This window comes from Myotis daubentonii, chromosome 21 (assembly GCF_963259705.1).
Source record: "Myotis daubentonii chromosome 21, mMyoDau2.1, whole genome shotgun sequence".
Lineage (NCBI taxonomy): Eukaryota > Metazoa > Chordata > Mammalia > Chiroptera > Vespertilionidae > Myotis > Myotis daubentonii.
The window spans coordinates 2,896,744-4,050,176 of NC_081860.1; the positions used below are offsets into that span (position 1 = coordinate 2,896,744).

Below are 1,153,433 nucleotides of genomic sequence, written 5' to 3' on the forward strand. Positions count from 1 at the left end.
AAGGAGAGTGCCTCCCTTGTGACCAGTTGCTGCTTCTACTTATCTTGGGTGCCTGCAGCCAGTATGGAGGTTGGGGAAGACTGCCCAGCCATCTCAGAGCTTCTCCAGCACAAGGCCACTCTTAACACTGAGGAGCAACACAGTAACAATGAGATTTCACAGGAATGTCTCAGTGGAAAAAGATATCACAAGTGGGTTGAATGTGAAAAAAACTGCCAACCAGAAACAGAAAATTGCTTATCAGAAAGGTCTCTGCTCTATAGATATGGTTTATGAGGATAATAAATGTGGGAAAGTGTGTAGACGAATCTTTAACCTTCAACATGGGAGAGTTCATACTGGAGAAAAGCCCTGTGAGTGTACTGATTCTGTGAAGGCCTTTAGTGAAAGCACTGCTCTCATTAAACACAACAGAGTTCACATTAGAGAAAAGCGGTATGAGTGTAGTGATTGTGGAAAGTCCTTCAGTCACAGGTCTGATGTCACTAGATACCACAGAGTTCACACTGGAGAAAAGCCATATGGTTGTAGCGAATGTGGTAAGCATTTCAGTTGAAGGACTGACCTCACTACACACCACAGAGTTCACACTGGAGAAAAGCCATATGTGTGTAGTGATTGTGGAAAGTCCTTTAAATATAAGTCTAACCACCATCGACACTGCAGAGTTCACATTAGAGAAAAACTCTATGAGTGTACCAATTGTGGGAAGTTCTTCTGTTGAAAGTCTATCCTTACTAAATACCACAGACTTCACACTGGAGAGAAGCTATATGATTGTAGTGATTATGGGATAGTCTTCAGTCAAAGGTATGATGTCACTAGACACCACAGAGTTCACACTGAAAAAAAAGCTATATGGGTGTAGAGAATGTGGGATATGCTTTCGTTAAACATCTCACCTCACTAGTCACCACAGAGTGCACACTGGGTAGAAATCATATGATTGTAGTGATTGTGAGATGACCTGCAGTCAAAGGTCTACCCTCATTTAACAACAGAAGGTTAGCTAGGTGTTTATTTGGATCCACATTTTAAGGCATACAATGAAATGCACTTGTCTAATGTTTACTATTTGGTGAGGTTAAACATACGGATAAAGCTGTCAAACTGTTACAGGTGAAATAAGCTTATCTATTCTCCATTTCCATGATGGGGCAAAAGTAGGCTTACAGTTGTGAGTATGCAAAACACAGGGTTTATTCTCTTTCTTTAAATAATTATTTTACATAATTTAAAAGGTATTTTAATCAATTTTCAGAGAGGAAGGGAGATAGAGAGAAACATACATCTTCTGCCTCCTGCCTCCTGTAAGTCCACCCAGGAAGACATGTGCCCTGACCTGAAATTGAACCACAGACCTTTCAGTGAACGGGATGATGCTTAACCAACTGAACCACAATGGGCGTGGCAGTTTATATTTATATTATTATGTATTAATTATTGTATTATTTTCAGCACCAACAACTCTAAACCTACTTTTGCCACACCCTATATTTACCTCTGCCCTTTTCTAATAATTCTTCCTCCTCAGCCCTCCATGCTGGCATTGATTTAACTTCCTTTACAATAGAGGAATAAATGTAATTATTGTAATAATTATTTTTAGGCAGTATAAGGTATATAATCTTTACCAAACACTGGATTCCATCATGCTACACAGGTATTTGGAGATTCAACACTAATGTTTATGTAAATAGTTAATTTTTTATCGTTAAGAAAGATTGCATTCTATGGATAACCACTTTATCCATTGACCTATGTTTTCCCTTATTTCCATGTTTGGTGTTTTATAAATAAAACTGCTTAAATTATTGTGCTCAGTTCTTTGTACAGGTGTATGTTTTACTTATCTATCTGTAGCAGTGTCAGTGAATGTGTTACATTTTAAGGTATGCAGATCTGTAATCTGAAATGGTCATTCCCTTTGTCTTCCCACCCACCGACAGTAGTGAAAATTCCAGTTTTCCCATAACCCTGCCAGCATATGTGATGGTTAGTTTTTTTAAATAGTGGGCCCGGAAATGAGTATGTTAACTTGATTTCATTCTAATAACATTTCCCCAAGAATTTTTGACGGTGAGAATTTCTTCATGCATTTATTTATACTGTCTTCATCTCCTTTGTTAAAATGTTTGCTCAGGATCTGTTGTTTACTTTTAAAGTTAATTTATTATTCTAATTAATAGCAGGATAGTACAGCATATACGACATATGGGTGAGTTTCACTCATTCCTCAGTGACTCCTGTGACTTCTTTGCCATATGAAACTATTGGTTGTGAATTCTAGAAAATAAATTGTTCTTTTCCCATTTTTATCCTACGGTCTATTTATAGCCCACTTGTACCATACACTTATATATTTAATATGCATTGTTAACATTCTCCACCAGTGTTCTTTAAGTCTAAGCATTCAATAATACATATAATACGTGAAGTCTAGGTGTGTAGTATTTGTCAATTTCCCAAGTGTAAATACTCTCATCGTCAACAGGTTCAAACTGCCAAAATGATGACACTGAACATGGACAAGAGAAGATATTTCAGTAGTACATCATTATATTTTATTTTCAGAATACTGATCGCAACAGGTGTGCTCAAGAGCATTCATAATAAAACAGCTGAATTATTAGAAAGTGGCAAGTGTTAAACATTTGTTAAAGTTTGATGTAACTGTAATTGATGTAAGACATACATTTTAAACACACACACACACACACACACACACACACACACACACACCTCCAAACTATGGTTTACCTAATGTCAGCAGCCACTTGGTACAGTGTTATTTTCCACGCGTCCCCTTCCACGGTTTTCCCATCAGCCACTCTTACTGTGATCACATGGCTTGTACTCTCCTTGCTTCCATCAGTGGCACATAACAGTTGATGCTCTTTCTTCAATATTTCATAAAGCATCAATCTTTCCTTTATGAAGTCTGCTTTATTTTTAATATGAAAATCATTAGAATGTACCAAGGTTAGCATTCACACCCCACTTTTTTCTTTTTAAATGTTTTTATTGATTTCAGAAAGGAAGGGAGAGGGAGAGAGAGAGAAACATCAATGAGGATCGAGTCACAGATTCACTTGCCTCCTGCACACCCTAAACCCTGGGTAATTCACTACATGAGCATATTTCACTTGATCTTAGCCAAAAGGCCGAGAAGCGATTACATGAGTATATTTCAAACACAGGTCAGGCGCCCTTTCCTCCTCATTTTGAATGTCCTTTCCTTGGTTTTGACTAGAATGAGGCTGGAAAAAAAGGTAAATTGTAAACAGCTCGCACCAATGACAAGAAAGACCAACACATCTGAGACCCGAGGGAGGAGGGGGACATGACAGCAGGCAGCAAGTGCCTCCCCCACTTTAAAGGCTCTTAGCTGGGCTCTCCTGAGCACCCCTAAAACCTCAATGGGTAAATTGATTTCTGAGGTTTGGTCCTTCCTGTCTGGGCATTCTCCTATATTTTTGCTAAGATCAGGTAATATACTTTAATGTACTTTTTGTATTTTAAATATACATACACTTAATGTATTTTAAAGTTTCCCCCCTACACTTCAGACAAATGTCACTGGAAAATGGTTGTGTAGCTCCCACCAGAGACTTTAAACGCATTATTTTGTGAAGATGTTGCTTGGGGCACCATGATTTTCAAGAGCTGAAGAGCCCAGACAGCCAGGCTCAGTAGTTGAGCATCAATCTATGAACCAGGAGGTCACGGTTAGATTCCTGGTCGGGGCACATGCTCTGTGTGGGGCGTGCAGGAGGCAGCTGATTCTGTCTCATCATTGATGTTTCTTCCTCTCTCTCCCCCTCTCCCTTCCTCTCTGAAATCAATAAAAATATATTTTTTAAAAAGGAACTGCAGAAGACCCCCAGGTCTGAGAACTTAGGAACTTATTCAGAACTTAGGAAATTTATTATGTTACAGGAAAAATAATTTGTCCTTCAATGCAGTAAAACTGTGAAATCCTGTATTAAATAATGTTCAATATACAGACCTCAAGACAACAAAGCCCCAACCTGCCAAGCGAAGAACAGAGCTTCCAACACGCCAGCATTTTTCCAAACAAAAGAAATGGCTATTCCTGCTCTGCTGGGGTCCAACCCCAGCAGGTCCAGGGGTCCCCAAAGGTGTGGACGGAGTCGGCGAAGAAGGAATGACACGAAGACAGCGTTCAGTTGATCAGCAGCCTAACCAGGATTTCTAGCCAAGTTCTGGTCAGGATCTCCAGCGGAAGTTCTGGTGTTTATTGTCTTGTTACATCTGTATTTATACCAGTTGATTTTAATCCTGTCAATTTCTATTGCAATGGTTAGGGCGTTTCTTATCCCCATTCCAGGGAGTAAAGGTTATGTAGCTTAAGCGTGATTGTTTGTAGTTAAAGTGATTAACTACCCGCCTGGCACTTAGTTAAGGGGTTTTATCCCCTCCCTAACTTCAGGGAAAAATCCCTATCTGGGGAAACAACCTTTCTCAGAGAGGTGACCTTGATTAAAACACATAGCGCCAAGAAGGGGAGCAAACATATTAAGAACCGTATGCCATATACGCCAGGTCCCTTGAAACATATGCTGTGCAGATGTTTCTTCCCTGCAGCCACTGTGTCTAGCAGCAAGGAGGGACCGGCTTCCGGCACTGCTCCTACAGAAAAATGGGCAGCAGCAATGGAATGGGAGAGCTGAGCAAGTGCACCCCGAGGTCAGCCTGGCGGCTGCGGGGAAGGCAGCGGTCCCGGGGTACCCGGAGGGCAGGGCACGCCCTGCAGGGACCAGGAAGGACCGCGCCCCGCACACCCGTCAGGGCGCCGCCCGCACCCGCACTCGCACCTGTCCTTCCAGGAGAGAAAAGCGCTCAGTGTGCACCTCGGGGCGCCCTACCGAGTCCCCCGCGGGGAGTCCCGCCACCCCGCTACCTGCGCACCCACAGCCGCCCGGTGGCTCCGCTCCTCAGCGAGGCACAGCCGCAGGCGGGACAGGCGGTGCCGCAGGTCGCCCGCAGCGGCGCCACCTCTGGCGCGCGGTGGGCCCCACGGCCGGGCCGCGGGCAAGTGCAGCTGCGCGTCTCTCAGGCGCTGGACCTCGGCCCACAGCCAGCGGACGTCCTGCTCCTGCCACTGCGGGCGCGAAGCCACCGCCTCGGCCGCCATGGCACCCGCCTCCCTCAGCAAGGACGCCGCGCGGGGTGGCAGGGGCGGCGGGGACTGGACACCCTGGGGGCGGAGGGGGTAGGGGGACGGGCGACGGGGAGGCCCGAGCTACAGGAACTGGGGAGGCCGGGCGACGGGGAGAGGCGGGGCGAGGGCTACATACAACGAAGGGGCGGGGTTAAGGAACGGGGAGAGGCGGGGCGACGGGGAGAGGCGGGGCGAGGGCTACATACAGCGAAGGGGCGGGGTTAAGGAACGGGGAGAGGCGGGGCGACGGGGAGAGGCGGGGCGAGGGCTACATACAGCGAAGGGGCGGGGTTAAGGAACGGGGAGAGGCGGGGCGACGGGGAGAGGCGGGGCGAGGGCTACATACAACGAAGGGGCGGGGTTAAGGAACGGGGAGGCGGGGCGACGGGGAGAGGCGGGGCGAGGGCTACATACAGCGAAGGGGCGGGGTTAAGGAACGGGGAGAGGCGGGGCGACGGGGAGAGGCGGGGCGACGGGGAGAGGCGGGGCGAGGGCTACATACAGCGAAGGGGCGGGGTTAAGGAACGGGGAGGCGGGGCGACGGGGAGAGGCGGGACTGCGATTGGGCAGACCGCAGGTGCAGGGGCGGGGCCGATGCGGGGCACACGCAGGGCATAGGGACCACTGGGTGCGATACCCCCGCACTGGCCTGGGCCTGGAGGGTGGTGAGGGCCCCGAATAAGCTCAAGGTCCTTTCAGGGCTCTTTGCTTGTCGCCAGGCGTCGGTTGAGACGCAAATGGTCCAAAACCTTGGTCAGGCTAACAGCTCCCTTCCTGGAATGGCTCCTGTCTCCACCCGCCCGAATTCTGGCTTCCACGATCCCTTCAGCTTGCATCAAGGTTCATAAAAGCGGCCATTGAGAATCAGACGTCTTTGGCCTTCGTGGCCAAGTGCAGAGGCTGCTGAGCCAGGCTACATAGAAGAGCTCTAACAAAAATTCAAATCTGACTGGCAGGTGCTAGTTCATCAAGGCCAGGGCAAATGTCACGTACAGCTTTGGTATCGCTCATCATCTGCCATCCGATCTCTGCCATGGCCTTTGCATTGCCAAGTGCTATGACCCTGCGTAGGCGCCCCACACATTTCCTCTGGCTTCTTTGCTCTTTGTCTTTCCTGGGCCTCCACCCCCAGTCTATGGCGCCTCTGTTATGGCAGAAATCAGGCTGGCGGGAAGCGACAAACCAAACGCACCGGAGGGTTCAGAAAAGGACCATATATTCGCACCAGTGCTCTCAGTGGAGTCCCCTCCGGAGGTTGAGCCCCAAACACGGCAGGGTTTTTTCTTACATTCTAGAATATCCCTAGGTTCTCTGTCTCCCGTCTATGGCACACATACACATTCTAGACATTCTTTCTAAGCTACATGCTAAGCTTCCAGGTAGCTGTTGCAGTTTGGGGAGGAGGGGCCGGCGGCGCAACCAAGCAGAGCTCGGACCCTCTGCACCCGTGGAGCCCCTCCAGAGTCGAGGGGCGGGCTACTCGCCTCTCCCACTTCTACGCGCCGCCCGCCCTCCCACTCTTGCCCGGTGCTCTCGGCTGTTTCTCCCGCGGCATCGCACCCGCAGCCACTTGGAGCCTGCGGCCGGGGCCCTGGTGTGCTGCCGGGCCTCAGCGGGGCCCAGTGCCCACCCGGGGGATGTGGTTGGGGCGGCCGAAAGCTGAGCAGCGCTCCTGCGCCGCTGTCCCGCCCCCGACAGACATGACTTCCAAGCCTCATCCCGACTAGATTCCCTGCAGTGTCTTAGATCGTGAGGGCAGCGACCTGAGACGGCAAACTTGACCGGCAGTGGGCCCTGGAGGAGGAGGAGGAGGAGGAGGAGGAGGAGGAGGAGGAGGAGGAGGAGGAGGAGGAGGAGGAGGAGGAGGGAGATTACAGAAGCTGAGGCGTGGTTATGGTGGTGCACGCAGGGAGGGGGCTTGCCATCTCACTGTCTGTCACCATGGGTTAGTTTACAGTTTTTAGAAATTTCTGTAAAGGAAATCACACAGTATACTCTTTTTGTTTGGCTTCTTTCTCTTAACATAACAACTTTGAGATCTACCCACGTTGTTGGGTGTATAACAAAATCAATTTTCCCATAGGCTAATGAATACAAGAAAGCATTAAGTTTCTACGCCATCTCATCAACGTTATAACAAAATGACATTGGATGAAATTATGTTGAGGACCTGCTGTACATTCTGTTGGACTTTGCTGGGAACCTAAACCTGCTCTAAAAAACGTTTTTTCAAATGGCCCGAAAAACTGCAGAAGTACCACAAGATGGCACCATTTCCCTCAGAATTTTCTACTTGGCTCCCAGTGACCTCAGGGGCTTGCTTGGAGGAAAACAGCCAATTCTGGGACTGCTTGTTCAGTCTTCATGAGGCTCAAAGTGCTTCGAAATATTGCCACAGCCCAGCCCTAGGCATGTACTTTCAATGGATATTTTAAATGTAAGTTTATGCCCTCGCCGATTTGAGTGGATAAGCGTGGGCCCACGGACCGAAGGGTCTCAGGTTCGATTCTGGTCAAGGGCACGTATCTTGGTTGGTTGCAGGCTCGATCCCCGGTCCAGTTGGGGCTTGTACAGGAGGAAACCATCTGCTGTCATTTGCAGCAACACAAATCCGAGAGGCCCCAAAGCACTAACGTCCAAAGGGAACAAATGAATGGAGGGGGCTGTGCCTCAGGGCAGCCAGCATCAAAGCATCAAGGGCCTCTTGTGTCAGCTGGATTCCTGATCAGCTGACTCTGCAGGACACCGTGAGCCCAGCTGCTCTTCATCCTGCCTACGTCCCTTTGCAACTGGCTCCGCTGTGAATCCAGACCAATCAAATGTGCAAAAGACACCCGGCGTGCAAGTCTGCCCAGGCCAGAGTGCCCGTCACTCCTTGTTTGGTGATACTGGCCCGACTCCAACTTGCCCAGAAGTTAGCAAAGATATCACAGGTTGTGAACAAAGAAAACCATGGGCAATCCTGCAAATTCAACCCGGATTTATTCTTTCTCCCCCCACCCCTTCACCCCCCTTTAAGTCCCAGAGTGCCAGTTCCTTGCAAAGTAGCTTTTGCAGGCATATTTAGATAAATTATGGGATTGGAGGGGAGCTCATTTTTGCACTTGATTTTAGCCAAAAAGCCAAGAAGCGGTGGAAGCTAATTGAATTGTGGTAATGCATACATTTACCATTTTCACTATCTTAAAGTATAGAATTCAGAGGCATTTAGTCCTCGCATGTTATATAACCACCACCACAATCTAGTTTCAGAATTATTTGTGTTGTTGCTGTTACTCTACACTCGAGAATATTTTTTTTCCCCATTGATTTTTAGAAAAGGGTGGAAGGGAGGGAGGGAAAAAGGGGGAGAGACAGAGTCAGAGAGAGAGGGGGAGAGAGAAGAGCAAGATGAGGGGGAGAGAAAGAGAGAAATATTGATGCAAGAGAGACACATGCACACAACCCAACAGGGACTGGAGGATCAAACCTGCAACCCAGGTATGTACCTTGACTGGGAATCGAACCGGAGACCCTTCCATATACGAGCCATGCTCTAACAACTGACCCACACTGGCCAGAGCCAGAATCAATTTTCAAAAGAGTCTGCAATTCCAACAATCTTCTCTCCTCTTTTATATATTAAAGAAATTTTTTTTTCTTACTTTTGTGTGTGTTCAACAAGAATCCATTTGATCTATTTAGTCTCAAAGATCTCATGCCATTTTTGCACTAAAGACAAAAGGTGAATGTAGATAAATATCTGGAACTTTCTTCCCACTAAATGTATGCAAAGGACTGTTTTTGTGTGTGTTAATCTTCACCCAAGGCTATTTTCCCATTGATTTTTAGAGAGAGTGAAAGGGAGGGAGAGATAGACAGAGAAAAACATCGATGTGAGAGAGACAAATCAATTGGTTGCTTCTTGCACTCACCCTGACCAGGACCAGGGATTGAGCTTGCACCCCAATTACATGCCCTGACCAGAATCAAACCAGGACCTTTCAGTCCATGGATCAATGCTCTAATCCACTGAGCCAAAGTGGCCAGGGCAAGGACTATTTTCAATTCATGAATAGTCTACATTTTTTTTTATTCTTACACTAGGGGCCCAGTGCATGAATTCATGTACCTTGAAAGGAACTGTGGGCAGCAAGGCTGCAGTGGGCACAAGGGTGGATCTCAGTCCATCCTCCGTGCCCCCACCCAGCCCCTCCTGCCACAGCCCTCAGCCACCTATCTGCCATCAGCCAGGCTCCCGCCACCACCACTCCCACTCACTGATGGCACTGGCTCACTTGCACCCGCTGACAGTGAGGAGTGATTCGGGCCAGCGCCCGCAGTGGGTACGACTGCCCTGATTGCCCCTTAGGAGCAGGGGATGGAGAAGAATGGGGCCCATTTAGGTTAGTGGTCTTCAGGAATAATTGAAATGATTCTTTTCACCTCATGGAGCATTCTGAAATCACAGAATCTGAAATAATAGATCAAAACAGGAGATAGGTTGCAGACAAGACTTCCCAGAAACCTGCCACCAGCCGCCAAATCCTACAGTTATCATTTCCCAGCACCACTGGGGGGCTGCAATGCCAATATTTGCAATGATCAGTCAGTGATTGGGATCCTAAGCCACCTGCTGTGCCTGAAAAAGTTAGTTACCCAAAGGGCAATGCACCTAATGATGGCTGCATTTAGCCAATGAAAGCCCAGGACAGGTGTATTATCAGTGCTGACTGGTTTGGGTGTTACTTCCTGCAACTTTCTCCAGGTGCTCATTTTTACCTCTTTGCTCTGTTAACACAGTCAGAGGCTCCAATGCTGGGTCACAATGATGACCAGGCTTCAGAGGCACTGTCCCCATGGTGCAGTGGTTTGTCTGAAGCTTGTTGAGCAGCAACAGTCAGCATTGAGGGCTGTGTGCCTCCCAGACTCCGTTTTGCTTGCAGAGATCTACTCAGCCTCACTCCATTTACCCTCCATCCTTGGGTGCTGGTGCCTTTCGGGTCCTGAAGCCCAGGTCACAGCATACAGAACAGTGAGTCACTTGTGGGTGATACACGGTGTGATGGGTGACAGACGGTGTCAGACTACAAAAGCCACCCTGTAAAGTTTTGGCGGGTGTGGCTGAGCTGGGAGGATTTGGGAAAACAAGGTCTGTTTCGAACCCAAAGGCAACAGACAAGATGAGGCCAAGTCTTGTGTGAGGAGTTTTACCTAGGGCCATCGGTGGTGGAGAATAAGAGTGTGACATTGTCTGAAGTGGGGTTCTAAATTTTTCCCAACTGCTCAGGGGAAGAACAAATTAGAAGGGAATATGGGACAGGAAGGAGAAGTCCTTTGAAAAATAGGCTAGAAGTGCACTGAAGATTCTGGACTGAGGTAATGCAGGCATCTCCAGATAACCTGGCCTGGGGCTGGCAAGCATATTGAGTGGCCTGAGCCCAGGGATAACAGCGGTGGTTGCAATGTTCTCAAAAGACATTTCTCTTTCCACAGATTCCTGCTAGTGCAGGAATAGGGGTACTGATTGGTGCAGCTAATTTCAGGGCCTCACACTCTTGTGGTGTCTGAGATAATATAGTCCTGGGACAGTCCTGCCACTCTTCCAGCCTTTGGTCCTGGGAATTTTTAACAAACACTAAGCTCAGAACCCTAAATCTGGATCTGGAGTTGTATGAAGTGCTCCATGATATTGGCAACCAGTGGAATGAGATGCAGGAGGTCCTCCCAGGTAAATGTGCAAATGCTTGGAATAAAGACTGAGCTATTTCAGGGACATGCAGGTATCCTTCTTTTATATTTTCCTAAAAAAAAAAAAAAAAAAAAAAAGTGGTAACAACAGGACAAGAGACAGGTCTATTGCAGCTTTGTGGCAACTTGGGAGTCGGTTCTTCAGGTGATGGGATCATTGAGATAACTGGAGCAGTGGACGCCGTGATCCAACCCAGGTCTCATTAGACGCCTGGTGGCTGCAGCATGATGAACAATACGCCCGAGTGGGGGGAGGTAGGAAGACGAGGAAGCAAGCAGCTGTGAAAGGCTGTGTGAGTGTGATGGTAACTGGCTCATGACGGTGGCTGTGGAGGTGGAAGTTGCAGTTGCATTCAGGATCAGTGATTTAGGTGTGGCCACCTGGATTTTCTAATGTTGAGTTTGGGAAACAGTCAGCAATGAAGTCAAGGTTAGAAATTAGCAGCTGGAGGTATGACATCAACATCAACTGAGATGGAAAAATTCATCATATAAGATTAATGTTCATTGGGGATACAGAAACTTTTATTTCTGTTTGGTTAGGTTATTTCAGAGAACAGTTCATGAGCATCTAGAACATTGATGAACAGTTCGATATGAAGACGTCTTAAAAAGGTAGTGGAAAGTTAATGGGGGGAGTTCTAGATATTGTTTTGTGTTGTTTTTAATTGGATGCCAATGAGTATTTCAAACAAGAAGACACTGGGGTTGGTACATATTTCATCTCTGAACTCTTACCAGGATTTTTTGGTGACCATTTTTTGGTGTGGCCTGGGGAGTTGCAATCAGTTTGTTGAAATTGCTTATGGGCATGAGACTCACTGAGCATGGGTTATCAGCGGTTCTCAACCTGTGGGTTGTGAGCCCTTCCCTTTCACAGGGGTCACCTAAGACCATCGGAAAACACATATATAATTACATATTGTTTGTGATTAATCACTATGCTTTAATTATGTTCAATTTGTAACCATGAAAATACATCCTGCATATCAGATATTTACATTACGATTCATAACAGTAGCAAAATTACAGTTATGAAGTAGGAACTAAAATAATTTTATGGTTGGGGGTCACCACACATGAGGAACTGTATTAAAGGGTTGCGGCATTAGGAAGGTTGAGGGTTAGAGGGACATACGCAATGGGACTTGAGTGATGAAGGCTGTGACTAATGAAGGGACAACAAGTGCAGCACCAATGAAGGTGGGCTCTCAATATCTGTGATCTGATATGGTTTCATTAGGTGAGGTTGAAGTAAAAACCAATCAAGGAGGGAGGACGTTATAGCAGGATTCAAGGCTGCCTCTAGGAGTGTGGACTATCACAGATGGGGTATTATTTCATCCAGTTTTAATTTGCCAGGCATTTATTCTATGGGCCACACCTGCTGTGTAATGAGGAGGAGGTCAAGATGACTATGGGGGATAGGGCTGTGGGAGTGCAGGTGCGAGAGACGTGTGGTAGAAAGACTGATGTGCAGTTGGAGAGGGTATGCTAATTCATGGCCACAGGGCCCTGACATTGACTTAAGAGTGAATGAAAGGTGAATCCATTTTTGGTGGTGACTGGATGTTAATATGTGGAATTTTAGTGTAATTGTCTAAAAAGAGGGATGTTGTTTTTTAAAAAAACATATATTTTATTGATTTTTTACAGAGAGGAAGGGAGAGAGAGAGTTAGAAACATTGATGAGAGAGATACATCAATCAGCTGTCTCCTGCACATCTCCCACTGGGAATGTGCCCGCAACCAAGGTACATGCCCTTGACCAGAATCGAACCTGGGACTTTTCAGTCCGCAGGCCGACGCTCTATCCACTGAGCCAAACCAGTTTCAGCAAAAGAGGGGTGTTTTTGTGCTACATGCAATGTCCAGAGCTTCAGTGTTATATATGTGCACACCTGTCAGTTGATGAGAGCTGATACAGTAATCATTAGTGATACAGTGATATCAGTGAACATGAGAGCATACATCAGTGTCTCCTGGGCTTGAAAATCCCTACTGGTATAGGGAAGGCAGTGGGAGGAAGAGAAATACATTATGAAGTGGTGAGTTAGAATTTTGGAAAAAGTGATTAGGAAAATACCCAACCTCATTACAGCATATTTGTGTTATCTTTGAAGCCGTGACTCTGGGAAAGAGGCTGTGTGAGAGGATTGTATTCCAAAGAACTATGTGACAGGCAGTGCAAAGTGATGGACTCAGCATCCTGGGATTGAGTGTCAAAGCGTGAAGTGTGATGCCATGCACTACAGGGGGAATGTCTGGTAAGACCAGTGTCAAATCACTCACATTCTTTATGGACAAAATCTCTCCGTACCTTACATTGGGGACAACAATTCTATTGACAAGAGGAAGTGTGGCCTACATGTGAGGCACAGAGCTCAGATATTTTCTATCTGCTCATCAGCCTTTATTGCTGTTGGAAGACACAGTATCAGTTGGAATATAAGGAGAGAGTTACTTGATGGGGATAAGGCCTGGTATGTCCTCTGATAAAGGTAGTAGAGGGAGAGGGTGGATGTGGAGGGTGGGGAATATGACAAACTTATAATTATAGGAGAGATGCTATCATGGCCTGAACTGTCCCTATTATGACAGGATATGAACTTTGAGCACGTGGCCAATGCCTTCTCTCAGGAGGAGTGGGGGCTCCTTGATGAGGATCAGAGGCATCTATACTGCAACGTGATGCTAGAAGTTTTTGCACTTGTATCATCTGTAGGTAAGACTTTCACATTCTCTTAGTGTCCTGAGGTGATGATCTCTCTTCCTTTATTCTCCAGATGTAACTTTCTCCCTCCCACAGGCAAACCATGGGCTCTGCCAATTTTCCCCACATTCTTGTAAAATGTGCTATAGATGCAAGTGCTGAGCTGTGTGGAGAGCCCTGAGCAATGGACTCACCAAACACCCCTAACACCCATTGCCTCAGAGAGTGCAGGAAGTGTGTGGAAGTCCTGAGTCTTGCAGACAGTTTAGTGGGAACCACCTTAACTGCCTCTTCCTGGGAGAGTGACTATGTCCAGATCCATGGCTTCCACTTCTGCACCCTCCCTCCAGCTACGGGTCATTGGTGACCGCCTGTGCCTGATTATGCTCTTTATTTACATAAACCATGGGAAGTTCGTGTGAGACTCTCCTTCCACTGTTTGTAATATTCTCTCCCCTGAATACTTTTGCATGCTGAGCTGCCCTGGGCCAGTGCTGGCCGCTCACCTCTGTTGCCTTTCACTGATACTAGAAATATTCAGGTTTTATGTACTTGTAGAGTAGAAAGTGCAGGAAGAACCCTGTTTTTTTTCACAGGGTGAACATGCAGGATGATCTCAGAGGAAGCCTGGCCATGTTGAGTGGTAACTGGGAAAAGTATGACATAAAGGGTGTGTCCATATCATACCAGGAACCTGCTCATTTCCAACAGTATTTAGGTGCAAGTGACACTAACAACAGCTCATTCCTACCTTTTCTTTCCCATACCTTATACATTACTGACGTGTCATTTCATCTGTGAGTTCCTGGCTTTGGCTACCTTCACCTTTGTGGCCTTTTTGCATCACCTGTTCCCCTGCAAGGCTTTGTCTGCAGTATTCTCCAACACTGACCTGCACATGTGTTATGAGGTGTACATACATACTTAATCCTACCAGACCTGAGGCCCTGAACCTAACTGTCCCCTATACCTGGGCTCCTCAGCATTAAAGAGAAAAAACCAACATGATATAGAAAAATGTTAGTTACATGCAAACAAGTGGTTAGAATAAGATGGAACTTGGAGACATTGTAGAAAATAGGTCTACCTTTCATCTAGCGCCAATATTCCACCTCTGTGTGGAAATTACCGAAAAATCGGTACAGCGGTCTGGTAGGGTTAAGTAGACCTCAAACACAAGATAATCATTTATTGAATTTTACTTGGAATAAGATGTAACCAACCTTCTGCACAGGTGGCCCATGTCACCACAGACAAACCGAGCTGAATGCTTTTAGCAGAATGAGCAGGTGATCCCTCTTCTGTTCTAAGTGGTGTTTTCCATGCTTGTGTCATGTTTCATTTGAGGCCTTCTTTGTTTTTGATCTTCAGTAGCCCAGAACTTCGTAGCAGCATCTTATAAATCCTTCCTGAAAACCTTTTATTTTCAGCCAGTTGCATGAGGCCAAAGTAATATGTGCAACACACTTCTGTAATGGGACACCCCCGGGACACCACAGTCAACATTCATTTCTTCACCTTTTTCCTGTTTTCAGGGTGTTGGCATAAAACAGATGAGGAGGAGGCCTGTTATGTGAGAGTGTATCTCTACAAGTAGAGTCAAAATTCATAGCTTCTAAGACAGCTACAGCAACCCAGAAGACCCGTCTCTGTAAACAGTGTGTCTCAGTTTTAAAAGTTATTCTGCACCCGACTGAGTCACAAGCAGCAGACTTTGAGCAGAAAGCCTTCCTCAGTGACGCATGTGTGAGAGACTTCTGTTCCAATGCAAACCATCACCAGCAACAGACGGATACCAGTGGAGAGAAGCCCTGGAAAGAAGCTATGAACGGGGCCTCCTCTGTGACCAGGTGCAGCTTCTACTTGTCAGGGGTGCCTTCAACCTCTAGAGAGGCTGGGGAAGACTGACCAGCCAGCTCAGGGCTGCTGCAGCCCCAGGCATCTCTCAACACTAAGGAGCCTCACAGGGTTAGTGAGATTTCACAGAAATTTCTCAGTGGGAAAGGTCATCACCAGTGGAGCAAACATGAAAATGCTGCAAGCCACAGACATAAATGTGTTTAACATCAGTATGTCTGCTCTGGCGAAGTGAAATATGATTTTAACAAAAGTGGGAAAGTTTTTAGATGTATCATTAACCTCAATCAGCATAGGGGAGTTCACACTGGAGAAAAGTCCTGAGTGTGCTGATTGTGGAAAGCCCTTCCCTCAAAGGCCTTCCCTCACTAAATACCATAAAATTCACATTTGAGAAAAACCTCTTGAGTTTAGTGAATGTAGGAAATCATTTAGGCACAGTAATAACCTCTTTAACCACAGGAGAGTTCACCCTGGAGAAATGCATCAATGTAGTGATTGTGGGAAGTCCTTCAGTCAAAACTCTAACCTCATTCAACATCAGAATTCACACTGGAGTTCACTCTGGAGGGTTCACACAGAGTTCATATGAGTATACTGATTGCGATAAGTTATTCAGTGAAAACTGTAATCTCATTGAACATCAGAAAGTTCACACTGGAGAAAAACCTTGTAAGTGTAGTGAATGTGGAAAATGTTTTAGGTACAACAGTCACCTCCTTAACCACTAAAGAGTTCACACTGGGGAAAAGCTATATCAATGTAATGATTGTGGGCAGTCCTTTAATCATAGCTCTAACCTCTTTAAACACCAGAGTTCACACTGGAGAAAAGCCATATGAGTGTAATGATTGTGGGAAGTCCTTTAGACAAATCTCTGCTCTCATTAGACATCAGAGAGTTCACACTGGAGAAAAGCCATGAGTGTAGTGAATGCAGGAAGTCATTCAGACAAACCTCTGCTCTCATTCTACATCAGCGAGTTCACACTGGAGAAAAGCCGTATGAATGTACTGATTGTAGAAAGTCCTTCAGTGGAAACTTTACCCTCACTCAACACCAGAGTGTTCACAAGTGTGAAAAACCTTGAGTGTAGTGACTGTGGGAAATCTTGTAGATGCAATAATCACCTCCTTATCCACAAAAAAGTTCATAATGCATAAAATCTATATGAGTGTAGTGATGGTAAGTTCTAACTAAACTCATTAAATACCACAGGGTCCAGGCTGGTGAAAGACCTCGTGAGTGCTGTGAATATGGGGAATGTTTTAGCAGTAAAGCTAGCCACCTTAGACACCTAGTGCTCATACTGGAGAAAAGCCTTCAATGTGAAAATATGCAGGGAATATTTCTTTTTCTCACTCACAATATCTACACCAAAGGGGAGTCTTTGATACATATATACATGAATATAATCCCCTTTTATTACAACATACATGTGATAGATTCCTCGTAAGTTTCATGTACAAGTGAGGCTGTAAGGGGCTGCACTGCACTTGCTAACCTGTTCAGGCCTACTATCCGATTGATGTCGCTGCAAGTATGTATGTGTGAAGCAATTTCTCTCTCCTACCTCACTCCCCTGAACCATGTGCACGAGTCACAACCCTGTGTGCTCAGGGTAAATATATTCTGTGCTCTCACTTGTGCTTGAGGAAATTATGTTTACTCCAAGCTCTTGGCAGCATCTTCATTCCTTTATCTCTGATGAGGGAACGGACCTGACCAGGCTTTGTCCAGAGTATCCATCCACAGCTAAGAAGTGCCACCTCTTTCAGGGACATTGTGGTTCTCACATTACGTGGTGATGAACTGTTTCAGGTTCTAATTCACCAACCTGCACACTGCTTGCTGTACATGCGTCTGATTTTGATCTTTTAGAATAGGTGTTTTTTTCTTTTGTACCTTTAATTGTTATTGTTCTATTTACTGCCTGGGATTATTTGAAATCACAGTTGTCATCTGTCTCCATGTAGAGGTCAATATATACTGTGGGTACCTCAGACATTCTGCACGTCAGAAGGGACACTACGCTGGGAGAAAATCACTTTATGCAATATTGGCTTATTTTGCCTTCCATCCCAAGGCCTTAAATGAAAGACTGCATGACTTTATGGTTCTAATTTGAAGCCTGGTGCCTCGATTACTGAAGAGAAAGATCACCTAAAGAAAAGGTCTTTGTTTTGCTTCCGTGAACAATATGAATTATAATCTCTGTTCACAGCACGTGTTACATAAGTCTCAGCAAGTGATCCATAAGCTATGATGTACGAAATTTCATAGGATGGTGTCACTTGTTTAATACTCTGGCACAACAATTAGTAAAGAAAAACTGTATTATTGGTGAGTGGGAGAGTCTGCAGTAAATGAGATAAAAAGTTCCTTTTCTGAATGCATATCCAAAATTACTCTGGGGCCTGTGTGACCTGTGTGTATGGGCATACTCAGGACCTCCATAACTGTTTCCTGTAGCTGAAATCATTGGCAGGGAAAATAATTGAAATGACTGTGGCTTCTTCTGGCCTCTCTAGGGTGTTCACCTCAAGGTAAGCTCAATAGGCAAAAACTCAAAAGTCAGAGGAAGGATAATCCTGTAATCAGTCCCAGGATGTGTCTTTTGTAACCACTCAGCATTCCTGTTAATTTCAGTAGCAATAGTCTTCACTGCTTGCCAATATTTGCTGCCACTGATGCAAGGCTGGTCCTCCCAGGAAATTAGGAGAGAGATAGTAGAGCCCATACAGGGTTGCCATTTTAATTTTCTAATGAGATAGGGATATCTAGGTCTTTATTTGGAAGCACTTTTTTAAAAAAATATACATATCTTATTGATTTTTTACAGAGAGGAAAGAAGAGAGCCAGAGAGCCAGAAACATCGATGAGAGAGAAACATCCATCAGCTGCCTCCTGCACACCCCCCACTGGGGATGTGCCCGCAACCAAGGCACATGCCCTTGACCGGAATCGAACCTGGGACCCTTCAGTCTGCAGGCCGACGCGCTATCCACTGAGCCAAACCGGTCCTGGCTGGAAGCACTTTTTAAGGCTTTATTTAACCAGTTAACGGCCACATGCCATGATACTTTGAATTTAATTAAAAAATCAATTTGTAATGAATACTGTAAAAATATAGTACTTACAATTCAGGTATTCTTGAATATTTTCAGCTGAAAATTCTCACAAAAAAATGATTTTAAAGCTGGTCAGGGCTGCCACTTAGGGAAGATCTTTTTTTTTTTTTATAGATGCATGTGGCATGTAGGAAGGTCCACTGCATGAATCTACAGACACTTATAGTGTACAATGGGTTAAGTGTATTTATAATTGACATGTAACAAAATGCATTTTTCTAATATGTGCTATCTGGTGAGCTTGAACATCAGTATGTATAAAGCTGTAAAACCATCACTCGTGAAATAAACACCTCTCACATTCTCTTACCCATATACAGTTAGGAGGGCAAAAGTACACTTACACATGTGAGTATGTAAAACACACTTTATTCTCTTTTAAAAATTAGGTATTTTGTATATTTAAAAATATTTCATTGACTTTTTAGGAATAGAGGAAGGGAGAGAGAGAGAGAGAGAGAAATGGAGATATGTGAAAGAAATATTGAACTGCTGCTTCCTGCCCACCACCTACAGGGCATCCAGGCAGGCATGTGCCCTGACCTGGAATGGAACCAGTGACCTTTCAGGGCACGAGATGTTGACCAACCAACTGAGGCACACTGGCCAGGGAAGAGTTTATTCTTGTATTTTTATTTTTTAATTATTGTCTTAATTTTCATACCAACAACCATAAACCTACTTTACCACACCCTGTATATACCTCGTCCTTTTATAATCTCATCCTGCCTTCCCCCGCCCTCCAGGCAGTCATTGGTTTACCTTCCTTTACAATAGATTAGTTCATATTTTTCATAATTATAGGCACTATAAGGAGTGTACTCTTTTTTAAAAAATATATATTTTATTGATTTTTTTACAGAGAGGAAGAGAGAGGGACAGAGAGCTAGAAACATCCATGAGACAGAAACATCGATCAGCTGCCTCCTGCACACTCCCCACTGGGTATGTGCCCGCAACCAAGGTACATGCCCTTGACCAAAATCGAACCCGGGACCCTTGAGTCCCCAGGCCGACGCTCTATCCACTGAGCCAAACCAGTTAGGCTGTATATATTTTTAAATCAATAGGAGGAAGTGCATCATCTAAGACATGTGTTTGAATTTCACTCATTCCTCAATGACTCAAGTGATTTCTTTGCTTTATTAAACAATAGGTTTTGAATTCTAGAAGGAAAATTGTCTCCATTTTTATCCTAGGTACAATTTAGAGACCATTTGTACCATACGCTTATAAGTTTCTTCTGCATTGTTATCATTCTCCCCCACTCTTTTTTAAGTCCAAGCATTCAGTAATACATTAAGTGAAGTCTAGGTTTGTTGTATTTGTCAATTTCCCTGGTGTAAATCTATCATAATCATCATCATCATCAGTTTCAAATTGCCAAAATGATAGCACTGAACCATGGACATAATAAGAATTTTTAGGAGCACATCATTATACTTTACTTCAAATATAATGACACAGTAGCAGCAAACATGCTCAAGGACATCCTTATATAATAAAAGGCTAATATGCAAATGGATCAAACAGTGGAACAATCAAACAACCGGTTGCTATGATGTGTGCTGACCACCAGGGGGCTCGCGCAAAGTGCAGAACATGATGGGCATCAGTCGCAGAGGGATGGTGGAGCAGGTGAGTGGGAGCACCAGACCAAGGCGTGGCACCTGTCACTGTCATTGGGGTGAGTCTCTGGTGGTTACTGAAAATTCTTTGCTCCTGCATGCCACGGTCCCACCTGGCTCTTGCACCTGCTGCCAGTGCCTGATCATCGCTGAGGGCTTCTCCACTTCCCCCTGCTCCTGAGGGGCGATCAGGGCAGCAGCCACTGCTTGCACAAGCTGCTGGTGCTGGCCCCAATCACTCCACTCCATCAGTGTGTGGGAGTGGGGCTGCTGGCAGATGGGACCAGGGGCTGCAGCAGGAGGGGCTGGGCGGGGGCGTAGAGGATGGGCCGAGACCCACCCCTGTGCCCACTGCAGCCTTGAGGCCCACAGTTCCTTTCAAGGTGCACGAATTAGTGCACTAGGCCCCTAGTTCTTAATAAAACAGTAAAAAGTTGTGAAGTGGCAAGTTTCAAATATTTGACTCAAAAATAATTGATTTTTAAAAAATATATTTTATTGACTTTTTTATAAAGAGGAAGAGAGAGGGATAGAGAGTTAGAAACATCAATCAGCTGCCTCCTGCACACCCTCTACCTGGGATGTGCCTGCAACCAAGGTACATGCCTTTGACTGGAATCAAACCTGGGACTCTTCAGTCAACAGGATTCTTCAGACACTCTAACCACTGAACCAAACCAGTTGGGGCAAGAATAATTGATTTTAGGAAAAAACCAAGATGGAGGCATAAACAAACACCGGAAATTGCTGCCTCGCACAACCACTTCAAAAATACAACTAAAAGACAAAACGGACATCATCTAGAACCACAGGAAGACTGGCTGAGTGGAAATTTTATAACTAGAAGGAAAGAGAAAAGCACACTGAGACTCAGAGGAGGTGTGAAAGTAAAGTGCAGAGGTACGGAGGTGCACGTGGATAGGGCTGGCAACTGAGGATGCAGTTATCTTTTTCAATCAGGAGGGAGATTCAAGCTCCCGATCGCTCTGAACTCCAGTTACAGGCGAGTCTCTGGGGACCCAGACTCATACAGAGAGAAACTGGACTGTCTGGCATCCGTCGGAACTCAAGGGCGGCTTTCTCTCAGAGGTGCTTGCAGTGATTACCGAGGGACACTGAGACCCAGGGCCCCTTAGGGCAGGGCTGAGGATCAGCCATAGCTGCTTCCTCCACCCTGTTGACCCCCTGAGACCCTGCCCCACCCAAGCTGTGGGCAGAGGCTTTTGCATATGAAAGGCCTGGCACTTTGCAATCTGAAAATTACCTAACAAACTACAGCTAGGTCAGAGACCCAAAACTTCCAAAAGAAGGCCCAAGGCCCCACAGCAGCATGCATTGCTTCACGGCTGGGCCTCATCTGGGCACCTCCAAACCCCAAACAAAGAAGAAGAATCTGCAGATCTCTCCATAGGTCCTGCTGGGTAGCCTCAGGCAGAGGCTAAATTAGCACCTCCTTAGAGATCCAAGAGCCAGTGTACCCAGTGGTCAGCGTGGGACCATCCAGATTACAACTCCTCAGATCCATAAGGGACACACTCAGGGGGCAGACTCAATGAGCACCAAAGCACCACTGAAGCAAGTCTTGCCCCAGAAGGGTATCTCCAGCACAGAAGTTCTCCCACTGTAGACACAGCTGATTCTCACAGCCAATTGGCCTGGAGGTCAATTCATCCCAGTGATACCTACAACAATCAAGGCTTAACTACAACAAGACTGTACACAAAGCCCACAAAGGGGTGCACCAAGAGTGTCCACCCCAGGTAATTGGGGAGGCTGAGCCACTGGGCCCTATAGGACACCTAGCACAGAAAGCCACTCTATCAACACAGGGAAGCATAAAAAATGCAGAGACAAAGAAACAGGTCACAAATGACAGAAATGGAGGGAAGCAAACTACTGGATATAGAGTTCAAAACCACACTTATAAGGTTTTTGAAGAATTTTCTAGAAACCGCCGATAAATTTAGTAAGACCCTCAAGAAATCTAGTGAGACCCTCAAGGTTATGAAAAAGGTCCAACTAGAAATTAAGCATACACTGACTGAAATAAAGAATATTATACAGAGTTCCAACAGTGAACTAGAAGATCACAAGAATCCAGTCAAAGATTTGAAATACGAAGAAGCAAAAAACACCCAACCAGAAAAGCAAAATGAAAAAAGAATCCAAAAATATGAAGATAGTGTAAGGAGCCTCTGGGACAGCTTCAAGTGTACCAACATACGAATTATGGGGGTGCAGAAGAAGAGAGAGAGCAAGATATTGAAAACCTTTTTGAAGAAATAATGACAGAAAACTTCCCCTACCTGGTGAAAGAAATAGACTTACAAGTCCAGGAAGCGCAAAGAACCCCAGACAAAAGGAATCCAAAGAGGACCACACCAAGACACATCATAATTAAAATGCCAAGAGCAAAAGATAAAGAGAGAATCTTAAATGCAGCAAGAGAAAGACAGTCAGTTACCTACAAGGGAATACCCATACGACTGTCAGCTGATTTCTCAACAGAAACTATGGAGGCCAGAAGGGAGTGGCAAGAAATATTCAAATACCAAGAACCTACAACCAAGATTACTTTACCCAGCAAAGCTATCATTTAGAATTGAAGGTCAGATACAGAGCTCCACTGATAAGAAAAAGCTAAAGGAGTTCATCAACACCAAACCAGTATTATAGGAAATGCTGAAAGATATCCTTTTTTTTTTTTTAAATATATTTTATTGATTTTTTTACAGAGAGGAAGGGAGAGAGATAGAGAGTTAGAAACATCGATGAGAGAGAAACATCGATCAGCTGCCTCCTGCACATCCCCCACTGGGTAAGTGCCCGCAACCCAGGTACATGCCCTTGACCGGAATCGAACCTGGGACCCTTCAGTCCACAGGCTGACGCTCTATCCACTGAGCCAAACCAGTTTCGGCTGAAAGATATCCTTTAAGAAGAGGAAGAAGAAGAAAAAGGTAAAGATACAAATTATGAACAACAAGTATACATCTATCAACAAGTGAATCTAAAAATCAAGTGGAAAAAAAAATAAAAATCAAGTGAATAAATAATCTGATGAACAGAATAAACTGGTGAATATAACAGAATCAGAGGCATAGAAAGGGAATGGACTGACTATTCTTGGAGGGAGGGGGGAAGGGGTGTGGAGGTGCTGGAAGAGACTGGATAAAAATCGTACACCTATGGATGAGGACAGTGGAGGGGAGGGTGGTAAGGGCAGAGGGGGGGTGGGAACCGGGTGGAGGGGAGCCATGGGGGGGAGGGGGAAAAGAGGAACAACTGTAATAATCTGAACAATAAAGATTTAATTAAAAAAAGAATAATTGATTTTAAATGTACATTTAAAAAATATCTTCACCCCAGGATATTTTCCCGTTAATTTTTTAGAGAGGGTGGAAGTGAGGTGGTAAGAAAGAGAGAAACATTGATGTGGGAGAGACACATCCATTAGTTGCCTCCTGCATGCATCCACGCTGATGGGGCCCAGGAATCAAGCCTGCAACCAAGTTACATGCCCTTGACAGTAATTTAACTCCAGACCTTTCAATGCCCAAGTCAACACTCTATCCATGGAGCCAAACCAGATAGGGATAAAATGTGTATTGTTTAATGTACGCTTTTGATTTTTCCATATATGCCTGCATCCCTGCAACCAAGGTCCTCTTGCCTTTATCAGTGCTTCTTTCATGGCATATAAAATAACTGATGCAAGGGCATATTCTGCCTTTGTAATAGTTTACTTGAAATATATTCATATAAATACAACATTTATATGTTGTATTCTAGCCTTCCATCATTGTCTATAGCAGGGGTGGGCAAACTTTTTGACTCAAGGGCCACAATGGGTTCTTAAACTGGACCGGAGGGCCGGAACAAAAGCATGGATGGAGTGTTTGGGTGAACTAATATAAATTCAAAGTAAACATCATTACATAAAAGGGTACGGTCTTTTTTTTTTTAGTTTTATTCATTTCAAACGGGCCGGATCCGGCCCGCGGGCCGTAGTTTGCCCACGGCTGGGCTATAGTCATGGAGGTTCATGGTGGTCCAAACTTAGGGAGGGGGGCACCAACCACCACGCACCCTCCCAACGTGATATCATGTTGAGACCAATCCTCTCCTTCTGGAAAAGCTGGTATTGCTATTCCATGGAATGTTCTTACCCTTGTTGAAAATGCTGTGTATTTTCCTTTCTTTTTTAAAATATATTTTTATTGATTTCAGAGAGGAAGGGAGAGGGAGAAAAGAAACATCAATGATGACAGAGAATCATTATCAGCTGCCTCCTGCACGCCCCACCCTGGGATCAAGCCCACAATCCAGGCATGTGCCCTGACTGGGAATCAAACCTGTGACCCTTCAGTCCTCAGGCCGATGCTCTATCCACTGAGCCAAACCAGGTAGGTAATGCTGTGTATTTTCAATGGAATGTTCTTTCCAGTTTCCACTGAAAATACACAGCGCCATTTCCTCGAGAATCCATTATGCCTCCAGGACTGGCTATGGAGGGGTGTGCAGGGACGGGGAGGCTTTATTTTTAATAAAATCAAAGTGGAAAATTCCCCCCAAAATGCAAAATCAGAGCCTCAAGCCATACCACTAGGCCTCAGGGGTGTGAGTGTTCGGGCTAGAGGCAGGACTTTGCAAAGGTGAATTGAGGTGTGGGTGCTGATACGGAAGGAGGTGCAGCTGCAGTGAGCCAGGTGCCTGGGGGTGGGGAGGAGCAGGCTGGAGAGACCTCTGGATGGAGACAGAAGAGCCCTCGCCAGCTCCTGTCAGGCAGACACAGAACCCAAGTCCCGCCCAGGACCTTCCCTGGGGCTTCTCTCTGCCAACTCCTGGAAAGGACATAGTGAGCCCAACTGCAGGGGGAACATCCCAGGAAAAGGCAAGAAATAGTGAGGAGGGGTTGGCTATGCAGGCAGAGGAACCCATCTCAGGGTAGCAGTGGTGGATGGCTTTTTATATATAACTAGTGGCCCAGTGCACGAAATTCATGCACAGGGGTGGGGGGGCGCTCAGCCTGGCCTGCACCCTCTCCAATCTGGGACCCCTCGGGGAATGTCTGACTGCCGGTTTAGGCCCAATCCCACAGAGACCACTGGCTCCTAACCACTCATCTGCCTGCCTGATCACCCCTAACCACTCTGCTTGCCAGCCTGCTCGCCCCCAACTGCTACCCCCACCGCTGGCCTGATTGTCCCCAACTGCCCTCCCCTCCCCTTCTGGTCTGATCACCCCTAACCACCTCTGCCTCGGCTCCACCACCATAGCTTTGTCCGAAAGGACATCCAAAAGGTCTCCCGATCTAATTAGCATATTACCCTTTTATTAGTATAGATCCTCACACAAGGATATTTCTCCATTGATTTTTAGTCAGAGTGGAAGAGTGGGGTTGGAGAAGAGAGAGAGAGAGAGAGAGAGAGAGAGAGAGAGAGAGAGAGAGAGAGAGAGAGAGAGAGAGAGAGAAAGAAAGAACATGGAAAAGAGAAACATGGAATAGAGACATAATAACTGGAGAACTTCTGCATGTCCAGGAATTAAACCTGCAACCCATGTACATGCCCTTGACAGGGAATCTAATTCTCCACTCTTCAGGTGTTTCTGCTGATGCCTTTACCACTGAGACACACTGTCTAGGCCAGGATGAATGTTTACCCAGTAAGGAAAGATGAGGACCACTTTCTCTCTCTAGATTGACAAATATCTGCAACCTCTTTCAGTGGCTAAACTTCAAGACACTTGCAGCCCAGGAGAGGACCACGTGGCTCAGCAGCCTGCTCCCCCTCCTGCTGGGCAGATAGGGACTCAGCCTCTGCAGAGACAGCTCCTCTCCCTCCCTGGGCAGGGCAATGGCTGGAGCACTTCATTACAGTGGACGAGGTTGGCCCTGCCTGGGACACATGTTTTCTTGGAGCACATGCTGATCCCAGAACATTACCCCCAGGGAACTTATGCAGCAGAGGTTGCTCCACTTCCCACTAACCATGGCTCCAAAGAACAGAGCGGCCACCAGGCTTCACTGGGACTAGAGTGGCCTCAGAGCCACACACATGGCCCAGCACCAACTCTCCCTGGCAACTGCCCTGGGCTTTTTTCTGCCCACACCACCTACCCAGCAGCCACTGCTGCTCCCAGCCTTGACACCTGAGAGGAATCTGGGCTTCTCAACCCCCTGAATCCAAATTAGCTCAGGCTCAACCACTGGCTGGAAGGGGCAGAGACCACAAGGAGCATTTTCCAGGCCCAGAGCTTTTCCCAGCCCCTCAGGTTGTAGTCTCAGGGAGCACAAGTGTCATCATCCCCTGTGAGTGAGTGTGCAGCTCAGCACCAGTCCCTAACAGCCACACTGACAGCAGGAGCACCTCCCCTCCTGTTCTCCCCCTCACTGTGTGCTCTGTCCTCAAGGGAAGCCTGGCTGCTGTTTCATCACTGGGTATCTCATCTGTGCTGATGTTTACATGTTCTAACTAATTGGATGAGAAAAACACTAAGACCTTGATTTGAGAGTGAGAAAAATTTGGAGAGAAACATCGATTTGTCATTCCACTAATTTGTACCTTCACTGTTTGATTCTTCTATGTGCCCTGACCCAGAATGCACCTTGTAACCCAGGTGTTATTGAGATGATACTGAGTTACTTTATCAGGCCCCAAACATCTGTAGTTTTAAGAAAAATCACCTGAGAATAGATAGATACAATGACCATCATGATTACAAATAGTAATGGAAGGCTAGAATAGGATACATGGCTTTCCTAAGTGTTTTTTTTTAATATGGATATATTTGAAATAAGGTGGTACAACAGTGGATTATATTCTTGATGAGTAATTTTTTTTATGCTGAGGAAGCCCTGAAAAAGGCAGGAGGAATTTAGTTTAAGAGATGCAGACATGTATGGAAACATCAAACAAATATGTAAATACCTGATATAGTTTGGAGGGTGTCACTCAGTGTTTTGAGTGTTGACATATAAACCAGGTCATGGTTCCATTCCTGGCCATGGAATGTTCTCAGGCTGCAGGCTCCATATCAGTCGGGGGCATGCAGGAGGCAACCGATCAATGAGTCTCTCTCACCATTGATGTTTCTATCCCTCCCTCTCTGAAAGCAATAAAAATACAGTGGGGCCTTGACTTACGAGTTTAATACGTTCCGAGACAGAGCTCGTTAACTCAAATTACTCTATCAACTCAATGCAAAAAATCGGCCGAGAGACAGCTGGTATCTCAAAAAACTCGTTAGTCGGGACACTCGTAAGTCAACACCCCACTGTACATTTTAAGCCCAGGCCGGTTTGGCTCAGTGGATAGAGCATCAGCCTGTGGACTGACGGGTCCTGGGTTCAATTCCAGTCAAGGGCACATGCCTGGGTTGCTGGCTCAATCCCCAGTGGGAGTGTGCAGGAGGCAGCCAGTCAGTGATTCTCTCTCGTCATTGATGTTTCTATCTCTCTCTCCCTCTCCCTTCCTCTGTGAAAGCAATAAAAATATATTTTAAAATATACATATATATTTTAATGTATGTTTTAAAACAATTATACTTACAAAGTTTAAAACTAGCCACTTCCTTATTATTTACTATTTTATTATGATTTTTCTTCAGCATATTTGTACCTACTGTGTTGGTAAGTTGGAAATAAAATATAACGATTTGCTACTGAAATATATTTTCATTTCCATGTTCAGTGCCATCATTTTGGCAGATTGAAACTAACCATGATAACGGTATTTACAATAGGAAAATCAATAAAGATTAGACTCTTCACTTAATGTATGAGTGGATGCTTAGACTTAAAAAAGAGTGTTGTAGAATGTTAACAATGCAGATTAAACCTGTAAGTATATGGTACAAGTGAGTTTAAATTGTACATACAACAAAAATTGTAAAAAGAATTTCCATTCCAATATTCAAAACCTATGGTTGCATAGAGCAAAGAAGTCACTTGAGACACTGAGGGATGAGTGAACTTCAAACAGGTCTTAAATTGTGCACTGTTCTCCTACTGGTTAGAATAATAAATTCATTTTAAAAATCGGTAAAAGATTCTGGGCAGACATTTTAACGAATATGATAAAGGCAGTGTAAATAAATGTATGAAAAAATGCTCACCAGCAAAAATTCTTAGGTAAATTGAATTAAAACAAAAGTGAGTTAATACTCTATTCATTTACAGTGTTAGTATTTAAAAAGATTAACCGGGGCATGTGCTGACATGGTTGCAGAAGTACTGGAATTTCAATACTGTGGGTGGGTAGGTGTAAAGGCAAAGGGAATGGCCATTTTAGATCACAGTTCCACATATATTACAATGTGAAACATTCACCTACACATCAACAGTTTGATAAGTAAAACATATATCTATATAGAGAAGTGAACACAAATATTCCCAACAGATTTATTTATAATACCCCAAACATGGAATTAACCAAAATCATAGATAGATCAATAGATAAAGTGGTAATTCACAGAACACAATACTACTCAGCAATAAAATAATTAACTATTCACATCAGCATTAGTGTTGAATCTCAAAATAACAGTGTAGCATGAAGGAAACCAATATTTGTTAAAGAGTACACACCTTCTAGTGCCTTTAAAATTATGAAAAATATGAGCTAATATGTTGTAATGGAAGGAAAATCAATGCCTCTATGGAGGGCTGGGGAAGGCAGAGAGATTATAAAAGGGCAAGAGGCAAATATGGGGTGTGTGAAAAGCAGGTTTAGAGCTGTTGGTATGGCATAAAATAATAATAATACAAGAATATACTGTGACCTCACCAGTGTTGCTCAGTTGGTTGGGCATTATCCCTGACCCTTCAAGTTCACTAGATCCATTTCAGATCCTTGAACCCCAGTAGGGGGTGTGCAGGAGGCAGCAAATCTCTCTCCTACATACGTTTCTCTTTCTCCCTCCCTTCCTATCTCCCAAAAAGAATCAATAAAAATGTTTTAAAAATAAACTCTCTATTTTGGGTGCTCACACCTGTGACCTATTTTTGCTCCGCTGTGTATAATGTTGACAGATAAGTTTATTTCATGTGCGACAGTTTCACAGCTTTATATGTACGTCGAAGTTCACCAAATAGAACACGTAAGAAAATTGCAGTTTTTTGCACGTCAGTTCTCATATCGTAGGAGGAATAGCCTTGCCTCAGTGGCAGGAAATATCAGCAAGCAGTAAAGACTTTTGCCAGCAGAAACAACAGGGATGCTGACTGGTTACAAAATACACAACTTAGGATTGACTACAAGATTATCCTTCCTCCGCCTTTTCGATCCTGTCTATTGCGCATAAACCTTGAGGTGAGCACCCTAGAGGGGCCAGCAGAACCGCCACCGGAAGATTATTTGCTCTGCCAGTGACTGCAGCCACAAGAAAGTTATGCAGGTTCTGAGAATGTCTGTACACAAACATCCCACAAGTCACAGGCCCTGGAAAATTTGTGAAAAACAGTCAAAAGAGGCATTTTTTTAACCGATTTACTGCAGTCTCTCTCACTCACTACTGATTGAAGCAGTGCTTCTGTCCTAATTGTGGTTGCACCTAATCCTCAGATTCTTACAACGAATGACACCAGTTTATGAAATTTAGTACATCATGGCACACAGATTATTGCCGAGACTTATGTCACACACACTGTGAAGGGAGAATATAATTCATATCGTTCACAGAAGCACAACAAAGTGACCTTTGACCTCACCAATAATAGAGGTACCAGGCTGCAATATAGAACCATAAAGTTCCGCAGTCTTGCTTGCAAGACTTTGGGCAGAAATGCAAAATAAGCAAATATTGGAAAAAACAGTGATTTTCTGCCATCGTGATGTCCCTTCAGAGGCACTGAAAGTTTGGGATCCCCACAATATCCCTTCACCTCTACCTGCCGACAGATCACAAGTGTGCTTTCAATTCATCCCAGGCAGAGAACAGAACCAATAAATTAAAGGTACAAATGCAAAAAGCACCTTTAGAAAAAGATCATAAACCAGAGCCATATACAGCAAGTGGTTTGCATGTTGGTGAATAACTACCTGAAAGAATTCATCACAGCACAATGTGAGAAGCACAATGTCCCTGAAAGGCGTAGCGTAGCGATTCTCAACCTGTGGGTCACGACCCCTTTGGGGGTCGAACGACCCTTTCACAGGAGTCGCCTAAGACCATTGGAAAACACATATATAATTACATATTGTTTTTGTGATTAATCACTAAGCTTTAATTATGTTCAATTTGTAACAATGAAATTGGGGGTCACCACAACATGAGGAACTGTATTAAAGGGTCGCAGCATTAGGAAGGTTGAGAACCACTGGCATAGTGCATCTTAGGATGGTGGTCTGGGGGAAACAATGGTTAGGTCCATTCCATAGTCAGAGACAAAGGAGTGATGATCTTAAGAGCTCGGAATTCTCATCATGTCCTCAAACAGAAGTAAGAATACAGAATTCATTTTTCTGAGCACACAGGACTTCCCACAATCAGTACACGCACATAGCTTTTCTCCAGCGTGAATGCTCTGATGTTGAATGAGGGTAGAGAACTAAATAAATGACTTCCCCCCAGAGGCACACTGTTCAGGTGAACCAGGTGGTAAAAGTGAATTACTTTCAGCCACATATACTCACAGTGACATCAATTAGGTAGGAGGCCTGGGTAGGACAGCAAGTGCAATGCAACACTTTAAAGGCTCACTTATAGCTGAAACTTAGGAGGAATCTAGCACAGTGTATGTTCTGATAAAAAGGGGTCTAATATCAGCTAAATGGGTCTGTAGGAGTCTCCTTCAGTGTTGTAAAACTGAGTGAAAAAATACGTCATTCCCTGCATACTGAAGGCTTTTTCTGCAGTGTGAAGGCTTAAGTGTCTAACCAGGCTATATTTCTGACTAAAACATTTCCCACATTCACTACACTCATAAGGTTTTTCACCACTGTGAACTCCCTTGTGTCGAGTGAGATTACTGCTTTTACTGAAGGACTTCCCACAGTCAGAACACTCATAGGGCTTTTCTCCAGTGTGGACTCTGTTGTGTTCATTGAGGTTAGACCTTCTTTGGAAGGACATCCCACAATCGCTACACTCGTACGGATTTTCTCTATTGTGAACTTTGTGGTGTTGAATGAGGGTATCACTGTGTGTAAATGACTTCCCACAGTCACTACACTTATATGGCTTTACACCAGTGTGAACTCTTTTGTGGATAAGGAGGCTATTACTGCGGGTAAAAGATTTCCCACATTCACTACACTCATAAGGTTTTGCACCACTGTGAATACTCTGGTGTCGACTGAGGTTACTGCTTTTACTGAAGGACTTCCCACAATCAGAACACTCATAGGGCTTTCCTCCACTATGAACTCTCTGATGTTGAGTGAGGGTACTGCTATGCCTAAAGGACTTCTGACATTTACGACACTCATATGGCTTTTCTCCAGTGTGAACTGTCTTGTGGATAAGAAGGTGATTACTGCAGGTAAAACATTTCCCACATTCACTACACTCATAAGGTTTTTCACCACTGTGAACTCCCTTGTGTCGAGTGAGGTTACTGCTTTTACTGAAGGTCTTCCCACAATCAGTACACTCATAGGGCTTTTCTCCAGTGTGGACTCTGTGGTGTTGAATGAGGGTATAACTGTGTGTAAATGACTTCCCACAGTCACTAAACTCATAAGGTTTTGCACCAGTGTGAACTCTCTTGTGGATAAGGAAGTCACTATTGCGGGTAAAAGATTTCCCACATTCACTACACTCATAAGGTTTTGCACCACTGTGAATACTCTGGTGTTGAGTGAGGTTACTGCTTTTACTGAAGGACTTCCCACAATCAGAACACTCATAGGGCTTTCCTCCACTATGAACTCTCTTGTGTCGAGTGAGGTTACTGCTTTTACTGAAGGTCTTCCCACAATCAGAACACTCATAGGGCTTTTCTCCAGTGTGGACTCTGCTGTGTTCATTGAAGTTAGACCTTTTTTTGAAGGACTTCCCACAATCGCTACACTCATACAGATTTTCTCCATTGTGGACTCTGTGGTGTTGAATGAGGGTATAACTGTGTGTAAATGACTTCCCACAGTCACTACACTTATATGGCTTTACACCAGCGTGAACTCTCTTGTGGCTAAGGAGGTTATTCTTGCGGGTAAAAGATTTCCCACATTCACTACACTCATAAGGTTTTGCACCAGTGTGAACTCTCTTGTGGATAAGGAGGTTATTATTGCGGGTAAAAGATTTCCCACATTCACTACACTCATAAGGTTTTGCACCAATGTGAACTCTCCTGTGGATAAGGAAATGACTATTGCAGGTAAAAGATTTCCCACATTCACTACACTCATAAGGTTTTTCTCTAGTGTGAATTCTCTGGTGTTGAGCGATGGTATTGCTTTGATTGAAGGACTTCCTGCACTCATGACACTCATACAGCCTTTCTCCAGTGTGGCCTTTGTGTCGTTGAATGAGTTTGGACCTCAGGATGAACTTCCCACGATCACTACACTCATATGGCTTTTCTGCAGTGTGAACTCTCCTATGACGAATGAGGTTAAAGATTTCTCTAAAAGCTTTCCCACATTTGTTACACTCACAATTCACTTCTCTGGAGCAGACACCCTGATGTTGAACAACTTTCTGGTTGTGGCTGGCAGCTTTTTTACATTCACCCCACTCGTCATGACTTCTTCCACTGAGAAATTCCTGTGGAATCTCACTACCACTGAGTGGCTCCTCAGTGGTAAAAGTGGCCTGGAGCTGGAGAATGTCTGACATGGCTGGCAAGTCTTCCCCAACCTCCCTAATGGTTGAAGGCACCCATGTTAAGTAAAAGCTGCACTGGGACACAAGTGAGGCCCTGTCCATATCTTCTTTCCAGGGCTGCTCTCCACTGGCATCTCTCTGTTGCTGGTGAGGGTTTGCACTGAAACTGAAGTCTCTTGCACATGTGTCAGTGCAGAAGGCTTTCTGCTCAAACTCTGCTGCTTGTGACTCAGTCAGGTGCAGAATAGCTTTTAACACTGAGAAACAGCACTTACAAAGATGGGTCTTCTGGGTTGCTGGAGCTGTCTTAGAAGCCCTGACTTGTGACTCTCCTGGTACATATTCACTCTGCTCACAATTGGCCTCCTCATCATCCATTTTATGCCAACAACCTGAAAATAGTAAAATGGTGAGGAAATGAATACTGTGGTGACAGATGGAAGTCCCTTTAGAAAACTGTGTTGCACATAACACGTTGGTTCCATGCGACCGTCTGACAATAAAAGATCTGTAGGAAGGATTTATAAGATGCTGCCATGAAGGTCTGGGCTATGGAAGATCACAAAACAAGGAAGACCTCAAACGAAATATGACACACACATGGCAAGCACCACATGGAAGAGAAGCAGGACTGTCAGCTCATTCTTCTACTAACAGTGTTCAGCAAGGCTTGTCTGCTAGTGACATGCGCAAGCTGTGCTGAAATATGGTTGTCTTATTCCAAATAATATTCACAATAACTTAGTAGCTGGTGTTCGAGAACTACTTAAGCACGTATGTGCATCTCGTAACACATGTGCAGGTCAATGTTGGAGAATACTGCAGATGGAGCAATGCAGACGAACAGGCGATGGAAAAGGGCCACAAAGGTGACGGCAGTCAAAAGCCAGGAAGTCACAGGTGAAATGACAAGTCAGCAAAGTGCTCAGTTTGGGAAAGAAAAGGTAGAAATCTGCTGTTGCCCATGGCACTTGCACCTAATCACTGTTGGAAATGAGCAGGTGCTTGGTATCACCTAAACACCACCATTACATCATATCTAGCCCACAGTTGCAACTCAACTGGGCCAGGCCTCTTCTGAGACCATCCTCTGAAAAAACCAGGGTTCTCCCTGCACATTCTTCTCTACAAATACGTACAACATAAATATTCCAAGTATTAATGAAAGACCACAGAGATGAGCATCCAGCACTGGCCTAGAGCAATTTGGCTTACAATAGTATTTATAGAAGGTAATACTACAAACAAGAACTGAAGTGTGATCTTGTAAGAAGAGCTCAAGGTTCATGTAAGTAAAGACCATAACCTGGCACAGGCAGTCACCAAGGACCTTTGGCTAGAGGAAGGAAGTAGAAATGGAAGCCATGGATCTGGACATAGTCCCCCTCCCAGGGAGAGGAACAGCAGGTGGGACCCATGAAGCTGTCTCTAAGTCTCCTGACTTCCAGACACATCCTGCCCTTTCTGAGGCAGCTAGCATTAGGGATGTTTGTGGAGTCTATCACTCAGGGCTCTGACCAGACCTCACCCATGGAAGCCACAGCACATTGACAGGACAGTGGGGGAAATTAGCAGAGCCCATGGTCTGCTGTAGGAGAGAAAAACCTACATCTGAGGAATAAAGGAAGAGCGGAGATCATCTCAGGACACTGGGAGAATGTGAAGAACTTACCTACTGATGATAACAGTGCAAAAACATCCAGCATCACATCACAGTAGAGAAGTCTCTGAGCCTCATCAAGGAGCCCCCATTCCTCCTGAGAGAAGACAATGGCCACGTCCTCAAAGTTCATGTCCTGTCATAATGGGGACAGTACAGCCCATGATTAGATTCATTCCTAAGATTCAAACTCTGTCATACTCCCCACCCTCAATATCTATCAGCTCTCTCAACTTCACACACCAGAGAAGATACCAGGCCCTCATCCCATAAAATTCACTGTCTTCTTATATTCCTACTGATATTTTGTCTTCCCACAACAACAAAGGCAGTTGAGCAGATAGAAGATATCTGAGCAATGGGCTTCCCATGTATGCTGCACGTCGTCTTGACAATAGAGTGGGTGTCAAGAACATAGGGTAGGAAGAGATGTTGGCCATAAAGAGAATGTGAGTGATCTGATAGCAGTCTTGTCAGGCAATACCCAATACCCTTGTAGTCCCTCAGATTGTTCCTCAAAGACACCAAAAACATGGCATCACACTTCATCCTCTTGACCCCAATCCCAGGGTGTTGAGACCATTGCTTTGCACTACCTGCTGCATATAGTTCTTTGAACAACACTCCTCTCACACAGCTTCATTCCCTGAGGCACAACTTGAAAAGTAATACAAATTTGTCCCAGCGAGGATGGGTTGTTTCCTAATTCCCTTATTTTCCAAAATTATAGATTAATACCTCCATAATCCATTTCCCTCTTACCCTTCTCACTTACCCATGTCAGTGGAGAGTTTACAGCATGGGTAACACTGATGTATGCTATCTCATTCCTATCAACCAGTGTATTTGCCCCCAACAACAAAAGGCAGGTGGGTAGATAAATGGCATCTAATCTCTGTACCTGGCAGGTAGCACCAAAACACCCCTCTTTTCAGGCAATAAAACCTAAAATTTTCCTTATTTTATCATCCTTATTTTACCACCAGATATGGACTCTCCCTTCAACTCACTCTTATGTCAATGTCAGGGCACTCTGGCCATGAATTCACACTCCCTCTCCAAGTGCATATCACTCTTTGTACCACACTTCTCTCACACCTGCACTCCTACATTTCCGGCCCCCAGAGTCATCTCCTTGCCCTCTTACTTATTACTCAGCATGTGTGGTCCAGAGAATGCTTGCCAAATTCCAAGAGGACCAAGTTTTGCCCAGACACTGATAATCCACACTCATAGAGGCAGCCTTGAGTCCTGCTATGAAGGCCTCTTTTCCTGACTATTTTTTCCTTCAACCTCATCTATTAAGAACACAATTAGATCTCAGATATCCAGAGCCCACCTCCCCTGATGCTGCACTTGATGTCCCTTTACCAGTCACAGCCAACATCCCTCAATGAACCTTCACTCAAGTCCCAGCCCTGATGGCCCTCTGCACCAAGCCCAGTGAGTCTCACAGATGACCACTCAAGCCTCTAAGCCAGTGGTTCTCAACCTTCCTAATGCCGCGACCCTTTAATACAGTTCCTCATGTTGTGGTGACCCCCAATTTCATTGTTACAAATTGAACATAATTAAAGCATAGTGATTAATCACAAAAACAGTATGTAATTATATATGTGTTTTCCGATGGTCTTAGGCGACCCCGGTGAAAGGGGACCCCTTGTCCAACCCCCAAAGGGGTCTCGACCCACAGGATGAGAACCACTGCGCTAAGCTCATCCACAAGACTGACTGTAACTCCCCACAGCCAGGCCACACCAAGGGTCACAACAAAATCCTGTAAGTTTTAGAGAAGTTAATATGTACCAGCCCTAGTTTCATCTCGTCTGAATTATTGTTCTGCTTCCAGTTCATCTCACGTCCACTCATCTTTTAAAGGCCTTGGCCACTGCAAAACCATTATCTCTCCCCAAACTCTACATGACAGCTTCTGTCCCTATGCTGTGTTGTGACATCTGCCTTCCACAAACAGGGGCCCCAGCATTAAAGCCAATCCATAGGCTCACACTGTCCCTTCTGAGCTATTATTACTATTATCATCCTGACCATGATTCCCTGAATTAAAGTGATCTACAGTCCTGGCTGTTATCTCTCAGTTGTTTGAGCATTGACTCCATGCACTGAGAGGTCGCAGGTACCAGTACTGGTCATGCAAGAGGCAACTAATCCTTGTTTCTTGCTCATCGATGTTCTCTGTCTCTTTCCCTCTTCCTTTCTTTCGACATCTATTATCAATACACTAGAGGCCCGGTGCACAAAAATTTGTGCACTGGGGGGGTGGCCCTCAGCCCGGCCTGTGCCCTCTCGCAGTCTGGGACCCCTTGGGGGATGACCACTTGCTGGCTTAGGCCTGCTCTCCAGGGGATTGGGCCTAAGATGGCAATCAGACATCCCTCTGGCAGCCCGGGAGCCCTCGGGGGATGTCCACTTGCCAGCAGGGAGCAGGCCTAAGCTGCAGTCGGACATCCTTAGCGCTGCTGAGGAGGCAGGAGAGGCTCCCACCACCACCGCTGTACTGGCAGCCATCAGCCTGGCTTGTGGGAGAGCACTGACCACCAGAAGGCAGCTCCTGCATTGAGCGTCTGCCCCCTGGTGGTCAGTGTGTGTTATAGTAACCAGTCATTCCCAGTCTTTATGCTGTTAGGGTCAGTTTGCATATTACCCTTTTACTATATAGGATAGAGGCCTGGTGCACAGGTGGGGGCCGGCTGGTTTGCCCTGAAGGGTGTCCCGGATCAGGGTGGGGGTCCCGCTTGGGTTTCTGGCCAGCCTGGGTGAGGGGCTGATGGGTGTTTGCAGCTGGTCACACCCCCTTCAGGGTGGGGTCTCCACTGGGGTGCCTGGCCAGCCTGGATGAGGGGCTGATGGCTGTTTTCAGGCTGGCCACACCCCCTTCAGGGTGGGGGTCCCCGGCCAGTCTGGGTGAGGGTCTTAGGGCCGTTTTTAGGCTGGTCAGCAACTGAAGCTCCCAGCCTCTCCTTTTTTTCTTTCTTTTTTTTTTATTCTGAGATTTATTTACCTTCTATAATTGAAACATTGTTGCCGTCACTGGCGCTCCCAGCTCTGAGGCCATAGCCGGCTGAAAGCAGGTATCTGGGGTTTGTTTAGCTTCTATAATTGAAACATTATTGCTTTTGGGCTCAGAGGCGGCCCCGGCAGGCAGGGAACCTTGGCTTCCTCCATCACTGGAGCAAGCAAGCGTCATGTTCGCTTCAGCTGCATGGCTGTCGGCCGCCATCTTTGTTGGCAGTTAATTTGCATATCACCCTTATTACCCAATGCATACCGGAGGTATGGTTAATTACCCTTTTTGTCTTTTATTTGATAGGATAGTAGCCTGGTGCACAAAATTCATGCACAGGGGGTGGTGGGTGGGGGAAGGGAGGTTCTCTCAGCCCAGCCTGCTTCCTCTCCAATCAGGGACCCCTTGGAGGATGTCCTCCTGTTGGTTTAAGCCCGATCACTCTGGGACCACGGGCTCCTAACCGCTCACCTGCCTGCCTGCCTGATCGCCCCTAACTGTCTCTACCTGCCTGCCTGATCACCCCAATCCCTCTGCCTGCCTGATCACCCCTAACCTCTCTGCCTGCCTGCCTGATCGCCCCTAACCCCTCTACCTGCCTGCCTGATCGCCCCTAACCCCCCTGCCTGCCTGCCTGATCGCCCCTAACCCCTCTGCCTGCCTGCCTGATCGCCACTAACCTCTCTGCCAGCCTGATCACCCCTAACTGCCCTCCCCTTCCAGCCTGATCGCCTCTAACTGCCCTTGCCTGCCAGCCTGATCTCGCCCCTAACTGCTCTCCCCTGCCAGCCTAATCGCCCCTAACTGCCTCTGCCTGCCTGATTGCCCCTAACTACCCTCCCCTGCTGGCTTGATCTTGCTCCCAACTGCCCTCCCCTGCAGGTCCAATCTCACCCCCAACAGCCCTCGCCTGCCGGCCTGTTTGCCCCCAACTGCCTTCCCCTACCAGCCTGATCTCACCCCCAACTGCCCTCCCCTGCCAGCCTGATCACCCCTACCTGCCTCTGCCTAGGCCCCCACCACCATGGCTTTGTCCAGAAGGAAGTCGGACATCTGGAAGATGGCTGGTCGACCTGGTCTAATTAGCATATTACCCTTGTACTTTGTTGAAGGTATATTTTTTTGAAAGTAAGAGTGTATTTAAAGTGTGTTCATAAATGTTAATCTAAGAAATGCTGGCTGTTTACTTTTTGCTAATCATTGGACAATTAAGGTTTCTAAGAGCTGACAATAGAAGGCATAGGCATGGACATGCATTTTGAAGGAAAAAGAAAGTGAGTTAAAGTTATAAGAATCTTTGTGAAAGTTAAAGGTTTGTAGGGAGAAATGTTAAAAGGAAGTTATATAAATGACAGGCCAATAAGCGAGGATAAGCAGAACAAGGAAACTGAGATAGTAAAAAAGCAGTTCGCAACCACCTACAAAATCCAGATGCCAAAGTTTGCAGCCATATAGAAAACCCTATCTTCTCTAAACCAAGGACACTTAAGAGTAAATGCTTTGAGGATACACCTCATTTTGGTATATTAGATTACAGCCCTCCAAAGTAATGTCTCTTTCCTTCCAGCTTTTGCCCCAGTAATACTAAAATTTATAAAACAGTTTGTCTCCACCAGGTTACAAGCCCTACTTGTACTCTAGATACCATTATAACCTCCTTTTGTGCCCAGGCCTCATTGTCCCTGTGACTCCCAGAGCAAGGTTGATGGGCCAGGCACAGGTATAGGAACTCACTGAGCCAAAAAGCTCCGATGCCAGCAAGGGGCAAAACTGGGAAAACAAGAACCTCACCCCCAGGGTAACCTATCCTTCCCTTAGCAAATAACTAGTCAGGCCACTGAGACCCCTGACCTTTCCTCCCTAAGGATCACATCAGGCCTCAGGTGCATTTCAGCTCCAGGCCCAGAAAAGCAGCAAAAGCAGACAGTGACGCCGTGGCAGCCTCGGGAGCAGCTTCTGCCTCCCAGGTCCCCCAACAGGACCGTTTTCGGGCTTTCACCAACCGGTCTCTTGGGGAAATCATGCTCTGCGACCCTTCATCCAGCCCACTGCTTTCAAAGTCGATTCCTCTCTGATCTCAGCGTCCCCTCCGCAGGAAGCAAATACAGAAGATATGACCTTCATCCCTATTCCATATAACAGAAAGGCTGGCATGTTAGATCTGATGAAATAATTGAATCGATACTCCCTTCCCTGGGAACTGACCTTTAGGCCACTTCACAATGGACATTCCACTCGCTTAGACCATTACCTCTCCCCTCCGGACGGACTGTCCCAGAATCCAGACCTGCACCCAGAAAAAGCCCGACTAGGGTACTTTACAAACCTCAGACTCCCAGTCTTTGGGAGCTGGCGTGAGTTGGGGGCACAGCCCATCTGGTATCCAGATGACCTAATAAATTCAGAATTCTTTACCCCCTTTGGCCTCCTGTGTTCCTCCTTCAGCGACCTTAACAACCTTGTTATCAGACGTTCAGCCCCTGAAGGCTGGACTGCAGACTCTACCCTCCCCTTCCCATGTTGTACTTGTAGCTCGCAGCTGCACATACTTAGCTATCTTCTCCCTCATGTGTATAGAACCAGCTAACTGGCAAGGGGGGTCAGCACAGATTTTTGTGGGTGACTAACTGCTCCTCCCACGCTGCCGGCAGGATTGGAATAAACGCTCATATAGGATTCAACCCTGTCTCTGCTGAATTGGCTCAAGTAGTGACAGGCAGCCCAGACCCCTTGGTTGTCTGGTTATAATTTCAGAGAGGAAAGAGGAGGGAGAGAGAGACAAATGTTAATGATGAGAATCATTGATTAGCTGCCTCCTGCACACCCCCTACCATCAAGACCACAACCCAGGCATGTGCCCTGACCGGGAATGGAACAGTGACCTCCCGGTTCACAGATAGATGCTCAAACACTGAGCCCTGCTGGCCAAGCAAAAAATCATATTCTTTTTTTTTTTTTAATATATTTTATTGATTTTTTACAGAGAAGAAGGGAGAGGGAGAGAGAGATAGAAACATCAATGCTCAGAGGGAATCATTGATTGGCTGCCTCCTGCACACCCCTATTGGAAATCGAGCTCCCAACCCAGGCATGTGCCTTAGCCCGTAATTGAACATGTGACCTCCTGGTTCATAGGTCGATGCTCAACCAATCAAATCAAATTCCAAATGATACCATGTTTAGAGGTAAGAAATGTTTGGATGGTACTGTGTCCTTAAGATAGTACAAAAATCAAATCAATTTGGTTTGAACATCCATGTGGGCACCCTGACTTAAAAATAATACCAGCCCTGACTGGTTTGGCTCAGAGGATAGAGCGTCAGCCTGCGGACTGAAGGGTCCCAGGTTCGATTCCAGTCAAGGGCATGTACCTTAGTTGTGGGCACATCCCCAGTAGGGGATGCCTCTCCCTTCCTCTCTGTAAAAAATCAATAAGGCATATTTTTAAAAAAATAATAATACCAAATAGATTTATGAATTTACCAAACAATCTATGTGGAAGGGAGCAAGAATGCTTTAGCTCAATCTATTTTCTTTTTCAATATATTTTATTGATTTTTTACAGGGAGGAAGGGCAAGGGATAGAGAGTTAGAAACATCGATGAGAGAGAAACATCGATCAGCTGCCTCCTGCACACACCCTACTGGGGATGTGCCCACAACCAAGGTACATGCCCTTGACCGGAATCGAATCTGGGACCCTTCAGTCTGCAGGCCAACACTCTATCCACTGAGCCAAACCGGTCAGGGCTTGATCTATTTTCTGATGCAGCTGAGAGAAAAATAAATAAATCCTTATGGGTTTTACAAAGTGCATTTTTATCTTTGTCTCAAATGAGAAAAAGAAATGAGACATTCATTGCCTCCCCGAGAGTCTCATAATTTACACAGAACAACCTTCTCAGAAGTGTTTACCCACAGATGGCCAGCCTGTCACTAGGGGTACATATCCTGGCCCCTTGTGACCCCTCGTTTTCTGATTAAGGCTTTAAAAGAGTAAGGGCATCGGGCCGGCGTGGCTCAGTGTCTGAGTGTCAACCGTCTGATTCCCCATCAGGGCACATGCCCGGGTTGTAGGCTCCATCTCCAGTAGGGGGTGTGCAGGAGGTAGCAGATCAATGACTCTCTCATCATTGATGTTTCTATCTCTCTCTCCCCCTCCCTGTCTCTTTGAAATATAAACAAACAAACAACCTTGTCAACTCTGCCTTTCTCTGAAATACTTTTAAGTGGCTTACTTAAAAATTTCAGAACTGGGAAATATATACCTATATACATATACACACACTATATGAAGCTATAAATCAATACCATACAATTTGCCCATTAAGTGAGTAATTCAGTGCTTTGTTGTGTATTCACGGATTTGTGCAACCACCACTGCAATCAATGTGAGAAGAGACACAGCTTCTAAGTCCCCTAATATGTCACACAGAGAGATTAGAGTGGATAGAACGTTAGCCTGTGGAGCAAAGGTTTCTGGGTTCGATTCAGGTCAAGGGCACATACCTCTGTTGCAGGCTCCTCCCTGGCCCAGGCCCTGATCCAGGCTCATGGAGGAGGCAACCAATCAATGTGTCTCTCTCACATCCATGCTTCTCTCTCTCTCTCTCTCTCTCTCTCTCTCTCTCTCTCTCTCTCTCTCTCTCTCTCCCCTCCCTTCTACTCTCTTAAAATCAATGGGAAAATATCCTTGGGAGGGGATTAACAACAACAAAATGACAAAGAGAAACATCTACCATTCTTTATTACCTTGGTCCCTCTTATATTAAACCCAGCCCCATTTCTCCCCCAAATCCGCATCATTGCACGATTATAGGCGCTTAAACCAAACCAACTCATCACTAGTCTAGTATTTCTCCAATACCAATGACTTCCTAAGATTTTAACCATTTGTCATGCTGGTCAGTGGTCAGAAACCAACCTGAATTATCCAAGAGCTACATCTTGGCCATCTCTTAGATTTGCTCCTAAGACATTAACACCCAATAAAAGCAAAGTTTTCAAAGAGGAGGTAAGCCCAGCCGGTGTGGCTCAGTGGTTGAGCATCAACTTACGAACCAGAAGGTCATGGTTTGATTCCCCATCAGGGCACATGCCCGGGTTGAGGGCTCCATCCCCAGTGTGGGGGGGTGCAGGAGGCAGCCAATCCATGATTCTCTCTCATCACTGATGTTTCTATCTCTCTCTCCCTCTCCCTTCCTCTCTGAAATCAGTAAAAATTATCCTATCTAATAAAAGAGAAACATGGTAATTAGCGTATGACCGCTACCCTTCCCATTGGCTAATCAGGGCGATACGCAAATTAACTGCCAGCCAAGATGGCGGCCGGCAGCCAGGCAGCTTGAAACTAACATGAGGCTTTGCTTGCTTCAGTGACGGAGGAAACCAACGTTCCCCGCCTGCCTTGCCCGCCTCTGAGCTTGCAGTTTGAAACATTGTAACAAATATAGAAGCTAAACAAAACCCCAGAAACCAGCTTTCAGCCAGCCTGGACTCAGAGCTGGAGTTGATACAGTGTTTCGATAATAGAACACAAACAAACCAGATACCTGCTTTCAGCAGCAGAGGCCTCAGAGCTGGAGCCAGAGCTAAAGCTGGCCCAGAATAAAAAAAAGAAAAAAGAAAAAAAGGAGCAGTTGGGAGCTTCAGTCACCCACCAGCCTGAAAACAGCCCTCAGCCCCTCACCCAGACTGTCCAGGCACCCCAGTGGGGACCCCCACCCTGAAGGGTGTCTGACCAGCTGCAAACAGCCATCATCCCCTCACCCAGGCTGGCCAGGCACCCCAGTGGAGACCCCCACCCTGATCCAGGACATCCTTCAGGGCAAACCAGCCAGCCCCCACCCATGCACCAGGCCTCTACCCTATATAGTAAAAGGGTAATATGCCTCCCGGCACCGGGATCAGCGGAGCCGAGAGGCCTCCTGGCACCGGGATCAGCGGAGCCGCGAGGCCTCCCGGCTCCGGGATCAGCGTGACAGGGGGCAGCGTCCAAACCCCTGATCGCCCTGCGGCTGTGTGTGTGACAGAGGGCGGGGCCACAACCTCCCTATCTGCCCTGCTCTGTTCGTGACAGGGGAAGGCGCCCCAACCCCCTGATCGGCCCTGCTCTGTGTGTGACAGGGTGCGGCGCCCCAACCCCCCCCCTCCCCCCCCACAGGCCATGTTCTGTGTGTGATGGGGTAGAGCCATAACCTCCCCATTGGCCCTGCCCTGAGTGTGACAGTGGCGGCGCCCCAACCCCGATTGGCCCTGCTCTGTGGGTGATAAAGGGCGGCACCCCAACCCCCTGGTCCGCCCTGCTGTGTGTGTGACAGGGGGCGGTGCCCAAACTCCCCTATCGGCCCTACTCTGTGAGTGACAGGCGGGGAGCTCCTCAACCCCTTGATGGGCCCTGCTCTGTGCGTGACAGGGGGGAGCTCCCCAACCCCCTGATGGGCCCTGCTCTGTGCATGACAGGGGGGAGCTCCCCAACCCCCTGATCGACCCTGCTCTGTGCGTGACAGGGTACAGAGCCCCAACCCCCCTGATGGGCCCTGCTCTGTGCATGATAGGGGGTGGTGCTGCAACCTCTCCATCGATCCTGCCTTGAGTGTGACAGGGGGCGGTGCCCCAACCCCCCAATCAGCCCTACCCTGAGCGTGACTGAGGGTGGCATCGCAATCTCCTGATCCGCCCTGCTCTGTGCATGACAGGGGGCGGCGCCCCAACTCCCCAATTGGCCCTGCTCTGAGCCCGACCAGGGGCTGCACCTAGGGATTGGGCCTGCCCTCTGCAACCTGGGAGCAGGCCTAAGCCAGCAGGTCGTTATCTCCCGAGGGGTCCCAGACTGCGAAAGGGCACAGGCCGGGCTGAGGGACCCCCCCCCCGAGTGCACAAATTTTTGTGCCCCGGGCCTCTAGTCTCTATAATAAAAGGCCAGAGGCCATAAGCGCCACGACCGGATTGACCACTCAACCAGTCACCATGAGGTGGCACTAACCACCTCTCAGTCCCTACACGCCCCCCCCCCGCCCCCCCGCCCGCAAGCAACGGCAGAGTGGGACTGGGGACTGGTGAGCGGGCTGAACGGCTGACCTCTTGGTCCATGTCCCCGGCCCACAGGCTCCAAAGGATCAGCGATGGTGAACGGGGGAACTGGGGTGGGTGGCAGGAGGACTGGACTGGTTTTTGGGATCACCAGCTCATCCCTGGCTGCTTGGGGGCTCAGGCCTGGGGAAAGCGGGTGCCAGAGACTTCACCTCCATGCGTGTGCGCTGGGCTGGCCACTGATGGAATGCACTGCCTGCTCGGGCTGCTCACGCCAGGGCAGGTAGGTTGTGGGCATGCCCTGTAGCTTCTGTCAGTGCCCCAAGCCCCAGCGGCAGCGGCAGCAGCGCCATTCCATCAGTGGCCAGCCCAGCGCACACGCATGGAGGTGAAGTCTCTGGCACCCGCTTTCCCACAGGCCTGAGCCCCCAAGCAGCCAGGGATGAGCTGGTGATCCCAATAGCCTGACAGCCCGGCGGTGGAGGTGGTGTTCAGCCTGGGGACTGGCAAACGGGCAGAAGACGGCCCTGACTGCACGAGGCTAGGCCTAGGGACCCTACTGCACAATTTCATGCACTGGGCCTCTACTGTACATATTAAAAGAGGTGAGTTCCCTGTGAAGGAAGCTGGTGTGACAAGCCTAATCACAGTGCACCCCACCTGAGGTTGCTCCTCAATGCCTAGCTCAGAGCCCCGCTGTGGACATCCCTTTCTCTGGGTTTCCATGACACCCTTCTCTCCCCTGAATTCTCCTATCCTTCCTTCCCCCAACCCAAAGTTTCATTCATTCTGTGGATATAAACTGAGTGCCCACACTCACCAAGTACTGCACCAAATATGTCCCTAGTCCCTAGTTAGCTCATTGTGCATTTTCTCATTTCCGTTTGCATATATATATATATATATATATATATATATATATATATACACACACACACACACACTAGGGGCCCGGTGCACGAAATTCGTGCACTGGGTGTGTGTGGAGGGGAGTGTCCCTCAGCCCAGCCTGCCCCCTCTCACATACTGGGAGCCCTCAGGCGTTGACCCCCATCACCCTCCAATCACAGGATCGGCCCCCAGCCCAGGCCTGATGCCTCTGGCCTAGGCGTCCGGCCCGGGCAGCGGGGACCCGCAGCTGCAGTGGCCCTGCGATCGTGGGCTTCGCTTTAGGCCCAGGCAAGGGACCCCTAGCTCCTGGGACTGCCAGCTTCAACCGTGTCCAGCTCCCATCGCTGGCTCCACCCCTACTTCCTGCTATCACTGGCCAGGGCGGCAAAGGCACCTGATTCTCCGATCATGGCTGGGGGCCAGCTCTTAGCTCCCCCCTGGGTTTCCGATCACTGTCAGTGGCAGGGGGCTTCTTCCTGCTTTCCCTTTCGCCTCCCTGCATTGTGCCTACATATGCAAATTAACCGCCATCTTGTTGGCAGTTAACTGCCAATCTTAGTTGGCAGTTAATTTGCATATAGCCCTGATTAGCCAATGAAAAGGGTAGCTCGTACGCCAATTACCATTTTTCTCTTTTATTAGTGTTGATATATATATATATATATATATATATACACTTTTAAATAAAGTTGATTTGTATTATTTTTAAAATTTTTATTGATTTCAGAGAGGAAGGGAGGAGAGATAAAAACATCAATGATTGGCTGCCTCCTGCACACCCCAAACTGAGGTTCGAGCTTGCAACCCAGGCATGTGCCCTGACCAGGAATGGAACCCGGGACCCTTCAGTCTGCAGGCTGCCGCTCTATCCGCTGAGCCAAACCAGCGAGGGCTGCACTTATATTTTTAAATCTCCATTTAGGCTGGAAAGGTCAAAAAAGTCTGTCTCGGCCTCACACCCTTTGTCCCAGGTCAGGAGATACACGTGCCCCCAGAGACCCCCTCAGAGCGCCTATGAATGCCACAGAGACCCCTCAGAGCGCCCAGGATCAGCAGGGAGTCCATCTCCCCTCCCCATCTGATCCTCCTGTAGGACTACCTCCCAGAAGAGCACCCCTGCCCCCCAGGGCTCCCAGGCGGAACCCCGACATCGCCCAGGCAGCATCCAGGGAAGGGAGAGAGATGGAGGGCAGAGAGAGCCTAGGCCTGGGACTGAGGCAACAAGAAGAGAATCCGCTCATCCCAGCAGCTTTTCAGGAGCCAATGTGTGGAGGCGCCGGGTGAGACCTCAGGAATGTGTATTCCAAAGGATGTCCCTCACCTGCTTCTAGCAACATTGGGGGGCGGGGGGAGGGGGAGCCGGAGTGCAGGTCCAGGGGTGCAGGATACGACAGGTTTTACAGGGAGAGCCCTGCAGTGGCCGGGAGAGGCTGCAGGATTGGAATACAAACTGGCTTCTCCACACACACACACACACACACACACACACACACACACACACCCCTCACGCCTCCAGGCCAGTTGTCCGGCTTGCTCAGCACCGAACGCCCTTCCTCCTTTCCTCCCAGCCCCCAACCTCCGACCACAAATTGCTCCTCCTACTTCATTCTCCCAGGACATCGCTCCTCCTCCGGGAAGCTCTCAGGGACGGCCCCCTCCCCTCTCCGGCGATAACAATCCTCTGCGCATGCGTGAGGGGGGTCTAACACTGTGGACGCGTCCGTAGGGCCTAGGTCCCCCCACCTGGGGGCCAGGTCGGGGCTCCTGGGAGAGACGGAAGGAGGACATCGGAGGGCGGTGGGGAACCCTGGCCCGGAGGGAGGCGCAGTCCAGCGGATCCATCGCTAGGCGCATGCGCAGGGAGCCCCCGGGCGGGCGGGCGGGGCCCGAGGCGGGGGTGGGGGGATCCCCGGCCCGCACGTGCCCGGGGGTTACCCAGCACTCCCTGCGTCCTCCACCCAGCCCAGGGCGGGGGGAGGCACAAGCGGGGTCCCCTGTCGGTCCCCCTCTCCACGCGGGGACGCTGCGACCCGCCACATTCTCAGCCCCGAGACCCTGACTCCACCCCCGCGCACTCTAGGCGGGCAGATCTGCAGCCCCCCACTTTCCCGCGCCCCGCCCCGCGCCCCCACCTGGCTGGCGTGGAGTAACTGCCTCTTCAGCGTCCCCACCGCCATCCCGGCCGCGCGCTCCCGGAAGTGCGTGGTCTCTGCGCTGGGCCGGGCCTCGCGGACGCGCGGCGCCGGCGGAAAGGGCGCCAGGGCCGGTCCCCCGCGCTGGGCTCCGCCGGGCCCGCCTCCAGGGCCACGGCCACCACCTCCGTCTCCTCCCGGGTCACCCCCGCACCTCGCGCCGGGCGGTTGGCAGCACCGCGTCCCACAGCCCCCGGCGCAGCCCATTGGCCGAGCCGCGGCGTATGCAAATGAGGCCGCTGGCGCCGCCCCAGCTACGTTGTTGCCTGGAGACCGGGAAGACGCGCCGGGGAAGCGCGGCGGGCGCCACACGCGCTTCGGCTGGCGGGCGGGCCGAGATGCGCCCGGCTTTTGAGGGCGGTGGCTGGGGAGCCTCTCGGACTTAACCTGGTTTCACTCACCAGCAACAGTGCCCCCTCTGGCGCAGTTGGGTAAGGGACGCTCCAAGAGGCGCGTTTGGGGCGGTGGGGTGGGAGGCGGGGCGCGGCGCAAACAGACCCTGGGACCCGCCGTGGGAGGGAGAGGCCCATGGGCTGCGGGGTGGTTCCTTCTGTCCTCATGCGGTTCTCTGGGCGCCATCTCCCTGGAGTCCGGGTTTCTGGGTCTTTGTCTGATCAATATCGCGCTCTCCTCCCTGGAGGCTGAGCCCACTGTCACCTGCATTGAGAGCAACCATCTCCAGGCCTGGCTGGTGTGTCTCAGTGGATAGAGCGTCGGCCTGCGGACTGAAAGGTCCCGGGTTTGATTCCCGTGAAGGGCGTGTACCTCGTTGCAGGTTCCCTGGCTCTGGTCCGGGTGTGTGCCGGAGACAACCAATGATGTATCTCTCTCACATTGATGTTTCTCTGTTTCCTCCCCGTTCTCTTCCACTCTCTCTGAAAATCAATGGAAAAATATCCTTAGTTGAGAATTAAAAAGGAGGTGGAGGAGCGGGCCCCACCCATCCCCTCTAGTTTAAATGTATTTTTATTGATTTCAGAGAGGAAGGGGGGGGGAGAATCAAGGATCGGCTGCTTCCTGCATGCTCCCCACTGTGGATTGAGCCCCCAACCCAGGTATGTGCCCTTGACGGGAATGGAACCTGGAACCCTTCGGTCCACAGGCCAATGCTCTATCCCCTGAGCCAAACCAGCCAGGGCAGGAAGGGGTGATTTTATAAAATAACTTTTTGGCTTTTCTTCATGGTTGATAGTATATTCATTCACGTTTCCCTCTTCAGTTAATTTTGATGATTTATCTCTTCATTTAATCAAGTGTAAATTCTACATCAAATCAATGATGAGAGTGAATCATTGATCAGCTGCCTCCTGCATGCCCCCTACTGGGGATCAAGCCCGCAACCCATGTATGTGCCCCTGGCCAGAGTCGAACCTGGGACCCTTCAGTCCACAGGCCAACACTTTATCCACTGAGCCAAACCGGCTAGGGCTCTTTTTTTCTTCTTTTTTTTAAATAGGAAAACTTGATACTTTATTTTGTATAAGTAAAAAAAGAAAAAAACATGTACTTTAGTTTCTTGTTCAAATAGCATTTCATGTCTATTCATTATAATAAAGCCAAATCATAGGCAGACATTGTTTCCATTTTGCAAAAATAAGTGCCTTCACATCATCTATTTTATATATCCAATGAATGAGCTACAAATTAAAGAAAGGAAGAGTTAAAGAACATTGTGTATTTGTGCCTTTAGTATTGTAACCTTTTCATTCTACATGTGGGATGCATGTTGTTATGAGTGATGACACTGAGTTGTTGCCAAACAACCATCTGAGTTTAAGGCTGGGGTCCATTCAATTTGATGCCTAGCTTAGTCTCAAAGGTCTTCAAATTTATGAATCTAGCTCCCATTTTTGGTTACACATTATTTGATAAAGACTCTCATAAGGTACAGTTGTCTGGTTGGCAGAGTACAACATTGGTCAGATCTGGTATTTAAGTTCTTTGATTTACTGTTGAAAGAAGAATTTGTGTTTTTGTGTGTTTTTTTTTAAATTAAATCTTTATTGTTCAGATTATTACATTTGTTCCTCTTTTTTCCCCCCATAACTCCCCTCCTCCCAGTTCCCACCCCACCCTCCGCCCTCACTCCCCACCCACTGTCCTCATCCATAGGTGCATGATTTTTGTCCAGTCTCTTCCCACATCCCCCACACCCCTTTCCGCCCAAGAATAGTCAGTCCGTTCCCTTTCTATGTCCCTGATTCTATTATAATCACCAGTTCATTCTGTTCATCAGATTATTTATTCACTTGATTCTTAGATTCACTTGTTGATAGATGCGTATTTGTTGTTCATAATTTGTATCTGTACCTTTTTCTTCTTCTTCCTCTTCTTAAAGGATACCTTTCAGCATTTCATATAATACTGGTTTGGTGGTAATGAATTCCTTTAGCTTTTCCTTATCTGTGAAGCTCTTTATCTGACCTTCAATTCTGAATGATAGCTTTGCTGGGTAAAGTAATCTTGGTTGTAGGTTCTTGGTATTCATCACTTTGAATATTTCTTGCCACTCCCTTCTGACCTGCAAAGTTTCTGTTGAGAAATCAGCTGACAGTCGTATGAGTACTCCCTTGTAGGAAACTGACTTTCTTTCTCTTGCTGCTTTTAAGATTCTCTCTTTGTCTTTTGCTCTTGGCATTTTAATTATGATGTTTCTTGGTGTGGTCCTCTTTGGATTCCTTTTGTTTGGGGTTCTCTGTGCTTCCTGGACTTGTAAGTCTATTTCTTTCACCAGGTAGGGGAAGTTTTCTGTCATTATTTCTTCAAATAGGTTTCAATATCTTGCTCTCTCTCATCTTCTGGCACCCCTGTAATTCGGATGTTGGTATGCTTGAAGCTGTCCCAGAGGCTCTTTATACTATCTTCGTATTTTCGGGTTCTTTTTTCATTTTGCTTTTCCGGTTGGGTGTTTTTTGCTTCTTCTCATTTCAAATCTTTGACTTGATTCTTGGGATCCTCTTGTCTGCTGTTGGATCTCTGTATAATATTCTTTATTTCAGTCATTGTATGCTTAATTTCTAGTTGGTCCTTTATCACAACATTGAGGGTCTCATTAGATTTCTTGAGGATCTCACTATATTTATCGGCGGTCTCACCAGTCTTTTCGAGGGCCTTACTGAATTTATCGGCGGCTTCTAGACAGTTCTTGAGAGACCTTAAAAGTGTGGTTTTGAACTCTATATCCAGCATTTTGCTTTCCTCCATTTCTGTCATTTTTGTCCTGTTTCTTTGTCTCTGCATTTTTTTATGCTTTCTTGGTGCACCCCCTTGTGGTCTTTGTGCGCAGTCTTGTTGTAGTTAAGCCTTGATTGTTGTAGGTAACACTGGGGGATATTTGACCTCCAGGCCAATTGGCTGTGAGAATCAGCTGTGTCTGCAGTAGGAGAACTTCTGTCCTCTAGGGAGGTGCTAATCTAGCCTTTGCCTGAGGCTATCCAGCAAATGCCTCTGTGCAAGGCTTGGGCGGGGCGGGTCCCAGGGGATCAACAGGGTGGGCAGAGGGAGCAGTTATGGCTGCTCTCAGTCCCATCCTCGGAGGCTCTGCCTCTCAGTGTCCCAGCAACCGCTGCAAGTACCTCAGAGAGAAAGCTGCCCTAGAATTCTGACCGATGCCAGACAGTCCCACTTCTCCCGTATGAGTTTGGGTCCCCAGAGACTCACCTGGAACTGGAGCTCAGAGCCTGAGACTCCCTCCCGATTGAAACAGACAGCCGCGCCCTCAGCTGCCAGCCTGCTCCACACGCACCTCCACACCTTTGTATTTTACTTCCGCACTGCGCCTCCTCTGAGTCTCGGTATGCTTTTCTCTTTCCTTCTAGTTGTAGAATTTCCCCCCAGCCAGCCTTCCTGTGGTTCTGGGTGATGTCCGTTCCGTCTTTTAGGTGTATTTTTGAAGTGGTTGTGCAAGGCAGCAATCTCCGGTGTTTACCTATGCTGCTGCTATCTTGGTTTCTCTGAAAGAAGAATTTGATCAAATCCTCAAACATCTGTGAAGCTAGAGAAATGATCACAAACTAGCTGTTAATGCTGATTTTAAGAAAGTATGATTCTGCCCTAACTGGTTTGGCTCAGTGGGTAGAGCGTCGGCCTGTGGACTGAAAGGTCCCGGGTTCGATTCCGGCCAAGGGCATGTACCTTGGTTGCGGGCACATCCCCAGTAGGAGGTGTGCAAGAGGTAGCTGATCGATGTTTCTAACTCTCTATCCCTCTCTCTCCCTCTCTGTAAAAAATCAATAAAATATATTTTAAAAAAAAGAAAGTATGATTCTGTTTTTTGTACCTTTTTCTTTCAATGGGAATATAATATCTTAAAATTTCTAATATTAATACCTAATATTAAGATTATTAAAAATTGTGTTGGTAAATAACAATTTGTATATGTTAATGATTTATAGTAAATCCTAAAAAGAGAGAGTGGGGAAAAATATAGATAATACTGGTAAGTCAAATGAAATAAAATGTCCTAATATAAATCCAAGTATATGTGGAGATTTAAAGGAATATAGGCTTCATCTCATACTTAGTGTAGAATAATACATTCATTAAATACACTGTGATAACTAGCCATTTGAGAACAAAGAAGATGGCTCATTACATTCTCTACACCAATACAAATTTCAGGTAGGTTGAATATTTACTTACATACAATAAAATCACAAAGTATTGGAAGAGAATGTTTTCCTTAATGCTAATGTAGTGGGGAAGTCTTAAGGCATAATGTGTCTCAAACATAAGACCTCTATAATTCAAAGATCTTTTTAAAAGGCAACTAATAGGGAATCAATAAAAAAAGCCAGAATCTGTTGATAGAAGAAATTGAAATGACTCATACATGAAAAACAAATTCACAAATAGACAAAAATATCCACATAAGTTAAGCTTTTACTTTTCATAGTGACACAAGTTAAAAGATTGAAACTGTTTATTTTGGGGCAGAGATGTACACAAACGGACATAGTAATTTAACATTGGTTGAGGTTATGTAATTCCATGTAATTTTTGGGAGACAATTTTGCATGGTGTTTTTTTTTTTTAATCTTTCTTTATTGGTTAAGGTATTACAAGTGTGTCCTCATCCCCCCCCCCCATTAACCCCCAACCTCCCCTCTACACACACTCATGCTTTCATCCCCCTGTTGTCCATGTCCATTGGTTTGGCTTATATGCACACATATAAGTCCTTTAGTTAATTTCTTCCCCTTACCCCCACCCTCCCCTACTTTCCCTCTGGGGATTGATAGTCTGATCGTTGTTTCTCTGTCTTTGGATCTGTCCCCATTCATCAGTCTATGTTGTTCTCTATATTCCACAAATGAGTGATATGTGGTATTTATCTTTCTCTGGCTTATTTCACTTAGCATAATATTCTCCAGCTCCATCCATGCTGTTGCAAATGGCAAGAGTTCCTTCTTTTTTACCGCAGCGTAGTATTCCATTGTGTACCATAGTTTTTTAATCCACTCATCTGCTGATGAGCACTTAGGCTGTTTCCAAATCTTAGCTATTGCATGGTGTTTTTTATTGTAGCTATATCACTTTTGATTTCTTCTAATTTTTGCATAGGTTGTTGATTTCCTCATCCATCCAGTGTATAAGCTGTACAACCATTACCCTGAGTTCTTTTTCTGTCATGTTGCATGCCTCCATTTTACTTATTTCCTTTCTTGGTGATTCCTATTTTTCTTTCCTCTGGGGATTGTTTCATTGTCCCCCCCCCATTCTAACTATCACCAGAAGGGCCAAACGCTGAGTTACAGGGGCCTGGGCCATGTGCAGTGGGAGCTTTGTGCCACCCGAGTGTCACTGAAGAGCTCCAACACCAAGACGTGTGGTTGCTGTGGGTTGGTGGGAGCCATGCTCACCCAGGAACAGAGTCACTGGTGATTAGTGCAGCCTCATGCACGCACCTAGAATCAGGGACCCCACCCGTGCCATGCTGAAAAGAGACCCCACTGGTGTGTGCCAAAAATCATAATCCCCTGGCATGTGACAGGAGTCAGAGTTCCCCTGTGCCTGTGCTGAGAATCGGAGTCTCGGTTGCTTGGTGTGGCCTCACGCCGAGAATCAGGGTCCCTGTGTGCGCATGCTCCAAGAATTGGAGTCACTGGCTCTTAGTGTGCATGCACTGGGAATCAGGGACAACGAAACAATCCCCAGAGGAAAGAAAAAGGTTTTTCTCCAGTTTTAACTCTGTGGTATTCAGTAAGAGAAGAATTTTAATGAAAGGGCTTCTTACCACCAGCACACTCATAGGACCTTCTCCAATGTGAACTCTCCATTGTCGATTGAGGTTAATGACACATGTAAAAACTATCCCACAATTGTAACCTTCATATTTCACTTCGCCAGAGCAGACATACTGATGTTGAACAAATTTATGTCTGTGTTTTGTAGCATTTTCACGTTTGCTCCACTGGTGATGACCTTTTCCACTGAGAAATTTCTGTGAAATCTCACTACCACTGTGAGGCTACTCAGTATTAAGAGATGCCTGGGGCTGCAACAGCTCTGCAATGGCTAGGAAATCCTTCCCAGCCTCCCTAGTGGTTGAAGGCATCCCTGATAAATAGAAGGTGCACCTGCTCACAAACAAGGCCCTGTCCATAGCTTCTTTTGAAGACTTCTCTCCACTGGCATCCCTCTGTTGCTGGTGAGGGTTTACAGTGAAACAGAAGTCTCTCACACATTGTCACTGAAGAAGGCACAAAGTATGCTGCATGTGACTTAGTCGGACGCAAAATATATTTTAAGACCGAGAAACACCGCTTACACAGATGTGTCTTCTGGGGTGCTGGAGCTGTCTTAGAGGCCCTGACCTGTGACTCTCCTTGTACCAATACACTCTGCTGAGAACAGGCCTCATCATCTGTTTTAAGCCAAAAACCTGAAAAGAGAGAAATGCTGAAGAACTGAATTTTGACTACGTGAAGTCCCATTACAAAAGTGTGTTACACATATTCTGTTGGATTCATGGAATTCGCTGGTAATAAAATATCTGCAGGGCAGATTTATAAGATGCTGCAGTAAAGTTATGGGCCATTGGCAATCACAAAACGAGGAAGACCTCAAACAAATACGATACAAACATGGCAAGCACCACATGGAGCAGAAGCAGGATCGCCAATTCATCCTTCTGCTAACAGTGTTCAGCAGGGCTTTCCTGCTGGTGATATGGGCAACCTGTGCAGAAGGTTGGTTACATCTTATTCCAAGTAAAATGCAATAAATGAGTAACTGGTGTTTGAGGTCTACTTAAGCATGTATGTGCACCTCATAACACATGTGCAGGTCAAGGTTGAAGAGTACTGCAGAGAAAACCGTGTAGGGGGATGGGTGATGCAAGGCCACAGGGTAAGGGTAGTAAAAGCCCTTAAGTCAAAGATGAAAAGACAAATCTGCAAAGTGTCCAAGTGGGAAATAAAAGGCAGAAATTAGCTGTTGCCATTGGCACTTGACTTAAACTCTGTTGGAAATGAGCAGGTTCCTGGTATGATCTAAACACCATCTTTATGTCACACATTTCCTCAGTGGAACTCAACAGAGCCAGGCCTTCTCTGAGATCATCTTACATGTTCACCTGTAAAAGAACCAGGATTCTCCCTGCACCTTCTACTGTACCAGTACATAAAACCTAAATATTCTCTGAGTTTTACTGAAAGACAACAGAGGTGAGCAGCCAGCACTGGTCCTGACCAACACAGCTTGCAATAGTATTCACGGAAGAGAATATTACAAACAATTGAAGGATGGTCTTATAAGAACCTTCCATGGTTCATGTAAGTAAAGACACAGTCAATAACAAAGAACCTTTAGCTGAAGGAAGGGGGAAGACGTGGAAGTCAGGTATATGGATATAGGCACCCTCCCAGGAAGAGAAAGTGCAAACTTGGATCCATTAAGCTGTTTGCAACAATCCTGACCCCAAGACACTTCCTGCACTATTTGAGGCAATGGGTTGGAGTGATATTCAAGGACTCCTTTGCTCAGGGCTCTCCACACAATTCAGCACTCTTAGGCACAGCACATTTGATAGGACAGTGGTGAAAACTAGCAGAGCCTATCGTCTGGCTGTGGGAGAGAGAAAGCTATGTTTGGAGAACAAAGGAAGAGAGGACAATAACTTCAGGACACTAGGAGAGATGTGAAGGTCTTACCTACAGATGATACAAGTGCAAAAACTTCCAGCATCGTCTTGCAGTACAGAAGTCTCTGTGCCTCATCAAGGAGGCCCCACTCCTCCTGAGAGAAGGTGATGGCCACATCCTCTAAGTCAGCGGTTCTCAACCTGTGGGTCGCGACCCCTTTGGTGGTCGAATGACCCTTTCACAGGGGTCACCTAAGACTATCCTGCATATCAGATATTTACATTACGATTCATAACAGTAGCAACATGACAGTTATGAAGTAGCAACGAAAATAATTTTATGGTTGGGTCACAACATGAGGAACTGTATTTAAAGGGCCAGAAGGTTGATAACCACTGCTCTAAGTTCATATCCTGTCACAGTGGGCACAGTTCAGTACATGATCAGCTTCTCTCCTAGGATTTTATGTTTATCATACTCCCCAACATCCACATCCATCTGTTCCCTCAACTCCTCACGTGAGAAAAGATACCAGGCTTTGGTCCCATCAAAGTCACTCTCTCCTTATATTCTTACTGATACTGGGCCTTCCCTCAACAATAAGGGCAGATGAGCATATACCTGGTAGGTGATACCTATGCTCTGGGACTCACATGTATGAACTGCCCCTTTTCAATGCAGTGGGTATCGTGAACATAGGGTGCAGAGAGATGTTGTCCATAAGGAGAGTGTGAGTGATTTGACACTGTTCTTGTCAGTCATTACTCTTGTTGTCCCCCAGATTCTCATTTCAAGACCCCCAAAATTATGGCATCACACTTCAATCTTTTGAATCCAATCTCAGGCTTCTGAAGCTATCACTTTGCACTGCCTACTGCACATAATTATTTGAACCACACTTCTCTCACATAGCTTCATTCCCAGAGGTACAAATCAAAGTAACACAAATATGCCATGATAAGCACAGTTTATTTCCTTATCATCTTCTTTTCCTAAATTCGAACTCACCATCTCTGTAATATATTTCTGTCTTACCGTTCTCCCTTCCAAAGCCAGTGGAGATTTTCAAGCCCAGATGACACTGATGTATGCTATCTCATTCCTATTGATCACTGTAACAGCCCTCAACAACAAAAGGCAATGTGAATGTAAATTTCACCTAAGCACATAAATTTCACCTAAACTCTCTAACAGGAATGTACCATCATAACACACCCACTTTTCAGGAATTACACTGAAATTCACCATATACTACCCAGACATCACCAGAAATGAACTCATCATTCATTCCCTCTTATGTCAATGTCAGGGCCCTGCAGCCATAAATATACATGCCTTCTGCAAGGGCATATCACTCTTTGTACCACACCTTGCTAAGAGCTGGGGAGATGGAAGCTTTGGCCTCCTGGTCTGCTTTGTTATTTATCTGTATTATGGGATCATTCCCTACTTAGTGTCCTTTGCCGTGTATGACTTTAAGAAGGCTAGAGAGGGGAGGGATGTGAGCCTGGGAGGGGTTGCTGTCCTGCCCATTCACTGGCTTAACTTCTTATTTTTACTGAACCTTAATCCTTGTTGTTTTTACTTTTTTTTTAAGATTTTATTTTTTTTAAAATATATTTTTATTTATTTCAGAGAGGAAGGGAGAGAAAGAGAGAGACAGAAACATCAGTGATCAGAGGGAATCATTGATCGGCTGCCTCCTGCACGTTGGACCGAGCCCGCAACCCAGGCATGTGCCCTGGACCGGAATCGAACCCGGGACCTTTGGGTCCACAGGCTGACACTCAATCCACTGAGCCAAACCAGCTAGGGCTGTTTTTACTTTTAAACCTTAAATTACTACATTAAAGACTTTTACTTTCTTTCAAACAGAGCAACCAACTTGGTTGCCTTCAAGGAAAAACAGGTGGAGAGACGTGTTGGCCAATATGGCAATGCACACATTCCAAGTAACAATAACTTTCTTTTTACTTATGGTATCTCACTAATGGTAAGATTTAACGCTTGAATAATAACTTTTACTTTACTCTGTAAATAGTAGTGCAAGAGATTTTTAAATTTCTTCTTTTTAAGCTTAAATTTACTTCTAAACAGCATTCTTTTTGGCTAGTGCTCATTTGTATCTATGCAAATTTTACTTTGGACTTTACTACAACCAGTTGCTCATAAAATATTGGCTTCTCATATGAACGAGTTTATGTGCGGCCTTCATTATACTGTGAAAAGCTGGAAAACCAGCAGCCGGAGAACCAAGATGGCGGCATAGGTTAACGCTGGAGTTTGCTGCTTTGAACAACTACTTCAAAAGTGAAACCAAAAAACGGAAGGGACATCACCCAGAACCACAGGAATGCTGGCTGAGTGGAAGTCCTACAACTAGGAGGAAAGAGAAACGCATACGGACACTCAGAGGAGGCGCAGTGGTGAAGTCAAATTCTGAGGTGCGGAGTGCGCGGAGTGGGCTGGCGGTGGAGGGCACGGTTGGCGTTTTCAATCGGGAGGGAGTCGCAGACTCTGAGCACCAGATCCGGGCGAGTCTTTAGGGACCCAGACTCAAACGGGAGAAGCGGGACTGTCTGGCTTCGGTCAGAGCGAGTGCAGCTTTCTCTCCGAGCTTTGCAGCGGGTGCTGGGACTCAGAGAGGCAGAGCCCCTGGGGACAGGACTGAGAGCCGCCATAACTGCTCTCTCCGGCCCACCCTGTTGATCCTGTGCGACCCGCCCCGCCCAAGCCCTGCACAGAGGCATTTGCCGGATAGCCTCAGGCAAAGGCTAGATTACCACCTCCCTAGAGGACAGAAGTTCTCTCACTGCTGACACAGCTGCTTCTCATAGCCACTTGGCCTGGAGGTCAAACCCTCCCTGGGATTAGCTACAACAATCAAGATTTAACTATAAGACTGCGAACAAAGACCACTAGGGGGTGCACCAAGGAAGCATAACAAAATGCGGAGACAAAGAAACAGGACAAAATTGTCAAAGGAAGATATAGAGTTCAGAACCACACTTTTAAGGTCTCTCAAGAACTGTTTAGAAGCTGCCGATAAACTTAATGAGATCTACACGAAAACTAATAAGACCCTCGATCTTATATTGGGGAACCAACTAGAAAATAAGCATACACGGACTGAAATAACGAATATTATACAGACGCCCGACAGCAGACCGGAGGAGCGCAAGAATCAAGTCAATGATTTGAAATGCGAGGAAGCAAAAAACATCCAACCGGAAAAGCAAAATGAAAAAAGAATCCAAAAATGCGAGGATAGTGTAAGGAGCCTCTGGGACAGCTTCAAGCGTACCAACATCAGAATTATAGGGGTGCCAGAAGATGAGAGAGAGCAAGATATTGAAAACCTATTTGAAGAAATAATGACAGAAAACTTCCCCCACCTGGTGAAAGAAATGGACTTACAGGTCCAAGAAGTGCGGAGAACCCCAAACAAAAGGAATCCAAAGAGGACCACACCAAGACACATCATAATTAAAATGCCAAGAGCAAAAGATAAAGAGAGAATCTTAAAAACAGCAAGAGAAAGAAACTCAGTTACCTACAAGGGAATACCCATACGACTGTCAGCTGATTTCTCAACAGAAACTATGCAGGCCAGAAGGGAGTGGCAAGAAATATTCAAAGTGATGAATACCAAGAACCTACAACCAAGATTACTTTATCCAGCAAAGCTATCATTCAGAATTGAAGGTCAGATAAAGAGCTTCACAGATAAGGAAAAGCTAAAGGAGTTCATCACCACCAAACCAGGATTATATGAAATGCTGAAAGGTATCCTTTAAGAAGAGGAAGAGGAAGAAAAAGGTAAAGATACAAATTATGAACAACAAATATGCATCTATCAACAAGTGAATCTAAGAATCAAGTGAATAAATAATCTGATGAACAGAATGAACTGTTGATTATAATAGAATCAGGGACATAGAAAGGGAATGGACTGACTATTCTTGGGGGGGAAAGGGGTGTGGGAGATGTGGGAAGAGACTGGACAAAAATCGTGCACCTATGGATGAGGACAGTGGGTGGGGAGTGAGGGCGGAGGGTGGGGCGGGAACTGGGAGGAGGGGAGTTATGGGGGGGAAAAAAAGAGGAACAAATGTAATAATCTGAACAATAAAGATTTAATTAAAAAAAAAAGAAAAGCTAATTTAAAGTATGCACCTTTCTTAAAAAGCATAGTAAGCAAACTATACATTTGACCTGTGAAGTACAGATGCCACCCCCCACCCCCAGCCAATCTGAAGAGCAGGCTGGGTGGGGGTCTGAGGCATTATGTACACCCCTCTCTTAAAATTCTGCCGCTGAATATTCTGGTTTCACGTAAGAAGAATCCAGCAACCTTGTCCTGCCAGGTTTGGAGACTGAAACCTCAGGCTTTCTTGCTCATAATCATAGTAAGATGGCCCTTGGCTCCCCACCTCCTTGTTTTTTCTTTCCCCCTCTATGCCCCCTTCTGTCCTTGTGAGGGGGGAGATACGGGCTTTTTAGGTATAGACAGGCTATAGATTAGCGAGTGGGTCTGGCCTTTGTTTAAATTTTAAATAGTTAACTTTAGAACTTATTTCTTTCTTTCAACATTTCTCTTTTCCTTCTCATTATACATGCAACCTTCACAAATTTCACACTTTCAAATTACCTTCTTTCTATGTCCTTCAAAAATGCATAACCATGCCTCCGACCTTCCATGAAGTATTTCTACTCTAATATTCTTTCTTTTTGTCATACCTTGTACAGAGCTTTTCTTTTCTTTTTTTCCTTTAAAATGTATTAGAATTCTTCACTCTTAGAAATCTTAATTTTTCAATAACTAAAAAGTAAACAGCCAACATTTCTTAGATTTACATGTATCAACACTCTTTAAACACACTTTTACTTTCAAGAAAATATACATTCAACAAAGTACACGAGACCTTCTGTAATAAAAACTAAGAGCAGGTGAATTAAAATGTGTCTAGCAGTTAGTGTTTCAGTATTTTATGGTACTTTAAAATATTTAGATGTTTATCATTTAGCCCAGCAATGCTCCAAAGCCTTTAAGTTTCCAAAGACTTTGAAAAATTATGTATAGCCATATGAGGCTTGCAAAAAGGCAGGGGAAGGAGGGAGCAGGCCTCGCTGCCTGATCCCAGGCCTCTAGACACTTGGACTCAAAACTGCCATATTTTTCCTTAGAGATAACATGCTAAGGTTTGGGTGATAATGAGCTCATCTTCTGACAATAGCCGGACTATTAAGTAAGCATTTGTAGTTTTGCAGTAAAGAAAGTTGTTTTTCGGGAAGGGTGGAGCAGGGTGGGGGGTGGGGGTGAGAAGGCACTGGGGTCAGATCAGTTTTCCGGGCATTAAGGGGGTGAGAATGCTAGCCTTGGGATCTAAAGGGCCAGTGAGTGGTCCCTCTGTTCAGCGGGAGAAGACTGAAGCTGGGAACCCAGAGGTGAAAGTATCCAGAGAGCCCAACAAAGGAGACCATTTCTTGTTCAGAGGAGGGGACAGTCATGGAGGAGATAAGGAGATAAGGCATTTGCAGTCCAAGGAATGGCTCCGATTTGTGGGGTGAGAGAGTGAAACTGAGGTAGGTGACTGGTTTGGGAAAACTGGGCTTTAGAAGGGGATGCATAGTAGCCTTGGCCAGGCACAGAGATGAATGAGAAAGGAGTGAATGGGGGTATTTAGTAAGATGCAGTATAGAGGTGAGGTGGCTAATGGCTGTGAGACTAATCCGTCAACCCCATAATGGAGGCTGAGGAGTGGACAAGGGTCCCAGTGAATTCGGAGAGGGCAGGATAAGTGGCCCGGTGTTAATTAAAAGGGAGATGGGCTCACCTGTCGCCACAGTTGTTACCTGAGGCCCCGTCCTGTGATGTGAGTCTGTGGGGCCCTGTCAGGGCCTGGGCAGCTTCTTCCATGGCCAGTCCCAGGAGGTCTGGGAGCTCCAGAGGGTGGCCTTGTTGGACTGGCTGAGGTCCAACCCAGAGGGGCCAGACTGCAGTCTGGTTTCCATTGAGACTGTGGGCAGGGCCCAGCCGGGGCTCTCCGGTGTGAGCAGGGTTGGCCCGTGTCCTTCCTTGTTGCATGGGAAGCATGGGCCCAGAGGAGGCTTAGCCCCTGACTTACCCTCGGTTGGAGGACCGGCACTTCGTTTGAGGTTCTTGAGAGCGGTGGCTGGGAGCTGGAAGGCTTCCCTCGGGACCTCAGCCTTGGCCTGATCTCGCTTTTGTTTTTGGATTTGGGTCTCCTTGTCTGCATTATCAAAGACCTTAAAGGCCAGGTTAATGAGGTCTGTTTGAGGGGTTTGTGGACCTGCATCTATTTTTCAGTTTATGGTGTGTGTGGGGCTGATTGGGATATAAACGGGTGTTCAGAAGGAGGGCTCCCCCTGGGGAGGTGGGGTCTAAGGTGGTAAGTTTCTGTAGAGGAGGACAGGAGGACAGAGATGTCATGACAGGTCAGGTCATAGGACGGGGTCAGGCACTCACATTCCTTAGGAAAGGCAGTCGTGTCAGTGGAAAAGACCTGAGATGCCTTTCAATCTGTGTGAGGCTGGACATAGAGAATGGGACGTGGACAAAGACTATGCCCTCAGTCCCTGCTACCTCCCTTAGGGTAGAATGGGCACAGGAATAGAAGAGGCTGTTGAGGAAGGCAGTCTTCGGGTGGTCTGAGAACAAGTTCTCAGGGTTTGGGCTCTCAGGGACTGGGGGAGAAGGTGGTTGCTGGTTAGGAGGGTCTGGGTTTTGGGAATCTACAGCAGGTGAGGGAGGGGAGGGGATGGAGGTCGGTGGTCTGCTGGCTCAAAAGTAGATTCCGAATCAGAAGTGTTAGGGGTAAAATGTTTTGTGTGAAGGCTAAAGGTCTGATGGGTAGAGCAGGACTGGGAGAGAGTATTGGGACTGAAGGGCGAAAAAAGGCCTGGGTGTAGGGAATCTCTGACCATTTTCCATTGAGGGCAGCAATTATCTAAAGTGCTCAGTGTATTAAATTGAAAGAACTGTTTTCAGGCCATTGAGACTTATTATCTAGTTTATGTTGTGGCCAAACAGTATTACAAAATAAAGTGAGGAGATTGGGCATGCTCTCCCTGGTGAGTGTCCAGAGGGAGTGTGGCGTGGCCCACAGAGAGGAAGGGTGAGTGACAGTCCACAAATCCAAAGGTGACTGTTTAGGGCAGGCGTTCCTGCTGCTAAACAATTCACCATAAGAAAGGAGAGGTGACCCTCTGGACTGGGTGTCCTCAATCCAGAAGGACCCATAGCCAAATGGCTGAGGAATCTTCTGGCCTAGCGCTAGGACTTTTGAGCCGAGAGACTTTCAAGAAGTCAGTGAGAGAGGCCTGATCAAGGCCGGCAATCAAGTCACTCGAGTAGGATTCAGAGATAAGCCCTGGACAACCTGCTGATGCCTACTGCTCATCGAATAGCAAACTTGGGGTGACTGAAGCTGGGACGATGGCTCCCCATCCCCGTAGAACCCTCCCGGGTTTCCGGAACCAAATGTTAGGTCGCCCAAGGAGGAACGCACGAGGCCAGAATGGTGAGGGATTACGAATTTATTCCATCATCCGCATACCAGGTGGCTGAGCCCCAGATGGCTACAGCCCCCAGTGATGGGCATCAGTGGTTTTTAAAGGCTTTTTCTGGGGAGAATTTTGTCTGTGCAGGTCCAGATCCTGGGAAGTCCGGAGGGGAGAGATAATGGTCTTAGCAAGTGGATTGTGGTCTAGACAAGTGGAATGTCCATTGTGAACTGGTCTAAAGGTCAGTTCCTAGCGGCGGGGCTATTGATTCAATAATTCGATCAAACCGAACAATAGGTACCGCCTAGGTGTTATCAGAGAAGGACAGATAGAGTGGCCAGTCTCAGTGCTTCCAAACGCATCTGTTAGAAGGGACAGGCTTCATCCGCACCACATTTCATTGGTCAAATCACATCAGAGGGCTACAGCCAACTTCATGGGGTCAGCACAACCTGACATACTTGATGGGCTCCATTAAGGCCACCACATGGTGCCACACTCTTCTGGGGGCTGTGCAGGGGACAAAAAGAGGCGTGGGGATTGGCAGGAAATGACAGTGGAAGTCAGTCATGATGGATCCCTTTCTCCTCATCCAGGTGGGCCTTGTCCCAGAGCTTCCCTAAACCATCACTGGCAAGATTCAAAGAAGTGAACTTCCAACAATGGAGTTTGGTCAGATGCGATTGGCAGCAAACTCAGAAGCCACTTGTGAGTATGACCCTGGGTAAATCCCTGGCTGCCTCAGTCCTCCCCACCCCCACCCCCACCCCCACCCTCACCACGGTTGAAGTGAAGATCCACATGTTAAGTATGTTGATTGGGGAGGGTACAGGACTGCAAGCATTCCAGCATCCATATTCTTTTACATTAACATCAGTCACTACCTTGCCTCCAAGTACCTTTACCTTTTGCATTGCCCAGGTGAGTGCTCCATTAGGCGGGGCTGATGGTTAACTTGATGCCACGAACATCAATGGTGATCCTGTGGTTTCCATTCATATTGTGTATGAACCTGTGATAAATGTGGTCTCTCCATATATTTGCTCAGTGTCCTTGGACAGGGAACTGGGTGTAATTCTCCTTCCTGACCCAGTGTTCCCAGGTGGCCATGCAAGCCCAGTAGATGACCAGAGCCAGGGGATCCTGGAATGATGCTCTGAGCAGCCCCAGGCACCTTCCTCTATTAGGTGTCAGCCTTGCTTTCACATGGCCAGGGGCGTTACCTGCTCTCCAGGGACCAGGAGTCCCATAGGACTCCCCCAGTCCTCTCCAGGGGTATCCAGTTCCTCATTCCTAGGTGGCATACTTCACCCTCAGCTTTCCTCTATATGCACCCATCCTCTCATTCCTTTCCAGGGATTCAGGATCTTCCAGCGCCTCCTTAAAGGTTTAGAGTCCTCCCTAAACAGCACCTCCACACTCCATACCTCCTTCCTGCCATCAGAGTCTTCCCAAACTCCCCACCTTTGCTCAAACTGGGGTTCTATGAACTGTTCCTTCAGTTCATCCATTCCTGGGGCTTAGATTATCCTCCATTTTCTCTCACTAGATTGATAAATATCTACAACCTTCTTTAGTCACTAAACTTCACCAGACTAGCAATCCACAATAGGACCACGTGGTTCAGCACCCAGTGACCCATCATGCTTGACAAAAAAAGATTCAGCCTCTGCAGAGACAACTCCTCTCCCCTCCCAAGCAGGTCAGTGGCTAACCCACTTCATTACAGTGGACTAGGTTGGGCCTGCCTGAGTCACTAGTTTTCTTAGCACACATGCGGACTCCCAGGTCCTCCCTCCTGCAGCAGAGCTTGCTCCAGGTCCCACTAACCATGGCCCCAAAGAACAGAGTGGCCACCAGCCTGGACTGGAACGAGAGAGGGTCTCAGAGCCACACACATGGCCCAGCATCAACTCTCCCTGGCAACTGCTCTGGGCTTTTTCCTGCCCACACCCACCTGCCCAGCTGCCACTGCTGCTCCCAGCCTTGACATCTGAGAGGAATCTGGGCTCCCAAACCCCCTGAATCAAAAATAGCCCAGTGTCTACCTCTGGCTGGAAGGTGCAGTGACCACAGGGGCAGGTACTGGTCCATAACTTTTCCGTAGGTTTTAGTCTCAGGGAGCACAGATGTCATCATCCCCTGTGGGTGATTGTGCAGTTCAGCCCTGGTTCCCCACCCTCCTCACTGACAGTATCAGCAGTTCTCCTACTGTTCTCTCCATCTTTGCATGCTCTGCCCTCATGAGAACCCTGGCTGGCGGTTCACCACGAACCCTCAGAGTGTACTGGTGTTTACATGTGTGTTAACTAACTGGGGGAATAAAACAAATACATTGATTTTAGAGGGAGAAAAAAAATAGGGAGGGAGAGAGAAACATCAATTTGTTCTTCCACTATTTTTATGTATTACTAGAGGCCTGGTGCACAAAAATTTGTGCACTCAGGGGGTGGGTCCCTCAGCCTGGCCTGCGCCCTCTCGCAGACCAGGAGCCCTCGGGGATGTCTGACTGATGGCTGAGGTCCACTCCCCATGGGGAGCGGGCCTAAGCCGCAGTCTGGCCTCCCTCTACTGGAGGCATACCTGCGCTGATCATTTTAGCCCTAGCTGCTTTGGCTCAGTGGATAGAGCATTAGTCGAAGGACAAAGGGTCGGGGGGCTGGGAGGTTGATTCTAGTCCAGGGCATGCACCTCAGCTGCAGGCTCAATCTGGCTGCCTGTTAGAGTGCATGCAGGAGACAACCAATCAATGTATCTCATCACATCTTTATTTGTCTCTCCTCCTCCCTTCCACTCTTTCTTTAAAGAAAAAAAATCAATGGAAAAATACCTTTAGGTGATGATTAACAACAAAATAAGTACATTTAAAATCAAATATACTTAAACTTTGAAAAAATGTTTAAAACTTATCACTTCTCATTATTTTACTGTTTTATTAAGAATGTTCTTGCCGAAACCGGTTTGGCTCAGTGGATAGAGCATCGGCCTGCGGACTGAAAGGTCCCAGGTTCGATTCCGGTCAAGGGCATGTACCTGAGTTGCAGGCACATCCCCAGTGGGGGATGTGCAGGAGGCGGCTGATCGATGTTTCTCTCTCATCGATGTTTCTGACTCTCTATCTCTCTCCCTTCCTCTCTGTAAAAAAATCAATAAAATATATTAAAAAAAATGTTCTTGAGCAAATTTGTCGCCACTGTATCAGTATGTTGGAAATTATCCAAATGTTGGAAATGATGGACTACTGAGATGTCTTATCACATCCAGGGGGTTCAAACTTCCTAAATGATGGCAATGAACAGGGACATGATCATTGCCATGATTTAGGAAGTTTGGGAAGTCATTGCCATCTTTTAGGAAGTTTGAACCCCCTGATGATGAGCATGTTTACACCAGGGATATTAAAAATATTACAAACCTAGACATCACTTAATGTATTATTGAATGCGTAGACTTTAAAAAGTAGTGCTGGAGAATGTAAACAATGTAGATTAAGTGTTTAAATATGCAGTACAAATTGGCTTAAATTGAACACTGGATAAAAATTGAGAAAAACAATGTTCCTTTCGGTATTCAAAGCCTTGGTTCCATATGGCAAGGAAGTCATGGAGTTGCCGCAGCCTGCACGGTGGATTTCAGCATGTCCCGTAGGAGAGCCGACGCACAGTGAAGATACTACACAAGAAATACGAACTTTTAAGGCATGGGAGGCCAGGTGGAGCCTCTTGCAAGAAGAGGAACACACGAGTCTGAGTCCTGCCTCTTTTATTCAGTTTGGTTACACATTTGCCCTTCAGCAATGCATGCAGGCAGAGCAGATAGAATCAAAGGTCAGTAAAGCTCAGTAAAGTTCAGTTATCAATGTAAAGATGATCAGGTCAGGAAATCGCCTTGAGCCATCGCAATCACAGCGGAGCACTCTATGCTGATTCAGCCCTGCTGAGGTCAAGGTCCATCTGCCTTCCACTGTCTCTTTTGCACTTTCATGCTAATGCAGCGATGCAGTGGTCTCTGGCATGGAGTCATTGAGGAGTGAATGAAATTGAAACATACGTCTTAAATGCTGCACTGTCCTGCTACTCAGTAAAATAATAAATTCAATTTAAAAATTGGCAAAAGATTCTGAGAAGACATTTTAACAAAAGAGATAAAGACAGTGTAAATAAATGTATGAAAAAATGTTCACCATCAAAAATTCTTAGGTAAATAGAATTAAAACAAAAGCGAGTTAACACTATACTCATTTTCAAGGTACTCATTAAAAAGATTAACAATTACATGTGCTGGCAGGGTTGCAAAAAAAAATGGATTTTTTTTTTAATACTGTGGGTTTGTGGGAAGGCAAAACCAATGACTATTGGGGTCACATCTTAAAGTGTAAAACATTCACCTACACAACAACAGTTTGATAAGTAAACATATACAAATATAGAGAAAACTGAACACAAATATTCATGCCAGATTTATGATACCACAAACCTGGAAATAACCACAGTCATAGACAAAGCAATAAATAAAGTCATTATCCAGAGAACACAATACTACTCACCAATAATAAATTAAATATTCATATAAGCATAAGTATTGAATCTCAAAATAACTGTGTAGCATGAAGAAAACCAGTATTTGTTAAAGAACATACCTTACAGTGCCTATAAAATTATGAAAAATATGAACTAATCTATTGTAAAGGAAGGAAAATCAATGACTGCATTGAGGGTTGGGGAAAACAGAAAGATTATAAAAGTGTAGGAGGTAAAAGTAAGGTGTACCAAAAGTAGATTTAGATTTGTTGGTATGGAAAAAATACCATAATTAATAAATAATAATACAAGAATATACTCTGCCCTCACAGCGATGGCTCAGTTGATTGGGTGTTGTCCCATTTACAGGAAGGCCGTTGCATTCATTCCAGGTCAGGGCACATGCCCATCTCCATCCCAGTAGAGGGCAGGGAGGAGGCAAGAGAACTATGCATCTCTCTGTCTCCCTTTCCCTTCCCTCACCCTAAGAAAATCAAAGTAATTTAAAAACATTTTTTAAAAAGAATAAGTTCTGTGTTTAGTGTACTCATAACTGTAAGTCAACTTTTGTCCCACTCTATATCGGTGACAGATAAGCATATTTCACATGATGACAATTTCATAGTTTTATCCTTATGTCAAGGCTCACCAAATAGTACACATTAGAAAAGTACACTTTCTTTTTTTTAAAATATATTTTATTGATTTTTTACAGAGAGGAAGGGAGAGGGATAGAGAGTCAGAAACATCGATCAGCTGCCTCCTGCACACCCCCTACTGGGGATGTGCCCTCAACCAAGGTACATGCCCTTGACCAGAATCGAACCTGGGACCCGTTAGTCCGCAGGTCAACGCTCCATCCACTGAGCCAAACCTGCCAGGGCGAAAAGTACACTTCCTTGTATGTCAATTCTCATTTGCTGGGAGGAACAGCCTTGCCTCAGTGTCAGCAAATACTGGCAAGCAGTGAAGACTATTACCATCAGAATCAACAGCAATTCTCACTGGTTACAAAAGACACACCCTGAGACTGATTACAGGATTATCCTTCCTCTAGGTTTGCTGTCTTGCCTATTGAGCAAACCTTGAGGTGAACCTAGAGCAGCCAAGGGAATAAAAAAACCCATTAGATTATTTTTTTTGCCAATGACTTCAGCCCCAGGAAACAAATATGGAGGTCCTGAGAGTGTTTGTACACAAAGATCACAAAAGCCACAGGTCCTGGATCACTTGTGGATAACATTCAGAAGAGGCACTTTTCATCTAATTTACTGCAGTCTATCCCACTCACCATGAATACAGTGTTTCTGTCCTGTGATTCCATCTAAACATCACAGTTCTACAAACAAATGACACCAGCCAATGAAACCTCAGACATCATGGCCCATGGCTCCTTTACAGTATATGCGGAGAATTTCCCCTAACCATTGCTGAGAATTATGTAAAACACTGTGAGCAAAGAGTATAATTCATATTGTTCACAGAAAAATAGCAAAGGCCTCCTCTTCACGAAGACCATTGACTTCACCAATAAAAGAGGCAACAGAATGCAAATTAGAACCACAGAGTCATGCATCATGCAGTCTTTCTTTCAAGGCCTTGGTCAGCAATACAAAATAAGCCAATATTGGACAAAGAGTGGTTTTCTACCATCATGTTGTACCTTCCAAAGCACAGAAAGTTTGGGACCCCAACATAACTGTTTACTTCTCCATGCTGACAGATCACAACTTTCCTTTCATCATAGGGAGTAAATAGAACCAACAAAATTAAAGGTATAAAAGAAAATCACCTTTATAAAGAGATCATGAATGAGAGCAAAGGACAGCAAGTTTGCAGGTTGGTGAATTGGAACCTGAAACAATTTATCAGAGCATAATGTGAGAACCACAATGTCCCTGACAGAGGTAACACTTCTTAGCTAAGGACAAGTGCTCTGGATGAAACCTGGGTCAGGTCAATTTCTCTAATTAGAGAGAAAGGAATGAAGATCCGCCAGGAGCTCAAAGTATTCATAATTTTTTCAAGCAAAACCCCTGAGCATGCAGAGGTTGTGATTGATACATACTCTTCAGGTGAGGCAGGTGTAAGATGGGAAACAGCTTCCACACAAATACTTGCATTTACCAGGTGTACCAGTTAATAATGCAGATATTTTTCAATAGGTGGAGTTACACATATGCTGATATACTAGTATATGCGATTTGATATGTATGCTATTTTGTTGTATTGACAACAAGCTTCAAAACTTCATATGTCAAATTTTCTGAAGGTGTTAACATCATATATATTTTTATGCTTAAAATGTCAAATTTCATGTCAAAAAGCATTTGCAGGAAGTTTTAATTCATTACTTTATTTTGAAGACTAGTTCTGTGGAAAGTTATCACATACTTCTGGAAGCTATGGTAAATATGCTCCATCTCAAGGTACTTGTGAATGCTGGTTTAAATGCTTTAAAAGTGATGATTTCAATGACCTAGACCAGTGATGGCAAACCTTTTGACCTCTGCGTGTCAGCATTTTGAAAAACCCTAACTTAACTCTGGTGCCGTGTCACATATAGAAATTTTTTGATATTTGTAACCATAGTAAAACAAAGATTTATATTTTTGATATTTATTTTATATATTTAAATGCCATTTAACAAAGAAAAATCAACCAAAAAAATGAGTTCACGTGTCACTTCTGACACCGTGTCATAGGTTCGCCATCACCTAGACCCGTGGTTGGCAAACTGTGTCTCGAGAGCCACATGTGGCTCTTTGGCCCCTTGAGTGTGGCTCTTCCTAAGCCTTAGGAGTACCCTAATTAAGTTAATAACAATGTACCTACCTATATAGTTTAAGTTTAAAAAATTTGGCTCTCAAAAGAAATTTCAGTCGTTGTACTGTTGATATTTGGCTCTGCTGAATAGACAAAGAAGACCAACAATTACAAGCATCATTGGATGAAGATGCGTGTCAAACTCAAAAACAACTTGCAAAAAGATTAAACTTTGCTCAGCAAACAATTTCTGATCATTTACAAGCAATGGGAAAGATTTTAAAGGAAGGAAAATGGGTGCCACATCAACTGAACGAAAGACAAATGGAAAACCGAAAAATCATCAGCAAAATGTTGCTTCAATGGCACGAAAGAAAGTCTTTTTCGCATTGAATTGTGACTGGTGATGAAAAGTGGATTTATTCTGAGAATCCCAAACACACAAAATCATGGGTTGATCCAGGTCTATCATCAACATCGCCTGCAAGGCCAAATCGCTTCGGAAAGAAGACAATGCTCTGCGTTTGGTGGGGTCAGGAAGGTGTGGTGTATTATGAGCTTCTAAATCGAGGTGAAACTGTTAATACTGATCACTACCAACAACAAACAATCAATTTGAACCACGCTTTGATCGTGAAACGACCAGAATGTGGCAGAAGATGCGGCAAAGTAATTTTGCTTCATGATAACGCACCATCACTCACTTCAAAACCAGTTAAAGACACATTGAAAGAACTTGCCTGAGAAGTATTAACCCACCCGCTGTATTCACCAGACCTTGCTTCTTCAGGTTACTATTTGTTCCAATAGATGGCACATGCACTTTCTGAGCAGCACTTCAAAATGTACAAAGAAGTGAAAAATTGGGTCTCTGAATGGTTTGCCTCAAAACAAGAAACATTCTATTGGGATGGTATCTACAAATTACCTGAAAGATGGGGGAAATGTGTAGCTAGCGATAAACATTACTATGAATAAATCAGGTTGTAGGCCTGAGCAGATTAGCAAATGCAATGAAGCTCTTTAAAGCCTCACTTATACATGAAACTTATGAGGAATCTAGCAGAGTCTATGGTCCAATAAAAGGGGTTTATATTGAGTTAAATGGGTCTAAAAGATTCTCCTTTTGTGTTTTTATTCTGAGTGAGAAAGATAAAATGTTGCCTTCACATTTAAAGCTTTTCTCCAGTGTGAACTCTCAGGTGTCGAACGAGGGCAGATTTGTAGCAAAAAGATTTCCCACATTCAATACACTCATGAGGCCTATCTCCAGTGTGAACTCTGTGGTGTTTAAGGAGGTTAGAGCTATTACTGAAGTACTTCCCACAGTCACTACACTCATATGGCTTTTCTCCAGTGTGAACTCTCTGATGCTCTGTAAGAGCAGAGTTTTGTCTGAATGACTTCCCACAATCATTACACTCATATGGCTTTTCTCCTGTGTGAACTCTCTTGTGGTAACGAAAATGACTATTGGACCTAAAGGACTTCCCACACTCACTACACTCATAAGGTTTTTCACCAGTGTGAACTGTCTGGTGTTCAGTGAGGGTAGACCTATGACTGAAGGACTTCCCACAGTCAGTACACTCATATGGCTTTTCTCCAGTGTGAACTCTCTTGTGTTGAATGAGGTGAGAGGTTTGACTGAAGGACTTCCCACAATCCCTACATTGATACGGCTTTTCTCCAGTGTGAACTCTCTTGTGTTTAAGGAGGAGACTATTGCACCTAAACAATTTCCCACATTCACTACACTCGACAGATTTTTGTCTAGTGTGAACTTTGTCTTGTTTAGTGAGAGAAGACTTTTGATGGAAGGGCTTCCCACAATCAATACACTCATAAGACTTTTCTCTAGTGTGAACTCTCCAGGGTCTATTGAAGTTAACAGTACATCTAAAAACTTTCCCACATTTGTTACTCTCATAGTTCACTTCTCCAGAGCACACACTGTAACACTGAAAAACTTTCTGCTTGTGGCTGGCAGCTTTTTCATGTTCACTCCATTCATGATGACTTTTTCCCTTGAGAAATGTCTGTGAAATCTCGGTTCCACTGTGTGGCTCCTCAGTGTTAAGAGGGGTCTGGTGCTGGAGAATCCTTGAGAGAGCTTGGAAGTCAAACCCAACCTCTCTATTGGTTGAAGGCAGCCCTGATAAGTAGAAGTTTAATCTGGTCATAAACGAGGCCCTGTTCATAGCTTCTTGCCAGGGCTTCTCTCCACTAGAATCCCGCTGTTGCTGGTGAGGGTTTGCACTGAAACAGAAATCTCTCCCACATGTGTGACTACAAGAGGCTTTCTGCTCAAAGTATGTTGCTTGTGACTCAGTCAGGTGCAGAATATCTTTTAACATTGAGACACACTGCTTACAGAGATGGGTCCTCTGGGTTGCTGGTGCTGTCTTAGAAGCCCTGACCTGTGACTCTCCTTGTATAGATACACTGTGGTCAGGACAGGACTCATCTTCTGTTTTACGCCAACAACCTGAAAACAGAAAAATGGTGAGGAAATGAATGTTGACTGGTGACAAGAGGAAGTCCCATTGCAAAAGTGTGTTCCACATAGTACCTTGGCTTCATGCAACTGGCTGAAAATAAAATATTTGCAGGAAGGATTTAAAAGATGTTGCTATGAAGTTCTGGCTACTGAAGGTCAAAAACAAGGGTGACCTCAAACAAAATATAATACAAGCATGACAAGCACCACATAGAACAGCAGAGGGATCATCTGCTCACTGTTCTGCTAACAGCATTCAGCAGGGCTTGTCTGCTTGTGACTTGGGTAAGCTGTGCAGAAAATTGGTTACATCTTAGTCCAATTAAAATTCAATAAATGAATAGCTGGTATTCGAGGTCTACTTAAGCATGCATGTGCACCTCATAACACATCAGCAGGTCTGTGTTGGAGAACACTGCAGAGAAAACCTTGCAGGGGGACAAATGATGCAAAAAGGCCACAAGGGTGAAGGTAGCCAAAAGCCAGGAAGTCACATATAAAATAATGATTCAGCAAAGTGTCCAGTATGGAAAAGAAAAAGTAGAAATGGCACTTGCACCTAAACACTGTTGGAAATGTGCAGGTTCTCAGTATGATCTAAACACCGCACTTAAGTCATGCTTCTCCCAGTTGCAACTCAACAGGACCAAGCCTCCTCTAAGATCATCCTGCATGTTCACCTTGTGAAATACACAATGGTTCTCCCTGAACTTTCTCCATACAAGTACACAAAAACCTAAATATTTCAAGTATAAGTGAAGGACAGCAGAGGTAAGTAGCCAGCACTGGCCCAGAGCAACTCAGCATGCAATAGTATTCAGGGAAGAGACTATTACAAGCAATGAAAGGAGGGTTAACAAGAACTGTACATGGTTCATGTAGGTAAATCCCATAACATGGCACAGGCTTTCATAAAGAAGCTTTAACTGGAGAAAGGGCACAGAAGTGGAAGCCATGGACTTGGACACAGTCACCTTCCTAGGAAGAGGAAGTTAATGTGGGTCCCATTAAGCTGTATGCAAGACTTAAAACTTCCACACACTCCCTACACTTTCCGAGGCAATGGATGTTAGGGATGTTTGGTGAGTCTATTGCTCAGGGCTCTCCACACAGCTCAGCACTGGCAGCAACAGCACATTTGACAGGACAGAGGGAGAAATGAGCAGAACCCATCATCTGGCTCTGAGAGCTACATCTGCAGAATAAAGGGAGAGAGAACAACTCAGGACACTAAGATAGATGTGAAGGTCTTACCTACAGATGATACAAGTGCAAAAACTTCCAGCATCACATCACAGTACTCAAGTCTCTGAGCCTCATCAAGGAGCCCCCATTCTGCCTGAGAGAAGGCAATGGCCAGGTCCTCAAAGTTGGAGACAATTCATTCCATCATCAGATTCTCTCCTAGGATTTTACATTTGTCATACTCCCCACACTCCACATTCATCTGATCCCTCTTCATCAGAGAAGATACCAGGCCATGGTCCAATCAAAGTTACTCTCTGCTTATATTCCTACTGATACTGTGTTTTCCCAGAACACTAAAGGCCAATGAGCAGATAAAAGATACCTGAACTCTAGGCCTCACATGTAGACCACACTGCCTGTTGTCAGTAAGTGGTTGTCATGAACATAGGGAGGGAGAGATGTGGGCCATAAAGAGAGTGTGAGTTATTTTTTTTTCTTAAAGTATTACAAAGAGTATTGCCTATGTCTCCTTTTTCCCCGCCCTTGACATTCCCCCGACTTCCCCCACCCCCCAGTGTCTTGTGTCCATTAGTTATTCTCATATGCAGGCATATAAGCCCTTCGGTTGATCTCCTATCCGCCCCCAACCCTCCCCAGGGTTCCCACTGTAGTTTGACATTCCACTCAATGCTGCTCTGCTTCTGTATCCATTTTTGTTCATCAGTCTATAATGGCCCTTATTATCCACAAATGAGTGAGTTCATGTGGAATTTTTCTCAGCTTCCCAGGGGCCGTCTCAGTCTCACAGGTGCCATCTCAGCCTCACAGGGGCTGTCCCAGCCTCACAGGGGCCATCCCAGCCTCACAAGGGCCGTCTCAGCCTCACAGGGGCTGTCTCAGCCTCACATGGGCCGTCCCAGCCTCACAAGGGCCGTCTCAGCCTCACAGGGGCCGCCTCAATCTCACAGGGGCCGTTTCAACCTCACTGGGGCCGTCTCAGCCTCACAGGGGCCATCCCAGCCTCACAAGGGCCGTCTCAGCCTCACAGGGGCCGCCTCAATCTCACAGGGGCCGTTTCAACCTCACCAGGGCCGTCTCAGCCTCACGGGGGCCGTCTCGACCCCACGGGGGCCATCCCAGCAACACGAAGTCTGGCACCCTGTCCTTTGTTGGGCGGCTCCTTGCTGGACAAAATCTCCAGGCGTTCCTGGTGGCTGAATATCTGGTATGCTTGCTTGGATTTTGTTTTCTACCAAGTGCACAGACGGCCTGTCTGCCATCTCCCAGCGTCCTATGTGAGACTGGATCTGGTGGACCTGCCTGTGCGTTTGCTGGTACAGCGGTTCCATGTCGCCGGCCCAGCTGGGTCCAGCTCCGGCTTCCTCCGAACCTGATTCTACTTCTTGAGTGTGTCCCTTATGTATGCGAGGAGTTGAAATCTGCATTCTGCTGGGCTGGGCTGCAAAAGCCCCAGTGGTTCTCTTTGTGCCACTAGCACAGCTTGGGTGGGGATGTAAATTGAGTAGGGCGGGGTCCCCGGGAATCACCAGGGCAGAGCAAGGGGCAATGGCATCTCTGCGACTCCTCGCCTCTCCACGACTCCGCATCTCATGTCCCCGAGTGCCAGGGAGCAGCTCCGCAAGACAGCCACTCTCGCTCTCCAGCCTGTTGCAAGGCTGTCCTTCCTCTCCCTGTAGGGGTCTGGGACCTCAGAATTCCGCCCCAAACCAGCTCAGTGGACTCGAGAGTCTGCAACCCCTTCCGGGGTTGTAGCACCACATGTAGCACCACAACACACCCTCTTTTCCGGAATTAACCTAAAATTTTCCAAAGCGTATAATCCGGTCACCAAAAAAAATGGACCTTTTTACAACACTTCTCTCACACAGCTTCAAAGGTAACACAGATTTGCCATGGTGAGGACAAGTTGTTTCCTAATCACCTTCTTTTCCAAAATTATAGTTCACCACCTCCATAATCTATTTTTCTCTTATCTTCTCCTTTACCATGCCAGTGGAGATTTTCAAATCTGGGTAACACTAATTTATGCTATCTTGTTCCTACTGATCAGTGGGTCTGTCATCCCTCAACAAAAAAAAGGCATTGTGTAGAAAAAGGCATCTTAGCTCTGGACCTGGCATGTAGCACCACAACACTTCTCTTTTCAGGCAATTACCCTAAAATTCACCTTACTGTATGATCCAGATACCACCAGAAATGAACTCACCTTTCATTTGCTCTTATGTCAATGGCAGGACCCAATGGCCATGAATTCACACTCCCTCTCCAAGTGCACATAACTCTCTACTACACCTCTCTCACACCTGCATTCCCAAAGCCCCAGCCCCCATAGTCATCTCCTTGGCCTCTTACTATTATCAGCATATGTGGTCCAGAGAATGCTTGCCAGATTCAAACAGAATCAAGTAATTCCTAGACTCTGATAGTCCACAGTCATCAGGACTCAAGGCTGTCCTGCTATGAAGGCCTCTCTCCATGACTGTTTATTCCTTCAACCTCACCTATTGATAACCACAATCATATCTCAAATACCCAGAGCCCATCTGCCCTGGTGCTACACTTGATGTCCCTTCACCAGTCACAGCCAACATCTCTCCACTTAACTGTCACTCAAATCCCAGCCCCGATGGCCCTAGCACCATGCTTAGTGAGTCTCACAGATAACCACTCATGCCTCTAAGCTAATCCACAAGACTGACTGCAACACCCCAGGCCACACAAAGGGCCACAATAATATCCCAGTGAGTGTTTAGATAAGTAAATATGTACCAACCCTAGTTTCATTTGTTTGAATTACTCTTCAGCCTCCAATTCATCTCATGTCCACTCATCTTTTAAAAGTCTTGGCCACTGGAAAACCAATATATCTCTCCAACACTCTGCATGACCACTTCTGTCCCTTTGCTGTGCTGTGACACCCACCTCCTACAAACAGGGGCCCCAGCAGGAAAGCCAGACCTCAGGCTCACACTGCCCGATATGAGCAACTACTACCATCATCATCCTGACCATGATTCCCTATGTTAAAGTGATCTACTGCCCTGAATGATGTGGCTCGGTTGGTTGAGCATCTACATGCACTGAGAGGTTCCAGTGCATGTAGTCCTGGTTAGGTCAGATGGCTGGGTTGAAGGCTGGACCCCACCAGGTGTTGTGCAGGAGGCTACTGATCCTTGTTTCTTGCAAATTGATGTTTCTCTGTCTCTCTCTTCCCCCTTCCTTTCTATGTCTAAAATAAATGAAAGTATTTAAAAAAATAAAAAAAAAGATACATACCGATTCTGAACCAGCTCAGTCTTCACAACAAGCCTCTGCACTTCCTGGTACCTAAACCTGAAAGGAGCCCCCCATATCTCGTCCACTGGTTGCCAAAAACAGGTCCACTTCATAAAGCCCTAATCATGGCCTTAGGATTCTGGGCTGACTGTCTGTCCGAAGTCCCCAGGTCCAAGGGATAGAAGAGTGGTGGACAGTCCCGAAGTCCCCAGGTCCAAGGGATAGAAGAGTGGTGGACAGTCCCAGGCCATCACTATGTCAGAGCCACAGGTGTGAGGCCTTGACGTAGCCTCCACAATCCAGTACCCCTAAGTGATTCTTCTTTTGCAGGAATCTGTGAAAACTAAAGGTCTGTTCAGAGTCAGTCAACCACCAGCAGGACCCTTGGGCTCAGGATGCTCAGTAGCCTGGCCCAGCGACAGGGCCAGGAGATGCCTACATTACCTCAGGGCTCAATCCTCAGTGCGCACACCTTCCAGTTACCTTATCATTTATAGTACTTCTTCCTGTCCTTTAACTGCTGTCCTCTTCCTTATCTGTTCTCCCTCTGAACAGTTTTAGGAAAAGATGAAAACCCTATCTCAGAGGATTTCCCTCTTTTGTTCACAACCATTGATGGCCCCAGTGTCCTGAGACTGAAAGTAAACTCCAAACACAAACCTTTGCAACATCATCTTTGTTGCCTTTAGGCACAAAACAGCCTGGTTCCCAGAATCCTCCCTGCTCAGTCAACCCACTGCCCTCTTTCCCCATCACACCGTGTCACCCATGAGGGACTCCCTCTTCTGAACGCTGCAACCTGGGCTGCAGGACCTGAGAGCCCCTGCGCCTGAGGAAGCGTGTTATCCACGCTGCATAAAGACAGCACTCTAGAATGCATCCTCAAAAACTGGGATAAGTTTGACTCACAGACCTTAAATAGCCCCTGATTTCTCTCTGCCCTCAGGTTTAGACTCAGTATCAACCAGAGAATAGTAAAAGCTAGCCCCAGAGGGAAGTTTTAATCTTTTCAATAGAAAAATGGGAAATAGTTAAAAGTCCCATATGTCCAGACTTTATTTTTTTTTAAATATATTATATTGATTTTTTACAGAGAGGGATAGAGAGTTAGAAACATCGATCAGCTGCTTCCTGCACACCCACCACTGGGGATGTGCCAACAACCAAGGTATATGCCCTTGACCGAAATCGAACCCGGGACCCTTCAGTCTGCAGGCTGACGCTATATCCACTGAGCCAAACTGGCTAGGGCTGTCCAGACTTTCTTTACTCTAAGAACAAGATAGAGGCAGGCGGGAAACAGTAAACTTAGTCCTTTGCTTCTGGCAATAACAACCCAAAGTCCACTGAGGGAAAAGGCAGAGGCTGCACCCCCGCCCAGAGCTGAGCCAACCTCAATTTGCCCCAAGATAGATGAAGGGTCTGGTCATACTTTAACCCAGACCCCCTTCTTACCCTGAGACATAGGACAAATTAAAAATAATTTAGTAAAATTCTCAGAAGACATGAAAAATATATTGAGGTCTCCCAAAACCTCATTCAAGCATTTGACCTCCCATCTAGAGACATCATGCACATACTAAACCTGACCCTCTCAGCTGCTGAAAAGCAAGGTCCTGAAACTGAGAGGTGGAAAAGAAAACACTGCCAGTTCTGTATTATTGAAGGCCTCAGACGTACTATAAATTAACCACGGCTAATCAAGGGGCTAACGAAAACCCCTTGCCCGTTTTAGAAGGCTCAGTGAGGCTTTGGTTAAGCACACCAACATTACCCCAGATTCAGAATCCGGACAACTAATTTTAAAGGACAAATTTATCACTCAGGCTGTCCCAGACATCAGGAGGTTACAAGAATTGGCTATTAGTCCCAAGAGTACTTTAAAGAATCTCCTGCCAGGTGCCACTTCTGTGTTCCTTAATGGAGACCAGAAGGGGAAAAAAGGTGTCACAACACAGCAAAGGAGAAGCCAGGCCAAAACCACGGCTCTTTGTGCCGTGCTTCGGGGGTAGGAGCCCCAGTCAGAGCCCGGAGGTGAATGGTCAGTTCTGGTCATCTACGACTGTAGACAGGTTGGACTTATACACTGGAGCTGCCCCAAGGGGTATGGCAGACCCCTGAAGCCCTGCCTTTCCTATCAAGGAAATCACTGGAAGTTGGACTGTCTCAGGAGATAGAGGTCCCTTGGAGCAGGGCTAGTGACCCAGCTGGCCCAACAGGACTGACGGGGCCGGGGTCTCCCAACCTGGCTCCTCAGACTGCCACCTCCACCCAGGGGCCCCGGGTTACCCTGATGGTGGGGGGCAAGGAAATTAACTTCCTCCCCAGCGCTTCAGCCACCTTCTCTGGACTCCTCCCAAGCCCTGGTAGATCATCCGCTGAGGCTGGAGCCATTCCAGGATGTCTGGGAAGCCAATAAAGATATATTTTTCTCAGCCATTGTAAGTTGTTCCTTTCACATGCCTTCCTGACCCTGCAGAAAGCCTCACATCCACATCAGAGACTGTATCTTCTCAACTCCGGGGCTCAAGAAGGACTCAATAGTCTAACGGGCCATCTATTTCAGAAGCCCAAGGTTTATTGAAACGTTATACTGAAGAATAGTAACCTCCATCTCGTCTAAAAACTGCTGTTTGAAATTTTAACCCTGCTATTTTGGATTCTGTAAACACTTGCTTAAATAATAGGGAAAATAAGACTACTCCCATTCCAGAGAGGCCAGAAACTATGCCCCAGACAGAGCTGTCAGTGCTGGCGCCAGGCCAGGCCTTGGGATATGGTCTCACGGCCCCTTCCCAGCACACAGGGCTTCTTTCTCAGAAGGTCCGAAGTCTCATTCCAAATTTGGAAGGCAAAGAGCTGGACAAAGTATAAATAGGAAAGACTTCCTCCATGTAGGGCCCAGAATTTGACAGAGATATTCTGCTCTCAGCCTGCTAGCGTAATAAAAGACTCCAAATTAATTTGACTTATTAAGGCGTCTCATGTCGGCTCGCTGATTTACAATATACCAATACTCCTTACAATACCCCCATCTTAGGGGTACAAGAGCCTAACAGAGGAGGAGGACTGGTTCAGGACTTATAACTAGTAAATAGGGCAGTGATTCCTATGCATTCAATTGTCCCTAATCCTTATGCTTCACATGCGTAGATTCCAGAGGACACAAAGTGGTTTATAGTACTAGATCTCAAGGATGCCTTTTTCTGTATACCCCTGCCTCCTTTTGGCCTTTGAAGATCCCAATAATCAAAGCAGTCAGCTAACATGGACAGTGCTGGCCCAGGATTTTGGGGAACAGCCCTCATTTATTGGGGCAGGCCTTTGAACAGCTCAAAAAGTCCTTTCACAGGCACCAGCTTTATGTCTCCCAACAGGTCAGCAGCATCGACTCCTAGATTCATCTGTTTCGAGTAAGCCTTGAACGCGAATACAGGAGAAGGATGAAGCTGCATTACCATCAACTGAATCACCAAATTCCCATTTGTGTGAGCCTCTAGAGCAGCCGTCGCCAACCCACCGGTGGTCCATGATGTCCGAAAGGTTGGTGACGACTGCTATACAGTACCTGGAGCTTCTCTTTTGAAGGGGTCCTGAAGAGTTAATGAGTGCCAGATAAGTAACACACTCTGGTATTTCTAGATAATCAGTGTTTTTATCTTTTTAATAATTCTTATTCTGTCCTTTCATAAGTGTCACCTGAACCCTGGGCTGGTACTTGGAAGAAGACTTCTCTGCCCTTGCTGGGACCGAGAAACACCGTAAGATGCTCCTACTTAGAGCCCTTTTTCTGTATCTCTGGTGTAGCAACTTTCTCACCCATACTGGCTCCCCAAATCCCTAACTCCTGAATATATTATAAGCAGCCCAATTCAGGGTCAGATAATCTCAAATTGGACATATATCTCCCACATCCCTTTCAGAGTAAAATGTGCGAAATCTTAGTCTATAAGACACCTTATGCTACCACTACCACGAGCAAGACCAGAACCACTTCTCAAGCCTCTACAGATTTTTATTCACAGACAAGCCCTCGACTGAGCAGGGCAAAGTCTGTGCCATGAATATAACTTCTTGCTGCAAGCAGCTCAGCTAAAAGGAAGGCCTCATAGCCTCTTGCCCCAGAAGTCTGGGCACCAATTAGAGATATAATGCCATCCCTACTGGCTAGTCCCCCTTCTCAGACCTTGGTTTATATTGTTTTTATAAAAAAAAATTATTATTACTCATGTTTAACCATTGCCTGTTTATGTTTCATATCCTCCCATTTAGAAGCCCTAAAGCTATGAATGGTCCTCCACATGGAGCTGCAAATGGAGACAGCTACATCCATCTTCCGTGGACCCTTAGAGCACCCACTTCCGACGGGACCCTGACTGCCGCCCCCAAACTACGACCCCTTTGCCAGCAGGAATCAGCCAGACAGACTGGAGTGCCCTGTCTCCTATGGCATTTGGGATTTCCTAGTCAGAGGAGGGACTGAAATAGATATTTTAGGGGTGAAATAGGCAGGTTTAGGGAATTTTTAGAATTGGGGGTCCATGGGAAAAAAAACCAGGGCTACAGACTGGGAGAAGTTACATTTCCGTAAGACAAGGGAGAAGGCAACAGTTACTTTTACATAAGATAAGGGAACTGGGAGAGTAACAAAAGGTCTTTAAAAAATAAAGGAGGAAGAAAGCCCAGAGGGAATACAACAATAGGAGGGCCTCACATGTCCCATGTGAGATTTGACCTTTGAGCTCAGGAGTTACTATAGTAACCAATTCAAAAGGGAATACTGACCAATCAGAGGGGATATCAGGACATAGAGACTTGAAGCCTTTATAAACTGTGGGAACAGGAACTCGGTGGGACTCTTTCCCCCTCGCCACGTGGGAGTCTGCGCTGTAAGATTCTTTCCCCTTCCCCATGTAGGAGTCTGTACGTGTTCTTCAATAAATTTCCACCTTTGCTATACCATCTTCCATCCATGGATTCATTCTTTGACTCCGGTGGATAAAGAATCTGGGGGAACCATCCTGCCAGTGGAACACTGTGTATTCCAGCCCAAAAATCTCGTATCACCTAGGTTGTAGGTTCAGGTTTGATCCCCTGCCCTGACTGGGGAGTATATGGGAGGCAATCAATGTTTCTCTCTCTCTCTCCCTCTTTCCCTCCCTCCCTTCCTTCTTCACTGCCACTCTCTAAAATCAATGGAAAAAATATCCTTGGGTGAGGATTAAAGAAAAAAGAATGCCCTAATAGAAATTATTAGAAATTCTTTTTTAATTTTATTGATTTGAGGGAGAAAGTGGAAGGGAGAGAACGAGAGAAACATTGATTTGTTGTTCCACTTATTTATGCTTTCATTAGTTGATTTGGGTTCTGACAGGGAATTGAACCAGAAACCTTGGCACATTGGATGACACTAACCAACTGAGCTACCTGGCCAGAATAGAAATTATTTTTAAAAAATTTAACAATAGGAATACGATACATCATAACCTATGGGGAATGCAGCAAAAACAGTATTTAGAAATCAACATATGACCCTAAACTCATTAAAAAAAAAATCCAACACTTCAACTCAAGTGACACAAACACCTGACAGTCTGCCACCTGTGCCACTAAGCAGACACAAAGGTCAAAGGTCAAAGCCTCCACCTTCTGACAGCTTCTAGGTGGCTCCCTGAGCTGCAGAGGTGGAGGCAGAGGCCCTAACATGGCGATGAGACAGGCACTTTCCCAAGGGGAGGCAGAATTTGCCATCAGAACCCTGATCCGAGGCAGCAAATGACGGGGGTGAGAAGGCACCCCGGCCCTAGCTGGTTTGGCTCAGTGGGTAGAGCGTTGGCATACTGAAAGGTCCTGGGTTCAATTCTGGTCAAGGGCCACGTATCTCCGTTGCAGGCTCCTCCCCGGCCCAGGCCCTGGTAGGGGCTCGTGCAGGAGGCTACCAATCTATGTGTCTCTCTCACATCGATGTTCTGTCTTTCCCCCTCTCTAAAAATCAATGGGAAAATAGCCTCAGGTGAGAATTTTAAAAAATGAATGAATCCTGATCAGAGTTAAGTCCAGGCTACAGAGGTCTGTGGGAGTGTTTCCATATAAATGTACACGTAAAAAAGGCCTATGGAGGAGTGTCTCCCTTCTCCCCAACCTTCTCAGGTTCTGATAACAGCTTTGTTTGCTCTCTGACACCTTCAAGGATTCCAAGCAATTAAAAAAAAAAATGTTTTTGTTGATTTCAGAGAGAGGAAGGGAGAGAGAGATAGAAACATCAATGATGGAAGAATTATGGATTGGGTGCCTCCTGCAGGCCCCCTATTGGGGATCAAGCCCACAACCCAGGCATGTGCCCGTGACCGGAATCGAACCCAGGACCCTTCAGTCCACAGGCCAAGGCTTGATACAATGCGCTAAACCGGTCAGGACTGGATTCATTCTTTTTTAAGGGTGGATTACTGCGTCAACAAAGCTCATTCCCCCCCTCCTCCGAAAAGATATAACCCTAATTTACAATTCATACAGCTTCCACACAATAAGAGGCACTTTACTTTGACATGAACAAGGATGTTTTAATCATGTGAATGAAGCAGATTCCCTGTATTCTAGCCACATGAAACAATTCTGCATTTTTATACAAAGTGAGGTATTTTTGCCAAGAGGGAGGCAGAATTTACCATCAGAACCCTGATCCGAGGAAGCAAATGACGGGGGTGAGAAGGCACCCCGGCCCTAGCTGGTTTGGCTCAGTGGATACAATGTCAGCCTGCTGACCAACGGGTCCTGGGTTCGATTCCGGTCAAGGGAACATATCTCGGTTGCAGGCTCCTCCCAGGCCCGGGCCCTGTGCAGGAGGCAACCAGTCAATGTGTCTCTCTCACATCCATGTTTCTTTCTTTCTCTCTTCCACTCTCTCTAAAAATCAATGGAAAAATATCCTCGGATGAGGATTAAAAAAGAGAGGTATTTCGCACCAGGCAGAGCCCTCTTCCAGAACTGCTGTGTATTCTGGGTGAAGTTATCTGATGGCTGCTCGTGCATTCATAACAAGTAGCACTTTGATTACCAAATAAAAACTACAACAAAAAACAACCCTTCAACCTTCTATGACACTCTCGTCTGTGTCTCCCTTGTCACCAGGCCCTGGGGGCCAAACCTCATACATCAGCGCATTTACGGGGCCCAGCACTGGGCAGGTCCCTGGGGATGGGGAGAGTGTGGCAGCCAAAGTGGAAGGACCCCAGGCAATAAACATGGAACCACAGCAAATATTTTGGGTGCTGGTTTTGGTTGATTTGTTTCCAGGAGTGAAGGATCTCTCCAAAGGAATTGCAAACTACTTCAAGAAACAACAGGCTGTTTTCTAAGTATTCTAGGGTGACGTCCATGAATTATTCATATTTCTAAATAATTAGCAAAGCATGGTAAAAAGATCATATTCTTTTTTTTAATTGATTTTGAGAGTGGGGAAGGACATGTAATGAAAATAGAGCCACAGTTGTCTAATAATTATTCACATCATTAACTACAGACAAGAAGTTTCTTGCAGACCCTGGGAAGCCAGAGGATGAAACAAGGCTGTAAAAAGATAAGATGCCTCGATGTGTCCATGACTCAGAAAAGAAATACATTTTGAGAACAGACCAAGGACAGGACACGCTTTGACTTGGTTGCTGTGCCCGGACCCTGACCCCCTCCAGGAGTTTTTCTCAGGAACGTTGACCCTTCTCCAGTCCCAGGCACGGCCTGAGCTGTTTGTAACATCATAGTAGAGTAGCCACTTTGTTATCGGACTCTGGAGGCCAGACTGCAGACCCATCCTCCCTTTCCCATGTTACACTTGCAGCTCCCAGCTGCACATAACTACCTTCTCCTTTGTGTCTATATAATCAGCTGTGAGAATAAACAAGTCATCTTTTCTGTCAAAGGAAGTTTAGACAGCTGCCATTTGGGACTGTGTAACGTGGCAGCCACCATGTTGGCCACGTGACTTGCAGCTCCCCTGGAGGCCACCATCTTGAAATGGCAAAGGCCAATCCCTCACTTTGAATTAAATAATGGCAAAAGACTATGTGCCTGAGCTCCAATCAAGAGGGACAGGTCACGTGCATAAGAATTAAAAAGCCAAGTAGACCGCCTGCTCAGTGTGCACGTGCTTCCAGACCATGTGCATGCGCACCCTTCTATTTAGAAGCTGGCTCCCAGTATGCTTTGTGTTCTACCAGGACCCCTGAATTTTGGGGCTCACCTTATTTCTTACAATTTGGGGGTGTGTCCTGAATACTGTTTGTTGTTAAAGGGGGAAATTGGGTCCCTCTCCCGAGGAGGTGCACCCCGCTGCCAAGTTGTGGCGGCATCGGTGAGAAGGGACAGCCATTACCCCTGGGCTGACTATGAGCTTGGGATTGAGAGTCCGCCAGCAATGCATGAAGGCCTCAAGCAAGACCCGTGGCAATCAGGTAACCTCATACATAAACCAAGGTGGGAAATTGGACTGAGTACTACTTTGGTGATTGGGTATCCTTGGAGGTCGGATATACATGACTGGGATGTCTTGGACATAAAGCGAGTGTGGCATTCTGATCTGTGATTCTGTTCTCCTGCAAGGGAAGTAGCCAGAGAGGGGCGAAACAGATCTTGGGGAGTACAAGAAACCTCCAACATGGGGGGCTGAGTACATAGTCACAAAGGGCCTGCGGGGGATGGGAAACAGAAATTCTAGGCCTAGGGAATACATTCCCCCAAAATAGAGCATTGGAGAGAATGCTGAGATTCTAGGGTGGGGCAGTTCCTGAACCAGGGACAGGTTTAGTGGTTCTGCTTTAGTGGTTCTTAATGCAGGTGATTCTGTGGTGTAAACTTTTAATGTATTGTGTGCACCTGTATAAGAGTGTTTGTTGATGTTTTGTGTCTCTTTGTTGTTTGTTTAATTTGTTTAAAGATGGGGCAAGTCCCACTTTGGGGAAACCCAGTTATGTGTGGTGAGGCTGAATACATGACAGAGACTGCAGGAAAGTCCCAGGAGCTGCCAAGAATTTTTTATCTTGGGGACTCTTCCTGCTCTCCCTCTCAGAATGTTAGCCACCAGAAACTCTTTAGCTAGTGAGATTTCTGTCTGTGTGTCTGTAATGTAATGTTGGCTTTCTATCTTTTAGGGACTTTAGTTTGCTCTTCCCTAGTTTATGAATATAGGGACAAAAATTACATAAGAAAGTGAGCTATGCAGGTGAGGTTGGGCAACAAGGTTAATGATTCCATGATAATGGGCAGTTCTTGAATGAGAATGGACAGCATTCCAAGGATGACTTCCAGATCCTGGGGGCATATGACTCCCAGCCAGGTTGATATGTCCTTTCTTGGAACAGAAAGGGCAATCATAGTTAACAGCATAATTAATATTTCCCATAACTATAACTAGTTCCCAATGTTCTGTTTTCCCCCCAAACACTGGGAAGAACAGATCTGCAGAAGTACCCTCTAGCAGAGAAGCGGGGGCACTCCTGTTCTTATAGAGAAATATAAAATAGTAGTTTCACATTGAGTTATCACTCTTACAAAATTGGTCAAGAAAATGTTTTAGGTAATAATTGACTTTAAAATCTTGAAGTTGTTAAGATATAATAAATAGATGTCACTAAAATGAAGGATTTATGATAAAGCTTTTCAGTAATAATTGTAAATATCTATAATAATAAAAGCATAATATGCAAATTGACCTAACGACCAAACAGCAGAACAACCATCTGGACCACCTTCCCGACAATCACACTATGACAAACACTGGCGCCAGGCCAGCCAAGGCGGGTGTGATGTGATTGGTTGGGGGCCCTGCCATCGCACCACAATTGCCCCACAGAGGGAGGTCCAGGCAACCCTCTGTGGGACAATCGATGGGGGGCTCTGCGATCAATCGCCTCAAAGAGAGAGGCCCAGGCTACCCGGCCAGCAGCGTTGTGGCGGGTGAGCAGAGCCTCCCTCTGCTGGGCCATCAGTTGCGGTTCCCCAAAGAGGGAGGCCCAGGCCACCCAGCCAGCAGCCACATAGGGAGGCCCAGGCCACCCAGCTAGTGGTGATGTGGTGGGTGGGTGGGGCCTCCCTCTGAGAGGCAATCGATCTGGGGGGGCCATGATCGACTGCCCCACAGAGGGAGGCCCAGGCCAGCAAAGCAACAGCACCCCATGCCTGTTGCCCACAGAGGGAGGGGACCAGTGGTGGGGGAGATGGGGTAGCGCCACACAGATGGCAAGCAGTGGCAGCAGTGGGGGTCGGGGCCAGCTGCCAGCAGCCAGGGGAAGAAAAGCCTCGATAGGCCCTGATCGCTGGCCAGGCCGAGGGACCCTACTCATGCACGGATATTGTGTACCGAGACTCTAGTTTTAGTAATAAACATCATTGCCGTTTCCATTTCCTTTTTGATCCAAATGTTATTTAGGACATTTTTTTAAATAAAAAATATATATTTATTGATTTCAGAGAGGAAGGGAGAGATAGAAACATAAATGAGAGAACCATGCATTGGTTGCTTCCTTCACACCCCACACTGGGGTTCAAGCTCGCAACCCAGGCATGTGCCCTGTCCAGGAATTGAACCGTGACTTCCCGGTTCATAGGTTGATGCTCAACCACTGAGCAGTGCTGGCTGGGCAAGGGACAATACTTTAAAAAGATTTTTTAGTGGTTTGATTACGTCTATTCATTGTATATTAAACTCTAGACTTGCGGTACTATCTATATATATAAGGCTAAGTGACTGACCATACAGCCGTCCGACCGACGGACCAACCAGCAGGTACATATGACATGCACTGGCAATTTAGAAATAAACGTTGACTTGTGCATGCACAATACATATAAAGTTCTCACTGGCACCAATTGCATGTGTGTTTTAATGTTATAATACTATATTATATATACTATTTTGTTGTGTTTTTTTTTTCAAATATATTTTATTGATTTTTTACAGAGAGGAAGGGAGAGAGATAGAGAGCCAGAAACATCGATGAGAGAGAAACATCAATCAGCTGCCTCCTGCACATCCCCCACTGGGCATGTGCCCACAACCCAGGTACATGCCCTTGACCGGAATCGAACCTGGGACCCTTCAGTCCACAGGCCGACGCTCTATCCACTGAGCCAAACCGGTTTTGGCTATATATACTATTTTGGCATGCAATTCTTTGCAGTAATGTTATTACTACACGAATCTTTCTTCTAATTAATATTATTTAAATGTGTATGAATCTGTGCACTGGGTCACTAATTGTAAAATCACCTGTTGAAATTTCTTTTTCTTAAATAGGAAGATCACCTTTACTACCTTGGAGAAAAAACCAGTACATTAACACCCTCTAACCCCTCAAATTCAAAGGCATCCCCCCCCAGACCCTGATCCCCTTCCCATCCTCACACCACACACCACACCAAGAGTGCCCTAAAAGTTTTAATGTGTTGAGTTCTTAATTTTTGAAATGACATTCTTAATACAAATCTCTTTATTATTTTTTAAATCTTTATTGTTGAAAGTATAGCATAGGTCCTCCTTTCCCCCCATTAACCTATTCCAGCCTGCTCCTGCCACCCCACCCCCCAACCAGGCCTTCACCACCCTGTTGTCTGTGTCCATGGGTTATGAATATACACCTATGAGCTCATTGATTGATCTCTTTCCCCCACCCACACCCCTGCCTTCCCTCTGAGGTTTGATAGTCTGTTCGATGCTTCTATGTCTCTGGGTCTATTTTTGTTCATCAGTTTATGTTGTTCATTAGAGTCCACATATGAGTGAGATCATGTGATACTTATCTTTCTCTGACTGGCTTACATTGGTTAGCATAATGCTCTCCAGATCCATCCATGCTGTTGCCAGTGTAAGCGTTCTTTCTTTTTTACAGCAGCGTAGTATTCCATTGTGTAGATGTACCACTGTTTTTTAACCCACTCATCTGCTGATAGGCAATTGGGCTGTTTCCAAATCTTAGCTATTGTAAATTGTGCTGTATATATTCTTCCTGATTGTGATTCTGATTTCTTGGGATATATTCCTAGAAGTGGGATTACTGGATCAAATAGGAGTTCCATTTTTTGTTTTTTGAGGAAACTCCATACTGTTTTCCACAGTGGCTATACCAGTCTGCATTCCCACCAGCAGTGTACCAGAGTTCCATTTTCTCCACTTCCTTGACAACACTTGTCATTTCCTCTCTATATGAAAGGCTAAGTGACTGACTGACTGTCCGTCCAATCAGCTGGTACATATGATCGCACTGGCAATTTAAAAATAAACATTGACTCATGCATGTGCGATACATATAGAACTTTCCCTTGTTGATTTGTTGATGGTAGCCATTCTGACAGGTGTGAGATGATACCTCACTGTCGTTTTGATTTGCATCTCACTCATGACTAGTGACTTTCACCATTTTTTTTCATATATCTCTTGGCTTTCTGTATATCCATTTGGAGAAGTGTCTATTTAAGTCATATGCCCATTTTTTAATTGGGTTGTTTGTGGTCCTTTTAACTTGTATGAGTTTCCTATTTATTTTGGAGATTAACCCCTTATCAGATGTATCGTTGACAAATATGTTCTCCCATGTAATGCGCTCTCTTGTTGTGCTGATGGTTTCTTTTGTTGTGCAGAAGCGTTTTATTTTCATGTATTCCCATTTGTTTATTTTCACTTAGTTTCTGTTGTCCTAAGAGATATATTGGTAAATATATTGCTATCAGAGACGTCTGAGATTTTAGAGCCTATAATTTCTTCTAGGACTTTTATGGTTTCACATTTTACATTTAAGTCTTTTAATCATTTTGAGTTTATTATTGTGTATGGTACTTTCTTTTTTTACATGTACCTGTCCAATTTCCCCAACAGCATTTATTGAAGAGATTATCTTAACTCCATTGTATGCTCTTGCCTCCCTTGTCAAATATTGAGTGTAGTGGCTTGGTTCAATTTCTATGTTCTCTATTTTGTTCCATTGAACTATATGTGTATTCCCGTGCCACTACCAGGCTGTTTTGATTACAGTGGCTTTGTAGTATACCTTGATAACTGATATTGTGATTCCTTCAACTTTGTTCTTCTCTCTCAAGAATTATGCAGCTTTCCCTAACTGGTTTGGCTCGGTGGATAGAGCGTCAGCCTGCGGACTGAAGGGTCCCAGGTTCGATTCCAGCCAAGGGCATGTACCTTGGTTGTGGGCACATCCCCAGTGGGAGGTGTGCAGGAGGCGGCTGATCGGTGTTCCTCTCTCATTAATGTTTCTAGCTCTCTATCCCTCTCCTTTCCTCTCTGTGAAAAATCAATAAAATATATTTTTAAAAAAAGAATTATGCAGCTATTTGGGGTCTTTTTTGGTTCAATGTAAATTTTTAGAGTTTTTGTTCTAGGTCTGTGAAATATACCTTTGGAATTTTAATAAGGATGGCACTGAATCTGTAGATTGCTTGGGGTAATAGGGACATTTTAATGATGTTGATTCTACAAATCCATGAATACAGTATATTTTTCCACTTGTTTATATCTCCCTCTATCTCTATTTTCAATGTCCTCTAGTTTTCAGAGCATAGATCTTTTACCTCTTTAGTTGGGTTGATTCCTAAGTATCTTGATTTTTGTGTTGTTGTTGCAATGGTAAATGAGATTTTTTTTTTTTTAGTTTCTCTTTCTGAGAGTTCACTATGAGTGTATAAAAATGCCATGGATTTCTGGGTGCTAAGTTTGTATCCTGCTACATTTATGAGTTTACTTATTAAATCTAAATTTTTCATTGAGTCTTAAGAGTTTTTTATGTACAATATCATGTCTTCTGCAAATGAGAGTTTTACTTCCTCCTTTCCAATTTGGATGTCTGATTGCTATGGCCAACACTTCCAGAACCGTGTTGAACAAGAGTGGTAAAAGCGGATATTCTGTCTTGTTCCTATCTGTAGGGGAAATGGTTTTACTTTTTGCCCACTGAGTATGATGACAGCTGTTTGTCATATATGGCCTTCCTTATTTTGAGGTATGTTCCCTCTAGTCCAGAGGTGGGCAAACTTTTTGACTTGAGGGCCACAATGGGTTCTTAAACTGGGCCGGAGGGCCGGAACAAAAGCATGGATGGAGTGTTTGTGTGAACTAATATAAATTCAAAGTAAACATCATTACATAAAAGGGTACGGTCTTTTTTTTTTTTTTTTTTTAGTTTTATTCATTTCAAACGGGCCGTATCCGGCCCGTGGGCCGTAGTTTGCCCACGGCTGCTCTAGTCTCACTTTGCTGAGAGTTTTTATCAAAATTGGGTGTTGGATTTCTGTCTAATGCCTTTTCTTCATCTATTGATATGGTCATGAGGTTTTTTCTCATGCAATCTATTTGAGCTGTAATATATTTATTGATTTGCAAATATTGTACCAGCTTTGCATCCCTAGAATCCCACTTGGTCATAATATGTCCTTCTTTAGCTCTTGTTATGGCCTCCACTTTGAGGTCTATTTTGTCAGATATAAATATTGCTACCCCAGTTTTTTTTTCTTTCATTTCCATTTCCCTGAAAAATATATTTTTCTATCCCTTCACTTTTAGTCTGTGTGAGTTCTTTGTTCTGAGGTAGGTCACTTGTAGACAGCATATATATGTGTCATGTTTCCTTATCCATTAAGCTAACCAATGTCTTTTGTTTAGAGCATTTAATCCATGTATGTTTAAGATTATTATTGACAGGTATTTGTTTGTTGCAGTTTTTATTCTTTATGCCTGTGTTCCTTCTTCCCTTTCTATTTCTTCTTTCTACAGCAGTGCCTTAAGCATTTCTTGCATTGCTGGCTTGGTGGTAATAAACTCTATTAGCCTTTTTTCTTGTGTGTGTCTGTAAATCTGATTTCACCTGCAATTTTTAACACATTATTTGTGGGTAGTTTTTATCGCGCACTAACAGGTGGCGCAGGCCATTTTTGCTATTTTTTTGCACAAATGGCAACGTTCAGTAAAATTATGATAACTTTAGTTTACATATTTATACGTTACCCGAATTCTACCGCTAGTCTATAAAAAACATATTAATATGTGTCCTGCACTCTACTACACTGGTAGAACGTATAAATACGTAAAACGTATAAATACGTTTCCCACATACAATGTGTTAATTATAGCCTGGCTGTATAGAGTACTCTTGGATTCAGTTTCTTGCTTTGCATCACTTTGTACATTTTATTGCATTCCCTTCAGGTCTGATGTGTTTCTGTTGAGAAATCAGTTCATAGTCTAATGGGAGATCCCTTATAAGTAACTCTGTCTCTCTATGGCAGCCCATAAGATTCCTACTTTTTTGTTGATGTTTGCCAATTTAAGTATGATTTGTCTTGGTGGCAATCTTTTTTGAGTTCATCTTCTTTGGGACACTCTGTGCTTCTTGGGTTTGTGTGACTTGTTTTCCACTGAATGTTAGAGAAATTTTCTGTCATGATATTTTCTAACCGGTTTTCTATTCCTTGCTCAGCTTCCTCTCCTTCTGGCAATCCTATCATGTGGATTTGTTGTTGTTGTTGTTATTGGTTCATTTCGTGTTGTCCCTGAGTTGCCTTAGACTCTCCTCTTGATTTTTTATTTTTTTTTCTAGTTGTTGCACTGCTTACATGTTGTTGTTTTTCTTTCTACCTTGCCTTCTGACTTGCTGATTGGGTCCTCAGCTTCTTCCAATTTACCATTGAAACCTACGTTTTGTTCCTACTGTATCTATGTCATTCTTCATTTCCTCTGGATTCTTACAAATGTTATTTAATTTCTAATTCAGACATTTGAGGATCCTTATAACCATCACTGTGAATTCATTCTCTGACAAATTGCTTGACTCCATTTAATTAGCTCCTTTTCTGGTGCTTCCTTTATTCTTTAATTTGGGGGTTGTTGCTTTGTATCCCCATTTTTGCTGTTCCTTTGTAATTGATTCTATGTATTAGATCAAACTGGTATGCCACAGATTTTTTGAATTGGTCTCATGTAGTAGATGTTTTGTAGGATACAGTGGTGCACTCTCTCAGGTCACCAGGGCTGGATATTCTAGGAAGGCAACCTACTTGAAATATTTAGGTTCTTCTGATGTAATTGGGTCGTCAATGTTATTGTCCATTTTGTAAATGGAGTCTCCACTTAGAGTGTCTGATTATGTGTCTTGCTCCCTACCATATTGTGCCAACCGCTGTGGAGTCACAGAGCCATTCCGACAGGATAAAACAGGACAAGAAACAAAACAGAAGGAACAGAATATGAATGTACACAAGACACCTATAATCCCAATAAAAGTGACCACCAGACAAAAGAGAATTAGCAAAGAGAAAAGAGGGCAAGAATTATAGAGAGGCGAGAAAGAAAGAGAAGAGAAAGAAAGAAGAAAACACAACAAAAAAATCAAATAAACCGAAGGGCTTATCAAGAAATACCCAGAAAAAAAAATGGAGATGGCAGAATCTGTAGATGCAGAGCATAATTAGAGGAATAAACGTTAAGGAATTGGATAAATAGGGAAAAAAACACTGTTTAGAATAGAGGATAGAGAAAATAAATGAGAAGACAAGCAGAAAAATTTTTTAAATGAAATAAATTTTTCTGAAAAGGAGATTAAAGGACAGAGCAGATAGGCCTAAATTTAGGAAGTGAAATAAGTTTTAAAAGATTAGGGGAAGAAATAGCAAGAGAAGGAAGAAAAAAAGTGTAATGAAGAAAAAGAAAAGGGGAAATGAAGTAGGAGCAGGAAGAGGAAATTAGATATATGAATAAACAGAGATTAGAATAACACATTAATGAAGCAAATAAAGAAGACCCACTTTTAAAAAGCGGGACAAAGAAAAGACATAGAAAAACTAAAACGGGTAAAGGAGAAGAAAAAATGGGAGGGAAAAAAACAAGGAAGAAAAAGGTGCAAAAAATAAGATTAAAAAAATAAAAATAATAAAAATTTTAAAATAATAAAAATACAAAAATAAAAAAGCGAAATGTTCACTTCATTTGAGTTTTAATGCCCAATGGCTGCTGATTTAGGGCCCCACTCTTCTGTTCTGTCTAATAATTCTGGGCTTCCTGTTAGGCATTGAGGTGCTGGCCACTGTCAGTCACTGTCTTTCGGCTTTTAGCTCCCTGCTTGAAGCTCAAAGCAATCCACAGGTCCTCTGCTTGTGTCTGTCTCCACAGGCCTTGGCTGCAAGCAGGCAGGGCCAATCTGCCCTCTTTGCCTGCCTCCCCGCTATCAGTCTTATCACTCAATCATTTGTTTCTGACAGGGTTTAGGTGGTGTTGGTGCTTTTTTATTTCAGGGAATAAGATGTATGTTGTTTCGCCGAAACTGGTTTGGCTCAGTGGATAGAGCATCAGCCTGAGGACTGAAAGGTCCCAGGTTCGATTCCGGTCAAGGGCATGTACCTGGGCTGCGGGCACATCCCCAGTGGGGGATGTGCAGGAGGCGGCTGATCGATGTTTCTCTCTCATCGATGTTTCTAACTCTCTATCCCTCTCCCTTCCTCTCTGTAAAAATCAATAAAATATATTAAAAAAAAAAAAAAAGATGTATGTTGTTTTTCCAGACCCAGAGCTACTTCTCTACGAGTGTCCCAAAATATTACTCTGGCCTTGGTTGGTCAGAGGTCCTTGTATTAAAACCAGTGGGGTTAGCTGGCAAACTGGAGTTTTTATCAATCTGGTTCCCAGAATAGCAGGCGGACTGGCCCCTCTTCCAATCAAGTCACTGAGGACTCTTTAGAACTCTTCAGACCTGGGAGGTTGGCCACTGCCTATGTTTCCTCTGTAAAGCTAAAAATGCAGGCAGAGTGTAGCAGGCTGTGTTACCTGCCTTGAGGCTACTGGGAGGGGCTCGCTCTTCTGGGGAGAAATGGTCACTCAGGTTTGGAACCTTAAGAATGTCATGCCCGCCCTCGCCGGTTTGGCTCACTGGATAGATCGTCGGCCTGGTGACTGGAGAGTCCCGGGTTCGATTCCGGTCAAGGACATGACCTTGGTTGCAGGCACATCCCCAGTAGGGGGTGTGCAGGAGGCAGCTGATCGATGTTTCTCTCTCATCGATGTTTCTAACATTCTCTCCTCCCTTCCTCTCTGTAAAAATATCAATAAAATATATTAAAAAAAAAAAAAAAGAATGTCCCAATACTCCTGGCCACATCTCCCTGCCCTGCTTCCCTCCTCAGCCTCTCCTCAGGCACCTCAAGTCTGTGCCCCTCTGCCTGCTCCAAAACCTCGGTTGAGTGTTTGCAACTGAAAAGTCCTGTGTTCTGGGTTTAGAGAATAAAAGCAAAGACAAGCCCAAACAAGGAAACTGCGGGTTTGTCTCCCCCCAGCACTGCACTGTTCCGACCGCCTTTCCTGGAGCAGGCTTTTGCTGCTGCGGTCTTGCGTCCAGATTCCCTGGCAGCCAGCCACCTTATGGCTTTTTATTTTCACAGTTGGATGTTATGCCTGTCTGCGTCTTTGGTGTAATGATGCTTTCTCCTCACCCTCTTGGTTCACTGGCTGGCTGTCCCTCTCAAGCCCACTTACCAGTTCTTGCCACTCTCCCAGCATCCTCTGACCTTCCTTGCTGTACACTGTCTCCTCAGCTGCATCTGATTTGTTAATTCAAGGAGGATATTCTTCAATTTAGTTTTTTTCCAGTCTGGCACTGGGATGAGTTGCATGACACTTCTGCTATTTGACTGTCTTTTTTTTTTTTTTTTTTTTTTTACCACGTTCTGATCTTTGCTATTGAAACCAGCCAGTGACCTCCCTATAGCTCCCAAATGAACAGGGCATGCTCCCTGCAGGCCCCCACCTGGAGCATGCTGTATGTTCTCAGACTTCCTCAGGGAAGACCCCACTGACCAACCAGTTTTCACCTTCCCCATTAGCTGTTATCACCTGTCACAGCCATCCAGGTCCATTCTTTGTGGGCTGTCCTCCACCAGAATGCCAGTCCCCAAGAACAGGGGACTCTGAATTTGGGGTGTCTGAAACAGTTGACCTCAATAGTATCCATAGCCTCTGTTTTGATTTGTCTCAGCTATGCCCTCCCATGGCTGCTGACCCTCCATCCAGCCTGATTTAAGTTCTCATCCCTACAGCCTTCCCTCAGCCCATCCACTCATGGAATCTGGCCCATGAGCTCGCAGAAACACGGGTCACAGGCACACAACCTCTCTGTCCCCTCAACCACACACCACAGCAGCACACTATTCCCCAGAATCCAGGAACTATCAGCTCATCTCAGGAGCAAGAGTCTTCTATGCACTGGCAAAACTTAGGGAAGGGGACATACCAACCACAACTCATCCTCCAAATGTGGAATTATATTGAGACCAAGCCTCTCCTGAACGCTTGCATTGCAGAATGCTCTCACCATTGAAAATACACACCACCATATCCTGCAGAATCCATGCTACCTCCAGGACTGGCTGTGTGAGAGGGAGAGGCAGACGCGTGCTTTATTTTTAATAAAATCAAAGTGGAAAGTAATCCCAAAAATGCAAAAACAGAAACTCAAAAGGATCTCAGGGGTGTGAGTGGGCTGGCCCAAGGAAGGATTCCCAAAGGTGAACTGATTTGGGGGCCCAAAGCATCAAGGGGCTTCTCGCAGATACAGAAGTAGGTTCATTTGCAGCAGGCCAGGTACCTGGGGGATGTGGATGAGCAGGCTGAAGACACCTCTTTTTTTTTTTTTAATATTTTATTGATTTTTTACAGTGAGGAAGGGAGAGGGATAGAGAGTTAGAAACGTCGATGAGAGAGAAACATTGATCAGTTGCCTCCTGCACACTCCCCACTGGGGATGTGCCCACAACCAAGGTACATGCCCTTGATCAGAATCGAACCTGGGGCCCTTGAGTCCGCAGGCTGATGCTCTATCCACTGAGCCAAACTGGTTAGGGCCTGAAGACACCTCTTGATAGAGACTGAAGAGCCCTGGCCAGCACCTCTCAGGGAAACACAGACGCCAAATCCCTCCCAGGGCCTTACCTTAGCCTCCTCTCTGCCACACCCTGGGAAGGACACAGCGTGCCTATCTGCAGTTGGAACATCCCAGGCAAAGGCTAGAAAGAGTGAGGAAAGGTGGGTTTTGCAGGCAGAGACACCATCTCAGGGCACCAGGGTGAATGTTTGGGTTTTTTTGGTAATCCTCATCTGAGAATATTTTTCCATTGATTATTAGAGCGTGCAAGGGAAGAGGAAGATGGAGATTGAGAGAAATCAATATGAGAGAGACAAAAAAATTAGATGTCTCATGTATGGCCCCATAGGGGCTGGGATCAAACCTGCAAATTAAAACCACAAAGTCATGCAATCTCTCTTTCAAGGCCTTGGGTAGCAATACACTATAAGCCAATATTAATCAAAGAGTGATTTTCTAGCATTATGCTCTCCTTCCTCTACATGATGATAGATCACAATTGTGCTTGAAAATCATTCCTGGAAGTGAATATATCCACAAAATTAAAGGCACAAAAGAAAAATCACTTTTACTAGAAAATCATAAACTGGAACAGAGGACAGAAAACAGTTTGCAGATTGGTGAATTAGAACCTGAAACAATTCATCACAGCATAATGGGAGAACTACAATGTCCCTGAAACAGGCAGCACTTCTTAGCTGAGGATGGGTGCCCTTAATGAACCCTGGGTCAGGTGCATTACCTCGTCAGAGAGAAAGGAATGAAGATCCCATCAAGAGCTGGAGTAATCATAATGTTCTCAAGCACAAGTGGGAACACAGAATACATTTTCCCTGAACATCAGGGGTTGGGACTGACATACTCTTCACATGAGCCAGGTGGTAAAGGGGAAATCTCTTCAGCCACAAATCAACTGGGTAGTAGATCTGGGCATATTACCAAGTGCAATGCAGCTCTTTCAAGCCTCAGTTGTACCGGAAACTTATGAGGAATCTAGTAGAGTATATGTTCCATTAAAAAGGGTTAAAATTCAGGAAAATAGGTCCTAAAGAGTCTCCTTCAGTGTTGTTATTCTGAGAAAAATAAAACTTTCCGTGCACATTTAACACTTCTCTCCAGTGTGAACTCTAAGCTATGCAGTTAGGTGAGCACTTTGAAGAAAGGACATTCCACATTGTCTACATTCATATGGCTTTTCTCCAGTGTGAACTTGGTGGTCTTGTTTGAGATAAGACTTATAACTGAAGGACTTCCCACAATCACTGCATTCATATGGCTTCTCCCCAGTGTGACCTCTGAGGTGTAAAGTGAGGTGATTACTTCGACAAAAGGACATCCCACATTGTGTACACTGAGATGGCTTTTCTCCAGTGTGAACTCTATGGTGTTTAATGAATTTAGTTTTTTCATTGAAGAATTTCCCACAATCGGTACACTTAGAGAGCTTTTCTCCAGTGTAAACTCTCTGGTGTTTAATGAGTTTAGTTTTTGCACTGAAGAATTTTCCACAATCGGTACACTCATATGGCTTTTCTCAAGTGTGAACTCTGTGGTGTTTAATGATTATAGTTCTTAAACTGAAAACTTCCCACATTCAATACACTCATATGGCTTCTCTCCAGTGTGAACTCTGAGGTGGTGAGGTGAAATCTTCGATGAAAGGACATGCCACATTCTCTACACAAATACAGCTTTTTTCCAGTGTGAACGCTGTAGTCATTAATGAGTATAGCTCTTTCTCTGAAGAACTTCCCATATTCAGTATACTCATACGGCTTTTCTCCACTGCGAACTATATGATGTCTAGTGAGGTAAGCCCTTCGACAAAAGGACATGCCACATTCTCTACACAAATACAGCTTTTTTCCAGTGTGAACACTGTAGTCATTAATGAGTATAGCTCTTTCTCTGAAGAACTTCCCACATTCAGTACACTCATACGGCTTTTCTCCACTGTGAACTATATGATGTCTAGTGAGGTGAGCCCTTCGACAAAAGGACATCCCACATTTTCTACACACATAGAGCTTTTCTCCAGTGTGAACTCTCTTCTGTCAAATGAAGTTAAAGATTTGTTTAAAAACCATATTAATTTGGTACATGTGTAAATCAGTTCTCCAGGACAGACACCCTGACACTGAACAATACTCAGGTTTTGGCTGGCAGCATTTTCACATTCACTCCACTGGTGATGACTTTTTCCATCAAGAAATTCCTGTGAGCCCTAGCCAATTTGGCTCAGTGGATAGATCGTCAATCTGCAGACTGAAGAATCCCAGGTTCGATTCCAGTCAAGGGCACATGCCTGGGTTGTGGGCTCAAACCCCAGTGGGGGGCTTGCAGGAGGCAGCCAATCAATGATTCCCTCTCATCATTTACGTTTCTATCTCTCTCCCTCTCCCTTCCTCTCCAAAATCAATTTTAAAATGTATTTCTTTAAAACAATATTCCTGTGAAATCTCATTGCCACAGTGTAGTTCCTTAGTGTTGAGAGTGGCCTGGTGCTGGAGAAGCTCTGAGTTGTACTGCAAGTCTTCCCTAACCTCCCTGGTAGTTGAAGGCACCAAAGATGCGTAAAAGCTGCACCTACTCACAAAGGAGGCCCTGTAAATAGTTTGTTTCCAGGACTCCTCTCCACATTTACTCCTCTGTTGCTGGTGAGGGTTTGCACTGACACAGAAGACTCCAACACATGCATCACTACAGAAGGCTTTCTGTTCAAAGTATGCTGCATGTGACTCAGTCAGGTGCAAAATATCTTTTAACCCAGAGAAACACAGCTTACACAGAAGGGTCTCCTAGGCGGCTGGAGCTCTCTTAGAAGACCTAAGCTGTGAATCTCCTTGTACAGATACACTCTGATCAGAACAGGCCTCATCACCATCGATTTTATGCCAACAACCTGAAAAGTGAGAGATGGTGAGGAAATGAAGGTTGAATGTGGTGACAGGGGGAAGTCCCATTGCAAAAGTGTGTTACACATCACATGTTGGTTCACTGCAATTGTCTGAAAATAAGAGATGTGCAGGAAGGGTTAATAAGAGGCTCTGTTGACTTTCTGAGGTAAGGAGGAAAGCAAAACAGGGAGACAACAACAGAAATATGACGCAAACACCACAAGCAACAAATGGATTAGAATATGGATCTCCAGCAAATCCTTCAACTAATAGAGCTCAGCATGATTTGTCTGCTGGATATGGGGGCGAGCTGTCTAAAAGGTTGGTTAGGTCTTACTCCAAGTAAAATTCAATAAAGGAATAGCTGGTTTCGAGGACTGCTGAGTACGTATGTGCACCTGATAACACATGTGCAAGTCAATGTTGCAGAATATTCCAGAGGCAGCAGTGCAGAGGAACAGGTGATGAAGAGGTGAGAACTCAACACTGGGGAAGTGCAACACAGCTTGCTATAGTATTCAGGGAAGAGAATATTACAAACAATTGAATGAGGACCTTACAAGAACAGCCCATGGTTCATGTAAGTAAAGACTATAACATGGCACAGGTTGACACAAAGAACCTTTACCTAGACAAAGAGTGTAGAAGTTGAAGCCATGCATGTGGACACTGTCAGCCTCCCATGCAAGCTGGGACCCATTAAGCTCACTGCAAGACTCCTGATTCTGTGACACTTCCTATACTTTTTAAAAAAATATATTTTATTGATTTTTTTACAGAGAGGAAGGGGGAAGAACAGAAAGCCAGAAACATCGACCAGCTGCCTCCTGCACACCTCCCACTGGGGATGCGCCCGCAACCAAGGCACATGCCCCTGACCAGAATCGAACCCAGGACCTCCCAGTCCACAGGCCGATGCTCTATCCACCGAGCCAAACCAGTTTGGCCTTCCTGTACTTTTTGAGGTAACGGGTGTTAGGGATGTTCGTGGAGTCCTTTGCTCTGGACTCTCCATCCAGCTTATCTCTGGCAGCCACAGCACATTTGACAGGACAGTGGGGGACATTAGCAGAGGCCATTTTCTGGCTGTGGGAGAGAGCAAGCTATGGCTGAGGAATAAAGGAAGAGAGGTCATCACCTCAGGACATTGGGAGAACGTGAAGGTCTTACCCACAGATGTCACAAGTGCAAAAACTTCCAGCATCGCATCGCAGTACAGAAGTCTCTGAGCCTCATCAAGTAGGTCCCATTCCTCCTGAGAAAAGGCAATGGCCACATCCTCAAAGTTCATATCCTGTCAAAATGGGGACAGTATAGCCCATGATCAGATTCACTCCTACGATTGTAAGTCTGTCATACTCCCCACCCTCCACACCCATCTGCTCTCTCCACTACACATCAGAGAAAATACCAGGCCTTGATCCCATGAAAGCCATTGTCTTCTTATATTCCTACTGACATTTTGTCTTCCCACAAAAATAAAGGCAGCTGAGCAGATAGAGCACACCAGAGCTCGGGAGCTCCCATGTGCGCCACACTGCCTCTTATCAATAGAGTGGGTGTCAAAATCATAGGTTAAAGAGAGATGCTGGCCATAAAGAGAGAGTAAGTGATGTGATACTGGTCTTGTCAGGTAATACCCTCTTAGTCCCTCAGATTGTTTCTTAAAGACACCAAATACATGGCATCACACTTCACTCTCTTGACTCCAATCCCAAGGTGCTGAGGCCATCGCTTTGCACTGCCTGCTGCACAGAGTTCCTTGAACAACACTTCTCTCACACAGCTTCATTCCCAGAGGCACAACTTCAAAGGTAATGCAAATTTGCTGTGGCAAAGACACATTGTTTCCTAATCACCTTCTTTACCAAAATTATAGTTCACCACCTCCATAATCCATTTCCCCTTACCCTACTCCCGTACCCATGCCAGTGGAGATTTTGAAGCCTGGGTAACACTGATGTATGCTATCTCATTCCTATCAACCAGTGTGTCACCCCCAACAAAAGGCAGATGGCTAGTTAAATGGCACCTAAGCGCTGTACCTAGAATGTAGCACCAAAACACCCCTCTTTATCGGCAATTATAAAAGTCACCTCATTGGATCATCCAGACACCACCAGAAATGGATTCTGCCGTCATTCACTCTTATGTCAATGTCAGGGTGCTGTGGCCATAAATTCACATTCCCTCTCCAAGTGCACATCACTCTTTACCAGAGCCCTCTCACACTGCACTCCCACAGCCCCAGCCCCCAGTCCTCTCTTTGGCCTCTTATTACTCAGCATGTGTTGTCCAGAGAATGCTTGCAAACATCTCTCACTTAACCATCACTCAATTCCCAAACCCAATGGCCCTCTGCACCATGCCGTGAGTCTCACAAGTGACCACTCAAGCCTCTAAGCTAATCCACAAGATTGACTGTAACTTCCCACATACAGGCCACACCACGGGTCACATCAAAATCCTGGTGAGTGTTTAGAGAAGTTAATATGTACCAGGCCTAGTCTCATCTTGTTTGAGTAACTCTTCAGCCTCCAATTCACCTCCGGTCCACTCATCTTTTAAAGGCCTTGGCCAATGCACAACGATGACCTCTCCCCGACACTGTACAGGACAAGTTCTGTCCCTCTGCTGTGTTGTGACATCCACCTCCCACTAACAGTGGGCCCAGCAGGAAAGCCAGTCCTCAGGCTCACGCTGTCCCTTCTGAGCTACTACTACCTTTACCAACCTGACCATGATTTCCTATATTAAAGTAACCTACAGTCTTGGCTGTGTCTCAGTTGGTTGAGCACTGACCCATGCACTGGTGAGGTCAATGTTTGGTTGAGGGCTGGATCCACAGTAGGAGTTGTGTAGGCATCAACTGATCCTTGTTTCTTGCACGTCACTGTTTCTCTATCTCTTTTCCTCTCCCTTCCTTTCTACATCTAAAATCAACACACACACACACACACACACACACACACACACACATATCATACCTGCCGGTTCGTGAATTAGCTCACTCTTCACTCCAAGCCTTTGCACATTCTGGAACCTATGTCCTATAGGACCTCCCACTCATTACACTGGTTGCCAAAATCAAGGGCCACTCCATGAACCCCTAGCCGTGGCCTTAGGATTCTGGGCTTAGTGTCTGTTCAAAGCTCCCAAGTCAAAGGGCTACAGGAGTGGCTGACAGTCCCAGGACTCTCAGAGGCCACAGTGTGCGAGGCCCTGAAATAAACTCCACAAACCGATACACCTAATTGATTGTGCATTTGCAGGAATTTGTGGAAAGAAAATGGTCTGTTGAGAGCCTGGCAACCGGCACCAGGATCTATGGGCTCAGGCTGCTGAATACCCTTGCCCAGCCCTGAGGCCAGGTGACCTCGAGATGCCTATATTATCTCAGGGCTCAGTCCTCAGTGCTCACTCTTCCTGGTGGCAACTGCTGTCCTCTGTCTTCTAGTCTGTTCTTCCTCTGAGTAATGTTAGGAAAAGTTAGAACCCTACCTCAGAAAATGTCCCTCTTTTTTTCACAACCATCTATTGTTAGGTCTGATCAAATAATTGAATTGATACCCCCTCCCCTGGGAACTGACCTTTTGGCCACTTCACAATGGACATTCCACTTGCTTAGACCACATTCTGCTTGCTAAGACCATTCTCTCTCCCTCTGGAGATTCCCAGAATCCAGACCTGCACAGAGAATTCTCCACCCAGAAAAAGCCCACCTAGAGTCCTTTAAAAACCTCTGACTCCCCGCCTTTGGATGCTGGTGCCATTTTGGGGTTCAGCCTTTCTGGTTATACAGATGACCTAATCTACAATAATAAAAGTGTAACATGCTAATTAGACCGGACGTCCTTCTGGACGAAGCCAGGTCTGTGAGGGAAGCTTGGGTGCTGGGTGCCTGCCGGCGGCCATTGAGAGAGAAGCCCGAATGCTGGCGGCCAGGGGTAGGAAGGCCTACTTTTGCACGAATTTCATGCATCGGAAATCTAGTAAATTCATAATTCTTCATACTTTTTGGTCTCATACATTCCTCCTTCGGAGACCCTAACATCTGGTGCCAAAATGCAGGAGAGCTCTATGGGGATGGGGCGCTATCACCCCGGCTTCGGTCACCCTAAGTTTGCTATTCGGAAAGCAACAGGCAGTGGCAGCTCAACCTGGGCTTACCTCCAAATCCTACTCAGATGACTCGACTGCTTGCCTCGATTAGTCCTCTCTCCCTTATGGACCCTCCCGAGCCAGCCAAGGAGGACAACGAATCAAAACCTCTTCTTCTCCATTGCTGACCCTCCATTCCACACCAGCCAATCTTCTCTAGGTGCGTGACAACCCACAATTTCCCTCATCTGGAGTCTTCTGCCCACCCTCTCTCACTAACTTCTTGAAAGTCTTGTCTCAAAAGTCCTAGAGCTAGGCCAGAAGACTCCTCAGCCATTTCGCTTTGGGTCCTTTGAGATTGGGGGTGCCTCGTCCAGAGGATCACCTCTCATGATTCATGGTCTAACCAAGGCGGCGCCTGCCCTAAACAATCACCTTTGGATTTGTGGTGTCACTCATCCTTTCTCTCGTGGGCCACACCACACTCCCTGTGCACACTCACGGGGGAGATCACGCCCAACCACCTCATTTTCCTTTGTAACACTGTTTGCCCACAATATAAACTAGATAATAAGTCTCAATGGCCTAAAAATGACACTTTTAATTTTAACGCATTGCACAATTCAGATAATTGCTGTCACTGCAATGGAAAATGGTCAGAAATTCCCTATGTCCAGGCTTTTTTCACCCTCCAGTCCCAATCCTCTCTCTCAGTTCTGCTCTACCCATCAAATCTTTCTCCTTCACACAAAACATCATACCCCTAACACTTCTGATTCTGAAGCTACTTTTGAACCAGCAAACCACTGACCTCCAGCTCCTTACACATCACTTCCCTTACTGAGTAGATTCCCAAAACCCAGACCCTCCTAACTAGCAACCACCTTCTCCCCCAGCCCCTGAGAGCCCAAATCCCAAGAACTCAAGCTCCAATAAAGCCTTTACCCACCTAACATTTGCTCTCAGGCCTCCCTAATACTGCCTTTCTCAACAGCTGCTTCTATTCCTGCGCCCATTCTACCCCTGAGGGAGGGAGCAGGAACTGAGAGTATTGTCTGGGTACACATCCCATTTTCCATGTCCGACCTCGCACAAATTGAGAGGCATCTCAGGTCTTTTTCCACCAACCCGACCACCTTTACTAAGGAATTTAAGTACCTGGCCCAGTCCTATGGCCTGACCTGGCATGACATCTAAGTCATCCTGTCATCCTCTCTAACCCCAGAGGATAAGGAGCACATCTGACTAGAAGCTCAGGACCATGCTGTGCCCTCCATATACAGGACTAGGTGGCAAACCAGGTTGGTGCTAATGCAATCCTCCAAACTGACCCAAGATGGGACTAGCAGGTCAGTTCTCCAGGGCGCTGGCTCTGTAGCCTGTCTCACTGTCAGACTCAAAAAGGCTGCCCATAAAGCAGTCAATGATGACGGACTTACTGAAATCACTCAGGGCCCTGATGAAAACCCAGCTCTCCTCTTCTCCTGCCTCACGGAGGCCTTACACAAATTTACCACCTTAGAGCCCACCTCCCCAGGGGGGCCCTTCTTCTGAACACCCATTTTATATCCCAACTAGGGACCTGGTGCACGAAATTCGTGCACGGGGGTGTGTGTCCCTCAGCCCAGCCTTCACCCTCTCCAATCTGGGACCCCTCGAGGAATGTCCGACTGCCTTTTTAAGCCAGATCCTATTACTAGGGATCAGGCCTAAACGGGCAATCAGACATCCTTCTCACAATCCAGAACTGCTAGCTCCCAACTGCTCGCCTGCGTGCCTGCCTGCCTGATCGCCCCTAACTGCTTCTGCCTGCCAGCCTGAGCACCCCCTAACCACTCCCCTGCCAGCCTGATCAACACCTAACTCTCCCCTGCAGACCTGGGTCCCCCCAACTGCCCTCCCCTGCAGACCTGGGTCCCCCCAACTGCCCTCCCCTGCAGACCTGGTTCCCCCCAACTGTCCTCCCCTGCAGGCCTGGGTCCCCCCAACTGCCCTCCCCCACAGACCTGGGTCCCCCCAACTGTCCTCCTCTGCAGGCCTGGGTCCCCCTAACTGTCCTCCCCTGCAGACCTGGTTCCCCCCAACTGTCCTCCCCTGCAGGCCTGGGTCCCCCCAACTGCCCTCCCCTGAAGGTCATCTTGTGTCCACATGCGGGCAACCATCTTGTGTGTTGGAGTGATGGTCAATTTGCATATTACTTTTATTAGATAAGATCAGCCCCCGACATATACCATAGCCTTCAAAAAGTAGACAAAGGTCCACAATCCCCTCAAAAGACCTCACTAACCTGATCATTAAGGTCTTTAATAATAGAGACGAGGAGACCCAAATCCAAAAAACAAGGTGAGATCAGGCCAAGGCTGAGCGAGGTCCAGATGAAGGCCTTTTAGCTCCTAGCCACCACTCTCACAAACCCCAAATGAAGTGCTGGTCCTCCAACCGAGGGTAAGTCAGGGGGTAAGCCTCTTCTGCACCCATGCTTCCAATGCAACAAGGAAGGACACTGGACCAAGTCCTGCTCAAACCTGAGACCCCCACCTGGGCCCTGCCCACAGTGTGGAAGGGAAGGCCGGTGGAAATCAGACTGTAATCTGGCCCCTCCAGGTCGGACATCAGCCAGCCCAGCAAGTCCACCCTCTGGATCCACTTTGGATCTCCCAGACCTCCTGGGACTGGCCACCAAAGGCTGAAGCTGCCCAGGCCCCAACAGGGCTCCATGGACTTACATCACCAGGACAGAGTCTCGGGTAACAATGTGGTGGCAGGTGAGCCCATCTCCATTTTAACTGACACTGGGGCCACTTATTCTGCCCTCCCGGAATTTCTGGGGACCCTGTCTCCTCCTCAGTCTCTCTTATGGGGGTTGACAGATTAGTCTCACAGCCATTAGCCACCTCACCTCCACAATGCATCTTACTAAATACCCCCATCAACTCTTTTCTCATTCTACCTCGGTGCCCAACCAGGGCGACAGCGCATCCCCTCAGAAAACCCAGTTGTCCCAAATGACAGTCAACCTACCTCAGTTTCCCTGTCAGCCCACAAAGCCATGACATTCCTTAGACTGTAAATGCCTTATCTCCTCCATGACTGTTCCTTCCTCTGAACAAGAAATATTCTCCTTTCACAGACTTGCTGGGTATTCTCACCTCTGAGTTGCCAATTTCAGTCTTCTCACAAAACTCCTCTATGACATAACGTGGTGAAGAGACCCCCTGACTGAGCCTTTAGATCCCAAGGCCAGCATTCTCATCCCTTTAATGCTCTGAAAACTGCTCTCACCTCAGTGCCTTTTCATCCACCCCATCCCACCGTTCCCAAAGAACAACTTTCTTTATTGCAAAACTAGGAACCCTACTTCACAGTCCAGCTACTATCAGAAATTGAACTCATTATAACCCAAACCTTACATGTTATCTCTAAGGAAAAAATGTGGCATTTTGTTTGTTTGTTTGTCTTTAAGAGTTCTTAAATTAAACACACACACACACACACACACACACACACACACACACACACACACATATTTCGTTATTGATTTCAGAGAGGAAGGGAAAGGAAGAGAGATAGAAACATCAATGATGAGAGACGATCATTGATCATCTGTCTCCTGCACGTCCCCTACTGGGAATCGAGACTGCAACCCGGGCATCTGTCCTTGGCCGGAATCAAACCGGGGACCATTCTGTCCGCAGGGCAAAGCTATATCCACTCAGCCAAACTGATTAGGGCAAAATGTGGCAGTTTCAAATCCAAGCAGCTGGAGGACTGGGAACAGGCTGCAGGGCTCCCTCCTCCCCTGCCTTTTCTCCTGCCTCCTGTGCCTACACATAATTTTCCAAAGTCTCTGGTAACCTAAAGGCTTTAGAGCATTGTTTGGTAAATGATAAATACTAAATATTTTAAAATAGCATGAAATACTGAAACATCGACTGCTTGACACATTTTAATTCACTTGCTCTTAGTTTTTATTACAGAAGATCTCTTGTACTTTGTTGACTGTATATTTTCTTGAAAGTAAGAGTGTGTTTAAAATGTGTTGTGAAGGGGTAAAAGGTTTGTCTTGTCCAGTGAGTCGGGACCTGATCACCCCTGACGTCCAAAGGGACCCCTTCTCTCCTAGCAAGCTAAAGTGGGCCCACCCCGGCTCTCCTGTGGCTTAAGTCCTTATATTTGAGCCTACACTTTATTTTTTAAAATATATTTTATTGATTTTTTTATAGAGAGGAAGAGAGAGGGATAGAGAGTTAGAAACACCATCTGCTGCCTCCTGCACACCCCCTACTGGGGATGTGCCCACAACCAAGGTACATGCCCTTGACTGGAATCAAACATGGGACCCTTCAGTCTGCAGGCCAATGCTCTATCCACTGAGCCACACCAGTCAAGGCAGAGCCTAGACTTTCTTCATTTCCACCGCTCACTCCCAGTCCTGGACACTATCATTGAAAGCTCAACAGGTCTTCCTGCTTGGGATTTAGGAGCCTCTCCCCGTTTCTAGTCTTCTTAAAAGCCATACACTGCAAAAGGCATGGAGTCAGGAATGATCCCCAATAAAAGGAAATAACAAAGTAGACCAGGAGGCCAAGCAGCAGCTCAGAGGAAGCCTCCGTCTCCCCAACTCTTAGCTACACCCCATACAACACCCAAATACTCTCCAAAGGAACTTCAGTCCTTAGCTCTTGGGGCTATGCAGGAAGATCCACGGTTAAAATTTCAGGGAAAATATATCCTTCCCCAGGGACAGGCCCGTGATATCTTATGGGCTATTCACAACTCCCTGCGTATAGGATACATTTACAACTCCTACAACCCCTCAGCACATGTCCTAGCCTAGCCTTCCTGCTGTAAGATGTCACCAAGACCTGTTCTACTTGTCACTCAGTATCTCCCCAAGGCCAGGTTAGATCAGACCCCCTTCTGTCCCCACTCATCAGGCCAGGGACCAAATCCCTGGACCAGACTGGCAAATTGACTTCACTCACATGTTTCCTATTTAAAATATATTTTAGATATATTTTAAATATATCTCTACACTAATAAAAGAGAAACATGCAAATTAACCATCACTCCACCACTCTGCTACACCCACAAGCCACATCCACCAGTCAATCAGGAGCGAGTATGCAAATTAACCCAACTAAGATGGTGGCCACGGAGCTGGAGTGAGCAGGAGGCTTGGGTTGCCCCCGGCGATGGAGGAATCCAAGCTTCCCACCTACCTTAGCTGACCATAGGCTCCACTGAAGGCTACAAAGTTTCAATTACAGAAGATAAATAAATCCCAGATACCTGCTTCCAGCCTGCCCTGGCCTCCGCTCAAGGAGGCACTTTAAAAAAAAGAAAAAAGAAAAAAGGAGGGGCTGGGAGGTTGGGTCACCGGGGGACGTGGCCAGCCTGAAAACGGCCCGAAGCCCCTCACCCAGGCTGGCCACACCCACATGGGGTGAGGGTCCCCGCTGGGGGGCTTGGCCAGCCTGCAAACAGCCATCAGCCCCTCACCCAGGCTGGCCAGGCACCCCAGCGGGGACCCCTATCCTGAAGGGGGTGTGGCCAGCCTGAAAACGGCCCTCAGCCCCTTATCCAAGCTGGCCAGGCACCCCAGCGGGACCCCCACCCTGATTCTGGACACCCTTCAGGGCAAATCAGCTGGCCCCCACCCGTGCACCAGGCCTCTATCTATACTAATAAAAGGATAATGTGCTAAGTAGACTGGGAGATCTTCCAGGAGACCTTCCAGACGTCCTTCTGGACAAAGCCATGGTGGCGGGGCTGAGGTAGAGGCGGTTAGAGGCCACGAGGGGGAGGGCAGTTGTGGGTGATCAGCCTGGTGGGGGGTGGGGCCATTGGGGGTAAGTAGACCAGCAGGGGGACCAGTTGGGGGCAAGCAGGCCATCAGTGGGGGTCAGTTGGAAGTGATCAGGACAGCAGGGGGGGGGGGCAATTTGGAGTGAGCAGGCCAGCAGGGGGGGCAGTTGGGGGTGAGCAGGCCGGCAGGCAGGCAGGTGAGTGGTTAGGAGCCAGCAGTCCCGGATTGTGAGAGGGATGTCTGACTGCTGGTTTAGGCCCGATCCTTGTAAACTGGCAGTAAGACATCCTTTGAGGGGTCCCAGAATGGAGAGGGTGCAGGCCGGGCTGAGGGACACCCCTTCCCATCCTGTGCACAAATTTCGTGCACCAGGCCACTAATACACACACACACACACACACACACACACATATGTAAAAGGTGTCACAAAATTCATGCAAGATTTAAATTTTGCGTGAGCATTAAAAACAGCAACAACAACAAAAAAGCCTAATTTTACTTGGTTTATTGAATCAGATTCTAATATCTGTTGCCCTTTGATTTCAATCCCTTCAATTTGATAAGCATTACCAAGTACCAATTATGACCCAGGAGCAGGGACAATTAAGATGAATGAAGACTACGGCTTTGTGTATGTGCCAGCAAAGCCGTGGAGGCCATTTACCTGATGTGCTATTCCATACATAACCCTATACTGTATATTTTATGAATCAATAAAAAATTTACAATTTTTAATTATAAACCCGTGTTTTCTATCAAAATTACTTCTCGCGTGAATTTTGGGAAATATATATATATATGGCTCTTAACCCTCATGGATACCTTCTCAGGCTGGGTAGAAGCATTCCCCACTGCATCTGAAAAGTCCTCAAGGTCACACAAGCTACCACTCAGCATATCATTCCAATATTCGGCCCACCCACCTCATTACAATGAGATACTGGACCTGCTTTCATATCTCAAATAACGCAACAGGTCTCCTCCACTCTGAACATCCTAGGGAATATACACCCTCCCCCCCACACCAGCCCCAATCTTCAGGCTAGGTAGAAAAGGCAATTTCCTTAATGAAGGCCTACCTAACCAAATTAACTCTCGAAACTAAAGATCCTTAAACTCCTCTCCTACCTCTACCCTTTATGCACATCAGGGCAATCCCCGCCCCCATGCACACTCCTTTCTTAGTCCCTTTGACTTCATGTATGGAAGACCCATCTTATTAGAAAACTTCCCTTCCACAGAGACCCCTCTCAGAGACTATGTCCCCATTTGAAAATCTCATCCAACAATAGCTGAGAGAACATGCTGATCAAGTCCTGCCTCCGTCTTCTACGGGAGACATCCCCCTGCTCCTCTATAGCCAGGGGACTGAGTCCTCCTAAAGGAAATCCACCCATCAAATAATTTACGGCCTCAATGGCAAGGCCCTTATCAGGTATTCCTAACCACCCCACTGCAGCTAAACTATCAGAGCAAACCCCGTGGCTCCACCTTTCCAGATTAAAACCCATCCCCGGAACACCTCCATCACGTGATCTGGAGTCCCCTGTTACAGCCACCAGACTCCGCCTTACCCTCATCTATTGCTCACCCAATGTAGATGTAGCCCCCAAAATCAGTCTTTACCTGTCCCCATAACCCACCATATCCGACACAAAAGCGCAGTTCAGATAATCCCTCTCCTAATGACCCTTTGCATCATATAGGGGACCTCAGCACCGCTGTATCCCATTTGGAAATCCTGCCTCAGGACCTACAAGAAAGCTCCGATGCCAGCAAGGGGCAAAACTGGGGAACAAGAACCTCGCCCCCAGGGTCCCTCCCCTCCCCTAGCAAATAACAAGTCAGGCCACTGAGACCCCTGACCTTTCCTCCCTGAGGATCACATCAGGCCTCAGGTGCATTTCAGCTCCAGGCCCAGAAAAGCAGCAAAAGCAGACAGTGACGCCGTGGCGGCCTCGGCACCAGCTTCTGCCTCCCAGTCCCCCAACAGGACCGTTTTGGGGCCTCCCAGGCGGCCCAGTGAATCCATGATTCTTCTCCCTTTGGGCCGCGTGTGCCTCCTTCCGCGGCCCTAACATCTATGTCCCCAGCGTCCTGAGAATGAAGGTAAAACGCCTCCTGCAAACCCTCACCTCGTCTCTCTGCTGCCTTCACACCCACAACAGCCCGGGTCCCCGAGTCCTCCCTGCGCAGTCGCCCCATCACGTCCTGACAAGGCGGCCCCGCAGCCGTTCACCCTCTTCCCCCCTCAGCCCCGTGTCACCCCCGAGGGACTCACCATTCTGCGCGCTGGGACCTGGGCGGCGGGACCTGAGAGGCCGGTCCCCCAGGCTGGAGGGTGAAATGGGGTCCGGCTGCGGGGACGCTGTGCGCAGAGAGGAGTCCGGGGGGTACGGGGACCCCAATCTCGGGCTGTTGGGGCTCAGGGAGCCTCAGACACACCCCGCACGGCAGGCGCGCTGCCTCCCAGGCCTCCTCCTCCTCACGACCAGCGGCCTGAAGCCTGTGAGCCTGTGAACAAAGACCTAAGATGTTAAAATGACTACTAGGAGGAGGCAGGAAGTCCCGCCCTAACTGGATGCACAAACACCAAATGCCCTTTAGCTCCGCCCACTTGAGCGCATTTCCTTCTGGGTAATGTAGTTTTCTCAACTGCACTGCCCAGGTGAATACTAGCATCCCAGCCAATGACTTGGTGAATAAAAGTGTTGTAGCACCAAAAAAAAAAAAAAAAAAAAAAGTGTTGTAGCACAGCAAGTGACGCCTGGGGAGGGACAAGATGAGACCAAACGCCTGGCTAACTGGAAAAGACTGACACCTCTGTGCTAGGGTGAGGGACTGGGACATGGAAGGGTTACCGAATGTTACAGAATGTGCTAAGGGGAGGAAATGGGACATGAGAAATTGAATGTGCTGGGAGGGGGGACTGACGTATGGAGGATTGTGTCAGGGTTAGGAACCATGGAAGAAAAATTGCTAGATTGTCTTAGAAAAACAATGTGTTATGATATTCTCCAGCCAGGTGTGACTCTGTTTACCCCCCCCCCCTTTGTGTTTATGAACTTTCTATGAACTTCTAAGGTAACACTGTTGTGCTATAAAGGATCATACTGCACCCTTGATCTCTGCCACATGCTCCGAAGCTCCCAGTGGGGGAGATAGGCGCTGTGGTCAGCTGGCCAGCTTAATAAAGGCTCTTAAATTTAAATTCTGAGTCGGTGGTCTATCTCGCTGAGCCAACCCATAACAACACCCAAGGTGAAGAGGGTGGAAAAGAATGCAAAGAGATCCACCAAAGAATATATACCCGGGGGGGGGGGGGGACGGGAGACATTGATAATACTATCAACAATAAAAAATACATGTATTAGAAGAAACCAAGATGGCAGCATAGGTAAACACCGGAAATTGCTGCCTCCCACAAAAAATTCAAAAATACAACTAAAAGACAAAATGGACATCATCCAGAACTACAGGAAGTCTGGCTGAGTGGAAATGCTACAACTAGAAGGAAAGAGAAAAGCACACTGGGACTCAGAGGAGGTGTGGAAGTAAAGTGCAGAGCTTTGGATCCACACTCGGAAAGGGCTGGCAACTGAGGACTCGACTGTCTTTTTGAATCGGGAGGGAGTCACAAGCCCCCGACTGCTCTGAACTCCGGTTCCGGGAAGACTCTGGGGACCCGGACTTGTGCAGGGAAAGACTGGATGGTCTGGCAGCGGGCAGAACTTGGAACTTGAGGGCAGCTTTCTCTAGGAGGTGCTTGCAGCAATTACCAGGACACTGAGACGAGGGGCCCCTTAGGGCAGGGCTGAGGATCAGCCATAGCTGCTTGCTCCACCCTGTTGATCTCCTGAGACGCAGGCCCACCCAAGTTTCAACAGAGGCTTTTGCATATGAATGCCCTGGCCCTTTGCAATCTGAAAATTACCTAATAAATTGCAGCTGGGCCAGACACACCCAGAACTTCCAAGAGAAGGCTCAAGGCCCCACAGCAGCTTGCACTGCTTCACAGCTGGGCCTCATTTGGGCAACTCCAAACCCCAAACAAGGAAGAGGAATCTGCAGATCTCTTCGTAGCTCCTGCTGGGTAGCCTCAGGGAGAGGCTAAATTAGCACCTCCTTAGATCCAAGAGCCAGTGTACCCAGTGGTCAGAGTGGGACCATCCAGATTACAACTCCTCAGATCCATAAGGGACAACTCAGGGGGCAGACTCAGGGAGCACCAAAGCCCCACTGAAGCAAGTCTTGCCCCAAAAGAGTGTCTTCAGCACAGAAGTTCTCCCACCTTAGACACAGCTGATTTCACACCCAATTGGCCTGGAGGTCAATTCCTCCCAGTGATGCCTACAACAATCAAGGCTTAACTACAACAAGTCTGTGCACAAAGCTCACAAAAGGGGTGCACCAAGAGTGTCCACCTCAGGTAATTGGGGAGGCTGAGCCACTGGGCCCTATAGGACACATAGCACACAAAGCCACTCTACCAACACAGGGAAGCATAAAAAATGAGGAGACAAAGAAACAGGTCACAAATGACAGAAATGGAGGAAAGCAAACGACTGGATATAGAGTTCAAAACCACACTTTTAAGGTTTTTCAAGAACTTTCTAGAAACCGCCGATAAATGTAGTAAGACACTCAAAAGACTGGTGAGACCGCCAATAAATGTAGTAAGACCCTCAAGAAATCTAGTGAGACCCTCGAGGATATGAAAAAGGACCAACTAGAAATTAAACATACACTGACTGAAATAAAGGATATTATACAGAGTTCCAACAGCAGACTAGAGGATCGCAAGAATCAAGTCAACGATTTGAAATACAAAGAAGCAAAAAACACCCAACCAGAAAAGCAAAATGAAAAAAGAATCCAAAAATACGAAGATAGTGTAAGGAGCCTCTGGGACAACTTCAAGCATACCAACATCTGAATTATAGGGGTGCCAGAAGAAGAGAGAGAGCAAGATATTGAAAACCTATTTGAAGAAATAATGACAAAAAACGTCCCCTACCTGGTGAAAGAAATAGACTTACAAGTCCAGTAAGCACAGAGAACCCCAAACAAAAGGAATCCAAAGAGGACCACACCAAGACACATCATAATTAAAATGCCAAGAGCAAAAGACAAAGAGAGAATCTTAAAAGCAGCAAGAGAAAGACAGTCAGTTACCCACAAGGGAGTACCCATACGACTGTCAGCTGATTTCTCAACAGAAACTATGCAGGCCAGAAGGGAGTGGCAAGAAATATTCAAAGTGATGAATACCAAGAACCTACAACCAAGATTATTTTATCCAGCAAAGCTTGTTGTAGCTAAGCCTTGATTGTTGTAGTTATCACTGGGAGGAATTGACCTCCAGGCCAATTGGCTGTGAGAATCAGCTGTGTCTGCAGTGGGAGAACTTCTGTGCTGGAGACACCCCTCTGGGGCAAGACTTGCTTCAATGGGGCTTTGGTGCTCACTGAGTCTGCCCCATTAGTGTGTCCTTTATGTTTCCACGGAGCTGCAAACTTGATGGTCCCACTCTGACCTCTGGGTTTCCTGGCTCGTGGATCTCTAGGGAGGTGCTAATCTAGCCTTTGCCTGAGGCTATCCAGAAAAAGCCTCCCTGCAGGGCTTGGGCGGGGCGGGTCTCACAGGACAACAGGGCAGGGCTAGCAGTTATGGCTGCTCTCAGTCCTGCCCTCAGAGGCTCTGCTTCTCAGTGTCCCGGTTATCACTGCAAGCACCTCCGAGAGAAAGCTGCCCTCGAGTTCAGACCGCTGCCAGACAGTCCCGTTTCTCCCGGATGAGTCTGGGTCCCCAGGGACTCGCCTGGAACTGGAGCTCAGAGCCTGAGACTCCCTCCCGATTGAAAACGACAACTACGCCCTCAGCTGCCAGCCTGCTCCGCATGCACCTCCGCACCTTAGTATTTTACTTCCATACTGCGCCTCCTCTGAGTCTCGATATGCTTTTCTCTTTCCTTCTAGTTGTAGAATTTCCACTCAGCCAGCCTTCCTGTGGTTCTGGATGATGTCCATTCTGTCTTTTAGTTGTATTTTTGAAGTGGTTGTTCAAGGCAGCAAACTCTGGTGTTTACCTATGCCGCCATCTTGGTTTCCCTCTTAGGTATTTTATTCTTTTGGTTGCAATTGCAAAAGAAATCGTTTTCTCCATTTCTTTTTCTGAAGTTTTGTTGTTGAAATACAGGAAGGTAATGGATTTTTGCACATTGATTTTGTATCCTGAAACTTGACTGTACTTGTTTATTGTTTCCGGTAGTATTTCTGGTAGTCTTTTTATATAGCTTCTATATACAGTAGTCTATATACAGCATCATGTCATCCACAAAAAGTGACAGTTTGACTTCTTCCTTTCCTATTTGGATACCGTTTATTTATTTATCTTGCCTTATTGCTTTGGCTAGTATTTCTGGCACTATGTTAAATAAGATTGGTGAGAATGCACATCCTTGTCTTGTTCCTGATCTTAGGGGAAAGGCTTTTGGTTTTTCACCATTGAGTATGATATTGGCTGTGGGTTTATCATATACTAGAAGCCCCATGCACAAAATTTGTGCATGGAGGGGAAGGGGGTCCCTCAGCCCAGCCTGCACCCTCTCCAATCTGGAACCCCTCAGGGGATGTCCGACTGCCAGATATCCCTCTTGCAATCCGGGACTGCTGGCTCCTAACTGCTCACCTGCCTGCCTGCCTGATCACCCCTAACTGCCTCTGCCTGCCGGCCCGATAGCCCCTAGGCACCTCTGCCTGCCTGCTTGATCGCCCCTAACCACCCTTACCTGCCGGTCTGGTCACCCCTAACCACCACTACCTCAGCCCTCGCCACCGTGGCTTTGTCTGGAGGGACGTCCACAAAATACCACGTGCGGGCGCGCATGTACAGTGCGATTGAAACTTCATGGCCCATGCATAGAAGTCAGTATTTTGTGGAAGAGCCACATTCAAGGGGCCAAAGAGCCACATGTGGCTCGTGAGCCACAGTTTGCCGACCACTGGTATAGATGCTTACTGAGCAGTGCATTCTGGGGAACATGGGGAAGTGGCCCTATGACTCAGAGACCAGGAAATCCACAGGAAGCTGGGAGGTCTGGTCTCACTCAGCAGAGGACGGGCCTTGGATCATGGGCGAGGCCTGGACTATGTTTAGGTCTGAGGAGCCTCCCTCCTCCAGGCAGCACTTGCTCAGTGTCCTCCCGCATACACCCCAACCCAGGTTCAAACCCGCAACCTTTCAATGTACAGGACGAAGCTCCAACCAACCAAGCCACCCAGCCAGAGCAGTTATTCTTGGCTTTTATTTTATTTTGTTTTACTTTTTTATTTTTTACTCTTCTTAAATATTTATTGTTGAAAGGTTTACATAGGTCCCCTTTCCCCCCATTAACCTTTTCCAGCCTATTACCCCCCTCCCAGGCCCTCACCATCCCATGGTCTGTGTGCAGGGGTGATGCATATATGCACATAAGGCCATTGGTTGATCTCTTCCCACCCACCCACCCTCCCCGTCTTTCACTGAGGTTCCACAGTCTGTTCATGGCTCTGTGTCTCTGGGTCTGTTTTTCTTCATCAGTGAATTTGGCTCATTAGGTGTTAAAAGTGCTCTAGTTGTGATCACTTGGTTTTATAAGATGCAGTCATATCACATACAGATCTTTTTTCTTTTTCCAAATGTACTTGTGGACACATTGGGAATATAGATACCAGAAATAGAAGTGTGTGAATAAGTTGGGAATAGGATGCTTTTTCTTTTGTGACTTTGTGTACACGATCCTGTGCTCCCGTCCTGTTGAGAACACCGAGTACTGTGGCTGCAGGGAGGTTCTCATTGGCAACTCATCCACATAGAGCCATAGCCTCCCTCTCCATCAGCTGCAGCTCCCAGGACAGATGCATGCACCGTTTAGCAGAGGTGGGGGCACCTGGCCACCTCCCGCAGGCTTGCCCCGTCATCACCTGGTGGGGTCCACGTTTCGCATATCACCCTCTTGTTCCTACTTCCAGGCCTTTCCATGCACTTCCTCTCACCCAGCCCCATCCCTCTTCCCGTCATGTCCAGAGCCCCAGGTGCCATCCCTGCGAGGTGTGTGACACTCCCTACCAGACCGTTTCATCTCATTCTTCCATGATGTCCAGTATTTCTCCTGCCTCATTAACTTGGTTTGAATCTGAATGGAAGTGACTCCATCTTCTATTCCTTTTGTGTCCTTTCCACCCCTAAGTTAATGTTGTGTCCTTAGTATGTGGCTATGAGATGTCTCTGTGACTGAGCTGGGAAACCTTTCACATTTCTCTTTCCTTTTCTTTCATCTCAGGATAACTGAGCTCTGCAGTTTGTGTGGGATCCAGGGCCCTGGGAATACAATGCTGGGCCCTCTGAACTCACTGTATTCTTTATTGTATTATTTGATTCCTGGAGTTGAATTAAACACAAAAAAAACAGAAGAAAATATACCCTTAAATATACAGTCTGAGTTATTACCGGAGATTTCCGCGAGAGTTGACACTGAGGCATGAGACACGTGTTTATTGGTGAGTTTCCTCAACTACCGAACGAAGGTTGAACCTGCCCCTCGGATCCTTTGGAGGTTGGATATGATGCCTCCAGAGGGATTAACTGGCGGCTGGGAGAGTAAGACCGAAAGTCAGCAGACACTTGTTTCCTTTACCCGGCAGCGTTAGAAAAACACAGCTCCTTTCATCATTACACCAGGAATGGCCACACCAGTGGGAGGTGCAGGGAAGCAGGGCTGCCCCCTTTCTCCTGCCCCGCCCTCCCTCCCTCCATCCCCCACTGGCCCCGCGGCCTGGATCGGCCCCTCCCCCATCACGGAGCCACTCAACTCAGGCTCTGGCCCCACCCATCCTGCCGGGAGGAGCATGCGCAGTTTCTTGCAGACACGGGAAGCAGCTGTGGAGTAAGGAGGTGGCAGTCCCCCCGACCCTCCCCCCCCCCCCCCCCGCCCACCCCCCAGCAGTGAAAGCTGAGGGTCGCTGCAGGCCAGGTGCTGAAGTCCTTGTTGAAGTCTCCGCTCCAGAGCCTCTCAGCGGTGAGTCTGCATCCCAGGAGGCTGTGCAGTGGAGATGCCAGGTTCCTTTCATTTTTTTAAAAAATATGTTTTATTGATTTTTTTACAGAGAGGAAGGGAGAGGGATAGAGAGTTAGAAACATCGATGAGAGAGAAACATCGATCAGCTGCCTCCTGCACGCCCCCTACTGGAGATGTGCCCGCAACTAAGGCACACGACCTTGACCGGAATCGAACCTGGGACCCTTCAGCCCGCAGACTGACGCTCTATCCACTGAGCCAAACCAGCCAGGGCTGCCAGGTTCCTTTCAGAAGAAAGTGAGGATCTATTGGAGCCTGCCAGCTGGGGGGAGGGACCAGGAGGTCTGCTTTGTGCCTGCTCGCCAGTCCCCAGTCCCAATCCGCTGTCACCCAGCCCAGTTCCTCTTGGTTCCCCATTGGCCATCCAGCGATGGGAGCCTGGGGGCGAGGGGGGGTAGGGACCTAGAGGTGCTCCATGCACTCCCTGGTGTTTGGTCGAGCCTTTGGTCATTGCGGATGTTACAGACCCTGGCTCTTTATATATATAGATGGCCTTTGTAATGTTGAGGTACTTTCCTTCTATTCCTATTTCATTGAATTGGATATTGTATCTTGTCAAATGCTTTTTCTGTATCGATAAGATCATATGATTTTTATCCTTTCTTTTGTTAATATGGTCTATTACATTGATTGATTTGTGAATGTTGAGCCATCCTGTGCCCCTGGAATGAATCCCTTTTGATCATGTATTATTTTTGGGGTGTACTGTTCTATTCAATTATCTAGTATTTTATTTAGGATTTCTGGATCTGTCTTCCTCAGGGATATTGGTTTGTAGTTTTCTTTTTTTGTGTGTTATAAAGATACCAGATTTTGGTATCAGGGTTATATCGGCCTCATAGAATGTATTATGAAATATTGCCTCTTCCTTAATTTTTTGGAACTGTTTGCAAAGAATAGATTTTTTTAAAAAATATATTTTATTGATTTTTTACAGAGAGGAAGGGAGAGAGATAGAGAGTCAGAAACATCGATGAGAGAGGAACATCGATCAGCTGCCTCCTGCACATCTCCCACTGGGCATGTGCCCGCAACCCAGGTACATGCCCTTGACCGAAATCGAACCTGGGACCCTTCAGTCCGCAGGCCAACGCTCTATCCACCGAGCCAAACCGGTTTTGGCAAAGAATAGATTTTAATTCTTCCTTGAACGTTCGGTAGAATTCACTGGTGAAGACATCTGGTCCTGGGCTTTTGTTTTTTGGTAGGTTTTTGAGATTGTTTCAATGTCCTCACTGCTGATCAGTCTATTTAGATTTTCCAGTTCTTCATGATTTAGTCTAGGAAGGTTATATATTTCTAGGAACTTATCCATTTCTTCCAGGTTATTGAATTTGGTGGCATAAAGGCTTTCATAATATTTTAGTATTATGAAAGCCTTTGTATATCTGTGATGTCTGTGATTTCTCCTCTCATTTATGATTTTGTTTATGAGTCTTTTTACTTTTTTCCTTAGTGAATCTAGCCAGGGGTTTGTCAATTTTATTAATCTTTTCAAAGAACCAGCTCTTGCCCTAGCCCGTTTGGCTCCATGGATAGAGCAATGGCCTGCGGACTGAAGGGTCCCGGGTTTGATACTCATCAAGGGCACATGCCTGTGTTGCGGGCTCAATCCCCAGTAGAGGGCGTGCAGGAGGCAGCCAGTCAATGATTCTCTCTCATCATTGATGTTTCTATCTCTCTCTCCCTCTTTCTTCCTCTCTGGAATCAATAAAAATATATTTTTAAAAAAGAACCAGCTCTTTGTTTTATTGATTTTTTTGTATAGTCTTTTTGTTCTTTATTTCATTTAATTTTGCTCTTTTTATTTCATTTATTTTGCTAACTTTGGGTTGATTTTGGTCTTCTTTTTCTAGTCTTTTAAGGTGTGATGTTAGGTTGTTTACTTGGAATTTCTCTTGCTTCTTGAGATAGGTCTGTAGTGATATAAACTTCCCTCTTAGGACAGACAGCTTTTGCTGCATCCCAGAGGTGTAGATATGTTGTTATCATTCTCGTTTGTCTCTATATATCTTTCTTAAAATTTTTTATGGATTAAGTTATTACATATGTGTCCTTATCCCCACATCCCCACCCCCATTCCCCCCATTCATGCCCTCACCCCCATTGTCCATGTCCATTGGTTAGGCCTATATGCTTGCATATAAGTCCTTTGGTTGATCTCTCCCCCTTACCCCCACCCTCCCCTACCTTCCCTCTGAGGTTTGACGGTCTGATTGATGCTTCTCTGTCTCTGGATCTGTTTTTGTTCATCAGTTTATGTTGTTCATTATAATCCACAAATGAGTGAGATTATGTGATATTTATCTTTTTCTGACTGGCTTATTTCGCTTAGCATAATGCTCTCCAGTTCTATTTGCTGTTGCAAATGGTAAGAACTCCTTCTTTTTTACTGCCACGTAGTATTCCATTGTGTAGATGTACCACAGTTTTTAATCCACTCATCTATTGATGGGCACTTAGGCTGTTTTCAAATCTTAGCTATGGTGATCTATATATACCTTTGATCTCATCTTTTATTTCTTCTTTGACCCAGTCATTTTTCAGTAGTATGTTGTTTAATCTCCACATATTTGTAGTTTTTATTTACCTCCTTTTTGCAGTTGATTTCTAATTTCATGGCATCGTGGTCAGAAAATATACTTGGAATATTTTAATCTTTTTGAGTTTGTTGATGCTTGTTCTATGACCCAACATATGATCTATCCTTGAAAATGTTCCTTGTGCCCTGGAGGGGAATGTAGTCTGATGTTCTGGGATGGAATGTTCTGTAAATGTCGATTATATCCATTTGGTCTAGTGTTTCATTTAAGGCTAATATTTCTTTATTGATTTTTTTGTTTGGTTGATCTATCTAGAGCTGTCAATGGAGTATTAAGGTCTCCAACTATAATTGTGTTTTTATCTGTTTCTCCCTTTAGTTCTGTGGGTAGCTGTTTAATATATTTTGGTGATCCCTGGTTGGGCGCATATATATAAAGAAGTGTAATGTTTTCTTGATGTAGTGTTTCTTTTATCATCATAAAGTGTCCATCTTTGTCTCTTGTTATCTTGAAATATATTTTGTCAGATATAAATATGGCTACACCTGTTTTTTTGTGGCTGTTATTTGCTTGGAGAACCACTTTCCACCCTTTTACTTTGAATCCACCTTTGTCTCTGCTGTTTAGATGTGTCTCTTGTAGGCGGCATATAGTATGTTTTTGTTTTTTTTGATACACTCTGCTACTCTGTACCTCTTTAATGGTGAATTTAGACCATTTACATTTAAGGTTATCATTGATGTATGAGGATTTCTTATAGCCATTTATCTTTTGTTTTCTGGTAACTCTGTGAGTCCATTGGTTCTTTTCCTTTACACTTCTATCTGTTGTTTTTGTTTGGTGATATTCCATACATCTTTCCTCTGTTTCCTCTCTTTTTTTTTTAAGCTATATGTCTTGTTTGGGGAATTTCTGTGTGTGGTTGCCATTCATTTTATAAAAAGTGAAGTTGCATATATACTACTAGAGCAGCAGTTCTCAACCTGTGGGTCATGATCCCTTTGGGGGTCGAACGACCCTTTCAAAGGGGTCGCCTAAGACCATCGGAAAACACATATATAATTACATATTGTTTTTGTGATTAATCACTATGCTTTAATTATTTTCAATTTGTAACAATGAAAATACATCCTGCATATCAGATATTTACATTATGATTCATAACAGTAGCAAAATTACAGTTATGAAGTAGCAACAAAAATAATTTTATGGTTGGGGGTCACCACAACATGAGGAACTGTATTAAAGGGTCGTGGCATTAGGAAGGTTGAGAACCACTGTACTAGAGGCCCAGTGCATGGAAATTTGTGCACTGGGGCAGGGGAGGGGGTGTCCCTCAGCACCTCAGAGTGCCTGACCCCTCTTACAGTCTGGGAGCCCTCAGGGGATGTCCTATGGATAGCCACAGTCTGGCCTCCCTCTGTGGGAGGCAAATGGGCCGATCATGGGAAGGCGCCGCCCCTATCATCCGGCTGCTGCTGCCACTGCCGGCTGCCATGGAGGCTGGCCCTCAGGTCTCACCTCTTAGCACTGGCTTTGCCCGCCACCCACTGGTGGGTGGTGGGCGATCTGAGGCCAGGCTGGCTGGGGGACGGGGCCCACGCCACTGCCTCTGTGGCTGCCTCTGTGGAAAGGGCAGCACTGGGACCAGGACCATGCAGCCCTCTCCTGCGCTGCCTCTGCAGAAGGGCCCGCACCGCCGCCTCTCTTGTGGCCACGAAGCTGGCACTGCCTCCGCTCCGGCTCCCGCAGTGGAGCCTCTCCCATGCTGTGGGCCCTGGGCCCTAGCAGCCGCTGTGGCTTTATCCGGATTGACATCCAGATGGATGTCCGGAAGACATTTGATCTAATTAACATATTACTCTTTTATTAGTATAGTTTTTCCCCTTTTGTGTGCATCTGATCTTCATCTTTCTTTGCCTTTTCATACCTGTCTCTCTTCCTCTTGTATGTTTTCATTGTCACAAATTATTCCTATTTATGCTGCAAGTTTACTGGTAGTGTTATGCCCTTATGTTCTTCATTGTAGGTAGAATAGCTCCCTGAGTATTTCCTGCAATGGAGATTTTCTAGTGATAAAACTCCTCAGCTTCTGTGTGTCTGGGAATGTTATTCCTCCTTCATATTTAAAGGATAATTTTCCTGGATATAATGTGTGTGGCTGGCAATTTCTCTCTTTCAGACATTTGAATATTTGGTTCCACTCTCTTCTGGCTTGTAGAGTTTCTGCTGAGAAGTTGGGTGAAATTCTGATGAGTTTTCCTTTGTAGGTCACTTCCTTCTTTTCCCTGGATGCTTTGAGGATTTTTTCTTTGTCACTAATTTCTGACAGCTTCATTACCAATTGCCTTGGAGAGGGCCTCTTTGGATTGAGATAATGAGGTATTCTGTTTGCTTCTTGGTTCTGTTTGCTACATTCTGGTTTCTGCACAATAGCCTTGTTCGGCTTCCCTCCCTTTTCGTCTCCCCACTTATTCCAAGGAGCCACTTTAGTTGTCCCAGTGTGCAGGTCTCTTGGACGTGTATCCGTGTTGAGCAGGAACTTCTTAGTTGAGTTATAGGTGGTTCTTTTTTTTTTTGAAAAGTTAGGGGGAAAGGATAGACACGCCCTTACACCACCATTCCTGTGATGTCACCTGCAGACTTTTTTAAAAAAAGATTTATTTTTATTGATTTCAGAGAGGAAGGGAGAGGGAGATAGAAAAATCAATGATGAGAGATAATCACTGATTGGCTGCCTCCTGCACAGCCCCTACTGGGGACCGATCCTGCAACCTAAGCATGTGCCCTGGATAGAAATCGAACTCTGGATCCTTCAATCTGCAGGCCAATGTTCTATCCACTGAGCAAAAAAGGTAGGGCACCTGCAATATTTTGTAAAGCAGAGAATCCTCTGGAGATCACATGGAGACTGGTGTTGGGATTCTAAAGATGATTTCTTGAGACAGATGTATTGTAAATGTCTAAGGCTCCTCATAATCTCAAATAGTATTTTAGTTATTGTATATCCACACCCATTATTGTGTCCTCCAGCCAATTTTTTGAAATTCTGTGTAAACATACCATCATTAATGTCTCCTTGTAAATTTCTGTATTTGTCATTTTCCTCTAAAGAACTACCCTTGTGGTGAGTAAACTGAAGTACTTTATAGATACACTTTTACTCATAAATCAGCAAACATGATTAAGCCCCTGGATTCTGCATTTGCAGTCAGGACTGTGAATTCCCCTCTGGCAATGATCTTTCTGTAGGGGCTGCCCATCAGCCTTTTTGAAGGCAGTCTGGGGCTGGAGGAAAACTGTGAGGCCCCCTGAGGAGAAGGTCAAGTCCTGCCACAGCGCCCACATGCCAGCCAGGACCCCCTTTCTAATTTCTGTTGTCCACACAGCTATAGTGACCTCCCTTCATCTCCCAAATGGGGGAGGGGAGACACCTCCCAGCAGGCCTTCCAACTGGACTCTGCCACCCCTTCCCGGATTTTCTCAGGGAGGCCCCCACTCACCACCACTGGCTTCACCTTGTGCCTGAGCGCCTGTCACCTGTCACAGCTGTCCTGTTCACTGTCTGTGGGCTGTCCTCCACTAGGACTCCAGCTCCTAAGGGAAGGGGGCTCTGTATCTCCGGAGTCTGGGACAGTTGGGACAACAGTGTCCATGCCCTGGGTCCTTACAGGTCTCAGCTGTGCCTGCCCTTGGCTGCTGCCTCTACATCCAGTCTGATTCCAATTCTCATTCCTACCCTTAGCCCACCCTCTCAAGGACCCTGCCCTCTACCCAGCCCTGTCCCAGCCCCCAATCTCTCTGCTCCTTCAACCACATACCCTAGCAACACACTATGCCCAGAGGTCAGGGTTCATCAACTCACTTGGGAGCATGTCTCACCTTCAGTGGGAACATCCCAGGCACAGCCAGGAAAGAGTGTAGAGGGGTGGGCTCTGCAGGCAGTAGACCAGTCTCAGTGCAGCAGGGTGGGTGCTTACCCATGAAGGAAAGAGCAGGGACACTCTCTCTCTCTAGATTGATAAATATCTAGAACCTCCTTTAGTGGTGAAACTTCAAGACACTTGTAACCCAGGACAGGACTACCTGGCTCAGCAACCTGTAACCCCTCCTGCTGGGCAGATAGGGCATCAGCCTCTGCAGAGACAGCTCCTCTCCCTCCCTGGGCAGGGCAATGGCTGGAACACTTCATTATAGTGGACCAGGTTGGCCCTGCCTGGGACACATGTTTCCTTGGAGCACAAGCTGACTCCCAGTTCATGACCCCCCAGGAACTCCTGTAGCAGAGGTTGCTCCATTTCCCACGAACCATGGCCCCACCAGCCTGGACTGGGACTAGAGAGGGCCTCAGAGCCACACACATGGCCCAGCACCAACTCTTCCTGGTAACAGCCCTGGGTTTTTCCTGCCTGCCGGAAGCCGGTCCATCCTTGCTGCTTGACACAGTCGCTGCAGGAAAGAAACATCTGCACAGCATATGTTTCAAGGGACCTGGCGTATATAGCATACTGTTCTTAATATGTTTGCTCCCCTTAGCGCTGTGTGTTTTAACCAAGGTCACCTCTCCGAGAAAGGTTGTTTCCCCAGGTAGGAATTTTTCCCTGAAGTCAGGGAGGGGATGAAACTCCTTAACTAAGTGCCAGGCGGGTAGTTAATCACTACAAACAATCATGCTTAAGCTACATAATCTTTACTCCCTGGAATGGAGATAAGAAACGCCCTAACCTTTGTAATAGAAATTGACAGGATTAAAATCAACTGGGATAAATACGGATGTAAAAAGACAATAAACAGCAGAACCTCTCTGGAGATCGAGACCAGAACTTGGCTGGAGATCCTGGCTGGAGATCCTGGCTAGGCTGCTGATCAACTGAACGCTGTCTCCATGTCATTCCTTCTTCGCCGACTCCGTCTACGCCTTTGGGAACCCCTGGACCTGCTGGGGTTGGACCCTGGCACCTGCCCACACCCACCTGTCTAGCTGCCACTGCTGCTCCCAGCCTTGACACCCGAGAGGAATCTGGATTTCTCAACCACCTGAATACTAAAAAGCCCAGCGTCAACATCAAGGGCATCTCCTGGTTGCTTTGCTTTTAGTCTCTGGGATCACATTGTCATCATTCCCTGTGATTGTGCAGCTCCGCTCAGGTTCCCCACCGGATACAATGACAGCAACGGCACTTCCCACACTGTCCTCTGGGTCATTGCATGGTCTGCCCTCATGAGAATCCTGGCTACTTGTTACCACAGCGTCCATGGGCTGTGCTGCTTTTCATGTGTGTGTGTGTAGTGACTGGGTGATTCAAACAAATACGAGAGAGAGAGAGAGAGAGAGAGAGAGAGAGAGAGAGAGAGAGAGAGAAAGACCCATATTTTGTTCGACTATTTTTATACATTTTTTTAGTTGACTGGGGATAAAACTTGCAATCTTGGCATTATTGAGATGATTCTCTGAACCACTGTGAGATCAGACATATGTGTAATTTTAAATAAAATAATCCAGTAATATACCTGATAATATATAGATACAAAAAAACCATCATGAAGACATAGTGGCGGAAGGCTAGAATAGGATATTTCAAATAAGCTGTTTCAAAGGCAGGTTATATTATTGCATCAGTTATTTTATATACCAAGAATGAAGCACGGATAAGGGCCAGAGGAACTTGGTTTCAGCGATGCAGGGATGTATGAAAACATCAAAAGCAGGTTTTTTTCTTAATGTTCATTTTAAATCAATTCTACTTGAATCAAACTTTAAAAAAGATTTAAACTTGATGCTTCACAATAATTTTACTGTTTTATGAAAGTTCTTTTTTTTAAAACGCAAATTCCATCTTTTTTAATATATTTTATTGATTTTTTACAGAGAGAAAGGGAGAGGGACAGAGAGTCAGAAACATTGATGAGAAAGAAACATCGATCAGCTGCTTCTTGCACACCCCCCACCAGGGATGTGCCCGCAACCAAGGCACATGCCCCTGACCGGAATCAAACCTGGGACCCCTCAGTCCGCAGGCCGACGCTCTATCCACTGAGCCAAACCGGTCAGGGCTTATGAAAGTTCTTGAGCATATTTGGTACTGCTGTATCAGCATGTTGGCAATAAAATATAATGATGTGCTACTGAAATATCTTATCATGTCCATGTTCAGTGACATTATTTTGGCAGTTTGAACTTCAAAACAATGTGAGTATTTACATCAGGGATATTAACAAAGATTACAAATGTAGACTGCACTTAATGCAGTGGTTCTCAACCTTCTGGCCCTTTAAATACAGTTCCTCATGTTGTGACCCAACCATAAAATTATTTTCGTTGCTACTTCATAACTGTAATGTTGCTACTGTTATGAATCATCATGTAAATATCTGATATGCAGGATGGTCTTAGGCAATCCCTGTGAAAGGGTCGTTCGACTGCCAAAGGGGTCGCAACCCACAGGTTGAGAACTGCTGACTTAATGCATTATTGAATCCTTAGACTTATTAAGTTTGGTGGAGAATGTTACCAATGCAAATCACATCTATAAGTGTATGGTACAAGTGCATTTAAATTCTGCATGGGTTAAAAATTGAGAAAAAAAAATTCCATTCCAATATTTAAACCTCTGGTTCCATAGAGCAAAGAAGTAATTGTAGTCACTGAGAAATGAGTGAACTTCAAACATGTCCTAAATTGTGCACTGTCCTCCTATTGGTTAAATTAATACATTCATTTTACTTTTTAAAATTCTTTATTGTTGAAAGCATTGCATATGTTGTGTTTCCCCCCACCCCCCCATTGGCCTCTTCAGTCCAGGCCTTCACCCCCCTCTTGTCTGTGTTCAATGATTACGCTTATATGCATACAAGTTCTTAAGCTAGTCCCTTTCTCCCCCGCCCACCCTCTCCTACCTTCACTCTGAGATATGAAGGTCTCTTTGATGACTCTATGTTTCCTGATCTACTTCTGTTCATGAATTTATGTTGTTTATTACATTCCACAAATGAGTAAGATCATGTGATACTTCTCATTCTCTTACTGCCTTATTTTGCTCAACATAATCCTCTCCAGGTAATACATTCATTTTAAAACAAATGTGATAAATACAGTGTAAATAAATGTATGAAAAAATGCTCACCATCAAAAATTCTTAAGTACATAGAATTAAAAAGGAAGTGAGTTAATACTATACTCATCATGTTAGTATTTAAAAAGATTAACCATTGCATGTGCTGGTAGGGTTGCAGAAAAACTGGAATATTCATTACTGTGGGTGGGGTGGGAGGGCAAAGGGAATAACCATTTTAGATCACAGTTCCACATATCTTAAAATGTAAACATTCACCCACACAATAACATTGTGATCAGTAAAACATATATCTCTATAGAGAAGTGAACGCAAACATTCCCAGCAGATTTATTTATAAAACCCCAACCCTGTAAATGACCAGAATCTTAGACAGACCAATAGATAAAGTGGTAATTCACAGATCACAATACTACTCAGCAGTAAAAAACTATTCACATAAGCGTTTGTGTGGAATCTGAAAATAACTGTGCAGCATGAAGGAAACCAATATTTGTTAGAGTACAGACATTATAGTGCCTATAAAATTAAAAAATTATGAACTAATATGTTGTAATGGAAGGAAAATCAATGCCTGCAAGAGGACTGGGGAAGGCAGAGGGAGAGATTATAAAAGGGCAGGAGGTAAATATAGGGTGTGCCAAAAGAAAGTTTCGACTTTTTGGTATGGAAATCAGTACAATATTTAACAAATAAAAATAATTTACTCTGCCCTGGCCAGTGTTGCTCAATCGGTTGGGCATCATCCCCTACACTTAAAGATCACCAGATCTGGTAGGGAAACATGTCCTCCTTAAACCACAGTAGGGGGCATGCTGATTAATGTATGTCTCTCATATAGATGTTATCCTCCCTGCCATTTCCCTAAAAGAATAAAAGTAATGTATAAAATATTTTTTAAAAACAATAAACTGTGTTTTGGGTGCTCACAACTGTAAACCTATTTTTGCTCCACCATATATATTGAAACACATGTTTGTTTCATATATGACACTTTCATAACTTTAAATGTACATCAAAGCTCACCAAATAGCACACATTAGAAAAGTGCAGTTTGTTGTATGTCAGTTCTTCTTTTTAAAAAAATATTGTTATTGATCTGAGAGGAAGGGAGAGGGAGAGACAGAAAAATCAGTTATGAGAGAAAATCATTGATTGGCTGCCTCCTGCACACCCCACACTGGGGATAGAATCTGCAACCTGGACATGTGCCTGAATGAGAATCGAACCTTGATCTCTTGGTTCATAGGTCAACCACTAAGCCACACTGGCCCGGCAGCATGTCAGTTCTTACATCCTGGGAGGAACAGCCTTGCCTCAGTGGCAGGTAATGTTAGTAAGCAATTCACACTATTGCCATCAGAATAAACAGAAATGTTGACCGGTTACAAAACACATCCAGGGATTGATTACAGGATTATCCTTCCTCTACCTTTGAGGTATTGCCTGTTCAGCATCATCCTTGAAGTGAACACCCTAGAGGAGTCAGCAGAATCAACAAAAGCATAAGATTATTTTATCTGCCAATGATTTCAGCCACAGGAAACAGTTATGGACGTCCTGAGAATGTCTGTACACAAACATCATGCAAGGCCCTGAAACATTTGTGGAACACATTCAGAAGAGGCATTTTTCAAATTTACTGCAGTCTCTCCCACTCACTATGGAAACAGTGCTTCTGTCCTAATTGAGGTTGTACCTAATCCTCAGATCCTAACAAATGACACCAGCCTATGAAATTTAGTACATCACAGCATATGGGTTATTAGCTGAGACTTCTGTCATACACACTGTGAACAAAGTGCTTCATAGAAGCACAATAAAGACCTCCTCCTCAGGGTGACCTTTGACCTCACCAATAATAGAAGCACCAGGCTGCAAATTAGAACTATGAAGTCCTACAGTCTTGCTTTCAAGACTTTGGGCAGAAATGCAAAACAAGCACATACTGGACAAAGAGTGATTTTCTGCCATCATGTTGTCCCTTCAGAAGCACTGAAAGTTTGGGATCCCCACAATATCTCTTCCCCTCTACCTGCTGACAGATCACAAGTGTGCTTTCAATTCATCCCAGGCAGAGAATAGAACCAATAAATTAAAGGTACAAATTGCAAAAAAAACCAAACACCTTTACAAAAAGATCATAAACCATTGCCATACACAGCAAGTGGTTTGCATGTTGGTGAATAACTACCTGAAAAAATTCATCACAGCACAATGTGAGAAGCACAATGTCCTGAAAGGCGTAGCACATCTTAGGATTCTGGTCTGGGGGAAACAATGGTCCATTCCTTAGTCAGAGAAATAGGAGTGAAGATCCTAAGAGCTCAGAGTACTCATCATTTCCTCAAACAGAAGAACGCAGATTTCATTTTTTCTGAGCATGCAAGACTTCCCACAATCATTACATACATATAGCTTTTCTCCAGTCTAAACTCTGATGTTGAATGAGGATTGAGAACTGCATAAATGACTTCCCCCCAGAGGCACAGTTCAGGTGAACCAGGTGGTAGAGGTGAATTCACTGCAGCCACATATACTCACTGTGACATCAATGGGGTAGTAGGCCTGTGCATGACAGCAAGTGCAATGTAACACTTTAAAGGCTCACTTATACCTGAAACTTATGAGGAATCTAGCACAATGTATGTTCTGATAAAAAGGGTTTAAAATCAGCAAAATGGGTCTGTAGGAGTCTCCTTCAGTGTTGTAATTCTGAGTGGGGGAAAAAAATTCCCTGCATATTTAAAGCTTCTCTGTAATGTGAAGTATTACGTGTTTAGCTATGTTTCCGACTAAAACATTTCTCATAGTCACTACACTCATAAGGTTTTATACCACTGTGAACTCTCTTGTGTCGACTGAGGTTACTGCTTTTACTGAAGGACTTCCCACAATCAGAACACTCATAGGGCTTTCCTCCTGGGTCAGTGGTCGGCAAACTAATTAGTCAACAGAGCCAAATATCAACAGTATAATGACTGAAATTTCTTTTGAGAGCCAAGTTTTTTAAACTTAAACTGTATAGGTAGGTACATTGTTATTAACTTAATTAGGGTACTCCTAAGGCTTATGAAGAGCCACACTCAAGGGGCCAAAGGGCCACATGTGGCTCACGAGCCTCAGTTTGCTGACCACGGTCCTGGGTGAACTCTCTGAGGTTGAACTAGGGTAGAGATTTGCATAAATGATTTCCCATAATCACTACACTAATATGGCTTTTCTCCACTGTGAACTCTGTGATGTTGAATGAGGGTATACTTGTGCATAAATGACTTCCCAGTCACTACACTAATATGGCTTTTCTCCAGTGTGAACTCTCTTGTGGATAAGGAGGTGATTATTGCAGGTAAAAGATTTACCACATTCACTACACTTATAAGGTTTTGCACCAGTGTGAACTCTCCAGTGTTGAGTGAAGTTACTGCGTTGCCTAAAGGACTTCCCACAATCACTGCACACATATGGCTTTTCCCCAGTATGGACTCTGTTGTGTTCATTGAGGGTAGACCTTTTGCGGAAGGACTTCCCGCAATCACTACAATCATAAGGCTTTTCTCCACTGTGAACTCTGTGGTGTTGAATGAGGGTATAACTGTGTGTAAATGACTTCCCACAGTCACTACACTCATATGGCTTTTCTCCACTGTGAACTCTCTGGTGTTGAATGAGAGTATAACTGTGTGTAAATGACTTCCCACAGTCACTACACTCATATGGCTTTTCTCCACTGTGAACTCTCTGGTGTTGAGTGAGGGTAGAACTGTGTGAAAATGACTTCCCACAGTCACTACACTCATACGGCTTTTCTCCACTGTGAACTCTGTGGTGTTGAGTGAGGGCAGACCTGTGTGTAAATGACTTCCCACAGTAAATACACTCATATGGCTTTTCTCCAGTGTGAACTCTCTTGTGGATAAGGAGGTGATTGTTGCGGGTAAAAGATTTACCACATTCACTACACTCATAAGGTTTTTCTCCAGTGTGAACTTTCTGGTGTTGAGTGATGGTACTGCTTTGCCTGAAGGACTTCCTGCAATCAGGACACTCATACGGCTTTTCTCCAGTGTGAACTCTCTGGTGTTGAGTGACGGTAAAGTTTTGATTGAAGGACTTCCTGCAATCATGACACTCATACGGCTTTTCTCCAGTGTGGACTTGGTGTTGTTGAATGAGTTTGGACCTCAGGATGACAGACTTCCCATGATCACTACACTCGTATGGTTTTCCTACAGTGTAAACTCTTCTATGATGAATGGGGTTTAAGATTTCTCTAAAAGCTTTCCCACATTTGTTACACTCATAATTCACTTTTCTAGAGCAGACACCCTGATGTTGAATAACTTTCTGGTTGTGGCTGGCAGCTTTTTCACATGCACCCAACTCGTCATGACTTCTTCCACTGAGAAATTCCTGTGGAATCTCATTACCATTGTGTGGCTCCGCAGTGTTAAAAGTATCCTGGTGCTGGAGAATGTCTGAGATGGCTGGAAAGTCTTTCCCAATCTCCCTAGTGGTTGAAGGCACCCATATTAAGTAAAAGCTGCACTGGGACACAAGTGAGGCCCTGTCCATATCTTCTTTCCAGGGCTTCTGTCCACTGGCATCTCTCTGTTGCTGGTGAGGGTTTGCACTGAAACAGTTGTAGCTCAAACATGTGTCAGTGCAGAAGGCTTTCTTATTAAAGAATGCTGCTTGTAACTCAGTCAGGTGCAAAATATCTTTTAAAACTGAGAAACACCATTTACAAAGATGGGTCTTCTGGGTTGCTGGAGCTGCCTTAAAAGCCCCGACCTGTGACTCTCCTGGTACATATACACTCTGCTCAGAATTGGCCTCCTCATCATCTCTTTTATGCCAACAACCTGAAAATAGTAAAAGGGTGAGGAAATGAATTCTGAGGTGACAGATGGAAGTCTTTTTAGAAAACTGTATTGCACATAACATGTTGGTTCCATGCAGTTGTCTGACAATAAAAGATCTGTAGGAAGGATTTATAAGATGCTGCCATGAAGGTCTGGCCTACTGAAGATCACAAAACAAGAAAGACCTCAAACGAAATATGACACACAGGGCAAGCACCACATGGAGGAGAAGCAGGATCATCAGCTCATTCTTCTGCTGATAGTGTTCAGCAAGGCTTGTCTGCTGGTGACAGGGGAAAGCTGTGCTGAAATATGGTTACATCTTATTCCAAGTATAATTCAATAAATGAATAGCTAGTGCTTGAGGTCTACTTGAGCAAGTATGTGCATCTCATAGCAGATGTGCATGTCAGTGTTGGAGAATGCTGCAGATGGAGCAATGCGGATGAAGAGTGAGGCAAAAAGGCCACACAATTGAAGGTACACAAAACCTAGGAAGTCACAGGTAAAATGACAAGTCAGCACAGTATCAAGTTTGGGAAAGAAAAGGTAGAAATGTGCTATTGCCCATGGTCCTTGCATCTAAACACTGATGGAAATGAGCAGGGGCTTGGTATCATCTAAACACACCCTGATATCATATCTAGCCCACAATTGCAACTCAACAGGGCCAGGTCTTCTGAAACCATCCTGCATGTTCACCCTGTAAAAAACCAGGGTTCTCCCTGCACATTGTTCTCTACAAATATGTACAACCTAAAAATTCCAAGTATTAATGAAAGACCACAGAGATGGGCATCCAGCGCTGGCCTACAGCAATTTGGCTTACAATAGTATTTATAGAAGATAATAGTACAAACAACAATTTAAGTGGGAAATTGTAAGAACAGCTCAAGGTACATGTAAGTAAAGGCCATAACCTGGCACAGGCAGTCACCAAGGCAAGAGGAAGGAGGTAGAAATGGAAGCCATGGATCTGGACATAGTCCCCCCTCCCAGGGAGAGGAACAGCAGTGGGACCCATGCAGCTGTCTCTAAGACTCCTGACTCCCAGACACATCCTGCCCTGTCTGAGGCAGCTAGTGTTAGGGATGTTTGTGGAGTCTATCACTCAGGGCTCTGACCAGACCTCACCCATGGCAGCCACAGCACATTGACATGACAGTGGGGGAAATTAGCAGAGCCCATGGTCTGCTGTAGGAGAGAAAAACCTACATCTGAGGAATAAAGGAAGAGCGGAGATCATCTCAGGACACGGGGAGAATGTGAAGAACTTACCTATAGATGATACAAGTGCAAAAACTTCCAGCATCACATCGCAGTAGAGAAGTTTCTGAGGTTCATCAAGGAGCCCCCACTCCTCCTGAGAGAAGACAATGGCCACGTCCTCAAAGTTCACATCCTGTCATAATGAGGACAGTTCAGCCCATGATCAGATTAACTCTAACATCCCAAGCCTGTCATACTCCCCACCCTCCATACCCATCAGCTCTCTGCACTCCATACAGCATAGAATATACCAGGCCTTCATCCCATGAAAGCCACTGTCATCTAATATTTCTACTGATATTTTGTCTTCCCACAACAATAAAGGCAGTTGAGCTGATAGAAGATACCTGAGCTTTGGACCTCCCATGTATGCCACACTGCCTCTTGTTAATAGAGTAGGTGTCAAAAATATAGGATAGAAAGAGATGTTGGCCATAAAGAGAATGTGAGTGATTTGATCCTGGTATTGTCAGGCAATATTCTTGTAGTCCCTCAGATTGTTCCTCAAAGACACCAAGTGCATGGCATCACACTTCACCCTCTTGACTCTAATCCCAAGGTGCTGAGGCCATCGCTTTGTACCACTTGCTGCACATAGTTCTTTGAACAACACTCCTCTCACACAGCTTCATTCCCAGAGGCACAACTTCAAAGGTAATACAAATTTGCCCTAGTGAGGACAGTTTGTTTCCTAATTACCTTATTTTCCAATATTATAGATTACCAGCTCTATAATGCATTTCTCTCTTACCCTTCTCCCTTACCCATACCAGTGGAGAGTTTCAAGCCTGGGTAACACTGATGTATTCCTAACAATTAGTGTGTCAGCCCCCAACAACAACAGGCAGGTGGGTTGATAAATGTCATCTAAGCTCTGTACCTGGCTGGTAGCACCAAAACACCCCTCTTTTCAGGCAGTAACCCTAAAATTCCCCTTATTTTATCATTGAGACACCTCCAGATGTAGACTTGCCCTTCATTCACTCTTATGTCAATGTCAGGGTGCTCTGGCCATGAATTCACACTCTCTCTACCATACCTCTCACACCTGCACTCCTACAGTTCTGGCCCCCGTAGTCATCACATCCTTGTCCTGTTACTTATTACTCAGCATGTATGGTCTAGAGCAGTGGTTCTCAACCTGTGGGTTGCGACCTCTTTGGCGGTCGAACGACCCTTTCACAGGGATCACCTAAGACCATCCTGCATATCAGATATTTACATTACGATTCATAACAGTAGCAACATTACAGTTATGAAGTAGCAACGAAAATAATTTCATGGTTGGGTCACAACATGATGAACTGTATTTAAAGGGCCAGAAGGTTGAGAACTACTGCTCTAGAGAATGCTTGCCAAATTCCATCAGGATCAAGTACTGTCCAGACTCTGATAGTCCACACTCATAGAGGCAGCCTTGAGTTCTTCTATGAGGGCTTCTCTCCATGGCTGTTTTTTCCTTCAATCTAACCTATGAAGAACCACAATCAGATCTCAGATACCCAGAGCCCACCTCCCCTGCTGCTGCATTTGATGTCCATTCCAAGTCACAGCCAACATCTCTCCTCTTAACCGTTAATCTTAAGTCCCAGCCGCGCTGGCCCTCTCTAGCATGCTTAGTGAGTCTCACAGATGACCACTCAAGCCTCTAAGCCAGTGGTTCTCAACCTTCCTAATGCCACGACCCTTTAATACAGTTCCTCATGTTGTGGTGACCCCCAACCATAAAATTATTTTTGTTGCTACTTCATAACTCTAATTTTGCTACTGTTATGAATCGTCATGTAAATACCTGATATGCAGGATGTATTTTCATTGTTACAAATTAAACATAATTAAAGCATAGTGATTAATCACAAAAACAATATGTAATTATATGTGTTTTCCGATGGTCTTAGGCGACCCCTGTGAAAGGGTCGTTAGACCCCCAAAGGGGTTGCGACCCACAGGTTGAGAACCGCTGTTCTAAGCTAACCCATAAGCCTGACTGTTATCCCCACAGCCAGGCCATACCAAGGGTTACACCAATATCCTGTTGAGTGTTTAGAGAAGTTAATATGTACCAATCCAATCTCATCTTGTTTGAATTACTCTTCGACCTCCAATTAATTTCAGGTCCTCTCATCTTTTAAAGGCCTTGGCCATTGCAAAACGATGATCCCTTCCCAACACTCTACATGACAACTTTTGTCCCTATGCTGTGTTGTGACACCCACCTCCCACTAACAGTGGCCCCAGCAGAAAAGCCAGTCCTCAGGCTCACACTGTCCCTTCTGAGCTACTACCACCATTACCATCCCGACAAGGATTCCTTATATTAAAGTGATCTACAGTCCTGGCTGATGTGTCTCAGTTGGTTGAGCATTGACCCATTAACTGGTGAGGTCACATGTCTGCGTTGTGGGCTGGATCCACAGTAGGGGTTGTGCAGGCATCAACCAATCCTTGTTTCTTGCTCATCACTGTTTCTTTGTCTCTCTTCCTCCCCCTTCCTTTCTACAACTAAAATACATATATATATATGTATTCATACATACATATGTATATGTATATATATTTAAAAAATACACCTGCCGGTTCCTGAATCAGCTCACTCTTCACTCCAAGCCTTGCACATTCTGGAACCTAGAGGACCTCGCCCTCATTACACTGGTTGCCAAAAACAAGGTCCACTGCATGAAGCCCTAGTCCTGGCCTTAGGAATCTAAGCTTTGTGTCCATTCAAAGTACCCACGTCACAACAGCGGTAGACAGTCCCAGCACACCACTCTCTCAGAGGCCACAAGTGTGTGGGGCCCTGAAATAAGCTCCAGAATACCGTACACCTAATCGATTCAGCACTGGCAGGAATTTGTGGAAAGAAAATGGTCTGTTGAGAGCCTGGCAACCACTGCCAGGTATGGGCTCAGGCTGCTGAGTACCCTTGCCCAGCACAGAGGCCAATTGACCTCGAAATGCCTGTATTATCTCAGGGCTCAGTCCTCAGTGTACACTCTTGCAGGTTACCTTGTCATTCACAGAACTTCTCCTTCCTGTCCACACCTGCTGTCCTCTGTCTTCTAGTCTGTTCTTCCTCTGAGTAATGTTAGGAAAAGGTAGAACCCTACCTCAGAAAATGTCCCTCTTTTTTACAACCATTTACTGTTGGGTCTGATCAAATAATTGAATCGATATCCCCTCCCATGGGAACTGACCTTTAGGTTACTTCACAATGGACATTCCACTTGCTTAGACCACATTTCACTTGCTAAGACCATCCTCTCTACCCTCTGGAGTTTCCCAGAATCCAGACCTGCACAGAGAATTCTCCACCCAGAAAAAGCCTGCCTAGAGTCCTTTAAAAACTTCTGTCTTTGGGGGGGGGGGGTGCCATTTTGGGGCTCAGCTCATCTGGGTATCGAGATGACCTAATAAATTCGTAATTCTTCACCCTTTTTGGCCTCATGCTTTCCTCCTTCAGCAACCCTAACATTTGGTGCCGAAACCTGAGAGGGTTCCATGGGGATGGGGAGACATCGCCCCAGCTTTGGTCACTCCGAGTTTGCTACACGGAGAGTAGAAAATGGCAGCTCATCCTGGGCTTACCTCCGAAGCCTACTTGGGTGACTTCATTGCTGGCCTTGATTGGGCCTCCCTCCCTTACAGACCCTCCCGAACCAGCCAAGGAAGACAATGGATCAGGAATCTCTACTTCTCCTTTGCTGACCCTCCATCCCACACCAGCCAATCTTCTCTAGGTGAGTGACATTCCACAATTTCCCTCATCTCCAGTCTTCTGCCCACTCTCTCTCATTACGTTCTCGAATGTCTCTCGCCTCTAAAGTCCTAGTGCTAGGCCAGAAGAATCATCAGCCATTTGGCTTTGGGCCCTTCTGGATTGGGGTCCAGAGGGTCACCTCTCACTTCCCATGGTATTTGTTTAGCTGCGGGGATGCCTGCCCTAAACAGTCACCTTTGGGCTTCTGGTCTGTCACTTACCCTTCCTCTCTCGTGGGCCACGTCACACTCCCTCTACACACTCACGGGGGAGATCATGCCCAACTATATCATTTTCCTTTGTAACACTGTTTAGCCACAATATAAACTAGATGAAAAGTCTCAATGGCCTAAAAATGGCACTTTTAATTTTAATGCATTAATCGGCGGTTCTCAACCTGTGGGTCGCAAACAATGAAAATACATCCTGCATATCAGATATTTACATTATGATTCATAACAGTAGCAAAATTACAGTTATGAAGTAGCAATGAAAATAATTTTATGGTTGGGGGTCACCACAACATGAAGAACTGTATTAAAGGGTCGCGGCGTGAGGAAGGTTGAGAACCACTGACAGATAATTGCTGTCACTGCAATGGAAAATGATCAGAGATTCCCTATGTCCAGGCCTACTCTACCCATCAGACTTCTCCTTCACACAAAACATCATTCCCCTAATACTTCTGATTCTGAATCTACTTTCAACCCAGCAGACCAACAACCTCCATCCCCTTACACATCCCTTCCCTCAAGTGCAGTAGATTGCCAAAACCCAGACCCTCCTAACTAGCAACCACCTTCTCCCCCAGCCCTTGAGAATCCAAATCCCAAAACTCGAGCTCCAATACAGCCTTTTCCCACCTAACACTTGCTCTCAGGCTACCCTATGACTGCCTTCCTCAACAGCTCCTTCTATTCCATCACTCATTCTACCCGAGGGAGGGAGCAGGAACTGAGGGTATTATCTGGGTACACATTCCATTTTCCATGTCCGACCTCGCACAAATTGAGAGGCATATCAGATCTTTTCCACCGACCCGACCACCTTTACTAAGGAATCTAAGTACCTGGCCCAGTCCTATGACCTAACCTGGCATGAGATCTAAGTCATCCTGTCATCCTCTCTAACCCCAGAGAAGGAGCACGTCTGACTAGCAGCTCAGAAGCATGCTGTGCCCTCCGTAGATAGCACTCGGTGGCCACCTAGGTGGTGCTAATGTGGTCCCCCAAACTGGCCCAAGATGGGACTAGCAGTCAGTTCTCCAGGGCGCTGGCTCTATAGCCTGTCTCATTGTCGGCCTCAAAAAGGCTGCCCATAAGGTAGTCAATTAAGGCAAACTTAATGAAATCACCCAAGGCCCCGACAAAAACCCAGCTCTCCTCCTCCTGCTTCACAAAGGCCTTACACAAATTTACACCTTAGAACCCACCTTGCCAGAGGGAGCCCTTCTTCTGAACACCCATTTTATATTTCAATCATCTCCCAACATACACCATAAACTTCAAAAAGTAGACACAGGCCCACAAACCTCTCAAAAAGACCTTCTTAACCTGGCCTTTAAGGTCTTTAATAATAGAGATGAGGCGACCAATATCCAAAAACAAAGGTGAGATCAGGCCAAGGCTGAGGCCCACATGAAGGCCTTTTAGCTCCTAGCCACCACTCTCACAAACCCCAAATGAAGTGCCAGTTCTCCAACCAAGGGTGAGTCAGGGGCTAAACATCTCTGGGCCCATGCTTCCAATGCAACAAGGAAGGACACTGGACCAAGTCCTGCTCAAACCCGAGACCCTGGCCTGGACCTTACCCATGGTGCAGAAGGGAAGGCCACTAGAAATCAGACTGCAGTCTGGCCCCTCCATGTCAGACTTCAGCCAGTCCAGCAAGACCACCCTCTGGATCTGCTTGGGGATCCCAGACCTCCTGGGACTGGCCACCAAAGGCTGAAGCTGCCCAGGCTCTGACAGGGTCCCACAGACTTACATCAGGTAACAATTTGGTGGTAGGTAAGCCAACCTCCTTTTTAACTGACACTGGGAACACTTATTCTGCTCTGCCTGAATTCGCTGAGACCCTTCTCCCCTCCTCATTCTCTGTTATGGGGTTGACAGATTACTCTCACAGTCATTAGCCACCTCACCTCTACACTGCATCTTACTAAATACCCCCCTAAACTCTTTTCTCATTCTACCTCGGTGACTGATCTGGGCTACAGCACATCCCCTCATAAAACCCAGGTGTCCCAAACATCAGTCACCTACCTCAGCTTCACTATCTCCCCACAAAGATGTGCCATTCCTTAGACTGTAAATGCCTTATCTCCTCCATGATTGTCTCCTCCTCTGAAAAAGAAATACTCTCTCAGAGTCGCTGGGTACTCTCACCTCTGACTTCCCAACTTCTGTCTTCTCTATGATATGACATGAAGACAATGATAAGTCTCAATGGCCTAAATTGAGCCTTTAGATCCTTTAATGCTCTGAAAACTACTCCTACCTGGGAGTCTTCTCACCTCCCCCCACTGCCTTCCCAAAGAACACAACTTTCTTTACTGCAAAACTAGGAATGCTTACTTAACAGTCTGGCTACTATCAGAAGCTGAACTCATTATCACCCAAACGTTAGTTAGCATGTTGTCTCTAAGGAAAAATGTGACGGTTTTAAATCCAAGTGGCTAGAGGCCTGAAAACAGGCTGCTGAGCCTGTTCTCTCTTCCACCTGCTTTTTCTCCAGCCTCATGTGCCTACAAATAATTTTGCAAAGTCTTTGGTAACTTACAGGCTTTGTACCACTGCTGGGTTAAATGATAAACATCTAAATATTTTAAAACTAGAGGCCCGGTGCACAAAAATTTGTGCACTCGGGGGGGAGGGACCCTAAGCCCGGCCTGTGCCCTCTCACAGTCTGGGACCCCTTGGGGGATGTCCACCTGCGGGCTTAGGCTCACTCCCTGGGGGGACAGGGCCTAAGCTGGCAGTCAGACATCCCTCTGGCAGCCCGGGAGCCCTCAGGAAATGTCCACTTACAAGCACGGAGCAGGCCTAAGCTGCAGTCGGACATCCTTAGTGCTGCTGAGGCGGCGGGAGAGGCTCCTGCCACCACCACTGTGCTGGCAGCCATCAGCCTGGCTTGTGGCTGAGCAGAGCTCCCCCTGTGGGAGCGCACTGACCACCAGCGGGCAGCTCCTGCATTGAGCATCTGCCCCCTTGTGGTCAGTGTGTGTCATAGTGACCAGTCATTCCCAGTCTTTCTGCTGTTAGGGTCAATTTGCGTATTACCCTTTTATTATATAGGATAGAGGTCTGGTACATGGGTGGGGGCTGGCTGGTCTGCCCTGAAGGTGTCCTGGATTAGGGTGGGGGTCCCCTGGGGTGCCTGGCCAGCCTGGGTGAGGGGCTGAGGGCTGTTTATAGGCTGGCCACACCCCCTTCAGGTTGGGGGTCCCCACTGGGGTGCCTGGCCAGCCTGGGTGAGGGGTTGAGGGCTGTTTTCAAACTGGCCACACACCCTTCAGGGTGGAAGTCCCCGCTGGGGTGCCTAGCCAGCCTGGGTGGGGGGCTTAAGGCCATTTTCAGGCTGGCCACACCCCCTTCAGGGTAGGGGTCACCACTGGGGTGCCTGGCTAGCCTGGGTGAGGGGCTGATGGCTGTTTGCAGGCTGGTCAAGCCCCCCAGTGGGGTCCCTCACCCCACAGGGGTGTGACCAGCCTGGGTGAGGGGCTGATGGCCGTTTTCAGGCTGTCCATAGCCCCTTCAGGGTGGGGGAGTCCTGCTGGGGTGCCTGGCCAGCCTGGGTGAGGGCTGATGGCCATTTTCAGGCTGGCCATGCCCCCTGGCGACCCAAGCTCCCAGCCTCTCCTTTTCTTTCCCGGGATTTATCTTCTATAATTAAAACTTTGTAGCCTTGAGTGGAGCCCAGGGCCAGCCAGGGCAGGTGGGAAGCTTGGCTTCCTCCATCATTGGGGGCAACCAAAGCCTCCTGCTCACTCCAGCTCCGTGGCTGCTGCCATCTTAGTTGGGTTAATTTGCATATGCACTCGTGATTGGCTTGTGGGCCTGGGTTGAGCGTAGCAGAGGGACAGTTAATTTGCATGTTTCTCTTTTATTATATAGGATAGAATGCTGAATTTTGATTGCTAGACATGTTTTAATTTGCCTGCTCTTAGTTATTACCCATGGTCTCTCGTATATTTTCTTGAAAGTAAGACTGTGTTTAAAGTGTGTTCATAAATGTAAATGCTCATTGTTTAATTTTTGGCTAAGCTGCTTATTTGTGAATGGGTGGAAGGATTGTGTTGACTGGTGAGTCAAGACCTGATCACCCCTGATGTCCCAAAGGAACCCCTTCTCTCATAGTAAGCTAAAGCAGCCCAGACTCTCTCCTATTACTTACATCCTTAAATTGGTCCATCCTTTCTTTATTTCCAGAGCTCATTCACAGTTCTTGACACAATCATTGAAAGCCTCACAGGTCTTCCTGCTTGTTATTTAGGAATGCCTCTCCCCTTTTATAACCTTCTTAAAAGTCATACACTGCAAAGGACTCTGAGTCAGGAATGATCCCATAATATAGAAAAATAAAAGAGCAGACAGGAGACCAAGATGTGGCTCAGAGGAAGCCTATGTCTCCCCAACTCTTAGCTATACCCCATATAACACCCTCATACACTCCAGAGGAACTTCAGTCCCTAGTAGCTCTTGGGGCTATGCAGGAAGATCCATGGTTAACATTTCAGGGAAAATATATCCTTCCTCAAAGGACAGGCCCTGTGATATCTTACAGGCTATTCACAATTCCCTGCGTATAGGATACATTTACAACTCCTACAACCCTCAGCACATGTCCTAGCCTAGCCTTCCTACTGCAAGAGGTCACCAAAACCTGTTCTACTTGTCACTCACTATCTCCCCAAGCACAGGTCACACTTCCTTCTTTCCCCACTCATCAGACAAGGGGCCAAATCCCTGGACAAGACTGGCAGATTGACTTCACACATAAGCCTCCTATTAAAAACAACATGGGTGCGTCACAGAATGGCCTCGGGCCCCAGGCGGCTCCTGACATGTGGGGAGGAGCCGGGCGGTGGGGTTCGCGCAGTGGAGCTCAGGCTGTGGAGGGGAGAGGAGCTGAGTGGCTGGCAGGCCTGGGGAGGCCAGCGGAGCGGAGACGCCGGTCGGGTGGCGGCGAATATGCGCTTTTGATATGTCGGAGGCTTTCTTGATCATGGATGGTGAAGATATACCAGATTTTTCAAGTTTAAAGGAGGAAATTGCTTGTTGGAAGGAACTGTCCTTAAAGTATAAACAAAGCTTCCAGGAAGTTCGGAGTGAGCTAGTTGAATTTCAGGAAGGAAGCAGAGAATTAGAAGCAGAGTTGGAGGCATAATTAGTACAGACTGAACAAAGAAATAGACTTGCAAGCTGATAACCAAAGACTGAAATATGAAGTGGAAGCATTAAAGGAGAAACTAGAACACCAATATGCACAGAGCTACAAGCAGGGCTCAGTATTAGAAGATGATTTAAGTCAGACTCGAGCCATTAAGGAGCAGTTGCATAAGTATGTGAGAGAGCTGGAGCAGGCCAATGACGACCTAGCGAGCAAAAAGGGCAACAATAGTTTCACTGGAAGACTTTGAATAAAGGCTAAATCAGGCCATTGAATGGAATGCATTTTTAGAAAGTGAACTTGATGAAAAGAAATGTTTATTGGTCTCTGTTCGGAGGTTAAAGGATAAAGCAAGAGATTTAAGACAAGAACAAGCAGTTCGGGAAAGACAACAGGAAGTAACCAGAAAGTCGGCTCCCGGTTCTCTAACTCTAGATTGTGAAAAGATGGACTCTGCTGTCCAGATGTCTCTTTCTTTGCCAGCAACTCCTGTTGGCAAAGGAACAGAGAACAGTTTTCCTTCACCAAAAGCTATACAAAATGGTTTTGGTACCAGTCCACTGACTCCTTCAGCTAGGATATCAGCACTAAACATTGTGGGGGATCTCTTACAGAAAGTAGGGGCTTTAGAATCCAAATTAGCAGCTTGCAGGAATTTTGCAAAGGACCAAGCATCATGAAAATCCTATATTTCAAGGAATGTTAACTGCGGGGTGATGACTAGCAATGGCACAAAGTTCTCTAGATCAGGGCATACGTCTTTTTTCGACAAAGGGGCAGTAAACGGCTTTGACCCAGCTCCTCCTCCTCCTGGTCTGGGCTCCTCGCGCCCCTTGTGGACACCAGGTATGCTGCCTCTCAGTGTGTGAGTGCCCAGCTTCCAAATGGGGGCTCCTGCTCTCCTCCAACAGCCCAGGACACCCACGCCTCACCCTTCGGTGCCTGGGCCCAGCCCGTGGCTCTGTCTGCCTCCCTAGGGCTGGCAGGGAGAGGGCAGGCTGCATGCAGTGGTGGCTGCTGGGCCCTGCCCAGTCCCAGGACTGCGGGATAATACTGGCTATTTTCTCTTCTCGCCGTAGTGCTGTTGGTTTCACGATTGCACTTTTGTGGGTCACAAAGTGATGTATTACTTGGTCACAGGATGGAGAAGTACCCATTCATCATACCTGCCTCATAGCCCCACCCTGCTGTACTGATAGGATTTAGTTGGGACATTGCAAATCTTTTAGACGTTCTCTTCCAAATCAGGTCAACGTGTGCCCTTCTGAGCTCCCACCCAAGCACCTTTGTGCTCATGATCATGTGTTTGTCCCCAACTCCACCCCACACAGCCTGGGCCTGTTGCTGGCAGACAGTCAGGAAGGTCACTGAATTAGGGAACACAGTCTCATCACCCTAGGATCACTGAGCTCTCCAGTCTCATTACTGCGCCTTCTGATTTTACTTTAGCAGTTAGCATTCCATAGCTTGGCCTCCCAGAGCAGGAGCCTGTGAGTCCTGGGACAAACAGCTGGGCCTCTGTGCTGTCTTCTCCTCCGTGTGCCTCAGACGAGGGGTGGAGATGGTGGCAGCCTCCTACCAGCTTTCTGGTCCTTCAATTAAATGACAGCTTCACAGCTTTTTGGTTCTTTTTTTGTTTGTTTCTAGAACTACTTTTTGTGTGTGTGTTTGTTTTTTTTTAAATATTTTATTGATTTTTTACAGAGAGGAAGGGAGAGGGATAGAGAGTTAGAAACATCAATGAGAGAGAAACATCGACCAGCTGCCTCCTGCACACTCCCCACTGGGGATGTGCCCGCAACCCAGGTACATGCCCTTGGCCGGAATCGAACCTGGGACCCTTGAGTCTGCAGGCCGATGCTCTATCCACTGAGCTAAATCGGTTAGGGCTGTGTGTTTTTTTTTTTAATTAAATCTTTATTGTTCAGATTATTACAGTTGTTCATCTTTTTTCCCCCCATAACTCCCCTCCTCCCAGTTCCCACCCCACCCTCCGCCCTCACTCCCCACCCACTGTCCTCATCCATAGGTGCATGATTTTTGTCCAGTCTCTTCCCACATCCCCCACACCGCTTTCCCCCCCAAGAATAGTCAGTCCATTCCCTTTCTATGTCCCTGATTCTATTATATTCACCAGTTTATTCTGTTCATCAGATTATTTATTCACTTGATTTTTAGATTCACTTGTTGATAGATGTGTATTTGTTGTTCATAATTTGTATCTGTACCTTTTTCTTCTTCTTCCTCCTCTTAAAGGATACCTTTCAGCATTTCATATAAAACTGGTTTGGTGGTGATGAATTCCTTTAGCTTTTCCTTATCTATGAAGCTCTTTATCTGACCTTCAATTCTGAATGATAGCTTTGTTGGATAAAGTAATCTTGGTTGTAGGTTCTTGGCATTCATCACTTTGAATATTTCTTGCCACTCCCTTCTGGCCTACAAAGTTTCTGTTGAGAAATGAGCTGACAGTCGTATGGGTACTCCCTTGTAGGTAACTGACTGTCTTTCTCTTGCTGCTTTTAGGATTCTCTCTTTGTCTTTTGCTCTTGGCATTTTAATTATGATGTGTCTTGGTGTGGTCCTCTTTGGATTCCTTTTGTTTGGGGTTCTCTGCACTTCCTGGACTTGTAAGTCTATTTCATTCACCAGGTAGAGGAAGTTTTCTGTCATGATTTCTTCAAGTAGGTTTTCAATATCTTGCTCTCTCTCTTCTTCTGGCACCCCTATAATTCAGATGTTGGTACGCTGGAAGTTGTCCCAGAGGCTCCTTAACATTATCTTCATATTTTTGGATTCTTTTTTCTTTTTGTTTTTCCGGTTGGGTGTTTTTTGCTTCTTTGCATTTCAAATCTTTGACTTGATTCTTGCGCTCCTCTGGTCTGCTGTTGGGAGTCTGTATAATGTTCTTTATTTCAGTCAGTGTATGCTTAATTTCTAGTTGGTCCTTTATCACAACATCGAGGGTCTCACTAGATTTCTAGAGGATCTCACTACATTTATCGGCGGTTTCTAGAAAGTTCTTGAAAAACCTTAAAAGTGTGGTTTTGAACTCTATATCCAGTAGTTTGCTTTCCTCCATTTCTGTCATTTGTGTCCTGTTTCTTTGTCTCAGCATTTTTTATGCTTCCCTGTGTTGATAGAGTGGCTTTCTGTGCTATGTGTCCTATAGGGCCTGGTGGTTCAGCCTCCCCAATTACCTGATGTAGACACTCTTGGTGCACCCCCTTGTGGGCTTTGTGCACAGTCTTGTTGTAGTTAAGCCTTGATTGTTGTAGGTAACACTGGGAGGATTTGACCTCCAGGCCAATTGGCTGTGAGAATCAGCTGTGTCTATGGTGGGAGAACTTCTGTGCTGAAGACACCCTTCTGGGGCAAGACTTGCTTCAGTGGGGCTTTGGTGCTCACTGAGTCTGCCCCCTGAGTGTGTCCCTTAAGGATCTGTGGAGTTATAATTGGATGGTCCCACTCTGACCACTGGGTACACTGGCTCTTGGATCTAAGGAGGTGCTAATCTAGCCTCTCCCTGAGGCTACCCTGCAGAAGCCAGCTGTAAAGCAATGCAAGTTGCCCTGGGACCTTGGGCAGCTGCAGTTTTTTAAGTGATTTTCAGATTACAAAGGGCCGGGCCTTTCAGATGCAAAAGTCTCCGTGCAGGGCTTGGGCGGGGTCGGGTCCCAGGGGATCAACAGGGCAGGCGGAGCAAGCAGTATGGCTGCTCTCAGTCCTGTCCTCAGAGGCCCCGGCAATCACTGTGTGTGCCTCTGAGAGAAAGCTGCCCTCGAGTTCTGACCGATGCCACAGTCCCGTTTCTCCCGTTTGAGTCTGGGTCCCCAGGGACTCATCCGGAACTGGAGCTCAGAGCCTGAGACTCCCTCCCGATTGAAAACAACAACCGCGTCCTCCGCCTCCAGCCCGCTCCGCATGCACCTCCGCACCTTTGTATTTTACTTCCGCACCGTACCTCCTCTGAGTCTCGGTAAGCTTTTCTCTTTCCTTCTAGTTGTAGAATTTCCACTCAACCAGCCTTCCTGTGGTTCTGGATGATGTCCTTTCTGTCTTTTAGTTGTATTTTTGAAGTGGTTGTGCGAGGCAGCAATCTCTGGTGTTTACCTATGCCGCCATCTTGGTTTTTTCCCCCACAGCTTTTTGGTTTGTTCTATGGGCCTCTCCAGTTGTGTTAGGAAGGATTGAGTGGCCTGATTCTGGGGGCCAGCTGGTGCCAACTACTGGGCGGCAGACTGACCCCAAGTGGTTGTCCCTGTGCATCCTTTGATTACGCTCACGCTGCATTTACTGTTTACATTTGTTTTTTTGTACATAGGTTTGTAAATATTATTGCCCAAGATTTTTGTAAATAACTTGGGGTTTGTAGCTTTTATTTATTCAGAACTCACACGGCATGTTAATGACTTATGATGGTGTCCTACTCTGGGCAACTGTATAGAATCATCATGTGGTTAAAAAAAAAAAAAAAGAGAAAGTACTTCCCCTCCAAAAAATCTTTTAATGTGGAAACCATAAATTTCACACAAAAAAGTAAAAAAAAAATAATAATAATAATAATAATAAAAATAATAAAAACAACATGCCAAATACCTCTTAACCTTCGTAGACATTTTCTCAGGCTGGGTAAAAGCATTCCGCACTGCGTCTGAAAATTCCATCAAAATCACACAAGCTCCCATTCTGCATATCATTCCCAGATTCGGCCTCCCCACTTCATTACAATCAGATAATGGACCTGCTTTCGTATCTCAAACAACTCAACAGGTCTCCTCCACTCTGAACATCCAGTGGCACTTGCCCCCACTGGGGAGCCCACAAAGGGGAGCACCAAGAGTGTCCACCTCGGGTAACTGGGGAGGCTGAGCCACTGGGCCCTATAGGACACCTAGCCCACAAAGCCACTCTATCAACACAGGGAAGCAGCCAAAATGCAGAGACAAAGAAACAGGTCACAAATGACAGAAATGGAGGAAAGCAAACTACTGGATATAGAGTTCAAAACCACACTATTAAGATTTTTCAAGAATTTTCTAGAAATCGCCGATAAATTTAGTAAGACCCTCAATAAGTCTAGTTAGACCGCCGATAAATTTAGTGAGACCCTTGAGGATATGAAAAAGGACCAACTAGAAATTAAGCATACACTGACTGAAATAAAGAATATTATACAGACTCCCAACAGCAGACTAGAGGATCACAAGAATCAAGTCAAAGATTTGAAATACGAAGAAGCAAAAAACACCCAACCAGAAAAACCAAAAGAAAAAAGAACCCAAAAATATGAAGATAGTGTAAGGAGCCTCTGGGACAACTTCAAACGTACCAACATCCGAATTATGGGGGTGCCAGAAGAGAGCGGGCAAGATATTGAAAACCTATTTGAAGAAATCATGACAGAAAACTTCCCCTACCTGGTGAAGGAAATAGACTTACAAGTCCAGGAAGCGCAGAGAACCCCAAACAAAAGGAATCCAAAGAGGACCACACCAAGACACATCATAATTAAAATGCCAAGAGCAAAAGACAAAGAGAGAATCCTAAAAGCAGCAAGAGAAAGACAGTCAGTTACCTACAAGGGAGTACCCATACGACTGTCAGCTCATTTCTCAACAGAAACTATGCAGGCCAGAAGGGAGTGGCAAGAAATATTCAAAGTGATGAATGCCAAGAACCTACAACCAAGATTACTTTATCCAACAAAGCTATCATTCAGAATTGAAGGTCAGATAAAGAGCTTCACAGATAAGGAAAAGCTAAAGGAGTTCATCACCACCAAACCAGTTTTATATGAAATGCTGAAAGGTATCCTTTAAGAAGAGGAAGAAGAAAAAGGTACAGATACAAATTATGAACAACAAATACACATCTATCAACAAGTGAATCTAAAAATCAAGTGAATAAATAATCTGATGAACAGAATAAACTGGTGATTATAATAGAATCAGGGGCATTGAAAGGGAGTGCGCTGACTATTCTCTGGGGGAAAAAGGGTGAGAGGAGTGCATGAAGAGACTGGACAAAAATCGTACACCTATGGATGAGGCCATTGGGGAGTGGTAAGGGCAGAGGATGGGGTGGGAACCAGGTGGAGGGGAGCTTTGGGGAGTAAAAAGAGGAACAAATATAATAATCTGAACAATAAAGATTTAATTTTTAAAAAAAGGCAAATTCCTTCATTAAGTCCCACCGAAACAAATTAACTCTTGAAACTAAAGAACCTTAAACTACTCTCCTACCTCTATTCACATCCCCCCCCCCCATGCACCCTCCTGTCTTAGTCCCTCTGAACTCATATATGGAAGACCCATCTTATTAGGAAACATCCCTTCAACAGAGACCCCCCTCAGAGACTATGTCCCCATTTTAAATCTTATCCAGTTATTACTGAGAGAACATGCTGACCAAGTCCTGCTTCCACCTTCTATGGGAGACATCCCCCCTACTCCTCTACAGCCAGGGGACTGTGTCCTCCTAAAGGAAATCCACCCATCAAATAATTTACATCCAAATTGCAAAGCTCACCGAAACCGGTTTGGCTCAGTGGATGGAGCGTCGGCCTGCGGACCGAAGGGACCCGGGTTCGGTTCCGGTCAAGGGCATGTACCTGGGTTGCGGGCATATCCCCAGATGTGCAGGAGGCAGCTGATCGATGTTTCTCTCATCGATGTTTCTAACTCTCTATCTCTCTCCCTTCCTCTCTGTAAAAAATCAATAAAATATATTTAAAACAACAACAACAACAACAACAACAACAAAAAACAAATTGCAAAGCTCTTATCAGGTACTCCTAACCACCCCACTGCAGCCAAACTATCAGAGCAAACCCCATGGTTCCACCTTTCCAGATTAAAACCCATCCCCGGAATACCTCCATCACATGAGCTGGAATCCCCTATTACAGCCACCAGATTAGACCCGTCAGATTCTGCCTTTCTCTCATGTATTGCTCACCTAATGTAGACGTAGACCCCAATAATCAGTCTTTACCTGTCCCCGTAACCCACCATATCCGACACAAAAGGGCAGTTTAGATAATCCCTCCCCTCATAACCCTGGGCATCACAGCAGAGGACGTAACTGGCATCGGGGGCCTAACCACTGCTCTATCCTATTTTGAAATCCTGTCTCAAGACCTACAAGACAGCTCTGGATGCCAGCAAGGGGCAAAACTGGAAAACAAGACCCTCTTCCCCAGGGTAACCTACCCTCCCCTAGCAAATAACTAGTCAGGCAACTAAGACCCCTGACCTTTCCTCCCTAAGGATCACATCAGGCCTCAGTTGCATTTCAGCTCCAGGCCCAGAAAAGCAGCAAAACCAGGCAAGTGACGCTGTGGCAGCCTCGGGAGCAGCTTCTGCCTCCCAGGTCCCCCAACAGGACCGTTTTCGGGCCTTCCAGGTGGCCTAATAAATCCATGATTCTTCTCCCTTGTTGGCCTCGTGTGTTCCTCTTTCGGCGACCCTAACATCTATGGCCCCAGCGTTCTGAGAACGAAAGTAAAAATCCTCACGCAAAACCTCACCTCATCTTCTTTGTTGCCTTTATACCCACACAGGCCCGGGTATCCCGAATCCTCCCAGTTCAGTCCCACCATCAGGCCCTTACAAGGTGGCACTGCAGCCTACTCTTCCCCCCATCACACCATGTGTCACCCACGAGGGACTTAACGTTCTGAGCGCTGCGACCTGGGCGGCAGGACCTGGGAGGTGCCAGCCCCCAAGCCTGGAGGATTAAATGGGGTCCGGCTGCGTGAGCAGAGGACAGTCTGGGAGGCTCGGAGACATCAATCTCCGTCTGTTAGGGCTCAACCAGACTCAGACGCACCCTGCACAGCAGGGACTGTGCCTCTCAAACCTCTCCTACTCAGGAGCACTAACTTAAGCCTGTGAATCTGTGAAGACCAAAGAGGTCAAAATGACCACCAAGAGGAAGGTGGAAATCCTGCCCTAACTGGATGCAGACACCAAATGCCCTTTTGCTCCGTCCACTTGGGTGCATTTCCTTCTGGGTAATGTAGTTTTCTCCACAGCCCAGGGGGAGTACCTGCATCCCAGCCAAAGACTTGGGGAATAAAGGTGTTGTGGCACAGCAAGTGACGCCTGGGGAGGGACAAGATCAGACTAGAGGCCTGGCTAACTGGAACAGACTGACACTTCTCCAAGGTGAAGAGGGTGGGGAGAAATACAAGAGATCCACAAAATATATACACAGGGGTGAAATGGGAGACATCTGTAATACTATCTATATAGCCTATAAAAGGGCGGGACAATCAAACAACCTGTCATTATGACGGATGCTGACCACCAGGTACGCGCATGGAACACAGTAGGTGTCGGCAGCGGGCAGCAGAGTGTGGAACATGGCGGGCGTTGATGTGGCAGGATGGTGGAGCAGGTGAACGGGGGCACCAGACCAAGGCAGGGCACCGGTTGCTATCATCAGGACAAGTCTCTGGTGGTTACTGAAAATTCTTTGCTCCCACCTAGTGCTTGCACCTGCTGCCAGCGCCAGCCCCACACGCACCTGCTGCCGGCACTGGAGCTGCTGCTTGCACCCGCTGCCAGCACCCAGCGCCAGCCCTGATCCTCGGCGCCGTCAGCATGTGAGCAGTGGCTGCCCGCCCGATTGCCCCTCAGGGCTTCTCCACCTCCCCCTGCTCCTGAGGGGTGATCGGGGCCAGCAGTTGCCTGTCGCACCCGCTGCCAGCGCCGGAGCTGCCGCTCACAACCACTGCTGGCTCCAGCCACGCTCACAACTGCAGCCGGCACTCGCTGCCTGTGCCCGACACCATTCCGAATCACTCAGCGCCTTCAATGGGTGCAAGTGGCAGCTGCCGGCCCCGGCCCCAATTGCTCTGTGCTGTCAAAGAATGCGAGCGGGGCAGCACCATGAGCGCACGGGAAAGGCGGTGGCAGGAGTGGGGCTATGGTGGGAGGGGCTGGGCAGGGGTGTGGAGGATTGACTGAGACCCACCCCGTGCCCACCTCAGCCTCGTGGCCCACAGCTCCTTTCAAGGTGCACAAATTCGTGCACTGGGCCTAGTCTATATATATAAAAGCCTAAGCAACCAAAAGACCAGTCGACTGGTTGCTATGATGTGTACTGACCACCAGGGAGCAGCCACTCAATGCAGGAGCTGCGCCCTGTTCAATGTGTTCATTCTCACAGTGGGAGCACCACTCAGCTGACCTACGGGTGCAGCTGGCTGCCACAGCCCAGCAGCCCAAAGACCGCAGTAAAGTGACAGCAAACCTACTGAGCAGAGGCGGTGGCACTGGCAGGCGCAGCGGGGCGGGGATGAGCAGGAGTGGCAGGCGGGAGCAGCAAGGGGTTTGGACTGCCAGCTTTGACCCCATCCCTGCAGGCCATGCTGAGGGACCCCACTGGCGCAGCAGGCCTTGAGTCAACAAAAAATACATGAGTTTTTTTAAATTTTAAAATAATGTAGCCCAGCTGGTGCAGCTTATTTGTTGAGCCTTGACCTATGAACCAGGAGGTCATGGTTCTTTTTTTCTTTGGTTTTTATTTATTTTTACTCTTTTTCTTTATTGTTTAAAGTATTACATATATTATTACATGTCTCCTTTTTCCTCCACTGACCTTTCCCCGGCCACTCTCACCCTCACCCCCCAGCACATGCACTCAACCCCCTACTGTCTGTGTCCATTGGTTAAGCTTATATGCTTGCATACAAGTCCTTTGGTTGATCTCTTAACGCCCCCACCCCCACCTTCCTTCTGAAGTTTGATGGTCTGTTTAATGCTTCTATGTCTCTGAATCTATTTTTGTTCATCAATTTATGCTGTTCATTATATTCCACAAATGATGAGGTCATGTGATACTGGCTCTTTTCCAGGTCAGGGCACATACATGGGTTGCAGGCTTAAATTCCAGAGTGGGGGTGGGGAGGTGCAGGAGACAGCTAATCAGTGATTTTCTCTCATCATTGATGTTTCTACCTTCCCTCTCCCTTCTACTCTCTAAATTCAATATAAAACATTTTAAACAAAGTACATACATATATGCATAGGCCATGAACATATACAATATTGTGGTGAGGACTAGAAGCAGTGGGGGCAGGGTAGAGGGAGAAAAAGGGGCAGGAGTATGGGGGGAAATTGGGAACATCTGTAATAGAGTCAGCAATGAAAAAAAGAATAGTGTGCACAGCGGCGTGGCTTAGTGGTTGGGTGTGTACCCACGAACCAAGATATCCCTGGTTTGATTCCAGGTCAAGGCACATGCCTAGGTTAGGGGCTCTATCCCAGTAGGGGGAATGCAGGAGGCAGCTGGTCAATGATTCTCTCTCATCATTGATGTTTCTTCCTCTTCCTTTCTCTCTAAAAAATCAATAAACATTTAAAAAATGAACAATGTTAAGACTGATTTGACTCAACAATAATAAAGTGAGTGTGGGCTGTCACGTTCTCCTCCAAGTCTTGTAAGCAAAATCATGCCTTGCTCTGTCTTTTTCTCTCTCTCTCTCTCCCTTTCCCGTCCTCTCTGTAATCAATATATATATGAAACAAAGAAGTCATCTAGCTGGCATGGTTCAGTGGCTGAGCGGCCTATGAACCAGAAAGTCCCGGATTGATTCCTGATCAGCGTGAAGCATAGTAACCTCCATCTTATATAAAAACTGCTGTTTGAAATTTTAACCCTGCTATTTTGGATTCTGTAAACACTTGCTTGCTTAAATAATAGGGAAAATAAGACTACTCCCATTCCAGAGAGGCCAGAAACTATGCTCCAGACAGAGCTGTCAGTGCTGGCGCCAGGCCAGGCCTTGGGATATGGTCTCACGGCCCCTTCCCGGCACACAGGACTTCTTTCTCAGAAGGTCCGAAGTCTCATTCCAAATTTGGAAGGCAAAGAGCTGGACAAAGTATTAAAAGGGAAGACTTCCTCCATGTGGGGCCCAGAATTTGAAAAGCAGTATTTCCTCTGAGCCCACTAGCTTAAGACTCCAAATTCATTTGGCTTATTGATTACGGCATCTTCTGTTTTAGCTCGCTGATTTACAATACAACAAGGGCACATGCAAGAATCAACCAATGAGCGCACAAGTAAGTGGAACAACAAATCCATGTGTCTCTCTCTCTCCTGGGCTCTGGGCCAGGATGGCAGGCTCCTCCGGCTGTAAGGGAGCAGACGCATCCTGTCAGTGTGGCACGCAGTTGTCTGAACTCTGGCATGGAAAGGGCACAGGTTCCTCAGGCCTCACACTGGCAGCTGCTGTTGGCACCAGGACGGCCCTTGCAGGAATGCAGCCCAGCAGCTGGGTCTCCGGGCAACAGGACTACCTAAGCACCGCCAGCCCAAGGCGATCTAGGCTGAGTTTCCGGAAAAACTACCTCTTACAGCGGTCGGCAGACTCATTCGTCAGCAGAGCCAAATATCAACAGTACAACGATGGAAATTTCTTTTGAGAGCCAAATTTTTTAAACTTCAACTATATAGGTAGGTACATTGTTATTAACTTAACTAGGGGCCCGGTGCACGAAATTTGTGCACTGGGTGGGGGGGGGGGGAGAGTGTCCCTCAGCCCAGCCTGCCCCCTCTCACATACTGGGAGCCCTCAGGCATTGACCCCCATCACCCTCCAATCCCTTGCTCCGCCCCCCCGCCCAGGCCTGATGCCTCGGCCAGAGGAGTTGACCCTCATTACCCTCCAATCACCAATCACCGGATCGGCCCCTTGACCAGGCCTGAGGCCTCCAGCAGAGGTGTTAGGCCTGGGCAGGGGACCCCCAGCTCCCCGCGGTTGCAGGCTCCGCCCCTGCCCAGGCCTGATGCCTCTGGCCTAGGTGTCCGGCCCGGGCAGCGGGGACCCGCAGCTGCAACGGCCCCGCGATCGTGGGCTCCGCTTTAGGCCCAGGCAAGGGACCCCTAGCTCCCGGGACTGCCAGCTTCGACCGTGCCCAGCTCCCATCGCTGGCTCCACCCCTACTTCCTGCTATCACTGGCCAGGGCGGAAAAGGCGCCTGATTCTCTGATCATGGCTGGGGGGCAGGGCAAAGGCAGCCCCAGGGCCGCCTTTGCCCTGCCCCCCAGCTCTTAGCTCCCCCCTGGGTTTCCAATCACTGTCAGTGGCAGGGGGCTTCTTCCTGCTTTCCCTTTCGCCTCCCTGCATTGTGCCTACATATGCAAATTAACCGCCATCTTGTTGGCAGTTAACTGCCAATCTTAGTTGGCAGTTAATTTGCATATAGCCCTGATTAGCCAATGAAAAGGATATCTGGTACGCCAATTACCATTTTTCTCTTTTATTAGTGTAGATTAGGGTCCTCCTATGGGATGGACCTGCTTGCCTCTAAGGCTTAGGAAGAGCCACACTCAAGGGGCCAAAGAGCCGCATGTGGCTCCCGAGCCGCAGTTTGCCGACCACGGCTCTAAGAGAAACAAACACCCCCAGGCGTCCCCAGGCACCCCCGAGGGCTCACCCCCCCCCCTTCCTCCACTCTCCCAGCACCCGCAGCCTTCCCTGAGGGGAAGGAGCGCCACAGGAAAGGAGAGCGGCCGGCCATGCGAAGGGCACACCTCGGGAGGCCAGTGGCTCCGGGGCCCCATCACGCTGATCCCCGCCCGCCAAGGTGGTAACAATGAGCTCCTCATCCACGAGCCTCCCGTTGGCCCAGTGGCTGAAGGCATGTTTCAGCTCCCGAGTCTCTCCAACAGCTCCGCTGGCGGATTGACCATCGACAGGAACTGGCCCCCTGGGTCCGAGCCAGTCACCAGGGGCCTCGTCCCCCCGGCTCCCTTCCCGCCCGGCACGGTACCCAGGGGAGACCTACGCTTCCCGGAGATGCGTGGCGAGGGAGGAGGTCAGCCCTTCACGGGGCGCGGCACCGGAGCTGGGCCCCCGGCGGCACCCCTCGCACCCCTCCCCGCTGGGTCTGAGCGGGCGGCCGGCGAAGGGTCCGGCGGTGGCGGTGGCGGCGGCAGGCACTGGCCGCAGCGACCGCTCCGGGCTTGTCGCCGGGCCCCCGACGCGCCCGCCGGCCTGACCTCGCCACGGCCGTGGGGGGAGGAGGCGCCTGGGCGGGCCGGGGGGTTAGTGAGCCGGGGAGAGCCGGAGGGCTGCCGGCCCGGCCCGCCCGGCCGCGTTGGGTCCAGGGGCCGGGGCAGGGCCGCCCGGGTCCGCGCCTGGGGGTGGGCGACCGCCGCGGAGCAGGAGTCGGTCCCCGGGTCCCCGCCGCGCTCACCTGTGCCGCCCGCGCCATCCCGCGCCCCGCCGCCAGCGCCCAGGACTCCTCGGCTCCCGCCGGCGTCAGGTCCCGCAGCCCCGCCCCGGCCGACGCCGCGGTCCCTGGGAGAGCGGCCTCCGGCGCCCCGCCGGGACCCACGCCGCCCGCCGGCAGCCACCGCGCAGCAGCCCTGACAGGCCGCCCCGCCGGGGGAAAGCGCACGTTGGGCCCGCGTGCCCCGAGACCCGTGACCCGCGACCTGTCGTAAAGCAGCCCCACGCGCCGTCGCGACTCTGCCGTGCGCCGCGGGAGCCCGGCCGTGGCCCTGGCAGCCTGGGGGTCCTTGGGGGCGCCCGCTCCGTCCTCTCCCCCGCGCCCTCGCCGCCCGCGGCTGTGGGTTCGCTCCTGGAATGGGTGGCCGCCGAGGGGACCGCTCAGGCTACGCCCCCCAGTGTCACCTGTGCTCCCCACACACCTGTGGGCCCCTCAGGGACACCGTGCACCCCTGGGAACACCGTGCGCCCCGCACACTGCGGCCCAGCGGCGGCAGCTGAGCCCCGGTTCTCTCGGCAGCCCGAGGTTCCAGGGAGCCGGCAGGTGTGGCGCGGAGGCAGCGGGGTCCGCCTTGCTGTCTTCGTAGAGGACTAGAGGCCCCGGTGCAGGAAATGGTCAGGGGGAGGGAGGGGGTCCCCAGCCCGGCCTGCCTCTTCCACACCAGGGGCCCTGGGCGATGTCTGACCGACAGTCCCACCTCCTCAGCGCTGCCGCTGACGTGGGAGAGGCGCCTGCCATCCCGAGCCCATCTTCGGCTGAGCAGGCTCCCCTTGTGGGAGCACCCTGGCCACTAGGGGGCGCCGCTGCATTGGTCGTCTGCCCCTGGTGTTCCGTGTGCATCATAGTGGCCGTCCTTAAGCCCTTTGGTTGATTTGCATATTCGTCTTTGGTTGATTTGCATATTCGTCTTTGGTTGATTTGCATATTCGTCTTTTATTATGTAGGAGGGTGTCCCAGGCATAACTTGTAGGGAGCAGGACCCAGCCTGGAGCGGGTCTCCCCCAGCTGGGCCTGTGGTGTTTGAGTTCTTGACTTCATGCGGAAAAGATGTCACAGGAGTTCAGAGATTTTGAGGGAACGTTTATTAAAGCTGGGGATAATGAAAAAAAAAAAAAAAAAGAAACTAGGGCTTAGGATAGAACAAGGAACAGCAGAGAGACTAGGCGGGGCTCCTTGAAACATTGTGGGAAATACATGAGCCAGGGAGGGCTGCTGTGAGCTCACCGGGGAATCAGAAAGGGAGGCCTTAGCGCAGGTTCAGGGGTTAGTCCAGGCTGAGCTGTCACTGCTCATTGCTGCCCCCTTTCAGGTTAATTGGGATCCTTTAAAAGCTGAGGAGAGCCTGGCCGGTGTGGTTCAGTGGTTGAGCACTGACCTATGAACCTGGAGGTCACGGTTGCATTCCCAGTCAGGACACATGCTCAGGTGAGGGGCTGGATCCCCGTTGTGAGGTATGTGGGAGGCAGGCTATCAGTGATTCTCTGTCATCACTGATGTTTCTATCCTCCCTTCCTCTCTGAAATCAATAAAGATACAGTTTTGAATGTATGTTTTAGATCAATTATACTTAACATCAAAATTTTTTAAAAAGTGATTAAAACTTGCCACTTCCCAATTATTTTACTTTTTTATTATGAATGTTCTTGAGCATGTTTGTACCTACTGTATCAATAACTTGGAAATAAAATATAATGATTTGCTACTGAAATATCTAATCAGGCTCATGTTCAGTGCTATGACTTTGGAAGTTTGAAAGTGATGATGATGAGAGTATTTACACCAGAAAAACTGACAAATAATACAGACCTTGATTTCACTTAATATACTATTGAATACTTCAGCTTAAACTGAATGGTGGAGAATGTTAGCAACGTAGGTTAACCTTATAAGTGTATCATGCAAGTGGACTTTACATTCTACATAGAATACAATTTTAGAAAAACAATTTTCTTCCCAGTATTCAAAACATATAGTTCCAAATGGCAAAGAAAGAAGTTGAGTCCTTGAGGAATGAGTGAAGTGAAAACAGATGTCTTAGATGCTGAACTGTCTTCCTATTGATTAAATCAAAAATTCCTTTTAAAAATTGGCAAAAGTTTCTGACCAGACTTTTCAACAAAAATATAAAGACAGTGCAAATAAATGCATAAAGAAATGGTCACTAAAAATTTCTTAGATAAATGGATTTAAAACAAAACAAGTTAACACTACTGATTTTCAGGCCTACAATTTAAAAATATTAAACAGCACATGTGCTGGGAAGGCAAAGGAAGGACCATTTTAGATCACAGCTCTGCATATCTTAAAAGTAAAACACTCACCTATACTGCAACAGTTAGACAAGAAAAACACATTTATATAAAGAACTGAACCCAATATCCCCAGAAAATGTATTTATAATATCGCAAACCTAAAAATAGCCAAAACCATAAACTGATCAATAGATAAAGTGCTTATTTACAGAACACAATACTACTCAGCAATAAAAAGATAATTAACTTTTCACATAAGCATTAGTGTTGAACCTGAAAATAACTCTTGAAAGAGTCCCATATTTTTAAAATAATATACACATTACAATGTTTATAACATGAAAAATATGAACTAATTTTGGAAGGAAAATCAGTGACTGCATTTAGAACTGGGGAAGGCAGAGAGAGTATAAAGGGCAGGAGGTAAATATAGGGTGTGGTAAAGTAGGTTTAGGGTTGTTGTATGGAAGTTAATACAATAGTTAATAAATAATAAAACAATAATAATCTCTTCCCTGGTCATTGTACTTCAGTTGGTTGGGCACCATCCCTTGCCCTGAAAGGTCACTGATTCCATTCCAGGTCAGGGCACATGCATGCCTGGATGCCCTGTAGATGGTGGACAGGAGGCAGCAGTTCAATGTTTCTTTCTCATATCACCATTTCTCTCTCTCCCTTCCTGTCTTCCTAAAAGGTAAATAAAATATTTTTAAATATATAAAAGACTTATATAAAAAAGAATAAACTCTGTTTTGCATACTCATATCTGTAAGCCTACTTTTGCTCTAACCTGTTAATGGGTGAGAGATACCTTTATTTCACATGTGCTGTTTTTAGAGCTATATCCATATGTCCAAGCTCACCACATAGTACATAGTGGAAGAGTGCATTTTGTTGCATTTCAGTTATAAATACACTTAATAAATCCTTAAGAAGCACTTCCAAATAAAGGCCTAGATATCCCTGACTTGTTTGGAAAATAAAATGATAACCCTATATGGGCTCTGCCATCTCTCTCCTAATTTCCTGGGAGGACCAGCCTTGCCTCAGGTTCAGCAAATATTGGCAGCAGTGGAAACTATAGGTCTGGACCTGTTAGCAAGTGCAATGCAACTCCTTTAAGCCTTACTTGTACCTGTCACCTACGAGGAATCTAGCAGAGTGTATGTTCCATTAAAAGGGGTTTAGATTCATGTAAACGGGTCCCAAAGAGTCTCCTTCTGTGTTATTATGAGAAAAATAAAACTTTCCCTTCACCTCTAAGGCTTTTCTCCAGTGGAACTCTTAGTGCAGTGGTTCTCAACCTTGGCTGCACATTAGAATCACCTGGGAATCTTTTTAAAATCCTGATTTCTGGGCCTTATCCTCTGGAAATCCTGTTTCTTTGTTATGGGGTTGGGCCACAACATTAGTAACAAAGAAACAGAATTTCCGGAGGATGAGGCCCAGAAATCAGGGTTTTAAAAAGATTCCCAGGTGATTCTAATGTGCAGCCAAGGTTGAGAACCACTGTCTTAGTGTGTAACCAGGCTAGATTTGCAACCAAAGGATTTCCCACATTCATTATACTCATGAGATCTTTCCCAGTGTGACCTCGATGGTGTTCTATGGGCTGAAGGACTTCCCACAATCAGGACACTCACACATGTTTTCTCTACTGTGAAGTCTCTTTTTGTTAAGGGGGTGATTGCACCTAAAAGATTTCCCACATACACTATTTAAAGGGTTTTTCACCAGTGTGAACTCAGGTGGTGAGTGAGTTGAGACCTAAGCCTGAATGACTTCCCATATTTAGTACACTCTCATCTGGCTTCTCTCCAGTGTTTAGTCTCCTGTGTTGAGTGAGGCTACATATTTGTCTAAAGGACTTCAACCATAAGTACACTCATACTTCAGTGTGAACTCATGGTTTCTCTCCAGTGTGAACTCTGAGGTGTTTCGTGAGGTGGGACCTTTGCCAAAAGGACATCCCACATTCTCTACACTCATACGAATTTTCTCCATTATAAACTCTCTGACATTGAGTCAGGTTAGAGCTATGACTGAAGGACTTCACACAATCTGTACACTCATATGGCTTTTCTCCAGTGTGAACTCTATGATGTCTAGTGAGGTGAGACCTTTGATGAAAGGGCATCCTGCATTCTTTATACTCATATGGCTTTTCTCCAGTGTGATTTCTCTGATGTTGAATTAGGTTAGAGCTATGACTGAAAGCTTCCCACAATCTGTACACTCAGTTGGCTTTTCTCCAGTGTGAACTTTCGGATGTTGAATCCAGTTACAGTTATGACTGAAGGATTTCCTACAATTTGTATACTCATATGATTTTTGTCCAGTGTGAACATGGTAGTGTTTTGAAGTCATATCTTCGACTGAAGGACTTTCCACATTCAACAAACTCATAGGGTGTTTCTCCAGTGTAAAATCTGTGGTATTGAATGAAGGTAGAACTTTGACTGAAGGCCTTCCCCCAATCACTATATTCAAATGGCTTCTCTCCAGTGTGAATTCTCTGGTGATTAATGAGAGCAGCACTCTCACTAAAGGAATTTCCACAACTGGTCCACTCATGCGGCTTTTTTCCAGTGCAAATTCTCTTATGTCGAATGAGATTAAAAATTTATCTAAAAACATTCCCACTTTTGTTACACTCATGACTCACTTCTCCAGAGCAGCCACCCTGGTGTTAAACAACTTTCTGGTTGTGTCTGGCAGTATTTTCATATTCATCTCTCTGGTGAAAACTTTTTACACCAATAAATTTCTCTGAAATCACACTGCCACTGTGTGGAATCTCACTGTTTAGAGTTGCCTGGTGCTGGAGATGACATGAGATGGCTGGGAGGTCTTCCCCAACTTCTTTATTGGTTGAAGGCAACCAAGATATAAATAGAAGCTAATCTTGGACTCAAACGAAGCCCTGTACACATATTCTGTCCATGGTTTCTCTTCACTAGGATCCCTCTTTCTCTGGTGAGTATTTTCACTCAAAGAGAAGCCTCTCACACATGCATCACTGAAGAATGCTTTCTCCACAAAGTATGCCTCTTGTAACTCAGGTGCAAAATACCGTTAACACTGAGAAACACCTCTTACACAGAAAGGTCTTCTGGGTTGCTGGAGCTGTCTTAGAAGCTCTGACTGGTAACTCTCCTTCCACAGATATACTCTGCTCAGTAGCTTCCACCTTATCTTCCATTTTATGACAACAACCTAAAAATAGAGAATCATAAAGACATGGATCTTGACTCTGGTATCAGGTGGAAAATCTAATACAAAAGTGTATTCCACATAATACACTATTCCCATGCAATTGTATGAAAATAAGAGATCTGCAGGAAGTATTAATATGAGGTTGCTGTCACATTCAGGGCCTCTGAAGATAACAAACCAGAAAAGACCTCACCAGAATATGACAAAACGATGGCAAGTAGCACATGGATGACAAGTAGGATCTCCAGCGCATTCTTCTGCTACGAGCGTCCAGCAGTGCGTCTCTGCTGGTGACGTGGGCAAGCTGTGCAGAAGGTTCATTAGGTCTTATTCCAAGTAAAATTCAACAAATGAATATCTGGTGCTCGAGGAATACTTATGCATGTATGTGCACCTCATAACACATGAACAGGACGCTGTTGGAGAATGCTGCAGAGATTGTAGTGGAGAGGAATGAGCGATGTTAAAAGGCCACAAAGGTGAAGGTAGCCAGCAGCCAGATCAAATCACATGTCAGCAAAGTATTAAGTATGGGAAAGAAAATGTACAAACGACTTGTGGCCAGTAGCAGCTGCACCTAAACACTGTTGGTGATGAGCAGACTCATGGTTTGATCTGAACACAGAACTTATGTCATACTTTTCTCCAGTCGCCACTCCTCTGAGACCATCCTGCATATTCACCATGTGGAAAAACAGGGTTCTCATTTTACCTTCTACTGTACAAATACTTAAACTCTAAATATTTTGAGTATTTATGAAGGACAACAGAGGTGAGCACCAGGCAGTAGCCCAAAGCAACTTGGCATGCAATAGTATTCAGTGAAAGAATATCTAAATAGCAATTGAAGGAGTATCTTTCAAGAACAGCCTAGGGTTCATGTAAGTAAAGACCATAACCTGGCACAGGCAGGCACAAAGAAATATTACCTAGAGGAAAAGGGCAGAAGTGCAAGCCATTGATTTGAAATTAGTAAACCTCCAAGGAAGAGGGAGAGAAAGGGGACCCATTAAGTTTTCTATGAATCTCGTGACTTTCAGACACTTTCTGCACTTTGTGAGACAATGGGTGTTAGGGATGCTTGGGGATTTCATTGCTCAGGGCTCTCCACACAGCTCAGCTCTGGTAGCCCAAGCACATTTGACAAGAAAGTAGGAAAATTAGCAGAGACCATGGACTGGATGTGGGAAAGAGAAAGCTGCAGGCGGAGAACATAGGAAGAGAGGACATCACTTCAGGACATTAGGAGAGATGTGAAGGTCTCATCTACGGATGATACAAGTGCAAAAACATCCAGCATCACATTGCAGTACAGAAATCTCTGAGACTCATCAAGGATCCCCTACTCCTCTTGAGAGAAGCCAATGGCCACATCTTCAAAGTTCATATTCTGTCATATTTGAGACGGTTCAGCCTATTATCAGCTTCTCTCCTAGGATTTTATGTTTGTCATGCTCCCCAACCTCCACATCCATTTGCTCCCTCCAGTCCCACATCAAAAAAGATAACAGGGCCTGGTCTCATCAAAGTCACTCTCTTCTTATGTTCCTACTTATACTGTATCTCCCACAACAATAATGGCAGATGTGCAGATTGCCTATACCTGAGCTCTGGGCATCACATATAGGCCATACTACCTCTTGTTAATGCAGTTGGTGTCACCATCATAGGATATGGATAAATGTTGACCATAAAGAGAGTGAGGATGATTTGTGTGTTAGGCAATATCATTGTTGTCCCACAGATTCTCCCTCAAAGACCCAGAAACGCATGGCATCACCCTACACCATTTCAAACCCAATCCGAGGGTGCTGAGGTCATCACTTTGCACTGCCTGATGCACATAATTTTTTGTATCACACTTCTCTCATTCAGCTTCATTCCCAGAGTCACTACCTCAAAGATAACAAAAATATGCCATTAAGAAGATGGGTTGTTTTTTAATTACCATCTTTTCAAAATTCTAAATCACTATCTCTGTAATGTATATCACACTTACCCTTCTGCCTTTCCCATGCCAGTAGATATTTTCAAGCCCAGGTAACACTGATGTATGCTATCTAATTCCTATTGATCACTGTATAAGCTCTCAGCAACAACTGGCAGATACGCACATATATGACACCTAAACTCTGGACCTGGCATGTAGCACCACAACATCCCTATTTTCATACAATTACCCTAAAATTACCCATATCATATCATCCAGCCATCACCATAAATGTACTCACCCTTCATTTACTGTTATGTCAATATCAGGGCCCTGTGGCCATGAATGAACATGACCTCTTCAAGTGCACATCACTCCTTCTACCAAACCTCTCTTTAATCTACACTCCTACAGCCACATCCTATATACTCCTCTTATTGGCCTCCTACTTATTACTCAGCATTTGTGGTCAACAGAATGCCTGGGAAATTCAAACTGGATGACGTACTAAACTGACTCTGATACTCATAGAAGCAGCCTGCAGTCCTATGAAGACCTCCCTCCCAAATTGTTTTCCTTCAGCCTCATTTATTGAGAACCACATCAGATCTCAGATCTCAGCATCTCTACCAGTGCTGCATTTGATATACCTTCTTCTGTCACAGCCTTCAGTACCCAAGTCCCATTTCCTATGGCCCTCCACCCCATGCCCAATGACTCTCAACCTCAAAATTAGAAAATTCTGGTGACCACACCTAAAACACTAAGCCAGAATCCAACCGCTTATTTCAACTCCACAGCTACCATCATGGGCCACTTACTGTCACACTCACCAAAACTATCACAGCAGCTCCGTCCTAGTCTTTCTACCTCACACCCATATTGTTCCCTTTGCTTTAGCCACAGGAAGTATAATGAGACCTCAGTCAGATCACCTGCTGCAGCTGCTCAAGCTCTCCCATTACGCCCATCACTTGCAGAACAGACTCCCAAGTTATCACAAAGCTCCTCTAGACTTCACTCCTGTCTCATTGTTACCAGTTCCAAATTTTAAAAAATAGACACCTGATGGTTCCTGAATGAGCTCAGTCTTCACTCCAAGCCTTTGCACATATAGTAACCTATGCCTGGGAGGACCGCTCACATCCCATTCCGCTGGTTGCCAAAAACAGGGATCACTCATATTACCCTAGAACTGGACTTAGAATTCCGAAATTGGTATCTCTTCAAGGTCCCCCAGATAGAAGGGATGGAAGAGTGGCTGGACAGTTCCAGGACAACACTTTCAGAGGCCACAAGAAGTGTGAGTGATTCCGTGTTTGCAGGTATATGTGGAAAGACAAAGGTCTGTTGAGAGTTTGGCAACCACTGCCAGGACCCATGGACTCAGGATGCTCTGTACCCTTGCCCAGCCCCAGGGCCAGGTGACCTTGCGATTACTGCATTACCTCTGGTCTGAGTACACACTCTTGCCACTTATATTATCTTTCAAAGGACGTCTCCTTCCTGTCCCAAACAGCTATCATCTCGCTTCTAGTCCGTTCTTCCTCTTGGGAGTTTTGGGAAAAGGTGAGAACCCTAACTCAGACACTGTCTCTCTCTCTCTCTCTTTTTTTTAAAATATATTTTATTGATTTTTTACAGAGAGGAAGGGAGAGGGATAGAGAGCCAGAAACATCGATGAGAGAGAAACATCGATCAGCTGCCTCCTGCACACTTCCCACCAGGGATGTGCCTGCAACCAAGGCACATGCCCTTGACCGGAATCGAACCCTGGACCCTTGAGTCCGCAGGCCGACGCTCTATCCACTGAGCCAAACCGGTTAGGGCCTGTCTCTCTTTTGTTCACAAGTACTCATTGGCAGCAGCTTCCTGAAAATGAAAGAAAAGCTTCTCATGCAAAACTTTGCCTCATCTTTTTTGTTGCCTTTAGAAATAAAACAGACCTGAGTTCCCTGAATCCTCCAAGGTCAGTCACACCACCATGTCCTTGCTGGGTGGCATTGCCACCTGTCACTCTCTTTCACCATGTCACACCATGTGTTACCCACCAGAGACTCACTGTTCTGGATGCTGTGACCTGGGATGCAGAACCTAAAAGGCACCAGAACCCTAGGCTGGAAAGAAAACTGGGTGAGTATGAGTTGAACTCTGTAAGCAGAGAGGATTCTGGGAAGCAAGGAGACTTCAATCTCACCACTTGTTGCTCAACATGCTTCAGACACACTCTGCACAGCTGGGACACATTCTCTGAGGACTTGGTGTAGTTTTAACCCAGAATGCTGCAGCCTCTGACTATGGTAACAGAATAAAGAGGTCAGAATGACCACCGGGAGAACAGTGCCAGAAGTCACACCTAAACCAATGAGCACCTGAATCATTTCCCTCTCCTGGGCTTTCATTGGCTAAACCCAGACATCATTAGGTGCATTGACCTTTGGATAATGTGCTTTTACAGGCCCAACAGGTGGCATTAGGATCCCAGTCACTCACTGACCATTGCAATATTGGCTTTGGGGCCTGAGTGGTCCCCAAAAATAAAATGACAACTTTAGGTTATGGTGGCTGGTTGCAGGTTGTCTGTTACTGATATCTTGTTTGGAAATATTATTTCAAATTCTGTGAAGCTCAGAAAACTCCCTGAGGTGAAAAGTATTATTTCAATGATTATTGAAGACTAAAAACCTAAATGTCCATATATATTTATATATTTAAGATTTTTGTTTGAATTTTAGAGAAAGAGGAAATGAGATGAAGAGAGAGAAACACTGATCAGCTGCCTCCTGCGTGCCCACTGCCGCACCGGACATCCAAACAGAAAACCTGGTTTGTGCCTCACCAGGAATGAAACTGGCAACCCTTCCATGCATGGGAGGGCGCTCAACCAACTGAGCAACTATATCTGTCATATTTTTTACTTTTAATATAAAAAATATCACATTATTAAGAGAAAAATTAGGCTATGAGAGAATATATGTAATCCTACCCTAATCGTTTAAAAGCAATATTTGAATGGATACATATGCCAAAATGTTGACATTTCCTACTTTGTCTAAATGTTTGTGGTCTGTACACATTGTGAAGCTATGGAGCTAACAGTTACTGGACGTTTACAACATGTGCCAGGCCCTGGATTCAATGCTTTACACGAATTATTATTTCATTTAATCTTCTCCACAACCTGAGATGGTTTACCCGTCTATTTTATGGAGAGAAAATCCAGGCTCAGACACAACATAAATTGCCTGATTGTAGAGTTAATAAAGTCAGGGCTGTTTATAGTTACAGTGTTCTGACTTCTAATGTTAGGCTCTGCTGCCTCCTAGACAATACAATTGCTAATGAGTGCCCATTAGAATGGGCTAGATGTTATGATGGGTAACAGTCAGACCCAGAGCTTTAATGGCTTATACTAAAGAAGGTGTCTTTCTCGTTCCTGTCACATGTCCACTCCTTGTTCTCCTGGGACCAGGATAAAGGAGCAGCCACTGTGTAGGTTCCTGCTAGGTGTTATCCAAGAAGGAGAGAGATCATGGCCCGTCTCAGTGTTTCCAGACTCTTCTGTTACATGTAATAGGCTTCACTCCCACCACATTGCATTGGTCAAAGCATATCACAGGCTGCAGCCAACATCAGGGGTCAGCAGCAGAAGCTGACACACTTGGTGAGCCCCAGTAAGGAGACCATGTGGTGGCAGCCTCTTTGGGGGCCGTGCAGGGGCCAAAGGATGGAGTGGCGTTTGGTAGGAAATGACAGTGGAAGTCAGTCAGGATGGTTCTCTTTCTCCTCATCCAGGTGGACTTGGTCCCTGAGCTGCCCCAAACCATCGCTGGCAAAATTAAAGGTGTGAACTTCCATAAATGTAGTTTGGTCAGATGTCATTGTCAGCAAACTCAGAACCCACTTCTGAGTGTAATCTTGGGTAAATCCCTCCTGTTTTGGTTCTCCCACTGTGGAATGCACATGTTAAAAGAGTTGATTGGAAAGGGTACAGGACCGCAAGCATTCCAGCATCTATATTAAACTAATATCTGTCACTATCCTGCCTCCAAGTCTCTATATCTTTTGCATTGCCCAGGTGAATGCTCCATCAGGTGGGGCTGATGGTAAAAATGCTGCGTTAACCTCAATGGTGATCCTGTGGCTTCCATTCATTCTGTGCATGAATCTGTGCAAAATGTGGTCCCTTCATATTTCTCCTTATCCCCATTGGAGAGAACGAGGCCTAATTATCCCTCCTGACCCCAGTGTTCGGGATCAGGGGAGGACATGCACGCCAATACGTAACCAGAGCCCAGAGGTCTGAGCAGATGCTCTGAGCAGCCCCAGGCACCTTCCTATATCAGGTTTCAGCTTTGCTTTCACATGGACAGGGCAGTTATCTGCTCTCCAGGGAACAGGAGTTCCATAGGAATTCCCAGCCCTCTCCAAGGTTATCCAGTTCCTCATTCCTAGGGGGGGAATTAGGGGTCTATGAATCTTCTCCTTCAGCGTTGCCCCATAAGCACCCATCCACTCATTCATTTCTAGGAATCCAGGATCCTCCTGCTCCTCCCATAAGGCCCAGAGTCCTTCCCAAACATGCCCCTCCACACTCTATAAGTCTGTTCTGACAGCAGAGCCTTCCCAATTCTTTACTTTCCACCATCCTGGGGTTCTATGAACTCACCCACATCTTCATCCATCCTTGGGGCTTTCGATGAGACCACAGGGAAACACCAGAGGCTTAGAAGAGCAGGGCCAGAATAGGCTCAGCCTTGGGGGATGGGGAAGAACATATTTTACTCCCATCACCACTTGGGAGATTGCCAATGCAGTTGCCTGTTGCCTGGATGCAGAGATCTCAAACTCACAGGGAAATATACAGACAACAGAGGCAGGGAGACACTCAGGTACTGAGCACTCCCAGCTTATGTTGGGCACTCAGGTGCAGGCCTTATGGCCAGGCTCATAGAGACCCACACTGTAGACACGGGCAACACCTTGATGGAAATGCATACATGCACAGAAGCACAAATAAGGAAACAGGGTCACCCAGAGTGAACCACAGGGCAAATCCACACACACACAATGAACACACACATGCCTTCACCAAACAGACATGTACGGACACAGAACACAGACCTAAAGAGGACACAGACACAGATACAATTGGGTACATACAAAGGATTAGCAAATTCAAACATACAACCAACACACACGCATGCAAATAAAAGACTCCCCCAAATGCTGAGTCATTCTAATTCACTGTCTTGATGGAAACGTTAAAAATTAAGGAGCTGGGGGATGAGGACACACTTGTAATACCTTAACCAATAAAGAAATTAAAGATAAAAAAAGAATCAACCAATGAATACATAAATAAATAGAGCAACAAGTTGAAAAAAAAAATTAAGGAGCTGCCCGAGCCTGGTGGCTCAGTTGATAGGAAAATGATCTGATAGCTCCCTTCCACCCGAAATATATTGTGGGTTAGATTCCTGGTAAGGGCACATACCTAGGTTGTGGATTATTCCAACCCTGCTCAAGGCATGTACAGGAGGCAACCGACTGATGTTGCCTCCCACATCGATATTTCTTTTTCCACCCCCTCTCTTTCCATTCTCTTTCTCTAATATCAATAAACATATCATTGGTTGAGGATAAAAAATAATTGAAAAAGAATTAAATTGTTGACTTTTCAAAACATATCATTCAATTTAGAACAATCTTTCTAGAACAGTAACAGAATCATCTGTCTTCTATCACCTAAGAGACTAAAAGAAATAATATCATGAATTTCAGACTAATACCACACTATTAGTGTCATTGTCATGATCCCAACCTTGCTTCCATTTAAGCATTAAATCCAATGGTATCTGAATAAAGTCATCTCTTTAATTTTTAAACTTAGTTTAGTCTTTGAGTGATAAAAAAATTAACTTTCCCATGGGACAAGGTTATTCTTCATCCCACCCATTCAAGGCCCCTGCCCATGTGTTCTCAGGAAACCCTCTCACCAACCATGTCCAAGGTCCAATAATACAGCTAGCAGCACGCTATCCCCCGAGTCCAGGGCCCATCACCTCACTACAGAGGAAGGCTGAACGTGGGGATAAAGTCACCACCTACAATGCCTCCCCCAATGTGGTATCATGTTGAGACCAAGCCTCTCCTTCTGGAATTGCTTGTATTGCAGAATGTTCTCGCCGTTGAAAAAACAGCACCATTTCCTGGAGAATCAATGTTACCTCCAGGACTGGCTGAGGTGGGGGTATTTTTAATTAAGTAAAAGTGAGAAATTATGCCTTAACCAGTTTGGTTCAGGGGATAGAGCATTGGCCTGTGGACCAAGTGGTCCCAGGTTTGATTCTGGTCATGAGTAAGTACCTTGATTACAGGCTCCTCCTTAGTCTGGTACCTGGTCAGGGCTCGTGCAAGAGGCAACCAATCAATGTTTCTCTCACATCAATGCATGTTTCTCTTTCACCCTCTCTTCCACTCTCCCTAAAAATCAATTGGAAAATATCCTCAGGTGAGAGTTAACAACAACAACAAAAAAGTATTTTAAATAAAGAAGTGGAAAATTACCCCAAAAAGGCAAAAACAGAGACTCAAATACCAGTGGGGCTAAGGAGTGTGTGGGGGTTGGTTGGAGGTAGGACTTTCCAAAGGTGAACTGATTTGAGGGTCCAACATACCAGATATAGAAGGAGGTGGAGTTACAGTGAGCCAGGTGCTTGGGGGATGGGGAAGAGGAGAGTGGAGACAGAAGAGCCCTGGCCAGCTCCTCTCAGGCAGATACAGTACCCAAATCCCTCCCAGGGACTTGCCTCAGACTCTCCTCTGTCAGCTCCTGGGAAGGACACAGGGTGCCCCATCAGCTGTGGGAACGTCCCAGGCAAAGGCAGAAAAGGCTTAGGAGGGTAGGCTGTGCGGTTGGAGGGCCATTTTAGCACAGCAGGGTGAATGGTTCTTTTTGTTGTTATTCCTCACCGAAGGGTATTTTTCCATAATTTTTGGAGAGAGTGGAATGGGGCGGGGAAGGTGGGGGGGGGGGGGTGGTCATAGTGGGAGAGAGACACATGGGTGTGAAAGAGAGAGATCAACTAGTTACCTCCCCCACATGAGTCAATGTGTACTTGTGATTGAACTTGCACCCAGGTATATGACCTTGCCTGGGAATCTATTTCAGTATCCCTCAGGTGTGTGGGCTGACGCTCTGACCATTGAGACACAATGACCAAGACCAAACTTGATGTTTCCTCATTGAGGAAAGGTCAGGGCCTTTCTCTCTCACTAGATGGATAAATATAGACAACCTCTTTTGGTCGCTAAACTTCACCACATGTGCAATCCACAATAGGACCATGTGGTTCAGCACCTGGTGACCCATCATGCTTGACAAAAACGGAATCAGGCTCTGCAGAGACGGCTCCTCTCCCTCCTCGGTCAGGTCAATGGCTGGAGCACTTTGTTACAGAAGATTCGGTTGCACCTGCCTGGGGCACTAGTTTTTTCTTGGAGCACATGCTGACTCCCAGGTGATGAACGCCTGGGAACTCCTGCAACAGAGCTTGCTCCATGTCCCACTAACCATGGCCCCAAAGAACACAGTAGTCCCAGTCCTGCTGGTGAGGGTCTCAGGGCCACACACATGGCCCAGCACCAACTATCCGACATCTGCCCTGGGCTTTTGCCTGCCCACAGCCACCTGCCCAGCAGCCACTGCTGCTCCCAGCCTTGACACCTGAGAGGAATCAACTTCTCAACCACTTAGAAATAAGCCAATCTCAATACCCACCTGGAAGTTGCAGAGACCACAGGGGCAGGTATTCTCCTGGATGATTTGGTTTTAGTCTCAGGGAGCACTGATGTCATAATCCCCTGTGGGTAATTGACAGCGCAGCCCCTATTACCCACCCTCCACACGGACAGCACCAGCACCCCCCCTCCTGTCCTCCCCATCATTGCCTGCTCTGTCCCATGGAAACCCTGGCTGCTCGTTCCCCATAGTCCCCGGGTTGTGCTTGTATATACGTGTGCTGACTGACCGGATGAATAAAAAAATATATATTGATTTTAGAGAGAAATAAATGGGGAGAAACAAAACATCAATTTGTTGTTCTACTATTTTTATGTATTATTTGCTTGATTCTTGTATATGCCCTGACCAGGGATTGAACCTGCAACCTTGATTTATTGAGATGATGCTCTGACCAACTGAGCTATCCAGGCATTGCCAGATACAGATGGGATTATAAGTAAAATAAGCCATCAATGTACCTGGGGGATAGATAGATTAAAAAACAAACAACCATGAGGAGAGTTAATAATACAGATATTTTTCCTATAAGCTATTACGAAGGTTGACTATGTCCTTGTATCAGTTATTTTATAAGTCAAGAAAGAAGCACTGAAAAGGGCAGGAGGAATTTGTTTTCAGGAATGCAGGGATGTATGGAAACATCAAAAGTGCATGTTAAGAAAATGTATATTTTAGCCCTAGCTGGTTTACCTCAGTGGAATGTCAACCCAAATACTAAAGAGTTGCAGGTTTGAGTCCAATCAAGTGTATGTAATGGTTACAGTTTATCCCCGGCACTGGTTAGGGTGCAGACAGGAGGCAACCAATTGATGTGTCTCTCACATTGATATTTTACTCTCTGTCACTACCCCTCCCACTCTCACACACACACAAAAATCAATGGAAAAATATCCTCGTGTGAGGATTAACAACAACAAAAAATACATTTGTATTCAATTATATTTGAACTTTTAAAAAATGTCTAAAATGGGCAACTTCCCATTATTTTACTGTTTGATTAAGAATGTTCTTGAGCAAATTTGTTGCTACTGTATCAGTATGTTAAAAAAAATAAATATAATGATGCGCTACTGAAATGAGGTCTATGTTCAGTGCCATCATTCTGGCAGTTTGAACCTGGAGACAATGAGAGTATTTACACCAGGGAAATTAACAAATACTACAAACCTATACTTCCCTTAATGTATTACTGAATGCTTAGACTTAAAAAAAGAGTGGTGGGAAATGTAAACAATGCAGATTCAACATATATGGCACAAGTTGGTTTAAATTGAACACAGGATAAAAATTGAGAAAAACAATTTTCCTCCCAGTATTCAATACCTATGGTTCCATATGGCAAAGGAGTCACTCGAGTCATTGAGGAATTACTGAAATTCAAACATATGTCTTAGATGCTGCACAGTCCTTCTTCTGGTTAAAATAATAAATTTATTTAAACAATATAAAAAAAGATTCTGAGCTGATATTTTAACAAAGAAAATACAGTTTAAATAAATGTATGAAATAAACCCTCATCATAAAAATTACTTAGAATAATTGGATTTAAAATGAAATAGAGTTAACAATATATTCATTTCAGGGGCTACTATTTAAAACAGTTAACCATTGCATGTGCTGGCAGGGCTGCAGAAAAACTGGAATTTTTATATACTGTGGGCTAGTGGAAAGGCAAAAGCAATCTCTATTTTGGGTCACAGTTCTGCGTATTTTAAATGTAAAACATTCAACTACACTGCAACAATTTGAGAAGTAAAACATGTCTATATAGAGAACTGAACACAAATATTCCCAGCAGATTTATTTATAAAACCTTGAAATAACCAAAATCACAGATCAATAGATCCAATAGTACTCAGCAATAAAAAAAAATCAAGTACTAGTATTCACATAAGCATTACTGTTGAATCTCAAAATAATTGTGTAGAATGGAGGAAACCAGTATTTGTTAAACAATATACACCAAACAGTGCCTATAAAACTATGAACAATATGAACTATTCTATTCTAAAGGAAGGGAAATCAATGACTGCATGGAGCACTGAGAAAGGCACAAAAAAGAGATTATAAAAGGGCTGGAGGAAAATACAGGATGTGGCAAAAGTAGGCTTAGAGTTGTTGGTATGGAAAATAATACAATAATTAATAAATGATGATACAAGAATAAACTTTTCCCCGGCCAGTGTCCTCAGCTGGTTGGGTGTCATCCCAGTCACTGAAAGGTCTCTGGTTTGATTCCAGGTCTGTGCACATCCCAAATGGGTCCCCAGTAGGGGGCCTGCAGGAGACAGCAGATTTATGTTTACCTCTCTCTTACCCTTTCTCCCCCCACCCCCAAAATGAATAAAAGTATTTTCTAAATTATTTTTAAAAAAGAATAATCTCTCTGTTTGCAGTACTTTCAACTGTAAGCCTATTTTTGCCCCATCCTGTGTATGAGGTACAGGTGAATTTATTTCACATTTAACAGTTTCACGATTTTATTTCTATTTCAAGGCTCACCAAATAGTACACATCAGAAAAGTACACTTCGTTGCATGTCAATTCTTATTTCCTGGGAGAAACAGCCTTGCCTCAGTGGCAGCAAATATTGGCAAGCAGTGAAGACTCTTGCCATGGGAATCAACAGGAATGCTGACTGCTTACAAAAGACATACCTTGGAACTGATTATAGGATTACTAGAGGCCCAGGGCATGAAATTCATGCACGGGTAAAATCCCTAGGCCTGGCCGGCAATCAGAGCCAATCGGGGCCTTCTGGCTGCCGGATGGGGCCTTCCTTCCTTCCACACTGCCCTGATGGTCAGCACATGTCATAGCGAGCCATAGAATACCCTGTCTCCTGTGCAAATCCCTGAGAGGACAATTTGCATATTAGATTATATATATATCCTTTCACTAGCTTTGAGTTCTTGCTTGTCAAGCAACAACCTTGAGGTGCATACCCTAGAGGGGCCAGCAGAATTCATAGCACCTTTATATTTTTTTGTGTGCCAGTGATTTCAGCTACAGGAAAGTTACGGAGGTCCTCAGAATGTCCTAAAAGATGATACAAGCCACAGGCCCTGGAATAATTATGGGTTAATGTCCAGAAGAGATACTTTTCATCTCGTTCAACTGCAGTCTCTTCCATGATTATGAAAAGAAGTGTTTCTGTCCCTATTAGTTCCACCTCAGAGATTCACAACAAATGAAAACAGCCTATGAAATTTCATACATAATGGCACATGACCTTTCTGGAGCACGTATAGAATAGTTCTCTAAACATCGCTGAAACTTATGTAATACAAACTTTAATGCATATTGTTTGTACAAGCACAACAAAGGCTTCCTCTTCAGGGTGACCAGTGATCTCACCAATAAAAGAGGCACCTAATTTCAAATTAAAACCACAAAGTCATGTACACTTTCTTTTACAGCCTTGGGAAGCAATACAAAATAAGCCAATATTGGACAATAGTGATTTTCTGTCATGCTGTGCCTTCCAAAGCACGGAAAGTTTGGGACCCTAACATATCCATTTACCTTTCCACGCTGACAGATCACAACTTTCCTTTCAAATCATCCCAGGCAGTGAATAGAACCAACAAACTAAAGGTACAAAAGAAAAAGAAAAAACATTTACAAAAACATAAATGGGAGCAGAGGACAGCAAGTAATTTGCAAGCTAGTGAATTAGAATGGAAACAATTCATCACAACATAATGTAAAAACCACAGTGTCCCTGACAGAGGCAGCACTTCTTAATTAAGGACGGGTGCTCTGGATGAACCCTGGGTCAGTTCCAATCCCTAGCCAAAGATAAAAGAATGAAGGTCCTGTTAAGAGCTCAGAAAAATCTTAATTTCCTCCAGCACAAGTGAGAACACAAAATTCATGTCCCCTAAGCACACAGGTGTTGTGACCGATGCACGTTTTTCATGTGGTAGAGGTGAAATTGTTCAGCCACAAATACTCGCAGTGACATCAATGGGATATTAGGTCTGGGCAGGTTGACAAATGCAGATCCTTCAAGTCTCAGTTGTACCTGAAGCTTATGAGGAAACTAGCATAGTACAGTAGGTCCTTGGGTTATGTCGGAGATCTGTTCTTACAGTGTGATGTACCCACCTACATAAGTACCTACATCACTCACATGGAGCACACACACAGCAGTAATTAAGTGAAACAGTAAAAAAAAAAAGATAACAATTCTTGACCTTTACTTGTGGTAAATAAATAATAGAAAACATAAAGCACATATGTACATACATCAAAACAACAGAACTTTTTTTTTTTATAAATACTGTAAATGGGAGATGGTGACGTAACCATGAAATGACGTACATTGAGTCTGACGTAACCTGAGGACTGCCTGTATATCTTTCTAAAAAAGGAGCTTATATTCAGTAAATGGGTCCCAAAGTATCTCCTTCAGTATTGCCATTCTGAGTGAGAAAGATAAAATATGATCTGGGTATTTAAGCCTTTTCTCCAGTGTGAACTCTCAGATGTCTAATCAGGCTATGTTTCTGGCTAAAATATTTCTTACATAAACTACACTCAAAGGGTTTTTCTCCAGTGTGAACTCTGTGGTGTTGAATGAGGTTAGAGCTTTGACTGAATGACTTCCCGCAATCACTACATTGATATGGCTTTTCTCCAGTGTGAACTCTCTGATGCTCAGTGAGACTACAGAACTGCATGAAAGACTTCCCACAATCACTACACACATATGGTTTTTCTCCTGTATGAACTCTGTGGTGCTTAATGAGGGCAGAGCTCTGACTAAAGGACTTCCCACAATCACTACACTCATATGGCTTTTCTCCAGTGTGAACTCTGTGGTGTTTTAGGAGGTTAGAGCTATGACTGAAGGACTTTCCACATTCACTACATTGATATGGCTTTTCCCCCATATGAATTCTCTGGTGCTCAGTGAGAGCAAAGATTTGCCTGAAAGACTTTCCACAATCACTACACTCATATGGCTTTTCTCCAGTGTGAACTCTGTGGTGTTTAATGAGGGTAGAGATCAGACTGAAGGACTTCCCACAATCACTACACTCATATGGCTTTTCTCCAGTATGAACTCTGTGGTGTTTAATGAGGGAACAGTTCTGACTGAAGGATTTCCCACAATCACTGCACTCATATGGCTTTTCTCCGGTGTGAACTCTGTGGTGTTGAATGAGGTTAGAGTTTTGACTGAAGGATTTCCCACAATCACTACATTGATATGTCTTTTCTCCAGTGTGAACTCTCTTCTGGTTAAAGAGGTAATTACTGCACCTAAGTGATTTCCCACATTCACTAAATTCAAAAGATTGTTCTCCAGTATGAACTCTATGATGTTTAGTGAGGGAAGATCTTTGATGGAAGAGCTTCCCACAATCAGTACACTCATAGGACATAATTCCAGTGTGAACTCGCTGATGTTGAGTGAGGTTAATGATACATCTAAAAACTTTCCCACATTTGTTACACTCATATTTCACTTCACCGGAGCAGACACCCTGATGTTGAACAAATTTATGTCTGTGGCTTGCAGCACTTTCATGTTTGTTCCACTGGTGATGACTTTTTACATTGTGAAATTTCTGTGAAATCTCATTGCCCCTGTGAGGCTCCTCAGTGTTAAGAGATGCCTGGGGCTGCAACAACCCTGAGCTGGCTGGCCAGTCTTTCCCAGCCTCCCTAGTGGTTGAAGGCACCCCTGACAAGTAGAAGCTGCACCTGGTCACAAACAAGTCCCTGTCCATAGCTTCTTTCCAGAACTTCTCTCCACTGGTATCCCTCTGTTGCTGGTGATGGTTTGCATTGGAACAGAAGTTTCTCACACAGGTGTCACTGAAGAAGGCTTTCTGCTCAAAGTATGCTGCTTGTGACTCAGTCAGTTGAATATCTTTTAAAACTGAGAAACACTGCTTACAGAGGTGGGTCTTCAGGGTTGGTGGCACTGTCTTAGAAGCCATGAATTTTGACTCCACTTGTACAGAAACACTCGCATCAGAACATTCCTCCTCCTCTTCTGTTTTATGCCAACAACCTGCAAAGAGAAAAATGGTGAGGAAATCAGTTGACTGTAGCGACAGGGGGAAGACCCATTACAAAAGTGTGCTGCTCATATTCCTTGGCTTCATGCAACTGGATGAAAATAAAAGATTTGCAGGAAGGATTTACAAGATGAAGCTATGAAGTTCTGGGCTGCTCAAGTTCAAAAACAAGGAGGACCTCAAACAAAATATGATACATATGTGACAAGTGCCACATGGAACAGAAGAGGTATCACAAAGTCATTCTTTTGCCAACAGAATTCAGTAGGGCTTGTTTGCTGGTGACATGGGTAAGTTGTGCAGAATGTTGGTTACAGAGGGAGTGAGGATTGTGGCCAGCAGGATGGCTGTGAGGGAGTAAAAGGGAAGTGTGTGGATATATGAGGGCAGTTAGATCTCCAGGAGTCTCAGGAGTCTGAAGACTGGGCTCCCCTAGAAGGGGAACCCCTACTACTGCTGCAAGCACTCCTGGGAAGCCAACTCTGGCTCAGAAACCATGCCATCTGGAAGGGGACAGCTGCTAAGACTAGGAGCCTATCCCTACTACCACTGAGACTGGCCTCAAACACCAAACACCACCTGGGACCCTATAGCCACTCTATCCAAAGACCTGCTATCTCAGCTGCAGACGCACAAACACCAGGACTGCAGCTTTCCTGGCCACAGGCTCCTGTGAGTCCCAGAGTGTGCAACGCTCTCACCAACTCACCACTTCAGCCACGGCCCCCTCACGTCCCAGCGCCTGGATTCTCTGGTGATTCTCAGGTGTGCGACCCTCCCACCAAGCCCTCCACTTCAGCCATAGGCCCCTCAGGACTCTGTGCCTGGACCTTTCAGTAAGAGCAAAAATGGGGAGACAAAGTAACAAACCCAAATGAAAGAAAAGGAGAAATTGCTAGAAAAGGAACTAAATAAAACAGGGGCATGCAATACGTCAGAAAAAGATTTCATAGTAAGAGCCATACAGTTCATAAAATGGATGGATGAGAAAACCAACAACTTATGTAAGAATCAAAAGGAAATCAAGAATGATATAACTACAATAAAAAACACAATGGAAACTTTCAACATTAGATTAGAAGAAGCGGAGGATTGAATTAGTGAGTTGGAAGAAAGGCCAGAAAAACACACCCAATCTGAGCAGCAATTGGATAAAAATATTAGAAAGCAAGAGAAGAGCCTAAGGGAGCTTTGGGACAACAGGAAACAAAGTAACATATGTATAATAGGAGTGCCAAAAGGACAAGAGAGGAGCAAGGATTAGAAAGCATATTTGAAGAAATAATAACAGAAGACTCCAAATTTGGGATGGAAAAGTCACACAAGCACAGAGAGTTCCAAACAACATGAACCCAAAAGCCACACACCAAGACATGTCAAAATTACAATGGCAAATGTTACCAACAAAGAGAGAATCTTAAAGGCTGTCAGAGAGAGAGAGAGACAAAGAGTTACCTACAAAGGATCTCAAACTAGATTATCAAATGATTTCTCAACAGAAATACATCAGGCTAGAAGGGAATGGAATGAAGGGAAATAAGGAGCTTCACAGACAAAAAAAAAAAAGCTAAGGGAGTTTATTACCAACAAGCCAGCAATGCAAAAAATGCTAAAGGGATTGTCGTAAAAAGAAAAAATAGAAAGGGAAGAAGAAATACAGGCATAAAGAATAAAAATGGCTACAAACATGTACCTATCAATAATAACCTTAAACATAAACATAAATGGACTAAATGCTCCAATCCAAAGACACAGAGTGGCTGAATGGATAAGAAAACATGACCCATATATATGTTGTCTACAAGAGATCAACCTCAGAACAAAGGATTCACATAGACTAAAAGTGAAGGGTTGGAAAAATACCTTTCAGGCAAATGGAAATGAAATAGGAAGCTGGGATAGCAATACTTATATCTGACAAAATAGACCTCAAAGTGAAGGCCATAACAAGAAATAAGGAAGGCTACTTCATAATACTAAAGACATCCATACAGAGGATATAACTTTGGTAAACATATATGCACCCAATGCAGGAGCACCCAAATCCATAAAAAAACTTCTGGAAGCTATCAAGAGAGAGATCGATGCCAATACAACCATAGTAGGGGACTTTAATACCCCATTGACATCACTGGATAAATCCTCTAGACAAAAAATGAGCAAAGAAATGGCAATCCTAAATGACTCACTAGATCACCTGGACTTAATTGACATCTTTAGATCATTTCACTCCAAAGCTACAGAAAATACATTCTTCTCAAGTGCACATGGGACATTTTCAAAGATAGGCCACATACTGGGACACAGGCAAAGTCTCTTCAAATTCAAGAAGATTGATATCATATCAATCATCTTTTCAGATCATAATGGCATAATATTAGAAATAAACTACAATAAAACCAATTTAAAAATTCAAACATGTAGAAGCTATACAGCATGTTATTAAACAATGACTGGGTTACCAAAGAGATCAAAGAAGAAATAAAAAACATCCTGAAAATAAATGACAATGAAAACACAACAATTCAAAATCTACGGGACACAGTGAAAGCATTCCTGACAGGGAAGTTCATACATAGCATTACAGGCCTAGTTCAAAAAACAAGAAAAGCTGGTAATAAGTTATATAACTCTAAAACTTGAAGAATTAGAAAGAGAGCAACAAAAAAAGCTCAGAGTGAACAGAAGGAAGGAAATAATAAAGATTAGAGTGAAATTAAACGACATAGAGAACAACAACAAAAAAATACAAAAGATCAATAAAACCAAGAGCTGGTTCTTTGAAAGGATAAACAAGATTGACAAACCTCTAGCCAGCTTCACCAAGAAGCAAACAGAGGATCCAGATTAAAAAAAAAAAAATCAGAAATGAAAGAGGCAAAATAACAACAGAACCCACAGAAATACAAAGGATTGTTAAAAAAAACATTATGGACAACTCTATTCCAACAAACTTGTCAACCAAGAAGAAATGGACATATTCCTCAAAGTGGATAAAAGGCTTAAACGTAAGATGGAATATCATAAAAATCTTAGAAGAATCCATATGCAGCAAAATATCAGACATATGTCACAGCAATATCTTTACCAAAACAGCCTCTAGGGCAATGGAAACGAAGGAGAAAATAAACAAATGGGACTACATCAAAATAAAAAGCTTCTGCACAGCAAAAGAAACCATAAAAAAAAACAAGAAAGCCCACTGCATGGGAGAACATATTTGCCAATGTTAACTCCAATAAGAATTTAATCTCCAACATAGATTAAATATAACTTAACATATAACTTAACAAAAGGAAGATAAACAATCGAATCAAAAATGGGCAAAAGACTTAAATAGACACTTTTTGAAAGTGTACATATAGAAGGCCAAGAGACATATGAAAACATGCTCAAAGTCACTAATCATCCAAGAGATGCAAATCAAAATGACAATGAGATACCATCTCACACCTTTAAGAATGGCTATCTTCAACAAATCAACAAATGACAAGGCTGAGGAGGATGTGGGGGAAAAGGAACCCTCGTGCGCTGCTGGTGGGAATGCAGACTGGTGCTGCAACTGTGGAAAACAGTATGGAGTTTCCTCAGAAAGTTTAAAATGGAGCTCCCATTTGACCCTGTGATCCCACTTCTAGGAATATATCCCAAGAAATCAGAAACACCAATCAGAGAGGACATATGCACAACTATGTTCATAGCAGCACAATCCACAATAGCTAATATTTGGTAATAGCCTAAGGGCCCATCAGCAGATGAGTGGATTAAAAAACTGTGGTACATCTACAAAATGGAATACTACACTGTTATAAAAAAAGAAAGACCTATTACCATTTACAACAGCATGGGTGGACATGGAGAGCAATATGCAAAACGATATAAGCCAGTTGGAGAAAGAAAAATATCACATGATCTGACTCATTTGTGGAATATAATGAAAAACATAAAATTGATGAACAAAAATAGATCCAGAGATAGAGAAGCATTGAACAGACCTTCAAACCTCAGAGGGAAGGCAGGGGGAGGGGAGGACTAAGAGATCAACCAAAGGACTTGTATACTTGCATTTAAGCATAACCAATGGACACAGACACTAGGGGTTGAAGGCATGTACTGGGTGGTGGGAGTGGCCAGGGAGAGGTCAATGGAGGTAAAAGGAGACACATATAATATTTTATGTAATATTTTAAACAATAAAGAATTTTTAAAAAGAATGTTAGTTACATCTTATTTCAAGTATCCTATCTAATAAAAGTGAAACATGGTAATTAGCGTACGACTGCTACCCTTCCCATTGGCTAATCAGGGCGATATGCAAATTAACTGCCAGCCAAGATGGTGGCCGGCAGCCAGGCAGCTTAAACTGAACATGAGGCTTGCTTGCTTCAGTGACGGAGGAAACCAACATTCCCCGCCTGCCTTGCTGGCCTTTGAGCCTGCAGTTTGAAACATTGTAACAAATATAGAAGCTAAACAAAACCCCAGAAACCAGCTTTCAGTGAGCTGGGATCTCAGAGCTGGAGTTGATACAGAGTTTCGATTATAGAACCTAAACAAACCAGATACCTGCTTTCAGCAGCTGAGGCCTCAGAGCTGGAGCCAGGCTAAAGCTGGCCCAGAATAAAAAAAAGAAAAAGAAAAAAAGGAGCAGTTGGGAGCTTCAGTCCCAGCTTAAAAACAGCCCTCAGCCCCTCATCCAGACTGGCCAGGCACCCCAGTGGGGACCCCCACCCTGAAGGGTGTGTGACCAGCTGCAAACAGCCATCATCCCCTCACCCAGGCTGGCCAGGCACCCCAGTGGGGACCCTCACCCTGATCCAGGACACCCTTCAGGGCAAACCAGCCAGCCCCCACCCATGCACCAGGCCTCTATTCTATATAGTAAAAGGGTAATACGCCTCCCAGCACCGGGATCAGCAGAGCCGCGAGGCCTCCCAGCACTGGGATCAGCGTGACAGGGGGCAGCGCCCAAACCCCCTGATCGCCCTGTGGCTCTGTGTGTGACAGGGGGCAGGGCCACAACCTCCCTATCGGTCCTACTCTGTTCCTGACAGGGGAAGGCACCCCAACCCCCTGATCGGCCCTGCTCTGTGCCTGATAGGGGGGAGCTCCCCAACCCCCGATTGCCCTGCGGCTCTGTGTGTGACAGGGTGCGGCACCCCAACCCCCCCTCGCCGCCCCCCCCCGCATGGGCCCTGCTCTGTGTGTGACGGGGTAGAGCCATAACCTCCCCATCGGCCCTGCCCTGAGTGTGAGAGTGGTGGCGCCCCAACCCCCTGCTCAGCCCTGCTCTGTGGGTGATAGAGGGTGGCGCCCCAACCCCCCCCCCCCCCCCACGGGCCCTGCTCTGTGTGTGATGGGGTAGAGCCATCACGTCCCCATCGGCCCTGCCCTGAGTGTGACAGTGGCGGCGCCCCAACCCCCTGATGGGCCCTGCTCTGTGCCTGACAGGGGGGAGCTCCCCAACCCCCTGATTGGCCCTGCTCTGTGCGTGACAGGGGGTGGCGCCGCAACCTCCCCATCGACCCTGCTTTGAGTGTGACAGGGGGCGGTGCCCCAACCCCCCAATCCGCCCTGCTCTGTGCATGACAGGGGGCGGCGCCCCAACTCCCCAATCCGCCCTGCTCTGAGCCCGACCAGGGGCTGCACCTAGGGAGCAGGCCTAAGCCAGCAGGTCGTTATCTCCCAAGGGGTCCCAGACTGCGAGAGGGCACAGGCCGGGCTGAGGGACCCCCCCTTGCCCCCAAGTGCACAAATTTTTGTGCACCGGGCCTCTAGTCCTATATAATAAAAGCCCAGGCGTCACAACCAGAATGACCGATCAACCAGTCGCTATGAGGTGCAGTGACCATCTCTCAGTCCCTCCCTGCAGCCTGCAGGCTTCCATTGCTGGATGGCCACCATGGAACCACGGGGAACTGGGCTGGGTGGCAGCAGAGTAGGACCGGGAACTGGCGAGCCGGCGGAAGGCAGACCTCTTGGTCCTTCCCCCTCGGTCGAGAGGCTCCGATTGATTGATCCTAAGTTTCTTCCGAAAGGAACGTGGTGCCTCCACTGCACAGCCTCCTGGGATGCGGACTAACCACTGTGAGATGCTATGGAGTGGAGACTTCAATAAGGACTTCAGCGCCTGCAGCGACCCTCAGCCTTCACTGCGGGGAGGTGGACGGAGAAATCAGCTTCAAAGCAGAAACACCCTCCTCAGGAATAATCCGCCTCCTCCCTATTCCACAGCCACTGCCATGTCTGCAAGAAGCTGCGCATGCTCCTCCCTGTGGGATGGGCGGGGCCAGAGCTTGAGCTGAGCAGTTCTGCAATGGAGGAGGGGCCGAGCCAGGCCGCTGGGCCAGTACAGGGATGAAGGGTAGGAGGGCGGGGCAGGAGCAAGGGGGCAGCCCTGGTTCCCTGCACCTCCTCCCACAGGCATAGCCCTTCCTGGTTGAGTTTCCCACGTCATTGTTAGGGTTTTGGCTGGTGACGCCAGCTATGGAAGGATTCACAAGGGAGAGAAGAGACAGGTACAGAGAGAGGGCGTTTATTTTACTTATTTAAAGGGAGCGAAGGGCCAGGTGTCTTTTGATGGCACAAGGCACCTGAGGCAGAGAGGGCTGTTCCTTTAATCGCTGGATGGTGAATGAGGAACCGGGGTGGGTGGCAGCGGCAGGGGCTGGACTGGGGACTGGCAGCGGCGGGGCTAGGCCTAGGGGCCGTACCCGTGCATGATTTCGTGTGCTGGGCTTCTAGTAATTCAATAAATGGATAGGTTTATATATTTATATAAATAAATATATACGCACCTCATAACACATGTGGAGGTCAATGTTGAAGAATACTGCAGAGAAAGACTTGCAGGGGGACACGTGTTGCAAAAAGACCACAAAAGTGAAGTAGACAAAAGTCAGAAAGTCAAAGATGAAATGACAAGTCAGCAACATGTCAAAGATGGGAAAGAAAAGGTAGAAATGAGCTGTCGCCAGTGGCACTTGCAACTAAACACTGTGGGAAATGAGCAGGTCCCTTGTATGATCTGAACACAGCCCTTATGTCATACTTTTCCCAGTTGCCACTCAACAGAGCAAGGCCTCTTTTGAGATCATCCTGTATGTTCATACTGTGAAAAAAAGAGTGTTCTTCCTGCGCTTTCTACTGTTCAAGTGCGTAAAACCTAAATATTCTGAGTATTAATGAAAGACAACGGAGGTGGGAAGCCAGAGCAACTCAGCATGCAATAGTATTCAGGGCAGAGAATATTACAAACAATGGAAGGAGAGTCTCACAAGAATGCCCATGGTTCATGTAAGTAAAGACCATACCAGGAACAGGCAGGCACCAATGACCTTTAGCTGGAGGAAGGGTGCAGAAGTGGATGCCATGGACCTGGACAGAGTCACCCTCCCAGGAAGAGGAAATTAAGCTGGATTCTATGAAGCTATCTACAAGACTCATGACTTCCACACACTTCCTGCACTCTCTGAGGCAATGGGTGCTAGGGGTGCTTGGTGAGTCCATTGCTCAGGGCTCTCCACACAGCTCAGCACATGCATTCATAGCACATATTATAAGAAAGTGGGGAAAATTGGCAGAGCCGATGGTTTGGCTGTGGGAGAGAGAAAGTTGCATCTGGAGAATAAAGGAAGAGAGGCCATCACCTCAGGACAGTAGGAGAATGTGCAAATCTTACCTACAGATGATACAAGTGCAAAAACTTCCAGCATCACATCGCAGTATAGATGTCTCTGATCCTCATCAAGGAGCCCCCACTCCTCCTGAGAGAAGGCAATGGCCACGTCCTCAAAGTTCATATCCTGTCATAATGGGGACAGTACAGCCCATGATCAGCATCTCTCCAATTATTTTGTTTGTCACACTCCCCACCCTCCACATCTCTCCCTCTACTACCTTCATCGAAGGAGGTATCAGCCCTCTGTCCCTCCTTATATGCCAATTGATCATGTGTCTTCCCACAACAATAAAGGCTGATGAGCAGATAGAAGATAACTGACCTCAGGGCCTCACATGTAGACCACACTGCCTCTTGTCAATACAGTTCATGTCCACAAAACAGGGGAGGAAGAGATGTTGGGTATAAAGGAAGTGTGAGTGATTTGACACTGGTATTATCAGGCATTCCCTTGAAGTGCCCCAGATTGTCCCTCCAAGACTCAGAAAGGCATGGCATCACACTTCACCCTTTGGAACTCACTCACAGAAGGATGCTGAGTCCATCACTTTGCATTACCTGTCACATCATTCTTAGAAACACACTCCTCTCACACAGCCTCTTTCACAAAGTCACAACTTCAAAGACAACACAGATATGCCATAATGAGGCCTGGTTTTTTTCTAATCACCTTCTTTTCCAAAATTCGAACTCACCATTCTGTAACACATTTGTCTCCTACCTTCTTCCTTCCTAATGCCAGTGGAGATTTTCAAGCCCAGGTTACACTGATGTATGCTAATGTGTTTCTAATGATCATGGTATCAGCCCCCAACAAAAACTGACAGGTGTGCACATACGTAACACCTAAGCTCTGGACATTGCATGTAGCATGACAACACCGCTATTTTCAGACAATTACACTAAAATTCTATCTACTATGTTATCAAGTCACCACCAAAAATGAATTCACATTTCATTCACTCTTAAGCCAATTCTGTGGCCATGAATGAACCTGCCCTCTCCAAGTGCACATCAGTCTTTCTCCCACACCACTCTCACACCTGGACTCCCACAGCCCCAGACTCCAGAGTCATCTCATTGACTTCCTACTCATTACTCAGCATGTATGGCCCATAGAATAAATGCTTGGCAAACTCAAACTGGAGGAAGTATTACTCCAACTGTGATAGTCCACACTGAAAGAGGCAGCCTTGAATCCTGCTATAAAGGCCTCCCTTCCTGATCATTTTTTACTTCAACCTCACCTATTGAGAACCACATCAGATCTCAGATATCCAGAGCCCACCTTCACCTGTGCTGCACTTGATGTCCCTTCCCAAGTCACAGCCTTCATCGCTCAAGTCCCATCACCTATGTTGCTCTAATCCAGCCGTGGGCAAACTACGGCCCGCGGGCCGGATCCGGCCCGTTTGAAATGAATAAAACTAAAAAAAAAACAAAAAAACGACCGTACCCTTTTATGTAATGATGTTTACTTTGAATTTATATTAGTTCACACAAACACTCCATCCATGCTTTTGTTCCGGCCCTCCGGTCCAGTTTAAGAACCCATTGTGGCCCTCGAGTCAAAAAGTTTGCCCACCCCTGCTCTAATCCATGCTCAGTGAATCTCACAGATGAACACTCATGCCCCTAAGCCCGTGGTCGGCAAACCGCGGCTCGCGAGCCACATTCGGTTCTTTGGCCCCTTCAGTGTGGCCACAAAGTTTCAATTGCACTGTACATGGTGCGCACGTGGTATTTATAGAAGAGCCACACTCAAGGGACCGTAGTTTGCCGACCACTGCCCTAAGCAATACCACCAAACTGACTGCAACTTCCCAGGCCACTTCAATGGTCACCAAAAAAACATGGTAAGAGTTTAGAGAGTAAATATGAACCAACCTCAGTTTCATCTTGTTTGAAATACCATTTGGCATCCAATTAAAAACAAATAACACAAAAAGGTGATCTAGAACTCCCCCCACACACATTGCACTATTCGTTTAAGAAGACTTTATATCGAATTGTTTATCAGAGTACTAGACAGTCATGAACTGCTCTCTGAAATAACCTAATCCTCCCAGCTCAGCTACACTCACCAGAACTTTACAGGGTGGCATTGTAGCTGATACCCTTTCACCAATGACACCGTGTATCACCCATAAGCAACTCACTGTTCTGGACGCTGGGTCCTGGGCTTCAGGACCTGACAGGCACAAGCACCTGAGGGTGGAGGATAAACGGAGTGAGGTTGAGTAGAACCCTGCAAGCAAAACGGGGGCTGGAAGGCATAAAGGCCTCAATACCACCTGTTGCCGCTCAACAAGCTTCAGACAAATCATTGGACAGTGGGCAAAGTGTTTCTGACACCTGATCCTAGTTGTGAACCATCCCTGGAGCCTCTGACTATGTTAACAAAACCAAGAGGTCCAAATGACCACCTGGAGAAAGACTCAGGAAGTAACACCCAAATCAATCAGCACTAAATAATACCCTGTCCTGGCCGTTCATTGGCTAAAAGCAGCAATCATTAGGCGCACTGCCCATTGTAACTGAGTGTTTAAGGCCCAGCAGATGGCATTGGGATACAAATCACTGAGTAATTATTGCAAATATTGGTGTTGGGGTGCCCCAGTGGCGCTGGGAAATGACAACTTTAGGATTTGGGGGTTGGTCGCAGGTTTCTGGGAAGTGATGTCTTCAACTGATCTCTTGTTTTGAGATATTATTTCAGATTCTGAGAAACTCAGAATTCTCCGAGGTAAAAAGCATTATTTTAATTATTCCCAAAGACCACAAATCTAAATGGATATATTGTTTTTAAGCTTTTAAATTTAATTTGTAAAGAGAGGAAGAGGAAGGAAAAGAGAGAAACACTGTTTGGTGCCTCCTGCCTGGCCCACACCCACCCACTGGGCATCCACCCAGAAAACCTGGCTTGTGTCTCACCAGGAATCGAACTGGGATCCTTTCCATGCATGGTACTACGCTCGACCCACAGACCCGCTCCAGCTATCAGAAATTTTATTGTTAACAAAAAAAATCTATATATATCTACACTAATAAAAGACAAACATGCAAATTGACCATACCTTTGCTATGCCTTAAGTCACACCCACCAGCCAATCAGAACAACTATATACAAATTAACCCAACCAAGATGGCGGCCCGCAGCCATGGAGCTGGAGCAAGCAGGAAGCTTGGTTGCCCCAATGATGGAGGAAGCCAAGCTTCTCGCCTGCTGTGGCGGCTCTGAGCTCCACTCAAAGCAACAAAGTTTCAATTATAGAAGATAAATAAACCCCAGATACCTGCTATCAGCCGGCTGTGGTCACGGAGCTGGAGCGAGCAGGAGGCTTCCCTCCTGCCCGCCCTGGCCGGCTCTGAGCTCCACTCAAGGCTACAAAGTTTCAATTATAGAAGGTAAATAAATCCCAGAATAAAAAAAAAAGAAAAAAAGGAGCTACTGGGAGCTTTCATCGCCGGGGGGCCTTGGCCAGCCTGAAAACGGCCCTCAGCCTCTCACCCAGACTAGCTAGGCACCCGAGTGGACCCTGCACCCTAAAGGGGTGTGGCCAGCCTGAAAACAGCCATCAGCCCCCTCACCAAGGCTGGCCAAACCTCCATGGGGTGAGGGTCCCCACTGCGGGGGGGCTTGACCAGCCTGCAAACAGCCATCAGCCCCTCACCCAGGCTGGCCAGGCACCCCAGCGGACCCCCACCCTGATCCGGGACACCCTTCAGGGCAAATCAGCCAGCCCCCTCCCATGCACCAGGCCTCCATCCTACATAATAAAAGGGTAATATGCAAACTGACCCTAACAGCAGAACGACTGGGAACGACTGGTCACTATGACACACACTGACCACCAGGGGGCAGACGCTCAATGCAGGAGCTGCCCCCTGGTGGTCAGTGCACTTCCATATGGGGAGTGCCACTCAGCCAGAAGCTGGCTCATGGCTGGCCAGCGCAGTGGTGGTGGCAGGAGCCTCTCCCACCTCAGTGGCAGCACTAAGAATGTCCAACTAACGGTTTAGACCTGATCCCTTGGGGGCCTAAGCCTTTAGTCGGACATCCCCCGAGGGCTCTCTGGCTGCCAGAAGGATGTCTGACTTCAAGCTTAGGCCTGATTTTCCAGGGAGTGGGCCTAAGTCGACAGGTGGACATCCCCCAAGGGGTCCTGGACTGTGAATGGGCACAGGCCGGGCTGAGGGACACCCCCCTCCACCCCTGCCAAGTGCACAAATTTTTGTGCACCGGGGCCTCTACTAATTAATAAATAACAACACAAATATAAACTCTCCACGGCCACTGTGCCTCATTTTGTCGGGCGTGGTCATGATCACTGAAAGGCCCCGGGTTTGATTCCAGATCGGGTCACATGCCTTCCTGAATCCCCAGGAGTGGTCATGCAGGGGGCAGATGATTGATGTTTCTCTCCCTCTCCCTTCCTTTCAAAACTCAATAAAAACACATTTAAAATATATAAAATAGCCGAAGCCGGTTTGGCTCAGTGGATAGAGCGTCGGCCTGCGGACTGAGGGGTCCCGGGTTCGATTCCGGTCAAGGGCATGTACCTGGGTTGCGGGCACATCTCCGGTGGGGGGTGTGCAGGAGGCAGCTAATCGATGTTTCTCTCTCATCGATGTTTCTGACTCTCTAACTCTCTCCCTTCCTCTCTGTAAAATATCAATAAAATATATTTAAAAAAAAAAAAAAGTTGTCACTGGCAGGAAATTTAAAAAAAATATATATATATATATATATAAAATAGTTACTTGAAAAAGAGAATTAACTGTGTGTTTGGCATACTCACAACAGTCAGCCTACTTTTTCCCCAACATGGATGTGGGTAACAGAGAAGCTTATTTCACCTGTGATGGTTTCTCAGCTTTATCTGTATGTTCAACCTCACCAAATAGTACACATTAGAAAAGTGCATTTCCTTGCACATCAGTTATACATATGTCTAAGTAAATCCTTGAAATGTGGCTCCATATAAATCTTAGACATCCCTCTGTTGTTAGAAAATTAAGATGGCAACCCTATATAGACACAACCATCCCTCTCCTCATTTCTTGGGAAGACCAGCCTTGCCTCAGTGGCAGAAAATATTGGCAATCAGTGAAGACTACTGCCATCAGCCCAGCCGGTGTGGCTCAGTGGTTGAGCATCAACCTATGAACCAGAAGGTCATGGTTCGATTCCCAGTCAGGACACATGCGCAGGTTGTAGGCTCATTCCCCAGTGCGGGGCATGCAGGAGGCAGATGATCAATGATTCTCACTCATCATTGGTCTTTCTTTTTCTTTCTTTCTTTCTTTCTTTCTTTCTTTCTTTCTTTCTTTCTTTCTTTCTTTCTTTCTTTCTTTCTTTCTTTCTTTCTTTCTTTCTTTCTTTCCTTTCTTTCTTTCCTTTCTTTCTTTCTTTCTTTCTTTCTTTCTTTCTTTCTTTCTTTCTTTCTTTCTTTCTTTCTTTCTTTCTTTCTTTCTTCTTTCCTTCCTTCCTTCCTTCCCTCCCTCCCTCCCTCCCTCCCTCCCTCCCTCCCTTCCTTTCCTTCCTTCCTTCCTTCCTTCCTTCCTTCCTTCCTTCCTTCCCTTCCTTCCTTCCTTCCTTCCTTCCTTCCTTCCTTCCTTCCTTTCTTTCTTTCTTTCTTTCTTTCTTCCTCTCTCTCTCTCTCTACCTCCCCCCCCCCCCCCCCCGCAATGCTGACTGCTTACAAAAGATACATCCTGGGACAGATTACAGAATTATCCTTCCTTAGCTTTGACTTCTTGCCTGATGAGCAACTACCTTATGTGAACACTCTAGAGGGGCCAGGGAATACACAATAGGATTAGATTATTTTATCTGCCAATGATCTCAGCTACATGAAACAGTGCTGGGGTCCCGAGACTGTCTGTACATAAAGGTCACACAAGCCACAGGCCCTGGGACATTTGTAAACTTATGTTCAGAAGAGGCATTTATCATCTAATTTACTGCAGGCTTCCCACTCACTACTGAAACAGTATTTCTGTCCTAATTGTGGTTCCCCCTCAGAGTCTTACGACAAATGACACCAGCCTATGAAATTTCATACTTTCTGGCACAGGGGTCCTTTGCAGTACATGGAGAGCAGGTTTCCTAAACATTGCCGAGGCTTATGTAATACACTAGAGGTCTGGTGCACAAAATTCATGCAGGGGCGGGGGTCCCCCTCAGCCCAGCCTGCACCGTCTCCAATCTGGAACCCCTCGGGGATGTCTGATTGCCGGTTTTGGCCCAATCCTAGGCCTAAATCAGTAGTCGGACATCCCTCTCACAATCCTGGACTGTTGGCTCCTAATTACTCACCTGCCTGCCTGCCAGGTCACCCCTAACTGCCCCCTCACTGCTGGCCTGATTGCCCCTCACTGCCTCTGTGTGCTGGCCTGATTGCCCCTAACTCAGTGGTTCTCAACCTTCCTAATGCCACAACCCTTTAATACAGTTCCTCATGTTGTGGTGACCCCCAACCATAAAATTATTTTCACTGCTACTTCATAACTGTAATTTTGCTATTGTTATGAATCGTAACGTATCTGATGTGCTATATGGCTATATGTGTTTTCTGATGGTCGCGACTCACAGGTTGAGAACAATTGCCTGACTGCACCCCCCCGGCTGCAGGCCTGGTTGCCCCTAACTGCCCCCAGCTGCCAGCCAGGTCACCCCCAACTGCCCCATCCCTGCCAGCCTGGTCGCTCCTAACTGCCCCCCCCCCCAAAGCTGGCCTGGTCACCCCTAACTGCCCCCTCTGCCAGCCTGGTTGCCCCTAACTGCCCCCCGCCCCTGCCGTACTAGTCGCCCCTCACTGCCCACCCTGCCAGCCTAATCGCCCCCAACTGCCCCTCCTGTGGCCTGGTCCCCCCAACTGCACCCCCCCTGCTGGCCTGGTCAACCTTAACTGCCCCCTGCCCCCACTGGCCTGGTTGCCCCCAACTGCTCCTCTGCCAACCTGATCGCCTCTCATGACCCCCTCCCCCCAGCCGGGCTGGTCGCCCCATGCAGCCTGCTTGCTCAGTCATTTAGTTGTCCCTCACTAACGCCCCTGCTGGCCTGGCCATAGGCAGCCATCTTGCGACAGTGTGACAGTCAATTTGCATATCACCCCCATTATATAGGCTACTGTGAACAGCTAACATGATTCCTATTGGTCACAGAAGCAGAGCAAAGGTCTCCTCTTCAGAGTGACCTTTGCCTCACCAATAATTGAGGCACTAGGCTGCAAATTAAATGCACAGTCATGTGGTCTTTCTGTCAAGGCCATGGGCCACAATAAATAATAAGCCAATATTGAACAAAAAGTGAGTTCCTGTCATTATGTTGTCCCTTCCAAACCACATAAATTTTGGGATAAACACAATATCTATTCAACTCTACATGATGAAAGATCACATTTGTGTTTGCAAATCATCTGTGGCAGTGAATAAAACCAAAATTAAAGGTACAAATGTAAACACATCTTAAAAAATTGATCATAAACCAGAGGAGAGGAGAGCAAGGGGTTTGCAGGTTAGTGAATAAGAATTCCCCCAAATTTATCAAAGCATAATGTGAGTACCACTATGTCCCTGAAAGAGGTAGCACTTCTTAGCTGAGGAGGGGTGCTGTGGATGAATCCTGGGTCAGGTCCATTTTCTAATCATAGAGAAATGAATGATGATACTGCCAAGAACTTGAAGTAATCGTAATTACTTCAAGCAGAAGTGACAACACAGAACACATATCCCTGAGCACCCAGGGAGTGTGACTGATTGATGCACCCTCCTCAGGTGAGCCAGGTGTTAATGAAATCTCTTCAGCGACAAACACTCGTGGTGACATCATTTGGGTCGGAGGTGTGGGCATGTTAGCAAGTACAATGTAGCTCCTTCAAGTCTCACTTGTACCTGAAATTTATGAGGAATCTAGTGGAGTGTATCTATGTATACTAATCTATATTAATAAAAGTCCCATTGACTATGGTCCTCTACCCTATGCTCAGGGAGTCTCACAGATGACCACTTGCAGGAGGCTAAGACCAACAAGTAGTTCTCGTATTAATGCGATATTCTGTTGGGCAAATGGCTGAAGGCAATTCCCTAACCTGATAATCCTTTTACTGTATACCAAACTTTACCTTTGACATACCTGTTTGCATTTCTAAAGGGCAAATGTTATTCAAGTGAATAAAATCAAAGGGGACCCAGAAGGCAGAGAGCCTCTCCACTAGAGACCTTTGCCTTCTAAATTCATATTTCTTGCCTAGTGTATTCGTTTGTGCGTGGCCCTTTCTTCAGATCCTGAAACCTAGCCGCAAATGGATGTGGCATTCACAACCCCTCATGGCCCAAAGCAAATCAACCAAAAAGACTGCACACCTCACGCCACACCCAATGGAACAAAAAATTCCTGGTGGATGTTTTAGAAGTAAATATGCACCAGCCCCAGTCTCAACTTGTTGGAATTACACTTTAATCCTCCAACTAAAAAAAAAAAAAAAAATGAACTCAACACCTTCCTTGTCTATAATTCTCCACAAGTTTTTGAAGAAGTCTTCGTCCTGAACTACCCATCAGAGACGGAGATGCTCATGAATTGCTCTCTGAAATCTAAGACTCTAATAGGCCAAAAAGAAAAGTATTTGTATCCCCAATGAACATTACTCTTCTACTATGAGTTTCTCCATCTCAGTTGATGGTGCTTCCATACCTCCAGGTACTAAGTCCAAAATGTCACGACTTCTCGGACTCTTATCTCTCTCTCCCTCTATCCCTCTCTCTCTTGTTCTCAAAATTAGAATATTTAGGTGGCCACACCTAAAACACCAATACATAACGCAATTGCTTCTTCCACTTCCACAGCCACCATCATGGGCCGGTTTCCATCACACTTACCAAGATGATCTTCCTAGTATTTCTACCACCTCCCTCACACCCATATTGTGCATCATGCTGCAGCCACAGAATCTAAGGAGACCTGGGTCAGATCACCTGCCTCCACTGCTCCAAATCGCCCATTGCTCCCATAACAGGCAAAACAGACACAAAGTTCCTCAAGACCTGACTCCTGTCCCATTGTTACCTGTTCCCATTTTTTAAAAAAGAATACCTGCCGGTTCTGAAATCAGCTCCATCTTAACTCCAAGCCATTGCACATTCTGGTACCTATGCCTGGGAGGACCCACAACTTCTCATTCCACTGGGTGCCCCAAACAGGGACCACTTCATATAACACTGGACCTGGACTTAACAGTCTGGGCTTGGTGTCTGTTCAAGGTCTCCTGGTCCAAGGAAAGGACCGTCCCAGGACACTACTATCTCTTAGGCTACCAGAGTGGGAGGCCCTAAAATAAGTCCCACAAACCAGTACCCCTAAGTGATTCTGCATTTACAGGAACCCGTGGAATAATTAAGGTTTGTTGAGAGACTGTCAACCACCGCCAAAATCGATAGACTCAGGCTGCTCAGTACCCTTACCCAGCCCTAGGGCCAGGTCACCTTAAGATGCCTGCATTACCTCAGGGCTCAGTCCTCAGTGCACATTCTTGCCAGATGCATTATCTTGTACAGGGCTTCTCCTTCCTGTCCCTAACTGCTCTCCTCTCTCTTCTAGTCTGTTCTTCCTCTGAGCATTCTGGGTAAATGTTTAGAACCCTACCTCAGACCATACCTTGTTTTTTCAATTATCATGGATGGCCCCACCTTCCTGATGTTAAGGTAAGAAACATTCAAAATTGCAAAGAATTTTTGTGAGTTTATTTTAGCAAAACTGACTAACTGACAATTGGCCGGAAGCAGAATCTCAAAGTATTAAGATAATGCTCTGGAGAATGGTGGCATTTCCCCCTATTTTTTCACATTGCAATAAAGGAGGAGATGTGAGTGGGCTACATGAAATCCACCGGTGATAGATTAAGGAGGCAGGAGCAAGCAAAATGGGGAAACCTCTGAGATTAGATTAAAAAGCAAAATGATAGACCTATGCTGTTTTACACAGGTTTATACAGGACAGTTAACAGTCACTAACTAACAGGATAACAATAACAATGAGTGAATTTGTGGTCTCCACCCTGGCCCATTGGTTATTTCCTGACAGACCCAGACAAAGGAAAGTTACAAGTTACCCTGACATTCCCAATGATGTGTTATCATAGATGCAAAAGACAACAGACAGGCTTAGTTAGGTAAAGGTGACTTTTGTCAGGGAAGAATCTAGCCTAGGACATGACTACTTGCCATAAACTGCATTTAGTTAAAAAGTTTTAATTTCAGACCTTTCTCTGGGGTTACTTAGGTCTTTGAGCTTGCATGGCGGCCATGCTGACCTTCCCTGAAATAATCAGGTTAACATGTGGCCCTTTTTCATCCACACTGAGGATGAAAATAAAATTCATCATGCAAAACTTTGCCTCATGTTTTGGCTGCATTAAGACATAAAACAGCAGAGGGAAGGTAGGTGAGGGTGGGGCTAAGGGGGAAAGATCAACCAAAGGATTTATATGCAAGCATATAGGCCTAACCAATGGACACAGACAACAGAGGGGTGAGGGCATGAGTCGGGGGGATGGTAGGGGGGGTAATGTGGGGATAAGAACGCATATGTAATAACTTAATCAATAAAAAATATTTTTTTAAAAAAGACATAAAACAGGCCCGGGTTCCCCAAATCTGCCTGGCTCAGTCATACCACCCAGTCCTTAGACAGTGGCATTGCAGCCTGTCAACCTCTTCACGCATCACACTGTATCACTCACATGCAACTCACTGTTTTGGATGCAGTGACCTGGGCTGCAGGTCCTGAGAGGCGCTCACACGCGAGGCTGGAGGGATAAATGGGGTGAGGCTGAGTTGCACTCTGTAGCAGAGAGGAGTGTGTGAAGCAGCAGGCCTCAATCCCACGTGTTTCAGCTCAACAAGCCCCAGACACACCCCTGCACAGCAAAGGTATTGCCTCTGATGCCTTGTCCTAGTCCTGACCCACTGCTGGAGCCTCTGGCTCTGCAGAACAGAACAAAGAGGTCAAAATGACCCCTAGGTGAAAGACGCCAGGAATCACACCCAAACCAATGAGCACTGGGATCATATACCTCCCCTGGGCTTTCACTGGCTAAACCCACCACCATTAGGCTCAGTGCCCTTTGGGTAATGTACTTTTCCTGGCCAAACACGTGGCATTAGAATCCCAGTCACTCACTGACAATTGAAATATTGGTGTTAGGGCCCCCAGTGGTACCGGGAAATGTCAACATTAGATTTTGGGGGCTGATCCCAGGTTTCTGAGGAGTTTTGTCTGCAACTGATCTGCTGTTTGGAGATGTTATTTCAGATTCCCTGGAGCCCAGAATGCCCCCTGAGGTGAAAAGTATTATTTCAATGATCCCAAAACACTACAAATCTAAATGAATATACATACTTAAGTTTTTAAATCTGATTTTTACAGAGAGAGGAAATGAGATGGAGAGAAACACTGATTGCCTGCCTCTTTCTTGTACTCCACCCCCCAATCCACTGCCCCTACCACCAGGCATCCAGCCAGGAAACCTGGATTGTGCCTTCACCAGGAATTGAACTGGCAATCTTTCTGTTCATGGGAGGAAGTTCAACCAACTGAGCAGCTCCAGCTGTCAGAATTTTATTTTGAACCTAAAAATATCACATTATTAAAAGAAAAAGCAGGTTATGAGAGAATATACACAATCTTATCCTAATCATTGCAAAGCAATATTTGAAAGGATACATAGGCCCAGAATTTGACATTCTTTACTTTGTTTGAATGTTTGTAGTCAGTACACATTGTGAAGCTATAGAGCAGGGGTCCTCAAACTATGGCCCGCGGGCCACATGCAAATACAAATGTTGTATTTGTTCCCATTTTGTTTTTTTTTTACTTCAAAATAAGGTATGTGCGGTGTGCATAGGAATTTGTTCATAGTTTTTTTTTAAACTATAGTCCGGCCCTCCAACGGTCTGAGGGACAGTGAACTGGCCCCCTGTTTAAAAAGTTTGAGGACCCCTGCTATAGAGCTTTCAGTTACTGAATGTTTACTACATGTGCCAAGCCCTGCATTCAATACTTTACAAGCATTAATCCTCTCCACAACCTGAGATGGTTTAATTATCTATTATATGGGGGCAAGGGGGGGGGCGTGGAATCCAGGCTCAGAGGCTCAAGGTAAATTGCCTGATTGCAGAGTTAAATAAAAGAAAGGGCTGGAAGTGAAACCCATGTGTCTCTAACTGCACAATTCTGGCTTCTAATATTAGGCTCTCCTGCCTCCTAAAACATAGAATAGGGGATGCATACCCTTTCAGATGGGCTACATGCTATTGTTGGTACAGAACAACCCCGAAGTCTTAGTGGCTTACATTAAAGAAGGTTTCTTTCTTTTTCCTAACACATGTCCATGCTGGTTCTTCTGGGACCAGGATAAAGGAGAACCCACCATGTAGGTGCCTGCTAGGTGTTAACAGAGATGGACGGGGGGGGGGGGGGGGGGGGTGGCCAGTTTTCAGACTCTTCTGTTAAAGATGACAGGCTTCACGCCCACCATATTTCATTGGTCTAAACCTGTCACAGGCTGCAGCTAACATCAGGGGGTATGAGGACCTGACCTACATCATGGGCCCCAGTAAGACGACGACATGGTGGCAGCCTCTTTTGGGCTGTGCAGGGGCAAAGGAGGGGAGTGAGACTGGTAGGAAGTGACAGTGGTATTCAGTCAGTATGGTTCATTTTCTCCTCATACACATGGACTTTGTGAGATGCCCAAATCCATCACTGGCAAATTTTAAAGAAGTGAACCTCAGAAAAGGAATGTGGTCAGATGTCATTGGCAGAAAACTAAGAACCCACTTCTGAGTGTGACTTTGGTCAAATCCCTGGCTGCCTCAGTTCCCCCACTAGGGTGGAGGTGATGACCCACATGTTAACACTGTCAATTGGAAAGGTTACAGGACTGCAAGCATTCCAGCATCTATGTTCTTTCACATTAACACTAGTGGCCCAGTGCACAAAATTTGTGCACATTAAAAGGGAATTAATTAGAGGAAATATTTTAATATTGCCATTTGCCGTTTCTCTATAATAGAAGTGTTAGAGATGAAAGAAAATTAGTAAAATGTATATGAAAATCTTCCTTCTGTCAGAGTCTGGGGCACACCATGGGACCCAGAGTCAAGTCCCCACCCACCCACCCACGTGCACCTCAAAATCACGAGACCCAGACCTGGCTGGTCCCCCCATTGGGCTAGATCCAGACCCGGTCGGTCCCCCGGAGCCTCAGGCCCCCCGCCTGGTGCCGAGACAGGGGACACAGTCTCAGGTACCCCATCAAGCCCTGCCGGACGTGGGGTGTGGCCTGAGGTCCCCCGGCCTGGCGCCGGGCCAGGGGGAGCAGTCTGAGGTTCTCCAGCCCAGCACTGGGGTGGGGGGAAGCACCTTGAGGTCCCTTGTCAAGCACCGCCGGGCGGGGGGTGCGGCCTCAGGTCCCCTGACCTGGCACCGGAGTGGGGGGCATGGCTTGAGGTCCCCCGGCCCAGTGCTAGGGCAGGGGGAGCAGCCTGAGGTCCCCTGGTCCAGCACTAGGGCAGGGGGCGTACCTTGAGGTCCCCCATCAAGCCCCACTGGGCGGGGGACGGGGGTGCAGCCTCAGATTCCCTGGTCTGGCGCCAGGGCAGGGAGTGTGGCCTCAGGTCCCCTGGCCCAGTGCTGGGGCTGGCGGCACGGCCTGAGGTCCCCTGTCAAGCCCTGCTGGGGTGTGTGTGTGTGTGGGGGTGGTGTGCAGACTCAGTCCCCAATGATTGCTCGTTAAGGCTCGTTATAGGAACTCAGCCTCCGCTGTGGGCGCAGTCACCTTGTGTTACAGAAACCCCCTCCCCTGTGGGCGCTGCCATCTTTGTGGTGGAGTGATGGTCAATTTGCATATCCCCTCTTTATTATATAGGATAAGTCACTACCCTGCCTCCAAGTCTCTTTTTTATTTTTATTTATTTATTATTATTTTTTAAATATATATTTTATTGATTTTTTACAGAGAAGAAGGGAGAGGGATCAGCTGCCTCCTGCACACCCCCTACTGGGGATGTGCCCACAACCAAGGTACATGCCCTTGACCGGAATCAAACCCGGGACCCTTCAGTCCGCAGGCTGACGCTCTATCCAGAGGCAAACCAGTTAGGGCCCTCCAAGTCTCTTTATCTTTTGCATTGCCCGGGTGAGTGCTCCATCAGGTGGGGCTGATGGTTAACATGCTGACATTAACATCAACGGTTATCCTGCGGTTTCCATTCATTCTGTGCCCGAACCTGTGCTAAATGCAGTCCCTCCATATGTCTCCCTATACCGATTGGAGAGTGTTCCATGCATGCTCAGTTGACCAGGACCAGGAGTTCCAGGAGTAATGCTCTGAGAAAGCTCAGGCTCCTTCCTCTATAGGTGTCAGCTTGGCTTTCACATGGGCCAGGGACTGAGCTGCTCTTCAGGGACTAGGAGTCCCACCTGACGCCCAGCCCTCTCCAGGTGTATCCAGGTCCTCATTACTGAGGGACCTAGGGGTCTAAGGGTGCTCCCCCTGAGCTGTCCCCAAAGGCGCCCTTTCACTCATTCCTTCGCAAGGATCCAGGATCCTACAGCTTTTCCATGAAGGCACAGAACCTCCACAAACAGCCCTGCCTCCACAGTCCATATATCCTGTCCTTCGTCAGAGTCTTCCCCAATTCTCAACCTTCCTTCAGCCTGGGATTCTATGAACTGACCCTTTACTTCATCCATCCCTGAAGTCTGAGATGGGTCTTTCGGGGGACACCAGACACCTGAAAGAGCAGAAGCTTTAAGAGCTCAGCCTGCGGGATGAGGAAGATAGATTGTCATCTCCATCTCCCCTGAGGAGATTGCCTGTGCATTTACTTGTTTCCACCATGCAGACACACAAACGTACAGGGAAATATACAGACACCACAAGCACAGAAACACACAGGTACAGAATACCTCCAGCCACAGCTGGGCACTCAGATGCAGGGCTAATGGCCAGGCTCACAGAGACCCACACTGTAAACACTGGCAACACCTTGAGAGAAAATACACACACACACACACACACACACACACACACACACACACACCAGAACAGACATACATGGACACAAAATGGAGACACAAAGAGGAAACAGACACACATATACACAATCAGAAACACTCAAAGGGGCTGCAAATTCACAAATACAACCAACACACAGGCATGCCAATCAGGCACTCCCAAAAATGCTGAGTCATACTAATAGACTGTCATGAAGGAAAGATTAAGAATTAAGGTGGTTCCATAGCCCGGTGACTTAAGGAAAATGATTGTGGGTTCCATTCCTGGTAAGAGCACATACCTAGGTTGCTGATTCGATCCATGCTCAGGACATGTATGGGGAGCAACCATTGGATGTTTCTTCTCACATTGATGTTCTTTCTCTCTCTCTTTCTCTAAAATCAATAAATATATCTTTGATTGTGGATTTTAAAAAAAGAAACATTTAAGTTTTGAGTTTTCAAGAATATCCTATTAAATCTAGAGCCATCACTCTAGAACAGTTATCAGAATCATCTGAACTCAGTGGAAGTCTGTCTTCTTTCACATAAGAGACTAATAGAAATATGGATTTCTGAAAAATCCCACACTATTAGTGTCATAGTCATGATCCCCTCCTTGCTTTCATTTAAGCACAAAAATTGCATAGTTTCTCAATAAAGTCATCTCTTAATTTTTTAAACTTAGCTTAGTTTTTAAGTATTAAAAAGTAATTTCCCATGACAGAAGGTGATTCTGAGGAATTCCAATATAACTTTGGACACCGGAGAGTGTAAAAACCCATAAACTAGAAACTGCTTTCCCTAGAGAAACCCATATTTCTAATGTCTAAAAACACTAAGCAGGAAGCATGAGTCAGCCAACTAGCAGTCTTTCATTTTCTTTTTTTTTAAATTTCACTGTAGGATATATTTTTTTATTTTTTCCATTCATTTCTAGTGAGAGTGGAATGGGATTTGGAGGTGGAGATAGAGAGAGAAAGAGAAACATCAACAAGAGAGAAAAACACCAATAGGCTGCCTCTTACACCTGAACTTGGGATTGAACCTGCAACCAAGGTATATATACTTGACTGGGAGTTGAACCTGAGACCCTTGGGTCCTTGGTTTGAAGATTTAACCACTGAGTAAACATTGGTCAGGGCTCAAAGCAGAGGAATCCCCTGGAGACCACGTAGAGGCTGGTGTCTGAATCCAAAAGATGATTTATTGAGACAGTTGTATTGTTAATGCCTAAGGCTCCTCATTATCTCAAATATTAAGTCATCTATTGCGGCATATCCTGACCCATTTTTGTGAACTTTGGCCATTTTTAAAAAATTCTAGCACTAACCGGTTTGGTTCAATGGAAAGAGCATCGGCCTGTGGACTCAGGGGTCCCATGTTCGATTCTGGTCAAGGGCATGTACCTTGGTTGCAGACACGAACCCAGTGGGGAGTGTGCAGGAGGTGGCTGATCAATGTTTCTCTCTCATCGATGTTTCTAACTCTCTATCCCTCTCCCTTCCTCTCTGTAAGAAATCAATAAAATAAAAATAAAAATTCTATGGACTCTTTCTTAGGAAGTCTGGATCATCCCAGCTCAACAGTGTCCATTCCCTCTATGCTTATAGGTCTCAGCTGTAACCCCCTTGGCTGCTGGATGAGGGCAGGGCTATATTTTTAATGAAATAAAAGTGAAAAATTACCCAAAAAAATGCAATTAAAAAAGAAAGGAGATTCAAGCCACGTGGAGCCCAGGGGTGAGGGGTCAGGAGTGAGTTTGGGCTGGCCAGAGGTAGAAGTTTGCAAAAGTGAACGGATATGGAGGCCAAAAGCATCATGGGGTTGCTCCAGGATATAGAATGAGGTTCAGTTGCAGTGGGTCAGGTGCCTGGGGATGGGGAAAAGCAGGCTGGAGAGACCTCTGGATGGAGACAGAGGAGTCCTGGCCAGCTCCTCTCAGACAGACACAGGACCCAAATCCCTCCTAGGGACATGCCTAGGGATCCTTGCTACCAATACCAGGAGAAGGACAGAGCATGACCCAGCTGCAGTGGGAACATCCCAGGCAAAGGCAGGAAAAAGTGAGGAGGCGTGCGCTGTTCAGGCGGAGGACCCATCTCAGCACAGCAGGGTGAATGATTCATTTTTGGTTAATCCTCACCCAAGGATATTTTTCAATTGATTTTATTCAGAGTGGAACAGTGGGGCTGAGGGGAGAGAGGGAGATAGAGAGAAACATGGAAGAGAGACACATCAACTGGATCCCGCCTGCATGAGCCCCTAATAGTGTCTGCAGACCAAACTTGCAACCAAGGTACTTGCCCTTGACCTGAAATCTAATTCACCACCCTGCAGGTGTGTGGGCTAATGCTCTTACCATTGACCCACACTGGCCAGGCCAGGGTGGACTTTTACCGATAAGGAAAGATCAAGGCTATTTTCTCTTACCAGATTGATAAATTTCTACAACGTCCTTTAGGGGCTAAATGTTTCGACACTTCCAACCCAACAAGGACCACCTGGTTCGACAGTCAGCACCCCCTCCTGCTGGGCAGATAGGGAATCAGCCTCTGCAGAGACAGCTCCTCTCCCTCCCCGGGCAGGTCAATGGCTGGAGCACCTCCTTACAGTGGACGAGGTTGCACCTGCCTGGGTCACATGTTTTCTTGGAGCACATGCTGACTTCCAGGTCATGACCCACGGGGAGCTCCTGCAGCACAGGTTGCTACATCTCCCACTAACCATGGCCCCAAACAACAAAGCAGCCACCAGCCTGGACTGGGACTAGAGCGGCCTCAGAGCCACACACATGGCCCAGGACCAACTCTCTCTGGAACCTGCCCTGGGCTTTTTTCTCCCCACACCCACATGCTCAGCTGCCACTGCTGCTCCCAGCATTAACACCTGAGAGGAATCGGGGTTTGTCAAACCCCTGGCTCAGAAACAGCCCAGTGTCAACATCTGGCTGGAAGGTGCAGAGAGCACAAGGGCATGTCTAGGCCCAGAGCTTTTACCAGCTCCTTAGATTTTAGTCTCAGGGAGCAACAGATGTCATTATCCCTTTTGGGTGATTGTACAGATAAGATCCAGTTTTCCACTCTCCACACTAATAGCAGGGGCACCTCCCCTCCTGTTCCCTATGTCATTGTGTGCTCTGCCATCATGAGAAACCCTGGCTGCTGTTTCATCATTGCGTATCTAGTCTGTGCTGGTGTTCACATGTGTCACCTAATTGGACGGGAAGGAAAAACCAAAGATGTTGATTTGAGAGAGAGAAAAATTGGGAGAGAGACAGAGAGAAACATTCATTTGTTGTTTCACTAATTTTATATATTCATTGTTTGATTCTTGCATGTGCCCTGAACCAGAGTGCAACCAGCAACCTTGCTGTTATTGAGATGAGGCTACAACCAACTACCTACCTTGCCAGGGCTTAACCTATCTGGGGTTTTAAGAAAAATAACCCACTAATGTCCGTGAGAATAAATAGATACAAGAACCACCCTGGTGACAGATAGTGGAGAGAAGGCTAGAATAAGGTACATGGCTTTTCATAAGTATTTTCATTATATGGATATCCTATCCTAGTATAATAAAAGCGTAGTATGTAAATTGTCCCCTTGACCTAGAGTTCCTACGGGAGTTTGACCAGGGGGCAGGGCTGGCCAGGGGAAGGGAGGGAGGCCCAGGCAGGCGGCTGGGGGAAGGGAGGAAGTAGCTGGACGACAGCTGGCAACCACTAGTGACCCTACCAGTGCACGGATTTTGTGCACTGGGCCTCTAGTATTTGAAATAAGCTAGTACAAAGGTAGATTATATTCTTGATCAGTAATTTTATATCCTAGAAGGAAGCACTGAAAAAGGATGGAGGAATTTGGTTTAAGGGATGCAGGCATGTACGGAAACATCAAAAGTGCATGTAAAAATGTGTTATAGCCTGGCTGGTGTGGCTCAGTTGTTAAGCGTTGACCTATGAATCAGGAGGTTCAATTCCCAGTCAGGGCATATGCCAAGGTCGCCAGCTTGGTCCCCAGTTGGGCGCAAGCAGCAGGCAACTGATCAATAATTCTCTCTTATCCTGATGTTTCTATCTCTCCCTCTCTGAAATCAATAAAAATATGTAGTTTTGAATTTATATTTTAAAATCAAGTACACTTAAATCAAAGTTTTAAAACTTGCCACTTCCCAATTATTTTACTATTTTTATTAAGAATGTTCTTGAGCATACTGTATCAGTATGTTGTAAATAAAATGTAATGATTTGCTGCTGAAATATATTATCACGTCCATGTTTAGTGCCATCATTTTGGCAATTTGAAACAAACCATGGTGACCATATTTACAAAAGGGAAATTATGGTGCCTAAAAGATTTCCCACATACATTATTTAAATGGGTTTTTATCGGTGTGAACTCTGAAGTATTGAATTAAGTGAGATCTTTGACTGCAGGGCATCCCACATTCAGTACAGTCATATGGTTTCTCTATAGTGTGAATTATGTGGTGTCTAGTGAGGTGAGACCTTTGAGGAAAGGAGATCCCACATTCTCTACACTCATATGGCTTTTCTCCAGTGTAAATTCTCTGATGTAGAATCAGGGTAGGTCTCTGAAAGGACTTCCCAAAGTCTATACCAGGGGTCCTCAAACTTTTTAAACAGGGGGCCAGTTCACTGTCCCTCAGACCATTGGAGGGCCGGACTATAGTTTAAAAAAAAACTATGGCCCTGGCCGGTTTGGCTCGGTGGATAGAGCGTCAGCCTGCAGGCTGAGGGGTCCCAGGTTCGATCCCGGTCAGGGGCATGTGCCTTGGTTGTGGGCACATCCCCAGTTGGGGGTGTGCAGGAGGCGGCTGATCGATGTTTCTCTCTCATCAATGTTTCTGGCTCTCTATCCCTCTCCCTTCCTCTCTGTAACAATAAAATATATATATTTAAAAAAACCCCACAAAACTATGAACAAATTCCTATGCACACTGCACATATCTTATTTTGAAGTAAAAAAACAAAATGAGCACAAATACAATATTTGTATTTGCATGTGGCCCGGGGGCTGTAGTTTGAGGACCCCTGGTCTATACACTCATATGTCTTTTCTCCACTGTGAACTTTCAAGTGTCTAATAAGGCTATATTTTAAAATAAAAGACTTGCTACAATCAGAACACTCATATGGTTTTTCTCTAGTTGAACACTCTTATGTCGAAGGGAGTTTAAGATTCGTCTAAAAACTTTCCTACATCTATTACACTCATAAATCAGTTCTCCAGAACAGACACGCTCACATTTAACAACTTTCAGGTTGTGGCTGGCAGCAATTTCATATTCACCCCACTGGTAATGACTTCTTACATCAAGAAATTCCTGTGAAATCTCTCTGCCACTGTGTGGCTCCTCAGTGTTGAGAGTGGCCTGGTGCTGGAGAAGATCTGAGATTGCAAGTCATTCCCAACCTCCCTGCTGGTTGAAAGCACCAAAGTAGAAGCTGCGCCTGCTCACAAAGGAGGCCCTGTCCATAGCTTCATTCCAGGGCTCCTCTCCACAGGCATCCTCTGTTGCTGGTGAGGGTTTGCACTGAAACAGAAGTCTCCAACACACGCATCACTACAGAAGGCTTTCTGCTCAATGTATGCTGCTGTCACTCAGTCGGGTGCAAAATATCTTTTAACACAGAGAAGCACCGCTTACACAGAAGGGTCTTCTGGGTGGCTGGAGCTGTCTTAGAAGCCCTGACCCGTGACTCTCCTTGAGAAATACACTCTGATGACAACAGGCCTCCTCATCATACGTTTTATGCCAACAACCTGGAAAGTGAGAAATGGTTGGATGTGGTGACGGGGAAGTCCCAGTGCAAAAGTGTGTTGCACATCATACTTTGTTTCCGTGTAATTGTCTGAAAATAAGAGATGTGCAGGGAGGATTAATAAAATGTCCTTGTGAATTTCTGGGCCGATGAAGATCACACAGGGAGGCCTCACCAGAAATATGACACAAACACGGCAAGCACCACATGGAGGAGAATATGGATCTCCAGCTCATCCTTCAACTAACAGTATTCATCAGGGCTTCTTGACTGGGGTAGGGGGCAAGCTGTGCAAGAGGTTGGTTAGGTCTTATTCCAAGTAAAATTCAATTAAAAAGTAGCAGGTGTCACGGACTATGTAAGCACGCATGTGCACCTCATAACACATGTGCAAATCAATGTTGCAGAATACTGCAGAGGCAGCAGTGCAAAGGAACAGGTAATAAAGAGATGAGCGGCCAGCTTTTGCCCAGAGCAACATAGCCTGCTATAGTATTCAGGGAAGAGAATATTACAAACTATTCAATGAATGTCTTACAAGAACAGCCCATGGAACATGTAAGTAAAGACCATAACATGGCACAGGTTGCCACAAAGAACCTTTACCTTGAGAAAGAGTTGCAGCCATGCATGTGGACACTGTCAGCCTCCAATGAAGAGAAAGTACAAGCTTGTACCCATTAAGCTCATTGCAAGGCTCCTGACTTCCTGTGACTTCCTGTACTTTTTGAGGTAACGGATGTTCGGGATGTTCCTGGAGTCCTTTGCTCAGGGCTCCCCATCCAGCTCATCCCTGGCAGCCACAACACATTTGACAGGACAGTGGGGGAAATTAGCAGAGCCCATGCTCTGGCTGTGGGAGAGAGAAAGCTTTGGCTGAGGAATAAAGGAAGAGAGGTCATCACCTCAGGAAACTGGGAGAACTTGAAGGTCTTATCTACGGATGACACAAGTGCAAACACTTCCAGCATCACATCGCAGTACAGAAGTCTCTGAGCCTCATCAAGGAGCACCCACTTCCACGTCCTCAAAGTTCACATCCTGCCATAATGGGGACAGTATAGCCCATGATCAGATTCACTCTTAAGATTCTAAGTCTGTCTAGTCCCTACCCTCCACATCCATCTGCTCTCTCCACTCCACACATCAGAGAAAACACCAGGCCTTCATCCCATGAAAGCCACTGTCTTCTTATATTCCTACTGACATTTTGTCTTCCCACAAAAATAAAGGCAGCTGAGCAGCTAGAAGATACCTGAGCTCGGGAGCTCCCATGTATGCCACACTGACTCTTATCAATAGAGGGGGTGTCAAAATAATAGGTTAAAGAGAGATGCTGTCCATAAAGAGAGTGTGAGTGATTTGATACTGGTCTTGTCAGGCAATACCCTTGTAGTCCCTCAGATTGTTTCTCAAGGACACCAAATACATGGCATCACACTTCACCCTCTTGACCCCAATTCCAAGGTGCTGAGGCCATCGCTTTGCACTGCCTGCTGCACAGAGTTCCTTGAACAACACTTCTCTCACACAGCTTCACTCCCAGAGGCACAACTTCAATGGTAATGCAAATTTGCTGTGTCAAGGACAAATTATTTCCTAATCATCTTCTTTTCCAAAATTATAATCTATTTCCCCTTAACCTATTCCCTTACCCATGCCAGTGGAGATTTTGAAGCCTGGGTACCACTGATGTATCTCATTGCTATCAACCAATGTGTCACCCCCAACAACAAAAAGCAGGTGGTTAGTTAAATGGCACCTAAGCTCTGTACCTAGGACGTAGCACCAAAACACCCCTCTTCACAGGCAATTACCTTAAAATACACCTTATTGGATCATCCAGACACCCACCAGAAGTGGACTCTCCCATCATTCATTCTATGTCAATGTCAGGATACTGTGGCCATGAGTTCACATGCCTTCCCCAGTTGCACAACACTCTTTACCACACCTCTCTCACACGTGCACTCCCTCAGCCCCAGCACCCATAGTCCTCTCTTTGGCCTCATGGTGATTAATCAGCCTGTGTTGTCCAGAGCAGTGGTTGCCAACAGGTGGTCCACGGAACACTGGTGTCTGTGAGGTCCAAAAGTTTTGCGACCGCTGGTTTAAGGAAATATTTGGAGCAGCTGTCGCCAACTGTTGGTCCATGGACCACTGGTGGTCCGTGAAGTCCAAAGGGTTGGTGACCGCTGGTCCAGAGAATGCTTGTCAACATCTCTCACTTAACAGCCACTCAAGTCCCAGCCCCGATGACCTTTTGCACCACGCACAGTGAGTCACAGAGATGATCACTCAAGCCTCTAAGACAGCGGTTCTCAACCTATGGGTCGTGACCCCTTTGGGGTCATACAACCCTTTCACAGGGGTCGCCTAAGACCATTGGAAAACACATATATAATTACATACTGTTTTTGTGATGAATCACAATGCTTTAATTATGTTCAATTTGTAACAATGAAATTGGGGGTCACCACAACATGAGGAAATGTATTAAAGGGTTGCGGCATTAGGAAGGTGAGAACCACTGCTCTAAGATAATCCACAAGTTTGACTGTAACTTCCCACATACAGGCCACACCAAGGGTCACAACAAAATCCTGGTGAGTGTTTAGAGAAGTAAATATGTACCAGCCCTAGTCTCATCTTGTTTAAATAACTCTTTGGCCTCCAGTTAATCTCAGGTCCACTCAACTTTTAATGGCCTTGGCTACTGCAAAACCATTCTCTCTCCCCAATACTCTACATGACAACTTCTGTACCTATGCTGTGTTGTGACACCCACCTCCCACAAATAGTGGCCCCAGCAGGAAAGCCAGTCCTCGGGCTCACAATGTCCCTTCTTAGCTTCTGCTACCATTACCAACCTGACCATGATTCTCTATATTAAAGTGATCCACAGTCCTGGCTGATGTGACTCAGTTGGCTAAGCATTGACCCATGCACTGGTGAGGTCACATGCCTGGACTGTCGGCTGGATCCACAGTAGGGGTTGTTTCTTGCTCATTACTGTTTCTCTGTCTCTCTCCCTCTCCTCTCCTCTTACATCTAAAATCAACATATATATATAAAAATATATATTTTAAAAAAACATAGCTGCTGGTTGCTGAATCAGCTCACTCTTCACTCCAAGCCTTTGCACATTCTGGGACCTATCCCCTGGAGGACCTCCCACTCATCACACTGGTTGCCAAAAACAAGGTCCACTTCATGAAGCCCTAGTCGTGGCCTTAGGATCCTGGCTTAGTGTCTGTTCAAAGTACCCAGGTCCCAGGGCTACCAGAGCGGCTGGACAGTCCCAGGACAGCACTATCACAGAAGCCACAAGAGTGTGACACCCTGAAATAAGCTGCACACGCTGGTACACCTAATTCATTCTCCACTGGCAGGAATTTGAGGAATGAAAATGGTCTGCTGAGAGCCTGGCAAACACCACCAAGATCTAGGGGCTCAGGCTGCTCAGTGCCCTTGCCCAGCCCAGAGGCCAGGTGCCCTCCAGATGCCTGTGTTATCTCAGGGCTCAGTCCTCAGTGCGCACTCTTGCCAGTTACTTTTTCATTCACAGGACTTCTCCTTCCTGTTCACAACTGCTGTCCTCTGTCTTCCAGTCTGTTCTTCCTCTGAGTAATGTTAGGAAAAGTTAGAACCCTGCCTCAGAAAATGTCCCTGTTTTTTTTTCACGACCATCTATTTGTTAGGTCTGATCAAATAATTGAACCGATACCCCCTCACCTAGGAACTGACCTTTATGCCATTTCACAATGGACATTCCACTTGCTTAGACCACATTCCACTTGCTAAGACCATTCTCTCTCCTTCTGGAGTTTCCCAGAATCCAGACCTGCACAGAGAATTCTCCACCCAGAAAAAGCCCACCTAGAGTCCTTTAAAAACCTCTGGATCCCCCACGGTGCTCACCAGCCATTTTGGGGTTCAGCCCATCTGGTACCCAGATGACCTAATAAATTCGTAATTCTTTACCCTTTTTGGCCTCATGTATTCCTCCTTTGGTGACCCTAACATTTGGTGCTGAAACCCAGGAGGGTTCTGTGAGGATGAGGAGCCATCACCCCGGCTTCGGTCACCCCGAGTTTGCTACTTGGAGAGCAGTAGGCAGTGGCAACTCAACCTGGGTTTACCTCCAAATCCAATTCATGTAACTTGATTGCCGGTGTCAATTAGGCCTCCCTCTCTTATGGACCCTCCCGAGCCAACCAAGGAGGATACAAGATCGGGAACCGCTCCTCCACTGCTGACCATCCATCCCACACCAGCCAATCTTCTCTAGGTGAGTGACAATCCACAATTTCCCTTGTCTGGAGTCTTCTGCCTACTCTCTCTCACTGACTTCTCGAAAGTCTCTCGTCTCAAAAGTCCTACCACTAAGCCAGAAGACTCTTCAGCCATTTGGCTATGGGTCCTTCTGGATTGAGGACACCCAGTCCAGAGGGTCACCTCTCATGTCTTATGGTGATTTTGTTTAGCAGCAGGGACACCTGCCCTAAACAGTTACCTTTGGATTTGTGGTCTGTCACTCACCCTTCCTCTCTCGTGGGCCACGCCACACTCCCTCTGCACACTCACGGGGGAGACCATGCCCAACCACCTCATATTGCTTTGCAACACTGTTTGATCACAATATAAGCTAGATGAGAAGTCTCAATGGCCTGAAAATGGCACTTTTAATTTTAACACATTGCACACTTTCGATAACTGCTGTCACCAGAATGGAAAATGGTCAGAGATGCCCTATGTCCAGGCCTTTTTCACCCTTCAGTCCCAATCCTCTCTCTCAGTTCTGCTCTACCCATCAGATCTTTCTCCTTCACACAAAACATCATACCCCTAACACTTCTGATTCTGAATCTACTATTTTTTTAATTGATTAGCTTAAATCTTCAGGACAACTCTGGTTTTTTTTTAAATTTTATTTCTTTATTGATTTCAGAGAGGAAGGAAAGGGACAGAGAGATAGAAACATCAATGATGACAGGGAATCATTAATCAGCTGCCTCTTGCATCCTCCTTACTGGGGATCGAGCCTGCAACCCAGGCATGTGCCCTTGGCCAGAATCAAACCTGGGACACTTTAGTACACAGACCAACGCTCTATCCACTGAGCAAAACTGGCTAGGGCTGAATCTACTTTTGACCCAGCAGACCACCGACCTCCACTCCCTTACACATCTCTTCCCTCATCTGTGATAGATTCCCAGACCCTCTTAACCTGCAACCACCTTCTCCCCCAGCCCCTGAGAGCCCAAATCCCAAGAACTTGAGCTCCAATACAGCCTTTTCCCACCTAACACTTGCTCTAGGGCCACCCTAAGTCTGCCTTCCTCAACACCTGCTTCTATTCCTGCGCCCATTCTACTCCCGAGGAAGGGAGCAGGAACTGAGGGTATTGTCTGGGTACACATCCCATTTTCCATGTCCGACCTCACACAGATTGAGAGGCATCTCAGGTCTTTTTCCACCGACCTGACCACCTTTACTAAAGAATTTAAGTACCTGACCCAGTCCTATGGCCTGACCTGTCATAAGATCTAAGTCACCCTGTCGTCCTCTCTCCCCCCAGAGGAGAAGGAGCACATCTGTAGCAGCTCAGGAACACGCTGTGCCCCCCATAGACAGGACTCGGTGGCCAACCAGGTTGGCGCTAACACAATCCCCAGAACTGACCCAAGATGGGGCTATCAGGTCAGTTCTCCAGGGCGCTGGCTCTGTAGTCTGTCTCACTGTCAGACTCAAAAGGCTGCCCATAAGGCGGTCAATGATGACAAACTTAATGAAATCACTCAGGGCCCTGATGAAAACCCAGCTCTCCTCCTCTCCCACATCACGGAGGCCTCACACAAATTTACCGCCGTAGAACCCACCTCCCCAGAAGGAACCCTTCTTCTGAACACCCTTTTTATATCCCAACCAGCCCCCCACATACGCCATAAACTTAGAAAATTAGACACAGGTCCACAACCCCCTCCAAAAGACCTCGTTAACCTGGCCTTTAAGGTCTTTAAAAAGACCTGAGATGCCTCTCAATCTGTGTGAGGTTGGACATGGAGCCCCAAATCCGAAAACAAAGAAGAGATCAGGCCAAGGCTGAGACCCAGACGAAGGGCTTTCAGCTCCTAGCCACCTCTCACGAACTCCAAATGAAGTGCCAGTCCTCCAAACAAGGGTAAGTCAGGGGCTAAGACTCTTCTGGGCCCATGCTTCAAGTGCAACAAGGACAGACACTGGATCAAGTCCTCCTCAAACCCATGGGCCCTGCCCATGGTGTGGAAGGGAAGGCCACTGGAAATCAGACTGCAGTTTGGCCCCTCCAGGTCAGACACCAGCCAGTTCAGCAAGACCACCCTCTGGACCTGGTTTGGAGCCCCCAGACCTCCTTACTGGCCACCGAAGACTGAAGCTACCCAGGCCCTGACAAGGTCCCACAGACTTACAGCACCAAGTCAGGTAACGAAGTGATGGCAGGTAAACCAATCTCCTTTTTAACTGACACTGGGGCCACTTCTTCTGCCCTCCCCAAGTTAGCTGGGACCTTTGTCCCCTCTTTAGTCTCTGTTACAGGGTTGACAGATTAGCCTCACAGCCATTAGCCACCTCACCTCCACACTGCATCTTACTAAATATTCCCACTCACTCTTTTCTAGTTCTACTCCAGTGCCTGACCAGGGCTACCGCGCATCCTCTTATCCGCGCATCTTCTTGTAAAACCCAGTTATCCCAAATGACAGTCACCTGTCTCAGTTTCACTCTCACCCCACGAAGCTGCACCATTCCTTAGACTGTAAATGCCTTATCTCCACCATGACTATCCCCTCCCCTGAACAAGAAATACTCTCCATTCTTAGGCTCACGGGGTACAGCTGCCTCTGAGTTCCCAACTTCAGTCTTCTCACGAAGCTCTTCTGTGACATGACATGGCAAAGGGGCTCCTTCCTGAGCCTTTAGATCCCAAGGCCAGCATTCTCACCCCTTTCATGCTCTGAAAACTGCTCTGACCTCAGCGCCTTCTCACCAACTCCCCCCTTTTCCCAAAGAACAACTCTCTTTACTGCACAACTAGCAACTTAACATGCCGGGAGCCGGTCCATCCTTGCTGTTTCAAGGGACCTGGCATATATGGCATACTGTTCTTAATATGTTTGCTCACCTTCTTGGCACTATGTGTTTTAACCAAGGTCACCTCTCTGAGAAAGGTTGTTTCCCCAGGTAGGGATTTTCCCCTGAAGTTAGGGAGGGAATAAAACCCCTTAACTAAGTGCCAGGCGGGTAATTAATCACTTTAACTATGAACAATCATGCTTAAGCTACATAATCTTTACTCCCTGGAATGGAGATAAGAAACGCCCTAACCTTTGGAATAGAGATTGATAGGATTGGAATCAACTGGTATAAATACAGATGTAACAAGACAACAGGACACAGAACCTACACAGAAATAAGAGACAGAAGAACTTCGCTGGAGAGAACATGGCAAAAAAATCTTGGACAGAAACTGGCCTCAGAACCTAGACTCAGAACCTAGACTCAGAACCTAGACACAGAACCTAGATACTGAACATGGCAAAAGATCCTGGACAGAAACTGGCAACAGAACCTAGAGACAGAACCTGGCTACAGAACCTGGATAGAACATGGCAAGAGAACCTGACTAGAACCTAGTGACAGAACATGGCTGGAGAACCTAGCGAGGGAACATGGCTATAGAACCTGGCTGGAGAACCTGGAGAACTTGGCTGGAGAACCTAGCAAGAGAACCGAACCAGAACTTGGCTAGAGATCCTAACCAGAACTTCGCTGGAGATCCTGAACAGAACTTGGCTGGAGATCCTGGCTAGAGACCCTGGCTAGGCTGCTGATCAACTGAATGCTGTCTCCGTGTCATTCCTTCTTCGCCGACTCCGTCCACACCTTTGGGGACCCCTGGACCTGCTGGGGTTGGACCCCAGCATTAACAGTCCGGCTACTATCATAAGCTGAACTCATTACCACCCAAACCTTAGCATGTTATCTGTTAGGAAAAATGTGGCAGTTTTAAATCCAAAGCAGCTGGAGGCCTGGGGACAGGCTGCAGGGCCTGCTCCCTCCTCCCCCTGCCTTTTCTCCCGCCTCATGGGCATACACATAATTTTCCAAAGTCTTTGGTATCTTAAAGGCTTTGGAGCATTGCTGAGTTAAATGATAAACATCTAAATATTTTAAAATAGCATAAAATACTGAAACATTGACTGCTAGACATGTTTTAATTCACTTGCTCTTAGTTTTTATTACAGAAAGTCTCCTGTATTTAGTTGAATCTATAGTTTCTTGAAAATAAGAGTGTGTTTAAAGTGTGTAATTTGTTTTTTTAAAATTTTATTTCTTTATTGATTTCAGAGAGGAAGGAAAGGGACAGAGAGATAGAAACATCAATGATGACAGAGAATCATTAATCAGATGCCTCTTGCATCCTCCTTACTGGGGATCGAGCCTGCAACCCAGGCATGTGCCCTTGGCCAGAATCAAACCTGGGACACTTTAGTACACAGACTGACGCTCTGTGTTAGGTTTGTGTTGTCCAGTGAGTCAGGACCTGCCCACCCCTGACGTCCTAAGAGATCCCTTCTCTCCTAGTAAGCTAAAGCAGACCCACCCAGGCTCTCTCCTTTGTCTTAAGTCCTTATATCTGAGCCTAGACTTTCTTTATTTCCACCGCTCACTCCCAGTCCTGGACACTATCACTGAAAGCTCAACAGGTCTTCCTGCTTGGTATTTAGGAACCTCTCTCCCCTTTTCTCGCCTCCTTAAAAGTCACACACTGCAAAGGACTCAAGTCAGGAATGTCCCGCAATAAAGGGAAATAACAAAGCAGACCAGGAGGCCAAGCAGCGGCTCAGAGGAAGCCTCTGTCTCCCCAACTCTTAGCTACACCCCATATAACACCCAAATACTCTCCAAAGGAACTTCAGTCCTTAGCTCTTGGGGCTATGCAGGAAGCTCCATGGTTAAAATTTCAGGGAAAATATATCCTTCCCCAGGGACAGGCCCGTGATATCTTATGGGCTATTCACAACTCCCTGCGTATAGGATACATTTACAACTCCTACAACCCCTCAGCACATGTCCTAGCCTAGCCTTCCTACTGCAAGATGTCACCAAGACCTGTTCTACTTGTTACTCAGTATCTCCCCCAGCACAGGTTAGATTAGACCCCTTTCTTTCCCCACTCATCAGGCCAGGGCCAAATCCCTGGACAAGACTGGCAAACTGACTTCACGCACATACCTATAAAAAAAACAAAACAAGGCCCACAGCCAACATCATACTCAATGGACAAAAACTAACACCATTTCCCCTAAGAACAGGAACAAGACAGGGATGCCCACTGTCACCACTCCTGTTCAACATAGTCCTGGAAGTATTAGCCATTGCAATTAGACAAGAAGAAGAAATAAAAGGCATCCAAATTGGAAAAGAGGAAGTAAAACTGTCCTTATTTGCAGACTACATGATATTCTACATACAAAACCCTAGAGACTCCATCAAAAAGCTACTAGACTTAATACATGAATTTGGCAATGTAGCAGGATACAAAATTAACCCCAAGAAATCTGAGGCATTTCTATACACCAATAGTGAACTTTCAGAAAGAGAGATTATAAAAACAATCCCGTTTACCATCGCACCAAAAAAATTAAGCTACCTAGGAATAAACTTAACTAAAGAGGTAAAAGACCTCTACTCAGAAAACTACAGGACGTTGAAAAAAGATATAGAGGAAGACATAAACAGATGGAAGAACATACCGTGTTCATGGGTTGGTAGAATCAACATCATTAAAATGTCCATACTACCCAAAGCAATCTATAAATTCAACGCACTTCCCATTAAAATACCAAGGGCATACTTCAGAGATCTAGAACGAACTCTCCAAAAATTCATCTCGAATAAAAAAAGACCCCGAATAGCTGCAGCAATCCTGAAAAAGAACAAAGTAGGTGGGATCTCAATACCAGATATCAAGTTGTATTACAAAGCCACTGTTCTCAAAACTGCCTGGTACTGGCACAAGAATAGGCATATAGATCAATGGAATAGAATAGAGAGCCCAGAAATCAGCCCGAACCAATATGCTCAATTAATATTTGACAAAGGAGGCAAGAACATACAATGGAGCCAAGATAGTCTCTTCAATAAATGGTGTTGGGAAAATTGGACAGATATATGCAAGAAAATGAAACTAGACCACCAACTTACACCATACACAAAAATAAACTCAAAATGGATAAAGGACTTAAATGTACGACAGGAAACCATAAAAATTCTAGAAGAATCCAAAGGCAACAAAATCTCAGACATATGCCGAAGCAATTTCTTCACTGATACAGCTCCTAGGGCACTTGAAACTAAAGAGAAAATGAACAAATGGGACTACATCAAAATAAAAAGCTTCTGCACAGCAAAAGAAACCATCAACAAAACAACGAGAAAACCCACTTTGTGGGAAAACATATTTGCCAATGTCATATCTGATAAGGGCCTAATCTCCAAAATTTATAGGGAACTCATACAACTTAACAAAAGGAAGATAAACAATCCAATCAAAAAATGGGCAAAGGACCTCAATAGACACCTTTCAAAATAGGACATTCAGAAAGCCAAGAGACATATGAAAACATGCTCAAAGTCACTAATCATCCGAGAGATGCAAATCAAAACAACAATGAGGTACCATCTCACACCTGTCAGACTGGCTATCATCAACAAATCAACAAATGACAAGTGCTGGAGAGGATGTGGAGAAGAAGGAACACTCGTGCACTGCTGGTGGGAAACCAGAAACACCAATCAGAGAGGATATATGCACCCCTATGTTCATAGCAGCACAATTCACCATAGCTAAGATCTGGAAACAGCCTAAGTGCCCATCGGTAGATGAATGGATTAGAAAACTGTGGTACATCGACACGATGGAATACTATGCTGCTCTAAAAAGGAAGGAACTCTTACCATTTGTAATGGCATGGATGGACTGGAGAGCATTATGCTAAGTGAAACAAGCCGGTCAATGAAGGAAAAATACCACATGATCTCACTCATTCATGGATAATAGAGACCATTATAAACTTTTGAACAATAATAGATACAGAGGCAGAGCTGCCTCAAACAGATTGTCAAACTGCAGCGGGAAGGCCGGGGAGGGTTGGGGGGCAAGAGGTAGGGGGGTAAGAGATCAACTAAAGGACTTGTATGCATGCATATAAGCATAACCAATGGACATAAGACACTGGGGGATAGGGGAGGCTAGGGGACTGTCTAGGGCGGGGGGGGGGGGGGGGGATGGACACATATGTAATACCCTTTGTAATACTTTAAGCAATAATAAAAACAACAACAACAACAAAAAAAAACAAATATCTCTTAACCCTCGTAGATATTTTCTCAGGCTGGGTAGAAGCATTCCCCACTGCTTCTGAAAATTCCATCAGGGTCGCACAAGCTCCCATTCAGCATATCATTCCCAGATTTGGGCTCCCCACCTCATTACAATCAGATAATGGACCTGCTTTCATATCTCAAATAACTCAACAGGTCTCCTCCACTCTGAACACCCTGTGGAACTTACCCCCCCCCCCCCACCGGCCCCAATCTTCAGGCTAGGTAGAAAAGGCAAATTCCTTAATGAAGTCCTACCTAACCAAATTAACTCTCGAAACTAAAGAACCTTAAACTCCTCTCCTACCTCTAGTCTTTATGCACATCAGGGCAATCCCCCCATGCACCCTCCTCTCTTAGTCCCTTTGAACTCATGTATGGAAGACCCATCTTATTAGGAAACTTCCCTCCACCGAGACCCCTCTCGGAGTCTATGTCCCCATTTTATTTTATTTTTATTTATTTATTTGTATATATTTTTATTGATTTCAGAGAGGAAGAAAGAGGGAGAGACAGAAACATACATGATGAGAAAGAATCATGGATCAGCTGCCTCCTGCAAATCCCCCACTGGGGATCAAGCCCACAACCTGGGCACGTGTGCTCGAACCCGGGACCTTTCAGTTCACAGGCCAACGCTCTATCCACTGAGCCAAACCAGCCAGGGCTATGTCCCCATTTTAAATCTCATTCAACAATTACTGAGAGAACATGCTGATCAAGTCCTCCCTCCACCTTCTATGGGAGACATCTTCCTACTCCTCTCCAGCCAGGGGACTGGGTCCTCCTAAAGGAAATCCACCCATCAAGTAATTTACAGCCCCAATGGCAAGGCCCCTAGCAGGTACTCCTCACCACCCCACTGCAGCTAAACTATCAGAGCAAACCCCGTGGTTCCACCTTTCCAGATTAAAACCCATCCCCGGAACACATCCATCACGTGAGCTGGAGTCCCCTGACAATTACAGTCGCCAGGCTGGGCCTACCAGACACCGCCTTACCCTCATCTATCGCTCACCTAATGCAGATGTAGCCCCCAATAATCAGTCTTTACCCGTCCCCGTAACCCACCATATCCGACACAAAAGCGCAGTTCAGATAATCCCTCTCCTCATAACCCTGGGCATCACAGCAGAGGATGGAACTGGCACGGGGGCCTAACCACTGCTCTTCCCATTTGGAAATCCTGCCTCAGGACCTACAGGAAAGCTCCGATGCCAGCAAGGGGCAAAACTGGGGAACAAGAACCTCTCCCCCAGGGTACCTCCCCTCCCCTAGCAAATAACTAGTCAGGCCACTGAGACCCCTGACCTTTCCTCCCTGAGGATCACATCAGGCCTCAGGTGCATTTCAGCTCCAGGCCCAGAAAAGCAGCAAAAGCAGACAGCGACGCTGTGGCGGCCTCGGGGCCAGCTTCTGCCTCCCAGTCCCCCAACAGGACCGTTTCCGGGCCTCCCAGGCGGCCCAGTGAATCCATGATTCTTCTCCCTTTGGGCCGCGTGTGCCTCCTTCCGCGACCCTAACATCTATGGCCCCAGCGTCCTGAGAGTGAAGGTAAAACGCCTCCTGCAAACCCTCACCTCGTCTCTCTGCTGCCTTTACTCCCACAACAGCCCGGGTCCCGAGTCCTCCCTGCGCAGTCGCCCCATCACGTCCTGACAAGGCGGCCCTGCAGCCGTTCACCCTCTTCCCCCATCGGCCCCGTGTCACCCACGAGGGACTCACCATTCTGAGCGCGGGGACCTGGGCGGCGGGACCTGAGAGGCCGGTCCCCCAGGCTGGAGGGTGAAATGGGGTCCGGCTGCGGGGACGCTGTGGGCAGAGAGGAGTCCGGGAGGCACGGGGACCCCGATCTCGGGCTGTTGGGGCTCAAGGAGCCTCAGACACACCCCGCACGGCAGGCGCGCTGCCCCCCAGGCCGCCTCCTCCTCACGACCAGCGCCCTGAAGCCTGGGAGTCTGTGAACAAAAGACTTGCGGTTAGAATGACCACCTTGAGGAGGAAGGCGGAAGTCCCGCCCTAACCAAATGCGCAGACACCAAGATGCCCTTTAGTTCTGTCCACGTGGACGCATTTCCTTCTGGGTAATGTAGTTTTCTCCACCGCGCAGGGAACTACCGGCATCCCAGCCAGTGACTTGGGTGAATAAAGATTTTGTGGCGCAGGGAGTGAAGCCTGGGGAGGGAGAAGTTGGGACCATAGGCCTGGCTAACTAGAACAGACTGACAGATCTCTTAGGGGAAGAGGAGAATGCAAGAGATCCACCAAAGCATACATACAAAGGGTGAAAATGGGAGACATCTATAATACTATCAACAATAAAAAATACATGCATTTTTGTAAATTTTAAAATAATGTAGCCAAGCTGGTGTGGCTCCATGATAGAGCCTCAACCTATGAACCAGGAGATCATGGTTTTTTTGTTTTGTTTGATATTTATTTTATTTATTTTCAAGTCTTTATTGTTTAAAGTATTACATATGTCTCTTTTTCCCCCCAATGAGTACTCCCAGCCACCCCTACCCCTCAGCACATGTCATCACTCCCATAGTGTCTGTGTCCATTTGTTATGCTTATATGCATGCATATACTAGTAAGTCCTTTGGTTGATCCCTTACCCCCTCCTTCCCTCCTCTCACCTCCCTCTGAAGTTTGACAGTCTCTTCGATGCTTCTATGTCTCTGAATCTATTTTTGTTCATCAATTTATGCTGTTCATTATATCCCACAAATGATGAGTTCATGTGATACTACTGGTTCTTTTCCTTGTCAGGACACATACATAGGTTGTAAGCTCAATTCCCAGTGTGTGGGTGGAGTCATGCAGAAGGCAACTAATCAGTGATTTTTCTCTCATCATTGTTGTTTTTATCCCGCCCTCTCCATTTCACTCTCCAAAATCAATAAAAATATTGGAGAACAACCAAGATGGCGGCATAGGTAAACACCTGAACTTGCTGCTGCGCACAACCACATTAAAACTACAGCTAATGGGAGGAGGGGAGTTATGGGGGGGAAAAAAAGAGGAACAAATGTAATAATCTGAACAATAAAGATTTAATTAAAAAAAAAAACTACAGCTAAAAGGCAAAACGAATATCATCCAGAACCACGGGAGGGCTGGCTGGTAGGAGGTACAGAGGTGTGGAAGTGTTGAGGTATGGATGAGGTGCACAGGAAAGGGGCTGGCAGCTGTGTACACTGTTGTATTTTTCAATTGGGAGGGAGATACAAACTTCTGACTGCTCTGAACCCCAGTTCCAGGAGAGAATTTGGGGACCCAGACTCATACAGAGAGAAACTGTACTGTCTGTCATCAGGCCAGAATGTGAGGGCAGCTTTCTCACAGAGATGCTTGCAGCATTCATTGTTCCCGCACAGGGCCATGGGACACAGACCCTGGGACACAGACCCCGGGACCTCTCCGAGGCAAAGCAGACTGGCAGCCATTGCGGTTTGCTCCACTCTGGTGATTCCATGAGAACACGCCCCACCCAATTTACAATCCCACCCAAGCTGTGCACACAGGCTTTTGCATGCCAATGGCCTGGCCTTTCTCCACCTAAAAACCTCTCAAACTATAGCTGGATCAGAGAACCCCAGAGCTTCCAAAAGAAGGCCTAAGGTTCATCAGCAGCCTGCACTGCTTCACAGCTGCTCCTCATCTGGGCACCTCCAAACCCCAAACAAAGAGGAGGAATCTGCAGATCTCTCTGTAGCTCCTGCTGGGTGGCCCCAGGCAGTGGCTGACTTCGCACCTCCTTGGAGATCCAAGAGCCAGTCTATCCAGTGGTCAGAGTGAGACCATCCAGATTACAACTCTTCACATCCATAAGAGACTCACTCAGGGATCAGACTCAGTGAATGCCAAAGCCCCACTGAAGCAAGTCCTGCCCTATAAGGGTGTCTCCAGCACAGAAGTTCTCCCACTGTAGACACAACTGGTTCTCACAGCCAATAGACCTGGAGGTTAATTCCTACCAGTGATACCAACAGCAGTCAAGGCTTAACTATATAACAAGACTGTGCACATAGCCCACAAAGGGGTGCACCAAGAGTGTCCACCTCAGGTAATTAGGGAGGCTGAGCCACTGGGCCCTATAGGACACCTAGCACAGAAAGCCACTCTATCAACACAGGGAAGCAGCCAAAATGCAGAGACAAAGAAACAGGTCACAAATGACAGAAATGGAGGAAAGCAAACTACTGGATATAGAGTTTGAAACCACGGTTATAAGGTTACTCAAGAATCTTCTAGAAACATCCCAGAAATATAGTGAGACCCTCAAGGATATGAAACAGGACGAATTAGAAATTAAATATACACTGACTGAAATAAAGAATAATATACAGAGATCCAACAGCAGACTAGAGGATCCTAAGAATCAAGTGAAAGATTTAAAATACGAAGAAGCAAAAAACACCCAACTGGAAAAGCAAAAGGAAAAGGAATACAAAAATATGAAGATAGTTCAAGGAGTCTCTGCATTAGTCTCTGATAGTTCAAAGCATACCAATATATGAATTATAGAGGTGCCAGAACAAGAGAGAGAGCAAGATATTGAAAACCTACTTGAAGAAATAATGACAGAAAACTTCCCCTACCTGATGAAAGAAAGACTTACAAGTCCAGGAAGTGCAGAGAACCCCAAACAAAAGGAATCCAAAGAGGACCACACCAAGACACATCATAATTAAAATGCCAAGAGCAAAAGACAAAGAGAGAATCCTAAAAGCAGCAAGAGAAAGAAAATCAGTTACGTACAAGGGAGTACCCATACGACTGTCAGCTGATTTCTCAACAGAAGCTATGCAGGCCAGAAGGGAGTGGGAAGAAATATTCAAAGTGATGAATGCCAAGAACCTACAACCAAGATTACTCTACCCAGCAAAGGTATCATTTACAATTGAAGGTCAGATAAAGAGCTTCACAGATAAAAAGCTAAAGGAGTTCATCACCACCAAATCAGTATTATATGAAATGCTGAAGGGTATTCTTTAAGAAAAGGAAGAAGAAGAAAAAGGTAAAGATAAAAATTATGAACAACAAAGTGACAACAAACACATATCTATCAATAATTGAATCTAAAAATCAAGTGAATAAAAAATCTGATGAACAGAATAAACTGCTGAATATAATAGAAGCAGGGGCATAGAAAGGGACTGGACTGACAATTCTCTGGGGGGAGAGAGTGTGGGAGGTGCGGGAAGAGACTAGACAAAAATCGTACACCTATGGACGAGGACAGTGGGGGGAGGAGATAAGGGCAGGGGGTGAAGTGGGAACTAGGTGGAGGGGAGAAATGGGGAGAAAAAGAGGAACAACTGTAATAATCTGAACAATAAAGATTTATTTAAAATTATTTTAAACAAAGTATATACATTTATGCATAGCCCATGGACATGGACAATAATGTGAGGGCATAGAAGCTTTGAGGACAGGGTAGAGGGAGAAAAAGGGAGAGGTGTATGAGTAAAATTGGGAATGTCTGTAATAGAGTCAACAATAAAAAATAATAGTGTGCACAGCTGGTGGGGCTCAGTTGTTGGGCATGTACCCATCAACCAATGCCAGAGGCTAAAGCCAATAGCAGTTAGCATCTACACTAATAAAAGACAGACATGCAAATTGACTGTACCTTTGCTACACCTTAAGCCACTCCCACCAGCCAATCAGAGCTACTATATGCAAATTAACCAAACCAAGATGGCGGCTGGCAGCCACAGAGCTGGAGCAAGAAGGAGGCTTGGTTGCCCCAGTGATGGAGGAAGCCAAGCTTCCCGCCTGCAGCGGCCAGCTCTGAGCTCCACTCAAGGCAACAAAGTTTCAATTACAGAAGATAAATAAACCCCAGATACCTGCTTTCAGTTGGCCATGGCCACAGAGCTGTAGCAAGCAGGAGGCTTTGGTTGCTCCTGGCGATGGAGGAAGCCAAGCTTCCCACCCGCCCTGGCTGGCTCTGAGCTCCACTCAAGGCTACAAAGTTTCAATTATAGAAGGAAAATAAATCCCAGAATAAAAAAAAAAGAGAGAGAGGTTGGGAGCTTCTGTTGCCGGGGGGCTTGGCCAGCCTCAAAATGGCCCTCAACCCCTCACCCAGACTGGTCAGGCACCCCAGTGGGGACCCCCCATCCTAAAGGGGGTGTGGCCAGCCTGAAAACAGCCATCAGCCCCTCACCCAGGCTGGCCAGGCACCCCAGTGGGGACCCCCACCCTGAAGGAGGTGTGACCAGCCTGCAAACACCCATCAGCCCCTCATCCAGGCTGGCCAAGCACCCCAGCGGCGCCCCCACCCTGATCCGGGACACCCTTCAGAGCAAATCAGCTGGCCCCCTCCCATGCACCAGGCCTCTATCCTATATAATAAAAGGGTAATATGCAAATTGACCCTAACAGCAGAATGATTGGGAATGACTGGTCACTATGACACACACTGACCACCAGGAGGCAGATGCTCAATGCAGGAGCTGTCCCCTGGTGGTCTGTGCACTCCCACAGGGGGAGCTCTGCTCAGCCACAAGCCAGGCTGAAGGCTGCCAGCACAGTGGTGGTGGCGGGAGCCTCTCCCGCCTCCTCAGCAGCACTAAGGATGTCCGACTGCAGCTTAGGTCTGCTCCCTGCTGGTAAGTGGACATCCCTCAAGGGCTCCCGGGATGCCAGAGGGATGTCTGACTGCCAGCTTGGCCTGATCCCCCAAGGAGTGTGCCTAAGCCAGGAGGTGGACATCCTCCCAGACTGCAAGAGGGCATAGGCTGGGCTGAGGGACCCCCGGAGTGCACAAGTTTTTGTGCACTGGGCCTCTAGTATTAATATGAAAAGAAAACATTGGAAGGCCAATGGACTTTGATATTCAGGAGGGCTCAAAATCAGCGTAATACTGCCCTGCTGTGGGTCAATGGCTCAAGGCAATTTCCTAACCTGATAATCCTTATATTATTTACCAAACTTTTCCTTTGGTGTGCCTGTATGCATTGCTAAAGGGCCAATGTGTACTCAAGTAAATAAAAAGTGGACCAAGCAAGAAGTCAGTGTGCCTCTAAAAGAAAGAGGTCTCCACCTGGCCACCCATGCCTTCTAAATTCATATTTCTTGTATAGTATTTTCATTTGTGTGTTGGTCCCTCCTTCAGATACTGAACCCAAGCTGTGCAGGTTGCAGCAAACCAACATATCGCTGGTTCGATTTCAGGTCAAAGCACATGCCCAGGTTGGGGGCTCCATCCCAGTAGGGGCAATGCAGGAGGCAGCTGGTCAATGATTCTTTCTCATCATTTATGTTTCTTGCACTCCCTTTCTCTCTAAAAAATCAATAAACACATTTTTAAAATGAACAGTGTTAAGACATTTGATTCAACAACACCAAAGTGAATGAGGGCCATCCCATTTTCTTCCAAGTCTTGTAAGCAAATTCATGCCTTGCTCTGTCTTTATAGAGGATGTCCCAAGCATAACTGTGTTGTGGAACAGAGCAGCCTTGAGCTGGTCTGCCTCAGCTTGGCCTGTAGTGTTTGAGTTCTTGACTTCATGCAGAAAAGATTTCACAACACGAATTCAGAGATTTTGAGGGGACATTTATTAAAGCTGGGGATAATGAGAAACAAAAACAAAAACTAGGGCTTAGGATAGAAAAAGGAACAGCAGAGAGACTAGGCGGGGCTCCTTTGACTCTCTAGAAACATTGTGGGAAAGAAGGGAGCTAAAGTGGGGCTGCTGTAAGCTCACTGGAGAATCAGAGAAAAGGAGGCCTTGAGCACAGGTTCAGAGGGTTCGCCCAGGATGTGCTCTTGCTGCTCATTGTTCCCCAGTTGCAGGTCAAGTAGGATCCCTTAAAAGCTTAGGAGAGCCTGGTCAGTGTGGTTCAATGGTTGAGCACTGACCTATGAAACTGGAGGTCACGGTTGTATTCCCAGTCAGGACACATGCTCAAGCGGTAGGTTGTATCCCCATTGTGAGGCATGTAGGAGGCAATCTATCAGTGATTCTCTTTCATTGATTTTTTAAAAATATATTTTATTGATTTTTTACAGAGAGGAAGGGAGAGGGATAGAGAGTTAGAAACATCGATGAGAGAGAAACATCGATCAGCTGCCTCCTGCACACCCCCTACTGGGGATGCACCCGCAACCAAGGTACATGCCCTTGACCGGAATCGAACCTGGGACCCTTCAGTCCGCAGGCCGACACTCTATCCACTTAGCCAAACTGGTTAGGGCTCATTGATGTTTTTATCTTTCTCTCTTCCTTTCCCCTCTGAAATAAATAAAAATAAATTTTTTGAATGTATGTTTTAAATCAATTATACTTACATCAAAGTATAAAAAAATAATTAAAACTTCTCATTTCCCATTATTTTACTATTTTATTATGAATGTTCTTGAGCATGTTTGTACCTACTGTATCAATAACTTGGAAATGAAATATATTCAGTGCTATGACTTTGGAAGTTTGAAAGTGACAATGATGATAGTACTTACACCAGAAAAATTGATAAATACTTCAAACCTTGACTTCACTTAATATACTATTGAATGCTTTAACTTAAACTGAATGGTGGAGAATATTAGCAACGTAGGTTAATAAGTGTATCATGCAAGTGGGTTTTAAATTGTAGCTAGGATACAATTCGGAAAAAAAAAGCATTCAAAACATGTAGTTCCAAATGGCAAAGAAAGAAATTGAGTTCTTGTGGAATAGAAATGCAGTCTGTCTCATGATTGAGCAGGAAGTTCCAAGACAAAGGGGGGAATGAAAGGGCGAGGACTACGCCCTCCATCTTAACCTGGGTCCTCCATTTTTGGGCAGAGCCATGTGCTCGGCAAGGCTTCTTCCTGGAAGCCCAAGCCTCTGCTAGCCACGCCCAGGATTTCTCTGGACTAACCAATGACAATCAAGGGAAGTGCACGCCATCAATATGACCACATCCTGTGTAACGAGAGACCGACTTGCGCCTGGCCAATCGGCAGGACCCACAGTCCCCTCTCCACCCCTTACTCCACCCCCCTATAAAACTCCTCTTCCCATCGGGCTAGCCCTCTCTCTGCCACTGGGCTTACCGTTGCATCGGTGAGTGTGGTTGGGGAGCCGAACTAGTTCTAAATAAAGGACTCTTTGCTTTTGCATCGGAAAAAACAAAAAAGAAAAAAAGAAATTGAGTTCTTGAGAAATGAGTGAAGTGAAACCAGATGTGTTAGATGATGAACTGTTTTCCTATTCATTAAATCATAAATTCATTTTAAAAATTGGCAAAAATTTCTCTTTTTTATAGCAAAGGTGAAAATTTATTAAAGAAAAGTACAGACTCCCATGTGGGGGAGGGGAAAGGGTCCCATGGACTTCTTGTTTCCATGTACACTAACAAAAGAGAAGCATGCAAATTGGTGTCACTCCACTATGCCCACCAGCCAATCAAAGCAACTATGCAAATTAACCCAACAAAGATGGTGGTTAATTTGCATATGCAGGCACAGAGCGAAGGCTGAAGGCTCAAGTCTGAGTGAGGAGTGAAGACTGAAGACTGAAGACTGAAGACTGAAGAGGCTTGGCTTCTCCACTGCGGCCGGACCAAAGGCCTGGGTCCTGGGTGCCAGAGGAAAACCAGTGCTGGCAGCCAGGGGAAGGAAGGCCTATTGCACAAATCTCTTTGTGCAACGGGCCTCTAGTGGTTTGTAAAGGCTGTAGTTCCTATGTCCCCTCTGGTTGGTCAATATTCCCTTTCGAATTGGTTACTATAGTGACTCCTGAGGCCCTCCTCCCTCATTGTCCTCTATTCCCTCTGGGCTTTCTTCCTCCTACTTTATTTTGTAAATATAGACCTTTTTTGGGCTACTTCCAGTTCCCTTGTCTTATGGAAATATAACTGCACCTGGCTTCCTTGTGTTATGGAAATGTATCTTTTCCCACTCTGTAGCCCTGTGTTTTTCTATGGACTCCAATTCTAAAAATTCCCTAAGTCTGCCTATATTCCCCTACAATTCCTATTTCAGTCCCCTCTCCATTTAGGAAACCCCAACTGCCACTGGGGACAGGGGGTGCTTCCTGGCTGCTTCCTGCTGGCAAAGAGGTCATAGTTTGTAGTGGCAGTCAGGGTCCCATCAGAAGTGGGTGGTCTAAGGGTCCACGGAAGATGGATGTAGCAGCCTCCATTTGTTGGTCCATGCAGAGGACCAATTGTAGCTTTAAGGCTTCTAAATGGGAGGATATGAAACATACCAAAGGTTGAACAGGCAATGGTTAAAGATAATTAATAAGAAACAAAACAAAACAGTATAAACCAAGGTCTGAGAAGGGGAGTTGGCCAGTAGGGATGGCATTATATCTTTAATTGGTGCCCAGGCTTCTGGGGCAAGAGGCTGTGAGGCCTTCCTTTTAGCTGAGCTGTTTGAGCAAGAAGTGATATTCATGGCACAGACTTTGCCCTGCTCAATCGAGGGCTTGTCTGTGAATAAAAATCTGTAGAGGCTTGAGAAGTGGTTCTGGTCTGGTTAGTGGTTAGTGGTAGCATAAGTTGTCATATAGACTAAGATTTAACACATTTTACTCTGAAAGGGATGTGGGAGATATATGTCCAATTTGAGATTATCTGACCCTGAATTGGGCTGCTTATAACATAGTAGTGAAACAGGAATTTTAGGGGTAAAATAGGACAGGTTTAGGAAATTTTAGAAATTAAGGGGACCATGGAGGAAGCAAAGGGCTGCAGAGCAGCAGAAGGTGTATTTCCATAGACTAGGGGCGCTGAAAAGCTGCAACAAGTACATTTCCATAGAATGAGGGAGCTGGGAACAGCAGAAGGTCTATATTTACAAAATAAAGAGAAGGAAGCCCTTCATCCAGAATGAGAAGAAGAAAGCCCAAAGGGAACAGGAAAACAATAAGGAAGGGGGAGGGGAGAACCTCACATGTCCCATATGTCAGTGGACCTTTGAGCCCAGGAGTTACTATAGCAGTGGTTCTCAACCTTCCTAACGCCCCGACCTTTTAATACAGTTCCTCATGTTGTGGTGACCCCCAACCATAAAATTATTTTCGTTGCTACTTCATAACTATAAATTTGCTGTTATGAATCATAATGTAAATATCTGGTATGCAGGATGTATTTAGGCGACCCCTGTGAAAGGGTCATTCGACCCCCAAAGGGGTCGCGACCCACAGGTTGAGAACCACTGTACTATAGTAACCAGTCTAAGGGAATAGTGACCAATCAGAGGGGATATCAAGGCACCAGGACCTGCAGCCTTTATAAGCCATAGGCAAAAGGAGCTCAGTGGAACTCTTTCCCTCTCCCCATGTGGGAGTCTGTAGTGGGAGTCTGTACTTGTTCTTCAATAAATCTCTACCTTTGCTGTATCACTTTCTGTCCGTGGATTCGTTCTTCGATTCCAGCAAACAAAGAATCCAGGTTCAAGTCCAAAAATTCCGTTTCGATAGTTAGGGATTTGGAGAGCCAGTATAACTGAAAAATTAGCTACTGAAGCATAGTAACCTCCATCTTGGGTAAACACTGCTGTTTAAAAAATTTTTTAAAATGTATTTTATTGATTTTTTTACAGAGAGGAAGGGAGAGGGATAGAGAGTTAGAAACATTGATGAGAGAGAAACATCCATCAGCTGCCTCCTGCACACCCCCTACTGGGGATGTGCCTGCCACCAAGGTACATGTCCTTGACCAAAATTGAACCTGGGGTCCTTCAGTCCACAGGCAAGGCTCTATCCACTGAGCCAAACCGGTTAGGGTTTAACCATGCTATTCTGGCTTCTGTAAACATTTGCTTGCTTAAATAATAGGGAAAAATATGACTACTCCCATTCCAGAGAGGCCAGAAACTGTGTCCCAGACAGAGCTGTCAGTGCTGGCGCCAGGCCAGGCCTTGAGATATGATCGCACGGCCCTGTCCCAGCACACAGGACTTTTTCACAGAAGGTCTGGAAATCTTGTTCCAAATTTGGGAGACAAAGAGCGGAAAACATATAAATAGGAGCAACTCCCACCATGTTGGGCCTCAGAATTTGAGAAGCAATATTTCCTCTGGGCCCGCTAGTGCTAGCGAAATGAAAAAGACTCCAAATAAATTTGGCTTATTGATTAAGGTGTCATTAGGGATACAAAAAAGGAGCTATAAGTGGGAACATCACATGGTGTATCTGGGTTTGGCCAAAGTTTCTGACTAGACATTTCAATTAAAGAGATAAGGACAGTGTAATAAATGCATAAAGAAATGCTCACCATAAAAATTTCTTAGGGAAATGGATTTAAAACAAAACAAGTTATCACTACTGATTTTCAGGCCTACAATTTAAAAATATTAAACATATATGCTCACAGGGATAAAGAAAAACTAGAATTTTCATTATTGTGGGTGGCTGAGAAGGCAAAGGAAGGACCATTTTAGATCACAGTTCTGCATATCTTAAAAAGTAAAACACAGCCCTAACTGGTTTGGCTCAGTGGATAGAGTGTTGGCCTGGGGACTGAAGGGTCCCAGGTTCGATTATGGTCAAAGGCATGTACTTTGGTTGCGGGCACATCCCCAGTGGGTGGTGTGCAGGAGGCAGCTGATTGATATTTCTCTGTCATCAATGTTTCTAACTCTCTATCCCTCGCCCTTCCTCTCTATAAAAAAAAAATCAATAAAATATATTTTAAAAAGAAGTAAAACACACACCTATACTGCAACCATTAGATAAGGAAAATATACCTTTATATTAAGAACTGAACCCAATATTTCCAGAAAATTTATTTATAATACCTCAAACCTAAAAATAACCCAAACCATAAACTGATCAATAGATAAAGTGGTTATTTACAGAATGCAACACTACTCAGCAATAAAAAGATAATTAACTTTTCACATAAGCATTAGTGTTGAACCTCAAAATAACTGTGTAGCATGAAAGAATCCAATATTTTTTAAAGAACACACTCATTATAGTGTTTATAACATTATGAAAAATATGAACTAATCTTGTAAAGGAAGGAAAAATCAATGACTGCATTTATTTTTTTTAATTTTTATTTATTTTTTAAAAAAATATATTTTATTGACTTTTTACAGAGAGAAAGGGAGAGGGATAGAGAGTTAGAAACATCGATGAGAGAGAAACATCAATCAGCTGCCTCCTGCACACCCCCCACTGGGGATATTCCCACAACCAAGGTACATGCCCTTGACTGGAATCGAACCCCGGACTCCTCAGTCCGCAGGCCGACACTCTATCCACTGAGCCAAACTGGTGAGGGCTCAATGACTGCATTTAGAGCTCAGGAAGTCAGAAAGAGAGATTATAAAAGGGCAGGAGGTAAATATAGGGTGTGGTAAAGTAGGTTTAGAGTTGTTGGTATGGAATTAATACAATAGTTAATAAATAACAACACAAGAACAAACTCTTCCCTGGCCATTGTACTTCAGTTGGCTGGGCACCATCCCTTGCCCTCAAAGGTCACTGATTCCAGTCCAGGTCAGGGCACACGCCTGTCTGGATGCCCTGTAGGTGATGTGCAGGAGGCAGCAGCTCAATGTTTCTTTCTCTTATCGCCATTTCTCCCTCTCTCCCGTCCTCTCTTTCTAAAAGGTCAATAAAAACATTTAAAATGTATAAAAGACTTATTTTTAAAAAGGGAATAAACTCTGTGTTTTGCATACTCACATCTGTAAGCCTACTTTTGCCCTAACCTGTATATGGGTGTGAGATATGTTTATTTCATGGTTTTTTTCAGCTTTATCCATATGTCCAAGCTCACCACATAGTACGCATTAGAAGAGTGCATTTTGTAGCATGTCAGTTATAAATATCTATACTAATAAAAGCCTAGGTGGCCCTTGAACCCTCGTAGGACACCCTCACATCATCACAAGATGGCTGCCATCAGATGGCCGCCACAAGATGGCTGGCAGGGGAGGGCAGTTGGGGACAATTAGGCCAACAGGGGAGCAGTTAGGCGTCAATCAGGCTGGCAGGGGAGCAGTTAGGGGGCAATCAGGCAGGCAGGCGAGTGGTTAGGAGCCAGCAGTCCCAAATTGTGAGAGGAATGTCCTACTGTGGGTTTAAGCCCGATCCCTGCAACCGGCAGTAGGACATCCCCTGAGAGGTCCCAGACTGGACTGAGGGACATCCCCCCTCCAGTGCACAAATTTCATGCACCGGGCCTCTAGTACTTAAATAAAGCCTTAAAATGTACTTCCAAATGAAGTCCTGGATGTCCCTGTCTTGTTAGGAAATTAAAATTGCAAACCTATATGGGCTCTACCATCTCTCTCCCAATTTCCTAAGAGGACCAGCCTTGCCTCAGGGGCAACAAATATCGGCAAGGAGTGAAGACTATGGCCATCGGAATCCACAGGGATGCTGACTGGTTACAAAACATACAACCTGGGACTGATTACAGGATTATCCTTCCTCTAGGTTTGAGGTGTTGCCAGTTGAGGAAACCTTGAGGTGAACAACCTAGATGGCCCAGGAGAATCCAAAAAACTGTGTTTATTTTCTCTGCTGGTGACTTCAGCCACAGGAAACAGCTATGGAGGCCCTGAGAATGTCTGTAAGCAGACATCACACCAGCCACAGACCATTGATCACTTGTGGATAACATCCAGAAGAGGCACTTTTCCTCCAATTTACTGCAGTCTTTCCCATTCACTATGATTATAGTGTTTCTGTTCTAATGGTGGTTCCATTTAAACCTCAGAGTCTTACAACAAATTACACCAGCCTATGCAATTTCATACATCATGGCACATGACTCCTTTACAGTATGTGGGGGAGGAGTTCCCCTAAACATTGCTGAGAATTATGTAATACTGTGAACAGAGAGTATAATTCATATTGTTCACACAGGCACAACAATGAACTCCTATTCTGGGTGACCATTGAACTCACCAATGATATAGGCACCAGACCGGAAATTAGAACCACAAAGTCATGTAGACTTTCTTTCAAGGCCTTGATCAGCAATGCAAAATAAGCCAATATTGGTCAAAGAGTGATTTTCTGCCATTATTATGTGCCTTCCAAAGCACAGAACGTTTGGGATCCCACAAATGCTGAGTCATACTAATTTACTCTCTTAAAGGAAACACTAAGAATTAAGGTGCTGCCCTGCTCAGGGGGCTCAGTGGGTTGGAGTCTCCTCCCACAAAGCACACCTCCTAAAATGATGGGCTGTTTGCTTCCTGGTAAGGGCACATAACTAGGTTGCAAATTTGATCCTTGTTCAGAAAGCATAGAGGAGGCAATTGATGCATGTTTCCTCTTATATCCATGATCTTTCTTTCTTTCCCTCTTTCTTCCCCTCTTTCTTTCTTTCTTTCTTTCTTTCTTTCTTTCTTTCTTTCTTTCTTTCTTTCTTTCTTTCTTTCTTTCTTTCTTTCTTTCTTTCTTTCTTTCTTTCTTTCTTTCTTTCTTTCTTTCTTCCTTCCTTCCTTCCTTCCTTCCTTCCTTCCTTCCTTCCTTCCTTCCTTTCTCTCTCTCTCTCTCTCTCTCTCTCTCTCTCTCTCTCTCTCTCTCTCTCCCTTCCTCCCGCTCAAATTAATAAATAGTTCCCTGGGAGAGAATTTAAAAAGGTGTTGATGTTTCAAGTACATACCGTTAAATCTAAAGCTATCTCTCTAGAACAGTCATCAGAATCAACTGAACTCAGTGGAAATCTCTCCTTTCATGTAAGAGGCTAAAAGGATCAATATCGTGGATTTCAGAAAACCCCCACATGATTAGTGTCATAGTCATGATACCCACCTTGTTGTTTTTATTTAAGCCCTCAAACCTGAAAGTTTCTGATCAAAGTCATCTCTTTATTTTTTTAACTTAGGTTAGTCTTTGAGTGATAAAAATTCACTTTCCCGTGGAAGAAGCTGTTTCTGAGGGATTCCAACTTTTCCTAGTGAAACTCATGTTTTAATGTCTATAAATACTGCCAGTGACACAGGAGGCATGAGTCAGCCAACTTGCAGTCTTTCTTAAAGCAGAGGATCCTCTGGAGATCACATGGATCCTGACGTTGGGATTCTAAAGATGACTTCCTGAGACAGATGTAAATGTCTAAGGCTCCTCACGATCTGAAATAGTATTTCATCTATTGCATATCCTGCCTCATTACTGTGTCCTCCAGCCAATTTTTTTGAAATTCTGTGGAAGATTACCATCATTACTGTCCCCTTGTAAATTTCTGTGTCATTTTTCTCTAAAGAACTATGCTTGTGATGAGTAAACTAAAGCACCTTCTAGATACATTTTTACTCATGAATAAGCAAACATGTTTAAGCCCCTGGATTCTTTATGTGCAGTCAGGACTGTAAATTTCCCTCTGGCAATGATTTTTCTGAAGGGGCTGCCCATCAGCCCTTCTGAAGGCAGTCTGGGGCTGGAGGCAAACTGTGAGGCCACCTGAGGAGAAGGTCAAGTCCTGCCACAGTGCCCACAAGCCAGCCAGGACCCCCTTTCTAATGTCAGTTTCCAAAGCAGCCACAGTGACCTCCCTTCATCTCCCAAATTGGGGGAGGGGGGCATGCTCCCAGCAGGCCTTCCAACTGGACTCTGCCACTCCTTCCTGGATTTTCTGAGGGAGGCCCCCACTGACCACTACTGGCTTCACCTTATGCCTGATCTCCTGTCACCTGTCACAGTAATCCTTTTCATTGTCTGTGGGCAGTCCTCCACTAGGACATCAGATCCTAAGGGAAGGGGAATCTGTATCTCTGGAGTCTATAACAGTTGGGGTCAAAAGCGGCTATGTCCTCAGTCCTAATGTTATATTGTAAATCAGTGAGCAGAACAGAGGATGCCTCAATGAGCCAATTAATTAGGAGTCTTTATTATGCTAGCAGGCTCAGAGCAATATATTGTCAAGTTCTGAGCAAAAGCATGGAGGAAGCTTCCTTATTTATATCTTTCCCTGTCCTTTGTCCCCCAAATATGGGGGTTCTGGACCTTCTGCAGATTTTACAAAGAGCTTTGTGTAAGTAATTTTTGCAGACAGCTTGTAACCTTGAGCATAGTACATAACTAATAGGGAGTAGCATCAGCCCCTTACATCAGATGGCTAGCCTGCAAGGTCAGACAGCTAATTTTATTTTCTCTATTATTCATTCAAGCTTAAAAGTAATGTTAATTTACAGAATAAGGGACTGTCTAAAAAATAACAGAGATGACTACATAGAACAAGGGATCATTTAAAAACAGCAGAGGATTTTAAACAATAATTTTACAAGATAGAGATTATTATGCTTCACTCCCCAGTGGTTTTATGTAAATGAGTCAAATCATTGACTCTTGTGGGTCATTATTGGGGAGGGAGTTATATTAACCTCTGAGGACTATAAGCTTGATAGAATTAATTCTCTGCTGAATAAAGACAGTAAGCCAGTTTATAAGACAAGGGCCCAGAATGAGGGCCAGGAGTAATCTTTAGAGGGTCCGAAGAGTCCTGGACTCTCTATTCTGCTGGGCTGCCTTAAGCCGGTGTGATGAAGCCATATTGGGATTCTGTCGACCTTGACTGTTGTGGGGGTGGTCAAGATGATGGTGTGTGGTCCTTTCTAGGTAGGAGTCAGTCCTTGGGTGGCAAATTTCTTACCCAAACAGAGTCACCAGGTTGGAAGGGATGAACCGGATCAGAAGTTGGTACAGGCGGAGCGTCTTGAACATGCATTTGGACTGCTATCTGAGTGGACTGTAAAGCCTGTAAGAACTTGAGTAAAGATTGGTTATGGATTTCAGCTTTTCTAGAGTGGGTATATAGTACTTATTTCTTACAAGTTCTACAAGCTTAGTATGGTTTTGTGTAAGCTGATGAGGTGGGTAGGTCAGGGTCTGGAAGAGTCACTAGAATCTGAAGAGACCCCACTGGTTTTAGGGCAGCCTCCCAGGCTGCTTCGTCTGCTTCCTTGACAAGTAGTTGCAGCTGCTACTGCCCAGAGGCAGGCGGGCTACCTAGATGCAACGGGGTCGTCTTTGGGAAAAAAAAATTTTTTTTATTGATTTTTTACAGAGAGGAAGGGAGAAGGATAGAGAGTTAGAAGCACTGATGAGAGAGAAACATCAATCAGCTGCCTCCTGCACACCCCTTACTGGGGATGTGCCAGCAACCAAGGTACATGTCCTTGACTGGAATTGAACCTGGGACCCCAAGTCCACAGGCCGACGCTCTATCCACTGAGCCAAACCAGGTAGGGCAAGTCTTTTGGATAAGTATGCTACCGGCCATTTTTAGGGGCTGAGACTTTGGGTGAGAATCCCTTTGGCTATGCACCTTGGCTCACATATGTAGAGGTGGAAAGAATTATATCTGGTAGTGCTAGTTGGCCCATCGTCCTTGCTCTGCTCATCTGTCTTACTGCCTAATATATTCTTTCAAGGATCCTGACTCTGAATTCTTTTATGGAAAATGAACATGGGTGTGGCTCCTCTGGCTACTTCCATGCTGAAGAGGGGTGCAGTTTTCTTTCCGAGCCAGGAGATCCTTGCTGTCTGTCTGTCAGAGGGACGATGAGGCCTGGGCACAGAAGGAGGTGGGCTTGTGACCTGGTGCAGACAAACTGTATTATGAAATTTAGTATTATTGAGCAATTAGGATAGCAAGAGTTATAACAAATGGTCCAGCGGAAGGGAAAGAAAACATTTCAGATTTCTTTTTTTATTGCTTAAAGTATTACAAAGGGTATTACATATGTGTCCTTTTCCCCCCCTGCCCTTGACAATCCCCTGGCCTCCCCTACCCCCCAGTGTCTTATGTCCATTGGTTATGCTTATATGCATGCATACAAGTCCTTCGGTTGATCTCTTACTCCCCTCCCTCCTGCCCTACAACCCTCCCTGGCCTTCCCGCTGCAGTTTGACAATCTGTTTGAGGCAGCTCTGCCTCTGTATCTATTATTGTTCAAAAGTTTATAATGGTCTCTATTGTCCATGAGTGAGTGAGATCATGTGGTATTTTTCCTTTATTGACTGGCTTATTTCACTTAGCATAATGCTCTCCAGTTCCGTCCATGCCGTTGCAAATGGTAAGAGTTCCTTCTTTTTTACAGCAGCATAGTGTTCCATCGTGTAGATGTACCACAGTTTTCTAATCCATTCATCTACTGATGGGCACTTAGGCTGTTTCCAGATCTTAGCTATGGTGAATTGTGCTGCTATGAACATAGGGGTGCATATATCCTCTCTGATTGGTGTTTCTGGTTTCTTGGGATATATTCCTAGAAGTGGGATCACAGGGTCAAATGGGAGTTCCATTTTCAGTTTTTAGAGGAAACTCCATACTGTCTTCCATAGTGGCTGCACCAGTCTGCATTCCCACCAGCAGTGCACGAGTGTTCCTTTTTCTCCACATCCTCTCCAGCACTTGTCATTTGTTGATTTGTTGATGATAGCCAGTCTGACAGGTGTGAGATGGTACCACATTTGTTGTTTTGATTTGCATCTCTTGGATGATTAGTGACTTTGAGCATGTTTTCATATGTCTCTTGGCTTTCTGAATGTCCTCTTTTGAAAGGTGTCTATTTAGGTCCTTTGCCCATTTTTTGATTGGATTGTTTATCTTCCTTTTGTTAAGTTGTATGAGTTCCCTATAAATTTTGGAGATTAAGCCCTTATCAGATATGACATTGGCAAATATGTTTTCCCACAAAGTGGGTTTTCTTGTTGTTTTGTTGATGGTTTCTTTTGCTGTGCAGAAGCTTTTTATTTTGATGTAGTCCCATTTGTTCATTTTCTCTTTATTTTCAAGTGCCCTAGGAGCTGTATCAGTGAAGAAATTGCTTCGGCATATGTCTGAGATTTTGTTGCCTTTGGATTCTTCTAGAATTTTTATGGTTTCCCGTCGTACATTTAAGTCCTTTATCCATTTTGAGTTTATTTTTGTGTATGGTGTAAGTTGGTGGTCTAGTTTCATTTTCTTGCATATATCTGTCCAATTTTCCCAACACCATTTATTGAAGAGACTATCTTGGCTCCATTGTATGTTCTTGCCTCCTTTGTCAAATATTTATTGAGCATATTGGTTCGGGCCGATTTCTGGGCTCTCTATTCTATTCCATTGATCTATATGCCTGTTCTTGTGCCAGTACCAGACAGTTTTGAGAACAGTGGCTTTGTAATACATCTTGATATCTGGTATTGAGATCCCACCTACTTTATTCTTTTTCAGGATTGCTGCAGCTATTCGGGGTCTTTTTTTATTCGAGATGAATTTTTGGAGAGTTTGTTCTAGATCTGTGAAGTATGCCATTGGTATTTTAATGGGAAGTGTGTTGAATTTATAGATTGCTTTGGGTAGTATGGACATTTTAATGATGTTGATTCCACCAATCCATGAACACAGTATGTTCTTCCATCTGTTTATGTCTTCCTCTATATCTTTATCAACGTCCTGTAGTTTTCTGTGTAGAGGTCTTTTACCTCTTTAGTTAAGTTTATTCCTAGGTAGCTTAATTTTTTTGGTGCAATGGTAAATGGGATTGTTTTTATAATCTCTCTTTCTGAAAGTTCACTATTGGTGTATAGAAATGCCTCAGATTTCTTGGGGTTAATTTTGTATCCTGCTACATTGCCAAATTCATGTATTAAGTCTAGTAGCTTTTTGATGGAGTCTCTAGGGTTTTCTATGTATAATATCATGTCATCTGCAAATAAGGACAGTTTTACTTCCTCTTTTCCAATTTGGATGCCTTTTATTTCTTCTTCTTGCCTAATTGCAATGGCTAACACTTCCAGTACTATGTTGAACAGGAGTGGTGAGAGTGGGCGTCCCTGTCTTGTTCCTGTTCTTAGGGGAAATGGTGTTAGTTTTTGTCCATTGAGTATGATGTTGGCTGTGGGCCTGTCATATATGGCTTTTATTATGTTGAGGTATGATCCTTCTACTCCAGCCTTACTGAGAGTTTTTATCAAAAATGGGTGTTGAATTTTGTCAAATGCTTTTTCTGCATCAATTGATATGACCATGTGGTTTTTTTCTTTCAATTTGTTTATGTGATGTATCACGTTTATTGATTTGCGGATATTGTACCATCCTTGCATCCCTGGGATAAATCCTACTTGGTCATGGTGTATTATCTTTCTGATGTACTGCTGCATCCGATTTGCTAAGATTTTGTTGAGGATTTTGGCATCTATGTTCATGAGGGATATTGGCCTGTAATTCTCTTTCATTGTGTTGTCTTTACCTGGTTTTGGTATTAGGGTGATGCTGGCTTCATAGAATGAACTTGGAAGTGTTCCTTCCTCTTGAATTTTTTGTAGTAGTCTGAGGAGGATAGGTTTTAGTTCTTCCTTGAATGTTTGGTAAAACTCCCCTGTGAAGCCGTCTGGTCCTGGGCTTTTGTTTGATGGAAGCTTTTTGATGACTGCTTCAATTTCTTCCATAGTTATTGGCCTATTGAGATTTTTAGATTCTTCCTGATTGAGTTTTGGAATGTTGTATTTTTCTAGGAATTTGTCCATTTCCTCCAGGTTGTTTAGTTTGTTAGAGTAGACCTGTCCATAGTATTTTTAAACAATCATTTGTATTTCTGTGGGATCTGTTGTTATTTCGCCTCTATCGTTTCTGATTTTGTTTATTTGGGTCCTCTCTCTTTGCTTCTTGGTGAGTCTGGCTAGAGGTTTGTCAATCTTGTTTATCCTTTCAAAGAACCAGCTCTTGGTTTCATTGATTTTCTGTATTGGTTTTTTGGTCTCTATGTCATTTATTTCTGCTCTAATCTTTATTATCTCCTTCCTTCTGCTCACTCTGGGGTTTTATTGTTGCTCTCTTTCTAATTCTTTGAGTTGTAGAGTTAGATGATTTACTACCATTTTTTCTTGTTTTTTGAGATAGGCCTGTAGAGCTATAAACTTCCCTCTCAGGACTGCTTTCATGTGTCCCATACGTTTTGGATTGTTGTGTTTTCATTGTCATTAGTTTCCAGAATGTTTTTAATTTCTTCTTTGATCTCATTGGTAACCCAATCAATATTTAATAACATGCTATTCAGCTTCCAGGTGTTTGAGTATTTTGGGTTGTTTTTATTGTAGTTTATTTCTAATATTATGCCATCGTGGTCTGAGATGATGCTTTTTATGATTTCAATCTTCTTGAATTTGGGGATACTTTGCTTGTGACCCAATATATGGTCTATTTTTGAATATGTGTTATGAGCACTTGAGTAGAATGTATATTCCCTGGCTTTGGGGTGAAGCGTTCTGAAGATGTCTATTAAGTCCATCTGATCTAGTGAGTCATTTAGGATTGCTGTTTCTTTGCTGATTGTTTGTCTAGAGGACTTATCCAGTGCTATCAGTGGTGTATTAAAGTCCCCTACTATGATTGTATTGTTGTCGATCTCTCCTTTGATATCTTCCAGGAGTTTTTTTATGAATTTGGGTGCTCCTGCATTGGGTGCATATATGTTTACCAGGGTTATATCTTCTTGTTGTATTGATCCCTTTATTTTATTTTTTTTGAATATATTTTATTGATTTTTTACAGAGAAGAAGGGAGAGGGATAGAGAGTTAGAAACATCGATGAGAGAGATCCATCAGCTTTCTCCTTTTTGCCCCCCACTGGGGATGTGCCCGCAACCAGGGTACATGCCCTTGACCGGAATCGAACCCGGGACCCTTGAGTCTGCAGGCCGACGCTCTATCCACTGAGCCAAACCGGTTCGGTTGTATTGATCCCTTTAGTATTATGAAGTGGCCTTCCTTATCTCTTGTTATGGCCTTCACTTTGAGGTCTATTTTGTCCGATATAAGTATTGCTACCCAAGCCTTCTTTTCCTTTTTTAATACAGTTGGCTGGTACCTCCCAAACTTCTTGAATTAAAACCCCAGGGTGGGCCCAAGAACCCATCTTTTTAAGAAGCTGGAAGGCTGTTTCCATGTGGTGGTAAGTAGGTGTGCTCTGGCTGCTGAAGAGCCATACAACCATGTTCAAAGCACAAGTAATTGCTGATAAATTTCTTCAGTTTGTTTTTGCCGTTATGGAGGTCACAGTGCTAAAATCAGCCAGCCGTGTCTCGGATTCTCCTTATACAGTGTGAAGAGAGCGGGGAAGCAGGGCAGCACCGCCAGGAAAGAGGGGCGAAACCCACTTGCTGAGTTGTTCCAGAGCCTTTCTTAGACGCTCACACCCAGCGTGGAGCTTGCAGATTATCAAGGGCAAACGTGCAAGGGTTAGAGGTTTTCCATATTTAGGAGTCGTACTGCAGAGCGTTCCAGATCAATATCTTTCTAGGTTTCACGTCACCTGTTCTGCCGACGGACTCAGGCTGCTGGATGCCTTTGTCTGAAAGGTCCTTCTTCATCCCACTAAATCTCAGGAACTGGCCTTTCAACTCATTTACTCTCAACTGCCAGGGGACATTCAAAAGAGTTGGCCTTGGTCCTCTTTGAATCAAGCTTTCCCCCACTTATGCAAGGCCAAGCCGGGCCGCTGGTCACCACAGGCGCTGCAGGGCTGGCCTCTCTCTATCCGCCCCAGTCCAGTCAACGAGCGGCTGGACAGTCTTTTCCGGGAGCCCCGGCTGAACATGGCCGGGCGCCTGCCACTCGCAGCGGGTCCCTGGGTCTGTCCCACGCGGCCGGGGAGGGCGGCTGCCTGGAGGGCACGCGCGGCCAGTGGCCCGGAGCCCGGCTGTCTCCGCCTCGCAGCCCCGCCGGCTCCGAGCGCAGCCTCACATTTCAGTTTTAATAACTTTTAATGAAATAGAATTTTCCTTCTTAAAATTATCCTTATGTTTATTAAAAGAGCTACATTAAGACCAATTTATTTACAGTATTCAATTTTGGCCCGGAGGCTGCCTGCACAGAGCCCCGGAGCGCCCTGCGGCCAGCAACACGGATGGAAACACCACCCAGGACAGAAGCCCGGGATAGACTCACGACCTCGAGGGTCAGACACACGTCTGGTACATGCGCGAAAGCCTTGGAAAGGTCTGGAAAAGGGCCGCGCGGGTTCGAGGGGGCGGGGAAGGCTCGCACGCTCTGCCTGCGCACTTCTGCATTTGCTTGAAGTTGCACAACCGGCCCCATGGGCAGCCCGGGCGGAGTGGGAGAGGGGCAGGTGCCGGCCGCCGGGGTGTGTCCGGGACAAAGTGCTGGCCCTCGGCCAGGCCGGCCCGGAGCTGCCCTGGGAGGGAGAGAACCCGGCCGCTCACCCTGCAGTCGGCCGGGCTGCCGGCTTCCCCGAGGCCCGCTGTACCCCAGGCACCTGCGAGGGGGTCCTGCCAGCAGCGGGCCTCGGGGTACAGCCAGACCCTCCCCCCCCCAACCCCCTGTCTCGCTCAGGATAGGATCCCTGGTTCAGCGGGGAACCAGCAGTTTCAGAGGAACCCCGCCCAAAGGCTAACAGGAAATGGCTGAGAGAGTGCGATCTGACGGCTTCCCACCCTCACCCCCAGCGGGGCAGGTGACACAGATGGTCCCTAGGGGTCTGCAGGAGGGTGGGACAGCCGGGCCCAGCCCAGGGGCCCCCCGTGCGGGCCAGATCCCAGAGCTGCTGACATGGGCAGTGGGCAAGGAGATGTTTTTGGGTTTTTTATTGATTTTAGAGAGAGGGAGAGAGAAACATCCATGATGAGAGAAAATCATGAGTCGGCTGCTTCCTGCACGCCCCATACTGGGGATCGAGCCCGCAACCCGGGCGTGTGCCCTTGACCCAAAATCCAACCGTGACCTCCTGGTTCCAGGCAATACTGTTGCTATGTTATAATAAAATTTGGTCTCTCTCACTCTCTCTCTCTCTGCCTCTATCTACAAGTACACATGTAACTCCTGGCGATGGAGGGGAAACAGCACAGAATTCATTCTGAGAGCAATGCTTTGTGGGCACAGATGGGTAGACACATATAGGCAGACAAGAAGGATGGAGGGGCCATTCTCGGGGGCCCACCGAGCCCCTCCATTTCAGACAACAGCCTCCTGCACGGAGGAATCTCCAGATGCAGGATGTGGGAGGGGGAGGGTAGCAGGGGGGCCCAGGCCTTTCCTACTCTGATTGTCTTTGAATGTTCGCACCCCAGCCCATCAGCCTCAGCGACAGTCAGCTCCTGGCCTCGCCGCACACCCTCCAAAGCCCATCTTAGCAGATGTCCCAGGCCCGGGCCTGACGAGCCGACCCACCCAACGAGAGTTCGCTTGAGTTACAAAGACGTTGGTGTCTTTGTTTTGTTTTCGAGGGTGTTTTGCTATAACATCAACAATGACTTGCCCTGGCCGGTGTGGTTCAGTGGGAAGAGCGTGGGCCTTCGGACTGAAAGGTCCCGGGTTTGATTCTGGTCAAGAGCATGCGACCTCGGTTGCCAGGCCCGATCCCCAGCCCTGGTCGGGGCATGTGCGAAGGCAACCAATCGGTGTGCCTCTCTCACATCAATATTTCTGTCTCTCTTTCTCTCCCTTCCACTCTCTCTAAGAATCAATGGAGCTCAGCCGGTGTGGCTCAGTGGTTGAGCGTCAACGTAGGAACCAGGAGGTCACGGTTCCATGCCCGGTCAGGGCACGGGGTTGCGGGCTTGACCCCAGTGTGGGGCGTGCAGGAGGCAGCAGATCCATGATTCTCTCTCATCATTGATGTTTCTATCTCTCCCTAACCCTTCCTCTCTGAAATGAATAAAAATATTTTTAAAAAAATAAAATTAAAAAACCTGGATTGCTGGGCGGCAGAGCAGCACCCGGCACCTGGAAGTATGCGATTCCAAGGGCCCCAGCGGAGCCCTGCGCCCCTGCGGTGGAGGCGGCCTGGGGAGTTGTGCACACCTGGAGGCAGGGGGCCGGCTCCCGCACTCATCACAAACGGGGTGCACCTCAGGCAGGGCTGGTTCCATCCTCTTTGGCCAGCTTTGGGGTTCCAGGCACACCCCCCACCCCCAGACTGGCTCCCAACGCCCTGCCCCAATCCTCTAGCAAGGGATCCGCTCAGGGCCCACAAAACCTGGACCCCAGCAATGGTTGGGGGGCGGGCCGCAGCCAGCCAAGTCCAAAGTCACCCCCAGACTAAAGCCCTCCCTCCCTCAATACCCCCCCCCCTCCCCCAAGCCAGGCCAGCTCCACTCACGACAGCTCGCCACCCTTCACCCAGCCCCTCCCCAGTTCCCCAACCCAGCGAGCCACCGGTGCCATCCAATGGGAGGCCAGTCGCAAAAATATTTTCCAACCAGCAAGTTCCCTGCCTAGTGCGGGCCTCGCCCCTCCCCTCCAAAGAGGTTCCCAGCCCCAGCCACGCCCCAAGCGCTGACCCCTTCCTTGTATTCAGGGTCCCGGGAGCTGGGAGCTGGGCCCCGCCCTCGCCGCCACACCAACCATGGCCCTGTTGTGCCCAAGCTAAACCAACACTCTCCCTTCAGGGATCCAGGCTCCATCTGGGTCCACACAGCCTTCATTCGGACACTCAGAGGGCCCGCCTTCACCCTGGGCCCCACTTCACCCCGGACTGCCACGCGGTTTTGGGGGCCACATGCCTGGGCCCGCAAACGCGGGGGCAGCCCTCCGAGGGCCCGGTGCTTCTGAGATGCGCGGGTATTGGAACCTTGCAGACCTCGGATCCGCTCAGCTGACCAATGCAACCGAGAGGGCAGCAATTTTAATTTTTTAAATGTTTTTTAAAAAATTATTATTGATTTCAGAGAGAGGAAGGGAGAGAGGAAAAGAAACATCCATGATGAGAGAGAACCATGGATCGGCTGCCTCCTGCACACCCCACCCTGGGAATCCAGCCCACAACCCGGGCATGTGCCCTGACCGGGAATCGAACCGTGACCTCCTGGTTCCTAGGTCTCCAGGCTCAACCACTGAGCCATACTGGCCGGGCCTGGGCCGCAATTTTTAAACCAGTATTTTAATCATCTGATGAACTGTTTTATACGTAAGAAGGCTGAACCGCTGGGAACCAGAAAACAGAAGCATACGGGTGTTTGTTTTGTCTTTCACTTGGCCCAAATAGGGAGGACATGAAGGATTCATGTGAGCTCAGAGGAAAGATGCGGTTCTTGACACTGAACTGGGAAAGAAAAGTTGTCATCCATTTAAATGCGGGTGGGTTTTGTTGTTGTTGCTACTTTTGTGTTTAAAAAAACAACCAACTTCCAGGTCGAGGGCCCCTGGGATCGGAGAGCGGGCGGCGGTCCCGGCCCCCAGGCTGCCGCCCCGGGACGCCCACCCCCGCGCAGGTGCCGGCGCCCGCATCCGTCCGGGGCAGAGTGAGCGCAGGGCCGGGAAGTGGGCAGCGCAGGGCGACGGGCGGGCAGGAGGGCTGGGCCCTCGTTTCTGGAGAGAAAGCGTGGCCTCCCCAAGGAGCCCCTGGGGTCGGACGTGCCCCCGCCGGCCGGATGGGCGTGGCTCCCACCCCGAGCCTCCGACCCGGGACAGGGACCGCCCCCCGCAAGCTCTTGTTTCGACAAACCTTAGAGGGCTGGAAAAATTACAGGAAGGGGAGAGCAAAGAATGTGCCGAGTGGCTACAGGGAGCCCTGTCCCCGCGTGAACTTCACCCGCCGCGCGCCTCGCCTCGCCCGGCCGGCCCCGCCCCTCCCGAGCGCGCGCCCGGGCAGCGCGGGAGGGACCGGGAGCCAGGGCACCCCCTTTCCTCGCGGCTTCCGGGTGTCACGGCCTCCCGCATTTCCCCGATGGGTCCCCCACCCCGCGGCCCCCACCCAGCTCGCCCGCATAGACGGCTGCTGCCACGCTGCGGGCTCCGCTGCTCGTCGCAGCGACTCGTTAGAGGCGCATCCGCACCCACAACCTCCGGGGAGCGAGGGCGAGCGGGGCGGGGGCGCGGCGGGCCCTCTCCGCCGGCTGCACGGGGCTCCCGGCCGCCTCTGCTGTCACCAGCGCGGCTCCGCGTCCGTGAGGCCCCCGCCCGGCCGGGCCCCACGGAGTGAGCGCATGGAGGGGTGGGGGTGCGTGTACTGGCGCCCGGGCCCCACGGAGTGAGCGCATGGAGAGGTGGGGGTGCGTGTACTGGCGCCCGGGCGGCCGGGGGGCGCTGCGCGCGGAGGGGGCGGGGGATCCGGGAGCGCGCCCCCCGCGCCCCAACAGGGGGAGTGCCCAAGGGTAGGGGCGGTCCCCATGGGTCTCCACGGCCCGACCAATCCCGGCCGCTGGGGGAGCCCAGACCCCGCCTCCGGGCCGACGCGCGGCCATGGGCGTGCCCCCCGGCCCAGCCGGTGGAGGGGCGCACTTGGCAGTTGGGAGCCCAGCTCACCGACGCGCGTCACCCGGCGGCGGGGGTCCCGCCCTCCCCCGCCTCGGGGACCCCGCAGGGTAATTTCTTGCCGGACCTTTTGTACTGTCACGGCCTGGACCCCGGTGTGGAGGCGAGCGCTGGGGAGAGAGAGGGGGGCACCCCTTTGTCCATCCAGCCCCTCTCGCCAGGGGCGCCGGGGTGGGTGCGCCCCCGCTGCTCCTTCCCCTCCGGAGCGAGGTTTGCACCACGAGGAGGCGTGGCCGCCGGGGTGGGTGCGGGGCCCTCGGCGCGCCGTTCGGGGAATGCAGGGCGCCTTCCTCCCGCTCCCTCCTCCCAGTCCCAGGCCCGCAGCCACCTTCTCCTGGCCGCCCCTCTCCCACCGCGGTCGGTCAGTGCCAGCGGCGGGGACCCCGCCCACTGCGCGCCATCCATCCGGTCCCCGTGGAAAGGCTCGGCTGCGCCCAGCTCTCCGTCTGCCCCCACCCGCTCCCGGGCCCCGTCAACTTGCCCTTGACTCTCCAAGGCGCCCGCACTCGCACCCCCTCCGCCCTCGCCGTTCTCCTCCGGGCCTGGGCCAGCGCCCGAGTGTGGCCGGTGCCTAACTTTGCAGCGAGCCCCTTACCGGACCCTGCAGCCCTGGATCATTTTTCTTCTCTACTTTTATTTCTTTAATATGTTTTTATTGATTTCAGAGAGGAAGGGAGGAGAGAAACATCAACGAGAGAGAATCATGGATAGGCTGCCTCCTGCACGACCCCCACTAGGAGTGGAGCCCACAACCCATGTGCCCTGACGGGGATTCCAACCATGGCCTCCTGGTTCCTAGGTCGATGCTCAACCACTGAGCCACACCGGCCAGGACGGGAGTCAACTGTGTGTTTAATTCCCCGGGGTCTCAAAACATGTACCTCCTGTGCCTTCTTTCTCGGGGTAGGAAGCTGCCAGAGATAACGCTTCACGAAAAGTGGAGACAGACGTTAACCCAGAAAAGAGAGGCAGGTGATCCAGGAAGCAGGTGTTCACCCCAGGAGGGTGTGGGGGGCAGAGGGAGGACAGAGGTACCACCAGGCCAGACTGGGGCCGGTCTGCAGCTGCAGGGACACGTCTCCAAAAGGTGGGAGAGAGAGGATTCCGGAGGAGCTGGGACATGTTGCCGCATCAGCGACGCGCCAATCCCAATGGCTTCTTCCTGGTCCTAGCTTGGCATCTGTCCGTCCATCTGATCGACCGACCGTCGTGAGGCACCTGGGGACCCAGGTTGGTGGAGCAGCCAGCGGTCGCCAACCTTTCGGACCTCAAGGACCACCGGTTGGCGACTGCTGAAAGGTGAGGCACACACGCACAGGGGGCAATTTGATGTTTAAGGGGGGCAACTGGAGAATGCATTAATAACGGAATGTTTTGCATTTCTTATGGTTCAAGGGGCCTCGTAGACAGTCTATAAATACATACTGTGACATATTTATGCATCTCAGTTCTCTATTATATGTTTTAAAACTTTATTTGCTATTTTTATATCACTTCAGATTATTATTTTTTAAACAATTTCTTAGTGAGTTCTTCCTTTCCTTCTTTTGTTTTTCTCTTTCATGGATGCCATGTTCTTTGGCAGCTTGTTTAGACCAAGTTCATGGCCTTTTAGGCTTCCTCCACGTGAAGGGGAGTTCACTTTTTTAAAAAATATATATATATTTATTGATTTCAGAGAGGAAGGAAGAAGGAGAGAGAGATAGAAACATCCATAATGAGAGAGAATCATGATGGATTGGCTGCCTCCTGCATGTCCCTCACTGGGAATCGAGCCTGAAACCCAGGCACGTGCCCTTGATCAGAATCCAACCTGGGACCTTTCAGTTCACAGGCTCGCCACCTTCCTCCTGGGCAGGACTCTGCTTCCTCACCTTTGACCCCGAGAGGCAGGAGCCTGGCTGGGCACAGTTCTGTGGGGAAGGACCAGGGGGATAGCCGTGAACACAGATGTGAAGCAAGAGGAGAATTGTTTTTTTCTGTATTTATTTTTAATACTCACCCTAGGGAAAAACAGAAAAAAACATTGACGTGAGAGAAACACATTGATTGGTTGCCTCTTGCACACGCTCTGACCAGGGCCCGGGCCAGGGAAGAACCTGCAACTGAGGTACGTGCCCTTGACCAGAGTCGAACCTGGGACCTTTCAGTCCAAAGTCTGGTGCTCTAACCAGTGAGCTATACCGGCCAGGGCCAGAGATATTTCTTCCCTTTCCCCGTGAGGACATAGAGCAGGCAGGCTCCCCTCGCCGCTCTGCCCTCCAGGCCCAAAGGACGCCTTGGTCTGGTAGTTTTCGGATCTGTCCACTCCAGGGGCTGCTGGCCACACGCACCCATTGGTGTCGGGGAGAGTTTGGCAAAACAAAGCGTTTCTTGTAGAACTGCCTGTTTAGTCGGGGCGGGGGGGGGGGGGGGGGCTCCTCAAGCCCCTCATGGCATCAGGTTTCTGAAGGAGGAAAACACCTCCCCTCCTCACCTCAGAGACTCATTAGCAGCTTCTATCACAGGCTTCATGGTGCCAAGCTCTAACGATTTATGAAAACCAAGGCTTTTCCCCATATGTTCCTGGCAAAACCATTTCTTGGCCAAACCTGACCTGGTCGGATATAAAGACAGGGAAAGGCTAAGAGTGAACATTGGCACATGTTCCAGCAGAAAAGCTTTTTTTAAAAAAAATGATTTCAGAGAGGAAGGGAGAGGGAGAGAGAGAAACATCAATGATGAGAGAGAATCATGGATCGGTGGCCTCCTGCATGCCCCACACTGGGGATCGAGCCCACAACCCAGGCCTGTGCCCTGACCGGGAATCAAACTGTGTTTCTCTCTCCCTCTTCCTGTCTCTCTGAAATCGATAATAAAAGCATGTATAAATGAGCCTGCTATATTTGGTCAAGCATTTAATTAACTCAGCCCTAATGCCTGACCACATGATTTCTCGGGCCTTATACGGCCCAAAGGCCGGATGCTCCCCACCCCACCCCCAAAGAGGGGACAGACATTATTACAGGTGTCTCACAGTGAGATACACCATTGCAAATGAAAACCACTGCCCAGCTGGTGTGGCTCAGTGGTTGAGCGTCCACCTAGGAACCAGGAGGTCATGGTTCGATTCCTGGTCAGGGCACAGGTCCAGTTGCAGGCTCCATCCCCTGTGTGGGACATGTAGGAGGCAGCCGATACATGATTCTCTCTCATCATTGATGTTTCTCTCTCTCCCTCTCCCTCTCTGAAATCAATACAAATAGATTGAAAAGAAAATCACTGACATGAACGTGCAGGGTGACATGACATTGCAGGCTGGGCTGGAGGCTGGGAAGTCCCTGGGAGAAGGCAGGCAGGCAACTGGGAGGATGGGGGTGGGGGGTGGGGTGGGAGCGGTTAATTCCTGGTTGTCACTGGGATCTGAGAACAACAGTGCAAACCCCTTATTTCTGTTCGGGCTAATATTAGCCTGAGCGGGGTGGGAATAATGTCCTTTCCCCGAAGATGTTGTTAATACTTAAGGGTGAAGAGCCCAGGCTCCCCCCCACCCCGAGCCACACCAGCTAGGGCTCATCATCGATGTTTCTCTCTCTCTCTCCTTCCCTGAAATCAATAAAAATTAAAAAAGAAAAAAAAAGAAAATGGGACTAGCATTGCTCATGCCCCCCCCCCCCCCCCCCCCCGTGTCCCAGGTTCCCGGAGGGCGAGGCCTCCAAGCCCGGGCAGGCTGTGGTGCAGCCCCGCTCAGGCCTGGGGGGCATCTGATAAGGCTTGTGCCTGGTGCCAGGACAGGTCAGGGCGGGTGGCGCCCCAGGGCAGCAGGCAGGCTCCTGTGAAGACAGCATCCATCCAGCCAGAACCCAAAACAGCCTCCTTGTTTCCCATGGAGCCGGACAACCCAGGGGCCCATTCAGCAGGGACAGGCTTGACTCCTGTGTAAGCGTTGGTTCCAATCCTGCCGGCAGGCAGCGTGGGAGAGCCGCAGAGCACCCACAAACATCTGCTCTCTCCCCCACCCCCCATAAGCCAACTGCTGATAGTGGGTAGGACAAAGATTACATGGGAAGTCGGCAAAAGGCTGATGCCAAATGGGCAGCTTACAGGTGAGCTGGCTGGAGATTTGCAAAGGCCTGTGGGTGTGCAAAGGCTGGGGTCCTCAAAGGCCTGTGAGTGTGCAAAGGCTGGGGGTTTGCAAAGGCCTGTGGGTATGTGAAGGCTGGGGGTTTGCAAAGGCCTGTGGGTATGCAAAGGTTGGGGTTTGCCAAGGCCGGAGGTTTGCAAAGGCCTGTGGGTGTGCAAAGGCTGGGGGTTTGCAGAGGCCTGTGGGTGTGCAAAGGCTGGGGGTTTGCAGAGGCCTGTGGGTGTGCAAAGGCTGGGGGTTTGCAGAGGCCTGTGGGTGTGCAAAGGCTGGGGGTTTGCAGAGGCCTGTGGGTGTGCAAAGGCTGGGGGTCCTCAAAGGGCTGGCAGCTCTGGTTTCTGCAGCAAAGCTGTTCATCTTTCCATGATCACCGGCAGCTCCCAGTGGGGAGGACGGGCTGCGTTTCCAGGGGAGCTCCCAGGACCCGCGTGCAGCTCCCAGCCAGGCCAGAAGGCGCCTTCTTTCATCAGAACAACACAGCCGCGGGTCACAGAGCGTGATTCATATTTCTGACAATCGAGCTGGTCCCCAACATTCTATTTCTGCCCCCGTCAGGGGGACCCACCTGGGGGCCCCTCTGCAGGGAGGCAGGTTCCCAAACCACAGGGAGGCGGCTCCTCACTGAGCCCCCAGCTCCTCCACCTGCCGGCCAGGTGAGGGCAGGAGGAGCAGGGCCCCTGGCTCAGCCCTACCCGGGCGGGCGGCCCTCACCCGAGGGATCCTGCCCCGACCTCACCGAAGGCCACCCCTTCCCTAGCATCGAGATTCTTTTTCTTTAATTTTTATTATTGTGGACGAAAGGGGCCACACGCTGACCTGACAAGCTCAGGGAGGGCCTGCATGGCAGCCTAGCAGACTCAGAGACCTAAAATAACCACAAAGGATGGTCTGAAATTAAACTTCGACTAAAAGCAGTTATGGTGGGCAGTTATGTCCTAGGCCGGTATCTTCACTGACAAGATCAACTTTGATCCTTACTGAGCCCATTTGCCTTTTTGCCTCTAAGATAACATTCCCTTGAAATGTCTGGGTAACTTGTAACTTCCCTTTTTCTGGAGCCCCTGGGGCACAACCAAATGTTCTGGGCGCCAGGACAGATACTACAAATTCCTTCATGATCATGTTAATTGATCCTGCACCCACCTAAGTATGTGTCCATCATTTTACTTTTTATCCTATCACAGAGGTCCCCCCCCCCCCCCCCCCGCTTCGCTTGATCCCACCTCCTTAAATCTGTCACCAGTGAATTTCATGTATAAATACGGATGTAACCCTGCCATTCTCCGGAGCACTATCTCAATTCGTTGAGGTTCTGCTTCCCAGCATATGTCGACAGTTTGGCTCAAATAAACTCACAAAAATTCTTTACAGGTTTCAATGGTTTTTTTACGTTAACACTTTTCTTTAATTTTTATTATTAAAGACTTTGTATTGATTTTCAGAGAGGAAGGGAGAGGGAAGGAGAGAGAAGCGTCCATGTGAGAGTGAAACATCTACGGGCCGCCTCCTGGAGGTGGAGCCCGCCACCCGGGCATGTGCCCGGACTGGGAATCGAACCGTGACCTCCTGGTGCGCGGGATGGTGCCCCACCCCGGCCGGGCTGGGATGAAATCTTCATGTTCCCTCCCTCCAGCCCGTCTCCCTCGGCCTCCGAGACCAGGCCTGGCACGCACACCGCCAGCGGAAGGAGCGGCTGCCAGCTCTGGACCGCGGGGAGCGGGCAGGCGGCGGGGAGGGGAGACACACATGGTCTGGGGGCGTTTCGGATACAGTAGGGAGTATTTTTAGCAAGTTGTTCTGACTCAGTGAAAAACCTGAAAGATAGTGTTGATAACCAGGCTGATTATAGCGCGCAGATGGCCCGGCTGGGCTCAGACGCCTGTTTCTGCGGGGCCCGGGAGAAGGCAGGCACCTTGCCCGAAGCAGAAACACGCACCCGAAGTTGTCCTCAGTGTTTACCGGTCGGGGCTCGTGCAAGAGGCAACTGATCGGTGTGTTTCTCTCGCATCGATATTTCTGTCTTTTCCTCGCTTTTCCACTCTCTCTGAAAATCAGTGGAAAAATATCCTCGGGTGAGGATTAATTTAAAAAAATAAAATAAAGAAACATCAAGGATGAGAGAGCACCCTGGACCGGCTGCTTCCTGCCCGCTCCCTGCTGGGGATCAAGCCAGTAACCCGGGCCTGTGCCCTGACCAGGAATGGAGCTGTGACCTCCGACTCCTGGTTTTTCCCCGAACACCACAGATTTGGGAGGACGTCCAGGGAGCCTTGCCCGCCAGCCCTGTTCCTGCCGCTCTGACCACGACCAGATGGGCACTGACACCCCCCACACACAGCCCCCCTCCTGTGTGACCCCCACGGAGGCCTCGACATGCTGTCATGGCCTCAGAGGTCTGCTGGCCACCTGGGGCTCCGTGTTTGGAGTTCACGGGACTGTGTGTGTTTCCCCCTCGGGGTCTTATACGCTGAACATCAGAGCCCTAGCCGGTCTGGCTCAGTGGATAGAGCATCAGCCTGTGGACTGAAGGGTCCCAGGTTTGATTCCTGGTCAAGGGCACATGCCCCGGTTGCAGGCTCGATCCCCAGTGGGGGGTGTACAGGAGGCAACCGATCCATGATTCTCTCATCACTGATGTTTCTATCTCCTCTGAAATCAATAAAAAAATATTTAAAAAAATTAAAAAGAGAATGCAAACAGGGTTGGGCTCTGTGGTGTGCCGGGGCACAGGGAGTCCCCAGGGGGTCCCCCACCACTCTCGTCTCCTCCTCCCCTCCTCCCCTCCCCCCAGCACCTGGAGCTCCCTCGAAGGCCTCTGGGGACCCATCTGCCCTGCTTGTTTGGGTGAGGAGAGCCCTGTATTTATAGCCGAGAGCAGGTGTGCCAAGCGGGTACCCAAGCAACAGCTGGGCACAGGCTCCAAACGCCACACACACCATGGGGGTGGGGTGGGGTGGCAGGGAGGCGGCCCTCTCCCCTCTGTCTCGAGGGTGCTGCCTCCAAGATAACCCCTCCATGGGCTCCAGGGGAGGGTGGGAGAACACAGCACAATTGTCCCTGGCCATGTGCTGGGAGGGCGGGGTGGAGGACAGGGGGGGACAGTGGGGAGAGCCCCACAGACCTGAGGCCTGGGGAGAGGGGGCCATCAAAACAGCCCTTTGTCCAGGGCCTGACCGGCCGCACACAGGGCTTGTGTTTCTCGGGGATGACAATGGGGTGAAACATTAGAGTGGGTATCAATTATTCACAGTCCCCCGCCAGGTCAGAGCGCAGCAGCCCGGCCCACCCCGCCCCCATGCAGAGCGTGGGAGGACGGGAAACCGGGGCGCTCCATGCCAAGAGGGAGATGATGATGGGGTTCAGGCAGACCTCGGGGCTCAGCCCGAGCCCCCCGCACCCCCAGGTCTCAGCGGCCCGCCCCTGTCGGATCTAACCTCCCTGCACCCTGCTCTTCTCTGCATCCGGGTGGCACTGAAGATGATGCACCATCAGAGAGGAAGGGAGAGGGAGAGGGAGAAAGAGAGAGAGAGAGAGAGAGAGAGAGAGAGAGAGAGAAACATCCATGAGGAGAGGGAACCATGCATCGGCTGCCGCCTGCACACCGCCTGCTGCGGATCGAGCCCGCAACCCAGACATGTGCCCTTGACTGGGAATCCAACCTTTGGCCCTTCAGTCTGCAGGGTGACTGACGCTCAACCACTGAGCCACCCTGGTCAGGCCATTTTTAAGTGGGTAATTTTGTATGGCCCTCGAGTGATGTTAATAAATATCCAAATGGCACTTGGCAGAAAAAAGGTTCCCACCCCTGCTTTAGGGTGAGGGGTAAAAAGTCCAATTGTACCTGTTAAGACCCCCAAAAGCGAGTCCCTTGCTCCTCTCCCAGAAATGGTGTTGAGCATCGCCCAGCCTGTGAGGCTCAGTGGTTGAGCGTCGACCTAGGAACCAGGAGGTCAGGGTTCCATTCCCGGTCAGGGCAGGCCCTGGTTGCGGGCTCCATCCCCAGGAGGGGGTGTGCAGGAGGCAGCCGGTCCGTAATTCTCTCTCCTCATGGATGTTTCTCTCTCTCGCCCACTCCCTTCCTCTGTGAGGTCAATAATAAAAATATATTAAAAAACAAGAGAAGAGAAACTAAGATGGCGGCATAGATAAACACCGGGAAAGTGTCGCCTCACACAACAATTGAAGAATGCCGCAAGGGTCAGAGCAAACATCGTCCAGAACAACAGGAAGGCTGGCTGAGTGTAATTTCTACAACTAGAAGAAAAGAGGGGCACGCTGAGAGCCAGAGGAGCTGCGGAGGTGAAGTGCAGAGGTACGGCGGCGGCTCGCGCGCGCGGAAAGGGGGTGGCGCCTGAGGACGCGGCTGTCTTTTTGAATCACAAGCTCCCGACTGCTCTGAACTCCGGTTCCAGTGGGTCTCTGGGGACCCAGGGCTCATACGGGGAGAGGCTGGTCTGTCAGGCGGCAGCGGGCGAACTTGAGGGCGGCTTTCCCTCAGAGGTGCTTGCAGCCGTTACCGGGACACTGAGACCCGCGCCTACGGGCGCGGAGAATCACCATAGCTGCTTTCACCGCCCTTTGACTCCCTGAGACCCCGCCTCACCCAGGCTGCGGCAGAGGCTTTTGCATGTGAATGTACCTAACTGCAGCCGAGCCAGGCAGACCCGGAACTTCCAAGAGAAGGCCCAAGGCCCCGCAGCGGCTTGCATTGCTTCACAGCTGAGCCTCTTCGTGGCTCCTGCTGTGTGGCCTCAGGCAGGGGCTGAATTAGCACCTCCTTAGATCCAGGAGCCACTGTACCCAGTGGTCAGAGGGGGACCATTCTTCCGCTTCAGACACAGCTGATTCCCACAGCCAATTGGCCTGGAGGTCAATTCCTCCCAGTGATCCTACAACAACCAAGGCACCAAGAGTGCACCGAGAGTGTCTACCCCAGGTAACTGGGGAGGCTGAGCCACTGGGCCCTACAGGACACCTGGCGCGCAGGGCCACTCTATCAACACAGGGAAGCAGCCAAAATGCGGAGACAAAGAAAAAGGTCACAAATGGCAGAAACGGAGGAAAGCAAACGACTGGATATAGAGTTCAAGGCCACGTTTATAAGGTTTTTCAAGAATTTTATGGAAACCGCCAATAAATTTAATGAATCCCTCAAGGAGTATAGTGAGACCATGGAGGACATGAAAAAGGACCAACTAGAAATTAAGCATATACTGACTGAAATAAAGAATAATTTACAGAGATCCAACAGCAGACAAGAGGATCCCAAGAATCAAGTCAAAGATTTGAAATACAAAGAAACAAAAAATACCCAACCGAAAAAGAAAAAAGAAAAGAGATTCAAAAAATATGAAGATAGTGTAAGGAACCTCTGGGACAACTTCAAGCGTACCAACATCAGAATTATAGGGGTACCAGAAGGAGAGAGAGGGCAAGATATTGAAAACCTTTTTGAAGAAATAATGACAGAAAACTTCCCCTACCTGGTGAAAGAAATGGACTTACAAGTCCAGGAAGCGCAGAGAACCCCAAACAAAAGGAATCCAAAGAGGACCACACCAAGACACATCATAATTAAAATGCCAAGAGCAAAAGATAAAGAGAGAATCTTAAAAGCAGCAAGAGAAAGACAGTCAGTTACCTACAAGGGAGTACCCATTCGACTGTCAGCTGATTTCTCAACAGAAACTTTGCAGGCCAGAAGGGAGTGGCAAGAAATATTCAAAGAGATGAATAGCAAGAACCTGCAACCAAGATTACTTTATCCAGCAAAGCTATCATTCAGAATGGAAGGTCAGATAAAGAGCTTCACGGATAAGAAAAAGCTAAAGGAGTTCATCACCACCAAACCAGCATTATATGAAATGCTGAAAGGTATTCTTTAAGAAGAGGAAGAAGAAAAAGGAACTCTTACCATTTGCCACAGCATGGATGGAACTGGAGAGCGGATAAATACCACATGATCTCACTCATTTGTGGAATATAATGAACAACATAAACTGATGAACAAGGACTGATCCAGAGATGGAGAGGCATTGATTGGACTGTCGGGCCTTGGATGGAAGGTAGGGGAGAGAGGGGGTAAGGGGGAAAGATCAACCAAAGGACTTATATGCAAGCATATAGGCCTAACCAATGGACACGGACAACGGGGCGGGGGGGTGGTGAGGGGATGAGCGGGGGGGGGGGGGGTAGAGGGTACACATATGTAATATCTTAATCAATAAAAAATATTAAAAAAAATAAACAAGAAATGGTGATGAGCAGGAATCGTATTGTGGGCAAAGGCTGGTCCCCCGTCTGTCATCGCAGTAGCAGCCTCTCGCTCTGGACGCTGGGGACGTGGTCCCGGGAGGCCCCGTGGGGGAGGCCGGGTGCCGCCCCCGGGAGGTGTCTGGCCCCGGCCCCGGAGAAGGGTTCTTATTCGGGTCAGGAAGTGGCTGCCTCTGACCAGGCCGCCTGACATGATTTCAGCTGCATGGAGGCCCTTCCAAGGCAGACCAAATAAACACTCGCATCGAAAAGAAGGCGAAATGGGGTCACTGGAAACAGAGAGGAGAGCGGCTCCCTGCCCTGGAGGGCGAGGCCAGGCTTTCCAGAGAAGCCCAGTGAGAGAGAGAGAGAGAGAGAGAGAGAGAGACTGTGTGTGGGGGCCCAGGCACAGCCCTGCATCAGGAGGAACTGTTTTCTGTTAAATAAAATGTGATCCGACCCTCAGCTCTCCTCCACGATTCGCTCCGTGGCCTCTGCTGCTCTCAGACCCGATCTTTCAGGGGCTTGCTTTTCTTTGTTTCTTTTTAATATATGTTTTGCATTGATCTCAGAGAGGGAGAGAAAGAAACATCCATGATGAGAGAAAATCATGGACCGGCTGCCTCCTGCACGCCCCCTACTGGGGATGGAGCCCGAAACCCAGGCATGTGTCCTGACCAGGAATCGAACCGTGACCTCCTGGTTCCTAGGTCAATGCTCAACCACTGAGCCACGCTGGTTGGACTCCATTGATTTTTAGAGAGAGTGGAAGGGAGAGGGAGAGAGAGAGAAACACTGATGTGAGAGAGACACATCGATTGGTTGCTGCCCCCAAGCACCCCGACCAGGGCCGGGGATCCAGCCTGCAACGGAGGTACGTGCCCTTGAGTGGAATGCAACCCAGGACCCTTCAGTCTACAGGCCCACGCTCTACCCACAGATCAAAACTGTCCAGAGCGCCATGGGGATTCTTGGTTGGTTGATTCCATTGTAAAGGAGTGTCAGGATGGTGGTTCTCAAAGTGGGGTCCGTGGACCCCTGGGGGTTCCTGAGACCCCATGGGGGGAACCACAAAGTCAAAGCTCTATCGTAGGAATAACACAGAGACGTTTTCCTCCCGTGGCCGTGGAACGGAGTTTTCCGGAGTGTGCATGATGGTGTGCTATCCGATGAGACTGAAATAGAAGCAGTTGTGAAAAATCCAGCTGTCTGGTACACCAGACTGCGGCAAAGATTTCTTTAAAAAGATAAAACATGGTCGTTCTTCTTACAAAATGAACTATTCTTAGGGAAAAAATGGCTATTTTCATAAATGTTATTTGTGTTAACAAGGACTGGCTTGACTGTCATTTTAAAATAAATGCGAGCTAATTTTAAATCGGCCTCCACGTTAACTTTTATTGCAGGACATACTGATGGGTTTGCCCGTATAAATAAAAGCTTTCTGTCTGGCCGGTGTGGCTCAGTGGTTGAGCGTTGACCTATGAACCATAAGGTCACGGTTTGATTCCCAGTCAGGGCACAGGCCCGGGTTTCGGGCTCCATCCCCAGCGAGGGGCGTGCAGGAGGCAGTGATCCATGATTCTCTGTCATCATGGATATTTCTATCTCTCTCTCCCTCTCCCTTCCTCTCTGAAATGAATAAAAACATATTTTAAAATAAAAATAAATGGAAAAGTATCGTCAGGTAACGATTTAAACACACACACACACACACACACACACACACACACACCCCAAACAAGCGCAAGAGATCCCAGGAAAACCCCCTGGAGGAGGAGAGCAAGGCCTGCCCGTCTCTATGAGGAACACGTCCCCGTAGCCGGGCTCCGTTCACGTTCGACTTTGTGGCCACAGGCCGGTTATCTCCTCGGATCTCCCTCCGCATAAACCCTGGCTGAGTTCTGAGGCTCAGAAGTTTCAGGGAAACCGATGTTGGATAGTGACACCATGAAATAACCTTCCTTTAACGTCTGTGTACGGCCCTGCTGCACGTAGCAACGTCTCATGGCCCAACACAGCCGGCGCCACGGTCATGTTCCCAGGGGATGACCCATGAAAACTCCGCTTGTGGTGCATGTGTGGGAAAGGGGCCCCATGAATGCATTTTAAAAGATATATACTAGAATTTTGTGCCAGGGGTTCGGCCCTCGTAGCTACAGCTTCGTCCGGAAGGTCGTTCGGCTGTCCAGTCTAATTGGCGTATTACACTTTTATTATTATAGATATTTTTTTATTGATCTCAGAGAGGAAGGAAGAGGGAGAGAGATAAACATCAATGATGAGGGAGAATCATGGACCGGCTGCCTCCTGCATGCCCCACACTGGGGATCAAGCCCCCATCCTGGGCATGTGCCCTTGACTGGGAATCAAACCGTGACCTCCTGGTTCACAGGTCGATGCTCAACCACTGAGCCTCGCCGGCCGGGCCCCTGGCTTCTTTAGAAGCGAGTCCCTACACATCAGGAAGTTCATCTGTAAATAGTTCAGAGTCCTGTTCCTCATCCATTGTTGTTGTCTGGCTGCTGGTCACAGCAATGGTCTCTGAGGTCCTGACTCGAGGACTGACAACTTGGGCTGGGCCCGGCCGAAGGCTCCTCCCGCAGGTTCTGTCCGGCTCCCTCTCGCGCGGGCGGAGTTCGCTGGTGACTTCGTTGGGGCTGGACCGACTCGGATGGCCTCGCTCACACGGCCTTGCAGCGGGCTAGCTGGGGCTTGCTTCCCGGTGGCAAGAGAGGGCAGGCCCTGAGGGGCAGGGCCGTGCAAGCCTCTGCTTGCGTCTTGTTTGCTCATGTCCCGTTTGCCAAAACAAGTCGTGTTCGGCCACGCCCAGGACCCATGTGGGAGGATGAGAGAGATGGATGAGGGCTTCAAAACGGGGGGACTCGCCTGGCCTGCCGGCATGGCTCAGCAGCTGAGCATCGACCTATGAACCAGGAGGTCATGGCTGTATTCCTGGTCAGGGCACATGCCCGAGTTGCAGGCTCTATCCCCAGTAGGGGGGGCATGAAGGAGGCAGCCGATCCATGGATGTTTCTATCTCTCTCCCTCTCCCTTCCTCTCTGAAATCAATAAAAAAATATTTTTTTTATTGCTTAAAGTATTACAAAGGGTATTACATATGTGTTCTCCCCCCCCCCCCCGCCCTTGACAGTCCCCTAGCCTCCCCTATCACCCAGTGTCTTATGTCCATTGGTTATGCTTATATGCATACATACAAGTCCTTCGGTTGATCTCTTACCCCCCTCCCTCCTGCCCCCCAACCCTCCCCGGCCTTCCCGCTGCAGTTTGACAATCTGTTTGAGGCAGCTCTGCCTCTGTATCTATTATTGTTCAAAAGTTTATAATGGTCTCTATTATCCATATAAATGAGTGAGATCATGTGGTATTTTTTCCTTCACTGACTGGCTTATTTCACTTAGCATAATGCTCTCCAGTTCCATCCATGCCGTTGCAAATGGTAAGAGTTCCTTCCTTTTTACAGCAGCATAGTATTCCATCATGTAGATGTACCACAGTTTTCTAATCCATTCATTTACTGATGGGCACTTAGGCAGTTTCCAGATCTTAGCTATGGTGAATTGTGCTGCTATGAACATAGGGGTGCATATATCCTTTCTGATTGGTGTTTCTGGTTTCAATAAAAAAATATTTTTAAAAATAATCGAACACTGATAGAACCAGCACCCCTTAGATCAGTGGTTCTCAACCTTCTGGCCCTTTAAATACAGTTCCTCATGTTGCGGTGACCCCCAACCTGAAAATTATTTTCATTGCTACTTCATAACTGTAATGTTGCTACTGTTATGAATCGTAATGTAAATATCCGATATGCAGGATGGTCTTAGGCGACCCCTGTGAAAGGGTCTTTCGACTGCCAAAGGGGTCGCGACCCACAGGTTGAGAACCGCTGCCTTAGATGCTGCGGGCCCACCCAGGCCAAAAGCAAGCTCCCCAGTGCATGGCAGCTCCAGAGCACCTGCAGTTCCACATGCAGACACCAGAGGGCACCAGACGGCCAGTTCCTGAAAAGGGCACAACCAGCAAACCTATGCAGTTAGCATATCACACATGAATCCAGACAGGATGCATCTTTACAAAAGATGTTTTTTATTTTATTTTTTTTAAAAAATATATTTTTATTAATTTCAGAGAGGCAAGAAGTGGGAGAGAGAGAGAAACATCCATGATGGATCGGCTGCCTCCTACTGCAGAACTCGGGTGGAAAACGAAACCACACCAGGAAAGTGAGGCATGAACACAGCAGGGCCACCTGTCTCTCGCCCCGTGACACGGGGGCAGGAGGGCGGCCAGATGGGCCCTGCCCCCTCGGCTCACCCTCCCGGTACAGGTGACCATCCCCAGCTTCCATTTAGGCGCTCAGCTCTGAGCTGGCCCCGCTGGCTGGCTGGCTGGCCTTTAATCCTGTGTGCAGAGGCTCCAAAATGCAGGACGCGTAAGCCTGGGGGTAGGCAAGAGTAATACCATTGGAGCCTCAGGGACAGAAGGGTCATGGGTTTGGTTCCGGTCAAGGGCATGTACCTCGATGGCAGGCTCCATCCCTGGCCTGGGCCCTGGTCGGGGCTTGTGCAAGAGGCAACCCATCCATGTGTTTCTCTCATATCCATGTTTCTCTCTGTGTCTCTCCTCTCTCTTCTACTCTCTCTAAAAACCAATGGAAAAATATCCTTGGGTGAGGATCAGCAACAACAGAACATTAGAAAACAATGATAAGTGTGTTACAAAAGCTATATGTGCACACCAAGGAAATGTGAAGAACAAATAGGCATAAAAATAATTTTTAAAAAGCAAATATGCATTTATTTACAGAAGCATGGCCAAAGAGTTAAAAATGTATTAAGCTAGACCAGGGTGGTTCAGTGGTTTACTGTCCACCTATGAACCAGGAGGTCACAGTTCGATTCCCCGTCAAGGGCACATCCCCTGGTTTCGTGCTCGATCCCCAGTATGGGGCGTGCAGGAGGCAGCCGATCTATGATTCTCTCTCATCATGGATGTTTCTCTCTTTCTCTCTCCCTCTCCCTCCCTCTCTGAAATCAATAAGAATATATTTAGCTCATCTCATTGCCACCAAATAGACAGGGGGACGTGGCCTCTTGCTGGCTGGAAGGAGGGAGCTGTGAGCTGAGGCTGGGCCTTGGTGCTGATTTGGGTTGGTGCTCACGTGGGTACGGGGGGTGGGGAGGCTCAGACGCCAGCTATTGGGGACTGACTGCCCTGGAGTTGTGCCTCTCTGGATTCCCAAATCGCCCCATTTGACCACCCTCTCTACAGCCACCACTTTGCTTTCAATTCGCTAAATCGGCGCCCACTAAATCTCTGGGGGAGGAGGGATTACGGCTGATGACAGATGTTATAGAAGGACGGGAGTCGGGCAGACCAGGCCAGTGTGACACCTCCAGGCTGATCAGCTGCAGCCAGCCTGCTCCCAGGCCCCGGGCCTCCTTGTCCGGGGCCCAGGGGGCTGCCCTCCTGGGGGGTCTGGCCCTACCCACCAAGGGGTGCAGGAGACAGTCATGGGCTCCCTGAGGAAGATGAGCAGCTCTTTCAAGCGGGGCTTGCTCAAGAGCTCCACATTGGGGTCGCAGAAGGTGAGTGAGTCCTGGCTGGTGTGCCTCAGTGGGTAGAGCCTCGGCCTGCGGACTGAAGGGTCCCGGGTTTGATTCCGGTCAAGGGCACGTACCTCGGTGGCAGGCTCCACCCCGGCCTGGGCCCTGATCGGGGCATCCAGTTGATGTGTTTTTCTCACATCGATGTTTCTCTCTCTGTCTTTCCCTCTCTCTTCCAAATATTCAATAGAAAAATATCCTCAGGTGAGGATTAAAAAAAAAGAGGAAGGAGGTGAGTGAGTGTTGCCTGGCAGCCTGACGACAGAGGGACCCTGGTCAGTGGGCGTCTGTCCTTCGCAGTCTGCAGCAGATGGGGATGGGGTGCCCTGCCTTCAGAGATGCTGCATCCGAACCCCTTCTGGGGGGGAGGTCCCCCTTTCCTGCCGTTGTGACCAACCTCTGTGGTCTCCTGGCTGCTCCCACCCTCAGAGACGGAGCTCACGGCCCTCGCCGGCTGCGTCTGGGGTGTGAGCTGTGCAGATCCTCGGGCCACATGGCATCTGGCTCCCCACCCCGGACGTTCTGGGCTCTCCCCATCGCTTCTCCTGGGATGACTCTCCCCGCCCCCTGAGCTCTCTGCGCCAGAACGCCGCCCCCTCTTTGGTCTCCATCACATGTTGGGGGGAGCGCCGTGTGGGGTCTGGGAGACCCTCCGTGAGGGTCAGGATCACGCTGAGCCCCTGCGGAGGGTCAGGCAGCTCCCGGGACTCGGAGCAAATTGAAACGGGTGCCTGGTACCCCGCCTTGTGCAGTCAGTGGGGTCTGGGTGCAAAGAATTCAACGTTGGTCAAGATTGCAAATCAGCCCGGCTGGCGAGGCTGGGTGGCTGAGTGTCCATCTAGGAACCAGGGGGTCAGAGTTCCATTCCTGGTCAGGGCACAGGCCCGGGTTGTGGGCTCGATCCCCAGTAGGGGGCGTGCAGGAGGCAGCTGATCAGTGATTCTCATCATGAATGTTTCTATCTCCCTCTCCATTCCTCTCTCAAATCAATAAAAATGTATTTTAAAAATAAAAAGAGGTATGCCTCACAGGGAGGGAGGCGCAGCAGCTGGCAGGCGAATGCTCCTAATGTCCGCTTTCCTGTGATTAATGGTCCCGGATAAAACCTTGAACCCGGGGAAGCAGGCCCGGCCGCTAAACCAGCCGAGAGCAGCGCTGGGGGCCCAGGAGGCCTTCAAAGCAACTTACATTTTTAACTCGACTGTTTGGGGATAAGCCATCCTTTTAGAATCTGGGGAGAATAATACAGAGATGGAGAGCCAGCCCGGCCGGCCTGGCTCAGGGGTTCAGTGTTGACCTAGGAACAAGGAGGTCACAGTTTGATTCCCAGTCAGGGCACATGCTTGGGTTGCAGGCTCCATCCCCAGTTGGGGGGCTTGCAGGAGGCAGCCGATCCATGGTCCTCTCTCATCCTTGATGTCTCTGTCTCTATCTCTCTCCCTCTCCCTTCCTCTCTGAAAACAATATATATACATTTTTTAAATAGAGCCCTGTCTAGTTAAATTCATGGATAGAGCATCAGCCCACAGACCCAAGGGCTGAGTACCTGAGTAAGGGCATGTACCTCAGTTGCAGCGTGTGCAGGAGGCAACCCATCAATGTGTCTTTCTCACATCGATGTCTCTCTCTCTCTCTCTCTCTCCCCCTCCACCTTCCTTCCACTCACTCTAAAACTTGATGGAAAAATATCCTTGAGTGAGGATCAACAACAAACAACAACAAAATAAGGCTCCTCAGCCTCAATAAAAAAAATAAATAAAATAAAATCCTATATAACAAAGAGGCAATATGCAAATTGACCATTACTCCAACACACAAATGGCCGCCCTCATGTGGTTAAAGATGGCCCCCCATGTGGACACAAGATGGTCAGCAGGGGCAGGCAGTTGGGGATGACCAGGCCTGCAGGGAAGGGCAGCTGGAGGTGAGCAGGCCTTTTAAAAATTTTTTTATTTTATTTTTATTTTATTGCCCTTATTTTATTTTTTTATTTTTTAATTTAGTTTTTATTTTATTTTTATTTGTTTAATTTAATTCAATTTAATTTTTTATTTTTATTTTATTTTTAATTTTTATATTATTTTTATTTTGTTTTTATTTTATTTTCATTTAGTTTTTATTTTATTTTTTAATTTATTTTTATTTTATTTTATTTTTTATTTTTAATTTTATTTTAGTTTTATTTAAAAATATTTTATTTATTTTAAAATAAAAATATTTTTATTTAAAAATAAAAATAAAATAAAATAATAAAAAATAAAAAAATAAAATAAAAATAAAAAATAAAATTAAACTAAACTAAAACTAAAACTAAACTAAAATTAAATTAAATTAAAATAAAAACTAAATTGCCCTAACCGGTTTGGCTCAGTGGATAGAGCGTAGGCCTGCGGACTGAAAGGTCCCAGGTTCGATTCCGGTCAAGGGCATGTACCTTGGTTGTGGGCACATCCCCAGTGGGAGGTGTGCAGGATGCAGCTGATCAATGTTTCTAACTCTCTATCCCTTTCCCTTCCTCTCTGTAAAAAATCAATAAAATATATTTAAAAAAATAAAAAATAAAAACTAAATTAAAAATAAAATAAAAACAAAATAAAAATAAAAAATACAAGTAAAATAAAAATAAAAAATAAAAAATAAAATAAAAATAAAATAATAAAAACTAAAATAAAATAATAAAAACTAAAATAAAACTAAAATAAAAACTAAAATAAAAAAATAAAACTAAAATTAAAATAAAAAATAAAATAAAAATAAAATAAAAAAACTAAACTAAAAATAATAAAAAATAAAATAAAAATAAATAATAAAATTAAACTAAAATAAAAATAAAATAAAACTAAAATAAAAAATAAAATAAAAACTATATTAAAAATAAAATAAAAAATAAAAAAATAAAAATAAAAACTAAAATAAAATAAAAATAAACTAAAATAAACTAAAATAAAAATTAAAAAAAAACTAAAATAAAAATAAAAATGAAATAAAAATAAAATAAAAAAATAAAATAAAAATAATATAAATAAAATAAAAAACAAAACAAAATAAAAGAAATAAAAATAAAAATAAAAATTGTAGCTGCACCAGTCTCATTCCCACCAACAGTGCAAGAGGGTTCATTTTTCTCCACATCCTTGCCAGCACTTGTTGTTTGTTGATTTGTTGATGATAGCCATTCTGACAGGTGTGAGACAGCACCTCATTGTTGTTTTAATTTGCATCTCAGATGTCTGAGCATTTTTTTTTTAAATCCTTACCTGAGGATAATTTTCCATTGATATTCAGAGAGAGTGGAAGAGAGAGGGAAAGACAGAGAGAAACATCAATGTGGGGGAGACACATTGATTGGTTGTCTCCTGAATGAGCCCTGACCAGGGACTGGGCCAGGGAGCTTGCAACCATGGTACGTGCCCTTGACTGGAATCGAACGCTAGGACCCTATGGTCTGCAGGCCAACACTCTATCCACTGAGCCAAACTGGCTAGGGCCTGAGCAGACATTTTAACAATTGTGATAAAGACAGTGTAAATAAATGCATGAAAAAATGCTCACCATCAAAAATTCTTAAATAGAATTAGAAAGTAAATACTATACTCATTTATGGTGTTAGCATTTAAAAAGATTAACCATTGCATGTGCTGGCAGGGTTGCAGAAACTGTGGAATTTTCATTACTGTGGGTGGATGGGAATGCAAAGGGAATGGCCATTTTAGATCACAGTTACACATATCTTACAATGTAACACATTCACCTACACAGAAACACTATATACTAGGTGTACCAGTTAATAATGGTGGATTTTGTAATTAAAGAAAACATGATAATTTCAAGAGAAACATCAAAAGTGCTTTATAGTAATGTCCATTGCTAGCTACACATTTCCCCCATCTTTCAGGTCATTTGTAGTTACCGTCCCAATAGAACTTTTCTTGTTTTGAGGCAAACCATTCAGACCCTGCCGGAGTCCATTCATTGTCTTCACTAGCTGAGTTTAGACAGAGACCCCCCAAAAGCTAGTAGCCCTTGAAAGTCCTAGCAAAGGTCAGGGCTGTGCACCACCCAGTTAATCTAGGAACCACTCAGTTAATTTAGGTAATAGTTGAAGCATCATCCCCACCTTAGTTCCCTTAATTCCTTAGATACTTATGTAGATTCTTGTTAATCAGATACCCTGCCTACTCCCGGAAACCTATTGATGAGCTAATCAGATACTTCGTCTATTCCTGGAATTTGTTTGCTGATCTGTGTGTCATTGAAACCTCCTTACCCTAGGGCTACCCCAAACAAACCTCCTTACCCTAGGGCTACCCTAGACCAAATAAAAGGTTGGAGCGGCCTGAGCACGGAGGAAGTCCTTCGGGACTTGCCCGCCTGGTGCCCCAATATTGCAAAATTATCTCGTGTCTTTTTCTCTCATTTGTTGTGCGGCTCCTCTTTCAGATACCGAACCCTACTCCACACAGAACGTGGAGGGAGTCATACTCGACAGACCCAATTTTCCACTTCTTCGTACGTTTTGAAGTGCTGCTCAGAAAGTGCATGTGTCATCTATCGGAACAAATGCTAATCTGAAGAAGCAAGGGCTGGTGAATATGGCGGGTGGGTTAATACTTCTTAGGCAAGATCTTTCAATCTGCCTTTAACTGGTTTTGAAGTGTGTGATGGTGCATTATCATGAAGCAAAATTACCTTGCTGTGTCTTCTGGCCCATTCACCATCAAAGCATGGTTCAAATTGATTATTTGTTGTCGGTAGTGATCAGTATTAACAGTTTCACCTGGTTTGAGAAGCTCATAATACACCACACCTTCCTGATCTCACCAAACGCAGAGCATTGTCTTCTTTCCAAAGCGATTTGGCCTTGCAGTTGATGTTGATGGTTGACCTGGATCGACCTATGATTTTGTGCATTTGGGATTCTCAACATAAATCCACTTTTCATCACCAGTCACAATTCGATGCAAAAAAGACATTCTTTCATGCCATTTTAGCAACATTTTACTGATGACTTTTCGGTTTTCCATTTGTCTTTCGTTCAGTTGATATGGCACCCACTTTCCTTCCTTTAAAACCTTTCCCATTGCTTGTAAACGATCAAAATTGTTTGCTGAGCAACGTTTAATTTTTCTTCACGTTGTTTTTGAGTTTGACACGCATCTTCATCCAATAATGCTTGTAATTGTTGGTCTTCAAACTTTTTTGGTTGACCTGGATGTGTTTTGTCTTTCACATCAAAATCATCTCTTTTAAAATGTTTAAACCAGCATTCACAAGTATCTTGAGATGGAGCATGTTCACCATACGCTTCCCAAAGTATACAGTAACTTTTTCTTCAATATAATGAATTAAGACTTCCCCAAAATGCTCTTTTCTTGGCATGAAATTCAACTTTTTTAAGCATAAAAATATCTATGATGTTAACACCTTCAGCAAATTTGACATATGAAGTTTTGAAACTTGCTGTCAATACAACAAAATAGCATACATATCAAATCGCATATATCTCAACATATTAAAAAAAATCCGCATTACTAAATGGTACACCTAGTATATAAAAGGCTTAGTGACCAACCAGCACATATGATGTGCACTGGCAATTTAGAAATAAATGTTGACTTGCGCATGCCTGATACATATAAAGCTCTCACTGACACCAATTGCACGTGTGTTTCCATCTGTCATTGTCGATCATGAATTTGGTTGACACTTCTATTATAGAGAAAGAGTGAATAGCAATATTAAAGTATTTCTTCTAATTAATTTCCTTTCAATGTGCATGAATCTGTGCACCGGGCCACTAGTATCTATATAAAGAAGTGAAAGGCCCTGGCCGGTTTAGTTCAGTGGATAGAGTATCAGCCTGATGATTGAAGGGTCCTGGGGTTGATTCTTGACAAGAGCATGTGCCCAGGTTGCGGGCTTGATCCCCAGTAAGGGGCGTGCAGGAGGCCGATCAGTGATGCTCTCTCATCATTGATGTTTCCATCTCTCTCTCCCTCTCCCTTCCTCTCTGAAATCAATAAAAATATATTTTAACAAATAAGTTAATGCAAATATTCCTAGCTGATTTATTTATAATATCCTAATGCTGGAAATGACCAAAATCATAGACAGATCAATAGATAAAGTGGTACTTCACAGATCACAATACTACTCAGCAGTAAAAAATTAACTATTCACATAAGCATTTGTATTGAATCTCAAAATAACTGTGCAGCATGAAGAAAACCAATATTTGTTAAAGAGTACACACATTATAGTGCTTATAAAATTATAAAAAATATGAACTAATGCATTGTAATGGAAGGAAAATCAATGCCTGCAAGGAGGACTGGGAAAATAAAGAGTGAGATTATAAAGGGGCAGGAGGTAAATATAGGGTGTGCCAAAAGAGTTGTTGGTATGGAAATTAATACAATAATTAACAAATAATAATACAAGAATGTACTCTGCCCTGGCCAGTGTCGCTCAGTCTGTTGGGCATCACCCCCACACTTAAAGGTCACTAGAACAGGTCAGGGCACATGCCCTCCTCAAACCCCAGTAGGGGAGAGCAAGAGGCAGCTGATTAATGTATCTCTTTCATATAGATGTTTCTCTCTCATTCACCTCCCTTCCATTTCCCTAAAAGAAACAATATAAGAAATGTTTAAAATATTTTTAAAAAAGAATAAACTCTGTTTTTTGGGTGCTCAAAATTGTAAATCTATTTTTGCTCCACCGTGTATATTGGTGACAGATAAGTCTGTTTCATGTATGATGGTTTCACAGCTTTATATGTACATCAAAGCTCACCAAATAGAACACATTAGAAAAGGGCAGTTTGTTGCATGTCAGTTTTCCTATTCTGGGGGGAAGAGCCTTGTCTCAGTGGCAAGAAATACTGGCAAGCAGTGTAGACTATTGCCATCAGAACCAACAGGAGTGCTGAGTGGTTACAAACGACACAAACTGGGATTGATTATAGGATTATCCTTCCTCTATCTTTGAGTTCTTGCCTGTTGAGCAACAACCTTGAGGTGAACACCCTATAGGGTCCAGGGGAATCCACACCACTTTTATATTATTTTTTCTGCCAGTGGCTTCAGCTACAGGAAATAGTTATGGAGGTCCTCAGAATGTCCTAAATGATCATACAAGCCAGAGGCCCTGGAATAATTTTGGATTTATGTCCAGAAGAGGCACTTTTCATCTCATTTAACTAAAGTCTCTCCCATTTCCATGAAAACAGTGTTTATGTCCCAGTACTAATTCCACCTCAGAGTATTACAAGTGACAACAGTCTATGGAATTTCATACATCATGGCACATGACCTCTTTGGAGCATGTATAGAGTAGTTCTCTAAACATTGCTGAAACTTATATAATACACTAGAGGCCCAGTGCATGAAATTCGTGCACAGGTAGGGTCCCTAGAACTGGCTGGAAATCAGGGCTGATTGGGGCCTTCAGATCACTGGCTGGGGCCTTCCTTCTCCTGGCTGCCAGCTGGGGGCCTTCCTTCATTCTGCGCCACCCCCTGGTGGTCAGTGAATGTCATAGCGAGCAGTTGAACTCCCAAGGGGATAATTTGCATATTAGCCTTTTATTATATAGGATACTGTGAACAGAGATCATAATTCATATTGTTTGTATAAGCACAACAAAGGCCTCCTCTTTAGGATGACCATTGACCTCACCAATAATGGAGACACCAAACTTCAAATTAAAAACAAAAAGTCATGTACACTTTCATTTAAGGCCTTGGTCAGCAATACAAAATTAGCCAATATTAGACAAAGAGGAATTTTCTGCTATCATGCTATGACTTCCAAAGCACAAAAGTTTGGGACCACACCATATCCATTTATCTCTCCATGCTGACAGATCACAACTTTCCATTCCAATCATCCCAGGCAGTGAGTAGAACCAATGAATTAAAGGTATAAAAGAAAAAAACAACTTTACAAAAACATAAAAGGAGCAGAGGACAGCAAGCAGTTTGCAGGTTGGTGAATTAGAACCTGAATAATTCATCACAGCTAATGTGAGAACCACAATGTCCCTGTCAGAAGTAGCACTTCTTAGCTGAGGATAGGTGCTCTGGATGAACCCTGGGTCAGGTGCATTCCCTAGTCAGAGATAAAGGAATGACGATACTGCTAAGAGGTCATAATAATCATAATTTCCTCAAGTACAAGTGAGAACACAGAATATATTTCCCCTGAGCACACAGGTGATGTTACCAATGCACATTCTTCAGGTGGTAGAAGTGAAATTGTTTCAGCCACAAATACATGCAGTGACATCAATCAGGTATTAGGTCTGGGTAGGTTGGCAAATGCAGATCCTTCAAGCCTCACTTGTACTTGAAGCTTATGAAGAATTTAGCAGAGTGTATGTTTTGACAAAAGGAGTTTATATTTGGTAAATGGGTCCCAAAGTATCTCCTTCAGTGTTTTCATTCTGAGTGAGAAAGATGAAATATGATCTGGACATTTAAAGCTTTTCTCCAGTGTGAACTCTCAGATGTGTGACCAGACTACGTTTGTGGCTAAAATATTTCCCACATACATTAGACCAGCCGTGGGCAAACTACGGCCCACGGGCCGGATCCGGCCTGCTTGAAATGAATAAAACTAAAAAAAAAAAAAAGACCGTACCCTTTTATGTAATGATGTTTACTTTGAATTTATATTAGTTCACACAAACACTCCATCCATGCTTTTGTTCCGGCCCTCCGGTCCAGTTTAAGAACCCATTGTGGCCCTCGAGTCAAAAAGTTTGCCCACCCCTGCACTAGACTCAAAAGGTTTTTCTCCAGTGTGAACTCTTTTCTGTTTAAGGAGGTGATTATTGTACCTAAAAGATTTCCCACATCCACTACACTCAAAATGTTTTTCTCCAGTGTGAACTGTGATGTTGAATGAGGTTAGAGCTTTGACTGAAGGACTTCCCTCAATCACTACATTGATACAGCTTTTCTCCAGTGTGAACTCTGTGGTGTTGACTAAGGTTAGAGCTTTGACTGAAGGACTTCCCACAATCACTACACTCATATGGCTTTTCCCCAGTGTGAACTCTGTGGTGTTGACTGAGGTTAGTGCTTTGAGTGAAGAACTTCCCACAATCACTGCACTCATATGGCTTTTCTCCAGTGTGAACTCTGTGGTGTTTAATGAGGTTAGAGTTATGACTGAAGGACTTCCCACACTCACTACATTTATACGGCTTTTCCCCAGTGTGAACTCTTTTGTGATTAAGGAGGTGACTATTGTACCTAAAAGATTTCCCACATTCATTACACTCATAAGGTTTTTCTCCAGTGTGAATTTTCTGATGTTCAATGAGATTATAGCTTTTGCTGAATGACTTACCACAATTACTACACTCATAGGACTTTTCTCCAGTGTGACCTCCCCTATGTTGATTGATGTTAATAATACATCTAAAAACTTTTCCACATTTGTTACACTCATATTTCACTTCACCAGAGCAGACATCCTGATATTGAACAAATTTATGTCTGTGGCTTGCAGCATTTTCACGTTTGCTACACTGTTGATGACTTTTTCCACTGAGAAATTTCTGCGAAGTCTCACTGCCACTGTGAGGCTCCTCGGTACTAAGAGTTGCCTGGGACTGCAACAACCCTGAGCTGGCTGGCCAGTCTTTCCCAGCTTCCCTAGTGGTTGAAGGCACCCCTGATAAGTAGAAGCTGCACCTGGTCACAAAGGAGGCCCCATCTATAGCTTCTTCCCAGGGCTTCTCTCCACGGGTATCCCTCTGTTGCTGGTGATGGTTTGCATTGGAACAGAAGTCTCTCACAGATTTGTCACTGAGGAAGGCTTTCTGCTCAATGCATGCTGCTTGTGACTCAGTCAGGTGCAGAATAACTTTTAAAACTGAGAAACACTGTTTACAGAGACGGGTCCTCTGGGTTGCTGTAGCTGTCTTAGAAGCCATGAATTTTGACTCTCCTTGTACAGAAACACTCTCAGCAGAACAGGCGTCCTCCTTTTCTGTTTTATGCCAACAACCTGAAAAACAAAAAATGATGAGAAAATGCATGTTGACTGTGGTGACGGGGGAAATTCCATTACAAAAGTGTGTTGCACATGTTACCTTGGCTTCATGCAAATGGCTGAAAATAAAAGATTTGCAAGAAGGATTTACAAGATGCTGCTATGAAGTTATGGGCTACTGAAGATAAAAAACAATAAACACCTCAAATGAAATATGATACAAACATGGCAGGCACTACATGGAACACACGAGGGATCACACACTCATTCTTCTGCTAACAGCATTCAGCAGGGCTTCTCTGCTAGTGACATGAGCAAGCTGTGTAGAATGTTGGTTACATCTTATTCCAAGTAAAATTCAATAAATGAATAGCTTGTGTTTGAGGTCTACTTAAGCATGTATGTGCACCTCATAACACATGTGCAGGTCAATGTTGGAGAATAATGCAGAGAAAGCCTTGCAGAATGGTGATGCAAAATGTTATCTTTTCCCCAGTTGCCACTCAACTGGGCCAGGCCTCCTCTGAGACCATCCTGCATGTTCACCCTGTAAAAAAACCAGGGTTCTCCCTGCACTTCCACTGTAAAATTACGTAAAACCTAAATATTCCAAGTATTAATGAAAGACAACAGAGGTGAGCAGCCAGCACTGGCCCAGGGCAGCTCAGCATGCAACAGTATTTGGGTAAGAGAATATTACAAAGAATGGAAGGAGAGTCTCACAAGAACTGCCCATGGTTCGTGTAAATAAAGACCATAACCAGGCACAGGCAGTCACCAATGATCTTTAGCAGGAGGGAGGGTGCAGAAGTGGAAGCCAGGGATCTAGACGTAGTCACTCTCCCAGGAAATGGAAGTTAAGTTGGGTCCCATTAAACTGTCTCCAAGACTGGGGGCTTCTACATACTTCCTACACACTCTGAGGCACTGGGTATTAGGGGTGTTTGGTGAGTCCATTGCTCAGGGCTCTCCACACAACTCAGCACTTGCATCCACAGCACATTTTACAAGAATGTGGGGAAAATTGGCAGAGCCCCTGGTTTGGCTGTGGGAGGGAGAAAGTTGCATCTGGAGAAAAAAGGTAGAGAGGCCATCACCTCAGGACAGTAGGAGAATGTGAAAGTCTTACCTACAGATGATACAAGTGCAAAAACTTCCAGCATCACATCGCAGTATAGATGTCTCTGATCCTCATCAAGGAGCCCCCACTCCTCCTGAGAGAAGGCAATGGCCACGTCCTCAAAATTCATATCCTGTTATAATGGGGACAGGTGACCCATGATCAGCATCTCTCCTATGATTTTATGTTTATCATACTCCCTACCTTCCACATCCATCCCTCCACATCTCTCCCTCTACTGCCTTCATAAAAGGAGGTGTCAGGCCTCCGTCCCATCAAAGTAACTCTCTTCTTATGTTCCAACTGATACTTTGTCTTCCCACAACAATAAAGGCTGATAAGCAGATAGAAGATATCTGAGTTCTGGGCCTCACATGTAGGCCATAATTCCTCTTATCAATACGGTTGATGACCCTAACATAAGGTAGGGAGAGATTTTGGCCATGAAGAGAGTGTGAATGATTTGTCATTGGTTTTATCAGGCATTCCCTTGAAGTGCCCCAGATTGTCCTCCAAGACCCAGAAAAGCATGGCATCACACTTCACTATTTGGAACTCAATTCCAGGATGCTGAGTCCATCACTTTGCACTAATTCTTTGAAATATAGTTCTTTGAAACATGCTCCTCTCACACAGCCTATTTCCCAGAGTCACAACTTCAAAGAAAACAAATACATTGTAATGAGGCCAGGTTTTGTCCTAATCACCTCTTTCCCAAAATTCTAAATCACCATTCTGTAATGTATTTCTCTCCTACCCTCTGCCTTCCTAATGCCAGTGGAGATTTTCAAGCCCAGGTGACACTGATGTATGCTATAGTATTCCTAATGATCACTGTATCAGCCCTCAACAACTGACAGGTGTGCACATACATGACACCTAAGCTCTGCATATTGCATATAGCATGGCAACACCCCTCTTTTCAGACAATTGCACTAAAATTCCACTTATTATATTAGCCAAGCACCACCAAAAATGGATTCACCTTTCATTCACTCTTTAGTCCATGTAAAGACCCTACTGTCATGAACTAACATACCCTCTCCAAGTGCACATTAGTCTTTTTAGCACAACTCTCTCACACCTGCACTCCCATAGCCCTCTCCCCCATAATCATCTTCTTAACCTCCTACTCGTTATTTGGCATGTTGTGGCCCAGAGAATGAATGCCTGGTCAATTCAAAATGGATGAAGTACTTCGTCAACTTTGGTAGTCCACACTCATAGAAGCAGCCTTGAATCCTTATATAAAGCCCTCCCTCCCTGAGAGCAGGGTAAAGATTAAAGAACCAGCTCTTGGGAGTTGACCTCCCCAAACCAGTTTTAAGTGCAATAGAAAAAATAAACCCTTGCTTCTGGATAGAGAAGCCATATAGCCTCAGAGGCCAACCCAAAAACACTGCCACCCAGAGGCTGAGCCACAAACTGACTCTTAGCTAAATACAAATTAAGGCAGTCTGGGACACAAATACGGCCTGCTTTAAAATCAGGACTGTGGTTTACAACACTGAGGAACAGTGTATCGCAGTGAAATTCAACACCCTCCTGAATACCTGGAAAGACCAAGGCGAGCCAGACTGAAGAGTAGAAGAACCGAAGGACCTTCACTACTGCAATTTTTTTTTCTTTTTTCACCTTTTAACTAAGAAACCAATTTCTTTTTCTTCTTTTCTGCTTTTTCCATCACCTGATTTTACCCTTTTAATTACTACATTTTTTTTAAACCAGTATTATTACTGCTACTATTTTACCATTTTTTAAAATACCATTTTATTTTCTCTTTATTTTATTTTGGGATTTATTTTATTTTGGGATTAGTGTTCTCCATTCTATTTTCATCCTTTTTTTTCCTTTCTTTTGTTTCTTTTTTCTCTTTTATCTTTTTCTCTTCTTTCTTCCTTATCCCCTAATACTCTTAATTCGGGCAGTCACCTTTATTTGAGGTTATTAATATCGTGAATATATTTGTGTTCAGTGCCTGGTACGTGTGCCTTGTTGTGTTGTATTATGTGCCCTTAAATCAATGCAGCAGATCCAAGTAACAGCAGCCTCCTGATCACCACACCCTCTGAGGATCAGAAGCTGTACGTGAAGCCTCCCCCCACCAGCCAGAAGAGCCACCAAAGCTGTGAACAGCACCCACCAGAGGAGCTGCTGCCAACTGAGGAGCAGCTGCTACCGCAATCACCCGAGGAGCAACCACAGTCCAAGGAGCCACTGCCACCCAGGGAGCAGCCACTGAACGACTCAACGTCTAGATATGTCAGTGAGATCAAACATGGGTAGACAAAGAAACCCCCAAAGGAAAGAAAAGGAGGACTCGCCAGAAAAGCAGCTAAGTGAAACCAAGGCATGCAGCATGACAGAAAAGAATTCAGAATAAGGGTCCTAGAGTGCTTAAACCGGATGGAGGAAAAAATCAACAACCTCTGCAAGAAGCAAGAAGAAACAGATGAAAAAATCAACTACTTATGCAAGAAGCAAGAAGAAACAGATGAAAAAATCAACAACTTAAGTAAGACCCAAGAAGAAATGAAGAATGATATAGCTGCAATAAAAAACACCATTGAAAATATCAACAGTAGACTAGGAGAAGTGGAGGAATGAATTAGTGAATTAGAAGACAAGGAAGCAAAACACACCCAAACTGTACTGCACTTGGAGAAAAAAAGGAAAAGACAGGAGAAGAGCCTAAGGGAGCTTTGGGACAACATGAAATGAAACAACATACGAATAATAGGGATGCCAGAACAACAGAAAGAGGAACAAGGATTAGAAAACCTATTCGAAGAAATAATATCAGAAAACTTCCCTGAGGTGGGGAAGAAAAAAGTCACACAAGCCCAGAGAGTCCCAAACAAGGTGAACCTGAAAAGACCCACACCAAGACACATCATAATTCTATAATGGCAAATGTTCAGGACAAAGAGAGAATCTTACAGCCTGCAAGAGGGAGACGGAAAGTTACATACAAGGGATCTCCCATTAGATTATCAAATGATTTCTCAACAGAAACACATCAGGCCAGAAAAGAATGGACAGAAATTAACAAAGTGATGCAAAGCAAAGGACTGAATCCAAGAATACTCTATCCAGCAAGGCTATCATTTAAACTTGAAGGGGAAATAAGAAGCTTCACAGACAAAAAAAGGCTAAGGGAGTTGATCACCACCAAGCCAGCAATGCAAGGAATGCTAAAGGGACTGGTATAAAAAGAAGAAACAAAAAGCTCAGAAAGAAAATAGCCACACACAAAAAAAGAAATGGCTACAAATACCTTTCAATAATAACTTTAAATGTAAACGGACTAAATGCTCCAACCAAAAGACATCGAGTGGCTGAATGGATAAAAAAACATGACCCATACATCTGCTGTCTACAAGAAACCCACCTCATTAGAAGGGACTCACACAGACTGAAAGTGAAGGGATGGAAAAGTATCTTTCAGGCAAATGGAAAGGAAATGAAAGCTGCGGTAGCAATACTTATATCAGACAAAATAGACCTCAAAATGAAGGCCATAACAAGAGATAAGGAAAGCCACTTCATAATACTAAAGGGATCAATACAACAAGAAGATATAACCCTGGTAAACATATATGCACCCAATGCAGGAGCACCCAAATACATAAAAAAACTCCTGGAAGATATCAAAGGAGAGATCGACAACAATACAATCATAGTAGGGGACTTTAATACACCACCTACATCACTGGATAAATCCTCTAGATAAACACTCAGCAAAGAAATAGCAATTCTAAATGACTCACTAGATCAGATGGACTTAATTGACATCTTCAGAACGCTTCACCCCAAAGCCACGGAATATACATTCTACTCAAGTGCTCATAAGACACATTCAAAAATAGACCACATGTTGGGTCACAAACAAAGTCTCCCCAAATACAAGAAGATTGAAATCATACCAAGCATCATCTCAGACCACGATAGCATAATATTAGAAATAAACTACAATGAAAACAACTGAAAATACTCAAACACCTGGAAGCTGGATAGCATGTTATTAAATATTGATTGGGTTACCATGAGATCAAAGAAGAAATTAAAAACATCCTGGAAACTAATGACAATGAAAACACAACAATCCAAAACCTATGGGATGCAATGAAAGCAGTCCTGAGAGGGAAGTTCATAGCTCTACAGGCCTATCTCAAAAAACAAGACAAAATGGTAGTAAATCTTCTAACTCTAAAACTCAAAGAATTAGAAAGAGAGCAACTAGAAAACCCCAGAGTGAGCAGAAGGAAGGAGATAATAAAGATTAGAGCAGAAATAAATGACATAGAGACCAAAAAAACAATACAGAAAATCAATGAAACCAAGAGCTGGTTCTTTGAAAGGATAAACAAGATTGACAAACCTCTAGCCAGGCTCACCAAGAAGCAAAGAGAGAGGACCCAAATAAACAAAATCAGAAACGATAGAGGCGAAATAACAACAGACCCCACAGAAATACAAATGATTGTTAAAAAATACTATGGACAGCTCTACTCCAACAAACTAGACAACCTGGAGGAAATGGACAAATTCCTAGAAAAATACAACATTCCAAAACTCAATCAGGAAGAATCTAAAAATCTCAATAGGCCAATAACTATGGAAGAAATTGAAGCAGTCATCTAAAAGCTTCCATCAAACAAAAGCCCAGGACCAGACGGCTTCACAGGGGAGTTTTACCAAACATTCAAGGAAGAACTAAAACCTATCCTCCTCAGACTACTACAAAAAGTTCAAGAGGAAGGAACACTTCCAAGTTCATTCTATGAAGTCAGCATCACCCTAATACCAAAACCAGGTAAAGACAACACAATGAAAGAGAATTACAGGCCAATATCCCTCATGAACATAGATGCCACAATCCTCAACAAAATCTTAGCAAATCAAATCCAGCAGTACATCAGAAAGATCATACACCATGACCAAGTAGGATTTATCCCAGGGATGCAAGGATGGTACAATATCCGCAAATCAATAAACGTGATACATCACATAAACAAATTGAAAGAAAAAAACCACATGGTCATATCAATTGATGCAGAAAAAGTATTTGACAAAATTCAACAACCATTTTTGATAAAAACTCTCAGTAAGGCGGGAGTAGAAGGATCATACCTCAACATAATAAAAGCCATATATGACAGGCCCACAGCCAACATCATATTCAATGGACAAAAACTAACACCATTTCCCCTAAGAACAGGAACAAGACAGGGATGCCCCCTCTCACCACTCCTGCTCAACATAGTACTGGAAGTGTTAGCCATTGCAATTAGGCAAGAAGAAGAAATAAAAGGCATCCAAATTGGAAAAGAGGAAGTAAAACTGTCCTTATTTGCAGACGACATGATATTATACATACAAAACCCTAGAGACTCCATCAAAAAGCTACTAGACTTAATACATGAATTTGGCAACGTAGCAGGATACAAAATTAACCCCAAGAAATCTGAGGCATTTCTATACACCAATAGTGAACTTTCAGAAGGAGAGATTATAAAAACAATCCCGTTTGCCATCGCACCAAAAAAATTAAGCTACCTAGGAATAAATTTAACTAAAGAGGTAAAAGACCTCTACTCAGAAAACTACAGGATGTTGAAAAAAGATATAGAGGAAGACATAAACAGATGGAAGAACATACCGTGTTCATGGATTGGTAGAATCAACATCATTAAAATGTCCATACTACCCAAAGCAATCTGTACATTCAACACACTTCCCATTAAAATACCAACGGCATACTTCACAGATCTAGAATGAACTCTCCAAAAATTCATCTCGAATAAAAAAGACCCCGAATAGCTGCAGCAATCCTGAAAAAGAACAAAGTAGGTGGGATCTCAATACCAGATATCAAGTTGTATTACAAAGCCGCTGTTCTCAAAACTGCCTGGTACTGGCACAAGAATAGGCATATAGATCAATGGAATAGAATAGAGAGCCCAGAAATCGGCCCGAACCAATATGCTCAATTAATATTTGACAAAGGAGGCAAGAACATACAATGGAGCCAAGATAGTCTCTTCAATAAATGGTGTTGGGAAAATTGGACAGATATATGCAAGAAAATGAAACTAGACCACCAACTTACACCATACACAAAAATAAACTCAAAATGGATAAAGGACTTAAATGTATGACAGGAAACCATAAAAATTCTAGAAGAATCCAAAGGCAACAAAATCTCAGACATATGCCGAAGCAATTTCTTCACTGATACAGCTCCTAGGGCACTTGAAACTAAAGAGAAAATGAACAAATGGGACTACATCAAAATAAAAAGCTTCTGCACAGCAAAAGAAACCATCAACAAAACAACGAGAAAACCCACTGTGTGGGAAAACATATTTGCCAATGTCATATCTGATAAGGGCCTAATCTCCAAAAGTTACAGGGAACTCATACAACTTAACAAAAGGAAGATAAACAATCCAATCAAAAAATGGGCAAAGGACCTAAATAGACACCTTTCAAAAGAGGACATTCAGAAAGCCAAGAGACATATGAAAACATGCTCAAAGTCACTAATCATCCGAGAGATGCAAATCAAAACAACAATGAGGTACCATCTCACACCTGTCAGACTGGCTATCATCAACAAATCAACAAACGACAAGTGCTGGAGAGGATGTGGAGAAAAAGGAACACTTGTGCACTGCTGGTGGGAATGCAGAGTGGTGCAGCCACTATCGAAGACAGTATGGAGTTTCCTTAAAAAACTGAAAATGGAACTCCCATTTGACCCTGTGATCCCACTTCTTGGAATATATCCCAAGAAACCAGAAACACCAATCAGAGAGGATATATGCACCCCTATGTTCATAGCAGCACAATTCACCATAGCTAAGATCTGGAAACAGCCTAAGTGCCCATCAGTAGATGAATGGATTAGAAAACTGTGGTACATCTACACGATGGAATACTATGCTGCTGTAAAAAGGAAGGAACTCTTACCATTTGCAACGTAATGGATGGAACTGGAGAGCATTATGCTAAGTGAAATAAGCCAGTCAATGAAGGAAAAATACCACATGATCTCACTCACTCATGGATAATAAAGACCATTATAAACTTTTGAACAATAATAGATACAGAGGCAGAGCTCCCTCAAACAGATTGTCAAACTGCAGCAGGAAGGCCGGGGAGGGTTGGGGGGCAGGAGGTAGCGGGGTAAGAGATCAATGGACATAAGACATTTGGGGATAGGGGAGGCTAGGGGACTTTCTAGGGCGGGGGGAAAAATGGACACATATGTAATACCCTTTGTATTACTTTAAGCAATAAAAAAAGAAGAAAAAGAAAAAAATAAAAAAAATAAAAACAAAACAAAAAAAAGAATAAAAACAAAATAAAAACAAAAATTAAAAGGTTACATAGCCGGACAAGTTGACATTTCCTACACTGTCTGAATGTTTGTAGCCAGTACACATTGTGAAGCTATGGAGCTAAGAGTTACTGAATGGTTACTACATGTGCAGTTCCTGGATTCATTGCTTTGCATGAGTTAGTATTTCAATGTAAATTGCATAAATGCTGTTAATAAAAGTCAAGGCTAGAAGTCAAACCCATGTGTCTCTAATAACAGAAGCTCTGGTTTCTAATGTTAGGCTCTGCTGCCTCCTAGAGAGTAGAGTTGGCAATGTATAACCATTAGGATTGGGTAGGTGTTATTATAGATAACAAACAGCCACAAAGATTTAGTGGCTTATATATATTAAAGAAAGTATCTTGTTCATGACACATGTCCTCCTTTGTTCTGCTGGGACTGGTATAAAAAGGAAGCCACCATGTAGATACCTCCTAGGTATGTGAGAGATGGACAGAGATGGTGGGCAAACTCAGTGGTTCCAGACTGTGAGTGGTGACAAGATTCACTCCACCACCTTTCATTGGTCAACGCACATCACAGTGCTGCAGCCAACTTCATGCGATCAGGAGGAGAACCTGGCATTCTTTTTTTAAAAAATATATATTTTATTGATTTAAGAGAGGAAGGGAGAAGGAGAGAGAGATAGAAACATCAATGATGAGAGAGAATCACTGATTGGTTGCCTCCTGCACACCCCCTACTGGGGATCGAGCCTGCAACCCAGGCATGTGCCCCTGGCGGGAATCGAACCTGGGACTCTTCAGTCTGTAGGCCGATGCTCTATCCACTGAGTCAAAACAGCTAGGGCAGAACCTGGCATTCTTGATGGGCCCCATTAAGGCCACCACATGGTGCCAGCCTCTTTTGGGGTTGTGCAGTGGCAAAGGAGATGAGTAGGGATTGTAGAAAATGACAGTGTGAGTCAGGATGGTTCATTTTCTCCTCATCCAGGTGAACTTCCTCCCTGAGCTGCCCCAAACTGTCATTGTCAAATTTCAAAGCGAACCTCAGAAGAAGGTGTCAGATGCCATTGGCAGAAAACGAAGAACCCACTTCTGAGTGTGACCCTGGGTAAATCCCTGGCTGCCTCAGCTCCCCCGCTGTGGAGGAGGTGAAGACCCACATGTAAACAGTGTCTACTGGGAAGCGTGCAAGCCTGCAGGCATTCCGGCATCCATGTTCTTTCACATTAACACCAGTCTCTACCCTGATTCCAAGCCTCTTTATCATCTGCATTGCTCAGGTGGGGCTGACTGTAAAAATGCTGACATGAACAGCAATGGTGAGCCTGTGGTTTCCATTCAATCTGTGCATGAACCTGTGCTCAATGCTGTCCCTCTATATTTCTCCCTATACCCATTGGAGAGAACTGGGCCTAATGCTCTCTCCTGGTCCCTGTGTTCCTGTGTAGCCAAGCATGTACAGTTGACCAGGACCCCCAAGTCCAGGAGTAATGCTCTGAGCCGCCCCAGGCTCCCTCCTCTATTAGGTGTCAGCCTAGCTTACACACGGGCAACTGACTGACCTGCTCTTCAGGGGCCAGGAGTATCACCTGACCCCTCCAGCCCTCTCCATGTGTATCCATGGAGGGGGGGCTTAGGGGCCCAGGAGTCTTCCCCCTTAGTTGTCACCATATGCATACATTCATTCTTTCCTTTCCAGGGATCCAGGATCCTTCAGTTTTTCCACAAAGGCACAGAGTCCTCCACAAACACCCCCCTCCACACTCTATTACCTCTTGTCTGTCATCAGAGTCCTCCAAAATTCTCCACCTTCGCACAGCCTGGGATTCTATGAACTGACTCTTCACTTCATCCATCCCTGGAGCCTGAGATGAATCCCTGGGGTCACCAGACACCTGGAAGAGCAGAGGCATTAAGGGCTCAGCCTGTGGGAGGAGGAAGAACACATTGTCCTCTCCATACCCCCGAGGAGATCGCCTGTGCATCTGCTGTTTCCAGGGCGCACAGACACACACACTCACCGGGAAATATACAGACACCACAAACACAGGAACACACAGGTCACAGAACACCCCAGACACAGCTGGGCACTCAGATGCAGGGTTAACGGCCAGGCTCACAGAGGATAAGACACACACACACACACACACACACACACACACACACACACACACACACACCAGGACAGACATACACGGACACAGACTGCAGACACAAAGAGGAAACACACACAGATACAATCAGGAACCCCCAAAGGAGCAGCAAATTCACATACAACCAGCACTCACACATGCAAAACAGACTCCCACACGCGCTGAGTCATGGTAACGCACTGTCTTGAAGGAAAGATGAAAAATTAAGGTGTCGGTCGCGCGCTCCTCACCACGGCGGCAGCACAAAGCCACAGGCCCGGCGGCCGCTTCCTCCCTGGGGACTGGCTCAGGCGGCCGGCGGAGGCGCAGGCGGCGCAGGAGGAGGAGGAGGAAGAGGCGGAGGAAGAGGAGGGGAATCGCCGCTAATCAAACGCTCTTCGCCGGCCTGTGCGGGCTCGGGGCTCTGGTCCTCGGAAGCCCGCCCCTCCCCCCCGCCCCCCCCCCCCCCCGTCTGACCTGGCAGCCCGCGACCCCTCCCCCGCCCCGCCCCGCCCGAACCTGGAACAAAGTTGACGAGAGTGACTGGGCCCGAGGGCGGCAGTCCGGGCCCAAGAGGCGGCGGCCGCGATCGGGAGGGACGGCCGAGCCCCAGGGGCGATCCGGAGCGGCGGGGCCAGCGGCCGAGGCGATCGGGCTGCGCGGACCTGAGCCAGGCTCCCCCGCGGCGCCCGTGTCCAAGGCCGGGGGGCGGCGGGGGCGCGATCCGAGCGGTTCCCGGAGCCCCTGAGAGGCGGGGGCCACCCTCGGCGCAGCGGGGAGAAGAGGCCCCGCCTGCCCGCAGCCCTGCCCGCAGCCCTCCCTTTCCTCGCCGGCGCCCCTACCCCCCTAAAATAGCACCGTCCCCGCAGGGGGCCGCCCGGTCTCCCGCCGCCGCGAGGGCCGGGCCGCGCCAGGGCGGGCGGAGCGCGCAGGGCGGGGGCGGCGGCTGCGCTGGGCCGGGAGGAGGCCACGCGGGTGCGGAGCGGCCCGGCCCGGCCCGGCCGAGGGGAGATGGCTCCTCCGTGGGTAACAGCTGCAGCCAAGCGGGGTGAACCCCGTGGAGAGGCCCTCCCGGGTGCTGCCTGGAGAATGACGCGTGTTCCTCAGCGTTGGGACGGTGACCACGGGGTACATCCCCTGCCAACCCTCTCAGGACAGCAAGCCCCTCTGACCGTGGGACCATCAGGCATGTAGGATGTCATTCTTGAAAGAGTAGCTGCTCTTGTTAAGTGTTGTTGGATGCCATCTGTTCAAGTCCAAATGCTCTTCCCTGACGTTCGTTACTATTCCTTAGTGCGGGAGAGCAGAGTAAAACAATCTTCCATTTGGCTGCCCTGGCACAAGGCCCACGAATGGCACCTGGGACCGGTTTTTGATTTTTCATTCTTGACGGAGCCATCACATCTGGGGGAATCGTACATGGCAAGTATTTACCAAATGTGTCGTGTGCCTCTCCTATCCACCATTTGTTTTAAAATGGACCATGGAATCGGTCGTCTGCATTTGCAAATGCTCGTTCCCAGTTAGTGTGGTGGAAAGCACATGCCAATGAAAGAATTCCATTGTGAAGTGCCAAGTGAAAGCACACATGCTGGGAACATTAGAGCCCAGCCAGATGAGAGGGGTCAGAAAATGATGTCAGGCTTTAGGTGGAAGTTAGAGATGGGGGGAGTGGTGTTGCCTTTTGTTGGTTAATTAGAATAGCAATGATTGGAAACCTACTGGGGGAGGGGGAGGTATTTCACCAAACAGGACAGTAAGAGACAAAACCTGCACTGTGACAGCGCACGGACTGTGCCAAGTCAATGAACTGCTAAACTTTCCTGTTCCTGTGCCAGTTGTGTAGAATAAAAACCCGGCATAGAGCTTGGCCTGAGCCAGAAGTGGGCCAGTGACTACTGGAACCACCTGATGACAGCCTCATTGACAGTGGGAAATGCACATTCCCCCCACCAACCTTCATGGACAAAGTAAACAGAGGAAAAGCTACCAAATGTTTCCTACATTCTTAAGTGTCAGCCCTATTAACGTTGCTGTTCAGTTGGTTATTACTAATGCAAACCCACCTGCTTATCTATCATTGTTTTAAAGAGAAAGTAGGTTTGAATGTGAATGTTTTCCATCTTCCTGTGGCTTGACAAAAAAAAGAAAAAGGTAACGATCTTCTGAACATTTGAAATGGACTCAAGTCAAAGTTAAAAAATGTTTTGGTTGAAGGTGATTTTTCACTGGAGTGCCTTGTTAAATACCAGGGCTGCAGTTTTTCTGTGCTATCTTTGTCATGAACGCGTGAGAGTTAGAATTTTGTAATGTAATAAAAGCACACATTAAATAGGCTTGATATCACGAACAGAAGGATATGAACTAGGAAAGTTTTGCTGTCATGGTTCCTTTTGTTCCTCAGGATAGACTCGGTAAAGGAGTTTGTATGATTCTCATTATAGGTGAAAGGAAGGGGCTTAAAAAGAAAAAGGATACAGGAAAATATAGAAATAATTTTTGTTAAATTAGGTTTCTTCCTGTTAGGTCGGAGAGAGCCCAGGATCGGATACATGCAGACATGTGATGAGACAATGGACTGTCCCTGGCATTTCTAACAGATCAGCGTGCCAGACACAGATACAGGCTTCTCCCTGAATCCACAACGACCCCCACACAGATACTGACTCCTTCCTGAATCCACAACAAACCCCCACACAGATACTGACTCCTTCCTGAATCCACAACAAACCCCCACACAGATACTGACTCCTTCCTGAATCCACAACGACCCCCACACAGATACTGACTCCTTCCTGAATCCACAACAAACCCCCACACAGATCCTGACTCCTTCCTGAATCCACAACAAACCCCCACACAGATACTGACCTCTCCCTGAATCCACCACGACCCCCACACAGATACTGACTCCTTCCTGAATCCACAACAAACCCCCACACAGATCCTGACTCCTTCCTGGATACCTGGCTGACCCCTGCAGCTGAAACTTCCTCAACTGAATACCTCAGCTCATGTCCCCGCCCCTCACCCAACTGCAGTATAAAAAAAGCGCCCCCCTCCCTGTTGGCGTGAATCCACGTGCCCTGCCTTTGCGGGTACGTGGGTCTTCCGGGGACGCAGAAATAAACCTTTTCCTTTCCTTTCTTTTCTGATTCACTGGACTCTCTATTTCTTGCGCCGCCTCCTGAGCCACCTTACCTAACACTTCCTTTTTTTTTTTTTTTTTTAAACCCCAGCAATTCAGTTTCTCTCCAAAACTCTGTGAAGACACAGTTTTGAATTTAGGTCAATCAATTGCCTAGAAGTCATGGTGATGTTGCTAGTGTCACCTAAGTAGCTAGAAGAGAATCGGCGTGGGGAGAACCCCAGTGTAAACACGGGGCTTTGACAATTAGGGAGCTTTTCAGACCCACCTGGAAAATAGGAACACATTTTATTTACGCTTGTCATTAGAGAGGAGGAATGGTAAGGAGAAATTAAAAAAAAATGTCACCTGAACTTGCAGCGACATGAACTATTTCATGAACCTTTTGGTTGCTGTCACTATTTCACCTGATACTCTGAGAGGAGAAAAAAAAAAGTCGTATTTAATCCAAGTGTGTCCCATATTATGTGTTTGGAAACCTGGGTAAGTTCTAGTCAATGGGGCGCTGTGTTCTGAATAACAAACCTTGAACATAATGAACACTAAACATTCTGTTGATACTTTTCAGTTCACCTCTGTTGAAAAATAGGACTCTTAGGTAATTGCTTTATTAAACTCTTTGGGTTATGTGTTTAATCACTTAAATGGGAAGTGTGATCACCAAAGCAATTTAGTGAAGTAAAAGACGTAAATAAATTACAAATAACTTTATTCCCCCAAGGCTTTACACAATAAAATGATTTTTCTAAACCATTAAAAAAAAAAAAGAACTAAAGTGTTGCCCTGACCAGCTAGCTTAAACAATAGTGGGTTCAATTCCTGGTAAGAAAGAGCATATACCTAGGTTGCTGATTCAAACCCTGGTCAGGGCGTGTACCAGAAGCAACCAATCAATGTTTCCTCCCACATTACATTGATGTTTCTTTTCTCTCTCTCTCTCTCTCTCTCTCTCTCTCTCTCTCTCTCTCTCTCTCTCTCCCCCCCTTCCTCTTTCTCTAAAATAAAAAATATATCTTCTGCGCTAGCCAGTTTGGCTCAGTGGATAGAGCGTTGGCCTGTGGACTGAAGGGTCCAAGATTCTATTCCAGCCAAAGGCACAGGCCCAGGTTGCAGGCTCGATCCCCAGTGGGGGGCGTGCACGAAGTAGCCAATCAATGATTCTCTCTCATCATTGATGTTTTGATCTCTCCCTCTCCCTTCTTCTCTGAAATAAATAAAAAATATATTAAAAACATATATGTATATACATACATATATATAATATATTTTTTGTGTATTAAAAAAGAAAAACAGCCGAAACCAGTTTGGCTCAGTGGATAGAGCGTTGGCTTGCGGACTGAAAGGTCCCAGGTTCGATTCCGGTCAAGGGCATGTACCTGGGTTGCGGGCACATCCCCAGTAGGGGATGTGCAGGAGGCAGCTGATCGATGTTTCTCTCATCGATGTTTCTAACTCTCTATCTCTCCCCCTTCCTCTCTGTAAAAAATCAATAAAATATATTAAAAAAAAAAAAAGAAAAACAAAGAGTTGACGTTTTGAGTTTTCAAGAATATATGGTTAAATCTATAGCCATCCCCTACAACAGTGGTTGGCAAACTCATTAGTCAACAGAGCCAAATATCAACAGTACAATGATCAAAATACCTTTTGAGAGCCAAATTTTTTAAAAATATATATATTTTTTATTGATTTTTTACAAAGAGGAAGGGAGAGGGATAGACAGTTAGAAACATCGGTGAGAGAGAAACATCGATCAGCTGCCTCCTGCACACTTCCTATTGGGTACGTGTCTGCAACCAAGGTACATGCCCTTGACTGGAATCGAACGTGGGACCCTTGAGTCCGCAGACCGATGCTCTATCCACTGAGCCAAACCTGTTAGGGCAAGAGCCAAATTTTTTAAACTGAAACTATATAGGTAGGCACATTGTTATTAACTTAATTAGGGTCCTCCTAAGCTGGCCTTTGCTAAAAGCGTCTTCAATCTGATTGAGGTACGTTCGCTGAGGTCGACCCCTTCCAACTCTCCCATCCACACTCGTCTTGTATACTTGTTTCGTCTATTTTTTCTCACCCGCGCGCGATTTGCGGACGCGACTAGCACTAACCACTGCACATGAGACTGCTGACTGACCAGCTCACTCAACTCGTGCATGAGTATCCCGCGGCTCCGCCTGCGCTGCGTCTCCTGTCGCCCCACCGACCAACACCCCCCACTTCTTCTAACGCCACTTCTTCAAAATAGACTCGCCCAGGCTGAAAACCGACTTCTGCACATGGGCCACGAAGTTTCAATCGCACTGTATGTGTGTCCCCGCACGTGGTATTTTGTGGAAGAGCCACACTCAAGGGGCCAAAGAGCCGCATGTGGCTCTCGAGCCGTCGTTTGCCGACCACTGCCCTAAAACAAGTTACCAGAATCGCCTGAACTCAGTGGAAGACTGTGTTCTTTCACATAAGAGGCTAATAGAATCCATATCATGGATCTCAGAAAAATCCCACATAATTGGTGTTATAGACATGTTCCCCCCCCTGCTTTTAAGCACAGAAATTCCAGTTTCTGAATAAAATCATCTCTTTATTTTTTTTTTATCTTTAGTCTTTGATTTATAAAAATTAACTTACCCATTGGAGAAGGTAATTCTTAGGGATCCCAACATAGCTTTAAACACTGGAGTGAGTAGAGTCCATGGTGAGCTAGAAACTGTGCTTTCCCTAAAAAATAACACAATTGGTTGCGCCCCACACGTGCCCCCACCTGGGCTTGTGACTGAACCCACAGCTGACGCATGTGTGCTTGACGGGGAATGGAAGCCGACCCTGTGTCTTTGGCTTGAAGATCTTACCGAATGAGTGAAAACTGGCCAGGTCTTACAGTTCTTCTTAAGCAGAGAATCCCCTGGAGACTTCTTGGAGGCTGGTGTTGGGATTCTAAAGATGCTTTATTGAAGCAGATGTATTGTAAATGTCTAAGGTTCCTCATTATCTAAAATATTATGAAATATGGCATATCCTGCCCCATTATTGTGAACTTTGGCCATATTTTTTTTTCTATGGACGCCTTCTTAGGGGAGCATAAATCATTCCTGCTCAACCATGTCCACTCTCTCTGTGCTTATAGGTCTCAGCTGTGACCTCCCTTGGCTGCTGGCAATCCATCCAGCCTGATTCAAGTTCTCACCCCTACCACCTCCCCTCAGCCCACCCACCCAAGGACCCAAGTGCTGGAAACCCGTCCAAGGCCCCAAACCTCTCTGCTCCCTAAACCACACACCCCAGCCCCACTCTTTCCCCCAGAGTCCAGGGTCCATCACTTCACTACAGGGGCACGGATCTCATCTGAACAGGCCACACTTGGGGAGGGGGTCACCACCTACAATGCATCCCCCCAATATTGTAACATGTTGAGATCAAGCCTCTCCTTCCAGAAACGCTTCTATTGCAGAATGTTCTCAATATTGAAAAAACACAGCACCATTTCCTGGAGAATTCATACTACCTCCAGGACTGGCTGAGGATGGGGGCTTTATTTTTAATATAACCAAAGTGGAAAATTACCCCCAAAATGTAAAAAAGAATATTCAAACAACACTCGTGGGGCTCAGGGATCAGGTGTGAGTTTGGGTTAACCAGAGGCAGTGGACTGATATGGGGGCCAAAAGCATCAGGGGACTGCTCTAGGATAGAGAAGTAGGTTCAGTTGCAGTGGGCCAGGTGCCTGGGGGATAGGAAAGGGCAGGCTGGATAGACCTCTGGATGGAGACAGAAGAGGCCTGACCAGCTCCTCTCAGGCAGACACAGGACCCAAATCCCTCCCAGGGCCTTGCCCCTAGATCAGCTGTGGGCAAACTACGGCCCGCGGGCCGGATCCGGCCTGTTTGAAATGAATAAAACTAAAAAAAAAAAAAAAAAAAAGACCGTACCCTTTTATGTAATGATGTTTACTTTGAATTTATATTAGTTCACACAAACACTCCATCCATGCTTTTGTTCCAGCCCTCCGGTCCAGTTTAAGAACCCAATGTGGCCCTCGAGTCAAAAAGTTTGCCCCCCCCTGCCCTAGGTCCTTGCAGCTAACTCCTGGAGAAGGTCAGTGTGCCCCAGCTACATCCCAGGCAAAGGCAGTAAACAGTGAGGGGGGTGTGCTGTGCAGGCAGGGACCCCATCTCAGCACAGCAGGGTGGATGCTTCTTTTATTTTTTATTTCTTTATTTTTTTATTGTTTTATTGCTTAAAGTATTACAAAGGGTATTACATATGTGTCCTTTTTTTTCACCCCGCCCTTGACAATCCCCTGGCCTCCCCTACCCCCCAGTGTCTTATGTCCATTGGTTATGCTTATATGCATACATACAAGTCCTTTGGTTGATCTCTTACCCCCCTCATTCCTGCCCCCCAAACCTCCCCGGCCTTCCCGCTGCAGTTTGACAATCTGTTTGAGGCAGCTCTGCCTCTGTATCTATTATTGTTCATAAGTTTATAATGGTCTCTATTATCCATGAATGAGAGATCATGTGGTATTTATCTTTCTCTGACTGGCTTATTTCACTTAGCATAATGCTCTCCAGTTCCATCCATGCCGTTGCAAATGGTAACAGTTCCTTCTTTTTTACAGCAGCATAGTATTCCATCGTGTAGATGTACCACAGTTTTCTAATCCATTCATCTGCTGATGGGCACTTAGGATGTTACCAGATCTTAGCTAAGGTGAATTGTGCAGCTGTAAATATAAACAGTGTTCTCATCATTTAAATGTTTTATACAGAAATAGTGAGCTCTATAAACAGGAATTCTTAATGATTGAAAGAACTTTGTTCTGAACTGGCCAAGTAATGTGCCAGAATTGTAAACATTAGCAGTATTCTCGTCATTTTACTGCTTTGTTCCTGAAATCTCGGTGCTTGAACAGGGCCACAATGAGAGGACGGCTTTGTTTACTTGTATTTCATGAGTTTGTAACAAGTTCCTAAATATTCCCGTGGTCTATCATTGTGTAATTTAAGAGTCACAAATTGACAGTTTTGTTAGAAGTATATACAAGAAACTACACTATTTAAGAGGTTTTATTCAAATACGATAATTCAAACACAGAGATCAATATAAACAGTATTCTCATCATTTAAATGTTTTATACAAAAATTGTGAGCTCTATGAACAGGAATTCTTAATGTTTGAAAGAACTTTGTTCTGAACTCGCCAAGTAAAGTCGACGGAATTGTAAACATTAGCAGTATTCTCATCATTTTACTGCTTTCTACCTGAAATCTCGGTGCTTGAACAAGGCCACAATATGGAACGGCTTTATTTACTTGTATTTCATGAGTTTCTAAGAAGTTCTTAAATATTCCTGTGGTCTATCATTGTGTACTTTAAGAGTCATAACACAATTTGACAGTTTTGTTAGAAGTATATACAAGAAAATTCACTATTTAAGATGTTCTATTCAAAAAACCATAAACAATTCAACCGCAGTGTTAAATATAAACAGTACTTTCATAATTTAAATGTTATATATACAAATTCTGAACTCTATAAATGGGAATTCTTAATGTTTGAAAGAACTTTCTTCTGTACTCGCCAAGTAATGTCGCCGGAATTGTATACATTAGCAGTATTCTCATCATTTTACTACTTTCTACCTGAAATCTCGGTGCTTGAACAAGGCCACAATATTAGAACGGCTTTATTTACTTGTATTTCATGAGTTTCTTACAAGTTCTGAAATATTCCCGTGGTCTATCATTGTGTACTTTAAGAGTCACAACACAATTTGACAGTTCTGTTAGAAGTATATACAAGAAAATTCACTGTTTAAGATGTTTTATTCAAAAAACCATAAACAATTCAATCAGAGAGTTAAATAGAAACAGTATTTTCATTATTTAAATGTTACATATATAAATTCTGAGCTTTATAAACGGGAATTCTTAATGTTTGAAAGGACTTTGTTCTGAACTCGAAAAGCAAAGTCGCCGGAATTTTAAACATTAGCAGTATTCTCGTCATTTTACGGCTTTCTACCTGAAATCTCGGTGATTGAACAGGGCCACAATATTAGAACGGTTTTATTTACTCGTATTTCATGAAGTTCTTAAAAGTTCTTAAATATTCCCGTGGTCTCTCATTGTGTACTTTAAGAGTCACAACACAATTTGAAAGTTTTATTAGAAGTATAAACAAGAAACTTCACTATTTAATATGTTTTATACAAAAAAACGATAAACAATTCAACCACAGTGCTAAATTAAACAGTATATTCATTATTTAAATGTTATATATACAAATTCTGAACTCTATAAACTGGAATTCTTAACGTTTTAAAGAGCTTTGTTCTGAACTCGCCAAGTAACGTCCCCGTAATTGTAAACATTAGCAGTATTCTTGTCATTTTACTGCTTTCTACCTGAAATCTCGGTGCTTGAAAAGGGCCACAATGTTAGAACGGCTTTATTTACTTGTATTTCATGAGTTTCTAACAAGTTCTTAAATGTTCCAATGGTCTGTCATTGTGTACTTTAAGAGTCACAACACAATTTGACAGTCTTGTTAGAAGTATATACAAGAAACTTCACTATTTAATATGTTTTATACAAAAAACGATAAACAATTCAACCACAGTGCTAAATTAAACAGTATATTCATTATTTAAATGTTATATATACAAATTCTGAACTCTATAAACGGGAATTCGTAACGTTTGAAAGAACTTTGTTTTGAACTCCCCAAGTAACGTCCCCGTAATTGTAAACATTAGCAGTATTCTCGCCATTTTACTGCTTTCTACCTGAAATCTCGGTGACTGAACACGGCCACAATGTTAGAACGGCTTTGTTTACTTGTATTTCATGAGTTTCCTACAAGTTCTTAAATATTTCCGTGGTCTATCATTGTGTACTTTAAGAGTCAGAACACAATTTGACAGTTTTGTTAGAAGTATATACAAGAAAATTCAATAAGATGTTTTATTCAAAAAACGATAAACAATTCAACCACAGTGTTAAATATAAACAGTATTTTCATTATTTAAATGTTATATATACAAATACTGAGCTCTATAAAAGGGAATTCTTAACGTTTGGAAGAACTTTGTTCCTAACTCGCCAAGTAAAGTCCCTGGAATTGTAAACATTAGCAGTATTCGCATCATTTTACTGCTTTCTACCTGAAATCTCGGTGCTTGAACACGGCAACAATGTTAGAACGGCTTTATTTACTTGTATTTCATGAGTTTCTAACAAGTTCTTAAATGTTCCCGTGGTCTATCATTGTGTACTTTAAGAGTCACAGCACAATTTGACAGTTTTGTTAGAAGTATATACAAGAAAATTCACTATTTAAGATGTCTTATTGCCGTAACCGGTTTGGCTCAGTGGATAGAGCATCGGCCTGCGGACTGAAAGGTCCCAGGTTCGATTCCGGTCAAGGGCATGTACCTTGGTTGCAGGCACATCTCCTGTAGGAGGTGTGCAGGGGGCAGCTGATCGATGTTTCTCTCTCATCGATGTTTCTAACTCTCCCTCTCTCTCCCTTCCTCTCTGTAAAAAATCAATAAAACATAAAAAAAAAAGATGTTTTTTAGAAGTATATACAAGAAACTTCACTATTTAATATGTTTTATTCAAAAAACGATAAACAATTCAACCACAGTGCTAAATTAAACAGTGTATTCATTATTTAAATGTTATATATACAAATTCTGAACTCTATAAATGGGAATTCTTAACGTTTGAAAGAACTTTGTTCTGAACTCGCCAAGTAACATCGCCGTAATTGTAAACATTAGCAGTATTCTCATCATTTTACTGCTTTCTACCTGAAATCTCGGTTCTTGAACACGGCACAATGTTAGAACGGCTTTATTTACTTGTATTTCATGAGTTTCTAACAAGTTCTTAAATGTTCCCGTGGTCTCTCATTGTGTACTTTCAGAGTCACAGCACAATTTGACAGTTTTTTTAGAAGTATATACAAGAAACTTCACTATTTAAAATGTTTCATTCAAAAAACCATAAAAAATTCAACCACAGTGTTAAATATAATCAGTATTTTCATTATTTAAATGTTACATATACAAATTCTGAGCTCTAAAAACGGAATTCTTAACGTTCGAAAGAACTTTGTTCCTAACTCGCCAAGTAAAGTCGCCGGAATTGTAAACATTATCAGTATTCTCGTCATTTCACTGCTTTCTACCTGAAATCTTGGTTCTTGAACACGGCCACAATGTTAGAATAGCTTTATTTACTTGTATTTCATGAGTTTCTAACAAGTTCTCAAATGTTCGCGTGGTCTCTCATTGTGTACTTTCAGAGTCACAGCACAATTTGACAGTTTTTTAGAAGTATATACAAGAAACTTCACTATTTAATATGTTTTATTCAAAAAACGATAAACAATTCAACCACAGTGCTAATTCAAAGAGTATATTCATTATTTAAATGTTATATATACAAATTCTGACCTCTATAAACGGGAATTCTTCACGTTTGAAAGAACTTTGTTCTGAACTCGCCAAGTAAAGTGGCCGAATTGTAAACATTAGCAGTATTCTCGCCATTTTACTGCTTTCTACCTGAAATCTCGGTGCTTGAACACGGCCACAATGTTAGAACGGCTTTATTTACTTGTATTTCATGAGTTTCTAACAAGTTCTTAAATGTTCCCGTGGTCTCTCATTGTGTACTTTAAGAGTCACAACAGAATTTGACAGTTTTTTAGAAGTATATACAAGAAACTTCACTATTTAATATGTTTTATTCAAAAAACGATAAACAATTCAACCACAGTGCTAAATTAAACAGAATACTCATTATTTAAATGTTACATATACAAATTCTGAGCTCTAAAAACGGAATTCTTAACGTTCGAAAGAACTTTGTTCCTAACTCGCCAAGTAAAGTCGTCGGAATTTTAAACATTATCAGTATTCTCGTCATTTTACTGCTTTCTACCTGAAATCTCGGTGCTTGAACACGGCCACAATGTTAGAACGGCTTTATTTACTTGTATTTCATGAGTTTCTAACACGTTCTTAAATGTTCCCGTGGTCTCTCATTGTGTACTTTAAGAGTCACAGCACAATTTGAACGTTTTGTTAGAAGTATATACAAGAAACTTCACTATTTAAGATGTTTTATTCAAAAAACCATAAAGAATTCATCCACAATGCTAAATTAAACAGTATATTCATTATTTAAATGTTACATATACAAATTCTGAGCTCTATAAACGGGAATTCTTAACGTTTGAAAGAACTTTGTTCCTAACTCGCCAAGTAAAGTCGCCGGAATTGTAAACATTAGCAGTATTCTCGTCATTTTACTGCTTTGTTCCTGAAATCTCGGTGACTGAACACGGCCACAATGTTAAAACGGCTTTATTTAAATGTATTTCATGAGATTCTTACAAGTTCTTAAATGTTCCCGAGGTCTATCCTTGTGTACTTTCAGAGTCACAGCACATTTTGACAGTTTTGTTAATAAGTACATACAAGAAACTTCACTATTTAAAATGTTTTATTCAAAAAACCATAAACAATTCAACCACAGTGTTAAATATAAACAGTATATTCATTATTTAAATGTTACATATACAAATTCTGAGCTCTATAAACGGGAATTCTTAACGTTCCAAAGAACTTTGTTCCTAACTCGCCAAGTAAAGTCGCCGGAATTGTAAACATTAGCAGTATTCTCGTCATTTTACTGCTTTCTACCTGAAATCTCGGTGCTTGAACACGGCCACAATGTTAGAACGGCTTTATTTACTTGTATTTCATGAGTTTCTAACACGTTCTTAAATGTTCCCGTGGTCTCTCATTGTGTACTTTAAGAGTCACAGCACAATTTGACCGTTTTGTTAGAAGTATATACAAGAAACTTCACTATTTAAGATGTTTTATTCAAAAAACCATAAAGAATTCATCCACAATGCTAAATTAAACAGTATATTCATTATTTAAATGTTACATATACAAATTCTGAGCTCTATAAACGGGAATTCTTAACGTTTGAAAGAACTTTGTTCCTAACTCGCCAAGTAAAGTCGCCGGAATTGTAAACATTAGCAGTATTCTCGTCATTTTACTGCTTTGTTCCTGAAATCTCGGTGACTGAACACGGCCACAATGTTAAAACGGCTTTATTTAAATGTATTTCATGAGATTCTTACAAGTTCTTAAATGTTCCCGAGGTCTATCCTTGTGTACTTTCAGAGTCACAGCACATTTTGACAGTTTTGTTAATAAGTACATACAAGAAACTTCACTATTTAAAATGTTTTATTCAAAAAACCATAAACAATTCAACCACAGTGTTAAATATAAACAGTATATTCATTATTTAAATGTTACATATACAAATTCTGAGCTCTATAAACGGGAATTCTTAACGTTCCAAAGAACTTTGTTCCTAACTCGCCAAGTAAAGTCGCCGGAATTGTAAACATTAGCAGTATTCTCGTCATTTTACTGCTTTCTACCGGAAATCTCAGTGCTTGAACACGGCCACAATGTTAAAACGGCTTTATTTACTTGTATTTCATGAGTATCTAACAAGTTCTTAAATGTTCCCGTGGTCTCTCATTGTGTACTTTAATAGTCACAACAGAATTTGACAGTTTTGTTAGAAGTATATACAAGAAATTTCACTATTTAAGATGGTTTATTCAATAAACCATAAATAATTCAACCACAGTGGTAAATAGTAACAGTATTTTCATTATTTAAATGTTATATATACAAATTCTGAACTCTATAAACGGGAATTCTTAAAGTTTCAAAGAACTTTCTTCTGAACTCGCCAAAGAAAGTCGCCGGAATTGTAAACATTAGCAGTATTCTCGTCATTTTACTGCTTTGTTCCTGAAATCTCGGTGACTGAACACGGCCCCAATGTTAAAACGGCTTTATTTACATGTATTTCATGAGATTCTTACAAGTTCTTAAATGTTCCCGAGGTCTATCATTGTGTACTTTAAGAGTCACAGCACAATTTGACAGTTTTTTAGAAGTATATACAAGAAACTTTACTATTTAAGATGTTTTATTCAAAAAACCATAAACAATTCAACCACAGTGTTAAATATAAACAGTATATTCATTATTTAAATGTTATATATACAAATTCTGAACTCTATAAACGGGAATTCATAACGTTTGAAAGAACTTTGTTTTGAACTCGCCGAGTAAAGTCGCCGGAATTGTAAACATTAGCAGTATTCTCGTCATTTTACTGCTTTCTACCTGAAATCTCGGTGCTTGAACACGGCCACAATGTTAGAACGGCTTTATTTACTTGTATTTCATGAGTTTCTAACACGTTCTTAAATGTTCCCGTGGTCTCTCATTGTGTACTTTAAGAGTCACAGCACAATTTGACCGTTTTGTTAGAAGTATATACAAGAAACTTCACTATTTAAGATGTTTTATTCAAAAAACCATAAAGAATTCATCCACAATGCTAAATTAAACAGTATATTCATTATTTAAATGTTACATATACAAATTCTGAGCTCTATAAACGGGAATTCTTAACGTTTGAAAGAACTTTGTTCCTAACTCGCCAAGTAAAGTCGCCGGAATTGTAAACATTAGCAGTATTCTCGTCATTTTACTGCTTTGTTCCTGAAATCTCGGTGACTGAACACGGCCACAATGTTAAAACGGCTTTATTTAAATGTATTTCATGAGATTCTTACAAGTTCTTAAATGTTCCCGAGGTCTATCCTTGTGTACTTTCAGAGTCACAGCACATTTTGACAGTTTTGTTAATAAGTACATACAAGAAACTTCACTATTTAAAATGTTTTATTCAAAAAACCATAAACAATTCAACCACAGTGTTAAATATAAACAGTATATTCATTATTTAAATGTTACATATACAAATTCTGAGCTCTATAAACGGGAATTCTTAACGTTCCAAAGAACTTTGTTCCTAACTCGCCAAGTAAAGTCGCCGGAATTGTAAACATTAGCAGTATTCTCGTCATTTTACTGCTTTCTACCGGAAATCTCAGTGCTTGAACACGGCCACAATGTTAAAACGGCTTTATTTACTTGTATTTCATGAGTATCTAACAAGTTCTTAAATGTTCCCGTGGTCTCTCATTGTGTACTTTAATAGTCACAACAGAATTTGACAGTTTTGTTAGAAGTATATACAAGAAATTTCACTATTTAAGATGTTTTATTCAATAAACCATAAAGAATTCAACCACAGTGGTAAATAGTAACAGTATTTTCATTATTTAAATGTTATATATACAAATTCTGAACTCTATAAACGGGAATTCTTAAAGTTTCAAAGAACTTTCTTCTGAACTCGCCAAAGAAAGTCGCCGGAATTGTAAACATTAGCAGTATTCTCGTCATTTTACTGCTTTGTTCCTGAAATCTCGGTGACTGAACACGGCCCCAATGTTAAAACGGCTTTATTTACATGTATTTCATGAGATTCTTACAAGTTCTTAAATGTTCCCGAGGTCTATCATTGTGTACTTTAAGAGTCACAGCACAATTTGACAGTTTTTTAGAAGTATATACAAGAAACTTTACTATTTAAGATGTTTTATTCAAAAAACCATAAACAATTCAACCACAGTGTTAAATATAAACAGTATATTCATTATTTAAATGTTATATATACAAATTCTGAACTCTATAAACGGGAATTCATAACGTTTGAAAGAACTTTGTTTTGAACTCGCCGAGTAAAGTCGCCGGAATTGTAAACATTAGCAGTATTCTCGTCATTTTACTGCTTTGTTCCTGAAATCTCGGTGACTGAACACGGCCCCAATGTTAAAACGGCTTTATTTACATGTATTTCATGAGATTCTTACAAGTTCTTAAATGTTCCCGAGGTCTATCATTGTGTACTTTAAGAGTCACAGCACAATTTGACAGTTTTTTAGAAGTATATACAAGAAACTTTACTATTTAAGATGTTTTATTCAAAAAACCATAAACAATTCAACCACAGTGTTAAATATAAACAGTATATTCATTATTTAAATGTTATATATACAAATTCTGAACTCTATAAACGGGAATTCATAACGTTTGAAAGAACTTTGTTTTGAACTCGCCGAGTAAAGTCGCCGGAATTGTAAACATTAGCAGTATTCTCGTCATTTTACTGCTTTCTACCTGAAATCTCGGTGCTTGAACACGGCCACAATGTTAGAACGGCTTTATTTACTTGTATTTCATGAGTTTCTAACACGTTCTTAAATGTTCCCGTGGTCTCTCATTGTGTACTTTAAGAGTCACAGCACAATTTGACCGTTTTGTTAGAAGTATATACAAGAAACTTCACTATTTAAGATGTTTTATTCAAAAAACCATAAAGAATTCATCCACAATGCTAAATTAAACAGTATATTCATTATTTAAATGTTACATATACAAATTCTGAGCTCTATAAACGGGAATTCTTAACGTTTGAAAGAACTTTGTTCCTAACTCGCCAAGTAAAGTCGCCGGAATTGTAAACATTAGCAGTATTCTCGTCATTTTACTGCTTTGTTCCTGAAATCTCGGTGACTGAACACGGCCACAATGTTAAAACGGCTTTATTTAAATGTATTTCATGAGATTCTTACAAGTTCTTAAATGTTCCCGAGGTCTATCCTTGTGTACTTTCAGAGTCACAGCACATTTTGACAGTTTTGTTAATAAGTACATACAAGAAACTTCACTATTTAAAATGTTTTATTCAAAAAACCATAAACAATTCAACCACAGTGTTAAATATAAACAGTATATTCATTATTTAAATGTTACATATACAAATTCTGAGCTCTATAAACGGGAATTCTTAACGTTCCAAAGAACTTTGTTCCTAACTCGCCAAGTAAAGTCGCCGGAATTGTAAACATTAGCAGTATTCTCGTCATTTTACTGCTTTCTACCTGAAATCTCGGTGCTTGAACACGGCCACAATGTTAGAACGGCTTTATTTACTTGTATTTCATGAGTTTCTAACACGTTCTTAAATGTTCCCGTGGTCTCTCATTGTGTACTTTAAGAGTCACAGCACAATTTGACCGTTTTGTTAGAAGTATATACAAGAAACTTCACTATTTAAGATGTTTTATTCAAAAAACCATAAAGAATTCATCCACAATGCTAAATTAAACAGTATATTCATTATTTAAATGTTACATATACAAATTCTGAGCTCTATAAACGGGAATTCTTAACGTTTGAAAGAACTTTGTTCCTAACTCGCCAAGTAAAGTCGCCGGAATTGTAAACATTAGCAGTATTCTCGTCATTTTACTGCTTTGTTCCTGAAATCTCGGTGACTGAACACGGCCACAATGTTAAAACGGCTTTATTTAAATGTATTTCATGAGATTCTTACAAGTTCTTAAATGTTCCCGAGGTCTATCCTTGTGTACTTTCAGAGTCACAGCACATTTTGACAGTTTTGTTAATAAGTACATACAAGAAACTTCACTATTTAAAATGTTTTATTCAAAAAACCATAAACAATTCAACCACAGTGTTAAATATAAACAGTATATTCATTATTTAAATGTTACATATACAAATTCTGAGCTCTATAAACGGGAATTCTTAACGTTCCAAAGAACTTTGTTCCTAACTCGCCAAGTAAAGTCGCCGGAATTGTAAACATTAGCAGTATTCTCGTCATTTTACTGCTTTCTACCGGAAATCTCAGTGCTTGAACACGGCCACAATGTTAAAACGGCTTTATTTACTTGTATTTCATGAGTATCTAACAAGTTCTTAAATGTTCCCGTGGTCTCTCATTGTGTACTTTAATAGTCACAACAGAATTTGACAGTTTTGTTAGAAGTATATACAAGAAATTTCACTATTTAAGATGTTTTATTCAATAAACCATAAAGAATTCAACCACAGTGGTAAATAGTAACAGTATTTTCATTATTTAAATGTTATATATACAAATTCTGAACTCTATAAACGGGAATTCTTAAAGTTTCAAAGAACTTTCTTCTGAACTCGCCAAAGAAAGTCGCCGGAATTGTAAACATTAGCAGTATTCTCGTCATTTTACTGCTTTGTTCCTGAAATCTCGGTGACTGAACACGGCCCCAATGTTAAAACGGCTTTATTTACATGTATTTCATGAGATTCTTACAAGTTCTTAAATGTTCCCGAGGTCTATCATTGTGTACTTTAAGAGTCACAGCACAATTTGACAGTTTTTTAGAAGTATATACAAGAAACTTTACTATTTAAGATGTTTTATTCAAAAAACCATAAACAATTCAACCACAGTGTTAAATATAAACAGTATATTCATTATTTAAATGTTATATATACAAATTCTGAACTCTATAAACGGGAATTCATAACGTTTGAAAGAACTTTGTTTTGAACTCGCCGAGTAAAGTCGCCGGAATTGTAAACATTAGCAGTATTCTCGTCATTTTACTGCTTTCTACCTGAAATCTCGGTGCTTGAACACGGCCACAATGTTAGAACGGCTTTATTTACTTGTATTTCATGAGTTTCTAACACGTTCTTAAATGTTCCCGTGGTCTCTCATTGTGTACTTTAAGAGTCACAGCACAATTTGACCGTTTTGTTAGAAGTATATACAAGAAACTTCACTATTTAAGATGTTTTATTCAAAAAACCATAAAGAATTCATCCACAATGCTAAATTAAACAGTATATTCATTATTTAAATGTTACATATACAAATTCTGAGCTCTATAAACGGGAATTCTTAACGTTTGAAAGAACTTTGTTCCTAACTCGCCAAGTAAAGTCGCCGGAATTGTAAACATTAGCAGTATTCTCGTCATTTTACTGCTTTGTTCCTGAAATCTCGGTGACTGAACACGGCCACAATGTTAAAACGGCTTTATTTAAATGTATTTCATGAGATTCTTACAAGTTCTTAAATGTTCCCGAGGTCTATCCTTGTGTACTTTCAGAGTCACAGCACATTTTGACAGTTTTGTTAATAAGTACATACAAGAAACTTCACTATTTAAAATGTTTTATTCAAAAAACCATAAACAATTCAACCACAGTGTTAAATATAAACAGTATATTCATTATTTAAATGTTACATATACAAATTCTGAGCTCTATAAACGGGAATTCTTAACGTTCCAAAGAACTTTGTTCCTAACTCGCCAAGTAAAGTCGCCGGAATTGTAAACATTAGCAGTATTCTCGTCATTTTACTGCTTTCTACCGGAAATCTCAGTGCTTGAACACGGCCACAATGTTAAAACGGCTTTATTTACTTGTATTTCATGAGTATCTAACAAGTTCTTAAATGTTCCCGTGGTCTCTCATTGTGTACTTTAATAGTCACAACAGAATTTGACAGTTTTGTTAGAAGTATATACAAGAAATTTCACTATTTAAGATGTTTTATTCAATAAACCATAAAGAATTCAACCACAGTGGTAAATAGTAACAGTATTTTCATTATTTAAATGTTATATATACAAATTCTGAACTCTATAAACGGGAATTCTTAAAGTTTCAAAGAACTTTCTTCTGAACTCGCCAAAGAAAGTCGCCGGAATTGTAAACATTAGCAGTATTCTCGTCATTTTACTGCTTTGTTCCTGAAATCTCGGTGACTGAACACGGCCCCAATGTTAAAACGGCTTTATTTACATGTATTTCATGAGATTCTTACAAGTTCTTAAATGTTCCCGAGGTCTATCATTGTGTACTTTAAGAGTCACAGCACAATTTGACAGTTTTTTAGAAGTATATACAAGAAACTTTACTATTTAAGATGTTTTATTCAAAAAACCATAAACAATTCAACCACAGTGTTAAATATAAACAGTATATTCATTATTAAAATGTTATATATACAAATTCTGAACTCTATAAACGGGAATTCATAACGTTTGAAAGAACTTTGTTTTGAACTCGCCGAGTAAAGTCGCCGGAATTGTAAACATTAGCAGTATTCTCGTCATTTTACTGCTTTCTACCTGAAATCTCGGTGCTTGAACACGGCCCCAATGTTAAAACGGCTTTATTTACATGTATTTCATGAGATTCTTACAAGTTCTTAAATGTTCCCGAGGTCTATCATTGTGTACTTTAAGAGTCACAGCACAATTTGACAGTTTTTTAGAAGTATATACAAGAAACTTTACTATTTAAGATGTTTTATTCAAAAAACCATAAACAATTCAACCACAGTGTTAAATATAAACAGTATATTCATTATTTAAATGTTATATATACAAATTCTGAACTCTATAAACGGGAATTCATAACGTTTGAAAGAACTTTGTTTTGAACTCGCCGAGTAAAGTCGCCGGAATTGTAAACATTAGCAGTATTCTCGTCATTTTACTGCTTTCTACCTGAAATCTCGGTGCTTGAACACGGCCACAATGTTAGAACGGCTTTATTTACTTGTATTTCATGAGTTTCTAACACGTTCTTAAATGTTCCCGTGGTCTCTCATTGTGTACTTTAAGAGTCACAGCACAATTTGACCGTTTTGTTAGAAGTATATACAAGAAACTTCACTATTTAAGATGTTTTATTCAAAAAACCATAAAGAATTCATCCACAATGCTAAATTAAACAGTATATTCATTATTTAAATGTTACATATACAAATTCTGAGCTCTATAAACGGGAATTCTTAACGTTTGAAAGAACTTTGTTCCTAACTCGCCAAGTAAAGTCGCCGGAATTGTAAACATTAGCAGTATTCTCGTCATTTTACTGCTTTGTTCCTGAAATCTCGGTGACTGAACACGGCCACAATGTTAAAACGGCTTTATTTAAATGTATTTCATGAGATTCTTACAAGTTCTTAAATGTTCCCGAGGTCTATCCTTGTGTACTTTCAGAGTCACAGCACATTTTGACAGTTTTGTTAATAAGTACATACAAGAAACTTCACTATTTAAAATGTTTTATTCAAAAAACCATAAACAATTCAACCACAGTGTTAAATATAAACAGTATATTCATTATTTAAATGTTACATATACAAATTCTGAGCTCTATAAACGGGAATTCTTAACGTTCCAAAGAACTTTGTTCCTAACTCGCCAAGTAAAGTCGCCGGAATTGTAAACATTAGCAGTATTCTCGTCATTTTACTGCTTTCTACCGGAAATCTCAGTGCTTGAACACGGCCACAATGTTAAAACGGCTTTATTTACTTGTATTTCATGAGTATCTAACAAGTTCTTAAATGTTCCCGTGGTCTCTCATTGTGTACTTTAATAGTCACAACAGAATTTGACAGTTTTGTTAGAAGTATATACAAGAAATTTCACTATTTAAGATGGTTTATTCAATAAACCATAAATAATTCAACCACAGTGGTAAATAGTAACAGTATTTTCATTATTTAAATGTTATATATACAAATTCTGAACTCTATAAACGGGAATTCTTAAAGTTTCAAAGAACTTTCTTCTGAACTCGCCAAAGAAAGTCGCCGGAATTGTAAACATTAGCAGTATTCTCGTCATTTTACTGCTTTGTTCCTGAAATCTCGGTGACTGAACACGGCCCCAATGTTAAAACGGCTTTATTTACATGTATTTCATGAGATTCTTACAAGTTCTTAAATGTTCCCGAGGTCTATCATTGTGTACTTTAAGAGTCACAGCACAATTTGACAGTTTTTTAGAAGTATATACAAGAAACTTTACTATTTAAGATGTTTTATTCAAAAAACCATAAACAATTCAACCACAGTGTTAAATATAAACAGTATATTCATTATTTAAATGTTATATATACAAATTCTGAACTCTATAAACGGGAATTCATAACGTTTGAAAGAACTTTGTTTTGAACTCGCCGAGTAAAGTCGCCGGAATTGTAAACATTAGCAGTATTCTCGTCATTTTACTGCTTTCTACCTGAAATCTCGGTGCTTGAACACGGCCACAATGTTAGAACGGCTTTATTTACTTGTATTTCATGAGTTTCTAACACGTTCTTAAATGTTCCCGTGGTCTCTCATTGTGTACTTTAAGAGTCACAGCACAATTTGACCGTTTTGTTAGAAGTATATACAAGAAACTTCACTATTTAAGATGTTTTATTCAAAAAACCATAAAGAATTCATCCACAATGCTAAATTAAACAGTATATTCATTATTTAAATGTTACATATACAAATTCTGAGCTCTATAAACGGGAATTCTTAACGTTTGAAAGAACTTTGTTCCTAACTCGCCAAGTAAAGTCGCCGGAATTGTAAACATTAGCAGTATTCTCGTCATTTTACTGCTTTGTTCCTGAAATCTCGGTGACTGAACACGGCCACAATGTTAAAACGGCTTTATTTAAATGTATTTCATGAGATTCTTACAAGTTCTTAAATGTTCCCGAGGTCTATCCTTGTGTACTTTCAGAGTCACAGCACATTTTGACAGTTTTGTTAATAAGTACATACAAGAAACTTCACTATTTAAAATGTTTTATTCAAAAAACCATAAACAATTCAACCACAGTGTTAAATATAAACAGTATATTCATTATTTAAATGTTACATATACAAATTCTGAGCTCTATAAACGGGAATTCTTAACGTTCCAAAGAACTTTGTTCCTAACTCGCCAAGTAAAGTCGCCGGAATTGTAAACATTAGCAGTATTCTCGTCATTTTACTGCTTTCTACCGGAAATCTCAGTGCTTGAACACGGCCACAATGTTAAAACGGCTTTATTTACTTGTATTTCATGAGTATCTAACAAGTTCTTAAATGTTCCCGTGGTCTCTCATTGTGTACTTTAATAGTCACAACAGAATTTGACAGTTTTGTTAGAAGTATATACAAGAAATTTCACTATTTAAGATGTTTTATTCAATAAACCATAAAGAATTCAACCACAGTGGTATATAGTAACAGTATTTTCATTATTTAAATGTTATATATACAAATTCTGAACTCTATAAACGGGAATTCTTAAAGTTTCAAAGAACTTTCTTCTGAACTCGCCAAGTAAAGTCGCCGGAATTGTAAACATTAGCAGTATTCTCGTCATTTTACTGCTTTGTTCCTGAAATCTCGGTGACTGAACACGGCCCCAATGTTAAAACGGCTTTATTTACATGTATTTCATGAGATTCTTACAAGTTCTTAAATGTTCCCGAGGTCTATCATTGTGTACTTTAAGAGTCACAGCACAATTTGACAGTTTTTTAGAAGTATATACAAGAAACTTTACTATTTAAGATGTTTTATTCAAAAAACCATAAACAATTCAACCACAGTGTTAAATATAAACAGTATATTCATTATTTAAATGTTATATATACAAATTCTGAGCTCTATAAACGGGAATTCATAACGTTTGAAAGAACTTTGTTTTGAACTCGCCGAGTAAAGTCGCCGGAATTGTAAACATTAGCAGTATTCTCGTCATTTTACTGCTTTCTACCTGAAATCTCGGTGCTTGAACACGGCCACAATGTTAGAACGGCTTTATTTACTTGTATTTCATGAGTTTCTAACACGTTCTTAAATGTTCCCGTGGTCTCTCATTGTGTACTTTAAGAGTCACAGCACAATTTGACCGTTTTGTTAGAAGTATATACAAGAAACTTCACTATTTAAGATGTTTTATTCAAAAAACCATAAAGAATTCATCCACAATGCTAAATTAAACAGTATATTCATTATTTAAATGTTACATATACAAATTCTGAGCTCTATAAACGGGAATTCTTAACGTTTGAAAGAACTTTGTTCCTAACTCGCCAAGTAAAGTCGCCGGAATTGTAAACATTAGCAGTATTCTCGTCATTTTACTGCTTTGTTCCTGAAATCTCGGTGACTGAACACGGCCACAATGTTAAAACGGCTTTATTTAAATGTATTTCATGAGATTCTTACAAGTTCTTAAATGTTCCCGAGGTCTATCCTTGTGTACTTTCAGAGTCACAGCACATTTTGACAGTTTTGTTAATAAGTACATACAAGAAACTTCACTATTTAAAATGTTTTATTCAAAAAACCATAAACAATTCAACCACAGTGTTAAATATAAACAGTATATTCATTATTTAAATGTTACATATACAAATTCTGAGCTCTATAAACGGGAATTCTTAACGTTCTAAAGAACTTTGTTCCTAACTCGCCAAGTAAAGTCGCCGGAATTGTAAACATTAGCAGTATTCTCGTCATTTTACTGCTTTCTACCGGAAATCTCAGTGCTTGAACACGGCCACAATGTTAAAACGGCTTTATTTACTTGTATTTCATGAGTATCTAACAAGTTCTTAAATGTTCCCGTGGTCTCTCATTGTGTACTTTAATAGTCACAACAGAATTTGACAGTTTTGTTAGAAGTATATACAAGAAATTTCACTATTTAAGATGTTTTATTCAATAAACCATAAAGAATTCAACCACAGTGGTAAATAGTAACAGTATTTTCATTATTTAAATGTTATATATACAAATTCTGAACTCTATAAACGGGAATTCTTAAAGTTTCAAAGAACTTTCTTCTGAACTCGCCAAAGAAAGTCGCCGGAATTGTAAACATTAGCAGTATTCTCGTCATTTTACTGCTTTGTTCCTGAAATCTCGGTGACTGAACACGGCCCCAATGTTAAAACGGCTTTATTTACATGTATTTCATGAGATTCTTACAAGTTCTTAAATGTTCCCGAGGTCTATCATTGTGTACTTTAAGAGTCACAGCACAATTTGACAGTTTTTTAGAAGTATATACAAGAAACTTTACTATTTAAGATGTTTTATTCAAAAAACCATAAACAATTCAACCACAGTGTTAAATATAAACAGTATATTCATTATTTAAATGTTATATATACAAATTCTGAACTCTATAAACGGGAATTCATAACGTTTGAAAGAACTTTGTTTTGAACTCGCCGAGTAAAGTCGCCGGAATTGTAAACATTACCAGTATTCTCGTCATTTTACTGCTTTGTTCCTGAAATCTCGGTGACTGAACACGGCCCCAATGTTAAAACGGCTTTATTTACATGTATTTCATGAGATTCTTACAAGTTCTTAAATGTTCCCGAGGTCTATCATTGTGTACTTTAAGAGTCACAGCACAATTTGACAGTTTTTTAGAAGTATATACAAGAAACTTTACTATTTAAGATGTTTTATTCAAAAAACCATAAACAATTCAACCACAGTGTTAAATATAAACAGTATATTCATTATTTAAATGTTATATATACAAATTCTGAACTCTATAAACGGGAATTCATAACGTTTGAAAGAACTTTGTTTTGAACTCGCCGAGTAAAGTCGCCGGAATAGTAAACATTAGCAGTATTCTCGTCATTTTACTGCTTTCTACCTGAAATCTCGGTGCTTGAACACGGCCACAATGTTAGAACGGCTTTATTTACTTGTATTTCATGAGTTTCTAACACGTTCTTAAATGTTCCCGTGGTCTCTCATTGTGTACTTTAAGAGTCACAGCACAATTTGACCGTTTTGTTAGAAGTATATACAAGAAACTTCACTATTTAAGATGTTTTATTCAAAAAACCATAAAGAATTCATCCACAATGCTAAATTAAACAGTATATTCATTATTTAAATGTTACATATACAAATTCTGAGCTCTATAAACGGGAATTCTTAACGTTTGAAAGAACTTTGTTCCTAACTCGCCAAGTAAAGTCGCCGGAATTGTAAACATTAGCAGTATTCTCGTCATTTTACTGCTTTGTTCCTGAAATCTCGGTGACTGAACACGGCCACAATGTTAAAACGGCTTTATTTAAATGTATTTCATGAGATTCTTACAAGTTCTTAAATGTTCCCGAGGTCTATCCTTGTGTACTTTCAGAGTCACAGCACATTTTGACAGTTTTGTTAATAAGTACATACAAGAAACTTCACTATTTAAAATGTTTTATTCAAAAAACCATAAACAATTCAACCACAGTGTTAAATATAAACAGTATATTCATTATTTAAATGTTACATATACAAATTCTGAGCTCTATAAACGGGAATTCTTAACGTTCCAAAGAACTTTGTTCCTAACTCGCCAAGTAAAGTCGCCGGAATTGTAAACATTAGCAGTATTCTCGTCATTTTACTGCTTTGTTCCTGAAATCTCGGTGACTGAACACGGCCACAATGTTAAAACGGCTTTATTTACTTGTATTTCATGAGTATCTAACAAGTTCTTAAATGTTCCCGTGGTCTCTCATTGTGTACTTTAATAGTCACAACAGAATTTGACAGTTTTGTTAGAAGTATATACAAGAAATTTCACTATTTAAGATGTTTTATTCAATAAACCATAAAGAATTCAACCACAGTGGTAAATAGTAACAGTATTTTCATTATTTAAATGTTATATATACAAATTCTGAACTCTATAAACGGGAATTCTTAAAGTTTCAAAGAACTTTCTTCTGAACTCGCCAAGTAAAGTCGCCGGAATTGTAAACATTAGCAGTATTCTCGTCATTTTACTGCTTTGTTCCTGAAATCTCGGTGACTGAACACGGCCCCAATGTTAAAACGGCTTTATTTACATGTATTTCATGAGATTCTTACAAGTTCTTAAATGTTCCCGAGGTCTATCATTGTGTACTTTAAGAGTCACAGCACAATTTGACAGTTTTTTAGAAGTATATACAAGAAACTTTACTATTTAAGATGTTTTATTCAAAAAACCATAAACAATTCAACCACAGTGTTAAATATAAACAGTATATTCATTATTTAAATGTTATATATACAAATTCTGAACTCTATAAACGGGAATTCATAACGTTTGAAAGAACTTTGTTTTGAACTCGCCGAGTAAAGTCGCCGGAATTGTAAACATTAGCAGTATTCTCGTCATTTTACTGCTTTGTTCCTGAAATCTCGGTGACTGAACACGGCCCCAATGTTAAAACGGCTTTATTTACATGTATTTCATGAGATTCTTACAAGTTCTTAAATGTTCCCGAGGTCTATCATTGTGTACTTTAAGAGTCACAGCACAATTTGACAGTTTTTTAGAAGTATATACAAGAAACTTTACTATTTAAGATGTTTTATTCAAAAAACCATAAACAATTCAACCACAGTGTTAAATATAAACAGTATATTCATTATTTAAATGTTATATATACAAATTCTGAACTCTATAAACGGGAATTCATAACGTTTGAAAGAACTTTGTTTTGAACTCGCCGAGTAAAGTCGCCGGAATTGTAAACATTAGCAGTATTCTCGTCATTTTACTGCTTTCTACCTGAAATCTCGGTGCTTGAACACGGCCACAATGTTAGAACGGCTTTATTTACTTGTATTTCATGAGTTTCTAACACGTTCTTAAATGTTCCCGTGGTCTCTCATTGTGTACTTTAAGAGTCACAGCACAATTTGACCGTTTTGTTAGAAGTATATACAAGAAACTTCACTATTTAAGATGTTTTATTCAAAAAACCATAAAGAATTCATCCACAATGCTAAATTAAACAGTATATTCATTATTTAAATGTTACATATACAAATTCTGAGCTCTATAAACGGGAATTCTTAACGTTTGAAAGAACTTTGTTCCTAACTCGCCAAGTAAAGTCGCCGGAATTGTAAACATTAGCAGTATTCTCGTCATTTTACTGCTTTGTTCCTGAAATCTCGGTGCTTGAACACGGCCACAATGTTAAAACGGCTTTATTTAAATGTATTTCATGAGATTCTTACAAGTTCTTAAATGTTCCCGAGGTCTATCCTTGTGTACTTTCAGAGTCACAGCACATTTTGACAGTTTTGTTAATAAGTACATACAAGAAACTTCACTATTTAAAATGTTTTATTCAAAAAACCATAAACAATTCAACCACAGTGTTAAATATAAACAGTATATTCATTATTTAAATGTTACATATACAAATTCTGAGCTCTATAAACGGGAATTCTTAACGTTCCAAAGAACTTTGTTCCTAACTCGCCAAGTAAAGTCGCCGGAATTGTAAACATTAGCAGTATTCTCGTCATTTTACTGCTTTCTACCGGAAATCTCAGTGCTTGAACACGGCCACAATGTTAAAACGGCTTTATTTACTTGTATTTCATGAGTATCTAACAAGTTCTTAAATGTTCCCGTGGTCTCTCATTGTGTACTTTAATAGTCACAACAGAATTTGACAGTTTTGTTAGAAGTATATACAAGAAATTTCACTATTTAAGATGTTTTATTCAATAAACCATAAAGAATTCAACCACAGTGGTAAATAGTAACAGTATTTTCATTATTTAAATGTTATATATACAAATTCTGAACTCTATAAACGGGAATTCTTAAAGTTTCAAAGAACTTTCTTCTGAACTCGCCAAAGAAAGTCGCCGGAATTGTAAACATTAGCAGTATTCTCGTCATTTTACTGCTTTGTTCCTGAAATCTCGGTGACTGAACACGGCCCCAATGTTAAAACGGCTTTATTTACATGTATTTCATGAGATTCTTACAAGTTCTTAAATGTTCCCGAGGTCTATCATTGTGTACTTTAAGAGTCACAGCACAATTTGACAGTTTTTTAGAAGTATATACAAGAAACTTTACTATTTAAGATGTTTTATTCAAAAAACCATAAACAATTCAACCACAGTGTTAAATATAAACAGTATATTCATTATTTAAATGTTATATATACAAATTCTGAACTCTATAAACGGGAATTCATAACGTTTGAAAGAACTTTGTTTTGAACTCGCCGAGTAAAGTCGCCGGAATTGTAAACATTAGCAGTATTCTCGTCATTTTACTGCTTTGTTCCTGAAATCTCGGTGACTGAACACGGCCACAATGTTAAAACGGCTTTATTTACATGTATTTCATGAGATTCTTACAAGTTCTTAAATGTTCCCGAGGTCTATCATTGTGTACTTTAAGAGTCACAGCACAATTTGACAGTTTTTTAGAAGTATATACAAGAAACTTTACTATTTAAGATGTTTTATTCAAAAAACCATAAACAATTCAACCACAGTGTTAAATATAAACAGTATATTCATTATTTAAATGTTATATATACAAATTCTGAACTCTATAAACGGGAATTCATAACGTTTGAAAGAACTTTGTTTTGAACTCGCCGAGTAAAGTCGCCGGAATTGTAAACATTAGCAGTATTCTCGTCATTTTACTGCTTTCTACCTGAAATCTCGGTGCTTGAACACGGCCACAATGTTAGAACGGCTTTATTTACTTGTATTTCATGAGTTTCTAACACGTTCTTAAATGTTCCCGTGGTCTCTCATTGTGTACTTTAAGAGTCACAGCACAATTTGACCGTTTTGTTAGAAGTATATACAAGAAACTTCACTATTTAAGATGTTTTATTCAAAAAACCATAAAGAATTCATCCACAATGCTAAATTAAACAGTATATTCATTATTTAAATGTTACATATACAAATTCTGAGCTCTATAAACGGGAATTCTTAACGTTTGAAAGAACTTTGTTCCTAACTCGCCAAGTAAAGTCGCCGGAATTGTAAACATTAGCAGTATTCTCGTCATTTTACTGCTTTGTTCCTGAAATCTCGGTGACTGAACACGGCCACAATGTTAAAACGGCTTTATTTAAATGTATTTCATGAGATTCTTACAAGTTCTTAAATGTTCCCGAGGTCTATCCTTGTGTACTTTCAGAGTCACAGCACATTTTGACAGTTTTGTTAATAAGTACATACAAGAAACTTCACTATTTAAAATGTTTTATTCAAAAAACCATAAACAATTCAACCACAGTGTAAAATATAAACAGTATATTCATTATTTAAATGTTACATATACAAATTCTGAGCTCTATAAACGGGAATTCTTAACGTTCCAAAGAACTTTGTTCCTAACTCGCCAAGTAAAGTCGCCGGAATTGTAAACATTAGCAGTATTCTCGTCATTTTACTGCTTTCTACCGGAAATCTCAGTGCTTGAACACGGCCACAATGTTAAAACGGCTTTATTTACTTGTATTTCATGAGTATCTAACAAGTTCTTAAATGTTCCCGTGGTCTCTCATTGTGTACTTTAATAGTCACAACAGAATTTGACAGTTTTGTTAGAAGTATATACAAGAAATTTCACTATTTAAGATGTTTTATTCAATAAACCATAAAGAATTCAACCACAGTGGTAAATAGTAACAGTATTTTCATTATTTAAATGTTATATATACAAATTCTGAACTCTATAAACGGGAATTCTTAAAGTTTCAAAGAACTTTCTTCTGAACTCGCCAAAGAAAGTCGCCGGAATTGTAAACATTAGCAGTATTCTCGTCATTTTACTGCTTTGCTCCTGAAATCTCGGTGACTGAACACGGCCCCAATGTTAAAACGGCTTTATTTACATGTATTTCATGAGATTCTTACAAGTTCTTAAATGTTCCCGAGGTCTATCATTGTGTACTTTAAGAGTCACAGCACAATTTGACAGTTTTTTAGAAGTATATACAAGAAACTTTACTATTTAAGATGTTTTATTCAAAAAACCATAAACAATTCAACCACAGTGTTAAATATAAACAGTATATTCATTATTTAAATGTTATATATACAAATTCTGAACTCTATAAACGGGAATTCATAACGTTTGAAAGAACTTTGTTTTGAACTCGCCGAGTAAAGTCGCCGGAATTGTAAACATTAGCAGTATTCTCTTCATTTTACTGCTTTCTACCTGAAATCTCGGTGCTTGAACACGGCCACAATGTTAGAACGGCTTTATTTACTTGTATTTCATGAGTTTCTAACACGTTCTTAAATGTTCCCGTGGTCTCTCATTGTGTACTTTAAGAGTCACAGCACAATTTGACAGTTTTGTTAGAAGTATATACAAGAAACCTCACTATTTAAGATGTTTTATTCAAAAAACCATAAAGAATTCAACCACAATGCTAAATTAAACAGTATATTCATTATTTAAATGTTACATATACAAATTCTGAACTCTACAAACGGGAATTCTTAACGTTTCAAAGAACTTTGTTCCTAACTCGCCAAGTAAAGTCGCCGGAATTGTAAACATTAGCAGTATTCTCGTCATTTTACTGCTTTGTTCCTGAAATCTCGGTGACTGAACACGGCCACAATGTTAAAACGGCTTTATTTAAATGTATTTCATGAGATTCTTACAAGTTCTTAAATGTTCCCGAGGTCTATCCTTGTGTACTTTCAGAGTCACAGCACATTTTGACAGTTTTGTTAATAAGTACATACAAGAAACTTCACTATTTAAAATGTTTTATTCAAAAAACCATAAACAATTCAACCACAGTGTTAAATATAAACAGTATATTCATTATTTAAATGTTACATATACAAATTCTGAGCTCTATAAACGGGAATTCTTAACGTTCCAAAGAACTTTGTTCCTAACTCGCCAAGTAAAGTCGCCGGAATTGTAAACATTAGCAGTATTCTCGTCATTTTACTGCTTTCTACCGGAAATCTCAGTGCTTGAACACGGCCACAATGTTAAAACGGCTTTATTTACTTGTATTTCATGAGTATCTAACAAGTTCTTAAATGTTCCCGTGGTCTCTCATTGTGTACTTTAATAGTCACAACAGAATTTGACAGTTTTGTTAGAAGTATATACAAGAAATTTCACTATTTAAGATGTTTTATTCAATAAACCATAAAGAATTCAACCACAGTGGTAAATAGTAACAGTATTTTCATTATTTAAATGTTATATATACAAATTCTGAACTCTATAAACGGGAATCCTTAAAGTTTCAAAGAACTTTCTTCTGAACTCGCCAAAGAAAGTCGCCGGAATTGTAAACATTAGCAGTATTCTCGTCATTTTACTGCTTTGTTCCTGAAATCTCGGTGACTGAACACGGCCCCAATGTTAAAACGGCTTTATTTACATGTATTTCATGAGATTCTTACAAGTTCTTAAATGTTCCCGAGGTCTATCATTGTGTACTTTAAGAGTCACAGCACAATTTGACAGTTTTTTAGAAGTATATACAAGAAACTTTACTATTTAAGATGTTTTATTCAAAAAACCATAAACAATTCAACCACAGTGTTAAATATAAACAGTATATTCATTATTTAAATGTTATATATACAAATTCTGAACTCTATAAACGGGAATTCATAACGTTTGAAAGAACTTTGTTTTGAACTCGCCGAGTAAAGTCGCCGGAATTGTAAACATTAGCAGTATTCTCGTCATTTTACTGCTTTCTACCTGAAATCTCGGTGCTTGAACACGGCCACAATGTTAGAACGGCTTTATTTACTTGTATTTCATGAGTTTCTAACACGTTCTTAAATGTTCCCGTGGTCTCTCATTGTGTACTTTAAGAGTCACAGCACAATTTGACCGTTTTGTTAGAAGTATATACAAGAAACTTCACTATTTAAGATGTTTTATTCAAAAAACCATAAAGAATTCATCCACAATGCTAAATTAAACAGTATATTCATTATTTAAATGTTACATATACAAATTCTGAGCTCTATAAACGGGAATTCTTAACGTTTGAAAGAACTTTGTTCCTAACTCGCCAAGTAAAGTCGCCGGAATTGTAAACATTAGCAGTATTCTCGTCATTTTACTGCTTTGTTCCTGAAATCTCGGTGACTGAACACGGCCACAATGTTAAAACGGCTTTATTTAAATGTATTTCATGAGATTCTTACAAGTTCTTAAATGTTCCCGAGGTCTATCCTTGTGTACTTTCAGAGTCACAGCACATTTTGACAGTTTTGTTAATAAGTACATACAAGAAACTTCACTATTTAAAATGTTTTATTCAAAAAACCATAAACAATTCAACCACAGTGTTAAATATAAACAGTATTTTCATTATTTAAATGTTACATATACAAATTCTGAACTCTATAAACGGGAATTCTTAAAGTTTCAAAGAACTTTCTTCTGAACTCGCCAAAGAAAGTCGCCGGAATTGTAAACATTAGCAGTATTCTCGTCATTTTACTGCTTTGCTCCTGAAATCTCGGTGACTGAACACGGCCCCAATGTTAAAACGGCTTTATTTACATGTATTTCATGAGATTCTTACAAGTTCTTAAATGTTCCCGAGGTCTATCATTGTGTACTTTAAGAGTCACAGCACAATTTGACAGTTTTTTAGAAGTATATACAAGAAACTTTACTATTTAAGATGTTTTATTCAAAAAACCATAAACAATTCAACCACAGTGTTAAATATAAACAGTATATTCATTATTTAAATGTTATATATACAAATTCTGAACTCTATAAACGGGAATTCATAACGTTTGAAAGAACTTTGTTTTGAACTCGCCGAGTAAAGTCGCCGGAATTGTAAACATTACCAGTATTCTCGTCATTTTACTGCTTTGTTCCTGAAATCTCGGTGACTGAACACGGCCCCAATGTTAAAACGGCTTTATTTACATGTATTTCATGAGATTCTTACAAGTTCTTAAATGTTCCCGAGGTCTATCATTGTGTACTTTAAGAGTCACAGCACAATTTGACAGTTTTTTAGAAGTATATACAAGAAACTTTACTATTTAAGATGTTTTATTCAAAAAACCATAAACAATTCAACCACAGTGTTAAATATAAACAGTATATTCATTATTTAAATGTTATATATACAAATTCTGAACTCTATAAACGGGAATTCATAACGTTTGAAAGAACTTTGTTTTGAACTCGCCGAGTAAAGTCGCCGGAATTGTAAACATTAGCAGTATTCTCTTCATTTTACTGCTTTCTACCTGAAATCTCGGTGCTTGAACACGGCCACAATGTTAGAACGGCTTTATTTACTTGTATTTCATGAGTTTCTAACACGTTCTTAAATGTTCCCGTGGTCTCTCATTGTGTACTTTAAGAGTCACAGCACAATTTGACAGTTTTGTTAGAAGTATATACAAGAAACCTCACTATTTAAGATGTTTTATTCAAAAAACCATAAAGAATTCAACCACAATGCTAAATTAAACAGTATATTCATTATTTAAATGTTACATATACAAATTCTGAACTCTACAAACGGGAATTCTTAACGTTTCAAAGAACTTTGTTCCTAACTCGCCAAGTAAAGTCGCCGGAATTGTAAACATTAGCAGTATTCTCGTCATTTTACTGCTTTGTTCCTGAAATCTCGGTGACTGAACACGGCCACAATGTTAAAACGGCTTTATTTAAATGTATTTCATGAGATTCTTACAAGTTCTTAAATGTTCCCGAGGTCTATCCTTGTGTACTTTCAGAGTCACAGCACATTTTGACAGTTTTGTTAATAAGTACATACAAGAAACTTCACTATTTAAAATGTTTTATTCAAAAAACCATAAACAATTCAACCACAGTGTTAAATATAAACAGTATATTCATTATTTAAATGTTACATATACAAATTCTGAGCTCTATAAACGGGAATTCTTAACGTTCCAAAGAACTTTGTTCCTAACTCGCCAAGTAAAGTCGCCGGAATTGTAAACATTAGCAGTATTCTCGTCATTTTACTGCTTTCTACCGGAAATCTCAGTGCTTGAACACGGCCACAATGTTAAAACGGCTTTATTTACTTGTATTTCATGAGTATCTAACAAGTTCTTAAATGTTCCCGTGGTCTCTCATTGTGTACTTTAATAGTCACAACAGAATTTGACAGTTTTGTTAGAAGTATATACAAGAAATTACACTATTTAAGATGTTTTATTCAATAAACCATAAAGAATTCAACCACAGTGGTAAATAGTAACAGTATTTTCATTATTTAAATGTTATATATACAAATTCTGAACTCTATAAACGGGAATTCTTAAAGTTTCAAAGAACTTTCTTCTGAACTCGCCAAAGAAAGTCGCCGGAATTGTAAACATTAGCAGTATTCTCGTCATTTTACTGCTTTGTTCCTGAAATCTCGGTGACTGAACACGGCCCCAATGTTAAAACGGCTTTATTTACATGTATTTCATGAGATTCTTACAAGTTCTTAAATGTTCCCGAGGTCTATCATTTGTACTTTAAGAGTCACAGCACAATTTGACAGTTTTTTAGAAGTATATACAAGAAACTTTACTATTTAAGATGTTTTATTCAAAAAACCATAAACAATTCAACCACAGTGTTAAATATAAACAGTATATTCATTATTTAAATGTTATATATACAAATTCTGAACTCTATAAACGGGAATTCATAACGTTTGAAAGAACTTTGTTTTGAACTCGCCGAGTAAAGTCGCCGGAATTGTAAACATTAGCAGTATTCTCTTCATTTTACTGCTTTGTTCCTGAAATCTCGGTGACTGAACACGGCCCCAATGTTAAAACGGCTTTATTTACATGTATTTCATGAGATTCTTACAAGTTCTTAAATGTTCCCGAGGTCTATCATTGTGTACTTTAAGAGTCACAGCACAATTTGACAGTTTTTTAGAAGTATATACAAGAAACTTTACTATTTAAGATGTTTTATTCAAAAAACCATAAACAATTCAACCACAGTGTTAAATATAAACAGTATATTCATTATTTAAATGTTATATATACAAATTCTGAACTCTATAAACGGGAATTCATAACGTTTGAAAGAACTTTGTTTTGAACTCGCCGAGTAAAGTCGCCGGAATTGTAAACATTAGCAGTATTCTCGTCATTTTACTGCTTTCTACCTGAAATCTCGGTGCTTGAACACGGCCACAATGTTAGAACGGCTTTATTTACTTGTATTTCATGAGTTTCTAACACGTTCTTAAATGTTCCCGTGGTCTCTCATTGTGTACTTTAAGAGTCACAGCACAATTTGACCGTTTTGTTAGAAGTATATACAAGAAACTTCACTATTTAAGATGTTTTATTCAAAAAACCATAAAGAATTCATCCACAATGCTAAATTAAACAGTATATTCATTATTTAAATGTTACATATACAAATTCTGAGCTCTATAAACGGGAATTCTTAACGTTTGAAAGAACTTTGTTCCTAACTCGCCAAGTAAAGTCGCCGGAATTGTAAACATTAGCAGTATTCTCGTCATTTTACTGCTTTGTTCCTGAAATCTCGGTGACTGAACACGGCCACAATGTTAAAACGGCTTTATTTAAATGTATTTCATGAGATTCTTACAAGTTCTTAAATGTTCCCGAGGTCTATCCTTGTGTACTTTAAGAGTCACAGCACATTTTGACAGTTTTGTTAATAAGTACATACAAGAAACTTCACTATTTAAAATGTTTTATTCAAAAAACCATAAACAATTCAACCACAGTGTTAAATATAAACAGTATATTCATTATTTAAATGTTACATATACAAATTCTGAGCTCTATAAACGGGAATTCTTAACGTTCCAAAGAACTTTGTTCCTAACTCGCCAAGTAAAGTCGCCGGAATTGTAAACATTAGCAGTATTCTCGTCATTTTACTGCTTTCTACCGGAAATCTCAGTGCTTGAACACGGCCACAATGTTAAAACGGCTTTATTTACTTGTATTTCATGAGTATCTAACAAGTTCTTAAATGTTCCCGTGGTCTCTCATTGTGTACTTTAATAGTCACAACAGAATTTGACAGTTTTGTTAGAAGTATATACAAGAAATTTCACTATTTAAGATGTTTTATTCAATAAACCATAAAGAATTCAACCACAGTGGTAAATAGTAACAGTATTTTCATTATTTAAATGTTATATATACAAATTCTGAACTCTATAAACGGGAATTCTTAAAGTTTCAAAGAACTTTCTTCTGAACTCGCCAAGTAAAGTCGCCGGAATTGTAAACATTAGCAGTATTCTCGTCATTTTACTGCTTTGTTCCTGAAATCTCGGTGACTGAACACGGCCCCAATGTTAAAACGGCTTTATTTACATGTATTTCATGAGATTCTTACAAGTTCTTAAATGTTCCCGAGGTCTATCATTGTGTACTTTAAGAGTCACAGCACAATTTGACAGTTTTTTAGAAGTATATACAAGAAACTTTACTATTTAAGATGTTTTATTCAAAAAACCATAAACAATTCAACCACAGTGTTAAATATAAACAGTATATTCATTATTTAAATGTTATATATACAAATTCTGAACTCTATAAACGGGAATTCATAACGTTTGAAAGAACTTTGTTTTGAACTCGCCGAGTAAAGTCGCCGGAATTGTAAACATTAGCAGTATTCTCGTCATTTTACTGCTTTGTTCCTGAAATCTCGGTGACTGAACACGGCCCCAATGTTAAAACGGCTTTATTTACATGTATTTCATGAGATTCTTACAAGTTCTTAAATGTTCCCGAGGTCTATCATTGTGTACTTTAAGAGTCACAGCACAATTTGACAGTTTTTTAGAAGTATATACAAGAAACTTTACTATTTAAGATGTTTTATTCAAAAAACCATAAACAATTCAACCACAGTGTTAAATATAAACAGTATATTCATTATTTAAATGTTATATATACAAATTCTGAACTCTATAAACGGGAATTCATAACGTTTGAAAGAACTTTGTTTTGAACTCGCCGAGTAAAGTCGCCGGAATTGTAAACATTAGCAGTATTCTCGTCATTTTACTGCTTTCTACCTGAAATCTCGGTGCTTGAACACGGCCACAATGTTAGAACGGCTTTATTTACTTGTATTTCATGAGTTTCTAACACGTTCTTAAATGTTCCCGTGGTCTCTCATTGTGTACTTTAAGAGTCACAGCACAATTTGACCGTTTTGTTAGAAGTATATACAAGAAACTTCACTATTTAAGATGTTTTATTCAAAAAACCATAAAGAATTCATCCACAATGCTAAATTAAACAGTATATTCATTATTTAAATGTTACATATACAAATTCTGAGCTCTATAAACGGGAATTCTTAACGTTTGAAAGAACTTTGTTCCTAACTCGCCAAGTAAAGTCGCCGGAATTGTAAACATTAGCAGTATTCTCGTCATTTTACTGCTTTGTTCCTGAAATCTCGGTGACTGAACACGGCCACAATGTTAAAACGGCTTTATTTAAATGTATTTCATGAGATTCTTACAAGTTCTTAAATGTTCCCGAGGTCTATCCTTGTGTACTTTAAGAGTCACAGCACATTTTGACAGTTTTGTTAATAAGTACATACAAGAAACTTCACTATTTAAAATGTTTTATTCAAAAAACCATAAACAATTCAACCACAGTGTTAAATATAAACAGTATATTCATTATTTAAATGTTACATATACAAATTCTGAGCTCTATAAACGGGAATTCTTAACGTTCCAAAGAACTTTGTTCCTAACTCGCCAAGTAAAGTCGCCGGAATTGTAAACATTAGCAGTATTCTCGTCATTTTACTGCTTTCTACCGGAAATCTCAGTGCTTGAACACGGCCACAATGTTAAAACGGCTTTATTTACTTGTATTTCATGAGTATCTAACAAGTTCTTAAATGTTCCCGTGGTCTCTCATTGTGTACTTTAATAGTCACAACAGAATTTGACAGTTTTGTTAGAAGTATATACAAGAAATTTCACTATTTAAGATGTTTTATTCAATAAACCATAAAGAATTCAACCACAGTGGTAAATAGTAACAGTATTTTCATTATTTAAATGTTATATATACAAATTCTGAACTCTATAAACGGGAATTCTTAAAGTTTCAAAGAACTTTCTTCTGAACTCGCCAAAGAAAGTCGCCGGAATTGTAAACATTAGCAGTATTCTCGTCATTTTACTGCTTTGTTCCTGAAATCTCGGTGACTGAACACGGCCCCAATGTTAAAACGGCTTTATTTACATGTATTTCATGAGATTCTTACAAGTTCTTAAATGTTCCCGAGGTCTATCATTGTGTACTTTAAGAGTCACAGCACAATTTGACAGTTTTTTAGAAGTATATACAAGAAACTTTACTATTTAAGATGTTTTATTCAAAAAACCATAAACAATTCAACCACAGTGTTAAATATAAACAGTATATTCATTATTTAAATGTTATATATACAAATTCTGAACTCTATAAACGGGAATTCATAACGTTTGAAAGAACTTTGTTTTGAACTCGCCGAGTAAAGTCGCCGGAATTGTAAACATTAGCAGTATTCTCGTCATTTTACTGCTTTGTTCCTGAAATCTCGGTGACTGAACACGGCCCCAATGTTAAAACGGCTTTATTTACATGTATTTCATGAGATTCTTACAAGTTCTTAAATGTTCCCGAGGTCTATCATTGTGTACTTTAAGAGTCACAGCACAATTTGACAGTTTTTTAGAAGTATATACAAGAAACTTTACTATTTAAGATGTTTTATTCAAAAAACCATAAACAATTCAACCACAGTGTTAAATATAAACAGTATATTCATTATTTAAATGTTATATATACAAATTCTGAACTCTATAAACGGGAATTCATAACGTTTGAAAGAACTTTGTTTTGAACTCACCGAGTAAAGTCGCCGGAATTGTAAACATTAGCAGTATTCTCTTCATTTTACTGCTTTCTACCTGAAATCTCGGTGCTTGAACACGGCCACAATGTTAGAACGGCTTTATTTACTTGTATTTCATGAGTTTCTAACACGTTCTTAAATGTTCCCGTGGTCTCTCATTGTGTACTTTAAGAGTCACAGCACAATTTGACCGTTTTGTTAGAAGTATATACAAGAAACTTCACTATTTAAGATGTTTTATTCAAAAAACCATAAAGAATTCATCCACAATGCTAAATTAAACAGTATATTCATTATTTAAATGTTACATATACAAATTCTGAGCTCTATAAACGGGAATTCTTAACGTTTGAAAGAACTTTGTTCCTAACTCGCCAAGTAAAGTCGCCGGAATTGTAAACATTAGCAGTATTCTCGTCATTTTACTGCTTTGTTCCTGAAATCTCGGTGACTGAACACGGCCACAATGTTAAAACGGCTTTATTTAAATGTATTTCATGAGATTCTTACAAGTTCTTAAATGTTCCCGAGGTCTATCCTTGTGTACTTTAAGAGTCACAGCACATTTTGACAGTTTTGTTAATAAGTACATACAAGAAACTTCACTATTTAAAATGTTTTATTCAAAAAACCATAAACAATTCAACCACAGTGTTAAATATAAACAGTATATTCATTATTTAAATGTTACATATACAAATTCTGAGCTCTATAAACGGGAATTCTTAACGTTCCAAAGAACTTTGTTCCTAACTCGCCAAGTAAAGTCGCCGGAATTGTAAACATTAGCAGTATTCTCGTCATTTTACTGCTTTCTACCGGAAATCTCAGTGCTTGAACACGGCCACAATGTTAAAACGGCTTTATTTACTTGTATTTCATGAGTATCTAACAAGTTCTTAAATGTTCCCGTGGTCTCTCATTGTGTACTTTAATAGTCACAACAGAATTTGACAGTTTTGTTAGAAGTATATACAAGAAATTTCACTATTTAAGATGTTTTATTCAATAAACCATAAAGAATTCAACCACAGTGGTAAATAGTAACAGTATTTTCATTATTTAAATGTTATATATACAAATTCTGAACTCTATAAACGGGAATTCTTAAAGTTTCAAAGAACTTTCTTCTGAACTCGCCAAGTAAAGTCGCCGGAATTGTAAACATTAGCAGTATTCTCGTCATTTTACTGCTTTGTTCCTGAAATCTCGGTGACTGAACACGGCCCCAATGTTAAAACGGCTTTATTTACATGTATTTCATGAGATTCTTACAAGTTCTTAAATGTTCCCGAGGTCTATCATTGTGTACTTTAAGAGTCACAGCACAATTTGACAGTTTTTTAGAAGTATATACAAGAAACTTTACTATTTAAGATGTTTTATTCAAAAAACCATAAACAATTCAACCACAGTGTTAAATATAAACAGTATATTCATTATTTAAATGTTATATATACAAATTCTGAACTCTATAAACGGGAATTCATAACGTTTGAAAGAACTTTGTTTTGAACTCGCCGAGTAAAGTCGCCGGAATTGTAAACATTAGCAGTATTCTCGTCATTTTACTGCTTTGTTCCTGAAATCTCGGTGACTGAACATGGCCCCAATGTTAAAACGGCTTTATTTACATGTATTTCATGAGATTCTTACAAGTTCTTAAATGTTCCCGAGGTCTATCATTGTGTACTTTAAGAGTCACAGCACAATTTGACAGTTTTTTAGAAGTATATACAAGAAACTTTACTATTTAAGATGTTTTATTCAAAAAACCATAAACAATTCAACCACAGTGTTAAATATAAACAGTATATTCATTATTTAAATGTTATATATACAAATTCTGAACTCTATAAACGGGAATTCATAACGTTTGAAAGAACTTTGTTTTGAACTCGCCGAGTAAAGTCGCCGGAATTGTAAACATTAGCAGTATTCTCGTCATTTTACTGCTTTCTACCTGAAATCTCGGTGCTTGAACACGGCCACAATGTTAGAACGGCTTTATTTACTTGTATTTCATGAGTTTCTAACACGTTCTTAAATGTTCCCGTGGTCTCTCATTGTGTACTTTAAGAGTCACAGCACAATTTGACCGTTTTGTTAGAAGTATATACAAGAAACTTCACTATTTAAGATGTTTTATTCAAAAAACCATAAAGAATTCATCCACAATGCTAAATTAAACAGTATATTCATTATTTAAATGTTACATATACAAATTCTGAGCTCTATAAACGGGAATTCTTAACGTTTGAAAGAACTTTGTTCCTAACTCGCCAAGTAAAGTCGCCGGAATTGTAAACATTAGCAGTATTCTCGTCATTTTACTGCTTTGTTCCTGAAATCTCGGTGACTGAACACGGCCACAATGTTAAAACGGCTTTATTTAAATGTATTTCATGAGATTCTTACAAGTTCTTAAATGTTCCCGAGGTCTATCCTTGTGTACTTTAAGAGTCACAGCACATTTTGACAGTTTTGTTAATAAGTACATACAAGAAACTTCACTATTTAAAATGTTTTATTCAAAAAACCATAAACAATTCAACCACAGTGTTAAATATAAACAGTATATTCATTATTTAAATGTTACATATACAAATTCTGAGCTCTATAAACGGGAATTCTTAACGTTCCAAAGAACTTTGTTCCTAACTCGCCAAGTAAAGTCGCCGGAATTGTAAACATTAGCAGTATTCTCGTCATTTTACTGCTTTCTACCGGAAATCTCAGTGCTTGAACACGGCCACAATGTTAAAACGGCTTTATTTACTTGTATTTCATGAGTATCTAACAAGTTCTTAAATGTTCCCGTGGTCTCTCATTGTGTACTTTAATAGTCACAACAGAATTTGACAGTTTTGTTAGAAGTATATACAAGAAATTTCACTATTTAAGATGTTTTATTCAATAAACCATAAAGAATTCAACCACAGTGGTAAATAGTAACAGTATTTTCATTATTTAAATGTTATATATACAAATTCTGAACTCTATAAACGGGAATTCTTAAAGTTTCAAAGAACTTTCTTCTGAACTCGCCAAGTAAAGTCGCCGGAATTGTAAACATTAGCAGTATTCTCGTCATTTTACTGCTTTGTTCCTGAAATCTCGGTGACTGAACACGGCCCCAATGTTAAAACGGCTTTATTTACATGTATTTCATGAGATTCTTACAAGTTCTTAAATGTTCCCGAGGTCTATCATTGTGTACTTTAAGAGTCACAGCACAATTTGACAGTTTTTTAGAAGTATATACAAGAAACTTTACTATTTAAGATGTTTTATTCAAAAAACCATAAACAATTCAACCACAGTGTTAAATATAAACAGTATATTCATTATTTAAATGTTATATATACAAATTCTGAACTCTATAAACGGGAATTCATAACGTTTGAAAGAACTTTGTTTTGAACTCGCCGAGTAAAGTCGCCGGAATTGTAAACATTAGCAGTATTCTCGTCATTTTACTGCTTTGTTCCTGAAATCTCGGTGACTGAACACGGCCCCAATGTTAAAACGGCTTTATTTACATGTATTTCATGAGATTCTTACAAGTTCTTAAATGTTCCCGAGGTCTATCATTGTGTACTTTAAGAGTCACAGCACAATTTGACAGTTTTTTAGAAGTATATACAAGAAACTTTACTATTTAAGATGTTTTATTCAAAAAACCATAAACAATTCAACCACAGTGTTAAATATAAACAGTATATTCATTATTTAAATGTTATATATACAAATTCTGAACTCTATAAACGGGAATTCATAACGTTTGAAAGAACTTTGTTTTGAACTCGCCGAGTAAAGTCGCCGGAATTGTAAACATTAGCAGTATTCTCGTCATTTTACTGCTTTCTACCTGAAATCTCGGTGCTTGAACACGGCCACAATGTTAGAACGGCTTTATTTACTTGTATTTCATGAGTTTCTAACACGTTCTTAAATGTTCCCGTGGTCTCTCATTGTGTACTTTAAGAGTCACAGCACAATTTGACCGTTTTGTTAGAAGTATATACAAGAAACTTCACTATTTAAGATGTTTTATTCAAAAAACCATAAAGAATTCATCCACAATGCTAAATTAAACAGTATATTCATTATTTAAATGTTACATATACAAATTCTGAGCTCTATAAACGGGAATTCTTAACGTTTGAAAGAACTTTGTTCCTAACTCGCCAAGTAAAGTCGCCGGAATTGTAAACATTAGCAGTATTCTCGTCATTTTACTGCTTTGTTCCTGAAATCTCGGTGACTGAACACGGCCACAATGTTAAAACGGCTTTATTTAAATGTATTTCATGAGATTCCTACAAGTTCTTAAATGTTCCCGAGGTCTATCCTTGTGTACTTTAAGAGTCACAGCACATTTTGACAGTTTTGTTAATAAGTACATACAAGAAACTTCACTATTTAAAATGTTTTATTCAAAAAACCATAAACAATTCAACCACAGTGTTAAATATAAACAGTATATTCATTATTTAAATGTTACATATACAAATTCTGAGCTCTATAAACGGGAATTCTTAACGTTCCAAAGAACTTTGTTCCTAACTCGCCAAGTAAAGTCGACGGAATTGTAAACATTAGCAGTATTCTCGTCATTTTACTGCTTTCTACCGGAAATCTCAGTGCTTGAACACGGCCACAATGTTAAAACGGCTTTATTTACTTGTATTTCATGAGTATCTAACAAGTTCTTAAATGTTCCCGTGGTCTCTCATTGTGTACTTTAATAGTCACAACAGAATTTGACAGTTTTGTTAGAAGTATATACAAGAAATTTCACTATTTAAGATGTTTTATTCAATAAACCATAAAGAATTCAACCACAGTGGTAAATAGTAACAGTATTTTCATTATTTAAATGTTATATATACAAATTCTGAACTCTATAAACGGGAATTCTTAAAGTTTCAAAGAACTTTCTTCTGAACTCGCCAAAGAAAGTCGCCGGAATTGTAAACATTAGCAGTATTCTCGTCATTTTACTGCTTTGTTCCTGAAATCTCGGTGACTGAACACGGCCCCAATGTTAAAACGGCTTTATTTACATGTATTTCATGAGATTCTTACAAGTTCTTAAATGTTCCCGAGGTCTATCATTGTGTACTTTAAGAGTCACAGCACAATTTGACAGTTTTTTAGAAGTATATACAAGAAACTTTACTATTTAAGATGTTTTATTCAAAAAACCATAAACAATTCAACCACAGTGTTAAATATAAACAGTATATTCATTATTTAAATGTTATATATACAAATTCTGAACTCTATAAACGGGAATTCATAACGTTTGAAAGAACTTTGTTTTGAACTCGCCGAGTAAAGTCGCCGGAATTGTAAACATTAGCAGTATTCTCGTCATTTTACTGCTTTGTTCCTGAAATCTCGGTGACTGAACACGGCCCCAATGTTAAAACGGCTTTATTTACATGTATTTCATGAGATTCTTACAAGTTCTTAAATGTTCCCGAGGTCTATCATTGTGTACTTTAAGAGTCACAGCACAATTTGACAGTTTTTTAGAAGTATATACAAGAAACTTTACTATTTAAGATGTTTTATTCAAAAAACCATAAACAATTCAACCACAGTGTTAAATATAAACAGTATATTCATTATTTAAATGTTATATATACAAATTCTGAACTCTATAAACGGGAATTCATAACGTTTGAAAGAACTTTGTTTTGAACTCGCCGAGTAAAGTCGCCGGAATTGTAAACATTAGCAGTATTCTCTTCATTTTACTGCTTTCTACCTGAAATCTCGGTGCTTGAACACGGCCACAATGTTAGAACGGCTTTATTTACTTGTATTTCATGAGTTTCTAACACGTTCTTAAATGTTCCCGTGGTCTCTCATTGTGTACTTTAAGAGTCACAGCACAATTTGACCGTTTTGTTAGAAGTATATACAAGAAACTTCACTATTTAAGATGTTTTATTCAAAAAACCATAAAGAATTCATCCACAATGCTAAATTAAACAGTATATTCATTATTTAAATGTTACATATACAAATTCTGAGCTCTATAAACGGGAATTCTTAACGTTTGAAAGAACTTTGTTCCTAACTCGCCAAGTAAAGTCGCCGGAATTGTAAACATTAGCAGTATTCTCGTCATTTTACTGCTTTGTTCCTGAAATCTCGGTGACTGAACACGGCCACAATGTTAAAACGGCTTTATTTACATGTATTTCATGAGATTCTTACAAGTTCTTAAATGTTCCCGAGGTCTATCCTTGTGTACTTTCAGAGTCACAGCACATTTTGACAGTTTTGTTAATAAGTACATACAAGAAACTTCACTATTTAAAATGTTTTATTCAAAAAACCATAAACAATTCAACCACAGTGTTAAATATAAACAGTATATTCATTATTTAAATGTTACATATACAAATTCTGAGCTCTATAAACGGGAATTCTTAACGTTCCAAAGAACTTTGTTCCTAACTCGCCAAGTAAAGTCGCCGGAATTGTAAACATTAGCAGTATTCTCGTCATTTTACTGCTTTCTACCGGAAATCTCAGTGCTTGAACACGGCCACAATGTTAAAACGGCTTTATTTACTTGTATTTCATGAGTATCTAACAAGTTCTTAAATGTTCCCGTGGTCTCTCATTGTGTACTTTAATAGTCACAACAGAATTTGACAGTTTTGTTAGAAGTATATACAAGAAATTTCACTATTTAAGATGTTTTATTCAATAAACCATAAAGAATTCAACCACAGTGGTAAATAGTAACAGTATTTTCATTATTTAAATGTTATATATACAAATTCTGAACTCTATAAACGGGAATTCTTAAAGTTTCAAAGAACTTTCTTCTGAACTCGCCAAGTAAAGTCGCCGGAATTGTAAACATTAGCAGTATTCTCGTCATTTTACTGCTTTGTTCCTGAAATCTCGGTGACTGAACACGGCCCCAATGTTAAAACGGCTTTATTTACATGTATTTCATGAGATTCTTACAAGTTCTTAAATGTTCCCGAGGTCTATCATTGTGTACTTTAAGAGTCACAGCACAATTTGACAGTTTTTTAGAAGTATATACAAGAAACTTTACTATTTAAGATGTTTTATTCAAAAAACCATAAACAATTCAACCACAGTGTTAAATATAAACAGTATATTCATTATTTAAATGTTATATATACAAATTCTGAACTCTATAAACGGGAATTCATAACGTTTGAAAGAACTTTGTTTTGAACTCGCCGAGTAAAGTCGCCGGAATTGTAAACATTAGCAGTATTCTCGTCATTTTACTGCTTTGTTCCTGAAATCTCGGTGACTGAACACGGCCCCAATGTTAAAACGGCTTTATTTACATGTATTTCATGAGATTCTTACAAGTTCTTAAATGTTCCCGAGGTCTATCATTGTGTACTTTAAGAGTCACAGCACAATTTGACAGTTTTTTAGAAGTATATACAAGAAACTTTACTATTTAAGATGTTTTATTCAAAAAACCATAAACAATTCAACCACAGTGTTAAATATAAACAGTATATTCATTATTTAAATGTTATATATACAAATTCTGAACTCTATAAACGGGAATTCATAACGTTTGAAAGAACTTTGTTTTGAACTCGCCGAGTAAAGTCGCCGGAATTGTAAACATTAGCAGTATTCTCGTCATTTTACTGCTTTCTACCTGAAATCTCGGTGCTTGAACACGGCCACAATGTTAGAACGGCTTTATTTACTTGTATTTCATGAGTTTCTAACACGTTCTTAAATGTTCCCGTGGTCTCTCATTGTGTACTTTAAGAGTCACAGCACAATTTGACCGTTTTGTTAGAAGTATATACAAGAAACTTCACTATTTAAGATGTTTTATTCAAAAAACCATAAAGAATTCATCCACAATGCTAAATTAAACAGTATATTCATTATTTAAATGTTACATATACAAATTCTGAGCTCTATAAACGGGAATTCTTAACGTTTGAAAGAACTTTGTTCCTAACTCACCAAGTAAAGTCGCCGGAATTGTAAACATTAGCAGTATTCTCATCATTTTACTGCTTTGTTCCTGAAATCTCGGTGACTGAACACGGCCACAATGTTAAAACGGCTTTATTTACATGTATTTCATGAGATTCTTACAAGTTCTTAAATGTTCCCGAGGTCTATCCTTGTGTACTTTCAGAGTCACAGCACATTTTGACAGTTTTGTTAATAAGTACATACAAGAAACTTCACTATTTAAAATGTTTTATTCAAAAAACCATAAACAATTCAACCACAGTGTTAAATATAAACAGTATATTCATTATTTAAATGTTACATATACAAATTCTGAGCTCTATAAACGGGAATTCTTAACGTTCCAAAGAACTTTGTTCCTAACTCGCCAAGTAAAGTCGCCGGAATTGTAAACACTAGCAGTATTCTCGTCATTTTACTGCTTTCTACCGGAAATCTCAGTGCTTGAACACGGCCACAATGTTAAAACGGCTTTATTTACTTGTATTTCATGAGTATCTAACAAGTTCTTAAATGTTCCCGTGGTCTCTCATTGTGTACTTTAATAGTCACAACAGAATTTGACAGTTTTGTTAGAAGTATATACAAGAAATTTCACTATTTAAGATGTTTTATTCAATAAACCATAAAGAATTCAACCACAGTGGTAAATAGTAACAGTATTTTCATTATTTAAATGTTATATATACAAATTCTGAACTCTATAAACGGGAATTCTTAAAGTTTCAAAGAACTTTCTTCTGAACTCGCCAAAGAAAGTCGCCGGAATTGTAAACATTAGCAGTATTCTCGTCATTTTACTGCTTTGTTCCTGAAATCTCGGTGACTGAACACGGCCCCAATGTTAAAACGGCTTTATTTACATGTATTTCATGAGATTCTTACAAGTTCTTAAATGTTCCCGAGGTCTATCATTGTGTACTTTAAGAGTCACAGCACAATTTGACAGTTTTTTAGAAGTATATACAAGAAACTTTACTATTTAAGATGTTTTATTCAAAAAACCATAAACAATTCAACCACAGTGTTAAATATAAACAGTATATTCATTATTTAAATGTTATATATACAAATTCTGAACTCTATAAACGGGAATTCATAACGTTTGAAAGAACTTTGTTTTGAACTCGCCGAGTAAAGTCGCCGGAATTGTAAACATTAGCAGTATTCTCTTCATTTTACTGCTTTCTACCTGAAATCTCGGTGCTTGAACACGGCCACAATGTTAGAACGGCTTTATTTACTTGTATTTCATGAGTTTCTCACACGTTCTTAAATGTTCCCGTGGACTCTCATTGTGTACTTTAAGAGTCACAGCACAATTTGACAGTTTTGTTAGAAGTATATACAAGAAACTTCACTATTTAAGATGTTTTATTCAAAAAACCATAAAGAATTCATCCACAATGCTAAATTAAACAGTATATTCATTATTTAAATGTTACATATACAAATTCTGAGCTCTATAAACGGGAATTCTTAACGTTTGAAAGAACTTTGTTCCTAACTCGCCAAGTAAAGTCGCCGGAATTGTAAACATTAGCAGTATTCTCGTCATTTTACTGCTTTGTTCCTGAAATCTCGGTGACTGAACACGGCCACAATGTTAAAACGGCTTTATTTAAATGTATTTCATGAGATTCTTACAAGTTCTTAAATGTTCCCGAGGTCTATCCTTGTGTACTTTCAGAGTCACAGCACATTTTGACAGTTTTGTTAATAAGTACATACAAGAAACTTCACTATTTAAAATGTTTTATTCAAAAAACCATAAACAATTCAACCACAGTGTTAAATATAAACAGTATATTCATTATTTAAATGTTACATATACAAATTCTGAGCTCTATAAACGGGAATTCTTAACGTTCCAAAGAACTTTGTTCCTAACTCGCCAAGTAAAGTCGCCGGAATTGTAAACATTAGCAGTATTCTCGTCATTTTACTGCTTTCTACCGGAAATCTCAGTGCTTGAACACGGCCACAATGTTAGAACGGCTTTATTTACTTGTATTTCATGAGTATCTAACAAGTTCTTAAATGTTCCCGTGGTCTCTCATTGTGTACTTTAATAGTCACAACAGAATTTGACAGTTTTGTTAGAAGTATATACAAGAAATTTCACTATTTAAGATGTTTTATTCAATAAACCATAAAGAATTCAACCACAGTGGTAAATAGTAACAGTATTTTCATTATTTAAATGTTATATATACAAATTCTGAACTCTATAAACGGGAATTCTTAAAGTTTCAAAGAACTTTCTTCTGAACTCGCCAAAGAAAGTCGCCGGAATTGTAAACATTAGCAGTATTCTCGTCATTTTACTGCTTTGTTCCTGAAATCTCGGTGACTGAACACGGCCCCAATGTTAAAACGGCTTTATTTACATGTATTTCATGAGATTCTTACAAGTTCTTAAATGTTCCCGAGGTCTATCATTGTGTACTTTAAGAGTCACAGCACAATTTGACAGTTTTTTAGAAGTATATACAAGAAATTTACTATTTAAGATGTTTTATTCAAAAAACCATAAACAATTCAACCACAGTGTTAAATATAAACAGTATATTCATTATTTAAATGTTATATATACAAATTCTGAACTCTATAAACGGGAATTCATAACGTTTGAAAGAACTTTGTTTTGAACTCGCCGAGTAAAGTCGCCGGAATTGTAAACATTAGCAGTATTCTCGTCATTTTACTGCTTTGTTCCTGAAATCTCGGTGACTGAACACGGCCCCAATGTTAAAACGGCTTTATTTACATGTATTTCATGAGATTCTTACAAGTTCTTAAATGTTCCCGAGGTCTATCATTGTGTACTTTAAGAGTCACAGCACAATTTGACAGTTTTTTAGAAGTATATACAAGAAACTTTACTATTTAAGATGTTTTATTCAAAAAACCATAAACAATTCAACCACAGTGTTAAATATAAACAGTATATTCATTATTTAAATGTTATATATACAAATTCTGAACTCTATAAACGGGAATTCATAACGTTTGAAAGAACTTTGTTTTGAACTCGCCGAGTAAAGTCGCCGGAATTGTAAACATTAGCAGTATTCTCGTCATTTTACTGCTTTCTACCTGAAATCTCGGTGCTTGAACACGGCCACAATGTTAGAACGGCTTTATTTACTTGTATTTCATGAGTTTCTAACACGTTCTTAAATGTTCCCGTGGTCTCTCATTGTGTACTTTAAGAGTCACAGCACAATTTGACCGTTTTGTTAGAAGTATATACAAGAAACTTCACTATTTAAGATGTTTTATTCAAAAAACCATAAAGAATTCATCCACAATGCTAAATTAAACAGTATATTCATTATTTAAATGTTACATATACAAATTCTGAGCTCTATAAACGGGAATTCTTAACGTTTGAAAGAACTTTGTTCCTAACTCGCCAAGTAAAGTCGCCGGAATTGTAAACATTAGCAGTATTCTCGTCATTTTACTGCTTTGTTCCTGAAATCTCGGTGACTGAACACGGCCACAATGTTAAAACGGCTTTATTTAAATGTATTTCATGAGATTCTTACAAGTTCTTAAATGTTCCCGAGGTCTATCCTTGTGTACTTTCAGAGTCACAGCACATTTTGACAGTTTTGTTAATAAGTACATACAAGAAACTTCACTATTTAAAATGTTTTATTCAAAAAACCATAAACAATTCAACCACAGTGTAAAATATAAACAGTATATTCATTATTTAAATGTTACATATACAAATTCTGAGCTCTATAAACGGGAATTCTTAACGTTCCAAAGAACTTTGTTCCTAACTCGCCAAGTAAAGTCGCCGGAATTGTAAACATTAGCAGTATTCTCGTCATTTTACTGCTTTCTACCGGAAATCTCAGTGCTTGAACACGGCCACAATGTTAAAACGGCTTTATTTACTTGTATTTCATGAGTATCTAACAAGTTCTTAAATGTTCCCGTGGTCTCTCATTGTGTACTTTAATAGTCACAACAGAATTTGACAGTTTTGTTAGAAGTATATACAAGAAATTTCACTATTTAAGATGTTTTATTCAATAAACCATAAAGAATTCAACCACAGTGGTAAATAGTAACAGTATTTTCATTATTTAAATGTTATATATACAAATTCTGAACTCTATAAACGGGAATTCTTAAAGTTTCAAAGAACTTTCTTCTGAACTCGCCAAAGAAAGTCGCCGGAATTGTAAACATTAGCAGTATTCTCGTCATTTTACTGCTTTGCTCCTGAAATCTCGGTGACTGAACACGGCCCCAATGTTAAAACGGCTTTATTTACATGTATTTCATGAGATTCTTACAAGTTCTTAAATGTTCCCGAGGTCTATCATTGTGTACTTTAAGAGTCACAGCACAATTTGACAGTTTTTTAGAAGTATATACAAGAAACTTTACTATTTAAGATGTTTTATTCAAAAAACCATAAACAATTCAACCACAGTGTTAAATATAAACAGTATATTCATTATTTAAATGTTATATATACAAATTCTGAACTCTATAAACGGGAATTCATAACGTTTGAAAGAACTTTGTTTTGAACTCGCCGAGTAAAGTCGCCGGAATTGTAAACATTAGCAGTATTCTCTTCATTTTACTGCTTTCTACCTGAAATCTCGGTGCTTGAACACGGCCACAATGTTAGAACGGCTTTATTTACTTGTATTTCATGAGTTTCTAACACGTTCTTAAATGTTCCCGTGGTCTCTCATTGTGTACTTTAAGAGTCACAGCACAATTTGACAGTTTTGTTAGAAGTATATACAAGAAACCTCACTATTTAAGATGTTTTATTCAAAAAACCATAAAGAATTCAACCACAATGCTAAATTAAACAGTATATTCATTATTTAAATGTTACATATACAAATTCTGAACTCTACAAACGGGAATTCTTAACGTTTCAAAGAACTTTGTTCCTAACTCGCCAAGTAAAGTCGCCGGAATTGTAAACATTAGCAGTATTCTCGTCATTTTACTGCTTTGTTCCTGAAATCTCGGTGACTGAACACGGCCACAATGTTAAAACGGCTTTATTTAAATGTATTTCATGAGATTCTTACAAGTTCTTAAATGTTCCCGAGGTCTATCCTTGTGTACTTTCAGAGTCACAGCACATTTTGACAGTTTTGTTAATAAGTACATACAAGAAACTTCACTATTTAAAATGTTTTATTCAAAAAACCATAAACAATTCAACCACAGTGTTAAATATAAACAGTATATTCATTATTTAAATGTTACATATACAAATTCTGAGCTCTATAAACGGGAATTCTTAACGTTCCAAAGAACTTTGTTCCTAACTCGCCAAGTAAAGTCGCCGGAATTGTAAACATTAGCAGTATTCTCGTCATTTTACTGCTTTCTACCGGAAATCTCAGTGCTTGAACACGGCCACAATGTTAAAACGGCTTTATTTACTTGTATTTCATGAGTATCTAACAAGTTCTTAAATGTTCCCGTGGTCTCTCATTGTGTACTTTAATAGTCACAACAGAATTTGACAGTTTTGTTAGAAGTATATACAAGAAATTTCACTATTTAAGATGTTTTATTCAATAAACCATAAAGAATTCAACCACAGTGGTAAATAGTAACAGTATTTTCATTATTTAAATGTTATATATACAAATTCTGAACTCTATAAACGGGAATTCTTAAAGTTTCAAAGAACTTTCTTCTGAACTCGCCAAAGAAAGTCGCCGGAATTGTAAACATTAGCAGTATTCTCGTCATTTTACTGCTTTGTTCCTGAAATCTCGGTGACTGAACACGGCCCCAATGTTAAAACGGCTTTATTTACATGTATTTCATGAGATTCTTACAAGTTCTTAAATGTTCCCGAGGTCTATCATTGTGTACTTTAAGAGTCACAGCACAATTTGACAGTTTTTTAGAAGTATATACAAGAAACTTTACTATTTAAGATGTTTTATTCAAAAAACCATAAACAATTCAACCACAGTGTTAAATATAAACAGTATATTCATTATTTAAATGTTATATATACAAATTCTGAACTCTATAAACGGGAATTCATAACGTTTGAAAGAACTTTGTTTTGAACTCGCCGAGTAAAGTCGCCGGAATTGTAAACATTAGCAGTATTCTCGTCATTTTACTGCTTTCTACCTGAAATCTCGGTGCTTGAACACGGCCACAATGTTAGAACGGCTTTATTTACTTGTATTTCATGAGTTTCTAACACGTTCTTAAATGTTCCCGTGGTCTCTCATTGTGTACTTTAAGAGTCACAGCACAATTTGACAGTTTTGTTAGAAGTATATACAAGAAACTTCACTATTTAAGATGTTTTATTCAAAAAACCATAAAGAATTCATCCACAATGCTAAATTAAACAGTATATTCATTATTTAAATGTTACATATACAAATTCTGAGCTCTATAAACGGGAATTCTTAACGTTTGAAAGAACTTTGTTCCTAACTCACCAAGTAAAGTCGCCGGAATTGTAAACATTAGCAGTATTCTCGTCATTTTACTGCTTTGTTCCTGAAATCTCGGTGACTGAACACGGCCACAATGTTAAAACGGCTTTATTTACATGTATTTCATGAGATTCTTACAAGTTCTTAAATGTTCCCGAGGTCTATCCTTGTGTACTTTCAGAGTCACAGCACATTTTGACAGTTTTGTTAATAAGTACATACAAGAAACTTCACTATTTAAAATGTTTTATTCAAAAAACCATAAACAATTCAACCACAGTGTTAAATATAAACAGTATATTCATTATTTAAATGTTACATATACAAATTCTGAGCTCTATAAACGGGAATTCTTAACGTTCCAAAGAACTTTGTTCCTAACTCGCCAAGTAAAGTCGCCGGAATTGTAAACATTAGCAGTATTCTCGTCATTTTACTGCTTTCTACCGGAAATCTCAGTGCTTGAACACGGCCACAATGTTAAAACGGCTTTATTTACTTGTATTTCATGAGTATCTAACAAGTTCTTAAATGTTCCCGTGGTCTCTCATTGTGTACTTTAATAGTCACAACAGAATTTGACAGTTTTGTTAGAAGTATATACAAGAAATTTCACTATTTAAGATGTTTTATTCAATAAACCATAAAGAATTCAACCACAGTGGTAAATAGTAACAGTATTTTCATTATTTAAATGTTATATATACAAATTCTGAACTCTATAAACGGGAATTCTTAAAGTTTCAAAGAACTTTCTTCTGAACTCGCCAAAGAAAGTCGCCGGAATTGTAAACATTAGCAGTATTCTCGTCATTTTACTGCTTTGTTCCTGAAATCTCGGTGACTGAACACGGCCCCAATGTTAAAACGGCTTTATTTACATGTATTTCATGAGATTCTTACAAGTTCTTAAATGTTCCCGAGGTCTATCATTGTGTACTTTAAGAGTCACAGCACAATTTGACAGTTTTTTAGAAGTATATACAAGAAACTTTACTATTTAAGATGTTTTATTCAAAAAACCATAAACAATTCAACCACAGTGTTAAATATAAACAGTATATTCATTATTTAAATGTTATATATACAAATTCTGAACTCTATAAACGGGAATTCATAACGTTTGAAAGAACTTTGTTTTGAACTCGCCGAGTAAAGTCGCCGGAATTGTAAACATTAGCAGTATTCTCGTCATTTTACTGCTTTGTTCCTGAAATCTCGGTGACTGAACACGGCCCCAATGTTAAAACGGCTTTATTTACATGTATTTCATGAGATTCTTACAAGTTCTTAAATGTTCCCGAGGTCTATCATTGTGTACTTTAAGAGTCACAGCACAATTTGACAGTTTTTTAGAAGTATATACAAGAAACTTTACTATTTAAGATGTTTTATTCAAAAAACCATAAACAATTCAACCACAGTGTTAAATATAAACAGTATATTCATTATTTAAATGTTATATATACAAATTCTGAACTCTATAAACGGGAATTCATAACGTTTGAAAGATCTTTGTTTTGAACTCGCCGAGTAAAGTCGCCGGAATTGTAAACATTAGCAGTATTCTCGTCATTTTACTGCTTTCTACCTGAAATCTCGGTGCTTGAACACGGCCACAATGTTAGAACGGCTTTATTTACTTGTATTTCATGAGTTTCTAACACGTTCTTAAATGTTCCCGTGGTCTCTCATTGTGTACTTTAAGAGTCACAGCACAATTTGACCGTTTTGTTAGAAGTATATACAAGAAACTTCACTATTTAAGATGTTTTATTCAAAAAACCATAAAGAATTCATCCACAATGCTAAATTAAACAGTATATTCATTATTTAAATGTTACATATACAAATTCTGAGCTCTATAAACGGGAATTCTTAACGTTTGAAAGAACTTTGTTCCTAACTCGCCAAGTAAAGTCGCCGGAATTGTAAACATTAGCAGTATTCTCGTCATTTTACTGCTTTGTTCCTGAAATCTCGGTGACTGAACACGGCCACAATGTTAAAACGGCTTTATTTAAATGTATTTCATGAGATTCTTACAAGTTCTTAAATGTTCCCGAGGTCTATCCTTGTGTACTTTAAGAGTCACAGCACATTTTGACAGTTTTGTTAATAAGTACATACAAGAAAATTCACTATTTAAAATGTTTTATTCAAAAAACCATAAACAATTCAACCACAGTGTTAAATATAAACAGTATATTCATTATTTAAATGTTACATATACAAATTCTGAGCTCTATAAACGGGAATTCTTAACGTTCCAAAGAACTTTGTTCCTAACTCGCCAAGTAAAGTCGCCGGAATTGTAAACATTAGCAGTATTCTCGTCATTTTACTGCTTTCTACCGGAAATCTCAGTGCTTGAACACGGCCACAATGTTAAAACGGCTTTATTTACTTGTATTTCATGAGTATCTAACAAGTTCTTAAATGTTCCCGTGGTCTCTCATTGTGTACTTTAATAGTCACAACAGAATTTGACAGTTTTGTTAGAAGTATATACAAGAAATTTCACTATTTAAGATGTTTTATTCAATAAACCATAAAGAATTCAACCACAGTGGTAAATAGTAACAGTATTTTCATTATTTAAATGTTATATATACAAATTCTGAACTCTATAAACGGGAATTCTTAAAGTTTCAAAGAACTTTCTTCTGAACTCGCCAAGTAAAGTCGCCGGAATTGTAAACATTAGCAGTATTCTCGTCATTTTACTGCTTTGTTCCTGAAATCTCGGTGACTGAACACGGCCCCAATGTTAAAACGGCTTTATTTACATGTATTTCATGAGATTCTTACAAGTTCTTAAATGTTCCCGAGGTCTATCATTGTGTACTTTAAGAGTCACAGCACAATTTGACAGTTTTTTAGAAGTATATACAAGAAACTTTACTATTTAAGATGTTTTATTCAAAAAACCATAAACAATTCAACCACAGTGTTAAATATAAACAGTATATTCATTATTTAAATGTTATATATACAAATTCTGAACTCTATAAACGGGAATTCATAACGTTTGAAAGAACTTTGTTTTGAACTCGCCGAGTAAAGTCGCCGGAATTGTAAACATTAGCAGTATTCTCGTCATTTTACTGCTTTGTTCCTGAAATCTCGGTGACTGAACACGGCCCCAATGTTAAAACGGCTTTATTTACATGTATTTCATGAGATTCTTACAAGTTCTTAAATGTTCCCGAGGTCTATCATTGTGTACTGTAAGAGTCACAGCACAATTTGACAGTTTTTTAGAAGTATATACAAGAAACTTTACTATTTAAGATGTTTTATTCAAAAAACCATAAACAATTCAACCACAGTGTTAAATATAAACAGTATATTCATTATTTAAATGTTATATATACAAATTCTGAACTCTATAAACGGGAATTCATAACGTTTGAAAGAACTTTGTTTTGAACTCGCCGAGTAAAGTCGCCGGAATTGTAAACATTAGCAGTATTCTCTTCATTTTACTGCTTTCTACCTGAAATCTCGGTGCTTGAACACGGCCACAATGTTAGAACGGCTTTATTTACTTGTATTTCATGAGTTTCTAACACGTTCTTAAATGTTCCCGTGGTCTCTCATTGTGTACTTTAAGAGTCACAGCACAATTTGACAGTTTTGTTAGAAGTATATACAAGAAACTTCACTATTTAAGATGTTTTATTCAAAAAACCATAAAGAATTCAACCACAATGCTAAATTAAACAGTATATTCATTATTTAAATGTTACATATACAAATTCTGAACTCTACAAACGGGAATTCTTAACGTTTCAAAGAACTTTGTTCCTAACTCGCCAAGTAAAGTCGCCGGAATTGTTAACATTAGCAGTATTCTCGTCATTTTACTGCTTTCTACCGGAAATCTCAGTGCTTGAACACGGCCACAATGTTAAAACGGCTTTATTTACTTGTATTTCATGAGTATCTAACAAGTTCTTAAATGTTCCCGTGGTCTCTCATTGTGTACTTTAATAGTCACAACAGAATTTGACAGTTTTGTTAGAAGTATATACAAGAAATTTCACTATTTAAGATGTTTTATTCAATAAACCATAAAGAATTCAACCACAGTGGTAAATAGTAACAGTATTTTCATTATTTAAATGTTATATATACAAATTCTGAACTCTATAAACGGGAATTCTTAAAGTTTCAAAGAACTTTCTTCTGAACTCGCCAAGTAAAGTCGCCGGAATTGTAAACATTAGCAGTATTCTCGTCATTTTACTGCTTTGTTCCTGAAATCTCGGTGACTGAACACGGCCCCAATGTTAAAACGGCTTTATTTACATGTATTTCATGAGATTCTTACAAGTTCTTAAATGTTCCCGAGGTCTATCATTGTGTACTTTAAGAGTCACAGCACAATTTGACAGTTTTTTAGAAGTATATACAAGAAACTTTACTATTTAAGATGTTTTATTCAAAAAACCATAAACAATTCAACCACAGTGTTAAATATAAACAGTATATTCATTATTTAAATGTTATATATACAAATTCTGAACTCTATAAACGGGAATTCATAACGTTTGAAAGAACTTTGTTTTGAACTCGCCGAGTAAAGTCGCCGGAATTGTAAACATTAGCAGTATTCTCGTCATTTTACTGCTTTGTTCCTGAAATCTCGGTGACTGAACACGGCCCCAATGTTAAAACGGCTTTATTTACATGTATTTCATGAGATTCTTACAAGTTCTTAAATGTTCCCGAGGTCTATCATTGTGTACTTTAAGAGTCACAGCACAATTTGACAGTTTTTTAGAAGTATATACAAGAAACTTTACTATTTAAGATGTTTTATTCAAAAAACCATAAACAATTCAACCACAGTGTTAAATATAAACAGTATATTCATTATTTAAATGTTATATATACAAATTCTGAACTCTATAAACGGGAATTCATAACGTTTGAAAGAACTTTGTTTTGAACTCGCCGAGTAAAGTCGCCGGAATTGTAAACATTAGCAGTATTCTCTTCATTTTACTGCTTTCTACCTGAAATCTCGGTGCTTGAACACGGCCACAATGTTAGAACGGCTTTATTTACTTGTATTTCATGAGTTTCTAACACGTTCTTAAATGTTCCCGTGGTCTCTCATTGTGTACTTTAAGAGTCACAGCACAATTTGACAGTTTTGTTAGAAGTATATACAAGAAACTTCACTATTTAAGATGTTTTATTCAAAAAACCATAAAGAATTCAACCACAATGCTAAATTAAACAGTATATTCATTATTTAAATGTTACATATACAAATTCTGAACTCTACAAACGGGAATTCTTAACGTTTCAAAGAACTTTGTTCCTAACTCGCCAAGTAAAGTCGCCGGAATTGTTAACATTAGCAGTATTCTCGTCATTTTACTGCTTTCTACCGGAAATCTCAGTGCTTGAACACGGCCACAATGTTAAAACGGCTTTATTTACTTGTATTTCATGAGTATCTAACAAGTTCTTAAATGTTCCCGTGGTCTCTCATTGTGTACTTTAATAGTCACAACAGAATTTGACAGTTTTGTTAGAAGTATATACAAGAAATTTCACTATTTAAGATGTTTTATTCAATAAACCATAAAGAATTCAACCACAGTGGTAAATAGTAACAGTATTTTCATTATTTAAATGTTATATATACAAATTCTGAACTCTATAAACGGGAATTCTTAAAGTTTCAAAGAACTTTCTTCTGAACTCGCCAAAGAAAGTCGCCGGAATTGTAAACATTAGCAGTATTCTCGTCATTTTACTGCTTTGTTCCTGAAATCTCGGTGACTGAACACGGCCCCAATGTTAAAACGGCTTTATTTACATGTATTTCATGAGATTCTTACAAGTTCTTAAATGTTCCCGAGGTCTATCATTGTGTACTTTAAGAGTCACAGCACAATTTGACAGTTTTGTTAGAAGTATATACAAGAAACTTCACTATTTAAGATGTTTTATTCAAAAAACCATAGAGAATTCAACCACAATGCTAAATTAAACAGTATATTGATTATTTAAATGTTACATATACAAATTCTGAACTCTACAAACGGGAATTCTTAACGTTTGAAAGAACTTTGTTCCTAACTCGCCAAGTAAAGTCGGCGGAATTGTAAACATTAGCAGTATTCTCGTCATTTTACTGCTTTGTTCCTGAAATCTCGGTGACTGAACACGGCCCCAATGTTAAAACGGCTTTATTTACATGTATTTCATGAGATTCTTACAAGTTCTTAAATGTTCCCGAGGTCTATCATTGTGTACTTTAAGAGTCACAGCACAATTTGACAGTTTTGTTAGAAGTATATACAAGAAACTTCACTATTTAAGATGTTTTATTCAAAAAACCATAGGGAATTCAACCACAATGCTAAATTAAACAGTATATTCATTATTTAAATGTTACATATACAAATTCTGAACTCTACAAACGGGAATTCTTAACGTTTCAAAGAACTTTGTTCCTAACTCGCCAAGTAAAGTCGCCGGAATTGTAAACATTAGCAGTATTCTCGTCATTTTACTGCTTTGTTCCTGAAATCTCGGTGACTGAACACGGCCACAATGTTAAAACGGCTTTATTTAAATGTATTTCATGAGATTCTTACAAGTTCTTAAATGTTCCCGAGGTCTATCCTTGTGTACTTTCAGAGTCACAGCACATTTTGACAGTTTTGTTATAAGTACATACAAGAAACTTCACTATTTAAGATGTTTTATTCAAAAAACCATAAACAATTCAACCACAGTGTTAAATATAAACAGTATTTTCATTATTTAAATGTTACATATACAAATTCTGAGCTCTATAAACGGGAATTCTTAACGTTCCAAAGAACTTTGTTCCTAACTCGCCAAGTAAAGTCGCCGGAATTGTAAACATTAGCAGTATTCTCGTCATTTTACTGCTTTCTACCGGAAATCTCAGTGCTTGAACACGGCCACAATGTTAAAACGGCTTTATTTACTTGTATTTCATGAGTATCTAACAAGTTCTTAAATGTTCCCGTGGTCTCTCATTGTGTACTTTAATAGTCACAACAGAATTTGACAGTTTTGTTAGAAGTATATACAAGAAATTTCACTATTTAAGATGTTTTATTCAATAAACCATAAAGAATTCAACCACAGTGGTAAATAGTAACAGTATTTTCATTATTTAAATGTTATATATACAAATTCTGAACTCTATAAACGGGAATTCTTAAAGTTTCAAAGAACTTTCTTCTGAACTCGCCAAAGAAAGTCGCCGGAATTGTAAACATTAGCAGTATTCTCGTCATTTTACTGCTTTCTACCTGAAATCTCGGTGCTTGAACACGGCCACAATGTTAGAACGGCTTTATTTACTTGTATTTCATGAGTTTCTAACACGTTCTTAAATGTTCCCGTGGTCTCTCATTGTGTACTTTAAGAGTCACAGCACAATTTGACAGTTTTGTTAGAAGTATATACAAGAAACTTCACTATTTAAGATGTTTTATTCAAAAAACCATAAAGAATTCAACCACAATGCTAAATTAAACAGTATATTCATTATTTAAATGTTACATATACAAATTCTGAACTCTACAAACGGGAATTCTTAACGTTTCAAAGAACTTTGTTCCTAACTCGCCAAGTAAAGTCGCCGGAATTGTAAACATTAGCAGTATTCTCTTCATTTTACTGCTTTGTTCCTGAAATCTCGGTGACTGAACACGGCCACAATGTTAAAACGGCTTTATTTACATGTATTTCATGAGATTCTTACAAGTTCTTAAATGTTCCCGAGGTCTATCCTTGTGTACTCTCAGAGTCACAGCACATTTTGACAGTTTTGTTATAAGTACATACAAGAAACTTCACTATTTAAAATGTTTTATTCAAAAAACCATAAACAATTCAACCACAGTGTTAAATATAAACAGTATTTTCATTATTTAAATGTTACATATACAAATTCTGAGCTCTATAAACGGGAATTCTTAACGTTCCAAAGAACTTTGTTCCTAACTCGCCAAGTAAAGTCGCCGGAATTGTAAACATTAGCAGTATTCTCGTCATTTTACTGCTTTGTTCCTGAAATCTCGGTGACTGAACACGGCCCCAATGTTAAAACGGCTTTATTTACATGTATTTCATGAGATTCTTACAAGTTCTTAAATGTTCCCGAGGTCTATCATTGTGTACTTTAAGAGTCACAGCACAATTTGACAGTTTTTTAGAAGTATATACAAGAAACTTTACTATTTAAGATGTTTTATTCAAAAAACCATAAACAATTCAACCACAGTGTTAAATATAAACAGTATATTCATTATTTAAATGTTACATATACAAATTCTGAGCTCTATAAACGGGAATTCTTAACGTTCCAAAGAACTTTGTTCCTAACTCGCCAAGTAAAGTCGCCGGAATTGTAAACATTAGCAGTATTCTCGTCATTTTACTGCTTTCTACCGGAAATCTCAGTGCTTGAACACGGCCACAATGTTAAAACGGCTTTATTTACTTGTATTTCATGAGTATCTAACAAGTTCTTAAATGTTCCCGAGGTCTATCCTTGTGTACTTTCAGAGTCACAGCCCATTTTGACAGTTTTGTTATAAGTACATACAAGAAACTTCACTATTTAAAATGTTTTATTCAAAAAACCATAAACAATTCAACCACAGTGTTAAATATAAACAGTATTTTCATTATTTAAATGTTACATATACAAATTCTGAGCTCTATAAACGGGAATTCTTAACGTTCCAAAGAACTTTGTTCCTAACTCGCCAAGTAAAGTCGCCGGAATTGTAAACATTAGCAGTATTCTCGTCATTTTACTGCTTTGTTCCTGAAATCTCGGTGACTGAACACGGCCCCAATGTTAAAACGGCTTTATTTACATGTATTTCATGAGATTCTTACAAGTTCGTAAATGTTCCCGAGGTCTATCATTGTGTACTTTAAGAGTCACAGCACAATTTGACAGTTTTTTAGAAGTATATACAAGAAACTTTACTATTTAAGATGTTTTATTCAAAAAACCATAAACAATTCAACCACAGTGTTAAATATAAACAGTATATTCATTATTTAAATGTTATATATACAAATTCTGAACTCTATAAACGGGAATTCATAACGTTTGAAAGAACTTTGTTTTGAACTCGCCGAGTAAAGTCGCCGGAATTGTAAACATTAGCAGTATTCTCGTCATTTTACTGCTTTGTTCCTGAAATCTCGGTGACTGAACACGGCCCCAATGTTAAAACGGCTTTATTTACATGTATTTCATGAGATTCTTACAAGTTCTTAAATGTTCCCGAGGTCTATCATTGTGTACTTTAAGAGTCACAGCACAATTTGACAGTTTTTTAGAAGTATATACAAGAAACTTTACTATTTAAGATGTTTTATTCAAAAAACCATAAACAATTCAACCACAGTGTTAAATATAAACAGTATATTCATTATTTAAATGTTATATATACAAATTCTGAACTCTATAAACGGGAATTCATAACGTTTGAAAGAACTTTGTTTTGAACTCGCCGAGTAAAGTCGCCGGAATTGTAAACATTAGCAGTATTCTCGTCATTTTACTGCTTTCTACCTGAAATCTCGGTGCGTGAACACGGCCACAATGTTAGAACGGCTTTATTTAAATGTATTTCATGAGATTCTTACAAGTTCTTAAATGTTCCCGAGGTCTATCATTGTGTACTTTCAGAGTCACAGCACATTTTGACAGTTTTGTTATAAGTACATACAAGAAACTTCACTATTTAAAATGTTTTATTCAAAAAACCATAAACAATTCAACCACAGTGTTAAATATAAACAGTATTTTCATTATTTAAATGTTACATATACAAATTCTGAGCTCTATAAACGGGAATTCTTAACGTTTGAAAAAACTTTGTTCCTAACTCGCCAAGTAAACTCTTCGGAATTGTAAACATTAGCAGTATTCTCGTCATTTTACTGCTTTGTTCCTGAAATCTCGGTGACTGAACACGGCCCCAATGTTAAAACGGCTTTATTTACATGTATTTCATGAGATTCTTACAAGTTCTTAAATGTTCCCGAGGTCTATCATTGTGTACTTTAAGAGTCACAGCACAATTTGACAGTTTTTTAGAAGTATATACAAGAAACTTTACTATTTAAGATGTTTTATTCAAAAAACCATAAACAATTCAACCACAGTGTTAAATACAAACAGTATATTCATTATTTAAATGTTATATATACAAATTCTGAACTCTATAAACGGGAATTCATAACGTTTGAAAGAACTTTGTTTTGAACTCGCCGAGTAAAGTCGCCGGAATTGTAAACATTAGCAGTATTCTCGTCATTTTACTGCTTTCTACCTGAAATCTCGGTGCTTGAACACGGCCACAATGTTAGAACGGCTTTATTTACTTGTATTTCATGAGTTTCTAACACGTTCTTAAATGTTCCCGTGGTCTCTCATTGTGTACTTTAAGAGTCACAGCACAATTTGACCGTTTTGTTAGAAGTATATACAAGAAACTTCACTATTTAAGATGTTTTATTCAAAAAACCATAAAGAATTCAACCACAATGCTAAATTAAACAGTATATTCATTATTTAAATGTTACATATACAAATTCTGAACTCTACAAACGGGAATTCTTAACGTTTGAAAGAACTTTGTTCCTAACTCGCCAAGTAAAGTCGCCGGAATTGTAAACATTAGCAGTATTCTCGTCATTTTACTGCTTTCCACCGGAAATCTCAGTGCTTGAACACGGCCACAATGTTAAAACGGCTTTATTTACTTGTATTTCATGAGTTTCTAACACGTTCTTAAATGTTCCCGTGGTCTCTCATTGTGTACTTTAAGAGTCACAGCACAATTTGACAATTTTTTAGAAGTATATACAAGAAACTTCACTATTTAAGATGTTTTATTCAAAAAACCATAAACAATTCAACCACAGTGGTAAATAGTAACAGTATTTTTATTATTTAAATGTTACATATACAAATTCTGAGCTCTATAAACGGGAATTCTTAACGTTTGAAAGAACTTTGTTCCTAACTCGCCAAGTAAACTCGCCGGAATTGTAAACATTAGCAGTATTCTCGTCATTTTACTGCTTTGTTCCTGAAATCTCGGTGACTGAACACGGCCACAATGTTAAAACGGCTTTATTTAAATGTATTTCATGAGATTCTTACAAGTTCTTAAATGTTCCCGAGGTCTATCCTTGTGTACTTTCAGAGTCACAGCACATTTTGACAGTTTTGTTATAAGTACATACAAGAAACTTCACTATTTAAAATGTTTTATTCAAAAAACCATAAACAATTCAACCACAGTGTTAAATATAAACAGTATATTCATTATTTAAATGTTACATATACAAATTCTGAGCTCTATAAACGGGAATTCTTAACGTTCCAAAGAACTTTGTTCCTAACTCGCCAAGTAAAGTCGCCGGAATTGTAAACATTAGCAGTATTCTCGTCATTTTACTGCTTTCTACCGGAAATCTCAGTGCTTGAACACGGCCACAATGTTAAAACGGCTTTATTTACTTGTATTTCATGAGTATCTAACAAGTTCTTAAATGTTCCCGTGGTCTCTCATTGTGTACTTTAATAGTCACAACAGAATTTGACAGTTTTGTTAGAAGTATATACAAGAAATTTCACTATTTAAGATGTTTTATTCAATAAACCATAAAGAATTCAACCACAGTGGTAAATAGTAACAGTATTTTCATTATTTAAATGTTATATATACAAATTCTGAACTCTATAAACGGGAATCCTTAAAGTTTCAAAGAACTTTCTTCTGAACTCGCCAAAGAAAGTCGCCGGAATTGTAAACATTAGCAGTATTCTCGTCATTTTACTGCTTTGTTCCTGAAATCTCGGTGACTGAACACGGCCCCAATGTTAAAACGGCTTTATTTACATGTATTTCATGAGATTCTTACAAGTTCTTAAATGTTCCCGAGGTCTATCATTGTGTACTTTAAGAGTCACAGCACAATTTGACAGTTTTGTTAGAAGTATATACAAGAAACTTCACTATTTAAGATGTTTTATTCAAAAAACCATAGAGAATTCAACCACAATGCTAAATTAAACAGTATATTCATTATTTAAATGTTACATATACAAATTCTGAACTCTACAAACGGGAATTCTTAACGTTTCAAAGAACTTTGTTCCTAACTCGCCAAGTAAAGTCGCCGGAATTGTAAACATTAGCAGTATTCTCGTCATTTTACTGCTTTGTTCCTGAAATCTCGGTGACTGAACACGGCCACAATGTTAAAACGGCTTTATTTAAATGTATTTCATGAGATTCTTACAAGTTCTTAAATGTTCCCGAGCTCTATCCTTGTGTACTTTCAGAGTCACAGCACATTTTGACAGTTTTGTTATAAGTACATACAAGAAACTTCACTATTTAAGATGTTTTATTCAAAAAACCATAAACAATTCAACCACAGTGTTAAATATAAACAGTATTTTCATTATTTAAATGTTACATATACAAATTCTGAGCTCTATAAACGGGAATTCTTAACGTTCCAAAGAACTTTGTTCCTAACTCGCCAAGTAAAGTCGCCGGAATTGTAAACATTAGCAGTATTCTCGTCATTTTGCTGCTTTGTTCCTGAAATCTCGGTGACTGAACACGGCCCCAATGTTAAAACGGCTTTATTTACATGTATTTCATGAGATTCTTACAAGTTCTTAAATGTTCCCGAGGTCTATCATTGTGTACTTTAAGAGTCACAGCACAATTTGACAGTTTTTTAGAAGTATATACAAGAAACTTTACTATTTAAGATGTTTTATTCAAAAAACCATAAACAATTCAACCACAGTGTTAAATATAAACAGTATATTCATTATTTAAATGTTACATATACAAATTCTGAGCTCTATAAACGGGAATTCTTAACGTTCCAAAGAACTTTGTTCCTAACTCGCCAAGTAAAGTCGCCGGAATTGTAAACATTAGCAGTATTCTCGTCATTTTACTGCTTTCTACCGGAAATCTCAGTGCTTGAACACGGCCACAATGTTAAAACGGCTTTATTTACTTGTATTTCATGAGTATCTAACAAGTTCTTAAATGTTCCCGAGGTCTATCCTTGTGTACTTTCAGAGTCACAGCACATTTTGACAGTTTTGTTATAAGTACATACAAGAAACTTCACTATTTAAAATGTTTTATTCAAAAATCCATAAACAATTCAACCACAGTGTTAAATATAAACAGTATTTTCATTATTTAAATGTTACATATACAAATTCTGAGCTCTATAAACGGGAATTCTTAACGTTCCAAAGAACTTTGTTCCTAACTCGCCAAGTAAAGTCGCCGGAATTGTAAACATTAGCAGTATTCTCGTCATTTTACTGCTTTGTTCCTGAAATCTCGGTGACTGAACACGGCCCCAATGTTAAAACGGCTTTATTTACATGTATTTCATGAGATTCTTACAAGTTCGTAAATGTTCCCGAGGTCTATCATTGTGTACTTTAAGAGTCACAGCACAATTTGACAGTTTTTTAGAAGTATATACAAGAAACTTTACTATTTAAGATGTTTTATTCAAAAAACCATAAACAATTCAACCACAGTGTTAAATATAAACAGTATATTCATTATTTAAATGTTATATATACAAATTCTGAACTCTATAAACGGGAATTCATAACGTTTGAAAGAACTTTGTTTTGAACTCGCCGAGTAAAGTCGCCGGAATTGTAAACATTAGCAGTATTCTCGTCATTTTACTGCTTTCTACCTGAAATCTCGGTGCTTGAACACGGCCACAATGTTAGAACGGCTTTATTTACTTGTATTTCATGAGTTTCTAACACGTTCTTAAATGTTCCCGTGGTCTCTCATTGTGTACTTTAAGAGTCACAGCACAATTTGACCGTTTTGTTAGAAGTATATACAAGAAACTTCACTATTTAAGATGTTTTATTCAAAAAACCATAAAGAATTCAACCACAATGCTAAATTAAACAGTATATTCATTATTTAAATGTTATATATACAAATTCTGAACTCTATAAACGGGAATTCATAACGTTTGAAAGAACTTTGTTTTGAACTTGCAGAGTAAAGTCGCCGGAATTGTAAACTTTAGCAGTATTCTCATCATTTTACTGCTTTCTACCTGAAATCTCGGTGCTTGAACACGGCCACAATGTTAGAACGGCTTTATTTACTTGTATTTCATGAGTTTCTAACACGTTCTTAAATGTTCCCGTGGTCTCTCATTGTGTACTTTAAGAGTCACAGCACAATTTGACAATTTTTTAGAAGTATATACAAGAAACTTCACTATTTAAGATGTTTTATTCAAAAAACCATAAAGAATTCAACCACAGTGGTAAATAGTAACAGTATTTTCATTATTTAAATGTTACATATACAAATTCTGAGCTCTATAAACGGGAATTCTTAACGTTTGAAAAAACTTTGTTCCTACCTCGCCAAGTAAACTCGCCGGAATTGTAAACATTAGCAGTATTCTCGTCATTTTACTGCTTTGTTCCTGAAATCTCGGTGACTGAACACGGCCCAATTTTCAAACGGCTTTATTTACTTTTATTTCATTAGTTTCTAACAAGTTTTTAAATGTTCCCGTGGTCTCTCATTGTGTACTTTAAGAGTCACAGCACGATTAGACAATTTTTTAGAAGTATATACAAGAAACTTCACTATTTAAGATGTTTTATTCAAAAATCCATAAACAATTCAACCACAGTGGTAAATAGTAACAGTATTTTTATTATTTAAATGTTACATATACAAATTCTGAGCTCTATAAATGGGAATTCTTAACGTTTGAAAGAACTTTGTTCCTAACTCGCCAAGTAAAGTCGCCGGAATTGTAAACATTAGCGGGATTCTCGTCATTTTACTGCTTTGTTCCTGAAATCTCGGTGACTGAACACGGCCACAATGTTAAAACGGCTTTATTTAAATGTATTTCATGAGATTCTTACAAGTTCTTAAATGTTCCCGAGGTCTATCCTTGTGTACTTTCAGAGTCACAGCACATTTTGACAGTTTTGTTATAAGTACATACAAGAAACTTCACTATTTAAAATGTTTTATTCAAAAAACCATAAACAATTCAATCACAGTGTTAAATATAAACAGTATTTTCATTATTTAAATGTTACATATACAAATTCTGAGCTCTATAAACGGGAATTCTTAACGTTCCAAAGAACTTTGTTCCTAACTCGCCAAGTAAAGTCGCCGGAATTGTAAACATTAGCAGTATTCTCGTCATTTTACTGCTTTCTACCGGAAATCTCAGTGCTTGAACACGGCCACAATGTTAAAACAGCTTTATTTACTTGTATTTCATGAGTATCTAACAAGTTCTTAAATGTTCCCGTGGTCTCTCATTGTGTACTTTAATAGTCACAACAGAATTTGACAGTTTTGTTAGAAGTATATACAAGAAATTTCACTATTTAAGATGTTTTATTCAATAAACCATAAAGAATTCAACCACAGTGGTAAATAGTAACAGTATTTTCATTATTTAAATGTTATATATACAAATTCTGAACTCTATAAACGGGAATCCTTAAAGTTTCAAAGAACTTTCTTCTGAACTCGCCAAAGAAAGTCGCCGGAATTGTAAACATTAGCAGTATTCTCGTCATTTTACTGCTTTGTTCCTGAAATCTCGGTGACTGAACACGGCCCCAATGTTAAAACGGCTTTATTTACATGTATTTCATGAGATTCTTACAAGTTCTTAAATGTTCCCGAGGTCTATCATTGTGTACTTTAAGAGTCACAGCACAATTTGACAGTTTTTTAGAAGTATATACAAGAAACTTTACTATTTAAGATGTTTTATTCAAAAAACCATAAACAATTCAACCACAGTGTTAAATATAAACAGTATATTCATTATTTAAATGTTATATATACAAATTCTGAACTCTATAAACGGGAATTCATAACGTTTGAAAGAACTTTGTTTTGAACTCGCCGAGTAAAGTCGCCGGAATTGTAAACATTAGCAGTATTCTCGTCATTTTACTGCTTTCTACCTGAAATCTCGGTGCGTGAACACGGCCACAATGTTAGAACGGCTTTATTTAAATGTATTTCATGAGATTCTTACAAGTTCTTAAATGTTCCCGAGGTCTATCATTGTGTACTTTCAGAGTCACAGCACATTTTGACAGTTTTGTTATAAGTACATACAAGAAACTTCACTATTTAAAATGTTTTATTCAAAAAACCATAAACAATTCAACCACAGTGTTAAATATAAACAGTATTTTCATTATTTAAATGTTACATATACAAATTCTGAGCTCTATAAACGGGAATTCTTAACGTTCCAAAGAACTTTGTTCCTAACTCGCCAAGTAAAGTCGCCGGAATTGTAAACATTAGCAGTATTCTCGTCATTTTACTGCTTTCTACCGGAAATCTCAGTGCTTGAACACGGCCACAATGTTAAAACGGCTTTATTTACTTGTATTTCATGAGTATCTAACAAGTTCTTAAATGTTCCCGTGGTCTCTCATTGTGTACTTTAATAGTCACAACAGAATTTGACAGTTTTGTTAGAAGTATATACAAGAAATTTCACTATTTAAGATGTTTTATTCAATAAACCATAAAGAATTCAACCACAGTGGTAAATAGTAACAGTATTTTCATTATTTAAATGTTATATATACAAATTCTGAACTCTATAAATGGGAATCCTTAAAGTTTCAAAGAACTTTCTTCTGAACTCGCCAAAGAAAGTCGCCGGAATTGTAAACATTAGCAGTATTCTCGTCATGTTACTGCTTTGTTCCTGAAATCTCGGTGACTGAACACGGCCCCAATGTTAAAACGGCTTTATTTACATGTATTTCATGAGATTCTTACAAGTTCTTAAATGTTCCCGAGGTCTATCATTGTGTACTTTAAGAGTCACAGCACAATTTGACAGTATTTTAGAAGTATATACAAGAAACTTTACTATTTAAGATGTTTTATTCAAAAAACCATAAACAATTCAACCACAGTGTTAAATACAAACAGTATATTCATTATTTAAATGTTATATATACAAATTCTGAACTCTATAAACGGGAATTCATAACGTTTGAAAGAACTTTGTTTTGAACTTGCAGAGTAAAGTCGCCGGAATTGTAAACTTTAGCAGTATTCTCATCATTTTACTGCTTTCTACCTGAAATCTCGGTGCTTGAACACGGCCACAATGTTAGAACGGCTTTATTTACTTGTATTTCATGAGTTTCTAACACGTTCTTAAATGTTCCCGTGGTCTCTCATTGTGTACTTTAAGAGTCACAGCACAATTTGACAATTTTTTAGAAGTATATACAAGAAACTTCACTATTTAAGATGTTTTATTCAAAAAACCATAAAGAATTCAACCACAGTGGTAAATAGTAACAGTATTTTCATTATTTAAATGTTACATATACAAATTCTGAGCTCTATAAACGGGAATTCTTAACGTTTGAAAAAACTTTGTTCCTAACTCGCCAAGTAAACTCTTCGGAATTGTAAACATTAGCAGTATTCTCGTCATTTTACTGCTTTGTTCCTGAAATCTCGGTGACTGAACACGGCCCCAATTTTCAAACGGCTTTATTTACTTTTATTTCATTAGTTTCTAACAAGTTTTTAAATGTTCCCGTGGTCTCTCATTGTGTACTTTAAGAGTCACAGCACGATTAGACAATTTTTTAGAAGTATATACAAGAAACTTCACTATTTAAGATGTTTTATTCAAAAATCCATAAACAATTCAACCACAGTGGTAAATAGTAACAGTATTTTTATTATTTAAATGTTACATATACAAATTCTGAGCTCTATAAACGGGAATTCTTAACGTTTGAAAGAACTTTGTTCCTAACTCGCCAAGTAAAGTCGCCGGAATTGTAAACATTAGCGCTATTCTCGTCATTTTACTGCTTTGTTCCTGAAATCTCGGTGACTGAACACGGCCACAATGTTAAAACGGCTTTATTTAAATGTATTTCATGAGATTCTTACAAGTTCTTAAATGTTCCCGAGGTCTATCCTTGTGTACTTTCAGAGTCACAGCACATTTTGACAGTTTTGTTATAAGTACATACAAGAAACTTCACTATTTAAAATGTTTTATTCAAAAAACCATAAACAATTCAACCACAGTGTTAAATATAAACAGTATTTTCATTATTTAAATGTTACATATACAAATTCTGAGCTCTATAAACGGGAATTCTTAACGTTCCAAAGAACTTTGTTCCTAACTCGCCAAGTAAAGTCGCCGGAATTGTAAACATTAGCAGTATTCTCGTCATTTTACTGCTTTCTACCGGAAATCTCAGTGCTTGAACACGGCCACAATGTTAAAACAGCTTTATTTACTTGTATTTCATGAGTATCTAACAAGTTCTTAAATGTTCCCGTGGTCTCTCATTGTGTACTTTAATAGTCACAACAGAATTTGACAGTTTTGTTAGAAGTATATACAAGAAATTTCACTATTTAAGATGTTTTATTCAATAAACCATAAAGAATTCAACCACAGTGGTAAATAGTAACAGTATTTTCATTATTTAAATGTTATATATACAAATTCTGAACTCTATAAACGGGAATCCTTAAAGTTTCAAAGAACTTTCTTCTGAACTCGCCAAAGAAAGTCGCCGGAATTGTAAACATTAGCAGTATTCTCGTCATTTTACTGCTTTGTTCCTGAAATCTCGGTGACTGAACACGGCCCCAATGTTAAAACGGCTTTATTTACATGTATTTCATGAGATTCTTACAAGTTCTTAAATGTTCCCGAGGTCTATCATTGTGTACTTTAAGAGTCACAGCACAATTTGACAGTTTTTTAGAAGTATATACAAGAAACTTTACTATTTAAGATGTTTTATTCAAAAAACCATAAACAATTCAACCACAGTGTTAAATACAAACAGTATATTCATCATTTAAATGTTATATATACAAATTCTGAGCTCTATAAACGGGAATTCATAACGTTTGAAAGAACTTTGTTTTGAACTTGCAGAGTAAAGTCGCCGGAATTGTAAACTTTAGCAGTATTCTCATCATTTTACTGCTTTCTACCTGAAATCTCGGTGCTTGAACACGGCCACAATGTTAGAACGGCTTTATTTACTTGTATTTCATGAGTTTCTAACACGTTCTTAAATGTTCCCGTGGTCTCTCATTGTGTACTTTAAGAGTCACAGCACAATTTGACAATTTTTTAGAAGTATATACAAGAAACTTCACTATTTAAGATGTTTTATTCAAAAAACCATAAAGAATTCAACCACAGTGGTAAATAGTAACAGTATTTTCATTATTTAAATGTTACATATACAAATTCTGAGCTCTATAAACGGGAATTCTTAACGTTTGAAAAAACTTTGTTCCTAACTCGCCAAGTAAACTCGCCGGAATTGTAAACATTAGCAGTATTCTCGTCATTTTACTGCTTTGTTCCTGAAATCTCGGTGACTGAACACGGCCCCAATGTTAAAACGGCTTTATTTACATGTATTTCATGAGATTCTTACAAGTTCTTAAATGTTCCCGAGGTCTATCATTGTGTACTTTAAGAGTCACAGCACAATTTGACAGTTTTTTAGAAGTATATACAAGAAAATTTACTATTTAAGATGTTTTATTCAAAAAACCATAAACAATTCAACCACAGTGTTAAATATAAACAGTATATTCATTATTTAAATGTTATATATACAAATTCTGAACTCTATAAACGGGAATTCATAACGTTTGAAAGAACTTTGTTTTGAACTCGCCGAGTAAAGTCGCCGGAATTGTAAACATTAGCAGTATTCTCGTCATTTTACTGCTTTCTACCTGAAATCTCGGTGCTTGAACACGGCCACAATGTTAGAACGGCTTTATTTACTTGTATTTCATGAGTTTCTAACACGTTCTTAAATGTTCCCGTGGTCTCTCATTGTGTACTTTAAGAGTCACAGCACAATTTGACCGTTTTGTTAGAAGTATATACAAGAAACTTCACTATTTAAGATGTTTTATTCAAAAAACCATAAAGAATTCAACCACAATGCTAAATTAAACAGTATATTCATTATTTAAATGTTACATATACAAATTCTGAACTCTACAAACGGGAATTCTTAACGTTTGAAAGAACTTTGTTCCTAACTCGCCAAGTAAAGTCGCCGGAATTGTAAACATTAGCAGTATTCTCGTCATTTTACTGCTTTCCACCGGAAATCTCAGTGCTTGAACACGGCCACAATGTTAAAACGGCTTTATTTACTTGTATTTCATGAGTTTCTAACACGTTCTTAAATGTTCCCGTGGTCTCTCATTGTGTACTTTAAGAGTCACAGCACAATTTGACAATTTTTTAGAAGTATATACAAGAAACTTCACTATTTAAGATGTTTTATTCAAAAAACCATAAACAATTCAACCACAGTGGTAAATAGTAACAGTATTTTTATTATTTAAATGTTACATATACAAATTCTGAGCTCTATAAACGGGAATTCTTAACGTTTGAAAGAACTTTGTTCCTAACTCGCCAAGTAAACTCGCCGGAATTGTAAACATTAGCAGTATTCTCGTCATTTTACTGCTTTGTTCCTGAAATCTCGGTGACTGAACACGGCCACAATGTTAAAACGGCTTTATTTAAATGTATTTCATGAGATTCTTACAAGTTCTTAAATGTTCCCGAGGTCTATCCTTGTGTACTCTCAGAGTCACAGCACATTTTGACAGTTTTGTTATAAGTACATACAAGAAACTTCACTATTTAAAATGTTTTATTCAAAAAACCATAAACAATTCAACCACAGTGTTAAATATAAACAGTATATTCATTATTTAAATGTTACATATACAAATTCTGAGCTCTATAAACGGGAATTCTTAACGTTCCAAAGAACTTTGTTCCTAACTCGCCAAGTAAAGTCGCCGGAATTGTAAACATTAGCAGTATTCTCGTCATTTTACTGCTTTCTACCGGAAATCTCAGTGCTTGAACACGGCCACAATGTTAAAACGGCTTTATTTACTTGTATTTCATGAGTATCTAACAAGTTCTTAAATGTTCCCGTGGTCTCTCATTGTGTACTTTAATAGTCACAACAGAATTTGACAGTTTTGTTAGAAGTATATACAAGAAATTTCACTATTTAAGATGTTTTATTCAATAAACCATAAAGAATTCAACCACAGTGGTAAATAGTAACAGTATTTTCATTATTTAAATGTTATATATACAAATTCTGAACTCTATAAACGGGAATCCTTAAAGTTTCAAAGAACTTTCTTCTGAACTCGCCAAAGAAAGTCGCCGGAATTGTAAACATTAGCAGTATTCTCGTCATTTTACTGCTTTGTTCCTGAAATCTCGGTGACTGAACACGGCCCCAATGTTAAAACGGCTTTATTTACATGTATTTCATGAGATTCTTACAAGTTCTTAAATGTTCCCGAGGTCTATCATTGTGTACTTTAAGAGTCACAGCACAATTTGACAGTTTTGTTAGAAGTATATACAAGAAACTTCACTATTTAAGATGTTTTATTCAAAAAACCATAGAGAATTCAACCACAATGCTAAATTAAACAGTATATTCATTATTTAAATGTTACATATACAAATTCTGAACTCTATAAACGGGAATTCTTAACGTTCCAAAGAACTTTGTTCCTAACTCGCCAAGTAAAGTCGCCGGAATTGTAAACATTAGCAGTATTCTCGTCATTTTGCTGCTTTGTTCCTGAAATCTCGGTGACTGAACACGGCCCCAATGTTAAAACGGCTTTATTTACATGTATTTCATGAGATTCTTACAAGTTCTTAAATGTTCCCGAGGTCTATCATTGTGTACTTTAAGAGTCACAGCACAATTTGACAGTTTTTTAGAAGTATATACAAGAAACTTTACTATTTAAGATGTTTTATTCAAAAAACCATAAACAATTCAACCACAGTGGTAAATAGTAACAGTATTTTCATTATTTAAATGTTACATATACAAATTCTGAGCTCTATAAACGGGAATTCTTAACGTTCCAAAGAACTTTGTTCCTAACTCGCCAAGTAAAGTCGCCGGAATTGTAAACATTAGCAGTATTCTCGTCATTTTACTGCTTTCTACCGGAAATCTCAGTGCTTGAACACGGCCACAATGTTAAAACGGCTTTATTTACTTGTATTTCATGAGTATCTAACAAGTTCTTAAATGTTCCCGAGGTCTATCCTTGTGTACTTTCAGAGTCACAGCACATTTTGACAGTTTTGTTATAAGTACATACAAGAAACTTCACTATTTAAAATGTTTTATTCAAAAAACCATAAACAATTCAACCACAGTGTTAAATATAAACAGTATTTTCATTATTTAAATGTTACATATACAAATTCTGAGCTCTATAAACGGGAATTCTTAACGTTCCAAAGAACTTTGTTCCTAACTCGCCAAGTAAAGTCGCCGGAATTGTAAACATTAGCAGTATTCTCGTCATTTTACTGCTTTCTACCGGAAATCTCAGTGCTTGAACACGGCCACAATGTTAAAACGGCTTTATTTACTTGTATTTCATGAGTATCTAACAAGTTCTTAAATGTTCCCGTGGTCTCTCATTGTGTACTTTAATAGTCACAACAGAATTTGACAGTTTTGTTAGAAGTATATACAAGAAATTTCACTATTTAAGATGTTTTATTCAATAAACCATAAAGAATTCAACCACAGTGGTAAATAGTAACAGTATTTTCATTATTTAAATGTTATATATACAAATTCTGAACTCTATAAACGGGAATCCTTAAAGTTTCAAAGAACTTTCTTCTGAACTCGCCAAAGAAAGTCGCCGGAATTGTAAACATTAGCAGTATTCTCGTCATTTTACTGCTTTGTTCCTGAAATCTCGGTGACTGAACACGGCCCCAATGTTAGAACGGCTTTATTTACATGTATTTCATGAGATTCTTACAAGTTCTTAAATGTTCCCGAGGTCTATCATTGTGTACTTTAAGAGTCACAGCACAATTTGACAGTTTTTTAGAAGTATATACAAGAAACTTTACTATTTAAGATGTTTTATTCAAAAAACCATAAACAATTCAACCACAGTGTTAAATATAAACAGTATATTCATTATTTAAATGTTATATATACAAATTCTGAACTCTATAAACGGGAATTCATAACGTTTGAAAGAACTTTGTTTTGAACTCGCCGAGTAAAGTCGCCGGAATTGTAAACATTAGCAGTATTCTCGTCATTTTACTGCTTTCTACCTGAAATCTCGGTGCGTGAACACGGCCACAATGTTAGAACGGCTTTATTTAAATGTATTTCATGAGATTCTTACAAGTTCTTAAATGTTCCCGAGGTCTATCGTTGTGTACTTTCAGAGTCACAGCACATTTTGACAGTTTTGTTATAAGTACATACAAGAAACTTCACTATTTAAAATGTTTTATTCAAAAAACCATAAACAATTCAACCACAGTGTTAAATATAAACAGTATTTTCATTATTTAAATGTTACATATACAAATTCTGAGCTCTATAAACGGGAATTCTTAACGTTCCAAAGAACTTTGTTCCTAACTCGCCAAGTAAAGTCGCCGGAATTGTAAACATTAGCAGTATTCTCGTCATTTTACTGCTTTCTACCGGAAATCTCAGTGCTTGAACACGGCCACAATGTTAAAACGGCTTTATTTACTTGTATTTCATGAGTATCTAACAAGTTCTTAAATGTTCCCGTGGTCTCTCATTGTGTACTTTAATAGTCACAACAGAATTTGACAGTTTTGTTAGAAGTATATACAAGAAATTTCACTATTTAAGATGTTTTATTCAATAAACCATAAAGAATTCAACCACAGTGGTAAATAGTAACAGTATTTTCATTATTTAAATGTTATATATACAAATTCTGAACTCTATAAACGGGAATTCTTAAAGTTTCAAAGAACGTTCTTCTGAACTCGCCAAAGAAAGTCGCCGGAATTGTAAACATTAGCAGTATTCTCGTCATTTTACTGCTTTGTTCCTGAAATCTCGGTGACTGAACACGGCCCCAATGTTAAAACGGCTTTATTTACATGTATTTCATGAGATTCTTACAAGTTCTTAAATGTTCCCGAGGTCTATCATTGTGTACTTTAAGAGTCACAGCACCATTTGACAGTTTTTTAGAAGTATATACAAGAGACTTTACTATTTAAGATGTTTTATTCAAAAAACCATAAACAATTCAACCACAGTGTTAAATATAAACAGTATATTCATTATTTAAATGTTATATATACAAATTCTGAACTCTATAAACGGGAATTCATAACGTTTGAGAGAACTTTCTTTTGAACTCGCCGAGTAAAGTCGCCGGAATTGTAAACATTAGCAGTATTCTCGTCATTTTACTGCTTTCTACCTGAAATCTCGGTGCTTGAACACGGCCACAATGTTAGAACGGCTTTATTTACTTGTATTTCATGAGTTTCTAACACGTTCTTAAATGTTCCCGTGGTCTCTCATTGTGTACTTTAAGAGTCACAGCACAATTTGACCGTTTTGTTAGAAGTATATACAAGAAACTTCACTATTTAAGATGTTTTATTCAAAAAACCATAAAGAATTCAACCACAATGCTAAATTAAACAGTATATTCATTATTTAAATGTTACATATACAAATTCTGAACTCTACAAACGGGAATTCTTAACGTTTGAAAGAACTTTGTTCCTAACTCGCCAAGTAAAGTCGCCGGAATTGTAAACATTAGCAGTATTCTCGTCATTTTACTGCTTTCTACCGGAAATCTCAGTGCTTGAACACGGCCACAATGTTAAAACGGCTTTATTTACTTGTATTTCATGAGTTTCTAACACGTTCTTAAATGTTCCCGTGGTCTCTCATTGTGTACTTTAAGAGTCACAGCACAATTTGACAATTTTTTAGAAGTATATACAAGAAACTTCACTATTTAAGATGTTTTATTCAAAAAACCATAAACAATTCAACCACAGTGGTAAATAGTAACAGTATTTTTATTATTTAAATGTTACATATACAAATTCTGAGCTCTATAAACGGGAATTCTTAACGTTTGAAAGAACTTTGTTCCTAACTCGCCAAGTAAACTCGCCGGAATAGTAAACATTAGCAGTATTCTCGTCATTTTACTGCTTTGTTCCTGAAATCTCGGTGACTGAACACGGCCACAATGTTAAAACGGCTTTATTTAAATGTATTTCATGAGATTCTTACAAGTTCTTAAATGTTCCCGAGGTCTATCCTTGTGTACTTTCAGAGTCACAGCACATTTTGACAGTTTTGTTATAAGTACATACAAGAAACTTCACTATTTAAAATGTTTTATTCAAAAAACCATAAACAATTCAACCACAGTGTTAAATATAAACAGTATTGTCATTATTTAAATGTTACATATACAAATTCTGAGCTCTATAAACGGGAATTCTTAACGTTCCAAAGAACTTTGTTCCTAACTCGCCAAGTAAAGTCGCCGGAATTGTAAACATTAGCAGTATTCTCGTCATTTTACTGCTTTCTACCGGAAATCTCAGTGCTTGAACACGGCCACAATGTTAAAACGGCTTTATTTACTTGTATTTCATGAGTATCTAACAAGTTCTTAAATGTTCCCGTGGTCTCTCATTGTGTACTTTAATAGTCACAACAGAATTTGACAGTTTTGTTAGAAGTATATACAAGAAATTTCACTATTTAAGATGTTTTATTCAATAAACCATAAAGAATTCAACCACAGTGGTAAATAGTAACAGTATTTTCATTATTTAAATGTTATATATACAAATTCTGAACTCTATAAACGGGAATCCTTAAAGTTTCAAAGAACTTTCTTCTGAACTCGCCAAAGAAAGTCGCCGGAATTGTAAACATTAGCAGTATTCTCGTCATTTTACTGCTTTGTTCCTGAAATCTCGGTGACTGAACACGGCCCCAATGTTAAAACGGCTTTATTTACATGTATTTCATGAGATTCTTACAAGTTCTTAAATGTTCCCGAGGTCTATCATTGTGTACTTTAAGAGTCACAGCACAATTTGACAGTTTTTTAGAAGTATATACAAGAAACTTTACTATTTAAGATGTTTTATTCAAAAAACCATAAACAATTCAACCACAGTGTTAAATATAAACAGTATATTCATTATTTAAATGTTATATATACAAATTCTGAACTCTATAAACGGGAATTCATAACGTTTGAAAGAACTTTGTTTTGAACTCGCCGAGTAAAGTCGCCGGAATTGTAAACATTAGCAGTATTCTCGTCATTTTACTGCTTTCTACCTGAAATCTCGGTGCGTGAACACGGCCACAATGTTAGAACGGCTTTATTTAAATGTATTTCATGAGATTCTTACAAGTTCTTAAATGTTCCCGAGGTCTATCGTTGTGTACTTTCAGAGTCACAGCACATTTTGACAGTTTTGTTATAAGTACATACAAGAAACTTCACTATTTAAAATGTTTTATTCAAAAAACCATAAACAATTCAACCACAGTGTTAAATATAAACAGTATTTTCATTATTTAAATGTTACATATACAAATTCTGAGCTCTATAAACGGGAATTCTTAACGTTCCAAAGAACTTTGTTCCTAACTCGCCAAGTAAAGTCGCCGGAATTGTAAACATTAGCAGTATTCTCGTCATTTTACTGCTTTCTACCGGAAATCTCAGTGCTTGAACACGGCCACAATGTTAAAACGGCTTTATTTACTTGTATTTCATGAGTATCTAACAAGTTCTTAAATGTTCCCGTGGTCTCTCATTGTGTACTTTAATAGTCACAACAGAATTTGACAGTTTTGTTAGAAGTATATACAAGAAATTTCACTATTTAAGATGTTTTATTCAATAAACCATAAAGAATTCAACCACAGTGGTAAATAGTAACAGTATTTTCATTATTTAAATGTTATATATACAAATTCTGAACTCTATAAACGGGAATCCTTAAAGTTTCAAAGAACTTTCTTCTGAACTCGCCAAAGAAAGTCGCCGGAATTGTAAACATTAGCAGTATTCTCGTCATTTTACTGCTTTGTTCCTGAAATCTCGGTGACTGAACACGGCCCCAATGTTAAAACGGCTTTATTTACATGTATTTCATGAGATTCTTACAAGTTCTTAAATGTTCCCGAGGTCTATCATTGTGTACTTTAAGAGTCACAGCACAATTTGACAGTTTTTTAGAAGTATATACAAGAGACTTTACTATTTAAGATGTTTTATTCAAAAAACCATAAACAATTCAACCACAGTGTTAAATATAAACAGTATATTCATTATTTAAATGTTATATATACAAATTCTGAACTCTATAAACGGGAATTCATAACGTTTGAGAGAACTTTCTTTTGAACTCGCCGAGTAAAGTCGCCGGAATTGTAAACATTAGCAGTATTCTCGTCATTTTACTGCTTTCTACCTGAAATCTCGGTGCTTGAACACGGCCACAATGTTAGAACGGCTTTATTTACTTGTATTTCATGAGTTTCTAACACGTTCTTAAATGTTCCCGTGGTCTCTCATTGTGTACTTTAAGAGTCACAGCACAATTTGACCGTTTTGTTAGAAGTATATACAAGAAACTTCACTATTTAAGATGTTTTATTCAAAAAACCATAAAGAATTCAACCACAATGCTAAATTAAACAGTATATTCATTATTTAAATGTTACATATACAAATTCTGAACTCTACAAACGGGAATTCTTAACGTTTGAAAGAACTTTGTTCCTAACTCGCCAAGTAAAGTCGCCGGAATTGTAAACATTAGCAGTATTCTCGTCATTTTACTGCTTTCTACCGGAAATCTCAGTGCTTGAACACGGCCACAATGTTAAAACGGCTTTATTTACTTGTATTTCATGAGTTTCTAACACGTTCTTAAATGTTCCCGTGGTCTCTCATTGTGTACTTTAAGAGTCACAGCACAATTTGACAATTTTTTAGAAGTATATACAAGAAACTTCACTATTTAAGATGTTTTATTCAAAAAACCATAAACAATTCAACCACAGTGGTAAATAGTAACAGTATTTTTATTATTTAAATGTTACATATACAAATTCTGAGCTCTATAAACGGGAATTCTTAACGTTTGAAAGAACTTTGTTCCTAACTCGCCAAGTAAACTCGCCGGAATAGTAAACATTAGCAGTATTCTCGTCATTTTACTGCTTTGTTCCTGAAATCTCGGTGACTGAACACGGCCACAATGTTAAAACGGCTTTATTTAAATGTATTTCATGAGATTCTTACAAGTTCTTAAATGTTCCCGAGGTCTATCCTTGTGTACTTTCAGAGTCACAGCACATTTTGACAGTTTTGTTATAAGTACATACAAGAAACTTCACTATTTAAAATGTTTTATTCAAAAAACCATAAACAATTCAACCACAGTGTTAAATATAAACAGTATTGTCATTATTTAAATGTTACATATACAAATTCTGAGCTCTATAAACGGGAATTCTTAACGTTCCAAAGAACTTTGTTCCTAACTCGCCAAGTAAAGTCGCCGGAATTGTAAACATTAGCAGTATTCTCGTCATTTTACTGCTTTCTACCGGAAATCTCAGTGCTTGAACACGGCCACAATGTTAAAACGGCTTTATTTACTTGTATTTCATGAGTATCTAACAAGTTCTTAAATGTTCCCGTGGTCTCTCATTGTGTACTTTAATAGTCACAACAGAATTTGACAGTTTTGTTAGAAGTATATACAAGAAATTTCACTATTTAAGATGTTTTATTCAATAAACCATAAAGAATTCAACCACAGTGGTAAATAGTAACAGTATTTTCATTATTTAAATGTTATATATACAAATTCTGAACTCTATAAACGGGAATCCTTAAAGTTTCAAAGAACTTTCTTCTGAACTCGCCAAAGAAAGTCGCCGGAATTGTAAACATTAGCAGTATTCTCGTCATTTTACTGCTTTGTTCCTGAAATCTCGGTGACTGAACACGGCCCCAATGTTAAAACGGCTTTATTTACATGTATTTCATGAGATTCTTACAAGTTCTTAAATGTTCCCGAGGTCTATCATTGTGTACTTTAAGAGTCACAGCACAATTTGACAGTTTTTTAGAAGTATATACAAGAAACTTTACTATTTAAGATGTTTTATTCAAAAAACCATAAACAATTCAACCACAGTGTTAAATATAAACAGTATATTCATTATTTAAATGTTATATATACAAATTCTGAACTCTATAAACGGGAATTCATAACGTTTGAAAGAACTTTGTTTTGAACTCGCCGAGTAAAGTCGCCGGAATTGTAAACATTAGCAGTATTCTCGTCATTTTACTGCTTTCTACCTGAAATCTCGGTGCTTGAACACGGCCACAATGTTAGAACGGCTTTATTTACTTGTATTTCATGAGTTTCTAACACGTTCTTAAATGTTCCCGTGGTCTCTCATTGTGTACTTTAAGAGTCACAGCACAATTTGACCGTTTTGTTAGAAGTATATACAAGAAACTTCACTATTTAAGATATTTTATTCAAAAAACCATAAAGAATTCAACCACAATGCTAAATTAAACAGTATATTCATTATTTAAATGTTACATATACAAATTCTGAACTCTACAAACGGGAATTCTTAACGTTTGAAAGAACTTTGTTCCTAACTCGCCAAGTAAAGTCGCCGGAATTGTAAACATTAGCAGTATTCTCGTCATTTTACTGCTTTCTACCGGAAATCTCAGTGCTTGAACACGGCCACAATGTTAAAACGGCTTTATTTACTTGTATTTCATGAGTATCTAACAAGTTCTTAAATGTTCCCGTGGTCTCTCATTGTGTACTTTAAGAGTCACAGCACAATTTGACAGTTTTTTAGAAGTATATACAAGAGACTTTACTATTTAAGATGTTTTATTCAAAAAACCATAAACAATTCAACCACAGTGTTAAATACAAACAGTATATTCATTATTTAAATGTTATATATACAAATTCTGAACTCTATAAACGGGAATTCATAACGTTTGAAAGAACTTTGTTTTGAACTTGCAGAGTAAAGTCGCCGGAATTGTAAACTTTAGCAGTATTCTCATCATTTTACTGCTTTCTACCTGAAATCTCGGTGCTTGAACACGGCCACAATGTTAGAACGGCTTTATTTACTTGTATTTCATGAGTTTCTAACACGTTCTTAAATGTTCCCGTGGTCTCTCATTGTGTACTTTAAGAGTCACAGCACAATTTGACAATTTTTTAGAAATATATACAAGAAACTTCACTATTTAAGATGTTTTATTCAAAAAACCATAAAGAATTCAACCACAGTGGTAAATAGTAACAGTATTTTCATTATTTAAATGTTACATATACAAATTCTGAGCTCTATAAACGGGAATTCTTAACGTTTGAAAAAACTTTGTTCCTAACTCGCCAAGTAAACTCGCCGGAATTGTAAACATTAGCAGTATTCTCGTCATTTTACTGCTTTGTTCCTGAAATCTCGGTGACTGAACACGGCCCCAATGTTAAAACGGCTTTATTTACATGTATTTCATGAGATTCTTACAAGTTCTTAAATGTTCCCGAGGTCTATCATTGTGTACTTTAAGAGTCACAGCACAATTTGACAGTTTTTTAGAAGTATATACAAGAAACTTTACTATTTAAGATGTTTTATTCAAAAAACCATAAAGAATTCAACCACAGTGGTAAATAGTAACAGTATTTTCATTATTTAAATGTTACATATACAAATTCTGAGCTCTATAAACGGGAATTCTTAACGTTTGAAAAAACTTTGTTCCTAACTCGCCAAGTAAACTCGCCGGAATTGTAAACATTAGCAGTATTCTCGTCATTTTACTGCTTTGTTCCTGAAATCTCGGTGACTGAACACGGCCCCAATGTTAAAACGGCTTTATTTACATGTATTTCATGAGATTCTTACAAGTTCTTAAATGTTCCCGAGGTCTATCATTGTGTACTTTAAGAGTCACAGCACAATTTGACAGTTTTTTAGAAGTATATACAAGAAACTTTACTATTTAAGATGTTTTATTCAAAAAACCATAAACAATTCAACCACAGTGTTAAATATAAACAGTATATTCATTATTTAAATGTTATATATACAAATTCTGAACTCTATAAACGGGAATTCATAACGTTTGAAAGAACTTTGTTTTGAACTCGCCGAGTAAAGTCGCCGGAATTGTAAACATTAGCAGTATTCTCGTCATTTTACTGCTTTCTACCTGAAATCTCGGTGCTTGAACACGGCCACAATGTTAGAACGGCTTTATTTACTTTTATTTCATGAGTTTCTAACACGTTCTTAAATGTTCCCGTGGTCTCTCATTGTGTACTTTAAGAGTCACAGCACAATTTGACAATTTTTTAGAAGTATATACAAGAAACTTCACTATTTAAGATGTTTTATTCAAAAAACCATAAACAATTCAACCACAGTGGTAAATAGTAACAGTATTTTTATTATTTAAATGTTACATATACAAATTCTGAGCTCTATAAACGGGAATTCTTAACGTTTGAAAGAACTTTGTTCCTAACTCGCCAAGTAAACTCGCCGGAATTGTAAACATTAGCAGTATTCTCGTCATTTTACTGCTTTGTTCCTGAAATCTCGGTGACTGAACACGGCCACAATGTTAAAACGGCTTTATTTAAATGTATTTCATGAGATTCTTACAAGTTCTTAAATGTTCCCGAGGTCTATCCTTGTGTACTTTCAGAGTCACAGCACATTTTGACAGTTTTGTTATAAGTACATACAAGAAACTTCACTATTTAAAATGTTTTATTCAAAAAACCATAAACAATTCAACCACAGTGTTAAATATAAACAGTATTGTCATTATTTAAATGTTACATATACAAATTCTGAGCTCTATAAACGGGAATTCTTAACGTTCCAAAGAACTTTGTTCCTAACTCGCCAAGTAAAGTCGCCGGAATTGTAAACATTAGCAGTATTCTCGTCATTTTACTGCTTTCTACCGGAAATCTCAGTGCTTGAACACGGCCACAATGTTAAAACGGCTTTATTTACTTGTATTTCATGAGTATCTAACAAGTTCTTAAATGTTCCCGTGGTCTCTCATTGTGTACTTTAATAGTCACAACAGAATTTGACAGTTTTGTTAGAAGTATATACAAGAAATTTCACTATTTAAGATGTTTTATTCAATAAACCATAAAGAATTCAACCACAGTGGTAAATAGTAACAGTATTTTCATTATTTAAATGTTATATATACAAATTCTGAACTCTATAAACGGGAATCCTTAAAGTTTCAAAGAACTTTCTTCTGAACTCGCCAAAGAAAGTCGCCGGAATTGTAAACATTAGCAGTATTCTCGTCATTTTACTGCTTTGTTCCTGAAATCTCGGTGACTGAACACGGCCCCAATGTTAAAACGGCTTTATTTACATGTATTTCATGAGATTCTTACAAGTTCTTAAATGTTCCCGAGGTCTATCATTGTGTACTTTAAGAGTCACAGCACAATTTGACAGTTTTTTAGAAGTATATACAAGAAACTTTACTATTTAAGATGTTTTATTCAAAAAACCATAAACAATTCAACCACAGTGTTAAATATAAACAGTATATTCATTATTTAAATGTTATATATACAAATTCTGAACTCTATAAACGGGAATTCATAACGTTTGAAAGAACTTTGTTTTGAACTCGCCGAGTAAAGTCGCCGGAATTGTAAACATTAGCAGTATTCTCGTCATTTTACTGCTTTCTACCTGAAATCTCGGTGCTTGAACACGGCCACAATGTTAGAACGGCTTTATTTACTTGTATTTCATGAGTTTCTAACACGTTCTTAAATGTTCCCGTGGTCTCTCATTGTGTACTTTAAGAGTCACAGCACAATTTGACCGTTTTGTTAGAAGTATATACAAGAAACTTCACTATTTAAGATATTTTATTCAAAAAACCATAAAGAATTCAACCACAATGCTAAATTAAACAGTATATTCATTATTTAAATGTTACATATACAAATTCTGAACTCTACAAACGGGAATTCTTAACGTTTGAAAGAACTTTGTTCCTAACTCGCCAAGTAAAGTCGCCGGAATTGTAAACATTAGCAGTATTCTCGTCATTTTACTGCTTTCTACCGGAAATCTCAGTGCTTGAACACGGCCACAATGTTAAAACGGCTTTATTTACTTGTATTTCATGAGTATCTAACAAGTTCTTAAATGTTCCCGTGGTCTCTCATTGTGTACTTTAAGAGTCACAGCACAATTTGACAGTTTTTTAGAAGTATATACAAGAGACTTTACTATTTAAGATGTTTTATTCAAAAAACCATAAACAATTCAACCACAGTGTTAAATACAAACAGTATATTCATTATTTAAATGTTATATATACAAATTCTGAACTCTATAAACGGGAATTCATAACGTTTGAAAGAACTTTGTTTTGAACTTGCAGAGTAAAGTCGCCGGAATTGTAAACTTTAGCAGTATTCTCATCATTTTACTGCTTTCTACCTGAAATCTCGGTGCTTGAACACGGCCACAATGTTAGAACGGCTTTATTTACTTGTATTTCATGAGTTTCTAACACGTTCTTAAATGTTCCCGTGGTCTCTCATTGTGTACTTTAAGAGTCACAGCACAATTTGACAATTTTTTAGAAGTATATACAAGAAACTTCACTATTTAAGATGTTTTATTCAAAAAACCATAAAGAATTCAACCACAGTGGTAAATAGTAACAGTATTTTCATTATTTAAATGTTACATATACAAATTCTGAGCTCTATAAACGGGAATTCTTAACGTTTGAAAAAACTTTGTTCCTAACTCGCCAAGTAAACTCGCCGGAATTGTAAACATTAGCAGTATTCTCGTCATTTTACTGCTTTGTTCCTGAAATCTCGGTGACTGAACACGGCCCCAATGTTAAAACGGCTTTATTTACATGTATTTCATGAGATTCTTACAAGTTCTTAAATGTTCCCGAGGTCTATCATTGTGTACTTTAAGAGTCACAGCACAATTTGACAGTTTTTTAGAAGTATATACAAGAAACTTTACTATTTAAGATGTTTTATTCAAAAAACCATAAAGAATTCAACCACAGTGGTAAATAGTAACAGTATTTTCATTATTTAAATGTTACATATACAAATTCTGAGCTCTATAAACGGGAATTCTTAACGTTTGAAAAAACTTTGTTCCTAACTCGCCAAGTAAACTCGCCGGAATTGTAAACATTAGCAGTATTCTCGTCATTTTACTGCTTTGTTCCTGAAATCTCGGTGACTGAACACGGCCCCAATGTTAAAACGGCTTTATTTACATGTATTTCATGAGATTCTTACAAGTTCTTAAATGTTCCCGAGGTCTATCATTGTGTACTTTAAGAGTCACAGCACAATTTGACAGTTTTTTAGAAGTATATACAAGAAACTTTACTATTTAAGATGTTTTATTCAAAAAACCATAAACAATTCAACCACAGTGTTAAATATAAACAGTATATTCATTATTTAAATGTTATATATACAAATTCTGAACTCTATAAACGGGAATTCATAACGTTTGAAAGAACTTTGTTTTGAACTCGCCGAGTAAAGTCGCCGGAATTGTAAACATTAGCAGTATTCTCGTCATTTTACTGCTTTCTACCTGAAATCTCGGTGCTTGAACACGGCCACAATGTTAGAACGGCTTTATTTACTTTTATTTCATGAGTTTCTAACACGTTCTTAAATGTTCCCGTGGTCTCTCATTGTGTACTTTAAGAGTCACAGCACAATTTGACAATTTTTTAGAAGTATATACAAGAAACTTCACTATTTAAGATGTTTTATTCAAAAAACCATAAACAATTCAACCACAGTGGTAAATAGTAACAGTATTTTTATTATTTAAATGTTACATATACAAATTCTGAGCTCTATAAACGGGAATTCTTAACGTTTGAAAGAACTTTGTTCCTAACTCGCCAAGTAAACTCGCCGGAATTGTAAACATTAGCAGTATTCTCGTCATTTTACTGCTTTGTTCCTGAAATCTCGGTGACTGAACACGGCCACAATGTTAAAACGGCTTTATTTAAATGTATTTCATGAGATTCTTACAAGTTCTTAAATGTTCCCGAGGTCTATCCTTGTGTACTTTCAGAGTCACAGCACATTTTGACAGTTTTGTTATAAGTACATACAAGAAACTTCACTATTTAAAATGTTTTATTCAAAAAACCATAAACAATTCAACCACAGTGTTAAATATAAACAGTATTGTCATTATTTAAATGTTACATATACAAATTCTGAGCTCTATAAACGGGAATTCTTAACGTTCCAAAGAACTTTGTTCCTAACTCGCCAAGTAAAGTCGCCGGAATTGTAAACATTAGCAGTATTCTCGTCATTTTACTGCTTTCTACCGGAAATCTCAGTGCTTGAACACGGCCACAATGTTAAAACGGCTTTATTTACTTGTATTTCATGAGTATCTAACAAGTTCTTAAATGTTCCCGTGGTCTCTCATTGTGTACTTTAATAGTCACAACAGAATTTGACAGTTTTGTTAGAAGTATATACAAGAAATTTCACTATTTAAGATGTTTTATTCAATAAACCATAAAGAATTCAACCACAGTGGTAAATAGTAACAGTATTTTCATTATTTAAATGTTATATATACAAATTCTGAACTCTATAAACGGGAATCCTTAAAGTTTCAAAGAACTTTCTTCTGAACTCGCCAAAGAAAGTCGCCGGAATTGTAAACATTAGCAGTATTCTCGTCATTTTACTGCTTTGTTCCTGAAATCTCGGTGACTGAACACGGCCCCAATGTTAAAACGGCTTTATTTACATGTATTTCATGAGATTCTTACAAGTTCTTAAATGTTCCCGAGGTCTATCATTGTGTACTTTAAGAGTCACAGCACAATTTGACAGTTTTGTTAGAAGTATATACAAGAAACTTCACTATTTAAGATGTTTTATTCAAAAAACCATAGAGAATTCAACCACAATGCTAAATTAAACAGTATATTCATTATTTAAATGTTACATATACAAATTCTGAACTCTACAAACGGGAATTCTTAACGTTTCAAAGAACTTTGTTCCTAACTCGCCAAGTAAAGTCGCCGGAATTGTAAACATTAGCAGTATTCTCGTCATTTTACTGCTTTGTTCCTGAAATCTCGGTGACTGAACACGGCCACAATGTTAAAACGGCTTTATTTAAATGTATTTCATGAGATTCTTACAAGTTCTTAAATGTTCCCGAGCTCTATCCTTGTGTACTTTCAGAGTCACAGCACATTTTGACAGTTTTGTTATAAGTACATACAAGAAACTTCACTATTTAAGATGTTTTATTCAAAAAACCATAAACAATTCAACCACAGTGTTAAATATAAACAGTATTTTCATTATTTAAATGTTACATATACAAATTCTGAGCTCTATAAACGGGAATTCTTAACGTTCCAAAGAACTTTGTTCCTAACTCGCCAAGTAAAGTCGCCGGAATTGTAAACATTAGCAGTATTCTCGTCATTTTGCTGCTTTGTTCCTGAAATCTCGGTGACTGAACACGGCCCCAATGTTAAAACGGCTTTATTTACATGTATTTCATGAGATTCTTACAAGTTCTTAAATGTTCCCGAGGTCTATCATTGTGTACTTTAAGAGTCACAGCACAATTTGACAGTTTTTTAGAAGTATATACAAGAAACTTTACTATTTAAGATGTTTTATTCAAAAAACCATAAACAATTCAACCACAGTGTTAAATATAAACAGTATATTCATTATTTAAATGTTACATATACAAATTCTGAGCTCTATAAACGGGAATTCTTAACGTTCCAAAGAACTTTGTTCCTAACTCGCCAAGTAAAGTCGCCGGAATTGTAAACATTAGCAGTATTCTCGTCATTTTACTGCTTTCTACCGGAAATCTCAGTGCTTGAACACGGCCACAATGTTAAAACGGCTTTATTTACTTGTATTTCATGAGTATCTAACAAGTTCTTAAATGTTCCCGTGGTCTCTCATTGTGTACTTTAATAGTCACAACAGAATTTGACAGTTTTGTTAGAAGTATATACAAGAAATTTCACTATTTAAGATGTTTTATTCAATAAACCATAAAGAATTCAACCACAGTGGTAAATAGTAACAGTATTTTCATTATTTAAATGTTATATATACAAATTCTGAACTCTATAAACGGGAATCCTTAAAGTTTCAAAGAACTTTCTTCTGAACTCGCCAAAGAAAGTCGCCGGAATTGTAAACATTAGCAGTATTCTCGTCATTTTACTGCTTTGTTCCTGAAATCTCGGTGACTGAACACGGCCCCAATGTTAAAACGGCTTTATTTACATGTATTTCATGAGATTCTTACAAGTTCTTAAATATTCCCGAGGTCTATCATTGTGTACTTTAAGAGTCACAGCACAATTTGACAGTTTTTTAGAAGTATATACAAGAAACTTTACTATTTAAGATGTTTTATTCAAAAAACCATAAACAATTCAACCACAGTGTTAAATATAAACAGTATATTCATTATTTAAATGTTATATATACAAATTCTGAACTCTATAAACGGGAATTCATAACGTTTGAAAGAACTTTGTTTTGAACTCGCCGAGTAAAGTCGCCGGAATTGTAAACATTAGCAGTATTCTCGTCATTTTACTGCTTTCTACCTGAAATCTCGGTGCGTGAACATGGCCACAATGTTAGAACGGCTTTATTTAAATGTATTTCATGAGATTCTTACAAGTTCTTAAATGTTCCCGAGGTCTATCGTTGTGTACTTTCAGAGTCACAGCACATTTTGACAGTTTTGTTATAAGTACATACAAGAAACTTCACTATTTAAAATGTTTTATTCAAAAAACCATAAACAATTCAACCACAGTGTTAAATATAAACAGTATTTTCATTATTTAAATGTTACATATACAAATTCTGAGCTCTATAAACGGGAATTCTTAACGTTCCAAAGAACTTTGTTCCTAACTCGCCAAGTAAAGTCGCCGGAATTGTAAACATTAGCAGTATTCTCGTCATTTTACTGCTTTCTACCGGAAATCTCAGTGCTTGAACACGGCCACAATGTTAAAACGGCTTTATTTACTTGTATTTCATGAGTATCTAACAAGTTCTTAAATGTTCCCGTGGTCTCTCATTGTGTACTTTAATAGTCACAACAGAATTTGACAGTTTTGTTAGAAGTATATACAAGAAATTTCACTATTTAAGATGTTTTATTCAATAAACCATAAAGAATTCAACCACAGTGGTAAATAGTAACAGTATTTTCATTATTTAAATGTTATATATACAAATTCTGAACTCTATAAACGGGAATCCTTAAAGTTTCAAAGAACTTTCTTCTGAACTCGCCAAAGAAAGTCGCCGGAATTGTAAACATTAGCAGTATTCTCGTCATTTTACTGCTTTGTTCCTGAAATCTCGGTGACTGAACACGGCCCCAATGTTAAAACGGCTTTATTTACATGTATTTCATGAGATTCTTACAAGTTCTTAAATATTCCCGAGGTCTATCATTGTGTACTTTAAGAGTCACAGCACAATTTGACAGTTTTTTAGAAGTATATACAAGAAACTTTACTATTTAAGATGTTTTATTCAAAAAACCATAAACAATTCAACCACAGTGTTAAATATAAACAGTATATTCATTATTTAAATGTTATATATACAAATTCTGAACTCTATAAACGGGAATTCATAACGTTTGAAAGAACTTTGTTTTGAACTCGCCGAGTAAAGTCGCCGGAATTGTAAACATTAGCAGTATTCTCGTCATTTTACTGCTTTCTACCTGAAATCTCGGTGCGTGAACATGGCCACAATGTTAGAACGGCTTTATTTAAATGTATTTCATGAGATTCTTACAAGTTCTTAAATGTTCCCGAGGTCTATCGTTGTGTACTTTCAGAGTCACAGCACATTTTGACAGTTTTGTTATAAGTACATACAAGAAACTTCACTATTTAAAATGTTTTATTCAAAAAACCATAAACAATTCAACCACAGTGTTAAATATAAACAGTATTTTCATTATTTAAATGTTACATATACAAATTCTGAGCTCTATAAACGGGAATTCTTAACGTTCCAAAGAACTTTGTTCCTAACTCGCCAAGTAAAGTCGCCGGAATTGTAAACATTAGCAGTATTCTCGTCATTTTACTGCTTTCTACCGGAAATCTCAGTGCTTGAACACGGCCACAATGTTAAAACGGCTTTATTTACTTGTATTTCATGAGTATCTAACAAGTTCTTAAATGTTCCCGTGGTCTCTCATTGTGTACTTTAATAGTCACAACAGAATTTGACAGTTTTGTTAGAAGTATATACAAGAAATTTCACTATTTAAGATGTTTTATTCAATAAACCATAAAGAATTCAACCACAGTGGTAAATAGTAACAGTATTTTCATTATTTAAATGTTATATATACAAATTCTGAACTCTATAAACGGGAATTCTTAAAGTTTCAAAGAACGTTCTTCTGAACTCGCCAAAGAAAGTCGCCGGAATTGTAAACATTAGCAGTATTCTCGTCATTTTACTGCTTTGTTCCTGAAATCTCGGTGACTGAACACGGCCCCAATGTTAAAACGGCTTTATTTACATGTATTTCATGAGATTCTTACAAGTTCTTAAATGTTCCCGAGGTCTATCATTGTGTACTTTAAGAGTCACAGCACCATTTGACAGTTTTTTAGAAGTATATACAAGAGACTTTACTATTTAAGATGTTTTATTCAAAAAACCATAAACAATTCAACCACAGTGTTAAATATAAACAGTATATTCATTATTTAAATGTTATATATACAAATTCTGAACTCTATAAACGGGAATTCATAACGTTTGAAAGAACTTTCTTTTGAACTCGCCGAGTAAAGTCGCCGGAATTGTAAACATTAGCAGTATTCTCGTCATTTTACTGCTTTCTACCTGAAATCTCGGTGCTTGAACACGGCCACAATGTTAGAACGGCTTTATTTACTTGTATTTCATGAGTTTCTAACACGTTCTTAAATGTTCCCGTGGTCTCTCATTGTGTACTTTAAGAGTCACAGCACAATTTGACCGTTTTGTTAGAAGTATATACAAGAAACTTCACTATTTAAGATGTTTTATTCAAAAAACCATAAAGAATTCAACCACAATGCTAAATTAAACAGTATATTCATTATTTAAATGTTACATATACAAATTCTGAACTCTACAAACGGGAATTCTTAACGTTTGAAAGAACTTTGTTCCTAACTCGCCAAGTAAAGTCGCCGGAATTGTAAACATTAGCAGTATTCTCGTCATTTTACTGCTTTCTACCGGAAATCTCAGTGCTTGAACACGGCCACAATGTTAAAACGGCTTTATTTACTTGTATTTCATGAGTTTCTAACACGTTCTTAAATGTTCCCGTGGTCTCTCATTGTGTACTTTAAGAGTCACAGCACAATTTGACAATTTTTTAGAAGTATATACAAGAAACTTCACTATTTAAGATGTTTTATTCAAAAAACCATAAACAATTCAACCACAGTGGTAAATAGTAACAGTATTTTTATTATTTAAATGTTACATATACAAATTCTGAGCTCTATAAACGGGAATTCTTAACGTTTGAAAGAACTTTGTTCCTAACTCGCCAAGTAAACTCGCCGGAATATTAAACATTAGCAGTATTCTCGTCATTTTACTGCTTTGTTCCTGAAATCTCGTGACTGAACACGGCCACAATGTTAAAAAGGCTTTATTTAAATGTATTTCATGAGATTCTTACAAGTTCTTAAATGTTCCCGAGGTCTATCCTTGTGTACTTTCAGAGTCACAGCACATTTTGACAGTTTTGTTATAAGTACATACAAGAAACTTCACTATTTAAAATGTTTTATTCAAAAAACCATAAACAATTCAACCACAGTGTTAAATATAAACAGTATTGTCATTATTTAAATGTTACATATACAAATTCTGAGCTCTATAAACGGGAATTCTTAACGTTCCAAAGAACTTTGTTCCTAACTCGCCAAGTAAAGTCGCCGGAATTGTAAACATTAGCAGTATTCTCGTCATTTTACTGCTTTCTACCGGAAATCTCAGTGCTTGAACACGGCCACAATGTTAAAACGGCTTTATTTACTTGTATTTCATGAGTATCTAACAAGTTCTTAAATGTTCCCGTGGTCTCTCATTGTGTACTTTAATAGTCACAACAGAATTTGACAGTTTTGTTAGAAGTATATACAAGAAATTTCACTATTTAAGATGTTTTATTCAATAAACCATAAAGAATTCAACCACAGTGGTAAATAGTAACAGTATTTTCATTATTTAAATGTTATATATACAAATTCTGAACTCTATAAACGGGAATCCTTAAAGTTTCAAAGAACTTTCTTCTGAACTCGCCAAAGAAAGTCGCCGGAATTGTAAACATTAGCAGTATTCTCGTCATTTTACTGCTTTGTTCCTGAAATCTCGGTGACTGAACACGGCCCCAATGTTAAAACGGCTTTATTTACATGTATTTCATGAGATTCTTACAAGTTCTTAAATATTCCCGAGGTCTATCATTGTGTACTTTAAGAGTCACAGCACAATTTGACAGTTTTTTAGAAGTATATACAAGAAACTTTACTATTTAAGATGTTTTATTCAAAAAACCATAAACAATTCAACCACAGTGTTAAATATAAACAGTATATTCATTATTTAAATGTTATATATACAAATTCTGAACTCTATAAACGGGAATTCATAACGTTTGAAAGAACTTTGTTTTGAACTCGCCGAGTAAAGTCGCCGGAATTGTAAACATTAGCAGTATTCTCGTCATTTTACTGCTTTCTACCTGAAATCTCGGTGCGTGAACATGGCCACAATGTTAGAACGGCTTTATTTAAATGTATTTCATGAGATTCTTACAAGTTCTTAAATGTTCCCGAGGTCTATCGTTGTGTACTTTCAGAGTCACAGCACATTTTGACAGTTTTGTTATAAGTACATACAAGAAACTTCACTATTTAAAATGTTTTATTCAAAAAACCATAAACAATTCAACCACAGTGTTAAATATAAACAGTATTTTCATTATTTAAATGTTACATATACAAATTCTGAGCTCTATAAACGGGAATTCTTAACGTTCCAAAGAACTTTGTTCCTAACTCGCCAAGTAAAGTCGCCGGAATTGTAAACATTAGCAGTATTCTCGTCATTTTACTGCTTTCTACCGGAAATCTCAGTGCTTGAACACGGCCACAATGTTAAAACGGCTTTATTTACTTGTATTTCATGAGTATCTAACAAGTTCTTAAATGTTCCCGTGGTCTCTCATTGTGTACTTTAATAGTCACAACAGAATTTGACAGTTTTGTTAGAAGTATATACAAGAAATTTCACTATTTAAGATGTTTTATTCAATAAACCATAAAGAATTCAACCACAGTGGTAAATAGTAACAGTATTTTCATTATTTAAATGTTATATATACAAATTCTGAACTCTATAAACGGGAATTCTTAAAGTTTCAAAGAACGTTCTTCTGAACTCGCCAAAGAAAGTCGCCGGAATTGTAAACATTAGCAGTATTCTCGTCATTTTACTGCTTTGTTCCTGAAATCTCGGTGACTGAACACGGCCCCAATGTTAAAACGGCTTTATTTACATGTATTTCATGAGATTCTTACAAGTTCTTAAATGTTCCCGAGGTCTATCATTGTGTACTTTAAGAGTCACAGCACCATTTGACAGTTTTTTAGAAGTATATACAAGAGACTTTACTATTTAAGATGTTTTATTCAAAAAACCATAAACAATTCAACCACAGTGTTAAATATAAACAGTATATTCATTATTTAAATGTTATATATACAAATTCTGAACTCTATAAACGGGAATTCATAACGTTTGAAAGAACTTTCTTTTGAACTCGCCGAGTAAAGTCGCCGGAATTGTAAACATTAGCAGTATTCTCGTCATTTTACTGCTTTCTACCTGAAATCTCGGTGCTTGAACACGGCCACAATGTTAGAACGGCTTTATTTACTTGTATTTCATGAGTTTCTAACACGTTCTTAAATGTTCCCGTGGTCTCTCATTGTGTACTTTAAGAGTCACAGCACAATTTGACCGTTTTGTTAGAAGTATATACAAGAAACTTCACTATTTAAGATGTTTTATTCAAAAAACCATAAAGAATTCAACCACAATGCTAAATTAAACAGTATATTCATTATTTAAATGTTACATATACAAATTCTGAACTCTACAAACGGGAATTCTTAACGTTTGAAAGAACTTTGTTCCTAACTCGCCAAGTAAAGTCGCCGGAATTGTAAACATTAGCAGTATTCTCGTCATTTTACTGCTTTCTACCGGAAATCTCAGTGCTTGAACACGGCCACAATGTTAAAACGGCTTTATTTACTTGTATTTCATGAGTTTCTAACACGTTCTTAAATGTTCCCGTGGTCTCTCATTGTGTACTTTAAGAGTCACAGCACAATTTGACAATTTTTTAGAAGTATATACAAGAAACTTCACTATTTAAGATGTTTTATTCAAAAAACCATAAACAATTCAACCACAGTGGTAAATAGTAACAGTATTTTTATTATTTAAATGTTACATATACAAATTCTGAGCTCTATAAACGGGAATTCTTAACGTTTGAAAGAACTTTGTTCCTAACTCGCCAAGTAAACTCGCCGGAATATTAAACATTAGCAGTATTCTCGTCATTTTACTGCTTTGTTCCTGAAATCTCGTGACTGAACACGGCCACAATGTTAAAAAGGCTTTATTTAAATGTATTTCATGAGATTCTTACAAGTTCTTAAATGTTCCCGAGGTCTATCCTTGTGTACTTTCAGAGTCACAGCACATTTTGACAGTTTTGTTATAAGTACATACAAGAAACTTCACTATTTAAAATGTTTTATTCAAAAAACCATAAACAATTCAACCACAGTGTTAAATATAAACAGTATTGTCATTATTTAAATGTTACATATACAAATTCTGAGCTCTATAAACGGGAATTCTTAACGTTCCAAAGAACTTTGTTCCTAACTCGCCAAGTAAAGTCGCCGGAATTGTAAACATTAGCAGTATTCTCGTCATTTTACTGCTTTCTACCGGAAATCTCAGTGCTTGAACACGGCCACAATGTTAAAACGGCTTTATTTACTTGTATTTCATGAGTATCTAACAAGTTCTTAAATGTTCCCGTGGTCTCTCATTGTGTACTTTAATAGTCACAGCAGAATTTGACAGTTTTGTTAGAAGTATATACAAGAAATTTCACTATTTAAGATATTTTATTCAATAAACCATAAAGAATTCAACCACAGTGGTAAATAGTAACAGTATTTTCATTATTTAAATGTTATATATACAAATTCTGAACTCTATAAACGGGAATCCTTAAAGTTTCAAAGAACTTTCTTCTGAACTCGCCAAAGAAAGTCGCCGGAATTGTAAACATTAGCAGTATTCTCGTCATTTTACTGCTTTGTTCCTGAAATCTCGGTGACTGAACACGGCCCCAATGTTAAAACGGCTTTATTTACATGTATTTCATGAGATTCTTACAAGTTCTTAAATGTTCCCGAGGTCTATCATTGTGTACTTTAAGAGTCACAGCACAATTTGACAGTTTTGTTAGAAGTATATACAAGAAACTTCACTATTTAAGATGTTTTATTCAAAAAACCATAGAGAATTCAACCACAATGCTAAATTAAACAGTATAGTCATTATTTAAATGTTACATATACAAATTCTGAACTCTACAAACGGGAATTCTTAACGTTTCAAAGAACTTTGTTCCTAACTCGCCAAGTAAAGTCGCCGGAATTGTAAACATTAGCAGTATTCTCCTCATTTTACTGCTTTGTTCCTGAAATCTCGGTGACTGAACACGGCCACAATGTTAAAACGGCTTTATTTAAATGTATTTCATGAGATTCTTACAAGTTCTTAAATGTTCCCGAGGTCTATCCTTGTGTACTTTCAGAGTCACAGCACATTTTGACAGTTTTGTTATAAGTACATACAAGAAACTTCACTATTTAAGATGTTTTATTCAAAAAACCATAAACAATTCAACCACAGTGTTAAATATAAACAGTATTTTCATTATTTAAATGTTACATATACAAATTCTGAGCTCTATAAACGGGAATTCTTAACGTTCCAAAGAACTTTGTTCCTAACTCGCCAAGTAAAGTCGCCGGAATTGTAAACATTAGCAGTATTCTCGTCATTTTGCTGCTTTGTTCCTGAAATCTCGGAGACTGAACACGGCCCCAATGTTAAAACGGCTTTATTTACATGTATTTCATGAGATTCTTACAAGTTCTTAAATGTTCCCGAGGTCTATCATTGTGTACTTTAAGAGTCACAGCACAATTTGACAGTTTTTTAGAAGTATATACAAGAAACTTTACTATTTAAGATGTTTATTCAAAAAACCATAAACAATTCAACCACAGTGTTAAATATAAACAGTATATTCATTATTTAAATGTTACATATACAAATTCTGAGCTCTATAAACGGGAATTCTTAACGTTCCAAAGAACTTTGTTCCTAACTCGCCAAGTAAAGTCGCCGGAATTGTAAACATTAGCAGTATTCTCGTCATTTTACTGCTTTCTACCGGAAATCTCAGTGCTTGAACACGGCCACAATGTTAAAACGGCTTTATTTACTTGTATTTCATGAGTATCTAACAAGTTCTTAAATGTTCCCGAGGTCTATCCTTGTGTACTTTCAGAGTCACAGCACATTTTGACAGTTTTGTTATAAGTACATACAAGAAACTTCACTATTTAAAATGTTTTATTCAAAAAACCATAAACAATTCAACCACAGTGTTAAATATAAACAGTATTGTCATTATTTAAATGTTACATATACAAATTCTGAGCTCTATAAACGGGAATTCTTAACGTTCCAAAGAACTTTGTTCCTAACTCGCCAAGTAAAGTCGCCGGAATTGTAAACATTAGCAGTATTCTCGTCATTTTACTGCTTTCTACCGGAAATCTCAGTGCTTGAACACGGCCACAATGTTAAAACGGCTTTATTTACTTGTATTTCATGAGTATCTAACAAGTTCTTAAATGTTCCCGTGGTCTCTCATTGTGTACTTTAATAGTCACAACAGAATTTGACAGTTTTGTTAGAAGTATATACAAGAAATTTCACTATTTAAGATGTTTTATTCAATAAACCATAAAGAATTCAACCACAGTGGTAAATAGTAACAGTATTTTCATTATTTAAATGTTATATATACAAATTCTGAACTCTATAAACGGGAATTCTTAAAGTTTCAAAGAACTTTCTTCTGAACTCGCCAAAGAAAGTCGCCGGAATTGTAAACATTAGCAGTATTCTCGTCATTTTACTGCTTTGTTCCTGAAATCTCGGTGACTGAACACGGCCCCAATGTTAAAACGGCTTTATTTACATGTATTTCATGAGATTCTTACAAGTTCTTAAATGTTCCCGAGGTCTATCATTGTGTACTTTAAGAGTCACAGCACAATTTGACAGTTTTTTAGAAGTATATACAAGAAACTTTACTATTTAAGATGTTTTATTCAAAAAACCATAAACAATTCAACCACAGTGTTAAATATAAACAGTATATTCATTATTTAAATGTTATATATACAAATTCTGAACTCTATAAACGGGAATTCATAACGTTTGAAAGAACTTTGTTTTGAACTCGCCGAGTAAAGTCGCCGGAATTGTAAACATTAGCAGTATTCTCGTCATTTTACTGCTTTCTACCGGAAATCTCAGTGCTTGAACACGGCCACAATGTTAAAACGGCTTTATTTACTTGTATTTCATGAGTATCTAACAAGTTCTTAAATGTTCCCGAGGTCTATCCTTGTGTACTTTCAGAGTCACAGCACATTTTGACAGTTTTGTTATAAGTACATACAAGAAACTTCACTATTTAAAATGTTTTATTCAAAAAACCATAAACAATTCAACCACAGTGTTAAATATAAACAGTATTTTCATTATTTAAATGTTACATATACAAATTCTGAGCTCTATAAACGGGAATTCTTAACGTTCCAAAGAACTTTGTTCCTAACTCGCCAAGTAAAGTCGCCGGAATTGTAAACATTAGCAGTATTCTCGTCATTTTACTGCTTTCTACCGGAAATCTCAGTGCTTGAACACGGCCACAATGTTAAAACGGCTTTATTTACTTGTATTTCATGAGTATCTAACAAGTTCTTAAATGTTCCCGTGGTCTCTCATTGTGTACTTTAATAGTCACAACAGAATTTGACAGTTTTGTTAGAAGTATATACAAGAAATTTCACTATTTAAGATGTTTTATTCAATAAACCATAAAGAATTCAACCACAGTGGTAAATAGTAACAGTATTTTCATTATTTAAATGTTATATATACAAATTCTGAACTCTATAAACGGGAATTCTTAAAGTTTCAAAGAACTTTCTTCTGAACTCGCCAAAGAAAGTCGCCGGAATTGTAAACATTAGCAGTATTCTCGTCATTTTACTGCTTTGTTCCTGAAATCTCGGTGACTGAACACGGCCCCAATGTTAAAACGGCTTTATTTACATGTATTTCATGAGATTCTTACAAGTTCTTAAATGTTCCCGAGGTCTATCATTGTGTACTTTAAGAGTCACAGCACAATTTGACAGTTTTTTAGAAGTATATACAAGAAACTTTACTATTTAAGATGTTTTATTCAAAAAACCATAAACAATTCAACCACAGTGTTAAATATAAACAGTATATTCATTATTTAAATGTTATATATACAAATTCTGAACTCTATAAACGGGAATTCATAACGTTTGAAAGAACTTTGTTTTGAACTCGCCGAGTAAAGTCGCCGGAATTGTAAACATTAGCAGTATTCTCGTCATTTTACTGCTTTCTACCTGAAATCTCGGTGCTTGAACACGGCCACAATGTTAGAACGGCTTTATTTACTTGTATTTCATGAGTTTCTAACACGTTCTTAAATGTTCCCGTGGTCTCTCATTGTGTACTTTAAGAGTCACAGCACAATTTGACAGTTTTTTAGAAGTATATACAAGAAACTTCACTATTTAAGATGTTTTATTCAAAAAACCATAAAGAATTCAACCACAGTGGTAAATAGTAACAGTATTTTCATTATTTAAATGTTACATATACAAATTCTGAGCTCTATAAACGGGAATTCTTAACGTTTGAAAAAACTTTGTTCCTAACTCGCCAAGTAAACTCGCCGGAATTGTAAACATTAGCAGTATTCTCGTCATTTTACTGCTTTGTTCCTGAAATCTCGGTGACTGAACACGGCCCCAATGTTAAAACGGCTTTATTTACATGTATTTCATGAGATTCTTACAAGTTCTTAAATGTTCCCGAGGTCTATCATTGTGTACTTTAAGAGTCACAGCACAATTTGACAGTTTTTTAGAAGTATATACAAGAAACTTTACTATTTAAGATGTTTTATTCAAAAAACCATAAACAATTCAACCACAGTGTTAAATATAAACAGTATATTCATTATTTAAATGTTATATATACAAATTCTGAACTCTATAAACGGGAATTCATAACGTTTGAAAGAACTTTGTTTTGAACTCGCCGAGTAAAGTCGCCGGAATTGTAAACATTAGCAGTATTCTCGTCATTTTACTGCTTTCTACCTGAAATCTCGGTGCTTGAACACGGCCACAATGTTAGAACGGCTTTATTTACTTGTATTTCATGAGTTTCTAACACGTTCTTAAATGTTCCCGTGGTCTCTCATTGTGTACTTTAAGAGTCACAGCACAATTTGACCGTTTTGTTAGAAGTATATACAAGAAACTTCACTATTTAAGATGTTTTATTCAAAAAACCATAAAGAATTCAACCACAATGCTAAATTAAACAGTATATTCATTATTTAAATGTTACATATACAAATTCTGAACTCTACAAACGGGAATTCTTAACGTTTGAAAGAACTTTGTTCCTAACTCGCCAAGTAAAGTCGCCGGAATTGTAAACATTAGCAGTATTCTCGTCATTTTACTGCTTTCTACCGGAAATCTCAGTGCTTGAACACGGCCACAATGTTAAAACGGCTTTATTTACTTGTATTTCATGAGTTTCTAACACGTTCTTAAATGTTCCCGTGGTCTCTCATTGTGTACTTTAAGAGTCACAGCACAATTTGACAATTTTTTAGAAGTGTATACAAGAAACTTCACTATTTAAGATGTTTTATTCAAAAAACCATAAACAATTCAACCACAGTGGTAAATAGTAACAGTATTTTTATTATTTAAATGTTACATATACAAATTCTGAGCTCTATAAACGGGAATTCTTAACGTTTGAAAGAACTTTGTTCCTAACTCGCCAAGTAAACTCGCCGGAATAGTAAACATTAGCAGTATTCTCGTCATTTTACTGCTTTGTTCCTGAAATCTCGGTGACTGAACACGGCCACAATGTTAAAACGGCTTTATTTAAATGTATTTCATGAGATTCTTACAAGTTCTTAAATGTTCCCGAGGTCTATCCTTGTGTACTTTCAGAGTCACAGCACATTTTGACAGTTTTGTTATAAGTACATACAAGAAACTTCACTATTTAAAATGTTTTATTCAAAAAACCATAAACAATTCAACCACAGTGTTAAATATAAACAGTATTGTCATTATTTAAATGTTACATATACAAATTCTGAGCTCTATAAACGGGAATTCTTAACGTTCCAAAGAACTTTGTTCCTAACTCGCCAAGTAAAGTCGCCGGAATTGTAAACATTAGCAGTATTCTCGTCATTTTACTGCTTTCTACCGGAAATCTCAGTGCTTGAACACGGCCACAATGTTAAAACGGCTTTATTTACTTGTATTTCATGAGTATCTAACAAGTTCTTAAATGTTCCCGTGGTCTCTCATTGTGTACTTTAATAGTCACAACAGAATTTGACAGTTTTGTTAGAAGTATATACAAGAAATTTCACTATTTAAGATGTTTTATTCAATAAACCATAAAGAATTCAACCACAGTGGTAAATAGTAACAGTATTTTCATTATTTAAATGTTATATATACAAATTCTGAACTCTATAAACGGGAATCCTTAAAGTTTCAAAGAACTTTCTTCTGAACTCGCCAAAGAAAGTCGCCGGAATTGTAAACATTAGCAGTATTCTCGTCATTTTACTGCTTTGTTCCTGAAATCTCGGTGACTGAACACGGCCCCAATGTTAAAACGGCTTTATTTACATGTATTTCATGAGATTCTTACAAGTTCTTAAATGTTCCCGAGGTCTATCATTGTGTACTTTAAGAGTCACAGCACAATTTGACAGTTTTGTTAGAAGTATATACAAGAAACTTCACTATTTAAGATGTTTTATTCAAAAAACCATAGAGAATTCAACCACAATGCTAAATTAAACAGTATATTCATTATTTAAATGTTACATATACAAATTCTGAACTCTACAAACGGGAATTCTTAACGTTTCAAAGAACTTTGTTCCTAACTCGCCAAGTAAAGTCGCCGGAATTGTAAACATTAGCAGTATTCTCGTCATTTTACTGCTTTGTTCCTGAAATCTCGGTGACTGAACACGGCCACAATGTTAAAACGGCTTTATTTAAATGTATTTCATGAGATTCTTACAAGTTCTTAAATGTTCCCGAGCTCTATCCTTGTGTACTTTCAGAGTCACAGCACATTTTGACAGTTTTGTTATAAGTACATACAAGAAACTTCACTATTTAAGATGTTTTATTCAAAAAACCATAAACAATTCAACCACAGTGTTAAATATAAACAGTATTTTCATTATTTAAATGTTACATATACAAATTCTGAGCTCTATAAACGGGAATTCTTAACGTTCCAAAGAACTTTGTTCCTAACTCGCCAAGTAAAGTCGCCGGAATTGTAAACATTAGCAGTATTCTCGTCATTTTGCTGCTTTGTTCCTGAAATCTCGGTGACTGAACACGGCCACAATGTTAAAACGGCTTTATTTACATGTATTTCATGAGATTCTTACAAGTTCTTAAATGTTCCCGAGGTCTATCATTGTGTACTTTAAGAGTCACAGCACAATTTGACAGTTTTTTAGAAGTATATACAAGAAACTTTACTATTTAAGATGTTTTATTCAAAAAACCATAAACAATTCAACCACAGTGTTAAATATAAACAGTATATTCATTATTTAAATGTTACATATACAAATTCTGAGCTCTATAAACGGGAATTCTTAACGTTCCAAAGAACTTTGTTCCTAACTCGCCAAGTAAAGTCGCCGGAATTGTAAACATTAGCAGTATTCTCGTCATTTTACTGCTTTCTACCGGAAATCTCAGTGCTTGAACACGGCCACAATGTTAAAACGGCTTTATTTACTTGTATTTCATGAGTATCTAACAAGTTCTTAAATGTTCCCGAGGTCTATCCTTGTGTACTTTCAGAGTCACAGCACATTTTGACAGTTTTGTTATAAGTACATACAAGAAACTTCACTATTTAAAATGTTTAATTCAAAAAACCATAAACAATTCAACCACAGTGTTAAATATAAACAGTATTTTCATTATTTAAATGTTACATATACAAATTCTGAGCTCTATAAACGGGAATTCTTAACGTTCCAAAGAACTTTGTTCCTAACTCGCCAAGTAAAGTCGCCGGAATTGTAAACATTAGCAGTATTCTCGTCATTTTACTGCTTTCTACCGGAAATCTCAGTGCTTGAACACGGCCACAATGTTAAAACGGCTTTATTTACTTGTATTTCATGAGTATCTAACAAGTTCTTAAATGTTCCCGTGGTCTCTCATTGTGTACTTTAATAGTCACAACAGAATTTGACAGTTTTGTTAGAAGTATATACAAGAAATTTCACTATTTAAGATGTTTTATTCAATAAACCATAAAGAATTCAACCACAGTGGTAAATAGTAACAGTATTTTCATTATTTAAATGTTATATATACAAATTCTGAACTCTATAAACGGGAATCCTTAAAGTTTCAAAGAACTTCCTTCTGAACTCGCCAAAGAAAGTCGCCGGAATTGTAAACATTAGCAGTATTCTCGTCATTTTACTGCTTTGTTCCTGAAATCTCGGTGACTGAACACGGCCCCAATGTTAAAACGGCTTTATTTACATGTATTTCATGAGATTCTTACAAGTTCTTAAATGTTCCCGAGGTCTATCATTGTGTACTTTAAGAGTCACAGCACAATTTGACAGTTTTTTAGAAGTATATACAAGAAACTTTACTATTTAAGATGTTTTATTCAAAAAACCATAAACAATTCAACCACAGTGTTAAAAATAAACAGTATATTCATTATTTAAATGTTATATATACAAATTCTGAACTCTATAAACGGGAATTCATAACGTTTGAAAGAACTTTGTTTTGAACTCGCCGAGTAAAGTCGCCGGAATTGTAAACATTAGCAGTATTCTCGTCATTTTACTGCTTTCTACCTGAAATCTCGGTGCGTGAACACGGCCACAATGTTAGAACGGCTTTATTTAAATGTATTTCATGAGATTCTTACAAGTTCTTAAATGTTCCCGAGGTCTATCCTTGTGTACTTTCAGAGTCACAGCACATTTTGACAGTTTTGTTATAAGTACATACAAGAAACTTCACTATTTAAAATGTTTTATTCAAAAAACCATAAACAATTCAACCACAGTGTTAAATATAAACAGTATTTTCATTATTTAAATGTTACATATACAAATTCTGAGCTCTATAAACGGGAATTCTTAACGTTCCAAAGATCTTTGTTCCTAACTCGCCAAGTAAAGTCGCCGGAATTGTAAACATTAGCAGTATTCTCGTCATTTTACTGCTTTCTACCGGAAATCTCAGTGCTTGAACACGGCCACAATGTTAAAACGGCTTTATTTACTTGTATTTCATGAGTATCTAACAAGTTCTTAAATGTTCCCGTGGTCTCTCATTGTGTACTTTAATAGTCACAACAGAATTTGACAGTTTTGTTAGAAGTATATACAAGAAATTTCACTATTTAAGATGTTTTATTCAATAAACCATAAAGAATTCAACCACAGTGGTAAATAGTAACAGTATTTTCATTATTTAAATGTTATATATACAAATTCTGAACTCTATAAACGGGAATTCTTAAAGTTTCAAAGATCTTTCTTGTGAACTCGCCAAAGAAAGTCGCCGGAATTGTAAACATTAGCAGTATTCTCGTCATTTTACTGCTTTGTTCCTGAAATCTCGGTGACTGAACACGGCCACAATGTTAGAACGGCTTTATTTACTTGTATTTCATGAGTTTCTAACACGTTCTTAAATGTTCCCGTGGTCTCTCATTGTGTACTTTAAGAGTCACAGCACAATTTGACCGTTTTGTTAGAAGTATATACAAGAAACTTCACTATTTAAGATGTTTTATTCAAAGAACCATAAAGAATTCAACCACAATGCTAAATTAAACAGTATATTCATTATTTAAATGTTACATATACAAATTCTGAACTCCACAAACGGGAATTCTTAACGTTTGAAAGAACTTTGTTCCTAACTCGCCAAGTAAAGTCGCCGGAATTGTAAACATTAGCAGTATTCTCGTCATTTTACTGCTTTCTACCGGAAATCTCAGTGCTTGAACACGGCCACAAGGTTAAAACGGCTTTATTTACTTGTATTTCATGAGTTTCTAACACGTTCTTAAATGTTCCCGTGGTCTCTCATTGTGTACTTTAAGAGTCACAGCACAATTTGACAATTTTTTAGAAGTATATACAAGAAACTTCACTATTTAAGATGTTTTATTCAAAAAACCATAAACAATTCAACCACAGTGGTAAATAGTAACAGTATTTTTATTATTTAAATGTTACATATACAAATTCTGAGCTCTATAAACGGGAATTCTTAACGTTTGAAAGAACTTTGTTCCTAACTCGCCAAGTAAACTCGCCGGAATAGTAAACATTAGCAGTATTCTCGTCATTTTACTGCTTTGTTCCTGAAATCTCGGTGACTGAACACGGCCACAATGTTAAAAAGGCTTTATTTAAATGTATTTCATGAGATTCTTACAAGTTCTTAAATGTTCCCGAGGTCTATCCTTGTGTACTTTCAGAGTCACAGCACATTTTGACAGTTTTGTTATAAGTACATACAAGAAACTTCACTATTTAAAATGTTTTATTCAAAAAACCATAAACAATTCAACCACAGTGTTAAATATAAACAGTATTGTCATTATTTAAATGTTACATATACAAATTCTGAGCTCTATAAACGGGAATTCTTAACGTTCCAAAGAACTTTGTTCCTAACTCGCCAAGTAAAGTCGCCGGAATTGTAAACATTAGCAGTATTCTCGTCATTTTACTGCTTTCTACCGGAAATCTCAGTGCTTGAACACGGCCACAATGTTAAAACGGCTTTATTTACTTGTATTTCATGAGTATCTAACAAGTTCTTAAATGTTCCCGTGGTCTCTCATTGTGTACTTTAATAGTCACAACAGAATTTGACAGTTTTGTTAGAAGTATATACAAGAAATTTCACTATTTAAGATGTTTTATTCAATAAACCATAAAGAATTCAACCACAGTGGTAAATAGTAACAGTATTTTCATTATTTAAATGTTATATATACAAATTCTGAACTCTATAAACGGGAATCCTTAAAGTTTCAAAGAACTTTCTTCTGAACTCGCCAAAGAAAGTCGCCGGAATTGTAAACATTAGCAGTATTCTCGTCATTTTACTGCTTTGTTCCTGAAATCTCGGTGACTGAACACGGCCCCAATGTTAAAACGGCTTTATTTACATGTATTTCATGAGATTCTTACAAGTTCTTAAATGTTCCCGAGGTCTATCATTGTGTACTTTAAGAGTCACAGCACAATTTGACAGTTTTGTTAGAAGTATATACAAGAAACTTCACTATTTAAGATGTTTTATTCAAAAAACCATAGAGAATACAACCACAATGCTAAATTAAACAGTATAGTCATTATTTAAATGTTACATATACAAATTCTGAACTCTACAAACGGGAATTCTTAACGTTTCAAAGAACTTTGTTCCTAACTCGCCAAGTAAAGTCGCCGGAATTGTAAACATTAGCAGTATTCTCGTCATTTTACTGCTTTGTTCCTGAAATCTCGGTGACTGAACACGGCCCCAATGTTAAAACGGCTTTATTTACATGTATTTCATGAGATTCTTACAAGTTCTTAAATGTTCCCGAGGTCTATCATTGTGTACTTTAAGAGTCACAGCACAATTTGACAGTTTTTTAGAAGTATATACAAGAAACTTTACTATTTAAGATGTTTTATTCAAAAAACCATAAACAATTCAACCACAGTGTTAAATATAAACAGTATATTCATTATTTAAATGTTATATATACAAATTCTGAACTCTATAAACGGGAATTCATAACGTTTGAAAGAACTTTGTTTTGAACTCGCCGAGTAAAGTCGCCGGAATTGTAAACATTAGCAGTATTCTCGTCATTTTACTGCTTTCTACCTGAAATCTCGGTGCTTGAACACGGCCACAATGTTAGAACGGCTTTATTTACTTGTATTTCATGAGTTTCTAACACGTTCTTAAATGTTCCCGTGGTCTCTCATTGTGTACTTTAAGAGTCACAGCACAATTTGACCGTTTTGTTAGAAGTATATACAAGAAACTTCACTATTTAAGATGTTTTATTCAAAAAACCATAAAGAATTCAACCACAATGCTAAATTAAACAGTATATTCATTATTTAAATGTTACATATACAAATTCTGAACTCTACAAACGGGAATTCTTAACGTTTGAAAGAACTTTGTTCCTAACTCGCCAAGTAAAGTCGCCGGAATTGTAAACATTAGCAGTATTCTCGTCATTTTACTGCTTTCTACCGGAAATCTCAGTGCTTGAACACGGCCACAATGTTAAAACGGCTTTATTTACTTGTATTTCATGAGTTTCTAACACTTTCTTAAATGTTCCCGTGGTCTCTCATTGTGTACTTTAAGAGTCACAGCACAATTTGACAATTTTTTAGAAGTATATACAAGAAACTTCACTATTTAAGATGTTTTATTCAAAAAACCATAAACAATTCAACCACAGTGGTAAATAGTAACAGTATTTTTATTATTTAAATGTTACATATACAAATTCTGAGCTCTATAAACGGGAATTCTTAACGTTTGAAAGAACTTTGTTCCTAACTCGCCAAGTAAACTCGCCGGAATTGTAAACATTAGCAGTATTCTCGTCATTTTACTGCTTTGTTCCTGAAATCTCGGTGACTGAACACGGCCACAATGTTAAAACGGCTTTATTTAAATGTATTTCATGAGATTCTTACAAGTTCTTAAATGTTCCCGAGGTCTATCCTTGTGTACTTTCAGAGTCACAGCACATTTTGACAGTTTTGTTATAAGTACATACAAGAAACTTCACTATTTAAAATGTTTTATTCAAAAAACCATAAACAATTCAACCACAGTGTTAAATATAAACAGTATTGTCATTATTTAAATGTTACATATACAAATTCTGAGCTCTATAAACGGGAATTCTTAACGTTCCAAAGAACTTTGTTCCTAACTCGCCAAGTAAAGTCGCCGGAATTGTAAACATTAGCAGTATTCTCGTCATTTTACTGCTTTCTACCGGAAATCTCAGTGCTTGAACACGGCCACAATGTTAAAACGGCTTTATTTACTTGTATTTCATGAGTATCTAACAAGTTCTTAAATGTTCCCGTGGTCTCTCATTGTGTACTTTAATAGTCACAACAGAATTTGACAGTTTTGTTAGAAGTATATACAAGAAATTTCACTATTTAAGATGTTTTATTCAATAAACCATAAAGAATTCAACCACAGTGGTAAATAGTAACAGTATTTTCATTATTTAAATGTTATATATACAAATTCTGAACTCTATAAACGGGAATCCTTAAAGTTTCAAAGAACTTTCTTCTGAACTCGCCAAAGAAAGTCGCCGGAATTGTAAACATTAGCAGTATTCTCGTCATTTTACTGCTTTGTTCCTGAAATCTCGGTGACTGAACACGGCCCCAATGTTAAAACGGCTTTATTTACATGTATTTCATGAGATTCTTACAAGTTCTTAAATGTTCCCGAGGTCTATCATTGTGTACTTTAAGAGTCACAGCACAATTTGACAGTTTTGTTAGAAGTATATACAAGAAACTTCACTATTTAAGATGTTTTATTCAAAAAACCATAGAGAATTCAACCACAATGCTAAATTAAACAGTATATTCATTATTTAAATGTTACATATACAAATTCTGAACTCTACAAACGGGAATTCTTAACGTTTCAAAGAACTTTGTTCCTAACTCGCCAAGTAAAGTCGCCGGAATTGTAAACATTAGCAGTATTCTCGTCATTTTACTGCTTTGTTCCTGAAATCTCGGTGACTGAACACGGCCACAATGTTAAAACGGCTTTATTTAAATGTATTTCATGAGATTCTTACAAGTTCTTAAATGTTCCCGAGGTCTATCCTTGTGTACTTTCAGAGTCACAGCACATTTTGACAGTTTTGTTATAAGTACATACAAGAAACTTCACTATTTAAGATGTTTTATTCAAAAAACCATAAACAATTCAACCACAGTGTTAAATATAAACAGTATTTTCATTATTTAAATGTTACATATACAAATTCTGAGCTCTATAAACGGGAATTCTTAACGTTCCAAAGAACTTTGTTCCTAACTCGCCAAGTAAAGTCGCCGGAATTGTAAACATTAGCAGTATTCTCGTCATTTTGCTGCTTTGTTCCTGAAATCTCGGTGACTGAACACGGCCCCAATGTTAAAACGGCTTTATTTACATGTATTTCATGAGATTCTTACAAGTTCTTAAATGTTCCCGAGGTCTATCATTGTGTACTTTAAGAGTCACAGCACAATTTGACAGTTTTTTAGAAGTATATACAAGAAACTTTACTATTTAAGATGTTTTATTCAAAAAACCATAAACAATTCAACCACAGTGTTAAATATAAACAGTATATTCATTATTTAAATGTTACATATACAAATTCTGAGCTCTATAAACGGGAATTCTTAACGTTCCAAAGAACTTTGTTCCTAACTCGCCAAGTAAAGTCGCCGGAATTGTAAACATTAGCAGTATTCTCGTCATTTTACTGCTTTCTACCGGAAATCTCAGTGCTTGAACACGGCCACAATGTTAAAACGGCTTTATTTACTTGTATTTCATGAGTATCTAACAAGTTCTTAAATGTTCCCGAGGTCTATCCTTGTGTACTTTCAGAGTCACAGCACATTTTGACAGTTTTGTTATAAGTACATACAAGAAACTTCACTATTTAAAATGTTTTATTCAAAAAACCATAAACAATTCAACCACAGTGTTAAATATAAACAGTATTTTCATTATTTAAATGTTACATATACAAATTCTGAGCTCTATAAACGGGAATTCTTAACGTTCCAAAGAACTTTGTTCCTAACTCGCCAAGTAAAGTCGCCGGAATTGTAAACATTAGCAGTATTCTCGTCATTTTACTGCTTTCTACCGGAAATCTCAGTGCTTGAACACGGCCACAATGTTAAAACGGCTTTATTTACTTGTATTTCATGAGTATCTAACAAGTTCTTAAATGTTCCCGTGGTCTCTCATTGTGTACTTTAATAGTCACAACAGAATTTGACAGTTTTGTTAGAAGTATATACAAGAAATTTCACTATTTAAGATGTTTTATTCAATAAACCATAAAGAATTCAACCACAGTGGTAAATAGTAACAGTATTTTCATTATTTAAATGTTATATATACAAATTCTGAACTCTATAAACGGGAATCCTTAAAGTTTCAAAGAACTTTCTTCTGAACTCGCCAAAGAAAGTCGCCGGAATTGTAAACATTAGCAGTATTCTCGTCATTTTACTGCTTTGTTCCTGAAATCTCGGTGACTGAACACGGCCCCAATGTTAAAACGGCTTTATTTACATGTATTTCATGAGATTCTTACAAGTTCTTAAATGTTCCCGAGGTCTATCATTGTGTACTTTAAGAGTCACAGCACAATTTGACAGTTTTGTTAGAAGTATATACAAGAAACTTCACTATTTAAGATGTTTTATTCAAAAAACCATAGAGAATTCAACCACAATGCTAAATTAAACAGTATAGTCATTATTTAAATGTTACATATACAAATTCTGAACTCTACAAACGGGAATTCTTAACGTTTCAAAGAACTTTGTTCCTAACTCGCCAAGTAAAGTCGCCGGAATTGTAAACATTAGCAGTATTCTCGTCATTTTACTGCTTTGTTCCTGAAATCTCGGTGACTGAACACGGCCCCAATGTTAAAACGGCTTTATTTACATGTATTTCATGAGATTCTTACAAGTTCTTAAATGTTCCCGAGGTCTATCATTGTGTACTTTAAGAGTCACAGCACAATTTGACAGTTTTTTAGAAGTATATACAAGAAACTTTACTATTTAAGATGTTTTATTCAAAAAACCATAAACAATTCAACCACAGTGTTAAATATAAACAGTATATTCATTATTTAAATGTTATATATACAAATTCTGAACTCTATAAACGGGAATTCATAACGTTTGAAAGAACTTTGTTTTGAACTCGCCGAGTAAAGTCGCCGGAATTGTAAACATTAGCAGTATTCTCGTCATTTTACTGCTTTCTACCTGAAATCTCGGTGCTTGAACACGGCCACAATGTTAGAACGGCTTTATTTACTTGTATTTCATGAGTTTCTAACACGTTCTTAAATGTTCCCGTGGTCTCTCATTGTGTACTTTAAGAGTCACAGCACAATTTGACCGTTTTGTTAGAAGTATATACAAGAAACTTCACTATTTAAGATGTTTTATTCAAAAAACCATAAAGAATTCAACCACAATGCTAAATTAAACAGTATATTCATTATTTAAATGTTACATATACAAATTCTGAGCTCTATAAACGGGAATTCTTAACGTTTGAAAGAACTTTGTTCCTAACTCGCCAAGTAAAGTCGCCGGAATTGTAAACATTAGCAGTATTCTCGTCATTTTACTGCTTTCTACCGGAAATCTCAGTGCTTGAACACGGCCACAATGTTAAAACGGCTTTATTTACTTGTATTTCATGAGTTTCTAACACTTTCTTAAATGTTCCCGTGGTCTCTCATTGTGTACTTTAAGAGTCACAGCACAATTTGACAATTTTTTAGAAGTATATACAAGAAACTTCACTATTTAAGATGTTTTATTCAAAAAACCATAAACAATTCAACCACAGTGGTAAATAGTAACAGTATTTTTATTATTTAAATGTTACATATACAAATTCTGAGCTCTATAAACGGGAATTCTTAACGTTTGAAAGAACTTTGTTCCTAACTCGCCAAGTAAACTCGCCGGAATTGTAAACATTAGCAGTATTCTCGTCATTTTACTGCTTTGTTCCTGAAATCTCGGTGACTGAACACGGCCACAATGTTAAAACGGCTTTATTTAAATGTATTTCATGAGATTCTTACAAGTTCTTAAATGTTCCCGAGGTCTATCCTTGTGTACTTTCAGAGTCACAGCACATTTTGACAGTTTTGTTATAAGTACATACAAGAAACTTCACTATTTAAAATGTTTTATTCAAAAAACCATAAACAATTCAACCACAGTGTTAAATATAAACAGTATTGTCATTATTTAAATGTTACATATACAAATTCTGAGCTCTATAAACGGGAATTCTTAACGTTCCAAAGAACTTTGTTCCTAACTCGCCAAGTAAAGTCGCCGGAATTGTAAACATTAGCAGTATTCTCGTCATTTTACTGCTTTCTACCGGAAATCTCAGTGCTTGAACACGGCCACAATGTTAAAACGGCTTTATTTACTTGTATTTCATGAGTATCTAACAAGTTCTTAAATGTTCCCGTGGTCTCTCATTGTGTACTTTAATAGTCACAACAGAATTTGACAGTTTTGTTAGAAGTATATACAAGAAATTTCACTATTTAAGATGTTTTATTCAATAAACCATAAAGAATTCAACCACAGTGGTAAATAGTAACAGTATTTTCATTATTTAAATGTTATATATACAAATTCTGAACTCTATAAACGGGAATCCTTAAAGTTTCAAAGAACTTTCTTCTGAACTCGCCAAAGAAAGTCGCCGGAATTGTAAACATTAGCAGTATTCTCGTCATTTTACTGCTTTGTTCCTGAAATCTCGGTGACTGAACACGGCCCCAATGTTAAAACGGCTTTATTTACATGTATTTCATGAGATTCTTACAAGTTCTTAAATGTTCCCGAGGTCTATCATTGTGTACTTTAAGAGTCACAGCACAATTTGACAGTTTTGTTAGAAGTATATACAAGAAACTTCACTATTTAAGATGTTTTATTCAAAAAACCATAGAGAATTCAACCACAATGCTAAATTAAACAGTATATTCATTATTTAAATGTTACATATACAAATTCTGAACTCTACAAACGGGAATTCTTAACGTTTCAAAGAACTTTGTTCCTAACTCGCCAAGTAAAGTCGCCGGAATTGTAAACATTAGCAGTATTCTCGTCATTTTACTGCTTTGTTCCTGAAATCTCGGTGACTGAACACGGCCACAATGTTAAAACGGCTTTATTTAAATGTATTTCATGAGATTCTTACAAGTTCTTAAATGTTCCCGAGGTCTATCCTTGTGTACTTTCAGAGTCACAGCACATTTTGACAGTTTTGTTATAAGTACATACAAGAAACTTCACTATTTAAGATGTTTTATTCAAAAAACCATAAACAATTCAACCACAGTGTTAAATATAAACAGTATTTTCATTATTTAAATGTTACATATACAAATTCTGAGCTCTATAAACGGGAATTCTTAACGTTCCAAAGAACTTTGTTCCTAACTCGCCAAGTAAAGTCGCCGGAATTGTAAACATTAGCAGTATTCTCGTCATTTTGCTGCTTTGTTTCTGAAATCTCGGTGACTGAACACGGCCCCAATGTTAAAACGGCTTTATTTACATGTATTTCATGAGATTCTTACAAGTTCTTAAATGTTCCCGAGGTCTATCATTGTGTACTTTAAGAGTCACAGCACAATTTGACAGTTTTTTAGAAGTATATACAAGAAACTTTACTATTTAAGATGTTTTATTCAAAAAACCATAAACAATTCAACCACAGTGTTAAATATAAACAGTATATTCATTATTTAAATGTTACATATACAAATTCTGAGCTCTATAAACGGGAATTCTTAACGTTCCAAAGAACTTTGTTCCTAACTCGCCAAGTAAAGTCGCCGGAATTGTAAACATTAGCAGTATTCTCGTCATTTTACTGCTTTCTACCGGAAATCTCAGTGCTTGAACACGGCCACAATGTTAAAACGGCTTTATTTACTTGTATTTCATGAGTATCTAACAAGTTCTTAAATGTTCCCGAGGTCTATCCTTGTGTACTTTCAGAGTCACAGCACATTTTGACAGTTTTGTTATAAGTACATACAAGAAACTTCACTATTTAAAATGTTTTATTCAAAAAACCATAAACAATTCAACCACAGTGTTAAATATAAACAGTATTTTCATTATTTAAATGTTACATATACAAATTCTGAGCTCTATAAACGGGAATTCTTAACGTTCCAAAGAACTTTGTTCCTAACTCGCCAAGTAAAGTCGCCGGAATTGTAAACATTAGCAGTATTCTCGTCATTTTACTGCTTTCTACCGGAAATCTCAGTGCTTGAACACGGCCACAATGTTAAAACGGCTTTATTTACTTGTATTTCATGAGTATCTAACAAGTTCTTAAATGTTCCCGTGGTCTCTCATTGTGTACTTTAATAGTCACAACAGAATTTGACAGTTTTGTTAGAAGTATATACAAGAAATTTCACTATTTAAGATGTTTTATTCAATAAACCATAAAGAATTCAACCACAGTGGTAAATAGTAACAGTATTTTCATTATTTAAATGTTATATATACAAATTCTGAACTCTATAAACGGGAATCCTTAAAGTTTCAAAGAACTTTCTTCTGAACTCGCCAAAGAAAGTCGCCGGAATTGTAAACATTAGCAGTATTCTCGTCATTTTACTGCTTTGTTCCTGAAATCTCGGTGACTGAACACGGCCCCAATGTTAAAACGGCTTTATTTACATGTATTTCATGAGATTCTTACAAGTTCTTAAATGTTCCCGAGGTCTATCATTGTGTACTTTAAGAGTCACAGCACAATTTGACAGTTTTGTTAGAAGTATATACAAGAAACTTCACTATTTAAGATGTTTTATTCAAAAAACCATAGAGAATTCAACCACAATGCTAAATTAAACAGTATAGTCATTATTTAAATGTTACATATACAAATTCTGAACTCTACAAACGGGAATTCTTAACGTTTCAAAGAACTTTGTTCCTAACTCGCCAAGTAAAGTCGCCGGAATTGTAAACATTAGCAGTATTCTCGTCATTTTACTGCTTTGTTCCTGAAATCTCGGTGACTGAACACGGCCCCAATGTTAAAACGGCTTTATTTACATGTATTTCATGAGATTCTTACAAGTTCTTAAATGTTCCCGAGGTCTATCATTGTGTACTTTAAGAGTCACAGCACAATTTGACAGTTTTTTAGAAGTATATACAAGAAACTTTACTATTTAAGATGTTTTATTCAAAAAACCATAAACAATTCAACCACAGTGTTAAATATAAACAGTATATTCATTATTTAAATGTTATATATACAAATTCTGAACTCTATAAACGGGAATTCATAACGTTTGAAAGAACTTTGTTTTGAACTCGCCGAGTAAAGTCGCCGGAATTGTAAACATTAGCAGTATTCTCGTCATTTTACTGCTTTCTACCTGAAATCTCGGTGCTTGAACACGGCCACAATGTTAGAACGGCTTTATTTACTTGTATTTCATGAGTTTCTAACACGTTCTTAAATGTTCCCGTGGTCTCTCATTGTGTACTTTAAGAGTCACAGCACAATTTGACCGTTTTGTTAGAAGTATATACAAGAAACTTCACTATTTAAGATGTTTTATTCAAAAAACCATAAAGAATTCAACCACAATGCTAAATTAAACAGTATATTCATTATTTAAATGTTACATATACAAATTCTGAGCTCTATAAACGGGAATTCTTAACGTTTGAAAGAACTTTGTTCCTAACTCGCCAAGTAAAGTCGCCGGAATTGTAAACATTAGCAGTATTCTCGTCATTTTACTGCTTTCTACCGGAAATCTCAGTGCTTGAACACGGCCACAATGTTAAAACGGCTTTATTTACTTGTATTTCATGAGTTTCTAACACGTTCTTAAATGTTCCCGTGGTCTCTCATTGTGTACTTTAAGAGTCACAGCACAATTTGACAATTTTTTAGAAGTATATACAAGAAACTTCACTATTTAAGATGTTTTACTCAAAAAACCATAAACAATTCAACCACAGTGGTAAATAGTAACAGTATTTTTATTATTTAAATGTTACATATACAAATTCTGAGCTCTATAAACGGGAATTCTTAACGTTTGAAAGAACTTTGTTCCTAACTCGCCAAGTAAAGTCGCCGGAATTGTAAACATTAGCAGTATTCTCGTCATTTTACTGCTTTGTTCCTGAAATCTCGGTGACTGAACACGGCCACAATGTTAAAACGGCTTTATTTAAATGTATTTCATGAGATTCTTACAAGTTCTTAAATGTTCCCGAGGTCTATCCTTGTGTACTTTCAGAGTCACAGCACATTTTGACAGTTTTGTTATAAGTACATACAAGAAACTTCACTATTTAAAATGTTTTATTCAAAAAACCATAAACAATTCAACCACAGTGTTAAATATAAACAGTATTGTCATTATTTAAATGTTACATATACAAATTCTGAGCTCTATAAACGGGAATTCTTAACGTTCCAAAGAACTTTGTTCCTAACTCGCCAAGTAAAGTCGCCGGAATTGTAAACATTAGCAGTATTCTCGTCATTTTACTGCTTTCTACCGGAAATCTCAGTGCTTGAACACGGCCACAATGTTAAAACGGCTTTATTTACTTGTATTTCATGAGTATCTAACAAGTTCTTAAATGTTCCCGTGGTCTCTCATTGTGTACTTTAATAGTCACAACAGAATTTGACAGTTTTGTTAGAAGTATATACAAGAAATTTCACTATTTAAGATGTTTTATTCAATAAACCATAAAGAATTCAACCACAGTGGTAAATAGTAACAGTATTTTCATTATTTAAATGTTATATATACAAATTCTGAACTCTATAAACGGGAATCCTTAAAGTTTCAAAGAACTTTCTTCTGAACTCGCCAAAGAAAGTCGCCGGAATTGTAAACATTAGCAGTATTCTCGTCATTTTACTGCTTTGTTCCTGAAATCTCGGTGACTGAACACGGCCCCAATGTTAAAACGGCTTTATTTACATGTATTTCATGAGATTCTTACAAGTTCTTAAATGTTCCCGAGGTCTATCATTGTGTACTTTAAGAGTCACAGCACAATTTGACAGTTTTGTTAGAAGTATATACAAGAAACTTCACTATTTAAGATGTTTTATTCAAAAAACCATAGAGAATTCAACCACAATGCTAAATTAAACAGTATATTCATTATTTAAATGTTACATATACAAATTCTGAACTCTACAAACGGGAATTCTTAACGTTTCAAAGAACTTTGTTCCTAACTCGCCAAGTAAAGTCGCCGGAATTGTAAACATTAGCAGTATTCTCGTCATTTTACTGCTTTGTTCCTGAAATCTCGGTGACTGAACACGGCCACAATGTTAAAACGGCTTTATTTAAATGTATTTCATGAGATTCTTACAAGTTCTTAAATGTTCCCGAGGTCTATCCTTGTGTACTTTCAGAGTCACAGCACATTTTGACAGTTTTGTTATAAGTACATACAAGAAACTTCACTATTTAAGATGTTTTATTCAAAAAACCATAAACAATTCAACCACAGTGTTAAATATAAACAGTATTTTCATTATTTAAATGTTACATATACAAATTCTGAGCTCTATAAACGGGAATTCTTAACGTTCCAAAGAACTTTGTTCCTAACTCGCCAAGTAAAGTCGCCGGAATTGTAAACATTAGCAGTATTCTCGTCATTTTGCTGCTTTGTTCCTGAAATCTCGGTGACTGAACACGGCCCCAATGTTAAAACGGCTTTATTTACATGTATTTCATGAGATTCTTACAAGTTCTTAAATGTTCCCGAGGTCTATCATTGTGTACTTTAAGAGTCACAGCACAATTTGACAGTTTTTTAGAAGTATATACAAGAAACTTTACTATTTAAGATGTTTTATTCAAAAAACCATAAACAATTCAACCACAGTGTTAAATATAAACAGTATATTCATTATTTAAATGTTACATATACAAATTCTGAGCTCTATAAACGGGAATTCTTAACGTTCCAAAGAACTTTGTTCCTAACTCGCCAAGTAAAGTCGCCGGAATTGTAAACATTAGCAGTATTCTCGTCATTTTACTGCTTTCTACCGGAAATCTCAGTGCTTGAACACGGCCACAATGTTAAAACGGCTTTATTTACTTGTATTTCATGAGTATCTAACAAGTTCTTAAATGTTCCCGAGGTCTATCCTTGTGTACTTTCAGAGTCACAGCACATTTTGACAGTTTTGTTATAAGTACATACAAGAAACTTCACTATTTAAAATGTTTTATTCAAAAAACCATAAACAATTCAACCACAGTGTTAAATATAAACAGTATTTTCATTATTTAAATGTTACATATACAAATTCTGAGCTCTATAAACGGGAATTCTTAACGTTCCAAAGAACTTTGTTCCTAACTCGCCAAGTAAAGTCGCCGGAATTGTAAACATTAGCAGTATTCTCGTCATTTTACTGCTTTCTACCGGAAATCTCAGTGCTTGAACACGGCCACAATGTTAAAACGGCTTTATTTACTTGTATTTCATGAGTATCTAACAAGTTCTTAAATGTTCCCGTGGTCTCTCATTGTGTACTTTAATAGTCACAACAGAATTTGACAGTTTTGTTAGAAGTATATACAAGAAATTTCACTATTTAAGATGTTTTATTCAATAAACCATAAAGAATTCAACCACAGTGGTAAATAGTAACAGTATTTTCATTATTTAAATGTTATATATACAAATTCTGAACTCTATAAACGGGAATTCTTAAAGTTTCAAAGAACTTTCTTCTGAACTCGCCAAAGAAAGTCGCCGGAATTGTAAACATTAGCAGTATTCTCGTCATTTTACTGCTTTGTTCCTGAAATCTCGGTGACTGAACACGGCCCCAATGTTAAAACGGCTTTATTTACATGTATTTCATGAGATTCTTACAAGTTCTTAAATGTTCCCGAGGTCTATCATTGTGTACTTTAAGAGTCACAGCACAATTTGACAGTTTTTTAGAAGTATATACAAGAAACTTTACTATTTAAGATGTTTTATTCAAAAAACCATAAACAATTCAACCACAGTGTTAAATATAAACAGTATATTCATTATTTAAATGTTATATATACAAATTCTGAACTCTATAAACGGGAATTCATAACGTTTGAAAGAACTTTGTTTTGAACTCGCCGAGTAAAGTCGCCGGAATTGTAAACATTAGCAGTATTCTCGTCATTTTACTGCTTTCTACCGGAAATCTCAGTGCTTGAACACGGCCACAATGTTAAAACGGCTTTATTTACTTGTATTTCATGAGTATCTAACAAGTTCTTAAATGTTCCCGAGGTCTATCCTTGTGTACTTTCAGAGTCACAGCACATTTTGACAGTTTTGTTATAAGTACATACAAGAAACTTCACTATTTAAAATGTTTTATTCAAAAAACCATAAACAATTCAACCACAGTGTTAAATATAAACAGTATTTTCATTATTTAAATGTTACATATACAAATTCTGAGCTCTATAAACGGGAATTCTTAACGTTCCAAAGAACTTTGTTCCTAACTCGCCAAGTAAAGTCGCCGGAATTGTAAACATTAGCAGTATTCTCGTCATTTTACTGCTTTCTACCGGAAATCTCAGTGCTTGAACACGGCCACAATGTTAAAACGGCTTTATTTACTTGTATTTCATGAGTATCTAACAAGTTCTTAAATGTTCCCGTGGTCTCTCATTGTGTACTTTAATAGTCACAACAGAATTTGACAGTTTTGTTAGAAGTATATACAAGAAATTTCACTATTTAAGATGTTTTATTCAATAAACCATAAAGAATTCAACCACAGTGGTAAATAGTAACAGTATTTTCATTATTTAAATGTTATATATACAAATTCTGAACTCTATAAACGGGAATTCTTAAAGTTTCAAAGAACTTTCTTCTGAACTCGCCAAAGAAAGTCGCCGGAATTGTAAACATTAGCAGTATTCTCGTCATTTTACTGCTTTGTTCCTGAAATCTCGGTGACTGAACACGGCCCCAATGTTAAAACGGCTTTATTTACATGTATTTCATGAGATTCTTACAAGTTCTTAAATGTTCCCGAGGTCTATCATTGTGTACTTTAAGAGTCACAGCACAATTTGACAGTTTTTTAGAAGTATATACAAGAAACTTTACTATTTAAGATGTTTTATTCAAAAAACCATAAACAATTCAACCACAGTGTTAAATATAAACAGTATATTCATTATTTAAATGTTATATATACAAATTCTGAACTCTATAAACGGGAATTCATAACGTTTGAAAGAACTTTGTTTTGAACTCGCCGAGTAAAGTCGCCGGAATTGTAAACATTAGCAGTATTCTCGTCATTTTACTGCTTTCTACCGGAAATCTCAGTGCTTGAACACGGCCACAATGTTAAAACGGCTTTATTTACTTGTATTTCATGAGTTTCTAACACGTTCTTAAATGTTCCCGTGGTCTCTCATTGTGAACTTTAAGAGTCACAGCACAATTTGACAATTTTTTAGAAGTATATACAAGAAACTTCACTATTTAAGATGTTTTATTCAAAAAACCATAAACAATTCAACCACAGTGGTAAATAGTAACAGTATTTTTATTATTTAAATGTTACATATACAAATTCTGAGCTCTATAAACGGGAATTCTTAACGTTTGAAAGAACTTTGTTCCTAACTCGCCAAGTAAACTCGCCGGAATTGTAAACATTAGCAGTATTCTCGTCATTTTACTGCTTTGTTCCTGAAATCTCGGTGACTGAACACGGCCACAATGTTAAAACGGCTTTATTTAAATGTATTTCATGAGATTCTTACAAGTTCTTAAATGTTCCCGAGGTCTATCCTTGTGTACTTTCAGAGTCACAGCACATTTTGACAGTTTTGTTATAAGTACATACAAGAAACTTCACTATTTAAAATGTTTTATTCAAAAAACCATAAACAATTCAACCACAGTGTTAAATATAAACAGTATTGTCATTATTTAAATGTTACATATACAAATTCTGAGCTCTATAAACGGGAATTCTTAACGTTCCAAAGAACTTTGTTCCTAACTCGCCAAGTAAAGTCGCCGGAATTGTAAACATTAGCAGTATTCTCGTCATTTTACTGCTTTCTACCGGAAATCTCAGTGCTTGAACACGGCCACAATGTTAAAACGGCTTTATTTAAATGTATTTCATGAGTATCTAACAAGTTCTTAAATGTTCCCGTGGTCTCTCATTGTGTACTTTAATAGTCACAACAGAATTTGACAGTTTTGTTAGAAGTATATACAAGAAATTTCACTATTTAAGATGTTTTATTCAATAAACCATAAAGAATTCAACCACAGTGGTAAATAGTAACAGTATTTTCATTATTTAAATGTTATATATACAAATTCTGAACTCTATAAACGGGAATCCTTAAAGTTTCAAAGAACTTTCTTCTGAACTCGCCAAAGAAAGTCGCCGGAATTGTAAACATTAGCAGTATTCTCGTCATTTTACTGCTTTGTTCCTGAAATCTCGGTGACTGAACACGGCCCCAATGTTAAAACGGCTTTATTTACATGTATTTCATGAGATTCTTACAAGTTCTTAAATGTTCCCGAGGTCTATCATTGTGTACTTTAAGAGTCACAGCACAATTTGACAGTTTTGTTAGAAGTATATACAAGAAACTTCACTATTTAAGATGTTTTATTCAAAAAACCATAGAGAATTCAACCACAATGCTAAATTAAACAGTATATTCATTATTTAAATGTTACATATACAAATTCTGAACTCTACAAACGGGAATTCTTAACGTTTCAAAGAACTTTGTTCCTAACTCGCCAAGTAAAGTCGCCGGAATTGTAAACATTAGCAGTATTCTCGTCATTTTACTGCTTTGTTCCTGAAATCTCGGTGACTGAACACGGCCACAATGTTAAAACGGCTTTATTTAAATGTATTTCATGAGATTCTTACAAGTTCTTAAATGTTCCCGAGGTCTATCCTTGTGTACTTTCAGAGTCACAGCACATTTTGACAGTTTTGTTATAAGTACATACAAGAAACTTCACTATTTAAGATGTTTTATTCAAAAAACCATAAACAATTCAACCACAGTGTTAAATATAAACAGTATTTTCATTATTTAAATGTTACATATACAAATTCTGAGCTCTATAAACGGGAATTCTTAACGTTCCAAAGAACTTTGTTCCTAACTCGCCAAGTAAAGTCGCCGGAATTGTAAACATTAGCAGTATTCTCGTCATTTTACTGCTTTGTTCCTGAAATCTCGGTGACTGAACACGGCCCCAATGTTAAAACAGCTTTATTTACATGTATTTCATGAGATTCTTACAAGTTCTTAAATGTTCCCGAGGTCTATCATTGTGTACTTTAAGAGTCACAGCACAATTTGACAGTTTTTTAGAAGTATATACAAGAAACTTTACTATTTAAGATGTTTTATTCAAAAAACCATAAACAATTCAACCACAGTGTTAAATATAAACAGTATATTCATTATTTAAATGTTACATATACAAATTCTGAGCTCTATAAATGGGAATTCTTAACGTTCCAAAGAACTTTGTTCCTAACTCGCCAAGTAAAGTCGCCGGAATTGTAAACATTAGCAGTATTCTCGTCATTTTACTGCTTTCTACCGGAAATCTCAGTGCTTGAACACGGCCACAATGTTAAAACGGCTTTATTTACTTGTATTTCATGAGTATCTAACAAGTTCTTAAATGTTCCCGTGGTCTCTCATTGTGTACTTTAATAGTCACAACAGAATTTGACAGTTTTGTTAGAAGTATATACAAGAAATTTCACTATTTAAGATGTTTTATTCAATAAACCATAAAGAATTCAACCACAGTGGTAAATAGTAACAGTATTTTCATTATTTAAATGTTATATATACAAATTCTGAACTCTATAAACGGGAATTCTTAACGTTCCAAAGAACTTTGTTCCTAACTCGCCAAGTAAAGTCGCCGGAATTGTAAACATTAGCAGTATTCTCGTCATTTTACTGCTTTGTTCCTGAAATCTCGGTGACTGAACACGGCCCCAATGTTAAAACAGCTTTATTTACATGTATTTCATGAGATTCTTACAAGTTCTTAAATGTTCCCGAGGTCTATCATTGTGTACTTTAAGAGTCACAGCACAATTTGACAGTTTTTTAGAAGTATATACAAGAAACTTTACTATTTAAGATGTTTTATTCAAAAAACCATAAACAATTCAACCACAGTGTTAAATATAAACAGTATATTCATTATTTAAATGTTACGTATACAAATTCTGAGCTCTATAAACGGGAATTCTTAACGTTCCAAAGAACTTTGTTCCTAACTCGCCAAGTAAAGTCGCCGGAATTGTAAACATAAGCAGTATTCACGTCATTTTACTGCTTTCTACCGGAAATCTCAGTGCTTGAACACGGCCACAATGTTAAAACGGCTTTATTTACTTGTATTTCATGAGTATCTAACAAGTTCTTAAATGTTCCCGAGGTATATCCTTGTGTACTTTCAGAGTCACAGCACATTTTGACAGTTTTGTTATAAGTACATACAAGAAACTTCACTATTTAAAATGTTTTATTCAAAAAACCATAAACAATTCAACCACAGTGTTAAATATAAACAGTATTTTCATTATTTAAATGTTACATATACAAATTCTGAGCTCTATAAACGGGAATTCTTAACGTTCCAAAGAACTTTGTTCCTAACTCGCCAAGTAAAGTCGCCGGAATTGTAAACATTAGCAGTATTCTCGTCATTTTACTGCTTTCTACCGGAAATCTCAGTGCTTGAACACGGCCACAATGTTAAAACGGCTTTATTTACTTGTATTTCATGAGTATCTAACAAGTTCTTAAATGTTCCCGTGGTCTATCATTGTGTACTTTAATAGTCACAACAGAATTTGACAGTTTTGTTAGAAGTATATACAAGAAATTTCACTATTTAAGATGTTTTATTCAATAAACCATAAAGAATTCAACCACAGTGGTAAATAGTAACAGTATTTTCATTATTTAAATGTTATATATACAAATTCTGAACTCTATAAACGGGAATTCTTAAAGTTTCAAAGAACTTTCTTCTGAACTCGCCAAAGAAAGTCGCCGGAATTGTAAACATTAGCAGTATTCTCGTCATTTTACTGCTTTGTTCCTGAAATCTCGGTGACTGAACACGGCCCCAATGTTAAAACGGCTTTATTTACATGTATTTCATGAGATTCTTACAAGTTCTTAAATGTTCCCGAGGTCTATCATTGTGTACTTTAAGAGTCACAGCACAATTTGACAGTTTTTTAGAAGTATATACAAGAAACTTTACTATTTAAGATGTTTTATTCAAAAAACCATAAACAATTCAACCACAGTGTTAAATATAAACAGTATATTCATTATTTAAATGTTATATATACAAATTCTGAACTCTATAAACGGGAATTCATAACGTTTGAAAGAACTTTGTTTTGAACTCGCCGAGTAAAGTCGCCGGAATTGTAAACATTAGCAGTATTCTCGTCATTTTACTGCTTTCTACCGGAAATCTCAGTGCTTGAACACGGCCACAATGTTAAAACGGCTTTATTTACTTGTATTTCATGAGTATCTAACAAGTTCTTAAATGTTCCCGAGGTCTATCCTTGTGTACTTTCAGAGTCACAGCACATTTTGACAGTTTTGTTATAAGTACATACAAGAAACTTCACTATTTAAAATGTTTTATTCAAAAAACCATAAACAATTCAACCACAGTGTTAAATATAAACAGTATTTTCATTATTTAAATGTTACATATACAAATTCTGAGCTCTATAAACGGGAATTCTTAACGTTCCAAAGAACTTTGTTCCTAACTCGCCAAGTAAAGTCGCCGGAATTGTAAACATTAGCAGTATTCTCGTCATTTTACTGCTTTCTACCGGAAATCTCAGTGCTTGAACACGGCCACAATGTTAAAACGGCTTTATTTACTTGTATTTCATGAGTATCTAACAAGTTCTTAAATGTTCCCGTGGTCTCTCATTGTGTACTTTAATAGTCACAACAGAATTTGACAGTTTTGTTAGAAGTATATACAAGAAATTTCACTATTTAAGATGTTTTATTCAATAAACCATAAAGAATTCAACCACAGTGGTAAATAGTAACAGTATTTTCATTATTTAAATGTTATATATACAAATTCTGAACTCTATAAACGGGAATTCTTAAAGTTTCAAAGAACTTTCTTCTGAACTCGCCAAAGAAAGTCGCCGGAATTGTAAACATTAGCAGTATTCTCGTCATTTTACTGCTTTGTTCCTGAAATCTCGGTGACTGAACACGGCCCCAATGTTAAAACGGCTTTATTTACATGTATTTCATGAGATTCTTACAAGTTCTTAAATGTTCCCGAGGTCTATCATTGTGTACTTTAAGAGTCACAGCACAATTTGACAGTTTTTTAGAAGTATATACAAGAAACTTTACTATTTAAGATGTTTTATTCAAAAAACCATAAACAATTCAACCACAGTGTTAAATATAAACAGTATATTCATTATTTAAATGTTATATATACAAATTCTGAACTCTATAAACGGGAATTCATAACGTTTGAAAGAACTTTGTTTTGAACTCGCCGAGTAAAGTCGCCGGAATTGTAAACATTAGCAGTATTCTCGTCATTTTACTGCTTTCTACCGGAAATCTCAGTGCTTGAACACGGCCACAATGTTAAAACGGCTTTATTTACTTGTATTTCATGAGTTTCTAACACGTTCTTAAATGTTCCCGAGGTCTATCATTGTGTACTTTAAGAGTCACAGCACAATTTGACAGTTTTTTAGAAGTATATACAAGAAACTTTACTATTTAAGATGTTTTATTCAAAAAACCATAAACAATTCAACCACAGTGTTAAATATAAACAGTATATTCATTATTTAAATGTTACATATACAAATTCTGAGCTCTATAAACGGGAATTCTTAACGTTCCAAAGAACTTTGTTCCTAACTCGCCAAGTAAAGTCGCCGGAATTGTAAACATAAGCAGTATTCTCGTCATTTTACTGCTTTCTACCGGAAATCTCAGTGCTTGAACACGGCCACAATGTTAAAACGGCTTTATTTACTTGTATTTCATGAGTATCTAACAAGTTCTTAAATGTTCCCGAGGTCTATCCTTGTGTACTTTCAGAGTCACAGCACATTTTGACAGTTTTGTTATAAGTACATACAAGAAACTTCACTATTTAAAATGTTTTATTCAAAAAACCATAAACAATTCAACCACAGTGTTAAATATAAACAGTATTTTCATTATTTAAATGTTACATATACAAATTCTGAGCTCTATAAATGGGAATTCTTAACGTTCCAAAGAACTTTGTTCCTAACTCGCCAAGTAAAGTCGCCGGAATTGTAAACATTAGCAGTATTCTCGTCATTTTACTGCTTTCTACCGGAAATCTCAGTGCTTGAACACGGCCACAATGTTAAAACGGCTTTATTTACTTGTATTTCATGAGTATCTAACAAGTTCTTAAATGTTCCCGTGGTCTCTCATTGTGTACTTTAATAGTCACAACAGAATTTGACAGTTTTGTTAGAAGTATATACAAGAAATTTCACTATTTAAGATGTTTTATTCAATAAACCATAAAGAATTCAACCACAGTGGTAAATAGTAACAGTATTTTCATTATTTAAATGTTATATATACAAATTCTGAACTCTATAAACGGGAATTCTTAACGTTCCAAAGAACTTTGTTCCTAACTCGCCAAGTAAAGTCGCCGGAATTGTAAACATTAGCAGTATTCTCGTCATTTTACTGCTTTGTTCCTGAAATCTCGGTGACTGAACACGGCCCCAATGTTAAAACAGCTTTATTTACATGTATTTCATGAGATTCTTACAAGTTCTTAAATGTTCCCGAGGTCTATCATTGTGTACTTTAAGAGTCACAGCACAATTTGACAGTTTTTTAGAAGTATATACAAGAAACTTTACTATTTAAGATGTTTTATTCAAAAAACCATAAACAATTCAACCACAGTGTTAAATATAAACAGTATATTCATTATTTAAATGTTACGTATACAAATTCTGAGCTCTATAAACGGGAATTCTTAACGTTCCAAAGAACTTTGTTCCTAACTCGCCAAGTAAAGTCGCCGGAATTGTAAACATAAGCAGTATTCACGTCATTTTACTGCTTTCTACCGGAAATCTCAGTGCTTGAACACGGCCACAATGTTAAAACGGCTTTATTTACTTGTATTTCATGAGTATCTAACAAGTTCTTAAATGTTCCCGAGGTATATCCTTGTGTACTTTCAGAGTCACAGCACATTTTGACAGTTTTGTTATAAGTACATACAAGAAACTTCACTATTTAAAATGTTTTATTCAAAAAACCATAAACAATTCAACCACAGTGTTAAATATAAACAGTATTTTCATTATTTAAATGTTACATATACAAATTCTGAGCTCTATAAACGGGAATTCTTAACGTTCCAAAGAACTTTGTTCCTAACTCGCCAAGTAAAGTCGCCGGAATTGTAAACATTAGCAGTATTCTCGTCATTTTACTGCTTTCTACCGGAAATCTCAGTGCTTGAACACGGCCACAATGTTAAAACGGCTTTATTTACTTGTATTTCATGAGTATCTAACAAGTTCTTAAATGTTCCCGTGGTCTATCATTGTGTACTTTAATAGTCACAACAGAATTTGACAGTTTTGTTAGAAGTATATACAAGAAATTTCACTATTTAAGATGTTTTATTCAATAAACCATAAAGAATTCAACCACAGTGGTAAATAGTAACAGTATTTTCATTATTTAAATGTTATATATACAAATTCTGAACTCTATAAACGGGAATTCTTAAAGTTTCAAAGAACTTTCTTCTGAACTCGCCAAAGAAAGTCGCCGGAATTGTAAACATTAGCAGTATTCTCGTCATTTTACTGCTTTGTTCCTGAAATCTCGGTGACTGAACACGGCCCCAATGTTAAAACGGCTTTATTTACATGTATTTCATGAGATTCTTACAAGTTCTTAAATGTTCCCGAGGTCTATCATTGTGTACTTTAAGAGTCACAGCACAATTTGACAGTTTTTTAGAAGTATATACAAGAAACTTTACTATTTAAGATGTTTTATTCAAAAAACCATAAACAATTCAACCACAGTGTTAAATATAAACAGTATATTCATTATTTAAATGTTATATATACAAATTCTGAACTCTATAAACGGGAATTCATAACGTTTGAAAGAACTTTGTTTTGAACTCGCCGAGTAAAGTCGCCGGAATTGTAAACATTAGCAGTATTCTCGTCATTTTACTGCTTTCTACCGGAAATCTCAGTGCTTGAACACGGCCACAATGTTAAAACGGCTTTATTTACTTGTATTTCATGAGTATCTAACAAGTTCTTAAATGTTCCCGAGGTCTATCCTTGTGTACTTTCAGAGTCACAGCACATTTTGACAGTTTTGTTATAAGTACATACAAGAAACTTCACTATTTAAAATGTTTTATTCAAAAAACCATAAACAATTCAACCACAGTGTTAAATATAAACAGTATTTTCATTATTTAAATGTTACATATACAAATTCTGAGCTCTATAAACGGGAATTCTTAACGTTCCAAAGAACTTTGTTCCTAACTCGCCAAGTAAAGTCGCCGGAATTGTAAACATTAGCAGTATTCTCGTCATTTTACTGCTTTCTACCGGAAATCTCAGTGCTTGAACACGGCCACAATGTTAAAACGGCTTTATTTACTTGTATTTCATGAGTATCTAACAAGTTCTTAAATGTTCCCGTGGTCTCTCATTGTGTACTTTAATAGTCACAACAGAATTTGACAGTTTTGTTAGAAGTATATACAAGAAATTTCACTATTTAAGATGTTTTATTCAATAAACCATAAAGAATTCAACCACAGTGGTAAATAGTAACAGTATTTTCATTATTTAAATGTTATATATACAAATTCTGAACTCTATAAACGGGAATTCTTAAAGTTTCAAAGAACTTTCTTCTGAACTCGCCAAAGAAAGTCGCCGGAATTGTAAACATTAGCAGTATTCTCGTCATTTTACTGCTTTGTTCCTGAAATCTCGGTGACTGAACACGGCCCCAATGTTAAAACGGCTTTATTTACATGTATTTCATGAGATTCTTACAAGTTCTTAAATGTTCCCGAGGTCTATCATTGTGTACTTTAAGAGTCACAGCACAATTTGACAGTTTTTTAGAAGTATATACAAGAAACTTTACTATTTAAGATGTTTTATTCAAAAAACCATAAACAATTCAACCACAGTGTTAAATATAAACAGTATATTCATTATTTAAATGTTATATATACAAATTCTGAACTCTATAAACGGGAATTCATAACGTTTGAAAGAACTTTGTTTTGAACTCGCCGAGTAAAGTCGCCGGAATTGTAAACATTAGCAGTATTCTCGTCATTTTACTGCTTTCTACCGGAAATCTCAGTGCTTGAACACGGCCACAATGTTAAAACGGCTTTATTTACTTGTATTTCATGAGTTTCTAACACGTTCTTAAATGTTCCCGTGGTCTCTCATTGTGAACTTTAAGAGTCACAGCACAATTTGACAATTTTTTAGAAGTATATACAAGAAACTTCACTATTTAAGATGTTTTATTCAAAAAACCATAAACAATTCAACCACAGTGGTAAATAGTAACAGTATTTTTATTATTTAAATGTTACATATACAAATTCTGAGCTCTATAAACGGGAATTCTTAACGTTTCAAAGAACTTTGTTCCTAACTCGCCAAGTAAAGTCGCCGGAATTGTAAACATTAGCAGTATTCTCGTCATTTTACTGCTTTGTTCCTGAAATCTCGGTGACTGAACACGGCCACAATGTTAAAACGGCTTTATTTAAATGTATTTCATGAGATTCTTACAAGTTCTTAAATGTTCCCGAGGTCTATCCTTGTGTACTTTCAGAGTCACAGCACATTTTGACAGTTTTGTTATAAGTACATACAAGAAACTTCACTATTTAAGATGTTTTATTCAAAAAACCATAAACAATTCAACCACAGTGTTAAATATAAACAGTATTTTCATTATTTAAATGTTACATATACAAATTCTGAGCTCTATAAACGGGAATTCTTAACGTTCCAAAGAACTTTGTTCCTAACTCGCCAAGTAAAGTCGCCGGAATTGTAAACATTAGCAGTATTCTCGTCATTTTACTGCTTTGTTCCTGAAATCTCGGTGACTGAACACGGCCCCAATGTTAAAACAGCTTTATTTACATGTATTTCATGAGATTCTTACAAGTTCTTAAATGTTCCCGAGGTCTATCATTGTGTACTTTAAGAGTCACAGCACAATTTGACAGTTTTTTAGAAGTATATACAAGAAACTTTACTATTTAAGATGTTTTATTCAAAAAACCATAAACAATTCAACCACAGTGTTAAATATAAACAGTATATTCATTATTTAAATGTTACGTATACAAATTCTGAGCTCTATAAACGGGAATTCTTAACGTTCCAAAGAACTTTGTTCCTAACTCGCCAAGTAAAGTCGCCGGAATTGTAAACATAAGCAGTATTCACGTCATTTTACTGCTTTCTACCGGAAATCTCAGTGCTTGAACACGGCCACAATGTTAAAACGGCTTTATTTACTTGTATTTCATGAGTATCTAACAAGTTCTTAAATGTTCCCGAGGTCTATCCTTGTGTACTTTCAGAGTCACAGCACATTTTGACAGTTTTGTTATAAGTACATACAAGAAACTTCACTATTTAAAATGTTTTATTCAAAAAACCATAAACAATTCAACCACAGTGTTAAATATAAACAGTATTTTCATTATTTAAATGTTACATATACAAATTCTGAGCTCTATAAACGGGAATTCTTAACGTTCCAAAGAACTTTGTTCCTAACTCGCCAAGTAAAGTCGCCGGAATTGTAAACATTAGCAGTATTCTCGTCATTTTACTGCTTTCTACCGGAAATCTCAGTGCTTGAACACGGCCACAATGTTAAAACGGCTTTATTTACTTGTATTTCATGAGTATCTAACAAGTTCTTAAATGTTCCCGTGGTCTCTCATTGTGTACTTTAATAGTCACAACAGAATTTGACAGTTTTGTTAGAAGTATATACAAGAAATTTCACTATTTAAGATGTTTTATTCAATAAACCATAAAGAATTCAACCACAGTGGTAAATAGTAACAGTATTTTCATTATTTAAATGTTATATATACAAATTCTGAACTCTATAAACGGGAATTCTTAAAGTTTCAAAGAACTTTCTTCTGAACTCGCCAAAGAAAGTCGCCGGAATTGTAAACATTAGCAGTATTCTCGTCATTTTACTGCTTTGTTCCTGAAATCTCGGTGACTGAACACGTCCCCAATGTTAAAACGGCTTTATTTACATGTATTTCATGAGATTCTTACAAGTTCTTAAATGTTCCCGAGGTCTATCATTGTGTACTTTAAGAGTCACAGCACAATTTGACAGTTTTTTAGAAGTATATACAAGAAACTTTACTATTTAAGATGTTTTATTCAAAAAACCATAAACAATTCAACCACAGTGTTAAATATAAACAGTATATTCATTATTTAAATGTTATATATACAAATTCTGAACTCTATAAACGGGAATTCATAACGTTTGAAAGAACTTTGTTTTGAACTCGCCGAGTAAAGTCGCCGGAATTGTAAACATTAGCAGTATTCTCGTCATTTTACTGCTTTCTACCGGAAATCTCAGTGCTTGAACACGGCCACAATGTTAAAACGGCTTTATTTACTTGTATTTCATGAGTATCTAACAAGTTCTTAAATGTTCCCGAGGTCTATCCTTGTGTACTTTCAGAGTCACAGCACATTTTGACAGTTTTGTTATAAGTACATACAAGAAACTTCACTATTTAAAATGTTTTATTCAAAAAACCATAAACAATTCAACCACAGTGTTAAATATAAACAGTATTTTCATTATTTAAATGTTACATATACAAATTCTGAGCTCTATAAACGGGAATTCTTAACGTTCCAAAGAACTTTGTTCCTAACTCGCCAAGTAAAGTCGCCGGAATTGTAAACATTAGCAGTATTCTCGTCATTTTACTGCTTTCTACCGGAAATCTCAGTGCTTGAACACGGCCACAATGTTAAAACGGCTTTATTTACTTGTATTTCATGAGTATCTAACAAGTTCTTAAATGTTCCCGTGGTCTATCATTGTGTACTTTAATAGTCACAACAGAATTTGACAGTTTTGTTAGAAGTATATACAAGAAATTTCACTATTTAAGATGTTTTATTCAATAAACCATAAAGAATTCAACCACAGTGGTAAATAGTAACAGTATTTTCATTATTTAAATGTTATATATACAAATTCTGAACTCTATAAACGGGAATTCTTAAAGTTTCAAAGAACTTTCTTCTGAACTCGCCAAAGAAAGTCGCCGGAATTGTAAACATTAGCAGTATTCTCGTCATTTTACTGCTTTGTTCCTGAAATCTCGGTGACTGAACACGGCCCCAATGTTAAAACGGCTTTATTTACATGTATTTCATGAGATTCTTACAAGTTCTTAAATGTTCCCGAGGTCTATCATTGTGTACTTTAAGAGTCACAGCACAATTTGACAGTTTTTTAGAAGTATATACAAGAAACTTTACTATTTAAGATGTTTTATTCAAAAAACCATAAACAATTCAACCACAGTGTTAAATATAAACAGTATATTCATTATTTAAATGTTATATATACAAATTCTGAACTCTATAAACGGGAATTCATAACGTTTGAAAGAACTTTGTTTTGAACTCGCCGAGTAAAGTCGCCGGAATTGTAAACATTAGCAGTATTCTCGTCATTTTACTGCTTTCTACCGGAAATCTCAGTGCTTGAACACGGCCACAATGTTAAAACGGCTTTATTTACTTGTATTTCATGAGTATCTAACAAGTTCTTAAATGTTCCCGAGGTCTATCCTTGTGTACTTTCAGAGTCACAGCACATTTTGACAGTTTTGTTATAAGTACATACAAGAAACTTCACTATTTAAAATGTTTTATTCAAAAAACCATAAACAATTCAACCACAGTGTTAAATATAAACAGTATTTTCATTATTTAAATGTTACATATACAAATTCTGAGCTCTATAAACGGGAATTCTTAACGTTCCAAAGAACTTTGTTCCTAACTCGCCAAGTAAAGTCGCCGGAATTGTAAACATTAGCAGTATTCTCGTCATTTTACTGCTTTCTACCGGAAATCTCAGTGCTTGAACACGGCCACAATGTTAAAACGGCTTTATTTACTTGTATTTCATGAGTATCTAACAAGTTCTTAAATGTTCCCGTGGTCTCTCATTGTGTACTTTAATAGTCACAACAGAATTTGACAGTTTTGTTAGAAGTATATACAAGAAATTTCACTATTTAAGATGTTTTATTCAATAAACCATAAAGAATTCAACCACAGTGGTAAATAGTAACAGTATTTTCATTATTTAAATGTTATATATACAAATTCTGAACTCTATAAACGGGAATTCTTAAAGTTTCAAAGAACTTTCTTCTGAACTCGCCAAAGAAAGTCGCCGGAATTGTAAACATTAGCAGTATTCTCGTCATTTTACTGCTTTGTTCCTGAAATCTCGGTGACTGAACACGTCCCCAATGTTAAAACGGCTTTATTTACATGTATTTCATGAGATTCTTACAAGTTCTTAAATGTTCCCGAGGTCTATCATTGTGTACTTTAAGAGTCACAGCACAATTTGACAGTTTTTTAGAAGTATATACAAGAAACTTTACTATTTAAGATGTTTTATTCAAAAAACCATAAACAATTCAACCACAGTGTTAAATATAAACAGTATATTCATTATTTAAATGTTATATATACAAATTCTGAACTCTATAAACGGGAATTCATAACGTTTGAAAGAACTTTGTTTTGAACTCGCCGAGTAAAGTCGCCGGAATTGTAAACATTAGCAGTATTCTCGTCATTTTACTGCTTTCTACCGGAAATCTCAGTGCTTGAACACGGCCACAATGTTAAAACGGCTTTATTTACTTGTATTTCATGAGTATCTAACAAGTTCTTAAATGTTCCCGAGGTCTATCCTTGTGTACTTTCAGAGTCACAGCACATTTTGACAGTTTTGTTATAAGTACATACAAGAAACTTCACTATTTAAAATGTTTTATTCAAAAAACCATAAACAATTCAACCACAGTGTTAAATATAAACAGTATTTTCATTATTTAAATGTTACATATACAAATTCTGAGCTCTATAAACGGGAATTCTTAACGTTCCAAAGAACTTTGTTCCTAACTCGCCAAGTAAAGTCGCCGGAATTGTAAACATTAGCAGTATTCTCGTCATTTTACTGCTTTCTACCGGAAATCTCAGTGCTTGAACACGGCCACAATGTTAAAACGGCTTTATTTACTTGTATTTCATGAGTATCTAACAAGTTCTTAAATGTTCCCGTGGTCTCTCATTGTGTACTTTAATAGTCACAACAGAATTTGACAGTTTTGTTAGAAGTATATACAAGAAATTTCACTATTTAAGATGTTTTATTCAATAAACCATAAAGAATTCAACCACAGTGGTAAATAGTAACAGTATTTTCATTATTTAAATGTTATATATACAAATTCTGAACTCTATAAACGGGAATTCTTAAAGTTTCAAAGAACTTTCTTCTGAACTCGCCAAAGAAAGTCGCCGGAATTGTAAACATTAGCAGTATTCTCGTCATTTTACTGCTTTGTTCCTGAAATCTCGGTGACTGAACACGGCCCCAATGTTAAAACGGCTTTATTTACATGTATTTCATGAGATTCTTACAAGTTCTTAAATGTTCCCGAGGTCTATCATTGTGTACTTTAAGAGTCACAGCACAATTTGACAGTTTTTTAGAAGTATATACAAGAAACTTTACTATTTAAGATGTTTTATTCAAAAAACCATAAACAATTCAACCACAGTGTTAAATATAAACAGTATATTCATTATTTAAATGTTATATATACAAATTCTGAACTCTATAAACGGGAATTCATAACGTTTGAAAGAACTTTGTTTTGAACTCGCCGAGTAAAGTCGCCGGAATTGTAAACATTAGCAGTATTCTCGTCATTTTACTGCTTTCTACCGGAAATCTCAGTGCTTGAACACGGCCACAATGTTAAAACGGCTTTATTTACTTGTATTTCATGAGTATCTAACAAGTTCTTAAATGTTCCCGAGGTCTATCCTTGTGTACTTTCAGAGTCACAGCACATTTTGACAGTTTTGTTATAAGTACATACAAGAAACTTCACTATTTAAAATGTTTTATTCAAAAAACCATAAACAATTCAACCACAGTGTTAAATATAAACAGTATTTTCATTATTTAAATGTTACATATACAAATTCTGAGCTCTATAAACGGGAATTCTTAACGTTCCAAAGAACTTTGTTCCTAACTCGCCAAGTAAAGTCGCCGGAATTGTAAACATTAGCAGTATTCTCGTCATTTTACTGCTTTCTACCGGAAATCTCAGTGCTTGAACACGGCCACAATGTTAAAACGGCTTTATTTACTTGTATTTCATGAGTATCTAACAAGTTCTTAAATGTTCCCGTGGTCTCTCATTGTGTACTTTAATAGTCACAACAGAATTTGACAGTTTTGTTAGAAGTATATACAAGAAATTTCACTATTTAAGATGTTTTATTCAATAAACCATAAAGAATTCAACCACAGTGGTAAATAGTAACAGTATTTTCATTATTTAAATGTTATATATACAAATTCTGAACTCTATAAACGGGAATTCTTAAAGTTTCAAAGAACTTTCTTCTGAACTCGCCAAAGAAAGTCGCCGGAATTGTAAACATTAGCAGTATTCTCGTCATTTTACTGCTTTGTTCCTGAAATCTCGGTGACTGAACACGGCCCCAATGTTAAAACGGCTTTATTTACATGTATTTCATGAGATTCTTACAAGTTCTTAAATGTTCCCGAGGTCTATCATTGTGTACTTTAAGAGTCACAGCACAATTTGACAGTTTTTTAGAAGTATATACAAGAAACTTTACTATTTAAGATGTTTTATTCAAAAAACCATAAACAATTCAACCACAGTGTTAAATATAAACAGTATATTCATTATTTAAATGTTATATATACAAATTCTGAACTCTATAAACGGGAATTCATAACGTTTGAAAGAACTTTGTTTTGAACTCGCCGAGTAAAGTCGCCGGAATTGTAAACATTAGCAGTATTCTCGTCATTTTACTGCTTTCTACCGGAAATCTCAGTGCTTGAACACGGCCACAATGTTAAAACGGCTTTATTTACTTGTATTTCATGAGTTTCTAACACGTTCTTAAATGTTCCCGTGGTCTCTCATTGTGAACTTTAAGAGTCACAGCACAATTTGACAATTTTTTAGAAGTATATACAAGAAACTTCACTATTTAAGATGTTTTATTCAAAAAACCATAAACAATTCAACCACAGTGGTAAATAGTAACAGTATTTTTATTATTTAAATGTTACATATACAAATTCTGAGCTCTATAAACGGGAATTCTTAACGTTTCAAAGAACTTTGTTCCTAACTCGCCAAGTAAAGTCGCCGGAATTGTAAACATTAGCAGTATTCTCGTCATTTTACTGCTTTGTTCCTGAAATCTCGGTGACTGAACACGGCCACAATGTTAAAACGGCTTTATTTAAATGTATTTCATGAGATTCTTACAAGTTCTTAAATGTTCCCGAGGTCTATCCTTGTGTACTTTCAGAGTCACAGCACATTTTGACAGTTTTGTTATAAGTACATACAAGAAACTTCACTATTTAAGATGTTTTATTCAAAAAACCATAAACAATTCAACCACAGTGTTAAATATAAACAGTATTTTCATTATTTAAATGTTACATATACAAATTCTGAGCTCTATAAACGGGAATTCTTAACGTTCCAAAGAACTTTGTTCCTAACTCGCCAAGTAAAGTCGCCGGAATTGTAAACATTAGCAGTATTCTCGTCATTTTACTGCTTTGTTCCTGAAATCTCGGTGACTGAACACGGCCCCAATGTTAAAACAGCTTTATTTACATGTATTTCATGAGATTCTTACAAGTTCTTAAATGTTCCCGAGGTCTATCATTGTGTACTTTAAGAGTCACAGCACAATTTGACAGTTTTTTAGAAGTATATACAAGAAACTTTACTATTTAAGATGTTTTATTCAAAAAACCATAAACAATTCAACCACAGTGTTAAATATAAACAGTATATTCATTATTTAAATGTTACGTATACAAATTCTGAGCTCTATAAACGGGAATTCTTAACGTTCCAAAGAACTTTGTTCCTAACTCGCCAAGTAAAGTCGCCGGAATTGTAAACATAAGCAGTATTCACGTCATTTTACTGCTTTCTACCGGAAATCTCAGTGCTTGAACACGGCCACAATGTTAAAACGGCTTTATTTACTTGTATTTCATGAGTATCTAACAAGTTCTTAAATGTTCCCGAGGTCTATCCTTGTGTACTTTCAGAGTCACAGCACATTTTGACAGTTTTGTTATAAGTACATACAAGAAACTTCACTATTTAAAATGTTTTATTCAAAAAACCATAAACAATTCAACCACAGTGTTAAATATAAACAGTATTTTCATTATTTAAATGTTACATATACAAATTCTGAGCTCTATAAACGGGAATTCTTAACGTTCCAAAGAACTTTGTTCCTAACTCGCCAAGTAAAGTCGCCGGAATTGTAAACATTAGCAGTATTCTCGTCATTTTACTGCTTTCTACCGGAAATCTCAGTGCTTGAACACGGCCACAATGTTAAAACGGCTTTATTTACTTGTATTTCATGAGTATCTAACAAGTTCTTAAATGTTCCCGTGGTCTCTCATTGTGTACTTTAATAGTCACAACAGAATTTGACAGTTTTGTTAGAAGTATATACAAGAAATTTCACTATTTAAGATGTTTTATTCAATAAACCATAAAGAATTCAACCACAGTGGTAAATAGTAACAGTATTTTCATTATTTAAATGTTATATATACAAATTCTGAACTCTATAAACGGGAATTCTTAAAGTTTCAAAGAACTTTCTTCTGAACTCGCCAAAGAAAGTCGCCGGAATTGTAAACATTAGCAGTATTCTCGTCATTTTACTGCTTTGTTCCTGAAATCTCGGTGACTGAACACGTCCCCAATGTTAAAACGGCTTTATTTACATGTATTTCATGAGATTCTTACAAGTTCTTAAATGTTCCCGAGGTCTATCATTGTGTACTTTAAGAGTCACAGCACAATTTGACAGTTTTTTAGAAGTATATACAAGAAACTTTACTATTTAAGATGTTTTATTCAAAAAACCATAAACAATTCAACCACAGTGTTAAATATAAACAGTATATTCATTATTTAAATGTTATATATACAAATTCTGAACTCTATAAACGGGAATTCATAACGTTTGAAAGAACTTTGTTTTGAACTCGCCGAGTAAAGTCGCCGGAATTGTAAACATTAGCAGTATTCTCGTCATTTTACTGCTTTCTACCGGAAATCTCAGTGCTTGAACACGGCCACAATGTTAAAACGGCTTTATTTACTTGTATTTCATGAGTATCTAACAAGTTCTTAAATGTTCCCGAGGTCTATCCTTGTGTACTTTCAGAGTCACAGCACATTTTGACAGTTTTGTTATAAGTACATACAAGAAACTTCACTATTTAAAATGTTTTATTCAAAAAACCATAAACAATTCAACCACAGTGTTAAATATAAACAGTATTTTCATTATTTAAATGTTACATATACAAATTCTGAGCTCTATAAACGGGAATTCTTAACGTTCCAAAGAACTTTGTTCCTAACTCGCCAAGTAAAGTCGCCGGAATTGTAAACATTAGCAGTATTCTCGTCATTTTACTGCTTTCTACCGGAAATCTCAGTGCTTGAACACGGCCACAATGTTAAAACGGCTTTATTTACTTGTATTTCATGAGTTTCTAACACGTTCTTAAATGTTCCCGTGGTCTCTCATTGTGAACTTTAAGAGTCACAGCACAATTTGACAATTTTTTAGAAGTATATACAAGAAACTTCACTATTTAAGATGTTTTATTCAAAAAACCATAAACAATTCAACCACAGTGGTAAACAGTAACAGTATTTTTATTATTTAAATGTTACATATACAAATTCTGAGCTCTATAAACGGGAATTCTTATCGTTTGAAAGAACTTTGTTCCTAACTCGCCAAGTAAACTCGCCGGAATTGTAAACATTAGCAGTATTCTCGTCATTTTACTGCTTTGTTCCTGAAATCTCGGTGACTGAACACGGCCACAATGTTAAAACGGCTTTATTTAAATGTATTTCATGAGATTCTTACAAGTTCTTAAATGTTCCCGAGGTCTATCCTTGTGTACTTTCAGAGTCACAGCACATTTTGACAGTTTTGTTATAAGTACATACAAGAAACTTCACTATTTAAAATGTTTTATTCAAAAAACCATAAACAATTCAACCACAGTGTTAAATATAAACAGTATTGTCATTATTTAAATGTTACATATACAAATTCTGAGCTCTATAAACGGGAATTCTTAACGTTCCAAAGAACTTTGTTCCTAACTCGCCAAGTAAAGTCGCCGGAATTGTAAACATTAGCAGTATTCTCGTCATTTTACTGCTTTCTACCGGAAATCTCAGTGCTTGAACACGGCCACAATGTTAAAACGGCTTTATTTAAATGTATTTCATGAGTATCTAACAAGTTCTTAAATGTTCCCGTGGTCTCTCATTGTGTACTTTAATAGTCACAACAGAATTTGACAGTTTTGTTAGAAGTATATACAAGAAATTTCACTATTTAAGATGTTTTATTCAATAAACCATAAAGAATTCAACCACAGTGGTAAATAGTAACAGTATTTTCATTATTTAAATGTTATATATACAAATTCTGAACTCTATAAACGGGAATCCTTAAAGTTTCAAAGAACTTTCTTCTGAACTCGCCAAAGAAAGTCGCCGGAATTGTAAACATTAGCAGTATTCTCGTCATTTTACTGCTTTGTTCCTGAAATCTCGGTGACTGAACACGGCCCCAATGTTAAAACGGCTTTATTTACATGTATTTCATGAGATTCTTACAAGTTCTTAAATGTTCCCGAGGTCTATCATTGTGTACTTTAAGAGTCACAGCACAATTTGACAGTTTTGTTAGAAGTATATACAAGAAACTTCACTATTTAAGATGTTTTATTCAAAAAACCATAGAGAATTCAACCACAATGCTAAATTAAACAGTATAGTCATTATTTAAATGTTACATATACAAATTCTGAACTCTACAAACGGGAATTCTTAACGTTTCAAAGAACTTTGTTCCTAACTCGCCAAGTAAAGTCGCCGGAATTGTAAACATTAGCAGTATTCTCGTCATTTTACTGCTTTGTTCCTGAAATCTCGGTGACTGAACACGGCCACAATGTTAAAACGGCTTTATTTAAATGTATTTCATGAGATTCTTACAAGTTCTTAAATGTTCCCGAGGTCTATCCTTGTGTACTTTCAGAGTCACAGCACATTTTGACAGTTTTGTTATAAGTACATACAAGAAACTTCACTATTTAAGATGTTTTATTCAAAAAACCATAAACAATTCAACCACAGTGTTAAATATAAACAGTATTTTCATTATTTAAATGTTACATATACAAATTCTGAGCTCTATAAACGGGAATTCTTAACGTTCCAAAGAACTTTGTTCCTAACTCGCCAAGTAAAGTCGCCGGAATTGTAAACATTAGCAGTATTCTCGTCATTTTACTGCTTTGTTCCTGAAATCTCGGTGACTGAACACGGCCCCAATGTTAAAACAGCTTTATTTACATGTATTTCATGAGATTCTTACAAGTTCTTAAATGTTCCCGAGGTCTATCATTGTGTACTTTAAGAGTCACAGCACAATTTGACAGTTTTTTAGAAGTATATACAAGAAACTTTACTATTTAAGATGTTTTATTCAAAAAACCATAAACAATTCAACCACAGTGTTAAATATAAACAGTATATTCATTATTTAAATGTTACATATACAAATTCTGAGCTCTATAAACGGGAATTCTTAACGTTCCAAAGAACTTTGTTCCTAACTCGCCAAGTAAAGTCGCCGGAATTGTAAACATAAGCAGTATTCTCGTCATTTTACTGCTTTCTACCGGAAATCTCAGTGCTTGAACACGGCCACAATGTTAAAACGGCTTTATTTACTTGTATTTCATGAGTATCTAACAAGTTCTTAAATGTTCCCGAGGTCTATCCTTGTGTACTTTCAGAGTCACAGCACATTTTGACAGTTTTGTTATAAGTACATACAAGAAACTTCACTATTTAAAATGTTTTATTCAAAAAACCATAAACAATTCAACCACAGTGTTAAATATAAACAGTATTTTCATTATTTAAATGTTACATATACAAATTCTGAGCTCTATAAACGGGAATTCTTAACGTTCCAAAGAACTTTGTTCCTAACTCGCCAAGTAAAGTCGCCGGAATTGTAAACATTAGCAGTATTCTCGTCATTTTACTGCTTTCTACCGGAAATCTCAGTGCTTGAACACGGCCACAATGTTAAAACGGCTTTATTTACTTGTATTTCATGAGTATCTAACAAGTTCTTAAATGTTCCCGTGGTCTCTCATTGTGTACTTTAATAGTCACAACAGAATTTGACAGTTTTGTTAGAAGTATATACAAGAAATTTCACTATTTAAGATGTTTTATTCAATAAACCATAAAGAATTCAACCACAGTGGTAAATAGTAACAGTATTTTCATTATTTAAATGTTATATATACAAATTCTGAACTCTATAAACGGGAATTCTTAAAGTTTCAAAGAACTTTCTTCTGAACTCGCCAAAGAAAGTCGCCGGAATTGTAAACATTAGCAGTATTCTCGTCATTTTACTGCTTTGTTCCTGAAATCTCGGTGACTGAACACGGCCCCAATGTTAAAACGGCTTTATTTACATGTATTTCATGAGATTCTTACAAGTTCTTAAATGTTCCCGAGGTCTATCATTGTGTACTTTAAGAGTCACAGCACAATTTGACAGTTTTTTAGAAGTATATACAAGAAACTTTACTATTTAAGATGTTTTATTCAAAAAACCATAAACAATTCAACCACAGTGTTAAATATAAACAGTATATTCATTATTTAAATGTTATATATACAAATTCTGAACTCTATAAACGGGAATTCATAACGTTTGAAAGAACTTTGTTTTGAACTCGCCGAGTAAAGTCGCCGGAATTGTAAACATTAGCAGTATTCTCGTCATTTTACTGCTTTCTACCGGAAATCTCAGTGCTTGAACACGGCCACAATGTTAAAACGGCTTTATTTACTTGTATTTCATGAGTATCTAACAAGTTCTTAAATGTTCCCGAGGTCTATCCTTGTGTACTTTCAGAGTCACAGCACATTTTGACAGTTTTGTTATAAGTACATACAAGAAACTTCACTATTTAAAATGTTTTATTCAAAAAACCATAAACAATTCAACCACAGTGTTAAATATAAACAGTATTTTCATTATTTAAATGTTACATATACAAATTCTGAGCTCTATAAACGGGAATTCTTAACGTTCCAAAGAACTTTGTTCCTAACTCGCCAAGTAAAGTCGCCGGAATTGTAAACATTAGCAGTATTCTCGTCATTTTACTGCTTTCTACCGGAAATCTCAGTGCTTGAACACGGCCACAATGTTAAAACGGCTTTATTTACTTGTATTTCATGAGTTTCTAACACGTTCTTAAATGTTCCCGTGGTCTCTCATTGTGAACTTTAAGAGTCACAGCACAATTTGACAATTTTTTAGAAGTATATACAAGAAACTTCACTATTTAAGATGTTTTATTCAAAAAACCATAAACAATTCAACCACAGTGGTAAACAGTAACAGTATTTTTATTATTTAAATGTTACATATACAAATTCTGAGCTCTATAAACGGGAATTCTTATCGTTTGAAAGAACTTTGTTCCTAACTCGCCAAGTAAACTCGCCGGAATTGTAAACATTAGCAGTATTCTCGTCATTTTACTGCTTTGTTCCTGAAATCTCGGTGACTGAACACGGCCACAATGTTAAAACGGCTTTATTTAAATGTATTTCATGAGATTCTTACAAGTTCTTAAATGTTCCCGAGGTCTATCCTTGTGTACTTTCAGAGTCACAGCACATTTTGACAGTTTTGTTATAAGTACATACAAGAAACTTCACTATTTAAAATGTTTTATTCAAAAAACCATAAACAATTCAACCACAGTGTTAAATATAAACAGTATTGTCATTATTTAAATGTTACATATACAAATTCTGAGCTCTATAAACGGGAATTCTTAACGTTCCAAAGAACTTTGTTCCTAACTCGCCAAGTAAAGTCGCCGGAATTGTAAACATTAGCAGTATTCTCGTCATTTTACTGCTTTCTACCGGAAATCTCAGTGCTTGAACACGGCCACAATGTTAAAACGGCTTTATTTAAATGTATTTCATGAGTATCTAACAAGTTCTTAAATGTTCCCGTGGTCTCTCATTGTGTACTTTAATAGTCACAACAGAATTTGACAGTTTTGTTAGAAGTATATACAAGAAATTTCACTATTTAAGATGTTTTATTCAATAAACCATAAAGAATTCAACCACAGTGGTAAATAGTAACAGTATTTTCATTATTTAAATGTTATATATACAAATTCTGAACTCTATAAACGGGAATCCTTAAAGTTTCAAAGAACTTTCTTCTGAACTCGCCAAAGAAAGTCGCCGGAATTGTAAACATTAGCAGTATTCTCGTCATTTTACTGCTTTGTTCCTGAAATCTCGGTGACTGAACACGGCCCCAATGTTAAAACGGCTTTATTTACATGTATTTCATGAGATTCTTACAAGTTCTTAAATGTTCCCGAGGTCTATCATTGTGTACTTTAAGAGTCACAGCACAATTTGACAGTTTTGTTAGAAGTATATACAAGAAACTTCACTATTTAAGATGTTTTATTCAAAAAACCATAGAGAATTCAACCACAATGCTAAATTAAACAGTATAGTCATTATTTAAATGTTACATATACAAATTCTGAACTCTACAAACGGGAATTCTTAACGTTTCAAAGAACTTTGTTCCTAACTCGCCAAGTAAAGTCGCCGGAATTGTAAACATTAGCAGTATTCTCGTCATTTTACTGCTTTGTTCCTGAAATCTCGGTGACTGAACACGGCCACAATGTTAAAACGGCTTTATTTAAATGTATTTCATGAGATTCTTACAAGTTCTTAAATGTTCCCGAGGTCTATCCTTGTGTACTTTCAGAGTCACAGCACATTTTGACAGTTTTGTTATAAGTACATACAAGAAACTTCACTATTTAAGATGTTTTATTCAAAAAACCATAAACAATTCAACCACAGTGTTAAATATAAACAGTATTTTCATTATTTAAATGTTACATATACAAATTCTGAGCTCTATAAACGGGAATTCTTAACGTTCCAAAGAACTTTGTTCCTAACTCGCCAAGTAAAGTCGCCGGAATTGTAAACATTAGCAGTATTCTCGTCATTTTACTGCTTTGTTCCTGAAATCTCGGTGACTGAACACGGCCCCAATGTTAAAACAGCTTTATTTACATGTATTTCATGAGATTCTTACAAGTTCTTAAATGTTCCCGAGGTCTATCATTGTGTACTTTAAGAGTCACAGCACAATTTGACAGTTTTTTAGAAGTATATACAAGAAACTTTACTATTTAAGATGTTTTATTCAAAAAACCATAAACAATTCAACCACAGTGTTAAATATAAACAGTATATTCATTATTTAAATGTTACATATACAAATTCTGAGCTCTATAAACGGGAATTCTTAACGTTCCAAAGAACTTTGTTCCTAACTCGCCAAGTAAAGTCGCCGGAATTGTAAACATAAGCAGTATTCTCGTCATTTTACTGCTTTCTACCGGAAATCTCAGTGCTTGAACACGGCCACAATGTTAAAACGGCTTTATTTACTTGTATTTCATGAGTATCTAACAAGTTCTTAAATGTTCCCGAGGTCTATCCTTGTGTACTTTCAGAGTCACAGCACATTTTGACAGTTTTGTTATAAGTACATACAAGAAACTTCACTATTTAAAATGTTTTATTCAAAAAACCATAAACAATTCAACCACAGTGTTAAATATAAACAGTATTTTCATTATTTAAATGTTACATATACAAATTCTGAGCTCTATAAACGGGAATTCTTAACGTTCCAAAGAACTTTGTTCCTAACTCGCCAAGTAAAGTCGCCGGAATTGTAAACATTAGCAGTATTCTCGTCATTTTACTGCTTTCTACCGGAAATCTCAGTGCTTGAACACGGCCACAATGTTAAAACGGCTTTATTTACTTGTATTTCATGAGTATCTAACAAGTTCTTAAATGTTCCCGTGGTCTCTCATTGTGTACTTTAATAGTCACAACAGAATTTGACAGTTTTGTTAGAAGTATATACAAGAAATTTCACTATTTAAGATGTTTTATTCAATAAACCATAAAGAATTCAACCACAGTGGTAAATAGTAACAGTATTTTCATTATTTAAATGTTATATATACAAATTCTGAACTCTATAAACGGGAATTCTTAAAGTTTCAAAGAACTTTCTTCTGAACTCGCCAAAGAAAGTCGCCGGAATTGTAAACATTAGCAGTATTCTCGTCATTTTACTGCTTTGTTCCTGAAATCTCGGTGACTGAACACGGCCCCAATGTTAAAACGGCTTTATTTACATGTATTTCATGAGATTCTTACAAGTTCTTAAATGTTCCCGAGGTCTATCATTGTGTACTTTAAGAGTCACAGCACAATTTGACAGTTTTTTAGAAGTATATACAAGAAACTTTACTATTTAAGATGTTTTATTCAAAAAACCATAAACAATTCAACCACAGTGTTAAATATAAACAGTATATTCATTATTTAAATGTTACATATACAAATTCTGAGCTCTATAAACGGGAATTCTTAACGTTCCAAAGAACTTTGTTCCTAACTCGCCAAGTAAAGTCGCCGGAATTGTAAACATAAGCAGTATTCTCGTCATTTTACTGCTTTCTACCGGAAATCTCAGTGCTTGAACACGGCCACAATGTTAAAACGGCTTTATTTACTTGTATTTCATGAGTATCTAACAAGTTCTTAAATGTTCCCGAGGTCTATCCTTGTGTACTTTCAGAGTCACAGCACATTTTGACAGTTTTGTTATAAGTACATACAAGAAACTTCACTATTTAAAATGTTTTATTCAAAAAACCATAAACAATTCAACCACAGTGTTAAATATAAACAGTATTTTCATTATTTAAATGTTACATATACAAATTCTGAGCTCTATAAACGGGAATTCTTAACGTTCCAAAGAACTTTGTTCCTAACTCGCCAAGTAAAGTCGCCGGAATTGTAAACATTAGCAGTATTCTCGTCATTTTACTGCTTTCTACCGGAAATCTCAGTGCTTGAACACGGCCACAATGTTAAAACGGCTTTATTTACTTGTATTTCATGAGTATCTAACAAGTTCTTAAATGTTCCCGTGGTCTCTCATTGTGTACTTTAATAGTCACAACAGAATTTGACAGTTTTGTTAGAAGTATATACAAGAAATTTCACTATTTAAGATGTTTTATTCAATAAACCATAAAGAATTCAACCACAGTGGTAAATAGTAACAGTATTTTCATTATTTAAATGTTATATATACAAATTCTGAACTCTATAAACGGGAATTCTTAAAGTTTCAAAGAACTTTCTTCTGAACTCGCCAAAGAAAGTCGCCGGAATTGTAAACATTAGCAGTATTCTCGTCATTTTACTGCTTTGTTCCTGAAATCTCGGTGACTGAACACGGCCCCAATGTTAAAACGGCTTTATTTACATGTATTTCATGAGATTCTTACAAGTTCTTAAATGTTCCCGAGGTCTATCATTGTGTACTTTAAGAGTCACAGCACAATTTGACAGTTTTTTAGAAGTATATACAAGAAACTTTACTATTTAAGATGTTTTATTCAAAAAACCATAAACAATTCAACCACAGTGTTAAATATAAACAGTATATTCATTATTTAAATGTTATATATACAAATTCTGAACTCTATAAACGGGAATTCATAACGTTTGAAAGAACTTTGTTTTGAACTCGCCGAGTAAAGTCGCCGGAATTGTAAACATTAGCAGTATTCTCGTCATTTTACTGCTTTCTACCGGAAATCTCAGTGCTTGAACACGGCCACAATGTTAAAACGGCTTTATTTACTTGTATTTCATGAGTATCTAACAAGTTCTTAAATGTTCCCGAGGTCTATCCTTGTGTACTTTCAGAGTCACAGCACATTTTGACAGTTTTGTTATAAGTACATACAAGAAACTTCACTATTTAAAATGTTTTATTCAAAAAACCATAAACAATTCAACCACAGTGTTAAATATAAACAGTATTTTCATTATTTAAATGTTACATATACAAATTCTGAGCTCTATAAACGGGAATTCTTAACGTTCCAAAGAACTTTGTTCCTAACTCGCCAAGTAAAGTCGCCGGAATTGTAAACATTAGCAGTATTCTCGTCATTTTACTGCTTTCTACCGGAAATCTCAGTGCTTGAACACGGCCACAATGTTAAAACGGCTTTATTTACTTGTATTTCATGAGTTTCTAACACGTTCTTAAATGTTCCCGTGGTCTCTCATTGTGAACTTTAAGAGTCACAGCACAATTTGACAATTTTTTAGAAGTATATACAAGAAACTTCACTATTTAAGATGTTTTATTCAAAAAACCATAAACAATTCAACCACAGTGGTAAACAGTAACAGTATTTTTATTATTTAAATGTTACATATACAAATTCTGAGCTCTATAAACGGGAATTCTTATCGTTTGAAAGAACTTTGTTCCTAACTCGCCAAGTAAACTCGCCGGAATTGTAAACATTAGCAGTATTCTCGTCATTTTACTGCTTTGTTCCTGAAATCTCGGTGACTGAACACGGCCACAATGTTAAAACGGCTTTATTTAAATGTATTTCATGAGATTCTTACAAGTTCTTAAATGTTCCCGAGGTCTATCCTTGTGTACTTTCAGAGTCACAGCACATTTTGACAGTTTTGTTATAAGTACATACAAGAAACTTCACTATTTAAAATGTTTTATTCAAAAAACCATAAACAATTCAACCACAGTGTTAAATATAAACAGTATTGTCATTATTTAAATGTTACATATACAAATTCTGAGCTCTATAAACGGGAATTCTTAACGTTCCAAAGAACTTTGTTCCTAACTCGCCAAGTAAAGTCGCCGGAATTGTAAACATTAGCAGTATTCTCGTCATTTTACTGCTTTCTACCGGAAATCTCAGTGCTTGAACACGGCCACAATGTTAAAACGGCTTTATTTAAATGTATTTCATGAGTATCTAACAAGTTCTTAAATGTTCCCGTGGTCTCTCATTGTGTACTTTAATAGTCACAACAGAATTTGACAGTTTTGTTAGAAGTATATACAAGAAATTTCACTATTTAAGATGTTTTATTCAATAAACCATAAAGAATTCAACCACAGTGGTAAATAGTAACAGTATTTTCATTATTTAAATGTTATATATACAAATTCTGAACTCTATAAACGGGAATCCTTAAAGTTTCAAAGAACTTTCTTCTGAACTCGCCAAAGAAAGTCGCCGGAATTGTAAACATTAGCAGTATTCTCGTCATTTTACTGCTTTGTTCCTGAAATCTCGGTGACTGAACACGGCCCCAATGTTAAAACGGCTTTATTTACATGTATTTCATGAGATTCTTACAAGTTCTTAAATGTTCCCGAGGTCTATCATTGTGTACTTTAAGAGTCACAGCACAATTTGACAGTTTTGTTAGAAGTATATACAAGAAACTTCACTATTTAAGATGTTTTATTCAAAAAACCATAGAGAATTCAACCACAATGCTAAATTAAACAGTATAGTCATTATTTAAATGTTACATATACAAATTCTGAACTCTACAAACGGGAATTCTTAACGTTTCAAAGAACTTTGTTCCTAACTCGCCAAGTAAAGTCGCCGGAATTGTAAACATTAGCAGTATTCTCGTCATTTTACTGCTTTGTTCCTGAAATCTCGGTGACTGAACACGGCCACAATGTTAAAACGGCTTTATTTAAATGTATTTCATGAGATTCTTACAAGTTCTTAAATGTTCCCGAGGTCTATCCTTGTGTACTTTCAGAGTCACAGCACATTTTGACAGTTTTGTTATAAGTACATACAAGAAACTTCACTATTTAAGATGTTTTATTCAAAAAACCATAAACAATTCAACCACAGTGTTAAATATAAACAGTATTTTCATTATTTAAATGTTACATATACAAATTCTGAGCTCTATAAACGGGAATTCTTAACGTTCCAAAGAACTTTGTTCCTAACTCGCCAAGTAAAGTCGCCGGAATTGTAAACATTAGCAGTATTCTCGTCATTTTACTGCTTTGTTCCTGAAATCTCGGTGACTGAACACGGCCCCAATGTTAAAACAGCTTTATTTACATGTATTTCATGAGATTCTTACAAGTTCTTAAATGTTCCCGAGGTCTATCATTGTGTACTTTAAGAGTCACAGCACAATTTGACAGTTTTTTAGAAGTATATACAAGAAACTTTACTATTTAAGATGTTTTATTCAAAAAACCATAAACAATTCAACCACAGTGTTAAATATAAACAGTATATTCATTATTTAAATGTTACATATACAAATTCTGAGCTCTATAAACGGGAATTCTTAACGTTCCAAAGAACTTTGTTCCTAACTCGCCAAGTAAAGTCGCCGGAATTGTAAACATAAGCAGTATTCTCGTCATTTTACTGCTTTCTACCGGAAATCTCAGTGCTTGAACACGGCCACAATGTTAAAACGGCTTTATTTACTTGTATTTCATGAGTATCTAACAAGTTCTTAAATGTTCCCGAGGTCTATCCTTGTGTACTTTCAGAGTCACAGCACATTTTGACAGTTTTGTTATAAGTACATACAAGAAACTTCACTATTTAAAATGTTTTATTCAAAAAACCATAAACAATTCAACCACAGTGTTAAATATAAACAGTATTTTCATTATTTAAATGTTACATATACAAATTCTGAGCTCTATAAACGGGAATTCTTAACGTTCCAAAGAACTTTGTTCCTAACTCGCCAAGTAAAGTCGCCGGAATTGTAAACATTAGCAGTATTCTCGTCATTTTACTGCTTTCTACCGGAAATCTCAGTGCTTGAACACGGCCACAATGTTAAAACGGCTTTATTTACTTGTATTTCATGAGTATCTAACAAGTTCTTAAATGTTCCCGTGGTCTCTCATTGTGTACTTTAATAGTCACAACAGAATTTGACAGTTTTGTTAGAAGTATATACAAGAAATTTCACTATTTAAGATGTTTTATTCAATAAACCATAAAGAATTCAACCACAGTGGTAAATAGTAACAGTATTTTCATTATTTAAATGTTATATATACAAATTCTGAACTCTATAAACGGGAATTCTTAAAGTTTCAAAGAACTTTCTTCTGAACTCGCCAAAGAAAGTCGCCGGAATTGTAAACATTAGCAGTATTCTCGTCATTTTACTGCTTTGTTCCTGAAATCTCGGTGACTGAACACGGCCCCAATGTTAAAACGGCTTTATTTACATGTATTTCATGAGATTCTTACAAGTTCTTAAATGTTCCCGAGGTCTATCATTGTGTACTTTAAGAGTCACAGCACAATTTGACAGTTTTTTAGAAGTATATACAAGAAACTTTACTATTTAAGATGTTTTATTCAAAAAACCATAAACAATTCAACCACAGTGTTAAATATAAACAGTATATTCATTATTTAAATGTTACATATACAAATTCTGAGCTCTATAAACGGGAATTCTTAACGTTCCAAAGAACTTTGTTCCTAACTCGCCAAGTAAAGTCGCCGGAATTGTAAACATAAGCAGTATTCTCGTCATTTTACTGCTTTCTACCGGAAATCTCAGTGCTTGAACACGGCCACAATGTTAAAACGGCTTTATTTACTTGTATTTCATGAGTATCTAACAAGTTCTTAAATGTTCCCGAGGTCTATCCTTGTGTACTTTCAGAGTCACAGCACATTTTGACAGTTTTGTTATAAGTACATACAAGAAACTTCACTATTTAAAATGTTTTATTCAAAAAACCATAAACAATTCAACCACAGTGTTAAATATAAACAGTATTTTCATTATTTAAATGTTACATATACAAATTCTGAGCTCTATAAACGGGAATTCTTAACGTTCCAAAGAACTTTGTTCCTAACTCGCCAAGTAAAGTCGCCGGAATTGTAAACATTAGCAGTATTCTCGTCATTTTACTGCTTTCTACCGGAAATCTCAGTGCTTGAACACGGCCACAATGTTAAAACGGCTTTATTTACTTGTATTTCATGAGTATCTAACAAGTTCTTAAATGTTCCCGTGGTCTCTCATGGTGTACTTTAATAGTCACAACAGAATTTGACAGTTTTGTTAGAAGTATATACAAGAAATTTCACTATTTAAGATGTTTTATTCAATAAACCATAAAGAATTCAACCACAGTGGTAAATAGTAACAGTATTTTCATTATTTAAATGTTATATGTACAAATTCTGAACTCTATAAACGGGAATTCTTAAAGTTTCAAAGAACTTTCTTCTGAACTCGCCAAAGAAAGTCGCCGGAATTGTAAACATTAGCAGTATTCTCGTCATTTTACTGCTTTGTTCCTGAAATCTCGGTGACTGAACACGGCCCCAATGTTAAAACGGCTTTATTTACATGTATTTCATGAGATTCTTACAAGTTCTTTTTTTTTTTTTTTTTTTTTTTTGTTTTTTTTTTTAAATATATTTTATTGAGTTTTTACAGAGAGGAAGGGAGAGAGATAGAGAGTTAGAAACATCGATGAGAGAGAAACATCAATCAGCTGCCTCCTACACACTCCCCACTGGAGATGTGCCCGCAACCCAGGTACATGCCCTTCACCGGAATCGAACCTCGGACCTTTCAGTCCGTAGGCGGACGCTCTATCCATTGAGCCAAACCGGTTTCGGCTCTTACAAGTTCTTAAATGTTCCCGAGGTCTATCATTGTGTACTTTAAGAGTCACAGCACAATTTGACAGTTTTTTAGAAGTATATACAAGAAACTTTACTATTTAAGATGTTTTATTCAAAAAACCATAAACAATTCAACCAGTGTTAAATATAAACAGTATATTCATTATTTAAATGTTATATATACAAATTCTGAACTCTATAAACGGGAATTCATAACGTTTGAAAGAACTTCTTTTTGAACTCGCCGAGTAAAGTCGCCGGAATTGTAAACATTAGCAGTATTCTCGTCATTTTACTGCTTTCTACCTGAAATCTCGGTGCTTGAACACGGCCACAATGTTAGAACGGCTTTATTTACTTGTATTTCATGAGTTTCTAACACGTTCTTAAATGTTCCCGTGGTCTCTCATTGTGTACTTTAAGATTCACAGCACAATTTGACCGTTTTGTTAGAAGTATATACAAGAAACTTCACTATTTAAGATGTTTTATTCAAAAAACCATAAAGAATTCAACCACAATGCTAAATTAAACAGTATATTCATTATTTAAATGTTACATATACAAATTCTGAACTCTACAAACGGGAATTCTTAACGTTTGAAAGAACTTTGTTCCTAACTCGCCAAGTAAAGTCGCCGGAATTGTAAACATTAGCAGTATTCTCGTCATTTTACTGCTTTCTACCGGAAATCTCAGTGCTTGAACACGGCCACAATGTTAAAACGGCTTTATTTACTTGTATTTCATGAGTTTCTAACACGTTCTTAAATGTTCCCGTGGTCTCTCATTGTGTACTTTAAGAGTCACAGCACAATTTGACAATTTTTTAGAAGTATATACAAGAAACTTCACTATTTAAGATGTTTTATTCAAAAAACCATAAACAATTCAACCACAGTGGTAAATAGTAACAGTATTTTTATTATTTAAATGTTACATATACAAATTCTGAGCTCTATAAACGGGAATTCTTAACGTTTGAAAGAACTTTGTTCCTAACTCGCCAAGTAAACTCGCCGGAATTGTAAACATTAGCAGTATTCTCGTCATTTTACTGCTTTGTTCCTGAAATCTCGGTGACTGAACACGGCCACAATGTTAAAACGGCTTTATTTAAATGTATTTCATGAGATTCTTACAAGTTCTTAAATGTTCCCGAGGTCTATCCTTGTGTACTTTCAGAGTCACAGCACATTTTGACAGTTTTGTTATAAGTACATACAAGAAACTTCACTATTTAAAATGTTTTATTCATAAAACCATAAACAATTCAACCACAGTGTTAAATATAAACAGTATTGTCATTATTTAAATGTTACATATACAAATTCTGAGCTCTATAAACGGGAATTCTTAACGTTCCAAAGAACTTTGTTCCTAACTCGCCAAGTAAAGTCGCCGGAATTGTAAACATTAGCAGTATTCTCGTCATTTTACTGCTTTCTACCGGAAATCTCAGTGCTTGAACACGGCCACAATGTTAAAACGGCTTTATTTACTTGTATTTCATGAGTATCTAACAAGTTCTTAAATGTTCCCGTGGTCTCTCATTGTGTACTTTAATAGTCACAACAGAATTTGACAGTTTTGTTAGAAGTATATACAAGAAATTTCACTATTTAAGATGTTTTATTCAATAAACCATAAAGAATTCAACCACAGTGGTAAATAGTAACAGTGTTTTCATTATTTAAATGTTATATATACAAATTCTGAACTCTATAAACGGGAATTCATAACGTTTGAAAGAACTTTGTTTTGAACTCGCCGAGTAAAGTCCCCGGAATTGTAAACATTAGCAGTATTCTCGTCATTTTACTGCTTTGTTCCTGAAATCTCGGTGACTGAACACGGCCACAATGTTAGAACGGCTTTATTTACTTGTATTTCATGAGTTTCTAACACGTTCTTAAATGTTCCCGTGGTCTCTCATTGTGTACTTTAAGAGTCACAGCACAATATGACAATTTTTTAGAAGTATATACAAGAAACTTCACTATTTAAGATGTTTTATTCAAAAAACCATAAAGAATTCAACCACAGTGGTAAATAGTAACAGTATTTTCATTATTTAAATGTTACATATACAAATTCTGAGCTCTATAAACTGGAATTCTTAACGTTTGAAAGAACTTTGTTCCTAACTCGCCAAGTAAACTCGCCGGAATTGTAAACATTAGCAGTATTCTCGTCATTTTACTGCTTTGTTCCTGAAATCTCGGTGACTGAACACGGCCACAATGTTAAAACGGCTTTATTTAAATGTATTTCATGAGATTCTTACAAGTTCTTAAATGTTCCCGAGGTCTATCCTTGTGTACTTTCAGAGTCACAGCACATTTTGACCGTTTTGTTATAAGTACATACAAGAAACTTCACTATTTAGAATGTTTTATTCAAAAAACCATAAACAATTCAACCACAGTGTTAAATATAAACAGTATTTTCATTATTTCAATGTTACATATACAAATTCTGACTCTATAAACGGGAATTCTTAACGTTCCAAAGAACTTTCTTCTGAACTCGCCAAAGAAAGTCGCCGGAATTGTAAACATTAGCAGTATTCTCGTCATTTTACTGCTTTGTTCCTGAAATCTCGGTGACTGAACACGGCCCCAATGTTAAAACGGCTTTATTTACATGTATTTCATGAGATTCTTACAAGTTCTTAAATGTTCCCGAGGTCTATCATTGTGTACTTTAAGAGTCACAGCACAATTTGACTGTTTTTTAGAAGTATATACAAGAAACTTTACTATTTAAGATGTTTTATTCAAAAAACCATAAACAATTCAACCACAGTGTTAAATATAAACAGTATATTCATTATTTAAATGTTATATATACAAATTCTGAACTCTATAAACGGGAATTCATAACGTTTGAAAGAACTTTGTTTTGAACTCGCCGAGTAAAGTCGCCGGAATTGTAAACATTAGCAGTATTCTCGTCATTTTACTGCTTTCTACCGGAAATCTCAGTGCTTGAACACGGCCACAATGTTAAAACGGCTTTATTTACTTGTATTTCATGAGTATCTAACAAGTTCTTAAATGTTCCCGTGGTCTCTCATTGTGTACTTTAATAGTCACAACAGTATTTGACAGTTTTGTTAGAAGTATATACAAGAAATTTCAGTATTTAAGATGTTTTATTCAAAAAGCCATAAAGAATTCAACCACAGTGGTAAATAGTAACAGTATTTTCATTATTTAAATGTTATATATACAAATTCTGAACTCTATAAATGGGAATTCTTAAAGTTTCAAAGAACTTTCTTCTGAACTAGCCAAAGAAATTCAACAGAATTGTAAACATTAGCAGTATTCTCGTCATTTTACTGCTTTGTTCCTGAAATCTCGGTGACTGAACACGGCCCCAATTTTCAAACGGCTTTATTTACTTTTATTTCATTAGTTTCTAACAAGTTTTTAAATGTTCCCGTGGTCTCTCATTGTGTACTTTAAGAGTCACAGCACGATTAGACAATTTTTTAGAAGTATATACAAGAAACTTCACTATTTAAGATGTTTTATTCAAAAATCCATAAACAATTCAACCACAGTGGTAAATAGTAACAGTATTTTTATTATTTAAATGTTACATATACAAATTCTGAGCTCTAAAACGGGAATTCTTAACGTTTGAAAGAACTTTGTTCCTAACTCGCCAAGTAAAGTCGCCGGAATTGTAAACATTAGCGGTATTCTCGTCATTTTACTGCTTTGTTCCTGAAATCTCGGTGACTGAACACGGCCACAATGTTAAAACGGCTTTATTTAAATGTATTTCATGAGATTCTTACAAGTTCTTAAATGTTCCCGAGGTCTATCCTTGTGTACTTTCAGAGTCACAGCACAATTTGACAGTTTTGTTAGAAGTATATACAAGAAACTTCACTATTTAAGATGTTTTATTCAAAAAACCATAAAGAATTCAACCACAGTGCTAAATTAAACAGTATATTCATTATTTAAATGCTATATATACAAATTCTGAACTCTATAAATGGGAATTCATAACGCTTGAAAGAACTTTGTTTTGAACTTGCAGAGTAAAGTCGCCGGAATTGTAAACTTTAGCAGTATTCTCGTCATTTTACTGCTTTCTACCTGAAATCTCGGTGCTTGAACACGGCCACAATGTTAGAACGGCTTTATTTACTTGTATTTCATGAGTTTCTAACACGTTCTTAAATGTTCCCGTGGTCTCTCATTGTGTACTTTAAGAGTCACAGCACAATTTGACAATTTTTTAGAAGTATATACAAGAAACTTCACTATTTAAGATGTTTTATTCAAAAAACCATAAACAATTCAACCACAGTGGTAAATAGTAACAGTATTTTTATTATTTAAATGTTACATATACAAATTCTGAGCTCTATAAACGGGAATTCTTAACGTTTGAAAGAACTTTGTTCCTAACTCGCCAAGTAAACTCGCCGGAATTGTAAACATTAGCAGTATTCTCGTCATTTTACTGCTTTGTTCCTGAAATCTCGGTGACTGAACACGGCCACAATGTTAAAACGGCTTTATTTAAATGTATTTCATGAGATTCTTACAAGTTCTTAAATGTTCCCGAGGTCTATCCTTGTGTACTTTCAGAGTCACAGCACATTTTGACAGTTTTGTTATAAGTACATACAAGAAACTTCACTATTTAAAATGTTTTATTCAAAAAACCATAAACAATTCAACCACAGTGTTAAATATAAACAGTATTTTCATTATTTAAATGTTACATATACAAATTCTGAGCTCCATAAACGGGAATTCTTAACGTTCCAAAGAACTTTGTTCCTAACTCGCCAAGTAAAGTCGCCGGAATTGTAAACATTAGCAGTATTCTCGTCATTTTACTGCTTTCTACCGGAAATCTCAGTGCTTGAACACGGCCACAATGTTAAAACGGCTTTATTTACTTGTATTTCATGAGTATCTAACAAGTTCTTAAATGTTCCCGTGGTCTCTCATTGTGTACTTTAATAGTCACAACAGAATTTGACAGTTTTGTTAGAAGTATATACAAGAAATTTCACTATTTAAGATGTTTTATTCAATAAACCATAAAGAATTCAACCACAGTGGTAAATAGTAACTGTATTTTCATTATTTAAATGTTATATATACAAATTCTGAACTCTATAAACGGGAATCCTTAAAGTTTCAAAGAACTTTCTTCTGAACTCGCCAAAGAAAGTCGCCGGAATTGTAAACATTAGCAGTATTCTCGTCATTTTACTGCTTTGTTCCTGAAATCTCGGTGACTGAACACGGCCCCAATGTTAAAACGGCTTTATTTACATGTATTTCATGAGATTCTTACAAGTTCTTAAATGTTCCCGAGGTCTATCATTGTGTACTTTAAGAGTCACAGCACAATTTGACAGTTTTTTAGAAGTATATACAAGAAACTTTACTATTTAAGATGTTTTATTCAAAAAACCATAAACAATTCAACCACAGTGTTAAATATAAACAGTATATTCATTATTTAAATGTTATATATACAAATTCTGAACTCTATAAACGGGAATTCATAACGTTTGAAAGAACTTTGTTTTGAACTCGCCGAGTAAAGTCGCCGGAATTGTAAACATTAGCAGTATTCTCGTCATTTTACTGCTTTCTACCTGAAATCTCGGTGCTTGAACACGGCCACAATGTTAGAACGGCTTTACTTGTATTTCATGAGTTTCTAACACGTTCTTAAATGTTCCCGTGGTCTCTCATTGTGTACTTTAAGAGTCACAGCACAATTTGACAGTTTTTTAGAAGTATATACAAGAAACTTCACTATTTAAGATGTTTTATTCAAAAAACCATAAACAATTCAACCACAGTGTTAAATATAAACAGTATTTTCATTATTTCAATGTTACATATACAAATTCTGAGCTCTATAAACGGGAATTCTTAACGTTCCAAAGAACTTTCTTCTGAACTCGCCAAAGAAAGTCGCCGGAATTGTAAACATTAGCAGTATTCTCGTCATTTTACTGCTTTGTTCCTGAAATCTCGGTGACTGAACACGGCCCCAATGTTAAAACGGCTTTATTTACATGTATTTCATGAGATTCTTACAAGTTCTTAAATGTTCCCGAGGTCTATCATTGTGTACTTTAAGAGTCACAGCACAATTTGACTGTTTTTTAGAAGTATATACAAGAAACTTTACTATTTAAGATGTTTTATTCAAAAAACCATAAACAATTCAACCACAGTGTTAAATATAAACAGTATATTCATTATTTAAATGTTATATATACAAATTCTGAACTCTATAAACGGGAATTCATAACGTTTGAAAGAACTTTGTTTTGAACTCGCCGAGTAAAGTCGCCGGAATTGTAAACATTAGCAGTATTCTCGTCATTTTACTGCTTTCTACCGGAAATCTCAGTGCTTGAACACGGCCACAATGTTAAAACGGCTTTATTTACTTGTATTTCATGAGTATCTAACAAGTTCTTAAATGTTCCCGTGGTCTCTCATTGTGTACTTTAATAGTCACAACAGAATTTGACAGTTTTGTTAGAAGTATATACAAGAAATTTCACTATTTAAGATGTTTTATTCAATAAACCATAAAGAATTCAACCACAGTGGTAAATAGTAACAATGTTTTCATTATTTAAATGTTATATATACAAATTCTGAACTCTATAAACGGGAATTCATAACGTTTGAAAGAACTTTGTTTTGAACTCGCCGAGTAAAGTCCCCGGAATTGTAAACATTAGCAGTATTCTCGTCATTTTACTGCTTTGTTCCTGAAATCTCGGTGACTGAACACGGCCACAATGTTAGAACGGCTTTATTTACTTGTATTTCATGAGTTTCTAACACGTTCTTAAATGTTCCCGTGGTCTCTCATTGTGTACTTTAAGAGTCACAGCACAATATGACAATTTTTTAGAAGTATATACAAGAAACTTCACTATTTAAGATGTTTTATTCAAAAAACCATAAAGAATTCAACCACAGTGGTAAATAGTAACAGTATTTTCATTATTTAAATGTTACATATACAAATTCTGAGCTCTATAAACTGGAATTCTTAACGTTTGAAAGAACTTTGTTCCTAACTCGCCAAGTAAACTCGCCGGAATTGTAAACATTAGCAGTATTCTCGTCATTTTACTGCTTTGTTCCTGAAATCTCGGTGACTGAACACGGCCACAATGTTAAAACGGCTTTATTTAAATGTATTTCATGAGATTCTTACAAGTTCTTAAATGTTCCCGAGGTCTATCCTTGTGTACTTTCAGAGTCACAGCACATTTTGACCGTTTTGTTATAAGTACATACAAGAAACTTCACTATTTAGAATGTTTTATTCAAAAAACCATAAACAATTCAACCACAGTGTTAAATATAAACAGTATTTTCATTATTTCAATGTTACATATACAAATTCTGACTCTATAAACGGGAATTCTTAACGTTCCAAAGAACTTTCTTCTGAACTCGCCAAAGAAAGTCGCCGGAATTGTAAACATTAGCAGTATTCTCGTCATTTTACTGCTTTGTTCCTGAAATCTCGGTGACTGAACACGGCCCCAATGTTAAAACGGCTTTATTTACATGTATTTCATGAGATTCTTACAAGTTCTTAAATGTTCCCGAGGTCTATCATTGTGTACTTTAAGAGTCACAGCACAATTTGACTGTTTTTTAGAAGTATATACAAGAAACTTTACTATTTAAGATGTTTTATTCAAAAAACCATAAACAATTCAACCACAGTGTTAAATATAAACAGTATATTCATTATTTAAATGTTATATATACAAATTCTGAACTCTATAAACGGGAATTCATAACGTTTGAAAGAACTTTGTTTTGAACTCGCCGAGTAAAGTCGCCGGAATTGTAAACATTAGCAGTATTCTCGTCATTTTACTGCTTTCTACCGGAAATCTCAGTGCTTGAACACGGCCACAATGTTAAAACGGCTTTATTTACTTGTATTTCATGAGTATCTAACAAGTTCTTAAATGTTCCCGTGGTCTCTCATTGTGTACTTTAATAGTCACAACAGTATTTGACAGTTTTGTTAGAAGTATATACAAGAAATTTCAGTATTTAAGATGTTTTATTCAAAAAGCCATAAAGAATTCAACCACAGTGGTAAATAGTAACAGTATTTTCATTATTTAAATGTTATATATACAAATTCTGAACTCTATAAATGGGAATTCTTAAAGTTTCAAAGAACTTTCTTCTGAACTAGCCAAAGAAATTCAACAGAATTGTAAACATTAGCAGTATTCTCGTCATTTTACTGCTTTGTTCCTGAAATCTCGGTGACTGAACACGGCCCCAATTTTCAAACGGCTTTATTTACTTTTATTTCATTAGTTTCTAACAAGTTTTTAAATGTTCCCGTGGTCTCTCATTGTGTACTTTAAGAGTCACAGCACGATTAGACAATTTTTTAGAAGTATATACAAGAAACTTCACTATTTAAGATGTTTTATTCAAAAATCCATAAACAATTCAACCACAGTGGTAAATAGTAACAGTATTTTTATTATTTAAATGTTACATATACAAATTCTGAGCTCTATAAACGGGAATTCTTAACGTTTGAAAGAACTTTGTTCCTAACTCGCCAAGTAAAGTCGCCGGAATTGTAAACATTAGCGGTATTCTCGTCATTTTACTGCTTTGTTCCTGAAATCTCGGTGACTGAACACGGCCACAATGTTAAAATGGCTTTATTTAAATGTATTTCATGAGATTCTTACAAGTTCTTAAATGTTCCCGAGGTCTATCCTTGTGTACTTTCAGAGTCACAGCACAATTTGACAGTTTTGTTAGAAGTATATACAAGAAACTTCACTATTTAAGATGTTTTATTCAAAAAACCATAAAGAATTCAACCACAGTGCTAAATTAAACAGTATATTCATTATTTAAATGCTATATATACAAATTCTGAACTCTATAAATGGGAATTCATAACGCTTGAAAGAACTTTGTTTTGAACTTGCAGAGTAAAGTCGCCGGAATTGTAAACTTTAGCAGTATTCTCGTCATTTTACTGCTTTCTACCTGAAATCTCGGTGCTTGAACACGGCCACAATGTTAGAACGGCTTTATTTACTTGTATTTCATGAGTTTCTAACACGTTCTTAAATGTTCCCGTGGTCTCTCATTGTGTACTTTAAGAGTCACAGCACAATTTGACAATTTTTTAGAAGTATATACAAGAAACTTCACTATTTAAGATGTTTTATTCAAAAAACCATAAACAATTCAACCACAGTGGTAAATAGTAACAGTATTTTTATTATTTAAATGTTACATATACAAATTCTGAGCTCTATAAACGGGAATTCTTAACGTTTGAAAGAACTTTGTTCCTAACTCGCCAAGTAAACTCGCCGGAATTGTAAACATTAGCAGTATTCTCGTCATTTTACTGCTTTGTTCCTGAAATCTCGGTGACTGAACACGGCCACAATGTTAAAACGGCTTTATTTAAATGTATTTCATGAGATTCTTACAAGTTCTTAAATGTTCCCGAGGTCTATCCTTGTGTACTTTCAGAGTCACAGCACATTTTGACAGTTTTGTTATAAGTACATACAAGAAACTTCACTATTTAAGATGTTTTATTCAAAAAACCATAAACAATTCAACCACAGTGTTAAATATAAACAGTATTTTCATTATTTAAATGTTACATATACAAATTCTGAGCTCCATAAACGGGAATTCTTAACGTTCCAAAGAACTTTGTTCCTAACTCGCCAAGTAAAGTCGCCGGAATTGTAAACATTAGCAGTATTCTCGTCATTTTACTGCTTTCTACCGGAAATCTCAGTGCTTGAACACGGCCACAATGTTAAAACGGCTTTATTTACTTGTATTTCATGAGTATCTAACAAGTTCTTAAATGTTCCCGTGGTCTCTCATTGTGTACTTTAATAGTCACAACAGAATTTGACAGTTTTGTTAGAAGTATATACAAGAAATTTCACTATTTAAGATGTTTTATTCAATAAACCATAAAGAATTCAACCACAGTGGTAAATAGTAACTGTATTTTCATTATTTAAATGTTATATATACAAATTCTGAACTCTATAAACGGGAATCCTTAAAGTTTCAAAGAACTTTCTTCTGAACTCGCCAAAGAAAGTCGCCGGAATTGTAAACATTAGCAGTATTCTCGTCATTTTACTGCTTTGTTCCTGAAATCTCGGTGACTGAACACGGCCCCAATGTTAAAACGGCTTTATTTACATGTATTTCATGAGATTCTTACAAGTTCTTAAATGTTCCCGAGGTCTATCATTGTGTACTTTAAGAGTCACAGCACAATTTGACAGTTTTTTAGAAGTATATACAAGAAACTTTACTATTTAAGATGTTTTATTCAAAAAACCATAAACAATTCAACCACAGTGTTAAATATAAACAGTATATTCATTATTTAAATGTTATATATACAAATTCTGAACTCTATAAACGGGAATTCATAACGTTTGAAAGAACTTTGTTTTGAACTCGCCGAGTAAAGTCGCCGGAATTGTAAACGTTAGCAGTATTCTCGTCATTTTACTGCTTTCTACCTGAAATCTCGGTGCTTGAACACGGCCACAATGTTAGAACGGCTTTACTTGTATTTCATGAGTTTCTAACACGTTCTTAAATGTTCCCGTGGTCTCTCATTGTGTACTTTAAGAGTCACAGCACAATTTGACAGTTTTTTAGAAGTATATACAAGAAACTTCACTATTTAAGATGTTTTATTCAAAAAACCATAAACAATTCAACCACAGTGTTAAATATAAACAGTATTTTCATTATTTCAATGTTACATATACAAATTCTGAGCTCTATAAACGGGAATTCTTAACGTTCCAAAGAACTTTCTTCTGAACTCGCCAAAGAAAGTCGCCGGAATTGTAAACATTAGCAGTATTCTCGTCATTTTACTGCTTTGTTCCTGAAATCTCGGTGACTGAACACGGCCCCAATGTTAAAACGGCTTTATTTACATGTATTTCATGAGATTCTTACAAGTTCTTAAATGTTCCCGAGGTCTATCATTGTGTACTTTAAGAGTCACAGCACAATTTGACTGTTTTTTAGAAGTATATACAAGAAACTTTACTATTTAAGATGTTTTATTCAAAAAACCATAAACAATTCAACCACAGTGTTAAATATAAACAGTATATTCATTATTTAAATGTTATATATACAAATTCTGAACTCTATAAACGGGAATTCATAACGTTTGAAAGAACTTTGTTTTGAACTCGCCGAGTAAAGTCGCCGGAATTGTAAACATTAGCAGTATTCTCGTCATTTTACTGCTTTCTACCGGAAATCTCAGTGCTTGAACACGGCCACAATGTTAAAACGGCTTTATTTACTTGTATTTCATGAGTATCTAACAAGTTCTTAAATGTTCCCGTGGTCTCTCATTGTGTACTTTAATAGTCACAACAGTATTTGACAGTTTTGTTAGAAGTATATACAAGAAATTTCAGTATTTAAGATGTTTTATTCAAAAAGCCATAAAGAATTCAACCACAGTGGTAAATAGTAACAGTATTTTCATTATTTAAATGTTATATATACAAATTCTGAACTCTATAAATGGGAATTCTTAAAGTTTCAAAGAACTTTCTTCTGAACTAGCCAAAGAAATTCAACAGAATTGTAAACATTAGCAGTATTCTCGTCATTTTACTGCTTTGTTCCTGAAATCTCGGTGACTGAACACGGCCCCAATTTTCAAACGGCTTTATTTACTTTTATTTCATTAGTTTCTAACAAGTTTTTAAATGTTCCCGTGGTCTCTCATTGTGTACTTTAAGAGTCACAGCACGATTAGACAATTTTTTAGAAGTATATACAAGAAACTTCACTATTTAAGATGTTTTATTCAAAAATCCATAAACAATTCAACCACAGTGGTAAATAGTAACAGTATTTTTATTATTTAAATGTTACATATACAAATTCTGAGCTCTATAAACGGGAATTCATAACGTTTGAAAGAACTTTGTTCCTAACTCGCCAAGTAAAGTCGCCGGAATTGTAAACATTAGCGGTATTCTCGTCATTTTACTGCTTTGTTCCTGAAATCTCCGTGACTGAACACGGCCACAATGTTAAAACGGCTTTATTTAAATGTATTTCATGAGATTCTTACAAGTTCTTAAATGTTCCCGAGGTCTATCATTGTGTACTTTCAGAGTCACAGCACAATTTGACAGTTTTGTTAGAAGTATATACAAGAAACTTCACTATTTAAGATGTTTTATTCAAAAAACCATAAAGAATTCAACCACAGTGCTAAATTAAACAGTATATTCATTATTTAAATGCTATATATACAAATTCTGAACTCTATAAATGGGAATTCATAACGCTTGAAAGAACTTTGTTTTGAACTTGCAGAGTAAAGTCGCAGGAATTGTAAACTTTAGCAGTATTCTCGTCATTTTACTGCTTTCTACATGAAATCTCGGTGCTTGAACACGGCCACAATGTTAGAACGGCTTTATTTACTTGTATTTCATGAGTTTCTAACACGTTCTTAAATGTTCCCGTGGTCTCTCATTGTGTACTTTAAGAGTCACAGCACAATTTGACCGTTTTGTTAGAAGTATATACAAGAAACTTCACTATTTAAGATGTTTTATTCAAAAAACCATAGAGAATTCAACCACAATGATAAATTAAACAGTATATTCATTATTTAAATGTTACATATACAAATTCTGAACTCTACAAACGGGAATTCTTAACGTTTGAAAGAACTTTGTTCCTAACTCGCCAAGTAAACTCGCCGGAATTGTAAACATTAGCAGTATTCTCGTCATTTTACTGCTTTGTTCCTGAAATCTCGGTGACTGAACACGGCCCCAATGTTAAAACGGCATTATTTAAATGTATTTCATGAGATTCTTACAAGTTCTTAAATGTTCCCGAGGTCTATCCTTGTGTACTTTCAGAGTCACAGCACATTTTGACAGTTTTGTTATAAGTACATACAAGAAACTTCACTATTTAAGATGTTTTATTCAAAAAACCATAAACAATTCAACCACAGTGTTAAATATAAACAGTATTTTCATTATTTAAATGTTACATATACAAATTCTGAGCTCTATAAACGGGAATTCTTAACGTTCCAAAGAACTTTGTTCCTAACTCGCCAAGTAAAGTCGCCGGAATTGTAAACATTAGCATTATTCTCGTCATTTTACTGCTTTGTTCCTGAAATCTCGGTGACTGAACACGGCCCCAATGTTAAAACAGCTTTATTTACATGTATTTCATGAGATTCTTACAAGTTCTTAAATGTTCCCGAGGTCTATCATTGTGTACTTTAAGAGTCACAGCACAATTTGACAGTTTTTTAGAAGTATATACAAGAAACTTTACTATTTAAGATGTTTTATTCAAAAAACCATAAACAATTCAACCACAGTGTTAAATATAAACAGTATATTCATTATTTAAATGTTACATATACAAATTCTGAGCTCTATAAACGGGAATTCTTAACGTTTGAAAGAACTTTGTTCCTAACTCGCCAAGTAAAGTCGCCGGAATTGTAAACATAAGCAGTATTCTCGTCATTTTACTGCTTTCTACCGGAAATCTCAGTGCTTGAACACGGCCACAATGTTAAAACGGCTTTATTTACTTGTATTTCATGAGTATCTAACAAGTTCTTAAATGTTCCCGAGGTCTATCCTTGTGTACTTTCAGAGTCACAGCACATTTTGACAGTTTTGTTATAAGTACATACAAGAAACTTCACTATTTAAAATGTTTTATTCAAAAAACCATAAACAATTCAACCACAGTGTTAAATATAAACAGTATTTTCATTATTTAAATGTTACATATACAAATTCTGAGCTCTATAAACGGGAATTCTTAACGTTCCAAAGAACTTTGTTCCTAACTCGCCAAGTAAAGTCGCCGGAATTGTAAACATTAGCAGTATTCTCGTCATTTTACTGCTTTCTACCGGAAATCTCAGTGCTTGAACACGGCCACAATGTTAAAACGGCTTTATTTACTTGTATTTCATGAGTATCTAACAAGTTCTTAAATGTTCCCGTGGTCTCTCATTGTGTACTTTAATAGTCACAACAGAACTTGACAGTTTTGTTAGAAGTATATACAAGAAATTTCACTATTTAAGATGTTTTATTCAATAAACCATAAAGAATTCAACCACAGTGGTAAATAGTAACAGTATTTTCATTATTTAAATGTTATATATACAAATTCTGAACTCTATAAACGGGAATTCTTAAAGTTTCAAAGAACTTTCTTCTGAACTCGCCAAAGAAAGTCGCCGGAATTGTAAACATTAGCAGTATTCTCGTCATTTTACTGCTTTGTTCCTGAAATCTCGGTGACTGAACACGGCCCCAATGTTAAAACGGCTTTATTTACATGTATTTCATGAGATTCTTACAAGTTCTTAAATGTTCCCGAGGTCTATCATTGTGTACTTTAAGAGTCACAGCACAATTTGACAGTTTTTTAGAAGTATATACAAGAAACTTTACTATTTAAGATGTTTTATTCAAAAAACCATAAACAATTCAACCACAGTGTTAAATATAAACAGTATATTCATTATTTAAATGTTATATATACAAATTCTGAACTCTATAAACGGGAATTCATAACGTTTGAAAGAACTTTGTTTTGAACTCGCCGAGTAAAGTCGCCGGAATTGTAAACATTAGCAGTATTCTCGTCATTTTACTGCTTTCTACCTGAAATCTCGGTGCTTGAACACGGCCACAATGTTAGAACGGCTTTATTTACTTGTATTTCATGAGTTTCTAACACGTTCTTAAATGTTCCCGTGGTCTCTCATTGTGTACTTTAAGAGTCACAGCACAATTTGACCGTTTTGTTAGAAGTATATACAAGAAACTTCACTATTTAAGATGTTTTATTCAAAAAACCATAAAGAATTCAACCACAATGCTAAATTAAACAGTATATTCATTATTTAAATGTTACATATACAAATTCTGAACTCTACAAACGGGAATTCTTAACGTTTGAAAGAACTTTGTTCCTAACTCGCCAAGTAAAGTCGCCGGAATTGTAAACATTAGCAGTATTCTCGTCATTTTACTGCTTTCTACCGGAAATCTCAGTGCTTGAACACGGCCACAATGTTAAAACGGCTTTATTTACTTGTATTTCATGAGTTTCTAACACGTTCTTAAATGTTCCCGTGGTCTCTCATTGTGTACTTTAAGAGTCACAGCACAATTTGACAATTTTTTAGAAGTATATACAAGAAACTTCACTATTTAAGATGTTTTATTCAAAAAACCATAAACAATTCAACCACAGTGGTAAATAGTAACAGTATTTTTATTATTTAAATGTTACATATACAAATTCTGAGCTCTATAAACGGGAATTCTTAACGTTTGAAAGAACTTTGTTCCTAACTCGCCAAGTAAACTCGCCGGAATTGTAAACATTAGCAGTATTCTCGTCATTTTACTGCTTTGTTCCTGAAATCTCGGTGACTGAACACGGCCACAATGTTAAAACGGCTTTATTTAAATGTATTTCATGAGATTCTTACAAGTTCTTAAATGTTCCCGAGGTCTATCCTTGTGTACTTTCAGAGTCACAGCACATTTTGACAGTTTTGTTATAAGTACATACAAGAAACTTCACTATTTAAAATGTTTTATTCATAAAACCATAAACAATTCAACCACAGTGTTAAATATAAACAGTATTGTCATTATTTAAATGTTACATATACAAATTCTAAGCTCTATAAACGGGAATTCTTAACGTTCCAAAGAACTTTGTTCCTAACTCGCCAAGTAAAGTCGCCGGAATTGTAAACATTAGCAGTATTCTCGTCATTTTACTGCTTTCTAACGGAAATCTCAGTGCTTGAACACGGCCACAATGTTAAAACGGCTTTATTTACTTGTATTTCATGAGTATCTAACAAGTTCTTAAATGTTCCCGTGGTCTCTCATTGTGTACTTTAATAGTCACAACAGAATTTGACAGTTTTGTTAGAAGTATATACAAGAAATTTCACTATTTAAGATGTTTTATTCAATAAACCATAAAGAATTCAACCACAGTGGTAAATAGTAACAGTGTTTTCATTATTTAAATGTTATATATACAAATTCTGAACTCTATAAACGGGAATTCATAACGTTTGAAAGAACTTTGTTTTGAACTCGCCGAGTAAAGTCGCCGGAATTGTAAACATTAGCAGGATTCTCGTCATTTTACTGCTTTGTTCCTGAAATCTCGGTGACTGAACACGGCCACAATGTTAGAACGGCTTTATTTACTTGTATTTCATGAGTTTCTAACACGTTCTTAAATGTTCCCGTGGTCTCTCATTGTGTACTTTAAGAGTCACAGCACAATATGACAATTTTTTAGAAGTATATACAAGAAACTTCACTATTTAAGATGTTTTATTCAAAAAACCATAAAGAATTCAACCACAGTGGTAAATAGTAACAGTATTTTCATTATTTAAATGTTACATATACAAATTCTGAGCTCTATAAACTGGAATTCTTAACGTTTGAAAGAACTTTGTTCCTAACTCGCCAAGTAACCTCGCCGGAATTGTAAACATTAGCAGTATTCTCGTCATTTTACTGCTTTGTTCCTGAAATCTCGGTGACTGAACACGGCCACAATGTTAAAACGGCTTTATTTAAATGTATTTTATGAGATTCTTACAAGTTCTTAAATGTTCCCGAGGTCTATCCTTGTGTACTTTCAGAGTCACAGCACATTTTGACCGTTTTGTTATAAGTACATACAAGAAACTTCACTATTTAAAATGTTTTATTCAAAAAACCATAAACAATTCAACCACAGTGTTAAATATAAACAGTATTTTCATTATTTCAATGTTACATATACAAATTCTGAGCTCTATAAACGGGAATTCTTAACGTTCCAAAGAACTTTCTTCTGAACTCGCCAAAGAAAGTCGCCGGAATTGTAAACATTAGCAGTATTCTCGTCATTTTACTGCTTTGTTCCTGAAATCTCGGTGACTGAACACGGCCCCAATTTTCAAACGGCTTTATTTACTTTTATTTCATTAGTTTCTAACAAGTTTTTAAATGTTCCCGTGGTCTCTCATTGTGTACTTTAAGAGTCACAGCACGATTAGACAATTTTTTAGAAGTATATACAAGAAACTTCACTATTTAAGATGTTTTATTCAAAAATCCATAAACAATTCAACCACAGTGGTAAATAGTAACAGTATTTTTATTATTTAAATGTTACATATACAAATTCTGAGCTCTATAAACGGGAATTCTTAACGTTTGAAAGAACTTTGTTCCTAACTCGCCAAGTAAAGTCGCCGGAATTGTAAACATTAGCGGTATTCTCGTCATTTTACTGCTTTGTTCCTGAAATCTCGGTGACTGAACACGGCCACAATGTTAAAACGGCTTTATTTAAATGTATTTCATGAGATTCTTACAAGTTCTTAAATGTTCCCGAGGTCTATCATTGTGTACTTTCAGAGTCAAAGCACAATTTGACAGTTTTGTTAGAAGTATATACAAGAAACTTCACTATTTAAGATGTTTTATTCAAAAAACCATAAAGAATTCAACCACAGTGCTAAATTAAACAGTATATTCATTATTTAAATGTTATATATACAAATTCTGAACTCTATAAATGGGAATTCATAACGCTTGAAAGAACTTTGTTTTGAACTTGCAGAGTAAAGTCGCCGGAATTGTAAACTTTAGCAGTATTCTCGTCATTTTACTGCTTTCTACCTGAAATCTCGGTGCTTGAACACGGCCACAATGTTAGAACGGCTTTATTTACTTGTATTTCATGAGTTTCTAACACGTTCTTAAATGTTCCCGTGGTCTCTCATTGTGTACTTTAAGAGTCACAGCACAATTTGACAATTTTTTAGAAGTATATACAAGAAACTTCACTATTTAAGATGTTTTATTCAAAAAACCATAAACAATTCAACCACAGTGGTAAATAGTAACAGTATTTTTATTATTTAAATGTTACATATACAAATTCTGAGCTCTATAAACGGGAATTCTTAACGTTTGAAAGAACTTTGTTCCTAACTCGCCAAGTAAACTCGCCGGAATTGTAAACATTAGCAGTATTCTCGTCATTTTACTGCTTTGTTCCTGAAATCTCGGTGACTGAACACGGCCACAATGTTAAAACGGCTTTATTTAAATGTATTTCATGAGATTCTTACAAGTTCTTAAATGTTCCCGAGGTCTATCCTTGTGTACTTTCAGAGTCACAGCACATTTTGACAGTTTTGTTATAAGTACATACAAGAAACTTCACTATTTAAAATGTTTTATTCAAAAAACCATAAACAATTCAACCACAGTGTTAAATATAAACAGTATTTTCATTATTTAAATGTTACATATACAAATTCTGAGCTCCATAAACGGGAATTCTTAACGTTCCAAAGAACTTTGTTCCTAACTCGCCAAGTAAAGTCGCCGGAATTGTAAACATTAGCAGTATTCTCGTCATTTTACTGCTTTCTACCGGAAATCTCAGTGCTTGAACACAGCCACAATGTTAAAACGGCTTTATTTACTTGTATTTCATGAGTATCTAACAAGTTCTTAAATGTTCCCGTGGTCTCTCATTGTGTACTTTAATAGTCACAACAGAATTTGACAGTTTTGTTAGAAGTATATACAAGAAATTTCACTATTTAAGATGTTTTATTCAATAAACCATAAAGAATTCAACCACAGTGGTAAATAGTAACTGTATTTTCATTATTTAAATGTTATATATACAAATTCTGAACTCTATAAACGGGAATCCTTAAAGTTTCAAAGAACTTTCTTCTGAACTCGCCAAAGAAAGTCGCCGGAATTGTAAACATTAGCAGTATTCTCGTCATTTTACTGCTTTGTTCCTGAAATCTCGGTGACTGAACACGGCCCCAATGTTAAAACGGCTTTATTTACATGTATTTCATGAGATTCTTACAAGTTCTTAAATGTTCCCGAGGTCTATCATTGTGTACTTTAAGAGTCACAGCACAATTTGACAGTTTTTTAGAAGTATATACAAGAAACTTTACTATTTAAGATGTTTTATTCAAAAAACCATAAACAATTCAACCACAGTGTTAAATATAAACAGTATATTCATTATTTAAATGTTATATATACAAATTCTGAACTCTATAAACGGGAATTCATAACGTTTGAAAGAACTTTGTTTTGAACTCGCCGAGTAAAGTCGCCGGAATTGTAAACATTAGCAGTATTCTCGTCATTTTACTGCTTTCTACCGGAAATCTCAGTGCTTGAACACGGCCACAATGTTAAAATGGCTTTATTTACTTGTATTTCATGAGTATCTAACAAGTTCTTAAATGTTCCCGTGGTCTCTCATTGTGTACTTTAATAGTCACAACAGAATTTGACAGTTTTGTTAGAAGTATATACAAGAAATTTCACTATTTAAGATGTTTTATTCAATAAACCATAAAGAATTCAACCACAGTGGTAAATAGTAACAGTGTTTTCATTATTTAAATGTTATATATACAAATTCTGAACTCTATAAACGGGAATTCATAACGTTTGAAAGAACTTTGTTTTGAACTCGCCGAGTAAAGTCGCCGGAATTGTAAACATTAGCAGTATTCTCGTCATTTTACTGCTTTGTTCCTGAAATCTCGGTGACTGAACACGGCCACAATGTTAAAACGGCTTTATTTAAATGTATTTCATGAGATTCTTACAAGTTCTTAAATGTTCCCGAGGTCTATCCTTGTGTACTTTCAGAGTCACAGCACATTTTGACCGTTTTGTTATAAGTACATACAAGAAACTTCACTATTTAGAATGTTTTATTCAAAAAACCATAAACAATTCAACCACAGTGTTAAATATAAACAGTATTTTCATTATTTCAATGTTACATATACAAATTCTGAGCTCTATAAACGGGAATTCTTAACTTTCCAAAGAACTTTCTTCTGAACTCGCCAAAGAAAGTCGCCGGAATTGTAAACATTAGCAGTATTCTCGTCATTTTACTGCTTTGTTCCTGAAATCTCGGTGACTGAACACGGCCCCAATTTTCAAACGGCTTTATTTACTTTTATTTCATTAGTTTCTAACAAGTTTTTAAATGTTCCCGTGGTCTCTCATTGTGTACTTTAAGAGTCACAGCACGATTAGACAATTTTTTAGAAGTATATACAAGAAACTTCACTATTTAAGATGTTTTATTCAAAAATCCATAAACAATTCAACCACAGTGGTAAATAGTAACAGTATTTTTATTATTTAAATGTTACATATACAAATTCTGAGCTCTATAAACGGGAATTCTTAACGTTTGAAAGAACTTTGTTCCTAACTCGCCAAGTAAAGTCGCCGGAATTGTAAACATTAGCGGTATTCTCGTCATTTTACTGCTTTGTTCCTGAAATCTCGGTGACTGAACACGGCCACAATGTTAAAACGGCTTTATTTAAATGTATTTCATGAGATTCTTACAAGTTCTTAAATGTTCCCGAGGTCTATCCTTGTGTACTGTCAGAGTCACAGCACATTTTGACAGTTTTGTTATAAGTACATACAAGAAACTTCACTATTTAAGATGTTTTATTCAAAAAACCATAAACAATTCAACCACAGTGTTAAATATAAACAGTATATTCATTATTTAAATGTTACATATACAAATTCTGAGCTCTATAAACGGGAATTCTTAAGGTTCCAAAGAACTTTGTTCCTAACTCGCCAAGTAAAGTCGCCGGAATTGTAAACATTAGCAGTATTCTCGTCATTTTACTGCTTTGTTCCTGAAATCTCGGTGACTGAACACGGCCCCAATGTTAAAACAGCTTTATTTACATGTATTTCATGAGATTCTTACAAGTTCTTAAATGTTCCCGAGGTCTATCATTGTGTACTTTAAGAGTCACAGCACAATTTGACAGTTTTTTAGAAGTATATACAAGAAACTTTACTATTTAAGATGTTTTATTCAAAAAACCATAAACAATTCAACCACAGTGTTAAATATAAACAGTATATTCATTATTTAAATGTTACATATACAAATTCTGAGCTCTATAAACGGGAATTCTTAACGTTTGAAAGAACTTTGTTCCTAACTCGCCAAGTAAAGTCGCCGGAATTGTAAACATAAGCAGTATTCTCGTCATTTTACTGCTTTCTACCGGAAATCTCAGTGCTTGAACACGGCCACAATGTTAAAACGGCTTTATTTACTTGTATTTCATGAGTATCTAACAAGTTCTTAAATGTTCCCGAGGTCTATCCTTGTGTACTTTCAGAGTCACAGCACATTTTGACAGTTTTGTTATAAGTACATACAAGAAACTTCACTATTTAAAATGTTTTATTCAAAAAACCATAAACAATTCAACCACAGTGTTAAATATAAACAGTATTTTCATTATTTAAATGTTACATATACAAATTCTGAGCTCTATAAACGGGAATTCTTAACGTTCCAAAGAACTTTGTTCCTAACTCGCCAAGTAAAGTCGCCGGAATTGTAAACATTAGCAGTATTCTCGTCATTTTACTGCTTTCTACCGGAAATCTCAGTGCTTGAACACGGCCACAATGTTAAAACGGCTTTATTTACTTGTATTTCATGAGTATCTAACAAGTTCTTAAATGTTCCCGTGGTCTCTCATTGTGTACTTTAATAGTCACAACAGAATTTGACAGTTTTGTTAGAAGTATATACAAGAAATTTCACTATTTAAGATGTTTTATTCAATAAACCATAAAGAATTCAACCACAGTGGTAAATAGTAACAGTATTTTCATTATTTAAATGTTACATATACAAATTCTGAACTCTATAAACGGGAATTCTTAAAGTTTCAAAGAACTTTCTTCTGAACTCGCCAAAGAAAGTCGCCGGAATTGTAAACATTAGCAGTATTCTCGTCATTTTACTGCTTTGTTCCTGAAATCTCGGTGACTGAACACGGCCCCAATGTTAAAACGGCTTTATTTACATGTATTTCATGAGATTCTTACAAGTTCTTAAATGTTCCCGAGGTCTATCCTTGTGTACTTTCAGAGTCACAGCACATTTTGACCGTTTTGTTATAAGTACATACAAGAAACTTCACTATTTAGAATGTTTTATTCAAAAAACCATAAACAATTCAACCACAGTGTTAAATATAAACAGTATTTTCATTATTTCAATGTTACATATACAAATTCTGAGCTCTATAAACGGGAATTCTTAACGTTCCAAAGAACTTTCTTCTGAACTCGCCAAAGAAAGTCGCCGGAATTGTAAACATTAGCAGTATTCTCGTCATTTTACTGCTTTGTTCCTGAAATCTCGGTGACTGAACACGGCCCCAATTTTCAAACGGCTTTATTTACTTTTATTTCATTAGTTTCTAACAAGTTTTTAAATGTTCCCGTGGTCTCTCATTGTGTACTTTAAGAGTCACAGCACGATTAGACAATTTTTTAGAAGTATATACAAGAAACTTCACTATTTAAGATGTTTTATTCAAAAATCCATAAACAATTCAACCACAGTGGTAAATAGTAACAGTATTTTTATTATTTAAATGTTACATATACAAATTCTGAGCTCTATAAACGGGAATTCTTAACGTTTGAAAGAACTTTGTTCCTAACTCACCAAGTAAAGTCGCCGGAATTGTAAACATTAGCGGTATTCTCGTCATTTTACTGCTTTGTTCCTGAAATCTCGGTGACTGAACACGGCCACAATGTTAAAATGGCTTTATTTAAATGTATTTCATGAGATTCTTACAAGTTCTTAAATGTTCCCGAGGTCTATCATTGTGTACTTTCAGAGTCACAGCACAATTTGACAGTTTTGTTAGAAGTATATACAAGAAACTTCACTATTTAAGATGTTTTATTCAAAAAACCATAAAGAATTCAACCACAGTGCTAAATTAAACAGTATATTCATTATTTAAATATTATATATACAAATTCTGAACTCTATAAATGGGAATTCATAACGCTTGAAAGAACTCTGTTTTGAACTTGCAGAGTAAAGTCGCCGGAATTGTAAACTTTAGCAGTATTCTCGTCATTTTACTGCTTTCTACCTGAAATCTCGGTGCTTGAACACGGCCACAATGTTAGAACGGCTTTATTTACTTGTATTTCATGAGTTTCTAACACGTTCTTAAATGTTCCCGTGGTCTCTCATTGTGTACTTTAAGAGTCACAGCACAATTTGACAATTTTTTAGAAGTATATACAAGAAACTTCACTATTTAAGATGTTTTATTCAAAAAACCATAAACAATTCAACCACAGTGGTAAATAGTAACAGTATTTTTATTATTTAAATGTTACATATACAAATTCTGAGCTCTATAAACGGGAATTCTTAACGTTTGAAAGAACTTTGTTCCTAACTCGCCAAGTAAACTCGCCGGAATTGTAAACATTAGCAGTATTCTCGTCATTTTACTGCTTTGTTCCTGAAATCTCGGTGACTGAACACGGCCACAATGTTAAAACGGCTTTATTTAAATGTATTTCATGAGATTCTTACAAGTTCTTAAATGTTCCCGAGGTCTATCCTTGTGTACTTTAATAGTCACAACAGAATTTGACAGTTTTGTTAGAAGTATATACAAGAAATTTCACTATTTAAGATGTTTTATTCAATAAACCATAAAGAATTCAACCACAGTGGTAAATAGTAACAGTGTTTTCATTATTTAAATGTTATATATACAAATTCTGAACTCTATAAACGGGAATTCATAACGTTTGAAAGAACTTTGTTTTGAACTCGCCGAGTAAAGTCGCCGGAATTGTAAACATTAGCAGTATTCTCGTCATTTTACTGCTTTGTTCCTGAAATCTCGGTGACTGAACACGGCCCCAATTTTCAAACGGCTTTATTTACTTTTATTTCATTAGTTTCTAACAAGTTTTTAAATGTTCCCGTGGTCTCTCATTGTGTACTTTAAGAGTCACAGCACGATTAGACAATTTTTTAGAAGTATATACAAGAAACTTCACTATTTAAGATGTTTTATTCAAAAATCCATAAACAATTCAACCACAGTGGTAAATAGTAACAGTATTTTTATTATTTAAATGTTACATATACAAATTCTGAGCTCTATAAACGGGAATTCTTAACGTTTGAAAGAACTTTGTTCCTAACTCACCAAGTAAAGTCGCCGGAATTGTAAACATTAGCGGTATTCTCGTCATTTTACTGCTTTGTTCCTGAAATCTCGGTGACTGAACACGGCCACAATGTTAAAACGGCTTTATTTAAATGTATTTCATGAGATTCTTACAAGTTCTTAAATGTTCCCGAGGTCTATCATTGTGTACTTTCAGAGTCACAGCACAATTTGACAGTTTTGTTAGAAGTATATACAAGAAACTTCACTATTTAAGATGTTTTATTCAAAAAACCATAAAGAATTCAACAACAGTGCTAAATTAAACAGTATATTCATTATTTAAATATTATATATACAAATTCTGAACTCTATAAATGGGAATTCATAACGCTTGAAAGAACTCTGTTTTGAACTTGCAGAGTAAAGTCGCCGGAATTGTAAACTTTAGCAGTATTCTCGTCATTTTACTGCTTTCTACCTGAAATCTCGGTGCTTGAACACGGCCACAATGTTAGAACGGCTTTATTTACTTGTATTTCATGAGTTTCTAACACGTTCTTAAATGTTCCCGTGGTCTCTCATTGTGTACTTTAAGAGTCACAGCACAATTTGACAATTTTTTAGAAGTATATACAAGAAACTTCACTATTTAAGATGTTTTATTCAAAAAACCATAAACAATTCAACCACAGTGGTAAATAGTAACAGTATTTTTATTATTTAAATGTTACATATACAAATTCTGAGCTCCATAAACAGGAATTCTTAACGTTCCAAAGAACTTTGTTCCTAACTCGCCAAGTAAAGTCGCCGGAATTGTAAACATTAGCAGTATTCTCGTCATTTTACTGCTTTCTACCGGAAATCTCAGTGCTTGAACACAGCCACAATGTTAAAACGGCTTTATTTACTTGTATTTCATGAGTATCTAACAAGTTCTTAAATGTTCCCGTGGTCTCTCATTGTGTACTTTAATAGTCACAACAGAATTTGACAGTTTTGTTAGAAGTATATACAAGAAATTTCACTATTTAAGATGTTTTATTCAATAAACCATAAAGAATTCAACCACAGTGGTAAATAGTAACTGTATTTTCATTATTTAAATGTTATATATACAAATTCTGAACTCTATAAACGGGAATCCTTAAAGTTTCAAAGAACTTTCTTCTGAACTCGCCAAAGAAAGTCGCCGGAATTGTAAACATTAGCAGTATTCTCGTCATTTTACTGCTTTGTTCCTGAAATCTCGGTGACTGAACACGGCCCCAATGTTAAAACGGCTTTATTTACATGTATTTCATGAGATTCTTACAAGTTCTTAAATGTTCCCGAGGTCTATCATTGTGTACTTTAAGAGTCACAGCACAATTTGACAGTTTTTTAGAAGTATATACAAGAAACTTTACTATTTAAGATGTTTTATTCAAAAAACCATAAACAATTCAACCACAGTGTTAAATATAAACAGTATATTCATTATTTAAATGTTATATATACAAATTCTGAACTCTATAAACGGGAATTCTTAAAGTTTCAAAGAACTTTCTTCTGAACTCGCCGAGTAAAGTCGCCGGAATTGTAAACATTAGCAGTATTCTCGTCATTTTACTGCTTTCTACCTGAAATCTCGGTGCTTGAACACGGCCACAATGTTAGAACGGCTTTATTTACTTGTATTTCATGAGTTTCTAACACGTTCTTAAATGTTCCCGTGGTCTCTCATTGTGTACTTTAAGAGTCACAGCACAATTTGACCGTTTTGTTAGAAGTATATACAAGAAACTTCACTATTTAAGATGTTTTATTCAAAAAACCATAAAGAATTCATCCACAATGCTAAATTAAACAGTATATTCATTATTTAAATGTTACATATACAAATTCTGAGCTCTATAAACGGGAATTCTTAACGTTTGAAAGAACTTTGTTCCTAACTCGCCAAGTAAAGTCGCCGGAATTGTAAACATTAGCAGTATTCTCGTCATTTTACTGCTTTGTTCCTGAAATCTCGGTGACTGAACACGGCCACAATGTTAAAACGGCTTTATTTAAATGTATTCCATGAGATTCTTACAAGTTCTTAAATGTTCCCGAGGTCTATCCTTGTGTACTTTCAGAGTCACAGCACATTTTGACAGTTTTGTTAATAAGTACATACAAGAAACTTCACTATTTAAAATGTTTTATTCAAAAAACCATAAACAATTCAACCACAGTGTTAAATATAAACAGTATATTCATTATTTAAATGTTACATATACAAATTCTGAGCTCTATAAACGGGAATTCTTAACGTTCCAAAGAACTTTGTTCCTAACTCGCCAAGTAAAGTCGCCGGAATTGTAAACATTAGCAGTATTCTCGTCATTTTACTGCTTTCTACCGGAAATCTCAGTGCTTGAACACGGCCCCAATGTTAAAACGGCTTTATTTAAATGTATTTCATGAGATTCTTACAAGTTCTTAAATGTTCCCGAGGTCTATCCTTGTGTACTTTCAGAGTCACAGCACATTTTGACAGTTTTGTTAATAAGTACATACAAGAAACTTCACTATTTAAAATGTTTTATTCAAAAAACCATAAACAATTCAACCACAGTGTTAAATATAAACAGTATTTTCATTATTTAAATGTTACATATACAAATTCTGAGCTCTATAAACGGGAATTCTTAACGTTCCAAAGAACTTTGTTCCTAACTCGCCAAGTAAAGTCGCCGGAATTGTAAACATTAGCAGTATTCTCGTCATTTTACTGCTTTCTACCGGAAATCTCAGTGCTTGAACACGGCCACAATGTTAAAACGGCTTTATTTACTTGTATTTCATGAGTATCTAACAAGTTCTTAAATGTTCCCGTGGTCTCTCATTGTGTACTTTAATAGTCACAACAGAATTTGACAGTTTTGTTAGAAGTATATACAAGAAATTTCACTATTTAAGATGTTTTATTCAATAAACCATAAAGAATTCAACCACAGTGGTAAATAGTAACAGTATTTTCATTATTTAAATGTTATATATACAAATTCTGAACTCTATAAACGGGAATTCTTAAAGTTTCAAAGAACTTTCTTCTGAACTCGCCAAAGAAAGTCGCCGGAATTGTAAACATTAGCAGTATTCTCGTCATTTTACTGCTTTGTTCCTGAAATCTCGGTGACTGAACACGGCCCCAATGTTAAAACGGCTTTATTTACATGTATTTCATGAGATTCCTTCAAGTTCTTAAATGTTCCCGAGGTCTATCATTGTGTACTTTAAGAGTCACAGCACAATTTGACAGTTTTTTAGAAGTATATACAAGAAACTTTACTATTTAAGATGTTTTATTCAAAAAACCATAAACAATTCAACCACAGTGTTAAATATAAACAGTATATTCATTATTTAAATGTTATATATACAAATTCTGAACTCTATAAACGGGAATTCATAACGTTTGAAAGAACTTTGTTTTGAACTCGCCGAGTAAAGTCGCCGGAATTGTAAACATTAGCAGTATTCTCGTCATTTTACTGCTTTCTACCTGAAATCTCGGTGCTTGAACACGGCCACAATGTTAGAACGGCTTTATTTACTTGTATTTCATGAGTTTCTAACACGTTCTTAAATGTTCCCGTGGTCTCTCATTGTGTACTTTAAGAGTCACAGCACAATTTGACCGTTTTGTTAGAAGTATATACAAGAAATTTCACTATTTAAGATGTTTTATTCAATAAACCATAAAGAATTCAACCACAGTGGTAAATAGTAACAGTATTTTCATTATTTAAATGTTACATATACAAATTCTGAACTCTATAAACGGGAATTCTTAAAGTTTCAAAGAACTTTGTTCCTAACTCGCCAAGTAAAGTCGCCGGAATTGTAAACATTAGCAGTATTCTCGTCATTTTACTGCTTTGTTCCTGAAATCTCGGTGACTGAACACGGCCCCAATGTTAAAACGGCTTTATTTACATGTATTTCATGAGATTCTTACAAGTTCTTAAATGTTCCCGAGGTCTATCATTGTGTACTTTAAGAGTCACAGCACAATTTGACAGTTTTTTAGAAGTATATACAAGAAACTTTACTATTTAAGATGTTTTATTCAAAAAACCATAAACAATTCAACCACAGTGTTAAATATAAACAGTATTTTCATTATTTAAATGTTACATATACAAATTCTGAGCTCTATAAACGGGAATTCTTAACGTTCCAAAGAACTTTGTTCCTAACTCGCCAAGTAAAGTCGCCGGAATTGTAAACATTAGCAGTATTCTCGTCATTTTACTGCTTTCTACCGGAAATCTCAGTGCTTGAACACGGCCACAATGTTAAAACGGCTTTATTTACTTGTATTTCATGAGTATCTAACAAGTTCTTAAATGTTCCCGTGGTCTCTCATTGTGTACTTTAATAGTCACAACAGAATTTGACAGTTTTGTTAGAAGTATATACAAGAAATTTCACTATTTAAGATGTTTTATTCAATAAACCATAAAGAATTCAACCACAGTGGTAAATAGTAACAGTATTTTCATTATTTAAATGTTACATATACAAATTCTGAACTCTATAAACGGGAATTCTTAAAGTTTCAAAGAACTTTGTTCCTAACTCGCCAAGTAAAGTCGCCGGAATTGTAAACATTAGCAGTATTCTCGTCATTTTACTGCTTTGTTCCTGAAATCTCGGTGACTGAACACGGCCCCAATGTTAAAACGGCTTTATTTACATGTATTTCATGAGATTCTTACAAGTTCTTAAATGTTCCCGAGGTCTATCATTGTGTACTTTAAGAGTCACAGCACAATTTGACAGTTTTTTAGAAGTATATACAAGAAACTTTACTATTTAAGATGTTTTATTCAAAAAACCATAAACAATTCAACCACAGTGTTAAATATAAACAGTATATTCATTATTTAAATGTTATATATACAAATTCTGAACTCTATAAACGGGAATTCATAACGTTTGAAAGAACTTTGTTTTGAACTCGCCGAGTAAAGTCGCCGGAATTGTAAACATTAGCAGTATTCTCGTCATTTTACTGCTTTCTACCTGAAATCTCGGTGCTTGAACACGGCCACAATGTTAGAACGGCTTTATTTACTTGTATTTCATGAGTTTCTAACACGTTCTTAAATGTTCCCGTGGTCTCTCATTGTGTACTTTAAGAGTCACAGCACAATTTGACCGTTTTGTTAGAAGTATATACAAGAAACTTCACTATTTAAGATGTTTTATTCAAAAAACCATAAAGAATTCAACCACAATGCTAAATTAAACAGTATATTCATTATTTAAATGTTACATATACAAATTCTGAACTCTACAAACGGGAATTCTTAACGTTTCAAAGAACTTTGTTCCTAACTCGCCAAGTAAAGTCGCCGGAATTGTAAACATTAGCAGTATTCTCGTCATTTTACTGCTTTGTTCCTGAAATCTCGGTGACTGAACATGGCCACAATGTTAAAACGGCTTTATTTAAATGTATTTCATGAGATTCTTACAAGTTCTTAAATGTTCCCGAGGTCTATCCTTGTGTACTTTCAGAGTCACAGCACATTTTGACAGTTTTGTTATAAGTACATACAAGAAACTTCACTATTTAAGATGTTTTATTCAAAAAACCATAAACAATTCAACCACAGTGTTAAATATAAACAGTATTTTCATTATTTAAATGTTACATATACAAATTCTGAGCTCTATAAACGGGAATTCTTAACGTTCCAAAGAACTTTGTTCCTAACTCGCCAAGTAAAGTCGCCGGAATTGTAAACATTAGCAGTATTCTCGTCATTTTACTGCTTTCTACCGGAAATCTCAGTGCTTGAACACGGCCACAATGTTAAAACGGCTTTATTTACTTGTATTTCATGAGTATCTAACAAGTTCTTAAATGTTCCCGTGGTCTCTCATTGTGTACTTTAATAGTCACAACAGAATTTGACAGTTTTGTTAGAAGTATATACAAGAAATTTCACTATTTAAGATGTTTTATTCAATAAACCATAAAGAATTCAACCACAGTGGTAAATAGTAACAGTATTTTCATTATTTAAATGTTACATATACAAATTCTGAACTCTATAAACGGGAATTCTTAAAGTTTCAAAGAACTTTGTTCCTAACTCGCCAAGTAAAGTCGCCGGAATTGTAAACATTAGCAGTATTCTCGTCATTTTACTGCTTTGTTCCTGAAATCTCGGTGACTGAACACGGCCCCAATGTTAAAACGGCTTTATTTACATGTATTTCATGAGATTCTTACAAGTTCTTAAATGTTCCCGAGGTCTATCATTGTGTACTTTAAGAGTCACAGCACAATTTGACAGTTTTTTAGAAGTATATACAAGAAACTTTACTATTTAAGATGTTTTATTCAAAAAACCATAAACAATTCAACCACAGTGTTAAATATAAACAGTATATTCATTATTTAAATGTTATATATACAAATTCTGAACTCTATAAACGGGAATTCATAACGTTTGAAAGAACTTTGTTTTGAACTCGCCGAGTAAAGTCGCCGGAATTGTAAACATTAGCAGTATTCTCGTCATTTTACTGCTTTCTACCTGAAATCTCGGTGCTTGAACACGGCCACAATGTTAGAACGGCTTTATTTACTTGTATTTCATGAGTTTCTAACACGTTCTTAAATGTTCCCGTGGTCTCTCATTGTGTACTTTAAGAGTCACAGCACAATTTGACCGTTTTGTTAGAAGTATATACAAGAAACTTCACTATTTAAGATGTTTTATTCAAAAAACCATAAAGAATTCAACCACAATGCTAAATTAAACAGTATATTCATTATTTAAATGTTACATATACAAATTCTGAACTCTACAAACGGGAATTCTTAACGTTTGAAAGAACTTTGTTCCTAACTCGCCAAGTAAAGTCGCCGGAATTGTAAACATTAGCAGTATTCTCGTCATTTTACTGCTTTGTTCCTGAAATCTCGGTGACTGAACATGGCCACAATGTTAAAACGGCTTTATTTAAATGTATTTCATGAGATTCTTACAAGTTCTTAAATGTTCCCGAGGTCTATCCTTGTGTACTTTCAGAGTCACAGCACATTTTGACAGTTTTGTTATAAGTACATACAAGAAACTTCACTATTTAAGATGTTTTATTCAAAAAACCATAAACAATTCAACCACAGTGTTAAATATAAACAGTATTTTCATTATTTAAATGTTACATATACAAATTCTGAGCTCTATAAACGGGAATTCTTAACGTTCCAAAGAACTTTGTTCCTAACTCGCCAAGTAAAGTCGCCGGAATTGTAAACATTAGCAGTATTCTCGTCATTTTACTGCTTTCTACCGGAAATCTCAGTGCTTGAACACGGCCACAATGTTAAAACGGCTTTATTTACTTGTATTTCATGAGTATCTAACAAGTTCTTAAATGTTCCCGTGGTCTCTCATTGTGTACTTTAATGGTCACAACAGAATTTGACAGTTTTGTTAGAAGTATATACAAGAAATTTCACTATTTAAGATGTTTTATTCAATAAACCATAAAGAATTCAACCACAGTGGTAAATAGTAACAGTATTTTCATTATTTAAATGTTACATATACAAATTCTGAACTCTATAAACGGGAATTCTTAAAGTTTCAAAGAACTTTCTTCTGAACTCGCCGAGTAAAGTCGCCGGAATTGTAAACATTAGCAGTATTCTCGTCATTTTACTGCTTTCTACCTGAAATCCCGGTGCTTGAACACGGCCACAATGTTAGAACGGCTTTATTTACTTGTATTTCATGAGTTTCTAACACGTTCTTAAATGTTCCCGTGGACTCTCATTGTGTACTTTAAGAGTCACAGCACAATTTGACAGTTTTTTTAGAAGTATATACAAGAAACTTCACTATTTAAGATGTTTTATTCAAAAAACCATAAAGAATTCAACCACAATGCTAAATTAAACAGTATATTCATTATTTAAATGTTACATATACAAATTCTGAGCTCTATAAACGGGAATTCTTAACGTTCCAAAGAACTTTGTTCCTAACTCGCCAAGTAAAGTCGCCGGAATTGTAAACATTAGCAGTATTCTCGTCATTTTACTGCTTTGTTCCTGAAATCTCGGTGACTGAACACGGCCCCAATGTTAAAACGGCTTTATTTACATGTATTTCATGAGATTCTTACAAGTTCTTAAATGTTCCCGAGGTCTATCATTGTGTACTTTAAGAGTCACAGCACAATTTGACAGTTTTTTAGAAGTATATACAAGAAACTTTACTATTTAAGATGTTTTATTCAAAAAACTATAAACAATTCAACCATAGTGTTAAATATAAACAGTATATTCATTATTTAAATGTTATATATACAAATTCTGAACTCTATAAACGGGAATTCATAACGTTTGAAAGAACTTTGTTTTGAACTCGCCGAGTAAAGTCGCCGGAATTGTAAACATTAGCAGTATTCTCGTCATTTTACTGCTTTCTACCGGAAATCTCGGTGCTTGAACACGGCCACAATGTTAGAACGGCTTTATTTACTTGTATTTCATGAGTTTCTAACACGTTCTTAAATGTTCCCGTGGTCTCTCATTGTGTACTTTAAGAGTCACAGCACAATTTGACCGTTTTGTTAGAAGTATATACAAGAAACTTCACTATTTAAGATGATTTATTCAAAAAACCATAAAGAATTCAACCACAATGCTAAATTAAACAGTATATTCATTATTTAAATGTTACATATACAAATTCTGAACTCTACAAACGGGAATTCTTAACGTTTGAAAGAACTTTGTTCCTAACTCGCCAAGTAAAGTCGCTGGAATTGTAAACATTAGCAGTATTCTCGTCATTTTACTGCTTTGTTCCTGAAATCTCGGTGACTGAACATGGCCACAATGTTAAAACGGCTTTATTTAAATGTATTTCATGAGATTCTTACAAGTTCTTAAATGTTCCCGAGGTCTATCCTTGTGTACTTTCAGAGTCACAGCACATTTTGACAGTTTTGTTATAAGTACATACAAGAAACTTCACTATTTAAGATGTTTTATTCAAAAAACCATAAACAATTCAACCACAGTGTTAAATATAAACAGTATTTTCATTATTTAAATGTTACATATACAAATTCTGAGCTCTATAAACGGGAATTCTTAACGTTCCAAAGAACTTTGTTCCTAACTCGCCAAGTAAAGTCGCCGGAATTGTAAACATTAGCAGTATTCTCGTCATTTTACTGCTTTCTACCGGAAATCTCAGTGCTTGAACACGGCCACAATGTTAAAACGGCTTTATTTACTTGTATTTCATGAGTATCTAACAAGTTCTTAAATGTTCCCGTGGTCTCTCATTGTGTACTTTAATAGTCACAACAGAATTTGACAGTTTTGTTAGAAGTATATACAAGAAATTTCACTATTTAAGATGTTTTATTCAATAAACCATAAAGAATTCAACCACAGTGGTAAATAGTAACAGTATTTTCATTATTTAAATGTTACATATACAAATTCTGAACTCTATAAACGGGAATTCTTAAAGTTTCAAAGAACTTTCTTCTGAACTCGCCAAAGAAAGTCGCCGGAATTGTAAACATTAGCAGTATTCTCGTCATTTTACTGCTTTGTTCCTGAAATCTCGGTGACTGAACATGGCCCCAATGTGAAAACGGCTTTATTTACATGTATTTCATGAGATTCTTACAAGTTCTTAAATGTTCCCGAGGTCTATCATTGTGTACTTTAAGAGTCACAGCACAATTTGACAGTTTTTTAGAAGTATATACAAGAAACTTTACTATTTAAGATGTTTTATTCAAAAAACCATAAACAATTCAACCACAGTGTTAAATATAAACAGTATATTCATTATTTAAATGTTATATATACAAATTCTGAACTCTATAAACGGGAATTCATAACGTTTGAAAGAACTTTGTTTTGAACTCGCCGAGTAAAGTCGCCGGAATTGTAAACATTAGCAGTATTCTCGTCATTTTACTGCTTTCTACCTGAAATCCCGGTGCTTGAACACGGCCACAATGTTAGAACGGCTTTATTTACTTGTATTTCATGAGTTTCTAACACGTTCTTAAATGTTCCCGTGGACTCTCATTGTGTACTTTAAGAGTCACAGCACAATTTGACAGTTTTGTTAGAAGTATATACAAGAAACTTCACTATTTAAGATGTTTTATTCAAAAAACCATAAAGAATTCAACCACAATGCTAAATTAAACAGTATATTCATTATTTAAATGTTACATATACAAATTCTGAGCTCTATAAACGGGAATTCTTAACGTTCCAAAGAACTTTGTTCCTAACTCGCCAAGTAAAGTCGCCGGAATTGTAAACATTAGCAGTATTCTCGTCATTTTACTGCTTTGTTCCTGAAATCTCGGTGACTGAACACGGCCCCAATGTTAAAACGGCTTTATTTACATGTATTTCATGAGATTCTTACAAGTTCTTAAATGTTCCCGAGGTCTATCATTGTGTACTTTAAGAGTCACAGCACAATTTGACAGTTTTTTAGAAGTATATACAAGAAACTTTACTATTTAAGATGTTTTATTCAAAAAACCATAAACAATTCAACCACAGTGTTAAATATAAACAGTATATTCATTATTTAAATGTTATATATACAAATTCTGAACTCTATAAACGGGAATTCATAACGTTTGAAAGAACTTTGTTTTGAACTCGCCGAGTAAAGTCGCCGGAATTGTAAACATTAGCAGTATTCTCGTCATTTTACTGCTTTCTACCTGAAATCTCGGTGCTTGAACACGGCCACAATGTTAGAACGGCTTTATTTACTTGTATTTCATGAGTTTCTAACACGTTCTTAAATGTTCCCGTGGTCTCTCATTGTGTACTTTAAGAGTCACAGCACAATTTGACCGTTTTGTTAGAAGTATATACAAGAAACTTCACTATTTAAGATGTTTTATTCAAAAAACCATAAAGAATTCAACCACAATGCTAAATTAAACAGTATATTCATTATTTAAATGTTACATATACAAATTCTGAACTCTACAAACGGGAATTCTTAACGTTTGAAAGAACTTTGTTCCTAACTCGCCAAGTAAAGTCGCCGGAATTGTAAACATTAGCAGTATTCTCGTCATTTTACTGCTTTGTTCCTGACATCTCGGTGACTGAACATGGCCACAATGTTAAAACGGCTTTATTTAAATGTATTTCATGAGATTCTTACAAGTTCTTAAATGTTCCCGAGGTCTATCCTTGTGTACTTTCAGAGTCACAGCACATTTTGACAGTTTTGTTATAAGTACATACAAGAAACTTCACTATTTAAGATGTTTTATTCAAAAAACCATAAACAATTCAACCACAGTGTTAAATATAAACAGTATTTTCATTATTTAAATGTTACATATACAAATTCTGAGCTCTATAAACGGGAATTCTTAACGTTCCAAAGAACTTTGTTCCTAACTCGCCAAGTAAAGTCGCCGGAATTGTAAACATTAGCAGTATTCTCGTCATTTTACTGCTTTCTACCGGAAATCTCAGTGCTTGAACACGGCCACAATGTTAAAACGGCTTTATTTACTTGTATTTCATGAGTATCTAACAAGTTCTTAAATGTTCCCGTGGTCTCTCATTGTGTACTTTAATAGTCACAACAGAATTTGACAGTTTTGTTAGAAGTATATACAAGAAATTTCACTATTTAAGATGTTTTATTCAATAAACCATAAAGAATTCAACCACAGTGGTAAATAGTAACAGTATTTTCATTATTTAAATGTTACATATACAAATTGTGAACTCTATAAACGGGAATTCTTAAAGTTTCAAAGAACTTTGTTCCTAACTCGCCAAGTAAAGTCGCCGGAATTGTAAACATTAGCAGTATTCTCGTCATTTTACTGCTTTGTTCCTGAAATCTCGGTGACTGAACACGGCCCCAATGTTAAAACGGCTTTATTTACATGTATTTCATGAGATTCTTACAAGTTCTTAAATGTTCCCGAGGTCTATCATTGTGTACTTTAAGAGTCACAGCACAATTTGACAGTTTTTTAGTAGTATATACAAGAAACTTTACTATTTAAGATGTTTTATTCAAAAAACCATAAACAATTCAACCACAGTGTTAAATATAAACAGTATTTTCATTATTTAAATGTTACATATACAAATTCTGAGCTCTATAAACGGGAATTCTTAACGTTCCAAAGAACTTTGTTCCTAACTCGCCAAGTAAAGTCGCCGGAATTGTAAACATTAGCAGTATTCTCGTCATTTTACTGCTTTCTACCGGAAATCTCAGTGCTTGAACACGGCCACAATGTTAAAACGGCTTTATTTACTTGTATTTCATGAGTATCTAACAAGTTCTTAAATGTTCCCGTGGTCTCTCATTGTGTACTTTAAGAGTCACAACAGAATTTGACAGTTTTGTTAGAAGTATATACAAGAAATTTCACTATTTAAGATGTTTTATTCAATAAACCATAAAGAATTCAACCACAGTGGTAAATAGTAACAGTATTTTCATTATTTAAATGTTACATATACAAATTCTGAACTCTATAAACGGGAATTCTTAAAGTTTCAAAGAACTTTGTTCCTAACTCGCCAAGTAAAGTCGCCGGAATTGTAAACATTAGCAGTATTCTCGTCATTTTACTGCTTTGTTCCTGAAATCTCGGTGACTGAACACGGCCCCAATGTTAAAACGGCTTTATTTACATGTATTTCATGAGATTCTTACAAGTTCTTAAATGTTCCCGAGGTCTATCATTGTGTACTTTAAGAGTCACAGCACAATTTGACAGTTTTTTAGAAGTATATACAAGAAACTTTACTATTTAAGATGTTTTATTCAAAAAACCATAAACAATTCAACCACAGTGTTAAATATAAACAGTATATTCATTATTTAAATGTTATATATACAAATTCTGAACTCTATAAACGGGAATTCATAACGTTTGAAAGAACTTTGTTTTGAACTCGCCGAGTAAAGTCGCCGGAATTGTAAACATTAGCAGTATTCTCGTCATTTTACTGCTTTCTACCTGAAATCTCGGTGCTTGAACACGGCCACAATGTTAGAACGGCTTTATTTACTTGTATTTCATGAGTTTCTAACACGTTCTTAAATGTTCCCGTGGTCTCTCATTGTGTACTTTAAGAGTCACAGCACAATTTGACCGTTTTGTTAGAAGTATATACAAGAAACTTCACTATTTAAGATGTTTTATTCAAAAAACCATAAAGAATTCAACCACAATGCTAAATTAAACAGTATATTCATTATTTAAATGTTACATATACAAATTCTGAACTCTACAAACGGGAATTCTTAACGTTTGAAAGAACTTTGTTCCTAACTCGCCAAGTAAAGTCGCCGGAATTGTAAACATTAGCAGTATTCTCGTCATTTTACTGCTTTGTTCCTGAAATCTCGGTGACTGAACATGGCCACAATGTTAAAACGGCTTTATTTAAATGTATTTCATGAGATTCTTACAAGTTCTTAAATGTTCCCGAGGTCTATCCTTGTGTACTTTCAGAGTCACAGCACATTTTGACAGTTTTGTTATAAGTACATACAAGAAACTTCACTATTTAAGATGTTTTATTCAAAACACCATAAACAATTCAACCACAGTGTTAAATATAAACAGTATTTTCATTATTTAAATGTTACATATACAAATTCTGAGCTCTATAAACGGGAATTCTTAACGTTCCAAAGAACTTTGTTCCTAACTCGCCAAGTAAAGTCGCCGGAATTGTAAACATTAGCAGTATTCTCGTCATTTTACTGCTTTCTACCGGAAATCTCAGTGCTTGAACACGGCCACAATGTTAAAACGGCTTTATTTACTTGTATTTCATGAGTATCTAACAAGTTCTTAAATGTTCCCGTGGTCTCTCATTGTGTACTTTAAGAGTCACAACAGAATTTGACAGTTTTGTTAGAAGTATATACAAGAAATTTCACTATTTAAGATGTTTTATTCAATAAACCATAAAGAATTCAACCACAGTGGTAAATAGTAACAGTATTTTCATTATTTAAATGTTACATATACAAATTCTGAACTCTATAAACGGGAATTCTTAAAGTTTCAAAGAACTTTGTTCCTAACTCGCCAAGTAAAGTCGCCGGAATTGTAAACATTAGCAGTATTCTCGTCATTTTACTGCTTTGTTCCTGAAATCTCGGTGACTGAACACGGCCCAAATGTTAAAACGGCTTTATTTACATGTATTTCATGAGATTCTTACAAGTTCTTAAATGTTCCCGAGGTCTATCATTGTGTACTTTAAGAGTCACAGCACAATTTGACAGTTTTTTAGAAGTATATACAAGAAACTTTACTATTTAAGATGTTTTATTCAAAAAACCATAAACAATTCAACCACAGTGTTAAATATAAACAGTATATTCATTATTTAAATGTTATATATACAAATTCTGAACTCTATAAACGGGAATTCATAACGTTTGAAAGAACTTTGTTTTGAACTCGCCGAGTAAAGTCGCCGGAATTGTAAACATTAGCAGTATTCTCGTCATTTTACTGCTTTCTACCTGAAATCTCGGTGCTTGAACACGGCCACAATGTTAGAACGGCTTTATTTACTTGTATTTCATGAGTTTCTAACACGTTCTTAAATGTTCCCGTGGTCTCTCATTGTGTACTTTAAGAGTCACAGCACAATTTGACCGTTTTGTTAGAAGTATATACAAGAAACTTCACTATTTAAGATGTTTTATTCAAAAAACCATAAAGAATTCAACCACAATGCTAAATTAAACAGTATATTCATTATTTAAATGTTACATATACAAATTCTGAACTCTACAAACGGGAATTCTTAACGTTTGAAAGAACTTTGTTCCTAACTCGCCAAGTAAAGTCGCCGGAATTGTAAACATTAGCAGTATTCTCGTCATTTTACTGCTTTGTTCCTGAAATCTCGGTGACTGAACATGGCCACAATGTTAAAACGGCTTTATTTAAATGTATTTCATGAGATTCTTACAAGTTCTTAAATGTTCCCGAGGTCTATCCTTGTGTACTTTCAGAGTCACAGCACATTTTGACAGTTTTGTTATAAGTACATACAAGAAACTTCACTATTTAAGATGTTTTATTCAAAAAACCATAAACAATTCAACCACAGTGTTAAATATAAACAGTATTTTCATTATTTAAATGTTACATATACAAATTCTGAGCTCTATAAACGGGAATTCTTAACGTTCCAAAGAACTTTGTTCCTAACTCGCCAAGTAAAGTCGCCGGAATTGTAAACATTAGCAGTATTCTCGTCATTTTACTGCTTTCTACCGGAAATCTCAGTGCTTGAACACGGCCACAATGTTAAAACGGCTTTATTTACTTGTATTTCATGAGTATCTAACAAGTTCTTAAATGTTCCCGTGGTCTCTCATTGTGTACTTTAATAGTCACAACAGAATTTGACAGTTTTGTTAGAAGTATATACAAGAAATTTCACTATTTAAGATGTTTTATTCAATAAACCATAAAGAATTCAACCACAGTGGTAAATAGTAACAGTATTTTCATTATTTAAATGTTACATATACAAATTCTGAGCTCTATAAACGGGAATTCTTAACGTTCCAAAGAACTTTGTTCCTAACTCGCCAAGTAAAGTCGCCGGAATTGTAAACATTAGCAGTATTCTCGTCATTTTACTGCTTTGTTCCTGAAATCTCGGTGACTGAACACGGCCACAATGTTAAAACGGCTTTATTTAAATGTATTTCATGAGATTCTTACAAGTTCTTAAATGTTCCCGAGGTCTATCCTTGTGTACTTTCAGAGTCACAGCACATTTTGACAGTTTTGTTATAAGTACATACAAGAAACTTCACTATTTAAGATGTTTTATTCAAAAAACCATAAACAATTCAACCACAGTGTTAAATATAAACAGTATTTTCATTATTTAAATGTTACATATACAAATTCTGAGCTCTATAAACGGGAATTCTTAACGTTCCAAAGAACTTTGTTCCTAACTCGCCAAGTAAAGTCGCCGGAATTGTAAACATTAGCAGTATTCTCGTCATTTTACTGCTTTCTACCGGAAATCTCAGTGCTTGAACACGGCCACAATGTTAAAACGGCTTTATTTACTTGTATTTCATGAGTATCTAACAAGTTCTTAAATGTTCCCGTGGTCTCTCATTGTGTACTTTAATAGTCACAACAGAATTTGACAGTTTTGTTAGAAGTATATACAAGAAATTTCACTATTTAAGATGTTTTATTCAATAAACCATAAAGAATTCAACCACAGTGGTAAATAGTAACAGTATTTTCATTATTTAAATGTTACATATACAAATTCTGAACTCTATAAACGGGAATTCTTAAAGTTTCAAAGAACTTTCTTCTGAACTCGCCAAAGAAAGTCGCCGGAATTGTAAACATTAGCAGTATTCTCGTCATTTTACTGCTTTGTTCCTGAAATCTCGGTGACTGAACACGGCCCCAATGTGAAAACGGCTTTATTTACATGTATTTCATGAAATCTTACAAGTTCTTAAATGTTCCCGAGGTCTATCATTGTGTACTTTAAGAGTCACAGCACAATTTGACAGTTTTTTAGAAGTATATACAAGAAACTTTACTATTTAAGATGTTTTATTCAAAAAACCATAAACAATTCAACCACAGTGTTAAATATAAACAGTATATTCATTATTTAAATGTTATATATACAAATTCTGAACTCTATAAACGGGAATTCATAACGTTTGAAAGAACTTTGTTTTGAACTCGCCGAGTAAAGTCGCCGGAATTGTAAACATTAGCAGTATTCTCGTCATTTTACTGCTTTCTACCTGAAATCCCGGTGCTTGAACACGGCCACAATGTTAGAACGGCTTTATTTACTTGTATTTCATGAGTTTCTAACACGTTCTTAAATGTTCCCGTGGACTCTCATTGTGTACTTTAAGAGTCACAGCACAATTTGACAGTTTTGTTAGAAGTATATACAAGAAACTTCACTATTTAAGATGTTTTATTCAAAAAACCATAAAGAATTCAACCACAATGCTAAATTAAACAGTATATTCATTATTTAAATGTTACATATACAAATTCTGAGCTCTATAAACGGGAATTCTTAACGTTCCAAAGAACTTTGTTCCTAACTCGCCAAGTAAAGTCGCCGGAATTGTAAACATTAGCAGTATTCGCGTCATTTTACTGCTTTGTTCCTGAAATCTCGGTGACTGAACACGGCCCCAATGTTAAAACGGCTTTATTTACATGTATTTCATGAGATTCTTACAAGTTCTTAAATGTTCCCGAGGTCTATCATTGTGTACTTTAAGAGTCACAGCACAATTTGACAGTTTTTTAGAAGTATATACAAGAAACTTTACTATTTAAGATGTTTTATTCAAAAAACCATAAACAATTCAACCATAGTGTTAAATATAAACAGTATATTCATTATTTAAATGTTATATATACAAATTCTGAACTCTATAAACGGGAATTCATAACGTTTGAAAGAACTTTGTTTTGAACTCGCCGAGTAAAGTCGCCGGAATTGTAAACATTAGCAGTATTCTCGTCATTTTACTGGTTTCTACCTGAAATCTCGGTGCTTGAACACGGCCACAATGTTAGAACGGCTTTATTTACTTGTATTTCATGAGTTTCTAACACGTTCTTAAATGTTCCCGTGGTCTCTCATTGTGTACTTTAAGAGTCACAGCACAATTTGACCGTTTTGTTAGAAGTATATACAAGAAACTTCACTATTTAATATGTTTTATTCAAAAAACCATAAAGAATTCAACCACAATGCTAAATTAAACAGTATATTCATTATTTAAATGTTACATATACAAATTCTGAACTCTACAAACGGGAATTCTTAACGTTTGAAAGAACTTTGTTCCTAACTCGCCAAGTAAAGTCGCCGGAATTGTAAACATTAGCAGTATTCTCGTCATTTTACTGCTTTGTTCCTGAAATCTCGGTGACTGAACATGGCCCCAATGTGAAAACGGCTTTATTTACATGTATTTCATGAGATTCTTACAAGTTCTTAAATGTTCCCGAGGTCTATCCTTGTGTACTTTCAGAGTCACAGCACATTTTGACAGTTTTGTTATAAGTACATACAAGAAACTTCACTATTTAAGATGTTTTATTCAAAAAACCATAAACAATTCAACCACAGTGTTAAATATAAACAGTATTTTCATTATTTAAATGTTACATATACAAATTCTGAGCTCTATAAACGGGAATTCTTAACGTTCCAAAGAACTTTGTTCCTAACTCGCCAAGTAAAGTCGCCGGAATTGTAAACATTAGCAGTATTCTCGTCATTTTACTGCTTTCTACCGGAAATCTCAGTGCTTGAACACGGCCACAATGTTAAAACGGCTTTATTTACTTGTATTTCATGAGTATCTAACAAGTTCTTAAATGTTCCCGTGGTCTCTCATTGTGTACTTTAATAGTCACAACAGAATTTGACAGTTTTGTTAGAAGTATATACAAGAAATTTCACTATTTAAGATGTTTTATTCAATAAACCATAAAGAATTCAACCACAGTGGTAAATAGTAACAGTATTTTCATTATTTAAATGTTACATATACAAATTCTGAACTCTATAAACGGGAATTCTTAAAGTTTCAAAGAACTTTCTTCTGAACTCGCCAAAGAAAGTCGCCGGAATTGTAAACATTAGCAGTATTCTCGTCATTTTACTGCTTTGTTCCTGAAATCTCGGTGACTGAACACGGCCCCAATGTTAAAACGGCTTTATTTACATGTATTTCATGAGATTCTTACAAGTTCTTAAATGTTCCCGAGGTCTATCATTGTGTACTTTAAGAGTCACAGCACAATTTGACAGTTTTTCAGAAGTATATACAAGAAACTTTACTATTTAAGATGTTTTATTCAAAAAACCATAAACAATTCAACCACAGTGTTAAATATAAACAGTATATTCATTATTTAAATGTTATATATACAAATTCTGAACTCTATAAACGGGAATTCATAACGTTTGAAAGAACTTTGTTTTGAACTCGCCGAGTAAAGTCGCCGGAATTGTAAACATTAGCAGTATTCTCGTCATTTTACTGCTTTCTACCTGAAATCTCGGTGCTTGAACACGGCCACAATGTTAGAACGGCTTTATTTACTTGTATTTCATGAGTTTCTAACACATTCTTAAATGTTCCCGTGGTCTCTCATTGTGTACTTTAAGAGTCACAGCACAATTTGACCGTTTTGTTAGAAGTATATACAAGAAACTTCACTATTTAAGATGTTTTATTCAATAAACCATAAAGAATTCAACCACAGTGGTAAATAGTAACAGTATTTTCATTATTTAAATGTTATATATACAAATTCTGAACTCTATAAACGGGAATTCTTAAAGTTTCAAAGAACTTTCTTCTGAACTCGCCAAAGAAAGTCGCCGGAATTGTAAACATTAGCAGTATTCTCGTCATTTTACTGCTTTGTTCCTGAAATCTCGGTGACTGAACACGGCCCCAATGTTAAAACGGCTTTATTTACATGTATTTCATGAGATTCTTACAAGTTCTTAAATGTTCCCGAGGTCTATCATTGTGTACTTTAAGAGTCACAGCACAATTTGACAGTTTTTTAGAAGTATATACAAGAAACTTTACTATTTAAGATGTTTTATTCAAAAAACCATAAACAATTCAACCACAGTGTTAAATATAAACAGTATATTCATTATTTAAATGTTATATATACAAATTCTGAACTCTATAAACGGGAATTCATAACGTTTGAAAGAACTTTGTTTTGAACTCGCCGAGTAAAGTCGCCGGAATTGTAAACATTAGCAGTATTCTCGTCATTTTACTGCTTTCTACCTGAAATCTCGGTGCTTGAACACGGCCACAATGTTAGAACGGCTTTATTTACTTGTATTTCATGAGTTTCTAACACGTTCTTAAATGTTCCCGTGGTCTCTCATTGTGTACTTTAAGAGTCACAGCACAATTTGACAGTTTTGTTAGAAGTATATACAAGAAACTTCACTATTTAAGATGTTTTATTCAAAAAACCATAAAGAATTCAACCACAATGCTAAATTAAACAGTATATTCATTATTTAAATGTTACATATACAAATTCTGAACTCTACAAACGGGAATTCTTAACGTTTCAAAGAACTTTGTTCCTAACTCGCCAAGTAAAGTCGCCGGAATTGTAAACATTAGCAGTATTCTCGTCATTTTACTGCTTTGTTCCTGAAATCTCGGTGACTGAACACGGCCACAATGTTAAAACGGCTTTATTTACATGTATTTCATGAGATTCTTACAAGTTCTTAAATGTTCCCGAGGTCTATCCTTGTGTACTTTCAGAGTCACAGCACATTTTGACAGTTTTGTTATAAGTACATACAAGAAACTTCACTATTTAAAATGTTTTATTCAAAAAACCATAAACAATTCAACCACAGTGTTAAATATAAACAGTATTTTCATTATTTAAATGTTACATATACAAATTCTGAGCTCTATAAACGGGAATTCTTAACGTTCCAAAGAACTTTGTTCCTAACTCGCCAAGTAAAGTCGCCGGAATTGTAAACATTAGCAGTATTCTCGTCATTTTACTGCTTTCTACCAGAAATCTCTGTGCTTGAACACGGCCACAATGTTAAAACGGCTTTATTTACTTGTATTTCATGAGTATCTAACAAGTTCTTAAATGTTCCCGTGGTCTCTCATTGTGTACTTTAATAGTCACAACAGAATTTGACAGTTTTGTTAGAAGTATATACAAGAAATTTCACTATTTAAGATGTTTTATTCAATAAACCATAAAGAATTCAACCACAGTGGTAAATAGTAACAGTATTTTCATTATTTAAATGTTATATATACAAATTCTGAACTCTATAAACGGGAATTCTTAAAGTTTCAAAGAACTTTCTTCTGAACTCGCCAAAGAAAGTCGCCGGAATTGTAAACATTAGCAGTATTCTCGTCATTTTACTGCTTTGTTCCTGAAATCTCGGTGACTGAACACGGCCCCAATGTTAAAACGGCTTTATTTACATGTATTTCATGAGATTCTTACAAGTTCTTAAATGTTCCCGAGGTCTATCATTGTGTGCTTTAAGAGTCACAGCACAATTTGACAGTTTTTTAGAAGTATATACAAGAAACTTTACTATTTAAGATGTTTTATTCAAAAAACCATAAACAATTCAACCACAGTGTTAAATATAAACAGTATATTCATTATTTAAATGTTATATATACAAATTCTGAACTCTATAAACGGGAATTCATAACGTTTGAAAGAACTTTGTTTTGAACTCGCCGAGTAAAGTCGCCGGAATTGTAAACATTAGCAGTATTCTCGTCATTTTACTGCTTTCTACCTGAAATCTCGGTGCTTGAACACGGCCACAATGTTAGAACGGCTTTATTTACTTGTATTTCATGAGTTTCTAACACGTTCTTAAATGTTCCCGTGGTCTCTCATTGTGTACTTTAAGAGTCACAGCACAATTTGACCGTTTTGTTAGAAGTATATACAAGAAACTTCACTATTTAAGATGTTTTATTCAAAAAACCATAAAGAATTCAACCACAATGCTAAATTAAACAGTATATTCATTATTTAAATGTTACATATACAAATTCTGAACTCTACAAACAGGAATTCTTAACGTTTGAAAGAACTTTGTTCCTAACTCGTCAAGTAAAGTCGCCGGAATTGTAAACATTAGCAGTATTCTCGTCATTTTACTGCTTTGTTCCTGAAATCTCGGTGACTGAACATGGCCACAATGTTAAAACGGCTTTATTTAAATGTATTTCATGAGATTCTTACAAGTTCTTAAATGTTCCCGAGGTCTATCCTTGTGTACTTTCAGAGTCACAGCACATTTTGACAGTTTTGTTATAAGTACATACAAGAAACTTCACTATTTAAGATGTTTTATTCAAAAAACCATAAACAATTCAACCACAGTGTTAAATATAAACAGTATTTTCATTATTTAAATGTTACATATACAAATTCTGAGCTCTATAAACGGGAATTCTTAACGTTCCAAAGAACTTTGTTCCTAACTCGCAAAGTAAAGTCGCCGGAATTGTAAACATTAGCAGTATTCTCGTCATTTTACTGCTTTCTACCGGAAATCTCAGTGCTTGAACAGGGCCACAATGTTAAAACGGCTTTATTTACTTGTATTTCATGAGTATCTAACAAGTTCTTAAATGTTCCCGTGGTCTCTCATTGTGTACTTTAATAGTCACAACAGAATTTGACAGTTTTGTTAGAAGTATATACAAGAAATTTCACTATTTAAGATGTTTTGTTCAATAAACCATAAAGAATTCAACCACAGTGGTAAATAGTAACAGTATTTTCATTATTTAAATGTTACATATACAAATTCTGAACTCTATAAACGGGAATTCTTAAAGTTTCAAAGAACTTTCTTCTGAACTCGCCAAAGAAAGTCGCCGGAATTGTAAACATTAGCAGTATTCTCGTCATTTTACTGCTTTGTTCCTGAAATCTCGGTGACTGAACACGGCCCCAATGTTAAAACGGCTTTATTTACATGTATTTCATGAGATTCTTACAAGTTCTTAAATGTTCCCGAGGTCTATCATTGTGTACTTTAAGAGTCACAGCACAATTTGACAGTTTTTTAGAAGTATATACAAGAAACTTTACTATTTAAGATGTTTTATTCAAAAAACCATAAACAATTCAACCACAGTGTTAAATATAAACAGTATATTCATTATTTAAATGTTATATATACAAATTCTGAACTCTATAAACGGGAATTCATAACGTTTGAAAGAACTTTGTTTTGAACTCGCCGAGTAAAGTCGCCGGAATTGTAAACATTAGCAGTATTCTCGTCATTTTACTGCTTTCTACCTGAAATCTCGGTGCTTGAACACGGCCACAATGTTAGAACGGCTTTATTTACTTGTATTTCATGAGTTTCTAACACATTCTTAAATGTTCCCGTGGTCTCTCATTGTGTACTTTAAGAGTCACAGCACAATTGACCGTTTTGTTAGAAGTATATACAAGAAACTTCACTATTTAAGATGTTTTATTCAATAAACCATAAAGAATTCAACCACAGTGGTAAATAGCAACAGTATTTTCATTATTTAAATGTTATATATACAAATTCTGAACTCTATAAACGGGAATCCTTAAAGTTTCAAAGAACTTTCTTCTGAACTCGCCAAAGAAAGTCGCCGGAATTGTAAACATTAGCAGTATTCTCGTCATTTTACTGCTTTGTTCCTGAAATCTCGGTGACTGAACACGGCCCCAATGTTAAAACGGCTTTATTTACATGTATTTCATGAGATTCTTACAAGTTCTTAAATGTTCCCGAGGTCTATCATTGTGTACTTTAAGAGTCACAGCACAATTTGACAGTTTTTTAGAAGTATATACAAGAAACTTTACTATTTAAGATGTTTTATTCAAAAAACCATAAACAATTCAACCACAGTGTTAAATATAAACAGTATATTCATTATTTAAATGTTATATATACAAATTCTGAACTCTATAAACGGGAATTCATAACGTTTGAAAGAACTTTGTTTTGAACTCGCCGAGTAAAGTCGCCGGAATTGTAAACATTAGCAGTATTCTCGTCATTTTACTGCTTTCTACCTGAAATCTCGGTGCTTGAACACGGCCACAATGTTAGAACGGCTTTATTTACTTGTATTTCATGAGTTTCTAACACGTTCTTAAATGTTCCCGTGGTCTCTCATTGTGTACTTTAAGAGTCACAGCACAATTTGACCGTTTTGTTAGAAGTATATACAAGAAACTTCACTATTTAAGATGTTTTATTCAATAAACCATAAAGAATTCAACCACAGTGGTAAATAGTAACAGTATTTTCATTATTTAAATGTTATATATACAAATTCTGAACTCTATAAACGGGAATTCTTAAAGTTTCAAAGAACTTTGTTCCTAACTCGCCAAGTAAAGTCGCCGGAATTGTAAACATTAGCAGTATTCTCGTCATTTTACTGCTTTCTACCGGAAATCTCAGTGCTTGAACACGGCCACAATGTTAAAACGGCTTTATTTACTTGTATTTCATGAGTATCTAACAAGTTCTTAAATGTTCCCGTGGTCTCTCATTGTGTACTTTAATAGTCACAACAGAATTTGACAGTTTTGTTAGAAGTTTATACAAGAAATTTCACTATTTAAGATGTTTTATTCAATAAACCATAAAGAATTCAACCACAGTGGTAAATAGTAACAGTGTTTTCATTATTTAAATGTTATATATACAAATTCTGAACTCTATAAACGGGAATTCTTAAAGTTTCAAAGAACTTTCTTCTGAACTCGCCAAAGAAAGTCGCCGGAATTGTAAACATTAGCAGTATTCTCGTCATTTTACTGCTTTGTTCCTGAAATCTCGGTGACTGAACACGGCCCAAATGTTAAAACGGCTTTATTTACATGTATTTCATGAGATTCTTACAAGTTCTTAAATGTTCCCGAGGTCTATCATTGTGTACTTTAAGAGTCACAGCACAATTTGACCGTTTTGTTAGAAGTATATACAAGAAACTTCACTATTTAAGATGTTTTATTCAAAAAACCATAAAGAATTCAACCACAATGCTAAATTAAACAGTATATTCATTATTTAAATGTTACATATACAAATTCTGAACTCTACAAACGGGAATTCTTAACGTTTGAAAGAACTTTGTTCCTAACTCGCCAAGTAAAGTCGCCGGAATTGTAAACATTAGCAGTATTCTCGTCATTTTACTGCTTTCTACCTGAAATCTCGGTGCTTGAACACGGCCACAATGTTAGAACGGCTTTATTTACTTGTATTTCATGAGTTTCTAACACGTTCTTAAATGTTCCCGTGGTCTCTCATTGTGTACTTTAAGAGTCACAGCACAATTTGACCGTTTTGTTAGAAGTATATACAAGAAACTTCACTATTTAAGAAGTTTTATTCAAAAAACCATAAAGAATTCAACCACAATGCTAAATTAAACAGTATTTTCATTATTTAAATGTTACATATACAAATTCTGAGCTCTATAAACGGGAATTCTTAACGTTCCAAAGAACTTTGTTCCTAACTCGCCAAGTAAAGTCGCCGGAATTGTAAACATTAGCAGTATTCTCGTCATTTTACTGCTTTCTACCGGAAATCTCAGTGCTTGAACACGGCCACAATGTTAAAACGGCTTTATTTACTTGTATTTCATGAGTATCTAACAAGTTCTTAAATGTTCCCGTGGTCTCTCATTGTGTACTTTAATAGTCACAACAGAATTTGACAGTTTTGTTAGAAGTATATACAAGAAATTTCACTATTTAAGATGTTTTATTCAATAAACCATAAAGAATTCAACCACAGTGGTAAATAGTAACAGTATTTTCATTATTTAAATGTTACATATACAAATTCTGAACTCTATAAACGGGAATTCTTAAAGTTTCAAAGAACTTTCTTCTGAACTCGCCAAAGAAAGTCGCCGGAATTGTAAACATTAGCAGTATTCTCGTCATTTTACTGCTTTGTTCCTGAAATCTCGGTGACTGAACACGGCCCCAATGTTAAAACGGCTTTATTTACATGTATTTCATGAGATTCTTACAAGTTCTTAAATGTTCCCGAGGTCTATCATTGTGTACTTTAAGAGTCACAGCACAATTTGACAGTTTTTTAGTAGTATATACAAGAAACTTTACTATTTAAGATGTTTTATTCAAAAAACCATAAACAATTCAACCACAGTGTTAAATATAAACAGTATATTCATTATTTAAATGTTATATATACAAATTCTGAACTCTATAAACGGGAATTCATAACGTTTGAAAGAACTTTGTTTTGAACTCGCCGAGTAAAGTCGCCGGAATTGTAAACATTAGCAGTATTCTCGTCATTTTACTGCTTTCTACCTGAAATCTCGGTGCTTGAACACGGCCCCAATGTTAGAACGGCTTTATTTACTTGTATTTCATGAGTTTCTAACACATTCTTAAATGTTCCCGTGGTCTCTCATTGTGTACTTTAAGAGTCACAGCACAATTTGACCGTTTTGTTAGAAGTATATACAAGAAACTTCACTATTTAAGATGTTTTATTCAATAAACCATAAAGAATTCAACCACAGTGGTAAATAGTAACAGTATTTTCATTATTTAAATGTTATATATACAAATTCTGAACTCTATAAACGGGAATTCTTAAAGTTTCAAAGAACTTTCTTCTGAACTCGCCAAAGAAAGTCGCCGGAATTGTAAACATTAGCAGTATTCTCGTCATTTTACTGCTTTGTTCCTGAAATCTCGGTGACTGAACACGGCCACAATGTTAGAACGGCTTTATTTACTTGTATTTCATGAGTTTCTAACACATTCTTAAATGTTCCCGTGGTCTCTCATTGTGTACTTTAAGAGTCACAGCACAATTTGACAGTTTTGTTAGAAGTATATACAAGAAACTTCACTATTTAAGATGTTTTATTCAAAAAACCATAAAGAATTCAACCACAATGCTAAATTAAACAGTATATTCATTATTTAAATGTTACATATACAAATTCTGAACTCTACAAACGGGAATTCTTAACGTTTCAAAGAACTTTGTTCCTAACTCGCCAAGTAAAGTCGCCGGAATTGTAAACATTAGCAGTATTCTCGTCATTTTACTGCTTTGTTCCTGAAATCTCGGTGACTGAACACGGCCACAATGTTAAAACGGCTTTATTTACATGTATTTCATGAGATTCTTACAAGTTCTTAAATGTTCCCGAGGTCTATCCTTGTGTACTTTCAGAGTCACAGCACATTTTGACAGTTTTGTTATAAGTACATACAAGAAACTTCACTATTTAAAATGTTTTATTCAAAAAACCATAAACAATTCAACCACAGTGTTAAATATAAACAGTATTTTCATTATTTAAATGTTACATATACAAATTCTGAGCTCTATAAACGGGAATTCTTAACGTTCCAAAGAACTTTGTTCCTAACTCGCCAAGTAAAGTCGCCGGAATTGTAAACATTAGCAGTATTCTCGTCATTTTACTGCTTTCTACCAGAAATCTCTGTGCTTGAACACGGCCACAATGTTAAAACGGCTTTATTTACTTGTATTTCATGAGTATCTAACAAGTTCTTAAATGTTCCCGTGGTCTCTCATTGTGTACTTTAATAGTCACAACAGAATTTGACAGTTTTGTTAGAAGTATATACAAGAAATTTCACTATTTAAGATGTTTTATTCAATAAACCATAAAGAATTCAACCACAGTGGTAAATAGTAACAGTATTTTCATTATTTAAATGTTATATATACAAATTCTGAACTCTATAAACGGGAATTCTTAAAGTTTCAAAGAACTTTCTTCTGAACTCGCCAAAGAAAGTCGCCGGAATTGTAAACATTAGCAGTATTCTCGTCATTTTACTGCTTTGTTCCTGAAATCTCGGTGACTGAACACGGCCCCAATGTTAAAACGGCTTTATTTACATGTATTTCATGAGATTCTTACAAGTTCTTAAATGTTCCCGAGGTCTATCATTGTGTACTTTAAGAGTCACAGCACAATTTGACAGTTTTTTAGAAGTATATACAAGAAACTTTACTATTTAAGATGTTTTATTCAAAAAACCATAAACAATTCAACCACAGTGTTAAATATAAACAGTATATTCATTATTTAAATGTTATATATACAAATTCTGAACTCTATAAACGGGAATTCATAACGTTTGAAAGAACTTTGTTTTGAACTCGCCGAGTAAAGTCGCCGGAATTGTAAACATTAGCAGTATTCTCGTCATTTTACTGCTTTCTACCTGAAATCTCGGTGCTTGAACACGGCCACAATGTTAGAACGGCTTTATTTACTTGTATTTCATGAGTTTCTAACACGTTCTTAAATGTTCCCGTGGTCTCTCATTGTGTACTTTAAGAGTCACAGCACAATTTGACCGTTTTGTTAGAAGTATATACAAGAAACTTCACTATTTAAGATGTTTTATTCAAAAAACCATAAAGAATTCAACCACAATGCTAAATTAAACAGTATATTCATTATTTAAATGTTACATATACAAATTCTGAACTCTACAAACGGGAATTTTTAACGTTTGAAAGAACTTTGTTCCTAACTCGCCAAGTAAAGTCGCCGGAATTGTAAACATTAGCAGTATTCTCGTCATTTTACTGCTTTGTTCCTGAAATCTCGGTGACTGAACATGGCCACAATGTTAAAACGGCTTTATTTAAATGTATTTCATGAGATTCTTACAAGTTCTTAAATGTTCCCGAGGTCTATCCTTGTGTACTTTCAGAGTCACAGCACATTTTGACAGTTTTGTTATAAGTACATACAAGAAACTTCACTATTTAAGATGTTTTATTCAAAAAACCATAAACAATTCAACCACAGTGTTAAATATAAACAGTATTTTCATTATTTAAATGTTACATATACAAATTCTGAGCTCTATAAACGGGAATTCTTAACGTTCCAAAGAACTTTGTTCCTAACTCGCCAAGTAAAGTCGCCGGAATTGTAAACATTAGCAGTATTCTCGTCATTTTACTGCTTTCTACCGGAAATCTCAGTGCTTGAACACGGCCACAATGTTAAAACGGCTTTATTTACTTGTATTTCATGAGTATCTAACAAGTTCTTAAATGTTCCCGTGGTCTCTCATTGTGTACTTTAATAGTCACAACAGAATTTGACAGTTTTGTTAGAAGTATATACAAGAAATTTCACTATTTAAGATGTTTTATTCAATAAACCATAAAGAATTCAACCACAGTGGTAAATAGTAACAGTATTTTCATTATTTAAATGTTACATATACAAATTCTGAACTCTATAAACGGGAATTCTTAAAGTTTCAAAGAACTTTCTTCTGAACTCGCCAAAGAAAGTCGCCGGAATTGTAAACATTAGCAGTATTCTCGTCATTTTACTGCTTTGTTCCTGAAATCTCGGTGACTGAACACGGCCCCAATGTTAAAACGGCTTTATTTACATGTATTTCATGAGATTCTTACAAGTTCTTAAATGTTCCCGAGGTCTATCATTGTGTACTTTAAGAGTCACAGCACAATTTGACAGTTTTTTAGTAGTATATACAAGAAACTTTACTATTTAAGATGTTTTATTCAAAAAACCATAAACAATTCAACCACAGTGTTAAATATAAACAGTATATTCATTATTTAAATGTTATATATACAAATTCTGAACTCTATAAACGGGAATTCATAACGTTTGAAAGAACTTTGTTTTGAACTCGCCGAGTAAAGTCGCCGGAATTGTAAACATTAGCAGTATTCTCGTCATTTTACTGCTTTCTACCTGAAATCTCGGTGCTTGAACACGGCCCCAATGTTAGAACGGCTTTATTTACTTGTATTTCATGAGTTTCTAACACATTCTTAAATGTTCCCGTGGTCTCTCATTGTGTACTTTAAGAGTCACAGCACAATTTGACCGTTTTGTTAGAAGTATATACAAGAAACTTCACTATTTAAGATGTTTTATTCAATAAACCATAAAGAATTCAACCACAGTGGTAAATAGTAACAGTATTTTCATTATTTAAATGTTATATATACAAATTCTGAACTCTATAAACGGGAATTCTTAAAGTTTCAAAGAACTTTCTTCTGAACTCGCCAAAGAAAGTCGCCGGAATTGTAAACATTAGCAGTATTCTCGTCATTTTACTGCTTTGTTCCTGAAATCTCGGTGACTGAACACGGCCACAATGTTAGAACGGCTTTATTTACTTGTATTTCATGAGTTTCTAACACATTCTTAAATGTTCCCGTGGTCTCTCATTGTGTACTTTAAGAGTCACAGCACAATTTGACAGTTTTGTTAGAAGTATATACAAGAAACTTCACTATTTAAGATGTTTTATTCAAAAAACCATAAAGAATTCAACCACAATGCTAAATTAAACAGTATATTCATTATTTAAATGTTACATATACAAATTCTGAACTCTACAAACGGGAATTCTTAACGTTTCAAAGAACTTTGTTCCTAACTCGCCAAGTAAAGTCGCCGGAATTGTAAACATTAGCAGTATTCTCGTCATTTTACTGCTTTGTTCCTGAAATCTCGGTGACTGAACACGGCCACAATGTTAAAACGGCTTTATTTACATGTATTTCATGAGATTCTTACAAGTTCTTAAATGTTCCCGAGGTCTATCCTTGTGTACTTTCAGAGTCACAGCACATTTTGACAGTTTTGTTATAAGTACATACAAGAAACTTCACTATTTAAAATGTTTTATTCAAAAAACCATAAACAATTCAACCACAGTGTTAAATATAAACAGTATTTTCATTATTTAAATGTTACATATACAAATTCTGAGCTCTATAAACGGGAATTCTTAACGTTCCAAAGAACTTTGTTCCTAACTCGCCAAGTAAAGTCGCCGGAATTGTAAACATTAGCAGTATTCTCGTCATTTTACTGCTTTCTACCAGAAATCTCTGTGCTTGAACACGGCCACAATGTTAAAACGGCTTTATTTACTTGTATTTCATGAGTATCTAACAAGTTCTTAAATGTTCCCGTGGTCTCTCATTGTGTACTTTAATAGTCACAACAGAATTTGACAGTTTTGTTAGAAGTATATACAAGAAATTTCACTATTTAAGATGTTTTATTCAATAAACCATAAAGAATTCAACCACAGTGGTAAATAGTAACAGTATTTTCATTATTTAAATGTTATATATACAAATTCTGAACTCTATAAACGGGAATTCTTAAAGTTTCAAAGAACTTTCTTCTGAACTCGCCAAAGAAAGTCGCCGGAATTGTAAACATTAGCAGTATTCTCGTCATTTTACTGCTTTGTTCCTGAAATCTCGGTGACTGAACACGGCCCCAATGTTAAAACGGCTTTATTTACATGTATTTCATGAGATTCTTACAAGTTCTTAAATGTTCCCGAGGTCTATCATTGTGTACTTTAAGAGTCACAGCACAATTTGACAGTTTTTTAGAAGTATATACAAGAAACTTTACTATTTAAGATGTTTTATTCAAAAAACCATAAACAATTCAACCACAGTGTTAAATATAAACAGTATATTCATTATTTAAATGTTATATATACAAATTCTGAACTCTATAAACGGGAATTCATAACGTTTGAAAGAACTTTGTTTTGAACTCGCCGAGTAAAGTCGCCGGAATTGTAAACATTAGCAGTATTCTCGTCATTTTACTGCTTTCTACCTGAAATCTCGGTGCTTGAACACGGCCACAATGTTAGAACGGCTTTATTTACTTGTATTTCATGAGTTTCTAACACGTTCTTAAATGTTCCCGTGGTCTCTCATTGTGTACTTTAAGAGTCACAGCACAATTTGACCGTTTTGTTAGAAGTATATACAAGAAACTTCACTATTTAAGATGTTTTATTCAAAAAACCATAAAGAATTCAACCACAATGCTAAATTAAACAGTATATTCATTATTTAAATGTTACATATACAAATTCTGAACTCTACAAACGGGAATTTTTAACGTTTGAAAGAACTTTGTTCCTAACTCGCCAAGTAAAGTCGCCGGAATTGTAAACATTAGCAGTATTCTCGTCATTTTACTGCTTTGTTCCTGAAATCTCGGTGACTGAACATGGCCACAATGTTAAAACGGCTTTATTTAAATGTATTTCATGAGATTCTTACAAGTTCTTAAATGTTCCCGAGGTCTATCCTTGTGTACTTTCAGAGTCACAGCACATTTTGACAGTTTTGTTATAAGTACATACAAGAAACTTCACTATTTAAGATGTTTTATTCAAAAAACCATAAACAATTCAACCACAGTGTTAAATATAAACAGTATTTTCATTATTTAAATGTTACATATACAAATTCTGAGCTCTATAAACGGGAATTCTTAACGTTCCAAAGAACTTTGTTCCTAACTCGCAAAGTAAAGTCGCCGGAATTGTAAACATTAGCAGTATTCTCGTCATTTTACTGCTTTCTACCGGAAATCTCAGTGCTTGAACACGGCCACAATGTTAAAACGGCTTTATTTACTTGTATTTCATGAGTATCTAACAAGTTCTTAAATGTTCCCGTGGTCTCTCATTGTGTACTTTAATAGTCACAACAGAATTTGACAGTTTTGTTAGAAGTATATACAAGAAATTTCACTATTTAAGATGTTTTGTTCAATAAACCATAAAGAATTCAACCACAGTGGTAAATAGTAACAGTATTTTAATTATTTAAATGTTACATATACAAATTCTGAACTCTATAAACGGGAATTCTTAAAGTTTCAAAGAACTTTCTTCTGAACTCGCCAAAGAAAGTCGCCGGAATTGTAAACATTAGCAGTATTCTCGTCATTTTACTGCTTTGTTCCTGAAATCTCGGTGACTGAACACGGCCCCAATGTTAAAACGGCTTTATTTACATGTATTTCATGAGATTCTTACAAGTTCTTAAATGTTCCCGAGGTCTATCATTGTGTACTTTAAGAGTCACAGCACAATTTGACAGTTTTTTAGAAGTATATACAAGAAACTTTACTATTTAAGATGTTTTATTCAAAAAACCATAAACAATTCAACCACAGTGTTAAATATAAACAGTATATTCATTATTTAAATGTTATATATACAAATTCTGAACTCTATAAACGGGAATTCATAACGTTTGAAAGAACTTTGTTTTGAACTCGCCGAGTAAAGTCGCCGGAATTGTAAACATTAGCAGTATTCTCGTCATTTTACTGCTTTCTACCTGAAATCTCGGTGCTTGAACACGGCCACAATGTTAGAACGGCTTTATTTACTTGTATTTCATGAGTTTCTAACACATTCTTAACTGTTCCCGTGGTCTCTCATTGTGTACTTTAAGAGTCACAGCACAATTGACCGTTTTGTTAGAAGTATATACAAGAAACTTCACTATTTAAGATGTTTTATTCAATAAACCATAAAGAATTCAACCACAGTGGTAAATAGTAACAGTATTTTCATTATTTAAATGTTATATATACAAATTCTGAACTCTATAAACGGGAATTCTTAAAGTTTCAAAGAACTTTCTTCTGAACTCGCCAAAGAAAGTCGCCGGAATTGTAAACATTAGCAGTATTCTCCTCATTTTACTGCTTTGTTCCTGAAATCTCGGTGACTGAACACGGCCCCAATGTTAAAACGGCTTTATTTACATGTATTTCATGAGATTCTTACAAGTTCTTAAATGTTCCCGAGGTCTATCATTGTGTACTTTAAGAGTCACAGCACAATTTGACAGTTTTTTAGAAGTATATACAAGAAACTTTACTATTTAAGATGTTTTATTCAAAAAACCATAAACAATTCAACCACAGTGTTAAATATAAACAGTATATTCATTATTTAAATGTTATATATACAAATTCTGAACTCTATAAACGGGAATTCATAACGTTTGAAAGAACTTTGTTTTGAACTTGCCGAGTAAAGTCGCCGGAATTGTAAACATTAGCAGTATTCTCGTCATTTTACTGCTTTCTACCTGAAATCTCGGTGCTTGAACACGGCCACAATGTTAGAACGGCTTTATTTACTTGTATTTCATGAGTTTCTAACACGTTCTTAAATGTTCCCGTGGTCTCTCATTGTGTACTTTAAGAGTCACAGCACAATTTGACCGTTTTGTTAGAAGTATATACAAGAAACTTCACTATTTAAGATGTTTTATTCAAAAAACCATAAAGAATTCAACCACAATGCTAAATTAAACAGTATATTCATTATTTAAATGTTACATATACAAATTCTGAACTCTACAAACGGGAATTTTTAACGTTTGAAAGAACTTTGTTCCTAACTCGCCAAGTAAAGTCGCCGGAATTGTAAACATTAGCAGTATTCTCGTCATTTTACTGCTTTGTTCCTGAAATCTCGGTGACTGAACATGGCCACAATGTTAAAACGGCTTTATTTAAATGTATTTCATGAGATTCTTACAAGTTCTTAAATGTTCCCGAGGTCTATCCTTGTGTACTTTCAGAGTCACAGCACATTTTGACAGTTTTGTTATAAGTACATACAAGAAACTTCACTATTTAAGATGTTTTATTCAAAAAACCATAAACAATTCAACCACAGTGTTAAATATAAACAGTATTTTCATTATTTAAATGTTACATATACAAATTCTGAGCTCTATAAACGGGAATTCTTAACGTTCCAAAGAACTTTGTTCCTAACTCGCAAAGTAAAGTCGCCGGAATTGTAAACATTAGCAGTATTCTCGTCATTTTACTGCTTTCTACCGGAAATCTCAGTGCTTGAACACGGCCACAATGTTAAAACGGCTTTATTTACTTGTATTTCATGAGTATCTAACAAGTTCTTAAATGTTCCCGTGGTCTCTCATTGTGTACTTTAATAGTCACAACAGAATTTGACAGTTTTGTTAGAAGTATATACAAGAAATTTCACTATTTAAGATGTTTTGTTCAATAAACCATAAAGAATTCAACCACAGTGGTAAATAGTAACAGTATTTTAATTATTTAAATGTTACATATACAAATTCTGAACTCTATAAACGGGAATTCTTAAAGTTTCAAAGAACTTTCTTCTGAACTCGCCAAAGAAAGTCGCCGGAATTGTAAACATTAGCAGTATTCTCGTCATTTTACTGCTTTGTTCCTGAAATCTCGGTGACTGAACACGGCCCCAATGTTAAAACGGCTTTATTTACATGTATTTCATGAGATTCTTACAAGTTCTTAAATGTTCCCGAGGTCTATCATTGTGTACTTTAAGAGTCACAGCACAATTTGACAGTTTTTTAGAAGTATATACAAGAAACTTTACTATTTAAGATGTTTTATTCAAAAAACCATAAACAATTCAACCACAGTGTTAAATATAAACAGTATATTCATTATTTAAATGTTATATATACAAATTCTGAACTCTATAAACGGGAATTCATAACGTTTGAAAGAACTTTGTTTTGAACTCGCCGAGTAAAGTCGCCGGAATTGTAAACATTAGCAGTATTCTCGTCATTTTACTGCTTTCTACCTGAAATCTCGGTGCTTGAACACGGCCACAATGTTAGAACGGCTTTATTTACTTGTATTTCATGAGTTTCTAACACATTCTTAACTGTTCCCGTGGTCTCTCATTGTGTACTTTAAGAGTCACAGCACAATTGACCGTTTTGTTAGAAGTATATACAAGAAACTTCACTATTTAAGATGTTTTATTCAATAAACCATAAAGAATTCAACCACAGTGGTAAATAGTAACAGTATTTTCATTATTTAAATGTTATATATACAAATTCTGAACTCTATAAACGGGAATTCTTAAAGTTTCAAAGAACTTTCTTCTGAACTCGCCAAAGAAAGTCGCCGGAATTGTAAACATTAGCAGTATTCTCCTCATTTTACTGCTTTGTTCCTGAAATCTCGGTGACTGAACACGGCCCCAATGTTAAAACGGCTTTATTTACATGTATTTCATGAGATTCTTACAAGTTCTTAAATGTTCCCGAGGTCTATCATTGTGTACTTTAAGAGTCACAGCACAATTTGACAGTTTTTTAGTAGTATATACAAGAAACTTTACTATTTAAGATGTTTTATTCAAAAAACCATAAACAATTCAACCACAGTGTTAAATATAAACAGTATATTCATTATTTAAATGTTATATATACAAATTCTGAACTCTATAAACGGGAATTCATAACGTTTGAAAGAACTTTGTTTTGAACTCGCCGAGTAAAGTCGCCGGAATTGTAAACATTAGCAGTATTCTCGTCATTTTACTGCTTTCTACCTGAAATCTCGGTGCTTGAACACGGCCCCAATGTTAGAACGGCTTTATTTACTTGTATTTCATGAGTTTCTAACACATTCTTAAATGTTCCCGTGGTCTCTCATTGTGTACTTTAAGAGTCACAGCACAATTTGACCGTTTTGTTAGAAGTATATACAAGAAACTTCACTATTTAAGATGTTTTATTCAATAAACCATAAAGAATTCAACCACAGTGGTAAATAGTAACAGTATTTTCATTATTTAAATGTTATATATACAAATTCTGAACTCTATAAACGGGAATTCTTAAAGTTTCAAAGAACTTTCTTCTGAACTCGCCAAAGAAAGTCGCCGGAATTGTAAACATTAGCAGTATTCTCGTCATTTTACTGCTTTGTTCCTGAAATCTCGGTGACTGAACACGGCCACAATGTTAGAACGGCTTTATTTACTTGTATTTCATGAGTTTCTAACACATTCTTAAATGTTCCCGTGGTCTCTCATTGTGTACTTTAAGAGTCACAGCACAATTTGACAGTTTTGTTAGAAGTATATACAAGAAACTTCACTATTTAAGATGTTTTATTCAAAAAACCATAAAGAATTCAACCACAATGCTAAATTAAACAGTATATTCATTATTTAAATGTTACATATACAAATTCTGAACTCTACAAACGGGAATTCTTAACGTTTCAAAGAACTTTGTTCCTAACTCGCCAAGTAAAGTCGCCGGAATTGTAAACATTAGCAGTATTCTCGTCATTTTACTGCTTTGTTCCTGAAATCTCGGTGACTGAACACGGCCACAATGTTAAAACGGCTTTATTTACATGTATTTCATGAGATTCTTACAAGTTCTTAAATGTTCCCGAGGTCTATCCTTGTGTACTTTCAGAGTCACAGCACATTTTGACAGTTTTGTTATAAGTACATACAAGAAACTTCACTATTTAAAATGTTTTATTCAAAAAACCATAAACAATTCAACCACAGTGTTAAATATAAACAGTATTTTCATTATTTAAATGTTACATATACAAATTCTGAGCTCTATAAACGGGAATTCTTAACGTTCCAAAGAACTTTGTTCCTAACTCGCCAAGTAAAGTCGCCGGAATTGTAAACATTAGCAGTATTCTCGTCATTTTACTGCTTTCTACCAGAAATCTCTGTGCTTGAACACGGCCACAATGTTAAAACGGCTTTATTTACTTGTATTTCATGAGTATCTAACAAGTTCTTAAATGTTCCCGTGGTCTCTCATTGTGTACTTTAATAGTCACAACAGAATTTGACAGTTTTGTTAGAAGTATATACAAGAAATTTCACTATTTAAGATGTTTTATTCAATAAACCATAAAGAATTCAACCACAGTGGTAAATAGTAACAGTATTTTCATTATTTAAATGTTATATATACAAATTCTGAACTCTATAAACGGGAATTCTTAAAGTTTCAAAGAACTTTCTTCTGAACTCGCCAAAGAAAGTCGCCGGAATTGTAAACATTAGCAGTATTCTCGTCATTTTACTGCTTTGTTCCTGAAATCTCGGTGACTGAACACGGCCCCAATGTTAAAACGGCTTTATTTACATGTATTTCATGAGATTCTTACAAGTTCTTAAATGTTCCCGAGGTCTATCATTGTGTACTTTAAGAGTCACAGCACAATTTGACAGTTTTTTAGAAGTATATACAAGAAACTTTACTATTTAAGATGTTTTATTCAAAAAACCATAAACAATTCAACCACAGTGTTAAATATAAACAGTATATTCATTATTTAAATGTTATATATACAAATTCTGAACTCTATAAACGGGAATTCATAACGTTTGAAAGAACTTTGTTTTGAACTCGCCGAGTAAAGTCGCCGGAATTGTAAACATTAGCAGTATTCTCGTCATTTTACTGCTTTCTACCTGAAATCTCGGTGCTTGAACACGGCCACAATGTTAGAACGGCTTTATTTACTTGTATTTCATGAGTTTCTAACACGTTCTTAAATGTTCCCGTGGTCTCTCATTGTGTACTTTAAGAGTCACAGCACAATTTGACCGTTTTGTTAGAAGTATATACAAGAAACTTCACTATTTAAGATGTTTTATTCAAAAAACCATAAAGAATTCAACCACAATGCTAAATTAAACAGTATATTCATTATTTAAATGTTACATATACAAATTCTGAACTCTACAAACGGGAATTTTTAACGTTTGAAAGAACTTTGTTCCTAACTCGCCAAGTAAAGTCGCCGGAATTGTAAACATTAGCAGTATTCTCGTCATTTTACTGCTTTGTTCCTGAAATCTCGGTGACTGAACATGGCCACAATGTTAAAACGGCTTTATTTAAATGTATTTCATGAGATTCTTACAAGTTCTTAAATGTTCCCGAGGTCTATCCTTGTGTACTTTCAGAGTCACAGCACATTTTGACAGTTTTGTTATAAGTACATACAAGAAACTTCACTATTTAAGATGTTTTATTCAAAAAACCATAAACAATTCAACCACAGTGTTAAATATAAACAGTATTTTCATTATTTAAATGTTACATATACAAATTCTGAGCTCTATAAACGGGAATTCTTAACGTTCCAAAGAACTTTGTTCCTAACTCGCAAAGTAAAGTCGCCGGAATTGTAAACATTAGCAGTATTCTCGTCATTTTACTGCTTTCTACCGGAAATCTCAGTGCTTGAACACGGCCACAATGTTAAAACGGCTTTATTTACTTGTATTTCATGAGTATCTAACAAGTTCTTAAATGTTCCCGTGGTCTCTCATTGTGTACTTTAATAGTCACAACAGAATTTGACAGTTTTGTTAGAAGTATATACAAGAAATTTCACTATTTAAGATGTTTTGTTCAATAAACCATAAAGAATTCAACCACAGTGGTAAATAGTAACAGTATTTTAATTATTTAAATGTTACATATACAAATTCTGAACTCTATAAACGGGAATTCTTAAAGTTTCAAAGAACTTTCTTCTGAACTCGCCAAAGAAAGTCGCCGGAATTGTAAACATTAGCAGTATTCTCGTCATTTTACTGCTTTGTTCCTGAAATCTCGGTGACTGAACACGGCCCCAATGTTAAAACGGCTTTATTTACATGTATTTCATGAGATTCTTACAAGTTCTTAAATGTTCCCGAGGTCTATCATTGTGTACTTTAAGAGTCACAGCACAATTTGACAGTTTTTTAGAAGTATATACAAGAAACTTTACTATTTAAGATGTTTTATTCAAAAAACCATAAACAATTCAACCACAGTGTTAAATATAAACAGTATATTCATTATTTAAATGTTATATATACAAATTCTGAACTCTATAAACGGGAATTCATAACGTTTGAAAGAACTTTGTTTTGAACTCGCCGAGTAAAGTCGCCGGAATTGTAAACATTAGCAGTATTCTCGTCATTTTACTGCTTTCTACCTGAAATCTCGGTGCTTGAACACGGCCACAATGTTAGAACGGCTTTATTTACTTGTATTTCATGAGTTTCTAACACATTCTTAACTGTTCCCGTGGTCTCTCATTGTGTACTTTAAGAGTCACAGCACAATTGACCGTTTTGTTAGAAGTATATACAAGAAACTTCACTATTTAAGATGTTTTATTCAATAAACCATAAAGAATTCAACCACAGTGGTAAATAGTAACAGTATTTTCATTATTTAAATGTTATATATACAAATTCTGAACTCTATAAACGGGAATTCTTAAAGTTTCAAAGAACTTTCTTCTGAACTCGCCAAAGAAAGTCGCCGGAATTGTAAACATTAGCAGTATTCTCCTCATTTTACTGCTTTGTTCCTGAAATCTCGGTGACTGAACACGGCCCCAATGTTAAAACGGCTTTATTTACATGTATTTCATGAGATTCTTACAAGTTCTTAAATGTTCCCGAGGTCTATCATTGTGTACTTTAAGAGTCACAGCACAATTTGACAGTTTTTTAGAAGTATATACAAGAAACTTTACTATTTAAGATGTTTTATTCAAAAAACCATAAACAATTCAACCACAGTGTTAAATATAAACAGTATATTCATTATTTAAATGTTATATATACAAATTCTGAACTCTATAAACGGGAATTCATAACGTTTGAAAGAACTTTGTTTTGAACTCGCCGAGTAAAGTCGCCGGAATTGTAAACATTAGCAGTATTCTCGTCATTTTACTGCTTTCTACCTGAAATCTCGGTGCTTGAACACGGCCACAATGTTAGAACGGCTTTATTTACTTGTATTTCATGAGTTTCTAACACGTTCTTAAATGTTCCCGTGGTCTCTCATTGTGTACTTTAAGAGTCACAGCACAATTTGACCGTTTTGTTAGAAGTATATACAAGAAACTTCACTATTTAAGATGTTTTATTCAATAAACCATAAAGAATTCAACCACAGTGGTAAATAGTAACAGTATTTTCATTATTTAAATGTTATATATACAAATTCTGAACTCTATAAACGGGAATTCTTAAAGTTTCAAAGAACTTTGTTCCTAACTCGCCAAGTAAAGTCGCCGGAATTGTAAACATTAGCAGTATTCTCGTCATTTTACTGCTTTGTTCCTGAAATCTCGGTGACTGAACACGGCCCCAATGTTAAAACGGCTTTATTTACATGTATTTCATGAGATTCTTACAAGTTCTTAAATGTTCCCGAGGTCTATCATTGTGTACTTTAAGAGTCACAGCACAATTTGACAGTTTTGTTAGAAGTATATACAAGAAACTTCACTATTTAAGATGTTTTATTCAAAAAACCATAAAGAATTCAACCACAATGCTAAATTAAACAGTATATTCATTATTTAAATGTTACATATACAAATTCTGAACTCTACAAACGGGAATTCTTAACGTTTGAAAGAACTTTGTTCCTAACTCGCCAAGTAAAGTCGCCGGAATTGTAAACATTAGCAGTATTCTCGTCATTTTACTGCTTTGTTCCTGAAATCTCGGTGACTGAACACGGCCACAATGTTAAAACGGCTTTATTTACATGTATTTCATGAGATTCTTACAAGTTCTTAAATGTTCCCGAGGTCTATCCTTGTGTACTTTCAGAGTCACAGCACATTTTGACAGTTTTGTTATAAGTACATACAAGAAACTTCACTATTTAAAATGTTTTATTCAAAAAACCATAAACAATTCAACCACAGTGTTAAATATAAACAGTATTTTCATTATTTAAATGTTACATATACAAATTCTGAGCTCTATAAACGGGAATTCTTAACGTTCCAAAGAACTTTGTTCCTAACTCGCCAAGTAAAGTCGCCGGAATTGTAAACATTAGCAGTATTCTCGTCATTTTACTGCTTTCTACCAGAAATCTCTGTGCTTGAACACGGCCACAATGTTAAAACGGCTTTATTTACTTGTATTTCATGAGTATCTAACAAGTTCTTAAATGTTCCCGTGGTCTCTCATTGTGTACTTTAATAGTCACAACAGAATTTGACAGTTTTGTTAGAAGTATATACAAGAAATTTCACTATTTAAGATGTTTTATTCAATAAACCATAAAGAATTCAACCACAGTGGTAAATAGTAACAGTATTTTCATTATTTAAATGTTATATATACAAATTCTGAACTCTATAAACGGGAATTCTTAAAGTTTCAAAGAACTTTCTTCTGAACTCGCCAAAGAAAGTCGCCGGAATTGTAAACATTAGCAGTATTCTCGTCATTTTACTGCTTTGTTCCTGAAATCTCGGTGACTGAACACGGCCCCAATGTTAAAACGGCTTTATTTACATGTATTTCATGAGATTCTTACAAGTTCTTAAATGTTCCCGAGGTCTATCATTGTGTACTTTAAGAGTCACAGCACAATTTGACAGTTTTTTAGAAGTATATACAAGAAACTTTACTATTTAAGATGTTTTATTCAAAAAACCATAAACAATTCAACCACAGTGTTAAATATAAACAGTATATTCATTATTTAAATGTTATATATACAAATTCTGAACTCTATAAACGGGAATTCATAACGTTTGAAAGAACTTTGTTTTGAACTCGCCGAGTAAAGTCGCCGGAATTGTAAACATTAGCAGTATTCTCGTCATTTTACTGCTTTCTACCTGAAATCTCGGTGCTTGAACACGGCCACAATGTTAGAACGGCTTTATTTACTTGTATTTCATGAGTTTCTAACACGTTCTTAAATGTTCCCGTGGTCTCTCATTGTGTACTTTAAGAGTCACAGCACAATTTGACCGTTTTGTTAGAAGTATATACAAGAAACTTCACTATTTAAGATGTTTTATTCAAAAAACCATAAAGAATTCAACCACAATGCTAAATTAAACAGTATATTCATTATTTAAATGTTACATATACAAATTCTGAACTCTACAAACAGGAATTCTTAACGTTTGAAAGAACTTTGTTCCTAACTCGCCAAGTAAAGTCGCCGGAATTGTAAACATTAGCAGTATTCTCGTCATTTTACTGCTTTGTTCCTGAAATCTCGGTGACTGAACATGGCCACAATGTTAAAACGGCTTTATTTAAATGTATTTCATGAGATTCTTACAAGTTCTTAAATGTTCCCGAGGTCTATCCTTGTGTACTTTCAGAGTCACAGCACATTTTGACAGTTTTGTTATAAGTACATACAAGAAACTTCACTATTTAAGATGTTTTATTCAAAAAACCATAAACAATTCAACCACAGTGTTAAATATAAACAGTATTTTCATTATTTAAATGTTACATATACAAATTCTGAGCTCTATAAACGGGAATTCTTAACGTTCCAAAGAACTTTGTTCCTAACTCGCAAAGTAAAGTCGCCGGAATTGTAAACATTAGCAGTATTCTCGTCATTTTACTGCTTTCTACCGGAAATCTCAGTGCTTGAACACGGCCACAATGTTAAAACGGCTTTATTTACTTGTATTTCATGAGTATCTAACAAGTTCTTAAATGTTCCCGTGGTCTCTCATTGTGTACTTTAATAGTCACAACAGAATTTGACAGTTTTGTTAGAAGTATATACAAGAAATTTCACTATTTAAGATGTTTTGTTCAATAAACCATAAAGAATTCAACCACAGTGGTAAATAGTAACAGTATTTTAATTATTTAAATGTTACATATACAAATTCTGAACTCTATAAACGGGAATTCTTAAAGTTTCAAAGAACTTTCTTCTGAACTCGCCAAAGAAAGTCGCCGGAATTGTAAACATTAGCAGTATTCTCGTCATTTTACTGCTTTGTTCCTGAAATCTCGGTGACTGAACACGGCCCCAATGTTAAAACGGCTTTATTTACATGTATTTCATGAGATTCTTACAAGTTCTTAAATGTTCCCGAGGTCTATCATTGTGTACTTTAAGAGTCACAGCACAATTTGACAGTTTTTTAGAAGTATATACAAGAAACTTTACTATTTAAGATGTTTTATTCAAAAAACCATAAACAATTCAACCACAGTGTTAAATATAAACAGTATATTCATTATTTAAATGTTATATATACAAATTCTGAACTCTATAAACGGGAATTCATAACGTTAGAAAGAACTTTGTTTTGAACTCGCCGAGTAAAGTCGCCGGAATTGTAAACATTAGCAGTATTCTCGTCATTTTACTGCTTTCTACCTGAAATCTCGGTGCTTGAACACGGCCACAATGTTAGAACGGCTTTATTTACTTGTATTTCATGAGTTTCTAACACATTCTTAACTGTTCCCGTGGTCTCTCATTGTGTACTTTAAGAGTCACAGCACAATTGACCGTTTTGTTAGAAGTATATACAAGAAACTTCACTATTTAAGATGTTTTATTCAATAAACCATAAAGAATTCAACCACAGTGGTAAATAGTAACAGTATTTTCATTATTTAAATGTTATATATACAAATTCTGAACTCTATAAACGGGAATTCTTAAAGTTTCAAAGAACTTTCTTCTGAACTCGCCAAAGAAAGTCGCCGGAATTGTAAACATTAGCAGTATTCTCCTCATTTTACTGCTTTGTTCCTGAAATCTCGGTGACTGAACACGGCCCCAATGTTAAAACGGCTTTATTTACATGTATTTCATGAGATTCTTACAAGTTCTTAAATGTTCCCGAGGTCTATCATTGTGTACTTTAAGAGTCACAGCACAATTTGACAGTTTTTTAGAAGTATATACAAGAAACTTTACTATTTAAGATGTTTTATTCAAAAAACCATAAACAATTCAACCACAGTGTCAAATATAAACAGTATTTTCATTATTTAAATGTTACATATACAAATTCTGAGCTCTATAAACGGGAATTCTTAACGTTCCAAAGAACTTTGTTCCTAACTCGCCAAGTAAAGTCACCGGAATTGTAAACATTAGCAGTATTCTCGTCATTTTACTGCTTTCTACCGGAAATCTCAGTGCTTGAACACGGCCACAATGTTAAAACGGCTTTATTTACTTGTATTTCATGAGTATCTAACAAGTTCTTAAATGTTCCCCTGGTCTCTCATTGTGTACTTTAATAGTCACAACAGAATTTGACAGTTTTGTTAGAAGTTTATACAAGAAATTTCACTATTTAAGATGTTTTATTCAATAAACCATAAAGAATTCAACCACAGTGGTAAATAGTAACAGTGTTTTCATTATTTAAATGTTATATATACAAATTCTGAACTCTATAAACGGGAATTCTTAAAGTTTCAAAGAACTTTCTTCTGAACTCGCCAAAGAAAGTCGCCGGAATTGTAAACATTAGCAGTATTCTCGTCATTTTACTGCTTTGTTCCTGAAATCTCGGTGACTGAACACGGCCCCAATGTTAAAACGGCTTTATTTACATGTATTTCATGAGATTCTTACAAGTTCTTAAATGTTCCCGAGGTCTATCATTGTGTACTTTAAGAGTCACAGCACAATTTGACAGTTTTTTAGAAGTATATACAAGAAACTTTACTATTTAAGATGTTTTATTCAAAAAACCATAAACAATTCAACCACAGTGTTAAATATAAACAGTATATTCATTATTTAAATGTTATATATACAAATTCTGAACTCTATAAACGGGAATTCATAACGTTTGAAAGAACTTTGTTTTGAACTCGCCGAGTAAAGTCGCCGGAATTGTAAACATTAGCAGTATTCTCGTCATTTTACTGCTTTCTACCTGAAATCTCGGTGCTTGAACACGGCCACAATGTTAGAACGGCTTTATTTACTTGTATTTCATGAGTTTCTAACACGTTCTTAAATGTTCCCGTGGTCTCTCATTGTGTACTTTAAGAGTCACAGCACAATTTGACCGTTTTGTTAGAAGTATATACAAGAAACTTCACTATTTAAGATGTTTTATTCAAAAAACCATAAAGAATTCAACCACAATGCTAAATTAAACAGTATATTCATTATTTAAATGTTACATATACAAATTCTGAACTCTACAAACGGGAATTCTTAACGTTTGAAAGAACTTTGTTCCTAACTCGCCAAGTAAAGTCGCCGGAATTGTAAACATTAGCAGTATTCTCGTCATTTTACTGCTTTGTTCCTGAAATCTCGGTGACTGAACATGGCCACAATGTTAAAACGGCTTTATTTAAATGTATTTCATGAGATTCTTACAAGTTCTTAAATGTTCCCGAGGTCTATCCTTGTGTACTTTCAGAGTCACAGCACATTTTGACAGTTTTGTTATAAGTACATACAAGAAACTTCACTATTTAAGATGTTTTATTCAAAAAACCATAAACAATTCAACCACAGTGTTAAATATAAACAGTATTTTCATTATTTAAATGTTACATATACAAATTCTGAGCTCTATAAACGGGAATTCTTAACGTTCCAAAGAACTTTGTTCCTAACTCGCAAAGTAAAGTCGCCGGAATTGTAAACATTAGCAGTATTCTCGTCATTTTACTGCTTTCTACCGGAAATCTCAGTGCTTGAACACGGCCACAATGTTAAAACGGCTTTATTTACTTGTATTTCATGAGTATCTAACAAGTTCTTAAATGTTCCCGTGGTCTCTCATTGTGTACTTTAATAGTCACAACAGAATTTGACAGTTTTGTTAGAAGTATATACAAGAAATTTCACTATTTAAGATGTTTTGTTCAATAAACCATAAAGAATTCAACCACAGTGGTAAATAGTAACAGTATTTTAATTATTTAAATGTTACATATACAAATTCTGAACTCTATAAACGGGAATTCTTAAAGTTTCAAAGAACTTTCTTCTGAACTCGCCAAAGAAAGTCGCCGGAATTGTAAACATTAGCAGTATTCTCGTCATTTTACTGCTTTGTTCCTGAAATCTCGGTGACTGAACACGGCCCCAATGTTAAAACGGCTTTATTTACATGTATTTCATGAGATTCTTACAAGTTCTTAAATGTTCCCGAGGTCTATCATTGTGTACTTTAAGAGTCACAGCACAATTTGACAGTTTTTTAGAAGTATATACAAGAAACTTTACTATTTAAGATGTTTTATTCAAAAAACCATAAACAATTCAACCACAGTGTTAAATATAAACAGTATATTCATTATTTAAATGTTATATATACAAATTCTGAACTCTATAAACGGGAATTCATAACGTTTGAAAGAACTTTGTTTTGAACTCGCCGAGTAAAGTCGCCGGAATTGTAAACATTAGCAGTATTCTCGTCATTTTACTGCTTTCTACCTGAAATCTCGGTGCTTGAACACGGCCACAATGTTAGAACGGCTTTATTTACTTGTATTTCATGAGTTTCTAACACATTCTTAACTGTTCCCGTGGTCTCTCATTGTGTACTTTAAGAGTCACAGCACAATTGACCGTTTTGTTAGAAGTATATACAAGAAACTTCACTATTTAAGATGTTTTATTCAATAAACCATAAAGAATTCAACCACAGTGGTAAATAGTAACAGTATTTTCATTATTTAAATGTTATATATACAAATTCTGAACTCTATAAACGGGAATTCTTAAAGTTTCAAAGAACTTTGTTCCTAACTCGCCAAGTAAAGTCGCCGGAATTGTAAACATTAGCAGTATTCTCGTCATTTTACTGCTTTGTTCCTGAAATCTCGGTGACTGAACACGGCCCCAATGTTAAAACGGCTTTATTTACATGTATTTCATGAGATTCTTACAAGTTCTTAAATGTTCCCGAGGTCTATCATTGTGTACTTTAAGAGTCACAGCACAATTTGACAGTTTTTTAGAAGTATATACAAGAAACTTTACTATTTAAGATGTTTTATTCAAAAAACCATAAACAATTCAACCACAGTGTTAAATATAAACAGTATTTTCATTATTTAAATGTTACATATACAAATTCTGAGCTCTATAAACGGGAATTCTTAACGTTCCAAAGAACTTTGTTCCTAACTCGCCAAGTAAAGTCACCGGAATTGTAAACATTAGCAGTATTCTCGTCATTTTACTGCTTTCTACCGGAAATCTCAGTGCTTGAACACGGCCACAATGTTAAAACGGCTTTATTTACTTGTATTTCATGAGTATCTAACAAGTTCTTAAATGTTCCCCTGGTCTCTCATTGTGTACTTTAATAGTCACAACAGAATTTGACAGTTTTGTTAGAAGTTTATACAAGAAATTTCACTATTTAAGATGTTTTATTCAATAAACCATAAAGAATTCAACCACAGTGGTAAATAGTAACAGTGTTTTCATTATTTAAATGTTATATATACAAATTCTGAACTCTATAAACGGGAATTCTTAAAGTTTCAAAGAACTTTCTTCTGAACTCGCCAAAGAAAGTCGCCGGAATTGTAAACATTAGCAGTATTCTCGTCATTTTACTGCTTTGTTCCTGAAATCTCGGTGACTGAACACGGCCCCAATGTTAAAACGGCTTTATTTACATGTATTTCATGAGATTCTTACAAGTTCTTAAATGTTCCCGAGGTCTTTCATTGTGTACTTTAAGAGTCACAGCACAATTTGACAGTTTTTTAGAAGTATATACAAGAAACTTTACTATTTAAGATGTTTTATTCAAAAAACCATAAACAATTCAACCACAGTGTTAAATATAAACAGTATATTCATTATTTAAATGTTATATATACAAATTCTGAACTCTATAAACGGGAATTCATAACGTTTGAAAGAACTTTGTTTTGAACTCGCCGAGTAAAGTCGCCGGAATTGTAAACATTAGCAGTATTCTCGTCATTTTACTGCTTTCTACCTGAAATCTCGGTGCTTGAACACGGCCACAATGTTAGAACGGCTTTATTTACTTGTATTTCATGAGTTTCTAACACGTTCTTAAATGTTCCCGTGGTCTCTCATTGTGTACTTTAAGAGTCACAGCACAATTTGACCGTTTTGTTAGAAGTATATACAAGAAACTTCACTATTTAAGATGTTTTATTCAAAAAACCATAAAGAATTCACCCACAATGCTAAATTAAACAGTATATTCATTATTTAAATGTTACATATACAAATTCTGAACTCTACAAACGGGAATTCTTAACGTTTGAAAGAACTTTGTTCCTAACTCGCCAAGTAAAGTCGCCGGAATTGTAAACATTAGCAGTATTCTCGTCATTTTACTGCTTTGTTCCTGAAATCTCGGTGACTGAACATGGCCACAATGTTAAAACGGCTTTATTTAAATGTATTTCATGAGATTCTTACAAGTTCTTAAATGTTCCCGAGGTCTATCCTTGTGTACTTTCAGAGTCACAGCACATTTTGACAGTTTTGTTATAAGTACATACAAGAAACTTCACTATTTAAGATGTTTTATTCAAAAAACCATAAACAATTCAACCACAGTGTTAAATATAAACAGTATTTTCATTATTTAAATGTTACATATACAAATTCTGAGCTCTATAAACGGGAATTCTTAACGTTCCAAAGAACTTTGTTCCTAACTCGCAAAGTAAAGTCGCCGGAATTGTAAACATTAGCAGTATTCTCGTCATTTTACTGCTTTCTACCGGAAATCTCAGTGCTTGAACACGGCCACAATGTTAAAACGGCTTTATTTACTTGTATTTCATGAGTATCTAACAAGTTCTTAAATGTTCCCGTGGTCTCTCATTGTGTACTTTAATAGTCACAACAGAATTTGACAGTTTTGTTAGAAGTATATACAAGAAATTTCACTATTTAAGATGTTTTGTTCAATAAACCATAAAGAATTCAACCACAGTGGTAAATAGTAACAGTATTTTAATTATTTAAATGTTACATATACAAATTCTGAACTCTATAAACGGGAATTCTTAAAGTTTCAAAGAACTTTCTTCTGAACTCGCCAAAGAAAGTCGCCGGAATTGTAAACATTAGCAGTATTCTCGTCATTTTACTGCTTTGTTCCTGAAATCTCGGTGACTGAACACGGCCCCAATGTTAAAACGGCTTTATTTACATGTATTTCATGAGATTCTTACAAGTTCTTAAATGTTCCCGAGGTCTATCATTGTGTACTTTAAGAGTCACAGCACAATTTGACAGTTTTTTAGAAGTATATACAAGAAACTTTACTATTTAAGATGTTTTATTCAAAAAACCATAAACAATTCAACCACAGTGTTAAATATAAACAGTATATTCATTATTTAAATGTTATATATACAAATTCTGAACTCTATAAACGGGAATTCATAACGTTTGAAAGAACTTTGTTTTGAACTCGCCGAGTAAAGTCGCCGGAATTGTAAACATTAGCAGTATTCTCGTCATTTTACTGCTTTCTACCTGAAATCTCGGTGCTTGAACACGGCCACAATGTTAGAACGGCTTTATTTACTTGTATTTCATGAGTTTCTAACACATTCTTAACTGTTCCCGTGGTCTCTCATTGTGTACTTTAAGAGTCACAGCACAATTGACCGTTTTGTTAGAAGTATATACAAGAAACTTCACTATTTAAGATGTTTTATTCAATAAACCATAAAGAATTCAACCACAGTGGTAAATAGTAACAGTATTTTCATTATTTAAATGTTATATATACAAATTCTGAACTCTATAAACGGGAATTCTTAAAGTTTCAAAGAACTTTGTTCCTAACTCGCCAAGTAAAGTCGCCGGAATTGTAAACATTAGCAGTATTCTCGTCATTTTACTGCTTTGTTCCTGAAATCTCGGTGACTGAACACGGCCCCAATGTTAAAACGGCTTTATTTACATGTATTTCATGAGATTCTTACAAGTTCTTAAATGTTCCCGAGGTCTATCATTGTGTACTTTAAGAGTCACAGCACAATTTGACAGTTTTTTAGAAGTATATACAAGAAACTTTACTATTTAAGATGTTTTATTCAAAAAACCATAAACAATTCAACCACAGTGTTAAATATAAACAGTATTTTCATTATTTAAATGTTACATATACAAATTCTGAGCTCTATAAACGGGAATTCTTAACGTTCCAAAGAACTTTGTTCCTAACTCGCCAAGTAAAGTCACCGGAATTGTAAACATTAGCAGTATTCTCGTCATTTTACTGCTTTCTACCGGAAATCTCAGTGCTTGAACACGGCCACAATGTTAAAACGGCTTTATTTACTTGTATTTCATGAGTATCTAACAAGTTCTTAAATGTTCCCCTGGTCTCTCATTGTGTACTTTAATAGTCACAACAGAATTTGACAGTTTTGTTAGAAGTTTATACAAGAAATTTCACTATTTAAGATGTTTTATTCAATAAACCATAAAGAATTCAACCACAGTGGTAAATAGTAACAGTGTTTTCATTATTTAAATGTTATATATACAAATTCTGAACTCTATAAACGGGAATTCTTAAAGTTTCAAAGAACTTTCTTCTGAACTCGCCAAAGAAAGTCGCCGGAATTGTAAACATTAGCAGTATTCTCGTCATTTTACTGCTTTGTTCCTGAAATCTCGGTGACTGAACACGGCCCCAATGTTAAAACGGCTTTATTTACATGTATTTCATGAGATTCTTACAAGTTCTTAAATGTTCCCGAGGTCTATCATTGTGTACTTTAAGAGTCACAGCACAATTTGACAGTTTTTTAGAAGTATATACAAGAAACTTTACTATTTAAGATGTTTTATTCAAAAAACCATAAACAATTCAACCACAGTGTTAAATATAAACAGTATATTCATTATTTAAATGTTATATATACAAATTCTGAACTCTATAAACGGGAATTCATAACGTTTGAAAGAACTTTGTTTTGAACTCGCCGAGTAAAGTCGCCGGAATTGTAAACATTAGCAGTATTCTCGTCATTTTACTGCTTTCTACCTGAAATCTCGGTGCTTGAACACGGCCACAATGTTAGAACGGCTTTATTTACTTGTATTTCATGAGTTTCTAACACGTTCTTAAATGTTCCCGTGGTCTCTCATTGTGTACTTTAAGAGTCACAGCACAATTTGACCGTTTTGTTAGAAGTATATACAAGAAACTTCACTATTTAAGAAGTTTTATTCAAAAAACCATAAAGAATTCAACCACAATGCTAAATTAAACAGTATATTCATTATTTAAATGTTACATATACAAATTCTGAACTCTACAAACGGGAATTCTTAACGTTTGAAAGAACTTTGTTCCTAACTCGCCAAGTAAAGTCGCCGGAATTGTAAACATTAGCAGTATTCTCGTCATTTTACTGCTTTGTTCCTGAAATCTCGGTGACTGAACACGGCCACAATGTTAAAACGGCTTTATTTACATGTATTTCATGAGATTCTTACAAGTTCTTAAATGTTCCCGAGGTCTATCCTTGTGTACTTTCAGAGTCACAGCACATTTTGACAGTTTTGTTATAAGTACATACAAGAAACTTCACTATTTAAAATGTTTTATTCAAAAAACCATAAACAATTCAACCACAGTGTTAAATATAAACAGTATTTTCATTATTTAAATGTTACATATACAAATTCTGAGCTCTATAAACGGGAATTCTTAACGTTCCAAAGAACTTTGTTCCTAACTCGCCAAGTAAAGTCGCCGGAATTGTAAACATTAGCAGTATTCTCGTCATTTTACTGCTTTCTACCAGAAATCTCTGTGCTTGAACACGGCCACAATGTTAAAACGGCTTTATTTACTTGTATTTCATGAGTATCTAACAAGTTCTTAAATGTTCCCGTGGTCTCTCATTGTGTACTTTAATAGTCACAACAGAATTTGACAGTTTTGTTAGAAGTATATACAAGAAATTTCACTATTTAAGATGTTTTATTCAATAAACCATAAAGAATTCAACCACAGTGGTAAATAGTAACAGTATTTTCATTATTTAAATGTTATATATACAAATTCTGAACTCTATAAACGGGAATTCTTAAAGTTTCAAAGAACTTTCTTCTGAACTCGCCAAAGAAAGTCGCCGGAATTGTAAACATTAGCAGTATTCTCGTCATTTTACTGCTTTGTTCCTGAAATCTCGGTGACTGAACACGGCCCCAATGTTAAAACGGCTTTATTTACATGTATTTCATGAGATTCTTACAAGTTCTTAAATGTTCCCGAGGTCTATCATTGTGTACTTTAAGAGTCACAGCACAATTTGACAGTTTTTTAGAAGTATATACAAGAAACTTTACTATTTAAGATGTTTTATTCAAAAAACCATAAACAATTCAACCACAGTGTTAAATATAAACAGTATATTCATTATTTAAATGTTATATATACAAATTCTGAACTCTATAAACGGGAATTCATAACGTTTGAAAGAACTTTGTTTTGAACTCGCCGAGTAAAGTCGCCGGAATTGTAAACATTAGCAGTATTCTCGTCATTTTACTGCTTTCTACCTGAAATCTCGGTGCTTGAACACGGCCACAATGTTAGAACGGCTTTATTTACTTGTATTTCATGAGTTTCTAACACGTTCTTAAATGTTCCCGTGGTCTCTCATTGTGTACTTTAAGAGTCACAGCACAATTTGACCGTTTTGTTAGAAGTATATACAAGAAACTTCACTATTTAAGATGTTTTATTCAAAAAACCATAAAGAATTCAACCACAATGCTAAATTAAACAGTATATTCATTATTTAAATGTTATATATACAAATTCTGAACTCTACAAACGGGAATTCTTAACGTTTGAAAGAACTTTGTTCCTAACTCGCCAAGTAAAGTCGCCGGAATTGTAAACATTAGCAGTATTCTCGTCATTTTACTGCTTTGTTCCTGAAATCTCGGTGACTGAACATGGCCACAATGTTAAAACGGCTTTATTTAAATGTATTTCATGAGATTCTTACAAGTTCTTAAATGTTCCCGAGGTCTATCCTTGTGTACTTTCAGAGTCACAGCACATTTTGACAGTTTTGTTATAAGTACATACAAGAAACTTCACTATTTAAGATGTTTTATTCAAAAAACCATAAACAATTCAACCACAGTGTTAAATATAAACAGTATTTTCATTATTTAAATGTTACATATACAAATTCTGAGCTCTATAAACGGGAATTCTTAACGTTCCAAAGAACTTTGTTCCTAACTCGCAAAGTAAAGTCGCCGGAATTGTAAACATTAGCAGTATTCTCGTCATTTTACTGCTTTCTACCGGAAATCTCAGTGCTTGAACACGGCCACAATGTTAAAACGGCTTTATTTACTTGTATTTCATGAGTATCTAACAAGTTCTTAAATGTTCCCGTGGTCTCTCATTGTGTACTTTAATAGTCACAACAGAATTTGACAGTTTTGTTAGAAGTATATACAAGAAATTTCACTATTTAAGATGTTTTGTTCAATAAACCATAAAGAATTCAACCACAGTGGTAAATAGTAACAGTATTTTCATTATTTAAATGTTACATATACAAATTCTGAACTCTATAAACGGGAATTCTTAAAGTTTCAAAGAACTTTCTTCTGAACTCGCCAAAGAAAGTCGCCGGAATTGTAAACATTAGCAGTATTCTCGTCATTTTACTGCTTTGTTCCTGAAATCTCGGTGACTGAACACGGCCCCAATGTTAAAACGGCTTTATTTACATGTATTTCATGAGATTCTTACAAGTTCTTAAATGTTCCCGAGGTCTATCATTGTGTACTTTAAGAGTCACAGCACAATTTGACAGTTTTTTAGAAGTATATACAAGAAACTTTACTATTTAAGATGTTTTATTCAAAAAACCATAAACAATTCAACCACAGTGTTAAATATAAACAGTATATTCATTATTTAAATGTTATATATACAAATTCTGAACTCTATAAACGGGAATTCATAACGTTTGAAAGAACTTTGTTTTGAACTCGCCGAGTAAAGTCGCCGGAATTGTAAACATTAGCAGTATTCTCGTCATTTTACTGCTTTCTACCTGAAATCTCGGTGCTTGAACACGGCCACAATGTTAGAACGGCTTTATTTACTTGTATTTCATGAGTTTCTAACACGTTCTTAAATGTTCCCGTGGTCTCTCATTGTGTACTTTCAGAGTCACAGCACAATTTGACCGTTTTGTTAGAAGTATATACAAGAAACTTCACTATTTAAGAAGTTTTATTCAAAAAACCATAAAGAATTCAACCACAATGCTAAATTAAACAGTATATTCATTATTTAAATGTTACATATACAAATTCTGAACTCTACAAACGGGAATTCTTAACGTTTGAAAGAACTTTGTTCCTAACTCGCCAAGTAAAGTCGCCGGAATTGTAAACATTAGCAGTATTCTCGTCATTTTACTGCTTTGTTCCTGAAATCTCGGTGACTGAACACGGCCACAATGTTAAAACGGCTTTATTTAAATGTATTCCATGAGATTCTTACAAGTTCTTAAATGTTCCCGAGGTCTATCCTTGTGTACTTTCAGAGTCACAGCACATTTTGACAGTTTTGTTATAAGTACATACAAGAAACTTCACTATTTAAGATGTTTTATTCAAAAAACCATAAACAATTCAACCACAGTGTTAAATATAAACAGTATTTTCATTATTTAAATGTTACATATACAAATTCTGAGCTCTATAAACGGGAATTCTTAACGTTCCAAAGAACTTTGTTCCTAACTCGCCAAGTAAAGTCGCCGGAATTGTAAACATTAGCAGTATTCTCGTCATTTTACTGCTTTCTACCGGAAATCTCAGTGCTTGAACACGGCCACAATGTTAAAACGGCTTTATTTACTCGTATTTCATGAGTATCTAACAAGTTCTTAAATGTTCCCGTGGTCTCTCATTGTGTACTTTAATAGTCACAACAGAATTTGACAGTTTTGTTAGAAGTATATACAAGAAATTTCACTATTTAAGATGTTTTATTCAATAAACCATAAAGAATTCAACCACAGTGGTAAATAGTAACAGTATTTTCATTATTTAAATGTTACATATACAAATTCTGAACTCTATAAACGGGAATTCTTAAAGTTTCAAAGAACTTTGTTCCTAACTCGCCAAGTAAAGTCGCCGGAATTGTAAACATTAGCAGTATTCTCGTCATTTTACTGCTTTGTTCCTGAAATCTCGGTGACTGAACACGGCCCCAATGTTAAAACGGCTTTATTTACATGTATTTCATGAGATTCTTACAAGTTCTTAAATGTTCCCGAGGTCTATCATTGTGTACTTTAAGAGTCACAGCACAATTTGACAGTTTTTTAGAAGTATATACAAGAAACTTTACTATTTAAGATGTTTTATTCAAAAAACCATAAACAATTCAACCACAGTGTTAAATATAAACAGTATTTTCATTATTTAAATGTTACATATACAAATTCTGAGCTCTATAAACGGGAATTCTTAACGTTCCAAAGAACTTTGTTCCTAACTCGCCAAGTAAAGTCGCCGGAATTGTAAACATTAGCAGTATTCTCGTCATTTTACTGCTTTCTACCGGAAATCTCAGTGCTTGAACACGGCCACAATGTTAAAACGGCTTTATTTACTTGTATTTCATGAGTATCTAACAAGTTCTTAAATGTTCCCCTGGTCTCTCATTGTGTACTTTAATAGTCACAACAGAATTTGACAGTTTTGTTAGAAGTTTATACAAGAAATTTCACTATTTAAGATGTTTTATTCAATAAACCATAAAGAATTCAACCACAGTGGTAAATAGTAACAGTGTTTTCATTATTTAAATGTTATATATACAAATTCTGAACTCTATAAACGGGAATTCTTAAAGTTTCAAAGAACTTTCTTCTGAACTCGCCAAAGAAAGTCGCCGGAATTGTAAACATTAGCAGTATTCTCGTCATTTTACTGCTTTGTTCCTGAAATCTCGGTGACTGAACACGGCCCCAATGTTAAAACGGCTTTATTTACATGTATTTCATGAGATTCTTACAAGTTCTTAAATGTTCCCGAGGTCTATCATTGTGTACTTTAAGAGTCACAGCACAATTTGACAGTTTTTTAGAAGTATATACAAGAAACTTTACTATTTAAGATGTTTTATTCAAAAAACCATAAACAATTCAACCACAGTGTTAAATATAAACAGTATATTCATTATTTAAATGTTATATATACAAATTCTGAACTCTATAAACGGGAATTCATAACGTTTGAAAGAACTTTGTTTTGAACTCGCCGAGTAAAGTCGCCGGAATTGTAAACATTAGCAGTATTCTCGTCATTTTACTGCTTTCTACCTGAAATCTCGGTGCTTGAACACGGCCACAATGTTAGAACGGCTTTATTTACTTGTATTTCATGAGTTTCTAACACGTTCTTAAATGTTCCCGTGGTCTCTCATTGTGTACTTTAAGAGTCACAGCACAATTTGACCGTTTTGTTAGAAGTATATACAAGAAACTTCACTATTTAAGAAGTTTTATTCAAAAAACCATAAAGAATTCAACCACAATGCTAAATTAAACAGTATATTCATTATTTAAATGTTACATATACAAATTCTGAACTCTACAAACGGGAATTCTTAACGTTTGAAAGAACTTTGTTCCTAACTCGCCAAGTAAAGTCGCCGGAATTGTAAACATTAGCAGTATTCTCGTCATTTTACTGCTTTGTTCCTGAAATCTCGGTGACTGAACACGGCCACAATGTTAAAACGGCTTTATTTACATGTATTTCATGAGATTCTTACAAGTTCTTAAATGTTCCCGAGGTCTATCCTTGTGTACTTTCAGAGTCACAGCACATTTTGACAGTTTTGTTATAAGTACATACAAGAAACTTCACTATTTAAAATGTTTTATTCAAAAAACCATAAACAATTCAACCACAGTGTTAAATATAAACAGTATTTTCATTATTTAAATGTTACATATACAAATTCTGAGCTCTATAAACGGGAATTCTTAACGTTCCAAAGAACTTTGTTCCTAACTCGCCAAGTAAAGTCGCCGGAATTGTAAACATTAGCAGTATTCTCGTCATTTTACTGCTTTCTACCAGAAATCTCTGTGCTTGAACACGGCCACAATGTTAAAACGGCTTTATTTACTTGTATTTCATGAGTATCTAACAAGTTCTTAAATGTTCCCGTGGTCTCTCATTGTGTACTTTAATAGTCACAACAGAATTTGACAGTTTTGTTAGAAGTATATACAAGAAATTTCACTATTTAAGATGTTTTATTCAATAAACCATAAAGAATTCAACCACAGTGGTAAATAGTAACAGTATTTTCATTATTTAAATGTTATATATACAAATTCTGAACTCTATAAACGGGAATTCTTAAAGTTTCAAAGAACTTTCTTCTGAACTCGCCAAAGAAAGTCGCCGGAATTGTAAACATTAGCAGTATTCTCGTCATTTTACTGCTTTGTTCCTGAAATCTCGGTGACTGAACACGGCCCCAATGTTAAAACGGCTTTATTTACATGTATTTCATGAGATTCTTACAAGTTCTTAAATGTTCCCGAGGTCTATCATTGTGTACTTTAAGAGTCACAGCACAATTTGACAGTTTTTTAGAAGTATATACAAGAAACTTTACTATTTAAGATGTTTTATTCAAAAAACCATAAACAATTCAACCACAGTGTTAAATATAAACAGTATATTCATTATTTAAATGTTATATATACAAATTCTGAACTCTATAAACGGGAATTCATAACGTTTGAAAGAACTTTGTTTTGAACTCGCCGAGTAAAGTCGCCGGAATTGTAAACATTAGCAGTATTCTCGTCATTTTACTGCTTTCTACCTGAAATCTCGGTGCTTGAACACGGCCACAATGTTAGAACGGCTTTATTTACTTGTATTTCATGAGTTTCTAACACGTTCTTAAATGTTCCCGTGGTCTCTCATTGTGTACTTTAAGAGTCACAGCACAATTTGACCGTTTTGTTAGAAGTATATACAAGAAACTTCACTATTTAAGATGTTTTATTCAAAAAACCATAAAGAATTCAACCACAATGCTAAATTAAACAGTATATTCATTATTTAAATGTTATATATACAAATTCTGAACTCTACAAACGGGAATTCTTAACGTTTGAAAGAACTTTGTTCCTAACTCGCCAAGTAAAGTCGCCGGAATTGTAAACATTAGCAGTATTCTCGTCATTTTACTGCTTTGTTCCTGAAATCTCGGTGACTGAACATGGCCACAATGTTAAAATGGCTTTATTTAAATGTATTTCATGAGATTCTTACAAGTTCTTAAATGTTCCCGAGGTCTATCCTTGTGTACTTTCAGAGTCACAGCACATTTTGACAGTTTTGTTATAAGTACATACAAGAAACTTCACTATTTAAGATGTTTTATTCAAAAAACCATAAACAATTCAACCACAGTGTTAAATATAAACAGTATTTTCATTATTTAAATGTTACATATACAAATTCTGAGCTCTATAAACGGGAATTCTTAACGTTCCAAAGAACTTTGTTCCTAACTCGCAAAGTAAAGTCGCCGGAATTGTAAACATTAGCAGTATTCTCGTCATTTTACTGCTTTCTACCGGAAATCTCAGTGCTTGAACACGGCCACAATGTTAAAACGGCTTTATTTACTTGTATTTCATGAGTATCTAACAAGTTCTTAAATGTTCCCGTGGTCTCTCATTGTGTACTTTAATAGTCACAACAGAATTTGACAGTTTTGTTAGAAGTATATACAAGAAATTTCACTATTTAAGATGTTTTGTTCAATAAACCATAAAGAATTCAACCACAGTGGTAAATAGTAACAGTATTTTCATTATTTAAATGTTACATATACAAATTCTGAACTCTATAAACGGGAATTCTTAAAGTTTCAAAGAACTTTCTTCTGAACTCGCCAAAGAAAGTCGCCGGAATTGTAAACATTAGCAGTATTCTCGTCATTTTACTGCTTTGTTCCTGAAATCTCGGTGACTGAACACGGCCCCAATGTTAAAACGGCTTTATTTACATGTATTTCATGAGATTCTTACAAGTTCTTAAATGTTCCCGAGGTCTATCATTGTGTACTTTAAGAGTCACAGCACAATTTGACAGTTTTTTAGAAGTATATACAAGAAACTTTACTATTTAAGATGTTTTATTCAAAAAACCATAAACAATTCAACCACAGTGTTAAATATAAACAGTATATTCATTATTTAAATGTTATATATACAAATTCTGAACTCTATAAACGGGAATTCATAACGTTTGAAAGAACTTTGTTTTGAACTCGCCGAGTAAAGTCGCCGGAATTGTAAACATTAGCAGTATTCTCGTCATTTTACTGCTTTCTACCTGAAATCTCGGTGCTTGAACACGGCCACAATGTTAGAACGGCTTTATTTACTTGTATTTCATGAGTTTCTAACACGTTCTTAAATGTTCCCGTGGTCTCTCATTGTGTACTTTCAGAGTCACAGCACAATTTGACCGTTTTGTTAGAAGTATATACAAGAAACTTCACTATTTAAGAAGTTTTATTCAAAAAACCATAAAGAATTCAACCACAATGCTAAATTAAACAGTATATTCATTATTTAAATGTTACATATACAAATTCTGAACTCTACAAACGGGAATTCTTAACGTTTGAAAGAACTTTGTTCCTAACTCGCCAAGTAAAGTCGCCGGAATTGTAAACATTAGCAGTATTCTCGTCATTTTACTGCTTTGTTCCTGAAATCTCGGTGACTGAACACGGCCACAATGTTAAAACGGCTTTATTTAAATGTATTCCATGAGATTCTTACAAGTTCTTAAATGTTCCCGAGGTCTATCCTTGTGTACTTTCAGAGTCACAGCACATTTTGACAGTTTTGTTATAAGTACATACAAGAAACTTCACTATTTAAGATGTTTTATTCAAAAAACCATAAACAATTCAACCACAGTGTTAAATATAAACAGTATATTCATTATTTAAATGTTATATATACAAATTCTGAACTCTATAAACGGGAATTCATAACGTTTGAAAGAACTTTGTTTTGAACTCGCCGAGTAAAGTCGCCGGAATTGTAAACATTAGCAGTATTCTCGTCATTTTACTGCTTTCTACCTGAAATCTCGGTGCTTGAACACGGCCACAATGTTAGAACGGCTTTATTTACTTGTATTTCATGAGTTTCTAACACGTTCTTAAATGTTCCCGTGGTCTCTCATTGTGTACTTTAAGAGTCACAGCACAATTTGACCGTTTTGTTAGAAGTATATACAAGAAACTTCACTATTTAAGAAGTTTTATTCAAAAAACCATAAAGAATTCAACCACAATGCTAAATTAAACAGTATATTCATTATTTAAATGTTACATATACAAATTCTGAACTCTACAAACGGGAATTCTTAACGTTTGAAAGAACTTTGTTCCTAACTCGCCAAGTAAAGTCGCCGGAATTGTAAACATTAGCAGTATTCTCGTCATTTTACTGCTTTGTTCCTGAAATCTCGGTGACTGAACACGGCCACAATGTTAAAACGGCTTTATTTAAATGTATTCCATGAGATTCTTACAAGTTCTTAAATGTTCCCGAGGTCTATCCTTGTGTACTTTCAGAGTCACAGCACATTTTGACAGTTTTGTTATAAGTACATACAAGAAACTTCACTATTTAAGATGTTTTATTCAAAAAACCATAAACAATTCAACCACAGTGTTAAATATAAACAGTATTTTCATTATTTAAATGTTACATATACAAATTCTGAGCTCTATAAACGGGAATTCTTAACGTTCCAAAGAACTTTGTTCCTAACTCGCCAAGTAAAGTCGCCGGAATTGTAAACATTAGCAGTATTCTCGTCATTTTACTGCTTTCTACCGGAAATCTCAGTGCTTGAACACGGCCACAATGTTAAAACGGCTTTATTTACTTGTATTTCATGAGTATCTAACAAGTTCTTAAATGTTCCCGTGGTCTCTCATTGTGTACTTTAATAGTCACAACAGAATTTGACAGTTTTGTTAGAAGTATATACAAGAAATTTCACTATTTAAGATGTTTTATTCAATAAACCATAAAGAATTCAACCACAGTGGTAAATAGTAACAGTATTTTCATTATTTAAATGTTACATATACAAATTCTGAACTCTATAAACGGGAATTCTTAAAGTTTCAAAGAACTTTGTTCCTAACTCGCCAAGTAAAGTCGCCGGAATTGTAAACATTAGCAGTATTCTCGTCATTTTACTGCTTTGTTCCTGAAATCTCGGTGACTGAACACGGCCCCAATGTTAAAACGGCTTTATTTACATGTATTTCATGAGATTCTTACAAGTTCTTAAATGTTCCCGAGGTCTATCATTGTGTACTTTAAGAGTCACAGCACAATTTGACAGTTTTTTAGAAGTATATACAAGAAACTTTACTATTTAAGATGTTTTATTCAAAAAACCATAAACAATTCAACCACAGTGTTAAATATAAACAGTATATTCATTATTTAAATGTTATATATACAAATTCTGAACTCTATAAACGGGAATTCATAACGTTTGAAAGAACTTTGTTTTGAACTCGCCGAGTAAAGTCGCCGGAATTGTAAACATTAGCAGTATTCTCGTCATTTTACTGCTTTCTACCTGAAATCTCGGTGCTTGAACACGGCCACAATGTTAGAACGGCTTTATTTACTTGTATTTCATGAGTTTCTAACACGTTCTTAAATGTTCCCGTGGTCTCTCATTGTGTACTTTAAGAGTCACAGCACAATTTGACCGTTTTGTTAGAAGTATATACAAGAAACTTCACTATTTAAGAAGTTTTATTCAAAAAACCATAAAGAATTCAACCACAATGCTAAATTAAACAGTATATTCATTATTTAAATGTTACATATACAAATTCTGAACTCTACAAACGGGAATTCTTAACGTTTGAAAGAACTTTGTTCCTAACTCGCCAAGTAAAGTCGCCGGAATTGTAAACATTAGCAGTATTCTCGTCATTTTACTGCTTTGTTCCTGAAATCTCGGTGACTGAACACGGCCACAATGTTAAAACGGCTTTATTTAAATGTATTCCATGAGATTCTTACAAGTTCTTAAATGTTCCCGAGGTCTATCCTTGTGTACTTTCAGAGTCACAGCACATTTTGACAGTTTTGTTATAAGTACATACAAGAAACTTCACTATTTAAGATGTTTTATTCAAAAAACCATAAACAATTCAACCACAGTGTTAAATATAAACAGTATTTTCATTATTTAAATGTTACATATACAAATTCTGAGCTCTATAAACGGGAATTCTTAACGTTCCAAAGAACTTTGTTCCTAACTCGCCAAGTAAAGTCGCCGGAATTGTAAACATTAGCAGTATTCTCGTCATTTTACTGCTTTGTTCCTGAAATCTCGGTGACTGAACACGGCCCCAATGTTAAAACGGCTTTATTTACATGTATTTCATGAGATTCTTACAAGTTCTTAAATGTTCCCGAGGTCTATCATTGTGTACTTTAAGAGTCACAGCACAATTTGACAGTTTTTTAGAAGTATATACAAGAAACTTTACTATTTAAGATGTTTTATTCAAAAAACCATAAACAATTCAACCACAGTGTTAAATATAAACAGTATATTCATTATTTAAATGTTATATATACAAATTCTGAACTCTATAAACGGGAATTCATAACGTTTGAAAGAACTTTGTTTTGAACTCGCCGAGTAAAGTCGCCGGAATTGTAAACATTAGCAGTATTCTCGTCATTTTACTGCTTTCTACCTGAAATCTCGGTGCTTGAACACGGCCACAATGTTAGAACGGCTTTATTTACTTGTATTTCATGAGTTTCTAACACGTTCTTAAATGTTCCCGTGGTCTCTCATTGTGTACTTTAAGAGTCACAGCACAATTTGACCGTTTTGTTAGAAGTATATACAAGAAACTTCACTATTTAAGAAGTTTTATTCAAAAAACCATAAAGAATTCAACCACAATGCTAAATTAAACAGTATATTCATTATTTAAATGTTACATATACAAATTCTGAACTCTACAAACGGGAATTCTTAACGTTTGAAAGAACTTTGTTCCTAACTCGCCAAGTAAAGTCGCCGGAATTGTAAACATTAGCAGTATTCTCGTCATTTTACTGCTTTGTTCCTGAAATCTCGGTGACTGAACACGGCCACAATGTTAAAACGGCTTTATTTAAATGTATTCCATGAGATTCTTACAAGTTCTTAAATGTTCCCGAGGTCTATCCTTGTGTACTTTCAGAGTCACAGCACATTTTGACAGTTTTGTTATAAGTACATACAAGAAACTTCACTATTTAAGATGTTTTATTCAAAAAACCATAAACAATTCAACCACAGTGTTAAATATAAACAGTATTTTCATTATTTAAATGTTACATATACAAATTCTGAGCTCTATAAACGGGAATTCTTAACGTTCCAAAGAACTTTGTTCCTAACTCGCCAAGTAAAGTCGCCGGAATTGTAAACATTAGCAGTATTCTCGTCATTTTACTGCTTTGTTCCTGAAATCTCGGTGACTGAACACGGCCCCAATGTTAAAACGGCTTTATTTAAATGTATTCCATGAGATTCTTACAAGTTCTTAAATGTTCCCGAGGTCTATCCTTGTGTACTTTCAGAGTCACAGCACATTTTGACAGTTTTGTTATAAGTACATACAAGAAACTTCACTATTTAAGATGTTTTATTCAAAAAACCATAAACAATTCAACCACAGTGTTAAATATAAACAGTATTTTCATTATTTAAATGTTACATATACAAATTCTGAGCTCTATAAACGGGAATTCTTAACGTTCCAAAGAACTTTGTTCCTAACTCGCCAAGTAAAGTCGCCGGAATTGTAAACATTAGCAGTATTCTCGTCATTTTACTGCTTTCTACCGGAAATCTCAGTGCTTGAACACGGCCACAATGTTAAAACGGCTTTATTTACTTGTATTTCATGAGTATCTAACAAGTTCTTAAATGTTCCCGTGGTCTCTCATTGTGTACTTTAATAGTCACAACAGAATTTGACAGTTTTGTTAGAAGTATATACAAGAAATTTCACTATTTAAGATGTTTTATTCAATAAACCATAAAGAATTCAACCACAGTGGTAAATAGTAACAGTATTTTCATTATTTAAATGTTACATATACAAATTCTGAACTCTATAAACGGGAATTCTTAAAGTTTCAAAGAACTTTGTTCCTAACTCGCCAAGTAAAGTCGCCGGAATTGTAAACATTAGCAGTATTCTCGTCATTTTACTGCTTTGTTCCTGAAATCTCGGTGACTGAACACGGCCCCAATGTTAAAACGGCTTTATTTACATGTATTTCATGAGATTCTTACAAGTTCTTAAATGTTCCCGAGGTCTATCATTGTGTACTTTAAGAGTCACAGCACAATTTGACAGTTTTTTAGAAGTATATACAAGAAACTTTACTATTTAAGATGTTTTATTCAAAAAACCATAAACAATTCAACCACAGTGTTAAATATAAACAGTATATTCATTATTTAAATGTTATATATACAAATTCTGAACTCTATAAACGGGAATTCATAACGTTTGAAAGAACTTTGTTTTGAACTCGCCGAGTAAAGTCGCCGGAATTGTAAACATTAGCAGTATTCTCGTCATTTTACTGCTTTCTACCTGAAATCTCGGTGCTTGAACACGGCCACAATGTTAGAACGGCTTTATTTACTTGTATTTCATGAGTTTCTAACACGTTCTTAAATGTTCCCGTGGTCTCTCATTGTGTACTTTAAGAGTCACAGCACAATTTGACCGTTTTGTTAGAAGTATATACAAGAAACTTCACTATTTAAGAAGTTTTATTCAAAAAACCATAAAGAATTCAACCACAATGCTAAATTAAACAGTATATTCATTATTTAAATGTTACATATACAAATTCTGAACTCTACAAACGGGAATTCTTAACGTTTGAAAGAACTTTGTTCCTAACTCGCCAAGTAAAGTCGCCGGAATTGTAAACATTAGCAGTATTCTCGTCATTTTACTGCTTTGTTCCTGAAATCTCGGTGACTGAACACGGCCACAATGTTAAAACGGCTTTATTTAAATGTATTCCATGAGATTCTTACAAGTTCTTAAATGTTCCCGAGGTCTATCCTTGTGTACTTTCAGAGTCACAGCACATTTTGACAGTTTTGTTATAAGTACATACAAGAAACTTCACTATTTAAGATGTTTTATTCAAAAAACCATAAACAATTCAACCACAGTGTTAAATATAAACAGTATTTTCATTATTTAAATGTTACATATACAAATTCTGAGCTCTATAAACGGGAATTCTTAACGTTCCAAAGAACTTTGTTCCTAACTCGCCAAGTAAAGTCGCCGGAATTGTAAACATTAGCAGTATTCTCGTCATTTTACTGCTTTCTACCGGAAATCTCAGTGCTTGAACACGGCCACAATGTTAAAACGGCTTTATTTACTTGTATTTCATGAGTATCTAACAAGTTCTTAAATGTTCCCGTGGTCTCTCATTGTGTACTTTAATAGTCACAACAGAATTTGACAGTTTTGTTAGAAGTATATACAAGAAATTTCACTATTTAAGATGTTTTATTCAATAAACCATAAAGAATTCAACCACAGTGGTAAATAGTAACAGTATTTTCATTATTTAAATGTTACATATACAAATTCTGAACTCTATAAACGGGAATTCTTAAAGTTTCAAAGAACTTTGTTCCTAACTCGCCAAGTAAAGTCGCCGGAATTGTAAACATTAGCAGTATTCTCGTCATTTTACTGCTTTGTTCCTGAAATCTCGGTGACTGAACACGGCCCCAATGTTAAAACGGCTTTATTTACATGTATTTCATGAGATTCTTACAAGTTCTTAAATGTTCCCGAGGTCTATCATTGTGTACTTTAAGAGTCACAGCACAATTTGACAGTTTTTTAGAAGTATATACAAGAAACTTTACTATTTAAGATGTTTTATTCAAAAAACCATAAACAATTCAACCACAGTGTTAAATATAAACAGTATATTCATTATTTAAATGTTATATATACAAATTCTGAACTCTATAAACGGGAATTCATAACGTTTGAAAGAACTTTGTTTTGAACTCGCCGAGTAAAGTCGCCGGAATTGTAAACATTAGCAGTATTCTCGTCATTTTACTGCTTTCTACCTGAAATCTCGGTGCTTGAACACGGCCACAATGTTAGAACGGCTTTATTTACTTGTATTTCATGAGTTTCTAACACGTTCTTAAATGTTCCCGTGGTCTCTCATTGTGTACTTTAAGAGTCACAGCACAATTTGACCGTTTTGTTAGAAGTATATACAAGAAACTTCACTATTTAAGAAGTTTTATTCAAAAAACCATAAAGAATTCAACCACAATGCTAAATTAAACAGTATATTCATTATTTAAATGTTACATATACAAATTCTGAACTCTACAAACGGGAATTCTTAACGTTTGAAAGAACTTTGTTCCTAACTCGCCAAGTAAAGTCGCCGGAATTGTAAACATTAGCAGTATTCTCGTCATTTTACTGCTTTGTTCCTGAAATCTCGGTGACTGAACACGGCCACAATGTTAAAACGGCTTTATTTAAATGTATTCCATGAGATTCTTACAAGTTCTTAAATGTTCCCGAGGTCTATCCTTGTGTACTTTCAGAGTCACAGCACATTTTGACAGTTTTGTTATAAGTACATACAAGAAACTTCACTATTTAAGATGTTTTATTCAAAAAACCATAAACAATTCAACCACAGTGTTAAATATAAACAGTATTTTCATTATTTAAATGTTACATATACAAATTCTGAGCTCTATAAACGGGAATTCTTAACGTTCCAAAGAACTTTGTTCCTAACTCGCCAAGTAAAGTCGCCGGAATTGTAAACATTAGCAGTATTCTCGTCATTTTACTGCTTTGTTCCTGAAATCTCGGTGACTGAACACGGCCCCAATGTTAAAACGGCTTTATTTAAATGTATTCCATGAGATTCTTACAAGTTCTTAAATGTTCCCGAGGTCTATCCTTGTGTACTTTCAGAGTCACAGCACATTTTGACAGTTTTGTTATAAGTACATACAAGAAACTTCACTATTTAAGATGTTTTATTCAAAAAACCATAAACAATTCAACCACAGTGTTAAATATAAACAGTATTTTCATTATTTAAATGTTACATATACAAATTCTGAGCTCTATAAACGGGAATTCTTAACGTTCCAAAGAACTTTGTTCCTAACTCGCCAAGTAAAGTCGCCGGAATTGTAAACATTAGCAGTATTCTCGTCATTTTACTGCTTTCTACCGGAAATCTCAGTGCTTGAACACGGCCACAATGTTAAAACGGCTTTATTTACTTGTATTTCATGAGTATCTAACAAGTTCTTAAATGTTCCCGTGGTCTCTCATTGTGTACTTTAATAGTCACAACAGAATTTGACAGTTTTGTTAGAAGTATATACAAGAAATTTCACTATTTAAGATGTTTTATTCAATAAACCATAAAGAATTCAACCACAGTGGTAAATAGTAACAGTATTTTCATTATTTAAATGTTACATATACAAATTCTGAACTCTATAAACGGGAATTCTTAAAGTTTCAAAGAACTTTGTTCCTAACTCGCCAAGTAAAGTCGCCGGAATTGTAAACATTAGCAGTATTCTCGTCATTTTACTGTTTTGTTCCTGAAATCTCGGTGACTGAACACGGCCCCAATGTTAAAACGGCTTTATTTACATGTATTTCATGAGATTCTTACAAGTTCTTAAATGTTCCCGAGGTCTATCATTGTGTACTTTAAGAGTCACAGCACAATTTGACAGTTTTTTAGAAGTATATACAAGAAACTTTACTATTTAAGATGTTTTATTCAAAAAACCATAAACAATTCAACCACAGTGTTAAATATAAACAGTATATTCATTATTTAAATGTTATATATACAAATTCTGAACTCTATAAACGGGAATTCATAACGTTTGAAAGAACTTTGTTTTGAACTCGCCGAGTAAAGTCGCCGGAATTGTAAACATTAGCAGTATTCTCGTCATTTTACTGCTTTCTACCTGAAATCTCGGTGCTTGAACACGGCCACAATGTTAGAACGGCTTTATTTACTTGTATTTCATGAGTTTCTAACACGTTCTTAAATGTTCCCGTGGTCTCTCATTGTGTACTTTAAGAGTCACAGCACAATTTGACCGTTTTGTTAGAAGTATATACAAGAAACTTCACTATTTAAGAAGTTTTATTCAAAAAACCATAAAGAATTCAACCACAATGCTAAATTAAACAGTATATTCATTATTTAAATGTTACATATACAAATTCTGAACTCTACAAACGGGAATTCTTAACGTTTGAAAGAACTTTGTTCCTAACTCGCCAAGTAAAGTCGCCGGAATTGTAAACATTAGCAGTATTCTCGTCATTTTACTGCTTTGTTCCTGAAATCTCGGTGACTGAACACGGCCACAATGTTAAAACGGCTTTATTTAAATGTATTCCATGAGATTCTTACAAGTTCTTAAATGTTCCCGAGGTCTATCCTTGTGTACTTTCAGAGTCACAGCACATTTTGACAGTTTTGTTATAAGTACATACAAGAAACTTCACTATTTAAGATGTTTTATTCAAAAAACCATAAACAATTCAACCACAGTGTTAAATATAAACAGTATTTTCATTATTTAAATGTTACATATACAAATTCTGAGCTCTATAAACGGGAATTCTTAACGTTCCAAAGAACTTTGTTCCTAACTCGCCAAGTAAAGTCGCCGGAATTGTAAACATTAGCAGTATTCTCGTCATTTTACTGCTTTCTACCGGAAATCTCAGTGCTTGAACACGGCCACAATGTTAAAACGGCTTTATTTACTTGTATTTCATGAGTATCTAACAAGTTCTTAAATGTTCCCGTGGTCTCTCATTGTGTACTTTAATAGTCACAACAGAATTTGACAGTTTTGTTAGAAGTATATACAAGAAATTTCACTATTTAAGATGTTTTATTCAATAAACCATAAAGAATTCAACCACAGTGGTAAATAGTAACAGTATTTTCATTATTTAAATGTTACATATACAAATTCTGAACTCTATAAACGGGAATTCTTAAAGTTTCAAAGAACTTTGTTCCTAACTCGCCAAGTAAAGTCGCCGGAATTGTAAACATTAGCAGTATTCTCGTCATTTTACTGCTTTGTTCCTGAAATCTCGGTGACTGAACACGGCCCCAATGTTAAAACGGCTTTATTTACATGTATTTCATGAGATTCTTACAAGTTCTTAAATGTTCCCGAGGTCTATCATTGTGTACTTTAAGAGTCACAGCACAATTTGACAGTTTTTTAGAAGTATATACAAGAAACTTTACTATTTAAGATGTTTTATTCAAAAAACCATAAACAATTCAACCACAGTGTTAAATATAAACAGTATATTCATTATTTAAATGTTATATATACAAATTCTGAACTCTATAAACGGGAATTCATAACGTTTGAAAGAACTTTGTTTTGAACTCGCCGAGTAAAGTCGCCGGAATTGTAAACATTAGCAGTATTCTCGTCATTTTACTGCTTTCTACCTGAAATCTCGGTGCTTGAACACGGCCACAATGTTAGAACGGCTTTATTTACTTGTATTTCATGAGTTTCTAACACGTTCTTAAATGTTCCCGTGGTCTCTCATTGTGTACTTTAAGAGTCACAGCACAATTTGACCGTTTTGTTAGAAGTATATACAAGAAACTTCACTATTTAAGAAGTTTTATTCAAAAAACCATAAAGAATTCAACCACAATGCTAAATTAAACAGTATATTCATTATTTAAATGTTACATATACAAATTCTGAACTCTACAAACGGGAATTCTTAACGTTTGAAAGAACTTTGTTCCTAACTCGCCAAGTAAAGTCGCCGGAATTGTAAACATTAGCAGTATTCTCGTCATTTTACTGCTTTGTTCCTGAAATCTCGGTGACTGAACACGGCCACAATGTTAAAACGGCTTTATTTAAATGTATTCCATGAGATTCTTACAAGTTCTTAAATGTTCCCGAGGTCTATCCTTGTGTACTTTCAGAGTCACAGCACATTTTGACAGTTTTGTTATAAGTACATACAAGAAACTTCACTATTTAAGATGTTTTATTCAAAAAACCATAAACAATTCAACCACAGTGTTAAATATAAACAGTATTTTCATTATTTAAATGTTACATATACAAATTCTGAGCTCTATAAACGGGAATTCTTAACGTTCCAAAGAACTTTGTTCCTAACTCGCCAAGTAAAGTCGCCGGAATTGTAAACATTAGCAGTATTCTCGTCATTTTACTGCTTTGTTCCTGAAATCTCGGTGACTGAACACGGCCCCAATGTTAAAACGGCTTTATTTACATGTATTTCATGAGATTCTTACAAGTTCTTAAATGTTCCCGAGGTCTATCATTGTGTACTTTAAGAGTCACAGCACAATTTGACAGTTTTTTAGAAGTATATACAAGAAACTTTACTATTTAAGATGTTTTATTCAAAAAACCATAAACAATTCAACCACAGTGTTAAATATAAACAGTATATTCATTATTTAAATGTTATATATACAAATTCTGAACTCTATAAACGGGAATTCATAACGTTTGAAAGAACTTTGTTTTGAACTCGCCGAGTAAAGTCGCCGGAATTGTAAACATTAGCAGTATTCTCGTCATTTTACTGCTTTCTACCTGAAATCTCGGTGCTTGAACACGGCCACAATGTTAGAACGGCTTTATTTACTTGTATTTCATGAGTTTCTAACACGTTCTTAAATGTTCCCGTGGTCTCTCATTGTGTACTTTAAGAGTCACAGCACAATTTGACCGTTTTGTTAGAAGTATATACAAGAAACTTCACTATTTAAGAAGTTTTATTCAAAAAACCATAAAGAATTCAACCACAATGCTAAATTAAACAGTATATTCATTATTTAAATGTTACATATACAAATTCTGAACTCTACAAACGGGAATTCTTAACGTTTGAAAGAACTTTGTTCCTAACTCGCCAAGTAAAGTCGCCGGAATTGTAAACATTAGCAGTATTCTCGTCATTTTACTGCTTTGTTCCTGAAATCTCGGTGACTGAACACGGCCACAATGTTAAAACGGCTTTATTTAAATGTATTCCATGAGATTCTTACAAGTTCTTAAATGTTCCCGAGGTCTATCCTTGTGTACTTTCAGAGTCACAGCACATTTTGACAGTTTTGTTATAAGTACATACAAGAAACTTCACTATTTAAGATGTTTTATTCAAAAAACCATAAACAATTCAACCACAGTGTTAAATATAAACAGTATTTTCATTATTTAAATGTTACATATACAAATTCTGAGCTCTATAAACGGGAATTCTTAACGTTCCAAAGAACTTTGTTCCTAACTCGCCAAGTAAAGTCGCCGGAATTGTAAACATTAGCAGTATTCTCGTCATTTTACTGCTTTGTTCCTGAAATCTCGGTGACTGAACACGGCCCCAATGTTAAAACGGCTTTATTTAAATGTATTCCATGAGATTCTTACAAGTTCTTAAATGTTCCCGAGGTCTATCCTTGTGTACTTTCAGAGTCACAGCACATTTTGACAGTTTTGTTATAAGTACATACAAGAAACTTCACTATTTAAGATGTTTTATTCAAAAAACCATAAACAATTCAACCACAGTGTTAAATATAAACAGTATTTTCATTATTTAAATGTTACATATACAAATTCTGAGCTCTATAAACGGGAATTCTTAACGTTCCAAAGAACTTTGTTCCTAACTCGCCAAGTAAAGTCGCCGGAATTGTAAACATTAGCAGTATTCTCGTCATTTTACTGCTTTCTACCGGAAATCTCAGTGTTTGAACACGGCCACAATGTTAAAACGGCTTTATTTACTTGTATTTCATGAGTATCTAACAAGTTCTTAAATGTTCCCGTGGTCTCTCATTGTGTACTTTAATAGTCACAACAGAATTTGACAGTTTTGTTAGAAGTATATACAAGAAATTTCACTATTTAAGATGTTTTATTCAATAAACCATAAAGAATTCAACCACAGTGGTAAATAGTAACAGTATTTTCATTATTTAAATGTTACATATACAAATTCTGAACTCTATAAACGGGAATTCTTAAAGTTTCAAAGAACTTTGTTCCTAACTCGCCAAGTAAAGTCGCCGGAATTGTAAACATTAGCAGTATTCTCGTCATTTTACTGCTTTGTTCCTGAAATCTCGGTGACTGAACACGGCCCCAATGTTAAAACGGCTTTATTTACATGTATTTCATGAGATTCTTACAAGTTCTTAAATGTTCCCGAGGTCTATCATTGTGTACTTTAAGAGTCACAGCACAATTTGACAGTTTTTTAGAAGTATATACAAGAAACTTTACTATTTAAGATGTTTTATTCAAAAAACCATAAACAATTCAACCACAGTGTTAAATATAAACAGTATATTCATTATTTAAATGTTATATATACAAATTCTGAACTCTATAAACGGGAATTCATAACGTTTGAAAGAACTTTGTTTTGAACTCGCCGAGTAAAGTCGCCGGAATTGTAAACATTAGCAGTATTCTCGTCATTTTACTGCTTTCTACCTGAAATCTCGGTGCTTGAACACGGCCACAATGTTAGAACGGCTTTATTTACTTGTATTTCATGAGTTTCTAACACGTTCTTAAATGTTCCCGTGGTCTCTCATTGTGTACTTTAAGAGTCACAGCACAATTTGACCGTTTTGTTAGAAGTATATACAAGAAACTTCACTATTTAAGAAGTTTTATTCAAAAAACCATAAAGAATTCAACCACAATGCTAAATTAAACAGTATATTCATTATTTAAATGTTACATATACAAATTCTGAACTCTACAAACGGGAATTCTTAACGTTTGAAAGAACTTTGTTCCTAACTCGCCAAGTAAAGTCGCCGGAATTGTAAACATTAGCAGTATTCTCGTCATTTTACTGCTTTGTTCCTGAAATCTCGGTGACTGAACACGGCCACAATGTTAAAACGGCTTTATTTAAATGTATTCCATGAGATTCTTACAAGTTCTTAAATGTTCCCGAGGTCTATCCTTGTGTACTTTCAGAGTCACAGCACATTTTGACAGTTTTGTTATAAGTACATACAAGAAACTTCACTATTTAAGATGTTTTATTCAAAAAACCATAAACAATTCAACCACAGTGTTAAATATAAACAGTATTTTCATTATTTAAATGTTACATATACAAATTCTGAGCTCTATAAACGGGAATTCTTAACGTTCCAAAGAACTTTGTTCCTAACTCGCCAAGTAAAGTCGCCGGAATTGTAAACATTAGCAGTATTCTCGTCATTTTACTGCTTTCTACCGGAAATCTCAGTGCTTGAACACGGCCACAATGTTAAAACGGCTTTATTTACTTGTATTTCATGAGTATCTAACAAGTTCTTAAATGTTCCCGTGGTCTCTCATTGTGTACTTTAATAGTCACAACAGAATTTGACAGTTTTGTTAGAAGTATATACAAGAAATTTCACTATTTAAGATGTTTTATTCAATAAACCATAAAGAATTCAACCACAGTGGTAAATAGTAACAGTATTTTCATTATTTAAATGTTACATATACAAATTCTGAACTCTATAAACGGGAATTCTTAAAGTTTCAAAGAACTTTGTTCCTAACTCGCCAAGTAAAGTCGCCGGAATTGTAAACATTAGCAGTATTCTCGTCATTTTACTGCTTTGTTCCTGAAATCTCGGTGACTGAACACGGCCCCAATGTTAAAACGGCTTTATTTACATGTATTTCATGAGATTCTTACAAGTTCTTAAATGTTCCCGAGGTCTATCATTGTGTACTTTAAGAGTCACAGCACAATTTGACAGTTTTTTAGAAGTATATACAAGAAACTTTACTATTTAAGATGTTTTATTCAAAAAACCATAAACAATTCAACCACAGTGTTAAATATAAACAGTATATTCATTATTTAAATGTTATATATACAAATTCTGAACTCTATAAACGGGAATTCATAACGTTTGAAAGAACTTTGTTTTGAACTCGCCGAGTAAAGTCGCCGGAATTGTAAACATTAGCAGTATTCTCGTCATTTTACTGCTTTCTACCTGAAATCTCGGTGCTTGAACACGGCCACAATGTTAGAACGGCTTTATTTACTTGTATTTCATGAGTTTCTAACACGTTCTTAAATGTTCCCGTGGTCTCTCATTGTGTACTTTAAGAGTCACAGCACAATTTGACCGTTTTGTTAGAAGTATATACAAGAAACTTCACTATTTAAGAAGTTTTATTCAAAAAACCATAAAGAATTCAACCACAATGCTAAATTAAACAGTATATTCATTATTTAAATGTTACATATACAAATTCTGAACTCTACAAACGGGAATTCTTAACGTTTGAAAGAACTTTGTTCCTAACTCCCCAAGTAAAGTCGCCGGAATTGTAAACATTAGCAGTATTCTCGTCATTTTACTGCTTTGTTCCTGAAATCTCGGTGACTGAACACGGCCACAATGTTAAAACGGCTTTATTTAAATGTATTCCATGAGATTCTTACAAGTTCTTAAATGTTCCCGAGGTCTATCCTTGTGTACTTTCACAGTCACAGCACATTTTGACAGTTTTGTTATAAGTACATACAAGAAACTTCACTATTTAAGATGTTTTATTCAAAAAACCATAAACAATTCAACCACAGTGTTAAATATAAACAGTATTTTCATTATTTAAATGTTACATATACAAATTCTGAGCTCTATAAACGGGAATTCTTAACGTTCCAAAGAACTTTGTTCCTAACTCGCCAAGTAAAGTCGCCGGAATTGTAAACATTAGCAGTATTCTCGTCATTTTACTGCTTTCTACCTGAAATCTCAGTGCTTGAACACGGCCACAATGTTAAAACGGCTTTATTTACTTGTATTTCATGAGTATCTAACAAGTTCTTAAATGTTCCCGTGGTCTCTCATTGTGTACTTTAATAGTCACAACAGAATTTGACAGTTTTGTTAGAAGTATATACAAGAAATTTCACTATTTAAGATGTTTTATTCAATAAACCATAAAGAATTCAACCACAGTGGTAAATAGTAACAGTATTTTCATTATTTAAATGTTACATATACAAATTCTGAACTCTATAAACGGGAATTCTTAAAGTTTCAAAGAACTTTCTTCCTAACTCGCCAAGTAAAGTCGCCGGAATTGTAAACATTAGCAGTATTCTCGTCATTTTACTGCTTTGTTCCTGAAATCTCGGTGACTGAACATGGCCCCAATGTGAAAACGGCTTTATTTACATGTATTTCATGAGATTCTTACAAGTTCTTAAATGTTCCCGAGGTCTATCATTGTGTACTTTAAGAGTCACAGCACAATTTGACAGTTTTTTAGAAGTATATACAAGAAACTTTACTATTTAAGATGTTTTATTCAAAAAACCATAAACAATTCAACCACAGTGTTAAATATAAACAGTATATTCATTATTTAAATGTTATATATACAAATTCTGAACTCTATAAACGGGAATTCATAACGTTTGAAAGAACTTTGTTTTGAACTCGCCGAGGAAAGTCGCCGGAATTGTAAACATTAGCAGTATTCTCGTCATTTTACTGCTTTCTACCTGAAATCCCGGTGCTTGAACACGGCCACAATGTTAGAACGGCTTTATTTACTTGTATTTCATGAGTTTCTAACACGTTCTTAAATGTTCCCGTGGACTCTCATTGTGTACTTTAAGAGTCACAGCACAATTTGACAGTTTTGTTAGAAGTATATACAAGAAACTTCACTATTTAAGATGTTTTATTCAAAAAACCATAAAGAATTCAACCACAATGCTAAATTAAACAGTATATTCATTATTTAAATGTTACATATACAAATTCTGAACTCTACAAACGGGAATTCTTAACGTTTGAAAGAACTTTGTTCCTAACTCGCCAAGTAAAGTCGCCGGAATTGTAAACATTAGCAGTATTCTCGTCATTTTACTGCTTTGTTCCTGAAATCTCGGTGACTGAACACGGCCACAATGTTAAAACGGCTTTATTTAAATGTATTCCATGAGATTCTTACAAGTTCTTAAATGTTCCCGAGGTCTATCCTTGTGTACTTTCAGAGTCACAGCACATTTTGACAGTTTTGTTATAAGTACATACAAGAAACTTCACTATTTAAGATGTTTTATTCAAAAAACCATAAACAATTCAACCACAGTGTTAAATATAAACAGTATTTTCATTATTTAAATGTTACATATACAAATTCTGAGCTCTATAAACGGGAATTCTTAACGTTCCAAAGAACTTTGTTCCTAACTCGCCAAGTAAAGTCGCCGGAATTGTAAACATTAGCAGTATTCTCGTCATTTTACTGCTTTGTTCCTGAAATCTCGGTGACTGAACACGGCCCCAATGTTAAAACGGCTTTATTTAAATGTATTCCATGAGATTCTTACAAGTTCTTAAATGTTCCCGAGGTCTATCCTTGTGTACTTTCAGAGTCACAGCACATTTTGACAGTTTTGTTATAAGTACATACAAGAAACTTCACTATTTAAGATGTTTTATTCAAAAAACCATAAACAATTCAACCACAGTGTTAAATATAAACAGTATTTTCATTATTTAAATGTTACATATACAAATTCTGAGCTCTATAAACGGGAATTCTTAACGTTCCAAAGAACTTTGTTCCTAACTCGCCAAGTAAAGTCGCCGGAATTGTAAACATTAGCAGTATTCTCGTCATTTTACTGCTTTCTACCGGAAATCTCAGTGCTTGAACACGGCCACAATGTTAAAACGGCTTTATTTACTTGTATTTCATGAGTATCTAACAAGTTCTTAAATGTTCCCGTGGTCTCTCATTGTGTACTTTAATAGTCACAACAGAATTTGACAGTTTTGTTAGAAGTATATACAAGAAATTTCACTATTTAAGATGTTTTATTCAATAAACCATAAAGAATTCAACCACAGTGGTAAATAGTAACAGTATTTTCATTATTTAAATGTTACATATACAAATTCTGAACTCTATAAACGGGAATTCTTAAAGTTTCAAAGAACTTTGTTCCTAACTCGCCAAGTAAAGTCGCCGGAATTGTAAACATTAGCAGTATTCTCGTCATTTTACTGCTTTGTTCCTGAAATCTCGGTGACTGAACACGGCCCCAATGTTAAAACGGCTTTATTTACATGTATTTCATGAGATTCTTACAAGTTCTTAAATGTTCCCGAGGTCTATCATTGTGTACTTTAAGAGTCACAGCACAATTTGACAGTTTTTTAGAAGTATATACAAGAAACTTTACTATTTAAGATGTTTTATTCAAAAAACCATAAACAATTCAACCACAGTGTTAAATATAAACAGTATATTCATTATTTAAATGTTATATATACAAATTCTGAACTCTATAAACGGGAATTCATAACGTTTGAAAGAACTTTGTTTTGAACTCGCCGAGTAAAGTCGCCGGAATTGTAAACATTAGCAGTATTCTCGTCATTTTACTGCTTTCTACCTGAAATCTCGGTGCTTGAACACGGCCACAATGTTAGAACGGCTTTATTTACTTGTATTTCATGAGTTTCTAACACGTTCTTAAATGTTCCCGTGGTCTCTCATTGTGTACTTTAAGAGTCACAGCACAATTTGACCGTTTTGTTAGAAGTATATACAAGAAACTTCACTATTTAAGAAGTTTTATTCAAAAAACCATAAAGAATTCAACCACAATGCTAAATTAAACAGTATATTCATTATTTAAATGTTACATATACAAATTCTGAACTCTACAAACGGGAATTCTTAACGTTTGAAAGAACTTTGTTCCTAACTCGCCAAGTAAAGTCGCCGGAATTGTAAACATTAGCAGTATTCTCGTCATTTTACTGCTTTGTTCCTGAAATCTCGGTGACTGAACACGGCCACAATGTTAAAACGGCTTTATTTAAATGTATTCCATGAGATTCTTACAAGTTCTTAAATGTTCCCGAGGTCTATCCTTGTGTACTTTCAGAGTCACAGCACATTTTGACAGTTTTGTTATAAGTACATACAAGAAACTTCACTATTTAAGATGTTTTATTCAAAAAACCATAAACAATTCAACCACAGTGTTAAATATAAACAGTATTTTCATTATTTAAATGTTACATATACAAATTCTGAGCTCTATAAACGGGAATTCTTAACGTTCCAAAGAACTTTGTTCCTAACTCGCCAAGTAAAGTCGCCGGAATTGTAAACATTAGCAGTATTCTCGTCATTTTACTGCTTTCTACCGGAAATCTCAGTGCTTGAACACGGCCACAATGTTAAAACGGCTTTATTTACTTGTATTTCATGAGTATCTAACAAGTTCTTAAATGTTCCCGTGGTCTCTCATTGTGTACTTTAATAGTCACAACAGAATTTGACAGTTTTGTTAGAAGTATATACAAGAAATTTCACTATTTAAGATGTTTTATTCAATAAACCATAAAGAATTCAACCACAGTGGTAAATAGTAACAGTATTTTCATTATTTAAATGTTACATATACAAATTCTGAACTCTATAAACGGGAATTCTTAAAGTTTCAAAGAACTTTGTTCCTAACTCGCCAAGTAAAGTCGCCGGAATTGTAAACATTAGCAGTATTCTCGTCATTTTACTGCTTTGTTCCTGAAATCTCGGTGACTGAACACGGCCCCAATGTTAAAACGGCTTTATTTACATGTATTTCATGAGATTCTTACAAGTTCTTAAATGTTCCCGAGGTCTATCATTGTGTACTTTAAGAGTCACAGCACAATTTGACAGTTTTTTAGAAGTATATACAAGAAACTTTACTATTTAAGATGTTTTATTCAAAAAACCATAAACAATTCAACCACAGTGTTAAATATAAACAGTATATTCATTATTTAAATGTTATATATACAAATTCTGAACTCTATAAACGGGAATTCATAACGTTTGAAAGAACTTTGTTTTGAACTCGCCGAGTAAAGTCGCCGGAATTGTAAACATTAGCAGTATTCTCGTCATTTTACTGCTTTCTACCTGAAATCTCGGTGCTTGAACACGGCCACAATGTTAGAACGGCTTTATTTACTTGTATTTCATGAGTTTCTAACACGTTCTTAAATGTTCCCGTGGTCTCTCATTGTGTACTTTAAGAGTCACAGCACAATTTGACCGTTTTGTTAGAAGTATATACAAGAAACTTCACTATTTAAGAAGTTTTATTCAAAAAACCATAAAGAATTCAACCACAATGCTAAATTAAACAGTATATTCATTATTTAAATGTTACATATACAAATTCTGAACTCTACAAACGGGAATTCTTAACGTTTGAAAGAACTTTGTTCCTAACTCCCCAAGTAAAGTCGCCGGAATTGTAAACATTAGCAGTATTCTCGTCATTTTACTGCTTTGTTCCTGAAATCTCGGTGACTGAACACGGCCACAATGTTAAAACGGCTTTATTTAAATGTATTCCATGAGATTCTTACAAGTTCTTAAATGTTCCCGAGGTCTATCCTTGTGTACTTTCACAGTCACAGCACATTTTGACAGTTTTGTTATAAGTACATACAAGAAACTTCACTATTTAAGATGTTTTATTCAAAAAACCATAAACAATTCAACCACAGTGTTAAATATAAACAGTATTTTCATTATTTAAATGTTACATATACAAATTCTGAGCTCTATAAACGGGAATTCTTAACGTTCCAAAGAACTTTGTTCCTAACTCGCCAAGTAAAGTCGCCGGAATTGTAAACATTAGCAGTATTCTCGTCATTTTACTGCTTTCTACCTGAAATCTCAGTGCTTGAACACGGCCACAATGTTAAAACGGCTTTATTTACTTGTATTTCATGAGTATCTAACAAGTTCTTAAATGTTCCCGTGGTCTCTCATTGTGTACTTTAATAGTCACAACAGAATTTGACAGTTTTGTTAGAAGTATATACAAGAAATTTCACTATTTAAGATGTTTTATTCAATAAACCATAAAGAATTCAACCACAGTGGTAAATAGTAACAGTATTTTCATTATTTAAATGTTACATATACAAATTCTGAACTCTATAAACGGGAATTCTTAAAGTTTCAAAGAACTTTCTTCCTAACTCGCCAAGTAAAGTCGCCGGAATTGTAAACATTAGCAGTATTCTCGTCATTTTACTGCTTTGTTCCTGAAATCTCGGTGACTGAACATGGCCCCAATGTGAAAACGGCTTTATTTACATGTATTTCATGAGATTCTTACAAGTTCTTAAATGTTCCCGAGGTCTATCATTGTGTACTTTAAGAGTCACAGCACAATTTGACAGTTTTTTAGAAGTATATACAAGAAACTTTACTATTTAAGATGTTTTATTCAAAAAACCATAAACAATTCAACCACAGTGTTAAATATAAACAGTATATTCATTATTTAAATGTTATATATACAAATTCTGAACTCTATAAACGGGAATTCATAACGTTTGAAAGAACTTTGTTTTGAACTCGCCGAGGAAAGTCGCCGGAATTGTAAACATTAGCAGTATTCTCGTCATTTTACTGCTTTCTACCTGAAATCCCGGTGCTTGAACACGGCCACAATGTTAGAACGGCTTTATTTACTTGTATTTCATGAGTTTCTAACACGTTCTTAAATGTTCCCGTGGACTCTCATTGTGTACTTTAAGAGTCACAGCACAATTTGACAGTTTTGTTAGAAGTATATACAAGAAACTTCACTATTTAAGATGTTTTATTCAAAAAACCATAAAGAATTCAACCACAATGCTAAATTAAACAGTATATTCATTATTTAAATGTTACATATACAAATTCTGAGCTCTATAAACGGGAATTCTTAACGTTCCAAAGAACTTTGTTCCTAACTCGCCAAGTAAAGTCGCCGGAATTGTAAACATTAGCAGTATTCTCGTCATTTTACTGCTTTGTTCCTGAAATCTCGGTGACTGAACACGGCCCCAATGTTAAAACGGCTTTATTTACATGTATTTCATGAGATTCTTACAAGTTCTTAAATGTTCCCGAGGTCTATCATTGTGTACTTTAAGAGTCACAGCACAATTTGACAGTTTTTTAGAAGTATATACAAGAAACTTTACTATTTAAGATGTTTTATTCAAAAAACCATAAACAATTCAACCACAGTGTTAAATATAAACAGTATATTCATTATTTAAATGTTATATATACAAATTCTGAACTCTATAAACGGGAATTCATAACGTTTGAAAGAACTTTGTTTTGAACTCGCCGAGTAAAGTCGCCGGAATTGTAAACATTAGCAGTATTCTCGTCATTTTACTGCTTTCTACCTGAAATCTCGGTGCTTGAACACGGCCACAATGTTAGAACGGCTTTATTTACTTGTATTTCATGAGTTTCTAACACGTTCTTAAATGTTCCCGTGGTCTCTCATTGTGTACTTTAAGAGTCACAGCACAATTTGACCGTTTTGTTAGAAGTATATACAAGAAACTTCACTATTTAAGATGTTTTATTCAAAAAACCATAAAGAATTCAACCACAATGCTAAATTAAACAGTATATTCATTATTTAAATGTTACATATACAAATTCTGAACTCTACAAACGGGAATTCTTAACGTTTGAAAGAACTTTGTTCCTAACTCGCCAAGTAAAGTCGCCGGAATTGTAAACATTAGCAGTATTCTCGTCATTTTACTGCTTTGTTCCTGAAATCTCGGTGACTGAACACGGCCACAATGTTAAAACGGCTTTATTTAAATGTATTCCATGAGATTCTTACAAGTTCTTAAATGTTCCCGAGGTCTATCCTTGTGTACTTTCAGAGTCACAGCACATTTTGACAGTTTTGTTATAAGTACATACAAGAAACTTCACTATTTAAGATGTTTTATTCAAAAAACCATAAACAATTCAACCACAGTGTTAAATATAAACAGTATTTTCATTATTTAAATGTTACATATACAAATTCTGAGCTCTATAAACGGGAATTCTTAACGTTCCAAAGAACTTTGTTCCTAACTCGCCAAGTAAAGTCGCCGGAATTGTAAACATTAGCAGTATTCTCGTCATTTTACTGCTTTCTACCGGAAATCTCAGTGCTTGAACACGGCCACAATGTTAAAACGGCTTTATTTACTTGTATTTCATGAGTATCTAACAAGTTCTTAAATGTTCCCGTGGTCTCTCATTGTGTACTTTAATAGTCACAACAGAATTTGACAGTTTTGTTAGAAGTATATACAAGAAATTTCACTATTTAAGATGTTTTATTCAATAAACCATAAAGAATTCAACCACAGTGGTAAATAGTAACAGTATTTTCATTATTTAAATGTTACATATACAAATTCTGAACTCTATAAACGGGAATTCTTAAAGTTTCAAAGAACTTTGTTCCTAACTCGCCAAGTAAAGTCGCCGGAATTGTAAACATTAGCAGTATTCTCGTCATTTTACTGCTTTGTTCCTGAAATCTCGGTGACTGAACACGGCCCCAATGTTAAAACGGCTTTATTTACATGTATTTCATGAGATTCTTACAAGTTCTTAAATGTTCCCGAGGTCTATCATTGTGTACTTTAAGAGTCACAGCACAATTTGACAGTTTTTTAGAAGTATATACAAGAAACTTTACTATTTAAGATGTTTTATTCAAAAAACCATAAACAATTCAACCACAGTGTTAAATATAAACAGTATATTCATTATTTAAATGTTATATATACAAATTCTGAACTCTATAAACGGGAATTCATAACGTTTGAAAGAACTTTGTTTTGAACTCGCCGAGTAAAGTCGCCGGAATTGTAAACATTAGCAGTATTCTCGTCATTTTACTGCTTTCTACCTGAAATCTCGGTGCTTGAACACGGCCACAATGTTAGAACGGCTTTATTTACTTGTATTTCATGAGTTTCTAACACATTCTTAAATGTTCCCGTGGTCTCTCATTGTGTACTTTAAGAGTCACAGCACAATTTGACCGTTTTGTTAGAAGTATATACAAGAAACTTCACTATTTAAGATGTTTTATTCAAAAAACCATAAAGAATTCAACCACAATGCTAAATTAAACAGTATATTCATTATTTAAATGTTACATATACAAATTCTGAACTCTACAAACGGGAATTCTTAACGTTTGAAAGAACTTTGTTCCTAACTCGCCAAGTAAAGTCGCCGGAATTGTAAACATTAGCAGTATTCTCGTCATTTTACTGCTTTGTTCCTGAAATCTCGGTGACTGAACATGGCCACAATGTTAAAACGGCTTTATTTAAATGTATTTCATGAGATTCTTACAAGTTCTTAAATGTTCCCGAGGTCTATCCTTGTGTACTTTCAGAGTCACAGCACATTTTGACAGTTTTGTTATAAGTACATACAAGAAACTTCACTATTTAAGATGTTTTATTCAAAAAACCATAAACAATTCAACCACAGTGTTAAATATAAACAGTATTTTCATTATTTAAATGTTACATATACAAATTCTGAGCTCTATAAACGGGAATTCTTAACGTTCCAAAGAACTTTGTTCCTAACTCGCCAAGTAAAGTCGCCGGAATTGTAAACATTAGCAGTATTCTCGTCATTTTACTGCTTTCTACCGGAAATCTCAGTGCTTGAACACGGCCACAATGTTAAAACGGCTTTATTTACTTGTATTTCATGAGTATCTAACAAGTTCTTAAATGTTCCCGTGGTCTCTCATTGTGTACTTTAATAGTCACAACAGAATTTGACAGTTTTGTTAGAAGTATATACAAGAAATTTCACTATTTAAGATGTTTTATTCAATAAACCATAAAGAATTCAACCACAGTGGTAAATAGTAACAGTATTTTCATTATTTAAATGTTACATATACAAATTCTGAACTCTATAAACGGGAATTCTTAAAGTTTCAAAGAACTTTCTTCTGAACTCGCCAAAGAAAGTCGCCGGAATTGTAAACATTAGCAGTATTCTCGTCATTTTACTGCTTTGTTCCTGAAATCTCGGTGACTGAACATGGCCCCAATGTGAAAACGGCTTTATTTACATGTATTTCATGAGATTCTTACAAGTTCTTAAATGTTCCCGAGGTCTATCATTGTGTACTTTAAGAGTCACAGCACAATTTGACAGTTTTTTAGAAGTATATACAAGAAACTTTACTATTTAAGATGTTTTATTCAAAAAACCATAAACAATTCAACCACAGTGTTAAATATAAACAGTATATTCATTATTTAAATGTTATATATACAAATTCTGAACTCTATAAACGGGAATTCATAACGTTTGAAAGAACTTTGTTTTGAACTCGCCGAGTAAAGTCGCCGGAATTGTAAACATTAGCAGTATTCTCGTCATTTTACTGCTTTCTACCTGAAATCCCGGTGCTTGAACACGGCCACAATGTTAGAACGGCTTTATTTACTTGTATTTCATCAGTTTCTAACACGTTCTTAAATGTTCCCGTGGACTCTCATTGTGTACTTTAAGAGTCACAGCACAATTTGACAGTTTTGTTAGAAGTATATACAAGAAACTTCACTATTTAAGATGTTTTATTCAAAAAACCATAAAGAATTCAACCACAATGCTAAATTAAACAGTATATTCATTATTTAAATGTTACATATACAAATTCTGAGCTCTATAAACGGGAATTCTTAACGTTCCAAAGAACTTTGTTCCTAACTCGCCAAGTAAAGTCGCCGGAATTGTAAACATTAGCAGTATTCTCGTCATTTTACTGCTTTGTTCCTGAAATCTCGGTGACTGAACACGGCCCCAATGTTAAAACGGCTTTATTTACATGTATTTCATGAGATTCTTACAAGTTCTTAAATGTTCCCGAGGTCTATCATTGTGTACTTTAAGAGTCACAGCACAATTTGACAGTTTTTTAGAAGTATATACAAGAAACTTTACTATTTAAGATGTTTTATTCAAAAAACCATAAACAATTCAACCACAGTGTTAAATATAAACAGTATATTCATTATTTAAATGTTATATATACAAATTCTGAACTCTATAAACGGGAATTCATAACGTTTGAAAGAACTTTGTTTTGAACTCGCCGAGTAAAGTCGCCGGAATTGTAAACATTAGCAGTATTCTCGTCATTTTACTGCTTTCTACCTGAAATCTCGGTGCTTGAACACGGCCACAATGTTAGAACGGCTTTATTTACTTGTATTTCATGAGTTTCTAACACGTTCTTAAATGTTCCCGTGGTCTCTCATTGTGTACTTTAAGAGTCACAGCACAATTTGACCGTTTTGTTAGAAGTATATACAAGAAACTTCACTATTTAAGATGTTTTATTCAAAAAACCATAAAGAATTCAACCACAATGCTAAATTAAACAGTATATTCATTATTTAAATGTTACATATACAAATTCTGAACTCTACAAACGGGAATTCTTAACGTTTGAAAGAACTTTGTTCCTAACTCGCCAAGTAAAGTCGCCGGAATTGTAAACATTAGCAGTATTCTCGTCATTTTACTGCTTTGTTCCTGAAATCTCGGTGACTGAACATGGCCACAATGTTAAAACGGCTTTATTTAAATGTATTTCATGAGATTCTTACAAGTTCTTAAATGTTCCCGAGGTCTATCCTTGTGTACTTTCAGAGTCACAGCACATTTTGACAGTTTTGTTATAAGTACATACAAGAAACTTCACTATTTAAGATGTTTTATTCAAAAAACCATAAACAATTCAACCACAGTGTTAAATATAAACAGTATTTTCATTATTTAAATGTTACATATACAAATTCTGAGCTCTATAAACGGGAATTCTTAACGTTCCAAAGAACTTTGTTCCTAACTCGCCAAGTAAAGTCGCCGGAATTGTAAACATTAGCAGTATTCTCGTCATTTTACTGCTTTGTTCCTGAAATCTCGGTGACTGAACATGGCCACAATGTTAAAACGGCTTTATTTAAATGTATTTCATGAGATTCTTACAAGTTCTTAAATGTTCCCGAGGTCTATCCTTGTGTACTTTCAGAGTCACAGCACATTTTGACAGTTTTGTTATAAGTACATACAAGAAACTTCACTATTTAAGATGTTTTATTCAAAAAACCATAAACAATTCAACCACAGTGTTAAATATAAACAGTATTTTCATTATTTAAATGTTACATATACAAATTCTGAGCTCTATAAACGGGAATTCTTAACGTTCCAAAGAACTTTGTTCCTAACTCGCCAAGTAAAGTCGCCGGAATTGTAAACATTAGCAGTATTCTCGTCATTTTACTGCTTTCTACCGGAAATCTCAGTGTTTGAACACGGCCACAATGTTAAAACGGCTTTATTTACTTGTATTTCATGAGTATCTAACAAGTTCTTAAATGTTCCCGTGGTCTCTCATTGTGTACTTTAATAGTCACAACAGAATTTGACAGTTTTGTTAGAAGTATATACAAGAAATTTCACTATTTAAGATGTTTTATTCAATAAACCATAAAGAATTCAACCACAGTGGTAAATAGTAACAGTATTTTCATTATTTAAATGTTACATATACAAATTCTGAACTCTATAAACGGGAATTCTTAAAGTTTCAAAGAACTTTCTTCTGAACTCGCCAAAGAAAGTCGCCGGAATTGTAAACATTAGCAGTATTCTCGTCATTTTACTGCTTTGTTCCTGAAATCTCGGTGACTGAACACGGCCACAATGTTAGAACGGCTTTATTTACTTGTATTTCATGAGTTTCTAACACGTTCTTAAATGTTCCCGTGGACTCTCATTGTGTACTTTAAGAGTCACAGCACAATTTGACAGTTTTGTTAGAAGTATATACAAGAAACTTCACTATTTAAGATGTTTTATTCAAAAAACCATAAAGAATTCAACCACAATGCTAAATTAAACAGTATATTCATTATTTAAATGTTACATATACAAATTCTGAGCTCTATAAACGGGAATTCTTAACGTTCCAAAGAACTTTGTTCCTAACTCGCCAAGTAAAGTCGCCGGAATTGTAAACATTAGCAGTATTCTCGTCATTTTACTGCTTTGTTCCTGAAATCTCGGTGACTGAACACGGCCCCAATGTTAAAACGGCTTTATTTACATGTATTTCATGAGATTCTTACAAGTTCTTAAATGTTCCCGAGGTCTATCCTTGTGTACTTTAAGAGTCACAGCACAATTTGACAGTTTTTTAGAAGTATATACAAGAAACTTTACTATTTAAGATGTTTTATTCAAAAAACCATAAACAATTCAACCATAGTGTTAAATATAAACAGTATATTCATTATTTAAATGTTATATATACAAATTCTGAACTCTATAAACGGGAATTCATAACGTTTGAAAGAACTTTGTTTTGAACTCGCCGAGTAAAGTCCCCGGAATTGTAAACATTAGCAGTATTCTCGTCATTTTACTGCTTTCTACCTGAAATCTCGGTGCTTGAACACGGCCACAATGTTAGAACGGCTTTATTTACTTGTATTTCATGAGTTTCTAACACGTTCTTAAATGTTCCCGTGGTCTCTCATTGTGTACTTTAAGAGTCACAGCACAATTTGACCGTTTTGTTAGAAGTATATACAAGAAACTTCACTATTTAAGATGTTTTATTCAAAAAACCATAAAGAATTCAACCACAATGCTAAATTAAACAGTATATTCATTATTTAAATGTTACATATACAAATTCTGAACTCTACAAACGGGAATTCTTAACGTTTGAAAGAACTTTGTTCCTAACTCGCCAAGTAAAGTCGCCGGAATTGTAAACATTAGCAGTATTCTCGTCATTTTACTGCTTTGTTCCTGAAATCTCGGTGACTGAACATGGCCACAATGTTAAAACGGCTTTATTTAAATGTATTTCATGAGATTCTTACAAGTTCTTAAATGTTCCCGAGGTCTATCCTTGTGTACTTTCAGAGTCACAGCACATTTTGACAGTTTTGTTATAAGTACATACAAGAAACTTCACTATTTAAGATGTTTTATTCAAAAAACCATAAACAATTCAACCACAGTGTTAAATATAAACAGTATTTTCATTATTTAAATGTTACATATACAAATTCTGAGCTCTATAAACGGGAATTCTTAACGTTCCAAAGAACTTTGTTCCTAACTCGCCAAGTAAAGTCGCCGGAATTGTAAACATTAGCAGTATTCTCGTCATTTTACTGCTTTCTACCGGAAATCTCAGTGCTTGAACACGGCCACAATGTTAAAACGGCTTTATTTACTTGTATTTCATGAGTATCTAACAAGTTCTTAAATGTTCCCGTGGTCTCTCATTGTGTACTTTAATAGTCACAACAGAATTTGACAGTTTTGTTAGAAGTATATACAAGAAATTTCACTATTTAAGATGTTTTATTCAATAAACCATAAAGAATTCAACCACAGTGGTAAATAGTAACAGTATTTTCATTATTTAAATGTTACATATACAAATTCTGAACTCTATAAACGGGAATTCTTAAAGTTTCAAAGAACTTTCTTCTGAACTCGCCAAAGAAAGTCGCCGGAATTGTAAACATTAGCAGTATTCTAGTCATTTTACTGCTTTGTTCCTGAAATCTCGGTGACTGAACACGGCCCCAATGTTAAAACGGCTTTATTTACATGTATTTCATGAGATTCTTACAAGTTCTTAAATGTTCCCGAGGTCTATCATTGTGTACTTTAAGAGTCACAGCACAATTTGACAGTTTTTTAGAAGTATATACAAGAAACTTTACTATTTAAGATGTTTTATTCAAAAAACCATAAACAATTCAACCACAGTGTTAAATATAAACAGTATATTCATTATTTAAATGTTATATATACAAATTCTGAACTCTATAAACGGGAATTCATAACGTTTGAAAGAACTTTGTTTTGAACTCGCCGAGTAAAGTCGCCGGAATTGTAAACATTAGCAGTATTCTCGTCATTTTACTGCTTTCTACCTGAAATCCCGGTGCTTGAACACGGCCACAATGTTAGAACGGCTTTATTTACTTGTATTTCATGAGTTTCTAACACGTTCTTAAATGTTCCCGTGGACTCTCATTGCGTACTTTAAGAGTCACAGCACAATTTGACCGTTTTGTTAGAAGTATATACAAGAAACTTCACTATTTAAGATGTTTTATTCAAAAAACCATAAAGAATTCAACCACAATGCTAAATTAAACAGTATATTCATTATTTAAATGTTACATATACAAATTCTGAGCTCTATAAACGGGAATTCTTAACGTTCCAAAGAACTTTGTTCCTAACTCGCCAAGTAAAGTCGCCGGAATTTTAAACATTAGCAGTATTCTCGTCATTTTACTGCTTTCTACCGGAAATCTCGGTGACTGAACACGGCCCCAATGTTAAAACGGCTTTATTTACATGTATTTCATGAGATTCTTACAAGTTCTTAAATGTTCCCGAGGTCTATCATTGTGTACTTTAAGAGTCACAGCACAATTTGACAGTTTTTTAGAAGTATATACAAGAAACTTTACTATTTAAGATGTTTTATTCAAAAAACCATAAACAATTCAACCATAGTGTTAAATATAAACAGTATATTCATTATTTAAATGTTATATATACAAATTCTGAACTCTATAAATGGGAATTCATAACGTTTGAAAGAACTTTGTTTTGAACTCGCCGAGTAAAGTCCCCGGAATTGTAAACATTAGCAGTATTCTCGTCATTTTACTGCTTTCTACCTGAAATCTCGGTGCTTGAACACGGCCACAATGTTAGAACGGCTTTATTTACTTGTATTTCATGAGTTTCTAACACGTTCTTAAATGTTCCCGTGGTCTCTCATTGTGTACTTTAAGAGTCACAGCACAATTTGACCGTTTTGTTAGAAGTATATACAAGAAACTTCACTATTTAAGATGTTTTATTCAAAAACCATAAAGAATTCAACCACAATGCTAAATTAAACAGTATATTCATTATTTAAATGTTACATATACAAATTCTGAACTCTACAAACGGGAATTCTTAACGTTTGAAAGAACTTTGTTCCTAACTCGCCAAGTAAAGTCGCCGGAATTGTAAACATTAGCAGTATTCTCGTCATTTTACTGCTTTGTTCCTGAAATCTCGGTGACTGAACATGGCCACAATGTTAAAACGGCTTTATTTAAATGTATTTCATGAGATTCTTACAAGTTCTTAAATGTTCCCGAGGTCTATCCTTGTGTACTTTCAGAGTCACAGCACATTTTGACAGTTTTGTTATAAGTACATACAAGAAACTTCACTATTTAAGATGTTTTATTCAAAAAACCATAAACAATTCAACCACAGTGTTAAATATAAACAGTATTTTCATTATTTAAATGTTACATATACAAATTCTGAGCTCTATAAACGGGAATTCTTAACGTTCCAAAGAACTTTGTTCCTAACTCGCCAAGTAAAGTCGCCGGAATTGTAAACATTAGCAGTATTCTCGTCATTTTACTGCTTTCTACCGGAAATCTCAGTGCTTGAACACGGCCACAATGTTAAAACGGCTTTATTTACTTGTATTTCATGAGTATCTAACAAGTTCTTAAATGTTCCCGTGGTCTCTCATTGTGTACTTTAATAGTCACAACAGAATTTGACAGTTTTGTTAGAAGTATATACAAGAAATTTCACTATTTAAGATGTTTTATTCAATAAACCATAAAGAATTCAACCACAGTGGTAAATAGTAACAGTATTTTCATTATTTAAATGTTACATATACAAATTCTGAACTCTATAAACGGGAATTCTTAAAGTTTCAAAGAACTTTCTTCTGAACTCGCCAAAGAAAGTCGCCGGAATTGTAAACATTAGCAGTATTCTCGTCATTTTACTGCTTTGTTCCTGAAATCTCGGTGACTGAACACGGCCCCAATGTTAAAACGGCTTTATTTACATGTATTTCATGAGATTCTTACAAGTTCTTAAATGTTCCCGAGGTCTATCATTGTGTACTTTAAGAGTCACAGCACAATTTGACAGTTTTTTAGAAGTATATACAAGAAACTTTACTATTTAAGATGTTTTATTCAAAAAACCATAAACAATTCAACCACAGTGTTAAATATAAACAGTATATTCATTATTTAAATGTTATATATACAAATTCTGAACTCTATAAACGGGAATTCATAACGTTTGAAAGAACTTTGTTTTGAACTCGCCGAGTAAAGTCGCCGGAATTGTAAACATTAGCAGTATTCTCGTCATTTTACTGCTTTCTACCTGAAATCCCGGTGCTTGAACACGGCCACAATGTTAGAACGGCTTTATTTACTTGTATTTCATGAGTTTCTAACACGTTCTTAAATGTTCCCGTGGACTCTCATTGCGTACTTTAAGAGTCACAGCACAATTTGACCGTTTTGTTAGAAGTATATACAAGAAACTTCACTATTTAAGATGTTTTATTCAAAAAACCATAAAGAATTCAACCACAATGCTAAATTAAACAGTATATTCATTATTTAAATGTTACATATACAAATTCTGAGCTCTATAAACGGGAATTCTTAACGTTCCAAAGAACTTTGTTCCTAACTCGCCAAGTAAAGTCGCCGGAATTGTAAACATTAGCAGTATTCTCGTCATTTTACTGCTTTGTTCCTGAAATCTCGGTGACTGAACACGGCCCCAATGTTAAAACGGCTTTATTTACATGTATTTCATGAGATTCTTACAAGTTCTTAAATGTTCCCGAGGTCTATCATTGTGTACTTTAAGAGTCACAGCACAATTTGACAGTTTTTTAGAAGTATATACAAGAAACTTTACTATTTAAGATGTTTTATTCAAAAAACCATAAACAATTCAACCATAGTGTTAAATATAAACAGTATATTCATTATTTAAATGTTATATATACAAATTCTGAACTCTATAAACGGGAATTCATAACGTTTGAAAGAACTTTGTTTTGAACTCGCCGAGTAAAGTCCCCGGAATTGTAAACATTAGCAGTATTCTCGTCATTTTACTGCTTTCTACCTGAAATCTCGGTGCTTGAACACGGCCACAATGTTAGAACGGCTTTATTTACTTGTATTTCATGAGTTTCTAACACGTTCTTAAATGTTCCCGTGGTCTCTCATTGTGTACTTTAAGAGTCACAGCACAATTTGACCGTTTTGTTAGAAGTATATACAAGAAACTTCACTATTTAAGATGTTTTATTCAAAAAACCATAAAGAATTCAACCACAATGCTAAATTAAACAGTATATTCATTATTTAAATGTTACATATACAAATTCTGAACTCTACAAACGGGAATTCTTAACGTTTGAAAGAACTTTGTTCCTAACTCGCCAAGTAAAGTCGCCGGAATTGTAAACATTAGCAGTATTCTCGTCATTTTACTGCTTTGTTCCTGAAATCTCGGTGACTGAACATGGCCACAATGTTAAAACGGCTTTATTTAAATGTATTTCATGAGATTCTTACAAGTTCTTAAATGTTCCCGAGGTCTATCCTTGTGTACTTTCAGAGTCACAGCACATTTTGACAGTTTTGTTATAAGTACATACAAGAAACTTCACTATTTAAGATGTTTTATTCAAAAAACCATAAACAATTCAACCACAGTGTTAAATATAAACAGTATTTTCATTATTTAAATGTTACATATACAAATTCTGAGCTCTATAAACGGGAATTCTTAACGTTCCAAAGAGCTTTGTTCCTAACTCGCCAAGTAAAGTCGCCAGAATTGTAAACATTAGCAGTATTCTAGTCATTTTACTGCTTTCTACCGGAAATCTCAGTGCTTGAACACGGCCACAATGTTAAAACGGCTTTATTTACTTGTATTTCATGAGTATCTAACAAGTTCTTAAATGTTCCCGTGGTCTCTCATTGTGTACTTTAATAGTCACAACAGAATTTGACAGTTTTGTTAGAAGTATATACAAGAAATTTCACTATTTAAGATGTTTTATTCAATAAACCATAAAGAATTCAACCACAGTGGTAAATAGTAACAGTATTTTCATTATTTAAATGTTACATATACAAATTCTGAACTCTATAAACGGGAATTCTTAAAGTTTCAAAGAACTTTCTTCTGAACTCGCCAAAGAAAGTCGCCGGAATTGTAAACATTAGCAGTATTCTCGTCATTTTACTGCTTTGTTCCTGAAATCTCGGTGACTGAACACGGCCCCAATGTTAAAACGGCTTTATTTACATGTATTTCATGAGATTCTTACAAGTTCTTAAATGTTCCCGAGGTCTATCATTGTGTACTTTAAGAGTCACAGCACAATTTGACAGTTTTTTAGAAGTATATACAAGAAACTTTACTATTTAAGATGTTTTATTCAAAAAACCATAAACAATTCAACCACAGTGTTAAATATAAACAGTATATTCATTATTTAAATGTTATATATACAAATTCTGAACTCTATAAACGGGAATTCATAACGTTTGAAAGAACTTTGTTTTGAACTCGCCGAGTAAAGTCGCCGGAATTGTAAACATTAGCAGTATTCTCGTCATTTTACTGCTTTCTACCTGAAATCTCGGTGCTTGAACACGGCCACAATGTTAGAACGGCTTTATTTACTTGTATTTCATGAGTTTCTAACACATTCTTAAATGTTCCCGTGGTCTCTCATTGTGTACTTTAAGAGTCACAGCACAATTTGACCGTTTTGTTAGAAGTATATACAAGAAACTTCACTATTTAAGATGTTTTATTCAATAAACCATAAAGAATTCAACCACAGTGGTAAATAGTAACAGTATTTTCATTATTTAAATGTTATATATACAAATTCTGAACTCTATAAACGGGAATTCTTAAAGTTTCAAAGAACTTTCTTCTGAACTCGCCAAAGAAAGTCGCCGGAATTGTAAACATTAGCAGTATTCTCGTCATTTTACTGCTTTGTTCCTGAAATCTCGGTGACTGAACACGGCCCCAATGTTAAAACGGCTTTATTTACATGTATTTCATGAGATTCTTACAAGTTCTTAAATGTTCCCGAGGTCTATCATTGTGTACTTTAAGAGTCACAGCACAATTTGACAGTTTTTTAGAAGTATATACAAGAAACTTTACTATTTAAGATGTTTTATTCAAAAAACCATAAACAATTCAACCACAGTGTTAAATATAAACAGTATATTCATTATTTAAATGTTATATATACAAATTCTGAACTCTATAAACGGGAATTCATAACGTTTGAAAGAACTTTGTTTTGAACTCGCCGAGTAAAGTCGCCGGAATTGTAAACATTAGCAGTATTCTCGTCATTTTACTGCTTTCTACCTGAAATCTCGGTGCTTGAACACGGCCACAATGTTAGAACGGCTTTATTTACTTGTATTTCATGAGTTTCTAACACGTTCTTAAATGTTCCCGTGGTCTCTCATTGTGTACTTTAAGAGTCACAGCACAATTTGACAGTTTTGTTAGAAGTATATACAAGAAACTTCACTATTTAAGATGTTTTATTCAAAAAACCATAAAGAATTCAACCACAATGCTAAATTAAACAGTATATTCATTATTTAAATGTTACATATACAAATTCTGAACTCTACAAACGGGAATTCTTAACGTTTGAAAGAACTTTGTTCCTAACTCGCCAAGTAAAGTCGCCGGAATTGTAAACATTAGCAGTATTCTCGTCATTTTACTGCTTTGTTCCTGTAATCTCGGTGACTGAACACGGCCACAATGTTAAAACGGCTTTATTTACATGTATTTCATGAGATTCTTACAAGTTCTTAAATGTTCCCGAGGTCTATCCTTGTGTACTTTCAGAGTCACAGCACATTTTGACAGTTTTGTTATAAGTACATACAAGAAACTTCACTATTTAAAATATTTTATTCAAAAAACCATAAACAATTCAACCACAGTGTTAAATATAAACAGTATTTTCATTATTTAAATGTTACATATACAAATTCTGAGCTCTATAAACGGGAATTCTTAACGTTCCAAAGAACTTTGTTCCTAACTCGCCAAGTAAAGTCGCCAGAATTGTAAACATTAGCAGTATTCTAGTCATTTTACTGCTTTCTACCGGAAATCTCAGTGCTTGAACACGGCCACAATGTTAAAACGGCTTTATTTACTTGTATTTCATGAGTATCTAACAAGTTCTTAAATGTTCCCGTGGTCTCTCATTGTGTACTTTAATAGTCACAACAGAATTTGACAGTTTTGTTAGAAGTATATACAAGAAATTTCACTATTTAAGATGTTTTATTCAATAAACCATAAAGAATTCAACCACAGTGGTAAATAGTAACAGTATTTTCATTATTTAAATGTTACATATACAAATTCTGAACTCTATAAACGGGAATTCTTAAAGTTTCAAAGAACTTTCTTCTGAACTCGCCAAAGAAAGTCGCCGGAATTGTAAACATTAGCAGTATTCTCGTCATTTTACTGCTTTGTTCCTGAAATCTCGGTGACTGAACACGGCCCCAATGTTAAAACGGCTTTATTTACATGTATTTCATGAGATTCTTACAAGTTCTTAAATGTTCCCGAGGTCTATCATTGTGTACTTTAAGAGTCACAGCACAATTTGACAGTTTTTTAGAAGTATATACAAGAAACTTTACTATTTAAGATGTTTTATTCAAAAAACCATAAACAATTCAACCACAGTGTTAAATATAAACAGTATATTCATTATTTAAATGTTATATATACAAATTCTGAACTCTATAAACGGGAATTCATAACGTTTGAAAGAACTTTGTTTTGAACTCGCCGAGTAAAGTTGCCGGAATTGTAAACATTAGCAGTATTCTCGTCATTTTACTGCTTTCTACCTGAAATCTCGGTGCTTGAACACGGCCACAATGTTAGAACGGCTTTATTTACTTGTATTTCATGAGTTTCTAACACATTCTTAAATGTTCCCGTGGTCTCTCATTGTGTACTTTAAGAGTCACAGCACAATTTGACCGTTTTGTTAGAAGTATATACAAGAAACTTCACTATTTAAGATGTTTTATTCAATAAACCATAAAGAATTCAACCACAGTGGTAAATAGTAACAGTATTTTCATTATTTAAATGTTATATATACAAATTCTGAACTCTATAAACGGGAATTCTTAAAGTTTCAAAGAACTTTCTTCTGAACTCGCCAAAGAAAGTCGCCGGAATTGTAAACATTAGCAGTATTCTCGTCATTTTACTGCTTTGTTCCTGAAATCTCGGTGACTGAACACGGCCCCAATGTTAAAACGGCTTTATTTACATGTATTTCATGAGATTCTTACAAGTTCTTAAATGTTCCCGAGGTCTATCATTGTGTACTTTAAGAGTCACAGCACAATTTGACAGTTTTTTAGAAGTATATACAAGAAACTTTACTATTTAAGATGATTTATTCAAAAAACCATAAACAATTCAACCACAGTGTTAAATATAAACAGTATATTCATTATTTAAAGGTTATATATACAAATTCTGAACTCTATAAATGGGAATTCATAACGTTTGAAAGAACTTTGTTTTGAACTCGCCGAGTAAAGTCGCCGGAATTGTAAACATTAGCAGTATTCTCGTCATTTTACTGCTTTCTACCTGAAATCTCGGTGCTTGAACACGGCCACAATGTTAGAACGGCTTTATTTACTTGTATTTCATGAGTTTCTAACACGTTCTTAAATGTTCCCGTGGTCTCTCATTGTGTACTTTAAGAGTCACAGCACAATTTGACCGTTTTGTTAGAAGTATATACAAGAAACTTCACTATTTAAGATGTTTTATTCAAAAAACCATAAAGAATTCAACCACAATGCTAAATTAAACAGTATATTCATTATTTAAATGTTACATATACAAATTCTGAACTCTACAAACGGGAATTCTTAACGTTTGAAAGAACTTTGTTCCTAACTCGCCAAGTAAAGTCGCCGGAATTGTAAACATTAGCAGTATTCTCGTCATTTCACTGCTTTGTTCCTGAAATCTCGGTGACTGAACATGGCCACAATGTTAAAACGGCTTTATTTAAATGTATTTCATGAGATTCTTACAAGTTCTTAAATGTTCCCGAGGTCTATCCTTGTGTACTTTCAGAGTCACAGCACATTTTGACAGTTTTGTTATAAGTACATACAAGAAACTTCACTATTTAAGATGTTTTATTCAAAAAACCATAAACAATTCAACCACAGTGTTAAATATAAACAGTATTTTCATTATTTAAATGTTACATATACAAATTCTGAGCTCTATAAACGGGAATTCTTAACGTTCCAAAGAACTTTGTTCCTAACTCGCCAAGTAAAGTCGCCGGAATTGTAAACATTAGCAGTATTCTCGTCATTTTACTGCTTTCTACCGGAAATCTCAGTGCTTGAACACGGCCACAATGTTAAAACGGCTTTATTTACTTGTATTTCATGAGTATCTAACAAGTTCTTAAATGTTCCCGTGGTCTCTCATTGTGTACTTTAATAGTCACAACAGAATTTGACAGTTTTGTTAGAAGTATATACAAGAAATTTCACTATTTAAGATGTTTTATTCAATAAACCATAAAGAATTCAACCACAGTGGTAAATAGTAACAGTATTTTCATTATTTAAATGTTACATATACAAATTCTGAACTCTATAAACGGGAATTCTTAAAGTTTCAAAGAACTTTCTTCTGAACTCGCCAAAGAAAGTCGCCGGAATTGTAAACATTAGCAGTATTCTCGTCATTTTACTGCTTTGTTCCTGAAATCTCGGTGACTGAACACGGCCCCAATGTTAAAACGGCTTTATTTACATGTATTTCATGAGATTCTTACAAGTTCTTAAATGTTCCCGAGGTCTATCATTGTGTACTTTAAGAGTCACAGCACAATTTGACAGTTTTTTAGAAGTATATACAAGAAACTTCACTATTTAAGATGTTTTATTCAAAAAACCATAAAGAATTCAACCACAGTGTTAAATATAAACAGTATATTCATTATTTAAATGTTATATATACAAATTCTGAACTCTATAAACGGGAATTCATAACGTTTGAAAGAACTTTGTTTTGAACTCGCCGAGTAAAGTCGCCGGAATTGTAAACATTAGCAGTATTCTCGTCATTTTACTGCTTTCTACCTGAAATCTCGGTGCTTGAACACGGCCACAATGTTAGAACGGCTTTATTTACTTGTATTTCATGAGTTTCTAACACATTCTTAAATGTTCCCGTGGTCTCTCATTGTGTACTTTAAGAGTCACAGCACAATTGACCGTTTTGTTAGAAGTATATACAAGAAACTTCACTATTTAAGATGTTTTATTCAATAAACCATAAAGAATTCAACCACAGTGGTAAATAGTAACAGTATTTTCATTATTTAAATGTTATATATACAAATTCTGAACTCTATAAACGGGAATTCTTAAAGTTTCAAAGAACTTTCTTCTGAACTCGCCAAAGAAAGTCGCCGGAATTGTAAACATTAGCAGTATTCTCGTCATTTTACTGCTTTGTTCCTGAAATCTCGGTGACTGAACACGGCCCCAATGTTAAAACGGCTTTATTTACATGTATTTCATGAGATTCTTACAAGTTCTTAAATGTTCCCGAGGTCTATCATTGTGTACTTTAAGAGTCACAGCACAGTTTGACAGTTTTTTAGAAGTATATACAAGAAACTTTACTATTTAAGATGTTTTATTCAAAAAACCATAAACAATTCAACCACAGTGTTAAATATAAACAGTATATTCATTATTTAAATGCTATATATACAAATTCTGAACTCTATAAACGGGAATTCATAACGTTTGAAAGAACTTTGTTTTGAACTCGCCGAGTAAAGTCGCCGGAATTGTAAACATTAGCAGTATTCTCGTCATTTTACTGCTTTCTACCTGAAATCTCGGTGCTTGAACACGGCCACAATGTTAGAACGGCTTTATTTACTTGTATTTCATGAGTTTCTAACACGTTCTTAGATGTTCCCGTGGTCTCTCATTGTGTACTTTAAGAGTCACAGCACAATTTGACCGTTTTGTTAGAAGTATATACAAGAAACTTCACTATTTAAGATGTTTTATTCAAAAAACCATAAAGAATTCATCCACAATGCTAAATTAAACAGTATATTCATTATTTAAATGTTACATATACAAATTCTGAGCTCTATAAATGGGAATTCTTAACGTTTGAAAGAACTTTGTTCCTAACTCGCCAAGTAAAGTCGCCGGAATTGTAAACATTAGCAGTATTCTCGTCATTTTACTGCTTTGTTCCTGAAATCTCGGTGACTGAACACGGCCACAATGTTAAAACGGCTTTATTTAAATGTATTCCATGAGATTCTTACAAGTTCTTAAATGTTCCCGAGGTCTATCCTTGTGTACTTTCAGAGTCACAGCACATTTTGACAGTTTTGTTAATAAGTACATGCAAGAAACTTCACTATTTAAAATGTTTTATTCAAAAAACCATAAACAATTCAACCACAGTGTTAAATATAAACAGTATATTCATTATTTAAATGTTACATATACAAATTCTGAGCTCTATAAACGGGAATTCTTAACGTTCCAAAGAACTTTGTTCCTAACTCGCCAAGTAAAGTCGCCGGAATTGTAAACATTAGCAGTATTCTCGTCATTTTACTGCTTTCTACCGGAAATCTCAGTGCTTGAACACGGCCACAATGTTAAAACGGCTTTATTTAAATGTATTTCATGAGATTCTTACAAGTTCTTAAATGTTCCCGAGGTCTATCCTTGTGTACTTTCAGAGTCACAGCACATTTTGACAGTTTTGTTAATAAGTACATACAAGAAACTTCACTATTTAAAATGTTTTATTCAAAAAACCATAAACAATTCAACCACAGTGTTAAATATAAACAGTATTTTCATTATTTAAATGTTACATATACAAATTCTGAGCTCTATAAACGGGAATTCTTAACGTTCCAAAGAACTTTGTTCCTAACTCGCCAAGTAAAGTCGCCGGAATTGTAAACATTAGCAGTATTCTCGTCATTTTACTGCTTTCTACCGGAAATCTCAGTGCTTGAACACGGCCACAATGTTAAAACGGCTTTATTTACTTGTATTTCATGAGTATCTAACAAGTTCTTAAATGTTCCCGTGGTCTCTCATTGTGTACTTTAATAGTCACAACAGAATTTGACAGTTTTGTTAGAAGTATATACAAGAAATTTCACTATTTAAGATGTTTTATTCAATAAACCATAAAGAATTCAACCACAGTGGTAAATAGTAACAGTATTTTCATTATTTAAATGTTATATATACAAATTCTGAACTCTATAAACGGGAATTCTTAAAGTTTCAAAGAACTTTCTTCTGAACTCGCCAAAGAAAGTCGCCGGAATTGTAAACATTAGCAGTATTCTCGTCATTTTACTGCTTTGTTCCTGAAATCTCGGTGACTGAACACGGCCCCAATGTTAAAACGGCTTTATTTACATGTATTTCATGAGATTCTTACAAGTTCTTAAATGTTCCCGAGGTCTATCATTGTGTACTTTAAGAGTCACAGCACAATTTGACAGTTTTTTAGAAGTATATACAAGAAACTTTACTATTTAAGATGTTTTATTCAAAAAACCATAAACAATTCAACCACAGTGTTAAATATAAACAGTATATTCATTATTTAAATGTTATATATACAAATTCTGAGCTCTATAAACGGGAATTCTTAACGTTCCAAAGAACTTTGTTTTGAACTCGCCGAGTAAAGTCGCCGGAATTGTAAACATTAGCAGTATTCTCGTCATTTTACTGCTTTCTACCTGAAATCTCGGTGCTTGAACACGGCCACAATGTTAGAACGGCTTGATTTACTTGTATTTCATGAGTTTCTAACACGTTCTTAAATGTTCCCGTGTTCTCTCATTGTGTACTTTAAGAGTCACAGCACAATTTGACCGTTTTGTTAGCAGTATATACAAGAAACTTCACTATTTAAGATGTTTTATTCAAAAAACCATAAAGAATTCATCCACAATGCTAAATTAAACAGTATATTCATTATTTAAATGTTACATATACAAATTCTGAGCTCTATAAACGGGAATTCTTAACGTTTGAAAGAACTTTGTTCCTAACTCGCCAAGTAAAGTCGCCGGAATTGTAAACATTAGCAGTATTCTCGTCATTTTACTGCTTTGTTCCTGAAATCTCGGTGACTGAACACGGCCACAATGTTAAAACGGCTTTATTTAAATGTATTTCATGAGATTCTTACAAGTTCTTAAATGTTCCCGAGGTCTATCCTTGTGTACTTTAAGAGTCACAGCACATTTTGACAGTTTTGTTAATAAGTACATACAAGAAACTTCACTATTTAAAATGTTTTATTCAAAAAACCATAAACAATTCAACCACAGTGTTAAATATAAACAGTATATTCATTATTTAAATGTTACATATACAAATTCTGAGCTCTATAAACGGGAATTCTTAACGTTCCAAAGAACTTTGTTCCTAACTCGCCAAGTAAAGTCGCCGGAATTGTAAACATTAGCAGTATTCTCGTCATTTTACTGCTTTCTACCTGAAATCTCGGTGCTTGAACACGGCCACAATGTTAGAACGGCTTTATTTACTTGTATTTCATGAGTTTCTAACACATTCTTAAATGTTCCCGTGGTCTCTCATTGTGTACTTTAAGAGTCACAGCACAATTGACCGTTTTGTTAGAAGTATATACAAGAAACTTCACTATTTAAGATGTTTTATTCAATAAACCATAAAGAATTCAACCACAGTGGTAAATAGTAACAGTATTTTCATTATTTAAATGTTATATATACAAATTCTGAACTCTATAAACGGGAATTCTTAAAGTTTCAAAGAACTTTCTTCTGAACTCGCCAAAGAAAGTCGCCGGAATTGTAAACATTAGCAGTATTCTCGTCATTTTACTGCTTTGTTCCTGAAATCTCGGTGACTGAACACGGCCCCAATGTTAAAACGGCTTTATTTACATGTATTTCATGAGATTCTTACAAGTTCTTAAATGTTCCCGATGTCTACCATTGTGTACTTTAAGAGTCACAGCACAGTTTGACAGTTTTTTAGAAGTATATACAAGAAACTTTACTATTTAAGATGTTTTATTCAAAAAACCATAAACAATTCAACCACAGTGTTAAATATAAACAGTATATTCATTATTTAAATGCTATATATACAAATTCTGAACTCTATAAACGGGAATTCATAACGTTTGAAAGAACTTTGTTTTGAACTCGCCGAGTAAAGTCGCCGGAATTGTAAACATTAGCAGTATTCTCGTCATTTTACTGCTTTCTACCTGAAATCTCGGTGCTTGAACACGGCCACAATGTTAGAACGGCTTTATTTACTTGTATTTCATGAGTTTCTAACACGTTCTTAGATGTTCCCGTGGTCTCTCATTGTGTACTTTAAGAGTCACAGCACAATTTGACCGTTTTGTTAGAAGTATATACAAGAAACTTCACTATTTAAGATGTTTTATTCAAAAAACCATAAAGAATTCATCCACAATGCTAAATTAAACAGTATATTCATTATTTAAATGTTACATATACAAATTCTGAGCTCTATAAACGGGAATTCTTAACGTTTGAAAGAACTTTGTTCCTAACTCGCCAAGTAAAGTCGCCGGAATTGTAAACATTAGCAGTATTCTCGTCATTTTACTGCTTTCTACCGGAAATCTCAGTGCTTGAACACGGCCACAATGTTAAAACGGCTTTATTTACTTGTATTTCATGAGTATCTAACAAGTTCTTAAATGTTCCCGTGGTCTCTCATTGTGTACTTTAATAGTCGCAACAGAATTTGACAGTTTTGTTAGAAGTATATACAAGAAATTTCACTATTTAAGATGTTTAATTCAATAAACCATAAAGAATTCAACCACAGTGGTAAATAGTAACAGTATTTTCATTATTTAAATGTTATATATACAAATTCTGAACTCTATAAACGGGAATTCTTAAAGTTTCAAAGAACTTTCTTCTGAACTCGCCAAAGAAAGTCGCCGGAATTGTAAACATTAGCAGTATTCTCGTCATTTTACTGCTTTGTTCCTGAAATCTCGGTGACTGAACACGGCCCCAATGTTAAAACGGCTTTATTTACATGTATTTCATGAGATTCTTACAAGTTCTTAAATGTTCCCGAGGTCTATCATTGTGTACTTTAAGAGTCACAGCACAATTTGACAGTTTTTTAGAAGTATATACAAGAAACTTTACTATTTAAGATGTTTTATTCAAAAAACCATAAACAATTCAACCACAGTGTTAAATATAAACAGTATATTCATTATTTAAATGTTATATATACAAATTCTGAACTCTATAAACGGGAATTCATAACGTTTGAAAGAACTTTGTTTTGAACTCGCCGAGTAAAGTCGCCGGAATTGTAAACATTAGCAGTATTCTCGTCATTTTACTGCTTTCTACCTGAAATCTCGGTGCTTGAACACGGCCACAATGTTAGAACGGCTTTATTTACTTGTATTTCATGAGTTTCTAACACGTTCTTAAATGTTCCCGTGGTCTCTCATTGTGTACTTTAAGAGTCACAGCACAATTTGACCGTTTTGTTAGAAGTATATACAAGAAACTTCACTATTTAAGATGTTTTATTCAAAAAACCATAAAGAATTCATCCACAATGCTAAATTAAACAGTATATTCATTATTTAAATGTTACATATACAAATTCTGAGCTCTATAAACGGGAATTCTTAACGTTTGAAAGAACTTTGTTCCTAACTCGCCAAGTAAAGTCGCCGGAATTGTAAACATTAGCAGTATTCTCGTCATTTTACTGCTTTGTTCCTGAAATCTCGGTGACTGAACACGGCCACAATGTTAAAACGGCTTTATTTAAATGTATTTCATGAGATTCTTACAAGTTCTTAAATGTTCCCGAGGTCTATCCTTGTGTACTTTCAGAGTCACAGCACATTTTGACAGTTTTGTTAATAAGTACATACAAGAAACTTCACTATTTAAAATGTTTTATTCAAAAAACCATAAACAATTCAACCACAGTGTTAAATATAAACAGTATATTCATTATTTAAATGTTACATATACAAATTCTGAGCTCTATAAACGGGAATTCTTAACGTTCCAAAGAACTTTGTTCCTAACTCGCCAAGTAAAGTCGCCGGAATTGTAAACATTAGCAGTATTCTCGTCATTTTACTGCTTTCTACCGGAAATCTCAGTGCTTGAACACGGCCACAATGTTAAAACGGCTTTATTTACTTGTATTTCATGAGTATCTAACAAGTTCTTAAATGTTCCCGTGGTCTCTCATTGTGTACTTTAATAGTCACAACAGAATTTGACAGTTTTGTTAGAAGTATATACAAGAAATTTCACTATTTAAGATGTTTTATTCAATAAACCATAAAGAATTCAACCACAGTGGTAAATAGTAACAGTATTTTCATTATTTAAATGTTATATATACAAATTCTGAACTCTATAAACGGGAATTCTTAAAGTTTCAAAGAACTTTCTTCTGAACTCGCCAAAGAAAGTCGCCGGAATTGTAAACATTAGCAGTATTCTCGTCATTTTACTGCTTTGTTCCTGAAATCTCGGTGACTGAACACGGCCCCAATGTTAAAACGGCTTTATTTACATGTATTTCATGAGATTCTTACAAGTTCTTAAATGTTCCCGAGGTCTATCATTGTGTACTTTAAGAGTCACAGCACAATTTGACAGTTTTTTAGAAGTATATACAAGAAACTTTACTATTTAAGATGTTTTATTCAAAAAACCATAAACAATTCAACCACAGTGTTAAATATAAACAGTATATTCATTATTTAAATGTTATATATACAAATTCTGAACTCTATAAACGGGAATTCATAACGTTTGAAAGAACTTTGTTTTGAACTCGCCGAGTAAAGTCGCCGGAATTGTAAACATTAGCAGTATTCTCGTCATTTTACTGCTTTCTACCTGAAATCTCGGTGCTTGAACACGGCCACAATGTTAGAACGGCTTTATTTACTTGTATTTCATGAGTTTCTAACACGTTCTTAAATGTTCCCGTGGTCTCTCATTGTGTACTTTAAGAGTCACAGCACAATTTGACCGTTTTGTTAGAAGTATATACAAGAAACTTCACTATTTAAGATGTTTTATTCAAAAAACCATAAAGAATTCATCCACAATGCTAAATTAAACAGTATATTCATTATTTAAATGTTACATATACAAATTCTGAGCTCTATAAACGGGAATTCTTAACGTTTGAAAGAACTTTGTTCCTAACTCGCCAAGTAAAGTCGCCGGAATTGTAAACATTAGCAGTATTCTCGTCATTTTACTGCTTTGTTCCTGAAATCTCGGTGACTGAACACGGCCACAATGTTAAAACGGCTTTATTTAAATGTATTTCATGAGATTCTTACAAGTTCTTAAATGTTCCCGAGGTCTATCCTTGTGTACTTTCAGAGTCACAGCACATTTTGACAGTTTTGTTATAAGTACATACAAGAAACTTCACTATTTAAAATGTTTTATTCAAAAAACCATAAACAATTCAACCACAGTGTTAAATATAAACAGTATATTCATTATTTAAATGTTACATATACAAATTCTGAGCTCTATAAACGGGAATTCTTAACGTTCCAAAGAACTTTGTTCCTAACTCGCCAAGTAAAGTCGCCGGAATTGTAAACATTAGCAGTATTCTCGTCATTTTACTGCTTTCTACCGGAAATCTCAGTGCTTGAACACGGCCACAATGTTAAAACGGCTTTATTTACTTGTATTTCATGAGTATCTAACAAGTTCTTAAATGTTCCCGTGGTCTCTCATTGTGTACTTTAATAGTCACAACAGAATTTGACAGTTTTGTTAGAAGTATATACAAGAAATTTCACTATTTAAGATGTTTTATTCAATAAACCATAAAGAATTCAACCACAGTGGTAAATAGTAACAGTATTTTCATTATTTAAATGTTATATATACAAATTCTGAACTCTATAAACGGGAATTCTTAAAGTTTCAAAGAACTTTCTTCTGAACTCGCCAAAGAAAGTCGCCGGAATTGTAAACATTAGCAGTATTCTCGTCATTTTACTGCTTTGTTCCTGAAATCTCGGTGACTGAACACGGCCCCAATGTTAAAACGGCTTTATTTACATGTATTTCATGAGATTCTTACAAGTTCTTAAATGTTCCCGAGGTCTATCATTGTGTACTTTAAGAGTCACAGCACAATTTGACAGTTTTTTAGAAGTATATACAAGAAACTTTACTATTTAAGATGTTTTATTCAAAAAACCATAAACAATTCAACCACAGTGTTAAATATAAACAGTATATTCATTATTTAAATGTTATATATACAAATTCTGAACTCTATAAACGGGAATTCATAACGTTTGAAAGAACTTTGTTTTGAACTCGCCGAGTAAAGTCGCCGGAATTGTAAACATTAGCAGTATTCTCGTCATTTTACTGCTTTCTACCTGAAATCTCGGTGCTTGAACACGGCCACAATGTTAGAACGGCTTTATTTACTTGTATTTCATGAGTTTCTAACACGTTCTTAAATGTTCCCGTGGTCTCTCATTGTGTACTTTAAGAGTCACAGCACAATTTGACAGTTTTGTTAGAAGTATATACAAGAAACTTCACTATTTAAGATGTTTTATTCAAAAAACCATAAAGAATTCAACCACAATGCTAAATTAAACAGTATATTCATTATTTAAATGTTACATATACAAATTCTGAACTCTACAAACGGGAATTCTTAACGTTTCAAAGAACTTTGTTCCTAACTCGCCAAGTAAAGTCGCCGGAATTGTAAACATTAGCAGTATTCTCGTCATTTTACTGCTTTGTTCCTGAAATCTGGGTGACTGAACACGGCCACAATGTTAAAACGGCTTTATTTAAATGTATTTCATGAGATTCTTACAAGTTCTTAAATGTTCCCGAGGTCTATCCTTGTGTACTTTCAGAGTCACAGCACATTTTGACAGTTTTGTTATAAGTACATACAAGAAACTTCACTATTTAAGATGTTTTATTCAAAAAACCATAAACAATTCAACCACAGTGTTAAATATAAACAGTATTTTCATTATTTAAATGTTACATATACAAATTCTGAGCTCTATAAACGGGAATTCTTAACGTTCCAAAGAACTTTGTTCCTAACTCGCCAAGTAAAGTCGCCGGAATTGTAAACATTAGCAGTATTCTCGTCATTTTACTGCTTTCTACCTGAAATCTCGGTGCTTGAACACGGCCACAATGTTAGAACGGCTTTATTTACTTGTATTTCATGAGTTTCTAACACATTCTTAAATGTTCCCGTGGTCTCTCATTGTGTACTTTAAGAGTCACAGCACAATTGACCGTTTTGTTAGAAGTATATACAAGAAACTTCACTATTTAAGATGTTTTATTCAATAAACCATAAAGAATTCAACCACAGTGGTAAATAGTAACAGTATTTTCATTATTTAAATGTTATATATACAAATTCTGAACTCTATAAACGGGAATTCTTAAAGTTTCAAAGAACTTTCTTCTGAACTCGCCAAAGAAAGTCGCCGGAATTGTAAACATTAGCAGTATTCTCGTCATTTTACTGCTTTGTTCCTGAAATCTCGGTGACTGAACACGGCCCCAATGTTAAAACGGCTTTATTTACATGTATTTCATGAGATTCTTACAAGTTCTTAAATGTTCCCGATGTCTATCATTGTGTACTTTAAGAGTCACAGCACAATTTGACAGTTTTTTAGAAGTATATACAAGAAACTTTACTATTTAAGATGTTTTATTCAAAAAACCATAAACAATTCAACCACAGTGTTAAATATAAACAGTATATTCATTATTTAAATGCTATATATACAAATTCTGAACTCTATAAACGGGAATTCATAACGTTTGAAAGAACTTTGTTTTGAACTCGCCGAGTAAAGTCGCCGGAATTGTAAACATTAGCAGTATTCTCGTCATTTTACTGCTTTCTACCTGAAATCTCGGTGCTTGAACACGGCCACAATGTTAGAACGGCTTTATTTACTTGTATTTCATGAGTTTCTAACACGTTCTTAGATGTTCCCGTGGTCTCTCATTGTGTACTTTAAGAGTCACAGCACAATTTGACCGTTTTGTTAGAAGTATATACAAGAAACTTCACTATTTAAGATGTTTTATTCAAAAAACCATAAAGAATTCATCCACAATGCTAAATTAAACAGTATATTCATTATTTAAATGTTACATATACAAATTCTGAGCTCTATAAACGGGAATTCTTAACGTTTGAAAGAACTTTGTTCCTAACTCGCCAAGTAAAGTCGCCGGAATTGTAAACATTAGCAGTATTCTCGTCATTTTACTGCTTTGTTCCTGAAATCTCGGTGACTGAACACGGCCACAATGTTAAAACGGCTTTATTTAAATGTATTCCATGAGATTCTTACAAGTTCTTAAATGTTCCCGAGGTCTATCCTTGTGTACTTTCAGAGTCACAGCACATTTTGACAGTTTTGTTAATAAGTACATACAAGAAACTTCACTATTTAAAATGTTTTATTCAAAAAACCATAAACAATTCAACCACAGTGTTAAATATAAACAGTATATTCATTATTTAAATGTTACATATACAAATTCTGAGCTCTATAAACGGGAATTCTTAACGTTCCAAAGAACTTTGTTCCTAACTCGCCAAGTAAAGTCGCCGGAATTGTAAACATTAGCAGTATTCTCGTCATTTTACTGCTTTCTACCGGAAATCTCAGTGCTTGAACACGGCCACAATGTTAAAACGGCTTTATTTAAATGTATTTCATGAGATTCTTACAAGTTCTTAAATGTTCCCGAGGTCTATCCTTGTGTACTTTCAGAGTCACAGCACATTTTGACAGTTTTGTTAATAAGTACATACAAGAAACTTCACTATTTAAAATGTTTTATTCAAAAAACCATAAACAATTCAACCACAGTGTTAAATATAAACAGTATTTTCATTATTTAAATGTTACGTATACAAATTCTGAGCTCTATAAACGGGAATTCTTAACGTTCCAAAGAACTTTGTTCCTAACTCGCCAAGTAAAGTCGCCGGAATTGTAAACATTAGCAGTATTCTCGTCATTTTACTGCTTTCTACCGGAAATCTCAGTGCTTGAACACGGCCACAATGTTAAAACGGCTTTATTTACTTGTATTTCATGAGTATCTAACAAGTTCTTAAATGTTCCCGTGGTCTCTCATTGTGTACTTTAATAGTCACAACAGAATTTGACAGTTTTGTTAGAAGTATATACAAGAAATTTCACTATTTAAGATGTTTTATTCAATAAACCATAAAGAATTCAACCACAGTGGTAAATAGTAACAGTATTTTCATTATTTAAATGTTATATATACAAATTCTGAACTCTATAAACGGGAATTCTTAAAGTTTCAAAGAACTTTCTTCTGAACTCGCCAAAGAAAGTCGCCGGAATTGTAAACATTAGCAGTATTCTCGTCATTTTACTGCTTTGTTCCTGAAATCTCGGTGACTGAACACGGCCCCAATGTTAAAACGGCTTTATTTACATGTACTTCATGAGATTCTTACAAGTTCTTAAATGTTCCCGAGGTCTATCATTGTGTACTTTAAGAGTCACAGCACAATTTGACAGTTTTTTAGAAGTATATACAAGAAACTTTACTATTTAAGATGTTTTATTCAAAAAACCATAAACAATTCAACCACAGTGTTAAATATAAACAGTATATTCATTATTTAAATGTTATATATACAAATTCTGAGCTCTATAAACGGGAATTCTTAACGTTCCAAAGAACTTTGTTTTGAACTCGCCGAGTAAAGTCGCCGGAATTGTAAACATTAGCAGTATTCTCGTCATTTTACTGCTTTCTACCTGAAATCTCGGTGCTTGAACACGGCCACAATGTTAGAACGGCTTTATTTACTTGTATTTCATGAGTTTCTAACACGTTCTTAAATGTTCCCGTGTTCTCTCATTGTGTACTTTAAGAGTCACAGCACAATTTGACCGTTTTGTTATAAGTATATACAAGAAACTTCACTATTTAAGATGTTTTATTCAAAAAACCATAAAGAATTCATCCACAATGCTAAATTAAACAGTATATTCATTATTTAAATGTTACATATACAAATTCTGAGCTCTATAAACGGGAATTCTTAACGTTTGAAAGAACTTTGTTCCTAACTCGCCAAGTAAAGTCGCCGGAATTGTAAACATTAGCAGTATTCTCGTCATTTTACTGCTTTCTACCGGAAATCTCAGTGCTTGAACACGGCCACAATGTTAAAACGGCTTTATTTACTTGTATTTCATGAGTATCTAACAAGTTCTTAAATGTTCCCGTGGTCTCTCATTGTGTACTTTAATAGTCGCAACAGAATTTGACAGTTTTGTTAGAAGTATATACAAGAAATTTCACTATTTAAGATGTTTTATTCAATAAACCATAAAGAATTCAACCACAGTGGTAAATAGTAACAGTATTTTCATTATTTAAATGTTATATATACAAATTCTGAACTCTATAAACGGGAATTCTTAAAGTTTCAAAGAACTTTCTTCTGAACTCGCCAAAGAAAGTCGCCGGAATTGTAAACATTAGCAGTATTCTCGTCATTTTACTGCTTTGTTCCTGAAATCTCGGTGACTGAACACGGCCCCAATGTTAAAACGGCTTTATTTACATGTATTTCATGAGATTCTTACAAGTTCTTAAATGTTCCCGAGGTCTATCATTGTGTACTTTAAGAGTCACAGCACAATTTGACAGTTTTTTAGAAGTATATACAAGAAACTTTACTATTTAAGATGTTTTATTCAAAAAACCATAAACAATTCAACCACAGTGTTAAATATAAACAGTATATTCATTATTTAAATGTTATATATACAAATTCTGAACTCTATAAACGGGAATTCATAACGTTTGAAAGAACTTTGTTTTGAACTCGCCGAGTAAAGTCGCCGGAATTGTAAACATTAGCAGTATTCTCGTCATTTTACTGCTTTCTACCTGAAATCTCGGTGCTTGAACACGGCCACAATGTTAGAACGGCTTTATTTACTTGTATTTCATGAGTTTCTAACACGTTCTTAAATGTTCCCGTGGTCTCTCATTGTGTACTTTAAGAGTCACAGCACAATTTGACCGTTTTGTTAGAAGTATATACAAGAAACTTCACTATTTAAGATGTTTTATTCAAAAAACCATAAAGAATTCATCCACAATGCTAAATTAAACAGTATATTCATTATTTAAATGTTACATATACAAATTCTGAGCTCTATAAACGGGAATTCTTAACGTTTGAAAGAACTTTGTTCCTAACTCGCCAAGTAAAGTCGCCGGAATTGTAAACATTAGCAGTATTCTCGTCATTTTACTGCTTTGTTCCTGAAATCTCGGTGACTGAACACGGCCACAATGTTAAAACGGCTTTATTTAAATGTATTTCATGAGATTCTTACAAGTTCTTAAATGTTCCCGAGGTCTATCCTTGTGTACTTTCAGAGTCACAGCACATTTTGACAGTTTTGTTAATAAGTACATACAAGAAACTTCACTATTTAAAATGTTTTATTCAAAAAACCATAAACAATTCAACCACAGTGTTAAATATAAACAGTATATTCATTATTTAAATGTTACATATACAAATTCTGAGCTCTATAAACGGGAATTCTTAACGTTCCAAAGAACTTTGTTCCTAACTCGCCAAGTAAAGTCGCCGGAATTGTAATCATTAGCAGTATTCTCGTCATTTTACTGCTTTCTACCGGAAATCTCAGTGCTTGAACACGGCCACAATGTTAAAACGGCTTTATTTACTTGTATTTCATGAGTATCTAACAAGTTCTTAAATGTTCCCGTGGTCTCTCATTGTGTACTTTAATAGTCACAACAGAATTTGACAGTTTTGTTAGAAGTATATACAAGAAATTTCACTATTTAAGATGTTTTATTCAATAAACCATAAAGAATTCAACCACAGTGGTAAATAGTAACAGTATTTTCATTATTTAAATGTTATATATACAAATTCTGAACTCTATAAACGGGAATTCTTAAAGTTTCAAAGAACTTTCTTCTGAACTCGCCAAAGAAAGTCGCCGGAATTGTAAACATTAGCAGTATTCTCGTCATTTTACTGCTTTGTTCCTGAAATCTCGGTGACTGAACACGGCCCCAATGTTAAAACGGCTTTATTTACATGTATTTCATGAGATTCTTACAAGTTCTTAAATGTTCCCGAGGTCTATCATTGTGTACTTTAAGAGTCACAGCACAATTTGACAGTTTTTTAGAAGTATATACAAGAAACTTTACTATTTAAGATGTTTTATTCAAAAAACCATAAACAATTCAACCACAGTGTTAAATATAAACAGTATATTCATTATTTAAATGTTATATATACAAATTCTGAACTCTATAAACGGGAATTCATAACGTTTGAAAGAACTTTGTTTTGAACTCGCCGAGTAAAGTCGCCGGAATTGTAAACATTAGCAGTATTCTCGTCATTTTACTGCTTTCTACCTGAAATCTCGGTGCTTGAACACGGCCACAATGTTAGAACGGCTTTATTTACTTGTATTTCATGAGTTTCTAACACGTTCTTAAATGTTCCCGTGGTCTCTCATTGTGTACTTTAAGAGTCACAGCACAATTTGACCGTTTTGTTAGAAGTATATACAAGAAACTTCACTATTTAAGATGTTTTATTCAAAAAACCATAAAGAATTCATCCACAATGCTAAATTAAACAGTATATTCATTATTTAAATGTTACATATACAAATTCTGAGCTCTATAAACGGGAATTCTTAACGTTTGAAAGAACTTTGTTCCTAACTCGCCAAGTAAAGTCGCCGGAATTGTAAACATTAGCAGTATTCTCGTCATTTTACTGCTTTGTTCCTGAAATCTCGGTGACTGAACACGGCCACAATGTTAAAACGGCTTTATTTAAATGTATTTCATGAGATTCTTACAAGTTCTTAAATGTTCCCGAGGTCTATCCTTGTGTACTTTCAGAGTCACAGCACATTTTGACAGTTTTGTTAATAAGTACATACAAGAAACTTCACTATTTAAAATGTTTTATTCAAAAAACCATAAACAATTCAACCACAGTGTTAAATATAAACAGTATATTCATTATTTAAATGTTACATATACAAATTCTGAGCTCTATAAACGGGAATTCTTAACGTTCCAAAGAACTTTGTTCCTAACTCGCCAAGTAAAGTCGCCGGAATTGTAAACATTAGCAGTATTCTCGTCATTTTACTGCTTTCTACCGGAAATCTCAGTGCTTGAACACGGCCACAATGTTAAAACGGCTTTATTTACTTGTATTTCATGAGTATCTAACAAGTTCTTAAATGTTCCCGTGGTCTCTCATTGTGTACTTTAATAGTCACAACAGAATTTGACAGTTTTGTTAGAAGTATATACAAGAAATTTCACTATTTAAGATGTTTTATTCAATAAACCATAAAGAATTCAACCACAGTGGTAAATAGTAACAGTATTTTCATTATTTAAATGTTATATATACAAATTCTGAACTCTATAAACGGGAATTCTTAAAGTTTCAAAGAACTTTCTTCCGAACTCGCCAAGTAAAGTCGCCGGAATTGTAAACATTAGCAGTATTCTCGTCATTTTACTGCTTTGTTCCTGAAATCTCGGTGACTGAACACGGCCCCAATGTTAAAACGGCTTTATTTACATGTATTTCATGAGATTCTTACAAGTTCTTAAATGTTCCCGAGGTCTATCATTGTGTACTTTAAGAGTCACAGCACAATTTGACAGTTTTTTAGAAGTATATACAAGAAACTTTACTATTTAAGATGTTTTATTCAAAAAACCATAAACAATTCAACCACAGTGTTAAATATAAACAGTATATTCATTATTTAAATGTTATATATACAAATTCTGAACTCTATAAACGGGAATTCATAACGTTTGAAAGAACTTTGTTTTGAACTCGCCGAGTAAAGTCGCCGGAATTGTAAACATTAGCAGTATTCTCGTCATTTTACTGCTTTCTACCTGAAATCTCGGTGCTTGAACACGGCCACAATGTTAGAACGGCTTTATTTACTTGTATTTCATGAGTTTCTAACACGTTCTTAAATGTTCCCGTGGTCTCTCATTGTGTACTTTAAGAGTCACAGCACAATTTGACAGTTTTGTTAGAAGTATATACAAGAAACTTCACTATTTAAGATGTTTTATTCAAAAAACCATAAAGAATTCAACCACAATGCTAAATTAAACAGTATATTCATTATTTAAATGTTACATATACAAATTCTGAACTCTACAAACGGGAATTCTTAACGTTTCAAAGAACTTTGTTCCTAACTCGCCAAGTAAAGTCGCCGGAATTGTAAACATTAGCAGTATTCTCGTCATTTTACTGCTTTGTTCCTGAAATCTGGGTGACTGAACACGGCCACAATGTTAAAACGGCTTTATTTAAATGTATTTCATGAGATTCTTACAAGTTCTTAAATGTTCCCGAGGTCTATCCTTGTGTACTTTCAGAGTCACAGCACATTTTGACAGTTTTGTTATAAGTACATACAAGAAACTTCACTATTTAAGATGTTTTATTCAAAAAACCATAAACAATTCAACCACAGTGTTAAATATAAACAGTATTTTCATTATTTAAATGTTACATATACAAATTCTGAGCTCTATAAACGGGAATTCTTAACGTTCCAAAGAACTTTGTTCCTAACTCGCCAAGTAAAGTCGCCGGAATTGTAAACATTAGCAGTATTCTCGTCATTTTACTGCTTTCTACCGGAAATCTCAGTGCTTGAACACGGCCACAATGTTAAAACGGCTTTATTTACTTGTATTTCATGAGTATCTAACAAGTTCTTAAATGTTCCCGTGGTCTCTCATTGTGTACTTTAATAGTCACAACAGAATTTGACAGTTTTGTTAGAAGTATATACAAGAAATTTCACTATTTAAGATGTTTTATTCAATAAACCATAAAGAATTCAACCACAGTGGTAAATAGTAACAGTATTTTCATTATTTAAATGTTATATATACAAATTCTGAACTCTATAAACGGGAATTCTTAAAGTTTCAAAGAACTTTCTTCTGAACTCGCCAAAGAAAGTCGCCGGAATTGTAAACATTAGCAGTATTCTCGTCATTTTACTGCTTTGTTCCTGAAATCTCGGTGACTGAACACGGCCCCAATGTTAAAACGGCTTTATTTACATGTATTTCATGAGATTCTTACAAGTTATTAAATGTTCCCGAGGTCTATCATTGTGTACTTTAAGAGTCACAGCACAATTTGACAGTTTTTTAGAAGTATATACAAGAAACTTTACTATTTAAGATGTTTTATTCAAAAAACCATAAACAATTCAACCACAGTGTTAAATATAAACAGTATATTCATTATTTAAATGTTATATATACAAATTCTGAGCTCTATAAACGGGAATTCTTAACGTTCCAAAGAACTTTGTTTTGAACTCGCCGAGTAAAGTCGCCGGAATTGTAAACATTAGCAGTATTCTCGTCATTTTACTGCTTTCTACCTGAAATCTCGGTGCTTGAACACGGCCACAATGTTAGAACGGCTTTATTTACTTGTATTTCATGAGTTTCTAACACGTTCTTAAATGTTCCCGTGGTCTCTCATTGTGTACTTTAAGAGTCACAGCACAATTTGACAGTTTTGTTAGAAGTATATACAAGAAACTTCACTATTTAAGATGTTTTATTCAAAAAACCATAAAGAATTCAACCACAATGCTAAATTAAACAGTATATTCATTATTTAAATGTTACATATACAAATTCTGAACTCTACAAACGGGAATTCTTAACGTTTGAAAGAACTTTGTTCCTAACTCGCCAAGTAAAGTCGCCGGAATTGTAAACATTAGCAGTATTCTCGTCATTTTACTGCTTTGTTCCTGAAATCTCGGTGACTGAACACGGCCACAATGTTAAAACGGCTTTATTTACATGTATTTCATGAGATTCTTACAAGTTCTTAAATGTTCCCGAGGTCTATCCTTGTGTACTTTCAGAGTCACAGCACATTTTGACAGTTTTGTTATAAGTACATACAAGAAACTTCACTATTTAAAATGTTTTATTCAAAAAACCATAAACAATTCAACCACAGTGTTAAATATAAACAGTATTTTCATTATTTAAATGTTACATATACAAATTCTGAGCTCTATAAACGGGAATTCTTAATGTTCCAAAGAACTTTGTTCCTAACTCGCCAAGTAAAGTCGCCGGAATTGTAAACATTAGCAGTATTCTCGTCATTTTACTGCTTTGTTCCTGAAATCTCGGTGACTGAACACGGCCCCAATGTTAAAACGGCTTTATTTACATGTATTTCATGAGATTCTTACAAGTTCTTAAATGTTCCCGAGGTCTATCATTGTGTACTTTAAGAGTCACAGCACAATTTGACAGTTTTTTAGAAGTATATACAAGAAAATTTACTATTTAAGATGTTTTATTCAAAAAACCATAAACAATTCAACCACAGTGTTAAATATAAACAGTATATTCATTATTTAAATGTTACATATACAAATTCTGAGCTCTATAAACGGGAATTCTTAACGTTCCAAAGAACTTTGTTCCTAACTCGCCAAGTAAAGTGGCCGGAATTGTAAACATTAGCAGTATTCTCGTCATTTTACTGCTTTCTACCGGAAATCTCAGTGCTTGAACACGGCCACAATGTTAAAACGGCTTTATTTACTTGTATTTCATGAGTATCTAACAAGTTCTTAAATGTTCCCGAGGTCTATCCTTGTGTACTTTCAGAGTCACAGCACATTTTGACAGTTTTGTTATAAGTACATACAAGAAACTTCACTATTTAAAATGTTTTATTCAAAAAACCATAAACAATTCAACCACAGTGTTAAATATAAACAGTATTTTCATTATTTAAATGTTACATATACAAATTCTGAGCTCTATAAACGGGAATTCTTAACGTTCCAAAGAACTTTGTTCCTAACTCGCCAAGTAAAGTCGCCGGAATTGTAAACATTAGCAGTATTCTCGTCATTTTACTGCTTTGTTCCTGAAATCTCAGTGCTTGAACACGGCCACAATGTTAGAACGGCTTTATTTACTTGTATTTCATGAGTATCTAACAAGTTCTTAAATGTTCCCGTGGTCTCTCATTGTGTACTTTAAGAGTCACAGCACAATTTGACCGTTTTGTTAGAAGTATATACAAGAAACTTCACTATTTAAGATGTTTTATTCCAAAAACCATAAAGAATTCAACCACAATGCTAAATTAAACAGTATATTCATTATTTAAATGTTACATATACAAATTCTGAACTCTACAAACGGGAATTCTTAACGTTTGAAAGAACTTTGTTCCTAACTCGCCAAGTAAAGTCGCCGGAATTGTAAACATTAGCAGTATTCTCGTCATTTTACTGCTTTGTTCCTGAAATCTCGGTGACTGAACACGGCCACAATGTTAAAACGGCTTTATTTACATGTATTTCATGAGATTCTTACAAGTTCTTAAATGTTCCCGAGGTCTATCCTTGTGTACTTTCAGAGTCACAGCACATTTTGACAGTTTTGTTATAAGTACATACAAGAAACTTCACTATTTAAAATGTTTTATTCAAAAAACCATAAACAATTCAACCACAGTGTTAAATATAAACAGTATTTTCATTATTTAAATGTTACATATACAAATTCTGAGCTCTATAAACGGGAATTCTTAACGTTCCAAAGAACTTTGTTCCTAACTCGCCAAGTAAAGTCGCCGGAATTGTAAACATTAGCAGTATTCTCGTCATTTTACTGCTTTCTACCGGAAATCTCAGTGCTTGAACACGGCCACAATGTTAAAACGGCTTTATTTACTTGTATTTCATGAGTATCTAACAAGTTCTTAAATGTTCCCGTGGTCTCTCATTGTGTACTTTAATAGTCACAACAGAATTTGACAGTTTTGTTAGAAGTTTATACAAGAAATTTCACTATTTAAGATGTTTTATTCAATAAACCATAAAGAATTCAACCACAGTGGTAAATAGTAACAGTGTTTTCATTATTTATATGTTATATATACAAATTCTGAACTCTATAAACGGGAATTCTTAAAGTTTCAAAGAACTTTCTTCTGAACTCGCCAAAGAAAGTCGCCGGAATTGTAAACATTAGCAGTATTCTCGTCATTTTACTGCTTTGTTCCTGAAATCTCGGTGACTGAACACGGCCCCAATGTTAAAACGGCTTTATTTACATGTATTTCATGAGATTCTTACAAGTTCTTAAATGTTCCCGAGGTCTATCATTGTGTACTTTAAGAGTCACAGCACAATTTGACAGTTTTTTAGAAGTATATACAAGAAACTTTACTATTTAAGATGTTTTATTCAAAAAACCATAAACAATTCAACCACAGTGTTAAATATAAACAGTATATTCATTATTTAAATGTTATATATACAAATTCTGAACTCTATAAACGGGAATTCATAACGTTTGAAAGAACTTTGTTTTGAACTCGCCGAGTAAAGTCGCCGGAATTGTAAACATTAGCAGTATTCTCGTCATTTTACTGCTTTCTACCTGAAATCTCGGTGCTTGAACACGGCCACAATGTTAGAACGGCTTTATTTACTTGTATTTCATGAGTTTCTAACACGTTCTTAAATGTTCCCGTGGTCTCTCATTGTGTACTTTAAGAGTCACAGCACAATTTGACCGTTTTGTTAGAAGTATATACAAGAAACTTCACTATTTAAGATGTTTTATTCCAAAAACCATAAAGAATTCAACCACAATGCTAAATTAAACAGTATATTCATTATTTAAATGTTACATATACAAATTCTGAACTCTACAAACGGGAATTCTTAACGTTTGAAAGAACTTTGTTCCTAACTCGCCAAGTAAAGTCGCCGGAATTGTAAACATTAGCAGTATTCTCGTCATTTTACTGCTTTGTTCCTGAAATCTCGGTGACTGAACACGGCCACAATGTTAAAACGGCTTTATTTACATGTATTTCATGAGATTCTTACAAGTTCTTAAATGTTCCCGAGGTCTATCCTTGTGTACTTTCAGAGTCACAGCACATTTTGACAGTTTTGTTATAAGTACATACAAGAAACTTCACTATTTAAAATGTTTTATTCAAAAAACCATAAACAATTCAACCACAGTGTTAAATATAAACAGTATTTTCATTATTTAAATGTTACATATACAAATTCTGAGCTCTATAAACGGGAATTCTTAACGTTCCAAAGAACTTTGTTCCTAACTCGCCAAGTAAAGTCGCCGGAATTGTAAACATTAGCAGTATTCTCGTCATTTTACTGCTTTCTACCGGAAATCTCAGTGCTTGAACACGGCCACAATGTTAAAACGGCTTTATTTACTTGTATTTCATGAGTATCTAACAAGTTCTTAAATGTTCCCGTGGTCTCTCATTGTGTACTTTAATAGTCACAACAGAATTTGACAGTTTTGTTAGAAGTTTATACAAGAAATTTCACTATTTAAGATGTTTTATTCAATAAACCATAAAGAATTCAACCACAGTGGTAAATAGTAACAGTGTTTTCATTATTTAAATGTTATATATACAAATTCTGAACTCTATAAACGGGAATTCTTAAAGTTTCAAAGAACTTTCTTCTGAACTCGCCAAAGAAAGTCGCCGGAATTGTAAACATTAGCAGTATTCTCGTCATTTTACTGCTTTGTTCCTGAAATCTCGGTGACTGAACACGGCCCCAATGTTAAAACGGCTTTATTTACATGTATTTCATGAGATTCTTACAAGTTCTTAAATGTTCCCGAGGTCTATCATTGTGTACTTTAAGAGTCACAGCACAATTTGACAGTTTTTTAGAAGTATATACAAGAAACTTTACTATTTAAGATGTTTTATTCAAAAAACCATAAACAATTCAACCACAGTGTTAAATATAAACAGTATATTCATTATTTAAATGTTATATATACAAATTCTGAACTCTATAAACGGGAATTCATAACGTTTGAAAGAACTTTGTTTTGAACTCGCCGAGTAAAGTCGCCGGAATTGTAAACATTAGCAGTATTCTCGTCATTTTACTGCTTTCTACCTGAAATCTCGGTTCTTGAACACGGCCACAATGTTAGAACGGCTTTATTTACTTGTATTTCATGAGTTTCTAACACGTTCTTAAATGTTCCCGTGGTCTCTCATTGTGTACTTTAAGAGTCACAGCACAATTTGACCGTTTTGTTAGAAGTATATACAAGAAACTTCACTATTTAAGATGTTTTATTCCAAAAACCATAAAGAATTCAACCACAATGCTAAATTAAACAGTATATTCATTATTTAAATGTTACATATACAAATTCTGAACTCTACAAACGGGAATTCTTAACGTTTGAAAGAACTTTGTTCCTAACTCGCCAAGTAAAGTCGCCGGAATTGTAAACATTAGCAGTATTCTCGTCATTTTACTGCTTTGTTCCTGAAATCTCGGTGACTGAACACGGCCACAATGTTAAAACGGCTTTATTTACATGTATTTCATGAGATTCTTACAAGTTCTTAAATGTTCCCGAGGTCTATCCTTGTGTACTTTCAGAGTCACAGCACATTTTGACAGTTTTGTTATAAGTACATACAAGAAACTTCACTATTTAAAATGTTTTATTCAAAAAACCATAAACAATTCAACCACAGTGTTAAATATAAACAGTATTTTCATTATTTAAATGTTACATATACAAATTCTGAGCTCTATAAACGGGAATTCTTAACGTTCCAAAGAACTTTGTTCCTAACTCGCCAAGTAAAGTCGCCGGAATTGTAAACATTAGCAGTATTCTCGTCATTTTACTGCTTTCTACCGGAAATCTCAGTGCTTGAACACGGCCACAATGTTAAAACGGCTTTATTTACTTGTATTTCATGAGTATCTAACAAGTTCTTAAATGTTCCCGTGGTCTCTCATTGTGTACTTTAAGAGTCACAGCACAATTTGACCGTTTTGTTAGAAGTATATACAAGAAACTTCACTATTTAAGATGTTTTATTCCAAAAACCATAAAGAATTCAACCACAATGCTAAATTAAACAGTATATTCATTATTTAAATGTTACATATACAAATTCTGAACTCTACAAACGGGAATTCTTAACGTTTGAAAGAACTTTGTTCCTAACTCGCCAAGTAAAGTCGCCGGAATTGTAAACATTAGCAGTATTCTCGTCATTTTACTGCTTTGTTCCTGAAATCTCGGTGACTGAACACGGCCACAATGTTAAAACGGCTTTATTTACATGTATTTCATGAGATTCTTACAAGTTCTTAAATGTTCCCGAGGTCTATCCTTGTGTACTTTCAGAGTCACAGCACATTTTGACAGTTTTGTTATAAGTACATACAAGAAACTTCACTATTTAAAATGTTTTATTCAAAAAACCATAAACAATTCAACCACAGTGTTAAATATAAACAGTATATTCATTATTTAAATGTTATATATACAAATTCTGAACTCTATAAACGGGAATTCTTAAAGTTTCAAAGAACTTTCTTCTGAACTCGCCAAAGAAAGTCGCCGGAATTGTAAACATTAGCAGTATTCTCGTCATTTTACTGCTTTGTTCCTGAAATCTCGGTGACTGAACACGGCCCCAATGTTAAAACGGCTTTATTTACATGTATTTCATGAGATTCTTACAAGTTCTTAAATGTTCCCGAGGTCTATCATTGTGTACTTTAAGGGTCACAGCACAATTTGACAGTTTTTTAGAAGTATATACAAGAAACTTTACTATTTAAGATGTTTTATTCAAAAAACCATAAACAATTCAACCACAGTGTTAAATATAAACAGTATATTCATTATTTAAATGTTATATATACAAATTCTGAACTCTATAAACGGGAATTCATAACGTTTGAAAGAACTTTGTTTTGAACTCGCCGAGTAAAGTCGCCGGAATTGTAAACATTAGCAGTATTCTCGTCATTTTACTGCTTTCTACCTGAAATCTCGGTGCTTGAACACGGCCACAATGTTAGAACGGCTTTATTTACTTGTATTTCATGAGTTTCTAACACGTTCTTAAATGTTCCCGTGGTCTCTCATTGTGTACTTTAAGAGTCACAGCACAATTTGACAGTTTTGTTAGAAGTATATACAAGAAACTTCACTATTTAAGATGTTTTATTCAAAAAACCATAAAGAATTCAACCACAATGCTAAATTAAACAGTATATTCATTATTTAAATGTTACATATACAAATTCTGAACTCTACAAACGGGAATTCTTAACGTTTGAAAGAACTTTGTTCCTAACTCGCCAAGTAAAGTCGCCGGAATTGTAAACATTAGCAGTATTCTCGTCATTTTACTGCTTTGTTCCTGAAATCTCGGTGACTGAACACGGCCACAATGTTAAAACGGCTTTATTTACATGTATTTCATGAGATTCTTACAAGTTCTTAAATGTTCCCGAGGTCTATCCTTGTGTACTTTCAGAGTCACAGCACATTTTGACAGTTTTGTTATAAGTACATACAAGAAACTTCACTATTTAAAATGTTTTATTCAAAAAACCATAAACAATTCAACCACAGTGTTAAATATAAACAGTATTTTCATTATTTAAATGTTACATATACAAATTCTGAGCTCTATAAACGGGAATTCTTAATGTTCCAAAGAACTTTGTTCCTAACTCGCCAAGTAAAGTCGCCGGAATTGTAAACATTAGCAGTATTCTCGTCATTTTACTGCTTTGTTCCTGAAATCTCGGTGACTGAACACGGCCCCAATGTTAAAACGGCTTTATTTACATGTATTTCATGAGATTCTTACAAGTTCTTAAATGTTCCCGAGGTCTATCATTGTGTACTTTAAGAGTCACAGCACAATTTGACAGTTTTTTAGAAGTATATACAAGAAAATTTACTATTTAAGATGTTTTATTCAAAAAACCATAAACAATTCAACCACAGTGTTAAATATAAACAGTATATTCATTATTTAAATGTTACATATACAAATTCTGAGCTCTATAAACGGGAATTCTTAACGTTCCAAAGAACTTTGTTCCTAACTCGCCAAGTAAAGTGGCCGGAATTGTAAACATTAGCAGTATTCTCGTCATTTTACTGCTTTCTACCGGAAATCTCAGTGCTTGAACACGGCCACAATGTTAAAACGGCTTTATTTACTTGTATTTCATGAGTATCTAACAAGTTCTTAAATGTTCCCGAGGTCTATCCTTGTGTACTTTCAGAGTCACAGCACATTTTGACAGTTTTGTTATAAGTACATACAAGAAACTTCACTATTTAAAATGTTTTATTCAAAAAACCATAAACAATTCAACCACAGTGTTAAATATAAACAGTATTTTCATTATTTAAATGTTACATATACAAATTCTGAGCTCTATAAACGGGAATTCTTAACGTTCCAAAGAACTTTGTTCCTAACTCGCCAAGTAAAGTCGCCGGAATTGTAAACATTAGCAGTATTCTCGTCATTTTACTGCTTTGTTCCTGAAATCTCAGTGCTTGAACACGGCCACAATGTTAGAACGGCTTTATTTACTTGTATTTCATGAGTATCTAACAAGTTCTTAAATGTTCCCGTGGTCTCTCATTGTGTACTTTAAGAGTCACAGCACAATTTGACCGTTTTGTTAGAAGTATATACAAGAAACTTCACTATTTAAGATGTTTTATTCCAAAAACCATAAAGAATTCAACCACAATGCTAAATTAAACAGTATATTCATTATTTAAATGTTACATATACAAATTCTGAACTCTACAAACGGGAATTCTTAACGTTTGAAAGAACTTTGTTCCTAACTCGCCAAGTAAAGTCGCCGGAATTGTAAACATTAGCAGTATTCTCGTCATTTTACTGCTTTGTTCCTGAAATCTCGGTGACTGAACACGGCCACAATGTTAAAACGGCTTTATTTACATGTATTTCATGAGATTCTTACAAGTTCTTAAATGTTCCCGAGGTCTATCCTTGTGTACTTTCAGAGTCACAGCACATTTTGACAGTTTTGTTATAAGTACATACAAGAAACTTCACTATTTAAAATGTTTTATTCAAAAAACCATAAACAATTCAACCACAGTGTTAAATATAAACAGTATTTTCATTATTTAAATGTTACATATACAAATTCTGAGCTCTATAAACGGGAATTCTTAACGTTCCAAAGAACTTTGTTCCTAACTCGCCAAGTAAAGTCGCCGGAATTGTAAACATTAGCAGTATTCTCGTCATTTTACTGCTTTCTACCGGAAATCTCAGTGCTTGAACACGGCCACAATGTTAAAACGGCTTTATTTACTTGTATTTCATGAGTATCTAACAAGTTCTTAAATGTTCCCGTGGTCTCTCATTGTGTACTTTAATAGTCACAACAGAATTTGACAGTTTTGTTAGAAGTTTATACAAGAAATTTCACTATTTAAGATGTTTTATTCAATAAACCATAAAGAATTCAACCACAGTGGTAAATAGTAACAGTGTTTTCATTATTTATATGTTATATATACAAATTCTGAACTCTATAAACGGGAATTCTTAAAGTTTCAAAGAACTTTCTTCTGAACTCGCCAAAGAAAGTCGCCGGAATTGTAAACATTAGCAGTATTCTCGTCATTTTACTGCTTTGTTCCTGAAATCTCGGTGACTGAACACGGCCCCAATGTTAAAACGGCTTTATTTACATGTATTTCATGAGATTCTTACAAGTTCTTAAATGTTCCCGAGGTCTATCATTGTGTACTTTAAGAGTCACAGCACAATTTGACAGTTTTTTAGAAGTATATACAAGAAACTTTACTATTTAAGATGTTTTATTCAAAAAACCATAAACAATTCAACCACAGTGTTAAATATAAACAGTATATTCATTATTTAAATGTTATATATACAAATTCTGAACTCTATAAACGGGAATTCATAACGTTTGAAAGAACTTTGTTTTGAACTCGCCGAGTAAAGTCGCCGGAATTGTAAACATTAGCAGTATTCTCGTCATTTTACTGCTTTCTACCTGAAATCTCGGTGCTTGAACACGGCCACAATGTTAGAACGGCTTTATTTACTTGTATTTCATGAGTTTCTAACACGTTCTTAAATGTTCCCGTGGTCTCTCATTGTGTACTTTAAGAGTCACAGCACAATTTGACAGTTTTGTTAGAAGTATATACAAGAAACTTCACTATTTAAGATGTTTTATTCAAAAAACCATAAAGAATTCAACCACAATGCTAAATTAAACAGTATATTCATTATTTAAATGTTACATATACAAATTCTGAACTCTACAAACGGGAATTCTTAATGTTTCAAAGAACTTTGTTCCTAACTCGCCAAGTAAAGTCGCCGGAATTGTAAACATTAGCAGTATTCTCGTCATTTTACTGCTTTGTTCCTGAAATCTCGGTGACTGAACATGGCCACAATGTTAAAACGGCTTTATTTAAATGTATTTCATGAGATTCTTACAAGTTCTTAAATGTTCCCGAGGTCTATCCTTGTGTACTTTCAGTGTCACAGCACATTTTGACAGTTTTGTTATAAGTACATACAAGAAACTTCACTATTTAAAATGTTTTATTCAAAAAACCATAAACAATTCAACCACACTGTTAAATATAAACAGTATTTTCATTATTTAAATGTTACATATACAAATTCTGAGCTCTATAAACGGGAATTCTTAACGTTCCAAAGAACTTTGTTCCTAACTCGCCAAGTAAAGTCGCCGGAATTGTAAACATTAGCAGTATTCTCGTCATTTTACTGCTTTCTACCGGAAATCTCAGTGCTTGAACACGGCCACAATGTTAGAACGGCTTTATTTACTTGTATTTCATGAGTATCTAACAAGTTCTTAAATGTTCCCGTGTCTCTCATTGTGTACTTTAAGAGTCACAGCACAATTTGACCGTTTTGTTAGAAGTATATACAAGAAACTTCACTATTTAAGATGTTTTATTCCAAAAACCATAAAGAATTCAACCACAATGCTAAATTAAACAGTATATTCATTATTTAAATGTTACATATACAAATTCTGAACTCTACAAACGGGAATTCTTAACGTTTGAAAGAACTTTGTTCCTAACTCGCCAAGTAAAGTCGCCGGAATTGTAAACATTAGCAGTATTCTCGTCATTTTACTGCTTTGTTCCTGAAATCTCGGTGACTGAACACGGCCACAATGTTAAAACGGCTTTATTTACATGTATTTCATGAGATTCTTACAAGTTCTTAAATGTTCCCGAGGTCTATCCTTGTGTACTTTCAGAGTCACAGCACATTTTGACAGTTTTGTTATAAGTACATACAAGAAACTTCACTATTTAAAATGTTTTATTCAAAAAACCATAAACAATTCAACCACAGTGTTAAATATAAACAGTATTTTCATTATTTAAATGTTACATATACAAATTCTGAGCTCTATAAACGGGAATTCTTAACGTTCCAAAGAACTTTGTTCCTAACTCGCCAAGTAAAGTCGCCGGAATTGTAAACATTAGCAGTATTCTCGTCATTTTACTGCTTTCTACCGGAAATCTCAGTGCTTGAACACGGCCACAATGTTAAAACGGCTTTATTTACTTGTATTTCATGAGTATCTAACAAGTTCTTAAATGTTCCCGTGGTCTCTCATTGTGTACTTTAATAGTCACAACAGAATTTGACAGTTTTGTTAGAAGTTTATACAAGAAATTTCACTATTTAAGATGTTTTATTCAATAAACCATAAAGAATTCAACCACAGTGTTAAATATAAACAGTATATTCATTATTTAAATGTTATATATACAAATTCTGAACTCTATAAACGGGAATTCTTAAAGTTTCAAAGAACTTTCTTCTGAACTCGCCAAAGAAAGTCGCCGGAATTGTAAACATTAGCAGTATTCTCGTCATTTTACTGCTTTGTTCCTGAAATCTCGGTGACTGAACACGGCCCCAATGTTAAAACGGCTTTATTTACATGTATTTCATGAGATTCTTACAAGTTCTTAAATGTTCCCGAGGTCTATCATTGTGTACTTTAAGGGTCACAGCACAATTTGACAGTTTTTTAGAAGTATATACAAGAAACTTTACTATTTAAGATGTTTTATTCAAAAAACCATAAACAATTCAACCACAGTGTTAAATATAAACAGTATATTCATTATTTAAATGTTATATATACAAATTCTGAACTCTATAAACGGGAATTCATAACGTTTGAAAGAACTTTGTTTTGAACTCGCCGAGTAAAGTCGCCGGAATTGTAAACATTAGCAGTATTCTCGTCATTTTACTGCTTTCTACCTGAAATCTCGGTGCTTGAACACGGCCACAATGTTAGAACGGCTTTATTTACTTGTATTTCATGAGTTTCTAACACGTTCTTAAATGTTCCCGTGGTCTCTCATTGTGTACTTTAAGAGTCACAGCACAATTTGACCGTTTTGTTAGAAGTATATACAAGAAACTTTACTATTTAAGATGTTTTATTCAAAAAACCATAAAGAATTCAACCACAATGCTAAATTAAACAGTATATTCATTATTTAAATGTTACATATACAAATTCTGAACTCTACAAACGGGAATTCTTAACGTTTGAAAGAACTTTGTTCCTAACTCGCCAAGTAAAGTCGCCGGAATTGTAAACATTAGCAGTATTCTCGTCATTTTACTGCTTTGTTCCTGAAATCTCGGTGACTGAACATGGCCACAATGTTAAAACGGCTTTATTTAAATGTATTTCATGAGATTCTTACAAGTTCTTAAATGTTCCCGAGGTCTATCCTTGTGTACTTTCAGAGTCACAGCACATTTTGACAGTTTTGTTATAAGTACATACAAGAAACTTCACTATTTAAGATGTTTTATTCAAAAAACCATAAACAATTCAACCACAGTGTTAAATATAAACAGTATTTTCATTATTTAAATGTTACATATACAAATTCTGAGCTCTATAAACGGGAATTCTTAACGTTCCAAAGAACTTTGTTCCTAACTCGCCAAGTAAAGTCGCCGGAATTGTAAACATTAGCAGTATTCTCGTCATTTTACTGCTTTCTACCGGAAATCTCAGTGCTTGAACACGGCCACAATGTTAAAACGGCTTTATTTACTTGTATTTCATGAGTATCTAACAAGTTCTTAAATGTTCCCGTGGTCTCTCATTGTGTACTTTAATAGTCACAACAGAATTTGACAGTTTTGTTAGAAGTATATACAAGAAATTTCACTATTTAAGATGTTTTATTCAATAAACCATAAAGAATTCAACCACAGTGGTAAATAGTAACAGTATTTTCATTATTTAAATGTTACATATACAAATTCTGAACTCTATAAACGGGAATTCTTAAAGTTTCAAAGAACTTTGTTCCTAACTCGCCAAGTAAAGTCGCCGGAATTGTAAACATTAGCAGTATTCTCGTCATTTTACTGCTTTGTTCCTGAAATCTCGGTGACTGAACACGGCCCCAATGTTAAAACGGCTTTATTTACATGTATTTCATGAGATTCTTACAAGTTCTTAAATGTTCCCGAGGTCTATCATTGTGTACTTTAAGAGTCACAGCACAATTTGACAGTTTTTTAGAAGTATATACAAGAAACTTTACTATTTAAGATGTTTTATTCAAAAAACCATAAACAATTCAACCACAGTGTTAAATATAAACAGTATATTCATTATTTAAATGTTATATATACAAATTCTGAACTCTATAAACGGGAATTCATAACGTTTGAAAGAACTTTGTTTTGAACTCGCCGAGTAAAGTCGCCGGAATTGTAAACATTAGCAGTATTCTCGTCATTTTACTGCTTTCTACCTGAAATTTCGGTGCTTGAACACGGCCACAATGTTAGAACGGCTTTATTTACTTGTATTTCATGAGTTTCTAACACGTTCTTAAATGTTCCCGTGGTCTCTCATTGTGTACTTTAAGAGTCACAGCACAATTTGACCGTTTTGTTAGAAGTATATACAAGAAACTTCACTATTTAAGATGTTTTATTCAAAAAACCATAAAGAATTCAACCACAATGCTAAATTAAACAGTATATTCATTATTTAAATGTTACATATACAAATTCTGAACTCTACAAACGGGAATTCTTAACGTTTGAAAGAACTTTGTTCCTAACTCGCCAAGTAAAGTCGCCGGAATTGTAAACATTAGCAGTATTCTCGTCATTTTACTGCTTTGTTCCTGAAATCTCGGTGACTGAACACGGCCACAATGTTAAAACGGCTTTATTTAAATGTATTTCATGAGATTCTTACAAGTTCTTAAATGTTCCCGAGGTCTATCCTTGTGTACTTTCAGAGTCACAGCACATTTTGACAGTTTTGTTATAAGTACATACAAGAAACTTCACTATTTAAAATGTTTTATTCAAAAAACCATAAACAATTCAACCACACTGTTAAATATAAACAGTATTTTCATTATTTAAATGTTACATATACAAATTCTGAGCTCTATAAACGGGAATTCTTAACGTTCCAAAGAACTTTGTTCCTAACTCGCCAAGTAAAGTCGCCGGAATTGTAAACATTAGCAGTATTCTCGTCATTTTACTGCTTTCTACCGGAAATCTCAGTGCTTGAACACGGCCACAATGTTAGAACGGCTTTATTTACTTGTATTTCATGAGTATCTAACAAGTTCTTAAATGTTCCCGTGGTCTCTCATTGTGTACTTTAAGAGTCACAGCACAATTTGACCGTTTTGTTAGAAGTATATACAAGAAACTTCACTATTTAAGATGTTTTATTCCAAAAACCATAAAGAATTCAACCACAATGCTAAATTAAACAGTATATTCATTATTTAAATGTTACATATACAAATTCTGAACTCTACAAACGGGAATTCTTAACGTTTGAAAGAACTTTGTTCCTAACTCACCAAGTAAAGTCGCCGGAATTGTAAACATTAGCAGTATTCTCGTCATTTTACTGCTTTGTTCCTGAAATCTCGGTGACTGAACACGGCCACAATGTTAAAACGGCTTTATTTACATGTATTTCATGAGATTCTTACAAGTTCTTAAATGTTCCCGAGGTCTATCCTTGTGTACTTTCAGAGTCACAGCACATTTTGACAGTTTTGTTATAAGTACATACAAGAAACTTCACTATTTAAAATGTTTTATTCAAAAAACCATAAACAATTCAACCACAGTGTTAAATATAAACAGTATATTCATTATTTAAATGTTATATATACAAATTCTGAACTCTATAAACGGGAATTCTTAAAGTTTCAAAGAACTTTCTTCTGAACTCGCCAAAGAAAGTCGCCGGAATTGTAAACATTAGCAGTATTCTCGTCATTTTACTGCTTTGTTCCTGAAATCTCGGTGACTGAACACGGCCCCAATGTTAAAACGGCTTTATTTACATGTATTTCATGAGATTCTTACAAGTTCTTAAATGTTCCCGAGGTCTATCATTGTGTACTTTAAGGGTCACAGCACAATTTGACAGTTTTTTAGAAGTATATACAAGAAACTTTACTATTTAAGATGTTTTATTCAAAAAACCATAAACAATTCAACCACAGTGTTAAATATAAACAGTATATTCATTATTTAAATGTTATATATACAAATTCTGAACTCTATAAACGGGAATTCATAACGTTTGAAAGAACTTTGTTTTGAACTCGCCGAGTAAAGTCGCCGGAATTGTAAACATTAGCAGTATTCTCGTCATTTTACTGCTTTCTACCTGAAATCTCGGTGCTTGAACACGGCCACAATGTTAGAACGGCTTTATTTACTTGTATTTCATGAGTTTCTAACACGTTCTTAAATGTTCCCGTGGTCTCTCATTGTGTACTTTAAGAGTCACAGCACAATTTGACCGTTTTGTTAGAAGTATATACAAGAAACTTCACTATTTAAGATGTTTTATTCAAAAAACCATAAAGAATTCAACCACAATGCTAAATTAAACAGTATATTCATTATTTAAATGTTACATATACAAATTCTGAACTCTACAAACGGGAATTCTTAACGTTTGAAAGAACTTTGTTCCTAACTCGCCAAGTAAAGTCGCCGGAATTGTAAACATTAGCAGTATTCTCGTCATTTTACTGCTTTGTTCCTGAAATCTCGGTGACTGAACATGGCCACAATGTTAAAACGGCTTTATTTAAATGTATTTCATGAGATTCTTACAAGTTCTTAAATGTTCCCGAGGTCTATCCTTGTGTACTTTCAGAGTCACAGCACATTTTGACAGTTTTGTTATAAGTACATACAAGAAACTTCACTATTTAAAATGTTTTATTCAAAAAACCATAAACAATTCAACCACAGTGTTAAATATAAACAGTATTTTCATTATTTAAATGTTACATATACAAATTCTGAGCTCTATAAACGGGAATTCTTAACGTTCCAAAGAACTTTGTTCCTAACTCGCCAAGTAAAGTCGCCGGAATTGTAAACATTAGCAGTATTCTCGTCATTTTACTGCTTTCTACCGGAAATCTCAGTGCTTGAACACGGCCACAATGTTAAAACGGCTTTATTTACTTGTATTTCATGAGTATCTAACAAGTTCTTAAATGTTCCCGTGGTCTCTCATTGTGTACTTTAATAGTCACAACAGAATTTGACAGTTTTGTTAGAAGTATATACAAGAAATTTCACTATTTAAGATGTTTTATTCAATAAACCATAAAGAATTCAACCACAGTGGTAAATAGTAACAGTATTTTCATTATTTAAATGTTATATATACAAATTCTGAACTCTATAAACGGGAATTCTTAAAGTTTCAAAGAACTTTGTTCCTAACTCGCCAAGTAAAGTCGCCGGAATTGTAAACATTAGCAGTATTCTCGTCATTTTACTGCTTTGTTCCTGAAATCTCGGTGACTGAACACGGCCCCAATGTTAAAACGGCTTTATTTACATGTATTTCATGAGATTCTTACAAGTTCTTAAATGTTCCCGAGGTCTATCATTGTGTACTTTAAGAGTCACAGCACAATTTGACAGTTTTTTAGAAGTATATACAAGAAACTTTACTATTTAAGATGTTTTATTCAAAAAACCATAAACAATTCAACCACAGTGTTAAATATAAACAGTATATTCATTATTTAAATGTTATATATACAAATTCTGAACTCTATAAACGGGAATTCATAACGTTTGAAAGAACTTTGTTTTGAACTCGCCGAGTAAAGTCGCCGGAATTGTAAACATTAGCAGTATTCTCGTCATTTTACTGCTTTCTACCTGAAATCTCGGTGCTTGAACACGGCCACAATGTTAGAACGGCTTTATTTACTTGTATTTCATGAGTTTCTAACACGTTCTTAAATGTTCCCGTGGTCTCTCATTGTGTACTTTAAGAGTCACAGCACAATTTGACAGTTTTGTTAGAAGTATATACAAGAAACTTCACTATTTAAGATGTTTTATTCAAAAAACCATAAAGAATTCAACCACAATGCTAAATTAAACAGTATATTCATTATTTAAATGTTACATATACAAATTCTGAACTCTACAAACGGGAATTCTTAACGTTTCAAAGAACTTTGTTCCTAACTCGCCAAGTAAAGTCGCCGGAATTGTAAACATTAGCAGTATTCTCGTCATTTTACTGCTTTGTTCCTGAAATCTCGGTGACTGAACATGGCCACAATGTTAAAACGGCTTTATTTAAATGTATTTCATGAGATTCTTACAAGTTCTTAAATGTTCCCGAGGTCTATCCTTGTGTACTTTCAGTGTCACAGCACATTTTGACAGTTTTGTTATAAGTACATACAAGAAACTTCACTATTTAAAATGTTTTATTCAAAAAACCATAAACAATTCAACCACACTGTTAAATATAAACAGTATTTTCATTATTTAAATGTTACATATACAAATTCTGAGCTCTATAAACGGGAATTCTTAACGTTCCAAAGAACTTTGTTCCTAACTCGCCAAGTAAAGTCGCCGGAATTGTAAACATTAGCAGTATTCTCGTCATTTTACTGCTTTCTACCGGAAATCTCAGTGCTTGAACACGGCCACAATGTTAGAACGGCTTTATTTACTTGTATTTCATGAGTATCTAACAAGTTCTTAAATGTTCCCGTGGTCTCTCATTGTGTACTTTAAGAGTCACAGCACAATTTGACCGTTTTGTTAGAAGTATATACAAGAAACTTCACTATTTAAGATGTTTTATTCCAAAAACCATAAAGAATTCAACCACAATGCTAAATTAAACAGTATATTCATTGTTTAAATGTTACATATACAAATTCTGAACTCTACAAACGGGAATTCTTAACGTTTGAAAGAACTTTGTTCCTAACTCGCCAAGTAAAGTCGCCGGAATTGTAAACATTAGCAGTATTCTCGTCATTTTACTGCTTTGTTCCTGAAATCTCGGTGACTGAACACGGCCACAATGTTAAAACGGCTTTATTTACATGTATTTCATGAGATTCTTACAAGTTCTTAAATGTTCCCGAGGTCTATCCTTGTGTACTTTCAGAGTCACAGCACATTTTGACAGTTTTGTTATAAGTACATACAAGAAACTTCACTATTTAAAATGTTTTATTCAAAAAACCATAAACAATTCAACCACAGTGTTAAATATAAACAGTATTTTCATTATTTAAATGTTACATATACAAATTCTGAGCTCTATAAACGGGAATTCTTAACGTTCCAAAGAACTTTGTTCCTAACTCGCCAAGTAAAGTCGCCGGAATTGTAAACATTAGCAGTATTCTCGTCATTTTACTGCTTTCTACCGGAAATCTCAGTGCTTGAACACGGCCACAATGTTAAAACGGCTTTATTTACTTGTATTTCATGAGTATCTAACAAGTTCTTAAATGTTCCCGTGGTCTCTCATTGTGTACTTTAATAGTCACAACAGAATTTGACAGTTTTGTTAGAAGTTTATACAAGAAATTTCACTATTTAAGATGTTTTATTCAATAAACCATAAAGAATTCAACCACAGTGGTAAATAGTAACAGTGTTTTCATTATTTAAATGTTATATATACAAATTCTGAACTCTATAAACGGGAATTCTTAAAGTTTCAAAGAACTTTCTTCTGAACTCGCCAAAGAAAGTCGCCGGAATTGTAAACATTAGCAGTATTCTCGTCATTTTACTGCTTTGTTCCTGAAATCTCGGTGACTGAACACGGCCCCAATGTTAAAACGGCTTTATTTACATGTATTTCATGAGATTCTTACAAGTTCTTAAATGTTCCCGAGGTCTATCATTGTGTACTTTAAGGGTCACAGCACAATTTGACAGTTTTTTAGAAGTATATACAAGAAACTTTACTATTTAAGATGTTTTATTCAAAAAACCATAAACAATTCAACCACAGTGTTAAATATAAACAGTATATTCATTATTTAAATGTTACATATACAAATTCTGAGCTCTATAAACGGGAATTCTTAACGTTCCAAAGAACTTTGTTCCTAACTCGCCAAGTAAAGTCGCCGGAATTGTAAACATTAGCAGTATTTTCGTCATTTTACTGCTTTCTACAGGAAATCTCAGTGCTTGAACACGGCCACAATGTTAAAACGGCTTTATTTACTTGTATTTCATGAGTATCTAACAAGTTCTTAAATGTTCCCGTGGTCTCTCATTGTGTACTTTAATAGTCACAACAGAATTTGACAGTTTTGTTAGAAGTATATACAAGAAATTTCACTATTTAAGATGTTTTATTCAATAAACCATAAAGAATTCAACCACAGTGGTAAATAGTAACAGTATTTTCATTATTTAAATGTTACATATACAAATTCTGAACTCTATAAACGGGAATTCTTAAAGTTTCAAAGAACTTTGTTCCTAACTCGCCAAGTAAAGTCGCCGGAATTGTAAACATTAGCAGTATTCTCGTCATTTTACTGCTTTGTTCCTGAAATCTCGGTGACTGAACACGGCCCCAATGTTAAAACGGCTTTATTTACATGTATTTCATGAGATTCTTACAAGTTCTTAAATGTTCCCGAGGTCTATCATTGTGTACTTTAAGAGTCACAGCACAATTTGACAGTTTTTTAGAAGTATATACAAGAAACTTTACTATTTAAGATGTTTTATTCAAAAAACCATAAACAATTCAACCACAGTGTTAAATATAAACAGTATATTCATTATTTAAATGTTATATATACAAATTCTGAACTCTATAAACGGGAATTCATAACGTTTGAAAGAACTTTGTTTTGAACTCGCCGAGTAAAGTCGCCGGAATTGTAAACATTAGCAGTATTCTCGTCATTTTACTGCTTTCTACCTGAAATCTCGGTGCTTGAACACGGCCACAATGTTAGAACGGCTTTATTTACTTGTATTTCATGAGTTTCTAACACGTTCTTAAATGTTCCCGTGGTCTCTCATTGTGTACTTTAAGAGTCACAGCACAATTTGACCGTTTTGTTAGAAGTATATACAAGAAACTTCACTATTTAAGATGTTTTATTCAAAAAACCATAAAGAATTCAACCACAATGCTAAATTAAACAGTATATTCATTATTTAAATGTTACATATACAAATTCTGAACTCTACAAACGGGAATTCTTAACGTTTCAAAGAACTTTGTTCCTAACTCGCCAAGTAAAGTCGCCGGAATTGTAAACATTAGCAGTATTCTCGTCATTTTACTGCTTTGTTCCTGAAATCTCGGTGACTGAACACGGACACAATGTTAAAACGGCTTTATTTACATGTATTTCATGAGATTCTTACAAGTTCTTAAATGTTCCCGAGGTCTATCCTTGTGTACTTTCAGAGTCACAGCACATTTTGACAGTTTTGTTATAAGTACATACAAGAAACTTCACTATTTAAAATGTTTTATTCAAAAAACCATAAACAATTCAACCACAGTGTTAAATATAAACAGTATTTTCATTATTTAAATGTTACATATACAAATTCTGAGCTCTATAAACGGGAATTCTTAACGTTCCAAAGAACTTTGTTCCTAACTCGCCAAGTAAAGTCGCCGGAATTGTAAACATTAGCAGTATTCTCGTCATTTTACTGCTTTCTACCGGAAATCTCAGTGCTTGAACACGGCCACAATGTTAAAACGGCTTTATTTACTTGTATTTCATGAGTATCTAACAAGTTCTTAAATGTTCCCGTGGTCTCTCATTGTGTACTTTAATAGTCACAACAGAATTTGACAGTTTTGTTAGAAGTTTATACAAGAAATTTCACTATTTAAGATGTTTTATTCAATAAACCATAAAGAATTCAACCACAGTGGTAAATAGTAACAGTGTTTTCATTATTTAAATGTTATATGTACAAATTCTGAACTCTATAAACGGGAATTCTTAAAGTTTCAAAGAACTTTCTTCTGAACTCGCCAAAGAAAGTCGCCGGAATTGTAAACATTAGCAGTATTCTCGTCATTTTACTGCTTTGTTCCTGAAATCTCGGTGACTGAACACGGCCCCAATGTTAAAACGGCTTTATTTACATGTATTTCATGAGATTCTTACAAGTTCTTAAATGTTCCCGAGGTCTATCATTGTGTACTTTAAGGGTCACAGCACAATTTGACAGTTTTTTAGAAGTATATACAAGAAACTTTACTATTTAAGATGTTTTATTCAAAAAACCATAAACAATTCAACCACAGTGTTAAATATAAACAGTATATTCATTATTTAAATGTTATATATACAAATTCTGAACTCTATAAACGGGAATTCATAACGTTTGAAAGAACTTTGTTTTGAACTCGCCGAGTAAAGTCGCCGGAATTGTAAACATTAGCAGTATTCTCGTCATTTTACTGCTTTGTTCCTGAAATCTCGGTGACTGAACACGGACACAATGTTAAAACGGCTTTATTTACATGTATTTCATGAGATTCTTACAAGTTCTTAAATGTTCCCGAGGTCTATCCTTGTGTACTTTCAGAGTCACAGCACATTTTGACAGTTTTGTTATAAGTACATACAAGAAACTTCACTATTTAAAATGTTTTATTCAAAAAACCATAAACAATTCAACCACAGTGTTAAATATAAACAGTATTTTCAATATTTAAATGTTACATATACAAATTCTGAGCTCTATAAACGGGAATTCTTAACGTTCCAAAGAACTTTGTTCCTAACTCGCCAAGTAAAGTCGCCGGAATTGTAAACATTAGCAGTATTCTCGTCATTTTACTGCTTTCTACCGGAAATCTCAGTGCTTGAACACGGCCACAATGTTAGAACGGCTTTATTTACTTGTATTTCATGAGTATCTAACAAGTTCTTAAATGTTCCCGTGGTCTCTCATTGTGTACTTTAAGAGTCACAGCACAATTTGACCGTTTTGTTAGAAGTATATACAAGAAACTTCACTATTTAAGATGTTTTATTCCAAAAACCATAAAGAATTCAACCACAATGCTAAATTAAACAGTATATTCATTATTTAAATGTTACATATACAAATTCTGAACTCTACAAACGGGAATTCTTAACGTTTGAAAGAACTTTGTTCCTAACTCGCCAAGTAAAGTCGCCGGAATTGTAAACATTAGCAGTATTCTCGTCATTTTACTGCTTTGTTCCTGAAATCTCGGTGACTGAACACGGCCACAATGTTAAAACGGCTTTATTTACATGTATTTCATGAGATTCTTACAAGTTCTTAAATGTTCCCGAGGTCTATCCTTGTGTACTTTCAGAGTCACAGCACATTTTGACAGTTTTGTTATAAGTACATACAAGAAACTTCACTATTTAAAATGTTTTATTCAAAAAACCATAAACAATTCAACCACAGTGTTAAATATAAACAGTATTTTCATTATTTAAATGTTACATATACAAATTCTGAGCTCTATAAACGGGAATTCTTAACGTTCCAAAGAACTTTGTTCCTAACTCGCCAAGTAAAGTCGCCGGAATTGTAAACATTAGCAGTATTCTCGTCATTTTACTGCTTTCTACCGGAAATCTCAGTGCTTGAACACGGCCACAATGTTAGAACGGCTTTATTTACTTGTATTTCATGAGTATCTAACAAGTTCTTAAATGTTCCCGTGGTCTCTCATTGTGTACTTTAAGAGTCACAGCACAATTTGACCGTTTTGTTAGAAGTATATACAAGAAACTTCACTATTTAAGATGTTTTATTCCAAAAACCATAAAGAATTCAACCACAATGCTAAATTAAACAGTATATTCATTATTTAAATGTTACATATACAAATTCTGAACTCTACAAACGGGAATTCTTAACGTTTCAAAGAACTTTGTTCCTAACTCGCCAAGTAAAGTCGCCGGAATTGTAAACATTAGCAGTATTCTCGTCATTTTACTGCTTTGTTCCTGAAATCTCGGTGACTGAACACGGCCACAATGTTAAAACGGCTTTATTTAAATGTATTTCATGAGATTCTTACAAGTTCTTAAATGTTCCCGAGGTCTATCCTTGTGTACTTTCAGAGTCACAGCACATTTTGACAGTTTTGTTATAAGTACATACAAGAAACTTCACTATTTAAAATGTTTTATTCAAAAAACCATAAACAATTCAACCACACTGTTAAATATAAACAGTATTTTCATTATTTAAATGTTACATATACAAATTCTGAGCTCTATAAACGGGAATTCTTAACGTTCCAAAGAACTTTGTTCCTAACTCGCCAAGTAAAGTCGCCGGAATTGTAAACATTAGCAGTATTCTCGTCATTTTACTGCTTTCTACCGGAAATCTCAGTGCTTGAACACGGCCACAATGTTAGAACGGCTTTATTTACTTGTATTTCATGAGTATCTAACAAGTTCTTAAATGTTCCCGTGGTCTCTCATTGTGTACTTTAAGAGTCACAGCACAATTTGACCGTTTTGTTAGAAGTATATACAAGAAACTTCACTATTTAAGATGTTTTATTCAAAAAACCATAAAGAATTCAACCACAATGCTAAATTAAACAGTATATTCATTATTTAAATGTTACATATACAAATTCTGAACTCTACAAACGGGAATTCTTAACGTTTGAAAGAACTTTGTTCCTAACTCGCCAAGTAAAGTCGCCGGAATTGTAAACATTAGCAGTATTCTCGTCATTTTACTGCTTTGTTCCTGAAATCTCGGTGACTGAACATGGCCACAATGTTAAAACGGCTTTATTTAAATGTATTTCATGAGATTCTTACAAGTTCTTAAATGTTCCCGAGGTCTATCCTTGTGTACTTTCAGAGTCACAGCACATTTTGACAGTTTTGTTATAAGTACATACAAGAAACTTCACTATTTAAGATGTTTTATTCAAAAAACCATAAACAATTCAACCACAGTGTTAAATATAAACAGTATTTTCATTATTTAAATGTTACATATACAAATTCTGAGCTCTATAAACGGGAATTCTTAACGTTCCAAAGAACTTTGTTCCTAACTCGCCAAGTAAAGTCGCCGGAATTGTAAACATTAGCAGTATTCTCGTCATTTTACTGCTTTCTACCGGAAATCTCAGTGCTTGAACACGGCCACAATGTTAAAACGGCTTTATTTACTTGTATTTCATGAGTATCTAACAAGTTCTTAAATGTTCCCGTGGTCTCTCATTGTGTACTTTAATAGTCACAACAGAATTTGACAGTTTTGTTAGAAGTATATACAAGAAATTTCACTATTTAAGATGTTTTATTCAATAAACCATAAAGAATTCAACCACAGTGGTAAATAGTAACAGTATTTTCATTATTTAAATGTTACATATACAAATTCTGAACTCTATAAACGGGAATTCTTAAAGTTTCAAAGAACTTTGTTCCTAACTCGCCAAGTAAAGTCGCCGGAATTGTAAACATTAGCAGTATTCTCGTCATTTTACTGCTTTGTTCCTGAAATCTCGGTGACTGAACACGGCCCCAATGTTAAAACGGCTTTATTTACATGTATTTCATGAGATTCTTACAAGTTCTTAAATGTTCCCGAGGTCTATCATTGTGTACTTTAAGAGTCACAGCACAATTTGACAGTTTTTTAGAAGTATATACAAGAAACTTTACTATTTAAGATGTTTTATTCAAAAAACCATAAACAATTCAACCACAGTGTTAAATATAAACAGTATATTCATTATTTAAATGTTATATATACAAATTCTGAACTCTATAAACGGGAATTCATAACGTTTGAAAGAACTTTGTTTTGAACTCGCCGAGTAAAGTCGCCGGAATTGTAAACATTAGCAGTATTCTCGTCATTTTACTGCTTTCTACCTGAAATCTCGGTGCTTGAACACGGCCACAATGTTAGAACGGCTTTATTTACTTGTATTTCATGAGTTTCTAACACGTTCTTAAATGTTCCCGTGGTCTCTCATTGTGTACTTTAAGAGTCACAGCACAATTTGACCGTTTTGTTAGAAGTATATACAAGAAACTTCACTATTTAAGATGTTTTATTCAAAAAACCATAAAGAATTCAACCACAATGCTAAATTAAACAGTATATTCATTATTTAAATGTTACATATACAAATTCTGAACTCTACAAACGGGAATTCTTAACGTTTCAAAGAACTTTGTTCCTAACTCGCCAAGTAAAGTCGCCGGAATTGTAAACATTAGCAGTATTCTCGTCATTTTACTGCTTTGTTCCTGAAATCTCGGTGACTGAACACGGACACAATGTTAAAACGGCTTTATTTACATGTATTTCATGAGATTCTTACAAGTTCTTAAATGTTCCCGAGGTCTATCCTTGTGTACTTTCAGAGTCACAGCACATTTTGACAGTTTTGTTATAAGTACATACAAGAAACTTCACTATTTAAAATGTTTTATTCAAAAAACCATAAACAATTCAACCACAGTGTTAAATATAAACAGTATTTTCATTATTTAAATGTTACATATACAAATTCTGAGCTCTATAAACGGGAATTCTTAACGTTCCAAAGAACTTTGTTCCTAACTCGCCAAGTAAAGTCGCCGGAATTGTAAACATTAGCAGTATTCTCGTCATTTTACTGCTTTCTACCGGAAATCTCAGTGCTTGAACACGGCCACAATGTTAAAACGGCTTTATTTACTTGTATTTCATGAGTATCTAACAAGTTCTTAAATGTTCCCGTGGTCTCTCATTGTGTACTTTAATAGTCACAACAGAATTTGACAGTTTTGTTAGAAGTTTATACAAGAAATTTCACTATTTAAGATGTTTTATTCAATAAACCATAAAGAATTCAACCACAGTGGTAAATAGTAACAGTGTTTTCATTATTTAAATGTTATATGTACAAATTCTGAACTCTATAAACGGGAATTCTTAAAGTTTCAAAGAACTTTCTTCTGAACTCGCCAAAGAAAGTCGCCGGAATTGTAAACATTAGCAGTATTCTCGTCATTTTACTGCTTTGTTCCTGAAATCTCGGTGACTGAACACGGCCCCAATGTTAAAACGGCTTTATTTACATGTATTTCATGAGATTCTTACAAGTTCTTAAATGTTCCCGAGGTCTATCATTGTGTACTTTAAGGGTCACAGCACAATTTGACAGTTTTTTAGAAGTATATACAAGAAACTTTACTATTTAAGATGTTTTATTCAAAAAACCATAAACAATTCAACCACAGTGTTAAATATAAACAGTATATTCATTATTTAAATGTTATATATACAAATTCTGAACTCTATAAACGGGAATTCATAACGTTTGAAAGAACTTTGTTTTGAACTCGCCGAGTAAAGTCGCCGGAATTGTAAACATTAGCAGTATTCTCGTCATTTTACTGCTTTGTTCCTGAAATCTCGGTGACTGAACACGGACACAATGTTAAAACGGCTTTATTTACATGTATTTCATGAGATTCTTACAAGTTCTTAAATGTTCCCGAGGTCTATCCTTGTGTACTTTCAGAGTCACAGCACATTTTGACAGTTTTGTTATAAGTACATACAAGAAACTTCACTATTTAAAATGTTTTATTCAAAAAACCATAAACAATTCAACCACAGTGTTAAATATAAACAGTATTTTCAATATTTAAATGTTACATATACAAATTCTGAGCTCTATAAACGGGAATTCTTAACGTTCCAAAGAACTTTGTTCCTAACTCGCCAAGTAAAGTCGCCGGAATTGTAAACATTAGCAGTATTCTCGTCATTTTACTGCTTTCTACCGGAAATCTCAGTGCTTGAACACGGCCACAATGTTAGAACGGCTTTATTTACTTGTATTTCATGAGTATCTAACAAGTTCTTAAATGTTCCCGTGGTCTCTCATTGTGTACTTTAAGAGTCACAGCACAATTTGACCGTTTTGTTAGAAGTATATACAAGAAACTTCACTATTTAAGATGTTTTATTCCAAAAACCATAAAGAATTCAACCACAATGCTAAATTAAACAGTATATTCATTATTTAAATGTTACATATACAAATTCTGAACTCTACAAACGGGAATTCTTAACGTTTGAAAGAACTTTGTTCCTAACTCGCCAAGTAAAGTCGCCGGAATTGTAAACATTAGCAGTATTCTCGTCATTTTACTGCTTTGTTCCTGAAATCTCGGTGACTGAACACGGCCACAATGTTAAAACGGCTTTATTTACATGTATTTCATGAGATTCTTACAAGTTCTTAAATGTTCCCGAGGTCTATCCTTGTGTACTTTCAGAGTCACAGCACATTTTGACAGTTTTGTTATAAGTACATACAAGAAACTTCACTATTTAAAATGTTTTATTCAAAAAACCATAAACAATTCAACCACAGTGTTAAATATAAACAGTATTTTCATTATTTAAATGTTACATATACAAATTCTGAGCTCTATAAACGGGAATTCTTAACGTTCCAAAGAACTTTGTTCCTAACTCGCCAAGTAAAGTCGCCGGAATTGTAAACATTAGCAGTATTCTCGTCATTTTACTGCTTTCTACCGGAAATCTCAGTGCTTGAACACGGCCACAATGTTAGAACGGCTTTATTTACTTGTATTTCATGAGTATCTAACAAGTTCTTAAATGTTCCCGTGGTCTCTCATTGTGTACTTTAAGAGTCACAGCACAATTTGACCGTTTTGTTAGAAGTATATACAAGAAACTTCACTATTTAAGATGTTTTATTCCAAAAACCATAAAGAATTCAACCACAATGCTAAATTAAACAGTATATTCATTATTTAAATGTTACATATACAAATTCTGAACTCTACAAACGGGAATTCTTAACGTTTCAAAGAACTTTGTTCCTAACTCGCCAAGTAAAGTCGCCGGAATTGTAAACATTAGCAGTATTCTCGTCATTTTACTGCTTTGTTCCTGAAATCTCGGTGACTGAACACGGCCACAATGTTAAAACGGCTTTATTTAAATGTATTTCATGAGATTCTTACAAGTTCTTAAATGTTCCCGAGGTCTATCCTTGTGTACTTTCAGAGTCACAGCACATTTTGACAGTTTTGTTATAAGTACATACAAGAAACTTCACTATTTAAAATGTTTTATTCAAAAAACCATAAACAATTCAACCACACTGTTAAATATAAACAGTATTTTCATTATTTAAATGTTACATATACAAATTCTGAGCTCTATAAACGGGAATTCTTAACGTTCCAAAGAACTTTGTTCCTAACTCGCCAAGTAAAGTCGCCGGAATTGTAAACATTAGCAGTATTCTCGTCATTTTACTGCTTTCTACCGGAAATCTCAGTGCTTGAACACGGCCACAATGTTAGAACGGCTTTATTTACTTGTATTTCATGAGTATCTAACAAGTTCTTAAATGTTCCCGTGGTCTCTCATTGTGTACTTTAAGAGTCACAGCACAATTTGACCGTTTTGTTAGAAGTATATACAAGAAACTTCACTATTTAAGATGTTTTATTCAAAAAACCATAAAGAATTCAACCACAATGCTAAATTAAACAGTATATTCATTATTTAAATGTTACATATACAAATTCTGAACTCTACAAACGGGAATTCTTAACGTTTGAAAGAACTTTGTTCCTAACTCGCCAAGTAAAGTCGCCGGAATTGTAAACATTAGCAGTATTCTCGTCATTTTACTGCTTTGTTCCTGAAATCTCGGTGACTGAACATGGCCACAATGTTAAAACGGCTTTATTTACATGTATTTCATGAGATTCTTACAAGTTCTTAAATGTTCCCGAGGTCTATCCTTGTGTACTTTCAGAGTCACAGCACATTTTGACAGTTTTGTTATAAGTACATACAAGAAACTTTACTATTTAAGATGTTTTATTCAAAAAACCATAAACAATTCAACCACAGTGTTAAATATAAACAGTATATTCATTATTTAAATGTTATATATACAAATTCTGAACTCTATAAACGGGAATTCATAACGTTTGAAAGAACTTTGTTTTGAACTCGCCGAGTAAAGTCGCCGGAATTGTAAACATTAGCAGTATTCTCGTCATTTTACTGCTTTCTACCTGAAATCTCGGTGCTTGAACACGGCCACAATGTTAGAACGGCTTTATTTACTTGTATTTCATGAGTTTCTAACACGTTCTTAAATGTTCCCGTGGTCTCTCATTGTGTACTTTAAGAGTCACAGCACAATTTGACCGTTTTGTTAGAAGTATATACAAGAAACTTCACTATTTAAGATGTTTTATTCAAAAAACCATAAAGAATTCAACCACAATGCTAAATTAAACAGTATATTCATTATTTAAATGTTACATATACAAATTCTGAACTCTACAAACGGGAATTCTTAACGTTTGAAAGAACTTTGTTCCTAACTCGCCAAGTAAAGTCGCCGGAATTGTAAACATTAGCAGTATTCTCGTCATTTTACTGCTTTGTTCCTGAAATCTCGGTGACTGAACACGGCCACAATGTTAAAACGGCTTTATTTAAATGTATTTCATGAGATTCTTACAAGTTCTTAAATGTTCCCGAGGTCTATCCTTGTGTACTTTCAGAGTCACAGCACATTTTGACAGATTTGTTATAAGTACATACAAGAAACTTCACTATTTAAAATGTTTTATTCAAAAAACCATAAACAATTCAACCACACTGTTAAATATAAACAGTATTTTCATTATTTAAATGTTACATATACAAATTCTGAGCTCTATAAACGGGAATTCTTAACGTTCCAAAGAACTTTGTTCCTAACTCGCCAAGTAAAGTCGCCGGTATTGTAAACATTAGCAGTATTCTCGTCATTTTACTGCTTTCTACCGGAAATCTCAGTGCTTGAACACGGCCACAATGTTAGAACGGCTTTATTTACTTGTATTTCATGAGTATCTAACAAGTTCTTAAATGTTCCCGTGGTCTCTCATTGTGTACTTTAAGAGTCACAGCACAATTTGACCGTTTTGTTAGAAGTATATACAAGAAACTTCACTATTTAAGATGTTTTATTCCAAAAACCATAAAGAATTCAACCACAATGCTAAATTAAACAGTATATTCATTATTTAAATGTTACATATACAAATTCTGAACTCTACAAACGGGAATTCTTAACGTTTGAAAGAACTTTGTTCCTAACTCGCCAAGTAAAGTCGCCGGAATTGTAAACATTAGCAGTATTCTCGTCATTTTACTGCTTTGTTCCTGAAATCTCGGTGACTGAACACGGCCACAATGTTAAAACGGCTTTATTTACATGTATTTCATGAGATTCTTACAAGTTCTTAAATGTTCCCGAGGTCTATCCTTGTGTACTTTCAGAGTCACAGCACATTTTGACAGTTTTGTTATAAGTACATACAAGAAACGTCACTATTTAAAATGTTTTATTCAAAAACCATAAACAATTCAACCACAGTGTTAAATATAAACAGTATTTTCATTATTTAAATGTTACATATACAAATTCTGAGCTCTATAAACGGGAATTCTTTTTTTTTTTTTTTTTTTTTAAATGTTCTTAAGATAATTTATTTATTTTTTTTTTCTTTTTTTTTTTTTTTTATTGCTTAAAGTATTACAAAGGGTATTACATATGTATCCATTTTATCCCCCCGCCCTAGACAGTCCCCTAGCCTCCCCTATCACCCAGTGTCTTATGTCCATTGGTTATGCTTATATGCATGCATACAAGTCCTTTAGTTGATCTCTTACCCCCCTACCTCCTGCCCCCCAACCCTCCACGGCCTTCCCGCTGCAGTTTGACAATCTGTTTGAGGCAGCTCTGCCTCTGTATCTATTATTGTTCAAAAGTTTAGAATGGTCTCTATTGTCCATGAATGAGTGAGATCATGTGGTATTTTTCCTTTATTGACTGGCTTATTTCACTTAGCATAATGCTCTCCAGTTCCATCCATGACGTTGCAAATGGTAAGAGTTCCTTCCTTTTTACAGCAGCATAGTATTCCATCGTGTAGATGTACCACAGTTTTCTAATCCATTCATCTACTGATGGGCACTTAGGCTGTTTCCAGATCTTAGCTATGGTGAATTGTGCTGCTATGAACATAGGGGTGCATATATCCTTTCTGATTGGTGTTTCTGGTTTCTTGGGATATATTCCTAGAAGTGGGATCACAGGGTCAAATGGGAGTTCCATTTTCAGTTTTTTAAGGAAACTCCATACTGTCTTCCATAGTGGCTGCACCAGTCTGCATTCCCACCAGCAGTGCACAAGTGTTCCTTTTTCTCCACATCCTCTCCAGCACTTGGCGTTTGTTGATTTGTTGATGATAGCCAGTCTGACAGGTGTGAGATGGTACCTCATTGCTGTTTTGATTTGCATCTCTCGGATGATTAGTGACTTTGAGCATGTTTTCATATGTCTCTTGGCTTTCTGAATGTCCTCTTTTGAAAGGTGTCTATTTAGGTCCTTTGCCCATTTTTTGATTGGATTGTTTATCTTCCTTTTGTTAAGTTGTATGAGTTCCCTATAAATTTTGGAGATTAGGCCCTTATCAGATATGTCATTGGCAAATATGTTTTCCCACACAGTGGGTTTTCTCGTTGTTTTGTTGATGGTTTCTTTTGCTGTGCAGAAGCTTTTTATTTTGATGTAGTCCCATTTGTTCATTTTTTCTTTAGTTTCAAGTGCCCTAGGAGCTGTATCAGTGAAGAAATTGCTTCGGCATATGTCTGAGATTTTGTTGCCTTTGGATTCTTCTAGAATTTTTATGGTTTCCTGTCGTACATTTAAGTCCTTTATCCATTTTGAGTTTATTTTTGTGTATGGTGTAAGTTGGTGGTCTAGTTTCATTTTCTTGCATATATCTGTCCAATTTTCCCAACACCATTTATTGAAGAGACTATCTTGGCTCCATTGTATGTTCTTGCCTCCTTTGTCAAATATTAATTGAGCATATTGGTTCGGGCCGATTTCTGGGCTCTCTATTCTATTCCATTGATCTATATGCCTATTCTTGTGCCAGTACCAGGCAGTTTTGAGAACAGTGGCTTTGTAATACAACTTGATATCTGGTATTGAGATCCCACCTACTTTGTTCTTTTTCAGGATTGCTGCAGCTATTCGGGGTCTTCTTTTATTCCAGATGAATTTTTGGAAAGTTCTAAACGGGAATTCTTAACGTTCCAAAGAACTTTGTTCCTAACTCGCCAAGTAAAGTCGCCGGAATTGTAAACATTAGCAGTATTCTCGTCATTTTACTGCTTTCTACCGGAAATCTCAGTGCTTGAACACGGCCACAATGTTAAAACGGCTTTATTTACTTGTATTTCATGAGTATCTAACAAGTTCTTAAATGTTCCCGTGGTCTCTCATTGTGTACTTTAATAGTCACAACAGAATTTGACAGTTTTGTTAGAAGTATATACAAGAAATTTCACTATTTAAGATGTTTTATTCAATAAACCATAAAGAATTCAACCACAGTGGTAAATAGTAACAGTGTTTTCATTATTTAAATGTTATATATACAAATTCTGAACTCTATAAACGGGAATTCTTAAAGTTTCAAAGAACTTTCTTCTGAACTCGCCAAAGAAAGTCGCCGGAATTGTAAACATTAGCAGTATTCTCGTCATTTTACTGCTTTCTACCTGAAATCTCGGTGCTTGAACACGGCCACAATGTTAGAACGGCTTTATTTACTTGTATTTCATGAGTTTCTAACACGTTCTTAAATGTTCCCGTGGTCTCTCATTGTGTACTTTAAGAGTCACAGCACAATTTGACCGTTTTGTTAGAAGTATATACAAGAAACTTCACTATTTAAGATGTTTTATTCAAAAAACCATAAAGAATTCAACCACAATGCTAAATAAAACAGTATATTCATTATTTAAATGTTACATATACAAATTCTGAACTCTACAAACGGGAATTCTTAACGTTTGAAAGAACTTTGTTCCTAACTCGCCAAGTAAAGTCGCCGGAATTGTAAACATTAGCAGTATTCTCGTCATTTTACTGCTTTGTTCCTGAAATCTCGGTGACTGAACACGGCCACAATGTTAAAACGGCTTTATTTACATGTATTTCATGAGATTCTTACAAGTTCTTAAATGTTCCCGAGGTCTATCCTTGTGTACTTTCAGAGTCAGCACATTTTGACAGTTTTGTTATAAGTACATACAAGAAACTTCACTATTTAAAATGTTTTATTCAAAAAACCATAAACAATTCAACCACAGTGTTAAATATAAACAGTATTTTCATTATTTAAATGTTACATATACAAATTCTGAGCTCTATAAACGGGAATTCTTAACGTTCCAAAGAACTTTGTTCCTAACTCGCCAAGTAAAGTCGCCGGAATTGTAAACATTAGCAGTATTCTCGTCATTTTACTGCTTTGTTCCTGAAATCTCGGTGACTGAACACGGCCCCAATGTTAAAACGGCTTTATTTACATGTATTTCATGAGATTCTTACAAGTTCGTAAATGTTCCCGAGGTCTATCATTGTGTACTTTAAGAGTCACAGCACAATTTGACAGTTTTTTAGAAGTATATACAAGAAACTTTACTATTTAAGATGTTTTATTCAAAAAACCATAAACAATTCAACCACAGTGTTAAATATAAACAGTATATTCATTATTTAAATGTTATATATACAAATTCTGAACTCTATAAACGGGAATTCATAACGTTTGAAAGAACTTTGTTTTGAACTCGCCGAGTAAAGTCGCCGGAATTGTAAACATTAGCAGTATTCTCGTCATTTTACTGCTTTCTAACTGAAATCTCGGTGCTTGAACACGGCCACAATGTTAGAACGGCTTTATTTACTTGTATTTCATGAGTTTCTAACACGTTCTTAAATGTTCCCGTGGTCTCTCATTGTGTACTTTAAGAGTCACAGCACAATTTGACCGTTTTGTTAGAAGTATATACAAGAAACTTCACTATTTAAGATGTTTTATTCAAAAAACCATAAAGAATTCAACCACAATGCTAAATTAAACAGTATATTCATTATTTAAATGTTACATATACAAATTCTGAACTCTACAAACGGGAATTCTTAACGTTTGAAAGAACTTTGTTCCTAACTCGCCAAGTAAAGTCGCCGGAATTGTAAACATTAGCAGTATTCTCGTCATTTTACTGCTTTGTTCCTGAAATCTCGGTGACTGAACACGGCCACAATGTTAAAACGGCTTTATTTAAATGTATTTCATGAGATTCTTACAAGTTCTTAAATGTTCCTGAGGTCTATCCTTGTGTACTTTCAGAGTCACAGCACATTTTGACAGTTTTGTTATAAGTACATACAAGAAACTTCACTATTTAAGATGTTTTATTCAAAAAACCATAAACAATTCAACCACAGTGTTAAATATAAACAGTATTTTCATTATTTAAATGTTACATATACAAATTCTGAGCTCTATAAACGGGAATTCTTAACGTTCCAAAGAACTTTGTTCCTAACTCGCCAAGTAAAGTCGCCGGAATTGTAAACATTAGCAGTATTCTCGTCATTTTACTGCTTTCTACCGGAAATCTCAGTGCTTGAACACGGCCACAATGTTAAAACGGCTTTATTTACTTGTATTTCATGAGTATCTAACAAGTTCTTAAATGTTCCCGTGGTCTCTCATTGTGTACTTTAATAGTCACAACAGAATTTGACAGTTTTGTTAGAAGTATATACAAGAAATTTCACTATTTAAGATGTTTTATTCAATAAACCATAAAGAATTCAACCACAGTGGTAAATAGTAACAGTATTTTCATTATTTAAATGTTACATATACAAATTCTGAACTCTATAAACGGGAATTCTTAAAGTTTCAAAGAACTTTGTTCCTAACTCGCCAAGTAAAGTCGCCGGAATTGTAAACATTAGCAGTATTCTCGTCATTTTACTGCTTTGTTCCTGAAATCTCGGTGACTGAACACGGCCCCAATGTTAAAACGGCTTTATTTACATGTATTTCATGAGATTCTTACAAGTTCTTAAATGTTCCCGAGGTCTATCATTGTGTACTTTAAGAGTCACAGCACAATTTGACAGTTTTGTTAGAAGTATATACAAGAAACTTTACTATTTAAGATGTTTTATTCAAAAAACCATAAACAATTCAACCACAGTGTTAAATATAAACAGTATATTCATTATTTAAATGTTATATATACAAATTCTGAACTCTATAAACGGGAATTCATAACGTTTGAAATAACTTTGTTCCTAACTCGCCAAGTAAAGTCGCCGGAATTGTAAACATTAGCAGTATTCTCGTCATTTTACTGCTTTGTTCCTGAAATCTCGGTGACTGAACACGGCCACAATGTTAAAACGGCTTTATTTACATGTATTTCATGAGATTCTTACAAGTTCTTAAATGTTCCCGAGGTCTATCCTTGTGTACTTTCAGAGTCACAGCACATTTTGACAGTTTTGTTATAAGTACATACAAGAAACTTCACTATTTAAAATGTTTTATTCAAAAAACCATAAACAATTCAACCACAGTGTTAAATATAAACAGTATTTTCATTATTTAAATGTTACATATACAAATTCTGAGCTCTATAAACGGGAATTCTTAACGTTCCAAAGAACTTTGTTCCTAACTCGCCAAGTAAAGTCGCCGGAATTGTAAACATTAGCAGTATTCTCGTCATTTTACTGCTTTCTACCGGAAATCTCAGTGCTTGAACACGGCCACAATGTTAAAACGGCTTTATTTACTTGTATTTCATGAGTATCTAACAAGTTCTTAAATGTTCCCGTGGTCTCTCATTGTGTACTTTAATAGTCACAACAGAATTTGACAGTTTTGTTAGAAGTATATACAAGAAATTTCACTATTTAAGATGTTTTATTCAATAAACCATAAAGAATTCAACCACAGTGGTAAATAGTAACAGTGTTTTCATTATTTAAATGTTATATATACAAATTCTGAACTCTATAAACGGGAATTCTTAAAGTTTCAAAGAACTTTCTTCTGAACTCGCCAAAGAAAGTCGCCGGAATTGTAAACATTAGCAGTATTCTCGTCATTTTACTGCTTTGTTCCTGAAATCTCGGTGACTGAACACGGCCCCAATGTTAAAACGGCTTTATTTACATGTATTTCATGAGATTCTTACAAGTTCTTAAATGTTCCCGAGGTCTATCATTGTGTACTTTAAGAGTCACAGCACAATTTGACAGTTTTTTAGAAGTATATACAAGAAACTTTACTATTTAAGATGTTTTATTCAAAAAACCATAAATAATTCAACCACAGTGTTAAATATAAACAGTATATTCATTATTTAAATGTTATATATACAAATTCTGAACTCTATAAACGGGAATTCATAACGTTTGAAAGAACTTTGTTTTGAACTCGCCGAGTAAAGTCGCCGGAATTGTAAACATTAGCAGTATTCTCGTCATTTTACTGCTTTCTACCTGAAATCTCGGTGCTTGAACACGGCCACAATGTTAGAACGGCTTTATTTACTTGTATTTCATGAGTTTCTAACACGTTCTTAAATGTTCCCGTGGTCTCTCATTGTGTACTTTAAGAGTCACAGCACAATTTGACCGTTTTGTTAGAAGTATATACAAGAAACTTCACTATTTAAGATGTTTTATTCAAAAAACCATAAAGAATTCAACCACAATGCTAAATTAAACAGTATATTCATTATTTAAATGTTACATATACAAATTCTGAACTCTACAAACGGGAATTCTTAACGTTTGAAAGAACTTTGTTCCTAACTCGCCAAGTAAAGTCGCCGGAATTGTAAACATTAGCAGTATTCTCGTCATTTTACTGCTTTGTTCCTGAAATCTCGGTGACTGAACATGGCCACAATGTTAAAACGGCTTTATTTAAATGTATTTCATGAGATTCTTACAAGTTCTTAAATGTTCCCGAGGTCTATCCTTGTGTACTTTCAGAGTCACAGCACATTTTGACAGTTTTGTTATAAGTACATACAAGAAACTTCACTATTTAAGATGTTTTATTCAAAAAACCATAAACAATTCAACCACAGTGTTAAATATAAACAGTATTTTCATTATTTAAATGTTACATATACAAATTCTGAGCTCTATAAACGGGAATTCTTAACGTTCCAAAGAACTTTGTTCCTAACTCGCCAAGTAAAGTCGCCGGAATTGTAAACATTAGCAGTATTCTCGTCATTTTACTGCTTTCTACCGGAAATCTCAGTGCTTGAACACGGCCACAATGTTAAAACGGCTTTATTTACTTGTATTTCATGAGTATCTAACAAGTTCTTAAATGTTCCCGTGGTCTCTCATTGTGTACTTTAATAGTCACAACAGAATTTGACAGTTTTGTTAGAAGTATATACAAGAAATTTCACTATTTAAGATGTTTTATTCAATAAACCATAAAGAATTCAACCACAGTGGTAAATAGTAACAGTATTTTCATTATTTAAATGTTACATATACAAATTCTGAACTCTATAAACGGGAATTCTTAAAGTTTCAAAGAACTTTGTTCCTAACTCGCCAAGTAAAGTCGCCGGAATTGTAAACATTAGCAGTATTCTCGTCATTTTACTGCTTTGTTCCTGAAATCTCGGTGACTGAACACGGCCCCAATGTTAAAACGGCTTTATTTACATGTATTTCATGAGATTCTTACAAGTTCTTAAATGTTCCCGAGGTCCATCATTGTGTACTTTAAGAGTCACAGCACAATTTGACAGTTTTTTAGAAGTATATACAAGAAACTTTACTATTTAAGATGTTTTATTCAAAAAACCATAAACAATTCAACCACAGTGTTAAATATAAACAGTATATTCATTATTTAAATGTTATATATACAAATTCTGAACTCTATAAACGGGAATTCATAACGTTTGAAAGAACTTTGTTTTGAACTCGCCGAGTAAAGTCGCCGGAATTGTAAACATTAGCAGTATTCTCGTCATTTTACTGCTTTCTAACTGAAATCTCGGTGCTTGAACACGGCCACAATGTTAGAACGGCTTTATTTACTTGTATTTCATGAGTTTCTAACACGTTCTTAAATGTTCCCGTGGTCTCTCATTGTGTACTTTAAGAGTCACAGCACAATTTGACCGTTTTGTTAGAAGTATATACAAGAAACTTCACTATTTAAGATGTTTTATTCAAAAAACCATAAAGAATTCAACCACAATGCTAAATTAAACAGTATATTCATTATTTAAATGTTACATATACAAATTCTGAACTCTACAAACGGGAATTCTTAACGTTTGAAAGAACTTTGTTCCTAACTCGCCAAGTAAAGTCGCCGGAATTGTAAACATTAGCAGTATTCTCGTCATTTTACTGCTTTGTTCCTGAAATCTCGGTGACTGAACATGGCCACAATGTTAAAACGGCTTTATTTAAATGTATTTCATGAGATTCTTACAAGTTCTTAAATGTTCCTGAGGTCTATCCTTGTGTACTTTCAGAGTCACAGCACATTTTGACAGTTTTGTTATAAGTACATACAAGAAACTTCACTATTTAAGATGTTTTATTCAAAAAACCATAAACAATTCAACCACAGTGTTAAATATAAACAGTATTTTCATTATTTAAATGTTACATATACAAATTCTGAGCTCTATAAACGGGAATTCTTAACGTTCCAAAGAACTTTGTTCCTAACTCGCCAAGTAAAGTCGCCGGAATTGTAAACATTAGCAGTATTCTCGTCATTTTACTGCTTTCTACCGGAAATCTCAGTGCTTGAACACGGCCACAATGTTAAAACGGCTTTATTTACTTGTATTTCATGAGTATCTAACAAGTTCTTAAATGTTCCCGTGGTCTCTCATTGTGTACTTTAATAGTCACAACAGAATTTGACAGTTTTGTTAGAAGTATATACAAGAAATTTCACTATTTAAGATGTTTTATTCAATAAACCATAAAGAATTCAACCACAGTGGTAAATAGTAACAGTATTTTCATTATTTAAATGTTACATATACAAATTCTGAACTCTATAAACGGGAATTCTTAAAGTTTCAAAGAACTTTGTTCCTAACTCGCCAAGTAAAGTCGCCGGAATTGTAAACATTAGCAGTATTCTCGTCATTTTACTGCTTTGTTCCTGAAATCTCGGTGACTGAACACGGCCCCAATGTTAAAACGGCTTTATTTACATGTATTTCATGAGATTCTTACAAGTTCTTAAATGTTCCCGAGGTCTATCATTGTGTACTTTAAGAGTCACAGCACAATTTGACAGTTTTTTAGAAGTATATACAAGAAACTTTACTATTTAAGATGTTTTATTCAAAAAACCATAAACAATTCAACCACAGTGTTAAATATAAACAGTATATTCATTATTTAAATGTTACATATACAAATTCTGAACTCTATAAACGGGAATTCATAACGTTTGAAAGAACTTTGTTTTGAACTCGCCGAGTAAAGTCGCCGGAATTGTAAACATTAGCAGTATTCTCGTCATTTTACTGCTTTCTACCTGAAATCTCGGTGCTTGAACACGGCCACAATGTTAGAACGGCTTTATTTACTTGTATTTCATGAGTTTCTAACACGTTCTTAAATGTTCCCGTGGTCTCTCATTGTGTACTTTAAGAGTCACAGCACAATTTGACAGTTTTGTTAGAAGTATATACAAGAAACTTCACTATTTAAGATGTTTTATTCAAAAAACCATAAAGAATTCAACCACAATGCTAAATTAAACAGTATATTCATTATTTAAATGTTACATATACAAATTCTGAACTCTACAAACGGGAATTCTTAACGTTTCAAAGAACTTTGTTCCTAACTCGCCAAGTAAAGTCGCCGGAATTGTAAACATTAGCAGTATTCTCGTCATTTTACTGCTTTGTTCCTGAAATCTCGGTGACTGAACACGGCCACAATGTTAAAACGGCTTTATTTACATGTATTTCATGAGATTCTTACAAGTTCTTAAATGTTCCCGAGGTCTATCCTTGTGTACTTTCAGAGTCACAGCACATTTTGACAGTTTTGTTATAAGTACATACAAGAAACTTCACTATTTAAAATGTTTTATTCAAAAAACCATAAACAATTCAACCACAGTGTTAAATATAAACAGTATTTTCATTATTTAAATGTTACATATACAAATTCTGAGCTCTATAAACGGGAATTCTTAACGTTCCAAAGAACTTTGTTCCTAACTCGCCAAGTAAAGTCGCCGGAATTGTAAACATTAGCAGTATTCTCGTCATTTTACTGCTTTCTACCGGAAATCTCAGTGCTTGAACACGGCCACAATGTTAAAACGGCTTTATTTACTTGTATTTCATGAGTATCTAACAAGTTCTTAAATGTTCCCGTGGTCTCTCATTGTGTACTTTAATAGTCACAACAGAATTTGACAGTTTTGTTAGAAGTATATACAAGAAATTTCACTATTTAAGATGTTTTATTCAATAAACCATAAAGAATTCAACCACAGTGGTAAATAGTAACAGTGTTTTCATTATTTAAATGTTATATATACAAATTCTGAACTCTATAAACGGGAATTCTTAAAGTTTCAAAGAACTTTCTTCTGAACTCGCCAAAGAAAGTCGCCGGAATTGTAAACATTAGCAGTATTCTCGTCATTTTACTGCTTTGTTCCTGAAATCTCGGTGACTGAACACGGCCCCAATGTTAAAACGGCTTTATTTACATGTATTTCATGAGATTCTTACAAGTTCTTAAATGTTCCCGAGGTCTATCATTGTGTACTTTAAGAGTCACAGCACAATTTGACAGTTTTTTAGAAGTATATACAAGAAACTTTACTATTTAAGATGTTTTATTCAAAAAACCATAAACAATTCAACCACAGTGTTAAATATAAACAGTATATTCATTATTTAAATGTTATATATACAAATTCTGAACTCTATAAACGGGAATTCATAACGTTTGAAAGAACTTTGTTTTGAACTCGCCGAGTAAAGTCGCCGGAATTGTAAACATTAGCAGTATTCTCGTCATTTTACTGCTTTCTACCTGAAATCTCGGTGCTTGAACACGGCCACAATGTTAGAACGGCTTTATTTACTTGTATTTCATGAGTTTCTAACACGTTCTTAAATGTTCCCGTGGTCTCTCATTGTGTACTTTAAGAGTCACAGCACAATTTGACCGTTTTGTTAGAAGTATATACAAGAAACTTCACTATTTAAGATGTTTTATTCAAAAAACCATAAAGAATTCAACCACAATGCTAAATAAAACAGTATATTCATTATTTAAATGTTACATATACAAATTCTGAACTCTACAAACGGGAATTCTTAACGTTTGAAAGAACTTTGTTCCTAACTCGCCAAGTAAAGTCGCCGGAATTGTAAACATTAGCAGTATTCTCGTCATTTTACTGCTTTGTTCCTGAAATCTCGGTGACTGAACATGGCCACAATGTTAAAACGGCTTTATTTAAATGTATTTCATGAGATTCTTACAAGTTCTTAAATGTTCCCGAGGTCTATCCTTGTGTACTTTCAGAGTCACAGCACATTTTGACAGTTTTGTTATAAGTACATACAAGAAACTTCACTATTTAAGATGTTTTATTCAAAAAACCATAAACAATTCAACCACAGTGTTAAATATAAACAGTATTTTCATTATTTAAATGTTACATATACAAATTCTGAGCTCTATAAACGGGAATTCTTAACGTTCCAAAGAACTTTGTTCCTAACTCGCCAAGTAAAGTCGCCGGAATTGTAAACATTAGCAGTATTCTCGTCATTTTACTGCTTTCTACCGGAAATCTCAGTGCTTGAACACGGCCACAATGTTAAAACGGCTTTATTTACTTGTATTTCATGAGTATCTAACAAGTTCTTAAATGTTCCCGTGGTCTCTCATTGTGTACTTTAATAGTCACAACAGAATTTGACAGTTTTGTTAGAAGTATATACAAGAAATTTCACTATTTAAGATGTTTTATTCAATAAACCATAAAGAATTCAACCACAGTGGTAAATAGTAACAGTATTTTCATTATTTAAATGTTACATATACAAATTCTGAACTCTATAAACGGGAATTCTTAAAGTTTCAAAGAACTTTGTTCCTAACTCGCCAAGTAAAGTCGCCGGAATTGTAAACATTAGCAGTATTCTCGTCATTTTACTGCTTTGTTCCTGAAATCTCGGTGACTGAACACGGCCCCAATGTTAAAACGGCTTTATTTACATGTATTTCATGAGATTCTTACAAGTTCTTAAATGTTCCCGAGGTCTATCATTGTGTACTTTAAGAGTCACAGCACAATTTGACAGTTTTTTAGAAGTATATACAAGAAACTTTACTATTTAAGATGTTTTATTCAAAAAACCATAAACAATTCAACCACAGTGTTAAATATAAACAGTATATTCATTATTTAAATGTTATATATACAAATTCTGAACTCTATAAACGGGAATTCATAACGTTTGAAAGAACTTTGTTTTGAACTCGCCGAGTAAAGTCGCCGGAATTGTAAACATTAACAGTATTCTCGTCATTTTACTGCTTTCTACCTGAAATCTCGGTGCTTGAACACGGCCACAATGTTAGAACGGCTTTATTTACTTGTATTTCATGAGTTTCTAACACGTTCTTAAATGTTCCCGTGGTCTCTCATTGTGTACTTTAAGAGTCACAGCACAATTTGACAGTTTTGTTAGAAGTATATACAAGAAACTTCACTATTTAAGATGGTTTATTCAAAAAACCATAAAGAATTCAACCACAATGCTAAATTAAACAGTATATTCATTATTTAAATGTTACATATACAAATTCTGAACTCTACAAACGGGAATTCTTAACGTTTGAAAGAACTTTGTTCCTAACTCGCCAAGTAAAGTCGCCGGAATTGTAAACATTAGCAGTATTCTCGTCATTTTACTGCTTTGTTCCTGAAATCTCGGTGACTGAACACGGCCACAATGTTAAAACGGCTTTATTTACATGTATTTCATGAGATTCTTACAAGTTCTTAAATGTTCCCGAGGTCTATCCTTGTGTACTTTCAGAGTTACAGCACATTTTGACAGTTTTGTTATAAGTACATACAAGAAACTTCACTATTTAAAATGTTTTATTCAAAAAACCATAAACAATTCAACCACAGTGTTAAATATAAACAGTATTTTCATTATTTAAATGTTACATATACAAATTCTGAGCTCTATAAACGGGAATTCTTAACGTTCCAAAGAACTTTGTTCCTAACTCGCCAAGTAAAGTCGCCGGAATTGTAAACATTAGCAGTATTCTCGTCATTTTACTGCTTTCTACCGGAAATCTCAGTGCTTGAACACGGCCACAATGTTAAAACGGCTTTATTTACTTGTATTTCATGAGTATCTAACAAGTTCTTAAATGTTCCCGTGGTCTCTCATTGTGTACTTTAATAGTCACAACAGAATTTGACAGTTTTGTTAGAAGTATATACAAGAAATTTCACTATTTAAGATGTTTTATTCAATAAACCATAAAGAATTCAACCACAGTGGTAAATAGTAACAGTGTTTTCATTATTTAAATGTTATATATACAAATTCTGAACTCTATAAACGGGAATTCTTAAAGTTTCAAAGAACTTTCTTCTGAACTCGCCAAAGAAAGTCGCCGGAATTGTAAACATTAGCAGTATTCTCGTCATTTTACTGCTTTGTTCCTGAAATCTCGGTGACTGAACACGGCCCCAATGTTAAAACGGCTTTATTTACATGTATTTCATGAGATTCTTACAAGTTCTTAAATGTTCCCGAGGTCTATCATTGTGTACTTTAAGAGTCACAGCACAATTTGACAGTTTTTTAGAAGTATATACAAGAAACTTTACTATTTAAGATGTTTTATTCAAAAAACCATAAACAATTCAACCACAGTGTTAAATATAAACAGTATATTCATTATTTAAATGTTATATATACAAATTCTGAACTCTATAAACGGGAATTCATAACGTTTGAAAGAACTTTGTTTTGAACTCGCCGAGTAAAGTCGCCGGAATTGTAAACATTAGCAGTATTCTCGTCATTTTACTGCTTTCTACCTGAAATCTCGGTGCTTGAACACGGCCACAATGTTAGAACGGCTTTATTTACTTGTATTTCATGAGTTTCTAACACGTTCTTAAATGTTCCCGTGGTCTCTCATTGTGTACTTTAAGAGTCACAGCACAATTTGACCGTTTTGTTAGAAGTATATACAAGAAACTTCACTATTTAAGATGTTTTATTCAAAAAACCATAAAGAATTCAACCACAATGCTAAATAAAACAGTATATTCATTATTTAAATGTTACATATACAAATTCTGAACTCTACAAACGGGAATTCTTAACGTTTGAAAGAACTTTGTTCCTAACTCGCCAAGTAAAGTCGCCGGAATTGTAAACATTAGCAGTATTCTCGTCATTTTACTGCTTTGTTCCTGAAATCTCGGTGACTGAACATGGCCACAATGTTAAAACGGCTTTATTTAAATGTATTTCATGAGATTCTTACAAGTTCTTAAATGTTCCCGAGGTCTATCCTTGTGTACTTTCAGAGTCACAGCACATTTTGACAGTTTTGTTATAAGTACATACAAGAAACTTCACTATTTAAGATGTTTTATTCAAAAAACCATAAACAATTCAACCACAGTGTTAAATATAAACAGTATTTTCATTATTTAAATGTTACATATACAAATTCTGAGCTCTATAAACGGGAATTCTTAACGTTCCAAAGAACTTTGTTCCTAACTCGCCAAGTAAAGTCGCCGGAATTGTAAACATTAGCAGTATTCTCGTCATTTTACTGCTTTCTACCGGAAATCTCAGTGCTTGAACACGGCCACAATGTTAAAACGGCTTTATTTACTTGTATTTCATGAGTATCTAACAAGTTCTTAAATGTTCCCGTGGTCTCTCATTGTGTACTTTAATAGTCACAACAGAATTTGACAGTTTTGTTAGAAGTATATACAAGAAATTTCACTATTTAAGATGTTTTATTCAATAAACCATAAAGAATTCAACCACAGTGGTAAATAGTAACAGTATTTTCATTATTTAAATGTTACATATACAAATTCTGAACTCTATAAACGGGAATTCTTAAAGTTTCAAAGAACTTTGTTCCTAACTCGCCAAGTAAAGTCGCCGGAATTGTAAACATTAGCAGTATTCTCGTCATTTTACTGCTTTGTTCCTGAAATCTCGGTGACTGAACACGGCCCCAATGTTAAAACGGCTTTATTTACATGTATTTCATGAGATTCTTACAAGTTCTTAAATGTTCCCGAGGTCTATCATTGTGTACTTTAAGAGTCACAGCACAATTTGACAGTTTTTTAGAAGTATATACAAGAAACTTTACTATTTAAGATGTTTTATTCAAAAAACCATAAACAATTCAACCACAGTGTTAAATATAAACAGTATATTCATTATTTAAATGTTATATATACAAATTCTGAACTCTATAAACGGGAATTCATAACGTTTGAAAGAACTTTGTTTTGAACTCGCCGAGTAAAGTCGCCGGAATTGTAAACATTAACAGTATTCTCGTCATTTTACTGCTTTCTACCTGAAATCTCGGTGCTTGAACACGGCCACAATGTTAGAACGGCTTTATTTACTTGTATTTCATGAGTTTCTAACACGTTCTTAAATGTTCCCGTGGTCTCTCATTGTGTACTTTAAGAGTCACAGCACAATTTGACAGTTTTGTTAGAAGTATATACAAGAAACTTCACTATTTAAGATGGTTTATTCAAAAAACCATAAAGAATTCAACCACAATGCTAAATTAAACAGTATATTCATTATATAAATGTTACATATACAAATTCTGAACTCTACAAACGGGAATTCTTAACGTTTGAAAGAACTTTGTTCCTAACTCGCCAAGTAAAGTCGCCGGAATTGTAAACATTAGCAGTATTCTCGTCATTTTACTGCTTTGTTCCTGAAATCTCGGTGACTGAACACGGCCACAATGTTAAAACGGCTTTATTTACATGTATTTCATGAGATTCTTACAAGTTCTTAAATGTTCCCGAGGTCTATCCTTGTGTACTTTCAGAGTTACAGCACATTTTGACAGTTTTGTTATAAGTACATACAAGAAACTTCACTATTTAAAATGTTTTATTCAAAAAACCATAAACAATTCAACCACAGTGTTAAATATAAACAGTATTTTCATTATTTAAATGTTACATATACAAATTCTGAGCTCTATAAACGGGAATTCTTAACGTTCCAAAGAACTTTGTTCCTAACTCGCCAAGTAAAGTCGCCGGAATTGTAAACATTAGCAGTATTCTCGTCATTTTACTGCTTTCTACCGGAAATCTCAGTGCTTGAACATGGCCACAATGTTAGAACGGCTTTATTTACTTGTATTTCATGAGTATCTAACAAGTTCTTAAATGTTCCCGTGGTCTCTCATTGTGTACTTTAATAGTCACAACAGAATTTGACAGTTTTGTTAGAAGTTTATACAAGAAATTTCACTATTTAAGATGTTTTATTCAATAAACCATAAAGAATTCAACCACAGTGGTAAATAGTAACAGTGTTTTCATTATTTAAATGTTATATATACAAATTCTGAACTCTATAAACGGGAATTCTTAAAGTTTCAAAGAACTTTCTTCTGAACTCGCCAAAGAAAGTCGCCGGAATTGTAAACATTAGCAGTATTCTCGTCATTTTACTGCTTTGTTCCTGAAATCTCGGTGACTGAACACGGCCCCAATGTTAAAACGGCTTTATTTACATGTATTTCATGAGATTCTTACAAGTTCTTAAATGTTCCCGAGGTCTATCATTGTGTACTTTAAGAGTCACAGCACAATTTGACAGTTTTTTAGAAGTATATACAAGAAACTTTACTATTTAAGATGTTTTATTCAAAAAACCATAAACAATTCAACCACAGTGTTAAATATAAACAGTATATTCATTATTTAAATGTTATATATACAAATTCTGAACTCTATAAACGGGAATTCATAACGTTTGAAAGAACTTTGTTTTGAACTCGCCGAGTAAAGTCGCCGGAATTGTAAACATTAGCAGTATTCTCGTCATTTTACTGCTTTCTACCTGAAATCTCGGTGCTTGAACACGGCCACAATGTTAGAACGGCTTTATTTACTTGTATTTCATGAGTTTCTAACACGTTCTTAAATGTTCCCGTGGTCTCTCATTGTGTACTTTAAGAGTCACAGCACAATTTGACCGTTTTGTTAGAAGTATATACAAGAAACTTCACTATTTAAGATGTTTTATTCAAAAAACCATAAAGAATTCAACCACAATGCTAAATTAAACAGTATATTCATTATTTAAATGTTACATATACAAATTCTGAACTCTACAAACGGGAATTCTTAACGTTTGAAAGAACTTTGTTCCTAACTCGCCAAGTAAAGTCGCCGGAATTGTAAACATTAGCAGTATTCTCGTCATTTTACTGCTTTGTTCCTGAAATCTCGGTGACTGAACACGGCCACAATGTTAAAACGGCTTTATTTAAATGTATTTCATGAGATTCTTACAAGTTCTTAAATGTTCCCGAGGTCCATCATTGTGTACTTTAAGAGTCACAGCACAATTTGACAGTTTTTTAGAAGTATATACAAGAAACTTTACTATTTAAGATGTTTTATTCAAAAAACCATAAACAATTCAACCACAGTGTTAAATATAAACAGTATATTCATTATTTAAATGTTATATATACAAATTCTGAACTCTATAAACGGGAATTCATAACGTTTGAAAGAACTTTGTTTTGAACTCGCCGAGTAAAGTCGCCGGAATTGTAAACATTAGCAGTATTCTCGTCATTTTACTGCTTTCTACCTGAAATCTCGGTGCTTGAACACGGCCACAATGTTAGAACGGCTTTATTTACTTGTATTTCATGAGTTTCTAACACGTTCTTAAATGTTCCCGTGGTCTCTCATTGTGTACTTTAAGAGTCACAGCACAATTTGACAGTTTTGTTAGAAGTATATACAAGAAACTTCACTATTTAAGATGTTTTATTCAAAAAACCATAAAGAATTCAACCACAATGCTAAATTAAACAGTATATTCATTATTTAAATGTTACATATACAAATTCTGAACTCTACAAACGGGAATTCTTAACGTTTCAAAGAACTTTGTTCCTAACTCGCCAAGTAAAGTGGCCGGAATTGTAAACATTAGCAGTATTCTCGTCATTTTACTGCTTTGTTCCTGAAATCTCGGTGACTGAACACGGCCACAATGTTAAAACGGCTTTATTTACATGTATTTCATGAGATTCTTACAAGTTCTTAAATGTTCCCGAGGTCTATCCTTGTGTACTTTCACAGTCACAGCACATTTTGACAGTTTTGTTATAAGTACATACAAGAAACTTCACTATTTAAAATGTTTTATTCAAAAAACCATAAACAATTCAACCACAGTGTTAAATATAAACAGTATTTTCATTATTTAAATGTTACATATACAAATTCTGAGCTCTATAAACGGGAATTCTTAACGTTCCAAAGAACTTTGTTCCTAACTCGCCAAGTAAAGTCGCCGGAATTGTAAACATTAGCAGTATTCTCGTCATTTTACTGCTTTCTACCGGAAATCTCAGTGCTTGAACACGGCCACAATGTTAGAACGGCTTTATTTACTTGTATTTCATGAGTATCTAACAAGTTCTTAAATGTTCCCGAGGTCTATCATTGTGTACTTTAAGAGTCACAGCACAATTTGACAGTTTTTTAGAAGTATATACAAGAAATTTTACTATTTAAGATGTTTTATTCAAAAAACCATAAAGAATTCAACCACAGTGGTAAATAGTAACAGTGTTTTCATTATTTAAATGTTATATATACAAATTCTGAACTCTATAAACGGGAATTCTTAAAGTTTCAAAGAACTTTCTTCTGAACTCGCCAAAGAAAGTCGCCGGAATTGTAAACATTAGCAGTATTCTCGTCATTTTACTGCTTTGTTCCTGAAATCTCGGTGACTGAACACGGCCCCAATGTTAAAACGGCTTTATTTACTTGTATTTCATGAGATTCTTACAAGTTCTTAAATGTTCCCGAGGTCTATCATTGTGTACTTTAAGAGTCACAGCACAATTTGACAGTTTTTTAGAAGTATATACAAGAAACTTTACTATTTAAGATGTTTTATTCAAAAAACCATAAACAATTCAACCACAGTGTTAAATATAAACAGTATATTCATTATTTAAATGTTATATATACAAATTCTGAACTCTATAAACGGGAATTCATAACGTTTGAAAGAACTTTGTTTTGAACTCGCCGAGTAAAGTCGCCGGAATTGTAAACATTAGCAGTATTCTCGTCATTTTACTGCTTTCTACCTGAAATCTCGGTGCTTGAACACGGCCACAATGTTAGAACGGCTTTATTTACTTGTATTTCATGAGTTTCTAACACGTTCTTAAATGTTCCCGTGGTCTCTCATTGTGTACTTTAAGAGTCACAGCACAATTTGACCGTTTTGTTAGAAGTATATACAAGAAACTTCACTATTTAAGATGTTTTATTCAAAAAACCATAAAGAATTCAACCACAATGCTAAATTAAACAGTATATTCATTATTTAAATGTTACATATACAAATTCTGAACTCTACAAACGGGAATTCTTAACGTTTGAAAGAACTTTGTTCCTAACTCGCCAAGTAAAGTCGCCGGAATTGTAACATTAGCAGTATTCTCGTCATTTTACTGCTTTGTTCCTGAAATCTCGGTGACTGAACATGGCCACAATGTTAAAACGGCTTTATTTAAATGTATTTCATGAGATTCTTACAAGTTCTTAAATGTTCCCGAGGTCTATCCTTGTGTACTTTCAGAGTCACAGCACATTTTGACAGTTTTGTTATAAGTACATACAAGAAACTTCACTATTTAAGATGTTTTATTCAAAAAACCATAAACAATTCAACCACAGTGTTAAATATAAACAGTATTTTCATTATTTAAATGTTACATATACAAATTCTGAGCTCTATAAACGGGAATTCTTAACGTTCCAAAGAACTTTGTTCCTAACTCGCCAAGTAAAGTCGCCGGAATTGTAAACATTAGCAGTATTCTCGTCATTTTACTGCTTTCTACCGGAAATCTCAGTGCTTGAACACGGCCACAATGTTAAAACGGCTTTATTTACTTGTATTTCATGAGTATCTAACAAGTTCTTAAATGTTCCCGTGGTCTCTCATTGTGTACTTTAATAGTCACAACAGAATTTGACAGTTTTGTTAGAAGTATATACAAGAAATTTCACTATTTAAGATGTTTTATTCAATAAACCATAAAGAATTCAACCACAGTGGTAAATAGTAACAGTATTTTCATTATTTAAATGTTACATATACAAATTCTGAACTCTATAAACGGGAATTCTTAAAGTTTCAAAGAACTTTGTTCCTAACTCGCCAAGTAAAGTCGCCGGAATTGTAAACATTAGCAGTATTCTCGTCATTTTACTGCTTTGTTCCTGAAATCTCGGTGACTGAACACGGCCCCAATGTTAAAACGGCTTTATTTACATGTATTTCATGAGATTCTTACAAGTTCTTAAATGTTCCCGAGGTCCATCATTGTGTACTTTAAGAGTCACAGCACAATTTGACAGTTTTTTAGAAGTATATACAAGAAACTTTACTATTTAAGATGTTTTATTCAAAAAACCATAAACAATTCAACCACAGTGTTAAATATAAACAGTATATTCATTATTTAAATGTTATATATACAAATTCTGAACTCTATAAACGGGAATTCATAACGTTTGAAAGAACTTTGTTTTGAACTCGCCGAGTAAAGTCGCCGGAATTGTAAACATTAGCAGTATTCTCGTCATTTTACTGCTTTCTACCTGAAATCTCGGTGCTTGAACACGGCCACAATGTTAGAACGGCTTTATTTACTTGTATTTCATGAGTTTCTAACACGTTCTTAAATGTTCCCGTGGTCTCTCATTGTGTACTTTAAGAGTCACAGCACAATTTGACAGTTTTGTTAGAAGTATATACAAGAAACTTCACTATTTAAGATGTTTTATTCAAAAAACCATAAAGAATTCAACCACAATGCTAAATTAAACAGTATATTCATTATTTAAATGTTACATATACAAATTCTGAACTCTACAAACGGGAATTCTTAACGTTTCAAAGAACTTTGTTCCTAACTCGCCAAGTAAAGTCGCCGGAATTGTAAACATTAGCAGTATTCTCGTCATTTTACTGCTTTGTTCCTGAAATCTCGGTGACTGAACACGGCCACAATGTTAAAACGGCTTTATTTACATGTATTTCATGAGATTCTTACAAGTTCTTAAATGTTCCCGAGGTCTATCCTTGTGTACTTTCAGAGTCACAGCACATTTTGACAGTTTTGTTATAAGTACATACAAGAAACTTCACTATTTAAAATGTTTTATTCAAAAAACCATAAACAATTCAACCACAGTGTTAAATATAAACAGTATTTTCATTATTTAAATGTTACATATACAAATTCTGAGCTCTATAAACGGGAATTCTTAACGTTCCAAAGAACTTTGTTCCTAACTCGCCAAGTAAAGTCGCCGGAATTGTAAACATTAGCAGTATTCTCGTCATTTTACTGCTTTCTACCGGAAATCTCAGTGCTTGAACACGGCCACAATGTTAGAACGGCTTTATTTACTTGTATTTCATGAGTAACTAACAAGTTCTTAAATGTTCCCGTGGTCTCTCATTGTGTACTTTAAGAGTCACAGCACAATTTGACCGTTTTGTTAGAAGTATATACAAGAAACTTCACTATTTAAGATGTTTTATTCAATAAACCATAAAGAATTCAACCACAATGCTAAATTAAACAGTATATTCATTATTTAAATGTTACATATACAAATTCTGAACTCTACAAACGGGAATTCTTAACGTTTGAAAGAACTTTGTTCCTAACTCGCCAAGTAAAGTCGCCGGAATTGTAAACATTAGCAGTATTCTCGTCATTTTACTGCTTTGTTCCTGAAATCTCGGTGACTGAACACGGCCACAATGTTAAAACGGCTTTATTTACATGTATTTCATGAGATTCTTACAAGTTCTTAAATGTTCCCGAGGTCTATCCTTGTGTACTTTCAGAGTCACAGCACATTTTGACAGTTTTGTTATAAGTACATACAAGAAACTTCACTATTTAAAATGTTTTATTCAAAAAACCATAAACAATTCAACCACAGTGTTAAATATAAACAGTATTTTCATTATTTAAATGTTACATATACAAATTCTGAGCTCTATAAACGGGAATTCTTAACGTTCCAAAGAACTTTGTTCCTAACTCGCCAAGTAAAGTCGCCGGAATTGTAAACATTAGCAGTATTCTCGTCATTTTACTGCTTTGTTCCTGAAATCTCGGTGACTGAACACGGCCCCAATGTTAAAACGGCTTTATTTACATGTATTTCATGAGATTCTTACAAGTTCGTAAATGTTCCCGAGGTCTATCATTGTGTACTTTAAGAGTCACAGCACAATTTGACAGTTTTTTAGAAGTATATACAAGAAACTTTACTATTTAAGATGTTTTATTCAAAAAACCATAAACAATTCAACCACAGTGTTAAATATAAACAGTATATTCATTATTTAAATGTTATATATACAAATTCTGAACTCTATAAACGGGAATTCATAACGTTTGAAAGAACTTTGTTTTGAACTCGCCGAGTAAAGTCGCCGGAATTGTAAACATTAGCAGTATTCTCGTCATTTTACTGCTTTCTAACTGAAATCTCGGTGCTTGAACACGGCCACAATGTTAGAACGGCTTTATTTACTTGTATTTCATGAGTTTCTAACACGTTCTTAAATGTTCCCGTGGTCTCTCATTGTGTACTTTAAGAGTCACAGCACAATTTGACCGTTTTGTTAGAAGTATATACAAGAAACTTCACTATTTAAGATGTTTTATTCAAAAAACCATAAAGAATTCAACCACAATGCTAAATTAAACAGTATATTCATTATTTAAATGTTACATATACAAATTCTGAGCTCTATAAACGGGAATTCTTAACGTTTGAAAGAACTTTGTTCCTAACTCGCCAAGTAAAGTCGCCGGAATTGTAAACATTAGCAGTATTCTCGTCATTTTACTGCTTTGTTCCTGAAATCTCGGTGACTGAACACGGCCACAATGTTAAAACGGCTTTATTTACATGTATTTCATGAGATTCTTACAAGTTCTTAAATGTTCCCGAGGTCTATCCTTGTGTACTTTCAGAGTCACAGCACATTTTGACAGTTTTGTTATAAGTACATACAAGAAACTTCACTATTTAAAATGTTTTATTCAAAAAACCATAAACAATTCAACCACAGTGTTAAATATAAACAGTATTTTCATTATTTAAATGTTACATATACAAATTCTGAGCTCTATAAACGGGAATTCTTAACGTTCCAAAGAACTTTGTTCCTAACTCGCCAAGTAAAGTCGCCGGAATTGTAAACATTAGCAGTATTCTCGTCATTTTACTGCTTTGTTCCTGAAATCTCGGTGACTGAACACGGCCCCAATGTTAAAACGGCTTTATTTACATGTATTTCATGAGATTCTTACAAGTTCGTAAATGTTCCCGAGGTCTATCATTGTGTACTTTAAGAGTCACAGCACAATTTGACAGTTTTTTAGAAGTATATACAAGAAACTTTACTATTTAAGATGTTTTATTCAAAAAACCATAAACAATTCAACCACAGTGTTAAATATAAACAGTATATTCATTATTTAAATGTTATATATACAAATTCTGAACTCTATAAACGGGAATTCATAACGTTTGAAAGAACTTTGTTTTGAACTCGCCAAGTAAAGTCGCCGGAATTGTAAACATTAGCAGTATTCTCGTCATTTTACTGCTTTCTACCTGAAATCTCGGTGCTTGAACACGGCCACAATGTTAGAACGGCTTTATTTACTTGTATTTCATGAGTTTCTAACACGTTCTTAAATGTTCCCGTGGTCTCTCATTGTGTACTTTAAGAGTCACAGCACAATTTGACCGTTTTGTTAGAAGTATATACAAGAAACTTCACTATTTAAGATGTTTTATTCAAAAAACCATAAAGAATTCAACCACAATGCTAAATTAAACAGTATATTCATTATTTAAATGTTACATATACAAATTCTGAACTCTACAAACGGGAATTCTTAACGTTTGAAAGAACTTTGTTCCTAACTCGCCAAGTAAAGTCGCCGGAATTGTAACATTAGCAGTATTCTCGTCATTTTACTGCTTTGTTCCTGAAATCTCGGTGACTGAACATGGCCACAATGTTAAAACGGCTTTATTTAAATGTATTTCATGAGATTCTTACAAGTTCTTAAATGTTCCCGAGGTCTATCCTTGTGTACTTTCAGAGTCACAGCACATTTTGACAGTTTTGTTATAAGTACATACAAGAAACTTCACTATTTAAGATGTTTTATTCAAAAAACCATAAACAATTCAACCACAGTGTTAAATATAAACAGTATTTTCATTATTTAAATGTTACATATACAAATTCTGAGCTCTATAAACGGGAATTCTTAACGTTCCAAAGAACTTTGTTCCTAACTCGCCAAGTAAAGTCGCCGGAATTGTAAACATTAGCAGTATTCTCGTCATTTTACTGCTTTCTACCGGAAATCTCAGTGCTTGAACACGGCCACAATGTTAAAACGGCTTTATTTACTTGTATTTCATGAGTATCTAACAAGTTCTTAAATGTTCCCGTGGTCTCTCATTGTGTACTTTAATAGTCACAACAGAATTTGACAGTTTTGTTAGAAGTATATACAAGAAATTTCACTATTTAAGATGTTTTATTCAATAAACCATAAAGAATTCAACCACAGTGGTAAATAGTAACAGTATTTTCATTATTTAAATGTTACATATACAAATTCTGAACTCTATAAACGGGAATTCTTAAAGTTTCAAAGAACTTTGTTCCTAACTCGCCAAGTAAAGTCGCCGGAATTGTAAACATTAGCAGTATTCTCGTCATTTTACTGCTTTGTTCCTGAAATCTCGGTGACTGAACACGGCCCCAATGTTAAAACGGCTTTATTTACATGTATTTCATGAGATTCTTACAAGTTCTTAAATGTTCCCGAGGTCCATCATTGTGTACTTTAAGAGTCACAGCACAATTTGACAGTTTTTTAGAAGTATATACAAGAAACTTTACTATTTAAGATGTTTTATTCAAAAAACCATAAACAATTCAACCACAGTGTTAAATATAAACAGTATATTCATTATTTAAATGTTATATATACAAATTCTGAACTCTATAAACGGGAATTCATAACGTTTGAAAGAACTTTGTTTTGAACTCGCCGAGTAAAGTCGCCGGAATTGTAAACATTAGCAGTATTCTCGTCATTTTACTGCTTTCTAACTGAAATCTCGGTGCTTGAACACGGCCACAATGTTAGAACGGCTTTATTTACTTGTATTTCATGAGTTTCTAACACGTTCTTAAATGTTCCCGTGGTCTCTCATTGTGTACTTTAAGAGTCACAGCACAATTTGACAGTTTTGTTAGAAGTATATACAAGAAACTTCACTATTTAAGATGTTTTATTCAAAAAACCATAAAGAATTCAACCACAATGCTAAATTAAACAGTATATTCATTATTTAAATGTTACATATACAAATTCTGAACTCTACAAACGGGAATTCTTAACGTTTCAAAGAACTTTGTTCCTAACTCGCCAAGTAAAGTCGCCGGAATTGTAAACATTAGCAGTATTCTCGTCATTTTACTGCTTTGTTCCTGAAATCTCGGTGACTGAACACGGCCACAATGTTAAAACGGCTTTATTTACATGTATTTCATGAGATTCTTACAAGTTCTTAAATGTTCCCGAGGTCTATCCTTGTGTACTTTCAGAGTCACAGCACATTTTGACAGTTTTGTTATAAGTACATACAAGAAACTTCACTATTTAAAATGTTTTATTCAAAAAACCATAAACAATTCAACCACAGTGTTAAATATAAACAGTATTTTCATTATTTAAATGTTACATATACAAATTCTGAGCTCTATAAACGGGAATTCTTAACGTTCCAAAGAACTTTGTTCCTAACTCGCCAAGTAAAGTCGCCGGAATTGTAAACATTAGCAGTATTCTCGTCATTTTACTGCTTTCTACCGGAAATCTCAGTGCTTGAACACGGCCACAATGTTAGAACGGCTTTATTTACTTGTATTTCATGAGTAACTAACAAGTTCTTAAATGTTCCCGTGGTCTCTCATTGTGTACTTTAAGAGTCACAGCACAATTTGACCGTTTTGTTAGAAGTATATACAAGAAACTTCACTATTTAAGATGTTTTATTCAATAAACCATAAAGAATTCAACCACAATGCTAAATTAAACAGTATATTCATTATTTAAATGTTACATATACAAATTCTGAACTCTACAAACGGGAATTCTTAACGTTTGAAAGAACTTTGTTCCTAACTCGCCAAGTAAAGTCGCCGGAATTGTAAACATTAGCAGTATTCTCGTCATTTTACTGCTTTGTTCCTGAAATCTCGGTGACTGAACACGGCCACAATGTTAAAACGGCTTTATTTACATGTATTTCATGAGATTCTTACAAGTTCTTAAATGTTCCCGAGGTCTATCCTTGTGTACTTTCAGAGTCACAGCACATTTTGACAGTTTTGTTATAAGTACATACAAGAAACTTCACTATTTAAAATGTTTTATTCAAAAAACCATAAACAATTCAACCACAGTGTTAAATATAAACAGTATTTTCATTATTTAAATGTTACATATACAAATTCTGAGCTCTATAAACGGGAATTCTTAACGTTCCAAAGAACTTTGTTCCTAACTCGCCAAGTAAAGTCGCCGGAATTGTAAACATTAGCAGTATTCTCGTCATTTTACTGCTTTGTTCCTGAAATCTCGGTGACTGAACAAGGCCCCAATGTTAAAACGGCTTTATTTACATGTATTTCATGAGATTCTTACAAGTTCGTAAATGTTCCCGAGGTCTATCATTGTGTACTTTAAGAGTCACAGCACAATTTGACAGTTTTTTAGAAGTATATACAAGAAACTTTACTATTTAAGATGTTTTATTCAAAAAACCATAAACAATTCAACCACAGTGTTAAATATAAACAGTATATTCATTATTTAAATGTTATATATACAAATTCTGAACTCTATAAACGGGAATTCATAACGTTTGAAAGAACTTTGTTTTGAACTCGCCGAGTAAAGTCGCCGGAATTGTAAACATTAGCAGTATTCTCGTCATTTTACTGCTTTCTAACTGAAATCTCGGTGCTTGAACACGGCCACAATGTTAGAACGGCTTTATTTACTTGTATTTCATGAGTTTCTAACACGTTCTTAAATGTTCCCGTGGTCTCTCATTGTGTACTTTAAGAGTCACAGCACAATTTGACCGTTTTGTTAGAAGTATATACAAGAAACTTCACTATTTAAGATGTTTTATTCAAAAAACCATAAAGAATTCAACCACAATGCTAAATTAAACAGTATATTCATTATTTAAATGTTACATATACAAATTCTGAGCTCTATAAACGGGAATTCTTAACGTTTGAAAGAACTTTGTTCCTAACTCGCCAAGTAAAGTCGCCGGAATTGTAAACATTAGCAGTATTCTCGTCATTTTACTGCTTTGTTCCTGAAATCTCGGTGACTGAACACGGCCACAATGTTAAAACGGCTTTATTTACATGTATTTCATGAGATTCTTACAAGTTCTTAAATGTTCCCGAGGTCTATCCTTGTGTACTTTCAGAGTCAAAGCACATTTTGACAGTTTTGTTATAAGTACATACAAGAAACTTCACTATTTAAAATGTTTTATTCAAAAAACCATAAACAATTCAACCACAGTGTTAAATATAAACAGTATTTTCATTATTTAAATGTTACATATACAAATTCTGAGCTCTATAAACGGGAATTCTTAACGTTCCAAAGAACTTTGTTCCTAACTCGCCAAGTAAAGTCGCCGGAATTGTAAACATTAGCAGTATTCTCGTCATTTTACTGCTTTGTTCCTGAAATCTCGGTGACTGAACACGGCCCCAATGTTAAAACGGCTTTATTTACATGTATTTCATGAGATTCTTACAAGTTCGTAAATGTTCCCGAGGTCTATCATTGTGTACTTTAAGAGTCACAGCACAATTTGACAGTTTTTTAGAAGTATATACAAGAAACTTTACTATTTAAGATGTTTTATTCAAAAAACCATAAACAATTCAACCACAGTGTTAAATATAAACAGTATATTCATTATTTAAATGTTATATATACAAATTCTGAACTCTATAAACGGGAATTCATAACGTTTGAAAGAACTTTGTTTTGAACTCGCCGAGTAAAGTCGCTGGAATTGTAAACATTAGCAGTATTCTCGTCATTTTACTGCTTTCTAACTGAAATCTCGGTGCTTGAACACGGCCACAATGTTAGAACGGCTTTATTTACTTGTATTTCATGAGTTTCTAACACGTTCTTAAATGTTCCCGTGGTCTCTCATTGTGTACTTTAAGAGTCACAGCACAATTTGACCGTTTTGTTAGAAGTATATACAAGAAACTTCACTATTTAAGATGTTTTATTCAAAAAACCATAAAGAATTCAACCACAATGCTAAATTAAACAGTATATTCATTATTTAAATGTTACATATACAAATTCTGAACTCTACAAACGGGAATTCTTAACGTTTCAAAGAACTTGGTTCCTAACTCGCCAAGTAAAGTCGCCGGAATTGTAAACATTAGCAGTATTCTCGTCATTTTACTGCTTTGTTCCTGAAATCTCGGTGACTGAACATGGCCACAATGTTAAAACGGCTTTATTTAAATGTATTTCATGAGATTCTTACAAGTTCTTAAATGTTCCCGAGGTCTATCCTTGTGTACTTTCAGAGTCACAGCACATTTTGACAGTTTTGTTAGAAGTATATACAAGAAATTTCACTATTTAAGATGTTTTATTCAATAAACCATAAAGAATTCAACCACAGTGGTAAATAGTAACAGTATTTTCATTATTTAAATGTTACATATACAAATTCTGAGCTCTATAAACGGGAATTCTTAAAGTTTCAAAGAACTTTGTTCCTAACTCGCCAAGTAAAGTCGCCGGAATTGTAAACATTAGCAGTATTCTCGTCATTTTACTGCTTTGTTCCTGAAATCTCGGTGACTGAACACGGCCCCAATGTTAAAACGGCTTTATTTACATGTATTTCATGAGATTCTTACAAGTTCTTAAATGTTCCCGAGGTCTATCATTGTGTACTTTAAGAGTCACAGCACAATTTGACAGTTTTTTAGAAGTATATACAAGAAACTTTACTATTTAAGATGTTTTATTCAAAAAACCATAAACAATTCAACCACAGTGTTAAATATAAACAGTATATTCATTATTTAAATGTTATATATACAAATTCTGAACTCTATAAACGGGAATTCATAACGTTTGAAAGAACTTTGTTTTGAACTCGCCAAGTAAAGTCGCCGGAATTGTAAACATTAGCAGTATTCTCGTCATTTTACTGCTTTCTACCTGAAATCTCGGTGCTTGAACACGGCCACAATGTTAGAACGGCTTTATTTACTTGTATTTCATGAGTTTCTAACACGTTCTTAAATGTTCCCGTGGTCTCTCATTGTGTACTTTAAGAGTCACAGCACAATTTGACAGTTTTGTTAGAAGTATATACAAGAAACTTCACTATTTAAGATGTTTTATTCAAAAAACCATAAAGAATTCAACCACAATGCTAAATTAAACAGTATATTCATTATTTAAATGTTACATATACAAATTCTGAACTCTACAAACGGGAATTCTTAACGTTTCAAAGAACTTTGTTCCTAACTCGCCAAGTAAAGTCGCCGGAATTGTAAACATTAGCAGTATTCTCGTCATTTTACTGCTTTGTTCCTGAAATCTCGGTGACTGAACACGGCCACAATGTTAAAACGGCTTTATTTACATGTATTTCATGAGATTCTTACAAGTTCTTAAATGTTCCCGAGGTCTATCCTTGTGTACTTTCAGAGTCACAGCACATTTTGACAGTTTTGTTATAGGTACATACAAGAAACTTTACTATTTAAGATGTTTTATTCAAAAAACCATAAACAATTCAACCACAGTGTTAAATATAAACAGTATATTCATTATTTAAATGTTATATATACAAATTCTGAACTCTATAAACGGGAATTCATAACGTTTGAAAGAACTTTGTTTTGAACTCGCCGAGTAAAGTCGCCGGAATTGTAAACATTAGCAGTATTCTCGTCATTTTACTGCTTTCTACCTGAAATCTCGGTGCGTGAACACGGCCACAATGTTAGAACGGCTTTATTTAAATGTATTTCATGAGATTCTTACAAGTTCTTAAATGTTCCCGAGGTCTATCGTTGTGTACTTTCAGAGTCACAGCACATTTTGACAGTTTTGTTATAAGTACATACAAGAAACTTCACTATTTAAAATGTTTTATTCAAAAAACCATAAACAATTCAACCACAGTGTTAAATATAAACAGTATTTTCATTATTTAAATGTTACATATACAAATTCTGAGCTCTATAAACGGGAATTCTTAACGTTCCAAAGAACTTTGTTCCTAACTCGCCAAGTAAAGTCGCCGGAATTGTAAACATTAGCAGTATTCTCGTCATTTTACTGCTTTCTACCGGAAATCTCAGTGCTTGAACACGGCGACAATGTTAAAACGGCTTTATTTACTTGTATTTCATGAGTATCTAACAAGTTCTTAAATGTTCCCGTGGTCTCTCATTGTGTACTTTAATAGTCACAACAGAATTTGACAGTTTTGTTAGAAGTATATACAAGAAATTTCACTATTTAAGATGTTTTATTCAATAAACCATAAAGAATTCAACCACAGTGGTAAATAGTAACAGTATTTTCATTATTTAAATGTTACATATACAAATTCTGAGCTCTATAAACGGGAATTCTTAAAGTTTCAAAGAACTTTGTTCCTAACTCGCCAAGTAAAGTCGCCGGAATTGTAAACATTAGCAGTATTCTCGTCATTTTACTGCTTTGTTCCTGAAATCTCGGTGACTGAACACGGCCCCAATGTTAAAACGGCTTTATTTACATGTATTTCATGAGATTCTTACAAGTTCTTAAATGTTCCCGAGGTCTATCATTGTGTACTTTAAGAGTCACAGCACAATTTGACAGTTTTTTAGAAGTATATACAAGAAACTTTACTATTTAAGATGTTTTATTCAAAAAACCATAAACAATTCAACCACAGTGTTAAATATAAACAGTATATTCATTATTTAAATGTTATATATACAAATTCTGAACTCTATAAACGGGAATTCATAACGTTTGAAAGAACTTTGTTTTGAACTCGCCAAGTAAAGTCGCCGGAATTGTAAACATTAGCAGTATTCTCGTCATTTTACTGCTTTCTACCTGAAATCTCGGTGCTTGAACACGGCCACAATGTTAGAACGGCTTTATTTACTTGTATTTCATGAGTTTCTAACACGTTCTTAAATGTTCCCGTGGTCTCTCATTGTGTACTTTAAGAGTCACAGCACAATTTGACAGTTTTGTTAGAAGTATATACAAGAAACTTCACTATTTAAGATGTTTTATTCAAAAAACCATAAAGAATTCAACCACAATGCTAAATTAAACAGTATATTCATTATTTAAATGTTACATATACAAATTCTGAACTCTACAAACGGGAATTCTTAACGTTTCAAAGAACTTTGTTCCTAACTCGCCAAGTAAAGTCGCCGGAATTGTAAACATTAGCAGTATTCTCGTCATTTTACTGCTTTGTTCCTGAAATCTCGGTGACTGAACACGGCCACAATGTTAAAACGGCTTTATTTACATGTATTTCATGAGATTCTTACAAGTTCTTAAATGTTCCCGAGGTCTATCCTTGTGTACTTTCAGAGTCACAGCACATTTTGACAGTTTTGTTATAGGTACATACAAGAAACTTTACTATTTAAGATGTTTTATTCAAAAAACCATAAACAATTCAACCACAGTGTTAAATATAAACAGTATATTCATTATTTAAATGTTATATATACAAATTCTGAACTCTATAAACGGGAATTCATAACGTTTGAAAGAACTTTGTTTTGAACTCGCCGAGTAAAGTCGCCGGAATTGTAAACATTAGCAGTATTCTCGTCATTTTACTGCTTTCTACCTGAAATCTCGGTGCGTGAACACGGCCACAATGTTAGAACGGCTTTATTTAAATGTATTTCATGAGATTCTTACAAGTTCTTAAATGTTCCCGAGGTCTATCGTTGTGTACTTTCAGAGTCACAGCACATTTTGACAGTTTTGTTATAAGTACATACAAGAAACTTCACTATTTAAAATGTTTTATTCAAAAAACCATAAACAATTCAACCACAGTGTTAAATATAAACAGTATTTTCATTATTTAAATGTTACATATACAAATTCTGAGCTCTATAAACGGGAATTCTTAACGTTCCAAAGAACTTTGTTCCTAACTCGCCAAGTAAAGTCGCCGGAATTGTAAACATTAGCAGTATTCTCGTCATTTTACTGCTTTCTACCGGAAATCTCAGTGCTTGAACACGGCGACAATGTTAAAACGGCTTTATTTACTTGTATTTCATGAGTATCTAACAAGTTCTTAAATGTTCCCGTGGTCTCTCATTGTGTACTTTAATAGTCACAACAGAATTTGACAGTTTTGTTAGAAGTATATACAAGAAATTTCACTATTTAAGATGTTTTATTCAATAAACCATAAAGAATTCAACCACAGTGGTAAATAGTAACAGTATTTTCATTATTTAAATGTTATATATACAAATTCTGAACTCTATAAACGGGAATCCTTAAAGTTTCAAAGAACTTTCTTCTGAACTCGCCAAAGAAAGTCGCCGGAATTGTAAACATTAGCAGTATTCTCGTCATGTTACTGCTTTGTTCCTGAAATCTCGGTGACTGAACACGGCCCCAATGTTAAAACGGCTTTATTTACATGTATTTCATGAGATTCTTACAAGTTCTTAAATGTTCCCGAGGTCTATCATTGTGTACTTTAAGAGTCACAGCACAATTTGACAGTTTTTTAGAAGTATATACAAGAAACTTTACTATTTAAGATGTTTTATTCAAAAAACCATAAACAATTCAACCACAGTGTTAAATACAAACAGTATATTCATTATTTAAATGTTATATATACAAATTCTGAACTCTATAAACGGGAATTCATAACGTTTGAAAGAACTTTGTTTTGAACTTGCAGAGTAAAGTCGCCGGAATTGTAAACTTTAGCAGTATTCTCATCATTTTACTGCTTTCTACCTGAAATCTCGGTGCTTGAACACGGCCACAATGTTAGAACGGCTTTATTTACTTGTATTTCATGAGTTTCTAACACGTTCTTAAATGTTCCCGTGGTCTCTCATTGTGTACTTTAAGAGTCACAGCATGATTAGACAATTTTTTAGAAGTATATACAAGAAACTTCACTATTTAAGATGTTTTATTCAAAAATCCATAAACAATTCAACCACAGTGTTAAATATAAACAGTATTTTCATTATTTAAATGTTACATATACAAATTCTGAGCTCTATAAACGGGAATTCTTAACGTTCCAAAGAACTTTGTTCCTAACTCGCCAAGTAAAGTCGCCGGAATTGTAAACATTAGCAGTATTCTCGTCATTTTACTGCTTTGTTCCTGAAATCTCGGTGACTGAACACGGCCCCAATGTTAAAACGGCTTTATTTACATGTATTTCATGAGATTCTTACAAGTTCGTAAATGTTCCCGAGGTCTATCATTGTTTACTTTAAGAGTCACAGCACAATTTGACAGTTTTTTAGAAGTATATACAAGAAACTTTACTATTTAAGATGTTTTATTCAAAAAACCATAAACAATTCAACCACAGTGTTAAATATAAACAGTATATTCATTATTTAAATGTTATATATACAAATTCTGAACTCTATAAACGGGAATTCATAACGTTTGAAAGAACTTTGTTTTGAACTCGCCGAGTAAAGTCGCCGGAATTGTAAACATTAGCAGTATTCTCGTCATTTTACTGCTTTCTAACTGAAATCTCGGTGCTTGAACACGGCCACAATGTTAGAACGGCTTTATTTACTTGTATTTCATGAGTTTCTAACACGTTCTTAAATGTTCCCGTGGTCTCTCATTGTGTACTTTAAGAGTCACAGCACAATTTGACCGTTTTGTTAGAAGTATATACAAGAAACTTCACTATTTAAGATGTTTTATTCAAAAAACCATAAAGAATTCAACCACAATGCTAAATTAAACAGTATATTCATTATTTAAATGTTACATATACAAATTCTGAACTCTACAAACGGGAATTCTTAACGTTTGAAAGAACTTTGTTCCTAACTCGCCAAGTAAAGTCGCCGGAATTGTAAACATTAGCAGTATTCTCGTCATTTTACTGCTTTGTTCCTGAAATCTCGGTGACTGAACATGGCCACAATGTTAAAACGGCTTTATTTAAATGTATTTCATGAGATTCTTACAAGTTCTTAAATGTTCCCGAGGTCTATCCTTGTGTACTTTCAGAGTCACAGCACATTTTGACAGTTTTGTTATAAGTACATACAAGAAACTTCACTATTTAAGATGTTTTATTCAAAAAACCATAAACAATTCAACCACAGTGTTAAATATAAACAGTATTTTCATTATTTAAATGTTACATATACAAATTCTGAGCTCTATAAACGGGAATTCTTAACGTTCCAAAGAACTTTGTTCCTAACTCGCCAAGTAAAGTCGCCGGAATTGTAAACATTAGCAGTATTCTCGTCATTTTACTGCTTTCTACCGGAAATCTCAGTGCTTGAACACGGCCACAATGTTAAAACGGCTTTATTTACTTGTATTTCATGAGTATCTAACAAGTTCTTAAATGTTCCCGTGGTCTCTCATTGTGTACTTTAATAGTCACAACAGAATTTGACAGTTTTGTTAGAAGTATATACAAGAAATTTCACTATTTAAGATGTTTTATTCAATAAACCATAAAGAATTCAACCACAGTGGTAAATAGTAACAGTATTTTCATTATTTAAATGTTACATATACAAATTCTGAACTCTATAAACGGGAATTCTTAAAGTTTCAAAGAACTTTGTTCCTAACTCGCCAAGTAAAGTCGCCGGAATTGTAAACATTAGCAGTATTCTCGTCATTTTACTGCTTTGTTCCTGAAATCTCGGTGACTGAACACGGCCACAATGTTAAAACGGCTTTATTTACATGTATTTCATGAGATTCTTACAAGTTCTTAAATGTTCCCGAGGTCTATCATTGTGTACTTTAAGAGTCACAGCACAATTTGACAGTTTTTTAGAAGTATATACAAGAAACTTTACTATTTAAGATGTTTTATTCAAAAAACCATAAACAATTCAACCACAGTGTTAAATATAAACAGTATATTCATTATTTAAATGTTATATATACAAATTCTGAACTCTATAAACGGGAATTCATAACGTTTGAAAGAACTTTGTTTTGAACTCGCCGAGTAAAGTCGCCGGAATTGTAAACATTAGCAGTATTCTCGTCATTTTACTGCTTTCTACCTGAAATCTCGGTGCTTGAACACGGCCACAATGTTAGAACGGCTTTATTTACTTGTATTTCATGAGTTTCTAACACGTTCTTAAATGTTCCCGTGGTCTCTCATTGTGTACTTTAAGAGTCACAGCACAATTTGACAGTTTTGTTAGAAGTATATACAAGAAACTTCACTATTTAAGATGTTTTATTCAAAAAACCATAAAGAATTCAACCACAATGCTAAATTAAACAGTATATTCATTATTTAAATGTTACATATACAAATTCTGAACTCTACAAACGGGAATTCTTAACGTTTCAAAGAACTTTGTTCCTAACTCGCCAAGTAAAGTCGCCGGAATTGTAAACATTAGCAGTATTCTCGTCATTTTACTGCTTTGTTCCTGAAATCTCGGTGACTGAACACGGCCACAATGTTAAAACGGCTTTATTTACATGTATTTCATGAGATTCTTACAAGTTCTTAAATGTTCCCGAGGTCTATCCTTGTGTACTTTCAGAGTCACAGCACATTTTGACAGTTTTGTTATAAGTACATACAAGAAACTTCACTATTTAAAATGTTTTATTCAAAAAACCATAAACAATTCAACCACAGTGTTAAACATAAACAGTATTTTCATTATTTAAATGTTACATATACAAATTCTGAGCTCTATAAACGGGAATTCTTAACGTTCCAAAGAACTTTGTTCCTAACTCGCCAAGTAAAGTCGCCGGAATTGTAAACATTAGCAGTATTCTCGTCATTTTACTGCTTTCTACCGGAAATCTCAGTGCTTGAACACGGCGACAATGTTAAAACGGCTTTATTTACTTGTATTTCATGAGTATCTAACAAGTTCTTAAATGTTCCCGTGGTCTCTCATTGTGTACTTTAATAGTCACAACAGAATTTGACAGTTTTGTTAGAAGTATATACAAGAAATTTCACTATTTAAGATGTTTTATTCAATAAACCATAAAGAATTCAACCACAGTGGTAAATAGTAACAGTATTTTCATTATTTAAATGTTATATATACAAATTCTGAACTCTATAAACGGGAATCCTTAAAGTTTCAAAGAACTTTCTTCTGAACTCGCCAAAGAAAGTCGCCGGAATTGTAAACATTAGCAGTATTCTCGTCATGTTACTGCTTTGTTCCTGAAATCTCGGTGACTGAACACGGCCCCAATGTTAAAACGGCTTTATTTACATGTATTTCATGAGATTCTTACAAGTTCTTAAATGTTCCCGAGGTCTATCATTGTGTACTTTAAGAGTCACAGCACAATTTGACAGTTTTTTAGAAGTATATACAAGAAACTTTACTATTTAAGATGTTTTATTCAAAAAACCATAAACAATTCAACCACAGTGTTAAATACAAACAGTATATTCATTATTTAAATGTTATATATACAAATTCTGAACTCTATAAACGGGAATTCATAACGTTTGAAAGAACTTTGTTTTGAACTTGCAGAGTAAAGTCGCCGGAATTGTAAACTTTAGCAGTATTCTCATCATTTTACTGCTTTCTACCTGAAATCTCGGTGCTTGAACACGGCCACAATGTTAGAACGGCTTTATTTACTTGTATTTCATGAGTTTCTAACACGTTCTTAAATGTTCCCGTGGTCTCTCATTGTGTACTTTAAGAGTCACAGCACAATTTGACAATTTTTTAGAAGTATATACAAGAAACTTCACTATTTAAGATGTTTTATTCAAAAAACCATAAAGAATTCAACCACAGTGGTAAATAGTAACAGTATTTTCATTATTTAAATGTTACATATACAAATTCTGAGCTCTATAAACGGGAATTCTTAACGTTTGAAAAAACTTTGTTCCTAACTCGCCAAGTAAACTCGCCGGAATTGTAAACATTAGCAGTATTCTCGTCATTTTACTGCTTTGTTCTTGAAATCTCGGTGACTGAACACGGCCCCAATTTTCAAACGGCTTTATTTACTTTTATTTCATTAGTTTCTAACAAGTTTTTAAATGTTCCCGTGGTCTCTCATTGTGTACTTTAAGAGTCACAGCACGATTAGACAATTTTTTAGAAGTATATACAAGAAACTTCACTATTTAAGATGTTTTATTCAAAAATCCATAAACAATTCAACCACAGTGGTAAATAGTAACAGTATTTTTATTATTTAAATGTTACATATACAAATTCTGAGCTCTATAAACGGGAATTCTTAACGTTTGAAAGAACTTTGTTCCTAACTCGCCAAGTAAAGTCGCCGGAATTGTAAACATTAGCGCTATTCTCGTCATTTTACTGCTTTGTTCCTGAAATCTCGGTGACTGAACACGGCCACAATGTTAAAACGGCTTTATTTAAATGTATTTCATGAGATTCTTACAAGTTCTTAAATGTTCCCGAGGTCTATCCTTGTGTACTTTCAGAGTCACAGCACATTTTGACAGTTTTGTTATAAGTACATACAAGAAACTTCACTATTTAAAATGTTTTATTCAAAAAACCATAAACAATTCAACCACAGTGTTAAATATAAACAGTATTTTCATTATTTAAATGTTACATATACAAATTCTGAGCTCTATAAACGGGAATTCTTAACGTTCCAAAGAACTTTGTTCCTAACTCGCCAAGTAAAGTCGCCGGAATTGTAAACATTAGCAGTATTCTCGTCATTTTACTGCTTTCTACCGGAAATCTCAGTGCTTGAACACGGCCACAATGTTAAAACGGCTTTATTTAAATGTATTTCATGAGTATCTAACAAGTTCTTAAATGTTCCCGTGGTCTCTCATTGTGTACTTTAATAGTCACAACAGAATTTGACAGTTTTGTTAGAAGTATATACAAGAAATTTCACTATTTAAGATGTTTTATTCAATAAACCATAAAGAATTCAACCACAGTGGTAAATAGTAACAGTATTTTCATTATTTAAATGTTATATATACAAATTCTGAACTCTATAAACGGGAATCCTTAAAGTTTCAAAGAACTTTCTTCTGAACTCGCCAAAGAAAGTCGCCGGAATTGTAAACATTAGCAGTATTCTCGTCATTTTACTGCTTTGTTCCTGAAATCTCGGTGACTGAACACGGCCCCAATGTTAAAACGGCTTTATTTACATGTATTTCATGAGATTCTTACAAGTTCTTAAATGTTCCCGAGGTCTATCATTGTGTACTTTAAGAGTCACAGCACAATTTGACAGTTTTTTAGAAGTATATACAAGAAACTTTACTATTTAAGATGTTTTATTCAAAAAACCATAAACAATTCAACCACAGTGTTAAATACAAACAGTATATTCATTATTTAAATGTTATATATACAAATTCTGAACTCTATAAACGGGAATTCATAACGTTTGAAAGAACTTTGTTTTGAACTTGCAGAGTAAAGTCGCCGGAATTGTAAACTTTAGCAGTATTCTCATCATTTTACTGCTTTCTACCTGAAATGTCGGTGCTTGAACACGGCCACAATGTTAGAACGGCTTTATTTACTTGTATTTCATGAGTTTCTAACACGTTCTTAAATGTTCCCGTGGTCTCTCATTGTGTACTTTAAGAGTCACAGCACAATTTGACAATTTTTTAGAAGTATATACAAGAAACTTCACTATTTAAGATGTTTTATTCAAAAAACCATAAAGAATTCAACCACAGTGGTAAATAGTAACAGTATTTTCATTATTTAAATGTTACATATACAAATTCTGAGCTCTATAAACGGGAATTCTTAACGTTTGAAAAAACTTTGTTCCTAACTCGCCAAGTAAACTCGCCGGAATTGTAAACATTAGCAGTATTCTCGTCATTTTACTGCTTTGTTCCTGAAATCTCGGTGACTGAACACGGCCCCAATGTTAAAATGGCTTTATTTACATGTATTTCATGAGATTCTTACAAGTTCTTAAATGTTCCCGAGGTCTATCATTGTGTACTTTAAGAGTCACAGCACAATTTGACAGTTTTTTAGAAGTATATACAAGAAACTTTACTATTTAAGATGTTTTATTCAAAAAACCATAAACAATTCAACCACAGTGTTAAATATAAACAGTATTTTTATTATTTAAATGTTACATATACAAATTCTGAACTCTATAAACGGGAATTCATAACGTTTGAAAGAACTTTGTTTTGAACTCGCCGAGTAAAGTCACCGGAATTGTAAACATTAGCAGTATTCTCGTCATTTTACTGCTTTCTACCTGAAATCTCGGTGCTTGAACACGGCCACAATGTTAGAACGGCTTTATTTACTTGTATTTCATGAGTTTCTAACACGTTCTTAAATGTTCCCGTGGTCTCTCATTGTGTACTTTAAGAGTCACAGCACAATTTGACAATTTTTTAGAAGTATATACAAGAAACTTCACTATTTAAGATGTTTTATTCAAAAAACCATAAAGAATTCAACCACAGTGGTAAATAGTAACAGTATTTTCATTATTTAAATGTTACATATACAAATTCTGAGCTCTATAAACGGGAATTCTTAACGTTTGAAAAAACTTTGTTCCTAACTCGCCAAGTAAACTCGCCGGAATTGTAAACATTAGCAGTATTCTCGTCATTTTACTGCTTTGTTCCTGAAATCTCGGTGACTGAACACGGCCCCAATGTTAAAACGGCTTTATTTACATGTATTTCATGAGATTCTTACAAGTTCTTAAATGTTCCCGTGGTCTCTCATTGTGTACTTTAATAGTCACAACAGAATTTGACAGTTTTGTTAGAAGTATATACAAGAAATTTCACTATTTAAGATGTTTTATTCAATAAACCATAAAGAATTCAACCACAGTGGTAAATAGTAACAGTATTTTCATTATTTAAATGTTATATATACAAATTCTGAACTCTATAAACGGGAATCCTTAAAGTTTCAAAGAACTTTCTTCTGAACTCGCCAAAGAAAGTCGCCGGAATTGTAAACATTAGCAGTATTCTCGTCATGTTACTGCTTTCTACCTGAAATCTCGGTGCTTGAACACGGCCCCAATGTTAAAACGGCTTTATTTACATGTATTTCATGAGATTCTTACAAGTTCTTAAATGTTCCCGAGGTCTATCATTGTGTACTTTAAGAGTCACAGCACAATTTGACAGTTTTTTAGAAGTATATACAAGAAACTTTACTATTTAAGATGTTTTATTCAAAAAACCATAAACAATTCAACCACAGTGTTAAATACAAACAGTATATTCATTATTTAAATGTTATATATACAAATTCTGAACTCTATAAACGGGAATTCATAACGTTTGAAAGAACTTTGTTTTGAACTTGCAGAGTAAAGTCGCCGGAATTGTAAACTTTAGCAGTATTCTCATCATTTTACTGCTTTCTACCTGAAATCTCGGTGCTTGAACACGGCCACAATGTTAGAACGGCTTTATTTACTTGTATTTCATGAGTTTCTAACACGTTCTTAAATGTTCCCGTGGTCTCTCATTGTGTACTTTAAGAGTCACAGCACGATTAGACAATTTTTTAGAAGTATATACAAGAAACTTCACTATTTAAGATGTTTTATTCAAAAATCCATAAACAATTCAACCACAGTGGTAAATAGTAACAGTATTTTTATTATTTAAATGTTACATATACAAATTCTGAGCTCTATAAACGGGAATTCTTAACGTTTGAAAGAACTTTGTTCCTAACTCGCCAAGTAAAGTCGCCGGAATTGTAAACATTAGCGCTATTCTCGTCATTTTACTGCTTTGTTCCTGAAATCTCGGTGACTGAACACGGCCACAATGTTAAAACGGCTTTATTTAAATGTATTTCATGAGATTCTTACAAGTTCTTAAATGTTCCCGAGGTCTATCCTTGTGTACTTTCAGAGTCACAGCACATTTTGACAGTTTTGTTATAAGTACATACAAGAAACTTCACTATTTAAAATGTTTTATTCAAAAAACCATAAACAATTCAACCACAGTGTTAAATATAAACAGTATTTTCATTATTTAAATGTTACATATACAAATTCTGAGCTCTATAAACGGGAATTCTTAACGTTCCAAAGAACTTTGTTCCTAACTCGCCAAGTAAAGTCGCCGGAATTGTAAACATTAGCAGTATTCTCGTCATTTTACTGCTTTCTACCGGAAATCTCAGTGCCTGAACACGGCCACAATGTTAAAACAGCTTTATTTACTTGTATTTCATGAGTATCTAACAAGTTCTTAAATGTTCCCGTGGTCTCTCATTGTGTACTTTAATAGTCACAACAGAATTTGACAGTTTTGTTAGAAGTATATACAAGAAATTTCACTATTTAAGATGTTTTATTCAATAAACCATAAAGAATTCAACCACAGTGGTAAATAGTAACAGTATTTTCATTATTTAAATGTTATATATACAAATTCTGAACTCTATAAACGGGAATCCTTAAAGTTTCAAAGAACTTTCTTCTGAACTCGCCAAAGAAAGTCGCCGGAATTGTAAACATTAGCAGTATTCTCGTCATTTTACTGCTTTGTTCCTGAAATCTCGGTGACTGAACACGGCCCCAATGTTAAAACGGCTTTATTTACATGTATTTCATGAGATTCTTACAAGTTCTTAAATGTTCCCGAGGTCTATCATTGTGTACTTTAAGAGTCACAGCACAATTTGACAGTTTTTTAGAAGTATATACAAGAAACTTTACTATTTAAGATGTTTTATTCAAAAAACCATAAACAATTCAACCACAGTGTTAAATACAAACAGTATATTCATTATTTAAATGTTATATATACAAATTCTGAACTCTATAAACGGGAATTCATAACGTTTGAAAGAACTTTGTTTTGAACTCGCCGAGTAAAGTCGCCGGAATTGTAAACTTTAGCAGTATTCTCATCATTTTACTGCTTTCTACCTGAAATCTCGGTGCTTGAACACGGCCACAATGTTAGAACGGCTTTATTTACTTGTATTTCATGAGTTTCTAACACGTTCTTAAATGTTCCCGTGGTCTCTCATTGTGTACTTTAAGAGTCACAGCACAATTTGACAGTTTTGTTAGAAGTATATACAAGAAACTTCACTATTTAAGATGTTTTATTCAAAAAACCATAAAGAATTCAACCACAATGCTAAATTAAACAGTATATTCATTATTTAAATGTTACATATACAAATTCTGAACTCTACAAACGGGAATTCTTAACGTTTCAAAGAACTTTGTTCCTAACTCGCCAAGTAAAGTCGCCGGAATTGTAAACATTAGCAGTATTCTCGTCATTTTACTGCTTTGTTCCTGAAATCTCGGTGACTGAACACGGCCACAATGTTAAAACGGCTTTATTTACATGTATTTCATGAGATTCTTACAAGTTCTTAAATGTTCCCGAGGTCTATCCTTGTGTACTTTCAGAGTCACAGCACATTTTGACAGTTTTGTTATAAGTACATACAAGAAACTTCACTATTTAAAATGTTTTATTCAAAAAACCATAAACAATTCAACCACAGTGTTAAACATAAACAGTATTTTCATTATTTAAATGTTACATATACAAATTCTGAGCTCTATAAACGGGAATTCTTAACGTTCCAAAGAACTTTGTTCCTAACTCGCCAAGTAAAGTCGCCGGAATTGTAAACATTAGCAGTATTCTCGTCATTTTACTGCTTTCTACCGGAAATCTCAGTGCTTGAACACGGCGACAATGTTAAAACGGCTTTATTTACTTGTATTTCATGAGTATCTAACAAGTTCTTAAATGTTCCCGTGGTCTCTCATTGTGTACTTTAATAGTCACAACAGAATTTGACAGTTTTGTTAGAAGTATATACAAGAAATTTCACTATTTAAGATGTTTTATTCAATAAACCATAAAGAATTCAACCACAGTGGTAAATAGTAACAGTATTTTCATTATTTAAATGTTATATATACAAATTCTGAACTCTATAAACGGGAATCCTTAAAGTTTCAAAGAACTTTCTTCTGAACTCGCCAAAGAAAGTCGCCGGAATTGTAAACATTAGCAGTATTCTCGTCATGTTACTGCTTTGTTCCTGAAATCTCGGTGACTGAACACGGCCCCAATGTTAAAACGGCTTTATTTACATGTATTTCATGAGATTCTTACAAGTTCTTAAATGTTCCCGAGGTCTATCATTGTGTACTTTAAGAGTCACAGCACAATTTGACAGTTTTTTAGAAGTATATACAAGAAACTTTACTATTTAAGATGTTTTATTCAAAAAACCATAAACAATTCAACCACAGTGTTAAATACAAACAGTATATTCATTATTTAAATGTTATATATACAAATTCTGAACTCTATAAACGGGAATTCATAACGTTTGAAAGAACTTTGTTTTGAACTTGCAGAGTAAAGTCGCCGGAATTGTAAACTTTAGCAGTATTCTCATCATTTTACTGCTTTCTACCTGAAATCTCGGTGCTTGAACACGGCCACAATGTTAGAACGGCTTTATTTACTTGTATTTCATGAGTTTCTAACACGTTCTTAAATGTTCCCGTGGTCTCTCATTGTGTACTTTAAGAGTCACAGCACAATTTGACAGTTTTGTTAGAAGTATATACAAGAAACTTCACTATTTAAGATGTTTTATTCAAAAAACCATAAAGAATTCAACCGCAATGCTAAATTAAACAGTATATTCATTATTTAAATGTTACATATACAAATTCTGAACTCTACAAACGGGAATTCTTAACGTTTCAAAGAACTTTGTTCCTAACTCGCCAAGTAAAGTCGCCGGAATTGTAAACATTAGCAGTATTCTCGTCATTTTACTGCTTTGTTCCTGAAATCTCGGTGACTGAACACGGCCACAATGTTAAAACGGCTTTATTTACATGTATTTCATGAGATTCTTACAAGTTCTTAAATGTTCCCGAGGTCTATCCTTGTGTACTTTCAGAGTCACAGCACATTTTGACAGTTTTGTTATAAGTACATACAAGAAACTTCACTATTTAAAATGTTTTATTCAAAAAACCATAAACAATTCAACCACAGTGTTAAACATAAACAGTATTTTCATTATTTAAATGTTACATATACAAATTCTGAGCTCTATAAACGGGAATTCTTAACGTTCCAAAGAACTTTGTTCCTAACTCGCCAAGTAAAGTCGCCGGAATTGTAAACATTAGCAGTATTCTCGTCATTTTACTGCTTTCTACCGGAAATCTCAGTGCTTGAACACGGCGACAATGTTAAAACGGCTTTATTTACTTGTATTTCATGAGTATCTAACAAGTTCTTAAATGTTCCCGTGGTCTCTCATTGTGTACTTTAATAGTCACAACAGAATTTGACAGTTTTGTTAGAAGTATATACAAGAAATTTCACTATTTAAGATGTTTTATTCAATAAACCATAAAGAATTCAACCACAGTGGTAAATAGTAACAGTATTTTCATTATTTAAATGTTATATATACAAATTCTGAACTCTATAAACGGGAATCCTTAAAGTTTCAAAGAACTTTCTTCTGAACTCGCCAAAGAAAGTCGCCGGAATTGTAAACATTAGCAGTATTCTCGTCATGTTACTGCTTTGTTCCTGAAATCTCGGTGACTGAACACGGCCCCAATGTTAAAACGGCTTTATTTACATGTATTTCATGAGATTCTTACAAGTTCTTAAATGTTCCCGAGGTCTATCATTGTGTACTTTAAGAGTCACAGCACAATTTGACAGTTTTTTAGAAGTATATACAAGAAACTTTACTATTTAAGATGTTTTATTCAAAAAACCATAAACAATTCAACCACAGTGTTAAATACAAACAGTATATTCATTATTTAAATGTTATATATACAAATTCTGAACTCTATAAACGGGAATTCATAACGTTTGAAAGAACTTTGTTTTGAACTTGCAGAGTAAAGTCGCCGGAATTGTAAACTTTAGCAGTATTCTCATCATTTTACTGCTTTCTACCTGAAATCTCGGTGCTTGAACACGGCCACAATGTTAGAACGGCTTTATTTACTTGTATTTCATGAGTTTCTAACACGTTCTTAAATGTTCCCGTGGTCTCTCATTGTGTACTTTAAGAGTCACAGCACAATTTGACAGTTTTGTTAGAAGTATATACAAGAAACTTCACTATTTAAGATGTTTTATTCAAAAAACCATAAAGAATTCAACCACAATGCTAAATTAAACAGTATATTCATTATTTAAATGTTACATATACAAATTCTGAACTCTACAAACGGGAATTCTTAACGTTTCAAAGAACTTTGTTCCTAACTCGCCAAGTAAAGTCGCCGGAATTGTAAACATTAGCAGTATTCTCGTCATTTTACTGCTTTGTTCCTGAAATCTCGGTGACTGAACACGGCCACAATGTTAAAACGGCTTTATTTACATGTATTTCATGAGATTCTTACAAGTTCTTAAATGTTCCCGAGGTCTATCCTTGTGTACTTTCAGAGTCACAGCACATTTTGACAGTTTTGTTATAAGTACATACAAGAAACTTCACTATTTAAAATGTTTTATTCAAAAAACCATAAACAATTCAACCACAGTGTTAAATATAAACAGTATATTCATTATTTAAATGTTATATATACAAATTCTGAACTCTATAAACGGGAATTCATAACGTTTGAAAGAACTTTGTTTTGAACTCGCCGAGTAAAGTTGCCGGAATTGTAAACATTAGCAGTATTCTCGTCATTTTACTGCTTTCTACCTGAAATCTCGGTGCTTGAACACGGCCACAATGTTAGAACGGCTTTATTTACTTGTATTTCATGAGTATCTAACAAGTTCTTAAATGTTCCCGTTGTCTCTCATTGTGTACTTTAAGAGTCACAGCACAATTTGACAGTTTTGTTAGAAGTATATACAAGAAATTTCACTATTTAAGATGTTTTATTCAATAAACCATAAAGAATTCAACCACAGTGGTAAATAGTAACAGTATTTTCATTATTTAAATGTTATATATACAAATTCTGAACTCTATAAACGGGAATCCTTAAAGTTTCAAAGAACTTTCTTCTGAACTCGCCAAAGAAAGTCGCCGGAATTGTAAACATTAGCAGTATTCTCGTCATTTTACTGCTTTCTACCGGAAATCTCGGTGCTTGAACACGGCCACAATGTTAGAACGGCTTTATTTACTTGTATTTCATGAGTTTCTAACACGTTCTTAAATGTTCCCGTGGTCTCTCATTGTGTACTTTAAGAGTCACAGCACAATTTGACAGTTTTGTTAGAAGTATATACAAGAAACTTCACTATTTAAGATGTTTTATTCAAAAAACCATAAAGAATTCAACCACAATGCTAAATTAAACAGTATATTCATTATTTAAATGTTACATATACAAATTCTGAACTCTACAAACGGGAATTCTTAACGTTTCAAAGAACTTTGTTCCTAACTCGCCAAGTAAAGTCGCCGGAATTGTAAACATTAGCAGTATTCTCGTCATTTTACTGCTTTGTTCCTGAAATCTCGGTGACTGAACACGGCCACAATGTTAAAACGGCTTTATTTACATGTATTTCATGAGATTCTTACAAGTTCTTAAATGTTCCCGAGGTCTATCCTTGTGTACTTTCAGAGTCACAGCACATTTTGACAGTTTTGTTATAAGTACATACAAGAAACTTCACTATTTAAAATGTTTTATTCAAAAAACCATAAACAATTCAACCACAGTGTTAAATATAAACAGTATATTCATTATTTAAATGTTATATATACAAATTCTGAACTCTATAAACGGGAATTCATAACGTTTGAAAGAACTTTGTTTTGAACTCGCCGAGTAAAGTCGCCGGAATTGTAAACATTAGCAGTATTCTCGTCATTTTACTGCTTTCTACCTGAAATCTCGGTGCTTGAACACGGCCACAATGTTAGAACGGCTTTATTTACTTGTATTTCATGAGTTTCTAACACGTTCTTAAATGTTCCCGTGGTCTCTCATTGTGTACTTTAAGAGTCACAGCACAATTTGACAGTTTTGTTAGAAGTATATACAAGAAACTTCACTATTTAAGATGTTTTATTCAAAAAACCATAAAGAATTCAACCACAATGCTAAATTAAACAGTATATTCATTATTTAAATGTTACATATACAAATTCTGAACTCTACAAACGGGAATTCTTAACGTTTCAAAGAACTTTGTTCCTAACTCGCCAAGTAAAGTCGCCGGAATTGTAAACATTAGCAGTATTCTCGTCATTTTACTGCTTTGTTCCTGAAATCTCGGTGACTGAACACGGCCACAATTTTAAAACGGCTTTATTTACATGTATTTCATGAGATTCTTACAAGTTCTTAAATGTTCCCGAGGTCTATCCTTGTGTACTTTCAGAGTCACAGCACATTTTGACAGTTTTGTTATAAGTACATACAAGAAACTTCACTATTTAAAATGTTTTATTCAAAAAACCATAAACAATTCAACCACAGTGTTAAACATAAACAGTATTTTCATTATTTAAATGTTACATATACAAATTCTGAGCTCTATAAACAGGAATTCTTAACGTTCCAAAGAACTTTGTTCCTAACTCGCCAAGTAAAGTCGCCGGAATTGTAAACATTAGCAGTATTCTCGTCATTTTACTGCTTTCTACCGGAAATCTCAGTGCTTGAACACGGCGACAATGTTAAAACGGCTTTATTTACTTGTATTTCATGAGTATCTAACAAGTTCTTAAATGTTCCCGTGGTCTCTCATTGTGTACTTTAATAGTCACAACAGAATTTGACAGTTTTGTTAGAAGTATATACAAGAAATTTCACTATTTAAGATGTTTTATTCAATAAACCATAAAGAATTCAACCACAGTGGTAAATAGTAACAGTATTTTCATTATTTAAATGTTATATATACAAATTCTGAACTCTATAAACGGGAATCCTTAAAGTTTCAAAGAACTTTCTTCTGAACTCGCCAAAGAAAGTCGCCGGAATTGTAAACATTAGCAGTATTCTCGTCATGTTACTGCTTTGTTCCTGAAATCTCGGTGACTGAACATGGCCCCAATGTTAAAACGGCTTTATTTACATGTATTTCATGAGATTCTTACAAGTTCTTAAATGTTCCCGAGGTCTATCATTGTGTACTTTAAGAGTCACAGCACAATTTGACAGTTTTTTAGAAGTATATACAAGAAACTTTACTATTTAAGATGTTTTATTCAAAAAACCATAAACAATTCAACCACAGTGTTAAATACAAACAGTATATTCATTATTTAAATGTTATATATACAAATTCTGAACTCTATAAACGGGAATTCATAACGTTTGAAAGAACTTTGTTTTGAACTTGCAGAGTAAAGTCGCCGGAATTGTAAACTTTAGCAGTATTCTCATCATTTTACTGCTTTCTACCTGAAATCTCGGTGCTTGAACACGGCCACAATGTTAGAACGGCTTTATTTACTTGTATTTCATGAGTTTCTAACACGTTCTTAAATGTTCCCGTGGTCTCTCATTGTGTACTTTAAGAGTCACAGCACAATTTGACAGTTTTGTTAGAAGTATATACAAGAAACTTCACTATTTAAGATGTTTTATTCAAAAAACCATAAAGAATTCAACCACAATGCTAAATTAAACAGTATATTCATTATTTAAATGTTACATATACAAATTCTGAACTCTACAAACGGGAATTCTTAACGTTTCAAAGAACTTTGTTCCTAACTCGCCAAGTAAAGTCGCCGGAATTGTAAACATTAGCAGTATTCTCGTCATTTTACTGCTTTGTTCCTGAAATCTCGGTGACTGAACACGGCCACAATGTTAAAACGGCTTTATTTACATGTATTTCATGAGATTCTTACAAGTTCTTAAATGTTCCCGAGGTCTATCCTTGTGTACTTTCAGAGTCACAGCACATTTTGACAGTTTTGTTATAAGTACATACAAGAAACTTCACTATTTAAAATGTTTTATTCAAAAAACCATAAACAATTCAACCACAGTGTTAAATATAAACAGTATATTCATTATTTAAATGTTATATATACAAATTCTGAACTCTATAAACGGGAATTCATAACGTTTGAAAGAACTTTGTTTTGAACTCGCCGAGTAAAGTCGCCGGAATTGTAAACATTAGCAGTATTCTCGTCATTTTACTGCTTTCTACCTGAAATCTCGGTGCTTGAACACGGCCACAATGTTAGAACGGCTTTATTTACTTGTATTTCATGAGTTTCTAACACGTTCTTAAATGTTCCCGTGGTCTCTCATTGTGTACTTTAAGAGTCACAGCACAATTTGACAGTTTTGTTAGAAGTATATACAAGAAACTTCACTATTTAAGATGTTTTATTCAAAAAACCATAAAGAATTCAACCACAATGCTAAATTAAACAGTATATTCATTATTTAAATGTTACATATACAAATTCTGAACTCTACAAACGGGAATTCTTAACGTTTCAAAGAACTTTGTTCCTAACTCGCCAAGTAAAGTCGCCGGAATTGTAAACATTAGCAGTATTCTCGTCATTTTACTGCTTTGTTCCTGAAATCTCGGTGACTGAACACGGCCACAATGTTAAAACGGCTTTATTTACATGTATTTCATGAGATTCTTACAAGTTCTTAAATGTTCCCGAGGTCTATCCTTGTGTACTTTCAGAGTCACAGCACATTTTGACAGTTTTGTTATAAGTACATACAAGAAACTTCACTATTTAAAATGTTTTATTCAAAAAACCATAAACAATTCAACCACAGTGTTAAACATAAACAGTATTTTCATTATTTAAATGTTACATATACAAATTCTGAGCTCTATAAACGGGAATTCTTAACGTTCCAAAGAACTTTGTTCCTAACTCGCCAAGTAAAGTCGCCGGAATTGTAAACATTAGCAGTATTCTCGTCATTTTACTGCTTTCTACCGGAAATCTCAGTGCTTGAACACGGCGACAATGTTAAAACGGCTTTATTTACTTGTATTTCATGAGTATCTAACAAGTTCTTAAATGTTCCCGTGGTCTCTCATTGTGTACTTTAATAGTCACAACAGAATTTGACAGTTTTGTTAGAAGTATATACAAGAAATTTCACTATTTAAGATGTTTTATTCAATAAACCATAAAGAATTCAACCACAGTGGTAAATAGTAACAGTATTTTCATTATTTAAATGTTATATATACAAATTCTGAACTCTATAAACGGGAATCCTTAAAGTTTCAAAGAACTTTCTTCTGAACTCGCCAAAGAAAGTCGCCGGAATTGTAAACATTAGCAGTATTCTCGTCATGTTACTGCTTTGTTCCTGAAATCTCGGTGACTGAACACGGCCCCAATGTTAAAACGGCTTTATTTACATGTATTTCATGAGATTCTTACAAGTTCTTAAATGTTCCCGAGGTCTATCATTGTGTACTTTAAGAGTCACAGCACAATTTGACAGTTTTTTAGAAGTATATACAAGAAACTTTACTATTTAAGATGTTTTATTCAAAAAACCATAAACAATTCAACCACAGTGTTAAATACAAACAGTATATTCATTATTTAAATGTTATATATACAAATTCTGAACTCTATAAACGGGAATTCATAACGTTTGAAAGAACTTTGTTTTGAACTTGCAGAGTAAAGTCGCCGGAATTGTAAACTTTAGCAGTATTCTCATCATTTTACTGCTTTCTACCTGAAATCTCGGTGCTTGAACACGGCCACAATGTTAGAACGGCTTTATTTACTTGTATTTCATGAGTTTCTAACACGTTCTTAAATGTTCCCGTGGTCTCTCATTGTGTACTTTAAGAGTCACAGCACAATTTGACAGTTTTGTTAGAAGTATATACAAGAAACTTCACTATTTAAGATGTTTTATTCAAAAAACCATAAAGAATTCAACCACAATGCTAAATTAAACAGTATATTCATTATTTAAATGTTACATATACAAATTCTGAACTCTACAAACGGGAATTCTTAACGTTTCAAAGAACTTTGTTCCTAACTCGCCAAGTAAAGTCGCCGGAATTGTAAACATTAGCAGTATTCTCGTCATTTTACTGCTTTGTTCCTGAAATCTCGGTGACTGAACACGGCCACAATGTTAAAACGGCTTTATTTACATGTATTTCATGAGATTCTTACAAGTTCTTAAATGTTCCCGAGGTCTATCCTTGTGTACTTTCAGAGTCACAGCACATTTTGACAGTTTTGTTATAAGTACATACAAGAAACTTCACTATTTAAAATGTTTTATTCAAAAAACCATAAACAATTCAACCACAGTGTTAAATATAAACAGTATATTCATTATTTAAATGTTATATATACAAATTCTGAACTCTATAAACGGGAATTCATAACGTTTGAAAGAACTTTGTTTTGAACTCGCCGAGTAAAGTTGCCGGAATTGTAAACATTAGCAGTATTCTCGTCATTTTACTGCTTTCTACCTGAAATCTCGGTGCTTGAACACGGCCACAATGTTAGAACGGCTTTATTTACTTGTATTTCATGAGTATCTAACAAGTTCTTAAATGTTCCCGTGGTCTCTCATTGTGTACTTTAAGAGTCACAGCACAATTTGACAGTTTTGTTAGAAGTATATACAAGAAATTTCACTATTTAAGATGTTTTATTCAATAAACCATAAAGAATTCAACCACAGTGGTAAATAGTAACAGTATTTTCATTATTTAAATGTTATATATACAAATTCTGAACTCTATAAACGGGAATCCTTAAAGTTTCAAAGAACTTTCTTCTGAACTCGCCAAAGAAAGTCGCCGGAATTGTAAACATTAGCAGTATTCTCGTCATTTTACTGCTTTCTACCGGAAATCTCGGTGCTTGAACACGGCCACAATGTTAGAACGGCTTTATTTACTTGTATTTCATGAGTTTCTAACACGTTCTTAAATGTTCCCGTGGTCTCTCATTGTGTACTTTAAGAGTCACAGCACAATTTGACCGTTTTGTTAGAAGTATATACAAGAAACTTCACTATTTAGGATATTTTATTCAAAAAACCATAAAGAATTCAACCACAATGCTAAATTAAACAGTATATTCATTATTTAAATGTTACATATACAAATTCTGAACTCTACAAACGGGAATTCTTAACGTTTGAAAGAACTTTGTTCCTAACTCGCCAAGTAAAGTCGCCGGAATTGTAAACATTAGCAGTATTCTCGTCATTTTACTGCTTTCTACCGGAAATCTCAGTGCTTGAACACGGCCACAATGTTAAAACGGCTTTATTTACTTGTATTTCATGAGTATCTAACAAGTTCTTAAATGTTCCCGTGGTCTCTCATTGTGTACTTTAAGAGTCACAGCACAATTTGACAGTTTTTTAGAAGTATATACAAGAGACTTTACTATTTAAGATGTTTTATTCAAAAAACCATAAACAATTCAACCACAGTGTTAAATACAAACAGTATATTCATTATTTAAATGTTATATATACAAATTCTGAACTCTATAAACGGGAATTCATAACGTTTGAAAGAACTTTGTTTTGAACTTGCAGAGTAAAGTCGCCGGAATTGTAAACTTTAGCAGTATTCTCATCATTTTACTGCTTTCTACCTGAAATCTCGGTGCTTGAACACGGCCACAATGTTAGAACGGCTTTATTTACTTGTATTTCATGAGTTTCTAACACGTTCTTAAATGTTCCCGTGGTCTCTCATTGTGTACTTTAAGAGTCACAGCACAATTTGACCGTTTTGTTAGAAGTATATACAAGAAACTTCACTATTTAAGATGTTTTATTCAAAAAACCATAAAGAATTCAACCACAGTGTTAAATATAAACAGTATATTCATTATTTAAATGTTACATATACAAATTCTGAACTCTACAAACGGGAATTCTTAACGTTTCAAAGAACTTTGTTCCTAACTCGCCAAGTAAAGTCGCCGGAATTGTAAACATTAGCAGTATTCTCGTCATTTTACTGCTTTGTTCCTGAAATCTCGGTGACTGAACACGGCCACAATGTTAAAACGGCTTTATTTACATGTATTTCATGAGATTCTTACAAGTTCTTAAATGTTCCCGAGGTCTATCCTTGTGTACTTTCAGAGTCACAGCACATTTTGACAGTTTTGTTATAAGTACATACAAGAAACTTCACTATTTAAAATGTTTTATTCAAAAAACCATAAACAATTCAACCACAGTGTTAAATATAAACAGTATTTTCATTATTTAAATGTTATATATACAAATTCTGAACTCTATAAACGGGAATTCATAACGTTTGAAAGAACTTTGTTTTGAACTCGCCGAGTAAAGTCGCCGGAATTGTAAACATTAGCAGTATTCTCGTCATTTTACTGCTTTCTACCTGAAATCTCGGTGCTTGAACACGGCCACAATGTTAGAACGGCTTTATTTACTTGTATTTCATGAGTTTCTAACACGTTCTTAAATGTTCCCGTGGTCTCTCATTGTGTACTTTAAGAGTCACAGCACAATTTGACAGTTTTGTTAGAAGTATATACAAGAAACTTCACTATTTAAGATGTTTTATTCAATAAACCATAAAGAATTCAACCACAGTGGTAAATAGTAACAGTATTTTCATTATTTAAATGTTATATATACAAATTCTGAACTCTATAAACGGGAATCCTTAAAGTTTCAAAGAACTTTCTTCTGAACTCGCCAAAGAAAGTCGCCGGAATTGTAAACATTAGCAGTATTCTCGTCATTTTACTGCTTTGTTCCTGAAATCTCGGTGACTGAACACGGCCCCAATGTTAAAACGGCTTTATTTACATGTATTTCATGAGATTCTTACAAGTTCTTAAATGTTCCCGAGGTCTATCATTGTGTACTTTAAGAGTCACAGCACAATTTGACAGTTTTTTAGAAGTATATACAAGAAACTTTACTATTTAAGATGTTTTATTCAAAAAACCATAAACAATTCAACCACAGTGTTAAATATAAACAGTATATTCATTATTTAAATGTTATATATACAAATTCTGAACTCTATAAACGGGAATTCATAACGTTTGAAAGAACTTTGTTTTGAACTCGCCGAGTAAAGTCGCCGGAATTGTAAACATTAGCAGTATTCTCGTCATTTTACTGCTTTCTACCTGAAATCTCGGTGCGTGAACACGGCCACAATGTTAGAACGGCTTTATTTAAATGTATTTCATGAGATTCTTACAAGTTCTTAAATGTTCCCGAGGTCTATCGTTGTGTACTTTCAGAGTCACAGCACATTTTGACAGTTTTGTTATAAGTACATACAAGAAACTTCACTATTTAAAATGTTTTATTCAAAAAACCATAAACAATTCAACCACAGTGTTAAATATAAACAGTATTTTCATTATTTAAATGTTACATATACAAATTCTGAGCTCTATAAACGGGAATTCTTAACGTTCCAAAGAACTTTGTTCCTAACTCGCCAAGTAAAGTCGCCGGAATTGTAAACATTAGCAGTATTCTCGTCATTTTACTGCTTTCTACCGGAAATCTCAGTGCTTGAACACGGCCACAATGTTAAAACGGCTTTATTTACTTGTATTTCATGAGTATCTAACAAGTTCTTAAATGTTCCCGTGGTCTCTCATTGTGTACTTTAATAGTCACAACAGAATTTGACAGTTTTGTTAGAAGTATATACAAGAAATTTCACTATTTAAGATGTTTTATTCAATAAACCATAAAGAATTCAACCACAGTGGTAAATAGTAACAGTATTTTCATTATTTAAATGTTATATATACAAATTCTGAACTCTATAAACGGGAATTCTTAAAGTTTCAAAGAACTTTCTTCTGAACTCGCCAAGTAAACTCGCCGGAATTGTAAACATTAGCAGTATTCTCGTCATTTTACTGCTTTCTACCTGAAATCTCGGTGACTGAACACGGCCCCAATGTTAGAACGGCTTTATTTAAATGTATTTCATGAGATTCTTACAAGTTCTTAAATGTTCCCGAGGTCTATCATTGTGTACTTTAAGAGTCACAGCACAATTTGACAGTTTTTTAGAAGTATATACAAGAAACTTTACTATTTAAGATGTTTTATTCAAAAAACCATAAACAATTCAACCACAGTGTTAAATATAAACAGTATATTCATTATTTAAATGTTATATATACAAATTCTGAACTCTATAAACGGGAATTCATAACGTTTGAAAGAACTTTGTTTTGAACTCGCCGAGTAAAGTCGCCGGAATTGTAAACATTAGCAGTATTCTCGTCATTTTACTGCTTTCTACCTGAAATCTCGGTGCTTGAACACGGCCACAATGTTAGAACGGCTTTATTTACTTGTATTTCATGAGTTTCTAACACGTTCTTAAATGTTCCCGTGGTCTCTCATTGTGTACTTTAAGAGTCACAGCACAATTTGACAGTTTTGTTAGAAGTATATACAAGAAACTTCACTATTTAAGATGTTTTATTCAATAAACCATAAAGAATTCAACCACAGTGGTAAATAGTAACAGTATTTTCATTATTTAAATGTTATATATACAAATTCTGAACTCTATAAACGGGAATCCTTAAAGTTTCAAAGAACTTTCTTCTGAACTCGCCAAAGAAAGTCGCCGGAATTGTAAACATTAGCAGTATTCTCGTCATTTTACTGCTTTGTTCCTGAAATCTCGGTGACTGAACACGGCCCCAATGTTAAAACGGCTTTATTTACATGTATTTCATGAGATTCTTACAAGTTCTTAAATGTTCCCGAGGTCTATCATTGTGTACTTTAAGAGTCACAGCACAATTTGACAGTTTTTTAGAAGTATATACAAGAAACTTTACTATTTAAGATGTTTTATTCAAAAAACCATAAACAATTCAACCACAGTGTTAAATATAAACAGTATATTCATTATTTAAATGTTATATATACAAATTCTGAACTCTATAAACGGGAATTCATAACGTTTGAAAGAACTTTGTTTTGAACTCGCCGAGTAAAGTCGCCGGAATTGTAAACATTAGCAGTATTCTCGTCATTTTACTGCTTTCTACCTGAAATCTCGGTGCGTGAACACGGCCACAATGTTAGAACGGCTTTATTTAAATGTATTTCATGAGATTCTTACAAGTTCTTAAATGTTCCCGAGGTCTATCGTTGTGTACTTTCAGAGTCACAGCACATTTTGACAGTTTTGTTATAAGTACATACAAGAAACTTCACTATTTAAAATGTTTTATTCAAAAAACCATAAACAATTCAACCACAGTGTTAAATATAAACAGTATTTTCATTATTTAAATGTTACATATACAAATTCTGAGCTCTATAAACGGGAATTCTTAACGTTCCAAAGAACTTTGTTCCTAACTCGCCAAGTAAAGTCGCCGGAATTGTAAACATTAGCAGTATTCTCGTCATTTTACTGCTTTCTACCGGAAATCTCAGTGCTTGAACACGGCCACAATGTTAAAACGGCTTTATTTACTTGTATTTCATGAGTATCTAACAAGTTCTTAAATGTTCCCGTGGTCTCTCATTGTGTACTTTAATAGTCACAACAGAATTTGACAGTTTTGTTAGAAGTATATACAAGAAATTTCACTATTTAAGATGTTTTATTCAATAAACCATAAAGAATTCAACCACAGTGGTAAATAGTAACAGTATTTTCATTATTTAAATGTTATATATACAAATTCTGAACTCTATAAACGGGAATTCTTAAAGTTTCAAAGAACTTTCTTCTGAACTCGCCAAGTAAACTCGCCGGAATTGTAAACATTAGCAGTATTCTCGTCATTTTACTGCTTTCTACCTGAAATCTCGGTGACTGAACACGGCCCCAATGTTAGAACGGCTTTATTTAAATGTATTTCATGAGATTCTTACAAGTTCTTAAATGTTCCCGAGGTCTATCATTGTGTACTTTAAGAGTCACAGCACAATTTGACAGTTTTTTAGAAGTATATACAAGAAACTTTACTATTTAAGATGTTTTATTCAAAAAACCATAAACAATTCAACCACAGTGTTAAATATAAACAGTATATTCATTATTTAAATGTTATATATACAAATTCTGAACTCTATAAACGGGAATTCATAACGTTTGAAAGAACTTTGTTTTGAACTCGCCGAGTAAAGTCGCCGGAATTGTAAACATTAGCAGTATTCTCGTCATTTTACTGCTTTCTACCTGAAATCTCGGTGCTTGAACACGGCCACAATGTTAGAACGGCTTTATTTACTTGTATTTCATGAGTTTCTAACACGTTCTTAAATGTTCCCGTGGTCTCTCATTGTGTACTTTAAGAGTCACAGCACAATTTGACCGTTTTGTTAGAAGTATATACAAGAAACTTCACTATTTAAGATATTTTATTCAAAAAACCATAAAGAATTCAACCACAATGCTAAATTAAACAGTATATTCATTATTTAAATGTTACATATACAAATTCTGAACTCTACAAACGGGAATTCTTAACGTTTGAAAGAACTTTGTTCCTAACTCGCCAAGTAAAGTCGCCGGAATTGTAAACATTAGCAGTATTCTCGTCATTTTACTGCTTTCTACCGGAAATCTCAGTGCTTGAACACGGCCACAATGTTAAAACGGCTTTATTTACTTGTATTTCATGAGTATCTAACAAGTTCTTAAATGTTCCCGTGGTCTCTCATTGTGTACTTTAAGAGTCACAGCACAATTTGACAGTTTTTTAGAAGTATATACAAGAGACTTTACTATTTAAGATGTTTTATTCAAAAAACCATAAACAATTCAACCACAGTGTTAAATACAAACAGTATATTCATTATTTAAATGTTATATATACAAATTCTGAACTCTATAAACGGGAATTCATAACGTTTGAAAGAACTTTGTTTTGAACTTGCAGAGTAAAGTCGCCGGAATTGTAAACTTTAGCAGTATTCTCATCATTTTACTGCTTTCTACCTGAAATCTCGGTGCTTGAACACGGCCACAATGTTAGAACGGCTTTATTTACTTGTATTTCATGAGTTTCTAACACGTTCTTAAATGTTCCCGTGGTCTCTCATTGTGTACTTTAAGAGTCACAGCACAATTTGACAATTTTTTAGAAGTATATACAAGAAACTTCACTATTTAAGATGTTTTATTCAAAAAACCATAAAGAATTCAACCACAGTGGTAAATAGTAACAGTATTTTCATTATTTAAATGTTACATATACAAATTCTGAGCTCTATAAACGGGAATTCTTAACGTTTGAAAAAACTTTGTTCCTAACTCGCCAAGTAAACTCGCCGGAATTGTAAACATTAGCAGTATTCTCGTCATTTTACTGCTTTGTTCCTGAAATCTCGGTGACTGAACACGGCCACAATGTTAAAACGGCTTTATTTAAATGTATTTCATGATATTCTTACAAGTTCTTAAATGTTCCCGAGGTCTATCCTTGTGTACTTTCAGAGTCACAGCACATTTTGACAGTTTTGTTATAAGTACATACAAGAAACTTCACTATTTAAAATGTTTTATTCAAAAAACCATAAACAATTCAACCACAGTGTTAAATATAAACAGTATTGTCATTATTTAAATGTTACATATACAAATTCTGAGCTCTATAAACGGGAATTCTTAACGTTCCAAAGAACTTTGTTCCTAACTCGCCAAGTAAAGTCGCCGGAATTGTAAACATTAGCAGTATTCTCGTCATTTTACTGCTTTCTACCGGAAATCTCAGTGCTTGAACACGGCCACAATGTTAAAACGGCTTTATTTACTTGTATTTCATGAGTATCTAACAAGTTCTTAAATGTTCCCGTGGTCTCTCATTGTGTACTTTAATAGTCACAACAGAATTTGACAGTTTTGTTAGAAGTATATACAAGAAATTTCACTATTTAAGATGTTTTATTCAATAAACCATAAAGAATTCAACCACAGTGGTAAATAGTAACAGTATTTTCATTATTTAAATGTTACATATACAAATTCTGAACTCTATAAACGGGAATCCTTAAAGTTTCAAAGAACTTTCTTCTGAACTCGCCAAAGAAAGTCGCCGGAATTGTAAACATTAGCAGTATTCTCGTCATTTTACTGCTTTGTTCCTGAAATCTCGGTGACTGAACACGGCCCCAATGTTAAAACGGCTTTATTTACATGTATTTCATGAGATTCTTACAAGTTCTTAAATGTTCCCGAGGTCTATCATTGTGTACTTTAAGAGTCACAGCACAATTTGACAGTTTTTTAGAAGTATATACAAGAAACTTTACTATTTAAGATGTTTTATTCAAAAAACCATAAACAATTCAACCACAGTGTTAAATATAAACAGTATATTCATTATTTAAATGTTATATATACAAATTCTGAACTCTATAAACGGGAATTCATAACGTTTGAAAGAACTTTGTTTTGAACTCGCCGAGTAAAGTCGCCGGAATTGTAAACATTAGCAGTATTCTCGTCATTTTACTGCTTTCTACCTGAAATCTCGGTGCTTGAACACGGCCACAATGTTAGAACGGCTTTATTTACTTGTATTTCATGAGTTTCTAACACGTTCTTAAATGTTCCCGTGGTCTCTCATTGTGTACTTTAAGAGTCACAGCACAATTTGACCGTTTTGTTAGAAGTATATACAAGAAACTTCACTATTTAGGATATTTTATTCAAAAAACCATAAAGAATTCAACCACAATGCTAAATTAAACAGTATATTCATTATTTAAATGTTACATATACAAATTCTGAACTCTACAAACGGGAATTCTTAACGTTTGAAAGAACTTTGTTCCTAACTCGCCAAGTAAAGTCGCCGGAATTGTAAACATTAGCAGTATTCTCGTCATTTTACTGCTTTCTACCGGAAATCTCAGTGCTTGAACACGGCCACAATGTTAAAACGGCTTTATTTACTTGTATTTCATGAGTATCTAACACGTTCTTAAATGTTCCCGTGGTCTCTCATTGTGTACTTTAAGAGTCACAGCACAATTTGACAGTTTTTTAGAAGTATATACAAGAGACTTTACTATTTAAGATGTTTTATTCAAAAAACCATAAACAATTCAACCACAGTGTTAAATACAAACAGTATATTCATTATTTAAATGTTATATATACAAATTCTGAACTCTATCAACGGGAATTCATAACGTTTGAAAGAACTTTGTTTTGAACTTGCAGAGTAAAGTCGCCGGAATTGTAAACTTTAGCAGTATTCTCATCATTTTACTGCTTTCTACCTGAAATCTCGGTGCTTGAACACGGCCACAATGTTAGAACGGCTTTATTTACTTGTATTTCATGAGTTTCTAACACGTTCTTAAATGTTCCCGTGGTCTCTCATTGTGTACTTTAAGAGTCACAGCACAATTTGACAATTTTTTAGAAGTATATACAAGAAACTTCACTATTTAAGATGTTTTATTCAAAAAACCATAAAGAATTCAACCACAGTGGTAAATAGTAACAGTATTTTCATTATTTAAATGTTACATATACAAATTCTGAGCTCTATAAACGGGAATTCTTAACGTTTGAAAAAACTTTGTTCCTAACTCGCCAAGTAAAGTCGCCGGAATTGTAAACATTAGCAGTATTCTCGTCATTTTACTGCTTTGTTCCTGAAATCTCGGTGACTGAACACGGCCCCAATGTTAAAACGGCTTTATTTACATGTATTTCATGAGATTCTTACAAGTTCTTAAATGTTCCCGAGGTCTATCATTGTGTACTTTAAGAGTCACAGCACAATTTGACAGTTTTTTAGAAGTATATACAAGAAACTTTACTATTTAAGATGTTTTATTCAAAAAACCATAAACAATTCAACCACAGTGTTAAATATAAACAGTATATTCATTATTTAAATGTTATATATACAAATTCTGAACTCTATAAACGGGAATTCATAACGTTTGAAAGAACTTTGTTTTGAACTCGCCGAGTAAAGTCGGCGGAATTGTAAACATTAGCAGTATTCTCGTCATTTTACTGCTTTCTACCTGAAATCTCGGTGCTTGAACACGGCCACAATGTTAGAACGGCTTTATTTACTTGTATTTCATGAGTTTCTAACACGTTCTTAAATGTTCCCGTGGTCTCTCATTGTGTACTTTAAGAGTCACAGCACAATTTGACCGTTTTGTTAGAAGTATATACAAGAAACTTCACTATTTAAGATGTTTTATTCAAAAAACCATAAAGAATTCAACCACAATGCTAAATTAAACAGTATATTCATTATTTAAATGTTACATATACAAATTCTGAACTCTACAAACGGGAATTCTTAACGTTTGAAAGAACTTTGTTCCTAACTCGCCAAGTAAACTCGCCGGAATTGTAAACATTAGCAGTATTCTCGTCATTTTACTGCTTTGTTCCTGAAATCTCGGTGACTGAACACGGCCACAATGTTAAAACGGCTTTATTTAAATGTATTTCATGAGATTCTTACAAGTTCTTAAATGTTCCCGAGGTCTATCCTTGTGTACTTTCAGAGTCACAGCACATTTTGACAGTTTTGTTATAAGTACATACAAGAAACTTCACTATTTAAAATGTTTTATTCAAAAAACCATAAACAATTCAACCACAGTGTTAAATATAAACAGTATTGTCATTATTTAAATGTTACATATACAAATTCTGAGCTCTATAAACGGGAATTCTTAACGTTCCAAAGAACTTTGTTCCTAACTCGCCAAGTAAAGTCGCCGGAATTGTAAACATTAGCAGTATTCTCGTCATTTTACTGCTTTCTACCGGAAATCTCAGTGCTTGAACACGGCCACAATGTTAAAACGGCTTTATTTACTTGTATTTCATGAGTATCTAACAAGTTCTTAAATGTTCCCGTGGTCTCTCATTGTGTACTTTAATAGTCACAACAGAATTTGACAGTTTTGTTAGAAGTATATACAAGAAATTTCACTATTTAAGATGTTTTATTCAATAAACCATAAAGAATTCAACCACAGTGGTAAATAGTAACAGTATTTTCATTATTTAAATGTTATATATACAAATTCTGAACTCTATAAAGGGGAATCCTTAAAGTTTCAAAGAACTTTCTTCTGAACTCGCCAAAGAAAGTCGCCGGAATTGTAAACATTAGCAGTATTCTCGTCATTTTACTGCTTTGTTCCTGAAATCTCGGTGACTGAACACGGCCCCAATGTTAAAACGGCTTTATTTACATGTATTTCATGAGATCCTTACAAGTTCTTAAATGTTCCCGAGGTCTATCATTGTGTACTTTAAGAGTCACAGCACAATTTGACAGTTTTGTTAGAAGTATATACAAGAAACTTCACTATTTAAGATGTTTTATTCAAAAAACCATAGAGAATTCAACCACAATGCTAAATTAAACAGTATATTCATTATTTAAATGTTACATATACAAATTCTGAACTCTACAAACGGGAATTCTTAACGTTTCAAAGAACTTTGTTCCTAACTCGCCAAGTAAAGTCGCCGGAATTGTAAACATTAGCAGTATTCTCGTCATTTTACTGCTTTGTTCCTGAAATCTCGGTGACTGAACACGGCCCCAATGTTAGAACGGCTTTATTTAAATGTATTTCATGAGATTCTTACAAGTTCTTAAATGTTCCCGAGGTCTATCATTGTGTACTTTAAGAGTCACAGCACAATTTGACAGTTTTTTAGAAGTATATACAAGAAACTTTACTATTTAAGATGTTTTATTCAAAAAACCATAAACAATTCAACCACAGTGTTAAATATAAACAGTATATTCATTATTTAAATGTTATATATACAAATTCTGAACTCTATAAACGGGAATTCATAACGTTTGAAAGAACTTTGTTTTGAACTCGCCGAGTAAAGTCGCCGGAATTGTAAACATTAGCAGTATTCTCGTCATTTTACTGCTTTCTACCTGAAATCTCGGTGCTTGAACACGGCCACAATGTTAGAACGGCTTTATTTACTTGTATTTCATGAGTTTCTAACACGTTCTTAAATGTTCCCGTGGTCTCTCATTGTGTACTTTAAGAGTCACAGCACAATTTGACCGTTTTGTTAGAAGTATATACAAGAAACTTCACTATTTAAGATATTTTATTCAAAAAACCATAAAGAATTCAACCACAATGCTAAATTAAACAGTATATTCATTATTTAAATGTTACATATACAAATTCTGAACTCTACAAACGGGAATTCTTAACGTTTGAAAGAACTTTGTTCCTAACTCGCCAAGTAAAGTCGCCGGAATTGTAAACATTAGCAGTATTCTCGTCATTTTACTGCTTTCTACCGGAAATCTCAGTGCTTGAACACGGCCACAATGTTAAAACGGCTTTATTTACTTGTATTTCATGAGTATCTAACAAGTTCTTAAATGTTCCCGTGGTCTCTCATTGTGTACTTTAAGAGTCACAGCACAATTTGACAGTTTTTTAGAAGTATATACAAGAGACTTTACTATTTAAGATGTTTTATTCAAAAAACCATAAACAATTCAACCACAGTGTTAAATACAAACAGTATATTCATTATTTAAATGTTATATATACAAATTCTGAACTCTATAAACGGGAATTCATAACGTTTGAAAGAACTTTGTTTTGAACTTGCAGAGTAAAGTCGCCGGAATTGTAAACTTTAGCAGTATTCTCATCATTTTACTGCTTTCTACCTGAAATCTCGGTGCTTGAACACGGCCACAATGTTAGAACGGCTTTATTTACTTGTATTTCATGAGTTTCTAACACGTTCTTAAATGTTCCCGTGGTCTCTCATTGTGTACTTTAAGAGTCACAGCACAATTTGACCGTTTTGTTAGAAGTATATACAAGAAACTTCACTATTTAAGATGTTTTATTCAAAAAACCATAAAGAATTCAACCACAATGCTAAATTAAACAGTATATTCATTATTTAAATGTTACATATACAAATTCTGAACTCTACAAACGGGAATTCTTAACGTTTGAAAGAACTTTGTTCCTAACTCGCCAAGTAAACTCGCCGGAATTGTAAACATTAGCAGTATTCTCGTCATTTTACTGCTTTGTTCCTGAAATCTCGGTGACTGAACACGGCCCCAATGTTAAAACGGCTTTATTTACATGTATTTCATGAGATTCTTACAAGTTCTTAAATGTTCCCGAGGTCTATCATTGTGTACTTTAAGAGTCACAGCACAATTTGACAGTTTTGTTAGAAGTATATACAAGAAACTTCACTATTTAAGATGTTTTATTCAAAAAACCATAGAGAATTCAACCACAATGCTAAATTAAACAGTATATTCATTATTTAAATGTTACATATACAAATTCTGAACTCTACAAACGGGAATTCTTAACGTTTCAAAGAACTTTGTTCCTAACTCGCCAAGTAAAGTCGCCCGAATTGTAAACATTAGCAGTATTCTCGTCATTTTGCTGCTTTGTTCCTGAAATCTCGGTGACTGAACACGGCCCCAATGTTAAAACGGCTTTATTTACATGTATTTCATGAGATTCTTACAAGTTCTTAAATGTTCCCGAGGTCTATCATTGTGTACTTTAAGAGTCACAGCACAATTTGACAGTTTTTTAGAAGTATATACAAGAAACTTTACTATTTAAGATGTTTTATTCAAAAAACCATAAACAATTCAACCACAGTGTTAAATATAAACAGTATATTCATTATTTAAATGTTATATATACAAATTCTGAACTCTATAAACGGGAATTCATAACGTTTGAAAGAACTTTGTTTTGAACTCGCCGAGTAAAGTCGCCGGAATTGTAAACATTAGCAGTATTCTCGTCATTTTACTGCTTTCTACCTGAAATCTCGGTGCGTGAACACGGCCACAATGTTAGAACGGCTTTATTTAAATGTATTTCATGAGATTCTTACAAGTTCTTAAATGTTCCCGAGGTCTCTCGTTGTGTACTTTCAGAGTCACAGCACATTTTGACAGTTTTGTTATAAGTACATACAAGAAACTTCACTATTTAAAATGTTTTATTCAAAAAACCATAAACAATTCAACCACAGTGTTAAATATAAACAGTATTTTCATTATTTAAATGTTACATATACAAATTCTGAGCTCTATAAACGGGAATTCTTAACGTTCCAAAGAACTTTGTTCCTAACTCGCCAAGTAAAGTCGCCGGAATTGTAAACATTAGCAGTATTCTCGTCATTTTACTGCTTTGTTCCTGAAATCTCGGTGACTGAACACGGCCCCAATGTTAAAACGGCTTTATTTACTTGTATTTCATGAGTATCTAACAAGTTCTTAAATGTTCCCGTGGTCTCTCATTGTGTACTTTAATAGTCACAACAGAATTTGACAGTTTTGTTAGAAGTATATACAAGAAATTTCACTATTTAAGATGTTTTATTCAATAAACCATAAAGAATTCAACCACAGTGGTAAATAGTAACAGTATTTTCATTATTTAAATGTTATATATACAAATTCTGAACTCTATAAACGGGAATTCATAACGTTTGAAAGAACTTTGTTTTGAACTCGCCGAGTAAAGTCGCCGGAATTGTAAACATTAGCAGTATTCTCGTCATTTTACTGCTTTCTACCTGAAATCTCGGTGCTTGAACACGGCCACAATGTTAGAACGGCTTTATTTACTTGTATTTCATGAGTTTCTAACACGTTCTTAAATGTTCCCGTGGTCTCTCATTGTGTACTTTAAGAGTCACAGCACAATTTGACAGTTTTGTTAGAAGTATATACAAGAAACTTCACTATTTAAGATGTTTTATTCAAAAAACCATAAAGAATTCAACCACAATGCTAAATTAAACAGTATATTCATTATTTAAATGTTATATATACAAATTCTGAACTCTACAAACGGGAATTCTTAACGTTTCAAAGAACTTTGTTCCTAACTCGCCAAGTAAAGTCGCCGGAATTGTAAACATTAGCAGTATTCTCGTCATTTTACTGCTTTGTTCCTGAAATCTCGGTGACTGAACACGGCCACAATGTTAAAACGGCTTTATTTACATGTATTTCATGAGATTCTTACAAGTTCTTAAATGTTCCCGAGGTCTATCCTTGTGTACTTTCAGAGTCACAGCACATTTTGACAGTTTTGTTATAAGTACATACAAGAAACTTCACTATTTAAAATGTTTTATTCAAAAAACCATAAACAATTCAACCACAGTGTTAAACATAAACAGTATTTTCATTATTTAAATGTTACATATACAAATTCTGAGCTCTATAAACGGGAATTCTTAACGTTCCAAAGAACTTTGTTCCTAACTCGCCAAGTAAAGTCGCCGGAATTGTAAACATTAGCAGTATTCTCGTCATTTTACTGCTTTCTACCGGAAATCTCAGTGCTTGAACACGGCGACAATGTTAAAACGGCTTTATTTACTTGTATTTCATGAGTATCTAACAAGTTCTTAAATGTTCCCGTGGTCTCTCATTGTGTACTTTAATAGTCACAACAGAATTTGACAGTTTTGTTAGAAGTATATACAAGAAATTTCACTATTTAAGATGTTTTATTCAATAAACCATAAAGAATTCAACCACAGTGGTAAATAGTAACAGTATTTTCATTATTTAAATGTTATATATACAAATTCTGAACTCTATAAACGGGAATCCTTAAAGTTTCAAAGAACTTTCTTCTGAACTCGCCAAAGAAAGTCGCCGGAATTGTAAACATTAGCAGTATTCTCGTCATGTTACTGCTTTGTTCCTGAAATCTCGGTGACTGAACACGGCCCCAATGTTAAAACGGCTTTATTTACATGTATTTCATGAGATTCTTACAAGTTCTTAAATGTTCCCGAGGTCTATCATTGTGTACTTTAAGAGTCACAGCACAATTTGACAGTTTTTTAGAAGTATATACAAGAAACTTTACTATTTAAGATGTTTTATTCAAAAAACCATAAACAATTCAACCACAGTGTTAAATACAAACAGTATATTCATTATTTAAATGTTATATATACAAATTCTGAACTCTATAAACGGGAATTCATAACGTTTGAAAGAACTTTGTTTTGAACTTGCAGAGTAAAGTCGCCGGAATTGTAAACTTTAGCAGTATTCTCATCATTTTACTGCTTTCTACCTGAAATCTCGGTGCTTGAACACGGCCACAATGTTAGAACGGCTTTATTTACTTGTATTTCATGAGTTTCTAACAAGTTTTTAAATGTTCCCGTGGTCTCTCATTGTGTACTTTAAGAGTCACAGCACGATTAGACAATTTTTTAGAAGTATATACAAGAAACTTCACTATTTAAGATGTTTTATTCAAAAATCCATAAACAATTCAACCACAGTGTTAAATATAAACAGTATTTTCATTATTTAAATGTTACATATACAAATTCTGAGCTCTATAAACGGGAATTCTTAACGTTCCAAAGAACTTTGTTCCTAACTCGCCAAGTAAAGTCGCCGGAATTGTAAACATTAGCAGTATTCTCGTCATTTTACTGCTTTGTTCCTGAAATCTCGGTGACTGAACACGGCCCCAATGTTAAAACGGCTTTATTTACATGTATTTCATGAGATTCTTACAAGTTCGTAAATATTCCCGAGGTCTATCATTGTGTACTTTAAGAGTCACAGCACAATTTGACAGTTTTTTAGAAGTATATACAAGAAACTTTACTATTTAAGATGTTTTATTCAAAAAACCATAAACAATTCAACCACAGTGTTAAATATAAACAGTATATTCATTATTTAAATGTTATATATACAAATTCTGAACTCTATAAACGGGAATTCATAACGTTTGAAAGAACTTTGTTTTGAACTCGCCGAGTAAAGTCGCCGGAATTGTAAACATTAGCAGTATTCTCGTCATTTTACTGCTTTCTAACTGAAATCTCGGTGCTTGAACACGGCCACAATGTTAGAACGGCTTTATTTACTTGTATTTCATGAGTTTCTTACAAGTTCTTAAATGTTCCCGAGGTCTATCCTTGTGTACTTTCAGAGTCACAGCACATTTTGACAGTTTTGTTATAAGTACATACAAGAAACTTCACTATTTAAGATGTTTTATTCAAAAAACCATAAACAATTCAACCACAGTGTTAAATATAAACAGTATTTTCATTATTTAAATGTTACATATACAAATTCTGAGCTCTATAAACGGGAATTCTTAACGTTCCAAAGAACTTTGTTCCTAACTCGCCAAGTAAAGTCGCCGGAATTGTAAACATTAGCAGTATTCTCGTCATTTTACTGCTTTCTACCGGAAATCTCAGTGCTTGAACACGGCCACAATGTTAAAACGGCTTTATTTACTTGTATTTCATGAGTATCTAACAAGTTCTTAAATGTTCCCGTGGTCTCTCATTGTGTACTTTAATAGTCACAACAGAATTTGACAGTTTTGTTAGAAGTATATACAAGAAATTTCACTATTTAAGATGTTTTATTCAATAAACCATAAAGAATTCAACCACAGTGGTAAATAGTAACAGTATTTTCATTATTTAAATGTTACATATACAAATTCTGAGCTCTATAAACGGGAATTCTTAAAGTTTCAAAAAACTTTGTTCCTAACTCGCCAAGTAAAGTCGCCGGAATTGTAAACATTAGCAGTATTCTCGTCATTTTACTGCTTTGTTCCTGAAATCTCGGTGACTGAACACGGCCCCAATGTTAAAACGGCTTTATTTACATGTATTTCATGAGATTCTTACAAGTTCTTAAATGTTCCCGAGGTCTATCATTGTGTACTTTAAGAGTCACAGCACAATTTGACAATTTTTTAGAAGTATATACAAGAAACTTTACTATTTAAGATGTTTTATTCAAAAAACCATAAACAATTCAACCACAGTGTTAAATATAAACAGTATATTCATTATTTAAATGTTATATATACAAATTCTGAACTCTATAAACGGGAATTCATAACGTTTGAAAGAACTTTGTTTTGAACTCGCCGAGTAAAGTCGCCGGAATTGTAAACATTAGCAGTATTCTCGTCATTTTACTGCTTTCTACCTGAAATCTCGGTGCTTGAACACGGCCACAATGTTAGAACGGCTTTATTTACTTGTATTTCATGAGTTTCTAACACGTTCTTAAATGTTCCCGTGGTCTCTCATTGTGTACTTTAAGAGTCACAGCACAATTTGACAGTTTTGTTAGAAGTATATACAAGAAACTTCACTATTTAAGATGTTTTATTCAAAAAACCATAAAGAATTCAACCACAATGCTAAATTAAACAGTATATTCATTATTTAAATGTTACATATACAAATTCTGAACTCTACAAACGGGAATTCTTAACGTTTCAAAGAACTTTGTTCCTAACTCGCCAAGTAAAGTCGCCGGAATTGTAAACATTAGCAGTATTCTCGTCATTTTACTGCTTTGTTCCTGAAATCTCGGTGACTGAACACGGCCACAATGTTAAAACGGCTTTATTTACATGTATTTCATGAGATTCTTACAAGTTCTTAAATGTTCCCGAGGTCTATCCTTGTGTACTTTCAGAGTCACAGCACATTTTGACAGTTTTGTTATAAGTACATACAAGAAACTTCACTATTTAAAATGTTTTATTCAAAAAACCATAAACAATTCAACCACAGTGTTAAACATAAACAGTATTTTCATTATTTAAATGTTACATATACAAATTCTGAGCTCTATAAACGGGAATTCTTAACGTTCCAAAGAACTTTGTTCCTAACTCGCCAAGTAAAGTCGCCGGAATTGTAAACATTAGCAGTATTCTCGTCATTTTACTGCTTTCTACCGGAAATCTCAGTGCTTGAACACGGCCAGAATGTTAAAACGGCTTTATTTACTTGTATTTCATGAGTATCTAACAAGTTCTTAAATGTTCCCGAGGTCTCTCATTGTGTACTTTAATAGTCACAACAGAATTTGACAGTTTTGTTAGAAGTATATACAAGAAATTTCACTATTTAAGATGTTTTATTCAATAAACCATAAAGAATTCAACCACAGTGGTAAATAGTAACAGTATTTTCATTATTTAAATGTTACATATACAAATTCTGAACTCTATAAACGGGAATCCTTAAAGTTTCAAAGAACTTTGTTCCTAACTCGCCAAAGAAAGTCGCCGGAATTGTAAACATTAGCAGTATTCTCGTCATTTTACTGCTTTGTTCCGGAAATCTCAGTGCTTGAACACGGCCCCAATGTTAAAACGGCTTTATTTACATGTATTTCATGAGATTCTTACAAGTTCTTAAATGTTCCCGTGGTCTATCATTGTGTACTTTAAGAGTCACAGCACAATTTGACAGTTTTTTAGAAGTATATACAAGAAACTTTACTATTTAAGATGTTTTATTCAAAAAACCATAAACAATTCAACCACAGTGTTAAATACAAACAGTATATTCATTATTTAAATGTTATATATACAAATTCTGAACTCTATAAACGGGAATTCATAACGTTTGAAAGAACTTTGTTTTGAACTTGCAGAGTAAAGTCGCCGGAATTGTAAACTTTAGCAGTATTCGCGTCATTTTACTGCTTTCTACCTGAAATCTCGGTGCTTGAACACGGCCCCAATGTTAGAACGGCTTTATTTACTTGTATTTCATTAGTTTCTAACACGTTCTTAAATGTTCCCGTGGTCTCTCATTGTGTACTTTAAGAGTCACAGCACAATTTGACAATTTTTTAGAAGTATATACAAGAAACTTCACTATTTAAGATGTTTTATTCAAAAATCCATAAAGAATTCAACCACAGTGGTAAATAGTAACAGTATTTTTATTATTTAAATGTTACATATACAAATTCTGAGCTCTATAAACGGGAATTCTTAACGTTTGAAAGAACTTTGTTCCTAACTCGCCAAGTAAAGTCGCCGGAATTGTAAACATTAGCGCTATTCTCGTCATTTTACTGCTTTGTTCCTGAAATCTCGGTGACTGAACACGGCCACAATGTTAAAACGGCTTTATTTAAATGTATTTCATGAGATTCTTACAAGTTCTTAAATGTTCCCGAGGTCTATCCTTGTGTACTTTCAGAGTCACAGCACATTTTGACAGTTTTGTTATAAGTACATACAAGAAACTTCACTATTTAAAATGTTTTATTCAAAAAACCATAAACAATTCAACCACAGTGTTAAACATAAACAGTATTTTCATTATTTAAATGTTACATATACAAATTCTGAGCTCTATAAACGGGAATTCTTAACGTTCCAAAGTACTTTGTTCCTAACTCGCCAAGTAAAGTCGCCGGAATTGTAAACATTAGCAGTATTCTCGTCATTTTACTGCTTTCTACCGGAAATCTCAGTGCTTGAACACGGCCACAATGTTAAAACGGCTTTATTTACTTGTATTTCATGAGTATCTAACAAGTTCTTAAATGTTCCCGAGGTCTATCCTTGTGTACTTTCAGAGTCACAGCACATTTTGACAGTTTTGTTATAAGTACATACAAGAAACTTCACTATTTAAAATGTTTTATTCAATAAACCATAAAGAATTCAACCACAGTGGTAAATAGTAACAGTATTTTCATTATTTAAATGTTATATATACAAATTCTGAACTCTATAAACGGGAATCCTTAAAGTTTCAAAGAACTTTCTTCTGAACTCGCCAAAGAAAGTCGCCGGAATTGTAAACATTAGCAGTGTTCTCGTCATTTTACTGCTTTGTTCCTGAAATCTCGGTGACTGAACACGGCCCCAATGTTAAAACGGCTTTATTTACATGTATTTCATGAGATTCTTACAAGTTCTTAAATGTTCCCGAGGTCTATCATTGTGTACTTTAAGAGTCACAGCACAATTTGACAGTTTTTTAGAAGTATATACAAGAAACTTTACTATTTAAGATGTTTTATTCAAAAAACCATAAACAATTCAACCACAGTGTTAAATATAAACAGTATATTCATTATTTAAATGTTATATATACAAATTCTGAACTCTATAAACGGGAATTCATAACGTTTGAAAGAACTTTGTTTTGAACTCGCCGAGTAAAGTCGCCGGAATTGTAAACATTAGCAGTATTCTCGTCATTTTACTGCTTTCTACCTGAAATCTCGGTGCGTGAACACGGCCACAATGTTAGAACGGCTTTATTTAAATGTATTTCATGAGATTCTTACAAGTTCTTAAATGTTCCCGAGGTCTATCGTTGTGTACTTTCAGAGTCACAGCACATTTTGACAGTTTTGTTATAAGTACATACAAGAAACTTCACTATTTAAAATGTTTTATTCAAAAAACCATAAACAATTCAACCACAGTGTTAAATATAAACAGTATTTTCATTATTTAAATGTTACATATACAAATTCTGAGCTCTATAAACGGGAATTCTTAACGTTCCAAAGAACTTTGTTCCTAACTCGCCAAGTAAAGTCGCCGGAATTGTAAACATTAGCAGTATTCTCGTCATTTTACTGCTTTCTACCGGAAATCTCAGTGCTTGAACACGGCCACAATGTTAAAACGGCTTTATTTACTTGTATTTCATGAGTATCTAACAAGTTCTTAAATGTTCCCGTGGTCTCTCATTGTGTACTTTAATAGTCACAACAGAATTTGACAGTTTTGTTAGAAGTATATACAAGAAATTTCACTATTTAAGATGTTTTATTCAATAAACCATAAAGAATTCAACCACAGTGGTAAATAGTAACAGTATTTTCATTATTTAAATGTTACATATACAAATTCTGAACTCTATAAACGGGAATTCTTAAAGTTTCAAAGAACTTTCTTCTGAACTCGCCAAAGAAAGTCGCCGGAATTGTAAACATTAGCAGTATTCTCGTCATTTTACTGCTTTGTTCCTGAAATCTCGGTGACTGAACACGGCCCCAATGTTAAAACGGCTTTATTTACATGTATTTCATGAGATTCTTACAAGTTCTTAAATGTTCCCGAGGTCTATCATTGTGTACTTTAAGAGTCACAGCACAATTTGACAGTTTTTTAGAAGTATATACAAGAGACTTTACTATTTAAGATGTTTTATTCAAAAAACCATAAACAATTCAACCACAGTGTTAAATATAAACAGTATATTCATTATTTAAATGTTATATATACAAATTCTGAACTCTATAAACGGGAATTCATAACGTTTGAAAGAACTTTCTTTTGAACTCGCCGAGTAAAGTCGCCGGAATTGTAAACATTAGCAGTATTCTCGTCATTTTACTGCTTTCTACCGGAAATCTCGGTGCTTGAACACGGCCACAATGTTAGAACGGCTTTATTTACTTGTATTTCATGAGTTTCTAACACGTTCTTAAATGTTCCCGTGGTCTCTCATTGTGTACTTTAAGAGTCACAGCACAATTTGACCGTTTTGTTAGAAGTATATACAAGAAACTTCACTATTTAAGATGTTTTATTCAAAAAACCATAAACAATTCAACCACAGTGTTAAATATAAACAGTATATTCATTATTTAAATGTTACATATACAAATTCTGAGCTCTATAAACGGGAATTCTTAACGTTTGAAAGAACTTTGTTCCTAACTCGCCAAGTAAACTCGCCGGAATAGTAAACATTAGCAGTATTCTCGTCATTTTACTGCTTTCTACCGGAAATCTCAGTGCTTGAACACGGCCACAATGTTAAAACGGCTTTATTTAAATGTATTTCATGAGATTCTTACAAGTTCTTAAATGTTCCCGAGGTCTATCCTTGTGTACTTTCAGAGTCACAGCACATTTTGACAGTTTTGTTATAAGTACATACAAGAAACTTCACTATTTAAAATGTTTTATTCAAAAAACCATAAACAATTCAACCACAGTGTTAAATATAAACAGTATTGTCATTATTTAAATGTTACATATACAAATTCTGAGCTCTATAAACGGGAATTCTTAACGTTCCAAAGAACTTTGTTCCTAACTCGCCAAGTAAAGTCGCCGGAATTGTAAACATTAGCAGTATTCTCGTCATTTTACTGCTTTCTACCGGAAATCTCAGTGCTTGAACACGGCCACAATGTTAAAACGGCTTTATTTACTTGTATTTCATGAGTATCTAACAAGTTCTTAAATGTTCCCGTGGTCTCTCATTGTGTACTTTAATAGTCACAACAGAATTTGACAGTTTTGTTAGAAGTATATACAAGAAATTTCACTATTTAAGATGTTTTATTCAATAAACCATAAAGAATTCAACCACAGTGGTAAATAGTAACAGTATTTTCATTATTTAAATGTTATATATACAAATTCTGAACTCTATAAACGGGAATTCGTAAAGTTTCAAAGAACTTTCTTCTGAACTCGCCAAAGAAAGTCGCCGGAATTGTAAACATTAGCAGTATTCTCGTCATTTTACTGCTTTGTTCCTGAAATCTCGGTGACTGAACACGGCCCCAATGTTAAAACGGCTTTATTTACATGTATTTCATGAGATTCTTACAAGTTCTTAAATGTTCCCGAGGTCTATCATTGTGTACTTTAAGAGTCACAGCAGAATTTGACAGATTTTTAGAAGTATATACAAGAGACTTTACTATTTAAGATGTTTTATTCAAAAAACCATAAACAATTCAACCACAGTGTTAAATATAAACAGTATATTCATTATTTAAATGTTATATATACAAATTCTGAACTCTATAAACGGGAATTCATAACGTTTGAAAGAACTTTCTTTTGAACTCGCCGAGTAAAGTCGCCGGAATTGTAAACATTAGCCGTATTCTCGTCATTTTACTGCTTTCTACCTGAAATCTCGGTGCTTGAACACGGCCACAATGTTAGAACGGCTTTATTTACTTGTATTTCATGAGTTTCTAACACGTTCTTAAATGTTCCCGTGGTCTCTCATTGTGTACTTTAAGAGTCACAGCACAATTTGACCGTTTTGTTAGAAGTATATACAAGAAACTTCACTATTTAAGATGTTTTATTCAAAAAACCATAAACAATTCAACCACAGTGTTAAATATAAACAGTATATTCATTATTTAAATGTTACATATACAAATTCTGAGCTCTATAAACGGGAATTCTTAACGTTCCAAAGAACTTTGTTCCTAACTCGCCAAGTAAAGTCGCCGGAATTGTAAACATTAGCAGTATTCTCGTCATTTTACTGCTTTCTACCGGAAATCTCAGTGCTTGAACACGGCCACAATGTTAAAACGGCTTTATTTACTTGTATTTCATGAGTATCTAACAAGTTCTTAAATGTTCCCTTGGTCTCTCATTGTGTACTTTAATAGTCACAACAGAATTTGACAGTTTTGTTAGAAGTATATACAAGAAATTTCACTATTTAAGATGTTTTATTCAATAAACCATAAAGAATTCAACCACAGTGGTAAATAGTAACAGTATTTTCATTATTTAAATGTTATATATACAAATTCTGACCTCTATAAACGGGAATCCTTAAAGTTTCAAAGAACTTTCTTCTGAACTCGCCAAAGAAAGTCGCCGGAATTGTAAACATTAGCAGTATTCTCGTCATTTTACTGCTTTGTTCCTGAAATCTCGGTGACTGAACACGGCCCCAATGTTAAAACGGCTTTATTTACATGTATTTCATGAGATTCTTACAAGTTCTTAAATGTTACCGAGGTCTATCATTGTGTACTTTAAGAGTCACAGCACAATTTGACAGTTTTTTAGAAGTATATACAAGAAACTTTACTATTTAAGATGTTTTATTCAAAAAACCATAAACAATTCAACCACAGTGTTAAATATAAACAGTATATTCATTATTTAAATGTTATATATACAAATTCTGAACTCTATAAACGGGAATTCATAACGTTTGAAAGAACTTTGTTTTGAACTCGCCGAGTAAAGTCGCCGGAATTGTAAACATTAGCAGTATTCTCGTCATTTTACTGCTTTCTACCTGAAATCTCGGTGCGTGAACACGGCCACAATGTTAGAACGGCTTTATTTAAATGTATTTCATGAGATTCTTACAAGTTCTTAAATGTTCCCGAGGTCTATCGTTGTGTACTTTCAGAGTCACAGCACATTTTGACAGTTTTGTTATAAGTACATACAAGAAACTTCACTATTTAAAATGTTTTATTCAAAAAACCATAAACAATTCAACCACAGTGTTAAATATAAACAGTATTTTCATTATTTAAATGTTACATATACAAATTCTGAGCTCTATAAACGGGAATTCTTAACGTTCCAAAGAACTTTGTTCCTAACTCGCCAAGTAAAGTCGCCGGAATTGTAAACATTAGCAGTATTCTCGTCATTTTACTGCTTTCTACCTGAAATCTCGGTGCTTGAACACGGCCACAATGTTAGAACGGCTTTATTTACTTGTATTTCATGAGTTTCTAACACGTTCTTAAATGTTCCCGTGGTCTCTCATTGTGTACTTTAAGAGTCACAGCACAATTTGACCGTTATGTTAGAAGTATATACAAGAAACTTCACTATTTAAGATGTTTTATTCAAAAAACCATAAAGAATTCAACCACAATGCTAAATTAAACAGTATATTCATTATTTAAATGTTACATATACAAATTCTGAACTCTACAAACGGGAATTCTTAACGTTTGAAAGAACTTTGTTCCTAACTCGCCAAGTTAAGTCGCCGGAATTGTAAACATTAGCAGTATTCTCGTCATTTTACTGCTTTCTACCGGAAATCTCAGTGCTTGAACACGGCCACAATGTTAAAACGGCTTTATTTACTTGTATTTCATGAGTTTCTAACACGTTCTTAAATGTTCCCGTGGTCTCTCATTGTGTACTTTAAGAGTCACAGCACAATTTGACAATTTTTTAGAAGTATATACAAGAAACTTCACTATTTAAGATGTTTTATTCAAAAAACCATAAACAATTCAACCACAGTGGTAAATAGTAACAGTATTTTTATTATTTAAATGTTACATATACAAATTCTGAGCTCTATAAACGGGAATTCTTAACGTTTGAAAGAACTTTGTTCCTAACTCGCCAAGTAAACTCGCCGGAATAGTAAACATTAGCAGTATTCTCGTCATTTTACTGCTTTGTTCCTGAAATCTCAGTGACTGAACACGGCCACAATGTTAAAACGGCTTTATTTAAATGTATTTCATGAGATTCTTACAAGTTCTTAAATGTTCCCGAGGTCTATCCTTGTGTACCTTCAGAGTCACAGCACATTTTGACAGTTTTGTTATAAGTACATACAAGAAACTTCACTATTTAAAATGTTTTATTCAAAAAACCATAAACAATTCAACCACAGTGTTAAATATAAACAGTATTGTCATTATTTAAATGTTACATATACAAATTCTGAGCTCTATAAACGGGAATTCTTAACGTTCCAAAGAACTTTGTTCCTAACTCGCCAAGTAAAGTCGCCGGAATTGTAAACATTAGCAGTATTCTCGTCATTTTACTGCTTTCTACCGGAAATCTCAGTGCTTGAACACGGCCACAATGTTAAAACGGCTTTATTTACTTGTATTTCATGAGTATCTAACAAGTTCTTAAATGTTCCCGTGGTCTCTCATTGTGTACTTTAATAGTCACAACAGAATTTGACAGTTTTGTTAGAAGTATATACAAGAAATTTCACTATTTAAGATGTTTTATTCAATAAACCATAAAGAATTCAACCACAGTGATAAATAGTAACAGTATTTTCATTATTTAAATGTTATATATACAAATTCTGAACTCTATAAACGGGAATCCTTAAAGTTTCAAAGAACTTTCTTCTGAACTCGCCAAAGAAAGTCGCCGGAATTGTAAACATTAGCAGTATTCTCGTCATTTTACTGCTTTGTTCCTGAAATCTCGGTGACTGAACACGGCCCCAATGTTAAAACGGCTTTATTTACATGTATTTCATGAGATTCTTACAAGTTCTTAAATGTTCCCGAGGTCTATCATTGTGTACTTTAAGAGTCACAGCACAATTTGACAGTTTTTTAGAAGTATATACAAGAAACTTTACTATTTAAGATGTTTTATTCAAAAAACCATAAACAATTCAACCACAGTGTTAAATATAAACAGTATATTCATTATTTAAATGTTATATATACAAATTCTGAACTCTATAAACGGGAATTCATAACGTTTGAAAGAACTTTGTTTTGAACTCGCCGAGTAAAGTCACCGGAATTGTAAACATTAGCAGTATTCTCGTCATTTTACTGCTTTCTACCTGAAATCTCGGTGCTTGAACACGGCCACAATGTTAGAACGGCTTTATTTACTTGTATTTCATGAGTTTCTAACACGTTCTTAAATGTTCCCGTGGTCTCTCATTGTGTACTTTAAGAGTCACAGCACAATTTGACCGTTTTGTTAGAAGTATATACAAGAAACTTCACTATTTAAGATATTTTATTCCAAAAACCATAAAGAATTCAACCACAATGCTAAATTAAACAGTATATTCATTATTTAAATGTTACATATACAAATTCTGAACTCTACAAACGGGAATTCTTAACGTTTGAAAGAACTTTGTTCCTAACTCGCCAAGTAAAGTCGCCGGAATTGTAAACATTAGCAGTATTCTCGTCATTTTACTGCTTTCTACCGGAAATCTCAGTGCTTGAACACGGCCACAATGTTAAAACGGCTTTATTTACTTGTATTTCATGAGTATCTAACAAGTTCTTAAATGTTCCCGTGGTCTCTCATTGTGTACTTTAAGAGTCACAGCACAATTTGACAGTTTTTTAGAAGTATATACAAGAGACTTTACTATTTAAGATGTTTTATTCAAAAAACCATAAACAATTCAACCACAGTGTTAAATACAAACAGTATATTCATTATTTAAATGTTATATATACAAATTCTGAACTCTATAAACGGGAATTCATAACGTTTGAAAGAACTTTGTTTTGAACTTGCAGAGTAAAGTCGCCGGAATTGTAAACTTTAGCAGTATTCTCATCATTTTACTGCTTTCTACTTGAAATCTCGGTGCTTGAACACGGCCACAATGTTAGAACGGCTTTATTTACTTGTATTTCATGAGTTTCTAACACGTTCTTAAATGTTCCCGTGGTCTCTCATTGTGTACTTTAAGAGTCACAGCACAATTTGACAATTTTTTAGAAGTATATACAAGAAACTTCACTATTTAAGATGTTTTATTCAAAAAACCATAAAGAATTCAACCACAGTGGTAAATAGTAACAGTATTTTCATTATTTAAATGTTACATATACAAATTCTGAGCTCTATAAACGGGAATTCTTAACGTTTGAAAAAACTTTGTTCCTAACTCGCCAAGTAAACTCGCCGGAATTGTAAACATTAGCAGTATTCTCGTCATTTTACTGCTTTGTTCCTGAAATCTCGGTGACTGAACACGGCCACAATGTTAAAACGGCTTTATTTAAATGTATTTCATGAGATTCTTACAAGTTCTTAAATGTTCCCGAGGTCTATCGTTGTGTACTTTCAGAGTCACAGCACATTTTGACAGTTTTGTTATAAGTACATACAAGAAACTTCACTATTTAAAATGTTTTATTCAAAAAACCATAAACAATTCAACCACAGTGTTAAATATAAACAGTATTTTCATTATTTAAATGTTACATATACAAATTCTGAGCTCTATAAACGGGAATTCTTAACGTTCCAAAGAACTTTGTTTTGAACTCGCCGAGTAAAGTCCCCGGAATTGTAAACATTAGCAGTATTCTCGTCATTTTACTGCTTTCTACCTGAAATCTCGGTGCTTGAACACGGCCACAATGTTAGAACGGCTTTATTTACTTGTATTTCATGAGTTTCTAACACGTTCTTAAATGTTCCCGTGGTCTCTCATTGTGTACTTTAAGAGTCACAGCACAATTTGACCGTTTTGTTAGAAGTATATACAAGAAACTTCACTATTTAAGATGTTTTATTCAAAAAACCATAAAGAATTCAACCACAATGCTAAATTAAACAGTATATTCATTATTTAAATGTTACATATACAAATTCTGAACTCTACAAACGGGAATTCTTAACGTTTGAAAGAACTTTGTTCCTAACTCGCCAAGTAAAGTCGCCGGAATTGTAAACATTAGCAGTATTCTCGTCATTTTACTGCTTTCTACCGGAAATCTCAGTGCTTGAACACGGCCACAATGTTAAAACGGCTTTATTTACTTGTATTTCATGAGTTTCTAACACGTTCTTAAATGTTCCCGTGGTCTCTCATTGTGTACTTTAAGAGTCACAGCACAATTTGACAATTTTTTAGAAGTATATACAAGAAACTTCACTATTTAAGATGTTTTATTCAAAAAACCATAAACAATTCAACCACAGTGGTAAATAGTAACAGTATTTTTATTATTTAAATGTTACATATACAAATTCTGAGCTCTATAAACGGGAATTCTTAACGTTTGAAAGAACTTTGTTCCTAACTCGCCAAGTAAACTCGCCGGAATAGTAAACATTAGCAGTATTCTCGTCATTTTACTGCTTTGTTCCTGAAATCTCAGTGACTGAACACGGCCACAATGTTAAAACGGCTTTATTTAAATGTATTTCATGAGATTCTTACAAGTTCTTAAATGTTCCCGAGGTCTATCCTTGTGTACCTTCAGAGTCACAGCACATTTTGACAGTTTTGTTATAAGTACATACAAGAAACTTCACTATTTAAAATGTTTTATTCAAAAAACCATAAACAATTCAACCACAGTGTTAAATATAAACAGTATTGTCATTATTTAAATGTTACATATACAAATTCTGAGCTCTATAAACGGGAATTCTTAACGTTCCAAAGAACTTTGTTCCTAACTCGCCAAGTAAAGTCGCCGGAATTGTAAACATTAGCAGTATTCTCGTCATTTTACTGCTTTCTACCGGAAATCTCAGTGCTTGAACACGGCCACAATGTTAAAACGGCTTTATTTACTTGTATTTCATGAGTATCTAACAAGTTCTTAAATGTTCCCGTGGTCTCTCATTGTGTACTTTAATAGTCACAACAGAATTTGACAGTTTTGTTAGAAGTATATACAAGAAATTTCACTATTTAAGATGTTTTATTCAATAAACCATAAAGAATTCAACCACAGTGATAAATAGTAACAGTATTTTCATTATTTAAATGTTATATATACAAATTCTGAACTCTATAAACGGGAATCCTTAAAGTTTCAAAGAACTTTCTTCTGAACTCGCCAAAGAAAGTCGCCGGAATTGTAAACATTAGCAGTATTCTCGTCATTTTACTGCTTTGTTCCTGAAATCTCGGTGACTGAACACGGCCCCAATGTTAAAACGGCTTTATTTACATGTATTTCATGAGATTCTTACAAGTTCTTAAATGTTCCCGAGGTCTATCATTGTATACTTTAAGAGTCACAGCACAATTTGACAGTTTTTTAGAAGTATATACAAGAAACTTTACTATTTAAGATGTTTTATTCAAAAAACCATAAACAATTCAACCACAGTGTTAAATATAAACAGTATATTCATTATTTAAATGTTATATATACAAATTCTGAACTCTATAAACGGGAATTCATAACGTTTGAAAGAACTTTGTTTTGAACTCGCCGAGTAAAGTCGCCGGAATTGTAAACATTAGCAGTATTCTCGTCATTTTACTGCTTTCTACCTGAAATCTCGGTGCTTGAACACGGCCACAATGTTAGAACGGCTTTATTTACTTGTATTTCATGAGTTTCTAACACGTTCTTAAATGTTCCCGTGGTCTCTCATTGTGTACTTTAAGAGTCACAGCACAATTTGACCGTTTTGTTAGAAGTATATACAAGAAACTTCACTATTTAAGATATTTTATTCCAAAAACCATAAAGAATTCAACCACAATGCTAAATTAAACAGTATATTCATTATTTAAATGTTACATATACAAATTCTGAACTCTACAAACGGGAATTCTTAACGTTTGAAAGAACTTTGTTCCTAACTCGCCAAGTAAAGTCGCCGGAATTGTAAACATTAGCAGTATTCTCGTCATTTTACTGCTTTCTACCGGAAATCTCAGTGCTTGAACACGGCCACAATGTTAAAACGGCTTTATTTACTTGTATTTCATGAGTATCTAACAAGTTCTTAAATGTTCCCGTGGTCTCTCATTGTGTACTTTAAGAGTCACAGCACAATTTGACAGTTTTTTAGAAGTATATACAAGAGACTTTACTATTTAAGATGTTTTATTCAAAAAACCATAAACAATTCAAACACAGTGTTAAATACAAACAGTATATTCATTATTTAAATGTTATATATACAAATTCTGAACTCTATAAACGGGAATTCATAACGTTTGAAAGAACTTTGTTTTGAACTCGCCGAGTAAAGTCGCCGGAATTGTAAACTTTAGCAGTATTCTCATCATTTTACTGCTTTCTACTTGAAATCTCGGTGCTTGAACACGGCCACAATGTTAGAACGGCTTTGTTTACTTGTATTTCATGAGTTTCTAACACGTTCTTAAATGTTCCCGTGGTCTCTCATTGTGTACTTTAAGAGTCACAGCACAATTTGACAATTTTTTAGAAGTATATACAAGAAACTTCACTATTTAAGATGTTTTATTCAAAAAACCATAAAGAATTCAACCACAGTGGTAAATAGTAACAGTATTTTCATTATTTAAATGTTACATATACAAATTCTGAGCTCTATAAACGGGAATTCTTAACGTTTGAAAAAACTTTGTTCCTAACTCGCCAAGTAAACTCGCCGGAATTGTAAACATTAGCAGTATTCTCGTCATTTTACTGCTTTGTTCCTGAAATCTCGGTGACTGAACACGGCCCCAATGTTAAAACGGCTTTATTTACATGTATTTCATGAGATTCTTACAAGTTCTTAAATGTTCCCGAGGTCTATCATTGTGTACTTTAAGAGTCACAGCACAATTTGACAGTTTTTTAGAAGTATATACAAGAAACTTTACTATTTAAGATGTTTTATTCAAAAAACCATAAACAATTCAACCACAGTGTTAAATATAAACAGTATATTCATTATTTAAATGTTATATATACAAATTCTGAACTCTATAAACGGGAATTCATAACGTTTGAAAGAACTTTGTTTTGAACTCGCCGAGTAAAGTCGCCGGAATTGTAAACATTAGCAGTATTCTCGTCATTTTACTGCTTTCTACCTGAAATCTCGGTGCTTGAACACGGCCACAATGTTAGAACGGCTTTATTTACTTGTATTTCATGAGTTTCTAACACGTTCTTAAATGTTCCCGTGGTCTCTCATTGTGTACTTTAAGAGTCACAGCACAATTTGACCGTTTTGTTAGAAGTATATACAAGAAACTTCACTATTTAAGATATTTTATTCAAAAAACCATAAAGAATTCAACCACAATGCTAAATTAAACAGTATATTCATTATTTAAATGTTACATATACAAATTCTGAACTCTACAAACGGGAATTCTTAACGTTTGAAAGAACTTTGTTCCTAACTCGCCAAGTAAAGTCGCCGGAATTGTAAACATTAGCAGTATTCTCGTCATTTTACTGCTTTCTACCGGAAATCTCAGTGCTTGAACACGGCCACAATGTTAAAACGGCTTTATTTACTTGTATTTCATGAGTATCTAACAAGTTCTTAAATGTTCCTGTGGTCTCTCATTGTGTACTTTAAGAGTCACAGCACAATTTGACAGTTTTTTAGAAGTATATACAAGAAACTTTACTATTTAAGATGTTTTATTCAAAAAACCATAAACAATTCAACCACAGTGTTAAATATAAACAGTATATTCATTATTTAAATGTTATATATACAAATTCTGAACTCTATAAACGGGAATTCATAACGTTTGAAAGAACTTTGTTTTGAACTCGCCGAGTAAAGTCGCCGGAATTGTAAACATTAGCAGTATTCTCGTCATTTTACTGCTTTCTACCTGAAATCTCGGTGCGTGAACACGGCCACAATGTTAGAACGGCTTTATTTAAATGTATTTCATGAGATTCTTACAAGTTCTTAAATGTTCCCGAGGTCTATCGTTGTGTACTTTCAGAGTCACAGCACATTTTGACAGTTTTGTTATAAGTACATACAAGAAACTTCACTATTTAAAATGTTTTATTCAAAAAACCATAAACAATTCAACCACAGTGTTAAATATAAACAGTATTTTCATTATTTAAATGTTACATATACAAATTCTGAGCTCTATAAACGGGAATTCTTAACGTTCCAAAGAACTTTGTTCCTAACTCGCCAAGTAAAGTCGCCGGAATTGTAAACATTAGCAGTATTCTCGTCATTTTACTGCTTTCTACCTGAAATCTCGGTGCTTGAACACGGCCACAATGTTAGAACGGCTTTATTTACTTGTATTTCATGAGTTTCTAACACGTTCTTAAATGTTCCCGTGGTCTCTCATTGTGTACTTTAAGAGTCACAGCACAATTTGACCGTTATGTTAGAAGTATATACAAGAAACTTCACTATTTAAGATGTTTTATTCAAAAAACCATAAAGAATTCAACCACAATGCTAAATTAAACAGTATATTCATTATTTAAATGTTACATATACAAATTCTGAACTCTACAAACGGGAATTCTTAACGTTTGAAAGAACTTTGTTCCTAACTCGCCAAGTTAAGTCGCCGGAATTGTAAACATTAGCAGTATTCTCGTCATTTTACTGCTTTCTACCGGAAATCTCAGTGCTTGAACACGGCCACAATGTTAAAACGGCTTTATTTACTTGTATTTCATGAGTTTCTAACACGTTCTTAAATGTTCCCGTGGTCTCTCATTGTGTACTTTAAGAGTCACAGCACAATTTGACAATTTTTTAGAAGTATATACAAGAAACTTCACTATTTAAGATGTTTTATTCAAAAAACCATAAACAATTCAACCACAGTGGTAAATAGTAACAGTATTTTTATTATTTAAATGTTACATATACAAATTCTGAGCTCTATAAACGGGAATTCTTAACGTTTGAAAGAACTTTGTTCCTAACTCGCCAAGTAAACTCGCCGAAATAGTAAACATTAGCAGTATTCTCGTCATTTTACTGCTTTGTTCCTGAAATCTCAGTGACTGAACACGGCCACAATGTTAAAACGGCTTTATTTAAATGTATTTCATGAGATTCTTACAAGTTCTTAAATGTTCCCGAGGTCTATCCTTGTGTACCTTCAGAGTCACAGCACATTTTGACAGTTTTGTTATAAGTACATACAAGAAACTTCACTATTTAAAATGTTTTATTCAAAAAACCATAAACAATTCAACCACAGTGTTAAATATAAACAGTATTGTCATTATTTAAATGTTACATATACAAATTCTGAGCTCTATAAACGGGAATTCTTAACGTTCCAAAGAACTTTGTTCCTAACTCGCCAAGTAAAGTCGCCGGAATTGTAAACATTAGCAGTATTCTCGTCATTTTACTGCTTTCTACCGGAAATCTCAGTGCTTGAACACGGCCACAATGTTAAAACGGCTTTATTTACTTGTATTTCATGAGTATCTAACAAGTTCTTAAATGTTCCCGTGGTCTCTCATTGTGTACTTTAATAGTCACAACAGAATTTGACAGTTTTGTTAGAAGTATATACAAGAAATTTCACTATTTAAGATGTTTTATTCAATAAACCATAAAGAATTCAACCACAGTGATAAATAGTAACAGTATTTTCATTATTTAAATGTTATATATACAAATTCTGAACTCTATAAACGGGAATCCTTAAAGTTTCAAAGAACTTTCTTCTGAACTCGCCAAAGAAAGTCGCCGGAATTGTAAACATTAGCAGTATTCTCGTCATTTTACTGCTTTGTTCCTGAAATCTCGGTGACTGAACACGGCCCCAATGTTAAAACGGCTTTATTTACATGTATTTCATGAGATTCTTACAAGTTCTTAAATGTTCCCGAGGTCTATCATTGTGTACTTTAAGAGTCACAGCACAATTTGACAGTTTTTTAGAAGTATATACAAGAAACTTTACTATTTAAGATGTTTTATTCAAAAAACCATAAACAATTCAACCACAGTGTTAAATATAAACAGTATATTCATTATTTAAATGTTATATATACAAATTCTGAACTCTATAAACGGGAATTCATAACGTTTGAAAGAACTTTGTTTTGAACTCGCCGAGTAAAGTCACCGGAATTGTAAACATTAGCAGTATTCTCGTCATTTTACTGCTTTCTACCTGAAATCTCGGTGCTTGAACACGGCCACAATGTTAGAACGGCTTTATTTACTTGTATTTCATGAGTTTCTAACACGTTCTTAAATGTTCCCGTGGTCTCTCATTGTGTACTTTAAGAGTCACAGCACAATTTGACCGTTTTGTTAGAAGTATATACAAGAAACTTCACTATTTAAGATATTTTATTCCAAAAACCATAAAGAATTCAACCACAATGCTAAATTAAACAGTATATTCATTATTTAAATGTTACATATACAAATTCTGAACTCTACAAACGGGAATTCTTAACGTTTGAAAGAACTTTGTTCCTAACTCGCCAAGTAAAGTCGCCGGAATTGTAAACATTAGCAGTATTCTCGTCATTTTACTGCTTTCTACCGGAAATCTCAGTGCTTGAACACGGCCACAATGTTAAAACGGCTTTATTTACTTGTATTTCATGAGTATCTAACAAGTTCTTAAATGTTCCCGTGGTCTCTCATTGTGTACTTTAAGAGTCACAGCACAATTTGACAGTTTTTTAGAAGTATATACAAGAGACTTTACTATTTAAGATGTTTTATTCAAAAAACCATAAACAATTCAACCACAGTGTTAAATACAAACAGTATATTCATTATTTAAATGTTATATATACAAATTCTGAACTCTATAAACGGGAATTCATAACGTTTGAAAGAACTTTGTTTTGAACTTGCAGAGTAAAGTCGCCGGAATTGTAAACTTTAGCAGTATTCTCATCATTTTACTGCTTTCTACTTGAAATCTCGGTGCTTGAACACGGCCACAATGTTAGAACGGCTTTATTTACTTGTATTTCATGAGTTTCTAACACGTTCTTAAATGTTCCCGTGGTCTCTCATTGTGTACTTTAAGAGTCACAGCACAATTTGACAATTTTTTAGAAGTATATACAAGAAACTTCACTATTTAAGATGTTTTATTCAAAAAACCATAAAGAATTCAACCACAGTGGTAAATAGTAACAGTATTTTCATTATTTAAATGTTACATATACAAATTCTGAGCTCTATAAACGGGAATTCTTAACGTTTGAAAAAACTTTGTTCCTAACTCGCCAAGTAAACTCGCCGGAATTGTAAACATTAGCAGTATTCTCGTCATTTTACTGCTTTGTTCCTGAAATCTCGGTGACTGAACACGGCCACAATGTTAAAACGGCTTTATTTAAATGTATTTCATGAGATTCTTACAAGTTCTTAAATGTTCCCGAGGTCTATCGTTGTGTACTTTCAGAGTCACAGCACATTTTGACAGTTTTGTTATAAGTACATACAAGAAACTTCACTATTTAAAATGTTTTATTCAAAAAACCATAAACAATTCAACCACAGTGTTAAATATAAACAGTATTTTCATTATTTAAATGTTACATATACAAATTCTGAGCTCTATAAACGGGAATTCTTAACGTTCCAAAGAACTTTGTTCCTAACTCGCCAAGTAAAGTCGCCGGAATTGTAAACATTAGCAGTATTCTCGTCATTTTACTGCTTTCTACCTGAAATCTCGGTGCTTGAACACGGCCACAATGTTAGAACGGCTTTATTTACTTGTATTTCATGAGTTTCTAACACGTTCTTAAATGTTCCCGTGGTCTCTCATTGTGTACTTTAAGAGTCACAGCACAATTTGACCGTTTTGTTAGAAGTATATACAAGAAACTTCACTATTTAAGATGTTTTATTCAAAAAACCATAAAGAATTCAACCACAATGCTAAATTAAACAGTATATTCATTATTTAAATGTTACATATACAAATTCTGAACTCTACAAACGGGAATTCTTAACGTTTGAAAGAACTTTGTTCCTAACTCGCCAAGTAAAGTCGCCGGAATTGTAAACATTAGCAGTATTCTCGTCATTTTACTGCTTTCTACCGGAAATCTCAGTGCTTGAACACGGCCACAATGTTAAAACGGCTTTATTTACTTGTATTTCATGAGTTTCTAACACGTTCTTAAATGTTCCCGTGGTCTCTCATTGTGTACTTTAAGAGTCACAGCACAATTTGACAATTTTTTAGAAGTATATACAAGAAACTTCACTATTTAAGATGTTTTATTCAAAAAACCATAAACAATTCAACCACAGTGGTAAATAGTAACAGTATTTTTATTATTTAAATGTTACATATACAAATTCTGAGCTCTATAAACGGGAATTCTTAACGTTTGAAAGAACTTTGTTCCTAACTCGCCAAGTAAACTCGCCGGAATAGTAAACATTACCAGTATTCTCGTCATTTTACTGCTTTGTTCCTGAAATCTCAGTGACTGAACACGGCCACAATGTTAAAACGGCTTTATTTAAATGTATTTCATGAGATTCTTACAAGTTCTTAAATGTTCCCGAGGTCTATCCTTGTGTACCTTCAGAGTCACAGCACATTTTGACAGTTTTGTTATAAGTACATACAAGAAACTTCACTATTTAAAATGTTTTATTCAAAAAACCATAAACAATTCAACCACAGTGTTAAATATAAACAGTATTGTCATTATTTAAATGTTACATATACAAATTCTGAGCTCTATAAACGGGAATTCTTAACGTTCCAAAGAACTTTGTTCCTAACTCGCCAAGTAAAGTCGCCGGAATTGTAAACATTAGCAGTATTCTCGTCATTTTACTGCTTTCTACCGGAAATCTCAGTGCTTGAACACGGCCACAATGTTAAAACGGCTTTATTTACTTGTATTTCATGAGTATCTAACAAGTTCTTAAATGTTCCCGTGGTCTCTCATTGTGTACTTTAATAGTCACAACAGAATTTGACAGTTTTGTTAGAAGTATATACAAGAAATTTCACTATTTAAGATGTTTTATTCAATAAACCATAAAGAATTCAACCACAGTGATAAATAGTAACAGTATTTTCATTATTTAAATGTTATATATACAAATTCTGAGCTCTATAAACGGGAATTCTTAACGTTCCAAAGAACTTTGTTCCTAACTCGCCAAGTAAAGTCGCCGGAATTGTAAACATTAGCAGTATTCTCGTCATTTTACTGCTTTCTACCGGAAATCTCAGTGCTTGAACACGGCCACAATGTTAAAACGGCTTTATTTACTTGTATTTCATGAGTATCTAACAAGTTCTTAAATGTTCCCGTGGTCTCTCATTGTGTACTTTAATAGTCACAACAGAATTTGACAGTTTTGTTAGAAGTATATACAAGAAATTTCACTATTTAAGATGTTTTATTCAATAAACCATAAAGAATTCAACCACAGTGATAAATAGTAACAGTATTTTCATTATTTAAATGTTATATATACAAATTCTGAACTCTATAAACGGGAATCCTTAAAGTTTCAAAGAACTTTCTTCTGAACTCGCCAAAGAAAGTCGCCGGAATTGTAAACATTAGCAGTATTCTCGTCATTTTACTGCTTTGTTCCTGAAATCTCGGTGACTGAACACGGCCCCAATGTTAAAACGGCTTTATTTACATGTATTTCATGAGATTCTTACAAGTTCTTAAATGTTCCCGAGGTCTATCATTGTGTACTTTAAGAGTCACAGCACAATTTGACAGTTTTTTAGAAGTATATACAAGAAACTTTACTATTTAAGATGTTTTATTCAAAAAACCATAAACAATTCAACCACAGTGTTAAATATAAACAGTATATTCATTATTTAAATGTTATATATACAAATTCTGAACTCTATAAACGGGAATTCATAACGTTTGAAAGAACTTTGTTTTGAACTCGCCGAGTAAAGTCACCGGAATTGTAAACATTAGCAGTATTCTCGTCATTTTACTGCTTTCTACCTGAAATCTCGGTGCTTGAACACGGCCACAATGTTAGAACGGCTTTATTTACTTGTATTTCATGAGTTTCTAACACGTTCTTAAATGTTCCCGTGGTCTCTCATTGTGTACTTTAAGAGTCACAGCACAATTTGACCGTTTTGTTAGAAGTATATACAAGAAACTTCACTATTTAAGATATTTTATTCCAAAAACCATAAAGAATTCAACCACAATGCTAAATTAAACAGTATATTCATTATTTAAATGTTACATATACAAATTCTGAACTCTACAAACGGGAATTCTTAACGTTTGAAAGAACTTTGTTCCTAACTCGCCAAGTAAAGTCGCCGGAATTGTAAACATTAGCAGTATTCTCGTCATTTTACTGCTTTCTACCGGAAATCTCAGTGCTTGAACACGGCCACAATGTTAAAACGGCTTTATTTACTTGTATTTCATGAGTATCTAACAAGTTCTTAAATGTTCCCGTGGTCTCTCATTGTGTACTTTAAGAGTCACAGCACAATTTGACAGTTTTTTAGAAGTATATACAAGAGACTTTACTATTTAAGATGTTTTATTCAAAAAACCATAAACAATTCAACCACAGTGTTAAATACAAACAGTATATTCATTATTTAAATGTTATATATACAAATTCTGAACTCTATAAACGGGAATTCATAACGTTTGAAAGAACTTTGTTTTGAACTTGCAGAGTAAAGTCGCCGGAATTGTAAACTTTAGCAGTATTCTCATCATTTTACTGCTTTCTACTTGAAATCTCGGTGCTTGAACACGGCCACAATGTTAGAACGGCTTTATTTACTTGTATTTCATGAGTTTCTAACACGTTCTTAAATGTTCCCGTGGTCTCTCATTGTGTACTTTAAGAGTCACAGCACAATTTGACAATTTTTTAGAAGTATATACAAGAAACTTCACTATTTAAGATGTTTTATTCAAAAAACCATAAAGAATTCAACCACAGTGGTAAATAGTAACAGTATTTTCATTATTTAAATGTTACATATACAAATTCTGAGCTCTATAAACGGGAATTCTTAACGTTTGAAAAAACTTTGTTCCTAACTCGCCAAGTAAACTCGCCGGAATTGTAAACATTAGCAGTATTCTCGTCATTTTACTGCTTTGTTCCTGAAATCTCGGTGACTGAACACGGCCACAATGTTAAAACGGCTTTATTTAAATGTATTTCATGAGATTCTTACAAGTTCTTAAATGTTCCCGAGGTCTATCGTTGTGTACTTTCAGAGTCACAGCACATTTTGACAGTTTTGTTATAAGTACATACAAGAAACTTCACTATTTAAAATGTTTTATTCAAAAAACCATAAACAATTCAACCACAGTGTTAAATATAAACAGTATTTTCATTATTTAAATGTTACATATACAAATTCTGAGCTCTATAAACGGGAATTCTTAACGTTCCAAAGAACTTTGTTCCTAACTCGCCAAGTAAAGTCGCCGGAATTGTAAACATTAGCAGTATTCTCGTCATTTTACTGCTTTCTACCTGAAATCTCGGTGCTTGAACACGGCCACAATGTTAAAACGGCTTTATTTAAATGTATTTCATGAGATTCTTACAAGTTCTTAAATGTTCCCGAGGTCTATCCTTGTGTACCTTCAGAGTCACAGCACATTTTGACAGTTTTGTTATAAGTACATACAAGAAACTTCACTATTTAAAATGTTTTATTCAAAAAACCATAAACAATTCAACCACAGTGTTAAATATAAACAGTATTGTCATTATTTAAATGTTACATATACAAATTCTGAGCTCTATAAACGGGAATTCTTAACGTTCCAAAGAACTTTGTTCCTAACTCGCCAAGTAAAGTCGCCGGAATTGTAAACATTAGCAGTATTCTCGTCATTTTACTGCTTTCTACCGGAAATCTCAGTGCTTGAACACGGCCACAATGTTAAAACGGCTTTATTTACTTGTATTTCATGAGTATCTAACAAGTTCTTAAATGTTCCCGTGGTCTCTCATTGTGTACTTTAATAGTCACAACAGAATTTGACAGTTTTGTTAGAAGTATATACAAGAAATTTCACTATTTAAGATGTTTTATTCAATAAACCATAAAGAATTCAACCACAGTGATAAATAGTAACAGTATTTTCATTATTTAAATGTTATATATACAAATTCTGAGCTCTATAAACGGGAATTCTTAACGTTCCAAAGAACTTTGTTCCTAACTCGCCAAGTAAAGTCGCCGGAATTGTAAACATTAGCAGTATTCTCGTCATTTTACTGCTTTCTACCGGAAATCTCAGTGCTTGAACACGGCCACAATGTTAAAACGGCTTTATTTACTTGTATTTCATGAGTATCTAACAAGTTCTTAAATGTTCCCGTGGTCTCTCATTGTGTACTTTAATAGTCACAACAGAATTTGACAGTTTTGTTAGAAGTATATACAAGAAATTTCACTATTTAAGATGTTTTATTCAATAAACCATAAAGAATTCAACCACAGTGATAAATAGTAACAGTATTTTCATTATTTAAATGTTATATATACAAATTCTGAACTCTATAAACGGGAATCCTTAAAGTTTCAAAGAACTTTCTTCTGAACTCGCCAAAGAAAGTCGCCGGAATTGTAAACATTAGCAGTATTCTCGTCATTTTACTGCTTTGTTCCTGAAATCTCGGTGACTGAACACGGCCCCAATGTTAAAACGGCTTTATTTACATGTATTTCATGAGATTCTTACAAGTTCTTAAATGTTCCCGAGGTCTATCATTGTGTACTTTAAGAGTCACAGCACAATTTGACAGTTTTTTAGAAGTATATACAAGAAACTTTACTATTTAAGATGTTTTATTCAAAAAACCATAAACAATTCAACCACAGTGTTAAATATAAACAGTATATTCATTATTTAAATGTTATATATACAAATTCTGAACTCTATAAACGGGAATTCATAACGTTTGAAAGAACTTTGTTTTGAACTCGCCGAGTAAAGTCACCGGAATTGTAAACATTAGCAGTATTCTCGTCATTTTACTGCTTTCTACCTGAAATCTCGGTGCTTGAACACGGCCACAATGTTAGAACGGCTTTATTTACTTGTATTTCATGAGTTTCTAACACGTTCTTAAATGTTCCCGTGGTCTCTCATTGTGTACTTTAAGAGTCACAGCACAATTTGACCGTTTTGTTAGAAGTATATACAAGAAACTTCACTATTTAAGATATTTTATTCCAAAAACCATAAAGAATTCAACCACAATGCTAAATTAAACAGTATATTCATTATTTAAATGTTACATATACAAATTCTGAACTCTACAAACGGGAATTCTTAACGTTTGAAAGAACTTTGTTCCTAACTCGCCAAGTAAAGTCGCCGGAATTGTAAACATTAGCAGTATTCTCGTCATTTTACTGCTTTCTACCGGAAATCTCAGTGCTTGAACACGGCCACAATGTTAAAACGGCTTTATTTACTTGTATTTCATGAGTATCTAACAAGTTCTTAAATGTTCCCGTGGTCTCTCATTGTGTACTTTAAGAGTCACAGCACAATTTGACAGTTTTTTAGAAGTATATACAAGAGACTTTACTATTTAAGATGTTTTATTCAAAAAACCATAAACAATTCAACCACAGTGTTAAATACAAACAGTATATTCATTATTTAAATGTTATATATACAAATTCTGAACTCTATAAACGGGAATTCATAACGTTTGAAAGAACTTTGTTTTGAACTTGCAGAGTAAAGTCGCCGGAATTGTAAACTTTAGCAGTATTCTCATCATTTTACTGCTTTCTACTTGAAATCTCGGTGCTTGAACACGGCCACAATGTTAGAACGGCTTTATTTACTTGTATTTCATGAGTTTCTAACACGTTCTTAAATGTTCCCGTGGTCTCTCATTGTGTACTTTAAGAGTCACAGCACAATTTGACAATTTTTTAGAAGTATATACAAGAAACTTCACTATTTAAGATGTTTTATTCAAAAAACCATAAAGAATTCAACCACAGTGGTAAATAGTAACAGTATTTTCATTATTTAAATGTTACATATACAAATTCTGAGCTCTATAAACGGGAATTCTTAACGTTTGAAAAAACTTTGTTCCTAACTCGCCAAGTAAACTCGCCGGAATTGTAAACATTAGCAGTATTCTCGTCATTTTACTGCTTTGTTCCTGAAATCTCGGTGACTGAACACGGCCACAATGTTAAAACGGCTTTATTTAAATGTATTTCATGAGATTCTTACAAGTTCTTAAATGTTCCCGAGGTCTATCGTTGTGTACTTTCAGAGTCACAGCACATTTTGACAGTTTTGTTATAAGTACATACAAGAAACTTCACTATTTAAAATGTTTTATTCAAAAAACCATAAACAATTCAACCACAGTGTTAAATATAAACAGTATTTTCATTATTTAAATGTTACATATACAAATTCTGAGCTCTATAAACGGGAATTCTTAACGTTCCAAAGAACTTTGTTCCTAACTCGCCAAGTAAAGTCGCCGGAATTGTAAACATTAGCAGTATTCTCGTCATTTTACTGCTTTCTACCTGAAATCTCGGTGCTTGAACACGGCCACAATGTTAGAACGGCTTTATTTACTTGTATTTCATGAGTTTCTAACACGTTCTTAAATGTTCCCGTGGTCTCTCATTGTGTACTTTAAGAGTCACAGCACAATTTGACCGTTTTGTTAGAAGTATATACAAGAAACTTCACTATTTAAGATGTTTTATTCAAAAAACCATAAAGAATTCAACCACAATGCTAAATTAAACAGTATATTCATTATTTAAATGTTACATATACAAATTCTGAACTCTACAAACGGGAATTCTTAACGTTTGAAAGAACTTTGTTCCTAACTCGCCAAGTAAAGTCGCCGGAATTGTAAACATTAGCAGTATTCTCGTCATTTTACTGCTTTCTACCGGAAATCTCAGTGCTTGAACACGGCCACAATGTTAAAACGGCTTTATTTACTTGTATTTCATGAGTTTCTAACACGTTCTTAAATGTTCCCGTGGTCTCTCATTGTGTACTTTAAGAGTCACAGCACAATTTGACAATTTTTTAGAAGTATATACAAGAAACTTCACTATTTAAGATGTTTTATTCAAAAAACCATAAACAATTCAACCACAGTGGTAAATAGTAACAGTATTTTTATTATTTAAATGTTACATATACAAATTCTGAGCTCTATAAACGGGAATTCTTAACGTTTGAAAGAACTTTGTTCCTAACTCGCCAAGTAAACTCGCCGGAATAGTAAACATTACCAGTATTCTCGTCATTTTACTGCTTTGTTCCTGAAATCTCAGTGACTGAACACGGCCACAATGTTAAAACGGCTTTATTTAAATGTATTTCATGAGATTCTTACAAGTTCTTAAATGTTCCCGAGGTCTATCCTTGTGTACCTTCAGAGTCACAGCACATTTTGACAGTTTTGTTATAAGTACATACAAGAAACTTCACTATTTAAAATGTTTTATTCAAAAAACCATAAACAATTCAACCACAGTGTTAAATATAAACAGTATTGTCATTATTTAAATGTTACATATACAAATTCTGAGCTCTATAAACGGGAATTCTTAACGTTCCAAAGAACTTTGTTCCTAACTCGCCAAGTAAAGTCGCCGGAATTGTAAACATTAGCAGTATTCTCGTCATTTTACTGCTTTCTACCGGAAATCTCAGTGCTTGAACACGGCCACAATGTTAAAACGGCTTTATTTACTTGTATTTCATGAGTATCTAACAAGTTCTTAAATGTTCCCGTGGTCTCTCATTGTGTACTTTAATAGTCACAACAGAATTTGACAGTTTTGTTAGAAGTATATACAAGAAATTTCACTATTTAAGATGTTTTATTCAATAAACCATAAAGAATTCAACCACAGTGATAAATAGTAACAGTATTTTCATTATTTAAATGTTATATATACAAATTCTGAACTCTATAAACGGGAATCCTTAAAGTTTCAAAGAACTTTCTTCTGAACTCGCCAAAGAAAGTCGCCGGAATTGTAAACATTAGCAGTATTCTCGTCATTTTACTGCTTTGTTCCTGAAATCTCGGTGACTGAACACGGCCCCAATGTTAAAACGGCTTTATTTACATGTATTTCATGAGATTCTTACAAGTTCTTAAATGTTCCCGAGGTCTATCATTGTGTACTTTAAGAGTCACAGCACAATTTGACAGTTTTTTAGAAGTATATACAAGAAACTTTACTATTTAAGATGTTTTATTCAAAAAACCATAAACAATTCAACCACAGTGTTAAATATAAACAGTATATTCATTATTTAAATGTTATATATACAAATTCTGAACTCTATAAACGGGAATTCATAACGTTTGAAAGAACTTTGTTTTGAACTCGCCGAGTAAAGTCGCCGGAATTGTAAACATTAGCAGTATTCTCGTCATTTTACTGCTTTCTACCTGAAATCTCGGTGCTTGAACACGGCCACAATGTTAGAACGGCTTTATTTACTTGTATTTCATGAGTTTCTAACACGTTCTTAAATGTTCCCGTGGTCTCTCATTGTGTACTTTAAGAGTCACAGCACAATTTGACCGTTTTGTTAGAAGTATATACAAGAAACTTCACTATTTAAGATATTTTATTCAAAAAACCATAAAGAATTCAACCACAATGCTAAATTAAACAGTATATTCATTATTTAAATGTTACATATACAAATTCTGAACTCTACAAACGGGAATTCTTAACGTTTGAAAGAACTTTGTTCCTAACTCGCCAAGTAAAGTCGCCGGAATTGTAAACATTAGCAGTATTCTCGTCATTTTACTGCTTTCTACCGGAAATCTCAGTGCTTGAACACGGCCACAATGTTAAAACGGCTTTATTTACTTGTATTTCATGAGTATCTAACAAGTTCTTAAATGTTCCTGTGGTCTCTCATTGTGTACTTTAAGAGTCACAGCACAATTTGACAGTTTTTTAGAAGTATATACAAGAAACTTTACTATTTAAGATGTTTTATTCAAAAAACCATAAACAATTCAACCACAGTGGTAAATATAAACAGTATATTCATTATTTAAATGTTATATATACAAATTCTGAACTCTATAAACGGGAATTCATAACGTTTGAAAGAACTTTGTTTTGAACTCGCCGAGTAAAGTCGCCGGAATTGTAAACATTAGCAGTATTCTCGTCATTTTACTGCTTTCTACCTGAAATCTCGGTGCGTGAACACGGCCACAATGTTAGAACGGCTTTATTTAAATGTATTTCATGAGATTCTTACAAGTTCTTAAATGTTCCCGAGGTCTATCGTTGTGTACTTTCAGAGTCACAGCACATTTTGACAGTTTTGTTATAAGTACATACAAGAAACTTCACTATTTAAAATGTTTTATTCAAAAAACCATAAACAATTCAACCACAGTGTTAAATATAAACAGTATTTTCATTATTTAAATGTTACATATACAAATTCTGAGCTCTATAAACGGGAATTCTTAACGTTCCAAAGAACTTTGTTCCTAACTCGCCAAGTAAAGTCGCCGGAATTGTAAACATTAGCAGTATTCTCGTCATTTTACTGCTTTCTACCTGAAATCTCGGTGCTTGAACACGGCCACAATGTTAGAACGGCTTTATTTACTTGTATTTCATGAGTTTCTAACACGTTCTTAAATGTTCCCGTGGTCTCTCATTGTGTACTTTAAGAGTCACAGCACAATTTGACCGTTATGTTAGAAGTATATACAAGAAACTTCACTATTTAAGATGTTTTATTCAAAAAACCATAAAGAATTCAACCACAATGCTAAATTAAACAGTATATTCATTATTTAAATGTTACATATACAAATTCTGAACTCTACAAACGGGAATTCTTAACGTTTGAAAGAACTTTGTTCCTAACTCGCCAAGTTAAGTCGCCGGAATTGTAAACATTAGCAGTATTCTCGTCATTTTACTGCTTTCTACCTGAAATCTCGGTGCTTGAACACGGCCACAATGTTAAAACGGCTTTATTTACTTGTATTTCATGAGTTTCTAACACGTTCTTAAATGTTCCCGTGGTCTCTCATTGTGTACTTTAAGAGTCACAGCACAATTTGACAATTTTTTAGAAGTATATACAAGAAACTTCACTATTTAAGATGTTTTATTCAAAAAACCATAAACAATTCAACCACAGTGGTAAATAGTAACAGTATTTTTATTATTTAAATGTTACATATACAAATTCTGAGCTCTATAAACGGGAATTCTTAACGTTTGAAAGAACTTTGTTCCTAACTCGCCAAGTAAACTCGCCGGAATAGTAAACATTAGCAGTATTCTCGTCATTTTACTGCTTTGTTCCTGAAATCTCAGTGACTGAACACGGCCACAATGTTAAAACGGCTTTATTTAAATGTATTTCATGAGATTCTTACAAGTTCTTAAATGTTCCCGAGGTCTATCCTTGTGTACCTTCAGAGTCACAGCACATTTTGACAGTTTTGTTATAAGTACATACAAGAAACTTCACTATTTAAAATGTTTTATTCAAAAAACCATAAACAATTCAACCACAGTGTTAAATATAAACAGTATTGTCATTATTTAAATGTTACATATACAAATTCTGAGCTCTATAAACGGGAATTCTTAACGTTCCAAAGAACTTTGTTCCTAACTCGCCAAGTAAAGTCGCCGGAATTGTAAACATTAGCAGTATTCTCGTCATTTTACTGCTTTCTACCGGAAATCTCAGTGCTTGAACACGGCCACAATGTTAAAACGGCTTTATTTACTTGTATTTCATGAGTATCTAACAAGTTCTTAAATGTTCCCGTGGTCTCTCATTGTGTACTTTAATAGTCACAACAGAATTTGACAGTTTTGTTAGAAGTATATACAAGAAATTTCACTATTTAAGATGTTTTATTCAATAAACCATAAAGAATTCAACCACAGTGATAAATAGTAACAGTATTTTCATTATTTAAATGTTATATATACAAATTCTGAACTCTATAAACGGGAATCCTTAAAGTTTCAAAGAACTTTCTTCTGAACTCGCCAAAGAAAGTCGCCGGAATTGTAAACATTAGCAGTATTCTCGTCATTTTACTGCTTTGTTCCTGAAATCTCGGTGACTGAACACGGCCCCAATGTTAAAACGGCTTTATTTACATGTATTTCATGAGATTCTTACAAGTTCTTAAATGTTCCCGAGGTCTATCATTGTGTACTTTAAGAGTCACAGCACAATTTGACAGTTTTTTAGAAGTATATACAAGAAACTTTACTATTTAAGATGTTTTATTCAAAAAACCATAAACAATTCAACCACAGTGTTAAATATAAACAGTATATTCATTATTTAAATGTTATATATACAAATTCTGAACTCTATAAACGGGAATTCATAACGTTTGAAAGAACTTTGTTTTGAACTCGCCGAGTAAAGTCACCGGAATTGTAAACATTAGCAGTATTCTCGTCATTTTACTGCTTTCTACCTGAAATCTCGGTGCTTGAACACGGCCACAATGTTAGAACGGCTTTATTTACTTGTATTTCATGAGTTTCTAACACGTTCTTAAATGTTCCCGTGGTCTCTCATTGTGTACTTTAAGAGTCACAGCACAATTTGACCGTTTTGTTAGAAGTATATACAAGAAACTTCACTATTTAAGATATTTTATTCCAAAAACCATAAAGAATTCAACCACAATGCTAAATTAAACAGTATATTCATTATTTAAATGTTACATATACAAATTCTGAACTCTACAAACGGGAATTCTTAACGTTTGAAAGAACTTTGTTCCTAACTCGCCAAGTAAAGTCGCCGGAATTGTAAACATTAGCAGTATTCTCGTCATTTTACTGCTTTCTACCGGAAATCTCAGTGCTTGAACACGGCCACAATGTTAAAACGGCTTTATTTACTTGTATTTCATGAGTATCTAACAAGTTCTTAAATGTTCCCGTGGTCTCTCATTGTGTACTTTAAGAGTCACAGCACAATTTGACAGTTTTTTAGAAGTATATACAAGAGACTTTACTATTTAAGATGTTTTATTCAAAAAACCATAAACAATTCAACCACAGTGTTAAATACAAACAGTATATTCATTATTTAAATGTTATATATACAAATTCTGAACTCTATAAACGGGAATTCATAACGTTTGAAAGAACTTTGTTTTGAACTTGCAGAGTAAAGTCGCCGGAATTGTAAACTTTAGCAGTATTCTCATCATTTTACTGCTTTCTACTTGAAATCTCGGTGCTTGAACACGGCCACAATGTTAGAACGGCTTTATTTACTTGTATTTCATGAGTTTCTAACACGTTCTTAAATGTTCCCGTGGTCTCTCATTGTGTACTTTAAGAGTCACAGCACAATTTGACAATTTTTTAGAAGTATATACAAGAAACTTCACTATTTAAGATGTTTTATTCAAAAAACCATAAAGAATTCAACCACAGTGGTAAATAGTAACAGTATTTTCATTATTTAAATGTTACATATACAAATTCTGAGCTCTATAAACGGGAATTCTTAACGTTTGAAAAAACTTTGTTCCTAACTCGCCAAGTAAACTCGCCGGAATTGTAAACATTAGCAGTATTCTCGTCATTTTACTGCTTTGTTCCTGAAATCTCGGTGACTGAACACGGCCACAATGTTAAAACGGCTTTATTTAAATGTATTTCATGAGATTCTTACAAGTTCTTAAATGTTCCCGAGGTCTATCGTTGTGTACTTTCAGAGTCACAGCACATTTTGACAGTTTTGTTATAAGTACATACAAGAAACTTCACTATTTAAAATGTTTTATTCAAAAAACCATAAACAATTCAACCACAGTGTTAAATATAAACAGTATTTTCATTATTTAAATGTTACATATACAAATTCTGAGCTCTATAAACGGGAATTCTTAACGTTCCAAAGAACTTTGTTCCTAACTCGCCAAGTAAAGTCGCCGGAATTGTAAACATTAGCAGTATTCTCGTCATTTTACTGCTTTCTACCTGAAATCTCGGTGCTTGAACACGGCCACAATGTTAGAACGGCTTTATTTACTTGTATTTCATGAGTTTCTAACACGTTCTTAAATGTTCCCGTGGTCTCTCATTGTGTACTTTAAGAGTCACAGCACAATTTGACCGTTTTGTTAGAAGTATATACAAGAAACTTCACTATTTAAGATGTTTTATTCAAAAAACCATAAAGAATTCAACCACAATGCTAAATTAAACAGTATATTCATTATTTAAATGTTACATATACAAATTCTGAACTCTACAAACGGGAATTCTTAACGTTTGAAAGAACTTTGTTCCTAACTCGCCAAGTAAAGTCGCCGGAATTGTAAACATTAGCAGTATTCTCGTCATTTTACTGCTTTCTACCGGAAATCTCAGTGCTTGAACACGGCCACAATGTTAAAACGGCTTTATTTACTTGTATTTCATGAGTTTCTAACACGTTCTTAAATGTTCCCGTGGTCTCTCATTGTGTACTTTAAGAGTCACAGCACAATTTGACAATTTTTTAGAAGTATATACAAGAAACTTCACTATTTAAGATGTTTTATTCAAAAAACCATAAACAATTCAACCACAGTGGTAAATAGTAACAGTATTTTTATTATTTAAATGTTACATATACAAATTCTGAGCTCTATAAACGGGAATTCTTAACGTTTGAAAGAACTTTGTTCCTAACTCGCCAAGTAAACTCGCCGGAATAGTAAACATTAGCAGTATTCTCGTCATTTTACTGCTTTCTACCTGAAATCTCGGTGCTTGAACACGGCCACAATGTTAGAACGGCTTTATTTACTTGTATTTCATGAGTTTCTAACACGTTCTTAAATGTTCCCGTGGTCTCTCATTGTGTACTTTAAGAGTCACAGCACAATTTGACCGTTTTGTTAGAAGTATATACAAGAAACTTCACTATTTAAGATATTTTATTCAAAAAACCATAAAGAATTCAACCACAATGCTAAATTAAACAGTATATTCATTATTTAAATGTTACATATACAAATTCTGAACTCTACAAACGGGAATTCTTAACGTTTGAAAGAACTTTGTTCCTAACTCGCCAAGTAAAGTCGCCGGAATTGTAAACATTAGCAGTATTCTCGTCATTTTACTGCTTTCTACCGGAAATCTCAGTGCTTGAACACGGCCACAATGTTAAAACGGCTTTATTTACTTGTATTTCATGAGTATCTAACAAGTTCTTAAATGTTCCTGTGGTCTCTCATTGTGTACTTTAAGAGTCACAGCACAATTTGACAGTTTTTTAGAAGTATATACAAGAGACTTTACTATTTAAGATGTTTTATTCAAAAAACCATAAACAATTCAACCACAGTGTTAAATACAAACAGTATATTCATTATTTAAATGTTATATATACAAATTCTGAACTCTATAAACGGGAATTCATAACGTTTGAAAGAACTTTGTTTTGAACTTGCAGAGTAAAGTCGCCGGAATTGTAAACTTTAGCAGTATTCTCATCATTTTACTGCTTTCTACCTGAAATCTCGGTGCTTGAACACGGCCACAATGTTAGAACGGCTTTATTTACTTGTATTTCATGAGTTTCTAACACGTTCTTAAATGTTCCCGTGGTCTCTCATTGTGTACTTTAAGAGTCACAGCACAATTTGACAATTTTTTAGAAGTATATACAAGAAACTTCACTATTTAAGATGTTTTATTCAAAAAACCATAAAGAATTCAACCACAGTGGTAAATAGTAACAGTATTTTCATTATTTAAATGTTACATATACAAATTCTGAGCTCTATAAACGGGAATTCTTAACGTTTGAAAAAACTTTGTTCCTAACTCGCCAAGTAAACTCGCCGGAATTGTAAACATTAGCAGTATTCTCGTCATTTTACTGCTTTGTTCCTGAAATCTCGGTGACTGAACATGGCCACAATGTTAAAACGGCTTTATTTAAATGTATTTCATGAGATTCTTACAAGTTCTTAAATGTTCCCGAGGTCTATCCTTGTGTACTTTCAGAGTCACAGCACATTTTGACAGTTTTGTTATAAGTACATACAAGAAACTTCACTATTTAAAATGTTTTATTCAAAAAACCATAAACAATTCAACCACAGTGTTAAATATAAACAGTATTGTCATTATTTAAATGTTACATATACAAATTCTGAGCTCTATAAACGGGAATTCTTAACGTTCCAAAGAACTTTGTTCCTAACTCGCCAAGTAAAGTCGCCGGAATTGTAAACATTAGCAGTATTCTCGTCATTTTACTGCTTTCTACCTGAAATCTCGGTGCTTGAACACGGCCACAATGTTAGAACGGCTTTATTTACTTGTATTTCATGAGTATCTAACAAGTTCTTAAATGTTCCCGTGGTCTCTCATTGTGTACTTTAATAGTCACAACAGAATTTGACAGTTTTGTTAGAAGTATATACAAGAAATTTCACTATTTAAGATGTTTTATTCAATAAACCATAAAGAATTCAACCACAGTGGTAAATAGTAACAGTATTTTCATTATTTAAATGTTACATATACAAATTCTGAACTCTATAAACGGGAATCCTTAAAGTTTCAAAGAACTTTCTTCTGAACTCGCCAAAGAAAGTCGCCGGAATTGTAAACATTAGCAGTATTCTCGTCATTTTACTGCTTTGTTCCTGAAATCTCGGTGACTGAACACGGCCCCAATGTTAAAACGGCTTTATTTACATGTATTTCATGAGATTCTTACAAGTTCTTAAATGTTCCCGAGGTCTATCATTGTGTACTTTAAGAGTCACAGCACAATTTGACAGTTTTTTAGAAGTATATACAAGAAACTTTACTATTTAAGATGTTTTATTCAAAAAACCATAAACAATTCAACCACAGTGTTAAATATAAACAGTATATTCATTATTTAAATGTTATATATACAAATTCTGAACTCTATAAACGGGAATTCATAACGTTTGAAAGAACTTTGTTTTGAACTCGCCGAGTAAAGTCGCCGGAATTGTAAACATTAGCAGTATTCTCGTCATTTTACTGCTTTCTACCTGAAATCTCGGTGCTTGAACACGGCCACAATGTTAGAACGGCTTTATTTACTTGTATTTCATGAGTTTCTAACACGTTCTTAAATGTTCCCGTGGTCTCTCATTGTGTACTTTAAGAGTCACAGCACAATTTGACCGTTTTGTTAGAAGTATATACAAGAAACTTCACTATTTAGGATATTTTATTCAAAAAACCATAAAGAATTCAACCACAATGCTAAATTAAACAGTATATTCACTATTTAAATGTTACATATACAAATTCTGAACTCTACAAACGGGAATTCTTAACGTTTGAAAGAACTTTGTTCCTAACTCGCCAAGTAAAGTCGCCGGAATTGTAAACATTAGCAGTATTCTCGTCATTTTACTGCTTTCTACCGGAAATCTCAGTGCTTGAACACGGCCACAATGTTAAAACGGCTTTATTTACTTGTATTTCATGAGTATCTAACAAGTTCTTAAATGTTCCCGTGGTCTCTCATTGTGTACTTTAAGAGTCACAGCACAATTTGACAGTTTTTTAGAAGTATATACAAGAGACTTTACTATTTAAGATATTTATTCAAAAAACCATAAACAATTCAACCACAGTGTTAAATACAAACAGTATATTCATTATTTAAATGTTATATATACAAATTCTGAACTCTATAAACGGGAATTCATAACGTTTGAAAGAACTTTGTTTTGAACTTGCAGAGTAAAGTCGCCGGAATTGTAAACTTTAGCAGTATTCTCATCATTTTACTGCTTTCTACCTGAAATCTCGGTGCTTGAACACGGCCACAATGTTAGAACGGCTTTATTTACTTGTATTTCATGAGTTTCTAACACGTTCTTAAATGTTCCCGTGGTCTCTCATTGTGTACTTTAAGAGTCACAGCACAATTTGACAATTTTTTAGAAGTATATACAAGAAACTTCACTATTTAAGATGTTTTATTCAAAAAACCATAAAGAATTCAACCACAGTGGTAAATAGTAACAGTATTTTCATTATTTAAATGTTACATATACAAATTCTGAGCTCTATAAACGGGAATTCTTAACGTTTGAAAAAACTTTGTTCCTAACTCGCCAAGTAAACTCGCCGGAATTGTAAACATTAGCAGTATTCTCGTCATTTTACTGCTTTGTTCCTGAAATCTCGGTGACTGAACACGGCCCCAATGTTAAAACGGCTTTATTTACATGTATTTCATGAGATTCTTACAAGTTCTTAAATGTTCCCGAGGTCTATCATTGTGTACTTTAAGAGTCACAGCACAATTTGACAGTTTTTTAGAAGTATATACAAGAAACTTTACTATTTAAGATGTTTTATTCAAAAAACCATAAACAATTCAACCACAGTGTTAAATATAAACAGTATATTCATTATTTAAATGTTATATATACAAATTCTGAACTCTATAAACGGGAATTCATAACGTTTGAAAGAACTTTGTTTTGAACTCGCCGAGTAAAGTCGGCGGAATTGTAAACATTAGCAGTATTCTCGTCATTTTACTGCTTTCTACCTGAAATCTCGGTGCTTGAACACGGCCACAATGTTAGAACGGCTTTATTTACTTGTATTTCATGAGTTTCTAACACGTTCTTAAATGTTCCCGTGGTCTCTCATTGTGTACTTTAAGAGTCACAGCACAATTTGACCGTTTTGTTAGAAGTATATACAAGAAACTTCACTATTTAAGATGTTTTATTCAAAAAACCATAAAGAATTCAACCACAATGCTAAATTAAACAGTATATTCATTATTTAAATGTTACATATACAAATTCTGAACTCTACAAACGGGAATTCTTAACGTTTGAAAGAACTTTGTTCCTAACTCGCCAAGTAAACTCGCCGGAATTGTAAACATTAGCAGTATTCTCGTCATTTTACTGCTTTGTTCCTGAAATCTCGGTGACTGAACACGGCCACAATGTTAAAACGGCTTTATTTAAATGTATTTCATGAGATTCTTACAAGTTCTTAAATGTTCCCGAGGTCTATCCTTGTGTACTTTCAGAGTCACAGCACATTTTGACAGTTTTGTTATAAGTACATACAAGAAACTTCACTATTTAAAATGTTTTATTCAAAAAACCATAAACAATTCAACCACAGTGTTAAATATAAACAGTATTGTCATTATTTAAATGTTACATATACAAATTCTGAGCTCTATAAACGGGAATTCTTAACGTTCCAAAGAACTTTGTTCCTAACTCGCCAAGTAAAGTCGCCGGAATTGTAAACATTAGCAGTATTCTCGTCATTTTACTGCTTTCTACCGGAAATCTCAGTGCTTGAACACGGCCACAATGTTAAAACGGCTTTATTTACTTGTATTTCATGAGTATCTAACAAGTTCTTAAATGTTCCCGTGGTCTCTCATTGTGTACTTTAATAGTCACAACAGAATTTGACAGTTTTGTTAGAAGTATATACAAGAAATTTCACTATTTAAGATGTTTTATTCAATAAACCATAAAGAATTCAACCACAGTGGTAAATAGTAACAGTATTTTCATTATTTAAATGTTATATATACAAATTCTGAACTCTATAAAGGGGAATCCTTAAAGTTTCAAAGAACTTTCTTCTGAACTCGCCAAAGAAAGTCGCCGGAATTGTAAACATTAGCAGTATTCTCGTCATTTTACTGCTTTGTTCCTGAAATCTCGGTGACTGAACACGGCCCCAATGTTAAAACGGCTTTATTTACATGTATTTCATGAGATTCTTACAAGTTCTTAAATGTTCCCGAGGTCTATCATTGTGTACTTTAAGAGTCACAGCACAATTTGACAGTTTTGTTAGAAGTATATACAAGAAACTTCACTATTTAAGATGTTTTATTCAAAAAACCATAGAGAATTCAACCACAATGCTAAATTAAACAGTATATTCATTATTTAAATGTTACATATACAAATTCTGAACTCTACAAACGGGAATTCTTAACGTTTCAAAGAACTTTGTTCCTAACTCGCCAAGTAAAGTCGCCGGAATTGTAAACATTAGCAGTATTCTCGTCATTTTACTGCTTTGTTCCTGAAATCTCGGTGACTGAACACGGCCACAATGTTAAAACGGCTTTATTTAAATGTATTTCATGAGATTCTTACAAGTTCTTAAATGTTCCCGAGCTCTATCCTTGTGTACTTTCAGAGTCACAGCACATTTTGACAGTTTTGTTATAAGTACATACAAGAAACTTCACTATTTAAGATGTTTTATTCAAAAAACCATAAACAATTCAACCACAGTGTTAAATATAAACAGTATTTTCATTATTTAAATGTTACATATACAAATTCTGAGCTCTATAAACGGGAATTCTTAACGTTCCAAAGAACTTTGTTCCTAACTCGCCAAGTAAAGTCGCCGGAATTGTAAACATTAGCAGTATTCTCGTCATTTTACTGCTTTCTACCGGAAATCTCAGTGCTTGAACACGGCCACAATGTTAAAACGGCTTTATTTACTTGTATTTCATGAGTATCTAACACGTTCTTAAATGTTCCCGTGGTCTCTCATTGTGTACTTTAATAGTCACAACAGAATTTGACAGTTTTGTTAGAAGTATATACAAGAAATTTCACTATTTAAGATGTTTTATTCAATAAACCATAAAGAATTCAACCACAGTGGTAAATAGTAACAGTATTTTCATTATTTAAATGTTATATATACAAATTCTGAACTCTATAAACGGGAATCCTTAAAGTTTCAAAGAACTTTCTTCTGAACTCGCCAAAGAAAGTCGCCGGAATTGTAAACATTAGCAGTATTCTCGTCATTTTACTGCTTTGTTCCTGAAATCTCGGTGACTGAACACGGCCCCAATGTTAAAACGGCTTTATTTACATGTATTTCATGAGATTCTTACAAGTTCTTAAATGTTCCCGAGGTCTATCATTGTGTACTTTAAGAGTCACAGCACAATTTGACAGTTTTTTAGAAGTATATACAAGAAACTTTACTATTTAAGATGTTTTATTCAAAAAACCATAAACAATTCAACCACAGTGTTAAATATAAACAGTATATTCATTATTTAAATGTTATATATACAAATTCTGAACTCTATAAACGGGAATTCATAACGTTTGAAAGAACTTTGTTTTGAACTCGCCGAGTAAAGTCGCCGGAATTGTAAACATTAGCAGTATTCTCGTCATTTTACTGCTTTCTACCTGAAATCTCGGTGCGTGAACACGGCCACAATGTTAGAACGGCTTTATTTAAATGTATTTCATGAGATTCTTACAAGTTCTTAAATGTTCCCGAGGTCTATCGTTGTGTACTTTCAGAGTCACAGCACATTTTGACAGTTTTGTTATAAGTACATACAAGAAACTTCACTATTTAAAATGTTTTATTCAAAAAACCATAAACAATTCAACCACAGTGTTAAATATAAACAGTATTTTCATTATTTAAATGTTACATATACAAATTCTGAGCTCTATAAACGGGAATTCTTAACGTTCCAAAGAACTTTGTTCCTAACTCGCCAAGTAAAGTCGCCGGAATTGTAAACATTAGCAGTATTCTCGTCATTTTACTGCTTTCTACCGGAAATCTCAGTGCTTGAACACGGCGACAATGTTAAAACGGCTTTATTTACTTGTATTTCATGAGTATCTAACAAGTTCTTAAATGTTCCCGTGGTCTCTCATTGTGTACTTTAATAGTCACAACAGAATTTGACAGTTTTGTTAGAAGTATATACAAGAAATTTCACTATTTAAGATGTTTTATTCAATAAACCATAAAGAATTCAACCACAGTGGTAAATAGTAACAGTATTTTCATTATTTAAATGTTATATATACAAATTCTGAACTCTATAAACGGGAATTCTTAAAGTTTCAAAGAACTTTCTTCTGAACTCGCCGAGGAAAGTCGCCGGAATTGTAAACATTAGCAGTATTCTCGTCATTTTACTGCTTTCTACCTGAAATCTCGGTGCGTGAACACGGCCACAATGTTAGAACGGCTTTATTTAAATGTATTTCATGAGATTCTTACAAGTTCTTAAATGTTCCCGAGGTCTATCGTTGTGTACTTTCAGAGTCACAGCACATTTTGACAGTTTTGTTATAAGTACATACAAGAAACTTCACTATTTAAAATGTTTTATTCAAAAAACCATAAACAATTCAACCACAGTGTTAAATATAAACAGTATTTTCATTATTTAAATGTTACATATACAAATTCTGAGCTCTATAAACGGGAATTCTTAACGTTCCAAAGAACTTTGTTCCTAACTCGCCAAGTAAAGTCGCCGGAATTGTAAACATTAGCAGTATTCTCGTCATTTTACTGCTTTCTACCGGAAATCTCAGTGCTTGAACACGGCCACAATGTTAAAACAGCTTTATTTACTTGTATTTCATGAGTATCTAACAAGTTCTTAAATGTTCCCGTGGTCTCTCATTGTGTACTTTAATAGTCACAACAGAATTTGACAGTTTTGTTAGAAGTATATACAAGAAATTTCACTATTTAAGATGTTTTATTCAATAAACCATAAAGAATTCAACCACAGTGGTAAATAGTAACAGTATTTTCATTATTTAAATGTTATATATACAAATTCTGAACTCTATAAAGGGGAATCCTTAAAGTTTCAAAGAACTTTCTTCTGAACTCGCCAAAGAAAGTCGCCGGAATTGTAAACATTAGCAGTATTCTCGTCATTTTACTGCTTTGTTCCTGAAATCTCGGTGACTGAACACGGCCCCAATGTTAAAACGGCTTTATTTACATGTATTTCATGAGATTCTTACAAGTTCTTAAATGTTCCCGAGGTCTATCATTGTGTACTTTAAGAGTCACAGCACAATTTGACAGTTTTGTTAGAAGTATATACAAGAAACTTCACTATTTAAGATGTTTTATTCAAAAAACCATAAAGAATTCAACCACAATGCTAAATTAAACAGTATATTCATTATTTAAATGTTACATATACAAATTCTGAACTCTACAAACGGGAATTCTTAACGTTTGAAAGAACTTTGTTCCTAACTCGCCAAGTAAAGTCGCCGGAATTGTAAACATTAGCAGTATTCTCGTCATTTTACTGCTTTCTACCGGAAATCTCAGTGCTTGAACACGGCCACAATGTTAAAACGGCTTTATTTACTTGTATTTCATGAGTTTCTAACACGTTCTTAAATGTTCCCGTGGTCTCTCATTGTGTACTTTAAGAGTCACAGCACGATTAGACAATTTTTTAGAAGTATATACAAGAAACTTCACTATTTAAGATGTTTTATTCAAAAAACCATAAACAATTCAACCACAGTGGTAAATAGTAACAGTATTTTTATTATTTAAATGTTACATATACAAATTCTGAGCTCTATAAACGGGAATTCTTAACGTTTGAAAGAACTTTGTTCCTAACTCGCCAAGTAAACTCGCCGGAATTGTAAACATTAGCAGTATTCTCGTCATTTTACTGCTTTGTTCCTGAAATCTCGGTGACTGAACACGGCCACAATGTTAAAACGGCTTTATTTAAATGTATTTCATGAGATTCTTACAAGTTCTTAAATGTTCCCGAGGTCTATCCTTGTGTACTTTCAGAGTCACAGCACATTTTGACAGTTTTGTTATAAGTACATACAAGAAACTTCACTATTTAAAATGTTTTATTCAAAAAACCATAAACAATTCAACCACAGTGTTAAATATAAACAGTATTGTCATTATTTAAATGTTACATATACAAATTCTGAGCTCTATAAACGGGAATTCTTAACGTTCCAAAGAACTTTGTTCCTAACTCGCCAAGTAAAGTCGCCGGAATTGTAAACATTAGCAGTATTCTCGTCATTTTACTGCTTTCTACCGGAAATCTCAGTGCTTGAACACGGCCACAATGTTAAAACGGCTTTATTTACTTGTATTTCATGAGTATCTAACAAGTTCTTAAATGTTCCCGTGGTCTCTCATTGTGTACTTTAATAGTCACAACAGAATTTGACAGTTTTGTTAGAAGTATATACAAGAAATTTCACTATTTAAGATGTTTTATTCAATAAACCATAAAGAATTCAACCACAGTGGTAAATAGTAACAGTACTTTCATTATTTAAATGTTATATATACAAATTCTGAACTCTATAAACGGGAATCCTTAAAGTTTCAAAGAACTTTCTTCTGAACTCGCCAAAGAAAGTCGCCGGAATTGTAAACATTAGCAGTATTCTCGTCATTTTACTGCTTTGTTCCTGAAATCTCGGTGACTGAACACGGCCCCAATGTTAAAACGGCTTTATTTACATGTATTTCATGAGATTCTTACAAGTTCTTAAATGTTCCCGAGGTCTATCATTGTGTACTTTAAGAGTCACAGCACAATTTGACAGTTTTGTTAGAAGTATATACAAGAAACTTCACTATTTAAGATGTTTTATTCAAAAAACCATAGAGAATTCAACCACAATGCTAAATTAAACAGTATATTCATTATTTAAATGTTACATATACAAATTCTGAACTCTACAAACGGGAATTCTTAACGTTTCAAAGAACTTTGTTCCTAACTCGCCAAGTAAAGTCGCCGGAATTGTAAACATTAGCAGTATTCTCGTCATTTTGCTGCTTTGTTCCTGAAATCTCGGTGACTGAACACGGCCCCAATGTTAAAACGGCTTTATTTACATGTATTTCATGAGATTCTTACAAGTTCTTAAATGTTCCCGAGGTCTATCATTGTGTACTTTAAGAGTCACAGCACAATTTGACAGTTTTTTAGAAGTATATACAAGAAACTTTACTATTTAAGATGTTTTATTCAAAAAACCATAAACAATTCAACCACAGTGTTAAATATAAACAGTATATTCATTATTTAAATGTTACATATACAAATTCTGAGCTCTATAAACGGGAATTCTTAACGTTCCAAAGAACTTTGTTCCTAACTCGCCAAGTAAAGTCGCCGGAATTGTAAACATTAGCAGTATTCTCGTCATTTTACTGCTTTCTACCGGAAATCTCAGTGCTTGAACACGGCCACAATGTTAAAACGGCTTTATTTACTTGTATTTCATGAGTATCTAACAAGTTCTTAAATGTTCCCGAGGTCTATCCTTGTGTACTTTCAGAGTCACAGCACATTTTGACAGATTTGTTATAAGTACATACAAGAAACTTCAGTATTTAAAATGTTTTATTCAAAAAACCATAAACAATTCAACCACAGTGTTAAATATAAACAGTATTTTCATTATTTAAATGTTACATATACAAATTCTGAGCTCTATAAACGGGAATTCTTAACGTTCCAAAGAACTTTGTTCCTAACTCGCCAAGTAAAGTCGCCGGAATTGTAAACATTAGCAGTATTCTCGTCATTTTACTGCTTTCTACCGGAAATCTCAGTGCTTGAACACGGCCACAATGTTAAAACAGCTTTATTTACTTGTATTTCATGAGTATCTAACAAGTTCTTAAATGTTCCCGTGGTCTCTCATTGTGTACTTTAATAGTCACAACAGAATTTGACAGTTTTGTTAGAAGTATATACAAGAAATTTCACTATTTAAGATGTTTTATTCAATAAACCATAAAGAATTCAACCACAGTGGTAAATAGTAACAGTATTTTCATTATTTAAATGTTATATATACAAATTCTGAACTCTATAAACGGGAATTCTTAAAGTTTCAAAGAACTTTCTTCTGAACTCGCCAAAGAAAGTCGCCGGAATTGTAAACATTAGCAGTATTCTCGTCATTTTACTGCTTTGTTCCTGAAATCTCGGTGACTGAACACGGCCCCAATGTTAAAACGGCTTTATTTACATGTATTTCATGAGATTCTTACAAGTTCTTAAATGTTCCCGAGGTCTATCATTGTGTACTTTAAGAGTCACAGCACAATTTGACAGTTTTTTAGAAGTATATACAAGAAACTTTACTATTTAAGATGTTTTATTCAAAAAACCATAAACAATTCAACCACAGTGTTAAATATAAACAGTATATTCATTATTTAAATGTTATATATACAAATTCTGAACTCTATAAACGGGAATTCATAACGTTTGAAAGAACTTTGTTTTGAACTCGCCGAGTAAAGTCGCCGGAATTGTAAACATTAGCAGTATTCTCGTCATTTTACTGCTTTCTACCGGAAATCTCAGTGCTTGAACACGGCCACAATGTTAAAACGGCTTTATTTACTTGTATTTCATGAGTTTCTAACACGTTCTTAAATGTTCCCGTGGTCTCTCATTGTGTACTTTAAGAGTCACAGCACAATTTGACAATTTTTTAGAAGTATATACAAGAAACTTCACTATTTAAGATGTTTTATTCAAAAAACCATAAACAATTCAACCACAGTGGTAAATAGTAACAGTATTTTTATTATTTAAATGTTACATATACAAATTCTGAGCTCTATAAACGGGAATTCTTAACGTTTGAAAGAACTTTGTTCCTAACTCGCCAAGTAAACTCGCCGGAATTGTAAACATTAGCAGTATTCTCGTCATTTTACTGCTTTGTTCCTGAAATCTCGGTGACTGAACACGGCCACAATGTTAAAACGGCTTTATTTACTTGTATTTCATGAGTATCTAACAAGTTCTTAAATGTTCCCGAGGTCTATCCTTGTGTACTTTCAGAGTCACAGCACATTTTGACAGATTTGTTATAAGTACATACAAGAAACTTCACTATTTAAAATGTTTTATTCAAAAAACCATAAACAATTCAACCACAGTGTTAAATATAAACAGTATTTTCATTATTTAAATGTTACATATACAAATTCTGAGCTCTATAAACGGGAATTCTTAACGTTCCAAAGAACTTTGTTCCTAACTCGCCAAGTAAAGTCGCCGGAATTGTAAACATTAGCAGTATTCTCGTCATTTTACTGCTTTCTACCGGAAATCTCAGTGCTTGAACACGGCCACAATGTTAAAACAGCTTTATTTACTTGTATTTCATGAGTATCTAACAAGTTCTTAAATGTTCCCGTGGTCTCTCATTGTGTACTTTAATAGTCACAACAGAATTTGACAGTTTTGTTAGAAGTATATACAAGAAATTTCACTATTTAAGATGTTTTATTCAATAAACCATAAAGAATTCAACCACAGTGGTAAATAGTAACAGTATTTTCATTATTTAAATGTTATATATACAAATTCTGAACTCTATAAACGGGAATTCTTAAAGTTTCAAAGAACTTTCTTCTGAACTCGCCAAAGAAAGTCGCCGGAATTGTAAACATTAGCAGTATTCTCGTCATTTTACTGCTTTGTTCCTGAAATCTCGGTGACTGAACACGGCCCCAATGTTAAAACGGCTTTATTTACATGTATTTCATGAGATTCTTACAAGTTCTTAAATGTTCCCGAGGTCTATCATTGTGTACTTTAAGAGTCACAGCACAATTTGACAGTTTTTTAGAAGTATATACAAGAAACTTTACTATTTAAGATGTTTTATTCAAAAAACCATAAACAATTCAACCACAGTGTTAAATATAAACAGTATATTCATTATTTAAATGTTATATATACAAATTCTGAACTCTATAAACGGGAATTCATAACGTTTGAAAGAACTTTGTTTTGAACTCGCCGAGTAAAGTCGCCGGAATTGTAAACATTAGCAGTATTCTCGTCATTTTACTGCTTTCTACCTGAAATCTCGGTGACTGAACACGGCCACAATGTTAGAACGGCTTTATTTACTTGTATTTCATGAGTTTCTAACACGTTCTTAAATGTTCCCGTGGTCTCTCATTGTGTACTTTAAGAGTCACAGCACAATTTGACCGTTTTGTTAGAAGTATATACAAGAAACTTCACTATTTAAGATGTTTTATTCAAAAAACCATAAAGAATTCAACCACAATGCTAAATTAAACAGTATATTCATTATTTAAATGTTACATATACAAATTCTGAACTCTACAAACGGGAATTCTTAACGTTTGAAAGAACTTTGTTCCTAACTCGCCAAGTAAAGTCGCCGGAATTGTAAACATTAGCAGTATTCTCGTCATTTTACTGCTTTCTACCGGAAATCTCAGTGCTTGAACACGGCCACAATGTTAAAACGGCTTTATTTACTTGTATTTCATGAGTTTCTAACACGTTCTTAAATGTTCCCGTGGTCTCTCATTGTGTACTTTAAGAGTCACAGCACGATTAGACAATTTTTTAGAAGTATATACAAGAAACTTCACTATTTAAGATGTTTTATTCAAAAAACCATAAACAATTCAACCACAGTGGTAAATAGTAACAGTATTTTTATTATTTAAATGTTACATATACAAATTCTGAGCTCTATAAACGGGAATTCTTAACGTTTGAAAGAACTTTGTTCCTAACTCGCCAAGTAAACTCGCCGGAATTGTAAACATTAGCAGTATTCTCGTCATTTTACTGCTTTGTTCCTGAAATCTCGGTGACTGAACACGGCCACAATGTTAAAACGGCTTTATTTAAATGTATTTCATGAGATTCTTACAAGTTCTTAAATGTTCCCGAGGTCTATCCTTGTGTACTTTAAGAGTCACAGCACAATTTGACAGTTTTTTAGAAGTATATACAAGAAACTTTACTATTTAAGATGTTTTATTCAAAAACCATAAACAATTCAACCACAGTGTTAAATATAAACAGTATATTCATTATTTAAATGTTACATATACAAATTCTGAGCTCTATAAACGGGAATTCTTAACGTTCCAAAGAACTTTGTTCCTAACTCGCCAAGTAAAGTCGCCGGAATTGTAAACATTAGCAGTATTCTCGTCATTTTACTGCTTTCTACCGGAAATCTCAGTGCTTGAACACGGCCACAATGTTAAAACGGCTTTATTTACTTGTATTTCATGAGTATCTAACAAGTTCTTAAATGTTCCCGAGGTCTATCCTTGTGTACTTTCAGAGTCACAGCACATTTTGACAGATTTGTTATAAGTACATACAAGAAACTTCAGTATTTAAAATGTTTTATTCAAAAAACCATAAACAATTCAACCACAGTGTTAAATATAAACAGTATTTTCATTATTTAAATGTTACATATACAAATTCTGAGCTCTATAAACGGGAATTCTTAACGTTCCAAAGAACTTTGTTCCTAACTCGCCAAGTAAAGTCGCCGGAATTGTAAACATTAGCAGTATTCTCGTCATTTTACTGCTTTCTACCGGAAATCTCAGTGCTTGAACACGGCCACAATGTTAAAACAGCTTTATTTACTTGTATTTCATGAGTATCTAACAAGTTCTTAAATGTTCCCGTGGTCTCTCATTGTGTACTTTAATAGTCACAACAGAATTTGACAGTTTTGTTAGAAGTATATACAAGAAATTTCACTATTTAAGATGTTTTATTCAATAAACCATAAAGAATTCAACCACAGTGGTAAATAGTAACAGTATTTTCATTATTTAAATGTTATATATACAAATTCTGAACTCTATAAACGGGAATTCTTAAAGTTTCAAAGAACTTTCTTCTGAACTCGCCAAAGAAAGTCGCCGGAATTGTAAACATTAGCAGTATTCTCGTCATTTTACTGCTTTGTTCCTGAAATCTCGGTGACTGAACACGGCCCCAATGTTAAAACGGCTTTATTTACATGTATTTCATGAGATTCTTACAAGTTCTTAAATGTTCCCGAGGTCTATCATTGTGTACTTTAAGAGTCACAGCACAATTTGACAGTTTTTTAGAAGTATATACAAGAAACTTTACTATTTAAGATGTTTTATTCAAAAAACCATAAACAATTCAACCACAGTGTTAAATATAAACAGTATATTCATTATTTAAATGTTATATATACAAATTCTGAACTCTATAAACGGGAATTCATAACGTTTGAAAGAACTTTGTTTTGAACTCGCCGAGTAAAGTCGCCGGAATTGTAAACATTAGCAGTATTCTCGTCATTTTACTGCTTTCTACCGGAAATCTCAGTGCTTGAACACGGCCACAATGTTAAAACGGCTTTATTTACTTGTATTTCATGAGTTTCTAACACGTTCTTAAATGTTCCCGTGGTCTCTCATTGTGTACTTTAAGAGTCACAGCACAATTTGACAATTTTTTAGAAGTATATACAAGAAACTTCACTATTTAAGATGTTTTATTCAAAAAACCATAAACAATTCAACCACAGTGGTAAATAGTAACACTATTTTTATTATTTAAATGTTACATATACAAATTCTGAGCTCTATAAACGGGAATTCTTAACGTTTGAAAGAACTTTGTTCCTAACTCGCCAAGTAAACTCGCCGGAATTGTAAACATTAGCAGTATTCTCGTCATTTTACTGCTTTCTACCGGAAATCTCAGTGCTTGAACACGGCCACAATGTTAAAACGGCTTTATTTACTTGTATTTCATGAGTATCTAACAAGTTCTTAAATGTTCCCGTGGTCTCTCATTGTGTACTTTAATAGTCACAACAGAATTTGACAGTTTTGTTAGAAGTATATACAAGAAATTTCACTATTTAAGATGTTTTATTCAATAAACCATAAAGAATTCAACCACAGTGGTAAATAGTAACAGTATTTTCATTATTTAAATGTTATATATACAAATTCTGAACTCTATAAACGGGAATTCTTAAAGTTTCAAAGAACTTTCTTCTGAACTCGCCAAAGAAAGTCGCCGGAATTGTAAACATTAGCAGTATTCTCGTCATTTTACTGCTTTGTTCCTGAAATCTCGGTGACTGAACACGGCCCCAATGTTAAAACGGCTTTATTTACATGTATTTCATGAGATTCTTACAAGTTCTTAAATGTTCCCGAGGTCTATCATTGTGTACTTTAAGAGTCACAGCACAATTTGACAGTTTTTTAGAAGTATATACAAGAAACTTTACTATTTAAGATGTTTTATTCAAAAAACCATAAACAATTCAACCACAGTGTTAAATATAAACAGTATATTCATTATTTAAATGTTATATATACAAATTCTGAACTCTATAAACGGGAATTCATAACGTTTGAAAGAACTTTGTTTTGAACTTGCAGAGTAAAGTCGCCGGAATTGTAAACATTAGCAGTATTCTCGTCATTTTACTGCTTTCTACCGGAAATCTCAGTGCTTGAACACGGCCACAATGTTAAAACGGCTTTATTTACTTGTATTTCATGAGTATCTAACAAGTTCTTAAATGTTCCCGTGGTCTCTCATTGTGTACTTTAATAGTCACAACAGAATTTGACAGTTTTGTTAGAAGTATATACAAGAAATTTCACTATTTAAGATGTTTTATTCAATAAACCATAAAGAATTCAACCACAGTGGTAAATAGTAACAGTATTTTCATTATTTAAATGTTATATATACAAATTCTGAACTCTATAAACGGGAATCCTTAAAGTTTCAAAGAACTTTCTTCTGAACTCGCCAAAGAAAGTCGCCGGAATTGTAAACATTAGCAGTATTCTCGTCATTTTACTGCTTTGTTCCTGAAATCTCGGTGACTGAACACGGCCCCAATGTTAAAACGGCTTTATTTACATGTATTTCATGAGATTCTTACAAGTTCTTAAATGTTCCCGAGGTCTATCATTGTGTACTTTAAGAGTCACAGCACAATTTGACAGTTTTGTTAGAAGTATATACAAGAAACTTCACTATTTAAGATGTTTTATTCAAAAAACCATAGAGAATTCAACCACAATGCTAAATTAAACAGTATATTCATTATTTAAATGTTACATATACAAATTCTGAACTCTACAAACGGGAATTCTTAACGTTTCAAAGAACTTTGTTCCTAACTCGCCAAGTAAAGTCGCCGGAATTGTAAACATTAGCAGTATTCTCGTCATTTTACTGCTTTGTTCCTGAAATCTCGGTGACTGAACACGGCCACAATGTTAAAACGGCTTTATTTAAATGTATTTCATGAGATTCTTACAAGTTCTTAAATGTTCCCGAGGTCTATCCTTGTGTACTTTCAGAGTCACAGCACATTTTGACAGTTTTGTTATAAGTACATACAAGAAACTTCACTATTTAAGATGTTTTATTCAAAAAACCATAAACAATTCAACCACAGTGTTAAATATAAACAGTATTTTCATTATTTAAATGTTACATATACAAATTCTGAGCTCTATAAACGGGAATTTTAACGTTCCAAAGAACTTTGTTCCTAACTCGCCAAGTAAAGTTGCCGGAATTGTAAACATTAGCAGTATTCTCGTCATTTTACTGCTTTGTTCCTGAAATCTCGGTGACTGAACACGGCCCCAATGTTAAAACAGCTTTATTTACATGTATTTCATGAGATTCTTACAAGTTCTTAAATGTTCCCGAGGTCTATCATTGTGTACTTTAAGAGTCACAGCACAATTTGACAGTTTTTTAGAAGTATATACAAGAAACTTTACTATTTAAGATGTTTTATTCAAAAAACCATAAACAATTCAACCACAGTGTTAAATATAAACAGTATATTCATTATTTAAATGTTACATATACAAATTCTGAGCTCTATAAACGGGAATTCTTAACGTTCCAAAGAACTTTGTTCCTAACTCGCCAAGTAAACTCGCCGGAATTGTAAACATAAGCAGTATTCTCGTCATTTTACTGCTTTCTACCGGAAATCTCAGTGCTTGAACACGGCCACAATGTTAAAACGGCTTTATTTACTTGTATTTCATGAGTATCTAACAAGTTCTTAAATGTTCCCGAGGTCTATCCTTGTGTACTTTCAGAGTCACAGCACATTTTGACAGTTTTGTTATAAGTACATACAAGAAACTTCACTATTTAAAATGTTTTATTCAAAAAACCATAAACAATTCAACCACAGTGTTAAATATAAACAGTATTTTCATTATTTAAATGTTACATATACAAATTCTGAGCTCTATAAACGGGAATTCTTAACGTTCCAAAGAACTTTGTTCCTAACTCGCCAAGTAAAGTCGCCGGAATTGTAAACATTAGCAGTATTCTCGTCATTTTACTGCTTTCTACCGGAAATCTCAGTGCTTGAACACGGCCACAATGTTAAAACGGCTTTATTTACTTGTATTTCATGAGTATCTAACAAGTTCTTAAATGTTCCCGTGGTCTCTCATTGTGTACTTTAATAGTCACAACAGAATTTGACAGTTTTGTTAGAAGTATATACAAGAAATTTCACTATTTAAGATGTTTTATTCAATAAACCATAAAGAATTCAACCACAGTGGTAAATAGTAACAGTATTTTCATTATTTAAATGTTATATATACAAATTCTGAACTCTATAAACGGGAATTCTTAAAGTTTCAAAGAACTTTCTTCTGAACTCGCCAAAGAAAGTCGCCGGAATTGTAAACATTAGCAGTATTCTCGTCATTTTACTGCTTTGTTCCTGAAATCTCGGTGACTGAACACGGCCCCAATGTTAAAACGGCTTTATTTACATGTATTTCATGAGATTCTTACAAGTTCTTAAATGTTCCCGAGGTCTATCATTGTGTACTTTAAGAGTCACAGCACAATTTGACAGTTTTTTAGAAGTATATACAAGAAACTTTACTATTTAAGATGTTTTATTCAAAAAACCATAAACAATTCAACCACAGTGTTAAATATAAACAGTATATTCATTATTTAAATGTTATATATACAAATTCTGAACTCTATAAACGGGAATTCATAACGTTTGAAAGAACTTTCTTTTGAACTCGCCGAGTAAAGTCGCCGGAATTGTAAACATTAGCAGTATTCTCGTCATTTTACTGCTTTCTACCGGAAATCTCAGTGCTTGAACACGGCCACAATGTTAAAACGGCTTTATTTACTTGTATTTCATGAGTATCTAACAAGTTCTTAAATGTTCCCGTGGTCTCTCATTGTGTACTTTAATAGTCACAACAGAATTTGACAGTTTTGTTAGAAGTATATACAAGAAATTTCACTATTTAAGATGTTTTATTCAATAAACCATAAAGAATTCAACCACAGTGGTAAATAGTAACAGTATTTTCATTATTTAAATGTTATATATACAAATTCTGAACTCTATAAACGGGAATCCTTAAAGTTTCAAAGAACTTTCTTCTGAATTCGCCAAAGAAAGTCGCCGGAATTGTAAACATTAGCAGTATTCTCGTCATTTTACTGCTTTGTTCCTGAAATCTCGGTGACTGAACACGGCCCCAATGTTAAAACGGCTTTATTTACATGTATTTCATGAGATTCTTACAAGTTCTTAAATGTTCCCGAGGTCTATCATTGTGTACTTTAAGAGTCACAGCACAATTTGACAGTTTTGTTAGAAGTATATACAAGAAACTTCACTATTTAAGATGTTTTATTCAAAAAACCATAGAGAATTCAACCACAATGCTAAATTAAACAGTATATTCATTATTTAAATGTTACATATACAAATTCTGAACTCTACAAACGGGAATTCTTAACGTTTCAAAGAACTTTGTTCCTAACTCGCCAAGTAAAGTCGCCGGAATTGTAAACATTAGCAGTATTCTCGTCATTTTACTGCTTTGTTCCTGAAATCTCGGTGACTGAACACGGCCACAATGTTAAAACGGCTTTATTTAAATGTATTTCATGAGATTCTTACAAGTTCTTAAATGTTCCCGAGGTCTATCCTTGTGTACTTTCAGAGTCACAGCACATTTTGACAGTTTTGTTATAAGTACATACAAGAAACTTCACTATTTAAGATGTTTTATTCAAAAAACCATAAACAATTCAACCACAGTGTTAAATATAAACAGTATTTTCATTATTTAAATGTTACATATACAAATTCTGAGCTCTATAAACGGGAATTCTTAACGTTCCAAAGAACTTTGTTCCTAACTCGCCAAGTAAAGTTGCCGGAATTGTAAACATTAGCAGTATTCTCGTCATTTTACTGCTTTGTTCCTGAAATCTCGGTGACTGAACACGGCCCCAATGTTAAAACAGCTTTATTTACATGTATTTCATGAGATTCTTACAAGTTCTTAAATGTTCCCGAGGTCTATCATTGTGTACTTTAAGAGTCACAGCACAATTTGACAGTTTTTTAGAAGTATATACAAGAAACTTTACTATTTAAGATGTTTTATTCAAAAAACCATAAACAATTCAACCACAGTGTTAAATATAAACAGTATATTCATTATTTAAATGTTACATATACAAATTCTGAGCTCTATAAACGGGAATTCTTAACGTTCCAAAGAACTTTGTTCCTAACTCGCCAAGTAAAGTCGCCGGAATTGTAAACATAAGCAGTATTCTCGTCATTTTACTGCTTTCTACCGGAAATCTCAGTGCTTGAACACGGCCACAATGTTAAAACGGCTTTATTTACTTGTATTTCATGAGTATCTAACAAGTTCTTAAATGTTCCCGAGGTCTATCCTTGTGTACTTTCAGAGTCACAGCACATTTTGACAGTTTTGTTATAAGTACATACAAGAAACTTCACTATTTAAAATGTTTTATTCAAAAAACCATAAACAATTCAACCACAGTGTTAAATATAAACAGTATTTTCATTATTTAAATGTTACATATACAAATTCTGAGCTCTATAAACGGGAATTCTTAACGTTCCAAAGAACTTTGTTCCTAACTCGCCAAGTAAAGTCGCCGGAATTGTAAACATTAGCAGTATTCTCGTCATTTTACTGCTTTCTACCGGAAATCTCAGTGCTTGAACACGGCCACAATGTTAAAACGGCTTTATTTACTTGTATTTCATGAGTATCTAACAAGTTCTTAAATGTTCCCGTGGTCTCTCATTGTGTACTTTAATAGTCACAACAGAATTTGACAGTTTTGTTAGAAGTATATACAAGAAATTTCACTATTTAAGATGTTTTATTCAATAAACCATAAAGAATTCAACCACAGTGGTAAATAGTAACAGTATTTTCATTATTTAAATGTTATATATACAAATTCTGAACTCTATAAACGGGAATTCTTAAAGTTTCAAAGAACTTTCTTCTGAACTCGCCAAAGAAAGTCGCCGGAATTGTAAACATTAGCAGTATTCTCGTCATTTTACTGCTTTGTTCCTGAAATCTCGGTGACTGAACACGGCCCCAATGTTAAAACGGCTTTATTTACATGTATTTCATGAGATTCTTACAAGTTCTTAAATGTTCCCGAGGTCTATCATTGTGTACTTTAAGAGTCACAGCACAATTTGACAGTTTTTTAGAAGTATATACAAGAAACTTTACTATTTAAGATGTTTTATTCAAAAAACCATAAACAATTCAACCACAGTGTTAAATATAAACAGTATATTCATTATTTAAATGTTATATATACAAATTCTGAACTCTATAAACGGGAATTCATAACGTTTGAAAGAACTTTCTTTTGAACTCGCCGAGTAAAGTCGCCGGAATTGTAAACATTAGCAGTATTCTCGTCATTTTACTGCTTTGTTCCTGAAATCTCGGTGACTGAACACGGCCACAATGTTAAAACGGCTTTATTTACATGTATTTCATGAGATTCTTACAAGTTGTTAAATGTTCCCGAGGTCTATCCTTGTGTACTTTCAGAGTCACAGCACATTTTGACAGTTTTGTTATAAGTACATACAAGAAACTTCACTATTTAAGATGTTTTATTCAAAAAACCATAAACAATTCAACCACAGTGTTAAATATAAACAGTATTTTCATTATTTAAATGTTACATATACAAATTCTGAGCTCTATAAACGGGAATTCTTAACGTTCCAAAGAACTTTGTTCCTAACTCGCCAAGTAAAGTCGCCGGAATTGTAAACATTAGCAGTATTCTCGTCATTTTACTGCTTTGTTCCTGAATTCTCGGTGACTGAACACGGCCCCAATGTTAAAACAGCTTTATTTACATGTATTTCATGAGATTCTTACAAGTTCTTAAATGTTCCCGAGGTCTATCATTGTGTACTTTAAGAGTCACAGCACAATTTGACAGTTTTTTAGAAGTATATACAAGAAACTTTACTATTTAAGATGTTTTATTCAAAAAACCATAAACAATTCAACCACAGTGTTAAATATAAACAGTATATTCATTATTTAAATGTTACATATACAAATTCTGAGCTCTATAAACGGGAATTCTTAACGTTCCAAAGAACTTTGTTCCTAACTCGCCAAGTAAAGTCGCCGGAATTGTAAACATAAGCAGTATTCTCGTCATTTTACTGCTTTCTACCGGAAATCTCAGTGCTTGAACACGGCCACAATGTTAAAACGGCTTTATTTACTTGTATTTCATGAGTATCTAACAAGTTCTTAAATGTTCCCGAGGTCTATCCTTGTGTACTTTCAGAGTCACAGCACATTTTGACAGTTTTGTTATAAGTACATACAAGAAACTTCACTATTTAAAATGTTTTATTCAAAAAACCATAAACAATTCAACCACAGTGTTAAATATAAACAGTATTTTCATTATTTAAATGTTACATATACAAATTCTGAGCTCTATAAACGGGAATTCTTAACGTTCCAAAGAACTTTGTTCCTAACTCGCCAAGTAAAGTCGCCGGAATTGTAAACATTAGCAGTATTCTCGTCATTTTACTGCTTTCTACCGGAAATCTCAGTGCTTGAACACGGCCACAATGTTAAAACGGCTTTATTTACTTGTATTTCATGAGTATCTAACAAGTTCTTAAATGTTCCCGTGGTCTCTCATGGTGTACTTTAATAGTCACAACAGAATTTGACAGTTTTGTTAGAAGTATATACAAGAAATTTCACTATTTAAGATGTTTTATTCAATAAACCATAAAGAATTCAACCACAGTGGTAAATAGTAACAGTATTTTCATTATTTAAATGTTATATATACAAATTCTGAACTCTATAAACGGGAATTCTTAAAGTTTCAAAGAACTTTCTTCTGAACTCGCCAAAGAAAGTCGCCGGAATTGTAAACATTAGCAGTATTCTCGTCATTTTACTGCTTTGTTCCTGAAATCTCGGTGACTGAACACGGCCCCAATGTTAAAACGGCTTTATTTACATGTATTTCATGAGATTCTTACAAGTTCTTAAATGTTCCCGAGGTCTATCATTGTGTACTTTAAGAGTCACAGCACAATTTGACAGTTTTTTAGAAGTATATACAAGAAACTTTACTATTTAAGATGTTTTATTCAAAAAACCATAAAGAATTCAACCACAATGCTAAATTAAACAGTATATTCATTATTTAAATGTTACATATACAAATTCTGAACTCTACAAACGGGAATTCTTAACGTTTGAAAGAACTTTGTTCCTAACTCGCCAAGTAAAGTCGCCGGAATTGTAAACATTAGCAGTATTCTCGTCATTTTACTGCTTTCTACCGGAAATCTCAGTGCTTGAACACGGCCACAATGTTAAAACGGCTTTATTTACTTGTATTTCATGAGTTTCTAACACGTTCTTAAATGTTCCCGTGGTCTCTCATTGTGTACTTTAAGAGTCACAGCACAATTTGACAATTTTTTAGAAGTATATACAAGAAAATTCACTATTTAAGATGTTTTATTCAAAAAACCATAAACAATTCAACCACAGTGGTAAATAGTAACAGTATTTTTATTATTTAAATGTTACATATACAAATTCTGAGCTCTATAAACGGGAATTATTAACGTTTGAAAGAACTTTGTTCCTAACTCGCCAAGTAAACTCGCCGGAATTGTAAACATTAGCAGTATTCTCGTCATTTTACTGCTTTGTTCCTGAAATCTCGGTGACTGAACACGGCCACAATGTTAAAACGGCTTTATTTAAATGTATTTCATGAGATTCTTACAAGTTCTTAAATGTTCCCGAGGTCTATCCTTGTGTACTTTCAGAGTCACAGCACATTTTGACAGTTTTGTTATAAGTACATACAAGAAACTTCACTATTTAAAATGTTTTATTCATAAAACCATAAACAATTCAACCACAGTGTTAAATATAAACAGTATATTCATTATTTAAATGTTACATATACAAATTCTGAGCTCTATAAACGGGAATTCTTAACGTTCCAAAGAACTTTGTTCCTAACTCGCCAAGTAAAGTCGCCGGAATTGTAAACATAAGCAGTATTCTCGTCATTTTACTGCTTTGTTCCTGAAATCTCGGTGACTGAACACGGCCCCAATGTTAAAACGGCTTTATTTACATGTATTTCATGAGATTCTTACAAGTTCTTAAATGTTCCCGAGGTCTATCATTGTGTACTTTAAGAGTCACAGCACAATTTGACAGTTTTTTAGAAGTATATACAAGAAACTTTACTATTTAAGATGTTTTATTCAAAAAACCATAAACAATTCAACCACAGTGTTAAATATAAACAGTATATTCATTATTTAAATGTTATATATACAAATTCTGAACTCTATAAACGGGAATTCATAACGTTTGAAAGAACTTTCTTTTGAACTCGCCGAGTAAAGTCGCCGGAATTGTAAACATTAGCAGTATTCTCGTCATTTTACTGCTTTCTACCGGAAATCTCAGTGCTTGAACACGGCCACAATGTTAAAACGGCTTTATTTACTTGTATTTCATGAGTATCTAACAAGTTCTTAAATGTTCCCGTGGTCTCTCATTGTGTACTTTAATAGTCACAACAGAATTTGACAGTTTTGTTAGAAGTATATACAAGAAATTTCACTATTTAAGATGTTTTATTCAAAAAACCATAAAGAATTCAACCACAGTGGTAAATAGTAACAGTATTTTCATTATTTAAATGTTATATATACAAATTCTGAACTCTATAAACGGGAATCCTTAAAGTTTCAAAGAACTTTCTTCTGAACTCGCCAAAGAAAGTCGCCGGAATTGTAAACATTAGCAGTATTCTCGTCATTTTACTGCTTTGTTCCTGAAATCTCGGTGACTGAACACGGCCCCAATGTTAAAACGGCTTTATTTACATGTATTTCATGAGATTCTTACAAGTTCTTAAATGTTCCCGAGGTCTATCATTGTGTACTTTAAGAGTCACAGCACAATTTGACAGTTTTTTTAGAAGTATATACAAGAAACTTCACTATTTAAGATGTTTTATTCAAAAAACCATAGAGAATTCAACCACAATGCTAAATTAAACAGTATATTCATTATTTAAATGTTACATATACAAATTCTGAACTCTACAAACGGGAATTCTTAACGTTTCAAAGAACTTTGTTCCTAACTCGCCAAGTAAAGTCGCCGGAATTGTAAACATTAGCAGTATTCTCGTCATTTTACTGCTTTGTTCCTGAAATCTCGGTGACTGAACACGGCCACAATGTTAAAACGGCTTTATTTAAATGTATTTCATGAGATTCTTACAAGTTCTTAAATGTTCCCGAGGTCTATCCTTGTGTACTTTCAGAGTCACAGCACATTTTGACAGTTTTGTTATAAGTACATACAAGAAACTTCACTATTTAAGATGTTTTATTCAAAAAACCATAAACAATTCAACCACAGTGTTAAATATAAACAGTATTTTCATTATTTAAATGTTACATATACAAATTCTGAGCTCTATAAACGGGAATTCTTAACGTTCCAAAGAACTTTGTTCCTAACTCGCCAAGTAAAGTTGCCGGAATTGTAAACATTAGCAGTATTCTCGTCATTTTACTGCTTTGTTCCTGAAATCTCGGTGACTGAACACGGCCCCAATGTTAAAACAGCTTTATTTACATGTATTTCATGAGATTCTTACAAGTTCTTAAATGTTCCCGAGGTCTATCATTGTGTACTTTAAGAGTCACAGCACAATTTGACAGTTTTTTAGAAGTATATACAAGAAACTTTACTATTTAAGATGTTTTATTCAAAAAACCATAAACAATTCAACCACAGTGTTAAATATAAACAGTATATTCATTATTTAAATGTTACATATACAAATTCTGAGCTCTATAAACGGGAATTCTTAACGTTCCAAAGAACTTTGTTCCTAACTCGCCAAGTAAAGTCGCCGGAATTGTAAACATAAGCAGTATTCTCGTCATTTTACTGCTTTCTACCGGAAATCTCAGTGCTTGAACACGGCCACAATGTTAAAACGGCTTTATTTACTTGTATTTCATGAGTATCTAACAAGTTCTTAAATGTTCCCGAGGTCTATCCTTGTGTACTTTCAGAGTCACAGCACATTTTGACAGTTTTGTTATAAGTACATACAAGAAACTTCACTATTTAAAATGTTTTATTCAAAAAACCATAAACAATTCAACCACAGTGTTAAATATAAACAGTATTTTCATTATTTAAATGTTACATATACAAATTCTGAGCTCTATAAACGGGAATTCTTAACGTTCCAAAGAACTTTGTTCCTAACTCGCCAAGTAAAGTCGCCGGAATTGTAAACATTAGCAGTATTCTCGTCATTTTACTGCTTTCTACCGGAAATCTCAGTGCTTGAACACGGCCACAATGTTAAAACGGCTTTATTTACTTGTATTTCATGAGTATCTAACAAGTTCTTAAATGTTCCCGTGGTCTCTCATTGTGTACTTTAATAGTCACAACAGAATTTGACAGTTTTGTTAGAAGTATATACAAGAAATTTCACTATTTAAGATGTTTTATTCAATAAACCATAAAGAATTCAACCACAGTGGTAAATAGTAACAGTATTTTCATTATTTAAATGTTATATATACAAATTCTGAACTCTATAAACGGGAATTCTTAAAGTTTCAAAGAACTTTCTTCTGAACTCGCCAAAGAAAGTCGCCGGAATTGTAAACATTAGCAGTATTCTCGTCATTTTACTGCTTTGTTCCTGAAATCTCGGTGACTGAACACGGCCCCAATGTTAAAACGGCTTTATTTACATGTATTTCATGAGATTCTTACAAGTTCTTAAATGTTCCCGAGGTCTATCATTGTGTACTTTAAGAGTCACAGCACAATTTGACAGTTTTTTAGAAGTATATACAAGAAACTTTACTATTTAAGATGTTTTATTCAAAAAACCATAAACAATTCAACCACAGTGTTAAATATAAACAGTATATTCATTATTTAAATGTTATATATACAAATTCTGAACTCTATAAACGGGAATTCATAACGTTTGAAAGAACTTTCTTTTGAACTCGCCGAGTAAAGTCGCCGGAATTGTAAACATTAGCAGTATTCTCGTCATTTTACTGCTTTGTTCCTGAAATCTCGGTGACTGAACACGGCCACAATGTTAAAACGGCTTTATTTACATGTATTTCATGAGATTCTTACAAGTTGTTAAATGTTCCCGAGGTCTATCCTTGTGTACTTTCAGAGTCACAGCACATTTTGACAGTTTTGTTATAAGTACATACAAGAAACTTCACTATTTAAGATGTTTTATTCAAAAAACCATAAACAATTCAACCACAGTGTTAAATATAAACAGTATTTTCATTATTTAAATGTTACATATACAAATTCTGAGCTCTATAAACGGGAATTCTTAACGTTCCAAAGAACTTTGTTCCTAACTCGCCAAGTAAAGTCGCCGGAATTGTAAACATTAGCAGTATTCTCGTCATTTTACTGCTTTGTTCCTGAATTCTCGGTGACTGAACACGGCCCCAATGTTAAAACAGCTTTATTTACATGTATTTCATGAGATTCTTACAAGTTCTTAAATGTTCCCGAGGTCTATCATTGTGTACTTTAAGAGTCACAGCACAATTTGACAGTTTTTTAGAAGTATATACAAGAAACTTTACTATTTAAGATGTTTTATTCAAAAAACCATAAACAATTCAACCACAGTGTTAAATATAAACAGTATATTCATTATTTAAATGTTACATATACAAATTCTGAGCTCTATAAACGGGAATTCTTAACGTTCCAAAGAACTTTGTTCCTAACTCGCCAAGTAAAGTCGCCGGAATTGTAAACATAAGCAGTATTCTCGTCATTTTACTGCTTTCTACCGGAAATCTCAGTGCTTGAACACGGCCACAATGTTAAAACGGCTTTATTTACTTGTATTTCATGAGTATCTAACAAGTTCTTAAATGTTCCCGAGGTCTATCCTTGTGTACTTTCAGAGTCACAGCACATTTTGACAGTTTTGTTATAAGTACATACAAGAAACTTCACTATTTAAAATGTTTTATTCAAAAAACCATAAACAATTCAACCACAGTGTTAAATATAAACAGTATTTTCATTATTTAAATGTTACATATACAAATTCTGAGCTCTATAAACGGGAATTCTTAACGTTCCAAAGAACTTTGTTCCTAACTCGCCAAGTAAAGTCGCCGGAATTGTAAACATTAGCAGTATTCTCGTCATTTTACTGCTTTCTACCGGAAATCTCAGTGCTTGAACACGGCCACAATGTTAAAACGGCTTTATTTACTTGTATTTCATGAGTATCTAACAAGTTCTTAAATGTTCCCGTGGTCTCTCATGGTGTACTTTAATAGTCACAACAGAATTTGACAGTTTTGTTAGAAGTATATACAAGAAATTTCACTATTTAAGATGTTTTATTCAATAAACCATAAAGAATTCAACCACAGTGGTAAATAGTAACAGTATTTTCATTATTTAAATGTTATATATACAAATTCTGAACTCTATAAACGGGAATTCTTAAAGTTTCAAAGAACTTTCTTCTGAACTCGCCAAAGAAAGTCGCCGGAATTGTAAACATTAGCAGTATTCTCGTCATTTTACTGCTTTGTTCCTGAAATCTCGGTGACTGAACACGGCCCCAATGTTAAAACGGCTTTATTTACATGTATTTCATGAGATTCTTACAAGTTCTTAAATGTTCCCGAGGTCTATCATTGTGTACTTTAAGAGTCACAGCACAATTTGACAGTTTTTTAGAAGTATATACAAGAAACTTTACTATTTAAGATGTTTTATTCAAAAAACCATAAAGAATTCAACCACAATGCTAAATTAAACAGTATATTCATTATTTAAATGTTACATATACAAATTCTGAACTCTACAAACGGGAATTCTTAACGTTTGAAAGAACTTTGTTCCTAACTCGCCAAGTAAAGTCGCCGGAATTGTAAACATTAGCAGTATTCTCGTCATTTTACTGCTTTCTACCGGAAATCTCAGTGCTTGAACACGGCCACAATGTTAAAACGGCTTTATTTACTTGTATTTCATGAGTTTCTAACACGTTCTTAAATGTTCCCGTGGTCTCTCATTGTGTACTTTAAGAGTCACAGCACAATTTGACAATTTTTTAGAAGTATATACAAGAAAATTCACTATTTAAGATGTTTTATTCAAAAAACCATAAACAATTCAACCACAGTGGTAAATAGTAACAGTATTTTTATTATTTAAATGTTACATATACAAATTCTGAGCTCTATAAACGGGAATTATTAACGTTTGAAAGAACTTTGTTCCTAACTCGCCAAGTAAACTCGCCGGAATTGTAAACATTAGCAGTATTCTCGTCATTTTACTGCTTTGTTCCTGAAATCTCGGTGACTGAACACGGCCACAATGTTAAAACGGCTTTATTTAAATGTATTTCATGAGATTCTTACAAGTTCTTAAATGTTCCCGAGGTCTATCCTTGTGTACTTTCAGAGTCACAGCACATTTTGACAGTTTTGTTATAAGTACATACAAGAAACTTCACTATTTAAAATGTTTTATTCATAAAACCATAAACAATTCAACCACAGTGTTAAATATAAACAGTATATTCATTATTTAAATGTTACATATACAAATTCTGAGCTCTATAAACGGGAATTCTTAACGTTCCAAAGAACTTTGTTCCTAACTCGCCAAGTAAAGTCGCCGGAATTGTAAACATAAGCAGTATTCTCGTCATTTTACTGCTTTGTTCCTGAAATCTCGGTGACTGAACACGGCCCCAATGTTAAAACGGCTTTATTTACATGTATTTCATGAGATTCTTACAAGTTCTTAAATGTTCCCGAGGTCTATCATTGTGTACTTTAAGAGTCACAGCACAATTTGACAGTTTTTTAGAAGTATATACAAGAAACTTTACTATTTAAGATGTTTTATTCAAAAAACCATAAACAATTCAACCACAGTGTTAAATATAAACAGTATATTCATTATTTAAATGTTATATATACAAATTCTGAACTCTATAAACGGGAATTCATAACGTTTGAAAGAACTTTCTTTTGAACTCGCCGAGTAAAGTCGCCGGAATTGTAAACATTAGCAGTATTCTCGTCATTTTACTGCTTTCTACCGGAAATCTCAGTGCTTGAACACGGCCACAATGTTAAAACGGCTTTATTTACTTGTATTTCATGAGTATCTAACAAGTTCTTAAATGTTCCCGTGGTCTCTCATTGTGTACTTTAATAGTCACAACAGAATTTGACAGTTTTGTTAGAAGTATATACAAGAAATTTCACTATTTAAGATGTTTTATTCAATAAACCATAAAGAATTCAACCACAGTGGTAAATAGTAACAGTATTTTCATTATTTAAATGTTATATATACAAATTCTGAACTCTATAAACGGGAATCCTTAAAGTTTCAAAGAACTTTCTTCTGAACTCGCCAAAGAAAGTCGCCGGAATTGTAAACATTAGCAGTATTCTCGTCATTTTACTGCTTTGTTCCTGAAATCTCGGTGACTGAACACGGCCCCAATGTTAAAACGGCTTTATTTACATGTATTTCATGAGATTCTTACAAGTTCTTAAATGTTCCCGAGGTCTATCATTGTGTACTTTAAGAGTCACAGCACAATTTGACAGTTTTGTTAGAAGTATATACAAGAAACTTCACTATTTAAGATGTTTTATTCAAAAAACCATAGAGAATTCAACCACAATGCTAAATTAAACAGTATATTCATTATTTAAATGTTACATATACAAATTCTGAACTCTACAAACGGGAATTCTTAACGTTTCAAAGAACTTTGTTCCTAACTCGCCAAGTAAAGTCGCCGGAATTGTAAACATTAGCAGTATTCTCGTCATTTTACTGCTTTGTTCCTGAAATCTCGGTGACTGAACACGGCCACAATGTTAAAACGGCTTTATTTAAATGTATTTCATGAGATTCTTACAAGTTCTTAAATGTTCCCGAGGTCTATCCTTGTGTACTTTCAGAGTCACAGCACATTTTGACAGTTTTGTTATAAGTACATACAAGAAACTTCACTATTTAAGATGTTTTATTCAAAAAACCATAAACAATTCAACCACAGTGTTAAATATAAACAGTATTTTCATTATTTAAATGTTACATATACAAATTCTGAGCTCTATAAACGGGAATTCTTAACGTTCCAAAGAACTTTGTTCCTAACTCGCCAAGTAAAGTTGCCGGAATTGTAAACATTAGCAGTATTCTCGTCATTTTACTGCTTTGTTCCTGAAATCTCGGTGACTGAACACGGCCCCAATGTTAAAACAGCTTTATTTACATGTATTTCATGAGATTCTTACAAGTTCTTAAATGTTCCCGAGGTCTATCATTGTGTACTTTAAGAGTCACAGCACAATTTGACAGTTTTTTAGAAGTATATACAAGAAACTTTACTATTTAAGATGTTTTATTCAAAAAACCATAAACAATTCAACCACAGTGTTAAATATAAACAGTATATTCATTATTTAAATGTTACATATACAAATTCTGAGCTCTATAAACGGGAATTCTTAACGTTCCAAAGAACTTTGTTCCTAACTCGCCAAGTAAAGTCGCCGGAATTGTAAACATAAGCAGTATTCTCGTCATTTTACTGCTTTCTACCGGAAATCTCAGTGCTTGAACACGGCCACAATGTTAAAACGGCTTTATTTACTTGTATTTCATGAGTATCTAACAAGTTCTTAAATGTTCCCGAGGTCTATCCTTGTGTACTTTCAGAGTCACAGCACATTTTGACAGTTTTGTTATAAGTACATACAAGAAACTTCACTATTTAAAATGTTTTATTCAAAAAACCATAAACAATTCAACCACAGTGTTAAATATAAACAGTATTTTCATTATTTAAATGTTACATATACAAATTCTGAGCTCTATAAACGGGAATTCTTAACGTTCCAAAGAACTTTGTTCCTAACTCGCCAAGTAAAGTCGCCGGAATTGTAAACATTAGCAGTATTCTCGTCATTTTACTGCTTTCTACCGGAAATCTCAGTGCTTGAACACGGCCACAATGTTAAAACGGCTTTATTTACTTGTATTTCATGAGTATCTAACAAGTTCTTAAATGTTCCCGTGGTCTCTCATTGTGTACTTTAATAGTCACAACAGAATTTGACAGTTTTGTTAGAAGTATATACAAGAAATTTCACTATTTAAGATGTTTTATTCAATAAACCATAAAGAATTCAACCACAGTGGTAAATAGTAACAGTATTTTCATTATTTAAATGTTATATATACAAATTCTGAACTCTATAAACGGGAATTCTTAAAGTTTCAAAGAACTTTCTTCTGAACTCGCCAAAGAAAGTCGCCGGAATTGTAAACATTAGCAGTATTCTCGTCATTTTACTGCTTTGTTCCTGAAATCTCGGTGACTGAACACGGCCCCAATGTTAAAACGGCTTTATTTACATGTATTTCATGAGATTCTTACAAGTTCTTAAATGTTCCCGAGGTCTATCATTGTGTACTTTAAGAGTCACAGCACAATTTGACAGTTTTTTAGAAGTATATACAAGAAACTTTACTATTTAAGATGTTTTATTCAAAAAACCATAAACAATTCAACCACAGTGTTAAATATAAACAGTATATTCATTATTTAAATGTTATATATACAAATTCTGAACTCTATAAACGGGAATTCATAACGTTTGAAAGAACTTTCTTTTGAACTCGCCGAGTAAAGTCGCCGGAATTGTAAACATTAGCAGTATTCTCGTCATTTTACTGCTTTGTTCCTGAAATCTCGGTGACTGAACACGGCCACAATGTTAAAACGGCTTTATTTACATGTATTTCATGAGATTCTTACAAGTTGTTAAATGTTCCCGAGGTCTATCCTTGTGTACTTTCAGAGTCACAGCACATTTTGACAGTTTTGTTATAAGTACATACAAGAAACTTCACTATTTAAGATGTTTTATTCAAAAAACCATAAACAATTCAACCACAGTGTTAAATATAAACAGTATTTTCATTATTTAAATGTTACATATACAAATTCTGAGCTCTATAAACGGGAATTCTTAACGTTCCAAAGAACTTTGTTCCTAACTCGCCAAGTAAAGTCGCCGGAATTGTAAACATTAGCAGTATTCTCGTCATTTTACTGCTTTGTTCCTGAATTCTCGGTGACTGAACACGGCCCCAATGTTAAAACAGCTTTATTTACATGTATTTCATGAGATTCTTACAAGTTCTTAAATGTTCCCGAGGTCTATCATTGTGTACTTTAAGAGTCACAGCACAATTTGACAGTTTTTTAGAAGTATATACAAGAAACTTTACTATTTAAGATGTTTTATTCAAAAAACCATAAACAATTCAACCACAGTGTTAAATATAAACAGTATATTCATTATTTAAATGTTACATATACAAATTCTGAGCTCTATAAACGGGAATTCTTAACGTTCCAAAGAACTTTGTTCCTAACTCGCCAAGTAAAGTCGCCGGAATTGTAAACATAAGCAGTATTCTCGTCATTTTACTGCTTTCTACCGGAAATCTCAGTGCTTGAACACGGCCACAATGTTAAAACGGCTTTATTTACTTGTATTTCATGAGTATCTAACAAGTTCTTAAATGTTCCCGAGGTCTATCCTTGTGTACTTTCAGAGTCACAGCACATTTTGACAGTTTTGTTATAAGTACATACAAGAAACTTCACTATTTAAAATGTTTTATTCAAAAAACCATAAACAATTCAACCACAGTGTTAAATATAAACAGTATTTTCATTATTTAAATGTTACATATACAAATTCTGAGCTCTATAAACGGGAATTCTTAACGTTCCAAAGAACTTTGTTCCTAACTCGCCAAGTAAAGTCGCCGGAATTGTAAACATTAGCAGTATTCTCGTCATTTTACTGCTTTCTACCGGAAATCTCAGTGCTTGAACACGGCCACAATGTTAAAACGGCTTTATTTACTTGTATTTCATGAGTATCTAACAAGTTCTTAAATGTTCCCGTGGTCTCTCATGGTGTACTTTAATAGTCACAACAGAATTTGACAGTTTTGTTAGAAGTATATACAAGAAATTTCACTATTTAAGATGTTTTATTCAATAAACCATAAAGAATTCAACCACAGTGGTAAATAGTAACAGTATTTTCATTATTTAAATGTTATATATACAAATTCTGAACTCTATAAACGGGAATTCTTAAAGTTTCAAAGAACTTTCTTCTGAACTCGCCAAAGAAAGTCGCCGGAATTGTAAACATTAGCAGTATTCTCGTCATTTTACTGCTTTGTTCCTGAAATCTCGGTGACTGAACACGGCCCCAATGTTAAAACGGCTTTATTTACATGTATTTCATGAGATTCTTACAAGTTCTTAAATGTTCCCGAGGTCTATCATTGTGTACTTTAAGAGTCACAGCACAATTTGACAGTTTTTTAGAAGTATATACAAGAAACTTTACTATTTAAGATGTTTTATTCAAAAAACCATAAAGAATTCAACCACAATGCTAAATTAAACAGTATATTCATTATTTAAATGTTACATATACAAATTCTGAACTCTACAAACGGGAATTCTTAACGTTTGAAAGAACTTTGTTCCTAACTCGCCAAGTAAAGTCGCCGGAATTGTAAACATTAGAAGTATTCTCGTCATTTTACTGCTTTCTACCGGAAATCTCAGTGCTTGAACACGGCCACAATGTTAAAACGGCTTTATTTACTTGTATTTCATGAGTTTCTAACACGTTCTTAAATGTTCCCGTGGTCTCTCATTGTGTACTTTAAGAGTCACAGCACAATTTGACAATTTTTTAGAAGTATATACAAGAAAATTCACTATTTAAGATGTTTTATTCAAAAAACCATAAACAATTCAACCACAGTGGTAAATAGTAACAGTATTTTTATTATTTAAATGTTACATATACAAATTCTGAGCTCTATAAACGGGAATTATTAACGTTTGAAAGAACTTTGTTCCTAACTCGCCAAGTAAACTCGCCGGAATTGTAAACATTAGCAGTATTCTCGTCATTTTACTGCTTTGTTCCTGAAATCTCGGTGACTGAACACGGCCACAATGTTAAAACGGCTTTATTTAAATGTATTTCATGAGATTCTTACAAGTTCTTAAATGTTCCCGAGGTCTATCCTTGTGTACTTTCAGAGTCACAGCACATTTTGACAGTTTTGTTATAAGTACATACAAGAAACTTCACTATTTAAAATGTTTTATTCATAAAACCATAAACAATTCAACCACAGTGTTAAATATAAACAGTATATTCATTATTTAAATGTTACATATACAAATTCTGAGCTCTATAAACGGGAATTCTTAACGTTCCAAAGAACTTTGTTCCTAACTCGCCAAGTAAAGTCGCCGGAATTGTAAACATAAGCAGTATTCTCGTCATTTTACTGCTTTCTACCGGAAATCTCAGTGCTTGAACACGGCCACAATGTTAGAACGGCTTTATTTAAATGTATTTCATGAGTTTCTAACACGTTCTTAAATGTTCCCGTGGTCTCTCATTGTGTACTTTAAGAGTCACAGCACAATATGACAATTTTTTAGAAGTATATACAAGAAACTTCACTATTTAAGATGTTTTATTCAAAAAACCATAAAGAATTCAACCACAGTGGTAAATAGTAACAGTATTTTCATTATTTAAATGTTACATATACAAATTCTGAGCTCTATAAACTGGAATTCTTAACGTTTGAAAGAACTTTGTTCCTAACTCGCCAAGTAAACTCGCCGGAATTGTAAACATTAGCAGTATTCTCGTAATTTTAGTGCTTTGTTCCTGAAATCTCGGTGACTGAACACGGCCACAATGTTAAAACGGCTTTATTTAAATGTATTTCATGAGATTCTTACAAGTTCTTAAATGTTCCCGAGGTCTATCCTTGTGTACTTCAGAGTCACAGCACATTTTGACCGTTTTATTATAAGTACATACAAGAAACTTCACTATTTAGAATGTTTTATTCAAAAAACCATAAACAATTCAACCACAGTGTTAAATATAAACAGTATTTTCATTATTTCAATGTTACATATACAAATTCTGAGCTCTATAAACGGGAATTCTTAACGTTCCAAAGAACTTTCTTCTGAACTCGCCCAAGAAAGTCGCCTGAATTGGAAACATTAGCAGTATTCTCGTCATTTTACTGCTTTGTTCCTGAAATCTCGGTGACTGAACACGGCCCCAATTTTCAAACGGCTTTATTTACTTTTATTTCATTAGTTTCTAACAAGTTTTTAAATGTTCCCGTGGTCTCTCATTGTGTACTTTAAGAGTCACAGCACGATTAGACAATTTTTTAGAAGTATATACAAGAAACTTCACTATTTAAGATGTTTTATTCAAAAATCCATAAACAATTCAACCACAGTGGTAAATAGTAACAGTATTTTTATTATTTAAATGTTACATATACAAATTCTGAGCTCTATAAACGGGAATTCTTAACGTTTGAAAGAACTTTGTTCCTAACTCGCCAAGTAAAGTCGCCGGAATTGTAAACATTAGCGGTATTCTCGTCATTTTACTGCTTTGTTCCTGAAATCTCGGTGACTGAACACGGCCACAATGTTAAAACGGCTTTATTTAAATGTATTTCATGAGATTCTTACAAGTTCTTAAATGTTCCCGAGGTCTATCATTGTGTACTTTCAGAGTCACAGCACAATTTGACAGTTTTGTTAGAAGTATATACAAGAAACTTCACTATTTAAGATGTTTTATTCAAAAAACCATAAACAATTCAACCACAGTGTTAAATATAAACAGTATATTCATTATTTAAATGTTATATATACAAATTCTGAACTCTATAAACGGGAATTCATAACGTTTGAAAGAACTTTGTTTTGAACTCGCCGAGTAAAGTCGCCGGAATTGTAAACATTAGCAGTATTCTCGTCATTTTACTGCTTTCTACCTGAAATCTCGGTGCTTGAACACGGCCACAATGTTAGAACGGCTTTACTTGTATTTCATGAGTTTCTAACACGTTCTTAAATGTTCCCGTGGTCTCTCATTGTGTACTTCAAGAGTCACAGCACAATTTGACAGTTTTTTAGAAGTATATACAAGAAACTTCACTATTTAAGATGTTTTATTCAAAAAACCATAAACAATTCAACCACAGTGTTAAATATAAACAGTATTTTCATTATTTCAATGTTACATATACAAATTCTGAGCTCTATAAACGGGAATTCTTAACGTTCCAAAGAACTTTCTTCTGAACTCGCCAAAGAAAGTCGCCGGAATTGTAAACATTAGCAGTATTCTCGTCATTTTACTGCTTTGTTCCTGAAATCTCGGTGACTGAACACGGCCCCAATGTTAAAACGGCTTTATTTACATGTATTTCATGAGATTCTTACAAGTTCTTAAATGTTCCCGAGGTCTATCATTGTGTACTTTAAGAGTCACAGCACAATTTGACTGTTTTTTAGAAGTATATACAAGAAACTTTACTATTTAAGATGTTTTATTCAAAAAACCATAAACAATTCAACCACAGTGTTAAATATAAACAGTATTGTCATTATTTAAATGTTACATATACAAATTCTGAGCTCTATAAACGGGAATTCTTAACGTTCCAAAGAACTTTGTTCCTAACTCGCCAAGTAAAGTCGCCGGAATTGTAAACATTAGCAGTATTCTCGTCATTTTACTGCTTTCTACCGGAAATCTCAGTGCTTGAACACGGCCACAATGTTAAAACGGCTTTATTTACTTGTATTTCATGAGTATCTAACAAGTTCTTAAATGTTCCCGTGGTCTCTCATTGTGTACTTTAATAGTCACAACAGTATTTGACAGTTTTGTTAGAAGTATATACAAGAAATTTCAGTATTTAAGATGTTTTATTCAAAAAGCCATAAAGAATTCAACCACAGTGGTAAATAGTAACAGTATTTTCATTATTTAAATGTTATATATACAAATTCTGAACTCTATAAATGGGAATTCTTAAAGTTTCAAAGAACTTTCTTCTGAACTAGCCAAAGAAATTCAACAGAATTGTAAACATTAGCAGTATTCTCGTCATTTTACTGCTTTGTTCCTGAAATCTCGGTGACTGAACACGGCCCCAATTTTCAAACGGCTTTATTTACTTTTATTTCATTAGTTTCTAACAAGTTTTTAAATGTTCCCGTGGTCTCTCATTGTGTACTTTAAGAGTCACAGCACGATTAGACAATTTTTTAGAAGTATATACAAGAAACTTCACTATTTAAGATGTTTTATTCAAAAATCCATAAACAATTCAACCACAGTGGTAAATAGTAACAGTATTTTTATTATTTAAATGTTACATATACAAATTCTGAGCTCTATAAATGGGAATTCTTAACGTTTGAAAGAACTTTGTTCCTAACTCGCCAAGTAAAGTCGCCGGAATTGTAAACATTAGCGGTATTCTCGTCATTTTACTGCTTTGTTCCTGAAATCTCGGTGACTGAACACGGCCACAATGTTAAAACGGCTTTATTTACTTGTATTTCATGAGTATCTAACAAGTTCTTAAATGTTCCCGTGGTCTCTCATTGTGTACTTTAATAGTCACAACAGAATTTGACAGTTTTGTTAGAAGTATATACAAGAAATTTCACTATTTAAGATGTTTTATTCAATAAACCATAAAGAATTCAACCACAGTGGTAAATAGTAACTGTATTTTCATTATTTAAATGTTATATATGCAAATTCTGAACTCTATAAACGGGAATCCTTAAAGTTTCAAAGAACTTTCTTCTGAACTCGCCAAAGAAAGTCGCCGGAATTGTAAACATTAGCAGTATTCTCGTCATTTTACTGCTTTGTTCCTGAAATCTCGGTGACTGAACACGGCCCCAATGTTAAAACGGCTTTATTTACATGTATTTCATGAGATTCTTACAAGTTCTTAAATGTTCCCGAGGTCTATCATTGTGTACTTTAAGAGTCACAGCACAATTTGACAGTTTTTTAGAAGTATATACAAGAAACTTTACTATTTAAGATGTTTTATTCAAAAAACCATAAACAATTCAACCACAGTGTTAAATATAAACAGTATATTCATTATTTAAATGTTATATATACAAATTCTGAACTCTATAAACGGGAATTCATAACGTTTGAAAGAACTTTGTTTTGAACTCGCCGAGTAAAGTCGCCGGAATTGTAAACATTAGCAGTATTCTCGTCATTTTACTGCTTTCTACCTGAAATCTCGGTGCTTGAACACGGCCACAATGTTAGAACGGCTTTACTTGTATTTCATGAGTTTCTAACACGTTCTTAAATGTTCCCGTGGTCTCTCATTGTGTACTTTAAGAGTCACAGCACAATTTGACAGTTTTTTAGAACTATATACAAGAAACTTCACTATTTAAGATGTTTTATTCAAAAAACCATAAACAATTCAACCACAGTGTTAAATATAAACAGTATTTTCATTATTTCAATGTTACATATACAAATTCTGAGCTCTATAAACGGGAATTCTTAACGTTCCAAAGAACTTTCTTCTGAACTCGCCAAAGAAAGTCGCCGGAATTGTAAACATTAGCAGTATTCTCGTCATTTTACTGCTTTGTTCCTGAAATCTCGGTGACTGAACACGGCCCCAATGTTAAAACGGCTTTATTTACATGTATTTCATGAGATTCTTACAAGTTCTTAAATGTTCCCGAGGTCTATCATTGTGTACTTTAAGAGTCACAGCACAATTTGACTGTTTTTTAGAAGTATATACAAGAAACTTTACTATTTAAGATGTTTTATTCAAAAAACCATAAACAATTCAACCACAGTGTTAAATATAAACAGTATATTCATTATTTAAATGTTATATATACAAATTCTGAACTCTATAAACGGGAATTCATAACGTTTGAAAGAACTTTGTTTTGAACTCGCCGAGTAAAGTCGCCGGAATTGTAAACATTAGCAGTATTCTCGTCATTTTACTGCTTTCTACCGGAAATCTCAGTGCTTGAACACGGCCACAATGTTAAAACGGCTTTATTTACTTGTATTTCATGAGTATCTAACAAGTTCTTAAATGTTCCCGTGGTCTCTCATTGTGTACTTTAATAGTCACAACAGTATTTGACAGTTTTGTTAGAAGTATATACAAGAAATTTCAGTATTTAAGATGTTTTATTCAAAAAGCCATAAAGAATTCAACCACAGTGGTAAATAGTAACAGTATTTTCATTATTCAAATGTTATATATACAAATTCTGAACTCTATAAATGGGAATTCTTAAAGTTTCAAAGAACTTTCTTCTGAACTAGCCAAAGAAATTCAACAGAATTGTAAACATTAGCAGTATTCTCGTCATTTTACTGCTTTGTTCCTGAAATCTCGGTGACTGAACACGGCCCCAATTTTCAAACGGCTTTATTTACTTTTATTTCATTAGTTTCTAACAAGTTTTTAAATGTTCCCGTGGTCTCTCATTGTGTACTTTAAGAGTCACAGCACGATTAGACAATTTTTTAGAAGTATATACAAGAAACTTCACTATTTAAGATGTTTTATTCAAAAATCCATAAACAATTCAACCACAGTGGTAAATAGTAACAGTATTTTTATTATTTAAATGTTACATATACAAATTCTGAGCTCTATAAACGGGAATTCTTAACGTTTGAAAGAACTTTGTTCCTAACTCGCCAAGTAAAGTCGCCGGAATTGTAAACATTAGCGGTATTCTCGTCATTTTTCTGCTTTGTTCCTGAAATCTCGGTGACTGAACACGGCCACAATGTTAAAACGGCTTTATTTAAATGTATTTCATGAGATTCTTACAAGTTCTTAAATGTTCCCGAGGTCTATCATTGTGTACTTTCAGAGTCACAGCACAATTTGACAGTTTTGTTAGAAGTATATACAAGAAACTTCACTATTTAAGATGTTTTATTCAAAAAACCATAAAGAATTCAACCACAGTGCTAAATTAAACAGTATATTCATTATTTAAATGCTATATATACAAATTCTGAACTCTATAAATGGGAATTCATAACGCTTGAAAGAACTTTGTTTTGAACTTGCAGAGTAAAGTCGCCGGAATTGTAAACTTTAGCAGTATTCTCGTCATTTTACTGCTTTCTACCTGAAATCTCGGTGCTTGAACACGGCCACAATGTTAGAACGGCTTTATTTACTTGTATTTCATGAGTTTCTAACACGTTCTTAAATGTTCCCGTGGTCTCTCATTGTGTACTTTAAGAGTCACAGCACAATTTGACAATTTTTTAGAAGTATATACAAGAAACTTCACTATTTAAGATGTTTTATTCAAAAAACCATAAACAATTCAACCACAGTGGTAAATAGTAACAGTATTTTTATTATTTAAATGTTACATATACAAATTCTGAGCTCTATAAACGGGAATTCTTAACGTTTGAAAGAACTTTGTTCCTAACTCGCCAAGTAAACTCGCCGGAATTGTAAACATTAGCAGTATTCTCGTCATTTTACTGCTTTCTTCCTGAAATCTCGGTGACTGAACACGGCCACAATGTTAAAACGGCTTTATTTAAATGTATTTCATGAGATTCTTACAAGTTCTTAAATGTTCCCCAGGTCTATCCTTGTGTACTTTCAGAGTCACAGCACATTTTGACAGTTTTGTTATAAGTACATACAAGAAACTTCACTATTTAAAATGTTTTATTCAAAAAACCATAAACAATTCAACCACAGTGTTAAATATAAACAGTATTTTCATTATTTAAATGTTACATATACAAATTCTGAGCTCCATAAACGGGAATTCTTAACGTTCCAAAGAACTTTGTTCCTAACTCGCCAAGTAAAGTCGCCGGAATTGTAAACATTAGCAGTATTCTCGTCATTTTACTGCTTTCTACCGGAAATCTCAGTGCTTGAACACGGCCACAATGTTAAAACGGCTTTATTTACTTGTATTTCATGAGTATCTAACAAGTTCTTAAATGTTCCCGTGGTCTCTCATTGTGTACTTTAATAGTCACAACAGAATTTGACAGTTTTGTTAGAAGTATATACAAGAAATTTCACTATTTAAGATGTTTTATTCAATAAACCATAAAGAATTCAACCACAGTGGCAAATAGTAACAGTATTTTCATTATTTAAATGTTATATATACAAATTCTGAACTCTATAAACGGGAATCCTTAAAGTTTCAAAGAACTTTCTTCTGAACTCGCCAAAGAAAGTCGCCGGAATTGTAAACATTAGCAGTATTCTCGTCATTTTACTGCTTTGTTCCTGAAATCTCGGTGACTGAACACGGCCCCAATGTTAAAACGGCTTTATTTACATGTATTTCATGAGATTCTTACAAGTTCTTAAATGTTCCCGAGGTCTATCATTGTGTACTTTAAGAGTCACAGCACAATTTGACAGTTTTTTAGAAGTATATACAAGAAACTTTACTATTTAAGATGTTTTATTCAAAAAACCATAAACAATTCAACCACAGTGTTAAATATAAACAGTATATTCATTATTTAAATGTTATATATACAAATTCTGAACTCTATAAACGGGAATTCATAACGTTTGAAAGAACTTTGTTTTGAACTCGCCGAGTAAAGTCGCCGGAATTGTAAACATTAGCAGTATTCTCGTCATTTTACTGCTTTCTACCTGAAATCTCGGTGCTTGAACACGGCCACAATGTTAGAACGGCTTTACTTGTATTTCATGAGTTTCTAACACGTTCTTAAATGTTCCCGTGGTCTCTCATTGTGTACTTTAAGAGTCACAGCACAATTTGACAGTTTTTTAGAAGTATATACAAGAAACTTCACTATTTAAGATGTTTTATTCAAAAAACCATAAACAATTCAACCACAGTGGTAAATAGTAACAGTATTTTCATTATTTAAATGTTATATATACAAATTCTGAACTCTATAAATGGGAATTCTTAAAGTTTCAAAGAACTTTCTTCTGAACTAGCCAAAGAAATTCAACAGAATTGTAAACATTAGCAGTATTCTCGTCATTTTACTGCTTTGTTCCTGAAATCTCGGTGACTGAACACGGCCCCCATTTTCAAACGGCTTTATTTACTTTTATTTCATTAGTTTCTAACAAGTTTTTAAATGTTCCCGTGGTCTCTCATTGTGTACTTTAAGAGTCACAGCACGATTAGACAATTTTTTAGAAGTATATACAAGAAACTTCACTATTTAAGATGTTTTATTCAAAAATCCATAAACAATTCAACCACAGTGGTAAATAGTAACAGTATTTTTATTATTTAAATGTTACATATACAAATTCTGAGCTCTATAAACGGGAATTCTTAACGTTTGAAAGAACTTTGTTCCTAACTCGCCAAGTAAAGTCGCCGGAATTGTAAACATTAGCGGTATTCTCGTCATTTTACTGCTTTGTTCCTGAAATCTCGGTGACTGAACACGGCCACAATGTTAAAACGGCTTTATTTAAATGTATTTCATGAGATTCTTACAAGTTCTTAAATGTTCCCGAGGTCTATCATTGTGTACTTTCAGAGTCACAGCACAATTTGACAGTTTTGTTAGAAGTATATACAAGAAACTTCACTATTTAAGATGTTTTATTCAAAAAACCATAAAGAATTCAACCACAGTGCTAAATTAAACAGTATATTCATTATTTAAATGCTATATATACAAATTCTGAACTCTATAAATGGGAATTCATAACGCTTGAAAGAACTTTGTTTTGAACTTGCAGAGTAAAGTCGCCGGAATTGTAAACTTTAGCAGTATTCTCGTCATTTTACTGCTTTCTACCTGAAATCTCGGTGCTTGAACACGGCCACAATGTTAGAACGGCTTTATTTACTTGTATTTCATGAGTTTCTAACACGTTCTTAAATGTTCCCGTGGTCTCTCATTGTGTACTTTAAGAGTCACAGCACAATTTGACCGTTTTGTTAGAAGTATATACAAGAAACTTCACTATTTAAGATGTTTTATTCAAAAAACCATAGAGAATTCAACCACAGTGGTAAATAGTAACTGTATTTTCATTATTTAAATGTTATATATACAAATTCTGAACTCTATAAACGGGAATCCTTAAAGTTTCAAAGAACTTTCTTCTGAACTCGCCAAAGAAAGTCGCCGGAATTGTAAACATTAGCAGTATTCTCGTCATTTTACTGCTTTGTTCCTGAAATCTCGGTGACTGAACACGGCCCCAATGTTAAAACGGCTTTATTTACATGTATTTCATGAGATTCTTACAAGTTCTTAAATGTTCCCGAGGTCTATCATTGTGTACTTTAAGAGTCACAGCACAATTTGACAGTTTTTTAGAAGTATATACAAGAAACTTTACTATTTAAGATGTTTTATTCAAAAAACCATAAACAATTCAACCACAGTGTTAAATATAAACAGTATATTCATTATTTAAATGTTATATATACAAATTCTGAACTCTATAAACGGGAATTCATAACGTTTGAAAGAACTTTGTTTTGAACTCGCCGAGTAAAGTCGCCGGAATTGTAAACATTAGCAGTATTCTCGTCATTTTACTGCTTTCTACCTGAAATCTCGGTGCTTGAACACGGCCACAATGTTAGAACGGCTTTACTTGTATTTCATGAGTTTCTAACACGTTCTTAAATGTTCCCGTGGTCTCTCATTGTGTACTTTAAGAGTCACAGCACAATTTGACAGTTTTTTAGAAGTATATACAAGAAACTTCACTATTTAAGATGTTTTATTCAAAAAACCATAAACAATTCAACCACAGTGTTAAATATAAACAGTATATTCATTATTTAAATGTTACAAATACAAATTCTGAGCTCTATAAACGGGAATTCTTAACGTTCCAAAGAACTTTGTTCCTAACTCGCCAAGTAAAGTCGCCGGAATTGTAAACATTAGCAGTATTCTCGTCATTTTACTGCTTTCTACCGGAAATCTCAGTGCTTGAACACGGCCACAATGTTAAAACGGCTTTATTTAAATGTATTTCATGAGATTCTTACAAGTTCTTAAATGTTCCCGAGGTCTATCCTTGTGTACTTTCAGAGTCACAGCACATTTTGACAGTTTTTTAGAAGTATATACAAGAAATTTCACTATTTAAGATGTTTTATTCAATAAACCATAAAGAATTCAACCACAGTGGTAAATAGTAACAGTATTTTCATTATTTAAATGTTACATATACAAATTCTGAACTCTATAAACGGGAATTCTTAAAGTTTCAAAGAACTTTGTTCCTAACTCGCCAAGTAAAGTCGCCGGAATTGTAAACATTAGCAGTATTCTCGTCATTTTACTGCTTTGTTCCTGAAATCTCGGTGACTGAACACGGCCACAATGTTAGAACGGCTTTATTTACTTGTATTTCATGAGTTTCTAACACGTTCTTAAATGTTCCCGTGGTCTCTCATTGTGTACTTTAAGAGTCACAGCACAATTTGACAATTTTTTAGAAGTATATACAAGAAACTTCACTATTTAAGATGTTTTATTCAAAAAACCATAAAGAATTCAACCACAGTGGTAAATAGTAACAGTATTTTCATTATTTAAATGTTACATATACAAATTCTGAGCTCTATAAACTGGAATTCTTAACGTTTGAAAGAACTTTGTTCCTAACTCGCCAAGTAAAATCGCCGGAATTGTAAACATTAGCAGTATTCTCGTCATTTTACTGCTTTGTTCCTGAAATCTCGGTGACTGAACACGGCCCCAATGTTAAAACGGCTTTATTTAAATGTATTTCATGAGATTCTTACAAGTTCTTAAATGTTCCCGAGGTCTATCATTGTGTACTTTCAGAGTCACAGCACAATTTGACAGTTTTGTTAGAAGTATATACAAGAAACTTCACTATTTAAGATGTTTTATTCAAAAAACCATAAAGAATTCAACCACAGTGCTAAATTAAACAGTATATTCATTATTTAAATGCTATATATACAAATTCTGAACTCTATAAATGGGAATTCATAACGCTTGAAAGAACTTTGTTTTGAACTTGCAGAGTAAAGTCGCCGGAATTGTAAACTTTAGCAGTATTCTCGTCATTTTACTGCTTTCTACCTGAAATCTCGGTGCTTGAACACGGCCACAATGTTAGAACGGCTTTATTTACTTGTATTTCATGAGTTTCTAACACGTTCTTAAATGTTCCCGTGGTCTCTCATTGTGTACTTTAAGAGTCACAGCACAATTTGACCGTTTTGTTAGAAGTATATACAAGAAACTTCACTATTTAAGATGTTTTATTCAAAAAACCATAGAGAATTCAACCACAGTGGTAAATAGTAACTGTATTTTCATTATTTAAATGTTATATATACAAATTCTGAACTCTATAAACGGGAATCCTTAAAGTTTCAAAGAACTTTCTTCTGAACTCGCCAAAGAAAGTCGCCGGAATTGTAAACATTAGCAGTATTCTCGTCATTTTACTGCTTTGTTCCTGAAATCTCGGTGACTGAACACGGCCCCAATGTTAAAACGGCTTTATTTACATGTATTTCATGAGATTCTTACAAGTTCTTAAATGTTCCCGAGGTCTATCATTGTGTACTTTAAGAGTCACAGCACAATTTGACAGTTTTTTAGAAGTATATACAAGAAACTTTACTATTTAAGATGTTTTATTCAAAAAACCATAAACAATTCAACCACAGTGTTAAATATAAACAGTATATTCATTATTTAAATGTTATATATACAAATTCTGAACTCTATAAACGGGAATTCATAACGTTTGAAAGAACTTTGTTTTGAACTCGCCGAGTAAAGTCGCCGGAATTGTAAACATTAGCAGTATTCTCGTCATTTTACTGCTTTCTACCTGAAATCTCGGTGCTTGAACACGGCCACAATGTTAGAACGGCTTTACTTGTATTTCATGAGTTTCTAACACGTTCTTAAATGTTCCCGTGGTCTCTCATTGTGTACTTTAAGAGTCACAGCACAATTTGACAGTTTTTTAGAAGTATATACAAGAAACTTCACTATTTAAGATGTTTTATTCAAAAAACCATAAACAATTCAACCACAGTGTTAAATATAAACAGTATATTCATTATTTAAATGTTACATATACAAATTCTGAGCTCTATAAACGGGAATTCTTAACGTTCCAAAGAACTTTGTTCCTAACTCGCCAAGTAAAGTCGCCGGAATTGTAAACATTAGCAGTATTCTCGTCATTTTACTGCTTTCTACCGGAAATCTCAGTGCTTGAACACGGCCACAATGTTAAAACGGCTTTATTTAAATGTATTTCATGAGATTCTTACAAGTTCTTAAATGTTCCCGAGGTCTATCCTTGTGTACTTTCAGAGTCACAGCACATTTTGACAGTTTTTTAGAAGTATATACAAGAAATTTCACTATTTAAGATGTTTTATTCAATAAACCATAAAGAATTCAACCACAGTGGTAAATAGTAACAGTATTTTCATTATTTAAATGTTACATATACAAATTCTGAACTCTATAAACGGGAATTCTTAAAGTTTCAAAGAACTTTGTTCCTAACTCGCCAAGTAAAGTCGCCGGAATTGTAAACATTAGCAGTATTCTCGTCATTTTACTGCTTTGTTCCTGAAATCTCGGTGACTGAACACGGCCCCAATGTTAAAACGGCTTTATTTACATGTATTTCATGAGATTCTTACAAGTTCTTAAATGTTCCCGAGGTCTATCATTGTGTACTTTCAGAGTCACAGCACATTTTGACAGTTTTTTAGAAGTATATACAAGAAACTTCACTATTTAAGATGTTTTATTCAAAAAACCATAAAGAATTCAACCACAGTGCTAAATTAAACAGTATATTCATTATTTAAATGTTATATATACAAATTCTGAACTCTATAAATGGGAATTCATAACGCTTGAAAGAACTTTGTTTTGAACTTGCAGAGTAAAGTCGCCGGAATTGTAAACTTTAGCAGTATTCTCGTCATTTTACTGCTTTCTACCTGAAATCTCGGTGCTTGAACACGGCCACAATGTTAGAACGGCTTTATTTACTTGTATTTCATGAGTTTCTAACACGTTCTTAAATGTTCCCGTGGTCTCTCATTGTGTACTTTAAGAGTCACAGCACAATTTGACAATTTTTTAGAAGTATATACAAGAAACTTCACTATTTAAGATGTTTTATTCAAAAAACCATAAACAATTCAACCACAGTGTTAAATATAAACAGTATTTTCATTATTTAAATGTTACATATACAAATTCTGAGCTCCATAAACGGGAATTCTTAACGTTCCAAAGAACTTTGTTCCTAACTCGCCAAGTAAAGTCACCGGAATTGTAAACATTAGCAGTATTCTCGTCATTTTACTGCTTTCTACCGGAAATCTCAGTGCTTGAACACGGCCACAATGTTAAAACGGCTTTATTTACTTGTATTTCATGAGTATCTAACAAGTTCTTAAATGTTCCCGTGGTCTCTCATTGTGTACTTTAATAGTCACAACAGAATTTGACAGTTTTGTTAGAAGTATATACAAGAAATTTCACTATTTAAGATGTTTTATTCAATAAACCATAAAGAATTCAACCACAGTGGTAAATAGTAACTGTATTTTCATTATTTAAATGTTATATATACAAATTCTGAACTCTATAAACGGGAATCCTTAAAGTTTCAAAGAACTTTCTTCTGAACTCGCCAAAGAAAGTCGCCGGAATTGTAAACATTAGCAGTATTCTCGTCATTTTACTGCTTTGTTCCTGAAATCTCGGTGACTGAACACGGCCCCAATGTTAAAACGGCTTTATTTACATGTATTTCATGAGATTCTTACAAGTTCTTAAATGTTCCCGAGGTCTATCATTGTGTACTTTAAGAGTCACAGCACAATTTGACAGTTTTTTAGAAGTATATACAAGAAACTTTACTATTTAAGATGTTTTATTCAAAAAACCATAAACAATTCAACCACAGTGTTAAATATAAACAGTATATTCATTATTTAAATGTTATATATACAAATTCTGAACTCTATAAACGGGAATTCATAACGTTTGAAAGAACTTTGTTTTGAACTCTCCGAGTAAAGTCGCCGGAATTGTAAACATTAGCAGTATTCTCGTCATTTTACTGCTTTCTACCGGAAATCTCGGTGCTTGAACACGGCCTCAATGTTAGAACGGCTTTACTTGTATTTCATGAGTTTCTAACACGTTCTTAAATGTTCCCGTGGTCTCTCATTGTGTACTTTAAGAGTCACAGCACAATTTGACAGTTTTTTAGAAGTATATACAAGAAACTTCACTATTTAAGATGTTTTATTCAAAAAACCATAAACAATTCAACCACAGTGTTAAATATAAACAGTATATTCATTATTTAAATGTTACATATACAAATTCTGAGCTCTATAAACGGGAATTCTTAACGTTCCAAAGAACTTTGTTCCTAACTCGCCAAGTAAAGTCGCCGGAATTGTAAACATTAGCAGTATTCTCGTCATTTTACTGCTTTCTACCGGAAATCTCAGTGCTTGAACACGGCCACAATGTTAAAACGGCTTTATTTAAATGTATTTCATGAGATTCTTACAAGTTCTTAAATGTTCCCGAGGTCTATCCTTGTGTACTTTCAGAGTCACAGCACATTTTGACAGTTTTGTTATAAGTACATACAAGAAACTTCACTATTTAGAATGTTTTATTCAAAAAACCATAAACAATTCAACCACAGTGTAAAATATAAACAGTATTTTCATTATTTAAATGTTACATATACAAATTCTGAGCTCTATAAACGGGAATTCTTAACGTTCCAAAGAGCTTTGTTCCTAACTCGCCAAGTAAAGTCGCCGGAATTGTAAACATTAGCAGTATTCTCGTCATTTTACTGCTTTCTACCGGAAATCTCAGTGCTTGAACACGGCCACAATGTTAAAACGGCTTTATTTACTTGTATTTCATGAGTATCTAACAAGTTCTTAAATGTTCCCGTGGTCTCTCATTGTGTACTTTAATAGTCACAACAGAATTTGACAGTTTTGTTAGAAGTATATACAAGAAATTTCACTATTTAAGATGTTTTATTCAATAAACCATAAAGAATTCAACCACAGTGGTAAATAGTAACAGTATTTTCATTATTTAAATGTTACATATACAAATTCTGAACTCTATAAACGGGAATTCTTAAAGTTTCAAAGAACTTTGTTCCTAACTCGCCAAGTAAAGTCGCCGGAATTGTAAACATTAGCAGTATTCTCGTCATTTTACTGCTTTGTTCCTGAAATCTCGGTGACTGAACACGGCCACAATGTTAGAACGGCTTTATTTACTTGTATTTCATGAGTTTCTAACACGTTCTTAAATGTTCCCGTGGTCTCTCATTGTGTACTTTAAGAGTCACAGCACAATTTGACAATTTTTTAGAAGTATATACAAGAAACTTCACTATTTAAGATGTTTTATTCAAAAAACCATAAAGAATTCAACCACAGTGCTAAATTAAACAGTATATTCATTATTTAAATGTTATATATACAAATTCTGAACTCTATAAATGGGAATTCATAACGCCTGAAAGAACTTTGTTTTGAACTTGCAGAGTAAAGTCGCCGGAATTGTAAACTTTAGCAGTATTCTCGTCATTTTACTGCTTTCTACCTGAAATCTCGGTGCTTGAACACGGCCACAATGTTAGAACGGCTTTATTTACTTGTATTTCATGAGTTTCTAACACGTTCTTAAATGTTCCCGTGGTCTCTCATTGTGTACTTTAAGAGTCACAGCACAATTTGACAATTTTTTAGAAGTATATACAAGAAACTTCACTATTTAAGATGTTTTATTCAAAAAACCATAAACAATTCAACCACAGTGTTAAATATAAACAGTATTTTCATTATTTAAATGTTACATATACAAATTCTGAGCTCCATAAACGGGAATTCTTAACGTTCCAAAGAACTTTGTTCCTAACTCGCCAAGTAAAGTCGCCGGAATTGTAAACATTAGCAGTATTCTCGTCATTTTACTGCTTTCTACCGGAAATCTCAGTGCTTGAACACGGCCACAATGTTAAAACGGCTTTATTTACTTGTATTTCATGAGTATCTAACAAGTTCTTAAATGTTCCCGTGGTCTCTCATTGTGTACTTTAATAGTCACAACAGAATTTGACAGTTTTGTTAGAAGTATATACAAGAAATTTCACTATTTAAGATGTTTTATTCAATAAACCATAAAGAATTCAACCACAGTGGTAAATAGTAACTGTATTTTCATTATTTAAATGTTATATATACAAATTCTGAACTCTATAAACGGGAATCCTTAAAGTTTCAAAGAACTTTCTTCTGAACTCGCCAAAGAAAGTCGCCGGAATTGTAAACATTAGCAGTATTCTCGTCATTTTACTGCTTTGTTCCTGAAATCTCGGTGACTGAACACGGCCCCAATGTTAAAACGGCTTTATTTACATGTATTTCATGAGATTCTTACAAGTTCTTAAATGTTCCCGAGGTCTATCATTGTGTACTTTAAGAGTCACAGCACAATTTGACAGTTTTTTAGAAGTATATACAAGAAACTTTACTATTTAAGATGTTTTATTCAAAAAACCATAAACAATTCAACCACAGTGTTAAATATAAACAGTATATTCATTATTTAAATGTTATATATACAAATTCTGAACTCTATAAACGGGAATTCATAACGTTTGAAAGAACTTTGTTTTGAACTCGCCAAGTAAAGTCGCCGGAATTGTAAACATTAGCAGTATTCTCGTCATTTTACTGCTTTCTACCGGAAATCTCGGTGCTTGAACACGGCCTCAATGTTAGAACGGCTTTACTTGTATTTCATGAGTTTCTAACACGTTCTTAAATGTTCCCGTGGTCTCTCATTGTGTACTTTAAGAGTCACAGCACAATTTGACAGTTTTTTAGAAGTATATACAAGAAACTTCACTATTTAAGATGTTTTATTCAAAAAACCATAAACAATTCAACCACAGTGTTAAATATAAACAGTATATTCATTATTTAAATGTTACATATACAAATTCTGAGCTCTATAAACGGGAATTCTTAACGTTCCAAAGAACTTTGTTCCTAACTCGCCAAGTAAAGTCGCCGGAATTGTAAACATTAGCAGTATTCTCGTCATTTTACTGCTTTCTACCGGAAATCTCAGTGCTTGAACACGGCCACAATGTTAAAACGGCTTTATTTAAATGTATTTCATGAGATTCTTACAAGTTCTTAAATGTTCCCGAGGTCTATCCTTGTGTACTTTCAGAGTCACAGCACATTTTGACAGTTTTGTTATAAGTACATACAAGAAACTTCACTATTTAGAATGTTTTATTCAAAAAACCATAAACAATTCAACCACAGTGTAAAATATAAACAGTATTTTCATTATTTAAATGTTACATATACAAATTCTGAGCTCTATAAACGGGAATTCTTAACGTTCCAAAGAACTTTGTTCCTAACTCGCCAAGTAAAGTCGCCGGAATTGTAAACATTAGCAGTATTCTCGTCATTTTACTGCTTTCTACCGGAAATCTCAGTGCTTGAACACGGCCACAATGTTAAAACGGCTTTATTTACTTGTATTTCATGAGTATCTAACAAGTTCTTAAATGTTCCCGTGGTCTCTCATTGTGTACTTTAATAGTCACAACAGAATTTGACAGTTTTGTTAGAAGTATATACAAGAAATTTCACTATTTAAGATGTTTTATTCAATAAACCATAAAGAATTCAACCACAGTGGTAAATAGTAACAGTGTTTTCATTATTTAAATGTTATATATACAAATTCTGAACTCTATAAACGGGAATTCATAACGTTTGAAAGAACTTTGTTTTGAACTCGCCGAGTAAAGTCGCCGGAATTGTAAACATTAGCAGTATTCTCGTCATTTTACTGCTTTGTTCCTGAAATCTCGGTGACTGAACACGGCCACAATGTTAGAACGGCTTTATTTACTTGTATTTCATGAGTTTCTAACACGTTCTTAAATGTTCCCGTGGTCTCTCATTGTGTACTTTAAGAGTCACAGCACAATTTGACAATTTTTTAGAAGTATATACAAGAAACTTCACTATTTAAGATGTTTTATTCAAAAAACCATAAAGAATTCAACCACAGTGGTAAATAGTAACAGTATTTTCATTATTTAAATGTTACATATACAAATTCTGAGCTCTATAAACTGGAATTCTTAACGTTTGAAAGAACTTTGTTCCTAACTCGCCAAGTAAACTCGCCGGAATTGTAAACATTAGCAGTATTCTCGTCATTTTACTGCTTTGTTCCTGAAATCTCGGTGACTGAACAGGGCCCCAATGTTAAAACGGCTTTATTTACATGTATTTCATGAGATTCTTACAAGTTCTTAAATGTTCCCGAGGTCTATCATTGTGTACTTTCAGAGTCACAGCACATTTTGACAGTTTTTTAGAAGTATATACAAGAAACTTCACTATTTAAGATGTTTTATTCAAAAAACCATAAAGAATTCAACCACAGTGCTAAATTAAACAGTATATTCATTATTTAAATGTTATATATACAAATTCTGAACTCTATAAATGGGAATTCATAACGCTTGAAAGAACTTTGATTTGAACTTGCAGAGTAAAGTCGCCGGAATTGTAAACTTTAGCAGTATTCTCGTCATTTTACTGCTTTCTACCTGAAATCTCGGTGCTTGAACACGGCCACAATGTTAGAACGGCTTTATTTACTTGTATTTCATGAGTTTCTAACACGTTCTTAAATGTTCCCGTGGTCTCTCATTGTGTACTTTAAGAGTCACAGCACAATTTGACAATTTTTTAGAAGTATATACAAGAAACTTCACTATTTAAGATGTTTTATTCAAAAAACCATAAACAATTCAACCACAGTGGTAAATAGTAACAGTATTTTTATTATTTAAATGTTACATATACAAATTCTGAACTCTATAAACGGGAATTCTTAACGTTTGAAAGAACTTTGTTCCTAACTCGCCAAGTAAACTCGCCGGAATTGTAAACATTAGCAGTATTCTCGTCATTTTACTGCTTTGTTCCTGAAATCTCGGTGACTGAACACGGCCACAATGTTAAAACGGCTTTATTTAAATGTATTTCATGAGATTCTTACAAGTTCTTAAATGTTCCCGAGGTCTATCCTTGTGTACTTTCAGAGTCACAGCACATTTTGACAGTTTTGTTATAAGTACATACAAGAAACTTCACTATTTAAAATGTTTTATTCAAAAAACCATAAACAATTCAACCACAGTGTTAAATATAAACAGTATTTTCATTATTTAAATGTTACATATACAAATTCTGAGCTCCATAAACGGGAATTCTTAACGTTCCAAAGAACTTTGTTCCTAACTCGCCAAGTAAAGTCGCCGGAATTGTAAACATTAGCAGTATTCTCGTCATTTTACTGCTTTCTACCGGAAATCTCAGTGCTTGAACACGGCCACAATGTTAAAACGGCTTTATTTACTTGTATTTCATGAGTATCTAACAAGTTCTTAAATGTTCCCGTGGTCTCTCATTGTGTACTTTAATAGTCACAACAGAATTTGACAGTTTTGTTAGAAGTATATACAAGAAATTTCACTATTTAAGATGTTTTATTCAATAAACCATAAAGAATTCAACCACAGTGGTAAATAGTAACAGTATTTTCATTATTTAAATGTTATATATACAAATTCTGAACTCTATAAACGGGAATTCTTAAAGTTTCAAAGAACTTTCTTCTGAACTCGCCAAAGAAAGTCGCCGTAATTGTAAATATTAGCAGTATTCTCGTCATTTTACTGCTTTGTTCCTGAAATCTCGGTGACTGAACACGGCCCCAATGTTAAAACGGCTTTATTTACATGTATTTCATGAGATTCTTACAAGTTCTTAAATGTTCCCGAGGTCTCTCATTGTGTACTTTAAGAGTCACAGCACAATTTGACAGTTTTTTAGAAGTATATACAAGAAACTTTACTATTTAAGATGTTTTATTCAAAAAACCATAAACAATTCAACCACAGTGTTAAATATAAACAGTATATTCATTATTTAAATGTTATATATACAAATTCTGAACTCTATAAACGGGCATTCATAACGTTTGAAAGAACTTTGTTTTGAACTCGCCGAGTAAAGTCGCCGGAATTGTAAACATTAGCAGTATTCTCGTCATTTTACTGCTTTCTACCTGAAATCTCAGTGCTTGAACACGGCCACAATGTTAGAACGGCTTTACTTGTATTTCATGAGTTTCTAACACGTTCTTAAATGTTCCCGTGGTCTCTCATTGTGTACTTTAAGAGTCACAGCACAATTTGACAGTTTTTTAGAAGTATATACAAGAAACTTCACTATTTAAGATGTTTTATTCAAAAAACCATAAACAATTCAACCACAGTGTTAAATATAAACAGTATATTCATTATTTAAATGTTATATATACAAATTCTGAACTCTATAAACGGGAATTCATAACGTTTGAAAGAACTTTGTTTTGAACTCGCCAAGTAAAGTCGCCGGAATTGTAAACATTAGCAGTATTCTCGTCATTTTACTGCTTTCTACCGGAAATCTCGGTGCTTGAACACGGCCTCAATGTTAGAACGGCTTTACTTGTATTTCATGAGTTTCTAACACGTTCTTAAATGTTCCCGTGGTCTCTCATTGTGTACTTTAAGAGTCACAGCACAATTTGACAGTTTTTTAGAAGTATATACAAGAAACTTCACTATTTAAGATGTTTTATTCAAAAAACCATAAACAATTCAACCACAGTGTTAAATATAAACAGTATATTCATTATTTAAATGTTACATATACAAATTCTGAGCTCTATAAACGGGAATTCTTAACGTTCCAAAGAACTTTGTTCCTAACTCGCCAAGTAAAGTCGCCGGAATTGTAAACATTAGCAGTATTCTCGTCATTTTACTGCTTTCTACCGGAAATCTCAGTGCTTGAACACGGCCACAATGTTAAAACGGCTTTATTTAAATGTATTTCATGAGATTCTTACAAGTTCTTAAATGTTCCCGAGGTCTATCCTTGTGTACTTTCAGAGTCACAGCACATTTTGACAGTTTTGTTATAAGTACATACAAGAAACTTCACTATTTAGAATGTTTTATTCAAAAAACCATAAACAATTCAACCACAGTGTAAAATATAAACAGTATTTTCATTATTTAAATGTTACATATACAAATTCTGAGCTCTATAAACGGGAATTCTTAACGTTCCAAAGAACTTTGTTCCTAACTCGCCAAGTAAAGTCGCCGGAATTGTAAACATTAGCAGTATTCTCGTCATTTTACTGCTTTCTACCGGAAATCTCAGTGCTTGAACACGGCCACAATGTTAAAACGGCTTTATTTACTTGTATTTCATGAGTATCTAACAAGTTCTTAAATGTTCCCGTGGTCTCTCATTGTGTACTTTAATAGTCACAACAGAATTTGACAGTTTTGTTAGAAGTATATACAAGAAATTTCACTATTTAAGATGTTTTATTCAATAAACCATAAAGAATTCAACCACAGTGGTAAATAGTAACAGTGTTTTCATTATTTAAATGTTATATATACAAATTCTGAACTCTATAAACGGGAATTCATAACGTTTGAAAGAACTTTGTTTTGAACTCGCCGAGTAAAGTCGCCGGAATTGTAAACATTAGCAGTATTCTCGTCATTTTACTGCTTTGTTCCTGAAATCTCGGTGACTGAACACGGCCACAATGTTAGAACGGCTTTATTTACTTGTATTTCATGAGTTTCTAACACGTTCTTAAATGTTCCCGTGGTCTCTCATTGTGTACTTTAAGAGTCACAGCACAATTTGACAATTTTTTAGAAGTATATACAAGAAACTTCACTATTTAAGATGTTTTATTCAAAAAACCATAAAGAATTCAACCACAGTGGTAAATAGTAACAGTATTTTCATTATTTAAATGTTACATATACAAATTCTGAGCTCTATAAACTGGAATTCTTAACGTTTGAAAGAACTTTGTTCCTAACTCGCCAAGTAAACTCGCCGGAATTGTAAACATTAGCAGTATTCTCGTCATTTTACTGCTTTGTTCCTGAAATCTCGGTGACTGAACAGGGCCCCAATGTTAAAACGGCTTTATTTACATGTATTTCATGAGATTCTTACAAGTTCTTAAATGTTCCCGAGGTCTATCATTGTGTACTTTCAGAGTCACAGCACATTTTGACAGTTTTTTAGAAGTATATACAAGAAACTTCACTATTTAAGATGTTTTATTCAAAAAACCATAAAGAATTCAACCACAGTGCTAAATTAAACAGTATATTCATTATTTAAATGTTATATATACAAATTCTGAACTCTATAAATGGGAATTCATAACGCTTGAAAGAACTTTGATTTGAACTTGCAGAGTAAAGTCGCCGGAATTGTAAACTTTAGCAGTATTCTCGTCATTTTACTGCTTTCTACCTGAAATCTCGGTGCTTGAACACGGCCACAATGTTAGAACGGCTTTATTTACTTGTATTTCATGAGTTTCTAACACGTTCTTAAATGTTCCCGTGGTCTCTCATTGTGTACTTTAAGAGTCACAGCACAATTTGACAATTTTTTAGAAGTATATACAAGAAACTTCACTATTTAAGATGTTTTATTCAAAAAACCATAAACAATTCAACCACAGTGGTAAATAGTAACAGTATTTTTATTATTTAAATGTTACATATACAAATTCTGAACTCTATAAACGGGAATTCTTAACGTTTGAAAGAACTTTGTTCCTAACTCGCCAAGTAAACTCGCCGGAATTGTAAACATTAGCAGTATTCTCGTCATTTTACTGCTTTGTTCCTGAAATCTCGGTGACTGAACACGGCCACAATGTTAAAACGGCTTTATTTAAATGTATTTCATGAGATTCTTACAAGTTCTTAAATGTTCCCGAGGTCTATCCTTGTGTACTTTCAGAGTCACAGCACATTTTGACAGTTTTGTTATAAGTACATACAAGAAACTTCACTATTTAAAATGTTTTATTCAAAAAACCATAAACAATTCAACCACAGTGTTAAATATAAACAGTATTTTCATTATTTAAATGTTACATATACAAATTCTGAGCTCCATAAACGGGAATTCTTAACGTTCCAAAGAACTTTGTTCCTAACTCGCCAAGTAAAGTCGCCGGAATTGTAAACATTAGCAGTATTCTCGTCATTTTACTGCTTTCTACCGGAAATCTCAGTGCTTGAACACGGCCACAATGTTAAAACGGCTTTATTTACTTGTATTTCATGAGTATCTAACAAGTTCTTAAATGTTCCCGTGGTCTCTCATTGTGTACTTTAATAGTCACAACAGAATTTGACAGTTTTGTTAGAAGTATATACAAGAAATTTCACTATTTAAGATGTTTTATTCAATAAACCATAAAGAATTCAACCACAGTGGTAAATAGTAACAGTATTTTCATTATTTAAATGTTATATATACAAATTCTGAACTCTATAAACGGGAATTCTTAAAGTTTCAAAGAACTTTCTTCTGAACTCGCCAAAGAAAGTCGCCGTAATTGTAAATATTAGCAGTATTCTCGTCATTTTACTGCTTTGTTCCTGAAATCTCGGTGACTGAACACGGCCCCAATGTTAAAACGGCTTTATTTACATGTATTTCATGAGATTCTTACAAGTTCTTAAATGTTCCCGAGGTCTCTCATTGTGTACTTTAAGAGTCACAGCACAATTTGACAGTTTTTTAGAAGTATATACAAGAAACTTTACTATTTAAGATGTTTTATTCAAAAAACCATAAACAATTCAACCACAGTGTTAAATATAAACAGTATATTCATTATTTAAATGTTATATATACAAATTCTGAACTCTATAAACGGGCATTCATAACGTTTGAAAGAACTTTGTTTTGAACTCGCCGAGTAAAGTCGCCGGAATTGTAAACATTAGCAGTATTCTCGTCATTTTACTGCTTTCTACCTGAAATCTCAGTGCTTGAACACGGCCACAATGTTAGAACGGCTTTACTTGTATTTCATGAGTTTCTAACACGTTCTTAAATGTTCCCGTGGTCTCTCATTGTGTACTTTAAGAGTCACAGCACAATTTGACAGTTTTTTAGAAGTATATACAAGAAACTTCACTATTTAAGATGTTTTATTCAAAAAACCATAAACAATTCAACCACAGTGTTAAATATAAACAGTATATTCATTATTTAAATGTTACATATACAAATTCTGAGCTCTATAAACGCGAATTCTTAACGTTCCAAAGAACTTTGTTCCTAACTCGCCAAGTAAAGTCGCCGGAATTGTAAACATTAGCAGTATTCTCGTCATTTTACTGCTTTCTACCGGAAATCTCAGTGCTTGAACACGGCCACAATGTTAAAACGGCTTTATTTAAATGTATTTCATGAGATTCTTACAAGTTCTTAAATGTTCCCGAGGTCTATCCTTGTGTACTTTCAGAGTCACAGCACATTTTGACAGTTTTGTTATAAGTACATACAAGAAACTTCACTATTTAGAATGTTTTATTCAAAAAACCATAAACAATTCAACCACAGTGTAAAATATAAACAGTATTTTCATTATTTAAATGTTACATATACAAATTCTGAGCTCTATAAACGGGAATTCTTAACGTTCCAAAGAACTTTGTTCCTAACTCGCCAAGTAAATTCGCCGGAATTGTAAACATTAGCAGTATTCTCGTCATTTTACTGCTTTCTACCGGAAATCTCAGTGCTTGAACACGGCCACAATGTTAAAACGGCTTTATTTACTTGTATTTCATGAGTATCTAACAAGTTCTTAAATGTTCCCGTGGTCTCTCATTGTGTACTTTAATAGTCACAACAGAATTTGACAGTTTTGTTAGAAGTATGTACAAGAAATTTCACTATTTAAGATGTTTTATTCAATAAACCATAAAGAATTCAACCACAGTGGTAAATAGTAACAGTGTTTTCATTATTTAAATGTTATATATACAAATTCTGAACTCTATAAACGGGAATTCATAACGTTTGAAAGAACTTTGTTTTGAACTCGCCGAGTAAAGTCGCCGGAATTGTAAACATTAGCAGTATTCTCGTCATTTTACTGCTTTGTTCCTGAAATCTCGGTGACTGAACACGGCCACAATGTTAGAACGGCTTTATTTACTTGTATTTCATGAGTTTCTAACACGTTCTTAAATGTTCCCGTGGTCTCTCATTGTGTACTTTAAGAGTCACAGCACAATTTGACAATTTTTTAGAAGTATATACAAGAAACTTCACTATTTAAGATGTTTTATTCAAAAAACCATAAAGAATTCAACCACAGTGGTAAATAGTAACAGTATTTTCATTATTTAAATGTTACATATACAAATTCTGAGCTCTATAAACTGGAATTCTTAACGTTTGAAAGAACTTTGTTCCTAACTCGCCAAGTAAACTCGCCGGAATTGTAAACATTAGCAGTATTCTCGTCATTTTACTGCTTTGTGCCTGAAATCTCGGTGACTGAACACGGCCCCAATGTTAAAACGGCTTTATTTACATGTATTTCATGAGATTCTTACAAGTTCTTAAATGTTCCCGAGGTCTATCATTGTGTACTTTCAGAGTCACAGCACATTTTGACAGTTTTTTAGAAGTATATACAAGAAACTTCACTATTTAAGATGTTTTATTCAAAAAACCATAAAGAATTCAACCACAGTGCTAAATTAAACAGTATATTCATTATTTAAATGTTATATATACAAATTCTGAACTCTATAAATGGGAATTCATAACGCTTGAAAGAACTTTGATTTGAACTTGCAGAGTAAAGTCGCCGGAATTGTAAACTTTAGCAGTATTCTCGTCATTTTACTGCTTTCTACCTGAAATCTCGGTGCTTGAACACGGCCACAATGTTAGAACGGCTTTATTTACTTGTATTTCATGAGTTTCTAACACGTTCTTAAATGTTCCCGTGGTCTCTCATTGTGTACTTTAAGAGTCACAGCACAATTTGACAATTTTTTAGAAGTATATACAAGAAACTTCACTATTTAAGATGTTTTATTCAAAAAACCATAAACAATTCAACCACAGTGGTAAATAGTAACAGTATTTTTATTATTTAAATGTTACATATACAAATTCTGAACTCTATAAACGGGAATTCTTAACGTTTGAAAGAACTTTGTTCCTAACTCGCCAAGTAAACTCGCCGGAATTGTAAACATTAGCAGTATTCTCGTCATTTTACTGCTTTGTTCCTGAAATCTCGGTGACTGAACACGGCCACAATGTTAAAACGGCTTTATTTAAATGTATTTCATGAGATTCTTACAAGTTCTTAAATGTTCCCGAGGTCTATCCTTGTGTACTTTCAGAGTCACAGCACATTTTGACAGTTTTGTTATAAGTACATACAAGAAACTTCACTATTTAAAATGTTTTATTCAAAAAACCATAAACAATTCAACCACAGTGTTAAATATAAACAGTATTTTCATTATTTAAATGTTACATATACAAATTCTGAGCTCCATAAACGGGAATTCTTAACGTTCCAAAGAACTTTGTTCCTAACTCGCCAAGTAAAGTCGCCGGAATTGTAAACATTAGCAGTATTCTCGTCATTTTACTGCTTTCTACCGGAAATCTCAGTGCTTGAACACGGCCACAATGTTAAAACGGCTTTATTTACTTGTATTTCATGAGTATCTAACAAGTTCTTAAATGTTCCCGTGGTCTCTCATTGTGTACTTTAATAGTCACAACAGAATTTGACAGTTTTGTTAGAAGTATATACAAGAAATTTCACTATTTAAGATGTTTTATTCAATAAACCATAAAGAATTCAACCACAGTGGTAAATAGTAACAGTATTTTCATTATTTAAATGTTATATATACAAATTCTGAACTCTATAAACGGGAATTCTTAAAGTTTCAAAGAACTTTCTTCTGAACTCGCCAAAGAAAGTCGCCGGAATTGTAAACATTAGCAGTATTCTCGTCATTTTACTGCTTTGTTCCTGAAATCTCGGTGACTGAACACGGCCCCAATGTTAAAACGGCTTTATTTACATGTATTTCATGAGATTCTTACAAGTTCTTAAATGTTCCCGAGGTCTATCATTGTGTACTTTAAGAGTCACAGCACAATTTGACAGTTTTTTAGAAGTATATACAAGAAACTTTACTATTTAAGATGTTTTATTCAAAAAACCATAAACAATTCAACCACAGTGTTAAATATAAACAGTATATTCATTATTTAAATGTTATATATACAAATTCTGAACTCTATAAACGGGAATTCATAACGTTTGAAAGAACTTTGTTTTGAACTCGCCGAGTAAAGTCGCCGGAATTGTAAACATTAGCAGTATTCTCGTCATTTTACTGCTTTCTACCTGAAATCTCGGTGCTTGAACACGGCCACAATGTTAGAACGGCTTTACTTGTATTTCATGAGTTTCTAACACGTTCTTAAATGTTCCCGTGGTCTCTCATTGTGTACTTTAAGAGTCACAGCACAATTTGACAGTTTTTTAGAAGTATATACAAGAAACTTCACTATTTAAGATGTTTTATTCAAAAAACCATAAACAATTCAACCACAGTGTTAAATATAAACAGTATATTCATTATTTAAATGTTACATATACAAATTCTGAGCTCTATAAACGGGAATTCTTAACGTTCCAAAGAACTTTGTTCCTAACTCGCCAAGTAAAGTCGCCGGAATTGTAAACATTAGCAGTATTCTCGTCATTTTACTGCTTTCTACCGGAAATCTCAGTGCTTGAACACGGCCACAATGTTAAAACGGCTTAATTGTTCCCGTGGTCTCTCATTGTGTACTTTAATAGTCACAACAGAATTTGACAGTTTTGTTAGAAGTATATACAAGAAATTTCACTATTTAAGATGTTTTATTCAATAAACCATAAAGAATTCAACCACAGTGGTAAATAGTAACAGTGTTTTCATTATTTAAATGTTACATATACAAATTCTGAGCTCTATAAACTGGAATTCTTAACGTTTGAAAGAACTTTGTTCCTAACTCGCCAAGTAAACTCGCCGGAATTGTAAACATTAGCAGTATTCTCGTCATTTTACTGCTTTGTGCCTGAAATCTCGGTGACTGAACACGGCCACAATGTTAAAACGGCTTTATTTAAATGTATTTCATGAGATTCTTACAAGTTCTTAAATGTTCCCGAGGTCTATCCTTGTGTACTTTCAGAGTCACAGCACATTTTGACAGTTTTGTTATAAGTACATACAAGAAACTTCACTATTTAAAATGTTTTATTCAAAAAACCATAAACAATTCAACCACAGTGTTAAATATAAACAGTATTTTCATTATTTAAATGTTACATATACAAATTCTGAGCTCCATAAACGGGAATTCTTAACGTTCCAAAGAACTTTGTTCCTAACTCGCCAAGTAAAGTCGCCGGAATTGTAAACATTAGCAGTATTCTCGTCATTTTACTGCTTTCTACCGGAAATCTCAGTGCTTGAACACGGCCACAATGTTAAAACGGCTTTATTTACTTGTATTTCATGAGTATCTAACAAGTTCTTAAATGTTCCCGTGGTCTCTCATTGTGTACTTTAATAGTCACAACAGAATTTGACAGTTTTGTTAGAAGTATATACAAGAAATTTCACTATTTAAGATGTTTTATTCAATAAACCATAAAGAATTCAACCACAGTGGTAAATAGTAACAGTATTTTCATTATTTAAATGTTATATATACAAATTCTGAACTCTATAAACGGGAATTCTTAAAGTTTCAAAGAACTTTCTTCTGAACTCGCCAAAGAAAGTCGCCGGAATTGTAAACATTAGCAGTATTCTCGTCATTTTACTGCTTTGTTCCTGAAATCTCGGTGACTGAACACGGCCCCAATGTTAAAACGGCTTTATTTACATGTATTTCATGAGATTCTTACAAGTTCTTAAATGTTCCCGAGGTCTATCATTGTGTACTTTAAGAGTCACAGCACAATTTGACAGTTTTTTAGAAGTATATACAAGAAACTTTACTATTTAAGATGTTTTATTCAAAAAACCATAAACAATTCAACCACAGTGTTAAATATAAACAGTATATTCATTATTTAAATGTTATATATACAAATTCTGAACTCTATAAACGGGAATTCATAACGTTTGAAAGAACTTTGTTTTGAACTCGCCGAGTAAAGTCGCCGGAATTGTAAACATTAGCAGTATTCTCGTCATTTTACTGCTTTCTACCTGAAATCTCGGTGCTTGAACACGGCCACAATGTTAGAACGGCTTTACTTGTATTTCATGAGTTTCTAACACGTTCTTAAATGTTCCCGTGGTCTCTCATTGTGTACTTTAAGAGTCACAGCACAATTTGACAGTTTTTTAGAAGTATATACAAGAAACTTCACTATTTAAGATGTTTTATTCAAAAAACCATAAACAATTCAACCACAGTGTTAAATATAAACAGTATATTCATTATTTAAATGTTACATATACAAATTCTGAGCTCTATAAACGGGAATTCTTAACGTTCCAAAGAACTTTGTTCCTAACTCGCCAAGTAAAGTCGCCGGAATTGTAAACATTAGCAGTATTCTCGTCATTTTACTGCTTTCTACCGGAAATCTCAGTGCTTGAACACGGCCACAATGTTAAAACGGCTTAATTGTTCCCGTGGTCTCTCATTGTGTACTTTAATAGTCACAACAGAATTTGACAGTTTTGTTAGAAGTATATACAAGAAATTTCACTATTTAAGATGTTTTATTCAATAAACCATAAAGAATTCAACCACAGTGGTAAATAGTAACAGTGTTTTCATTATTTAAATGTTACATATACAAATTCTGAGCTCTATAAACTGGAATTCTTAACGTTTGAAAGAACTTTGTTCCTAACTCGCCAAGTAAACTCGCCGGAATTGTAAACATTAGCAGTATTCTCGTCATTTTACTGCTTTGTTCCTGAAATCTCGGTGACTGAACATGGCCCCAATGTTAAAACGGCTTTATTTACATGTATTTCATGAGATTCTTACAAGTTCTTAAATGTTCCCGAGGTCTATCATTGTGTACTTTAAGAGTCACAGCACAATTTGACAGTTTTTTAGAAGTATATACAAGAAACTTTACTATTTAAGATGTTTTATTCAAAAAACCATAAACAATTCAACCACAGTGTTAAATATAAACAGTATATTCATTATTTAAATGTTATATATACAAATTCTGAACTCTATAAACGGGAATTCATAACGTTTGAAAGAACTTTGTTTTGAACTCGACGAGTAAAGTCGCCGGAATTGTAAACATTAGCAGTATTCTCGTCATTTTACTGCTTTCTACCGGAAATCTCAGTGCTTGAACACGGCCACAATGTTAAAACGGCTTTATTTACTTGTATTTCATGAGTATCTAACAAGTTCTTAAATGTTCCCGTGGTCTCTCATTGTGTACTTTAATAGTCACAACAGTATTTGACAGTTTTGTTAGAAGTATATACAAGAAATTTCAGTATTTAAGATGTTTTATTCAAAAAGCCATAAAGAATTCAACCACAGTGGTAAATACTAACAGTATTTTCATTATTTAAATGTTATATATACAAATTCTGAACTCTATAAATGGGAATTCTTAAAGTTTCAAAGAACTTTCTTCTGAACTAGCCAAAGAAATTCAACAGAATTGTAAACATTAGCAGTATTCTCGTCATTTTACTGCTTTGTTCCTGAAATCTCGGTGACTGAACACGGCCCCAATTTTCAAAAGGCTTTATTTACTTTTATTTCATTAGTTTCTAACAAGTTTTTAAATGTTCCCGTGGTCTCTCATTGTGTACTTTAAGAGTCACAGCACGATTAGACAATTTTTTAGAAGTATATACAAGAAACTTCACTATTTAAGATGTTTTATTCAAAAATCCATAAACAATTCAACCACAGTGGTAAATAGTAACAGTATTTTTATTATTTAAATGTTACATATACAAATTCTGAGCTCTATAAACGGGAATTCTTAACGTTTGAAAGAACTTTGTTCCTAACTCGCCAAGTAAAGTCGCCGGAATTGTAAACATTAGCGGTATTCTCGTCATTTTACTGCTTTGTTCCTGAAATCTCGGTGACTGAACACGGCCACAATGTTAAAACGGCTTTATTTAAATGTATTTCATGAGATTCTTACAAGTTCTTAAATGTTCCCGAGGTCTATCATTGTGTACTTTCAGAGTCACAGCACATTTTGACCGTTTTGTTATAAGTACATACAAGAAACTTCACTATTTAGAATGTTTTATTCAAAAAACCATAAACAATTCAACCACAGTGTTAAATATAAACAGTATTTTCATTATTTCAATGTTACATATACAAATTCTGAGCTCTATAAACGGGAATTCTTAACGTTCCAAAGAACTTTCTTCTGAACTCGCCAAAGAAAGTCGCCGGAATTGTAAACATTAGCAGTATTCTCGTCATTTTACTGCTTTGTTCCTGAAATCTCGGTGACTGAACACGGCCCCAATGTTAAAACGGCTTTATTTACATGTATTTCATGAGATTCTTACAAGTTCTTAAATGTTCCCGAGGTCTATCATTGTGTACTTTAAGAGTCACAGCACAATTTGACAGTTTTTTAGAAGTATATACAAGAAACTTTACTATTTAAGATGTTTTATTCAAAAAACCATAAACAATTCAACCACAGTGTTAAATATAAACAGTATATTCATTATTTAAATGTTATATATACAAATTCTGAACTCTATAAACGGGAATTCATAACGTTTGAAAGAACTTTGTTTTGAACTCGCCGAGTAAAGTCGCCGGAATTGTAAACATTAGCAGTATTCTCGTCATTTTACTGCTTTCTACCGGAAATCTCAGTGCTTGAACACGGCCACAATGTTAAAACGGCTTTATTTACTTGTATTTCATGAGTATCTAACAAGTTCTTAAATGTTCCCGTGGTCTCTCATTGTGTACTTTAAGAGTCACAACAGTATTTGACAGTTTTGTTAGAAGTATATACAAGAAATTTCAGTATTTAAGATGTTTTATTCAAAAAGCCATAAAGAATTCAACCACAGTGGTAAATAGTAACAGTATTTTCATTATTTAAATGTTATATATACAAATTCTGAACTCTATAAATGGGAATTCTTAAAGTTTCAAAGAACTTTCTTCTGAACTAGCCAAAGAAATTCAACAGAATTGTAAACATTAGCAGTATTCTCGTCATTTTACTGCTTTGTTCCTGAAATCTCGGTGACTGAACACGGCCCCAATTTTCAAACGGCTTTATTTACTTTTATTTCATTAGTTTCTAACAAGTTTTTAAATGTTCCCGTGGTCTCTCATTGTGTACTTTAAGAGTCACAGCACGATTAGACAATTTTTTAGAAGTATATACAAGAAACTTCACTATTTAAGATGTTTTATTCAAAAATCCATAAACAATTCAACCACAGTGCTAAATTAAACAGTATATTCATTATTTAAATGTTATATATACAAATTCTGAACTCTATAAATGGGAATTCATAACGCTTGAAAGAACTTTGTTTTGAACTTGCAGAGTAAAGTCGCCGGAATTGTAAACTTTAGCAGTATTCTCGTCATTTTACTGCTTTCTACCTGAAATATCGGTGCTTGAACACGGCCACAATGTTAGAACGGCTTTATTTACTTGTATTTCATGAGTTTCTAACACGTTCTTAAATGTTCCCGTGGTCTCTCATTGTGTACTTTAAGAGTCACAGCACAATTTGACAATTTTTTAGAAGTATATACAAGAAACTTCACTATTTAAGATGTTTTATTCAAAAAACCATAAACAATTCAACCACAGTGGTAAATAGTAACAGTATTTTTATTATTTAAATGTTACATATACAAATTCTGAGCTCTATAAACGGGAATTCTTAACATTTGAAAGAACTTTGTTCCTAACTCGCCAAGTAAACTCGCCGGAATTGTAAACATTAGCAGTATTCTCGTCATTTTACTGCTTTGTTTCTGAAATCTCGGTGACTGAACACGGCCCCAATGTTAAAACGGCTTTATTTACATGTATTTCATGAGATTCTTACAAGTTCTTAAATGTTCCCGAGGTCTATCATTGTGTACTTTAAGAGTCACAGCACAATTTGACAGTTTTTTAGAAGTATATACAAGAAACTTTACTATTTAAGATGTTTTATTCAAAAAACCATAAACAATTCAACCACAGTGTTAAATATAAACAGTATATTCATTATTTAAATGTTATATATACAAATTCTGAACTCTATAAACGGGAATTCATAACGTTTGAAAGAACTTTGTTTTGAACTCGCCGAGTAAAGTCGCCGGAATTGTAAACATTAGCAGTATTCTCATCATTTTACTGCTTTCTACCGGAAATCTCAGTGCTTGAACACGGCCACAATGTTAAAACGGCTTTATTTACTTGTATTTCATGAGTATCTAACAAGTTCTTAAATGTTCCCGTGGTCTCTCATTGTGTACTTTAATAGTCACAACAGTATTTGACAGTTTTGTTAGAAGTATATACAAGAAATTTCAGTATTTAAGATGTTTTATTCAAAAAGCCATAAAGAATTCAACCACAGTGGTAAATAGTAACAGTATTTTCATTATTTAAATGTTATATATACAAATTCTGAACTCTATAAATGGGAATTCTTAAAGTTTCAAAGAACTTTCTTCTGAACTAGCCAAAGAAATTCAACAGAATTGTAAACATTAGCAGTATTCTCGTCATTTTACTGCTTTGTTCCTGAAATCTCGGTGACTGAACACGGCCACAATGTTAAAACGGCTTTATTTAAATGTATTTCATGAGATTCTTACAAGTTCTTAAATGTTCCCGAGGTCTATCCTTGTGTACTTTCAGAGTCACAGCACATTTTGACAGTTTTGTTATAAGTACATACAAGAAACTTCACTATTTAAAATGTTTTATTCAAAAAACCATAAACAATTCAACCACAGTGTTAAATATAAACAGTATTGTCATTATTTAAATGTTACATATACAAATTCTGAGCTCTATAAACGGGAATTCTTAACGTTCCAAAGAACTTTGTTCCTAACTCGCCAAGTAAAGTCGCCGGAATTGTAAACATTAGCAGTATTCTCGTCATTTTACTGCTTTCTACCGGAAATCTCAGTGCTTGAACACGGCCACAATGTTAAAACGGCTTTATTTACTTGTATTTCATGAGTATCTAACAAGTTCTTAAATGTTCCCGTGGTCTCTCATTGTGTACTTTAATAGTCACAACAGTATTTGACAGTTTTGTTAGAAGTATATACAAGAAATTTCAGTATTTAAGATGTTTTATTCAAAAAGCCATAAAGAATTCAACCACAGTGGTAAATAGTAACAGTATTTTCATTATTTAAATGTTATATATACAAATTCTGAACTCTATAAATGGGAATTCTTAAAGTTTCAAAGAACTTTCTTCTGAACTAGCCAAAGAAATTCAACAGAATTGTAAACATTAGCAGTATTCTCGTCATTTTACTGCTTTGTTCCTGAAATCTCGGTGACTGAACACGGCCCCAATTTTCAAACGGCTTTATTTACTTTTATTTCATTAGTTTCTAACAAGTTTTTAAATGTTCCCGTGGTCTCTCATTGTGTACTTTAAGAGTCACAGCACGATTAGACAATTTTTTAGAAGTATATACAAGAAACTTCACTATTTAAGATGTTTTATTCAAAAATCCATAAACAATTCAACCACAGTGCTAAATTAAACAGTATATTCATTATTTAAATGTTATATATACAAATTCTGAACTCTATAAATGGGAATTCATAACGCTTGAAAGAACTTTGTTTTGAACTTGCAGAGTAAAGTCGCCGGAATTGTAAACTTTAGCAGTATTCTCGTCATTTTACTGCTTTCTACCTGAAATATCGGTGCTTGAACACGGCCACAATGTTAGAACGGCTTTATTTACTTGTATTTCATGAGTTTCTAACACGTTCTTAAATGTTCCCGTGGTCTCTCATTGTGTACTTTAAGAGTCACAGCACAATTTGACAATTTTTTAGAAGTATATACAAGAAACTTCACTATTTAAGATGTTTTATTCAAAAAACCATAAACAATTCAACCACAGTGGTAAATAGTAACAGTATTTTTATTATTTAAATGTTACATATACAAATTCTGAGCTCTATAAACGGGAATTCTTAACATTTGAAAGAACTTTGTTCCTAACTCGCCAAGTAAACTCGCCGGAATTGTAAACATTAGCAGTATTCTCGTCATTTTACTGCTTTGTTCCTGAAATCTCGGTGACTGAACACGGCCACAATGTTAAAACGGCTTTATTTAAATGTATTTCATGAGATTCTTACAAGTTCTTAAATGTTCCCGAGGTCTATCCTTGTGTACTTTCAGAGTCACAGCACATTTTGACAGTTTTGTTATAAGTACATACAAGAAACTTCACTATTTAAAATGTTTTATTCAAAAAACCATAAACAATTCAACCACAGTGTTAAATATAAACAGTATTGTCATTATTTAAATGTTACATGTACAAATTCTGAGCTCTATAAACGGGAATTCTTAACGTTCCAAAGAACTTTGTTCCTAACTCGCCAAGTAAACTCGCCGGAATTGTAAACATTAGCAGTATTCTCGTCATTTTACTGCTTTCTACCGGAAATCTCAGTGCTTGAACACGGCCACAATGTTAAAACGGCTTTATTTACTTGTATTTCATGAGTATCTAACAAGTTCTTAAATGTTCCCGTGGTCTCTCATTGTGTACTTTAATAGTCACAACAGAATTTGACAGTTTTGTTAGAAGTATATACAAGAAATTTCACTATTTAAGATGTTTTATTCAATAAACCATAAAGAATTCAACCACAGTGGTAAATAGTAACAGTATTTTCATTATTTAAATGTTATATATACAAATTCTGAACTCTATAAACGGGAATCCTTAAAGTTTCAAAGAACTTTCTTCTGAACTCGCCAAAGAAAGTCGCCGGAATTGTAAACATTAGCAGTATTCTCGTCATTTTACTGCTTTGTTCCTGAAATCTCGGTGACTGAACACGGCCCCAATTTTCAAACGGCTTTATTTACTTTTATTTCATTAGTTTCTAACAAGTTTTTAAATGTTCCCGTGGTCTCTCATTGTGTACTTGAAGAGTCACAGCACGATTAGACAATTTTTTAGAAGTATATACAAGAAACTTCACTATTTAAGATGTTTTATTCAAAATACCATAAACAATTCAACCACAGTGCTAAATTAAACAGTATATTCATTATTTAAATGTTATATATACAAATTCTGAACTCTATAAATGGGAATTCATAACGCTTGAAAGAACTTTGTTTTGAACTTGCAGAGTAAAGTCGCCGGAATTGTAAACTTTAGCAGTATTCTCGTCATTTTACTGCTTTCTACCTGAAATATCGGTGCTTGAACACGGCCACAATGTTAGAATGGCTTTATTTACTTGTATTTCATGAGTTTCTAACACGTTCTTAAATGTTCCCGTGGTCTCTCATTGTGTACTTTAAGAGTCACAGCACAATTTGACAATTTTTTAGAAGTATATACAAGAAACTTCACTATTTAAGATGTTTTATTCAAAAAACCATAAACAATTCAACCACAGTGGTAAATAGTAACAGTATTTTTATTATTTAAATGTTACATATACAAATTCTGAGCTCTATAAACGGGAATTCTTAACATTTGAAAGAACTTTGTTCCTAACTCGCCAAGTAAACTCGCCGGAATTGTAAACATTAGCAGTATTCTCGTCATTTTACTGCTTTGTTCCTGAAATCTCGGTGACTGAACACGGCCACAATGTTAAAACGGCTTTATTTAAATGTATTTCATGAGATTCTTACAAGTTCTTAAATGTTCCCGAGGTCTATCCTTGTGTACTTTCAGAGTCACAGCACATTTTGACAGTTTTGTTATAAGTACATACAAGAAACTTCACTATTTAAAATGTTTTATTCAAAAAACCATAAACAATTCAACCACAGTGTTAAATATAAACAGTATTGTCATTATTTAAATGTTACATATACAAATTCTGAGCTCTATAAACGGGAATTCTTAACGTTCCAAAGAACTTTGTTCCTAACTCGCCAAGTAAACTCGCCGGAATTGTAAACATTAGCAGTATTCTCGTCATTTTACTGCTTTCTACCGGAAATCTCAGTGCTTGAACACGGCCACAATGTTAAAACGGCTTTATTTACTTGTATTTCATGAGTATCTAACAAGTTCTTAAATGTTCCCGTGGTCTCTCATTGTGTACTTTAATAGTCACAACAGAATTTGACACTTTTGTTAGAAGTATATACAAGAAATTTCACTATTTAAGATGTTTTATTCAATAAACCATAAAGAATTCAACCACAGTGGTAAATAGTAACAGTGTTTTCATTATTTAAATGTTATATATACAAATTCTGAACTCTATAAACGGGAATTCATAACGTTTGAAAGAACTTTGTTTTGAACTCGCCGAGTAAAGTCGCCGGAATTGTAAACATTAGCAGTATTCTCGTCATTTTACTGCTTTGTTCCTGAAATCTCGGTGACTGAACACGGCCACAATGTTAGAACGGCTTTATTTACTTGTATTTCATGAGTTTCTAACACGTTCTTAAATGTTCCCGTGGTCTCTCATTGTGTACTTTAAGAGTCACAGCACAATTTGACAATTTTTTAGAAGTATATACAAGAAACTTCACTATTTAAGATGTTTTATTCAAAAAACCATAAAGAATTCAACCACAGTGGTAAATAGTAACAGTATTTTCATTATTTAAATGTTACATATACAAATTCTGAGCTCTATAAACTGGAATTCTTAACGTTTGAAAGAACTTTGTTTTGAACTCGCCGAGTAAAGTCGCCGGAATTGTAAACATTAGCAGTATTCTCGTCATTTTACTGCTTTCTACCTGAAATCTCGGTGCTTGAACACGGCCACAATGTTAGAACGGCTTTATTTACTTGTATTTCATGAGTTTCTAACACGTTCTTAAATGTTCCCGTGGTCTCTCATTGTGTACTTTAAGAGTCACAGCACAATTTGACAGTTTTGTTAGAAGGATATACAAGAAATTTCACTATTTAAGATGTTTTATTCAATAAACCATAAAGAATTCAACCACAGTGGTAAATAGTAACAGTATTTTCATTATTTAAATGTTATATATACAAATTCTGAACTCTATAAACGGGAATTCTTAACGTTTCAAAGAACTTTGTTCCTAACTCGCCAAGTAAAGTCGCCGGAATTGTAAACATTAGCGGTATTCTCGTCATTTTACTGCTTTGTTCCTGAAATCTCGGTGACTGAACACGGCCACAATGTTAAAACGGCTTTATTTAAATGTATTTCATGAGATTCTTACAAGTTCTTAAATGTTCCCGAGGTCTATCATTGTGTACTTTCAGAGTCACAGCACATTTTGACAGTTTTTTAGAAGTATATACAAGAAACTTCACTATTTAAGATGTTTTATTCAAAAAACCATAAAGAATTCAACCACAGTGCTAAATTAAACAGTATATTCATTATTTAAATGTTATATATACAAATTCTGAACTCTATAAATGGGAATTCATAACGCTTGAAAGAACTTTGTTTTGAACTTGCAGAGTAAAGTCGCCGGAATTGTAAACTTTAGCAGTATTCTCGTCATTTTACTGCTTTCTACCTGAAATCTCGGTGCTTGAACACGGCCACAATGTTAGAACGGCTTTATTTACTTGTATTTCATGAGTTTCTCACACGTTCTTAAATGTTCCCGTGGTCTCTCATTGTGTACTTTAAGAGTCACAGCACAATTTGACAATTTTTTAGAAGTATATACAAGAAACTTCACTATTTAAGATGTTTTATTCAAAAAACCATAAAGAATTCAACCACAATGCTAAATTAAACAGTATATTCATTATTTAAATGTTATATATACAAATTCTGAACTCTATAAACGGGAATTCTTAACGTTTCAAAGAACTTTGTTCCTAACTCGCCAAGTAAAGTCGCCGGAATTGTAAACATTAGCGGTATTCTCGTCATTTTACTGCTTTGTTCCTGAAATCTCGGTGACTGAACACGGCCACAATGTTAAAACGGCTTTATTTACATGTATTTCATGAGATTCTTACAAGTTCTTAAATGTTCCCGAGGTCTATCATTGTGTACTTTAAGAGTCACAGCACAATTTGACAATTTTTTAGAAGTATATACAAGAAACTTCACTATTTAAGATGTTTTATTCAAAAAACCATAAAGAATTCAACCACAGTGGTAAATAGTAACAGTATTTTCATTATTTAAATGTTACATATACAAATTCTGAGCTCTATAAACTGGAATTCTTAACGTTTGAAAGAACTTTGTTTTGAACTCGCCGAGTAAAGTCGCCGGAATTGTAAACATTAGCAGTATTCTCGTCATTTTACTGCTTTCTACCTGAAATCTCGGTGCTTGAACACGGCCACAATGTTAGAACGGCTTTATTTAAATGTATTTCATGAGATTCTTACAAGTTCTTAAATGTTCCCGAGGTCTATCCTTGTGTACTTTCAGAGTCACAGCACATTTTGACCGTTTTGTTATAAGTACATACAAGAAACTTCACTATTTAGAATATTTTATTCAAAAAACCATAAACAATTCAACCACAGTGTTAAATATAAACAGTATTTTCATTATTTCAATGTTACATATACAAATTCTGAGCTCTATAAACGGGAATTCTTAACGTTCCAAAGAACTTTGTTCCTAACTCGCCAAGTAAAGTCGCCGGAATTGTAAACATTAGCAGTATTCTCGTCATTTTACTGCTTTCTACCGGAAATCTCAGTGCTTGAACACGGCCACAATGTTAAAACGGCTTTATTTACTTGTATTTCATGAGTATCTAACAAGTTCTTAAATGTTCCCGTGGTCTCTCATTGTGTACTTTAATAGTCACAACAGAATTTGACAGTTTTGTTAGAAGTATGTACAAGAAATTTCACTATTTAAGATGTTTTATTCAATAAACCATAAAGAATTCAACCACAGTGGCAAATAGTAACAGTATTTTCATTATTTAAATGTTATATATACAAATTCTGAGCTCTATAAACTGGAATTCTTAACGTTTGAAAGAACTTTGTTTTGAACTCGCCGAGTAAAGTCGCCGGAATTGTAAACATTAGCAGTATTCTCGTCATTTTACTGCTTTCTACCTGAAATCTCGGTGCTTGAACACGGCCACAATGTTAGAACGGCTTTATTTACTTGTATTTCATGAGTTTCTAACACGTTCTTAAATGTTCCCGTGGTCTCTCATTGTGTACTTTAAGAGTCACAGCACAATTTGACAGTTTTGTTAGAAGGATATACAAGAAATTTCACTATTTAAGATGTTTTATTCAATAAACCATAAAGAATTCAACCACAGTGGTAAATAGTAACAGTATTTTCATTATTTAAATGTTATATATACAAATTCTGAACTCTATAAACGGGAATTCTTAACGTTTCAAAGAACTTTGTTCCTAACTCGCCAAGTAAAGTCGCCGGAATTGTAAACATTAGCGGTATTCTCGTCATTTTACTGCTTTGTTCCTGAAATCTCGGTGACTGAACACGGCCACAATGTTAAAACGGCTTTATTTAAATGTATTTCATGAGATTCTTACAAGTTCTTAAATGTTCCCGAGGTCTATCATTGTGTACTTTCAGAGTCACAGCACATTTTGACAGTTTTTTAGAAGTATATACAAGAAACTTCACTATTTAAGATGTTTTATTCAAAAAACCATAAAGAATTCAACCACAGTGCTAAATTAAACAGTATATTCATTATTTAAATGTTATATATACAAATTCTGAACTCTATAAATGGGAATTCATAACGCTTGAAAGAACTTTGTTTTGAACTTGCAGAGTAAAGTCGCCGGAATTGTAAACTTTAGCAGTATTCTCGTCATTTTACTGCTTTCTACCTGAAATCTCGGTGCTTGAACACGGCCACAATGTTAGAACGGCTTTATTTACTTGTATTTCATGAGTTTCTCACACGTTCTTAAATGTTCCCGTGGTCTCTCATTGTGTACTTTAAGAGTCACAGCACAATTTGACAATTTTTTAGAAGTATATACAAGAAACTTCACTATTTAAGATGTTTTATTCAAAAAACCATAAACAATTCAACCACAGTGGTAAATAGTAACAGTATTTTTATTATTTAAATGTTACATATACAAATTCTGAGCTCTATAAACGGGAATTCTTAACGTTTGAAAGAACTTTGTTCCTAACTCGCCAAGTAAACTCGCCGGAATTGTAAACATTAGCAGTATTCTCGTCATTTTACTGCTTTGTTCCTGAAATCTCGGTGACTGAACACGGCCACAATGTTAAAACGGCTTTATTTAAATGTATTTCATGAGATTCTTACAAGTTCTTAAATGTTCCCGAGGTCTATCCTTGTGTACTTTCAGAGTCACAGCACATTTTGACAGTTTTGTTATAAGTACATACAAGAAACTTCACTATTTAAAATGTTTTATTCAAAAAACCATAAACAATTCAACCACAGTGTTAAATATAAACAGTATTGTCATTATTTAAATGTTACATATACAAATTCTGAGCTCTATAAACGGGAATTCTTAACGTTCCAAAGAACTTTGTTCCTAACTCGCCAAGTAAAGTCGCCGGAATTGTAAACATTAGCAGTATTCTCGTCATTTTACTGCTTTGTTCCTGAAATCTCGGTGACTGAACACGGCCCCAATGTTAAAACGGCTTTATTTACATGTATTTCATGAGATTCTTACAAGTTCTTAAATGTTCCCGAGGTCTATCATTGTGTACTTTTAGAGTCACAGCACAATTTGACAGTTTTTTAGAAGTATATACAAGAAACTTTACTATTTAAGATGTTTTATTCAAAAAACCATAAACAATTCAACCACAGTGTTAAATATAAACAGTATATTCATTATTTAAATGTTACATATACAAATTCTGAGCTCTATAAACGGGAATTCTTAACGTTCCAAAGAACTTTGTTCCTAACTCGCCAAGTAAAGTCGCCGGAATTGTAAACATTAGCAGTATTCTCGTCATTTTACTGCTTTCTACCGGAAATCTCAGTGCTTGAACACGGCCACAATGTTAAAACGGCTTTATTTACTTGTATTTCATGAGTATCTAACAAGTTCTTAAATGTTCCCGAGGTCTATCCTTGTGTACTTTCAGAGTCACAGCACATTTTGACAGTTTTGTTATAAGTACATACAAGAAACTTCACTATTTAAAATGTTTTATTCAAAAAACCATAAACAATTCAACCACAGTGTTAAATATAAACAGTATTTTCATTATTTAAATGTTACATATACAAATTCTGAGCTATATAAACGGGAATTCTTAACGTTCCAAAGAACTTTGTTCCTATCTCGCCAAGTAAAGTCGCCGGAATTGTAAACATTAGCAGTATTCTCGTCATTTTACTGCTTTCTACCGGAAATCTCAGTGCTTGAACACGGCCACAATGTTAAAACGGCTTTATTTACTTGTATTTCATGAGTATCTAACAAGTTCTTAAATGTTCCCGTGGTCTCTCATTGTGTACTTTAATAGTCACAACAGAATTTGACAGTTTTGTTAGAAGTATATACAAGAAATTTCACTATTTAAGATGTTTTATTCAATAAACCATAAAGAATTCAACCACAGTGGTAAATAGTAACAGTGTTTTCATTATTTAAATGTTATATATACAAATTCTGAACTCTATAAACGGGAATTCATAACGTTTGAAAGAACTTTGTTTTGAACTCGCCGAGTAAAGTCGCCGGAATTGTAAACATTAGCAGTATTCTCGTCATTTTACTGCTTTGTTCCTGAAATCTCGGTGACTGAACACGGCCACAATGTTAGAACGGCTTTATTTACTTGTATTTCATGAGTTTCTAACACGTTCTTAAATGTTCCCGTGGTCTCTCATTGTGTACTTTAAGAGTCACAGCACAATTTGACAATTTTTTAGAAGTATATACAAGAAACTTCACTATTTAAGATGTTTTATTCAAAAAACCATAAAGAATTCAACCACAGTGGTAAATAGTAACAGTATTTTCATTATTTAAATGTTACATATACAAATTCTGAGCTCTATAAACTGGAATTCTTAACGTTTGAAAGAACTTTGTTTTGAACTCGCCGAGTAAAGTCGCCGGAATTGTAAACATTAGCAGTATTCTCGTCATTTTACTGCTTTCTACCTGAAATCTCGGTGCTTGAACACGGCCACAATGTTAGAACGGCTTTATTTAAATGTATTTCATGAGATTCTTACAAGTTCTTAAATGTTCCCGAGGTCTATCCTTGTGTACTTTCAGAGTCACAGCACATTTTGACCGTTTTGTTATAAGTACATACAAGAAACTTCACTATTTAGAATGTTTTATTCAAAAAACCATAAACAATTCAACCACAGTGTTAAATATAAACAGTATTTTCATTATTTCAATGTTACATATACAAATTCTGAGCTCTATAAACGGGAATTCTTAACGTTCCAAAGAACTTTGTTCCTAACTCGCCAAGTAAAGTCGCCGGAATTGTAAACATTAGCAGTATTCTCGTCATTTTACTGCTTTCTACCGGAAATCTCAGTGCTTGAACACGGCCACAATGTTAAAACGGCTTTATTTACTTGTATTTCATGAGTATCTAACAAGTTCTTAAATGTTCCCGTGGTCTCTCATTGTGTACTTTAATAGTCACAACAGAATTTGACAGTTTTGTTAGAAGTATATACAAGAAATTTCACTATTTAAGATGTTTTATTCAATAAACCATAAAGAATTCAACCACAGTGGCAAATAGTAACAGTATTTTCATTATTTAAATGTTATATATACAAATTCTGAACTCTATAAACGGGAATTCTTAAAGTTTCAAAGAACTTTCTTCTGAACTCGCCAAAGAAAGTCGCCGGAATTGTAAACATTAGCAGTATTCTCGTCATTTTACTGCTTTCTACCTGAAATCTCGGTGCTTGAACACGGCCACAATGTTAGAACGGCTTTATTTACTTGTATTTCATGAGTTTCTAACACGTTCTTAAATGTTCCCGTGGTCTCTCATTGTGTACTTTAAGAGTCACAGCACAATTTGACAGTTTTGTTAGAAGGATATACAAGAAATTTCACTATTTAAGATGTTTTATTCAATAAACCATAAAGAATTCAACCACAGTGGTAAATAGTAACAGTATTTTCATTATTTAAATGTTATATATACAAATTCTGAACTCTATAAACGGGAATTCTTAACGTTTCAAAGAACTTTGTTCCTAACTCGCCAAGTAAAGTCGCCGGAATTGTAAACATTAGCGGTATTCTCGTCATTTTACTGCTTTGTTCCTGAAATCTCGGTGACTGAACACGGCCACAATGTTAAAACGGCTTTATTTAAATGTATTTCATGAGATTCTTACAAGTTCTTAAATGTTCCCGAGGTCTATCATTGTGTACTTTCAGAGTCACAGCACATTTTGACAGTTTTTTAGAAGTATATACAAGAAACTTCACTATTTAAGATGTTTTATTCAAAAAACCATAAAGAATTCAACCACAGTGCTAAATTAAACAGTATATTCATTATTTAAATGTTATATATACAAATTCTGAACTCTATAAATGGGAATTCATAACGCTTGAAAGAACTTTGTTTTGAACTTGCAGAGTAAAGTCGCCGGAATTGTAAACTTTAGCAGTATTCTCGTCATTTTACTGCTTTCTACCTGAAATCTCGGTGCTTGAACACGGCCACAATGTTAGAACGGCTTTATTTACTTGTATTTCATGAGTTTCTCACACGTTCTTAAATGTTCCCGTGGTCTCTCATTGTGTACTTTAAGAGTCACAGCACAATTTGACAATTTTTTAGAAGTATATACAAGAAACTTCACTATTTAAGATGTTTTATTCAAAAAACCATAAACAATTCAACCACAGTGGTAAATAGTAACAGTATTTTTATTATTTAAATGTTACATATACAAATTCTGAGCTCTATAAACGGGAATTCTTAACGTTTGAAAGAACTTTGTTCCTAACTCGCCAAGTAAACTCGCCGGAATTGTAAACATTAGCAGTATTCTCGTCATTTTACTGCTTTGTTCCTGAAATCTCGGTGACTGAACACGGCCACAATGTTAAAACGGCTTTATTTAAATGTATTTCATGAGATTCTTACAAGTTCTTAAATGTTCCCGAGGTCTATCCTTGTGTACTTTCAGAGTCACAGCACATTTTGACAGTTTTGTTATAAGTACATACAAGAAACTTCACTATTTAAAATGTTTTATTCAAAAAACCATAAACAATTCAACCACAGTGTTAAATATAAACAGTATTGTCATTATTTAAATGTTACATATACAAATTCTGAGCTCGATAAACGGGAATTCTTAACGTTCCAAAGAACTTTGTTCCTAACTCGCCAAGTAAAGTCGCCGGAATTGTAAACATTAGCAGTATTCTCGTCATTTTACTGCTTTCTACCGGAAATCTCAGTGCTTGAACACGGCCACAATGTTAAAACGGCTTTATTTACTTGTATTTCATGAGTATCTAACAAGTTCTTAAATGTTCCCGAGGTCTATCCTTGTGTACTTTCAGAGTCACAGCACATTTTGACAGTTTTGTTATAAGTACATACAAGAAACTTCACTATTTAAAATGTTTTATTCAAAAAACCATAAACAATTCAACCACAGTGTTAAATATAAACAGTATTTTCATTATTTAAATGTTACATATACAAATTCTGAGCTATATAAACGGGAATTCTTAACGTTCCAAAGAACTTTGTTCCTATCTCGCCAAGTAAAGTCGCCGGAATTGTAAACATTAGCAGTATTCTCGTCATTTTACTGCTTTCTACCGGAAATCTCAGTGCTTGAACACGGCCACAATGTTAAAACGGCTTTATTTACTTGTATTTCATGAGTATCTAACAAGTTCTTAAATGTTCCCGTGGTCTCTCATTGTGTACTTTAATAGTCACAACAGAATTTGACAGTTTTGTTAGAAGTATATACAAGAAATTTCACTATTTAAGATGTTTTATTCAATAAACCATAAAGAATTCAACCACAGTGGTAAATAGTAACAGTGTTTTCATTATTTAAATGTTATATATACAAATTCTGAACTCTATAAACGGGAATTCATAACGTTTGAAAGAACTTTGTTTTGAACTCGCCGAGTAAAGTCGCCGGAATTGTAAACATTAGCAGTATTCTCGTCATTTTACTGCTTTGTTCCTGAAATCTCGGTGACTGAACACGGCCACAATGTTAGAACGGCTTTATTTACTTGTATTTCATGAGTTTCTAACACGTTCTTAAATGTTCCCGTGGTCTCTCATTGTGTACTTTAAGAGTCACAGCACAATTTGACAATTTTTTAGAAGTATATACAAGAAACTTCACTATTTAAGATGTTTTATTCAAAAAACCATAAAGAATTCAACCACAGTGGTAAATAGTAACAGTATTTTCATTATTTAAATGTTACATATACAAATTCTGAGCTCTATAAACTGGAATTCTTAACGTTTGAAAGAACTTTGTTTTGAACTCGCCGAGTAAAGTCGCCGGAATTGTAAACATTAGCAGTATTCTCGTCATTTTACTGCTTTCTACCTGAAATCTCGGTGCTTGAACACGGCCACAATGTTAGAACGGCTTTATTTAAATGTATTTCATGAGATTCTTACAAGTTCTTAAATGTTCCCGAGGTCTATCCTTGTGTACTTTCAGAGTCACAGCACATTTTGACCGTTTTGTTATAAGTACATACAAGAAACTTCACTATTTAGAATGTTTTATTCAAAAAACCATAAACAATTCAACCACAGTGTTAAATATAAACAGTATTTTCATTATTTCAATGTTACATATACAAATTCTGAGCTCTATAAACGGGAATTCTTAACGTTCCAAAGAACTTTGTTCCTAACTCGCCAAATAAAGTCGCCGGAATTGTAAACATTAGCAGTATTCTCGTCATTTTACTGCTTTCTACCGGAAATCTCAGTGCTTGAACACGGCCACAATGTTAAAACGGCTTTATTTACTTGTATTTCATGAGTATCTAACAAGTTCTTAAATGTTCCCGTGGTCTCTCATTGTGTACTTTAATAGTCACAACAGAATTTGACAGTTTTGTTAGAAGTATATACAAGAAATTTCACTATTTAAGATGTTTTATTCAATAAACCATAAAGAATTCAACCACAGTGGCAAATAGTAACAGTATTTTCATTATTTAAATGTTATATATACAAATTCTGAACTCTATAAACGGGAATTCTTAAAGTTTCAAAGAACTTTCTTCTGAACTCGCCAAAGAAAGTCGCCGGAATTGTAAACATTAGCAGTATTCTCGTCATTTTACTGCTTTGTTCCTGAAATCTCGGTGCTTGAACACAGCCACAATGTTAGAACGGCTTTATTTACTTGTATTTCATGAGTTTCTAACACGTTCTTAAATGTTCCCGTGGTCTCTCATTGTGTACTTTAAGAGTCACAGCACAATTTGACAGTTTTGTTAGAAGGATATACAAGAAATTTCACTATTTAAGATGTTTTATTCAATAAACCATAAAGAATTCAACCACAGTGGTAAATAGTAACAGTATTTTCATTATTTAAATGTTATATATACAAATTCTGAACTCTATAAACGGGAATTCTTAACGTTTCAAAGAACTTTGTTCCTAACTCGCCAAGTAAAGTCGCCGGAATTGTAAACATTAGCGGTATTCTCGTCATTTTACTGCTTTGTTCCTGAAATCTCGGTGACTGAACACGGCCACAATGTTAAAACGGCTTTATTTAAATGTATTTCATGAGATTCTTACAAGTTCTTAAATGTTCCCGAGGTCTATCATTGTGTACTTTCAGAGTCACAGCACATTTTGACAGTTTTTTAGAAGTATATACAAGAAACTTCACTATTTAAGATGTTTTATTCAAAAAACCATAAAGAATTCAACCACAGTGCTAAATTAAACAGTATATTCATTATTTAAATGTTATATATACAAATTCTGAACTCTATAAATGGGAATTCATAACGCTTGAAAGAACTTTGTTTTGAACTTGCAGAGTAAAGTCGCCGGAATTGTAAACTTTAGCAGTATTCTCGTCATTTTACTGCTTTCTACCTGAAATCTCGGTGCTTGAACACGGCCACAATGTTAGAACGGCTTTATTTACTTGTATTTCATGAGTTTCTAACACGTTCTTAAATGTTCCCGTGGTCTCTCATTGTGTACTTTAAGAGTCACAGCACAATTTGACAATTTTTTAGAAGTATATACAAGAAACTTCACTATTTAAGATGTTTTATTCAAAAAACCATAAACAATTCAACCACAGTGGTAAATAGTAACAGTATTTTTATTATTTAAATGTTACATATACAAATTCTGAGCTCTATAAACGGGAATTCTTAACGTTTGAAAGAACTTTGTTCCTAACTCGCCAAGTAAACTCGCCGGAATTGTAAACATTAGCAGTATTCTCGTCATTTTACTGCTTTGTTCCTGAAATCTCGGTGACTGAACACGGCCACAATGTTAAAACGGCTTTATTTAAATGTATTTCATGAGATTCTTACAAGTTCTTAAATGTTCCCGAGGTCTATCCTTGTGTACTTTCAGAGTCACAGCACATTTTGACAGTTTTGTTATAAGTACATACAAGAAACTTCACTATTTAAAATGTTTTATTCAAAAAACCATAAACAATTCAACCACAGTGTTAAATATAAACAGTATTGTCATTATTTAAATGTTACATATACAAATTCTGAGCTCTATAAACGGGAATTCTTAACGTTCCAAAGAACTTTGTTCCTAACTCGCCAAGTAAAGTCGCCGGAATTGTAAACATTAGCAGTATTCTCGTCATTTTACTGCTTTGTTCCTGAAATCTCGGTGACTGAACACGGCCCCAATGTTAAAACGGCTTTATTTACATGTATTTCATGAGATTCTTACAAGTTCTTAAATGTTCCCGAGGTCTATCATTGTGTACTTTTAGAGTCACAGCACAATTTGACAGTTTTTTAGAAGTATATACAAGAAACTTTACTATTTAAGATGTTTTATTCAAAAAACCATAAACAATTCAACCACAGTGTTAAATATAAACAGTATATTCATTATTTAAATGTTACATATACAAATTCTGAGCTCTATAAACGGGAATTCTTAACGTTCCAAAGAACTTTGTTCCTAACTCGCCAAGTAAAGTCGCCGGAATTGTAAACATTAGCAGTATTCTCGTCATTTTACTGCTTTCTACCGGAAATCTCAGTGCTTGAACACGGCCACAATGTTAAAACGGCTTTATTTACTTGTATTTCATGAGTATCTAACAAGTTCTTAAATGTTCCCGAGGTCTATCCTTGTGTACTTTCAGAGTCACAGCACATTTTGACAGTTTTGTTATAAGTACATACAAGAAACTTCACTATTTAAAATGTTTTATTCAAAAAACCATAAACAATTCAACCACAGTGTTAAATATAAACAGTATTTTCATTATTTAAATGTTACATATACAAATTCTGAGCTCTATAAACGGGAATTCTTAACGTTCCAAAGAACTTTGTTCCTATCTCGCCAAGTAAAGTCGCCGGAATTGTAAACATTAGCAGTATTCTCGTCATTTTACTGCTTTCTACTGGAAATCTCAGTGCTTGAACACGGCCACAATGTTAAAACGGCTTTATTTACTTGTATTTCATGAGTATCTAACAAGTTCTTAAATGTTCCCGTGGTCTCTCATTGTGTACTTTAATAGTCACAACAGAATTTGACAGTTTTGTTAGAAGTATATACAAGAAATTTCACTATTTAAGATGTTTTATTCAATAAACCATAAAGAATTCAACCACAGTGGTAAATAGTAACAGTGTTTTCATTATTTAAATGTTATATATACAAATTCTGAACTCTATAAACGGGAATTCATAACGTTTGAAAGAACTTTGTTTTGAACTCGCCGAGTACAGTCGCCGGAATTGTAAACATTAGCAGTATTCTCGTCATTTTACTGCTTTGTTCCTGAAATCTCGGTGACTGAACACGGCCACAATGTTAGAACGGCTTTATTTACTTGTATTTCATGAGTTTCTAACACGTTCTTAAATGTTCCCGTGGTCTCTCATTGTGTACTTTAAGAGTCACAGCACAATTGGACAATTTTTTAGAAGTATATACAAGAAACTTCACTATTTAAGATGTTTTATTCAAAAAACCATAAAGAATTCAACCACAGTGGTAAATAGTAACAGTATTTTCATTATTTAAATGTTACATATACAAATTCTGAGCTCTATAAACTGGAATTCTTAACGTTTGAAAGAACTTTGTTTTGAACTCGCCGAGTAAAGTCGCCGGAATTGTAAACATTAGCAGTATTCTCGTCATTTTACTGCTTTCTACCTGAAATCTCGGTGCTTGAACACGGCCACAATGTTAGAACGGCTTTATTTAAATGTATTTCATGAGATTCTTACAAGTTCTTAAATGTTCCCGAGGTCTATCCTTGTGTACTTTCAGAGTCACAGCACATTTTGACCGTTTTGTTATAAGTACATACAAGAAACTTCACTATTTAGAATGTTTTATTCAAAAAACCATAAACAATTCAACCACAGTGTTAAATATAAACAGTATTTTCATTATTTCAATGTTACATATACAAATTCTGAGCTCTATAAACGGGAATTCTTAACGTTCCAAAGAACTTTGTTCCTAACTCGCCAAGTAAAGTCGCCGGAATTGTAAACATTAGCAGTATTCTCGTCATTTTACTGCTTTCTACCGGAAATCTCAGTGCTTGAACACGGCCACAATGTTAAAACGGCTTTATTTACTTGTATTTCATGAGTATCTAACAAGTTCTTAAATGTTCCCGTGGTCTCTCATTGTGTACTTTAATAGTCACAACAGAATTTGACAGTTTTGTTAGAAGTATATACAAGAAATTTCACTATTTAAGATGTTTTATTCAATAAACCATAAAGAATTCAACCACAGTGGCAAATAGTAACAGTATTTTCATTATTTAAATGTTATATATACAAATTCTGAACTCTATAAACGGGAATTCTTAAAGTTTCAAAGAACTTTCTTCTGAACTCGCCAAAGAAAGTCGCCGGAATTGTAAACATTAGCAGTATTCTCGTCATTTTACTGCTTTCTACCTGAAATCTCGGTGCTTGAACACAGCCACAATGTTAGAACGGCTTTATTTACTTGTATTTCATGAGTTTCTAACACGTTCTTAAATGTTCCCGTGGTCTCTCATTGTGTACTTTAAGAGTCACAGCACAATTTGACAGTTTTGTTAGAAGGATATACAAGAAATTTCACTATTTAAGATGTTTTATTCAATAAACCATAAAGAATTCAACCACAGTGGTAAATAGTAACAGTATTTTCATTATTTAAATGTTATATATACAAATTCTGAACTCTATAAACGGGAATTCTTAACGTTTCAAAGAACTTTGTTCCTAACTCGCCAAGTAAAGTCGCCGGAATTGTAAACATTAGCGGTATTCTCGTCATTTTACTGCTTTGTTCCTGAAATCTCGGTGACTGAACACGGCCACAATGTTAAAACGGCTTTATTTAAATGTATTTCATGAGATTCTTACAAGTTCTTAAATGTTCCCGAGGTCTATCATTGTGTACTTTCAGAGTCACAGCACATTTTGACAGTTTTTTAGAAGTATATACAAGAAACTTCACTATTTAAGATGTTTTATTCAAAAAACCATAAAGAATTCAACCACAGTGCTAAATTAAACAGTATATTCATTATTTAAATGTTATATATACAAATTCTGAACTCTATAAATGGGAATTCATAACGCTTGAAAGAACTTTGTTTTGAACTTGCAGAGTAAAGTCGCCGGAATTGTAAACTTTAGCAGTATTCTCGTCATTTTACTGCTTTCTACCTGAAATCTCGGTGCTTGAACACGGCCACAATGTTAGAACGGCTTTATTTACTTGTATTTCATGAGTTTCTCACACGTTCTTAAATGTTCCCGTGGTCTCTCATTGTGTACTTTAAGAGTCACAGCACAATTTGACAATTTTTTAGAAGTATATACAAGAAACTTCACTATTTAAGATGTTTTATTCAAAAAACCATAAACAATTCAACCACAGTGGTAAATAGTAACAGTATTTTTATTATTTAAATGTTACATATACAAATTCTGAGCTCTATAAACGGGAATTCTTAACGTTTGAAAGAACTTTGTTCCTAACTCGCCAAGTAAACTCGCCGGAATTGTAAACATTAGCAGTATTCTCGTCATTTTACTGCTTTGTTCCTGAAATCTCGGTGACTGAACACGGCCACAATGTTAAAACGGCTTTATTTAAATGTATTTCATGAGATTCTTACAAGTTCTTAAATGTTCCCGAGGTCTATCCTTGTGTACTTTCAGAGTCACAGCACATTTTGACAGTTTTGTTATAAGTACATACAAGAAACTTCACTATTTAAAATGTTTTATTCAAAAAACCATAAACAATTCAACCACAGTGTTAAATATAAACAGTATTGTCATTATTTAAATGTTACATATACAAATTCTGAGCTCTATAAACGGGAATTCTTAACGTTCCAAAGAACTTTGTTCCTAACTCGCCAAGTAAAGTCGCCGGAATTGTAAACATTAGCAGTATTCTCGTCATTTTACTGCTTTGTTCCTGAAATCTCGGTGACTGAACACGGCCCCAATGTTAAAACGGCTTTATTTACATGTATTTCATGAGATTCTTACAAGTTCTTAAATGTTCCCGAGGTCTATCATTGTGTACTTTTAGAGTCACAGCACAATTTGACAGTTTTTTAGAAGTATATACAAGAAACTTTACTATTTAAGATGTTTTATTCAAAAAACCATAAACAATTCAACCACAGTGTTAAATATAAACAGTATATTCATTATTTAAATGTTACATATACAAATTCTGAGCTCTATAAACGGGAATTCTTAACGTTCCAAAGAACTTTGTTCCTAACTCGCCAAGTAAAGTCGCCGGAATTGTAAACATTAGCAGTATTCTCGTCATTTTACTGCTTTCTACCGGAAATCTCAGTGCTTGAACACGGCCACAATGTTAAAACGGCTTTATTTACTTGTATTTCATGAGTATCTAACAAGTTCTTAAATGTTCCCGAGGTCTATCCTTGTGTACTTTCAGAGTCACAGCACATTTTGACAGTTTTGTTATAAGTACATACAAGAAACTTCACTATTTAAAATGTTTTATTCAAAAAACCATAAACAATTCAACCACAGTGTTAAATATAAACAGTATTTTCATTATTTAAATGTTACATATACAAATTCTGAGCTCTATAAACGGGAATTCTTAACGTTCCAAAGAACTTTGTTCCTATCTCGCCAAGTAAAGTCGCCGGAATTGTAAACATTAGCAGTATTCTCGTCATTTTACTGCTTTCTACTGGAAATCTCAGTGCTTGAACACGGCCACAATGTTAAAACGGCTTTATTTACTTGTATTTCATGAGTATCTAACAAGTTCTTAAATGTTCCCGTGGTCTCTCATTGTGTACTTTAATAGTCACAACAGAATTTGACAGTTTTGTTAGAAGTATATACAAGAAATTTCACTATTTAAGATGTTTTATTCAATAAACCATAAAGAATTCAACCACAGTGGTAAATAGTAACAGTGTTTTCATTATTTAAATGTTATATATACAAATTCTGAACTCTATAAACGGGAATTCATAACGTTTGAAAGAACTTTGTTTTGAACTCGCCGAGTACAGTCGCCGGAATTGTAAACATTAGCAGTATTCTCGTCATTTTACTGCTTTGTTCCTGAAATCTCGGTGACTGAACACGGCCACAATGTTAGAACGGCTTTATTTACTTGTATTTCATGAGTTTCTAACACGTTCTTAAATGTTCCCGTGGTCTCTCATTGTGTACTTTAAGAGTCACAGCACAATTGGACAATTTTTTAGAAGTATATACAAGAAACTTCACTATTTAAGATGTTTTATTCAAAAAACCATAAAGAATTCAACCACAGTGGTAAATAGTAACAGTATTTTCATTATTTAAATGTTACATATACAAATTCTGAGCTCTATAAACTGGAATTCTTAACGTTTGAAAGAACTTTGTTTTGAACTCGCCGAGTAAAGTCGCCGGAATTGTAAACATTAGCAGTATTCTCGTCATTTTACTGCTTTCTACCTGAAATCTCGGTGCTTGAACACGGCCACAATGTTAGAACGGCTTTATTTAAATGTATTTCATGAGATTCTTACAAGTTCTTAAATGTTCCCGAGGTCTATCCTTGTGTACTTTCAGAGTCACAGCACATTTTGACCGTTTTGTTATAAGTACATACAAGAAACTTCACTATTTAGAATGTTTTATTCAAAAAACCATAAACAATTCAACCACAGTGTTAAATATAAACAGTATTTTCATTATTTCAATGTTACATATACAAATTCTGAGCTCTATAAACGGGAATTCTTAACGTTCCAAAGAACTTTGTTCCTAACTCGCCAAGTAAAGTCGCCGGAATTGTAAACATTAGCAGTATTCTCGTCATTTTACTGCTTTCTACCGGAAATCTCAGTGCTTGAACACGGCCACAATGTTAAAACGGCTTTATTTACTTGTATTTCATGAGTATCTAACAAGTTCTTAAATGTTCCCGTGGTCTCTCATTGTGTACTTTAATAGTCACAACAGAATTTGACAGTTTTGTTAGAAGTATATACAAGAAATTTCACTATTTAAGATGTTTTATTCAATAAACCATAAAGAATTCAACCACAGTGGCAAATAGTAACAGTATTTTCATTATTTAAATGTTATATATACAAATTCTGAACTCTATAAATGGGAATTCTTAAAGTTTCAAAGAACTTTCTTCTGAACTCGCCAAAGAAAGTCGCCGGAATTGTAAACATTAGCAGTATTCTCGTCATTTTACTGCTTTCTACCTGAAATCTCGGTGCTTGAACACGGCCACAATGTTAGAACGGCTTTATTTACTTGTATTTCATGAGTTTCTAACACGTTCTTAAATGTTCCCGTGGTCTCTCATTGTGTACTTTAAGAGTCACAGCACAATTTGACAGTTTTGTTAGAAGGATATACAAGAAATTTCACTATTTAAGATGTTTTATTCAATAAACCATAAAGAATTCAACCACAGTGGTAAATAGTAACAGTATTTTCATTATTTAAATGTTATATATACAAATTCTGAACTCTATAAACGGGAATTCTTAACGTTTCAAAGAACTTTGTTCCTAACTCGCCAAGTAAAGTCGCCGGAATTGTAAACATTAGCGGTATTCTCGTCATTTTACTGCTTTGTTCCTGAAATCTCGGTGACTGAACACGGCCACAATGTTAAAACGGCTTTATTTAAATGTATTTCATGAGATTCTTACAAGTTCTTAAATGTTCCCGAGGTCTATCATTGTGTACTTTCAGAGTCACAGCACATTTTGACAGTTTTTTAGAAGTATATACAAGAAACTTCACTATTTAAGATGTTTTATTCAAAAAACCATAAAGAATTCAACCACAGTGCTAAATTAAACAGTATATTCATTATTTAAATGTTATATATACAAATTCTGAACTCTATAAATGGGAATTCATAACGCTTGAAAGAACTTTGTTTTGAACTTGCAGAGTAAAGTCGCCGGAATTGTAAACTTTAGCAGTATTCTCGTCATTTTACTGCTTTCTACCTGAAATCTCGGTGCTTGAACACGGCCACAATGTTAGAACGGCTTTATTTACTTGTATTTCATGAGTTTCTAACACGTTCTTAAATGTTCCCGTGGTCTCTCATTGTGTACTTTAAGAGTCACAGCACAATTTGACAATTTTTTAGAAGTATATACAAGAAACTTCACTATTTAAGATGTTTTATTCAAAAAACCATAAACAATTCAACCACAGTGGTAAATAGTAACAGTATTTTTATTATTTAAATGTTACATATACAAATTCTGAGCTCTATAAACGGGAATTCTTAACGTTTGAAAGAACTTTGTTCCTAACTCGCCAAGTAAACTCGCCGGAATTGTAAACATTAGCAGTATTCTCGTCATTTTACTGCTTTGTTCCTGAAATCTCGGTGACTGAACACGGCCACAATGTTAAAACGGCTTTATTTAAATGTATTTCATGAGATTCTTACAAGTTCTTAAATGTTCCCGAGGTCTATCCTTGTGTACTTTCAGAGTCACAGCACATTTTGACAGTTTTGTTATAAGTACATACAAGAAACTTCACTATTTAAAATGTTTTATTCAAAAAACCATAAACAATTCAACCACAGTGTTAAATATAAACAGTATTGTCATTATTTAAATGTTACATATACAAATTCTGAGCTCTATAAACGGGAATTCTTAACGTTCCAAAGAACTTTGTTCTTAACTCGCCAAGTAAAGTCGCCGGAATTGTAAACATTAGCAGTATTCTCGTCATTTTACTGCTTTCTACTGGAAATCTCAGTGCTTGAACACGGCCACAATGTTAAAACGGCTTTATTTACTTGTATTTCATGAGTATCTAACAAGTTCTTAAATGTTCCCGTGGTCTCTCATTGTGTACTTTAATAGTCACAACAGAATTTGACAGTTTTGTTAGAAGTATATACAAGAAATTTCACTATTTAAGATGTTTTATTCAATAAACCATAAAGAATTCAACCACAGTGGTAAATAGTAACAGTATTTTCATTATTTAAATGTTATATATACAAATTCTGAACTCAATAAACGGGAATCCTTAAAGTTTCAAAGAACTTTCTTCTGAACTCGCCAAAGAAAGTCTCCGGAATTGTAAACATTAGCAGTATTCTCGTCATTTTACTGCTTTGTTCCTGAAATCTCGGTGACTGAACACGGCCCCAATGTTAAAACGGCTTTATTTACATGTATTTCATGAGATTCTTACAAGTTCTTAAATGTTCCCGAGGTCTATCATTGTGTACTTTAAGAGTCACAGCACAATTTGACAGTTTTGTTAGAAGTATATACAAGAAACTTCACTATTTAAGATGTTTTATTCAAAAAACCATAGAGAATTCAACCACAATGCTAAATTGAACAGTATATTCATTATTTAAATGTTACATATACAAATTCTGAACTCTACAAACGGGAATTCTTAACGTTTCAAAGAACTTTGTTCCTAACTCGCCAAGTAAAGTCGCCGGAATTGTAAACATTAGCAGTATTCTCGTCATTTTACTGCTTTGTTCCTGAAATCTCGGTGACTGAACACGGCCACAATGTTAAAACGGCTTTATTTAAATGTATTTCATGAGATTCTTACAAGTTCTTAAATGTTCCCGAGGTCTATCCTTGTGTACTTTCAGAGTCACAGCACATTTTGACAGTTTTGTTATAAGTACATACAAGAAACTTCACTATTTAAGATGTTTTATTCAAAAAACCATAAACAATTCAACCACAGTGTTAAATATAAACAGTATTTTCATTATTTAAATGTTACATATACAAATTCTGAGCTCTATAAACGGGAATTCTTAACGTTCCAAAGAACTTTGTTCCTAACTCGCCAAGTAAAGTCGCCGGAATTGTAAACATTAGCAGTATTCTCGTCATTTTACTGCTTTGTTCCTGAAATCTTGGTGACTGAACACGGCCCCAATGTTAAAACGGCTTTATTTACATGTATTTCATGAGATTCTTACAAGTTCTTAAATGTTCCCGAGGTCTATCATTGTGTACTTTAAGAGTCACAGCACAATTTGACAGTTTTTTAGAAGTATATACAAGAAACTTTACTATTTAAGATGTTTTATTCAAAAAACCATAAACAATTCAACCACAGTGTTAAATATAAACAGTATATTCATTATTTAAATGTTACATATACAAATTCTGAGCTCTATAAACGGGAATTCTTAACGTTCCAAAGAACTTTGTTCCTAACTCGCCAAGTAAAGTCGCCGGAATTGTAAACATTAGCAGTATTCTCGTCATTTTACTGCTTTCTACCGGAAATCTCAGTGCTTGAACACGGCCACAATGTTAAAACGGCTTTATTTACTTGTATTTCATGAGATTCTTACAAGTTCTTAAATGTTCCCGAGGTCTATCATTGTGTACTTTAAGAGTCACAGCACAATTTGACAGTTTTTTAGAAGTATATACAAGAAACTTTACTATTTAAGATGTTTTATTCAAAAAACCATAAACAATTCAACCACAGTGTTAAATACAAACAGTATATTCATTATTTAAATGTTATATATACAAATTCTGAACTCTATAAATGGGAATTCATAACGCTTGAAAGAACTTTGTTTTGAACTTGCAGAGTAAAGTCGCCGGAATTGTAAACTTTAGCAGTATTCTCGTCATTTTACTGCTTTCTACCTGAAATCTCGGTGCTTGAACACGGCCACAATGTTAGAACGGCTTTATTTACTTGTATTTCATGAGTTTCTAACACGTTCTTAAATGTTCCCGTGGTCTCTCATTGTGTACTTTAAGAGTCACAGCACAATTTGACAGTTTTGTTAGAAGGATATACAAGAAATTTCACTATTTAAGATGTTTTATTCAATAAACCATAAAGAATTCAACCACAGTGGTAAATAGTAACAGTATTTTCATTATTTAAATGTTATATATACAAATTCTGAACTCTATAAACGGGAATTCTTAACGTTTCAAAGAACTTTGTTCCTAACTCGCCAAGTAAAGTCGCCGGAATTGTAAACATTAGCGGTATTCTCGTCATTTTACTGCTTTGTTCCTGAAATCTCGGTGACTGAACACGGCCACAATGTTAAAACGGCTTTATTTAAATGTATTTCATGAGATTCTTACAAGTTCTTAAATGTTCCCGAGGTCTATCATTGTGTACTTTCAGAGTCACAGCACATTTTGACAGTTTTTTAGAAGTATATACAAGAAACTTCACTATTTAAGATGTTTTATTCAAAAAACCATAAAGAATTCAACCACAGTGCTAAATTAAACAGTATATTCATTATTTAAATGTTATATATACAAATTCTGAACTCTATAAATGGGAATTCATAACGCTTGAAAGAACTTTGTTTTGAACTTGCAGAGTAAAGTCGCCGGAATTGTAAACTTTAGCAGTATTCTCGTCATTTTACTGCTTTCTACCTGAAATCTCGGTGCTTGAACACGGCCACAATGTTAGAACGGCTTTATTTACTTGTATTTCATGAGTTTCTAACACGTTCTTAAATGTTCCCGTGGTCTCTCATTGTGTACTTTAAGAGTCACAGCACAATTTGACAATTTTTTAGAAGTATATACAAGAAACTTCACTATTTAAGATGTTTTATTCAAAAAACCATAAACAATTCAACCACAGTGGTAAATAGTAACAGTATTTTTATTATTTAAATGTTACATATACAAATTCTGAGCTCTATAAACGGGAATTCTTAACGTTTGAAAGAACTTTGTTCCTAACTCGCCAAGTAAACTCGCCGGAATTGTAAACATTAGCAGTATTCTCGTCATTTTACTGCTTTGTTCCTGAAATCTCGGTGACTGAACACGGCCACAATGTTAAAACGGCTTTATTTAAATGTATTTCATGAGATTCTTACAAGTTCTTAAATGTTCCCGAGGTCTATCCTTGTGTACTTTCAGAGTCACAGCACATTTTGACAGTTTTGTTATAAGTACATACAAGAAACTTCACTATTTAAAATGTTTTATTCAAAAAACCATAAACAATTCAACCACAGTGTTAAATATAAACAGTATTGTCATTATTTAAATGTTACATATACAAATTCTGAGCTCTATAAACGGGAATTCTTAACGTTCCAAAGAACTTTGTTCTTAACTCGCCAAGTAAAGTCGCCGGAATTGTAAACATTAGCAGTATTCTCGTCATTTTACTGCTTTCTACTGGAAATCTCAGTGCTTGAACACGGCCACAATGTTAAAACGGCTTTATTTACTTGTATTTCATGAGTATCTAACAAGTTCTTAAATGTTCCCGTGGTCTCTCATTGTGTACTTTAATAGTCACAACAGAATTTGACAGTTTTGTTAGAAGTATATACAAGAAATTTCACTATTTAAGATGTTTTATTCAATAAACCATAAAGAATTCAACCACAGTGGTAAATAGTAACAGTATTTTCATTATTTAAATGTTATATATACAAATTCTGAACTCAATAAACGGGAATCCTTAAAGTTTCAAAGAACTTTCTTCTGAACTCGCCAAAGAAAGTCTCCGGAATTGTAAACATTAGCAGTATTCTCGTCATTTTACTGCTTTGTTCCTGAAATCTCGGTGACTGAACACGGCCCCAATGTTAAAACGGCTTTATTTACATGTATTTCATGAGATTCTTACAAGTTCTTAAATGTTCCCGAGGTCTATCATTGTGTACTTTAAGAGTCACAGCACAATTTGACAGTTTTGTTAGAAGTATATACAAGAAACTTCACTATTTAAGATGTTTTATTCAAAAAACCATAGAGAATTCAACCACAATGCTAAATTGAACAGTATATTCATTATTTAAATGTTACATATACAAATTCTGAACTCTACAAACGGGAATTCTTAACGTTTCAAAGAACTTTGTTCCTAACTCGCCAAGTAAAGTCGCCGGAATTGTAAACATTAGCAGTATTCTCGTCATTTTACTGCTTTGTTCCTGAAATCTCGGTGACTGAACACGGCCACAATGTTAAAACGGCTTTATTTAAATGTATTTCATGAGATTCTTACAAGTTCTTAAATGTTCCCGAGGTCTATCCTTGTGTACTTTCAGAGTCACAGCACATTTTGACAGTTTTGTTATAAGTACATACAAGAAACTTCACTATTTAAGATGTTTTATTCAAAAAACCATAAACAATTCAACCACAGTGTTAAATATAAACAGTATTTTCATTATTTAAATGTTACATATACAAATTCTGAGCTCTATAAACGGGAATTCTTAACGTTCCAAAGAACTTTGTTCCTAACTCGCCAAGTAAAGTCGCCGGAATTGTAAACATTAGCAGTATTCTCGTCATTTTACTGCTTTCTACCGGAAATCTCAGTGCTTGAACACGGCCACAATGTTACAACGGCTTTATTTACTTGTATTTCATGAGATTCTTACAAGTTCTTAAATGTTCCCGAGGTCTATCATTGTGTACTTTAAGAGTCACAGCACAATTTGACAGTTTTTTAGAAGTATATACAAGAAACTTTACTATTTAAGATGTTTTATTCAAAAAACCATAAACAATTCAACCACAGTGTTAAATACAAACAGTATATTCATTATTTAAATGTTATATATACAAATTCTGAACTCTATAAATGGGAATTCATAACGCTTGAAAGAACTTTGTTTTGAACTTGCAGAGTAAAGTCGCCGGAATTGTAAACTTTAGCAGTATTCTCGTCATTTTACTGCTTTCTACCTGAAATCTCGGTGCTTGAAAACGGCCACAATGTTAGAACGGCTTTATTTACTTGTATTTCATGAGTTTCTCACACGTTCTTAAATGTTCCCGTGGTCTCTCATTGTGTACTTTCAGAGTCACAGCACATTTTGACAGTTTTTTAGAAGTATATACAAGAAACTTCACTATTTAAGATGTTTTATTCAAAAAACCATAAAGAATTCAACCACAGTGGCAAATAGTAACAGTATTTTCATTATTTAAATGTTATATATACAAATTCTGAACTCTATAAACGGGAATTCTTAAAGTTTCAAAGAACTTTCTTCTGTACTCGCCAAAGAAAGTCGCCGGAATTGTAAACATTAGCAGTATTCTCGTCATTTTACTGCTTTCTACCTGAAATCTCGGTGCTTGAACACGGCCACAATGTTAGAACGGCTTTATTTACTTGTATTTCATGAGTTTCTAACACGTTCTTAAATGTTCCCGTGGTCTCTCATTGTGTACTTTAAGAGTCACAGCACAATTTGACAGTTTTGTTAGAAGGATATACAAGAAATTTCACTATTTAAGATGTTTTATTCAATAAACCATAAAGAATTCAACCACAGTGGTAAATAGTAACAGTATTTTCATTATTTAAATGTTATATATACAAATTCTGAACTCTATAAACGGGAATTCATAACGCTTGAAAGAACTTTGTTTTGAACTCACCGAGTAAAGTCGCCAGAATTGTAAACATTAGCAGTATTCTCGTCATTTTACTGCTTTCTACCTGAAATCTCGGTGACTGAACGCGGCCCCAATGTTAAAACGGCTTTACTTTTATTTCATGAGTTTCTAACACGTTCTTAAATGTTCCCGTGGTCTATCATTGTGTACTTTCAGAGTCACAGCACATTTTGACAGTTTTTTAGAAGTATATACAAGAAACTTCACTATTTAAGATGTTTTATTCAAAAAACCATAAAGAATTCAAGCACAGTGCTAAATTAAACAGTATATTCATTATTTAAATGTTATATATACAAATTCTGAACTCTATAAACGGGAATTCATAACGTTTGAAAGAACTTTGTTTTGAACTCGCCGAGTAAAGTCGCCGGAATTGTAAACATTAGCAGTATTCTCGTCATTTTACTGCTTTCTACCTAAAATCTCGGTGACTGAACACGGCCCCAATGCTAAAACGGCTTTACTTTTATTTCATTAGTTTCTAACAAGTTTTTAAATGTTCCTGTGGTCTCTCATTGTGTACTTTAAGAGTCACAGCACGATTAGACAATTTTTTAGAAGTATATACAAGAAACTTCACTATTTAAGATGTTTTATTCAAAAATCCATAAACAATTCAACCACAGTGGTAAATAGTAACAGTATTTTTATTATTTAAATGTTACATATACAAATTCTGAGCTCTATAAACGGGAATTCTTAACGTTCCAAAGAACTTTGTTCCTAACTCGCCAAGTAAAGTCGCCGGAATTGTAAACATTAGCAGTATTCTCGTCATTTTACTGCTTTCTACCGGAAATCTCAGTGCTTGAACACGGCCACAATGTTAAAACGGCTTTATTTACTTGTATTTCATGAGTATCTAACAAGTTCTTAAATGTTCCCGAGGTCTATCCTTGTGTACTTTCAGAGTCACAGCACATTTTGACAGTTTTGTTATAAGTACATACAAGAAACTTCACTATTTAAAATGTTTTATTCAAAAAACCATAAACAATTCAACCACAGTGTTAAATATAAACAGTATTTTCATTATTTAAATGTTACATATACAAATTCTGAGCTCTATAAACGGGAATTCTTAACGTTCCAAAGAACTTTGTTCCTATCTCGCCAAGTAAAGTCGCCGGAATTGTAAACATTAGCAGTATTCTCGTCATTTTACTGCTTTCTACTGGAAATCTCAGTGCTTGAACACGGCCACAATGTTAAAACGGCTTTATTTACTTGTATTTCATGAGTATCTAACAAGTTCTTAAATGTTCCCGTGGTCTCTCATTGTGTACTTTAATAGTCACAACAGAATTTGACAGTTTTGTTAGAAGTATATACAAGAAATTTCACTATTTAAGATGTTTTATTCAATAAACCATAAAGAATTCAACCACAGTGGTAAATAGTAACAGTGTTTTCATTATTTAAATGTTATATATACAAATTCTGAACTCTATAAACGGGAATTCATAACGTTTGAAAGAACTTTGTTTTGAACTCGCCGAGTAAAGTCGCCGGAATTGTAAACATTAGCAGTATTCTCGTCATTTTACTGCTTTGTTCCTGAAATCTCGGTGACTGAACACGGCCACAATGTTAGAACGGCTTTATTTACTTGTATTTCATGAGTTTCTAACACGTTCTTAAATGTTCCCGTGGTCTCTCATTGTGTACTTTAAGAGTCACAGCACAATTTGACAATTTTTTAGAAGTATATACAAGAAACTTCACTATTTAAGATGTTTTATTCAAAAAACCATAAAGAATTCAACCACAGTGGTAAATAGTAACAGTATTTTCATTATTTAAATGTTACATATACAAATTCTGAGCTCTATAAACTGGAATTCTTAACGTTTGAAAGAACTTTGTTTTGAACTCGCCGAGTAAAGTCGCCGGAATTGTAAACATTAGCAGTATTCTCGTCATTTTACTGCTTTCTACCTGAAATCTCGGTGCTTGAACACGGCCACAATGTTAGAACGGCTTTATTTAAATGTATTTCATGAGATTCTTACAAGTTCTTAAATGTTCCCGAGGTCTATCCTTGTGTACTTTCAGAGTCACAGCACATTTTGACCGTTTTGTTATAAGTACATACAAGAAACTTCACTATTTAGAATGTTTTATTCAAAAAACCATAAACAATTCAACCACAGTGTTAAATATAAACAGTATTTTCATTATTTCAATGTTACATATACAAATTCTGAGCTCTATAAACGGGAATTCTTAACGTTCCAAAGAACTTTGTTCCTAACTCGCCAAGTAAAGTCGCCAGAATTGTAAACATTAGCAGTATTCTCGTCATTTTACTGCTTTCTACCGGAAATCTCAGTGCTTGAACACGGCCACAATGTTAAAACGGCTTTATTTACTTGTATTTCATGAGTATCTAACAAGTTCTTAAATGTTCCCGTGGTCTCTCATTGTGTACTTTAATAGTCACAACAGAATTTGACAGTTTTGTTAGAAGTATATACAAGAAATTTCACTATTTAAGATGTTTTATTCAATAAACCATAAAGAATTCAACCACAGTGGCAAATAGTAACAGTATTTTCATTATTTAAATGTTATATATACAAATTCTGAACTCTATAAATGGGAATTCTTAAAGTTTCAAAGAACTTTCTTCTGAACTCGCCAAAGAAAGTCGCCGGAATTGTAAACATTAGCAGTATTCTCGTCATTTTACTGCTTTCTACCTGAAATCTCGGTGCTTGAACACGGCCACAATGTTAGAACGGCTTTATTTACTTGTATTTCATGAGTTTCTAACACGTTCTTAAATGTTCCCGTGGTCTCTCATTGTGTACTTTAAGAGTCACAGCACAATTTGACAATTTTTTAGAAGTATATACAAGAAACTTCACTATTTAAGATGTTTTATTCAAAAAACCATAAACAATTCAACCACAGTGGTAAATAGTAACAGTATTTTTATTATTTAAATGTTACATATACAAATTCTGAGCTCTATAAACGGGAATTCTTAACGTTTGAAAGAACTTTGTTCCTAACTCGCCAAGTAAACTCGCCGGAATTGTAAACATTAGCAGTATTCTCGTCATTTTACTGCTTTGTTCCTGAAATCTCGGTGACTGAACACGGCCACAATGTTAAAACGGCTTTATTTAAATGTATTTCATGAGATTCTTACAAGTTCTTAAATGTTCCCGAGGTCTATCCTTGTGTACTTTCAGAGTCACAGCACATTTTGACAGTTTTGTTATAAGTACATACAAGAAACTTCACTATTTAAAATGTTTTATTCAAAAAACCATAAACAATTCAACCACAGTGTTAAATATAAACAGTATTTTCATTATTTAAATGTTACATATACAAATTCTGAGCTCTATAAACGGGAATTCTTAACGTTCCAAAGAACTTTGTTCTTAACTCGCCAAGTAAAGTCGCCGGAATTGTAAACATTAGCAGTATTCTCGTCATTTTACTGCTTTCTACTGGAAATCTCAGTGCTTGAACACGGCCACAATGTTAAAACGGCTTTATTTACTTGTATTTCATGAGTATCTAACAAGTTCTTAAATGTTCCCGTGGTCTCTCATTGTGTACTTTAATAGTCACAACAGAATTTGACAGTTTTGTTAGAAGTATATACAAGAAATTTCACTATTTAAGATGTTTTATTCAATAAACCATAAAGAATTCAACCACAGTGGTAAATAGTAACAGTATTTTCATTATTTAAATGTTATATATACAAATTCTGAACTCAATAAACGGGAATCCTTAAAGTTTCAAAGAACTTTCTTCTGAACTCGCCAAAGAAAGTCGCCGGAATTGTAAACATTAGCAGTATTCTCGTCATTTTACTGCTTTGTTCCTGAAATCTCGGTGACTGAACACGGCCCCAATGTTAAAACGGCTTCATTTACATGTATTTCATGAGATTCTTACAAGTTCTTAAATGTTCCCGAGGTCTATCATTGTGTACTTTAAGAGTCACAGCACAATTTGACAGTTTTGTTAGAAGTATATACAAGAAACTTCACTATTTAAGATGTTTTATTCAAAAAACCATAGAGAATTCAACCACAATGCTAAATTGAACAGTATATTCATTATTTAAATGTTACATATACAAATTCTGAACTCTACAAACGGGAATTCTTAACGTTTCAAAGAACTTTGTTCCTAACTCGCCAAGTAAAGTCGCCGGAATTGTAAACATTAGCAGTATTCTCGTCATTTTACTGCTTTGTTCCTGAAATCTCGGTGACTGAACACGGCCACAATGTTAAAACGGCTTTATTTAAATGTATTTCATGAGATTCTTACAAGTTCTTAAATGTTCCCGAGGTCTATCCTTGTGTACTTTCAGAGTCACAGCACATTTTGACAGTTTTGTTATAAGTACATACAAGAAACTTCACTATTTAAGATGTTTTATTCAAAAAACCATAAACAATTCAACCACAGTGTTAAATATAAACAGTATTTTCATTATTTAAATGTTACATATACAAATTCTGAGCTCTATAAACGGGAATTCTTAACGTTCCAAAGAACTTTGTTCCTAACTCGCCAAGTAAAGTCGCCGGAATTGTAAACATTAGCAGTATTCTCGTCATTTTACTGCTTTGTTCCTGAAATCTCGGTGACTGAACACGGCCCCAATGTTAAAACGGCTTTATTTACATGTATTTCATGAGATTCTTACAAGTTCTTAAATGTTCCCGAGGTCTATCATTGTGTACTTTAAGAGTCACAGCACAATTTGACAGTTTTTTAGAAGTATATACAAGAAACTTTACTATTTAAGATGTTTTATTCAAAAAACCATAAACAATTCAACCACAGTGTTAAATATAAACAGTATATTCATTATTTAAATGTTACATATACAAATTCTGAGCTCTATAAACGGGAATTCTTAACGTTCCAAAGAACTTTGTTCCTAACTCGCCAAGTAAAGTCGCCGGAATTGTAAACATTAGCAGTATTCTCGTCATTTTACTGCTTTCTACCGGAAATCTCAGTGCTTGAACACGGCCACAATGTTAAAACGGCTTTATTTACTTGTATTTCATGAGATTCTTACAAGTTCTTAAATGTTCCCGAGGTCTATCATTGTGTACTTTAAGAGTCACAGCACAATTTGACAGTTTTTTAGAAGTATATACAAGAAACTTTACTATTTAAGATGTTTTATTCAAAAAACCATAAACAATTCAACCACAGTGTTAAATACAAACAGTATATTCATTATTTAAATGTTATATATACAAATTCTGAACTCTATAAATGGGAATTCATAACGCTTGAAAGAACTTTGTTTTGAACTTGCAGAGTAAAGTCGCCGGAATTGTAAACTTTAGCAGTATTCTCGTCATTTTACTGCTTTCTACCTGAAATCTCGGTGCTTGAAAACGGCCACAATGTTAGAACGGCTTTATTTACTTGTATTTCATGAGTTTCTCACACGTTCTTAAATGTTCCCGTGGTCTCTCATTGTGTACTTTCAGAGTCACAGCACATTTTGACAGTTTTTTAGAAGTATATACAAGAAACTTCACTATTTAAGATGTTTTATTCAAAAAACCATAAAGAATTCAACCACAGTGGCAAATAGTAACAGTATTTTCATTATTTAAATGTTATATATACAAATTCTGAACTCTATAAACGGGAATTCTTAAAGTTTCAAAGAACTTTCTTCTGTACTCGCCAAAGAAAGTCGCCGGAATTGTAAACATTAGCAGTATTCTCGTCATTTTACTGCTTTCTACCTGAAATCTCGGTGCTTGAACACAGCCACAATGTTAGAACGGCTTTATTTACTTGTATTTCATGAGTTTCTAACACGTTCTTAAATGTTCCCGTGGTCTCTCATTGTGTACTTTAAGAGTCACAGCACAATTTGACAGTTTTGTTAGAAGGATATACAAGAAATTTCACTATTTAAGATGTTTTATTCAATAAACCATAAAGAATTCAACCACAGTGGTAAATAGTAACAGTATTTTCATTATTTAAATGTTATATATACAAATTCTGAACTCTATAAACGGGAATTCATAACGCTTGAAAGAACTTTGTTTTGAACTCACCGAGTAAAGTCGCCAGAATTGTAAACATTAGCAGTATTCTCGTCATTTTACTGCTTTCTACCTGAAATCTCGGTGACTGAACGCGGCCCCAATGTTAAAACGGCTTTACTTTTATTTCATGAGTTTCTAACACGTTCTTAAATGTTCCCGTGGTCTCTCATTGTGTACTTTCAGAGTCACAGCACATTTTGACAGTTTTTTAGAAGTATATACAAGAAACTTCACTATTTAAGATGTTTTATTCAAAAAACCATAAAGAATTCAACCACAGTGCTAAATTAAACTGTATATTCATTATTTAAATGTTATATATACAAATTCTGAACTCTATAAACGGGAATTCATAACGTTTGAAAGAACTTTGTTTTGAACTCGCCGAGTAAAGTCGCCGGAATTGTAAACATTAGCAGTATTCTCGTCATTTTACTGCTTTCTACCTGAAATCTCGGTGACTGAACACGGCCCCAATGTTAAAACGGCTTTACTTTTATTTCATTAGTTTCTAACAAGTTTTTAAATGTTCCCGTGGTCTCTCATTGTGTACTTTAAGAGTCACAGCACGATTAGACAATTTTTTAGAAGTATATACAAGAAACTTCACTATTTAAGATGTTTTATTCAAAAATCCATAAACAATTCAACCACAGTGGTAAATAGTAACAGTATTTTTATTATTTAAATGTTACATATACAAATTCTGAGCTCTATAAACGGGAATTCTTAACGTTTGAAAGAACTTTGTTCCTAACTCGCCAAGTAAAGTCGCCGGAATTGTAAACATTAGCGGTATTCTCGTCATTTTACTGCTTTGTTCCTGAAATCTCGGTGACTGAACACGGCCACAATGTTAAAACGGCTTTATTTAAATGTATTTCATGAGATTCTTACAAGTTCTTAAATTTTCCCGAGGTCTATCATTGTGTACTTTCAGAGTCACAGCACATTTTGACAGTTTTTTAGAAGTATATACAAGAAACTTTACTATTTAAGATGTTTTATTCAAAAGACCATAAACAATTCAACCACAGTGTCAAATATAAACAGTATATTCATTATTTAAATGTTATATATACAAATTCTGAACTCTATAAACGGGAATTCATAACGTTTGAAAGAACTTTGTTTTGAACTCGCCGAGTAAAGTCGCCGGAATTGTAAACATTAGCAGTATTCTCGTCATTTTACTGCTTTCTACCTGAAATCTCGGTGACTGAACACGGCCCCAATGTTAAAACGGCTTTACTTTTATTTCATTAGTTTCTAACAAGTTTTTAAATGTTCCCGTGGTCTCTCATTGTGTACTTTAAGAGTCACAGCACGATTAGACAATTTTTTAGAAGTATATACAAGAAACTTCACTATTTAAGATGTTTTATTCAAAAAACCATAAAGAATTCAACCACAGTGCTAAATTAAACAGTATATTCATTATTTAAATGTTATATACAAATTCTGAACTCTATAAATGGGAATTCATAACGCTTGAAAGAACTTTGTTTTGAACTTGCAGAGTAAAGTCGCCGGAATTGTAAACTTTAGCAGTATTCTCGTCATTTTACTGCTTTCTACCTGAAATCTCGGTGCTTGAACACGGCCACAATGTTAGAACGGCTTTATTTACTTGTATTTCATGAGTTTCTCACACGTTCTTAAATGTTCCCGTGGTCTCTCATTGTGTACTTTCAGAGTCACAGCACATTTTGACAGTTTTTTAGAAGTATATACAAGAAACTTCACTATTTAAGATGTTTTATTCAAAAAACCATAAAGAATTCAACCACAGTGGCAAATAGTAACAGTATTTTCATTATTTAAATGTTATATATACAAATTCTGAACTCTATAAACGGGAATTCTTAAAGTTTCAAAGAACTTTCTTCTGTACTCGCCAAAGAAAGTCGCCGGAATTGTAAACATTAGCAGTATTCTCGTCATTTTACTGCTTTCTACCTGAAATCTCGGTGACTGAACACGGCCCCAATGTTAAAACGGCTTTACTTTTATTTCATTAGTTTCTAACAAGTTTTTAAATGTTCCCGTGGTCTCTCATTGTGTACTTTAAGAGTCACAGCACGATTAGACAATTTTTTAGAAGTATATACAAGAAACTTCACTATTTAAGATGTTTTATTCAAAAATCCATAAACAATTCAACCACAGTGGTAAATAGTAACAGTATTTTTATTATTTAAATGTTACATATACAAATTCTGAGCTCTATAAACGGGAATTCTTAACGTTTGAAAGAACTTTGTTCCTAACTCGCCAAGTAAAGTCGCCGGAATTGTAAACATTAGCGGTATTCTCGTCATTTTACTGCTTTGTTCCTGAAATCTCGGTGACTGAACACGGCCACAATGTTAAAACGGCTTTATTTAAATGTATTTCATGAGATTCTTACAAGTTCTTAAATGTTCCCGAGGTCTATCATTGTGTACTTTCAGAGTCACAGCACATTTTGACAGTTTTTTAGAAGTATATACAAGAAACTTCACTATTTAAGATGTTTTATTCAAAAAACCATAAAGAATTCAACCACAGTGGCAAATAGTAACAGTATTTTCATTATTTAAATGTTATATATACAAATTCTGAACTCTATAAACGGGAATTCTTAAAGTTTCAAAGAACTTTCTTCTGAACTCGCCAAAGAAAGTCGCCGGAATTGTAAACATTAGCAGTATTCTCGTCATTTTACTGCTTTCTACCTGAAATCTCGGTGCTTGAACACGGCCACAATGTTAGAACGGCTTTATTTACTTGTATTTCATGAGTTTCTAACACGTTCTTAAATGTTCCCGTGGTCTCTCATTGTGTACTTTCAGAGTCACAGCACATTTTGACAGTTTTTTAGAAGTATATACAAGAAACTTCACTATTTAAGATGTTTTATTCAAAAAACCATAAAGAATTCAACCACAGTGCTAAATTAAACAGTATATTCATTATTTAAATGTTATATATACAAATTCTGAACTCTATAAACGGGAATTCATAACGTTTGAAAGAACTTTGTTTTGAACTCGCCGAGTAAAGTCGCCGGAATTGTAAACATTAGCAGTATTCTCGTCATTTTACTGCTTTCTACCTGAAATCTCGGTGACTGAACACGGCCCCAATGTTAAAACGGCTTTACTTTTATTTCATGAGTTTCTAACACGTTCTTAAATGTTCCCGTGGTCTCTCATTGTGTACTTTAAGAGTCACAGCACAATTTGACAGTTTTGTTAGAAGGATATACAAGAAATTTCACTATTTAAGATGTTTTATTCAATAAACCATAAAGAATTCAACCACAGTGGTAAATAGTAACAGTATTTTCATTATTTAAATGTTATATATACAAATTCTGAACTCTATAAACGGGAATTCATAACGCTTGAAAGAACTTTGTTTTGAACTCGCCGAGTAAAGTCGCCAGAATTGTAAACATTAGCAGTATTCTCGTCATTTTACTGCTTTCTACCTGAAATCTCGGTGCTTGAACACGGCCACAATGTTAGAACGGCTTTATTTACTTGTATTTCATGAGTTTCTCACACGTTCTTAAATGTTCCCGTGGTCTCTCATTGTGTACTTTCAGAGTCACAGCACGATTAGACAATTTTTTAGAAGTATATACAAGAAACTTCACTATTTAAGATGTTTTATTCAAAAATCCATAAACAATTCAACCACAGTGGTAAATAGTAACAGTATTTTTATTATTTAAATGTTACATATACAAATTCTGAGCTCTATAAACGGGAATTCTTAACGTTTGAAAGAACTTTGTTCCTAACTCGCCAAGTAAAGTCGCCGGAATTGTAAACATTAGCGGTATTCTCGTCATTTTACTGCTTTGTTCCTGAAATCTCGGTGACTGAACACGGCCACAATGTTAAAACGGCTTTATTTAAATGTATTTCATGAGATTCTTACAAGTTCTTAAATTTTCCCGAGGTCTATCATTGTGTACTTTCAGAGTCACAGCACATTTTGACAGTTTTTTAGAAGTATATACAAGAAACTTTACTATTTAAGATGTTTTATTCAAAAGACCATAAACAATTCAACCACAGTGTCAAATATAAACAGTATATTCATTATTTAAATGTTATATATACAAATTCTGAACTCTATAAACGGGAATTCATAACGTTTGAAAGAACTTTGTTTTGAACTCGCCGAGTAAAGTCGCCGGAATTGTAAACATTAGCAGTATTCTCGTCATTTTACTGCTTTCTACCTGAAATCTCGGTGACTGAACACGGCCCCAATGTTAAAACGGCTTTACTTTTATTTCATTAGTTTCTAACAAGTTTTTAAATGTTCCCGTGGTCTCTCATTGTGTACTTTAAGAGTCACAGCACGATTAGACAATTTTTTAGAAGTATATACAAGAAACTTCACTATTTAAGATGTTTTATTCAAAAATCCATAAACAATTCAACCACAGTGGTAAATAGTAACAGTATTTTTATTATTTAAATGTTACATATACAAATTCTGAGCTCTATAAACGGGAATTCTTAACGTTTGAAAGAACTTTGTTCCTAACTCGCCAAGTAAAGTCGCCGGAATTGTAAACATTAGCGGTATTCTCGTCATTTTACTGCTTTGTTCCTGAAATCTCGGTGACTGAACACGGCCACAATGTTAAAACGGCTTTATTTAAATGTATTTCATGAGATTCTTACAAGTTCTTAAATGTTCCCGAGGTCTATCATTGTGTACTTTCAGAGTCACAGCACATTTTGACAGTTTTTTAGAAGTATATACAAGAAACTTCACTATTTAAGATGTTTTATTCAAAAAACCATAAAGAATTCAACCACAGTGGCAAATAGTAACAGTATTTTCATTATTTAAATGTTCTATATACAAATTCTGAACTCTATAAACGGGAATTCTTAAAGTTTCAAAGAACTTTCTTCTGAACTCGCCAAAGAAAGTCGCCGGAATTGTAAACATTAGCAGTATTCTCGTCATTTTACTGCTTTCTACCTGAAATCTCGGTGCTTGAACACGGCCACAATGTTAGAACGGCTTTATTTACTTGTATTTCATGAGTTTCTAACACGTTCTTAAATGTTCCCGTGGTCTCTCATTGTGTACTTTCAGAGTCACAGCACATTTTGACAGTTTTTTAGAAGTATATACAAGAAACTTCACTATTTAAGATGTTTCATTCAAAAAACCATAAAGAATTCAACCACAGTGCTAAATTAAACAGTATATTCATTATTTAAATGTTATATATACAAATTCTGAACTCTATAAACGGGAATTCATAACGTTTGAAAGAACTTTGTTTTGAACTCGCCGAGTAAAGTCGCCGGAATTGTAAACATTAGCAGTATTCTCGTCATTTTACTGCTTTCTACCTGAAATCTCGGTGACTGAACACGGCCCCAATGTTAAAACGGCTTTACTTTTATTTCATGAGTTTCTAACACGTTCTTAAATGTTCCCGTGGTCTCTCATTGTGTACTTTAAGAGTCACAGCACAATTTGACAGTTTTGTTAGAAGGATATACAAGAAATTTCACTATTTAAGATGTTTTATTCAATAAACCATAAAGAATTCAACCACAGTGGTAAATAGTAACAGTATTTTCATTATTTAAATGTTATATATACAAATTCTGAACTCTATAAACGGGAATTCATAACGCTTGAAAGAACTTTGTTTTGAACTCGCCGAGTAAAGTCGCCAGAATTGTAAACATTAGCAGTATTCTCGTCATTTTACTGCTTTCTACCTGAAATCTCGGTGCTTGAACACGGCCACAATGTTAGAACGGCTTTATTTACTTGTATTTCATGAGTTTCTCACACGTTCTTAAATGTTCCCGTGGTCTCTCATTGTGTACTTTCAGAGTCACAGCACGATTAGACAATTTTTTAGAAGTATATACAAGAAACTTCACTATTTAAGATGTTTTATTCAAAAATCCATAAACAATTCAACCACAGTGGTAAATAGTAACAGTATTTTTATTATTTAAATGTTACATATACAAATTCTGAGCTCTATAAACGGGAATTCTTAACGTTTGAAAGAACTTTGTTCCTAACTCGCCAAGTAAAGTCGCCGGAATTGTAAACATTAGCGGTATTCTCGTCATTTTACTGCTTTGTTCCTGAAATCTCGGTGACTGAACACGGCCACAATGTTAAAACGGCTTTATTTAAATGTATTTCATGAGATTCTTACAAGTTCTTAAATTTTCCCGAGGTCTATCATTGTGTACTTTCAGAGTCACAGCACATTTTGACAGTTTTTTAGAAGTATATACAAGAAACTTTACTATTTAAGATGTTTTATTCAAAAGACCATAAACAATTCAACCACAGTGTCAAATATAAACAGTATATTCATTATTTAAATGTTATATATACAAATTCTGAACTCTATAAACGGGAATTCATAACGTTTGAAAGAACTTTGTTTTGAACTCGCCGAGTAAAGTCGCCGGAATTGTAAACATTAGCAGTATTCTCGTCATTTTACTGCTTTCTACCTGAAATCTCGGTGACTGAACACGGCCCCAATGTTAAAACGGCTTTACTTTTATTTCATTAGTTTCTAACAAGTTTTTAAATGTTCCCGTGGTCTCTCATTGTGTACTTTAAGAGTCACAGCACGATTAGACAATTTTTTAGAAGTATATACAAGAAACTTCACTATTTAAGATGTTTTATTCAAAAAACCATAAAGAATTCAACCACAGTGCTAAATTAAACAGTATATTCATTATTTAAATGTTATATACAAATTCTGAACTCTATAAATGGGAATTCATAACGCTTGAAAGAACTTTGTTTTGAACTTGCAGAGTAAAGTCGCCGGAATTGTAAACTTTAGCAGTATTCTCGTCATTTTACTGCTTTCTACCTGAAATCTCGGTGCTTGAACACGGCCACAATGTTAGAACGGCTTTATTTACTTGTATTTCATGAGTTTCTCACACGTTCTTAAATGTTCCCGTGGTCTCTCATTGTGTACTTTCAGAGTCACAGCACATTTTGACAGTTTTTTAGAAGTATATACAAGAAACTTCACTATTTAAGATGTTTTATTCAAAAAACCATAAAGAATTCAACCACAGTGGCAAATAGTAACAGTATTTTCATTATTTAAATGTTATATATACAAATTCTGAACTCTATAAACGGGAATTCTTAAAGTTTCAAAGAACTTTCTTCTGTACTCGCCAAAGAAAGTCGCCGGAATTGTAAACATTAGCAGTATTCTCGTCATTTTACTGCTTTCTACCTGAAATCTCGGTGCTTGAACACGGCCACAATGTTAGAACGGCTTTATTTACTTGTATTTCATGAGTTTCTAACACGTTCTTAAATGTTCCCGTGGTCTCTCATTGTGTACTTTAAGAGTCACAGCACAATTTGACAGTTTTGTTAGAAGGATATACAAGAAATTTCACTATTTAAGATGTTTTATTCAATAAACCATAAAGAATTCAACCACAGTGGTAAATAGGAACAGTATTTTCATTATTTAAATGTTATATATACAAATTCTGAACTCTATAAACGGGAATTCATAACGCTTGAAAGAACTTTGTTTTGAACTCGCCGAGTAAAGTCGCCAGAATTGTAAACATTAGCAGTATTCTCGTCATTTTACTGCTTTCTACCTGAAATCTCGGTGCTTGAACACGGCCACAATGTTAGAACGGCTTTATTTACTTGTATTTCATGAGTTTCTCACACGTTCTTAAATGTTCCCGTGGTCTCTCATTGTGTACTTTCAGAGTCACAGCACATTTTGACAGTTTTTTAGAAGTATATACAAGAAACTTCACTATTTAAGATGTTTTATTCAAAAAACCATAAAGAATTCAACCACAGTGCTAAATTAAACAGTATATTCATTATTTAAATGTTATATATACAAATTCTGAACTCTATAAACGGGAATTCATAACGTTTGAAAGAACTTTGTTTTGAACTCGCCGAGTAAAGTCGCCGGAATTGTAAACATTAGCAGTATTCTCGTCATTTTACTGCTTTCTACCTGATATCTCGGTGACTGAACACGGCCCCAATGTTAAAACGGCTTTACTTTTATTTCATTAGTTTCTAACAAGTTTTTAAATGTTCCCGTGGTCTCTCATTGTGTACTTTAAGAGTCACAGCACGATTAGACAATTTTTTAGAAGTATATACAAGAAACTTCACTATTTAAGATGTTTTATTCAAAAATCCATAAACAATTCAACCACAGTGGTAAATAGTAACAGTATTTTTATTATTTAAATGTTACATATACAAATTCTGAGCTCTATAAACGGGAATTCTTAACGTTTGAAAGAACTTTGTTCCTAACTCGCCAAGTAAAGTCGCCGGAATTGTAAACATTAGCGGTATTCTCGTCATTTTACTGCTTTGTTCCTGAAATCTCGGTGACTGAACACGGCCACAATGTTAAAACGGCTTTATTTAAATGTATTTCATGAGATTCTTACAAGTTCTTAAATGTTCCCGAGGTCTATCATTGTGTACTTTCAGAGTCACAGCACATTTTGACAGTTTTTTAGAAGTATATACAAGAAACTTCACTATTTAAGATGTTTTATTCAAAAAACCATAAAGAATTCAACCACAGTGGCAAATAGTAACAGTATTTTCATTATTTAAATGTTATATATACAAATTCTGAACTCTATAAACGGGAATTCTTAAAGTTTCAAAGAACTTTCTTCTGAACTCGCCAAAGAAAGTCGCCGGAATTGTAAACATTAGCAGTATTCTCGTCATTTTACTGCTTTCTACCTGAAATCTCGGTGCTTGAACACGGCCACAATGTTAGAACGGCTTTATTTACTTGTATTTCATGAGTTTCTAACACGTTCTTAAATGTTCCCGTGGTCTCTCATTGTGTACTTTCAGAGTCACAGCACATTTTGACAGTTTTTTAGAAGTATATACAAGAAACTTCACTATTTAAGATGTTTTATTCAAAAAACCATAAAGAATTCAACCACAGTGCTAAATTAAACAGTATATTCATTATTTAAATGTTATATATACAAATTCTGAACTCTATAAACGGGAATTCATAACGTTTGAAAGAACTTTGTTTTGAACTCGCCGAGTAAAGTCGCCGGAATTGTAAACATTAGGAGTATTCTCGTCATTTTACTGCTTTCTACCTGAAATCTCGGTGACTGAACACGGCCCCAATGTTAAAACGGCTTTACTTTTATTTCATTAGTTTCTAACAAGTTTTTAAATGTTCCCGTGGTCTCTCATTGTGTACTTTAAGAGTCACAGCACGATTAGACAATTTTTTAGAAGTATATACAAGAAACTTCACTATTTAAGATGTTTTATTCAAAAAACCATAAAGAATTCAACCACAGTGCTAAATTAAACAGTATATTCATTATTTAAATGTTATATACAAATTCTGAACTCTATAAATGGGAATTCATAACGCTTGAAAGAACTTTGTTTTGAACTTGCAGAGTAAAGTCGCCGGAATTGTAAACTTTAGCAGTATTCTCGTCATTTTACTGCTTTCTACCTGAAATCTCGGTGCTTGAACACGGCCACAATGTTAGAACGGCTTTATTTACTTGTATTTCATGAGTTTCTCACACGTTCTTAAATGTTCCCGTGGTCTCTCATTGTGTACTTTCAGAGTCACAGCACATTTTGACAGTTTTTTAGAAGTATATACAAGAAACTTCACTATTTAAGATGTTTTATTCAAAAAACCATAAAGAATTCAACCACAGTGGCAAATAGTAACAGTATTTTCATTATTTAAATGTTATATATACAAATTCTGAACTCTATAAACGGGAATTCTTAAAGTTTCAAAGAACTTTCTTCTGTACTCGCCAAAGAAAGTCGCCGGAATTGTAAACATTAGCAGTATTCTCGTCATTTTACTGCTTTCTACCTGAAATCTCGGTGCTTGAACACGGCCACAATGTTAGAACGGCTTTATTTACTTGTATTTCATGAGTTTCTAACACGTTCTTAAATGTTCCCGTGGTCTCTCATTGTGTACTTTAAGAGTCACAGCACAATTTGACAGTTTTGTTAGAAGGATATACAAGAAATTTCACTATTTAAGATGTTTTATTCAATAAACCATAAAGAATTCAACCACAGTGGTAAATAGGAACAGTATTTTCATTATTTAAATGTTATATATACAAATTCTGAACTCTATAAACGGGAATTCATAACGCTTGAAAGAACTTTGTTTTGAACTCGCCGAGTAAAGTCGCCAGAATTGTAAACATTAGCAGTATTCTCGTCATTTTACTGCTTTCTACCTGAAATCTCGGTGCTTGAACACGGCCACAATGTTAGAACGGCTTTATTTACTTGTATTTCATGAGTTTCTCACACGTTCTTAAATGTTCCCGTGGTCTCTCATTGTGTACTTTCAGAGTCACAGCACATTTTGACAGTTTTTTAGAAGTATATACAAGAAACTTCACTATTTAAGATGTTTTATTCAAAAAACCATAAAGAATTCAACCACAGTGCTAAATTAAACAGTATATTCATTATTTAAATGTTATATATACAAATTCTGAACTCTATAAACGGGAATTCATAACGTTTGAAAGAACTTTGTTTTGAACTCGCCGAGTAAAGTCGCCGGAATTGTAAACATTAGCAGTATTCTCGTCATTTTACTGCTTTCTACCTGAAATCTCGGTGACTGAACACGGCCCCAATGTTAAAACGGCTTTACTTTTATTTCATTAGTTTCTAACAAGTTTTTAAATGTTCCCGTGGTCTCTCATTGTGTACTTTAAGAGTCACAGCACGATTAGACAATTTTTTAGAAGTATATACAAGAAACTTCACTATTTAAGATGTTTTATTCAAAAATCCATAAACAATTCAACCACAGTGGTAAATAGTAACAGTATTTTTATTATTTAAATGTTACATATACAAATTCTGAGCTCTATAAACGGGAATTCTTAACGTTTGAAAGAACTTTGTTCCTAACTCGCCAAGTAAAGTCGCCGGAATTGTAAACATTAGCGGTATTCTCGTCATTTTACTGCTTTGTTCCTGAAATCTCGGTGACTGAACACGGCCACAATGTTAAAACGGCTTTATTTAAATGTATTTCATGAGATTCTTACAAGTTCTTAAATGTTCCCGAGGTCTATCATTGTGTACTTTCAGAGTCACAGCACATTTTGACAGTTTTTTAGAAGTATATACAAGAAACTTCACTATTTAAGATGTTTTATTCAAAAAACCATAAAGAATTCAACCACAGTGGCAAATAGTAACAGTATTTTCATTATTTAAATGTTATATATACAAATTCTGAACTCTATAAACGGGAATTCTTAAAGTTTCAAAGAACTTTCTTCTGAACTCGCCAAAGAAAGTCGCCGGAATTGTAAACATTAGCAGTATTCTCGTCATTTTACTGCTTTCTACCTGAAATCTCGGTGCTTGAACACGGCCACAATGTTAGAACGGCTTTATTTACTTGTATTTCATGAGTTTCTAACACGTTCTTAAATGTTCCCGTGGTCTCTCATTGTGTACTTTCAGAGTCACAGCACATTTTGACAGTTTTTTAGAAGTATATACAAGAAACTTCACTATTTAAGATGTTTTATTCAAAAAACCATAAAGAATTCAACCACAGTGCTAAATTAAACAGTATATTCATTATTTAAATGTTATATATACAAATTCTGAACTCTATAAACGGGAATTCATAACGTTTGAAAGAACTTTGTTTTGAACTCGCCGAGTAAAGTCGCCGGAATTGTAAACATTAGCAGTATTCTCGTCATTTTACTGCTTTCTACCTGAAATCTCGGTGACTGAACACGGCCCCAATGTTAAAACGGCTTTACTTTTATTTCATGAGTTTCTAACACGTTCTTAAATGTTCCCGTGGTCTCTCATTGTGTACTTTAAGAGTCACAGCACAATTTGACAGTTTTGTTAGAAGGATATACAAGAAATTTCACTATTTAAGATGTTTTATTCAATAAACCATAAAGAATTCAACCACAGTGGTAAATAGGAACAGTATTTTCATTATTTAAATGTTATATATACAAATTCTGAACTCTATAAACGGGAATTCATAACGCTTGAAAGAACTTTGTTTTGAACTCGCCGAGTAAAGTCGCCAGAATTGTAAACATTAGCAGTATTCTCGTCATTTTACTGCTTTCTACCTGAAATCTCGGTGCTTGAACACGGCCACAATGTTAGAACGGCTTTATTTACTTGTATTTCATGAGTTTCTCACACGTTCTTAAATGTTCCCGTGGTCTCTCATTGTGTACTTTCAGAGTCACAGCACGATTAGACAATTTTTTAGAAGTATATACAAGAAACTTCACTATTTAAGATGTTTTATTCAAAAATCCATAAACAATTCAACCACAGTGGTAAATAGTAACAGTATTTTTATTATTTAAATGTTACATATACAAATTCTGAGCTCTATAAACGGGAATTCTTAACGTTTGAAAGAACTTTGTTCCTAACTCGCCAAGTAAAGTCGCCGGAATTGTAAACATTAGCGGTATTCTCGTCATTTTACTGCTTTGTTCCTGAAATCTCGGTGACTGAACACGGCCACAATGTTAAAACGGCTTTATTTAAATGTATTTCATGAGATTCTTACAAGTTCTTAAATTTTCCCGAGGTCTATCATTGTGTACTTTCAGAGTCACAGCACATTTTGACAGTTTTTTAGAAGTATATACAAGAAACTTTACTATTTAAGATGTTTTATTCAAAAGACCATAAACAATTCAACCACAGTGTCAAATATAAACAGTATATTCATTATTTAAATGTTATATATACAAATTCTGAACTCTATAAACGGGAATTCATAACGTTTGAAAGAACTTTGTTTTGAACTCGCCGAGTAAAGTCGCCGGAATTGTAAACATTAGCAGTATTCTCGTCATTTTACTGCTTTCTACCTGAAATCTCGGTGACTGAACACGGCCCCAATGTTAAAACGGCTTTACTTTTATTTCATTAGTTTCTAACAAGTTTTTAAATGTTCCCGTGGTCTCTCATTGTGTACTTTAAGAGTCACAGCACGATTAGACAATTTTTTAGAAGTATATACAAGAAACTTCACTATTTAAGATGTTTTATTCAAAAAACCATAAAGAATTCAACCACAGTGCTAAATTAAACAGTATATTCATTATTTAAATGTTATATACAAATTCTGAACTCTATAAATGGGAATTCATAACGCTTGAAAGAACTTTGTTTTGAACTTGCAGAGTAAAGTCGCCGGAATTGTAAACTTTAGCAGTATTCTCGTCATTTTACTGCTTTCTACCTGAAATCTCGGTGCTTGAACACGGCCACAATGTTAGAACGGCTTTATTTACTTGTATTTCATGAGTTTCTCACACGTTCTTAAATGTTCCCGTGGTCTCTCATTGTGTACTTTCAGAGTCACAGCACATTTTGACAGTTTTTTAGAAGTATATACAAGAAACTTCACTATTTAAGATGTTTTATTCAAAAAACCATAAAGAATTCAACCACAGTGGCAAATAGTAACAGTATTTTCATTATTTAAATGTTATATATACAAATTCTGAACTCTATAAACGGGAATTCTTAAAGTTTCAAAGAACTTTCTTCTGTACTCGCCAAAGAAAGTCGCCGGAATTGTAAACATTAGCAGTATTCTCGTCATTTTACTGCTTTCTACCTGAAATCTCGGTGCTTGAACACGGCCACAATGTTAGAACGGCTTTATTTACTTGTATTTCATGAGTTTCTAACACGTTCTTAAATGTTCCCGTGGTCTCTCATTGTGTACTTTAAGAGTCACAGCACAATTTGACAGTTTTGTTAGAAGGATATACAAGAAATTTCACTATTTAAGATGTTTTATTCAATAAACCATAAAGAATTCAACCACAGTGGTAAATAGGAACAGTATTTTCATTATTTAAATGTTATATATACAAATTCTGAACTCTATAAACGGGAATTCATAACGCTTGAAAGAACTTTGTTTTGAACTCGCCGAGTAAAGTCGCCAGAATTGTAAACATTAGCAGTATTCTCGTCATTTTACTGCTTTCTACCTGAAATCTCGGTGCTTGAACACGGCCACAATGTTAGAACGGCTTTATTTACTTGTATTTCATGAGTTTCTCACACGTTCTTAAATGTTCCCGTGGTCTCTCATTGTGTACTTTCAGAGTCACAGCACATTTTGACAGTTTTTTAGAAGTATATACAAGAAACTTCACTATTTAAGATGTTTTATTCAAAAAACCATAAAGAATTCAACCACAGTGCTAAATTAAACAGTATATTCATTATTTAAATGTTATATATACAAATTCTGAACTCTATAAACGGGAATTCATAACGTTTGAAAGAACTTTGTTTTGAACTCGCCGAGTAAAGTCGCCGGAATTGTAAACATTAGCAGTATTCTCGTCATTTTACTGCTTTCTACCTGAAATCTCGGTGACTGAACACGGCCCCAATGTTAAAACGGCTTTACTTTTATTTCATTAGTTTCTAACAAGTTTTTAAATGTTCCCGTGGTCTCTCATTGTGTACTTTAAGAGTCACAGCACGATTAGACAATTTTTTAGAAGTATATACAAGAAACTTCACTATTTAAGATGTTTTATTCAAAAATCCATAAACAATTCAACCACAGTGGTAAATAGTAACAGTATTTTTATTATTTAAATGTTACATATACAAATTCTGAGCTCTATAAACGGGAATTCTTAACGTTTGAAAGAACTTTGTTCCTAACTCGCCAAGTAAAGTCGCCGGAATTGTAAACATTAGCGGTATTCTCGTCATTTTACTGCTTTGTTCCTGAAATCTCGGTGACTGAACACGGCCACAATGTTAAAACGGCTTTATTTAAATGTATTTCATGAGATTCTTACAAGTTCTTAAATGTTCCCGAGGTCTATCATTGTGTACTTTCAGAGTCACAGCACATTTTGACAGTTTTTTAGAAGTATATACAAGAAACTTCACTATTTAAGATGTTTTATTCAAAAAACCATAAAGAATTCAACCACAGTGGCAAATAGTAACAGTATTTTCATTATTTAAATGTTATATATACAAATTCTGAACTCTATAAACGGGAATTCATAAAGTTTCAAAGAACTTTCTTCTGAACTCGCCAAAGAAAGTCGCCGGAATTGTAAACATTAGCAGTATTCTCGTCATTTTACTGCTTTCTACCTGAAATCTCGGTGCTTGAACACGGCCACAATGTTAGAACGGCTTTATTTACTTGTATTTCATGAGTTTCTCACACGTTCTTAAATGTTCCCGTGGTCTCTCATTGTGTACTTTCAGAGTCACAGCACATTTTGACAGTTTTTTAGAAGTATATACAAGAAACTTCACTATTTAAGATGTTTTATTCAAAAAACCATAAAGAATTCAACCACAGTGCTAAATTAAACAGTATATTCATTATTTAAATGTTATATATACAAATTCTGAACTCTATAAACGGGAATTCATAATGTTTGAAAGAACTTTGTTTTGAACTCGCCGAGTAAAGTCGCCGGAATTGTAAACATTAGCAGTATTCTCGTCATTTTACTGCTTTCTACCTGAAATCTCGGTGACTGAACACGGCCCCAATGTTAAAACGGCTTTACTTTTATTTCATGAGTTTCTAACACGTTCTTAAATGTTCCCGTGGTCTCTCATTGTGTACTTTAAGAGTCACAGCACAATTTGACAGTTTTGTTAGGATATACAAGAAACTTCACTATTTAAGATGTTTTATTCAATAAACCATAAAGAATTCAACCACAGTGGTAAATAGTAACAGTATTTTCATTATTTAAATGTTATATATACAAATTCTGAACTCTATAAACGGGAATTCATAACGCTTGAAAGAACTTTGTTTTGAACTCGCCGAGTAAAGTCGCCAGAATTGTAAACATTAGCAGTATTCTCATCATTTTACTGCTTTCTACCTGAAATCTCGGTGCTTGAACACGGCCACAATGTTAGAACGGCTTTATTTACTTGTATTTCATGAGTTTCTCACACGTTCTTAAATGTTCCCGTGGTCTCTCATTGTGTACTTTCAGAGTCACAGCACGATTAGACAATTTTTTAGAAGTATATACAAGAAACTTCACTATTTAAGATGTTTTATTCAAAAATCCATAAACAATTCAACCACAGTGGTAAATAGTAACAGTATTTTTATTATTTAAATGTTACATATACAAATTCTGAGCTCTATAAACGGGAATTCTTAACGTTTGAAAGAACTTTGTTCCTAACTCGCCAAGTAAAGTCGCCGGAATTGTAAACATTAGCGGTATTCTTGTCATTTTACTGCTTTGTTCCTGAAATCTCGGTGACTGAACACGGCCACAATGTTAAAACGGCTTTATTTAAATGTATTTCATGAGATTCTTACAAGTTCTTAAATGTTCCCGAGGTCTATCATTGTGTACTTTCAGAGTCACAGCACATTTTGACAGTTTTTTAGAAGTATATACAAGAAACTTCACTATTTAAGATGTTTTATTCAAAAAACCATAAAGAATTCAACCACAGTGCTAAATTAAACAGTATATTCATTATTTAAATGTTATATATACAAATTCTGAACTCTATAAACGGGAATTCATAACGTTTCAAAGAACTTTGTTTTGAACTCGCCGAGTAAAGTCGCCGGAATTGTAAACATTAGCAGTATTCTCGTCATTTTACTGCTTTCTACCTGAAATCTCGGTGCTTGAACACGGCCACAATGTTAGAACGGCTTTATTTAAATGTATTTCATGAGATTCTTACAAGTTCTTAAATGTTCCCGAGGTCTATCCTTGTGTACTTTCAGAGTCACAGCACATTTTGACCGTTTTGTTATAAGTACATACAAGAAACTTCACTATTTAGAATGTTTTATTCAAAAAACCATAAACAATTCAACCACAGTGTTAAATATAAACAGTATTTTCATTATTTCAATGTTACATATACAAATTCTGAGCTCTATAAACGGGAATTCTTAACGTTCCAAAGAACTTTGTTCCTAACTCTCCAAGTAAAGTCGCCGGAATTGTAAACATTAGCAGTATTCTCGTCATTTTACTGCTTTCTACCTGAAATCTCAGTGCTTGAACACGGCCACAATGTTAAAACGGCTTTATTTACTTGTATTTCATGAGTATCTAACAAGTTCTTAAATGTTCCCGTGGTCTCTCATTGTGTACTTTAATAGTCACAACAGAATTTGACAGTTTTGTTAGAAGTATATACAAGAAATTTCACTATTTAAGATGTTTTATTCAATAAACCATAAAGAATTCAACCACAGTGGTAAATAGTAACAGTATTTTCATTATTTAAATGTTATATATACAAATTCTGAACTCTATAAACGGGAATTCTTAAAGTTTCAAAGAACTTTCTTCTGAACTCGCCAAAGAAAGTCGCCGGAATTCTAAACATTAGCAGTATTCTCGTCATTTTACTGCTTTGTTCCTGAAATCTCGGTGACTGAACACGGCCCCAATGTTAAAACGGCTTTATTTACATGTATTTCATGAGATTCTTACAAGTTCTTAAATTTTCCCGAGGTCTATCATTGTGTACTTTAAGAGTCACAGCACAATTTGACAGTTTTTTAGAAGTATATACAAGAAACTTCACTATTTAAGATGTTTTATTCAAAAAACCATAAAGAATTCAACCACAGTGGCAAATAGTAACAGTATTTTCATTATTTAAATGTTATATATAAAATTCTGAACTCTATAAACGGGAATTCTTAAAGTTTCAAAGAACTTTCTTCTGAACTCGCCAAAGAAAGTCGCCGGAATTGTAAACATTAGCAGTATTCTCGTCATTTTACTGCTTTCTACCTGAAATCTCGGTGCTTGAACACGGCCACAATGTTAGAACGGCTTTATTTACTTGTATTTCATGAGTTTCTAACACGTTCTTAAATGTTCCCGTGGTCTCTCATTGTGTACTTTAAGAGTCACAGCACAATTTGACAGTTTTGTTAGAAGGATATACAAGAAATTTCACTATTTAAGATGTTTTATTCAATAAACCATAAAGAATTCAACCACAGTGGTAAATAGTAACAGTATTTTCATTATTTAAATGTTATATATACAAATTCTGAACTCTATAAACGGGAATTCATAACGCTTGAAAGAACTTTGTTTTGAACTCGCCGAGTAAGGTCGCCAGAATTGTAAACATTAGCAGTATTCTCGTCATTTTACTGCTTTCTACCTGAAATCTCGGTGCTTGAACACGGCCACAATGTTAGAACGGCTTTATTTACTTGTATTTCATGAGTTTCTCACACGTTCTTGAATGTTCCCGTGGTCTCTCATTGTGTACTTTCAGAGTCACAGCACATTTTGACAGTTTTTTAGAAGTATATACAAGAAACTTCACTATTTAAGATGTTTTATTCAAAAAACCATAAAGAATTCAACCACAGTGCTAAATTAAACAGTATATTCATTATTTAAATGTTATATATACAAATTCTGAACTCTATAAACGGGAATTCATAACGTTTGAAAGAACTTTGTTTTGAACTCGCCGAGTAAAGTCGCCGGAATTGTACACATTAGCAGTATTCTCGTCATTTTACTGCTTTCTACCTGAAATCTCGGTGCTTGAACACGGCCACAATGTTAGAACGGCTTTATTTAAATGTATTTCATGAGATTCTTACAAGTTCTTAAATGTTCCCGAGGTCTATCCTTGTGTACTTTCAGAGTCACAGCACATTTTGACCGTTTTGTTATAAGTATATACAAGAAACTTCACTATTTAGAATGTTTTATTCAAAAAACCATAAACAATTCAACCACAGTGTTAAATATAAACAGTATTTTCATTATTTAAATGTTACATATACAAATTCTGAGCTCTATAAACGGGAATTCTTAACGTTCCAAAGAACTTTGTTCCTAACTCGCCAAGTAAAGTCGCCGGAATTGTAAACATTAGCAGTATTCTCGTCATTTTACTGCTTTCTACCGGAAATCTCAGTGCTTGAACACGGCCACAATGTTAAAACGGCTTTATTTACTTGTATTTCATGAGTATCTAACAAGTTCTTAAATGTTCCCGTGGTCTCTCATTGTGTACTTTAATAGTCACAACAGAATTTGACAGGTTTGTTAGAAGTATATACAAGAAATTTCACTATTTAAGATGTTTTATTCAATAAACCATAAAGAATTCAACCACAGTGGTAAATAGTAACAGTATTTTCATTATTTAAATGTTATATATACAAATTCTGAACTCTATAAACGGGAATTCTTAAGATTTCAAAGAACTTTCTTCTGAACTCGCCAAAGAAAGTCGCCGGAATTGTAAACATTAGCAGTATTCTCGTCATTTTACTGCTTTGTTCCTGAAATCTCGGTGACTGAACACGGCCCCAATGTTAAAACGGCTTTATTTACATGTATTTCATGAGATTCTTACAAGTTCTTAAATGTTCCCGAGGTCTATCATTGTGTACTTTAAGAGTCACAGCACAATTTGACAGTTTTTTAGAAGTATATACAAGAAACTTTACTATTTAAGATGTTTTATTCAAAAGACCATAAACAATTCAACCACAGTGTTAAATATAAACAGTATATTCATTATTTAAATGTTATATATACAAATTCTGAACTCTATAAACGGGAATTCATAACGTTTGAAAGAACTTTGTTTTGAACTCGCCGAGTAAAGTCGCCGGAATTGTAAACATTAGCAGTATTCGCGTCATTTTACTGCTTTCTACCTGAAATCTCGGTGACTGAACACGGCCCCAATGTTAAAACGGCTTTACTTTTATTTCATTAGTTTCTAACAAGTTTTTAAATGTTCCCGTGGTCTCTCATTGTGTACTTTAAGAGTCACAACAGAATTTGACAGTTTTGTTAGAAGTATATACAAGAAATTTCACTATTTAAGATGTTTTATTCAATAAACCATAAAGAATTCAACCACAGTGGCAAATAGTAACAGTATTTTCATTATTTAAATGTTATATATACAAATTCTGAACTCTATAAACGGGAATTCTTAAAGTTTCAAAGAACTTTCTTCTGAACTCGCCAAAGAAAGTCGCCAGAATTGTAAACATTAGCAGTATTCTCGTCATTTTACTGCTTTCTACCTGAAATCTCGGTGCTTGAACACGGCCACAATGTTAGAACGGCTTTATTTACTTGTATTTCATGAGTTTCTAACACGTTCTTAAATGTTCCCGTGGTCTCTCATTGTGTACTTTAAGAGTCACAGCACAATTTGACAGTTTTGTTAGAAGTATATACAAGAAATTTCACTATTTAAGATGTTTTATTCAATAAACCATAAAGAATTCAACCACAGTGGTAAATAGTAACAGTATTTTCATTATTTAAATGTTATATATACAAATTCTGAACTCTATAAACGGGAATTCATAACGCTTGAAAGAACTTTGTTTTGAACTCGCCGATTAAAGTCGCCGGAATTGTAAACATTAGCAGTATTCTCGTCATTTTACTGCTTTCTACCTGAAATCTCGGTGCTTGAACACGGCCACAATGTTAGAACGGCTTTATTTACTTGTATTTCATGAGTTTCTAACACGTTCTTAAATGTTCCCGTGGTCTCTCATTGTGTACTTTAAGAGTCACAGCACAATTTGACAGTTTTGTTAGAAGTATATACAAGAAACTTCACTATTTAAGATGTTTTATTCAAAAAACCGTAAACAATTCAACCACAGTGGTAAATAGTAACAGTATTTTCATTATTTAAATGTTACATATACAAATTCTGAGCTCTATAAACGGGAATTCTTAACGTTTGAAAGAACTTTGTTCCTAACTCGCCAAGTAAAGTCGCCGGAATTGTAAACATTAGCGGTATTCTCGTCATTTTACTGCTTTGTTCCTGAAATCTCGGTGACTGAACACGGCCACAATGTTAAAACGGCTTTATTTAAATGTATTTCATGAGATTCTTACAAGTTCTTAAATGTTCCCGAGGTCTATCATTGTGTACTTTCAGAGTCACAGCACATTTTGACAGTTTTTTAGAAGTATATACAAGAAACTTCACTATTTAAGATGTTTTATTCAAAAAACCATAAAGAATTCAACCACAGTGTTAAATTAAACAGTATTTTCATTATTTAAATGTTATATATACAAATTCTGAGCTCTATAAACGGGAATTCTTAACGTTCGAAAGAACTTTGTTCCTAACTCGCCAAGTAAAGTCACCGGAATTGTAAACATTAGCAGTATTCTCCTCATTTTACTGCTTTCTACCGGAAATCTCAGTGCTTGAACATGGCCACAATGTTAGAACGGCTTTATTTACTTGTATTTCATGAGTTTCTAACAAGTTTTTAAATGTTCCCGTGGTATTTCATTGTGTACTTTAATAGTCACAACAGTATTTGACAGTTTTGTTAGAGGTATATACAAGAAATTTCACTATTTAAGATGTTTTATTCAAAAAGCCATAAAGAATTCAACCACAGTGGTAAATAGTAACAGTATTTTCATTATTTAAATGTTATATATACAAATTCTGAACTCTATAAATGGGAATTCTTAAAGTTTCAAAGAACTTTCTTCTGAACTCGCCAAAGAAATTCGCCGGAATTTTAAACATTAGCAGTATTCTCGTCATTTTACTGCTTTCTACCTGAAATCTCGGTGCTTGAACACGGCCACAATGTTAGAACGGCTTTATTTACTTGTATTTCATGAGCTTCTAACACGTTCTTAAATGTTCCCGTGATCTCTCATTGTGTACTTTAAGAGTCACAGCACAATTTGTCAGTTTTTTAGAAGTATATACAAGAAACTTCACTATTTAAGATGTTTTATTCAAAAAACCGTAAACAATTCAACCACAGTGGTAAATACTAACAGTATTTTCATTATTTAAATGTTACATATGCAAATTCTGAGCTCTATAAACGGGAATTCTTAACGTTTGAAAGAACTTTGTTCCTAACTCGCCAAGTAAAGTCGCCGGAATTGTAAACATTAGCAGTATTCTCGTCATTTTACTGCTTTGTTCCTGAAATCTCGGTGACTGAACACGGCCACAATGTTAAAACGGCTTTATTTAAATGTATTTCATGAGATTCTTACAAGTTCTTAAATGTTCCCGAGGTCTATCATTGTGTACTTTGTCACAACACAATTTGACAGTTTTGTTAGAAGTATATACAAGAAACTTCACTATTTAAGATGTTTTATTCAATAAACCATAAAGAATTCAACCACAGTGGTAAATAGTAACAGTATTTTCATTATTTAAATGTTATATATACAAATTCTGAACTCTATAAACGGGAATCCTTAAAGTTTCAAAGAACTTTCTTCTGAACTCGCCAAAGAAAGTCTCCGGAATTGTAAACATTAGCAGTATTCTCGTCATTTTACTGCTTTGTTCCTGAAATCTCGGTGACTGAACACGGCCACAATGTTAAAACGGCTTTATTTACATGTATTTCATGAGATTCTTACAAGTTCTTAAATGTTCCCGAGGTCTATCATTGTGTACTTTAAGAGTCACAGCACAATTTGACAGTTTTTTAGAAGTATATACAAGAAACTTTACTATTTAAGATGTTTCATTCAAAAAACCATAAAGAATTCAACCACAGTGCTAAATTAAGCAGTATATTCATTATTTAAATGTTATATATACAAATTCTGAACTCTATAAATGGGAATTCATAACGTTTGAAAGAACTTTGTTTTGAACTCGCCGAGTAAAGTCGCCGGAATTGTAAACATTAGCAGTATTCTCGTCATTTTACTGCTTTCTACCTGAAATCTCGGTGCTTGAACACGGCCACAATGTTAGAACGGCTTTATTTACTTGTATTTCATGAGTTTCTAACACGTTCTTAAATGTTCCCGTGGTCTCTCATTGTGTACTTTAAGAGTCACAGCAGAATTTGACAGTTTTGTTAGAAGTATATACAAGAAATTTCACTATTTAAGATGTTTTATTCAATAAACCATAAAGAATTCAACCACAGTGGTAAATAGTAACAGTATTTTCATTATTTAAATGTTATATATACAAATTCTGAACTCTATAAACGGGAATTCATAACGCTTGAAAGAACTTTGTTTTGAACTCGCCGAGTAAAGTCGCCGGAATTGTACACATTAGCAGTATTCTCGTCATTTTACTGCTTTCTACCTGAAATCTCGGTGCTTGAACACGGCCACAATGTTAGAACGGCTTTATTTACTTGTATTTCATGAGTTTCTAACACGTTCTTAAATGTTCCCGTGGTCTCTCATTGTGTACTTTAAGAGTCACAGCACAATTTGACAGTTTTGTTAGAAGTATATACAAGAAACTTCACTATTTAAGATGTTTTATTCAAAAAACCGTAAACAATTCAACCACAGTGGTAAATAGTAACAGTATTTTCATTATTTAAATGTTACATATACAAATTCTGAGCTCTATAAACGGGAATTCTTAACGTTTGAAAGAACTTTGTTCCTAACTCGCCAAGTAAAGTCGCCGGAATTGTAAACATTAGCGGTATTCTCGTCATTTTACTTCTTTGTTCCTGAAATCTCGGTGACTGAACATGGCCACAATGCTAAAACGGCTTTATTTACATGTATTTCATGAGATTCTTACAAGTTCTTAAATGTTCCCGAGGTCTATCATTGTGTACTTTAAGAGTCACAGCACAATTTGACAGTTTTTTAGAAGTATATACAAGAAACTTTACTATTTAAGATGTTTCATTCAAAAAACCATAAAGAATTCAACCACAGTGCTAAATTAAACATTATATTCATTATTTAAATGTTATATATACAAATTCTGAACTCTATAAACGGGAATTCATAACGTTTGAAAGAACTTTGTTTTGAACTCGCCGAGTAAAGTCGCCGGAATTGTAAACATTAGCAGTATTCTCGTCATTTTACTGCTTTCTACCTGAAATCTCGGTGCTTGAACACGGCCACAATGTTAGAACGGCTTTATTTACTTGTATTTCATGAGTTTCTAACACGTTTTTAAATGTTCCCGTGGTCTCTCATTGTGTACTTTAAGAGTCACAGCACAATTTGACAATTTTTTAAAAGTATATACAAGAAACTTCACTATTTAAGATGTTTTATTCAAAAAACCGTAAACAATTCAACCACAGTGGTAAATAGTAACAGTATTTTCATTATTTAAATGTTACATATACAAATTCTGAGCTCTATAAACGGGAATTCTTAACGTTCGAAAGAACTTTGTTCCTAACTCGCCAAGTAAAGTCGCCGGAATTGTAAACATTAGCAGTATTCTCGTCATTTTACTGCTTTCTACCTGAAATCTCGGTGCTTGAACACGGCCACAATGTTAAAACGGCTTTATTTAAATGTATTTCATGAGATTCTTACAAGTTCTTAAATGTTCCCGAGGTCTATCATTGTGTACTTTCAGAGTCACAGCACATTTTGACAGTTTTTTAGAAGTATATACAAGAAACTTCACTATTTAAGATGTTTTATTCAAAAAACCATAAAGAATTCAACCACAGTGTTAAATTAAACAGTATTTTCATTATTTAAATGTTATATATACAAATTCTGAGCTCTATAAACGGGAATTCTTAACGTTCGAAAGAACTTTGTTCCTAACTCGCCAAGTAAAGTCACCGGAATTGTAAACATTAGCAGTATTCCCCTCATTTTACTGCTTTCTACCGGAAATCTCAGTGCTTGAACATGGCCACAATGTTAGAACGGCTTTATTTACTTGTATATCATGAGTATCTAACAAGTTTTTAAATGTTCCCGTGGTCTCACATTTTGTACTTTAATAGTCACAACAGTATTTGACAGTTTTGTTAGAGGTATATACAAGAAATTTCACTATTTAAGATGTTTTATTCAAAAAGCCATAAAGAATTCAACCACAGTGGTAAATAGTAACAGTATTTTCATTATTTAAATGTTATATATACAAATTCTGAACTCTATAAATGGGAATTCTTAAAGTTTCAAAGAACTTTCTTCTGAACTCGCCAAAGAAATTCGCCGGAATTGTAAACATTAGCAGTATTCTCGTCATTTTACTGCTTTGTTCCTGAAATCTCGGTGACTGAACACGGCCCCAATGTTAAAACGGCTTTATTTATTTGTATTTCATGAGTTTCTAACAAGTTTTTAAATGTTCCCGTGATCTCTCATTGTGTACTTTAAGAGTCACAGCACAATTAGACAATTTTTTAGAAGTATATACAAGAAACTTCACTATTTAAGATGTTTTATTCAAAAAACCATAAACAATTCAACCACAGTGGTAAATAGTAACAGTATTTTCATTATTTAAATGTTACATATACAAATTCTGAGCTCTATAAACGGGAATTCTTAACGTTTGAAAGAACTTTGTTCCTAACGCGCCAAGTAAAGTCGCCGGAATTGTAAACATTAGCGGTATTCTCGTCATTTTACTGCTTTGTTCCTGAAATCTCGGTGACTGAACACGGCCACAATGTTAAAACGGCTTTATTTAAATGTATTTCATGAGATTCTTACAAGTTCTTAAATGTTCCCGAGGTCTATCATTGTGTACTTTCAGAGTCACAGCACATTTTGACAGTTTTTTAGAAGTATATACAAGAAACTTCACTATTTAAGATGTTTTATTCAAAAAACCATAAAGAATTCAACCACAGTGTTAAATTAAACAGTATTTTCATTATTTAAATGTTATATATACAAATTCTGAGCTCTATAAACGGGAATTCTTAACCTTCGAAAGAACTTTGTTCCTAACTCGCCAAGTAAAGTCGCCGGAATTGTAAACATTAGCAGTATTCTCGTCATTTTACTGCTTTCTACCGGAAATCTCAGTGCTTGAACACGGCCACAAAGTTAAAACGGCTTTATTTACTTGTATTTCATGAGTATCTAACAAGTTCTTAAATGTTCCCGTGGTCTCTCATTGTGTACTTTAATTGTCACAACAGAATTTGACAGTTTTGTTAGAAGTATATACAAGAAATTTCACTATTTAAGATGTTTTATTCAATAAACCATAAAGAATTCAACCACAGTGGTAAATAGTAACAGTATTTTCATTATTTAAATGTTATATATACAAATTCTGAACTCTATAAATGGGAATCCTTAAAGTTTCAAAGAACTTTCTTCTGAACTCGCCAAAGAAAGTCGCCGGAATTGTAAACATTAGCAGTATTCTCATCATTTTACTGCTTTGTTCCTGAAATCTCGGTGACTGAACACGGCCCCAATGTTAAAACGGCTTTATTTACATGTATTTCATGAGATTCTTACAAGTTCTTAAATGTTCCCGAGGTCTATCATTGTGTACTTTAAGAGTCACAGCACAATTTGACAGTTTTTTAGAAGTATATACAAGAAACTTTACTATTTAAGATGTTTTATTCAAAAAACCATAAAGAATTCAACCACAGTGCTAAATTAAACAGTATATTCATTATTTAAATGTTATATATACAAATTCTGAACTCTATAAACGGGAATTCATAACGTTTGAAAGAACTTTGTTTTGAACTCGCCGAGTAAAGTCGCCGGAATTGTAAACATTAGCAGTATTCTCCTCATTTTACTGCTTTCTACCTGAAATCTCGGTGCTTGAACACGGCCACAATGTTAGAACGGCTTTACTTACTTGTATTTCATGAGTTTCTAACAAGTTCTTAAATGTTCCCGTGGTCTCTCATTGTGTACTTTAAGAGTCACAGCACAATTTGACAATTTTTTAGAAGTATATACAAGAAACTTCACTATTTAAGATGTTTTATTCAAAAAACCATAAACAATTCAACCACAGTGGTAAATAGTAACAGTATTTTCATTATTTAAATGTTACATATGCAAATTCTGAGCTCTATAAACGGGAATTCTTAACGTTTGAAAGAACTTTGTTCCTAACTCGCCAAGTAAAGTCACCGGAATTTTAAACATTAGCAGTATTCTCGTCATTTTACTGCTTTGTTCCTGAAATCTCGGTGACTGAACACGGCCACAATGTTAAAACGGCTTTATTTACATGTATTTCATGAGATTCTTACAAGTTCTTAAATGTTCCCGAGGTCTATCATTGTGTACTTTAAGAGTCACAGCACAATTTGACAGTTTTTTAGAAGTATATACAAGAAACTTTACTATTTAAGATGTTTCATTCAAAAAACCATAAAGAATTCAACCACAGTGGCAAATAGTAACAGTATTTTCATTATTTAAATGTTATATATAAAATTCTGAACTCTATAAACGGGAATTCTTAAAGTTTCAAAGAACTTTCTTCTGAACTCGCCAAAGAAAGTCGCCGGAATTGTAAACATTAGCAGTATTCTCGTCATTTTACTGCTTTCTACCTGAAATCTCGGTGCTTGAACACGGCCACAATGTTAGAACGGCTTTATTTACTTGTATTTCATGAGTTTCTAACACGTTCTTAAATGTTCCCGTGGTCTCTCATTGTGTACTTTAAGAGTCACAGCACAATTTGACAGTTTTGTTAGAAGGATATACAAGAAATTTCACTATTTAAGATGTTTTATTCAATAAACCATAAAGAATTCAACCACAGTGGTAAATAGTAACAGTATTTTCATTATTTAAATGTTATATATACAAATTCTGAACTCTATAAACGGGAATTCATAACGCTTGAAAGAACTTTGTTTTGAACTCGCCGAGTAAGGTCGCCAGAATTGTAAACATTAGCAGTATTCTCGTCATTTTACTGCTTTCTACCTGAAATCTCGGTGCTTGAACACGGCCACAATGTTAGAACGGCTTTATTTACTTGTATTTCATGAGTTTCTCACACGTTCTTGAATGTTCCCGTGGTCTCTCATTGTGTACTTTCAGAGTCACAGCACATTTTGACAGTTTTTTAGAAGTATATACAAGAAACTTCACTATTTAAGATGTTTTATTCAAAACCATAAAGAATTCAACCACAGTGCTAAATTAAACAGTATATTCATTATTTAAATGTTATATATACAAATTCTGAACTCTATAAACGGGAATTCATAACGTTTGAAAGAACTTTGTTTTGAACTCGCCGAGTAAAGTCGCCGGAATTGTACACATTAGCAGTTTTCTCGTCATTTTACTGCTTTCTACCTGAAATCTCGGTGCTTGAACACGGCCACAATGTTAGAACGGCTTTATTTAAATGTATTTCATGAGATTCTTACAAGTTCTTAAATGTTCCCGAGGTCTATCCTTGTGTACTTTCAGAGTCACAGCACATTTTGACCGTTTTGTTATAAGTATATACAAGAAACTTCACTATTTAGAATGTTTTATTCAAAAAACCATAAACAATTCAACCACAGTGTTAAATATAAACAGTATTTTCATTATTTAAATGTTACATATACAAATTCTGAGCTCTATAAACGGGAATTCTTAACGTTCCAAAGAACTTTGTTCCTAACTCGCCAAGTAAAGTCGCCGGAATTGTAAACATTAGCAGTATTCTCGTCATTTTACTGCTTTCTACCGGAAATCTCAGTGCTTGAACACGGCCACAATGTTAAAACGGCTTTATTTACTTGTATTTCATGAGTATCTAACAAGTTCTTAAATGTTCCCGTGGTCTCTCATTGTGTACTTTAATAGTCACAACAGAATTTGACAGGTTTGTTAGAAGTATATACAAGAAATTTCACTATTTAAGATGTTTTATTCAATAAACCATAAAGAATTCAACCACAGTGGTAAATAGTAACAGTATTTTCATTATTTAAATGTTATATATACAAATTCTGAACTCTATAAACGGGAATTCTTAAGATTTCAAAGAACTTTCTTCTGAACTCGCCAAAGAAAGTCGCCGGAATTGTAAACATTAGCAGTATTCTCGTCATTTTACTGCTTTGTTCCTGAAATCTCGGTGACTGAACACGGCCCCAATGTTAAAACGGCTTTATTTACATGTATTTCATGAGATTCTTACAAGTTCTTAAATGTTCCCGAGGTCTATCATTGTGTACTTTAAGAGTCACAGCACAATTTGACAGTTTTTTAGAAGTATATACAAGAAACTTTACTATTTAAGATGTTTTATTCAAAAGACCATAAACAATTCAACCACAGTGTTAAATACAAACAGTATATTCATTATTTAAATGTTATATATACAAATTCTGAACTCTATAAACGGGAATTCATAACGTTTGAAAGAACTTTGTTTTGAACTCGCCGAGTAAAGTCGCCGGAATTGTAAACATTAGCAGTATTCGCGTCATTTTACTGCTTTCTACCTGAAATCTCGGTGACTGAACACGGCCCCAATGTTAAAACGGCTTTACTTTTATTTCATTAGTTTCTAACAAGTTTTTAAATGTTCCCGTGGTCTCTCATTGTGTACTTTAAGAGTCACAACAGAATTTGACAGTTTTGTTAGAAGTATATACAAGAAATTTCACTATTTAAGATGTTTTATTCAATAAACCATAAAGAATTCAACCACAGTGGCAAATAGTAACAGTATTTTCATTATTTAAATGTTATATATACAAATTCTGAACTCTATAAACGGGAATTCTTAAAGTTTCAAAGAACTTTCTTCTGAACTCGCCAAAGAAAGTCGCCAGAATTGTAAACATTAGCAGTATTCTCGTCATTTTACTGCTTTCTACCTGAAATCTCGGTGCTTGAACACGGCCACAATGTTAGAACGGCTTTATTTACTTGTATTTCATGAGTTTCTAACACGTTCTTAAATGTTCCCGTGGTCTCTCATTGTGTACTTTAAGAGTCACAGCACAATTTGACAGTTTTGTTAGAAGTATATACAAGAAATTTCACTATTTAAGATGTTTTATTCAATAAACCATAAAGAATTCAACCACAGTGGTAAATAGTAACAGTATTTTCATTATTTAAATGTTATATATACAAATTCTGAACTCTATAAACGGGAATTCATAACGCTTGAAAGAACTTTGTTTTGAACTCGCCGATTAAAGTCGCCGGAATTGTAAACATTAGCAGTATTCTCGTCATTTTACTGCTTTCTACCTGAAATCTCGGTGCTTGAACACGGCCACAATGTTAGAACGGCTTTATTTACTTGTATTTCATGAGTTTGTAACACGTTCTTAAATGTTCCCGTGGTCTCTCATTGTGTACTTTAAGAGTCACAGCACAATTTGACAGTTTTGTTAGAAGTATATACAAGAAACTTCACTATTTAAGATGTTTTATTCAAAAAACCGTAAACAATTCAACCACAGTGGTAAATAGTAACAGTATTTTCATTATTTAAATGTTACATATACAAATTCTGAGCTCTATAAACGGGAATTCTTAACGTTTGAAAGAACTTTGTTCCTAACTCGCCAAGTAAAGTCGCCGGAATTGTAAACATTAGCGGTATTCTCGTCATTTTACTGCTTTGTTCCTGAAATCTCGGTGACTGAACACGGCCACAATGTTAAAACGGCTTTATTTAAATGTATTTCATGAGATTCTTACAAGTTCTTAAATGTTCCCGAGGTCTATCATTGTGTACTTTCAGAGTCACAGCACATTTTGACAGTTTTTTAGAAGTATATACAAGAAACTTCACTATTTAAGATGTTTTATTCAAAAAACCATAAAGAATTCAACCACAGTGTTAAATTAAACAGTATTTTCATTATTTAAATGTTATATATACAAATTCTGAGCTCTATAAACGGGAATTCTTAACGTTCGAAAGAACTTTGTTCCTAACTCGCCAAGTAAAGTCACCGGAATTGTAAACATTAGCAGTATTCTCCTCATTTTACTGCTTTCTACCGGAAATCTCAGTGCTTGAACATGGCCACAATGTTAGAACGGCTTTATTTACTTGTATTTCATGAGTTTCTAACAAGTTTTTAAATGTTCCCGTGGTATCTCATTGTGTACTTTAATAGTCACAACAGTATTTGACAGTTTTGTTAGAGGTATATACAAGAAATTTCACTATTTAAGATGTTTTATTCAAAAAGCCATAAAGAATTCAACCACAGTGGTAAATAGTAACAGTATTTTCATTATTTAAATGTTATATATACAAATTCTGAACTCTATAAATGGGAATTCTTAAAGTTTCAAAGAACTTTCTTCTGAACTCGCCAAAGAAATTCGCCGGAATTTTAAACATTAGCAGTATTCTCGTCATTTTACTGCTTTCTACCTGAAATCTCGGTGCTTGAACACGGCCACAATGTTAGAACGGCTTTATTTACTTGTATTTCATGAGCTTCTAACACGTTCTTAAATGTTCCCGTGATCTCTCATTGTGTACTTTAAGAGTCACAGCACAATTTGTCAGTTTTTTAGAAGTATATACAAGAAACTTCACTATTTAAGATGTTTTATTCAAAAAACCGTAAACAATTCAACCACAGTGGTAAATACTAACAGTATTTTCATTATTTAAATGTTACATATGCAAATTCTGAGCTCTATAAACGGGAATTCTTAACGTTTGAAAGAACTTTGTTCCTAACTCGCCAAGTAAAGTCGCCGGAATTGTAAACATTAGCAGTATTCTCGTCATTTTACTGATTTGTTCCTGAAATCTCGGTGACTGAACACGGCCACAATGTTAAAACGGCTTTATTTAAATGTATTTCATGAGATTCTTACAAGTTCTTAAATGTTCCCGAGGTCTATCATTGTGTACTTTAAGAGTCACAACACAATTTGACAGTTTTGTTAGAAGTATATACAAGAAACTTCACTATTTAAGATGTTTTATTCAATAAACCATAAAGAATTCAACCACAGTGGTAAATAGTAACAGTATTTTCATTATTTAAATGTTATATATACAAATTCTGAACTCTATAAACGGGAATCCTTAAAGTTTCAAAGAACTTTCTTCTGAACTCGCCAAAGAAAGTCTCCGGAATTGTAAACATTAGCAGTATTCTCGTCATTTTACTGCTTTGTTCCTGAAATCTCGGTGACTGAACACGGCCACAATGTTAAAACGGCTTTATTTACATGTATTTCATGAGATTCTTACAAGTTCTTAAATGTTCCCGAGGTCTATCATTGTGTACTTTAAGAGTCACAGCACAATTTGACAGTTTTTTAGAAGTATATACAAGAAACTTTACTATTTAAGATGTTTCATTCAAAAAACCATAAAGAATTCAACCACAGTGCTAAATTAAGCAGTATATTCATTATTTAAATGTTATATATACAAATTCTGAACTCTATAAATGGGAATTCATAACGTTTGAAAGAACTTTGTTTTGAACTCGCCGAGTAAAGTCGCCGGAATTGTAAACATTAGCAGTATTCTCCTCATTTTACTGCTTTCTACCTGAAATCTCGGTGCTTGAACACGGCCACAATGTTAGAACGGCTTTATTTACTTGTATTTCATGAGTTTCTAACACGTTCTTAAATGTTCCCGTGGTCTCTCATTGTGTACTTTAAGAGTCACAGCAGAATTTGACAGTTTTGTTAGAAGTATATACAAGAAATTTCACTATTTAAGATGTTTTATTCAATAAACCATAAAGAATTCAACCACAGTGGTAAATAGTAACAGTATTTTCATTATTTAAATGTTATATATACAAATTCTGAACTCTATAAACGGGAATTCATAACGCTTGAAAGAACTTTGTTTTGAACTCGCCGAGTAAAGTCGCCGGAATTGTACACATTAGCAGTATTCTCGTCATTTTACTGCTTTCTACCTGAAATCTCGGTGCTTGAACACGGCCACAATGTTAGAACGGCTTTATTTACTTGTATTTCATGAGTTTCTAACACGTTCTTAAATGTTCCCGTGGTCTCTCATTGTGTACTTTAAGAGTCACAGCACAATTTGACAGTTTTGTTAGAAGTATATACAAGAAACTTCACTATTTAAGATGTTTTATTCAAAAAACCGTAAACAATTCAACCACAGTGGTAAATAGTAACAGTATTTTCATTATTTAAATGTTACATATACAAATTCTGAGCTCTATAAACGGGAATTCTTAACGTTTGAAAGAACTTTGTTCCTAACTCGCCAAGTAAAGTCGCCGGAATTGTAAACATTAGCGGTATTCTCGTCATTTTACTTCTTTGTTCCTGAAATCTCGGTGACTGAACATGGCCACAATGCTAAAACGGCTTTATTTACATGTATTTCATGAGATTCTTACAAGTTCTTAAATGTTCCCGAGGTCTATCATTGTGTACTTTAAGAGTCACAGCACAATTTGACAGTTTTTTAGAAGTATATACAAGAAACTTTACTATTTAAGATGTTTCATTCAAAAAACCATAAAGAATTCAACCACAGTGCTAAATTAAACAGTATATTCATTATTTAAATGTTATATATACAAATTCTGAACTCTATAAACGGGAATTCATAACGTTTGAAAGAACTTTGTTTTGAACTCGCCGAGTAAAGTCGCCGGAATTGTAAACATTAGCAGTATTCTCGTCATTTTACTGCTTTCTACCTGAAATCTCGGTGCTTGAACACGGCCACAATGTTAGAACGGCTTTATTTACTTGTATTTCATGAGTTTCTAACACGTTTTTAAATGTTCCCGTGGTCTCTCATTGTGTACTTTAAGAGTCACAGCACAATTTGACAATTTTTTAAAAGTATATACAAGAAACTTCACTATTTAAGATGTTTTATTCAAAAAACCGTAAACAATTCAACCACAGTGGTAAATAGTAACAGTATTTTCATTATTTAAATGTTACATATACAAATTCTGAGCTCTATAAACGGGAATTCTTAACGTTCGAAAGAACTTTGTTCCTAACTCGCCAAGTAAAGTCGCCGGAATTGTAAACATTAGCAGTATTCTCGTCATTTTACTGCTTTCTACCTGAAATCTCGGTGCTTGAACACGGCCACAATGTTAAAACGGCTTTATTTAAATGTATTTCATGAGATTCTTACAAGTTCTTAAATGTTCCCGAGGTCTATCATTGTGTACTTTCAGAGTCACAGCACATTTTGACAGTTTTTTAGAAGTATATACAAGAAACTTCACTATTTAAGATGTTTTATTCAAAAAACCATAAAGAATTCAACCACAGTGTTAAATTAAACAGTATTTTCATTATTTAAATGTTATATATACAAATTCTGAGCTCTATAAACGGGAATTCTTAACGTTCGAAAGAACTTTTTTCCTAACTCGCCAAGTAAAGTCACCGGAATTGTAAACATTAGCAGTATTCCCCTCATTTTACTGCTTTCTACCGGAAATCTCAGTGCTTGAACATGGCCACAATGTTAGAACGGCTTTATTTACTTGTATTTCATGAGTATCTAACAAGTTTTTAAATGTTCCCGTGGTCTCACATTTTGTACTTTAATAGTCACAACAGTATTTGACAGTTTTGTTAGAGGTATATACAAGAAATTTCACTATTTAAGATGTTTTATTCAAAAAGCCATAAAGAATTCAACCACAGTGGTAAATAGTAACAGTATTTTCATTATTTAAATGTTATATATACAAATTCTGAACTCTATAAATGGGAATTCTTAAAGTTTCAAAGAACTTTCTTCTGAACTCGCCAAAGAAATTCGCCGGAATTGTAAACATTAGCAGTATTCTCGTCATTTTACTGCTTTGTTCCTGAAATCTCGGTGACTGAACACGGCCCCAATGTTAAAACGGCTTTATTTACTTGTATTTCATGAGTTTCTAACAAGTTTTTAAATGTTCCCGTGATCTCTCATTGTGTACTTTAAGAGTCACAGCACAATTAGACAATTTTTTAGAAGTATATACAAGAAACTTCACTATTTAAGATGTTTTATTCAAAAAACCATAAACAATTCAACCACAGTGGTAAATAGTAACAGTATTTTCATTATTTAAATGTTACATATACAAATTCTGAGCTCTATAAACGGGAATTCTTAACGTTTGAAAGAACTTTGTTCCTAACGCGCCAAGTAAAGTCGCCGGAATTGTAAACATTAGCGGTATTCTCGTCATTTTACTGCTTTGTTCCTGAAATCTCGGTGACTGAACACGGCCACAATGTTAAAACGGCTTTATTTAAATGTATTTCATGAGATTCTTACAAGTTCTTAAATGTTCCCGAGGTCTATCATTGTGTACTTTCAGAGTCACAGCACATTTTGACAGTTTTTTAGAAGTATATACAAGAAACTTCACTATTTAAGATGTTTTATTCAAAAAACCATAAAGAATTCAACCACAGTGTTAAATTAAACAGTATTTTCATTATTTAAATGTTATATATACAAATTCTGAGCTCTATAAACGGGAATTCTTAACCTTCGAAAGAACTTTGTTCCTAACTCGCCAAGTAAAGTCGCCGGAATTGTAAACATTAGCAGTATTCTCGTCATTTTACTGCTTTCTACCGGAAATCTCAGTGCTTGAACACGGCCACAAAGTTAAAACGGCTTTATTTACTTGTATTTCATGAGTATCTAACAAGTTCTTAAATGTTCCCGTGGTCTCTCATTGTGTACTTTAATTGTCACAACAGAATTTGACAGTTTTGTTAGAAGTATATACAAGAAATTTCACTATTTAAGATGTTTTATTCAATAAACCATAAAGAATTCAACCACAGTGGTAAATAGTAACAGTATTTTCATTATTTAAATGTTATATATACAAATTCTGAACTCTATAAATGGGAATCCTTAAAGTTTCAAAGAACTTTCTTCTGAACTCGCCAAAGAAAGTCGCCGGAATTGTAAACATTAGCAGTATTCTCATCATTTTACTGCTTTGTTCCTGAAATCTTGGTGCTTGAACACGGCCACAATGTTAGAACGGCTTTATTTACATGTATTTCATGAGATTCTTACAAGTTCTTAAATGTTCCCGAGGTCTATCATTGTGTACTTTAAGAGTCACAGCACAATTTGACAGTTTTTTAGAAGTATATACAAGAAACTTTACTATTTAAGATGTTTTATTCAAAAAACCATAAAGAATTCAACCACAGTGCTAAATTAAACAGTATATTCATTATTTAAATGTTATATATACAAATTCTGAACTCTATAAACGGGAATTCATAACGTTTGAAAGAACTTTGTTTTGAACTCGCCGAGTAAAGTCGCCGGAATTGTAAACATTAGCAGTATTCTCCTCATTTTACTGCTTTCTACCTGAAATCTTGGTGCTTGAAAACGGCCACAATGTTAGAACGGCTTTACTTACTTGTATTTCATGAGTTTCTAACAAGTTCTTAAATGTTCCCGTGGTCTCTCATTGTGTACTTTAAGAGTCACAGCACAATTTGACAATTTTTTAGAAGTATATACAAGAAACTTCACTATTTAAGATGTTTTATTCAAAAAACCATAAACAATTCAACCACAGTGGTAAATAGTAACAGTATTTTCATTATTTAAATGTTACATATGCAAATTCTGAGCTCTATAAACGGGAATTCTTAACGTTTGAAAGAACTTTGTTCCTAACTCGCCAAGTAAAGTCACCGGAATTTTAAACATTAGCAGTATTCTCGTCATTTTACTGCTTTGTTCCTGAAATCTCGGTGACTGAACACGGCCACAATGTTAAAACGGCTTTATTTACATGTATTTCATGAGATTCTTACAAGTTCTTAAATGTTCCCGAGGTCTATCATTGTGTACTTTAAGAGTCACAGCACAATTTGACAGTTTTTTAGAAGTATATACAAGAAACTTTACTATTTAAGATGTTTCATTCAAAAAACCATAAAGAATTCAACCACAGTGCTAAATTAAACAGTATATTCATTATTTAAATGTTATATATACAAATTCTGAACTCTATAAACGGGAATTCATAACGTTTGAAAGAACTTTGTTTTGAACTCGCCGAGTAAAGTCGCCGGAATTGTAAACATTAGCAGTATTCTCGTCATTTTACTGCTTTCTACCTGAAATCTCGGTGCTTGAACACGGCCACAATGTTAGAACGGCTTTATTTACTTGTATTTCATGAGATTCTTACAAGTTCTTAAATGTTCCCGAGGTCTATCATTGTGTACTTTAAGAGTCACAACACAATTTGACAGTTTTGTTAGAAGTATATACAAGAAACTTCACTATTTAAGATGTTTTATTCAATAAACCATAAAGAATTCAACCACAGTGGTAAATAGTAACAGTATTTTCATTATTTAAATGTTATATATACAAATTCTGAACTCTATAAACGGGAATCCTTAAAGTTTCAAAGAACTTTCTTCTGAACTCGCCAAAGAAAGTCTCCGGAATTGTAAACATTAGCAGTATTCTCGTCATTTTACTGCTTTGTTCCTGAAATCTCGGTGACTGAACATGGCCACAATGCTAAAACGGCTTTATTTACATGTATTTCATGAGATTCTTACAATTTCTTAAATGTTCCCGAGGTCTATCATTGTGTACTTTAATAGTCACAGCACAATTTGACAGTTTTTTAGAAGTATATACAAGAAACTTTACTATTTAAGATGTTTCATTCAAAAAACCATAAAGAATTCAACCACAGTGCTAAATTAAACAGTATATTCATTATTTAAATGGTATATATACAAATTCTGAACTCTATAAACGGGAATTCATAACGTTTGAAAGAACTTTGTTTTGAACTCGCCGAGTAAATTCGCCGGAATTGTAAACATTAGCAGTATTCTCGTCATTTTACTGCTTTCTACCTGAAATCTCGGTGCTTGAACACGGCCACAATGTTAGAACGGCTTTATTTACTTGTATTTCATGAGTTTCTAACACGTTTTTAAATGTTCCCGTGGTCTCTCATTGTGTACTTTAAGAGTCACAGCACAATTTGACAATTTTTTAGAAGTATATACAAGAAACTTCACTATTTAAGATGTTTTATTCAAAAAACCGTAAACAATTCAACCACAGTGGTAAATAGTAACAGTATTTTCATTATTTAAATGTTACATATACAAATTCTGAGCTCTATAAACGGGAATTCTTAACGTTCGAAAGAACTTTGTTCCTAACTCGCCAAGCAAAGTCGCCGGAATTGTAAACATTAGCAGTATTCTCGTCATTTTACTGCTTTCTCCCGGAAATCTCAGTGCTTGAACACGGCCACAATGTTAAAACGGCTTTATTTACATGTATTTCATGAGTTTCTTACAAGTTCTTAAATGTTCCCGAGGTCTATCATTGTGTACTTTAAGAGTCACAGCACAATTTGACAATTTTTTAGAAGTATATACAAGAAACTTCACTATTTAAGATGTTTTATTCAAAAAACCATAAACAATTCAACCACAGTGGTAAATAGTAACAGTATTTTCATTATTTAAATGTTACATATGCAAATTCTGAGCTCTATAAACGGGAATTCTTAACGTTTGAAAGAACTTTGTTCCTAACTCGCCAAGTAAAGTCGCCGGAATTGTAAACATTAGCAGTATTCTCGTCATTTTACTGCTTTGTTCCTGAAATCTCGGTGACTGAACACGGCCACAATGTTAAAACGGCTTTATTTAAATGTATTTCATGAGATTCTTACAAGTTCTTAAATGTTCCCGTGGTCTCTCATTGTGTACTTTAAGAGTCACAACACAATTTGACAGTTTTGTTAGAAGTATATACAAGAAACTTCACTATTTAAGATGTTTTATTCAAAAAACCATAAAGAATTCAACCACAGTGGTAAATAGTAACAGTATTTTCATTATTTAAATGTTATATATACAAATTCTGAACTCTATAAACGGGAATCCTTAAAGTTTCAAAGAACTTTCTTCTGAACTCGCCAAAGAAAGTCTCCGGAATTGTAAACATTAGCAGTATTCTCGTCATTTTACTGCTTTGTTCCTGAAATCTCGGTGAATGAACATGGCCACAATGTTAAAACGGCTTTATTTACATGTATTTCATGAGATTCTTACAAGTTCTTAAATGTTCCCGAGGTCTATCATTGTGTACTTTAAGAGTCACAGCACAATTTGACAGTTTTTTAGAAGTATATACAAGAAACTTTACTATTTAAGATGTTTCATTCAAAAAACCATAAAGAATTCAACCACAGTGCTAAATTAAACAGTATATTCATTATTTAAATGTTATATATACAAATTCTGAACTCTATAAACGGGAATTCATAACGTTTGAAAGAACTTTGTTTTGAACTCGCCGAGTAAAGTCGCCGGAATTGTAAACATTAGCAGTATTCTCGTCATTTTACTGCTTTCTACCTGAAATCTCGGTGCTTGAACACGGCCACAATGTTAGAACGGCTTTATTTACTTGTATTTCATGAGTTTCTAACACGTTTTTAAATGTTCCCGTGGTCTCTCATTGTGTACTTTAAGAGTCACAGCACAATTTGACAATTTTTTAAAAGTATATACAAGAAACTTCACTATTTAAGATGTTTTATTCAAAAAACCGTAAACAATTCAACCACAGTGGTAAATAGTAACAGTATTTTCATTATTTAAATGTTACATATACAAATTCTGAGCTCTATAAACGGGAATACTTAACGTTCGAAAGAACTTTGTTCCTAACTCGCCAAGTAAAGTCGCCGGAATTGTAAACATTAGCAGTATTCTCGTCATTTTACTGCTTTCTACCTGAAATCTCGGTGCTTGAACACGGCCACAATGTTAAAACGGCTTTATTTAAATGTATTTCATGAGATTCTTACAAGTTCTTAAATGTTCCCGAGGTCTATCATTGTGTACTTTCAGAGTCACAGCACATTTTGACAGTTTTTTAGAAGTATATACAAGAAACTTCACTATTTAAGATGTTTTATTCAAAAAACCATAAAGAATTCAACCACAGTGTTAAATTAAACAGTATTTTCATTATTTAAATGTTATATATACAAATTCTGAGCTCTATAAACGGGAATTCTTAACGTTCGAAAGAACTTTGTTCCTAACTCGCCAAGTAAAGTCACCGGAATTGTAAACATTAGCAGTATTCCCCTCATTTTACTGCTTTCTACCGGAAATCTCAGTGCTTGAACATGGCCACAATGTTAGAACGGCTTTATTTACTTGTATTTCATGAGTATCTAACAAGTTTTTAAATGTTCCCGTGGTCTCTCATTGTGTACTTTAATAGTCACAACAGTATTTGACAGTTTTGTTAGAGGTATATACAAGAAATTTCACTATTTAAGATGTTTTATTCAAAAAGCCATAAAGAATTCAACCACAGTGGTAAATAGTAACAGTATTTTCATTATTTAAATGTTATATATACAAATTCTGAGCTCTATAAACGGGAATACTTAACGTTCGAAAGAACTTTGTTCCTAACTCGCCAAGTAAAGTCGCCGGAATTGTAAACATTAGCAGTATTCTCGTCATTTTACTGCTTTGTTCCTGAAATCTCGGTGACTGAACACGGCCACAATGTTAAAACGGCTTTATTTAAATGTATTTCATGAGATTCTTACAAGTTCTTAAATGTTCCCGTGGTCTCTCATTGTGTACTTTAAGAGTCACAACACAATTTGACAGTTTTGTTAGAAGTATATACAAGAAACTTCACTATTTAAGATGTTTTATTCAAAAAACCATAAAGAATTCAACCACAGTGGTAAATAGTAACAGTATTTTCATTATTTAAATGTTATATATACAAATTCTGAACTCTATAAACGGGAATCCTTAAAGTTTCAAAGAACTTTCTTCTGAACTCGCCAAAGAAAGTCTCCGGAATTGTAAACATTAGCAGTATTCTCGTCATTTTACTGCTTTGTTCCTGAAATCTCGGTGAATGAACATGGCCACAATGTTAAAACGGCTTTATTTACATGTATTTCATGAGATTCTTACAAGTTCTTAAATGTTCCCGAGGTCTATCATTGTGTACTTTAAGAGTCACAGCACAATTTGACAGTTTTTTAGAAGTATATACAAGAAACTTTACTATTTAAGATGTTTCATTCAAAAAACCATAAAGAATTCAACCACAGTGCTAAATTAAACAGTATATTCATTATTTAAATGTTATATATACAAATTCTGAACTCTATAAACGGGAATTCATAACGTTTGAAAGAACTTTGTTTTGAACTCGCCGAGTAAAGTCGCCGGAATTGTAAACATTAGCAGTATTCTCGTCATTTTACTGCTTTCTACCTGAAATCTCGGTGCTTGAACACGGCCACAATGTTAGAACGGCTTTATTTACTTGTATTTCATGAGTTTCTAACACGTTTTTAAATGTTCCCGTGGTCTCTCATTGTGTACTTTAAGAGTCACAGCACAATTTGACAATTTTTTAAAAGTATATACAAGAAACTTCACTATTTAAGATGTTTTATTCAAAAAACCGTAAACAATTCAACCACAGTGGTAAATAGTAACAGTATTTTCATTATTTAAATGTTACATATACAAATTCTGAGCTCTATAAACGGGAATACTTAACGTTCGAAAGAACTTTGTTCCTAACTCGCCAAGTAAAGTCGCCGGAATTGTAAACATTAGCAGTATTCTCGTCATTTTACTGCTTTCTACCTGAAATCTCGGTGCTTGAACACGGCCACAATGTTAAAACGGCTTTATTTAAATGTATTTCATGAGATTCTTACAAGTTCTTAAATGTTCCCGAGGTCTATCATTGTGTACTTTCAGAGTCACAGCACATTTTGACAGTTTTTTAGAAGTATATACAAGAAACTTCACTATTTAAGATGTTTTATTCAAAAAACCATAAAGAATTCAACCACAGTGTTAAATTAAACAGTATTTTCATTATTTAAATGTTATATATACAAATTCTGAGCTCTATAAACGGGAATTCTTAACGTTCGAAAGAACTTTGTTCCTAACTCGCCAAGTAAAGTCACCGGAATTGTAAACATTAGCAGTATTCCCCTCATTTTACTGCTTTCTACCGGAAATCTCAGTGCTTGAACATGGCCACAATGTTAGAACGGCTTTATTTACTTGTATTTCATGAGTATCTAACAAGTTTTTAAATGTTCCCGTGGTCTCTCATTGTGTACTTTAATAGTCACAACAGTATTTGACAGTTTTGTTAGAGGTATATACAAGAAATTTCACTATTTAAGATGTTTTATTCAAAAAGCCATAAAGAATTCAACCACAGTGGTAAATAGTAACAGTATTTTCATTATTTAAATGTTATATATACAAATTCTGAACTCTATAAATGGGAATTCTTAAAGTTTCAAAGAACTTTCTTCTGAACTCGCCAAAGAAATTCGCCGGAATTGTAAACATTAGCAGTATTCTCGTCATTTTACTGCTTTGTTCCTGAAATTTCGGTGACTGAACACGGCCCCAATGTTAAAACGGCTTTATTTACTTGTATTTCATGAGTTTCTAACAAGTTTTTAAATGTTCCCGTGATCTCTCATTGTGTACTTTAAGAGTCACAGCACAATTAGACAATTTTTTAGAAGTATATAAAAGAAACTTCACTATTTAAGATGTTTTATTCAAAAAACCATAAACAATTCAACCACAGTGGTAAATAGTAACAGTATTTTCATTATTTAAATGTTACATATACAAATTCTGAGCTCTATAAACGGGAATTCTTAACGTTTGAAAGAACTTTGTTCCTAACGCGCCAAGTAAAGTCGCCGGAATTGTAAACATTAGCGGTATTCTCGTCATTTTACTGCTTTGTTCCTGAAATCTCGGTGACTGAACACGGCCACAATGTTAAAACGGCTTTATTTAAATGTATTTCATGAGATTCTTACAAGTTCTTAAATGTTCCTGAGGTCTATCATTGTGTACTTTAAGAGTCACAGCACAATTTGACAGTTTTTTAGAAGTATATACAAGAAACTTTACTATTTAAGATGTTTTATTCAAAAAACCATAAAGAATTCAACCACAGTGCTAAATTAAACAGTATATTCATTATTTAAATGTTATATATACAAATTCTGAACTCTATAAACGGGAATTCATAACGTTTGAAAGAACTTTGTTTTGAACTCGCCGAGTAAAGTCGCCGGAATTGTAAACATTAGCAGTATTCTCGTCATTTTACTGCTTTCTACCTGAAATCTCGGTGCTTGAACACGGCCACAATGTTAGAACGGCTTTATTTACTTGTATTTCATGAGATTCTTACAAGTTCTTAAATGTTCCCGAGGTCTATCATTGTGTACTTTAAGAGTCACAACACAATTTGACAGTTTTGTTAGAAGTATATACAAGAAACTTCACTATTTAAGATGTTTTATTCAATAAACCATAAAGAATTCAACCACAGTGGTAAATAGTAACAGTATTTTCATTATTTAAATGTTATATATACAAATTCTGAACTCTATAAACGGGAATCCTTAAAGTTTCAAAGAACTTTCTTCTGAACTCGCCAAAGAAAGTCTCCGGAATTGTAAACATTAGCAGTATTCTCGTCATTTTACTGCTTTGTTCCTGAAATCTCGGTGACTGAACATGGCCACAATGCTAAAACGGCTTTATTTACATGTATTTCATGAGATTCTTACAATTTCTTAAATGTTCCCGAGGTCTATCATTGTGTACTTTAATAGTCACAGCACAATTTGACAGTTTTTTAGAAGTATATACAAGAAACTTTACTATTTAAGATGTTTCATTCAAAAAACCATAAAGAATTCAACCACAGTGCTAAATTAAACAGTATATTCATTATTTAAATGTTATATATACAAATTCTGAACTCTATAAACGGGAATTCATAACGTTTGAAAGAACTTTGTTTTGAACTCGCCGAGTAAATTCGCCGGAATTGTAAACATTAGCAGTATTCTCGTCATTCTACTGCTTTCTACCTGAAATCTCGGTGCTTGAACACGGCCACAATGTTAGAACGGCTTTATTTACTTGTATTTCATGAGTTTCTAACACGTTTTTAAATGTTCCCGTGGTCTCTCATTGTGTACTTTAAGAGTCACAGCACAATTTGACAATTTTTTAGAAGTATATACAAGAAACTTCACTATTTAAGATGTTTTATTCAAAAAACCGTAAACAATTCAACCACAATGGTAAATAGTAACAGTATTTTCATTATTTAAATGTTACATATACAAATTCTGAGCTCTATAAACGGGAATTCTTAACGTTCGAAAGAACTTTGTTCCTAACTCGCCAAGCAAAGTCGCCGGAATTGTAAACATTAGCAGTATTCTCGTCATTTTACTGCTTTCTCCCGGAAATCTCAGTGCTTGAACACGGCCACAATGTTAAAACGGCTTTATTTACATGTATTTCATGAGTTTCTTACAAGTTCTTAAATGTTCCCGAGGTCTATCATTGTGTACTTTAAGAGTCACAGCACAATTTGACAGTTTTTTAGAAGTATATACAAGAAACTTTACTATTTAAGATGTTTTATTCAAAAAACCATAAAGAATTCAACCACAGTGCTAAATTAAACAGTATATTCATTTTTTAAATGTTATATATACAAATTCTGAACTCTATAAACGGGAATTCATAACGCTTGAAAGAACTTTGTTTTGAACTCGCCGAGTAAAGTCGCCGGAATTGTAAACATTAGCAGTATTCTCGTCATTTTACTGCTTTCTACCTAAAATCTCGGTGCTTGAACACGGCCACAATGTTAGAACGGCTTTATTTACTTGTATTTCATGAGTTTCTAACAAGTTCTTAAATGTTCCCGTGGTCTCTCATTGTGTACTTTAAGAGTCACAGCACAATTTGACAATTTTTTAGAAGTATATACAAGAAACTTCACTATTTAAGATGTTTTATTCAAAAAACCATAAACAATTCAACCACAGTGGTACATAGTAACAGTATTTTCATTATTTAAATGTTACATATACAAATTCTGAGCTCTATAAACGGGAATTCTTAACGTTTGAAAGAACTTTGTTCCTAACTCGCCAAGTAAAGTCGCCGGAATTGTAAACATTAGCAGTATTCTCGTCATTTTACTGCTTTGTTCCTGAAATCTCGGTGACTGAACACGGCCACAATGTTAAAACGGCTTTATTTAAATGTATTTCATGAGATTCTTACAAGTTCTTAAATGTTCCCGAGGTCTATCATTGTGTACTTTAAGAGTCACAACACAATTTGACAGTTTTGTTAGAAGTATATACAAGAAACTTCACTATTTAAGATGTTTTATTCAATAAACCATAAAGAATTCAACCACAGTGGTAAATAGTAACAGTATTTTCATTATTTAAATGTTATATATACAAATTCTGAACTCTATAAACGGGAATCCTTAAAGTTTCAAAGAACTTTCTTCTGAACTAGCCAAAGAAAGTCTCCGGAATTGTAAACATTAGCAGTATTCTCGTCATTTTACTGCTTTGTTCCTGAAATCTCGGTGACTGAACACGGCCACAATGTTAAAACGGCTTTATTTACATGTATTTCATGAGATTCTTACAAGTTCTTAAATGTTCCCGAGGTCTATCATTGTGTACTTTAAGAGTCACAGCACAATTTGACAGTTTTTTAGAAGTATATACAAGAAACTTTACTATTTAAGATGTTTCATTCAAAAAACCATAAAGAATTCAACCACAGTGCTAAATTAAACAGTATATTCATTATTTAAATGTTATATATACAAATTCTGAACTCTATAAACGGGAATTCATAACGTTTGAAAGAACTTTGTTTTGAACTCGCCGAGTAAAGTCGCCGGAATTGTAAACATTAGCAGTATTCTCGTCATTTTACTGCTTTCTACCTGAAATCTCGGTGCTTGAACACGGCCACAATGTTAGAACGGCTTTATTTACTTGTATTTCATGAGTTTCTAACACGTTTTTAAATGTTCCCGTGGTCTCTCATTGTGTACTTTAAGAGTCACAGCACAATTTGACAATTTTTTAAAAGTATATACAAGAAACTTCACTATTTAAGATGTTTTATTCAAAAAACCGTAAACAATTCAACCACAGTGGTAAATAGTAACAGTATTTTCATTATTTAAATGTTACATATACAAATTCTGAGCTCTATAAACGGGAATTCTTAACGTTCGAAAGAACTTTGTTCCTAACTCGCCAAGTAAAGTCGCCGGAATTGTAAACATTAGCAGTATTCTCGTCATTTTACTGCTTTCTACCTGAAATCTCGGTGCTTGAACACGGCCACAATGTTAAAACGGCTTTATTTACTTGTATTTCATGAGATTCTTACAAGTTCTTAAATGTTCCCGAGGTCTATCATTGTGTACTTTCAGAGTCACAGCACATTTTGACAGTTTTTTAGAAGTATATACAAGAAACTTCACTATTTAAGATGTTTTATTCAAAAAACCATAAAGAATTCAACCACAGTGTTAAATTAAACAGTATTTTCATTATTTAAATGTTATATATACAAATTCTGAGCTCTATAAACGGGAATTCTTAACGTTCGAAAGAACTTTGTTCCTAACTCGCCAAGTAAAGTCACCGGAATTGTAAACATTAGCAGTATTCCCCTCATTTTACTGCTTTCTACCGGAAATCTCAGTGCTTGAACATGGCCACAATGTTAGAACGGCTTTATTTACTTGTATTTCATGAGTATCTAACAAGTTTTTAAATGTTCCCGTGGTCTCACATTTTGTACTTTAATAGTCACAACAGTATTTGACAGTTTTGTTAGAGGTATATACAAGAAATTTCACTATTTAAGATGTTTTATTCAAAAAGCCATAAAGAATTCAACCACAGTGGTAAATAGTAACAGTATTTTCATTATTTAAATGTTATATATACAAATTCTGAACTCTATAAATGGGAATTCTTAAAGTTTCAAAGAACTTTCTTCTGAACTCGCCAAAGAAATTCGCCGGAATTGTAAACATTAGCAGTATTCTCGTCATTTTACTGCTTTGTTCCTGAAATCTCGGTGACTGAACACGGCCCCAATGTTAAAACGGCTTTATTTACTTGTATTTCATGAGTTTCTAACAAGTTTTTAAATGTTCCCGTGATCTCTCATTGTGTACTTTAAGAGTCACAGCACAATTAGACAATTTTTTAGAAGTATATACAAGAAACTTCACTATTTAAGATGTTTTATTCAAAAAACCATAAACAATTCAACCACAGTGGTAAATAGTAACAGTATTTTCATTATTTAAATGTTACATATACAAATTCTGAGCTCTATAAACGGGAATTCTTAACGTTTGAAAGAACTTTGTTCCTAACGCGCCAAGTAAAGTCGCCGGAATTGTAAACATTAGCGGTATTCTCGTCATTTTACTGCTTTGTTCCTGAAATCTCGGTGACTGAACACGGCCACAATGTTAAAACGGCTTTATTTAAATGTATTTCATGAGATTCTTACAAGTTCTTAAATGTTCCTGAGGTCTATCATTGTGTACTTTAAGAGTCACAGCACAATTTGACAGTTTTTTAGAAGTATATACAAGAAACTTTACTATTTAAGATGTTTTATTCAAAAAACCATAAAGAATTCAACCACAGTGCTAAATTAAACAGTATATTCATTATTTAAATGTTATATATACAAATTCTGAACTCTATAAACGGGAATTCATAACGTTTGAAAGAACTTTGTTTTGAGCTCGCCGAGTAAAGTCGCCGGAATTGTAAACATTAGCAGTATTCTCGTCATTTTACTGCTTTCTACCTGAAATCTCGGTGCTTGAACACGGCCACAATGTTAGAACGGCTTTATTTACTTGTATTTCATGAGATTCTTACAAGTTCTTAAATGTTCCCGAGGTCTATCATTGTGTACTTTAAGAGTCACAACACAATTTGACAGTTTTGTTAGAAGTATATACAAGAAACTTCACTATTTAAGATGTTTTATTCAATAAACCATAAAGAATTCAACCACAGTGGTAAATAGTAACAGTATTTTCATTATTTAAATGTTATATATACAAATTCTGAACTCTATAAACGGGAATCCTTAAAGTTTCAAAGAACTTTCTTCTGAACTCGCCAAAGAAAGTCTCCGGAATTGTAAACATTAGCAGTATTCTCGTCATTTTACTGCTTTGTTCCTGAAATCTCGGTGACTGAACATGGCCACAATGCTAAAACGGCTTTATTTACATGTATTTCATGAGATTCTTACAAGTTCTTAAATGTTCCCGAGGTCTATCATTGTGTACTTTAAGAGTCACAGCACAATTTGACAGTTTTTTAGAAGTATATACAAGAAACTTTACTATTTAAGATGTTTTATTCAAAAAACCATAAAGAATTCAACCACAGTGCTAAATTAAACAGTATATTCATTATTTAAATGTTATATATACAAATTCTGAACTCTATAAACGGGAATTCATAACGTTTGAAATAACTTTGTTTTGAACTCGCCGAGTAAAGTCGCCGGAATTGTAAACATTAGCAGTATTCTTGTCATTTTACTGCTTTCTACCTGAAATCTCGGTGCTTGAACACGGCCACAATGTTAGAACGGCTTTATTTACTTGTATTTCATGAGTTTCTAACAAGTTCTTAAATGTTCCCGTGGTCTCTCATTGTGTACTTTAAGAGTCACAGCACAATTTGACAATTTTTTAGAAGTATATACAAGAAACTTCACTATTTAAGATGTTTTATTCAAAAAACCGTAACAATTCAACCACAGTGGTAAATAGTAACAGTATTTTCATTATTTAAATGTTACATATGCAAATTCTGAGCTCTATAAACGGGAATTCTTAACGTTTGAAAGAACTTTGTTCCTAACTCGCCAAGTAAAGTCGCCGGAATTGTAAACATTAGCAGTATTCTCGTCATTTTACTGCTTTCTACCGGAAATCTCGGTGACTGAACACGGCCACAATGTTAAAACGGCTTTATTTAAATGTATTTCATGAGATTCTTACAAGTTCTTAAATGTTCCCGAGGTCTATCATTGTGTACTTTAAGGGTCACAACACAATTTGACAGTTTTGTTAGAAGTATATACAAGAAACTTCACTATTTAAGATGTTTTATTCAATAAACCATAAAGAATTCAACCACAGTGGTAAATAGTAACAGTATTTTCATTATTTAAATGTTATATATACAAATTCTGAACTCTATAAACGGGAATCCTTAAAGTTTCAAAGAACTTTCTTCTGAACTCGCCAAAGAAAGTCTCCGGAATTGTAAACATTAGCAGTATTCTCGTCATTTTACTGCTTTGTTCCTGAAATCTCGGTGACTGAACACGGCCACAATGTTAAAACGGCTTTATTTACATGTATTTCATGAGATTCTTACAAGTTCTTAAATGTTCCCGAGGTCTATCATTGTGTACTTTAAGAGTCACAGCACAATTTGACAGTTTTTTAGAAGTATATACAAGAAACTTTACTATTTAAGATGTTTCATTCAAAAAACCATAAAGAATTCAACCACAGTGCTAAATTAAACAGTATATTCATTATTTAAATGTTATATATACAAATTCTGAACTCTATAAATGGGAATTCATAACGTTTGAAAGAACTTTGTTTTGAACTCGCCGAGTAAAGTCGCCGGAATTGTAAACATTAGCAGTATTCTCGTCATTTTACTGCTTTCTACCTGAAATCTCGGTGCTTGAACACGGCCACAATGTTAGAACGGCTTTATTTACTTGTATTTCATGAGTTTCTAACACGTTTTTAAATGTTCCCGTGGTCTCTCATTGTGTACTTTAAGTGTCACAGCACAATTTGACAATTTTTTAGAAGTATATACAAGAAACTTCACTATTTAAGATGTTTTATTCAAAAAACCGTAAACAATTCAACCACAGTCGTAAATAGTAACAGTATTTTCATTATTTAAATGTTACATATACAAATTCTGAGCTCTATAAACGGGAATTCTTAACGTTTCAAAGAACTTTCTTCTGAACTCGCCAATGAAATTCGCCGGAATTGTAAAAATTAGCAGTATTCTCGTCATTTTACTGCTTTGTTCCTGAAATCTCGGTGCTTGAACACGGCCACAATGTTTGAACGGCTTTATTTACTTGTATTTCATGAGTTTCTAACACGTTCTTAAATGTTCCCGTGGTCTCTCATTGTGTACTTTAAGAGTCACAGCACAATTTGACAATTTTTTAGAAGTATATACAAGAAACTTCACTATTTAAGATGTTTTATTCAAAAAACCGTAAACAATTCAACCACAGTGGTAAATAGTAACAGTATTTTCATTATTTAAATGTTACATATACAAATTCTGAGCTCTATAAACGGGAATTCTTAACGTTTGAAAGAACTTTGTTCCTAACTCGCCAAGTAAAGTCGCCGGAATTGTAAACATTAGCAGTATTCTCGTCATTTTACTGCTTTCTACCGGAAATCTCAGTGCTGGAACACGGCCACAATGTTAAAACGGCTTTATTTACTTGTATTTCATGAGTATCTAACAAGTTCTTAAATGTTCCCGTGGTCTCTCATTGTGTACTTTAATTGTCACAACAGAATTTGACAGTTTTGTTAGAAGTATATACAAGAAATTTCACTATTTAAGATGTTTTATTCAATAAACCATAAAGAATTCAACCACAGTGGTAAATAGTAACAGTATTTTCATTATTTAAATGTTATATATACAAATTCTGAACTCTATAAACGGGAATCCTTAAAGTTTCAAAGAACTTTCTTCTGAACTCGCCAAAGAAAGTCGCCGGAATTGTAAACATTAGCAGTATTCTCGTCATTTTACTGCTTTGTTCCTGAAATCTCGGTGACTGAACACGGCCACAATGTTAAAACGGCTTTATTTACATGTATTTCATGAGATTCTTACAAGTTCTTAAATGTTCCCGAGGTCTATCATTGTGTACTTTAAGAGTCACAGCACAATTTGACAGTTTTTTAGAAGTATATACAAGAAACTTTACTATTTAAGATGTTTTATTCAAAAAACCATAAAGAATTCAACCACAGTGCTAAATTAAACAGTATATTCATTACTTAAATGTTATATATACAAATTCTGAACTCTATAAACGGGAATTCATAACGTTTGAAAGAACTTTGTTCCTAACTCGCCAAGTAAAGTCGCCGGAATTGTAAACATTAGCAGTATTCTCGTCATTTTACTGCTTTCTACCGGAAATCTCGGTGACTGAACACGGCCACAATGTTAAAACGGCTTTATTTAAATGTATTTCATGAGATTCTTACAAGTTCTTAAATGTTCCCGAGGTCTATCATTGTGTACTTTAAGGGTCACAACACAATTTGACAGTTTTGTTAGAAGTATATACAAGAAACTTCACTATTTAAGATGTTTTATTCAATAAACCATAAAGAATTCAAACACAGTGGTAAATAGTAACAGTATTTTCATTATTTAAATGTTATATATACAAATTCTGAACTCTATAAACGGGAATCCTTAAAGTTTCAAAGAACTTTCTTCTGAACTCGCCAAAGAAAGTCTCCGGAATTGTAAACATTAGCAGTATTCTCGTCATTTTACTGCTTTTGTCCTGAAATCTCGGTGACTGAACACGGCCACAATGTTAAAACGGCTTTATTTACATGTATTTCATGAGATTCTTACAAGTTCTTAAATGTTCCTGAGGTCTATCATTGTGTACTTTAAGAGTCACAGCACAATTTGACAGTTTTTTAGAAGTATATACAAGAAACTTTACTATTTAAGATGTTTCATTCAAAAAACCATAAAGAATTCAACCACAGTGCTAAATTAAACAGTATATTCATTATTTAAATGTTATATATACAAATTCTGAACTCTATAAACGGGAATTCATAACGTTTGAAAGAACTTTGTTTTGAACTCGCCGAGTAAAGTCGCCGGAATTGTAAACATTAGCAGTATTCTCGTCATTTTACTGCTTTCTACCTGAAATCTCGGTGTTTGAACACGGCCACAATGTTAGAACGGCTTTATTTACTTGTATTTCATGAGTTTCTAACACGTTTTTAAATGTTCCCGTGGTCTCTCATTGTGTACTTTAAGAGTCACAGCACAATTTGACAATTTTTTAGAAGTATATACAAGAAACTTCACTATTTAAGATGTTTTATTCAAAAAACCGTAAATAATTCAACCACAGTGGTAAATTAAACAGTATTTTCATTATTTAAATGTTACATATACAAATTCTGAGCTCTATAAACGGGAATTCTTAACGTTCGAAAGAACTTTGTTCCTAACTCGCCAAGTAAAGTCGCCGGAATTGTAAACATTAGCAGTATTCTCGTCATTTTACTGCTTTCTACCGGAAATCTCAGTGCTTGAACACGGCCACAATGTTAAAACGGCTTTATTTACTTGTATTTCATGAGTATCTAACAAGTTCTTAAATGTTCCCGTGGTCTCTCATTGTGTACTTTAATTGTCACAACAGAATTTGACAGTTTTGTTAGAGGTATATACAAGAAATTTCACTATTTAAGATGTTTTATTCAATAAACCATAAAGAATTCAACCACAGTGGTAAATAGTAACAGTATATTCATTATTTAAATGTTATATATACAAATTCTGAACTCTATAAACGGGAATTCTTAAAGTTTCAAAGAACTTTGTTCTGAACTCGCCAAAGAAAGTCGCCGGAATTGTAAAAATTAGCAGTATTCTCGTCATTTTACTGCTTTGTTCCTGAAATCATGGTGACTGAACACGGCCCCAATGTTAAAACGGCTTTATTTACTTGTATTTCATGAGTTTCTAACAAGTTTTTAAATGTTCCCGTGATCTCTCATTGTGTACTTTAAGAGTCACAGCACAATTAGACAATTTTTTAGAAGTATATACAAGAAACTTCACTATTTAAGATGTTTTATTCAAGAAACCATAAACAATTCAACCACAGTGGTAAATAGTAACAGTATTTTCATTATTTAAATGTTACATATACAAATTCTGAGCTCTATAAACGGGAATTCTTAACGTTCGAAAGAACTTTGTTCCTAACTCGCCAAGTAAAGTCGCCGGAATTGTAAACATTAGCAGTATTCTCGTCATTTTACTGCTTTCTACCGGAAATCTCAGTGCTTGAACACGGCCACAATGTTAAAACGGCTTTATTTACTTGTATTTCATGAGTATCTAACAAGTTCTTAAATGTTCCCGTGGTCTCTCATTGTGTACTTTGTCACAACAGAATTTGACAGTTTTGTTAGAAGTATATACAAGAAATTTCACTATTTAAGATGTTTTATTCAATAAACCATAAAGAATTCAACCAGAGTGGTAAATAGTAACAGTATTTTCATTATTTAAATGTTATATATACAAATTCTGAACTCTATAAACGGGAATTCATAACGCTTGAAAGAACTTTGTTTTGAACTCGCCGAGTAAAGTCGCCGGAATTGTAAACATTAGCAGTATTCTCGTCATTTTACTGCTTTCTACCTGAAATCTTGGTGCTTGAACACGGCCACAATGTTAGAACGGCTTTATTTACTTGTATTTCATGAGTTTCTAACTCGTTCTTAAATGTTACCGTGGTCTCTCATTGTGTACTTTAAGAGTCACAGCACAATTTGACAATTTTTTAGAAGTATATACAAGAAACTTCACTATTTTTCGATGTTTTATTCCAAAAACCATAAAGAATTCAACCACAGTGCTAAATTAAACAGTATATTCATTATTTAAATGTTATATATACAAATTCTGAGCTCTATAAACGGGAATTCTTAACGTTTCAAAGAACTTTCTTCTGAACTCGCCAAGTAACGTCGCCGGAATTGTAAACATTAGCAGTATTCTCGTCATTTTACTACTTTGTTCCTGAAATCTTGGTGACTGAACACGGCCACAATGTTAAAACAGCTGTATTTAAATGTATTTCATGAGATTCTTACAAGTTCTTAAATGTTCCCGAGGTCTATCATTGTGTACTTTCAGAGTCACAGTACAATTTGACAGTTTTATTAGAAGTATATACAAGAAACTTCACTATTTAAAATGTTTTATTCGAAGATGGCGGCGATATAGGCAGACGCGTCCCAGGTCGTGTCCCGGAGCAAATGGAATGAGCAGCTGAAACTAGTAACACCCACACCGAATTGGTGAAATTGCTCAGCTGGTGAGAGGGTTTGCAGCCGGGAAGAGCAGAACTCCCCTCGAAAGGTAAAAAAAAACCAGGGATTTGGGCAGGAAAGTTTGCCAGACCTTTGAGCCCAGAGAGTCGGAGGGAGACCGCGTGGCAGACACCCGCGTCCCCTGGGACAGGCACAGCCCCTGACGGGGGAAAGGAGAACCACGGGATTCCTGGCGCCGCCAGGGAAATTGAGAGCTGGGTTCTGTGACCGCGGAGGACTGAGCCTAAAGGGGGCAGCCTGAAGAACTGACCTGACCATACAATCCCGGTAAGAGAGGAAGCTTACAGAAACCAAGCCTTCCCCGTTTCTGCGGCCGGCGTTTGTTTGTCTGTTTTCACTGAATCCTGTTCATGGGACATTTCGGATACAGACACTCACCTGTGCTGAAGAGAGGGAGAGTGTGCGGAGGAGTGGAATCTGGGGAGAGACTGGGGAGCCGGGAGAAGTGGCAGCGAATTGAGTGCTGAGACACCCCTGAGCCCAAGACTGGGGCAGCCATTCTCTCCAGAGAGTGAGACTCCTCCCCCCGGCCCCCAGGCAAGGAGCACAGCCACACCCAGATTCCACCCTGTACGAGATCAAGGATTAAAATAACCTTATCAGTCCCTGGGAGTTAACAGGGTCTGGCCTATAGAGGGATTTTCAATCCCAGCAACAACATAGCCCCGGTAACTAACTATTACGCAGTCAGCTCTGGGCAGTGAACTTCCACTGGAAAGAGAGGCCCTATAGACTCAGAGGCCAACCCCAGAACACTGCCACCCAGAGGCTGACCCACAAACTGACTCTTTGCTAAACACAAAATAAGGCAGTCTGGGAAATAAATGCGACCTGCTTTAAAATAAGGACTGTGGTTCACAACACAGAGGAACAGTATATCGCAGGGAAACTCAACACTCTCCTGAATACCTGGAAGGTCTAAGGCAAGCCACACTGAAGAATAGAAGAACCGAAGGACCTTCACTACTGCATTTTTTTTTTTCATTTTTCACTTTTTAACTAAGAAATCAATTTTTTTTTCTGTTCTTTTTTTTTTCTTTTTCCATCACCTGATTTTACCCTTTTAATTACTACCTTCTTATTTTTTAACCAGTATTATTACTGCTACCATTTTACCATTTTTTAAAGTGCCATTTTATTTTCTCTTTATTTTATTTTGGGATTAGTGTTCTCCATTCTATTTTCATTGTTATATTATTGGTTGTTTCTAGTTTGCATCCATATCCAGGGAGCTGTTGCTGGAATTTGTTGGGATTAATGGCTGTTCTATAGGAGTATTCTCCTCATATAAAAAGTCTCTTCCCCTCTTCCACTTCATTCTCTCTTTTCGCTTTTTTTTTTCTTCTTTTCTTTTCTCGCTTTTATTTTCCCCCCTCCTTTTTCCCGATTTCATTTTTGCACTCCTTTTTTTGGTCCCTACTTTTCTTTTATCTTTTTCTCTTCCTTCTTCCTTATCCCCTAATTCTCTTAATTCAGGTGGTCACCTTTATTTGGGGTTATTAATATCGTGAATATATTTGTGTATACTGCCTGGTACGTAGTGCCTTGTTGTGGTGTATTTTGTGCCTTTAAATCAATGCAGCAGATCCAAGCAACAGCAACCTCCTGAGCACCACATCCTCTGCTGAGGAACAGCAGCTGTACGTGAAACCTCACCCCACCAGCCAGAAGAGCCACCACAGCTGTGAACAGCACCCACCAGAGGAGCTGCTGCCAACTGAAGAGCAGCAGCTACCGCAACCGCCCGAAGAGCAACCACAGACCAAGGAGTCACTGCCACCCAGGGAGCAACCACTGAACGACTCTACATCTAGATATGTCAGTGAGATCAAACATGGGTAGACAAAGAAACCCCCAAAGGAAAGAGAAGGAGGACTCTCCAGAAAAGCAGCTAAGTAATACAGAGGCATGCAACATGACAGATAAAGAATTCAGAATAAGGGTCCTAGAGTGCATAAACCGGATGGAGGAAAAAATCGACAACCTCTTCAAGAAGCAAGAAGAAACAGATGAAAAAATCGATAACATATGGAAGAAGCTAGAAGAAACAGATGAAAAAATCGATAACATATGGAAGAAGCTAGAAGAAACAGATGAAAAAATCAACAACTTAAGTAAGACCCAAGAAGAAATGAAGAGTGATATAGCTGCAATGAAAAACTCCATTGAAAGTATCAACAGTAGACTAGGAGAAGCGGAGGACCGAATTAGTGAATTAGAAGACAAGGAAGCAAAACACACCCAAAATGTACTGCAATTGGAGAAAAAAATTAAAAGACAGGAGGAGAGCCTAAGGGAGCTTTGGGACAACATGAAACGAAACAACATACGAATAATAGGAGTACCAGAACAACAGAAGGATGAACAAGGATTAGAAAACCTACTTGAAGAAATAATATCAGAACACTTTCCTGAGGTGGGGAAGAAAAAAGTCACACATGCCCAGAGAGTCCCAAACAAGGTGAACCCGAAAAGACCCACACCAAGACACATCATAATCACCATGGCAAATGTTCAGGACAAAGAGAGAATCTTACAGGCTGCAAGAGAGAGACGGAAAGTTACATACAAGGGATCTCCCATTAGACTGTCAAATGATTTCTCAACAGAAACACATCAGGCCAGAAAAGAATGGACTGAAATTTACAAAGTGATGCAAAGCAAAGGACTGAATCCAAGAATACTCTATCCAACAAGGCTATCATTCAAACTTGAAGGGGAAATAAGAAGCTTCACAGACAAAAAAAGGCTAAGGGAGTTTGTCACTACCAAGCCAGCAATGCAAGGAATGCTAAAGGGACTGGTATAAAAAGAAGAAATAAAAAGCTCAGAAAGAAAACAGCCACACACACACACAAGAAGAAATGGCTACAAACAAGTACCTTTCAATAAGAACTTTAAACGTAAACGGACTAAATGCTCCAACCAAAAGACATCGAGTGGCTGAATGGATAAAAAAACATGACCCATACATCTGCTGTCTACAAGAAACCCACCTCATTAGAAGGGACTCACACAGACTGAAAGTGAAAGGATGGAAAAATATCTTTCAGGCAAATGGAAAGGAAAAGAAAGCTGGGGTAGCAATACTTATATCGGACAAAATAGACCTCAAAGTGAAGGCCTTAACAAGAGATAAGGAAGGCCACTTCATAATACTAAAGGGATCAATACAACAAGAAGATATAACCCTGGTAAACATATATGCACCCAATGTAGGAGCACCCAAATTCATAAAAAAAACTCCTGGAAGATATCAAAGGAGAGATCGACAACAATACAATCATAGTAGGGGACTTTAATACACCATTGACAGCACTGGATAAGTCCTATAGACAAACAATCAGCAAAGATACAGCAATCCTAAATGACTCACTAGATCAGATGGACTTAATAGACATCTTCAGAACACTTCACCCCAAAGCCAGGGAATATACGTTCTTCTCAGGTGCTCATGGTACATCTTCAAAAATAGACCACATATTGGGTCACAAGCAAAGTATCCCCAAATTCAAGAAGATTGAAATCATAAAAAGCATCTTCGCAGACCACGATGGCATAATACTAGAAATAAACTACAATAAAAACAACCCAAAATACTCAAACACCTGGAAGCTGAATAGCATGTTATTAAATATTGATTGGGTTAACAATGAGATCAAAGAAGAAATTAAAAACATCCTGGAAACTAATGACAATGAAAACAAAACAATCCAAAACCTATGGGACACAATGAAAGCAGTCCTGAGAGGGAAGTTTATAGCTCTACAGGCCTATCTCAAAAAACAAGAAAAAATGGTAGTAAATCATCTAACTCTACAACTCAAAGAATTGGAAAGAGAGCAACAAGAAAACCCCAGAGTGAGCAGAAGGAAGGAGATAATAAAGATTAGAGCAGAAATAAATGACATAGAGACCAAAAAAAACAATACAGAAAATCAATGAAACCAAGAGCTGGTTCTTTGAAAGGATAAACAAGATTGACAAACCTCTAGCCAGACTCACCAAGAAGCAGAGAGAGAGGACCCAAATAAATAAAATCAGAAACGATAGAGGCGAAATAACAACAGACCCCACAGAAATACAAATGATTGTGAAAAAATACTATGGACAGCTCTACTCCAACAAACTAGACAACATGGAGGAAATGGACAAATTCCTAGAAAAATACAACATTCCAAAACTCAATCAGGAAGAATCTAAAAATCTCAACAGGCCAATTAACTATGGAAGAAATTGAAGCAGTCATCAAAAAGCTTCCATCAAACAAAAGCCCAGGACCAGACGGCTTCACAGGGGAGTTTTACCAAACATTCAAGGAAGAACTAAAACCTATCCTCCTCAGACTACTACAAAAAACTCAAGAGGAAGGAACATTCCAAGCTCATTCTATGAAGCCAGCATCACCCTAATACCAAAACCAGGTAAAGACAACACAATGAAAGAGAATTACAGGCCAATATCCCTCATGAACATAGATGCCAAAATCCTCAACAAAATCTTAGCAAATCGGATCCAGCAGTACATCAGAAAGATCATACACCATGACCAAGTAGGATTTATCCCAGGGATGCAAGGATGGTACAATATCCGCAAATCAATAAACGTGATACATCACATAAACAAATTGAAAGAAAAAAAACCACATGGTCATATCAATTGATGTAGAAAAAGCATTTGACAAAATTCAACACCCATTTTTGATAAAAACTCTCAGCAAGGTGGGAGTAGAAGGATCATACCTCAACATAATAAAAGCCATATATGACAGGCCCACAGCCAACATCATACTCAATGGACAAAAACTAACACCATTTCCCCTAAGAACAGGAACAAGACAGGGATGCCCCCCCCTCACCACTCCTGTTCAACATAGTACTGGAAGTGTTAGCCATTGCAATTTGGCAAGAGGAAGAAATAAAAGGCATCCAAATTGGAAAAGAGGAAGTAAAACTGTCCTTATTTGCAGACGACATGATATTATACATACAAAACCCTAGAGATTCCATCAAAAAGCTACTAAACTTAATACATGAATTTGGCAATGTAGCAGGATACAAAATTAACCCCAAGAAATCTGAGGCATTTCTATACACCAATAGTGAACTTTCAGAAAGAGAGATTATAAAAACAATCCCGTTTACCATTGCACCAAAAAAATTAAGCTACCTAGGAATAAACTTAACTAAAGAGGTAAAAGACCTCTACTCAGAAAACTACAGGACGTTGAAAAAAGATATAGAGGAAGACATAAACAGATGGAAGAACATACCGTGTTCATGGATTGGTAGAATCAACATCATTAAAATGTCCATACTACCCAAAGCAATCTATAAATTCAACGCACTTCCCACTAAAATACCAACGGCATACTTCAGAGATCTAGAACGAACTCTCCAAAAATTCTTATGGAATAAAAAAAGACCCCGAATAGCTGCAGCAATCCTGAAAAAGAACAAAGTAGGTGGGATCTCAATACCAGATATCAAGTTGTATTACAAAGCCACTGTTCTCAAAACTGCCTGGTACTGGCACAAGAATAGGCATATAGATCAATGGAATAGAATAGAGACCCCAGAAATCGGCCCGAACCAATATGCTCAATTAATATTTGACAAAGGAGGCAAGAACATACAATGGAGCCAAGATAGTCTCTTCAATAAATGGTGCTGGGAAAATTGGACAGATATATGCAAGAAAATAAAACTAGACCACCAACTTACACCATACACAAAAATAAACTCAAAATGGATAAAGGACTTAAATGTACGACGGGAAACCATAAAAATTCTAGAAGAATCCAAAGGCAACAAAATCTCAGACATATGCCGAAGCAATTTCTTCACTGATACAGCTCCTAGGGCACTTGAAACTAAAGAAAAAATGAACAAATGGGACTACATCAAAATAAAAAGCTTCTGCACAGCAAAAGAAACCATCAACAAAACAACGAGAAAACCCACTGTGTGGGAAAACATATTTGCCAATGACATATCTGATAAGGGCCTAATCTCCAAAATTTATAGGGAACTCATACAACTTAACAAAAGGAAGATAAAAAATCCAATCAAAAAATGGGCAAAGGACCTAAATAGACAACTTTCAAAAGAGGACATCCAGAAAGCCAAGAGACATATGAAAACATGCTCAAAGTCACTAATCATCCGAGAGATGCAAATCAAAACAGCAATGGGGTACCATCTCACACCTGTCAGACTGGCTATCATCAACAAATCAACAAACGACAAGTGCTGGAGAGGATGTGGAGAAAAAGGAACACTTGTGCACTGCTGGTGGGAATGCAGACTGGTGCAGCCACTATGGAAGACAGTATAGAGTTTCCTTAAAAAACTGAAAATGGAACTCCCATTTGACCCTGTGATCCCACTTCTAGGAATATATCCCAAGAAACCAGAAACACCAATCAGAAAGGATATATGCACCCCTATGTTCATAGCAGCACAATTCACCATAGCTAAGATCTGGAAACAGCCTAAGTGCCCATCAGTAGATGAATGGATTAGAAAACTGTGGCACATCTACACGATGGAATACTATGCTGCTGTAAAAAGGAAGGAACTCTTACCATTTGCAACGTCATGGATGGAACTGGAGAGCATTATGCTAAGTGAAATAAGCCAGTCAATAAAGGAAAAATACCACATGATCTCACTCATTCATGGACAATAGAGACCATTATAAACTTTTGAACAATAATAGATACAAAGGCAGAGCTGCCTCAAACAGATTGTCAAACTGCAGCGGGAAGGCCGGGGAGGGTTGGGGGGCAGGAGGTAGGGGGGTAAGAGATCAACTAAAGGACTTGTATGCATGCATATAACCATAACCAAAGGACATAAGACACTGGGGAATAGGGGAGGCTAGGGGACTGTATAGGGCGGGGGGATAAAATGGATACATATGTAATACCCTTTGTAATACTTTAAGCAATAAAAATAAATAAATAAATAAAATGTTTTATTCAAAAAACCATAAACAATTCAACCACAGTGTTAAATATAAACAGCATTTTCATTATTTAAATGTTACATATACAAATTCTGAGCTCTATAAACGGGAATTCTTAACGTTCGAAAGAACTTTGTTCCTAACTCGCCAAGTAAAGTCGCCGGAATGGTAAACATTAGCAGTATTCTCGTCATTTTACTGCTTTCTACCTCAAATCTCGGTGCTTGAACACGGCCACAATGTTAGAACGGCTTTATTTACTTGTATTTCATGAGTTTCTAACAAGTTCTTAAATGTTCCCGTGGTCTCTCATTGTGTACTTTAAGAGTCACAGCACAATTTGACAGTTTTTTAGAAGTATATACAAGAAACTTCACTATTTAATATGTTTTATTCAAAAAACGATAAACAATTCAACCACAGTGCTAAATTAAACAGTATATTCATTATTTAAATGTTATATATATAAATTCTGAACTCTATAAACGGGAATTCTTAACGTTTCAAAGAACTTTCTTCTGAACTCGCCAAGTAACGTCGCCGGAATTGTAAACATTAGCAGTATTCTCGTCATTTTACTGCTTTGTTCCTGAAATCTCGGTGACTGAACACGGCCACAATGTTAAAACGGCTTTATTTAAATGTATTTCATGAGTTTCTTACAAGTTCTTAAATGTTCCCGAGGTCTATCATTGTGTACTTTCAGAGTCACAGCACAATTTGACAGTTTTTTAGAAGTATATACAAGAAACTTCACTATTTAAAATGTTTTATTCAAAAAACCATAAACAATTCAACCACAGTGTTAAATATAAACAGTATTTTCATTATTTAAATGTTACATATACAAATTCTGAGCTCTATAAACGGGAATTCTTAACGTTCCAAAGAACTTTGTTCCTAACTCGCCAAGTAAAGTCGCCGGAATTGTAAACATTAGCAGTATTCTCGTCATTTTACTGCTTTCTACCTGAAATCTCGGTGCTTGAACACGGCCACAATGTTAGAACGGCTTTATTTACTTATATTTCATGAGTTTCTAACAAGTTCTTAAATGTTCCCGTGTTCTCTCATTGTGTACTTTAAGAGTCACAGCACAATTTGACAGTTTTTTAGAAGTATATACAAGAAACTTCACTATTTAAGATGTTTTATTCAAAAAACGATAAACCATTCAACCACAGTGCTAAATTCAACAGTATATTCATTATTTAAATGTTATATATACAAATTCTGAACTCTATAAACGGGAATTCTTAACGTTTGAATGAACTTTGTTCTGAACTCGCCAAGTAACGTCGCCAGAATTGTAAACATTAGCAGTATTCTCGTCATTTTACTGCTTTGTTCCTGAAATCTCGGTGACTGAACACGGCCACAATGTTAAAACGGCTTTATTTAAATGTATTTCATGAGTTTCTTACAAGTTCTTAAATGTTCCCGAGGTCTATCATTGTGTACTTTCAGAGTCACAGCACAATTTGACAGTTTTTTAGAAGTATATACAAGAAACTTCACTATTTAAAATGTTTTATTCAAAAAACCATAAACAATTCAACCACAGTGTTAAATATAAACAGTATTTTCATTATTTAAATGTTACATATACAAATTCTGAGCTCTATAAACGGGAATTCTTAACGTTCCAAAGAACTTTGTTCCTAACTCGCCAAGTAAAGTCGCCGGAATTGTAAACATTAGCAGTATTCTCGTCATTTTACTGCTTTCTACCTGAAATCTCGGTGCTTGAACACGGCCACAATGTTAGAACGGCTTTATTTACTTATATTTCATGAGTTTCTAACAAGTTCTTAAATGTTCCCGTGTTCTCTCATTGTGTACTTTAAGAGTCACAGCACAATTTGACAGTTTTTTAGAAGTATATACAAGAAACTTCACTATTTAAGATGTTTTATTCAAAAAACGATAAACCATTCAACCACAGTGCTAAATTCAACAGTATATTCATTATTTAAATGTTATATATACAAATTCTGAACTCTATAAACGGGAATTCTTAACGTTTGAATGAACTTTGTTCTGAACTCGCCAAGTAACGTCGCCAGAATTGTAAACATTAGCAGTATTCTCGTCATTTTACTGCTTTGTTCCTGAAATCTCGGTGCTTGAACACGGCCACAATGTTAAAACGGCTTTATTTACTTGTATTTCATGAGTTTATAACAAGTTCTTAAATATTCCCGTGGTCTATCATTGTGTACTTTAAGAGTCACCACACAATTTGTCAGTTTTGTTAGAAGTATATACAAGAAACTTCACTATTTAAGATGTTTTATTCAAAAAACGATATGCAATTAAACCACAGTGGAAAATATAAACAGTATTCTCATCATTTAAATGTTTTATACAGAAATAGTGAGCTCTAGAAACAGGAATTCTTAATGTTTGAAAGAACTTTGTTCCTAACTCGCCAAGTAAAGTCGCCGGAATTGTAAACATTAGCAGTATTCTCGTCATTTTACTGCTTTGTACCTGTAATCTCGGTGCTTAAACACGGCCACAATGTTAGAACGGCTTTGTTCACTTGTATTTCATGAGTTTCTTACAAGTTCTTAAATATTCCCATGGTCTATCAATTTGTACTTTAAGAGTCACAACACAATTTTATAGTTTTCTTCGAAGTATATACAAGAAACTTCATTATTTAAGCTGTTTTATTCAAAAAACGATAACCAATCAGGCACAGTTGTAAATAGAAACAGTATTGTCATCATTTAAAAGTTTTATACACAAATTCTGAACTGTATAAACAGGAATTCTTAAAGTTTGAATGAAATTTTTCTTAACTCGCCAAGTTAAGTAGCCGGAATTTTAAACATTAGCAGTATTCTCGTCATTTTCCTGCTTTCGACCTGAATTCTCTGTGACTGAACACAGCCATAATGTTCATACGGTCTATTTACTTGTATTTCATGTGTTTCTTACAAGTTCTTAAATATTTCCTGGGTTCATCATTGTGTACATTAAGAATTACAACAGAATTTTTGAGGTTTCTTAGAAGTATTTACAAGAAACTTCAGTATTTAAGATGTTTTATTCAAAAAACGGTAATTCAAACAAAGTTGTAAGTATAAACAGTATTCTCATTATTTAACATTTTTATACACAAATTCTGAGTTCTGTAAACAGGAATTCTTAATATTTGAAAGAACTTTGTTCTGAACTCCAAAGTAAAGTAGCCGGAATTGTAAACATTAGCAGTATTCTCGTCATTTTACTGCTTTCGACCTGAAATCTCGGTGATTGAACACGGCCATAATGTTAGTAAGGCTCTATTTACTTGTACTTCATGGGTTTCTTACAACATAGTACGGTGCCGGGTTCCAACCCCAGCAGGTCCAGGGGTTCCCAAAGGTGTGGACGGAGTCGGCGAAGAAGGAATGACACGGAGACAGTGTTCAGTTGATCAGCAGCCTAGCCAGGATCTCCAACCAAGTTCTGGTCTGTATCTCCAGAGAGTTCTGCTCTGGATCTCCAGCGAAGGTCTGGTTAGGATCTCCAGCCAAGTTCTTTCCAGGTTCTCCAGCGAGGTTCAGTCACCAGGTTTTAGTCAGGTTCTCTTGCCATGTTCTATAGTCAGGTTCAGTCCAGGATCTTTTGCCATATTCTCTCGCTAGGTTCTGTCTCTAGGTTCTGTTGCCAGTTTCTGTCCAGGATCTTTTGCCATGTTCTCTCCAGCGAAGTTCTTCTGTCTCTAGGTTCTGTCTTCTAAGTTCTGTCTTGTTACATCTGTATTTATACCAGTTGATTCCAATCCTATCAATCTCTATTCCAAAGGTTAGGGCATTTCTTATCTCCATTCCAGGGAGTAAAGATTATGTAGCTTAAGCATGATTGTTCGTAGTTAAAGTGATTAATTACCCGCCTGGCACTTAGTTAAGAGGTTTTATTCCCTCCCTAATTTCAGGGGAAAATCCCTACCTGGGGAAACAACCTTTCTCAGAGACCTTGGTTAAAACACATAGTGCCAAGAAGGTGAGCAAACATATTAAGAACAGTATGCCGAGTGAGAGAACCAAGATGGCGGCATAGGTTAACGCCGGAGTTTGCTGCTTTGAACAACTACTTCAAAAGTGAAACTAAAACACGGAACGGACATCACCCAGAACCACAGGAACGCTGGCTGAGTGGAAGTCCTACAACTAGGAGGAAAGAGAAACGCATACGGACACTCAGAGGAGGCGCAGTGCTGAAGTCAAATTCTGAGGTGCGGAGTGCGCGGAGCGGGCTGGCGGCGGAGGGCGCGGTTGGCGTTTTCAATCGGGAGGGAGTCGCAGACTCTGAGCTCCAGATCCGGGCGAGTCTTTAGGGACCCAGACTCAAACGGGAGAAGCGGGACTGTCTGGCTTCGGTCAGAGCAAGTGCAGCTTTCTCTCTGAGCTTTGCAGCGGGTGCTGGGACTCAGAGAGGCAGAGCCCCTGGGGACAGGACTGAGAGCCGCCATAACTGCTCTCTCCGGCCCAACCTGTTGATCCTGTGCGACCCGCCCCGCCCAAGCCCTGCACAGAGGTATTTGCCGGATAGCCTCAGGCAAAGGCTAGATTAGCACCTCCCTAGAGGACAGAAGTTCTCTCACTGCTGACACAGCTGATTCTCATAGCCACTTGGCCTGGAGGTCAAACCCTCCCTGGAATTAGCTACAACAATCAAGATTTATCTATAAGACTGCGAACAAAGACCACTAGGGGGTGCACCAAGGAAGCATAACAAAATGCAGAGACAAAGAAACAGGACAAAATTGTCAATGGAAGAAATAGAGTTCAGAACCACACTTTTAAGGTCTCTCAAGAACTGTTTAGAAGCTGCCGATAAACTTAATGAGATCTACACGAAAACTAATAAGACCCTCGATCTTATATTGGGGAACCAACTAGAAATTAAGCACACACGGACTGAAATAACGAATATTATACAGACGCCCGACAGCAGACCAGAGGAGCGCAAGAATCAAGTCAATGATTTGAAATGCGAGGAAGCAAAAAACATCCAACCGGAAAAGCAAAATGAAAAAAGAATCCAAAAATGCGAGGATAGTGTAAGGAGCCTCTGGGACAGCTTCAAGCGTACCAACATCAGAATTATAGGGGTGCCGGAAGATGAGAGAGAGCAAGATATTGAAAACCTATTTGAAGAAATAATGACAGAAAACTTCCCTACCTGGTGAAAGAAATGGACTTACAGGTCCAAGAAGCGCGGAGAACCCCAAACAAAAGGAATCCAAAGAGGACCACACCAAGACACATCATAATTAAAATGCCAAGAGCAAAAGATAAAGAGAGAATCTTAAAAACAGCAAGAGAAAGAAACTCAGTTACCTACAAGGGAATACCCATACGACTGTCAGCTGATTTCTCAACAGAAACTTTGCAGGCCAGAAGGGAGTGGCAAGAAATATTCAAAGTGATGAATACCAAGAACCTACAACCAAGATTACTTTATCCAGCAAAGCTATCATTCAGAATTGAAGGTCAGATAAAGAGCTTCACAGATAAGGAAAAGCTAAAGGAGTTCATCACCACCAAACCAGCATTATATGAAATGCTGAAAGGTATCCTTTAAGAAGAGGAAGAGGAAGAAAAAGGTAAAGATACAAATTATGAACAACAAATATGCATCTATCAACAAGTGAATCTAAGAATCAAGTGAATAAATAATCTGATGAACAGAATGAACTGTTGATTATAATAGAATCAGGGACATAGAAAGGGAATGGACTGACTATTCTTGGGGGGAAAAGGGGTCTGGGAGATTAGGGAAGAGACTGGACAAAAATCGTGCACCTATGGATGAGGACAGTGGGTGGGGAGTGAGGGCGGAGGGTGGGGCGGGAACTGGGAGGAGGGGAGTTATGGGGGGAAAAAAAAGGAACAAATGTAATAATCTGAACAATAAAGATTTAATTAAAAAAAAAAAAAAGAACAGTATGCCATATATTCCAGGTCCCTTGAAACAGCAAGCATGGACCGGCTCCCGGCAGTACGGCTCTATTCACTCGTATTTCTAGTGTTTCTTACAAGTTCCTAATCATTTCCTGGGACTATGTGTACTTTAAGAGTTAGAACACAATTTGATAGTTTCTTAGAAGTATAAACAAGAAACTTCAGTATTTAAGCTGTTTCATTCAAAAAACAATACCCAATTCAGCCTCAGCTGTAAATATATACAGTATTCTCATCATTTAATGGTTTTATACACAAAGTCTGAGTTCTAAGAGCAGGAATTCTTTTTTTTTCTTTTTTTTTTATTAAATCTTTATTGTTCAGATTATTACATTTGTTCCTCTTTTTTCCCCCCCATAACTCCCCTCCTCCCAGTTCTTGCCCCACCCTCCGCCCTCACTCCCCACCCACTCTCCTCATCCATAGGTGCATGATTTTTGTCCAGTCTCTTCCCTAATCTCCCAGACCCCTTTTCCCCCCAAGAATAGTCAGTCCATTCCCTTTCTATGTCCCTGATTCTATTATAATCAACAGTTCATTCTGTTCATCAGATTATTTATTCACTTGATTCTTAGATTCACTTGTTGATAGATGCATATTTGTTGTTCATAATTTGTATCTTTACCTTTTTCTTCCTCTTCCTCTTCTTAAAGGATACATTTCAGCATTTCATATAATCCTGGTTTGGTGGTGATGAACTCCTTTAGCTTTTCCTTATCTGTGAAGCTCTTTATCTGACCTTCAATTCTGAATGATAGCTTTGCTGGATAAAGTAATCTTGGTTGTAGGTTCTTGGTATTCATCACTTTGAATATTTCTTGCCATTCCCTTCTGGCCTGCAAAGTTTCTGTTGAGAAATCAGCTGACAGTCGTATGGGTATTCCCTTGTAGGTAACTGGGTTTCTTTCTCTTGCTGCTTTTAAGATTCTCTCTTTATCTTTTGCTCTTGGCATTTTAATTATGATGTGTCTTGGTGTGGTCCTCTTTGGATTCCTTTTGTTTGGGGTTCTCCGCGCTTCTTGGACCTGTAAGTCCATTTCTTTCACCAGGTAGGGAAGTTTTCTGTCATTATTTCTTCAAATAGGTTTTCAATATCTTGCTCTCTCTCTTCTTCTGGCACCCCTATAATTCTGATGTTGGTACGCTTGAAGCTGTCCCAGAGGCTCCTTACACTATCCTCGCATTTTTGGATTCTTTTTTCATTTTGCTTTTCCCGTTGGGTGTTTTTTGCTTCCTCGCATTTCAAATCATTGACTTGATTCTTGCGCTCCTCTGGTCTGCTGTCGGGAGTCTGTATAATATTCGTTATTTCAGTCCGTGTATGCTTAATTTTTAGTTGGTTTCCCAATATAACATCGAGGGTCTTATTAGTTTTCTTGTAGATCTCATTAAGTTTATCGGCGGCTTCTAAACAGTTCTTGAGAGACCTTAAAAGTGTGGTTCTGAACTCTATATCTTCCATTGACAATTTTGTCCTGTTTCTTTGTCTCCGAATTTTGTTATGCTTCCTTGGTGCACCCCCTAGTGGTCTTTGTTTGCAGTCTTATAGTTAAACCTTGATTGTTGTAGCTAATCCCAGGGAGGGTTTGACCTCCAGGCCAAGTGGCTATGAGAATCAGCTGTGTCAGCAGTGAGAGAACTTCTGTCCTCTAGGGAGGTGCTAATCTAGCCTTTGCCTGAGGCTATCCGGCAAATGCCTCTGTGCAGGGCTTGGGTAGGGCGGGTCGCACAGGATCAACAGGGTGGGCCGGAGAGAGCAGTTATGGGGGCTCTCAGTCCTGTCCCCAGGGGCTCTGCCTCTCTGAGTCCCAGCACCCGCTGCAAAGCTCAGAGAGAAAGCTGCACTTGCTCTGACCGAAGCCAGACAGTCCCGCTTCTCCCGTTTGAGTCTGGGTCCCTAAAGATTCGCCTGTATCTGGAGCTCAGAGTCTGCGACTCCCTCCCGATTGAAAACGCTAACCACGCCCTCTGCCGCCAGCCCGCTCTGTGCACCCCGCACCTCAGAATTTGACTTCAGCACTGCACCTCCTCTGAGTGTCCGTATGCGTTTCTCTTTCCTCCTAGTTGTAGGACTTCCACTCAGCCAGCGTTCCTGTGGTTCTGGGTGATGTCCCTTCCGTCTTTTAGTTTTACTTTTGAAGTAGTTGTTCAAAGCAGCAAACTCCGGTGTTAACCTATGCTGCCATCCCCTTTTTCTTTTTCAAGAGCAGGAATTCTTAATGTTTTAAAGAACTTTCTTCTGAACTCGCCAAGTAAAGTGGTTGGAATTGTAAACATTAGCAGTATTCTAATCATTTTACTGCTTTCTACCTGAAATCTCTAGTGATTGAACACGGCCATAAAGTTAGTACGGCTCAATTTACTCATATTTCTTGTGTTTCTTAAAAGTTCCTAATCATTTCACAGGACTATTTGTGTATTTTAGGAGATTTACCAAAATTAGACAGTTTTCTTAATAGTATATATAAGATTCTTCAGGAATTAAGCCATTTTATTGAAAAAACGACAAGCAATTCAGCCTCAGTTGTAAATATAAACAGTATTCACATCATTAAAAGTTTTATACACAAATTCTGATCTCTATTAACAGGAATTATTAATGTTAGCATTTTACTGCTTTCTACCTGAAATCTCCGTGATTGAACATGGCCATAATGTTAGCACGGCTTTATTTACTTGTATTTAATGAGTTTCTTACAAGTTCTTAAACATTTCCGGGGTCTATCATTGTGTACTTTAAGAGATTTACCAAAATTAGACATTTTTCTTAATAGTATATATAAGATACTTCAGAATTTAAGCTGTTTTATTCAAAAAACGACAAGCAATTCAGCCTCATTTTTATATATAAACAGTATTCTCATGATTTAAAGGATATATACACAAATTCTGAGCTCTATAAATGGGAATTCTTAATATTTGAAATAACTTTCCTCTGAACTCGCAAAGTAAAGTAGCTGGAATTGTAAATGTTAGCAGTTTCTCGTCATTTTACTGATTTCTACCTGAAATCTCGGTTATTGAACACGGCCATAAAGTTAGTACGGCTCTATTTACATGTATTTCAAGTCGTTCTTAAACTTCCCTAATCATTTACCAGGAATATCATTGTGTATTTTAAGAGATTTACCAAAATTAAACAGTTTTCTTAGTAGTATATATAAAATTCTTCAGGATTTAAGCGACAAGCAATTCAGCCGCAGTTGTAAATATAAACAGTATTCTCATCAGTTAACAGTTTTATACAAAAATTCTGAGCTCTATAAACAAGAATTATTAATGTTTGAAAGAACTTTCTTCTGAAGTCGCCAAGTAAAGTAGTAGAATTGTAAACATTAGCAGTATTCTCGTCATTTTACTGCTTTCTACCTGAAATCTCAGTGATTGAACAAGGCCATAAAGATAGTACGTCTCTATTTACTCATATTTCTTGTTTTTTACAAGTTCCTAATAATTTCCTGAGAATATCATTGTGTACTTTAGGAGTTATAACACAATTTGATAGTGTTCTTAGAAGTATATACAAGAAACTTCAGTATGTAAGCTGTTTTATTCCATAAACGATACCAAATTTAGCCTCAGTTGTAATCATTGAAAATTTTTATACACAAATTATGCACGCTATATACAGGAATTCTTAATGTTTGAAAGACCTTTGTTCTGAACTCGCCAAGTAATGTAGCAGGAATTGTAAACAGTAGCAGTATTCTCATCATTTTACTGCTTTCTACCTGAAATCTCGGTGATTGAACACGGCCATAAAGTTAGTACGGCTCTATTTACATATATTTCAAGTCGTTCTTAAACTTTCCTAATCATTTACCAGGAATATCATTGTGTATTTTAAGAGATTTACCAAAATTAGACAGTTTTCTCAATAGTATATATAAGATTCTTCAGGATTTAAGTGTTTTCATTCCAAAAACGACACGCAATTCATCCTCAGTTGTAAATATAAACAGTATTCTCATCATTTAAAGGTTTTATACACAAAGTCTGAGTTCTAAGAGCAGGAATTCTTTATGTTTGAAAGAACTTTCTTTTGAACTCGCCAAGTAAAGTGGCCGGAATTGTAAACATTAGCAGTATTCTAATCATTTTACTGCTCTCTACCTGAATTCTGGGTGATTGAACCCGGCCATAAAGTTGGTACGGCTCTATTTACATGTATTTGAAGTGGTTCTTAAACTTTCCTAATCATTTTTTGTGACTATCATTGTGTATTTTAAGAGATTTACCATAAGTAGACAGTTTTCTTAATGGTATATATAAGATTCTTCGGATTTTAAGCTGTTTTATTTAAAAAACGACAAGCAATTCAGCCTCATTTTCAAATATAAACAGTATTCTCATGATTTAAAGGATTTATACCCAAATTCTGAGCTCTATAAACAGGAGTTCTTAAAGTTTGACAGAACTTTCCTCTGAACTCGCCAAGTAAAGTATCTGGAATTGTAAGCATTAGCAGTATTCTCGTCATTTTATTGCTTTCTACCTGAAATCTCGGTGATTGAACACGGCCATAAAGTTCGTACGGCTCTAATTACTCGTATTTCATGTGTTTCTTACAAGATCCTAATCATATCCTGGGACTATCATTGTGTACTTTAAGAGTTACAACACAATTTGATAGTTTTTTAGAAGTACAAACAAGAAACTTCAGTATTTAAGCTTTTTTCTTAAAAAAACGATAACCAATTCAGCCTCAGTTGTAAATATAAACAGTATTCTCATCATTTAAAAGCTTTATACATAAATTGTGAGCTCTATAAACAGGAATTCTTAATGTTTGAAAGAACTTTCCTCTGAACTTGCCAAGTAAAGTAGCCAGAATGGTATACATTAGCAGTATTCTCGTCATTTTACTGCTTTGTACCTGAAATCTCGGTGATTGACTACGGCCATAAAGTTAGTATGGCTCTATTTACATGTATTTCAAATCGTTATTAAACTTTCCTAAGCATTTTCTCAGGGCTATCATTGTGTATTTTAAGAGATTTACCAAAATTAGACAGTTTTCTTAATAGTATGTATAAGATTCTTCAGGATTTAAGCGTTTTCATTCCAAAAACAACAAGCAATTCAACCTCAGTTTAAATATAAACAGTATTATAATCATTGAAAGGTTCTATACACAAATTCTGACCTCTACGAACAGGAATTCTTAATGTTTGAAAGAACTTCATTCTGAACTCGCCAAGTAAAGTAGCCGCAATTGGAAACATTAGCACTATTCTCGTCATTTTACTGCTTTCTACCTGAAATCTCGGTGATTGAACACGGACATAAAGATAGTATGGCTCTATTCATTGTATTTCCGGTGTTTCTTACAAGTTCCTAAACATTTCCTGGGTCTATCATTGTGTACTTTAAGAGTTATAACACAATTTGATAGTTTTCTTAGAAGTATATACAAGAAACTTCAGTATTTAAGCTGTTTTATTAAAAAAATGATAACCCATTCAGCCTCTGTTGTAAATATATACAGTATTCTCATCATTGAAATGTATTATACACAAATTCTGAGATATGAACAGATAGTATGGCTCTATTTACTCGTATTTCATGTGTTTCTTACAAGATCCTCATCATTTCCCGGGACTATCATTGTGTACTTTAAGAGTTATAACACAATTTGGTTGTTTTCTTAGAATTATATACAAGAAACTTCAGTATTTAAGCTTTTTTATTAAAAAACCTATAACCAATTCAGCCTCAGTTGTAAATATAAACAGTATTCTCATCAATTCACAGCTTTATACACAAATACTGAGCTCTATACACATGAATTCTTATGGATTAAACCACTTTCTTCCAAAAACCCCTACTCATTGAGACTGAATTTTAAATATAATCAGTATTCTCATTGTTTCACAGGTTTGTACACAAATTCTGAGCTCTATAAAGATGAATTCTTAAGGGTTTAAACCACTTCCTAAGACGCCAACTCATTGAGCCTGATTTGTAAACATAAACAGTGTACTCGTCATTTGACAGCTTTCCACATGAATTCTTGGTGTTTTAACACTGCCATACAGATATAAAGGCTCTATTTACATGTAATCTAAGTGTTTCATAGACATTGCTAATCATTTCCCGGGACTATCATTGCATGTTCTAAGAGTTTCAACCACATTCTGACAGTTTTCTTACTGTATACAAATGAATTCTTATGGGTTTATACGACTTTCTTCCAAAAACGCCAACTCATTGAGCCTGAGTTGTAAAAGTAAACAGTTTTCTCATCATTTCACATCTTTGTACACAAATTCTGAGCCCTATAAACATGAATTCTGTTTTAAAATTTTTTTTATTGATTATAGTATTATAAAGAGTATTACATAAGTCTTTTTTCCCTCCCTTGATCTTCCCCTACCTCTCATACCTCCAGTGTCTTGTGTCCATTCGTTATGCTTTCATGCATGCATACTACTCCTTTGGTTGATCTCTTACCCCCTGCCTTCCCAACCATCCCCAGCCTTTCCCCTGTAGTTTGACAGTCTGTTCTTGCTGCTCTGCCTCTGCATCAATTTTTGGTCATCAGTTTATTATGGTCTTCATTATCCATAAATGAGTGAGATCATGTGGTTTTTTTCTTTCATTCACTGGCTTTTATACTTAGCATAATACTCTTCAGTTCCATCCATGCTGTTGCAAATGGTAAGAATTCCTTCTTTTTACAGCAGCATAGTATTCCATTGTGTAAATGTACCACAGCATTCTAATCCATTCGTCTATTGATGGACACTTAGGTTGTTTCCAAATCTTAGCTATGGTAAATTGTGCTATATGAACATAGTACTGTCTTCCATAATGGCTACACCAGTCTGCATTACCACAACCAGCGAACGAGTGTTCCTTTTTCTCCCCATCCTCTCTAGCATTTGTGGTTTGTTGATTTGTTGATGATAGCCATTCTGACAGGTGTGAGATGGTACCTCATTGTTGTTTTGATTTGCATCTCTTGAATGATTAGTGACTTTTAGCATGTTTTCTTATGTCTCTTGGATTTCGGAATGTCCTTTTTTGAAAAGTGTTTATTTAGGTTCTTTGCCCATTTTTTGATTGGATTGATTATCCTCCTTTTGTTAACTTGTATGAGTTCTCTATAAATGTTGGAGATTAAACCCTTAACGGTGATAACATTGGCAAATATGTTCTTCCATGCAGTGGGCTTTCTTGTTGTTTTGTTGATGGTTTCCTTTGCTGTGCAAAAGCTTTTTATTTTGATGTAGTCCCATTTGTTTATTTTCTCTTTAGTTTCCAATGACCTAGGAGCAGTGTCAGTGAAGAAATTCCTTCGGCATATGTCTGAGATTTTGCTGCCTGTAGATTCCTCTGGTATTTTTATGGTTTCCCGTCTTATGTTTAAGTCCTTTATCCATTTTGAGTTGTTTGTGTGTGTGTGTGCGTGTGCGTGTGTGTGTGTGTGTGTGTGTGTGTGTGTGTGGTGTAAGTTGGGGGTCTAGTTTCTTTTTTTGCATGTATCTTTCCAATTTTCCCAACACCATATATTGAAGAAACTGTCTTGACTCCATTTATGTTCTTGCCTCCTTTGTCAAATATTAATTGAGAATACTGGTTCAGGTCAATTTCTGTGTTCTCTATTCTATTCCATTGATCTATATGTGTGTACTTGTGCCATTACCAGGCAGTTTTGAGAACAGTGGCTTTGTAATACAGCTTGATATCTGGTTTTGAGATCCCACCTACTTTGTTCTTCTTTTTCAGAATCGCTGCACCTATTCGGCTCTTTTTTTATTCCAGATGAATTTTTGGAGAGGTCATTCTAGATTGTAAAATATGCCATTGGTATTGCAATGGGGAGTGCATTGAATTTGTATATTGATTTGGTTAGTATGGATATTTTAATGAATTTGATTCTACCAATCCATGAACATGGTATGTTCTTCCATCTTTTTATGTCTTCCTCTATCTCCTTTTTCAACATCATGTAGTTTACTGAGTGGAGGGCTTTCACCTCATTAGTTAAGTTTATTTCTAAGTATCTGAATATTCGTGTGTGATGGTAAATGGGATTGCTTTTTTAGTCTATCTTTCTATAAGTTCACGATTGGTACATAGAAATGCCATTTATGTTTATAATTTTGTCTCAATGAGTTGATGTTTTTGGAAGAAGGTGGTTTAAACCCTTAAGAATGCATGTGTAGCCCTGACTGGTTTGGCTCAGTGGATACAGCATCAGCCCGTGGACTGAAGGGTCCCAGGTTCGATTCCGGTCAAGGGCATGTACCTTGATTGTGGGCACATCCCCAGTAGGGGGTGTGCAGGAGGCAGCAAAATCAATGTTTTTCTCTCATCGATGTTTCTAACTCTCTATCCCTCCCCCTTCCTCTCTGTAAAAAATCAATAAAATATATTTTTTTAAAAAGAATGCATGTGTATAGAGCTCAGAAAACTGTCTGAATGTGGTTAAAACTTCAAGTATACACAATGATAGACCCAGGAAATGTTTGGGAATGTCTTAAAACACTTGAAATAAATGTAAATAGAGCCATAATATCTGTAAGGCAGAGTTAAAACACTGAGGATTCATGTAGAAATCTTTGAAATGACAAGTATACTGTTTGTATTTAAAATTCAGGCCCAATGAGTAGGCGTTTTTGGAAGAAAATGGTTTAAACCCTTAAGATTTCAGGCTTATTGAGCTCCGATTTTGTGTAGATAGCTGTGAAATGACTAGAATGGTTTTTACATTTATAACTGATGCTCAATGAGTTGATGTTTTTGAAACAAAGTGGTTTAAACCCATAAGAATTAATGTGTATAGAGCTCAGTAAAATGTCTGACTGTGGTTAAAACTCTGAATACACAAAGATAGACCCAGAAAATGTTTGAGAATGTCTATGAAACACTTGTAATACATTTAAATAGAGCCTTAATATCTGCAGGGCAGTGTTAAAACACTGAGAATTCGTGGCCAAAGCTCTGAAATGACGATTATATTATTTACATTTATAATTCAGGCTCAATGAGTTGGCATTTTGGAAGAAAGTAGATTAAATGCTTAATAATTCATGTTTATGGAGCTCAGAATTTCAGAACAAAGCTGAGAAATGATGAGAATACTGTTTTCATTCACAATTCAGGCTCAATAAGTTGGTGTTTTGGGAAGAAAGTGGTTAAAACTTTTAAGAATTAATGTGTATACCGCTAAGAAACTGTCTGAATGTGGTTAAACCTCTTAGAATACACAATGACAGTCCTGTGAAATGATTGGGAATGTCTATGAAACACTTGGAATAAATGTAAATAGAGGCTCACTATCTGTGAGGCAGTGTTAAAATACTGAGAATTCATGTAGATAGCTTTGAAATGATGAGTATACTGTTTATATTTATAATTCAGGCTCATTGAGTTGGCGTTTTTGAAAGAAAAAGGTTTAAACCCTTAAGAATTCATGTGTTGCCCTAACCGGTTTGGCTCAGTGGATAGAACATCAGCCTGCAGACTCAAGTGTTCCGGGTTCGATTCTGGTCAAGGGCATATACCTTGGTTGCGGGCACATCCCCAGTGGGGAGTGTGCAGGAGGCAGCTGATGGATGTTTCTCTCATCGATGTTTCTAACTCTCTGTTGCTCTCCCTTCCTCTTTGTAAAAAAAATCAATAAAATATGTTTTTTTTAAAAAAGAATTCATGTGTATATAGTTAAGAAAACTGCTTTAATATAGATAAAACTCTAAGAATACACAATTATAGACCCAGTAAATGTTTGGGAATGTGTATGAAACCCTTGAAATACATGTAAATGGAGCCTTAATATTGTAGCACAGTGTTAAAACACTGAGAATTTGTGTAGAAAGCTGTGAAGTGATGAGTAAACGGTTTATATTTACAAATCAGGCTCAATTAGTTAGTGTTTTTGGAGAAAGTGATTTAAACCCTTAAGAATTCATGTGTATTTAGATTAAAATTTGTGTACAAAGCTGTGAAATGATGAGAATACTGCTTAGATTTAGAATTCATGATCAATGAGTTGGTGTTTTTGGAAAAAGGTGGTTTAATCCCTTAAGAATTAATGTGTATTGAGCTCAGAAAAATGTCTAAATGTAGATAAAAATCTCAGAATACACAATGATAGTCCCAGGAAATGATAAGTAATGCCTATGAAACCGTTGGAATACATGTAAATAGAGCCTTAATATATGTAGGGCAGGGTAGAAACACTGAGAATTCATGTAGAATTCTGTGAAATGATGAGTATATGAGTATACTGTTTATATATATTTACAATTAAGGCTCAAGTATTTGGTGTTTTTGGAAGAAAGTGGATTAAACCCTTAAAAGTCATGTTTATAAAGCTCAAAATTTGTGTACCAAACTGTTAAATGACGAGAATACTGTTTAAATTAACAATTCAGGTTTAATGAGTTGGTGTTTATGGTAGAGAGTGGTTTAAAGTCTTAATTCATGTGTATACACCTAAGAAAACTGTCTTAATGTGGCTAAAACTCTAAGAATACACAATGATACTCCCAGGAAACAATTAGGAATGTCTATGAGACACTTGGAGTGCATGAAATAGAGCCTTAGTATCTGTAAGGCAGTGTTAAAACACTGCGAATTTGTGTAGAAAGCTGTGAAATGATGCATATACTGTTTATATTTACAACTCAGTTTCAATGAGTTGGTGTTTTTAAAACAAAATTGTTTTAACCCTTAAGAATTCATGTTTATATAAACGAGCTCAAAATTAGTGTAGAAAGTTGTGAAAGGAGAATACTGTTTACCTTTTCAATTGAGGCTAAATATGTTAGCGTTTTTGGAAGAAAGTGGTTTTAAACCTTTAGAGTTTATTTTTATACAGCTAAGAAAACTGTCTTAATGTTTTAACACTCTTACACTACACAATGACATTCACGGGAAATGATTTTGAATGTCTATAGAACACTTGGAATGCATGTAATTAGAGCCTTAATATCTGTACGGCAGTGTTAAAACACTGAGAATTGGTTTAGAACAATGTTGAAAGAGGGGCATAGTGTTTATATTTACAATCAGTTTTCGATTTGGGAAGGATGTAGTTTAAACCCTTAAGAATTCATGTATATAGAACTCAGAATTTACGTACAAAGCAGTGAAATGACGGGAATAATGTTTACAGGTACAATTCAGGCTCAATTAGTTGGCGTATTTGGAATAGAGTGGTCAAAACCCTTAAGAATTCATTTGTATACAGCTAAGAAAACTGTCAGAATGTGGTTAAACCTCTTAGAATGCACAATGATAGTCCCGTGAAATGATTAGGAATGTCTATGAAACACTTTGAATACATGTAAATAGAGGCTCAATATCTGTCAGGCAGTGTTAAAATAATAATAATTCGTGTAGATAGCTTTGAAATGACGATTATTTACAGGCTCAATGAGTTGGCATTTTTGGAAGAAAGTGGTTCAATCCCTAAGAATTCATCTGTATAGATTTAAGAAAATTGTTTGAATGTAGATAAAACTTTAAAAATACACAATGATAGACCCTGAAAATATTTAACACTATCTAAAAATTGTTTAGGAATTATTGGAATATATGTAAATAGAACCTTAATATCCGTAGAGTAGTGTTAAAAGAATGAGAATTCTGTGGAAAGATGTGAAATGTCGAATATACTGTTTATATTTATAATTCAGGCTCAGTGAGTTGGCGTTTTGGAAGAAAGTGATTTAAAACCTTAAGAATTCATGGGTATAGAGCTCAGTATTAGTGTATGAAGCTGTGAAATGAGGAGAATGCTGTTTAAATTTACAATTTCAGCTTAATGAGTTGCGTTTTTGGAAGAGAGTTGTTTAAAATCTTAAGAATTCATGTGTATATACCTACGAAAACTGTCTGAATGTGGCCAATACTGTTAGAATACACAATGATAGTCATGGTAAGTGATTAGGAATGTCTATGAGACACTGGGAATGCATAAAATAGAGTCTTAATATATGTAAGGCAGTGTTAAAACACTGAGAATTTGTGTGGAAAGCTGTGTAATTACCAGGATACTGTTTACATTTACAATTCACACTAAATATGTTGGCGTTTTGGGAAGAAAATGGTTTAAACCCTTAAGAATATATTTCTATAGAGCTAAGAAAACTGTCTAAATATTTTAAAACTCTTAGAATACACAATGATACTCCAGGGAAATGATGTTGAATTTCTATGGAACAGTTGGAATGCATATAAATAGAGCCTTAATATCTGTAGCACAGTGTTAAAACACTGAAAATTGGTATAGAAAGCTGTCAAATGATGGGTATAGTGTTTATAGTTACAACTAGGCTCATTGAGTTGGCGATTTGGGAAGAACATGGTTTAAATGCTTAAGAATTCATGTTTACAGAGATCAGAATTTGGGTACAAAGCAGTGAAATGACGGGAATACTTTTAAGATTTACCATTCAGCTCAATGACTGGGCATTTTTGGAAGAAAGTAGGTAAAACCCTTAAGAATTCATGTGTAAACAGCTAAGAAAACTGTATGAATGTGGTTAAAACTCAGAATACACAATGATAGTCCCCAGAATGATTACGAATGTCTATGAAACACTTGGAATACATATAGAGCCTTAATATCTGTAGGGTAGTGTTAAAACACTGAGAATTCATGTAGAATGCAGTGAAGTAACAAGTATACTGTTAATATTTCCAATTCAGGCTCATTGAGTTGGCATTTTTGGAAGAAAGACATTTAAACCCTTAAGAATTCATGTGTATATAGCTAAGAAAACTGCTTGAATGTAGATAAAACTCTAAGAATACACAATGATAGACCCAGGAAATGTTTGGGAATGTCTATGAAACACTTGAAATACATGTAAATGGAGCCTTAATATCTATAGCACAGTGTTAAAACACTGAGAATTTCTGTAGAAAGTTGTGCAATGAGGAGTATACTGTTTATATTTACAAATCAGGCTCAATTAGTTGGCGTTTTTAGAGAAAGTGGTTTACACCCTTAAGAATTCATGGTTTTTTAGATCAGAATTTGTGTACAAAGCTGTGAAATTATGAGAATACTGTTTAGATTTACAATTCACACTCAATGAGTTGGAGTTTTTGGAAAAAAGTGGTTTAAACCCTTTAGAATTCCTGGGTATTGAGCTCAGAAAACTGTCTGAATATAGATAAAACTCTCAAAATATGCAATGATAGTCCCAGGAAATGATAAAGAATGCCTATGAAACCATTGGAATACATGTAAGTAGAGCTTTAACATCTGAAGGGCAGTGTTAAAACACTGAGAATTTGTTTAGAAAGCTGTGGAATGACCAGGATAATGTTTATATTTACAATTCAGGCTCAATGAGTTGGCGTTTTTTGAAGAACGTGATTTAAACCCTTAAGAACTCATGTTTATAGACTCAGAATTTGTGTACCAAACTGGAAATGGCGAGAATACTGTTTCAATTTACAATTCAGGCTTAATCAGTTGGCATTTTTGGAAGAGAGTGGTTTAAACTCTTAAGAATTCCTGCGTAGCCCTAACCAGTTTGGCGCAGTATAGAGCATCATCCTGCGGAATCAAGGGTCCCAGGTTCGAATCCGGTCAAGGACATGTACCTTGGTTGTGGGCACATCCGCAGTAGAAAGTGTACAGGAGGGAAATTATCGATGTTTCCTCCCATCAATGTTTCTAACTCCCTATCCCTCTCCTTTTCTCTCTGTAAAAAATCAATAAAATATATTTTTTTAAAAAAAGAATTCACATGTATATACCTAGAAAAATGTATGAATGTGGCTAAAACCCTTAGAATACACAATGAATGTCCTGGGAAATGATTAGGAATGTCTATGAGACACTTGGAGTGCATATAAATAGAGCCTTAAGATCTGTTGGGCAGTGTTAAAACTTTGATAATTTGTGTAGAAAACTGTGAAATGAAGTGTATACTGTTTATATATACAATTCAGGCTCAATGAGTTGGTGTTTTTGAAATAAAATGGTTTAAACCCTTAAAAATTCATTTTTATAGAACTCAGAATCTGTGTACAAAGGTGTGAAATGAGGAAAATACTGTTTACATTGACAATTCAGGATAAAAACGTTGGCGTTTCTTGAGCAAAGTGGTTTAACTCCTTAAGAATTTATTTGTATACAGCTAAGAAAACTGTCTTAATGTTTTAAAACTCTTAGAATACACAATGATACTCCCGGGAAATGATTTGGAATGTCTATGAACACTTGGAAGGCATGTCAATAGAGCCCTAATATCTGTAGAGCAGTGTTAAAATACTGAGAATTGGTTTACAACGATGTGAAATGATGGTATAGTGTTTATATTTACAATTCAGTCTCAATGAGTTGGCGATTTTGGAAGAACGGCGTTAAAACCCTTAATAAGAAATCATATTTATACAGCTCAGAATTTGTGTACAAAGCAGTCAAATGATGGGAATATTGTTTACATTTACAATTAAGGCTCAATAAGTTGGCGTTTTTGGAAGAAAGTGGTTGAAACCCTTAATAATTCATGTGTATACAGCTAAGAAAACTGTCTGATTGTGGTAAAAACCTCTTAGAATACACAATCATAGTCCCAGGAAATGATTTGGAATGTCTACGGAACACTTGGAATACATGTAAATAGAGCCTTAATATCTGTATGGCAGTGTTAAAACACTGAGAATTTATGTAGAAAGCTGTGAAATGACAAGTATACTGTTTATATTTACAATTCAGGCTCAATGAGTTCATGTTCTAGGAAGAAAGTGGTTTAAACCCTTAAGAATTATCTACACTAATAAAAGAGAAAAATGGTAATTGGCGTACGACGATACCCTTTTCATTGGCTAATCAGGGCTATATGCAAATTAACTGCCAACTAAGATTGCCAGTTAACTGCCAACAAGATGGCGGTTAATTTGCATATGTAGGCACAATGCAAGGAGGCGAAAGGGAAAGCAGGAAGAAGGCCCCTGTCACTGACAGTGATCGGAAACCCAGGGGGGAGCTAAGAGCTGGGGGGCAGGGCAAAGGCGGCCCTGGGGCCGCCTTTGCCCTGCCCCCCAGCCATGATCGGAGAATCAGCTGCCTTTTCCACCCTGGCCAGTGATAGCAGGAAGTAGGGGTGGAGCCAGCGATGGGAGCTGGGCACGGTCGAAGCTGGCAGTCCCAGGAGCTAGGGGCCCCTTGCCTGGGCCTAAAGCAGAGCCCATGAATGCGGGGCCGCTGCAGCTGTGGGTCCCCGCTGTCCGGGCCGAACACCTCAGCCAGAGGCGTCAGGCCTGGGCAAGGGGCCGATCCTGCGATTGGAGGGTGATGGGGGTCAATGCCTGAGGGTTCCCAGTATGTGAGAGGGGGCAGGCTGGGCTGAGGGACACTCCCCCCCCCCCGCCCCACACCCAGTGCACGAATTTCGTGCACCGGGCCCCTAGTTGTGTATAAGTAAAATAGCTGATTCCATAGAAATACAAACATTTATAAAAAAAATACTATGAACTCCATTCCAACAAAATGGACAACCTAGACGAAATGGACATATTCTTAGAAAAATACAAGCTCCCAAAACTCAACCAAGAGGAATCAAAAAACTTGAATACGCCGATAACTACCAAAGAAATTGAAACAGCAATCAAAAATCTTCCAGCAAACAAAAGCCCTAGTCTTGCTGTACAGGGGAGTTCTACCAAGCATTCAAAAAAAAAACTAAAACCTATCCTCCTCAGACTATTCCAAAAAATTCAAGAGGAAGGCACACTTTCAAGCTCTTTCTATGAAGCCAGTATTACCCTAATTCCAAAACCAGATAAAGATACCACAAAGAAAGAGAACTACAGGCCTATATCCTTGATGAACATAGATGCTAAAATCCTCAACAAAATTATAGCAAATTGGATTCAGCAATATATTAGAAAGATCATACACCATGACCAAGTGGGATTTATTCCAGGGATGCAAGGATGGTACAATATCCGCAAATCAATAAATATGATACATCACATAAACAGAGAAACAAAAATCACATAATCATATCAATCGATGCAGAAAAAGCATTTGACACAATCCAACACCCTCTCTTGATAAAAGGTCATCCGGAAGGTCTCCCAGTCTATTTAGCATATCACCCTTCTATTAGCATAGAAAATGAACTCACAGAAAGAGAAAAGAAAAAAAAATCCCATTTACCATTGCACCAAAAATTTAAGATACCTAGGAATAAACTTAACCAAGGACATAAAAGACCTGTACTCAGAAAACTACAGGACATTAAAGAAAGAGATAGAGGAAGACATAAACAAATGGAAAAACAAACCATGCTCATGGATTATTAGAATCAACATCATTAAAATGTCCACACTACCTAAAGCAATCTATAGATTCAATGCAATACCTATTAAAATACCAAGGGCATATTTCAAACATCTAGAAAAAACTCTCCAAAAATTCATCTGGAATAAAAAAAGACCCCAAATAGCCACAGCTGTCCAGAGAAAGAAGAACAAAGTTGGAGGGATCACAATACCAGACATCAAACTATTACCAAGCCACAGTTCTCAAAACTGCCTGGTACTGTCACAAGAACGGACATATAGACTAATGGAACAGAATAGAGGACCCAGAAATTGACCCAAACCATTATACTCATTTAATATTTGACAAAGGAGGCAATATCATACAATGGAGTCAAAACAGCATCTTTAATAAATGGTGCTGGGAAATTTGGTCAGATACATGCAAAAAAATGAAACTAGATCACCAACTTACACCATACACAAAAACAAACTCAAAATAGGTAAAGGACTTGAATGTAAGATGGGAAACCATAAAAATCCTACAAGACTCCACAGGCAGCAAAATTGCACACATATGTTGTAGCAATATCTTTACAGACACAGCTCCTAGTGCAAGGGAGACTAAGGAGAAAATAAACAAATGGGACTACATCAAAATAAAAAGCTTCTGCACAGCAAAAGAAATCATCAACAAAACAACGAGAAAGCCCACTGCATGGGAGAACATATTTGCCAACGTTATCTCTGATAAGGGTTTAATCTCCAACATTTACAGGGAACTCATACAACTTGACAAAAGGAAGATAAACAATCCAATCCAAAAATGGGCAAAAAACCTAAATAGACACTTTTTGAAAGAGGACATTCAGAAAGCCAAGAGACACATGAAAACATGCTCAAAGTCACTAATCATCCGAGAGATGCAAATCAAAACAACAATGAGGTACCATCTCAAACCTGTCAGACTGGCTATCATCAACAAATCAAGAAACAACAAGTGCTGGAGAGGATGTGGAGAAAAAGGAACACTTGTGCACTGCTGGTGGGAATGCAGACTGGTGCAGCCATTGTGAAAAACAGTATGACATTTCCTCAAAAATTTAAAAATGGAACTGCCACTTGACCCATTAATACCACTTCTAGGAATATATCCCAAGAAAACAGAAACACCAATCAGAAAGGATATATGCACCCCTATATTCATAGCATCACAATTTACAATAGTTAACATTTGGAAACAGCCTAAATACCCATCAGCAGATGAGTGGATTAGAAAACTATGGTACATCTACACAATGGAATACTACACTGCTATAAAAAAAGAAGGCATTCTTACCATTTGCAGCAGTATGGATGGACTGGAGAACATTATGCTAAGTGAAATAAGCCAGGCAGTGAAAGAAAATACCATGTGATCTCACTCATTTATGGATAATAAAGAATATTATAACCTGATGAACAAAATGATAGATACAAAGGCAGAGAAGCATTGAACAGACTGTCAAATTACAGTGGGAAGGCTGGGGAGTGTAGGGGGTGGAGGGTAAGAGATCAACCAAAGGACTTGTATGCATGCATATAAGCATAACCAATGGACACAAGACACTGAGGGGGGAGGACATGTGCTGGGGGGGGGGGCAGTAGGGGAGGCAGGGGGAAAGTCAATGGGGAAAAAAAGAGACATATTTACTATTACTTGTAATACTTTAAACAATAAAATAAAATTTAAAAAATATATGCAGAGGTGAACAGATATGGTGGGGTCCCAAATTTTCTGTGCTTTGGAAGGCACATAATAATAGCAGAAAATCACTCTTTGTCTAATATTGTTTTATTTAGTACTAGGGGCCTGGTGCACGAAATTCGTGCACTGGGTGTGTGTGGGGGGGAGTGTCCCTCAGCCCAGCCTGCCCCCTCTCACATACTGGGAGCCCTCAGGCGTTGACCCCCATCACCCTCCAATCGCAGGATCGGCCCCTTGCCCAGGCCTGACGCCTCTGGCTGAGGCGTCCGGCCCGGGCAGCGGGGACCTGCAGCTGCAGCGGCCCCATGATCGTGGGCTTCGCTTTAGGCCCAGGCAAGGGACCCCTAGCTCCTGGGACTGCCAGCTTCGACCGTGTCCAGCTCCCATCCCTGGCTCCACCCCTACTTCCTGCTATCGCTGGCCAGGGCAGAAAAGGCGCCTGATTCTCTGATCATGGCTGGGGGGCAGGGCAAAGGCGGCCCCAGGGCCGCCTTTGCCCTGCCCCCCAGCTCTTAGCTCCCCCCTGGGTTTCCGATCACTGTCAGTGGCAGGGGGCTTCTTCCTGCTTTCCCTTTCGCCTCCCTGCATTGTGCCTACATATGCAAATTAACCGCCATCTTGTTGGCAGTTAACTGCCAATCTTAGTTGTCAGTTAACTGACAATCTTAGTTGGCAGTTAATTTGCATATAGCCCTGATTAGCCAATGAAAAGGGTAGCTCGTACGCCAATTACCATTTTTCTCTTTTATTAGTGTTGATTACTGACCAAGTCCTTTAAAGAAAGTCTTCATGACATTTTGTTTCTAATTTTCAGCCTGATGCATCTATTATTGGTAAGGTCAATGATCATCCAGAAGAGGAGTCCTTTGTTTTGCTTCTGTTATCAATATGTATTATATTCTCTGTCACAGTATGTCTTACATACTACAAAGGTGCCCTGTGCCATGATGTATGAAATTTCATAGGCTTGTGTCATTTGTTGTAACACTCTGAGGTGCTTAACACTCTCTACCTGGGATTTTTCCACATGGTACAGAGTTCTACACTCTTTACTTAAGTGTGTAAGTTATTTCCACCTGTTTTCCAACTATTTTGTAGTTTAGTGCTGCTTTTCTGTGAATCCCCAGTGATTTCTAACACTGTGTTATAGTGTGCTTTGTGTTCTTTAGCACAAGTTTCCCCTATATGTCAAAGCTGTTTGATTTCCACCTTATTTCTAACTATATTTTTTCAAGCCTCTGCTCAGTGAATTCAAAGTGGTTTCCTACAGTTTGCTGTACTGTGTACTGCTCTCCAACACTGATTTTCATTCTCAAACACCTCTCTACACTCTTTCCTCTCCTGCAAAAGTGATATTCACGTGTTTACCAACTATGCGGTATAAGTTACTGCAGCTCTTCAGTAAATTCATAGTGGTTTCTAAAACTGTGTTATTGTGTACTCAATACTCTCTTCCTGGGATTGTCCCGCTTTGTAGAAACAGCTTTCTGCATTCTTTCCTGAAGTGTATAAGTCATTTCCACCTGTTTTCCAACTATTTTGAACAGTTTAGTGTTGCTTTTCTGTGAACTCCCAGTGGTGTCTACCACTGTTATTGTGTGTTTTGTGGTCTTTAGCACTGATTATCCCAATTTGTTGAACAGCCTTCTATACTCTTTCCTCATGATGAGAATTGATTTCCATCTGATTTCTAATTATACTGTTCAGTTTAGAACTGCTGTTCAGTGAATTCAAACTGGTTTCCAACAGTGTGCTATATAATGTTTACGTCTCTACTGCACTTTCATTCTCAAACACTTTTCTACACTCTGTGCTCCTTCAAAGGTGATTTTCACTTGTTTTCGAACTTGTGGTATACGTTACTGCTGCTCTTCAGCGAATTCATAGTGTTTTCTAAGACTGTGGTATTGTGTGCTCAATACTCTTGCTGCTATTTTTCTGCATTGTACAGTTTTCTGCACTCTTTCCTGAAGTGTATGTCATTTCCACCTATTTTCCAACTATTTTGTTCAGTTCTGTGCTGCTTTTCTGTGAATTCCCAGTGGTTTCTATCTCTGTGTTATAGTGTGCTTTGTGCTCTTTAGCACTGATTATCTCTATTTGTCCAAAGCTTTCTATACTTTTTCCTTATGTGGAGAATTGATTTCCACCTAATTTCTAATTATATTGTACAGTTTAATGCTGTTCATTGAATTGAGACTGGTTGTTTGCAACAGTGTGCTATGTGTGTACTGCTCTAAAGCACTGATTTTCATATGCAAACACCAGTATACATTCTTCCTCTCCTTGAAATGTGATTTTCACTTGTTTTCCAACTCTGTGGTATAAGTTACTGCTGCTCTTCAGTGAATAATTATTGGTTTCTAAGTGTACAGTATTGTGTGCCTAATACTCTCTTCCTGGGATTTTCCCACATTGTACAAACAGCTTTCTGCATTCTTTCCGGAAGTATATAAGTCATTTCCACCTGTTTTCCAGCTATTTTTTAGGGTAGTGCTGGATTTCTGTGAATTCTCAGTGGTTTCTAACACTGTGTATAGTGTGCTTTCTGCTCTTTAGCACTGTTTATTCCAATTTGCCAAAGTTTCCTATACACTTTCCTCATGTTGAGAACTGATTTCCACCGGATTACTAATTATGTTGTACAGTTTAGAGCTGCTGTTTTGTGAATTCCAACTGGTTTTCAACAGTGTGCTATAATGTGTTTACGTCTCTACAGCACTGTTTTTCATTTTCAAACACTTCTCTACACTCCTTTCTCTCCTTCAAAAGTGATTTTCACTTGTTTACCAACTATGTGGCATAAGTTACTGTTGCTCTTCAGTGAATTCATAGTGGTTTCTAAGACTGTGGTATTGTTTGCTCAATACTCTCTTCCTGGGACTTTCCCACATTGTGCAAACAGCTTTCTGCACTCTTTCCTGTCATGTATAAGTAATTTCAACCTATTTTCCAGCTATTTTATACAGTTTAGTGCTGATTATCTGTGAAAACCGAGTGATTTCTAACACTGTGTTATAGAATACTTTGTGTTCTTTAGCACTGATTCTCCTATTTGTCAAAGTTGTTTGATTTCCACCTCATTTCTAACTATATTGTTCAGTTTAGAGCTGCTTTTCCGTGAATTCAAAGTGATTTCCAACAGTGTGCTATAATGTGTGTACTGCTCTATAGCACTGGTTTTCATTGTCAAATACCTTTCTGCATTCTTTCCTGTCCTTCAAAAGTGATTTTAAATTGTTTTCCAACTATGTGGCATAAGTTACTGCTTCTCTTCAGTGAATTCATAGTGGTTTCTAACACTGTGATATTGTGTGTTCAATACTCTCTTCCTGGGATTTTCCTGCATTGTACAAGCAGCTTTCCGCACTCTTTACTGAAGTGTGTAAGTTACTTCCACCTGTTTTCCAACTATTTTGTACAGTTTGGTGCTGCTTTTCTGTGAATCCCCCATGATTTCTAACACTGTGTTATAGTGTGTTTTGTGTTCTTTAGCACAGATTTCCCGTATTTGTCAAAGCTGTTTGATTTCCACCTCGTTTCTAACTATATTGTTCAGTTTAAAGCCTCTGTTCAGTGAATTCAAAGTGGTTTCCAACAGTTTGCTGTAATGTGTACTGCTCTACATCACTGATTTTCATTCTCAAACACCTCTCTACACTCTTTTCTCTCCTTCAAAGGTGATTGTCACTTATGTGGTATAAGTTAGTGCTGCTCTTCAGTGAATTCATAGTGGTTTCTTGGACTGTGCTATGTGTGCTTTATGCTCTCTACCATGGTTTTTCCCGCATGTACAAACAGCTTTCTGCACTTTTCCCTGATGTTTACAAGTGATTTCCATGTCTTTTCCAACCATTTGGTACAGATTATTGCATGTTTTTAGTGATTTACAAGTGGTTTCTAGCACTGTACTCTAGTGTGCTTACTGCTTTAAGTGATTTTCCCGATTGTACAAACGCCTTTCTTCACTCTTTCCTAACATTGAGAAGTAATTTACACTTGTTTTTCAAGTCTTTCAGTTTACTGCTGCTTTTAAATGAATTCTCAGTGGTTTCTTACACTGTGCTATAGTGTGCTTACTGCTCTACTTCAGGGATTTCCCTGCATTGTACAAACACCTTTCTATACTCTTTCCTCATGTTGAGGAGTGATTTGCATGTGTTTTCTATTTTGTCCAGTTTACTGCTGTTTTTCAGTAAATTCCAAGTGGTTTCTAAGACTGTGATATAGTGTGCTTTCTGCTCTCTACCAGGGTTTTTTACTGCATTGTACAAACATTTTTCTGTACTTTTTCCTGATGTTTACAAATGATTTCCACCTGTTTTACAACTATTTTGTACACTTTAATGCTTCTTTCCAGTGATTGCTCAGTGGTTTCTAACACTATGCTATAGTGTGCTTACTGCTCTATTTCAGGGATTTCCCCACATTGCACCATTCTGTACTCTTTCATCACATTGAGAAGCGATTTCCACATGTTTTCTAACTATTTTTCCAGTTTTCGGTAGCTTTTCAGTGAATTCCTTGTGTTTCTCTAGGATTGTGCTATTGTATGCTTTATGCTCTCTACCAGGGTTCTTCCCACATTGTACAAACTGCTTTCCGCACTCTTTCTTAATGTTTAAAAGTGATTTCCACCTATTTTCCAACTATTTCTTACAGTATAGTGCTTGTATTTAATGATTTACAAGTGGTTTCTAACACTGTGCTATAGTGTGCTTACTGCTCTTTACCAGGGATTATCCTTCATTGTACAAACAGCTTTCTGCACTCTTGCCTGATGTTTACAAATGATTTCCACCTGTTTTACAACTATTATGTACACTTTAGTGCTGCTTTCCAGTGATTTCCCAGTTGTTTCTTACACTGTGCTATAGTGTGCTTACTGCTCTATTTAAGGGATTTGCCTGCATTGTACAAATACCTTTCTTCACTCTTTCCTCACACTGAGAAGTAATTACACTTGTTTTCCAACTATTTGGTACAGTTTACTGCTGCTTTTCACTGAATTCTCAGTGGTTTCTAACACTGTGCTATAGTGTGCTTACTGCTCTATTTCAGGGATTTCCCCGCATTGTACACACACCTTTCGGTACTCTTTCCTTAAGTTGATAAGTGATTTCCACATGTTAAGAAACTATTTTTCCAGTTTACTGCAGCTTTTCAGTGAATTCCTAGTGGTTTCTTGAACTGTGCTGCAGTGTGCTTTATGCTCTCTACCATGGTTTTTCCCATATGTACAAACTGCTTTCTGCACTTTTTCCTGATGTTTATGAGTGATTTCCAGCAGTTTTGCAAGTATTTTGTACAGTTTAGTACTGCTTTTCAGTGAATTCCCAGTGGCTTCTAAAACTGTGCTATAGTGTGCTTTCCGCTCTTTAGTACTGATTTCCCCACATTGTCAAACACCTTTCCAAACTCTTTCCTGATGTTTAGGAGTGACTTCCACCTGTTTTATATTGTACAGTTTAGAGCTGCTGTTCAGTCAATTCAAAGTGGTATCCAACAGTGTGCTATAATGTGTGTACTGCTCTTCCTCACTGATTTCCCCTCATTCTCAAACACCATTCTATACTCTCTCTACATCATCAAAAGTAATTTTCAGTTTGGAAGATGGCGACTAGCAAGAAGGTAGGGAGGGAGAATGTGTGAGAGAGTGAGGGAGCGATAGAGGAGTGTGTGGACGTGTATGGTGTGTGTGAGTGAGAGCTAGGGACAGCTAGATCCTACAGGTCTTTCAAGGGGCTGCCAAACCTGGTAGTCTTAGACGGCGAAACCCCACTGCCACTGCAAATACTCCGGGGAGGACACTGCCAGCACAGAGACCACGCCATCTTGAAGAACATAACTGCTTGAGACTAGGATCCTAGCCTCGCCACTACCCAATCTGGTCTCAGTCGCAAACCAGGACCCCTACAGCCAGTTGGGTAAAAGACCTGTGACCACAGCTGCAGACGCACAGACACCAAGACCCCAGGCACCCCGGCCACAGATTTCTGTGAGTCACAGAGCCAACTCCCTTCCCCGCCAACCCCGTGGCAGTGGCATAGAAAGTGCCAGACCCTCTCCGTTCAAACAGACCTCCTACCCACACACAACAGCAGCAGCTCTACCTGAATTTGAGCCTGGTGTGCGGACACAGGAAGTTTATTTCCTGCGACCAGAATCCGCGCCCAGGCAGGGAGGCTGTGCTGAATTTGAGCCTGGGGTGCGAACTCAGGAAGTTTGTTTCCTGCGACCAGAATCTGCGCCCAGGCAGGGAGGCTGTGCTGAATTTGAGCCTGGGGTGCAAACTCAGGGAGTTTGTTTTCCGCAACCAGAATCCGCACCCAAGTAGGGAGGCTTGCTGAATTTGAGCCTGGGCACGCGAACTCAGGGAGTTTGTTACCCATGATCAGACCCCGTGTCCACACAGGGGGGCAGCACTGAATTTGAGCCTGGGTGACGGACACGGAGAGTTTGTTTCCCACAGAGCACATTCGTGTGACCAGACCTCACACCCACACTGGGCGGCAGTGCCACCGGACTTTGATTCAGGGCAAGCGCACAAAGAAGGCTGTTTTCTGCAGCACAGGAGTGGACCTCCTGCTGACACAGCGCAACTGTGAAACCTAGTCCGCCAAGCAGTCCGGGAACGCTGATTCTCCATTCAAGAGGCAGAACTGAGCACCAGTGACTTAACTCTGTTTCCCATTGCATGCACCTGGAATCCTTGATTCCCAGTGCATTCACACTAAGAGCTAGTGACTCCAATTCTTGGCGCATGCCCACACAGGGACCCTGATTCTTGGTACGAGTCCGCACCAAGCAACAGAGACTCTGATACTTGATTCTCAGCGCAGACACAGGGGGTCTATGACTCCTGACATGCACTAGGGGACTCGGATTTTTGGCACACGCCAGCGGGGTCTCTGTTTCAGTGTGGCGCAGGCAGGGTTCCTGATACTAGGTGCGCAAATGAGGCCACACCAAGCACCTATGACTCTGATCCTGGGCAAGGGTGGCTCTCATCAATTCACAGCAGTCACACGTCTTGGTATCAGAGCTCTTCAGTGACACTCAGGGGTGCGAAGCTCCCACTGCACACAAACCAGGCCCCCACAACTCGACGCTTGAACCTTCTGGTGATAGTCAGAATGGGGAGACAACAAAAAAATCCCCAGAGGCAAGAAAAAGAGGAATTGCCAAGAAAAGAAATAAGTGAAATGGAAGCATGCAACATGACAGAAAAAGAATTCAGAGTAATGGTCGTACAGTTCATACACCAGATGGACGAGAATATCAACAACCTATGCAAAAATCAAGAAGAAATGAAAAGTGATATAGCTACAATCAAAAACACAATGGAAGGTTTCAACAGTAGACTAGAAGAGCAGAGGACCAAAAAAGTGAGTTAGAAGATAAAGTATAGAAAGAAGCCCAATCTGAACAGCAACTGCAGAAAAAAATTAAAAATCAGGAGGAGAGCCTAAGGGAGCTTTGGGACAATGCAAAACAAAATAACATACATATAATAGGGCTGCCAGAAGGACAACAAAGCAGCAAGGATTCAAAAATCTATTTCAAAATATAATGACAAAAAATTTCCCTAATATGGGGAAGAAAAAAGTTATACAAGTGCAGAGAGTCCCAAGCAAGATGAATCCCAAAAGACCCACACCAAGACACGTCATAATTACAACAGCAAATGTTTAATGACAAAGAGAGAATCTTAGAGGCTGTAAGAGAGAGACAGAGTTACCTACAAAGGATCCCCTATCAGATTATCAAATGATTTCTCAACAGAAACGCATAAAACTAGAAGGAAATGGAAGGAGGTATACAAAGTGATGCAAAGCAAAGGACTGAATCCAAGAATACTCTATCCAGCCGAAACCAGTTTGGCTCAGTGGATAGAGCATCGGTCTGCGGACTGAAAGGTCCCAGGTTCGACTCCGGTCAAGGGCATGTACCTGGGTTGTGGGCACATCCCCAGTAGGAGATGTGCAGGAGGCAGCCGATCGATGTTTCTCTCTCATCGATGTTTCTAACTATCTCTCTCCCTTCCTCTCTGTAAAAAATCAATAAAATATATATTTTTTTAAAAAAGAATATTCTATCCAGCAAGACTATCAATCAAAATTAAAGAGGAAATCAGGAGCATCACAGACAAAAAAAGGCTAATGGAGTTTATCACTACCAAGCCAGCAATGCAAGAAATGCTAAAGGGAATGCTGTGAAAAGAAGAAATAAAAAGGTAAGCAGGAACAAAGGCACAAAAAATAAAAATAGCTACAAACAAGTACCTTGCAATAATAACTTTGAACATAAATGGACTAAATGCTCCAATCAAAAGACATCAAGTGGCTGAATGGATAAAAAACATGACCCATATATATGCTCTCTACAAGAGACCCACCTCCAAACAAGGGACTCACACAGACTGAAAGTGAAGGGATAGAAAAATATCTTTCAGTCAAATGGAAATGTAAAAAAAGCTAGGGTAGCAATACTTATATCTGACAAAATAGACCTCCAAGTAAAGGCCATAACAAGAGATAAGGAAGGCCACTTCATAATACTAAAGGGATCCATACAACAAGAGGATATAACCCTGATAAACATACATGCACCCAATACGGGAGCATGCAAATACATTAAAAAAAAAAAACTCCTGGAACATATCAAGGAAGAGATTGACAACAATACAATCATAGTAGGGAACTTTAATACACCACTGACATCACTGGATAAATCCTCTAGACAAAAAATCAGCAAAGAAACAGCAATCCTAAATGACTCACTAGATCAGATGGACTTAATTGACATCTTCAGAACATTTTACCCCAAAGCCACAGAATATTTGTTCTTCTCAAGTGCACATGGGACATTTTCAAAAACAGACCACATATTGGCTCACAAGCAAAGTCTCCCCAAATTCAAGAAGATTGAAATCATATGAAGCATCTTCTCAGACCACAATGGCATAATATTAGAAATAAGCTACCATAAAAACAATCCAAAAAACTCAAACACATGGAAGCTGAATAGCATGCTATTAAATAGTGATTGGATTACCAAGGAGATCAAAGAAGAAATTACAAACATCCTGGAAACTAATGACAATAAAAACACAGCAATCCAAAATCTATGGGACACAATGAAAGTAGTCCTGAGAGGGAAGTGTATAGCTCTACAGGTCTACCTCAAAAAAAACAAGAAAAAAATGGTAGTAAATCATCTAGCACTACAACTCAAAGAATTAGAAAGAGAGCAACAAGAAAAGCCCAGAGTGAGCAGAAGAAAGGTGATAATAAAGATCAGAGCAGAAATAAATGACATAGAGACCAAAAAAAACAATTCAAAAGATCAATGAAACCAAGAGCTGGTTCTTTGAAAGGATAAACAAGATTGATGAACGTCTAGCCAGGCTCACCAAGAAGCAAAGAGAGAGGACCCAAATAAATAAAATCAGAAATGAAAGAGGAGAAATAACAACAGACCCCACAGAAATACAAAGGATTGTTAAAAAATACTGTGAACAACTATACTCCAACAAACTGGACAACCTGGAGGAAACTGACATATTCCTAGAAAAATACAACCTTCCAAAACTTAATCAGGAAGAATCTAAAAATCTCATAGTTATTGAACTATGGAAGAAATTGAAGCAGTCATCAAAAAGCTCCCAGAAAACAAAAGCCTGGGGCCAGACAGCTTCACAGGGGAGTTTTACCAACCATTCAAGGAAGAACTAAAACCTATACTTCTCAGACTATTCCAAAAAATTCAAGAGGAAGGAATACTTCCAAGCTCATTCTATGAAGCCAGCATCACCCTAATACCAAAACCAGATAAAGACAACACAATGAGAGAGAATTACAGGCCAATATCCCTCATGAACATAGATGCCAAAATCCTCAACAAAATTCTAGCAAATTGGATCCAGCAGTTCATCAGAAAGATCATACACCGTGACCAAGTAGGATTTATCCTGGGGATGCAAGGATGGTACAATATCCATAAATCAATAAACATGATACATCACATAAATAAATTGAGAGATGAAAATCACATAGTCATATCAATTGATGCAGAAAAAGCACTTGACAAAATCCAACACCCTTTCTTGATAAAAACTCTCAGCAAGGTGGCAATAGAAAGATCATACCTCAACATAATAAAAGCCATATATGACAAACCCACAGCTAACATCATACTCAATGGGCAAAAACTAAAACCATTTCCCCTAAGAACAGGAACAAGACAGGGATGCCCACTCTCACCACTCCAGTTTGACATAGTACTAGAAGTACTAACCACTGCAATCAGACAAGAAGAAGAAATAAAAGGCATCAAATTGGAAAAGAAGTAAAACTGTTTTTATTCGCAGATGACATGATACTGTACATAGAAAATCCTAAAGACTTCATCAAAAAATTATTAGACTTCATAAATGAATTCAGCTATGTAGCAGGATACAAAATTAATGCCAAGAAATCTATGCCATTACTATACACCAATAATGAACTTACATAAAGAAAGACTAAAAAAGCAATCCCATTTACCATCACACCAAAAATTTAAGATACCTACTAATAAATTTAACTAAGGACGTAGAAGACTGTATGCAAAAAACTACAGGACACTGAAAAAGGAGATAGAGAAGACATAAACAGATGGAAGAACATACCATGTTCATGGATTGGTAGAATCAACATCATCAAAATATCCATACTACCCAAAGCAATTTGTAGATTCAATGCAATCCCCATTAAAATACCACCAGAATATTTCACAGACCTAGAACAAACTTTCCAAAAATTCACCTGGAATAAAAAAAAAAGACCCTGAATAGCTGCAGCAATCCTGACAAAAAAGAACAAAGTAGGTGCGATCTCAATTCAGATATCAAGCTGTATTACAAAGCCACTGTTCTCAAAACAGCCTGGTACTGGCACAGGAACAGACATATAGACCAATGGAATAGAATAGAGAACCCAGAAATTGACCCAAACCACTATGCCCAATTAATACTCAACAAAGAAGGCATGAACATACAATGGTGTCAAGACAGTCTCTTCAATAAATGGTGTTTGGAAAATTGGACAGATACATGCAAGTAAAATGAAACTTGACCACCAACTTACACCATACACACACACACACACACACACACACACACACACACACACACACACAAACCTCAAAATGGATAAAGGACTTAAACATAAGACGGGAAACCATAAAAATACTAGAGGAATCTACAGGCAGCAAAATCTCAGACATATGCTGGAGGAATTTCTTCACTGACACTGCTCCTAGGGCAATGGAAACTAAAGAGAAAAAAAACAAACAAATGGGACTACATCAAAATAAAAAGCTTTTGCACAGCAAAGGAAACCATCAACAAAACAACAAGAAAGCCCACTGCATGGAAGAACATATTTGCCAATGTTATCACCGATAAGGGTTTAATCTCCAACATTTACAGGGAACTCATACAACTTAACAAAAACAATCCAATCAAAACATGGGCAACAGACCTAAATAGATACTTTTTGAAAGAAGAAAGAAGGAAGGCCAAGAGACATATGAAAACATGCTCAAAGTCACTAATTATCTGAGAGATGCAAATCAAAATGACAATGTGGTACCATCTCACACCTGTCAGAATGGCTATCATCAACAAATCAACAGACGACAAGTGTTGGCCAGGATGCGGAGAAAAAGGAACCCTCGTGCACTGCTGGTGGGAATGCAGACTGGTGCAGCCACTATGGAAGACAGTATGGAGTTTCCTCAAAAAACTAAAAATGGAACTCAAATTTGACCCTGTGATCCCACTTCTAGTAATATATCCCAAGAAACTAGAAACACAAATCAGAAAGGATATATGCATCCCTATGTTCATAGCAGCACAATTCACCATAGCTAAGATTTGGAAACAGCCTAAGTGCCCATCAGCAGATGAGTGGATTAGAAAACTGTAATACGTCTACACAATGGAATACTACGCTGCAGTAAAAAAAGGAATTCTTACCATTTGCAAGAGCTAGGATGGAACTGGAGAGCATTATGCTGAGTGAAATAAGCCAGTCAGAGAAGGATAAATATCACATGATCTCACTCATTTATGGAATATAATGAACAACATAAACTGATATACAAAAACAGATCTAGAGACAGAGAAGCATCGATCAGACTGTCAAACCTCAGAGGGAAGGTAGGGGAGGGTGTGGGTAAGGGGGAGAGATCAACCAAAGGACTTATACGCATGCATATAAGCCTAACCAATGGACACAAACAGGGGTATGAGGGTATGAGGGGGGGTTGTGGGGGTTTGGGGGGATGAGGACACATGTAATATCTTAATAAAGAAATTAAATAAATAAATAAAAGTTAAAAAAAGTAATCTTCACGTGCTTTCTAACTATTTGGTATAATTTAGAGCAGCTTTTCAGTGAATTCCTAGTGGTTGCTAACATTGTGCTATAATGTGCTTGCTGCTTTATTTAAGGGATTTGCCCTCCTTATACAAACACCTTTCTTTACTCTTTCCTCACATTGAGAAGTAATTTACAACTGTTTTCCAAATATGTCGTACAGTTTACTGCTGTTTTTCTGTGAATTCTCAGTGGTTTCTAACACTGTGCTTTAGTGTATTTACTGCTCTATTTCACGATTTCCCCGCATTGTACAAACACCTTTCTGTACTCATTCCTCACATTTAGAAGTGATTTCCACATGTTTTCCAACTATTTTGTACAGTTTACTGCTGCTGTTCAGTGAATTCCTAGTGGTTTCTAAGACTGTGGTATAGTGTGCTTCCTGCTCTTTACTGGGGATTTTCCCTCATTGTACAAACAGCTTTCTGCACTCTTTTCTGAAGTTTAGAAGCAATTTCCACCTGTTTTGCAAGTATTTTGTACAATTTAGTACGGCTTTTCAGTGAATTCCCAGTAGTTTCTAACACTGCTATAGTGTGCTTTCTGCTCTTTAGCACTGATTTCCCCTCATTGTTAAACACCTGTTGTCTACACTCTTTCCTGATTAGAAGTGATTTCCACCTGTTTTCTAACTATATTGTACAGTTTAGAGCTGCTATTCAGTGAATTCACAGTAGTGTCTAACACTGTGCTAAAGTATGCTTTCTGCTCTTTTGCACTGATTTCCCCTCATTATCAAACACCTTTCTATAATCTTTCCCTATGTTGAGAATTGATTTCCACCTGTTTTCTAACTATATGGTCCAGCTTAGAGCTGTGCAGCGAATTCAAACTGGTTTCCAAGAGTGTGCTATAATGTGCGTACTGCTCTACAGCACTGATTTCCCCTCATTCTCAACTTTCTATGCTCTTGGAACTGATTATAGTATTATCCTTTCTCTAACTTTTAGTTCTTGTCTGTTGAGTAACAGCCTTGACTTGAACACTCTAGCGGGGTAAAGAGAATCCATACACCCATTATAATTTTTTGTCTGCCAGTGACTTCCACTGCAGGAAATAGGTACGGGGGTCCTCAGAATGTCCTAAATGATCATACAAGCTCAGGCCCCAGAATAATTCTGGATTTACGGCCAGAAGAGACACTTTTCATCTTAGTTAACTGCACTCTCTCCCATGACTATGAAAGCGGTATTTCTGTCCCTAATACTAATTCCACCTCAGAGTTTCACAACAAATGACAAAAACCTACGAAATTTCATATATCATGGCACATGGCCTCTTTGGAGCTCGTACAGAGTAGTTCTCTAAACATTGCTGAAACTTAAATAATACATACTGTGAACAGAGATATTTTTTTGTACAAGCACAACAAAGACCTCCTCTTTGTGGTGAGCATTGATCTCACCAATAGTAGAGGCACCAAACTTCAAATTAAAACCACAAAGTCAACTACACTTACTTATAAGGCCTAGGTCAGCAATACAAAATAAGTCAATATTGAACAAACAGTGATTTTCTGCAATCATGCTGTTTCTTCCAAAGCACACAAAGTTTGGTAACCGACCATATCCATTTACCTCTCCATGCTGACAGTTCAAAACTTTCCTTTCAAATCATCCCAGGCAGTGAATAGAACCAAAAATTACAGGTATAAAAGAAAAAATACCTTTACAAAAACATACTAGAGCAGAGGACAGCAAGCAGTATGCAGGTTGATGAATTAGAACCTGACACAATTCATCACAGCATATGTGAGAACCACATAGTCCCTGACAGAGATAGGACTTCTTAGCTGAGGACAGGTGCTCTGAAAAAACCCTGCGTCATGTGCATTCCCTAGTGAGAGATAAAGGAATGAAGATACTACTAAGAGCTCAGAGTAATTATTTCCTCAAGCACACGTAAGAACACCAAAGTTATTTCTCCTGAGAACACAGATGATTGACTGATGCACATCCTTCAGGTCATAGAAGTGAAATTGATTCAGCCAAAAATATTCACAGTGATATTAATGGGGTATGAAGTATGGGCAGGTTGGGAAATGAAGATTCTTAAAGTCTCACTTATACCTGAAACTTATGAGGAATCTCTAAGAGTGTACCAGTCTATATACTAATAAAAGCCTAGGTGGTCCTCATGCCCTCACACGATGCCCTCACGTCATCACAAGATGGCCACAAGACGGCCGCCACAAGATGGCTGCCCTCACAGGATGGCAGCCACAAGATGGCTGGCAGGGGTGGGCGATCAAGCCAGTAGGGGAGGGCAGTTGAGGGCGAATGGGCCTACAGGGGAGGGCATTTGGAGGCAACCGGGCCAGCAGGTGAGGGCAGTTGGGGGCCATCAGGCTGGCAGAGGAGGGCAGTTGGGGGCAACCAGGCCAGCAGGGGAGGGCAGTTAGCGGCCATCAGGCTGGTAGAGGAGGGCAGTTGGGGACAACCAGGCTGGCAGGGGAGGGCAGCTGGGGGTAAGATCAGGCGGGCAGGGAAGCAGTTAGTGGGTGATCAGGCTGGCAGGCAGAAGTGGTTAGGAGCAATTAGGCAGGCAGGCAGGCGAGCGGTTAGGAGTCAGAAGTCCCAGATTATAAGAGGGATGTCCCAGATTGGAGAGGGTGCAGGCCGGCCTGAGGGACACCCTCCTGTGTAAAAATTTCGTGCACTGGGCCTCTAGTCCTATATAATATAGAGATATGCAAATTAACCCTCGTGCCCTCACAAAATGGCTGTCTACAACCAGGCCAGCAGGAGGGTTAGTGAGGGACAACCAAATGACTGAACAGCAGGCTGCGTGGGGCAACCAGGGCAGCAGGGGAGGTTAGTGAGGGACAACTAAATGACTGAACAGCAGGCTGTGTGGGGCAACCAGGGCGGCAGGGGAGGTTAGTGAGGGACAACTAAATGACTGAACAGCAGGCTGCGTGGGGCAACCAGGCCAGCGGGGGTGAGGGTGACCTGGCTGGCGGGGGGGGGGGCATTGGGGCAACCAGGCCGGCAGGGGGTGCAGTTAGGGCGATTAGGCTGGCAAGGGGGGCACTGAGGGGCAACTAGGCCAGCGGGGGGGGGGGGGTAGTTGTGCAGCTGACCAGGCCAGCAGCAGGGGACATTTAGGGGCGACAGGCTGGCACACAGAGGCAGTGAGGGGCAATCAGGCCAGTGGTGGGGGCAACCAGGAAGGCAGGCGTGCACTTAGGAGCCAGCGGTCCAGGATAAACCAGCAGTTGGACATCCCCCAAGGGGTCCTGGATTGGAGAGGGTGCAGGCTGGGCTGAGGGGACGCCCCCGCCCTGCATGAATTTCGTGCATCAGGCCTCTAGAGTTTCTATAAAAGGAGATGATATTCAGGTAAGAAAGTCCCAAAGTATCTCCTTCATAAAATATTCTCTGGACATTTAAGGCTTTTCTGCATTGTGAATTTTCAGATGTCTAACCAGGATATGTTTGTGGATAAAATATTTCCCACATATATCACTCATATGGCTTTTCTCCAGTGTGAACTCTGTGGTGTTGAATGAGGTTACAATTTTGACTGAAGAACTCCCCACAATCACTACACTGATACGGCTTTTCACCAATGTGAATTCTTTTGCGGTTAAGGAGTTGAGTACTGTAACTAAAAGATTTCCCAGAGTCACCACATTCATACGGCTTTTCAACAGTATAAAATCTTTTGTGGTTAAGGAGTTTACTATTGTACATGAAAGACTTTCCACATTCACTACACTCATATGGTTTTTCTCCAGTGTGAACTCTATGGTGTTGGTTGAGGTTAGACCTATATCTGAAGGACTTCCCACAATCAGTACATTGATATGACTTTTCTCCACTGTGAACTCTCTGATGCTCAGTGAGAGTAGTGATTTGCTTAAATAACTTCCCACAATAACTGCAGTCATATGGCTTTTCTCCAGTGTGAACTCTGTGGTGTTGAATGAGGTTACAATTTTGACTGAAAGACTTCCCACATTCACTACATTGATACGGCTTATCACTAGTGTGAACTCTTTTGGGGTTAAGGAGTTGACTATTGTACCTAAAAGATTTTCCACATTCACTACACTCATAAGGTTTTCCTCTAGAATGAACTTCTTGAAGTTCAATGAGATTACAGCTTATGCTTAATGACTTACTGCTATCAGTACACTCATATGGCTTTTTTCCAGTGTGGACTTTCTTTTGGGTAAAGAGGAGATTCTTATGCCTAAATGATTTCCCACATTCACTAACTTCAAAAGGTTTTTCAACAGTATGAATTCTATGGTGTTCAGTGAGAGAAGAACTTTGATGAAAAGGCTTTCTACAATCATCACACTCACAGGAATTTTTTCCACTGTGAACTCTCCTATGTCGATTGAGGTTAATGTTACACCTAAAACCTCTTCCATATTCTTATACTCATATTTCACTTCACCAGAGCAGACATCCTGGTGTTGAACAAATTTATGTCTGTAGCTTGCAGCATTTTTACGTTTGCCTTACTGGTGATTAGTAATTTTCCACTGAGAATTTCTGTGAAAACTCACTACCACTGTGTGAGGCTTCCTGTGCTAAGAGGTGCCTGGGGCTGCAACAGGCCTGAAATGGCTGAGAAGTCTTTCCTAGGCTCACTAGTGGTTGAAGGCACCCCTAAGATGTAGAAGGTGCACCTGCTCACAAACAAGGCCCTGTCCATAGCTTCTTTCCAGGACTTGTCTCCACTGACATCCCTCTGTTGCTGGTGATGGTTTACATGGAAACTGAACCTCTAACACATGTGTCACTAAAGAAGGCTTTCTGTTCAAAGTATGCTGCTTGTGACTCAGTCAGGTCCAGAATATCTTTTAAAACTGAGAAACACCGCTTACAGAGATGGGTCGTCTGGGCTGGTGGAGCTGTCTTAGAAGCCATGAATTTTGCTCCCACTTGTACAGATACACTCTCATCAGAAGAGGCCTCTTCATCATACATTTTATGCCAACATCCTGAAACAGAAATATGGTGAAGAAATAAATGTTGACCAGTGACACAGGGATGTCCCATTACAAAAGTGTGTTGTACATATTACCTTGGCTTCATGCAAATGGCTGAAAATAAAAGATTTCCAGAAAGGGTTTATAGGATGCTGATGAAGTTCTGGCTACTGAAGATCAAGAACAAGGTAGAACTCAAATGAAATATGACACAAGCATGGCAAGCACCACATGGAACAGAAAAGGGATCACCTGCTCATTCTTCTGCTATCAGCATTCAGCAGAGCTTGTCTGCTGGTAACATGGGCAAGCTGTATAGAATGTTGGGTACACCTTATCCCAAGTAAAATTTAATAAATGAATAGCTTGTGTATGAGGTCTACTTAAGCAAGTATGCACATCTCATAACACATGCACAGGTCAATGTTGGAGAATACTGCAGCAGAGAAAGCCTTGCAGGGGCCAGGTGATGCAAAAAGGCCAGAAAGTAAAGGTAGCCAAAAGCCAGGAAGTCACAGATGAAATGACTAGTCAGCAAAGTTTCATGTATGGGATAGAAAAGGTAGAAATGAGCTGCTGCCAGTGGCACTTGCACCAAAACATTGATGGAAATTAGCAGGTCCCTTGTATGATCTGAACACAGCCCTTATGTCATACTTTTCCCAATTGCCACTCAACAGGGCCAGATCTCCTCTGAAATCATGCTGCATGTTCACCCTGTAAAAGAAACCAGTGTTCTCCCTGCACTTTCTGAGGTACAAGTATGTAAAACCTAAATATTCAAAGAATTAATGAAAGACACCAGAGGTGAGCAGCCAGCACTGGCCCAAGCAGCTCAGCATGCAATAGTATTCAGGGAAGAGAATACTACAAATAATGGAAGGAGAATATCACAATAATCGCCCATGGTTCGTTTAAATGAAGACCATAACCAGGCTCAGGCAGTCACCAATGACCCTTAGCGGGAGGAAGGGTACAGAAGTGGAAGCCATGAATCTGGACATAGTCACTCCCCCAGGAAGAGGAAGTTAAGGTGGGTCCCTTTAAACTGTCTGCAAGACTCATGACTTCCACACACTTCCTGCACTCTCTGAGGCAATGGGTGTTAGGGGTGTTTGGTGAGTCCATTGTTCAGGGCTCTCCACACAGCTCAGCACATGTATCTACAGAGAGCCCATGGTTTGGCTGTGGAATAAAGAAAGTTATGTCTGGAAAATAAAGGAAGAGGGGCCACCACATCAGGACACTAGAAAATGTGAAAATCTTACCTACAAGTGCAAACACTTACAGCATCACATTGCAGTATAGATGTCTCTGATCCTCATCAAGGAGACCCCATTCCTTCGGAGAGAAGGCAATGGCCACATTATCAAAATTCATATCCTGTTATAATGGGGGCAGTTCAGCCCATGATCAGCAACTCTCCTATGATTTTCTGTTCATCATACTGCCCACCCTACACATCCAATCCATCCTTCCCCTCTACTACCTTTATCAGAGTAGTACCACGCCTTAGTCCAATCAAATGCCAACTGATACCACATCTACCCACAACAATAAAGTTTGATGAGCAAATAAAAGGTATCTGAATCCTGGGCCTCACATGTAGGTCACACAGCCTCTTCTCAATACAGCTGAGGGAGAAATGTTGGCCATAAAGAGTGTGTGATTGATTTGACACTGGTCTTAACAGGCATTCCCCATGTAGTGCCCCAGAATATCCCTCCAAGTCCCAGAAAAGTATGGGATCACACTTCACTCTTTGGAACTCAAGCCTAGGATGCTGAGTCCATCACCTTTCACTAACAGGCACATAATTCTTCAAAACACACTCCTCTCACAGCCTCTTTCCCAGAGTTACAATTTCAAAAATAACACCAATATGCCTTGTTGTGGCCAGGATTTTTCCTAATTACCTTCTTTTCCAAAATTCTAACTCACCACTTTATAATGTGTTCTCTCCTTCCCGCTGCCTTCCCTATACTAGTAAGGATTTTCAAGCCCAGGAGACACTGATGTATGCTATCGTGTTCCTAGTGATCACTGTATCTGCCCTCAACAACTGACAGGTGTGCACATACGTAACACCTAAGCTCTGGACATAGCATGTAGCATGACAATACACCTCTTTTCAGACAATTACACTAAAATTCCACATATTAACATCCAGTCACCACCAAAAATGAATTCACCTTTCATTCACTCTTAAGTCAATTTCAGGGCCCTGTGACCATGAATTAGCATATGCTCTCCAACTGCACATCAGTCTTTCTACCACACCTCTCTTGCACCTGCACTCCAACAGCCCCAACCACCATAACCATCTCCTTGACCTCCTACTCATTACTCAGCATGTGTGGCTCAGAGAATGAATGCCTGGCAAATTCAAACTGGATGAAGTACTACCCCAACTCTGACAGTCCACACTCATAGAGGCAGCCTTGCATCCTGCTCCAAAGCCCTCCCTCCCTGATTGGTTTTTACTTCAACCTCACCTAATGAAACCACATCAGCTCACAGATATCCAGAGCCCACCTTCATTGGTGCTGCACTTGATGTCCCTTCATGAGTCCCAGCCTTCATAACTCAAGTCTCATAGCTTGTGTCCCTCTAACCCAGTGGTTCTCAACCTTGGCTGCACATTAGAATCACCTGGGAATCTTTTAAAAATCCTGATTTCTGGGCCTCATCCTCCAGAAATTCTGTTTCTTTGTTACATGTTGTGGTCCCACCCCATAACAAAGAAACAAAATTTCCAGAGGATGGGGCCCAGAAATCAGGATTTTAAAAAGATTCCCAGGTGATTCTAATGTGCAGCTAAGGTTGAGAACCACTGCTCTAACCCATGCCCAGTGAGTCTTACAGATGACCAAGGCAACTGAGGTACCTGCCCTTGACTGGAATCGAACCTGGGACCCTTCAGTTTGCAGACTGATGTTCTATGCACTGAGCCAAACTGGCCAGGGCCCTGCTTCAGGTTTTTAAAAATTGACATAAGTACCTGAACCTAGGAAACAGGGTAAGGGGCATTCCCAGGGATGGTGGGAGGGGTGGGGAAGAAGGAAATTCGGGGTGTCAGTGCCTTCAATGGCAGAGGGTGAGCACGGGCTACACGCAGTGAGCACAGGCTTCTAGCAGAACCTCCCGCAGGGCGCACCTGGCCCCAGCGCGGGCATCTCACCTCTGGACTTGGCTGAGGAGGTGGTGGTCAGGTCGAGTGCTTTGGGACACTTTTTCAGGGGCTGCGGCATGAAGTCATTTCCGCCCAGAGAGGAGGCAGCCGCGATTCTGTAACACACACATGTAGGAAGATGTGTCGGCTGAAGCCAAATAGCCTCCCACACACCCTGGTTCTGCCTTGAGGAGCCTACACACTGAGGGGTGTGACTTTTACATCCTGACTCTGGAGTAGCCCAAAGTGCTAGAGGTGACACCCCGAGATGTTCCGAGATGTTGCTGTTCAACCAGGTGTTGGAAAAGCGTCTATTGCGAAGTTGGTCTTGGCAGTGGGCAGTGGTCACCCGGGAGTTAAGCTCCAGCGGGACCCTGCCAGTGGGAAGGGCTTACCTTCTTTGTGACTAAGAGGATCCTGTCAGTGGAAGGGGCTTAGGTCATGTGGGAGGAGCTTAGCTCATAAGGGAGGGGCGTAATGCCTGTGTGACCAGCAGGACCCTGTCAGTGGGAGGGGCTTAACTCCTGAGTGACCAACGGGACCCTGTCAGTGGGAGGCGCTTAACTCCTGAGTGACCAACAGGATACTGTCAGTGGGAGGGGCTTAACTCCTGAGTGACCAACGGGACCCTGTCAGTGGGAGGCGCTTAACTCCTGAGTGACCAGCAGGATACTGTCAGTGGGAGGGGCTTAACTCCTGAGTGACCAACAGGACCCTGTCAGTGGGAGGCGCTTAACTCCTGAGTGACCAACAGGATACTGTCAGTGGGAGGGGCTTAACTCCTGAGTGACCAACAGGACCCTGTCAGTGGGAGGCGCTTAACTCCTGAGTGACCAGCAGGATCCTGTCAGTGGGAGGGGCTTTCATTTTCTGTCTCTTTTTCTCCCGGAAACAGAGACAGAAAATGAAATGCTGCCCCCGTGAGCTCCCAGTGACCACGGACTACAGAGGGGACACCTTGCTGAACGGGCACCACTTTTCCCTTTGTCAGAAGGGCGTTGATATATGCCAAAACCCTTGAACATTTATTCATTATCCTAGTCCTGTATAAGACAATTTTCTGTTATCCAACCCATGCCAAACAATAGGGTAGGTTTTTTTGTTCACCCCTCACTTTAATGCACAGGGTTACCGTGCATACTCCATTGGATATCACTCATTTTCAAAAAAGGTCTAGAGCAGGCAGGCCGGCGTGGCTCAGCAGTTGAGCATCGACTATGAACCAGGCGGTCAGGCAAATGCCTAGGTTACAGGCTCCATCCCCAGTGGGGGGCGTGCAGGAGGCAGCCAGTCCAAGATTCCACTCATCATTGATATTTCTCTCTCTCTCCCTCTCCCTTCCTTTCTGAAATCAATAACAATATATTAAAAAAAGAATGGGACAATGGGATGGGGGAGTTGGAGAATCAGAGAGCCAGAGAGAGTGGTTCCCACTGGTTCTGATCCCACATCAGAACAGCTGGGGGCGGGAGGCTCTTACCGCATCCTCAGCTTCCTCTGCAGTGGCTGCAGGATGTTGGCCGACTGCTGGTGATACTCTAGAGCCGCCTGGATAAACAGCGCCAACTGGCCAACTTGCTCTACCTGCAGGGAAGGCGACGTTATCCCTGGCGGCCAGAGCCCGTGGGAGCCGGAGGCAGGACATGAGCCCAGGGACCAGGCCTTGCAGGGAAGCCGCATCAGCCTCGGCTCATTTAATATCACAAGGAGCAGGTGATCATCACGCAGGTCCAGGTGCATAGAGCTAGTGATGCCAGCCGCACATGTGCACATTGAGTTCTGATTATAAATGTGCTTTAACTCAATCAAACGCCGATTAGCCCACGGAGAGGATATTCTCGGGAGATTTTCTTTTATGCTATAAAGTTCATCAATCTGAGAGCATCAGCCTGGGGACCAAAGGGTCCCGGGTTGGATTCTGGTCAAGGGCACGTGCCTTGGTTGCAGGCTCCTCCCTGGCCGGGCCCAGGTTGGTGCTCCTGCAAGAGGCAACCAATTGATGTTTCTCTCACATGGATGTTTCTCTCCGTCTCTCCCTCTCGCTTTCACTCTCTCTAAAAATCAATGGGAAATATTCTTGGGCGAGGATTAACCAAAAATGAACAAATAAATAAAATAAAATAAAATAATGAAACAGAGATCAAGCTTTTTCTATGACAAGGGAAACCAACACTGAGCGAATGAACGGTTCCCTTACTAAAGTGTCTCTTTGTGTCCTTTCTACTTAAGTCCAGTCAGGAGACTAAGTACATCCTGCTCTTCTCAGACAAGAGGGACCTAGTGCAGCGCCTCATGTAGGTTCTTGCCGCTATGACAGCCTTCCCTAAGACAAACAGCTGAAAGGAATAAATTCTAAAGATAGTGGCATCTCTCTTTCCCACCATCCACACATTTGTGGAAGCTGTGACCAAACATCAATGGACACACAAAAAGATCACATCAGCCCAGCCGGCATGGCTCAGTGGTTGAGCCTTGACCTAGGAACCAGGAGGTCAGGGTCCAATTCCCAGTCAAGGCACATGCCTGGGGTGTGGGCTTGCTCCCCAGTATGGGGCGTGCAGGAGGCAGCCGATCCATGATTCTCTCTCATCATTGATGTTTCTCTCCTTCTCCCTTCCTCTCTGAAATCAATAAAAATATAAATATATTTTAAAAAAGCAAAAGGTTAAAAAAAAATCAAAAGGTCATGTCCCCCAAGGAAGCCCTGGAAATGCATCATTTGGGGGAGAGGAGTCTCAAAGCAGGCCCGCCAGCTGCCCAGGTTCCCCACCTGTCCGAGGTGCTGCCATGGAAAAGAGGGGCTCACTGAGCTCATTTCTGGGGGCCACAGAGGCAAGCTCACTGGCTGGAGGTGCTGGGGGCTCCCAGCACAATCCCACACACTCCAAATCCAAACAAAGACACAAAACAAGATAAAACCCCACCCCCTTCCTCAGCTCCCCAGAGCCTCTGCATCACTTCCTTAGTCCCCTTGCTCATTGGCTGTGGGCAAAGCTGGCCCTGTGACTCACCCCGCAACACCCACCAGGACAGGTCTGCCTCAGAGATCCAAAGTGGCTCCATTTGTGCCCTGGCCAGTTTGGCTCAGTGGATAGAGTGCCAGCCTGCAGAGTGAAGGGTCCCGGGTTCAATCCCCAGTAGGGGGCCATGTAGGAGGCAGCCGATCCATGATTTCCTCTCATCACTGATGTTTCTCTCTCTCCCTCTCCCTTCTTCTCTGAAATCAATAAAAAGTACATTACAGCCCTAAGCAGTTTTGCTCAGTGGATAGAGCGTCGGCCTGCGTACTGAAAGGTCCCAGGTTCGATTCCGGTCAAGGACATACACCTTGGTTACAGACACCTACCCAGTGGGAGGTGTGCAGGAGGCGACTGATCTATGTCTCTCTCTCATCGATGTCTCTAACTCTCTCCCTTTCCCTTCCTTTCTGTGGAAAATCAATAAAATATATATTTTTTTAAGTTAAAATAAAATAAAAAATACATTACAAAGTGGCTCCATTTGGTGTCACACACCACGCTTTCTCTGCTTTGTGTTCACTTTCCTTACCCACTTAGACCATTTCAACCACGGATTCCCAGGGCAACTCAGACACACCAGGATGCACATGGGAACAAGGAAACTGCACCACATGCGTATGCCAAGTCTGTGGGGCAAGAGCACATGCTGGGCCTCAAGGTCAAAACCCAATAGACAAAACATAGACAGCCTGGACCCTGTGAAATCCTATGGATTTCTTCAGTTTCACCTCTTTGGCTCTGACACATACTTTTTATTTTAATATATTTTTATTGATTTCAGAGAGGAAGGGAGAGGGAGAGAGAGAAACATCAATGATGAGAAAGAATCTTGTATCGGCTGCCTTCTACATGCCCCCTACTGGGGATTGAACACACAACCCAGGTATGTGCCCTTGACCAGACTCGAACCCGGGACCCTTCAGTCTGCAGGCTGGCGCTCTAGACTGCCACCTCTGTCCTCAGGAAAGCGAACTTCTATTTTAACACCCACTTCACAATATGCATGGCACTGCAGTACGTGAAAAGGAATCGTGGAAGAGAACTAAATGAACATTCTTTTTGTTTTGTTGTTTTGAATTGAACATTCTTTTTGTTTTGTTGTTTTGAATCCTCACGTGAGGGTATTTCTTCTATTGGTTTTTAGAAAGTGGGATGTGGGGAGCGGTTATGGTGTTTTGGTCAGGTTCAAGCTTCGGACTAATGAAAGGACAGGGTCCTCTCATTGCCACGTGCAAGTCCCAGCTGGAGGGCAGGGCCCTCCCAGCACAATTATAGCCAACGGCTGTGGTTGTGAGCTTGAACCTGTGGTCCAAACACATAGCCCCACGTGCCTTGTGATAGAGTTCGGGTGCATGTAGTTGAGAGAGGTTGAAACTCATGAGAATGCTGTAAACGTGATCACGCCCCTACTTTGCCTCATGGCATCTGCTATAAAATAAAGACACGGCTTGTGGGCGCTGTCGTTGTCTCCTCATCAGGGAGCAGCGTCCCACCGAGACCCAGCTATCATTCTCTTGTCTGTCTTTCCTTAATCCTTTCACCCCCCACTCGGGATCACCCTTGGTCATGCTGACGTGGCACAAATGGTGCCCGACCAGGGACTAAGTTCTGGGACCAGGGCCTGAGTTTTGGCCGTAAGAAGTGACGTCCGAGCAGGCCCCTTTGGATGTAACAAATGGCGAGACACAAATGGCGTCCGAACAGGCCTGAGTTCGGGGGAATTTAAAAAAGGTGGTCAGGTGAAAGGAGGCTCCAAAGGTGCGTGCATAAGGTAAGCTCAAAAGAAAAAAGAAAGAAAAGAAAGTAAGCTTAAAGAGCAAAAGTGAGATAAGGCCAAAAAACAAAAAGGTGGGGAGCCGAAGTGTGGTAATATTAGCTTGGTGTAAAATATGCGAAATACAGGATCACAAGATAAAAATATATATATATATATCTGTGCTTAAAGCCATGCTCAGAGCATGAGGCTGTTCCGTAAAACAGCAACAGCTCCTTGAGTTGTTAAATGTTGTAAATAAGATTTGTCCTTGGTTTCCTGAGGACGGAGAGGTAAATATAGAAATATGGGAAAAGGTATGGAAGCAACTTAAAGATTGCTATGTAGCCGGAGGCCCAGAGAAGATTCCTAGTTCTATCTTCAGTTTGTGGTCCATGATTCGGGACCACTTGGAGCCCCTTCCCGAGGGGGGATGGAGGAATGTGGCAGGAGATGTAGGACAAATAGGAGAAAGTGACCAGAGGCTGCCGATTCCACTTATACCTTCTGCACCTCCATTACCTCCTCCAGTCCCTGGGGCTAGCATTCCTATGGGGGAAAGCCCTCTGGATAAGGTGCTTCCTCCCAAAAAAGGAGAAAAGGAGGAGGCAGAGAGGGAACAACGCAGGCAGGACTGGGATGATGGGGGTCTAAGACAAGCCTTCGGGAAGCTTACTATTACTTGTAAGCCTCTCAAGTCACCTTCTAAACAAGCAAGAACAAGAGTGGGATCTCTGTCTCTATTCCAGTGGTCTCTGTATGAGGCTAGGCAGGCTGGGGAAGACACTTCAGGATTTAGTAGCTAAACTCTTAAAATGCAATTACTAAAACAAAAAGGGGGAGAAGAGGTTGTGTTTGTGTCTTTCCAGAAGGAGCAGTGCAGCCAATTTGGGTGCCAGAACGGTATGTGCGACACCACCATGGACCCAGAGAAGCTCCTTGTCCCACCGAGAAACATTGCTGTGTCTATAGTTTTGTTAATAACCAGAAGTTTGTTTTGATGTTTTGATTATGTTGAATAATTTATTTAGAGCTTTTTGGATAAAGTAGATAGGTGTGTTTAAAAACAAAAGTAGCCCTAACTGGTTCGGCTCAGTGGGTAGAGCGTCGGCCTGTGGACTGAAGGGTCCCGGGTTCGATTCCAGTCAAGGGCATGTACCTGGGTTGCGGGCACGTCCCCGGTGGGGGGTGTGCGGGAGGCAGCTGATGGATGTTTCTCTCTCATAGATGTTTCTGGCTCTCTATCCCTCTCCGTTCCTCTCCATAAAAAAATCAATAAAATATATTTTAAAAAAATAAATAAATAAAATTTAAAAAAAAATAAAAACAAAAGTAAAGGGGGAGCTGTGGGGCACGGTTACGGTGTTTTGGCCAGGTTCAAGTCTCGGACTAATGAAAGGACAGGGTCCTCTCATTGCCACGTGCAAGTCCCAGCTGGAGGGCAGGGCCCTCCCAGCACAATCATAGCCAATGGCTATGGTTGTGAGCTTGAACCTATGGTCCAAACACGTAGCCCCACGTGCCTTGTGATAGAGTTCGGGTGCATGTAGTTGAGTGAGGTTGAAACTCATGAGAATGCTGTAAACAACGTGATCACGCCCCTACTTTGCCTCATGGCATCTGCTATAAAATAAAGACACAGCTTGTGGGCGCTGTTGTTGTCTCCTCATCAGGGAGCAGCGTCCCACTGAGACCCAGCTATCATTCTCTTGTCTGTCTTTCCTTAATCCTTTCACCCCCCACTCGGGATCACCCTTGGTCATGCTGCCGTGGCACAGTGGGAGAGGGAGAGAGACAGAGAGAGGCACATCGATTGGTTTGTCTTCGCACACGACCCAACCAGGGCATGGGATCAAGCCTGCAACCGAGGTATGTGCCTGAACCTGGGACCCTTCAGTCCACAGGCCTATACTCTTTTCACTGAGCCAAACCCACTAGGACTAAATGAACATTCTTTGAAACACTATGGGGTTGGGATGGGCGGAGGGGACATCAGCAGCTCTTCTCTCTCATGTGGCTAAAATACAAGATTATGTCATGGAGAGATGCATTTGTCATTAGTCACTTCCTCCCTTACTGGCTGACATCAGGAAAGACATGCATCCCTGGACCCCTTCCAACCTGGGCTGTGCACACACATAGTAGGTGCTCCCTGCAACCAGGGGAGAGGTAGTTAACTAAGCTGAGTCACTTGTCATGTGGAGGCCCCCAGCTGTGTCCAGGCCACGAGCAGCCAGCTGTGTGTTGTGGCCTCTGTTTCCCAAACCACACTTAGAATGAAATACCTGGACACGGCCGCATGGATCAGTGGTTGAGTGCCAACCTAGGAACCAGGAGGTGACAGTTCAATTCCAGTTAGGGCACATGCCCGGGTTGTGGGCTCAATCCCCAGTAATGGGCGTGCAGGAGGCAGCTGATCTATGATTCTCTCTCATCATTGATGTTTCTCTCTTTCCCTCCCTTTCCCTCCGAATTCAATTAAATAGATCTATATATATAAAAGGCTAAGTGACTGACTGTACATCTGTCCGACCAACTGGCCAGTACATATGACATGCACTGGCAATTTAAAAATAAATGTTGACTGACGCATGCGCAATACATATAAAGCTCTTGCTGGTGCCAATCGCATGCGTGTTTTAATTTTATAATACTATATTATATATACTATTTTGACATGTAATTATTTGCAGTAACATAAGTACAGCATGAATCTTTCTTCTCATTAATTTCCTCTCAATGTGCATGAATCCATGCACCCAGCCACCAGTATATAAATAAAAGAAATTTCTGGAAACTTTTATAACAACAAAGGCTCCCAGAGCTTCCCCTCAAACACACAGTCAATGTTTCCATTCCCAGGAGGGTCTCCTTGGAGTCAATACTTACGTCATTTTCTAAAAAATTAAACATGCACCTCTCCGCCAAGTCCTTGGACTCCTTAAACTTTTCCATTGCTTGTGTGATCTCATTGTCGGGGATCTTTCCGACGTGCTTCCTTTTATAATCGTAGTCCAGGCGGCGGCCCTCCAGCCTCTTCAGGTGGTGCTGAGGGAGAGGAGACAGACCTGGAGCTGCTATCTCGGCAAGTGACACAGGGAGGCCTGCCGCACCTCTACAAGGAAGGTCATTACTTTTTCTCAGCCTACATTTTAGGGGGCAGGGACCCAATTACTTTTCTTTTTGGTGGGCACCTTAGCATCTATTAGAGGCTTCTTTCACTATAAATTATCAAGGAATATTTACAAAATGAACAAATGGATGGGTGGATGGATGATAGCATAAATGGATGAATAGATTGATAGATGGATAGATGATAGTATAAATGGATGAATGGATGGATGCATGGAGGGATGATATCATAAATGGATGGATGGATGGATGGATGGATGGATGGATGGATAGATGGATGGATGAATAATAGCATAAATAAATGGATGGATGGATGATAGCATCCTATCTAATAAAAGACAAAAAAGGTAATTAACTGTACCTCTGCTACGCTTCCCATTGGCTAATCAGCGAGATATGCAAATTAACTGCCAACAAAGATGGCGGCCGGCAGCCATGCAGCTGAAGCAAGCAGGAGGCTTGCTTGCTCCAGTGATGGAGGAAGCCAAGGTTCCCCGCCTGCCGTGGCCTGCTCTAAGCTCCGAAAGCAACAGCTCCAAAAGCAACAAAGTTTCAATTATAGAAGCTAAACAAATCCCAGATACCTGCTTTCAGCCAGCCACGGCCTCAGAGCTGGAGCGAGCAGGACGGCAACAAAGTTTCAATTATAGAAGCCAAACAAACCCCAGATACTTGCTTTCAGCCAGCTGCGGCCTCAGAGCTGGGAGCGCCAGTAACAGCAACAGTTTCAATTATAGAGGTAAATAAATCCCAGAATAAAAAGAAAAAAAGGAGAGGCTGGGAGCTTCAGTTGCAGGCCAGCCTGAAAACAGCCCTCTGCCCCTAACCCAGACTGGCCAGGCACCCCAGTGGGGACCCCCACCTTGAAGGGGTTGCAGGCAGCCTAAAAACAGCCATCAGCCCCTCATCCAGGCTGGCCAGGCACCCCAGTGGGGATCCCCACCCTAAAGGGGTTGCAGGCAGCCTGAAAACAGCCATCAGCCCCTCATCCAGGCTGACCAGGCACCCCAGTGGGGACCCCCACCCTGAAGGGGTTGTGACCAGCTGCAAACAGCCATCAGCCCCTCACCCAGGCTGGCCAGGCACCCCAGCGGGACCCCCATCCTGATCCGGGACACCCTTCAGGGCAAACCAGCTGGCCCCCACCCATGCACCAGGCCTCTATCCTATATAGTAAAAGGGTAATATGCAAACTGACCCTAACAGCAGAAAGACTGGGAATGACTGGTCACTATGACACACACTGACCACCAGGGGGCAGACGCTCAATGCAGGAGCTGCCCTCTGGTGGTCAGTGCGCTCCCACATCGCGGAGTTCTGCTCAGCCACAAGCCAGGCTGATGGCTGCCAGTACAGCGGTGGTGGTGGGAGCCTCTCCTGCCTCCTCAGCAGCGCTAAGGATGTCCGACTACAGTTTAGGTCTGCTCCCTGCTGGTAAGTGGACATCCCCTGAGGGCTGCTGGGCTGCCAGAGGGATGTCTGATTGCCAACTTAGGCCCAATCCCCTGGGGAGCAGGCCTAAGACAGGTGGTCATCCCCCGAGGGGTCTGCAAGAGGGCACAGGCCGGCCTGAGGGACCCCCCCCCCACCCGAGTGCACAAATTTTTGTGCACTGGGCCTCTAGTCCTATATAATAAAGAGCTAATATGCTAATTAGACCGAACAGCAGAATGACCATCCGAATGACATTGACATTCCAGACGACTGTCTGGACAAGCTTCCTGATGAAGTTGGGGCTGTGAGGGCTGGCTGAGGGTATGAGGGCCGAGCCCCTTGCACAAATTTTGTGCATTGGGCTTCTAGTAAATGGATGGATGGATGGATGGATGGATGGATGGATGGATGGATGATAACATAAATAAGTAGATGGATGGATGGATAATGACATAAATGGATGAATGGATGGATGGATTAAATGGATGACAGATAGTTAATATGGAACATAAGGACACAATATTGTCACTCAGATTCCATTTTCAAAGTTCTTTACAGGACCCCTCACCAGCTCTGTTAATGTCCATAATTTCCAAACAAATTATCTATGCCAAAAAAAGGGATATGTCTTCTGGCACTATTGTCAAATCCTTATTAAGAAGCAGATGATAAAAACACAAATCTCTAGTATCTTCTAGAGCAAGCATGTCAAACTTGTGGCCCGCGGGCCGCATGTGGCCCACAATGAATATTTTTGCGGCCCAGCCAATATAAATGTTTTGATAAAAATTTCGCAACTTAACTTTCACAATATCCTATTAGAGATAATTCTTAATAACGAACTACAATGTTTGTTAATGACTGATGACTATCATCGTTTTGCATTCATTTCCCTTATGCAGCTTACGTGCAGGCACACCATTTCTCTCCACTGATACTAGCAGCAAATATTTTAGCAGCCGGTGGCCACATCGTTAGTCTTGGACTGAGTTCTTTGGTGTTCACAACAGAAAATATCTCGCTTTCAGAGAACAAGAAAACTGGGTTTATTTGCATTACGCTTATTCATTTGTGCAGTTATTCAGTGCCTGCTAAGTCAATGTTCAAGAAAAAAATATTGCCAAAACCGGTTTGGCTCAGTGGATAGAGCGTCGGCCTGTGGACTGAAGGGTCCCGGGTTCGATTCCGGTCAGGGGCATGTACCTGGGTTGCGGGCATTTCCCCAGTGGGGGATGTGCGGGAGGCAGCTGATCGATGTTTCTCTCTCATCGATGTTTCTAGCTCTCTATCTCTCTCCCTTCCTCTCTGTAAAAAATCAATAAAATATATTTTAAAAAAAAAAAAAGAAAAAAATATTAATTTTTATTAAAATGTTCTATTATTTTATGTGAATGATGACTCATTTATTTCAGCCCTTTGTATTCAACATGTCTCTATCGAAATAAACCGACGTTTCTATAAAAATTGAAGCTTTTTTTCTTTTTTTTTTTGTGGCCCACATATACTTAAACCTTGTTTATTTGGCCCGTGTTAGCTTTGAGTTTGACATGCTTGTTCTGGAGTACTTATATGTCTTCCATAAGGCTCCTCAACAATTACAGAATGAGTTGAGTAAACACTACCATGAACAAAACACACACACCCTCTTTTATGTGAGCTCCATGTGGCCATTTTAGAAAGCTTTCCAAATATAAAATGAAGTCCTGGAAATTAATGACCACTTGTGCCATGTATCAAAAGAGGCAATGAGGCCAGCCATTGTGGCTCAGTGGCCAAGCATTGACCTAGGAAACAGGTCACAGTTTGATTCCCATGCCTGGGTTGTGGGCTCAATCCCAGTAGGGGTTGTGCAGGAGGCAGTGATCAATGATTCTCTCTCTCATCATTGATGTTTCTCTCTCTCTCTTAAATCAATAAAAATATATATTTTTTAAAAAGATGCAATGAGCCCTAACCAGTTTGGCTCAGTGGATAGAGCGTCCGCCTGCGGACTGAAGGGTCCCGGGTCCGATTCCAGTCAAGGGCATGTACCTTGGTTGCGGGCACATCCCCAGTGGGGAGTGTACAGGAGGCAGCTGATCGATGTTTCTCTCTCATCGATGTTTCTAACTCTCTATCCTCTCCCTTCCTCTCTGTAAAAAATGAATAAAATATATATTTTTTAAAAGAAGATGCAATGAGTATGTTATGATTTTCATTGTCGAAAACCCACTCCACAGTTTTAGAATCATTTGCTGTGAGTAATGGCTGTGGAAATAAGTACCTTTAGCTTGGTTTCTTGCTGGCTTCAATAAGCCACAGGCTAGCCCTAGCCTGTGTCGCTCAGTGGATAGAGCATTGGCCTTTAGACCTAAGGGTCTTGCGTTCCATTCTGGTTGTAGTCTCCTCCTCAGCAGGGGTACTGGTCAGTGTGTGAACAGAAGGCAACCAGGCGATATGTTTTTCTCACATGGATGTTTCTCTCTGTCTCTCCCTCTCTCTTCCATTCTAAAAACCAATGGAACAGCCTTAGCTGGTTTGGCCCAGTGGCTAGAGTACTGGCCTGTGGACTGAAGGGTGCTGGGTTCAAATCAGCCAAGAGCACATGCCGGATGGCAGGCTCACTCCCCAGTGCGAGGCATGCAGGAGGCAGCCGATTAATGATTCTCTCTCCTCACTGATCTTTCTATCTCTCCCTCTCCCTTCCTCTCTGAAGTCAATAAAAATAAAAATATTTTTTAAAAATTAAAATTAAAAAATCAATGGAACAAATATCCTCGGATAAGTATTAAAATAAATAAACACCTTTACCTTAAAAAACACACATGCACACACAAAAAAACTACAGGATAAAGGGCTCATGGTTCCTGGGGCTCCTGCCCAGGGGGCCAGGTGAACATCACTGAGTGATTATCTGTTTCGCCGCTCACACTAAGATGATGCTTTCACTGGGTCCCTACAGAGACATGTCCCCATGGTTTTAACTACAAACATCATTTTAAGTAACAAAGCGGGGGTTCACAGCCGAGAAAACTTACCGAAATCTGATTTAAATCTTCGTCGTGTACTAACTGGAGTGGATCAATAAAGGTTTCCTTGACGTTAATATCAAAGGATTCTTTCACCTCCGCCATCAGCTTCATAGCTTCGCCCATATCAGTCAGTGCGCTGCCTGGCACAGAAAAACAAATAAAAAGTGCTTGTTCACAGAGCGCACGGAGGTTGGCGGCGCTATTCACTTCTTGCCCAAGGTATGTGGGTGATGGTTTATTTAACAAGGTCTTCACTCAGGGACTGACGAGGAAAAAAATACAAACAAAAACTTCCTTTTTTTTTTTAAACATATATTCATGGATTTCAGAGAGGAAGGGAGAGAGAGAGGGAGAGAGAGACAAACATCAATGATGAGAGAGAATCATGGATCGGCTGCCTCCTGCATGGCCCCTACTGGGGATCAAGCCCACAACCCAGGCATGTGCGCTTGACTGGAATTGAACCGTGACCTCTTGGTTCTTAGGTCAAAACTCAACCACTGAATATCCTATATAATAAAAGGCTAATATGCCAGTAGACCAGTGGAACAACAGGAACAACCAGTTGCTATGATGTGTGCTGATCACCAGAGTTCATGTGTGGAACATGGAGGGCATCATCCATGGCGGGATGGTGCAGCAGGTGAGCACCAGACCAAGGCAGGGTGCCAGTCACTGTCATCAGGGCAAGCCGCTAGTAGTTACTAAAAATTCTTTGCTCCTGCGTGCCGCGGGACCACCTGGCACTCACACCTACTGCCAGTGCTGGCCACACTCACACCCACTGCCAGTGCTGGAGCCACTGCTGGCACCCACGGCTGGTGGCCGGCGCTGGTCCTCATCGCTTGGTGCTTTCAGCAGGTGCGAGCAGTAGCTTCCAGCAGCAATCACCCCTCAGGGCTTCTCCACCTCCCCCTGCTCCTGAGGGGCGATCCAGGCTGGCAGCTGCAACTCACATTGCCAGTGACAGCCCCACTCCCATCCGCTGCTGGTGCCAGAGCCGCCGCTCGCACCCACTGCCAGCGCCAGCCCCAATCGCTAGGCGCCTTTGGGGGCCGTGGCAGGAGGGACCGGGAGGGGGCATGGAGGATGGGCTGAGACCCACCCCTGTGCCCACTACAGCCTTGCAGCCCACAGTTCCTTTCAAGGTGCACAAATTCATGCACTTGGCCCCTAGTAATAATGATAATAATTAAAATCCTTTTTTTCTTGAAATAGTAATGTTTATTGCATGTACTATTATATTTAAGATCGTTTTTCTTGCCCTAACTGGTTTGGCTCAGTGGATAGAGTGTCGGCCTGCAGACTGAAGGGTCCCAGGTTCGATTCAGGTCAAGTACATGTACCTTGTTTATAGGCACATCTCCAGTAGGGGGTGTGCAGGAAGCAGCTGATCGATGTTTCTCTCTCATCGATGTTTCTAATTCTCTAACCCTCTCCCTTCCTCTCTGTAAAAAATCAATAAAATATATATTTTTTTAAAAAAATAGATCATTTCTGCCAGAACCGGTTTGGATCAGTGGATAGAGCATCGGCCTGTGGACTCAAGGGTCCCGGGTTCGATTCCGGTCAGGGGCATGTACCTTGGTTGCAGGCACATCCCCTGTGGGGGGTGTGCAGGAGGCAGCTGATTGATGTTTCTCTCTCATCGATGTTTCTGGCTCTCTATCCCTCTCCCTTCCTCTCTGTAAAAAATCAATAAAATATATTTTTAAAAAAAGATCGTTTCTCTTGAGATACTAATGTTTATTGGATGTAACATTGTTATATTTAAAAGATTTTTTCTTGTAAAAAAATGAAACTCAACAACTGAGCCTCGCTAGCCGGGCTAAAAATAAAAACTTTCTACATTTCTTCTCTACTCCCTCCTTTTCTACATCAAACTCACCTGGCAGCTGACATACCGAGGCACTTTCCAATCTGGCCACTAGATGGAGATCAATTTTTTAAAAAACAAACCACAATGTGTTTTTGTCAACTGGCCCTAGCAGTGGTTCTCAACCTTCCTAATGCTGCGACACTTTAATACAGTTCCTCTTGTTATGGTGACCCCCAACCATAAAATTATTTTCTTTGCTACTTCATAACTGTAATTTTGCTACTGTTATGAATCGTAATGTAAATATCTGATATGCTATATATGTTTTCCGATGGTCGCGACCCACAGGTTGAGAACCGCTAGGGTTTTTAGAAGCTGCAGAAAAAAGTCCCTCTTCGTAAACAATAAAAGAATTGAGTCTTCCTCGGGGCTAAGCACCAACAATGCAGATGACAATAGGAATGAATGAACTGTCTCATCTCAGCTTTTGCTGCCAGGTCCTCCTGGGGCCACACCCTGGATCCTTCCAAGGGCAAGGCGACCTGATCCTCCCTGGTGTGGAAGAAGCCTGGCAGTGTCACATGGGTAGCTCCCAGCAGGGCGGGCAGCCATGCTGAGTGTGGACAGCAAAGGGCAGCTCTTCCTGAATGACCCCCAGTACCTGGGCAACAGCTAATCCACATTAATTTGCAAGTGGGTGACCTTGAAGCTGTGCACAATGAGGTTGAAGATTCTCTTTAAAACATCTCCCGGCCCTAGCCGGTGTTGTTCAGTGCGTAGAGCGTCGGCCTTCGGACCAGAGTCCCAGGTTCGATTCTGGTCAAGGGCAAGTACCTGGGTTGCACACTTCTCAGGCAGGGACCTGGCCATGAAGGAGTCAACCAATCGATGTGTTTCTCTCACATCGAAGTTTCTGTCTTTCCCTCTCTCTTCCACTCTCCTTAAAAACCAATGGGAAAAATATCCTCAGGTGAGAATTAACAAAAACAAACCAAAAAAAATCTCCTGGCCAGCCTACGTGGCTCAATGGTTGAGCGTCGACCTATGAACCAGGAGGTCAGGAGGTCACGGTTTGATGACTGGTCAGGGCACATGCCCGGGATCCCCAGTAAGGGGGCACACAAGAGGCAACCAATCCATGATTCTCATCATTGATGTTTCTCTCTCCCTCTCCTTTCCTCTCTGAAATCAATCAAAAAAAAAAAAAAGGCTTCATGTATAACTTATAGGCGGTACAGGCTGTGTCCCACCCTCTGGGCCCTGTGCACTCACCGAAGATGGAGTCCTCGCCCAGCTCCTGGCCGTATTTGAGCATGCAGTCGCCCAGCAGGCCCTCTGGCTGCAGGCACGCTGAGGCCTTCCTCTGATTGTGGATCTTCAACATCGGGCTCAGCATTCCCAGCTTCGCTCTGCATGCTTCAAGACAGGGTCATTTGTAATTCCTTCAAGGGACAAGGCAGAGGGACAGGCACAGAGCATGCAACAAATGCAGCCGGCAAGATCAAGGGCACCCTAGGCAACATGTCAGAGACCCGAGGTGCCAAAGGGCCCCAGTGACCTATTTAGTCTTTCCCGTGATTGGCAGATTTGTCAACCAGGTGGGTGCCTACTGATTGGTTGCAGTCTCGTGGGAAACGGAAATTGTGCACACCTTGCCTATATCAGGACCTCTCTCTCTCTCTCTCTCTAACCCCCTCTCTCAAAATTAATTTATACCTAGCCTGTATGTCTCAGTGGATAGGGCATTGGCCTGCCTGCGGACTGAAGGGTCCCGAGTTCGATTGGGGTCAGGGGACATGCCAAGGTTGTGGGCAAATCCCCAGTGTGGGGAGTGCAGGAGGCAGCCGATCCATGATTCTCTCTCATCATTGATGTTTCTATCTCTCTCTCTCCCTCTCCCTTCCTCTCTGAAATCAATAAAAATATATTTTAAAAAGTAAATGAGCCCTAGCCAGTCTGGCTCAGTGGATACAGTGTCAGCCTGCAGACTGCAGGGTCCCGGGTTCGATTCTGGTCAAGGGCACAAACCTTGGTTGCAGGCTCCTCGGCCCTGGTCGGGCACATGCAGGAGGCAACCCATCGATGTGTTTCTCTCACATCAATGTTTCTCTCTGTCTCCCCCTCTCCCTTCCACTCTCTCTAAAAATGAATGGAAAACTATCCTTGGGTGAGGATTAACAACAAAGATAAGTAAAAAAGGTGGAAATGACTAAGTAAGCAGCAAGCATTTACAAACGCTGAGTAGGTTTCTGAAGGGTCTCCTACATGTCTTTGCTGAGCAGTGCCCAGCTGCTGGCCCAGGAGCCCTCCCAACGGGTCCCAGGATTATCCACTCTGCACTCATCAGCCCAGGCAATCACAGAGTCGCTGGAGAGTAGACATCAAAAAAAACGAATTTCGGGCCCAGCTGGTATGGCTCAGGGATTGAGAGTCAACCTGTCAACCAGGAGGTCACGGTTTGATTCCTGGTCAGGGCACATGCCCAGGTTGTGGGCTTGAAACCCAGTGGGGGGCATGCAGGAGGCAACGGACCAATGATTATCTCTCATCATTGATGTTTCTCTCCCTCTCGCTCCCTCTCCCTTCCTCTTTGAAGTAAATAAAAAAATATATTTTTTTAAATTAAATCTTTATTGTTCAGATTATTACAGTTGTTCCTCTTTTTTCCCCCCATAGATCCCCTCCAACCCGTTCCAACCCCACCCTCTGCCCTCACCTCCCCCACCACTGTCCTCATTCATAGGTGCATGATTTTTGTCCAGTCTCTTCCCACATCCCCCACACCCCTTTCCCCCCCAAGAATAGTCAGTCCACTTCCTTTCTATGCCCCTGATTCTATTATAATCACCAGTTTATTCTGATCATCAGATTATTTATTCACTTGCTTTTTAGATTCACTTGTTGATGGATGTGTATTTGTTGTTCATAATTTGTATCTTTACCCTTTTCTTCTTCTTCCTCTTCTTAAAGGATACCTTTCAGCATTTCATATAATACTGGTTTAGTGGTGATGAACTCCTTTAGCTTTTCCTTATCCGTGAAGCTCTTTATCTGACCTTCAGTTCTGAATGATAGCTTTGCTGGGTAAAGTAATCTTGGTTGTAGATTCTTGGTATTCATCACTTTGAATATTTCTTGCCATTCCCTTCTGGCCTGCAAAGTTTCTGTTGAAAACCCAACTGACAGTCGTATGGGTACTCCCTTGTAGGTAATTGACTGTCTTTCTCTTGCTGCTTTTAAGATTCTCTCTTTGTCTTTTGCTCTTGGCTTTTTAATGATGATGTGTCTTGGTGTGGTCCTCTTTGGATTCCTTTTGTTTGGGGTTCTCTGTGCATCCTGGACTTGTAAGTCTATTTCTTTCACCAGGTAGGGAAGTTTTCTGTCATTATTTCTTCAAATAGGTTTTCAATATCTTGCTCTCTCTCTTCTTCTGGCACCCCTATAATTCGGATGTTGGTACGCTTGAAGCTGTCCCAGAGGCTCCTTACACTATCTTCGTATTATCTTCGTATTTTTGGATTCTTTTTTCAGTTAGCTTTTCCGGTTGGGTGGTTTTTGCTTCCTTGTATTTCAAATCTTTGACGATTCTTGCGATCCTCTGGCCTGTTGGGAGTCTGTATAATACTCTTTATTTCAGTCAGTGTATGCTTAATTTCTAGTTGGTCCTTTATCACAACATCGAGGGTCTCACTAGATTTCTTGAGGGTCTCATTAAGTTTATCGGTGGTCTCTAGAAAATTCTTGAAAAACCTTAAAAGTGTGGTTTTGAACTCTATATCCAGTAGTTTGCTTTCCTCCATTTCTGTCACTTGTGTCCTGTTTCTTTGTCTCCGCATTTTTTATGCTTTCTGTGCTAAGTGTCCTATAGGACCCAGTGGCTCAGCCTCCCCAATTACCTGAGGTAGACACTCTTGGTGCACCCCCTTGTGGGCTTTGTGTACAGTCTGGTTGTAGTTAAGCCTTGATTGTTGTAGGTAACACTGGGAGGAATTGACCTTCAGGCCAATTGGCTGTGAGAATCAGCTGTGTCTACAGTAGGAGAACTTCTGTGCTGAAGACACCCTTCTGGGGCAAGACTTGCTTCAGTGGGGCTTTGGTGCTCACTGAGTCTGCCCCCTGAGTGTGTCCCTAATGGATCTGAGGAGTTGTAATTGGATGGTCCCACTCTGACCACTGGGTACACTGGCTCTTGGACGTAAGGAGGTGCTAATCTAGCCTCTGCCTGAGGCTACCCTGCAGAAGCCAGCTGTAAAGCAATGCAAGTTGCCCTGGGGCCTAAGGCCAGCTGCAGTTTGTTAAGTAATTTTCAGATTACAAAGGGCTGGGCCTTTCATATGCAAAAGTCTTCCTGCACGGCTTGGGCGGGGCAGGGCCCCAGGGGATCAACAGGGCGGGCGGAGTGAGCGGTTATGGCTGCTCTCAGTCCTGCCCTCAGAGGCCCCGGGAATCGCTGCGAGTGCCTCGAGAGAAAGCTGCCCTCGAGTTCTGACCAATGCCAGACAGTCCCGCTTCTCCTGTATGAGTCTGGGTCCCCAGAGACTCGCCCAGAATTGGAGCTCAGAGCTTGAGACTCGCTCCCAATTGAAAAAGACAATCTTGTCCTCAGCCGCCAGCCCCTCTCCGCATGCACCTCCGCATCTTTGTATTTTAGTTCCGCACCGCACCTCCTCTGAGTCTCGGTATGCTTTTCTCTTTCCTTCTAGTTGTAGAATTTCCACTCAGCCAGCCTTCCTGTGGTTCTGGATGATGTCCATTCCATTTTTTAGTTGTATTTTAGAAGTGGTTGTGTGAGGCAGCAATCTCCGGTGTTTACCTATGCTGCCATCTTGGTTTCTCCAATAAAAAGATATTTTTTAAAAAAACACACCCAAAACCACATTTCATGATTGAAACCCTTAGGGCATTGTTTCTAGATCACATCGAGGGAGGGCCCAGCTGACGTGGGTGGTCAGCATGGGTCACCGTGAATGGGCCATAGGACAGTTCCAGAAATTGTCCCATGTTACCTGGATTGGGCTGAATGTATTCTGTGGCTTTCAAAAGAATTTCTGTAACAGCTTTATTGGTGATATCTATTTTCTAAAAAAAAAAAAAAAAAAATCACATAAAATGTTGGTAAGTGACAAACAGTGAATTCACAGGAAAACACAGACATGATTTTCGACAGTGACAAGGGGAAGGAAACAAAGGACCTTGGCGATTCCTGGGGGCCCCAGGGATGTTCCAAACAGGGGACCAGGGACAACATCACAATCATTTCTGTTAAGGGTCCTGACATGCCCTGGCTGGTGGCTCAGTGGTTTGGAGGGTCATCCTGGACACTGAAAGGTCACAGGTTCAATCCCTGTGACCTTAGGGTGCATATGGGAGGTAGTGAGATGTTTCTCTCTCACATTGATATTTCTCTCTTACTCTCTTTCTTCCTTTCTCTCTAAAATCAATAAAACATATCCTCAGCTGAGGATTAAAAAAAAAAACACATTTTTAAAAATATATATATATATTTTATTGATTTCAGAGAGGAAGGGAGAGGGAGAAAGAGAAACATCAACGATGAGAAAGAATCATGGATCGGCTGCCTCCAGCATGCCCCCTACTGGGGACTGAGCCCTGACCTGAATCAAACCGTGACCTCCTGGTTTAGACCAATCAGGCAAAACACATAAAAAAAAAAAAAGAAGAGTCCCATCATACTTCCCCAACGCTCTCATATGCATGAATGTTCTGCATAACTGTCACAACAGAAATGCAAGGTGAGCAGGGCTGGGTGTCACCCTGTGTCATAGTCAGAAAAGATGAACCTGCCCACCAGGCCCTCAGGCCAGTTGGAGGACAGTGCCAGGACCTGGTGATGCACCACACAGCTGTTGTGCCCAGGGAATGCACCAAGGGCTTCCATGTGGGGCATCAATATGTATGCATATGAGGATCTCTGCCCAGAAACACACTCTTGACTCTCCAAGGCGCATAACCACAATGCTTGGGCTATTTAACTGCTTGCCAAGACTGCCCATCTTGTCCAGCCAATGTGCCTCAGTGTTTGACATCGACTGACCCATGAACCAGGAGGTCACAGTTTGATTCTCGGTCAGGACACATGCCAGGGTTGTGGGCTTGATCCTCAGTGAGGGGCATGCAGGAGGCAGCCAATCCATGATTCTATTTTATCATTCATGTTTCTATCTCCTTCTCCGTTCCTCTCTGAAGTCAATAAAAATATATATCCTATAAAATAAAGCCTAATATGCAAATTAACTGAATTTTCGGAACAACCAGCAGAACGACCGGTCACTATGACACGCACTGACCACCAGGGGGCAGATGCTCAACACAGTAGCTGTCCCCAGCCCGCAGGCCCCAGGCCACCCAAAGTGGTGCCCACAAGGGCCCCCTGATCACCCTGCCAGTCGCCCCACACATTGGTCCTGATCACCGGCCAGGCCTCGGGACCCTACTTGTGCACAAATTTTGTGTACCAGGCCTCTAGTATTAGATGGGGAAAAAAAACTGCCCATCTTTCGAACATTCTGAGTTTTGTCCACTAGAGGGAACCAGCAAGCCGTATCCAGGATCCTTCATAATCAAGAGTCATCATTTGGACTAAGACCTGGGAATAAACTGCCTTTTGGGTTTCAGGATGCACTCCTGTGTATGAGCATCCTAGACTCCACTCTCTTCCAAGGATCGGCGTGTCTCATCTCACAACTACAGTCAAAATTTGTTTCCTTTTTTAAAAATTTTTCCCACCAGATTTCTTTCTCTCTTTTTTAAAAGAATTCATTATTGTTGAAAGTAAAACATATGTCCCCTTTTTCCCCCATTCCACCTCTGCCTCCCGACTCAGGCCCTCACCACCCCATTGTCTGTGTCCCTGGGCCAACCAAGGTCCTTGGTTGATTACCTCCCACCACCCACCCTCCCCTGCCTTGCCTCTGAGGTTCCACACTCTGTTCCATGCTTCCCTGTCTCTGCATCCACTCTGATCATCAGTTTATTTTGTTACTTAGACTCCACATAGGAGTGAGATAATGTGATGAGACACATTCTTTACACAATTGACATTAAAATGCTCTTACCCTTTCTAAGTCAAGAAAGTGGTCATCTAGTTTTGTGCCTTCAATGTCATTTATTTTTTCCCTAATTAGCTGCAGAAATAAAGACAAATAATTATAATATATGATTTGTGATCACAGTATCTGAAACAAATTATCTCTCACAGACACACACACACACACACACACACACACACACACAAACACTCTCAGATTCAGCCTTTTTTGTATTTGTTTTTTCTTTGTTTTTTAAATGTATTTTTATTGGTTTCAGAGAGGAAGGGAGAGGGAGAGAGAAACATCAATGATGAGAGAAACCATGAATCAGCTGCCTCCTGCATGCCTCACACTGGGGATGGAGCCCCCAACCTGGGCATGTGCCCTGAGTGGGAATTGAACCCAGACCTCCTGGTTCAACAGTCCATGTTCAACCACTGAGTCACTCTAGCCAGGCCTGTTGGATTTTTTTTGGACTCAGTTCTTTAAGAAAATTACTGGAAGGAGTAACCATATCTGAGAACATATTAAGGTACACAATATCACTCGCTCAACAGATGTTTATTATGCTCTTACTGTAGGTGAAAGCACATTTAGGCTCCAGTAGAAACAAAAAAAAATTGATTGCCCATTTGGTGTGGCTCAGTGGTTGAGGGCCGACCTAAGAACCAGGAGGTCACAGTTCCATTCCCAGTCAGGGCAGATGCCCAGGTTTCGGGCTCGATGCCCAGGTTTCAGGCTCAATCCCCAGTGTGGGGCATGAAGGAGGCAGCTGATCCATGACACTCTCTCATCATTGATGTTTCTCTCTCTCTTTCGCTCTCCCTTCCTCTCTGGAATCAATAAAAGTACATTAAAAAAACAACACACCACCCTGACCAGTTTGGCTCAGTGGATAGAGCGTCGGCCTGCAGACTGAAGGGTCCCAGGTTCAATTCCGGTCAAGGGCATGTGTAGGCACATCCCCAGTATGGAGTGTGAGGAAGCAGCTGATAGATGTTTCTCTCTCATCAATGTTTCTAACTCTCTATCGCTCTCCCTTCCTCTCTGTAAAAAATCGATAAAATATATTTAAAATACACACACCAACAAAACAAAGCAAAAAACAACAAAAAATAAAACAAATAAGAGGGATCCTTGTCATCCCTGAAGCCAGAGTTCCATCAGAGTTGCTATAAAGACATTCAAGTAAAGAACGAGGGACAATGAAAACAATGGAAGAGGCTAGTCTTGGATTCATACTATTGCAATCATCCCCTGTGATGGGAATTTCGGGGACTCCCCAGAGGGATTCTGAGAGCCTGGGAGGTGGGGGTGGGGATCACTGGGGGCCTGGCTCCCAGGAGGCGGGGCATCTGAGCTGGCTTGTTAAGGAAGGAGGGCATTTAAAGGGCAGCCTGGAGGGAAAGGTCTTCCAGCAGGAGGCAGGAGGAAAAACAAGGCTGTGAGGCAGAGTTTCTGGATCTTGGCACTTGGATACTTAGACCTAACATTCTTTTTAAAAAAATATATTTTTATTGATTGCAGAGAGGAAGGGAGAGAGAGAGAGAAACATCAGTGATGAGAGAGAATCAGAGATCAGCTGCCTCCCGCATGCCCCCTACTGGGGATGGAGCCGGCAACCAGGGCATGTGCCCTGATAGGGAATCAAACCCTGATCTCCTGATTCATAGGTCGACCCTCAGCCACTGAGACATGTAGCCGGCCGGGCGACCAGAACTTCCTTTGTGGTGGGAGCTGGCCTGTGCATTGCGGGATGGTTAACCACCTCCCTGGCTTCCACCTACTAGATGCTGGCAGTGCCCACACCCCCTCATGACAACCAAACAACTCCCCAGGCCCTAGACAGGCAGCTCAGTTGGTCAGAGCATGGTCCCCACACACCAAAGTTGGGGGTTGGATCCCTGGTCAGGGCACAGACAAGAATCAACCAATGAGTGCATCCATAGGTGGAACAACAACTCACTGTTTCTCTCTCTCTCTCTCTAATCAATAAATTTTTTAAAGATGTCTGCAGCCTGAAAGAACAAAGCAGAACTATTTCCATACTTGTAGAGCTGGGTCTTCAGCCTGACCGCCCCCCGACTGGGAGTGACCACAGGAATGCCAGAAATATCCTAACTCCCCCAACCACCGCCTGAGTGGGCCAATGAAGCTCCAGGAAGGCAGCTAAGGTCCTAATAAGGCTATACCATAGGATGTTCCCTATGCGTCGCTGTTGACCAATCAGAAAATGGGGGATGGCTCAAACCTCAGAATGTGTTGGTCACTTCCTGACCATTGTGCTGTAAGACCCTGCTGAAAAACCCTGACCAATCTCTGTAACCCACGTCACTTACCTAAGCCCACCTAAATGACTAGCCCTATATAACCTTTGTTCTCCTGGGGCTCGCGCTCTCTCGTCTCGCGGCTGAGTCGGTAAGGAGGCTGGGGGAGCCAAGCCCGGACTTGAATAAAGACTCTCTGCTTTTACATTGGACGTGGCTCCCTGGTGGTCAATATTTGGGGACCCCGAAATCTGAGCACAACATTTGGGGGCTCGTCCGAGATCCCCAAAACCCATGAGGGACCCCGATCCGGAGAGTCTGACTGACCACGGTAGGTGTCTGTGTCGTTGTGTGTTCTGTTCTGTGCAAGCTCGTTTCTGAAATCTGTAGTGCCTGAAGCAGTCTAGGTGGACACACTGGGGGACCACAGGCGGGAGGAGTCGGAGGACGTTCCGATCCTCCATCTGGAGGGGTGCGGAAACCCCTCACAAGGGGAGTGGGTTCCCCTCGAAAATCTGAGACGAGGCGGGTCGCTCCCGCCAGTTGGCGTACGGCCATTGTCTAGCTTTTGGTTTTGTTTCTGCAGGGTCGGAAGGCTGTTCTTGAGTGTCTTTGTTTGTCTGTTTTCTGTGTTTTTCTGTCTAACTTTGTGGACTTACTGGACAGACGTTACGGGACAGACCCAAACTACTCCTTTAAGTATTATGGTTGATCATTTCAAAGAGGTTAAGGGAAGGGCTAACAACCTTAGTGTAGAGGTGCAAAAGGGCCGTTGGCAAACTTTCTGTTCCAGTGAGTGGCCGGCTCTCAATGTTGGGTGGCCACCAGAGGGGACTCTCGATCTCCCCACCATCCGCCGGGTCAGAGAAGTTGTCTCCTGGCCGGAGGAGGGTCATCCCGATCAATTCCCTTACATTATTACTTGGCAGGCCCTCGTGGAGGACCCGCCCTGTTGGCTCAAGCCCTTCCAAGCCCCGCGCCCTCCGGAGCCAGAACCCATTCTTGCCTTGCAGAAAGTGGAAAAGAAGAAGGAGAAGAAGAAAGCCACCCTGCCGTCAGCTCCAGCTCCCCTCTACCCGGTTTTGCAGGCAGGAACTGGAGAAGGGTTAATTTTTCCTCCCCCGTATCAGCTCCCTAGGATGCCGGAGAGATTCAATCCTGCCCCGCTGCGGGAAGCGGGCAGAGTTCCGGAAGCGGCTGGGGGCAAAGTTCCGGGAGCAGCCGGGGGCAGAGTTCCAGGAGCGGCCACAGTTCCGGTGGGAAGCCCGCCTCTCACTAGACAAAGGGCTCAGAGGGAGCTGTCCGTCACAGCCCCCAATTCCACTATCAAGACCCTGCCTTTATGAGCCGCGGGGCCCCCGGATGCGGACGGCAATCAGTCCCATCACTACTGGCCTTTCTCCACTAGTGACCTTTACAACTGGAAGGCACAGAACCCTAAGTTCTCCGAGAAGCCAGCAGGGCTCATTGACCTATTAGACTCTGTCCTTTTCACCCACCAGCCCACATGGGACGACTGCCAGCAGCTTTTGCAGGTCCTGTTCACAACGGAGAGAGAGAGAGAGAATCCTCAATGAGGCCCGGAAAGTGGTTCCAGGCGTGGACGGGAACCCAACCACCAACCAGGCCCTAATAGATGTTTCTTTTCCCTTGACCAGGCCTAAATGGGATTTCAACACGGCAGACGGTAAGGAGAGGCTCCGGGTCTATCGCCAGACTCTAATGGGGGGTCTCCGAATGGCTGCTAGGAAGCCCACCAATTTGACCAAGGTAGGGAATCTATAGCAGGAAAGGGATGAGTCTCCAGCTGCCTTTTTAGAACAGATCATGGAGGCATACAACACTTATACCCCCATGAATCCAGAGGCTCCTGATAGTAAAGCAGCTGTAATCATGAGTTTTGTAAACCAACCGGCTGCAGACATTAGAAAGAAACTGCAAAGGGTAAATAGATTAGGAGAAAAGAGTTTGCATGACTTGCTGGAAGTAGCTGAGAAAGTGTATAACAACCAGGAGCCTCCTGAGGATAGGCAGGCCTGCGCCATGGTGACTGCCAGTGACAAGCAGACCCGAAACCTGGCCAAGATTCTGCTAGCCACCACCGCAGACTCCCCTGAGGAAAGGACCCACCGCCTTCGCCAACTTGCCGATGACCAGGAGCGAGGTAAGGGGGCCGCCCAGGGTGGGAAAAAGAAGCTGCAGAGGAATTAGTGCGCTTACTGCAGAGAGATAGGACACTGGGTCCGAGAATGTCCAAAAAAGGCCGGCAAGAAAGGAAGCAAGGTGGACCGAGTGGGAGTCTTAGAGCTGGAGGAGCTGAGTGATTAGGGGATTTGGAGTTCGGATCCCCTCCCCGAGCCCAGGGTAACTCTTAGAGTGGAGGGGACCCTAGTTGACTTCCTCGTTGACACCGGAGAACAACATTCGGTCCTCCGCACACCTCAGGGGAAGCTAGCCAACAAGAAATCCTGGGTACAGGGGGCAACTGGCATGAGCCAGTATTCATGGACTACCCAAAGAACGGTCGATCTAGGAACAGGCCGGGTATCCCACTCCTTCATGGTGATACCGGAATGCCCCTACCCCCTATTAGGATGGGCCTTGCTAACCAAGATTGGAGCCCAGATAACTTTCAGACAAGGGGGGCCCCAGGTCACCGATGGTAAAGGCCACCCCATCCAAGTTCTGACTCTAAGACTGGAGGATAAGTACGCCTCCACCAGGGAGCACCCCCAGTAGAAAGCAACATGGATAGATGGCTACAAGAATTCCCCATAGCCTGGGCGGAGATGGGGGGGAGGTGTAGGACTAGCCGCCCACAGGGCCCCAACCCTGGTAGAGCTAAAACCAGGAGAAGGCCCGGTAAGAGTCAAGCAGTACCCTATGTCTCAGGAGGCCTGGAAAGGAATCCAGCTCACATTCGGAGACTGCGAAGCCTAGGGGTACTGGTTCCGTGCCAATCTGCCTGGAACACCCCCCTCCTGCCAATCAGGAAGCCTCACACGAATGACTACCGACCAGTACAGGACCTCCAGGAAGTAAATAAAAGAGTCATGGATATACACCCAACTGTTCCTAACGCATACACTCTCCTAAGCTCTTTGGCACCCTCTAGAGCAGGGGTGGGCAAACTTTTTGACTCAAGGGCCACAATGGGTTCTTAAACTGGACCAGAGGGCCAGAACAAAAGCATGGATGGAGTGTTTGTGTGAACTAATATAAATTCAAAGTAAACATCATTGCTGCTGATCAACTGAAAAAAAAAAAAAAAAAAAAAAACAAAGTAAACATCATTACATAAAAGGGTACGGTCTTTTTTTTTTTTTTTTTTTTTTTTTAGTTTTATTCATTTCAAACGGGCCGGATCCGGCCCATGGGCCGTAGTTTGCCCACGGCTACTCTAGAGTCTGGTATACTGTATTAGACTTGAAGGATGCCTTTTTCAGCCTGCTGCTGGTGCCTCAAAGCCAACCCTTGTTTGTCTTCGAGTGGCATGACCCGGAGGAGGGCTACAGTGGACAATTAACCTGGACGCGATTACCCCAAGGGTTCAAGAATTCGCCTACCATCTTCGACGAGGCACTACACGAGGACCTTGGTGAGTACAGGAGAGAGAACCCTGGTTTCACCCTCCTTCAGATGACATCCTGATTGCTGCCGATACCACCGAAGACTGTGAGCAGGGGACCAGAGATCTGTTGGCCACCCTGGGAACCTTAGGGTACCGGGCCTCTGCAAAGAAAGTTCAAATATGCAGAGAGAGGGTGAGTTACCTGGGATACATCTTGGAGGGCGGACAGCGGCAGTTGTCTGATGCTAGAAAAGAGACGGTCTTGAAAATCCCTACTCCCACCTCCCGGAGGGAAGTGAGGGAATTCCTAGGATCGGCTGGCTACTGCCACCTCTGGAGCCGCCGGCTGGCTGCCATGCCTAAGAATCCTTGCGGCAACCACGCTCTTAGTCAAGGACGCCGACAAATTAACCCTGGGACAGGAAATCTGGATCACAACCCCACATGCTATTGAGGGAGTCCTAAAACAACCTCCTGATAGATGGATGAGCAATGCACGTATGACCCTGCCGGGGTCCAACCCCAGCGGGTCCAGGGGTCCCCAAAGGCGTGGACGGAGTCGGCGAAGAAGGAATGACACGGAGACAGCGTTCAGTTGATCATCATAGCCGGGTTCGCTTGTCAGGGTCTCCAGCCAGGTTCTGTAGCCAGTTCTCCAGCCAAGTTCTGTCTAGGATCTCCAGAGAGGTTCTGCTTAGGATCTCCAGCCAGGTTCAGTCCAGGTTCTCCAGGCAGGTCCAGTCACCAGGTTCTAGTCAGGTTCTCTTGCCATGTTCTATAGTCAGGTTCAGTCCAGGATCTTTTGCCATGTTCTCTCCAGCGAAGTTCTTCTGTCTCCAGGCCCCATGTAGGTTCTGTCTTCTGAATTCTGTCTCATGAGTTCTGAGTTCTGAGTTCTTCTGTCTTATTACAACTGTATTTATACCAGTTGATTCAATCCTATCAATCTCTATTACAAAGGTTAGGGCGTTTCTTATCTCCATTCCAGGGAGAAAAGATTATGTAGTTTAAGCATGATTGTTCGTAGTCAAAGGGATTAATTACCTGCCTGGCACTTAGTTGAGGGGTTTTATTCCCTCCCTAACTTCAGGGGAAAATCCCTACCTGGGGAAACAACCTTTCTCAGAGACCTTGGTTAAAACACATAGTGCCAAGAAGGTGAGCAAACATATTAAGAACAGTATGCCATATATGCCAGGTCCCTTGAAACAGCAAGCATGGACCGGCTCCCGGCATGACCCACTATCAAAGCTTGCTACTCTACCCTCCTAGAGTACGGTTCCATCCCAGTGTGGCCCTCAACCCTGCTACCCTGCTGCCTGACCCCAACTTAAATGCCCCATACATGACTGTGCGGGAATCCTAGGGCAGGTACATGGACTTCGGAAGGACTTGACCAATCGGCCCTCCCTGATGCAGAGGCCACCTGGTTCACGGACGGAAGCAGCTTCGTGCGGGATGGGTGCAGGTAGGCGGGTGCAGCAGTGGTCACCGACACGGACACCGTGTGGGCAGAGGCCCTGCCCCCTGGGACGTCAGCTCAGCGAGCAGAACTCGTTGCACTCACTAAGGCACTGACACTGGAGGCTAGGAAACAGCTTAACGTTTACACAGACAGCCATTATGCATTTGCTACGGCTCATGTCCACAGGGCGATCTATCAGGAGAGAGGGCTATTAACAGCAGAGGGACGGGCAATAAAAAATAAACAGGAAATTCTCGACCTGCTTGCGGCCTTGTGGCTCCCTGCTAAACTAGCCATTATCCACTGCCAAGAGCACCAGAAGGCAGATGACCCAGTGGCAAGAGGTAATCAAAAGGCTGATCAGGCAGCCAAGGCAGTGGCCTTCACTTTGGTCCCCACCATGGCCCTACAACTACCAGACCCTGGGGACCCAGTTTTACCAGATCAGCCTGGGTACTCCCAGGAAGAGCTGTAGTGGATCAGGAAGCTTCCCCTCACCCAGGAAGTGAAGGGATGATGGTACACACCAAACAAGGAACTCATACTACCAGACTGGCTTGGGGTCACAGTGTTAGAATGCATGCACCGATCCACCCACCTATTGGCCCAGAAATTTAAAAACTTAATTCAGCATGCCAGGATTAGGATTCACCAACAAGACTCCAAAATAAATCAAATTGTAACCTCCTGTAAGATCTGCCAACTCACAAACGCAAGAGCCGGGTCAGGTGGAGAAGGAATCAGGCTCAGGGGCACCAAACCAGGAGCACAATGGGAGGTCAACTTCACCAAAATTAAACCAAGGGAATATGATTATAAATATCTTTTAGTGTTCATAGACACCTTCTCTGGCTGGGTAGAGGCATAACCAACCAAGCATGAAACAGCTCAGACGGTGGCCAAGATACTACTGGAAAACATCTTACCCAGGTATGGTTTTCCTGCTATGATAGAATCCGACAACGGACCACCTTTTATTTCACAGGTAACACAGGCAATAGCCAAGGTTATAAGGGCAGATTGGAAATTACATTGTGCTTATAGGCCCCAGAGTTCAGGGCAAGTAGAAAGAATAAATAGAACTCTAAAAGAGACCCTTACCAAATTAACCATGGAGACTGGCGGGGACTGGATGGCTCTCCTTCCATATGCCCTTTACAGGGTGAGGAACTCCCCCTACACCCTGGGTCTTACCGCTACGAGATCACGTTTGGTAGGCCCCCACTATCATTCCTAACCTCAAAGCTGAACTTCTTGCTGAGTTTAAAAATCAAGAAATATCTTTTCTCTTAAAAGCACTGCAGAGGGCACACAGGACATTTGGCCGCGCCTCCGTGCTGTCTATGAGGCTGGCCCAATCCCGAGGCCTCATCAGTACAAGCCGGAAGACTGGGTGTTCGTCAAGAGGCACCGCTGGGAGACCCTCAAGCCACGTTGGAAGGGCCCCTACGTCGTCGTGCTGACTACACCCACCGCTCTCAAGGTAGATGGTGTCGCGATTGGATCCATCACACCCACGTCCGCCCAGCCAACCCCTCTGCAGTCCAGGAGGACTTCATCGCGCAATGGAACATCGACCAAGACCAATGCAACCCGCTCAAGCTCAAGCTACGGCGCGCTCGACCTGCCTGATGCTGGTAACCTTGCTCGTGATCACTCCTGCCACTGGGAGCCCACACACTCCCTATAATGTTACCTGGAAAATTATAGACACCAAATCAGGGGTGGTTCTCAGTCAGACTTCTCAAATCCATCCCAAAAACACTTGGTTCCCTGAACTGCGGGTGGACCTCCTGACTCTCTTTCCCAAAAGAATCTACCCCAAACCATACTGTAAATCTTCTGGAATATGCGCAGGGATTTGGAACTCAAAACCATTAAGAACCACCTATTTCTACATTTGCCCCGAGCCCTTGCGAACTCGGTCCTGGGAAAACAACCCTTGTGGAGGCATTGGAGACTATTTCTGTGCTTCCTGGTCATGCGTCTCAACTGGACACATTTGGTGGGAGGCCCCGAGAAAGGGTGACCTGATCACCGTTGGATGGCCGTCTGCCCCACCTTGTCCCCGTTTTGGCCAGGTCTACTGCAACCCCGTGAGCATTTCCTTCACGGGAAGGGGGAAAAAAGACTACCAGATGGGACACCAGAAAGACTTGGGGACTCCGATTTTACCAGTGCAGAGAATTTGGAACGGTGTACATTACTGACCTTGGAATGTTGTTCACCCTCCGGGTCCAAAACACTCCCCCCCACCATCACACCCCTGTAGGAGTAGGGCCCAACCAAATACTGGCTCCCCAGCCTCGGCCTACCACACCCCGAGTGTCCACGCCCGGAGAAACTTGGACCCCAGCATCACAGCTCTTTACCCCACTTACACCAACCATGGGTAACCTGGCCCTGAGTTATACCTTACCGTCTAAGGTAAACCCCCTTTAGAGCATAGTCATAGGGGCATATTATGTTTTGAACGCCTCTAGGCCCAACCTAACCGAGTCTTGCTGGCTCTGTCTAGATGTCAAACCACCGTACTATAAGGGCATCGCAATTAAGGGCAATTATACAGCAGCCTTGACTGCCAACTCCTGCAGGTGGCAGCAAACTGCTGCAAGGCTAACCCTCCAGGCGGTGATAGGGCAGGGAACTTGTATAAGCAACGTACCCTCTGAACAGTCACATCTCTGTAACAAAACTCTGGCTACCCCTAGGGTGGCAGCATATCTTTTGCCCCCTGAGAATGCATGGTGGGCCTGTTCCAGTGGCCTCGCTCCTTGTGTCCACTCCTTAGTCCTTAATTCCCAAAAAGAGGGTTTCTGCGTACTTGTGCAGTTAATCCCTAAGTTAATATACCACTCGGAAGAAGAAGTACTTAACAAAGTAGACGCTATTAACACCCGAAGTAAAAGGAAGCCTATTACTGCCCTAACTGTGGCAGCCCTCTTGGGACTAGGACTAGCAGGAGCTAGAACTGGAATATCCTTGCTTGTCATACAAGACAAGAACTATGAAACCCTAAGAGCAGCCATTGACTTAGACATAGAAAAAATTGAAAAATCCATCACTCATTTGCAAGAATCCCTCACTTCCTTATCTGAAGTAGTGCTCCAAAACAGGAGGATTGGACTTGCTATTCATGCAGCAGCGGGGTTTATGTGCAGCCTTAGGGGAGGAATGTTGTTTTTATGTTAACCATTCAGAAGTTGTTAAAAAGTCCATGGCCCTTATAAGGGAAGGACTGTAGAAGTGAAAGCTAGAGAGAGAGCAATCTCAATCTTGGTATGAATCCTTGTTTAACTGGTTCCCGTGGTTAACCACTCTTATTTCCGCCCTCGTCGGACCCCTTGTAATCCTCTTAATGTTGTTGACTTTCGGCCCTTGTATTATTAACAGACTAGTCCAATTTGTCAAGGAACGCATAGAAATAGTTCAGTTAATGGTTTTACAAGCCCAATACCGGCCTCTAGCAAAGGAGAACGAGGTAGAGATGCAGTCGGTCTCATGGTTGAGCCATAAGCTCCAAGACAAGGGGGGAATGAAAGAACAAAGCAGAACTGACTATCTCCATACTTGTAGAGCTGGGTCTTCAGCCAGACTCCCCCACCTCCCTACTGGGAGTGACCACAGGAATGCCAGAAATGTCCTAACTCCCCCAACCACTGCCTGAGTGGACCAATGAAGCTCCAGGAACGCAGCCAAGGTCCTAATAAGGCTATACCATAGGATGTTCCCTATGCGTCACTGTTGACCAATCGTGAAATAGTGGGGGATGGCTCAAACCTCAGAATGTGTTGGTCACTTCCTGACCATTGTGCTGTAAGACCCTGCTGAAAAACCCTGACCAATCTCTGTAACCCACATCACTTACCTAAGCCCACCTAAATGACTAGCCCTATATAACCTTTGTTCTCCTGGGGCTCGCGCTCTCTCGTCTCGCGGCTGAGTGGGTAAGGAGGCTGGGGGAGCCAAGCCCGGGCTTGAATAAAGACTCTCTGCTTTTACATTGGACGTGGCTCCCTGGTGGTCAATATTTGGGGACCCCGAAATCTGGGCACAACAAGCCCTGGCCCATGTGCTCAGTGGTTGGAACATCAACGCATGTGCCAAAGGGTCGCAGGTCCCATTTTCCATCAAGGGCACATACTAGGTTGCAGATTCAGGTTGGATCCCCTGATTGGGGGGAATGTGGGAGGCAATCAATCGATGTTTCTCTCTCTCCTCCTCTTTTCGTTCCTCCCTCCCTTCTTCCCTTCCGCTCTCTCTAAAAAATCAATGGAAAAAATATCTTCAGGTGAGGACTGAAGAAAAAAAATGCCCTAATAGAAATTTTTAAAAATTCTTTTTTAATTTTTTTATTTTATTGATTTGAGAGAGAGAGAGAGAGAGAGAGAGAGGCAGGAGGGAGGAAGGGAGAGAAAGAAACACTGATTTGTTGTTCCACTTATTGATGCTGTCATTGGTTTATTTGGGTTCTGAGAGGGGATTGAACCCGAAACCATGGCAATTGAACTACCTAGCCAGAACATAAATTATTTATTTAAACATAAAAAAATTAATTTAACAATAGAAATACGACACATCACAACCTATGGGGAATGCAGCAAAAGCAGTATTTAGAAATCAATGTAGGACCCCAAATTCATTTCTAAAAAAAATCCAACACTTCACTCAAAGTTTCAAAGTGACACAATGTCATTCCAACAGTGACCAAACACCTGACAGCCTGCTACCTGCACCACTAAGCAGACACAAAGGTCAAAGGTCAAAGCCTCCACCTGACAGTTCCTAGGTGGCTCCCTGAGCTGCAGAGGTGGAGGCAGAGGCCCTAACATGGCGATGAGACAGGCACTTTCCCACAAGGGAGGCAGAATTTGCCATCGGAACCCTGATCCGAGGCAGCAAATGACAGGGGTGAGAAGGCACCACAGCCCTAGTTGGTTTTGCTCAGTGGTTAGAGCGTCGGCATACTGAAGGGTTCCGGGTTCAATTCTGGTCAAGGGCCACATACCTCGGTGGCAGACTTGATCCCTGGCCCCACATTGGGGTGCATGCGGGAGGCTACTAATTGATGTATGTTTCTCACATCCATGTTTCTCTCTCTCTCCCCCCTTCTACTCTCTCTTAAAATCAATGGAAAAATATCCTCGGGAAAGGATTAACAACAACAAAATGTCTAAGAGAGACATCTACCATTTATTTTTTAATATATTTTTATTGATTTCAGAGAGGAAGGGAGAGGGAGAGAGAGAGAAACATCAATGATGAGAGAGAATCATAGATGGACTGCCTCCTGTATACCCCCTACTGGGGATCGAGCCCACAACCCAGGCATGTGCCCTTGACCAGAATTGAACCTGGGATCATTTAGTCCACAGGCTGACGCCCTATTCACTGAGCCAATCCAGCTAGGGCAACATCTACCATTCTTTATTACCCTGCTCCCTCTCATGATATTAAACCCAGGCAAATTTCTTCACCAAATCTGCAACATTGCAAGCTTATGGGTGCTTAAACCAAACCACCTCATCACTTAGTCTAGTATTTCTCCAATACCAATGATTTCCTACATTTTAACCAGGGGTCCTCAAACTACGCCCCACGGGCCACATGCAAATACAAATATTGTATTTGTTCCCATTTTGTTTTTTTACTTCAAAATAAGATATGTGCAGTGTGCATAGGAATTTGTTCATAGTTGTTTTTTTTAACTATAGTCCGGCCCTCCAACGGTCTGAGGGACAGTAAACTGGCCCCGTTTAAAAAGTTTGAGGACCCCTGATTTTAACCATTTGTCACACTGTGTCAGTAGTCAGAAACCAACCTGAATTATCCCATAGCTATGTCTTGGTCATCTCTAAGATCTGTTCCTAATACATCCATACCCAGTAAAGGCAAAGTTTTCAAAAGAGGAGGTGAGCCCGGCCGTGTGCCTCAGTGGTTGTGCGTCAATCTATGAACCCAGTTGGGGCACATTTGTGGGCTTGATCCCCAGTGTGGGGTGTGCAGGAGGCAGCCAATCCATGATAGTCTCCCATCACTGATGTTTCAATCAAAAATAAAAAAATAGATATTTTTAAATGTATTTTTTAATTGATTTCAGAGAGGAAGGGAGAAGGAAAGAGAACAGAAACATCAATGATGACAGAGAATCATGGATCAAATGCCTCCTGCACGCCCCACACTGGGGATCCAGCACCCAGGCATGTGTCCCTGGCCAGGAATGGAACCCAGGACCCTTCAGTCTGCAGGCTGCCGCTCTATCCACTGAGCCAAACCAGCAAGGGCTGCACTTATATTTTTAAATCTCCATTTATGCTGGAAAGGCCAAAAGGTCTGTAGCCCCTGCCTTGGCCTCACAGACTGTGTCCCACGGGGGTCAGGAGATGCACCTGCCCTCAGAGACCCCTCAGAGCGCCCAGGATCAGCAGGGAGTCCATCTCCCCTCCCCATCTGATCCTCCTGTAGGACTATCTCCCAGAAGGGCACTCCTGTCCCCCAGGGCTCCCAGCCGGAACCCGACATCGCCCAGGCAGCATCCAGGGAAGGGGAGAGATGGGGGGCAGAGAGAGCCTAGGCCTGGGACTGAGGCAACAAGAAGAGAATCCGCTCATCCCAGCAGCTTTTCAGGAGCCAATTTGTGGAGGCGCAGGGTGAGACCTCAGGAATGTGTATTCCAAAGGATGTCCCTCACCTGCTTCTAGCAACATTGGGGGGCGGTGGGGAGGGGGAGCCGGAGTGCAGGTCCAGGGGTGCAGGATACGACAGGTTTTACAGGGAGAGCCCTGCCTTGGCCGGGAAAGGCTGCAGGATTGGAATACAAACTGGCTTCTCCACACACACCAACGTGTACACACACACACACACACACACACACACACACACACACACACACACACACACACACACACACCTCACGCCTCCAGGCCAGTTTTCCTGCTTGCTCAGCACAGACCGCCCTTCCTCCTTTCCTCCCAGCCCCCAACCCCCAATTGCTCCTCCTACTTCATTCTCCCACGACCAAGACGTCGCCTCCTCCTCCGGGAAGTTTCCAGGACGCCCCCGCGGTGTTGTCTGTTATCCTCTGCGCGTGCGTGGGGGTGTGTCTAACACTATTGACTCACCCGCCTAGGTGTCCCCCAACCTGGGGGCCAGGCCCGGGCGACCTGGAGAGACCAAGTGGGAGGAAGGACGGCGGTGGGAACCCTGGCCCAGAGGGAGGCACAGTCCAGCGGGTCCATCGCCAGGCGCACGCGCGTGGAGCGCCGAGCCCGAGGAGGGCAGGACGCGGGGTCCCCGGCCCGCATATGCCTGCGGGGACCCGGCACTCCCTGCGTCCTCCTCCCAGCACGTGGGAGGGGGGAGAGGCACGAGCGGGGTCCCCGGTCGCCCCCCTCTCCGCGCGGAGACGCCGCGGCCCGCCACATTCTCAGCCCCGAGACCCTGACTCCACCCCCGCGCACTCTAGGCTGGCAGATCTGGAGCCTTCAGGTCCCGGAGCGTCGGGGACCCAGCCCCCCACTTTCCTGCGCCCCGCTCCGCGCCCCCACCTGGCTGGCTTGGAGTAACTGCTTCTTCAGCGTCCCCACCGACAACGATGGCGGGCGCCCCCGGAACTGCGTCGTGTCAAAGCTGGGCCGGGCCTCGCGGACGCGCGGCGCCGGGGGAACGGGCGCCAGGGCCGGTCCCCCGGCGCTGGGCTCCGCCGGGCCCGCCTCCAGGGCCACGGCCACCACCTCCGCCTCCCCCGGGTCACCCCCGCACCTCGCGCCCGGGCGGTTGGCAGCACCGGGTCCCAAAGCCCCCAGCGCAGTCCATTGGCCGAGCCGCGGCGTATGCAAATGAGGCCGCTGGCGCCGCCCCAGCTACATTGTTGCGTGGAGACTGGGAAGACCCGCCTGGGAAGCAGGGCAGGGGATGGGGGGAGGGGGAAGGGGGAAGGGCAAATCGCGCTTTTGGTTGCCCGCAGGCTGAGAGGCGCCGGCTTTGTGATGGCTGTGGGTGGGGGGACGGGCACCACTTATCCGCGCTTCTGGGACTTAACCTGGTTTCATTCACCAGCAACAGTGCCCCTCTCTGGCGCAATTGGGGAAGGGACGCTCCAAGAGGTGCCTATGGGGGGAGCAAAGAGACCCAGGGACCCGCCATGGGAGGAAGAGGCCCATGGGCTGCGGGGTGGTTCCTTCTGTCCCCAGGCGGTGCTCTGGGCGCCATCTGCCTGGAGTCCGGTTACTGCGTCATTGTCTGATCAATATCTCGCTCGCCTCCCTGGAGCGCTGAGCCCACTGTCACCTGCATTGAGAGCAACTTTTCCCCAGGCCTGGCTGGTGTGTCTCAGAGCGTCCGCCTGCGGACTAAAAGGTCCCAGGTTCGATTCTGATGAAGGCCATGTACCTGGTTGCAGGTTCCCCGGCCCTAGTCCGGGTGTGTGCCGGAGGCAACCAATCAATGTGATTCTCTGACATCCATGTTTCTCTCTGTTCCCTTCCACTCTCTCTAAAAATCAATGGAAAAATATCTACGTTTGAGGATTAATTAGAGAGAGAGAGAGAGAGAGAGAGCAACTATCTCCAAGGAGGCATTAACAGCCCACTCAGTCCCCCGGACAAGTCACCAGACTGGAGACCCAGCTCCCTCGATGTGTCGCTGACAGTGTCATTTCTCACAGGGACCAGAAGTCTCTGAGTCCATGGCCCAGACCAGCCGCGGAGGGGCCTGGAGCAACCTGATTGAGCCTGTGTCCAAGCAGAGCCCAGCTGGTCAGCATCTTTGAGGCATCTGATCTCAAAAGGCCCTGAGGGCTCCCAAGACCTACCACCCACTCCATAAAGAAACACCTCCCCCTCCAGCCTCCACCTCAAAGAACTCCTCTTTCTGGGCCCTCAGTATATCCATAGGGATGGCCAAGGGCCCCCCTGTTCCCTGGCGCCCACCCCTGGCGTCCTGTTTTCTCCAGGACAGAAGTCACCCAGCCTCTCCTTTGCCTTAGCTCCCAGCTCCTTTATCCCTAACTTCATCCAAGTGAGGATTGCGCTGGGAACCACCCCTCCCTGTGCCTCAGTGTCCCCACGTTCCCTTAGAGGGGTAGACAAGAGCATTCTTCCTCTGAGATGGGAGAAAATGGGTCAGTTTAGCTGAGGGGATGAAGGCAGCTACCCTGAGGGTGAATCAATACAGCTTGGCTGAGTGCTATGGGCCTGACTGGGTGACTAGCCACCCTCAAGGGCAGCTGGGTCAGGACTGGGGCACAGCCCCCCTTGTCCTGGGCAGGGCTGCTTGGAACCAGCCCATCTGTCTTTTTTCTCCGTGTCCAAGAGTTGTTTAAATAGCACAGGTTTGAAGAAACTTCCCCCTAAACCAATCCCACTCTCTACCCTTTGGGAAGGGGCAATTATTTATATATTTACTTAAGTGTAGAGGCCCGGTTCAAACACTCGGGAGGGGGGGGGGGGGGAGGCGGGTCAGGGGTCCGTAAGCCCGATTTCGAGAGGGCAGAGGCCAGGCCAGGCCGAGGGACCCCACCAGTGCATGATCATGGCTGGGGAGGGATGCAGAAGGTTGGTCAGCTGGGGAGGGACTGCAGGAGGCTCCAGAGTGTGTCCGGCCTCTCCCGCTCAGTCCCAATTGGCCGAACCCCAGCAGCAAGCTAACCTACCAGTTGTTGCATCTGCCCCATGGTGGTCAGTGCACTTCATAGTGAGCGGTTGAGCGGCCTTAGCATATTATTAGCATACTAGAGGCCTGTTGCATGAAGAGATTCGTGTAATAGGCCTTCCCTTCCCTTGGCTGCTGACACCAGTTTTTCTCTGGCACCCAGGACCAAGGCCTTCGCTCTGGCTGGGCTCCAGGCAGAGCCCCCCTCCCAGCCATCAGGCTTCGCTGCTCTGCTGATCCCGGGGCTGGGAGGCCTAGCAGCTCCGCTGATCATGGGGCCATGAGGCCTCGCTGCTCGGCCAGCTTTGGGGCTGTTTGGCTTTGCTCCACCACTTGGAGCCTACGTATGCAAATTAATTTGCATATCACCCTGATTAGCCAATGGGAAGCATAACGAAGGTATGGTCAATTAACCTTTTTGTCTTTTATTAGATAGGATTACACTTTGATTGGTTGAATGGCAGACTGGATAACCGGGCAAAATGAGCATATTAGGCTTTTATTATACAGGATTTTATTTTATTTTTGTAATTGTTTTATTGCTTAAAGCAGGGGTCCTCAAGCTACGGCCCGCGGGCAACATGCGGCCCGCCGAAAACATTTATCTGGCCCGCCGGGTATTTTTGCCGCCACTGCCTGTTGCTTAGCAGCCGACTCGTTTTTTTTTTTAAAGCTATAGTCTGGCCCTCCAACGGGCTGAGGGTCAGTGAACTGGCCCCCTGTTTAAAAAGTTTGAGGACCCCTGGCTTAAAGTATTAGAAAGAGTATTACATATGTCTCCTTTTTTTTCCCACCCTTGACAAAACCTTGGCATCCCCTACCCCCCAGTATCTTATTTCCATTGCTTATGCTTATATGCATGCATACAAGTCCTTCGGTTGATCTCTAACCCACCCTCCTCCAGCCCCCCAACCTTCCCCGGCCTTCCCGACGTAGTTTGATAGTCTCTTTGAGGCTGCTCTGCCTCTGCATCTATTTTTGTTCATAAGTTTATAATGGTCTTTATTATCCATAAATGAGTGAGATCATGTGGTATTTTTCCTTCATTGACTGACTTATTTCACTTAGCATAATGCTCTCCAGTTCCATCCATGCTGTTGCAAATGGTAAGAATTCCTTCTTTTTTACAGCAGCATAGTATTCCATCATGTAGATGTACCACAGTTTTCTAATCCATTCATCTACTGATGGGCACTTAGGCTGTTTCCAGATCTTAGCTATCGTGAATTGTGCTGCTATGAACAATTAATCAGAAAACTGCTAATCAGAAAAAAACTTCTAAGCAGCAGCCCAGGTCCAAGGAGGAGCAGCCACACGAACAGGGACATTTAAAAAATAGACCACATATAGGGCCACAAACAAAGTCTCCCCAAATTCAAGATTGCTGTTTCTGTTTTCTTGGGATATATTCGTAAAAGTGGGATCACGCAGTCAAATAGGAGTTCCATTTTTAGTTTTTTGAGGAAACTCCATACTGTCTTCCATAGTGGCTGTACCAGTCTGCATTCCCACCAGCAGTGCACAAGTGTTCCTTTTTCTCCACATCCTCTCCAGCACTTATCGTTTGTTGATTTGTTGATGATAGCCATTCTGACAGGTGTGAGATGGTACCTCATTGTTGTTTTGATTTGCATCTCTCGGATGATTAATGACTTTGAGCATGTTTTCATATGTCTCTAGGCTTTCTGAATGTCCTCTTTTCAAAAGTGTCTATTTAGGTCCTTTGCCCATTTTTTGATTGGATTGTTATCTTCCTTTTGTTAAGTTGTATGAGTTCCCTATAAATGTTGGAGATTAAACCCTTATAGGTGATAACATTGGCGAGGATGTACTCCCATGCAGTGGGCTTTCTTGTTGTTTTGTTGATTGTTTCTTTTGCTGTGCAGAAGCTTTTTATTTTGATGTAGACCCATTTGTTTATTTTCTCTTTAGTTTCCAATGCCCTAGGAGCTGTATCGGTGAAGAAATTGCTTCGGCATATGTCTGAGATTGTGTTGCCCTTGGATTTTTCTAGAATTTTTATGGTTTCCCATTGTACATTTAAGTCCTTTATCCATTTTGAGTTTATTTTTGTGTATGGTGTAAGTTGGTGGTCTAGTTTCATTTTTTTTGCATGTATCTGTCCAATTTTCCCAACACCATTTATTGAAGAGACTACCTTGACTACATTGTATGTTGTTGCCTCCTTTGTCAAATATTAATTGAGCATATTGGTTCGGGCCGATTTCTGGGCTCTCTATTCTATTCCATTGATCTATATGTCTGTTCTTGTGCCAGTACCAGGCAGTTTTGAGAACAGTGGCTTTGTAATACAGCTTGATATCTGGTATTGAGATCCCACCTACTTTGTTCTTTCTCAGGAATGCTGCAGCTATTTGGGGTCTTTTTTTATTCCAGATGAATTTTTGGAGAGTTCATTCTAGGTCTGTGAAATATGCCATTGGTATTTTAATGGGAAGTGCGTTGAATTTATAGATGGCATTGGGTAGTATGGACATTTTAATGATGTTGATTCTACCAATCCATGAACACGGTATGTTCTTCCATCTGTTTATGTCTTCCTCTATCTCTTTTTTCAACATCCTATAGTTTTCTAGAGTAGAGGTCTTTAACCTCTTTAGTTAAGTTTATTCCTAGGTAGCTTAATTTTTTTGGTGCAATGGTGAATGGGACTGTTTTTTTAGTCTCTCTTTCTGTAAGTTTACTATTGGTGTATAGAAATGCCATAGATTTCTTGGCATTAATTTTGTACCTTGCTACATTGCCAAATTCATTTATTAAGTCTAATACTTTATTGATGGAGTCTTTAGGGTTTTTTATGTATAATATCATGTCATGGGCAAATAAGGACAATTTTACTTCTTCTTTTCCAATTTGGATGCCCTTTATTTCTTCTTCTTGTCTAATTGCAATGGCTAATACTTCCAGTACTATGTCAAACAGGAGTGGTGAGAGTGGGCATCCCTGTCTTGTTCCTGTTTTTAGGGGAAATGGTTTTAGTTCTTGTCCATTGAGTATGATGTTGGCTGTGGGCCTGTCATATATGGCTTTTATTATGTTGAGGTATGATCCTTCTATTCCCACCTTGCTGAGAGTTTTTATCAAAAATGGGTGTTGGATTTTGTCAAATGCTTTTTCTGCATCAATTGATATGACTATGTGGTTTTTTTCTTTCAATTTGTTTATGTGATGTATCACGTTTATTGGTTTGCAGATATGGTACCAGCCTTGCATCCCTGGGATAAATACTACTTGGTCATGGTGTATGATCTTTCTGATGTACTTACTGCTAGATCCAATTTGCTAAGATTTTGTTGAGGATTTTGGCATTTATGTTCATGAGGGATATTGGCTTGTAATACTCTTTCATTGTGTTGTCTTTACCTGGTTTTGGTATTAGGGTGATGCTGGCTTCATAGAATGAGCTTGGAAGTGTTCCCTCCTCTTGAATTTTCTGTAATAGTCTGAGGAGGATATGTGTTAGTTCTTCCTTGAATGTTTGGTAAAACTCCCCTGTGAAGCCGTCTAGACCTGGGCTTTTGTTTGCTGGAAGCTTTTTGATGACTGCTTCAATTTCTTCCATAGTTATTGGCCTGTTGAGATTTTTAGATTCTTCCTGATTGAGTTTTGGAATGTTGTATTTTTCTAGGAATTAGTCCATTTCCTCCAGGTTGTCTAGTTTGTTGGAGTAGAGCTGTCCATAGTATTTTCTAACAATCATTTGTATTTCTGTGGGGTCTGTTGTTATTTCGCCTCTATCGTTTCTGATTTTGTTTATTTGGGTCCTCTCTCTTTGCTTCTTGGTGAGCCTGGCTAGATGTTCATCAATCTTGTTTATCCTTTCAAAGAACCAGCTCTTGGTTTCATTGATTTTCTGTATTGTTTTTTTGTTATCTATGTCATTTATTTCTGCTCTGATCTTCATTATCACCTTCCCTCTGCTCACTCTGGGCTTTTCTTGTTGCTCTCTTTCTAATTCTTTGAGTTGTAGTGTTAGATGATTTACTACCATTTTTTTCTTGGTTTTTTTTTTTTTGAGGTAGACCTGTAGAGCTATAAAATTGCCTCTCAGGAAGAAATTGAAGCATTCATCAAAAAGCTTCCAGCAAACAAAAGCCCAGGACCAGACGGCTTCACAGGGGAGTTTTACCGAACATTCAAGGAAGAACTAACACATATCCTCCTCAGACTATTACAGAAAATTCAAGAGGAGGGAACACTTTCAAGCTCATTCTATGAAGCCAGCATCACCCTAATACCAAAACCAGGTAAAGACAACACAATGAAAGAGAATTACAGGCCAATATCCCTCATGAACATAGATGCCCAAATCCTCAACAAAATCTTAGCAAATCGGATCCAGAAGTACATCAGAAAGATCATACACCATGACCAAGTAGGATTTATCCCAGGGATGCAAGGATGGTACAATATCCGCAAATCAATAAATGTGATACATCACATAAACAAATTGAAAGAAAAAAAAACACATGGTCATATCAATTGATGCAGAAAAAGCATTTCACAAAATCCAACACCCATTTTTGATAAAAACTCTCAGCAAGGCGGGAGTAGAAGGATCATACCTCAACATAATAAAAGCCATATATGACAGGCCCACAGCCAACATCATACTCAATGGACAAAAACTAACACCATTTCCCCTAAGAACGGGAACAAGACAGGGATGCCCATTCTCACTATTCCTGTTCAACATAGTACTGGAAATATTAGCCATTGCAATTAGGCAAGAAGAAGAAATAAAAGGCATCCAAATTGGAAAAGAGGAAGTAAAACTGTCCTTATTTGCAGACAACATGATATTATACATACAAAACCCTAGAGACTCCATCAAAAAGCTACTAGATTTAATACATGAATTTGGCAATGTAGCAGGATACGAAATTAACCCCAAGACATCTGAGGCATTTCTATACACCAATAGTGAACTTTCAGAAAGAGAGATTATAAAAACAATCCTATTTACCATCGCACCAAAAAAATTAAGGTACCTAGGAATAAACTTCACTAAAGAGGTAAAAGACCTCTACTCAGAAAACTACAGGAAGTTGAAAAAAGAGATAGAGAAAGACATAAACAGATGGAAGAACATACCGTGTTCATGGACTGGTAGAATCAACATCATTAAAATGTCCATACTACCCAAAGCAATCTATAAATTCAATGCACTTCCCATTAAAATACCAATGGCATACTTCACAGATCTAGAACGAACTCTCCAAAAATTCATCTGGAATAAAAAAAGACCCCGAATAGCTGCAGCATTCCTGAGAAAGAACAAAGTAGGTGGGATCTCAATACCAGATATCAAGCTGTATTACAAAGCCACTGTTCTCAAAACTGCCTGGTACTGGCACAAGAACAGGCATATAGATCAATGGAATAGAATAGACATCCAAGAAATCGGCCCGAACCAATATGCTCAATTAATATTTGACAAAGGAGGCAGAACATACAATGGAGCCAAGATAGTCTCTTCAATAAATGGTGTTGGGAAAATTGGACAGATATATGCAAGAAAATGAAACTACATCACCAACTTACACCATACACAAAAATAAACTCAAAATGGATAAAGGACTTAAATGTACGACGGGAAACCATAAAAATTCTAGAAGAATCCAAAGGCAACAAAATCTCAGACATATGCCGAAGCAATTTCTTCACTGATACAGCTCCTAGGGCCCTTGAAACTAAAGAGAAAATGAACAAATGGGACTACATCAAAATAAAAAGCTTCTGCACAGCAAAAGAAACCATCAACAAAACAACGAGAAAACCCACTGTGTGGGAAAACATATTTGCCAATGTCATATCTGATAAGGGCCTAATCTCCAAAATTTATAGGGAACTCATACAACTTAACAAAAGGAAGATAAAAAATCCAATCAAAAAATGGGCAAAGGATCTAAATAGACACCTTTCAAAAGAAGACATTCAGAAAGCCAAGAGACATATGAAAACATGCCCAAAGTCACTAATCATCCGAGAGATGCAAATCAAAACAACAATGAGGTACCATCTCACACCTGTCAGAATGGCTATCATCAACAAATCAACAAACGACAAGTGCTGGAGAGGATGTGGAGAAAAAGGAACACTCGTGCACTGCTGGTGGGAATGCAGACTGGTGCAGCCACTATGGAAGACAGTATGGAGTTTCCTCAAAAAACTGAAAATGGAACTCCCATTTGACCCTGTGATCCCACTTCTAGGAATATATCCCAAGAAACCAGAAACACCAATCAGAAAGGATATATGTGCCCATATGTTCATAGCAGCACAATTCACCATAGCTAAGATCTGGAAACAGACTAAATGCCCATCAGTAGATGAATGGATTAGAAAACTGTGGTACATCTACACGATGGAATACTATGCTGCTGTAAAAAAGAAGGAACTCTTACCATTTGCAACAGCATGGATGGAGCTGGAGAGCATTATGCTAAGTGAAATAAGTCAGTCAATGAAGGAAAAATACCACATGATCTCACTCATTCATGGATAATAGAGACCATTATAAACTTTTGAACAATAGATACAGAGGCAGAGCAGCCTCAAACAGATTGTCAAACTGCGGGGGGAAGGCTGGAGAGGGTTGGGGGGGGAGGGTTGGGAGTAAGAGATCAACCAAATAAATGACTTGTATACATGCATATAAGCATAACCAATGGGCAAAAGACACTGGGGGGTAGGGGCGGCCAGGGGATTGTTAAGGGCGGGGGTGGGGGGAAAAAAGGACACATATGTAATACTCTTTGTAATACTTTTAGCAATATATATATATATATATATATATATATATATATATATATATTATTGATTTTTCACAGAACAGAAGGGAGTGGGATAGAGAGTTAGAAACATCAATGAGAGAGGAACATTGATCAGCTGTCTCCTGCACACCTCCTACTGGGGATGTGCCTGCAATCAAGGTACATACCCTTGGCCAGAATTGAACCTGGGACCTTTCAGTCTGCAGGCCGATGCTCTACCCACTGAGCCAAACCAGTTAGGGCTCTCATTATTTCCTCAAACAGTTTTTTTTTATTCCTTGCTCAGCTTCCTCTCCTTTTGGATCCCCTAGCATGTCATGTTGTTTCATTTCATGTTATCCCAGAGCTGTCTTAGACTCTCCTCCTGCTTCTTAATTTTTCTCCAGTTGTTGCACTGCTTGGGTGGGTTTTTTTCTACCTTGTCTTCTATCTTGCTGATTTGGTCCTAAGCTTCTTCTAGTCTCCCATTAAAAACTTCCATTGTATTCTTTGTTGAATCTATGTCATTCCTCATTTCCCCTCGATTCTTACACATGTTGGTGAATTTCTCATCAGGACGTTTCAGCATCCTTATAACCATTACTTTGAACTATTTCTCTGACAAACTGCTTGCATCCATTTCATTTAGTTCCTTTTCCAGTGATTCCTCCTTGACTTTCATTTGGGGGTTGTTTCTTTGGCTCCATATTTTTTCTGTTCTCTTGTAATTAATTCTATGCATTAATCAAACTGCTATGCCACCCAGACTTTTTGATGTACTAGATGTTTTGTAGTACCCAGTGAGGCAGTCTTTCAGGTCATCAGGGCTGGGTATTCGAGGGAGGCATCCTACTTGAAACATTTGGGTTATTCTCATGCAATTAGGTCTTGAATGTTATTGTCCATTTCATAAATGGAATCTCCTCTTAGGGTGTCTTATTATGTGGCTTGCTCATTACAACGGTGTGCTAATGGATGTGGAGGCACTGAGCCAAATGCACAAAACACAACAGGATAAGACACAACACAGAAGTAACAGAACACGAATGTACTCAAGACCCCTATAACCCTGACAAAAGTGACCACCATAGAAAAGCAAAGAGAAAAGACAGCAAGAATGATAGGAAGGATTGAAGAAAGAAAGATAAAATACCGGGGAAGAAAACACAACAAAACAAACAAACCAAAAGGCATAAATAAGAAACACCCAGAAAAAATAGGGGTGGCAGAATCTGTAGATGCTTAGCTTAAATAAAGAAAATAAGATTAAGGAGTTGGATAAATAGGTGAAGGACCACAGTTTGGAACAGAGGATGGAGAAAAGAAATGAGAAGGTAAAAAGAAAATTTAAAAAAGATAAAATGAAATAAATTATTTTGCAAAGGAGATTAGAGGCAACATCAGGAAGCCCTAAATTTAAGAAGTGAAACAAGTTAAAAAATTAGGAGAAGAAACGAGCAAGACAAGAGAGAAAAAATAAAAAGCATAGTAAAGAAAAAGAAAAGAGAAGGGGAAATGGAGTAGGATCAGGGAAGAGGAAATTAGATATGTGAATAAACTAACAGAGACTAAAATAATAATACATCAATAAAGCAGGTAAAGTAGATCCATTTTTAAAAAAAGAAAAAAGAAAGGAAATAGAAAAACTAAAATGGCTAAAAGACATGAAAAATGGGAATAAGAGAAGTGAGAAAGAAAAAGGTTCCAAAAAATGAGATGAAAGTAAAAAGAATAATAAACATTTTAAAATAATAAAAATAAAAAAAGCGAAGTGTCATTCACTTCAGCTGAGTAGTAATGCCTCATGGCTGGTGGTGTAGGACCCCACTCTTCTGTCAGCTAATTCTGGGCTTCCTGTTAGGTACTGAGGTGCTGGACACTGTCAGTCACTGCCTTTTGGCTTTGAACTCCCTGCTTGAAGCTCCAAGTGACCCACAGGTTCTCTACTTGTGTCCGTCTCCAAAGGTTTTGGGTTGAAACAAGCAGGGTGAATCTGCCCTCTTTTCCTGTCTTCTGGCTGTCAGTCTTTTTTTTTTTTTTTTAATATATTTTATTGATTTTTTACAGAGAGGAAGGGAGAGTGATAGAGAGTTAGAAACATCGATGAGAGAGAAACATCGATCAGCTGCCTCCTGCACATCTCCTACTGGGGATATGCCCACAACCCAGGTACATGCCCTTGACCAGAATCAAACCTGGGACCTTTCAGTCCACAGGCCGACGCTCTATCCACTGAGCCAAACTGGTTTCGGCCTGGCTGTCAGTCTTAAATCATTCAAGCATCCGTTTGTAGCAGGGCTTTAGGTGGGAATGGGGCTGTTTCTCTTTCAGGCAATAAAATCAGTGTTTTTTCCCTGACCCAGAGTTGCTCCTCCATGTGTGTCCCAAAATATTACTCTGGTCTTGATTGATCATAAGTCCTTATATGGAGACTAGTCGGGTTAGCTGGCAACTTGGAGTTTTTATCAGTCTGATTCCCCAAATAGCAGGGTGGACCAGCCCCTCTCCCAATCCAGTCACTGAGGGCTCTTTGGGACTATTCAAACCCATAAGCTTGGTCTCTGCCTTTGTTTCCTCTGTAAAGCTCGAAATGCAGTACGGCATGCAGTATCTCCTGCCCTGAACCTACTGGGAGGGGCTAGCTCTCCTGGGGATAAATGGCTGCTTAGGTTTGGAAGCTAAGAATGTCACACTTCTAGCAATATATCCCAAGAAATCAGAAACACCAAGATATATGCACCCCTATGTTCACAGCAGCACAATCGTAGTTAAAATAGCTACAATTTGGAAACAGCCTAAATGCCCATCAGCACATGAATGGATTAAAAAAAAAACACCTGTGGTATATCTACACAATGGAATATCTACACAATGGAACACTATGGTAAGAAAGAAGGAACTCTTACCATTTGCAACAGTAGGAATGGACCTACAGAGCATTATGCTCAGGGAAATAGGCCGTCAGAGAAAGATAAATATCATATGATCTCACTCATTTGTGGTTTATAATGTAAAACATAAACTGATGAATAAAAATAGAGCCAGCATCATAGAAGCATTGAACAGACCATCCAAACTAAGAGGGAAGGCAGGGAAGGGGAAAGGAGTAAAAGATCAACCGAAGGACCTGCATGCTTGCATATGAGCATAACCATTGGACATAGTAAGGGGGTGAGGGCATGTGCTGGGGGGTAGGGGCAGCTGGGGAGAGGTCAGTGGGGGAAAAGGGAGACTTATGTGATAATTTTAAAAAATAAAGAATTTTTTACAAAAGGATTTCCCAATGCAGGACTCTTGTCCACGTCTCTCCCCGCAGCTTTCCTCCTAGCCTCTCCTCACGCACCTCAAGTCTGTGCCTCTTTTTCTGCTCCAAAGCCCCGAGTGAGTGTTTGCAATAGAAAAGTCCTGTCTTCTGGGTTTAGAGAATAAAAACAAAGACAAAACCAAACCAAAACAATGAAACTGCTCTTTCGTCTCTCCCCAGCACCGCGCTGCTTGGGCCTCCTTTCACGGGGCAGCCTTTTGGGGCTTTTGCCTTTGGTCCAGTTTCCCTGGCAGCCAGCTGCCCTGTGGCTTTTCCTTACACAGTTGGGTGTTACCCGTCATGAAGGGACGCAGCTTTGGAGCAACACAGGTTTCTCCTCACCCTCTGGGCCCACTGGCTGGCAGTCCTTCTCAAGCCCACTTCCCAGTTCTTGCCGTTCTCTAGGCGTCCTCTGCCCTTCCTTGTACACTGTCTGCTCAGCTGCATGTAATTTGTTAATACCAGGCGGACGTTCTTCAATTTAATTGTATTTCCAGTCTGGCTCAGGACGAGATGCACAAACCTGTGCCTATTCGACCACCTTTTATTTTAATTTTTTTTACCACTTTCTGATCTTTGCTGTTAAAAACAGCCAGAGTGACCTCCCTACAATTCTCAAATGCACAGGGCATGCTCCCTGCAGGCACCCACCTGGAGCCTGCCACCCCTTCCCAGACTTCCTCAGTGAAGACCCCACTGACAAATGCTGGTTTCACCTTTCCCCATACCTGCTGTCACCTGTCTCAGGTATCCTGGTCCACTTTTTTTGTGGACTGTCCTCCACTAGATGCCAGTTCCCAAGGACAGGGGACTGTATTTGGGGCGTCTGAAACAGTTGGGCTCAACAGTATCCACAGCCTCAGTCTTTATGTGTCCTATGCCCACCCATGGCTGCTGACCCTCATCCAGCCTGATTCAAGTTCTCATCCCTACAGCCTTCCCTTAGCTCCCCACTCAAGGAACCTGGCCCATGAGCTGGCAGAAACACGGGTCACAGGCACACAACCTCTCTGCCCCCTCAAACACACCCCAGCAACACACTATTCCCCAGAATCCAGGAACTATCCCCTCATTTCAGGTCTTCCATGCACAGGCAAAACTTAGGGAGGGGCACGCCAACCACAACTCATCCTCTGAATGTGGGATTATTATGGAGACCAAGCCTCTCCTGGAAATGCTGGTATTGCAGAATGTTCTCACCATTGAAAACATACACCATATCCTGGAGAGCCCATGCTACTTCCAGGACTGGCTGTGCAATGGGGTGGGAGAGTGGCATGCTTTCTTTTTAAAAAATTAAAGTGTAAAATAATCCCTAAAATGGAAAAAAGAGACTCAAACACCAGCGGGCCTCAGAGGTGTGAGTGGGTTGGCTGGAGGCAGGATTTTCTAAAGGTGAACTGATTTGGAGGCCCAAAGCATCAGGGGGATTCTCCCACAGTAGGTTCATTTATAGCAGGCCAGGTGCCTGGGGGTGGGGAGGAGCAGGCTGGAGGGACCACTGGATGGAGACAGAAGAGCCCTGTCCAGCACATCTCCGGCAGACACAGAACCCAAATCCCTCCCAGGGCCTTGCCGGGGCCTCCTCTCTGCCACACCCTGGGAAGGGCACAGTGAGCCCAGCTGCGGTGGGAACATCCCAGGAAAAGGCAGGAAAGAGTGAGCAAAGGAGGGCTGTGCCGGCAGAGGCCCCATCTCAGGGCACCAGAGTGGATGCTTGGTTTTTTTGGTAATCCTTATCTGAGGACATTTTTCCATTGATTTTTAGACAGAGTGCAAGGGAAGGGGGACAGAAAGAGAGAGATTGAGAGAAAAAAAAATTAGATGTCTCTTACATAACCCCATAGGGGCAAGGATCAAATCTGCAGATTAAAACCACAGTCACAGTCTTAATTTCAAGGCCTTAGCAGCAATGCAATATGACCAATATTGCTCAAGGAATTATTTTCTTGCGTTATGCTATCCCTCCTAAAGCACAGAAAGTTTTGGATCCACACAATATCTGTTAACTCTACATGATGATAGATCACAATTGTGCTTGAAAATCATCCCTGGAAATGAATATAACAAATTAAAGGTACAAAAGAAAAAAAAATCTTTACTAAAAGATCATAAATCAGAACAGAGGACAGCAAGCGGTTTGCAGGTTGGCGAATTAGAATCTGGAACAATTCATCACAGCATAATGTGAGAACCACATGTCCCTAACAGAGGCAGCACTTCTTAGCTGAGGATGGGTGCCCTGGATGACCCTGGGTCAGGTGTATTACCTCCTCAGAGATAAAGGAATGAAGATCCTGTCAGGAGCTGGAATAATCATAATGTTCTCAAGCACAAGTGAGAACATAGAATACATTTCCCCTGATGCCACAGGGGTTGGGACTGATACACAGTCTTCAGGTGAGCCAGGTGGTAGAGGGGAAATCTCTTCAGCCACAAATCATTCAGGTATTAGTTCTGGGCATCTTACCAAGTGCAATGCACCTCCGTCAAGCCTCACTTGTACCAGAAACTTAGGAGGAATCTAGCAGAGTGTACGTTCCATTAAAAAGGGGTTTAAATTCAGGAAAACAGGTCCCAAAGAGTCGCCATCAGTGTTGTTGTTCTAAGTGAATAAAATAAAACATTCCCCGCACATTTAAAACTTCTCTCCAGTGTGAACTCTCAGATGTTTAATAAGGCTATTTTTTTGGGTAAAAGACTTTCCACATTCAGTACATTCATACGGCTTCCCTCCATTGTGAACTCTGAGGTGATCAGTGAGGTGAGCCCTTCGACGAAAGGACATCCCACATTCTCTACACTCCTATGGCTTCTCTCCAGTGTGAACAGTCTGGTGTTCAATGAGGTGATCCCTTTCACAAAAGGACATCCCACATTCTCTACACGCATACGGATTCTCTCCAGTGTGAACTCTGAGGTGTACAGTGAGGTGAGCCCTTAGACGAAAGGACATCCCACATTCTCTACACACATATGGATATGGCTTCCCTCCAGTGTGAACCTTGAGGTGATCAGTGAGGTGATACCTTCGAGGAAAGGATATCCCACATTCTCTACACTCATACAACTTTTCTCCAATGTGAACTCTGAGGTGTCTAGCAAGGTTAGCCCTTAGACAAAAGGACTTTCCACATTCTGTACACTCATATGGCTTCTCTCCAATGTGAACTCTGAGGTGTACATTGAAGTGAGGCCTTTGACTAAAGGATACCCCACATTCTCTACACTTATATGGCCTTTCTCCTATGTGAACTTTGTTGTGTTGTTTGAGGGTAGACTTATAACTGAAAAACTTCCCACAATGTCTGCACTCATATGGCTTCTCGCCAGTGTGAAATCTCTGGTGTTTAATGAGTGCACGTCTTTTTCTGAAGAACTTCCCACATTCATTACACTCATACGGCTTTTTTCCAGTGTGAACTCCCTTATGTCGAATGACGTTCAAGTTTCGTATAAACACTTTCCTACATTTGTTACACTCACAAATCAGTTCTGCAGAACACATATCCTGACACTGAACAACTTTCAGGTTGTGGCTGGCAGCATTTTCACATTCACCCGACTGGTGATGACTTTTTCCACTGAGAAATTCCTGGGAAATCTCACTGCCACAGTGTAGCTCCTCAGTGTTGGGAGTGGCCTGGTGCTGGGGAAGCTCTGAGTTGTATTGCAAGTCTTCCCCAACCTCCCTGCTGGTTGAAGGCACCAAAGATAAGAAGAAGCTGCACCTGCTCACAAAGGAGGCCCCGTCCATAGTTTCTTTCCAGGGCTCCTCTCCACATTCATTCCTCTGTTGTTGGTGAGGGTTTGCACTGAAACAGAAGTCTCCAACACATGCGTCACTACAGAAGGCTTTCTGCTCAAAGTATGCTGCATGTGAACCAGTCAGATGTAAAATACCTTATAACACAGAGAAACACTGCTTACACAGAGGGATCTTCTGGGTGGCTGGAGCTGTCTTAGAAGCCCTGACCCGTGACTCTCCTTGTATAGATACACTCTGATCAGAACAGGCCTCCTCATCTTCCATTTTATGCCAACAACCTGAAAAGTGAGAAATGGTGAGGAAATGAATGTTGAATGTGTGACAGGGGAAGTCGCATTGCAAAAGTGTGTTACACATCACACGCTGCTCCCATGAAAATGTCTGAAAATAAGTGATGTGCAGGAAGGATTAATAAGAGACTCTCGTGACTTTCTGGGCTAATAAAGATCACAACACAGGGAGGCCTCACCAGAAATATGACACAAACATGGCAAGCACCACATGGATTAGAATATGGATTTCCAGCTAATACTTCAACTAACAGCATTCAGCATGGCTTGTCTGCTGGGGACCAGGGCGAGCTGTGCAAGAGGTTGGTTCTCTCTTACTCCAAGTAAACTCAATAATGGAGTAGCTGGTTTTGAGCATGTATGTGCACTTCATAACACATGTGCAAGTCAATGTTGTAGAATACTGCAGAGGCACCGATGCAGAGGAACAGGTGATACAGAAATGAGCAGTCACCACTGGGCCAGAGCAATACAGCTTGCTGTAGTATTCAGGGAAGAAATTATTACAAACATTCGAATGGGGGCCTTATAAGAACAGCCCATGGTTCATGTAGGTAAAGACCATAACATGGCACAGGTTGCCACAAAGAACCTTTACCTAGAGAAAGAGGGCAGAAGTGGAAGCCATGCATGTGGACACTGTCAGCCTCCCATGAAGAGAAAATACAAGCTGGGACCCATTAAGCTCACTGCCAGACTCTGGACTCCCTAACACTTCCTGTACTTTTTGAGGTAATGGGTGTTAGGGATGTTTGTGGAGTCCTTTGCTCAGGGATCCCCTTCCAGCTCATCTCTGGCAGCCACTGCACATTTGACAGGACAGTGGGGAAAATTAGCGGAGGCAATGTTCTGGCTGTGGGAGAGAGAAAGCTAAGGCTGAGGAATAAAGGAAGAGAGGTCATCACCTCAGGACACTGGGAGAATGTGAAGGTCTTACCTAGAGATGATACAAGTGCAAACACTTCCAGCATCACATCGCAGTATAGAAGTCTCTGAGCCTCATCAAGGAGCCCCCACTCCTCCTGAGAGAAGGCAATGGCCACGTCCTCAAAGTTCACATCCTGGCATAATGGGGACAGTACAGCCCATGATCAGATTCACTCCTAAGATTATAAGTCTGTCATAATCCCCACCCTCCACACCCATCTGCTCTTCACATCAGATTAAATACCAGGCCTTCATCCCATGAAAGCCACTGTCTTATTTTCCTGCTGATATTTTTCTTCCCACAACAATTAAGGCAGTTGAGCAGATAGACAATACCTGAGCTCTGGACCGCCCATGTATACCACACTGCCTCTTATCAATAGAGTGGGTGTCAAAAGCATAGGTTAGAGAGGGATGTTAGCAATAAAGAGAGTGTGAGTGATTTGATACTGATCTTCTCAGGAATTAGCCTTATAGTCCCTCTGATTTTTCCTCTAAGACACCAAAAACATGGCATCACACTTCACCCTCTTGACCCCAATCCCAAAGTGCTGAGGCCATCACTTTTCACAATCTGCTGCACATAGTTCTTTGAACACTTCTCTCACACAGCTTCATTCCCAGAGGCACAACTTCAAACGTAATGCAAACATGCAGAGGCGTGGATGAATTTTATCCTAATCACCTTCTTTTCCAAAATTATAGTTCACCTCCAAAATCTCATTCTCTCTTACCCTTCTTCCTTACCCATGCCAGTGGAGATTTACAAACCTGGGTAACACTGATGAATGCTACTTCATTCCCATCAACTGTGACTCAATCTCAACAACAAAAGGCAGGTGGTTATTTAAATGGCACCTAAGCTCTTAACCTAGAATGTAGCACCCATACCCCTCTCTTTACAGGCAATTACCCTAAAATTCACCTTATTGTTACATCCAGGCATCACCAGAAATAGACTCTTCCTTCATTCACTCTTATGTCAATGTCAGGGTGCTGTGGCCATGAATTCATTTCCCTCTCCAAGTGCTCATCACTCTTTCTACCACACCTCTCTTAAGCCTGAACTTCCACAGCCCCAGCCCCCATATTCATCTCCTGGCCTTTTACCTATTACTCAGCATGTGTGGTCCAGAGGATGGTTGCCAAATTGAATCAGGATCAAATACTGCCCAGACTCTGATGGTGCACTCATAAAGGCAGCCTTGAGTCCTGCTATGTAGGCCTCTCTCCATGACTGTTTTTGTTTGTTTGTTTTGGCTTCAACCACAACTATTAAAACAACAATCAGATCTCAGATATTCATAGCCCATCTCCTGTTATGCTGCACTTGATGTCCCTTCACAAACCACAATCCTTATCTCTCACTTAACCTTCACTCAAGTCCCAGCCCCAATGGCCCTCTGCACCATGCCCAGTGAGTCTCACAGATAACCACTCAAGCCTCTTAGCTAATCCACAAGACTGACTGCAAATACCCACAGCCAGGACACAACAAAGGTCACAACAAAATCCTGGTAAGAGTTTAGAAAAGTTATGTGCCAGCCCTAGTCTCATGTTGTTTGAATTACTCTTCAGCCTCCAATTAACCTCAGGTCCACTCATCTTTTAAAGGCCTTGGCCACTGCAAAAACGAGTCTCTCTCCCCCACACTCTACATGACAACTTCTGTCCCTACGCTGTGTTGTGACACCCACCTCCCACAAACAGTGGCCCCAGCAAGAAAGCCAGTCCTTATGCTCACACTGTCCCTTCTGAGCTACCAACCTGACCATGATTCCCTGTATTAAAGTGATGTACAGTCCTGGCTGATGTGTCTCCGTTGATTGATCATAGACCCATGCACTGGTAACTTCACATGCCTAAGTTGTGGGCTAGATCCACAGTAGAGATTGTGGAGGTGGCAACCAATCCTTGTTTTTTGCTCCTTCCTGTTTCCCTCTCTCCCTCTCCCTTCCTTTCTACATCGAATATCAATAAAAATAAATATGTATTTTAAAAAAATCTATCTATGGGTTTCTGAATCAGCTCACTCTTTACTCCAAGTCTGCACATCCTGGAACCTATGTCTGGAGGCCCTCACACACATTACACTGGTTGCCAAATACAAGGTCCACTTCATGAAGCCCTAGTCCTGCCCTTAGGAGTCTGGGCTTAGTGTCTGTTCAAAGTCCCCAGGTCTAAGGGATAAAAGAGCAGCGGACACTTCCGGGACTCTACTATCTCAGGGGCCACAAGTGTGTGAGGCCATGAAATAAGCTCCACAAACCCGTACACCTAATCGACTCTGCATTTGCAGGAATTTGTGGAAAGAAAATGGTCTGTTGAGAGCCTGGCAACCACCAGGCTCTAAGGCAGCGGTTCTCAACCTTGGCTGCATGTTAGAATCACCTGGGAATCTTTTTAAAATCCTGATTTCTGGGCCTCATCCTCCGGAAATTCTGTTTCTTTGTTATGGGGTGGGGCCACAACATTAGTAACAAAGAAACAGGATATCCGGAGGATGAGGCCCAGAAATCAGGATTTTAAAAAGATTCCCAGGTGATTCTAACATGCAGCCAACATTGAGAACCATGGCTCTAAGGGTCAGGCTGCTCAGTACCCTTGCCCAGCCCAGAGGCCAGGTGCCCTCCAGATGCCTGTGTTATCTCAGGGCTCAGTCCTCAGGGCTCACTCTGCCAGTTCCCTTATCAATTACAGGACTTCCCCTTCCTGCCCACAGCTGCTGTTCTCTGTCTTCCAGTCTGTCCTTCCTCTGAGCAATATTAGGAAAAGTTAGAACCCAACCCCAGAAAATGTCCCTGTTTTTTTCACAACCATCTATGGCCCCAGCGTTCTGAGAGTGAAAGGAAAACTTCTCATGCAAAACCACACCGCATCTCTTTGTTGCCTTCCCAGCGGTTCTCAACCCGTGGGTCACCACCCCTTTGGGGGTCGAACGACCCTTTCACAGGGGTCGCCTAAGACCATCGGAAAACACACATATAATTCCATATTGTTTTTATGATTAATCACGATGCTTTAATTATGTTCAATTTGTAAGAATGAAATTAGGGGTCACCACAACATGAGGAACTGTTTTATAAAGGGTCGCGGCATTAGGAAGGTTGAGAACCACTGCTTTAGACCCAAAACGGGCCCGGGTTTCCGAATCCTCCCAGTTCAGTCGCATCATCACGTCCTTACAAGGCGGCCCTGCAGCCTTTCACCCTCTTCCCCCATCAACCATGTGTCACCCCCCGAGGGACTCACCATTCTGAGCGCTGGGACCTGGGCGGCGGGACCTGAGAGGCCGGTCCCCCAGGCTGGAGGGTGAAATGGGGTCCGGCTGCGGGGACGCTGTGAGCAGAGAGGAGTCCGGGAGGCACGGGGACCCCAATCTCGGGCTGTTGGGGCTCAAGGAGCCTCAGACACACCCTGCACAGCAGGCACGCTGCCTCCCAGGCCTCCTCCTACTCACAGCCAGTGCGCCCTGAACCCTGTGAGTCTTTGAACCAAGACCTAAAAAGTAAAAATGACCACAGGGAGGAGAAAGGCGGAAATCCCGCCCTAACTGGATGCGCAGACAGCAAAATGCCCTTTAGCTCCGCCCACACGTGTGCAGTTCCTTCTGGGTAATGTAGTTTTCTCAACCGCCCAGGGGAGTACTGGCATCCCAGCCAATGACTTCGCCTAATTTAGGTGAATAAAGGTGTTGTGGCCCAGCAAGTGATGCCTGGGGAGGGAGTAGATGGGACCAGAGCCCTGGCTCACTGGAGCAGACTAACAGATCTCTGAGGGGAAGAAGGTGGGAGGACTGCAAGAGATCCACCAAAGAGTATACACAGAGGGGGGAAATGGGAGACATCGATAATACTATCAACAATAAAAAATATATGTATTGCCCTAGCCGGCTCGGCTCAGTGGATAGAGCATCAGCCTGCGGACTGAAGGGTCCCAGGTTCGATTCCGGCCCAGGGCACATGCCTGGGTTGTGGGCTCGTTCCCCAGTAGTGGGTGTGCAGGAGGCAGCCAATCAATGATTCTCTCTCATCATTGATGTTTCTATCTCTCTCTCCTTCTCCCTTCCTCTCTGAAATCAATAAAGAAATATATATTTAAAAATATATATATATGTATTTTCGTAAATTTTAAAATAATGTAGCCCAGTTGGTGTAGCTCAGTGGTTGAGCCTCGACCTGTGAACCAGGAGGTTATGGTTCTTTGGTTGATCCCTTAACCCCTCCCTCCCCTGACTTCCCTCTGAAGTTTGACAGTCTGTTTGACGCTTATGTTTCTGAATCTATTTTTTGTTCATTAATTTATGCTGTCTATTATATTCTACAAATGATGAGGTCATGTGATACTGTTTCTTTTTCTGTTCAGGGCGCATACATGGTTTGCAGGCTCAATTCCCAGTGTGGGGGTGGAGTCATGCATGAGGCAACTAATCAGCAATTCTCTCTCATCATTGATGTTTTTATCTCTCCCTCTCCCTTCCACTCTCTAAAATCAACAAAAATATTTTAAACAAAGTATATACATACATATATATATATATATATATATATATATATATATATATATATATATATAGAGAGAGAGAGAGAGAGAGAGAGAGAGAGAGAGAGAGAGAGGCCATGGGCATAGACAATAATGTAGTGAGGGACTAGAAGCAGAGGGGGCAGGGTAGAGGGAGAAAAGCTGGGAGGAGTATGGCAGAAATTGGGAACATCTGTAATAGAGTCAGCAATCCTATATAATAAAGAGCTAATATGCAAATGGTCATCATGCCCTTGAGCCCTTGTGCCCTCACGCCGGGCCCAGGGTACCTGAGGCCGTGCCCATTGCCCCACCACCAGGTCCGGGGGACCTGAGGACAGGCTGGGGGACCTACACCGTGCCTCCTGCCTCTGGTGCCAGGTCTGGGAGATCTGAGGCCAGGGCCAAGGGACCTGAGGTTGCGCTGCCCCCCCTGGCACGGGGGCCAGAGGACCTGAGGCTGGACTGGGGGACTAAGGGCGCACCCCCTCTGGCACTGGGTTTGGGAGACCTGAGGCCGGGTCAGGGTACCTGAAGCCAAGCCCCAGCCCTGGCACGGCTTGACAGGGGACCTGAGGCCGCACCCCCCACCCTGGCACCAGGGCTGGGGGACCTGAGGAAGGGGCAGGGGACCTGAGGCCATGCCCCCAGCCCTGGCAGGGGTTGACAGGGACCTGAGACTGCGTCCCCTATCCCAGCACTGGTGCCTGGAGACCTGAGGCCACGCCCCTTGCACTGATGCCAGGGCCGGGGGACCTGAGGCCACAACCCCTGCCCTACTGGGCTTGACGGGGGTGGGGCCAGCTGGGTCTGGGTCTCATGTGATTTCGAGGTGTGCACGGGTGAGCGCAGACTTGACTCTGGGTCCCACGGCGCACCCCAGACTCTGACAGGAGGGAGATTTTCATAATCATTTTACTATTTTTCTTTCATCTCTGATACTTCTATGATAGAGAAAGGGCAAATAGCAATATTAAAATATTTCCTCCAATTAATTCCCTTTTAATGTGCATGAATTTTGTGCACCTGGGCCACTAGTCTATTCATATAAAAAGGCAGCTACCATAACAGCCATAACGATCTAACAACTGGTCACTATGATGCCCGCTGTGGCCAGCAAACTGGCCTGATCAGGGGGTGGGGCCAGTGGCCAAACTTGTGGCCCCTCCCCCTGCCAGCCTGCCCCTTAACATGAGCAGGGCGTGCCAGCCAAATGACCCCGCCCTTCCCCCCCAGCCAGCTGCACCCCTGATCAGCTTGCCCCACCATGATAGGCCCACAGCCCCTCCCCCCAGCTGGCCTGCCCCTGATAGCACCCCCTACCCCAATAGGGGATGGGGCTTGGCGGGCAACCTCCTGCAGCTCCTCCCCCTATCCAGCCCCACCCATGATTGCCCCTCCACCTCAATAGGGGGTGGGGCTGCCTGGCCAATGTCCTGCAGCCCCTACCCCCTGCCAGCAATGCCCCCGATGGGCCCCCACCACCCTCATTGGCCCCCACCTGGCCAGCCCCCCAGCCTGATTGCCACCCTACCTCAATAGGGGGTGGGGCTGTATGGCCAACCTCCTAAAGCCCCTACCCCAGTCCCAACCCTGATTGCCCTTCCCAATAAAGCATGGGGCTGGCCGGCCAATCTCCTGCAACCCCTCCTGCCACTCGGCCCCATCCCAAATCGCTCCCCCCCCCCCCAATCAGGGGCAGGGCCGGCCAGCCAACCACCTATGGCTCCTCCCCCGGCCACTGTCCCTGATTGGTACCCCCCACCCCTCCCCATGCATTCCCAGCCTCCAATAGGCCCCCCAACAAGAATCAGGGGAAGGGCCCACTGGCCAATTGCCCAAGGCCCCTTCACCCGGTTGGCCCAGCCCTGATCAGGGGCCCTGATGGGGCCCTGAAGCAGGTGGGCCAACCAGCAACCTCCTGCCATCTCCTCCTCCTGATAGGCCCAGCCCTGATCTGCCCTGATTGGGGCCAGGCCAGCTGGACCCCCCACCTGTGCACTAATTCGTGCACTGGGCCTCTAGTCAAAAATAATAGTGTGCTCAGCTAGTGGGATTCAGTGGTTGGGCATGTACCCATCAACCAACATATTGCTGGTTCAATTCCAGGTCAAGACAAATACCCAGGTTGGGGGCTCCATCCCAGTAGGGGAAATGCTGGAGGCAGCTGGTCAATGATTCTCTCTCATCACTGATGTTTCTGCCTTGCCTTTCTCTCTAAAAAATCAATAAAAACATTTAAAAAATGAACAGTGTTAAGATTGAATTGACTCAACAACAACAAAGTGATTGTGGGCCATCACGTTATCTTCCAAGTCTTGTAAGCACAATCATGCCTTGTTCTGTCTTTTATTTTTAAAATATATTTTTTATTGATTTCAGAGAGGAAGGGAGAGGGAGAGAGAGAGAAAGAGATAGAAACATCAATGATGAGAGAGAATCATTGATCAGCTGCCTCTTGCACGTCCCCTACTAGGGATTGAGCCCACAACCTGGGCATGTGCCCTTGAACAGAATCGAACCTGGGACCCTTCAGTCCACAGGCTGATGCTCTATCCACTGAGCCAAACTGGCTAGGGCTGCCATGTTCTGTCTTTATACAGGATGTCCCAGGCATAACTTTGAGGGAACAGGAACCTGCCTGGAGCTGGTCTGCCTCAGCTTGACCTATAGTGTTTGAGCTCTTGACTTTATGCAGAAAAGATTTCACAACAGGAGTTCAGAGATTTTGAGGAACATTTATTAAAGATGGGGATAATGAAAAAAATCTAGGGCTTAGGATAGGACAAGGAACAGCAGAGAGACTAGGTGGGGCTCCTTTGGCTCTCTAGAAACACCACTGTGAGCTCACTGGAGAATCAGAGAAAAGAAGGCCTTGAACACAGGTTCAGGGGGTTAGCCAGGATGAGCTGTCCCAGCTGATTGCTGCCTCAGTTGCAGGTCGAGCGGGATCCCTTAATAGCTTCGGAGAGCCTGGTGTGTTTCAGTGGTTGAGCATTGACCTATGAAACTGGAGGTCACGGTTGCATTCCCAGTCAGGACACATGCTCAGGTGATGGGCTGGATCCCCACTGTGAGGCATGCAGGAGGCAGCCAATCAGTGATTCTCTCTCATCATGCAGGAGGCAGCCAATCAGTGATTCTCTCTCATCGTGCAGGAGGCAGCCAATCAGTGATTCTCTCTCATCGTGCAGGAGGCAGCCTATCAGTGATTCTCTCTCATCGTGCAGGAGGCAGCCTATCCGTGATTCTCTCTCATCATGCAGGAGTCAGCCTATCAGTAGTTCTCTCTCATCATGCAGGAGGCAGCCTATCAGTAATTCTCTCTCATCATGCAGGAGGCAGCCTATCAGTGATTCTCTCTCATTGATGTTTCTATCCCTCACTCCTCCCTTCCTCTCTGAAATCAATAAAAATATATTTTTGAGCCAAACCGGTTTGGCTCAGTGGATAGAGCATCTGCCTGCAGACTGAAAGGTCCCAGGTTCGACTCCGGTGAAGGGCACATACCTCGGTTGCGGGCACATCCCCAGTAGGGGGTGTGCAGGAGGCAGCTAGTCGATGTTTCTCTCTCATCGATGTTTCTAACTCTCTATCACTCTCCTTTCCTCTCTGTAAAAAAATCAATAAAATATATTTAAAATATATATATATATATATTTTTGAATGTGTGTTTTAAATCAATTATACTTACATCAAAGTTTAAAAAATAATGAAAACTTGCCACTTCCCAATTATTTTACTACTAGAGGCCTGTTGCATGAAGAGATTCGTGCAATAGGCCTTCCCTTCCCTTGGCTACTGGCACCGGTTTGCCTCTGGCACCCAGGACCCAGGCCTTTGCTCTGGCCAGGCTCCGGCTGGAAACGGCCCCGGAACTGTCAGGCTTTGCTGCTCTGGCCCGGGGGCCGTCAAGCCATTGTACTTCAGTTGGTTGGGCACCATCCCTTTCCCTCAAAGGTCACTGGTTCCAGTCCAGGTCAGGGCACATGCTTACCTGGATGCCCTGTAGGTGGTGGACAGGAGGCAGCAGTTCAATGTTTCTTTTGACCTAACCTGTATATGGGTGACAGATACATTTATTTCACATGTAATGTTTTTTTTGAGCTATATCCATATGTCCAAGCTCACCAAATAGTACACATTAGAAAAACTGCATTTTGTTGCATTTCAGTTATAAATATACTTTTTTTTTTAGAATGAAGAATTCCACCTCCCTTTTCTTTTTTTTTTTTCCCTTTTTTTAAAATTATATTTTATTGCGTTTTTACAGAGAGGAAGGGAGAGAGATAGAGAGTTAGAAACATCAATGAGAGAGAAACATCGATCAGCTGCTTCCTGCACATCTCCTACTGGGGATGTGCCCGCAACCCAGGTACATGCCCTTGACTGGAATCAAACCTGGGACCTTTCAGTCCTCAGGCTGACGCTCTATCCACTGAGCCAAACCAGTTTTGGCTAAATATACTTAATAAAGCCTTAAGATGCACTTCCAAATAAATGCCTGGATATCCCTGTCTTGTTTTGAAATTAAAATGGGAACTTTACATGGGTTCTACCATCTATCTCCAAATCTTCTGGGAGGACCAGTCTTACCTCAGGGGCAGCAAATATTGGCAGTCAGTGTAGGCTTTTGCCATCAGAATCCCCAGGAATGATGACAGGTTACAAAAAATAAAACCTGGGACTGATTATAGGATTATCCTTTCTCTAGCTCTGAGGTCTTGCCAGTTGAGGAAACCTTGAGGTGAATACCCTAGAATGGGCCAGAGGACTCCAAAAAACTGTGTTTATTTTCTCTGCCAATGACACAGTAATGGAGGCCCTAAGAATGTTGTAAGCAAACATCACAGAAGCCACAGACCGTTCATCATTTGTGGAAAACGTTCAGAAGTGGCACTTTTCAACCAATTTACTGGTCTTTCCTAGTCACTATGAACACAGTGTTTCTGTTCTAATGTTAGTTCCATTTAAACCTCAGAGCCTTAATAAGAGACACCAGCCTATGAAATCTCATACATCATGGCACATGGCTCCTTTACAGTATGTGGGGAAGAATTCTCCTAAACATTGCTGAGAATTATGTAATACTTACTGTGAACCGAGAATATAATTCATATTGTTCACACAGGCACAACAAAGTACTCCTATCCGGGGTGACCGTTGAATTCACCAATCACAGAAGCACCAGGCTGCAAATTAGAACTACAAAGTTATGTCATGCAGACTTTCTTTCAAGGCCTTGATCAGCAATGCATAATAACCCAATATTGGACAAAGAGTGATTTTCAGCCATTATTATGTGCCTTCTAAAGCACAGAAAGTTTGGGACCCCACAAATGTCATAATAATTTACTCTCTTTAATATATATACTTCAGAGAGAAAGAGAGTTGGGAGATAGAAACATCAATGAAGAGAGAATCATTGGTCCACTGCCTCCTGCACGCCCCCTATTGGGGTTAGACTAGAGTCAAATCCTGGGCATGTGCCATTGACCAGAATCGAACCTGGGACCCTTCAGTCTACAGGCTGACTCTCTTTCCACTGAGCTAAATCAGCTAGGGCCTAATTTACTCTCTTAAAGGAAACATTAAGAATTAAGGTGCTGCCCTGCTCAGGTGGCTCAGTGGGTTGGAGCATCCTCCCATAAAGCACCCCCACTAAAGAATGGCGTCTTTGATCCTGGTAAGGGCACATAACTGGGTTGCAAATTTGATCCTTGTTTGGAAAGCATAGAGAAGGCAATCGATCCATGTTTCCTTTCATATCGCTGCCTCTCTCTCTGTCTCTCTCTCTCTGTCTCTCTCTCTCTGTCTCTCTCTCTCTCTCTCTCTCTCTCTCTCCCCCTCTCTCTTTCTCTCTCTCTCTCTCCCACCTTTCCTCTCTATCTCTAAAATTTATAATAAACAAATTCCTAAGAGATAATTAAACAAGGTGTTGATGTTTCAAGTACATGGGGTTAAATCTAAAGCTATCTCTCTAGAACAGTTATCAGAATCATACGAACTCAGTGGAAATGTGTCTCCTTTCATGTAAAAAGCTAAAAGAATTAATATCATGGATTTCAGAGAACCCTACATTATTAGTGTCATAGTCCCAATCCCCACCTTGTTTTTATTTAAGCCCTTAAATCTGACGGTTTCTGATTAAAGTCATCTCTTTTTGCTTTTAACTTAGGTTAGTCTTTGAGTGATAAAAATTAATTTTCCCACAGAAGAAGCTGTTTCTGAGGGATTCCAACATAACTTTAGACACTGGAGTGAGCAGAGCCCATGGTGAACTAGAAACTTGTGCTTTCCCCAGTGAAACCCATGTTTTTTATTTCTTTAAATTAAATCTTTATTGTTCAGATTATTACAGTTGTTCCTCTTTTTTCCCCCCATAGCTCCCCTCCACCCGGTTCCCACCCCATCCTCTGCCCTTACCCTCCCCCACTGTCCTCATCCATAGGTGTACGATTTTTGTCCAGTCTCTTCCTGCACCCCCCACATTCCTTTCTCCCCCAAGAATAGTCAGTCCACTTCCTTTCTATGCCCCTGATTCTATTATATTCACCAGTTTATTCTGTTCATCAAATTATTTATTCACTTGATTTTTAGATTCACTTGTTGATAGATGTGTATTTGTTGTTCATAATTTGTATCTTTACCTTCTTCTTCCTCTTCTTAAAGGATACCTTTCAGCATTTCATATAATACTGGTTTGGTGGTGGTGAACTCCTTTAGCTTTCTCTTATCTGTGAAGCTCTTTATCTGACCTTCAATTCTGAATGATAGCTTTGTGCTGGATAAAGTAATCTTGGTTGTAGGTTCTTGGCATTCATCACTTTGAATATTTCTTGCCACTCCTTCTGGCCTGCAAAGTTTCTGTTGAGAAATCAGCTGACAGTTGTATGGGTACTCCCTTGTAGGTAACTGACTGTTTTTCTCTTGTTGCTTTTAAGATTCTCTCTTTGTCTTTTGCTCTTGGCATTTTAATGATGATGTGTCTTGGTGTGGTCCTCTTTGGATTCCTTTTGTTTGGAGTTCTCTGTGCTTCCTGGACTTGTAAGTCTATTTCTTTCACCAGGTAGGGGAAGTTTTCTGTCATTATTTCTTCAAATAGGTTTTCAATATCTTGCTCTCTCTCTTCTTCTGGCACCCCCATAATTCAGATGTTGGTATGTTTGAAGTCGTCCCAGAGGCTCCTTACACTATCTTCATATTTTTGGATTCTTTTTTCTTTTTGTTTTTCCGGTTGGGTGTGTTTTATTTCTTCATATTTCAAATTTGTGATTTGATTCTTGTGATCTTCTAGTCTGCTGTTGGTATAACCTGGGATTAATTATGGGATTATCCTTCCTCTACCTTTGAGTTCTTGCCTGTTGAGCATCAACCTTAAGGTGAACACCCTAGAGGGGCTAGCATGATCCACAAAACCATTAGGGTATATTCTCTGCCAATGTACAGCAGAATGTTCTCGTAACTGCAAACACAGCACCATTTCCTGGAGAATCCATGCTACCTCTGGGACTGGCTTTGTGTGTGTGTGTGTGTGGGTGGGGGGGGGGTAGCTTTATTTTTATTTTTTATTTTTTTGTTTCCTAGCATTATCAACACTAATAAAAGAGAAAAATGGTAATTGGCGTACGAGCTACCCTTTTCATTGGCTAATCAGGGCTATATGCAAATTAACTGCCAACTAAGATTGGCAGTTAACTGCCAACAAGATGGCGGTTAATTTGCATATGTAGGCACAATGCAGGGAGGCGAAAGGGAAAGCAGGAAGAAGCCCCCTGCCACTGACAGTGATCGGAAACCCAGGGGGGCGCTAAGAGCTGCGGGGCAGGGCAAAGGTGGCCCTGGGGCTGCCTTTGCCCTGCCCCCCAGCCATGATCAGAGAATCAGGCGCCTTTTCCGCCCTGGCCAGTGATAGCAGGAAGTAGGGGTGGAGCCAGTGATGGGAGCTGGGCACGGTCGAAGCTGGCAGTCCCGGGAGCTAGGGGCTCCTTGCCTGGGCCTAAAGCGAAGCCCACGATCGAGGGGCCGCTGCAGCTGCGGGTCCCCGCTGCCCGGGCCGGATGCCTATGCCAGAGGCGTCAGGCCTGGGCAAGGGGCCGATCCTGCGATTGGAGGGTGATGGGGGTCAACGCCTGAGGGCTCCCAGTATGTGAGAGGGGGCAGGCTGGGCTGAGGGACACTCCCCCTCCCACACACACACCCAGTGCACGAATTTCGTGCACCGGGCCCCTAGTTTTTAATAAAATCAAAATGGAAAATTACTCCCAAAATGCAAAAACAGAGACTCAAACATTACCAAAACTTCAGGTGTGTGAGTGTGATGGCCAGAGGCAGGACTTTCCAAAGGTGAACTGGGTTGTGGGCCCAAAGTATCATGTGGCTTCTCCCGAATACAGAAGTAGGTGCAGTTGCAGTGAGTCAGGTGCCTGGGGGTGGGGAAGAGCAGGCTGGAGACACCTCTGGATGGAGACAGAAGAGCCCTGGCCAGCTCCTCTCAGGCAGACACAGAACCTATGTCCCTCCCAGGCCTTGCCTGGGGTTCCTTTCTACCAACTCTTGGGAAAAACAGAACTTGTCCAAGCTGCAGTGGGACCATCCCAGGAAAAGTCAAGAGAGCACAAGGAGGGGTGAGGTGTGCAGGCAGAGGCCCCTTGTCAGGGTAGCAGTGGTGGATGGTTCTAGTTTTGTTTTTCATAATCCTCAAAGGAGGATATTTTTCCATTGATTTTTATTCAGAGTGGAAGTGTGGAAATGGAGAAAGAGGGGGACTTGGAAGTAAGAGACACACATCAATTGGATTTTGTAAGGTGGCTCAGGAGGTGGCGCAGAAAACAAAGAGAATCAAGCCGGTCAGAGAGGAGAAAAGGAAAAAGTTTAATTCGCGTCCCAGGGCGAGACTCCCCAGCCCAAAGGTGGGGCCAGTGAATTTGCTCCAACAGGAAGGAGGGGCTCCTTTTTATACAGGTGTTTAATGAGGGGAGGGGGGCATGAGCTGAGGAAGTTCCCGCCACAGGGGTCGTCTCGGTATTCAGGTATTCAGCTGAAGAAGTTCCCACTGTGGGGTTCAGCACGGTATTCAGGAAGGAGTCAGTATTTGTGTGGGGGTCATTATGGATTCCAGGCATGAGCTGGTATCTGTGTGGCCATCTGGTCCAGGGAGGGTCCATTATCTCATCACACATCTGCATGCATCCCATCCTAGGCTCCCTCTGACCTAACAGATTTCATCTGCATGAGCCTCCAATAGTTTCCAGGGGTTAAACCTTGAACCCAGGTACTTGCTCTTGACCAAGAATTTAATTCACCACCCTTCATGTGTGTAGGCTGACACTCTTACCCTTTAAACCACACTGGCAGGCCATGGTGGATGTTTACCCAATAAGGAAAGAAGAGGACCATTTTCCCTTAGATTGATAAATATCTACAACTTTTAGTGGCTAAACTTCAAGACACTTGCATCCCAGGAGAGGACCCTGAGTCTCAGCAGCCTGCTGCACATCATGCTGGGCAGATAGTTCATCAGCCTCTGCAGAGACAGCTCCTCTCCCTCCCTGGGCCGGTCAATGCCTGGAGCCTTCATTACAGTGGACTAGGTTGGCCCTTCCTGGGTCACAAGTTTTCTTGAAGGACATGCTGACTCCTAGGTCATGACTACCCTGGTAACTTACGTTCCATTTCCCACTAACCATGGCCCCAAAAGACCAGAGCAGCCACCAGCCTGAACTGGGACTAGAGGGATCCTCAGTGCCACACACATGGCCCAGCACCAACTCTCCCTGCAACTGCCCTGAGCTTTTTCCTGCCCACACCCACATGACCAGCTGCCACTGCTGCTCCCAGCCTTGACACCTGAGAGGAATATGAGCTCCTCAACCACTTGAATTCTGAAACAGCCCTGTCTCAACCCCTGTCTGGAAGGTGGAGAAATCACAAGGGGCATGTCAAGACCCAGATCTACTCCCAGCCTCTTAGTCTCAGGGAGCACAGATGTCATCATCCCCTGTGGGTGATTGTGCAGATCAGGTTGGGTTCCACACTGACAGGAGGGGCACCTCCCATACTGTTGTCTGGATTGATGCACGCTTGACCCTCATGAGGACCTTGGCTGCTGGTCACTATGGGGTCCCTGAGCTGTGCTGGTGTTCACATGTGTGTGGACTGATTGGGTGAATAAAACATGTATATTGATTTTAGAGAGAAATAGGGAGAGACACACACATTAATTTTTTGTTCTTATAATTTTATACAGTGGATTAGATTGGGCCTTCCTGGGTCAGAAATGTTCTTGCATGTGCTCTGACTTGAGATGGAACCTGCAATCTTGGCGTTATTGAGATGATGCTCTGACCAACTGAGCCATCTGGGCATGGCCAGACATATCCAGGACTTTAGGTTAGGTAACCCACTAATGTACCTGCAGATAGATACAAGAACAACCATCATGATAGATAATAATAGAAGGCTGGAATAGGATTCATGGGGTTTCATAAGTATTTTATTCATATGGATATATTTCAAATAAGCTATTTTAAAGGCAGAATGTGTCCATGCATCAGTTATTTTATATGCCAAGAAACAAGCACTGAGGAGAGCTGGAGGAACTTGGTTTCAGGAATGCAGGCACGTATGGAAACATCAAAAGGGCACTTTAAAAAGTGTGCATTTTAGCCCTCCCTGGTTTGGCTCAGTGGATAGAGTGTTGGCCCCAGGACTGAAGAGTTGCGGGTTGACTCTGGTCAAGTGTATGTACCTCCATTACAGAGTTCCTCACAGGCACTGGTTAGGGTGCACACAGGAGGCAACCAAGTGAAGTGTCCTGCTCACACTGATGTTTTACTCTCTCTTTTTCTACTCCTCCCTTCCATGCTTGTTAAATAAAATAAAATAAAATAAAATAAAATAAAATAAAAATAAATCAATGGAAAAATATCCTCCTGTGAGGATTATCATCAAAAGCTACATTTATACTCAATTGTATTTAAACTTTTAAAAAATGCTTAAAACTTGCTACTTCCTATTATTTTACTGTTTTATTATGAATGTTCATGAGCAAATTTATCAGTATGTTAAAAATTAAATATAATGATGCGTTATTGAAATATCGCGCCCATGCTCAGTGCCATCATTTTGGCAGTTTGAACCTGGTAATGATGAGAGTATTTACACCAGGGGAACTTAAAAATACTACAAACTTATACTTCCCTTAATATATTATTGAATTCTTAGACCTAAAAATAGTTGTGTAGAATGTAAACAATGCAGATTAAACATAACAGTATAAGGTATGAGTTGGCTTAAATTAAACATAGGATAAAAATTGAGAAAAACAATTTTGATTCCAGTATTCAAAACCTATGGTTCTATAGGGCAAAGAAGTCACTTGAGTCATTGAGGAGTGAATGAAATTCAAACCTATGTCTTACAAGCTACACAGTCCTCCTTCTGGTTAAAATAATAAATTTATTTAAATAATTTGAAAAAGATTCTGAGCTGACATTTTAACATGGGAGATAAAGACAAGTTAAATAAATGCATGAAAAAACACTCACTATAAAAATTTCTTAGGTAGATGGAATTAAAAGGAGTTAACCCTATATTCATTTCCAGGGCTGCTTTTTAAAAAGGGTAACCAGTGCATGTGCTGGAAGGGTTATAGAAAAACTGGAATTTTTATATGTTGTGGGTTAGTGGGAAGGCAAAATCAATTATCAATTTGGGTCAGATTTCCACTATTTTAAATGTAAAAAAATCATCTACCGTGCAACAGTTTGAGAAGCAAAACATGTCTATATAGAGAATTGAACACAAATATTCCCAGCAGATCTACACTAATAATAGACAAATATGTACATTGACCGTACCTCCACAAAGCCCCACAGCCAATCAGGAGAGAATATGCAAGTTAGCAGGACAAATATGGCAAAGGCTATGGAGCCAGCCAGAGTGGGAGGGAGGCTTCGGTTGCTGGGGGCAACCCAAGCTTCCCACCCACCCTGGCCAGCTGCTGAAGGAGGGTCCTGTGGGCGGTGGCCACGAGCCAGCCTGAGTGCACAGGAGGCTTGGATCGCCCAGGCAGGCTGCCGAGGGAGGGGCCTGCAAATGGCCCTCATCCCCTTACCCAGGCTGGCCATGCCACCAGGGGGGTGAAGGTCCCCTCTGGAGGGCGTGGCCAGCCTGAAAATGGCTCTTAGCCCCTGACCAAGGCTGGCCACGCCCCCATGGTGTGAGGGTTCCTGCTGGGGGCATTGCCAGCCTGCAAACAGCCATCAGCCCTCACCGAGGCTGGCCAGACACCCCAGCAGGGACCCCCACCTGAAGGGGGTGTGGCCAGCCTGAAAACAGCCCTCAGCCGCTTTCACCTAGTTTGGCAATGCCCCCCAGTGGGGACTCTCACCCCATGGAGGTGTGGCTGGCCTGCAAACTGCTCAGCCCCTTGCCCAGGCAAGCACCATCCCCAGTGGGGACTCCCACCCCAATGGGGGCGTGGCTGGCCTGCAAATCACCACAGGCTCATCTCCCAGGCCACCCTGCCCTCCAAGGGAACCCCAACCCTGATACAGGACACCCTTCAGGGCAAACCAGCCAACCCCCACCCATGTACCAGGCCTCTATCTATACTAATAAAAGGGTAATATGCTAATTAGACTGGGAGACCTTCCAGGAGACCTTCCGGATGTTCTTCTGGACAAAGCGATGGTAGTGGGGCCGAGGTAGAGGCAGTTAGAGGCCACGATGGGATGGCAGTTGAGGGTGATCAGGCTGGTGTGGGGGGGCTTTGGGGGTGATAAGGCCTGTGGGGAGGGGCAGTTGTGGGTGAGCAGGCTGGCAGGGGGGCAGTTGGGGGCAAGCAGGCCAGCAGGGAGGGCAGTTGGGGGCGAGCAGGCCAGCAGGCAGAGTGGTTAGGGACAATCAGGCAGGCAGACAGGTGAGCGGGTTATGAGCCAGCAGTCCCGGATTGTGAGAGAGATGTCCCACTGCTGGTTTAGGCCTAAACCAGAAGTGGGACATACCCCGAGGGGTGCCAGATTGGAGAGGGTGCAGGATAGACTGAGGGACACACCCTGTGCACTAATTTCATGCACTGGGCCACTAGTTATTTATAATACCCCAAACTTGAAAACAATCCAAATCATAGACAGATCAATAGATAAACTAGCTATAATATACACAGCAATAAAAATCATTAAGGATTCAAATAAGCAACACTATTCAATCTCAAAATAACTGTAGGATGGAGGAAACCAGTACTTGTTAAAGAGTAAACATCAAATAGTGCCTATGAAATTATGAACAACAGGGAGAAAACAAGATGGCGGCATAGGTAAACACTGGAAATTGCTGCCTCCTACAACAACTTCAAAAATACAACTAAAAGACAAAGCAGACATCATCCAGAACTACAGGAAGGCTGGCTGAGTGGAAATTCTACAACTAGAAGGAAAGAGAAAAGCACACTGAGATTCAGAGGAGCTGCGGAAGTGCAGAGGTACGGAGGCTGGAGAGCGCGCGAGGCAAGGGGCTGGCACTTGAGGACTTGGCTGTCTTTTTGAATCAGGAGGAAATCACAAACTCCCGACTGCTCTGAACTCCAGTTCTAGGAAGTCTCTGGGGACCCAGACTCATACGGGGAGAAACTGGACTGTCTGGCAGTGGGCAGAACTTGGAACTTCCGGGCGGCTTTCTCTCAGAGGTGCTTGCAGCAATTACAGGAACACTGAGAAGCGGGCCCCTTAGGACAGGGCTGAGGATCAGCCATAGCTGTTTGCTCTGCCCTGTTGATGCCCTGAGATCCTGCCCCACCCAGGCTTCGGAGGAGGCTTTTGCATATGAATGCCCTGGCCCTTTGCAATCTGAGAAGTACCTAACAAACTGCAGCTGGGCCAGACAGACCCAGAACTTCCAAGAGAAGGACCAAGGCCCCACAGCAGCTTGCACTGCTTCACAGCTGGGCCTCATCTGAGCACCTCAAAACTCCAAACAAGGAAGGGGAATCTGCAGATCTCTTTGTAGCTCCTGCTGAGTAGCCTCAGGCAGAGGCTAAATTAGCACCTCCTTAAATCCAAGAGCCAGTGTACTCAGTGGTCAGAGTGGGACCATCCACATTACAACTCCTCAGATCCATAAGGGACACACTCAGGGGGCAGACTCAGTGAGCACCAAAGCCCCACTGAAGCAAGTCTTGCCCCATAAGGGTGTCTTCAGCACAAAAGTTCTCCCACTGCAGACACAGCTGATTCTCACAGCCAATTGGCCTGAAGGTCAATTCTTCCCAGTGATACCTACAACAATCAAGGCTTAACTACAACAAGACTGTGCACAAAGCCCACAAAGGGGTGCACCAAGAGTATCCACCTCAGGTAATTGGGGAGGCTGAGCCACTGGGCCCTATACGACACCTAGCACACAAAGCCACTTTACCAACACAGGCAAGTGCCGGAGACTATTTATTGTCTTCACTAGCTGAGCATAGAAGAGACCCCCAAAAGTTAGTAACCTTTGAAGCCCTAGCAAAGGTCAGGGCTGTGCACCACCCAGTTAATCTAGATACCACCCAGTTAATCTAGATAATGGTAGCAGAAGCATCATCCCCACCTAAGTTCACTTAATTCCTTAGATACTTATGTAAATCCTTATTGATTAGATATTCTGCCTATTTCTGGAAATTGTCTGCTGATGAGCTAATCTGTGTGTCATTGAAATCTCCTTACCTAAGGGCTACTCCAGCTCAATAAAAGATTGGAACGGCCTGAGCATCAGTGGAAGTCCTTCTGGACTTGCCCGCCTGGTCCCCCAATATTTCAAAATTATCTCATATCATTTTTCTCTCGTTTGTGTGCGGGTCCTCTTTTCAGATCCCGAACCCTGATCCACGCAGGATGTGAAAGGAAACACACATGACAGGGAAGCATAAAAAATGCAGAGACAAAGAAACAGGTCTCGGATGACAGAAATGGAGGAAAGCAAATGACTGGATATAGAGTTCAAAACCAGGGCTATAAGATCTTTCAAGAATTTTCTAGAAAGCGCCAATAAATTTAGTGAGACCCTGGAGGATATGAAAAAAGACCAACTAGAAATTAAGCATACACTGACTGAAATAAAGAATAATATACAGAGATCCAAAAGCAAACAAGAGGATCCCAAGAATGAAGTCAAAGATTTGAAATAAGAAGAAACAAAAAATACCCAACCAGAAAAGCAAAAAGAAAAAAGAATCCAAAAATATGAAAATAGTGTAAGGAGCCTCTGGGACAACTTCAAGTGTGCCAACACCCGAATTTTTGGGGTGCCAGAAAAAGAGAGAGAGCAAGATATTGAAAACCTATTTGAAGAAAAAATGACAGAAAACTTCCCTACCTGGTGAAAGAAATAGACTTACAAGTCCAGGATGCACAGAGAACCCCAAACAAAAGGAATCCAAAGAGGACCACACCAAGACACATCATCATTAAAATGCCAAGAGCAAAAGACAAAGAGAGAATCTTAAAAGCAGCAAGAGAAAGACAGTCAATTACCTACAAGGGAGTACCCATATGACTGTCAGCTGATTTCTCAACAGAAACTATGCAGGCCAGAAGAGAGTGGCAAGAAATATTCAAAGTGATGAATGCCAAGAACCTACAACCAAGATTACTTTATCCAGCAAAGCTATCATTCAGAATTGAAGGTCAGATAAAGAGCTTCACAGGTAAGAGAAAGCTAAAGGAGTTCATCACCACCAAACCAGCATTATATGAAATGCTGAAAGGTGTTCTTTAAGAAGAGGAAGAAGAAAAGGGTAAAGAAAAAAATTATGAACAGCCAATACATATCTATCAACAAGTGAATCTAAAAATCAAGTGAATAAAAAATCTGATGAACAGAGTAAACTGGTGAATATAATAGAACCAGGGGGATGGAAAGGGAGTGGACTGACAATTCTTGGGGGGGGGGGGGAATGGGGTGTGGGGGTGCAGGAAGAGACTGGAAAAAATCGTACACCTATGAATGAGGACAGTGGGAGGGGTAAGGGCAGAGGGTGGGGTGGGAACTGGGTGGAGGAGAGCTATGGGGGAAAAAAGAGGAACAACTGTAATAATCTTAACAATAAAGATTTTAGAGTCAATAAGGCATTCAGGAGAAGGAAGATGGAGGCGATATAGGCAGACGCGTCCCAGGTCGTCTCCCGGAGCAAATGGAGTAAGCAGCTGAAACTAATAACACCCACCCCAAATTGCCAAAACTACTCAGCTGGTGAGACCGTCTGCAGCCGGGAAGGGCAGAGCTCCCCTGGAAAGGTAAAAAACCAGGGATCTGGGCAGGAAAGTTTGCCAGACCTCTGAGCCCAGAGGGATAGAGGCAGACCGTGAGGCAGACAGCCTTGTCCCTTGGGACAGGCACAGCCCCTGACTGGGGAAAGGAGATCCGCGGAATTCTTGGCACCGCCGGGGCATTTGAGAGCTGGGTTCTGTGATCACGGAGGACTGAGCCTAAAGGGGGCAGCCTGAAGAGCTGACCAGAGCATGCAGTGCCGGTAGTAGAAGAGCTTGTAAGAAAGTCAGCCTTCCCCGTTTCCGCGGCGGGCGTTTGCTTATTTATTTTCACTGAATCCTGTTCATAAGACATCTCGGATACAGACACTCACCTGTGCTGAAGAGAGGGAGAAGGTGCGGACGAGTGGAATCTGGGGAGAGACTGAGGAGAGAGGAGGGGCCGGGAGAGGTGGCAGTGAATTGAGTGCTGAGACACCCCTGGGCCCAGGATCGGGGCAGCCATTCTCTCTGGAGGGTGGGACTCCCCTACTTAGCCCCCAGGCAAGGAGCACAGCCACACCCAGATGCCACCGTGAAGGAGATCAAGGATTAAAATAATCTGATCAGTCCCTGGGAGTTAACAGGATCCGGCCTATAGAGGGATTTTCAATCCCAGCGATAGAGAAGCCATATAGCCTCAGAGGCCAACCCCAGAACACTGCCACCCAGAGCCTGAGCCACAAACTGATTCTTTGCTAAACACACAATAAGGCAGTCTGGGAAACAAATACGGCCTGCTTTAAAATAAGGGCTGTGGTTTACAACACAGAGGAACAGGGTATCGCAGGGAAATTCAACACTCTCCTGAATACCTGGCAGTACTAAGACGAGCCAGACTGACGAGTAGAAGAACCGAAGGACCTTCACTACTGCAATTTTTTTTCTTTTTTCACCTTTCAACTAAGAAACCAATTTTTTTTCTTCTTTTTCCATCACCTGATTTTACCCTTTTAATTACTACATTCTTATTTATAACCAGTATTATTACTGCTACCATTTTACCATTTTTTAAAGTGCCATTTTATTTTCTCTTTATTTTATTTTGGGATTAGTGTTCTCCATTCTATTTTCATTGTTCCTTTAGTAACAATTTTCCCTACCTCAATTTTACCTCTATGCTAAAACCCTCTCCCTCACTATTCCCCTTTTGTTGTCCTGTTTCTCTTATCCTGTTCCTGCTCTAGATTTTCCCTATTCCAGATCAACTAAAGGACTTGTATGCATGCATATAAGCATAACCAATGGACATAAGACACTGGGTGATAGGGGAGGCTAGGGGACTGTCTAGGGCGGGGGGATAAAATGGATACATATGTAATACCCTTTGTAATACTTTAAGCAATAAAAAAAAAAAAAGATTTTCCCTATTCCTTCTGTTTACCTCCTTTCACAATTTCACGCTACTTATATATCCTATTTCCAATCCACTGCTCTAAATCTTTATACACATACCCATTATCTTTCTTCACTATCCAAATTTTTTTTTATTTTTTCTTCTTTTACCTTTCTATTGTTTTGTTGCTGTTTGCTTGATTGTTGAGTATATTGTGTTTTTTTGTTGTTGCTTGGTTTTTTGTGTGTGTGTCTCTGTGTGTGTGTGTGTGTGTGTGTGTGTGTTAGGACTTGTTGTGAGGCTGTTTTGCTTTTTCTTTTTATTTTTTTCTGCTGGTTTTTCCCCTCCCTCCACCCATCCCCCCCGGTTATTTTTGTGCTTCTGTTTTCCCTTGCCTCTCTTGATATTATTGGTTGTTTCTAGTGTGCATTCATCTCCAGGGAGCTGTTTCTGGAATTTGTTGGGATTAGTGGCGGTTCTACAGGAGTTTTCTCCTCATATTAATAGTCTCTTCCCCTCTTCCACTTCATTCTCTCTTTTCGCTCTTTTTTTTTCTTTTCTTTACTTTTCTCTCTTATATTTTCCCCCCTCCTCTTTCCCAATTTCATTTTTGCACTCCTTTTTTTTTTGGTTCCCACTTTTCTTTTCTTTTTTCTCTTTTATCTTTTTCTCTTCCTTCTTCCTTATCCCCTAATTCTCTTAATTCGGGTGGTCACCTTTATTTGGCATTATTAATATCGTGAATATATTTGTGTTTAGTGTCTGGTACGTGGTGCCTTGTTGTTTTGTATATTGTGCCTTTAAATCAACGCAGCAGATCCAAGCAACAGCAGCCTCCTGAGCACCACGCCCTCAGTCTGAGGAACAGCAGCTGTACGTGAAACCTCCCCCCACCAGCCAGAAGAGCCACCACAGCTGTGAACAGCACCCACCAGAGGAGCTGCTGCCAACTGAGGAGCAGCTGCTACTGCAACCGCCCGAAGAGCAACCACAGTCCAGGAGTCACTGCCACCCAGGGAGCAGCCACTGAATGACTCAACGTCTAGATATGTCAGTGAGATCAAACATGGGTAGACAAAGAAACCCCCAAAGGAAAGGAAAAGAGGACTCGTCAGAAAAGCAGCTAAATGATACAGAGGCATGCAACATGACAGAAAAAGAATTCAGAATAAGGGTCCTAGAGTGCATAAGCCGGATGGAGGAAAGAGTCAACAACTTATGCAAGAAGCTAGAAGAAACAGATGAAAAAATCAATAACATATGAAAGAAGCTACAAGAAACAGATGAAAAATTCAAGAACTTAAGTAAGACCCAAGAAGAAATGAAGAGTGATATAGCTGCAATAAAAAACACCATTGAAAGTATCAATAGTCGCCGAAACCGGTTTGGCTCAGTGGATAGAGCGTCGGCCTGTGGACTGAAGGGTCCCAGGTTCGATTGCGGTCAAGGGCATGTACCTGGGTTGCGGGCATATCCCCAGTAGGAGATGTGCAGGAGGCAGCTGATTGATGTTTCTCTCTCATCGATGTTTCTAACTCTCTATCTCTCTCCCTTCCTCTCTGTAAAAAAATCAATAAAATATATTTTTTTAAAAAAAGAGAAAGTATCAATAGTAGACTAGGAGAAGCGGAGGACCAAATTAGTGAATTAGAAGAAAAGGAAGCAAAACACACACAAAATGTACTGCAATTGGAGAAAAAAATTAAAAGACAGGAAGAGAGCCTAAGGGAGCTTTGGGACAACATGAAACAAAACAACATACGAATAATAGGGGTGCCAGATCAACAGAAAGATGAACACGGCTTAGAAAACCTACTCGAAGAAATAATATCAGAAAACTTCCTTAGGTAGGGAAGAAAAAAGTCACACAAGCACAGAGAGTCCCAAACAAGGTGAACCCGAAAAGACCCACACCAAGACACATCATAATTACCATGGCAAATGTTCAGGACAAAGAGAGAATTTTACAGGCTGCAAGAGAGAGACGGAAAGTTACATACAAGGGATATCCCATTAGATTATCAAATGATTTCTCAACAGAAACACATCAGGCCAGAAAAGAATGGATGGAAATTTACAAAGTGATGCAAAGCAAAGGACTGAATCCAAGAATACTGTATCCAGCAAGGCTATCATTAAAAATTGAAGGGGAAATAAGAAGCTTCACAGGCAAAAAAAGGCTAAGGGAGTTTATCACCACCCAGCCAGCAATGCAAGAAATGCTAAAGGGACTGGTGTAAAAAGAAGAACTAAAAAGCCCAGAAAGAAAACAGCCACACACAAAAATAGAAATGGTTACAAACAAGTACCTTTCAATAATAACTTTAAACGTAAATGGACTAAATGGTCCAATCAAAAGACATCGAGTGGCTGAATGGATAAAAAAACATGACCCATATATTTGCTGTCTACAAGAGACCCACCTCATTAGAAGGGACTCACACGGACTGAACGTGAAGGGATGGAAAAATATCTTTCAGGCAAATGGAAAGGGAAAAAAAAGCTGGGGTAGCAATACTTATATCGGACAAAATAGACCTCAAAGTGAAGGCCATAACAAGAGATAAGGAAGGCCACTTCATAATACTAAAAGGATCAATACAACAAGAGGATAGAACCCTGATAAACATATATGCACCCAATGCAGGAGCACCCAAATTCATAAAAAAAAACAACTCCTGGAAGATATCACAGGAGAGATCGATAACAATACAATCATAGTAGGGGACTTTAATACACCACTGACATCACTGGATAAATCCGCTAGACAAAAACTCAGCAAAGAAACAGCAATCCTAAATGACTCACTAGATCAGATGGACTTAATTGACATCTTCAGAACACTTCACCCCAAAGCCACAAAATATACGTTCACCTCAGGTCCTCATGGGACATCTTCAAAAATAGACCACATAGTGGGTCTCAAACAAAGTCTCCCCAAATTCAAGAAGATTGAAATCATAAAAAGCATCTTCTCAGACCACGATGGCATAATATTAGAAATAAACTACAATAAAAACAACCCCAAATACTCAAACACTTGGAAGCTGAATAGCATGTTATTAAATATTGATTGGGTTAACAATGAGATCAAAGAAGAAATCAAAAACATCCTGGAAACTAATGACAATGAAAACACTACAATCCAAAACCTATGGGACACAATGAAAGCAGTCCTGAGAGGGAAGTTTATAGCTCTACAGGCCTATCTCAAAAAACAAGAAAAAATGGTAGTAAATCATCTAACTCTACAACTCAAAGAATTAGAAAGACAGAAACAAGAAACCCCCAGAGTGAGCAGAAGGAAGGAGATAATAAAGATTAGAAGAGAAATAAATGGGAACAGAAACTAAGATGGCGGCATAGATAAACACGGGAAATTGCTGCTTCCCACAACAATTGATAAATGCATCAAAAACACAAGCTGGACTCATACAGAACTACAGGAGAGCTGGCTGAGTGTAAATTCTACAACTAGAAGGAAAGAAAAGCACACTGAGATCCAAAGGAGCTGCAGAGGTGGAGTGCAGAGGTACGGGGCTCGCGTGCGCGGAAAGGGTCTGGCACCTGAGGACGCGGCTGTCTTTTTGAATCCGGAGGGTGACAGAAGCTCCCGACGGCTCTGAAATCCGGCTCCGGGAAGTCTCTGGGGACCCAGGACTCATACGGGGAGAAACTGGTCTCTCTGGCAGCCGGCTAGCTTGAGGGCAGCTTTCCCTCAGAGGTGCATGCTGCCATTGCCGGAACACTGGGACTCGAGACTCCTTAGGGCGTGGCTGAGGCTCCGCCATAGCTGCTTCCTCCGCCCTTTGATTCCTTGAGACCCCGCCCCGCCCAGGCTGCGGCAGAGGCTTTTGCATATGAATGCCCCGGCCATTTGCAACCTGTAATTACCTAACCGCAGCCTGGCCAGATAGACCCAGAGCTTCCAAGAGAAGGCCCAAGGCCCCACAGCGGCATGCATTGCTACACAGCTGAGCATCATCAGGGCACTTCCAAACTCCAAAAAAAGGAAGGGGAATCTGCAGTTCTCTTCGTAGTTCCTGCTGTGTAACCTCAGGCAGAGGCTAAATTAGCACATCCTTAGATCCAAGAGCCACTGTACCCAGTGGTCAGAGTGGGACCATCCACATTACAACTCCTCAGATCCATAAGGGACACACTCAGGGGGCAGACTCAGTGAGCACCAAAGCCCCACTGAAGCAAGTCTTGCCCCAGAAGAGTGTCTCCAGCACAGAAGTTTTCCCACTGCAGACACAGCTGATTCTCACTGCCAATTGGCCTGGAGGTCAATTCCTCCCAGTGAGCCTACAACAACCAAGGCATAGCTACAACAACACTGTGCACAAAGCCCATAAGGGGGTGCACCAAGAGTGTCCACCTCAGGTAACTGGGGAGGCTGAGCCACTGGGCCCTACAGGACACCTAGCACACAAAGCCACTCTATCAACACAGGGAAGAAGCCAAAATGCGGAGACAAAGAAACAGGTCACAAATGGCAGAAACGGAGGAAAGCAAACGACTGGATATAGAGTTCAAGGCCACGTTTATAAGGTTTTTCAAGAATTTTATGGAAACCGCCGATAAATTTAATGAGTCCCTCAATAAGTATAGTGAGACCATGGAGGACATGAAAAAGGACCAACTAGAAATTAAGGATACACTGACTGAAATAAAGAATAATTTACAGAGATCCAACAGCAGACAAGAGGATCCCAAGAATCAAATCAAAGATTTGAAATACAAAGAAACAAAAAATACCCAACTGAAAAAGAAAAAAGAAAAGAGATTCCAAAAATATGAAGATAGTGTAAGGAGCCTCTGGGACAACTTCAAGCGTACCAACATCAGAATTATAGGGGTACCAGAAGGAGAGAGAGGGCAAGATATTGAAAACCTATTTGAAGAAATAATGACAGAAAACTTCCCCCACCTGGTGACAGAAGTAGACTTACAAGTCCAGAAAGCATAGAGAACCCCAAACAAAAGGAATCCAAAGAGGACCACACCAAGACACATCATCATTAAAATGCCAAGAGCAAAAGACAAAGAGAGAATCTTAAAAGCAGCAAGAGAAAGAAACTCAGTTACCTACAAGGGAGTACCCATACGACAGTCAGCTGATTTTTCAACAGAAACCATGCAGGCCAGAAGAGAGTGGCAAGAAATATTCAAAGTGATGAATAGCAAGAACCTGCAACCAAGATTACTTTATCCAGCAAAGCTATCATTCAGAATAGAAGGTCAGATAAAGAGCTTCACGGATAAGAAAAAGCTAAAGGAGTTCACCACCACCAAACCAGCATTATATGAAATGCTGAAAGGTATTCTTTAAGAAGAGGAAGAAGAAAAAGGAACTCTTACCATTTGCCACAGCATGGATGGAACTGGAGAGCGGATAAATACCACATGATCTCACTCATTTGTGGAATATAATGAACAACATAAATTGATGAACAAGGACTGATCCAGAGACGGAGAGGCATTGATTGGACTGTCGGGCTTTGGAGGGAGGGTAGGAGAGGGTGGGGGAAAGGGGGAAAGATCAACCAAAGAAATTACATGCAGGAATATAGGCCTGACCAATGGACACGGACAACGGGAGGGGGGGGTGAGGGCATGAGCGAGGGGGGGGGGAGGGTAACGTGGGGACAAAGACACATATGTAATATCTTAATCAATAAAAATATATTTAAAAAAAAGAAATAAATGACATAGAGACCAAAAAAACAATACAGAAAATCAATGAAACCAAGAGCTGGTACTTTGAAAGGATAAAGGAAATTGACAAACCTCTAGCCAGACTCACCAAGAAGCAAAGAGAGAGGACCCAAATAAACAAAATCAGAAACGATAGAGGCGAAATAACAACAGACCCCACAGAAATACAAATGATTGTTAGAAAATACTATGGACAGCTCTACTCCAGCAAACCAGACAACCTGGAGGAAATGGACAAATTCCTAGAAAAATACAACATTCCAAAACTCAATCAGGAAGAATCTAAAAATCTCAATAGGCCAATAACTATGGAAGAAATTGAAGCAGTCATCAAAAAGCTTCCATCAAACAAAAGCCCAGGACCAGATGGCTTCACAGGGGAGTTTTACCAAACATTCAAGGAAGAACTAAAACCTATCCTCCTCAGACTACTTCAAAAAATTGAAGAGGAAGGAACACTTCCAAGCTCATTCTATGAAGCCAGCATCACCCTAATACCAAAACCAGGTAAAGGCAACACAATGAAAGAGAATTACAGCCCAATATCCCTCATGAACATAGGTGCCAAAATCCTCAACAAAATCTTAGCAAATCAGATCCAGAAGTACATCAGAAAGATCATACACCATGACCAAGTAGGATTTAGACCAGGGATGCAAGGATGGTACAATATCTGCAAATCAATAAACGTGATTCATCACATAAACAAATTGAAAGAAAAAAACCACATGGTCATATCAATTGATGCAGAAAAAGCATTTGACAAAATCAAACACCCATTTTTGATAAAAACTCTCAGCAAGGCGGGAGTAGAAGGATCATACCTCAACATAATAAAAGCCATATATGACAGGCCCACAGCCAACATCATACTCAATGGACAAAAACTAACACCATTTCCCCTAAGAACAGGAACAAGACAGGGATGCCCACTCTCACCACTCCTGTTCAACATAGTACTGGAAGTATTAGCCATTGCAATTAGGCAAGAAGAAGAAATAAAAGGCATCCAAATTGGAAAAGAGGAAGTGAAACTGTCCTTATTTGCAGATGACAAGATATTATACATACAAAACCCTAGAAACTCCATCAAAAAGCTACTAGACTTAATACATGAATTTTGCAATGTAGCAGGATACAAAATTAACCCCAAGAAATCTGAGGCATTTCTATACACCAATAGTGAACTTTCAGAAAGAGAGATTATAAACACAATTCCATTCACCATCGCACCAAAAAAATTAAGCTACCTAGGAATAAACTTAACTAAAGAGGTAAAAGACATCCACTCAGAAAACTATAGAACGTTGAAAAAAGAGATAGAGGAAGACAAAAACAGGTGGAAGACCATACCGTGTTCATGGATTGGTAGAATCAACATCAATAAAATGTCTGTACTACCCAAAGCAATCTATAAATTCAATGCACTTCCCATTAAAATACCAATGGCATATTTCACAGACCTAGAACGTACTCTCCAAAAATTCATCTGGAATAAAAAATGACCCCGAATAGCTGCAGCAATCCTGAGAAAGAACAAAGTAGGTGGGATCTCAATACCAGACATCAAGCTGTATTACAAAGCCACTGTTCTCAAAACTGCCTGGTACTGGCACAAGAACAGGCATATAGATCAATGGAATAGAATAGACATCCAAGAAATCGGCCCGAACCAATATGCTCAATCAATATTTGACAAAGGAGGCAAGAACATACGATGGAGCCAAGATAGTCTCTTCAATAAATGGTGTTGGGGAAATTGGACAGATATATGCAAGAGAATGAAACTACATCACCAACTTACACCATACACAAAAATAAACTCAAAATGGATAAAGGACTTAAATGTACGACAGGAAACCATAAAAATTCTAGAAGAATCCAAAGGCAACAAAATCTCAGACATATGCCGAAGCAATTCCTTCACTGATACAGCTCCTAGGGCACTTGAAACTAAAGAGAAAATGAACAAATGGGACTACATCAAAATAAAAAGCTTCTGCACAGCAAAAGAAACCATCAACAAAACAATGAGAAAACCCACTGCATGGGAGAACATATTTGCCAATGTCATATCTGATAAGGGCCTAATCTCCAAAATTTATAGGGAATTCATACAACTTAACAAAAGGAAGATAAACAATCCAATCAAAAAAATAGGCAAAGGACCTAAATAGACACCTTTCAAAAGAGGACATTCAGAAAGCCAACAGACATATGAAAACATGCTCAAAGTCACTAATCATCCGAGAGATGCAAATCAAAACAACAATGAGGTACCATCTCACACCTGTCAGATGGGCTATCATCAACAAATCAACAAACGACAAGTGCTGGAGAGGATGTGGAGAATAAGGAACACTCGTGCACTGCTGGTGGGAATGCAGACTGGTGCAGCCACTATGGAAGACAGTATGGAGTTTCCTCAAAAAACTAAAAATGGAACTCCCATTTGACCCTGTGATACCACTTCTAGGAATATATCCCAAGAAACCAGAAACATCAATCAGAAAGGATATATGCACCCATATGTTCATAGCAGCACAATTCACCATAGCTAGAATCTGGAAACAGCCTAAGTGCCCATCAGTAGATGAATGGATTTTAGAAATTTGTGGTACATCTACCCGATGGAATACTATGCTGCTGTAAAAAAGAAGGAGCTCTTACCATTTGCAACGGCATGGACGGAACTGGAGAGCATTATGCTAAGTGAAATAAGCCAGTCAATGAAGGAAAAATACCACATGATCTCACTCACTCATGGATAATAGAGACCATTATAAACTTTTGAACAATAATAGATACAGAGGCAGAGCAGCCTCAAACAGATTGTCAAACTGTAGCGGGAATGCCGGGGAGGGTTGGGGGGCAGGATGGAGGGGTGTAAGAGATCAACCAGAGGACTTGTATGCATGCATATAAGCATAGCCAATGGACATAAGACACTGGGGGGTAGGGGAGGCCAGGGGATTGTCAAGGGCGGGGTGAGAAAAGGGACACATATGTAATACCCTTTGTAAGACTGTAAGCAATAAAATAAAATTTAAAAAAAAGATTTTAAAAAAATTGTGAACAACATGAACTATTCCATTGTAAAGGAAGGAAAATCAATGATAGCCTGGAGGCCCATGAAAGGCAGAAAGACAAATTATAAAATGGATGGAGGAAAATACAGGATGTGGCAAAAGTAGGTTTAAAGTCATTGGTATGGAAAATATTATATGATTAATAAATGATAATACAAGGATAAAACTCTTCCTCAGGCAGTGTCCTAACAAGCACCACAAAGGCCTCCTCTTCAGGGTGAAAACTGACCTCACAAATCATAGAGGCACCAAACCTCAAATTAAAACCACCACAAAGTTGAAAAAATGTAAACAGTAGAGAGAAACCAAGATGGCGGTATAGGTAAACACCGGAAATTGCTGCCTCCCACAACAACTTCAAAAATACAACTAAAAGACAAAATGGACATCATCCAGAACTACAGGAAGGCTGGCTGAGTGGAAATTCTACAACTAGAAGGAAAGAGAAAAGCACACTGAGACTCAGAGGAGGTGCGAAAGTAAAGTGCAGAGGTATGGAGGCGCTCGAGGCAAGGGCTGGCAATGGAGCATGTGGCAGTCTTTTTGAATCGGGAGTCACAAGCCCCCGACTGCTCTGAACTCCAGTTCCGGGAAGTCTCTGGGGACCCAGGCTCATACGGGACAAAATTGGACTATCTGGCAGAGGGCAGAACTTGGAACTCGAGGGCGGCTCTCTCTCAGAGGTGCTTGCAGCAATTATCAGGACACTGAGAAGCGGGGCCTCTTAGGGCAGGGCTGAGGATCAGCCATAGCTGTTTGCTCTGCCCTGGTGATTCTCTAAGACCCTGCCCCACCCAAGCTGCGGAAGAGGCTTTTGCATATGAATGCCCTGGCCCTTTGCAATCTGAGAAGTACCTAACAAACTGCAGCTGGGCCAGACAGACCCAGAACTTCCAAGAGAAGGCCCAAGGCCCCACAGCAGCTTGCATTGCTTCACAACTGGACCTCATCTGGGCACCTCCAAACCCCATACAAGGAAAGGGAATCTACACATCTCTTTGTAGCTCCTGCTGGGTAGCCTCAGGCAGAGGCTAAATTAGCACCTCCTTAGAGATTCAAGAGTCAGTATACCCAGTGGTCAGAGTGGGACCATCCAGATTACAACTCCTCAGATCCATAAAGGACACACTCAGGGGGCAGACTCAGTGAGCACCAAAGCCCCACTGAAGCAAGTCTTGCCCAAGAAGGGTGTCTTCAGCACAGAAGTTCTCCCACTGCAGACACAGCTGATTCTCACAGCCAATTGGCCTCGAGGTCAATTCCTCCCAGTGATACCTACAACAATCAAGGCTTAACTACAACAAGACTGTGCACAAAGCCCACAAAGGGGTACACCTCAGGTAATTGGGGAGGCTGAGCCACTGGGCCCTAGAGGACACCTAACACAGAAAGCCACTCTATCAACACAGGGAAGCATAAAAAATGCGGAGACAAAGAAACAGGTCACCAATGACAGAAATGGAGAAAAGCAAACGACTGGATATAGAGTTCAAAACCAAGGTTATAAGGTTTTTCAAGAACTTTCTAGAAACCGCCAATAAATTTAGTGAGACCCTGGAGCATATGAAAAAAGACCATCTAGAAATTGAGCATACACTGACTGAAATAAAGAATAATATACAGAGATCCAATAGCAGACAAGAGGATCCCAAGAATGAAGTCAAAGATTTGAAATACGAAGAAGCAAAAAAATACCCAACCAGAAAAGCAAAAAGAATCCAAAAATATGAAGATAGTGTAAGGAGCCTCTGGGACAACTTCAAGTGTGCCAACACCCGAATTTTTGGGGTGCCAGAAAAAGAGAGAGAGCAAGATATTGAAAACCTATTTGAAGAAAAAATGACAGAAAACTTCCCTACCTGGTGAAAGAAATAGACTTACAAGTCCAGGATGCACAGAGAACCCCAAACAAAAGGAATCCAAAGAGGACCACACCAAGACACATCATCATTAAAATGCCAAGAGCAAAAGACAAAGAGAGAATCTTAAAAGCAGCAAGAGAAAGACAGTCAATTACCTACAAGGGAGTACCCATATGACTGTCAGCTGATTTCTCAACAGAAATTATGCAGGCCAGAAGAGAGTGGCAAGAAATATTCAAAGTGATGAATGCCAAGAACCTACAACCAAGATTACTTTATCCAGCAAAGCTATCATTCAGAATTGAAGGTCAGATAAAGAGCTTCACAGGTAAGAGAAAGCTAAAGGAGTTCATCACCACCAAACCAGCATTATATTAAATGCTGAAAGGTGTTCTTTAAGAAGAGGAAGAAGAAAAGGGTAAAGAAAAAAAATTATGAACAGCCAATACATATCTATCAACAAGTGAATCTAAAAATCAAGTGAATAAAAAATCTGATGAACAGAGTAAACTGGTGAATATAATAGAACCAGGGGGATGGAAAGGGAGTGGACTGACAATTCTTGCGGGGGGAATGGGGTGTGGGGGTGCAGGAAGAGACTGGAAAAAATCGTACACCTATGAATGAGGACAGTGGGAGGGGTAAGGGGAGAGGGTGGGGTGGGAACTGGGTGGAGGAGAGCTATGGGGGGAAAAAGAGGAACAACTGTAATAATCTTAACAATAAAGATTTTAGAGTCAATAAGGCATTCAGGAGAAGGAAGATGGAGGCGATATAGGCAGACGCGTCCCAGGTCGTCTCCCGGAGCAAATGGAGTAAGCAGCTGAAACTAATAACACCCACCCCAAATTGCCAAAACTACTCAGCTGGTGAGACCGTCTGCAGCCGGGAAGGGCAGAGCTCCCCTGGAAAGGTAAAAAACCAGGGATCTGGGCAGGAAAGTTTGCCAGACCTCTGAGCCCAGAGGGATAGAGGCAGACCGTGAGGCAGACAGCCTTGTCCCTTGGGACAGGCACAGCCCCTGACTGGGGAAAGGAGATCCGCGGAATTCTTGGCACCGCCGGGGCATTTGAGAGCTGGGTTCTGTGATCACGGAGGACTGAGCCTAAAGGGGGCAGCCTGAAGAGCTGACCAGAGCATGCAGTGCCGGTAGTAGAAGAGCTTGTAAGAAAGTCAGCCTTCCCCGTTTCCGCGGCGGGCGTTTGCTTATTTATTTTCACTGAATCCTGTTCATAAGACATCTCGGATACAGACACTCACCTGTGCTGAAGAGAGGGAGAAGGTGGGGACGAGTGGAATCTGGGGAGAGACTGAGGAGAGAGGAGGGGCCGGGAGAGGTGGCAGTGAATTGAGTGCTGAGACACCCCTGGGCCCAGGATCGGGGCAGCCATTCTCTCTGGAGGGTGGGACTCCCCTACTTAGCCCCCAGGCAAGGAGCACAGCCACACCCAGATGCCACCGTGAAGGAGATCAAGGATTAAAATAATCTGATCAGTCCCTGGGAGTTAACAGGATCCGGCCTATAGAGGGATTTTCAATCCCAGCGATAGAGAAGCCATATAGCCTCAGAGGCCAACCCCAGAACACTGCCACCCAGAGCCTGAGCCACAAACTGATTCTTTGCTAAACACAAAATAAGGCAGTCTGGGAAACAAATACGGCCTGCTTTAAAATAAGGGCTGTGGTTTACAACACAGAGGAACAGGGTATCGCAGGGAAATTCAACACTCTCCTGAATACCTGGCAGTACTAAGACGAGCCAGACTGACGAGTAGAAGAACCGAAGGACCTTCACTACTGCAATTTTTTTTCTTTTTTCACCTTTCAACTAAGAAACCAATTTTTTTTTCTTCTTTTTCCATCACCTGATTTTACCCTTTTCATTACTACATTCTTATTTTTAACCAGTATTATTACTGCTACCATTTTACCATTTTTTAAAGTGCCATTTTATTTTCTCTTTATTTTATTTTGGGATTAGTGTTCTCCATTCTATTTTCATTGTTCCTTTAGCAACAATTTTCCCTACCTCAATTTTACCTCTATGCTAAAACCCTCTCCCTCACTATTCCCCTTTTGTTGTCCTGTTTCTCTTATTCTATTCCTGCTCTAGATTTTACCTATTCCTTCTGTTTACCTCCTGTCAAAATTTCACCCTACTTATATATCCTATTTCCAATCCACTGCTCTAAATCTTTATACACATACCCATTATCTTTCTTCACTATCCAAAATGTTTTATATTTTTTTCTTCTTTTATCTTTCTATTGTTTTGTTGCTGTTTGCTTGATTGTTGAGTATATTGTATTGTTTTGTTGTTGCTTGGTTTTTTGTGTGTGTCTCTGTGTGTGTGTGTGTGTGTGTGTGTGTGTGTGTGTGTGTGTTAGGACTTGTTGTGAGGCTGTTTTGCTTTTTCTTTTTATTTTTTTCTGCTGGTTTTTCCCCTCCCTCCACCCATCCCCCCCAGTTATTTTTGTGCTTCTGTTTTCCCTTGCCTCTCTTGATATTATTGGTTGTTTCTAGTTTGCATTCATCTCCAGGGAGCTGTTTCTGGAATTTGTTGGGATTAGTGGCGGTTCTATAGGAGTTTTCTCCTCATATTAATAGTCCCTTCCCCTCTTCCACTTCATTCTCTCTTTTTGCTCTTTTTTGTTCTTTTCTTTTCTTTTCTCTCTTTTATTTTCCCCCCTCCTTTTTCCCAATTTCATTTTTGCACTCCTTTTTTTTTTGGTCCCCACTTATCTTTTTTCTCTTTTATCTTTTCCTCTTCCTTCTTCCTTATTACCTAATTCTCTTAATTCGGGTGGTCACCTTTATTTGGCACTATTAATATCGTGAATATATTTGTGTTTAGTGTCTGGTACGTGGTGCCTTGTTGTGTTGTATTTTGTGCCTTTAAATCAACGCAGCAGATCCAAGCAACAGCAGCCTCCTGAGCACCACGCCCACAGTCTGAGGAACAGCAGCTGTACGTGAAACCTCCCCCCACCAGCCAGAAGAGCCACCACAGCTGTGAACAGCACCCACCAGAGGAGCTGTTGCCAACTGAGGAGCAGCTGCTACCGCAACCGGCCGAAGAGCAACCACAGTCCAAGGAGTCATTGCCACCCAGGGAGCAGCCACTGAATGACTCAACGTCTAGATATGTCCGTGAGATCAAACATGGGTAGACAAAGAAACCCCCAAAGGAAAGAAAAAGAGGACTCGCCAGAAAAGCAGCTAAATTATACAGAGGCATGCAACATGACAGAAAAAGAATTCAGAATAAGGGTCCTAGAGTGCATAAGCCGGACGGAGGAAAAAGTCAAAACTTATGCAAGAAGCTAGAAGAAACAGATGAAAAAGTCAACTACCTATGCAAGAAGCAAGAAGAAACAGATGAAAAAATCAATAGCACTTGAAAGAAGCTAGAAGAAACAGATGAGAAAATCAAGAACTTAAGTAAGACCCAAGAAGAAATGAAGAGTGATATAGCTGCAATAAAAAACACCATTGAAAGTATCAATAGTCGCCGAAACCGGTTTGGCTCAGTGGATAGAGCGTCGGCCTGTGGACTGAAGGGTCCCAGGTTCGATTGCGGTCAAAGGCATGTACCTGGGTTGCGGGCATATCCCCAGTAGGAGATGTGCAGGTGGCAGCTGATTGATGTTTCTCTCTCATCGATGTTTCTAACTCTCTATCTCTCTCCCTTCCTCTCTGTAAAAAATCAATAAAATATATTTTTTTTAAAAAAAGAGAAAGTATCAATAGTAGACTAGGAGAAGCGGAGGACCAAATTAGTGAATTAGAAGAAAAGGAAGCAAAACACACCCAAACTGTACTGCAATTGGAGAAAAAAATTAAAAGACAGGAAGAGAGCCTAAGGGAGCTTTGGGACAACATGAAACGAAACAACATACGAATAATAGGGGTGCCAGAACAACAGAAAGATGAACATGGATTAGAAAACCTACTCGAAGAAATAATATCAGAAAACTTCCTTAGGTAGGGAAGAAAAAAGTCACACAAGCACAGAGAGTCCCAAACAAGGTGAACCCGAAAAGACCCACACCAAGACACATCATAATTACCATGGCAAATGTTCAGGACAAAGAGAGAATCTTACAGGCTGCAAGAGAGAGACGGAAAGTTACATACAAGGGATCTCCCATTAGATTATCAAATGATTTCTCAACAGAAACACATCAGGCCAGAAAAGAATGGATGGAAATTTACAAAGTGATGCAAAGGACTGAATCCAAGAATACTGTATCCAGCAAGGCTATCATTAAAAATTGAAGGGGAAATAAGAAGCTTCACAGGCAAAAAAAGGCTAAGGGAGTTTATCACCACCCAGCCAGCAATGCAAGAAATGCTAAAGGGACTGGTGTAAAAAGAAGAACTAAAAAGCCCAGAAAGAAAACAGCCACACACAAAAATAGAAATGGTTACAAACAAGTACCTTTCAATAATAACTTTAAACGTAAATGGACTAAATGGTCCAATCAAAAGACATCGAGTGGCTGAATGGATAAAAAAACATGACCCATATATTTGCTGTCTACAAGAGACCCACCTCATTAGAAGGGACTCACACGGACTGAACGTGAAGGGATGGAAAAATATCTTTCAGGCAAATGGAAAGGGAAAAAAAAGCTGGGGTAGCAATACTTATATCGGACAAAATAGACCTCAAAGTGAAGGCCATAACAAGAGATAAGGAAGGCCACTTCATAATACTAAAAGGATCAATACAACAAGAGGATAGAACCCTGATAAACATATATGCACCCAATGCAGGAGCACCCAAATTCATAAAAAAAAACAACTCCTGGAAGATATCACAGGAGAGATCGATAACAATACAATCATAGTAGGGGACTTTAATACACCACTGACATCACTGGATAAATCCGCTAGACAAAAACTCAGCAAAGAAACAGCAATCCTAAATGACTCACTAGATCAGATAGACTTAATTGACATCTTCAGAACACTTCACCCCAAAGCCACAAAATATACATTCACCTCAGGTCCTCATGGGACATCTTCAAAAATAGACTACATATTGGGTCTCAAACAAAGTCTCCCCAAATTCAAGAAGATTGAAATCATAAAAAGCATCTTCTCAGACCACGATGGCATAATATTAGAAATAAACTACAATAAAAACAACCCCAAATACTCAAACACTTGGAAGCTGAATAGCATGTTATTAAATATTGATTGGGTTAACAATGAGATCAAAGAAGAAATCAAAAACATCCTGGAAACTAATGACAATGAAAACACTACAATCCAAAACCTATGGGACACAATGAAAGCAGTCCTGAGAGGGAAGTTTATAGCTCTACAGGCCTATCTCAAAAAACAAGAAAAAATGGTAGTAAATCATCTAACTCTACAACTCAAAGAATTAGAAAGAGAGCAACAAGAAAACCCCAGAGTGAGCAGAAGGAAGGAGAAAATAAAGATTAGAGCAGAAATAAATGACATAGAGACCAAAAAAACAATACAGAAAATCAATGAAACCAAGAGCTGGTTCTTTGAAAGGATAAACAAGATTGACAAACCTCTAGCCAGACTCACCAAGAAGCAGAGAGAGAGGACCCAAATAAATAAAATCAGAAATGATAGAGGCGAAATAACAACAGACCCCACAGAAATACAAATGATTGTTAGAGAATACTATGGACAGCTCTACTCCAACAAATTAGACAACCTGGAGGAAATGGACAAATTCCTAGAAAAATACAACATTCCAAAACTCAATCAGGAAGAATCTAAAAATCTCAACAGGCCAATAACTATGGAAGAAATTGAAGCAGTCATCAAAAAGCTTCCAGCAAACAAAAGCCCAGGACCAGATGGCTTCACAGGGGAGTTTTACCAAACATTCAAGGAAGAACTAAAACCTATCCTCCTCAGACTACTTCAAAAAATTGAAGAGGAAGGAACACTTCCAAGCTCATTCTATGAAGCCAGCATCACCCTAATACCAAAACCAGGTAAAGACAACACAATGAAAGAGAATTACAGGCCAATATCCCTCATGAACATAGGTGCCAAAATCCTCAACAAAATCTTAGCAAATCGGATCCAGAAGTACATCAGAAAGATCATACACCATGACCAAGTAGGATTTATCCCAGGGATGCAAGGATGGTACAATATCCGCAATTCAATAAACGTGATTCATCACATAAACAAATTGAAAGAAAAAAACCACATGGTCATATCAATTGATGCAGAAAAAGCATTTGACAAAATCAAACACCCATTTTTGATAAAAACTCTCAGCAAGGCGGGAGTAGAAGGATCATACCTCAACATAATAAAAGCCATATATGACAGGCCCACAGCCAACATCATACTCAATGGACAAAAACTAACACCATTTCCCCTAAGAACAGGAACAAGACAGGGATGCCCACTCTCACCACTCCTGTTCAACATAGTACTGGAAGTATTAGCCATTGCAATTAGGCAAGAAGAAGAAATAAAAGGCATCCAAATTGGAAAAGAGGAAGTGAAACTGTCCTTATTTGCAGATGACATGATATTATACATACAAAACCCTACAAACTCCATCAAAGAGCTACTAGACTTAATACATGAATTTGGCAATGTAGCAGGATACAAAATTAACCCCAAGAAATCTGAGGCATTTCTATACACCAATAGTGAACTTTCAGAAAGAGAGATAATAAAAACAATTCCATTCACCATCGCACCAAAAAAATTAAGCTACCTAGGAATAAACTTAACTAAAGAGGTAAAAGACATCCACTCAGAAAACTATAGAACGTTGAAAAAAGAGATAGAGGAAGACAAAAACAGATGGAAGACCATACCGTGTTCATGGATTGGTAGAATCAACATCAATAAAATGTCCGTACTACCCAAAGCAATCTATAAATTCAATGCACTTCCCATTAAAATACCAATGGCATATTTCACAGACCTAGAACGTACTCTCCAAAAATTCATCTGGAATAAAAAACGACCCCGAATAGCTGCAGCAATCCTGAGAAAGAACAAAGTAGGTGGGATCTCAATACCAGACATCAAGCTGTATTACAAAGCCACTGTTCTCAAAACTGCCTGGTACTGGCACAAGAACAGGCATATAGATCAATGGAATAGAATAGAGAGCCCAGAAATCGGCCCGAACCAATATGCTCAATCAATATTTGACAAAGGAGGCAAGAACATACGATGGAGCCAAGATAGTCTCTTCAATAAATGGTGTTGGGGAAATTGGACAGATATATGCAAGAGAATGAAACTACATCACCAACTTACACCATACACAAAAATAAACTCAAAATGGATAAAGGACTTAAATGTACGACAGGAAACCATAAAAATTCTAGAAGAATCCAAAGGCAACAAAATCTCAGACATATGCCGAAGCAATTCCTTCACTGATACAGCTCCTAGGGCACTTGAAACTAAAGAGAAAATGAACAAATGGGACTACATCAAAATAAAAAGCTTCTGCACAGCAAAAGAAACCATCAACAAAACAATGAGAAAACCCACTGCATGGGAGAACATATTTGCCAATGTCATATCTGATAAGGGCCTAATCTCCAAAATTTATAGGGAATTCATACAACTTAACAAAAGGAAGATAAACAATCCAATCAAAAAAATAGGCAAAGGACCTAAATAGACACCTTTCAAAAGAGGACATTCAGAAAGCCAACAGACATATGAAAACATGCTCAAAGTCACTAATCATCCGAGAGATGCAAATCAAAACAACAATGAGGTACCATCTCACACCTGTCAGATGGGCTATCATCAACAAATCAACAAACGACAAGTGCTGGAGAGGATGTGGAGAATAAGGAACACTCGTGCACTGCTGGTGGGAATGCAGACTGGTGCAGCCACTATGGAAGACAGTATGGAGTTTCCTCAAAAAACTAAAAATGGAACTCCCATTTGACCCTGTGATACCACTTCTAGGAATATATCCCAAGAAACCAGAAACATCAATCAGAAAGGATATATGCACCCATATGTTCATAGCAGCACAATTCACCATAGCTAGAATCTGGAAACAGCCTAAGTGCCCATCAGTAGATGAATGGATTTTAGAAATTTGTGGTACATCTACCCGATGGAATACTATGCTGCTGTAAAAAAGAAGGAGCTCTTACCATTTGCAACGGCATGGACGGAACTGGAGAGCATTATGCTAAGTGAAATAAGCCAGTCAATGAAGGAAAAATACCACATGATCTCACTCACTCATGGATAATAGAGACCATTATAAACTTTTGAACAATAATAGATACAGAGGCAGAGCAGCCTCAAACAGATTGTCAAACTGTAGCGGGAAGGCCGGGGAGGGTTGGGGGGCAGGATGGAGGGGTGTAAGAGATCAACCAGAGGACTTGTATGCATGCATATAAGCATAGCCAATGGACATAAGACACTGGGGGGTAGGGGAGGCCAGGGGATTGTCAAGGGCGGGGTGAGAAAAGGGACACATATGTAATACCCTTTGTAAGACTGTAAGCAATAAAATAAAATTTAAAAAAAAGATTTTAAAAAAATTGTGAACAACATGAACTATTCCATTGTAAAGGAAGGAAAATCAATGATAGCCTGGAGGCCCATGAAAGGCAGAAAGACAAATTATAAAATGGATGGAGGAAAATACAGGATGTGGCAAAAGTAGGTTTAAAGTCATTGGTATGGAAAATATTATATGATTAATAAATGATAATACAAGGATAAAACTCTTCCTCAGGCAGTGTCCTAACAAGCACCACAAAGGCCTCCTCTTCAGGGTGAAAACTGACCTCACAAATCATAGAGGCACCAAACCTCAAATTAAAACCACCACAAAGTTGAAAAAATGTAAACAGTAGAGAGAAACCAAGATGGCGGTATAGGTAAACACCGGAAATTGCTGCCTCCCACAACAACTTCAAAAATACAACTAAAAGACAAAATGGACATCATCCAGAACTACAGGAAGGCTGGCTGAGTGGAAATTCTACAACTAGAAGGAAAGAGAAAAGCACACTGAGACTCAGAGGAGGTGCGAAAGTAAAGTGCAGAGGTATGGAGGCGCTCGAGGCAAGGGCTGGCAATGGAGCATGTGGCAGTCTTTTTGAATCGGGAGTCACAAGCCCCCGACTGCTCTGAACTCCAGTTCCGGGAAGTCTCTGGGGACCCAGGCTCATACGGGACAAAATTGGACTATCTGGCAGAGGGCAGAACTTGGAACTCGAGGGCGGCTCTCTCTCAGAGGTGCTTGCAGCAATTATCAGGACACTGAGAAGCGGGGCCTCTTAGGGCAGGGCTGAGGATCAGCCATAGCTGTTTGCTCTGCCCTGGTGATTCTCTAAGACCCTGCCCCACCCAAGCTGCGGATGAGGCTTTTGCATATGAATGCCCTGGCCCTTTGCAATCTGAGAAGTACCTAACAAACTGCAGCTGGGCCAGACAGACCCAGAACTTCCAAGAGAAGGCCCAAGGCCCCACAGCAGCTTGCATTGCTTCACAACTGGACCTCATCTGGGCACCTCCAAACCCCATACAAGGAAAGGGAATCTACACATCTCTTTGTAGCTCCTGCTGGGTAGCCTCAGGCAGAGGCTAAATTAGCACCTCCTTAGAGATTCAAGAGTCAGTATACCCAGTGGTCAGAGTGGGACCATCCAGATTACAACTCCTCAGATCCATAAAGGACACACTCAGGGGGCAGACTCAGTGAGCACCAAAGCCCCACTGAAGCAAGTCTTGCCCAAGAAGGGTGTCTTCAGCACAGAAGTTCTCCCACTGCAGACACAGCTGATTCTCACAGCCAATTGGCCTCGAGGTCAATTCCTCCCAGTGATACCTACAACAATCAAGGCTTAACTACAACAAGACTGTGCACAAAGCCCACAAAGGGGTACACCTCAGGTAATTGGGGAGGCTGAGCCACTGGGCCCTAGAGGACACCTAACACAGAAAGCCACTCTATCAACACAGGGAAGCATAAAAAATGCGGAGACAAAGAAACAGGTCACCAATGACAGAAATGGAGAAAAGCAAACGACTGGATATAGAGTTCAAAACCAAGGTTATAAGGTTTTTCAAGAACTTTCTAGAAACCGCCAATAAATTTAGTGAGACCCTGGAGCATATGAAAAAAGACCATCTAGAAATTGAGCATACACTGACTGAAATAAAGAATAATATACAGAGATCCAATAGCAGACAAGAGGATCCCAAGAATGAAGTCAAAGATTTGAAATACGAAGAAGCAAAAAAATACCCAACCAGAAAAGCAAAAAGAATCCAAAAATATGGAGATAGTGGAAGGAGCCTCTGGGACAACTTCAAGTGTGCCAACACCCGAGTTTTTGGGGTGCCAGAAAAAGAGAGAGAGCAAGATATTGAAAACCTATTTGAAGAAATAATGACAGAAAACTTCCCTACCTGGTGAAAGAAATAGACTTACAAGTCCAGGATGCACAGAGAACCCCAAACAAAAGGAATCCAAAGAGGACCACACCAAGATACATCATCATTAAGTGCCAAGGGTAAAAGACGAAGAGAGAATCTTAAAAGCAGCAAGAGAAAGACAGTCAGTTTCCTACGAGGGAGTACCCATATGACTGTTAGCTGATTTATCAACAGAAACTATGCAGGGCAGAAGTTAGTGTCATAAAATACTCAAAATGATGAATACCAAGAACCTACAACCAAGATTACTTTATCCAGCAAAGCTATCATTCAGAATTGAAGGTCAGATAAACAGCTTCACAGATAAGAGAAAGCTAAAGGAGTTCATCACCACCAAACCAGCATTATAAGAAATGGTGAAAGGTATTCTTTAAGAAGAGGAAAAGGAAAAGGTAAAAATAAAAATCATGAACAGCCAATACATATCTATCAACAAGTGAATCTAAAAATCAAGTGAATAAAAAATCTGATGAACAGAGTAAACTGGTGAATATAAAATAACCAGGGGCATGGAAAGGGAGTGGACTAACAATTCTTGGGGGAAAAGTGGTGTGGGAGTGCAGGAAGAGACTGTAAAAAAATCGTACATCTATGGATGAGGACAGTGGGAGGGGTAAGGTCAGAAGGTGGGGTGAGATCTGGGTGGAGTAGAGCTATGGGGGTAAAAAGAGGAACAACTGTAATAACCTGAACAATAAAGATTTCATTAAAAAAAAAACCACCACAAAGTCAAGTACACTTACTTATAAGGCCTACGCCAGCAATACAAAATATGTCAATATTGACAAACAGTGATTTCCTGCAATCATGCTGTTTATTTTCCAAAGAACAGAAAGGTACCCGACCATATCCATTTACCTCTCCATGCTGACAGTTCACAACTTCCCTTTCAAATCATCCCAGGCAATGAATAGAACCAACAAATTACAGGTATAAAAGAAAAAAATACCTTTACAAAAACATAAACTGGAGCAGAGGACAGCAAGCAGTATGCAGGTTGATGAATTAGAACCTGACACAATTAATGACAGCATATGTGAGAACCACATAGTCCCTGACAGAGATAGGACTTCTTAGCTGAGGACAGGTGTTCTGAAAAAACCCTGGGTCATGTGCATTCCCTAGTGAGAGATAAAGGAATGAAGATACTGCTAAGAGCTCAGAGTAATTATTTCCTCAAGCCCACATAAGAACACCAAAGTTATTTCTCCTGAGCACACAGGTGATTGACTGTTGCACATCCTTCAGGTGGTAGAGGTGAAGTTGTTTCAGCCAAAAATACAGTGATATCAATGGGGTATGAGGTATGGGCAGGTTGGGAAATGCAGAATCTTAAAGTCTCGCTTTTACCTGAAACTTATGAGGAATCTAGAAGAGTGTACCAGTATTTTTTTTATCTAATAAGTACCGCGCGCTAACCGATTGCGCTACTGGAGCTCCTTTTTTATCTAATAAAAGAGAAACATGCAAATTGACCATACCTCTGCTACACTCACAAGCCACACCCACCAGCTAATCAGGAGCGAGTATGCAAATAAACCCAACGAAGATGGCGGTGGCCACATAGCTGGAGCGAACAGGAGACTTGAGTTGGCCCTGGCAATAGAGGAAGCCATGCTTCCCGCCTGCCCTGGCCTTCTGTGGGCTCCGCTCAAGGCTACAACGTTTCAATTATAGAAGATAAATAAATCCCAGATACCTGCTTCCAGCCTCTGTTGCCTCCACTCAAGGAGGGTCTTGGAGCCTGGGTTGCCTGGGGCCGTTGCCAGCCAGCAAACAGCCATCAGCCCCTCTCCCAGGCTGGCCAGGAACCCCAGTGGGGACTCCCACCCTTAAGGGGGTGTGGCCAGCCAGCAAAAAGCCATCAGCCACTCACCCATGCTGGCCACACCCTCATGGGATGAGGGTCCCCACTGGGAGGCTTGGCAAGCCTGTAAACAGCCATCAGACCCTCACCAAGGCTGGCCCAGCACCCCAGCGGGACCCCCCCCCCATCCTGAAGAGGGTGTGGCCAGCTTGAAAATAGCCTTCAGCCCCTCACCCTGGCTGGCCATGCCCTCCCAGTCAGGACCCTCACACCATGGGGGCGTGGCCAGCCTGCAAACCACCACAGGCCCCTCACCTAGACTGCCCCATGCCCCAAAGGAACCTCTACCCTGATCTGGGACACCCTTCAAGGCAAACCAGCCAGCCCGCACCCGTGCAGCAGGCCTCTATCTATACTAATAAAAAGGTAATATGCTAATTAGATTGGGAGACCTTCCAGGAGACCTTCTGGACGTTCTTCTGGACAAAGCCATGGTGGTGGGGCCAAGGTAGAGGTGGTTAGAGGCCAAGAGTAGAGGGCAGTTATGGGTGATCAGGCTGGTGGGGGCAGGGTCATTGGGGGTAAGCAGACCAGCATGGGGGCCAGTTGGGGGCAAGGAGGCCATCAGTGGTGTTCTGTTGGAGGTCATCAGGGCAGCAGGGGGGGCAGTTGGGGGTGATCAGGCTGGCAGGGGGTGAGGGGCAAGCAGGTGGTTAGGAGCCAGCAGTCCCAGATTACGAGAGGGATGTGTGACTGCCGGTTTAGACCCGAACTCTGTAAACCGGGAGTAGGACATCCTTTGAGGGGTCCCAGATTGGAGAGGGTGCAGGCCAGGCTGAGGAACACCCCCCACTCCCATGCATGAATTTTGTGCACCGGGCCACTAGTGTTTTTATAAAAGGAGATGATATTTAGGTAAGTAGGTCCCAAAGTATCTCCTTCAGGGTTGTCATTCTGAGTAAGAAAGATAAAATATTCTTTGGACATTTAAGGCTTTTCTGCATTGTAAATTCTCAGATGTCTAACCAGGGTATGTTTGTGGATAAAATATTTCCCACATACATTATACTCAAAATGTTTTTCTCCACTGTGAACTCTATGGTGTAGGTTGAGGTTGAACATATATCTAAAGGACTGCCCACAATTGCTACACTTATATGGCTTTTCTCTAAAGTGAACTCTGTGGTGTTGAATAAGGTTAAAATTTTGATGGAAGTACTCCCCACAATCACTACACTGATATGGCTTTTCACCAGTGTGAACTCTCTTTTGGTTAACTAGTTGAGTATTGTAACTAAAAGATTTCCGACAATCACTACATTGATACAGCTTTTCAACAGTATAAAATCTTTTGTGGTTAAGGAGGTTACTAATGTACCTGAAAGATTTTCCACATTCACTACATTCAAATGGTTTCTCTGAAGCGTGAACTCTATGGTGTTGGGTGAGGTTAGACCCATATCTGAAGGACTTCCCACAATCAGTATATTGATATGACTTTTCTCCAGTGTTAACTTTCTGACGCTCAGTGAGAGTAGTGGTTTGCTTAAATGACTTCTCATAAATCACTGCAGTCATATGGCTTCTCTCCATTGTGAACTCTGTGGTGTTTAATGAGGGTAGATTTCTGACTGAAGGGCTTCCCAAATCAATACACTCACATGGCTTTTCTCCAGTGTGAACTCTGGTGTTGAATGAGGTTACAGTTTTGAGCGAAGCACTTCCCACAATCACTACATTGATACAGCTTTTTTGCCAGTGTGAACATTTTGATGCTGAATGAGATTACAGCTTATGCTTAATGACTTACTGCTATCAGTACAGTCATATAGCTTTTTTTCAGTGTGGACTTTCTTTTGGGTAAAGAGGAGATTCTTGTGCCTAAATGATTTCCCACATTCACTAACCTCAAAAGATTTTTCGCCAGTGTAAACTCTATAGAGTTCAGTGAGAGAAGAACTTTGATAAAAGGGCTTTTGACAATCATCACACTCCCAAGATGTTTTTCCAGTGTGAAATCACCTATGTCGATTATGGTTAATGATACATATAAAACCTCTCCCACATTTGTTATACTCATATTTCACTTCGCCAGAGCAGACATCCTGGTGTTGAACAAATTTATGTCTGTGGCTTGCAGCATTTTTATGTTTGTGCCAGTGGTGATTAGTAATTTTCCACTGAGAATTTCTGTGAAAACTCACTACCACTGTGAGGCTTCCTGTGCTAAGAGATGCCTGGGGCTGCAACAGGCCTGAAATGGCTGAGAAGTCTTTCCTAGGCTCACTAGTGGTTGAAGGCACCCCTAAGATGTAGAAGGTGCACCTGCTCACAAACAAGGCCCTGTCCATAGCTTCTTTCCAGGACTTGTCTCCACATCCCACTGTTGCTGGTGATGGTTTACATAGAAACAGAACCTCTAACACATGTGTCACTAAAGAAGTCTTTCTGTTCAAAGTATGCTGCTTGTGACTCAGTCAGGTGCAGAATATCTTTTAAAACTGAGAAACACTGCTTACAGAGATGGGTCGTCTGCGCTGGTGGAGCTGTCTTAGAAGCCATGAATTTTGCTTCCTTTGTACAGATACACTCTCATCAGAAGAGGCCTCTTCATCATACATTTTAAGCCAACATCCTGAAACAGAAATATGGTGAGGAAATAAATGTTGACCAATGACACAGGGATGTCCCATTACAAAAGTGTGTTGTACATATTACCTTGGCTTCATGCAAGTGGCTGAAAGTAAAAGATTTTCAGGAAGGATTTATAGGATGCTGCTATGAAGTTCTGGGCTACTGAAGATCAAGAACAAGACCTCACATGAAATATGGCACAAGCATGGCAAGCACCACATGGAACAGAAAAGGGATCACCTGCTCATTCTTCTGCCATCAGCATTCAGCAGAGCTTGTCTGCTAGTGACATGGGCAAGCTGTGCAAAATGTTGGTTACACCTTATTCCAAGTAAAATTTAAAAAATGAATAGCTTGTGTTTGAGGTCTACTGAAGCAAATATGCACACCTCATAACACATGTGCAGGTCAATGTTGGAGAATACTGCAGAGAAAGCCTTGCAGGGGCCAGTTGATGCAAAAAGGCCAGAAAGTAAAGGTAGCCAAAAGCCAGGAAGTCACAGATGAAATGGCAAGTCAGCAAAGTGTCATGTTTGTGAAAGAAAAGGTAAAAATGAGCTCTTACCAATGGCAGTTGCACCAAAACATTGTTGGAAATTAGCAGGTCCCTTGTATGATCTGAAGATAGCCCTTATGTCATACTTTTCCCAGTTGCCACTCAACAGGGCCAGATCTCCTCTGGAATCATCCTGCATATTCACCCTATAAAAAAACCAGGGTTCTCCCTGCCCATTCTGTTGTACCAGTACGTAAAACCTAAGTAATCTGAGTATTAATGAAATGCAACAGAGGTGAGCGGCCAGCTCTGGCCCAGGGCAGCTCAGCATGCAACAGTATTTAGGAAAGAGAATATTACAAACAATGGAAGGAGAATATCACAATAACCACCCATGGTTCATGTAAGTAAATACAATAACCAGGTTCAGGCAATCACCAATGACCCTTAGTTGGAGGGAGGGTGCAGAAGTGTAAGCCATGGATCTGGACATAGTCTAGTGATGGCAAACCTATGACATGCGTGTCAGAGGTGACACACAAACTCATTTTTTTGGTTGATTTTTCTTTGTTAAATGGCATTTAAATATATAAAATAAATATCAAAAATATAAATCTTTGTTTTACTATGGTTGCAAATATTAAAAAATTTCTGTATGTGACATAGCACCAGAGTTAAGTTAGGGTTTTTCAAAATGCTGACACGCTGAGCTCAAAAGGTTCACCATCACTGATATAGTCACTCTCCCAGGAAGAGGAAGTTAAGGTGGGTCCCTTTAAACTGTCTGCAAGACCCGTGACTTCCTCACACTTCCTGCACTCTCTGAGGCAATGGGTGTTAGGGGTATTTGATGAATCCATTGCTCAGGGCTCTCCACACAGCTCAGCATATGCATCAACAGCACATCTATATATATAAAAAAGCCAAAGCGACCATTATGACTGAATGACTGGAACTGGAATGACCGATCAACCAGTCACTATGATGCACACTGACCATCAGGGGGAAGATGCTCAGTGCAGGAGCTGCTCCCTGGTGGTCAGTGCACTCCCAGAGCCAAACTCCCCCAGCCCCTCCCCTGGGCCAGCCAGCTAACTTTCTTGGGACCCTCACCCTGGCCAGCTGGCACCCAATAGGCCTCGATCACTGGCCAAGCTGAGGAGCACCACCCATGCACGAATTCGTGCACTGGGCCTCTAGTATTATAATAATGTGGGGAAAACTAACAGATCCAATGGTTTGGCTGTGAAAGAGAGAAAGTTATGTCTGGAGAATAAAGGAAGAGGGGCCATCACCTCAGGACACTAGAAAATGTGAAAGTCTTACCTAAAAATGATACAAGTGCAAACATTTGTAGCATCACATTGCAGCATAGATGTCTCTGATCCTCATCAAGGAGCCCCCATTCCTTCTGAGAGAAGGCAATGGCCACATTATCAAAATTCATATCCTGTTATAATGGGGACAGTTCAGCCCATGATCAGCATCTCTCCTATGATTTTCTGTTCATCATACTGCCCACCCTACACATCCATCCTTCCCCTCTACTACCTTTATCAGAGTAGTACCACACCTTAGTCCAATCAAAGTAACTCTCTCCTTATATGCCAACTGATACCACATCTACCCACAACAATAAAGTTTGATGAGCAAATAAAAGGTATCTGAATCCTGGGCCTCACATGTAGGTCACACAGCCTCTTCTCAATACAGCTGAGGGAGAAATGTTGGCCATAAAGAGAGTGTGATTGATTTGACACTGGTCTTAACAGGCATTCCCCATGTAGTGCCCCAGAATATCCCTCCAAGTCCCAGAAAAGTATGGGATCACACTTCACTCTTTGGAACTCAAGCCTAGGATGCTGAGTCCATCACCTTTCACTAATAGTCACATAATTCTTCAAAACACACTCCTCTCACAGCCTCTTTCCCAGAGTTACAATTTCAAAAATAACACCAATATGCCTTGTTGTGGCCAGGATTTTTCCTAATCACCTTCTTTTCCAAAATTCTAACTCACCACTTTATAATGTGTTCTCTCCTTCCCACTGCCTTCCCTATACTAGTAAGGATTTTCAAGCCCAGGAGACACTGATGTATGCTATTGTGTTCCTAGTGATCACTGTATCTGCCCTCAACAACTGACAGGTGTGCACATACGTAACACCTAAGCTCTGGACATAGCATGTAGCATGACAATACATCTCTTTTCAGACAATTACACTAAAATTCCACATATTAACATCCAGTCACCACCAAAAATGAATTCACCTTTCATTCACTCTTAAGTCAATTTCAGGGCCCTGTGACCATGAATTAGCATACGCTCTCCAACTGCACATCAGTCTTTCTACCACACCTCTCTTGCACCTGCACTCCAACAGCCCCAACCACCATAACCATCTCCTTGACCTCCTACTCATTACTCAGCATGTGTGGCTCAGAGAATGAATGCCTGGCAAATTCAAACTGGATGAAGTACTACCCCAACTCTGACAGTCCACACTCATAGAGGCAGCCTTGCATCCTGCTCCAAAGCCCTCCCTCCCTGATTGGTTTTTACTTCAACCTCACCTAATGAAACCACATCAGCTCACAGATATCCAGAGCCCACCTTCATTGGTGCTGCACTTGATGTCCCTTCATGAGTCCCAGCCTTCATAATTCAAGTCTCATAGCTTGTGTCCCTCTAACCCAGTGGTTCTCAACCTTGGCTGCACATTAGAATCACCTGGGAATCTTTTAAAAATCCTGATTTCTGGGCCTCATCCTCCAGAAATTCTGTTTCTTTGTTACTAATGTTGTGGTCCCACCCCATAACAAAGAAACAGAATTTCCAGAGGATGGGGCCCAGAAATCAGGATTTCAAAAAGATTCCCAGGTGATTCTAATGTGCAGCTAAGGTTGAGAACCACTGCTCTAACCCATGCCCAGTGAGTCTTACAGATGACCAAGGCAACTGAGGTACCTGCCTTTGACTGGAATCGAACCTGGGACCCTTCAGTTTGCAGACTGATGTTCTATGCACTGAGCCAAACTGGCCAGGGCCCTGCTGCTGGTTTTTAAAAATTGACATTAAGTACCTGAACCTAGGAAGCAGGGTAAGGGACATTCCCAGGGATGGTGGGAGGGGTGGGGAAGAAGGAAATTCAGGGTGTCAGTGCCTTCAATGGCAGAGGAGCACAGGCCACATGCAGTGAGCACAGGCTTCCAGCAGAACCTCCCGCAGGGCGCACCAGGCCCCAGCGCGGGCATCTCACCTCTGGACTTGGCTGAGGAGGTGGTGGTCAGGTCGAGTGCTTTGGAACACTTTTTCAGGGGCTGCGGCATGAAGTCATTTCTGCCCAGAGAGGAGGCAGCCGCGATTCTGTAACACACACGTAGGAAGATGTGTCGGCTGAAGCCAAATAGCCTCCCACACACCCTGGTTCTGCCTTGAGGAGCCTACACACTGAGGGGTGTGACTTTTACATCCTGACTCTGGAGTAGCCCAAAGTGCTAGAGGTGACACCCCAAGATGTTGCTGTTCAACCAGGTGTTGGAAGAGCATCTATTGCGAAGTTGGTCTTGGCAGTGGGCAGTGGTCACCCGGGAGTTAAGCTCCAGCAGGACCCTGCCAGTGGGAAGGGCTTACCTTTGTGACTAAGAGGATCCTGTCAGTGGGAGGGGCTTAGCTCCTGTGTGACCAGCAGGATCCTGTCAGTGGGAGGGGCTTTCATTTTCTGTCTCTTTTTCTCCCGGAAACAGACAGAAAATGAAATGCTGCCCCCGTGAGCTCCCAGTGACCACGGACTACAGAGGGGACACCTTGCTGACCCGACACCACTTTTCCCTTTGTCAGAAGGGCATTGATATAAGCCAAAACCCTTGAACATTTATGCATTATCCTAGTCCTGTATAAGACAATTTTCTGTTATCCAACCCCGGCCAAACAATAGGGTAGGTTTTTTTGTTCACCCCTCACTTTAATGCACAGGGTTACCGTGCATACTCCATTGGATATCACTCATTTTCAAAAAAGTCTAGAGCAGGCAGGCCGGCGTGGCTCAGCAGTGGAGCATCGACTATGAACCAGGTGGTCAGGGTTCGATTCCCCTTCAGGGCAAATGCCTAGGTTACAGGCTCCATCCCCAGTGGGGGGCGTGCAGGAGGCAGCCAGTCCAAGATTCCACTCATCATTGATATTTCTCTCTCTCTCCCTCTCCCTTCCTTTCTGAAATCAATAACAATATATTAAAAAAAAGAATGGGACAATGGGATGGGGGAGTTGGAGAATCAGAGAGCCAGAGAGAGTGGTTCCCACTGGTTCTGATCCCACATCAGAACGGCTGGGGGCGGGAGGCTCTTACCGCATCCTCAGCTTCCTCTGCAGTGGCTGCAGGATGTTGGCCGACTGCTGGTGATACTCTAGAGCCGCCTGGATAAACAGCGCCAACTGGCCAACTTGCTCTACCTGCAGGGAAGGGGACGTTATCCCTGGCGGCCAGAGCCCGTGGGAGCCGGAGGCAGGACATGAGCCCAGGGACCAGGCCTTGCAGGGAAGCCGCATCAGCCTCGGCTCATTTAATATCACAAGGAGCAGGTGATCATCACGCAGGTCCAGGTGCATAGAGCTAGTGATGCCGGCCGCACATGTGCACATTGAGTTCTGATTATAAATGTGCTTTAACTCAATCAAACGCCGATTAGCCCACGGAGAGGATATTCTCGGGAGATTTTCTTTTATGCTATAAAGTTCATCAATCTGAGAGCATCAGCCTGGAGACCAAAGGGTCCCGGGTTGGATTCTGGTCAAGGGCACGTGCCTTGGTTGCAGGCTCCTCCCTGGCCGGGCCCAGGTTGGTGCTCCTGCAAGAGGCAACCAATTGATGTTTCTCTCACATGGATGTTTCTCTCCGTCTCTCCCTCTCGCTTTCACTCTCTCTAAAAATCAATGGGAAATATTCTTGGGCGAGGATTAACCAAAAATGAACAAATAAATAAAATAATGTTTCTTTAAAACAATTAAGGTTCATCGTCCATCTGAAACAGAGATCAAGCTTTTTCTATGACAAGGGAAACCAACACTGAGCGAATGAACGGTTCCCTTACTAAAGTGTCTCTTTGTGTCCTTTCTACTTAAGTCCAGTCAGGAGACTAAGTACATCCTGCTCTTCTCAGACAAGAGGGACCTAGTGCAACACCCCTGTAGGTTCTTGTCACTATGGCAGCCTTCCCTAAGACAAACAGCTGAAAGGAATAAATTCTAAAGATAGTGGCATCTCTCTTTCCCACCATCCAGACATTTGTGGAAGCTGTGACCAAACATCAATGGACACACAAAAAAATCACATCAGCCCAGCCGGCATGGCTCAGTGGTTGAGCCTTGACCTAGGAACCAGGAGGTCAGGGTCCAATTCCCAGTCAAGGCACATGCCTCGGGTGCGGGCTTGCTCCCCAGTATGGGGCGTGCAGGAGGCAGCCGATCCATGATTCTCTCTCATCATTGATGTTTCTCTCCTTCTCCCTTCCTCTCTGAAATCAATAAAAATATAAATATATTTTAAAAAATCAAAAGGTTAAAAAAAAAATCAAAAGACCATGCCCCCCAAGGAAGCCCTGGAAATGCATCATTTGGGGGAGAGGAGTCTCCAGCAGGCCCGCCAGCTGCCCAGGTTCCCCAGCTGTCCGAAGTGCTGCCATGAAGAAGAGGGGCTCACTGAGCTCATTTCTGGGGGCCACAGAGGCAAGCTCACTGGCTGGAGGTGCTGGGGGCCCCCAGCACAATCCCACACACTCCAAATCCAAACAAAGACACAAAACAAGATAAAACGCCACCCCCTTCCCCAGCTCCCCAGAGCCTCTGCATCACTTCCTTATTCCTCTCACTCTTTGGCTGTGGGCAAAGCCTGCCCTGTGACTCACCCCACAACACCCACTACAGACACGTCTGCCTCAGAGATCCAAAGTGGCTCCATTTGTGCCCTTGCCAGTTTGGCTCAGTGGATAGAGCGTCAGCTTGAGGACTGAGGCGTCCCGGGCTTGATTCTGGTCAAGGGCACATGCCTGGGTTTCGGCCTCTATCCCCTATAGGGGGTGTGCAGGAGACAGCTAATCAATGATTTCCTCTCATCATTGATGTTTCTCTCTTTCTCTCTCCCTCTCCCTCTCCCTTCTTCTCTGAAATCAATGAAAAATACATTACAAAGTGGCTCCATTTGGAGTCACAAACCACGCTTTCTCTGCTACATGTTCACTTTCCTTACCCACTTAGATCATTTCAACCATGGATTCCCAGGGCAACTCAGACACACCAGGATGCACATGGGAACAAGGAAACTGCACCACATGCGTATGCCAAGTCCGTGGGGCAAAAGGACACGCTGGGCCTCAAGGTCAATACCCAATACACAAAACATAGACAGCCTGGACCCTGTGAAATCCTATGGTTTTCTTCAAGTTTCTGTTGGAAGCCAGTCCATCCTTGCTGCTTGACACAGTCGCTGCAGGGAACATCTGCACAGTATATGTTTCAAGGGACCTGGCATATATGGCATACTGTTCTTTGCCGGGGTCCAACCCCAGCAGGTCCAGGGGTTCCCAAAGGCGTAGACGGAGTCGGCGAAGAAGGAAGGACACAGAGACAGCGTTCAGTTGATCAGCAGCCTAGCCAGGATCTCCAGCCAGGATCTCCAGCCAAGTTCTGGTCTGGATCTCCAGCGAAGTTCTGGTCTGGATCTCCAGCGAAGTTCTGGTTAGGATCTCCAGCCAGGTTCTGTGTCCATGTTCTCTTGCTAGGTTCTCCAGGTTCTCCAGCCAGGTTCTGTAGCCAGGTTCTAGTCAGGTTCTCTTGCCAATTTCTGTAGTCAGGTTCAGTCCAGGATCTTTTGCCATGTTCTCTCGCTAGGTTCTGTCTCTAGGTTCTGAGGCCAGTTTCTGTCCAAGATCTTTTGCCATGTTCTCTCCAGCGAAGTTCTTCTGTCTCTAGAGAACGTTCTGTGTAGGTTCTGTGCCTAGGTTCTGAGTGTAGGTTCTGTGTTCTGAGTTCTGTCTTGTTACATCTGTATTTATACCAGTTGATTCCAATCCTATCAATCTCTATTCCAAAGGTTAGGGCATTTCTTATCTCCATTCCAGGGAGTAAAGATTATGTAGCTTAAGCATGATTGTTCGTAGTTAAAGTGATTAATTACCCGCCTGGCACTTAGTTAAGAGGTTTTATTCCCTCCCTAACTTCAGGGGAAAATCCCTACCTGGGGAAACAACCTTTCTCAGAGACCTTGGTTAAAACACATAGTGCCAAGAAGGTGAGCAAACATTTTAAGAACAGTATGCCATATATGCCAGGTCCTTTGAAACAGCAAGGATGGACCGGCTCTCGGCAGTTCTTAATATGTTTGCTCCCCTTCTTGGCACTATGTGTTTTAACCAAGGTCACCTCTCTGAGAAAGGTTGTTTCCCCAGGTAGGGATTTTTCCCTGAAGTTAGGGAGGGAATAAAACCTTTTAACTAAGTGCCAGGGGGTAGTTAATCACTTTAACTATGAACAATCACTCTCAAGCTACATAATCTTTACTCTCTGGAATGGAGATAAGAAACGCCCTAACCTTTGGAATAGAAATTGATAGGATTAAAACCAAGTGGTATAAATACAGATGTAACAAGACCATAAAACACAGAACCTGGCTATGATGATCACCTGAACACTGCCTCCTTGTCATTCCTTCTTTGCTGACTCTGTCCACACCTTTGGGAACCCCTGGACCCCAACATCTGGTGCCCGAACAGAGACCCTTAGGTAAGCCCCCCATTCCCCTAAGTAAGCCCCACTCTCGGGACGGATAGGACTCCACCGTAGGAAGAGGGTAGATAGTCTTCACCGATTCAGTCCACACCTTTGGGAACCCCTGGAACAGGATTCCCCTAGGTAAGCATCCCCCCGCATTGAGAACCCCCACACTCGAGACAGACAGGACTCCACCAGGGTGCTGCAGACCCCCCTATAGAGGATAAGTAGGGTAAGAAGGTGGAAAGTACAGAACTTAGATTGAGAAGATGTGCCATACTGAGTCCAAAGAAAGAAGACTCTGTATTGATCTTTAGATTAAGAAGATGTGCCTTACTGAGTCTAAAGAAATAAGACTCTGTATTGATCTTTTAACACATATGCTTGCTAGCAGAGGAATTAAGGTTACTCCCAGTCAGACAGAACGTTTTATACAAGAAGTATGTCCATGCTTTTCTGAGGAAGGAAAGGTAAATGTAAAGGCATGGGAGAAAGTAGGCCCAAGGAGCCTCATCCTTAACCCCACTGCAACCTTTCCACCCTGGGAAAGTGCAGGATTGGCAAGCTCTCCCTGGGGTGATAGATCAGGACTCAGGTAATAGCAGAAAGCGCCAATCCTACTCTTAAAATGGATACAAGAGCCAAAAGCGGTTTGGCTCAGTGGATAGAGCATCGGCCTGCGGACCGAAGGGTCCCGGGTTCAATTCTGGTCAGGGGCATGTGCCTGGGTTGCGGACACATCCCCAGTGGGGGATGTGCAGTAGGCAGCTGATCGATGTTTCTCTCTCATCGATGTTTCTAACTATCTATCTCTCTCCCTTCCTCTCTGTAAAAAATCAATAAAATATATTTTAAAAAAATGGATACAAGAGAGCATTTGGGTTTTTCTTTTTAATGCCTGCTTTGGATTGAGTAAATGCATTTTACTTAGTTTTAACACATCAAAGTTAGCTCTTGACACAAAAAGAAGAACTGACAATTCCATCAATATAAACCTTTTCTATAAAAAACAAAAAAGGGGGAGAATAATGTTATATGTTAGAATTTTTGGAAATACAATGTAGAGGGTTGTACAGCAGCCAAAAAGCACCGGGCCTCCTGTACAATAGCCTCTGCCGACTCAGCCTGGTAGAAGGATACACAAACCAGACAGGAGTTTCATTGCCAACTCTGTCCACACCTTTGGGAACCCCTGGACCTGCTGGGGTTGGACCCCAACAAGTTTCACCTCTTTGGCTCTGACACATACTTTTTTTTTTAATGCACGGGTGGGGTTCCTCGGCTTGGTCAGCTATTGAGGCCACAGCCCAGATACGTGCCCTTGACCTGAATTGAACCCAGGACCCTTTAGTCTGCAGGTTGGCGCTCTATTCACTGGGCAACACCAGCCAGGGTTGACACATACTTTTCAACAAGTACAGTGCCTCAACCTCACATGATCACAGTAGACTGCCACCTCTGTCCTCAGGAAAGCGAATTTCTATTTTAACACCCACTTCGCAATATGCATGGCATTACAGAATGTGAAAAGGAATCATGGAAGACAACTAAATGAACATTCTTTTTGTTTTGTTGTTTTGAATCCTCATGTGAGGATATCTCTTCCATTGAATTTTAAAAAGTGGAAGGAGGAGGGGGAGAGAGCAAGAAACATTGATATGAGAGAGACACATCGATTGGTTTGTCTTTGCACACGACCCAACCAGGGCTGGGGATCAAGCCTGCAACCAAGATACATGCTCTTGACCAGAATCAAACATGGGACCCTTCAGCCCACAGGCCTATGCTCTTTTCACTGAGCCAAACCCACTAGGGCTAAATGAACATTCTTTGAAACACTATGGGGCTGGGATGGGCAGAGGGGACATCAGCAGCTCTTCTCCCTCATGTGGCTAAAATACAAGATTATGTCACAAGATTATGTCACAGAGAGATGCATTTGTCTATAGTGACTTCCTCCCTTCCTGGCTGACATCAGGAAAGACATGCATCCTGGGACACTGTGCACACACATAGTCGCTGTTCAATGCAACCAGGGGAGAGGTGATTACTAAGCTGAGTCTCTTGGCATGTGGAGGCCCCCAGCAGTGCCCAGGCCATGAGCAGCCAGCTGTGTGTGGTGGCCTCTGCTTCCCAAACCACACTTAGAATGAAATATCTGGACATGGCCTGTGTGGATCAGTGGTTGAGTGCTGACCAAGGAACCAAGAGGTGATGGTTCGATTCTGGTCAGGGCACATGCCAGGATTGTGGGCTCAATCCCCAGTAATGGGAGTGCAGGAGGTAGCTGATCCATGATTCTCTCTCATCATTGATGTTTCTCTCTTTCCCTCTGAAATCAATTAAATAGATCTATATATATAAAAGGCTAAGTGACTGACTGTAGGTCCATCTGATTGACTGGCCAGTACATATGACATGCACTGGCAATTTAAAAATAAACTTTGACTTGCACATGCGCAATACATATAAAGCTCCTGCTGGCGCCAATCACACATGTTTTAATTTTATAATACTATATTATATATACTATTATGACATGTAATTTTTTGCAGTAATTGAATTACCACACGAAACTTTCTTCTAATTAATTTCCTCTCAATGTACATGAATCTGTGCACCAGGCCACCAGTACATAAATAAAAGAAATTTCTGGAAACTTTTATAACAACAAATGCTCTCAGAGCTTTCCCTCAAACATACAGTCAATGTTTCCATTCCCAAGAGGGTCTCCTGGTTGGGGTCAATACTTACATCATTTTCTAAAAAATTAAACATGCACCTCTCCGCCAAGGCCTTGGACTCCTCAAACTTTTCCATTGCTTGTGTGATCTCATTGTCGGGGATCTTTCCGACGTGCCTCCTTTTATAATCGTAGTCCAGGCGGCGGCCCTCCAGCCTCTTCAGGTGGTGCTGAGGGAGAGGAGACAGACCTGGAGCTGCTACCTTAGCAAGTGACACAGGGAGACTTGCCGCACCTCTACAAGAAAGGTCATTACTTTTTCTAGGCCTACATTTTAGGGGGCAAAGGACCCAAAAACTTTTCTTTTTGGTGGGCACCTTAGCATCTATTAGAGGCTTCTTTCACTATAAAATATCAAGGAATATTTATGAAATTAATGAATAGATGTATGTATGGATGGATGGGTGATAGCATAAATGGATGAAAGGATAGATGGATAGAGGGATGATAGCATGAATGGATGAATGGATGGATGGAGGGAGGGAGGATGATAGCATAAATGGATGGATGGACAGGTGGATGATAGCATAAATGGATGGATGGATGATAACTTAAATAAATGGATGGATGGATAGATGGGTAGATGAAAGCATAAATAGATGGTTAGATGGGTGGATGGATGGATGATGGCATAAATGGATGGGTGGATGATAGCATAAATGGATGGATGAATAGATATATGGATGGGTGGATGGATGGATGAATGGATGGATGCTAGCATAAATGGATGGATGAATGACAGATGATTGTCGATATGGAACATAAGGCCACAGTATTGTCACTCAGATTCCATTTTCAAAGTTCTTTACAGGACCCCTCACCAGCTCTGTTAATGTCCGTAATTTACAAACAAATTATCTATACCAAAAATAGGGATATGTCTTCTGGCACTACTGTTAAATCCTTATTAAGAAGTAGATGAGGAGAAACCAAGATGGCGGCATAGGTTAACACCAGAGATTGCTGCCTCTAACAACCACTTCAAAAAACAACTAAAAGATGGAACGGACATCATCCAGAACCACAGGAAGGCTGGCTGAGTGGAAATTCTACAACTAGGAGGAAAGAGAATATCATACCCAGACTCAGAGGAGGCGCAGTGCTGATGTGAAATACTAAGGTGCAGAGTGCACGCAGAGCGGGCTGGAGGCGGAGGGCACGGTTGTTGTTTCAATTGGGAGGGAGTTTCAGACTCTGAGCTCCAGATCCGGGCAGGTCTCTAGGGATCCAGACTCAAATGGGAGAAGCGGGACTGTCTGGCTTCGGTCGGAACTCGAAGGTAGCTTTCTCTCCGAGGTTTGCAGCGGTTACTGGGACTCTGTGAGGCAGAGCCCCTCAGGACGGAACTGAGAGCAGCCATAACTGCTCGCTCCGGCTGCCCTGTAGATCCCCTGGGACCTGCCCCACCCAAGCCCTGTGCAGAGCCATTTGCCGGATAGCCTCAGGCAAATGCTAGATTAGCACCGCCCTAGAGATCCAGCACAGAAGCTCTCCCACTGCAGACACAGTGGACTCTCATAGCCAGTTAGCCTGGAGGTCAAATCACCCCTGGTATTGCCCACAACAATCAAGGCTTAACTACAAGAAGACTGCGCACAAAGACCACTAGGGGGTGCACCAAGAAAGCATAAAAAATGCAGAGACAAAGAAACAGAACAAAACTGTCAATGGAGGATATTGAGTTCAGAACCACACTTTTAAGGTCTCTTAAGAACTGTCTAGAAGCCGCCGATAAATGTAGTGAGATCCTCAAGAAATCTAATGAGACCCTCGATGTTATGATAAAGAACCAACTAGAAATTAAGCATACACGGACTGAAATAATGAATACTATACAGACTCCCAACAGCAGACCAGAGGAGCGCAAGAATCAAGGCAAAGATTTGAAATGCGAAGAAGCAAAAAACACCCAACCAGAAAAGTAAAATGAAAAAAGAATCCGAAAATACGAAGATAGTGTAAGGAGCCTCTGGGACAGCTTCAAGCGTACCAAAATCAGAATTATAGGGGTGCCAGAAGATGAGAGAGACCAAGATATTGAAAACCTATTTGAAGAAATAATGACAGAAAACTTCCCCCACCTGGTGAAAGAAATAGACTTACAGGTCCAGGAAGTGCAGAGAACCCCAAACAAAAGGAATCCAAAGAGGACCGCACCAAGACACATCATAATTAAAATGCCAAGAGCAAAAGACAAAGAGAGACTCTTAAGAGCAGCAAGAGAAAGAAACTCAGTTACCTACAAGGGAATACCCATAGGACTGTCAGCTGATTTCTCAACAGAAACTTTGCAGGCCAGAAGGGAGTGGCAAGAAATATTCAAAGTGATGAATACCAAGAACCTACAACCAAGACTACTTTATCCAGCAAAACTATCATTCAGAACTGAAGGCCAGATAAAGAGCTTCACAGATAAGAAAAAGCTAAAGGAGTTCATCACCACCAAACCAGTATTATATGAAATGCTGAAAGGTATCCTTTAAGAAGAGGAAGAAGAAGAAAAAGGTAAAGATACAAATTATGAACAACAAATACACATCTATTAACAAGTGAATCTAAAAATCAAGGGAATAAATAATCTGATGAACAGTATGAACTGGCGATTATAATAGAATCAGGGACATAGAAAGGGAATGGACTATTCTTGGGCGGGGGGGGGGGGGGAAGGTGTGGGAGATGCAGGAAGAGGCTGGACAAAAATCGTGCACCTGTGGATGAGGACAGTGGGTGGGGAGTGAGGGCAGAGGGTGGGGCGGGAAATGGGAGGAGGGGAGTTATGGGGGGAAAAAAGAGGAACAAATGTAATAATCTGAACAATAAAGATTTAATTAAAAAAAAAAAAGTAGATGAGCCGAAACCGGTTTGGCTCAGTGGATAGAGTGTCGGACCTATGGACTGAAAGGTCCCAGGTTTGATTCTGGTCAAGGGCATGTACCTGGGTTGCGGGCACATCCCCAGTGGGAGATGTGCAGGAGGCGGCTGATCGATGTTTCTAACTCTCTATCTCTCTCCCTTCCTCTCTGTAAAAAATCAATAAAATATATTAAAAAAAAATAAGTAGATGATAAAAACACATATCTTTAGTATCTTCTAGAGAAAACATGTCAAACTCCCAACCTGTGGGCGGCATGTGGCCCACAACAAATATTTTTGCGGACCAGCTAATATAAAGGTATATAAGAAATGTTTTAATAAAAATTTTGCAACTTAATTTTTACAATATCCTGTTATAGATCATTCTTTTTTTAAATTTCTTTATTGATTAAGGTATTACATGTGTCCTATCCCCCCATTACCCCTCAAAACCCCCACTCATGCCCTCACCCCCCATTGTCTGTGTCCATTGGTTAGGCATATATGCATGCATACAGGTCCTTTGGTTGATCTCTCACCCTTACCCCCACCCTCCCCTACCTTCCCTCTGAGGTTTGACAGTCTGATCAATGCTTCTGTCTCTGTATCTGTTTTTGTTCATCAGTTTATGTTGTTCATTATATTCCATAAATGAGTGAGATCATGTGATATTTATCTTTCTCTGACTGGCTTATTTCACTTAGCATAATACTCTCCAGTTCCATCCATGCTTTTGCAAATGGTAAGAATTCCTTCTTTTTTAACAGCAGCGTAGTATTCCATTGTGTAGATGTACCACAGTTTTCTAATCCACTCATCTGCTTATGGGCACTTAGGCTGTTTCCAAATTTTAGCTGTGGTAAATTGTGCTGCTATGAACATAGGGGTGCATATATCCTTTCTGACTGGTGTTTCTAGCTTCTTGGGATATATTCCTAGAAGTGGGATCACAGGGTCAAATGGGAGTTCCATTTTTAGTTTTTTGAGGAAACTCCATACTGTTCTCCACAGTGGCTGTACCAGTCTACATTCCCATCAGCAGTGCATGAGGGTTCCTTTTTCCCCGCATCCTCGCCAATACTTGTTGTTTGTTTATTTGTTGATGATAGCCAGTCTGACAGGTGTGAGATGGTACCTCATTGTCGTTTTGATTTGTGTCTCTCAGATAATTAGTGACTTTGAGCATGTTTTCAAATGTCGATTGGCCTTCCTTCTGTCTTCTTTCGAAAGGTATATATTTAGGTCCGTTGCCATCTTTTGATTGGGTTGTTTATCTTCCTTTTGTTAAGTTGCATGAGTTCCCTATAAACGTTGGAGATAAAACCCTTATCAGTGATAACATTGGCAAATATGTTCTCCCACTGAGTGGGCTTTCTTGTTGTTTTGTTGATGGTTTCCTTTGCTATGCAAAAGCTTTTTATTTTGATGTAGTCCCATTTGTTTATTTTCTCTTTAGTTTCCATTGCCCTAGGAGCAGTGTCAGTGAAGAAATTCCTCCGGCATATGTCTGAGATTTTGCTGCCTGTGGATTCCTCTAGTATTTTTATGGTTTCCTGTGTTATGTTTAAGTCTTTTATCCATTTTGAGTTTATTCTTGTGTATGGTGTAAGTTGGTGGTCTAGTTTCATTTTTTTGCATGTATCTGTCCAATTTTCTAAACACCATTTACTGAAGAGTGTGTCTTGACTCCAATTGTATGCTCTTTCCTCCTTTGTTGAATATTAATTGGGCATAGTGGTTTGGGTCAATTTCTGGGTTCTCTATTCTATTCCATTGGTCTATATGTCTGTTCCTGTGCCAGTACCAGGCAGTTTTGAGAACATTGGCTTTGTAATGCAGCTTGATATCTGATATTGAGATCCCACCTACTTTGTTCTTCTTTCTCAGGATTGATGCAGCTATTTGGGGTCTTTTTTTATTCCAGATGAATTTTTGGAAAGTTTTTTCTAGGTATGTGAAATATGCCATTGGTATTTTAATGGGGATTGCATTGAATCTATAGATTGCTTTGGGTAGTATGGATATTTTGATGATGTTGAATCTACCCATCCATGAACACAGTATGTTCTTACATCTGTTTATGTCTTCCTCTATCTCTTTTTTCAGTGTCCTGTAGTTTTTCGCATATAAGTCTTTTACCTCCTTAGTTAAGTTTATTCCTCGGTATCTTAATTTTTTGGTGCAATGGTAATTGGGATTTCTTTTTTATACTCTCTTTCTGTAAGTTCACTATTGATGTATAGAAATGCCATAGATTTCTTGGCATTAATTTTGTATCCTGCTACATTGCCAAATTCATTTAAGTCTAATAATTTTTTGATGGAGTCTTTAGGGTTTTCTATGTACAGTATCATGTCATCTGCAAATAAGGACAGTTTTACTTCTTTTCCAATTTGGATGCCTTTTATTTCTTCTTCTTGTCTCATCTCAAAGGCTAGTACTTCTAATACTATGTAGAACAGGAATGGTGAGAGTGGGCTTCCCTGTCTTGTTCCTAGGGGAAATGGTTTTAGTTTTTATCCATTGAGTATGATGTTGGCTGTGGGTTTATTATGTTGAGGTATGATCCTTCTATTACCACCTTGCTGAGAGTTTTTATCAAGAAAGGGTATTGGATTTTGTCAAATGCTTTTTCTGCATCAATTGATATGACTATGTGATTTTCATCTCTCAATGTGTTTATGTGATGTATCACGTTTATTGATTTGCAAATATTATACCATCCTTGCATCCCCAGGATAAATTCTACTTCCTCATGGTGTATGATCTTTCTGATGTACTGCTGGATCCGATTTGTTAGAATTTTATTGAGGATTTTGGCACCTATGTTCATGAGGGATATTGGCCTGTAATACTCTTTCATTGTGTTGTCTTTATCTGGTTTTGGTATTAGGGTAATGCTGGCTTCATAGAATGAGTTTGGAAGTGTTCCTTCCTCTTGAATTTTTTGGAATAGTCTGAGAAGGATAGGTTTAAGTTCTTCCTTGAATGTTTGGTAAAACTCCCCTGTGAAGCCTTCTGGCCCCGGGCTTTTGTTTGCTGGGAACTTTTTGATGACTGCTTTAATTTCTTCCATAGTTATCAGCTGAGATTTTTAGATTCTTCCTGATTGAGTTTTGGAAGGTTGTATTTTTCTAGGAATTTGTCCATTTCCTCCAGGTTGTCTAGTTTGTTGGAGCAGAGTTCTTTATAGTATGTTTTAACAAGACTTTGTATTTCAGTGGCGTCTGTTGTTATTTTGTGTCCATCATTTCTGATTTTGTTTATTTGGGTCCTCTCTCTTTGCTTCTTGGTGAGCTTGGCTAGAGGTTCATCAATCTTGTTTATCCTTTCAAAGAACCAGCTCTTGTTTTCATTGATCTTTTGTATTTTTGTTTTGGTCTCTATGTCATTTATTTCTACTCTGATCTTTATTATCTCCTTCCTTCTGCTCACTCTGGGCTTTTCTTATTGCTCTCTTTCTAATTCTTTGAGTTGTAGAGTTAGATGATTTACTACCATTTTTTTCTTGTTTTTTAGAGGTAGACCTGTAGAGCTATAAACTTCCCTCCCAGGACTGCTTTCATTGTGTCCCGTAGAGTTTGGATTGCTGTGTTTTTATTGTCATTAGTTTCCAGGATGTATGTAATTTCTGCTTTGATCTCATTAGTAACCCAATCATTATTTAATAGCATGCTATTCAGCTTCCAAGTGTTTGAGTTTTTTGGATAGTTTTTATTATAGCTTATATCTAATATTATGCCTTTGTGCTCTGAGAAGATGCTTGGTATGATTTCAATCTTCTTGAATTTGGGGAGACTTTGTTTGTGAGCCAATATGTGGTCTGTTTTTGAAAATGTCCCATGTGCACTTGAGAAGAACGTATATTCTGCAGCTTTGGGGTGAAATGTTCTGAAGATGTCAATTAAGTCCATCTGATCTAGTGAGTCATTTAGGATTGCTGTTTCTTTGCTGATTTTTTGTCTAGCGGATTTATCCAGTGATGTCAGTGGTGTATTAAAGTCCCCTACTATGATTGTATTGTTGTCAATCTCTCCCTTGACATGTTCCAGGAGTTTTTTTTAATGTATTTGGGTGCTCTTGCATTGGGTGCATATATGTTTATCAGGGTTATATCCTCTTGTTGTATCAATCCCTTTAGTATTATAAAGTGGCCTTCCTTATCTCTTGTTATGGCCTTCACTTTTAGGTCTATTTTGTCAGATATAAGTATTGCTACCCTAGCTTTTTTTTCCCTTTCCGTTTGACTGAAAGATATTTTTCCTTCCCTTCACTTTCACTGTGTGAGCCCCTTGTTCTGAGGGGGGACGCTTTTAGACAGCATATATATGTTTCATGTTCTTTTATCCATTCAGCCACTCAATGTCTTCTGATTGGAGCATTTGTCCCTTTATGTTTAAAGTTATTATTGAAGGGTATTTGTTTGTAGTCATTTCTATTTTTGTGCCTGTGTTCTTTCTTACCTTTTTATTTCTTCTTTTTACAGATTCCCTTTATCATTTCTTGCATTGCTGGCTTGATAGTGATAAACTCCCTTAGACTTTTTTTGCCTGCGAAACTCCTGATTTCCCCTTCAATTTTGATTGATAGTCTTCCTTGATAGAGTATTCTTGGATTCAGTCATTTGCTTTGCAACACCTTTTATACCTCCTTCATTCCCTTCTAGCTTGATGTGTTTAGAAATCTGTGGCTGGGGTGTCTAGATTCTTCGTGTCTGTGGGTCTGCAGCTGTGGTAGCAGGTCTCTGTCCCCAGTGGCTGCAGGGTACTAGTTTGTGTCTGAGATCAGACTTGGTGCTGCTGCGGCCAGGATCCTAGTCTCAAGCAGCTCTGTTTCTCAAGATGGCATGGTCTCTGTGCCCGCACTGGCCACCTTGGAGTGTCTGGGTTGGGAGCGGGGCTCCACCATCTAAGACTGCCTGGTTTGGCAGCCCCTTGGAAGACCTGCAGAATCTAACTGTCCTTAGCTCATACACACACACCACACACGTCCACACACACCTCTATAGCTACCTCACACTCTTTCCCTCCCTACATTGCTGCCGGTCGCCATCTTCTCTGTCTTTTTTCTATAGGTCATTCTTAATAATGAAGTACAATGTTCAGTAATGACTGATGACTATCATCATGTTGCATTCATTTCCCTTATGTAGCTTACGCGCAGGCGCACCATTTCCCTCCACTAATACTAGCAGCGATTATTTTAGCAGCCAATGGCCACATCCTTAGTCTTGGACTGACTTGTTTGGTGTGCACAACAGAAAATATCTTGCTTTTAGAGAACAAGAAAGATGGATTTATTTGCATTGTGCTTATTCATTTGTGCAGTTATTCAGTGTCTGGTAAGTCAATGTTCAAGAAAAAATATTAATTTTTATTAAAATGTTCTATTATTTTATGTGAGTGATGACTCATTTATTTCAGTCCTTTGTATTCATCATGTCACTATTGAAATAAACCTAGATTTCTATGAAAATTGAAGTTGTTTTTTTTTGCGTCCCACATACACTTAAATCTTTTTTATTTGGCCTGTGTTAGCTTTGAGTTTGACATGCTTGTTCTGAGGTACTCATACGTCTTTCATAAGGTTCCCCAACAATTTCAGAATGAACAAACACCACAATGAATGAAACATACACACCCTTTTGTGTGTGTGAGCTCCATGTGGCCATTTTAGAAAGCTTTCCAAATATAAAATGACGTCCTGGAAATTAATGAGGAAAGGAGGCCCACCCGGTGTGGCTCAGTGGTTGAGCATCGACCTAGGAAACAGGTCACAGTTTGATTCCCGGTCAGGGCACATGCCTGGGTTGTGGGCTCAATCCTAGTAGGGGGGTGCAGGAGGCAGTGGATCAATGATTTTCTCTCTCTCATAATTGATGTTTCTCTCTCTCTCTTAAGTCAATAAAAATATATATATTTTTAAAAGATGTAATGAGTATGTTTTGATTTTCATCATTGAAAACCCACTCCAGTTTTAGAATCATTTGCTGTGAACCATGGCTATGGAAATACGTACCTTTAGCCTGGCTTCTTGCTGGCTTCAATAAGCCACAGGATAGCCCTAGCCCCATGGTCGGCAAACTGCTGCTCATGAGCCATATGCGTCTCTTTGGCCCCTTGAGTATGGCTCTTCCAAAATACCACGTGCGGGCGCGCACATACAGTGCGATTGAAACTTTGTGGCCCATGCACAGAAGTTGGTTTTTGGTCTGGGCGAGTCTATTTTGAAGAAGTACTATTGATATTTGGCTCTGTTGACTAATGAGTTTGCCAACCACTGCCCTAGCCAGTTTGGCTTAGTGGATAGAGCGTTGGCTTTCGGATCTAAGGGTCCTGAATCCATTCTGGTCAAGGTTACATACCTTGGTTGTAGGCTCCTACCCAGCAGGGGTGCTGGTCAGGGTGAGAGCAGGAGGCAACCAGTTGATGTGTTTTTCTCACATCGATGTTTCTCTCCTTCTCTCTTCTAATTTCTCTGAAAACCAATGGAACAGCCTTAGCTGGTTTGGCTCAGTGGCTAGAGCATTGGCCTGTGGACTGAAGGGTCCCAGGTTCAAATCCAGCCAAGGACACATGCCTAGATGGCAAGCTCACTCCCCAGTGGGAGGCATGCAGGAGGCAGCTAATGATTCTCTCTCATCACTGATTTTTCTATCTCTCCCTCTCCCTTTCTCTCTGAAATCAATAAAATATTTCAAAAAATAAAAAATCAATGGAACAAATATCCTTGCATGAGGATTAAAATAAATAAACACATTTACCATTAAACACACACACACATGCACACACAGTTACAGGATAAAGGGCTCATGGCTCCTGGGGCTCCTGCCCAGGGGTCAGGTGAACATCACTGAGTGATTATCTGTTTCACCGTCCACACTAAGATGATGCTTTCGCTGGGTCCCTACAGAGACACGTCCCCATGGTTTTAACTACAACATCATTTTAAGTAGCAACGCAGGGGTTTGCAGCCGAGAAAACTTACCGAAATCTGTTTTAACTCTTCGTCGTGTACTAACTGGAGTGGATCAATAAAGGTTTCCTTGACGTTAATATCAAAGGATTCTTTCACCTCCGCCATCAGCTTCATAGCTTCGCCCATATCAGTCAGCGCACTGCCTGGCACAGAAAAACAAATAAAAAGCGTTCGTTCACAGAGCACCCAGAGGTTGGCGGCGCTATTCACTTCTTGCCCAAGGTATGTGGGTGATGGTTTATTTAACAATGTCTTCACTTGGAAAAGAATACAAACAAAAACTTTTTTTAAAACATATTTTTATGGATTTCAGAGAGTAAAGGAGAGGCAGAGAGAAACATCAATGATGAGAATTATGGATTAGCTGCCCCCTGCACAGCCTCCACACAACCCAGGCATGTTCCCTTACCGGTAATCGAACCATGACCTCCTGGTTCATAGGTCAAATCTTAACCTCTGAGTATAATAATTATAATAATTAAAATTCTTTTTTTCTTGAAATATTGTTTATTGCATGTAATATTATTATATTTAATATCGTTTTTCTTGAATAATTGGTGTTTATTGCAATTATGTAACATTATGTTTAAAATCATTTTTTCAAGATATTAATATTTATTAAAGGTAACATTATTATATTTAAGATTGTTTTTCTTGAGATATTAATGTTTATTGCATGTAACATTATTATATTTAAAAGAGTTTTTATGGAAAAAAAATGGAAAAAAAGAAGAAACTCAACAACTGAGCCAGCCAGCTGGGCTAAAAATAAAAACTTTCTACATTTCTTCTGTACTTCCTCCTTTTCTTCAAACTCACCTGGCAACTGACAGGCCGAGGCACTTTACATTCTGGCCACTAGATGGAGATAAAGATCAATTTTTGTAAAGAAAAAACAAACCACAATGTGTTTTTGTCAACTGGCCTGTGGGTTTCAACCTGTGGGGCGCCACCCCTTTGGAGTCGCCTTTCACAGGGGTCGCCTAAGACCATCGGAAAACACACATATAATTACATATTGTTTTTGTGATTAATCACTATGCTTTAATTATGTTCAATTTGTAAGAATGAAATTGGGGGTCACCACAACATGAGGAACTGTATTAAAGGGTCGTGGCATTAGGAAGGTTGAGAACCACTGCCCTAAGGGTTTTTAGAAGCTGCAGAAAAAAGTCCCTCTTTGTAAACAATAAAAGGACTGAGGCCTCCTCGGGGCTAAGCACCAACAATGCAGATGACAATAGGAATGAATGAACATCTCATCTCAGCTTTTGCTGCCAGGTCCTCCTGGGGCCACACCCTGGATCCTTCCAAGGGCAAGGCGACCTGATCCTCCCTGGTGTGGAAGAAGCCTGGCAGTGTCACATGGGTAGCTCCCAGCAGGGCGGGCAGCCATGCTGAGTGTGGACAGCAAAGGGCAGCTCTTCCTGAATGACCCCCAGTACCTGGGCAGCACCTAATCTGCATAAATTTGCAAAAGCTGTGTACAAGGAGGTTGCAGGTTCTCTTTAAAACATCTCCCGTGTAGCTCAGTGGGTAGAGCATCGAACTTTGGACCAGAGTCCCAGGTTCGATTTTGGTCAAGGGCACATACCTAGGTTGCAGGCTTCTTGGGTGGGCCCTGGCCCTGGTCAGGGCTCATGAAGGAGTCAACCAAGCAATGTGTTTCTCTCACATTGATGTGTCTCTGTCTCTCCCTCTCTCTTCCACTCTCCCTAAAAATCAATAGGAAAAATATCCTCAGGTAAGAATTAACAAAAACAAACAAACTAAAAACCATCTCCCAGCCAGCCTGCATTGCTCAGTGGTTGAGCATCAACCTAGGAACCGGGAGGTCCCGGTTCGATGCCCGGTCAGGGCACATGCCTGGGATCTCCAGTAGGGGGCATGCAAGAGGCAGCTGATCCATGATTCTCTCTCATCATTGATGTTTCTCTCTCTCTCCCTCTCCTTTCCTCTCTGAAATCAATCCAAAAAGAAAAGAAAAGAACTGAAGAGAAAATAAAGGCTTTGTGTATAACCTACAGGTGACATGGGCCGACCACCCTCCAGGACTTCCACACTCACCAAAGGTGGAGTCCTCGCCCAGCTCCTGGCCGTACTTGAGCATGCAGTTGCCCAGCCGGCCCTCTGGCTGCAGGTACTCCGAGGCCTTCCCCCAACTGTGGATCTTCAACATCGGGCTCAGCAGCCCCAGCTTCGCTCTGTATGCTTTAAGACAGGGTCATTTGTAATTCCTTCAACGGACAGGGTGGAGGGGCAGAGAGCCTGCAACAAATGCAACTGGCAAGATCGAGGGCACCCTCGGCGACATGTCAGAGACCCGAGGTGCCAAAGGGCCCCAGCGACCTATTCAGTCTTTCCCGTGATTGGTACATGCTTCACCCAGGTGGGTGCATAGCGATTGGTTGCAGAGTCACATGGGAAACGGAAACTGTGCACACATTGCAACCAGCCTGTATCAGGACCTCTCTCTCTTGCTCTTTCTGTCTCTCTTTCTCCCTTCCTTTCTGAAATCAATAAAAATATATTTTAAAAAGTAAATAAGTCCTAACCGGTCTGGCTCAGTGTTGGCCTGCAGACTAGAGGGTCCCAGGTTCGATTCTTGTCAAGGGCAGGTACTTTGGTTGCAGGTCCCCTGGCCCTGGTTGGGGCACCTGCAGGAGCCAACCGATTGATGTGTCTCTCTCACATAGATGTCTCTCTCTCTCTCTCTCTCTCTCTCTCTCTCTCTCCCTTCCTCTCTGAAATAAATAAAAATATATTTTAAAAACAAACCCAAAACCACATTTCATGATTGGGACCCCAAGGGCGTTGTTGCTAGATCACTTCAAGGAAGGGCCGAGCCGACATCGGTGGTCAGCATGGGTCACCGTGAATGGGCAACAGGACAGTTCCAGACATTGTCCCACATTACCTGGATTGGGCTGAATGTATTCTGTGGTTTTCAAAAGAATTTCTGTAACAGCTTTATTGGTGATATCTATTTTCTAAAAAATAAAAAAATATATATATATTTAAAAAATCACATAAAATGTTGGTGAGTGACAAACTGCAAATTCACAGAAAAACACACTGAGACGTGATTTTCACCTGTAATAAAGGGAAGGAAACATAACCCAGGCATGTGCCCTGACTGGGAATCAAACCATGAGCTAGTTCATAGGTTGATGCTCAACCACTGAACCACACCAGTTGGGCGAAACACATTTTAAAAAAAGAAGAGTCCCAACATACTTCCCCAATGCTTTCATATGCATGAATGTTCCGCATAACTGTCACAACAGAAATGTGAGGTGAGCAGGGAATGGGGTGTCACCCTGTGTCATAGTCAGAAAAGACGAACCTGCCCACCAGGCCCTCAGGCCAGTTGGATGGCAGTGCCAGGACCTGGTAATGCACCACACAGCTGTTGTGCCCAGAGGATGCAGCCAGGACTTCCATGTGGGGCATCAATATGTATGCATATGAGGATCTCTGCACAGAAACACACTCTTGACTCTCCAAGGTGCATAACCACAATGCTCGGGCTATTTAACTGCTTGCCAAGACTGCCCATCTTGTCCAGCCAATGTGCCTCAGTGTTTGACATCGACCGACCCATGAACCAGGAGGTCACAGTTTGATTCTCAGTCAGGGCACATGCCAGGGTTGTGGGCTTGATCCCCAGTGAGGGGCATGCAGGAGGCAGCCAATTCATGATTCTATTTTATCATTCATGTTTCTGTCTCCTTCTCCCTTCCTCTCTGAAGTCAATAAAAATATATATCCTATATAATAAAAGCCTAATATGCAAATTGACCAAATGGCAGAATGACTGGTCACTATGATACGCACTGACCACCAGGGGGCAGATGCTCAACGCAGTAGCTGTTCCCAGCTCGCAGGCGGCAGGCCAGCCAAGGCGGTGCCAGCAAGGGGCCCCTGATCACCCTGCTGGTAGCCCCATACGTTGGTCCTAATCACTGGCCAGGCTTAGGGACCCTACCTGTGGACAAATTTTGTGCACTGGGACTCTAGTGAGTGTGTGTGTGTGTGTGTGTGTGTGTGTGTGTGTATAATCTAATAAAAGAGAAACATGCAAATTGTAACTTCATTATGCCCCAAGCCACGGACTATATGCAAATTAACCCAACCAAGATGGCGGCCGGCAGACACGGAACTGAAGCAAGCAGGAGGCTTGGTTGTCCTGGCAATGAAGGGAGCCAAGCTTCCTGCCTGCTCTGGCCAGCTCTAGCCTCCACTGAAGGCAACAAAGTTTCAATTATAGAAGATAAATAAACCCCAGATACCTGTTTCCAGCCAGCCTCCACTGGGAGCTTGGGTGGCTGTGGGCCGTGGCCAGCCTGCAAAAAGCCATCAGCCCCTCACCCAGGCTGGCCAGGCACCCCAAGGGGGACCACCACCCTGAAGGAGCTGTGACCAGCCTGCAAACAGCCATCAGCCCCTCACCCAGATGGCCAGGCACCCCAGCAGGACCCCCCATCCTGAAGGGGCTGTGGCCAGCCTGAAAACGGCCCTCAGCTCCTCACCCAGGCTGGCCAGGAACCCCAGTGGGGACCCCCACACTGAACGGGCTATGGCCAGCCTGCGAACAGCCATCAGCCCCTCACCCAGGCTGGCCACACCCTCATGGGGAGAGGGTCCCCACTGGGGGGCTTGGCCATCCTGCAAACAGCCATTAGCCACTCACCCAGGCTGGCCAGCAGCACCCCAGCAGGACCCCCCTCCCTGAAGGGGGTGTGGCCAGCCTGAAAATGGCCCTCAGCCCCTCACCCAGGCTGGCCAGGCACCCCAGCGGAACCCCCACCCTGATCCGGGACACTCTTCAGGGAAAACCAGCCGGCCCCCACCCATGTACCAGGCCTCTATCCTATATAATAAAGGTAATATGCAAATTGACCCTAACAGCAGAATGACTGGGAATGACTGGTCACTATGACACACACTGACCACCAGCGGGCAGACGTTCAATGCAGGAGCTGCCCCCTGGTGGTCAGTGCGCTCCCCCAGGGGGAGCTCTGCTCAGTCATAAGCTAGGCCAGCCGTGGGCAAACTACGGCCTGCGGGCCAGATCCAGCCCATTTGAAATGAATAAAACTATTGAAATAAAAGACCGTACCCTTTTTATGTAATGATGTTTACTTTGAATTTATATTAGTTCACACAAACACTCCATCCATGCTTTTGTTCCGGCCCTCTGGTCCAGTTTAAGAACCCATTGTGGATCAATGACGAGAGCGAGGAGAAACTAAGATGGCGGCATAGATAAACACCGGGAAATTGTCGCCTCACACAACAATTGAAGAATGCCGCAAGGGTCAGAGCAAACATCGTCCAGAACAACAGGAAGGCTGGCTGAGTGTAATTTCTACAACTAGAAGAAAACAGGGGCACGCTGAGAGCCAGAGGAGCTGCAGACTTGAAGTGCAGAGGTACGGCGGCGGCTCGCGCGCGCGGAAAGGGGGTGGCGCCTGAGGACGCGGCTGTCTTTTTGAATCACAAGCTCCCGACTGCTCTGAACTCCGGTTCCAGCGGGTCTCTGGGGACCCAGGGCTCATACAGGGAGAGGCTGGTCTGTCAGGCGGCAGCGGGCGAACTTGAGGGCGGCTTTCCGTCAGAGGTGCTTGCAGCCGTTACCGGGACACTGAGACGCGCGACTCCGGGCGCGGAGAATCACCATAGCTGCTTTCACCGCCCTTTGACTCCCTGAGACCCCGCCTCACCCAGGCTGCGGCAGAGGCTTTTGCATGTGAATGTACCTAACTACAGCCCAGCCAGGCAGACCCGGAACTTCCAAGAGAAGGCCCAAGGCCCCGCAGCGGCTTGCATTGCTTCACAGCTGAGCCTCTTCGTGGCTCCTGCTGTGTGGCCTCAGGCAGGGGCTGAATTAGCACCTCCTTAGATCCAGGAGCCACTGTACCCAGTGGTCAGAGGGGGACCATTCTTCCACTTCAGACACAGCTGATTCCCACAGCCAATTGGCCTGGAGGTCAATTCCTCCCAGTGATCCTACAACAACCAAGGCACCAAGAGTGCACCAAGAGTGTCTACCCCAGGTAACTGGGGAGGCTGAGCCACTGGACCCTACAGGACACCTGGCGCGCAGGGCCACTCTATCAACACAGGGAAGCAGCCAAAATGCGGAGACAAAGAAAAAGGTCACAAATGGCAGAAACGGAGGAAAGCAAACGACTGGATTATAGAGTTCAAGGCCACGTTTATAAGGTTTTTCAAGAATTTTATGGAAACCGCCGATAAATTTAATGAATCCCTCAAGGAGTATAGTGAGACCATGGAGGACATGAAAAAGGACCAACTAGAAATTAAGCATACACTGACTGAAATAAAGAATAATTTACAGAGATCCAACAGCAGACAAGAGGATCCCAAGAATCAAGTCAAAGATTTGAAATACAAAGAAACAAAAAATACCCAACCGAAAAAGAAAAAAGAAAAGAGATTCAAAAAATATGAAGATAGTGTAAGGAACCTCTGGGACAACTTCAAGTGTACCAACATCAGAATTATAGGGGTACCAGAAGGAGAGAGAGGGCAAGATATTGAAAACCTTTTTGAAGAAATAATGACAGAAAACTTCCCCTACCTGGTGAAAGAAATGGACTTACAAGTCCAGGAAGCGCAGAGAACCCCAAACAAAAGGAATCCAAAGAGGACCACACCAAGACACATCATAATTAAAATGCCAAGAGCAAAAGATAAAGAGAGAATCTTAAAAGCAGCAAGAGAAAGACAGTCAGTTACCTACAAGGGAGTACCCATTCAACTGTCAGCTGATTTCTCAACAGAAACCATGCAGGCCAGAAGAGAGTGGCAAGAAATATTCAAAGAGATGAATAACAAGAACCTGCAACCAAGATTACTTTATCCAGCAAAGCTTTCATTCAGAATGGAAGGTCAGATAAAGAGCTTCACGGATAAGAAAAAGCTAAAGGAGTTCATCACCACCAAACCAGCATTATATGAAATGCTGAAAGATATTCTTTAAGAAGAGGAAGAAGAAAAAGGAACTCTTACCATTTGCCACAGCATAGATGGAACTGGAGAGTGGATAAATACCACAGGATCTCACTCATTTGTGGAATATAATGAACAACATAAACTGATGAACAAGGACTGATCCAGAGACGGAGAGGCATTGATTGGACTGTCGGGCCTTGGATGGAAGGTAGGGGAGGGTGGGGGCAAGGGGGAAAGATCAACCAAAGGACTTATATGCAAGCATATAGGCCTAACCAATGGACACGGACAACGGGGGGGTGAGGGGATGAGCGGGGGGGGGGGGGGTAGAGGGTACACATATGTAATATCTTAATCAATAAAAAATATTTTTAAAAAAAAAAAAAGAACCCATTGTGGCCCTCGAGTCAAAAAGTTTGCCCACCCCTGAGCTAGGCTGATGGCTGCCAGTACAGCGGTGGTGGTGGGAGCCTTTTCCGCCTCCTCAGCAGTGCTAAGGATGTCCAACTGAAGCTTAGGCCTGCTCCCCATTGGCAAGTGGGCATCCCCCGAGAGCTGCCGGGCTGCCAGAGGGATGTCTGACTGCCAGCTTAGGCCCAATCCCCCCAGGGAGCAGGCCTAAGCCAGCAGGTAGTTATCCCCTGAGGGGTCCCAGACTGCAAGAGGGCACAGGCTGGGCTGAGGGACCCCCACGCGAGTGCACAAATTTTTGTGTACCGGGCCTCTAGTATATATATATGTGTGTGTATGTGTGTGTGTGTATAATATATTCCACTCTCTTCACAGTATCGGTGTGTCTATCTCACAACTACAGTCAAATTTGTTTCCTTTTTAAAAATGTTTCCCCTAGATTTCTCTCTCTTTTTTAAAAGAATTTGTTATTGTTGAAATTATTACATATGTCACTTTTTCCCTCATTGCCCTCTTCCAACCCGCCCCTGCCCCACTGACCCAAGCCCTCGCCACCCCATTGTGTGCATCCCTGGGCCATGCACAGACACATACAAGGTCCTTGGTTGATTACCTCCCACCACCCACCCTCCCCTGCCTTGCCTCCGAGGTTCCACACTCTGTTCCATGCTTCCCTGTCTCTGCATCCACTCTGATCATCAGTTTATTTTGTTACTTAGACTCCACATAGGAGTAAGATAATGTGATGAGACACATTCTTCACACAATTGACATTAAAATGCTCTTACCTTTTCCAGGTCAAGAAAGTGGTCATCTAGTTTCGTGCCTTCAATGCCATTAATTTTTTCCCTAATTAGCTGCAGAAATAAAGACAAATAATCCTATATAATAAAAGGCTATTATGCAAATCAACCAAAGGGCAGAACGACCAGTCGCTATGATGCTCACTGACCATCAGGGGGCAGATGCTTAACTCAGGAACTGCCCCCTGGTGGTCAGTACACTCCTATGGGGGAGTGCTGCTCAGCCAGAAGCCAGGTTCACAGCTGGCAAACACAGTGGCGGTGGCGGGAGCCTCTCCCACCTCCACTGCAGGCGGGCAGTAACGAGTGAGGGGTCCCGGGCTGTGAGAGGACGCAGGCCAGGCTCAAGACCCCCTATTCCCCAATGCACGAATGTTGTGCACCAGGCCTCTAGTTATAATATACAATGACTTGTGATCAAAATATTTGATGCAAATTCTCTCTCTCATACTCACACAAACACACACACACACACACACACACACACTACTCTCAGATTCAGCCTGTTTTTTTCGTTTGTTGTTTTTTAAATGTATTTTTATTGGCTTCAGAGAGGAAGGGAGAGGGAGAGAGAAACATCAATGGTGAGAGAGAACCATGAATCAGCTTCCTCCTGCAGGCCCCATATAGGGGATGGAGCCCCCAACCTGGGCATGTGCCCTGACCAGGAATTGAACCCAGACCTCCTGGTTCAACAGTCCACATTCAACCACTGAGCCACTTTAGCCAGGCCTGTTGGATTTCTTTTGGACTCAGTCCTTTAAGAAAATTACTGGAAGGAGTAACCATATCTGAGGACATATTAAGGTACACAATATCAACAGATGTTTATTATGGTCCTACTGTAGGTGAAAACACATGGAAGGGCCGAAACCAGTTTGGCTCAGTGGATAGAGCGTCGGCCTGCGGACTGAAAGGTCCCAGGTTCGATTCCGGTCAAGGGCATGTACCTTGGTTGCGGGCACATCCCTAGTAGGAGATGTGCAGGAGGCAGCTGATCGATGTTTCTCTCTCATCAATGTTTCTAACTCTCTATCTCTCTCCCTTCCTCTCTGTAAAAAATCAATAAAATATATTTAAAAAAAGAAAAAAGAAAAAGAAAACACATGGAAGGGGCTCCAATAGAAACAAAAACAAATAGATTGCCCATCTGGTGTGGCTCAGTGGTTGAGGGCCGACCTAGGAACCAGGAGGTCACAGTTCCATTCCCGGTCAGGACACATGCCCAGGTTGGGGGATCCATCCCCCGTGTAGGGCGTGGAGGAGGAAGCTGATCCATGGTTCTCTGTCATCATTGATGTTTCTCTCTATCTCCCTCTCCCTTCCTCTCTGAAATCAATAAAAGTACATTAAAAAAACACACACCAACAAAATCGAACAAAATAAAACAAATTAAGAGGGACCCTTGTCATCCCCGAAGCCAGAGTTCCATCAGAGTTGCTATAAAGACATTCAAGTGCCGGGAGCCGGTCCATCCTTGCTGTTTCAAGGGACCTGGCATATATGGCATACTTTTCTTAATATGTTTGCTCACCTTCTTGGCGCTGTGTTTTAACCAAAGTCACCTCTCCGAGAAAGGTTGAATCCCCAGGTAGGGATTTTCCCCTGAAGTTAGGGAGGGAATAAAACCCCTCAACTAAGTGCCAGGCGGGTAATTAATCCCTTTAACTACGAACAATCATGCTTAAACTACATAATCTTTTCTCCCTGGAATGGAGATAAGAAACGCCCTAACCTTTGTAATAGAGATTGATAGGATTGAATCAACTGGTATAAATACAGTTGTAACAAGACAGAAAGACTCAGAACTCAGGAGACAGAATTCAGAAGACAGAACCTACACGGAGCCTAGAGACAGAAGAACTTCGCTGGCGAGAGCATGCCAGAGGATCCTGGAGAGGGACTGGCCTCAGAGCCTAGAGACAGAGCCTAGTGGGAGAACATGGCAAGGGATCCTGGACTGAACCTGACTACAGAGATTGGCAGGAGAACCTGACTGGAACCTGGACACTGAACCTGACTGGAGAGCCTGGACAGAACCTGGCTGGAGAACCTAGCAAGAGAACATGGACACAGAACCTCTCTGGAGATCCAGACCAGAACTTGGCTGGAGATCCGGGCTAGAGATCCTGGCTAGGCTGCTGATCAACTGAATACTATCTCCGTGTCATTCCTTCTTCGCCGACTCCGTCCTCGCCTTTGGGGACCCCTGGACCCGCTGGGGCTGGACCCCGGCATTCAAGTAAAGTACAAGGAGGGACAATGAAAACAATGGAAGAGGCTAGTCTTGGATTCATACGATTGCAAACATCCCCTGCGATGGGCATCTTGGGGACTCACAGGGGGGGATTCTGAGAGCCTGCGAGGTGGGGGTGGGGATCACCCGGGGTCTGCCTCCCAGGCCGCGGGGCATCCGAGCTGGCTTGTTAAGTGTAGCCGGTCAAGTGGAATGAAGTTAACTAGAAGAGGACGTTCTGCCAAGAAAAGGCAGGGGCCTGCAAGCGGGCCACGTCAGAACAAAGTCTTGCACGCAAGATTTATTGTTCAAAGGCAGAATTTCCTTGAGGTGATAAATAGTCCATGAGGGCATGGAAAGCCAGGGAGGGTATACTGCTGCAGGTTGAAAGGGTCTTTGTATAACATAGGAAATTAATAGTTTAATGTATAACTTAGCTCAGATGATCTCATAGGCATGCCTGTTTACCATTGTCACTTGCTGTACTCCATTGTTATTTGCTGTACTCCCCAAATAAAAGCCATGAGAGCCTTGGAGGTTTTGCTACACGCCTGAGCGGTAGCCCTCTGCTTCTCTTAGCTCAATCCTGCTTGCCGAACTCATCTCAGCATCACCGTTCACCTGCAGACCACCTGCATTAGGAAGAAGGGCATTTAAAGGGCAGCCTGGAGGGAAAGGCCTTCCAGCAGGAGGCAGGAGGAAAAACAAGGCTGTGAGGTAGAGTTTCTGGATCTTGACACTTGGATACTTAGACCTAACATTCTTTTTTTTTTTTTTTTTTAAATATTTTTATTGATTTCAGAGAGGAAGGGAGAGGGAGAGAGAGAAATATCAGTGATGAGAGAGAATCATGGATCAGATGCCGGCTCCACACTGGGGTTCCAGCACCCAGGCGTGTGTCCTGGCCAGGAATGGAACCCGGGACCCTTCAGTCTGCAGGCTGCCGCTCTATCCACTGAGCCAAACCAGCAAGGGCTGCACTTATATTTTTAAATCTCCATTTAGGCTGGAAAGGCCAAAAGGTCTGTAGCCCCTGCCTTGGCCTCACAGACTGTGTCCCACAGGGGTCAGGAGATGCGCCTGCCCTCAGAGACCCCTCAGAGCGCCCAGGATCAGCAGGGAGTCCATCTCCCCTCCCCATCTGATCCTCCTGTAGGACTATCTCCCAGAAGGGCACTCCTGTCCCCCAGGGCTCCCAGCAGAAACCCGACATCGCCCAGGCAGCATCCAGGGAAGGGGAGAGATGGAGGGCAGAGAGAGCCTAGGCCTGGGACTGAGGCAACAAGAAGAGAATCCGCTCATCCCAGCAGCTTTTCAGGAGCCAATTTGTGGAGGCGCAGGGTGAGACCTCAGGAATGTGTATTCCAAAGGATGTCCCTCACCTGCTTCTAGCAACATTGGGGGGCGGTGGGGAGGGGGAGCCGGAGTGCAGGTCCAGGGGTGCAGGATACGACAGGTTTTACAGGGAGAGCCCTGCCTTGGCCGGGAAAGGCTGCAGGATTGGAATACAAACTGGCTTCTCCACACACACCAACGTGTACACACACACACACACACACACACACACACACACACACACACACCTCACGCCTCCAGGCCAGTTTTCCTGCTTGCTCAGCACAGACGCCCTTCCTCCTTTCCTCCCAGTCCCCAACCCCCAATTGCTCCTCCTACTTCATTCTCCCACGACCAAGACGTCGCCTCCTCCTCCGGGAAGTTTCCAGGACGCCCCCGCGGTGTTGTCTGTTATCCTCTGCGCGTGCGTGGGGGTGTGTCTAACACTATTGACTCACCCGTCCAGGTGTCCCCCCCGCTTGGGGGCCAGGCCCGGGCGACCTGGAGAGACTAAGGGGGAGGAGAATCTTGGTCCGAGGAGGCGCAGTCTAGCGGGTCCATCGCTAGGCTCACGCGCGGGGATCCCCGGGCCCGAGGCAGGGTCCCTGCACTCCCTGCGCCCTCTTCCCAGCGCGTGGGAAGGGGGGAGAGGCACGAGCGGGGTCCCCGGTCGCCCCCGTCTCCGCGCTGAGACCCTGCGATCCGCCACGTTCTCAACCTCGAGACCCTGACTCCACCCCCGCGCACTCGTAGGCGGGAAGATCTGGAGCCCCAGGGGTCCCGGAGCTTCGGGGTCTCAGCCCCCCGCTTTTCTGCGCCCCGCTCCGCGCCCCCACCTGGCTGGCTTTGAGTATCTGCTTCATCAGCCTCCCCACCGACAACCCTGACGGAGGCGCCGGGAACTGCGTCGGCGTTAAGCTGGGCCGGGACTCGCGGACGCGCAGCGCCGGGGGAAGGGGCGCCTGGGCCGATCCCCCCGCGCTGGGCTCGGCAGCGCCCGCCTCCAGGGCCGCGGTCACTCTGCCACCTGCGCGGGCGGGCGGTTGGTTAACAGCGCGTTCCCAAGCTCCCGCCCTGCTCATTGGCCGAGCCTCCTCGTATGGAAATGAGGCCGCTGGCACCGCCCCAGCTCATTGTTACGTGGAGGCCAGGAGGACGCCCAGTGGCGGGAAGACCTGCCTAAGAAGTTGGGCCCTGGGACAAGGTCCGAGGTGAAGGGATGCGGAGCCACACTGCGCTTCAGGTTGCGCGCAGGCTGAGATGATCCCGGCTTTGTGATGGCTGTGGGTGGGGAGACGGGCACCACTTATCCGCGCTTCGGGGACTTAACCTGGTTTCGCTCACAGGCAACAGTGTCCCCCTCTGGCGCAATTGGGTAGGGGACGCTCCAAGAGGCTCCTATAAGGGGAGCAAAGAGACCCAGGGACCCGCCTTGGGAGGAAGAGGCCCATGGGCTGCGGGGTGGTTCCTTCTGTCCCCAGGCGGTGCTCTGGGCGCCATCTGCCTGGAGTCCGGGTTACTGCGTCATTGTCTGATCAATATCTCGCTCGCCTCCCTGGAGCGCTGAGCCCACTGTCACCTGCATTGAGAGCAACCATCTCCTCGCTGGTGTGTCTCAGTGGATAGAGCATCGGCCTGCGGACTGAAATGTCCCGGGTTCGAATCTGGTGAAGGCCATGTAACTGGTTGCAGGTACCCTGGCCCCACTCCGGGTGTGTGCCGGAGGCAACCAATCAATGTGATTCTCTGACATCCATGTTTCTCTCTGTTTCCTCTCCATCCCTTCCACTCTCTCTAAAAATCAATGGGAAAAGATCCACGGTTGAGGATTAACAAAAAGAAAAAAAGAAAAGCAACTATTTCCAAGGAGCCATCAAGAGCCCACTCAGTCCCCTGGATAAGTCACCAGACTGGAGACCCAGCTCCCTCAGTATGTCGCTGACAGTGTCATTTCTCACAGGGACCAGAAGTCTCCGAGTCCATGGCCCAGGCCAGCCGCGGAGGGGCCTGGAGCAACCTGGTTGAGCCCATGTCCAAGCCCAGTAGGTCAGCATCTTGGAGGCATCTGATCTCAAAAGGCCCTGAGGGCTCCCAAGACCTACCACCCACTCCACAAAGAAACACCTCCCCCTCCAGCCTCCACCTCAAAGAACTCCTCTTTCTGGGCCCTCAGCATATCCATAGCGATGGCCAAGGGCCCCCCATTCCCTGGCGCCCACCCCTGGCGTCCTGTTTTCTCCAGGACAGAAGTCACCCAGCCTCTCCTTTGCCTTAGCTCCCACCTCCTTTATCCCTAACTTCATCCAAGTGAGGATTGCACTGGGAACCACCCCTCCCTGTGCCTCAGTGTCCCCACGTTCCCTTAGAGGGATAGACAGGAGCATTCTTCCTCTGAGATGGGAGAAAATGGGTCAGTTTAACTGAGGGGTTGAAGGCAGCTACCCCGAGGGTGAATCAATACGGCTTGGCTGAGTGCTGTGGGCCTGACTGGGTGAGTAGCCACCCTCTCCCCTCAATGGCAGCTGGGTCAGGACTGGGGCACAGCCCGCCTTGTCCTGGGCAGGGCTGCTTGAAACCAGCCCATCTGTCTTTTTTCTCCATGTCCGAGAGTTGTTTAAATAGCACAGGTTTGAAGAAACATCCCCCTAAACCAGCAGTTCTCAACCTATGGGTCTCGACCCCTTTGGAGGTCAAACGACCCTTTCACAGGGGTCACCTAAGACCATCAGAAAACACATATATAATCACATATTGTTTTTGTGATTAATCACTATGCTTTCATTATGTTCAATTTGTAACTATGAAATTGGAGAACACCACAACATGAGGAACTGTATTAAAGGCTCCCAGCATTAGGAAGGTTGAGAACCACGGTCCTAAACCAATCCGACTCTCTACCCTTTGGGAAGGGGGTGGTTAGTTATATATTTACATATTTGAGACTAGAGGTCCAGTGCATGAAATTCATGCACTCTGGCGGGGAGGGGAGGAGGCCTCAGCCTGAATTGGGAGAGAGCACAGGCTAGGTCGCGGGACCCCACAGGTGCATGGTTGTGGCCGGGGAGGGATGCAGGAGGGCTCCAGGGTGTGTCCGGCCTATCTCACTCAGTCCCGATTGGCTGGACCCCAGCAGCAAGCTAACCTACCAGTCAGAGCATCTTCCCCCTGGTGGTCAGTGCACATCATAGTGAGCGGTTGAGCGGCCTTAGCATATAATTAGCATATTACACTTTGATTGGTTGAATTGCCAACTGGATGACCCAACAAAATTAGCATATTAGTATTTTACTATATAGTATTTTATTTTTATCCTATATAATAAAACCCTAATATGCAAATAGACCGCACAGGGAAACGGCTGGTTGCTATGATGTGCACTGACCACCAGAGGGAAGACACTCAACACTGGAGCTGCCTCCTGGTGTTCAGTGCTCTCCCACAGGGGGAGTGCCACTCAGCCAGAAGCCGAGCTCACAGCTGGCGAGAACAGTGGCAGTGGAGAGAGCCTCTCCTGCCTCCACAGCAGCACTAAGGACCCTTTGAGGGTTGTCTGACTGCCGGCTTACATCGGTTCCCTGTGGAGAGCGGGCCAAAGCCAGCAGGCGGGCATCCCCCGAGGAGTCCTAGACTGTGATGAAGACACAGGTCAGGCCATAACTGGTTTGGCTCAGTGGATAGAGCGTCGGCCTGCATACTGAGGGGTTCCAGGTTAGGTTCCGGTCAAGGGCATGTACCTTGATTGTGGGCACATCCCCAGTGGGGGGTGTGCGAGAGGTGGCTGGTCGATGTTTCTCTCTCGTCGATGTTTCTAACTCTCTATCCCTCTCCCTTCCTCTCTGTAAAAAAATCAATAAAATATATTTTAAAAAAAAAAGACACAGGTCAGGCTGAGGGATGCTCTCCCCCATCCCCCCCCCCGCCCCCTCTCCCCCCACCTCCAGTGCATGAGTGTCATGCACAGGGCCTCTAGTTTAAATATATTTTTATTGATTTTGATTTCAGAAAGGAAGGGAGAGGGAGAGATAGAAATATCAATTATGAGAGATAATCATGGATGGGCAGCCTCTTGCATGGCCCCCACTGGGGATTGAGCCTGTAACCCTGCTATATGTCCTTGACCAGAATGGAACCTTTGGTCTGCAGGGCAATGCTCTATTCACTGAGCCAAACAAGCCAGGGCGAGAAGGTGATTTTGTAACTTTTTGGCCTTTCTTCATGGCTGATAGTATATTCATTCATGTTTCCCTCTTCAGCTAATTTTGATGATTTATCTCTTCATTTAATCAAGTGTAAATTCTACATCACATTCTCATCATTTTCAAAGTTTAGGAAATTTCAGTCTTTTTTTTCCTTTGTCAAAGTAGCAGTGATTTAAAATAAATAAATAAATAAACAAACAAACAAATAAATATTTTATTATTGATTTCAGAGAGGAAGGGAGAGGGAGAAACAATGAGGAGGGGGAATCATTGATCAGCTGCCTCCTGCATGCCCCCTACTGGGCACTGAGCCCACAACATGGGCATTAGTGGTGATTTTTAAAAAGTATCTAAGCCCTAGCCAAACTGGCTTAGTGGTCAGAGCATCAGCCTGCAGACTGAAGGGTCCCAAGTTCAATGCTGGTCAAGGACATGTACCTCAGTTTCAGGGTCCTCCCCCGCCTGGGCCTCACATCGATATTTCTGCCTTTCCCTCTCTCACTCTCTGTAAAAATCAATGGAAAAATATACTTGGGTGAGGATTAAAAAAATATATATTATCTAAAACCAGCAGCAACAAAATGCTCAGTAATGTATTGTTTTTTAAAAATATATTTTATTGATTTTTTTCTTACAGAGAAAGAGAGAGGGATAGAAAGTTAGAAACATCAATAAGAGAGAAACATTGATCAGCTGCTTCTTGCATACCCCTTACTGGGGATGTGCCCGCAACCAAGGTACATGCCATTGACCGGAATTGAACCTGGGACCCTTCAACCCCAAGCCAACTCTCTATCCACTGAACCAAATCCATTAGGCACTCAGTAATGTTTATATGGGGACTCCTTAACCTCTTCATTTCAATGTGTGATTTACTTTTTTTATTCCATGTTTTATAATAGTCGCATCTAAAACTATACATTTATCTCTAATACAGTTTTGATTTCATACCTTGTTTCCATTATATAATGTACTTCTCCTGATTATTTTGTAATTAAATTGTCATTGTAGTTTCCATTTCCTCTTTGATCCAAATGTTATGTGGCACAACTATTTTTTATTTATTTATTTATTTTGGCACAACTATTTTTAAAAAATATATGTTTATTGATTTCAGAGAGGAAGGGAGAGATAGAAACATCAATGATGAGAGAGAATCATGGATCAGCTACCTCCTGCATGCCCCACACTGGGGATCCAGCCAGCAACTTGGGCATGTGGCCTCACCAGGAATTGAACCGTGACCTCCTGGTTCATAGGTCAACGCTCAACCACTGGGACAATTCTTTAAAAATCTTTTCTTGGTGGTTTGATTTCTTCGTTTCATTGTATATTAAATTCTAGACTTGTACTATCATCAAATAACCTGTTGAAATTTCTTTTTCTTAAATAGGTAGTTCACCTTTAGTACCTTGGAGAAAAGTCAGCATATTCACACCCTCTAACCCCTCAAGTTCAAATGCATCCCCCTCAGACCCTGCTTCCCTTCCCATCCCCACAACACACACCACACCCAGAGGGCCCTAAAAGTTTTTACAGTTGACAGTTCTTAATTTTTAAAATAACATGCTTAATACTAAATCTCTTTATTTCTTATTTATTATTTTTAAAATCTTTATTGTTGAAAGTATTGCATAGTTACACCTTTTCCCCCATTAACCTCTTCCAGGCTGCTCTCCCTTCTCCCAACCAGGCCCTCACCAACGTGTTGTCTGTGTCCAAGGGTTATGAATATACTATACACCTATGAGTTCATTGATTGATCTCTTCCCCGTCCCCTCTCCCCTGCCTTCCCTCTGAGGGAAGGCAATGCTTGAAAGTCTGTTCAATGCTTCTATGTCTCTGGGTCTATTTTTGTTCATCAGTTTATGTTGTTCATTAGAGTCCACATATGAGTGAGATCATGTGATACTTACCTTTCTCCAACTGGCTTATTTGACTTAGCATAATGTTCTCCAGAGCCATCCACGCTGTTGCCAATGGTAAGAGTTCTTTCTTTTTCACAGTAGAGTAGTATTCTGTTGTGTAGATGTACCATCGTTATCTAATCTACTCATCTGCTGATGGGCATTTGGGCTGTTTCCAAATCTTCGCTATTGTAAATTGTGCTGCTATGAACATAGGGGTGCATATAATCTTTCTGATTGGTGTTGTTGATTTCTTGGGATATTTTGATGTAAGTTCCATTTTTAAGTTTTTTGAGGAAACTCCATACTTGTTTCCACAGTGGCTGCACCAGTCTGGATTCCCACCAGCAGTGTACGAGGGTTCCCTTTCTCCACTTCCTCACCAGCACTTGTTGTTTGTTGATGGTAGCTGTTCTGACAGGTGTGACATGATACCTCATTGTCACTGTGATTTCCATGACTCAGATGATTAGTGACTTTGAGCATTTTTTCATATGTCTCTCGGCGTTCTGTATGTTCACTTTGGACAAGTGTCTACTTAGGTCATTTGTCCATTTGTTATTTGGACTGTTTGTGTTCCTTTTCTTAACTTGTATGAGTTACCTGTATATTTTGGAGATTAACCCCTTATCAGATGTATCGTTGATGTAACGGGCTCTCTTGTTTCACTGATGATTTCTTTTGCATAGAGAAGCTTTTTATTTTCATGTAGTCCCACTTGTTTATTTTTCCTTAGTTTCCATTGTCATAGGAGATGTATTGATAAACATACTGCTATGAGAGATGTCTGAGATTTTAGGGCCTATGGTTTATTCTAGGACTTTTTTTGGTTTCATGTCTTACATTTAAGACTTTTATTCACTTTGAGTTTTTTTCTTGTGTATGTTGTAAGTTGGTAGTCCAGTTTAATCTTTTTGTATGTACCTGTCCAATTTTCCCAACACCATTTATTTAACAGACTATCTTTTCTAAATTGTATGCTCTTGCCTCCCTTGTCAAAAATTAATTGAGCACAGTGGCTTGGGTCAATTTCTGGGTTCTCTATTCTGTTCCACTGAAATACATGCCTGTTCTTGTGGCAGTACCAGGCTGTTTTGATTACAGTGGCTTTGTAGTATAACTTGATAACTGCTATTGTGATTCTTCCAATTTTGTTCTTCTTTCTCAAGATTGCTGCAGCCATTTATGGTCTTTCTTGGTTCCATGTAAATTTTTTGGAATGTTTGTTCTAGGTCTGTGAAATATGCCGTTGGTATTTTAATAGGAAAGGCATTGAATCTGTAGATTGCTTGGGGTAATAGCAACATTTTAATGATGTTGATTCTACAAATCCTTGAACACTTGTTTATAACTTCCTCTATCTTTGTTTTCCATGTCCTCTGGTTTTTGGAGCACAGGTCTTTTAACTCCTTGGTTAAGTTTATTCCTAACTATCTTAATTTTTTGGTTGTTGCAATGGTAAATGGGTTTTTTTTTAGGTTTCTATTCCTGAGAGTTCACTGTTGTTGTATAAAAATTCCATAGATTCCTGGTTGCTAATTTTGTATCCTACTACATTTCTGAATTCATTTATTAAGTCTAGTTTTTAAATTGGGTCTTTAGGGTTTTTTATGTACAATATTATGTCATCTGCGAATGAGAGTTTTACTTCCTCCTTTCTAATTTGGATGCCTTTATTTCTTCTTCTTGTTTGATCACTATGGCCAGTAATTCCAGTACTATTTTGCACAAGTGTGCGAAGGCAGATATTCTGTCTTACTCCTATTCTTAGGGGAAATGGTTTTAGTTTTTGCCTATTGAGTATGATGTTGGCTGTAGGTTTGCTTTGTATGGCCTTGGTTATGTTGAGGTATGTTACCTCTATTCCCACTTTGCTGAGAGTTTTTATCAAAAAAGGGTGTTAGATTTTGTCTAATGCTTTGTCTGCATCAATTGATATGATCCAGATCGTCCCCACCCACCTTAATTGGGAAGGGCCAACAACCCATGGCCCCTCCCCCAGGCGACTGGCCCAGATAGGCAACCCCCACCAACCCCATTTGAGGGCAGGGCCAGCAGCCCCACTGCCCACAGCCCCTCCCCATGGCTTCCCCATTCCCAATAGGCCCCCAACACAAATTGGGGGCAGGGCCCATTGGCCAATCACCCGTGGCCCCTTCCCCTGGCCAGCACAGCCCTGATCAGGGGGGGCCCTGATCAGACCCTAAACCAGGTGGGCCAGCCCATAAACCTCCCGCTTCTCCTCCTCCCAACAGGCCCAGCCCCGATCCGCCCTGATTGGGGCCAGGCTGGCCATACCCCACCCATGCACTAATTTGTGCACTGGGCATCTAGAAAAAATAATAGTGTGTACAGCTGGTTGGGCTCAGTGTTTGGGCATGTACCCATCAACCATCATATCAATGTTTCGATTCCAGGTCAAGGCACATACCCAGTTTGGGGGTTCCATCCCAGTAGGGGGAATGCTGGAGGCAGCTAGTCAATGATTCTCTCTCATCACTGATGTTTCTTCCTTCCCTTTCTCTCTAAAAAATCAATAAAGACATTTGAAAAATGAATAGTGTTAAGATTGATTTGACTCAACAACAACAAAGTGATTGTGGGTCATCACGTTTTCTATCAAGTCTAGAATGCAAAACCATGCCTTGTTCTGTCTTTATACAGGATGTCCCAGGCATATCTTTTTGGGAACAGGAACCAGCCTGGAGCTGGTCTGCCTCAGCTTGGCCTATAATGTTTGAGTTCTTGACTTCATGCAGAAAAGATTTCACAACAGGGGAGGGCAGTTGGAGGCAATTGGGCTAGCAGGGGAGTGGTTAGGGGGTGATCAGGCTGGCAGGGGAGTGGTTAGGGGGTGATCAGGCTGGCAGGCAGGTGAGCAGCTGGGAGCCAGAAGTCCCGGATTGTGAGAGGGATGTCCAACTACTGGTTAAGGCCTGATCCCACAGGCAGTGGGCCCCACTTCCGCTGAGGGGTCTCAGATTGGTGAGGGTGCAGGCTGGGCTGAGGAACACCTCCCCCCTTCCCATGTGCACAGATTTCATGCACCTGGCCTCTAATCTTTAATAAAATCAAAATGGAAAAATTACCCCCAAACACAGAGACTCAAACAATACCAAAACTTCATGGGTGTGACTGTGCTGTCCAGAGGCAAGACTTTGCAAAGGTGAATGGGGTTGTGGGCTTCTCCTGAACACAGAAGTAGCTGCAGTTGCAGTGAGCCAGGTGCCTGGGGGATGGGGAGGAGCAGGCTGGAGAGACCTCTGGATAAAGACAGAAGAGCCCTGGCCAGCCCCTCTCAGGAAGACATAGAACCGAAGTCCCTCCCAGGACCTTGCCTGGGGCTTCTCTCTATCAACTCCTAGGAAAAACCAAGCTTGTCCAAGCTGCAGTGGGAACATCCCAGGAAAAAGCAAGAGAGCATAAGGAGGGGTGGGCTGTGTAGGCAGAAGCCCCTTGTCAGGGTAGCGGTGGTGGATGGTTCTATTTTTGTTTTTCATAATCCTCAAAGGAGGATATTTTTCCATTGATTTTTATTCAGAGTGGAAGAGTGGGGATGGAGAGAGAGAGAGAGAGGAGAGAGAAAGAAACTTGGAAGTAAGAGACACACCTCAACCGGATTTCACATACATGAGTCCACAATAGTTTCCAGGGATTAAACCTTGAACCCAGGTACTTTCCTTTAACCAGGAATTCAATTCTCCACCCTTCATGTGTGTAGGCTGACACTCTTACCTTTAAGCTACACTGGCCAGGCCATGGTGGATGTTTACCCAAGAAGGAAAGAAGAAGACCATTTTTTTTCTTAGATTGATAAATATCTACAACTTTTAGTGGCTAAACTTCAAGATACTTGCATCCCAGAGAGGACCATGAGTTTCAGCAGCCTGCAGCACATTGTGCTGGGCAGATAGGGAATCAGCCTCTAAAGAGACAGCTCCTCTCCCTCCCTGGGCCAGTCAATGCCTGGAGCCTTCATTACAGTGGACTAGGTTGGCCCTTCCTGGGTCACAAGTTTTCTTGAAGGACATGCTGACTTCAAGTCATGACTACCCTGGTAATGTGTTCCACTTCCCACTAACCATGGCCCCAAGGAACAGAGAGGACAGCAGTCTGAACTGGGACTAGAGGGGGCCTCAGTGCCACTCACATGGCACAGCACCAACTCTCCTTGGCAACTGCCCTGCACTTTTTCCTGCCCACACCCATGTGCCCAGCTGCCACTGTTGCTCCCAGACTTGACACCTGTGAGGAATATGAGCTCCTCAACCACTTGAATTCTGAAACAGCTCAACCTCAAACCCTGGCTGGGGCATGGGCCCAGGTCTACTCCCAGCCTCTTAGTCTCAGGGAGCACAGATGTCATCATCCCCTGGGGGTGATTGTGAAGCTCAGGTTGGAATCCCCACCCTCCACACTGACAGCAGGGGCACCTCCCATGCTGTTCTTTGGATCGTTGCATGCTTGACCTTCATGAGGACCCTGGCTGCAGGACACCATGGGGTCCCTGAGCTGTGCTGCTGTTCACATGTGTGTGGACTGACTGGGTGAATAAAACATGTATATTGATTTTAGAGAGAGGATGCATTAATTTGTTGTCCTGTAATTTTCTACAGTGGATTAGATTGGGATTTTCCTGGGTCGGTCAGAAATGTTCTTGCATGGGCCCTGACTGGAGATGGAACCTGCAATCTTGGCCTTATTGAGATGATGCTCTGTCCAACTGGGCTATCTGGGCACAGCCTGACATATCGGGTATTTTATGTTAAGTAACCCACTATTTACCTATGGATAAATAGATACAAGAACAACTATCATGGTAGATAATGAGGGTAGGCTGGAATAGGATTCATGGGGTTTCATGAGTATTTTCCTCATATGGATAGATTTCTTTTTTTTTAAAATTAAATCTTTATTGTTCAGATTACATTTGTTCCTCTTTTTTCCCCCCATAACTCCCCTCCTCCCAGTTCCCGCCCCACCCTCTGCCCTCACTCCCCACCCACTGTCCTCATCCATAGGTGCACGATTTTTGTCCAGTCTCTTCCCGCATCTCCCACACTCCTTTCCCCACCAAGAATAGTCAGTCCATTCCCTTTCTATGTCCCTGATTCTATTATGATCACCAGATTACTTGTTCACTTGATTCTTAGATTCACTTGTTGATAGATGCATGTTTGTTGTTCATAATTTGTATCTTTACTTTTTTCTTCTTCTTCCTCTTCTTAAAGGATACCTTTCAGCATTTCATATAATACTGGTTTGGTGGTGATGACCTCCTTTAGCTTTTCCTTATCTGTGAAGCTCTTTATCTGACCTTCAGTTCTGAATGATAGCTTTGCTGGATAAAGTAATCTTGGTTGTAGGTTCCTGGTATTCATCACTTTGAATATTTCTTGCCATTCCCTTCTGGTCTGCAAAGTTTCTGTTGAGAAATCAGCTGACAGTCGTATAGGTATTCCCTTGTAGGTAACTGAGTTTCTTTCTCTTGCTGCTTTTAGGATTTTCTCTTTGTCTTTTGCTCTTGGCATTTTAATTATGGTGTGTCTAGGTGTGGTCCTCTTTGGATTCCTTTTGTTTGGGGTTCTCTGTGCTTCCTGGACCTGTAAGTCTATTTCTTTCACCAGGTGGGGGAAGTTTTCTGTCATTATTTCTTCAAATTGGTTTTCAATATCTTGGTCTCTCTCATCTTCTGGCACCCCTGTAATTCTGATGTTGGTACGCTTGAAGCTGTCCCAGAGGCTCCTTACACTATCTTCGTATTTTCGGATTCTTTTTTCATTTTGCTTTTCTGGTTGGGTGTTTTTTGCTTCTTCGCATTTCAAATCTTTGCCTTGATTCTTGCGCTCCTCTGGTCTGCTGTTGGGAGTCTGTATAGTATTCTTTATTTCAGTCCGTGTATGCTTAATTTCTAGTTGGTTCTTTATCACAACATCGAGGGTCTCATTAGATTTCTTGTAGATCTCATTAAGTTTATCGGCAGCTTCTAGATAGTTCTTGAGAGACCTTAAAAGTGTGGTTCTGAACTCTATATCTTCCATTGACAATTTTGTCCTGTTTCTTTGTCTCCGCATTATTTTTTTATGCTTTCTTGGTGCACCCCCTAGTGGTCTTTGTGCGCAGTCTTGTAGTTAAGCCTTGATTGTTGTAGTTAATACTGGGGGAATTTGACCTCCAGGCCAATTGGCTGTGAGAGTCAGCTGTGTCTGCAGTGGGAAAACTTCTGTCCTCTGGGGAGGTGCTAATCTAGCCTTTGCCTGAGGCTTTCTGGCAAATGGCTCTGTGCAGGGCTTGGGCGGTTCGGGTCGCACGGGATCAAACAGGGCGGGCGGAGCGAGCAGTTATGGCTGCTCTCAGTTCCGTCCCTAAGGGCTCTGCCTCACAGAGTCCCAGCAACCGCTGCAAACCTCGGAGAGAAAGCTGCCTTCGAGTTCCGACGGAAGCCAGACAGTCCCACTTCTCCCATTTGAGTCTGGGTCCCTAGAGACTCGCCTGGATCTGGAGCTCAGAGTCTGAACCTCCCTCCCGATTGAAAACAACAACCGCGCCCTCCGCCGCCAGCCCTCTCTGCGCGCACTCCACACCTGAGTATTTCACTTTAGCACTGCGCCTCCTCTGACTCTGGGTATGATATTTTCTTTCCTCCTAGTTGTAGAATTTCCATTCAGCCAGCCTTCCTGTGGTTCTGGATGATGTCCGTTCTGTCTTTTAGGTGTACCCCTGAATTGGTTGTTTGAGGCAGCAATCTCTGGCGTTAACCTATGCCGCCATCTTGGTTCTCCCATATGGATAGATTTCAAATAAGCTATTTCAAAGGTAGAATGTGTCCTTGCATCAGTTATTTTATATGCCAAGAAAGAAGTGCTCAGAAGGGCAGGAGGAACTTGGTTTCAGGAATGCAGGCATGAATGGAAACATCAAAAGGGCATGTTTAAAAAGTATACATTTTAGCCCTCCCTGGTTTGGCTCAGTGGATAGAGTGTCAGCCCTAGGACTGAAGGGTTGCGGGTTGACTCCGGTAAAGTGTATGTACCTCCATTACAGAGTTCCTCACAGGCACTGGTTAGAGTGCATACAAGAGGAAACCAGGTGACGTGTCACCTGAGATGGTTTAAACCTCTATCTCATAGAGAGGAAATCCAGGCTCAGAGACTCAATGTAGATTGCCTGATTGTAGAGTAAATAAAAGGCAGGACTGGAAGTCAAACCCATGTGTCTCTAACAGAGTTCTGGCTTCTACTCTTAGGCTCTGCTGCCTCCTAGAGAGTAGAGTTGGTACTTCATAACCATTAGGATTGGCTAGATATTACAGGCCCAAAGCTTTAGTGCAGCGGTTCTCAACCTGTGGATCACGACCCCTTTGGGGGTCGAACAACCCATTCACAGGGGTCGCCTAAGACCATTGGAAAACACATATAATTACATATTGTTTTTGTCATTAATCACTATGCTTTAATTATGTTCAACTTGTAACAATGAAAATACATCCTGCATATCAGATATTTACATTATGATTCATAACAGTAGCAAAATTACAGTTATGAAGTAGCAACGAAACTAATTTTATGGTTGGGGGTCACCACAACATGAGGAACTGTATTAAAGGGTCACGGCATTAGGAAGTTTGAGAACCACTGCTTTAGTGGCTTAGCGTAAAGGGATCTGTCTTGTTCATACCACATGTCCACCCTGGTTCTCCTGAGACCGGGATAAAGGAGGAGCTACCATGTAGGTACCTGTTGACATTATCAGAAATGGGCAGAGAGGATGTTCTATCTCAATGGTTCCAGAGTCTTGTTAGTGGTGACAGGCTTCACTCCCACCACATTTCATAGGTCAAAGCACATCACAGAGCTGCAGCCAACCTCATGGGGTTAGCAGCAGAACCTGGAATACTTGATGGGCTTCATTAAGGTGACCATATGGTGCCCACCTCTTGTGGGCTGTGTAAGGGCAAAGAAGAGGAGTGGGCACTGGTAGGAAATGACAATGGTAGTCAGCCAGGAAGGTTTGCTTTCTCCTTGAGATGGATTTTGTGCCCAAGCTGCCCAAAACCATCACTTTTAAGATTCAAAGGTGTGAACATCCAAAAAAGGAGTTTGGGAAGATGTCATGGGCAGCAAACTCAACACCAATTATGAGTGTGACTATGGGTATATTCCTGGCTGCCTGGATTCCCCTACTACGGTCAAGGTGAAAACCCACAAGTTAAGAACGTTTACTGGGAAGGGTACAGGACTGTGAGTATTCCAGCTCCCTGTTCATTTAAATTAACATCAGTACCTGCTTCCAAGTTTCCTCATCTTTTGCATTGCCCTGGTGAGTGCTCCCGGTGAGGATGATGGTAAAAAAGCTGAAGTTGAGGAGAAACCAAGATGGTGGCATAGGTAAACACCTGAAATTGCTGCCTTGCACAACCACTTCAAAAATACAACTAAAAGACAAAACAGACATCATCCAAAACCACAGGAAGGCTGGCTGAGTGGAAATTCTACAACTAGAAGGAAAGAGAAAAGCACACTGAGACTCAGAGGAGGTGCGGAAGTAAAGTGCAGAGGTACAGAGGTGCATGCAGAAAGGGCTGGCAGCTGAGGACACTACACATATGGAAAGGGCTGGAAACTGAGGACACGGTTGTCTTTTTCAATCGGGAGGGAGTCTCAAGCTCCCGACTGCTCTGAACTCCAGTTCTGGGCATCTCTGGGGACCCAGACTCATACGGGGAGAAACTGGACTGTCTGGCATCGGTCAGAACTCAAGGGCAGCTTTCTCTCAGAGGTACTTGCAGCGATTACCAGGACACTGAGACTCGGGGCCTCTTAGGACAGGACTGAGGAGCAGCCATAGCTGTTTGCTCCGCCCTGTTGATCCCCTGAGACCCCGTCCCACCACGCTGTGCGCAGAGGCTTTTGCATATGAATGCCATGACCCTTTGTAATCTGAAAATTACCTAACAAAGTGCAGCTGTGCCAGACAGACCCAGAACTTCCAAGAGAAGGCCCAAGGCCCCACGGCAGCTTGCGTTGCTTCACAACTGCGCCTCATCTGGGCACCTCCAAACCCCAAACAAGGAAGGGGAATCTGCAGATCTCTTCATAGCTCCTGCTGGGTAGCCTCATGCAGAGTCTAAATTAGCACCTCCTTAGAGATCCAAGAGCCAGTGTACCCAGTGGTCAGAGTGGGACAATCCAGATGACAACTCCTCAGATCCATAAGGGACATACTCAGGGGGCAGACTCAGTGAGCACCAAAGCCCCACTGAAGCAAGTCTTGCCCCAGAAGGGTGTCTTCAGCACAGAAGTTCTCCCACTGCAGACACAGCTGATTCTCACAGCCAATTGGCCTGGGGGTCAATTCCTCCCAGTGATACCTACAACAATCAAGGCTTAACTACAACAAGACTGTGCACAAAGCCCACAAAGGGGTGCACCAAGAGTGTCAACCTCAGGTAATTGGGGAGGCTGAGCCACTGGGCTCTATAGGACACCTAACACAGAAAGCAACTCTATAAACACAGGGAAGCATAAAAAAATGTGGAGACAAAGAAACAGGTCACAAATGACAGAAATGGAGGAAAGCAAACTACGGGACATAGAGTTCAAAACCACACTTTTAAGGTTTTTCAAGAATTTTCTAGAAACCGCCTATAAATTTAGTAAGACCCTCAAGAAATCTAGTGAGACCCTCAAGAAATCAAGTGAGACCCTCAAGGATATGAAAAAGGACCAACTACAAATTAAGCATACACTGACTGAAATAAAGAATATTATACAGAGTTCCAACAGCAGAGTAGAGGATCGCAAGAATCAAGTCAAAAATTTGAAATATGAAGAAGCAAAAAACACCCAACCAGAAAAGCAAAATGAAAAAAGAATCAAAAAAATGAAGACAGTGTAAGGAGCCTCTGGGACAACTTCAAGCGTACCAACAAATTATGGGCATGCCAGAAGAAGAGAGAGAGCAAGATACTGAAAACCTATTTGAAGAAATAATGACAGAAAACTTCCCCTACCTGGTGAAAGCAATAGACTTACAAGTCCAGGAAGTACCCCAAACAAAAGGAATCCAAAGAGGACCACACCAAGACACATCATCATTAAAATGCCAAGAGCAAAAGACAAAGAGAGAATCTTAAAAGCAGCAAGAGAAAAACAGTCAGTTACCTACAAGGGAGTACCCATACGACTGGCAGCTGATTTCTCAACAGAAACTTTGCAGGCCAGAAGGGAGTGGCAAGAAATATTCAAAGTGATGAATAGCAAGAACCTACAACCAAGATTACTTTACCCAGCAAAGCTATCATTCAGAATTGAAGGTCAGAGAAAGAGCTTCACAGATAAGAAAAAGCTAAAGGAGTTCATCACCACCAAGCCAGTATTATATGAAATGCTGAAAGGTATCCTTTAAGAAGAGGAAAAAGAAGAAAAAGGTAAAGATACAAATTATGAACAACAAATACACATCTATCAACAAGTGCATATAAAAATCAAGTGAATAAATAATCTGATGAACAGAATAAAGTGGTGAATATAATAGAATCAGAGTCATAGAAAGGGAGTGGACTGACTATTCTCGGGGCAGGGGGGCGGGGACAGGCCGAGGGGGGGGGGGTGTGCGGGAATAGACTCGTCAAAAATCGTACACATATGGATGAGGACAGTGGTGGAGGGGGTAAGGACAGAGGGTGGGGTGGGAACCGAGTGGAGGGAAGCTATGGGGGGAAAAAAGAGGATCAACTGTAATAATCTGAATAATAAAGTTTTAATAAAAACAAACAAACAAAAAAACCCACATAATTTCTAAATACCATTGTCTAGGAATCAATAAAAATGTTGACAAAGGAAAAAAAAAAGAGAGAAAAGCTGAAGTTAACATCAATGGCGATCCTGTGCTTTCTGTTTGTTCTGTGCATGAACCAGTGCTAAAGGGTTGCTGGATGGTTCTCCACACTGGTCCTAATTCTCCCTCCTGGCCCCAGTGTCGGGTTGGCCATGCACACGCAGTAGATGAGCCCAGAAGTCCAGGAGTAATGCTCCATGGGGCCCCAGACACCTTCCTGTATTAGTTGTCAGCCATGTTGCTTTGACATGGCAAGGGACACCACTCTCCTGGGATGTCCAGTTTCTCATTACCAGTGGGGACTTAGGAGACTACAAGTCTTGCCCCTCAGCTTACCCCCACATGCATCCATCCTCATCCTTCATAAGGATCCTGGATCTTCCAACTCCTTCACAAAGACCAGTGTCATTCACAAACGTTCCCAATCCACAATCTATATCTCCATTGGAGCCTTCCCCAGTTCCCCACCTTCCCACAGTCTGGGATTCTCTGAATTGACCCTACGCTTAATCCATCCATGAGAGTTGAGATGGGACCTCCATAGGGATACCAGATGCCTGGAAGAGAAGAAGGGGTTCACCTGGGGATGGGGAAGAAGAACGTATTGATGTAGAGGAAGGTGCCTCTACAACGCCTCACCGGAGATTTCCTATGCACTTGTTCATTGTGGGGTTGCACAGACAGAGAAAAAAATATACAGATAACCCAAGCACAGAAACACACAGGTACAGAACACTCCCAGCCTGTGCTGGGCACTCAGGTGGTGGGCTTATGTCCAGGTTCACATAGACCCACACTGTAGACATGGGCAATACCCTAAGGAAAGCACACACACACACACACACACACACACACACACACACAAATTGGTGCCACCCAGACAGTGCCACAGGACACACACACAATGGGCACTCCCCATATGCTGGCAGGAAACACCATCACCAATCGTGTTCCAACGCCCCACCTCTCTGCCCCCTCAACCTCGCATCCCACAGTACATTGTCCCTCAGAGTCCAGGCTACATCACCTCATTTCAGGAGCAAGGGTCTGCTCGGCACAGGCCAAACTTATGGAGGGTGAGACCACCTGTAACGCATGCCCTCAATGTGGTATCATGTTGAGACCAAGCCTCTCCTTCTGGAAATGCTTGTATTGCAGAATGGTCTCACCATTGAAAACCCACAGCACCATTTCCTGGAGAATCCATGCTACCTCCATGACTGGTTGGGCAGTGTTATTTTTAATAAAATGAAAATGGGAAATTACCCAGAAATGCAAAAGTAGAGAGATTCCAACAATGCCCATGGGGCTCAAGGGAGTGTGTGGGCTGCTCAGAGGTAGGTGAACTGATTTGAGGGCCTCAAGTATCAGGAGCTGCTTCAGAACACCTGGGAGGGATCTGCGCTCAACTACCTGAATCCAAAACAGCTGTCTCAACCTCTGGCTGGAAGGTGCTGAGACCACAAAGCCCATGTCCAGGCCCAGAGCTTTTCCCAGCCCCTTAGGGTTTAATCTCAGGGAACACAAATGTCATAATTACCTGTAGGTGACTGTGCAGCTCAGGCCCGGTTCCCCACCCTCCACACTGACAGCAGGGGCCCCTCCCCTCCTGTTCCCTCACTGTGTGCTCTGCCCTCATGAGAACCCTTATGGCTATTCACCACAAGGTCCCTTGGTCTGTGATGGTGTTCACATGTGTTGACTCATTTGGTAAAAAAAACCCACACAAATATATTGATTAGACTCACAGTGGTTTCTCAATCTTCCTAATGCCGCGACCCTTTAATACAGTTCCTCATGTTGTGGTGACCCCCAACCATAAAATTATTTTCATTGCTACTTCATAACTGTAATTTTGCTACTGGTATGAATCGTAATGTAAATATCTGATATGCAGGAAGTATTTCCATTGTTCGCGACCCACAGGTTGAGAACCACTGGATTAGAGAGCGATAGTATGGGGGGAGGGGGGGAGAGAAACTCTCATTTGTTGTTCCACTAATTTTATACATTCATTGCTTGATACTTGCATGGGCCCTGAATGGGGATGGAACCTGCAACCTTGGCATTATTGAGATGATGCTTTAATCAACTGAGCTCTCTGGCCAGGGCCAAATTTATCAGGAGTTTTAAGTAAAATAAGTCACTAATGTATCTGAGAATAGATAGATACCAGAACCACCATGATGACAGATAGTGATAGAAGGCTAGAATTCATGAAGTTTTATAAGTGTTTTCTGGATATATTTGAAATAAGCTAACTCAAAGGTAGATTATGTCCTTGCAGCAGGAATTTCATATGCCAATTAGGAAGCATTGAAAAGGGGAGGAGTATTTTGTTTCAGGGAGATGGACATGTATGGAAAGATAAAAGCACATGTTAAAAAGTGTGTTTTAGCTTGGCCAATATTACTCAGTACAAACTATGAACCAAGAAGTCAAGGTTAGATTCCGGTCAGGGCACAAGCGAGGATTGCAGGCTTTATACGGAGTGTGCGGCATGCAGGGGGCAGTTGATCAATGATTCTAACTCATCACTGATGTTTCTAGCTCTCTCTCCCTTCTCTGAAAATTAAGATGGCAAGTCTATATAGATATGACCATCTCTCTCATTTCCTGAGAGAATCATTGTTGCTCTGTGGCAGCAAATATTGTCCAGAAGTGAAGACTACTGCCATCAGAATGATCAGGAATGCTGAATTGTCACAAGACACACAACCTGGGACTAATTATATGATTATCCTCCCTCTAGCTTTGAGTTCCTGCCTGTTGTGATAACCTTGAGGTGAACACCATAGAGGGGCCCAGGGAAACCCAAAACCATGAGATTGTTTTCACAACAAATCACTTCAGCTCCAAAAAGAACAAACAAGCTTCAGGACTGGGTCATTTGTGGATAATGTTCAGAAGAGGCAATTTTCATCCAATATACTGCCATCTCTTCCACTCACTATGAAAACAGTGTTTGTTCCAATATTAGTTGCACTTCACAGTGTTAGAACAAATGAAACCAGCCTGTGAAATTTCACACATCATGGCAAAGGGCTCCTTTGCAGTATGTAAGACATACTATGAACAGAGAATATAATTCGTATTGTTCACAGAAGCACAACAAAGGACTCTTCTGGGTGATCATTGACCTCACCAATAATACAGGCACCAGGCTAAAAAATTAGAACCAAAAAGTCATGCAGATTTTTGTTAAAGGGCTTGGTCAGCAATACAAAATATACCAATATTGGCCACCAAAGAGTAATTTTTTGCCATTATGATGTGCCTTCCAAAGCACAGAAAGTTTGAGACTCCACCTTATCTGTTTACCTCTGGATGTGATAAATCACAACTATCCTTTCAAATCATCCCAGGCAGTGAATATTACCCAAAAATTAAAGGTCAAAAAGCAAAAAACACCATTACTAAAAGATCATAAACCAGAACAGAGGACAGCAAGCAGTTTGTAGGTTAGTAAGTAAGAACATAAAACAACTCATCAGAGGATAATGTTAGAACAATGATAGAAGTACAAAAAAGGGCTCCTCTTCTGGGGGACCACTGACCTCATCAACATCAGAGGCACAACGTTATGCAAACTTTTATTTCATTGCATTGGTCAGTGGTATAAAATAAGCCATTATTGGACAAAGAGTGACTTTTCTGACATTATTATACGCTTTCCAAAGAACAGAAAGTTTCGGACCCCACCATATCTTTTCACCTCACCATGATGATAGATTATAATTTTCATATGAAATCATCCAGAGAGTGAAATTTAAAAAAATAAAATAAAGCTACGAAAGAAAAAACCATCTTTACTAACCAGATCATAAACCAGAACAGAGGACAGAAAGCAATTTGCAGGTTGGTAAATTAGAAAGTAAAACAATTCATAAAAGCATAATGTGAGAACCACAATGTCCCTGAAAGTGGTAGCACTGCTTAGCTTAGGATGGGTGCTCTGGAAAAACCCTAGGTCAGATGCATTTTCTAGTCAGACAGAAGGAAAATCCTGTCAAGAGCTTGAAATAATCTTAATTTTCCCAAGCACAAGTGAGAACACAGAATACATTTCCCCTGAGCACACACGGGTTGGGACTGATGCACTCTTCAGATGAGCCAGGTGGTAGAGGTGAAATCTCTTTAGCCACAAATCAATGGGGTAGTAAATCCGGGCATGTTACCAAGTGCAATGCACCTCCTTCAAGACTCCATTGTACTGGAAATGTATGAGAAATTTAGCAGAGTGTATGTTCCATTAAAAGGGGTTAAATTCAGGAAAACAGGTCCCAAAGAGTCTCCTTGAGTGTTGTTATTGTAAGTAAATAAAATAAAACATATCCTGCACATTTAACACGTCTCTCCACTGTGAACTCTCAGATGTTTCATAAGAGTAGATTTCTGGCTAAAAGCCTTCCCACATTCAGTACACTGATACGGCTTCTCTCCAGTGTGAACTCTGAGGTGTACAATGAGGTGATCCCTTCGTCGAAAGGACATCCCACATTCTCTACACTCATATGGCTTCTCTCCAGTGTGAACTCTCAGATGTTGCATAACGTAAGATTTTTGGCTAAAAGACTTCCCACATTGTCTGCATGCATATGGCTTTTCTCCTGTATGAACTCTGTTTTGTTCAAGGGCAGACTTATTACTCAAGGACTTCCCACAATGTCTAACCTCATATGGCTTCTCTCTAGTGTGAACTCTCTGGTGTTTAATGAGTACAGGTCTTTGTGTGAAGCACTTCCCACATTCACAACACTCATATGGCTTTTCTCCAGTGTGAACTCTCAGATGTTTAATAAGGTTAGCTTTTTGGCTACAAGACTTCCCACATTCAGTACACTCATATGGCTTCTCTCCAGTGTGAACTTTTAGATGTATAGTAAGGCTAGATTTTTGGCTAAAAGACTTCCCACATTCAGCACACTCATATGGCTTCTCTCCACTGTGAACTCTCAGATGGTTAATAAGATTAGATTTTCGGCTAAAAGACTTCGCACATTCAGTACACTCATATGGCCTCTCTCCAGAGTGAACTCTCTGGTGGTTAATGAGTGTACTACTTTTACTGAAGGACTTCCCACATTCATTACACTCATATGGCCTCTCTCCAGTGTGAACTCTCTGGTGGTTAATGAATGTACTTCTTTCCCTGAAGAACTTTCCACATTCATTACACTCATATGGCCTCTCTCCAGTGTGAACTCTCTGGTGGTTAATGAGTGTACTTCTTTCCCTGAAGAACTTCCCACATTCATTACACTCATATGGCCTCTCTCCAGTGTGAACTCTCTGGTGGTTAATGAGTGTACTTCTTTCCCTGAAGAACTTCCCACATTCTCTATACTCATACAGCTGTTCTCCAGGGTGAACTCTCTTATGTTGAATGAGGTTAAAGATTCGTCTAAACACTTTCCTACATTTGTTACATTCATAAATCACTTTTCCAGAAAATGCACCCTGACATTGAACAACTTTCAGGTTGTGGATGGCAGTGTCTTCACATTCACCCCACTGGTGATGACTTTTTCCATCAAGAAATTCCTGTGAAATCTCACTGCCACAGTGTAGCTCCTCAGTGTTGAGAGTGGCCTGGTGCTGGGGAAGCTCTGAGTTGTACAGCAAGTCTTCCCCAACCTCCCTGCTGGTTGAAGGCACCAAAGATAAGGAGAAGCTGCACCTGCTCACAAAGGAGGCCCCATTCATAGCTTCTTTCCAGGGCTCCTCTCCACATTCATTGCTCTGTTGCTGATGAGGATTTGTACTGAAACAGACATCTCCAACACATGTGTCACTACAGAAGGCTGTCTGCCCAAAGTGTGCTGCATGTGACCCAGTCAGGTGCAAAATATGTTGTAACACAGAGAAACACCGCTTACACAGAAGGGTCTTCTGGGTGGCTGTAGCTGTCTTAGAAGCCCCGACCTGTGACTCTCCTTGTATAGATACACTCTGATCAGAACAGGCCTCCTCATCATCCATTTTATGCCAACAACCTGAAAAGTAAGAAATGGTGAGGAAATGATTGTTGATTGTGTGACAGGGGGAAGTCCCATTGCAAAAGTGTGTTACACATCACATGTTGGTTCCATGCAATTGTCTGAAAATAAGAGATGTGCAGAAAGGGTTAATAAGAGGCTCTTGTGACTTTCTGGGATAATGAAGATCACAACACAGGGAGGCCTCACCAGAAATATGACACAAACATGGCAAGCACCACATGGATTAGAACCGTTATGGCTTGAGCTTGGCGTGTCAGCACTTTGAAAAACCCTAACTTAACTCTGGTGCTGTGTCAAATACAGAAATTTTCTGATATCTGCAACCATAGTAAAACAAAGATTTATATTTTTGATATTTATTTTATATATTTAAATACCATTTAACAAAGAAAATCAACGAAAAAATGAGTTCGCCTGTCACCTCTGACACGCGTGTCATAGGTTCGCCATCACTAGATTAGAATATGGTTCTCCAGCTCATCCTTCAACTAAGAGCATTCAGCAGGGCTTATCTGCTGGGGAGCGGGGCGAGCTGTGTAAGAGGTTGGTTCCATCTTACTCCAAGTAAAATTTAATAAAGGAGTAGCTGGTTTTAAGGACTACTTAGCACATACGTGCACCTCATAACACATGTGCAAGTCAATGTTGTAGAATACTGCAGAGGCACCAGTGCAGAGGAACAGGTGATACAGAAGTGAGCAGTGTGCACTGGGCCAGAGCAACACAGCTTGCTATAGTACTCAGGGAAGAAAATATAACAAACAGTTGAATAAGGGTCTTACACAAGAGCCCATGGTTCACGTAGGTAAAGACCATAACACGGCACAGGCTGCCATGAAGAGCCCTTACCTAGAGAAAGAGGGAAGAAGTTGAAGCCACGCATGTGGACACTGTCAGCCTTGCATGAAGAGTAAGTGCAAGCTGGGACACATTAAGCTCATGAAAGACTCCTGACTCCCTAACACTTTTTGAGGTAACGGGTGTTAGGGATGTTCGTGGAGTACTTTAGTCAGGGCTCCCCATCTATTTTATCTATGGAAGCCACAGCACATTTGACAGGACAGTGGGGGAAATTAGCAGAGGCAACGGTCTGGCTGTGGGAGAGAGAAAGCTAAGGCTGAGAGGAATAAAGGAAGAGAGGTCATCACCTGAGGACACTGGGAGAATGTGAAAGTCTTACCTACAGATGATACAAATGCAAACACTTCCAGCATCACATTGTAGTACAGAAGTTTCTGAGCCTCATCAAGGAGCCCCCACTCCTCCTGAGAGAAGGCAATGACTACGTCCTCAAAGTTCACATCCTGTCATAATGGGGACAGTACAGTCATGATCAGATTCAATCCTAAGATTATAAATCTGTCATATTCCTCACCCTCCTCACCCATCTGCTCTTTCCACTCTTCACATGTGAGAAAATACCAGGCCTTCATCCCATGAAAGGCACTGTCTACTTATATTCCTGCTGATATTTTTCTTCCCACAACAATTAAGGCAGTTGAGCAGATAGAAGATACCTGAGCGCTGGACCTCCCATGTATACCACACTGCCTGTTATCAATAGATTGGGTGCCAAACACATAGGTTAGAGAGGGATGTTGGCCATAAAGAGAGTGTGTGTGATTTGATACTGATCTTCTCAGGAATAAACCTTGTAGTCCCTCCAACTGTTCCTCTAAGACACCAAAAACATGGCATCACACTTCATCAGCTTGACCCCAATCCCAAGGTGCTGAGGCCATCACTTTTCAAAATATGCTGCACATAGTTCTCTGAACAACACTTCTCGCACACAGGTTCATTCCCAGAGCACAACTTCAAAGATTATTCAGATTTGCCATGGTGTGGATAAATTTTTTCCTAATCAACTTCTTTTCCAAAAATATAGGTCACCACCTGCATAATCTAGTTCTCTCTTACCCTTCTTCCTTATCCATGCCAGGGGAGATTTACAAGCCTGGGTAACACTTATGAATGCTATCTCATTCCCATCAATCAATGTGTCACTCCCAACAAAAGGCGGGTAGTTAGTTAAATGGCACCTAAGCTTTTAACCTAGAATGTAGCACCCAAACACCTATCTTTACAGGCAATTCACCTTATTGTTACATCCAGGCACCACCAGAAATAGACTTCCTTCATTCACTCTTATGTCAATGTCAGGGTTCTGTGGCCATGAATAAACTGCCCTCTCCAAGTGAACATCAGTCTTTCTACCACACCTCACTCACACCTGCACTTCCACAGTCCCAGCCCCCATGTTCATCTCCTGGCCTATTACTTATTACTCAGCACGTGTTGTCCAGAGGACGGTTGCCAAATTGAATCATGATCAAGTACTACCCAGACTCTGATAGTCCAAACTCATAGAGGCAGCCTTGAGTCCTGCTACACAGGCCTCTCTCCATGACTGTTTTTTTTTCTCCTTCAACCACAACTATTAAGAAAAACAATCAGGAGAAAACCAAGATGGCGGCATAGGTAAATACCGGAGTTAGCTACCTCGAACAACCACTCCACAAATACAACTAAAAGATGGAATGGACATTGCCCAGAACCACAGGAAGACTAGCTGAGGGGAAATTCTTCAACTAGGAGGAAAGAGAACAGCATACGAGACTCACAGGAGGCGCAGTGCGGAAACTACAAAGGTGGGGAGGTACACGCGGAGCGGGCTGGTGGCTGAGGGCTTGGTTGCCGTTTTCAATCAGGAGGGAGTCTCAGATTCTGAGCTCCAGTTCTGGGCGAGTCTCTAGGGACCCAGACTCAAACGGGAGAAGCGGGACTGTCTGGCATCGGTCGGAACGTGAGGGCAGCTTTCTCTCCGAGGTTTGCAGCGGTTGCTGGGACTCTGAGAGGCAGAGCCTCTGGGGATGGGACTGAGAGCAGCCATAACTGCTCCCTCCACCCGCTCTGTTGATCCCGTGCGACCCGCCCTGCCCAAGCCCTGCACAGAGCCATTTGCCAGGAAGCCTCAGGCAAAGGCTAGATTAGCACCTCCCTAGAGGACAGAATTTTTCCCACTGCAGACACAGCTGATTCTCACAGCCAATTGGCCTGGAGGTCAAATCCCCCTAGTATTAACTACAACAATCAAGGCTTACCTACAGGAGGACTGCACACAAAGACCACTAGGGGGTGCACCAAGAAAGCATAAAAAATGCTGAGACAAAGAAATAGGACAAAACTGTCAATGGAGGATATTGAGTTCAGAACCACACTTTTAAGGTCTCTCAAGAACTGTCTAGAAGCCGCCGATAAAGTTATTGAGATCTCCAAGAAATCTAATGAGACCCTCGATGTTGTGATAAAGAACCAACTAGAAATTAAGCATACACGGACTGAAATAACGAATATTATACAGACCCCCAACAGCGGACCAGAGGAGCGCAAGAATCAAGGCAAAGATTTGAAATGCGAAGAAGCAAAAAACACCCAACCAGAAAAGCAAAATGAAAAAAGAATCCGAAAATACGAAGATAGTGTAAGGAGCCTCTGGGACAGCTTCAAGCGTACCAACATCAGAATTATAGGGGTGCCAGAAGATGAGAGAGAGCAAGATATTGAAAACCTATTTGAAGAAATAACAACAGAAAACTTCCCCTACCTGGTGAAAGAAATAGACTTACAAGTCCAGGAAGCACAGAGAACCCCAAACAAAAGGAATCCAAAGAGGACCACACCAAGATACATCATAATTAAAATGCCAAGAGCAAAAGACAAAGAGAGAATCTTAAAAGCAGCAAGAGAAAGACAGTCAATTACCTACAAGGGAATACCCATACGACTGTCAGCTGATTTCTCAACAGAAACTTTGCAGGCCAGAAGGGAGTGGCAAGAAATATTCAAAGTGATGAATGCCAAGAACCTACAACCAAGATTACTTTATCCAGCAAAGCTATCATTCAGAATTGAAGGTCAGATGAAGAGCTTCACAGATAAGAAAAAGCTAAAGGAGTTCACCACCACCAAACCAGTATTATATGAAATGCTGAAAGGTGTCCTTTAAAAAGAGGAAGAAGAAGAAAAAGGTAAAGATACTAATTATGAACAACAAATACACATCTATCAACAAGTGAATCTAAGAATCAAGTGAATAAATAATCTGATGAACAGAATGAACTGGTGATTATAATAGAATCAGGGACATAGAAAGGGAATGGACTCACTATTCTTGGTGGGGAAAGGGGTGTGGGAGATGTGGGAAGAGACCCTAGGGATGAGGACAGTGGGGGGGGGTAAGGGCAGAGGGTGGGGTGGGAACTGGGTGGAGGGGAGCTATGGGAGGAAAAAAAGAGGAACAAATGTAATAATCTGAACAATAAAGATTTACTAAAAAAAATAAAAATAAAAAAAAAGGATTAGTATATATTTAAATAATCATGGGGGGGGGGGGAAGAAAAACAATCAGATCTCAGATATCCATAGCCCACCTCCTGTTATGCTGCACTTGATGTCCTTTCACTAGTAGCAGTCAACATCTCTCTTAACCTCCACTCAATTCCCAGCCCCGATGGTCCTCTGCACCATGCCCAGTGAGTTTCACAGAGGACCAGTCAAGCCCTTAGCTAATCCACAAGACTAACTGCAACTCCCCAGAGTCAGGTCACAAGGGTCATAACAAAATCCTGGTGAGAGTTTAGAAAAGTTGATATGTACCAGCCCTAGTCTGATGTTGTTTGAATTACTCTTTGGTCTCCAATTCACCTCAGGTCCACTCATCTTTTGAAGGTATTAGCCACTGCAAAACGATTATCTCTCCTCCACACTCTACATGACAACTTCTGTCCCTATGCTGTGTTGTGACACCCACCTCCCACAAACAGCGGCCCCAGCAAGAAAGCCAGTCCTCAGGCTCACACTGCCCCTTCTGAGCTACTACCACCATTACCAACCTGACCATGATTCCATGTATTAAAGTGATCTACAGTCCTGGCTGATGTGTCTTAGTTAGTTGTGCATAGTCTCATGCACTGGTGAGGTCACATGCCAGGGCTGTTGGCTGGATCCATAGTAGTGATTGTGGATCCTTGTTTCTTGCTCACCCCTATTTCTCTCTCTCTCCTTCTCCCTTCCTTTCTACATCTAATATCAATAAAAATATATATGTATTTTAAAAAACATACCTGCAGGTTCCTGATTCAGCTCGCTTTTTACTCCAAGCCTTTGCACATTCTGGACCCTATGTCTGGAGGACCTTGCACTCATTACACTGGTTGCCATAAACAAGTGCCACTTCATGAAGCCCTACTCCTGGCCTTAGGAGTCTGGGCTGAGTGTCTGTTCAAAGTCCGCAGGTCCACGGGATACAAGAGCAGCTGACAGTCCCAGGACTCTACTATCTCAGAGGTCACAAGGGGGTGAGGCCCTGAATTAAGCTCCACAAACCATACACCTAATTCATTCTGCATTTGAAAAATTTGTGGAAAGAAAATGGTCTGTTGACAGCCTGGCACCCACCAGGCTCTATGGGCTCAGGCTGCTCAGTGCCCTTGCCCAGCCCAGAGGCCAGGTGCCCTCCAGATGCCTGTGTTATCTCAGGGCTCAGTCCTCAGTGCTCACTCTTGCCAGCTGCCTTATCATTTACAGGACTTCCCCTTCCTGTCCACAGCTGCTGTCCTCTGTCTTCCAGTCTGTTCTTCCTCTGAGCAATGTTAGGAAAAGTTAGAATCCGGCCTCAGAAAATGTCCCTCTTTTTTTCACAACCATCTATGGCCCCAGCGTTCTGAGAGTGAAAGGAAAACTCCTGCAAAACCTCACCTCATCTCCTTGTTGCCTTTTCACCCTCAACAGGCCCGGTTTCCGAATCCTCCCTGCTCAGTCGCACCATCACGTCCTTACAAGGTGACACTGCAGCCTTTCACCCTCTTCCCCCATCAACCTGTGTCACCCACGAGGGACTCACCATTCTGAGCGCTGGGACCTGGGCGGCGGGACCTGAGAGGCCGGTCCCCAAGGCTGGAGGGTGAAATGGGGTCCGGCTGCGGGGACGCTGTGAGCAGAGAGGAGTCCGGGAGGCACGGAGACACCAATCTCGGGCTGTTGGGCTCAAGGAGCCTCAGACACACCCCGCACAGCAGGCTCGCTACCTCCCAGATCCCCTCCTCCTCACGACCAGCGCCCTGAAGCCTGTGAATCCGTGAACAAAGACCTAAAAAGTTAAAATGTCCACCACCAGGAGGAAGGCGGAAGTCCCGCCTTAACCGGATGCACAGACGCCAAAATGTCTTTTAGCGCCGCCCACATGCGTGTAGTGCCTTCTGGGTAATGTAGTTTTCTCAACCGCTCAGTGTAGTACTAGCATCCCAGCCAATGACTTAGGTGAATAAAGGTGTTGTGGCAGAGAGAGTGATGCCTGGGGAGGGAGTAGATGGGACCAGAGGCCTGGCTAATTGGAGATGACTAACAAATCTCTGAGGGGTAGGAGGTGGGAGGAATGCAAGAGATCCACCAAAGAATATATACAGAGGGGGGAAATGGGAGACAACGATAATACAATCAACAATAAAAACTATATGTATTTTCGTAAATTTTAAAATAATGTAGCCAAGCTGGTGTTGCTCAGCGGTTCAGCCTAGACATATGAATCAGTAGGTCATGGTTCTTTTTATTTTATTTTTATTTTTAAAATTATTTGTTTAAAGTATTACATAAAGTGTGACATATAACTACTTTTTTGCCTCATTGAGCTCTGCCCAGCTCCTCTCAGGCCTCAGCACATGCCCTTACCTCCCACATAGTGTCTATGTCCATTGGTTATGCTTATATGAATATATATAATTCCTTTGGTTGATCCATTAACCCCCTCCCTCCCTTGAATTCCCTCTAAAGTTTGACAGTCTGTTCGATGATTCTATGTCTCTGAATCTATTTTTGTTCATCAATTTATGCTGTTCATTATGCTCCACAAATGATGAGGTCATGTGATACTGGTTCTTTTCCTTGTCAGGGAGCATACATGGGTTGCATGCTCAATTCCCAGTGTGGGGGTGGAGTCATGCATGAGGCAACTAACCAGCAATTCTCTCTCATCATTGATGTTATTATCTCTCCCTCTCCCTTCCACTCTCTAAACTCAACAAAAATATTTTAAACAAAGTATATACATATATGCATAGGCCCTGGATATAGACTATACTGTGGCAAGGGACTAGAAGCATTGGGGGCAGGGTAGAGGGAAAAAGTGGGGAGGAGTATGGGGAAATTGGGAACATCTCTAATATAGTCAGCAACCCTATGTAATAAAGAGCTAACATGCAAATGGTCATTGCGCCCTCGCACCCTTGTGACCTTGCACCCTTGCGCCCTCACACTGGGGTTGATGGACCTGAGGCTGGGCGGTGGGATATGAGGCTGTGTCCCCAGCCCCTGCAGGGCTTGACAGGGGACCTGAGGATGGGCCGAGAGACCTGAAGCCATGTAGCCCTGAGGCCAGGCCTGGGGTCCTGAGGCTGCGCCCCCACCCAGCAGGGCATGTTGGGGACCTGAGTCTGTGTCCCCCCCCCTCACTGGGGGACCTGTGGCAGGGCTGGGCTACCTGAGGCTTCCCCCTTTGATCCAGCAATTATTCTTCTAGAATATATTACAAAGATTAAGTGATGAAAAGAAGTAATGCATATGCACAGGGCCTTTCTGGGCCCCCCCCATTTTTCATAGCCAAGGACTGACTGACTGGAATAATCCCAGTGGCTTTGTGGATGGGAGTCTCCTGAGAGAATGTGGGGAGATCTGAAAATACAGCAGTTAAAATCCATTATGGTTTGTAAATAGGGTTGCATGAAACTCCTCTTCCCCTATACAGCTGTCTTCAAGTATTTCTATGTGGAGAGGTGGTGGAGACATAAAGATATAAATTAGACATATAAGTTAGGCAATTTCATAGTTCAGTCATTTAGTTAATGAGAAACTATTAAGCATCTACTCTTCTAAAAGCAATGCAGATAAATGGTGAAGAAAATGATTAGCTTTCTCACGGATGGCACATTCTAGTTGGGAGAAAGTAGACAATAAACAAAGACTTAACAGGTCAAGTGTGAACAAAAAAGTGACCACATACTAAACCTGACAAGCTCAGGGGATGTGCCTGGCAGCCCTTACACTCAGAGACCTAAAGTCACCGCACAGTGTTATCAGTGGAAGTGGGCATCCCCTTCCCAACTGGGTGCTTGGAGTCGGGTCCTTACAATATCTGGAGAAAAAGAAATGTCTGAGACTCACACTGGAGGAGGAGTGGTTGACATCCCTGGGTTTGCCAAGTCCCGTATCCCTTAATCCAGGCCTGGAAAATGTGCAGCTGGGGACTCAGCAGAGCTTGAAGCAGAGCCAGTGCCAGAGTTTTCTTCCCATGGAGGAGCTGGGTCCTGCATAACATCAGGCTAGTTGCAGTCCATTAGTCTATTGTGTGTGGGGTCCACACGGCCTTGGGCTCTGTGGGCAAAAGGAGAATCCCGCAGGCCTGGAGTGTGGGCCTAGCAAGAAAGAGAACTCCTTCGTTTAGGAGGTAAGTGTCTCATATCTTCTCACACTTGCAGTGGCCACACCTATTGCAAGCAATGACCTATTCCCAGGTGTCACTGACAGTCCAGTGCCTCCCCTATTTCACCGAGAATTGACTGGGGATGCAACTACTCTTTCCCTGTCCAGTCCTTTCCCCCTGCCATCTGCGGGGAATAGCCCTGGGGAGTGTTAAATTGCAGTTTTCTGGCAAAGCTGCACTAAAGACATGCCTATGAAATTTGGCCTTCCCTTTGCTCCTCTCCCCTTGTTCGTAACTGGGTTTATTACAGTGGTATCACAGATGAAAAAGAAGCAGACCATTTGGTGGATGAGAACAGAAAACCCCCAAACTAAAAACATAACTTGAGAATTGAATGCACAGTATAATGACATTTTAAACTAGGCGAGAAAAGGAAACCAAGATGGCGGCATAGGTAAACACCTGAAATTGCTGCCTTGCACAACCACTTCAAAAATACAACTAAAAGACAAAACGGACACCATCCAGAACCACAGGAAGGCTGGTGGAATGGAAATTCTACAACTAGAAGGAAAGAGAAAAGCACACTGAGACTCAGAGGTGGTGCAGAAGTAAAGTGCAGAGGCACGAGGCGCACGCGTAAAGGGCTGGAAACTGAGGACATGGTTGTCTTTTCCAATCAGTCGGGAGTCTCAAGCTCCCGACTGATCTGAACTCCAGTTCCAGGGGAGTCTCTGGGGACCCAGACTCATACGGGAAGAAACTGCACTGTCTGGCATTGGGCAGAACTTGAGGGCGGCTTTCTCTCAGAGGTACTTGCAGCATTTACATGGACACTGATAAGCGGAGCCTCTTAGGGTAGGACTGGGGACCAGCCATGGCTGCTTTCTCTGCCATGTTGATCCCCTGAGATCCCGCCCCACCCAAGCTGTGTGCAGAGGCTTTTGTATATGAAAGGCCTGGCCCTTTGCAATCTGAAAATTACCTAACAAACTGCAGCTGAATCAGAGAGACCCAGAACTTCCAAAAGAGGATCCAAGGCCCCACAGCAGCTTGCATTGCTTCACAGCTGGGCCTCATCTGGGCATCTTCAAACCCCAACAAAGAAGAGGAATCTCTTCATAGCTCCTGCTGGGAAGCCTCAGGAAGAGGCTAAATTAGCACCTCCTTAGAGATCCAAGAGCCAGTGTACTCAGTGGTCAGAGTGGGACCATCCAGATTACAACTCCTCAGATCCATAGGGACACACTCAGAGCACAGACTCAGTGAGCACCAAAGCCCACTGAAGCAAGTCTTGCCCCAGAAGGGTGTCTCCAGCTCAAAAGTTCTCCCACTGCAGACACAGCTGATTCTCACAGCCAATTGGCCTGCAGGTCAATTCTTCCCAGTGATACCTACAACAATCAAGGCTTAACTACAACAAGACTGTGCACAAAGTCCACAAAGGGGTGCACCAAGAGTTTCAACCTCAGGTAATTGGGGAGGCTGAGCCACTGGGCTCTATAGGACACCTAACACAGAAAGCAACTCTATAAACACAGGGAAGCATAAAAAATGTGGAGACAAAGACACAGGTCACAAATGACAGAAATGGAGGAAAGCAAACTACGGGACATAGAGTTCAAAACCACACTTTTAAGGTTTTTCAAGAATTTTCTAGAAACCGCCTATAAATTTAGTAAGACCCTCAAGAAATCTAGTGAGACCACCGATAAATTTAGTGAGACCCTCAAGTAATCTAGTGAGACCCTCGATGTTATAAAAAAGGACCAACTACAAATTAAGCATGCACTGATTGAAATAAAGGATATTATGCAGAGTTCCAACAGCAGATTAGAGGATCGCAGAATCAAGTCAAAGAGTTGAAATATGAAGAAGCAAAAAACACCCAACCAGAAAAGCAAAAAAGATAAAAAAAATAAAAAAATATGAAGATAGTGTACGGAGCCACTGGGACAACTCTAAGCGTACCAACATCCAAATTATGGGGATGCCAGAATTAGAGAGAGAGCAAAATATTGAAAACTTATTTGAAGAAATAACAACAGAAAACTTCCCCTACCTGGTGAAAGCAATAGACTTACAAGTCCAGGAAGCACAGAGTACCCCAAACAAAATGAATCCAAAGAGGACCACGCCAAGACACATCATCATTAAAATGCCAAGAGCAAAAGACAAAGAGAGAATCTTAAAAGCAGCAAGAGAAAAACAGTCAGTTACCTACAAGGGAGTACCCATACGACTGGCAGCTGATTTCTCAACAGAAACTTTGCAGGCCAGAAGGGAGTGGCAAGAAATATTCAAAGTGATGAATAGCAAGAACCTACAACTAAGATTACTCTACCCAGCAAAGCTATCACTCAGAATTGAAGGTCAGATGAAGAGCTTCACAGATAAGAAAAAGCTGAAGGAGTTCATCACCACCAAGCCAGTATTATATGAAATGCTGAAAGATATGCTTTAAGAAGAGGAAGAAGAAGAAGAAGAAAAAGTTAAAGATACAAATTATGAACAACAAATATCTATCAACAACTGAATCTAAAAATCAAGTGAATAAATAATCTGATGAACAGAATAAACTGGTGAATATAATAGAATCAGGGGCATAGAAAGGGAGTGGACTGACTATTCTCCAGGGGGAAAGGGGTGTGGGAGTGTGGGAAGAGACTGGTCACAAATTGTACACCTAAGGATGAGAACAGTGAGTGGCAGGGGTAAGGATAGAGGGTGGGGTGGGAACCAGGTGGAAGGGAGCTATCGGGGGAAAAAGAGGAACAACTGTAATAATCTGAACAATAAAGATTTAATTAAAAAAAGATACCTAGATAGGAAGCATACTAAAAAAAAAAAAGAAAATGTCACTCAATTAGAGAAACAAAAAGAAAAAAACAATTAAAAAATAGGAGGACAGCTTAAGAGAGCTGTGAGACATTGTGAAACCTAACAGTATTAGAATAGCAGGTGAGCTGGAAGAGGCAGAAAGGGAGAAAGGAATAGAGGTGTTTGAAGAAATAATGGTAGAAAACTTCCCTAACCTGGTAAAGCAAAAAGTCACACAAATTCAGGAGGCACAGAGAAGCCCAAACAGGAGAACCCAAAGAGATCCACACCCAGACACATCATAATTAAAATGCCCAAAATTGAAGACAAAGAGAGAATCTTAAAGGCAGCAAGAGAAAAACTGTTACCCTCAAAGGAGTTCTCATAAGGCTGACACCTGATTTCTCATTAGAAACTTTATAGGCCAGAAGGGAATGGCATGAAAGACTCAATGTAATGAAAAGCAAGGATCTGAGACCAAGATTACTATATTCAGCAAGGTTATCATTTAAAATAGACAGTCAAATAAAGAGCTTCCCAGGCCAAAAAAAAAAAAATGGCTAAAAGATTTCATCACCACCAAGTCAGCATTACAAGAAAGGCTAAATGAATTGCTGTAAGCGATTGCTGAGAAGAAGAAACACAGAGAGAAATCTAGCCATACATAATTAAAATGGCTGTAATATGTACCTCTCTATTATAACCCTAAATATAAATGCATTAAATGTTCCAATCAAAAGGTGTAGGGTAGCTGAATGGATACAAAAACATGGCCCAACTATATGCTGTCTACAAGAGACCCACCTCAAAACAAAAGACTCACACAGGATGAAAGTGAAGGGATGGAAAAAAAATTTCCATGCAAATGGAAAAGAAAAAAAAAGCTGGAGTAGCAATATTATATCCAACAAAATAGACTTCAAAATGAAGTCTATCACAAGAGATAACAAAGGTCACTACATAATACTTAAGTGATTGATCCAACAAGAGGATATAACCCTGATAATCATATATGCACCCAATATAGGTGCATCTAAAAATACATTAAAAAAGCTTTTAGAGGACTTTAACGGAGAGGTTGACAACAATACAGTCATGGTAGGGGATTTTAACACCCCTCTGATTTCCCAGCTTCAATTAACGTACCCTCAAAATCTTCTGAACTTGGGTTGTGAAATCTTTTCTAACATGAAATAATGAACTCAAACTCTACAGACCAAGCTGAGGCAGACCCGCTCTAGGCTCCTTCCTGTTGCTGAACACAGCTATGCCTGGGACATACTCTATAAAGAGAGACCAACGCATGATTTTTCTTTGAGAACTTGAAAGAAATGTGATAGCCCTCATTCACCTCAGTGTTGTTGACTCAAATCAATCTTAACACTATTCCTTTTCTTAATTGAGTTTTTAGAGAGAGAGGGAGATGTAGAAACATCAATGATGAGAGAGAATCATTGATCAGCTGTCTCCTGCATGCCTCCTACAGGGATGGAGCTCCCGAACCTAGGCATGTGCCCTGACCTGGAATCCAGCCAGAGATAACTTGATTCATGGGTCCACGCCCAACCACTGAGCCATGCCATATGTGCAAACTATCTTTTTTATTATAGAGTCTATTAAAAATAGTCCCAGTTTCCTCCATCCTCATTCCCCTTTGCTTCCCTCTCTCCTGACCACACCATTTCTAGGCCCTCACCCCATTATTGTCTATGTCCATGGACTATGCATATATGTATATACTTAAAAATTTTTTTTATTTAATTTGGACAGAGGAAGAGAGGGGGAGAGATAAATACATCAATGATGAGAGAGAATTACTGATTTGCTGCCTCCTGCACGTCCCCACCCCCACCCAATTGAGAATTGAACCTACAACTCATGTATGTTCCCTGACCAGGAATAGTTGAAAGGGCAAGGACTATGCCCACCACCTTGCCCCAGGGTAAGGGCTACGCCCTCCATCTTGCCCCAGGGTAAGGGCTACGCCCTCCATCTTACTTTGGACATGTGCTCGGCAAGGCTTCTTCCTGGAAGCCAAGCCTCTGCTAGCCACACCCAGGACTTCTTTAAACTAACCAATGACAATCAAGGGAAGTCGCCATAGATATGACCACATCCTGTGTAACAAGACACTGACTTTCGCCTGGCCAATCGGCAGGGCCCACAGTCCTTTCTCCTCCCCTTACCCCAACCCCCTATAAAACCTCTCTCCACACAGAGTTTTCTCTCTCGGCCACTGGGCTCACCGTTGCATCGGTGAGTGTGGTCAGGGAACTGAACTAGTTCGAAATGAAGGACTGTTTGCTTTTGCATCGGACTGGCTGGCTCCCTGGTGGGCCCTTGGGAATCTTGAAATCTGGGCACAACATAGTATCATGACCTCATGGATCATAGGTCAATGCTCAACCATTGAGCCACACCAGCTGGGCTATATTATTTAAAATTAAAAAAAAAGTATTTTTTGTTTTTATGGTTGACAGTATTACAGATGTCTCCCATTTTCCCCTGTGCATATATTCCTTGGGGGATCTCTCCCAGTCCTCCCCACAGCCCTCTCCTGGGAGATCTGCCAGTCTGTTCCAGTTAACCAGGCCTCTGGTCCCATCTTATCTTTCCCCAGTTCCTCTTGCTGAACACATCACCTTTATTCTCCAGTGTCATTGGCTGGGAACCTAGCCATCCTGTGGGCGTTTGAGAAAACTACTTTACCCAGAAAGGAACGCCTGACGTGGGCGGAGCTAAAGGGCACTTTTGTTGTCAGGGCATCGGGTTAGGGCGGGACTTCCGCCTTCCTCCTCCTGGCAGGCATTTTGACCTCTTCACTTTCTTCAAAGCTTCACAGGCCTCAGCCCACTGGTCGTGAGTAGGAGGAGGCCTGGGAGGCAGCGTCCTTGCTGTGCGGGGTGTGTCTGAGGCTGGTTGGGCACCAACAGGCGGGGATTGGGGCCTCCGGGACTCCTCTCTGCCCACAGCGTTCCCGCAGCCTGACCCCGTTTAACCTCCCAGCCTTGGGGACCTGCGCCTCTCGGGTCCCGCCGCCCAGGAAGCCGCATCCAGAACAGTGAGTGTCTCCTGGGTGACACAGGGTGTGATGGGGGAAGAGGGCTACAGGCTGCAGTGCCACCTTCTAAGGACACGGTGGTGGGGCTGAGGCAGGAGGATTCGGAAACCCGGGTCTGTTGTGGGTCTAAAGGCAACAAGGAGATGAGGTGAGGTTTTGCAGGAGCAGTTTTACTTTCATTTTCAGAACGCTGGGGCCATAGATGGTTGTGAAAAAAAGAGGGACATTTTCTGAGGCAGGATTCTAACTTTTCCTAACTTTTCTCAGAGGAAGGACAGACTGGAAGACAAAGGACAGCAGCTGTGGACAGGAAGGGGAAGTCCTGTAAATGATAAGGGAACTGGTAGAGTGAGCCCTGAGGACTGAGCCCCAAGATAACACAGGCATCTGGAGGGCACCTCGCCTCTGGGCTGGACAAGGGTACTGAGCAGGTGAGCCCATAGAACAGTGGTTCTCAACCTTCCTAATGCCGCAACCCTTTAATACAGTTCCTCACGTTGTGGTGACCCCCTATTTCATTGTTACAAATTGAACATAATTAAAGCATAGTGATTAATCACAAAAACTATATGTAATTATATGTGTTTTCCCATGGTCTTAGGCGACCCCCATGAAAGAGTCGTTCGACCCCCAAAGGGGTCATGACCCACAGTTTAAGAACCTCTGCCATAGAGCCTGCTGGTAGCCAGGCTCTAAACAGACCATTTTCTTTCCCTGAATTCCCACAAATGCAGAGTTGAATGGTGTACGGGTTTGAGGAGCTTATTTCAGGGCCTCGCACACTTATGGCCTCTAACGTACTGGTGTCCTGGGACTGTCAGCTGCTCTTGTAGCCCTTGGACCTGGGGACGTTGACAAGACACTAAGCCCAGAATCCTAAGGGTAGGAGTAGGGCTTCATGACGTGGACCTTCTTGTCAAAAGGGAGGTTGTTTAGGGTATAGGTTCCAGAATATGCAAAAGCTTAGAATGAAGAGTTAGCTGAATCAGGAACTGGCAGATAGGATTAAAAAAACCCAACATTACACACACACACACACATACACACACACACATAATAGAGGCCCAGTGCACAAAAATTTGTGTACTGGGGGGAGGTCCCTCAGTCCAGCCTACGCCCATTTGCAGTCCAGGACCTCTTGGGGGATGTCAGTCTGTTGACTTAGGCCCACTCCCTGGGGGATCAGGCCTAAGCTTGAAGTAAGACATCCTTCTGGCAGCCAGGGAGCCCTCAGGGGAATGTCCAACTAAAGGCTTAGGCCCCCAAGGGATAGGGTCTAAACCGTTAGTTGGACATTCTTAGTGCTGCCACTGAGGTGGGAGAGGCTCCTGCCACCACCACAGCGCTGGCCAGCCATGAGCCAGCTTCTGGCTGAGTGGCACTCCCCATATGGAAGTGCACTGACCACCAGGGGGCAGCTCCTGCATTGAGCATCTGCCCCCCTGTGGCCAGTGCGCATCATAGCAACCGGTCATTCTGCCATTCAGTCAATGTGCATATTAGCCTTTTATTATTATTATACTAGGGGCCCGGTGCACAAAATTCGTGCACTGGGTGTGTGTGTGTCGGGGGGGGGGAGTGTCCCTCAGCCCAGCCTGCCCCCTCTCACATACTGGGAGCCCCCATCACCCTCCAATCGCAGGATCAGCCCCTTGGCCAGGCCTGACGCCTCTGACAGAGGTGTCAGGCCTGGGCAGGGGACCCTCATTTACCCCCATCACTGGTTCTGCCCCCAGCCCAGGCCTGAAGCCTCTGGCCCAGGCATCAGGCCTGGGCAGGGGACCCCCAGACCCCTCCGATTGCTGGCTCTGCCCCTTGCCCAGGCCTGATGCCTCAGCCAGAGGCGTAGACCCCCATCACCCTCTGATCACCTGATCGGCCCCTTGCCCAGGCCTGACGCCTCTGACCCAGGCTTCAGGCCTGGGCAAGGGGACCATCATATCCCCCCAATCCCCGGTCAGCCCCCCGCCCAGGCCTGATGCCTCGGCCAGAGGAGTTGACCCTCATCACCCTCCGATCACCAATCACCGGATCGGCCCCTTGACCAGGCCTGAGGCCTCTGGCAGAGGTGTCAGGCCTGGGCAGGGGACCCCTAGCTCCCCGCGGTTGCAGGCTCCGCCCCTGCCCAGGCCTAACGCCTCTGGCTGAGGCGTCTGGCCCGGGCAGCGGGGACCCGCAGCTGCAGCGGCCCTGCGATCGTGGGCTCTGCTTTAGGCCCAGGCAAGGGACCCCTAGCTCCCGGGACTGCCAGCTTCGACCGTGCCCAGCTCCCATCTCTGGCTCCACCCCTACTTCCTGCTATCACTGGCCAGGGTGGCAAAGACGCCTGATTCTCCGATCATGGCTGGGGGGCAGGGCCGCCTTTGCCCTGCCCCCCAGCTCTTAGCTCCCCCCTGGGTTTCCGATCACTGTCTGTGGCAGGGAGCTTCTTCCTGCTTTCCCTTTCGCCTCCCTGCATTGTGCCTACATATGCAAATTAACCGCCATCTTGTTGGCAGTTAACTGCCAATCTTAGTTGGCAGTTAACTGCCAATCTTAGTTGGCAGTTAATTTGCATATAGCCCTGATTAGCCAATGAAAAGGGTACGCCAATTACCATTTTTCTCTTTTATTAGTGTAGATAGGATGTCCCTATTTCCCCCCTTTTGCCACCTCTACCCAGCTCTTGCCCCCCACTTCTCTCTGGCTATCAGCATACTGTTGTCTGTGTCCATGGGTAGTGCATATATTTTCTTTGGCTAATCCCTTCTTTAAATTCACTTCTTTAAATTTTTATTTTCAGCTAAGTGCTTATAACTGCACTATTATATATTTTCTCCCATATCATTTAGAATTAAGGTATTTTTTAATTGAACCCTTGTAAATTTTAGCAAAATTAATAAATTAGGCTAGAAGCAATTAGGAGATTTTTCATGTAATGTAGATAGTTTTCAATTAATATTTTATTAATTTTTTAATATTTTAATTTGAAATAATCTCATACATGTAAAAAAAACTGTAAAATACTGCAGCATATTATATGTACCCTTCACCCAATTTCTTCGGTGTTAATAATTTAAACATAACCATTATTAACTAACAAAACTTGGAATATATTTTTCTTATAATCTCTTTAATGTTACTTAAATCCTTTTACTTTCTTTTTGTTAATCTTCACCCAAGGATATTTTTACATTGAATTTTAGAGAGAGTAAAGGGAAAGGGAGAGACACTTTGATTGGTTGCCTCCTGCACATACTCTGATAGGGACTGGGGATCAAGCCAGCAACTGAGGTACATGCCTTTGACTGCAATCGAACCTGGACCCTTCAGTCCACGGTCTAATGCTCTATCCACTGAGCAAAACAGGCTGCAGCTTAATTCATTTGCTTTTAATCTATATGTGTCTTTATATTTAAAGTGGGTTTTGTTTTTTATACCCTCATAATCTGTCTTTTAATTGGTGCATTTATGCCACTGACTTTCAGAGTGCTTACTGATAGAGTTACTACCATATCAGGTGGCTTCTGGGGCCGGCCAGGGGCTTCTGGGCTGGCCTGCTGCCCGGGATTGGATCCGATCACGGCCGGCAGGGAGGCGGCTTCTGGGGTCGCACATGGGGCCTGGATGGTGTCTCTCGCTGTCCCGCCCTGCCTGCAGTATGCAAATTAGCTGCCATCTTTGTTGGTGGTTAATTTGCATATCGCACTGATTAGCCATTGGGAAGCATAGCGAAGGTACCATCAATTACCATGTTTGTCTATTATTAGATAGGATGGAGAGAGAGAGAGAGAGAGAGAGAGAGAGAGAGAGAGAGAGAGAGAGAGATTGATTGATTTTAGAGGTAGAAATGGAGGAAGAGAGACAGAGAAACAGTGATGAGCAAGAAACAAGGATTGGTTGCTGCCTGCACAACCCCTGTTATAGATCCAGCCCACAACACAGGCATGAGATCTCACAAATGCATGGGTCTATGCTCAACCACCGGAACCACATCATCCAGGACTGCAGATCACTTTAATACAGGGAATCATGGTCACTGTGGTAATGGTATTAGTAGCTCAGAAGGGACATTGTGAGCCTGGCTTTCTGCTGGTCCACTGTTTGTGGCAGGTGGGTATCAGAACAGAGCATAGCAATAGAACTTGGAATGTAGAGTGTTGGGGGGGAGATAATGGTTTTACAGTGGCCAGGGCCTTTAAAAGATGAGTGGACGTGAGATGAATTGGAGGCTGGAGAGTAATTCAAACAATAGGAGATTGGGTTGGTACATATTTATTTCTGTAAACACTCACCAGGATATTGTTGTGACCCTCAGTGTGCCCTGGCTGGGGAGTAACAGTCAGTCTTGTGCATTAGCTTAGCGACTTGAATCTGTGAGACTCACTGGGCATGGTACAGAGGGCCTCCACAGCTGGGACTTGAGTAACGGTTAAGTGGAGAGATGTTGGCTGTGACTGGTGAAAGGACATCAAGTGCAACACCAGGGGAGGTGGGTTCAGGGTATCTGAGATCTGATTGTGGTTCTTCATAGGTTAGATTGAAGGAAAAACAGTCATGGAGAGAGGCTTTCATAGCAGGACTGAAGGCTGCCTCTATGAGTGTGGACTATCAGAGTCAGGGCAGTACGTGATCCTGTTTGAACTTGGCAAGCATTCTCTGGACAACACATGCTGAGTATCAGGCTGAGTATCAGGACAACAGCTGTATCAGGCTGTTTCCAGATCTTCACCAAGTAAGAGCACAAGGAGATGACTGTGGGGTCCGGGACTGGAGGTGTGAGAAAGGTGTGGAAGATAGAGTGATGTGCACTTGGAGAGGGAGTGTGACTTCATGGCCAGAGCACCCTGACATTGACATAAGAGTGAATGAAGGGAGAGTCCATTTCTGGTGGAGTCTGGATGATAAAATAAGGGTTATTTGGGGGTAATTGCCTGAAAAGAGGTGTTTTGGTGCTACCTGCCAGGTTCAGGACTTAGGTGACATTTATGTACCCACCTGCCTTTTGTTGTTGGGGGAGACACACTGATTCTTAGGAATGAGATAGCATACATCAGTGTTACCCAGGCTTGGAAATCTCCACGGGCATGGGTAAGGGAGAAGGGTAAGAGAGAAATGGATTATGGAGGTGGCAATCTATAATTTTGGAAAGTAAGGTAATTAGGAAACAACCCATCCTCGCCACAGCAAATTTGCATTACCTTTGAGGTTGTGCCTCTGGGAATGAAGCTGTGTGAGAGAAGTGTTCAAAGAACTATGTGCAGCAGGTAGTACAAAGCGATGAGCTCAGCACCCTGGGATTGTGGTTTGAGGGTGAAGTGTGATGCCAACTTTTTGGTGTCTTTGAGGAACAATCTGAGGGACTACAAAGGTAATGCCTGACAAGACCAATATCAAATCACTCACACTCTCTTTATGGCCAACATTTCTTCCTACCCTCTGTTCTTGACTCTACTAGTCAAGAGGAAGTATGGCGAAAATGTGAATCCCATAGCTCAGTTATGTTCTATCTGCTCAACTGCCTTTATTGTGGGAAGACAAAATATCACTAGAAATATAAGATGACAGTGATTTTCATGTTATGAAGGCCTGGCATCCTCTCTGGTGTGTAGAGTGGAGAGAGCAGATTGATGTGTAGGATGGAATATGACAGAGTTGGAACCTTAGGAGTGAATCTGGTTCCGGGCTGTACTGTCCCCATTATGACAGTATATGAACTTTGAGGACGTGGACATTGCTTTCCCTCAGGAGGAATAGGGACTCCTTGATGAGCCTCAGAGACTTCTCTATTGGGATGTGATGCTGGAAGTTCTTGCACTTTTATCATCTGTAGGTAAGACCTTCACATTCTCCCCATGTCCTGAGATGATCTCCGCTCTTCCTTTATTCCTCTGATGTAGCTTTCGCTCCTCTACAGCCAGACCATGGGCTCTGCTACTTTCCCCAATGTCTTGTCAGATGTGCTGTGGCTGCCATGGGTGAGGTCTGTGGAGAGCCCTGAGCCAAGGACTCCACAAACATCCCTAACACTCATTGCCTCAGACAGTGCAGGATGTGTCTGGGAGTCAGGAGTCTTATAGACAGCTTAATGGGTCCCACCTGCTGTTTCTCTCCCTGGGAGGATGACTTTGTCCAGATCCACGGCTTCGATTTCTACCTCCTTCCTCTAGCCAAAGGTCCTTGGTGACTGCCTGTGCCAGGTTAGGGTCTTTACTTACATGAACCTTAAATTGTACTTACAAGCTCACACTTCAGTTGTTTGTAATATTATCTTCTGTAAATACAATTGCAAGCCAAATTGCTCTAGGCCAGTGCTGGCTGCCCATCTCTGTCATCTTTCATTAATACTTGGAATATTTCTGTTGTACATATTTGTACAGAAGAATGTACAGGATGAACCCTGATATTTTTTTACAGGGTGAACATGCAGGATGGTCTCAGAAGAGGCCTGCCCTGTTGAGTTGCAACTGTGGGCTAGATATGATGTAAGTAAGGGTGGTGTTTAGATGATACCAAGCACCTGCTCATTTCCAACAGTGTTTAGGTGCAAGTACCATGGGCAGTAGCACATTTCTACCTTTTCTTTTTATTTATTTATTTATTTTTTTAAATTTTGTTTTATTGGTTAAAGTATTACAAAGAGTATCACATATGCCTCTTTTTTCCCCCCTTGACATTCCCTCCGCCTCCCCTACTGCCCAGTGTCTTATGTCCATTGGTTATGCTTATATGCATGCATACAAGTCCTTCGGTTGATCTCTTACCCCCCACTCCAGCCCTGCAACCCTCCCCAGCCTTCCCACTGTAGTTTGACAGTCTGTTTGATGCTGCTTTGCCTCTGTATCTATTTTTCTTCATCAGTTTGTAATGGTCTTTATTATCCATAAATGAGTGAGATCATGTGGCATTTTTCTTTCATTGACTGGCTTATTTCACTTAGTATAATGCTCTCCAGTTCCATCCATGCTGCTGCAAATGGTAAGAATTCCTTCTTTTTTTATAGCAGCATAGTATTCCATAGTGTAGATGTACTACAGTTTTCTAATCCATTCATCTGCTGTTGGCCACTTAGGCTGTTTCCAGATCTTCACTATGGTAACTTGTGCTGCTATGAACATAGGAATGCATATATCCTTTCTGATTGGTGTTTCAGGTTTCTTGGGATATATTCCTAGAAGTGGGATTACTGGGTCAAATTTAACTTTTTAAATTTTTGAGGAAACTCCATACTGTCTTCCATAGTGGCTGCACCAGTCTGCATTCCCACCAGCAGTGCACGAGTGTTCCCTTTTCTCCACATCCTCTCCAGCACTTGTCTTTTGTTGATTTGTTGATGATAGCCATTCTGACAGGTGTGAGATGGTACCTCATTGTTGTTTTGATTTGCATCTCTCGGATGATTAGTGACTTGAAGCATGTTTTCATATGTCTCTTGGCTTTCTGAATGTCCTCTTTTGAAAAGTGTCTATTTAGGTCCTTTGCCCATTTTTTGATTGGATTGGTAATCTTCCTTTTGTTAAGTTGTATGAGTTCCCTATAAATGTTGGAGATTAAACCCTTATTGGTGATAACATTGGCAAGTATGTACTCCCACGCAGTGGGCTTTCTTGTTGTTTTGTTGATGGTTTCTTTTGCTGTGCAGAAGCTTTTTATTTTGATGTAGTCCCATTTGTTTATTTTCTCTTTAGTTTCCAATGCCCCAGGTCTAGGAGCTGTATCAGTGAAGAAATTGCTTCGGCATAAGTCTGAGATTTAGTTGCCTTTGGATTCCTCTAGTATTTTTATGGTTTCCCGTCTTACACTTAAGTCCTTTATCCATTTTGAGTTTATTTTTGTGTATTGTGTAAGTTGGTGGTCTAGTTTCATTTTATTGGATGTATCTGTTCAATTTTCCCAACACCATTTATTGAAGAGACTATCTTGACTCCATTGTAAATTCTTGCCTCCTTTGTCAAATATTAATTGAGCATATTGGTTCGGGCTGATTTCTGGATTCTCTATTCTATTCCATTGATCTGTATGTCTGTTTTTGTGCCATGAGATCACACCTACTTTGTTCTTCTTTCTCAGGATCGCTGTAGCTATTCGGGGTCTTTTTTTATTCCAGATGAATTGGAGAGTTCGTTCTAGGTCTGTAAAATATGCTGTTAGTATTCTAATGGGAAGTGCGTTGAACTTGTAGATTGCTTTGAGTAGTATGGACATTTTAATGATGTTGATTCTACCAATCCATGAACATTGTATGTTCTTTCATCTGTTTATGTCTTCCTCTATCTCTTTTTTCAACGTCCTGTAGTTTTCTGAGTAGAGGTCTTTTACCTCTTTAGTTAGGTTTATTCCTAGGTACCTTAATTTTTTTGGTGTGATAGTAAATGTGATTGCTTTTTTAGTCTCTCTTTCTGTAAATTCACTATTGGTGTATAGAAATGCCATAGATTTCTTGGTGTTGATTTTGTATGATGGAGTCTTTAGGGTTTTTTATGTACAATATCATGTCATCTGCGAATAAGGACAGTTTTACTTCTTCTTTTCCAATTTGGATGCCTTTTATTTCTTCTTCTTGTCTAGTCGCAATGGCTAATACTACATTTCTACTTTTTTTTTTTTTTTGCCATACTTGACACTGTGCTAACTTGTCATTTCACCTGTCACTTCCTGGCCTTTGACTACCTTCAACTGTGTGGCCTTTTTGCATCACCTGTTCTTCTGCATTGCTCCATCTTCCGTATTCTCTAACATTGACCTGTACATGTGTTATGAGATGCACCTACAAGCTTAAATAGTTCTTGAACATCAGCTACTAATTTATTAAATAGTAGAGGCCCGGTGCATAAAATTTGTCCATGGGTAGGGTCCCTAGGCCAGGCTGGCAATCATGGCCGATCAGATTTTCTGCCTCCCCACCTCCTCCATCCCTTGCCACACGTGTGCCACCACCGCATGGTTTCCCCCTCTTGCTGCTGCTGCATGGTTCCCCTGCCTCCTCCTTCCCTCGTTGCCCACGCCCTCCTGCTGACATTGGTCACCCACCATGTTCCGCACTGCCTCCTGGTGGTCAGCGCATGTCATAGCGAGAGATCGTTCTCCAAGTTGAACTCCCGAGGGGTCACTTTGCATATTACCCTTTTATATATATAGATTACTTGGAATGAGACATAACCATATTTCAGCACAGCTTTCCACGTCACCAGCAGACAAACCATGCTCAACTCTGTTAGCAGAAGAATAAGCTGAAGATCCTGCTTCTCTTCCACGTGGTGCTTACTGCGTGTGTCATATTTTGTTTGAGATCTTCCTTGTTTTGTGATCTTCAGTAGCCCAGACCATCATGGGATTAACTTATAATCCTTCCTATAGATCTTTTGTTTTGAGTCAATTGCACGGAACCTTGTTATGTGCAACACACTTTTGTAAAGGGACTTCCACCTGTCACCACAGTTAGCATTCAGTTCCTCACCATTTTTCTATTTTCACGCTGTTGGCATAAAATGGATGATAAGGAGACCAATTCTGAGCAGAGTGTATATGTACCAGGAGAGTCATGTCAGGGCTTTTAACACAGCCCCAGCAACCCAGAAGACCTATCTTTTTCTCAGTCTTAAAAGATATTTTGGACCTGACTGAGTTACAAGCAGTATATTTTGAGCAGAAAGCCTTCATCCGTAACATATATGTGCGAGAGACTTCTGTTTCATTGCAAACCCTCACCAGCAACAGAGAGATGCCAGTGGACAGAAGCCCTGGAAAGAAAATATGGACAGGGCCTCACTTGTGTCCCAGTGCAGCTTTTACTTAATATGGGTGCCTTCAAGCATTAGGGAGTTTCGGAAAGACCTGCCAGCCATCTCAGACATTCTCCAGCACCAGGCCACTTTTAACACTGCGTAGTGAGATTTCACAAGAATTTCTCAGTGGAAGACGTCATGACGAGTGGGCTGAATGTGAAAAGCTGCCAGTCACAACCAGAAAGTTGTTCAACATCAGGTTGTCTGCTCCAGAGTAGTGATTTATAAGTGTAAAAAATGTGGAAAAGCTTTTAGAAAAATCTTTATCCTCATTCATCATAGAAGAGTTTACACTGTAGAAAAGCAATATGAGTGTAGTGATCGTGAGAAGTCCGTCATCCTGAGGTCCAAACTCATTCAACAACAACAAAGTCCACACTGGAGAAAAGCTGAATGAGTGTCGTGATTGCAGGAAGTCGTTCAAGCAAAGCAGTACCATCAGTCAACACCAGAGAGGTCACACTGGTGAAAAACCTTATGAATATAATGAGTGTGGGAAATCCTTTACCTGTAATAATCACCTCCTTATCCACAGGAGAGTTCACACTGGAGAAAAGCCATATGAGTGTAGTAACTGTGGGAAGTCATTTACACACAGGTCTACCCTCATTCAACATCACAGCGCTCTCACTAGAGAAAAGCTATATGAGTGTAGTGATTGTTGGAAGTCCTTTAGGCAACACAGTAACTTCACAGTAAATTCCACAGAGAGTTCACAGTGCTTCAAAACCTTATGAGTGTAGTGAATATGGGAAATCTTTTACCTGCAACAATCACCTCCTTATCCACAGGAGAGTTCACACTAGAGAAAAGCTATATGTGTGTACTGATTGTGGGAAGTCCTGAGTGCTCAGAAAACAATGAGTTCTGTATTCTTACTTATGTTTGAGGAAATGATGCGTACTCCGAGCTCTTAGGATCTTCACTCCTTTGTCTCTGACTAAGGAAGGACCTAACCATTGTTTCCCCCAGACCACAATCCTAAGACGTGCTACACCTTTCAGGGACATTGTGCTTCTCACATTGTGCTGTGATGAATTCTTTCAGGTAGTTATTCACCAACATGCAAACCACTTGCTGTATATGGCTCTGGTTTATGATCTTTTTCTAAAGGTGCTTTTTGCATTTGTACCTTTAATTTATTGGTTCTATTCTCTGCCTGGGATGAATTGAAAGCACCCTTGTGATCTGTCAGCAGGTAGAGGGGAAGAGATATTGTGGGGATCCCAAACTTTCAGTGCTTCTGAAGGGACATCATGATGGCAGAAAATCACTCTTTGGCCATTATTTGCTTATTTTGCATTTCTGCTGAAAGCCTTGAAAGCAAGACTGCAGGACTTGATGGTTCTAATTTGCAGCCTGGTACCTCTATTATTGGTGAAGTCAAAGGTCACCCTGAAGAGGAGGTCTTTGTTGTGCTTCTGTGAAGCACTTTGTTCACAGTGTGTATGACATAAGTCTCAGCAAATGATCCATATGTCATGATGTACTAAATTCCACAGGCTGGTGTCATTTGTGGTAAGAATCTGGGGGTTGCGCGCAACCACAATTAGGGCAGAAGCGCTGTTTCAGTCGTAAGTGGGAGAGAGTGCAGTAAATTAGTTGAAAAATGCCTCTTCTGAATGTTTTCCACAAATGTTGCAGGGCCTGTGGCTTGCGTGATGTTTGTGTACAGATGTTCTCAGGACCTCCATACCTGTTTACTATGACTGAAGTCATTGGCAGAGAAAATAATCTCATAATTTTGCTATTCTTTTGGCCCCCCTAGGGTGTTCATCTCTAGGTTGATGCTCAACATACAAGAATTAAAAGGTAGAGGAAGAATAATCCTATAATCAGTGCCAGGATGTTTCTTGCAACCAGTCAACATTCCTATGGATTCTGATGATTATAGTCTAAATTGCTTACCAATATTTGCTGGGACTATGGCAAGGCTGTTCCTTCCAGGATATGAGAAATGACATGCAACAAGCTGCACTTTTTTAATATGTACTATTTGGTGAGGTTTGATGTACATATAAAGCTATGAAGTAGTCACACATGAAATAAACTTATCTGTCACCAATGTACAGGGTGGAGCAAAAATAGGTTTACAATAGTGAGCACCCAAAACACATAGTTTATTGTTTTTAAAAAAGTATTTTAAACATGACTTTTATTGATTCTTTTAGGGAGAATGGGAAGGAAGGGGGGAGAGAGAAACATCTATATGAGAGACATATGTTAATCTGATGCCTCTTGCATGCCCCCTACTGGGGTTTGAGGAAGACATGTTCTAGTGCCCTGACCTGTTGTAGTGACCTTTAAGTGTACGGGATGATGCCTAACTGAGTGAGTAACATTAATCAGGGCAGAGTAAATTCTTATATTATTATTTGTAAATTATTGTATTACTTCCCATACCAACAACTCTAACCCTACTTTTGGCATACCCTATATTTACCTTCTGCCCTTTTACAAACTCTCTCTCTACCTTCCCCAGTCCTACAAGTAGGCATTGATTTTCCTTCCATTACAACACAGTAGTGCATATTTTTCATAATCTTATAGGCACTAGAAGGTGTGTGCTCTTTAACAAATATTGGTTTCCTTCACCCTACATAGTTATTTTGAGATTCAACACAAATTGTGTACTGTGAATTACTACTTTAATTATGTGTCTATGACTTTGGTTATTTCCAGGTTTGGGGTATTATAGAGAAATCTGCTGGGCATATTGTGTTCAGTTCGTTATCTAGTTGTGTGTTTTACTGATCAAACTGTTGTTGTGTAGGTGAATGTTTTACATTGTAAGATATGTGGAACTGTGATCTAAAATGCTTATTTTCTTTGCATTCCCACCCACCCACCCACAGTAATGAAAATTCCTATTTTTCTGAAACTTTGCCAGCACATATGATGGTAAATTTTTGAAATACTAGCCCAATAAATGAGTATAGGATTACCTCACCTTTGTTTTACTTTCATTTACCTAACAATTTTTGATGGTGAGCATTTGTTTCATACATATATTCACATTGTCTTTATCATATTTGTTAAAATGTCTGCTCAGAATGTTTTAACAATTTTTAAAATGAATTTATTACCTGGAGAGCATTATGCTAAGCAAAATAAGCCAGTCAGAGAAAGATCAGTATCACATGATATCATCATTTGTGGAATATAATGAACAGCATAAACCAGCGGTTCTCAACCTGTGGGTCGCGGCCCCTTTGGGGGTTAAACGACCCTTTCACAGGGGTCGCCTAAGACCATTGGAAAACATATATAATTATATATTGTTTTTGTGATTAATCACTATGCTTTAATTATGTTCAATTTGTAACAATGAAATTGGGGGTCGCCACAACATGAGGAACTTTATTAAAGGGTCGCGGCACTAGGAAGGTTGAGGACCACTGGCATAAAGTGATGAACAAAAATAGATTCAGAGACAAAAGCATCAAAGAGACCTTCAAACCTCAGAAAAAAGGCATGAGAGGGTTAGCGGGGTTTGGAGCATAAGAGATCAGCCAAAGAACTTGTATGTGTATAAGCATAATCAATGGGCCCAGACAATGTGGGAGTGGAAGCCAAGGTGGGGGAGGAGGGGTTTGGCTGGAGAGGTCAAAGGGTTGAAAATGGGACATAAGTAATTCTTTTAACAATAAGAAATTAAAAATATAAAATGAGCCCTAGCTTGTTTGCCTCAGTGGATAGAACGTCAGCCTGTGGACTGAAGGGTCCCAGGTTCAATTCAAGTCAAGGGCACATGCCCAGTTGTGGGCTCCATTCCTAGTGGGGTGTGCACAGGAGGCAGGCGATCAATTATTCTCTCTCATCATCGATCTCTCTCTCTCTATCTCTTTCTCTCTCTCTCTCCCTCTGTGAAATTCGTAAAAGTATAGGCTAATACGCAAAGAGACCGAACAGCAGAACAACTGGTCACTGTGATGCGCACTGACAACTAGGGTACAGACGCTCAATGCAGGAGCTGCACCCTGGTTGTCAGTGCGCTGCCACAGGGGAGCGCTGCTCAGCCAGAAGCTGGGCTCACAGCTTGCAAGTGCAGTGGAGGTGGCAGAAGCCTCTCCCACCTCCGTGGCTCCCCTTGGGGAGCGGGCCTAAGCTGTCAGTCTGACATCTCCCAAGGGCTCCCAGACTGTGAGAGGGCTCAGGCCAAGCTGAGGGACCACCCTCTCCCTAGTGCTAGAATTTCATGCACCAGGCCTCTAATATGTGTGTGTGTGAATTTATTATTTAACCAATAGGAGGACAGTGCACAATTTAAGAAATATTCGAAGTTCACTCATACCTCAGTTACTCAAGTAACTTTTTTGCTATGTATATGGAACCATAGGACTTGAATATTGGAATGGAAAATTTCCCCCCATATTTTTCGTAGGTACAATTTAAACCCACTTATATCATACTCTCACAGGTTTAATCTGTATTGGTAACATTCTCCAGCATTCTTATTTAAGTCTAAGCATTCAAAATTCAAGTGAAGTCTAGGATTGTAATCTTTATTAATATCCCTTGTGTAAATACTCTCATCATTGTGAGGTTCAAACGGCCAAAATGATGGCTCTGAACATGGACATGATAAGATATTTCAGTAGTACATCATTGTATTTTTTATTTCCAATATGCTGATACAGTAGCACCCATTATGTTCAAAAATTTTGCCGAGACCGGTTTGGCTCAGTGGATAGAGCGTCGGCCTGCGGACTGAAGGGTTCCAGGTTCGATTCCGGTCAAGGGCATGTACCTGGGTTGCGGGCACATCCCCAGTAGGGGATGTGCAAGAGGCAGCTGATCGATGTTTATCTCTCATCGATGTTTCTAACTGTCTACCTCTCTCCCTTCCTCTCTGTAAAATCTCAATAAAATATATTTTAAAAAAATATTTTTCATAATAAAACAGTAAAATTATTGGAAAACATCAAGTTTAAACTTTTTTAAAAAACTGATTTAAGTAGAATTGATCTAAAATGGACATTAAAAAAATATATATCCTTTTGGTTTTCCCTGCATGACTGCATCGTTTTTTTTGTTTTTTTTTTAAATTAAATCTTTATTGTTCAGATTATTACATTTGTTCCTTTTTTTTCCCCCCCATAACTCCCCTCCTCCCAGTTCCCGCCCCACCCTCCGCCCTCACTCCCCACCCACTGTCCTCATCCATAGGTGCACGATTTTTGTCCAGTCTCTTCCTGCATCTCCCACACCCCTTTCCCCCCCAAGAATAGTCAGTCCATTCCCTTTCTATGTCCCTGATTCTATTATAATCAACAGTTCATTCTGTTCATCAGATTATTTATTCACTTGATTCTTAGATTCACTTGTTGATAGATGCATATTTGTTGTTCATAATTTGTATCTTTACCTTTTTCTTCCTCTTCCTCTTCTTAAAGGATACCTTTCAGCATTTCATATAATCCTGGTTTGGTGGTGATGAACTCCTTTAGCTTTTCCTTATCTGTGAAGCTCTTTATCTGACCTTCAATTCTGAATGATAGCTTTGCTGGATAAAGTAATCTTGGTTGTAGGTTCTTGGTATTCATCACTTTGAATATTTCTTGCCACTCCCTTCTGGCCTGCAAAGTTTCTGTTGAGAAATCAGCTGACAGTCGTATGGGTATTCCCTTGTAGGTAACTGAGTTTCTTTCTCTTGCTGTTTTTAAGATTCTCTCTTTATCTTTTGCTCTTGGCATTTTAATTATGATGTGTCTTGGTGTGGTCCTCTTTGGATTCCTTTTGTTTGGGGTTCTCCGCGCTTCTTGGACCTGTAAGTCCATTTCTTTCACCAGGTGGGGGAAGTTTTCTGTCATTATTTCTTCAAATAGGTTTTCAATATCTTGGTCTCTCTCATCTTCTGGCACCCCTATAATTCTGATGTTGGTACGCTTGAAGCTGTCCCAGAGGCTCCTTACACTATCCTCGCATTTTTGGATTCTTTTTTCATTTTGCTTTTCCCGTTGGATGTTTTTTGCTTTCTCGCATTTCAAATCATTGACATGATTCTTGCGCTCCTCTGGTCTGCTGTCGGGCGTCTGTATAATATTCGTTATTTCAGTCCGTGTGTGCTTAATTTCTAGTTGGTTCCCCAATATAAGATCGAGGGTCTTATTAGTTTTCGTGTAGATCTCATTAAGTTTATCGGCAGCTTCTAAACAGTTCTTGAGAGACCTTAAAAGTGTGGTTCTGAACTCTATTTCTTCCATTGACAATTTTGTCCTGTTTCTTTGTCTCCGCATTTTGTTATGCTTCCTTGGTGCACCCCCTAGTGGTCTTTGTTCGCAGTCTTATAGATAAATCTTGATTGTTGTAGCTAATTCCAGGGAGGGTTTGACCTCCAGGCCAAGTGGCTATGAGAATCAGCTATGAGTGTCAGCAGTGAGAGAACTTCTGTCCTCTAGGGAGGTGCTAATCTAGCCTTTGCCTGAGGCTATCCGGCAAATGCCTCTGTGCAGGGCTTGGGCGGGGCGGGTCGCACAGGATCAACAGGGTGGGCCGGAGAGAGCAGTTATGGCGGCTCTCAGTCCTGTCCCAAGGGGCTCTGCCTCTCTGAGTCCCAGCACCCGCTGCAAAGCTCGGAGAGAAAGCTGCACTCGCTCTGACCGAAGCCAGACAGTCCCGCTTCTCCCGTTTGAGTCTGGGTCCCTAAAGACTCGCCCGGATCTGGTTCTCAGAGTCTGCGACTCCCTCCCGATTGAAAACAACAACCGCGCCCTCGGCCACCAGCCCGCTCCGCGCACTCCGACCTCAGAATTTGACTTCAGCACTGCGCCTCCTCTGAGTGTCCGTATGCGTTTCTCTTTCCTCCTAGTTGTAGGACTTCCACTCAGCCAGCGTTCCTGTGGTTCTGGGTGATGTCCCTTCCGTTTTTTGGTTTCACTTTTGAAGTAGTTGTTCAAAGCAGCAAACTCCGGCGTTAACCTATGCCGCCATCTTGGTTCTCCTCTGGGAACGACTGCTTCGTTGATACCAAGTTCCCCCTGCCCTTATCAGTGCTTCATTCTCGGCCTATGAAATAGTTGATGCAGTAATAAAGTCTGACATTGAAATAGCTTACTTTAAATATTTTCTTGTAAAAAAGACACTTATGAAATCCCATGAATCCTATTCTAGCTTTCCACCACTATCTGTCATCATGATGGGTTTTGTATCTATCTATTCTCAGGTACATTATTGGGTTGTTTTACTTAAAATGTCACATATGTCTGACCGAGGTCAAACAGCTAAGTGGGTCAGAGAACAATTTCAATAATGGAATGTTGCAAATTCCACCCCTGGTGAGATCAATTACAAGAGTTAATCAAAGAATATATAAAATTAATGGGAAAAAATTCTCTCTCTCTCTCTCTCTCTCTCTCTATATATATATATATATACACACACTGAGTGGCCGTATTATTATGACCTCCCTATCAGTACCTCATTGACACTTCCAAAAATACTGAATATTGAAAACTTTCTAAGAAAATACTCTCAAGGTATTATTAGTATTATTATTATTTGCATAACTAATTCACTTCATTGTGCTGATGGGATAGTCATAATAATTTGGCTGGTCATAATAATCTGAATATATATATATATATATATATATATATATCCCTGTTTCCCTGTCTCAAATCAATATTTGTGTTTTAATCAACTAGTCAGTCCACACACATGTGAACACCAGCACAGCCCAGGGACCTGTGGTGACTAGCAATCATGGTTCTCTTCAGGGCAGAGCATGCAATGAATGATCCAAAGAACAGTATGGGAGGTGCCCTTTATGTCAGTGTAGCAGGTGGGGGAACCGGGCTGAGCTGCACAGTCACCCACAGGGCATGATGACATCAGTGTGGTCCCTGGGACTAAAACCAGAGCAGCCGGGCACTAACATTGACAGACGTGGGAAGTAAAAGGGAGTCCATTTCTGATGGTGTCTTCGTGATATGATATGGGAAATTTTAGGATAATTTCTAACAAGGTGGGTTGTTATGGTGCTACATGCGAGGTCCAGAGCTTAGGTGACATATATGTGCCCACCTGTCATTTCTAGTTGAGGGCTGACCCAGTGAACAATAGGAATGAGAGCATACATCAGTGTCACCTGCACTTGAAAATCTCCACCAGCATGGGGAAGGGAGAACAGAGAAGGTTGAGAGAGAAATATATTACAGAGGTGGTGAACTAGAATTTTAGAAAATAAGCTAGTTAGAAAACAACCTGTCCTTGTGATGGCTTATTGATGTCATTAGTGAAGATGTGCCTCTGGGAATGAAGCTGTGAGACAAGTGTGGATCAAAGAACTACAGGCAGCAGGTAATGCAAAGTGATGGCCTCATCAAACTGGGATTGGAATCAGAAGTGTAATGTGCATTACCATTTTGGTGTCTTTGAGGGACAATTTGGAGGACAACATGGGTATTGCATGACAAGACCAGTGTCAAGTCACTCACACTCCCTTTATGTGCAACATCTCGTCCTACCCTATGTTACTGACAGCCACTGTTATTGAAAAGGGGCAGTCAGACTCTCATTTGAGGCCCAGAGCACAGGTATGTTATAACTGCTCATCTACCTTTATTGTTGTGAGAGAAACAGCATCAATCTACAGTAATAAAAGACAAACATGCAAATTGCCTGTGCCTTCCCTATGCCTTAAGCCACGCCCACCAGCCAGTCAGAGTGACTATATGCAAATTAACCAAACAAGATGGTGGCTGGCAGCCACGGAGCTGGAGCAAGCAGGAGGCTTGGTTGCCCCAGTGATGGAGAAAGCCAAGCTTCCCGCTTGCCATGGTGGGCTCTGAGCTCCACTCACAGCAACAAAGTTTCAATTTTAGAAGGTAAATAAACCGCAGATACCTGCTTTCAGCTGGCCGTGGCCACAGAGCTGGAGTGACCAGGAGGCTTCCCTCCTGCCCACCCTGGGCAGCTCTGAGCTCCTCTCAAAGCTACAAAGTTTCAATTATAGAAGGTAAATAAATCCCAGAATTAAAAAAGAAAAGAAAAGGAGAGCCTGGGAGCTTCCATCGCCAGGGGTCTTCGCCAGCCTGAAAATAGCCCTCAGCCCCTCACCTAGACTGGCCAGGCACCCGAGTGGGACTCCCCACCCTAAAGGGGGTGTGGCCAACCTGCAAACAGCCATCAGCCCCTTACCCAGGCTGGCCAGGCACCCCAGTGGGGACCCCCCACCCTGAAGGGGATGTGACCAGCTGCAAACAGCCATCAGCCCCTCACCCAGGCTGGCCAGGCACCACAGTGGGACCCACACCCTAATCCAAGTCACCCTTCAGGGCAAACCAGCCGGCCCCCACCCATGCACCAGGCCTCTATCCTATATAATAAAAGGGTAATATGCAAACTGACCCTAACAGCAGAACGACTGGGAATGACTGGTCACTATGACACACACTGACCACCAGGGGCAGACGCTCAATGCAGGAGCTGCCCCCTGGAGGTCAGTGCACTCCCACAGGGGTAGCTCTCCTCAGCCACAAGTCAGGCTGACGGCTGCCAGTTTAGTGGTGGTGGTAGGAGCCTCTCCTGCTTCCTCAGCAGTGCTAAGGATGTCCTACTGCACCTTAGGCCTGCTCCCTGCTGGCAAGTGGACATCCCCCGAGGGCTGCCGGGCTGCCAGAGGGTTGTGTGACTTCCAGCTTGGGCCTGATCCACCAGGGAGTGGACCTAAGCCAGCAGGTGGAAATCCTCCGAGGGGTCCCAGACTGCAAGAGTGCATAGGCCGGGCTGAGGGACGCCCCCCCACCTCAGTGCACAAATTTTTGTGCACCGGGCCTCTAGTAGGAATATAAGGAGAGATTGACTTTGATGGGACTAAGGCCTGCTGTCTTCCCTGATGTGGGGAGTAGAGGAAGCAGATGGATGTGCAGGGTGGGGAGTGTGACAAACTTGGCATCTCAAGAGAGAATCTTATCATGGGATGTACTGTCCTCATTATGACAGGATATGAACTTTGAGGACGTGGCCATTGCGTTCGCTCAGGAGGAGTGGGAGATCCTTGATGAGGCTCAGAGACGTCTGTACTGTGATGTGATGCTGGAAGTGTTTTCACTTGTATCATTCGTAGGTAAGACCTTCATCTCTCCTAGTGTCCTGAAGTGATGTCCATTCTTTATTTATTCTCCAGACATAGCACTCTCTCTCTCAAAGCAAGACCATGGGCTCTGCTCATTTCCCCACTGTCTTCTGAAATGGGCTGTGGCTGTCAGTGCTGAGCTTTCAGAGAGCCCTGAGCAATAGACTCCACAAACTTCCCTGACACCAGTTGCCTCAGAAACTGCAGGAAGTGTCTGGGTGTCAGCAGTCTTACAGACAGCCTAATGGGTCCCTCCTGCTCTTCCTCACCCAGGAAGGGTGACTATAGCTCCCAGCCTCTCCTTTTCTTTTCTTTTTTAATTCTGGGATTTATTTACCTTCTATAATTGAAACTTTGTAGCTTTGATAGGAGCTCAAAGTGGATATTGGCCTTCACTTCTGCACCTTTCTTGTAGATAAGGACCTTGGTGAATGCCTGTGCCAGGTATCTTCTTTATATACACGAATCAGGGGCTGTTATTGTAAGACCCTCCTTCCATTGTTGTTTGTAATATTACCTTCTGTGAATACTATTGCAAGCCGAATGCTATGGGCAAGTGATGGCTGCTCACCTCTGTTGTCTTTCATTCATACTTGGAATATTTGGTTTGTAGATATTTCTAGAGAAGGAGGTGCAGGTAGAACCCTGGGTTTCTTTAGGGTGAACGTACAGGATGGTCCTAGAGGAAGCCTGGCCTGGCTGAGTGGCAGCTCGGGGGAGCTATGACATAAGGATGATGTTCGGATTGTACCAGGAACCTGCTCCTGTGTAATGATGTTTGGTGCAAGTTCCAATGGCCACCCCTCATTAATACATTTATTTTTCCATATCTGACACTTTGCTGGCTTCTCATTTCATCAGTGACTTTCTAGCTTTGGCTATCTTTGCCTTTGTGTCCTTTTTACATCACCTATTTCTTTGCACATCTCTTTCTGCAGTATTCTACAACATGGACCTATGCAAGTGTTATAAGGAGCACATACTCTGAGTGGCCAGATTATTATGACCACCCCATCAGTACTTCATTGACACTTCCAAAATACTGAATATTGAAAACTTCCTAAGCAAATACTCTCAAGGTTTTATTATCATTATTATTATTATTCTTTGCATAACTAATTTATTTCATTATACTGATGGGGTGGTCATAATAATCTGGCCGGTCATAATAATCTGGCCACTCAGTGTATATGCTTAAATACCCCTAAAATACCAGCTACTTGTTTATTGGATTTTACTTGGAATGAGATGTAACAACCTTCTGCACAGCTTGCCCGTGTCACTAGTATAGAAGATCTGCTGCAGTGATGGCAAACCTTTTGAGCTCGGCGTGTCAGCATTTTGAAAAACCCTAACTTAACTTTGGTGCCATGTCAAAAATAGAAAGTTTTTTGATATTTGCAACCATAGTAAAACAAAGATTTATATTTGTGATATTTATTTTACGTATTTAAATGCCATTTTACAAAGAAAAATCAACCAGAAAAATGAGTTCGTGTGTCAACTCTGACACGCATGTCATAGGTTCGCCATCACTGATCTACTGAATGCTGTTAGCAGCAGAATGAGCTGGACAGTCCGCTTCTCTTCCATGTGGTGCTTGTCATGTTTTTGCTCTATTTCTGTTGAAGTCTCCCTTGTTTTGTGATCTTCAGTGCTCAAGAACTTCGCAGAGACCTCTTACTAATCCATCTTTCGGGTCTTTTATTTTCAGCCAATTGCATGAAACCAATGTAGTATGTGCAACCCACTTTTATGATGGGACTTCCCCCTGTCACCAGAGTCATTCATTTCCTCATCATTCCTCTGTTTTCAGGTCCTTGGCATAAGATGGATGATGTGGGGGCCTATTCTGAGCACTGTGTATCTGTAGGAGATTCTCAGATCAGGGCTTCCGAGACAGCTTTAGCCACCCAGAGGACCCATCTGTGTAAGCCGTGCTTCTCAGTGTTAAAAGATATTTTGCACCTGAGTGAGTTACAAGTGGTTTACTTTGAGAAGAACGTGTTCTTAAGTGATGCATGTTTGAGAGACTTGTGTTTCAGTGCAAACCCTCACCAGCAACAGAAGGATGCCAGTGGAGAGAAGCCCTGGAAGGAAGATATGGAGAGCACCTTGCTTGTGACCAGTTGCTGCTTCTACTTATCTGGGATGCCTGTAGCTAGGACGGAGGTTGGGGAAGACTCCCCAGCCATTTTAGGGCTTCTCCAACACCAGGCCACTCTGAACACTATGGAGCCACACAGTAACAATGAGATTTCACAGGAATTTCTAAGTGGAAAAAGACATCACCAGTGGGTTGAACGTGAAAGAGCTGACAGCCAGAAACAGAAAGTTGCTTATCAGAAAAGTCTCTGCTCTGGAGATATGATTTATGAATATAATAAATGTGGGGAAGTGTGTAGACAAATGTTTAACCACCCTCCACATGGGAGAGTTCACACTGGAGAAAAGCCATATGAGTGTACCGATTGTGGGAAGGTCTTCAGTGAAAGCACTGCTCTCACTAAACACCACAGTGTTCACACTGGAGAAAAGCCACATGAGTGCAGTGAATGTGGGATATCCTTTCGTCAAAAGTGTCACCTGACTATACACCAAAGAGTTCACACTGGAGAAAAGCCATATGAGTGTAGCGAATGTGGGAAGGGTTTCATAGAAAAGTCTGCCCTCACTAAACACCACAGAGTTCACACTGGAGAAAAGCCATATGAGTGCAGTGAATGTGGGATATCCTTTCATCAAATGTGTCACCTCTCTAACCACCGCAGAGTTCACATTGGAGAAAAGCCATATGAGTGTAGCGAATGTGGGAAGCATTTCAGAGAAAAGGCAGCCCTCACTAAACACCACAGAGTTCACACTGGAGAAAAGCCATATGAGTGTAGCGAATGTGGGAAGCATTTCAGAGAAAAGGCAGCCCTCACTAAACACCACAGAGTTCACACCGGAGAAAAGCCATATGAGTGTAGTGAATGTGGGATATCCTTTCGTCAAAGGTCTCACCTCAGTAAACACCACAGAGTTCACACTGGAGAAAAGCCATATGAGTGCAGTGAATGTGGGAATCATTTCAGTGTAAGGGCTGCCCTCACTATACACCACAGAGTTCACACTGGAGAAAAGCCTTATGAGTGTAGTGAATGTGGGAAGCATTTCAGAGAAAGGGCTGCCCTTACTATACACCACAGAGTTCACACTGGAGAAAAGCCATATGAGTGTAGCGAATGTGGGAAGCATTTCAGTGAAAGGAATGCCCTCACTAAACACCACAGAGTTCACACTGGAGAAAAGCCATATGAGTGTAGTGAATGTGGAATATCCTTTCGTCAAAGGTCTCACCTCACTAAACACCACAGAGTTCACACTGGAGAAAAGCCATATGAGTGTAGTGAATGTGGGAAGCATTTCAGTGAAAGGGCTGTCCTCACTAAACACCACAGAGTTCACACCGGATAAAAGCTATATGAGTGTAGTGATTGTGGGAAATCCTTTAGTGAAAACTCTATCCCCAGTGAACACAAGAGAGTTAACATTGTTGAGTGTATTGAGTGTGGGATTTCTTTTAGCTACAACCATAACCTGGTTAGATATCTGAAGTTTCACACTGGAGAAAAGATGTAAATGTGCAGGGAATGTTTTATTTTTCTCACTAAGAGTAAGAACACTTAAGGGGCTCTATGGGACCCATTTACATGAATGTAAACCCCTTTAATGAGAACATACACTCTGCTAGATTTGTCATAAAATTGAGGTACAAGTGAGACTTGAAGGAGCTGCATTGTACTTGCTGACATGCCGAGACCTACAACCCAAATGATGTCACTGTGATTGTTTATCGCTGAAGAGATTTCACAGCTAACACCTGGCTCACCTGAGGAGTGTGCATCGGTCACATTCCCTGGGTGCTCAGGGGAATGTATTCTGTGTTCTCGCTTCTGCTTGAGGTAATTATGGTTCCTCCAAGCTCTTGGCAGTATCTTCATTCATTTCTCTATGACTAGAAAATGGACCTGACCCAGGATTCATCCAGAGCACCTGTTCTCAGCTAAGAAGTGCTACCTCTTTCAGGGACATAATGGTACTCACATTATGCTTTGATAAATTTTGAGGGTTTCTTATTCACCAACCTGCAAACTCTGAGCTCTCCTCTGCTCTGTTTATGATGATTTTTTTAAAGGTGTTTTTATATTTGTGTTGTTACTTATTAGTGCATTATTTTCAACACCATCTACTCTAAACCTAAATTTGCCACACCTGTATTTACCTCCAGTCATTTTGTAATATTTCTGCTTCCCCAACCCTCCATGCAGACATTGATTTACCTTCCTTTACAATGGAGTAGTTCATATTTTTTATAATTTTATTGGCACTATAAGGTGAATTCTCTTTAACACTAGAAAGACTGAAACTTAGTATATACCTATATTGCCCAAAAGCAGTCAAAATGACTGCATTGTGAAAGAATAATATCGCACTCTTCACTTATGTTCCTTAGCTTTTCCAATAACTCACTTCTATTCGACATTTCTTTCATGAATTTAGGGCGCAAAAGAAATAAACAACTTATTAGAACAAGTATCACTGCATAAAGATTCGAATAACAAGTACTAGTTTAGCTTATTGAGCAACTGCAACTTATCAAGTATCGACCATTTATCATGTACTTGTATGTTATCATGTGACGGTAATCGAAAAAAAATGAAAACTTATTTCAATACAGAGCCGAACTGGTCATATAAGAAATTTACTCAATTCAATAATAAGAGTCATTTGATTATTTAAAATTTCCCAAGCAGTCAAAATGACTGCTTTTGGGCAATATAGGTATAGCACATATATATATATACGGGAAATGAAAGAGGGGGAGGTAACTACAATTATTAATAAACGCATTTATATGTTGTACAAAAAGTCACAAAATTCTAAGACATTGTGTCCTTGTATACATAATTGTTTTTCTAATTGAAATTAAAAAGCAGTCAAAATGACTTCCTTGGGCAATCTAGTGTTAACAAACACTGGCTTCCTTCATGCTATACAGATAGTTTGAGATTTAACACTAACGTTTATATACATAGTTAATTTTTTATTTCTAGAAAACATTGTATTCTATGGATAACCACTTTTACTATTGAGCTGCCTATAATTTCAGTTATTTCTACGTCTTGGGTTTTATAAATAAAACAGCTCAGAATATTGTATTCCATTCTTTCTACAGATGTATGTCTTATCAAACTGTTCCAGTGTCAGTGAATGTGGTACATTTCAACATATATGGAACTGTGACCTAAAATGGTCAATCACTTTGCCTTCCCACCCACCCACCCAGAAAATTCTATGCAACTCTGCCTGTACATGCAAAGGTTAATTTTTTTAAGTAGTAGCCCCATCAATAAGTGTACTGTTAACTCGCTTTTGTTTTAACTTCATTTCCATAAAAATGATGGTGATGATTTCTTCGTGCATTTCTTTCACTGCCTTTATCTTCTTTGTTAAAATGCTCAGGATTCTTTGTTTACTTTTAAAGTTAATTTATTATTCTATTCTTACCAATAGGAGGGCGGTGCAGCCTCTAAGACATATGTTTGAATTTCACTCAGTCCTCAGATACTCAATTGATTTTTTGGCCATATGGAATTCTTGGTTTTTGAATTCTATAAACAAAATGCTTTTTCTCAATTTTTACCCTATGTACGATTTATAGCCCACTTGTACCATACACTTATACATTTAATCTGCATTGTTAATTCTCCACCAGTGTTCTTTAAGTTTAAGCATTTAATGATACATTGAAGTCTAGGTTTGTAGTAGTTGAAAATTTCCCTGGTGTAAATATCATAACCACATTCAAACTGCCAAAATGTTGGCATTGAACATGGACATAAGATATTTCAGTAGTACATCATTATATTTTACTAGTGACTGGGTGTATGGACTTGTGCACATTGAAAGGAAATTAATTAGAAAGTGACAAGTGGGGTGGGACTGGCTGAGAAGGGTCCCTCACACCCTAGTCCCAACCTCCCCCAGTCCCTCCCCATTAGGCTGCAGCTGGGGCAGCACCTTGGCTTCAAGGGTGTCTATGGAGTGAGTGGGATTCCTCTGGCAGGTGAGGTCCTGTGGCCTGGCCTGCAGGGAATCGGGCCGAAACCAGCTCTCTGATACCTGCTGAGGGGTCCTGGATTATGAGAGGGCAGTTGTCAGGTGACACAACGCAGAATCAGGCTCCCTCCTCTCTGGTTCCAGGATACGTGACCTGAGAATCGCCGTTGCCTTCCATCACTATCTCTCATCCCAGTGGTTCTGGTATCTCTATTCTCAGATACATTAGTGACTTATTTTACTAAAAACCCCTGATAAATTTCTCCTTGGCCAGAGAGCTCAGTTGATGAAAGCATCATCTCAGTAGTGCCAAGGTTGTGGGTTCCATCCTCAGTCAGGCTCCATGCAAGAATCAAACAATGTGCTGCCCCTGAGACATAGCCGCTGGTTCTGGAGCCGGAGGCGCCACCAGGGATTATTGGACCCAGCAGATCGTCCCTGGATCCAGGCTGAAGAATCTGCATTTCCATCTGAACGGCGGGAAGAAAGGGTAGCTGGTCAGTGGGATTCCTGCTCCACGGACACGATGCTTTCCAAGCTAGCTCCTCTGCAGACTGTGGCCGGGCTTTGCCGGGCGCCCACACGCCAGTGGCTTCTGCTACATCCGTGGCGACTAAGAAGACGGTCTAAGGCCGTCTATGGTCTGAGGACAATTTTGAACGGGAAGCCCAGTATGGCGCTCACAACAAAAGGGTGTCCCAAAATTCACGCAAGAAGTAATTTTGATAGAAAACACAGGTTTATAATTAAAACTTGTAATTTTTTTATTGATTCATAAAGCATATAGTATAGGGTTATGTATGGAATAGCACATCGGGTAAATGGCCTCCACGGCTTTGCTGGCACATACGCAAAGCCGTGGTCTTCATTGTCCCTGTTCCTGGGCCATAATTGGTACTTGGTAATGCTTATCAAATTGAAGGGATTGAAATCACAGGGTAACAGATATTAGAATCTGATTCAATAAACCAAGTAAAATTAGGCTTTTATTTTTTGTTGTTAATGCCCACGCAAAATTCAAATCTTGCGTGAATTTTGGGACACTCTTTACCACCCCTTACCGCTCACCCTGGAGAGAGGGACAGGTATTTCCCTGTGGGATGCGGAAGGCAGGAAATGCTTTGATTTCCTGAGTGCGCACAGCCCCGTCAACCAAGGGCATTGCCACCCCAAGATCATGGACGCCCTGAAGAGCCAGGCGGGGAAGCTGACTCCGACCTCGCGGGCCTCCTACAACAATGTGCCGGGCGAGGACGAGGAGAAAGTCACGAAGCTCACCTACCGCCAGGTTCTCCCCATGAGCACAGACAGGGTGGATGGAGGCCAGGGAGACCGCTTGCAAGCTAGCGCGGTGGTGGGGCTGCACCTTGAAGGGCGTCCCCAAGGACAAAGCCAGGATCGTCTTCGCAGCTGGAAACTTGGGGCAGGACTCTGTGCCATCTCCAGCTCCACGGACCACAGCAGCGACGACGACTTTGGCCCCTTCATTCCGGAGTTCGAGATCATTCCCTACAACGACCTGCCTGCTCTCGAGCGTGCTCTTCAGGATCCAAATGATGCTGAGTTCATGGAACCCATTGAGGGCGAGGCGGGCGTCATTGTCCCGATCCAGGCTGCCTGAGGGGTGTGCGCGAGCTCTGCGCCAGGCACCAGGTCCTGTTTATTGGATGTGACCCAGACGGGACTGGCCAGGACTGGCCGGTGGCTGGCGGTCGGCCATGAAAACGTCAGGCCTGACCTCGTCCTCCTGGGCAAGGCCCTCTCCGGTGGCCTGTACCCCGTGTGGGCGGTGCTGTGTGACCACGAGATCATGCTGACCATCCAGCGCGGGAGCGCGGCTCCCCGTAAGGTTGCAACCCCCTGGGCAGCCGCGGGGCCAACGCCGCCTGGGAGGTTTTGGAAGAAGAGAACGAGCTAAGGAAGCTGCCCTCGGACATCGTGACCGCCGTGCGCAGGAAGCGGCTGCTGAACGCCATCGTCACCCGGGAAACCAAAGATTCCGATGCTTGGAAGGTGCGCCTGCGCCTTGGAGATAATGGACTTCTGGCCAAGCCTCCGCTGGTCATCAAGGAGGACGAGGTCCAGGAGGCCGAGGAGATCATCAACAAGATCATCAGTCTTTCTGGGCCCGCCTCCACCGGCTTTCTGAGGGCCCCCACCGCTTTCTGAGGTCCGGGCCTGCTTCCCTGGGGGCGGGGCCTGCTTCTCTGGGGGCGGGGCCTGCTTCCCTGGGGGCGGGCCTGCTTCCCCAGGGGCGGAGCCAGCTGGGCTGGCAGCTTGGCCACATCCTCATAACAGCCTGTGTGGTGCTGCTCTCAGCGCGGGCTCATTCCACTCCCCTGTGTCTTCAAGGACCTTTTAAAACATATGTTATTTTCAGTTCATACATGCTAGCGCGGCATTTATAACTACGCAGGTTGCTGTCTAAGAGAACGTGAGGGAGTCTGTTTGATCACGTGTGTGTGCTGAGGAGAAATGCTCCCTCTGTATGTAGGCAGCCTTTTCGGCAAGTCCCATGCGGTTTTTACAGGTTTTTATCATTTCCTCGCTGGTGTAAATATATTGTATTTCAAAACGTTATATGGGGTTTTACATAGAAGACTGCTTTAACCTTATAAAGTTGAATCATAATCACTGAATTTTAGGAAGGATGAAATGGTTAACCTTACATAAAAGTACTAGGTTTAAATAAACTTTACATTAGCCAACACCAAGACATGTCATTATTTTGAATTGAGAACTAATGTTCAACATTCCCAAATTACGTTTTCAGTGTTGGTATAATTTGTAAAAGATACTCATTTTTAGTTTTTCTTTAAATTTAAAATAAAGCTTATATTTAAAAAAGAATCAAACAATGTATAAAATTAGTGGAACACAAAATGGGAGTTTCCCTCTCCCTATTCTTCTCTCTCTTTTTCATCAATATATTTGTGTGTTTTTTCACCAAATGAGTCAACACATGCGAACACCATCACAGACCAGGCAGGGACCCTGTGGTGAACCAGCCATAAGGGTTCTCACGAGGGCAGAGCACACAGTGAGGGAGAGGATAGGAGGGGAGGGGCCCTGCTGTCAGTGTGGAGGGTAGGGAACTGGAGCTGAGCTAAAGAGTCACCCACAGGTAATTATGACATCTGTGCTCCCTGAGACTAAACCCTAAGGGGCTGGGAAAAGCTCTGGTCCTGGACATGGGCTTTGTGGTCTCAGCACCTTCCAGCCAGGGGTTGAGACTGAGCTATTTTGGATTCAGGTGGTTGAGGAGCCCAGATCCCTCCCAGGCATTCTGGAGCAGCTCCTAATACTTGAGGCCCTCAAATAAGTTCACCTAGCTCTGAGCAGCCCATACACTCTCCTAAGCTCCACGGGCATTGTTTGAATTTCTCTATTTTTGCATTTCTGGGTAATTTTCCATTTTCATTTCATTAAAAATACCACTGCCCAACCAGTCCTGGAGGGAGCATGGATTCTCCAGGAAATGGTGCTGTGTGTTTTTAATGGTGAGACCATTCTGAAGTACAAGCATTTCCTGAAGGAGAGGCTTGGTCTCGACATGATACCACATTGGGGGGATGCATTCCAGGTGGTCTCCCCGCTCCATAAGTTTGGCCTGTATCGAGCAGACCCTTGCACCTGGAGTGAGGTGATGGAGCCTGGACTCTGAGGGACAACATACCGTGGGATGTGAGGTTGAGGGGGCAGAGAGGTTGGGCCCCTGGACAGGTTTGGTTGTAGGGTTTCCTGCCAGCATATGGGGGTGTGTCCATTGTGTGTGTGTGTCCTGTGGCACTGTCTAGGTGGCCCCAACTGTTTGTTTCTGTGTGTGTGTGTGTGTGTGTGTGTGTGTGTGTGTGCGCGTGTGTGTTTTCCCCTCAAGGTATGCCTATGTCTACAGTGCGGGTCTATATGAGCCTGGACCTAAGTCCGGCACCTGAGTGCCCAGAAGAGGCCAGGGGTGTTTTCTACCTGCATGTTTCTGTGCTCGTGTTATCTGTATATTTCTTTCTGAGTCTGTGCACCCCAACCACTGACAAGTCATAGTGAATCTCTGGAGAGGAGATGTAGAGGACTACCTGTTTTTCTTCCCCACCACCAGTTGAGCCCCTTATTCTCCTGCTCGTCCAGGCATCTGGTGTCCCTCTGGAGGTCCCATCTCAGGTATGAATTAAGCACAGGGACAGTTCATAGAACCTCAGGCTGTAGCAAGGTGGGGAATTGGGGCAGACTGTGATGACAGACAGGAGATATAGAGCGTGGATTGGAAATGTTTGTGGAAGACTGTGCCTTCTTGGAGTAGCTGGATGATCCAGGATCCTTGGAAAGGAATGTGAAGATGGGTGCATGTGGGGGAAAGCTGAGGGGAAGACTTCTAGGCTCCTAAGTTCCCACTAATAATGAGGAACTGAACATCCCTGGAGAGGGTGTCCCTTGCCCATGTGAAAGCTAAGCTGAAAACTAATAGAGGAAGGTTTCTGGGTCTACTCAGAGCATCACTCCTGGACCTCTAGGTTCTAGTTATCTACAGGCGGTGCATGGCCACATGGGACCTGGAGGGAGAACTGGCTTTACTCACTCCGTTGCCTAAAGTTATGTTGGAATCCCTCAGAAACAGCTTCTACTAAGATAAGGTAATTTTTATCACTCAAAGTCTAACCTAAGTTATGGAAATGAAGGGATGACTTTATTCAGAAACCATCATATTTTAGTGGTTAAATGAAAGCAAGGAGGGGATCATGACTATGACAATAATTATGTGGGGTTTTTCTGAGATCAGCGATAGTGATTCTGTTAGCCTCCCAGGTAAAAGAAGACACATTGACTGCATTCAAATGATTCTCTGATAAATGTTCTAGAGAGACAGCTCTGGATTTAATACTCTGTTCTTGGAAATTCAATACCTTAATTATTACATTTTTCTTTTTTAATCCTCAGCTGAGGATATGTTTATTGATTTTAGATAAAGAATAAAGAGAAACAGGGAGAGAAATAAGTAAACATTAATGGGAGAGGAACATGGATCAGTTGCCTTTCATACATGCCCCAACCAGGGATCAAATCCACAATCTAGTGTGTGTGTGTGTGTGTGGGGGGGGGGGGTGGGGGCAGGCGGGGAGGGGAGGTGCATTATGAGATGATTCTCCAACCCACTGTACTACCTCGTCAAGACAGCACCTCAGTTCTTAATGTTTCCTTCAAAACAGTGTATTAGTATGACTCAGCATTAAGGGGAGTGTTGCTTTGCTTGTCAGTGTTGGTTGTATGTGCGAATTTGCTTCCACTTTGAGTGTTCCTGATTGTATCTGTGTTTTTTATTTTCTTTGTGTCTGTCTACTGTGTCCACGTATGTCCCTTCTGGTGTGTGCCTGTGTGTGTCCATTGTGTGTGTGGGTGTGCATCGTGTCACTGTCTTGTTCCCATGTGTTATCTGTGTGTATTTGTGTATTCCCCTCAAAGTGATGTCCGAGTCTGTAGTCTGGGTCTGTGTGAGCCGGCCACAAGCCCTGCACCTGAGAGCCATCTTTGCCTGGGGGTGTTCTGTACCCGTGCATTTATGTGCTTATGATGTCTGCATGTTCCCTGTGAGATTGTATGTGTGCACCCCAGCAACAGGCAAATGCATAGGCAATCTCCACAGGGGTGATTTAGAGGACAGTATGTTCTTCTCTGCTCCGCAGGCTGAGCCCCTTCTCTTCCAAGCCACTGTTATACCCCTTTGGGTCCCATCTCAGGTTCATGAATGGATGAAGTGAAGGGTCATAGAACTGCAGGCTGAGCGAAGTTGGAGAACTGGGAAAGACTGGTGGCAGAATGGAAGAATAGAGTGTGGAGGCACTGTGTTTGGCAGACTCTAAGCCTTTGAGGGGGATCTGGAAGATCCTGAATCCCTGAAAAGGAATCACTGGATGGGTGCATATGAGGGAAAGCTGAGAGTGAAGAATCCTAGGACCCTAATTCCCCCTTAGGAATGAGGACCTGGATACCCCTGGAGAAGGCTGGGATATTCAGGTGGTCCTCCTAGTCCCTGAAGAGAAGGTCAATCCATTGCCCATGTGTAAGCTATTCTGACACCTAATAAGGAAGGTGCCTGGGGTTGCTTGGAGCATCACTTTAAGACTTCTAGACTCTCATCATTTACTGGGTGAGCTTGGACACTCAGGAACATTGAAACAAGGGGGGGAAATTAGGCCCAGTGCTCCCTCCAATGGGGATGAAGAGAACAATGGAGGGACCACATTTAGCACAGGTTCAGGCACAAATGCATGGGAACCTAAGACCAACACTGATGTTAATGTCAGCATTTTTACATTCAGCCCCACCTGATGGAGCCCTCACCTGAGCTATGCAAATGATAAAGAAACTCGGAGACAGAGTAGTGACTGATATTAATTTCAAAGTACATGGATGCTGGAATGCTTGCAGTCCTGTACCTTCCAATAAACATTCTTAACATGTGGATCTTCACCTCGAACATAGTGGGGGAACCGAGGCAGCCAGGGATTTATTTAAGGTCACACTCAGAAGTGGGCTCTGAGTTCATGGCAAATGACTTCTGACCAAATTCCTCTTATTGGAGTTCACTTCTTTGAATCTAGACAGTAGTGGTCGTGGGCAGCTCTCGGACAAAATGCACCTGGATGAGGGGAAAGTGAACCATCTGAACTAATTTCCACTGTCACTTCCTACCAATCTTCACTGCTCTTCTTCGCCCATACACAGCTCCAAAAGAGGCTGGCCCCATGTAGTCACAACCTGGGCATACTGAGATGATTCGCCAACCCAGTGAGCTCTTTGACCTCAGCAAGTCATATGCAGCAATGTATGTAAAATACCCAATCATGTATGAAGAGGTAGATACAAAAATGATCATGATGACACAGAGCGGTGGAAGGCAACATAGGATTCATGGGGTTTCATAAGTGTCTTTTTACATGGATATATTTCAAGTAAGCTATTTCTAAGGCAGGCTGTGTTTTTGCACCAGTTCTTTTATGTGCCGAGAATGAAGCACTGATAAGGGCAAGAGGATCTTGGTTTCAGCCATGCAGGAATGTATGGAAACACCAAAAGCATATGCTAAAAAATATATATACTTTAAATGAATTATACTTACATCTAACTTTTTTTTTAAAATATATTTTATTGATTTCCCACAGAGAGGAAGGGAGAGGGACAGAGAGTCAGAAACATCGATGAGCGAGAAACATCGACCAGCTGCCTCCTGCACACTCCCCACTGTGGATGTGCCCGCAGCCAAGGTACATGCCCCTGACCGGAATCCAACCTGGGACCCTTGAGTCCGCAGGCTGATGCTCTATCCACTGAGCCAAACCGGTCAGGGCAACATCTAACTTTTTGAAAAATATGTACTTTATTGATTTTTTACAGAGAGGAAGAGAGAGGGGTAGAGTCAGAAACATCACTGAGAGAGAAACATCGATCAGCTGCTTCCTGCACACTCCCTACTGCAGTGATGGTGAAACTTTCGAGCTCGGAGTGTCAGCATTTTGAAAAACCCTAACTTAACTCTGGTGCTGTGTCACATATATATTTATTTTATATATTTAAATGCCATTTAACAAAGAAAAATCAACCAAAATTGAGTTCACGTGTCACCTTGACACACGTGTCATAGGTTCACCATCACTGCCCTACTGGGTATGTGCATGCAACCAAGGTACATGCCCTTGACTGGAATCGAACCTGGGACCCTTCAGTCCACAGGCTGGCGCTCAGTGAACTGAGCCAAACCAGTCAGGGCTACATGTAACTTTAAGAAAGTTTGAAAAATGGGCAGTTCCCAATAATTTTATTATGAGGGTTCTTGTTGCTACTGTACCAGCATGTTGCAAATAAAATATAATGATGTGCTACTGATATATCTTAACATGTCTATGTTCAGTGCCTTCATTTTAGCAGTTTGCAACTGATGATGAGAGTATTTACATCAAGAAAAGTAACAAATATTATAAACCTACACTTCATTTAATGTAATGCTTAAACTTAAAAAAGGGTACTGGAGAATGTAAACAATGCAGATTAAATGTATAAGTATATTGCTACAACTGTGCTTAAGTTGAACATAGGATAAAAACAATGTGAGAACCACCTTAAGAGGTACTACTTCTTTGCTGCAAATGGGTGTTCTGGACAAACCCTGAGTCAGGCCCATTCCCCAGTGAGAGAGGAAGGATTGGAGATCCTGCCAAGAGTTCAGGGTATTTATTTATGTATTTACTTTTAAATCTGAGAGTTTATTTAAATTTCACCAGTTGCTCTTTTATAAAAAATAATGGTTTTATTTATTTCAAAAAGTAAGGGAGAGGTGGAAAGAGGTAGGAACATCAATGATGAGAGGGAACCATTGATCAGCTGCCTGCTGCATGCACACCCCTGGTGATGGAGCCCACAACCGCAGCATGTGCCCTTGACTGGAATCAAACCCAGGATCCTTCTGTCTGCAGGCCAGCACTTTATTCACTGTGCCAAATCGGCTAGGGTGTGTTCAGAGTATTTACAATTTATATAAGAACAACAGAGCATGCAGGGTTTGTAATTCATATGTTCATGTGAAGCAGGTGGTAGAGGAGTAATCACTACAGCCATAAACCTTCACAGTGACATCAATCATGTAGAAGACCTGGACAGGATAGCAAGGGCAAGCAGTTCCTTATGACCTCACTTGTACCTGAAACTTATGAGGAAACTAGCAGAGTGGATGTTCTGATAAAAAGGGAGTATATTAAGGTAAACGTGTATCATAGTATCCTTCAGTGTTGTTATTCCAGGTAAGCAAAAGAAAACATTTCCTGTAAATTTAAGGTTTTTCTCCAGTGTTACATCTCAGGTGTCTCATAAGGCTACATGTTTGGGTAAAAGATTTCCCACAATCTGTACACTCATAAGGCTTTTCTCCAGGGTGAACTCGTTGGGGTTTATTGACATTAAACTTACTTCAGAAGGACTTCCCACAATCACTACACTTAAAAGGCTTTTCTCCAGTGGGAATTCTCTGATGTTGAATGAGGGTGGAACTGTTACTGAAGGACTTCCCACAATCTGTACACTCACATGGATTTTCTCCAGTGTGACCTCACTGATGTTTACTGACATCAGGCTTACTTCTGAAGGACTTCCCACAATCACTACGCTTATAAGGCATTTCTCCAGTGTGAATTCTGTGATGTTGAATGAGATTGGAACTGTTACTGAAGGACTTTCCACAATCTGTACACTCATATGGCTTTTCTCCAGTGTGAACTCGCCGGTGTTTACTGACATTAGACTTAATTCTGAAAGACTTTCCACAATCACTACACTTATAAGGATTTTCTCCAGTGTGAATTCTCTGATGTTGAATGAGTTTAGAACTTGTAATGAAGGATTTCCGACAATCTGTACACTCATAAAGTTTTTCTCCGGTGTGAACTCGCTGGTGTTTATTTACATAAGACTTACTTCTGAAGGACTTCCCACAAGCACTACACCTATAAGACTTTTCTCCAGTGTGAATTCTCTGATGTTGAATGAGGGTGGAACTGTTACTGAAGGACTTCCCACAATCTGTACACTCATATGGCTTTTCTCTAGTGTGAACTCTCTTATGTTGAATGAGGTTAAAGATTCGTCTGAAAACTTTTCTACATTTGTCACACTCATAACTCAGTTCTCCAGAACATTCACCATTTAGAATCAACAACTTTCTGGTTGTGGCTGGCAGTTTTTTCACATTCACCCCACTGGTGATGACTTTCTCCACTGAGGTATTCTTGTAAAAACTCACTGCCACTGTGTGGCTCCTCAGTGTTCTGAGAGGCCTGGGGCTGGAGAAGCTCTGAGAAAGCTTCAACATCTTCCCCTAACTCCCTGCTGTTTGAAGGCACCTCTGACAAGTAGAAGCTGCTCCTGGTCACAAGTGAGGGCCTGTTCATAGCTTCTTTCCAGAATGTCTCCCCACTGACATCCTTCTTTTTCTGGTGAGGGTTTGCACTGGAACAGAATTCTCTCACACATGCGTCACTAAAGAAGCATTTGCACTCAAAGTATTCTGCTTGGGACTCAGTCAGGTGCAAAATATCTTTTAACACTGAGAAACACCGCGTACAGGAATGCGACTTCGGGGGTGCTGGAGCTGTCTCAGAATCCCTGACATGTGATTCTCCTTGTATAGATATACTCTGATCAGAACACACCTCCTCCTCATCCCTTTTATGCCAACAACCTGAAAACAGAAAAAAGGTGAGGAAATGAATGATGACTGTGGTGACAGGGGGAACTTTCATTACAAAAGTGTGTTTCCCATGACACCTGGGTTCCATGCAATTTTCAGAAAAGAAGTGCAGGAAGCAATAATAAGAGGCTTCTGTGAAGTTCTGGGCCTCTGCAGATCATAAAAGAAGGAAGACGACACCAGGAATATGACACAAAGATGGCAAACACCACATGGAAGAGAGGTAAGACTTCCAGCCCTTCCTTATGCTAACAGTGTTCAGTAGGGCTTGTCTGCAATGGCTCTAGGTTCTTGAGAATGAAACTAAAACTTCTCATGCAATATTTCGTCTTTTCTCTGTTGCCTTTAGATACAAAACGAGCCCAGGATTCCTGAATTCTTTCAGCTCAGCCACTCTAACCAAAACCTTACAGGGTGGCATTGCAGCCTGTCACTCTCTTTCATCCATCACACCATGTATCACCCACATCACTGTTCTGGATGCTGTGACCTGGGCTTCAGGACCTGACAGGCACCCAAGGATGGAAGGTAAATGGAATGAGGCTGAATAGAACTCTGCAAGCAAAACAGAGTCAGGAAGGCACACAGGCCTCAATACTGGCTGTGGCTGCTCAACAAGCTCAAACCACTGCACAATGGGAACACTGCCTCTGAAGCCTCATCCTCTTGTGATCCAGCGCTGGGGCCTATGAATGTGTTAACAGAACAAAGGGCTCAAAATGCCCACCTTGAGAAAGAAGCTGAAAGTAATATACATGCCAATCACCACGAGTAAATACACCTGTCCTGGGCTTTCATTGGCTAAATACGGCCATCATTGGGCGCATTGCCCTTTGTGTAACTTCATTTTTCTGGCCCACCAGGTGGCATTAGGATCCCAGTCACTGACTGATCATTGCAAACATTGGTATTGGGGCACCCCAGTGCCACGGAAATGACAACTTTAGGATTTGATGGCTGGTCCCAGGTTTCTGGGAAGTGTTTTATTTGGAGATATTATTTCCGATTCCATGAGCATTTCAGAATGCTTCCTGAGGAGGAAATCATTATTTCAATTATTTCTGAAGACTACAAATCTGGATGGATATATTGTTTTTAAGTTTTTTATTTGATTTTTAGTATAGAGAGTAGAAGGGAAAGGAAAAGAGAGAAACACTGATTTGTGCCTCCTGCATGGTCCCTTCCACCTACTGGGAATCCACCAAGAAAGCCTGGCTTGTGCCTCACCAGAAATCAAACTGATAAGCTTTCTGTTCCTGGGACTACGCTCAACCAAAGACCCACTCCAGTCGTCACATGTTTTTAGTTTTATCAAAAAAATCACATTAAAGATAAATACACATAATCCTATCATATTTGTTTAAAAACAAAGTTTGAAAACATACATAGGTGAACAAGTTGACATTTCCTGCATTGTCTACACGTTTGTTGTCAGTACACATTGTGAAGCCATGGAGTTAAGAGTTACTGAATGTTCACTACAGGTGCCAGGCCCTGGATTCAATGCTTCAAATGCATTATTATTTCAAGGTAAATTGACTGCTTGTAGAGTTTAATAAAAGGCAGGGCTGGAAGTCAAACCCCTGTATCTCCAATAACAACAGAGCTCTGGCTTCTAATGTTAGGCTCTGCTGCCTCCTCGAGAGTAGAGTTGGTAATGCATGACCATTAGGATGGGCTAGATATTGTTGTGGATAACAAACAGCCCCAAGGCTTTGGTAGCTTATACTAAGGAAGGTATCTTTCTTGGTCATGCTATATGTCCTCCTTGGTTCTCCTGGGACTGGTATAAAAGGAATCCACCATGTAGATATCTCCTACATATATCAGAGATGGACAGCGACAGTGGCCACTCTGTGCTTCCAGATTTTTCTGTTAGAAGTGACAGCTTCACTCCCAGCATATTTCACTGATCAAAGCACATCACAGGGCTGCAGCCAAATCCAGGGGGTCAGATTGAGAACCTGACCTACTTGATGGGCCTCGTTGATGTGCTCATATGTGATCACCTCTTTTGGAACTGTGCAGAGGCAAAGGAGATGGGTGGGTTTTGGTAGGAAATGACTATGGAAATCAGCCAGTGTGGTTCTCTCTGTCTTCATTCACATGGATTTTGTTCCAGAACTGCCCAAAACCATCACTGTCAAGATTCAAAGGAGTGAACTTCAATAAAAGGAGAAGGGTTAGATATCATTGGCAGCAAACAAGAACACATTTCTGAGTGTGACCTTTGCTAAAGCCCTGGCTGCCTCGCATCCCCCATTATTGTTGAAGACCCACATGTTAAGAATGTTGACTGGGAAGGATACAGGACTCGAATGCATGCAAGCATTCCAGCATTCATGCTCTTTGAAATCAACATCAGTCACTACTCTACCTCCAAGTCTCTATCTTTTGCATTGGCGAAGTGAGTGCTCCATCAGATGGGGCTAATTGTCAAAATGCTGACATTAACACCAATGTTGATATTATGCATCCATTCATTCTGTGCCTGAACTTGTGCTAAATGTGGCCGCTCCATAGTTCTCTCCATTCCCATTGGAGAGAGCCCTGGGCCTGATTTTCCCTCCTCATCCCAATGTTCTTGGGTGCCCAAGCTCACCCAGTAAATGATGAGTGTCCAGATACCAGAAAATTATGCTCTGAGCAGCCCCAGGCACATTCCCTATTAAGTGTCAGCCTAGCTTACACATGGGCAAGGGATTGACCTGCTCATCAGGGACTAGGAGGACCGCCAAACTCTCCCAGCCCTCTCCAGGGGTATCCAGTTACTCATTCCTGGTTGGGGGGGGGGGGAGGGGAGAGGGGAATCAGGGACCTAGAATTCTTACCCCTCAGTTTTACCCCATATACACCCATCCACTGATTCCTTTCCAAGGATCCAAAATCTCCCAGATCCTCCCCGAAGGCTTAGAGTACTTCCAAAACAGCACCTCCACATTCTATACCTCCTTTCTGCCACCAGAGTCTTCCTCAATTCCCCACCTTTGCTCAGCCTGGGGTTCTATGACCCCTCACTTCATCCATCCATAAGCCTGACACGGGACCCAAAGGGGTAAAACAGAGGCTTGGAAGAGCAGGTGAAAAAGGGGCTCAGCCTGGGAAGCAAGGAAGATGAACACATTATCCTCTAAATCACCCCTTTGGAGATTGCCTATGCATTTGCCTGTTGCTGGGGTGCACACATACACAATCCAACAGGGAACATACAGACACCATAAGCACAGAAATGCACAGGTACAGAACACTCCCAGGCAAAGATGGGCTCTCAGATGCAGGGCTTGTGGCCAGGCTCACACAGACCCAGACTACAGACTTGGACATCACTTTGAGAGGAACACACACAAACACAGATAAAAATACACGGGGCCACCAAGACAATGTCACAAGGCACACCAACACACACAGTGGACACACACAGGCACACACAAGAAGAGACATACATGGAGACAGAAGAGTGACACAAAGAGAATAAAAACACACACAGATACAATCAGGCACAAAGTAGCAGCAAATTCACACATACAACCAATACCAACACATGCAACAGAAACACTCTCTCAAATGCTGAGTCCTACTAATACACTGTTTGAAGGAAACCTTAAGAATTAAAGTGTTTCCTGGCCAGGTGGCTCAGTTGGTTGGAGCATCATCTTATAACACCCTACCCCCCAAAAAAGATTGTGGATTTGATCCCTAGTCAGAGCATGTACAGGAAGCAAGTGATCCATGTTCCCCTCACATCATTGTTTCCTCTCTCTCTCTCTCTCTCTCTCTCTCTCTCTCTCTCTCTCTCTCTTTCTCTCTCTCTCTCTCAAAAATCAATAAACATATCCTTGGCTGAAGATTAAAAAAGAAAAAACACACAATTAAGGTATTGAATTTTGGAGAAGATAGCATTAAATATGGAGCCATCCTCTAAAACAGTTATCCTAATCATTTGAACTCAGTTGATGCCTGTCTTCTTTTACCTAAGAAGCCAATAGAATCAATTTGTAAAACATGTATTTGTAAGAAAAAACAGCACAATAATTCCAGCAATTTTATTTATAAAACCCCAAACGTGAACATAAACAAAACCATAGTCAGATCAAAGGATAAGTGGATAATCCAAATAATACAATATTTCTTAGCAACAAAAAATTAACTATTTACATAAATATCATTGTTGAATCTCAAAATAACTGTGCAGCATGAAGGATGCCAGTGTTTCTTAAAGATTATACACCTTATAATGCCTACAAATAATGAAAACTATGAATTAATCTATTTCAAAAGAAGTTATATCAATGCCAGCATGGAGGGCTTGGGAAGCAGAAAGAGTATAAAAGGGTAAGAGGACCCTACCTTGTTTGGCTCAGTGGATAGATCATCAGCCTGCGGACGAAAGGTCCCAGGTTCAATTCCAGTCAAGGGCACATGCCAGGGGTGCGGGCTCGATCCCCAGCGGGGGCATGCAGGAGGCAGCCAATCAATGATTCTCTCTCATCATTGATGTTTCTATCTCTCTCACCCTCTCCCTTCCTATCTGAAATCAATAAAAAAATATATTAAAACTAGAGGCCCGGTGCACGACATTCATGCACTGGGGTGGGGCGGGGGGCGGAGGGTCCCTCAGCCCAGCCTGCACCCTTTTGCAGTCTGGGATCCCTCAGGGGATGTCTGACTGACTGCTTAGTCCTTGCTCCCCGTCAGCCGGCTTCTGGCTGAGGGACGCTCCCACTGTGGGAGTGCACTGACCACCAGGGGGCAGCTCCTGTATTGTAAATCTGCCCCCCGGTGGTCAGTGCGTGTAATAGCGATCGGTCATTCAACCATTTGGTTGATTTGCATATTACCCTTTTATTAAACAGGATAAAGGACATAAGGTAAATACAGGGTGTGGCAAAAGTAGATTTAGAGTTGTTGGTATTGAAAATAATTAAGAAGTGATAATATAAGTATAAATGCCACCATATCCAGTGTGGTTCAGTTAATTGAGCATCATTCCATTCACGAAAATGTCACTGGTTCCATTTCAGGCCAGGGCACATGCGTTCCTGGATCCCCAGTAGTGGGCTTACAGGAGTCGGAAGATTGATGTTTCTCTCCTTCTTCCTTCTGCTCTAAAAATTAATAAAAATATGATTTAAAATATATAACATAGTTATTTAAGAAAAGAGAATAAACTCTGTGTTTTGTATGCTCACAACTGTAAGCCTGCTTTTGCCCCACCATGGGTATGTGCAACAGAGAAACTTATTTCACCTGTGAAAGTTTCAGAGCTTTATCCGTATGTTCAAACTCACCAAAGAGTACACATTGGAAAAGTACATTTCATTGTTTTCCAGTTATACATATATCTAAGTAAAGCCTTAAAAAGTGGATCCAGCCTAACAGGTTGGGCTCAGTGGATAGATAGAGCGTCGGCCTGCAGACTGAAAGGTCCCAGGTTCAATTCCTGTCAAGGGCATGTACCTTGGTTGCGGGCATATCCCCGGCGGCGGGGGCGGGGGGTGGGGGGCGCGTGCAGCAGACTGTTAATCAATGTTTCTCTCTCATCGATGTTTTAACTCTCTATCCCTCTCCCTTCCTCTCTGTAAAAAATCAATAAAATATATTTTTTAATAAAGTGGATCCAAATAAAAACTTAGGTATCCCTCTGTTGTTAGAAAATTAAGTTGAGCAGATAGAAGATACCTGAGCTCCGGACCCCCCCATGGATGCCACACTGTCTCTTATCAATAGATTGGGTATCAAAAAATAGGTTAGAGAGGGATGTTGGCCATAAAGAGAGTGTGAGTGATTTGATACTGGTCTTCTCAGGAAATTGCCTTGTAGTCCCTCCAATTGTTCCTCTATGACATCAAAAACATGGCATCACACTTCATCAGCTTGATCCCATTCCCAAGGTGCAGAGGCCATCACTTTTCACCATCTGCTGCACATAGTTCTTTGAACAACACAGCGTCATTCCCAGAGGCACAACTTCAAACGTAATGCAAATTTTCCATGGTGTGGATAAATTATTTCCTAATCACCTTCTTTTCCAAAATTAAAGTTCACCACGTCCATAACCTCTTTCTCTCTTACCCTTCTTCCTTACCCATGCCAGTGGAAATTGACAAGCCTGGGTAGCAGTGATGAATGCTACCTCATTCCCATCAACCAGTGTGTGACTCCCAACAACATAAGGCAGGTGGTTAGTTAAATGGCACCTAAGCTCTTACCCTAGCATGTAGCACCTAAACCGTTTCTTTACAGGCAATTACCCTAACATTCACTGTATGGTTACATCCAGGGACCACCAGAAATAGACTCTTCCTTCATTCATTCTTATGTCAATGTCATGGCTCTGTGGCCATGAATTCACTCCAAGTGCATGTCACTCTTTCTACCACACCTCTCTCAAACCTGCACTTCCACAGCCCCAGCCCCCATACTCATCACCTGGCCTTTTACTTATTACTCAGCATGTGTGGTCCAGAGGACGGTTGCCAAATTGAATCACAATCAAATACTGCCTAGACTCTGATAGTACACACTCATAGAGGCAGCCTTGAGTCCTGCTATGTAGGCCTCTCTGCATGACTGTTTTTTTATTCCTTCAACCTCAACTATTAAGAACAATCAGATCTCAGATATCCATAGCCCACCTCCTATTATGCTGCACTTGATGTCCCTTCGCTAGTCACAGCCAACATCCCTCCCTTAACCTTCACCCAAGTTCTAGCTCCGATGGCTCTCTGCACCATGCCCAGTGAGTCTCACAGATGACCAATCAAGCCTCTTAACTAATCCACAAGGCTAAGTGCAACTCCCCATGGCCAGGCCACACCAAGGGTCACAACAAAATCCTGGTGAGAGTTTAGAAAAGTTGTTATGTACCAGCCCTAGCCTCATCGTGTTTGAATTTCCCGTTGGCCTCCAATTAATCTCAGGTCCACTCAACTTTTAAAGGCCTTGACCACTGCAAAACCATTATCTCTCCCCCACACTCTACATGACAACTTCTGTCCCAATGCTGTGCTGTGACAAGCCCCTCCCACAAACAGTGGCCCGAGCAAGAAAGCCAGTCCTCAGGCTCACACTGCCCCTTCTGAGCTACTACCACCATTACCAACCTGACCATGATTCCCTGTATTAAAGTGATCGACAGTCCTGGCTGATGTGTCTCAGTTGGTTGAGCATAGACCCATGCACTGATGAGGTCACATGCCTGGGTTGTGGGCTGGATCCACAGTAGGGATTGTGCAGGTGGCTACCAATCCTTGTTTTTTGCTCATCCCTGTTTCTCTGTCTCTCTCCCTCTCCCTTCCTTTCTACATCTAATATCTATATCTATATCTATCTATCTATCTATCTATCTATCTATCTATCTATCTATTAAATATACCTGTGGGCTCCTGATTCATCTCGCTTTTTACTCCAAGCCTTTGCACATTCTGGAACCTGTCTGGAGGATCTTGCCTTCATTACACTGGTTGCCAAAAACAAGGTCCACGTCATGAAGCCCTCCCTAGTCCTGACCTTAAGAGGCTGGGCTTAGTGTCTGTTCAAAGTCCCCAGGTCTAAGGGATACAAGAGCAGCGGACACTCCCAGGACTCTACTATCTCCGAGGCCACAAGTGTGTGAGGCCATGAAGTAAGCTCCACAAACCCGTACACCTAATCGACTCTGCATTTGCAGGAATTTGTGGAAAGAAAATGGTCTGTTGAGAGCCTAACAACCACCAGGCTCTGTGGCAGCGGTTCTCAACCTGTGGGTCATGACCCCTTTGGGGGTCGAACGACCCTTTCACAGGGGTCGCCTAAGACCATCGGAAAACACATATATAATTACATATTGTTTTTCTGATTAATCACGATGCTTTAATTATGTTCACTTTGTAACAATGAAATTGGGGGTCACCACAACATGAGGAACTGTATTAAAGGGTCGCGGCATTAGGAAGGTTGAGAACCACTGCTTTAGACCCATAACAGGCCCGGGTTCCCGAATCCTCCCTGCGCAGTCGCCCCATCACGTCCTGACAAGGCGGCCCTGCAGCCTTTCACCCTCTTCCCCCATCAGCCCCGTGTCACCCACGAGGGACTCACCATTCTGAGCGCGGGGACCTGGGCGGCGGGACCTGAGAGGCCGGTCCCCCAGGCTGGAGGGTGAAATGGGGTCCGGCTGCGGGGACGCTGTGAGCAGAGAGGAGTCCGGGAGGCACGGGGACCCCAATCTCGGGCTGTTGGGCTCAAGGAGCCTCAGACACACCCCGCACGGCAGGCGCGCTGCCTCCCAGGCCTCCTCCTCACGACCAGCGCCCTGAAGCCTGTGAATCTGTGAACAAAGACCTGAAAGTTTACAATGGCCACCGCGAGGCGGAAGGCGGAAGTCCCGCCCTAACCGGATGCGCAGGCACCAAAATGCCCTTTAGCTCCGCCTACACGAGTGCAGTTCCTTCTGGGTAATGTAGTTTTCTCCACTGCCCTGGGCATCCCAGCCAATAGGTGAATAAAGGTGTTATGGCCCAGCAAGTGAAGCCTGGGGAGGGACTGGATGGTACCAGAAGCCTGGCTAACTGGAGCAGTCTGACGGATCTCTGAGGGGAAGAAGGTGGGAGGAATGCAAGAGATCCACCAAAGAATATATACAGAGGGGGGAAATGGGAGACATCGATAATACTATCAACAGTAAAAGATATATGCATTTTTGAAAATTTTAAAATAATACAGCCCAGCTGGTGTATCTATCTCAGTGGTTGAGCCTCGACCTATGAACCAGGAGGTCATGGTTCTTTTCATTTTATTCTTTTTTTTTTTAAAAAATAATTTGTTGTTTAAAGTATTACATATAGTATTACATATAACTCCCTTTTCCCCCATGGAGTTCTGCCCAGCCACCCCCATGCCTCAGCACATGCCCTTACCCCCCATAGTGTCTGTGTCCATTGGGTTCACTTATGTGAATGCATATAAGTCCTTTGGTTGATCCCTTAACCCCTCCTTCCCCTGACTTCCTTCTGACGTTCTGAAGTTTGACAGTCTGTTGGAGGCTGGTGTTGGGATATAAAAGATGATTTCTGAGACAGATATATTTTAAATGCCTATGGCTCCTCATTACCTCAAATAATATTTCTTCTATTGCATATCCTGCCCCAATACTGTGTCCTGCAACCATTTTTTAAAAATTCTGTGGAAGTTTACCATCATTACTGTCTCCTGGTACATTTCTGTGTTTGTCATTTTCTCTAGAGAACTATCCTTGAGGTGAGTAAACTAAAGCGCCTTACAGATGCACTTTTACTCAGAAATAAGCAAACATGTTTAAGCCCCTGGAATTTGTATGTGCATTCAGGACTGCAAATTTCCTTCTGGCAATTATTTTTTCTGAAGGGGCTGCCCATCAGCCCTTCTGAAGGTAGTCTGGGGCTGGAGGCAAGCTGTTAGGACTCCTAAGGAGAAGGTCAAGTCCTGCCACTGCACCCACAAGCCAGCCAGGACCCCCCTTTCTAATGTCAGTTGTCCAAAGCAGCTCTAGTGCCCTCCTTTCATCTCCCAAATGGGGAAGGGGGGGGGAAATCCACGCTCCCAGCAGGCCTTCCAACTGGACTCTGCCACTCCTTCACATATTTTCTCAGGGAGGCCCCCACTGACCACCACTGGCTTCACCTTGTGCCTGAGTTCCTGTCACCTGTCACGGCTGTCCTGTTCACTGTCTGTGGGCTGTCCTCCACTAGGACTCCAGCTCCTAAGGGAAGGGGACTCTTTATCTCCGGAGTCTGGGACAGTTGGGACAACAGTGTCCATGCCCTGGGTCCTTACAAGTCTCAGATGTGCCTGCCCTTGGCTGCTGCCTCTACATCCAGTCTGATTCCAATTCTCATTCCTAGAGCCTTCCCTCAACCCACCTTCTCAAGGACCCTGCCCCCCCTCCAGCCCTGTCCCAGACCCCAACCTCTCTGCTCCTTCACCCACACACTCCAGCAGCACACTATGCCCAGAGTTTAGGGTCCATCAACTCACTTCAGGAGCATCCCTTCAGTGGGAACATCCCAGTCACAGCCAGGAAAGAGTGTAGAGGGTGGGTTGTTCAGGCAGTAGAGCAGTCTCAGTGTAGCAGGGTGGATGTTTACTCATGAAGGAAAGATCAGGGACACTTTCTCTCTCAAGATTGATAAATATCTGGAACCTTCTTTAGTGGCTAAACTTTAAGACACTGGTAACCCAGGACAGGATCACCTGGCTCAGCAACCTGCACCCCCTCCTGCTGGGCAGATAGGGAATCAGCCTCTGCAGAGACAGATCCCCTCCCTCCCTGGGCTGGGCAATGGCTGGAGCACTTCATTACAGTGGACTAGGTTGTCCCTGACTGGATTACAAGGTTTCTTGGATCACATGCTGACTCCCAGGTCATGGCACCCAGGAACTCCTGCAGCAGAGCTTGCTCCCTTTCCCACTCACCATGGCCCCAAAGAACAGAGCAGCCACCATCCTGGACTAGGACTAGGGAGGGCCTCCGAGCCACACACATGGCCCAGCACCAATTCTCCCTGGCAGCTTCCCTGGGCCCTTTCCTGCTTACAGTCTCGATACCTGCGAGGAATCTGGACACTTCATTCCCCTGATTCTGAAAGAGGTCATTCTCAACATCCAGCTGGAAGGTGCAGAGACATCAAGGGCATGTCCAGGAGGAAAAATTCCCTGGTGCTTTTAGACACAGAGATCGCACCGATGTCATCATCCCCTGGGGGTGATTGTGCAGCTCAGTTCTGGACCCACCCTGCTACACTGACTGCCCTCGTGGGAAACTTGGCTGCTGGTCACCATGGGGCCCTGGGCTGTGCTGTTTTTCACAAGTGTGTGGACTGATTGGGTGATTAAAACATATATACTTATTTTAGAGAGGGAGGAAAATAGGAATCCTACCTAATAATAGACAAACATGGTAATTGACCATACCTTCGCTACACCTCCCATTGGCTAATTAGCACGACATGCAAATTAACCACCAACAAAGATGGTGGTTAATTTGCATATACTGGCTGGGAGCGAAGACTGAAGTCAACGTGGAAGCAAAGCGCTACAGAAGAGAGCTAAGTAGAGGCGGCGGATGAAGCAGGGGGTCCCTCGGGGATGAGGACGACGGAGCCCCAACGCACTAGGGTGTCTGCATGCACAACTCCGGAGACCAGGTTCAGTGACGCAGATCCGTTTTATTGTGGAACTACAGGGGTATATGTATATATAGCATGAGGGGACCAATTAGAGGGAGACACATTGCTACAGGCGACCAATGGCTGAAAGGCTGGGGTACTGTGCACGTGGCTCTAGGAGTTTGTTCAGGCAGGCGTTGCTACTTCCTGGTGTGTCAAGGAAGCATGTCATGGTGGAGTGTGCTCACACCATTGCATCAGCCGCAGTGCTGAGACATACTTCCCGAGCTCTATGTACAGCGGAGACAGGAACAGAGCCAAGGCTGCGGAGATGGGAGGGCTGGAGGGGAAACCCAGCTGGAGTGGCTGGGAGCAGGAGGGCAAACTCATCCGGAGCAGCTTGGAGCGGGTGGGCAAACCCAGCTGCAGCGGCTGGGAGCAGGAGGGCAAACCCATCCGCAGCGGCTGGGAGCAGGAGGGCAAACCCAGCCGCAGAGGCTGGGAGCGGGAACGAAGCCTGCCTCAGCAGGTTTCGCTGCCTTCTCTGCTTTGCTCCAGCCATAGGAAGCCCTATTCTTGCAGGAATATTCCTGCAAGGGGCCTCTAGTATATATATAGAGAGGGACATCCATTTTTTGTTCCATCATTTTTGTACATTTTTGTTTGGTTCTTGTAGTCACCCTGACTGGGATTGGAACTTGAAACCTTGCATTATTGAGATAATTTCCTGACTCACTGTATGGTCAAACATATGTGGAATTTTAAGTAAAATAATCTAATAATGTACCTGAGAATAGATAGGTACAAAAAAAACCATCACTATGACAGATAGTGGTGTAAGGCTGCAATCGGGTTCATGGGTTCCATAGTATCTTTTTCACATGGATATATTTCAAGTAAGCCATTTCAAAGGCACACTGTATTTTTGTATCAGTTATTTTTTATACAAAAAAATGAAGCACTGATATGGGCCTGAGGAACTTGGTTTCAGCAATGCAGGCTTGCAGAGAAACACCAAAAGAGCATGTTTCTTTTTTTAAATTTCTTTAATGTCCATTTTAAATTAATTCTACTTAAATCAAATTTTAAAAAATGTTTAAACTTGATGCTTCCCTATAATTTTACTTTTTTATTATGAAAGTTCTTGAGCATATTTGGTATTGCTATTTCAGCATATTGGAAATAAAATATAATGATGTGTTACTTAAATATCTTATCATGTCCATGTTTAGTTCCATCATTTTGGTAGTTTGAAGTGCACAATGATGAGAGTATTTACACCAGTGTTATTAACAAAGATTACAAATGTAGACTTCACTTAATGCATTATTGAATGCTTGGATTTAAATAGGAATGGAGGAGAATGTTAAAATGCATTGCCCTTTCAGTAGCTGACATTTTCAGAACCAACAGGTGGCATTAGGACCCCAATCACTGACTGATCATTGCAAATATAGGAGTTGGGGCAGCCCAGTTGCACTGGAAAATGACAACTCTCGGATTTTGGATGTGTTGTCTTCAATTGATCTCTTGTTTTAAGATATTATTTCAGGTTCTGTAATGCTCAGAATTCTCCTTGAAGTGAAAATTATTATTTCAATTATTCCTGAAGACCACAAATATTAATAGATTTATATACATACTATTTAAATTGGGAGAGAGAGAGAGAGAGAGAGAGAGAGAGAGAGAGAGAGAGAGAGAGACTCAATGGCTGGCTTCTGCAAGGACCCACTCTGGCGTGCCCCCTACCATGTGCCCTCACTGGGATTGGAACTGGAAATCTTTCTGTGCTTGGGAGCATGTTTATCCAATTAAACCACTCCTGGAGGCCCATTTCTGGTTTTCCATATGAAAATATCACACTATTAAGAGAAAAACAGGTATTTGTGGCAAGTTCCTCAGTCAGGGACTTGACCCATTTGAGTGCAGGAAATTGGAATAACCCATGGGTGACAACAAGTAGGTGTTTGATGGTTTATTACAAACAGAGCAACCCAAACCTGGCTGGCCAGTGGCACCTTATTTACACATTCAAACAAAAGAGCTCTCATGCCAATTAGTGATGCTCACGTTAAATTAACATAAACAGGTTATATAAGTGTGCTCTTATGCAGTATATATAGTGCTACTGCTGAATGATTGTGCCCACACATACATAAGGCATAAGGGGCCTTTACCATTGAAATACTGCTGTATTCTTTCCTGTATTCATGGACATGGCAAGTTGGCCTTGGACCTCTGGCATACTCTGGACAGGGCCCCTACAGCAGACCATGTATATATGAATGCCTAAGAGACCAAACAAATGAATGACCATTTGTCCGGTCACTATGATGCGCACTTACCACCAGGGGACAGATGCTCAACACAGGAGCTGCCCCCTGGTGGTCAGTGTGTCCCCACAGCAGAAGCGTTGCTCAGCTGACTGATAGAAGCAAGATGCCATGCTCACAGCTGGCAAGCCCAGCTGCAGCAGTGCCAGCCTCTCCCGCCTCCAAGGCAGTTGTCTACCTAGTGGCAGAAGCTGCAGGCATAGTGGGGCCAGGATGAGCAGGAGTGGCATGGCACCCAGGCCGAGTACAGATTTTGTTATAATACCCCAAACCTGGAAATAACCAATTTTATAGACAGATCAGTAGATGAAGTTGCTTTCCATAGAATAAAATACTACTCAGCAATAAAACAAGTTCAATATTCACATAAGCATTTGTATTGGATCTCAAAATTTCTGTAGCATTAAGGAAACCAGTATTTGTTAAAAAGTACGCACCTTACAGTGCCAAAGGAAAGAAAAGGAGAAATCACCAGAAAAGCAGCTAAGTGAAACAGAGGCATTCAATACATCAGAAAAAGATTTCAGAATAAGGGCCATACAGTTCATAAGCCAGATGGAGTAAAAAATCAACAATTTATGTAAGTGCCTCTAAAATTATGAAAAATATGAACTAATCTAGTGTAAAGGATGGAAATGAATGATTGCATGGAAGACTTGGAAAGTCAGAAAGAGAGATTATAAAAGGGCAGGAGGAAAATGTAGAGTGTGGGAAATGTAGGATTACAGTTGTTGTTTTGGAAAATAATCCTATATAATGAAGAGGTAACATGCAAATTAACCCTCCTTTCCTAACAAGGTGGCTGCCTACCACTAGGCTTGCAAGCGGGGGGCTGTGAAGGACAAGCAAACGACTGAACAAGCAGGCTGCATGGGGTGACCAAGCTGGCAGGGGGGTTAGTGAGGGATGACCAAACGACTGAACAGCAGGTGGCATGCGGTGACCATGCTGGCAGGGGGGCCATGAGGGGCCACCAGGCCAGCAGGGCTGGGTAGGTGGGGGAGACCAGGGCAGCGGCAGGGGGCAGTAAGGGGTGAGAAGGCCAGTGTGGGGAGGGGGCCGTTAGGAGTGAGGAAGGGGACAGTTGGGGGTGACCTGCTGGCAGTTGTAGATCATCCAAGGGGTCCCAGATTGGAGAGGGTGCAGGCTGGGCTGAGGGAATGCCCCTTCCATGTACAAATTTTGTGCACCAGGCCTCTACTTAATACATAAAAATACAGGAATAAACTCTGCTTTCACCATGGGTGGGTGTCATTCAGGGCACTGAAACATTCTGATTCAATTCCAGGTCAGTGCATAGCTCCTCCTGGGTCCCCAGTAAGGGCTGTGCAGGAGGGAGCACATGTATGTTTATCTCTTTCTCATCCCTTCCCTCCTTTTTTCTTAAATAAGATAAGTAAAATAAAGGTATTTTAAAGAAATATATTTAAGAAACACAAGTGCTATGGTTTCTGTACTCACAACTAAAAGTGTACTTTTGCCACACCTTGTATATAGTGAGAGATAAGATTATTTCACCTGTGGTGGTTTCACAGCTTTATCTCTTGATCAAGGCTCAAAATATAACACACATTAGAAAAGTGAACTTTCTTGCATGTCATTTCTCATTTCCTGGGAGGACCATCATTGCCTCAATGGCAGAAAATATTTGAAAGCTGTGAAGAGTATGCCATGGAATCAATAGGAATGCTGACTGGTTACAAAAGACACATCCTGGGACTGATTACAAGATTATCATTTCTCCAGCCTTGAGTTCTTACATACTGAGAAATTATCCTTGATATAAACACCATATAGACACCAGGGCAACCCACAAAACCATTAAATTATTTTCTCTGTCAATAACTTTAGCTACAGGAATCAGTTATGGAGGTCCTGAGAATGTATGTAAACAAAGGTCACACAAGCCACAGGCCCAGGAACATTTGTGGATTGACGTTCAAAAGATACACTTTCCATGTAATTTATTGCAGTCACTCCCATCAGTGAATACAGTGTTTCTGTCTCACTACAGTGTTCTGTAGTTTTACCTCAGAGTCTTACAACAAATGTCACAAGACTATGAAATTTCGTACTTCATGGCACATGGCTCCTTTGTAGTATGTGGGGAGGAGTTCCCCAAAACATTGCTGAGACTCATGTAACACATACTTTGAACAGAGAACATAATTCCTATTGTGAACAGAAGACCAGCAAACGCCACCTCTTCTGGGTGACCATTGATCTCACCAATAACCAAGGTACTGGGATGCAAATTAAAACCACAAAGTAACGCTGTCTTTCTTTCAAGGCCTTTAGTAACAGTACAAAATAAGCTGGTATTGGGTATTGGGCAAAGAGTGATTTTCTGCCATCATGCTCTCTCTGCCTTCCGAAGCACTGAAGGTTTAACGTCCCCACCATATCTGCTCACATCTACATGCTGACAGATCACAACAGTGCTTTCAAATCATCACAGGAAGTAAATAGAACCAACACAATGAAAGGCACAACCGAAAAAAGCCTTTACCAAAATAGCATAAACCTGAGCCAGAGTATTTCAAATTGGTGAAATAGAACCTAAGCCAGTCATCACAGCATAATGTGAGAGCCACCTTAAGAGGTACCACTTTTTTTTTTTTTTTTACGAGGATGAGGCGCTGGATTTTATTTAACATTTGACAATTTAAAAATAAAATCCCAAATGTTTAGCAGCAGAAAGAAACCAAATGCCAGGAGTCACCTGGTAAGTGAAGTCCTGAGGTGGGTTACCCACTGACCCTCATTTGTGGACTAACCGTGGCCCAGCTCCGTCTGGGCGTAGGTGCCAATTATCTGGAGTCCTTGGGCGGGAAGCAGCCATTTCTCTTTCTGAGCAGTGGTGCCCTGATTCAGCAAGGTGGGAATAAACATGGAGAAATTGAGGCCCACAGGTTCCACAAAATTGATCACAAGTAGTTTTTTACACCACATGATTTCATCAGGGTCTGAAATGCCGAACTCCCTGATCTTCTTCACCAGGGTGCACTCTTCCTGACAGCCACCTCGTAGCGCTGGCTGCGAGTGAGGAAGTTCAAGTCCTCATGCTTGAAGTCTGGGTCGTTCAGAATCAGGTTCTCGATCTCTCGGCGTCGCCGGGTGTTCTCCGGGCTGCCATCCAGGATGTGCGTGAGCAGCTCGGGCTTGAAGCTGGCGGAGGGACGCTCCCGGCGCAGGTCCTCATTCATGGTGACAGCCATTGGGAGCAACTGAGGCCGAGGCGGCGTCAACGAAGGTTGTCAAGGTACCACTTCTTTGCTGCAGTTGGGTATTCTGAACAAACCCTGAGTCAGGCCCATTCCCTAGTTAGAGAGGAAGGAATGAAGATCCTGCCAAGAGTTCAGGGTATTTATGTATTTATTTATTTATGTATTTATTTATTTATTTATAAATGAGACTTTATTTAAATTTTGCCAGTTGTTCATTTGTTTTAAAAATATATTTATTTCAGAGGGGAATTGAGAGGTAGAGAAAGATAGGAACATCAATGATGAGAGGGAATCATTGATCAGCTGACTCCTGCATGCAGCCCACTGGGGGTCGAGCCCGCAACCCCAGCATGTGCCCTTGACTGGAATCAAACCCAGGACCCTTCTGTCTGTACACCGACACTCTATCCACTGTGCCAAACCGGCCAGGGTGAGTTCAGAGTATTTAGAATTTATTCAAGCACTAGAGAGCATGCAGGGTTTTTGACTGATTCACACTGTCTATGTGAGCCAAGTGGTAGAGGTGAAGTCACTTCAGTCATAAACCCTCACAGTGACATCAAACACGTAATAGACCTGGGCAGGATGCCAGTTTAAGCAGCTCCCTAAAGCCTCACTTGTATCTGAAACTTATGAGGAATCTAACAGAGTGTATGTCCTGAAAAAAAGGGAGTATATTAAGGCAAATGTGTATCATAGAATCTCCTTCAGTGTTGTTATTCTGGGTAAAAAAAAAAAAAGGAACCATTCCCTATGCATTTAAGGCTTTTCTCCAGTGTGAAATCTCAGGTGTCTCATAGGCTATATTTTCAGGTAAAAGCTTTCCCACAATCTGTGCAGTCATAAGGCTTTACCCCGTGTGAACTGTCCTGTGGAAATAGAGATGACTATTTTGCCTAAAAGACTTCCCACATTCACTATACACATAAGGCTTTTCTCCAGTGTGAATTCTCTGATGTTGAATGAGGTTAAAGATTCGTCTGAAAACTTTCCTACAATTGTCACACTCATAAATCAGTTCTCCAGAACATACACTCTGAGATTCAACAACTTTCTGGTTGTGGCTGGCAGCTACTTCACATTCACCCCACTAGTGATGACTTTTTCCACTGAGAATTTCCTGTGAAACCTCACTGCCACTGTGTGGCTCCTCATTGTTCCGTGTGCCCTGGGGCTGTAGAAGCTCTGAGGGAGCTTGGATGTCTTCCCCAACCTCTCTGCTGTTTGAAGGCACCTCTGATAAGAAGAAGCTGCACCTGGTCACAAATGAGGGTCTGTCCATAGCTACTTTCCAGGACATCTCTCCACTGGCATCCCTCTGTTGTTGGTGAGGGTTTTCACTGGAACAGAAGTCTCTCACACATGCGTCACTGAAGAAGTGTTTGTGCTCCAAGTATTCCACTTGTGACTCAGTCACGTGCAAAATATCTTTCAACACTGAGAAGCACCGCTTGCAGGAATGCGACTACTGGGGTTCTGGAGTTGTCTTAGAAGCCCTGACTTGTGACTCTCCTTGTACAGATACACTCTCATCAAAACAGGACTCCTCATCATTCTTTTTATGCCAACAACCTGAAAACAGAAAAAAATGTGAGGAAATGTGTTGAGTGTTTCCTTCCACGACTCGCGTGGAGTAGGGTTCAGTATCTGAAAGAGGAGCCGCACAACAAATGAGAGAAAAAGACACGAGATAATTTTGCAATATTGGGGGACCAGGCGGCAAGTCCCGAAGGACTTCCTCTCTGTGCTCAGGCCTCACCAAGCTTTTATTGATCTGGGATGCACCCATAGCATAGCCCTAGGCAGGTGACCCCCTGCAACAGGCAGACTAGCCCATCAGCAAGGATTTACATAATAATAAATGGGGGAGTAGTTTCAGCCACGCTGTCTGGACAAACAGAGGTGGCGCCTAGCTCTGACTTTTGGGAGGGCTTCAAAGGCACCCAGCCTTCGGGGGGGCGGGGGGGTTCTCTGTCTATGCTTATCAGATAGTGAAGGCAATAAACAGTTTCCCACATCTCCCCCTTATTTTTTCTTTAAAAAATAATCAAGTCCCAATTTCAATGTCCAAAAGTTCTGAGTCCATGTTTCAATGTCCAAAAGTTCATGTGTACACGCCAGCAATGAAATGTTGGTTCTGGATGGTGGAAAATGCAGGTCCGGTCCTTTCTGGTCTGGTCCTGGGCAACCTGCAGCTACGCACAGCTGCTGACTGCTAGCATGGCAAGGCGTCTTCACCATCTCCATCTCTGAACTGTCTCTTCTGTCTTTGTGGCTGGAGCAATCTGGTCAGTTTCTCTCTGGGATCCCTTGTTGCAGGAATCCACATTGTCTTGGAGTTGTTCTCTGAAAGTATACAAACATATTCTCGACCAAAGGTTAATAATTGAAATTTTACTTGGGGAATCCTTTTTATATTTGCCCAAATGATTTTCCTTTGGCTTATTTTGACACCACATATGTTTTTCATGGGTGTCTTGCTGTTAGCATTACAAAATGAAAAAGAAAATTTTCTAGATGCAATTTTAGTTACAGGATATTTTTCCTTACATGGTATTCTTCCTCTATATTATTCCATTATCCCCCCCTTTTTTTGATTTAATTAGGAGGCTTCTTGGAAACTTTATAATGCAGTCTAGATAACTTTAAATATTAATTTTTTTGCACAAAAAAATTGAACCTGAACATGCTTTAGGTTCATAGCATGTTTACCATGAACATTTTTGTTAATACTTTTTGAATAATTACTTATTTCAAATTAGCCAAATTTAATTAATTTGAAAACTATTTTTGCTGTCAAATTTAATATTTTAACAATAATCTTAATTTACACTGTAAATATTAATTGAAAGGATTACTTTACATCCTTGTGAAGGCTCTGAGCATTCCTGTTGTTAGGCTAGATTTAGACATAGGGTCTGTTAGCCAAGCCTCCGTTTTTCTGGGTACTGATTTCAGCTGGACCAAATCTCTTCTATTTGGTTCCTGATCTGGGCTGGGCATGGAAGTAAGAAGCAGCCATGGGGACAGGAGACCTTCCTCAGAAGGGCCGAGTGTTCAAGCCCGTGCACCATTGGGGGGGGGGTGAGGATCTGTGCCCCACCTTTGTTGCACCCCAAGTTTTCTCCTACTGGCCCCCAGCTGTGCCTGTCTTAGGTCGTCCCACCCTGTGGGATCTTACCCGCTGTTGACTACCAGCTATCTCTGAGCCAAGTAGGGTGATGTGAGATTCAGATCTGTCTCCTTGATAGCCTATGTCCCTCTGGCCTCCATGCCCAGCAACTGCCTTTGGATCCCCTCGCCTGCTGGCGGGGCCCCGGCATTGATCATAGGGAACCCAGGTTTCTTCTCCAGAGAGGGCCCAGCTTACGCCATTGGGCAAGAGACAGATCCATGGTACCAGCTTTTCATGATCCCAGCTTAAACAGAGAGCTCAGATAATAGCTGTAGGCAATTGGATTCCTCTTGGCAAAAAAAGTCAAGATAGGTCAATACAGAATGCTTAAGTGCCTTCCCCAGGAGGCCCTCCACACAGTGGAAAGGAATAAATCCCTTCATGTAAAGCATTCAAATTCATTTGTAAATTTGTTTGGGATAAATGCACAATATACTCTTATAAAGCATCAAAAATTATTAATAAAACTTTGTAGAATAATACCATGTAAGAATATTCTTTGCTCTAGGTCATGACAACTTAATTTTAAACTCAAGGTTTGGAATGAGGAACCTAGTTTTCAGAAAAAAAGAAGAAATTTACAGAAGCAGAGACAGCATGCTATCCAAATTACAGTTCTGGATAAACACATTATCTAGAGTCCTTGGGTAACCTAGGTAAAACTTAGGCATGTTATCTGAATTACAGTTTTTACCTGAATTAATTGTTACCATACTTCACTTTACCATGCCCCAGGTGGTCTCTGGGCTGTTGGTTGTCTGGTTTGTTTTCCTCCTGTTCCTCATCTTCAGTGGACTGCTTGGAGTCGCTGCTTTCTGTGGCTGGGGTATTTGATTGTTTACAGCTACATGTTATGTCTCCAGGCGCAAGATCTTCAGTCTGGCTAGATTCCTGATGCAGTTTAATATTTCTAGCAGGAATCCATATGGGTTTGGAAAAATTCTCTGGGAATATACAAGTGTACCCTCTGCCAAAGGTTAATAATGGGTCAGGTCCCTTCCATAAACCAGATTCGGGATCCTTCCATTTAACTATACCATTTTCTTTTGTTTTATTCTGACACCAATGTAGCTCCATAGGTGTCTTTGCATCAGCATCACAAGTGAAAAAATTTAGAGTAATTAAGGCTTGATGCAGCCTACCCACAGGTGATTTCTCCATCATCCCCCTTTTTTTTGTTTTCCAAGTTGGGATTTTTAAAAGCTGATGAGACTCTGAAGCCTCTTTTAATAAAGCAACCAATTGATCAGCATGTGCATTTCCCTTAGTTAATGGACTAGGTAATATTCTGTGAGCCCTGATGTGAGTGATATAAAAAGGGTACTTTCTCTGCTGCACAATCTGCTGAACTTGCTTAAATAGTAAGAATAAACTTTGGTCACTAAGCCATTTCAACCGGGCAGTTTCAATTCTACTTACTAGGCCCGAAGCATAAGAGGAATCAGAAATTATGTTAACAGGCTGTTGGAAATCTTGCAACGCAGCCTTAATAGCTTCTAATTTAATTCTTTGCACAGAAGTATGACTGGCCAGTATGACTCGGTCAGAATTTATAGTATGATAGGCAGCTTTCCCATTAGATGACCCATCAGTAAAAACAGTTAAAGTTCCAGGAATTGGTTCCTGCCTAGTGTTTTTTGGTATAATGATGGAGGTCTTATATAAAAATTGTAAAAGTTTATATTTTAATAGGTGACAGCTAAGTTCCCCTGAATATCCACTTAGCCCAATTTGCCAATTTACGTCAGTTTGAAACAACATTCATTCTTTTAACTTTACTTGTCCTAAGTTATGGACAGTAAATGACATTAATTACATTTCTGGTATTAGTCACTAAGTAAATTTACTAAACTTTGTTTAAGGAGGCAAAACACAAATTATTTAATTTAGCTTATGAGGTCCAATATATTGATTTTTAATTTTAGTTAGACAGCTGAAGGAAACCTCTTTTCATTTCCTTCCAGACAGCTTTCTTTCTCATACAAGCAACAAATGTAAGGAACATGGTTGCCTTTTGAGATTTTAACAAATGCTGTTGCAAAGCTATATATTTCAAGTGATTTTTCATTTATGGTGACTAAATTATTGTCAGATTTAGTATTTTAACAACAATCTGTAAATGTTAGCAATTATATTTTTAAAGAATATACCCTTTGGCTTATTTGCATATACAGAGGAATCATGGGAAGCCTTCAGTAACCTTTTTAGAAGAATTTTACTTTACTAAGATTCAATTGCTTACAAGGATTAGTAAATTCAGTAAAGTTTTATGTCTGATACACGAGGTGCAAACGCTGCCCCACCTCCAGCCTAATTTAAAATACAGCAGCGGGGAGCTTTTGTTAGTTTAAGTAAAGACATTGCTACTAATAAATCAATTTTTTCTTTTATTTGGCAGAAATTCCTTAAGCAACCAAGTATATTATATTTTGAAATATTGTACTCTGGAAAAACTGTCAAATACATATTTAATTAAAAAATTTTTAACACTTAAAAACAGTTCTCAACATAATAGGATCTAGTCTTGACCATGGAATCAATTACTATTAATTTGTGTATGATATATGTATAACTGTGGTTCTACTGAGAATTTTAGATATCTTTTAAAAATGTCTCTATCTACAAGCCTTTTAAGAAATACGAGCTCTATTGTCGGCCCTTATAAAGCCAACTGCTCAAAACATTGGTCTATCATACCACTAAAATTATATTAAGACCGTGATTGCTAATTTATTAAGTATTAAAAATATCTTCTTAAAAATAGTATTAAATAAATCCGCGAGGCAAGCACACTTTCTGCCCCATCCGCATTTCCTTAGTAAAACTCCACCCCTGAAATCCCATCCTGTCTCAGTGAGCAGACACTGCTTTTGTGATTGGCTAAGTCAGAGGGAGGGGCTGTTACAAGATGGCGGCCCCCCAGGGAGCGGCAGGCCATGCGGCCAACATGGCAGCTGCCAAGTCACGCAGCTCAAAGTGGTGGCTGTCTACACTGTTCTTTGACAGAGCAAACCAAAACCCCTAAAAGATAGATGGCCAACGTTATATTGCAGACAAGCAGAAATCCCATTAGCTGTTTATACCTTTTATAATTGTCTTAAAGAATATCAATCAAATTTAAACTGGTTTTTGTATTAAAAATTTTCAGTTGAGATTACAAAATTAATCCTCTTTATATCAGATCAATGAGTAACATATTTTGAATTCATAATCATGTAAGAGAAAACACATTTTATTTTTTTCAAAAACAAGTTAGACATTAGATATTTAATTAATTTCTCCCGATTCAATTTGCACTTTAAACTTTCAGAGCTTTAAATCTTAGGTAGCAGATTAAATACTTAGCATTTTTCAAATCAATACTTTTACATTTAAGGATACATTTCAAATAAAATATAAGGCATTTTCAATTAATAGATTAATTTCTATCATCTAGACTTCATACTAGGCATACTCAGATCAACATTTCAGTATTATAAATTTCAATACTTTTAGATGATTTGAACTTAAAAGCTTTAAGTTTCCAGCCAATAAGCCTGGCATAGCTGCTAAAATGGTCACAATTTTCCTGTTGGGGAAGTCAAGAAACAAAACCATAGCTATTCACATGTAAACTTGACTATCAACTTCCTGGTGGTACTTGCCTCAGGGCGGGAAATTTCAAAAGAGCTACTTTAAATCGCCTTGGGAAACCTGTCTGCATTTCTTTCTCAGGTTCATCTCCACCGTTTTTAAGGCCAAAACAGTCTCGGGTTTTTATTCTGTACCCAGCAAAAGGTCAAGTTCAGCTCAAAACTATGCGCACTCGTTTTTAAGCTGGACTTTTCCCTTTACATGTGCACAGAAATCCCGGATGCATTTATGAATTTGTAAAAGCTTTTCAATTACAAGAAGGACTTTAATTTTAGAATACTTGGGGAGGGGGCATCCACACTGGATCGCCACGTGCTCCTTCTTCCCTTTCCCCACATCCTGCTTTGGGGGAAGTTTCAGCAAATGACTCAGATGGTGTATTTTTCCCAAAGTCATGCTTAATTGAAAAAGACATTTTAAGTTTTTCCCTATTTCGCTTTCTAAAGCAATGGCTAGCACCCAAGGTTATCTTAGCCAAAGTTTGGTTGTCATAAGATGTTCTCCGGTAATTTTTAAATAAAACATTAAGTAATCTCATTGTGGGAGAGCTTATTGCTCTGCGCTCTCCTGCTACCTTTGAATCTCTCCGAACCAGAGAGAGATTCGGCAGCGGGGTTTCATTTATTACAGATAGATTCCAAACACAAATTAAGATAAGAAAACACATTAAGATGACCATGGCACTATTTTTTCAGCCTGATCTAAAAGAGTACCTTTTTCAAGAAAAACAAAGGTTATGTCCTATAATAACATGCAAAAACTGTAAAAGATTACCTTCTAAAATTTTAACACTTTAAACATGCAAATCAAAAGTCTATATTAAAATTTCTTAAGTTTTTTAAAAGCCAAATATACCTTTTTAAAGCCGAATCTACTTTTTTAAAGCCAAATCCTTCCCCGTTTGTTAGCCTGGTTAAGAAAACGTTCCCAGTGTACTTACAGACCCGGGCTTCTGTAGTTGATCCTGGGCATTGCATGCGGTGGAATCCCCCTCACCTTTTTTCGGTGAGTTTTCCACACCTTTTTGGTGAAAACTTCCTTTTCTCGCTCCAGCGAGACCTGCACTTCCAGATTACCCGTTGGGCGCCAGATGTCGAGTGTTTCCTTCCACGACTCGCGTGGAGCAGGGTTCAGTATCTGAAAGAGGAGCCGCACAACAAATGAGAGAAAAAGACACGAGATAATTTTGCAATATTGGGGGACCAGGCGGCAAGTCCCGAAGGACTTCCTCTCTGTGCTCAGGCCTCACCAAGCTTTTATTGATCTGGGATGCACCCATAGCATAGCCCTAGGCAGGTGACCCCCTGCAACAGGCAGACTAGCCCATCAGCAAGGATTTACATAATAATAAATGGGGGAGTAGTTTCAGCCACGCTGTCTGGACAAACAGAGGTGGCGCCTAGCTCTGACTTTTGGGAGGGCTTCAAAGGCACCCAGCCTTCGGGGGGGCGGGGGGGTTCTCTGTCTATGCTTATCAGATAGTGAAGGCAATAAACAGTTTCCCACAGAAATGAATGTTGATTGTGGTCACAGAGGGAAGATTCATTACATAAATGTGTAGCCCATGACACCTGGGTTCCATGCAATTTTCTGAAAAGATGTGCAGGAAGCACTAATAAGAGGCTTCTGTTAAGTTCTGGGCCTCTGCAGATCATAAAAGAAGGAAGACTATGCCAGGAATATGACACAGAGATGGCAAGCACCACATTGGAGAGAGGTAAGACTTTCAGCCCTTCCTTAGGCTAACAGTGTTCAGTAGCGATTGTCTGCAGGTAACATAGGCAAACACTGCAGAATTTTGCTATGTCTTACTTCAAGAATAATTCAATAAACAAGTAACTGGTGTTTGAAGTCTGCTTAAGCATGTACGTGCCCGTCATAACACATGTGCAAGTCAGTGTTAAAGAATATTGCAGAGGCAAAAATGCAGAGGGACAGGTGATATAGAAATACCACAGAGGTGAAC

The 1,153,433-nt window shown here is 38.8% G+C and overlaps 9 protein-coding genes, 1 long non-coding RNA gene and 2 pseudogenes across 19 annotated transcripts; 4 read left to right on the forward strand and 8 right to left on the reverse strand.

Moving 5' to 3' along the window:
* Positions 1 to 28,634: 28,634 nt before the first annotated feature.
* Positions 28,635 to 48,161, reverse strand: LOC132222874 (zinc finger protein 271-like). Its single transcript, XM_059678212.1, has 3 exons — positions 47,756 to 48,161; positions 34,691 to 34,814; positions 28,635 to 33,410 (listed from the first exon to the last, which is right to left on the reverse strand). The coding sequence occupies exons 1-3, from the start codon at positions 48,020 to 48,022 to the stop codon at positions 31,015 to 31,017; spliced, it is 2,787 nt and encodes a 928-aa protein (XP_059534195.1). The 5' UTR covers positions 48,023 to 48,161; the 3' UTR covers positions 28,635 to 31,014.
* A 22,713-nt stretch (positions 48,162 to 70,874) lies between these two features.
* LOC132222903 (zinc finger protein 239-like) lies at positions 70,875 to 112,951 on the reverse strand. Its single transcript, XM_059678259.1, has 2 exons — positions 112,684 to 112,951; positions 70,875 to 73,200 (listed from the first exon to the last, which is right to left on the reverse strand). The coding sequence occupies exon 2, from the start codon at positions 73,067 to 73,069 to the stop codon at positions 71,885 to 71,887; it is 1,185 nt and encodes a 394-aa protein (XP_059534242.1). The 5' UTR covers positions 73,070 to 73,200; positions 112,684 to 112,951; the 3' UTR covers positions 70,875 to 71,884.
* A 14,080-nt stretch (positions 112,952 to 127,031) lies between these two features.
* Positions 127,032 to 157,833, reverse strand: LOC132222889 (zinc finger protein 660-like). Its single transcript, XM_059678242.1, has 3 exons — positions 157,633 to 157,833; positions 135,280 to 135,403; positions 127,032 to 134,001 (listed from the first exon to the last, which is right to left on the reverse strand). Exons 1-3 carry the CDS (start codon positions 157,648 to 157,650, stop codon positions 132,428 to 132,430), a joined length of 1,716 nt encoding a protein of 571 aa, XP_059534225.1. The 5' UTR covers positions 157,651 to 157,833; the 3' UTR covers positions 127,032 to 132,427.
* LOC132222729 (nuclear distribution protein nudE-like 1) lies at positions 144,148 to 146,048 on the forward strand (annotated as a pseudogene).
* A 16,820-nt stretch (positions 157,834 to 174,653) lies between the features above and the next one.
* LOC132222885 (zinc finger protein OZF-like) lies at positions 174,654 to 957,118 on the reverse strand. Of its 8 annotated transcripts, none has more exons than XM_059678232.1 (4): positions 284,169 to 284,334; positions 283,290 to 283,412; positions 186,590 to 186,713; positions 174,654 to 178,901 (listed from the first exon to the last, which is right to left on the reverse strand). In XM_059678232.1, exons 2-4 carry the CDS (start codon positions 283,371 to 283,373, stop codon positions 177,334 to 177,336), a joined length of 1,776 nt encoding a protein of 591 aa, XP_059534215.1. In that variant the 5' UTR covers positions 283,374 to 283,412; positions 284,169 to 284,334; the 3' UTR covers positions 174,654 to 177,333. The 8 variants fall into 8 exon arrangements, with proteins under 8 accessions (XP_059534215.1, XP_059534216.1, XP_059534217.1 ...); XM_059678233.1 differs by lacking the exon at positions 284,169 to 284,334 and adding an exon at positions 283,806 to 283,962; XM_059678234.1 differs by lacking the exons at positions 283,290 to 283,412; positions 284,169 to 284,334 and adding exons at positions 188,674 to 188,797; positions 220,594 to 220,867.
* On the reverse strand, positions 920,904 to 957,067 carry LOC132223010 (endophilin-A3-like). Its single transcript, XM_059678405.1, has 8 exons — positions 957,013 to 957,067; positions 942,190 to 942,258; positions 940,120 to 940,192; positions 936,386 to 936,529; positions 933,301 to 933,434; positions 928,607 to 928,765; positions 922,425 to 922,528; positions 920,904 to 921,060 (listed from the first exon to the last, which is right to left on the reverse strand). The coding sequence occupies exons 4-8, from the start codon at positions 936,507 to 936,509 to the stop codon at positions 920,904 to 920,906; spliced, it is 678 nt and encodes a 225-aa protein (XP_059534388.1). The 5' UTR covers positions 936,510 to 936,529; positions 940,120 to 940,192; positions 942,190 to 942,258; positions 957,013 to 957,067.
* Positions 957,119 to 971,091: 13,973 nt separating the features above from the next.
* On the reverse strand, positions 971,092 to 977,710 carry LOC132222904 (gastrula zinc finger protein XlCGF8.2DB-like). Of its 2 annotated transcripts, XM_059678260.1 has the most exons (4): positions 977,599 to 977,706; positions 977,435 to 977,452; positions 974,193 to 974,316; positions 971,092 to 973,243 (listed from the first exon to the last, which is right to left on the reverse strand). In XM_059678260.1, exon 4 carries the CDS (start codon positions 972,951 to 972,953, stop codon positions 972,003 to 972,005), a length of 951 nt encoding a protein of 316 aa, XP_059534243.1. In that variant the 5' UTR covers positions 972,954 to 973,243; positions 974,193 to 974,316; positions 977,435 to 977,452; positions 977,599 to 977,706; the 3' UTR covers positions 971,092 to 972,002. The 2 variants fall into 2 exon arrangements, with proteins under 2 accessions (XP_059534243.1, XP_059534244.1); XM_059678261.1 differs by lacking the exon at positions 974,193 to 974,316 and having other exon boundaries at positions 977,599 to 977,710.
* Positions 977,711 to 1,025,467: 47,757 nt separating this feature from the next.
* LOC132223011 (endophilin-A3-like) lies at positions 1,025,468 to 1,056,679 on the reverse strand. The gene is made up of 10 exons (XM_059678406.1): positions 1,056,622 to 1,056,679; positions 1,055,334 to 1,055,524; positions 1,050,912 to 1,050,980; positions 1,045,649 to 1,045,721; positions 1,044,799 to 1,044,942; positions 1,042,741 to 1,042,874; positions 1,032,912 to 1,033,070; positions 1,026,742 to 1,026,845; positions 1,025,653 to 1,025,759; positions 1,025,468 to 1,025,481 (listed from the first exon to the last, which is right to left on the reverse strand). The coding sequence occupies exons 1-10, from the start codon at positions 1,056,677 to 1,056,679 to the stop codon at positions 1,025,468 to 1,025,470; spliced, it is 1,053 nt and encodes a 350-aa protein (XP_059534389.1).
* Positions 1,056,680 to 1,071,350: 14,671 nt separating this feature from the next.
* Positions 1,071,351 to 1,136,337, reverse strand: LOC132222884 (gastrula zinc finger protein XlCGF26.1-like). 2 transcript variants are annotated; one of them, XM_059678231.1, is made up of 3 exons: positions 1,136,056 to 1,136,337; positions 1,078,625 to 1,078,748; positions 1,071,351 to 1,077,438 (listed from the first exon to the last, which is right to left on the reverse strand). In XM_059678231.1, exons 1-3 carry the CDS (start codon positions 1,136,056 to 1,136,058, stop codon positions 1,075,787 to 1,075,789), a joined length of 1,779 nt encoding a protein of 592 aa, XP_059534214.1. In that variant the 5' UTR covers positions 1,136,059 to 1,136,337; the 3' UTR covers positions 1,071,351 to 1,075,786. The 2 variants fall into 2 exon arrangements, with proteins under 2 accessions (XP_059534214.1, XP_059534212.1); XM_059678229.1 differs by lacking the exon at positions 1,136,056 to 1,136,337 and adding an exon at positions 1,083,350 to 1,083,643.
* Positions 1,111,374 to 1,115,832, forward strand: LOC132222887 (zinc finger protein 551-like). The gene is made up of 2 exons (XM_059678240.1): positions 1,111,374 to 1,111,634; positions 1,113,460 to 1,115,832. Exons 1-2 carry the CDS (start codon positions 1,111,514 to 1,111,516, stop codon positions 1,115,100 to 1,115,102), a joined length of 1,764 nt encoding a protein of 587 aa, XP_059534223.1. The 5' UTR covers positions 1,111,374 to 1,111,513; the 3' UTR covers positions 1,115,103 to 1,115,832.
* On the forward strand, positions 1,117,194 to 1,120,458 carry LOC132222769 (ornithine aminotransferase, mitochondrial-like; annotated as a pseudogene).
* On the forward strand, positions 1,127,983 to 1,131,786 carry LOC132222912 (uncharacterized). Its single transcript, XR_009450330.1, has 2 exons — positions 1,127,983 to 1,128,199; positions 1,128,326 to 1,131,786. It is a non-coding gene; the product is annotated as an uncharacterized LOC132222912 (long non-coding RNA).
* Positions 1,136,338 to 1,153,433: the final 17,096 nt, after the last annotated feature.

What these genes read in the sequence shown, in the direction of transcription:
- LOC132222884 (XM_059678231.1), bottom strand. An exon ending in TGCATTTGTATCATCTGTAG is followed by an intron (nt 1,077,439 to 1,078,624) that starts GTAAGACTTTCA and finishes CTTACTTTTCAG; the next exon opens with GTTGTTGGCATAAAATGGAT.
- LOC132222903 (XM_059678259.1), bottom strand. Translation starts at nt 73,069, where the DNA reads ATGTTAAAAGATATTCTGCACCTGACTGAGTCACAAGCAACATACTTT.
- LOC132223011 (XM_059678406.1), bottom strand. Translation starts at nt 1,056,679, where the DNA reads ATGGATATGCTGAGGGCCCAGAAAGAGGAGTTCTTTGAGGTGGAGGCT. An exon ending in AGATACTCAAAGCCAGCCAG is followed by an intron (nt 1,050,981 to 1,055,333) that starts GTGGGGGCGCGG and finishes TTATTTCTGCAG; the next exon opens with CTAATTAGGGAAAAAATTAA. An exon ending in AAGAGTTAAAACAGATTTCG is followed by an intron (nt 1,033,071 to 1,042,740) that starts GTAAGTTTTCTC and finishes CCTCTCCCTCAG; the next exon opens with CACCACCTGAAGAGGCTGGA.
- LOC132222885 (XM_059678232.1), bottom strand. Translation starts at nt 283,373, where the DNA reads ATGGATGAAGTGAAGAGTCAGTTCATAGAATCCCAGGCTGTGCGAAGG. An exon ending in ACTCTGATGACAGACAAGAG is followed by an intron (nt 186,714 to 283,289) that starts GTAATAGAGTGT and finishes CCATTATGACAG; the next exon opens with GATATGAACTTTGAGGACGT. An exon ending in TGCACTTGTATCATCTGTAG is followed by an intron (nt 178,902 to 186,589) that starts GTAAGATTTGCA and finishes TTCTCTTTGCAG; the next exon opens with GTTGTTGGCATAAAACAGAA.
- LOC132222874 (XM_059678212.1), bottom strand. Translation starts at nt 48,022, where the DNA reads ATGGGCTGCGCCGGGGGCTGTGGGACGCGGTGCTGCCAACCGCCCGGC. An exon ending in AGTTACTCCACGCCAGCCAG is followed by an intron (nt 34,815 to 47,755) that starts GTGGGGGCGCGG and finishes CCATTATGACAG; the next exon opens with GACATGAACTTTGAGGACGT. An exon ending in TGCACTGTTATCATCAGTAG is followed by an intron (nt 33,411 to 34,690) that starts GTAAGTTCTTCA and finishes TACTATTTTCAG; the next exon opens with GTTGTTGGCATAAAATGGAT.
- LOC132222887 (XM_059678240.1), top strand. Translation starts at nt 1,111,514, where the DNA reads ATGAACTTTGAGGACGTGGCCATTGCGTTCGCTCAGGAGGAGTGGGAG. An exon ending in TTCACTTGTATCATTCGTAG is followed by an intron (nt 1,111,635 to 1,113,459) that starts GTAAGACCTTCA and finishes CTCTGTTTTCAG; the next exon opens with GTCCTTGGCATAAGATGGAT.
- LOC132223010 (XM_059678405.1), bottom strand. Translation starts at nt 936,509, where the DNA reads ATGCTGAGCCCGATGTTGAAGATCCACAATCAGAGGAAGGCCTCAGCG. An exon ending in GGGCGAGGACTCCATCTTCG is followed by an intron (nt 933,435 to 936,385) that starts GTGAGTGCACAG and finishes TTTCTGTGCCAG; the next exon opens with GCAGCGCACTGACTGATATG. An exon ending in TTAATTTTTTAGAAAATGAC is followed by an intron (nt 922,529 to 928,606) that starts GTAAGTATTGAC and finishes CCTTCCCTGCAG; the next exon opens with GTAGAGCAAGTTGGCCAGTT.
- LOC132222889 (XM_059678242.1), bottom strand. An exon ending in TGCACTTGTATCATCTATAG is followed by an intron (nt 134,002 to 135,279) that starts GTAAGTTCTTCA and finishes TACTATTTTCAG; the next exon opens with GTTGTTGGCATAAAAGAGAT.
- LOC132222904 (XM_059678261.1), bottom strand. Translation starts at nt 972,953, where the DNA reads ATGGACGGGGCCTCCTTTGTGAGCAGGTGCAGCTTCTTCTTATCTTTG.